This window comes from Dermacentor albipictus, chromosome 9, assembly GCF_038994185.2.
Source record: "Dermacentor albipictus isolate Rhodes 1998 colony chromosome 9, USDA_Dalb.pri_finalv2, whole genome shotgun sequence".
Lineage (NCBI taxonomy): Eukaryota > Metazoa > Arthropoda > Arachnida > Ixodida > Ixodidae > Dermacentor > Dermacentor albipictus.
In genome coordinates this window covers 81517546-82632572 of record NC_091829.1, presented here as the reverse complement: position 1 = coordinate 82632572, position 1115027 = coordinate 81517546, and the positions used below count along the sequence as shown (strand labels likewise).

At 45.7% G+C, this 1115027-nt stretch overlaps 5 protein-coding genes and 5 long non-coding RNA genes across 18 annotated transcripts; 5 read left to right on the top strand and 5 right to left on the bottom strand.

The window, feature by feature from the left end:
- Positions 1-9862: 9862 nt before the first annotated feature.
- On the top strand, positions 9863-12817 carry LOC135914982 (uncharacterized). Its single transcript, XR_010568483.1, has 2 exons — positions 9863-9991; positions 12172-12817. It is a non-coding gene; the product is annotated as an uncharacterized lncRNA (long non-coding RNA).
- Positions 12818-84498: 71681 nt separating this feature from the next.
- On the bottom strand, positions 84499-112874 carry LOC135915000 (polycystin-1-like). 3 transcript variants are annotated; one of them, XM_065447937.1, is made up of 10 exons: positions 112584-112874; positions 109472-109640; positions 105626-105820; positions 99757-100016; positions 96473-96651; positions 94512-94636; positions 92955-93086; positions 92220-92461; positions 89520-90477; positions 84499-87069 (listed from the first exon to the last, which is right to left on the bottom strand). In XM_065447937.1, exons 1-10 carry the CDS (start codon positions 112832-112834, stop codon positions 84886-84888), a joined length of 4695 nt encoding a protein of 1564 aa, XP_065304009.1. In that variant the 5' UTR covers positions 112835-112874; the 3' UTR covers positions 84499-84885. The 3 variants fall into 3 exon arrangements, with proteins under 3 accessions (XP_065304009.1, XP_070380944.1, XP_065304010.1); XM_070524843.1 differs by having other exon boundaries at positions 92235-92461; XM_065447938.1 differs by lacking the exon at positions 92955-93086.
- A 79799-nt stretch (positions 112875-192673) lies between these two features.
- On the bottom strand, positions 192674-198031 carry LOC135914998 (polycystin family receptor for egg jelly-like). Its single transcript, XM_065447934.1, has 2 exons — positions 197844-198031; positions 192674-195364 (listed from the first exon to the last, which is right to left on the bottom strand). Exons 1-2 carry the CDS (start codon positions 198015-198017, stop codon positions 193181-193183), a joined length of 2358 nt encoding a protein of 785 aa, XP_065304006.1. The 5' UTR covers positions 198018-198031; the 3' UTR covers positions 192674-193180.
- Positions 198032-198538: 507 nt separating this feature from the next.
- Positions 198539-226145, bottom strand: LOC135914999 (uncharacterized). Of its 2 annotated transcripts, XM_065447935.1 has the most exons (9): positions 225858-226145; positions 222935-223103; positions 219142-219336; positions 214228-214487; positions 208657-208835; positions 206649-206773; positions 205094-205225; positions 204362-204603; positions 198539-198800 (listed from the first exon to the last, which is right to left on the bottom strand). In XM_065447935.1, exons 1-9 carry the CDS (start codon positions 226106-226108, stop codon positions 198539-198541), a joined length of 1815 nt encoding a protein of 604 aa, XP_065304007.1. In that variant the 5' UTR covers positions 226109-226145. The 2 variants fall into 2 exon arrangements, with proteins under 2 accessions (XP_065304007.1, XP_065304008.1); XM_065447936.1 differs by lacking the exon at positions 205094-205225.
- Positions 226146-228537: 2392 nt separating this feature from the next.
- Positions 228538-231889, top strand: LOC135914981 (uncharacterized). Its single transcript, XR_010568482.1, has 4 exons — positions 228538-228776; positions 228900-228997; positions 230825-230992; positions 231499-231889. It is a non-coding gene; the product is annotated as an uncharacterized lncRNA (long non-coding RNA).
- Positions 231890-244064: 12175 nt separating this feature from the next.
- Positions 244065-809017, top strand: LOC135914986 (uncharacterized). 2 transcript variants are annotated; one of them, XR_010568485.1, is made up of 6 exons: positions 728810-728946; positions 729045-729118; positions 754647-754816; positions 757136-757210; positions 796324-796452; positions 808965-809017. It is a non-coding gene; the product is annotated as an uncharacterized lncRNA (long non-coding RNA). The 2 variants fall into 2 exon arrangements; XR_011508627.1 differs by lacking the exons at positions 728810-728946; positions 729045-729118 and adding an exon at positions 244065-244112.
- LOC135914997 (polycystin-1-like) lies at positions 420458-447643 on the bottom strand. Of its 2 annotated transcripts, XM_065447931.1 has the most exons (10): positions 447358-447643; positions 444456-444624; positions 441427-441621; positions 437510-437769; positions 433612-433790; positions 431618-431742; positions 430071-430202; positions 429218-429459; positions 426516-427473; positions 420459-424051 (listed from the first exon to the last, which is right to left on the bottom strand). In XM_065447931.1, the coding sequence occupies exons 1-10, from the start codon at positions 447606-447608 to the stop codon at positions 421868-421870; spliced, it is 4695 nt and encodes a 1564-aa protein (XP_065304003.1). In that variant the 5' UTR covers positions 447609-447643; the 3' UTR covers positions 420459-421867. The 2 variants fall into 2 exon arrangements, with proteins under 2 accessions (XP_065304004.1, XP_065304003.1); XM_065447932.1 differs by lacking the exon at positions 430071-430202 and having other exon boundaries at positions 420458-424051.
- LOC135914995 (polycystin family receptor for egg jelly-like) lies at positions 574478-673660 on the bottom strand. 4 transcript variants are annotated; one of them, XM_070524841.1, is made up of 11 exons: positions 673359-673660; positions 670453-670621; positions 666619-666813; positions 661508-661767; positions 657742-657920; positions 655733-655857; positions 654213-654344; positions 653479-653720; positions 649673-650630; positions 645229-647313; positions 574478-574501 (listed from the first exon to the last, which is right to left on the bottom strand). In XM_070524841.1, exons 1-11 carry the CDS (start codon positions 673607-673609, stop codon positions 574499-574501), a joined length of 4599 nt encoding a protein of 1532 aa, XP_070380942.1. In that variant the 5' UTR covers positions 673610-673660; the 3' UTR covers positions 574478-574498. The 4 variants fall into 4 exon arrangements, with proteins under 4 accessions (XP_070380942.1, XP_065304000.1, XP_065304001.1 ...); XM_065447928.1 differs by lacking the exon at positions 574478-574501 and having other exon boundaries at positions 644745-647313; XM_065447929.1 differs by lacking the exon at positions 574478-574501 and having other exon boundaries at positions 644745-647313; positions 653494-653720.
- Positions 689807-693586, top strand: LOC135914980 (uncharacterized). The gene is made up of 3 exons (XR_010568481.1): positions 689807-690060; positions 692132-692299; positions 692746-693586. It is a non-coding gene; the product is annotated as an uncharacterized lncRNA (long non-coding RNA).
- LOC135914979 (uncharacterized) lies at positions 714379-717620 on the top strand. Its single transcript, XR_010568480.1, has 3 exons — positions 714379-714608; positions 716625-716792; positions 717239-717620. It is a non-coding gene; the product is annotated as an uncharacterized lncRNA (long non-coding RNA).
- Positions 809018-1115027: the final 306010 nt, after the last annotated feature.

Genomic DNA, 1115027 nt, shown 5'->3' with positions numbered 1-1115027 from the left:
GGCAACCGGCTGTTCATGATCTGAGAATGCCTGCCAAATGCATCCCAGCCCATTCTCATTCTTCTGATTATTTCAGTCTCAAGATCCGAATCCGCGGTCACTACCTGCCCTAAGCAGATGTATTCCCTTACCACTTCCAGTGCCTCGTTACCTATCGTAAACTGCTGTTCTCTTCCGAGACTGTTAAACATACTTTAGTTTTCTGCAGATTAAATTTTAGACCCACCCTTCAGCTTTGCCTGTCCAGGTCAGTGAGCATGCATTGCAATTGGTCCCCTGAGTTACTAAGCAAGGCAACAATATCAGCGAATCGCAAGTTACTAAAGTATTCTTCATTACCTTTTATCCACAATTTTTCCCAATCTAGGTCTCTCAATACCTCCTGCAAACACGCTGTGAATAGCATTGGAGAGATCGTATCTTCCTGCCTGACGCTTTTCTTTATTGGGATTTTGTGGCGTACTTATGGATGACAACGGGGGCTGTGGAGCCGCTATAGATATCTTTCACTATTTATCCATACGGCTCGTCTGCACCCTGATTCCGTAATGCCTCTATGACTCCTGAGGTTTCGACTGAATGAAACGCTTTCTCGTAATCAATGATGATGATGTATGCGGTTATATGGCGCAATGGCCAATGATGAACAACGAGCGCCAATCAGTAGCGTAATGTAGTCGAGGACGTAGTCAATGACAAATGGTAAATGTATGTATTTATATATGTAGCGGGATGGCACAGGGGCGCAAAATCTTTTGCTGTGAAGCGACAAAAATGTATACGTGTTCAAGCAATGGAAACGGCTTGTAAGTTGCACTGTTGGCATGAGAAATATGGTTTGATTTGATAGAAATATTGAAATGTGTAAATGTCAGTAGCAATACTGCCTCGTTAATTCTCTTAAACGCAAGGGCCTGGTGGTCAGTGCTGTAGAAAACGTTGCTACTGCAGCAGAATCCTCAAGTGGGAGAATGTGCTACAGTTATCGAGGGCTAATTACATTTCTCTGCTGATAATTTCGAGCAGGCACTACTCATGTATTTTGCACATTGATATGGAATGTTATTTTTTCCCCTCTTTTATTCATGTGATTTTACTATCGCCTGTGCAAGTGCATTTTGTTCTGATGAGAACTTGTTATTTTGATGTGATATTGACTATCCGAGCGCATTTTTCTGATAGTGTGAATATCGTCCTTTGCAATACAAAAAGGCGAACTTGTTACCCTTTTTTTTCTTTTTGCTCTCTTCCTTTTGCTGTTCCACATGTCTAGCACAAGAGCACATATTATTTCTGTCTTACATGAGTGTTTGCAGAAATACGCCCAGCTGCTTGGTCTGTATAGACTGCAGCATGTACAAATACCATATGACACAACTTCTATTAGAAAAAGTTAAGGCACGTTTGGTTTCGACAAACGGTTCCGCGCAAAGAATCATTGCTGGATGGAGAGGAGTGTGCTATTGGTATGCTGTAGAAAAATAATTCTTGCTTAGCTGAGCTTCCGCTCCCCCGGCACTTCATCAAAATTTCCAGTATGTTCCGCTGCACATTACATCTACTACAAATGGGAGGTTCACAGCTAGTGAAAAGGTAGGAATGGGTGCCGTATGTGTGCCTTATTCTTGATCAAAAATAACGTACAGCGCAAAGGACAAGGACAGCGATAGACGACATACACAGCGCTGACTTCCAACAAGATTTTATTGCGTTGCCACATCGTGTGTATATATACAAGAAGAGGCATGCGCAGAAAATGTACGACAGTCACAGGGGTTGTCCTAACAGCAAGTCATTGAACTAAGAACATGGTCACCTGAAAAAATTAAAATTAAGCATTACGATTACTATCTGTTTAGAAACGCGACTTCACCAGGGGTCAGCGCGATTGAGGGCGCACTAAAGCAATTACTGCCAGGTTTTCTGATGAAATCAGCTTCCACAATTTCCCGGGTGAGCTGTGAGTAGTGTCACGCTAAAACTTGCGTATCTTGAAAGAATGGCACGCAGTCGCAGTCCCGGCAATGGATGCCCAAGTGGCCTTGTAAAGTGCTGCGGACATTGTTACAATGCTCTCTTAGTACGCTGTACTAAGTGGCCTGCGATGCGGCGGAGGCGAGCGCCTACTAGAAGCGTTGCAACGAACCGGTCTCCCCACTCCGTGGCCTCCAAGTTTTTCACGCGGCGGCGCACGCAAATGGCGGACACCGTGCCTATGGAAAACGGGTTTATCTGAGTTTTTGCGTAGCAGAATTGTGTTTTCTCGTATATTCAAATACCAATACGACGTTATCATGCCTGTAGGCTGTGTGTAAGTCATATCGCACAATTTTTCTGCGTATTATAACTTCAGAAGTTCAAATAGTTCAACAACTTGCTTGCGCCACATGGATAGCGTGAATATACGTGGCTCGAAATTTTTTTTGGTGAGACTACGTCTGTGGTTCGAAATTACTTCTCTGGAAACGATGTCCGGCGCTCGATACTGGACGCCAACGACGGCTGTTCTGTGGCATGGCGCCCTCAATGCCATCACGTTAAGATGTCAACAAAAGATTAGATGAGGTACCTCAGCACTCCCGCTCGTCCAAGTGGTATTACTTGGCAGAATTCTAAACATCAGATTAGTTTTCTGTTTTATCTAAAGGCACAAATGAAACCTCCTTGCTTTCCGATTCCTTTTCTTCAGCTACCTTTGCTCAACACGTTGAAATTCTCCGTTCAAGGATGATGTCACGAGCTTGGTATTATCGTAACAGGCTTATATGAAACAAGCATTTCTTTGTACCTGGGTCAACCACGTTATCCACTTACTTTTGCATTCCTTGATTGTGGAAGGTCATCTTCATTGAAATAAAAGCTTAGATTTTTCAGTCGATAACAGTATGTGAATTTGGTCGACGGTTTTCAGCTCTCGATGATAGCTATTTGCACCTTGGAGGACATTCTGGCTGTTTTTTCTTGCCTCGATTCTTCATAAGCTATTTTACAGGTCTCCTCAAGGCGATTTCGTAAGTACACAACATATTCGAAAGTAGTTCTTCTTTCCATGTCAAGCGTGTCTTTGGTCCAGAGTTCTTTCAGCACTGTCATCGGACCTCGAACATGGCGTCCATACAACAACTCAAAGGGAGAGAAGCCTGAGTTCGCGTATGGAGCTTGATGTGTGAAAAGCAGAGTAATCAGAGATCTGTCCCAGTGCTTTGGCTGCTCTTGACACATCCGACGCAGCATTCGCTTCAGGGTTCCATTGGATCTCTCAACGAGGCCATTGGACATAGCATGATATGGGGTTCCAGTAACCTGATCGTTCGAGAGTTGGCACCTTATCTTTACCAATAATTCTTAGGCAAATGTTTGTCCCAGTCACTCAATATCTCACGAAATAAGTTAACCGTCAAAAACGTTTGTAGCACTGCTTCAGCTACCACTTTCGTTTCTATACCTGGCAAAGCTCCAGAATTAGCATGCCGTGTAGCAAAATCTACCATCGTGCGAATATATTTGTTCCCTCTCGCAGAACAAGGCTGCAACAGTCCCACAATGTCCATTAAAACACGTTGAAAGGGGGTCGGAATAATATATATGTTGCCCAGAGGTGCCTGTGGGACGAAGTATTTTGGAATGGTTACCTGCCATATTTCGGAAGACTTGCCAAATCTCTTTATTTTTTTTCTGATGCCTGGCCAGTATAACTTGGCCGTCGCTTTGTCTGTAGTCCCTTCTGATTCCTTGACAACCCTCCAGAAGACCTTGATTTCTTAGCTTGAGCTCTGTAAACATATGGGGTCTCGGTAACACGAGCTGTTTCACTTCTTTCCTGATGAAAATTTGTGTTTCCTTCAAAGCATATCTTTTTTTTCTACCATAAATTAAGTCACTCAGAGGGTGGCCCTGTGTATGTGCCTGTCTTCAAGGCACACCTTTCGCACCAGGTTCTGTCCCTGCGCAGGAAACATGGCATGTGCCGCTATTGAATGAACCTTTCACATAGACTTATAACACATGCGGCACTGTGTATGTGTTGCTGTTCAAGGACAACAATAAAGATTTACTAAAATCTATCAGGCGCTGGCCGAATTGAATCCGCGTAATGTCCATTAAGAAGAAATCGCATGACCATATAGCGGGTTTTTCAGCTAACACATTCGAAAATGTTTATAGGTTACCTGTGACAGAAAGCACCATTCTAGTTCATGAGCTCGTCCATTCGACGAGGCGGACATTACTTTCACAATCAATTGAAATGCGTAGTCGACTATTTTTAAAAAAAATCGCTAAAGTAGTTTTTAACTAATTTACAAATTGTAGCCGTGGACTTTGCAAGGCACTTTTGTACTTCAACGCACAAACAGACGTTTTCTTAAGAAAGTAAGTGAAACGTCAATGCATTTCTCCGTAAATTACGGAAATTATTCTCTCCTAACTGGTGTCATCCTGAAAATTCATTCGAAGCACATGCGCTTTGCGAACGCCATGGCTGGAATTTGTATATTGCAATATGGCCCATAACGTAGGTAGCTAAACACTTAATAAACATTTTTTGTTAATCATTCGATAATGCATTTCCATTTTATGTGCATATAATATCCGCCTCTTCGAGTAGTTGACCTCATGAACTAGAACTGTGCCATCTGGCACAGGCAACTTTAAAGAATTTTCGAAAGTGCTTGCTGAAACACACTCTATTTACACATGCACCACATGCGTACTTTGCGCTGGCGCTTGAAGATCACGCAGCATGTTCCGTGGGAAGCACGAGGGTGGATCCCAGATACATTCACTCTCAATACCTAGATGACATGCATTGGGTTTGGCAATAGGCCGTGTCGCTACAGTCCTTCAGTGATATTTGCATTATCGTCGATACTCATCGTGAAATGAGTTGTGCCCTAATTTTGCTTCACGGTCCAGCAAACATGTGAGCTGACAGTTTGAATAGCAGTTAAGCCGCAACAAAGTTTGATCACACGAAAAAAATTGTTTTTCTGAAAGCACTTCGTGATACCTTGTACTTGTCGGAACTAAGATTCCAACAAGTTTGTTTCATTTCCGTTTTGGAAGTGTGCGCCATACAAGCTTTAATAAATAAATAAATAAATAAATATATATATATATATATATATATATATATATATATATATATATATATATATATATATATATATATATATATATATATATATATATATACATCTTCGCCTAACCTCAACACTGTAACGCCGATTTCACAGCCATCCCCCATGGAGATACCGGAGCCTACTGACGCTAATCCTATGTCGAGTTTCGCGACGTGCGTCGTCCGGCTTGAACTGTGCCTTGATTGCCATCAAAGGGGTTCATTGAAGACCAGCACAGACCGAGTGCCACTTTCGCATAGCTCTTAGCTGATGGCTAAGAGCACTAAGAGGTAGCTCTTTAGTGGACACGGATCGAAAGAGCGACAAACAGAAGAAAAAAATTCAGTGCCCTTCCAATCTGCGATGAAGGATGACCAGCGAAGCTCTGCATGTGGGCCCCTTAATGGTGAACTGCACTTCCGCCATGGGTTTTTCCGGCATTGCACTATCTTCGGAATCGGCCCAGCACTGGGGAGTGCTTAACGCCTGCTTCACCTCCACCGCGTGTCGGCCCAGCATTGCACAATCTCTGGGTTCGGCCCTCGCATGGGGACTTTTTCGCTTACAACAACGACACGAAAATTTCCTTGGACGGTAGAGGTATACAGCTTCGCTGTAAAAAGCACTGACGTCCAAATTAGAAGTTTTATTTTAGCGTCAGCATTCTTTGGGTACTACGCACACTCTCCAGTGACTATCTGCCTTTTGTATCTATCAAAGTCTTTATCTAACCTTTTTTACGCCTACATGAGTCACTGTTTAGTGAGTGGTGCAGTGCGTAGCGCATCAACATGCTGTGCTAAGGTAGCAGGTTTCAAAACGAGCTGCCCGACCAACTTTTATCCCCAGTATGTGGCAATGTTAGCCAACCTACCCCGGCGCTCCTTTAGAAGGCGCTGTGCCGTGGGGACAAAGTACGTGTTTCAATAGACCTTATCTAGCTGGTACCGGGTATGTTAGCACGAATCACCTCAGCGCCTTCCTGGATCACTGGGGAGCTCGTGGTCGAATGCGTAGCCAGTCGGCCTGCTGGGCGGAGGAAACGGAGTTCGAAGCCAACCATTGGGCCAAGTTGGGCCACAGAATGTGTGGCAACGTTTCATACGTGCTGCTCTGCAACGAGCCTGTTTCACACAGACATGGGACCCTGTAGGCGCGGAACTGGCTAGGTACCTATGTTTTAAGGAACTCCTTGCCATCGGCTAAGAGCACTGCGAAAGTGGCACTCGGTCTGTGCTGGTCTTCAATGAACCCCTTTGATGGCAATCAAGGCACAGTTCAAGCCGGACGACGCACGTCGCTAAACTCGACATAGGATTAGCGTCAGTAGGCTCCGGTATCTCCATGGGGGATGGCTGTGAAATCGGCGTTACAGTGTTGAGGTTAGGCGAAGATGATGGTCTTGGTGCATTTGTTGGAGTAGCTGGGACTTATGTCACCACATCACTTGAGCAACGGATTGTGCCCCCGGCTTCTACGAAGGATTGCCTACACGCATTGAAGTCGCAATTTCCAAACTGACAGACACTGTAGCCGAACTTGTAGCATGCCGACCAAAACGGGCGTGCCGCCTGCCTTAGAGAGACACTAAAGGTTAATATTAAGTCAACATGGACTGTTGAAATACCATCCCAGAAACCTGGAAACGCTTCTTTCGTGTGAAGAAGATACTTATTTTAAGAGAAAATTCGTTCTTAAGCGCCCGCGTACCTCTAGCGCAGTTCAAATCACCCGCCCTCCGGCACTCCAATCAAGGAGTGTTGACGTCATGGTCTCATAGTGACGTTGCGCCGTCGGTGAATAAAATGGCTCCCACTGACGGAGCTACGGCTTTTCTGCACAAAACGCAAACGCGCGGCCAGAAACTGTAAAAACAGGGCGGAGAGCAGCGCGAAAGCGGAACTATGGTGGCTAGCGGAAGGAAAAGCGCGCGACGATAAGCTGCTTCTTTATGACGCCAACTTCGACGCTCGTTGCAATGGACGACCCCGATAACGACACATTGGCTCGCGATGCTGGGCTCGAGTTCAGCGATTTAAGCACTGATGAACGTGACCTGCTGCTGAGGGTTCGCGCTGCCGGCGTCGTTGCGTACTACTACGACGGCGGCCTGCTTTGAAAGGCACTCCACGCGACTTCAGTAAGTCGGCGTTGAACTCGTAATCCTCTGGACGAAAGTGCAGCGACCACAGTACGTGATTTTTCGGCTCTTTGCCAGCGCGCTGTGGCAGAGGTACGGCACTTAACCACTTTGAACGGAGAGGTTCACTCGTTGGTACGCAGTCATACGTTGGATTCGCCGCTACAACTACCCTTGGCCAAGCTCAGTGGACCGCTCGCCATCCCACGACATCGCATAGAGGAGGCATTCTCGCCGCTCGTTCCAAATGCAAGCTTCGCGAGCCAGCAGGGCCACCACAGCACGACGCGATAAAGAAACAACTGAAACACCAAAATGCGCGCTGCGCGAAGTCGAGCGCGCAGAGTCGAGCGTTAACGAAACCTTTCGATCACCCATACTACTCAAGGGTAACGGCAAAATGTTATTTTTTCTTAGAATCGAATATAAGTAGACAAGTAGCATTTTCTTCCGTCTTATAATCTAATGAAATGAACTTTTTAATACGAATAGTTGAGTACTAGTGACAAATTACGATGAGGAGTGCTTTCGTCATCGGGCTAGTACCGGTATGTCGCTGGGGGGGTCTCAAATCGTATTATGCATTTACCTCAATTTCTCGGTTACTTAAGCTCTGTTCGAGATTATATTGACGCCTTAGACGTTCTATAGCATTGCTTTATCACTTTAACTTTACTTTATGGTAACCTTTCCTTTAGTGTCCCTTTAAGGTGAATGGAGATCAACTTCATCCCGCCAGGTTAGTCCAATTCGCAGTGATGGCGAAACGTAAAGTACAGGTACCTGCCACACCAAACGCCTTTCCGGAACTAAGGATCCGGCAGTGGAATTGCCATAGCTTCAGAAAGAAGCGCGGCAGCTTTATACAGTATCTTCAAGTACACATTTCCCCAGCAGACGTCATTGTTCTTCAGGAACCTTGCACACTTCCAAGGCTGCCTGGATATGCACATAAACATCACAATCCCTCCTAGAATTACACTATAACGATGTATACTTCTTTTTATTGCAGCGTTTCAGCCCCCCGCCATCGTAGATAGGGTCAGTGTGGCCTTTTGTTTTTCTCCCTTTCCGGAGTTCGAAAGTGCACAGCCAAGGAAACAATATATCACACGTGCACTGCGAAGTGTGGTGGACATTGTTTCACCGTTGATGCACGCTAGCACGATTAAATAAATATACCTTACGCAAAGTGCAGGTGAGGGTCCGATAATGATCTAGGTAACCATGATTCCGACTCGATCCAAAAGTAGTGCCACATTTATTAGAAATCTCAGTTTTGTATAACCATAGCCACGAAGCAATCTCCTCAAAACTACAAATGGTCGTCTTCGCTCTCGCGAATTCGCTAGTCTTCTTCAGCAGTGAATGCGTGGCATGCCTCCCTAGGGATACTTCATTTGACTCCAAAAGCACCAACATCAATCTTGTTTCCGGTTGATCAACGTGCCCTTGTTTGGCAGAGAGAAGTTAGTTAAAGTATTTGGTAGAGTGGCGCTTTTTGACACAGCCATCGCTTGCAGAATCGCGTAACGAGACAATGAACTTTCTCTTTTTCTTTCTCGCCGTCATTCGTCGCGTGAAAATGAAGACAAAGATGAAAAGAATATGGAAGGAAGATATTGAGAACTCTTCACCAACCAATCCTGTCAGGCTGTGCATATCGCACAGAGCGCAGCTATATTCCGTTTCATACATTAGGTGCAACGCTGTGGAAGCTAGAGATGCTTTTTGCAGCGGCTGCGTTCGCACTTAGAAATAGCTCGGTGTTTCTTGACCCAGTTTTTTGACAATTTTCTTTATATAAGCTGTTTTGAGTGAAAAAGAAGAAAGAATTTACTCTTAGAAACAAAAAAAAAACAAACCGTGTACTCATACGGCATGATAAAACGTTGTTTGAATCAATGTGCCTTTCATTGTTTGTTTCGTTAGCAGTCCCAGCAGCCTCACGTGCATGCTCGCATGAGCAAACGCCTGCTGGCACCCAGCGAAGCATGGACGGGAACGCACGCAGTGATAAATTTTTGTGACTGGATTTCTTGCGTAGCTTCCACAGCGTTGCACTTTAAGCTTGGGCTAAAGTTAGCCGGGACATCCTGTCTGTAAATATACATATCCGGTATGCTCATGAAAATCGGACACCCGTCAAATACACGTCGCAAGAGACTGGGCCTGAATTCACGAAGTCTTTCATTTACGACTTCTCATTGCCGTTGTCCGATCACCTTCGCTAATAAGACGTCCAGCACCAGGACTGTCTGGAATTCCCGCTTACGAACAATTATAGCGTAAGGGTTTTTCTGTGATTCCGGGTCCCACTCAAGTCGAACGGGCTGCAATGCGGTGCACCGTGCGCCCCAAGACATGCGCGACTGTCTCGGTGCAAACCCGACAGGATGCGCATGTATGTTAAGCGCGCACATCATCCCACTCTGGCTGCGTCTATTGGGGCCGAGTAGATATGCGGCCTTCTTGGCGTCATCGGGGTGCAAACCCTCCCACAGGATGGCAGGCGGCAGATTATAGCTGCCCCGCTCCCGGAAGCCCGCTGTGCTCTACCAGGAAGCTATGCAGAACAGCGCTCATTGGTGAGATGGCGCTCCGCACGAATGAGCTGGCGCAAACGCTGGGGTATAAAAAAGCGCGCCCGTCTATTGTGGAGCCATCACTTCGTTGCATCTACCGAGGCGCTCTTGTCTCCATTCAACCTCCGGCCAAGATGCTGTCCCTCGTAAGTTACGTTTTCCAGCCTGGCGTTCGAAGGGCTCGCCTTCTTACGCCTGCTCTTTCTTTAGGCTTAAATTTCTTGGAAAGCCTGAGTACACATTCATCGGCAGTTGACAGGTCATTGGCAAAATAATCGCATTCATTTTTCGCGGCGTCCGTTATTTAGTTTATGGGCCCGAAACCTGCGCTTTACTCGAAAATTTGACAAGTGTCACAAGGTTCTCCGATGCAAATCGCCGTCATTCGCAACAAGCGCTAGGAGCATTGCATGCGTAGGACCTGATGTAATAATTTGTTCGGCAAGTAGAAGTTATCACCTACCTGCTAAGTGTTGTCTTTTTCTATACAGTCGTCTTGCGCTGTATTATAATAATTACGTTCTTCATTAGCGCTGAGTGGTTTTATCTGCATACCAAATTAGCATGTTGGTCTAATAGTAGCACATTCATATGTCCTTACAAAAAGTTCAAGGCTACTTCTTTCTCGAAGTCTGCCTCGTACTCTCGGAAGTTTTCCATGATAGAAGGACTGCTTTTTATAGAAAGTACCGTCTTTCTATAGAAAGCCCTAAACCATCCAGTAATTCAATAATCAATTTTTGTAAAGGTGATCACAAGCATTGCAACATCTAGTACAGTACAAAGGAACACCAATAGCTAACAGTATGTACAGCATAACAAAACTTTCTATATTGTCTTGCGTTGATAATAAGAAAACTATCAAAATGCACTCATCACCGTATATGTTAAGCAAAAAAAAACACAGACAGCATTATTGATGGTAAAGCTTAACGTATTAAACGATTTCCTTGTTTAACTTTGCATACCACATTTATTTGAAATGGTAGCTACCCTTTCATTGCGGAACACAACATACAGAGACTGTGGGTTTTAATTCATCAGCATCATCAGCCTGGTTACGCCCACTGCAGGGCAAAGGCCTCTCCCATATTTCTCCAACAACCCCGGTCATGTAATAATTGTGGCCATGTCGTCCCTGCAAACTTCTTAATCTCATCCGCCCACCTAACTTTCTGCCGCCCCCTGCTACGCTTCCCTTCCCTTGGAATCCAGTCCGTAACCCTTAATGACCATCGGTTATCTTCCCTCCTCATTACATGTCCTGCCCACGCCCATTTCTTTTTCTTGATTTCAACTAAGATGTCATTAACTCGCGTTTGTTCTCTCACCCAATCTGCTCTTTTCTTATCCCTTAACGTTACACCTATCATTCTTTTTTCCATTGCTCGTTGCGTCGTCCTCAATTTGAGTAGAATCCTTTTCATAAGCCTCCAGGTTTCTGCCCCTTAGGTGAGTACTGGTAAGACAAAGCTTTAATTCAAGGTCGTATTATTTATTATCTGCGACTAAAAAGTAAAATGGTGTAATTTAACTAGACACTTTCCGGATACTCAAGACGAAGTATAGTGGTACACCAGTTCACGAGCACAAAAAGCGCTGGCGCATGGACAAACAGCGCTTTGTGTGGCTGTCCATCCTTCTCGTTTTAATGTCCTGCTGTTGCGCGACGCATCGCTGCAATCCAATATGTCTTACCAACACGCCCACATCCCTGCCCTCGCCGAGGGCAGGGATGTTTCATCAGGGATGATTCATCTATCAATTATACCATGGTCATTTCCAAATAGCACGTTCTCATTACCTCCAAGATCCTCCAAAACGTTCAACCAGACTTAATCACTCCAAAACAATCTATCTTCCCCCAAGTCACGTTAATGTTCACAAGCATTCCCTTTTTCTGTCAGCCATTTCCCAGTGGAACAAATTAACTAACGATATTGTTTGTTGCAATAACATCGACTCTTTTATTAACTGCATTCAATGTATTGACTTGTCATCGTGATTTTTTTTTCATTGCATCTCTGTACCACTCCTGCACGGGCCGTGAAGGGCCTGCAGTATATTCAAATAAAAAAAAATATGCTATTGTATTGGCAACCAGGTATTAAGAGCGCGCAAAGCTATCGGCACATTGAAGCTTGAGAGTTTGAAGCATGTCTTGTTTCTGTGCCTTTTTATTGCACTTTCTTTTTGCTGACTCCAACACGTCGTGCTGGATTTGAACTATGTTGGCTTTGAACAATAACACAGACTTGCTTGTTGTTGATTGGCCTCTCACTGTGTTTCCGCTTAGTTTCGCAGCCTTTTTAAACGAACCACGCAGGTCCTCGTCCTTCTGGGCGTGAGCGCCAGCTTCGCCGGTCGCTACGGTGCAGGCGCTGGCCTGGGCACCGGCCTGGGTTACGGCGGATACGGTGGCGGCTTAAGTGCGGGCTACAACCAGCAGTCTAGCGCCTGACAGGGCGGCTTAAGTTTGGGCCAGGAGGCTAGAACCTTGTGGCTCGACTTAGGCGCGGGCTACACCCAGCAGGGTAGCGCCTTGCAGGAGGTCTATAATGACGGCGAATCTGGACCCAACGAGGGAAGCGGAGACTATGACTGGGGCAACGCCTACTGGAATGGCCAGGGCCTTATCAACCAGGATGGACACTGATCTGGGTTCCGGCAGGGCAGCACTGGCTTCAACAGGGGTGCGTCCGGTGCTAAGGGATGATTTGGAAGCCAGAGATACCTCAGTCAATACGGCGGCATTGGTGGTTACTAAGCTGCTCTAACGCCATGCTTTCCTATATCGCCCGCCTCCACACGTCAGATGAACTAGTCTCGAGCGGCAAAGACATCGCGCTGCACGACGACGGAAGCTCACGTATACCAGCAAAACCTTAAATCCTACAGGATCGGCGACAGCGGTAGATGTTAACTGTGCAGACGGATTGAAAAAATAAAAGATTTCATTCACAGTTATCAAACTTTAAAAAAAATTATAGGGTTTTACGTGCCAAAACCACTTTCTCATTATGAGGCACGCCGTAGTGGGGGACTCCGGAAATTTGGACCACCTGGGGTTCTTTAACGTGCACCTAAATCTAAGTACACGGGTGTTTTCGTATTTCGCCACCATCGAAATGCGGCCGCCATGGCCGGGATTCGATCTCGCGAACTCGTGCTCAGCAGCCTAACACCATAGCCACTGAGCCACCACGGCGGGTATTATCAAACTTTGTAAGTGATTTCAGTGACTGTGGTTGGCCTCTTCGTCATGGTATATATCTGGATTTCAAGCGTATACTGGGCCGGTATAATGTATGGATTCCTTTCGCTTGAATCAATTGCTTTTTTATCATCCACAAGTAACGACCCACCGATATCGATGATGACGTGGGCCGAGCGCCGCCTGGAACACTGATGAACCTGGAAAAAAGAAAGAAAAGAATTCGAATGGACAACCAGCACTGAAACTTGGCTTGCCAACAGCAGTACCGTAAGACAGTCTACATTGAGCGAACGAGAACTTTCTCGTTAGTATATGCTGTGATTTACAGTTTAGAAGAAACATACTGCTCATACTGAGGCCATATGTGTCCAGCTTCAAATATTACTGGGCGCCGGTGTGCTACAACGTAAAGGAGCGCATGCGCGCCTCGTAAAACATATGAACATGGACAATGCATCGCTGTATGCATCGGCTTAAAGCAAACATCTTTACTAGTGCGCGTCTGTTATCGTTAAATATGATATGTCATTTTTGTAGCAGGCCTACCGCATAGTCTCTCCTGGTAAGTGCTGGTTCCTGATAGAATCGTTACACTATGGCGGTTCTGTCATTGATACAACAAACACACTTCCTAATAATGATAATGATGCCATCACGCAAAGTTATCGCTGTGAGGAAATCAAAATAGGGTCTTTGTGCCACTGAAATGAAGTTCCGTCGCAAAAAAAGTATGCAAGAAAGAAAAGGTGTACGTAGGCGCTTCCAAATACACCTAGAAATGCATTACACTGGGCCGGGTTTTTCTTGCTGTTTAGTACATTGTTGAACGGCGATGGGCTGACTGACTGTCGACCAATCTTGTTAGTGAATTGGACGGGGCCAGCGAATAATGAAGGCTCCATGATGTGGTCTTAAGATAAATTATTAAAATTTAGTGCTCTTGCGTGCCACAATAATAATACTATTATGGGGCACGTCGTAGTGGGGACTTTTTCGCCACCAGGGGTTCTTGAACGTGCGCCAAGATCTAAGCTCACGGACGTTTTTAGATTTCGCTCCCGTCAAAAATGCGATAACCATGGGCGGTACCAAATGCCATAGCCGCTATTCTATCGGGGATGGTTAAGACACTAAACTTATTGATTAGCGGGCTGGAGTATTGGGGGTGCGAACCTACCTGCACAAAAAAGCACGCGAAGCCAGCACAAAAGAGTGAAAATGGCCCACAATGAAGTTGACCGATTCTGAAAGTGTATACCTACTGTCAGCAGTAGACTTAGCAAGAACCTAATCTTTTACCCTTGTCCAGCTATGGTGAACCTACTCCCTTCACTGGTCAGTCAACCAAGAAAACGATGCGGTACGCTTAACTATGTTCTCCAATTTTCCGCGAATATTTTCTACGGGAGCACTAAACAAAACGATCAGACGACTGAGCGCATAGGCCTTGAAAAATAAAACCTCTTTAGCTCGCCATTAATCTTCGCTGCCCCGAGTCCCGTATGATATCGAGGGTGACGAGGAATGACGCTGTGAACTCCGTTGGAGTAGCACATTACATTTTATACAAGTTTTCAGGAACGAATCGAGGGCAACGAATACGCGAATGTTTGTTTCATGAATATTACCGATGAAAAAAAAAATTTCACAGCATTTGTTGCAATCCTTCGTGGGTGTCTAGAGTAGAGTGCGAGGAATGTTAGACCACGTACATTGAACGCCTGGAGGTGTGCATGTGTATCAAGGAGTGGTACATAGTAATATATTCCTGTATTTATTGCACATTTCTTGTTCCAGGAATCGAAATGAGCGAAAACTTCCCAGAAACTTCCAGGTCTGAAAAACGAACTCCTCCGTTTATCTTGGCGTCATGTGCCTAAAGTACACTACACATTTCAAATACATTCTCTCATTGTTGTTGTTTGGCTGGCCTTCTTACAGATAGTACACGACAGAGGTAAAGCGAGAAGTCAAAATAAACCCAAAATGGCATCCTAAACTCACGCGAAACAAACTGCAGTATGCAAATGCCTCAAGTTGCGCCACCTGCTAAACTACATGTTGTTTTCAGGGAAATTTAATTATTTAAACTGTGATATCCTGCGGTCTGTGCTCCATATTTCGTGTTTTCTCATTTTGGTGTTGTCTTCGCCTTCTTACTATTCATGTTTTAGTGGAGATGTTGATATGATTTCTTGTTTGTTTATTTTTCGGCCTTTTCCCGTTGCACTGACTCCCTCCGATGAGAGTTTAACTAGAAATGAAAGTACGCTACTCATGTTCGGCCTTCGCTGATCTGTCATTGCGTACGTTTGACAAGCTGAACAGTTTTCAGACTGTACCAGCGGCGTGCACTTCCTGTTACTCCACGTTGTACCTGAGTTGCTGGCTATGTAAAGTACGCCACATTTAATATTAAGCGAACGATGTCACGATTGTGCCCTAGTTGCCTGCAAAGTAAAGAATAAAGACATAGTCTACTTAAGCTGATCTTACCGCCTATTCACGATACAATGAACAGCCGTAACGTCCGCAAAGAATATACATAAAGCACTGCCACACGTTCAGCTACGACAGCTACAGTATTAGAATACTCCAACTTCATTCTGAGTCCTCTGCACTCTTCTGTGCTCGCTTCGCGTGCTTTTTTGTGCGTGGAGGTTTGCATCCCCAACGCACCGGCCCGCTAATCTAAAAGTTTAGTGTCTCAACCCACCCCTGTAGCCTAGAGGCTATGGCGTTTGTTACCGCCCACAGTGGTCGCATTTTGATGGTAGCGAAATCTAAAAACGTTCGTGTGCTTAGATCTTGGCGCACGTGAAAGAACCCCAAGTGGCCAAAATTATTCCGAAGTCCCCCCTACGACGTGCCTTATAATATTATTGTTGTTGTGGCACGCAAAAACACTAAATTTGAATAATTCATCGTAAGACCGCATTTTAGAGCATTCACTATTGGCTGGCCCCGTCTACAACACTAACAAGATAATTCTAAGAATGTATATATATATATATATATATATATATATATATATATATATATATATATATATATATATATATATATATATATATATATATATATATATATATATATGATTAAAGGAAAAGTTCTGTAGGTCCGGCGCTTAGGTAGTTGCAGAAACGAAGGAACACACTTACGAAAATTGCATCTTTTTGTTTTTCAAAATGCCGATACAGTTACATAGGCAGTTACTTACTAAAGATGCAATTCACCTTTAGTACTAGCCTTTAGGATTCATCTGCCACAGTATTTGAACAGCTTAATGAGTATATGCATGGGCATATCAAGCCTGAGGACAAACTGATTCTTACAGGTGATTTCAACCTTCCCAATCTGCTCTGGAACACCTTTTCGATAACCAGTGCCCAAAGTGTCGAGAATGAAATGTTAAACATTGTGTTCAATTTCGACCTCTTACAAGTTGTAAATGTGGCAACCAGAATTCAAAACGGTTCTGAGTGAATCCTTGATCTGTTCCTTATAAATGGGAATATTAAAGACAAAGTGATCTGCAGCGTCACCTCCGGCATTTCAGATCACAAAGCAGTAGTCTTTATGTTAGAGGGCATCGCATTGGAACAGCGAGCTGATTTCAAGTTGTTTCCAAATTTTTCTAAAGCAGAAGACGAGCCTATTCTTGATGGTCTAAGCTTTAATTATGACTCTTTCATGAACAGCTATTGTTCGGTGAATGACTTGTGATTTTTTTTCAAGGGGGTAATTCACGAATGCATTCAGCATTTCGTGCCAAGGATAGCTATAAAACATAACTTTCGAAATCCATGGATAAGTCGAGTAACGCTGCAGTTGCAGCGAAAATTGAAACGTCTAAAGAAGAGAGCGAGAACGACAAGCAGGTCTGACTTGAAACTAATGGTCGAACAGATATCGTAAGAGGGTGAAGAACAATATTACGCATGATAAGAAAAACTACTTCGATATAACACTGCCATCCATTACCAAAAGGTTCCACGAAAAAGTTTGGAGATTGGTGAGCCGGAAGTCTCGCTCTAACGACGGATGTGTAGTTTATGGTGGTTGCGTGCAGGATGATGCAGGGGTTTCGACGGCATTCAATAAACTTTTCAAAGGCATATTTACTCAAGATGACGGTGGTCTTCCGCCTTTTGAAGTGTCCGTACCTCCTATTCCTGATGTGGTAATAAGTGAACACGGCATCTTAAATCTGCTGTTGAACCTTGAGGTAAAAAAAATCTCCTGGACCAGACAATATCCCAAATGCTTTCTTCAAACGTTATGCTGAGTGGTGTGCGAAATGCTAACATGTTCTGGACACTAGGTGTTTACACGAAGCTGCAGTACCTGACGATTGGCGGGATGCCAAAATCATGCCTTTGCACAAATCTGGGGACAAAACACTCATTCGGAATTACCGTCCAATTTGGATAACCTCAACAGCTATTATTCACAAACATATTATTCACAAACTGCTGGTAGTTCTCCGTTTTACCTCTTGTATGGCCGAGAACTGACGCTACTACTAGACACTGTGCTTCCGTCCACCACAGCTTCAACTAGCGCTTGTGCCCGTGATGCAGTCGTCCGTGCAGACCATGCTCGCCAACTTGCGCGCGTTCGTCTACAAGTGTCTCAACACAAACAGAAGCAACGCTACGACCTCCATCACCATGATTTCCATTTTGTGCCCGGCACCCTCGTGTTGCTTTGGTCACCATCGCGTAAAGTTGGCCTTTCTGAGAAACGGCTTTCGTGTTATAGAGGCCCATATCGCGTGCTCAGCCAGGTGACCGATGTCACCTATGAAATCGTTCTAGCCACGCCCACTACGTCCTCCGCTGTGACAACCAGTGACATTGTCCACGTCGCGAGACTCAAGCGCTAAAAATATCCACGCGCCCTTGATATTTAGCAGGATTGTGACGGCGCTTTTGCCGCCGGCGTGGAGTAGTACAATATTATCGGGCGATACTCAACGGGCGCGAGTACGACGATGAAGTTGGTCTGTGCCTTGAGCGGGCGAGTGTCGGCTGTCTGGCAGCAGTGTAAATGGCCACTTTCATCTGTGTCTCTTACACGTAACAGTACACACCTATATATATATATATATATATATATATATATATATATATATATATATATATATATATATATATATATAGACGAGAAGCAAGGGGGTTAACCGAGGGGCCATGCCCTCGGTTAACCCCCTTCGCTCGTTCATTACATACGAGGGTCTCGACTCCGGCAACATTGATGCCTTCAGGTAGCATATGTGAGTTTGTTGACCAGTTGCCTTCACCCTAAAAGATCACGTTCTCGTGACGCCTGCGGCAAAAAAGACGTTCCACGTCCGCCGCCAAAGTCTGTGAGTGGCTAACACTCCCAGGGTTCTACTAAGACACATAAATACCCAAGGAAGTGGATGGGAAAACGGCGCCGCGGTAGCTCAATTGGTAGAGCATCGCGCGCGAAATGCCAAGGTTGTGGGTTCGGTTCGCACCTGCGGGAAGTTGTTTTTTCATCCACTTTAATTTCCATCAATCTATCGTTTCTTTATTTCATATATTAAGCTCAAGTAATTTCCCCTATGTTGTCCTTGGTGTCAGTCTTTGTTGGCTTCCTATATATATATATATATATATATATATATATGCGTGTGTGTGTTGGTGTGTGTATAAAGTACTGTGCAAGTGTACAGTCCCGCGTAATCGATAGCTACATGGTCTAAAGGTTATGCAGCTTCACGAAATGTGTCTTCATTCAAATTCGACGTTCAAAAAATACAATTCTATACAAGCAGTCAAATCACATATGACGGGCAAGGATGTGCATGTGTTTTTTATATTTATTGTTTTGAGCAGCAAAAGGTGATTATTTTTTATAAATGAGCGATACCTCATTGGAAGAGGCCTGGACACCGACAACAATGGTTTAAAATATATTTATGTTTCGGCTCCCCTACGGGAGCCTTGTTCACAATGAAACAAGTGGTAGGGCTGGCACCCTTTCTATGTGCGGCTCCAAACATGACTAAGGCATTTGACATACACGGACGGCAGATTGCCTTCGTTGAGGTTAAACCTGTGCACCTTGGTTTAGTTGATTAGGGACTGAAGATAAAGACGCGAATAATGATTTCATTATTGGGCGATCACAAAGGATTTTTCTAGTTGATCGTATGTAGCGTGATTACTCAGTGTTCGGGAAGGGCATTTGACGCAGCTTGTCATTTGTGGACGTCATTCTTGTGCTGTTGAATTGTTGTTTTGAAGTTGCTGGTTTCTCCGACGTAGACATACAGACAGTCCACACACGGAATGACTTATGCAACGCCTGGGAACTTGTCGTTTTTCCAAAGGGTCTTTCACATGCACGAGCTCGTGTCTCAGTTTCCGGGAGGCCACGTGCGCAGACTGCATGTCATATGACTGCAGAACGCGTGCGAAGGTCTCGCTTATGCCGGGGACATACGGTACGGTAGCCGAAACGTAAATATATTTTGAACAAATTTTGGTAGATGTCCGGACCCCTTCCTTTGAAGTATGCCTCATCCGGACCAGACGGACTTCCGTCAAACTCTCGACTTCATAAATGAGCGATTCAAGGCTATGAAAAGCTCGTAGCCTCTCTCACATGCTTATTTCTTATGATCACAAGGCCGCCTTTCGTAAGGGTGCCTTTTCACGCTAAACATCACACACTCCTGTGTCATGCATTGCATTTTCCTAGAACTTACACTGTCCCTACCAATATATAATGGCGCATTTTAGCGTTAAAGTTAGGTCAATTTATCAGTATGGGCCTAAGTAAATTTTCGTGAGTTCACAAACATTTTTACTTTCATTCTTTAAGTGTCGAAAAAAGTATTGTACTAGGGGCCCTAATGCTTTCCTTAATACGAAACAAGCTTCTAATAAGACCGGGATAAGTGCTAGGAGATAGCGATAGCATAGATACTTGACGTCCTTTAACTTTGTGGCACTATTTGTAATTGAATGTATCGCTTTTCTACGGAGTGCATTGTTGCGCAACGATGTATACAAGTCTTGACGTAAAACAGATTATTTGTAATGAGGGTCACAGACGTACCGCCAATGGAGCCGGAGTTATCATGAAAACTGCAGTCTTGCTACGTAAAATGACCTCCAATGATGGGCTGCCATCACTACTTAACTTTGTCTTTATCTTTCATATGCTAGTTTGTGCATGCAAATGGCGATTTAAATAAATTTACGTAAAACATTCGCAGCTCATGTCTTTATTCTGAAATTATCTTTTTCTGCCAAAAAAATTGTACGCTTTTCTTTTTGCAAAATGTACTCCTTATCCGCAACGTTACTAGATAGAGCACGAATGTACCATGTCCTAATGGTTTTACCACAAACGCGTTAGAGGAAAAGCTGTCCTGAAAAACGGGGCCACAGAAAGAACTGCCACTTTTCGACGTCTCAGTTTTGTAATGATAAAAATATTTAAAATATTATTCAGGAACAATAATTTACAAGTAGCACTTGTACAGACACGTCTAATAAATTAGGTGCATATGTTGGAAAGATCGGTGGGTCATTTATAAAATTATCACGTAATCTTTACAATCTATTTAAGGACTTATTATTTAACTGAAAATTTTATTCGAAAGGATGGCCAGTGGCCTAGGATATGGGTAAACGCTCAGGTAAAAGGAAGGAAGTCGGCCTCCTTAGTGAAGGAAAGCAAAGTGGTAATTCTTCTGGTGCTGTCTCGATGTTGTGGGACCAAGCCGTCATACGAAACCACCCGTAGAGTTCGCGTGCGCATTTCCCTCAGTCTGGTTGTGGCACGACTGCAACAGGGCAAATGCCGACGTTGATTGCAAGACTGTTGGGGAGTCCTACTTGTGCTCCTCTCCACTTGATCGGCCCCGCAGGGGTGTCTGCGTCAGCGGGCGTTTGGTGTGTTGCGAAGCCACGTACCCGAGCACCCGAGGACTTGACCCTCACGCGTGTAGCCGTGCGCGGCTTAGCCATGTTCGGGGAAAGGAGTATGGGCGGAAGGGTTAAGCCAAGGCGGAGTGTTCGGACCGTGAAGGCCCTTCTGCGGGGGCAACACACCTCTTTGGCCTCTGCTTCACGTAGACGGTACCTCCAGACCGACCCACCCGGTGGAAGAAGCAGACGCCTTTTCCTGTACCCCTCGTTAATTTTCGTCTTTCTCTCTAGCCTTTTCATCTTTCCTGCGTTCTTTTCACTTCTTCTTACTTGCGAATTTCCTTGTGGCAAGGGTTAAGCACGTGTGATATATCCAGTCTTGGGTATATACATTAGGTTATAGCGCTGGTCCAGAGATGACGTCTGCAGGTTTCTTGAAACCTCTAGCGTCCCATGGTTCGGCTTGGCGGTGGGTGGCTACCACCGCCACCGAATATTGAAATCATGTTCTGGCAGAAGCATTCCCCTGACTTTCAGATCGGCTTCTAAAAAGAGGTCGCCCCGATGCATCTTTCACAGTTTACGCTCCGAACCTACCTAGATAACTTTGCACGTTACCACGCCTTGCACAGTCATGGAACAAGAAGTATGCGCAAGCTATCCGCTTTCTTGGTGGCGAAATGCCTCATAGAAAAATGCCGTAAAGAATACAAAGCCTCGAAAATCACCTGCGGAGACCTGCTAATAGAACTGCGAATAAAAAGAACAAGTGCAAAACCTGTCCGAACACACCAGTATTGATAAAATCTGTCACAATTTCTCCCCATCGCTCCCTAAGCACCTGCAGGGGCGTTATCTCAGAGGAAGATTTTCTCGAGTGCAAAGAAACTCCTGGAGTGGTTCCAAGACCAAAATGTGATCGAAGTTCAAACAATTATATATCGAAGAAACGAACAACTTCCCACCAAACACGTGTGTCTTACATTCGGTACTTGCACTGTATCCACCTCTCTCGATGCAGGATATCTAAAGATCAATGTCAGACCATATATGCCGAACCCAAGGCGCTGATTCAAGTGCCAGAGGTTCGGCCATGCCTCACAATCATATAGAGGCAAAGAAACATGCAAAAAATGCACTACCAAAGACCATTCGTCTGAAAAGTGTACCGCTGCCCAACGCTTTGTAAGCTGCAATGGGGATCATCCTGCATATTCGCGTATATGTCCGTGTTGGAAGAAGGAGAAGGAGGTGATTGCTTTCACGGTAAAAGAGAAAATTTCATTTTTGCACCGAAGAAGAGCCTTTCACTCTCACTTCAAATAAGCTGTGCCAATGTGGTGCGGCAAGGGGCAGCACCGCATCGCACTCAGGCGTCTGCAGAGGTCACAGTCAGTAGCAACTACATCCACCCCCTTGGTGGCACCGGCTATTGGTCTTTACCATTATGCAACATTGCCCTGCAGACAGCTGTTCCGCAGGTCCCAAGACTAAGGTGAACACCAACACGCGAGACGCGTGTATCCACGCCTGGCTTTCGATCATACAGCGCCTAAGAGAAGTCGATGGACGTCGATACAAAACCCCGCGCGTCATTGACGCGAATATAACGTTGTTCTTTTAAGCGCTCTAAGAAGGACAAGCTCCGGATAAGTGCGCCAAAAAAGGGATAGGTAACCTGAGTGGTTACCATCCATCAAACGTGTAGTCCTTATCACATGTAACCTTTAAGTTTTATGTTCACACCCATCAGTACAGTTTTAATGTTATACAACCATGGCTTTAATTGCAGATTGGAATTGCAGAGGTCTCATACAGAATATAGGGTACATCTAAGACATCATCAACATTTTTTGCCCGTTGCAGTGTGTATTCAGGAAGCAATTCTTGGTCCAAAAGATACTAATATTCTGAAAGGTTTCACCTTTGACCCCAGGGACCGCGAATACTCCAGCCGCTTCTCAGGAGGAGTCGCTATAGTCGTGCAGGGTGGCACTCTTACCCGAAATGTCCAGTTAAATATATCTCTCTAAGCTGTAGCCGTCACCATTCTGTCCCACAATATCATCACCATTTGTTCACTGTATGTTACCCCCACACCCATTTTACGACTAAACACTTACGAAAAATTACTGGAATATTTACCAGAGTCATTTATTTTAGTAGGATATTTTAATGCTCATTGTACTCTTTGGGGCAGTGTCCAAACTGACCAAAGAGCGCAATTCATTGAACATTTTATTCTGTCCAATGGGATCTGCCTTTTAAACTCAGGTACACCAACCTGCTTTTCCCCGATTTCCCTCATTTTTAATTGTTTAAGTTTAACCTTTTGCTCACCATCTCTTTTTAGTGATGTTGAATGGGAAACCCGCGAATCGTCATATGGTACTGATCACTAACCACAGTCATCAAACTCCTGTCATCATCACTTACCTTAGTACCTAGACCACGCCGGTGGATATTACAGCTCGCTGACTTGCCGGTCTTGTAGAGAATGCGAAACTGGAAGTTGTCTTTTCGCCAGAACTAAGCATTGACGAACTTAACACAAAAAAACACTCAGGTTATAATCTCAGCGGCAGAATAGGCAACATACCAATCATCCGGTATTGTGTGCAAGAATCTAAACTCCTGGTCGACAAACTACTAACAATATTCTAACAATAATAAAATAGCGGTTCATCTGGAATAGCTCCGTGTCCCGTGAGAATTAGCTGCCTTCGCCTACGCATCACTAAAGGCTGCGAAGCTTGGGCTACGAAGCCGAAAACTCAGATTTGTAGTTGCCGTTTCACCATCTTATCAGAGCAGCAGGCTTCCTTTTAACATATATTTTTTTTGGCCGCGCTTCCGAATTCTAGTTGCGTGCGGCGCATGATTGTTTGCTGTGCATCGACGGTGAATGCAAACGCAGCGGCGTGTTGACACTTGGCGCCACCGACGGCTGTCGTCTCCCTAAGCTGTGTGAAATGGGTCATGATTGAAGATTGGGCTAGTTTGTAGGACGTTAAGAATTACGAAGTACAAAGGTAAAAGCAATTACAGTAAGCAGCGAACGCGAGCTTATGAACCCATATGCGATCGGCGAAGCACCTCAAGAAACAAAAGAGCCAGACGTACTTCTCGATCCTTTGTCCGTAACTTTAGTGCAGAGCTCTTCGGCTCCCGTTCCTGCGCTGAGCGTCGGCGCTACTGAGCAAACGAGCACAGGGAAGGATACAAGAGCGAACGCGAAGCACAGCAGGGTGGGAAAGACGGGTATTGCGGAGAGAGGGCGAGGAGATGAGGTCAACGAAGCCATGAGGTAGAAAGCAGAGGAGGATGGTATGGCGAAAGCGGGCGAAAAAAATCATAGTGCCGCGCAAGACGGGCTCGGCAGTGACGGCTGCTACGAAATTGCTCTAAAATAGCGCGCTATCGTCTGTTTCCTGGGGGCATGTGGAGAGCGCGTCCACCAATATCATATAGCGAAACAAAGTGCTGCATGAAGGAATGTCTGTATGGGGCGGCTGCTGTGCATCGCGCCTAAGCTTCACCGAAGTGCTGCCTCTCGCTATCTCCCGTTTAGCGAGTAGTCTTACTAGACTTTGCTCTGTTTGTAATTTCAAGCACGAGACAGATTGTCCGCGCCAGCGAATATACCGCGAAATGAAAACACGCACGTACTTCGCATTAGGGAGTACCGTAATCGTCGGTGAATCTTTTGATCCAGAAGAACGGTACAACCAGGACCGAACTAGAAGGCGGTTCGATGACTCGCGGCAGCTTCGTCGCATTCTGCTACGAGGAAATGACTGCGCGATGAGCGCCGACTGCAACTGCAACCCCGAAGGCGGTGTTGCAGTTTAACAGAGCGTCCCAAAGCGTGAGCTGCCACGAGGTGAGAACAGGGCAAACTCATAGCTCCCACTCTTCACGCAAAGAATAAAATCATTAATTTCAGTGGCCGAACGGAAGCTACCGCGCACACAACTGCACCAGCTCGCGCTATGTGGGACGTCACATACACGTGCCAGTGGTGTCAGAGAAGGGTAATGCAGTTGAACGCCTTTACGACGGAGCGCTTGCGGCCTCCGGAATCGTTCGCTATACCGGTCAGTTCATTGTAAAGGTCGCGCAGCACAAAATTCACACAAGAACAGGGACAGACGTCCTTTTCTTGAGACGTTCGTTATATATGTGCTAGACTGTAGTTGGCGTAGGCATGAGTAGTGCATGCGTACGGTTTGAACATCGCGTTGTTATGCACGTGGCATCAGCGGTTCTAACCGACAATCTATGCAATGGTACGGCATATGACTTCTACTGATATTGGAGCCAAATAATAGACGCGCAATCATACCTGTTATCGCTGATAGCCATGCGTCCACTCTGGTAACCTTTGAAGTCTTAGTTTTCTGACAAATACTTTGTTATGGTGTGATTATAGAGAAAATTGGAACAGACTTCTTGAAGAGCTTCGGTAGCAGCGAAAGCTTCGTTGTATTTCCTGCGCAAAGGCTGTAAAGATAACAAATGCGATGTTCAATGTCATATTTAGCGAAAATGCGCTTTTTCAGAGGCGAAAATAAATCACCCTAGACGCGGACACTCATTTGCAAGAAAAATCGCTTTACGTGAACGTCACCGTGAAGGTGTGATGTCATACTCGCAGTGACCCAAGTTGACAACAAAAAAAGGTTTACTGAAGAGCGGCAGGTGCTCGTTTGTTCCTGGGGTACATACCCATTTGCCTCATGGCTACAGAACCAGTGAAATGTATGTCGTATATTTTTTATACATCATGGGCGAATTCTTTTGTGCCCGTTTCCTATCAGTTGATTATACGCCGTACAATGCAACCGTGCACAGCAAAATAACACGGGCAATGTAAACGCTGGCGCTCCATGTCTGAGCTTGGCGCGTTTACCTCTGTTGGCGAGGTGCCATAACCAGTGAAATGTATGTTGTACATTTGTGATACGTCGTGGGCAAATTCTTTTGTGCCCTTTTCCTATTTAGGTGATTAGACGCGTGACAATGAAACCGTGCACAGCAAAATAACTCGTGCAATGTAAACGCTGGCGCTCCATGTCTGAGCTTGGTGCGTTCAGCTCTGTCGGCGAGGTGCCTTTGTATCGATCTGATATATATTACGTGATCCGATCACCGGCGTCCACCGACTGCGAATGCCAAGCGTTTACCTCTGTTGGCGAGGTACCATAACCTGTGAAATGTATGTTGTACATTTGTGATACGTCGTGGGCAAATTCTTTTGTGCCCTTTTCCTATTTAGGTGATTAGACGCGTGACAATGTAACCGTGCACAGCAAAATAACTCGTGCAATGTAAACGCTGGCGCTCCATGTCTGAGCTTGGTGCGTTCAGCTCTGTCGGCGAGGTGCCTTTGTATCGATCTGATATATATTACGTGATCCGATCACCGGCGTCCACCGACTGCGAATGCCAAGCGTTTACCTCTGTTGGCGAGGTACCATCACCAGTGAAATGTATGTTGTACATTTGTGATACGTCGTGGGAAAATTCTTTTGTGCCCGTTTCCTATTTAGGTGATTAGACGCGTGACAATGTAACCGTGCACAGCAAAATAACACGTGCAATGTAAACGCTGGCGCTCCATGTCTGAGCTTGGTGCGTTGAGCTCTGTCGGCGAGGTGCCTTTGTATCGATCTGATATATATTACGTGATCCGATCACCGGCGTCCACCGACTGCGAACGCCAAGCGTTTACCTCTGTTGGCGAGGTACCATAACCGGTGAAATGTATGTTGCACATTTGTGATACGTCGTGGGCTAATTCTTTTGTGCCCTTTTCCTATTTAGGCGATTAGACGCGGGACAATGTAACCGTGCACAGCAAAATAACACGTGCAATGTAAACACGGGCGCTCCATGTCTGAGCTTGGTGCGTTGAGCTCTGTTGGCGAGGTGCCTTTGTGTCGATCTGTTATATATTACGTGATCGATCACCGTCGCTCCGCAACTGCGAAAGGAGCCAGCCCCTTATGATATTCGTACTCTTGCTACGTTACGCAAACTCCATTCATGGCCTGGAATCTTTAGATAACTTTATCTTTATTTCTCAGAAAGTGCTGTACATGTGCAAACGTTCATCAAATAATATTTACGTAAAACATCCGCAGCGTATATTTTTATATGGAAAGGTATTTTTTTTGCAATTGAACAATGCTAGTGTCGTGTTTTTATTTGGAAAGTATTCTTCGCTATCCACTACGTAGCTTGATCACGCAACAAGGTGCGACATCGTCATGATCTTATCGCTAAAGCCATTATAATACACCTGAGCGAATAAAAACTGTCATCCGCAAAGCGGCCGCCAAGTTGCTTCCTCCCATATTTCTGATGCTCAAATTTTGCGAAAATGTTATGGGAGAGATAGGAGGAGGAAAAACATTTATTAAAAAAAGAAGAAAGGACAAGCAGGTGTCTTTCTGATTGTGCTGGAGTCGCCCTTAGTCCAGCGCTCCTGCGGCTCTTGCTGTCTCCCGGGTCCGCCGCACCAGTTGCTGCTGGTTACGAGGGTCCGAACTAGTCAGCACGGCCTCCCACTGCTCGGGTGTGGGGTTGGGTATTTGCGGGGCCGCCTTCACGTTGGGGCACGCCCATGTGGTGTGATATAGGGAGGCGTAATCATTACAAAGGGGACATTTGTATGTATATAGTGTAGGGTGGATTGCGTGTAGTCTGCTTAAATGTGGGTATGTATTGGTTTGTAGTTGTATCCATGTTACGGCGTCTTCACGTGAAAGGGTCCTGTGTGGAGGTGGGTATTGTCGTCTGTTCAATCTGTGGTGTTGTACTATGGCGTTGTATTGCAAACGTACGGGCTCCATGGATGCGTCCGTATCCCTCTCTTGTGGCGCCCGGGAGGCATGAGCTAGGGCTACAGCGTGCGCACGCCGATTTCCACAGAGGGACTCGTGTCCTGGAGTCTACACTATTTCAACATCCGGGAATTTGGAGGCTTGTTTGAGGGGCCGGTGGGCGATTGAAGATATTCGACCTCTCGCGTAGGTAGGGCAAGCTGCCTGGGAGTCGGCAATAATTGTGATGTACTCGTTGGTCAGACTAGAGGCGATGGCCAAGGCGATGGCTGTCTCCTCCGCTACGAGGGCGCTGGCAGGGCGGACCGTCATCGAGACCACCTCTTGTAGGTTATATTCGACAACGCTGGCCGTCATGGCTGCTTTTTGGGGGTACTGCGCGGCATCTGTGTATAGTGTGGTGGGAACACCGCAATATCTTGTCTGTAGAGTTTTTGCGCGAGCTTGGCGACGATCGGCATGATGTTCCGGGTGCATGCATCTAGGGATAGGGGCTACCTTGATGTGCTCCCGGAAATTGGGGGCCAGATGGATTGCTTGTTCATGGCCTTTGCTGGGTGTGGGGTAGCCTAGGCACGCTAGGGCTGTTCTTCCTGTTGGTGTGAGGGCTAGTCATTGTCGTTGCCTTGTGAGGTGGGCGTCTATAATTTCTCTTATAGTATTATGGACTGCTAGGGCTTCAAGCTTGAGTGTCGCTGTTCCTGGGGGTAGGCCGAGCGCTTGCTTGTAGGCTTTCCGAAGAGGTACGTCTAATTGATCTATCTCTTGGGAGTGAGGGGCAAGTACGGGGCAGCGTCGGCAATGCGGCTGATTGTCAGGGCCTGAACGAGCTGTATTATGCCGTCTTCTTTCAGTCCGTATTGTTTGGTGGTGATACGGCTGACCTTTCGCATGATCTGGAAGGTGGTCTGCTTGAGACATTGGATTGTGTGTGCGCCTCCGCCGTCCTTTTGTATGTGGAGTCCGAGAATGCGGACGCGGTTTACTGTGGGTATTTCTTTGTCGTCGAGGCTGAGTATGATGTTCGGTAGTTCATTCAGTTTTCTTCGGGATTTCTGTCGAACGACTAATAGTTCTGACTTCTGGGGGGGGGGGGGGGCACAGGAGAGCACTTGTTTTTGCATATTGCTGGACGACGTCGGTCGCTTGTTGAAGGGCGTCTTGTTTCTCTCCTTCGGAACCAGCGGTGGTCCAGATAGTGATGTCATCGGCGTATATTGTATGCCTGATTCCTGGTATTGCGTTCAGTTTGTCAGGTATTTTCATCATAGCAATATTGAAAAGGGTGGGTGATAGAACAGCACCTTGTGGGGTTCCTGTGTTGCGGGTAGGTAACGTCGGGGTTCTGAGTGAGCCAATGCCTATTGTGGCCGTGCGGTTGCTTAGAAAGGCGCGTATATAATTGTAAGGATTACGACCACAGTTTGTGAGGCTTAGGTTTGTAAGGATGGTATGGTGAGCCACATTGTCGAAAGCGCCTTTGAGATCGAGTGCTAAAATCGCTCCGGTGTTGTGCGGTGAGATCTGTTCGAGGACTTGTTCCTTCAGAGACAGAAGGATGTCGTGGGTAGAAAGCTGGGGCCGGAATCCGAACATTGTTTTGGGAAAGAGGTCGCTGCATTCTAGGTAAGGTTGAAGCCGGTTCAGAATGACATGTTCCAGAAGCTTGCCTAGGCATGAAGTAAGTGAGATTGGTCTGATATTTTCTAAGCTGGAGAGTTTGCCTGGCTTCGGAATGAGTTGACCTGCGCGTGCTTCCAGTCTGCTCGTAGCGTACCTGCTTCCCAGTGACGATTAAAGAGGTCAGTAATAGATTGAATGGTGCCATCATCCAGATTGCCCAGGAGCTTGTTATTTATTTTGTCCTTGCCTGGGGTGGTGTTTCGTGTGAGTGCATGGAGTCCTTGTTTCACCTCAGTGATAGGGATGGGCTTGTCGAGGTCGTAATTGTCGCTCCCGCTGGAGGTTGGGGGTTGCCCTTGTGCGGGTTCGAAATCGCCTATGTACCGCGCCTGCAACTACTCCAGGATTTTGCCACCAGAACCCGGATGTTTGTGGAGGATACGTTGGATTGTTTCCTGGCTAATTGCCTTGCTTTGTGTGGGGTCAAGAAGATGGCGTAGCAGCGACCAGGTTTGGGCCGTGCTAAGATTACCCTGCAACTTGCTGCATAGTTGTCGCCAGTTGTGACGGGTGAGCTCCCCAGCATAAAATTCCGCGGGTGCCGTGAGTTTCGCTATACGTAGTTTCAATTTACGATTATGTTTGTGGCGCTTCCATCTCCTAACAAGGCCTCGGCGTGCTTCCCAGAGGTGAAGAAGGTGCAGGTGCCGGTATGTCTGTGGTGGGTGTGATCTGTTTTGAATGTCTGACTACGTCTTGTTGGAGCTCTCGTACCCACTGCTCGAGATCCGTAATACCGGTTGAGGAGTCATCCGCTCGCTCTTTGCGAAAAGCTGCCCAATCTGTGATTGTTGTCTTTGTTATCCGGTGGCGTGCATGCGTAGCGTTCAATGTGGTTGCAAGTATGCAGTGGTCACTGCCCAGAGTTTCCTCCGTGTTGTGCCAAGCAGCTTGCTGTATCCCTTTAGTGAGGGTGAGGTCAGGGCATGTATCTCGGGAGGCGCTGTTTCCTAGACGTGTGAGGCATGCGGGGTCTGTGAGGATGGTAAGACGGTGCTGCTGTATCGTGCACTGGAGTGCAGTGCCTTTTGATGTGGCTGTCGTGTGCCTGGTGAGCAGCGTTGAAGTCGCCTACAATCAGCAGGCTATTATTTTTGGCTATGCCAATCGCTTTAGTGATCAAGTAGTCGAACTTGGCCTGCTTCTGCTTGGGTGGGCTGTGTATATTCAGTATGAAAAGGCTCTTTCGGCCTAGTTGGAGCCGCAGGATCTCAATTAGGTTATGATCGACGTCACTGCCGTCTATTGTGCGTTGTGTGGTTGTGAGCGCTTTAGCTGTAAGAGTGGCTACGCGGTTTTCAGGCGTGGTGGTGTGTGTGTTGTAGCCAGTTCGAGTTGGGTGTGTGCCTGTTTCCTGCAGTGCGATTACGCTTGGTGTCGTTTTGCAGTTACTTATGTACTGTCTCAGTGATCCTTGCTTGAGTTTGTAGCTGCGGCAATTCTATTGCCAGATTATGAGTGGCTTTTGGGTCCTGTGGTTGGTTTTGCTATTCGTACTGGCTGACGGATGGATCAGCAGGATGTCCCTGGTCTACTTCCTGTTGTACTAGTGTTCTGACTTTCTTGCGTCGCTGATCTTTTGCGAGCCGTGTTTCTGCAATAGCACTTGCCAGTTGTTGGATGCCTTGTTGCATTGCTAGAAGCTGCCGTTGCAGTACATCAACTTTCTCCTCGACTTGTGCAATTTCTCTCGGTTTTGCTGATTCCGTGAGAATCATGGGCTCAGAATGTTCCGAAGATGATGGCATTAAGGGTGCGGGTATTGGTGTGGAATGCTGAGTGGCAGTACGAGTCGCGTAAAGTTCTGCAATCTGCGTGCGAAGTTTGTTGTTTTCTTCATGAAGGCGTTTGTTTTCTTCTCTGATGGCCTTTAGTTCAGCTAGAATTTGCAGTTGAACAACAGTATTGGGTATGGGTGAAGAATTTTGTGGGGTGGGTGCTGACGTGTGTAGACTTGATGAGAGGGTGTTGTCTTGGTGGACTGTGTGAGAGGGGAAAAGCTGTGCTGACCAGCTCACCGCTTGTGATCCCTGTACAGCAGGTCCGCTGAGGTTCCGGGCCGCTCCGTGTTGGTTCCGCGAGCAGGAGTGAGACCTGGAGCGGGAACGCTTACGTTTCTGGTCTGTACGTGACCGAGACTTCGACCGTGAGTAGTCCCGGTGGCTGGTCCTTTGGGATGCTGAGGATGCCTTCTTCAGTAGATCAGGGCACTCCTTGGAAGCCGTAGGATGAGGCCCCTGGCATATGGCGCACTGGGGGTGACAGGGGTGGTCCTGAGTGGGATTCCGTGTACCACACTGGGGCATACGTTTGCTTCTGGAGTTGGGCATACATGGGTCCCGTGGCCGACTTGGTGACAGATGCGGCAGAAATGCGTGGCTGGTCGGTATGGTATGCATCGTAGTTCATCGCTGTAGTATCACACGTACAGCCTTGCCAGTGAATGTGATCACTGACGCAACGGTTTGTCCGAGCATACGGGCATGTAAGATTTCTCAGCCAGTTGCACAGAGCCCGTGAAGGAGGACTTCTGTGGGAGTTACTGCGGGAATGCCGTGAATGACCCCTTTGACGGAGCTGTCGGGTGCAGCCATGTATGCCGCGACTGCAAATTCTCGACCACCCAGGTGAATTGTAGTGATGTGACGGATGCCCATAGCTAGCTCTTCGCTTGGTGCGCTAGCAATAGCGATGTTTTGTACTGGGTCAATTCTTACAGTAAGGGTCCGTACATGCTCAGTAGTGGGGTGCTAACATGCCAGCTTGATGCCTTCAGCGACCTGTGGCATGGTCCAGATGGCAAGGTTGAGCCCCTCTCGGGGACGGATGATTACCTTGAGGTCGTTTCGAGGCAGCGGTGGGAGTCGGGCTTGTCGGGCAACCGATGAGTGTCGGGGTTGGAGGGGTGAATTGGTGGGAGTCGATGTTTTCTTCCGACCGTACTTAAGAGTGAGCCAGTCTCCGCCGGCAGGTTGATCAGGAAGTAGGATTTGTGCGTGCTCGAGACTCATCTCGGTGCCATCGCTGGTGGCCATTGGTGCGCCGAACTGGGTCAAGGTCTTCGGCTAGGCCATACCCGTCGTTAGGCTTAGCTGGGTGGGCGCCTCTTGCGAAGTTCAGAGTCCGGTAATTCCAGGAGCAAGCGACTCACAGTATAGCCTTGGGTGTCCACGTGTTCCGCTCGACGTAAGGAGTCGATTGAGGCTGGTTGTGGCGGCGCTGACGTCAATCATCCAGGGTTTTGCGATGTAAAGGCGGAACCCTTGTGCGGTGCAACCATGCGCAGCCTCTTCTTCTCCTTCTCCGGCCGACGAGAGATAGCATTTGCACAGGCAGGTATGATTGGAGAAGGTGCCAATACCGAAGCCAAAGGGAGGGTTCCGCGGCACTTTGAGAAGGCAGGTGGAGTTTCGAAATACCACAAAGCTTGCGTACCCTTATTCATAGCATTAAGATACGCTCTAAGCAATGAAGTTTCAGTATAATCAGATAGGGGGGATGTTCCTACTAGGCGGCTGCAGCTGTGCCCTTTTTCGGAGTCTAACAATAACTACTATTAATTGTTGATAATTCATTTAAACATATTTACCCGATTTCCACATAGCTGCACATCACACCACAACGCATCCAGCAGCAGAGCGAGACAACCCTTCGAAAATTCAAATATGTTTAATAAGTTCGCTTGCCGTGGTAAATAGCAAAGACGAAATCATGTTACTCTAGAGGGCTGTATATATAGGTGCCCGTAAAAACTACTAAGCCTTGCTCACGCTTGCAAAACTTACAGAATACTCGAACCAGCCGCCGGCATTGGTGAAAAGAAGCACGCCTGGGATGGCATATGCTGTGCTGAACATCTCAGTCACACTTGGTACCCGTGCGTAACTCGCGGGGGTCCATAACGGAGCGTCAAGTCACCCTTTTTCTCGAAGAAGCGTGCGACCTGTCGCGCAGGGAACCGTCAGGTTCGGTGTCAATGGTGGAAACTTTTACAGCCAGTTCTACCGGGAGAATTGTGAATAGCGAATTAACATCAAATCAGACCAGGACGGTATAATGAATAGGAACAACACATCGTACACTTTCAATAATGTCACCAGAGTTGCGCACGTGGACGCCACTTTTTCTAACGACTGCTGAAATAATCTGGTGTACGAAACCGGAAATCGTTTACAGGATCAGAGGTATCTACAAATCAGAGGTATCTACAAATCAGATGTAGTTGTGGAGTGTGTAAAAGGCGAGAAAGGACTAGCAGTAGGGGCCTCTCTAGGGCGTACATTGGGTTATGTAATAGAGCTAGCTAGAGAAAAGGTTGCGGGAATGCATAGGGGCAAAACCTTGTAGTAGTAGCGGGCGGCCTCAATGACGTGCGAAACAGGAAAGTGGCGGCGCTAGAACAGCGTTTGGCGAAAGGTGTAGGCGACCTGAGCGTGATGTGCCCTCGGCCACCGATTATGGTGGGAAAAGTGCCGGAGTTCCATGTGCATGTTCCATATGTGCATGTGCACTAACGTACGAAGAGCAGTTGGGCAACTAATCAGGACATTTGGAAAGGGAGGTAAGTGAAATGTTTCTGTGTTGTAGCAGTCAACAGCGAAGTGAAAATGTTTGATGGCTTTCAAAGAGACTGGAGGCACTTCACTCACCGCCTTTGACGAGAAGTGGGCAGGCAACTTGCTGGTCGTGCATTTGCTTTCTTCCTTATATTTCCTTTTTTTTGGGGGGGGGGGGGCAAACAGGCTCCCAGGACGCCAGTGTAAGTAGTACAAAGAAAGTGCTCTAAGGGCACTTCAGGCTAGCATCACCGGCAACAACAGAAAAGCGAGAAAGAAAGAAAGAAAGAAAGAAAAGGGCTCGACTTGCTACAGGATACTCAGCCATGTAAGGCGGCTGAACAAAAGTGGTTAGGGATGGAGTAGCAGTTAAATAGAGACTAAATAGGTGTGTATGTGATTACGGAACCACACGTTAGAGACCTGCAAGAACAACCAATGATTAATAACCGTGTCTGTCCACGTTGTAAAAGAACAAATTGGGAAATAAAGGGAGGGGGAGTCCGAATGTTCATACGTCCTGGAGCCAAATAGAAAGACGAAACTCAAAGCGTCAAGATCATCTTTGTTATCAGGCGCAGTCAGCCGATATAGCTTGCCTAGCTATGGCTTATTTATGGACGCCTAAAAATTGCCAAGAATAGAATCAGTAGTTAGTGCAATGCCTAAGCGGTGATACCAAGCGTTGCGGGAATGATAGCGGAGTTATCCTGTGGGTTGACATTCATGCTCACAAAGAGGATCTATACGGCAGTACCAAACACTACGAGAATTTTCATCATCATCATCATCATCATCATCATCATCACCCTGTTTACGCCCACTGCAGGGCAAAGGCCTCTCCCATATTTCTCCAACAACCCCGGTCATGTACTTATTGTGGCCATGCCGTCCCTGCAAATTTCTTAATCCCATCCGCCCATCTAACTTTCTGCCGTCCCCTGCTACGCTTCCCTTCCCTTGGAATCCAGTCCGTAACCCTTAATGACCATCGGTTATCTTCCCTCCTCATTACATGTCCTGCCCATGCCCATTTCTTTTTCTTGATTTCAACTAAGAAGTCATTAACTCGCGTTTGTTCCCTCACCCAATCTGCTCTTTTCTTATCCCTTAACGTTACACCTATCATTCTTCTTTCCATAGCTCGTTGCGTCGTCCTCAATTTGAGTAGAACCCTTTTCGTAAGCCTCCAGGTTTCTGCCCCGTTGGTGAGTACTGGTAAGACACAGCTATTATACACTTTTCTTTGGAGGGATAATGGCAACCTGCTGTTCATGATCTCAGAATGCCTGCCAAACGCACCCAAGGCCATTCTTAATCTTCTGATTATTTCTGTCTCATGATCCGGATCCGCAGTCACTACCTGCCCTAAGTAGATGTATTCCCTTACGACTTCCAGTGCCTCGCTGCCTATTGTAAACTGCTGTTTTAACGCGACCGCGTTAAGGAGCTCGTGTCGCAAAAAAGCCGGTGTCGTCGGCGTCGGTGTCGGCGGCGTTGGCCGTGAGCGATAAATCCCAGCAGGCCCTTCACGAATAAAAAACAACTTGCAAGATGGGCTGGGTGGGAATCGAACCAGGGTCTCCGGAGTGTGAGACGGAGGCGCTACCACTGAGCCACGAGTTCCATGGTTCAAAGCGGTACAAACGCGCCTCTAGTGAATGCGGTCTTGCCTTAGAAACAAGCTCTTCTAAGGCTCAGGCGTGCGTCGCTTGCTCAGGCGCCCATTTCGTTGCCGCGCCGAACGCTGCGTTGCTCGACGCTCACCGCGTCCAATGCGGGGCGCGTAGTCGCTGCGCCGAAGCCCATTGTCTTACATCCCTTGGCGGGTCGACGGGAACGCTGTCGCGGTCCACTCTTGAAGGCGAAGCTTAAGCGTCCTCCAGTTTTTTCTTCCGAGACTGTTAAACATTACTTTAGTTTTCTGCAGATTAATATTTAGACCCACTCTTCTGCTTTGCCTCTCCAGGTCAGTGAGCATGCATTGCGGTTGGTCCCCTGAGTTACTAAGCAAGGCAATATCATCAGCGAATCGCAAGTTACTAAGGTATTCTCCATTAACTTTTATCCCCATTTCTTCCCAATCCAGGTCTCTGAATACCTCCTGTAAACACGCTGTGGATAGCATTGGAGAGATCATATCTCCCTGCCTGCGTATCTCCCTACAAGAATTTTATGGTAAGTTTATGTGAACAACGTAACCTCGGGCACCTACTCGCACCTGCCCGAGAGCATTGGTTTATTTACGTAGAATAAACCTTCTTGCGTGGCCGTGTAACGTTTTCGAGTAATTTCGGCCCGTTTACGACCTCATTCTGCCAAGTCTTCTTTGCTGATGATCTGTTTTAGCGTCATTCTTAAGCTTCCGCTGCATGCCACCGCAAGCTAAGTAAGGGAAAGCGGACCAATTGCAGACGCCGGCACCACCCGCTTCATCCGGTTATCGATTTTCAGTGCACTGGCTCTGCCTCATCGAATCACTCTCCACTTGAGCGTTCTGCTCACCTCTTGTCAGCCGATTAGATATTACAAGGCGCTCAGTGTAGGCAATGTTATTCGTTTTTCAAGCAAGCAAGAATGAGATCCTATGAACGAGGAGAGCGTTTGATTTGTCTGTGCAGACAACCCTGCGGGTGACTGCCCGGTGTTTGCGTCGGTGGTTACGCAAATTTGACGTCAGGAGATTGGAATAAAAACACATTGGAATAGGTTTATGTTATAGGGCCCCTCATTATCATGAATACTGCGCCGAAATGTGATGGAAAGATCCCGCGAGAAGGTGGATAGAGTTTGTGATACGTTGGGAGAAATGATCGTTTATGAGGAAGGATGTAGCAGCATAGAAGGTAGAAAAAAAAGCATAATTTTGAAAATGGTATATGTTGTTGGGAAAGAGAGCAAAGAACAAAGAATTTCCAGTGCAAATGTGAATGCTGAACTAACAAATGCAGTTACTATAGTCGAGGAAAACTTGCCACATGGCCAAGCAATGAGTAGGAATATAGTTGGAATTGAAATCTAATGACGACATAAATGAGGACAGAGACGCAACATGCTTCCTGGAAAGGAAACAGGAAACCGAAAAGTTGGTGGAACAGGGATATACGGGAAGTGATCGACGAACGACAGAAAGGATCACGAGTACATAGGGAGGCAAATAACGCACAGTTGCCGCAGTTTGAAACAGACAGTAAATTAGAAATATACAGGGAGTGGAAGAGATACGATTTTGAACACTGTTTCAAGCAAAAATAAAGGTGAAAGTGAAAGTTGGTTTTGAGAAATGCGCGAGAAATTGAGTGCCGCACCTTGGTTGTGTTGAAATCAAACTAACTTACTAGCGAGAAAGTGGTGTGCAGTACATCACCTAGATGACCATGGCAACAAACTGGAAGGGGATCCCGAGTTACATTTAATTTGAGAAAGAACAGCCGAATGATTTCATGGCCATGGCAAGGATGGTTTGTGAGGAAAGTAAAAGAATGAGCGAGAACCAGACGGGAAGCAGCAGGTGCTGAGAGATTTGTACAGTACCAGCGGCACCCACTAAAATAATGGAAGAGAGAATAGTCTACAGGAATTTGAAATCCCACAAGTAACACCGGAAGAAGTAAAGAAAGCCTTGGGAGCCATGCACAGGGGGAAGGCAGCTGGTGAGGATCAGGTAACAGCAGATTTGTTGAAGGATGGTGGGCAGATTGTTCTAGAAAAACTAGCCACCCTGTATACGCAATACCTCAAGACTTCTAGCATACTGGAATCTTCGAAGAACGCTAACATAATCCTAATCCATAAGAAAGGGGACACCAAAGGCTTGAAAAATTATAGACCGATAAGCTTACTGTCCATTGCCTACAGAGTGTTTACTAAGGTAATTGCAAATAGAATCCGGAACACCTTAGACTTCCGTCAACAAAAGAACCAACAGGGTTCCGTGAAGGGTACTCAACAATAGACCATATTTACACTATCAATCAGGTGATAGAGAAATGTACGGAATATAACCAACCCTTATATATAGCTGTCATTGATTAGGAGAAAGCGTTTGTTTCAGTTGAAACCTCAGCAGTCATGCAGGCATTACGGAATCAGGGTGTAGATGAGCCGTATGTAAAAATACTGAAAGATATCTATAGCGGCTCCACAGCCACCCTAGTCCTCCATAAACAAAGCAACAAAATCCCAATAACGAAAGGCGTCAGCCAGGGAGATACGATCTCGCCAATACTATTCACAGACTGTTTACTGACATATTCACAGATCTGGATTGGGAAGAATTGATGATAGGAGTTAATGCAAAATACCTTAGTACCTTGCGATTCGCTGATCATATTGCCTTGCTTAGTAACTCAGGGGACCAATTGCACTGCACGTTCAATGACCTGGACAGGCAAAGCAGATGGGTGGGTCTAATAATTTATCCGCCGAAAACTAAAGTAATTTTTAGCAGCCTCGGAAGGGAGCAGCAGTTTACGATAGGTAGCGAGGCACTCGAAATGGTAAGGGAATACATCTACTTCGGGAAGGTAGTGACTGCGCATCTGGATCATGAGACTGAAATAATCAGGAGAATAAGAATGGGCTGGAGTGCATTTGGCAGGCATTGTCACACCATGAACAGCAGGTTCATGATGTGAGATCCCTGAAGAGAAAAGTGCATAACAGCTGTGTCTTACCAGTACTCACGTACGGGCCAGTAACTTGGAGGCTTACGGAAAGGGTTCTACTTAAATTGAGGATGACGCAACGAGCTATGGAAAGAAGAATGATAGGTGTAATGTTAAGGGATAAGAGAAAAGCAGATTGGATGAGGTAGCAAACGAGAGTTAATGACATCTTAGCTGAAATCATGAAAAAGAAATTGAAGCTATAGGCAGCGCACAACCGAAAAAAAAACATGTAGTTCATGTGTCAAGACAAAACGCTTATTATTTAGCGCCGCCTTCAAAGATCGCCACTGGTTGCATGGATGACAACAGCGTAGCAACACCTGCCGTGGCCGTGCTGGTAGCGACGTTATGTCACGCACGTTCACTGTCAAAAGGGTTGTGAATTCATGTTGGCATATGCGACGACACGGTGCCGACTCACTGCAGCTCTTCCGTGAGCCCCGAATCGAGTGCTTTGCCGCCCCTTGGAAAAGCATGTAAGTCAAATAAATGCAGTTTGGATTACAACGCCGATGAAAGCGTAACACAATCTTTCAAGAAAGAGTTCAAAACCTCTCCTCTACATTTATCTTACTGAACTACTACCGACGCAAATGCTTGTCTTGGCGCTTTTTTCTACCTGACGCCGTGTTTCCCACGTATGCCTGTTTCATGAAATATATTACTCGAATAATGACCAGAATAATGATACTTCTCCTCCAAGCCATTTGTCATCCTTGCTTCTTCATCGTATGGAAGTTTCGGTATACCTGATTGCAATAGCAACACATACTTGGAAAAACAAAGGAAGAATCGCCATCTAACTTCCTCCGTCACCATCACTGATCGCCACGTGTTCAAGTCAGCACTCTGTGACCATGTGCTTCCTCATTAGCCCTCTTATTATGGGAAGCATACTAGCCGCACAACCACGCTCTTCCTTGCTGCGCCACGAGCGGCTGCGTACCTACCATATGACGTCATAACAGCTGCAAAACGCCTCCTCGGAACGCCAATGGGCGCGCGTCTTCAGGAGAAGCGTGGTGTGTTGTCAGGAACGCCTCCCCGGCGCAAAGATGGGCGCGCGTCTCTCGCAGGGGCCAGTCCGGTTGTCTGGAACGCCTCCCCGCGCTCCCATTCGGAGGCTCAACTCGTGCGCTCGCTTGCGGCCGCGTAGCTGCATAGCTGTGTCTCAGCGCGTGCGCTCGCCTGCATGAGTTGTTTCTTCGTCTAGCCGAACCAAATATAGCCCAGCATCAGCAGTTCACCAGGCTAAACAGTGGTTCAACAACTAAAATAACGGCTAGTATGTTTCGCATCCTGGGCTTAACCTTAGCTAAGCCACAGCCATTTTTTTATTACTGCCACTCTTCTCTGCAATGCCTGTACGGCCCCAAGAATAAGTGAAAAGAAATGAAATGAAAATAGATAGCTTCTTTTATAAAAGGAGTGAGGAAAGCAAGCGACACTTACTTTTCTTGTTCGTGCTGAGTCGAGACAACAGTGCCAGCATTGCAGCGCGGCCGTGCCAGCCAGAGACAGGCGATACCGCAAACGCGTTGGAACGCTCGGTGCGTTGGCTTTGCGAGCCATTTGGGCTTAATGCAAGCCGGGCATGGTCGCATACAGATTATGCGACCATGCCCGGCAGTGCCTTTCCTCTCTAACCCTTTCTTTATTATATTACGAGAACTATATTACGAGAACTCAACCCAGCTCCTCAGGCGCGGCGGTGTCGCCTTCAATACCACGTGACACCGCAGCGTCACCACAGAGGAGAAACGGGGCTCCAACTCGCGGTGTCGCTCGCGGCGTCGCGGTGGTATATAAGCAGCTGCGCTTGCCTCTGCTAGACACTCACGAGGTGAGATGCCTCCTGGAAGCAGAGCTGCCCGTTGGAATGAGAAGCGAAGGTTGCGGCGTGCTACAGAGAGTGATTTTCTAGGTTGCTTTGGCTCAACTCTTGTAAGATGGGCTGGGTGGGAATCGAACCAGAGTCTCCGGAGTGTGAGACGGAGACGCTACCACTGAGCCACGAGTACGATGCTTCAAAGCGGTACAAACGCGCCTCTAGTGACTGTGGTGTTGCCTTAGAAACGAGCTGTTTCTAAGGCTCAGGCGTGCGTCGCTTGCTCAGGCGCACATTTCGTTGCCGCGCCGAACGCTGCGTTACTCGACGCTCACCGCGTCCAATGCGGGGCGCGTAGTCGCTGCGCCGTATAGCCCATTGTCATACACCCCTTGGCTGGTCGACGGGAACGCTGTCGCGTTCCACTCTTGAAGGCGAAGCAGAGTAACGCATGAGTTGTTTCTTCGCCTAGCCGAATCAAATATAGCCAAGCAACAGCAGTTCACCAGGGTAAACAGTGGTTCAACAACTAAAATAAAATCTAGTATGCTTCGCATCCTGGGCTTAACCTTAGCTAAGCCACAGCCATTTTTTTTTTGAGAAGCGCAAGATGTGGACAGCTACAACTCAGTGGTTCGGATCTGCTCCATTGTGTCCGTGGCTCTCCCCCACTTCTCTTGTGAAGTTGTCTGAACACTTTGGTAGCTGCTGCTCTTAGCTGCTGCTCTCCTGTCTGCTTCTATTTCTCTTCCTTCTCGCTTAGGAACACCGCATCGATACACTTGTTTTCTAACACGTTGATACGCCTCGTCATGAAGTGAATGGGAGTTGATTATTGTTTCCTGAAACATACCCATAGCAAATGTTCGAATAAGTAAGCGAACGGTTGAGTGAGTGAAAACTTTATTGTAAATCTCCGGCGATTTGGGCTGGGTGGGGCCATAAGCACCCGAGCCTCGGTGACGGCCCCGAGTCCTTGGACTCGGTCTGCGTACTCGGCTTGCCGGACGTCCCACAGTTGATCAGCCAGGTCCTGGCTTTGCAGGGCCGCCTCCCAAAGCGCGCCTCGGTTCGAGACTGCCGTGTCTACACCATTCGTCGGGGACTCCTGCTGCTCGCTATAGCGGCGCATGCCCACAGCATGTGGTGCAGCGTAGCTCTGCCTCCACACGCTTTACAATCTTCGGACGAATAAGTGTCGGGGTAGCAGAGGTGAAGGTTCGCCTAGTTCGTATATGTGTGCACGTGTCTGCAATTGCCTCCTGGCAACCGCCTGTTTCTTGTTTAGTTAGGCGTGCAGTGGTGAGTATTTACATCTGTTCAATCTGTAGTGTTGCGTGATGTCTCTGAAAGTGGTCCTGTGATCCTCCGCGAACAGTTGAATAAATAAATAAATAAATAGATAAATAAATAAATAAATAAATAAATAAATAAATAAATAAATAAATAAATAAATAAATAAACAAACAGGCGCAATATTTGCCAGGCCCAAAATTACAATATGTAAAATTGCATGAATCATGCAACAGAACAAGCAAACAAACCATGTCGCATCAGACAAAAAAGAATACGAAAAAAATAACCTGACGACACATGTTGCTAGATGAGAGACACACGACAGCAACCAGTCGCAGTTTTTAGACTGCATTTCTTACGGCGTGTAAGAATGCACATTTGTTTTTATATGTTTATTGTTTGAGCAACAAAATGTGATTTTTATTTATAAATGTGCGATTTAGGGCTATGAAGTGTTTCTGGCCTCGCTCCTGTGCTCTTTTCGCATCATGATAAGGGCGCCTTCAAGTAAGGGTGTCTTTTCATTCAAAAAGGCACGTTTCTGTATCATGCCTTGCCTTTTTCTCAACCTTATACTTTCCTTGTCGTTAAAAAGGGCGCCTTTCAGCTTCGAGATAAGGTCCGTTTGTAAATTAGGGCATAACTAAATTTCAGCGGCTGCCCAAACATACCTGCGCTTCCGCAAACTGTCCTTTCACACATTAAGCGTCGGAAAAACTATTGTGCTGTGGGCCCTAATGGTTTTGCTTTATATGAATCCAGCAAGAATTAAGCCCGGGAAAGGTGCTTGGAGGCAAGCAAAGCACAGATAGTTGACGCCGTTTGCATTTGCGGCACCCACCTGTAATGGAACGGTTTGCTTTTTGTAAGCAGTGCATTGTTTCGTAAGTTTATGTACATAAAGAAAGCGGTTATCTTACAGCAATAGGACATCAGGATTGCCAATGGAGCCGGAGTCACAATGAAAACTGCACTCTTGCTACGCCAAGAGACCTCCGATGATACGCTGGCATCCGTACGTAACTTTTTCTTTATTTTTAAAAGTCTGCTAAGAATACGCTAAAGGAGATCAAATCAACAGCTGCAAAATATTTGCGGCTCATTTCTTTATTCGGAAATATCATTTTTTGCCAACCAATGAAAAAGAGCCGCTGTGGCTCACGGCGTGTGCTTGCCTGTTTTCTGTGCTATAACCGGTAGCGGCATACATTTGAGTGTACAGTATCTTTCATTGTAGATCTCCTCGCCTCTATAATCCTTTCTGTTCTCTGTGTAAACTGCCTTCGTCTTTGGTCTTCGTGGTGATTGGTCTGGGTTCCTTAAGCCTTCTTACGTGTGAAGGACGAAGGAGGTTCTTCAGCTCTGACAGATGCAGCTTGTTGCCATGCAATGTAGATAACAGTCGCTGCCCATTCCACGTACTCTTCAGCCTCTATTCGTTAACGATGCATCAAGTCATACGTTTACAGACGCCTGTACAATTTGGTGCCGCCATACTGAGGGAGGCTCGGTATCTCCTTTGAATCACATCACAGCGTCTGCGCGAGTGCGTCTGTGCAGAGTAGCAACAGTGCGGCGTCCTTGCAGATATCGCTATCAAAGAATAACCACCACGAGGAACTTTTCATCTGGTTTCGATTTAACGAACTCGGCGGCTAAACGTTTCAGACTTGCTAGTGTGCCATTCCACGTGCTCTTCGGCCTCGATTCGTTTACGGTGCGTTTCAGGGTGTGTTTGCAAGCGCCAGGACAATTTGGCGCCACCATACTGAGGGAGGCTTGGTAGGGCGCTGATTGCGCGTCTTTTTGGAATCGCATCTCATCGTCAGCGCCTGTGCGCCTGTGCAGATTAGCAACATGACGATGCACTTGCAATTGTCTATTTCAATGCTTGGGCGCAATGAGGAGTGTTTCCTCTGGAGTTGATTACATTAACTCTGTGGCAAAACGTTTCAGACTTCCTAGTGTGATAAGCACCGCAGTAGCTTTCTAGCTAGGGAGTGTCACTTCTCAGTTTCTTCGCTGTGTTCACGCGATGTATGTTTAACCTGACATTCATCAATTCTCCCGTTTCACTTATATATATAATTTTTTTGCGGAAAGAACATTGAAGCATATAACTCACATCGGAACTAGTACTAGTTAGGCTAGTTTTCCCTTCGTGTGTTTCCACTGTTCCAACTTTTCCCGAAATTGACGCCCCGTACATGGAACCAATTGTTATCACTGTTGAAGGCATTAAATTACTCATTAGTGACCTCAAATTATCTACTTCAGCAGGTGTTGACAACATTATTTCCAAGATTTTAAAGAACACCGTCGCTGCCTCATGCAAGATCTTATACCATATTTTTCAACAATTCCTATAATCTGGAAAGTTACCCACAGGTTGGTTAATAGGGAAAATAATTCCAATTCACAAATCAGGAGATGTTCATACCCCTGGCAACTATCGGCCCACCTCTTTAACCTGCATATGTTGTAAAATGCTCGAACACATAATCACTTCACACGTGTACAGCCACCTAGAAGCTCGCAATTTTTTTTTTCTTATCAGCATGGTTTTAGGAAAGGATCTTCCTGTGACACATAATTATTTGAACTAACGACTGACTTGCACTTAAACATAGACCGCAACCTTCAAACGGACTGCATATTTCATGATTTGTCTAAAACTTTTGACCCCGTGTCCAACTTCTCGCCTAATTTCTAAATTACCTGCCCCACGACTTGACACTTTAACATTATCCTGGATTCGTAATTTTCTTTCTTTTCGAGAACAGTTTACTGTTGTTAATAATTTCTCTTCCCCGCCTTGTTTTGTTAGCGTGCCACAAGGCAGCCTTCTCGCCCCCTTACTCTTCTTAATCTACATTAACGACTTGCCCACGCGGATTACTTCCTGCATACGCCTTTTTGCCTACGGCTGCATAATCTACCGTCCTATTGACACGACTGACGATCACTTGGCGCTTCAAGCAGATCTTCACCTTATCGCTAACTGGTGTAACAAATGGCTCATGACACTAAACGTTACAAACTGTGACCTGATTTGCTTCAGTCAAAAATATGTAAATTCTAAATTTTCGTATCATCCTAATACCACCATACTTTCCTGCACATCATACAAGTACCTTGGTGTTCTTCTCAGAGATATTATTTTGTGGGTCGCACAAATCACTTCTACATGCGCCGAAGCTTCACGTTCTCTTGTCCATCTACGACGCAACTTGGGAAATGCCCCGCCAAGCATTCTAGAGCTCGCTTTTCAAACATTAATCTTGCCACAGTTAGAATATGCGTCCTCAATTTGGTCCCCTCATAAAATTTTCCCTAATAGATATGACGGAAATGATACAAAATAGAGCACCCAAGTTGATATCTCGTAAGTACGGCATAAACTCAAGCATTACACAAATTAAACTAGACCTTCTGTTGCCGCCATTAGATATCCTCTGCAATATCGCACTTCTGTGCTTTTTCCACAAATATATTTACACTAATAAACGAACACGGTTACAATTGCAAATACCCCACTCCTTTTCACGCAGATTACATAATGAATTCAGTTTAACGCGCATATACGGTAAAACAAATGAATTTAATGCATCTACACTACCTCGTGCCATTCGTCTCTGGAATGGCCTCCCTGATAACACAGCCTCCATAGCTAATCCCGACAGCTTCCGCTCTCAGTTACTCACGCTTTTCCCATTTAATGCCGTTCACGAGTGCCCAATCTAGTGTATTTGATCGTGAAATGTTACAATGTTGTATACTATTTTCATGAACGGTATTCCTTTTGCTCTGATAACAGTGAGAAGTGTTCGCGTGCCTTCAATATTGTGTAACACGTAATCTTTTTATAACACTGTTCCTCTTGGAAATGAGTCCTTTAAATAATTTTTCTGTTTAATATGCCCCTATTACTTTATGCCCTGCCATAGGGCCTGTAAGGTTCTTTTGAATAAATGTCGCAAGGTTTCACTAAACTGCGAAAAAAGTGTACCCGAACTTCTAATTAGTGGTCACTATCACAGTCGAGTGAAATTTCATAATATAATGCGGTGCAAGTCAGCTACATAGGCGACCGGTGTTTGCTTGGGGTATGGCCTGGTGAGCAATAAGCGGTATGTTAAATTGTAATGTGTATAGACGTTTTCATTTGCTTTCATGTCTACGTATCAATGAATGAGGCAAGCCGACGTTTCAAGTTTATCTTCAAATTGTAAGCTCAAAAATTTAGAACAATTTCAAGAACGTGGGTAGCAGGATTTTATTACCCAAAAAATTTAGGCACCTGGATCAGATTATCCTTTCAAATGGATTTTCTTCTAGATGCTTGTGAAAAAGGACATTTCTTGCACATGAGGTTGGTTGTTTTTTCTAGCACGGCGGTGACAATTCGGTCATTTTTATGTAGGCCAAATACAAGGTGTCGGACCCTTGGTTTATGTGGGAACCTCACCGTGTGTTGGGTTTTCCGAAAACTGGAAGAATCGCTAGCACTGCGTTGAGATTCGCATGAACGTGCTTCCGGGTCTCCTCTATATGCATGTTTCTACATTCGATTTCGCTGATGATGCAACTGTTGCGTTCAGATCCTTACATTACATATTGTACCAAGCTGTATTGGATTTCTCTCGTTTGTGTTGCCTGCCAAAAGCACATGATTATGAGGCACGCCGTACAGGAGAACTCCTAATAAACATTGACCACCTGCTGTTGTTTATCCTGCCCCCAATGCATTGGCTGATCGCCGTGGCTGGATTTTCTCCCATGCCCTCGGCCTCACCGGCACAAGGCCATAGCCACTACGCCACCACGGCGGGTGGCTAACACCACCAAGCTAAATGGACTCACCATCAACCCTGCGGAAACGACTTGGAAGTGAACCAAGGGCAGCACCTTGATTTCAGGTGCTGGCATGGCCGTTGCGTATTGGCGTACGCCCCGAGTCCTCTTTATCGGCTTTATCAATAGTAACGCTCGATTGGCTGAGTCCCCACAGCGCATCCGTCCTTGTGTCTCACCAACATGTTGACCCGTACTGCTGACTATTCCCGAACGTATGGAAGGTTCGTAACTTCCAAACGACCGACTTCGTTGACGACTTAATCAATTCGAGCTGCATAATGAGGCATTTACATCGGTACGTTCATCGCGTCGACGGCAATAAATGGGTCCCGCTCATACGACGTTCTCTGCAACGCGAGATACTCGAAGCCTTTCACGATCATCCAACGGCCGGTCATCTAGGCTACCACAAGACTTAGGACAGAATACTAAGTCCCGACTCCTGACGTGGCCTGGCTTCAGCCGTTGCGAAGTGTGTTGCATCCTGCGTTTATCGTCGAAGCCGTAAGCGACCGACAACACCTCCTTCTGGCTCTTTACAACATCTGCCTCGTCCCGCTTGGCCTTTAGAAATACTCGGAAGAGATTTGCATGGTCCTCTTGACATGACCTCCCATGGTAATCGTTGGATTGTGACGACTGTCGACTATCTAACACGCTACGCGGGGAAAAGTTATCTACAATGGGGGAATGCTGCTGAAGCCGCCGATTTCTTTCTGCGCAACATAATATTACGCAATGGTGCTCCGCACGTTCACCTCAGCAACCGCGGCAAGCTCTTCCTCTCTTCTGTCCTTAGCGAAATTCTGCGCCCTTCAAACACAATTCACAAGGTGACTTCCAGTTACCACCCGCATACGGAGTGTTTTCTTCGTACCCTCTCCGACTTTATTGCGATCTACATCCGCCCCGACCACACGAACTGAGATGCAATCCTGCCGTTCGTGACATTCGCCAATAAAACGGCTACGCAACACCCCACCAGCTTTTCACCCCTTTCCCTCGCCGAACGCAGCTCACGATGTTTCGTTCTCGAGGTACCGCTCCTTTCGACTCCTGTATCACCAGTAGCTCCTTTCTCGCAACAGTTCCGTCTCACGTAGCGTACGGCCGTCACGTCACCCGCGCCTTAACACCCGGCATCTCCAGGACGCTCGCAAGTCTCGTTACGACTTGACTCACAGTGCTGTGACTTTTTCTGCTGGCGACGAAGTTCTTCTTTGCACTCCTGCGCGCGTTCCTCGCTTGTGAGAAAAATTGCTGACGCGTATTATTGCACCTTACGCGGTCATTGCCCAGACATCACCTGTCAATTACCGCATGTCGCCACTTAGAACGCCGTCCGTCCACCGCTGCCACGGAAGATATATCATGCATGTCTCTCGTTTAAATATATATACTCGACGCATTGCATAATACTTCCGCGTGGCCAAGCGATCACTAACCCACCGAGAGAGAATTAGTGTGAGCGCAACACATGCCTGACCCTTAACTTCGTCATCTCTACATATCATCATTTATTGTGCATCTATTTCGACTGTATATATCATCACCAGCTGCGCAGCTAAATCGTCGTGGCAGCAGCGCGGGCTCGGCTCGAATAAAGGAGTTTTTTAGAATATTTCGCTTCCCGAATAAAAGGATTGACAAAAGCAGGCGACACATCGACTTATGTTTCTCTTTCCTGATAAGTGCTCGGCAACCTTGGTCGTGCTGGGCCGCGGCAGCCTAAGACGGAGGACACCGCAGCGGTGGGCATTCAACCATTCGGGTTGAATGCACGCTGTGGCGCTAACGAATTTTTCGACAACGCCTGGAGGTGTCGTTGCTCTCTAACGTTTCTTTTTTTGCCTAGTTTTCCGAGAATTGAGAGATGTGAAGCAATATAACTCACGGGTTCGGACCATCTCCTTTGTGTCCGTGGCTATCGCCCTGCGCCATTTCTGTTTTCAAGTTGTCCCAACACTTGCGTAGGTGCTGGTCGGCGCTCGGCTGGAGTCCGTTTTTACATTTGATCTTTCCCTCTGTCTACTTCAGTTTCGTTGCCTTCTCGATTAGAGACCCTGCATCAGCACGCTTGTTTTCTAGCATGTTGCAGTGTCTCGTCACGAAGACACCCGAATTGACCACTGGTCCTCGGTCAAGTTGATCATTGTGCTCTAAAAGATACACACGACAAATACTCCAATAAGTAAGTGAACGCATAAAAAAAAATAATAATGATGCGCAAATAAACAAATATACAAGTAAAAAAATACACGCAAATTTTGCATCTCCACAAGATACGAAATTCGGGGAATCATGCAAGAGAAAACGTAAACAAATCTCGCCACATCACCGAAAAAAGAAAACAAAAAAAATTGGCTGCACTCTAGTTTAGAGAATTCCAAACATGCTGAGAGAAAGTTTGTTTTAGACTGGTTAAGTCTTGGTTCCACTTGGTTAGCCTTTGACTTAGCTGTAATTATTATGCTTAGGTATACAATCCATCGTTAAGCCAGGTATGACGGCTGTGCCAAGGTCAGTAGTAGCTAGACGTGACTGTGATTAGGCTCGGGTAGACACACATCGTTCGACGGTGCGACGCATGTTGGGCCACAGGGAAGAGTGAGTGCTAGACAAGCAAAGAGGCGGCGCGAACATGCGCAGCGTCGATGCGCAAACGTAGAGGGCGCGAACGCGGTCACTACGTTGATCTCGACGGTGAGACGCCTACTGCATTCCGGGCCCTCTCCAGTGAAGCAGTTCGCCCGACGATACCCGCGAGGTGGTCAACGCCGCTTGGCGACGACGGCTCAAAGCCTCCCGCTTCCACTCAACGCTAGGAGAAGTCTCGGCCTCGCTCTCGCCCATGGCTCTCCTCGAGCTGACTAGAATCCCTGTATATGCTCTCGCAGGGAGCAGAGTTATAGGCCCGCCGTTGTGTCCAGCTGTGCAGTGAAGGTATTCTTTGAGCGCGCAGGAGGAAAATGCCGCGCGGTGTTCCATTTGCTTTCTTCTCCGCTGGTCGTCATCTACATGCGGCAAGTGTTCGCAAGCGGCGAGCAAGATGACACTTTTATGCGAAGCATACTAGCCGCACAACCACGCTCTTCCTTGCTGCGCTGCGCGCGGCCACGTAGCTACCATATGGCGTCATAACAGCTGCAAAAGCGGAGGATGAACTCGTGCGCTCGCTTGCGGCCGCGTAGCTACATAGCCGGGTGTCAGCTCGTGCGCTAGCCTGCATGAGTTGTTTCTTCGTCTAGTCGAACCAAATATAGCCAAGCAACAGCAGTTCACCAGACTAAGCAGTGGTTGAACAACTAAAATAAAGGCTAGTATGCTTCGCATCCTGGGCTTAACCTTAGCTAAGCCACATCCATTCTTTTTAATGCAGGCTTCGGTCGAAGGATTGGCACAGCCGGAGAGGTGCGAACCCCCCGAAATTTTTAGTTTTAATGTACGTAAATACACGCACATATACAAACATACGCACTAACGTACATATACAGCAGGACGCCCCTCGGTCGCTCGAACTAAAATCATGCCTACGCCCGTGGCTCAAACAGCTCAAAAATTCGCGTGCAAACGCACATTACCTTGCAACAAAAAGCGGTGAAATGTTTTTCAGCATGCATATGAAGTTTTCTAGCGGAGGGCGCAAAAAAATGTTATAAAGGGTGTTTAAAGAAAACTGCGGACTCGTGGGATGGACCATTATGTGAGCACATTTTTGGTGTCAATACCAGACGAATAATGATTGTGACCAAGAAAACTATCGTTCCTCCAGCTATGTCAGTGACCGTTAACCGTGACCATAATGCATCATTCACCGTCATTCACAGCTGCTCCTCGTTTTCGATTTATGCGGTGCAGGCACGTTGATTTAAACGCATTTCAAATGTTCACATGCGTCCATTTCATGCAAAGCTTATTTTTACGATTTATACCGCAAACATAACAGCTGTTTCGTAGCAGCAAATCTGCAAGTGGAAAAAAATTCAAGGTGCACGAGCTTCAAGATCAAACTGATTTCGTGCAAGGGAATGGATGAGGAATAGGTGGTGGAAGCAGGGGATGAGTGCTGGTTCTTGGAGCCTTGGGTCAAAATTCAAAGTCACTGGAGTTATTAAGAATAACAACATGTTATCTTTATTGCAATAATCACATAAGATAGCAAACTTGCAAAGTAATATATTACACATCGCATGCTGTAATATGACATCCCATTCTTGTTTATCTCTTCGCACTGCCCAGATTATTTACTGTGACACAGCAATTATGAGACGTAAGAAATGATTTTGTAAAGAAAGATAACCTACTGCGGGCGGTAACTGCTGAAGCTATCATAGCTGTCTCAACAACGAGAGTGCACTATGTTTTCGCATGCTACAATACAATGAACATGAGTGCAATAATCGACCTCACATGAAGTCAGAACACCGACAACAACAAAAAAAACACAGTAGAGAAAAGCCGGGATGCAGCGTGAAAATTGTATCTGCTAGTATTTACTCTGTTTTGAACACACTAATAAAAAGCCGCATAGACAGAACAATCGTACAAGCTACACAGCGAATTGGACGAGTTGGTAAGTTAACATTCTTGCGTATATGCGCAACACAACACAGATGCATCGTACATTTTTGTCCCGCGTCTGTGTCGCGTTGCACATATATTCTAAAGATTGCACAAGTGAAGAACCTCTCATGCCAGGCGCACGCATTTCAGAGTGTACAGGAGTGTCATTCGATATAAATGCTGCTTTAGTGTAAGCAAGGCGAACGCACCTCGCATATCCTGGTCCCTTTCGGAGCTGGCCGGTCTCGTCCGTCCACACGGAACCGCGTAAAAAGCTTTCCGACCATCCGTGCGATTTGTGCAGTTTGGTGCGCTGCACCCCATCATATTGGAATACAACTGTCAAATTGTGTGTTTCGTACCACTTCACCAAAGTTATTAACCTACTATCGTGGAAGTGCGTACCTACAACCTGGAGCCAATAAGTGCAACGCACGCTTGACGGTCCGCTGATTGCAATTTCGATGGCACTCACAGAAACGAGTCGGCGCCGCACCCGTAAAGTTGGCTTCCTAGCGGCGCAGATGAACATTTGATAGCGTGTTTGCATCACGTGATAGCTCTCGGCGAGTAGCGGTGGCAATGGTGCCGGAAGAGTTATGCACAACTCTGCTCCCTGCACGAGCACATACAGGAACGCTAGAGCTGAATGGGCGAGCGCGCCACTCCTCTTAGCTAGGCGCGCGGCGAGTCACGTGATGCGATGTGTTGTTCCGTACCACGTGCCTATCATCGAGGTGACGGAAGGTGTCACACTACGTGCACCACGTGCATATCTTAGAGGTGACGCGAGCTCCCACTTTTCCGCGACGAATCAAGAATTGACGCGAGTGATGTCAGCACCTGCCCCGACTGGTTTCTTCCGACGAGGAATCGCCGAACGGGACTTAAAGGAGAGAGAGAGTCGCCCCGAGCCGCCCAGTCGGTCTGTTACGCTCTTGCAGCTACGTGTACGCTATCGTCCACTACCTGCAGATTTTGTACAACTTTTTCGTTTCCTCTTCGTCTCCGAAAACAGTCCGTCTCTCGTCCTACACCCCGATGTCACAACTGTTGCCAAGGCTTCGGCGCAGCTGCAGTCAAATGAAGGTCACATTGCTGGCGACGGTGAAACTTGACTCGACGCGGTGGGGAAACCTTTCGCTTTAAAGGAAACTGGGCGGCACTTGTTGCCAAATGAGAGATGCACGACAGCCACAACTCGCATTTTGTAAACTGCGTTCTAAACGGCGCGTAACAATGCGTATTCCTTTTTTTTTACATTGAGAGTTTCCTGCAACAAAATGTGTTTCTTCTTAAACATCACCGATTCAAAGCTTTGAAACGTTCGTAGCCTCGCTCCCGTGCTCATTTCTTGTGATAAGGCATCGTTTCCTAAGGGTGCCTTTTCAAGCAAGAAGGCACGTTTCTGTATCACGCCTGGCCTTTTCCTCGACCTTATGCTCTCCTTACCATTACAAAAGTGCGCTTTTAGCTTTAAGGTGAGCTCGGTTCGTTAATGCGCGCCTAAATAAATAAATAGAAAATAAATAAAAATAATAAATAATAAGTCATTAAGTGGTTAAGCCGCTTTTGTGCTTCTTGAGGACGACAGACTTGTGTGGATGCTTGTGACTACTAATGCAATTTCTATTAAACCACACGCGTCAGCGAACTTACCGCTAATTTCCTTCTTTCCTTCTCTCCTCTGTCTTTCTGTCATCTTTGTTTTACCCTTTTTCATGCCTCCGGTGTAGGGTAGCGAACCGCACTTTATTCTTGTTAACCTCCCTGCTTTCTGCTTTTCTATTTCCTCCTCCAAATGAATTTTAGCGGGTGCACAAACATTCCTTTCATCCACGTAGTATCGGAAATAATATTGCGGTGTGGGCATTAAGGCTTTTTCTTCATTCGGAAAACCAACAAATAAAGACGGGTTCGGCGCTATGAGACAGTCATAGCATAGATAGTTGAGGTCCTTCATCTTTGTGGCACCCATCTCTAATGGAATGGTTTGCTTTTGTAAACAGGGCATCTTTCGGTAAATTAATATACATTTCTTCACGTCAAGCAAAGAGCGCGTTAGTTGAAGACGAAAGTACGTTATTGCCCATGGAGCCATAACTATATTAAAAACTGGTCCCTTATCTTTGCGACATCCATTTGTAATGGTATAGTTTGCTTTTGTAACCGGTGCATTTTTTCGTAAATGCGTAGGCCTGTCATCAGGAGAAGCAAACAGGGTATTAGAGGAGAACTCGAAGGCTTCGTTGCCGTCGGCGCTAGAGTTACAATGAGAACAGCTCTCAACAGCCACAGTTACTATGAAAACTTGTGCTTTATCTATTGCAGTGGTTGGCTTTTGTAATCGGCGCATTTTTCCCTAAATGTCTACACCTGCCTTAGTCACGGAGTTGGAAGCTTTCATGGCCAATAGAGCCGGAATTACTATGAAAACTGCATTCTTGCTACGTCAAAAGACCGCCGTAAATGTGCTGGGTTTCCTACATAACATTTGCTTTATTTTTCAAAGGCTGCTGGGCATATGCGAATCGCGACCATATAGTAGTGACGTATCGGTACCGCAGCTCATGTCTTTATATTGAAACTTCCTTTCCTTGCATTGAAAAATTCACTATCACTATTTTTTTACAAAATATAATTCGTTATCTCCTACCTAGCTACATAGAGCGCCAATGTATGAAGTTCTTATGTTTCTACCGCTAAACGTATTAGAGCAAAAGTGTCCCAAAAAACGTCGCCACAGCAAACACTGTTGGTACGACTAAATTTTGTAATGCTAAAAATACTAAAGAGATATTATTCAACAGCAATCGTTTGTAACCATCATTTAAGTGCCCAAAATCGTGTAAACAGCACAGTCTCAATCTCGGAAAGATCGGAGGCTCGTTTATAAAATTCTCACGTAATATTTACAGTTGATTCATTGGTTCACTAATTCTTTGAAACCTTTATTATGAAGGATTGCCAGTGGCCTAGGATATGGGTAAACGATCAGGTAAAAGGACGGACGTCCGCCTCCTTAGCAAAGGACAGCAAAGCGTTGATTCTTCTGGTGGCGCCTCCTTACGGTGCGACCCAGTCGTCCCACGACGCCACACTTAGAGGTAGCGGGATTGAATCGCGGCCACTGCGGCCGCATTTCGATAGGGGCGAAGTGCGTAAGCACTACCTTCCGTAGACTAAGGTGCCCATTAAAGAACCCAGGGTAGTGCGAATTTCCGGATTCCAACACGACGGCGTGCCTGAAGTGGTTTTCGCGAGTAAGACCCCCTTAATTAAAATGATTAAAGGAAACATATCACATCATGCGAAGCCAACGAAGAAACACAACAAGGAAAACATAAGGGAAATTACTTGTAGTTACGAAGTTTTGTTTATTGGCTTCTCACGATAAATGTTTAATAAAGATAGGGCCTCTTGGTTAACCCCTTTCTGCTCGTTCTTACATTACGAGGGTCTTGAATCTGGCAACATTGATGCTTTCAGGCAGCATGTCCGGGCTTGTTGACCAGTTGCCTTCACCCAGAAAGATCAGGTAATCCTAACGCCTATTGCAGAGAGTACGTTCCACGTCCGCCGCCACGGTTTGTGAGTGGTGGCGCTGGCTAACACTCCCGAGGTTATTTCAAGTAGCAACGCGTAAATCGCCAAGAAAGTGGATGGGGAAACCGCAAAGCCGGTAGCTCAATTGGTTAGAGCATCGCATGCGTAAAGCGAAGAGGGGGATCGTTGCCCAGCTGCGGCAAGTTCTTTTTCATGCACATTCATTGCCATTAATTGACCATTTTTTAATTGTCATCTTGGGTACAAGTAATTTCCCTTTGGTTTTCCTTCGTGTCTTTGTTGCTTCTCATGAGATAATATAACTATGTGTGCTACAAATTTCACATTACGGAAAAATAGCAGCATTGTTTTGAGTAATCTGTTGGGATAGATATTTGTTTGTAGCTGAATATTGTGGTTGCAAATAATTACAGCACGCCAGAATCTTCTGTACATTTATGGGTTATTCGAGGTGTCCACGTGATGTCCTCCGTGAAAGAGTCGCCTTGTTTATATTTTTGGGATATATGGGAAAATAAGGGTGTGGGTGATGTGCAGACTAAGTTCAGAATATGTGCTGTAGTAGGGAAACCTGCGATGTTGGCAGACGTTTGCAGATGAAAAAAAAAAGATTGATTTCATAATTGCTTCGGCATTCAACTTATAATTTGCGACAACACCATTCTCGCAATGCCATTTCGTTTTCCTTTGCCGGCTATATTTTGCCACTGTACTCCGCCCCCTACGAGGAACTGAACTTGGAGACAGCGGTTATAGCGTGGTAGATTCCCGGGAGGCGTAACACAATGGCATAAATTAATTAGGAATTTGAAAAGTTATTTAACGATGCTTAGTATTTAAACCGCTACTATGAATCAAAACATGGAATTATAAAAACTGAGTGATTATCGCTTATGGCCTAACGAACTTTCTCTGTATAACATATTAGGTCATGTAAATATAGAAATATCAACATGAACAGGCTGGCACTCTCACACTTCCTACGCACAACAGAGGCTACCTTGATTTAGTTGGATTTATTTCCAACTTTGTTCGCAGTTGTCTGACCCAAGGATTATGTTACATTTTTTGGGGGAGTAGGTGAACAGCTCAGAATTGGAATATACGCTCTTCCGAAAATATTACTGCATCGTTTATTTTTTTCTTTCTTATGTTCACGTGGTTGGGTTGCGTTGCGGTAAGTATTATAGCATAGGAAAACTTATGTGAAATCGCAATATTTACTATTTCTAATCTCTATTTCTATGTATATATAATTTTTGGAGAACGTCTAAGTAACCACCAGGCCAATGTGTCGGCAGCGTGTGGTTCGTGACTAAATTAAAGTTCATTCGTATTTTAAATCATTGTTAAGCGACTGGCGGTCAGGGTATTAACGACTTGTTGGTTTTCGGGCTCGATGAGTAGCATTTAAGTCCACGGTTAAAGATGAATTAACATTGAAGACAGAACTACAAGAAGTGATCTCATATTTCTACACAGGCAAAAAGACGCGCGAACATGCACAGCGACCCTCGCGGCGTTGAAGCAGAAAAGGAATGGGCATGAACGCGGCGATTCTATTCTGCACCTCCAGAGGCCTTCCCCCTCCGACGCAGGCTTCACTCGCAACGAGAATCATAATTTCGCACATTTGAAAATGGGGCATGTATGCTTGTGCGAAAAAAAAAAATCTGCAGAAACGCTAAACACTGATTACGGGTGGGAAAGCAACAGCACTATATTCCATTTTGCGAGATCTCTTTGTCCTCGTGTTTCTTGCCCGCGAAAGCTCTACCCTGCGTTCTAAATGCGTCTCCGTAAGGCCAACCCAAATGCCCCAGGTCTCAGGAGTCTTAACGCGCTTGTTTGCCCACGAGGAGTTCATCACACGAAGGACCGCTTAGGGGCATTCAGTCAGACATAAAGCTTTGTATTTTATAAGGTCATCACATGGCGCCACCTCGTGTCCATTGGCTGTGCCATCACGTGGCTAACGACGAAGCCACTAGGCCACACGTTTAGTCAGCCAGATGACTGCGACGTAAGGAGCGCAATGACGCCCGCACTAGGCACACCTTTAGTTAACGTGAACCGTGGTGCCGCCGTGGGATCAGGAAAGAATGGTCTTCTCCTATTTCGGCGGCATGGTTTTCATTCTCGCCACAACCAAAATTTACTGAATTTTTTTCTAAAGGCATTATTTATTTTGTGTACAGGAACCTCTCTGAGGAAAAACCTGAATCTGGGGTTTTTTGGTGTGCTTCACTTTTTGTACAATCGGCCATTTTTGGTTCGAACTCGACGTAGTCAGTCACGCCACTGACTACGACAGATTTTCGCGTTAATAGGCATATATAATGATTTCGCATGAATAATCCTCTGTGTGCTCTAATATTTGTTGCCTTCTATAGACACAAACTACAAATGAGGTCATGTTCGGTTCTTGGTAGGACCGATAGCGTAGATAGATCACATCACGTTCATATTTGGTTAGCTTTTCGGCAACCTCTCCGTAACTGAATGATTTACATTTCTAACTAGTGCAAGCCAAATAGCACGAGCACGGGAACCTCGCTTCCCTTGTTGGGGACGTATTCTCGGACAGTCACTTTCGGCGATATTGTAGCCTTCGAGTAACGCAGTGCTCTAACATCCAATAGGCGGTCGGCGCGGGATGAGTTCGGACTGGTGGCGCCTTTGTGTGGCGGCGCCACGAGTGTATAGGCATTCTGACGTTCGGGCCGGGCTCAGCAGGCGTTGCCGCCAGCTACGTTGATATTAATGTATTCCGTCGTGTTTTTCTGGTTTGCGTTGCCTTAGTACCGCGTGAAACCAAATCCGATCAGACATGTTGCATTTTTGGGTGCACGAACAGTTCTGAAACCTGAATGTAGCTGCTTAGGCCTTTTACTTCAATCGTCTTTTTTCATCGTGGCCTCACCAGATGAAACGTTGGAAGGACTGGATACGCCCCTTCTGTAGGTAACAGTAGGTGCAGTGATTATCAATTGAAACGCGATACTGGAAGGGCATCCTTGCCGGCGCTTGTTGCACCGACTGTAACTCCTGGATACACAGAGCTGATGTATTGTGGTATACAGTGAAAGGGAGTACCATTCTGACGCATTGTGACTTACTTTGGTGCCACGCAGATCCCGCCGAGCTCATCTGTGGCGCAAAAAAATAATTGTAAAAATGGTGGCATCCGTGCACTCCGAGTTTCTTTTTGAATAGATATGACGCTGCTTTGCTATGATCATGCTGTTCAAGCACTATTAAAAAAGCGGTTAATGTGGAAGAGCTCCGCGTCCCCTGAGGATTAGCTATTTTCGCCGTCGCATCCGTATAAGCTCCGAAGCTTGGGCTACAAAGCCGAACACTCAAATTGTGTCAAGACAGTGGGCCAGTTTGTTGGTATTCATAATAAGGTTCATTACAGCGCAACGAAAGATAAGGACGAAAGTTGTTTCAAATATTCTTTCGTCCTTGTCTTGTGTTGGGCTGTAACGAACCTTACTATGAAATTCAGATTGTAGTCGCCGTTCTGCCGTCGCATCAGTGCATCAGTCTTCCTTTTAGGTAGATTCTTTTTCCAAGTGCTTCCGAACTTTAGTTGCGTGCATCAAATGATTGTTTGCTGTGCATGGGTGGTGAATGCAAATGCAGTGGCGTGTACACACGTGGAGTCCCAGACGGCTGTCATCGCGCCAAGCTGTGTGAAAGGGCTTATGACTGAAGATTGGGCTAGTTGTAAGACATTGAGAATTACAAAGCATAAAGATTAGAATAATTACAGCCAGCAGCGAAAGAGAATTTACCAACTCAAGTGCGGTCGGTGAAGCAGATCAAAAAGCAAAAGAGGGAGACGTACTTCTAACTTCTTTGTTCATAACTTTACGACAGTGCTCTTCGGCGCCCGTTCCTGCGTTGACCATCGGCGTTACCAAGCAAATGAGCACAGGGGAGGATACAAGATCCTACGCAAAGCACAGTAGTGTGTGAAAGATGGTGATTGCAGAGAACGCGGGTGGAGGAGAGTGCAACGGAACCATGAGGCAGAAAGCGGAGGAGGATGGTATAGTGAAAGCGTGAGAAAAAGAAAGCGTGGTGCCGTGGAAGACGGGCTCGGCCGCGACGACTGCTATGACATGGCTCTAAAATTGCGCTTTTTTGTCTCTTTACCGATCGCATGCGGAGACCGCGTGCACCGATACTATATATGGAAACAGTGCGCTGTTTGAGCGGAGGTCCGTATGCGGCGGCTGCTGTGAATCGCGCCTAGGCGCCACCCACCGGCTGCCTCTCGCAATCTCCCGATTAGCGAGGCAGTCCCGGTACACTTCGCTCCGTTTGTAATTTCTCGCACGAGAAAGATTGTCCGCGCCAGATAATATACTGCGAAGTGAAAGCGCGCATTTATCTCGCATTAGGGAGTACCGTAATCGTCGGTGAATTTTCTACCCCAGAAAAATGGTATAACCTGGACCGAACCAGAAGGCGGTTCAATGTCTCGCAGCGGCGTCGCCGCTATCTGCTACGAGGAAATGACTGGGGAATGAGCGCCGGCTGCAACTGCAACGCCAAATGCGGCGTTGCAGTTTAACACAGCGTCCCAAAGCGTTCGCTGCCACGAGATGTGAATGGGACAAACTTACAGCTCTCACTCATCACGCAAAGAAGAATATCATTAATTCTAGTGGGTGAAAGGAAGCTACAGCGCACACAACTAAACCAGCTCGCCCTATGTGGGATGCCACGTACACGTGCCAGTCGTGTCAGAGAACTGTAATGCAGTTGAACGCCTTTAAATCGGAATGCTTGGTCCTCCGGAATTCTTCGTTATACCCGGACACAACATTGTAAAGTTCCCGCCGTGCACAACGCACACAAGAACAGGGACAGAGTTATTCCTTAGTTGCACAAGTCATCCTGTTCCAGAGACTTTCAGTATAGAGGTGCTAGAGTGTAGTCGGTGTAGGTATGAGAGATGCATGCCTATGGTTTGAACATCGCGTTGCTATGCCTGCGGCATGAGCGGTTCGATCCAACCATCTTTTTTAATGTACAAGATAAGAATTCTACTGATATTGGATCGGAATAATAGAAGCACATTTCTACGTGTTATCGCTAATACCCATGCATCCACTCTGGTATTAACCTTTGTAGTCTTCTGACAAATGCTTTGTTATGGTGTGATTATCGAGAAAATCGGAACAGTCTTTTTCAACAGCTTCGGTAGCAGCGAAATGTTCTTTATATCTGCTACGCAAAGCCTGTAAACATCACAAATGCGATGTTGAAACTCATCTTTAGGAAAATCGCGCTTTTTCAGAGCCTAGAAAGATCACCGTAGATGCCGACCTTCATTTGCAAGAAAAATCGCTTTACGTAAATGTCACCGTGTAGGTGTGATGTGATACTTGCAGTGAGCCACGTTGACGTCAACAAAGGTTTCCTGAATAGCGGTAGATAACCTGTTTATGCCTGAGGCACATGACCATTGGCGTCGTGGCTATAGAGCCAGTGATATTTAGGTTTTACATTTTTGATACATCGCGGGCGAATTCTGTTGTGCCCTTTTCCTATTGACATCATTAGGTACGTGACAATGTTATCGTGCACAACCAAATAACACGTGGAATATAAAAGTTGGTGCTTCCTGCCGGAGCTTGCCGCGTTGAGCTCTGCCGGCGGGGTGCCTCTGCATCGCCATTTGCATAAATCTGTTATATATTACGTGATACCAGGAATCTGGCCTGCTTTGTACAAGTGGGGACCTTTCTCGAAAGCGGACACACGAAAGTGCGTTTTCCGTAAAGTCAGACCTTAAAACCCGCTGTGCGAAATCACTGAAAGCACCGTGAGCGCATGAAACTGCTGGCGACCAGTCCTTCACAGCGGAGTTCTTTTAAATCAAGTGCAGACCGGCCAGAAGGCCCACGATATGGCGATAAAATTAAACCTTACTGTCCCGACATGGCAGGCGCCTGCGTCAACCTTAGGGCTGATCTTGAGGACGTGAATAAATTTCATCATACCATACCGTGAGCGCTGTCGTCCCGTCGTCTGCTTCACATACCTGTGCTCTGACTTCTGCAGTTCGCCAACGCGTCGCTGGCGCGTTTCAACGGCCGCCCGGTACCTATATGCACCCTTGAAAGTCATACGGCCGATATCGATCATCCTAGAGTACATTTCCTATTCGGTAAGCTCTAATACGTGCTGTCACATGACACACCTTGTTTTCTAAGATGTGCGCTGCAGAGAAACTGTAGGAATGCCGATGGCGAGATGCAGGAGAGTAGCCCTTGTACTGTCGATGGAGCCAGCCGACCATGATATTCGCACTCGTGCTACGTTACACAAACTCCATACATGGCCTGGGATATTTACACAACTTTGTCTTTATTTCTCGGAAAGTGATGTACGTGAGCAACCATTCATCAAACAATATTTATATAAAATATCTGCGGCGTCTATCTTTATATTGAAAGTGTTCTTTACCTTTGAAAAATGATAGTTTACACTTTTTTTATTTGGAATGTATTCTTCGGTATCCACTACATAGCTTGATCGCTCAAAAAGGTGCGACATCGTCACGATCTTATTGCCAAACTATTATAACAAAGCTGGGCGTATAAAAACCGTCCATCGCAAAGTGGCTGCCAAGGTGCTACCTCCAAAATTTGTGATGCTTAAATTTTGCGAAAATAATATGCGAGAGCTAGCATTTACACGAGCAGGTATGACTACACAAGGTGCCTATACCAAAGCCAAGGGGAGGGATCCGCGGCACATTGAAAAGGCACGTGGAGTTTCTATATACCAGAAATCTCGCGTATCCTGATTTATAGGATTACGATACGCTCTAAGTAATGAAGTTTTAGTATAATCAGATAGGGGGGATGTTCCTACTAGGCGGCGGTAGCTGCGCCTTAATTCCCAGTCTAACAATAACTACTTTTCATTTTTGACACTTTACTTAAACATACTTCCCCGATTTCCACATCGCTGCGCATCACTCCACATGGTATCTAGCAGCAGAGCGAGACAGCCCTTCGAAAATTCAAATACGTTTAATAAGTTCGCTCACCCGCCGTGGTTACTCAGTGGTTATGGTGTTGGGCTGCTGAGCACGAGGTCGCGGGATCGAATCCCGGCCACGGCGGCCGCATTTCGATGGGGGCGAAATGCGAAAACACCCGTGTGCTTAGATTTAGGTGCACGTGAAAGAACCCCAGGTGGTCAAAATTTCCGGAGTCCTCCACTACGGCGTGCCTCATAACCAGAAAGTGGTTTTGGCACGTAAAACCCGACATATTATTATTATTAATAAGTTCGCTTGCTGTGGTAACTATCAAAGAAGAAATAATGGTACAGTGTCGATCACACTTGTCTAGAGTGGCCCGAAGGCTCCTCCGCACTGCGCCTGCGGCGCCTGGCGACAAGAACCGGGTTCGAGATGTGTTGGCCGATAGCGCCACGCGCGTGGACGCTGCGGCATTCGCGGGCGGCCAAGATACATGCCGCAGCATTGTAGCCGTGTCACGTTCGCAGCTCAGCTGGCAGTGCTCGTCCAGTGATAAAAAGCCGGCGCTGGCGACCCGCAAATCACGCAGGCCTGTATCTTGGCCGCCCGCAAATGCCGCAGCGTCCACGCGCATGGCGCTATCGGCCAACACATCTCGAACCCGGTGCTTGTCGCTAGGCGTCGCAGGCGCAGTGCGACGCCTAGCGCCGTGTTTGTCTCCTCCTCATTCTGGTCCCGTCGTTTATGCGCTGTTTGAATTTTTATTGTTACCATGCAACACCAACTCGCCCAATCCGCTGCCCTTATGCAGTGCGGAGCAGCGTTCGGGCCACTCTAGGCGAGTGCGACCGACTCTGCACTCTAGAAGGCTGTATATATAAGTGCCGGCAAAAACTACTAAGCCTTGCTCACGCTTCCAAGACTTACAGAATACCTGAACCAGCCGCCGGCATTGGTAAAAAGAAACACGCCTGGGTTGGCATAAGCTGTGGTGAACATCTCAGCCGGTTTTTGTACCCGTGCGCAACGCACGGGGGACCCTAACGGAGCGTCAAGTCACCCTTTTTCTCGAAGAAGCGTGCGACCTGTCGGGCAGGGAACCGTCAGATTCGGGGTCAGTGGTGGAAACCTTTACAGCCATTGCTACTGGGAAAATTGTGAATAGCGAATTAACATCACATCAGACCATGACGTCATCATGAATAGGAACAACGCGTCGTACATTTTCAATAATGTCACCAGAGTTGCGCACGTGGACGCCGCCTTTTCTAACGACTGCCGAAATAATCTGGTGTACGAAACCGGAAATCCTTTCCAGAAGTGAGCGAGCGGAGTCGACAATGGGTCGCATAGTAACACCTGGCTTGTGTATCTTTCGTAGGCCATAAAGTGCAGGAGCTGATTCGTTGTGGCAGAGCCGTCAGTAATTAAGTGTTTAGGCTGGGGCGGGACCTTACGGAAGGCGTGAGCTGAAAGTTGCAGTTTTCCTGTGGTATCAAGCATCAGCCCAGTATAGGTGGTGGCATCACTAACCAGTTGTCGCGTCGTCTTGGTGCAGTTGCCGTAGTCAAGCAAAACGGTTAGTAAGATCTTGATGAGGGCTAGTTGTTTCAAATTTAGAACCGAGGTTAAACAGCGCGAATAAAACAAGGACCGAAGGAAACAATTACCACAAACAAGTGCTTCCAGTTGCGATGTTGCAACAACAGTTGCGCTTCCTTTATCAGCCGGAAGAATGACGATGTCTGGATTGCTTCCAATCTGGTCGACAGCCTCCGGTTCCTGAAGCGACTGCGTGGAGCTTGAAGAAGCGTTTCGAAGCCTAGAAAGTACAATAATAACACGCGTTCCCGTTGAAAAAACGTTCTAGAAAAGTCATCGGCCTTCATTTGTAGGTAGGTGGTTTGAAAGTTTTGGTGTTTGCACCAGAAAAAAACAAATTCAATATTTAGCGAACATGGCGGTCATGCTTGAAAATTGCGGGGAGTCCCTCAAGGCAGACGAGCGGAAAGATGAGAATGGCGAGCAAATTGAGTCAATAGGCAGACACTGTGATCTGTATGCTAGGCTAAAGAAAATGTAGGATGACCAGGATGAGCTTGTGAAGCGGATCGAAGAGCTGGAAAATGAGCTCACCAAGTAGTGTGATGCATGGAAGACGTTAGAAGAAAGACTCCACGCAGCCTACCCAAAAGTGAACAGGGCCTTAATCACGAACGTAAATGGAATTGATGGTGGTACACGGGTTGTGCCCGCAAAATGCGTGGAATGCGAGGAACACGAGCCATAGGTAACTGGAAGGAGGGTTACCTATTTTGAAGGTACCACAAAAAGACAGCGGAAACGCAAGGGTCGATGCCCGATGTCAAATCCTAATCATGTGGAAACAGTTGTCGCGGGGAAACAAGAACAGGCCTCATCAATAGGAAATATTGAAAGGGTCATTACCACCGGTGGCTCAATTTTGTCGACGTGATCAGAGGTAGTTGTGGAGTGTGTAAAAGGCGATGAAGGACTGCCAGTAGGGACCTTTCTAGGGCGTACATTGGGTTATGTGAGAGAGCTAGCTAGAGGAAACGTTGGGGGAACGCATAGGGACATAATCTTGTAGTAGTAGCGGGTGGCCTCAAGACCTGCGAAACAGGAAAGCGGCGTGGCTAGAACAGCGTTTGGCGAAAGGTGTAGACGACCTGAGCGTGATGTGCCCTCGGTCAGCGATTGTGGTGGGCAAAGTGCCGTAGTTCCGTGTACTTGACACTAACGTACGAAGAGCAGTTGGGCAACTAATCAGGAGATTTGGAAAGGGAGGTAAGTTAAAGGTTTCTGTGTTGTAGTGGTCAACAGGGAAGTGAATATGTATGACGGCTTTCAAAGACACTGAATGCACTTCACTGACCGGCTTTGACGAGAAGTGGGCAGGCAACGGGCGCCCAGGACGCCAGTGCAAGTAGTAAGAAAGAAGGTGGTCTAAGGGCACTTCAGGTTAGCATCACCGGCAACAACAGATTATCGAGAAAAAAAAAAAGAAAAGAGCTCGGCTTGCAACACGATACTCAGCTATGTAAGGCGGCTGAACAAAAGTGGCTTGGTAGGGCGTTGATTGCGCGTCTCTTTTGAATCACATCTCATCGTCTGCGCCTGTGCGCCTGTGCAGATTAGCAACATGACGATGCCCTTGCAGTTGTCTATTTCAATGCTTGGGCGCCATGAGGAGCGGTTCCTCTTGAGTTGATTACATTAGCTCTGTGGCTAAAGGTTTCAGACTTCCTAGTGTGATAAGCAATGCAGTAGTTTTCTAGCTACGGAGTGTCACTTCTGAGTATCTTTGCTGTGTTCACATGATGTACGTTAATTCTTCAGGTGATGTACGTTTAATGTTTTAAAGAGTGTTAAAGAAAACTTCGGACACGTGTGGTCGACCATTAGGTGTGCACGTTTTTGATGTAAAAACCAGACGAATAATGATCGTGGCCAAGACAGCTATCGTTCCTCCAGCTATGTCAGTGACCGTTAACCGTGACCATAATTCATCATTAACCGTCATTCACAGCTGCTCCTCGGTTTCGATAGATGCGGTACAGACACGTTGATTTAAACGCATTTCAAATGTTCACATGCGTCCATTTCATGCAAAGCTTAATTTTACGATTTATACCGCAAACTTAACAGCTGCTTCGTTGCAGAAAATCTGCAAGTGGAAAAAAATTCATGGTGCACGAGCTTCAAGATCAAATGTATTACGTATAAAAGAGCGGATGAGCAATGATTGGTGGCAGCAGGGGATGAGTGCTGGTTACTGGAACCTTGGGTCAGAATTCAAAGTCACTGGAGTTCTTAAGAATAACAACAGGATATTTTTATTGCACCAATCACATCGGATAGCAAACTTGCAAAGTATTATTTCACACATTGCATACTGTAATATAACAACACATTCTTCTTCATTTCTTCGCGCTGCGCAGATTATTTACTATGACACAGCGCTTAGAAAACCTACAAAAATAATTTTGTAAAAAAAATAACCCACTGCGGGCGGTAACTGCTGAAGCCGTCATAGCTGTCTCAACAACGGGAGCGCACGATGATTTCGCATACCACAAAGCAATGAAGACGAGTACATTAATTGACCTCCCATGAAGTCAGAACGCGGGCAAAAAAAAAAAAAAAGCCGCGGTAGAGAAAAGCCGGGATGCAGCGTGAAAATTGTATCTGCTAATATTTACTCTGTTTTGAACACACTGTTATAGAGCCGCATAGACAAAACAATCGCAAAAAACTCCGCAGAGAATTGTGCGAGTTGGCAACTTAACATTCTTGCGTATATGCGCAACACAACACAGGTGTATCGTCCATTGTTTGTCGCGCATCTGTGTGGCGTTGCACACTATATTCTAAAAATTGCGCAAATGAAGAACCTCTCACACCAGGCGTACGCATTTCAGCGTGTACAGGAGTGTTACTCGATATAAATGCTGCTTTAGTGTAAACAAGGCAAACCCACCTATGTAAACAAGGCCAACGCACCTCGCATCTCCTGGTCCCTTTCGGAGCTGGCCGGTCTCGTCCGTCCGCACGGAACCGCGTAAAAAGCTTTCCGACCAGCCGTGCGATTTGTGCAGTTTGGTGCGCTGCACCCCATCATATTGGAATGCAGCTGTCAAATTGTGTGTTTCGTACCACTTCTCCAAAGTTATTAACCTACTATAGTCGAATAGCGTACCTACAACCTGGAGCCAATAAGTGCAACGCACGCTTGATGGTCCGCTGATTGCAATTTCGATGGCACTCACAGAAACGAGTCGGCGCCGCGCCCGTAAAGTTGGCTTCGTAGCGGCGCGGTTGAACATTTCATATCGTTATTGCATCACGTGATAGCTCTCGGCGAACAGCGGTGCGAATGGTGCCGGAAAAGTTATGCACAACTCTGCTCCCTGCACGAGCATATACAGGAACACTAGAGCTGAATAGAGTTACTGTATGTGCTACCGCAGTATATGCTACCTACGGTAGCATATACAGTAACTCTAGAGCTGAATGTGCGAGCGCGCCACTCCTCTTAGCTAGGCGCGCGGGGAGTCACGTGGTGAGCCGGCGAACCGACTGCGGAAAGTGCGTGCGCCAAGCCGGCGCAGGCGGAGCAGCTCGGCGCACCGAGTCACGTGATTCGATCTGTTGTGCCGTACCACGTGCCTATCATCGAGGTGACGGAAGCTGTCACACTATGTGCAACGCGTGCATATCTTAGAGGCGACGCGAGCTCCCACTTTTCCGCGACGAATCAAGAATCGACGCGAGTGATGTCAGCACCTGCCCCGACTGGTTCCTGCCGACGAGGAATCGCCGAATGGGACTTAAAGGGAAGCTGAAACTGTTTTAAATTTCCATGAATTGCTGAGATTGGGAAGAACAGACCTAATAATTTACGGTTCCGCAATTTTTTTTTCGTTTTGTTAACATAAGGGGCGGAAATCGCTTTATAAATCACCCGCCGCCGCCGCCGCTCACATTTGTTTTCCGATTTTCGTAAAATGTTCTTTCCTTCTGTGCTGCGTGAGTGCCTACAGCCAAGGGCGCCCAACATGCCCTCGTTCTGTGCAGCATTCGGCTGCGCGAACAGAGGCGGGCGAGACGATGTGGTGTTTCACAAATTCCCGAAGGAAAAGAAGCTTGCAGCGCAGTGGGTACGTGCGGTGAGGAGAAATAAGTTCGTGCCGACAAAATCAACTGTGCTGTGCTCGGACCATTTCCGCGGCAGTGACTATCATCGGAGCTTGACAACGATGCGGGCAATCGGTATTCCAGTTAAATCGGCGCGACTGAAGCCCGGCGTTGTTCCGTCTATATTCTCCTACAAGAGAAACACCTCGCCACCTCCAAAAGCGGCCATCGCCAAGAGGAGAAAGCGTGAGGTAAGGGTTTTCATGTGCACACGGGCAATTTTTTACCAGATGATCACCTTAGTGTCGAACAAACGGTCTACGACGAAACAAGGTAGAGGCACAGCCGGGAATATGCACCTACGTGCAAAGTGCGTGCCGTTTTCATCCTGTTTTGCCTCTAGGCTTTGTCACGGAACACTGTACTACAGCTGTTCGGCGCTGTTCTGATACGGTGAAATAACTGGCCGGGGGTACGCTTGCGCATTCAGTGATTTTTGTTATTCGTCCTACCTCGCGGTGCCCGCAGATTTAGCTGTTCAGCATTCGTGTTCAAATCGCACGACATGAGGCGTTACGGTAATATTCTCATGCTCGCGTTAGAGTAGTTGAACTCCGCGTGTAAAAACATCGTTCCGTAGATTTCGCACTCACAGCTTGCTACCAGCAGCGAAATGCCGCAAAAGCAAGCGTCGGCACAGCCGCGCCCGTGGCAAGGCGAACGGGCTCAAATAATGAAGTAACGTTGTGAGGTATTGAAGTTATCAGCGTTCGACGTGGTCTAGCCCAATACAGGCATTGCTGCTTGGCAAAAAAAATTTTTGGCCTTGTTCCTAGGGAACTAGCTATGCAACACGCATGGGAAAATTATTATTTGAAAGTAATTATATTAGATTATTCATTACTGTCTTATTACGCTCATTGATTTGAATTACATTACCAATTACCGCCTTAAAAAAGTAATGGTATTACTTTACGATTGCTTCCAAAAGTTTTCATGCATACAAGAAGCAAAAAGCAAAGTATAAAGGGACGCCAACCTTTCTTTAAGGTAACGTACACTTTCATGCCCTCCCCCCATGTTTCTCAACGACACCTCACCACATTACCAACGTTCTGACGCCGTACACAGCTTACTGGTGCATATTTAGCACAATTACTACATTAGTTTAGCCATAAAATTACAGACAAAATATTTCACATTACTATCACTAGACAACTAATCCATCGCATAACTTACTGAAGAAGTATTTCAATTATTGTAAGTAATCCAATTGCTGTCATGTATACTGATATGCTGAAATTCATGACATCCATGCCTTGCACTCTTTCAGATACTAGCAGAGCTCCTTGAGAACCGATCCCCTGATGAACCTGTTCCACTACCATCACCAATCGAAGATTTTGAAGCAGCCAGTGTGACACAGGCATATAATGAAGAGTTTGAAGCTAAGATTTCCAGCGCGCGAGAAGGTGCGCACATCGCTCTTGCTGTTGGCACGCTCAACATCGTCGTTGCCGCCGTTGCCGCCATCGTTTTCCGTATCGGCTATGGGTTCAAACATGTACGGGGAAAATAGAAGCGGTCGGAGACAGCGAGAACGTTCCATCTTACAACTCAGCTATGAAGCCAGAACGGCAGAACCGCGTGCTACCAGAGAGAAAGGAATGGTGCTACGCTCTGAAACGGAGACATGCGGCGGCGCCGACCGGCGACTACCGCCAACGACGTCACAGCAGCCCCGACCAATCACAGGCAACAGCGGCGTTCGCACGATGCCCTGAGGCGCTGGTGCGCGTTTTCTTGAAAAACCAGCCGCTTGCGTTTGTTTCCGCCCTTTTTGAACCAGATATTCGTGTTCAGGGGACTCAAAACTGTAGAATGCCGCTGAGAACTCATTTTTTTTTTCGGAAAGTGTTTCAGCTTCCCTTTAAAGGAGAGAGAGAATCGCCCCCAGCCGCCTAGTCGGCCAGTTGCGTTCTTACAGCTACATGTAAGTTATCATCCACTATCTGCAAATTGTGTATAACGTTTATCGTTTCTTCTTCGTCTCCGAAAAGAGTCCGTCTCTCGTCCTACGCCCCGAAGTCACAACTGTTGCCAAGGCTTCGGCGAACCTGCGGTCAAATGAAGGTCACATTGCTGGCGACGGTGAAACTTGACTCGACGCGGTGAGGAAAGCTTTCGCTTTAAAGGAAACCGGGCGGCACGTGTTGCCAAATGAGAGATGCACGACAGCCACAACTCGCATTTTATAAACTGCATTCTACAGGGCGGGTAACAATGCGTATTGCTTTTTTTTTTACATATAGAGTTTCGAGCAACAAAATGTGATTCTTCTTAAAAATCACCGATTAAAAACTATGAAACGTCCGTAGCCTCGCTCCCATGCTCATTTCTTGTGATAAAGCCTCGTTTCCTAAGGTTGCCTTTTCAAGCCAGAATGCACGTTTCTGTATCACGCCTTGCCTTTTCCTCTACCTTATGCTCTCCTTACGATTAAAAAAGTGTGCTTTTAGCTTAAAGGTGAGCTCGGTTTGTTAATGCGTGCCTAAATAAAAAATTATTTGATAAATAATTAATTAGGTCATAAAGTGGTGAAGGCGCTTTCGTGCTTCTTGAGGACGACGGACTTGTGTGAATGTCTGTGACTACTAATGCAATTTCTATTAGAACACACCCGTCAGCGAACTCACCGCTAATTTCCATCTTCCCTCCTCTCTCTCCCTGTCATCTTTGTTTTCCCATTCCCCCGGTGTAGGGTAGGCAACCGCACGTTATTCTCGTTAACCTCCCTGCTTTCTAGTTTTCTCTTTCCACCTCCAAATAAATTTTGGAGGGTGCACAAACATTCATTTTATCCCTGTAGTGTCGGAAGAAGTATTGTGCTGGGGGCATTAGGGCTTTTCCTTCATACGTAACAACCAACAAATGAGGACGGGTTTGGTGCTAGGAAACAGTCGTAGCATAGACAGTTGAGGTCTTTCATCTTTGTGGCTCCCATCTGTAAGGGAATGGTTTGCTTTTGTGAACAGGGTATTTCGATAAATTATTACACATTTCTTCGCGGGAAGCAAAGAGGGCGTTAGCTGAAGACGAAAGTACGTTATTGCCCATGGAGCCAGGATTATATTGAAAACTGGTCCCTCATCTTTGAGACACCCATTTGTAATTACAAAGTTTGCTTTTGTAAGCGGTGAATTTTCCCATGTCTACATCTGCTTTACGCGAGAACACGACCCGACGATTGCCATTGGAGCCAGAGCTACAACGAAAACTGCACTCTTGCTACGTCAGAAGACCGCCGTTAATGCTCTGGGTTTCCTACAAAACCTTCGTTTATTTTTCAAAGGGTGCTGGGCACATGCGAATGGCAACCAAACAATAACGAGGTACCATTGCCGCAGCTCATGTCCTTATTGTGAAATTTTGTTTTTTTTTTGCATTGAAAATTTCAATGTTGCTTTTTTTTTGTAAAACATATTTTGTTGTCTACTTCGTAGCTACATAGAGCGCCAATATGAGACTTTCTCATGAGTTTACCGCTAAACGTATTAGAGCAAATTTTTCCGAAAAAACACCACAACAAACACACCACCATGTTGGTACGACTCAATTTTGTAATGCTAAAAATAAAAAACACATTATTCAACAGCAATGGTTTATAAGCATAACTTAAGTGGCCAAAAATGTGTAAACAGTGCCGTCTCCAAGAAAGATCGGAGGGTCATTTCTAAAATTCTCACGTAATATTTACAATAGATTCAATGACTCACTAATTCTTTGAAGCCTTTATTATGAAGGACGGCCAGTGGCTAAGAATATGGGCAAACTCAGGTAAAAGGAAGGACGCCCGCCTCCTTAGCGAAGGACAGCAAAGCGTTGATGCTTCTGGTGGCATCTCGTTAAGGTGCGACCCAGTCGTCCCACGACGCCACACTTAAGAGTTAGCGGGATTGAATCCCGGCCACGGCGGCCGCATTTCGGTAGGAGCGAAATGCGTAAACACCAACTCACTTAGACTAAGGTGCCCATTAAAGAACCCAAGGTAGTCCGAATTTCCGAAGTCCAACACGAAGGCGTGCTTCAAGTGCTTTTCGCGCGTAAAACCCCCTTAATGAAATGAATAAATGAACCATATCACATCATGCGAATCCAACGAACAAAGGCAACAAGGAAACATAAGAGAAATTACTTGTGCTTACGCAGTTTTGTTTGTTGGCTTTTCGTGAGATAATATAACTATGTGTGATACAAATTTCACATTACGGAAATATAGCAGCATTGTTTTGAAAAATCTGTTGGGATAGATATTTGTTTGTAGCTACATATTAAGGTTGCAAATAATTACAGCACGCCAGAATGTTCTGTACATTTATGGGTTATTCGAGGTGTCCACGTGATGTCCTCGGTGAATGAGTCGCCTTGTTTATATTTTTGGGATATATGGGGAAATAAGGGTAAGTGTGCTGTGCAGACTATTTTCAAAATACGTGCTGTAGCAGGGAAACCTGCGATGTTGGCACACGTTTGCAGATAAAAAAAAAAGATCGATTTCATTGTTCCTTTGGCATTCAACTTAATATTTGCGACAACACCATTGCCGCAATGCCATTTCATTTTTCTTTGCCGGCTATATTTTGCCACTGTACTCTGCCCCGTACAACGAACTGAACTTGGAGACAACGGTTATAGCGTGGTTGATTCTCGGGAGGCGTGACATAATGTCATAAATTAAGAATTTGAAAAGGTATTTAACGATGCTTAGTATTTAACCCACTACTATGAATCAAAACATGCAACTATTAAAAATGAGTGATTATCGTTTATGGCGTAGCGAACTTTCTCTATATAACATATTAGCTCATGTAAACTTAGAAATACCAACATGAACAGGCTGGCACTCTCACACTTCCCACGCACCATGGAGGCTACCTTGATTTAGTAGGATTTTCTTCCAACTTTTTCGCCGTTGTCTGATACCAGGATTATGTTACGTTTTTTTTTTGTTGGAGTAGGTGAACAGCTTAGAATAGGAATATACGCGCTTCCGAAAATATTACTGGATCGTGTATTTTTTTCCTTTTTTATGTTCACGTGGTCGAGTTGCGTTGCGGTAAGTAATATAGGATCGGAAAACTTATGTAAATTCGCCATATTTACTATTTCTAATCTCTATTTCTATGTATATATAATTTTCGGGAACGTCTAAGTAACCACCAGGCCAATGTGTCGGCAGCGCGGGATTTGTGACTACCTTCAAACATAAAGTTTTTTTCATAATTTTTGAATTTTATTCATATTTTAAATCATTGTTAAGCGACTGGCGGTCAGGGAGTTGTAATAAAGACTTCTTGAATTTCGGCCTCGATGAGTAGCATTGAAGTCCATGGTTAAATATTGATTAACATTGAAGACAGAACTACTAGAAGTGATCTCAAGAGCAAAATCACGGAGTTCCACATAGTGATTTGAAGGTAAGTATTCATTTCCTCGTAGATTGACAGCATCGCTATACCGGACTCATGATGGCTGTGAATCGCTGATGCGAAAATGTTCAAATTACGGGTGCCGCCAATGTTTTAAACAACGTGTTTACCCGTGGGTTGTCTAAGGTAACATGGGCGATTGGAAACGTAAAATCCAAATGCTACCATGTTTTATAATGCTTCCTAAATATTAGTTGAAATTATTCATGGCTTTATATCATGTGTTCCATGTATTGTCAGCCTCGTGTCTGGTTTCAAATGCAAATCGTGGACGTACAGCATGCAAGTGGGATAAAAGGATAGTTTTGGTTGCAAGAATAAATCAATGTTATGAAACTGAACTCAGTGCTTACAATTCTTTTATTTTATTCTGAAGAAATATCATTTCATTAGATGTTTATATTTATTCTCCGCACAGTTCACAACTTTAATGTTTTACATTGGTTATGTTTATGAACTACAACGTTCACAAGATATGAACAAATTCAAAGAGCAGTTCTTGCAAAGGCACACTGTCTATGAAAGAATGGCGAGGAATGTTTCATGCCGACAGATATACGAGAAGAAATACATTTTTAGAATGGAACAATAGTTCCTGAGTGCCAATAGCTAAATACTTGTGCGTTGAAAAATTATTTTTCTATCTAACCTCTGTGCAGATATTCATAAGGTTTGTTACCTTAGAAAATGTTAACATGTGGTTACTCTCAAAAGGGACGTTTCATTTAGGTTGTGACATTTCTTTTGCGGCGACATTTTAGGAAACCGCTAAAATGGAAGAAATTCTGACTTAATTTGTTCCTCTGTGATGCAGCTTCATAAACGAGAATATATTTCCGTATAGTGCGAATGGTAATACGTCTAAACGAGACCAAATTGATGTATTGTATCAAGCAGTAAAATATACCTTTAATTTGTAAGGTTGTGGTATATTTCCCCGCGCTGTTGCACGGCAACCCAAAAAGCTTATGCTGAAAAAGGCACAGCGAGTGTTCAGCATTGTCTTTCTTTTCTATCTCTGATGTTTCAGTAAAACATGTGTTGAACCTATTCCTTGAAATAGGCATTGCTTTCATGATGATGCGTATGGCAAGTGTTTCGGTTCACCATTTGCATATGGTTAATATTTTGGTCTGGTTTTATCAGAATATCATGTCACGCTATTTCATGTCTCAATGTTTCGCTAAACTGAGGCGAAAGAAGTTGCTGAATTTCCACTCACTTATCGGTAACACTGTCGAGTGAAATTACATAACTTAGTTCGGCGCAACTCAGCTACCAGCCATCAACACTGTCGAACCAAGCGGTGATAACCCAGAACGACCTCAAGACAATTGAAGACCGCATCAACGCCAACGTGACCGTCATTATGGAAACCACACTGTCCACAGTAACGCAGGGCATGCAAAACACGGTAACACAGATGATACAGACTGGCTTCCAATCTCTCAAGAAGGAAATAGAGAACCAGATTCAGGCTGTACAGACCAAAATGACACAATCCGGAGAAAGTTTCAGTCAACGCATTCACATGCTAGAAGAAAGAGATAATGCTCGCAAGAAACCTAAGTTTCCTGCGAGAGAAGCCAAGATAATGCACACCCTAAGCGAACAAGATGGCAAGGCAAACTAAAGAGGAAGATGACTACAAGCAACACCCACGGCTCAAAATTTGGCAATGGAACTGTCATTCTACCGAAGTAAGAGAAGCAACCTTGTATAATTCTGCAAGCAGTTTGACCCAGATATTATAGCCTTACAAGAAACCGAAGCAGAAGACTTCAAGGTCAGTGGTTACCTCACTCACGTCGCTGACGGTAAAACGAGGACAGCAATCCTGGCCAAGAAGGCCATCAACGCTCAACGACACGACATCCACACCGCATCGAACAAAGCCTCGTCGAAATCGTACCCGAGAAAAAACAGCAGCAAAGCCTCTTTGTGTTAAACGTGTACAGCCCACCAAAGGATCACCTAAAGGATCTAGACAAGCTTATGAGAGAGGTGAAGAAGCTGTGCAAGGGTAACGGGCTCATAGTCGTTGGAGATTTTAATGCTCCCCATGTGACCTGGGGTTATGCGGCCTCAAAGAAAAAAGGAGAAGACGTGCACAACGTAGCCCAACAACACCTCCTCACCCTACTCAACGACCCGCAGGTACCCACGCGCATAGGCAACAGTGTCTCTAGAAACACCAGCCCCGACCTCACATTCGTACACGTTCTCAAACAGTATGAGTGGAGCTGCATGGATGAGAATCTTGGTAGCGACCATTATATATTGCAAACGATCATTCCGCACCAGAAAGCAACGATGAAGATAGGAAAAGCCAAGATCACGGACTGGCAGGCCTTTCGCAAAGATGAGAGCGCCATTAATGCGACGATAGACGACATAAAAATATGGATCAGAGGAGTCGTGGAAAGAGCCGAGAAGCATACGAGGACAATCCGGCTGTCGCAAATCACCCCCGTGGTCGACCCGCACTTACTCCACCTGTGGGAGGCGCTGGGGGGTCTCGCCAAACGCTGGCAGCTTAACAAGTGCAACCGGAAACTCAAAATTCGAATCTCTAAGCTGATCAAGGAAACGCAAGGGTACTCTGAACAACTTGAAAGAACGAACTGGCGCGAAACATGTAACAACCTTCAAGGTACCTTAAGCAGCAAGCGCACTTGGGCGGTGCTCAAGACTCTCCTATCAAAGAAGGAGAACAAGAACGCCACAAAATAGAAAGTGCAGCGACTCATACACAACCACCTGGAGAAAGAGGAAGACATTATCAAAGAAGTGAAGGAGAAGTTCCTCGGTACGGAGCGAAACATAACTGTAGATTCGCACTCCGACGAGTATCGAGGCAAGCCAAATATAGAACTGGATCGGCCCTTCAGAGAAGCAGAAATCGAGAGGGCCTTGAGCAAGCTCACCCGCAACACAGTGCCGGGGTACGACAGAATCAACCGGAACCTTGACGGACCCTCTGTAGACGCGCTCTTAAAGTACATCAACGAGTGCTGGCAACAAGGTAAAGTACCACCGGAATGGAAACATGCTGAGGTAACCATGATACCTAAACCCAACAAGCCCATCGGCGTGCAGAACCTTCGACCTATATCCCTAACCTCGTGTGCTGGAAAACTCTACGAGCACATGGTGCACAACCGCGTGATCGACTATCTCGAAGACAACGAACACGTCCCAAGCACTATGTTCGGATTTAGAGCTCACCTGTCCGCGCAAAACGTGTTGCTGCAAATCAAGGAAAAAGTCATCGACAAGCTGGACACGCACAGCAAAAGAGCCATCCTCGCACTTGACGTGAAAGGGGCTTTCGACAACGTGTCACACGAAGCCATACTGCAGCACCTCAACGTATATAACTGCGGCGAAAAAGTATATAATTACATCAAAGATTTTCTGAAAGAACGGACAGCCACAGTGGGGATAGGCAACTTACGCTCTGAGAAATTCGTCATAGCGCGGAAGGGAACGCCACAAGGCTCCTTCATTTCGCAGATGCTATTCAATCTGGCGATGAGCTCACTACCCAAGCAACTGAAGCAAATAGAAGGGATTGGTCACGCAATATATGCTGACGACCTCACCATCTGGACTATGGGAGGGTCAACAGGTAAACAGCAAGACGCTCTGCAAGAAGCGGTTGACACTACGGAAAAGTACCTGGAAGCATGTGGACTGACGTGCGCACCTGAAAAATCGGAGCTCTTGGTGCTAAGAAAGCGCACAAGAGGCCGACAACCGCAGCAGATACCAGACCCGGTAGTAAAGGTGGGAGGCATCATGATTCCGCAGGTTGCGACGCTCCGCATCCTCGGACTCCTGATTCAAAAGGACGGGGCCGGAGAGCAGAGTTGGAAAAAATTCAGAGAACAGTGCAACAAGTAGCCCACCCTATTAAAAGAGTGACGAGCAAAAGCCACGGACTCAAGGAAGAAGACTGCACGAAAATGATACAAGCGCTGCTCACGTGCATCGTCACGTACGGGAACCCATACGTTGACATGAAGAACAGTCAACGAGACAAAGTAAACGCCCTCATCAGAAAATCATACAAAATTGCCTTGGGTCTGCCCCCCTCCACGTCCACCACGAAATTACTCAAAATGGGAGTCCACAACACGTGGGAAGAGCTCGTGGAGGCACACAACGTCAAGCAACTGGAGAGCCTAAAGCTGACAAAGACGGGAAGAGCCCTGCTGCAAGATCTGGGCTACCAAGTTGAGGATCAAAGGCACCTACCTCAGCGTATCCCACACGAGATCGGAGACAAGCTACACATAAGTACCATTCCCAGAAACATGCATACCGAGTACGACAAAGAAAGGAGACAGGCGAGAATACAGGCGCTCAAGCGCATACTCGAACGCACCAACAGCAAAGAAGAAAACGTTAGATATACGGATGCAGCTGCGTACAGTACCAACGACCGATTCGCAATCAGCGTGGTCGACGAGAAGGGTGAACAACTTACAGCCACATCCATACGTGCCAAGGACGCGAGCACTGCGGAAGAGGTGGGCATAGCCCTGGCCATCGCAACGTGCAAGAAGGCCATGGTTACCGTGGTGACGGACTCGCAAGAAGCATGCAGAAGGTATATGAATGGAAGGTTTGGAAAGGTAGCACTTCAGGTCTTGAACAACACCAAGATAGAAGCAGCACAAATCCTCTGGACGCCGGGACACGAGTCTCTCACGGGGAACCAGGCGGCGCACGCCGCTGCTCGAGATCATGCACGCCGAGCCATCTCCGACGCGCAGAGAACACGTACCAACGACTGTGACAAGGATGATTAACGCATACCCAAGAAGTATGTGGATATCTTGGCGCACTACAGGAAGCAGAGGTGTTGCTACCCACCCCCGCATAAGACGATGAGTAGGGAGCAAGATGTAACCTGGAAAAGACTACAGGCTGGAACCTACCGACACGGAACACTGCTGCACGCCACGTACGCAGGGATCTACGGGCGAGACTGCAAGTTCTGCCCACCGGACACGCCCAACACCTTGCGCCTTATGGTGCTTGGATGCAGGAATAATCGAGAAGCACCACCATCATCATCGCCACCCGGCGATAACATGTAGAAATAGGCGGATTCAGATGAAGAATTAGAAGACCAGTGGGAGGCTCTGCTGGTGACGCAAGACCCTGACAGCCAGCTGCGGTTGGTGAACAGGGCCCGGGCGGCGGCAGTGAGCCATGGCTACCTGGACTGAGGAGGGCACCCACCTTTGGGCTGAAGCTGCCTGGTCTCACAATAAAGTTTATTTCTCTCTCTGTCTGGGGTATGCGCAGGTGAGGAATGAACGGTATATTAACTTCAAAAGTGTGCAGGGGTTTTCATTTGCTAATGTGTCTACCTAGCAGTGAACGCCGCAAGGTGAAATTTGGAATTTACCTGCAAATCGTCAGTTCAAAAATTTAGAAAGATAGAAAAAAATTCAGTTACTGCGAATTCCTTACCCCACCACCACCCCCAAAAAGTAAGGCTCCTAGGCCAGATTATCCGCTCATATTTAGTTTTTCTAGACGCTTATAAAAGAAAAAAATTCTTGTACATGCGGTTGGTCGCTTGTATTTAGAACGGTGGTGAAAATCCCGTCATCTTTATTTAAGCCAAATACTAGGTGTCAGTCCCTTGATTCACATGGGAGCCTCACCCTGCATTGTTTTTTCCGAAAACAGCCAGAATGGTAAGCGGTGCGTTTGGACTCACGTGAACATGCGTTGGCTCTCCGATTCACGCATGTTTCTATATTTGATTTGGCTGAAGGTTCAACTGTTGTGTTCAACTTCTTACCATACATATTGTGCCAGGTTATGTTGGTTTTGGCTCGTTTGTGTTGCCTGCTAAACGACGATATGATTGTGAGGCAAGCCAGAGTGGAGAACTCGAGATTACCTTTCACGACCTGGGGTTCTTCGCCGTGCATCTATTGCACTGTACACGGCCGTTTCTGAATTTCGTCTCCATCGAAATGCCGTGGCTGGATTTGCTCCAGTGCCCTCGTGCTTAGCAGTGCAGCACCACGTCCACTACGTCACCACAGCGGGTGGCTATTAACACCACCAAGCGATGTAAACTCTCCATCAACCCTGCGGTCACCCCTTGGAGGTGAACCAAGGCTAGCGCCCTGATTTTTCCTGCTTTAGCATGACCGTTGCATTCTTGCTGAGCTGCTGTTGTATGATTTGCCGTATGCGGAATATCCCGGGAATTTCTAGGTGAAATTGTGAAATACGTCAGTGTATAGTAAATAACAATGACAGTATATCAACATTCTTCGCGTTTCTTTAACTATTCATGAACACCAGCGAATCTCTCTAGCTGGTGATGGAGCCAATGAATTACATACACTCATCTTAGTGCCCTTCCTCTTAAGCAATGTTTTTATACCTACTAAGCGAAGCGCCGGTTATTTGTCTCTAACCTGGGGATAGAAAACTACAGTCCACATAGAGGAGCTATCCGTTTGTTGAATTCGTGAATGCAGAACAGCAAACTTCAGGTAATGTGCATTTATGGCCAGAACATCCACGATATGTTGACATTTTTTTTTCGCAGTAGGCACAATATTGTACGCTACTCAAACGGTTGGTGACGTTTTGAAACCTCGCTCCACTCGCTTGAGTAGATGTCGGCTTTCTTAAAGTACTTCTATGGCCGCATAAATTTTATTTAGATAGAAAGTTATGTGCGATGTATCGGGCCATAATTGTAGTACCACGCCCGAGAAGGAGTACAAACAAATGGTTAAAAATGCTTGATAAATTCTTAGGAATCCTGTCTATGAAGGCATGAGGATTCTTTAGCACAGCTGGTAATTCTCTTTTGCTTACTTATTTTGCTAGCCTATGCGCGTCCACCTATAGCCACCAGTCATACACATATTACAATATAACAGGTACAGATTTGGTAAATTGACCAATTATGTATTTATTTTCCAGATAAATTGTATGAAGTTAGCCGAAACCCTGTCACAATGGTTTTCGTTTTGCGACATCAAACACTTTTAATTTAATTTCTTTAGTTTCCGTTTTGTTATGACCTTGACGTGAAGAGAAGGCGTCACCAGTCTCTTCTAAAGCTAAGAATCATCTACTCAACGTAAGAATGTTAACATGACTAATGAGGCATTTATTGTGGAGATATACGGCGTCACGGGAGCGACAGGTTTAGCTGGGCAATGAGGCCTTGAGTAACCATAGTTTTGTAAGCAGCGTGTTCGTGCTATAAAAACAAACCGTTCGGCCCATCGCGCCACCCAGAGTGTCTCTGCAAACGTTTTATTGAAAAAAAAACAGGGAAGGTTATGTAAGAATAATAGAAAGAAATTCTTAGTTAAGAAAAATGAGTCAAAGGTTGCAGATACCGCAGTGAAAATGCCAAGCGAACTCCTTCTATTTACTGTATTTTTGCAATGAGTGAGGCGAAAAAGGGGAGAGAGTAACTTTAAGGTAGTCGAGAACTGTTTAGCGATTGCTGAAGTATTTTTATAGCAGTTTTTCTTAAACAAAATCAATAACAGTTTTTGAACAAGTCAGTGTGATTGGTTACTTTATTTAGGTCACGTGTACAAGTTTCGCTACCATGCACCTTCCGAAACAGTGAGCAGAAGATCATACACACAAATGCATATGTATCATTGCTCGTGATATTTTATTGCGCACAGTTCACTACATGGATAGAGTTCACATAGATAAGGACTTTTAGCGTACAACTGTCCATTTAGGGAGCGCATAGTTTCCACGCATGAGCACGTGTCGGCGTCAATGCTGAAGCCGTTCGTAGTTGAACGAAGCGGTTGTTGAACGCTGCTGTAATCGAAAGGCCCCCGCTTGTTGCTCACATGTGATTAGAGGCAAACTGTGCATCTCGCGAGTGAAATAATGAATCACCCTAACAATACGTTCATTGCACTTATGTACGTAGCCGCATTTATTAATGCAATCACTGGGGAACACGAGTGGCAGCCTTCGAAGACGGCAATGTACCGATGATAATTGTCTGCCCTACCTCCGCTTCTACCTTCTCGGCTATGAGCTCTACAAAATAAAAAATGGTTCATTTCAAATCCGTACGGTCAAAGCTCAACTATATAAAAGGAATCTTTTTAGTGGCACATGCGTTGATTGACCCTCTTGTTTCTTGCGCAACACTTCTATTTCACCACTTTAGATCATCTGCGAGGCAATTAAAGATAGATCAGACAAAAAGAAATAGCAAAAGAAACAGTACAGAATTTATGGGTTTTGTTGTAGTGATGATATGAGAACATAAGTTTAGCCACAATTTGAATTACTGAGGGGCCTGGCAATAAAAAAATTATCAGAAATCAGTGATCATCGTACACTAAAGCACAGAATCGTAGAGTTTGGAGACCGGCCACGTGGGCACGACTTTAACGAAATTCCTGCGAGCCCCGTATAAGAAAGCAGAAATAAGGACGTCACTAATGACGTGTGACACAAGAAGGTGGCATGGTAATTAAACTGCTAAATATTGGAAAACAGTTGCCTGGCATAGACTGAACGCCTGCCTAGCACAGCGGATGTGACGTCGCTCTCTGCTGTCTCTCACCTCTTCAACCGGCGGGCAACTGCTGAATCGCTCGCTCGCTTGCTCGCAACGGCTGTGCGCGTACACTCGTTTCATATTCTGACGTAAGCACCGGAGAGGGCGCGAAAGGTGTGCCATGTGCGCCGCTTGCCCACCAGGTGGCGCGCGCTGCGCTTCCTTCTCGGCGGTCCTCATTTATCGCTTGAACATCACACCAGGGTAAAGGCGTTCGCTTGCTTAACCTAACGAGCACCAATGTCGAGGTGCGACTGCCACTAAGAGACACCTAGGTCTAAGATTAGAGTCACCTGCCATTTTTTTTTATCGTAAAGGCTGATGCTTCACGTCAGATCAGCCATTAGCAGGCATACCCACCAACTCGAAGACGGTGCTAGGCCTTACCTTAACGGATGAATGCGAGCGACATTTGATCAAGCTGTATTTACGGCTCGTTAAGGGTGAAGCTTGTGCGTCGAACAATACATAACGACTTAACAACCATCACATAACCCGCTCAAAGAAAGCGTTTTCGCGACGGCAACATCTCACGCCGGAACCTGCCTTACGATGCTCGACTTCTCGGCGGCGTCGCATGCCACTAATTACCGGCATGCTCAGCGTACTCCGTTATTTACATCAGAAGAAAATGTGGCCAATAAGTATATATGGAGACGACAAGGTTCCAGGGCGAATAAGAAAGTCGTCGTCTCCATCTTTGTTAGCCAAATTATGGCTGTAAATGCGAAGTCGATATCAATTCCCAGCGTTGGACCTTCCTTGGACCGGCCTGGCCTTATATGCTGGTAGTAGCGCGGCACGGCACTGCCGTCAGTTGTTGAAGATGGCTTAACAGTACGTCTGATTGGGCGAGTTTGTGACAATTCATCTTGGGTACTAGGCGCGAACACACACAATACACAAGGAAATAGACGGGAGAGAGCGCTCTGTCCCATCTCCTTCCTTGTGTCTTGTGTGTGTTCGCGCCTAGTACCCAAGATGAGCAGAAGACGGCGGTTGTCTCACACGTACACGGCATGGTGATAGCAGCGAAGTGTGATTAGTTTTCTGCGGAGCAAGGGAAAAACGCCAATCGAAATCCACAAGGAAATGCAGCCCACGTATGGCGATAAGTGTTGCGCTTTCAAAAGTGTGAGGTGGTGGTGTTGTGATTTCACTAATGCCGTGGAGACTTGCATCACAAAGAACGTTCGGGAGGCGGCGGGCGTGGATTACATACAAAACATTTTTCAAATTTGATTCTGCGATGGGACAAGTGTCTGAACCGATGTGGGGGGCATGTGCAAAAGCAGTGCAGGGTACGTAGAATAGTACTCATATTTGCAGTTAGCTTTGTGTACCTTAATATGGCCAATAAAAAATAGGAACAAACACTTTGTGCTTCCCCTCGCATGTGGTTTCACAGAAATGAAGAAATTCATTTGTAAAAAAAATCGGCGCAACTCTCAACCCAACGGCATTTAAGGTATGCACGACGTGCAGGTGCAGAGGAACGTCTCCAGCCGATGTCACGGATTTTTTTTAATTATAGAATTCGGCACGCTAGATATTCAAAGTTAAAAGGTTGCGCACCGGGTAATCAATGAAGATTACTATTCAGGGATGGTGGCATCCATGGGACATATACACTTCTTTTATTTTATTTTACTTCTTTTATTTTTCATTGCTAATGCCTTGAATCAGCTAGCCTAATATATAGCAGATACACAGTTTCTTATGGGACAATGAAAGCAGCACAAATCATGTTTTTCTGTCAAATGCATGAAAGGAGATGCTGGCGCCTCGTATATTCAATTAAAGATAAATGCGTTGTGAAGACAGGATAATTTATTAATAACACATGTCAATTATCTTCTTCATAAAATGGGCACTTTTTTGCGAGTTGCGAAGTTGCAGCTAGCCCTACTTACTCGGTACTCCACACCAAACATTTCTAACAATTAATGTGAGTTTCACGTAACAAAGCTCCAAGAAACTTGCGTCACATAATGCAGGTGAAAGTGGAACACCTTTGTTGTTTCTGACTAGATTTGAGGACAAATGAAACCGAAATGGTGCTAGCACCATAGGCTAATGAGTTTGTGTTCCTGGGCGCTCAACTGGAACCCACCAAGATAAATTCATTGCCCACACGTATTACATAGTTGTGCAATCGCACAGTTTTTTTTACTTAAGCATATCGACACTTAAAGTGCAGGATTTACAACTCCCCAGACGGTGACGGTTTGCTGTCGTCTGTTCGTTCTGTCGAACGTGATTAATATGCGTTCTCTTTCGTCTGCACTATAGCACGTCGCACATTGGCTGACTCCCGCGAAGTGAGGAAACAATGTTGTACCGCTTACGCTTGGGCGTTGCATTCACCAATGCGTACACGTGTATGATTGATGTGGCTGATAGCGTCGAGTGCAATGCCTGCGGTGTCGGGGACACAGTAGAACACCTACTGCGCTACTGCCCATCTTTTAAAAATGGAAGACGACCTCTGCACAGCTATAAATCAGCTAGATAGGAAACCGTTCACCTTGAACAAGTTCTTGGGACCATCGCCTCGCATGTCGCAGCTACCAAAGGCCACAAAAGCGCTGCTGCGAACTTGGAAAGCTACCGGATTGAGTGGCCGCCTGCGATCCCGTATGAGTGACCGTCAGTGATATATAGCAGAAAACTGCTACCACGTCGTCAATATCCGCAGTGGACTTTTGCTTCTTCTCCTAATTGTTTCCTGCCCCCTTTCATTCCCAATACAGGGTAGCCAACCGGGCTCAGTTTCGGTTAACTTCCCTGCTTTTTATTTATCAATTTACTTTGTCCTAGCATGATGTCGCTCGCAATAAATGGTCATTACGTTGAAGACAAAGGTCTCGCAGTCTCCTTCTAGCGCAGCCCCTAGGAACATTTAAATCAATATACTTTATTATTGCCAGCCAAGAGAAAGATATCCATAATTTGGTCACCAAAATAGCTGTCTGTAAGGCGGTGTAGCACATGAGTTGTGCGACTGACCCGAGTCTAAGCGAATATGTTGCGTGTCCACAGATTGAGCTTGGCCACGGCTACGTCGGCCATAGTGCAGCACAATTCAAATATTGAAACGTTCGTAGGGTGTATGTTCAAGCGAAGACAATGCATGCTGCTCCATTGAGTGTTTGCATAGCGCACTGTAAAAGGCGAATCGAGGGAAAGAACGATCCGTGATTCCAGCATAGTCACATGATTCGCAACAGGCAGCTATACTGAAATCTTGTGTCCGAGTCACTCCCAAAAATCGATTGTAGCGACTATTCTATAAAGCGCACCGGTATATTCTCCATCTCTACAGGCGCCTTCAGCACGCAAGCCATGACTGCCGAAAGGCACAGGATCTTGAGCGGGCTCACCACAAATTCGCCCAGGAGCATGTTGATGAAGTTGCAGCGCACCCACGACAGACTTCGACGGTAACCGTACGTCAGGCCGTAGAGTATGACGAGCACCGAGGCTACCAGGGAAGCGGATAAACAGAGGAGCCAGGCGAATACGGAGACCCAGGTTGGGAACAGCGGCAGCTGCACGCTGCTGGTAAGAAGCTCCCTGGGCACCTGTCCCGTTTTGGCTGAACCGGTAGACGTGTCCGTGTCGTGAACCCAGTCTTCCACTACGTCTTCGACGTACACCTTGGGCACTGTAGGCTTTCGTCGAAATGCCAGTGGCCGGGACTTCTCTAAGAGAAAGACGACCAGGAATGCGAATGGCGTGACGAGGATCGTTGACTGCAGGGCAATGACGAGCTCGCGCCGCGTTGGTAACTCGAGTAGTGTGTACAAGAAACGCCAATTGAAGTATTCCTCTTCGTCGGCGTCAAGGCCATAGAACATGAGGCTCACCATCATGCCCGTGGTGACGAGCACCAGGGCTAGAGAGGCACGCTGCTTGCGTGTGAAGTTGCTGGTCGGCAAGCGGCTGAAAATGCTGAAGATGAGGTGCTCCTCGCGAAAGTAGCGGATGATTCTGGCGGTGAAGATTCGCCACGGGTTGCGAAGACTCCCCTCGTCGGCAACGTGGAAGGTAAAGGTCGAAGCTCCTTTGTACGCGTCCGGGGTCAGCACGTCGTCGAGGATGAAAACCACCTGTGAGGCCGTTTGAAGGTCCCTCACGACAACTGTGCTCAAGTGCCAGGAGGTCTCGTAGCCCTTCAGCTCCAGGGTCAAAGAAATGGCCTCAACATCTCCAAGGCTTGACGGATGGCTTAGAAAGTACCAGTCTCGGCCACCGGCCTGAAGCGCCAATGGGTTTCGCGCGCCGTCGCGAAGGACCACTTCACGGGATTCGTCGTCAGACCCGTGGACAACGAGAAGTACTCGGCTGGTGGTCCCAGAGCCCTTGAGGAACCACGTGTACACAGATACGAGATAGCCAAACGCATCGTCCTGCTCGTTCTCTGCGAGGTACTCTATGCCCGCGGCGCCTTCGTCTAGCGCGTCTTGCTTCGCAGCCCACACCATGACCAGCAAATAGACGAGCCACACCGCTGATATAATTACGGCCATCACGACGTTTCTCGACATGGTCAACAGAAGGGAACCCAAATCGGTGAAGTCGATCGGGTGCGGAGCGATGAACAATCCGCCCGCGAAAATGGAGTTGTGCTCGCAAGCGCAGTGAACAAACTGTTCGTCAGAATCCGCGAGAACGCGGCATCCTGAACTCGAGTACGCTTGTTCCGTGTTGTTCCAGAAAAGGCAGCTGTAGAAGTGCGACTTCATCGTGTAAGTCGCGCTGCCGTTCTCGTCACCCCTCCTGCGATACGGGTCAAGTAACCTGGCTTTCGCACTGTTAGTAAGCGGTATAACAGCCACCGTGACCAGGGCAGGCTTCTGGACAAATTCGATTCGGTTCTCGTGTGGCACGTTGCTTGCAAGATGAAACCTGTTCTGCTCGAGGAAGTCCAACCTGGAAGGACGTCGACCAGAGACGACGGCGGTTACGAATCTTGTTTGGGCGTCGAAGGTGAACACGTCGATCTTCAAGAACACGCCTGCTTCGGTCACGTTAATCACGTGCATGGAAACGTTTGAGAACGATGTTTCGTAGGTGCTCACGTGTCCGTCCCAGTCGAGTGGTGTTGGCCTTTTCAAGTAGCTCTCCGTAGGCACACGGACGCTGAAGGGAGTTTCTGCGGGGCCTCGTGCCGCCTCGACGCCTACAACCTGGGTGTTTATCAGCTTTGCCGTCTCGTGACATCGAAATGGATTAGACGGAAACACTATGGCCGTTTGTGCGTCGACGCTGCCTTCGACGCGAACCCTGCTGCCACCGGATGTGCCGAGGAAGCCTCGTCTTTGAGACTCTCGAATCCACACTTCGTAGTCCCTGGCGTTGATTTTCGCGTCGTTCTGCTCGGTGTCCACCACGCGTGACACACCCGCGGCTACTCGGGCAACATTGTGAACCAGTTTCGCCACAGTTCCGCACTCGGAATCGGGCTGAAAAAGAAATAACAAACATCAGCTATAAGTTCCGCAATTGCTGCTTCCCGTTCTTGTGAAAAGTATTTCTATTTAACGGTTACCTTTTACCTCAACAGCATTGCTAATAGAATTTTATGGGCAGCAAGTAGAAAAGTTTGCGTACACGTGACCTACTTATGCGGGTGGGAATTTTCAATGTTTTGTCGGTTTTCTCTTCGCAGGAATTTTCCAATTTCATTTTAAATCCCACACAGAAGCCTAAACCTGCACGCTGTGAGATACACAACGCCGTACAAACCGTTCTTAACCGTTCTTAATGATTAATATCGCTCCTTAGAAAAATTGTCGCTTTGACGTTTGAATAAACAGCAAGTTTCGAGTTTATCATAGCCATTTCAAACGGAGGAGCAGAAGCGACTTGCTTAATCCTTGGGCAATGGGCAAGGAATCAGTTGAAATGAGCATAAATTGACTTTCGCGGCACATTCACAATGCATGGTATCTTGGTACACGATGCTGACACGTCGGATGTATGAACGCTCCCTTTAATGACCATTTCGTCTGTAGGCACGAGAAAAGCGTAGTGATGACAGAACTATGCATGTTTTGTGCGCCTATGATGCTGTTTGCCAAGCACTTGTCAGTGAATCTGTGACCTTGCTTATTGAGGGGCCCATGACGGAGGACGCCCTTTAGGTTGAAAATAAAAAGGCGAGTGAACAGCGGTTGACATCCAAGAAAGAAAAGGTCTTTTTTTTTTGGCCCACTAGTGTGCCATGTGGTTTGGTGGTTAAACTGCTGTATATACTTTCCGGGCACATTTTGAGACTGCACAGCCTCTGGGTTCGGGCCATTTTTTTTAGTTGAGTAAAACCACATTCGCGGTTACGGCATTATGCACGTAGTTTGAATTAACGAGCGCATCTGTGCGTCATTCCGTACTTCCGCCAGTTATGGGACAATACTTTTCTGTACAAAGCTCAACAATATCTTGGTGCGGTTTTTTTTGTTCTAGGCTTCATTTTGACGCCTTTGTTTGTATGTATGTGCGTCTGGTCCTACGTGCACTTATAAGACCTCATAATGTCTGATTTGACGATAGCCAAATAGCCAGGATTGGCGAGGTACCCAAATCCCACGCACGTCAAATTATTCTGATAGCTCCAAAGAAGACTTTGCTTACAAGAAGGGGCAACAACCACTTCAGGGCTGTAAGGCGGATCGTTAAGCGCCCTCATGCTTGATGATGCTTGTTAGGCGCAGCTATCGTACGAATAGTTGGAATGACAGTGAAATGAACCTATCCATGAGCAGTGGATTACGCGGCGGCATACTGAGTCGGCGCTCCGAGCCGAGAAGGAGTACACTCATCACCTACTACGCCATGCGTCGTTAAGAAGCATTTTTTTCTTTTTTGTTTTTTTTTTCATTGTCAACTTCACTGCAAGCAAAGCTTCCATGCCGAAACTGAGGCGCTGTCGCTACTGACAATATCTATACACTTGACGCCTTCCTTCAGTGCAATTGTGCTGGAGAGAGAGATAATTTCGTATAGGTGTGAGGTCACTGTGACATATATAATGCATGACGTTTACTAGCGCGACTTAAAATGGGTTTTCCTTACCTGCCGCGCGCTAGCTAATTGGCTATGGCATTGCGCTACGGTTGCACGAGTTGTCTACCGTCCGTCGGCGGACTATTTACGGCGGTTACAATTCGGAAAGCCAAGAGATGGCGCTGCCGGCTCTGACGCCATACGACGCACCCTGAGGGCAACTTAGTTCACTCAGGAGGTGCCAGTGAAGTTGAATGACTTAACTGCACCGAAATCGTGACTGGTCTGTGTCACCTTTATTGACTGTATAGAATAACATGTTGCACATATGACGCAAATTGTGGCATGCTTCACGTGAAAGAAATATCTTCTGGAAACTGCGACGTTCGATTACCCTGCAGAACGAGTAAGCGAGAGCTAGAGATTGTGATTTCTGCAGGCAGTGTCCCTTTAAAATAAATGAGTTTCTGTGAGGCAAATCCAAAATCAAGAGAGAAACAGGAAGAGACAACCAAACGAAGCTTGTACGTACGCATCGTCGCAGTGGACTGCACTTGTATTTGTGATAATGACCCGACAATGCGTCTTTTTTGCAGACACATTTTCCCATGTTGACTCGAGGTCAGGAAATAAAAAAAATGTATTGGTTCACTGCAGACTTCGTTCTGAGTACTAAATCATAAGGAAACATAGTTTACCGTATGTGAAAGGGAAGCCAGAGCACACTCAATGGTTGCGGGATCACGTGTTCAAAGACGTCAAGCGCCCATGCAACAGGACATTACACGACCCGTATATAGGTGCTTTGTTGAAAGAGTGCGTTAAAGCGATTCCTCAATTACTTTTGACTGCCTTCAAATTGACCGTGGCTATTTAAAGTCTGCCGTCTAAGGCAAACCACACCACTTACATGGAAATCGCCTGGTACTTCTACTGGTAGTTCCTGAGGGGTAGGGGCCTTGAGGTCAAGCAGTGCGGTCAGTCCGTCAATAAGTTCTCCCCCAATGGTGGCAGTTAGGTCCGCGATCCTCCAGTTGCTCTCAATTGAAGTCAGCTTGGAGAAGGCGCTGGCATAGTCATCCATGAGCTCAATCACCGCATCTGTGAAGTTTTCTGTCGTAGCGGAGTTGTTGTCTGGGATGAGCACCTGGAGGACGCTGATCGCATTGTGAAGTTCGTTCTCAGTGGTCACGGGGCTGTTCTTCAGATAGCCGATGTAGTCGTCGAAGACGTCAGCGTCGCGGCTCAAATTTGTGGTCCCAGTTGGTCTGCCGGGGCGGTTGCATCGTTTGTAAAACTCCGAGTTGAACAGCATGGCGGAACTCTTGATGTACGAGAGTATGGCGTCCGGGCTGTTCTGCTGGCTTTGCCTGGCGTAGTCGTCGACGGTCTCCAGCGTGATGTCGCTGCAAGAGCCGATTTCGATGGTCACTGCTAGCAGGTCGTAGACGTACTGCCCGACGTTGTCGTTGACGACCACGACCACAGAGCAGTCGGTGGTGGCCACCGTCGAGTTCCCAGCCGGCAGGACACCCGCAAAGGTGCCGTCGTCGAGGCTAGACTTTATGTGCGTGCAAGAATGCCACGGCTTTGGGCGTCCGCCCTCTAAGTCCTTGAGCCTGTTGGGTGCGTGGCTGCAGAAGTAGAAGCCGTAGCTGAGGGAGGCTCCCTCGGGATCTGCGAAGCCTGTGCAACTGACGTGGAAGGTGGTCTTCACAGCTACGCCTTTCTTCGGATTCACCTGGCAGTGACCTTTCGTTGGTGGGAGGTCACTCTGCTCCCTCAAACCCTGGCCCTCGAAAAGCTCGTGCGTGAGAACGAAATGGACCTCCGCCTGGGGCCTCTGGTTCCAAGCGCTCGCCGTGATGCTGCAGTGACACGTTAAAACTAAATCGAATATTGACTCGTATAGCTTGCAAAGTATCGGATAACTTCTGCAATTATTGTCAATCTTTCGCTCTTGTTTCACATGCTCACCCCGTGTAACTGAGGCCCTTACCTCCCGCATGGCATGCGCATTATATGCATGCGCGCTCAGTTGACAGGGTGCCAGGTCATTGTTGTTGAGTTTGTTTGCTCGGAAAGGACCTGAGCAACTGTTGTACTTGTTTTTGTACTTAGTTTGAGCATTTTCCAATTGACTGTGCATCCGTGTGCATGACCTATTGATGCTGACTCTTCAATCACTTGTTATAGTGCCAGATATTTCTGTGAGGAAGTTAAAGAATTTCAATGATTGCCTGTGGTAGATAGCACAATTGACGTGCTTGAGCTGGTACATTCGAAGAGGTGGACATTACTTGCGCGATAAATCAAAATAAGTAATCAACTAATTAACAACATTGTCCAGTAATATGTTTATCTTATTATATTACGGAACACATTGAAATTTTCAAATTGTAGTCGGTAAGACTGCAAGGCATGTTTACTTGAAAAGAACTCTGTGGATGTCACCATTTTGTGTTTTTTGATGTAGGTTGTCTTGCATATGACAACCTGTAAGACAATTGAAACGCTCACATGTTCTAATACTATCATGTACCGGATCCGTCACCGAGGTTATATGGCTGGAGGTGATTCTAGCCAGTCCCACCATTCCTAAGCTACTTCCTCACGATACATGCACCATCTATTCGTAGCAATCCATATCACTCGCGCTATTATGCTGCAAGCACGTACACATTTACACCTCAAGCAACAGCAGTTGTATTTCCATTATTCAATAAGAGCGATATTTCCCTAAATGTAAAATAACTGCGATCGTGGCAGCGAGCGTGAGAGGGAGAAGCAGCTTGAGTAAAATATTTTTTACAGTACAGTACGATGGTGTTACGGTGCCACAAGGCGCTGGAATCTAAAGTTATTCGATTCAATACAATTTTTTTCTGTTGGAAACACCCTCAAGTTTACAATTATGGTGGAACCGTGATTGTGTGCTGTGCATGGTGTAATAAGTTGTTTTGTGGTGTTGTATGACCATTCTCAGTATAGGTATACAGCCAACAGGGAGGCGTCAATGAATCGAAGGTGACAAAACTGGACGAAACTACTAAGGCCTACTAAAGGCGCTAGCAACGTTAAATGCCTGACGTATAGATAGACGTCTGCTACACTCGCCGACAACTTTGTGTCATCTATTTATTTACCTTAGAACTACCAGTGCAGATGAGCTACCGAAATTGCATATCTGCGACAAGCATTCTGGCAACGTTTGACAACGCTTTAACTTCATCGGAATAGCGCATCTTCCGCGTAATCTGCGTATCTTGAACGTGTGGTGGTTTCGACTTTGCCCAGAAACAAAACAGACAGGCAGAAGGATAAGTCAAATCTAACATTCAGTGATCTTTTCACCTTATTTTGTCGTTGCAAACAAGTTGTTTGTCTTCTCTTCCTCTTCTCCGCCATAAGGTCACCCGGATGAGAACGTGGGACTTTATTTTTGGGGAGCACTCTTACTTGCGCGTTCTTTGCCTCCGCGCGCCCGCGTTCCTTTATTCATTGCCGCGGAAAGTACAGCCCATGATTGAGTTTAGCGCAGCGCTCAAAGGAAGGCGAATTTCAGTACAAATCTCATCAGCAACAATGATTTTTGGTCAAGTGAGCTCACTTGTGGGGTCCGGACCTGGTGATGTACCCGGCTGGCATCAGCAGCACGGCCCCGCGCTGCTCGACGAGGCAGCCTGGTGGCACGCGGTGCACGCCTGCATCCTGAGCCGTGGGTCCGCGTATTTGCCACGTGACCAGAGGGTAGCTGGTGTTCCACAACTTCGTGCGCTGTGGCCGGGCCTCCACCACCAGGTCCTCGCTGCTCAGAACGCCGAACTCAGAGCAAGGGCAGGACAGCGCCATCTATGAAGCACGTCGTAAACAGGTAAATAAATTCCCGTTCGCAGTAATTAAAAAAAAATTGAAGCTGTTTTTGTAAACCTCGTCGGGATTCCGTGACCGTGGGTGTTGCATCGTGGCTGTTCTCTAGCCAAATAGGCATTCGCACCCTAACGCGCTCGCCTTCTATGTGACGCATGAAAACTAGTTTGCATAACTAGGAGCGTGAGCTTATAGTAATGTCATTTCTTGCGAATAATTCAGTGCTTTTGCAGAGTAGCGGTTGAGCCGTCGTGTCCTTTGCCCATGGCGTTGAAATGCAACTAATGGCGACATTTCTGTTTTTTTTTTCACATTTTATTCGAGCTTGATGTTCCAGCAATAGCCCAGTTGTCAGCTCACAACTACTTATAGTGCCGTAAAAAAAACTGGCTGCCACTTAACAGCGTCGCCAGTGCCAGGTGGTATGAGTACTAAGCACCGGCCGCCAGCGCGAAACACTGAGGATGTTTCGCACCATGTCGTCCTGATCTCCGGGAACGCGCACGCGGATTGTGGCGCTGTCATTGTCGCTATCACTGCTCACGCGAAGCAAGAAGTTGAGTATTTGAGTGGAGCCATACTGCAGCTCGTCCGTGATCTCGATAACCTGCGGAGATACAGAAAGCTTGCTTATACTTGTTTATTCCACAAAACATGTGCCTACGAATTCATGGCATGTGCACTGTAACAGTTGTACTCGCTTGGAGTCACAGAGTGAGTGCTCTCAACATTGCCTACTTTCTTGCTAAAGTCACAATAATGGGCAGGTCCAAGCATCGAACAAAGTAAGCAGGTTCAAAAAGCAGAGTTCACTATCTCGAGCAAAAAAGGTGCGTCTATAGTACGTGTTTTAAGTATTCGTTCTTAATGTGAACATTCTTGCCACCTAAAAACACGTTTTCGTATGTTTTTTTAACTACATAGCACATCGTGACTATCATATAATCGCCCACAGTTTCTCTCTCTCTCTCTCAAAAAAAAAGAAAACATGTCATTGCTGTAGCCAGATTGCGAAATCGTTAGCCAATGGTCTAAATGCAGAATAAGTATGAACTGCTATACTAGCAGTGCAAACAACAGTTAACTTCTGTCTTCTTGTATCATTTGATATAGTTAATGATGGTCAAAAGTACAGGTTCGAGAATGACGTGTGCGTGCTGCCATTTAGTTGCTGTTCACATGCTACTGCTCTCAGATTGCAAGAGGATTCCCCCAATCTGTTGCTCTGTACTTCAAGTCTCGAAAGAAGCAAGAATTTACTTTCTTCATATTCTACGTTCCGGCGTTCTCACCAATAGCGTTAAAGCGCGAAATATGTGAGAATGCTGTACGGTGCTGGACTGGACCAATTTAGTCCTTCCCGCTGCTCATGCCGGCCACAAATTTCTTGAGAACGATATCAATTTTTTGCGCCATAGAAATAGAACATGCGATACAAACACCCGGAAAAGATCGCTTTCCTGTCTATGTGCTTAGCAATGGACTGTGCATATTTACTGTAAACTTGTGGCCATCCCCTTTGTTAGACAGTTACAATTACTAGTAACTGCATGGTGCGCGTGCAGCACATTCGACGTGAACATCTTGGGGCCCTATGAGCGTCGTCTCAGTTAAAAGGACGCTAAAGAAATGAATTCGGAACAGATGGATAGTTTGCTAGTTTTGTCTTAGGAGTCGTCATCGTTTCCTATGTAATTCAATATAAAATTGCCGCCGATGGTTCCATTGCTGTGCGTCACTTTGAACCACCCGCGCCAAAACGGATGAGTTGAGGCAACCTCCACGTGACCTATTAGTATACCGCTATATTTGAATCAGTCAGTGCTGACGTCACGTATGAGAGGGAATAGAGTTCACAACAAATGGCGCCACTGCGATGTTTCAATTTTTCAATGTTCGCGCTCTCTTTTCATTACGAAACACGAATTCGTTATTACAGAACTAAATCGGATCTTTAAATCTAGCTCGACTCAATATTATCCTTGAGTATCCCTTTCAAAAACTTGAGCGCCCACTTTCAGAAAGCAGCTACCTCCCGGTCCGGTTGCTTCTTGATGAATGCTTGGTATAGGGATTCGTTCTTGTCGCATTGGTCGCAGCTCCAACTAAATGCCAGTGCTTGACCGGGCTTCTCTAGGTGTCGAGAACCACTGCCGTCTGGAAGGAACAAAGCGGAACCAACGAAATAATGGTTAACAACCAAGCAGCAAATTGCTATGCAGCACAGAAGGGTTGGCAAACAATTAGCACACGCACTGACCACTGTTGTCCAGGCATGAGTCGTCGTACTCTCGTTCCCGCGCGGTTTTTACATACGTATGCTCACTCGCTTGCGTGCGAGTGTGAGAGCACCTCGAGCTGCCCATATGGCGGGTTTCTTTTTTTTTCGCACACCCTCATATCGACTGAACACAAAACAAAATAAATCAAATTCTAAGTTACGCTGCCTTCGCACTCCTTACAAAACTTGAATGAAGGCTTCTTAATAGCCATTTTCTTTTTGTTTCTTTTAATTTACGATATGAAAGCAGTAGAAATAGTTGTACTTACCACATCATATATATTTATCGTACCGCATCATGACGCATGTAGGGCATCTCTCTGTTTGTGTGTGCGCGTGGGTTTGTGCATGCATGCGTGCGTGCGCATGTATGAGTGTGAATCTGGTAATCTCCAATTACCAATGTCTTGAGCTAGCTGATTCCAACTTGTGCCTGCAATTTTCCTAAGCTTGCCTAAATATTCTCACAAATAAATAATATCTGAAAAGTTCCTGTTTGCGGGCGCACAACCGTACGTTATATGCAAGCGCATCACAAAACGGCGAATTCGTTCAATAAAACAAATTCTAAAAGACACCCTCGAATTCTTCCAAGGGTAAATTGCGAAAACAAAGTTATCCTAGCTCTATTAAAAGCACCCCTGGATGATGATGAAATAACTTTTACTGCAACAGGCCAAGTGTAAGAGTAGCTTATCTCCCCTCGTTTAGATTCCGGCAAGGAGCCCTTGGGTCCTACATATAGTGGCATCGTCAGCTTGTCTGGTGACTTGTAGTTGCACCTCGCTGTCTGAGCTTAGCACCGCAGTCTCCTCCTGCTCGGCGTTCGTATATGTGTCGTTTGGCCCCTGCACTATGTTGGCGAAAGCCCGGATTATGTGCCTGTTACACTCTTTACATTTATCTGAATAGAGTTTTGGGTACCTAAGATGATAACCGATAGGATTTGGGAAGCTGTTTGTAGTAGGCTCCATGTTATCGCCTGCTGCTTTGTCAATGAGTAGCGTGGAGGGAGGGGGGTAATGCTGCCTTCCTGAACTGTAGTGTTTGGTGATTCGATTATATTTGGCCATGCGGTCTCTCTCCGCACTTGGGCCCCGCGGTCGGTGCGTGCAGTTTCGTTGACCGGGAGGGAGATGGCGGGCGTCCATATGATATGAACGTCACGCTCCCCACGAAAGTTGGACCCCTTAACGCCTCTTTAGAGATCCCTGCCTTAGCGAAGTTATGAAGCGTTGTGGAGGCGAGCGCCAGCGTAGTAATCCCTGGATTCCAAAAAAAAAAATAAAGCAGGAATTTCTTGGTAGTAAACGGCATGCGGCCATCGTATATGCACAAGAAATCCCTGTCCATGTCCTCCTGATATTTTTGCAGTTTCCTGAAAAATTTGATTTCGCCCCAATATTTACACTGCCAATATTCCAACATTGTGGCTTGGGATTACATAAAGCTACGGCGAACACTTCGTTTACAGTAAGGTTCAATTCGCACACCGAAAACAGCCAATAAGAAGACGTTGATGGATTCAAACCAATTTCTGGCCCCATTCGCTTGCGGCTCGACTTTCAATCGCTTCACTTTTTGGAGTGTACAGCGGTGACGCGTTTATAAGAGGAGCCACAAGCAGACGTGTTCCGCATGGCGCCGCATTGTGTATCGCGTATATTTCATCGCGTGCACTGATTACACACGCCTCGCTTCGAGTCACTCACTGAGGACTAGCGTCTCGACGTCGGACAGGGCAACCAGCGGCGCGCCGTCGATGGAGGCGTGCAGGGCGCTGCTGCTCGCTGTCAGGTAGCCGACGGCCAGAGCCTCGATCAGAACGTCTGTCTTGCCGCGCCACATCTGGCGCAGCACCACCTTGGCCGTCTCGCCCTGGCGCAGGCAGCTGCGGCGAAGAAGAGACCGGTTCATATCGTACTTGTGTGAAAAGTCATAGACTTCGTCAAGTCATGCACCTCGTCATATAAAGCCAGTGTTGGCAAAACTACATGTCGCAGCTGCTTGGCAAGTTTGCTTTTCTTGCGCCTGAAAATTTACCCTCGATGAGAATAGACGACATCGAGGACAAGCGCCGGGAAGTCAATAATTGCACTGCTCCCTTTCAAAATAACGCGCGTGGGTAACCTGAGGTTGTCCATAGAAAGTGGGCTGGTCCAGATGAGAAGATTTCATTCCGCAGCGTAGGTTTCAGACATAGGCAACCGAAGCAGAGCTACATGATCACTACGTTTCTGCGACTGTGGCAGTTTTCGCTACGACTGAACGAAACGCCACGACTGGCCAGGATTGACAGATACATTTGACAGAGCCAAGTTGACAACACAGCTTGCTTTGCAACAAAAAAAAAGAAATTATTCTAAACAATTTTGAGCAACGTTTGCTAATACTGCTAGTATTTGTCTGCATATCAAAGAAATTTGATTCCATGTACAGGTGGCCAGAGCTTAGTCAAGCAAGGACGAATAAACTTTTTAACTCGCCACCTATTTTCGGTGCATCGTGTAGAGGAAAGACGGAAATAAACAGATTGATTGACTGGTTGATCGATTGATTGGTTTGATTCTATACATGATGATCTCTTGCTTAGTGAGCTAAAGCACTACGGTATACATAGCATTGCGATCGTCATAGATAGTTCGCACGAATAAACGATGTTAAGTCCCAAGTTCGGTCAGCCAATGTAGGTGTACTCTAGGGTAATATTCTAGGGCCCGTTCTTTTAGATTTTTTGGTAACGATAGGGTCAACATTGATGGTGGTGCGCGCTATTTATATTCCATACCGATGACACTACCTTATTGTTTTCATCTAGCGGATCTGCCTAATTGATTACAAGAGCTAATGCAGTATCGAATGAAGTGCACACATGGTCACATGATAAGCGTTTTACAAACAATTCGGAAAAGGCTCTAGTGGTGTTGTTTCACACTAAGAACAAGCAAATTACTTTCCTGGAAGCTTTAGTACCGAACTACGCTAAAATTGAACTTGAAAATATGCTAAAATATTTAGGTGCATTTTTTGGTCTAACCATGACCCGGCATAGCCAAATTTTCTTGCTAGTAAGTTTTCACAAACCGCTGGAATCCCTTATATTCTAAACTGCCTTCTTCGTTTTATTAAATACTTAATATTGAATTCACGTTTTTCTGAGCCATTTAAGTTATTGTTCCGTCGTCTGGGGGACGACTTCTGAAACAAATATAAACAAACTGCACATTCTGCAAAAGAAGGCTCTCCGCGCCATTTGCAACACACCATGGGATTTTCCTTCAGACGCTTTATTTCATAGGTCAAGACACCGAAAGTAAAGGCCCATTTAAAGTATCGTTTAGTACTTGCGTACAAAAAATGTGCGGAAAAGAAGTATAAACTACATCACTCGTATGGCTAACATGAAGCAACACAAAGCTCCCTATACTACAGGAAATCAAAAGTATCGGCCCGTACCTTAATTGCGCACTAATTATGGATCCCAAATATTGTGATCCAGGCTACCTCGATTACGAAATGATCCTATTGCTAATAAAATTGATATTGTGTTTGATTCTCCTCCTGACTTTTCTGATTTTGTTTCTCTAGTATGTGAGTTGCATGCTATCATCCAAGACTGGGAAGTGCATTGAGATGTGCTTTTTTTCTTATCTCTCGTCTTTATGCATCTTGCTTCGTTTCTTCATCTGCGATGGTTGTGCATGGTATCGTATAGTTTTTGAATTGTAAGCAATTAGGAAAGCTGCCTTTGCGCTCTGCTGCTGCTTTTGTTTTAAGGCAGTTTGGGGCAAGTGAAGCTGCCGCGAGCAGCACTTGTTCCCCATCTTCCCTCCGTAATACTGTATGTCGTTTTGTGGAGACCAAGTGGCATTGCATTCACAGTGGCGTCATGTGCACTAAGCCGCTAATGTACGTAGGAGATGTCCCCGCGTGCGTATCGTATACGGGTGCTGTCTGAACAGCAGATGCGCAACGTTTGGTGCTGCTGAAAAAAAAACAATGCCCGCACGTGCCACGAAAAATGCCGCCTCAAGGCCCAGAGGCGTGTGCATGCAGCTGTGCGGGAAAAGAAGGCAATACAAGCGCAACAGGACTGAACCGTTCGACCCTGTTCGCGCTCGCTAGGATGCTCTACGTTTGTGTGCTGCGCCAAATCTGACATTATCGCAAGTTTTGGGTGAAGCGTTTCCCTATACCTATCCCCAAGCACCTCAGTCTTCCCCAAACTGCGCTCAACACTCTTCTAAGGCGCGGCTACCTTAGCCGAAAACCCAGCGAAAAAAAAACACGCTCGCGTCAAACCACGCCAGCATTTGCATGGCCGGCCGTCTTAACAAGCACGTGACATGCACGCCCTTCAGCAGCTATCACTACAGCTGTGATCAGCATGATCGAATCGACTGAATCGACGGTTCCTCATTTGTCTCCCCAATGGGCGGCAAGCGGTATTCCGAAAAAAGAACAAACAGATCCGAGACCTACTCGCTCCATGGCGCGAAAATGTTGCTGCTCTCCGGCTTTCGCGGGGCGCTTTCCGACTCCAGCACATGTTCCCCGCTGATGTGGACGTGCAGAACTCGCCGAGTGAAACGCCTCAATTCAAGGCTAACCAGTACGCATATTTTCGTTTTGCACCGTTTGCAGTTCGTGCGATATCGGTGCAATTTCGGCTCGTTCACTTGGATCGCAGTCCGCGTCATGTTAGGGACCATATACTTAGCGACAGGGCATATGACTCTGGCCTAATTGCACGTACGAAGTGTTCAACCTTACAGTTACCCCATTGAGTCCCATTCCAGTGAGCACAGCTTGTTTACTCCAAAAATTAAAGGCGAAAAACCACGCAGGCTACGTACCGCCCAGTGTACAGCGGCTGTCTTCTAAGCGAACTAGCGATGTGGTGGAATTCCGCGCTACTCCCGTGCCGTCTGTTCGAAAACTCCCGTATACAGAAGCCGTTCAAAGAGTTTCGCAGACTGCAGCTAAACGGGCTTACCTCTTGTCTACGGTGACCTTGTAGGTGCAGTCGGGCGGCGAATTCCCCGGCGCGCACGACTCGAGCGGACCCGTGCTGCCGCTGCATTGTACTACCGGCGCTTGACCCTGGTCGCGCCCGTAGAGCACCACGAACTGCACGCCGGTGCGCGCCACCAGTGGTCGGCTGCAGTGCCCGGACACTCCCGAGCGCACCCACACGAGCGCGGGTCGCTGTGCGCTCACCGGGAGCGGACGTCCACACGGGCCCAGGCCGTCCACCTGCCACCGCGCGTGGAAGTGGATCCAATTTCATCAACTATCAAGTAATGTTCGACGTTAGCCTTTCTAAGTTTTCTTACGCGTACGTTGCACAGGCCTTTTCCTCTCTCGTAAACCCACCTGGCATGATACAGCAGCACCACGTTGTTCATAGACGTAGCATTAGTAACACCTTACATCACTGTCCTTTACATCAAAGATTCTTGCAAATACCTCGCTGGTGGGCATTTCTTCACTACCCTGTAGAGTCCTTTGAGAGGAGCAAGTGTTTGATCATTCACTACTTCTCTGAACAAGCACATATTACGGCACGTTTGTATTCGGTGAAAGTTTCAGTGAATGGCGGTGGTCGTGGTTTCTCTTTGTGGAGGTCTTGCATATCTTAAGCTTTATTTCTTGGCTTCTTCCGGCCTTCCAACACACTCATAACACATTTTGCAACGCCGTTGCAATCCCCAACGGGTGACCGGCAGGAAGCCATTCTGACGTGCCATGGTAAGAAAATTGAGGCGTGCTCTCTAAGCCAGCTGGGAATGAGCGATGGCGGTGTTCAGCAGCGGCTTTGACGGCCCATATTCAGCCTTCTATGAATTCTTGTGGGCATCATTAAGAAGTGTGCAATGGAAGTCGGTGGTAACTCCATTAGGCAGGACACCAGCAAACTATCGCAGGAGACGAAAGATCTGATCAAGAAACGCCAATGTATGAAAGCCTCTAACCCTACAGCTAGAATAGAACTGGCAGAACTTTCGAAGTTAATCAACAAGCGTAAGACAGCTGACATAAGGAAGTATAATATGGATAGAATTGAACATGCTCTCAGGAACGGAGGAAGCCTAAAAACAGTGAAGAAGAAACTAGGAATCGGCAAGAATCAGATGTATGCGTTAAGAGACAAAGCCGGCAATATCATTACTAATATGGATGAGATAGTTCAAGTGGCTGAGGAGTTCTATAGAGATTTATACAGTACCAGTGGCACCCACGACGTTAATGGAAGGGAAAATAGTCTAGAGGAATTCGAAATCCCAACGGTAACGCCGGAAGAAGTAAAGAAAGCCTTGGGAGATATGCAAAGGGGGAAGGCAGCTGGGGAGGATCAGGTAACGGCAGATTTGTTGAAGGATGGTGGACAGATTGTTCTAGAGAAACTGGCCACCCTGTATACACAATGCCCTTTAACCTCGACCGTACCGGAGTCTTGGAAGAACGCTAACATAATCCTAATTCATAAGAAAGGAGACGCAAAAGACTTGAAAAATTATAGACCGATCAGCTTACTGTCCGTTGCCTACAAACTATTTACTAAGGTAATCGCAAATAGAATCAGGAACACCTTAGACTTCTGTCAAGCAAAGGACCAGGCAGGATTCCGTAAAGGCTACTCAACAATAGATCATATTCACACTATCAATCAGGTGATAGAGAAATGTGCTGAATATAACCAACCCTTATATATAGCTTTCATTGATTACGAGAACGTGTTTGATTCTGTCGAAACCTCAGCAGTCATGGAGGCATTAGGGAATCAGGGTGTAGACGAGCCGTATGTAAAAATACTGAAAGATATCTATAGCGGCTCCACAGCCACCGTAGTCCTCCATAAAACAAGCAACAAAACCCAATAAAGAAAGGCGTCAGGCAGGGAGATACGATCTCTCCAATGCTATTCACAGCATGCTTACAGGAGATATTCAGAGACCTGGATTGGGAAGAATTGGGGACAAAAGTTAATGGAGAGTACCTTAGTAACTTGCGATTCGCTGATGATATTGCCTTGCTTAGTAACTCAGGGGACCAATTGCAATGCATGCTCACTGACCTGGAGAGGCAAAGCAGAAGAGTGGGTCTAAAAATTAATCTGCAGAAAACTAAAGTAATGTTTAACATTCTCGGAAGAGAACAGCAATTTACAATAGGCAGCGAGGCACTGGAAGTCGTAAGGGAATACACCTACTTGGGGCAGATAGTGACGGCGGATCCGGATCATGAGACGGAAATAATCAGGAGCATAAGAATGGGCTGGGGTGCGTTTGGCAGGCATTCTCAGATCATGAACAGCAGGTTGCCATTATCCCTCAAGAGAAAAGTATATGATAGCTGTGTCTTACCAGTACTCACCTACGGGGCAGAAACGTGGAGGCTTACGAAAAGAGTTCTACTCAAATTGAGCACGACGCAACGAGCTATGGAAAGAAGAATGATAGGTGTAACGTTAAGGGATAAGAAAAGAGCAGATTGGGTCAGGGAACAAACGCGAGTTAATGACATCTTAGTTGAAATCAATAGAAAGAAATGGCCATGGGCAGGACATGTAATGAGGAGGGAAGATAACCGATGGTCATTAAGGGTTACGGACTGGATCCCAAGGGAAGGGAAGCGTAGCAGGGGGCGGCAGAATGTTAGGTGGGCGGATGAGATTAAGAAGTTTGCAGGGACGGCGTGGCCACAATTAGTACATGACCGGGGTTGTTGGAGAAATATGGGAGAGGCCTTTGCCCTGCAGTGGGCGTAACCAGGCTGATGATGATGATGATGAATTCTGGGTTTAGTACATGCAGTGCACCGCTTGGCAACTCGTGGCATGGTGCCGCAAGACAAAGATCTACATTCCTCTGATTTGCCCAACGCTTCATGCGACCGGCTCTAAAAACTATTCTCGGCAACAATTCCTTCGATATCCTTTGATTGTTTTATCGGCTAAGCATTGTGGTGACACTATTGAAATCTTCTTTTTTACTGAGACCTGTATGTCGTCCTACATGCGCGCTCATCAATGGTCAGTTGGAAAGTGGCGTAGTAACGCCTCTTGTCCAGTTATTCTGGGCTCCGCGCAATCAACTTGTACGGTCTCAAGGCTCTTTTAGGGTGTTTTGCGATAACCATTACGCTGCCACAATCTCTGAGCTTCCCCTTGCAGATTTCGCACTGGCAAAACATTTTCGTATATTCTGAAATATCTTGCCTTCATCGTACTCCGATCAAATTTCTGCTTTATCTTCCAGTAGGTCATCCAGAATCCGCCACGATCACCGGATCCCGGATTATCGAGACACAGCTTTAAAACATTCTGCTGCATCGGTCTGGTAGATGGCGCACCTTGACTTCATATACGTAGCGCACGTGAAAAATGAGTACAAAAATTCACCGACGATTAAGATACTCCCTAATGCGAAATTTTAGCGCAACTCTATACGTGTTTTCATTTTGCGATAGATTCACTGGCGTGAAAAATCTGTTTCGTGCGACACCTTTCAAACGGAGCAAAGTGTCGGGCGACTGCCTCGCTAACCGGCAGATCGCGAGAGGCAGCGCGGAGATTGGGCGTGGGCGCGATTCACAGCAGCCGCTGCCGACAGACCTCCGAGGCAAGAAGCGCTATCCTGGCGCCATCTCGTTGTCATCGTCATCCCACTACGTTTTTCTTCTCACCCTTTCGCCTTGACCTCCTCCTCCACTTCCCTTTCTCCTCACGGTTTCACTGCGCCCTCCTCCTCCGCTTTCCTTCTCGCATCTTTCATCCGCCGCTACGCTCTGCGTTCGATTTTTCATCTTTTGCCGTACTCGTTCACTCGATTACGCCGGCGCTCGCCCCAGGAACGGGCGCCTAAGAGCTCCATTCTCAAAAAGACCGAGGTAAATATGCGCGAGTATCAATCGCTCTCTTCGCCCTCGTATTTTTTTTTGTCTGTGTGCGCCACATATCTAAAGCCAAGGTGTACCAACTCGACGAAACTGTCACACTTGTTTCAAAAGAATGTCATCCAAGCCGTGTCACAACAAACGGGTCACATACCTGTGCCTGCCCTAGTTCCTAATTAGCAGTATTGGCAGCGCGTCTGCCTCTGGTATTTCTAACTTGGCCTTTGAGCAACATTGAAAATCACAGCTTGGTTATTGGTGTGAAGACTCGTGTGCTTAGTTCAATGATTTGCTTGAAATACCGAAGGGGCAATAAAACTGCCCATGTCCTTTATTTGTAATGGTTGAGTGGTTGACTTCTGCCTCGGTGAATGTTTACTACTAATAATAGATTGTCACGTTGAGTCTTCTTTTCAGATGGTCACTTTTGTGTTTACCATAATGGGCTGCGCCAGTACAATAATGGAAAGCGTTGGTGTTTAGCTCAAACGGCTTTGTAAAATCCGATATTGCGAGCAAAGATCCTGATGATATAGTTTTAGTGGGTTCTTGGTGTTATCTAGTATCTTGTGTATCAACAAAGTTAGGAACTTGTTTTTTATAAGTGCCGTAATATGTCCAGGGCGACATCAGTGTAAGTTTTAGTTCATGGTCTCAGTCAGTCCTGTGTCTTTTCTACGTCGTGTTTACCGCAGTTTAATTTCTTCTATTTGATTTCCTTAGCAGCTCTGTGTACGTTTAGATCACTCTCCCCCACCCTCAAGATGTCGCAGTAGGAGCATAAGCTGTTGCGTAGTCTATGGTAAAGCAAGTTGAATTGTTAAAAAAATTTCACACTGTCGCCCGAAAGGCGAAGCTTTGTTATCGATAGTGAAATCCTCAGACAACTATACCAAAATAATCTTACTAATTTATCGGTCGTGTAAAGTGCAGTAAGCATTCGTTAACTAATGAAATTACCAAGCATTGTGTCATGCGTGTACAGTCAAACTTCATGAAATCTAAATTGTTGACTGTGCGAGCAGTGGTTGTCACGACGCTGGGATGATGGAGACTGGTTGCAGAGAGAAGTGCTGGCGTCTACTTGCCGCTCACTTCGCGGTGTTTCCGGAACATGCGGCAATGTAGCCTCGAATACTAGACGCGCGTGAGGGCAGTGCGCATAAAGCGAGCCGCCATCTCGGCTCGCCCCCACGCTTTCCTCCTGCCGCAGATAATCTACAGGACGTGGCGGGGGGGGAGGGGGGGGGTCTACGTGCTCCGCCGTGCGGACAGCCATGCCCAGCCACGGCCGGCCTGGAGGAGCAGACGTGCGCTCGCCTCCTTTATTGCGTGCTTTATCACCTGGCCTCCGGCATAAGGCAAACGTCCGTTCACATATGTCGCGAAGGCGAGGCCGAAAAGTGGTTTGCACGATAGCTGGGCGACTACCATCTCGCGGGGCAGAACACCAGTTGACGGAAATTGCACATCCGTTACGTCGCTTGAAGAAACATTTGTATAAGTATAGGGAATGTCAATAGAATAGGAAAATTTCAAGTCACTGGTTGTTCTCTTCCACCCAGGAAGAATTAGAAATATGTATCTGTGCTCGCTTTCCGCAGTTTGCTCATGGCAATGCTTACTGAGATAAGATGGTGTTACGGTATTTAATATCATGATGCCACCAGAATTCCTTTATGCATAGCAATAGAAAGCAATCGTAATATATCTGATGGGAGCATTAAGTTAGCAGTCAGTTCAGTTGTGCTAGCGAGTGAAGTGGCAGGAGTATCTGCTGTTTGTTCTAAGAAGTAGGGGTGAGAAAGACGAAGTAGCGTTCTTGGCAGTTTTCGTGACGTCACGTCACAGACAAGGCGAAGTGGGTCTGCACTCAATTTCTTCCCCACTCGTGGAGGGGTAACGGAAAAAAAAGGAATACAAGCAAATCGGAATACGCTTACGTCACAGCGCCCCTAATTGCTCACTTGAAGCCGAGGCCTGCACCGGTGCGCCTCGTCGACAACGGTGACCTTGGTGACGCTGACTCGTTCGATGTCGCGGCTTGTCCGATTCTGCAGGGCCGCCGTGAGGTAGTAGTCGCCCGAAAACGCGTAAGTGTGGTTCAGTGTCCAGCTGAGGTAGTTCCTTTCCGTGTCATTGATGACCTTCGATAGTCGTACCTGCACCAGCATGCGCTTGAAGGTAGGCGCCTGGATGTGCCTGCGTCTTTTCTATCTCGTGCAGGCTTATTCGACTACAATTACTCATAAGGTAAGCGACCAAGTAGCTGGCTTCTCTATTGAACACAGGTCGGTTAAGGATGTAAGTGTTCGCCGAGTCGAAATATCATTAGTGCAAAGAATGAAGGCTGCTGCAAATTTGAGCACCCCGTAATAGTACGCGCCATCGTTCGATTGAGGTGAATATTTCTCGACAACTAATATTCAGTCTTCATAGATTGCTCCGATCTTATAAGAGCACCCTCCCATTTTTTTCAAGTTTAGCAATTAGAGAAAAATAAATAAATAAACGAGCAAAATATGTGCAGGAGCATGAGCTGATAAGATGTAGGCGAAGGAATGCGCCATGTTATTAGAGAAAAGAAAGTCATTTGAGAACCTTAACGTTGACGCACATTTGGCACAAGAATAAAAGCTCAAGCCTCGCAAGCAGCACTTCTCCTGGCGTCAAGGAGATCAGGCCATACCTGTCAAATTGTGAGACAACAACGGATGCGATGCAGCCAACTTTCGGTGACTCTGGCAGCAGCCAGTGAAAGCCTAAGAAAGCACAAGAAGCCTGTTCCACGGAAGTGTGCTGCCAGTCCTATACGGGAATGATCCCTAGACGTAGGGACGTTAAGTCTTCAGGAAAAACGTTTTTATGTCTATAAATATAATGAAAATTTATGACGAAAAGAAAAACAGGCCATTTAAGCTTGAGCATAGCGACTTCATTAGACAAGTTCATTAAAAATGAGCTTGGCAATAAATTTGAACCAAGCTTTCGCAGTCTATCTGCATAACGAACAAGTCAAAGGCGACCTGCTCTAGGTTGCCTTTGATGGAGACAGCTCCTATCGAACTGTTGGCCAGCCTTTCTGAGGCACCTTGTCCCTGTTTGTAAGCTTTATACCACAGTGTGCTATTCAATCTGTGAGCCCGTTGTCTTGATTAGGGAAATATAAAGTATTCCTCAATCCGATCTATTGAGAAACGGGCTTCAGGCGTTTGCAGCACGGCCCCTGGATGTGTGCTGCGCCTTCTGTGCGTGCCTCCGCGCCCAGGGAAAATGGGTCCCCCACAGGTCGCAGCACGGGAACCAGGATGCACGCTCTGAGAGGCCCAGCAACAATGAGCCCCCCCCCCCCCCCCACGGTCACTCAGTAACAGCGCATAGATTACAGGGATTAAGAAACCTTGCATCAGCATGCATATATATTGTTCAGGGAATAGTGAAAAATGGATTAGGGGGCTGTCAACATCACGCACGTCACTCAGCATACTAACAAGCATAATTTTTGTTTAGGCAGTTGGTGTTTACCTAGTTGGTGGTTTTGATTCGCACATAAGCTAAGATCACGAGACTTTGCTGTGCACGAAAATTGATAAAGTCAGTTATAGAATTCGTACTCGTCCCGTCACAGGTGTGCGTGTCTACTGTTCGCGGCCGTGTATTTCCTATAACATAATCTGAGTTCTCTCGTCAAGAAAAAAAAAACGCACCTCACAAAAGATGTAACAAATCCTCTCATATGCGGTTGCGTCGTTGGAATCTCAGGAGTTCCATCTCCACCCTGGCTTCCCGACACATATCGGTACCGAAGCAATGCAAATGTGCTTGGACGAGAAAGAATCAGATGAGGAGATTCATTGGTGAATGTCTATACACGTTCCCTTTGATGAGCCGCTGCAATCTTGACTTGTATGTAACTACTGTTGAGCTAGAGTTTCGGTAGCTTCACAGGTCGAATTGCGCAGCAATAAGAGGCAGACCCCCTCTATTGATATTTCTGGGTCACAATTATCGGTGGAACATACTAATGTGTAAGAGTACATCAACAATATAAAAATGTCGACCTGTGCCAGGAGAAGTTAACAGTATCTCGTCAAGACAAAACCCTCAGAATATGTGCACAAACCGTCAAGCTTATTATCGAGATCAACGAATCACCGAATGCCAATATTTTCGTCCAGAGCCCCGTTTCGCTGAACGCCGGAACAGTTCTTTCTTTTCGCACAGAACCTGCGTCGTTTTTTCCCCAATCTTTTCGGGTGTGCACGTATTTGGGAATGGAAGGGGGCCCATGTTATAGCTCTTAAAAGAAATTCCGAAGCTTTGCACGACCTGTTCATGTAATGTGTACAAGCGATAAAGGGCTGGTGAAGTGAACAGCAAGGCAAAGGCGAAGCTTCTAGAGCACTGAGTGGTGGCACAAGCGATGGCGAAACGCCGCTTCACCACCGCCACCCTTTCTTCCCACTGCGGTTTCTCCAGCGACTGCCTTCCTCCTTTCCCGCCATCTCTGCTACAGCGGGAGAGAAGGGCTGTGATGAGTGAAAGTGTGCTAACGACCGGACAAGACGCGACGTCACCTCGACCTCCATTCCGATTTGATGACCTGACTCAACCTTGTACCATGAGGTTGAAGTGCTTTCAGTAGTCATCGCCTCGACTTTCAGCAGTTGCGAGTGAACTCATCTCAACCACATCTCAGAGTTCAAGTAGTGTCTCCAAACTGAACCTCGTTTTGTGAGTTCCAAGTCGGTTACCTAATGTCAAATGTGCTAGTCTCAACTGAGAACTTAATCCTCCTTTCTTAATTCCCCAATAAGCCGTGGGCTATCTTGACCAATAGGTATTTATTCAATGACTTTGCGTTTTGAAAGCTTAAACCTTCGTAAACGTGTTCTGATGCCTCGGACACGGCTTAAAATGATGCCTGTGAATGATGACAATAAAATTAACACACGGTTTGGCGGATCTAGGAGGTATGATCGTTAATGGATCAAGGGTGAAAGAGTAATCAAGGTATTTCATAACTACAGAAATGACACAAAGACTCTTGCCGGATTGAGGCCTATGACATGCAACACATGCGCAGAATTCTCAACTAAGAAAGAGTCATGTAACTGCTTGATTTTTTAGCTTTTCGTGCAAAAGCAATGCCAAGAGCCTCTGCCGCGTGTCTATTTCTGGCATCTCTAGCCTTAGGGGGTTGGCTAAATTATGCGTTTTTGCGCTAAATGAGGCTTGAAGGTAATTCTTGCCTTTGCTTCCTTTTCTTTATGTTTGCCAGAATGTTGTCCCATATTAGGTTTCTCGCACACATATGATGCTCGCTTCTTGCTTTTCGGCATGCGCGCATTGACCCGACAATCGAAAACAACGGAATCCGCGTAATTGTGTTTAGAACGAAACTGGTTATGGGATGGAACAGTAAGCTCTACCTTCGTATCAGGGGGGGGGGGAGAGGGGGAGGCTCACATATATATGACGGTCACGCAACGCGTTTGACCGGCATATTTGACGATCGGTTCTTACAGCGAGATAGGAATCCTTCCGAAATGCATCTCGAGTTCACTGCTTCAGTCACCTCACGGTAAACACGGCGACCATTCAATCGGGGCGGAATGCAGCAATAATCTAGCACCGCTCTTTTCTTGCACGTTAAAGAATTCTGTGCGTTTAATGTTAATGCGGATCCCTCCACTATGACGGTTCTCATAAACCATTGTGCAGTTTTGGGGCGTTGAACCCCGCAATTCATGTTTTAGGTATCATACCTTAAATTCAGTTCTAACACCAAAGAGACCGGAGTGCGAGCTTACGTTGAAATCTTTGCCCGGAACCTTTTCATAAGCAGACGGCCCAGGAACAGAGAGGACATCGCCCCAGGTGTAGTACGCATCATAGAACAATATATCGACGTACTGGGGCTGCGCCAACATGATTGCCTCGAACCTGTCGATGCGGGCTCTGATAGACGCGTGCTGGAACCTGCAATGGCGACGGCTTGATATAAACGTACATCACCAGAAAATTGTTCTTTCTTACAACAATCACACATAGCTAACTGGTACGAATTCTGACCGACGGAAAGGAGACAGGGCCATCTGTACACAATAGATACTTATAATTCAGTACCAAAGAAATACAGAACAACATTACAAGACGAACACTGCAGACATGCTACAAAGACTAAATAAATAGAAGTTCCTGTATGTGTTGGAACTTTATTGAAAGGGGGAAATGAAAAGGGGGATGTGGCTGAGGGATTGGGCTCAAGTAAGGCCGTGGGCCTGCTTGGACTTCTGCGCCCAGTCCACCAGTTCAAGCTGTTGGTCGACGTCCCCGGAACTGAGCCAGACTGTCCAGTCAGTCCCGCTGCTGATGGGGGGATGAGAAAACTGGAGCGAGGTGCATTCCCACATTGTGTGTGAGTGTCCCTGTTTGTGAACAGAGCCTACATTGGTTGCTTTCCTTGCCCCCTGTGATTTTGTTAATCTACTTTGCGTGAGAGTATGTGTTTCTCTGGAGTCGCCTGAACGTGACCGCTTGCGTTTTATCGAGTCGCTTCACCAGTGGTGGCAGCGCCCGACGCCTCAAGCGATACCTATGGGCTATTTCATGTTGTGTCCCACCGTGTTCCTCGTGTCTCTCCTCCTCATTCACGCTGTCCGCATCCGCGGACGAGGCGCGGCGCGCGAGATCTCGAGCCAAACTGTGAGCCGACGCGTTGCCGGGCACAGCCGCGTGAGCGGCGGTCCACACGAGGGTTTTCAAGCCGCTGAAAGGGCGCCGCGTGAGGACATAGTACGCCTGTTTGGAAATTATACCGCAGACGCAATTGCCGATGGCCTGCTTGCTATCGCTTACGAGGGTATTCGCTTCCGCATGCATGACCACGGCAATCGCCATTTCCTCCGCTTCGAGCATTCGGCCAGCCGTGACTGTTGTGTGTTCTATCAATCCTCCGTTGGGATCCGCTACCACCGCGGTCATGAGGTTGCCGCGAGGGTGTCTCGCTGCGTCTGTGCAGACCACTCCACCTTGCGAGCCGTATCGTCGCCAAATGGCTTCACTACTGGTCTGCCGATGGCCCTAATGGAACTTCCGCAAATGTTGCGGTTTAGAGGTGGGGCATAAATACCCCCTGAGGTTTCGCGGAATCGTCGTGTACTCTGTAACCTCGGGAATTGCCTCGAGACTGAGCCTCCGGAGGACTGTACTGCCAGCCGTGGACGAGCTCCTAAACAATATACGCAGTCCTACTCGGGTCGATATTATTGACCACTCATACGTCAGTACGGCCTTAGAGTAGCGCAGGGGTCTTCTGCTTAAATTACTGCAGTAGTAAAAGACAAGCAGATGGCCTCTGTAGCTCATGCCGTTGGGAGGTGAGTGCGAACCTGTTTAGACCCTTGACTGGCTTCGTGGACAAGGAGTGGCAGCGAGAACCCCGCAGAATGTCACGATACACCGGCACCAGGAGGGCACCATGGCCGGTGTCCTGTCTGTGGGTCGCATATCCGGGGAAAACTCTTGTAAGCCATTCGTCTCTGTCTCCTGAGCGCAGCTGGAGACTAACCCGCTCTAGAACAAAGCCCGCGTCACGTACTGCCGATCTTCTCCCCTCCCTTTCTCTCTCTATCTTTTTTCTTATTCCTGAACATACATGTCCCATGCCTTTTGCGTCTTTCACTTAATATAGAAGTGCTCTCGGAGCGTAAATTTTCTATCGATGCCCGTTTGGGCCGCGTACTTCGTCTTATTTAATTTAATTATGCGGTTTTACGTGCCAAAACCACTTCCTGATTATGAGGCACGCCGTAGTGGAGGACTCCGGAAATTTTGACCACCTGGGGTTCTTTAACGTGCACCTGAATCTAAGTACACGGGTGTTTTCGCATTTCGCCCCCATCGAAATGCGGTCGCCGTGGCCGGGATTCGATCACGCGACCTCGTGCTCAGCAACTTCGTCTTATTCGGCTTCTTCGGCACTCACGACGCAGTTCGCCCCCTGCATCCAAACTGTCAGCACGACTCGACAATACCGAATTGCGCGATGTGAGGAATTCGATCATGATCGGCGTGAGCGCATTCTGGTGGGGGTAGGACCCGCGAGAGTTCGTGTTTGGTGCAATGTCCGTTGAAAACTCCCCGTTGGTATACAATAATATAATTTGGAGCCCTACTCTACGATGTCTCTAATCTTCGTTTGTGAAGCATTGGGACGCAAATTCCCCTTAATTTCAGGTGCTAAAGGAGCTAAACAACTGCCTGGTTTTAATTTTAATTTTGAGGTGATTCATTAAAAGGGGTCACTTGTTGACCAAAATGTAGCGATAACTACAACAGGCAACCAGTAACCTCTCACAATAATAATTTGCATATAAACTTAGTTTGCGCTTATGTTTAATCACGTGGATAGTTAATTTCGAGAATCTCTATAAAAGTGAGTGATCTATTGTGGTCAAAAAAGGAATGACGCTGCAATATGTATCCTTAGCGACATTCGCTCGATAACTGTTGATCAGTTCAAGCTTTGCCCACGCTGTAAACATCCTTCTCGTTTCAAAGGTAATTTAGACGTAAATCTACAAATAAGCAATCTTGGTTTGTTTGCTGAGCTGACTGGTGTATTCTATGGCAATAATGAAGATATTCTTGAACACAATAGATCAGACCATAAAAACCTCGGTCGAGACTTCGTGGCAACGCCACTTTTGCAGGTTACCTCGGCCGTTTGGACAAAGCTTAGAGGGTTCCATGGCAAACGACGCCGGAAACATATGACCAATAAGAACGTCTTTGCGATGTCCAACTTAGATATCCATTCTGCCGTGCTTTTCGCTCCTGACTAAGTAAAGAGCTCCTTACGTGCCAACATGCAGCCTGCCGCTGTCAGTGCGAGTGAACTACGACGTGAAATCAACTAACCTCTGGGCGGGCACAATTTGGAAGGCGTCGTCGTTGCTGCTCCATCGACTGCCGTCGTAGTCGCAGGTGTGGGCGAACTCGAACTGCGTGCCGTGGCACCCGTGTCGTAGCACCGGGGCAGGCCGGAACCGCGACGCCCTCGCGTGACTGCCGCGAATCGGGTGTGACACGTTGCGCGTCTCCAGCGTCCACACGACCGCGGCCGGCCAGCACACCACGGCGAGCCAAAGAACCGTTGGGCTCCAGCGCATTTCTTTGCTTGCTCGTTCGATTGCTCGCGTGCTTCCTATGCTATGGCGTGTACCCACTGCGGGAAATCGGCAAAGAAGCTGGTGATTACACTCCGGGGGGAGTGGGGGAAGAGGGAGCTTCAGATGATAATGATGATGATGAAAACGTTTATTGAGGGAGTAAGATGGTCATTGAGAACCTACGGGTGTTGCTCCAGGTCCTGCTGGGCTCCACTGGCCTCGGCTGCCCGCTAGTCTTTGTTCAGAAGTGCCATTGGCACCTCTCAGTCCAAGCTGGCGAGCTGTACCTCCCATTGGTCCGTAGTGGGGATAATTGTTTACCTAGGTAAATATCTGTATTTCCGGATATGCTCTAACGCGACCACGAAATGTGGTAGATTATTGGCCAACCTACGCAACCAGGGATGCGAATTTGGGTATAACGTCAGATGGAGCGCGTCACCGGCCGTGGTTGCTTAGTGGCTATGGTGATGTGCTGCTAAGCGCTAGGTTTTGGCGCTGGGCGCCAAAAGAATCAAGAACACCGGCACCGTGGTGGGCCTGTTCGAGGGGTACCGAGTGCCAAATTTTGTCTCCTACGGCGGCACTATCATCAGGTGCACTTTATTTGGCAAGCAAATGGACGTGTGTTACAGCTGCGGCAGGCTCGGGCACCGCTCCGACGTCTGCCCTTCGCCCAACGACGCCATCTGCAGAGGATGCGGAGATGCAAATCCCGACGCCCAGCATAGGTGCGATCCCAAATGCAAACTGTGCGGTGGCGACTACCTTACCGCCGCCAAGGAGTGCAAGCGACGATTTCAGACGCCATATGTCGTCAGGCGCAGACGGGGGGAACGCTCCCGCGCCCTCAATGCCACGGCGGGTATAGTTTTTGTTGGTTCCATAATTGCTCTTAGTATGCGCCAAGTTTTTGCGGCAATCAGTGTGTCATTAACGGAGTCACAGAAGCGTTCCCAATTGGAAGTAGTTGGTTGCATTGCGTACTCTTCCTCTTTGCGGGTGATTTCTGCAATGCGTACGTTTAGCTTCCCGTCCTCTGTCTGTCGCTTCAATCTTTTTGTTAGTCCTCTGTGTACCTCCCAGAGATGCAGTAAGTGAGGGTGTATCTCAGGTATCTCGCATGTTCGGGCTATTTCTTTTGTGACTTTATCATTTTGTGCTCTTAAACTTTCACACCATTTACTTAAATCATCGATTGTGGTGCTTTGTTGGCTCTGTATCCGGCGGCATTTCACCCAGTCGGTAATTTTGGCTATTCCTATGTGTCGTTTGATTTTCCCAGTCCGAATTGTGGTGCTGATGATGTAATGGTCGCTGCCAAAATAATTTAGGGTATTTATTCATTGCGCATCTTCCCGATTCTGCACTATCGTGAGGTCAGGGCTGGTGTCCATGCTCACACTGTTGCTCTGTGTAGTGGACACTGCAGGATCCGTTAAAATTGTCATGTCGAGTTGTTCTGTTTGTTCCAGAATGTTTCTGCCCTTAGCGTCCTGTTTCGGGTATCCCCAACTAGGATCTTTTGCACTGAAATCACCTACTATCACCAGTGGTCTTCCCTTTACCATGCGGGCAGTTTCCTGCAAGAGTCTGTCAAACTTTGTCTTTCTCTGGCATGATGGACTGTAAATGTTTAATGTAAAGGCAAATTTTTTTTGATGGGCCTTTATATATGATTTCTATTATTAAATGGTTAATATCCGTGTCGATAAAAGGATCGTATTTGATTACGGTAATCGATTTCGCCACCAAAGTCACTATTGCTTTCTCTGAATACGGGTGTGTGTACACCTCGTATCCCTGAAGCTTTGGAGGGGATCCGACTTCCTGAATGGCTATGACAGCTGGTGGCTCGCTCTGTGAGCTCACCAGCTGTGTTAAAAGTCCCCCTTTCCGCCGGTACCCACGACAGTTCCACAGCCAGATTTCGCAATTTTCTGTTATAGTTGGTTTATGTTTAGGCATGGTTGCTTTCTTGTGCAATGGCTGCCAGCCCTGGTCTGGCATATGGCTTCTCGTCTCTCTCTCTAATGTTAGCTCCGGTAACTTGCTTACGCACCATTTTCATGATTTCAATTTGCAGAGTCTGGAGTTTTTTGTCGGACTTCCCTTCAAACTCAGTCATTTGTTGCGTTAGTTGTTGTGTTGTTTGGGCTGACACCTGTTGGGTGATCTGTTGCGCTATTGAGTGTAATAGTTGTTCGAAAGTCTCTTGGATTTGTGCCTGGAGTATTTCGACCGACTGTATTCTAGGGCGCTTTTGGGGTGCTTGTACAGCTTGCCCCGAAGCTTCCTCTGATTGTGCCGGTTTAGCCTGTGTGTTCTGTAGCTGCGACTGAATTTGCTTTAGCACCGCATTCTCACGCTGTAAGCCTAAGCGAACTCTCATGAGTTCTAGCTCTCGTTCTAGGCGCGTTATCTGTGCAGTTGTTTGAGGTGTGTGTTGGGAGGCTATTGCTGACCAGCTCACCTTGTTTTTGTCGCCTTCAGTCTGTGGAGATTGTTTCTTGCTCTTCTGTTGGCTGGTGCTTTGCTGCTCCTCTTGTTTTCTGCCCCGAGAGTTGGATCGGCCTCGGGAGGTCGACCTGGTACGCAAGCGGGACCTCTCCGGCGAGTCAGAGTTCTCTCGGTCCGAACTGAGCCACCTCTTCTTGGGAGTCCCTGTGACCTCGTTATGTTGTCTCATACGCTGTCTTCCCCTTTGCGGGACGCGCTTCAGTTTCTTGGTGCACTCTGGTGCCGCTGTAGGATGAGCTCCCCCGCACAGGACACGCTTGGTCTCACACTCATGGTCCGCTGGTGGGTCGCTGAGGCCACATTTCGCACAAGCCTTGATAGTTGGGGTTGGACATACATCCGTCCTATGTCTTTGATTTTGGAATATCTTGCAGTATTTTTGAGTGGGTTGGTAGGGTATACATGGCGTCTCGCCACCGTAGTAATATACGTAGCGTGGCACGATGGGGCCATCGAACATCAGCACTGCCGTCCTCGATTTGCCAAGCATACGGGCGTAGAGTATTCGTAGCCCTTGCGTCCGCACTCTTAGGCTGTTGATGAGTTCGTCTTCTGTAGTTCCAGGTTCCAGTCCGTGTATGACTCCCTTAAGGAGGTTGTCAGGTGTGGAGATGTAGGGCTTTACAGAATATCTGTTGCCTCTCAGCTCCAGCTCCGTGATCCTCAGGATCCGTTCCGCTGTTCGTTCTTCGGGTGCGCAAGGTGGTCCCTTTCCGCCATGCGTCGTCTCATAGCTCTGTCTCCTATAGGTAATATTGCGTCAAGGCATTTCGCCGGTATTTCGCTCGGCATTTCGCCGAGCGTCTCCGGCGCGTTGCTCCACCCCTGCATCGTGGTTGGGGTGGTTGACCCCCCCAGTCGACTCGGCAGTCCGCGCTTCTTTTCTGATTTTCTTGCGCGTTCATAGGGATAATGCAATTTGCCACTGACTTTGCTTGCTGATGTATTCGGCGTTCTCAGCGTCAGTGGCGGACTCCTCGTAATTCACCTCATCAGAAACGGTGCTGACAACTGCTTTATTTTTTGAAAAGGGTTCAATATTCAAGAGAATCACAGCACATGGGCACAACCGAACTGCGCCAGCCTTCTTTATCGCAATATCGCAAAGAGTTACGGCAAGTGAAGAACAGATAGACTACCTAAGCATCAAGAAGTGAGCACATGATCAATAGATGAAAAGCCATATGTTACGTGTTTTCAAATCTTTCGAGAAGTGTGCGCTCAGACGAGTACAAATATATTGAAGTATCGCTTTTGCACAAACCCGCCTTTTTTGTATGTGTAAAGCTTCCAGCAAAACTCTAGCTTTAGCGCTTGCACTTCCATCCAGAACCTTTGCTTCTTTGCACCGCGGCAAGCACTCGCAAACCATCACATGCGAAACTAAATTCGCAAGTTTGTCTTGTTTTGTTAAGTTTTGAGAGTGTTCCCTTAGGCGTTCATTGAGGCAACGCCCCGTCTGCCCGATATAGCACTTTCCGCCCAGCAGGGGAATAAAGTAAACCACTGCTAGGGCACGCATGACGAAGACATCTTCATGCTGCTTTTTGCAACCGCGCTGACCTTCAACTTGTTTCGCGAAGCTGTGCACCCGCATCTGCGGTGAATGTCAGCGCGGTTGCATTTCGCCGTCGCTTTCGCATGGAAGCTTCCATTTATGGAAGCTTCAGCTTCCACAAAGAGGATAAGATCGACGGAGTGAGATTCTGAGGTGACCTCTTTCCGTATACCACCCTTCATATCCCTTTTCATCCCATTCCCGTTCATTTCCTCAATGCAACCCTAACTTGTTCGAACACCTTCGCTGTCTCACATTCTAATGGTTATCCAATTTCCGGCTTTTCGAGTGTGCCATTTTTTCACAACAGATGTTCGTGTCTAGTGGAGATATATCAAAGCGAATATTCACTATCAGCGTCATCTACTGCACTGAAACGGTAGATGTATAGTAACACAATTTGTTTACACATGTAACAGAACCAGAGAAGTACAAAGGTCTGTCCGAGCGGATGCACGTATGATGAACTCTTGACAGTAGCACCCAAGTTGTCGTTCTACAACCAAATTCAGCTAAGTTCTACGATAAAATCATAAAGAGGGCAGAAGAGAATATTCAATCTAAAGCGTACTTATTAATTACTGTTAGGTACTTTTACGTTTCAATTATACCCTACATAAGAAACGTGGCAACAAATGGGGATTATGGGCTTCCTTTGGCTTACATTTATTTCTTGTAGAAACAAGAAAATGCAGAGTGTAGCTCACCAATAAAGACGCACGGGAAACTTCACAAGCTTCTCACGTGCCCGGTCACTGTTTGCAAGGGCGTGCCACCCCATCTTTATCGATGCGTCGTTATCGTTTACCGCAGTGGTGGCCCAGTGGTAAAGTGCCCGCCTCGACTGCGGGAGGTCGCGGGTTCAAATCTTGCTGACGCCGGTGACCCACCGGCTCACCGCAATTGGAACAAGCGTCCCCTGGCCTGGCACTGGGCTTCCTCAGGGGTGAAATGAGGTTGCGGAAGGCGCTTGCGCCCCGAAGGCCCGTTCAAAGACTCACGAGTAACGGCAACCTGTTCTCGGGGTGAAGGAAGCGTCGAGCTCAGTCGCATCTTCTAAACACTTAAGAGCCTAACTGTCATTACGATGGAGTTATTGATATACGTCACTCGTAATACCGGACGTACACACGTCATCACTAGTGATTTGTGAATCTAGATACTTAGGGCTGCTGACAGTGTGTTTGGTGTAACCAAGGCATGTAAAACATGACAAGACTAAAAGCTCGACCTGCAATAAATTCCTGATAACGCTTGTGAACGAGGCTGAAACCAAGGATCGACAAACGAGCCGGGTAGACACGTGGGCGATGTCAATACAACGTTTCTTGAAGCTATATGGATATGATTACATGGCTGATGATTTTGCAAACAAGCAAGCCACTCACGGTTACACTCTGCTACCACTAGTGGAAAGGCCAGTGAGCACAACAGGCTAGTCATGAAAGCGTTCATTCACTGGAAAAAGCAAAGAACAAGGCAGATTCGAGTTTAAAAGCACCATGAACCGACACACCAATGGTACACGGAAGTCATTAGGCCTATTCACTGACAGCTCGCTGCGACATCTCTGCCCGTTTCAACTAAATCATTATCCGTTCGGAAGCAGGGAATCACCGTAATTTCTTTTCTCCGCGCGAAACCTTAACGAATACGCGAAAAAAATTATCTGGTACTTCCCCTTTGAAGTCATCAAAGGCTTGCTTCTCAAGCTCTTCGCAGTGCAAATGTGTATACCGATAAGGGCCACATTTCGGGGAATTTTGTTTCTTTTGCCAAACTTCAGCACAAGCGATGATTGCGCTACAATAAACTCTAGCAAGAATGACTATATAAAAATGAATTCACATTTCCAGCGAAGGACTGCCGTCTGATGGCCGGATGCTTTCATAGCAGATGCCGGATTCGAGCCTCTTTTTCTGTGGATATCACCATAAATTTCAAACATTCTGTCTTTGCCTACTGCATGGAGTGATTAATGCCGTGTAAACCCAGCACCAGAAAGTATTTGGTTCCGACTGAAATGTTCTGGTGGTTTCTACTGTTTTGTTCCTTAAGTTTATTTGTAAACATGGCACACACGCTGCCTAATGCGTTTCTTGAACGACCACCGAACACTTTTATTCACTCAAAGGTGCGACACTGAAGTAAAAAAGTGAGAAAAGACGAAATTGTGTCAAATTTAATGATGGGTTTAGTACCAGCGACCAAGAAGACACACCAAAACAAAGCAGAGAATTGAAAAATAATTACACAGTATCCGTTAACGTTCCGTTCTGTAGATTCGGCTGTCACATTTTTTTCGCTTTTTCTTGTGCTTTTCGCTCCTCAAACACCATCTGTGAAACAAGAGTAATGAACCATCCAGATAATATTCGTTTTGTCTTTTACAAAAGCCTCGACTGCGTTGTTCAGTGGTCTATGTAGCGGCACAAATACAAGCGAAAAAAGAATTGAAGGGTTGCCACACTTACAGCCGCACGACAGGACTGTAGAGAAGAGCTTAATGAAGCTTGTATCGAATCTGGGCCAAAGATGCGGCGCCACCCTATAGTAATTGTTTGTGAAACGACTACATGTTGCTTATAGTCATTAAGGCGAATACCTTACAGCGTATATATACCAGGTTTTAGTGCGAAGACGTTAAACAGTAGTAAAAAACATCACCTGCGGCTCATAGAGCGATTAGAATCCGTGAGCATTTCTACTCGAAGCGGCGAACATTACTTGCCCTAGAAATAGAAATGCCTAATCAGGTAAATAACTAAATATCGCTTATTATATTTACATTTATATTGGGGGTATATTTGCAAATTGCGAATTGCATCCAGTGAGCTTGATAGGCATATGCGCTTGGAGCAAATATCAAGGATGGCGCCGTTGTCCAGATACGCGCAGTCGAACTTAAGGTGAAAAATGCCCTCTTGCTACACTTATTTTTTTTATGCAACTGTAATATAATGCATAGAAACACAAAAGGGATAGGGGCGTTCATAGCTTTCGGCGCCATGGTATGTTATGAAACTGCTGTGATTCTGCACCGTCAGTCCTTGTTAAGTCGGTACAGCTTGAAAAATCACCAGTTGCAATTAGTAAATAGCAATATGTGCTGTAAAGTAATTATTCATAAGTTCCATTAGTGATTTCTTTTTTCTTATCTATTGATTTAGTACATACTGAGTACCCTTCGGTCCAATTAGAGGGACAATGGAATGCATACAAACAATAGGGAACGAACCAAGAGCAAGGAGGTATAACATATATATTTGTCAGTGTTTGTAAACCATCTTTCCAGTCCGATAATGTTCGGAAAAAAAGAACTAAATTTACACGTATCCCCTCGAGCATAATAGGGAGTTGCGAGTCAGGGTGATACTGTCTTGTGTGCCGTGTTAGTGCAGGCCTTGTGTAAATGAGTAATATAATTTCATGCTTCTTGTTGAGAAGGAATGAAAGGAATTTTTGGAGTAGGTATAGAACTTTTTAACATAATTTCAGACGGAGAGTGCAGCCTTGCGAATTTATGAAACATAAACCTAACTGCCTTTATTTTTATTCAAGGTGTGTGATATTTGACTTAGTATAAGGATGCAACTATATACATGCATACTGTACCTTTGGTGTAATAAATGAAAAATGACATAGTAATTTTACACTGAAAGGGACATTTCTCAGATTGTGTCTCAGGAAACTGCGGAAAGGAGAACAAATATAATGTGCATGTTCCACGAGAAAGTGGAAGTCAAAGTATTTGTTAGTCTACAACTACAACGTTAATTAGTCGAATATGCATGTAGTAGTTTCGTGCAGATAATGCCCGCCTGTTTGTGAAATCCTGCTCAAAGATAAGAAGTGCGCCGGTGATATTTAATAATAGGCTGAAGCATTCGCTGCAAACCCGGTATAGTCAGGCGCTAATCCTGTAGCTCATACTGTTTCTTGTGACGTACATAAGGAATAAAGCAGGCAGACGTAAAACAAAGTCATGATAAAATATAGCTATATGCAAGGATAAATAGTGGGCGCTACCTAAACCGACCAATAACTACCTTCAACGCTTAGTATTGCCCGTGGAATTATCATCTTGAAGCACTAAAAGTGTGCCGAGAACTTTTTGCCTGAAAATACTACATCAAGCTGGGAGAAAGTTCTTCAGGAGAAGAAAGGAAATACGACTACCAATAGGGCCACTGAGGTGCGAATCTCTTTGCAATTTGTTGGGAGGAGCCTCACGTGCATGCTCGCGCGAGCGAACGTGATTGGCGGGGAGCGAAGCACGTACGTGAGGCTCCTAGCAATGGCTTGCGCATAAAAAAACCCAGAAAATACCAGAAAAAGTAAGAATGTTCAAAAACTACGCATTAGCAGCCATATAACACAGTCTGTATTTTTTAAGGGTTAATACTTGTCTTATTCAAGACTAAGCCGGTATAAAAAAAAGTTGCGCATAATTGCGGTCGTAAAATACCGAGCTGCGCTGCCTGTGGTACGGATGGCGAAGGAGCAAGTCCAACTGAACGGCATCGAGGCATTTACGAGTGTGAACGAAAGCACAGCATTCACGGCTGTGTACCGAACGGATATAATCGAGGCCGGACGTCACCCACTGTCAGTGGAGCCGCAGTCTTACGGCAATCGCGCTCATGCTACGTTACAGAAGTTCCAATGATGCCCTGGGATTCCTACGTAAATTTCTCCTTTCATCCCAATGGTCACTGAGAACATGCAAAAGGTAATCAAACAATATTTACGTTAAACTTTGGCAGCAAATGCCTTTGTATAGATATCTTCTTTTCCGCCATTGAATATTGAGAGTCTTGTCTTTTTTATTTGCGAAGTATGTTTCGGAATCCACCACGGAGTTTTATCGCACACTGAAATGTGACATCGTAACCATTTTACCGGAAACACATTATAGTAAACCTGGGCGAAAGAGAAGTGACAACCACAAAGGCGCCGTCAAATTGCTACCTCCGGTGTTTTGTCAAGCCAAACAAGACGAAAACAACGTGCGAAAACTAGCATATACATAAGCACGTCTGAATGTGCAATGTGCCTATGTGCGTGTGCTATGTGCCTATGCTATGTGGTATGTGCCTATACTCAAGCCAAAGGGAGGGTTCCATTGCACTGTGAGAAAGCAGGAGGGGTTTCCAAAGACCAGAACGCTTGCAAACTCCTGATCTGCACTATTACATAACGCTCGAGGAAACTAGGTTAATTTTTTATTGCCATAGCGTTAAGGACCCCGTGTCGGAGAAAATCAGGCCTCGGCGTTTGACGCTTGGCGGCCCGTGCCCAGTGTCGACGGCCGTTTCTGGAATAGCCATACCGAATCACTCATACCTAACCACGCAAACCCAACAACGAAGGCCCTCCTTGTATATAGAGCAAACAAGTTTGTAATCTAATTGAATTATCAGGGTAAATGCTCCAGAAAAATCGTAAAGTGCCACTTACACTCAATGTACAGACATGATGGCGTCGAATTCTTTTTTTTTAATATTAGAGAAAACATAAATGTGTTACCCGCAAACTCAAACACTAACCCCTTTTCACCTGATAGCATTTTCCAGCTGCCGTTGGAGGCTTGTCTTGTACTCGCGGACAACTTTCCGTGGCAATGAAGGGAAAGCTATGGGCGCGTGGCTGCTGCACATGCGTTTTCGCACTAAGCAATCCGGCAGTGTTTGACAGTGTTTTAGTTTGCTTGGAGCAGATGGTAAATCGATGGAGCTTCCACGTGCGACGGTTTCACGTTTTCCTAGATGCGGAAGGAAAAAGCCGCAATATAAGTAAACCTTCACGCTCAGTGGTGTGTTCCGTATTATTTAACTGTTTGTAATAAGGTCTCTATGTTTTCTCTTTCTTAGCCTAAACGTACATGCATTACAACGCGGGACTCTACTCGGAAGCCCTCTCACTTGGGCAAGCTTTCCCTCCATAGCTCTACGTTCATAGGAAGAGAAAGTTGCCCGCACGTATACTTGGACCGGCGTGGCCCCTTCGGTGCCTCGCGCACCATCAAAAAATAATAAAAAAACACCCACACTACACTCGCCTTAGCGTATAACACGCCGCCAGCGTTTCCTGGTAAACATTGCGGTTGCATAAGCTGCGGTTAACAGGAAGCGTAAGAAGCATTCAGCGATGTTTTTATGCTATCCCGTGCCACTCTTAAAGGCGAAGCTTGAGTGTCCACCTAATTTTCATAAATGTTAAGGCGGCCGTTTCTACTACGCGGCGGTAACTGCACTTTCGTTCCATGCTGACTAATAACTACTTTTTATTTTAATAATTTATTTAAACATACGCTCTCGATTTTTACATTTCTACACATCACACCGCAGCGCATCTAACGCTAGAGCGAAAGAGACAGCGTTTTTCACAATAAAATATTGAGTATATTTATTCACGCAGTTTATTAATCAGGACGAAATAAGCGAAATTATGCGTTCTGAATTTCGATAACAATGACGTATTTACGAAAGAAGTCATCTGATCACGCTCCGCTGCACCCGACCACCGTAAGATTGACACTTTTGGCACACTGCTTATTAGAGTCATAGACTTCACATCACGCTGATTTCAGATAATTCTGAACACTCAGCTAGTCTCGAACAACGCCAAACTTAAGCTGAGACTTTTCGTGCGCGTGCTCTCTCCTCGGTGCTCCTTCCTCTAAACCTTGGCAGAAACCGCTTCGTATTGCTAGCGCCTGAGGCCCAAACAATGGAACGTTCATTTTCTTCGAGCGCTTCGTAACCTTACGTGACGCCTCCTTAGAGCGTAGGACCGATGGAGGAAGCAAGCGTACTCTGAACGCTCCCTTCACCCGTCCTCGCGTAAGGAGTGGTTGCCGCATGCCTGGGTTCGAGATTATCTCTTAAAAGCTTTACGCGAACACCATTATTCAATTAAAAGTGCTGTATCGTTGCACAATCGCTAAATTGAAGAGCTGATATGGAGAAGCGTGGACGCTTTCTTCTAGTTTTGTTTACTAAGTTTTTAAAAAGTTGCGCATTGCAGTGCAAAACTTGATGTGCTCCGTCAACGGTGGTACGCCGGCGTCGTGCAACGCCTAGCAACGCCTCGCAACGCCTAGCAACGCCTAGCAACGCTTTCATGCCTCACGCGGGTCTGAAACGAAAATGCCTGGCAAGACGTGCAGTGCTCGCGCTTCTCCGCTTGTGGGCGACAGCGCGCATGCGCAAGCGAAGGTCACGTGGTTAAGCAGTGAGATGAAGTGCTCGTTCAGGACCGGGAACGGCGTACGGAAGCATGAAGGCAGCTTTGGAGCTACCTTAGGCTCAGGAAGCACTATGGAAGCCTTCACCGAGGGCCCCTCAGTAAGGAAGCTTTCAGAGTGACATAAGGTAGCCTCACCGCATTGGAGGCTTCCTTCCTGAGTTAAGGAAGATTTCATTGTTTGGCCCTGAAACTGCGCGCTTTAGACGTCACTATTATCTGTCGGTCAAGTTGGTGCATGTCAAAGCCTGTTCGAACCGTGTAGCACGGCCAGACTAGCGTAGACAGATTTGAGCACATCTACTCGAGCTCGCCCTTCAGCCCTGTCACGCACATAGCAGACGTTGTGCACTACAGTTAGCCACTACAGCTGCGTGTAGCTGCATCTGCTCTGTAGCGCCGCTACCCGAGTTGGCGCGGGGTACCGGCACGAACCTTCTCTCTCGATTACAGAGGTCAACCGTGTGCTCTGATCGGTGTGCGTGGGTGACGTAGATATATATGAAAGGCGGGCTGGAAACTTGATCGAGTGGCAACATCTGAATGGAACCGGTTTTATCGTTGCCGAGTTGCACAGCTTCCAGGTGCGACGCCGTGATGTTAGAATCTCTGTTACCTTAGAAGCCCTTTCAAGGCGAGTCCGTAGTGCGGCATCTGTGGCTAAGCCGTTGTGCGTGCTGCCAACGTACTCACACAAGCGAGCATAACGACTAAACTACGTTCGACCCTCGGCAGTTGCGCACTGACCATAGTGATTAGTGATGAAGGAAATGGGTTGCTCGTGCCAATTTTTGCTATAAAACAGGCTCGTGTAGCTATAGGGCACACAAGCACAGGAAAGAAATGAGATACCGTGACCGCAACCATGGGTTTAGGGACAGCTTCGGAATTTTGCCCGTCCCAGGTGTCAAAATCAAAAGTAGCGGCATCTGCGTGAGCATCAAAAATCACGCTTAATCTGCGTGTGACGGTCGCGTTTACACAATGGGGCGCCATGTAAACGATTTCCAAATTCCTCCACTACGGCGTGCTTCATTATCAGAAAGTGGTTTGGCACATTAAACACCATAATTTTTTTCTGCCACAAGAACGCGCGAAAAGGAAGCATTTCACTGAAGGGACTTATGTTCCACTGTGTTCGCACCCGTAAAATTCTTAAGTGTCTCCACCGTAATTTTCTATGAGAAAGCGCAGATCTGTCAAAACGACAAAATTACGTTTGTCACCACGAGGGAAGAGAGTGCCGGAGCAGGAAAATCGTATGAAAGTGGGGAAGGGATTCGCCGCGTTTGCGCACTTCCCGTTCCTTCACCGACGCCGCTACACAGGTCTTTTCGGCTTACTGCGCTAATAACCAAAGATGATCTTGGCACTTTGAGTGTAGTGTTTCTCATTTGGCTCCACCATGTATGAACATTCAGACTCCCCCTCCCTTTCTTTTCCAACTTGTTCCTTTACAACCGGCCTAAACGCGATTATCAATCACTGGTTGCTCTTGCTGGTCTCTAAAGTGCGCTTCCGTAATGACATACGCACCTATTTATTCTCTATTTAGCTTCTCCTCAATGCCTAACCAATTTTGTTCAGCCGCCTTACATGGCTGAGTAACCTGTTGCAAGTCGAGCTATCTTCGTTCTTTTTTTTCGTTTTTCGGTTGTCGCCAGTGACGCTAGCCTGAAGCACCCTTATGGCACATTCTTTATTACTACTTTCACAGGCGTCCTGGGCGCCCGTGTGCCCTTGCACCCACCCCCCTTCCGCATAAAAATAAGCAAGAAAGTAAATGCACAAACACCAAGTCGCCTGCACCTGACGTACCTCTTCACTTCCCTGTTGACTACTACAACCTAGGAACCTTTCACTTACATTACCTTCCAAATCTCTTTATTAGTGGCCCAACTGCTCTTGGTACGTAAGTCTCAAGTACACGGAGCTCCGGCACTTTGCCCACCATTTTCTGCGGCAGAAGGTAAATCACGCTCAGGTCGTCTCCACCTTTCGCTAAACGCTGTTTTAGCCCCACCGATTTCCTCTTTCGCATGTCATTCAGGCCGCCCGCTACTACTACAAGGTTCTGTCCCTATGCATTCCCGCAACATTTCCTCCAGCTAGCTTTATCACATAACCCAATGTACGCCCTAGAAAGGTTACTACTGTAAGTCCTTTCTCGCCTTTTACACACTCCACACCTACCTCTGATCACGTAGACAGAATTTAACCACCGGCGATAATTACCTTTTCAATTTTTCCTATTGTAGTGACCTCTTCTTAATTCCCTTTGTCAAGCGTTTCCCTGTGATGCGTATTTGGCATCGGGCATTGACCCTTGCGCTCCCGCTTTCGTTTTGTGGTACTTTCAGAATAGGTAACCCTCCTTCCAGCCGCCCACAGCGCATGTTCCTCGCATTCCACGCACTTTGTCGGCACAACCGGTGTAGCAGTATCACCTCCATTTTAGTTCGTGATGACGGCCCTGTTCACTTTTTCTGCTGTCTTCCGAGAATCCCACCACGTATTCAGCTAATTTTTCATCTCTTCGATCCACTTCACAAACTCATCCTGGACATCCTCCATTTTTTTTAGCCTAGCATGGACGTCACAGTGTGTGCCTATTGAATGAATTCTCATTGTTCCCCTCGTCTACCTAGAGGGACTTCTCGTAATCTTGACGCATGACAGCCATGCTTGCCATATATTGAATTTGGCCTTTTCTGGTGCAAACACCAAATGTTTCAAACCACCTGCCTACAAGCGAAGCCCAGCGACTCTCCTAGGACGTTTTTTTAACTGGAACGCGTGTTGTTAATGTACTTTCTACGCTTCGAAATGCTTCTTCAAACTCCGCGCAGTTGCTATAGGAACCTGAGGCTATCGACTAGCTTTGAAGCAATCCAGACATCGTCATTCTTCCGGCTGATAAAGGAAGCGCAACTGTTTTGCTTGATCACGGCAACTGCACCAAGACGACCCTCAAACTGGTTAGTGACGCCGCAACCTATACTGGGCTGAAGTTTGGTACCACAGGAAAACTGCAACTTTGAGCTGACGCCTTCCGTTAGGTCCCGCCTCAGCCCGCACAGACGGCTTTGCCATAATGAATCAGCTCCTGCACTTTATGGCCCACCAGAGATACACAAGCCATGTGTTTCTATGCGACCCATTGTCGACTCCGCTCGCTAACATCTGCAAAATACTTCCGGTTTCGTACACCAGTTTATTTGGACAGTGAGAAAAAGCGGCGTCCACGTGCGCAACTCTGGTGACATTATTAAAAATGTACGACGCGTTGTTCCTATCCATTATGGCATCATGGTCTGATTCGATGTTAATTCGCTATTCACAATTTTTGCGGTAGAACTGGCTGTAAAAGTTTCCGCCACTTACACCGAATCTGACGGTTCCCTGCCCGACAGGTCGCAAGCTTCTTCGAGAAAAAGGGTGACTTAACGCTCCGTTAGGGGCCCCCACGCGTTGCGAAGGGGTACAAAATTCGGCTGAGATGTTCACGACAGCTTATGCAATCCCCGGCGTGTTTCTTTTCACAAATACCGGCGGCTGGTTCAGATATTATGTAAGTCTTTCACGCATGAGCAAGGATTAGTCGTTTTTATGGGCACCTATATATACGGCCCTCTAGAGTACCATGATTTCTCCTTTGCTAGTTACCACAGTAAGCGAATTTATTAAACATACGTGAATTTTCGAAGGGCTGTCTCGCTCTGCTGCTAGATGTGCTGTGGTGTGATGCGCAGCGACGTGAAAATCAGTGAAATATGTTTAAATGAAGTGTCCATAATGAAAAGTAGTTATGGTTAGACTCGGAATTAAGGCGCAGCTGCCGCCGCCTAGTAGAATTATCCCGCCTATCTGATTATACTGAAACTTCATTGCTTAGAGCGTATCGTAATCCTATAAATCAACGTACGCAAGCTTTCTGGTATTGGCAACTCCACGTGACTTTTTAATGTGCCGCGGATCCCTCCCCTTGGCTTTGGTATAGGCACCTTGTCCAGTCGTGCCTGCTCGTGTAAATGCTAGCTCTCGTATATGAGATTTCGCAAAATTTGAGCATCGCAATTATTCAGTGTAGCAACTTGGCGGCCCCTTGACAGTTGACGGTTTTTATACGCCCGGGTTTATTGTAATAGTTTAGTGATAAGGTTATGAGGATGTTGTACCTAGTTGCGCGATCAAGCCAGGTAGCGGATAGCGAAGAATACATTCCAAATTAAAAATAAGAGGACAGTAGCATTTTTCAACGGTAAAGAACAATGTCCATATAAAGATATGCGCTGCGGATATTTTACATAAATATACTTTGATGAATGTTTGCACATCTACATCACTTTCAGAGAAATAAAGACACAGGTATGTAAAGATTCCAGGCCATGAATAGTGTTTGTGTAACGTAGCATGAGCGCGAATATCTTTAAGGGCTGGCTCCATCCACAGTGAAAATTTCGACTCTCCTGGCTCTCGCCATCGACATTGATACAGTGTCTCTGTAGCGCACTTTGAAAACAAGCTTGGTCTCATGTGACAGCATGTATTAAAGCTTAATGTATAGGAAATGTACTCTCGGATGATCGCTTTGGGCCGTATGACCTTATTATTAGGTTATTATTAGGTTATTAGGTTTCTGGCCCTCTGTAACAAAATCACGCCGAACAGATGTCCTATTCTGTCGTCTGAGAATAGGACACACATTTGGCACGCATAACTATTTACTCACTGAAAATGATCCTCCAACCTGCGGTAGATGCGGGGAGAGGCTGACCGTCCTCCACGTCCTCCTGGAGTGCCGGGAAGCCGAATATGAAAGAAACATTTTCCCTTAGCATACCGACAGCACATCCCCCTTCATCCTGTTATGTTACTGGGCCCAGAACCTTTATTTGACGCCAACGCAGTCTTAAGTTTTCTGAAAGATGTTGTTCTGCATGTTTTTAGCCCCACATGTTCGTAGCGGGTCCTCTCTTCAGAGGATGCCGCTGCGATAGCTTTTTCGTATCGCACATGACTCTAGGCCCTTGTGTCTCATCTCAAGGGCTCTGGCGAGGCAGCAGTGCTCCAAGTAATTTTAACATCCTATATTTTTCTACTTTGCATCATTCTTCTACGATGGATTTTAATGTTCATAGTATTCACCATATGTCATCGTCATAATTTTATAACACGTTAATTTTACGCACTTTACAGCGAATATTTTTAGGCCACTTTACAGCCAAGTCAAATCTTCATAATACACCGTCAACATTACCACTTGTCATGGCGCTCTTTGGCCAAACCTGGCCCTTGCGCCACAAAAAACCACACATCATCATCATCATTATTCAGCCGTTTCGGAAACTGAATATTATAAAAGAAATTTTAGCCGAGGTGATTTTTTTGGAGTTCATTTTTTACCAGAGCGTACAAAAAAGTATGCCTGAGGATTGGTCGAGGGTTTACTGCGAAGTCTGCCAGCACGTCGCGATAAGTGCAGCATTTCTCAGTTCATCCAGGGAAGGTTATTGTTCGTTTTCTTAGTTTTCAAAGGAACAAATCAATCTATACATGATTTTACAATGCTTTCAAAACACGTCACGAGCGCATCAACGCCCCTGGATCGTCCAAGTGCCAAAAATGCGTAGGAAATCTTAGATAGTTCTTCTATGATACGGACGTCATCAGCTCTGGAAAAGTCTCGAAACGTGGACAGTGTAAAATTTTGGTTACGGTTTGGATGGTTTACCGATAGAAAAACAGCGTTGTGATCCGAGATATCATCACTTATTTCGTATTGTAACCCGTTTTCGTCAAATCAGTGCTGAGAAAAATCAAATCCAGTATTGCGTCACCACGGGTGGGACTGTGAACGAATTGCTTTAAGCCAAGAGATAATGAGAATTCAGCAAATTTCCTGTTTATTGCATTACCAGGATCAAAAAATGAGAGAGACGTCCAGTCGATTCCGGGAGCATTAAAATCACCCAGTAAGATAATATTTGAAGAAGCTAAATTATCTTGTAGTAAAAGTTGGTCCAGGTTGTCAAGAGTCTCCCATTAACTATTAGGGGGATGGTAGAAAATGCGTATGTTTAAAAATTGTTTGCCGTAATAAAGTATACAGCAGAGTGATTCTATGTCTGGTGGAGAGAAGAGGACTTTGAATCTGAAATCCAAGCGAAAAAGCAATGCAACACCACCTCCTCTTTGATTATGACGATCGTTTCGCACGGTGACGTAACCTGGTGGTGTAAACTCCGAGTCATAAATAGCCGCATGTAACCAAATTTCGGTGATACCAATAATGTCAGGTGAATAGGACAAAACCAAGGCAAGAAAACGAGGAAATTTATTAGCTATACTTCTAACGCTGATGTTCATAATGGCAAGATCTCTTTGGGTTGTCGAAGAAGGTGAGCCTGTTGCTGACTGTGATGCGGAACCTGCTGTCTTAGAAAAGTTGCGACGATTAGAGACTTTTACAAGAGAGTTTGGTGGAATCGCTCCAGTTATACCGAATGCTGTCGATGAAAATGTGGTCAAATCTATTCTTGACAGAAGACCCATTGTTGCGATGCTGTCTGTACGCCTCCCAAAGTCTCTTCGTAATACCACGAACTCTGGGAAAAACGTCCTCAGAAAGCCTAAGTCTGGAAATCATAAGCTTAAAACCATGCTTCAGCTAGGTAAGCTTGTCATTAAAATCAAGCATTTTCAATATTACCGGGGTGGATGGTTTTCACGAGCTCTTCCAAAACGATGGAGGCGTTCGATAGGAGGACATTGAACGCCAAGACTCTGTTCAAATAACTCATATATTGTGGAAAGAAAGGAATCATGAGTTTCATCAATAGTTTCTACTAAGCCATGCAAAATAATGTTGTTGCGCCTAGAGCAATTTTCAAGATCATCATTCTTTCCAGTCAACTCAGTGACCGCACGCTTTAGTGCACCTATATAGTTATGTAACTGACCATTTTCAGGCCGTAACGCAGGCGTGGCCAATGCCTTTTGAACAGCAGAAATGTGCGATTCAAGTGCCTCGAAGCGCATACCAACAGAACTTTTTATCTCTGTAATGTCGCGAGAAATGTGCTTATTGTTACACAATATATCTGTCGTAGGTTGTACAAGCACAGGATTATAGGAGTTAGACAATGCTTCCTCAACCACCAGCTCTTGAGCAGGGTTAGAAGCTCTCGGCGAATTAGCAGAGCGGCTTGAATGTCCGAAAGAATCGCAAGCCTTTTTAGCAGATGTAGTTGACCGGGTTCCAGTAGTGGGTCCAGGGTTAAGCTCGATATCACCACTCAACGTCATGTGGTTGAGGGCCGTCAACATAACATAGCATACATCATTAAACATAGTGGCTACGGGCAGCACAGCAACAGCAACAAAACGATTGTCGGACTTTAAACAATGAGCATTTTTGCGGTAACATACCTGCATAAGCAAGAAGCAGCATTTAGGCGGCATTCCGTGGCTGTTGCCGAGCTGCCCACTCTTGACACTAACGTACGAAGAGCAGTTGGGCCACTAATCAGGCGATGTGCAAAGTGAGATAAGCGAAAGGTTTCTAGGTAGTAGAAGTCAACCGAGAAGGGAAAAGGTACGACGGCTTTCAAAGAGATGGAATGCACTTCACTCACCGGCTTTGACGAGATGTGGGCAGGCTACTTGCAGGTCAGGCATTTGCTTTCTTGTTTTATGTTTTTTTTCGGGGGGGGGGCGCACGACCACACGGCACGCCAGTGTAAGTACTAATAAGGAAGGCGCCCTAAGGGAACTTCAGGCTAGCATCACTGGCAACAGAAAAACTAGAAAGAAGGAAAGAAAAGAGCTCGACTTGCAATTGGTTACTAAACCATGTAAGGCCGCTGAACAAAAGGGGTTAGAAATTGAGGAGCAGATAAATAGAGAATAAATAGGTGTGTATTTGATTACGGCAGCGCACATTCGAGACCTGCAAGAGCAACTGATGATTCATAATCGTGTTTGCGCACGTTGTAACACAACACATTGGGAAAGAAAGGGGGAGAGTCCGAGTCTTCATGCATGCTGGAGCCAAATGAGAAAGACGAAAGTCAAACTATCAAGATTATTTTGGCTATCAGGTTCTACTCTACTCTACTCGTTAATTACCTCTACTCGTTTAATTCTTTCAAACTATAATAGAACCGCGAGTATCAGTGCCATGCATTCTAGCCTTGTTTACCGTCCTTCTCATCACGTCGCAAAATCTTCCGTTTCTGCCTTTTTCATAAATTATTTCATCACCCGCGGCTACGCAACAAACTTATTTCTCCACTCCCATATGTATCGCCTAGACTTGATCACATTCATAAGGTCGGCATTCCAATTTGGAGATGCAACCGTTTTTTGCAGTCATTTGTACCATGCACTTCCAATGAGTGGAATCAGATTCCCGCTTCGATGGCCACCATCGCAGATCACCAATTATTCAAGAATGCCATAGCTAGCACTGTGTAACTAGGAACCTTTTTCTTCACATTGTTCAACCCGTACTCACAAACGCCATAGCTAACCCTGTATATCTAGGTGTCATTTCTTAAATGCTTTGGTATGTCCATACATACAATTTCCTGCATTAGTAACTCCTGTGTGTTGAATTTGCCTGTTTTGCTTGTAACCATCCTCTCTATATTGCAGTAATGGCCCTGAGGCTATGCTAAATAAATAAGTAAATAAATAGATCAGTCGTCATGTATTGTTCGATGCAGAAACTTCAGTCTTCACGCGCCGGAAACACAGCTTGGCCAAATGTCTCTCGCAATAATCCGATAAGGTTAGGCTTAGCACTATGTCGGATTTGGTGTGCCTGCTACTGGAAGTCCTGAAGTGAAGCATCAGTCATTGCAATGAAAAAAAAATATGGTAGTTGACCTTAATCTTACACTTGCACGTATCTTAGTGGCACTCGCTTTTTGATGTTGGTGTTCTTTAGGTAAAGCGAGTGAACGTCTTTACCGTGGCACGATATACGGGCGAGAAATGAGGGAGGCCGAGCAGGAAGTGAAACTCGCGCCACCTCCAGGGGCCATGCAAAGCACACCTTTCGCGCCCTCTGTGGTGCTGACGTCAGAAGATACAACCAGCATTACGCGAAGACCTGTTGCGAGCAAGCGAGCGAGCGAGTGAGAAAGTGCGCTCCGGGAGAAAGAAAGCGACAGAAGGGAGTGACGTCACATCCTCTGTGCTATTCAGATGTTGAGTCTATGCCGGGCAACTGTTTTCTATGTAGTAGCCGGTTAAATACCATGCCACCCTTTTTTGTGTGACGTCATCAGGGACGTCGTTACCCCCGCTTTCTTATACCGGAATTCAAGAAATTTTGCTAAAATCGTGTTGACTTGCCGGGTCCCCAAACTAAGATTCTGTGCTTCTGTGTGCGATGATCACTGATTTATGATTAATATTATTTATTGCCAGGCCCTTCAGTAACTCAACTTGTGGCTAAATTTATGCTCTCATATGATCCTTATAACAAAATGCGTATATTTTACCGCAGTGTCTTTTGTAATTATGTGTCTGGTTTATTTTAAATTTTCTCCCGTGCCCTCTCAGCAGGTGAGCTAGAAGCGCTGCGCAAGAAACAAGTGGGCCAATCGATGCTTGTGCCACTAAAATATTTTTTTTATATAGTTCAGCTTTCGCGCTATTGATTCGAAATCAACCGCTCTTTATTTTGTAACGCTCATACACAAAAAGGGAGAAATGGAGGTAAGGCAGACAATAAATATGCGTACATTGCTGTTCTCGAAGGCTGCAACACGTGTTCCCTCCCAGTGCTTGCTTGAATAAATATGGCTGCGCAAATAAGTACAAGCGAACTTATTGTTAAGCTGACTCATTACTTGACTTCCTAGATGGATTGTTTGCCTCTAATTCCAAATGAGCAACAAGCGGGGGCGCTTCTATAACAGCACCGTTCAACAACCGCATCGTTCAGCTACTAATGGCTTCAGTATTGACACCGACACGTGTTCATGCGTGAAAGTTTTTCGCGAAAGGAATGGTCAGACGCTTAGAGTCCTTATCTATCTGTACTCTATACAAGTAGTGAATTTTGGGCATTAAATGTGCACGAAGAATGACACATATGGATTTGTGTGCATGATCTTCTGGTCACTGTTTTCGATGGTGTCGGGTAGCCAGACTTGTACACGTGACCTAAATGATGTAACCGATCACGCTGACTTGTTTAACAATCCGTTATCGGTTATATTTACCAAAAATTCTCGAACAGTAGTTGAGTAATAGTTAAAGATACTGGGTTACCTTAAGGCTACATTCTACCATTTTTCTCCCCCCTCATTCTACAAACACAGTAAATAAAAGTTCGCCTGGCGTTTTTTATTGCGGCCTCTGCAACCCATGACATGTTGTTTTCCTTAAATAAGGATCGGTTTCTATTATTCGTACATAAAGTTCCCTCGGTTTTTTTTTCCAGGAGACACTTTGTCATTTGCCATTACCGAGGCGTAGTTAGAACGTAGGCTAGAGCATTCTGCGACAATCGCCCGCAGCGGTTTCTCTGTGGCTATGGTGTTAGGCTGCTGAGCACAAGGTCGCGGGATCGAATCCTGGCTATGGCAGCCGCATTTCGACGGGGCGAAAGTGAGAAGCCTCTAAATTAATTGTTTCATTGCCTTTCACCTCATACGTTTAAGTCTAGTGTCCTTATACATTCGCTATCGGCCCGGAAACAGAATTCCCTGTATTTGGGCATTATTCTACTGTGCTTGACATGTGCTCTGTGCGTTCTGCGTGACTCTAAAATTTGTCATATTCCTCTTTATTTTCTCTTCATTCCTTTCCTGCTTCTCTGCCATTTCCACGTTTATGTCCCTTCTTTTGTAAGAGTAGGCAGCTGGTGTGCCCCTTTCGGGAGGCTGTCTCTTGCCCGCCCCTCGCTCTCCCTTTTTTTCTAGTGTCTTTATATTTTCAATACAATAATAATAATAATAATAATAATAATAATAATAATAATAATAATAATAATAATAATAATAATAACATAGAGTGCTAAGCAAATATTTTCCCATTCTTCCTTCTTGACAGCTAGAGGTACGAGATGCTGTCTATGAGACGCTGTGCCTCAGGTCGAAGACGCGGACGCTGTAGTTTATGATGATTGTGTCTCACCTTAGTTTCACCTTAGTTTATCGATTCACTAACGTACTTGTATTCCCTTGCCTGACGTATTTCCCGGCACTGTATTACCACTAACCGTTGACAGTTTTCAGTTATTATTACACAACATGAATTTCGGACACATTTTAATCCTAAATTCTCACCTTCTCGCCGACAGATATCAGCCCGACGTTGCATATTATATTGTTTGTTAGCAAGAAACACAATGTCGTCCACATAGAATAAATCTGGAGCCTCCTTCTCCGCTTTTGTTCCTTCTTTATTGCATCAGTGGCTAATACCAATGGTGATTCCTTCTAGCGCCCTTTGCATCCTTACCATATGCACTATGAACAGCAGCGCTGATGGAGGGTCCCCTGTCTATGTCCCTTGGTGATATTAACTTCCTGTTTGCTCCTTATCTCTTATAATTCAGAGAAAACGGCATTTTCTCCCTAAATCTCCCTCAAAAGCTCTATGGAGTCGGGCCGTACACCTACTCCTTCCACATATAACACAGAATGTGGCGGTCTACATTGTGATACGCTCCGGTAACGTTGAAAAAAAAAGCCACATGTAATGGTCTTCTTTGTACTCTCGATATTTCAATACACCCATGGAGAACAATTAAGTTATCATGCCGATGCCAACCGATTTTCAAGCCATACTGTAGTTCTCCCAATGCGCCATTTTGTTTTGCCCATGCTTGCAGATTTTATTTACTCGCCTGCGTTGCCAACCTGTGCACTACCGATGTAGTGGTCAACGGTATTTATGAGTGATTTTGTTTCTACCTTAGCTCTAGAGATACACTTCATTATTTATTCTTCGTAAACAGTCGGGTATTCGCCTACAATATAAGCTTGATTTGCTACCGCTTTCCACAGAGCTTCTTTACTTTTTGGTACCAGCTTATTAATTAGCCTAAAGGGGAAGCTCGTATAAACCTGTGGCTGTTCGTTTACGAATTTTCTCTTCAGCTTTCTTTCCGGTTAAATTTCTCAGCACCGACTGCCTTCCCGTCTGGTTCTCGGTCGTTCTCTTACTTTCCTTACAAACAACCTCGCCATGGCCTTGAAATGATTTGGCTGTTCTTTTTCAAATTAACTCGGCATCCCCTTCCAGTTTGTTGCCGTGCTCGTGGGCAATTTACGTGTCGATAAGTAAGTCATGGCTAGGCTAGACAAGCTATTTTGGCTGACTGCGCCTGATAACCAAATATGATCTTGACACTTTGAGTTTCATCTTTCTCATCTGGCTCTAGCATGTATGAACATTCGGACTCCCCCTCCCCTTCTTTCCCAATTGGTTCTTTTGCAACATGCCCAAACGCGATTATCAATCACTGGTTGCTCTTGCTGGACTCTAACGTGCGCTTCCGTAATGACATACGCACCTGTTTGTTCTCTATTTAGCTTCTCCTCAATAATTAACCACTTTTGTTCAGCCGCCTTACATGGCTGAGTAACCTCTTGCTATGAAAGCGCTGCTGGGATACTTCAAGGACATGGGACTTTCTGACAAATTGTGACAGTACACTGTGTGGCGTAGGACTCTACGGTGACATTGCGTAAGACTAGGAAGGACTTGGCGGGCTAGGTGACAGTGCCCACAGAAAGAGTTCATGTGTACGTGCGCGTGTGTGCTTAGGTTTTTTTATCCTTCTTTATTTCTCACCTATTGCAGACCCTTTCCCCTCCATCAGTACAGGGTAGCGAACCGGAGATAACCTCTGGTTAACCTCCCTGTCTTTCCATTGCCTTTCTCTCTCTCTCTCTGTTGCAAGTCTAGCTTTTTTCCTTCTTTTTTTCTCGATTTTCTGTTGTTGCCAGTGATGCTAGCCTGAAGCGCCCTTATGGCATATTATTTATTACTACTTACACTGGCATCCTGAGCGTTCATGTGCCCTCCCCCCCGCCCAAGTAAAAATCAGGAAGAAAGCAAATGCATGACTAGCAAGTCACCTGCAGACTTCTAATCAAAGCCGGTGAGTGAAATGCATTCCGTCTGTTTGAAACACGACATACCTTTTCACTTCCCTTTTGACTACTACAACCGAGAAACCTCTTACTTACCTCAATTTTCAAATCTCTTTGTTAGTGGCCCAACCGCCCCGTGTCAAGTACACGAAACACTGGCTCATAGCCTACCACAAACAGTGACAGAGGGTAGCTCACGCTCAAGTCGTGTACACCTTTCGCCAAACCCTGTTTTAGCTCCGCCGCTTTCCTGTTTCGCACGTCATTCAGGCCGCGCGCTACTACTACAAAGCTTTGTCCCTGTGCATTCCCGCAACATTTTCTCCCACTCGCTTTATCACATAGCGCAACGTACGCCTTAGAAAGGTTACTACTGTAAGTCCTTTCTCGCCTTTTACACACTCCACAACTACCTCTGATCACGTAGACAGAATTGAGCCACCGGCGATAATTACCTTTTAAATTCTTCCTATTGACGAGGCCTCTTCTTGTGTCCCTTTGTCAAACGTTTCTGCGTGATTCGGATTTGACATCGGGCATTGACCCTTGCGTTCCCGCTTTCCTTTTGTGGTACCTTCAAAATAGGGAACCCTCCTTCCGGTTGTCCTCGGCTCATGTACCTCGCATTCCAGGCATTTTTTCGGCACAATTGGTGCAGCAGGATCACTTGCATTTTCCTTCGTGATGACGGCCCTGTTCACTTTTTCTGCCGTCTTCCGTGCATCGCACCACATATTCAGCTCATTTTTTCAGCTCTTCGATCCGCTTCACAAGCTCATCCTGGACAACCTCCGTTTTCTTTAGCCTAGCATGGACATCACAGTGTCAGCCTATTGAATCAATTTGCTCACCCTTCCCATTGTTCCCCTCGTCTACATTCAGGGACTCCCCGTAATCTTGACGCATGACCGCCATGCTTTCCATGTATTGAATTTGACCTTTTCTGGTGCAAACACCTAAAGTTTCAAACCACTTGCCTACAAGCGAAGCGCGATGACTTCTCTAGAACGTTTTTTTACCTGGCACGCGTGTTATTAATGTACTTTCTGGGCTTCGAAACGCTTCTGCAAACTTCACGCAGTCGCTAGAGCAACCTGAGGCTATCGACCAGCTTTGAAGCAATCCAGACATCGTCATTCTTCCGGCTGATAAAGGAACCGCAGCTGTTTTGCTTGATTAGGGCAACTGCACCAAGACGACGCTGAAACTGGTTAGTGACGCCGCAACCTATACAGGACTGAAAATTGGTACCACACGAAAACTGCAACTTTGAGCTGACGCCGTCCGTTAGGTCCAGCCTCAGCCCGAACAGACGGCTTTGCCACAATGAATCAGCTCCTGGACTTTATGGCCTACCAGAGACACACAAGCCATGTGTTACTATGTGACCAATTGTCGACTCCGCTCGCTAACATCTGCAAAATATTTCCGGTTTCGTACACCAGATTATTTCAACAGTCAGAAAAAGCGACGTCCACGTGCGCAACTCTGGCGACATATTGAAAATGTGTGACGCGTTGTTTCTATCCATTATGACTTCATAGTCTGATTCGATGTTAATTCCCTATTCACAATTTTTGCCGTAGAACAGCCTGTGAAGGTTGCTGCCACTGGCACTGAATCTGACGGTTCCCTGCCCGACAGGTTGCAAGCTTCTTCGAGAAAAAGGGTGACTTAACGCTCCGTTAGGGGCCCCCACGCGTTGCGAAGGGGTACAAAATCCGGCTGAGATGTTCACGACAGCTTATGCAATCCCCGGCGTGTTTCTTTTCACCAATACCAGCGGCTGGTTGAGGTATTATGTAAGTCATTCAAGCATGAGCAAGGCTTAATCGTTTTTATGGGCACCTATATATACGGCCCTCTAGAGTACCATGATTTCTCCTTTGCTAGTTACCACAGTAAGCGAATTTATTAAACATATGTGAATTTTCGAAGGGCTGTCTCGCTCTGCTGCTAGATGTGCTGTGGTGTGATGCGCAGCGATGTGAAAATCCGTGAAATATGTTTAAATGAAGTGTCCATAATGAAAAGTAGTTATGGTTAGACTCGGAATTAAGGCGCAGCTGCCGCCGCCTAGTAGGATTATCCCGCCTATCTGATTATACTGAAACTTCATTGCTTAGAGCGTATCGTAATCCTATAAATCAACGTACGCAAGCTTTCTGGTATTTGGAAACTCCGCGTGGCGTTTCGATGTGCCGCCGATCCCTCCCCTTGGCTTTGGTATAGGCACCTTGTCCAGTCTTACCTGCTCATGTAAATGCTAGCTCTCGTATATGATTTTTCGCAAAATTTGAGCATCACAAATATTGACTGTAGCAACTTGGCGGCCCATTTGCAGTTGACGGTTTTTATACGCCCAGGTTTATTGTAATAGTTTAGTGATAAGGTTATCAGGATGTTGCACCTTGTTGCGCGATCAAGCTAGATAGCGGATAGCGAAGAATACATTCCAAATAAAAAAAAAGAGGACAGTAGCATTTTTCAATGGTAAAGAACAATGGCCATATAAAGATATGCGCTGCGTATATTTTACATAAATATGCTTTGAGGAACGTTTGCACCTCTACATCACTTTCAGAGAAAAAGAGATCCAGTTATGTAAAGATTCCAGGCCATGAATAGAGTTTGTGTAACGTAGCATGAGCGCGAATATCTTTACGGGCTGGCTCCATCCACAGTGACTCCTCCGACTCTCCTGCCTCTCGCCATCCACATTGATACAGTGTCTCTGTAGCGCACTTTGAAAACAAGCTTGGTCTCATCTGACAGCATGTATTAAAGCTTACCTAATATGAAATATACTATCGGATGAACGCTTTGGGCCGTATGACCTTCATGGGGAGCTTATAGGCACCGGGCGGCCGTTGAAACGCACCAGCGACGCGCTGGCGAACGGCAGAAGTCGTAGCACGAGAAAGTGAAGCAGACGACGCGATGACAACGCTGACTGTATGGTATGGTCCCCGCAGGGGCGTCTGCGCAAGCAGGCGTTTGGTGTGTGGCGACACCACGGACCCGAGCACACGAGGGTTGGACCCTCCCGCGTGTAGCCGTGCGCGGCCTAGCCGTGTCTGGGGAAAAGGGGATCCTGGGGGTTGAGCTGATGCTGGGTGATTGGACCTTTATGGCCCCCCGGCGGAGGCAACACACCCCTTTGGCCTCTGCTTCACATAGACGGCACCCCCGGACTGACCCACCCGGGGGAAATCGGTAGTTGCCTTTTCCTGTCTCTCTCTCCCTACAACCTTCGTCTTTTCCTTACTTTCCGCCTTTCCTGTCTCCTTCTCATTTCTTTATTACTTCCGACCTTCCTGGCAGCAAGGGTTAACCTTGTGTGAGTAGCCAACCTCGGTTATATCATATTGGGTTATAGCGGCAACGTACAGCTGGCGTTAGCAGGCCCTGTTTTTCAGACCCTGCAGCGTCCCCTTGTTGGACTCCATGGTGGGTGGCTGGCGTTGCTGCCGAAAACTACACGTCCACACATGGCTACTTCCTTCCCTCCACTACTTGATCGCCCTCAGAAAAGAGGGCGCACCGATGAAGTCTTTCAATTTTTCGGCCGCCAAAAAGAATCGTTCCCGCGTTTCCATGTTATCCATTCCGCAAAACCAGATAGACCAGTAAGAACTATCTCACCCTTCCTTGTTTCTAAGTCATTGACTGAAGTCTTTGGTCCTGGATATAAGGCGTCGAGGATGGCAAGCGGTGATCTCCTCTTGGAGCTCCGCGATCAAAAACAATATGAAAAATTGTCAACATTAGTGTCATTTGGGGAAACCCAAATAATTATAACCCCGCACCGCACCATGAACACCACCCGTGGTGTTGTCTCTGATGATGACTTGATGGAGCTCACTGAGGCTGAACTTTTGGAGGGCTTCAGTGACCAGAATGTTGTAAATGTTAAACGAATTAAGATAAGGCGAGATGGAAAAGAGATCAACACGAAACACCTGATACTCACGTTTGGCTCAAGTGTCCTTCCCGAGTCCATCGAGGCCGGTTATATCAAACTTCGGGTTCGACCATACGTTCCCAACCCTCTCAGATGCTTTAAGTGCCAACGTTTCGGCCACAGTTCACAGAACTGTCGAGGCCGGCTGACTTGTGCCAAGTGCAGTGACAAAGAACATTCCTCTGAAACGTGCCAGAACACTCCACATTGTGTTAATTGTGATGGTGAGCACGCCGCGTACTCGCGGTCGTGCCCTTCTTGGAAAAAAGAAAAGGAAATCGTTACAATCAAGGTAAAGGAAAACATAACTTTCAAGGAGGCACGGAGGCGGGTATCATACCTGCCCAAGAAAACCTTTGCCGATGTGGCGCGTCAGGGGGCAGCGTCACAACGGCCTCCGGCGACTGTCCGACCCACACGCAGTGAGTCGGCAGTTACGCCATCTGCCCCCACGGTGGTTGCAGCTAGCGCTGCTCCGCCAACCGAGGAAAAGGGGCCATCGACCCCGAAGGTGGGCGCAGCTGAGGCTGCCTCAACCTCCCAGGTCCCTTCCAGCGCTGGCAACGGCCGGCGCAGTCAAATCCCCCAGGGAACCCCATCGACCTCCGGGCTGGTGGGCGCAGGGGTCTTGCCCTCCAAGGCGAGACTCTCCCTGGTGACTTCTCGCTCGCAAGAGCAGGTGTCCGGCGCCTCACAAGAGGCAATGGACACTACACCTATCCTCCAGGGGCGCCAAGCGCCTAAGGAGCGGCGAGGTTCACTCGAACGCTCCAGAAAGGGCAAAACTCCCGTTACAGGGCCTCGAAAGGGCTCTATAGTCTAAGGCATAACTTCTATTTCCGTACACACAGCACCAAATTAACTTCATTATGGACACGCTAATTATCCAGTGGAACGTCAGAGGTCTCCTCAGAAACCTTGATGATGTTCAAGAACTTCTCTACGAACTCACTCCAAAAGTGATGTGTGTACAGGAAACCCATCTTAAATCTAAACACACTAACTTTCTTCGTCATTATGTTATTTTTCGTAAAGATCGTGATGATGCCATCGCATCATCTGGTGGTGTAGCCATTATACTCGACAAAGGTATAGCGTGCCAACATCTACAACTACACACGCCCCTAGAGGCAGTGGCCGTTCGAGCCATACTTCTAAACAAACTTATTACCATCTGCTCTCTGTACATACCCCCGCATTATCAGCTCCATAAACATGAGTTCCATACATTAATAGATCAATTACCTCAACCCTATTTGGTTCTAGGAGATTTAAATGCACACAGCAATTTATGGGGTGACTCTCATTGCGATGTGCGAGGTCGACTGATTGAACAGTTTCTTTTCTCTTCTGGTGCATGTCTTTTGAATAGTAAGGCACCTACATATTATAATACTGCACATAAAACCTATTCCTCTATAGACCTCAGTATTGCATCTCCCACCCTTTTACCTGATCTTAAATGGAGTGTTATTAGAAATCCATACGGGAGCGACCATTTCCCGATAGTTCTGTCCACACCGAAGATGAATGAATGTTTCCCACAGTTTCCTCGGTGGAAAACTGATTCAGCTGACTGGGAACAATTCCAAAAAATTACTCTGATATCGTGGGCTGACATCAGTGCTCTAAGCTCGGAAGTTGCGGTTGAATACTTCACTATTTTTCTGATAGATGCCGCAACCAAATGTATCCCAGAAACAAAGGGGTCATCTAACAAGCGTCGTGTTCCGTGGTGGAACGAGGAGTGTCGTAACGCGCGTAAAAAGCAGAACAAAGCATGGGGGTTGCTCCGCGATTCTCCGACGGCAGAAAACCTTGTTAATTTCAAGCATGTGAAATCTCAGGGAAGGAGAACGCGCCGACAAGCAAGAAGAGAGAGTTGGCAGAAATATATATCAGGAATTAACTCTTACACGGATGAGACAAAGGTCTGGAATAGAGTGCACAGAATAAAAGGTCGACAACCCTACTCGCTACCTTTAGTAAATACACAGGGAAATAGCATGGAAGACCAGGCGAACTTTCTAGGCGCACATTTTGAACGCATATCCAGTTCGTCGCACTACTCTGACACATTTCAAACACAAAAAACACGAATAGAACGGCAGCAATTAGTACGAAAAAGTGCAAAATCTGAGGTATACAATAGACCATTTAGCATAGCAGAGCTTCAAGCAGCACTAAACGGCTGCAACAAATCTGCCCCAGGCTCTGACCGTATAATATATGAAATGCTAAAACACCTGCCATCTGAAACACAAAGAACACTTCTTTTCCTTTACAATGGTATATGGTCTTCCGGCCAGATTCCCTCTGTCTGGAAAGAGGCCATTATAATTCCCATTCTGAAACAGGGTAAGGACCCCTCCTTGGCAAACAGTTATAGGCCGATAGCGTTGACAAGCTGCCTGTGCAAACTCTTTGAAAAGATGGTGAATAAACGCTTGCTCCACTATCTGGAAACCAACAAAATATTAGACCCATACCAATGCGGTTTCAGGGAAGGTAGGTCGACGACAGACCAGCTTGTCCGCATGGAAATGTACATCCGTGAAGCCTTTATCCACAAACAGCTTGTCGTATCTGTATTCCTTGATATGGAAAAGGCGTATGACACTACGTGGCGCTTTGGGATCCTTCGGGATCTTTCTGGAATGGGTATACGTGGCAACCTGCTGACCATTATTGAAAGCTACCTGTCTGACAGAACGTTTCGTGTCAGAGTTGGCAATGTGGAGTCACGATCATTCGTACAGGAGACAGGTGTACCGCAGGGTGGAGTGCTGAGCTGTACTCTTTTTATTGTGAAAATGAACTCCTTACACACCGTCATACCTCGCACACTCTTTTACTCGGTCTATGTAGACGATGTACAGATAGCTTTTAGATCGTGCAATCTTAGCATCTGCGAGAGGCAGCTACAGCTCGGCCTAAACAAACTCTCAAAGTGGTCAGAAGAAAATGGTTTTAAATTTAACCCTCAGAAAAGCACATGTGTTCTTTTCTCAAACAAGAGAGGCATATCACCAGGACCCACTATTCACCTTAATGGACAACGACTGTCGGTCAGCCTTGAACACAAATTTTTAGGCATCATCTTAGACACAAAACTTAATTTTATTCCGCACTTGAAATATCTCAAAGCGAAGTGCCTGAAGACAATGAACCTGCTGAAGCTACTTTCTCGAACAAACTGGGGCAGTGACAGGAGGTGTTTGCTTAGCCTATATAGGAGCCTTGTACGATCACGCCTCGACTATGGAGCCGTGGTGTACCAATCCGCATCGGATAGTGCTCTCAGAACTCTCGACCCAGTCCACAATCTAGGCATACGGCTGGCAACAGGCGCATTTAGGACAAGTCCTGTGGAAAGTCTGTATGTGGAGGCGAACGAATGGTCGTTACATCTGCGCAGAACGTATCTAACCTTCTCCTACTTTTTAAAATGTAAATCGAATAACGAACATCCGTGTTATTTAACTATACATGACTTATCTTCTGCAAGACTTTACCATAACCGCCCATCTGTTCGACCTCCTCTATCTGTGCGCTTAGAACAACTGGCTCATGAAACTGCTATTCAACATCGAGAAATAGTCCTAATGACTCCCACTAACATTGCACCACCTTGGGAATGGCAGAATATCCAATGTGATATGTCTTTCGTCGCATTAACAAAACATGCGCCTGAGGTACAGATACGTTCACATTTCCTCGAACTCCAGGCAAAGTACTCTTGCGCGGAGTTTTATACAGACGCTTCAAAGTCTACTTATGGTGTAGCCTATGCAGCTCTCGGACCGTCATTCTCAACGTCCGGTGCACTAAATCCAAACACCAGCATTTTCACAGCAGAGGCATACGCGATTCTCTCTGCTGTGAAACATATAAAACAAACAGGTATAATAAAGGCTGTCATATTCACAGATTCATTAAGCGTTGTTAGTGGGATATCAAATCTACGAAAACACAATAACCCTATCCTTAATCAGGTCTACAACCTTCTATGCTCAGCCTACATGTCGAACCAAACAATTGTTCTTTGTTGGGTGCCTGGCCATAGAGGCCTAGAGGGCAACGTAGCTGCTGACGAAAGGGCTACATCTGTAGCTTTTTGTGATGAAGACCTCAATATACCTGTCCCTTACACAGATCTTAAGCCTTTCTTACAATATAAACTACGGAAATATTGGCAAAGGCAATGGGACACTCAGGTATCCAACAAACTACACCTAATTAAACCAAAGATAGGCAACTGGATCTCTGAGAAAAAAACAAGACACCAGGAAGTACTGCTCTGTAGATTAAGAATTGGGCATACCTATAGCACCCATTCGTATATTCTTACTGGAACTGACCCTCCAACATGCACTAGGTGTGGCAGTAGACTTACAGTCCTTCATGTTCTCGTTCAGTGCCCATTATTAGAAATGGAGAGAAAAAAGTTCTTCCCTTTCTTGTACCATCATAATGTACCTTTACACCCAGTCTTCTTTTTAGGCAATGAACCTCTATTTAATTTTAAACTAGTTCTCAAGTTCTTAGAAGAAACAAATACCATAGACATTATTTGGCCAGGCTATTTGTAGCACAGCCTCTGCCTAGAGGCTGTAGCTGCAATGAAATCACTCACAGAGCACATGCCTCGCAGCCCTTGCACTGAAGGGCTCTGTAGAGGCACTGGTGCTGCTATAAATTAACATGTTTTAGTGTCTTATCGTTCTCAACGTACTTTTACAACCAAAGGACTCACTTTTCATTGACATTATTTTAATAAGTACATATTTTACACCATTTACTGCTTTTACTCGATCACCGACATATTCACCGATACTCATTGCCATCCATCACCAAATGTCATGGCGCTCTTTGGCCATTTCTGGCCCTTGCGCCAAGAAACAAAAAAAAAAATATGGTATGGTATGATGAAATTTATTCACGTCCTGAAGATCAAGCCTAAGGTTGACGCAGGCGGCTGTTATGTCGGGACAGTAAGGTTTAACCTTAGCGCCATATCCTGAGCCCTCTGGACGGCCTGTATTGAAGGACTGGTCGCCAGCAGTCTCTTGCGCTCACAGTGCTTTCAGTGATTTCGCACTGCGGGTTTGAAGGCCTGACGTTACGGAAAACGCATTTTCGTGTGTCCGCTTCTGAGAAAGGTCGCCACTTGTACAGACTAAGAGAAATAGCGATGCAAATGCACCCCGCCGACAGAGCTCAACGCGGCAAGCCAAGGCATGGAGCACATAAATTTATATTCCACGTGTTATCTTGTCCTGCACAATACCATTGTCACGAACCTAATCACGTAAATAGGAAAATGGCACAAAACAATTCGCCCACGAAATATCAGAAATGTATAACATACATTTCACTGGTTATGTAGCCATGAGGCCAATGATCATGTGCCCCATGGACAAACAGGAAATCTGCCGCTCTTCAGGAAACCTTATTTGACATCAACTTGGGTTACTGCAATACTCACATCACACCTACCCGATGACATTCACGTAAAGCGGTTTTTCTTGCAAATGAATGACGGCGTCTAAAATGATCATTTTACGGCTCTGAAAAACGCGTTTTTACTTAATCTGACCTTCAACATCGCATTTGTGATCTTTACAGTATTTGTGTAGCATTATAACGAAGCTTTCGCTGCTACCGAAGCTGTTCATTAAGACTGTTCCAAATTTCTTGATAATCATACCATAACGAAGTATTTGTCAGAAGACTACAAATGTCGCCAGAGGAGATGCATGGGTATGAGAGATAACACGTAGGATTGTGCGTCTATTATTCGGCTCCAATATCAGTAGCATTCATATCTGGTACCTTCGCAAGGATGGTTGGATCGAACCGCTGATGCCGCAGGCATACGAACGCGATGTTCAAACCGTAGGCATGCATTTCTCTTGCCTACGCCAACTGCACTCTAGCATCTCTATAACGAACGTCTCTAGAACAGGATGACTTGTACAACGAAGGAATAACTCAGCCCCTGTTATTGTGTGCGTTGTGCGCTGCGGGAACCTTACAATGTAGTGTCCGGTTTAATGAAGGATTCCGGAGGACTCAAGCACTCCGATTCATAGGCGTTCAACTGCATCACAGTTCTTTGACTCGACTGGCATGTATAGCTGACGTCCCACATAGCGCGAGCTGGCGCAGTTGTGTGCGCTGTAGTTTCCTTTCGGCCACTAGAATTATTGATTTTCTTCCTTGCGTGGTGAGTGGGAGCTATAAGTTTGTCCCATTCTGAACTCGTGGCGGCGGATGGTTAAGGACGCTGTGTTAAATTGCAACGCCGCATTTGGGGTTGCAGTTGCAGACGGCGTTCATTGCCCAGTCATTTCCTCGTAGCATAATGCGACGAAGCCGCTGCGAAATATGAGCTGCCTTCTGGTTCGGTCAAGGTTATACCATTTTACCGGGGCAGAAGATACACCGACGATTACGGTAATCTCTAATGTCAAGTATATGTGTGCTCTCAGTTCGCAGTATATTAGCTGGCGCTGACAATCTGTCTCGTGCGAGAAATTACAAACGGAGCGAAGTGTAGCGGCACTGCCTCGCTAATCGGGAAATTGCGAGAGGCAGCGGGTGGGTGGCGCTTAGTTAGCGCTTTGTGGCGCAAGAGCTTGCAGCGGTTTAGGAATTGTTTTTCGAGCTTGGAAGTTCTTGGAATTACGCTACGTTTCCGAACATGTAGAGGTAGTGAACGTGTGGGGCTGGTCTTGCATTGCTGGCTCATAGGCACTTGTGGAGCTTGAGAAGCTTCCGGTTCACGTAAACATTGAGCTTGTGCTCAAGAAGTATCATCGCTGAAAGGGCTCAGTCCTTCCAGCTCCGAGATAGGGTCATCCTGGTTGGCGAGATGGTCTGTTTCATCAGTGCTGGCAAAATAATATACCATTGCCGCGTATAAAGAATACACCTATTTCATGCCATTACGAGATTATTTTTCACGTACAGCCTGTAAAACTGAGTATTGAACACAGAGAGCGAACAATACCATCACGGTATTCTCACATCGGCACATTTTTTTAACTTCTTTAGGCATTACGTAGCTTAATTATCAAATGTGTCCTGAACCTCTTTTAATTTCACGGAGCGCCGGCTGGTGCCCGAACGTGACCACCTCTTGACATTATAATGACTTACCATTAAAATAGCAAAGCTATGCCAGCTGAGGAGCACCAACTCACATCAATTACTGTATTTACGGTGCGCTTTCACAAAATCAATAGCTGAAAGAATAAGAGCTTGTCTCTTAGTGATATTTAAATCTGCCTTGACTCAGCATCACCATAAAAGCGCTTCACATAATAGACGATACGTAAATTTCTTCAGGTTTAGAAATTCTAATAATTAGTTAACATGACGACATGTTGGCTGTGTCGAATGTAAAACATTATTCCTGTATCTTACGCAGTCACGTTATTACCTAAACAAAGCATGTTTCTACACATTCAGTAACTCTTTTGCAGCCCTATGTAGAGGACAACTGAAACAACATGCGGTTCATGTGTCAAGACAACACGCTTACTATTTTGGCATCGCCTTCAAGGATCGCCACTGGTTGCATGGATGACATCAGTGCAGCAACACCTGCCGTGGCAACGCTCGTAGTGACGTTGTCTCGCGCACGGCCGCTATCAAAATGGTTGTCAATTCATATTCACATATGCGATACCACGGTGCCGACTGACGGCAGCTCTTCTGTGAGGACCGAATCTGCTACTTTGCCGCCCCCCTGGAAAGGAAGAAAGTCAAAGTGATGCATATTGGTTTACAAAGCCGATGAGAGTCTAACACTGTCTTTAAAGAATGAGTTCTACACCGCTCCGCTACAGTTATCCTCTTTGAAATACCACCGAAGCAAAAGCTTGACCTAGTGCTCCTTTGTACTCGGCGCCGTGTGTCCTAGATACGCATGTTTCATTAAACAAATTAACCTAATAATGAACTTAAAAAATACTTTTTTCTCCTCTAAGCCATTTGTGATCCTTCCTTGATCATCGTATAAAATTTTGGGTATACCTGACTGCAAGAGAAACGCATACTTGGAAGCCTTGCTTCTGAAAAGAAGCCAAGAATCGCCTTCCAACCTCCACCATCACCATCACGGATCATCGCGCGTCCAAGTCAGCTCTCTGTGACCATGCCCGGCCTCATTAGCTCCCTCTTTTATATTACTGCCACTTCTCCCTTCATTACCCGTATGACCCTGAGTAAATGAAATGAAATGAAATTAAATATATAGTGCTTCCCGTGTAGGAGTGACAAAAGGTGGCGACCTTCTGACTTTTCTTTTTCCTTCGCAAGAAGCGTTCCGCAACCTTAGTAGTGATGGGTCGAGACAGCAGTGGGAGCATTCCAGTGCAGCCGCGCCAGCCAGAGACGGGCCACACCGCAAGCGTGACGGAACTCTTGGTGCCTTTTTTTGTGAGCCATTTGGGCTGAAGGCACGTGGCCCTCACGGATCATACGACGGCGCCCAGCGGTGCTATCTCGCTTTAACGTTTTTATCTTTTTTTTTTCTGGGAAACCACAGAAGAGAAGGAATACAACTCACCGCTGCAGATCAGCTACCTTGTGTCAGGCCAAAGTAATTTTAGTGGTGCACAAACATACATAGTTTGCAGAAACTTTCACACACCAAGTGTCACAATACGTATTCTGCTGGAGGACCCTAACGATTTTCCTTCATATGCAACAAACAAAAAATAACACCGGTAAAGGTGCTAGGAGACGGCCATATTACACATGGTTCACGTATTTTACCTTTGCCGCATGCATCTGTAATGGAATGCTTTGCTTTTGTACGCAGTGCATTGTTTCGCAAATTTATATGCATGTCTTCACGGGAAACAAAGAGCGTATCCACCGTGGACGACCCACGTTCGCATCTGTAATGAAATGCTTTGCTTTTCTCATGAGTACATCGGTTCCTAAATTTATGTACATGCCTTCACGTGCAACCAAAACAAAATGCAGCGGAATGGAGCCGGAGTCATAATGAAAACTGCACTCTTCCTACGCGAAAACACCTGCGATGGTGCGCTGGCCTCTTTACGTATTTTTTTTTTCAAAGGGTACCTTGCATAGGTGAATGGCGATCGAGTAAAACAAAGGTAACATATCCGCAGATCCTGCCCTTACTCCGAAAGGTTGTTTTTTTTTTGATAGTAAAAATTCCAGTCATATTATTTTTTTGAAAAGTGCAATTCCTCGCCAACTTCGTAGCTAGATAAAGAACGCATGTGTGGCGTCCTTGTGGTTTTAACGCTAAACCCATTAAACGAAAAGCGTTCCTGAAACGCGTGGCCACAGCAAGAACACCGTCATGTTTCTACGGATCAATTTTGAAATGCTAAAGATAATGCAAATATTATTCGATGACAATCATTTACAAGCAGCACTTACGTGTTCAAATCATGTAAATAATGACCTCTATATGTGGGAATGATCGGAGGGTCAGTTATAAAAATTTCAGATGATATTTACAATTGATTCATTGAACCAATAAATTATTAAAGCTTTTATTAAAAATGATGGCCAGTAAACGTTAAGGTAGAGGGAAGGATGCCGGCCTGCTTAACAAAGGAGAGCACAGCATTAATTCTTTTGGCGGTGTCTCCTTGCGTTTCGTCACAGTCGTTGTATACGGCACAATACTTAGAGGTTGGGTGTGTTTGTCGCTGACTCCGGCGGTGGCAGCACAGCACAAGTTCTAATGTTTCATGTCGAAGTTGATTACACGGCTGTGGGGCCATTCCACTTATGTTCCTCCCGACTTTCCCAGAACATCTAGTGGAATGGAAGCTTTCTCTCTTGCATTCTGAAAGATATGAGCTTTTTAGCTGCGCCCACGTGATATTCGTTTAATCTGACGTTCATTGATGCTCCCGTTTGACCGCTATATTTTTTCTTGCGGAAGCAACATTCAAGCATATCATTTACACCGGAACTATAGCACAAGTAAAGCTAGATTTAAATTCGCGTGTATGACTTCTTACGGTGGTTTTAATTTTAATGTCACTTTGAAAGTGCCTGCAGGTTTTGCACCTGGAGTGACAGCATGCTTTTATTAAGGGGAATGGCATTGAATGACTTTTCCGTGCAACAGCATTGTTATGCGTTATTACCGCGCAGTGAAGCACGCACACTGAAGCACAACGATCAGAGTAGCGCTCGTGTTGTTTTTCTGCCATCTAGCCTGTAGCCGTCTCTCTCTGAATAAATTTTGTAAATGCAATTTACTATCCCTTTTGGACACTGTCATCCCCATGGGAACATATGTTTCAAGTTTATGTTACGGCAATAGGTCACCCTTGGTACCACCGGGAGCACTTTTCTAAGACTGTCTTTACTTTATAATATTTGGTGGTATCTGCGTAGGAGCAGAAGGACATTAGAATATTTCTTATAAGGGTTGGTGGACTATCATATTCTGGTGTAGGTTATTTGTTATCTAATTCTGACTGCCTCGCAATCTTCACACGACGCCATGGGCTCTGTGGAGTAGAACTTGTGGATCGTTTCTTTTTCCTAGCGTACCTTGAACGTCATTTAGGTGGCGGATATATTGGTTGTCTTTCTGGTATAATCTTTATATGTTTCCTTGTCCGACAAACATTTCTTGTTTCTAGAGTCACAGGTTATTACTGTTTTGTCTAAACATTGCTAGCTATTTGTAGGATACCGGTAAAATGTCGCCTGTGTTCTGACTGCGCCTATCTAAGGCCGAATCAAAACAATCAGAGCGTCTCAACACGCTACCTTTCCCGCGACTAGATCATAACATCAAGGACTTCTCAGCGGTGTTCAATTGGACATTGATGCTTTCGCCTTCACAACTCATAAATCCTCAGGTGTCCTCAGATATCTTTTTTTAATATTCCTTGACAGAAGTACCCCTTCTTCTCGAATGGATACCGCGCAGTTACTTACATCATCATTAAAGATAAAAATTTTCGATTTCTCAGTGCTATTTGCTAGGCCTGGATGACGCGTTGCATTGAACCCTATATTCGTAAATCTCTGTAAATTTCTTGCAATGTTCGCGAGTAGCATTATGCCGTTCGCCAATACCAGTTCAGGGATTTCCTTTTGCACTGTTGGCGCGTTACCGATGCAAGATAAATCGACACCTAATTCAATGTTTTCCAGCAGTCTTTCTATGCCCTTAACGTTACGCGTCAATAACAATGGAGAGAGAAGTCATTCTTCATCAGCCCTCGGTAAATTTCCATTCCTTCTTTCCTTTTCCAGATTTTCCATACCAGTTAGAATGTTTTTCTTTATATCTCCCTCAACAGCGCCATGAAATGGTCTTCTTCGGCCTGGGGCTTGAGAATATGCCATACAAATTCCCTGTCTACGTTGTCACAAAATTCCTGCATTTGTCGAAGTGCTCTCCATATGGGTGCTAACGGAGCTATTGATATAACTGTACATTGAAATAAATGTTATAATGCACATTTCTTTGTTTCTTTAACTTGGGACATTAACATATTAGGGTTTCTTACGACTACACCCTTCCCCCCTTCCCCCCTACTGCATGCCTGGTACTTCGAAGTAACGATCACCATGGGCATGACACGATTGTCAGTATGACAGCATTCTCGACAGGAAAGTAGGGAGCGCAGCGTTTTCAAGAAAACAGCGAGACAGATGACGATTATTGTTGTGTGGCAAATATACACCCAAAAGGGTGTGCACTTGTCTACACTTTTAAAACAGTCATACCCTTTAGAGTGCATCCTTCACATAACAGTAATCGTTATCTGCCTTGCTGGCGTTTTCTTTCTTGAAAACTCGGCACTCGCTACTTTCCTGTCGATAATGCTCTGTCACACTTATAACGATAGCTGGCTCGCAGCGTTAAAGAAAGGAAACGCGGGCAAGACAAATGGCCATTATTGTTGTGGGACAAGATAAGCCCCAAAGGGCGTAATCTTTTTTAAGAGTGTAAGGGTGTAGTTTTCATCGTCTTTGATTTCAAAGCGACAAAACAAAAATCAAAGAAATCAGAACTGTTGCAGAAGGGCATGTGATTTCGCAGCTGACGGGAGCACCGAGCCAACGGGCTGTTATCTGTTGAAGGCCGACCAACCGTGCACACTGTACTTTCAGTTATGATCGTGGCACGCGCTCCGTAATTCGTACGTCAGTGTTTGCTGATAACGCTTTTTGTGGAATTTCACTGCAAACGACTGTGACCGCACAAATCTTTCATCGGAGAAGCGCAAATGCACCTCGCTTGCGCAGATCAACAGAAACGAAGTGCAAAACTTTGAATAGCTTCGAACAACCTTGAACTTTATTGAATGCGGGCGTAGGTGCTTCACATCACGAGCATTTAAAAATTTAACTGGATAACAAGACAATTCATATAGTCAGCACGCGTGACAGCTGGCAGTAGGCAAAAATGAACTTCAGCTTCGGTTGATAAGGATCAATGCCGTCGCACATGACAGTTTTCTCTCTAAACAGATCCAGCGTTTGTCGCACAAGTGCATCGAAGTATATGGGACGTAGTCTTCGGTAATTCTCCATCCACAAACAAGCACAATGGAAGTTAATGAAAAAGTTCGTACGTAAATTCTGGCGAATGCTCGCAAAAAACTGCTCGAGTCCCGAAGATTGTTTTCGACAATGGCAGACGCACGACCACTATACTGACATCTTGTAGAAAGCATTTGCAGTGGGAAGCATAGAGCAATGAACAAGCCTGTTTTGTAAATGCATGACGATTTGCGAATGTGCTCGCCGTACTCGTATTGCGCCATTCATAACCACGAAGTGCGATGCTGTTGTCCACGGTAAGTGGTGCATATCAGTATGCCGTAGAAATCGAAAAATGAACCGTCAGATTCGGTTAGTAACTGTTCGCCCCAAATGATACAAAAAATTACGGAAATGCAAGCAATTAAACTTTTTAAAGTGCCATAACAAAACAAGTCCTATGGTACGTTGTGCCTCAACAATCAATTGCTCAAGGTGACGATCAATTCAAGTATTCAAATTGCTCTCGCAATGGTCATTTTTATTCGGAACGTTTTTTTACTCATAATTGCAAACAAATTTTAGCTGGTAGTTCAATACTAAGAATCAATGCTATAATCTTCATTAGAAAGGCTGGAACTTTGGCTTTTCTTCCAGAGCTTAGGAAATTGAGATTTTGGAATGAGGGAAAGGGAGCGCAAAGGCGAAGATTATGAGTCAGCTTCCTGCGTGGACCTCACAGTCTGAACAGCAAACCAGACTCGTCAGCGAAGGCCAGAAGCGATTTGTACACGAGACGGTGATCGAGTTGATCCGCTGGTCGGATCCAGGCCTCGTAATTTGGAATCGTCGTCCTCTGTAGGCATTTGTGGCGTGTCTAGCGGGACCTTCCCAGAAGAGGTGTTTGGGTCGTGGGGCGGCCTGGTGTGCGGCAGCCGCAGCAGTTATGGTTGAACTGCATCGTTGTAACCTCATCATCGTTTTGGGTTCTTCTTCTTTCTTTGGGAATATAGGACCTGTGGTCAAGCAAAGCCTGCGAACAAGTGCCTGTGTGGCTATTAGTAATATCGGTGGCAGCACAAAATCTTGAACGGTTACTCGTCCCCAAATAGCAGCCTTGCGCTCTTGAACAAGCTTCCACATTGCTCGGCGATTTTTATGCGTCTGTATTTGCTTGGGGTGGGAAGGGGAGGGGGCTGGGATACAGATTATATGGCTTTCATGCACCGCCAGCTCGTGTGTCCTCCCATATCGTTCGATGACCACGTGTCCTGCTGTCTGTGGTATTTACATAAGGAAATATCGACAATCCTTCTGTGCAAGCATGTACGTGGCACATTGGTTCTTCATTCAATGAACCGAGCTGTTTACACGCTGTCAGTCTTGCACTTAATGCTGCTTGTAAGTCTGTATATATGTAGGTATTATTTGCAGGATTGGGAGATGCATCATTCACGTATTCTATGCCTCGGCAGATAGCCATTAGCTAGGCTTCAATGACGGAGGTGGTTTGGCTAAGGTAGAGCCGTGCGCTAATTGATGTGTCAGTCGTGCAGTCCTAATCGCTGGTGGCTTCTACGCAACTCTTCATGGGACAGTGCACATTGCCTTCTATTTTTCGTGCCGTGGCGTTGCATGTCGATGGTTGTGAGACCGAGGAGTCGCCATGCATGTGCATGATGCTTGCCTATATTCCCCGCGCTTTTTATTCATGCTGCGGTGCGTGTGACTTACGACCGTACAGATGCTTTGGTCCCATTTTCCTCGGTAGTGGTTTAGGATCTGTAATTCGGCCGTCGCGCCACGGTCCTACACTAATCAATCAGGGCTCGCACTGGAGCCAAACGCCTATGTCTGTATAGATCATCCGCGCGAATGTGCTTAGGTATTCATGTAATGGTCCTCAGTGCTTCCTGTGAAGAGTTTCTAGAGCTTCCCTCTTCTATACGTTGTACTAGGCCACTTGCCCAACTCTATACAGGAGTAAAGACTCCACCAAAAGTTCTGCGATTCCGGTTCCTGCTCCTTCATATCTATTTGCGATACGCCGGATCAAACGTAGGATGCAGCGTCATGACTTCCTTAAGTCCTTGAACTATGCATCGCCTGAACCTTAGGGCGGATCATCAGGAGGTGAATAAAGGTAATCATACCATACCATACCGTGAGCGCTGTCACCCCGTCGTCTGCTTCACACACCTGCACTCTGACTTCTGCCGTTCGCGGCGCTGTTCGCTAGCGCGCCGCTGGCGCTTGTCGACGGCCGCCCGGTGTCTGTAACCTCCCACTTAAAATCATACGGCCAAAAGCGATCACCCTCGAGTACATTTCCTATTCGCTAAGCTTTAATACATGCAGTACTATCAGACAGAGCCACTGTAGCAGTGCCAATGGCAAGACGCAGCAGAACAGGCACTGGTACTGTTGATGGAGCCAGCTCTTAAAGATATTCGCATTCGTGCTACTTTACACAATCTCCGATCGTGGCCTGCGATCTTTTTATAACTTCATCTTTATGTCTCAGAAAGTGTTGTATATGTGCAAACATTCATAAAATAATATTTTTGTAAAATATCCGCAGCGTATATCTTTATATGGACAGGTTTTTCTTTCCATTGAAAAATGCTAGTGTCCTCTTTCTTTTTATTTGGAAAGTATTCTTCGCTATCCACTACGTAGCTTGATGTCGCAGCAAGGCACGACATCGTCATGATCTCATTGCTAAACTATTATAATAAACTTGAGCGTATAAAAACCGTCAACTGCAAAGGGACCGCCTAGCTGCTACCTACAATATTTGTGATTCTCAAATTTTGCGAAAATCCTATGCGAGAGCTAGCATTGATACGAGCAGGTACGACTGGACAAGGTGCCTATACCAAAGCCAAGAAGTATGATCCGCGGCCCTCTGAAAAGCATGTGAAGTTTCCAGATACCAGAAAGCTTGCGCACCCTGATTTATAGGATTACGATACGCTCTAAGCAATGAAGTTTCAGTATAATCAGATGAGGGGCACGTTCCTACTAGGCGGCGGCAGCTACGCCTAAATTCCGACTCTAAGAATAACTACTTTTCATTTTTGACACTTCATTCAAACATACTTCCCCGATTTCCACATCGCTGTGCATCACACCACAGCGGATCTAGCAGGAAACCATCAGATTCGGCGTCAGTGGTGGAAACCTTTAGAGCCAGTTCTGCCAGGAAAATTGTGAATAGCGTAATAATATCACATCAGACCATGACGTCATCATGAATAGGAACAGCGCGTCGTACATTTTCAATAATGTCACCAGAGTTGCGCAGGTGGACGCCACTTTTTCTAACGACTGCTGAAATATTCTGATGTACGAAACCGAAAATATTTTACAGAAGTGAGCGAGTGGAGTCAAGAATGGGTCGCATAGTAACACCTGGCTTGTGTATCTTTGGCAGGCCATAAAGTGCGGGAGCTGATTTGTTGTAGCAAAGCCATCGGTAAGAAAGTATTTGGGCTGAGGCGGGACCTAACGGAAGGCGTCAGCTCAAAGCTGCAGTTCTCCTGTGGTATCAAGCGTCAGGCCAGTACAGGTGGTGGAGCCACAAACCAGTTTCAGCGTTGTCTTGGTGCAGTTGCCGTAATCAAGCAAAACAATTGCGCTTCCTTTATTAGCCGGAAGAATGATGATGTCTGGATTGCTTCGAAGCTGGTCGATAGCCTCGGGTTCCTCTAGCGACTGCGTGGAGTTTGAAGAAGCGTTTCGAAGCCTAGAAAGTACAATAATACCATGCGTGCTAGTTGAAAAATGTTCTAGAAAAGTCGTCGGCTTTCGTTTGTACGTAGGTGGTTTGAAACTTCTGGGGCTTGCAGCAGGAAAAGCAAAATTCAGTATATGGCAAGCATGGCGGTCATGCGTCAAGAGTGCGGGGAATCCATCACGGTAGACAAGAGGAAGGATGAGAATGGCGAGTAAATTGAGTCAACAGGAAGACATTGTGATTCCATGCTAGGCTAAAGAAAATGGAGGATATCCAGGATGAGCTTGTAAAGCGGATTGAAGAGCTGAAATATGAGCTCACTATGTAGTGTGATGCACGGAAGGCGGCAGAAGAAAGACTGCACGCAGTCGACGAAAAAGTGAACAAAGCCTTCATCATGAACAAAAATGGAGGTGATGGTGGTACACCGGTTGTGGTGATAAAGTGCGTGGAATGCGAGGAACATGCGCCGTGGGCAACAAAAAGGAGGGTACCCATTTTGATGGTACCACAAAAGGAAAGCGGGGACGCAAGGGTCAATGCCCGATGTCAAATCCGAATCACGCGGAAACGGTTGACAAAGGGGAACAAGAAGAGACCTCGTCAATAGGAAAGATTGAAAAGGTGGTTACCGCCGGTGGCTCAATTCTGTCTACGTGATGAGAGGACTGGCAGTAAGGGCCTTTCTAGGGCATAAATTGGGTTATATGATAAAGCTAACTCGAGAAAATGTTGCGGGAATGCACAGGGACAAAACCTTGTAGTAGTAGCGGGAGGCCTCAATGACGTGTGAAACCGGAAAGCGGTGAGGCTAGAACAGCGTTTGGCGATAGGTGTCGATGACCTGAGCGTGATCTACCCTCTGTCGCTGATTATGGTGGGCAAAGTACTAGAGTTCCGTGTATTTGACACTAACGTCCCAAAAGCAGTTGGGCCACTAATCAACAGATTTGGAAAGTGAGGTAAGTAAAACGTTTGTAGGTTGTAGAAGTCAACAGGGAAGTGAAAAGGCATGACAGCTTTCAAAGAGACGGAATGCACTTCACGCACCGGCTTTGACGAGAAGTGGGTAGGCAACTTGCTGGTCGTGCATTTGCTTTCTTCCTTATTTTTCCTTTTTTTTGGGGGGGGGGGGGGGCACACGGGAGCCCAGGACGCCAGTGCAAGTAGTAATAAAGAAAGTCCTCTAAGGGCACTTTATAAGTTGTAATAAAGGAGGTCCTCTAAGGGCACTACAGGCTAGCATCACCGGCAACAGAAAACCGAGAAAGAAAGAAAGAAAGAAAAGAGCTCGACTTGCAAAAGGATACTCAGCCATGTAAGGCGGCTGAACTAATGTGGTGAAAGATGGAGGAGCAGTTAAACAGGGACTAAATAGGTGTGTATGTGATTATGGAAGCGCACGTTAGAGACCTGCAAGAGCAACCAATGATTGATAATCATGTTTGGCCACCTTGTAAAAGAACATTTTGGGAAAGAAAGGGAGGGGGAGTCCGAATGGTCATACATCTTGGAGCCAAATGAGGAAGACGAAACTCAAAGTGTCAAGACCATCTTTGGTTATCAGGCGCAGTCAGCCGAAATAGTTTGCCTAGCCGTGACTTATTTATGGACGCGTAAAAATTACCAACAATAGAATAAGTAGTTCGTGCAATGCCTAAGCGGTGATATCAAGAGTTGCGGGAGTGACGTCAGATTTTCAAGAATTGTATGCAAAATGAGCACTACACAGGGAGTCCCAAAGTTACAAACTGTTAGGGGCACTCCCATACATGAAAAAATAAAGAAAGAAAGACAATGCAGATCAAGCATTGGTTACGGTGGCATTAAACACTAAATAAGAAACATCGCAAAAAGAGAATCTAAACTGCTTATTAATACAACAAATTGCGAAGAAGACATCTGTAGTGAACAAGCAATGCAAATGTATAATGCAATAAAAACATGAGTAATATAACGTGCAGTATAATAGCTAAGTCAATTATGATTACGATAACAAAAGTCACTGATTAGGATAAAGAGAGTCCTGCATAAAGTATTTCTTAACCTGATTCTTGAATATATGCTCTGTGGGGGATGATTTAATGGTATGTGGAATACAATTCCATGGTTTTATTCCCGCAAATGTGGTATTGAACTTACCATTGTTTGTGCGCACTTTAGGCAAAAGACGACTATCGAGTTCAGAGAACCTAGTAATGTTGGTATTTACAAAAGTTTCAATAACAAAGCCATCTATTTGTGCAATATTACGAAATAACTTATAGATCACGATTGCTAACTTTAATTGAAAGAGCTGATGAAGAGGATAAATGTTTAAACTGAAATAAAGTGGCGTTGCATTCAGTAGGAAATGGCTGAAAGTCATGAGGCGAATCGCATGATTCTGCATGCGTTGAAGTTGGCTGACGTGAGCAAGGTATGTGTTCCCCCAGGCTGATATGCAGTAAGATAAATGGCTGTGAATGTGTGCATGATAAAGGGAATGGATAATGTGTGGCTGAAAATACGAGCGGGTCTTGATCATGGCACGTATTCCAAACGATATCTTACTGACAAGTGACTGCGCATGAAGATTGAATTTCAGATGCCTGTCCAAAACTACGCCAAGAAACTTATTGCTAACAGATATTGGTATTAAGTTGTTTTCAAGACGCACCAATATAGAGTTCGAAGTTAGTGTCGGGAAGGAATGAAAAACCATAAAAACCGTTATTAGCGGATTGATGCACATGTTCTTTTGACACCAGGAAGTTATGTTATGCAGATCAACGTTAACATTTTGCTGTAGCTCGTCGACATTCTTAGCACAAGTAAAAATAGTCATGTCGTCTGCATATAGTATACAGTCCGTAGTGGTTAGAACATTAGGTAGGTCATTGATAAATAGCAGAAGTAGCAGCGGGCCAAGGATCGAGCTGTGAGGAACGCTTCGACATAAGTTCTTAGCAGATGAGAGTTTGCCGTCAATCTGAACAAATTCAGTACGATTAGTTAGGTAGCTAGAAATAAGCTGAAGTGCTGGGCCAGTTCTGTCATTAGACTCAAGTTTATGTATTAGAATTTTGTGATTAATGGTGTCAAAGGCTTTTGTGAAATCTATGAACACACTTCCAATCAGCAAACCCTGGTCGATTGCCTTCTTGACTTTATCGGCGAAGGTTACAAGCGCAAACTCAGTTGAGCAACCCTGCCGAAAACCACACTGTTTAGGTGATAGTAGAATAAATTTTGCTAGGTAGGATGATAAACGTGTATGAACTAGTCGTTCAGTGATTTTACTGAAAAATGAAAGAATACAAATAGGCCTGTAGTTATTCAGAAGTTCACGATGGCCTCTCTTGTAAACAGGTGTTATTTTACCAACTTTCAGAGAACTGGGAAATATGCCTGCTTTAAACAACTCTTTAACAATATCGGCTATGATAGGGGACAGCTCATTAGAAACTAACTTGATACGTGATCGGTGAACAGAGTCTAGGCCAGGTCCAGTAGACCTAAGCGAAGTTATAACAAGAAGAACTTTCTTTGCATTCGTGGGTCGCAAATAGAAAGAATGAAGATGACGAGGCAATGTCGGTAATGGGGGATCTGTTTGAGAATCGCATGTACTGCTAAAATACTCGCTGAAGGCATTCGCGATATCAACTAGGTGGCAGTATGTGCCTGTCTCAGTTTTCATTTTTGTTAAATGCTCATGGCATTTATTATTTGAGAATTCGTTAATGACCTGCCAGTTGCGCCTCGCATTATTGCCATTATTCAAAATCTAGTTCTGAAAGTGATCTCGTTTAGCACATTTAAGTGCTGCTGCAAACATGTTAGAATATTTTTTGGAACGAGAATTAAGTTCACAGTTAAATGGTTTACAAATTACCCTTTTGTGGAACCGATTTTTCTTCCCTATACATCGAAGTAGCGGAGTTATCCTGTTGGTTGACTTTAATGCTCGCATAGAGGATCTAGTCGGCAGTACCGACAACAACGATAATATTATGGTAAGCTTATGATAACAACGTAACTCCAGGCACCTACTCGCTACTGCCAGAGAGCATGGGTTTATTTGCGTATAATAAACCTTCTTGCGTGGCCGTGTAACGTATTCGAGTACTTTGCCACATTTAGGACCTCATTCTGCCAACTTTTCTTTGCTGATGATTCGTTTTAGCGTCATTCTTAAGCTTCCCCTGCATGCCACCGCGATTGTAGACCAGCCACCGCAAGCTAAGTAAGCTAAGTAAGCTAAGCTAAGTAAGTAAGCTAAGTAACCTTCTTGCGTGGCCCTGTAACGTTTTCGAGTACTTTCGGCGCATTTTAGAGCTCATTCTGCCAATTTTTCTTTGCTGATAATCTGTTTTGGCGTGATTCTTAAGCTTTCGTTGCATGCCGCCGCGATTGTCGACCAGCCACCGCGAGCTAAGTGAGGGAAAGCAGACCAATCGCAGACGCCGGCACCACTCCCTTCTACCGGTTATTTATTTTCAGTGCACTGGCTCTGCCTCATCGAATCCCTCTCCACTTGAGCCTTCTCCTCGCCTCTTGTCAGTGGATTAGATATGATAAGCAGCTGAGTGTAGGCAATGTTATTCGTTTTTCAAGCTAACAAAAGTAAGATCCTATGAACGAGGAGAGCATTTGATTGGTCTATTCAGACAACCCTGCGGGTGACTGCCCGGTGCTTGCGTCGGTGGTTACGCAAATTTGACGTCAGGAGATTGGAATAAAAACACATTGGAATAGCTTTACGTTATAGGGCCCCTCATTATCATGAATACGTGGCCGAAATTTGATGGCCACATTACGCGAGAAGGCGGATTTAAGCCCCAATTGGCCATGGATTACTCTCTGATGATATAGTTTGTGATACATTGGGAAAAATGATCTTTTATGAGGAAGGATGTAGCAGCATAGAAGGTAGACAAAAACGCATAACTTTGAAAATGATATATGTTGTTCGGAAAGAGGTTAAAGAACAAAGAATTTCCAGTGCAAGTGTGAATGCTGAACTAACAAATGCAGTTGCTATAGTCGAGGAAAGCTTGCAACATGGCCAAGCAATGAGTAGGAATATAGTTGGAACTGAAGTCTAATGACGACATAAATGAGGACACAGACGCAACATGCTTCCTGGAAAGGAATCAGGAAACCGAAAAGTTGGTGGAACAGGGATATGCGGGAAGTGATCGACGAACGACAGAAAGGATCACGAGTACATAGGGAGGCTAAAAATTGGAGGACACTTAAGCTTCGCCTTCAAGAGTGGGACGCGACAGCGTTCCCGTCGACCCGCCAAGGGGTATAAGACAATGCGCTATGGCACAGCGATCACTTACGATGCGCCCCGCATCGGACTTAGCGCCCACCTATCACGCGGTGAGCGTCGAGCAACGGAGCGTTCGCCGCGGCGACGAAACGTGCGCCTGAGCGAAAGAAACGAACCAAAGAACTCGGTGTCTCGGAGGGGAAACGGTCTACGCCAGCCAAACGTCGTGATCGGGACGCGCAGAGAGATAGATAGTAATCTAAACCGGAAGCACGGCGAAGCGTCGTCAGGGGAGAGGGAGTCCCGCGACGCACCTGGCAGCGGTCCCAATGCGCGCGCGGCGCGCCTCCTGTCGGGGCAGCGCCGTACATTGAGAGGAGGGGGTCTTCTGTGTTTGCCGCAAGATGGCTCTGCGTGTGCGGAAAGCGCAGAAGAAATTCAGCGGAAACGCACTTCGCAACTCGTGTAATTGTGACTTCTGTACGTTACATGTTCATAATTACCGATATACACCGCAGTATAACTTTCCACGGCTCGTTTCGAAGGCAACACCGCATTCACTAGAGGCGCGTTTGCACCGCTTGGAAGCATCGAACTCGTGGCTGAGTGGTAGCGTCTCCGTCTCACACTCCGGAGACCCGGGTTCGATTCCCACCAGGCCAATCTTGGAAGTTGCTTTTTATTTATGAAGCGCCTGCCGTGATTTATCGCTCACGGTCAACGCCGCCGACGCCGACACCGACGCCGACACCGACGCCGACGACACCGGCTTTTCTGCGACACGAGCTCCTTAACGCTATCGCGTTAATAACGCACAGTTGCCGCAGGTTTAAACAGACAGCAAATTAGATATATACCGGGAGTGGAAGAGATACGATTTTGAACACTGTTTCAAGCAAAAATAAAGGTGAAAGTGAAAGTTGCTTTTGTGAAAGTTGCTTATGTGAACAACGTAACCTCGGGCACCTACTCGCACGTGCCGGAGAGCATAGGTTTACTTGCGTATAATAAACCTTCTTGCGTGGCCGTGTAACGTATTCGAGTACTTTGCCACATTTAGGACCTCATTCTGCCAACTTTTCTTTGCTGATGATCCGTTTTAGCGTCATTCTTCAGCTTCCCCTGCATGCCACCGCGATTGTAGACCAGCCACCGCAAGCTAAGTAAGGGAAAGCAGACCAATCGCAGACGCCGACACCACCCGCTTCACCCGGTTAACGATTTTCAGTGCACTGGCTATGCCTCATCGAATCCCTCTCCGCTTGGACGTTCTGCTCACCTCTTGTCAGGCGATTAGATATGATAAGCCACACAGTGTAGGCAATGATATTCGTTTTTCTAGCAAACAAATGTGAGATCCAATGAACGAGGAGAGCGTTTGATTGGTCTGTACAGACAATCCTGTGGGTGACTGCCCGATGCTTGCGTTGGTGGTTACGCAAATTTGACGTCAGGAGATTGGAATAAAAACACATTGCAATAATTTTACGTTATAGGGCTCGTTATTATCATGAATACTTCGCCTAAAGGAGACGGCTAGATCCCGCGAGAAGGTGGATTTAGGCAATTCGCCATCGATTACTCTCTGGTGATAGAGTTTGTGATACGTTGGGAGAAAGGATCTTCTATGAGGAAGGATGTAGCAGCATAGGGGGTAGACAAAAACGCATAATTTTGAAAATGATATATGTTGTTCGGAAAGACAGTAAAGAACAAAGAATTTCCAGTCCAAGTTTGAATGCAGAACTAACAAATGCAGTTGATACAGTCGAGGAAAACTTGCCAGATGGCCAAGCAATGAGTCGGAATATAGTTAGAATTGAAGTCTAACGACGACAGAAATGAGGACAGAGACGCAACATGCTTGCTGGAAAGGAAACAGGAAACCGCAAAGTTGGCGGAATAGGGATATATGGGAAGTGATCGATGAACGACAGAAAGGATCACGAGTACATAGGGAGGCAAATAACGCACAGTAGCGGCAGGTTGAAACAGACAGTAAATTAGATATATACCGGGAGTGGAAGAGATAGAGATACGATTTTGAACACTGTTTCAAGCAAAAATAAAGGTGAAAGTGAAAGTTGGTTTTGAGAAATGCGCGAGAAATTGAATGCCACACCTTGGTTGTGCTGAAATCAAACTAAATTACTAGCGAGAATGTGGTGTGCAGTACATCTCCTAGACGAGCATGGCAACAAACTGGATGGGGATGCCGTCTTAAATTTAATTTGAAAAAGAACAGCCGAATTATTTCAATGCCATGGCGAGGTGGTTTGAGAGGAAAGTAAGAGAATGAGCGAGAACCAGACGGGAAAGCAGCTGGTGCTGAGAGATTTGTACAGTACCAGTGACACCCACTGAAATAATGGAAGAGAGAATACACTAGAGGAATTTGAAATCCCACAAGTAACGCCGGAAGAAGTAAAGAAAGCCTTGTGAGTCATTCATAGGGAGAAGGCAGCTGGTGCGGATGAGGTAACAGCAGGTTAGTTGAAGGATCGTGGGGAGATTGTTCTAGAAAAACTGGCCACCTTGTAGACGCAATGCCTCAAGCATCGAGCGTACTGGAATCTTCTACTGGAACATAATCCTAATCCATAAGAAAGGGGAGGCAAAAGGCTTGAAAAATTATAGACCGATCACCTTACTGTCCATTGCCTACAAAGTGTTTACTAAGGTAATTGCAAATAGAATCCGGAACACCTTAGACTTCCGTCAACAAAAGAACCAGGCAGGGCTCCGTAAAGGGTACTCAACAACAGACCATATTTACACTATCAACGAGGTGATAGAGAAAAGTACGAAATATAACCAACCCTTATATAATGCTGTCATTGATTACGAGAAAGCGTTTGTTTCAGTTGAAACCTCAGCAGTCATGCAGGCATTACGGAATTAAGGTGTAGACGAGCCGTTTGTAAAAATACTGAAAGATATTTATAGCGGCTCCACACCCACCGTAGTCCTCCATAAACAAAGCAACAAAATCACAATAACGAAAGGCGTCAGGCAGGGAGATACGATCTCGCCAATACTATTCACAGCCTGTTTACTGACATATATTGCATTACATACAATAAAATAGATGCGGTAGGAGACCAGGCTAAATTACAAGCAAACTTACAGAAAATAATGAAATGGTGTGATGAATGGCAAATGGTGCTAAATCCGTTAAAAACTGTAGTTATGACAGTCTCTAGAGAGCTACATTTCTTAAACTGCTCTTACTTTATTAATAATCATGAACTGATTAGAGTTCATCAGCATAAGTATCTTGGCATTATTTTCACTAGCGATCTTCGCGGGAACCACCATATAGATTATGTGTGTCAAGGCCAACAAGTTACTCTGGTGTCTGAGGGGCAATTTGCTATTCGCAAATCTAGAAACAAAACTTCTAGCCTATAAAACATTAATCAGACCTATAATTGAATATGCTAAGGTAGTCTGGGACCCTTACACTGCTATAAATATATCAAAAATCGAACGAATACAGCATCTGGCAGTCAGATTTATATTCAATAAATATCGGCGAACGGACTCCCCTTCTCAACTTTGTGTATAGGCAAACCTACCGACTTTACAAGCTAGATATAACTATGAAAGACTTAAATATATTTACCTAATCATTCATCATCATGTTCATATATGACATACAGACTTTTTTGAAATTCTTTCTGGTGAAACCACTAGACATCGTCATTCAATGTTTATTCGTCCCCCTGTTATACATACCGATTGTTTCAAATACAGTTTTTTCCCAAGAGCTACCAAAGAATGGAACTCCCTGTCGGAAGAAGCCGTTTCATCCTCATCCATTAATTTCTTCACAAAACACATTGAAAATATCCTAGTTTGTAAATAATATACTTAACTTTGTGTCCTTGTTATCTTCAGCGGCTTAAGCTGTTACCTCTTGGTGTTATTAATTTTAATTTATTGTCCCTTTTTTGTGTTTCAATGTACGATTTTCCATGTGCAAAATATGTGATTTATAATTGTTCATATTCCTCTCCTGCTATAGCCCTGTGTAAGGGCTGGCAGTATCTGTAAATAAATAAATAAATAAATGAATAAATAAATATTCAGAGACCTGGATTGGGAAGAACTGATGATAGAAGTTATTGCAAAATACCTTCGTACCTTGTGATTCGCTGATCATATTGCCTTGCTTAGTAACTCAGGGGGATCAATTGTAATGCACGCTCAATGACCTGGACAGGCAAAGTAGACGGGTGGGTCTAATTATTAATCCGCAGAAAACTAAAGTCATGTTTAACAGCCTCGGAATAAGCAGCAGTTTACGATAGGTAGCGAGGCACTCGAAGTGGTAAGGGAATACATCAACTGCGGGCAGGTAGTGACCGCGGAGCCGGATCATGAGACTGAAATAATCAGGAGAATAAGAATGGGCTGGAGTCCATTTGGAAGGCATTCTCACATCATGAAGAGCAGGTTGATGATGTGAGATCCCTGAAGAGAAAAGTGCATAGCAGCTGTTTCTTACCAGACGCACGTACGGGGCAGTAACCTGAAGGTTTACGGAAAGCGTTCTACTTAAATTGAGGACGACGCAATGAGCTATGGAAAGAAGAATGATAGGTGTAACGTTACGGGATAAGAAAAGAGCAGATTGGTTGATGTAGCAAACGCGAGTTAATGACATCTTAGTTGAAATCATGAAAAAGAAATTGAAGCTATAGGCAGCATACAACCGAAAAAAAAACATGTAGTTCATGTGTTAAGACAAAACGCATATTATTTAGCGCCGCTGGTTGCATGGATGACAACAGCGTAGCAACACCTGCCGTGGCCGTGCTGGTAGCGACGTTATGTCGCGCACGTTCACTGTCAACCGCGTTGTCAATTCGTATTGACATATGCGACGACACGGTGCCGACCCACTGCAGCTCTTCCGTGAGCCCCGAATCGACTGCTTTGCCCCCCTCGCCCCCTCCCTTCTTTGAAATGCATATAAGTCAAAGAAATGCAGTGTGGATTACAACGCCGACGAAAGCGTAGCACAATCTTTCACGAAAGAGTTCGAAACCTCTCCTCTAAATTTATCTTACTGAACCACTATCGACGCAACTGCTTTTCCTAGCGCTTTTTTCTTCCTGACGCCCTGTTTCTCACGTACGCCTGTTTCATTAATTATATTACTCGAATAATGACCAGAATAATGATACTTCTCCTCCAAGCCATTTGTCATCCTTGCTTCTTCATCGTATGGAAGTTTCGGTATACCTGACTGCAATGGCAACGCATACTTGGAAAAAACAAGCGAAGAATCGCCTTCCAACTTCCTCTGTCACCATCACTGATCGCCACGTGTTCAAGTCAGCACTCTGAGAGCATGTGTTTCCTTATTAGCCCTCTTATTTATTACTGCCACTCTTCTCTGCAATGCGTGTACGGCCCCAACAATAAGTGAAAAGAAATGAAATGAAAATATATCGCTTGCTGTATAAAAGGAGTGAGGAAAGCAAGCGACACTCTGACGTTTCTTGTTCGTGCTGAGTCGTGGCAACAGTGCCAGAATTCCAACGCGGCCGTGCCAGCCAGAGAAGGGCGATACCGCAAACGCGTTGGAACACTCGGTGCGTTGGTTTTGCGAGTCATTTGGGCTCAATGCAAGCGGCACTCACAGATTATGCGACCATGCCGGGCCGTGCCTGTCTTCTCACCTCCTTTTTTTTTTTTGAGACGCGAAAGGTTACAACTCAGTGGTTCGGATATGCTCCATTGTGTCCGTGGCTCTCCCCCACTTCTCTTGTGAAGTTGTCTGCACACTTTCGTAGCTGCTGCTCTTAGCTGCTGCTCTCCTGTCTGCTTGTATTTCTCTTCCTTCTCACTTAGGGACACCGCATCGATACGTTTGTTTTCTAGCACGTTGATATGCCTCGTCATGAAGTGAATGGGAATTCATTGCTGCTCCTCGGTAACGTTCATTATTGTTTCCTGAAACATACCCATAACAAATGTTTGAACAAGTAAGCGAACGGTTGAGTGAGTGAAAACTTTATATCAAATGTCCGGTGATTTGGGCGGGGTGGGGCCATAAGCACCCCAGCCTCGGTGACGGCCACGAGTCCTTGGACTCGGGCGGTGTCCTCGGCATGCCGGACGTCCCACAGTTGATCAGCCAGGTCGTGGCCATGCAGGGCCGCCTCCCAAAGCGCGACTCGGTTCGAGACTGCCATGTCTACACCGTTCGTCGGGGACTCCTGCTGCCCGCTATACCGGTGCATCCCCACAGCATGTGCTGCAGCGTAGCGCTGGCTCCGCACGCTTTACAATCGTCGGATGAATAAGTGTCGGGGTAGCAGAGGTGAAGGGTCGCCGAGTTCGTATATGTGTGTGTCTGCAATTGCCTCCAGGCAACCGCCTGTTTCTTCGTTAGTTAGGCGTGCGGTGGTGGGTATTTACATCTGTTCAATCTGTAGTGTTTCGTGATATCTCTGAAACTGGTCCGGCGATACCCCGCGAACATTTGATTAAATAAATAAATAAATAAATAAATAAATATATATATATATATATATATATATATATATATATATATAATATAAATAAGTAAATGAATAAATATAAAAATAAATATTTCAATAAATAAATAATTAAAGAAATAAGTATATATATATATATATATATATATATATATATATATATATATATATATATATATATATATATATATATATATATATATATATATATATATATATATAAATAGGCGCAATATTTCCCACGCCCAAAATTTAATATGTAAAATTGCATGAATCATGCAATAGAAGAAGCGAACACAAACACGTTGCATCAGCCAAAAAACAAAACGAAAAAAAAGAAACCCGGCGACACATGTTGCCAGATGAGAGATGCACGACAGCTACAACTCGCAGTTTTCAGACTGCATTTCTTACGGCGTGCAAGAATGCACATTCGTTTTTATATGTGTATTGTTTGAGCAACAAAATGTGATTCTTTTTTTTATAAATGAGCGTTCTAGGGCTATGAATAGATTCTAGTCTCGCTCGCATGCTCTTTTCGTATCTTGATAAGGCCGCCTTTAAGTAAGGGTGTCTTTTCATTCAAAAAGGCACGTTTCTGTATCATGCCTTGCCTTTTTCTCAACCCTATACTTTCCTTACCGTTATAAAAGGGCGCCTTTCAGCGTTGAGATAAGGTCCGTTTGTCAATACGGGCATAAGTAAACTTCAGTGGCTGCCCAAACAAACATGTGCTTTCGCAAACTGTCCGTTCACACACTAAGCGTCGGAAAAACTATTGTGCTGTGGGCCCTAAAGGTTTCGCTTTATACGAATCAAGCAAGAATTAAGCCCGGGAAAGGTGCTTGGAGGAAACCAAAGCACAGATAGTTGACGCCCTTTGCATTGGCGGCACCCACCTGTAATCGAATGCTTTGCTTTTTGTAAGCAGTGTATTGTTTCGTAAGTTTATGTACATAAAGTAAGCGGTTATGTAAAGAAAGCCGTGAGAACCACTGCCAATGGAGCCAGAGTCATAATGAAAACTGAACTTTTGCTACGCCAAAAGACCTCTGATGGTACGCTGGGATCCTTACGCAACTTTTTCTTTATATTTAAAAGGCTACTAAGAATATGCTAAAGGACATCAAGCGAACATGTGTAAAATATCCGCGGCTCATTGCTTTATTCCGAAATATTATTTTCTGCCAACCAATCAAAAACTGCCGGTGTGACTCACGGCGTGTGCTTGCCAGCTTTCTGTGCAATTACCGGTAGCGGCATACATTTTACCGGAAACTGTATCGTGCTGTACGGCAGCATCAGTGTACAATTTATTTTATTGTAGATCTCCTCGCCCCTAATATGCTTTATGTTCTCGGTGTAGCCTGCCTTCGCCTTTGATGTTCGTGGGGATTGGTCTGGGTTCCGTAAACCTTTTTACGTGTGAGAACCGAAGGAGGCTGTTCAGTTCTGACGGATTCGGGTTCTTGGCATGCAATGTATATAACAGTCGCTTCCCATTCCACGTACCCTTCAGCCTCGATTTGTTAACGATGCGTCAAGTTATACGTTTACACACGCCTGTAAAATTTGGTGCCGCCATACTGAGGGAGGCTTGGTATCTCCTTTGAATCACGTCTCAGCGTCTGCGCGAGTGCGTCTGTGCAGAGTAGCAACATGGCGGCGCCCTTGCAGTTATCGATGTCAAAGAATAAGCACCACGAGGAGCTTTTCATCTGGTTTCGATTACACTAACTCTGTAGCTAAACGTTTCAGACTTGCTAGTGTGCCATTCCACGTGCTCTTCAGCCTCGATTCGTTTACGGTATGTTAAAGGATGCGTTTGCAAGCGCCCGGACAATTTGGCGCCACCATACTGAAGGAGGCTTGGTAGGGCGTTGATTTCGCGTCTCTTTTGAATCACATCTCATCGTCTGCGCCTGTGCGCATGCGCAGATTAGCAACATGACGATGCCCCTGCAATTGTCTATTTCAATGCTTGGGCGCCATGAGGAGCGTTTCCTCTGGAGTTGATTACAATTACTCTGTGGCTAAACGTTCCAGACTTCATAGTGTGACAACCACCGTAGCAGCTTTCTAGCTAGGGAGTGTTACTTCTGAGTTTCTTCGCTGTGTTCACGTGATGTACGTTTAATCTGACGTTCATTGATTCTACCGTTTCACTGATATATTTTTTTTCTTGCGGATGGAACATTGAAGCATGTAACTCCCAATGGAAATAGTACTAGTTATGGTAGTTTTCACTTCGTGTGTTTCCAATGTTCCAACTTTTCCCGAACTTGACGCCATGTACATGGAACCAATTCTTAGCACTGTTGAAGGCATTAAATTACTCATTAGTAACTTTAACATATCTACTTCAGCTGGCGTTGGTAAAATTAATTCCAAGATTTTAAAGAACACCATCGCTGCGTCAAGCAAGATCGTATGCCATATTTTTCAACAATTCCTAGCATCTTGAAAATACCCGCAGATTGCTTAATAGGAAAATTATTCCAATTCACAAATTAGGAGATGTTCATACGCCTGGCAACTATCGGCCCATATACTTAACCTGCATATGTTGTAGCATGCTCTAACACATAAACACTTCACACGCGTACAGCCACCTAGAAGCTCACAATTTCTTTTTTCTTATCAGCATAGTTTTAGGAAAGGATTTTCCTGTGACACACAATTATTTGAAATAACGACTGACTTGCACTTAAACATAGACTGCAACCTTCACACTAACTGTATATTTCTCGAATTTTCTAAAGCTTTTCACCGTGTTCCCCATTGTCACCTAATTTCAAAACTATCTGCCCCACGACTTGACGCTTTAACATTATCCTGGATTCGTATTTTTATTTCTTTTCGAGAACAGTTTACTGTTGTTAAGAATTTCTCTTCCCCGCCTTCTTTTGTTAGCTCTGGTGTGCCACAATGCAGCGTCCTCGGTCCCCCTATTTTTCTTAATCTCAATTAACGACTTGCCCACCCGGATTACTTCCTGCATACGCCTTTTTGCCTGTGACTGCATAATCTACCGTCCTATTGACACGACTGACGATCACTTGGCAGTTCAAGCAGATCTTCACCTTATCGCTAACTGGTTTAACAAATGGCTCATGACACTAAACTTTACAAAGTGCGAGGTGGTGTGCTTCAGTCGACAATAATGTAAATTCTAAATTTTGGTATCATCTTAATAACACTATGCTTTCTCACACTTCATCATACAAGTACCTTGGTGTCCTTCTCCTAGAGAATATTTCATGGGTCCCAAAAATCACTTCTACATGCTCCAAACATCACGTTCTCTTGGCCATCTATGACGCAACTTGCGAAATGCCCCGCCAAACATTCCAGAACTCGCTTTCCCAACATTCATCTTGCCATAGTTAGAATTTGCGTCTTCAATTTGGTCCCCTCATCAAAATTTCCCTAATAAATATGACGGAAATGATACAAAATACAGCAGCCCAGTTGATATCACGTATTTACCGCCTAAATTTAAGCATTACACAAATTAATCTAGACCTTCTGTTGCCGTCATTAGATATCCTCCGCAACATCGCTCTTCTGTGCTTTTTCCACAAATCTATTTACACTAATAAACGAACCCGGTTACAACTGCAAATACTCCACTCTTTTTCACGCAGATTACATAATCAATTCAGTTTAACGCGCATATACGGTAAAACAAATGAATTTAATCCATGTGCACTACCTCGTGCCATTCGTCTCTGGAATGGCCTCCTTGATAACATAGCCTCCATAGCTATTCCCGACACGTTCCGCTACCAGTTACTAACGCTTTTCCCATTTAATACCGTTCACGAGTGCCCAATCTAGTGTATTTGATCGCGCATTTGTACAATGTTGTATACTATTAAATGAGCAGTATTCCTTTCGCTCTGCTAACAATAACAAGTGTTCGTGTGCCTTCAGATATTGCTTTGTATTCCCTGTGCCTTCAATATTATGTAACACGGTAATCTTTTTATGACACAGTTCCTGTTGGAAATTTGTCCTTTTTACACTTTTTCTGTTTAATATGCCCCCATTACTTTATGCCCTGCCATAGGGCCTGCAAGGTTCTTTTGAATAAATGTCGCAAGGTTTCGCTAAACTGCGACAAAAGTGTTCCCGAACTTCTAATTAGTGGTCACTATAACAGTCGAGTGAAATTTCATGATATTGTACTACGTAACATATCTGGTGGAGGTGGACGTTCCCTGTACCTCGTCACGGAGCTTCGCAGTGGACGGTACGTCGAGCCTTCCTTCATGTCTCCCGGCGACGACAACCCGACTCCGCCGGCTCCGACACCTGCTGCTACTTCGACGACCTACATCACTCTCACCGCTCCCCGTGATCCTGGCGTATTCTCGGTCAAAGATGGGGAAGACGTCGATGACTGGATCAGCCTCTATGAATACGTCAGCCGCAATAACCGGTGGAACCCTACTAACATGCTCGCCAACGTAGTCTTTTACCTCGGTGGCACACCAAGAGTTCGGTATCGCACGCACGAAGATGAGCTCACCAGTTGGACTTCACTTAAGAAAGAGCTGCGAGACTTGTTCGGCAACCCCTACGATCAACAACTTGCCGCGCAGAAGGCGCTTTCCGTCCGTGTGCAGACGTCAACAGAGCCCTTGGTGCCGTACATTTAGGACGTCTTGGCTCTGTGCCGCAAAGTTGACACCCACATGACTGAGTCAAACAAGGTTGCCCACATCCTCAAAGGCATTGCCGATTCCGCCTTCAACTTGCTCGTTTGCAACAACGTAGCGACCATGGATGCTGTTATAAATGAGTGCCGCCGCCTGGAACTCCCTAGAAGCCGACGTATGGACCAGCAGTTTGCCCGTCTGCCCAACACCCGAGCGAACTCTTCCTGTGCCGACACTCCTCGTCCCAACAACACTGCCGATGTTATCAGGATCGTCTGGCGTGAGATCGAGGCTGTCTATCCGGCTGCCTTCGACTCCAGTCCCACCAACACATCTGCAGTCACGGTCTCACTGATCCAGGCAGTTGTCCGCCAAGAGGTCGAAAACATGTCTTCACACCATCTGCTCTGCCCATCGTCCTCATACTCGCCCGGCTTCTTCGATTCCACCCCGTCCCGCATCTTCTTAACCGGCACCTCCACCAGATATGTTACGCAGGAAGACGCAGACGAAAAGCGATGTACATGTATATTTACAAGAAAATACGCTGCGCTTGGCCAAGAGGCAACAGCCCGCGCTAGCTTCTGATCGTCGACGTCGTCTTCACACTGCTCGCCTTTTCGTGATCACACATATTGTTCCGTAGCAATATAATGCGATGCAAGTCAGCTACATAAGCGATGGCATGGGGTATGGCCAGGTGAGCCATCAGCGCTATGTTAAATTGTAATGTGTATAGACGTTTTCATTTGCTTTTATATTCACTTGTCAATGAATGAGGCAAGCTGAAATTTGAAGTTTATCTTCAAATTGTAAGCTCAAAAATTTAGAACGATTTAAAGAACGTGGGTAGCAGGATTTTATTACCCCCAAAATTTAGGCACCTCGATCAGATTATTCTTTCAAATGGACTCTTTTTCTAGACGCTTGTGAAAAAAGACATTTCTTCCACTTGAGGTTGGTTGTTTATTTCTAACACGGTTGTGACGATTCCGTCATTTTCATGCAGGCCAAATACTAACTGACGGACACTTGGTTTATGTAGAAACCTCGCCGTGTGTTGGGTTTTCCGAAAACTGGAAGAATCGCTAGCAGTGCGTTGAGATTCGCCTGAACGTGCTTCCGGGTCTCCTGTATATGCATGTTTCTACCTTTGATTTCGCTGATGATGCAACTGCTGCGTTGAGATTCTTACCATACATATTGTACCAAGCTGTATTGGATTTCCCTCTTTTGTGTTGCCTGGCAAAACCACATGACTATGAGGCACGCCGTAGAGAACTCCTAATAAACATTGACCACCTGGTGTTGTTTATCCCGCCCCCAATGCATTGTGCGAGGCGGCTTCTGAATTTCATCCTCATATAAATGCGGTCGCCGTGGCTGCTTTTTCTCCCACGCCCTCGGCCTCACCGGCGCAAGCCCATAGCCACTATACCATCATGATGGGTGGCTGATAACACCACCAAGCTAAATGGACTGACCATAAACCCTGCGCAACACCTTGGAAGTGAACCAAGCACAGCACCTTGATTTCAGGTGCTGGCTTGACCGTTGCGTATTGGCGTACGCCCAGAGTCCTCTTTATCGGCTTTACCAATGGTAACGCTCGATTGGCTAAGACCCACAGCGTATCCGTCTTTGTGTCTCACCAACTTGTCGACCCGTACTGCTGACTATTCCCGAACGTATGGTAGGTTCGTAACCTCCGAACGCCCGACTTCTTTGACGACTTAATCAATTCAAGCTGCATAATGAGGCATTTCCATCGGTACGTTTATCGCGTTTCTGGGCCCCGCTCATACCACGTTCTCTGCAACATGAGATACTCGAAGCCTTTCACGATCATCCAACGGCCGGTCATCTAGGCTATCACAAGACTTAGGACAGAATACTAAGTCGGGGCTCCTGACGTGGCTTGTCTTCAGCCGTTGCGAAGTGTGTTGCATCCTGCGTTTATCGTGGAAGCCGTAAACGACCGACAACAGCTCCTTCTGGCTCCTTACAACATCTGCCTTGTCCCGCTTGGCCCTTAGAAGTACTCGGAAGAGATTGGCATGGTGCTCTTCCCATGACCTCACATCGTGATCTTTGGATGGTGACGACTGTCGACTATCTAACACGCTACGCGGGGACAAGTTATCTACTACTGGGGAGTGCTGCTGAAGCCGCCAATTTCTTTCTGCGCAACATATTCTTACGCAATGGCGCTTCGCAAGTTCACCTCAGCAGCTGCGGCAAACTCTTGCTCTCTTCTGTCCTTAGCAAAGTTCTGTGCGCTTCAAACACAATTCACAAGACGACTTCCAGTTACCGCCCGCATACCAACGGTTTGACGGAGCGTTATCATCGTACCTTCTTCGTCATGATTGCGATCTACATCCGCCACGACCACACTAACTGAGATGCTATCCTGCCGTTCATGACATTCGCCGATAAAACGGCTACGCAACGCACCACCGACTTTTCACCCTTTTCCCTCGCCTAAGGCAGCTCACGAAGTTTCGTTCTCGATGTACCGCTCCTTCCGACTCCTGTATCCCCCGTAGCTCCTTTCTCGGAACAGTTCGGTCTCGTGATGCGGATGGCCGTCACGTCGCCCGCCTGAACACCCGGCATCTCCCAGGACGCTCGCAAGTCTCGTTACGACTGGACTCACAGTGCTGTGACTTTTTCTCCTGGCGACGACGTTCTTCTTTGCACACCTGCGCGCGTTCCTCGCTTATGCGAAAAATTGCTCACGCGTATTATTGGAGCTTACGCGGTCACTGCGCAGAGATCACCTGTCAATTACCGCATCTCGTCACTTAGAACGCCGTCCGTCCACCGCTGCCGCGGAAGAAAGATAGTACATGTCTCTCGTTTAAATATTTATACTCGACGCATTGCATAACACTCCCGCGTGGCCAGGCGGTCACTCCACCACGGAGAGGGAATTAGTGTGAGCGCAACACATGCCTGACCATTACCTTCATCATCTCTACACATCACCATTTATTGTACATTTTTTCGACTGTATGTATCATCACTAGCTGCGCAGGAAATCGTCGCGGTAGTAGAACCGGCTCGGCTCGAATAAAGCAGTTTCTTAGAATAGATAGCTTCCTGAATAAAAGGAGCGACAAAAGCAGGCGACACGTTGACTTATGTTTCTCTTACCTGATAAGTGATCCGCAACCTTGGTCGTGCTGGGCCGCGGCAGCCTAAGACGGGGGACACAGCAACGGTGGGCATTCAACCATTCGGGATGAATGCACGCTGTGGAGCTAGCGAATTTTTCGACAAAGCGTGGTGGTGTCGTCGCTCTCTAACGTTTCTCTTTTTGCGAACGTTTTCGAGAGTCACGAGATGTGAAGCAATTTAACTCATAGGTTCGGACCATCTTCTTTGTGTCCGCGGCTATCGCCCTGAACCATTTCTGTTTTCAAGTTCTCCCAACACTTGCGTAGCTGCTGGTCGGCGCTCACGTGCAGTCCGTTTTTAAATTTCAATTTTCCTTCAGTCTGTTTCCGTTTCTTTTCCTTCTTTATTAGGGACCCTGCATCAGCACGCTTGTTTTCTAGTATGTTGCAGTGTCTCGTTACGAAGACACCCGAGTCGAGCACTCGTGCTCGGTAAAGTTGATTATTGTTCTCTAAAACATAGATACGAGAAATCCTCCAATAAGCAAGCGAACGCTTAAAAAAATAAAAAAATAATGATGCGCAAATAAACAAATATACAACTAAAGATACACGCAAATTTTGCATCTCCACAAGATAGAAAATTTGGGGAATCATGCTAGATAAAACGCAAACAAACCTCGCCGCATCACCGAAAGAAGAAAACGAAAAAAATTGGCTGCGCTCTAGTTTAGATAATTCTAGACATGCTGAGAGAAAGCTTGTTCTAGCCTGGTTAACTCTTTGTTCCACTTGGTTAACATTTGATTTAGCTGTAATTATTATGCTTAGGTATACGATCCATCGTTAAGCCAGGTATGACGGCTGTGCCAAGGTCAGTGGCTAGATGTGACTATCATTAGGCTTGGGTAGACACGCATCGTTCGACGTTGCGACGCATGTTGGGCCACAGGGAAGAGTGAGTGCTAGACAAGCAACGAGACGACGCGAACATGCGCAGCGTCGATGCGCAAACGTAGAGGGCGCGAACGCTGTCGCTTCGTTGATCTCGACGGTGTGACGCCTGCTGCATTCCGGACCGTCTCCAGTGAAGCAGTTCGCTGGGCAATACGCACAAGTGGTCAGACGCCGCTTCGCGACGACGGCTCAAAGCCTCCCACTTCCACTGAACGCTAGGAGAAGTCTCGGCCTCGCTCTCGCCCACGGATCTCCTCGAGCTGACTAGAATCCCTGTATATGCACCCGCAGGGAGCAGAGGCGCGCATAGGTCCGCCGTTGTGTTCCAGCTGCGCAGTGAAGCTATTCCTCGAGCGCGCAGCAGACAAGTGCCGAGTGGCGTTTCAATTGCTTTCTTCTCTGCTGGTCGTGATCGACATGCGGCAATTGTTCGCAAGTGGCGAGCAAGACGACACTTTTTAATGGAGGCTTCGCTCGAAGGATTGGCGCAACCGGAGGGGGGCGAACCCCCAGAAATCTTTAGTTTTTATGTACATAAATACACGCACGAATAGAGACACACGCGCGAACGTACGTGTATAGTAGTACCTCCCTCGATCGCTCGAAATAAAACCATGCCTACGCCCGTGGCTCCAACAGCTCAAAACTTCGCGTGAAAATGCGCATTACCTTGCAACAAAAAGGGGTGCAATGTTTTTCTTCGTGCATATGAATATTCTTACCTGAGGCCAGAATGCGAAAACTTTTTTTCATTTTCAAAAAAGCATTTCTGATGTCAAAACCAGACATCAGAAAACTATCGTTCCTCCAGCTATGTGAGTGACCGTTAACCGTGACCATAATTCATCATTAACCGTCATTCACAGCTGCTGCTCGTTTTCGGTATATGCGGTACAGGCATGTCGATGTAAACGCGTTTCAAATGTTCACATGCGCCCATTTCATGCGAAGCTTATTTTTACGATTTATACCGCAAACTTAACAGCTGCTTCGTGGCAGCAAATCTACAAGTGGAAAAAAATTCAAGATGCACGAGCTTCAAGATCAAATTTATTTCGTACAAGGGAGTGGATGAGCAATGGCTGGTGGCAGCAGGGGATGAGTGCTGGTTCTTGGAGCCTTGGGTCAGAATTGAAGGCCACTGGAGTTATTCGGAATAACAACAGGTTATTTTTATTGCACTAATCACATAAGATAGCAAACTTGCAAAGCAATATTTCACAAATTGCGTACTGTTAATGACAACACATTGTTCTTTATCTCTTCGAACTGCCCAGATAATTTACTGTGACACAGCGCTTATTAAACGTACAAAAATAATTTCCCATTCCTCACGTCGATTAAGGTTGATCGAACAAGCAACCTACTGCGGGCGGTAACTGCTGAAGCTATCATAGCTGTCTCAACAACGGGAGCGCATGATGTTTTCGCAAACTACAAAACTATGAAACGAGTACATTAATCGACCTCACATAAAAGTAAGAACACCGACAACAAAAAAGAAAACATAGTAGAGAAAAGCCGGGATGTAGCGTGAAAATTTACTGCGTAAATTTTACTGCGTATTTACTGCGTTTTGAACACGCTGTTATAAAGCCGCATAGACAGGACAATCGCACAAGCTACACAGCTAATTGGGCGAGTTGGTAAGTTAACATTCTTGCGTATATGCGCAACACAACAAAGATGTATCGTACATTTGTTCGCGTCTGTGTCGCGCTGCACATATATTCTAAAAATTGCACAAGTGAAGAACCTCTCATGCTAGGCGTAAGCATTTAAGCGTGTACAGGAGTGTTACTCTATATAAATGCTGCTTTTGTCTAAACAAGGCGAACCCACCTATGTAAACAAGCGAACGCACCTCGCATGTCCTGGTCCCTTTCGGAGCTGGCCGGTCTCGTCCATCCGCACGCAACCGCGTAAAAACTTTTTGACCATCTGTGCGATTTGTGCAGTTTGGTGCTCTGCACCCCATCATGTTGGAGTACAACTGTCAAATAATGTGTTTCGTACCACTTCACCAAAGTTATTAACTTGCTATCGTCGAATAGCGTACCTACAACCTGGAGCCAATAAGTGCAACGCACGCATGGCGGTCCGCTGATTGCAATATCAATGGCACAAACAGAAACGAGTCGGCGCCGTGCCCGTAATGTTGGCTTCGTAGCGGCGCAGATAAACATTTGATATCGTTCTTGCATCACGTGATAGCTCTCGGCGAGTGGCGGTGCGAATGGTGCCGGAAAAGTTATGCACAACTCTGCTTTCTGCACGAGCAAATACAGGAACACTAGAGCTGAAAGGGCGAGCGCACCACAATTAGCCAGGCGCGCGGGGGGTCATGTGGTCAGGCGGCGACCCGGCTGCGGAAAGTGCGTGCGCCAAGCCGGCGCAGCGGAGCAGCTCGGTGCGCCGAGTCACGTGATGCGATGTGTTGTGCCGCACCCCGTGCCTATCGTCGAGGTGACGGAAGCTGTCACACTACGTGCACCACGTGCATATCTTAGAGGCGACGCGAGCTCCCACTTCTCCGCGAAGAATGAAGAATCGGCGCGAGTGACGTGATCGATGAGGAATCGCCGAAGGGGACTTAAGGGAGAGAGGGAGTCGTCTTCAGCCGCCCAGTCGGTCTGTTGCGCTCTTGCAGCTACGTGTACGCTATCGTCCACTACCTGCAAATTTTGTATAACGTTTTTTGTTTCCTCTTCGTCTCGCAATACAGTCCGTCTCTCGTCCTACACCCCGATGTCACAACTGTTGCCAAGGCTACGGTGAACCTGCGGTCAAATGAAGGTCACATTGCTTGCGACGGTGAAACTTCACTCGACGCGGTGAGGAAAGCTTTCGCTTTAAAGAAAACCGGGCGGCACGTGTTGCCAAATGAAAGCTGCACGACAGCCACAACTCGCATTTTCTAAACTGCATTGTACACGGCGCGTACAAATGCGTCTTCCTTTCTTTTTTTCATCGAGAGTTTCCTGCAACAAAATGTGATTCTTCTTAAACATCACCGATTCAAAGCTATGAAATGTTCGTAGGCTCGCTCTCGTGCTCATTTCTTGTGATAAGGCCTCGTTTCCTAAGGGTGCCTTTTCAAGCAAGAAGGCACGTTTCTGTATCACGCCTTGCCATTTCCTCGACCTTATGCTCTCCTTACCATTACAAAAGTGGCTTTTAGTTTTAAGGTGAGCTCGGTTTGTTAATGCGCGCCTAAATAAATAAATAGGAAATAAAGAAAAATAATAAATAAGAAGTCTATAAGTGGTTAAGCCGCTTTTGTGCTTCTTGAGGACGACAGACTTGTGTGAATGCTTGTGACTACTAATGCAATTTCTATTAAACCACACGCGTCAGCGAACTTACCGCTAATTTCCTTCTTTCCTTCTCTCCTCTGTCTTTCTGTCATCTTTGTTTTACCCTTTCCCATGCCTCCGGTGTAGGGCAGCGAACCGCACTTTATTCTTGTTAACCTCCCTGCTTTCTGCTTTTCTATTTCCTCCTCCAAATGAATTTTAGCGGGTCTACAAACATTCCATTCATCCACGTAGTATCGGAAAAAATATTGCGGTGTGGGCATTAAGGCTTTTTCTTCATTCGAAAAACCAACAAATAAAGACGGGTTCGGCGGTAGGAGACAGTCATAGCATAGATAGTTGAGGTCCTTCATCTTTATGGCACCCATATCTAATGGAATGGTTTGCTTTTGTAAACAGGGCATCTTTCGGTAAATTAATATACATTTCTTCACGTCGAGCAAAGAGCGCGTTAGTTGAAGACGAAAGTACGTTATTGCCCATGGAGCCATAACTATATTGAAACTGGACCCTTATCTTTGCGACATCCATTTGTAATGGTATAGTTTGCTTTTGTAAGCGGTGCATTTTTTCGTAAATGCGTAGGCCTGTCGCCAGCAGAAGCAAACAGGGTATTAGAGGAGAACTCGAAGGCTTCGTTGCCATCGGCGCTAAAGTTACAATAACAACAGCTCTCAACAGCCACAGTTACTATGAAAACTTGTGCTTTATCTAATGCAGTGGTTGGCTTTTGTAATCGGCGCATTTTTCCCTAAATGTCTACACCTGCCTTAGTCACTGGGCTGCTGGAGTGGATCGCCAGTTGAGCCAGAATTACTATGAAAACTGCACTTTTGCTACGTCAAAAGACCGCCGTAAATGTGCTGGGTTTCCTAAATAACATTTGCTTTATTTTTCAAAGGCTGTGGGGCATATGCGAATCGTGACCATACAATAGCGACGTATCGTTGCAGCAGCTCATGGCTTTATATTGAAACTTGCTTTTCTTGCATTAAAAAATTCACTATCACTTTTTTTTACAAAATATATGTCGTTATCTCCTACCTAGCTACATAGAGCGCCAACGTATGAAGTTCCTATGTTTCTACCGCTAAACGTATTAGAGCAAAAGCTTTCCCAAAAAACGTCGCCACAGCAAACACTGTTGGTACAACTAAATTTTGTAATGCTAAAAATACTAAAGAAACATTATTCAAGAGCAATCGTTTGTAACCATCATTTAAGTGCCCAAAATCGTGTAAAAAGCACAGTCTCAATCTCGGAAATATCGGAGGCTCGTTTATAAAATTCTCACGTAATATTTACAATTCATTCATTGGTTCACTAATTCTTTGAAGCCTTTATTATGAAGGATTGCCAGTGGCCTAGGATATGGGTAAGCGATCAGGTAAAAGGAAGGACGTCCGCCTCCTTAGCGAAGGACAGCAAAGCGTTGATCCTTCTGGTGGCGTCTCCTGGTGCGACCCAGTCGTCCCACGACGCCACACTTAGAGGTAGCGTGATTGAATCGCGGCCACTGTGGCCGCATTTCGATAGGGGCGAAGTGCGTTAACACCAGCTTCCGTAGACTAAGGCGCCCATTAAAGAACCCAAGGTAGTCCGAAATTCCGGAGTCGAACACGACGACGTGCCTGAAGTGGTTTTCGCGCGTAAGACCCCCTTAATTGAAATAAATAAAGGAAACATATCACAACATGCGAAGCCAACGAACAAACACAAGAAGGTAAACATAAGGGAAATTACTTGTAGTTACGAAGTTTTGTTTGTTGGCTTCGCATAATAAATGTTTAATATAAATAGGGCCTCTTGGTTAACCCCCTTTCTGTACGTTCTTACATCACGAGGGTCTCGAATCTGGCAACATTGATGCTTTCAGGCAGCATGTGCGGGCTTATTGAACAGTTCCTTCACCCAGAAAGATCAGGTACTCCTGACGCCTACTGCAGAGAGGACGTTCTACGTCCGCTGCCACGATTTGTGAGTGGTGGCGCCGCCTAACACTCCCGTGGTTAGTTCCAATAGCAATGCGTAAATCACCAAGAAAGTGGATGGGGAAACCGCAAAGCCAGTAGCTCAGTTGGTTAGAACATCGCATGCGTAATGCGAAGAGGGGGGATTGTTGCCCAGCTGCGGCAAGTTCTTTTTCATACACTTTCATTGCCATTAATTTACCAGTTGTTTTAATTCACATGGTGGGTACAAGTTATTTCCCTTTGGTTTTCCTTCGTGTCTTTGTTTGTTGGCTTCTCATGAGATAATATAAATATGTGTGATACAAATTTGACATTACGGAAAAATAGCAGCGTTGTTTTGAGTAATCTGTTGGGATAGATATTTATTTGCGGCTAAATATATGTTTGCAAATAAATACAGCAGCCTAGAATCTTCTGTACAAAAATGGGTTATTCGAGGTGTCCACGTGATGTTCTCGGGTAATGAGTCGCCTTGTTTATATTTTTGGGATATATGGGAAAATAAGGGGAAGAGTGATGTGCAGACTAAGTTCAAAATATGTGCGGTAGTGGGGAAACCTGGTATGTCGGCACACGTTTGCAAATGAAAACAAAAGATTGATTTCATAATTCCTTCGGCATTCAACTTATTATTTGCGACAACACCATTCTCGCTATGCCAGTTCATTTTCCTTTGCCGGCTAATTTTTGCCACTGCACTCTGCCCCCTACGAGGAACTGAACTTGGAGACAGCGGTTATAGCGCGGTTGATTCTCGGGAGGCGTGACATAATGATATAAATAATTATGAATTAGAAAAAGTATTTAATGAAGCTTAGTATTTAAAGCGCTACTATGAATCAAAACATGGAATTATTAAAAATGAATGATTATCGTTTATGGCGTAGGGAACTTTCTCTATATAACATATTAAGTCATGTAATGTTAGAAATATCAGCATGAACAGGCTGGCACTCTCACACTTCCCACTCACAACGGAGGCTACCTTGATTTAGTTGGATTTGCTTCCCACTGTGTTCGCAGTTGTCTGGCCCAAGGATTATGTTACGTTTTTTTTTGTTGGAGTAGGTGAACAGCTTAGAATTTGAATATACTCACTTCCGAAAATATTACTGCATCGTGTATTTTTTTCTTTGTTATGTTCACATGGTCGAGTTGCGTTGCGGTAAGTAATATAGCATTGGAAAACTTATGTAAACTCGCCATATTTACTATTTCTAATCTCTATTTCTAAATGTATATAATTTCGGAGAATGTCTAGGTAACCACCAGGCCAATGTATCGGCAGCGTGGGATTTGTGAATACTTTGAAACATAAACTTTTTTTCATAATTTTTGAACATCATTCGTATTTTAAACATTGTTAATCGACTGGCGCTCACGGAGTTCTATTAAGGACTTCTTGGTTTTCGGGCTCGATGAGTAGCATTGAAGTGCACGGTTAAAGATTAATTAACATTGAAGACAGAACTACTAGAAGTGATCTCAAAAGCAAAATCACGAAGTTCCACATATGCGATTTCAAGGCAAGTATTGATTTCCTTGTAGATTGACAGTATCGCTATACCGGGCTCATAATGGCTGTGAATCGGTGAAGCGAAAATCTTCAAATTAGGGGGCCGCCAATGTTGTAAACAACGTGTTTACCGGTGCGTTGTCTAAGATAACATGGGCGATTGGAAATGAAAAAGCCATATGGTACCATGTTTTATAATGCTTCTTGAATATTAGTTCAAATTATTCATGGCTCTATATCAGGTGTTCCATGGAATGTCAACCTCGTGTCTGGTTCCAAATGGAAATCGTGGAGGTACAGCATGCAAGTGGGAAAAAAGGATAGTTTTGGTTGCAAGAATAAATAAATGTTATGAAACTGAACTCCGTGCCTACAATTCTTTTATTTTAATCTGAAGAAATATTATTTCATTGTATGTTTATATTTATTCTCCGCACAGTTTACAACTTTAATGTTGTACATTGGTTATGTTTATGAACTACAACGTTCACAAGATATGTACAAATTCAAAGAGCAGTTCTTGCAAAGGCGCACTGTCGAGGAAAGAATGGCGAGGAATATTTCATTCCGACAGATATACGAGAAGAAATACATTTTTCGAATGGAACAATAGTTCCTGAGTGCCAATAGCTAAATACTTGTGCATAGAAATTTTTTTTTATCTAACCTCTGTGCAGATATTCATAAGGTTTGTTACCTTAGAAAATGCTAACATGTGGTTACTCTCAAAGGAGACGTTGCATTTAGGTTGTGACATTTCTTTTGCGGCAACATTTTAGAAAACCGCTAAAATGGAAGAAATTCTGACCTAATTTGTTCTTCTGTTATGCAGCTACATAAAGGAGAACATATTTCCGTATAGTGCGAATGGTAATATGTCTAAACGAAACCAAATTGATGTATTGTATACAGCAATGAAATATACCTTTAATTTGTAAATTTGTGGTTTATTTCCACGCGCTGCTGCACGGCAACCCCAAAAGCTTATGCTGAAAGAGGCACAGCGAGAGTTCAGCAATCTTTTTCTTTTCTCTCTCTGATGTTTCAGTAAAATATGTGTCGACCCTATTCCTTGAAATAAGCATTGCTTTAATAATGATGTGTATGGCAAGTGTTTCGGTGCACCATTTGCATATGATTAATATTTTGGTCTGGTTTTATCAGAATATCATGTCACGCTATTCTATGTCACCATGTTTTGCTAAACTGAGACGAAAGAAGTTGCCGAATTTCCACTCACTTATCGCTAACACTGTCGAGTGAAATTACATACCCTGGTTCGGCGCAACTCAGCTACAGAAGAAATTTGTGTTTGTCTGGGGTATGGGCAGGTGAGGAATAAACGGTACATTAACTTGAAAATTGTGCAGGGGTTTTCATTTACTAATGTTTCTGCCTATCAGTGAACGCCGCAAGGTGAAATTTAGAATTTACCTGCAAATTGTCAGCTCACAAATTTAAAGGGATTGAAAAAAAACCGCAGTTACTGCGAATTCCTTACCCCATTGCCACCCCCCAAAATTAAGGCTCCTAGGCCAGATTATCCGTTCATATTGAGTTTTTCTAGACGCTTATAAAAGAAGAAATTTCTTGTACATGCGGTTGGTCGTTTGTATTTACAACGGCGCTGAAAAGCCCGTCATCTTTATGTAAGCCAAATACTAGGCGTCAGACCCTTGATTCACATTGGAGCCTCAACCTGCATTGTTTTTTCAGAAAACAGGCAGAATCCTAAGTGGTGCGTTTGGACTCACGTGAACAAGCGTTGGCTCTCCGATTCACGCATGTTTCTATATTTGATTTGGCTGATGGTGCAACTGTTGTGTTCAACTTCTTACCATACATATTGTGCCAAGTTATGTTGGTTTTAGCTCGTTTGTGTTGCCTGCTAAACGACGACATGATTGTGAGGCAAGCCACACTGGAGAACTCGGGATTACCTTTCACGACCTGGGGTTCTTCGCCGTGCATCTATTGCACTGTACACGGCCGTTTCTGAATTTGCTCCAGTGCCCTCATGCTTAGCAGTGCAGTACCACGTCTACTACGTCACCACAGCGGGTGGCTGTTAACACCACCAAGCGAAGTATACTCTCCATCAACCCTGCGGTCCCGCCTTGGAGGTAAACCAAGGCTTGCGCCCTGATTTTTCGTGCTTTAGCATGGCCGTTGCATTCTTGCTGAGCTGATGTTGTATGATTTGCCGTATGCGGAATATCCAGGGAATTTCTAGGTGAAAGTGTGAAATACGTCATTGTGTAGTGAATAGCAATGACAGCATATCAACATTCGTCGCGTTTCTTTAACTATTCATGAACACCAGCGAATCTCTAGCTGGTGATGGAGCCAATGAATTACATACAGCCATCTTAGTGCCCTTGCTCTTAAGCAATGTTTTAACGCGACAGCGTTATGGAGCTCGGGCCGCAGAAAAGCCGGTGTCGTCGATGTCGACGTCGGCGGCGTTGGCCTTGAGCGATAAATCCCAACAGGCACTTCATGAATAAAAAACAACTTGCAAAATTGGCTGGGTGGGAATAGAACCAGGGTCTCCGGAGTGTGAGACGGAGACGCTACCACTGAGCCACGAAATCGATGCTTCAAAGCGGTACAGAAGCGCCTCTACTGAATGCGGTGTTGCCTTAGAAACGAGCTGTTTTTACGGCTCAGCCCTGCGTCGCAGCGTTCGGCGCACACTTCGTTGGCGCGCCGAACGCTGCGTTGCTCGACGCTCACCGCGTCCGATGCGGGGCGCGTAATCGCTGCGCCATAGCCCATCGTCTTACACCCCTTGGCGGGTCGACGGGAACGCTGTCGCGTTCCACTCTTGAAGTAGAAGCTTAAGCGTCCTCCGATTTTCATACCTACTAAGCGAAGCGCCGGTTATTTCTCTCTAACCTGGAGATAGAAAACTACAGTCGACATAGAGGAGCTATCCGTTTGTCGAATTCGTGAATGCAGAACAGCAAACTTGAGGTAATGTGCATTTGCGGCCAGAACATCCACGATATCCTGACTTTTTTTTTCGCAGTAGGCACAATATTGTACGCTACTTAAACGCTTGGTGACGTTTTGAAACCTCGCTCCACTCGCTAGAGTAGATGTCGGCTTTCTTAAAGTACTGGTATGGCCGCATAAATTTTGTTTAGATAGAAAGTTATGTGCGACGCATCGGGCCATAAATGTAGTAGCATGCCCGAGAAGGAGCACGAGCAAATGGTCAAAAATGCTTGATAAATTCTTAGGAATCCGGTCTAGGAAGGCATGAGGATTCTTTAGCACAGCTGGTACTTCTCTTTTGCTTACTTATTTTGCTAGCCTATGTGTGTCCACCCATAGCCACCAGTCATACACATGTTACAAAATAAAAGGTACAGATTTGATAAATTGACCAATTATGTAAATATTTTCCAGATAAATTGTATCAAATTAGCCGAAACCCAGTCAAATTGGTTTTCTTTTTGCGACACCAAACACATTTAATTTCATTTCTTTAGTTTCCTTTTTGTTATGAGCTTGACTCGAAGAGAAGGCGTCACCACTCCCTTCTAAAGCTAAGAATCATCTACTCAACGTAACCAATGGTGACGAATGTTAACATGACCAATTAGGCATTTATTCTGCCGATATACGGCGTCACGGGAGCGGCAGCTTTAGCTGGGCAACGAGGCCTTGAGTAACCACAGTTTTGTAAGCAGCGTGTTCGTGCTATAAAACACAACAGTTCTGTCCAACGTGCCACCCAGAGTGACGCTGCAAACGCTTTTTCAAAAAAAAAACCAGTTAAGTTTATGTAAGAATAATAGAAGGAAATTTTCAGTTTGGAAAAACAACGTGTCATAGGTTGCAGATACCGCAATGAAAACGCCAAGCGAACTCCTTCTATTTACTGTATTTGTGCAATGAGCGAGGCGAAAAAGGGCAGAGAGCAACCTTAAGGTAGTCGAAAGCTTTTTAGCAATTGCTCAAGTATTTTTATAGCAGTTTTTGTTAAACAAAATCAATAACTATTTTTATACAAGTCAGTCTGATGGGTTACTTTATGTAGGTCACGTGTACAGGTATCGCTACCATACAGCTTCCGAAACAGTGAGCAGAAGACCATACACACAAATGCATATGTATCATTGTTCGAGCCATTTTATTGTGCACCGTTCACTACCTGGATAGAGTACACATAGATGAGGGCTTTTAGCGTACAACTGTCCATTTAGAGAGCGCATAGTTTCCACGCATGAACACGCGTCAGTGTCAACACTGAAGCCATTTGTAGCTGAACGAAACGGTTGTTGAACGCTGCTGTAATCGAAGGGCCCCGGCTTGTTGCTCATTTCTGACTAGAGGCAAACAGTGCATCTCACGAGTGAAATAATGAATCACCTTAGCAATACGTTCATTGCACCCACCTACGCAGCTGGATTTATTAATGCAATCACTGGGGAACAGGAGTGGCAGCCTTCGAAGACGGCAATGTACCGATGAAAATTGACTGCCCTTCCTCCGCTTCTACCGTCTTGGCTATGCGCTCTACACAATAAAGAATGGTTCATTTCAAATCCGTACGGTCAAAGTTCAACTATATAAAATAATCCTTTTAGTGGCACATGCATCGGTTGACCCTCATGTTTCTTGCGCAGCACATTTAGTTCATCTCTTGAGATCACCTGGGAAGCAATTAAAGATAGACCAGACAAAAAGAAATAGCCAAATAGAACAGTACAACATTTATGGATTTTATTTTAGTGATAATGTGAAAGCATAAGTATAGCCACAAGTTGAGTTACTGAAGCGCCTGGCAATAAAAAAAATGTTCAGAAATCAGTGATCCCCATACACCAATGCACAGAATCGTAGAGTTTGGAGACCCACCACGTGATAACGACTTTAACGAAATTCCTAGAAGCCCGGTATAAGAAAGCACAACTAAGGACGTCACTAGTGACATCTCAAAAAAGAAGGTGGCGTGGTATTTAACCGGCTAATTATTGGAAAACAATCACCTGGCATAGACTCAACATCTGGCTAGCAGAGTGGGTGTGCCGTCACTCTCTGCTGTCTCGCTTGTCTTCTCCCGGCGAGCAGTTGCTCGCCGGGAGAAGAGAATTGAGCGATTGCGCTCAATCGCTCGCTCGCTTGCTCGCAACGGCTGTGCTCTTACGCTCGTTGCATCTTCTGACGTCAGCACCGGAGAGGGCGCGAAAGGTCTGCCATGCGCCCCGCTTGCCCTCCAGGTGGCGCATGCTGGGCTTCCTTCGTGGCCTCCCTCCTTTCTCGCCCGAACATCGTGCCAGGGTAAAGACGTTCGCTCGCTTAACCTACTGAGCACCAATGTAGAAGTGCGACTGCCACAAAGAGACATCTTGGTCTAAGATTACAGTCACCTACCATTTTTTTTTATCGTAAAGGCTGATGCTTCACGTCAGATCAGCCATTAGCAGGCACACCCACCAACTCGAAGACGATGCTAGGCCTAACCTTATCGGATGAATGCGAGTGACATTTGAACAAGCTGTATTTGCGGCTCGTTAGCACTGAAGCTTGTGCATCGATCAATACATAACGAGTTACCAACCATCACATAACCCATTCACAGGAAGCGTAACTTTTCGCGACAGCAACATCTCACGCCGTAACCTGCCCTACAATGGTCGACTTCTCGGCGGTGTCGTATGCCACTTATTACCGGCATGCTCGGCGTACTCCGTTAATTACATCAGGAGAAAATGTGGCTAATAATTGTGGAGACAACAAGGTTCCAGGACGAATAAGAAAGTCCTCGTCCCTATCTTTGTTAGCCAAATTATGGCTGTAAATGCGAAGTCAAGATATCAATTCCCAGTGGTGGAACTTCCTTTGACCGGCCCGGCCTTATATGCTGGTAGCACCGCGGCACGGCACTACCGTCAGTTGTTGAATATGGCAAAAGGACGTCTTGCTGGGCGAGTTAGTCACTCTTCATCTTGAGTACTAGGTGCGAACACACACAAGACACAAGGAAATAGACGGGACACAGCGCTATGTCCCATCTTCTTCCTTGTGTCTTGTGCGTGCTCGCGCCTGGTACCCAAGATGAGCAGAAGATGGCGGTTGTGCCTCATACGTGCACGGCATGGTGATAGCAAGGAAGTGTGATTTGTTTTCTGTGTAACAAGGGTAAAACGCCCATCGAAATCCACAAGGAAATGCAGCCCATGTTTGGCGATAAGTGTTACGCTTTCAAAAGTGTGTGGTGGTGGTGTTGTGAGTTCACAAAGGCCGTGGAGACTTGCATCACAAAGAACGTTCGGGGAGGCGGCGGGCGTGGATAACGTACGAAAACACTTTTAAAATTTGATTCTGCGATGGGACAAGTGTCCGAACCGGTGTGGTGGGTATGTGCAAAAGTAGTGCAGGGTACGTAGAATAGTATCGTATTTGTAGTTCGCTTAGCGCACCTTAAATTGGCCAATAAAAAATAGGGGCAATGACTTTGTGGTTCACCTCGCATGTGGTTTCACACAAATGAAGAAATCCATTTGTAAAAAAAACTCTCAACCCAATGGTATTTAAACAATGCACGACGTGCAGGTGCAGAGGAACCTCTCCAGCCGATGTCAGCGACATTTTTTGAATGATAGAATTCGCCACGCTAGATATTCAAAGTTAAAAGGTTGAGCACCGGGTAATCAATGAAGATTACTATTGAGGGTTGGTGGCATCCATGCAACATATACACCTGAATAGCCTGATAGCTTCTTCTATTTTTCATTGTTAATGCCTTGAATCAGCTAGCCTAATATATAGCAGGCACACAATTTGTTAAGGGAAAATGAAAGCAGTACAAGCCTTTTTTTTCTGTCAAATGCATGGAAGGAGATGCTGGCGCCTCGTATAGACAATTAACGGTAAATGCGTTGTAAAGACAGGATAATTTATTAGCAACACATGTCAATTACCTTCTTCATAAAAAGGGCACTTTTTGCGAGTTGCGAAGTGGCAGCTAGCACTACTTAGTCGGTACTCCTCACCAACCATTTCTAACAATTAATGTGAGTTGCACTTAACAGAGCTCCAAGTACCTTGCGTCAAATAATGCAGGTGAAAGTGACACACCTTTGTTGTTTCTGACAAGATTTGAGGACGAATGAAACAGAAATGGTGCCAGCACCATAGGTTAATGAGTTTGCGTTCCTGGGCGCTCAATTGGAAACCTAGAAAGCTAAATTCATTTACCACACGTTTTACATAATTGTGCAAATGCACAGTTTTTTTACGTAAGCATATGGAAAAAAGTGCAGCATTTACAACTCCCCAGACGGTGATGGTTCGCTGTCGTCTGTTCGTGCTCTAGAACGTGATTATTATGCGTCCTTTTTCGTCTGCACTATAGCAAGTCGCACATTGGCTGACTTCTGCGAAGTGAAGGAACAATGTTGTACCGCTTACGCTTGGGCGTTGCATTCACCAATGCGTACACGTGTATGATTGATGTGGCTGATAGCGTCGAGTGCAATGCCTGCGGTGTCGAGGACACAGTAGAACACCTACTGCGCTATTGCCTATCTTTTAGAAATGGAAGACGACCTCTGCACAGCTCTAAATCGGTTAGATAAGAAACCGTTCACCATGAACAAGTTCTTGGGACTATCGCCTCGCATGTCGCAGCTACCAAAAGCCACAAAAGCGCTGCTGCGAACTTGGAAAGCTACGGCATTAAGTGGCCGCCTGAGATTCCATAAGAGTGACGGTCAGTGATAGCAGACAACTGCTACCACGTCGTCGATATCCGCAGTGGACTTTCGCTACTTCTCCTATTCGTTTCCAGCCCCCTTTCCTTCCCAATAGAGGGTAGCCAACCGGGCTGAGTCCTGGTTACACTCCCTGCTTTTTATTTATCAATTTACTTAGTCCTAACATGATGTCACTCTTGCAATAAATGTTCATTTAGTTGAAGACAAATGTCTCGCAGTCTCCTTCTAGCGCAGCCCCTAGGAACATTTAAATCAATATACTTTATTATTGCCAGCCAAGAGAAAGATATCCATAATTTGGTCACCAAAATAGCTGCCTGTAATGCGGTGTACCACATGAGTTGTGCGACTGTCCCGAGTCTAAGCGAATATGTTGCGTGTCCACAGATTGAGCTTAGCCACGGCTACGTCGGCTATAGTGCAGCACAATTCAAATATTGGAACGTTCGTAGGATGTATGTTCAAGCGAAGACAATGCATGCTGCTCCATTGAGTGTTTGCCTAGTGCACTGTAAAAGGCGAATCGAGGGAAAGAACGATCCATGATTCCAGCATAGTCACATGATTCGCAACAGGCAGCTATACTGAAATGTTGTGTCCGAGTCACTCCCAAAAATCGATTGTAGCGACTATTCAATAAAGCGCACCGGTATATTCTCCATCTCTACAGGCGCCTTCAGCACGCAAGCCATGACTGCCGAAAGGCACAGGATCTTGAGCGGGCTCACCACAAATTCACCCAGGAAAATGTTGATGAAGTTGCAGCGCACCCACGACAGACTTCGACGATAACCGTACGTCAGGCCGTAGAGTATGACGAGCACCGAGGCTACCAGGGAAGCGGATAAACAGAGGAGCCAGGCGAATACGGAGACCCAGGTTGGGAACAGCGGCAGCTGCACGCTGCTCGTAAGACGCTCCCTGGGCACCTGTCCCATTTTGGCTGAACCGGTAGACGTGTCCGTGTCGTGAACCCAGTCTTCTACTACGTCTTCGACGTACACCTTGGGCACTGTAGGCTTTCGTCGAAATGCCAGTGGCCGGGACTTCTCTAAGAGAAAGACGACCAGGAATGCGAACGGTGTGACGAGGATCGTTGACTGCAGGGCAATGACGAGCTCGGGCCGCGTTGGTAACTCGAGTAGCGTGTACAAGAAACGCCAGTTGAAGTATTCCTCTTCGTCGGCGTCCAGGCCGTAGAACATGAGGCTGACCATCATGCCCGTGGTGACGAGCAGCAGGGCCAGCGAGGCACGCTGCTTGCGAGTGAAGTTGCTGGTCGGCAAGCGGCTGAAAATGCTGAAGATGAGGTGCTCCTCGCGAAAGTAGCGGATGATTCTGGCGGTGAAGATTCGCCACGGGTTGCGAAGACTCCCCTCATCGGCAACGTGGAAGGTAAAGGTCGAAGCTCCTTTGTACGCGTCCGGGGTCAGCATGTCGTCGACGATGAAAACCACCTGTGAGGCCGTTTGAAGGTCCCTCACGACAACTGTGCTCAGGTACCAGGAGCTCGCGTAGCCCTTCAGCTCCAGGGTCAAAGAAATTGCTTCAACATCTCCAAGGCTTGACGGATGGCTTAGAAAGTACCAGTCTCGGCCATCGGCCTGAAGCGCCAATGGGTTTCGCGCGCCGTCGCGAAGGACCACTTCACGGGATTCGTCGTCAGACCCGTGGACAACGAGAAGCACTCGGCTCGTGGTCCCAGAGCCCTTGAGGAACCACGTGTACACAGATACGAGATAGCCAAACGCATCGTCCTGCTCGTTCTCTGTGAGGTACTCTATGCCCGCGGCGCCTTCGTCTAGCGCGTCTTGCTTCGCGGCCCACACCATGACCAGCAAATAGACGAGCCACACCGCTGATATAATTACGGCCATCACAATGTTTCTTGACATGGTCAACAGAAGGGAACCCAAATTGGTGAAGTCGATCGGGTGCGGAGCGATGAACAATCCGCCCGCGAAAATGGAGTTGTGCTCGCAAGCGCAGTGAACAAACTGTTCGTCAGAATCCGCGAGAACGCGGCATCCTGAACTCGAGTACGCTTGTTCCGTATTGTTCCAGAAAAGGCAGCTGTAGAAGTGCGACTTCATCGTGTAAGTCGCGCTGCCGTTCTCGTCACCCCTCCTGCGATACGGGTCAAGTAACCTGGCTTTCGAACTGTTAGTAAGCGGTATAACAGCCACCGTGACCAGAGCAGGCTTCTGGACAAATTCGATTCGGTTCTCGTGCGGCACGTTGCTTGCAAGATGAAACCTGTTCTGCTCGAGGAAGTCCAACCTAGATGGACGTCGACCAGAGACGACGGCGGTTATAAATCTTGTTTGGGTGTCGAAGGTGAACACGTCGATCTTCAGGAACACGTCTGCTTCGGTCACGTTAATCACGTGCATGGAAACGTTTGAGAACGATGTTTCGTAGGTGCCCGCGTGTCCGTCCCAGTCGAGTGGTGTTGGCCTTTTCAAGTAGCTCTCCGTAGGCACACGGACGCTGAAGGGAGTTTCTGCGGGGCCTCGTGCCGCCTCGACGCCTACAACCTGGGTGTTTATCAGCTTTGCCGTCTCGTGACATCGAAATGGATTAGACGGAAACACTATGGCCGTTTGTGCGTCGACGCTGCCTTCGACGCGAACCCTGCTGCCGCCGGATGTGCCGAGGAAGCCTCGCCTTTGAGACTCTCGAATCCACACTTCGTAGTCCCTGGCGTTGATTTTCGCGTCGTTCTGCTCGGTGTCCACCACGCGTGACACACCCGCGGCTACTCGGGCCACACTGCGTACCAGTTTCGCCACAGTTCCGCACTCGGAATCGGGCTGAAAAAGAAATACCAAACATGAGCTATAAGTTCCGCACAACGCTGTTTCCCGTTCTTGTGAAAAGCATTTCTATTTAACGGTTGCCTTTTACCTCAACAGCATAACTAATAGATTTTTATGGGCAGCAGGTGGAACAGTTTGCGTACACGTGACATACTTAGGCGGGTGTCGAATTTTCAATGTTTTGTCGGTTTTCTCTTTACAGGAATTTTCCAATTTCATTTTAAAACCCACACAGAAGCCTAAACCTGCACGCTGTGAGATACACAACGCCGTACTAACCGTTCTTAACCGTTCTTAATGATTAATATCGCTCCTTAGAAAAATTGTCGCTTTGACGTTTGAATAAACAGCAAGTTTCGAGTTTATCATAGCCATTTCAAACGGAGGAGCAGAAGCGACCTGCTTAATCCTTGGGCAATGGGCAAGGAATCAGTTGAAATGAGCATAAATTGACTTTCGCGGCACATTCACAATGCATGGTATCTTGGTACACGATGCTGACACGTCGGATGTATGAACGCTCCCTTTAATGACCATTTCGTCTGTAGGCACGAGAAAAGCGTAGTGATGACAGAACTATGTGTGTTTTGTGCACCTATGATGCTGTTTGCCAAGCACTTGTCAGTGAATCTGCGACCTCACTTATTGAGGGGCCCATGACGTTGTCGAAGAGGACGGCGCCCTGTAGGTTGAAAATCAAAAGGCGAGTCAACAGCGGATGACATCCAAAAAAGGAAAGGTCTTTTTTTGGCCGACTAGTGTACCAATAGGTTTGGTGGTAAAACTGCACTATATACTTTCCGGGCACATTTTGAGACTGCACAGCCTCTGGGTTCGGGCCATTTTTTTTTAGTTGAGTAAAGCCACATATGCGGTTACGGCATTATGCGCGTAGTTTGAATTAACGAGCGCATCTGTGGGTCATTCCGTACTTCCGCCAGTTACGGAACAATACTTTTCTGTACAAAGCTCAACAATAACTTGGTGCGGTTTTTTTTTGTTCAAAGCTTCAATGTGACGCCTTTGTTTGTATGTACGTGCGTCTGGTCCTACGTGCACTTAGAAGGCCTCAAAATGTCTGATTTGACGAGAGCCAAATAGCCAGGATTGGCGAGGTACCCAAATCCGACGCACGCCAAATTAATCTGATAGCTCCAAAGAAGGCTTTGCCTACAAGAAGGGGCAACAACCACTTCAGGGCTGTAAGGTGGATCGTTAAGCGCCCTCATGCTAAGGTGATCGTTAAGCGCCCTCATAGCTGCGCCCTCAGGCGCAGCTATCGTTCGAATAGTTGGAATGACAGTGAAATGAACCTATCCATGAGCAGTGGATTACGCGGCGGCATACTGGGTCGGCGCTCCGAGCCGAGAAGGAGTACACTCATCACCCACTACGTCATGCATCGTTAAGAAGCATTTTTTTCTTTTTTGTTTTAATTGACAACTTCACTGCATGCAAAGCTTCTGTGCTGAAACTGAGGTGCTGTCACTACTGATAATATCTATACACTTACCGTCTTTCTTCAGTACAGTTGTGCTCGACAGAGAGAATTCCGTGTAGGGGTGAAGTCACTGTGACATATATAATGCATGACGTTTACTAGCGCAACTTAACATGGGTTATCCTTACCTGCAGCGCGCTAGCTTATCTGCTATGGCATTGCGCTATTATTGCGCGAGTTCTCTACCGCCCGGCGGTGAACTGTTTACGGCGGTTACACTTCGGAGAGCCAAGAGATGGCGCTGCCGGCTCTGACGCCATACGATGCACCCTGAGGGCAACTTAGTTCACTCAGGAGGTGCCAGTGAAGTTGAAAGACTTAATTGCAGCGAAATCGTGACTGGCCTCTGCCACCCTTATTGACTGTATAGAATAACATGTTGCACATATGACGCAAACTGTGGCATGCTTCACGTGAAAGAAGTATCTTCTGGAAACTATGCGATGTTCAATTACCATGCAGAACGAATAAGCGAGAGCTAGAGTTCGTGATTTCTGCAGGCAGTGCCCCTTCTAAAATAAATGAGTTTCTGTGAGGCAAATCCACAATCAGGAAAGAAACAGGAAGAAACAACCGAACGAAGCTTGTACGTACGCATCGTCGCAGTGGAATGCGCTTGTATTATTGATAATGACCCGACAATGCGTCTTTCTTGTAGACACATTTTCCCATGTTGGCTCGAGGTCAGGAAATAAAAAAAAATGTATTGGTTCACTGCAGACTTTGTTCTGAATACTAAATCATAAGGAAACATAGTTTACCGTATGTGAAAAGGGAAGCCAGAACACAGAATGGTTGCGGGGTCACGTGTTCAAAGACGGCAAGCGCCCATGCAACAGGACAATACGCGACCCATATATATGTGCTGTGTTGAAAGAGTGCTCTAAAGCGATTCCTCAATTGCTTTTGCCTGCCTTCAAGTTGACTATTGCTATTTAATGTCTGCCGTCTAAGGCAAACCACGCCACTTACATGGAAATCGCCTGGTAGTTCCACTGGTAGTTCCTGAGGGGTAGGGGCCTTGAGGTCAAGCAGTGCGGTCAGTCCATCAATAAGTTCTCCCCCAATGCTGGCAGTTAGGTCCGCGACCCTCCAGTTGCTCTCAATTGAAGTCAGCTTGGAGAAGGCGCTGGCATAGTCATCCATGAGCTCAATCACCGCATCTGTAAAGTTTTTTGTCGTGGCGGAGTTGTTGTCTGGGATGAGCACCTGGAGGATGCTGATCGCATTGTGAAGTTCTTCTCAGTGGTCACGGGGCTGTTCTTCAGATAGCCGATGTAGTCGTCGAAGACGTCAGCGTCGCGGCTCAAATTTGTGGTCCCAACGGTGCTGCCGGGACGGTTGCATCGTTTGTAAAACTCCGAGTTGAACAACATGGCGGAACTCTTGATGTACGAGAGTATTGCGTCGGGGCTGTTCTGCTGGCTTTGCCTGGTGTAGTCGTCGACGGTCTCCAGCGTGATGTCGCTGCAAGAGCCGATTTCGATGGTTACTGCTAGCAGGTCGTAGACGTACTGCCCGACGTTGTCGTTGACGACCACGACCACAGAGCAGTCGGTGGCGGCCACCGTCATGTTCCCAGGCGGCAGGACACCGGCAAAGGTGCCGTCGTCGAGGCTAGACTTTATGTGCGTGCAAGAATGCCACGGCTTTGGGCGTCCACCCTCCTAGTCCTTGAGCCTGTTGGGTGCGTGACTGCAGAAGTAGAAGCCGTAACTGAGGGAGGCTCCTTCGGGATCTGCGAAGCCTGTGCAACCGACTCGGAAGGTGGTTTTCACGGCTACGCCTTTCTTCGGATTCACCTGGCAGTGACCTTTCGTCGGTGGGAGGTCACTCTGCTCCCTCAAACCCTGGCCCTCGAAAAGCTCGTGCGTGAGAACGAAATGGACCTCCGCCTGGGGCCTCTGGTTCCATGCGCTCGCCGTGATGCTGCAGTGACACGTTAAAATTAAATCAAATATTGGCTCGTATAGCTTGCAAGGTATCGGATAAATTCTGCAATTAATCTCAATCTTTCGCTCTTGTTTCACATGCTCACCCCGTGTAACTGAGGCCCTTACCTCCCGCATGGCACGCGCATCCCATGCATGCGCGCTCAGTTGACAGGATGCCAGGTCGTTCTTGTTGAGTTTGTTTGCTCGGAAAGGACCTGAGCAACTGTTGTACTTGTTTTTGTACTTAGTTTGAGCATTTTCCAATTGTCTGTGCATCCGTGTGCATGACCCATTGATACTGACTCTTCAATCACTTGTTACAATGGCAGATGTTTCTGTGAGGAAGTTAAAGAATTTTAATAATCGCCTGTGGCAGATAGCACAATTGACGTGCTTGAGCTGGTACATTCGAAGAGGTGGACATTACTTGCGCGATAAATCAAAATATGTAATCAACTAATTACCAAAACTGTGCAATAATATTTTTTTTCTTATTATATTACGGAACACATTGAAATTTTCGAAATGTAGTCGGTAAGATTGCAAGGCTTGTTTACTTGAAAAGAACTCTGTGGATGTCACCATTTTGTCTTTTTTGATGTAGGTTGTCTTGCATATGACAACCTGTAGGACAATTGAAACGCTCACATGTTTTAATGCTGTCATGTACCGGATCCGTCACCGAGGTTATATGGCTGGAGGTGATTCCAGTCAGTCCCACCATTCCTAAGCTACTTCCTCACGATACATGCACCATCTATTCGTAGCAATCCATATCACTCGCGCTATTATGCTGCAAGCACCGCACACATTTATTTATTTATTATTTTAAAATACTGCCAGCTGCTTTTTAGCAGCCAAAGCAGGAGTGGTACATAGAAAATACAAAGGGATACTGTACAAGCAAAAAATGTCAAAATAAAATTCGAACACAACAAGCTCACACACAGTGCTTCACAGATCATACTTGTACGCTACTGCGCAGAACAATATCTCTGAAACTAATGACATGAGTTGAATAAAAATTCGGTACGAAAGGAATTGCGTGCTTCGCTCACAACTGAGAAATAGCCGTTAAGAAAGAGTCAACAGTACGTTTTTTCGTTACCTCTTGTGGAAGCCTGTTCCATTCTCTTATCGTTCTAGGAAAAAATGAAAATTGATAAGCGATAGTTCTAGCCTGGGGTACAATAAGGGTAAGTTCGTGCTTTCCGCGGGTACTTCTACACGTGTTAAACTGTAAGTATTCGTCAAAATTCATTTTAGTTTGGCCGTTCACTATCGTGTAAAGCATCTTCAGACGGTGTAGCTTACGGCGTTCCTCCAGTGTTGGAAGGCCAGACCTTGAACGGAGATCAGATAGTGATACTTGTCTTCCGTAGGCATTAAAAATAAACCTGAGTGCTTTTTTTTGTACTTTTTCCAGCCTATCTGTATCAGTTTTAGTGTGCAGGTCCCAAACGACATCACCATATTCAAGTAGAGGACGCACCAGTGAAGTATAACCAACTAGTTTCGTCTTGCTTGTACAGTGCTTCAGACGTTGCCGCAGTAACCAAAGTCTTTTTGAGGCTGTCGAAACTATCTTTTTAATGTGCGCACTCCATCTTAAATCGCGAGATATTTCAATGCCCAGATATTTAAATGTATGAACAAGAGTAACGCCAACGTCGTTAATTTTGTATGCATGCGATAGTGGACTCTTCTTTTTTGTTACGGTCATTTGGGAGCACTTAGGGATATTTAGGCTCATTTTCCAGGTCTGGCACCAGTTAGCAATTGACGTTAGAGAATTACTTAAGAGTAATTGATCATCTTTAGTTTGAATGGCATGATAAACAACACAGTCATCCGCGAAAAATCGGCATTGTAGAGCAGTGTCAAGTGAGAGATCATTGAGATAAACAAGAAAAAGTAATGGTCCAAGGACGGACCCTTGAGGTACGCCTGAAAGGACTGGAAGCATTGATGATTTAGAGTCACCTATTTGAACATATTGTTGGCGTTGCGTTAGGTAAGAGTCGAGCCACCTCAGAATACGCTCATTTCTAAAGAGATGCTTTAGTTTTAATATCATTTTGGAATGCGACACGCGGTCAAAGGCTTTTTCGAAGTCTAGAAAGATTATGTCGACCTGGCCACTGTTATCAAGAACTGCAAACAAATCATTAGTAATATGGAGTAACTGTGTCACTGTTGAAAGGCCACGCCTGAATCCGTGTTGACTGTTCATGAAGAAATTGTTGCCTTCTAGGAAGCTGCTTAAATGTTTGAAAAGAAAATGTTCTAGTGCCTTGCTAGCTGTGCACAACAACAACACCGGGCGATAGTTAGTTACTGTGAGCTTATCGCCAGTCTTGTGTATTGGTACAATTTTGCCTATTTTCCAGTCGGAAGGAACTTCTCCTTTCTCCAAACTTTTGCTAAAAATGACATAAAGATACTTGGCACACTCCGCGTATCGAAACAAAAATGCATTGGGGATTTCGTCGGGTCCCGAAGATTTCCTAATGTCTAAGCTAAGCAATGCTGAAAAAATACCTTCTTCTGTGATTATTAGCTCTGGAAGTTCATACATAGTTGCGTGGCTGAAATCTATATTGTTATCGGCACTGCGCAGAAAAACGGATGAAAAATAGTCGTTGTATGCCGTTGCTATACAAGTTGGGTCAATGACGTCCTTATCGTGTATTTTCAATTTGTTAACTGGTTCCTTCTTTTGCGTCAAGTGAAGCCAAAACTTTCTCGGATCGCTGGAAAGGAAGTTGTGCATTTTAACGTTAAAAAAAGTGAATCTCGACGATTTTATTTTCGAACGCAAGTCCGATCGCAGCTCAGCCAAGGTGCCGCTATCTCTCTGGTTTATAGACGATAATCGTTTTACGCGCCGCTTTATATGAATGATTTCGCGCGTTATCCAGGGGCTTCGACGTTTGCTATTATGTTTTTTCGGGATATATTTGTTCATGCAATGACGCACCGAACATTTGAAGTGTTGCCACAAAATATTAACCGTTGTAAAGTTTCTGTGGCACTGTAAAAAGAAATCATAGTCTAGTTCTAAGAAGTCTAATATGCTGATATCATCTGCATTATTAAAATCATAGTAGGGTCTTGGCTTTTTGCGCTCAGCTTTACGCCACAGTTGGCTTTTAAAGAGGACAGAGAAATGGTCCGATATACCGGACACTATATCGACAGTATAACCTAGTTGACTGACATTTTCGGATATGAAGACGAGGTCGAGAATCGAACTCGATACGGCAGTCTGGCGCGTTGGGGTATGCACTACCTGGTGTAGATCGAACGCATATGCGATGTCTAGCAACAGATCCGCGTGATGGCATGTTGAAGTAGCACACATCAAGTCCCAGTCTATATTAGCCATGTTGAAGCCGCCACTCATTATAACGCAACTGTAGCGCTTTTTGTTGTCGTATAGAAAGTCGTGTAGAGCCTCCAGCACAGAAATATCAGCATTGGGTGGCCTATAGACAGCTCCGATAAGTGCGTTTTGGCCAGAAAGTTTGGCAGCTATCCACACCATTTCAATCTGCTTATGGTGTGGGACCAGCGTATACTGAGTGCCTTTCTTTATCAGAAGTGCCACACTTCCCCCTTTTGAATAGCGATCATAACGGATGATTTCATGCGTGACAGGTACAACATCTGCATCATCTATGCTATCGTGAAGGCAAGTCTCTGTTACCACGGTGATGTCAGGATCGTAAGCAATGAGTAAACCTTCTAGATCGTCGCTTTTATTTACAATGCTTCTAGCGTTGAGATTCATTAAGGATAAAGCTCTTCGGTTGTGAGGAACTGTCGGCTGAGGAGGGGGGTTGTTTGGATTGCATTGTTGGGTGCAGTCATCCCAAGAGCGTGGTCATTGCCTAGTAGACTGAACAAGTTCGTTCCGCGCCTCATTCCAAAAGGAAAGGGTCCCATTGATTCTAACCTTGTCGAAAACAAGGATGACGTTATCCCCATTGGACCTGTTTACTTTGGTACTTGCTCAAAGCTTCTTGCGGATAGACTGTACCCTAGGCGAAAAGTCTTCCGAAATACTGAATTCCGAATCTCGCAATTTAGCACAGCTTTTCAAAATCCTAAGTTTGTCTCTCCCATCAACAAGCTTCAGAATAACTGGACGACACTTATTCTTTGTTGGCTTACCGATTCTGTGGATTCGTTCAATGCCCACGTTGGGCAGCTTCAACAGGTCGTCAAGGATATCTTTCGATACTGTCCGCTCAAGAGAGGCAATATCCTCCCCTTTTGCTTCCTTTACTCCAAAAATGATGAGGTTACTGCGTCTGCTTCGGTTCTCGAGGTCGTCAATCTTCAAAAGTAAGCTATCGACTGTCACTTGCAAGGCATCAACTTTACTCGTATATTCGGTGACCGTTGAAGCTATGTTATCCAATTTCATGTCAATGGCGTTCAATTTGTCGGCAGACTCTTTAAGTTTACTGTTCGTTGTTTGCTTGAGGTCTCGTATGTCGTCGAGTATGATTTTAAGAATGTCATCAGTAAAAGGACCCGGATTAGATTCAATGTCCCCACAACATGGTAACAGATTAACAAAACAGTGATACATCATCAATGTAAGATCAAAAATGGACCGTAAGATCATGTAAGATCAAATGGACACGAAATGTAAGATCATGTAAGATCAAATGGACACCTCAAGCAACAGCAGGTGTATTTCCGTTATTCAATAACAGCGATATTTCCCTAAATGTAAAATAACTGCGAGCGTGGCAGCGAGCGTGAGCTGCGACGATACCACTAGGCGCTGGAATCTAAAGTTCTTCGATTCAATACATTTTTTTTCTGTTGGAAACACCATCAAGTTTACAATTAAGGTGAAACCGTGATTGTGTGCTGTGCATGGTGTAATAAGCTGTTTTGTGGCGTTGCATGACCGTTCACAGTATAGATATAAAGCCAACAGGCAGGCGTCAATGAATCGAAGGTGACAAAACTGGACGAAACTGCTAAGGCGTACTAAAGGCGCTAGCAGCGTTAAATGCTTGACGTGTAGATGTGTGCTACACTCACCGATAACTTTGTGTCATCTATTTATTCACCTTACAACTACCAGTGCAGATGAGCTGCCGAAATTGCATATCTGCGACAAGCATTCTGGCAACGTTTGACAACGCTTTAGCTTCATCGAAACAGCGCATATTCCGCGTAATCCGCGCATCTTGAACGTGTGGTGGTTTCGACTTTGCCCAGAAACGAAACAGACAGGCAGAAGGATAAGTCAAATCTAACATTCAGTGATCTTTTCACCTTATTTTATCATTGCAAACAAGTTGTTTGTCTTCTCTTCCTCTTCTCCGCCGTAAGCTCACCCGGATGAGAACGCGGGACTTTACTTTGGGGAGCACTCTTACTTGCGCTTGCTTTGCCTCCGCGCACACGAGTTCCTTTATTCATTGCCGCAGAAAGTACAGCCCATGATTGAGTTTAGCGCAACGCTCAAAGGAAGGCGAATTTCAACACAAATCTCATTAGCAACAATAATTCCTTGTCAAGTGGGCTCACTTGTGCGGTCCGGACCTGGTGATGTACCCGGCTGGCATCAGCAGCACGGCCCCGCGCTGCTCGGCGAGGCAGCCAGGTGGCACGCGGTGCACGCCTGCGTCCTGAGCCGTTGGTCCACGTATTTGCCACGTGACCAGAGGGTAGCTGGTGTTCCACAACTTCGTGCGCTGTGGCCGGGCCTCCACCACCAGGTCCTCGCTGCTCAGAACGCCGAACTCGGAGCACGGGCAGGACAGCGCCATCTATGAAGCACGTCGTAAACAGGTAAATAAATTCCCGTTAGCAGTAATTTAAAAATATTGAAGCTGTTTTTGTAAACCTCGTCGGGATTCCGTGACCATGGATGTTGCATCGTGGCTGTTCTCTAGCCAAATAGGCATTCGCACCCTAACGTGCTCGCCTTCTATGTGACGCATGAAAACTAGTTTGCATAACTAGGAGCGTGAGCTTATAGTAATGTCATTTCTTGTGAATAATTCAGTGCTTTTGCAGAGTAGCGGTTGAGCCGTCGTGTCCTTTGCCCATGGCGTTGAAATGCAACTAATGGCGACATTTTTGTTTTTTTCCGTATTTTATTCGAGCGTGATGTTCCAGCAATAGCCCAGTTGTCAGCTCCCAACTACTTATAGTGCCGTACAAAAACTGGCTGCCACTTAACAGCGTCGCCAGTGCCAGGCGGTATGAGGACTAAGCACCGGGCGCCAGCGTAAAACGCTGAGGATGTGTTCGCACCATGTCGTCCCGATCTCCGGGAACGCGCACGCGGATTGTGGCGCTGTCGTTGTCGCTATCACTGCTCACGCGGAGCGTGAAGTTGAGTATTTGAGTCGAGCCATACTGCAGCTCGTCCGTGATCTCGATAACCTGCGGAGATACAGAAAGCTTGCTTATACTTGTTTATTCCACAAAACATGTGCCTACGAATTTATGGCATGTGCACTGTAACAGTTGTACTCGCTTGGAGTCACAGAGTGAGTGCTCTGAACATTGCCTACTTTCTTGCTAAAATCACAATAATGGGCAGGTCCAAGCATCGAACAAAGAAAGCACGTTCAAAAAACAGAGTTCACAATCTCGAGCAAAAAAGGTGCGTCTATAGTACGTGTTTTAAGCATTCGTTCTTAATGTAAACATTCTTGCCACCTAAAAACACGTTTTCGTATGTTTTTTTATCTACATAGCACATCGTGACTATCATATAATCGCCCACAGTTTCTCTCTGTCTCTCTCAAAAAAAAGAAAACATGTCATTGCTGTAGCCAGATTGCGAAATCGTTAGCCAATGGTCTAAATGCAGAATAAGTATGAACTGCTATACTAGCAGTGCAAACAACAGGTAACTTCTGTGTTCTTGTATCATTTGATATAGTTAAAGATGGTCAAAAGTACAGGTTCGAGAATGACGTGTGCGTGCTGCCATTTAGTTGCTATTCACATGCTACTGCTCTCAGATTGCAAGAGGATTCCCCCAATCTGTTAATCTGTACTTCAAGTCTCGAAAGAAGCAAGAATTTACTTTCTTCATATTCTACGTTCCGGCGTTCTCACCAATAGCGTTAAAGCGCGAAATATGTGAGAATGCTGTACGGAGCTGGACTGGACCAATTTCGTCCTTCCCGCTGCTCATGCCGGCCACAAATTTCTAGAGAACGATATCAATTTTTTTCGCCATAGACATAGAACATGCGATACAAACACCCGGAAAAGATCGCTTTCTTGTCTATGTGCTTAGCAATGGACTGTGCATATTTACTGTAAACTTGTGGCCATCCCCTTTGTTAGACAGTAACAATTACTAGTAACTGCATGGTGCGCGTGCAGCACATTCGACGTGAACATCTTGGAGCCCTATGAGCGTCGTCTCAGTTAAAAGGACGCTAAAGAAATGAATTCGGAACAGTTGGATAGTTTGCTAGTTTCGTCTTAGGAGTCGTCATCGTTTCCTATGTAATTAAATATAAAATTGCCGCCGATGGTTCCATTGCTGTGCGGCACTTTGAACCACCCGCGCCAAAACGGATGAGTTGAGGCAACCTCCACGTGAGCAGCTAGTATACCGCCATATTTGAATAAGTCAATGCTGACGTCACGTATGAGAGGGAATAGAGTTCACAACAAATGGCGCCACTGCGATGTTTCACTTTTTTATTTTCGCGCTCTCTTTTCATTACGAAACACGAATTCGTTATTACAGAACTAAATCCGATGTTTGAATCTAGCTCGACTTAATATTATCCTTATGTGGCTACTTCAACAGCAAGACCGCCCGCTTTAAGACAGCAGCTACCTCCTGGTCCAGTCGCTTCTTGATGAATGCTTGGTATAGGGATTCATTCTTGCCGCATTGGTCGCAGCTCCAACTAAATGCCAGTGCTTGACCGGGCTTCTCTAGGTGTCGAGAACCACTGCCGTCTGGAAGGAACAAAGCGGAACCTGTGAATTCATGGTTTACAACAAAGCAGCAAATTGATATGCAGCACAGAAGTGTTGGCAAACAATTAGTACACGCACTGACCACTGTTGTCCAGGCATGTGTAGTCGTACTCTCGTTCCCGCACGGTTTTTACATACGTATGCTCACTTGCTTGCGTGCGAGTGTGAGAGCACGTCGACCTGCCCATATGGCAGGTTTCTTTTTGTTTCTCACACCCTGATGTCGATGAGACATAAAACAATGTAAATCAAATTCTAATTTACGTTTCCTTCGTACTTGTTAAAAAAACTTTAATGAAGGCTTCTTAATAGCCATGTTGCTTTTGTTTCTTTCAAATCACAAAATGAAAGTAGTAGAAAGGAATTCATGAACTTACCGTATCATATATATTTATCGTGCCGCATCATAACGCATATAGGACATTTCTCTGTGTGTGTGTGTGGGTACGTGCATGCATGCGTGCGTGCGCATGTATGTGTGTGAATCTGGCAATCTCCAATTACCAATGTCTTGAGCTAGCTGATTCCAACTTGCGCCTGCAATTTTCCAAAGCTTGCCTCAATATTCTCAGAAATAAATATTGTCTGAAAAATTCCCATTTGGGGGCACATAACCGTATGTTAAATGCAGGCGCATCAAAAAACTGCGAATTCGTTTAATAGAACAAATTCTAAAAGACACCCTTCGAAGTTTTCCAAGAGTAAATTGCGAAAACAAACTTACTCTAGCTGTATTACAAGCACCCCTGGATGATAATGCAACAACATTTACTTCAACACGGCAAGTGTAAGAGGCGTTTATCTGCTCTCGTTTTGATTCCGGCTAGGAGCCCTTGGGTCCTATATATATTGGCATCTTCAGCTTGTCTGTTTACTTGTAGTTGCACGTCGCTGTCTGGAGCTGAGCACCGCTGTATCGCCCTGCTCCGCGTTCGTATATGTGTCCTTTGGCCCCAGCAGTATGTTGGCGAAAGCCAAGATTATGTGTGTGGTCCGTCCGCTGATTACACTCATTACATTTATCTGAATAGAGTTCTGGGTAATACTGATGATAACCGATCGGATTTGGGAAGCTGTTTGTAGTAGGCGCCATGTTGTCGCCTGCTGTTTAGTCAATGAGGAGCGCGGTGGGAGGGCGGGTAATACTGACTTCCTGAACTGTAGTGTTTGGTGATTCGATTACATTTGGCCAAGCGGTCTCTCTCCGCACTCGGGACCCGCGTTCGGTGTGTGCAGTTTCGTTGCCCGCGAGGGAGATCCCGGGCGTCCATATGATATGAACATCACGCTCCCCGCGAAAGTTAGGATGCTTAACGCCTCTTTCGAGACCCCTGTTTTAGCGAAGTTATGAAGCGTTGTTTTAGAGTCACTGGTAACTACGCTGGCCGTTGTGCAGGCGAGCGCCAGCGTAGTAATCCCTGCATTAAAAAAAAAATGAAGCAGAAATTTCTTGGTAGTAAACGACATGTGGCCATGGTATTTGCACAAGAAATCACTGTCCATGTCATCCTGATATTTTTTGAGTTTCCTGAAAATTTTGAATTCGCCCCAATATTTACAATGCCGATATCGCAACATTGCGGCTTGGGATTACATGAAACTACGGCGAAAACTTTTTTTACCGCAAGGGTCAATTCGCACGCAGGAAGCAGCCAGTGAGAAGCCGTTGCTGCATTCAAACCGATTTCTGGCCCCATTCGCTTGCGGCTCGACTTTCAATCGCTTCACTTTTTGGGGTGTACAACGGTGACGCGTTTATAAGAGGAGCCACAAGCAGACGTGTTCCCCATGGCGCCGCATTGTGTATCGCGTATATTTCATCGCGTGCGCTGACTACACACGCCTCGTTTCGAGTCACTCGCTGAGGACCAGCGTCTCGACGTCGGACAGGGCGACCAGCGGCGCGCCGTCGATGGAGGCGTGCAGGGCGCTGCTGCTCGCTGTCAGGTAGCCGACGGCCAGAGCCTCGATCAGCACGTCTGTCTTGCCGCGCCACATCTGGCGCAGCACCACCTTGGCCGTCTCGCCCTGGCGCAGGCAGCTGCGACGCAGAAGAGAAACGTCTTCAACCAATGAGGCGGTGCTGCGGGGTCGCCGAACACCCGTGTCCATGGTATACGACATCGAGATAACCTTCGTATGATTGTCGTGCTGAACAACGTGTTTCGCGCGCTGAACCGAGCTTCAGACGCTTCGTTGTAAGCGTCCTACAAGGCCGAGGAGGACACGATGAGTATCAGTTATCGGTGTAAATTTCTCAGTGTTTTTTGCATGCCCCGCGTGTCAGCTCCATCTGAAGCGAACGAAAGGGCAGAGCAGTCGAGAGTGGCGTTGTTTGTGAACAGAAAATGTTGGCGCGTTGTGCTGGATTTGCGGTGATTGGGTAATAGTGCAAGGAGAAAAAAAGAGGCGTGAGAAATGAGGCAGCATGCTTCGTGCGATTACAAGAGCTAATGCAGTTTCGAATGAAGTGCACACATGGTCACGTGATAACCGTTGTACAATCAATTCGGAAAAGGCTTTAGTGGTTTTGTTTCACACTAAGAACAAGAAAATTACTTTCCTGGAAGATTTAGTAACGAACCACGCTAAAATTGAGCTTGAAAATATGCTAAAATATTTAGGTGCATTTTTTTATCTAACCATGACCCGGCATAGCCAAATTTTCTTGCTAGTAAGTTTTCACAAACCGCTGGAATCCCTTATTTTCTAAACTGCCTTCTTCGTTTTAATAAATACTTAATATTGAATTCACGTTTTTCTGAGCCATTTAAGTTATTGTTCCTTCGTCTGGGGTAGGACTTCTGAAACAAATATAAACAAATTGCACATTCTGCAAAAGAAGGCTCTTCGCGCCATTTGCAACAAACCATGGGATTTGTCTTCAGACGCTTTATTTCATAGTTGAAGACACCGAAAGTAAAGGCCCATTTAAAGTATCGTTTAGTACTTGTGTACAAAAAATGTGCGGAAGAATGTAAAAACTACATCACTCGTGTGGCTAACTTGAAGCAACACAAAGCTCTCTATAATACAAGAAATCCAGAGTATCGGCAAGTACCAGAACTGCGAACTAAATATGGATCCCAAATATTGGTGCTGCTGAAAAAAAAAAGCAATGCCCGCACGCACCAAGAAAAATGCCGCCTCAAGGCCCAGAGGCGTGTGCATGCAGCTGTGCGGGAAAAGGAGGCAATACAAGCGCAACAGGACTGAAGCGTTCGACCCCGTTCACGCTCTCTAGGATGCTCTACGTTTGTGTGCTGCGCAAAATGTGACATTATCGCAAATTTTGGGTGAAGCGTTTCCCTCTACCTCTCTTCAAGCACCTCAGTCTTCCCCAAACTGCGCTCAACACTCGCGCGGCTACCATAGCTGAAAACCATGCGAAAAAAAAAACGCGCTTCTTGCAAACCACGCAGCATTTGCATGGCCGGCCGTCTTTGACAAGCACCTGACATGCTCGCCCTTCAGCAGTTATCACTACAGCTGGGATCAGCATGATCGAATTGACTGAATCTACGGCTCCTCTTTTGTCTCCCCAATCGGCGGCGAGCGGTATTCCGAAAAAAGAACAAACAGATCCGAGACCCACTCGCTCCATGGCACGAAAATGTTGCTGCTCTCTGGCTTTCGCGGGGCGCTTTCCGACTCCAACACGTGTTCCCCGCTGATGTGGACGTGCTGTACTCGCCGAGTGAAACGCCTCAATTCGAGGCTAACCAGTACGCATACTTTCATTTTGCACCGTTTGCAGTTCGTGCGATATCGGCGCAATTTCGGCTCGTTCACTTGGATCGCAGTCCGCGTCATGTTAGGCACCATATACTTAGCGACAGGGCATATGACTCTCGACTAACTGCACGTACGAAGTGTTCAACCTTACAGTTACCACATCGAGTCCCATTCCAGTGAGCACTGTTTGTTTACTCCAAAAATTATAGGCGAAAAACCCCGCAGGCTACGTAACGCCCAGTGTACAGCGGCTGTCTTCTAAGCGAACTGGCGATATGGTGGAATTCCGCGCTACTCCGGTGCCGTCTGTCCAAAAACTCCCGTGTACAGAAGTCGTTCAAAGAGTTGAACCACCACTGGCACTCTCTAAAACAGCCTGCAGTTTCAATGAACCAAAACAAGGTTATGATGATGTGCACGAACGCATAGGCTACGTTTTTATGACGAAGCTGTATATGCATAGACGATTCGTCCATCCATCTCTCACCTGTACGCCGAAAACTCTTCCGGCGCATCCCCACGCGCATGCGCGAAAACAACAAGAGCGAGCAAGGCGCGCGATTGGCTGCGCCCGTAGTGACATCGTTGATCTCCGTCGCAGCCGAGCGCGCACGCTGCCGGCCCCGAATTGAGTAGACCACGCGCCATACTTACTCCTGAGGAGCAGGCAGCTTTCCATCAGCAAGCTTCAGCTTCAGCATCAGCTTTCCTCGGCACCTTAACAGGGTTACCAAAAAGGACGTGTATCCCCTACCTCGGATTGACGACGCCCTTGACTGCCTCCACGGTGCTCGCTATTTCTCCTCTATTGACCTTCGCTCCGGCTATTGGCAGATTGCCGTGGACGATCTCGACCGCGAGAAGACTGCCTTTGTAACACCCGACGGTCTTTATCAATTCAAGGTGATGCCGTTCGGCCTCTGTAACGCTCCTGCCACTTTTGAACGCATGATGGACACCCTTCTTCACGGTTTCAAATGGTCCACGTGCTTCTGCTACTTGGACGACGTGATCGTATTCTCCCCAACGTTCGCTACGCCCCTCGAGCGCCTCTCAACAGTCCTGGACGTTTTTCGGCGAGCCGGTCTGCAACTCAACGCATCGAAGTGCCAATTCGGCCGCCGCCAGATTACCGTCCTTGGACATCTCGTTGACGCGGACGGAGTGCAACCGTACCCAGGCAAGATCCATGCTGTTACGCACTTCCCTGTTCCGAAGTGTGTCAAGGATGTGCGCAGCTTCATCGGCCTTTGTTCGTACTTCCACCGTTTCGTGAGGAAATTTGCCGCCATAGCACGACCACTAACCGACCTTTTGAAAAAAGACGCTCCTTTCCAGTGGGGCGATAACGAGGCCTCTGCATTCTCTCATCTAATCGACATTCTCACAACGCCTCCCGTTCTGGCCCATTTCGATCCTTCTGCGCCTACCGAAGTCGGTACTGATGCCAGCGGTCCCGGAATTAGAGCAGTACTGGCACAACGCCAGCGTGGCCACGACCGTGTTATCCCTTATGCCAGCAGGCTCCTCTCACCCGCGGAGCGCAACTATTCCATCGCTGAGCGAGAGTGTCTGGCCCTAGTTCGGGCGGTTGCGAAATTCCGCCCATACTTATATGGCCGACCCTTCTCCGTTGTCACAGACCATCACGCGCTTTGCTGGTTATGCTCACTGAAAGATCCTACAGGAAGACTTGGTCACTGGGCCTTACGCCTCCAAAAATATTCGTATACTGTCACCTATAATTCTGGCCGACTACACAAGGACGCTGACTGCCTGTCTCGCTACCCGGTCGACGAGCCTGGCGACGCCGACAGTAGTAGCGCCAACGGCATTTTCTCTGTGTCTGCCTTCGCTAACATCGCCGATGAGCAGTACCGAGACCTATCGCTGCGAGCACTTATCGAGCGACTGCGCTCTACACCTGCCGACGCATCCGTTCGCCGATATTTCCTCCAGGGCGGCATTCTGTATCGAAGGAACTTCCTCCCTGACGGCTCTGATCTTCTTCTTGTCGAGCCAAAACAGCTACGACAGACTGTGCTCTTTGAGATGCATGAAGCACCCACTGCAAGACATCTTGGGGTAACCCGCGCGTACGACCGCGCCCGCCGCCGCTTCTATTGGCCTGGTCTCGTTCGCTCCGTTCGAAGCTATGTTGCTGCCTGTGATCCCTGCCAGCGTCGGAAAACACCTCAGATGCTACCTGCCGGTCATCTCCAGCCGATCACCGTCGCTGTGGAACCGTTCTTTCGTGTTGGATTAGACCTGCTCGGTCCCTTTCCCACGTCATCCTCCGGGAACAAATAAGTAGCCGTCGTGACTGATTACGCCACCCGATTCGCTACCACTCGGGCTCTCCCTACCAGTTGCGCCACTGACGTCGCGGACTTTCTCTTGGGTGACATTATCTTGCTTCATGGCGCCCCGCGACAGCTGCTTACTGACCATGGTCGAAACTTGCTCTCGAAAGTTATCGCTGACATTGTGCGTTCCTGTTCCATTCAACACAAACTGACTACCTCATACCATCCTCAAACCAATGGCCTGACACAACGGTTAAACTGTACTCTTATGCTGTCCAAGTACGTTTCCAAAGACCACCACGACTGGGATATTGCCGGTCCTTACGTAACATTTGCGAACAATTCTTCCCGGCACGACACCGCCGGATTTTCTCCATTTTATCTACTGTACGGTCGCGACCCTACCTTGCCCCTGGACACGGCACTTCCTCCTCCTGCGATCTAAACAAGCGAGTATGCGCGTGACGCCATCGCCCTCGCCGACCATGCACGCCAGCTTGCCCGTGCTCGACTGACGGCCTCACAGACCACTCAGCAGTGTCAGTACAACGCCCGCCATCGTGACGTACAGTTCTCGCCTGTTGCGCTCGTGCTCCTGTGGTCGCCCTCTCGTCACGTCGGACTTTCAGAGAAGCTCCTTTCGCGATACACAGGGCCCTACCGCGTGCTGCGCCAGGTGACGCCTGTGACTTACGAAATTGCTCCTGTGGGTTCAACCTCGTCCTCTCCTCTGGCATCTAGTGATGTCGTGCATGTCAGTAGGCTCAAGGCCTACTACACTGCTTCCAAGTCCGATCTTTAGTCGCTCCGGGACGGCGCTTTTGCAGCCGGGGGTAGTGATACGGCACAATATGTGCGATCACGAAAGGCCAGCAGTGTGAAGACGACGACGACGATTTAGAAGCTAGCGCGGGCTGTTGCCTCTTGGCCAAGCGCAGCGTATTTTCCTTGTAAATATATTTGTACATAGCTTGTCGTCTGCGTCTTCCTACGTAACAATATAATGGGGACGCTCCCATGTAAGCCGCGATGACTTCCACTTCACCGCTTTCGTCATGCTCGGTGCTTCGCAATGAAACTTTTGGTCCAAGTAGCATGACGGCTCAAGGTAGAGTACACAGGCCCGCTATCCAGAAGGCGTTGGCTGATCACCAAGAGAGTGCAGTCGAAATATTTAAGTGCTCCGACACTCCTCTGACTTCCCTAGCGCGAGGCGTGACGCGAATAGAGTGACGCGCGCACTGAGAATACGTCTCATTTTCATCCCAGCTAGCTTGGGAAGACGTTGTCTTTGTCGACTTCAAAATATAGTGGTTGAATCGCCTTGGCGCTGGCAGCGCTGGGTTTGCACGGGAGACGGAGCCTACGCAGAGTGCACGTAATTGGGCTTACCTCTTGTTTACAGTGACCTTGTAGGTGCAGTCGGGCGGCGAATTCCCCTGCGCGCACGACTCGGGTGGACCCGTGCTGCCGCTGCATTGGACTACCGGCGCTTGACCCTGGTCGCGCCCGTAGAGCACCACAAACTGCACGTCGGTGCGCGCCACCAGTGGTCGGCTGCAGTGCCCGGACACTCCCGAGCGCACCCAGACGACCGCGGGTCGCTGTGCGCTCACCGGGAGCGGACGTCCACACGGGCCCAGGCCGTCCACCTGCCACCGCGCGCGGACGTGGACCCAATTTCATCAACTCTCAAGTAATGTTTGACGTTAGCCTTTCTTAGTTTTCGTACGCGTACACTACGCGGGCCTTTTCCTCCCTCGTAAGCTTACCAGGCATGATACAGCAGCACCACGTTGTTCATAGACGTAGCATTAGTAACACCTTACATCACTGTCCTTTACACCACAGATTCTTGCAAATACCTCGCTGGTGGGCATTTCTTCCCTGTAGATTCCTTTGAGAGGAGCAAGTGTTTGATCATTCACTACTTCTCTGAACAAGCACATATTACGGCACGTTTGTATTCGGTAAAGTTTCACTGAATGGCGGTGGTAGTGATTTCTCTTTGTGGAGGTCTTGCATACCTTAAGCTTTGATTTGTTGGCTTCTTTCGGCCTTCCAACACACTCATAACACATTTTGCAACGGCGTTGCAATCCCCAACGGGTGACCGGCGGGAAGCCATTCTAACGTGCCATGGTAAGAAAATTAAGGTGTGCTCTCCAAGCCAGCCGGGCATGAGCGATGGCGGTGTTCAGCAGCGGCTTTGGCGGCCCATATTCAGCCTTCTATGAATTATGGGCTGAGTACATGCAGTGCACCGCTTGACAAGTCGTGGTATGGTGCCGCAAAACGGAGCTCTGCATTCCTCGGATTTGCCCAGCGCTGCAAACGACCGCCTCTAAAAATTATTCTCGGCAACAATTACTTTGACATCCTTTGATTGTTTTGTCGGCTAAGCATTGTGATGACACTGTTGAAACCTTTTTTACTGGGGCCTGTATGTCGCCTTACACGCGCGCTGAACAATGGTCAGTTGGGAAGTTGCGTAGTAACAACCCTTGTCCAATTTTACTGCGCTCCGCGAAATCAATTTGTACGGTCTGAAGGCTTTGCAATAACCATTACGCTGCCACAAGCTCTGAGCTTCCCCTTGCAGATTTCGCATTGGCAAAACATTTTCCTATATTCTGAATTATCTTGCGTTCTTCGTACTCCAATGAAATTTTTGCTTTATCTTCCAGTAGGTCATCCGTAATCCGCCAGAATTACCGGATTCCGGAGAATCGAGATACAGCTTTAAAACATTCTGCTGCATCCGTCTTGTCGATGGTGTATCTTGACTTAACTTGCGTCGCGTACGTGCAAAACAAGGACAGGAATTCACCGACGATGAAAGATACTCCCTAATGCAAAATTTGAGCGCAACTCCACGCGTGTTTTCATTTCGCGATACATTGACTGGCGCGAAAAAATCTGTCTAGTGTGACACCTTGCAAACGGAGCAAAGTGTCATGTGACTGCCTCGCTAATCGGCAGATCGCGAGAGGCAGCGCGGAGACTACGCGTTGGCGCGATTCACAGCAGCCGCTGCCGACAGACCTCCGAGGCCAAGACGCGCTATCCTGGCGACATCTCGTTGACATCGTCGTCCCACTACGTTTTTCTTCTCGCCCTTCCGCCTTAACCTCCTCCTCCACTTCCCTCCCTCCTCACGGTTTCGCTGTGCCCTCCTCCTCCGCTTTCCGCCTCGCGTCTTTCATCCCCCGCTACACTCCGCGTTCGATTTTTCATCTTTTGCCGTGCTCGTTCACTCGGTTACGCCGGCGCTCGCCGCAGGAACGGGCGCCCAAGAGTTGCATTCTAAAAAGAGACAGAGGTAAATATGCGCGTTTCCCAATCGCTTTCTTCGCCCTCGTTTTTTCTGTCTGTGTGCGTCACATATCTAAAGCGAAGATGTACCGATTCGTTGAAACTGTCCCACTTGTTTCAAAAGTATGTCGTCCATGCCGTGTCACGACAAACGGGTCACACACCTGTCCCTGATCTAGTTCCTAATTAGCAGTATTGGCAGCGCGTCTGCCTTTGGTATTTCTAGCTTGGCCTTTGAGCAACATTGAAAATCAAAGCTTGGTTATCTGTGTGAAGACTCATGTGCTTAGTTCAATGATTTGTTTGAAATACCGAAGGGTCAATAAAACTGCCTATGTCCTTTATATGTAATCGTTGAGTGGTTGACTTCTGCCTCGGTGAATGTGTAGTTCTAATAATAGATTGCCACGTTGAGTGTTCTTTTCAGATGCCCACTTTTGTGTGGATCATGTAGTGCTGCGCCAGTACAATAAAGGAAAGCGTAGGTGTTTAGCTCAAACGGCTGTGTAAATTCCGATGTTGCGAGCAAAGTGCCTGATGATATAATTTTAGTGGGTTCTTGGTGTTATCTAGTTTCTTGTTTTATCAATAACGTTAGGAATGTGTTTTTTATAAGTGTCGTAATATGTCCAGGACGACATCAGTATAAGCTTTAGTTGTTAGTCTGAGTTTGTCCAGGGTCTTTTTCTTCTCGTGTTTACCGCAGTTCATTTTTTACTATTTGAGTTCCTTAGCAGCTCTGTGTACGTGTAGCTCACTCTCCCCCACCCTCAAGAAGTCGCAGTAGGAGAGTAAGCTGTTGCGTAGTCTGTGGTAAAGCAAGTTGAAGTGTTAAAAAAATTTCACATTATCGCGCGAAAGGCGGAGCTTTGTTATCGATAGTGAAATCCTTAGACAACTATACCAAACTAATGTTACCAGATTTATGGGTCCTGCAAAGTGCAGTAATCATTCGCTAACTAATGAAATTTCCAAGCATTTTGTCATGCGCGTGCAGCAGGCACGTACCCAGGATGTCTACACGTACTGCTCCCACCGATAAAAGTTAGAAAAACACCTACATAAGCACCGCAGAGAAGTGGCTACGTTACGGGGCTCGAATAATAGCCGTAGAAGCGTCATTCAGAGCACACGGAATTGTCCTCCACTTCCGGCGGCGTTTCCTCGGCTTACTTTTTAAATAAAGAGATATTGATGCATAAATATTTTCATAAACAACGGTTAAATTTTTAATTTTCGCTCTTCCTTCCTGTTTGGCTGTTGCCTTGACTTTCTCCCTAAGTTGATCGCTCATTTCTCAAATCCTCGCGACTCTTGTTTCCAGTAGACAATATTGCACGAAAAGAGCTGTACAATTACGGAAAAACCAGATGAGTTAACGGGTGATATTCATATTGCCTATGAGATTAAGGGTTATTGCAGGGTTTGATGATGGACGCTGTCTCGCATTATTTTATTTTCCACCTTATGGAACCCATATTCCGGGTATATGATTCCGGGGATCTGTCAGCGTCGCGGTGAGCCCTCACCCGAGGAAATAATGAAACAAAAAGAATAGTTAAACGCAATCGGCATTTTCTCTGGCCGCAACTCGTTCCACGTGTATACAGACCAGCTCACACCGAGCTGAATCTCTTTCCTGGTCCTTGGATCAGTCTAGACGAAGGAGGTTGAACTAACGAAGCAACAATGATGCGCGTGACCGTTGAATAGACGGTGACAACTGAATGCATCTCGAGTCAATCGCGCGGGCACCGAATTGATGGGGAAACTGGCGTTCACATCTCATGAGACGCCCATACCTACCGCCATCCGAAAGGAGTGAAAAAGACAGCAAAATATTGACCGCCGAATAGCTGTCAAATGTCAACAATGATTTGGCGGCGCCTTAGGAATGTGTGTGAGAAGTGCTGGCGTGGGCGGGGGGGAGGGCGGGCGGTGTTGTGCGTCCTAAATTCGGGGGAGGGCCGCCGCGTGCCCCTCCTTGGGTAGGTGCCTGGCGTAAAGTCAAACTTCATGAAATCTAAATCTTTGACTGCGCGAGCAGTGGTTGTCACAACCTTGGGATGATGGAGACTGGTTGCAGAGAGAAGTGCTGGCTTCTGCTTGCCGCTTGCTTCGCGGTGTTTCCGGAACATGCGGCAATGCAGCCTCGAATACGAGACGCTCGTCAAGGCAGTGCGCATAAAGCCAGCCGCCACCTCGGCTCACCCCCACGCTTTCCTCCTGCCGCAGATAATCTACAGGACGCGCCTGGGGGGGAGGGGGGGGGCACCTATGTGTTCCGCCGTGCGGACAGCCACGCGCAGCCACGGCCGGCCTGCAGGAGCAGACGTGCACTCGCCTCCTTTATTGCGTGCTTTATCACGTGACCTCCGGCATAAGGTAAAGGTCCGTTCACATATATCGCGAAGGCGAGGCCGAAAAGTAGTTTGCACGATAGCTGGGCGACTATCATCTCGCGGGGCAAAGCACCAGTTGACGGAAATTACACATCCGTTACGTCGCTTGTAGAAACATGTGTATAAGTATGGAGAATGTCAATAGAATAGGAAAATTTCAAGTCACTGGTTGTTCTCTTCCACCCCGGGAAAATTAGAAATATGTATCTGTGCTCGCTTTCCGCGGTTTGCTCGTGGCAATGCTTACTGAGATGAGATGGTGTTACGGTATTTAATATCATGATGCCACCAGAATTCCTTTATGCACAGCAGCTGAAAGCGATCGTAATATCTTTGATGGGAGCCTTAAGATAGCAGCCAGTTCAGTTGTGCTAGCGAGTGAAGTGGCAGGGGTATCTGCTGTTGGTTCTTAGAAGTAGGGGTGTGAAAGACGAAGTAGCGTTCTTGGCAGTTTTCGTGACGTTACGTCACAGACAGGGCGAAGTGGGTCTGACACTCAGTTTCTTGACCAATCGTGGAGCGGTAATGGAAAAAAAGGAATACAAGCAAATCGGAATACCCTTACGTCATAGCGCCCCTAATTGCTCACTTGAAGCCGAGGCCTGCACTGGTGCGCCTCGTCGACAACGGTGACCTTGGTAACGCTGACTCGTTCGATGTCGCGGCTTGTCCGATTCTGCAGGGCCGCCGTGAGGTAGTAGTCGCCCGAAAACGCGTACGTGTGGTTCAGTGTCCGGCTGAGGTAGTTCCTTTCCGTGTCGTTGAAGACCTTCGATAGTCGTACCTGCACCAGCATGCGCTTGAAAGTAGATGCCTGGATGTGCCTGCGTCTTTTCTATCTCGCGGCAGGCTTATTCGACTAGAATTACTCATAAGCTAACCGACAAAGTAGCTGGCTTTTCTATTTGAACACAGGTCGGTTAAGGATGTAAGTCTTCGCCGAGAGGAAATAGCATTAGTGCAAAGAATGAAGGTTGCTGCAAATTTAAGCACCCCGTAATAGTAGGCGCCACCGGTTGATTGAGGTGAATGTTTCTCGACAACTAATAATCAGTCTTCATAGTATGCTCCGATCTTATAAGAGCACCCTCCCATTTTATACCAAACTTATCAATTAGAACAAAATAAATAAATAAACGAGCAATATATGTGCAGGTCCATGAACTGATAAGATGTAGGCGAAGGACTGCGCCATGTTATTAGAGAACACAAAGTCATTTGAGAACCTTAACGTTGACGCACATTTGACACAAGAATAAAAGCTCAAGCCTCGCAAGCAGCACTTCTCCTGGCTTCAAGGACATCAGGCCATACCTGTCACCTTGTGAGACAACAACATATGCTATGTAGCCAATTTTCGGTGACTCTGGTAGCAGCCAGTGACAGCCTAAGAACGCACAAGAAGCCTGTCCCCCGGAAGTGTGCTGCCAGTCCTATACGGGAGTTTTCCCTAGACGTAGGGATGTTAAGTATTCAGGACAAACGTTTTTATGTATATAAATATAGTGAAAATTTATGACGAAAAGGAAAACAGGCCTTTAAGCTTGAGCGTAGCGGCTTCATTAGTTAAGTTCATTAAAAACGAGCTTGCCAATAAATTTGAACCAAGCTTTCGCAGTCTATCTGCATAACGAACAAGTCAAAGGCGACCTCCTCTAGGTTGCCTTTGACGAAGATAGGTCCTATCGAAATGTCAGCCAGCCTTTCTGAGGCATCTTATCCCAGTTTATAACCTTGACACCACAGCGTGCTATTCACTCTGTCAGCCCGTTGGCTTGATTAGGGAAATATAAAGTATTCCTCAATCCGATCCAGTGAGAAACTGGCTTCAGAGGTTTGCAGCAAGGCCCCTGGATGTGTGCTGCACCCTCTGTGCGTGCCTTCGCGAACAGGGAAAATGGGTCCCCCACAGGTCGCCGTACGGGCATGAGGAGGCACGCTCTGAGAGGCCCAGCAACAACGAGCGCCCCCCCCCCCCCTCCCGGCGGTCACTCAGCAACAGCGCATAGATTATAGGGATTAATTACGTTTGCATCAGCATGTATTTACATTGTTCAGGGAATAGTGAAAAATGGATTAGAGAACTATCAACTTCACGCATGTCGCTCACCACACTAACAAGCATAATTTTTGTTTAGGCAGTTGGTATTAAGCTAGTTGGTGGTTTTGATTCACACATAAGCTAAGATCACGAGACTTTGCTGTGCACGAACATTGATAGTAAGTTATAGAATTGGCACTCGCCCCGTCGTAGGTGTGCATGTCTACTGTTCGCGGCCGTGTATTTCCTATAACATACTCTGAGTTCTCTCGACGAAAAAAAAAACGCACCTAACGAAAGAAGTAAAAAATCCTCTCATATACGGTTGCGTCGTTGGAATCTCAGGAATTCCATCATCACCCTGGCTTCCCGACACATAACGGCACCTAAGCAATGCAAATGTGCTTGTACGAGAAAAAATCAGATGAGGAGATTCATTGGTGAATGTCTATACAAGTTCCCTTTGACGAGCCGCTGCAATCTTGACTTGTCTGTAAATACTGTTGAGCTGCTAGACTTTCGGTAGCTTCACAGGTCCAATTACGCAGCAATAAGAGGCAGACCCCCTCTATTGATATTTATGGGTCACAATTATCGGTGGAACACACTAATGTGTAACAGTACACCAACAAAATAAAAATGTCGACCTGTGCCAGGAGAAGTCAACAGTATGTCGTCAAGACAAAACCCAAAGAATATGTGCAGAAACCATCAAGCTTATTGTCGATGTAAACGAACCACCGAATGCCAATATTTGCGTCCAGCGCCGCGTTTCACTGAACGCCGAAACAGTTCTTTCTCTTCGCACAAAACCTGCGTCGTCTTTTACAAATCTTCTTGGGTGTGCACGTATTTGGGGATGGAAGGGGGACCATGTTATAGCTCTTAAAAGAAATTTCAAAGCTTTGCACGACCTGTTTTTGTAGTGTGTACGAGCGATAAAGGTCTGGCGAAGTGTACGGCAAGGCAACGCGAAGCTTCTAGAGCACTGAGTGGTGGCACAAGCGATGGCGAAACGCCGCTTCTCCACCGCCTCCCCACCGCCACCCTTTCTTCCCACTGCGGTTTCTCCAGCGACTGCCTTCCTCCTTTCCCGTCATCTCTGCTACCGCAGGAGAGGAAGGCTGTGATGAGCGAAAGTGCGCAAACGACCGGACAAGACGTGACGTCACCTCGACCTCCATTCCGATTGGGTGACCTGACTCCACCTTGTACCATGAGGGTGAAATGCTTTCAGTTGTCCTCGCCTCAACTTTCAGCCGTTGCTTGTGACCTCATCTCGACCGCATCTCGGACTTGAATTCGCGTCTCAAAAGTCAACCTCGTTTTGTGAGTTCCAAGTCGGGTACCGAATGTCGAATGTACTAGTTTCACCTGACAAGTTAATCCGCCTTTCTTCATTCCCCAATAGGCCGTGGGCTATCTTGACCAATGCGCATTTATTCAATGACTCTGTGTGTGGCAAGCTTAAACCTTCGTAAACATGCTCTGATGCCTCTGACACGGCTTAAAACGATACCTGTGAATGATGCCAATGAAATTAACACATGGCTTCGCGTATCTAGCAGGTATGATCAGTAATGGATCAAAGGTCAAAGAGTAATAAAGGTATTTCATAACTACAGAAGTGGCACACAGACTCTCGCCGGATTGAGGCTCACAACATCCATAACATGCACACAATTCTCAGCTTAGTAAGGGTTGTGCTCCTGCGTGATTTTTGAGCTTTTTGTGCAAGGGCAATGCCAAGAACCTCTGCCATGTGTCTATTTCTGTTATCTTCACCCGTAGGGGATCCTCTGGATTATGCGTTTTTCCGCTAAATAAGGCTTGAAGGTAATTCTTCTTTCCTTCACATTCTTTTCCTTATGGTTGCCAGTATGCTGTCTATATTATTTTACTCGCACACATCTAATGCTCACTTTTTGCTTTTCGGTATGCGCGCATTGACGCGACTATCTAAAAGAGCGGAACCCGCGTAAGGTAGGGACCTTTTTTTTTTCAGGAAGGACGCAACGCGTTTGACAGGAATATTCGACGATCGGTGCTTACAGCGGGATAGGACTCCTTCCGAGATGCATCTCGATTCCACAGCTTCAGCCGCCTCACGGGAAACACGGCAACTATTCAATAGGGGCGGAATGCAGAAACAATCGACCCCCGTTCTTTTTTTGCACGCTAAATAATTCTGTGGATTTAATGTTAATTCGGATCCCTCAACTATGACGGCTCTCATAACCCATCATGATGTTTCGGGGTGTTGAACCCCGCAATTTATACTTTAAATATTCAATAGCTTAGATTGAGTTTTAACACCAAAAAGACAGGAGTAGGAGCTTACGTTGAAGTCCTTTCCCGGAACGTTTTCGTAAGCAGATGGCCCAGGAACAGCGAGGACATCTCCCCAGGTGTAGTACACATCGTAGAACGATATATCGACGTACTGAGGCTGCGCCAACATGATTGCCTCGAACCTGTCGATGCGGGCTCTGATAGGCGCCTGCTGGAACCTGCAGTGGCGCCGGCTTGATATAAACGTACATCACCAGAAAATTGTTCTCTCTTACAACAATCACACATAGCTAACTGGTACGAATTCCGACCGACGGAAAGGAGACAGGGCCATCTGTACACAATAGATACTTATAATTTAGTAACAAAGAAATACAGAACAACATTACAAGACGAACACTGCACACATGTTACAAAGATTAAAAAAATTGAAGCTCCTGTTTGTGTTGAACTTTATTGAAAGGGGGAAATGAAAAGGGGGATGTGGCTGAGGGATCCGGCTCAAGTAAGGCCCTGGGCCTGCTTGGCCTTCTCCGCCCAGTCCACTAGTTCAAGCTGTCGGTCGACGTCCCCGGAACTGAGCCAGGCTGTCCAGTCAGTCCCGCTGCTGATGGGGGGATGAGGAAACGGGAGCGAGGTGCATTCCCACATTATGTGTGTGAGTGTCCCTGTTTGTGAACAGAGCCTACATTGGTTGCTTTCCTTGCCCCCTGTGTTTCTGTTAATGTACTTTGCGTGAGAGTATGTGTTTCTCTGGAGTCTCCCAAACGTGACTGCTTGCGTTTTATCGAGTTGCTTCACCAGTGGTGGCAGCGCCCGACGCCTCAAGCGATACCTATGGGCTATTTCATGTTGTGTCCCGCCGTGTTCCTCGTGTCTCTCCTCCTCAATCACGCTGTCCACATCCGCGGACGACTCTCGGCGCGCGAGATCTCGAGCCAAACTGTGAGCCGACGCGTTGCCGGGCACAGCCGCGTGAGCGGGGGTCCACACGAGGGTTTTCAAGCCGCTGAGAGGGCGCCGCGTGAGGACATGGTACGCCTGTTTGGAAATTCTATCGCAGACGAAATTGCCGATGGCCTGCTTGCTATCGCTTACGAGGGTATTCGCTTCCGCATGCATCCTCATGGCAATCGCCATTTCCTCCGCTTCGAGCATTCGGCCAGCCGTGACTGTTGTGTGTTCTATCAATCCTCCGTTGGGATCCGCTACCACCGTGGTCATGAGGTTGCAGCGAGGGTGTCTCGCTGCGTCTGTGCAGACCACTCCACCTTGCGAGCCGTATCGTCGCCAAATGGCTTCACTACCGGCCTGCCGATGGCCCTAATGGAACTTGCGCCAATGTTGCGGTTTAGAGGCGGGGCATAAATACCCCCTGAGGTTTCGCGGAATCGTCGTGTACTCTGCAACTTCGGGAATTGCCTCGAGACTGATCCTCCGGAGGACTGTACTGCCAGCCGGGGACGAGCTCCTAAACAATATACGCAGTCCTATTCGGGTCGAAATTATTGACCACTCATACGTTAGTATGGCCTTAGGGTAGCCCACGGGTTTTCTACTTATATTACTGCAGTAGTAAAAGACAAGGACATACCCTCCGTAGCACATGCCGTTGGGAGGTGAGTGCGAACGTGTTTAGACCCTTGACTGGCTTTCGTGGACAATGACTGGCAGCGAGAACCCCGCAGAATGTCACGATACACCGGCATCAGGAGGGCACCATGGCCGGTGTCCTGTCTGTGGGTCCCATATCCGGGACAACTCTTGTAAGCCATTCGTCTCTGTCTTCTGAGCGCAGCTGAAGACTAACCCGCTCTAGAACAAATCCCGCGTCACGTACTGCCGATCTTTTGCCCTCCCTTTCTCTCTCTCTCTCTCGACCTCTCTCTCTTTGTCTTTTTTTTTATTCCTGAACATACATTTCCCATGCCTTTTGCGTCTTTCACTTCATATAGAAGTGCTCTCGGAGCGTACGTTTTCTATCGATACCGGTTTGGGCCTCGTACTTCGTCTTATTCGGCTTCTTCCGCACTCACGATTCAGTTCGCCCCCTGCATCCAAACTGTCAGCACCACTCGACAATACCGAATTGCGCGATGTGAGGAATTCGATCATGAGCGGCGTGACCGCATTCTGGTTGGGGTAGGACCCGCGAGAGTTCGTGTTCGGTGCTATGTCCGTTGAAAACTCCACGTTAATTTGTTATATGATAATATAATTTGGAGTCCTACGCTACGATGTCTCTAATCTTCGTTTTTGAAGCATTGGGACGCAAATTCCCCACAATTTCAGGTGCTATAGGAGCTAAACAACTGCCCCATTTTCATTTTAATTTTGAGATGATTCATTAAAAGGGGTGACATTGTTGACGTAAATATAGCGATGACTACAACAGGCAACCAGTAACCTCTAACAATAATTATTTGCATATAAACCTAGTTTGCGCTTATGTTTATTCACGTGGACAGTTAATTTCGAGAAGCTCTATAAACGTGAGTGATCTATTGTGGTTAAAAAAGGAATCACGCTGCAATTTGTATCCTCAGCGAAATTCGCTCTATCACTGTTGATCAGTTCAAGCTTTGCCCATGCTGTAAACATCCTTCTCGTTGCAAAGGTAATTTAGACGTAAATCTACAAATAAGCAATCTTGGTTTGTTTGCTGAGCTGACTGGTGTATTGTATGGCAATAATGAAGATATTCATGAACACAATAGATCAGACCATAAAAACCTAGGTCGAGATTTCGTGGCAACGCCACTTTTGCAGGTTCCCTCGACCGTTTGGACAAAGCTAAGAGGGTTCCATGGCAAACGACGCCGGAAACATGTGGCCTATAAGAACGTCTTTGCGATGTCCAACTTAGATACCCATTATGCCGTGCTTTTCGCTCCTAAGTAAAGAGCTCCTTACGTACCTACATGCAGCCTGCCGCTGCAGTGCAAATGAACTACGACGTGAAATCAACTAACCTCTCGGCGGGCACAATTTGGAAGGCGTCGTCGTTGCTGCTCCATCGACTGCCGTCGTAGTCGCAGGTGTAGGCGAACTCGAACTGCGTCCCGTCGCACCCGTGTCGTAGCACCGGGGCAGGCCGGAACCGCGACGCCCTCGCGTGACTGCCGCGAATCGGGTGTGACACGTTGGTCGTCTCCAGCGTCCACACGACCGCGGCTGGCCAGCACACCACGGCGAGCCAAAGGACCGTTGGGCTCCAGCGCATTTCTTTGCTTGCTCGTTCGATTGCTCGCGTGCTCCCAATGCTATGGCGTGTACCCACTGCGGGAAATCGGCAAAGAAGCTGCTGATTACACTCCGAGGGGAGTGGGGGAAGAGGGAGCTTCAGGTGATGATGATGATGACAAAAACTTTTATTGAGGGAGTAAGGTGGTCATTGAGAACCTACGGGTGTCGCTTCAGGTCCTGCTTTTTCGTCTTTAACGCCTTGCATCAGCTATTCGAAATTGTCTCAATATACAGAAGGCACACAGTTGGCTTTTTGTAAAGGAAAACAGCCTATATGGTGGTAGCATATATATTTTCGAGGAAATGTACTTACGAAAACGCTGGTGCCTTGCATGGTTAAATATGAATAACTGCCTGTTAAATACTGAAGTATTTATTAGCTATACATATCAGATAACTTCATCAAACAATCAGAGACCTTGTCTTGACAGTGAAATCGAAGCGGTAACTAGCCCTACTTTCGCGGTGCCCCGCATGAAACATTCCATTCAATTAATCTGAGTTTCACCTAAAAGTGCTCTAAGAAGGCTGCATCGACTAATGCAAGACAAAGTCAAGCGGAACACCTTTGTTCTTAGTGACAGATTACGAGGACGAATACACAGAAAGTAGAGCTATAGTCTCGCAATTTCTACTAAATGCACCAGCACTGACAATGACCTTTCAAATTTTTGCAATAGAGGGTTGATCCCACAAACGAATAGATAAGAAGCAATTGCTACAGATATTCTATTTCTCCAGATAATTTCAAATTACTGATTGCACGTTTCCGCAAGAAAATATGTTATAATCTCCACGGCGTTGTCTCAGAAAAAATTAGATCTTTCGGCTTGAGACATGTGGAATATAGGCGGACGTAGCTCTGATATAATGGCGCCAAATAACACCAATTTTATATACTTACCTTATTCAATTGCAGTAGCAACAGTGTATTGAATATTTCACCAATTTCATCTACCGTGTTCTTTGGCGAGCGCGAAAGAATAGACCAGATTACTTTCTGTTAGGGAATTATTTGCTAAATATCATAGGTTTGCGCAAGTTTTCCTTTCGTCCACTTAGCGTCGAAAAAAATACTGCCCTGTGCATCCTAACACCTTCTCTTAATAAGAAAAACACTAAAAAGGAGGCAGGGTTCGGTTTTAAGAGACAGCCATAGCACTGCTAGTTGACATCCCGTTCATCAGTGGATAACATTGCGACACCATTCTGTAATTTAAACCTTTACTTCTGACTGTAGTGCCAATCAAGTGCTATAAGCTGCCGTATCTAACCTGCCGTACTCCTAAGTAAATGCGTATACATGTTCTCGCGTTAAACAAAAGTCAACTGTTTAGAAAAAGTTTGATGGCGCTCTTAATCAGGCTACTGCCAACGGAGCCACCATCTATCAAAAATGGCTGTGGCTTAGCTAAGGTTGAGCCCAGGATACGAAGCATACTAGCATTTATTTTAGCTGTTGAACCACTGTTTAGCCTGGTGAACTGCTGTTGCTTGGCTATATTTGGTTCGGCTAGACGAAGAAACAACTCATGCAGGTGAGCGCCGAGCTGAGACACGGCTATGTAGCTACGCGGCCGCAAGCAAGCCCACGAGTTGAGCCTCCGCTTTTGCAGCTGTTATGACGTCATATGGTAGCTACGCGGTCGCGCGCGGCGCAGCAAGGACGAGCGTGGTTGTGCGGCTAGTATGCTTCGCATAAAACTGCACTATTGCTTTGTAAAAAAAACCACTGTTGCGGCTCAGAGATCCTTGTAAAACTAACCTGCCGTACTCCTAAGTAAATGCGTATACATGTTCTCGCGTTAAACAAAGGTCACACTGTTTAGCGACCGTCCAGGGCACCGCCAATGGAGCCACCGCTTAACAAAAACTGCACTCTTGCTTTGTAAAAAAACCACCAATGCGGCTCAGGCATCTTTGTAAAACTTTCTCTTGATTTTCCGAAGAATAACGGGCATATGCAGAAGCCGATCGACTATTACTGAGAAAAATATTGGCAACGCACGTTTTCATTTTTACATGTTGTAATTTCCTATTGGAGAATCCTAGCATTACTTTTTTTGGCTGCAATATATCTGCTTATCCACTATGCAGCTTGATGGGGCAAAAAACCCGCGTTCAGACTACGGGCGCAATGTACGGATTGTACACACGGCTTGTAAGCGTATACACAGAAAGCGCAAGTAGTTTGTTTACACTGCGGTCGTCTTGAGCTGAAAGTAGGCAAAATTTGTAACCAGGACTGGGCGTTAATGTTTGAGTACCCGCTACTTTGTCGACAAGCATAGATACGATTGTTACGACGCCACCAACGCGCGAAGCAGTTTCGGTGAACACCTTCCGGTCAAGGGGCTTCCCGCCTCCCCAGATTCCTCCATTAGAAAACCGGCGAGCTGCCGATGCCATCGGACGCTGCTGCGTGGTGGCCTTGGATTTTGTGCATGTGCACGTGTGTCTCTTGCTACGTGTCCTTTGTGAACTGATGTGCAGTGTGGAAGAGTCTTCACTCTGCAGCGATGAGCTGCTGATCGAAGAAGTGCGACAAAGGCCGCTACTTTACCACCAGCACCTCGAAACGTATTGTGATAACAGGCTCCAGAACGACACCTGGCTTGATGTAGCGAATAAATTGAAACAATGTGGTAAGTGTTCTTTGTTTTCTTTTTTTGGACGTATGCGTCAATATGTGCATCAGTCAAAGGTTGCATTTGTCTAGCGAAGTGCAATGTCCGCTCCGAGCAAACTTTGAAAATGTTTTCTCGCAGCCCCGCCACTACGTCGGTGTACCCTCAAGTAGACTGCCTTTATTGGCGCCTCCGTTGTCTTTCCCCTGTCAAACTTGGAGCCGGGAACCCTGAAAAAGGTTCAGGGCTAACTTCTACAGTGACGAGCAGTTATTACTCGAAATTAAACCGCAGCGTTTGGCGTGCCTGCAAGCAACTTGACAGAATGTTGCACGGATAATTGCATCACTTTACGTTTCCTTTTCAATGCTAAAGCGGAAAATGCGCATTAAGGGCCATCTATTTGCTTATGTATGATACAATGCCATGAGTAGTTGGTTTACACGCAGTCATAGAGAAGTCCAGGCAACTTCTTTTACGATGGTTCAGCTTGGTGGCCCCGCTTCCAATACTGCTGGTGGTGCAGTGTTTGGTGCAATATGTATTGTGTTTTATATGATATTTTGGTGGCTCTAAGTTGTTTATACTGTTGGAAAAATTCACGTTTGGTAGTTGAATTTACTTCTACTTGGGCAGTTCGCTGTCGGCGCTTTTACTTCCGTGGTATACTGGCATAATTTTTCGACTATGTTTTCACTGTTTCAGTGAGAACTGTAGATGTACAGTTGCTACGTGTCTGTTCCCCTGTTAAGAGGGCAGGTGTTCCCCTGCTTGGATCATCATCATTATCATTATCATCATCATTATCATCATCATGATCCTGGTTACGCCTACTGCAGGGCAAAGGCCTCTCTCATACTTCTCCCCTACCCCGGTCAACTACTAGTTGGGGCCATGTTGTCCTTGCAAACTTCTTAATCTGATCCGGCCACCTAACCTTCTGGCACTCTCTCCTACGCTTCCCTTCCCTTGGAATCCAGTCCTTAAGCCCTAATGACCATCGGTTATCCTCCCAGCTCATTACATGGCCTGCCCATGCCCGTTTGTTTTTCTTGATTTCAACTACGATGTCATTAACTCGCGTTTGTTCCCTCGTCCAATCTCCTCTTTTATTATCGCTTAACGTTACACCCATCTTTATTTCTATAGTTCGTTGCGTTGTTCTCAATTTAAGTTGCAACCTTGTTGTAAACCTTCAGTTTTCTGCTCCGTACATGAGCTCGGGTGCTCCTATCTGAACACAAGTAAAAGGATAATTTATTTTTATCATCTATCAATGCACCTAATTTGACTACGTTTGTTGCATTTAAAAGAAAAACTTAAAATCTAGTGATTGTTGCTTTCGAATTTTTGATTTTGGTCAAAAACTTTTTATTGAAAATTCACAAAAATCCAAAAATTTTCAATAAAAGAAACTATCAAGTTCACAACTGCGTAACTGAGCTATGAAAAAAGATATCACAATTATGTTAATTGAGTCTAATAGTTCATCTAAAGCGGACAATATTGGTATGTTATACATGAATCTCAAGAAATTTAGTAATATGTAAATACAGCCTTTACAGAACCCTTGCACAGAACGTAACGAATTCACAGAGAATTTGTTCGCTTTGAATTCTGTAATAGATGTCGTTTGCAGAACCGCGATATCTGTTCTTGATGCAGAGCTATTAATTTGGAAACGCCCTGCTATTTTTTTTCCCCTACTTTCGGATTTTTGAAAATTGCTTTAACAATATTCAGGCGCTAAATCGTAAGTCCTTGACCAACGGTCACTAGAATTTACCTTTATCTTTGAAATGCAACACATTTCATTTAATTCGGTGCAGGGGTTATGTCACAGAAGCGTTTCTGTGTTTTACATGTATTTGAATAGGCCGCGCCGGAGTTGGGCCCGAGTTGAAGCTTCTTCTTAAGTAGTTGCTTGAAGTAGACTAAGCGGCGATGTATATCGTAAAGCTAATTCTGGGAACTAAAAATGATAGGAGCGTAAATGACACAAGTGGAGTATATGTAGATGAACGTGTTCAACCTGCTTTATTATATGTAAACGTTTTCTATACTAGGTGCAATGCAGTTGCCGAACTGCAGCATATTTGGAGTTGCCTTGGGTAGAAGTTTCTTCGGCTGGGAAATGTGTGCCACAAGTCTGACACCGGCGCAGCGGGCGTTGAGAAGTCGTGGGTTCTCATGCCGCACCTCATGTTCCTGGCCGATGCAATGCAACGACGAACGTAAAAGCTTTTTGCTAGCTTGTTTGCTACTGATTGCATCTACAATGTCTGTCGCGCCACGATAGATATGAGGCCAATGAATGCGCAAATGCACACACCGAGTAGGCAGAAAGAACGTCAAAGCATACCAAAAACAACAATGAAGAACGTTTCACCAAAGTGACCAATAAGGTTTTGCATTTCCACGCACGAGCAGTCTAATGAGTCTATGCCAATTTTTCTCAATCTTTTCCCTGTCGACCTAACATTACAAAGCACACAATTGATATTGCGGTACAGTTCTACTGTGACAGAGGACAACCAACATTCAAGAATATAAGAAAACATTTTGTTGCCAATACCGTGTACACTGAGCCGTTATTGTATTTTCAGTACAAACTGGAAGTTTCTAAACAGTCTCATGTGGCACAGCTACAATCAGCAGTTTTCTTGGTAAACTTCATGTCTTCAGCCACATAGAGTGTGGCTAAATTTAAGAATAAAATGTGCTTTCTTTTTCTCCACAGCACCGTCTGCACACTGATGGGAAAAGATGGGAGAGGATTCGAGGTGTCCCATGCTCAGTCACCTCAGTCTGTCACTGACGCAGCGTCATCAATACAAAATATGTGTCGCACATTTTATGTAAACAATACCCAGCAGACGTCACTGTCTTACGACTTACTGCACGAATTCCCCTGTCACAAAGTTTGTCCAAGTGCAGCTGCTTCCTCAGCACCAAGTATTGAGGCAGATAGACTGCCTGTCGGAAAAACATCAAAGTCGGCAACGAGCTTGGAACAAATTTCTTTGTATGTCGCAGGTTCACCACATCGCTCAACTTGCTCTGGAGAAGTTTCTTCGAAATCAAGAAATTGTAAGCAAGCTCACAAAAAGTAAAAAGAATGACCTTGATGAATTGACAATGTCTACACTTAGAACAAATCAGCGGCGGCTGTATGAATTAACGGCCGCTGCGGTGTCTGTAGTAGTAAATAAACACTTCCTAATGAGTTTAAAGGGTCTTCTTGGCAAACACTATGGTCGGAAGGAGGAGGAGGAGGTTAAGCTGCAGATTCATAGCCTCTGAGTTGAGACAGCATTGCCTGCGAATGATGCAGTGTCCTGAAAGAAACTATGTCAATGACACTTCATCGAAACTGGTTATAGCTCTTGGGGTGTTATAGCTCCGTGGAGATGTCAGAACTCAAGGCGCTTTGTGTTCAGAGCAAGTTATGAAGTTATAAAGGAGTTTCGTTTTTTTATTAAGGTATAAAAGAGCAAGTTATCTAAGTTATAACGGAGTTTCGTGTTAACTGCTGGTGATCTGACAATGCAGTGTTTTCTTTCAAGTGCTGGTGATTTCAGAACTCAAGGCGTTTTTGTGTTACGAGCAGGTGATCTCAGTCGTAGGGGTGTTGCGTGTTAACTGCTAGTGATCTGAGAATGCAAAGTGTTTTCTTTTAAGGGCAGGTGACCTCATAATTCAAGCTGCTTTCAGGAGACAAGATGCTTTCTTATTTTATATTTGCTTGGGTTGCCATGTAACTGAACTTACGAATGAAGTTCAGTGTAGGCTTCATTCCCTCTTGTTTTGTAAGCTTGTCGGAATGCTTCAATCCCTGTTTATGTTTGTTATATATACGTTGCAAAATGTACTATAACAACACTCAAACAACAAGAAGCACGCAGTCATCCCAGTGAAAGAATGAATTATAAAAAAAAACAATTGTGTGTGCCGAATGGTTAACACTGCTGACATCAAACTGCTTAAGCAATCCAACCACACTAAACAAGCGTGGAGCAAGATGACACTTTTTAATGAAGGCTACCCTCGAAGGATTGGCGCAGCCGGAGGCGTGCGAACACCTCGAATTTTTTTGTTTGTATGTACGTATATGCCGGCACATATACAAACATACGCACTAACGCACATATAGAGTAGTGTCGTCATCGATTGCTCGAAATAAAATCCTGGCTTCGCACGTGGCTCGAACCACTCGAAAATTCGCGGGCAAACGCCCATTGCCTTGCAACAAAAAGCGGTGCAATGTTTTTCAGCTTGCATATGAAGTTTCTTCGAGCAAGCCGGAAAGCTAGAAATGTTTTAAAGGGTGTTTAGAGAAAATTTCACACACGTGTGGTGGAAAATTAGGTGAGCACTTTTTGGACGCTGAAATCAGACGAATAATCGTGGCCATGAAAACTATCGTTGCTGAAGCTATATGTCAGCGACCGGTAACCATAGCCATCATTCATCACTAACCTTCATTCACATCTGCTTCACGTTTTAGATATACGCGGTGCCGACACGTAGATTTAAACGCATTTCAAATGTACACATATGCCCATTTTATACAAAGCTCATTTTTACGATTTATACCGCAAAGGTAACAGCTGCTTCGTAGCAGCAAATCTGCATGTGTAAAAAAATCCGAGGTGCACGAGCTTCACGATCAAATTTATTTCGTACAGGGGAGTGGATGAGCAATGTGTGGTGGAAGCAGGGGATGAGTGCTGGTTCTCGGAGCCTTGCGGGCAGAATTGAAAGCCAGTAGAAAGGCAACGAGTTATTCAGAATAACAACATGTTATTTTTATTGTACTAATCACATAAGATGGCAAACTTGCAAAGTAATTATTCACACATATCTGGTTGTAATATGACAACGCATTTTTATTTATCTCTTCATACTGCTCAGGTTAATTTACTATGACACAGCGCTTACTAAACGAACAAAAATAATTTCCCATTCCTCACGTCGATTAAGGCTGATCAACCAAGCAACATGCTGCGGGCAATAACTGCTCAACCTATCACAGCTGTCTCATCAACGGGAGCGCACGATGTTTTCGCATACTTCAAAAGAATGAACACGAGTACATTAATCGACCTGACCTGAGAAGTCAGAAGGCCGAGAAAAGAAAAACACAGTAGAGTAATGCCGGGATGCAGCGCGGAAAATTGCATCTCGTAGTATTTTCTTTGTTTTGAACACACTCTTATAGAGCCGCACAGACAGAGCAATCATACAAGCTACACAGCGAATTCGGCAAGTTGGTAAGTTAACATGCTTGCGTATATGCGCAGCGCAACACAGACATGTCGTCCATTTTTTTCCCGCATCTGTGTCGCGCTGCACACATGCGCAAGAAATTGCACAATTGAACAACGTCTCATGTCAGGCGTACGCATTTCAGCGTGTACAGGAATGTAACTCGATATAAATGCTGCTTTAGTGCGAACAAGGCGAACGCACTTAGCGTATCCTGGGCCCTTCCGGATCCGGCCAGTCTCGTCCGTCGGCACGGCATCGCGTGAAATGCATTCCCACCTTTCGTGCGATTTATGCAGTTTGGCGCGCTGCACCCCATCATATTGGAATGCAAGTGTCAAATTATGTGTTTCGTACCATTTCCCCAAAGTTATTAACTTATTATCGTCGAATACCATACCTGCAACCCGGAGCCGATCAGTGCAACGCACGATCGACGGTCCGCTGGTTGGAATTTCGATGGCACTGACAGAAAGAAGTGGAGTCGGCGTCGCATCCGTGAAATTGCCTTCGCAGCGGCGAAGATGAACATTTGACGTCATTTTTGCACTACGTGATAGCGCTCGGCGAATAGCGCTGCGAATGGTGCCGGGAAAGTTATGCATGACTCTGCTTCCTGCGGGAGCATACAGAGGAACACTGGAGCTGATTGGGCGAGCACGCCACTGCTCTTAGCCAGGCGCGCCCCGAGTCACGTGAGGCGTTGTGGTCTCCCCAGCGCTCCTTTCTACCTCACGTCATGTTTCCCACGTATGCCTTTTTCATTAATTGTATTAGCATAATAATTACCTGAAAAATTATACTTTTTCTCCTCCAGCCATTTGAGATCGTTGCCTGTTCATCGTATGAAAGTTTGTGGTATACTTGACTGCAAGAGCAACGCATGCGTGGAAACACTGCTTCTGAAAACAAGCGAAGAATCGCCTTCCAACGTCAACCGTCATTACCACTGATCGCCACGTGTTCATGGCAGCTATCTGTGAGCACATGCTTCCTCATTAGCCCCCCTTTTTTTATTACTGTGCAGTGCTTCTATACGTCTCTGAGAGTAAGTGAAATAAAATTAAAGATATGTCGCTCCCGGGTAAAGGCAGTGGCAAAAGCAGGCGGCACTCTGACTTTTTTTTCTCATCCCGATTAGCGCTCCCCAGCCTTGTTCGCTCTGGGTCGAGACAACAGTGCCAGCTTTCCAGCACGGTCGTACCAGCCAGAGACGGGAGACACCGCAACCGCGTCGGAATGATCCGTACGTTTGTTTCGCGAACCACGTGAGCCATTTAGTCTGAATTCACGCGGTGCTCACGGATTATGCGACGATGCCCGGCGGTTTGCTCTTTAACGGTTTTTTTTTTTAGAATCGAGATATGAGAACGAATACAACTCACTGGTTCGCATAAGCTCCTTTGTGCCTGTGGCTTTATCACACTTCTATTTTCAAGTCCCCAACACTTGCGTAGCTACTGCTCGTAGCTTCTATTCTCGTTCTATCTCCTTCCATTTATTTTTCTTCTCACTTTGGGACACCTCATCGGTATGTTTATGTTCTAGCACGTTGCTGTGTGTCGTCATGAGGTGAATAGGTATTCGCTGCGCTTCCTCCGTAATGTTGACTATTGTTTCCTGAAACGTACCCACTACAAATTGTCGAATAACTAAGTGAACACTTGCGTGAACAAGCACGCGCAATGCTTACAACACACAAAATTAGCAGATGCTAAATTTCAAGAATCACGCAAGAGAAAAAGTGCACAAACCACGTTGCATCAGCCAAAAAAGAAAGTGAAAAAAAAAGCACCGACACCTGTTGCCAGACGAGAGATGCACGACAGCTGCCACTCGAAGTTATCAGACTGCATTGCTTACGGCGCGTAAGAATGCGTATTATTTTTTTATATCCATTGGCTTAAAAAGAAGGTGAAAGGTTTTCCAGAAAAAATGAGTGAACATCTGTACATAATGGTTTTCAACCCTCCGAATTCAAATATCGTATGGAAATTGAGCGCAAGAAAGCGCAAATATATTTTATTTCGACGAAAAGAGCAGCAGCGGACACGCCTAGCTCGCGCGTCTCGTTTCCGCCTGTGATTGGTCGGTGCGCCTCGTGACGTCAATTTTAGTAACCGACCGCTGCCGCTACCCATGAAGCGTGGTGCCAGGTAGTTTGGTGCTGTTTTTCTGAGACGGTAATGGAAAATTTAGAGAGAGTGCGTTTTTCTGAGGAGTTCGGCGTTGCTCCCTACATGTACGAGCCGATTGCGAAGAGCCGGCCTCTCGAAGAAGCAAACGATGCTGGTGCGAGCACTGCTTTCGACGCGAACGAAAGCAAAGTCTTGGGATCTCCTCGTGTTGGAAATACTCTTTGGTGAGTATGTTTTTTGCAAAGCGGTCTAGTGATCTCGCCGATCTTTCGCCGATCTAGTGAGTTCGTTTCCGGTCAAACAACTGTAGTGCTGTGTTCCTGCATGCCTCCTCGTGGAACGTAAGCGGGGATGCGATCGTCGGCATTTGTGCGCTTTCCAAAGCTGTCGGCAATCTACAAAGACGGTGTAAACGCGTGAAAAGCTTCCCGGTTCATGCAATACGTGTAGTGACCTTCATCTGTTGACTCATCTTTGACTCACTCACGTTGACTACCCCTCACGTTGATTACCACTCACGTTTATTAACACTCACGTTGACTACCACGCACGTTGACTACCACTCTACATACACGCAGACGCACCAACAAAGGAATGCAGGGTCGATCGAAGCAGATTACGATGGCACGCACGCAGAAACAAGCGCGGTCAGTCACGGTCGCGGACGCTGCGCAGGAACGAAACACTAGAGTTGACGTCACAACACCGCGGTTTCCGGTCTCCGCTCCGCTCGCTCACTCAACTGGGGGCGGAGCTACAGCGCAATTTCAACCGACGATTACATCGCTCCTAATTGAAAACAAAACCCAAATTTTACCTACATGGTTTATAAGGTTCCCGGATCCGTAAATGAGCGTCTTATTGAATTCGACAGACTCTTCAGCTTACCTTTCAGGAAAAACACGTGATTTTTTTTATTAGTGAGCGATTTAAAGCTATGAAAAGTTACTAGCATCGCTCCCATGCTCATTTCTTACGACGATAAAGCCGATTTTCGTAAAGCTGCCTTTTCATGCAAAAAGGCACGTTTCTGTATCGCGCCTTGCCTTTTTCTGAACCTTATACTTTCCTTACCGTTATGACATGGCCCCTTTTAGCGTTAACATATGTTCGATTTGTCAATACGGGTATAAGCAAATTATATGGGGTGCACAACATGCATATGCTTACGGAAATTTTCCTTTCACACACGATGTGTCTGAAAAAAGCATTGTCCTGCGGGCCCTAACGATTTTTCTTCATACGAAACAAACAAAGAATAAGGCTGGAAAAAGTGCCAGGATACAGTCATAGCACGGATAGTTGGCGACCCTTCACCTTTGCGGCGCCCATCTGTACTGGAATGGTTTCCGTTTGTAAGTAGTGCATGTTTTCATAAATTTATATACATGTCTTCATGTAAAGCAAAGAAGGCATCTACTGTGGACGACCCAGGTTCATATCTGTAATGAAATGCTTTGCTTCTGTGCATTGCAGTGCATTGTTTCGTAAATTCCTATACATTTCTACACGTGAACAAGCATGGTTTGTACAGTGGCACTGGTTTCAGGACTGCGGCCCAGGTTCATATCTGTAATAGAATGCTTTGCTTTTGTGCATTGAAGTCCGCTGTTTAGTAGGTTCATATACATTTCTACACGTGAAACAAGCACGGTTTGTACAGTGACACTGGTTTCAGAACTGCGACCCAGGTTCATATCTGTAATGGAATGCTTTGCTTTTGTGCATTGATATCCGCTGTTTCGTAAGTTCATATACATTTCTACACGTGAAACAAGCACGGTTTGTAAAATGGCACTGGTTTCAGGACTACGGCCCAGGTTCATATCTGTAATGGAATGCTTTGCTTTTGTGCATTGAAGTCCGCTGTTTCGTAAATTTGTATACATGTGTTCACGTGAAACAAGCATGGTTTCTAAAGGCAATGGACTGCGAATGGAGCTAAGGTTCTAATGAAAACTGCACTCATGCTATGTCAAAAGACTTCTGATGGGACGCTGGCATCCTTACGCAACTTTCTCTTTATTCTTCAAAGGGTAACTTGCATATGGTAAGGGCGTTGTAATAAACCAAACGTAAAATATCCGCAGCTAATGTCTTTATTCTGAAATGTTCTTTTTTGCCAATCAATATTGCCGTCATTTTCTTTTTTGCGAAATGTATTTCCTCCTCCGCTACGCTGCTAAATAGAGCACGAATGTATTACGTTGTAATGGCGTTAGCGCTAAGCGCAATCAAAGAAAAGTCTTCCTAAAAAACGTGACCACAGTGAAAACACCGCTATGTTTCACCGACTCAATTTTATAACGCCCAAAATGAAAAAAAAATTATTCAATAACAATGATTTACAGGTAGCAATTACGTGTGAAGGAATCGTAGAAAATTTTGTTATGGTGTCGCAATTATCGGAAGGCCATTTATGAATTAGTGATGTAATATTTACAATTTATTTATTGACTCGTTGATTAATTGAAACTTTTATTAGAAAGGATGGCCAGTGGCCTATCATCTCGGAAAGGATCACATAAAAGGAAGGACGTCCGCCTCCTTAGCCTTGTACAGCACAGCGTGAATTCTTCTGGTGGCGTCTCCTTGCGTTGCGAGCCAGTCGTCGTACGACGCCGCCCTTTGAAGTTGGCTGTGCTTGTCCCTAAGGCTGGCTGCGGCAGGACAGCACAAGACCAGTTGTTTCGTGTCGACGTTGGTTACAAGGCTGTTGGGCCATTCAACTTGTGTTCCCCCCGACCTGTTCTGAACATGCGGTCGAATAGGGGTTGTAGCTCTCGCCTTGAGTAAGAGAACCCGGGCTCCTCTGCCATCACAAGTGCGAATGGGAGGAAGGATTCTAGGAGTTGACGCCCGTAGTAGAGCTTATTCTTGTGGTTCGGTGATGCAATCGGTGGTGTGGCACAGTGATTGATGACGGGGAGTTATCTGTGTGTTCCAGCAGTGATGGGTTCACGTCAATGCTGCGATGGCAATCCCGTCTAATTTTCTCGCTGGAAGCCTCATGGGTCGCCAAGTTCATCGCTTCGCTCAGGCTGATGCCTGGCGTGCAATGTGCGATAAAGCGAAGGCATTTGTTATCCCGCTTGTGGCAGCGAGCTTGTTTTATGCGATGCGCGATGGTAGTCACGAAGGATCTGGTGTTCACTTGCTTTAAGGTCCCTTGACTGTCAGTATAGATGTGAACGATGGCTTTTTGCGCTCATAAAAGATTCGAATTGCTTCTTCAATGGCTTGTAGTTCGAGCATAGTGGCGGTCCAGTGAACAGGGACGCTGTGGCTCACGACGTGTGCTTGACCGTTTTCTGTGCAATAAGTGGTAGCGGCATACATTTGGCGGGAACCTGCGTCGTATTTTAAGACAGCGTCAGTGCGCGATTTGGTTCCTTCAAGATGGCCTCGTGCGGCTGTAATTCTTTCTGTTGGTGGTTGTGTCCTGCTTGCGCCTTTGTAGTTTGTGAAGATTGGTCTGGGTTCCATAACCTTGTTTACATCTGAAGGCCGAAGGAGGTTCAGCTCTGGCAGATGCAGGTTCGGGCCAGGCATTCTAGATAACAGTCGCTGGCTCTTCCACGTGCCCTTCAGCCTCGATTCGTTTACTGTGGGTTAAATATTACGTTTTAAGACGCCTGCAGAAATTGCCGCCACCATACTGAGGGAAACTCCGTAGGGCGTATATTTCGCGTCTCCTTTCAATCACATCTGATCGCCTGCTTGTGTCCGTCTGTGCAGAATAGCAACATGGCAGCGCCCTTCTAGTTGTCCATTTCTAATTGTCCATTTCAGGAGCATTTGCTCGGGAGTTGATATTACCTCTATGGGTAAACGTTTCAGACTTGCTAGTGTGCCATTCTACGTGCTCTTCTTCCTCGATTCGTTTATTGTGCGTTGAAGGATGCGTTTGCAAACGCCTGAACAACTTGGCGCCACAATACTTAGGGAGGCTGGGTAAGGCGTTGATTGCGCGTCTAGTTGGAATCATCTCATCGTCTGCGCGTTGCGCGTGTGCGTCTGTGCAGAGTAGCAACATGGCGGCGCCCTTGTAGTTGTCCATCATCGGCGCGATGCGGAGCTTTTCCATTGGAATTGTTTATATTAACTGAATGGTTTAATGTTTATAACTTACTAGTGCCATTCCACGTTCTCTTCAGCCTCTATTCGTTTACAGTGCGTTAAATTGTTGGTTTGCTGACACCTCGAAAATTCGCTGCCACCATAGTGAGCGAGGCTCCGTAAGACGTTGATTGCCCGTCTTCTTTGAATCACATTCCATCATCTGCGCCTGTTCACTTTTGCAGAGTAGCAACATGACGGCGCCCTTGTGGTTGTCTATGCAAATTCATTGGCGGCATGAGGAGCTTTTGCTCTGGAGTTGATTATATTAACTCTGTGGCTAAACGTTTCACATGTCCTGGTGTGATAACCACCGCAGTAGATTTCTGGCTAGGGAGTTGTGCTACTGAGCTTCTCATCTGTGTCTACGCGATATGCGTTTCTTCTGACGTTCATTGATTGTATCGTTTTACCTGTATATTGTTTCTTACAGAAGCAGCATCCAAGCATATTAATGACATCGAAACTAGTGCAAGTAAAGCTAGATTTCAGTTCGTGTGTATAACTACATTTGCGGTGACTTTAATTTTAATGTCACTTGGAAAGTGCCTGAAGGTTTCGCACCATGGGACACATGTTTTTACTACAAGGGAATGATGTTGAATGACTTTTCCGTGCACTGACATGTCCTTAAAGTTTCTGTTGAGGCAATAGGTCCCCCTTGGTGCAACCGGGAATAATTTTCTCAGACGTTCTTTACATGATAATATTGGTTGGTACCTTCGTAGGGTGTTGTTTGTATGACAGGACATTATAGCATTTTGTTATAAAGGCTGGTGATCTGCCAGATTCTGGTGCAGGCTGTTATCTAATTCCGATTGCCTCACGAATCTTGATGTGACGTCATAAGCTCTATCGAGTAGAACTTGTGAAATCTTAATTTCTGCTAGCGTTGCTTTAACCTCAGTAGGTGGTCGATGTAATGGTTGTATTCGTTTCAGATTGTTATCATTTGTTTTCCTTGTCCGACAACATTTCCTTGCTTCCAGTGTCGCGGGTGATGACTGTTGTAGCATAAATAATGCTTGCTATCCGTAGGATTCCGATAAAATGTCGCCTGTGTTGTGACTGCGCCTCTCTAAGGCTGAATCGAAACAATCACAGTGTTTCAACGAGCTGGCTTTCCCGCGACGAGTTCACATTTTGAAGAACTGCTCAGCGGTGTTCAGTAGGACATTGATGCTTTCGCATTCACAACTCATAAATGCTTAGGTGTCCTCAGATTCTTTGTAATATCCGTTGACTGAGGGAACGACTTCCTCTTGAATTGATCCCACGCAATTACTTACATCACCATTAAAGATGAAAATTCTCGATTTGTCTGTAATAACATTGAGGTCTAGATGAGCCATTGCATTGTAGCCTATATTCATGAATCAGTAAATTTCTTGCATTGTTCGCGAGTAGCATCATGTCGTCCGCAAACATGAGCCCAGAGACCTTCTGTTGTACTTTTGGCTGATTACGGATGCAAGAGAAATCGACACTTATTTCAGTGCTTTCCAGTAGGCTTTCTATGCCCTTACCTTAAAGCGTCAATAACAATGGAAACCGATGTCATCCTTCATTCAGCCTTCGGTAACTGTCTACTAGTTCATTGCATTTCCGGCTATGCCATACAATTTTTACAATGTTTTTCATTATACCTCCCTCAACATATCTGCGAACTTGTTTTCTTTGGCATAGTGCTTTAAGCTATCCCATAGCAATTCGCAGTCAACGTTGTCTTAAGGTTCCGGCATATTTCCAAACACTATCCATAAGGGCCTATAGGAGCTACCGGTATCTTTGTGCATTGGTTTCAATACCATATTATACATTTCTTTGTCTCTTCAACTCGCGACATTAAAATAATAGGTATTTATACGTCTACACCCCACCCCTCACAAAATGCCTTATAGTCGCTGTGTTCTTGTCCAATTTCCCGTAGGGTCTGAATCAAATAACTTGATGAAGAAGGAGGCAACGCAAAATGAAATGGTGTACTTTACTGCAGGATAATGCTGCTTCCGCACAAAATGCGTTCACAGCCGAAGGAATCATGGAAGTCTCCTCTCTTGTTTCCTCCTTTCAAAACGATTGGCCTGACATTCTTCGTTTTTCACATTTCAGTTAATGAGAAGAACGCGTTAAATACAAAATGCATACCGCTAAACATTAATATTTTAATGTTGTTGTGGTAGGATAGCAAGTAGCAAGAACGTTGAATTTGTTGAAATGGCGCGACTGCATTTGGCTTCACAGCGGATATAATCATCTCCAGTGATGAGGACGCAGCGCAATTACAGATTTGACGCCAATAGTTTTGTAAGGGATGTCAAGTTAACAGTAGTACTGCAAGAGCTGCCCCAGAGTTGTCATCATTACAACTGCAGCAACGGTAATATTTAGGTGAATAGAACGAAAAAAACGCCACAAGAAAAGATTTTTCTAAGCAGCGAAGGTGGCAATACTTAACAATAGAAGACCACATCGCTCCACCAGGCCTTCGCATGCATCTAGAAATTTCATCTCATTGCACCAATGGTGGCCGCTATAAGGCACCTGTGGTATGTAGGCTCTTTCCATCCGTGTTTATTGCGCTAGACTGAATTCGCCATTGAATTGACAGGTCGCGAACAGCAGATGAATTCAGCAATACAAGCATTTAGGCCAAACTTGCCCGCTCGTCCTCTTCCTTGCGCGATAGCTACTCTACATCCTGGTCTCGATCATATTACTAAGGCGGTAAAGTTTGGCCAGTGAAGCAAGCCTGTTTGGGGTCAGCGCTAAAACGACCACAAGACGGAGAACACAGGGCACATAACCTCGTCACGAGGCCTCTTCTTTCTTCTGCCATCGTTTCTACCGTAGATTTCAAATGCAAGCATTTCGATGGTCCCCGCGGCACAGCACTAACGAATGAAGAGCTTTCAGATAAGGTAATGTGTGCGCTCTGGAAGCACACGGGCGCAGATACAGTCCCGCGTAACGCGATCGTGCGCCACGCGCGGTGTAGTTACGCTACGACTGTGCAAAGCGGGCGCCGTGTGTTGTGTAGCGCCACCATGGAGCCTGCGTGAGTCGCGACGTTTCGCTTGCTTTGGCATGGCCAGCGCCGGAACGCATTTTCTATCTCGCGCTTCAGTCGCTTGACTAAAGTTCATCGCGCGCTAGCTTTACTGGCCGGCCTAAAGTTCGGGTACAATGAAGAGGTTACGCTGAGTTAGTGCTCTTTCAAAAAAAACGCGCTGGGTAGCCGCGTTCGTGTGCGCGTGCGCTGAGGCAGCAGCACATTGCCACGCCGATGCGAGCCACGCGAAAGGCGCTGAACTGTACAAGGAACCAAATTATCGGTGATCCTGGCGTAGTTGGCGTGATGTATCTGACCACACCGGCCGCTGTCTGGCACGTTGGACACGCCGGTCTGTATCCAGCGCTTGAAGGCCGAGCTGTTCCGGCGGGACAGCTTGCAAGCAGCGCTCAGTGATGAGCACGTAATGGAACGACGTAGTTCTTGCAGCGCCCGACTCACGAAATGTCAAGCGCGCCTCATCGAGTTGTGTCCTGGTGGGGTCTGAAAGATGTTTTCAGGTGGCTGCTGCACACGTGATGGTGCACCAGGCTTTCTACCTTGCGTCTCTTCGCTTTGACGTTGCCATATGCCCAACCACGAAGTGCGACGTTGATTATGATTCCTTTGATGCGGTGTGTTCGGATGCCACGGGGAGAAGGCTTGGCTGGAGCTGTACTGATATTTTTTTTTTATTTCCCAGACGAAGGAAGACGGCCCCTGTTACTAGATGATGGACTTTCACGCCAAAATTGCGACATTGCCAGTCATTCGGTGGTGAGTAGGGCTCGGGCCACGCTGGCTCCTTTTTTTGCGATACATATTTCGTTCCCGTCGAACGCCTTCTGTGCTGCATCCCTTTGCCAAACATACTCACGCGCAACTTGCAGAGTCGTGTCCTCGATGACGAATCCGAAATTCTTTGCAAGAGTGGAGCAGCCCAGTGCGCGGCTGCTCTGCTCGTGCGACAATCTAGGGACCGACGATTAGAATTACTTTTGAAGATACATTTTTTAAAATTGTTGTTCCTTTTCATTGTTAACACATAGAGACACGTTCAGGCCATGTGAAGTAATACGTTTAAAACGGAATACGCTGTGGGAGGTTTGTATTATTTGGTCCGACTTGTGCAACCTTTGCTTATTTGCGATTTTTATTCGGTGCACATGGAACATAACTGCACAATGTCTGGACACGAATAAATTAGAGAATACTTTGTCAACTCGAAATACCCATTTTAATGCCACGTCATTGATGTTTTCAACTGCCTAGCATTTTCAATAGATATCATATCGGCAAAGGTTCCAAAAAAACCGAATGTTTTTTCTTTGACGCATGTTCTGTCGTACTGGGACAGAAGACCTTTTTAACACAAAATTATCTCTTATCGTAGGTGAGTGAGGCCTAGGGTTCACCTCAATTTGAAAAAAGAAAAAGTAAAATTGGTCAAGAAGAAACAGGTCAACCTAGAAGCAGTAAGGGTAAAAGCAGACGAATTCAAGCTGGTACGCAACCTTAGAACAAAGAGACGAAGATAGCAAAGAGGTAATGAATGAAACTGTAACTAGGCTGGCTTCAGAGGCAGCAATTTATGTGCGAGGCAAGGCACGAAGGTAACCAGTAAGCAAGCTCTCCCAAGTAACAAAGGAAATATTAAAGAAACGATAACGAATGACAATGTCCAATTCAAGAGATAAGATAGAATTCGCGGAACTGTGAACACTGATCAACAAGGGGAAAATAAGTGATATTTGAAACCATACCATGAGAAAGAGTGAAGCTGTAAAAAGTGAACGCAACCTAAAATCAGTGAGAAGGAAACTTGGCATAGGACAAACCGAGACGTGTGCGTGGAATATAAGTAGTGTAATATCGTCAGCAATCTCGAATGTATAGGAAAGTCGCGGAAGAATATCATACTGACCTGTACTGTGCCCAGATGAGCCAGGATACCTACATTAGAAACAATAATGAACAGGATACAGAAACTAGGTACTAGGTAATAAGACGACGAGAGGTAACAATTGAATAATTAGGTTTATTAGATTGGCATTCACTTTAAGTTTATGCTGTACACATATTTAAACACAAAACGACGCGATAGCTGTCGTTGACGGCCTGCCTGACCAGCATGGTCTCCTGTGGTGAAAGGGCACCATAGTCCGCTATCTCTTCGCTCACTCCGAAACTACTCAGACCCTTTCCTTAAATTAGTTTTCACTGCATCCAAAGGACCCGCGCACCAGTGGGAGGCGGAGACTTCTACTCCGATCAATCGGGCAAGCCGACAGGATCCAATAGAAGCCAGAGTTTAACGGGCCAAAATTGGTCGCGAACACACTCCACATACATAACAAAATCGACCGTGACTGAAAAAGGTTTGCCGCCCCTACACAGCGGACCTTGAGACAACCGCACGACACGTGCTTGAAGTGACTGCCAGGAACGGCGGCGTTGGCCGGGCGAGACAACATACCCGAAGCGCCGTCGCGGCCATTCCCGCACAAATTTTTCCCAGCATCGACGAGCACACAACAGTCATGGAAAGAAAGAAGGCGACCGTCGTATACTTCCTTCGCGACTCCAGACTGAAAGGCATGAACGAAATAATTTGTACGAAGTGGACCGGAACATCTTAGTCGACAGAGTCTCCGTCTGCCCTTCACTTTTATTTCTTATAAGACCCTCGCTTTGGGGGCAATATAAAGGGGTGGGGTTAACATCGGAAATAATATCATTTCCTTCATGCCGGCAGCTGCGCTGTAATTTCATCTAGAAATCTGTGGGGGCAGGTGAGGACTTTCATTTCAAGGAAAGGTCGTTCCATTGACTTGCTGCTTGGAGGAAAAAAAACATCTGGAAATGGTAGCTGTGCGGGCACATTGTAGTGAGACTGTAAACGGACGACCGGCATGTTGAGACGTTATGATGGATATATATATATATATATATATATATATATATATATATATATATATATATATATATATATATATATATATATATATATATATATGAGAGAGAGAGATCTTTATCTCTCGTTTTTAGGGGTGGTCGGAACCCGTCAATCAAGGGCCCCACTTGCCTCCGCCGCCTGCCTGACTTGGCTAATGAAGGCCTTTGGTCCTGTCAAGTGGGAACGGGTGAGCTGTGCCTCCAACTGCTCCATTGTGTTATTCTTATTTGATTTATAAGGCGCTTAGTGCAATCCCAGATTACACGTTATAGGGTGGGTATGCCACCGCACTGCTTGCAGGGGGCCCTATAGCAAGTGGAAGACATGAAGTTTAACAGTTTATGATGGGGGAATACTCCACTCTGTTTTTTCAACCAATCGGCCGCTTCTTATCCGTTAAGTTGTGGGTGAGGCGGCGAGTATTTTCGGCGGACTCCGCGCTGATGAGGAAGTGTGTCTTTCGCATTTATATTAATGGGTTGTCAAGAGGAATAGTGCAACAGGATAGGGTTAGAAAAGGACACCTTCGGCTCGGTTGGTGCACCTTCGAGCTAACGCGTTAGCCTGTTCGTTCCCACGTACACCCTCGGTTCCCGAGTACCGGAGTAGGCGATGACGGTTGTTGAAAGATTTAGGAATTATCGCGAAGCTAGCCAGGTCAGTCAATAGTGCAAGTCAAGTAGCATTAACAGAAGCATCTGGCGTCCCGTACTTGGGACCTATTTTCAGAAAATCACTCTCGGCGTTATTATGACCTTCGTGGGTGCAGTTCTCAACCATGCAATAGACATTGGGCGCGGGATTAGTTTGGACCGGTGGCGCGTTCATGCGGCGTCGTCACGAGCGCAATAGCATGTCACGGCCGGGACGGGGTGCGCAGGCTCTGACACCAGCTATGTTGATTTTATCTGATCTGTCGTTTCTTTCTGTTTGCTTTGCTATTTGCCGCGGGAAACCGAATCTGATTGAACATGTTGCAATTTTTGGTGCACGAACAGTTTCTGAAGCATGACTATGGCTGCATAGCCGTTCATTTAATCGTCGTTTTTCATTGCAACCTCACCAGATCTCACGGAGGAAAGACTGCTTGCTCGACTTCTGTAGGCAACAGTACGCACAGTTATCAGCAATTGAAACGCGATACTCGAAGGGCATGCTCGCCGGCGCGTTTTGCACAGACTGTAAGTGCTGTGGTCACCGAGCTGACGCATCGTGATATACGGTGAAAGCGAGAACCTTTGTGGCGCATTGTGACTGCGTTTGGTCACAAGAGCGGGATTGAAGTTTAACACCGCGACCCAATGCGTTAGCTGCCACGGAGTGAGAATGGGACAAACTTAGACGCTCGGCGCTCTCCACGCAAGGAAGAACGTCATGAAATCTAGCGGCCGAACGGAAGCTAGAGCGTAGACAAGTGCTCCAGCTCGTGCTATGTGACACGTGACGTAGACGTGCCAGTCATGCCAAAGAAGTGTAATGCAGTCTAACGCCTTTATAACGGAGTGCTTTGGGCCTCCAGCATAATGAGTTATGCCTGTCGCTTCATTGTAAAGGTCGAGCAGTGCACAGCTCACACAAGAGCAGGGACGGAGTTATTCCTTCATTATGCAAATCATTCAATTCTAGGGACAGTTGTTATAGAGGTGCTAGGCTGTAGATGGCGCCGGAAGGAGAGAAGTAAAGAGCAAAGAGCTGCTATGCCTGCGTTATACGCAGTTCGATACAACCATCTATGCGAAGGTACGAGACGTGCACTCTACTGCTATTGAAGCAAAATATTAGACGCACAATCCTACGTGTTATCGCTCATGCCCATGCAACCGCTCTGGTAACCTTTGCAGTCTTGTGACCAATACTTCGTTATGGTATGAATAACGAGAAAATTAGAACTGTCTTCTGGAACCGCTTTGGTAGCAGCGAAAGCTTCTTAGCTCAATATATCTTGCGCAAAGCCCTTAAATATCAGAAACGGGATGTTAAAGGTTCTATTTGGTAAGAACGCGCTTCTTCAGAGCCCAAAGAAAAAAATTACTGTTAATGTCGACCCTCATTTGCAAGGAAAATCGCGTTACGTGAATGCCACTGCGTAGTTGTGATGTTGCGATGCTTTGTGACACAAGTTGACTTACAAAAGTTTTGCCGAATAGCGGCAGATGCCCGTTGGTCCATGGAGGACATACTCAGGAGCCTCATGGCTACATAACCAGGTGAATGTATGTTATACAGTTTTGATACGCCGTCGGCGAATGTTTTGTCCATGTCCCTTATTTACATGATTAAATACGTGACAACGTTATTATGCACAGCAAAATACCACTTGAAATATAAATGCTGGGGCTCCACGTCTTAGCTTACCACGGTGAGCTCTGTTGGCGGGGTGCAATTCCATGGCAATTTGCAGTAACTTTCGACTTTATATTTTACCTGGTGCCCTGAATGCGGCCTGTCTCGTACACGGGACGGCCTTCCTCAGAAGCGCAGACACGAAACTGCGTTTTCCGGTACGTAAGCCCTCAAAACCATCAGTGCGAAATCACTGAAAGCAACGTGAGTGCCTTCGTCCCGTCGTCGGCTTCACATGCCAGTGCCATGACTTCTGCCGTTCGCGGTGCTCCTACCGCGTTTTACGACGAGCTCGCACGGAAAGTTACATGGCCGAAAGCGATGGTCTGAGACTGCAGTTCAGGTTCGGCAAGCTTCCATACATGCTATGACGTCAGAGAAACGTGGTTTTCAACAGTGTGCTTACAAGGAAATTTATTCACCCGTAGGCACGCTTACAACTGTGGTATGAACGAAAAGCACAATATAAGGTACATCACATGTAATACATTACTTCATGTAAACAACACAGATTCAGCGAAATGTCTGTGGCACGCTGCCAATGGAGCCGTCAGCCTAACGAAAAGGCTGATCATGCTACGTTACGCGACCACCATTGTTGGTCTGGGCTTTTTATATAAGTTTCTCTTTATTTCCCAAAGGGTGCTGCACAAAAGCAAATGCTGATTAAATAATTTTTTCATAAAATATCCGCAGCGCATGTCTTTACATTGACCTTTTCTTTTGGGCTAACGCAAAATGCTACTGTTGCCTTTCTTTTTTCAAAGTATATTTCGCTAGCCGCTGCGTGGCTTCATGGCACACTAAGGTGCGACATCGCCATGATATTACTGCTGAGCCTATTACAGTAAATCTGCGCGAATAAAGAAGCTGCAACCGCAAAGGAGCCGCCGAGTTGCTGCCTCCGATTTTTGTCATGCTGAAAGTATGCAAAAACATTATGCTAAAGCTAGAATTTAGGCGAGCACGTACGAGTCGACAAATTTTCTAAACCCACGCCAAGAGGAGGGTTCCGCGGCGCTTTGAGAAGGCAGGAGAGGTTTCTAAACACCAGAAAGCTTGGGAACCCCAGATCTGTACCTTACAATATGTTCCAAGCAAATTGGTAATTTCAGTGTAATAGATAGGGGCGACTGTACTACGACTATACTAGGCAGTGGCGACTGAGCCTTAATTCCGTGCTCAACAGTAGTTACTTTTCATTTTTTATATTTTATTAAAACATACTTGCCGATTTCGAAATCCTGGCAGGTCACACCGCAGAACATCTTGTAGTTGAGCGAAAGAGTCCTTCTAAAATTCAAATATGTTTTATAAGATGGCATCCTGTGGTAACTAGCAAAGAAAACTTGGTACCGATGGGGGCTGTAAATGTATCCGTAGAAACAGCTAAGGTTTGCTCACGCTTGTAAGACTTACCTGGGACCTGAACCAGTCTCCAGCATTGGTAAAAACACACACGCCGCGGGTAGCATACGCTGTTGTAAACATCTCAACCAAGTTTTGGACCTGTGCGCAGCACGCAGGGGTCACTAACGGAGCGTGAATCACTCTTTTCGCGAAGAAGTGCGGGACCATTCGGGAAAGGAACCGTCAGATTCAGGGTAAGTAGTGCAAACCTGAACACCCAGTTTTGCCGGAGGGAGTGGGAATAGAGATTAACATCAAATGAGACCATAACATCATCAATAGGAATAACGTGTGGTACATTTTCTATAAAGCCGCCAGATATGTACACGTGGGCACAGCTTTTTCCAACGAGTGAAATTATCTGGTCTACAAAACGGGGAAGCTTTTACGCAAGTGAGTGAGTGTAGTCTACAAAGGGTCGCATAGGAAGACCTGGCTTCTTTATCTTTTGAAGGCCATGAAGTGCAGGCGCTGATACGTTGCTACACAGTAGTCGGTAATAAAGCATTTGCGTTGGGGCGGGACCAAACGGGAGATGTCAGCTCAAAGGTTTTGGCATTCCCTTCACAATATTTCTGTGGGATCACGCGTCAGGCGAGTATAGGTGATGGCGTCACTAACCAGTGTCAGCATATTCTTGGTGCAATCGTCACTATCAAGCAAATTAAGCAGTTTCGTTTCCTTTGTCAGCCGGTAGAATGACATTGTCCGTATTGCTTCGAAGCTGCTCGATAACCTTAGGTTCCCCCAGCGACAGCGCAGAGTTTGAAGAAGCGATATAAAGCGTAGCAACAACATTAATAATACGCGTGCGAGCTTCGTCACGTCTACCGGCACTGACTTGGCTTACAGCGTCTTTACCAGCACAAATTAACTTCTTCGTATCTCACTTGTACCCTATGCTAAAGCTTAGGGCGTGGCTGATGACCGAGAGTTCTGCTTTGTCAGATTTATATGAAGGAAGATTCTGTACAGCAACTCCTGGTATACTGCGGGACGTCCAATTTCGGGGTGGTCGCAGCCTTCCCGTCTTGGCATGGTGAATAACGTCGTTGTTTTGTGCTGTCACGCGTGCTTGGCAGTGGGCGTGTAGGGTTATTGACAAAAATTGGGCAAAGCGCAGGAACTCTACTCGGTGAGGAGCAAAGGTCTAATTCTACAGCATTTGGATCATGGCCTTCCAATCCGATATTCTTGCCTGTTGTAGTATTCGTTCAGCGCTTGAATTAACGCTGTTGCAGAATGTCGTTGAAAGCGGCCTGTTTAGTCGTAGTGATTGTGGGATCAACTGCTCCTTCTTACACGTCTTATTAAATTTGAGATGAATCTTGTACTCGGCTGTTCAAGGATGCGCACTGTCGTACTGGGTTACTACTTCTTGGCCGTGCGACTATCGCGGATTGATGAAATCCAATATTTGACGACAACCGGCATGGCCACGGATATACCCACTACAGAAGCGCAAAAATATACATCAACCAAGAACGCTTAAAATTTAATGACGTTTGTACTCCTTATACGGGAGCGTTGTTCTCAATAAAACTCGTAACAGAGAGACACCGCATTCAAGCACGTTTCACCACGTGACGGAAGCAGCGAGTATACATCGTTGGAAGTGTCCCGTCAGTCGTGTTCAGCATGTGCGCCGTGATCTTTATGTGTGAGGATTCTTGACTCAGGCACGAGGGAAGCTTCTTTTACTTGGCCAGAAGGCGTGTATTAAATCAGTCAATATTATAGCCAGTACATTCCGCATGCTCAGCAAGGGCACTCGAGACCACGCGCTACCTGTTTCTGAACGTTATACTCGCACTGCCTCATACGTTTCTTGAAGTCACGTGTCTCGCCCATAAACATTTGCTTGCAGTCAGCGGACATTATAACGGAGACTACACCGGGGAAGTTTTCTGTGCAACTCGCATTTTACATTTAGTAAAACGTTTCTAAGTTTGCCTGTTCGCAGATGCACAACTTTCCCAGAGACGCCGGGTCTGGTTGGGTGCATGCCTTCGCGCTCCTTCGATATGTATTTCAGCAGTCAGACTGGCCGCCATCAAACTTTGGATTTTATCTCCCTCTTCTTGAACACTACCTTTTTGATAGAGGCCTTCTCCTCAACCGCTTCGGGGCTGATGGCGACTGCCCTTTGACGATAACGGGCAGATTACCATGGAGAGTTCCTTTTGGCACTTGTCCTAAATGCGCTTCTTGCTGCGGTTATTGAGTGTATTTAATGGTTCAGTATACCGATCATGATCTAGTATGCGAAAGTCAGCGTTTCGAATTTCGATAGCACTTACGTATTTAGGAAATAAATCAATTATTGTCTGCTCACGCTCGGCTGCGCCCGACTACCGTAAGGATGGCACTTGGGGCACACTGGCTATTTGTGTCGTACGCGTAGGATGTTGCTAATTTTAGATTATTTTGAACACACTAGTGACCAGATCTAGCGCCAGCATCTGACAAGGAACAGGTTGTATGCTTCTCGAGTTGCACATCTTCGATGTGCGACGACATCACGCTGAAATCTCGTTATGTTAGGACCCCTTTCATGGCGACTCCAGAGTGCAGCATCTATCGCTAAGCCGTTGTGTGCGCTGCCAACGTCACACGGGCGAGCATAACGACTAACTTACGTTCAACCATTGGGAGTGGCACGCTTGTCGTAATGATTAATGAGGAAGTGAACGGGTTACAGATGTAAATTCTTGCGAGACCACAGACGTGTGCAGCTATCTGAAAAACTGAAGCACAGCAAATAGTTGAGAGACCGTGACAACCACCATATGTTGAGGGATAGCCTTGGAAATTTTTAGGTCACAGGTACCAAAATGAAATGTTGGTGCAACTACGTGAACGTCAAAAACCAAGTTTAAACTGCGTGTCACGGTCACGTTTAGGAGGCGGAAAGTCGTGGGTAGCACACAGCTCCTCCGTAGTCATGCAAGGCATTGAAGAAGGAGCGGTAGCACTGAGCGGAGAATCACTCGTGATCTCATATTGCCGATAACTGTCTCCTGTTTAACTAATTGAAGTGTTTCATGCTCCTAAGTATATGAAATGGTCTGTTTTAACTTCGAGCGCATTTCCCGACATCGATAAAAAACGTTTTTAGGCTTCCTTCAAATTCCCTGCGCACCAGCAATTGCTCACGGCACTTCCTGCTTTTTTTTGCGTAAAAATAATTATGATTTGACTATACAGTTATAAATCAACAATAACATGGCTAATATGCTACGTTTTATGCAGGAAAAGCAGTTGCGCCTTGAGGACGGCGATGTTTTACATGACAGCTAAACAAAAATAAAGAAAGGCTGTCACTACGAATGAGCTTACCTTTCCACAGTCTGCACCGTGACTCACATCTTTATAGCCAAATTATTACCTTATTTGATTGTGGTATGCAAGTGCTTGAGGGCATGTCGGTAAAAACGGTACCACTGTTAATGCAAACAACGTCTATATTGTTAAATAGAAAATGTTTACTGTTGCAGCAGCTTGATTTCGGTGAGTTCGTTCAACTTTAATCTCATTGCCCCAGCCTTTCTTCAGCAAAGTTTATATGGCTCGTGCTTTGTTTAAATTGCCTTGAGCTGCAAGTCACTGCTAGACCTGTTGTGTGTGCTTTATTTTGAAGTCGTCCCATTGGCTCCGCTTTACTGTACCTTCTTGCTTAAGTTCTCTTTCCTAAGTGAAATAGCGCAACCCACATTGGGAGATCGGCCATGAATCGGGTGGTGAGAAAAATCTTATTAATATTTTCTTTTTCTAAGGAGCCATCGTCATCTCTCTTGACCGCCTTTCATATACGGCGCGCTTCGGTGGTTTGTCTCGTGACTCTTGCTCCTTGTTTAGAAGAAGGTGGCAGAAAATAAAAAGAGGGCTTCTTCGGCTCCTGCCATCGGTTCGACCGTTTCTGACGTCCTTCGCTCACTACCTCACACATCGTTTCATTTGAACGAACCTCAGTCCCTCTAAGGCGTTTACTGTGACGTGATTGTGAGGTGTGCATGATGTCCTAACGACGCCACGAACGAGAGACCGACGACCAGCACAGAGTGCCTACCGAAACTGCCGATTCATCTGCCGTGTTTTGCCCACACAATTATGCACCCTGATTTGCTCAGGCGGAAGTCACCTGCGTAAATGCCCTGTAACTCGCAGCGCGAAACGTTGCTCCAGGCTGTCTCGGCATTATGCGCAGAGGTGCTTCAGGAGTTGCAAGACCTTGTGCAGGAACCCCGCCGCACTACCCCCTGTGGCCACTTCAAGACGGCGGTACTGCAATGAAAGTTCATGTCTGTCCTCTGGCGCCTGCAACAGCATCTTAACAAAGAGGAGCTCGGCGAACGCCCGCCGTCAGAACTTCTACGTCATGTGCGGCGGCTTCTCTGTGATTGTGAGATGGATGCAAACAGTCCACTGCTCCGTGAACTGTTCCGTCAGCACCTGCCACAGGATCTGGTGGTTGCCTTGGCTACCCCACTTGAAGGCATGTCCTTCGAGATTCTTGGAGAGCAAGCCGACCGCATCGCTGACTGTTGAGCAAAAGTTGTTGTGGTAATAACGACCTTTCCAATGTCGCACCTCAAAGATCGGGTGTCTCGTCTTCGGCAAACGGTTGACAAACTTGCTGAGACCAATACTATACTACCTTCATGACCCCACTGCCGTCTTTTCATAGTTCATAGTTTTTTCTCGGCCAGGCAATGAACTCGCACTGAATGTTGTTTTTTCGAAAGCGATCGCCAGTGAACATGTGTCAACCTTGGTAAATTTCCATGCGTATTTTCACACGAGAACGACATAGTATAGAGCAGAAAAGTTCGGCGAATCGCCGATGGAGCCGACAGTATAACGAATCGCGCATTCTTGCTAGGCTACATAAACTCAATAGTTGCTCTGGGCTCCTTGCGTAACTTTCTCTTACTTTCTCAAAGGGCATTTCGCTAGCGCAAATATTAAACCAACAATATTTACACAAAATATGCGCAGCGTATGTCTTTAAAACCACATTTCCTTTTTTTTGGTATAGAAAAGTGCTAGTCATTTGTTTTTTTCTTTGCAACGTATACTTCGCTATCCACTACGTAGCCTCATCGTGTACTAAAGTATGCCATCGTGATGATTTTACCGCTAAACGCATTAAAGTAAACCTGGGCGAAAAGAAAGTGCCAACCGCAAACTCACCGCCAAGTTGTTTGTGCGCGTGCGAGTGCATGCAAGCGTGTGTGTGTACTTGCGCGTGGCATTATCGTGATGCGGTATGTAGCGTTGCGCTGCGATGCGCCCTCTCCATGTTTGACATCCTCGCTGATAACAGCGGTAACGAAACCTCTGGGACCAATGTCTATGCCATGTTTTATGCGAAGCGTATTACGAGAGCTCAAGCCAGCTCCTCAGGCGCGGCGGTGTCAACTTCAATACCACGTGACACCGTGACGTCACGACAGAGGAGAAACGGGGCTCCAACTCGCGCCGTCGCTCGCGGTGTCGCGGCGGTATATAAGCAGCTGCGCTTGCCTCTGCTAGATACTCACGAGGTGAGATGCCTCCTGGAGACAGAGCTGCTCGTTGGAATGAGAAGCGAAGGTTGCGGCGTGCTACAGAGACTGTTTCTAGGTGACTTTGCTTCGGCGCCGCGACTACGCGCCCCGCATCGGACGCAGTGAGCGTCGAGCAACGCAGCGATCGGCGCGACAACGAAATGTACGCCTGAGCAAGCGCCGCACGCCTGAGCCGACGACACCGGCTTTTCTGCGACACGAGCTCCTTAACGCTGTCGCGTTAAAATAAAGGCTAGTATGCTTCGCATCCTGGGCTTAACCTTAGCTAAGCCGCAGCCATTTTTGAAATGACTATTCTTCGATGTTTCATGCCTTGTCCATCCGTCGCTTTTTTTGGTTATGTTAGCTTGCTCGATTTATTCTACACATTTATGTTGGCACATGTCAACGTGCGTGGCTAGAGAAATAGAGACGCGCACGCAACTGGTGGAAGCGAAAACCAATTGACCACATACATAATTTGACACGTTTTCTCGTAGAAAGTATTGTCCAGGCAGTTCGATCACTTCTGCTGATCCTATCACTGGCCACCCCTTTTATGTTTCCGGAAATTGGTCACTGAAGTACATGACAGTAGTTGCTTTGCCCAGTGGGCTCGCATTGTAGAAGGTGGATCGGTAAAACGTGAAATTAGATGGCAATTGTTGACAAGTACATTTAAAGGGAATAAAAACGGAACATCAAGGTTAACCACTTTGAAATTTAGAGCATTATGTCTCACTCGAAGCATTGGTGAAGTTTGTTTGCCGTAGTGACTATTTGCGCGGATTTTTCTAGGGGAAGTGCACTGCAGTTTTATTCCATATTCATCAGTAAGCACTCTTAATTATTCAAGTTTGTACCTAAAGTTATAATCACATTTTACAATACCAGCAGATCACCATTCCGTGCACACAAAAGCAGAGCAAAAAAAATCACAGTGATGACAACAAATACGCTATTAAAATTCTTTCCGAAAAATGGAATATTTCCTATAGTTCGAAAGAACATAGTATAGCAAAAATGAGGATTGTAGGTGAGTACTCGTAAAGAAAGAGAAACCTGCTGCAGAGCTTCCTAATCTTTAGCTCTTCGAAATCAACAAAATAACGCAGAAGGCTTCCTAGATTGTCTCCTTTTTCCGTGGTGCACAATATGGACGCACAAATAAATAAATTAATCGCCATTATGATATCATGGCTGCAAAGCTTATGCAGCTGTGTGTGCCTGTACGTAGAAGCCTGGGAGTTAGTCAGTGATACAAAAAAGATATTACGATGGATGGTTTGGCATCGCATAGGCTACAGCAGCTGCACAAATTGTTCACGCCTAAGTCATCAGCCTTTTCTTGTAGGTACGTGCTTTGAAACTTTCGGTTTCGGCATTGGAAAAAGCAAGTTAAACATGTGGCGGGAAAGGGGCTAATCGTGCAACATGCGGAGAGTCCCTCAAGGTAGCGTAAGGAAACGTCGAGAAGGGCGAGGAAATTGAGCCAGTGGGCAGACACTGCGATATCCATGCTAGCCTAAAGAAAATAGAAGGTGTACAGAATGAGCTTGTGAAGCGGATTGAATAGCTGAAACATGAGCTCAATATGTGGTGTGATGCATGGACTGCGCTAGAAGAAAGACTGGAAGCAACCGAGGAAATACTGAACAGTGCCGCCATCACGACTGAAAATGTCAGTCACGATGGAACGCCGGTTCCCGGAGTTTTAGGACCGGAAGTGCCAGCAAGCGCATGGACTACATGGAAGTCGTGCGGTTGGCAATTGGAAGTAGGGTCTACCTTGAAATTATTAAAAAAAGGGAAAGCAGGAAGACAGGGGTCAATGCCCCGTATGAAGTCCGAATTACGCGGAAAAGGTTAACAAAGGGAAGCATGAAGACGCCTCGTCAAATAGGAGATAGTGAAAAGATGAGAATCGTCGGTGGCTTTATTGTCTAAGTGTCAAAGGCAATTGTGGAGCGTTAGGGACGCTTCTAGGTCGGACTTTGAGCTATGCCATGCATCGTGCTGGCGGAAAGCTAGCGGAGAATGCATAGGGAAGAAACATTGTAGCAGTGGCGGGTGGCCCACATGCGGTGCTAAATATGAAAGCGGGCAAGACAAGACGAGCGTTTGGCAAAGGGTGTCGCCGACTTGCGCGAGATGTCCCTTAGATGCAAATTGTGGTACGCACGGTTCCGAAATTACCGGTACGTGACGCTAACGTACAGGGAGTACCTCCGGCAACTTATGAGGAGATTTAGAAATGGAGCCGAACGAAAGGCTTCAAGCTTGTGGAACTCAACAGGAAAGTCAGTAGATATGCTGGTTTTCAAAGAGACGGAATGCACTTCAATCACAGGATTGTACGAGAATTGGGCTGGCGAATCGCTGGTTGTGCAATCGCTTCTTCGGGGCCTCACGGGCGCACAGGACGCCAGTTTGAGTAGTAATGACAAAAAGTACCCTAGAGGAACCTCAAACTAACATCACCGGCAACAACCGGAAACTGAGAAAAAGGAAAGAAAGAAAACAGCTCGCCGTGCTGTAGGTTACATAAACATGCAAGGCGCCAAAACAAACGAGATGGAAGGGATGAAGAACAAGTGAAATAGAGAATAAATAGGTGTGCCTGTGATTTCTGAAACGCAGCATGCAGACTAACAAGAGCCACCAATCATTGATAATTGCGTTTGGGAAAGGTGGAAAGCTTGAAATAGAATCAGATAGAAAAGGAGCTCATAGTAAGAAACTTAAACTGGAAGTAAGGTGAGAAAATTCTTAAACGCACAGTTACAGGTTGAGGCGAGCTTCCCATTAGGCTGAATACTGAGCTTGGACCAAGAAGAAAGGAAGTACTGTTTGCGGACCGTTTGCGGCAAAGCATAATGAATTTTAAGTCTGACGTAAGGGCGAAAATGAACCCACTCACACAGAAAGTTGACCATTACATCGGTGACATACAAGCCAGCAATGCAGACAGTTGAATAATAGCAACAAGCATGAAGAGAAAAAAATTGGCACATTGGTAGAACTAAAGAAAGGCTTCAGAATCGGTACGCGTCTACATGATAGCTTATTTTTTCTCCCTCGGTGTATCGAAATATCTATAGTAGAAAGAACCCCATAACACGTCGCTGTTTTCGACGTGACAACGTAGACCGCAAGGCTTTGTGTTATATTCTGGAAGGAGAAGATATAGGCGATGACTGTGCTCAGCTTTTCCAGGAGTCTAACCGAGAAAGAAGCGTGTTCATTGAATGGAAAGCTATGAGAAACTTAAGGAACCATTATTACGCGAAACATCGTGTATATTGTTGAACCGAAAAACAAATTCTAGTTTCAGCATCTTTATCTGGGGGAGGGGGTTCAACTCGAAGCTTAGAGCGTGAGCCTTTTTAAAGGAAACTTTAAATGGCTGGTGGTTTGCTCAATCAAGTGTCAGATTGTAGTCAGGGTCGCTATAACGTAAAACTATTCCAATATATTTTTATTCCAATTTCCTGACGTCGAATTTCGGTAACCGCCGACGCCAGCATCGGACAGTCACCCGCAGGGTTGTCTGAATAGAGCAATCAAACGCTCTCCTCGTTCATAGGAGGTCACTTTTGTTTGTTTGAAAAAGGCCAACATTGCCTACACTGAGCGGCTTGTCTTGTCTTATTGGCTCACAAGTGGCGGGAGCTCGCTCAAGGGGATAGGGATTTGATGGGGCCGAGCAACTGCACTGAAAATCGGTAACCCGATGAAGAAAGTGGTGCCGCAGTCTGTGATTGGTCCACTTTCCCTTACGGTGACTCGTCGACAATAGCGGCGGCATGCAACGGAAGCTTAAGAATGACGCTAAAACTTATCTTCAGCAACGAAGAATTGGCAGAACGAGATCGTAAAAGTGCTGAAGGTGCTGGAAAACGTTACATGACCAGGCAAAGAGCTTTATTACACACAAATACACCCATGCTCTCCTGCAGGTGCGAGAGCCAGTGCGAGAGCGATCGGCGGCAGCCATCTGTTATTCCGTTCAGAATGGGATAGCCTTCGGCTATTCAGAAAAATGAATTCAGTTTTTTTCGGCATATTAATACATCTTTAACGCATACACGCCACTTTGACGCGGTGAGTTTTCGCGGTTTCGTGACGTCGTGTGACAGTCGGTTGAGGTGGGTGGAGCCCGAGAACTTTTGACCAATAGCCGAGGGCTGATGGCAGAAAGGCGTCGAATCAGGAATAACTTCTTTTTCTTTTGTTTGGTAAAATTGTGCATAATCAGTGTGTACACGACATATCAGATGGGGAGCTATCGCAGTTTTTGTGACGTCGTGTGACAGACAGGTGAAGTGGGTACGGTCCAAAAAAGTTTTTGACGAATCACAGAGGGCTGGCTGATTGCAGAATTGGAATAGGAAAGTTTGGAATAGTTTTACGTTATGGCGCTCCAGTGTTAATTCCGTTGTGTGTGCGTTTTTCAACCTCGTCGCGTCGGGCTGCTCTATTGTACCTTCTAGCTTTAGTTCTTGTTCCTAATTCACATAGCGCAACACATTCTTGGGGATCGGCTTTGAATCGGGTGGTGAGAAAACTGTTAAAGCGATTTTTTTCGCCTAGCAGCCACTGCCATCCTCGTCGGCCGCCTTTCATATATGGCGCGTTCCGGCGCGAATGTCTCGTGCATGGCGCTGCTAGATTAGAATAAGATGGTAGATGAATGAAGAAGCTGTTCTTCAGCTTTCGCAATGACTCCGAACAGGTCTGACGTCTTTCGCTCTGTGACTCGCACGTTGTTGTGGCGGAACTATTGTAGTGTAAGTCTGTTCTTACGTGATCCTCGTGCTCATGGAAATACCTCAAAGCGTGTGGTTCAGCGTCTGACCGCTGTTCCTCGTCTGCTCATGTTCCGAAACGCGACATACAAGCAATGCATCCAGGACCGGCCACACATAACGCCGTTCGCACCTGCACGCGCTTCCCATGGGAGCCGCTTCTCAACGCCGCCATTTCACACACGCCTTGCCGTGATCACCCCGTCTCTCTCTTCATATCGGTCTGGCTATGCCGTGGCCCACCTGCTCACATAGCAAGCCCACGCTTACTACAATATATGGTGGTCTTAAAGCTGCTAGCCTTACTTCGTAGAACATTACGATGTGTTGCTATCACATTCAGCGAGTCTCCCTTGCGGCGACACTGTGACTTTTTTACTTCAAGAGCAATGTTTATTACTAATTAGTGACTATATTTTAAGCAAACAAAAGCTTCTTCAAATCCACGGTTGTGCTGGCAATTGTTTTAGTTCGTCTGAACATTGTTATTTAGCAGCCGTAATCTGTAATTATATGCTGGCTGTGAGCCGTACATGACACTAACAACGGCATCGTAATCATAGGCAAGGTAATCGAACAGGCGTTTCAGAAACTTTGTATTTATGACTAGTCTGTCGCAGGACCCTTGTAATTTTGCACGAGTTTTCAAACGCCGAACTTAAAACTTTTCTCGCAGAAAATCATCGACGTAGAATTGATAAAATCTATACAGAATAACCAGCGCTTCCGCTCTATTCACTATTCGGATAGCCCCTTTTTCTGTCAGTGCATTCAACTGACCATCTGAATAACCCAGGCAGGAGCATGATGTTAGCAGCTGCGCTCCATTAATGCTGAACATTTGGGGCCAAATTCAGAAAGCTTTTCCTTTGTAAGTGATGATTTTCACTGGCTGATCGATAATACATGTCCTAAATGACTATTGGCTGACATGAACGCTTATAGCTAAGCACGTTTTGTGAAAACGGGCCTTGGCTCCCACCCCGGGATGCAGTGCTTCCCATTCTCTGCGCGCAACCCTTGAATTCAGAGGCCCCGGCATAGAGGCTTATATATCCCGAATGCATCGCTATCGATAACCAGAATGCCAGAGTGCTCTCATGAACACTAGGAAACCTTCTCTTGTCACAACCTGATCTCATGCTAAAGTCTCTAGCTGGGATACTTAGGACTGCTGCATTTGGCAGGATGTACTTTCTAAAGTTAGCTTCTTCCTGTGAACGTTGTTAAAGACAGGCGCTTAGTTAGATCACGTCAAGGAGCTATCAAACACAAGTATGGAGTTCCGCAACCAAGAAAAACGTCGATGAAACATTTTAGCAGCTCTATGCATCTTTTGCATGTGCTATCTCGGACGAAAAAAGAAAGCCCTCTGGAGAAGTATCCAGTAATAGATTGCCCACGAGAGGGTGGCTGCCAAGGAACCTCCACATGTTCAACAAGCACCTCACTACTAGCACATAAGCACATTATCCGCGTCGACGGAAGGGCTTCAAACGCAACTTTCACCTCTTTTAACGCATGCATCAATGCGACCTGTCAGAGCCTAGCGAGCGGCTGAAAGCATGCATGAGCAGCCACACTGGTTTTCTCACACGCGCACGTGAAGGAGAAAGGATGATTCGAGCTCTGGTTGTGTTCCGAGCGATCACAACAAAATCAGTGCAGTCCTTCTCCTCTGGCTGCTGTCTGCTTCGATCTTCCGCTCACAGAAGGACTCATGGCTGTCTTTCTCGGGTCCTCCTGAAAGACAGCACACAGAAAACCAAACATCGCAGCAGCGGCGGCACAAAAGGTTGATGCCTCTGGGATAACCTTCACACACAGCGATGGAACGGAGCGCTCGTACACAAAAGTGAACACAGAAGCAATCAGGTTTCTGCTCGTGGTTCGCTTTTGTATTCGTAAGGCATCTGTGCAAAGGGAGCCGCTCTATAAGCAACTGTTGTGAGCAAGGTGTAATACATTGTAAATCTTACTGGCAACCTCTTTTTGTGGTGTTGTGATGATATGGAATTGTTGGCCAGCCTTTCTGAGGCATCTTATCCCGGTTTACAAGCTTTATAGCAAAGTGCGCTATTCCATCTCTCAGCCTTTTCTTGATTTTATTCTTTAGGGTATATTCTCTTTCGCTGTGCTTCCCAACTCTAGGGTCGTCCGGCACACAACGGTTGGCTTTGCATTCACGGCGAATGCAAATGCACCTGCCTGTTAACACTTGCCGCCAGCGACGGCTATCGTCGCGCTATGATGTGTGAAATCGATCATGACTGAACATTGGGGCTAGTTTCTAAGATATTAGGAATTATAAAACGCTACAAAGATAAACATAATTACAACTAATGGCGAATGGCACTTACCAACAAATGTGCGACCGGCGAAGCAGCTCATGGAACAAAACAGGAGGACGAACCTCTCATTTCTTTGTCCCTGACTGTAGTGCGCAGTTCTTTGGTACCCGTTCCTGCGTTCAGCGTCGGCGTCGCCGTAACTGAGGGAACGAGCACAGCGAAGGATAAAAGAGTTAACGCTAAGCGCAGCAAGGCATGAAAGACGGCACTAGCGAAGACAGGGTGAGGCCAAGAATGCAGTGGCAACCATGAGGCTGAAAGCGAAGGAGGAGGGTATGGCGAAAGCGTGAGAAGAAAATCGTAGTGCCGCGCAAGACGGGCTCGGCAGCGACGACCGCTACGACGTGAACACCATATAGCCCACTGTCGTCTGATCATCCTTGGTATGCGGAGACCGCGTCCACCGATACAATACTTGAAAACAAAGCAGTGCATGAGTGGAAGTCTATATCTGCGGCTGCTGTAAATCGCGCCTAAGCGTCACCCACATACTACCTCTTGCAATCTCCTGATTAGCGAGATAGTCGCCCTACGTTTCTCTACGTTTGTAATTTGCCGCACGAGACAGATTGTCGGCATCAGCCAATACACTGCAAACTGCAAACACGCAGACATTTCACATTGAGGAGTACCGTAACCATCGGTGAATTTTTTACTGCACAAGGAAACAATACAACCGGTACCGAACCAGAAGGCGGTGCGCTGTATCGCAGCGGCTTCGTAGCGTTCTGCTACGAGGGAATGGCTGGGTATTGAGCGCCGAGTCCGAAGGGCGGGATTGCAGTTTAACACCGTGACCCGATGCGCTATAGCTGCCACGAGGTGAGAATGGGACAAACTTAGACGCTCGGCGCTCGCCACGCAAGGAAGAACGTCATGAATTCTAGTGGCCGAACGGAAGCTAGAGCGCACACGAGTGCTCCAGATCGTGGTATGTTACACGTGACGTAGACGTGCCAGTCATGTCAAAGAAGTGTAATGCAGTCTAACACCTTTATAACGGAGTGCTTGGGGCCTACAGAATAATTAGTTATACCAGTCGCTTCATTGTAAAGGTCGAGCAGTGCACAGTTCACACAAGCGCAGGGATGCAGTTATTCCTTCATTATACAAATCATTCAATTCTAGAGACAGTTGTTATAGAGGCGCTAGGCTGTAGATGGCCCTGGAAGGAGAGAAGCATGTGTATACGGATTGAGCAAAGAGCTGCTATGCCTGCGTCATACGCAGTTCGATCCAACCATCTATGCGAAGGTACGAGATATGCATTCTACTCCTATTGGAGCAAATTATTAGACGCACAATCCTACGTGTTATCACTCATACCCATGCAACTACTCTGGTAACCTTTACAGTCTTGTGACCAATACTTCGTTATGGTATGAATAATGAGGAAATTAGAACTGTCTTCTTGAACCGCTTCGGTAGCAGCGAAGGCTTCTTAGCTCAATATCTCTTACGCAAAGCCCTTAAATATCAGAAACGGGATGTTAAAGGTCATAATTGGCAAGGGCGCGCTTCTTCAGAGCCGAAAGAAAAAAATTACGGTTAATGTCGAACCTCATTTGCAAGAAAAATCGCGTTACGTGAATGCAACCGCGTAGTTGTGAGGTTGTGATGCTTTGAGACACAAGTTGGCTTAAAAAAGTTTTGCGAATAGAGGCAGATGCCCGTTGGTCCGTGGAGCACATACACAGGAGCCTCATGGCTACATAACCAGGGGAATGTATGCTATGGATTTTTGATACGTCGTCGGCGAATTTTTTGTGCCTTCCCCTATTTACATGATTACGTACGTGAACAGGTTATTATGCGCAGCAAAATACCATGTAAAATATAAATGCTGGGGCTCCACGTCTTAGCTTACCACGGAGAGCTCTGTTGGCGGGGTGCAATTCCATCGCAATTTGCACTAACTTTCGACTTTATATTTTACCTGGTGCCCTGAATGCGGCCTGTCTCGTACACGGGACGGCCTTCCTCAGAAGCGCAGACATGAAACTGCGTTTTCCGGTACGTAAGCCCTCAAAACCATCAGTGCGAAATCACTGAAAGCAACGTGAGTGCCTTCGTCCCGTCGTCGGCTTCACATGCCAGTGCCATGACTTCTGCCGTTCGCGGTGCTCCTACCGCGTTTTACGACGAGCTCGCACGGAAAGTTATATGGCCGAAAGCGATCGTCTGAGACTGCAGTTCAGGTTCGGCAAGCTTGCATACATGCTGTGACGTCACAGAAACGTGGTTTTCAACAGTGTGCTTACAAGGAAATTTATTCACCCGTAGGCACGCTTACAACTTTGGTATGAACGAAAAGCACAATATAAGGTACATCGCATGTAATACATCATACTTCATGTAAACAACACAGATTCAGCGAAATATGCCTGGGGCGCTGCCAATGGTGCCGTTAGCCTAATGAAAACCCTGATCATGCTACGTTACGCGACCACCATTGTTGGCCTGGGCTTTTTATATAAGTTTCTCTTTATTTCCCAAAGGGTGCTGCACAAAACCAAATGCTGATTAAATATTTTTTTCATAAAATATCCGCAGCGTATGTCTTTACATTGACCTTTTCTTTTGGGCTAACGCAAAATGCTACTGTTGCCTTTCTTTTTTCAAAGTATGTTTCGCTAACCGCTGCGTGGCTTCATGGCATACTAAGGTGCGACATCGCCATGATATTACTGCTGAGCCTATTACAGTAAATCTGCGCGAATAAAGAAGCTGCAACCGCAAAGGAGCCGCCGAGTTGCTGCCTCCGATTTTTGTCATGCTGAAAGTATGCAAAAACATTATGCTAAAGCTAGAATTTAGGCGAGCACGTACGAGTCGACAAATTTTCTAAACCCACGCCAAGAGGAGGGTTCCGCGGCGCTTTGAGAAGGCAGGAGAGGTTTCTAAAGACCAGAAAGCTTGGGAACCCCAGATCTCTACCTTACAATATGTTCCAAGCAAATTTGTTAATTTCAGTGTAATAGATAGGGGCGACTGTACTACGACTATACTAGGCAGTGGCGACTGAGCCTTAATTCCATGCTCAACAGTAGTTACTTTTCATTTTTTTATATTTTATTAAAACATACTTGCCGATTTCGAAATCCTGGCAGGTCACACCGCAGCACATCTTGTAGTTGAGCGAAAGAGTCCTTCTAAAATTCAAATATGTTTTATAAGATGGCATCCTGTGGTAACTAGCAAAGAAAACTTGGTACCGATGGGGGCTGTAAATGTATCCGTAAAAACAGCTAAGGTTTGCTCACGCTTGTAAGACTTACCTGGGACCTGAACCAGTCTCCAGCATTGGTAAAAACACACACGCCGCGGATAGCATACGCTGTTGTAAACATCTCAACCAAGTTTTGGACCTGTGCGCAGCACGCAGGGGTCACTAACGGAGCGTGAATCACTCTTTTCGCGAAGAAGTGCGGGACCATTCGGGAAAGGAACCGTCAGATTCAGGGTAAGTAGTGCAAACCTGAACACCCAGTTTTGCCGGAGGGAGTGGGAATAGAGATTAACATCAAATGAGACCATAACATCATCAATAGGAATAACGTGTGGTACATTTTCTATAAAGCCGCCAGATATGTACACGTGGGCACAGCTTTTTCCAACGAGTGAAATTATCTGGTCTACAAAACGGGGAAGCTTTTACGCAAGTGAGTGAGTGTAGTCTACAAAGGGTCGCATAGGAAGACCTGGCTTCTTTATCTTTTGAAGGCCATGAAGTGCAGACGCTGATACGTTGCTACACAGTAGTCGGTAATAGGGAGTTTTAGTGTTGGGGACGCAAGCGGCTTGCGTACGCAAGGACTAGGGGCGACGTTACTGCGCATGCGCAGACCGCTACGTCTATTTGCGTCCTTGGGTTGTTGGAGCGGCCGAAAACATCGCTGCCCCTAAGAGGTCACGTTACCCACGTGACTCTTGCGGTGTAGGAGTACTTACGAGTAGCTAGCGGGTAGATAATCTAATAAATCTTTCGCCAAGGGTCGACAGACGTCGTTTTTATATATATTAGAGAGGTTTAGCATGTCCGGTATGCGGATAAACGCAGTTGGGGTGTTGGGGCGGAGCCATATACGGGAGCGTCCTGCTTGGTGCATCCACCTGGCGGCGCAAAGCTCAAATCGACAAAAGCAGCTAATATTGCTGTAACCAAGTTTATTCTACTTCGCTGCTGGTGTAAATTATCGGCACTGGCTTAATTGTGTTGCTGCCAAAAATTTATACCCGCAGCAAAGTAAAATACACTTGGTTACTGCAATATTAGCTGTTTTTGTCTGTTTGAGCTTTGCGCCACCAGGTGGCAGCACCATGCAGGTCACTCAAGTTCATGGCTCCGCCCCAAGTCCGCAGCCTGCGTTTACCCGATTACCGGACGCTGTAAACCTCTCTATTAACTGCTTCTAATAAAAATTGTTTAATATACTTGACTTCATATGCTTCATTTCATATTTTATAACATGATGACGCAGCAACGATCAGACGTTGGTGGTGCTGCGAGCGCATGCGACCTCATTGCGGTTTGCGTTTGGGGCCGCTAACCTATAACACGTTTCTGGTTGCGTACGCAAACGCAAACGCACCCAAGCGCTTGGGGCCCCAACGCCTTGCGTCCCCAATACTAAAACTCTCTAATAAAGCATTTGCGTTGGCGCGGGACCAAACGGGAGATGTCAGCTCAAAGGTTTTGGCATTCCCTTCACAGTATTTCTGTGGGATCACGCGTCAGGCGAGTATAGGTGATGGCGTCACTAACCAGTGTCAGCATATTCTTGGTGCAATCGTCACTATCAAGCAAATTAAGCAGTTTCGTTTCCTTTATCAGCCGGTAGAATGACATTGTCCGTATTGCTTCGAAGCTGCTCGATAACCTTAGGTTCCCCCAGCGACAGCGCAGAGTTTGAAGAAGCGTTATAAAGTGTAGCAACCACATTAATAATACGCACGCGAGCTTCGTCACGTCTACCGGCGTTGACTTGGCTTACAGTGTCTTTACCAGCACAAATTAACTTCTTCGTATCTCGCTTGTACCCTGTGCTAAAGCTTATGGCGTGGCTGATCACCGAGAGTTATGCTTTGTCAGGTTTAGAGGAAGGAAGATTCTGTACAGCGACTCCTGGTATACTGCGGGACGTCCAATTTCGGGGTGGTCGCAGCCTTCTCGTCTCGGCATGGTGAATAACGTCGTTGTTTGGTGTTGTCACGCTTGCTTGGCAGTTGGCGTGTAGGGGTATTGACGCAAATTGGGCAAAGCACAGGAACTCTACTCGGCGAGGAGCAAAGGTCTAATCTTACAGCATTTGGATCATGGCCTTCCAATCCGATATTCTTGCCTGTTGTAGTATTCGTTCAGCGCTTGAATTAACGCTGTTGCCGAACGTCGTTGGAACCGGCCTGTTTAGTCGTAGTGATTGTTGGATCAACTGCTCCTTCTTACACGTCTTATTCAATTTGAGATGACTCTTGAATTCGGCTGTTCAAGGATGCGCACTGTCGTACTGGGTTACTACTTCTTGGCCGTACGCCTGTCGCAGATTGATGAAATCCAATGTTTGAAGCCAACCGGCATGGCCATGGATATACACACTAAAGAAGCGCAAAAATATACATCAACCAAGAACACCTAAAATTTAGTGACGTTTGTACTCCTCATACGAGAGCGTTGTTCTAAAAAAAAACTCGTAACAGAGAGACACCACATTCAAGCACGTTTCACCACGTGACGGAAGCTGCCCGTCATGATGGAAGTGTGCCGTCATTCGTGTTCAGCATGTGCGCCGCGATCTGTAAGTGTAAGGATTCTTGACTCAAGCACGAGGGAAGCTTCTTTTACTTGGCCAGAAGGTGTGTATTAAATCAGTCAATATTGTAGCCTGTACATTCCGCAGTCTCAGCAAGGGCACTCGAGACCACGCGCTACCTGTTTCTTAACGTTATACCCATACTGCCTCACACGTTTCTTGAAATCATGTATCTCGCCCATAAATTTTTGTCTGCAGTCAGCGGACATTATGATGTAGACTACACCGGGGAAATTTTCTGTGCAACTCGCATTTTACATTTAGTAAAACGTTTCTGAGTTTGCCTGTTCGCAGATACGCAACTTTCCCAGAGACTCCGGGTCTGGTTGGGTGCATGCCTTCGCGCTCCTTCGATATCTATTTCAGCAGTCAGACGGGTTGCCGTGAAACTTTGCATTTTATCTCGCTTTTCTTGAACACTACCTTTTTGATAGAGGCCTTCTCCTCAACCGCTTCGGTGCTGATGGCGACTGCCCTTTGACGAAAATGGGCAGATTCCCATGGAGAGTTCCTTTTGGCACTTGACCTAAATGCGCTTCTTGCTGCGGTTATTGAGTATATTTAATGGCTCAGTATACTAATCATGATCTAGTATGCGAATGTCAGCATTTCGAATTTCGATAGCACTTGCGTATTTAGGAAATAAATCGATTATTGTCTGCTCCCGCTCGGCTGCGCCCGACCACCGTAAGAATGGCACTTTGGGCACACTGGCTGTTTGTGTCTTACACGTCGGATCTTGCTAATTTCAGATAATTTTGAACACACTAGTGACCAGATCGAGCGCCAGCATCTGACTAGGAACAGGTTGTATACTTTTCGAGTTGCTCATAGAAGATGTGCAACTCATCATTTCAAATTTCGTTACGTTAGGACTATTTCATGGCCACTCTAGAGTGCAGCATCTATCGCTAAGCCGTTGCGCGGGCTGCCAACGTGCTCACACGGGCGAGCATAACGACTAACTTGCGTTCAGCCATAAGAAGTTGCGTGCTTCTCGTGATGATCAATGAAAAAGGAAACGGGTTTAACAAGTCAATTCTTGCGAGACGACAGACGTGTGCAGCTATCTGGAAAACTGAAGCACAGCAAAGAGTTGAGAGACCGTGACCACAACCGTATGTTGAGGGATAGCCTCGGAAATTCCCACGTCACAGGTGCCAAAATCAAATGTTGGTGCAACCACGTAAACTTAAAAAACCATGTTTAAACTGCGTGTCACGGTCACGTTCAGGAGGCGGAAATTCGTGGGTAGCACACAGCTCCTCCGTAGTCTTTCAAGGCACTGAAGAAGGAGCGGTAGCACTGAGCGGAGAATCACGAGGAATCTCATATTGCCGATAACCGTCTCCTGTTGAACTAATTGAAGTGTTTCATGTTCCCAAGTATATGAAATAGTCTGTTTTAACCTCAAGTGCAATTCCCAACATCGATAAAAAACGTTCTTTCGCTTCCTTTAAATTCCTCGGACACAGCAAGTGCTCACAGCCCTTCGTGCTTCTTTTGCGTAAGAATAATCACAACTTGACTGTACAGTTATAAATAAATAAGAATATGGCTACTATGCTACGTTTTATGTAGGAGAAGCAGTTGCGCCTTGAGGACGGCGGTGTTTTACATGACAAATAAACAAAAATAAAAAGGCTGTCACTGCGAATGAGCTTACCTTTCCACAGTCTGCACCCTGACTCACATCTTTATAGCCAAATTATTAGCTTATTTGATTGTGGTATGCAAGTGCTTGAGGGCATGTCGGTAAAAACGGTACCATTATTAAGGCACACAATGTCTATATTGTTAAATAGAAAAATTTATTCTTGCAGGAGCTTGGTGTTGGTGAGATTGTTATACTTATGTCATACTTATACTTGTTATATACTATGTTATACGTTACATACACACACACACACACAGCGTTCCTCACTCTCCCGCTCTTGTCTCCTCATCTTGGAAACGAAGCTCACAGACGTCGGCGGTCGACAGCGCTCTTTCCCTCTGAAGTCTCTCCCTTTAAAACCAGCCGCCAGTGACAACACCCGCATGTGATGTCACTGCAGTAACCCTTTAAAACTAACATGCCGAGGATGACGAGGCCACCTTTGACGAAGATAGGTCCTCCCATCGAAACATTGGCCAGCCTTTCTGAGGCACCTTATCCCTGTTTACAAACTTTATACCACAGTGTGCTATTCCATCCGTCAGCCCCTCTCTTGATTTTGGAAAGCTATACTTGATGTATTTCGAAAGGCGAAGCTGCAACTTAACTCGTCCAAAAGTCGTTTTGACCACCGTCAAATTACTCTTCTGGGCCATCTTGTTGACGCTTCCGGAGTACAGCCTCATCCCGACGACACTCTCGCTGTCCTTGACTTTCCGGTTCCGAAGACAGCCGCAGACGTCTGAAGTTTTGTAGGGCTGTGTTCGTACTTTCGTAGTTTTGTTCTAGATTTTTCGACAATTACTAGACCCCTTATTGATCTTTTGAAGAAAGCCGTGAAATTCTCGTGGGGCACTTCAGAAGCCGCTGCCTTCTCTCGTCTTGTCTTCCTTCTAACCTCACCACCCTTTCTCGCCCACTTCGACCTTGATGCCCTTACAGAATTGCATACAGATGCCAGCGGTCAAGGCGTAGGTGCCATCTTGGCCCAGCGTCAGCGTGGCCAGGATTGCGTTATTGCTTATGCTAGCCGCCTCCTAGCACCCTCGGAGTGCAACTATTTCATTACGGAACGAGAATGCCGGGCTGTTGTCTGGGCGGTTGCGAAGTTCCGCCCTTACCTTCGCGGTCGCCCTTTTTCCGTAGTCATTTACCATCCTTCTCTCGCTGGCTCTTACCGCTAAAAGATCCTCCAGGCCGGCTTGATCGATGGGCGTTGAGGCTACAAGAATTTTCATATTCCGTGGTCTACAAATCTGGCCGCCTGCACCAAGACGCTGACAGCTTATCGCGTTACCCTGTTGACAATTCTGACTCCCCCAAAATATTCAGTGCTGCTTGCGTATCCTCTGTATCACAGCTGCTTCATTTCGCCGACGAGCAACATCGTGACGCCTACATCAGCGCACTAATCGACCGTTTTGAACACTCTGCGGCCGATGCCACATTACGCCTCTTCGTCTTCCGCGACGGTACTCTGTACCGTTGTAACTTTAATCCGGATGGCTCTGAGTTCCTACTTGTCATGCCTGAACACCTCCGCTCAACCGTTCTAGAAGCGCTTCACGACGCACCAACGACAGGACACTTCGGCGTATCTCGAACCTATGACCGTGTACGGCGCCGTTTTTTCTGGCCGGGCTTTGCCCGTTCCGTACGACGTTACGTTGCCGCTTGTGAACTTTGCCAACGATTCAAAGAAGAGTTCGCAGCTCCCCGCTGGTTACCTGCCGCCGCTCGACATTCCTGCCGAACACTTCCATCGTGTTGGCTTAGACCTCCTCGGCCCATTTCCTGAATCTACATCAGGAAACAAGTGGGTTACAATCGCGGCTGACTACGCGACTCGCTACGCCGTAACCAGCGCTCTTCCGACCAGTTGTGCAACTGATGTTGCAGACTTCCTTCTACATGATATCATTTTGATGCATAGTGCTTCGCGTCAATTGTTAACAGACCATGGCCGTACGTTCTTGGCCAAAGTCATTGACGAAGCCTGCTCAATAAAGCATAAATTTACCACCTCCTGCTATCCTCAAACGAACGGCCTCAGTGAGCGTTTGAACCGCACCCTTACAGACATGCTATCGAAAAAAATTGGAGGACGCTTAAGCTTCGCCTTCAAGAGTGGGACGCGACAGCGTTCCCGTCGACCCGCCAAGGGGTATAAGACAATGCGCTATGGCACAGCAATCACTTACGATGCGCCCCGCATCGGACTTAGCGCCCACCTATCACGCGGTGAACGTCGAGCAACGCAGCGTTCGGCGCGACAACGAAACGTGCGCCTGAGCGAACGAAACGAACCAAAGAACTCGGTGTCTCGAAGGGGAAACGATCTACGCCAGCCAAACGTCGTGATCGGCACGGGCAGAGAGATAGATAGTAATCTAAACCGGAAGCACGGCGAAGCGTCGTCAGGGGAGAGGGAGTCCCGCGACGCGCCTGGCAGCGGTCCCAATGCGCGCGCGGCGCGCCTCCTGTCGGGGCAGCGCGGTACATTGAGAGGAGGGGGTCTTCTGTGTTGGCCGCAAGATGGCTCTGCGTGTGCGGAAAGCGCAAAAGAAATGCAGCGGAAACGCACTTCGCAACTCGTGTAATTGTGACTTCTGTACGTTACATGTTCATAATTACCGATATACACCGCAGTACAACTTTCCACGGCTGGTTTCGAAGGCAACACCGCATTCACTAGAGGCGCGTTTGCACCGCTTGGAAGCATCGAACTCGTGGCTGAGTGGTAGCGTCTCTGTCTCACACTCCGGAGACCCGGGTTCGATTCCCACCGGGCCAATCTTGGAAGTTGCTTTTTATTTATGAAGCGCCTGCCGTGATTTATCGCTCACGGTCAACGCCGCCGACGCCGACACCCGACGCCGACGACACCGGCTTTTCTGCGACACGAGCTCCTTCACGCTATCGCGTTAATACGTTTCAGACGACCACCAGGACTGGGACCTGGCTCTATCTTACATTACCGTTGCGTACAACCCTTCCCATCTCGAAACTGCTGGCTTTTCTCCGTATTACCTCTTGTATGGCCGAGAACTGACGCTACTATTAGACAATGTGCTTCCGTCCACCACAGCTTCAACTAGGGCTTATGCCCGTTATGCAATCGCCCGTGCAGACCATACTCGCGTACTTGCGCGCGTTTGTCTACAAGTGTCTCAAGACAAACAGAAGCAACGCTACGACCTCCATCACCATGACATCCATTTTGAGCCCGGCACTCTCGTGTTGCTTTGGTCACCATCGCGTAAAGTTGGCCTTTGTGAGAAACGGCTTTCCTTTTATAGAGGCCCATATCGCGTGATCGGCCAAGTGAGCGATGTCACCTATGAAATCGTTCTAGCCGCGCCCACTACGTCCTCTGCTGTGACGTCACCAGACTCAAGCCCTACAAATCTCCATGCGCCCTGGATATATAACAGCACTGTAACGGCACTTTTGCCGCCTGGGTGTAGTAGTACAATATTATCGGGAGATACTCAAGAGATGAGCTGCTGCGAGAACGACGATAAAAGTGGTCTGTGCCTTGGCGCGGGCCAGTGGCGGCTTGGCTGTCTGGCTCCAGTGTAACTAACCTGTATATAGCCTCTTTCATCTGTGTCTGTCTACACGTAACAATACACACACACAAACACACACACACACACACACAAACACGCACGCGCACACGCACACGCACACGCACGCACACACATAAACACACACAAACCAACACGCACACACGCACACGCGCACACGCACACACGCGCACACACGCACACACGCACACACGCACACACACACACACGCACACACACACACACACACACGCACACACACACACACGCACATGCACACACACACACACACACACACACACACGCGCGCGCGCACACACACATGGAAATGTACAGTCACTGTACAAGTGTAAAGTACTGTGGAAGTGTACAGTCACGTGTAATCGATGGCCACATGGTCTAAAGGTTATGTACCTTCATGAAATGTGTCTGCATTGAAATTCGACGTTCAAAAAATATAATTATATAAGCAGTGAAATCACATATCACGCGAAATATTGCGCATTTCCTTTTTTTATATTTATTGTTTTGAGCAGCAAGATAGGAAATTTTTTTAATAATGAGCAATATCTCAAAGGAAGAGGTCTGGACACCGACAAATATGGTTTGAAATATATTTACGTTTCGGCTCCCCTACTTGTTCACAATGAAACAAGCGGTAGGGCTGGCGCCCTTTATATGTGCGGCTCAAAACATGAATAAGGCATTTGGCATACACGGACGGCAGATTGCCTTCGTTGTGATTAAGCCTGTGCGCCTTGCTTTAGTTGACTAGGGACTGAAAAAAAAGACGCGAAGAATGATTTCGTTCCTTGGCAATCACGGGGGATTTTCCTAGTTAATCGTATGTAACATTATTGCGCAGTGTTCGGCCAGGGCATTTGAGTCAGCTTGTCGTTTCTGGACGTCATCCCTGGGCTGTTTAATTCTTGTTTTGAAGTTGCCGGTTTCTCTGACGTAGACATATCAACAGTCAACACACGGAATGACTTATGCAATGCCTGGGAACTTGTCCTTTTCCCAAAGGGTCTTTCACATGCACGAGCTCGTGTCTCAGTTTCCGGGAGGTCACGTGCGCAGACGGCAGGTCATATGACTGCAGAACGCATGCGAAGGTCTCGCTTATGCCGGGGGCATACGGTACGGTAGCCGAAACGTAAATATATTTTGAACAAATTTTGGTAGATGTCCAGACCCCTTCCTTTGAAGTATGCCTCATCCGCACCAGACGGACTTCCGTCAAACTCAAGGCTTCATAAATGAGCGATTCAAGGCTATGAAAAGCTCGTAGCCTCTCTCACATGCTTATTTCTTATGATGACAAGGCCGCCTTTCGTAAGGGTGCCTTTTCACGCTAAACATCACACACTCCTGTGTCACGCATTACATATTCCTCGAACTTACACTGTCCCTACCATTATATAAAGGCGCATTTTAGCGTTAAAGTTAGGTCAATTTATCAGTATGGGACTAAGTAAATTTTCGTGAGTTCACAAACATTTTTCCTTTTATTCTTTAAGTGTCGAAAAAAGTATTGTACTAGGGGCCCTAATGCTTTCCTTAATACGAAACAAGCTTCTAATAAGACCGGGATAAGTGCTAGGAGATAGCGACAGCATAGATACTTGACGTCCTTTAACTTTGTGGCACCTATCTCTAATTGAATGTATCGCATTTCTACGGAGTGCATTGTTGCGCAAAGATGTGTACAAGTCTTGACGTAAAACAGATTATTCGCAATAAGGGTCACGGACCTACCGCCAATGGAGCCGGAGTTATCATGAAAACTGCAGTCTTGCTATGTAAAATGACCTCCAATGATGGGCTGCCATCACTACTTAACTTTGTCTTTATCTTTCACATGCTAGTTTGTGCATGCAAATGGCGATTTAAATAAATTTACGTAAAACATTCGCAGCTCATGTCTTTATTCTGAAATTATCTTTTTCTGCCAAAAAAATTGTACGCTTTTCGTTTTGCAAAACGTACTCCTTATCCGCAACGTTACAAGATAGAGCACGAATGTACCATGTCCTAATGGTTTTACCACAAACGCGTTAGAGGAAAAGCTGTCCTGAAAAACGGGGCCACTGAAAGAACTGCCACTTTTCGACGTCTCAGTTTTGTAATGATAAAAATATTTAAAATATTATTCAGGAACAATAATTTACAAGTAGCACTTGTACAGACATGTCTAATAAATTAAGTGCATATGTTGAAAATATCGGTGGGTAATTTATAAAATTATCACGTAATCTTTACAATCTATTTAAGGACTTATTATTTAACTGAAAATTTTATTCGAAAGGATGGCCAGTGGCCTAGGGTATGGGTAAACGATCAGGTAAAAGGAAGGAAGTCGGCCTCCTTAGTGAAGGAAAGCAAAGTGGTAATTCTTCTGGTGGTGTCTCGATGTTGTGGGACCAAGCCGTCATACGAAACCACCCGTAGAGTTCGCGTGCGCATTTCCCTCAGTCTGGTTGTGGCACGACTGCAACAGGGCAAATGCCGACGTTGATTGCAAGACTGTTGGGGAGTCCTACTTGTGCTCCTCTCCACTTGATCGGCCCCGCAGAGGTGTCTGCGTCAGCGGGCGTTTGTTGTGTTGCGAAGCCACGTACCCGAGCACCCGAGGACTTGACCCTCACGCGTGTAGCCGTGCGCGGCTTAGCCATGTTCGGGGAAAGGGTATGGGCGGAAGGGTTAAGCCAAGGCGGAGTGTTCGGACCGTGAAGGCCCTTCTGCGGAGGCAACACACCTCTTTGGCCTCTGCTTCACGTAGACGGTACCTCCAGACCGACCCACCCGGTGGAAGAAGCAGACGCCTTTTCCTGTACCCCTCGTTAATTTTCGTCTTTCTCTCTAGCCTTTTCATCTTTCCTGCGTACTTTTCACTTCTTCTTAATTCCGAATTTCCTTGTGGCAAGGGTTAAGCACGTGTGATATATCCAGTCTTGGGTATATACATTAGGTTATAGCGCTGGTCCAGAGATGACGTCTGCAGGTTTCTTGAAACCTCTAGCGTCCCATGGTTCGGCTTGGCGGTGGGTGGCTACCACCGCCACCGAATATTGAAATCATGTTCTGGCAGAAGCATTCCCGTGACTTTCAGATCGGCCTCTAAAAAGAGGTCGCCCCGATTCATCTTTCACAGTTTACGCTCCGAACCTACCTAGATAACTTTGCACGTTACCACGCCTTGCGCAGTAATGGAACAAGAAGTATGCGCAAGCTATCCGCTTTCTAGGTGGCGAAATGCCTCATAGAAAAATGCCGTAAAGAATACAAAGCCTCGAAAATCACCTGCGGAGACCTGCTAATAGAACTGCGAATAAAAAGAAGTACAAAACCTGTCCGAACACATCAGTATTGATGATACCTGTCAAAATTTCTCCCCATCGCTCCCTAAGCACCTGCAGGGGCATTATCTCAGAGGAAGATTTTCTCGAGTGAAGAGAAACTCCTGGAGTGATTCCAAGACCAAAATGTAATCGAAGTTCAAACAATTATATATCGAAGAAACGAACAACTTCCCATCAAACACGTGGTCTTACACTCGGTTCTTGCACTGTATCCAACTCTCTCGTTGCAGGATATCTAAAGATCAATGTCAGACCATATATGCCGAACCCAAGGCGCTGATTCAAGTGCCAGAGGTTCAGCCATGCCTCACAATCATATAGAGGCAAGGAAACATGCAAAAAATGCACTACCAAAGACCATTCGTCTGAAAAGTGTACCGCTGCCCAACGCTGTGTAAACTACAATGGGGATCATCCTGCATATTCGCGATTATGTCCGTGTTGGAAGAAGGAGAAGGAGGTGATTGCTTTCACAGTAAAAGAGAAAATTTCATTCTTGAACCGAAGAAGAGCCTTTCACTCTTACTTCAAATAAGCTGTGCCAATGTGGTGCGGCAAGGGGCAGCACCGCATCGCTCTCAGGCGTCTGCAGAGGTCACAGTCAGTAGCAACTACATCCACCCCCTTGGTGGCACCGCCTATTAATTCTCTACCATTATGCAACATTACCCTGCAGACAGCTGTTCCGCAGGTCCCAAGACTAAGGTAACACCAAGACGCTAGAAGCGCGTATCCACGCCTGGCTTTCGATCATACAGCGCCTAGGAGAAGTCGATGGAGGTCGATACAAAACCCCGCACGTCATTGACGCCAATATATCATTGTTCTTTTAAGCGCTCTAAGAAGGACAAGCTCCGGATAAGTGCGCCGAAAAAGGGATAGGTAACCTGAGTGGTTACCATCCAGCAGTACATTTTCAATGTTATACAACCATGGCTTTAATTGCAGATTGGAATTGCAGAGGTCTCATACAGAATACAGGGGACATCTAAGATATCGTCAGCATTTCTTCCAGTTGCAGTGTGTCTTCAGTAAACTATTCTTGGTCCAAAATATACTAATATTTTTAAAGGTTTCGCCGCTGTCCCCAGGGACCGCGAATACTCCAGCCGCTTCTCAGGAGGAGTCGCAATAGTCGTGCAGGGCAGCACTCTTACCCGATATGTCCAGTTAAATATATCTCTCTAAGCTGTAGCCCTCAGCATTCTGTCCCACGAAATCATCACCATTTTTTCGCTGTATGTTCCCCCCACACCCATTTTAGGAATAAACACTTAGAAAAATTACCAGAATATTTACCACAGTCATTTATTTTATTAGGATATTTTAATGCTCATTGTACTCTTTGGGGCAGTGTCGAAACTGACCAACGAGTGCAACTCGTTGAACATTTTATTCTGTCCAATGGAATCTGCCTTTTAAACTCCGGTACACCGATCAACTATTCACCGATTTCCCGCATTTTTAGTTGGTTGGGTTTACCTTCTTGCTCACCATCTCTTTTTAATGATGTTGGATGGGAAGCGCTTGACGCATCATATGGTAGTGATCACTAACCGTAGTCATCAAACTCATGTCATCATCACTTACGTTAGTAACTTGACCACGCCGTTGGATATTACAGCTCGCTGACTTGCCGGTCTTGTAGAGAATGCGAAACTGGAAGTTGTCTTTTCGCCAGAACTAAGCATTGACGAACTTAAAAAAACACTGAGGTTATAATCTCAGCGGCAGAACCTGCAACACCCCAATCATCCGGTATTGTGTGCAAGAATCTAAACTCCTGGTCAACAAACTACTAACAATATTCAAACAATATTAAAATAGCGGTTCATGTGGATCAGCTCCGTGTCCCGTGAGAATCAGCTGTCTTCGCCTACGCATCAGTAAAGGCTGTGAAGCTTGGGCTAAGAAGTCGAAGACTCAGATTTGTAGTTGCCATTTCACCATCTTATCAGAGCAGCAGGGTTCCTTTCAAGGTATGTTTTCTTTGACCGGGCTTCCGAATTCCAGTTGCGTGCGGGGCATGATTCTTTGCTGTGCATCGACGGTGAATGCAAACGCAGCGGCGTGTTGACACTTGGCGCCACCGCCGGCTGCCGTCGCCCTAAGCTGTGTGAAATGGGTCATGACTGAAGATTGGGTTAGTTTCTAGGACGTTAAGAATTAGGAAGTATAAAGGTAAAAGCAATTACTGTGAGCAGCGAACGCGAGCTGATGAATCCATATGCGATCGGCGAAGCAGCTCAAAAAACAAAAGAGGCAGACGTACTTCCCGATCCTTTGTCCGTAACTTTAGTACAGAGCTCTTCGGCTCCCGTTCCTGCGCTGAGCGTCGGCGCTACTGAGCAAACGAGCACAGGGAAGGATACAGGATCGAACGCGAAGCAGAGCAGGGTGGGAAAGACGGCGATTGCGGAGAGAGGGCGAGGAGAAGAGGTCAAAGGAGCCATGAGGTAGAAAGCGGAGGAGGATGGTATGGCGAAAGCTTGCGAAAAGAATCATAGTGCCGCGCAAGACGGGCTCGGCAGTGACGACTGCTACGAGATCGCTATAAAATAGCGTGCTATCGTCTGTTTCCTGGGGGCATGTGGAGAGCGCGTCCACCAATATCATATAGGGAAACAAAGTGCTGCATGAAGGAACGTCTGTATGGGGCGGCTGCTGTGCATCGCGCCTAAGCTTCACCGAAGTGCTGCCTCTCGCAATCTCCCGTTTAGCGAGTAGTCTTACAAGACTTTGCTCTGTTTGTAATTTCAAGCACGAGACAGATTGTCCGCGCCAGCGAATATACCGCGAAATGAAAACACGCACGTACTTCGCATTAGGGAGTACCGTAATCGTCGGTGGATCTTTTGACCCAGAAGAACGGTACAACCAGGACCGAACCAGAAGGTGGTTGGATGACTCGCAGCAGCTTCGTCGCATTCTGCTACGAGGAAATGACTGCGCGATGACCGCCGACTGCAACTTCAACCCCGAAGGCGGTGTTGCAGTTTAACAGAGCGTCCCAAAGCGTGAGCTGCCACGAGGTGATAAGGGGACAAACTCATAGCTCCCACTCTTCACGCAAAGAATAAAATCATTAATTTCAGTGGCCAAACGGAACCTACCGCGCACACAACTGCACCAGCTCGCGCTATGTGGGACGTCACATACACGTGCCAGTGGTGTCAGAGAAGGGTAATGCAGTTGAACGCCTCTACGACGGAGCGCTTGCGGCCTCCGGAATCGTTCGCTATACCGGTCAGTTCATTGTAAAGGTCGCGCAGCACAAAATTCACACAAGAAGAGGGACAGTCGTCCTTTTCTTGAGACGTTCGTTATATATGTACTAGACTGTAGTTGGCGTAGGCATGAGTAATGCATGCGTACGGTTTGAACATCGCGTTGTTGTGCATGTGGCATCAGCGGTTCTAACCGACAATCTATGCAATGGTACGGCATATGAATTCTACTGATATTGGAGCCAAATAATAGACGCACAATCATACCTGTTATCGCTGATAGCCATGCGTCCACTCTGGTAACCTTTGAAGTCTTAGTTTTCTGACAAATACTTTGTTATGGTGTGATTATAGAGAAAATTGGAACAGACTTCTTGAAGAGCTACGGTAGCAGCGAAAGCTTCGTTGTATTTCCTGCGCAAAGGCTGTAAAGATAACAAATGCGATGTTCAATGTCATATTTAGCGAAAATGCGCTTTTTCAGAGGCGAAAATAAATCACCCTAGACGCGGACACTCATTTGCAAGAAAAATCGCTTTACGTGAACGTCACCGTGAAGGTGTGATGTCATACTCGCAGTGACCCAAGTTGACAACAAAAAAAGGTTTACTGAAGAGCGGCAGGTGCTCGTTTGTTCCTGGGGTACATACCCATTTGCCTCATGGCTACAGAACCAGTGAAATGTATGTCGTATATTTTTTATACATCATGGCCGAATTCTTTTGTGCCCGTTTCCTATCAGTTGATTATACGCCGTACAATGTAACAGTGCACAGCAAAATAACACGGGCAATGTAAACGCTGGCGCTCCATGTCTGAGCTTGGCGCGTTTACCTCTGTTGACGAGGTGCCATCACCAGTGAAATGTATGTTGTACATTTGTGATACGTCGTGGGCAAATTCTTTTGTGCCCGTTTCCTATTTAGGTGATCAGACGCGTGACAATGTAACCGTGCACAGCAAAATAACACGTGCAATGTAAACGCTGGCGCTCCATGTCTGAGCTTGGTGCGTTGAGCTCTGTCGGCGAGGTGCCTTTGTATCGATCTGATATATATTACGTGATCCGATCACCGGCGTCCACCGACTGCGAACGCCAGGCGTTTATCTCTGTTGGCGAGGTACCATAACCAGTAAAATGTATGTTGTACATTTGTGATACGTCGTGGGCTAATTCTTTTGTGCCCTTTTCCTATTTAGGCGATTACACGCGTGACAATGTAACCGTGCACAGCAAAATAACACCTGCAATGTAAACGCTGGCGCTCCATGTCTGAGCTTGGTGCGTTGAGCTCTGTTGGCGAGGTGCCTTTGTATCGATCTGTTATATATTACGTGATCCCGCCACCGTCGCCCCGCGCCTGCGAATAGAGCCAGCCCCTTATGATATTCGCACTCTTGCTACGTTACGCAAACTCCATTCATGGCCCGGAATCCTTAGATAACTTTATCTTTATTTCTCAGAAAGTGCTGAACATGTGCAAACGTTCATCAAATAATATTTACGTAAAACATCCGCAGCGTATATTTTTATATGGAAAGGTTTTTTTTTGCAATTGAACAATACTAGTGTCGTGTTTTTATTTGGAAAGTATTCTTCGCTATCCACTACGTAGCTTGATCACGCAACAAGGTGCGACATCGTCATGATCTTATCGCTAAAGCCATTATAAAACACCTGAGCGAATAAAAACTGTCATCCGCAAAGGGGCCGCCAAGTTGCTTCCTCCCATATTTCTGATGCTCAAATTTTGCGAAAATGCTATGGGAGGGATAGGAGGAGGAGAAACATTTATTAAAAAAAGAACAAAGGACAAGCAGGTGTCTTTCTGATTGTGCGGGAGTCGCCCTTAGTCCAGCGCTCCTGCGGCTCTTGCTGTCTCCCGGGCCCGGCGCACCAGTTGCTGCTGGTTACGAGGGTCCGAACTAGTCAGCACGGCCTCCCACTGCTCGGGTGTGGGGTTGGGTATTTGCGGGGCCGCCTTCACGTTGGGGCACGCCCATGTGGTGTGATATAGGGAGGCGTAATCATTACAAAGGGGGCATTTGTATGTATATAGTGTAGGGTGGATTGCGCGTAGTCTGCTTAAATGTGGGTATGCATTGGTTTGTAGTTGTCTCCATGTTACGGCGTCTTCACGTGAAAGGGTCCTGTGTGGAGGTGGGTATTGTCGTCTGTTCAATCTGTGGTGTTGTAGTATGGCGCTGTATTGCAAAGGTACGGGCTCCATGGATGTGTCCGTATCCCTCTCTTGTGGCGCCCGGGAGGCATGAGCTAGGGCTACAGTGTGCGCACGCTGATTTCCACGGAGGGACTCGTGTCCTGGAGTCTACACTATTTCAACATCCGGGTATTCGGAGGCTTGTTTGAGGGGCCGGTGGGCGATTGAAAATATTCGACCTCTGGCGTAGGTAGGGCAAGCTGCCTGGGAGTCGGTAGTAATTGTTATGTACTCGTTGGTCAGACTAGAGGCGATGGCCAAGGCGATGGCTGTCTCCTCCGCTACGAGGGCACTGGCAGGGCGGAACGTCATCGAGACCACCTCTTGTAGGTTATATTCGACAACGCTGGCCGTCATGGCTGCTTTTTGGGGGTACTGCGCGGCATCTGTGTATAGTGTGGTGGGAACACTGCAATATCTTGTCTGTAGAGTTTTTGCGCGAGCTTGGCGACGATCGGCGTGATGTTCCGGGCGCATGCTTCTAGGGATAGGGGCTAGCTTGATGTGCTCCCGGAAACTGGGGGCCAGATGGATTGCTTGTTCATGGCCTTTGCTGTGTGTGGGGTAGGCTATAGGCGCGCTAGGGCTGTTCTTCCTGTTGGTGTGAGGGCTAGTCGTTGTCGTTGGCTTGTGAGGTGGGCGTCTATAATTTCTCCTATAGTATTATGGACTGCTAGGGCTTCAAGCTTGAGTGTCGCTGTTCCCGGGGATAGGCCGAGCGCTTGCTTGTAGGCTTTCCGAAGAAGTACGTCTAATTGATCTATCTACTTGGGAGTGAGGGGCAAGTACGGGGCAGCGTAGGCAATGCGGCTGATTGTCAGGGCCTGAACGAGCTGTATTATGCCGTCTTCTTTCAGTCCGTATTGTTTGGTGATACGGCTGACCTTTCGCATGATCTGGAAGGTGGTCTGCTTGAGACATTGGATTGTGTATGCGCCTCCGCCGTCCTTTTGTATGTGGAGTCCGAGAATGCGGACGCGGTTTACTGTGGGTATTTCTTTGTCGTCGAGGCTGAGTATGATGTTCGGTAGTTCACTCAGTTTTCTTCGGGATTTCTGTCGAACGACTAATAGTTCTGACTTCTGGGGGGGGGGGGGGGGGGACACCGGAGAGCACTTGTTTTTGCATATTGCTGGACGACGTCGGTCGCTTGTTGAAGGGCGTCTTGTTTCTCTCCTTCGGAACCAGCGGTGGTCCAGACTGTGATGTCATCGGCGTATATTGCATGCCTGATTCCTGGTATTGCGTTGAGTTTGTCAGGTATTTTCATCATAGCAATATTGAAAAGGGTGGGTGATTGAACAGCACCTTGTGGGGTTCCTGTGTTGCGGGTAGTTAACGTCGGGGTTCTGAGTGAGCCAATGCCTATTGTGGCCGTGCGGTTGCTTAGAAAGGCGCGTATATAATTGTAAGTATTACGACCAGAGCTCGTGAGGCTTAGGTTTGTAAGGATGGTATGGTGAGCCACATTGTCGAAAGCGCCTTTGAGATCGAGAGCTAAAATCGCTCCGGTTTTGGGCGGTGAAATGTGTTTAAGGACTTGTTACTTCAGCTACAGAAGGATGTCGTGGGTAGAAAGGTGGGGCCGGAATCCGAACATTGTTTCGGGAAAGAGATCGCTCGATTCTAGGTAAGGTTGAAGCCGGTTCAGAATGACATGTTCCAGAAGCTTGCCTAGGCATGAAGTAAGTGAGATTGGTCTTATATTTTCTAAGCTGGAGAGATTGCCTGGCTTCAGAATGAGTTGATCTGCGCTTGCTTCCTGTCTGCTCGTAGCGTACCTGCTTCCCAGTGATGATTAAAGAGGTCAATAAGAGATTGAATGGTGCCATCATCCAGATTGCGCAGGAGCTTGTTATTTATTTTGTCTTTGCCTGGGGTAGTGTTTCGTGTGAGTGAATGGAGTGCTTGTTTCACCTCAGTGATAGTGATGGGCTTGTCGAGGTCGTAATTGTAGCTCCCGCTGGAGGTTGGAGGTTGTCCTTGTGCGGGTTCGAAATCGCCTATGTACCGCGCCCGCAACTCCTCCAGGATTTCGTCACCAGAACCCGGATGTTTGTGGAGGATATGTTGGATTGTTTTCTGGCCAAATTGCCTTGCTTTGTGTGGGGACAAGAAGATGGCGTAGCAGCGACCATGTTTTGGCCGTGCTAAGATTACCCTGCAACTTGCTGCATAGTTGTCGCCAGTTGTGACGGGTGAGCTCCCCAGCATAAAATTCCGCGGGTGCCGTGAGTTTCGCTATAGGTAGTTTCAATTTACGATTATGTTTGTGGCGCTTCCACCTCCTAACAAGGCCTCGACGTGCTTCCCTGAGGTGAAGAAGGTGCGGGTCTACGGCCGGTATGTCTGTGGTGGGTGTGATCTGTTTTGAATGTCTGGCTACGTCCTGTTGGAGCTCTCGTACCCACTGCTCGAGATCCGTGATACCCGTTGAGGAGTCATCCGCTCGCTCTTTGCGAAAAGCTGTCCAATCTGTGAATGTTGTCTTTTTTATCGGGAGGCGTGCATGCGTAACGTTCGATGTGGTTGCAAGTATGCAGTGGTCACTGCCCAGAGTTTCCTCCGTGTTGTGCCAGGCAGCTTGCGGTATCCCTTTAGTGAGGGTGAGGTCAGGGCATGTACCTCGGGAGGCGCTATTTCCTAGACGTGTGAGGTATGCGGGGTCTGTGAGGATGGTAAGACGGTGCTGCTGTATCGTGCACTGGAGTGCAGTGCCTTTAGATGCGGCGGTCGTGTGCCTGTTGAGCAGCGTTGAAGTCGCCTACAATCAGCAGGCTCTTATTTTTGGCTATGCCAATCGCTTTAGTGCTCAAGTAGTCGAACTTGGCCTGCTTCTGCTTGGATGGGCTGTGTATATTCAGTATGAAAAGACTCTTTCGGCCTCGTTGGAGCGGCAAGATCTCAATTAGGTTATGATCGACGTCACTGCCGTCTATTGTGTGTTGAGTGGTTGTGAGCGCTTTAGCTGTAAGTGTGGCTACGCGGTTTTCAGGCGTGGTGGTGTGTGTGTTGTAGCCAGTTCGAGTTGGGTGTGTGCCTGTTTCCTGTAGTGCGATTACGCTTGGTGTCGTTTTGTAGTTACTTATGTACTGTCTCAGTTATCCTTGCTTGCATTTGTAGCTGTGGCAATTCCATTGCCATATTATGAATGGGTTTTCGGTCCTGTGGTTGGTTTTGCTATTCTGACTGGCTGACGGATAGATCAGCAGAATGTCCCTGCTCTACTTCCTGTTGTACTAGTGTTCTGACATTCTTGCGTCGTGGATCTTTTGCGAGCCGTGTTTCTTCAATAACACTTGCCAGTTGCTGGATGCCTTGTTGCATTGCTAGAAGCTGCCGTTGCAATACATCAACTTTCTGCTCGATTTGTGCGATTTCTGTCGCTTTTGCTGATTGCGCAAGAATCATGGGTTCAGAATCTTCCGAAGATGATGGCATTGAGCGTACGGTTATTGGTGTGGAATGCTGATTGGCAGTACCAGTCGCGTAAACTTCTGCAATCTGCGTGCGAAGTTTGTTGTTTTCTTCATGAAGGCGTTTGTTTTCTTCTCTGATGGCCTTTAGGTCAGCTAGAATTTGCAGTTGAACAACAGTATTGGGTATGGATGAAGAATTATGTGGGGTGGGTGCTGACGTGTGTAGACGTGATGAGAGTTTGTTATCTTGGTGGACTGTGTGAGAGGGGAAAAGCCGTGCTGACGAGCTCACCGCTTGTTATCCCTGTACAGTAGGTCCGCTGAGGTTCCGGATCGCTCCTTGTTGGTTCCGCGAGCAGGAGCGAGACCTGGAGCGGGAACGCTTCCGTTGCTGGTCTGTACGTGACCGATACTTCGACCGTGAGAGTCCCGGTGGCTGGTCCTCTCGGATGCTGAGGATGCCTTCTTCAGGCAATCAGGGCACTCCTTGGAAGCCGTAGGATGAGGCCCCTGGCATAAGGCGCACCGGGGGTGACAGGGGTGGTCCTGAGTGGGATTCCGTGTACCACACTGGGGGCATACGTTTGCTTCTGGAGTTGGGCATACATGGGTCCCGTGGCCGACTTGGGGGCAGATGCGGCAGAAATGCGTGGTTGGTCGGTATGGTTTGCATCGTACTTCACCGCTGTAGTATCACACATAGAAGGGTACAGCCTTGCCAGTGAATGTGATCACTGCCGCAGCGGTTTGTCCGAGCATACGGGCATGTAAGATTTCTCGGCCAGGTGCATAGAGCCTGTGAAGGAGGACTTCTGTGGGAGTTCCTGCGGGAATGCCGTGAATGACCCCTTTGACGGAGCTGTCGGGTGCCGCCACGTATGCCGCGACTGCAAATTCTCGATCGCCCAGGTGAATTGTAGTGATGTGATGGATGCCCATAGCTAGCTCTTCGTTTGGTGTGCTAGCAATAGCGATGTTGTGTACTGGGTCAATTATTACAGTAAGGGTCCGTACGTGCTCAGTAGTGGGGTGCTGACATGCCAGCTTGATGCCTTCAGCGACCTGTGGCGTGGTCCAGGTGGCAAGGTTGAGGCCCTCTCGGTGACGGATGATTGCCTTGAGGTCATTTCGAGGCAGCGGTGGGAGTCGGGGTTGTCGGGGAACCGATGGGTGTCGGGGTTGGAGGGGTGGATTGGTGGGAGTCGATGTTTTCTTCCGACAGTACTTAACAGTGAGCCAGTCTCCACCGGCAGGTTCATCAGGAAGTGGGATTTGTGCGTGCTCGAGACTCATCTCGGTGCCATCACTGGTGGCCATTGGTGCGCCGAACTGGGTCAAGGTCCTCGGCTAGACCGTACCCGTCGTTAGGCTTAGCTGGGTGGGCGCCTCTTGCGAAGTTCAGAGTCCAGTAATTCCAGGAGCAAGCGACTCACAGTATAGCCTTTGGTGTCCACGTATTCCGCTCGACGTAAGGAGTCGACTGAGGCTGGTTGTGGTGGCGCTGACGTCAATCATCCAGGGTTTAGCGATGTAAAGGCGGAACACATGTGCGGTGCGACCGTGCGCAGCCTCTTCTTCTTCTTCTCCGGCCGGCGATAGCTAGCATTTGCCCGGGCAGGTATAATTGGAGAAGGTGCCAATACGGAAGCCAAGGGGAGGGTTCCGCGGCACTTTGAGAAGGCGGGTGGAGTTTAGAAATATCAGAAAGCTTGCGTACCCTTATTCATAGCATTACGATACGCACTAAGTTTCAATATAGTCAGATAGGGGGGATGTTCCTACTAGGCGGCTGCAGCTGTGCCCTTTTTCGGAGTCTAACAATAACTACTTTTAATTGTTGATAATTTATTTAAACATACTTACTTGATTTCCACATAGCTGCACATGACACCACAGCGCATCCAGCAGCAGAGCGAGACAACCCTCCGAAAATTCAAATATGTTTAATCAGTTCGCTTGCCGTGGTAAATAGCAAAGACGAAATCAAGGTACTCTAGAGGGCTGTATATATAAGTGCCCGCAAAAACTACTGAGCCTTGCTCACGCTTGCAAAACTTACAGAATACCCGAACCAGCCGCCAGCATTGGTGAAAAGAAACATGCCTGGGATGGCATATGCTGTGCTGAAAATCTCAGTCACATTTGGTACGCGTGCGCAACTCGCAGGGGTCGATCACGGAGCGTCAAGTCACCCTTTTTGTCGAAGAAGCGTGCAACCTGCCGCGCAGGGAACCGTCAGGTTCGGTGTCAATGGTGGAAACCTTTACAGCCAGTTCTACCGGGAAAATTGTGAATAGCGAATTAACATCAAATCAGACCAGGACGTTATCGTGAATAGGAACAACGCATCGTACACTTTCAATAATGTCACCAGAGTTGCGCACGTGGACGCCATTCTTTCTAACGACTGCTAAATAATCTGGTGTACGAAACCGGAAATCGTTTACAGAATCAGAGGTATCTACAAATCAGAGGTATCTACAAATCAGAGGTAGTTGTGGAGTGTGTAAAACGCGAGAAAGGACTAGCAGTAGGGGCCTCTCAAAGGCGTACATTGGGTTATGTGATAGAGCTAGCTAGAGAAAAGGTTGCGGGAATGCATAGGGGCAAAACCATGAAGTAGTAGCAGGCGGCCTCAATGACGTGCGAAACAGGAAAGTGGCGGCGCTAGAACAACGTTTGGCGAAAGGTGTAGGCGACCCTGAGCGTGATGTGCCCTCGGCCACCGATTATGGTGGGGAAAGTGCCGGAGTTCCATGTGCATGTTCCATGTGCATGTGCACTAACGTACGAAGAGCAGTTGGGCAACTAATCAGGACATTTGGAAAGGGAAGTAAGTGAAATGTTTTTGTGTTGTAGTAGTCAACAGCGAAGTGAAAATGTATGACGGCTTTCAAAGAGACTGGATGCACTTCACTCCCCGGCTTTGACGAGAAGTGGGCAGGCAACTTGCTGGTCGTGCATTTGCTTCCTTCCTTATATTTCATTTTCTTTTTTTTTTTGGGGGGGGGGGGGCAAACAGGCGCCCAGGACGCCAGTGTGTGTAGCAACAAAGAAAGTTCTCTAAGGGCAATTCAGGCTAGCATCACCGGCAACAGAAAAGCGAGAAAGAAAGAAAGAAAGAAAGAAAGAAAGAAAGAAAGAAAGAAAGAAGGAAAGAAAGAAAGAAAGAAAGAAAGGAAGGAAGAAAGAAAGAAAGAAAGAAAGAAAGAAAGAAAGAAAGAAAGAAAGAAAGAAAGAAAGAAAGAAAAGAGCTCGACTTGCAACAGGATACTCAGCCATGTAAGGCGGCTGAACAAAAGTGGTTAGGGATTGAGTAGCAGTTAAATAGAGACTAAATAGGTGTGTATGTGATTACGGAACCAAACGTTAGAGACCTGCAAGAACAACCAATGAATAATAACCGTGTTTGGCCACCTTGTAAAAGAACAAATTGGGAAAGAAAGGGAGGAGAGTCCGAATGTTCATACATCCTGGAGCCAAATAGAAAGACTAAACTCAAAGCGTCAAGATCATCTTTGTTATCAGGCGCAGTCAGCCGAAATAGCTTGTCTAGCTATGGCTTATTTATGGACGCCTAAAAATCGCCAAGAATAGAATCAGCAGTTAGTGCAATGCCTAAGCGGTGATATCAAGCGTTGCGGGAACGGTAGCGGAGTTATCCTGTTGGTTGACATTCATGCTCACAAAGAGGATCTAGATGGCAGTACCGACAACAACGAGAATTTTATGGTAGGTTTATGTGAACAACATAACCTCGGGAACCTACTCGCACCTGCCGGAGAGCATGGGTTTATTTACGTATAATAAACCTTCTTGCGTGTCTGTGTAACGTTTTCGAGTACTTTCGGCCCGTTTACGACCTCATTCTGCCAACTTTTCTTTACTGATGATCTGTTTTAGCGCCATTCTTAAGCTTCCGCTGCATGCCACCGCAAGCTAAATAAGGGTAGGCGGACCAATCACAGACGCCGGCACCACCCGCTTCATCCGGTTATTGATTTTCAGTGCACTGGCTCTGCCTCATCAAAACCCTCTCCACTTGCGCGTTCTGCTCACCTCTTGTCAGCCGATTAGATATGATAAGCCGCTCAGTGAAGGCAATGTTTTTCGTTTTTCAAGCAAACAAAAATGAGATCCTATGAACGAGGAGAGCGTTTCATTGGTCTGTACAGACAACCCTGCGGGTGACTGCCCGGTGCTTGCGTCGGTGGTTACACAAACTTGACGTCAGGAGATTGGAACAAAAGCACATTGGAAAGGTTTACGTTCAAGGGCCCCTCATTATCATGAATACTTCGCCGAAATGTGATGACCACATCCCGCGAGAAGGTGGATTTAAGCCCCAATTCGCCATCGATTTCTCTCTGATGATAGAGTTTGTGATACGTTGGGAGAAATGATCTTTTATGAGGAAGGATGTCGCAGCATAGAAGGTAGACAAAAACGCATAACTTGGAAAATGATATATGTTGTTCGGAAAGAGGTTAAAGAACAAAGAATTTCCAGTGCAAGTGTGAATGCTGAACTAACAAATGCAGTTGCTATAGTCGAGGAAAACTTGCCACATGGCCAAGCAATGAGTAGGCATATACTTGGAATTTAAGTTTAATGACGACATAAATGAGAACAGAGACGCAACATGCTTGCTGGAAAGGAAACAGGAAACCGAAAAGTTGGCGGAACAGGGATATACGGGAAGTGATCGACGAACGACAGAAAGGATCACGAGTACATAGAGAGGCACATAACGCACAGTTGCCGAGCGTTGAAACAGACAGTATATGAGAAATATACCGGGAGATGAAGAGATACGATTTTGAACACTGTTTCAAGGAAAAATAAAGGTGAAAGTGAAAGTTGGTTTTGAGAAATGTGCGAGCAATAGAATGCCGCACCTAGGATATGTTGAAATCACACTCACTTACTAGCGAGAAAGTTGGGTGCAGTACATTACCTAGACGAGAATGGCAACAAACTGGAAGGGGATGCCGAGATAGATTTAATTTGAGAAAGAACAGCCGAATGATTTCAAAGCCATGGTGAGGTGGTTTGTGAGGAAAGTAAAAGAATGAGGGAGAACCAGACGGGAAAGCAGCAGGTGCTGAGAGATTTGGACAGTACCGGTGGCACGCACTAAAATAATGGAAGAGAGAATAGTCTAGAGGAATTTGAAATCCCACAAGCAACTCCGGAAGAAGTAAAGAAAGCCTTGCGAGTCGTGCATAGGAGGAAGGCAGCTGGTGAGGATCAGGTAACTGCAAATTAGTTGAAGGATGGTGGGCAGATTGTTCTAGAAAAACTGCCCACTCTGTATACGCAATGCCTCAAGACCTTGAGCGTATTCGAATCTTCGAAGAACGCTAACATAATCCTAATCCATAAGAAAGGGGACGCCAAAGACTTGAAAAATTATAGACCGATCAGCTTACTGTCCGTTGCCTACAAAGTATTTACTAAGGTAATCGCAAATATAATGCGGAACACCTTAGACTTCCGTCAACCAAAGAACCAGGCAGGCTTCCGTAAAGGGTACTCAACAATAGAACATATATACAATATCAATCAGGTGATAGAGAAATGTACGGAGTATAACCAACCCTTATATATAGCTGTCATTGATTACGAGAAAGTGTTAGTTTCAGTTGAAACCTCAGCACTCATGGAGGCATTACGGAATCAGGGCGTAGACGAGCCGTAAGCAAAAATACTGAAAGATATCTATAGCGGCTCCCCAGCCACCATAGTCCTCCATAAACAAAGCAACAAAATCCCAATAACCAAAGGCGTCAGACAGGGAGATGCGATCTCTCCAATACTAATCACAGCCTCTTTACTGACATATTCAGAGACCTGGATTGGGAAGAATTGATGGGAGGAGTTAATGTAAAATACCTTAGTACCTTGCCATTCGCTGATCATACTGCCTTGCTTAGTAACTCAGGGGACCAATTGCAATGCACGCTCAATGACCTGGACAGGCAAATCAGTCGGCTGGGTCTAAAAATTAATCCGCAGAAAACTAAAGTAATGTTTAACAGTCTCGGAAGGGAGCAGCAGTTCACGATAGGTAGCGAGGCACTCGAAGTGGTAAGGGAATACATCTACTTCGGGCAGGTAGTGACCATGGATCCGGATCATGAGACTGAAATAATCAGGAGAATAAGAATGCGCTAGGTTGCATTTGGCAGGCATTCTCAAATCATGAACAACAGGTTCATGATGTGAGATCTCTGAAGAGAAAAGTGCATAACAGCTGTGTCTTGCCAGTACTCACGTACGGGGCAATAACCTGGAGGCTTACGGAAAGGGTTCTACTTAAATTGTGGACGACGCAACGATCTACTGAAAGAAGAATGATAGGTGCAACGTTAAGGAATAAGAAAAGAGCAGATTGGGTGAGGTAGAAAACGCGAGTTAATGACATCTTAGTTGAAATCATGAAAAAGATATTGAAGCTATAGGCAGAGTACAACCGAAAAAAACATGTAGTTCACTTGTCAAGACAAAACGCTTATTTTTTAGCGCCGCCTTCAAAGATCGCCACTGATTGCATGGATGACGAGAGCGTAGCAACACCTGCCGTGGCCGTGCTGGTAGCGACGTTATGTCTCGCACGTTCACTGTCAAAAGGGTTGTCAATTCGTATTGACATTTGCGACGACACGGTGCCGACTCACTGCAGCTCTTCCGTGAGCCACGAATCGGCTGCTTTGCCACCGCTTTGAAAACAGATAAGTCAAAGAAATGCAGTTTGGATTACAACGCCGATGAAAGCGCAACACAATCTTTCAAGAAAGAGTTCAAAACCTCTCGTCTAGATTTATGCCATTGAACTACTATAGACGCAAATGCTTGTCCTAGCGCTTTTTTTCTGCCTGACGCCGTACGTATGCCTGTTTCAATAAATATATTACTCGAATATTGACCAGAATAATGATACTTCTCCTCCAAGCCATTTGTCATCCTTGCTTCTTCATCGTATGGAAGTTTCGGTATACCAGACTGCAATGGCAACGCATACTTGGAAAAACAAGCGAAGAATCGCCTTCCAACTTCCTCCGTCACCATCACTGATCGCCACGTGTTCAAGTCAGCACTCTGTGAGCATTTCCTTCCTCATTAGCCCTCTTATTTATTACTGCCACTCCTCTCTTCAGTGCCTGTACGGCCCCAAGAATAAGTGAAAAGAAATGAAAATATATAGCTTCCCGTTTAAAAGGAGTGAGGATAGCAAGCGACACTCTGACTTTTCTTGTTCGTGCTGAGTCGAGACAACAGTGCCAGCATTCCCGTCCGGCCCTGCCAGCCAGAGACGGGCGATACGGCAAATGCGTTGGAACGCTCGGTGCGTTGGTTTTGCGAGCCATTTGGGCTCAATGCAAGTGGTACTCACAGATTATGCGACCATGCCCGGCAGTGCCTTTTCTCTCTGACATTTTTTTTTATGCGAAGCATATTACGAGGGCTCAACCCAGCTCCTCAGGCGCGGCGGTGACCATGAAATCACGTGACACCGTGACGTCACGACAGAGGAGAAGTGGCTTTGGCTCAACGCTTGCAAGACGGGCTGGGTGGGAATCGAACCAGGGTCTCCGGAGTGTGGGACGGAGACGCTACCACTGAGCCACGAGTACAACGCTTCAAAGCGGTACAAAAGCGCCTCTAGTGAATGCGGTGTTGCCTTAGAAACGCGCTGTTTCTAAGGCGTGCGTCTCTTGCTCAGGCGCACATTTCGTTGCCGCGCCGAACGCTGCTTTGCTCGACGCTCACCGCGTCCAATGCGGGGCGCGTAGTCGCTGCCCTGTAGCCCATTGTCTTACACCCCTTGGCGGGTCGACGGGAACGCTGTCGCGTTCCACTCTTGAAGGCGAAGAAGTAATGCATGAGTTGTTTCTTCGTCTAGCCGAACCAAATATAGCCAAGCAACAGCAGTTCACCAGGCTAAACAGTGGTTCAACAACTAAAATAAACGCTAGTATGCTTCGCATCCTGGGCTTAACCTTACCTAAGCCACAGCCATTTTTTTTTGAGAAGCGAGAGATGCGGACAATTACAACTCAGTGGTTCGGATCTCCTCCATTGTGTCCGTGGCTCTGCCCAACTACTCTTGTGAAGTTGTCTGAACACTTTCGTAGCTGCCGCTCTTAGCTGCTGCTCTCCTGTCTGCTTCTATTTCTCTTTCTTCTCACTTAGGGACACCGCATCGATACGCTTGTTTTCTAGCACGTTGATATGCCTCGTCATGAAGTGAATTGGAATTCACAGGTGCTCCTCGGTAAAGTTGATTATTGTTTCCTGAAACATATCCATAACAAATGTTCGAATAAGTAAGCGAATGGCTGAGTGACTGAAAACGTTTTCGTAAAGGTCCGGCGGTTTTGTCTGGGTGGGGCCATAAGCACCTCAGTGTCGGCGTGATCTTGGAGTCAGGTGGCGTCCTCAGCGTGCTGGACCGCCCGCAGTTGATCAGCCTAGGTCGTGGCTTTGCAGGGCCGCCTCCCAAAGCGCGACTCGGTTCGAGACTGCCATGTCTACACCGTTCGTCGGGGACTCCTGCTGCTCGCTATACCGGTGCATGCCCACAGCATGTGCAGCAGCGTAGCTCTGGCTCCGCACACTTTGCAATCGTCGGACGAATAAGTGTCGGGGTAGCTGATGTGAAGGATCGCCGCGTTCGTATATGTTTGTGTCTGCAATTGCCTCCAGGCAACCGCCCGTTTGTTGTTTAGTTAGGCGCGCGGTGGTGGGTATTTACATCTGTTCAATCTGTCGTGTTGCGTGATGTCCCTGAAAATGTTCCTGCGATCCCCCGCGCACAGTTTAATAAATAAACGAATAAATAAATAAATAAATACATATGCGCAATATTTGCCAGACCTAAAAATTACAATAGGTAAAATTGCATAAATCATGCAACAGAAAAAGCAAACAAACCACGTCGCATCAGCCAAAAATGAAAAATAAAAAAAAGAAACCCGTCGTCACATGTTGCCAGATGACAGATGCACGACAGCTAGCACTCGCAGTTTTCAGACTGCTTTTCTAACGGCGTGTAAAAATGCACATTCGTTTTTATATGTTCATTGTTTGAGCAACAAAATGTGATTCCTTCTTTTTCAATAAATGAGCGATTTAGGGCTATGACAAGTTTCTGCCTCGCTCCCATGCTCTTTTCGCATCATGATAAGGCCGCCTTCAAGTACGGGTGTCTTTTCATTCAAAAAGGCACGTTTCTGTATCATGCCTTGCCTTTTTCTCAACCTTATACTTTCCTTACTATTATAAAAGGGCGTCTTTCAGCGTTGAGATAAGGTCCGTTTGTCAGTAAATTTCAGCGCCTGCCACACATACATGTGCTTCCGCAAACTGTCCTTTCACACACTAAGCGTCGGAAAAACCTTTGTGCTGTGGGCCCTAACGCTTTTGCTTTATACGAAACAAGCAAGAATTAAGCCCGGGAAAGATGCTAGGTGGCGACCAAAGCACAGATAGTTGACGCCCTTTATATTTGCAGCACCCACCTGTAATGTAATGCTTTGCTTTTAGTAAGCAGTGCGCTGTTTCGTAAATTTATGTACATAAAGAAAGCGGTTATCTTCCAATGATCCGAGCGACACACCGCCAGCGGAGCCGGAGGGATAATGAAAACTGCACTCTTGCTACACCAAAAGACCTCCGATGGTACGCAGGCAGCCTTACGTAACTATTTCTTTATTTTCAAAAAGGCTACTAAGAATATGCTAAAGCAGATCAAATAAACAGGTGTAAAATATCCGCGGCTTATTTCTTTATACCCAAATATTATTTTTTGCGAACCAATTAAAAAGAGCCGCTGTGGTTCACGGTGTGTGCTTGCCGGTTTTCTGTGCAAGAACCGGTAGCGGCATACATTTTACCAGAACCTGTATTGTACTGTGAGGCAGCGTCAGGTTACAGATTCTTTTATTCTAGATCTCCTCGCCTCTCTAATGCTTTCTGCTCTGTGTGTAAACAGCCTTCGCATTTGGTGTTCCTGGGGACTGGTCTGGGTTCCGTGAACCTTTTTACGTGTGAGGGCCGAAGGAGGTTGTTCAGCTCTGACAGATGCAGGTTCTTGCCATGCAATGTAGATAAGTCACTGCCCATTCCACGTACTCTTCAGCCTCGATTCGTTAGCGATGCATCAAGTCATGCGTTTACACACGCCTGTACAATTTGGTTCCACCATACTGAGGGCGGCTCGGCATCTCCTTTGAATAACATCTCAGCGTCTGCGCGAGTGCGTCTGGGCAGAGTAGCAACATGGCGGCGCCCCTGCAGATATCGATGTCAAAGAATAAGCACCATGAGGAGCTTTTCATCTGGTTTTGAATACACTAACTTTGTGGCTAAACGTTTTAGAATTGCTAGTGTGCCATTCCACGTGCTCTTCAGCCTCGATTCATTAACGGTGCGTTAAATGATGCGTTTGCAAGCGCCAGGACAATTTGGCGCCACCATACTGGGGGAGGCTTGGTAGGGCGTTGATTGCGCGTCTCTTTTGAATCACATCTCATCGTCTGCGCCTGTGCGTCTGTGCAGATTAGCAACATGACGATGCCCTTGCAATTGTCTATTTCAATGCTTGGGCGCCATGAGGAGCGGTTCCTCTGAAGTTGATTACATTAACTCTGTGGCTACACGTTTTAGACTTCCTAATGTGATAAGCACCGCAGTAGCTTTCTAGCTAGGGAGTGTCACTTCTGAGTTTCTTCGCTGTGTTTACGTGATGTACGTGTAATCTGACGTTCATCGATTCTCCCGTTTCACTGATATATCTTTATTTTCTTGCGGAAGGAACATTGAAGCATATAACTCACATCGGAACTAGTACTAGTTAAGCTAGTTTTCACTTCGTGTGTTTCGAATGTTCCATCTTTTCCCGAACTTGACGCCCCATACATGGAACCAATTGTTATCACTGTTGAAGACATTAAATTACTCATTAGTAACCCCAAAATATCTACTTCAGCTGGTGCTAACAACATTAATTCCAAAATGTTAAAGAACACCATCGCTGCCTCAAGCAAGATCTGATGCCATATTTTTCAACAATTCCTATAATCTGGAATGTTACCCACAGACTAGTTAATAGCAAAAATAATTCCAATTCACAAATCTGGAGATGTTCATACACCTGGCAACTATCGGCCCATATTTTAATCTGCATATGTTGCAAAATGCTCGAACGCATAATCACTTCCCACGTGTTCAGCCACCTAGAAGCTCACAATTACTTTTTTTCTTATGAGCATGGTTTTAGGAAAGGATTTTTCTGTGACACACACTTATTTGAACTAACGACTCACTTGCACTTAAACATAGACTGCAACCTTCAAACTGACTGTATATTTCTTGACTTTTCTAAAGCTTTTTACCGCGTGCCCCACTGTTACATAATTTCTAAATGATCTGCCCTGCGACTTCACCCTTTATTATTATCCTGGATTCGTAATTTTCTTTCTTTTCGAGAACAGTTTTTGTTGTTCAGAATTTCTCTTCCCCGTCTTCTTTTGTTAGCGTGCCACAAGGCAGCCTCCTCGGCCCCTTACTCTTCTTAATCTACATTAACGACTTGCCCACCCGGATTCCTTCCTGCATACGCCTTTTTGCCTATGACTGCATAATCTGCCGTCTTATTGACACAGCTGAGTATCACTTGGCACTTCAAGCAGATCTTCACCTTATCGCTAACTGGTTTAACAAATGGCTCATGACACTAAACGTTACAAAGTGCTAGGTGATGTGCTTCCGTCGAAAATATGTAAATAATAAAGTTTCGTATAATCTTAATAACACTATGCTTTCTCACACTTCATCATACAAATACCTTGGTGTTCTTCTCACAGATGATATTTCATGGGTCCCACAAATCACTTCTACATGCGCCAAAGCATCACGTTCTCTTGGCCATCTACGACGCAACTTGCGAAATGCCTCACCAAACATTTCAGAACTCGGTTTCCAAACATTCATCTTGCCATAGTTAGAATTTGCGTCCTCAATGTGGTCCCCTCATCAAAATTACCCTAATAAATATGACGGAAATGGTACAAAATGGACCAGCACCGTTGTTATCACGTAAGTACGGCAAAAACTCAAGCTTTACACAAGTTAAACTAGACCTTCTGTTGCCGCCATTTGATTACCTCTGCAACATCGCTCTTCTGTGCTTTTTCCACAAATATATTTACCCTAATAAACTAACCCGGTTACATCTGCAAATACCCCACTCTTTTTCACGCAGATTACATAATCAATTAATTTTAACGCGCATATACGGTAAAGCAAATGAATTTAATGCATGTGCACTGCCTCGTGCCAGTCGTCTCTGCAATGGCCTCCCTGATAACACAGCCTCCATAGCTAATCCCGACACGTTCCACTCTCAGTTACTCACGCTTTTCCCGTTTAATACCGTTCACGAGTTCCCAATCTAGTGTATTTGATCGCGCATTTTTACAATGTTGTATACTATTTTCATAAACGGTATTCTTTTTGCTTTGCTAACAGTAAGAGGTGTTCGTGTGCCTTCAGATATTGCTTTGTATTCCCTGTGCCTTCAATATTGTGTAACACGGTAATCTTTTTATAACACTGTTCCTGTTGGAAATTAGTCCTTTCTATACCTTCTTTCTTTAATATGCCCCCATTACTTTATCCCCTGCCACAGGACATATAAGGTTCTTTTGAATAAATGTCGCAAGGTTTCGCTAAACTGCGACAAAAGTGTTCCCGGACTTCTAATTAGTGGTCACTATCACAGTCGAGTGAAATTTCATAATATAATGCGGTGCGAGTCAGCGATCGGTGTTTGTTTGGGGTATGGCCAGGTGAGCAATAAGCGGTATATTAGATTGTAATGTGTATAGAGGTTTTCATTTGCTTTTATATCTACGTATCAATGAATGAGGCAAGCTGAAATTTCAAGTTTATCTTCGTATTGTAAGCTCAAAAATTTAGAATGACTTAAAGAACGTGGGTAGCAGGATTTTATTACCCCGAAAATTTAGGCACCACGATCAGATTATCCTTTCAAATGGACTTTTTTCTAGACGCTTGTGAAAAAAGACATTTCTTGCACATGAGGTTGGTTGTTTATTTCTAACATGGCGGTGACAATTCCGTCATATTTATACAGGCTAAATTTTAGGTGTCGGACCCTTGCTTTACGTGCGAACCTCACCGTGTGTTGGGTTTTGCGAAAACAGGAATAATCGTTCTCAGTGCGTTTAGATTCGCCTGAACGTGCTTCCGGGTGGGTCTCCTGTATATGCATGTTTCTACATTTTTCTACAATTGATTTCGCTGATGATGCAACTGTTTCGTTCAGATTCTTACCATGCGTATTGTACCAAGCTGTATGGATTTCTCTCTTTTTGTTGCCTGCCAAACCACATGATTATGAGACATGCCGTAGTGGAGAACACCTATAAACACTGACAACCTGGTGTTGTTTATCCTGCCCCCATTGGATTGGGCATGGCCGCTTCTGAATTTGGTCCCCATTGAAATGCGGTCGCCGTGGCTGGATTTCCTTCCATGCCCTCGGCCTTACCGGAGAAAGGCCATAGCTACTACGCCACCACGGCGGGTGGCTGTTAACACCACCAAGCTAAATGGACTCACCATCAACCCTGCGGAAACGCCTTGGAAGTGATCCAAGGGCAGCACCTTGATTTCAGGTGCTGGCATGACCACTGCGTAATGGCGTATGTCCCGAGTCCTCTTTGTCGGCTTTACCAATAGTAACGCCCGATTGGCTAAGACCCACAGCGCATCCGTCCGTGTGTCGCACAAACATGTCGACCCGTACTGCTGACTATTCCCGAACGTATGGAAGGTTCGTAACCTCCAAACGCACGACTTCTTTGACGACTTAATCAATTCAAGCTGCATAATGAGGCATTTACATCGGTACGTTTATCGCGTCGACGGCAATAAATGGGTCCCGCTCATACCACGTTCTCTGCAACATGAGTTGCTCGAAGCCTTTCACGATCACCCAACGGCCGGTCATCTAGCCCATCACAAGACTTAGGACAGAATATTAAGTCGCTACTCCTGATGTGGCCTGTCTTCAGCCGTTGCGAACTATGTTGCATCCTGCGTTAATCGTCACAGCCGCCAACGACTGACAACAGCTCCTTCTGATTCTTTAAAACATCTGCTTTGTCCCGCTTCGCCTTTAGAAGCACTCGGAAGAGATTTGCATGGTCCTCTTCCCATGACCTCACAGGGTAATCGTTGGATTGTGACGACTGTCGACTATGAAACACGCTACGCAGGGACAAGTTATCTACTATTGGGGAGCGCTGCTGAAGCCACCGATTTCTTTATGCGCAACATAATATTACGCAATGGCGCTCCGCACGTTCACCTCAGAAACCCTGGCAAAGTCTTCTTCTCTTCTGTCCTAAAGGAAGTTCTGCGCACTACAAACACAATTCACAAGACGACTTCCAGTTACCACCCGCATACCAACGGCTTGACGGAGAGTTGTCATCGTACCCTCTCCAACATTATTGCGATCTACATCCGCCCCGACCACACGAACTGGAATGCAATCCTTCCGTTCGTGACATTCGCCTATAAAACGGCTGCGCAACACACCACCGGCTTTTCACCCTTTTCCCTCGCCTAAGGCAGCTCACCAAGTTTTCTTCTCGAGGTACCGTTCCTTTCGACTCCTGTATGCCCAGTAGCTCCTTTCTCGGAACAGTTCCGTCTCGCTGAGCGGATGGCCGTCACGTGGCCCGCCTTAAGACCCGGCATCTCCCAGGACGCTCGCAAGTCTCGTTACGACTCGACTCACAGTGCTGTGACTTTTTCTCCTGGCGACGAAGTTCTTCTTTGCACTCCTGCGTGCGTTCCTCGCTTATGCGAAAAATTGCCACGCGTATTATTGGACCTTACGCGGTCATTGCGCAGACATCAGCTGTCAATTACCGCATCTCGCCACTTAGAACGCCGGCCGTCCAGCGCTGCCGCAGAAAACAGATATTGCATTTCTCTCGTTTAAATATATACTCGACGCATTGCATAATACTTCCGCGCGGCCAGGTGGTCACTCCTCAACCGAGATGAAATTGATGGGAGCGCAACACATGCCTGACGTTTAACTTCATCATCCCTACATATCATCATTTATTGTACATCTTTTTCGACTGTATGTATCATCATCAGCTGCGCAGCTAAATATTCGTGGCAGCAGCTCGGGCTCGGCTCGAATAAAGCAGTTTCTTAGAATATATCGCTTCGCGAATAAAAGGAGTGAGAAAAGCAGGCGATGCATTGACCTATGTTTCTCTTTCCTGATAAGTGCTCCGCAACCTTGGTCGTGCTGGGCCGCGGCAGCCCAAGACGGGGGACAGCGCAACGGTGTGCATTCAACCATTCGGGTTGAATGCAAGCTGTAGCGCTAACGAATTTTTTTACTACGACTGGCGGTGTCGTTGCTCTTTAACGGTTCTTTTTTTGCCTAGTTTTCCGAGAATAGAGAGATCTGAAGCAATATAACTCACGGGTTCGGACCATCTCCTTTGTGTCCGTGGCTATCGCCCTGCGCCATTTCTGTTTTCAAGTTGCGCCAACATTTGCGTAGCTGCTGGTCGGCGCTCGGGTGGAGTCCGTTTTTACATTTGAACTTCCCCTCTGTCTGCTTCCGTTTCTTTTCCTTCTCGATTAGGGGCCCTGCATCAGCAGCCTTGTTTTCTAGCATGATGCAGTGTCTCGTCACGAAGACACCCGAATTGACCACTCGTCCTCAGTAAAGTTGATAATTGTTTTCTAAAACATACACACGAGAAATCCTCCACCAAGCAAGCGAAAGCTTAAAGAAGTGATGATGCGCAAATAAACAAATATAAAAGTAAAAAAAATACACGCAAGTTTTGCATCTATACAAGATACGAAATTCGTGGAATCATGCAAGAGCAAACGTAAAGAAATCTCGCCGCATCACCGAAAGAAGAAAACGAAAAAATAGGCTGCGCTCTAGTGTAGATAATTCTAGACATGCTGAGAGAAAGCTTCGTTTAGCCTGGTTAACTCTTGGTTCCACTTGGTCGCCCTTAGGTATACAATCCATCGTTAAGCCAGGTATGACTGCTGTGCCAAGGTAAGTGGGTAGACGTGACTGTGATTAGGCTTGGGTAGACACACATCGTTCGACGGTGCGACGCATGTTGGGCCACAGGGAAGAGTGAGTGCTAGACAAGCAAAGAGGCGACGCGAACATGCGCAGCGTCGATACTCAAACGTAGAGGGCGCGAACGCGGTCGCTGCGTTGACCTCGACGGTGAGACGCCTGCTGCATTAAGGGCCTTCTCCAGTGAAGCAGCTCGCTGGGTGACATGCGCGGGTGGTCAGACGCCGCTTGGCGACCATGGCTCAAAGCCTCCCGCTTGCACTCAACGCTAGGAGAAGTCTGGACCTCGCTCTCGCCCATGGCTCTCCTAGAGCTGACTAGAATCCCTGTATATGCTCCCGCAGGGAGCAGAGTGGCGCATAGGTCCGCCGTTGTTTTCCAGGTGTGCAGTGAAGCTATACCTCGAGCGCGCAGCAGAAAAGTGCCGAGTGGTGTTCCATTTGCTTTCATCTCTGCTGGTCGTGATCTACATGCGGCAATTGCTCGTAAGTGGCGAGCAAGATGAGACTTTTTAATGCAGGCTTCGCTCGAAGGATTGGCGCAGCTGGAGGGGTGCGAAGCTCCCGAAATTTTCAGTTTGTATGTATGTATAATCACGCACATATATAAACACACGCACGAGCGTACATATAGAGCAGGATCCCCCCTAGATCGCTCGAAATAATATCCTGGGTACGACCTTGGCTCAAACAGCTCAAAAATTCGCGTGCAAACGCACATCACCTTGCAACAAAAAGCGGTGCAATGTTTTTCAGCGTGCATATGAAGTTTTCTAGCGGAGGCCGGAATGCGAAAAATGCTTTAAAGGGTAATTCGGAACAGTGGTTGCGCTTACTAGACAATCACATGAAAGAAGACAGGACAGGCGCAAACTAACAACTGAGGTTTATTCGAGAAAAAACACTTATATATCACACAATGCCAGCGCAGGCGCTTCAGGGTATCAGCAGCATAATCATAAAAACCAATGGCGTGGCTTACCTAAACATACTATCTAAGAAACGAGCCTCCCTATTGTAGAGCATTACCGATGTGTCACTGATGCATGCTTGTCCCTTCTTTTTTATGAAATATGATTCAAGAAGTTCTCGTGCTTTGTCATTATGGCACTTGCGCAGGATCTTAACTTGGTCGAGCAGAGGCCTGCATTTGTGGTCTAAGCAATGCATCGGTAAATGACGTTGCTCCCGGTTAATAATTGATCTTTCGTGTTCACGGATTCGTACGTTTAAACAACGTCCCGTCTGGCCTATGTCCTGTCTTCTTTCATGTGATTGTCTAGTAAGCGCAACCACTGTTCCGAATTACAATGAACCAACTTGCCCAACAACGCATCCTGCTCAGCTTTAAAGGGTGTTTAAAGAAAACTCCGGAAACGTCTGGTGGACAATTATGCGAGGGCATTTTCGATGTCAAAACCAGACGAATAATTATCGTGGCCAAGAAAACTATCGTTCCTCCAGCTATGTCAGTGACCGTTAACCGTTAGCATAATTCATCATTACCCGTCATTCAGAGGTGCTGCTCGTTTTCGATAAATGCGGTACAGGCACGTTGATGCAAACGCATTTCAAATGTACACATGCGCCCATTTCACGCAAAGCTTATTTTTACGCTTTATACCGCAAACTTAACAGCTGCTTCGTAGCAGCAAATCTACAAGTGGCAAAAAATTCAAGATGCACGAGCTTCAAGATCCAATTTATTTCGTACAAAGGAGTGGATGAGCAATGGCTGGTGGCAGCAGGGGATGAGTGCTGGTTCGTGGAGCCTTGGGTCACAATTCAATGTCACTGGAGTTATTAAGAATAACAACATGTTATTTTTATTGCACTAATCACATAAAATAGCAAACCTGCAAAGTAATATTTCGCACATTGCATACACGAATACGACAACACATTCTTGTTTATCTCTTCGCACTGCCCAGATTATTTACTATGACACAGCGCCTATAAAACGTAAAGCATATTTTGTAAAAAAGGTAAACTATACTGCGGGCGGTAACTGCTGAAGCTATCATAGCTGTCTCAACAACGGGAGCGCACTATGTTTTCGCATGCTACAAAACAATGAACATGAGTACAATAATCGACCTCACATAGAAAGTCAGAACACCGAAAAAAAAAACACAGTAGAGAGAAGCCGAGATGCAGCGTGAAAATTGTATCTGCTAGTATTTACTCTGTTTTGAACACAATGTTATAGATCCGCATAGACAGAACAATCGTACAAGCTACACATCAAATTGAGCGAGTTGGTAAGTTAACATTCTTGCGTATATGCGCAACACAACAAAGGTGTACCGTCCATTGTTTGTCCCGCGTCTGTGTGGCGATGCACACTATGTTTTAAAAATTGCCCTAGTGAAGAACCTCTCATGCCAGGCGTACGCATTTCAGCGTGTACAGAAGTGTTACTCGATATAAATGCCGTTTTAGTGTAAACAAGGCGAACCCACCTTTGTAAACAAGGCGAACGCACCTTGCACATCCTGGTCCCTTTCGGAGCTGGCCGGTCTCATCCGTCTGCACAGAACTGCGTAAAAAGCTTTGCGACCATCCGTGCGATTTCTGCAGTTTTGTGGGCTGCACCCCATCATATTAGAGTACAACTGTCAAATTATGTGTTTCGCACCACTTCACCAAACTTATTAACCTACTATTACCGAATAGCGTACCCACAACCTTGAGCCAATAAGTGCAACGTACGCTTGACGGTCCACTGATTGCAATTTCGATGGCACTCACAGAAACGAGTCGGCGCCGCTCCCGTAAAGTTGGCTTCGTAGTGGTGCAGATGAACATTTGATATCATTTTTGCATCACGTGATAACTCTCGGCGAATAGCGGTGCGAATGGTGCCGGAAAAGTCATGCACAGCTCTGCTCCCTGCACGAGCACATACAGGAACACTAGAGCTGAATGCGCGAGCGCGCCACTCCTCTTAGCTAGGCGCGCGGCGAGTGACGTGGTCAGGCGGCGACCCGGTTGCGGGAAGTGCGTGCGCCAAGCCGGCGCAGGTGGAACAGCTCGGCGCACCGAGTCACGTGATGCGATGTGTTGTGCCGTACCACGTGCCTATCATTGAGGTGACGGAAGCTGTCACACTACGTGCACCACGCGCATATCTTAGAGGCGATGCGAGCTCCCACTTCTTCGCGACGAATGAAGAATCGACGCGAGTGACGTGATCGATGAGGAATCGCCAAACTGGACGTAAGGGTGAGAGTCGCCTCCAGCCGCCCAGTCGGTCTGTTGCGCTCTTGCAGCTAGGTGTACGCTATCGTCCACTACCTGCAAATTTTGTATAAAGTTTTTTGTTTCTTCTTCGTCTCCGAAAAGAGTCCGTCTCTCCTCCTTCACCCCGAAGTAACAACTGTTGCCAATGCTACGGCCCAGCTGCAGTCAAATGAAGGTCACATTGCTGGCGACGGTGAAGCTTGACTCGACGCGGTGAGGAAACCGGGTGACACGTGTTGCCAAATGAGAGATGCACGACAGCCCCAACTCGCATTTTGTAAATAGCATTCTACACGGCGCGTAGTATTGCGTATTCCTTTCTTTTTTACATTGAGAGTTTCCTGCAACAAAATGTGATACTTCCCAAACATCACCGATTCAAAACTATGAAACGTTCGTAGCCTCGCTCCCATGCTCATTTCTTGTGATAAGGCCTCGTTTCCTAAGGGTGCCTTTTCAAGCCAGAAGGCAAATTTCTATACCGCGCCTGGCCTTTTCCTCGACCTTATGCTCTCCTTACCATTACAAAAGTGACTTTTAGCTTTAAGGTGAGCTCGGTTTGTTAATGCGCGCCTAAATAAATAAATAGGAAATAAATAAACACAATAAATAATAAGTCATCAAGTGGTGAAGGCGCTTTGTGCTTCTTGAGGACGACAGACTTGTGTGAATGCTTGTGACTACTAATGCAATTTCTATTAAACCACACGCGTCAGCGAACTTACCACTAATTTCCTTCTTTCCATCTCTCCTCTGTCGTTCTGTCATCTTTGTTTTACCCTTTTCCATGCCTCCGGTGTAGGGTAGCGAACCGCACTTTATTCTTGTTAACCTCCCTGCTTTCTGCTTTTCTATTTCCTCCTCCAAATGAATTTTAGCGGGTCCAGAAACATTCCTTTCAGCCACGTAGTATCGGAAAAAATATTGCGGTGTGGGCATTAAGTCTTTTTCTTCATTGGAAAAACCAACAAATAAAGACGGGTTCGGCGCTAGGAGACAGTCATAGCATAGATAGTTGAAGTCCTTCATCCTTGTGGCACCCATCTCTAATGGAATGGTTTGCTTTTGTAAACAGGGCATCTTTCGGTAAATTAATATACATTTCTTCACGTCAAGCAAAGAGCGCGTTAGTTGAAGACGAAAGTACGTTATTGCCCATGGAGCCATAACTATATTGAAAACTGGTCCCTTATCTTTGCGACATCCATTTGCAATGGTATAGTTTGCTTTTGTAAGCGGTGCATTTTTTCGTAAATGCGTAGGCCTGCCGTAAGGAGAAGCAAACAGGGTATTAGAGGAGAACTCGAAGGCTTCGTTGCCATCGGCGCTAGAGTTACAATGAAAACAGCGCTCAACAGCCACAGTTACTATGAAAACTTGTGCTCTATCTATTGTAGTGGTTGGCTTTTGTAATCGGCGCATTTTTCCCTAAATGTCTACACCTGCCTTAGCCATGCGGCCACACGGAGGAGTGGTCAATGGAGCCAGAGTTACTATGAAAACTGCACTCTTGCTACGTCAAAAGACCGCCGTAAATGTGCTGGGTCTCCTACATAACATTTGCTTCATTATTCAAAGGCTGCTGGGCATATGTGAATCCCGTCCATACAGTAGCGACGTATCGTTGCCGCAGCTCATGTCTTTATATTGAAACTTGCTTTTCTTGGATTGAAAAATTCACTATCACTTTTTTTTTACAAAATATATGTCGTTATCTCCTACATAGTTACATAGAGCGCCAATGTATGAAGTTCTTATGTTTCTACCGCTAAACGTATTAGAGCAAAATCTTTCCCAAAAAACATCGCCACAGCAAACACTGTTGGTACAACTAAATTTTGTAATGCTAAAAATACTAAAGAAGTATTATTCAACAGCAATCGTTTGTAACCATCATTTAAGTACCCAAAATCGTGTAAACAGCACAGTCTCAATCTCGGAAAGATAGGAGGCTCGTTTATAAAATTCTCACGTAATATTTACAGTTCATTCATTGGTTCACTAATTCTTTGAAACCTTTATTATGAAGGATTGCCAGTGGTTTACGATATGGGTAAACGATCAGGTAAAAGGACGGACGTCCGCCTCCTTAGCAAAGGACAGCAAAGCGTTGATTCTTCTGGTGGCGTCTCCTTACGGTGCGACCCAGTCATCCCACGACGCCACACTTAGAGGTAGCGGGATTGAATTACGGCCACAGCGGCCGCATTTCGATAGGGGCGAAGTGCGTAAGCACCAGCTTCCGTAGACTAAGGTGCCCATTAAAGAACCCAGGGTAGTCCCAATTTCCGGATTCCAACACGACGGCGTGCCTGAAGTGGTTTTCGCGAGTAAGACCCCCTTAATTAATATGATTAAAGGAAACATATCACATCATGCGAAGCCAACGAACAAACACAACAAGGAAAACATAAGGGAAATTACTTGTAGTTACGAAGTTTTGTTTATTGGCTTCTCACGATATATGTTTAATAAAGGTAGGGCCTCTTGGTTAACCCCTTTCTGCTCGTTCTTACATTACGAGGGTCTTGAATCTGGCAACATTGATGCTTTCAGGCAGCATGTGCGGGCTTATTGACCAGTTGCCTTCACCCAGAAAGATCAGGTACTCCTGACGCCTATTGCAGAGAGTACGTTCCACGTCCGCCGCCACGGTTTGTGAGTGGTGGCGCTGGCTAACACTCCCGAGGTTATTTCAAGTAGCAACGCGTAAATCACCAAGAAAGTGGATGGGGAAACCGCAAAGCCGGTAGCTCAATTGGTTAGAGCATCACATGCGTAAAGCGAAGAGGGGGATCGTTGCCCAGCTGCGGCAAGTTCTTTTTCATGCACATTCATTGCCATTAATTTATCATTTTTTAATTGTCATCTTGGGTACAAGTAATTTCCCTTTGGTTTTCTTTCGTGTCTTTGTTGCTTCTCATGAGATAATATAGCTATGTGTGCTACAAATTTCACATTACGGAAAAATAGCAGCATTGTTTTGAGTAATCTGTTTGGATGTATATTTGTTTGTAGCTGAATATTGTGCTTGCAAATAATTACAGCACGCCAGAATCTTCTGTACATTTATGGTTTATTCGAGGTGTCCACGTGATGTCCTCCGTGAATGAGTCGCCTTGTTTATATTTTTGGGATATATGGGAAAATAAGGGTGTGGGTGATGTGCAGACTAAGTTCAGAATATGTGCTGTAGTAGGGAAACCTGGGATGTTGGCAGACGTTTGCAGATGAAAAAAAAATATTGATTTCATAATTCCTTCGGCATTCAACTTATAATTTGCGACAACACCTTTCTCGCAATGCCATTTCATTTTCCTTTGCCGGCTATATTTTGCCACTGTACTCTGCCCCCTACGAGGAACTGAACTTGGAGACAGGTTATAGCGTGGTTGATTCCGGGGAGGCGTGACACAATGACATAAATTAATTAGGAATTTGAAAAGTTATTTAACGATGCTTAGTATTTAAACCGCTACTATGAATCAAAACATGGAATTATAAAAACTGAGTGATTATCGCTTATGGCGTAGCGAACTTTCTCTGTATAACATATTAGGTCATGTAAAGTTAGAAATATCAGCATGAACAGGCTGGCACCCTCACACTTCCTACGCACAACAGAGGCTACCTTGATTTAGCTGGATTTACTTCCAAGTTTGTTCGCAGTTGTGTGACCCAAGGATTATGTTACATTTTTGGGGGGAGTAGGTGAACAGCTTAGAATTGGAATATGCTCTCTTCCGAAACCATTACGGCATCGTTTTTTTTTTCTTTGTTATGTTCACATGGTCGAGTTGCGTTCCGGTAAGTAATATAGCCTTGGAAAACTTATGTGAATTCGCCATATTTACGATTTCTAATCTCTATTTCTATGTATATATAATTTTCGCAGACTATCTAAGTAACCACCAGGCCAATGTGTCGGCAGCGTGGGATTTGTGACTACATTCAGAGATAAACTTTTCTGCATAATTTTTGAAGTTCATTCGTATTTCAAATCATTGATAAGCGACTGGCGGTCAGAGAGTTGTATTAACGACTTCTTGGTTTTCTGGCTGGATGAGTAACCTTTAAGTCCACGGTAAAGATAAATTAACATTGAAGACAGAACTACAAGAAGTGATCTCATACTTCTACACAGGCAAAAAGGAGACGCGCGAACATGCACGGCGACCCTCGCGGCGTTGAAGCAGAAAAGGAATGGGCTTGAAGGCGGCGATTATATTCTGCACCTCCAGACGCCTTCCCCCTCCGACGCAGGCTTCACTCGCAACGAGAATCATAATTTCGCACATTTGACACACGGGGCATCTACGCTTGTGCGAAAAAAAAATCAGCAGAAATGCTAAACACTGATTACGGGTGGGAATGCAACAGCACTCTATTCCCTTTGGCGAGATCTCTTAGTCCAGGTGTTTCTTGCCCGCGTGAGCTCTAGCCTGTGTTCTAAATGCGTCTCGGTAAGGTCAACCCGAATGCGCCAGGTCTCAAGGGTGTTAACGCGCTTGTTTGCCCACGAGGAGTTCATCACTGGAAGTACTACTCAGGGGCATGCAGTTTGACATAAAGCTTTGTATTTTATACAGTCATCACATGGCGCCACCTCGTGCCCATTGGCTCCTCCGTCACGTGCCTAACGATGAACCTACTAAGTTAAACGTTTAGTCAGCCAGATGACTGGAACCTCAGGAGCGCAACCTTAGGCACCTTAGGCACACCTTTAATTTACGTGAACCGTGGTGCCACCGTGGGGTCGGGAAAAAATGGTCGTCTGCTATCTCGGAGACGCGGTTTTCATTCTCACTACAACCAAAATTTACTGAATTTCCTTTTCAAAGGCATTATCTACTTTGTGTAGAAGAACCTCCCTGAGGAAAAACCTGAATCTGGGGATTTTCGGTGTGTTTCACTCTTTGTACCATCGGCCATTTTTGGTACGATCTCGACGTAGTCGGTGACGCCACTGACTACGGCGGACTTTCGCGTTAATTGGCCTATATAATGCTTTCGCACGAATAATCCGCTGTGTGCTCTAATATTTTTTTCCTTCTATAGACACTAACTACAAATGAGGTCATGTTCGGTGCTTGGTGGGACGGATAGCATACATCGATCACGTCACGTTCATATTTGGTTAGCTTTTTGACAACCTCTCCGTAACTGAATGATTTACTTTTGTGAATACGGCAAGCTAAACAGCACGAGCAGGATACCTGTCTTCGCTGTTGAGGACTTATTCTCGGAGAACCACTTTCGGCGATATTGTAGCCTTCGAGTAATGCAGTGCTCTACCATGCAATAGGCCGTGGGCTCGGGATGACTTCGGACGGGTGGCGCCTTTATGTGGCGACACCACGATTGTAATGACATTGTGACGTTTGGCCCGGCCTCAGCTGGCGTTGCCGCCAGCTACGTTGGTTATTTATGTCCCGTCGTGTTTTCCTGGTTTGCGTTGCCTAAGTACCACGTGAAACCAAATCCGATCCAACATGTTGCGTTTTTGGGTGCACGAACCGTTCTGAAAACTGAATGTATCTGCTTAGGCCTTTTACTTCAGTCATCCTTTTTCACCGCGGCCCCACCAGATGAAACGGTGGAAGGACTGAATACGCGCCTTGAGTAGGTACCCGTACGTACAGTGATTAACAATTGAAACGCGATACTGAAAGGGCATGCTCGCTGGCCTTTTCTGTACCGATTGTAAGTTCTGGGTACACCGAGCTGATGCATCGTGGTATAAAGTGAAAGCAAGTACCATTGTGACGCATTATGACTTTATTTGGACCGACGCAGATCACACCGAGCTCACTTGTGGCGCAAAAAAAAAACAGAATAAATGACAAAATGGTGGAGTCCGTGCGCTTCGAGTTTGTCTTTCAATAGATATGACGCTGCTTTGCTATGACCTTGCTGTTCTAGATTTATTAAAAGAGCCGTTAATGTGGAAGAACTCCCTGTCCCATGAGAATTACCAGTATTCGCCGGCGCATCTGTAAAGGCTCCGAATCTTGGGCTGCGAAGCCGAACACTTAGATTGTATCAAGACAGTGGGCCAGTTTGTTGGCATTCATAGTAACGTTCATTACAGCGCGACAAAAGCCAAGGACAAAAGTTGTTTCAGACCTTCTTTCGTTCTTGTCTTGCGTTGCGCTGTAACGAAACTTACTATGAAACTCAGATTGTGGTCGCCGTTCCGCTGTCTCATCAGTGCATCAGTCTTCCTTTTAGGTAGATTCTCTTTCGAAGTGCTTCCGAACTGTAGTTGCGTCCGGCAAATGATGGTTTGCTGTGCATCGGTGGCGAATGCAAATGCAGTGGCGTGTGCACACTTGTTGCCACAGACGGCTGTCGTCGCGCCCAGCTGTGTGAAAGGGCTTATGACTGAAGATTGGGCTAGTTGTAAGACATTGAGAATTACAAAGCATAAAGATTAGAATAATGACAGCCAGTAGCGAAAGAGAATTTACCAACTCATGTGCGATCGGTGAAGCAGATCAAAAAAACAAAAGAGGGAGATGTACTTCTAACTTCTGTGTCCGTTACTTTACTGCAGTGCTCTTCGGCGCCCGTTTCTGCGTTGACCATCGGCGTTACCAAGAAAATGAGCACAGGGGAGGATACAAGAGCGTACGCGAAGCACAGTAGGGTGTGAAAGACAGTGATTGTAGAGGAGAACGCGGAAGGAGGAGAGTGACACGTAAACATGAGGCAGAAAGCGGAGGAGGATGGTATGGTGAAAGCGTAAGAAAATGAAAGCGTACTGCCGTGGAAGACGGGCGCGGCAGTGACGACTGCTACGAGATGGCTCTACAATAGCGCGCTGTCGTCTCTTTACTGATCGCATGCGGAGACCGCGTGCACCGATACTATGTATGGAAACAATACGCTGCTTGAGCGGAGGTCCGTATGCGACGGCTGCTGTGAATCACGCTTAGGCGCCACCCACGCGCTGCCTCTCTCAATCTCCCGTTTAGTGAGGCAGTCCCGCTTGACTTCGCTCCGTTTGTAATTTGTCGCACAAGACGGATGGTAAGCGCCAGCGAATATACTGCGAACTGAAAGCACGCATATATTTGGCATTAGGGAGTACCGTAATAGTCGGTGAATTTTCTACCCCAGAAAAATGGCACAACCTCGACCGAACCAGAAGGCGGTTCAATGTCTCGCAGCGGCATCGTCGCAATCTGCTGCGAGGAAATGACTGGGCAATGAGCGCCGGCTGCAACTGCAACCCCAATTGCGTCGTTGAAGTTTAACACAGCGTCCAAAAGCTTTAGCTGCCATGAGATGAGATTGGGACAAACTTGCAGCTCTCACTCGTCACGCAAGGAAGAAAATCATTAACTCTAGTTTCTGAAAGGAAGCTACAGCGCACACAACTGCACCAGCTGGCGCCATGTGGGATGTCACGTACACGTGCCAGTCGTGTCAGAGAACTGTAATAGAGTTGAACGCCTTTTTATCGGAGTGCTTGGGTCCTCCGGAATTCTTCGTTATACCGGGCACTACATTGTAAAGTTCCCGCCGCACACAACGCACACAAGAACAGGGACAGAGTTATTCCTTAGTTATACAAGTCATCCTGTTCTAGAGACTTTCAATATAGAGGTGCTAGAATGTAGTCGGTGTAGGTATGAGAGATGGATGCCTACGGTTTGAACATCGCGTTGCTATGCCTGTGGCATCAGCGGTTGGAACCAACCATCTTCGCTAAGGTACAAGATATGAATTCTACTGATATTCGATCCGAATAATAGAAGCACATTCCTACGTGTTATCGATAATAGCCATGCATCCACTCTGGTAACATTTGTAGTCTTCTGACAAATACTTTGTTATGGTGTGATTATCGAGAAATTCGGAACAGTCTTCTTGAACAGCTTCGGTAGCAGCGAAAGGTTCTTTATATCTGCTACGCAAAGCCTGTAAATATCACAAATGCGATGTTGAAAGTCATCTTTAGGAAAATCGCGCTTTTTCAGAGCCGAAAAAGATCACCGTAGATGCCGACCTTCATTTGCAAGAAAAATCGCTTTACGTAAATGTCACCGGGTAGGTGTGATGTAATACTTGCAGTGACCCTCGTTGACGTCAACAAAGGTTTTCTGAAGAGCGGCAGTTAGCATGTTTGCTCCTGAGGCACATAACCATTGGCCTCATGGCTACATTGCCAGTGATATGGAAGTTAAACGTTTTTTATACATCGTGGGCGAATTCTGTGTTGTGCTTTTCCCATTGACGTGATTAGGCACGTGACGATGTTATCGTGCACAACAAAATACACGTGGAATATAAAAGTTGGTGCTTCCTGCCAGAGCTTGCCGCATTGAGCTCTGCCGGCGGGGTGCATTTGGATCGCTATTTGCATAAATCTGTTATATATTACGTGATACCACGAATCTGGCCTCCTTTGTACAAGTGGGGACCTATCTCAAAAGCGGACACACGAAAGTGAGTTTTCCGTAAAGTCAGGCCTTAAAACCCGCTGTGCAAAATCGCTGAAAGCACCGTGAGCGCAAGAGACTGCTGGCGACCAGTCCTTCACAGCAGAGTTCTTTAAATCAAGTACAGACCGTCCAGAAGGCCCACGATACGGCGATAAAATTAAACCTTACTGTCCCGACATGGCAGGCGCCTGCGTCAACCTTAGGGCTGATCTTGAGGACGTGAGTAAATTTCATCATACCATACCGTGAGCGTTGTCGTCCCGGTCGTCTGCTTCATATACCTGTGCTCCGACTTCTGCAGTTCGCCAACGTGTTGCTGGCGCGTTTCAACGACCTATACGCACCCCTGAAAGACATACGGCCGAAATCAATCATCCGAGAGTATATTTCCTATTAGGTAAGCTTTAATAGGTGCTTTCACATGAGACAAACCTTGTTTTCTAAGAAATGCGCTACTGAGACACTGTAGCAATGCCGATGGTGAGAGGCAGGAAGACAGTTTTTCACATGGTCGACAGAGACACTGTAGCAATGCCGATGGCGAGAGGTGACAAGGAAATTTATTCACCAGTAGGCACGCTTACAACTGTGGTAAAAACGAAAAGTACAATATGAGGTACATCACATGTAATATATCATACTTGATGTAAACAAAGTAGAATAACAAATGCAATAATAAATGGTGTCTGCTTGACACTGGCTTTGCCACACACAACAGCAAGAAAACTCATTACCGCATCCACGCAAAAGCATTATTGTCGGCCTCAAATTGATGTAAGGTACTCGGGGCATATACAGACACAGTCTGAACTCGGGCAACCGAATTGAGCCTTATTCTGGCTGTAGAAAGACTTTGCCTCGGGAGGCGAAAGGAAGCACTTGTGATCACTGTCGATGGAGCCAGCCGATCATGATATTCGCACTCATGCTACGTTACACAAACTCCATTCATGTCCTGGGATGTTTACAAAACTGTATCTTTATTTCTCAATAAGTGATGTACATGTGCAACCGTTCATCCAACAATATTTATGTAAAATATCCGCGGCGTCCATCTTTATATGGAAAGTGTTCTTTACCATTGAAAAGTGATAGTCTCCTCTTTTATTATTTGGAAAGTATTCTTCGCCATCCACTACGTAGCTTGATCGCCCAAAAAGGTGCGACATCGTCATGATCTTATTGCTAAGCTATTATAACAAACCTGGGCGTATAAAAACCGTCAATTGCAAAGGGCTGCCAAGTTGCCACTTCCAATATTTGTGATGCTCAAATTTTGCGAAAATCATATGCGAGAGCTATCCTTTCCACGAGCAGGTATGACTAGACAAGGTGCCTATACAAAGCCAAGGGGGGCGATCCGCGGCACATTGAAAAGGCACGTGGAGTTTCCATATACCAGAAATCTTGCGTATCCTGATTTATAGGATTACGATACGCTCTCAGCAATGAAGTTTCAGTATAATCTGATAGGGGGGATATTCCTACTAGGTGACGGCAGCTGCGCCTTAATTCCGAGTCTAACAATAACTACTTTTCATTTTTGGCACTTTACTTAAACATACTTCTCCGATTTCCACATCGCTGCGCATCACACCACAGGGTATCTAGCAGCAGAGCGAGACAGCCCTTTGAAAATTCAAATATGTTTAATAAGTTAGCTTGCTGTGGTAACTAGCAAAGAAAAAATCATGGTACTCTAAAAGGCTGTATATATAAGTGCCCGTAAAAACTACTAAGCCTTGCTCACGCTTCCAAGACTTACAGAATACCTGAACGAGCCGCCGGCATTGGTAAAACGAAAGATGCCTGGGATGGCACAAGCTGTGGTGAACATCTCAGTCGGATTTTTACACGTGCGAAACGCGCGGGGGTCCATAACGGAGCGTTAAGTCACCCTTTTTCTCGAAGAAGCGTGCGACCTGTCGGGCAGGGAACCGTCAGATTCGGGGTCAGTGGTGAAAACGTTTACAGCCATTGCTACCGAGAAAATTGTGAATACCGAATTAACATCACATCAGACCATGACGTCATCATGAATAGTAACGACGCGTCGTACATTTACAATAATGTCACCAGAGTTGCGCACGTGGACGCCACTTTTTCTAACGACCGCCGAAATAATCTGGTGTACGAAACCGGAAATCTTTTCCAGGGGTGCTATGCAGGATGCGTCGAGTTTGGCGAAACTCGGGATCTTCACGAGCTCTGGCGACACCCCAAGATGAAAGCACGAATGGTACCGAGACACAGTTTATCTTTCGACAAGCCTCCAGTTTCATTGGTTTATCTAGATTCACTCTGGCTGGCTATCATTCCTTGGGCGTTGCCTTCTGGGCGGTCGACAAACTGGGGCTCACGTGATCATACCGTCGGTGCATGGTCGTGCCTTCTTTCACTTGTTTGTCGTTCCACCGAGTGCATTACATGCAGAAGCAAGTTGTAAAACAAATGCATTTAGTACAATATTATTAGTTACTTTACCGTGGTTTAGAAGCATTTTGAAGCTTATGAGATGTGCACTGAATGCGTCTTAGACTAATTTGTAATTTAGTACGCTTCGCATTATACCACGAGGGAGCGCTGTAGTAGCGTCATCACATCCATTCACCGGGCAAGCATGGCGGCTAAGCATCAGAGAGGCCCAGTGTAAACAAACCCGTACAACGAGCTTGCAGTGCGCGACGTAGTGATCAGGCTCGACGAAGGCCACTATTTCTTGGATAGTTCTGTTCCTCCGTGGGCAATCTTCCCGTGCACCCGGTAAGACTGCCAATAGCTTCGGCGATTTTACAGATCGCGACGCGCACCTACTGTTCACGGCGAAGTGCTGAAGAAACAACTTGTCCGGTGCTGCTTCTGCGAGTGCGCTGAGTTCCTCCACTCTGCGTGACTGCGAGCGTCACGAACATTACATAGTGTGGGCAAAAGGTAGACATCCTATATAGCTACGATGCGACGAGGTGGTACCGACGATGGATCTCGCTACCAACACAGTGAAGGAGACTTCGACAAACTGCAGATAAGTATATTTCTACTGTTTCATATTTAGCATAATAAGAGTGCACGGATTAAGTCACTTTCGTAGTAGCGAACTGAATGCCCAGCAGTTTAAAGAAGGCAGTGAGAACCAATAAGTGTTCGTGCTTTTACGTGCAAGTGGGCCCGCGAAAATATGGAATAGATGAAGGTAACCTTCACTAACTTGGTGAGGCAACAGAAATTCATGAGTGACATTAAGCTAGAAAATTTATGGAAGAGTATCTTTATCCAAGTGAAATATCAATAGCAAGTACTGATATAAAGCAGGAAACTTATACAAAAATTTCATGGGTTGAACAGCACATGGAAGGCATTACCGAATCGTGATCGCCACGTTACCGATATCCTTGAAAAAAGTCTAGAATCATTGCATTCCACCGGGTATGCAATATGGGACATAAACCTAGAGGTTAACAAAGAAACTTGAGATATCAAGGAGTGTGTAGAAAGCGAAGTAACAAAAATTGTTGCAGATAGCATTAAAGCAGGAAGACAGTGGCCTAGTAAACCGTGGCAACTGATATGCTAGTTGAGATTAAAAAAGAAAGGAATCGGCAGGCAGGCCATGCACGTATTCGATCACTTGTTGCCAATTCATATCAGGTGATTACATAAGCATTACAGAATGAATGTCAAGGAGAGAGAACTACAGCCAAGGATGGTAGAAAATTGCGTAATGGGACAAGAATATGATGTTTGTAGGCATAGGATGCAATCAGCTCATATAAGACGGGATTGTAGGGTGAGGAGTTTGTTTTGCAGCGAACAAAAATAGGTTTGTGGTGCTGACAGAGACTCGTGAAGGTGCAGGGCCACCTCAGCTGCTGGCACACTAATCAACATGACAATTGGCTCTGAAAAAGAAAACCCCAGTTTTGAAAAATAAAGCAATGTTGTCCCAACGCATTGTTTTACTAAGCATACTACACTAGAGGCTTCCACATTTAAGGGCACTTAGTACTAATAGTGCAATGAGCATTTTTCTTTGTAAATAATGGTTTGTATGTGGCTGATTCATTCCAATACACTTTTTTGCAGCAAAACATTCTGCTGCTGGAGCCACTCAACTGCCTGGTGGCAGTAGGCGAGCGCCAGGCACGTGCTCTTGAGAATGTGGCAAAGGTCCAGAGGGCTGCTCCGCAACAGTAGTATCAGTGACCTCACTGCTGTCCTGTCGAGCCCACAGAAGGCACCTTATAAAGGAGCTTTCAGTTTAATATTATGTTTATTATTCAAGAACATGAATAAAATTATTGCATTAAACATTGTGCTGTGCATATTAGGAGACTTATAACATGCACTTTGTGTCCCTTTAAAATTGGCAAAAACGTAAGACAACCTGCGCCACTCTTGGACCATGTAAATAAAAAAATACACTAATGCAGCATACACATCATCATGCTGTTTGTTCTTTCTATGTGCAAGAATACAGTGCGTGTTCATTAGCCACAAGATGAACGGTGTGTGTAATTCACAATGAAAAAAGGAAACAGCAGGAGCTTAATAATGCTATCACCTATAGACTGTGCATATGACTGCAACACTCCCCGATTCAAATGTGCCATTACATGCATGTTCAATACCACATATTCTTTAACATTGTCTTATAATTGCATGTACCATATTTCACACATCTTAAGCCCTTGCATAGCACACTTCTGATGTATCCATTTCATAGGCCAAATAATTGTACACTTTGTCCTTTTGTGTTGTATGAAAAGCAGCATCCTTTACAGTCGGATAAAACTTCAGAAGACAGGAGAGGCCCCACCCAGATGACCAAAGCGCAGCAGCCAATTGCCTACACGTCTAAAGAAATAGTCCCTCTCCAATGAGCAATATTAGTCTGTCTGGCGGCACGATATCAGTCTCGAGTGCGTGCCCATTGGTGCAGGCTTGTGTTCACCTGCCTTAAAGTGCAGATTCCGCAGCCTCCTAAAGTTGTATCCGACTATAGAAACACATAATGCCTTGCACCAGTTGCATATACTTCTGCAATTTGATAGCACACAATGATCAGGAGCAGAAATCTATAAAGGCATCCAAGCAAAGCTGGCTGACCACACTTCCATTATGAGGGGCTAAAAAAGGTCTCGCGAAATATTCCCATGACGTCCTGGAAAAAGGGGTGGTGTTTGGCACTTCTTTAGAATCAAAAACAGATTACACTGAATGTTGTGTAGCATGTCAAAACAAACTGAGCTTGGTTATTTGCACAGAATGTAATGGGAGGTCGAGCTTCACTTAGGAAACAAACTGCTCTGTCCAGTACAATTTTGAGGCCGGTATGGCACCTATTATGGCACCGGTATGGCACCTATTATGTCAACAGTGTCTATATACAAATTACACTTTTCACAGGCCATTGATTTCACCATTATTTTTGTGTGATGGTTCTTTCAATCAGCACTTGTATTACATGCGCAGTTGGATTTGAAAGCAAAGCTTTGTTTGCAAACCTTCCGACTTCCATAAGTGTGTGGCAAGGCACTGGCATGTTGTCGAATAGCTCACACTTCCTCGGTCTTGCACCAAAGAAGCCCAATGCTCTATTTTAAGTTGGATCGCACAACAATTCAATGGCACACAAAGAAGTGTAATACACACAGCAAAGCATTCTGCTGTGTGTATTTCTCTTTGTGTCCCGTCGAATTGTTTTGCAATTAAACTTCAAGCTTCTATACCAATACACCGTCTTCAACCTCACCAATGCTCTAGTTATTAGGCCACAATGGTGCACATCTTTGAAATTTCCCAACACAAATTAGTTCTCCGAAAAATCACAAATGTTAAATTTTGCAGCACAGCTGTATGTATGAACGTGCCATATTCTTTACCACTAAACTCACAGGAATCAAAGAGGCAAGCATTAACCAGCCTTGCTGCTGCCGTTACCATTATCATCATGACACCAATGGAAACACAGTGCCACGTTTCAGAAAGGGAATGCTGGAGGGAAAGGTGTGACAGCGAGGGCTTACAATAAAAATAAGAGTTACGAGACATGTTCAATGCCAATATATGCTGCATGTCGCTCAGCCTACTTTGGCAATGCGGCAAGTGTTTACTCGTTTGGGCATATCACGTTTTGTGTAATCGTTGCTCTAAACCTGTACAAATGGTCTATTTGCTCTGCAAGTTTTATTTTTATCATGGTAGGTTAAAGACCCACTTTTCATTGGCATCTGCACCACATTTCTCCCGATATGTAATAATGCCTTGGTGGTTCATGACATATTCACGTACAGAGAGTTCTGCAGAGTATCGGATGTGCATTGTTCTAATGCTTAAGAATTAGAGCCCCACTGTGAGACGAAAATATACAATTTATTCATCCAGAATAACGCCGCCCCCCCCCCCCCCCCAAAAAAAAAAAGAGAAGATGCACTGAACCTCTGGCACATGCATCGACAGTGAACAGAGCAAACAATCTGAAGTATTTTCTTCATGCAAGCCAACACACTAAAATTCTCAATGCATTTTCATGTCGCCACAAATGCATAGGCACAACCGGCTTGGCGCAACATCCACATCTCGCGCTGCAACAAATTGTGCAATGCCTCGCTGTTTCATAGTGCGGCCGATAGATTACGCATGACCAAAATTCAGCATTGTGCATACTTAGTAACTTCACCAATGAAGAACCCCAAGTTGTTTATGAGATTAGGATTCATAGGTTACTTCACACAATTAGTGATATCCATTTACCTATTTATACTTAACCCCTTTCCCAAGAAAGTGAGCCATTTGGAAGGCACCCTGACAGATAAGTAGAACAATCGACAAAAAGTGATGAACCAGCGAAAAAGTCTGTTAATCACAGTAACGCTGACATTGAAGGCGCCTTAATTCCTACGTACGTTCCGTCGACACACCCGACTACGTTCGTAATGTTCCCACGAAGTGGGAAGCATTCTTTTATATATGTCCGCTCCACCGCAGTATTCTGGAAAGCTAGCCACCACTTACGCACTGCCGCATCGATAAGCGCGTCATACACATCTCTGACACAGTGGCTAACAGTAGTTTGATGGCGTCCGATGTAACGCTCGGCGCCGACGCTTCCCTGAAAACTCTCAGTCCCGTAGAAACGGAAGGTACAGATGACTTGCTCTACGACGGTGAGCGAATGAAGCCCGCCACGCTGTCTCCGCAGACGAGAGTCTTCGCCTAGCTCGTCACACAGCCAGCACACTGATGTCTTCGACAGGCGAAAATGACGCTGAAACTCCCCGTCGGTCATGGAGGTGAACGGATCCGGACGGTCATACTGACGCTTGCTGCCGCTGGATGCAATGAAACAGGCTGCTGCTGCCGCCGCCATGTTCCCGAGTTGAACTCGGAGGGGGTTTCGCGATGTACGAGTTTAGCACGAGTTCGCCTGCCAATCAAAACCAGAGGTCACGCCCCGCGCGAGGCATGTAACTATTGCGCGCGCACCCACTACAGTTGGGCCACGCCCAACTTATCTTCCGGCAACAGCGACGCGGTGTCGAGCTGAGAGGCATCAACAATCTTGACCGCCGACATAAAACACGCACAACGCACTGTCATCGATGATGTATTGAGCACCACTATCGAAAACAAAGCGTTGACTGTCGCTGGCATACATCCTCTCGGGCTGAGATGGCCGCACAACACGGTTTCACTGCCTGCATTGCGGCGCGTAGCGCACAGTAAATAATTATCGGCACGTCACTGTAGGTGCTTGCAAGGCGTCGAGGCGTCGAGGGGGACGACGATGCTGAGAAGTGTTTATTGCAGCAGTCGTTTCAGATGGCTTCTCTGTCATCGGTGATGAAACGGAGCCACAACGTCGTGAACACGATCAGCGTCCGAGAATCGCTCGCTCTTCTAGGCCCAGTGCAATGGCATTTCTTCCTCACAAGCACTGCGCACTCAACAGTTCCAACACCTCTCTCCGTTCGAAATCTGATTTCATAAATGCACACAAGAGCCCTCACCTGCCAAAATGCGAGTGCTACGGTGTCGTTACGATATCCATCTGCGATCGCTGCTGGCTCCAGCAGAGGTAATCCGCAAGTACCTTCGACTGCACAACACACTCATATACTGCGTAGATGCGCTCAGAGGCGCCTTCACTGGGCAAGCGATGACAAGCGATGAATTCTGTCGCTGGGGAAGCACGCACGTTTCGCAATGTATCGCAGAGGTTTCGCGCACAAAGATAAACTGGTACATTTTCACTGAACTGCGTCACTACGCACTCTAAAATAACATACCGCCATTTTACAGCGACAGCTGTTGTGTCGTTTTTGGTCGGTAAAGCGGGGGCCTTAGAGCCTAGTGAAGCGAATGCGATGAACAGCCGTGCCGCGGCGCTGCGTTTCTATTCTCCCAATAGAGAAAGAGTGGCCATGACCCTCCATGGATCATGACCGACTTTATTGAGAATAGCACTGCAGCGCCCCTAGGCGACTTATCACCGTATGAACGCCCTCGTGCGTGCGACCCGCTTCAATGTACCGCTTCTAAGCTTTCGCCTCCCTGTCGCCACTCACGGCAAGAAGTGCAAAATTTAATAATTTGCTCTATCTCCGTTTGTCATCACAAATTTCTAGCATTGAATACGAAAAACAGATACCTAAAGAAGTAAAAATGTACGTTATTTTATTTGTCGTATTTTAACGTATTCGTTTGACTGAAAGTGTAGGTGCAAGAATGCGCCGCATGTACCCCGTTCGCATTCGATGGAGGATAGATAGATAGCGCCCGAAAGATGAGGCACGCCCTTGACGCGCCCGGGAAAGGCATGGCAAACGGCTCACGGCAAGTGTGCTGACAGACAGCGGGGCAGTCACGGTATCGCTAAGTTGCGATAATCCGTTGATAACAATACGCGGCGCTGGCGCGTTTCGTTGTGCAGCCTTCTGCGCTTGAAACGTGGAAGCAGCGTGCCGCGCAGGGTGCGCTCATGTTGTCATACGCGACTTCTTGTCTACATATTTTTTTGCCTGCACCTTCGGCCCGTTCCGCGCTATCTTCGTTCACTGACTGCCGTCGAGCAAACTCGGGCAAAATTCGGGTGAACGAGAAACTCGACGCATCCTGCATAGCACCCCAGAAGTGAGCGAGCGGAGTCGATAATCGGTCGCATAGTAACACTTGGCTTGTCTGATTCGCTGTGGCAAAGCCGTCAGTAATAATGAGTTTAGGCTGGGGCGGGATCTAACGGAAGGCGTGAGCTCAAAGTTGCAGTTTTCCCGTGGTATCAAGTGCCAGGCCAGTATAGGTGGGGGCGTCACTAACCAGTTGTGGCGTCGTCTTGGTGCAGTTGCCGTAATCAATTAAAACGGTTCGGAATATCTTGATGACGGCTAGTTGTTTCAAATTCAGAACCGAGGTTAAACAGCGCGAATAAAATAAGGACAGAAGGAAACAAATACCACAAACGAGTGCTTCCATTTGCGATCTTGCAACAGCAGTTGCGCTTCCTTTATCAGCCGGAAGAATTACAATGTCTGGATTGCTTCAAATCTGATCGATAGCCTCAGGTTCCCCTAGCGACTGCCCGGAGTTCGAAGAAGCGTTTTGAAGCCCAAAAAGTACATTATTAACATGCGTGGCAGTTGTAAAAACGTTCTAGAAAAGTCATCGGCCGCCGCTTGTAGGTAGGTGGTTCAAAAGTTCTGGCGTTTGCACCAGAAAAAACCAAATTCAATATAAAGCAAGCATGGCGGTCACGCGTGAAGATTTCTGGCAGTCCCTCAAGGTAGACGAGGCGAACGATGAGAATGGCGAGCAAATTGAGTCAATAGGCAGACACTGTGATCTGCGTGCTAGGCTAAAGAAAGTGCAGGATGTCCAGGATGGAGCTTGTGAAGCGGGTCGCAGAACTTAAAACCGAGCTGACTGTGTAGTGTAAGGCACTGAGGACGGCAGAAGAAAGACTCCACGCAGCCGACGAAACAGTGAACAGGGCCGTCATCAGAACAGAAAATGGAAGTGATGGTGCTACACCAGTTGTGCCAACAAAGTGCGTGGAATGCGAGGAACACGAGCCGGGGGTAACTGGAAGGAGGTTTACCTATTTCGAAGGTACCACAAAAGCAAGGCGGGAACGCAAGGGTCAATGCCCGAGGTCAAATTTGAATCACGCGGAAATGGTTCACACGGGGAACAAGAACAGGCCTCGTCAATAGGAAAGATTGAAAATGTCGTTATCGCCGGTGACGATGGCTCAATTCTGTCTACGTGATCAGAGGTAGTTCTGGAGCGTGTAAAAGGCGAGAAAGGACTGCCAGTTCTAGGGTGCACCTTTCTAGGGTGCACATTGGGTTATGTGAAAAAGCTAGCTAGAGGAAATGTTGCGGGAATGCATAGGGCCATATCCTTGTAGTAGTAGCGTGCGGCCTCAATACGTGCGAAATAGGAAAGCGGCGGCGATAGAACAGTGTTTGGCGAAAGGTGTAGACGACCGGAGCGCGATGTGCCCTCGATCACCGATTGTGGTGAGCAATGTGCCAGAGTTCCTTGTACTTGACAATAACCTACGAAGAGCAGTTGGGCAACTAATCAGGACATTTGGAAAGGGAGGTAAGTGAAAGGATTCTGTGTTGTAGTGGTCAACAGGGAAGTGAAAATGTATGACGGCTATCAAAGAGACTGACTGCACTTCACTCACCGGCTTTGACGAGAAGTTGGCAGGCAACGGGCGCCCAGGACGCCAGTGTAATTATTAATAAAGAAGGCGCTCTAAGGGCACTTCAGGCTAGCATCACCGGCAACAAGAGATTATCGAGAAAAGAAAGGAAGAAAAGAGCTCGGCTTGCAACAGGATACTCAGCCATGTAAGGCGGCTGAACAAAAGGAGTTAGGGATGGAGGAGCAGTTAAATAAAGACTACATAGGCGTGTATGTGATTACGCAAGCACACCTTATAAACCTGCAAGAGCAACCAATGATTGATAATCGTGCTTGTCCCCGTAGCAAAAAAAAAACAAATTGGTAAAGAAAGGGAGGGGGAGTGCGAATGTTCATACATCCTGGAGTCAAATGAGAAAGACGAAGCTCAAAGTGTCAAGATCGTCCTTGGTTATCAGGCGCAGCCAGCCGAAATAGCTTGTCTAGCCTTGACTTATTTATGGACGCGCCAAAATTGACAAGAACAAAATCAGTAGTTAGTGGAAGGCCTAAGCGGTGATACCAAACATTGCGGGAATTTGATAGCGGAGTTATCCTGCTGGTTGACATTAATGCTCACATAGAGGATCTAGACGGCAGTACCGACAGCAACGAGAATTTTATGGTAGTTTTATGTGAACAACGTAACCTCGGGCACCTACTCGCACCTGCCAGAGAGCCTGGATTTATTTACGTATAGGAAACCTTGTTGTGTAGCCGTATAACGTTTTCGAGTACTTTCGGCACGTTTACGACCTCATTTTGCCAACTTTGCTGGTGATCCGTTTTAGCGTCATTCTTAAGTTTCCGTTGAATGCCGCCGCGATTGTCGACCAGCAACCGCAAGCTAGGTAAGGGAAAGCAGACCAATCGCAGACGCCGGCACCACCCGCTTCATCCTGTTATCGATTTTCAGTGCACTGGCTCTGCGTCATCGAATCACTCTCCACTTGAGCGTTCTATTCGCCTCTTGTGAGCCGATTAGATATGATAAGCCGCTTAGTGTAGGCAACGCTATTCGTTTTTCAAGCAAACAAAATTGAGATCCTATGAACGCGGAGGCTGTTTGCTTGGTCTGTTAAGACAACCCTGCTGGTAAACTGCCTGGTGCTTGCGTAGGTGGTTACGTAAATTTGACGTCAGGAGATTGGAATAAAAGCATATTGGAATAGTTTTACTTTATAGGGCCCCTCATTATCATGAATACGGGGCTGAAAGGTGATGGCCAGATCACGCGAGAAGGCGGATTTAGGCAATTCGTCATCGATTACTCTGTGATGATAGAGTTTGTGATACGCTGGTAGAAATGATCATTGATGCGGAAGGATGTAGCAGGCAAGGGAGTAGAAGAAAACGCATAATTTGAAAATTGTATATGTTGTTGGAAAAGAGAGCAAAGAACATAGAATTTCCAGTCCAAGTGTGAATGCTGAACTAACAAATGTAGTTGCAATAGCCGAGGAAGACTTGCCACATGACCAAGTAATGCGTGGGAATATAGTTAGCTTTGAAGTCTAATGCCGACAGAAATGAGGTCAGAGACACAACATGCTTGCTGAAAAGGATACAGGAAACCGAAAAGTTGGTGGAACGGGAAGTGATCGACGAACGACAGAAAAGGATCACGAGTACATAGGGAGGCATATAACGTACAGTTGCCACAGGTTGAAACAGACAGTAAATGAGAAATATACCGGGAGAGAAAGAGATATTATTTGAACACTGTGTCAAGCAAAAATAAAGGTGAAAGTGAAAGTTGGTTTTGAGAAATGCGCGAGATATAGAATGCAGCACCTTGGATATTTTGAAATCACCCTAACTTACTAGCGAGAAATTCGGGTGCTGTTCATTACCTTGACGAGCATGGCAACAAACAGGAAGGGGATGCCGAGTTAAATTTAATTTTAGAAAGTACAGCCGAATCATTTCAAGCCCATGGCGAGATGGTTTTTGAGGAAAGTAAGATAATGAGCGAGAACCAGACGGTAAAGCAGCTGGTGCCGAGAAATATAAACTGAAAGAAAGCTGAAGAGAAAATTTCTAAACACAAAGCCGCAGGTTTATACGAGCTTCCCCTTTAGGCTAATTAATAAGCTTGTACCAAAAAGGAAGGACGCTCTGTTGAAAGCGGTAGAAAATCGAGCTTATATTGTAGGCGAGTACCTGACTTTTTGCCACAAAGGAGAATGCAGTTATTCTATAGATGTAAGGTCGACACAAAAATCGCTCATAAATACCGTTGACCACTGCATCGGTAGTGTACACGTCGGCAATGCAGGCGAGTAAATAAAAACTGCAAACATGGGCAAAACAAAATGGCGTATTGGGAGAACAACAGGATGGCCTGAAAATCGGTTGGCGTCGGCATGATAACCTATTGGTTCTCCATCGGTGTATTTAAATATCGAGAATACGAAGAAGTCCATTATATGTGGATTTTTTTCTACATTACCGGAGCGTATCATAATGTAGGCCGTCACATTCATTGTTATAGTCTGGAAGCAGAAGGTGTAGGCCACGACTGTATAGAGCTTTTGTGGGAGGTTTAGCGAGAAAATGCCGTTTGCTCTGAATTATAAAAGATAAGGAGCAAGAAGGAAGTTGATATCACCAAGGGGCATAGACAGGGGTGCCCTCCATCAGCGCTGCTGTTCATGGTGTACATGGTAAGGATGGAAATGACGCTAGAAGGAATTACTATCGGTATTAGCCACTGATGCAGTCTAGAAGGAACAATAGTGGAGCAGCAGGTTCACAGATTAATTCCGTGCGGACGACATGGTGTTGCTTGCTAACAAGCAATATGATATGCAATGTCGGGCTGATATATGTCGGCGAAAAGGTTAGAATTTAGGATTAAAATTTTGCGTCCAAAATCAGGTTCTATGGTACTAAATAAAAACAGTCAACGGACAGTGTTAATGCAGTGCCGGGAAATACGTCGGGCAAGGGAATACAAATACGTTGGTGCATCGATAAACGAAGGTGATAGATCTCTGGAGACGCAATCACCCTAAACGACAGCGTCCGCGTCTTCGACCTGAGGCACAGCGTCTCATCGACAGCATCTCATACGTCTAGGTGCCTAGAAGGAAGAATGCGCGAATATTTCCTTAGAAGTCTATATTATTATTATTATTATTATTATTATTATTATTATTATTATTATTATTTTTATTATTATTGTTGTTGTTGTTGTTGTTGTTGTTGTTGTTGTTGTTGCTGTTGTTGTTAGTATTTGTTTTGAAAATATACAGACACTAGAAAAAAAAAACGGATAGCGAGGGGCGGGCTAGAGACTGCCACCGAAAGGGGCACACCAGCTGCCTACTCTGAGAAAAAAGGGACAGAAACGTGGAAATGGCGGAGAAGAAGGAAAGGAGGGAAGAGAAAATAAAGAGGAATATGACAAATCTCAGAGTTATGCAGAACGCACAGAATACAGGTCAAGCACAGTAGCGCCAGTCCCTGCAAGTGGCGCCAATAAATAATGCCGAAATACAGGGAATTGTTTTTCAGGGCCGATAGTGCATGTATAAGGACACTATAGTGAAACGTACGAGGTGAAAGGACAATGAAACAATAAATTTAGTGGCTTTTCGCTGCCTGAACGCGGGTTTCGCGCAAGCTAATGGACGCAGCGAACTCCGCGGTGACGTTGCACAAACGAGAAGTCCGCGAACGCGGCGAAACACTTCCCCACTTTCAAGCGCTTTCCTCCTCCGGCACTCACTCCCCTCACGGTGACAAACGTAATTTTGTCGATTTGATAGACGGGGCAACTGCGCTTTCTCGTTGAAAAATACGGGGGAGACATTTGAGAATCTTTACGGGTGCGAACGCAGAAGCACATGAGTCGCTTTGGTGAAATGCATTTCTTTTTCGCGCGTTCCTAAACTTAGAAAGCTCTAGCCCAAATTCTAACTACGCACCGACGCGTCGTAACTACGCGTCGGTAATGGCAATAGACAAAGTGTCGCTGCAGACGTTCTCCTGGAAAACAAAAGCGAGGGAAGATTACGTAGGAATAATAGAAACCGATTCTTAGTTAAGGGAATGCATCACGTAACCGCACAAAAACAAGGGACAAAGAAGGAACAAACAAGACAGTCGCTGTTAGGAACACACAAGACAGGCGCTGTTAAATATGCTGCTCTTAGTTAAGGCAAACAGCATGTCAATGGTTGCAGAGGCCGCAATAAAAACGCCAGGCGAACTCTTCTTTACGGTATTTGTGCAATGAGGGGGGAGAAAAAATGGTAGAATGTAGCCCTAAAGCAATCCAGTACATTTAGCTATTACTCAAGTTTTGTTCGAGTAGTTTCTGGTGATTCAGCGTGATTTGTTGCATTATTTAGGTCACGTGCACAAGTCTGGCTGCCCGACACCTTCGAAAACAGTGAGCAGAAGATCATATACACTAATGCATATGTATCATTCTTCGTGCACGTTTAATGCGGAAAGTTCACTACTGGTATAGAGTGCACATAGATAAGGACTCTTGGGGTATGACCATTCATTTCGGGAACGCATAGCTTCCACGCATGAAACGCGTCAGTGTCAATACTGAAGCCGTTCGTAGCTGAACGTTGGCGGTTGTTGAACGCTGCTGTAATAGAAGGGCCCCCACTTGTTGCTCATTTTGTTTTGGCACGTAAAACCCCATATATTATTATTATTATTGTTGCTCATTTGGAATTAGAGGTAAACATTGCATCTAAGAAGTTAAGTAATGAGTCACCTTAACAATACGTGCCCTTCTGCTTATGTGCGCGGCCACATTTATTAAAGCAAGCACTGGGAGGGAACACGTGTTGCAGCCTTCCAGAACAGCAATGTACGGATGTTTACTGTCTGCCGTACTGCCACTTCTACCTCTTTGGCTATGAGCGTTAAAAGAATAATGAGCGGTTGATTTCAAATTCCTACGGCGAAAGCAGAACTATATCAGAAGAATATTTTAGTGGCACAAGAATCGACTGACACTCTCGTTTTTTGCGCAACACTTCTGACTCACCTGCTGAGAGGACATGGGAGAAAATTAAAAATAAATCAGACAAAAAATAGAAAATTTACTGCGGTAAAAATATAGGCGTTTTTTATAGTCATCTTATCAGAGCATAGGTTTAGCCACAAGTTGAGTTACTGAAGGGCCTGGCAATAAATAAAATTAATCAGAAATCAGTGATCACCACAAACTGAAGCACAGAATCGTAGAGTTTGGAGACCCGCCAAGTGAACACCATTTCAGCGAAATTTCTTGAATCCCTGTATAAGAAAGCGCAGGTAATGACGTCACTAATAACGTCACACACAAAATGGTGGCATGGTGCTTAACCAGCTAGTACATGAAAAACAGTTTCCTGGCATAGACTGACTATCTGAATAGCAGAGCGGATGTGACGTCGCACCCTCCTGTCGGTTTTCTTCTTCCGGCACGCACTTGCTCACTCGCTCGCTCGCTTGCTCGCAACAGGTGTGCGCGTGGTGCTGGATGTATCCTCTGACGTCAGCACCAGAAAGGGCGCGAAATGTGTGCCTTATGCGCCGCCTGCTAGGGGATACGCCCCACCAGGTGGCGCGCGTTTCGGTTCCTGCTAGGCCTCCCTCATTTCTCGCCCGTATAACGTGCCATGGTAAAGATGTTCCCTCGTTTAACCTAAAGAGTACCAACATCGAGATGCGAGTGCCACAAAGAGAAATACAAGTGTAAGATTAAGGGCATCTACCATATTTTTTTCATTGTAACAGATGTTGCTTCGCTTCAGGTCTTCCGGTAGCAGGCATACCAAATCAGACATAGTGCTAAGCCTAACCTTATCGGAATAATGGGAGAGATATTTGGCCAAACTGTGTTTCCGGCACGTCAAGACTGAAGCTTGTGCATCGAACAATACATGACGACTTATCTATTTATTTACTTATTTTTTTAGCATACCCTGAGGGACAGTACTATTATATAGAGGGGTGTGGTTACAAGCTAAACGGGTAAATTCAACACACCGGAGTTACTAATGCAGGAAATTATATGTATCTACATACCCAAACACTTAACACATGGCACCTAGATATCCAGTGTTAGCTATGGCGTTTGTAAGTATAGGTTGAACAATGTGAAGAAAAAGGTTGCTACTGATACAGTGCTAGCCATGTCATTCTTGATTAATTGGTGATCTGCGATGGTAGCCATTGAAGCGGGAATCTGATTCCACTCATTGGAAGTGCGTGGTACAAATGACTGCAAAAAAGGGTTGCATCTCCAAAATGCCGACCTGATGGATGTGATCTAGTCTGGGCGATACATACGGAGACGGAGGAACAAGTTTGTTGCGTAGCCGCGGGTGATGAAATAATTTATGAAAAAGGCAGAAACGGAAGATATTGCGACATAATGACAAGGAGGGTAAGTGAGGGCTAGATTACATGGCACTGATACTCGCGGTTCTATTATAGTTTGAAAGAATCAAACGAGTTATTCTGAACTATTTCCATTGAGTGCGTTAGTTTTACTTGACCTGAAACCCTGATTGAAGCACCATACTCTAGTTTAGGTCGTATTGGAGTTCTATAGAGGATTAATTTAAAGAAGAAGGTGCTTTGGCAAAGTTGCGTCATAAGTAACCTAACATTCGGTTAGTGTAACTTATTAAGTGGGTAATGTGGGTATTGCAAGGGAGATCAGTGGTGATGTGAAGGCTAGGGTGGGTAATGTGGGTATTGCAAGGGAGATCAGTGGTGATGTGAAGGCTAGGGTACTTGTAAGTTGTTACCAAATCTTATGAAGCGTTATTAAGGAAGTACACAGGTGGTTCACTGGTAGTTCTAGATATACGTTTGAATATACACTTGTTAACATTTAGTTCCATTATCCATAAATTGCACCATGCAGAAAGGGCGTTAAGATCAGCTTGAAGCCCGGTTACATCCTCATTGCAGGCTATTTCGTTGTAAATTACACAGTCGTCAGATAATAGCTGAACTTGAGGTGAAACACAGGAAGGTAAGTCGTTAATACGTATGAGAAATACGAGGGGTCCAAGCACGGATCCTTGTGGTACACCTGAATAAACAGGACTCAGATTAGAGGTTACTTTGTTAGCTGAAACAAACTGTGAACGGTTATTGAGGAAAATTTCAAGCCAGTACAAAATTTTAGGATCAAGGTTTAGTTGTTGCAGCTTTAGTTAATAAGCTATGGCACACTTTATCGAACGCCTTTACGAAGTCTAAAGAAATTAGGTCTGCAGCAATCACATAGCCCGTTCACAGGGAGCGTATCTTCTCGTGTCAGCAACATCTCACGTCGAAACCTGCCTCACGATTGCCGACTTCTGGGCGCTGTCGTCTGCCACAAATTCGCAACACTCTCGGCGTACACCGCATTTACATCATAATAAAATGTGGCCAGTAATTGAGGAGGCAACAAGGTGCGAGGGCGAATTATAGAGTATGTGCTATTATTTTTTTGCGAAATTATGGCTCTAAATGCGGTGTCAAGATGTCAATTCCCAGAGGTGGACCTTTCTTGGAACAGACAGGCGTTATATTGCGGTGGAACCACGACACAGCGCAGCAGTCATTTCTTGATGATGGGGGTTGTAGATCACGTGTCCACTGCGTATTTAGGTGTGATAGCAGCGAAGTTTGATTCGTTTTCGGTGGATAAAGCGACAAACGCCCATTAAAATCCACAACAAAATGCAGCCCACATATGGCGATTGGTGATACGCTTTGCCAAACGAGCGTTTGGCAGGCATTCTCAGATCATTAACAGGAGGTCGCCATTATCCCTCAAGCGAAAAGTGTATAATAGCTGTGTCCTACCTGTACTGACCTACGGGGCATAGACCTGGAGGCTTACGAAAAGGGTTCTACTCAAATTGAGAACGACGCAACGAGCTAAGGAAAGAAGAATGATAGGTATAACGTTAAGGAATAAGAAAAGAGCAGATTAGGTGAGGGAACAAACGCGAGGTAATGACATCTTAGTTGAAATCAAGAAAAAAGAAATGGACATGGGCAGGACATGTAATGAGGAGGGAGGATAACCGATGGTCATTAAAGGTTACGGACTGGATCCCAAGGGAAGGGAATCGTAGCAGGGGGCGGCAGAAAGTTACGTGAGCGGATGAGATTGAGAAGTTTGCAGGAACGGCATGGCGACAATTAGTACATGAATGGGGTTGTTGGAGAAGTATGGGAGAGGCATTTGCCCTGCAGAGGGCGTAACCAGGCTGATGATGATGATGATGATGATGATGACGACGATGATACGCTTTAAAACGTGTGAGGTGGTGGTGTTTTGATTTCCCAAAGGCCCCGAGACTTGCTTGAAAATGAATGCTCGGGGATGTTGACTGCGTCGATCACGTATAACATTTTTCAAAATTTGACTCTATGGTGGCACAATGAAACATTGTGCACCGAAGGCACGATGGCACATTGAAATAAAAATAGATTGGAATATTTTTACGTTGCAGGAACCAAGGTCCTTTGATTGCCTGCAGTAGGATAATACGCAGCTATTATTAAATGAGTTCATGATGGCATGCTTTAGGCTTGTCGAATAATACCCTTGTTGTGATGTGAGAGTGCACCATTACTACAATAGAACAGTAATTCTGGTGAGCTGAACAAATTTGCCATGATAAAATGACATGCTGGCATACGAGACATAAGCTCACACTTTAATCCCTCAACATCCTTTTGCGTAGTAAATAGTGCAATTAAGTTGTAAATTGAACTAAACGAAGCTGCTATAACTGTAATACTTCAGCCTCGATTTGTTATACCTGATTATAATCAAACTTCATTGCTTAGAGCGTATCGTAATCCTATAAATCAGGGTGCTCAAGCTTTTTGGTATTTGGAAACACCACGTGCCTTTTCGAGGTGCCGCATATATCCCTCCCCTTGGTTTTGGTATAGGCACATTGTCCAGTCGTACCTGCTCGTGTAAATGCTAGCTCTCGCATATGATTTTTCGCAAAATTTGAGCATCACAAATATTGAAGGTAGCAACTTGGCGGCCCCTTTGCAGTTGACGGTTTTTATTCGCCCAGGTTTATTTTAATTTTTTAGTGATACGATCATTAAGATGTCGCACGTTTTTGTGCGATCAAGCTACGTAGTGGATAGCAAAGCATACTTTGCAAATAAAAACAAGAGGACACCAGCATTTTTCATTTGCAAGAAGAAACTGTCCGTATAAAGATATACGCTGTGGATATTTTACATACACGCTTTTTGACGCACGCTTGTACATGTAAAGCAATTTCTGAGAAATAAAGATAATGTTATGAAAAGATCCCAGGCCGTGAACGGAGTTTGTGTAACGTAGCATGAGAGCGAATATCATAAAGAACTGGCTCCATCCGCACCCCCTGAACCGAATGTGACGTCGCTGTAGTGCACTTAGTTCAAACAAGCTTTGTCACGTGTGACAGCATGTATTCAAGCTTACCGAATAGGAAATGTACTCTCGTATAATCGCTTTCCGCAGTAGGACTTTCAGCGGGAGCTTATAGGCACCGGGCGGCCGTGGAAACGCGCCAGCGAGGCGCTGGAGAACGGCAGAAGTCGTAACACGAGCATGACATTGTGAAGCAGATGACGGGACGACAGCGCTCACGGTATGGTATGGTATGATAAAATTTATTCACATCCTCAAGATAAGCCCTAAGGGACACGCAGGCGGCTGTCATGTCGGGACAGTAAGGTTTAACGTTAGCGCCATATCGTGGGCCCTCTGGACGGCTTGTATTGAAGGACTGGTCACCAGCAGTCTCTTGCGCTCAAGGTGCTTTCAGTGATTTCGCACTGCGGGTTTGAAGGCCTGACGTTACGGAAAACGCATTTTCGTGTGTCCGCTTCTGAGGAAGGTCCCCACTTGTACAGACTAAGAGAAATAGCGATGCAAATGCACCCCGCCGACAGAGCTCAACGCGGCAAGCTCAGGCATGGAGCACCTAAATTTATATTCCACGTGTTATCTCGTCCTGCACAATACCATTGTCACGAACCTAATCACGTAAACAAGAAAGTGGCACAAAACAATTCGCCCACGATGTATCAGAAATGTATGACTTACATTTCACTGGTTATGTAGCCATGAGGCCAATGATTATGTGCCCCATGGACAAGCAGGGAATATGCCGCTCGTCAGGAAACCTTATTTGACATCAACTTGGGTTACTGCAATGCTCACATCACACCTAGACGGTGACATTCACGTAAAGCAATTTTTCTCGCAAATGAATGATGGCGTCTACGGTGATTTTTTATTTCGGCTTTCAAAAAGCGCGTTCTTGCTAAAGATGACCTTCAACATCGCATTTGTGGTCTTTACAGTTTTTGTGTAGCAGATATAAAGAAGCTGTCGCTGCTACAGAAGCTGTTCATTAAGACTGTTCCAAATTTCTTGATAATCATACCATAACGAAGTATTTGTCTGAAGACTACATGTGTTATCAGAGTGGATGCAAGGGTATCAGCGATAACACGTAGGATTGTGCGTGTATTATTCGGCTCCAATATCAGTAGGATTCATATCTGGTACCTTCGCAAGGATGGTTGGATCGAACCGCTGATGCCGCAGGCATACGAACGCGATGTTCAAACCGTAGGCATGCATATCTCTTGCCTACGCCAACTGCACTCTAGCACCTCTATAACGAACCTCTCTAGAACAGGATGACTTGCACAACTAAGGAATAACTCAGCCCCTGTTCTTGTGTGCGTTGGGCGCTGCGGGAACCTTACAATGTAGTGTCCGGTATAATGAAGGATTCCGGAGGACTCAATTACTCCGATTCAAAGGCGTTCAACTGAATTACAGTTCTCTGACTCGACTGGCATGTATAGCTGACGTCCCACATAGCGCGAGCTGGTGCAGTTGTGTGCCCTGTAGTTTCCTTTCGGCCACTAGAATTATTGATTTTCTTCCTTGCGTGGTGAGTGGGAGCTATAAGTTTGTCCCATTCTGAACTCATGGCGGCGAATGGTTTAGGAAGCTGTGTTAAATTACAACGCCGCATTTGGGGTTGCAGTTGCAGACGGCGTTCATTGCCCAGTCGTTTCCTCGTAGCATAATGCGACGAAGCCGCTGCGAAACATTGAGCTGCCTTCTGATTCGGTCCAGGTTATACCATTTCTCCGGGGCAGAAGATACACTGACGAATACGGTTATCTCTAATGTGAAGTATATGCGTGCTTTCACTTCGCAGTATATTAGCTGGCGCTGACAATCTGTCTCGTTCGAGAAATTACAAACGGAGCGAAGTGTAGCGGCACTGCCTCGCTAATCGGGAAATTACGAGAGGCAGCGGGTGGGTGGCGCTTAGGCGCGATTCACAGCAGCCGCCGCATACGGACTTCCGCTCAAGCAGCGCATTGTTTCCATATATGGTATCGGTGTAAGCTGTCTCCGCACGCGATCGGTACACAGACGACAGCGCGCTATTTTAGAGCGATCTCGTAGAGGTCGTAGTTGCCGAGCCCGTCTTCATCGGAACTACGCTTTTTTTGCCACGCTTTCGTGATACTATCCTCCCCCGCTTTCTGCCGTATTGTTTCGTTGCACTCTCCTCCTCGCTCTCTGTCTGCTATCATCGTCTTTCATACCCTGCTGCCTTTCGCGTTCGCTCTTTTATCCTTCGCTGGGCTCGTTTGCTCGGTAACGCCGATGCTCAACGCAGGAACGGGCGCCGAAAGGCACGTCACTAAATTTATGGACATAGAAGCAAGGGTTATTCAGGTGGAGCGCATTCATAGTGCCACCTAAGTGCAGCCACCCAACTCCTGCTGCACCTCCTCCTTCTGCCGCACAGCCAGGCCCATTATTGCCACCCGATGAGCGAGAGCAACCACACTCGGAAGATGGGATCAGAGAACGCAGGCATATTATTCGTTTCAATTCTCGCTAATAACACATAAACAGCACTGCTTCTGAATGAAAATAATGTTATTGCAACTGCTTTTTGAGCAGCAGCATATTTTCAAATTCACATAGACTGCGTTCGCTTCAATGTACTTAAGTTTTTGCGCGTTGATGACCTTCCATTCTTTTCTGTAAGCACTCATAATTCGCATAGGCAGCAGGTGCTCCATTCTCCAGTTAGCGCTTTGTGGTGCAAGAGCTTGGAGCGGTTTAGGAATTTCTATTCCGAGCCTGGAAGTTCTTGCCATTCCGCTATGTTTCCGAACATGTAGAGGTAGTGAACGCGTGGGGCTGGTCTCGCATTCCTGGCTCATAGGCACTTGTGGAGCTTGAGAAGCTTCCGGTTCACGTAAACATTGAGCTTGTGCTCAAGAAGTATCATCGCTGAAAGGGCTCAGTCCTTCCAGCTCAGAGATAGGGTCATCCTGGCTGGCGAGATGGTCTGTTACATCAGTGGTGGCAAAATAATATACCATTGCCGCGTATAAAGAATACACCTATTTCATGCCATTACGAGATAATTTTTCCCGTACAGCCTGTAAAACTGTGTATTGAACACAGAGAGCGAACAATACCATCATGGTATTCTCACATGCACAATTTTTTCACTTCTTTTGCCATTACGTACCTTAAGTATCAAATGTGTCCTGAACCTCTTTAAATTTCGCGGAGCATCGGCTGGTGCCCGAACGTGAACACCTCTTGCCGTTATAATGAGCTACCAGTGAATTAGCAAATCTATGCAAGCTGAAGAGCAGCAACTCACATCAAATAATGTATTGACGGTGCGCTTTCACAAAATCAATAGCTGAAAGAACAACCGCTTGTCTCTTAGTGATATTTATATCTGCCTTGGCTCGGCATCACCAAAAAACCCCTTCACATAATAGACGATACGTAACCTTCTTCAGGTTTAGAAATTCTAATAATTAGTTAACATGACGAACATGTTGGCTGTGTCGAATACAAAACATTCTTCGTGTATCATACGCAGTCACGTTATTACCCAAACAAAGCATGTTTCTACACAACCAGCAATTCTTTTGCAGCCCTACGTAGAGGACAACTGAAACAACATGCGGATCACGTGTCAAGACAACACGCTTGCTATTTTGGCATCGCCTTTAAGGATCGCCACTGGCTGTATCCTGCCATTTCTGTATCCCGCCTTGCCTTTTTATCAATCTTATACTTTCGTTACCGATATAAAAGGGCGCATTTCACCGCATAAGAGAAGGACAGTTAGCCAATACAGGCCAAAGTAAATTCTAGCGGTGCACAAACATACCTATGTTTGCGGAAACTTTCCTTTCACACACCAAGTGTTGGAAAAAGTACTGTGCTGGAGGGCCCTAACGGTTTTGCTTCATACGCAACAAACAAAAAATAAGACAGGGAAGGGTGCTTGGAGACGGCCATGTTACAGATGGTTCACGTCTTTTACCTTTGCCGCACGCATCTGTAATAGAATGCTTTGCTTTTGTACGCAGTGCATTGTTTCGCAAATTTATATGCATGTCTTCACGGGAAACAAAGAGCGTATCCACCGTGGACGACCCACGTTCGCATCTGTAATGAAATGCTTGGCTTTTCTCAAGAGTACATCGTTTCCTAAATTTATATCCATGTCTTCAAGTGCAACCAAAACAGAAAGAAGCGGAATGGAGCCGAAGTCATAATGAAAACTGCACTCTTCCTACACGAAAACACCTGCGATGATGCGCTGGCCTCCTTACGTATTTTATTTTTATTTTTCAAAGGGCACAGTGCATAGGTGACCGGCGATCGAGTAAAACAAAGGTAACATATCCGCAAATCCTGCCCTTACTCAGAAAGGTTCTTATTCTTTTTTTGCTAGTCAAAATTTTAGTCATTTTTTTTAATGCAATTCCTCGTCTACTTCGTAGCTAGATGAAGAACGCATGTGTGGCGTCCTTGTGATTTTAACGCTAGACGCATTAAAGGAAAGCTTTCCTGAAACGCGTGGCTACAGCAAGAACGCCGCCATGTTCGTACGACTCAATAGTGTAATGCTAAAAATAATGCAAATAATATTCAATAACAATCATTTACAAGTAGCAGTTAAGCGTTCGAAACGTGTAAAAAATGACCTCCGTATGTGGGAATGATCGCAGGGTCATTTATAAAAATTTCACGTGATATTTACAATTGATTCATTGAACCAATAATCGATTAAAACTTTCAATAGGGATTATGGCCAGCGGCCTCAGATATGAGTAAACGGTAAGGTAAAGGGAAGGATGCCGGCCTGCTTAACCAAGGAGAGAATAACATTAATTCTTTTGGCGGTGTCTCCTTGCGTTTCGTCACAGTCGTTGTATACGGCACAATACTTAGAGGTTGGGTGTGTTTGTCGCTGACTTCGGCGGTGGCAGCACAGCACCAGATCTGATGTTTCAAGTCGAAGTTGATTACAAGGCAGTGGGGCCATTCCACTTATGTTCCTGCCGACTTTCTCGGATCATCCGGTGGAATGGAAGCTTTATGTCTTGCATTGGGAAAGATATGAGCTTTTTAGCAGCGTCCGCGCGATATTCATTTAAGCTGACGTTCATTGATGCTCCCGTTTGACCGCTATATTGCTTCTTACGGAAGCAACATTCAAGCATATCAATTTCACCGGAACTATAGCACAAGTAAATCTAGACTTACGTTCGCATGTATGACTTCTTACGGTGATTTTTATTTTAATGGTACTTTTAAAGAGCGTGCACGTTTTGCACCTGGAGTGACAGCATGCTTTTATTAGGAAGAATGGTCTTGAATGACTTTGCCGTGCAATAGCATTGTTATGCGTTATTGCCGCGCTCTGAAGCACGCAAGCTGGCGAGCATGGAAGAATGCGCCAGAAAGACGGTGAAGACGACGATCAGAGTAGCGCTCGTGTTGTTGTTCTGCCATCCAGCCTGTAGCCGTCTCTCTCTGAATAAATTTTGTAATTGCAATTTCCTATCCCTTTCGGACACTGTCATCCCCATGGCAACATATGTTTCAAGTTTATGTTACGGCAATTGGTCACCCTTGGTACCACCGGGAGCACTTTTCTAAGACGTCCTTTACTTTATAATATTTGGTAGTATCTTCGTAGGGAGTAGGAGGACATTAGAATATGTTGTTATAAGGGTTAGTGGACTATCAGATTCCGCTGTAGGGTATTTCTTATATAATTCTGACTGCCTCGCCGATCTTCACACGACGTCATGGGCTTGGTGGGGTAGAAGTTGTGGATAGTTTCTTTCTCCTAGCGTACCTTGAACGCTAGGAGAATTAACGCTAGGAGAGGAGCGCTAGGAACGCTAGGAGAGTCGCAGGTTATTACTGTTTTGTCCAAACATTGCTAGCTATCAGTAGGATTCCGGTAAAATGTCGCCTGTGTTCTGACTGCGCCTATCTATGACCAAATAAAAACAATCAGAGCGTCTCAACACGCTTGCTTTCCCGCGACTAGATCATAACATGAAGGACTTCTCAGCGGTGTTCAATTGGACATTGATGCATTCGCCTTAACAACTCATAAATCCTAAGGTGTCCTCAGATATTTTTTAGAGCGCAGCTCTTTGGCGTCCGTTCCTGGGTTTCGCGTCGTCGTCGTCGTCGTCGTCGTCGGCGTCGTCGTCGACGGCGTCGGCCTCGTAACCAGCTCGCCTCCGCCGCCGCGCTCCGCCGCCGCGCATGCGCCGCTGCTCCGCCGCCGCGCATGCGCGCTGTCGGCTCTCCGGGCGAGGGAGGATGATGGAAGGGAGGAGGAGAGACTGTGGAGGAGGGCTGGCTACACAAATGGCTCTTTGGCGTCCGTTCCTGGGTTTCGCGTTGTCGTCGGCCTCATAACCAGCTCCGCCCCCCTTTCATCCCCCCAGCGCTAGCAGCGACCGACTGATACCGCTTTTGTGAGTCCGCTACCGCACTCACGAAAGACGTCGTGCACTTCCTGCAACTCGCATTAACCGTCCATCGATCCACACCGATGTTAGTAGTGGGGGACTTTAATGTTGACATAAAGACAAACAGCAATTTCCTAACACTTATGCGGGAGAACATCCCGTTCCTCTCGCTCGTAACGCGTCCCACGGCTGTGACAACCTCGCGAGGCACTTGTATAGATCTCGTCTTTGAGAATCAAGCACTGGTGTACCAAGTCGAACATATATCAGTCTATTTCTCCGACCACAAAGCTTCCTTCATCACTGTCAAGAACTGTTAATGGAGTCTTTGTTAAAGGAATACGTGTGAAAAATAAAAAAAAATTCTGTGATAGCGCATACATGTGTTGCTCGATTTCTTTGCCTCAATCTATCGAAAAGGTGAAACAGCTTATTTGCTGCGCTCAAATTTCGCATTAGGAAGTAACGTAATCGTCGGTAATTTTTTTTTAATATTCCTTGACTGAAGTACGCTTTCTTCTTGAATTAATACCGCGCTGTTACTTACATCATCATTAAAGATGAAAATTCTCGATTTCTCAGTGCTAATTGCAGGGCCTGGATGACGCGTCGCATTGAACCCTATATTCGTAAATCTCTGTAAATTTCTTGCAATTTTCGCGAGTAGCATTATGCCATTCGTCAACATCAGTTCAGGGATTTCCTTTCGTACTGTTGGCCCGTAACCGATGCAAGATAAATCGACACCTAATTCAATGTTTTCCAGCAGTCTTGCTATGCCCTTAACGTTACGTGTCAATAACAATGGAGAGAGAAGTCATTCTTCATCAGCCCTCGGTAAATTTCCATTCCTTCTTTCCTTTTCCCGTTTCGCCATACCAATTGTAGAATGTTTTTCTTTATATCTCCCTCAACAGCGCCACGAAATCGTCTTCTTCGGCCTCGGGCTTGAGAATATGCCATGCAAATTCCCTGTCTACGTTGTCATAAATTCCTGCATATGTCCAAGAGCTCTCCATAAGGGTTCTAACGGAGCTATTGATATATATTTACATTGAATTAAATGTTATAATGCACATTTCTTTGTTTCTCTACCTTAGGACATTAACATATTAGGGTTTGTTACGACTACACCCTTCCCCCCTACAAGATGTCTTATAGTCGCTGTGTTCTTGTTCAGTTTTCCGTAGGGCCTAAACCAAATTACTTGATGAAGGAGGCAACGGAAAACAGTGTGTTGGTCTTTACTGCAGAATAATGCTGCAGCGGCACTAAATGAATTAACAGCCACATGAATCATGGAGAGAGAACAAACATTTATTTCATAAAGCGAGTAGAAAATTTCCTCGATGAGTGGGGCCCTCAGTCCAGGGCTCCATTGCCATGCGCGACTTCGCGAGCCCGCTGGGTCAGCCGTTGCTGTTCCTGCTGGGTTGTGCTGAGCAGCGCAGACTCCCAAGAGGAAAGGGTAGGGTTGGTTATAGGAGGAACACCTGAAGGGTTAGGGCATTCCCATATGGAGTGAGACACCGTGGGTTTGGCCCCACAGTGGGGACAATAGGAAGGGTACAGGGTGGGATGAAAGATATGTAGCATGTGGAGACAAGGAAACGAATTGGTCTGCAGTTGCCGCCACACAGCGGCATCTGCTCTATTAAGCGAAGGATGAGGAGGGGGATAGTGATGGCGACTTTGGCGGTAGTACTCGAGCATCTCAGTGTACTGTAGGGGCTCTGGCGGTGCGTCGTCTGGGTTGGACAGCTCTTCCGATGGTGCCCTGCCTGTCAGACCTCGGGCTACCGCATTAACGCGTTCATTACCATGGAGAGAAGCGTGTCCAGGAGCCCAGACGATACGCACCCTGTGTAACGTGGGATGGGGGACTGAGGAGAGAATTCAATGTGTGTGTGCACTCACGAGTCCTTGCGCGAAGGCCCGGCAGGCAGCCTGCGAGTCTGTCACTATGGTGATGGGGGTGTCTTGTGCGGAGAGGGTCGAGGCATGGACAATGGCCAGGGCTATTGCCCCTTCCTCTGCTGAGCAGCTGCGCGTTGTTAGAACTGTGGCACACACCCTAAGCGCGTCTGTATTGTCAGTTACAGATAAACACATGGCCCGCCTCTCTGGGTAGCTCTCTAGTAGCCGTGTACAAAACCGGTGTAATTGTGGTGCGGTCTCCAAAAATGCGTGCCAGGGCCTGAGTTCGGGCGCGTCTACGGCCGGCGTGTCGCTCGGGATGCATATTGCGGGGAATAGGAGCTACTTGTATGCGAGCGCGTAGGGCAGGAGCGAGGCGATATTGTGGGACGGGTGTGGATGTCTCAGGGACAGGGTAGCCAAGGCGAGAAAGTATAGCGCAGGCCTTATGGCTGCGTCTGAGACGTTGGAGCTCACCATTGCCATGAGCCTCCAAAAGCTCGCCTACGGTGTTGTGAACGCCAAGCTGAAGAAGCCGTTTTGTGGAAGCATGTGGAGGCAGCCCAAGAGCCGCTTTCACTGCCTTCCGCAGAAGGGCGTCCATCTTCTGAGCTTGAGTGAGGGTGAGATTGTGATAGGGGAGGTGGTATGTGAGCCGGCTGATTATCAGAGCCCGTACTATGTGTAGGACGTCTTTCTCGCCAAGGCCTCTTCTAATGGGGGCGAAATGCGAAAACACCCGTGTGCTTAGATTTAGGTGCACGTTAAAGAACCCCAGGTGGTCGAAATTTCCGGAGTCCTCCACTACGGCGTGCCTCAAAATCAGAAAGTGGTTTTGGCACGTAAAAACCCCAAATAATATATATTATTATATATATAAGGCCTCTTCTACGATTACTAATGCGGTTTATCATATGTGTGACTTGTGCAATCTGCTGACTCAAAAGGTGCGTAGTATGCCAGGCTTTGCAATCCGACTGGATGTGGAGGCCCAAGATGCGGAGCCTAGCTACTTGAGGGATGGGGCTGCCGTGTAAGAACAGGGAGATATTAGGGGTTTTGTCGGTTCTGCGGCGCCGCCTGTGCACGAGGAGCAATTCGGATTTTTGGCTGCACAGGAAAAGCCTCCCGTGGCTGCATAGTTCTGCAGGACACGGGCAGCTTCGTGGAGAGCATCCTGGATGGCCCCGTCGGATCCCTGGGTTGCCCAGATCGTAACGTCGTCGGCATAGAGAGCGTGCCGGATGGTGGGTATCTGGTCTAGTAAGGGGGGCAACTTAGCCATAGCCACGTTGAAGAGGGTGGGCGATAAGATCGAGCCCTGTGGCGTTCCTCTACCTGTGAGTGCGATGACGTCCGACCGAAGCTCTCCGATGCCAATAGTGGCTGTGCGGTCTGACAGGAAAACTCTGACATAGTTATAGGTACGTGTTATAGGTACCTTGGAAAACAAGTGCAGGTAAAGAAAGTGTTAAAACAAATATATATATATATATATATATATATATATATATATATATATATATATATATATATATATATATATATATATATATATATATATATATATATATATATATATATATAGCGCGACCTAATAATATTTTAGTGTTAATACGGTAGGATAGGAAGTAGAAGGAATGTTGAATTTGTTGAAATGGCCGGACTGCATTCGGCTTCACAGCGGATGCCATCATCTCCAACTGTGAGGACGCAGCACAATTACAGATTCCGTGCCAGTACGAACGTAAAGGGTGTGAGGTAACATTAGTATTGTAAGGGGCGCCTCAGTTCTCTCATCACTAGAATTGTCGGCAACAGTAAAATTTAGGTGGGTTTCTGTTAGTCCATAGTGAAATCACGGTAGCGTCACAGTAAATCAGGTAGAAAATAAAATGAACATTAAAAACCTTATTTCAAAGCAAGGCAGAAAAGGATACTTCACATCAGCAGAAAAAGCTAATGGAACGAAAAAGCAACACCGGAAAAAATATTTATTGTCAACAGCGCAGTCGACAATAGTTCGCAATAGAAGATCCCATCGCTCAACGGGGACATTGCATGCTTCCAGAAATTTCCTCTAAGTGCACGAATGGTGGCCGCTATTGGGTGCTTGCGGTATGTAGTATTACCTTTCCATCCGTGTATATTGCGCTACCCTCAATACGCCATTGAAGTGGCAGGTCACGAAGAGCAGACGATAAGAAAGAAATCGAATCCAGCGATACGAGCATTTACATTACAGGCCCTTAGTACTCGTTGCCCGGTAGCTAATATACGTCCTCGACTCTATCATTTCATTAAGGTGGTGATCCTTGGCTAGTGTAGGAAGCCAGTCTGAAGTCTAAGATGACTGTAACATGGAGAATACAGGACACAGAACCTCGTCACATGCCCTCTTCTTTCGGCTGCCGTCGTTTCTACTGCAGATTTCAAATGCGAGCATTTCGCTTGTCCCCTCGGCACAGCACACAACCTATGAAACGCTGTGAGATAAGTCAATGTGCGCCAGCTGCAAAATTAAAATGAATTTATGAAGTGTTGCGTGCCGAAACCAGTTTCTGAGTATGAGGCACGCCGTAGTGGAGGACGTGAGAAATTTTGACCACCTGGTGTTATTTAACGTGCGCCTAAATCTAAGCACATGCGTGTTTGCGCATTTCGCCCCCATCAATATGCTGCCGCCGTGGCCGGGATTCGATCCTCCGACCTTGTGCTCAGCAGCCCAACACCATAGTCACTGAGCAACCACGGCGGGTGCGCGTGCTGCAAGCACTCAGGTGCAGATACAGTCCGGCGTAACGTAGATGCAGTTACGCTACGATTGCACAAAGCGCACGCTGTTAAGCGCCAGCACGCAATCAGTGTGACTGGCGGTATTTGGCTTGCTTTGGCTTTGCCAGCACTGGAACGCATGTTCCATCTGGCGCCAGAGCTGCTAGACCACAGTTAATCGCGCGCTAGTTTGGCTGGACGGACTATAGTGCAGCTGCAATGAAGAGATTGCGCTGAGTTAGTGCTTTTGCAAACAAAGAAATATAAAAACTTTCGGTTGCCGCGTTCGTGAGCGCATGCGCTGAGGCAGCTGCTCATCGCCGCGCCGACGCGAGCCACGTGAAACGCGCCGAACTGTACAAGGGACCAAATTTTCGGTGCTCGTGGCGTCGTTGGCGTGACCTATCATCACACCGGCCGCAGCCTTGCACGTTAGAAGTGCAGGCCAGTCTCCAGCGCATGAAGGCACAGCCGTTCACCTGGCGCTGCTTGCATGTAACGCTCAGTGATGAACACGTAATGGAACAGCGTAGTTCTTGCAGTGCCCAAGCCACGGAATATCATGTTGGGCTTCTGACGTCGTGTACTGGCGTGGTGTGAAAAATCTTTTCAGATGGCTGGTGCACACGTAATGGCGCACAGGCTTTCTACCTTCCCTCTCTTCACTTTGGCGTTGTGATATCCCAACTACGAAGTGCGACGTTCATTATGCCTCCTTGGATGTGTTGTGTTCGGTTGTCACAAGGGAAATGCTTCGCTGGACGTGTACTGACATTTTGTTTGTTCCCTGACGAAGGAAGACAGCCCCTGAAATTAGATGATGGAGTTTCTCGCCACAATTTCCACATAGCAAGCCATTGCATGGTGAGTAGGGCTCTGCCCATGCTAACTCCTTTTCTTTACGAGAGATATTTCGCTCCATTTTGAATGCCTTCTGTTTCTCTTGGCCCAACATACCCGCACGCGATTTGCAGGGCCATGTCCTCAATGACACATCCAATCGCTCTGCATAAGTGCAACAGCACAGTGCGCGGCTGCACTGCTCGTGCCACAATCTAGAGACCGACTGTCAGAATTACCGTTAACATAAAATTTTCTTAATTTGTTGTTCCTTTTGTCTGCTAACACATAGATACACTTTCAGGCCAGGTGAAGTAATATGTTTAAAGCGAAAAACGCTATTGAAGCTTTTTTTATTATTTGGTCCGACTTGTGGGACCTTTGCTTATTTGCGATGTTTATTCTGTTGCAGAAAACTTCACAATGTCTGGGATACCGTTAAATTAGAGAATACTTTATCATCTCCAAAGAACAATTTATTGCGATGTCATTGATGTCTCCAACTGCCTAGCACTTTTGATAAAAATCATCCCAGCAAAGGTTCCGATAAACTGAACGCTACTGACTTTCATACACGTGCTTTCGTACTGTGATACAAGTATGTTTTAATACGAATATCTATCTTCTAATGAAATGTGGACGCATTGAAGGCAGTCCATGAGATGACATCATCAAGCCAGGGCTTTGTTATCCTATACCATCTGTAAGCATAGTTCAGTGCATATCGGGAACCAGCGCTGGCCAGGAGGCGCTACGACAGTTTTGATGCATAGCTAATATATGCTGACACCGTCCGCTAGGGAGGCTACGAAGATGGCACGGCATATTTAACGATAAGAGACGCGCGCCTGTATCAACGTTTGCATAGCCCGATGCGCCCAGCCATGTTCTGTCCATGGCCATGCTCGCTGCGTTGTGCGCATGCGCTTCTACGTCCGAGCACGTCGTTTCCCTGTCATGTTAGGAGCCGTGAAAAGTGTGCCCCAAGATGATCGGTGAATTAGCCGAGACGAAATCACTGTATGTGCTACTGGAAACTGTGTCTACCACTCGCTAGGCTGTGTATTACGGGGCTGCTGTTGGCACGCGAAGCTTCAGCGCTGGTTGCCCATAGTACATCGAATACACGCAGGTCACTGCATTGAACTCAGTGGCTTCCGCTGCCGCCATGACCAATGGTATTGCAGCAGACGACGAATTGTTGACATCATCACACGATCTAGTTCTGCGACCGCATTCTCAGGCATCTTCACCGCAATGGCGATTTGTGCAGTATTTTGCTGCTGAACGAGAATACATGCCAGTCTGCCATACATATGGAAAAAAGGGCAAGCTGAAGGATTGTATGCACTATGAGCAAAAATTGTAATGCGAATAGCGGATCATGTGCTCGAAACATAAATGAAAGTACATGGTGCGCCTTCGCCCTGTCATCAAACACGTTCATCCTACTGCGGCACACTATTAAACACAATTGCACCATTAGTGCCGCATCTTGCCACACAACAATAATCGTCGTATGTCTTATCCGCATTACCTTTCTTTAACACTGCATGCCTGCTACTTCGAAGTAACGATCACCATGGGCGTTGTGAGCATGACAGCATTCTCGACAGGAAAGTAGGGAGCGCAGCGTTTTCAAGAAAACAGCGAGACAGATGGCGATTATTGTTGTGTGGCAAATATACACCCCAAAGGCTGCGCATTTGTCTACACTCTTAAAACAGTCATACCCTTTAGAGTGCATCCGTCACATAACAATAATCGTTATCTGCCTTGCTGGCGTTTTCTTTCTTGGAAACTCGGCACTCGCTACTTTCCTGTCGAGAATCCTCTGTCACACTGATAACGATTGCTGGCTCGCAGCTTTAAATAAAGGAAACGCGGGCAAGACAAATGACGATTATCGTAGTGGGACAATATAAGCTCCAAATAGCGTAATTTTTTTAGGAGTGTAAGGGTGTAGTTTTCCTTGTCTTTGATTTCAAAGCGACAAAACAAAAACCGAAGAAATCAGAACTGTTGCAGAAGGGCATGTGTTTTAGCAGCTGACGGGCGCACCGAGCCAACGGGCTGTTATCTGGTGATGGCCCACCAACGGAGCCCACTGTACTTCCAGTTATGATTGCGGCACGCGCTCCGTAATTCGTACTTCAGTTTTTGCTGATAACGCTTTTTGTGGAATTTCACTGCAAACGAATGCGACCGCACAAATCTTTCATGGGAGAAGCGCAAACGCACCTCGCTTGCGCAGATAAACATAAAGGAATTGCAAAACCTTGAATAGCTTTGAACAACCTTGCACTTCATTGCATGCGGGCCTAGCTGCTTGACATCATGAGCGTTTAACAACCTAACTGGATAACAAGACAATTCATATGGTCTGCAAGCGCGACAGCGGGCAGTAGGCTAAAATCAACTTCAGCTTCGGTTGATATGGATCAATGCCGTCGCACATTACAGTTTTCTCTCTAAACAGATCCAGCGTTTGTCGCACAAGTGCATCGAAGTATATGAGACGTAGTCCATGGTAATTCTCCTTCCACAAACAAGCACAGTGGAAGTTAATGAAAAAGCTCGTACGTCAATTCTGGCGAATGCTCGCAAACAACTGCTGGAGCCACGAAGATTGTTTCGACAATGGCAGACGCACGACCACTATACTGACATCATGTAGAAAGCATTTGCACCGGAAAGCATAGAGCAATGAACAAGCCTGTTTTGTAAATGCATCGGGATTTGCGAATGTGCTCGCCATACTCGTATTGCGCCATTCATAACAACTAAGTGCGATGCTATTGTCCCCGGTAGGTGGTGCATATCAGTGTGTCGTAGAAATCGAAAAATTAACCGCAAGATTCGGTTCGTAAATGTTCGCCCCAAACTATACAGAATATTACGGAAAGTCAAGCAACTAAACTTTTCAAGGTGCCATATTGAAACACGTCCTACGGCACTTTGCGCCTCAACAATCAATTACTCAAGGTGACGATCAATTCAAGCATTCAAATTTTTCTCGGAATGGTCATTTTTATTCGGCACGTTTTTTTACTCATAATTGCAAACAAATTTTAGCTAGTAGTTCAATACTATGAATCAATACTATATTCATAAGTAGAAAGGGTGGCACTTGGGCTTTTGTTGCAGAGCTTACGAAATTGATATTTTGGAATGAGGGAAAGGGAGCGCAAAGCCGAAGTTTATGAGTCAGCTCCCTGCGTGTCCTCACAGTCTGAGCAGCAAACCAGACTCGTCAGCGAAGGCCAGAAGCAATTTCTACTTGACAGGGTGATCGAGTTTATCCGCTGGTCGGATCCAGGCCTCGTAATTTGGAATCGTCGTCCTCTGTAGGCATTTGTGGCGTGTCTAGCCAGACCTTCCCAGAAGAGGTGTTTGGGTGGTGGGGAGGCCTGGTGTGCGGCAGCCGGAGCAGTTATGGTTGAACTGCATCGTTGTAACCTCATCATCGTTTTGGCTTCCTCTTCTTCCTTTGAGAATATAGGACTTCCAGTGGTCAATGCCATCAGTGGTCAAGGAATGCTTGTGAAGAACTGCCTGTGCGGCTATTAGTAATATCGGTGGCAGCACACAATCTTGAACGGGTACTCGTCCACAAATAGCGGCCTTGCGTTCTTGAACAAGGGGACACATTGCTCGGCCATGGTCATGCGTGTGTATTTGCTTAGGGCGGGAAGGAGAGGGGGGCTGGGATACGGATTGTATGGCTTTCATGCACCGCCAGCTCGTGTTCCCTCCGATATCGCTCGATGACCACGTGTCCTGCTGTCCATGGTATTTACATAAGGAAATATCGACAATCCTTCCGTGCAAGCTTGTACGTGGCACATTGCTTATTCATTCAATGAACCAAGCTGTTTATACGCTGTCAGTCTTGCACCTAATGCTGCTTTCAAGTCTGTATAAATGTAGGTATTATTTGCAGGATTGGGAGATACATCATTGACGTATTCTATGCCTCGACAGATAGCCATTAGCTAGGCTTCAGTGACGGAGGTGGCTTGGCTAAGGTAGAGGCGTACGCTAATTGATGTGTCAGTTGTGCAGTCCTAATCACTGGTGGCTTCTACGCAACTCTTCATGGGACAGTGCACATTGCCTTCTATTTTTCGTGCCGTGGCGTTGCATGTCGACGGTTGTGAGACCGAGGAGTCGCCATACATGTGCATGTTGCTTGCCTATATTCCCCGCGCTTTTTATTCGTGCTGCGGTGCGTGTGACTTACGACCGTACAGATGCTTTGGTCCCATTTTCCTCGGTAGAGGTTTAGGATCTGTAATTCAGCCGTCGTGCCACGGTCCTACACTGATCAATCAGGGTTTGTACTGGAGCCTCATCTTTATGTCTCAGAAAGGGCTGTACATGTGCAAACATTCATCAAACAATATTTTCGTAAAATATCCGCAGCGTATATCTTCATATGGACAGGTTTTTTTTATCCATTAGAACATGCTAGTGTCATCTTTTTTATTTATTTGGAAAATATTCTTCGCTATCCACTACGTAGCTTGATCTCGCAACAAGGCGCGACATCGTCATGATCTTATTGCTAAACTATTATAATAAACTTTGGCGTATTAAAACCGTCAACTGCAAAGGGACCCCCAAGCAGCTACCTCCAATATTTGTGATTCTCAAATTTTGCGAATATCCTATGCGAGAGCTAGCATTGATCCGAGCAGGTGTGACTGGACAAGGTGCCTATACCAAAGCCAAGATGTGCGATCCGCCGCACTTTGGAAAGGCACGTGGAGTTTCCAGATACCAGAAAGCTTGCGCACCCTGATTTATAGGTTTACGATATGCTCTAGTCAATGAAGTTTCAGTATAATCAGATAGGGGGCACGTTCCTACTAGGCGGCGGCAGCTGCGCCTTAATTCCGACTCTAACAATAACTAGTTTTCATCTTTGACACATCATTTAAACATACTTCCCCGATTTGCACATCGCTGCGCATCACACCACAGCGGATCTAGCAGTACAAAATTCAAATATGTTTAATAAGTTCGCTTTCTGTGGTAAAGACCAAAGACGAAATCATGATACTCTTGAGGGCTGTATACATGGGCGCCCGCGAAAACGACTAAGCCTTGCTCACGCTTGCAAGACTTGCAGAATACCTGAGCCAACCGCGGGCATTGGTGAAAAGAAGCACGCCGGGGATGGCATAAGCTGTCGTGAACACCTCAGCCGGATTTTGTACCCGTTTGCAACGTGCGGGGGTCCCTCAGAGAGCGTTAAGTCACCCTTTTCTGGAAGACGCTTCTATTTGTCGAGCAGGAAACTATCAGATTCGGCGTCAGTGGTGGAAACCTTTACAGCCAGTTCTACCGGGAAAATTGTAAATAGTGTATTAATATAAAATCAGACCATGACGTCATCATGAATAGGAACAGCGCGTCGTACATTTTCAATAATGTCACCAGAGTTGCGCAGGTTGACGTCGCTTTTTCTAACGACTGCTGAAAGAATCTGATGTACGAAACCGAAAATCTTTTACAGAAGTGAGCGTGTGGAGTCAACAATGGGTCGCATAGTAACACCTAGCTTGTGTATCTTTGGTAGGCCATTAAGTGCGGGAGCTGATTTGTTGTCGCAAAGCCATCAGTAAGAAAATATTTGGGCTGAGGCGGGACCTAACGGAAGGCGTCAGCTCAAAGCTGCAGTTCTCCTGTGGTATCAAGCGTCAGGGCCAGTACAGGTGGTGGAGCCACAAACCAGTTTCAGCGTCGTCTTGGTGCAGTTGCCGTAAACAAGCAAAACAATTGCGCTTCCTTTATTAGCCGGAAGAATGACGATGTCTGGATTGCTTCGAATGTGGTCGATAGCCTCGGGTTCCTCTAGCGACTGCGTGGAGTTTGAAGTAGCGTTTCGAAGCCTAGAAAGTACAATAATAACACGCGTGCCAGTTGAAAAAACGTTCTAGAAAAGTCGTCGGCTTTCGCATGTACGTAAATGGTTTGAAACTTTTGGCAATTGCACCAGAAAAAACAAAATTCAGTATATGGCAAGCATGGCGGTCATGCGTCAAGATTACGGGGAGTGCCTCATGGTAGATGAGGGGAACGATGAGAATGCGAGTAACCTGAGTTAACAGGAAGATTGTGATCTCCATGCTAGGCTAAAGAAAAAGGGGGATGTCCAGGATGAGCTTGTTAAGCGGATAGCCCTCTAAGTTATTACTACCACTCCTCTCTGCAATGCCTGTGCGGCCCCGAGAATAAGTGAAATGAAATGAAATGAAAATATATAGCATCCTGTATGAAAGGAGTGAGGAAAGCAAGTGACACTCTGACTTTTCTTGTTCGTGCTGAGTCGAGACAACAGTGCCAGCATTCCAGCGCGGCCGTGCCAGCCAGAGACGGGCGATACCGCAAACGCGTTGAAACGTTCGGTGCGTTGGTTTTACGAGCCATTTGGGCTCAATGCAAGCGGCACTCACAGATTATGCGACCATGCCCGGCAGTGCCTTTCCTCGCTAACCCCCCCCCCCCCTCCCCGTTTTTTTTTTTGTTTTGAGAAGTGAAGGATATGGACAATTGCAACTAAGTGGTCTGGATCAGCTCCATTGTGTCCGTGGCTCTCCCCCAATTCTCTTGTGAAGTTGTCTGAACACTTTCGTAGCTGCTGCCCTTAGTTGCTGCTCTCCTGTGTGCTTCTATTTCTTTTCCTTCTCGCTTAGGGACACCGCATCGATACGCTTGTTTTCTAGCACGTTGATATGCCTCGTCATGAAGTCAATGGAAATTCACCACTGCTCCTCGCTAACGTTGATTATTGTTTCCTGAAACATACCCATAACAAATGTTCGGATAAATAAGCGAACGGTTGAATGAGTGAAAACTTTATCGTAAATGTCCGGCGATTTGTGCGACGTGGGGCCAAAAGCACCCCACCCTTCGTGACGGCCCCGAGTCCTTGGACTCGGGCGGCGTCCTCGGCATGCCGGACTGCCCCCAGTTGATCAGCCAGGTCGTGGCTTTGTAGGGCCGCCTCCCAACGCGCCCCTCGGTTCGAGACTGCCATGTCTACAGCGTTCGTCGGGGACTCCTGCTGCTCGCTATATCAGTGCATGCCCACAGCATGTGCTGCAGCGCAGCTCTGGCTCCGCACGCTGGACATTCGTCGGACCAATAAATGTCGAGGTAGCAGATGTGAAGGATCGCCGAGTTCGCATATGTGTGTGTCTGCAATTGCCTCCAGGCAACCGCCTTTTTCTTGTTTAGTTAGGCGTGCGGTGGTGGGTACTTACATCGGTTCAATCCGTAGTGTTGCGTGATGTCTCTGAAAGTGGTCCAGCGATCCCCCGCGAAAAGTTCAATAAACAAACAAACAAATAAATAAATAAATAAATAGGCGCAATATTTGCCAGGCCCAAAATTACAACATGTAAAATTCCATGAATCATGCAACAGAAAAAACAAACAAACCACGTCACATCAGCCAAAAAAGAAAACGAATAAAAAAACCCCGGCGACACATGTTGCTTGATGAGAGATGCACGACAGCCACCACTCGCAGTTTTCAGACTGCATTTCTTACGGCGTGTAAGAATGCACATTTGTTTTCATATGTTTATTTTTTAGCAACAAAATGCGATTCTTTTTCATTTATAAATGAGCGATTTCTGGCTATGAAAAGTTTCCGGCCTCGCTTCCATGCTCTTTTCGTATCATGATGAGGCCGCCTTCAAGTAAGGGTGTCTTTTCATTCAAAAAGGCACGTTTCAGTGTCATGCCTTGCCTTTTTCTCAACCTTATACTTTCCTTACCGTTATTCCGTAGGGCGAAAACGAAACAACAGAAGAACTATCTACAAAAGTGCTTACCGATTTATTTGACAAACAGCTAAACGTATCTCTGCACACAGTTGAACGAATACATAGGATCGGGAAACGACAGAGCAAACAGCCACGACCTGTTATTCTAAAGCTCTACGATTCCAGAGAAAAGTCAAAAGTTTACAAAAACTTATAAAAACTAAAGGGAACTGGCATATCCATTGCTGATAACTACAGCAAGGAAACAGTTACCAAACGCAAGCTTCTTTGGGATTCTGCGCAGGATGAACGAAAACAAGGAAAGCGCGTGCGTCTTGACTATGATAAAATGTTCATCGATGGTGATATGTACAGTTCGGATGACGAAAAAAACCGTCGAGTCAAGCTCAGGCGTAATAAGAGTACTCTATCAGCTGTAAGCGAGGACTGACCGAAACAGAGAGGGCATCATGAATTTCGTCTAGTTAACTTTATAGCTAGGAGTATCTTGAATAAGACTGCAGGCTTAGAGTACATTTTAGTGAATTATGATCCGGACGTTGTTACGATCACAGAGACATGGTTGCGTTCAGAAATTCAAGATAATGAGATAATACCTCCCGGATACAAGATAGTACGTCGGGATCGACAGTCTCGAGGAGGCGGCGTTGCAATAATAATGAAAGAAGATATTGACTTCAAAACACTAAATGGTATCCCAGAACACGAAAGTCTGTGGTGTGAAATGAATATTGGAACGTCACGAGTCCTTCTGGGTAGAACGCAAAAATAACTGAGTTGTCTGCACAACTGCGTTCTATGATTACTGAAGCCAAAGGTAAATATTACAAAGAAACATTGACAGATTTCATGAGGTCGTCTCCCGATAAATTTTGGCGTCACATGTCGAAAAAGGACAACGAGTCGCATAGCATTGTAATTGATAACACTGTAGTTACTGATCCTGGAGTCATTGCTTCTTCTTACAATGAGTTCTTCCAGTCGGTGTTTTCTGCTCCATCAGAATCCAGTACTGAATCCATACTCTCCCCATCGCTTCGCTCGGAAGAGATGTCAGACGTTGAAGTCTCGTATGATGGAATTCTAGTGCTTCTACTAAACATTGACGTCAAAAAATCGGTAGGCCCCGATGACATACCCAACGCATTTCTGCGCAGGTATGCGGAATGGGTTGCACGTTACTTAAAAATTATGTTTGACGTGTCACTTGCGGAAGGCCGAGTCCCTGATGACTGGCTTACGGCAAAGGTTGTACCGGTGCACAAATCTGGAGATAGACAGATAATTGAAAATTGTCGTCCAATATCGCTGACCTGCGTTTGCTGCAAGCTCTTAGAACATGTTGTAGCCAAGTCAATTCACACGTACATCGAAAATGCGAACTCATTTTTTCCCAACCAACACGGATTCCGACAGCGCCTTTCCAGAACAACACAGCTTCTTGGAACAATCCATGACTTTGCCAGTGCAATAAACAATAGGAAACAGATAGATGCCATCTGTCTTGATCTGTCGAAAGCATTCGACAGAGTCGTACATGCAGAATTAATTGTGAAACTGACTAATATGGGAATAAACGCGAAAATAGTAAAATGGATAACCGCGTACCTCCGGGGCAGAACCCAATACGTAGAAGTGGAACGCACTAAATCAAAGCCGTTGAACGTAACGTCTGGTGTCCCTCAGGGGTCTGTGTTAGGCCCTGTACTATTTTTAGTATATATTAATGACATTTCCTCAGCAACTGACGAAGGTATCACGGTGCGACTTTTCGCCGACGATTGCTTACTATACAAAGAAATGAACAGCACAGAAGATCAGAAATTACTCAGTGATGCTCTTAGGGCTATAGAGAAATGGTGTGACAAATGGAAAATGAAAATAAATGAGAGTAAAACTGTTGTATTGCGCATAACGAATAAAATAAATCATATTTTTGATTTTAATTACACAGTGAATTTTTCGGTGCTTTCCACGGTTGACGTGCTGAAATACTTAGGCATACATATATCCGCGAATTTAAGCTGGTTCAACCATGTTACAAAAATATGCCAAACTGCGGAAAGGAAGCTTTGGTTCTTACGACGAAAATTGCAGTTAGCCTCACAGTCAGTAAAACTAACAGCTTATTTAACGTACGTTCGACCCACATTAGAATACGCCAGCATAATCTGGGACCCTTATCAGTCAGGGCTAATTGAGAGACTGGAAAGAGTTCAACGTCGAGCAGCAAGGTTTATCCTATCGCGTTATTCTCGCACAGACTCAGTCTCCGAAATGCTCGGATTGCTGCACTTGCCTACGCTCGCTGAACGCAGGCGCATAGCTAGTTTTAAGTTCTTTTTTCTTCTCACTAAAAACACATTCAACATTAATAGCGAACAGTATTCGATAGCACGACAAGGTAGAACACTACGGAAAAGCAAATATAATACTTTTCAAATACCTCAGATACACATTACGCCTACGCATTTTACTTCTTCCCAAGAACCATTAAAGAATGGAATGAGTTACCGGTATTAACGCAAGAAAGCATCAGTGCGGAAGAACTCGAGAAAAACTTAAGACAACATTGAAAGAAGAACGCACGTATTCGTGCTTTTTTTGTTTTTTTGTTTCTTTTGGAAAGGATAGTGTATGACCTCGTTTATTAACACTGTATTTATAGTCATATTTATCGGAGTATATGTATTATATTTCGCTTATGTATTCATGCACTGCCTTCATGTACTGTACTGTTTGCCGAAATACTGCTACTAACTTGGGTTTTCTTGTTTTTGTTTTTTTTCTATATGTATAATTGTAATACCATGTATTGTACTGATTGTCCAAGTGCTGCTTTGACCCACCCTGTAACGGCCGACAGACCAACAGTATTCGTAAATAAAAATGGCACCTTTCAGCGTTGAGATAAGGTCCGTTTGTTAGTAAATTTCAGCGGCTGCCCAAACATACATGAACAAACTGTCCTTTCACAAAGTAACCGTCGGATAAACCATTGTGCTGTGGGCCCTAACAGTTTTGCTTTATACGAATCAAGCAAGAATTAAGCCCGGGAAAGGTGCTTGGAGGCAACCAAAGCACAGATAGTTGACGCCCTTTGTATTTGCGGCACCCACCTGTTAGCGAATGCTTTGCTTTTTGTAAGCAGTGTATTGTTTGGTAAATTTATGTACATAAAGTAAGCGGTTATCTAAAAGAAATCCGGTAAGCGCACTGCCAATGAAGCCGGAGTCATAATGAAAACTGAACTCTTGCTACGCCAAAAGACCTCCGATGGTACGCTGGGTTCCTTACGGAACTTTTTCTTTATATTTAAAAGGCTACTAAGAATATGCTAAAGGACATCAAGCGAACAGGTGTAGAATATCTGCGGCTCATTGCTTTATTCCGAAATATTATTTTTTGCCAACCAATCAAAAACAGCCGCTGTGGCTCACGGCGTGTGCTTGCCAGTTTTCTGTGCAATTACCGGTAGCGGCATACATTTTACCGGAAACTGTATCGTGCTGTAAGGCAGCATCAGTGTACAATTTCTTTTATTGTAGATCTCCTCGCCCCTATAATGCTTTATGTTCTCAGTGTAGCCTGCCTTCGCCTTTGATGTTCGTGGGTATCGGTCTGGTTCCGTAAACCTTTTTACGTGTGAGGGCTGAAGGAGGTGTTTCAGCTCTGACAGATGCAGGTTCTTCCATGCAATGTAAATAACAGTCGCTTCCCATTCCACGTACCCTTCAGCCTCGATTTGTTAACGATGCGTCAAGTCATACGTTTACAGACGCATGTACAACTTGGTGCCGCCATACTGAGGGAGCCTCGGTATCTCCTTAGAATCACATCTCAGCGTCTGCGCGAGTGCGTCTGTGCAGAGTAGCAACATGGCGGCGCCCCTGCAGATATCGATATCAAAGAATAAGCACCACGAGGAGCTTTTCATCTGGTTTCGATTATAGTAACTCTGTGGCTAAACGTTTCAGTCTTGCTAGTGTGCCATTTCACGTGCTCTTCAGCCTCGATTCGTTTACGGTGCGTTAAAGGATGCGTTAGCAAGCGCCAGGACAATTTGGCGCAACCATACTGGGGTAGGCTTGGTAGGGCGTTGATTGCACGTCTCTTTTGAATCACATCTCATCGTCTGCGCCTGTGCGTATGTGCAGATTAGTAACATGACGATGCCCTTGCAATTGTCTATTTCAATGCTTGGGCGCCATTAGGAGCGTTTGCTCTGGAGTATATTACAATAACTCTGTGGCTAAACGTGTCAGACTTCCTAGTGGGATAAGCACCGCAGTAGCTTTCTAGCTAGGGAGTGTCACTACTGTGTTTGTTTGCTGTGTTCGCGTAATGTACGTTGAATCTGACGTTGACAATTTTTTTTTCTTGCGGAAGGAAGGTTGAAGCATATAACTCACATCGGAACTAGTACTAGTTAAAATAGTTTTCACTTCGTCTGTTTCCAATGTTCCAGCTTTTCCCGAACTTGACACCACGTACATGGAACCAATTGTTATCACTGTTGAATGCATTAAATGACTCATTAGTAACCTCAAAATATCTACTTCAGCTGGTGTTGACAACATTGATTACAAGATATTAAAGAACACCATCGCTACCTCAAGCAAGATCTTATGCCATATTTTTCAACAATTCATAGCATCTGGAAAGTTACCCACAGATTGGGTAATAGGAAAAATAATTCCAATTCACAGATCTGAGATGTTCATACACCTGGCAACTATCGGCCCATATCTTTAACCTGCATAGGTTGTAAAATGCTCGAACACACAATCACATCACACGTGTACAGCCACCTAGAAGCTCACAATTTCTTTTTTTCTTATGAGCATGGTTGTTGGAAAGGATTTTCCTGTGACATACAATAATTTGAACTAACGACTGACTTGCACTTAAACATAGACTGCAACCTTCAAACTGACTTTATATTTCTTGACTTTTCTAAAGCTTTTTACCGCGTGCCAAACTGTCAAATAATATTTAAATGATCTGCCCTACGACATGACCCTTTAATATTATCCTGGATTCATGGTTTCCTTTCTTTTCGAGAACAGTTTACTGTTAAGAATTTCTCTTCCCCGCCTTCTTTTGTTAGCGTGCCACAAGGCAGCCTCCTCGGCCCCTTACTCTTCTTAATTTACATTAACGACTTACCCGCCGGAATTACTTCCTGCATACGCCTTTTTGCCTATGACTGCATAATCAAACGTCCGATTGACACAAGTGACTATAACTTGGCACTTCAAGCAGATCTTCAGCTTATTGCTAACTGGTTTTACAAATGGCTCATGACACTAAACAATACAGAGTGCGAGAAGATGTGCTTTAGTCGAAAATATGTAAATTCTAAATTTTCGTATCATCTTAATAAAACTATGCTAGATCACACTTCATCATACAAATACCTTGGTGTTCTTCTCACAGATGATATTTCATGGGTCCCACGAATCACTTCTGCATGCGCCAAAGGATCACGTTCTCTTGGCCATCTACGACGCAACTTGCGAAATGCTCCGCCAAACATTCCAGAACTCGCTTTTCAAACATTCATCTTGCCATAGTTAGAATTTGCGTCCTCAATATTATTCCCTCATCAAAATTACCCTAATAAATATGACCGAAATGATACAAAATAGAGCAGCCCAGTTGATATCACGTAAGTACGGCAAAGACTCAAGCATTACACAAATAAAACTAGACCTTCTGTTGCCGCCTTTAGATGTCCTCTGTAACACCGCTCTTCTGTGATTTTTCCACAAATATATTTACACTAATAAACGAACCCGGTTACAACTGCAAATATCCCACTCTTTTTACACACATTACATAATCAATTCAGTTTAACGCGCATATACGGTAAAACAAATGAATTGAATACATGTGCACTACCTCGTGCCATTCGCATCTGGAATGGCCTCCCTGATAACACAGCCTCCATAGCTAATCCTGTCACGGTCCGCTATCAGTTACTCATGCTTTTCCCATTTAATACCGTTCACGAGGGCCCAATCTAGTTTATTTGATCACGTATTTTTACAATGTTGTATACTATTTTCATAAACGGTATTCCTTTTGCTCTGCTAAAAGTAAGAAGTGTTCGTGTGCCTTCAGATATTGCTTTGTTTTCCCGGTGCCTTCAATACTGTGTAACACGGTAATCTTTTTATGACACTGTTCCTGTTGAAAATTTGTCCTTCTTATACCTTTTGTGTTTAATATGCCACCATTTCTTTGTGCCCTTCCATAGGGCCTGTAAGGTTCTTTTGAATAAATGTCGCAAGGTTTCGCTAAACTGTGACAAAAGTGTCCCCGAACTTCTAATTAGTGGTCACTATCACAGGCGATTGAAATTTAATAATATAATGCGATGCAAGTCAGCTACATAGGCGATCGGTGTTTGCTTGGGGTATGGCGAGGTGACCAATAAACGGTATATTAAATTCTAATGTGTATAGAGGTTTTCACTTGCTTTTTATCTACGTGTCAATGAATGAGTCAAGCTGAAATTTCAAGTTTATCATCAAATTGTAAGCTCAAAAAGTTAGAATGATTTAAAGAACGTGGGTAGCAGGATTTTGTTACCCCCAAAATTTAGGCACCTCGATCAGATTATCTTTTCAAATGGACTTTTTTTCTAGACACTTGTGAAAAAAGACATTTCTTGCACATGAGGTTGGTTGTTTATTTCTAACGCGGCAGTGACAATTCCATCATTTTTATATAGGCCAAATACTCGATGTCAGACCCTTGGTTTATGTCGGAACCTCGCCATGTGTTGGGTTTTCCGAAAACTAGAAGAATCGTTAGCAGCGCGTTGAGATTCCCCTGAACGTGCTTCCGGGTCTCCTGTATATGCATGTTTCTACATTTGATTTCGCTGATGATGCAGCTGTTGCGTTGACAATCTTACCGTACATATTGTACCAAGCTGTATTGAATTTCCCTCTTTTGTGTTGCCTGCCAAAACCACATGATTATGAAGCACGCCGTAGCGGCAAACTCCTAATAAACATTGACCACCTGGTGTTGTTTATCCTGCCCCCAATGCATTGTACGCGGCCGCTTCTGAATTTCATCCCCATTAAAATGCGGTCGCCGTGGCTGGATTTGCTCCGGCTCAAGGCCATAGCCACTACGCTAGTACATCGGGTGGCAGTTAACACCACCAAGCTAAATGGACTCACATCAACCCTGCGGAAACGCCTTGGAAGTGAATCAAGGGCAGCACCTTGATTTCAGGTGCTGGCATGACCGTTGCGTATTGGCGTACGCCCCGAGTCCTCTTTATCGGCTTTACGAATAGTAACGCTCGATTGGCTAAGACCCGACAGTGCATCCGTTCTTGTGTCTCACCAGCAGGTCGACCCGTACTGCTGACTATTCCTGAACGTATGGAAGGTTCGTAACCTCCGAACGCCCGACCTCTTTGACAACTTAATCAATTGAAGCTGCATATTGAGGCTTTACATCGGTACGTTTATCGCGCCGACGGCAATAAATGGGTCCCGCTCATACCACGTTCTCTGCAATGTGAGATACACGAAGCCGGCGTTTCAGGATCATCCAATGGCCGGTCATCTAGTCTACCACGAGACTTAGGACAGAATACTAAGTCGCGGCTCTTGACGTGGCCTGTCTTCAGCCGTTGCGAAGTGTGTTGCATTATGCGTTAATCGTCAAAGCCGCAAACCACCGACAACAGCTCCTTCTGGCTCTTTACAACCACTGCCTTGTCCCGCTTCGCCTTTAGAAGTACTCGGAAGAGATTTGCATGGTCCTCTCCCTATTACCTCACGTGGTAATCGTTGGACTGTGACAACTGTCGACTAACACGATAGGCGGGGACAAGTATCCCTTATTGTGGAGTGCTGCTGAAGCCGCCGATTTCTGCGCAACATATTGTTACGCAATGCTGCTCCACACGTTCACCTCAGCAACTGCGGCAAACTCTTCCTCTCTTCTGTCCTTAGCGAAGTTCTGCGCGCTTCAAACACAATTCACAAGACGACTTCAAGTTACCACCCGCATACCAACGGCTTGACGAAGCGTTTTCATCGTACCCTCTCCGACATGATTGCGATCTACATCCGCCCCGACCACACGAACTGAGATGCAATCCTGCCGTTCGTGACATTCGCCTATAAAACAGCTACGCAAGACACCACCGGCTTTTCACCCTTTTCCCTCGCCTAAGGCAGCTCACCATGTTTCGTTCTCGATGTGTCGTTCCTTTCGACTCCTGTATCCCCAGTAGCTCCTTTCTCGGAACAGTTCCGTCTCGCGTAGAGGACGGCCGTCACGTCGCCCGCCTTACCACCCGGCATCTCCCAGGACGCTCGCAAGTATCGTTACGATTCGACTCACAGTGCTGTAACTTTTTCTGCTGGTGACGAAGTTCTTCTTTGCACTCCTGCGCGCGTTCCTCGCTTATGCGGAAAATTTCTCACGCGTATATTATCTCACGCGCGTTTCTTAAGATATATCGCTTCCCGAATAAAAGGATTGACCAAAGCAGGCGACGCATTGACTTATGTTTCTCTTTCCTGATAAGTGCTCCGCAACCTTCGCCGTGCTGGGCCGCGGCCGCCTAAGACGGGGGAAACCGCAGCGGTGGGCATTCAACCATTCGGGTTGAATGCACGCTGTGGCGCAAGCGAATTTTTCGACAACGCCTCCTGACTAGTTTTCCGAGAATCGAGAGATGTGAAGCAATATAACTCACGGGTTCGGACTATCTGCTTTGTATCCGTGGCTATCGTCCTACGCCATTTCTGTTTTCGAGTTGTCCCAACACTTGCATAGCTGCTGGTCGGCGCTCGGGTGGAGTCCATTTTTACATTTGAACTTTCCTTCTGTCTGCTTCCGTTTCTTTTCCTTCTCGATTAGGGACCCTGCATCAGCACGCTTGTTTTCTGGGATGTTGCAGTGTCTCGTAACGAAGACACGCGAATTGACCACTCGTCCTCGGTAAAGTTGATCATTGTTCTCTAAAACATACGCACGACAAATCCTCCAATCAGCAAGCGAACGCTTAAAAAATTAAAAATAAATAATGATGCGCAAATAAACAAATGTACAAGTAAAAAAATACACGCAAATTTTGCACCCCCACAAGATAAAATATTCGGGGAATCATGCAAAAGAAAACGTAAACAAATCTCGCCGCGTCACCGAAAGAAGAAAACGAAAAAAATTTGCCGCGCTCTAGTTTAGACAGTTCTAGACATGCTGAGAGAAAGCTTGTTTTAGCCTGGTTAACTCTTGGTTCCACTTGGTTAACATTTGGTTTAGCTGTAATTATTACGCTTAGGTATACAATCCATCGTTAAGCCAGGTATGACGGCTGTGCCAAGGTCCGTGGCTAGACGTGACTGTCATTAGGCTCGGGTAGACACACATCGTTCGACGGTTCCACGCATGTTGGGCCACAGGGAAGAGTGAGTGCTAGACAAGCAAAGAGACGACGCGAACATGCCCACCGTCGATGGGCAAACGTAGAGGGCGCGAACGCGGTCGCTACGTTGATCTCGACGGTGCGACGCCTACTGCATTCCGGGCTCTCTCCAGTGATGCAGTTCGCCCAACGATACCTGCGAGGTGGTCAGCGCCGCTTGGCGACGACAGCTCAAAGCCTCCCTCTTCCACTGAACGCTAGGAGAAGTCTCGGCCTCGCTCTCGCCCACGGCTCTCCTCGGGCTGACTAGAATCCCTGTATATGCTTCCGTAGTGAGCAGAGTTGCGCATAGGTCCGCCGTTATGTTCTAGCTGTGCACTGAAGCTACTCCTCGAGCGCGCAGGAGGCAAATGCAACGTGGTGTTTCGTTTGCTTTCTTCTCTGCTGGTCATGAGCTACATACGGCAATTCTTCGCAAGTAGTGAGCAAGATGACTCTTTAATGCAGGCTTCGCTCGAAGGCTTTGCGCAGCCGGAGGGGTGCGAGCCTCCCGAAATTTCTGTTTTTAACTACGTAAATACACGCACATATACAAACACACGCACGAACGTACATATAGAGTAGTATACCGCTCGATTGCTCGAAATAAAATCATGCCTACGCCCGGGGCTCAAACAGCTCAAAAATTCACGTGCAAACGCACATTACCTTGCGACAAAAAGTGGTGCAATGTTTTTCAGCCTGCATATGAAGTTTCCTAACGGAGGCCGGATTGCGAAAAATATTTTAAAGGTTGTTTAAAGAAAACTTCAGACATGTGTGGTGGACAATTAGGTGAGCACATTTTTGATGTCAAAACCAGACGAATAATGATCGTGGCCAAGAAAACTATCGTTCCTCCAGCTATGTCAGTGGCAGTTAACCGTGACCATAATTCATCATAAACCGTCATTCACAGCTGCTGCTTGTTTTCGATATATGCGGTACAGGCACTTTGATTTAAACGCATTTCAAATGGTCACATGCGCCCATTTCATGCAAAGCTTATTTTTACGTTTTATGGCGCAAACTTAACACCTGCTTCGTAGCGGCAAATCTGCAAGTGGAAAAAATTTCAAGATCCGCGAGCTTTAAGAGCAAAGTTATTTCGTACAAGGGAGTGGCTGAGCAATGGCTGGTGGCAGCAGGGGATGAGTTCTGGTTATTGGAGCCTTGGGTCAGAATTCAAAGTCACTGGAGTTCTTAAGAATAACAACATGTAATTTTTATTTTACTAATCACATAAGATAAAAAACTTGCAAGGTAATGTTTTACACATTGGATACTGTAATATGACAACACATTCTTTGTTGTCTCTTCGCACTGCCCAGATTATTTACTATGACACAGCGCTTATAAAACGTACAAAATAATTTTGTAAAAAAAATCACCTTCTGTGGCCCGTAACTGCAGCAGCTATCATAGCTGTCTCAATAGCGGGAGTGCACGGCAGTTACGGCACTGCACTTATCTCTTCCATTTCTCTGTAAGAATCACTTCACAAACGATATTTTCGTATACTATAGAACTATGAACACGAGTACATTATTCAACCTCACATGAAAAGTCAGAACGCCGACAACTTAACAAAAAAGCACAGTAGAGAAAAGCCGGGATGCAGCGTGAAAATTGTATCTGCTTGTATTTACTCTGTTTTGAACACACTGTTGTAGAGCCGCACAGACAGAACAATCGTAGAACCTACACAGCCAATTGGGCGAGTTCGTAAGTTAACATTCTTGCGTATATGCGAAACGCAACACAGATGTATCGTCCATATTTGTCCCGTGTCACTGTCGCGATGCACACTGCATTCTAAATATTGCGAAAGTGAAGAACCTCTCATGCCAGGCGTACGCATTTCAGCGTGTACAGGAGTGTCACTCAATATAAATGCTGCTTTAGTATAAAGAAGAGAACAAGGCGAACGCACCTCGCATATCCTGGTCCCTTTCGGAGCTGGCCGGTCTCGTCCATCCGCACGCAACCGCGTAAATGGTTTCCGACCATACCAGCGATTTGTGCAGTTTGTTGCGCTGCACCACATCATATTGGAATACAACTGTCAAATTTTTTGTTTCGTACCACTTCACCAAAGTTATTAGCCTACTATCGTCGAATAGCGTACCTACAACCTGGAGCCAATAAGTCCGACGCACGCTTGACGGTCCGCTGTTTGCAATTTCGATGGCACTCACAGAAACGGGTCGGCGCCGCGCCCGTAAAGTTGGCTTCGCAGCGGTGCAGATGAACATGCATCACGTGAGAGCTCCCGGCGAGTAGCGGTGCCAATGGTGCCGGAAAAGTTATGCACAACTCTGCTCCCTGCACGAGCACATCCAGGAACACTAGAGCTGAAAGGGCAATCGCGCCCTTTCAGCTGCTCCGCCTGCGCCAAGCCGGCGCAGGCGGAGCAGCTCGGCGCGCCGAGTCACGTGATGCAATCTGTTGTGCCGTACCAGGTGTCTATCATCGAGGTGACGGAAGCTGTCACACTACGTGCACCACGTGCATATCTTAGAGGCGACGCGAGCTCCCACTTCTCCGCGACGAACGAAGAATCTACGTGAGTGACGTGATCGATGAGGAATCGCCAAAGGGGACTTAAAGGAGAGAAAGAGTCGCCCCCAGCCGCCCACTCGGTTTGTTGCGCTCTTGCAGCTACGTGTATGCTATCGTCCACTACCTGCAAATTTTGTATACCGTTTTTCCTTTCTTCTTCGACTCCGAAAAGAGTCCGTCTCTCGTCCTTCACCCCGAAGTCACAACTGTTGCCAAGGCTGCGGCGCAGCGGCGGTCAAATGAAGGTCACATTGCTGGCGACGGTGAAACTTGACTCGACGCGGCGAGGAAAGCTTTCGCTTTCAAGGAAACCGGGCGGCACGTGTTGCCAAATGAGAGATGCACGACAGCCACAACTCGCATTTTGTAAACTGTATTCTTCACGGCGCGTAACAATGCGTATTGCTTTTTTTTACATTGAGAGTTTCCTGCAACAAAATGTGATTCTTCTTAAACATCACCGATTCAAAGCTATGAAACGTTCGTAGCCTCGATCCCGTACTAATTTCTTGTGATAAGGCCTCGTTTCCTAAGGGTGCCTTTTCAAGCCAGAAGGCACGTTTCTGTATCACGCCTGGCGTTTTCCTCGACCTTACGCTCTCCTTATTATTACAAAAGTGCGCTTTTAGCTTTAAGGTGAGCATGGTTTGTTAATGCGCGCCTAGATAAATAAATAGGAAATAAAGAAAAATAATTATATAATGAAGTCATTAAGTGGTGAAGGCGCTTTTGTGCTTCTTGAGGATGACATACTTGCGTGAATGCCAGTGACTACTAATGCAATTTCTATTAGACCACACGCGTCAGCGAACTTACCGCTAATTTCCTTCTTTCCTTGTCTCCTCTGTCTTTCTGTCATCTTTGTTTTACCCTTTCCCATGCCTCCGGTGTAGGGTAGCGAACCGCATGTTATTCTTGTTAACCTCCCTGCTTTCTACTTTTCTATTTCCTCCTCCAAATGAATTCTAGCGGGTGCAAAAACATTCCTTTCATGCACGTAGTATCGGAAAAAATATTGTGGAGTGGGCATTAAGGCTTTTTCTTCATTCGAAAAACCAACAAATAAGGACGGGTTTGGCGCTAGGAGACAGTCATAGCATAGATAGTTGAGGTCTTTCATCTTTGTGGCACCCATCTCTAATGGAATGGTTTGCTTTTGTAAACAGGTCATGTTTCCGTAAATTAATATACATTTCTTCACGTCAAGCAAAGAGGGCGTTAGCTGAAGACGAAAGTACGTTATTGCCTGTGGAGACATAATTATATTGAAACATAGTGCCTTATCTTTACGACATCCATTAGTAATGGTACAGTTTGCTTTTGTAAGTGGCGCATTTTTTCGTAAATGCGTACGCCTGTCGTCAGGAGAAGCAAACAGGGGAGAACTCGAAGGCTTCATTGCCAACGGCGCCAGAGTTACAATGAAAACAGCACTCAACAGCCACAGTTAATACAAAAACTTGGGCTTTCTCTATTGCAGTGGTTGGCTTTCGTAAGTGGTTTATTTTTCCCTAAATGTCTGCCTGCCTGCCTGCCTTAGACGCGAAGCCGGGATGCACATTGCCAATAGAGCCAGAGTTACAATGAAAACTGCACTATTGCTACATGAAAAGACCGCCGTAACTGCGCTGGGTTTCACACATACCCATCGCTTTATTTTTCAAAGGCTGCTGGGCATATGCGAATCGCGACCATACAGTAACGAGGTATCATTGCCGAAGCTCATGTCTTTAATTTGACATTTTCTTTTTTGCATGGAAAATTTCACAATCTTTTTTTTTGCAAACTATATTTCGTTATCCACTACCTAGCTACATAGAGCGCCAATGTATGAAGATCTTATGTCTTTACCGCTAAACGTATTAGAGCAAAAGCTTTCCCAAAAACGTCGCCACAGCAAACACTGTTGGAAACGACTAAATTTTGTAATGCTAAAAATACTAAAAAAATATTACTCAACAGCAATTGTTTGTAAGCATCATTTAAGTGCCCCAAAACGTGTAAACAGCACAGTCTCAATCTCGGAAAGATCGGAGGGTCGTTTATAAAATTCTCACGTAATATTTACAATTGATTCATTGGTTCACTAATTCTTTGAAACCTTTATTATGAAGTATTGCCAGTGGCCTAGGATATGGGTAAACGATCATGTAAAAGGAAGGACGTCCGCTTCCTTAGCGAAGGACAGCAAAGCGTCGATTATTTTGGTGGCGTCTCCTGGTGCGACCCAGCCTTTCCACGACGCCACACATAGAGTTAGCGTGATTGAATTCCGGCCACTGCGGCCGCATTTCGATGGGGACGAAGTGCGTAAACACCAGCTTACTTAGACTAAGGTGCGCATTAAAGAACCCAAGGTCGTCCTAATTTCGGAATTTAAACACGACGGCGTGCCTCAAGTGGTTTTCGCGCGTAAGACCCCCTTAATTGAAATGAATAAAGGAAACATATCACATCATGCGAAGCCAACGAACAAACACAACAAGGAAAACATAAGGGAAATTACTTTTAGTTACGAAGTTTTCTTTGTTGGCTTCTCATAATAAATGTTTAATAAAAATAAGGCCTCTTGGTTAGCCCCCTTTCTGTTCGTTCTTACATCACGAGGGTCTCGAATCTGGCAACATTGATGCTTTCAGGCAGCATGTGCGGGCGTATTGACCAGTTGCCTTCACCCAGAAAGATCAGGTACTCCTGACGCCTACGGCAGAGAGGACGTTCCAAGTCCGCCGCCAAGTTTTGTGAGTGGTGGCGCTGGCTAACACTCCCGAGGCTAGTTCCGGTAGCAATGCGTAAATCACCAAGAAAGTGGATGGGGAAACCGCAAAGCAGGTAGCTCAATTGGTTAGAGCATCGCATGCGTAAAGCAAAAGGGGGAATCGTTGCCCAGCTGCGGCAAGTTGTTTTTCATACACTTTCATTGCCGTTCATTTACCAATTTTTTTTTTAAATTCATGTGGTGGGTACAAGTAATTTCCCTTTGGTTTTCCTTCGTAATAAATTGCTATGTGCGATACAAACTTCACATTACGGAAAAATTGCTGCATTGTTTTGAGTAATCTGTTGGGATAGATATTTGTTTGCGGCTAAATATTATGATTGCAAATATTTACAGCACGCCAGAATCTTCTGTACATTTATGGGTTATTCGAGGCGTCCACGTGATGTCCTTCGTGAATGAGTCGCCTTGTTTATATTTTAGGGATATATGGGAAAATAAGGCAAACAGTGATATGCAGACCAAGTTCAAAATATGTGCGGTAGTAGGGAAACCTGGGATGTCGGCACACGTTGCAGATGAAAAAAAAAACAAAATATTGATATCATGATTCCTTCGGCATTCAACTTATTATTTGCGACAACACCATTCTCGCAATGCATTTCATTATCCTTTGCCGGCTATTTTTTGCCATTGTATCTGCCCCCTACGAGGTACTGAACTTGGAGACAGCGGTTATAGCATGGTTGATTCTCGGTAGGCGTGACATAAGGACATAAATTAATTAGGAATTTGAAAATGTATTTAACAATTCTTAGTATGTAAACCACTGCTATGAATGAAAACTCGGAATTGTTAAAAATGAGTGATTATCGTTTATGGCGTAGCGAACTTTCTTTCTATAACATATTAGGTCATGTAAAGTTAGAAATGCCAACATGAACAGGCTGGAACTCTCACACTTCACACAACGGAGGCTACCTTGATTTAGTTGGATTTTGTTTCAACTTTGTTCGCAGTTGTCTCACCCAAGGATTATGTTACGTTTTTTTTTTGTTGTTGTTGTAGGTGAACAGCTGAGAATTGGAATATCCTCTCTTCCGAAACTATTACGGCATCGCTTTTTTTTTCTTTGTTATGTTCACAAGGTCGAGTTGCGTTGCGGTAAGTAATATAGCCTTGGAACACTTATGTGAATTCGCCAAATTTACTATTTCTAATCTCAATTTCTATGTATATATAATTTTCGGAGACCGTCTAAGTAACCACCAGGCCAATGTGTCGGCAGCGTGGGATTTGTGACTACATTCAGACATAAACTTTTCTGAAGAATTTTTGAAGTTCATTCCTATTTTAAATCATTGTTAAGCGACTGGCGGTCAGAGAGTTGTATTAACGACTTCTTGGTTCTCGGGCACGATGAGTAACATTTAGGTCCACGGTTGAAGATGAATTAACATTGAAGACAGAACTACAAGAAGTGATCTCATATTTCTACACAGGCAAAAAGACGCGCGAACATGCACAGCGACCGTCGCGGCGTTGAAGCAGAAAAGGAATGGGCATGAACGTGGCGATTCTATTCTGCACCTCCAGACGCCTTGCCCCTCCGACGCAGGCTTCACTCGCAACGAGAATCATAATTTCGCACATTTGACACACGGGGTATCTACGCTTGTGCGAAAAAAAAAATCAGCAGAAACGCTAAACACTGATTACGGGTGGGAATGCAACAGCACTCTATTCCCTTTGGCGAGATCTCTTGGTCCAGGTGTTTCTTGGCCGCGTGAGCTCTAGCCTGTGTTCTAAATGCGTCTCTGTAAGGCCAACCCAAATGCGCCAGGTCTTAAGGATCTTAACGCACTTGTTTGCCCACGAGGAGTTCATCACACGAATGACCGCTTATGGGCATTCAGTGTGATATAAAGCTTTGTATTTTATACAGTCACCACATGGCGCCACCTCGTGCCCATTGCTGCGCCGTCACGTACCTAATGACGAACCCACTAAGTTACACGTTTAGTCAGCCATATGACTGTGACGTAAGGAGCGCAGTGATGCATGCACTAGGCACATCTTTAGTTAACGTGAACCGTGGTGCCGCCGTGGGGTCGGGGAAGAATGGTCGTCTCCTATCTCGGAGACGCGGTTTTCATTCTCACTACAACCAAAATTTACCGAATTTCCTTTTCAAAGGCGTTATTTACTTTGCGTAGAGGAACCTCCCTGCGGAAGAACCAGAATCTGGGGATTTTCGGTGTGTTTCACTCTTTGTACCATCGGCCATTTTTGGTACGATCTCGACGTAGCCGGTCACGCCACTGACTACGGCGGATTTTCGCGTTGATAGACATACATAATGCTTTCGCGTGAATAATCCGCTGTGTACTCTAATATTTTTTTCCTTCTATAGACACAAACTGCATATGAGGTCATGTTCGGTGGTTGGTAAGACCGATGGCATAGATAGATCACGTCATGTTCATATTTGGTTAGCTTTTCGGCAACCCCTCCGTAACTGAATGATTTACTTTTGTGAATAGGGAGAGGTAAACAGCACGAGCAGGGGAGCCTGTCTTCCCTTGTTGAGTACGTATTCTCGGACAATCACTTTCGGCGATATTGTAGCCTTCGAGTAACGCAGTGCTCTACCATGCAATAGGCAGTGGGCGCGGGATGAGTTCGGACAGGTGGCGCCTTTATGTGGCTGCGCCACGAGTGTAATGACATTGTGACGCTAGGCCTGGGCTCAGCAAGCGCTGCTGCCACTTGAGTTGATTTAATATGGTCCGTCGTTTTCTTTCTGTTTTGCGTTGCCTAGGTACGACGTAAAAAAAAACCGATTAAACATGTTTCGTCTTTAGGTGCACGAACAGTTCTGAAACCTGAATGCAGCTGCTTAGGCTTTTTACTTCAATCGTCGTTTTTCATCGCGGACTCACCTGATGAAACGGTGGAAGGACTGGATACGCGCCTTCTGTAGGTACCAGTACGTGAAACGCGATACTGGAAGGGCATGCCCGCCGGCGCTTTTTGCACCGATTGTAAGTGCTGGGTACACCGGGCTGATGCATCGTGGTATACAGTGAAACGAGTACCGTTGTGACGCTATATGACTCAATTTGGTCCCACGCAGATCACGCCGAGCTCATCTGTGGCGCAAAAAAAAAGAAAAAGCGGCGAGTTTGCGTTTGAATAGATCTGACGCTGCTTTGCTATGATTTTGCTGTTCTAGCATTGTTAAAAGAGCCGTTAATGATGAAGTGCTCCGTTTGCCTCGAGAATTAGCTATCTTCGCCGTTGCATCTGTAAGGGCTCCGAAGCTTGGGCTACGAAGCCGAACACTCAGATTGTATCAAGACGGTTGAGCCAGTTGGTTCGGATTCATAGTACGGTTCGTTACAGCGCTACGCAAGACAAGGACGAAAGGTGTTTTAGGCTTTCTTTCGTTCTTGTCTTCTGTTGCGCTGTAACGAACCTTACTATGAAGCTCTGACTGTAGTCGCCGTTCTGCCGTCTCATCATTGCATCAGTCTTCCTTTTGGGTAGATTCTCTTTCAATGTGCTTGCGAACTGTAGTTGCGTGCATCAAATGATTGTTTGCTGTGCATCGGTGGCGAAAGCAAACGCAGTGGCGTGTTCACACTTGGAGGGCATGCGAGACGGCTGCCGTCGCGCTAAGCTTTGGGAAATGGCTCATGACTGAAGATTGGGCTAGTTTGTGAGGCATTAAGAATTGCGAAACATTATTATTAGAATAATTATGATGAGCAGCGAGCTGGAGCTTACCAACACATGTGCGATGGGCGAAGCAGCTCAAGAAACAAAAGAGAGAGACATACTTCTTCCTTCTTTGTCCATAACTTTAGTGCAGTGCCCTTCGGCGCCCGTTCCTGCGTTGAGCATCGGCGTTATCGCGTGAACTACGACAGCGAAGGATAAAAGAGCGAACACATAGGGCAGCAAGGTGTGAAAGATAGCGAAAAGTGGGCGAGGAGGAGAGTGCAGCGTAACCATGTTGCAGAAAGCGGAGGGGGATGGTATCGCGAAAGCGAGAGAAAAAGAAAGCGCAGTGCCCCGCAAGATGGGTTCGGCAGTGACGACCTCTATGAGGTGGTTCTAAAATAGTGCGCTATCGTCTGTTTACCAATCGCGTGCGGAGACCGTGCACACCTATACCACGTATGGAAACAATGTGCTGCTTGAGCGGAGGTCCGTATGCGGCGGCTGCTCTGAATCGCGCCTAAGCGTCACCCACGCGCTGCCTCTCGCAATCTCCCGATTAGTGAGGCAGTCCCGCTACACTTCGCTCCGTTTGTGATTTCTCGCACGAGACAGATTGTGTGCGCCAGCGAATATACTGAGAAGGGAAAGCAGGCATATAATTGGCATCAGGGAGTACCGTAATCGTCGGTGAATTTTCTGCCCCAGAAAAATGGTATAACCTGGACCGAATCAGAAGGCGGTTCAATGTCTCGCAGTGGCTTCGTCGCAATCTGCTACGAGGAAATGACTGGGCAATGAGCGCCGGCTGCAACTGCAACCCCAATTGCGGCGTTGCAGTTTAACACAGCGTCGAAAAGCTTTAGCTGCCACGCGTTGAGAATCAGACAAACTTACCGCTCTCACTCGTCCCGCAAGGAAGAAAATCATCAATTCTAGTGGCTGAAAGGAAGCTACAGCGCCCACAACTGCACCAGCTGGCGCTATGTGGGATGTCACGTATACGTGCCAGTCGTGTCAGAGAACTTTAATGCAGTTGAACGCCTTAAAACAGGAGTGCTTGGTCCTTCGGAATTCTTCGGTATACCGGACACTACATGGCAATGTTCCCGCCGCAAACAACGCACACAAGAACAGGGACAGAAGTATTCCTTAGTTATACAAGTCATCCTGTTCTAGAGACTTTCAGTATAGAGGTTCTAGAGTGTAGTCGGTGTAGGTATGAGAGATGCATGCCTACGGTTTGGACATCGCGTTGCGTTGCCTGCATTATCAGCAGTTCGATCCAGCCATCTTTCCTAAGGTACAAGATATGAATTCTACTGATATCGGATCCGAATAATAGAAGCACATTCCTACGTGTTATCGCTAATACCCATGCATCCCCTCTGGCAACCTTTGTAGTCTTCTGACAAATACTTTGTTATGGTGTGATTATCGAGAAAATCGGAACAGTTTTCTTGAACAGCTTCGGTAGCAGAGAAAGGTTCTTTATATCTGCAACGCAAAGCCTGTAAATATCACGAATGCGATGTTAAAAGTCATCTTTGGGAAAATCACGCTTTTTCAGAGCCGAAAAAGATCACCGTAGATGCCGACCTTCATTTGCAAGCAAAATCGCTTTACGTAAATGTCACCGCGTAGGTGTGATGTGATACTTGCAGTGACCCACGTTGACGTCAACAAAGGCTTCCTGAGGAGCGGCAGATAACCTGTTTATTACTGAGGCACATAAGCATGGGCCTCGAGGCTATATAGCCAGTGAAATTTAAGTTATACATTTTTGACACATCGTGGGAGAATTCTGTTGTGCCCTTTTCGTATTGACGTGATTAGGTACGTGACAATGTTATCGTGCACAGCAATATAACACGTGGAATATAAAAGTTGGGGCTTCCTGGTGGAGCTTGCCGCGTTCAGCTCGGCCGGCGGGGTGTATTTGCATCACTATTTGCATAAATCTGTTATACATTACGTGATACCAGGAATCTGGCCTGCTTTGTACAAGTGGGGACCTATCTCAAAAGCGGACACACGAAAGTGCGTTTTCCGTAGAGTCAGGCCTTAAAACCCCTTGTACGAAATTACTGAAAGCACCGTGAGGGCAAGAAATGGCTGGCGACCAGTCCTACACAGCGGAGTTCTTTTAAATCAAATACAGGCTGTCCAGAAGGCCCATGATATGGCGATACAATTAAACCTTACTGTCCCGACATGGCAGGCGCCTGCGTCAACCTTAGGGCTGATCTTGAGGACGTGAATAAATTTCATCATACCATACCGTGAGCGCTGTCGGCCCGTCGTCTGCTTCACATACCAGTGCTCCGACTTCTGCAGTTCGCCAACGCGTCGCTGGCGCGTTTCAACGGCCGCCCGGTCTCTATATGCACCCCTGAAAGTCATACGGCAGAAATCGATCATCCGAGAGTATATTTCCTATTCGGTAAGCTTTAATAGATGCTGTCACATAAGACAAATTTTGTTTTCAAAGAGGTGCGCTACAGAGACACTAGCAATGCCGATGGCGAGAAACCGGGAGACAATTTTGCAGACTATTGATGGAGCCAGCCGGAAATAATATTCGCACTCGTGCTACGTTACAGAAACTCCATTCAGGGCCTGGGATGTTTACTCAACTGTATGTTTATTTCTCAAAAAGTGATGTACATGTGCAACCGTTAATCAAACAGTATTTATGTAAAATATCCGCGGCGTCTATTTTTATATGGAAAGTGTTTAGCATTGAAAAATGATAGTCCCTTCTTTTTTTATTTGGAAAGTATTCTTCGCTATCCACCACGTAGCTTGATCGCTCAAAAAGGTGCAACATCGTTATGATCTTATTGATAAACTATTATAATAAACCTGGGCGTATAAAAACCGTCGATTGCAAAGGGGCTGCAAAGGTGCCACCTCCTATATTTGTGATGCTGAAATTTTGCGAAAATCATATGAGAGAGCTAGCATTTACTCGAGCAGGTGCGACAAGACAAGGTGGCTTTATCAAAGCCAAGGGGAAGGATCCGCGGCACATTGAAAAGTCACGTGGAGTTTCCATATACCAGAAAGGTTGCGTATCTTGATTTATAGGATTACGATACGCTTTAAGCAATGGAGTTTCAGTATAATCAGCTAGAGGGCAGCAGCTGCGCCTTAATTCCGAGTCTAACAATAACTACTTTTCATTTTTGACACTTTACCTAAACATACCTCCCCGATTTCCACATCGCTGGACATCACACCACAGCGCATATATCAGCAGAGCGAGACAGCCCTTTGAAAATTCAAATATGTTTAAGAAGCTCGCTTGCTGTGGTAAATAGCAAACAAGAAATCATGCTACTCTAGAGCGCCGTATATATAGGTGCCGGTAAAAACGACTAAACCTTGGTCACGCTTGCAAGACTCACAGGATACGTGAAGCAGCCGCCGGCATTGGTAAAAAGAAACACGCCTGGGATGGCATAAGCTGTGGTGAATATCTCAGCAGGATTTTGTACCCGTGCGCAATGCCCGTGGGCCCCTAACGGAGCGTTAAATGACCCTTTTCTCGAAGAAGCGTGTGGCCTGTCGGGCAGGGAACCGTCAGATTCGGGGTCGGTAGTGGAAACCTTTGCAGCCATTGCTACCGGGAAAATTGCGAATAGTGAATTAACATCAAATCAGACCATGACGTTATTATGAATAGGAACAACACGTAGCACATTTCCAATATGTCGTCAGAGTTGCGCACGTGGACGCAGCTTTTTCTAACGACTGCTGAAATAATCTGGTGCACGAAACCGGAAATCGTTTTCCAGAAGTGAGCGAGCGGAGTCGACAAAGGGTCGCATAGTAACACCTGGCTTGTGTATCTTTCGTAGGCCATGAAGTGCAGGAGCTCACTCGCTGTGGAAAAGCCGTCAGTAATAAAGTGTTTAGGCTGCGGCGGGACTTTACGGAAGGCGTGAGCTGAAAGTTGCAGTTTTCCTGTGGTATCAAGCATCAGCCCAGTATAGGTGGTGGCATCACTAACCAGTTGTGGAGTCATCTTGGTGCAGTGGCCGTAATCAAGCAAAACGGTTAGTAAGATCTTGATGAGGGCTAGTTGTTTCAAATTTAGAACCGAGCTTAAACAGCACGACTAAAACAAGGACAGAAGGAAACAAATACCACAAACAAGTGCTTCCAGTTGCGATGTTGCAACAACAGTTGCGCTTCCTTTATCAGCAGGAAGAGTGACGATGTCTGGATTGCTTCGAATCTGGTCGATAACGTCAGGTTCCCTTAGCGACTGCGTGGAGTTCGAAGAAGCGTTTCGAAGCCCAAAAAGTACATTATTAACACGCGTGCCAGTTGCAAAAACGTTCTAAAAAAGTCATCGGCCTTCGCTTGTAGGTAGGTGGTTTGAAAGTTTTGGTGTTTGCATTAGAAAAAACCAAATTCATTATATAGCGAGCATGGCGGTCATGCTTGAAAATTGCGGAGAGTCCCTCAAGGTAGACGAGGCGAACAATGAGAATGGCGAGCAAATTGAGTCAATTGGCAGACACTGTGATCTGCATACTAGGCTAAAGAAAATGCAGGATGTCCAGGATGAGCTTGTGAAGCAGATTGAAGAACTGAAAAACGAGCTCACTATGTAGTGTGATGCATGGAAGACGGCAGAAGAAAGACTCCACGCAGCCGATGAAAAAGTGAACACAGCCGTCATCACGAACGAAAATGGAAGTGATGGTGGTACACCGGTTGTGTCGACAAAGTGCATGGAATGCGAGGAACGTGATCCGTGGTTAACTGGAAGGAGCGTTACGTATATTGAAGGCACCGAAAAAGGAAAGCGATAACGCAAGGGTCAATGCCCGATGTCAAATCGTAATAACGCGGAAACGGTTCACACAGGGAAACAAGAACAGGCCTCGTCAATGGGAAAGATTGAAAATGTCGTTATCGCCGGTGGCTCAATTCTCTCCACGTAATCAGAGGTGGTTCTGGAGTGTGTAAAAGGCGAGAAAGGACTTCCAATAGGGACCTTTCTAGGGCGTACATTGGGTTATGTGAGAGAGCTAGCTAGAGGAAACGTTGCGGGAACGAGTAGGAACATAACCTTTTAGTAGTAACGGGCGGCCTCAGGACGTGCGAAACAGGGAAGCGGCGGGGCTAGAACAGCGTTTAGGGAAAGGAGTAGACGACCTGAGCGTGATGTGCCCTCGGTCACCGATTGTGGTGGCCAAAGTGCCGGAGTTCCCTGTACTTGACACTAACGTACGAAGAGCAGTTAGGCAACTAATCAGGACATTTGGAAAGGGAGGTAAGTGAAAGGTTTCTGTGTTGTAGTGGTCAACAGGGAAGTTAAAATGCATGATGGCTTTTAAAGACACTGAATGCACTTCACTCACCGGCTTTGACGAGAAGTTGGCAGGCAACGGGCGCCCAGGACGCCAGTTTAGTTAGAAATAAAGAAGGCGCTCTAAGGGCACATCAGGCTAGCATCACCGGCAACAACAGATTATCGAGAAAAAAAAGAAAGAAAAGAGCTCGGCTTGCAACACGATACTCAGCTATGTAAGGCGGCTGAACAAAAGTGGTTAGTGATTGAGGAGCAGTAATGTAGAGGCTAAATAGGCGTGTATGTCATTACGCAAGCACACCTTAGAGACCTGCAAGAGCAACCAATGATTGATAATCGTGTTTAGCCACGTAGCAAAAAAAAAAAAACAAATTGGGAAAGAAAGAGAGGGGAGTCCGAATGTTCACACATCCTGGAGTCAAAGAAGACAGGTTAAACTCAAAGTGTCAAGATCATCCTTGGTTATAGGCGCAGCCAGCCGAAATAGCTTGTCTAGCCGTGACTTATTTATGGACGCCTAAAAATTGCCAAGAATAGAATCAGCAGTTAGTGCAACGCCTAAGCGCTGATATCAAGCGTTGCGGTAATGATAGCGGAGTTATCGTGTTCGTTGATTTTAATGCTCACATAGAGGGTTTAGACGGCAATACCGACAAAAACGAGAATTTTATGGTATATTTTTGTGAACAACGTAACCTCGGGCACGTACTCGCACCTGCCGGAGAGCATTGATTTGCGTATAATAAACCTTCTTGCGTGGCCGTTTAGCGTATTCGAGTGCTTTCGGCACATTTAAGACCTCATTCTGCCAACATTTCTTTGCTGATGTTCCGTTTTAGCGTCATTCTTAACCTTCCGTTGCATACCGCCGCGATTGCCGATCATCCACCGCAAGCTAAGAAGGGAAAGCAGAACAATCGCAGACGCCGGCACAACCCGCTTCATGCGGCTATAGATTTTTATGGCACTGGCTCTGCCTCATCGAATCCCTCTCCACCTGAGTGTTCTCCTCGCCCCTTGTCAGCTGATTAGATATGATAAGCCGCTCAGTGTAAGCAATGTTATTCGTTTCTCAAGCAAACAAATGTGAGATCCTATGAACGAGGAAAGCGTTTGATTGGGCTGCGTCAGTGGTTACGGAAATTTGACGTCAGGTGATTGGAATCAAAAACACATTGGAATCGTTTTACGTTATAGGGCCCCTCATTATCATGAATACTTGGCCGAAATGTGATGGGCAGATCACGCGAGAAGGTGGATTTAGGCAAATCGCCATCGATTACTCTCTGATGATAGAGTTTCTGATACGTTCGGAGAAATGAACAATTATGAGGAAGGATGTAGCAGCATAGGGGGTAGACAAAAATGATACATGTTGTTCGGAAAGAGTGTAAAGAACAAAGATTTTCCAGTCCAAGTGTGAATGCTGAACTAAAAAATGCAGTTGCTATAGTCGAGGAAACTTGCCACATGGCCAAGCAATGAGCAGGAATATAGTTGGAATTGAAGTCTAATGACGACAGAAATGAGGACAGAGACGCAACTTGCTTGCTGGAAAGGAAACAGGAAATCGAAAAGTTTGCGGTAGAGGGATATACGGGAAGTGGTCGACGAACGACAGAAAGTATCACGAGTACATAGAGAGGCAAATAACGAACAGTTGCCGCAGGTTGAAACAGACAGTAAATGAGAAATATACCGGGAGTGAAAGAGATACGATTTTGAACACGGTTTCAAGCAAAAATAAAGGTGAAAGTGAAAGTTGGTTTTGAGAAATGCGCGAGAAATTGAATGCCGCGCACCTTGGTTATGTTGAAATCAAACTAGCTTACTAGCGAGAAAGTGGTGTGCAGTACATCACCTATGCGAGCGTGGCAACAAACTGGAAGGAGACGCCGACTTAAATTTAATTTGAAAAAGAACAGCCGAATTATTTCAAGGCCTCGGCGAGGTGGTTTGAGAGGAAAGTAAGAGAATGAGGGAGAACCAGACGGGAAAGCAGCTGGTGCTGAGAGATTTGTACAGTACCAGTGGCACCCACTAAAATAATGGAAGAGAGAATAGTCTAGACGAATTTGAAAACCCACAAGTAACGCCGAAAGAAGTAAAGATAACCTTGTGAGTCATGCATAGGGGGAAGGCAGCTGGTGAGGATCAGGTAACAGCAGATTAGTTGAAGGATGGTGGGCAGATTGTTCTAGAAGAACTGGCCACCCTGTATACGCAATGCCTCAAGGCTTCGAGCGTACTGGAATCTTCGAAGAACGCTAACATAATCCTAATCCCCCGCAGGGGAGTCTGCGTCAGGAGGCGTTTGGTGCGTTGCGACACCACGGACCCGAGCACATGAGGGTTGGTCCCTCCCGCATGTAGCCGTGCGCGGCCTAGCCGTGTCCGGGGAAAGGGGGATCCTGGAGATTGAGCCGATGCCGGGTGCTCGGACCGTTAAGGCCCCCCGGCGGAGACAACACACCTCTTTGGCCTCTGCTTCACGTAGACGGCACCCCCGGACTGACCCACCCGGGGGAAATCGGTAGTTGCCTTTTCCTGTCTCTCTCTTTCTCCAGCCTTCGTCTTCTTCTCACTTTTCATCTTTCCTGTCTTCTCCTTCCTTCCGCTTACTTCCAAATTTTCCAGGCAGCAAGGGTTAACCTGGTGTGGCTGTCTTACCTTGGGTATACCATATTGGGTTATAGTAACGGCATACTGCTGGCGCTGTGCAGACTTGTTTACATGTTCTGCCACGTCCCCTTGTTTGGCTCCGTGGTGGTGGCAGACGCCGTTGGCGAACAACATACTTTTTCCCATGGGATCCTCGAACCCGTTTTCACCTGATCGTGCCTCGAAAAGAGTACGCACCGACGCAACCTCGCTATTCATTTCCCAAAACAAAGAAACTTTCCCGAAATTTCACGTACTTCACTGTGAACAGTTATCTACTAAAGCTAGAGTAATCTCACCATTTCTTGTCGCCAAGTGCCTAAAAGAGACCATTGGAGCTGGTTACAAAGTAACAAAGATGGCAAGTGGGGATTTGCTCCTCGAACTAACAGACAAGGAACAACACAACAGGCTTGCACACCTCGTAGCCTTTGGCAACATCCCTGTTTCTGTCAGCGCACATCGAACTATGAACACAGTCAAAGGCGTAGTTTCAGATGAAGACCTAATGACACTGAATGAAGAACTCCTGGATGGATGGAAGGACCAAGGCGTAATCCATGTGCAGCGCATCAAAATCAGTTGGAATGACAATGAAATCCCAACAAATCATTTAATACTAACTTTCAGCTCAACTACTCTACCCGAGACTCTTGAAACTGGCTATGTAAAACTAGATGTTCGACCCTGCATTCCTAACCCACTACGTTGCTTCAAATGTCAGAGATTTGGTCACGCATCCCAGAGCTTCCGAGGACAGCTTATGTGCGCAAAGTGCGGCGCAACCGGTCACTCTGGTGACGACTGCAATAATGGGGTACATTGTGCGAACTGCGATGGCAGTCACCCTGCGTACTCCGGAGCTTGTCCAGCCTGGAAGAAAGAGAAAGAAATAATTACAGTAAAATATAAGGAGAACATAACATTCCGTGAAGCAAGACAAAGGGTGCCTGTGTTATTTTCCCTGAAAACATATTTCGCTGAAGTGGTGCAACGGGGGGAGGCACCACAACGGCCTTTGGCGGCAGCCCGGACCATGCCTAGCGCTCCGAGGCTAACGCCACCCGCCCCTACGGTGGGAACAGCTAACGCTGCCCTGCCATCTCTCAAAGTGTCCACACCAGTGGCCTCTTCAAGCTTCGGCAGCAGCCAGAGCACCGCAGAGGCCACAGGGGTTTTGTCGACCTCCGGCCCCGTGGGGACGAAGACTCCGTCGCTTGAGACGAAGTCTACGCGACGCACACATCGCTCTCTGGAGCGGGTGTCCCGTGCCTCGCAAGAGGCTATGGACACCAGTCCAAGCCAAACGGCGCAAGTAGCACCGAAGGAGCGGCGAGCTTCTCTTGACCGCTCCAAAAACACCACCAATTAAAGGGCCTAACAAAGGCCCTGTAAAGTATTGTCATTCTCCTCTCTCTTGAGACACACAGCACAACTTTTTTTCACATGGATGACATCATACAATGGAATATCAGAGGATTAATAAGAAACCTACAAGACATCCAAGAAATTCTCTGTAAGTTTAGACCTAAAGTGCTGTGGGTGCAAGAAACCCACCTATCTTCCAAACACACTAACTTCCTCCGACAATACATGACTTTCCGGAAAGACCGCGAGGATGCTGTCGCATTATCTGGCGGTGTAACTATCATTGCTCATAAAAGTGTAGCGTGTCAGCATTTGAGGCTCCAAAGGGCCCTTGAGGCCGTGGCCATTCGAGCCGTACTTTTAAATAAAGTCATTACCATCTGCTCTTTGTACATACCACCACATTATCAGCTTCACAGGCGCGACTTAGAATCATTAATAGATGAGCTCCCGGAGCCCTATATGATTCTCGGTGATTTTAATGCACACAGTAGTTTGTGGGGCGATTCGCGCTGTGATGCGCGAGGTCGCGTCATCGAACAGGTGCTTTTTTCCTCCGGAACATGTCTCTTGAACACGAAGGAGCCCACATATTTTAACCTAGCCAACAAGTCATACTCTGCCATAGATCTTAGCATTTTATCGCCGACGCTTTTACCGTATTTTAAATGGAATGTGCTTAACAACCCATATGGGAGTGACCACTTCCCAATAATCCTAACTACGCCGAAACAAGATCAACCTTCTCCGCAGGTCCCTCGGTGGAAGATTGACACAGCCGATTGGGAACGGTACAGACCTCTCACACACATGACTCGGTCTGAGATGTCTGGTATAACTATGGATGATGCTGTTGCATATTTTACAGCTTTTATACTGGATGCCGCCTGTAAATGTATTACTCAAGCGAGCGGCATGGGTTCCAAGCAGCGTGTTCCCTGGTGGAACGATGCATGTAGGCAAGCACGGAGGAAGCAGAACAAAGCGTGGGTGCTGCTTCGCGATTCGCCAACAGCAGAAAACTTGGAAAACTTTAAGCATGTCAAATCCCAGGCAAGGAGAACGCGCCGGCAAGCAAGACGAGAGAGCTGGGCAACGTTTATATCAAGCATCAACTCATATACAGATGATAGGAAAGTCTGGAATAAAGTGAAGAAAGTTAATGGGCAGCAAGCGTATTCCTTACCTCTAGTAAATAGCTACGGAGAAAGCCTTGAAGACCCAGCCAACTCTCTCGGTGCACATTTTGAATACATATCGAGCTCTTCACACTACTCCGAAACCTTCCTAAAGTACAAAACACAAATAGAACAGCAAAAATTAGAAAGAAAGTCTGCTAACAGTGCGGCGTACAACGATCCATTCTGTATAGCAGAACTGCAGGCAGCACTAAACTGTTGTAATACGTCCGCCCCAGGTTCAGACCACGTAATATATGAGATGTTAAAACAACTACCACCCGAAACACAGAAAACCCTCCTCTACCTATATAACGTTATATGGTCTTCCGGCGAGATCCCCTCCGTTTGGAAGGAGGCTATTGTAATTACAATTCTGAAACACGGGAAGGATCCTTCCTCTGTATCAAGTTACCGACCTATAGCGCTAACAAGTTGCCTCTGCAAAGTATTCGAAAAAATGATTAACTGTCGCCTACTACATATCCTCGAATCAAATAAATTCCTCGACCCATACCAGTGCGGATTTCGCGAGGGTGGATCCACCAGTGACCATCTCATACGTATAGAGGTTCGTATTCGTGAAGCTTTTGTTGATAAGCAGTTTTTTTATCAGTATTCTTAGATATGGAGAAAGCTTATGATACTGCGTGGCGGTTTGGGATATTGAGAGGCCTCTCACAGTTAGGTAAAAATGGCAATATGTTTAGTGTTATTGAAAGCTATCTGTCTAATCGCACATTCCGTGTTCGAGTGGGCAATGTCTTGTCACGGAAATTTTTACAGGAAACAGGAGTGCCGCAGGGCGGTTTGCTCAGCTGCACGCACTTTATAGTAAAAATGAATTCTCTTCGTCTACACATACCACGTAACATCTTCTATTCAACATATGTTGATGATGTGCAGATTGGATTCCAATCAAGTTCTCTTGCAATCTGTGAGCGACAGGTCCAGCTTGGCCTTAACAAGGTCTCCAAATGGGCTGAGGAGAACGAGTTAAGACTGAACCCACAAAAAAGCACATGTGTCGTTTTCTCGAGAAAAAGAGGCCTGCACGCTCATCCTGAAATTCTGTTGCATGGTGAGCGTCTGCCTGTAAACAAGGAACATAAATTTTAGGCATAATTTTAGACGCGAAATTAACCTTTGTGCCGCACATAAAGTATCTTAATATCAAATGTATGAAAACAATGAATATCTTAAAGGTGATCTCACGCACAACCTGGGGCAGTGATAGAAAATGTCTCATGAACTTGTATAAAAGCCTCATACGCACACGACTAGACTATGGAGCCATAGTCTACCAGTCGGCTACTCCAACTGCTCTAAAGATGCTAGACCCTGTCCACCACTTAGGAATTCGCCTGTCTACAGGTGCCTTCAGAACAAGCCCAGTGGAAAGTCTGTACGTTGAATCGGATGAATGGTCACTTCAACTGCAGAGAACATACTCGTCTTTCATGCATTTTCTTAGAGTAAACGGAAACAGTCAGCACCCTGCGTATTACACTATTAACGATTTGTCCAGTTGTCAGCTTTTTCGCAACCGGCCCACAGTGGCAAAGCCTTTCTCACTGCGTGTCAGAGACACGCAGTGAGAAAGGGAGAGAGTGAGAAGAAACAAGTTTTCCGCTGCTTCAATATCACCTTATGTCCCCTGCTATACGGCCCCTGCCGTGGCAGTGGCAACCAATAGACTGTGATACATCTTTCGTAGCTGTCACAAAGCACGTGCCTGTCGCGCATATACGAATGTACTTCCTCGAATTACAGCACAAATACTCATGTCCTGAATTCTTTACAGACGCATCAAAGTGTAATTCTGGCGTATCTTACGCAGCAGTCGGTCCATCCTTTTCGGATACCGGTGTTCTGCACACGAGCACAAGTATCTTTACAGCAGAGGCCTACGCCATATTGGCTGCCGTTAAACACATTAAATAATTGAATATCCCAAAGGCAGTTATATACACAGACTCTTTGAGCGTGATAAACGCATTGAAAACTGTGAAGAAATATCAAAATCCTATAATTGTATCTCTCTGTTCAGCATTATGCACCGCCTATGCGTCCAGGCAGCATATCGTAGTATGCTGGGTGCCGGGGCACCGCGAGATTGAAGGAAACGTGTTGGCTGACCAGCTAGCCACATCCGTGCACGCGAACGCTGCAGACATTTCCACGACTGTCCCTGTAATGGACCTTAAGCCCTCCATAAGGAAAACGCTCAGGGCTTTCTGGCAGCGGTTATGGGATAAAGAAATAGAAAATAAACTGCATGTTATCAAGCCATATCTTGGCAACTGGCCGCCGGTATCAAAGAACCGCCACACGGAAGTTATACTTTGCAGACTTAGAATAGGACACACATACAGTACACACGCATACCGCTTGTCAGGTGGTGACCCACCCACGTGTGATAAGTGTGGTGAGCCACTTACCGTGCTTCACATCCTGATGCAATGCAGAGAATTAGATGCAAATAGGAAAAAGCATTTTCCACTACCTCACCGGCAACAAATTCCACTTCATTCCCAAATGATTATAGGTATGTAACCTCTCTTTAAACATCAATCACTGTTTCAATTTTTAAAAGCTGTACATAGCTTTCATACTATAGCCCCAGGAAATCCGTAGCACAGCCTCTTAACAGACGCTTCTGCTGCGGTAGCTGCATTGAAAGAAAGCACCTGCCTCCCAGCCTTTGGGGTCAAAGGCTTTAAGGAGGCATATGTGCTATTTCCATATTCATGCATTTTAGCCCCATTATCACTTGTCACTCTTCCTATACCCAGAGACCACTCCACGTATCACTGTCATAATTTTATACCTATATATCGTTTTATGCTTCTACGATAGCGACTAATTTTAGGCCACTTTACAGCCATGTTACACCTCATCATCGTAACTCACCAATCAGTGCCTAACACATCATTATCAGTCATGGCGCTCTTTGGCCACACCTGGCCCTTGCGCCACTAAACAACACACATCCATCCAACATAATCCTAATCCATAAGAAAGGGGACGCCAAAGGCTTGAAAAATTTTAGACCGATCAGCTTACTGTCCATTGCCTACAAAGTGTTTACTAAGGTAATTGCAAATAGAATCCGGAACACCTTAGACTTCCGTCAACAAAAGAACCAGGCAGGGTTCCGTAAAGGGTACTCAACAATAGACCATATTTACAATATCAATCAGGTGATAGAGATATGTACGGAATATAACCAACCCTTATATATTGCTGTCATTATTTACGAGAAAGCGTTTGTTTCAGTTGAAACCTCAGCAGTCATGCAGGCATTACGGAATCAGGGTGTAGACGAGCCGTATGTAAAAATACTGAAAGATGTCTATAGCGGCTCCACAGCCACCGTAGTCCTCCATAAACAAAGCAACAAAATCCCAATAACGAAAGGCGTCAGGCAGGGAGATACGATCTCACCAATACTATTCACAGACTGTTTACTGACATATTCAGAGACCTGGATTGGGAAGAATTGATGATAGGAGTTAATGCAAAATACCTTAGTACCTTGCGATTCGCTGATCATATCGCCTTGCTTAGTAACTCAGGGGACCAATTGCAATGCACGCTCAATGACCTTGACAGGAAAGCAGATGGGTGGGCCTAATAATTAATCCACCAAAAACTAAAGTAATATTTACCAGCCTCGGAAGGGAGCAGCAGTTTACGATAGATAGCGAGGCACTCGAAATGGTAAGGGAATACATCTACTTTAGGCAGGTAGTGACCGCAGATCCGGATCATGAGACTGAAATAATCAGGAGAATAAGAATGGGCTGGAGTGCATTTGGTAGGCATTCTCACATCATGAACAGCAGGTTCATGTTGTGAGATCCCTGAAGAGAAAAGTGCCTAACAGCTGTGTCTTACCAGTACTCACGCACGGGCCAGTAACCTGGAGGCTTACGGAAAGGGTTCTACTTAAATTGAGGATGACGCAACGAGCTATGGAAAGAAGAATTATAGGTGTAATGTTAAGGGATAAGAAAAGAGCTGATTGGATGAGGTAGCAAACGCGAGTTATTGACATCTTAGCTGAAATCAAGAAAAAGAAATTGAAGCTATAGGCAGCGTACAAGCGAAAAAAAAAACATGTAGTTCATGTGTCAAGACAAAACGCTTATTATTTAGCGCCGCCTTCAAAGATCGCTGCATGGATGACAACAGCGTAGCAAGACCTGCCGTGGCCGTGCTGGTAGCGACTTCATGTCGCGCACGTTCGCTGTCAAAAGGGTTGTAAATTCATGTTGACATATGCGACGACATGGCGCCGACTCACTGCAGCTCTTCCGTGAGCCCCGAATCGACTGCTTTGCCCCCCCCCCCCCCCCCCCATTCTTTGAAAGGCATATAAGTCAAAAAAATGCAGTTTAGCGTACAACGCCGATGAAAGCGTAACACAATCTTTCAAGAAAGAGTTCAAATCCTCTCCTCTAGATTTATCTTATTGAACTACTATCGATGCAAATGCTTGTCCTAGCGCTTTTTTCTGCCTGACGCCGTGTTTCCCGCGTATGCCTGTTTCATTATATATATTACTCGAATAAGGACCAGAATAGTGATACTTCTCCTCCAAGCCATTTGTCATCCTTGCTTCTTCATCGTATGGAAGTTTCGGTATAAATGACTGCAATGGCAACGCATACTTGGAAAAACAAGCAAAGAATCGCCTTCCAACTTCCTCCGTCACCATCACTGATCGCCCCGTGTTCAAGTCAGCACTCTGTGACCATGTGCTTCCTCATTAGACCTCTTATTTATTACTGCCACTCTTCTCTGCAATGCCTGTACGGTCCCAAGAAAAGGTGAAAAGAAATGAAATGAAAATAGAGAGCTTCTTTTATAAAAGGAGTGAGGAAAGCAAGCGACACTCTGACGTTTCTTGTTCGTGCTGAGTCGAAACAACAGTGCCAGCACTCCAGCGCGGCCGCGCCAGCCAGAGACGGGCGATACTGCAAACGCGTTGGAACGCTCGGTGCGTTGGTTTTTCGAGCCATATCGGATTAATGCAAGCGGCACTCACAGGTTATGCAACCATGCCCGGCTGTGCCTTTCCTCTCACCTTTGTTTTTTCAGAAGCGAAAGCTTACAACTCAGTGGTTCGGATCAGCTCCATTGTGTCCATGGCTCTCGCCCACTTCTCTCGTGAAGTTGTCAGAACACTTTCGTAGCTGCTGCTCTTAGCTGCTGCTCTCCTGTCTGCTTCTATTTCTCGTCCTTCTCGCTTAGGGACACCGCATCGATACGCTTGTTTTCTAGCACGATGATATGCCTCGTCATGAAGTGAATGGGCATTCATTGCTGCTTCTCGGTAAAGCTGATTATTGGTTCCTGAAACATACCCATAACAAATGTTCAAATAAGTAAGCGAACGCTTGAGTAAGTGAAAACTTAATTGCAAATGTCATTCGATTGCCCACAGCATGTGGGCAATCGCTGCAGCACATGCCCACAGCATGTGCTGCAGCGTAGCTCTGGCTCCGCACGCTTTACAATCGTCGGACGAATAAGTGTCAGGGTAGCAGATGTGAAGGATCGCCGAGTTCGTATATGTCTGTGTCTGCAATTGCCTACAGGCAACCACATATGTCTTGTTTAGTTAGGCGTGCGGTGGTGGGTATTTACATGTGTTCAATCTGTAGTGTTGCGTGATGTCTCTGAAAGTGGTCCTGCGATGCCCCGCAAACAGTTGAATAAATAAATAAATAAATAAATAAATAAATAAATAAATAAATAAATAAATAAATAAATAGGCGCAATATTTGTCAAACCCAAAATTACAACATGTAAATTGCATGAATCATGCAATTTTAGAAAACGAAAAAAAAAACCCGGTGACACGTGTTGCAGATGAGAGATGCACGACAGCTACCTCTCGCAGTTTTCAGACTGCATTTCTTACGGCGTGTAAGAATGCACATTCGTTTTTATATGTTTATTGTTTGAGCAACGAAATGTGATTCTTTTTTATATATGAGCGATTTAGGGCTATGAAAAGTTTCTGGCCTCGCTCCCATGCTCTTCTCGCATCATGATAAGGCCGCCTTCAAGTAAGGGTGTCTTTTCATTCAAAAACGCACGTTTCTGTATTTCTGTTTCTGTATTTCGTTTCTGAAACGTGCGTTTCTGTAAAAACGCACGTTTCTTTTTCTCAACCTTATACTTTCCTTACCGTTAAAAAAGGGCGCCTTTCAGCGTTGAGATGAGGTTCGTTTGTCAATACGGGCATAAGTAAATTTCAGCTGTTGCCCAAACATAAATGTGCTTCCGCAAACTGTCCTTTCATACACTAAGCGTCGGAAACACTATTGTGGTGCGGGCCCTAACGGTTTTTCTTTACACGAAACAAGCAAGAATTAAGCCCGGGAAAGGTGCTCGGAGGCAACCAAAGCACAGAAAGTGGACGCCCTTTACATTTGCGGCACCCACCCGTAAAAGAATGCTTTGCTTTTTGTAAGCAGTGCACTGTTTCGTAAATTTATGTTAAGGTCTTCACGGAAAAGAAGGAGGTTATCTACGGAGTATGGAAGTCAGAGATGGCCAACGGAGCCGAAGTTAAAATGAAAACTGCACTCTTGCTACGCCAAAAGACCTCCGATGGTGCGCTAGTATTCTTACGAAACCTTTTCTGTACTGTTAAAGGTCTACTAACAATATGCTAAAGGAGATCAAACGAACAGGTGTAAAATATGCGCGGCTCATTTCTTTATTCGGAAATATTATTTTTTCTAACCAATCAAAAAGAGCCGCTGTGGCTCATGGCATGTGCTTGCCAGTTTTCTGGGCAATAACCGGTAGCGGCATACATTTTGCCGGATCCTGTATCGTACTATAAGGCGGCGTCAGTGTAGTTTCATTTATTGTAGATCTCCTCGCCTCTATAATGCTTTCTCTTTTCTGTGTAAACTGCCTTCGCCTTTGGTGTTCGTGGCGATTGGTCTGTGCTCCGTAAACCTTTTTACGTGTGAGGGCCGAAGGAGGTTGTTCAGCTCTGACACGTGCAGCTTCTTGCCATGCAGTATAGATAAGAGTCGCTGCCCATTTTCACGTACCCTTCAGCCTCGATTCGTTAACAATGCGTGAAGTCATACGTTTACAGACGCCTGTACCATTTGGTGCCGCCATACTTTGTATCTCCTTTGAATTACATCTCAGCGTCTGCGCGAGTGCGTCTGTGCAGAGTAGCAACATGGCGGCGCCCTTGCAGTTGTTGATGTCAAAGAATAAGCACCACGAGGAGCTTTTCATCTGGTTTCTCTTACACTAACTCTGTGGCTAAACGTTTCAGACTTGCTAGTGTGCCATTCCACGTGCTCTTCAGCCTCGATTCGTTTACGGTGCGTTAAAGGATGCATATGCAAGCGCCAGGACAATTTGGCGCCACCATACTGCGGGAGGCTTGGTAGGGCGTTGATTGCGCGTATCTTTTGAAGCACTTCTCATTGTCTGCGCCTGCGCGCGTGTGCAGATTAGCAACATTACGATGCCCTTGCAATTGTCTATTTAAATGCTTGGACGTCATGAGGAGCGTTTCCTCTGGAGTTGATTACATTAATTCTGTGGCTAAACGTTTCAGACTTCATTGTGTGATAAGCACCGCAGTAGCTTTCTATCTAGGGAGTGTCACTTCTGAGTTTCTTCGCTGTGTTCGCGTGATGTACGTTTATTCTGACGTTCATTGATTCTCCCGTTTCCCTGATATATTTTTTTCTTGCGGATGGAATATTGAAGCATGTAACTCCCAATGGAAATAGTGCTAGTTATGCTAGTTTTCACTTCGTATGTTTCCAATGTTCCAACTTTTCCTAATCTTGACGCCACGTACATGTAACCAATTGTTACCACTGTTGAAGGCATTAAATTACTCATTAGTAACCTCAGAATATCTTCTTCAGCTGGTGTTGGCAAAATTAATTCCAAGATTTTAAACAACACCGTCGCTGCCTCAAGCAAGATCTTATGCTATAGAGAGAGAGAGAGAGAGAATGAAGAGGAAAGGCAGGGAGGTTAACCAGATATGAGTCTCCGGTTTGCTACCCTACACTGGGGATGGGGGATAGGGGTTAGAAAGATGACAGAGAGGAAAACGCAAAAAAAAACGCAAAAAAAAACGAATGCGCACACATGGAGATACACACACAAAGGCGTTCCAGTTAAAGTCGTTCACACAGGCCGGTAGATCGCAAGAAGCGCAAAAGCGCTTGCACGGCCTTCTTCTGTGACGGTAGGTCCTTTCGAGGTTGCAGAATTCTTTTTTCGGATAGTGGTTGGTCGTCCAGTTGGTCAAGTTCCTGGCTAAGGCATGCCCTCTGTGGACTGTACTGCGGGCAGGTGCACAAGATATGGCCAATTGATTCTTCTTGGCCGCAGTGGTCACAGGTTGGGGTGTCGGTCATCCCTATGCGGAAGGCATAGGCTTTAGTGAAAGCAACGCCCAACCAAAGTCGATATAAAAGCGTGGCGTCTCTACGGCGAAGCTGTGATGGCGCTCGAAGACTTAATGTTGGATCAAGTGTGTACAGTCGCGGATTTCTAAAATGTGGCTCATTCCATTGCGACGCGGTGCACTGCCGAGCAAGTAGGCGGAGCTTCCGTGCCGCGTCAGTTCTGGAAAGAGGAATTGGGACGCGGCGCTCCTCAGTATGGGCTGAGCGGGCAGCGTGATCCGCCCGTTCATTGCCAACAATCCCGCAGTGACTTGGAAGCCACTGAAAGGTTATTTCGTGGCCTGCATCACTTATACGGTGTAATGTCTCTGTAATACGGAATATTAGTTGTTCGTGCGGTCCGCGTCGTAAAGGTGACAGTAGAGACTGCAGTGCCGCCTTCGAATCGCAGAATATTGTCCATTTGTGTGGCGGTTCATCAGCAATGTGATTAAGAGCAGTAAAGAGCGCTGCGAGCTCTGCTGCCGTCGATGTTGTCGCGTGGGTCGTCCTAAATTTGATAGTTGTAGCTTTCGCTGGTATGACGATTGCCGCCGTGGAGCTGCTTGGAAGGACAGATCCATCAGTGTAAATATGCATAGAGTCCAGGTAGTTCTCGTACAAATATAGTAGCGTGAGCTGTCTAAGGGCTGGTGATGACAGATCAGCTTTTTTCGAGATACCAGGTATTGCGAGGTTGATTTTTGGCTGAGTGAGGCACCATGGAGGGATTGAAGGTCTCGCAGCCGGAGTGAAACAAGCTGGCAATGATTCTTCATATGCAGTTATCGTTTGGCTGAAAGATGTGTGTGGCCTGTCCACTGGTAGAGAGGCTAAATGGTGACGAGGAGTCCTGGCTAGATGCCTTATATGGGTCCTGAGTACCTCAATTTCAATGTGGGTCTTGACAAGGTGGTCTCTAGCGATTGCTATCGTAGCCACTGTTGAAGCACTCTGAGGCAGGCCTAGACAGATCCGGAGCACTTGACCCTGAAGACTTTGTATTGTGCGTAGATTCGTTTTGCCTGTGTTGTTTATTGCAGGCAAGCTGTATCGCAGAAATCCCAGAAAAAGCACCCTGTACAGTTGTAACATGGCACTAGGCGACATTCCCCAGGTCTTGCCAGCGAAAAATTTGAACAGGTGGCAGATGCCTGTCAACCGTTTTTTCACGTAAGATATGTGTGGGCTCCATGACAAGTCCCTGTCGACTATGACACCTAGAAACTTGTACGATCGGACCCGCCGTATTATTTGGCCATTTATCGTTACACTGTAGTTTGCCATAGGTTTGCGCGTAAATGGCACTAGTGCGCATTTCTCGGAGGAAATTTCCAGGCCTCGATTACGGAGGTAGATAGCAGTTTGTGTCGCGGCTTTCTGAATTCTCGCTCGCAGCTGTAAGCGTGTTACTGCAGATGTCCATATGCAGATGTCATCCGCGTACATTGATAGCCTGACTGTGGTTGGCACGTCCTCAAGGAGAGCAATTAGTGTGAGATTGAATAACACGGGGCTAAGTACACCGCCCTGGGGGACGCCGCGGTAGCTATAATGTAGAGAAGTATGGCCTTCCTCGGTGCTTACAAAGAAGGATCGCATGGATAGATAGCTCCGTATCCATTGAAACATCCGACCACCCACTCCTACCTCTGCGAGAGCAGAGAGGATGGCTTCATGCGTAATGTTGTCATACGCCCCTTTAACGTCGAGGAATAAGGATGCGCAGAGACGCTTACGGCGTTTTTCATGTTGAAGGTAGGTCACCAGGTCGACGACGTTATCGATCGATGATCGACCGCGTCGGAAGCCCGCTATGGCATCTGGGTAGGTGTTGTGGTACTCCAAGTACCACTCCAGGCGTCCTAGGATCATCCTCTCCATTACTTTGCCCACACAGCTCGCCAAAGCGATCGGGCGATATGAGGAGAGCTCCAACGGCGACTTGCCAGGCTTCAGCAGTGGAACAAGGCGACTTGTCTTCCAGGTTGTTGGTAGCGTGCCATTTCTCCAAGATTCATTGTACACCTCAAGAAGAGCCCCTCTCGCTCGCTCCCCCAGGTGACACAAAGCTCGGTAAGAAATTCCGTCGGGTCCTGGCGCTGATGTGCGGCTACACAAAGCTAATGCTGCCTTAAGTTCGTGGATCGAGAATGGTAGATCCAACCGGTGATCACGTGGTGGCGGACAGCTGCTCGAAGGCGGTGGAATGTTGGTAGCTGTGAGTTGGCCGGATAATCTGGCGCAGAAATCCTCTGCCACGTCAATCTCCGATCTCTTTTGGGAGAGGGCAAGTGCCTTGAATGGGAATCGCTGTACGGGAAGTGTCCGCAGTCCGCGCACCGTTCTCCATAGTTGCGATAAAGGCTTGCGTGGATCTAGCGACTCACAGAAGGCAGCCCAGCGTTGCGATTCGAGCTTGTCTAACCGGCGCTGTATCTTCTTTTGCGTGCGCCTGGCGGTCCGTAGATCGTCCATTGTTTTCGTACGTCGGTATCTTCGTTCAGCACGTCGTCGGATTGCTCGAAGTCGTTCTAGTTCCACATCATAATCATTAAGTTTCGAGGAGCATGTTAGAGTACGCATAGTGTCTTGCACCACGCTCTTGATTGCTTCTTCCAAGTCGAAAGATGGATTGGCGTCGCAGTGTTCTTCCATAAGAGACTGAAATTTAGGCCAGTCCACTCTTTGGATCGTATCCCGTATTTTGGAAGCGGTCAATCCTCTGAGCTTGATGTACGTGGGGATATGGTCGCTTCCGTGCGTCTCTATGTCCGCAAACCACCCTGCACGTCTGACTAGGCTTCGTGAGACGAAAGCCAAGTCAAGACAGCTGCTGTACGTGGAGCCACGTAAGAACGTAGGACTTCCATCATTCAGCAGCCAAAGTTCATTACTGGAGGCGAAGGCTACCAGAGCTCTGCCTCTTGCGTTGATGATCGGACTTCCCCAGAGTGTATGATGGGCGTTGAAATCTCCAGTGATGACCCAGGGATTGGAAGTTGAGGAAAGGATGTCTCGTAGTCTTTTGTAATCAAATCGACTTGACGGAGATAGGTAGGCGCCTACAAAAGTGAAGGCCAGATTCTTTTTCCTTACGTTTAGGCATATATATTGATTACTGTCATGAGGTGGTACAGGCTGATGAGTGTAGGTGAGGTCACGGCGAATGAATACCAAAACCTTACTGTTTTCATAAACAGCTGACGACATAAACGATTCATATCCAGAAAGCCTGATTTTGTTCGATAAGTTCGGTTCGCAAATGACGATAATGGGAAACATATTGGCGAACACGAAGCGACGGAAATCCGAAAGGCGCGCTCTGAGTCCGCGGGCATTCCACTGAAAAATAGCGGCTTGTCGGACCTCTTCCCTAAAGGACCGTGGCTGTGGAGCCATGATCTACTCAAGGGTTGCAAGCACCGGACTCAGAGCGTCCAGTACTTGAAGCGCACTTCTGGCAGACGGTGTGTGCATGTTGCTTAGCAGCACGCGAATGGCATTCAATAAAGGCCTAATAAGTGATATCACTTGCTCATCTGTTTTCCGCGATTCCTCGGATACAGCACCTTGCTGTACTGGGGGCGGCTTCTTCTGCGGCTCTTCTGGCGGTCGTGTACGCGGAAGTGGCGGCCATTCCTTTGTGGAGAGAGATCTGGCAGTTTGCTCCCTTCCAACATTGGTGTTCGGAGTGCTGGAAACGTCCGCTGATGATGATGCTTGACGAGGGGACTTGTCCTGAAAACTTGATGTTTTCCGCCGTGAAGACCTTCGTCGGTGACGTCGTCTTCGCCGTACTTTCACAGCGGCCTCTTTGTGGGTAGAGTTGTCTCTCACCATTTGCTTAAGAATGGTGAACTCTTTCTTGATCTGGGGACAGTCTTTGGAAGAGGCGCAGTGATCACCTTGACAGTTTGGACACTTGAACGTGGTTGCACTGCAGTTGTCTTCTGAGTGGGCTTCGGCACATCGAGGGCACACGGCCGAATTTCTGCAAACACCCTTCACATGTCCAATCTTCTGACAATTGAAGCATTGCATTGGTCTTGGAATAAATGGTCGAACCTGATGGCGAAAGTGGCCGACCTTCACGTAGGGTGGAAGGCAGTCGCCTTTGAAGGTTATCTTCACACAACGTGTGTTGCCGAGGCGACCAACATGCACAATCACGTTGTGTTCGCTCGCTGGTTTTATAAGAATTGGGAGGTCTGCATTAGATATTTCATTGTCAATGTCATAGATGACTCCAGTTATTGTGGCACCATTCGTTGGCACGATGGATCGGACCTTGATGTTTCCCAGCTGCGTTACATGTTGTAGTATGGTCAGTGCACTCGGGTTCATCACATCGATTGCCAGGATGTTTCGTCGAGTATTTATCCTAACATCCCTGATTTCATTTGGCACGGTGTTTTCTAGATACACGGAGAGTGCTTGCCTGTTGAGGACGCGCAGGTTGTCGGTAGCGTTCTGTGGCACAAACAGGATGGAGTGAGGCCATCGCTGAGGAGCTGTTTTCACAGTGTTCGAGCTGCACGCCGAAGATGAGTTGATAATTCTTCGTTTGGCCTTGCGGTACTGGACAAGTCGAAAGCTGTCTTCCGAGGACTCGTCACCTGATGCGCAGTACAGCTCTGTGTCCTCGCTATCACTCGACGTATTTCCTCGCTTCCTCGAACCGATGTCCGCGGGTGAACGGGAACCGGGAGGATCCTCGGGGTGTTGTACATCCATCACCGCGATGGAGGGGGCGGTAGACCCCACAGGTGCAGTAAGAAGTCCAGAAAAACACAGAGACGGGCGAGATGTGTTCCGCAAGAGAAGCACTTCGTCTTCTTCCCACCATCTTATGCTATATTTTTCAACAATTCCTAGCATCTGGAAAGTTACTCGCAGATTCCTTAATAGGAAAAATAATTCCAATTCACAAACCAGGAGATGTTCATACACCTGGCAACTATCGGCCCAAATATTTAACCTGCACATGTTGTAGCATGCCCTAACACATAATCACTTCACACGCGTACAGCAACTTAGAAGCTCACAATTACTTTTTTCTTATCAGCATGGTTTTAGGAAAGGCTTTCCTGTGATACACAACTATTTGACCTAACGACTGACTTGCACTTAAACATAGACTGCAACCTTGAAACTAACTGTATATTTTTTTACTTTTCTAAAGCTTTTTAGCGTGTTCCCTACTGTCGCCTAATTTCTAAATTATCTGCCCCACGACTTGACACTTTAACATTATCCTGGATTCGTAATTTTCTTTCTTTTCGAGAACAGTTCACTGTTGCTAAGAGTTTCTCTTCCCCGCCTTCTTTTGTTAGTTCTGGTGTGCCACAAGGCAACGTCCTCGGCCCCCTTATTCTTCTTAATCTACATTAGCGACTTATGCTATGTTCACACTATGGTCGTAACGCGCGTAACAGCTCTTTTGGCGTATCGAACGTAACGGCTGTAAAAAACATTACGGCAGTTAAGACGGCACCTTTGTTCACATGTACTGCTGCTTAAATTACGGCTTTTACGACAGGCCAATCAAATTTGTAGCTGCAGAATCGACGTCACTAGCGGTCCAATATGGCTCCTGCCAACATGCGAGCGCTGGGCGAGATCGAAGAAATTCACGCTCAAAACAAACTTACAGTCATGTATTCAATCGCCCAAAGACGACGAAGGCGACGCAGAAGGGTTTGGGTGCGGCAAGTATTTCTTGACAGGGCCGTGGACGGCGATTTTCACAACCTTTTCGCCAAGCTCCGAGTTGGTGACGCTGCTATGCTTCATAACATCATGCGCATGTCGCCCCAGCAGTTCCGCTTCCTTGAAAACCTAATGAGACCACTCATCGAAGTTTGGAGCACGCATCTGCGGCCATCGATTTCTTCGGCGGAAAAACCAGATGAACTGAAAACAGTCTCGCAAGGCGCACTGCAAAAATTTTCACGAACACAGCCAATCGTGCGCACGGAATGGCGGAATGGCACTTCCCGCGCCCGGAGCGTTCTGCAGACGGGAGGACGGAAGTGTCGTCACCGGTTGTTGAAAGCCGAAAGCTTATCGGTCATTGGCTGTGTCGCAACGGTCGTAACATAACAGTCGTAAATGTTGCCGACCCTTTAACACTCTCACCCACGATTTTTGCGAGAATTGCGCACGTTGGTACCTTTACGTTCGCAGTCTGAACTATACGCATACGCTTGTTGCGCTTCCGCTTACGTATGTTACGAAAAATCGGCGCCTTACGAACGTAGTCTGAACATAGCATTACCCACCCGGATTACTTCCTGCATACGCCTTTTTGCCTATGACTGCATAATATTCCCTCCTATACACGACTGACGATTACTTGGCAGTTCAAGCAGATCTTCACCTTATCGCTAACTGGTTTAACAAATGGCTCATGACACTAAACTTTACAAAGTGCGAGGAGATGTGCTTCAGTCGAAAATATGTCAATTCTGAATTTTTGTATCATCTCTATAACACTTTGCTTTCCCACACTTCATCATACAAGTACCTTGGTGTCCTTCTCACAGATAATATTTCATGGGTCCCAAGAATTACTTCTACATGCGCCAAAGCATCACGTTCTATTGGCCATCTACGACGCAAGTTGCGAAATGCCCCGCCAAACATTCCAAAACTCGCTTTCCAAACATTTATCTTGCCACAGTTAGAATTTGCGTCCTCAATTTGGGCCCCTCATCAAAATTTCCCTAATAAATGTGACGGAAATGATACAAAATATAGAAGCCCAGTTGATATTACGTAAGTACGGCTAAAACTCAAACATTACAAAAATTAAACTAGACCTTCTGATGCCGCCGATAGATATCATCTGCAAAATCGCTCTTCTGTGCTTTTTCCACAAATATATTTACACTAATAAAGGAACACGGTTACAACTGCAAATACCCCACTCCTTTTCACGCAGATTACATAATCAATTCAGTTTAACGCGCATATACAGTAAAACAAATGAATGTAATGCATGTACACTACCTCGTGCCAGTCGTCTCTGGAATGGCCTCCCTGATAACACAGCCTCCATAGCTTATCCCGACACGTTCTGCTCTCAGTTACTTAAGCTTTCCCATTTAATACCGCTCACGAGTGCCCACTGTAGTGTATTTGATCGCGCATTTTTATAATGTTGTATAATATTTTCATAAACAAGATACCTTTTGCTCTGCTAACAGTAAGATGTGTTCGTGTGCCTTCAGATATTCCTTTGTATTCCCTGTGCCTTCAATATCGTGTAGCACGTTAATCTTTTCACAACACTGTTCCTGCTGGAAATTTGTCGTTTTTATGCCTTTTCTGTTTAATATGCCCCCATTACTTTATGCCCTGCCATAGGGCCTGTAAGGTTCTTTTGAAGAAATGTCGCAACGTTTCGCTAAACTGTGACGAAAGTGTCCCCGAACTTCTATTTAGTGGTCGCTATCACAGTCGAGCGAAATTTCATTAATATAATGCGGTGCAAGTCAGCTACACGGGCGACCGGTGTTTACGCGGGGTATGGCGAGGTGAGCAATAAGCGGTATATTAAGTTGTAATGTGTATAGACGTTTTCATTTGCTTTTATATCTACGCATCAATGAATGAGGCAAGCTGAAATTTGAAGTTTATCTTCAAATTGCAAGCTCAAAAATTTAGAACGATCTAAAAATATGGCTAGCAGGAATTTATTACCCCAAAAATTTAGGCACCTCGATCAGATTATCCTTTCAACTGGACTTTTTTTCTAGACGCTTCTGAAAAAAGACATTTCTTGCACATGACATTGGAATTTATTTCTAAGACGGCGGTGATATTTCCGTCATTTTTATACAGGCCAAATACTAGGTGTTGGACCCTTGGTTTATGTGGGAACCTCACCGTGTGTTGGGTTTTCCCAAAACTGGAAGAATCGCTAGCAGTGCGTTGAGATTCGCCTGAAGGTGCTTCCTGGTCTCCTGTATATGCATCTTTCTACACTTGATTTCGTTGATGACGCAACTGTTGCGTTCAGATTCTTACCACACGTATTGTACCGAGCTCTACTAAATTTCCCTCTTTTTTGTTGCCTGCCAAAACCACATGATTATGAGGCAGGCCGTAGCGGAGAACTCCTAATAAACATTGACCACCTGGTGTTGTTTACCCTGCCCCCAATGCATTGTGCGCAGGCGCTTGTGAATTTCGTCCCCATTGAAATGCGGTCGCCGTGGCTGGATTTGCTCCCACGCTCTCTGCCTTGGCGGCGTGAGGCCATAGCCACTGCGCCACCACGGCGAGTGGCTGTTAACACCACCAAGCTAAATGAACTCAGCATCACCACAGCGGAAACGCCTTGGAAGTGAACCAAGGGCAGCACCTTGATTTCAGGTCCTGGCATGACCGTTGCGTATAGGCGTACGCCTCAAGTCCTCTTTATCGGCTTTACCAATAGTAACGCTCGATTGGCAAAGACCCGACAGCGCATCCGTCCTTGTGTATCACCAACATGTCGACCCGTACTGCTCTCTATTCCCGAACGTATGGAAGGTTCGTAAGCTCCAAACGCCCGACTTCTTCGACGACTTAATCAATTCAAGCTGCATAATGAGGCTTTAAATCAGTACGTTTATCGCGTCGACGGCAATAAATGGGTTCCGCTCATACCACGTTCTCTGTAGCATGAGATACTCGAAGCCTTTCACGATCATCCAACGGCCGGTCATCTAGGCTACCACAAGACTTAGGACAGAATACTAAGTCGCTGCTCCTGATGTGGCCTGTCTTCAGCCGTTCCGAAGTATGTTGTATCCTGCATTAATCATCAAAGCCGCAAACGACTGACAACAGCTCCTTCTGGCTCTTTACAACCTTTGCCTTGTCCTGCTTCGCCTTTAAAAGTAGTCGGAAGAGATTTGCGTGGTCTTCTTCCCATGAACTCACATGGTCTTCGTTGGATGGTGACGACTGTCGACGATCTAACACGCTACGCGACACAGGTTATCTACTATTCGGGAGTGCTGCTGAAGCCACCGATTTATTCCTGCGCAACATATTCTTACGCAATGGCGCTCCGCACGTGCACCTCTGCAACTGCGGCAAACTCTTCCTCTCTTCTGTCCTTAGCGAAGTTCGGCACGCTTCAAACACAATTCACAAGATGACTTCCAGTTACCACTCGCATACCAAGGGCTTGACGGAGCGTTTTCATCGTACCCTCTCTGACATGACTGTGATTTACATCCACACCGACCATACGAAGTGAAATGCAATCCTGCCGTTCATGACATTCGCCTATAAACGGCTACGCAATACACCATCGACTTTGCACCCTTTTCCCTAGCCTAAGGCAGCTCACCAAGTTTCGTTCTCGATGTACCGTTCCTTTCGACTTCTGTATCCCCAGTAGCGCCTCTCTCGGAACATTTCCGTTTGCGTAGCTGAAGGCCGTCACGTCGCCCGCCTTAACACCCGGCATCTCCCAGGACGCTCGCAAGTTTCGTTACGACTTGACTCACAGTGCTGTGACTTTTTCTCCCGGCGACGACGTTCTTCTTTGCACTCTTGCGCGCGTTCCTCGCTTATGCGAAAAATTTCTCACGCGTATATTGCACCTTACGCGGTCATTGCGCAGACGTCACCTTTCAATTACCGCATATCGCCACTTGGAATGCCGTCCGTCCACCGCTGCCGCGGAAGAAAGATAGTGCATGTCTCTTGTTTAAATATATATACTCGGAACATGGTATAATACTTGCGCGCGGCCAGGCGGTCACTTCTCCAACCGAGAGGGAATTTGTGTGAGCGCGACACATGCATGACCTTTAACTTCATCCTCTCAACATATCATCATTTAATGTACATCTTTTTCGACTGTATGTATCATCATCAGCTGCGCAGCTAAATCGGCGTGGTAGTAGCATGGGCTCGGCTCGAATAAAGCGGTTCCTTAGAATATATCGCTTCCCAAATAAAAGGAGTGACAAAAGCAGGCGACGCATTGACTTATGTCTTTCTTTCTTGATAAGTGTTCCGCCACATTGGTCGTGCTAGGCTGCGGCAGCCTAGGACGGAGGACACCGCAACGGTTGGCATTCAACCATTCGGGTTGAATGCACGCTGTGGCGCTAACGAATTTTTCGACAATGCCTGGTGGTGTCGTTGCTCTCTAAGGTTTCTTTTTTTTTACTAGTTTTCCGACAATCGAGAGATGTGAAGAAATATAACTCACGGGTTCGGACCATCTCCTTTGTGTCCTTCGCTATCGGCCTGCGCCATTTCTGTTTTCAAGTTATCCCAACACTTGCGTAGCTGCTGGTCGGCGCTCGGGTGGGGTCCGTTTTTACATTTGAACTTTCCCTCTGTCTGCTTCAGTTTATTTTCCTTCTCGATTAGGGACCCTGCATCAGCACGCTTGTTTTCTAGCATGTTGCAGTGTCTCGTCACGAAGACACCCGAATCGAGCACTCGTCCTCGGTAAAGTTGATTATTGTTCTCTAAAGCATACACACGAGAAATCCTTCAATGAGCAAGTGAACGCTTAAGGAATTAAAACAAAATAATGACGCGCAAATAAAGAAGTATACAAGTAAAAAATTATACACGCGAATTTTGCATCTCCAGAAGATACAAAATTCGGAGAATCATGCAACAGAAAACGTTAACAAATCTCGCCGCATCCCCGAAAGAATAAAACGAAAAGAATTAGCTGCGCTGTAGTTTAGATAATTCTGGACATGCTGAGAGAAAGCTTTCTTTAGCCTGGTTAACTCTTGGTTCCACTTGGTTAACCTTTGATTTAGCTGTAATTAATATGCTTAGGTATACAATCCATCGTTAAGCCAGGTATGACGGCTGTGCCAAGGTCAGTGGCTAGATGTGACTATCATTACGCTTGGGTAGACACGCATCGTTCGACGGGGCGACGCATGTTGAGCCACAGGGAAGGGTGAGTGCTAGACAAGCAAAGAGGCGACGCGAACATGCGCAGCGTCGATGCTCAAACGTAGAGGGCGCGAACGCGGTCGCTACATTGATCTCGACGGTGAGACGCCTGCTGCATTCCGGACCCTCTCCAGTGAAGCAGTTTGCCGGGCGATATGCGCGGGGGGTCAGACGCCGCTTGGCGACGACGGCTCAAAGCCTCCCGCTTCCACTCAACGCTAGGAGAAGTCTCGGCCTCGCTCTCGCCCACGGTCTCCTCGAGGTGACTAGAATCCCTGTATATGCTCCCGCAGGGAGCAGAGTTGACATAGGTCCGCCGTTGTGTTCCAGCTGTGCAGTGAAGGTACTCTTAGAGCACGCTGGAGGAAAATGCCGCGCGGTCTTCCATGTGCTTTCTTCTGTGCTGGTTGTGAGGTACATACGGCAATTGTTCGAAAGCGGCGAGCAAGATGACACTTTTATGCGAAGCATACTAGCCGCACAACCACGCTCTTCCTTGCTGCGCCGGGTCCGGCCGCGTAGCTACCATATGACGTCATAACAGCTGCAAAACGCGACAACGTTCCCGTCGACCCGCCAAGGAGTGTAAGGCAATGGGCTACGGCGCAGCGACTACGCGCCCCGCATCGGACGCGGTGAGCGTCGAGCAACGCCGCGTTCGGCGCGGCAACGGAATGTGCGCCTGAGCAAGCGACCCACGCCTGAGCTTTAGAAACAGCTCGTTTGGTAGCAGCTTGAACTTCATCCTGCACAGAAATGTGGCGAGAAAATACGAGATAAGCGATGTTCAAACAAAGAGCCACTACTTTACTGATCACCACAGCGTATTTATTGGCTTGAAAATAAAGGAATAAGCAGAGTAAGGCATGAGTGGTTTCTTCGTCTAGCCGAACCAAATATAGCCAAGCAACAGCAGTTCACCAGGCTAAACAGTGGTTCAACAGCTAAAATTAAGGCTAGTACGCTTCGCATCCTGGGCTTAACTTTAGCTAAGCGACAGCCATTTTTTAAATACAGGCTTCGCTCGAAGGATTGGCGCAGCCGGAGTGGTGCGAACCCCTCGAAATTTTTAGTTTTTGTGTACGTAAATAAACGCACATATACAAACACGTGCACGAACGTACATATAGAGCACGACGCCCCTCGATCGCTTGAAATAAAATGCTCGCTACGCAAGTGGCTCGAACAAATCGAAAATTCGCGTGCAAACGCGCATTACCTTGCAACAAAAAGCGGTGCAATGTTTTCAGCGTGCATAAGAAGTTTCCTAGCGGAGGCCAGAATGCGAAAAATGTTTTAAAGGGTGTTTAAAGAAAACTTCGGACACTTGTGGTGGACAATTATGTGAGCACATTTTTGATGTCAAAACCACACGAATAATTATCGTGGCCAAGAAAACCATCGTTCCTCCAGCTATGTCAGTGACTGTTAACCGTGACCATAATGCATCATTACCCGTCATTCACACCTGCTGCTCGTTTTCGATATATGCGGTACAGGCACGTTGATATAAACGCATTTCAAATGTTCAGATGCTCCCATTTCATGCAAAGCTTATTTTTACGATTTATACCGCACACTTTACAGCTGCTTCGTAGCAGCAAATTTGCAAGTGGAAAAAAATTGAAGGAGCACGAGCTTCAAGATCAAATTTATTTCGTACAAGGGAGTGGATGAGCAATGGCTGGTGGCAGCAGGGGATGAGTGCTGGTTCGTGGAGCCTTGGGTCAGAATTCAAAGTCACTGGAGTTATTAAGAATAACTATTACCAGGATATTCTTATTGCACCAATCACATAAGATAGCAAAATTGCAAAGTATTGTTTCACACATTGCATACTGTAATATGACAACACATTCTTCTTTATCTCTTCGCGCTGCCCGGATTATTTACTATGACACAGTGCTTAGAAAACGTACAAAAATAATTTGGAAAAAAAATAACCTACTGCGGGCGGTAACTGCTGAAGCTATCATAGCTGTCTCAACAACTTAAGCGCACTATGTTTTCGCATGCTACAAAACAATGAACATGAGTACATTAATCGACCTCACATGAAAATTCGGAACGCAGACAACAACAAAAAAAACACAGTAGAGAAAAGCCGAGATGCAGCGTGAAAATTGTATCTGCTAGTATTTACTCTCTTTTCAACACACTGTTATAGAGCCGCATAGACAGAACAATCGTACTAGCTACACATCGAATTGGGCGAGTTGGTAAGTTAACATTCTTGCCTATATGCACAACGCAACAGAGATGTATCATCCATTTTTCGTCCCGTGTCTGTGTCGCGTTGCACATATATTCCAAAAATTGCACAAGTGAAGAACCTTTCATGCCAGGCGTACGCATTTCAGCGTGCACAGGAGTGTTACTCGAAATAAATGCTGCTTTAGTGTAAACAAGGCGAGCCCACCTCGCATATCCTGGTCCTTTTCGGAGCTGGCCGGTCTCGTCCGTCCGCACGAAACCGCGAAAAATGCTTTCCGACCATCCGTGGTATTTGTGCAGTTTGGTGCGTTGCACCCCATCACATTGGAGTGCAACTGTCAAATTGTGTGTTTCGTACCACTTCACCAAATTATTAACCTACTATCCTCGAATAGCGTACCTACAACCTGGAGCCAATAAGTGCAGCGCACCCTTGGCGGTGAATGCCAAATAAAGATTGTACAGGTCTACGCCCCTACATCCAGTCATGATGACCAGGAAGTCGACAGCTTCTATGAAGACGTGGAATCGGCGATGGGCAGAGTGAAAACTAAATAAACTATACTAATGGGCGACTTTAATGCCAAGATACGCAAGAAGCAGGCTCGAGACAAGGCAGTGGGGGAATATGGCATAGACCCCAGGAATGGCAGGGGAGAGTTATTAGTAGAGTTTGCGGAACAGAATAATATGAGGATAATGGATACCTTCTTCCGCAAGCGGGATAGCCGAAAGTGGACGTGGAGGAGCCCGAACGGCGAGTCTAGAAATGAAATAGACTTCATACTCTGCGCTAACCCTGGCATCATACAAGATGTGGACGTGCTCGGCAAAGTGCGTTGCAGTGACCTCAGGATGGTAAGAACTTGAATTAGCCTAGACCTGAGGAGGGAACGGAAGAAACTAGTACATAAGAAGCCGTTTAATGAGTTGGCGGTAAGAGGGAAAATAGAAGAATTCCAGATCAAGCTACAGAACAGGTATTCAGCTTTAACTCAGGAAGAGGACCTTGGAGGAGGAAAGAGAAAAGAAGAAGGCAGGGAGGTTAACCAGAATAACGTCCGGTTGGCTACCCTACACCGGGGGAATGGGAAAGGGGAAAGCAAAGATCACAGGGAGAGAGAGGAGGGAAGGAAAGAAGGAAATTGCGGTGAGTTCGCTGACGCGTGTGGTTTTACAAAAATTGCCTTAATGGTCACAGGTGGTCGCACAAACCCGTCGTCCATAAAAAACACAAAAGTGCCTTCACCGCTTTACGGGCCGACGGGCGATGGGGGCGCTGTTCCAACAGCACCTGCACAGAAAGCGGCCGATTGTCCAGTTTTTGAAAGGCTTTGGCAAGCTCTTCTCTCTCAAGGGTGTATCGTGAACAGTGGCACAGCAGGTGGTCGATGTTTTCTTCGGTGCCACAGAGCTCGCATACTGCGCTGTCAGTCGTTCCAATTAATGTGGAGTATGCCTTTGTGAAGGCAACTCCTAGCCAAAGGCGACAGAGAAGCGTAGCTTCACGTCTTGGAAGTCCGAGTGGAGGTCGGAGTTGCAGGGAGGGGTTTAGTCGATGCAGTCTTGTAAGTCGCAAGTTTGGCGAGTTCCACTCGGTGAGTGTGAGACTGCGTGCCAGGTGTCGAAGCTGCAATGCGGCGTCTGTCCGCGAAAGCGGAATCGGAACGCTGTGCTCTTCTTGATGAGCTGTGCGAGCAGCGCTATCGGCGGAATCATTGCCACTGATTCCACAGTGGCCAGGTACCCACTGAAAAACGACTTCGTGGCCTTTTTGTTGGACGTCATGGTGAAGTTTCACGACTTCGTATGTCAATTGGTCATGACATCCGTGTCGGAGAACTGACTGCGTGCACTGCAATGCCGGTTTTGAATCACAGAACACAGCCCATTTTCTGGGTCTTTCCGAAGCAATGAATTCCAGTGCTCGACGCAGGGCCGTTAGTTCTGCCGCCGTTGAGGTCGTGACATGCGATGTCTTGAACCGCAGTGTCATTCCTCGCGTTGGTATAACAACGGCACCACCAGAACTGCACGACGTAGTCGATCCGTCGGTATAGATGTGCACGTGGTTGCTGTACTTTTCATGCAGAAGAAGTAAGCTCAGCTGTTTTAGAGCAGGGGCCGGTAGATCTGCCTTCTTCTGGAGTCCTGGAATCATTATCTCAACTTGTGGACGGCTCAAACACCACGGAGGACACGCTGGCGTGGCCGCAGGTGCATACCCTGAGGTAAACGACGCACGATGTGCACTAACAATACCGCTAAATGACGAGCAGGGCCTTGCAGCAGTGAGGCTCGCCAAGTGGTGGGAAGGGGTCCTAGCAGAATGCCTGAGATGCATACGCATTGTCTCAACGACAATGTGCGTCGTGATCGGGTAATCCTGCGCTAGGGCAATGGTTTCAGCCGTTGATGCACTGCGTGGTAAGCCAAGACATATCTTAAGGGCTTGGGCTTGAATGCTCTGAAAAAGGACCTTAGCGTTGAAACAATGAACGACAATCTTGTGGGCATCATTAAAGAGTGTGCAATGGAAGTCGGTGGTAACTCCATCAGGCAGGATACCAGCAAACTATCACAGGAGACGAAAGATCTGATCAAGAAACGCTAATCTATGAAAGCCTCTAACCCTATAGCTAGAAAAGAACTGGCAGAACTTTCAAAGTTAATCGACAAGCGTAAGACAGCTGACATAAGGAAGTATAATATGGATAGAATTGAACATACTGTCAGGAACGGAGAAAGCCTAAAAACAGTGAAGAAGGAACTAGGAATCGGCAAGAATCAGATGTATGCGTTAAGAGACAAAGCCGGCAATATAATTACTAATATCGATGAGATAGTTGAAGTGGCTGAGGAGTTCTATAGAGATTAGTACAGTACCAGTGGCACCCACGACGATAATGGAAGAGAAAATAGTCTAGACGAATTCGAAATCCCGAAGGTAACGCCGGAAGAAGTAAAGAAAGCCTTAGGAGATATGCAAAGGGGGAAGGAAGCTGGGGAGGATCAGGTAACGGCAGATTTGTTGAAGGATGGGGGACAGATTGTTCTAGAGAAACTGGCCACCCTGTACACGCAATGCCTCATGACCTCGAGCGTACCGGAATCTTGGAAGAACGCTAACATAATCCTAATCCATAAGAAAGGGGATGCCACAGACTTGAAAAATTATAGACCGATCAGCTTACTGTCCGTTGCCTGGAAACTATTTACTAAGGTAATCGCAAATAGAATCAGGAGCACATTAGACTTCTGTCAAGCAATAGACCAGGCAGGATTCCGTAAAGGCTACTCAACGATAGATCATATTCACACTATCAATCAGGTGATAGAGAAATGTGTGGAATATAACCAACCCTTATATATAGCTTTCATTGATTACGAGAAAGCGTTCGATTTTGTCGAAACCTCAGCAGTCATGTAGGCATTACGGAATCAGGGTGTAGAAGAGCCGTATGTAAAAATACTGAAAGATATCTATAGCGGCTCCACAGCCGCCGTAGTCCTCCATAAAGCAAGCAACAAAATTCCAATAAAGAAAGGCGTCAGGCAGGGAGATACGATATCTCCAATGCTATTCACAGCGTGCTTACAGGAGGTATGTAGAGACCTGGATTGGGAAGAATTGGGGATAAAAGTTACTGGAGAATACCTTAGTAACTTGCGATTCGCGGATGATGTTGCCTTGCTTAGTAACTCAGGGGACAAATTGCAATGCATGCTCACTGACCTGCAGAGGCAAAGCAGAAGAGTGGGTCTAAAAATTAATCTGCAGAAAACTAAAGTAATGTATAACAGTCTCGGTAGAGAACAGCAATATACAATAGGCAGCGAGGCACTGGAAGTCGTAAGGGAATACATCTACTTAGGGCAGGTAGTGACGGCGGATCCGGATCATGAGAAGGAAATAATCAGAAGAATAAGAATGGGCTGGGGAGCATTTGTCAGGCATTCTCAGATCATGAACAGCAGGTTGCCATTATCCCTCAAGAGAAAAGTATATAATAGCTGTGTCTTACGAGTACTCACCTACGGGGCAGAAACCTGGAGGCTTACGAAAAGGGTTCTACTCAAATTCAGGACGACGCAACGAGCTATGGAAAAAAGAATGATAGGTTTAACGTTAAGGGATAAGAAAAGAGCAGATTGGGTGAGGGAAAAGACGCGAGTTAATGACAGCTTAGTTGAAATCAAGAAAAAGAATTGGGCATGGGCAGGACATGTAATGAGGAGGGAAGATAACCGATGGTCATTAAGGGTTACGGACTAAATCCCAAGGGAAGGGAACCGTAGCAGGGGGCGAGAGAAAGTTAGGTGGGCGGATGAGATTAAGAAGTTTGCTGGCACGGCATGGCCTCAATTAGTATATGACCGGGGTTGTTGGAGAAGTATGGGAGAGGCCTTTGCCCTGCAGTGGGCCTTACCAGGCTGACGATGATGATGACGATGACGCTTGGCGGTCCGCTGATTGCAATTTCGATGGCACTCACAGGAACGAGTCGGTGCCGCACCCGTAAAGTTGACTTCGTAGCGCTGCGGATTAACATTTGATATCAATTTTGCATCACGTGATAGCTCTCGGCGAATAGCGGTGCGAATAGTGCCGGAAAAGTTATGCACAACTCTGCTCCCTGCACGAGCATATACAGGAAAACTAGAGTTGTATGCGCGAGCGCGCCACTTCTCTTAGCTAGGCGCGCGGCGAGTCACGTGGTCAGCGGCAACCCGGCTGCGGAAAGTGCGTTCGCCAAGCTGGCGCAGGTGCACGCACGCGCCGGGTCACGTGATGCGATTTGTTGTGCCGCACCACGTGGCTATCATTGAGATGACGGAAGCTGTCACACTACATGCACCACGTGCATATCTTAGAGGCGACGCGAGCTCCCACTTCTCCCCAACGAATCAATAATCGACGCGAGTGACGTCGGCACCTGCCCCGACTGTTTCCTTCCGACGAGGATTCGCCAAAGGGGACACAAAGGAGAGAGAGAGAGTCGCCCCCAGCCGCCCAATCGGTCTGTTGCCCTCTTGGAGCTACGTGTACGCTATCGTCCAATACCTGCAAATTTTGTATAACGTTTTTCGTTTCTTCTTCGTCTCCGAAAAGAGTCCGTCTCTCGTCCTTCACCCCGAAGTCACAACTGTTGCCAAGGCTTCGGCGCAGCTGCAGTCAAATGAAGGTCACATTGCTGGCGACGGTGAAACTTGACTCGACGCGGTGAGGAAAGCTTTCGCTTTAAAGGAAACCGGGCGGCACGTGTTGCCAAACGAGAGATGCACGACAGCCACAACTCGCATTTTCTAAACTGCATACTTCACGGCGCGTAATAATGCGTATTGCTTTTTTTTACATTGAGTGTTTCCTGCAACAAAATGTGATTCTTCTTAGACATCACTGATTCAAAGCTATGAAACGTTCGTAGCCTCGCTCCCGTGTTAATTTCTTGTGATAAGGCCGCTTTTCGTAAGGGTGCCTCTTCAAGCCAGAAGGGACGTTCCTGTAACACGCCTTGCCTTTTCATCGAACTTATGCTCTCCTTACCATTACAAAAGTGCGCTTTTAGCTTTGAGGTGAGCTCCGTTTGTTAATGCGCGCCTATATAAATAAATAGGAAATAAATAAAAATAATTAATTAATAAAGTCATTAAGTGGTGAAGGCGCTTTTGTGCTTCTTGAGGAATACAGACTTGTGTGAATGCTTGTGACTACTAATGCAATTTCTATCAAACAACACGCGTCAGCGAACTTATCGCTAATTTGCTTCTCTCCTCTGTCTTTCTGTCATCTTTGTTTTACCCTTTCCCATGCCTCCGGTGTAGGGTAGCGAACCACATGTTATTCTTGCTAACTTCCCTGCTCTCTGCTTTCCTATTTCCTCCTCGAAATGAATTTTAGCGGGTGCAAAAACATTCCTTTCATCCACGTTGTATCGGAAAAAATATTGTGGTGTGGGCATTAAGGTTTTTTCTTCATTCGAAAAACCAAAAAATAAGGACGGGTTCGGCGCTCGGAGACAGTCATGGCATAGATAGTTGAGGTCCGTCATCTTTGTGGCACACATCCCTAATGGAATGGTTTGCTTTTACAAACAGGGCATCTTTCGGTAAATAATATACTTATCTTCACGTCAGGTAAAGAGGGCGTTAGCTGAAGACGAAAGTACGTTATTGCCCATGGAGCCATAATTATATTGAAAACTGGTCCCTTATCTTTGCGACATCCATTCGTAATGGTATAGTTTGCTTTTGTAAGTGGTGCATTTTTTCGTAAATGCGTACGCCTGTCGTCAGGAGAAGCAAACAGGGTATTAGCGGAGAACTCGAAGGCTTCATTGCCAACGGTGCCAGAGTTGCAATGAAAACAACACTCAACAGCCACAATTACTACGAAAACTTGTGCTTTATCTATTGCAGTGGTTGGCTTTTGTAATCAGTGCATTTTTCCCTAAATGTCTACACCTGCCTTGGACGGCTAAGTTCCACACGCATGGCCAATGGAGCCAGAAATACAATGAAAACTGCACTCTTGCTACGTCAAAAGACGGCCGTAAATGCGCTGGGTTTCCTACATAACATCTGTTTTTTTTTTTCAAAGGCTGCTGGGCATATGCGAATCGCGACCATACTATAACGAGGTATCATTGCCGTAGCTCATGTCTTTATTTTGAAACTTTTCTTTCTTGCATTGAAAAATTCACTATCGCTTTTTTTTTGCAAAATATATTTCGTTATCCACTACCTAGCTACATAGAGCGCCAATGTATGAAGTTCTTGTGTTTCTACCGCTAAACGTATTAGAGCAAAAGCTTTCCCAAAAAACGCCGCCACAGCAAACACTGTTGGAAACGACTAAATTTTCTAATGCTAAAAATACTAAAGAAATATTATTCAACAGCAGTCGTTGTAACCATCTTTTAAGTGCCCAAAAACGTGTAAACAGCACAGTCTCAATCGCGGAAAGATCGGAGGCTCGTTTATAAAATTCTCACGTAATATTTACAATTGATTCATTGGTTCGCTAATTCTTTGAAACCTTTATTATGAAGGATTGCCAGTGGCCTAGGATATGGGTAAACGATCAGGTAAAAGGACGGACGTCCGCCTCCTTAGCAAAGGACAGCAAAGCGTTGATTCTTCTGGTGGCGTCTCCTTACGGTGCGACCCAGTCGTCCCACGACGCCACACTTAGAGGTAGCGGGATTGAATCGCGGCCACTGTGGCCGCATTTCGATAGGGGCGAAGTGCGTTAACACCAGCTTCCGTAGACTAAGGCGCCCATTAAAGAACCCAAGGTAGTCCGAATTTCTGGAGTCGAACACGACGACGTGCCTGAAGTGGTTTTCGCTCGTAAGACCCCCTTAATTGAAATGAATAAAGGAAACATATCACATCATGCGAAGCCAACGAACAAACACAAGAAGGTAAACATAAGGGAAATTACTTGTAGTTACGAAGTTTTGTTTGTTGGCTTCGCATAATAAATGTTTAATAAAAATAGGGCCTCTTGGTTAACCCCCTTTCTGTACGTTCTTACATCACGAGGGTCTCGAATGTGGCAACATTGATGCTTTCAGGCAGCATGTGCGGGCCCATTGAACAGTTCCTTCCCCCAGAAAGATCAGGTACTCCTGACGCCTACTGCAGAGAGCTGCAGAGAGGACGTTCGACGTCCGCTGCCATGGTTTGTGAGTGGTGGCGCTGCCTAACACTCCCGAGGTTAGTTCCAATAGCAATGCGTAAATCACCAAGAAAGTGGATGGGGAAACCGCAAAGCCAGTAGCTCAGTTGGTTAGAACATCGCATGCGTAATGCGAAGAGGGGGGATTGTTGCCCAGCTGCGGCAAGTTCTTTTTCATACACTTCCATTGCCATTAATTTACCAGTTGTTTTAATTCACATGGTGGGTACAAGTTATTTCCCTTTGGTTTTCCTTCGTGTCTTTGTTTGTTGGCTTCTCATGAGATAATATAAATATGTGTGATACAAATTTGACATTACGGAAAAATAGCAGCCTTGTTTTGAGTAATCTGTTGGGATAGATATTTATTTGCGGCTAAATATATGTTTGCAAATAAATACAGCAGCCTAGAATCTTCTGTACAAAAATGGGTTATTCGAGGTGTCCACGTGATGTTCTCGGTTAATGAGTCGCCTTGTTTATATTTTTAGGATATATGGGAAAATAAGGGGAAGAGTGATGTGCAGACTAAGTTCAAAATATGTGCGGTAGTGGGGAAACCTGGTATGTCGGCACACGTTTGCAAATGAAAACAAAAGATTGATTTCATAATTCCTTCGGCATTCAACTTATTATTTGCGACAACACCATTCTCGCTATGCCAGTTCATTTTCCTTTGCCGGCAAATTTTTGCCACTGCACTCTGCCCCCTACGAGGAACTGAACTTGGAGACAGCGGTTATAGCGCGGTTGATTCTCGGGAGGCGTGACATAATGATATAAATAATTATGAATTAGAAAAGGTGTTTAATGAAGCTTAGTATTTAAAGCGCTACTATGAATCAAAACATAGAATTATTAAAAATGAATGATTATCGTTTATGGCGTAGGGAGTTTTCTCTATATAACATATTAAGTCATGTAAAGTTAGAAATATCAGCATGAACAGGCTGGCACTCTCACACTTCCCACTCACAACGGAGGCTACCTTGATTTAGTTGGATTTGCTTCCCACTGTGTTCGCAGTTGTCTGGCCCAAGGATTATGTTACGTTTTTTTTTGTTGGAGTAGGTGAACAGCTTAGAATTTGAATATACTCACTTCCGAAAATATTACTGCATCGTGTATTTTTTCTTTGTTATGTTCACATGGTCGAGTTGCGTTGCGGTAAGTAATATAGCATTGGAAAACTTATGTAAACTCGCCATATTTACTATTTCTAATCTCTATTTCTATATGTATATAATTTTCGGAGAATGTCTAAGTAACCACCAGGCCAATGTATCGGCAGCGTGGGATTTGTGAATACTTTGAAACAAACTTTTTTTCATAATTTTTGAACATCATTCGTATTTTAAACATTGTTAATCGACTGGCGCTCACGGAGTTGTATTAAAGACTTCTTGGTTTTCGGGCTCGATGAGTAGCATTGAAGTGCACGGTTAAAGATTAATTAACATTGAAGACAGAACTACTAGAAGTGATCTCAAAAGCAAAATCACGAAGTTCCACATATGCGATTTCAAGGCAAGTATTGATTCCCTTGTAGATTGACAGTATCGCTATACCGGGCTCATAATGGCTGTGAATCGGTGATGCGAAAATCTTCAAATTAGGGGGCCGCCAATGTTGTAAACAACGTGTTTACCGGTGCGTTGTCTAAGATAACATGGGCGATTGGAAATGAAAAAGCCATATGGTACCATGTTTTATAATGCTTCTTGAATATTAGTTCAAATTATTCATGGCTCTATATCAGGTGTTCCATGGAATGTCAACCTCGTGTCTGGTTCCAAATGGAAATCGTGGAGGTACAGCATGCAAGTGGGAAAAAAGGATAGTTTTGGTTGCAAGAATAAATAAATGTTATGAAACTGAACTCCGTGCCAACAATTCTTTTATTTTAATCTGAAGAAATATTATTTCATTATATGTTTATATTTATTCTCCGCACAGTTCACAACTTCAATATTGTACATTGGTTATGTTTATGAACTACAACGTTCACAAGATATGAACAAATTCAAAGAGCAGTTCTTGCAAAGGCGCACTGTCGAGGAAAGAATGGCGAGGAATATTTCATTTCGACACATATACGAGAAGAAATACATTTTTCGAATGGAACAATAGTTCCTGAGTGCCAATAGCTAAATACTTGTGCATAGAAAATTTTTTTATCTAACCTCTGTGCAGATATTCATAAGGTTTGTTACCTTAGAAAATGCTAACATGTGGTTACTCTCAAAGGAGACGTTGCATTTAGGTTGTGACATTTCTTTTGCGACAACATTTTAGAAAAACGCTAAAATGGAAGAAATTCTGACCTAATTTGTTCTTCTGTTATGCAGCTACATAAACGAGAACATATTTCCGTATAGTGCGAATGGTAATATGTCTAAACGGAAACAAATTGATGTATTGTATACAGCAATGAAATATACCTTTAATTTGTAAATTTGTGGTTTATTTCCACGCGCTGCTGCACGGCAACCCCAAAACCTTATGCTGAAAGAGGCACAGCGAGAGTTCAGCAATCTTTTTCTTTTCTCTCTCTGATGTTTCAGTAAAACATGTGTCGACCCTATTCCTTGAAATAAGCATTGCTTTATTAATGATGTGTATGGCAAGTGTTTCGGTGCACCATTTGCATATGATTAATATTTTGGTCTGGTTTTATCAGAATATCATGTCACGCTATTCTATGTCACCATGTTTTGCTAAACTGAGACGAAAGAAGTTGCCGAATTTCCACTCACTTATCGGTAACACTGTCGAGTGAAATTACATAACTTAGTTCGGCGCAACTCAGCTACAGAAGAAATTTGTGTTTGTCTGGGGTATGGGCAGGTGAGGAATAAACGGTACATTAACTTGAAAAGTGTGCAGGGGTTTTCATTTACTAATGTTTCTGCCTATCAGTGAACGCCGCAAGGTGAAATTTAGAATTTACCTGGAAATTGTCAGCTCACAAATTTAAAGGGATTGAAAAAAAAACGCAGTTACTGCGAATTCCTTACCCCATTGCCATCCCCCAAAATTAAGGCTCCTAGGCCAGATTATCCGTTCATATTGAGTTTTTCTAGACGCTTATAAAAGAAGAAATTTCTTGTACATGCGGTTGGTCGTTTGTATTTACAACGGCGCTGAAAAGCCCGTCATCTTTATGTAAGCCAAATACTAGGCGTCAGACCCTTGATTCACATTGGAGCCTCAACCTGCATTGTTTTTTCAGAAAACAGGCAGAATCCTAAGTGGTGCGTTTGGACTCACGTGAACATGCGTTGGCTCTCCGATTCACGCATGTTTCTATATTTGATTTGGCTGATGGTGCAACTGTTGTGTTCAACTTCTTACCATACATATTGTGCCAAGTTATGTTGGTTTTAGCTCGTTTGTGTTGCCTGCTAAACGACGACATGATTGTGAGGCAAGCCACACTGGAGAACTCGGGATTACCTTTCACGACCTGGGGTTCTTCGCCGTGCATCTATTGCACTGTACACGGCCGTTTCTGAATTTGCTCCAGTGCCCTCATGCTTAGCAGTGCAGTACCACGTCTACTACGTCACCACAGCGGGTGGCTGTTAACACCACCAAGCGAAGTAGACTCTCCATCAACCCTGCGGTCCCGCCTTGGAGGTAAACCAAGGCTTGCGCCCTGATTTTTCGTGCTTTAGCATGGCCGTTGCATTCTTGCGGAGCTGATGTTGTATGATTTGCCGTATGCGGAATATCCAGGGAATTTCTAGGTGAAAGTGTGAAATACGTCATTGTGTAGTGAATAGCAATGACAGCATATCAACATTCGTTGCGTTTCTTTAACTATTCATGAACACCAGCGAATCTCTAGCTGGTGATGGAGCCAATGAATTACATACAGCCATCTTAGTGCCCTTGCTCTTAAGCAATGTTTTAACGCGACAGCGTTATGGAGCTCGGGCCGCAGAAAAGCCGGTGTCGTCGATGTCGACGTCGGCGGCGTTGGCCTTGAGCGATAAATCTCAACAGGCACTTCATGAATAAAAAACAACTTGCAAAATTGGCTGGGTGGGAATAGAACCAGGGTCTCCGGAGTGTGAGACGGAGACGCTACCACTGAGCCACGAAATCGATGCTTCAAAGCGGTACAGAAGCGCCTCTACTGAATGCGGTGTTGCCTTAGAAACGAGCTGTTTTTAAGGCTCAGCCCTGCGTCGCAGCGTTCGGCGCACACTTCGTTGACGCGCCGAACGCTGCGTTGCTCGACGCTCACCGCGTCCGATGCGGGGCGCGTAATCGCTGCGCCATAGCCCATCGTCTTACCCCCCTTGGCGGGTCGACGGGAACGCTGTCGCGTTCCACTCTTGAAGTAGAAGCTTAAGCGTCCTCCGATTTTCATACCTACTAAGCGAAGCGCCGGTTATTTCTCTCTAACCTGGAGATAGAAAAATACAGTCGACATAGAGGAGCTATCCGTTCATCGAATTGGTGAATGCAGAACAGCAAACTTGAGGTAATGTGCATTTACGGCCAGAACATCCACGATATGCTGACTTTTTTCTTCGCAGTAGGCACAATATTGTACGCTACTTAAACGCTTGGTGTCGTTTTGAAACCTCGCTCCACTCGCTAGAGTAGATGTCGGCTTTCTTAACGTACTGGTATGGCCGCATAAATTTTGTTTAGATAGAAGGTATGTGCGACGCATCGGGCCATAAATGTAGTAGCATGCCCGAGAAGGAGCACGAGCAAATGGTCAAAAATGCTTGATAAATTCTTAGGAATCCGGTCTAGGAAGGCATGAGGATTCTTTAGCACAGCTGGTACTTCTCTTTTGCTTACTTATTTTGCTAGTTTATGCGTGTCCACCCATAGCCACCAGTCATACACATGTTACAAAAAAAAAGGTACAGATTTGATAAATTGACCAATTATGTAAATATTTTCCAGATAAATTGTATCAAATTAGCCGAAACCCAGTCACATTGGTTTTCTTTTTGCGACACCAAAGACATTTAATTTCATTTCTTTAGTTTCCTTTTTGTTATGAGCTTGACTCGAAGAGAAGGCGTCACCACTCTCTTCTAAAGCTAAGAATCATCTACTCAACGTAACCAATGGTGACGAATGCTAACATGACCAATTAGGCATTTATTCTGCCGATATACGGCGTCACGGGAGCGGCAGCTTTAGCTGGGCAACGCGGCCTTGAGTAACCACAGTTTTGTAAGCAGCGTGTTCGTGCTATAAAACACAACAGTTCTGTCCATCGTGCCACCCAGAGTGACGCTGCAAACGCTTTAAAAAAAAAACCAGTTAAGTTTATGTAAGAATAATAGAAGGAAATTTTCAGTTTGGAAAAACAACGTGTCATAGGTTGCAGATACCGCAATGAAAACGCCAAGCGAACTCCTTCTATTTACTGTATTTGTGCAATGAGCGAGGCGAAAAAGGGCAGAGACCAACCTTAAGGTAGTCGAAAACTTTTTAGCAATTGCTCAAGTATTTTTATAGCAGTTTTTGTTAAACAAAATCAATAACTATTTTTATACAAGTCAGTCTGATGGGTTACTTTATGTAGGTCACGTGTACAGGTATCGCTACCATACAGCTTCCGAAGCAGTGAGCAGAAGACCATACACACAAATGCATATGTATCATTGTTCGGGCCATTTTATTGTGCACAGTTCACTACCTGGATAGAGTACACATAGATGAGGGCTTTTAGCGTACAACTGTCCATTTAGGGAGCGCATAGTTTCCACGCATGAACACGCGTCAGTGTCAATACTGAAGCCGTTTGTAGCTGCACGAAACGGTTGTTGAACGCTGCTGTAATCGAAGGGCCCCGGCTTGTTGCTCATTTCTGACTAGAGGCAAACAGTGCATCTCACGAGTGAAATAATGAATCACCTTAGCAATACGTTCATTGCACCCACGTACGCAGCTGGATTTATTAATGCAATCACTGGGGAACAGGAGTGGCAGCCTTCGAAGACGGCAATGTACCGATGATAATTGACTGCCCTTCCTCCGCTTCCACCGTCTTGGCTATGCGCTCTACACAATAAAGAATGGTTCATTTCAAATCCGTACGGTCAAAGTTCAACTATATAAAATAATCCTTTTAGTGGCACATGCATCGGTTGACCCTCATGTTTCTTGCGCAGCACATTTAGTTCATCTCTTGAGATCACCTGGGAAGCAATTAAAGATATACCAGACAAAAAGAAATAGCCAAATATAACAGTACAACATTTATGGATTTTATTTTAGTGATAATGTGCAAGCATAAGTATAGCCACAAGTTGAGTTACTGAAGCGCCTGGCAATAAAAAAAAAATGTTCAGAAATCAGTGATCCCCGGACACCAATGCACAGAATCGTAGAGTTTGGAGACCCGCCAGGTGATAACGACTTTAACGAAATTCCTAGAAGCCCGGTATAAGAAAGCACAACTAAGGACGTCACTAATGACATCTCAAAAAAGAAGGTGGCGTGGTATTTAACCGGCTAATTATTGGAAAACAATTACCTGGCATAGACTCAACATCTGGCTAGCAGAGTGGGTGTGCCGTCACTCTCTGCTGTCTCGCTTCTCTTCTCCCGGCGAGCAACTGCTCAATCGCTCGCTCGCTTGCTCGCAACGGCTGTGCTCTTACGCTCGTTGCATCTTCTGACGTCAGCACCGGAGAGGGCGCGAAAGGTCTGCCATGCGCCCCGCTTGCCCTCCAGGTGGCGCATGCTGGGCTTCCTTCGTGGCCTCCCTCCTTTCTCGCCCGAACATCGTGCCAGGGTAAAGACGTTCGCTCGCTTAACCTACTGAGCACCAATGTAGAAGTGCCACTGCCACAAAGAGACATCTTGGTCTAAGATTACAGTCACCTACCATTTTTTTTATCGTAAAGGCTGATGCTTCACGTCAGATGAGCCATTAGCAGGCACACCCACCAACTCGAAGACGATGCTAGGCCTAACCTTATCGGATGAATGCGAGTGACATTTGAACAAGCTGTATTTGCGGCTCGTTAGCACTGAAGCTTGTGCATCGATCAATACATAACGAGTTACCAACCATCACATAAACCATTCACAGGAAGCGTAACTTTTCGCGACAGCAACATCTCACGCCGTAACCTGCCCTACAATGGTCGACTTCTAGGCGGTGTCGTATGCCACTTATTACCGGCATGCTCGGCGTACTCCGTTAATTACATCAGAAGAAAATGTGGCTAATAATTGTGGAGACAACAAGGTTCCAGGGCGAATAAGAAAGTCCTCGTCCCTATTTTTGTTAGCCAAATTATGGCTGTAAATGTGGTCAAGATATCAATTCCCAGTGGTGGAACTTCCTTGGACCGGCCCGGCCTTGTATGCTGGTAGCACCGCGGCACGGCACTACCGTCAGTTGCTGAATATGGCAAAATGACGTCTTGTTGGGCGAGTTGGTCACAATTCATCTTGGGTACTAGGCGCGAACACACACAAGACACAAGGAAAGAAACGGGACAGAGCGCTCTGACTCATCTTCTTCCTTGTGTCTTGTGTGTGTTCGCGCCTAGTTCCCAAGATGAGTAGAAGATGGCGGCTGTGCCTCACACGTGCACGGCATGGCGATAGCAACGAAGTGTGATTCGTTTTCCGCGGAACGAGGGCAAAACGCCCATCGAAATTGACAAGGAAGTACAGCCCACGTTTGGCGATAAGTGTTGCGCTTTCAAAAATGTGGGGTGGTGGTGTTGTGAGTTCACAAAGGCCGTGGAGACTTGCATCACAAAGAACGTTCGGAGAGGCTGCGGGCATGGATTACGTACGAAAACATTTTTCGAATTTTGATTCTGCGATGGGACAAATGTCTGAAGTGGTGTGGGGGGTATGTGCAAAAGCAGTGCAGGGTACGTAGAGTAGTACTTATGTTTGTAGTTAGCTTTGTGTACCTTAATATGGCCAATAAAAAATAGGGACAAACACTTTGTGGTTCCCCTCGCATGCGGTTTCACAGAAATGAAGAAATTCATTTGTAAACAAAATCTGCGCAGCTCTCAACCCAATGGTATTTAAACAATGCACAACGTGCAGGTGCACAGGAACGTCTCCAGCCGATGTCACCGACATTTTTTGAATTATAGAATTCGCCACGCTAGATATTCAAAGTTAAAAGGTGGAGCACCGGGTAATCAGCGAAGATTACTTTTCAGGGTTGGTGGCATCCAAGGAACATATACACCCTAATAGCCTGATAGCTTCTTTTATTTTTCATTGTTAATGCCTTAAATCAGCTAGCCTAATATATAGCAGGCACACGGTTTGTTATGGGAAAATGAAAGCAGTACAAGGCATGTTTTTCTGTCAAATGCATGGAAGGAGATGCTGGCGCCTCGTATAGTCAATTAACGATAAATGCGTTGTGAAGACAGGATAGTTTATTAGCAACACATGTCAATTGTCTTCTTCATAAAATGGGCACTTTTTTGCGAGTCGCGAAGTGGCAGCTAGCCCTACTTACTCGGTACTCCTCACCAACCATTTCTAACAATTAATGTGCGTTGCACTTAACAGAGCTCCAAGAAGTTCGCGTCAAATAATGCAGGTGAAAGTGGAACACCTTTGTTGTTTGAGAAGATTTGAGGACGAATAAAACAGAAGTGGTGCTAGCATCAATGGGTTATGAGTTTGCGTTCCTGGGCGCTCAACTGGAAACCTAGAAAGATAAATTCATTTACCACACGTTTTACATAATTGTGCGATTGCAGTTTTTTTTACGTAAGCATATCGAAAAAAGTGCAGCATTTACAACTCCCCAGATGGGTATGGTTCGCTGTCGTCTGTTCGTTCTGTCGAACGGGGTTAATATACGTTCTCTTTCGTCTGCACTATAGCAAGTCGCACATTGGGTGACTCCTGCGAAGTGAGGAAACAATGTTGTACCGCTTACGCTTGGGCGTTGCATTCACGAATGCGTACACGTGTGTGATAGATGTGGCTGATAGCGTCGAGTGCAATGCCTGCGGTGTCGAGGACACAGTAGAACACCTACTGCGCTATTGCCTATCTTTTAGAAATGGAAGACGACCTCTGCACAGCTCTAAATCGGTTAGATAAGAAACCGTTCACCATGAACAAGTTCTTGGGACTATCGCCTCGCATGTCGCAGCTACCAAAAGCCACAAAAGCGCTGCTGCGAACTTGGAAAGCTACGGCATTAAGTGGCCGCCTGAGATTCCGTATGAGTGATGGTCAGTGATATATAGCAGACAACTGCTACCACGTCTTCGATATCCGCAGTGGACTTTCGCTACTTCTCCTATTCGTTTCCAGCCCTCTTTCCTTCCCAATAGAGGGTAGCCAACCGGGCTGAGTCCTGGTTACACTCCCTGCTTTTTATTTATCAATTTACTTAGTCCTAACATGATGTCACTCTTGCAATAAATGTTCATTTAGTTGAAGACAAATGTCTCGCAGTCTCCTTCTAGCGCAGCCCCTAAGAACATTTAAATCAATATATTTTATTATTGCCAGCCAAGAGAAAGATATCCATAATTTGGTCACCAAAATAGCTGCCTGTAATGCGGTGTACCACATGAGTTGTGCGACTGTCCCGAGTTTAAGCGAATATGTTGCGTGTCCACAGATTGAGCTTAGCCACGGCTACGTCGGCCATAGTGCAGCACAATTCAAATATTGAAACGTTCGTAGGATGTATGTTCAAGCGAAGACAATGCATGCTGCTCCATTGAGTGTTTGCCTAGTGCACTGTAAAAGGCGAATCGAGGGAAAGAACGATCCGTGATTCCAGCATAGTCACATGATTCGCAACAGGCAGCTATACTGAAATCTTGTGTCCGAGTCACTCCCAAAAATCGATTGTAGCGACTATTCGATAAAGCGCACCGGTATATTCTCCATCTCTACAGGCGCCTTCAGCACGCAAGCCATGATTGCCGAAAGGCACAGGATCTTGAGCGGGCTCACCACAAATTCACCCAGGAAAATGTTGATGAAGTTGCAGCGCACCCACGACAGACTTCGACGGTAACCGTACGTCAGGCCGTAGAGTATGACGAGCACCGAGGCTACCAGGGAAGCGGATAAACAGAGGAGCCAGGCGAATACGGAGACCCAGGTTGGGAACAGCGGCAGCTGCACGCTGCTCGTAAGACGCTCCCTGGGCACCTGTCCCATTTTGGCTGAACCGGTAGACGTGTCCGTGTCGTGAACCCAGTCTTCTACTACGTCTTCGACGTACACCTTGGGCACTGTAGGCTTTCGTCGAAATGCCAGAGGCCGGGACTTCTCTAAGAGAAAGACGACCAGGAATGCGAACGGTGTGACGAGGATCGTTGACTGCAGGGCAATGACGAGCTCGCGCCGCGTTGGTAACTCGAGTAGTGTGTACAAGAAACGCCAGTTGAAGTATTCCTCTTCGTCGGCGTCCAGGCCGTAGAACATGAGGCTGACCATCATGCCCGTGGTGACGAGCAGCAGGGCCAGCGAGGCACGCTGCTTGCGAGTGAAGTTGCTGGTCGGCAAGCGGCTGAAAATGCTGAAGATGAGGTGCTCCTCGCGAAAGTAGCGGATGATTCTGGCGGTGAAGATTCGCCACGGGTTGCGAAGACTCCCCTCATCGGCAACGTGGAAGGTAAAGGTCGAAGCTCCTTTGTACGCGTCCGGGGTCAGCACGTCGTCGACGATGAAAACCACCTGTGAGGCCGTTTGAAGGTCCCTCACGACAACTGTGCTCAAGTACCAGGAGCTCGCGTAGCCCTTCAGCTCCAGGGTCAAAGAAATGGCTTCAACATCTCCAAGGCTTGACGGATGGCTTAGAAAGTACCAGTCTCGGCCACCGGCCTGAAGCGCCAATGGGTTTCGCGCGCCGTCGCGAAGGACCACTTCACGGGATTCGTCGTCAGACCCGTGGACAACGAGAAGCACTCGGCTCGTGGTCCCAGAGCCCTTGAGGAACCACGTGTACACAGATACGAGATAGCCAAACGCATCGTCCTGCTCGTTCTCTGTGAGGTACTCTATGCCCGCGGCGCCTTCGTCTAGCGCGTCTTGCTTCGCGGCCCACACCATGACCAGCAAATAGACGAGCCACACCGCTGATATAATTACGGCCATCACAATGTTTCTCGACATGGTCAACAGAAGGGAACCCAAATCGGTGAAGTCGATCGGGTGCGGAGCGATGAACAATCCGCCCGCGAAAATGGAGTTGTGCTCGCAAGCGCAGTGAACAAACTGTTCGTCAGAATCCGCGAGAACGCGGCATCCTGAACTCGAGTACGCTTGTTCCGTGTTGTTCCAGAAAAGGCAGCTGTAGAAGTGCGACTTCATCGTGTAAGTCGCGCTGCCGTTCTCGTCACCCCTCCTGCGATACGGGTCAAGTAACCTGGCTTTCGAACTGTTAGTAAGCGGTATAACAGCCACCGTGACCAGAGCAGGCTTCTGGACAAATTCGATTCGGTTCTCGTGCGGCACGTTGCTTGCAAGATGAAACCTGTTCTGCTCGAGGAAGTCCAACCTAGATGGACGTCGACCAGAGACGACGGCGGTTATAAATCTTGTTTGGGCGTCGAAGGTGAACACGTCGATCTTTAGGAACACGCCTGCTTCGGTCACGTTAATCACGTGCATGGAAACGTTTGAGAACGATGTTTCGTAGGTGCCCGCGTGTCCGTCCCAGTCGAGTGGTGTTGGCCTTTTCAAGTAGCTCTCCGTAGGCACACGGACGCTGGAGGGAGTTTCTGCGGGGCCTCGTGCCGCCTCGACGCCTACAACCTGGGTGTTTATCAGCTTTGCCGTCTCGTGACATCGAAATGGATTAGACGGAAACACTATGGCCGTTTGTGCGTCGACGCTGCCTTCGACGCGAACCCTGCTGCCGCCGGATGTGCCGAGGAAGCCTCGCCTTTGAGACTCTCGAATCCACACTTCGTAGTGCCTGGCGTTGATTTTCGCGTCGTTCTGCTCGGTGTCCACCACGCGTGACACACCCGCGGCTACTCGGGCCACACTGCGTACCAGTTTCGCCACAGTTCCGCACTCGGAATCGGGCTGAAAAAGAAATAACAAACATCAGCTATAAGTTCCACACAACGCTGTTTCCCGTTCTTGTGAAAAGCGTTTCTACTTAACGGTTACCTTTTACCACAACAGCATAACTAATAGATTTTTATGGGCAGCAGGTGGAACAGTTTGCGTACATGTGACATACTTAGGCGGGTGTCGAATTTTCAATGTTTTGTCGGTTTTCTCTTTACAGGAATTTTCCAATTTCATTTTAAATCTTCCACACAAGCCTAAACCTGCATGTTGTGAGATACAAAACGCCGTACTAACGGTTCTTAACCGTTCTTAATGATTGGTATCGCTTCTTAGAAAACTTGTCGCTTTGATGTTTGAATAAACAGCAAGTTTCGAGTTTACCACAGCCATTTCAAATGGAGGAGCAAAAGCGACATGCTTAATCTTTGGGAAATGGGCAAGGAATCAGTTGAAATGAGTATAAATTGACTTTCGCGGCACATTCATAATGCATGGTAACTTCGTACACGATGCTGACACGTCGGATGTATGAACGCGCCCTTTAATAACCATTTCGTCTGTAGGCACGAGAAAAGCGTAGTGATGACAGAACTATGTGTGTTTTGTGCACATATATGATGCTGTTTGCCAAGCACTTGTCAGTGAATCTGCGACCACGCTTATTGAGGGGCCCATGACGTTGTCAAAGAGGACAACGCCCTGTAGGTTAAAAATAAAAACGCGAGTCAACAGCGGTTGACATCGAAGAAAGGAAAGGTCTTTTTTTGGCCGACTAGTGTACCATGTGGTTTGGTGGTTAAACTGCACTATATACTTTCCCGGCACAATTTGAGACTGCACAGCTTCCGGGTTCGGGCCATTTTCTTTAGTTGAGTAAAGCCACATATGCGGTTACGGCATTATGCGCGTAGTTTGAATTAACGAGCGCATCTGTGCGTCATTCCGTACTTCCGCCAGTTACAGAACAATACTTTTCTGCACAAAGCTCAACCATAACTTGGTGCGGTTTTTTTTTTTTGCTTCTAAGCTTCAATTTGACGCCTTTGTTTGTATGTACGTGCGTCTGGTCCTATGTGCACTTAGAAGGCCTCAAAATGTCTGATTGGACGAGAGCCAAATAGCCAGGATTGGCGAGGTACCCAAATCCGACGCACGCCAAATTAATCTGATAGCTCCAAAGAAGGCTTTGCCTACAAGAAGGGGCAACAACCACTTCAGGGCTGAAAGGTGGATCGTTAAGCGCCCTCATGCTTGATGATGCTTGTTAGGCGCAGCTATCGTACGAATAGTTGGAATGACAGTGAAATGAACCTATCCATGAGCAGTGGATTACGCGGCGGCATACTGGGTCGGCGCTCCGAGCCGAGAAGGAGTACACTCATCACCCACTACGTGATGCGTCGTTAAGAAGCATTTTTTTCTTTTTTGTTTTTTAATTGACAACTTCACTGCAAGCAAAGCTTCTGTGCTGAAACTGAGGTGCTATCGCTACTAATAATATCTGTACACTTGCCGTCTTTCTTCAGTACAGTTGTGCTCGACAGAGAGAATTCTGTGTAGGGGTCAAGTCAGTGTGACATATATATTGCATGACGTTTACTAGCGCAACCTAAAATGGGTTATCCTTACCCGCCGCGCGCTCGCTTGTCGGCTATGGCATTGCGCTATTATTGCGCGTGTTCTCTACCGCTCGGCGGCGGACTGTTTACGGCGGTTACATTTCGTAGAGCCAAGAGATGGGGCTGCCGGCTCTGACGCCATACGACGCACCCTGAGGGCAACTTCGTTCACTCAGGAGGTGCCAGTGAATTTGAATGACTTAATTGCAGCGAAATCGTGACGGGCCTGTGCCACCTTTATTGACTGTATAGAATAACATGTTGCACATATGACGCAAACTGTGGCATGCTTCACGTGAAAGAAGTATCTTCTGGAGACTATGCGATGTTCAATTACCCTGCAGAACGAATAAGCGAGAGCTAGAGTTCGTGATTTCTGCAGGCAGTGCCCCTTCTAAAATAAATGAGTTTCTGTGAGGCAAATCCACAATCAGGAAAGAAACAGGAAGAGACAACCGAACGAAGCTTGTACGTACGCATCGTCGCAGTGGACTGCGTTTGTGTTTGTGATAATGACCCGACAATGCGTCTTTTTTGTAGACACATTTTCCCATGTTGGCTCGAGGTCAGGAAATAAAAAAAATGTATTGGTTCACTGCAGACTTTGTTCTGAATACTAAATCATAAGGAAACATAGTTTACTGTATGTGAAAGGGAAGCCAGAAGACACTGAATGGCTGCGGGGTCACGTGTTCAAAGACGGCAAGCGCCCATGCAACAGGACATTACGCGACCCATATATATGTGCTTTGTTGAAAGAGTGCGCTAAAGCGATTCCTCAATTGCTTGTGCCTGCCTTCAAATTGACCATTGCTATTTAATGTCGGCCGTTTAAGGCAAACCACGCCACTTACATGGAAATCGCCTGGTACTTCTACTGGTAGTTCCTGAGGGGTAGGGGCCTTGAGATCAAGCAGTGCGGCCAGTCCATCAATAAGTTCTCTCCCAATGGTGGCAGTCAGGTCCGCGATCCTCCAGTTGCTCTCAATTGAAGTCAGCTTGGAGAAGGCGCTGGCATAGTCAGCCATGAGCTCAATCACCGCATCTGTGAAGTTTTTTGTCGTGGCGGAGTTGTTGTCTGGGATGAGCAGCTGGAGGACGCTGATCGCATTGTGAAGTTCGTTCTCAGTGGTCAAGGGGCTGTTCTTCAGATAGCCGATGTAGTCGTCGAAGACGTCAGCGTCGCGGCTCAAATTTGTGGTCCCAGTGGTGCTGCCGGGACGGTTGCATCGTTTGTAAAACTCCGAGTTGAACAACATGGCGGAACTCTTGATGTAGGAGAGTATGGCGTCGGGGCTGTTCTGCTGGCTTTGCCTGGCATAGTCGTCGACGGTCTCCAGCGTGATGTCGCTGCAAGAGCCGATTTCCATGGTCACTGCTAGCAGGTCGTAGACGTACTGCCCGACGTTGTCGTTGACGACCACGACCACAGAGCAGTCGGTGGTGGCCGCCGTCGAGTTCCCAGCCGGCAGGACACCCGCAAAGGTGCCGTTGTCGAGGCTAGACTTTATGTGCGTGCACGAATGCCACGGCTTTGGGCGTCTGCCCTCCACGTCCTTGAGCCTGTTGGGTGCGTGACTGCAGAAGTAGAAGCCGTAGCTTAGTGAGCCTCCCTCGGGATCTGCGAAGCCTGTGCAACCGACGTGGAAGATGGTCTTGACGGCTACGCCTTTCTTCGGATTCACCTGGCAGTGACCTTTCGTCGGTGGGAGGTTACTCTGCTCTCTCAAACCCTGGCCCTCGAAAAGCTCGTGCGTGAGAACGAAATGTACCTCCGCCTGGGGCCTCTGGTTCCATGCGCTCGCCTTGATGCTGCAGTGACACATTAAAACTAAATCGAATATTGACTCGTATAGCTTGCAAAGTATCGGATAACTTCTGCAATTATTGTCAATCTTTGGCTCTTGTTTCACATGCTCACCCCGTGTAACTGAGGTCCTTACCTCCCGCATGAAATGCGCATCCTATGCATGCGCGCTCAGTTGGCAGGGTGCCAGGTTGTTCTTGTTGAGTTTGTTTGCTCGGAAAGGACCTTAGCAACTGTTGTACTTGTTCTTGTAATTCGTTTGAGCATTTTCCAATTGTCTGTGCATCCGTGTGCAGGACTTATTGATACTGACTCTTTAATCACTTCTTTCAGTGCCAGATGCTTCTGTGAGGTAGTTAAAGAATTTTAATAATCGCCTGTGGTAGATAGCACAATTGACGTGCTTGAGCTGGTACATCCGAAGAAGTGGACATTACTTGCGCGATAAATCAAAATATGTAATCAACTAATTAACAAAACTGTCGAATATTATTTTTATCTTATTATATTGCGGAACACATTGAAATTTTCAAATTGTAGTCGGTAAGACTGCAAGGCATGTTTACTTGAAAAAAACTCTGTGGATGTCACCATTTTGTCTTTTTTGATGTAGGTTGTCTAGCATATGACAACCTGTAAGACAATTGAAACGCTCAGATGTTCTAATACTGTGATGTACCGGATCCGTCACCGAGGTTATATGGCTGGAGGTGATTCCAGCCAGTCCCACCATTCCTAAGCTACTTCCTCACGATACATGCACCATCTATTCGTAGCAATCCATATCACTCGCGCTATTATGCTGCACGCACCGTACACATTTACACCTCAAGCAACATCAGGTGTATTTCCGTTATTCGATAAGAGCGATATTTCCCTAAATGCAAAATAACTGCGAGCGTGGCAGTGGGCGTGAGAGGCAGAAGCAGCTTGAGTAAAATATTTTCTACAGCAGAGTATGATGGTGTTACGCTGCCACTAGGCGCTGGAGTCTAAAGTTCTTCGATTCAATACATTTTTTTTTTCTGTTAGAAACACCATCAAGTTTACAATTAAGCTGGAACCGTGATTGTGTGCTGTGCATGGTGTAATAAGCTGTTTTGTGGCGTTGTATGACCGTTCTCAGTATAGGTATACAGCCAACAGGCAGGCGTCAATGAATCGAAGGTGACAAAACTGGACGAAACTGCTAAGGCGTACTAAAGGCGCTAGCACGGTTTAATGCTTGACGTGTAGATAGACGTGTGCTTCACTCGCCGATAACTTTGTGTCATCTATTTATTCACCTTAGAACTACCAGTGCAGATGAGCTACCGAAATTGCATATCTGCGACAAGCATTCTGGCAACGTTTGACAACGCTTTAGCTTCATCGAAACAGCGCACATTGCGCGTAATCCGCGTATCTTGAACTTGTGGTGGTTTCGACTTTGCCCAGAAACAAAACAGACAGGCAGAAGGATAAGTCAAATCTAACATTCAGTGATCTTTTCTTCTTATTTTGTCATTGCAAAGAAGTTATTTGTCTTCTCTTCCTCTTCTCCGCCGTAAGCTCACGGGATGAGAACGCGGGACTTGATTTTTGGGGAGCACTCTTACTTGCGCTTGCTTTGCCTCCGCGCACACGAGTTCCTTTATTCATTGCCGCAGAAAGTACAGCCCATGATTTAGTTTAGCGCAGCGCTCAAAGGAAGGCGAATTTCAACCCAAATCTCATCAGCAACAATGATTCCTTGTCAAGTGGGCTCACTTGTGTGGTCCGGACCTGGTGATGTACCCGGCTGGCATCAGCAGCACGGCCCCGCGCTGCTCGACGATGCAGCCGGGTGGCACGTGGTGCACGCCTGCGTCCTGAGCCGTGGGTCCGCGTATTTGCCACGTGACCAGAGGGTAGCTGGTGTTCCACAACTTGGTGCGCTGTGGCCGGGCCTCCACCACCAGGTCCTCGCTGCTCAGAACGCCGAACTCGCAGCAAGGGCAGGACAGCGCCATCTATAAAGCACGTCGTAAACAGGCAAATAAATTCCCATTCGCAGTAATAAAAAAATTGAAGCTGTTTTTGTAAACCTCGTCGGGATTCCGTGACCGTGGATGTTGCATCGTGGCTGTTTTTCAGTTCAGTTTAGTTTATTTCTTTAATAAGGAGGAGACATACATGTTTACATAAGTATACAGAAGGAGGTCCCAGAGCATGTGGCTGATTGGGGACCTCCTAAATGATAGCCAAATGATAGTCTCTAGCCAAATAGGCATTCGCACCCTAACGCGCTCGCCTTCTATGTGACGCATGAAAACTAGTTTGCATAACTAGGAGGGTGAGCTTATAGTGCTGTCATTTCTTGCGAATAATTCAGTGCTTCTGCAGAGTAGCTGTTGAGCCGTCTTGTCCTTTGCCCATGGCGTTGAAATGCAAATATAGGTGACATTTCTGTTTTTTTCGTATTTTATTCGAGCATGGTGTTCCAGCAATAGCCCAGTTGTCAGCTCACAGCTACTTATAGTGCCGTAAAAAATTGGCTGCCCCTTAACAGCGTCACCAGTGCCAGGCGGTATGAGGACTAAGCACCGGCCGCCTGCACAAAACACTGAGGATGTGTTCGCACCATGTCGTCCTGATCTCCGGGAACGCGCACGCGGATTGTGGCGCTGTCGTTGTCGCTATCACTGCTCACGCGAAGCACGAAGTTGAGTATTTGAGTCGAGCCATACTGCAGCTCGTCCGTGACCTCGATAACCTGCGGAGATGCAGAAAGCTTGCTTATACTTGTTTATTCCACAAAACATGTGTCAACGAATATATGGCATGTGCACTGTAACAATTGTGCTCGCTTGGAGTCACAGACTGAGTGCTCTCAACGTTGCCTATTTTCTTGCTAAAGTCACAATAATGAGCATGTCCAAGCATCGAACAAAGAAAGCACGTTCACAAAACAGAGTTCACTATTTCGAGCAAAAAAGGTGCGTCTGTTGTACGTGTTTTAAGCATTCGTTCTTAATGTGAACATTCTTGCCACCTAAAAACACGTTTTCGTATGTTTTTAACTACATAGCACACCGTGACTATCATATAATCGCCCACAGTTTCTCTCTCTCAAAAAAAAAAGAAAACATGTCATTGCTGTAGCCAGATCGCGAAATCGTTAGCCAATGGTCTAAATGCAGGATAAGTATGAACTGCTATACTAGCAGTGCAAACAACAGTTAACGTCTGTCTTCTTGTATCATTTGAAATAGTTAATGATGGTAAAAAGTACAGGTTCGAGAATGACGTGTGCGTGCTGCCATTCAGTTGCTGTTCACATGCTACTGCTCTCAGATTGCAAGAGGATTCCCCCAATCTGTTACTCTGTACTTAAAGTCTCGAAAGTAGCAAGAATTTACTTTCTTCATATTCTACGTTCCGGCGTTCTCACCAATAGCGTTAAAGCGCGAAATATGTGAGAATGCTGTACGGTGCGGGACTGGACCAATTTCGTCCTTCCCGCTGCTCATGCCACCCACAAATTTCTAGAGAACGATATCAATTTTTTTCGCCATAGAAATAGAACATGCGATACAAACACACGGAAAAGATCGCTTTCTTGCCTATGTGCTTAGCAATGAACTGTGTATTTACTGTAAACTTGTGGCCATCCCGTTTGTTAGACAGTTACAATTACTAGTAACTGCATGGTGCGCGTGCAGCACATTCGACGTGAACATCTCGGGGCCCTATGAGCGTCGTCTCAGTTAAAAGGACGCTAAACAAATGAATTCAGAACAGATGGATAGTTTGCTAGTTTTGTCTTAGGAGTCGTCATCGTTTCCTATGTAATGCAATATAAAATTGCCGCCGATGGTTCCATTGCTGTGCGTCACTTTGAACCACCCGCGCCAAAACGGATGAGTTGAGGCAACCTCCACGTGACCTGTTAGTACACCGCTATATTTGAATCAGTCAGTGCTGAAGTCACGTATGAGAGGGAATAGAGTTCACAACAAATGGCGCCACTGCGATGTTTCAGTTTTTAATGTTCGCGCTCTCTTTTTATTACGGAACACGAATTCGTTATTACAGAACTAAATCGGATCTTTAAATCTAGCTCGACTTAATATTATCCTTGAGTATCCCTTTCAAAAACTTGAGCGGCCACTTTCAGACAGCAGCTACCTCCTGGTCCGGTTGCTTCTTGATGAATGCTTGGTATAGGGATTCGTTCTTGTCGCATTGGTCGCAGCTCCAACTAAATGCCAGTGCTTGACCGGGCTTCTCTAGGTGTCGAGAACCACTGCCGTCTGGAAGGAACAAAGCGGAACCAACGAAATAATGGTCTACAACAAAGCAGCAAATTGCTATGCAGCACAGAAGGGTTGGCAAACGATTAGCACACGCACTGACCACTGTTGTCCAGGCATGAGTCGTCGTGCTCTCGTTCCCGCGCGGTTTTTACATACGTATGCTCACTTGCTTGCGTGCGAGTGTGAGAGCACGTCGAGCTGCCCATATGGCGGGTTTCGTTTTTTTTCGCACACCCTCATATCGACTAAATACAAAACAAAATAAATCAAATTCTTACACTCCTTACAAAACTTGAATGAAGGCTTCTTAATAGCCATTTTCTTTTTGTTTCTTTTAAATTACGATATGAAAGCAGTAGAAAAAAATAGTTGAACTTACCGCATCATATATATTTATCGTACCGGATCATGACGCATGTAGGGCATCTCTCTGTTTGTGTGTGTGCGTGGGTTTGTGCATGCATGCGTGCGTGCGCATGTATGAGTGTGAATCTGGAAATCTCCAATTACCAATGTTTTGAGCTAGCTGATTCCCACTTGCGCCTGCAATTTTCCTAAGCTTGCCTAAATATTCTCAGAAATAAATAACGTCTGAGAAATTCCCATTTCCGGGCACATAACCGTACGTTAAATGCAAGCGCATCAAAAAACTGCGAATTCGTTTGAGAAAACATATTCTAAAAGACACCCTCCGAAGTTTTCCAAGAGTAAATTGCGAAAACAAAGTTATCCTAGCTGTATGAAGAGCACCCCTGGATGGTGATGAAACAACTTTTAGTTCAACACGGCAAGTGAAAGAGTAGTTTATCTACCCTCCTTTAAATTCCGACCAGGAGCCCTTGGGTCCTATATATAGAGGCATCTTCAGCTTGTCTGATGACTTGTAGGTGCACCTCGCTGTCTGAGTTAGCACCGCTGTATCGCCCTGCTCCGCGTTCGTATATGTGTCGTTTGGCCCGAGCAGTATGTTGGCGAAAGCCAGGATTATGTGTGTGGTCCGTCCGCTGATTACACTCTTTACATTGATCTGAATAGATTTCTGGGTAACAATGATGATAACCGATCGGATTTGGGAAGATGTTTGTAGTTGGCGCCATGTTGTCGCCTGCTGCTTAGTCAATGAGGAGCGTGGTGGGAGGGGCGGTAATACTGCCTTCCTGAACTGTAGTGTTTTGTGATTCGATTATATTTGACCATGCGGTCTCTCTCTGCACTCGGGACCCGCGTTCGGTGTGTGCAGTTTCGTTGCCCGGGAGGGAGATGGCGGGCGTCCATATGATATGAATGTCACGCTCCGCGCGAAATTAAGGATGTTTAACGCCTCTTTCGAGACCCCTGTCTTAGCGAAGTTATGTGGCGTTGTTTTAGAGTTACTGGTAACTACCCTGGCCGTTGTGGAGGCGAGCGCCAGCGTAGTAATCCCTGGATATAAAAAAAAATGAAGCAGAAATTTCTTGGTAGTAAACGACATGTGGCCATGGTATTTGCATAAGAAATCACAGTCCATGTCATCCTGATATTTTTGGAGTTTCCTGAAAATTTTGAATTCGCCCCAATATTTACACTGCCGATATCGCAACATTGAGGCTTGGGATTACATAAAACTACGGCGAACACTTCGTTTGCCGTAACGTTCGATTCGCACGCCGGAAGCAGCCAATAAGAAGCCGTTGCTGCATTCAAACCGATTCCTGGCCCCATTCGCTTGCGGCTGGACTTTCAATCGCTTTACTTTTTGGAGTGTACAGCGGTGACGCGTTTATAAGAGGAGCCACAAGCAGACGTGTTCCCCATGGCGCCGCATTGTGTATCGCGTATATTTCATCGCGTGCACTGATTACACAAGCCTCGTTTCGAGTCACTCACTGAGGACTAGCGTCTCGACGTCGGACAGGGCGACCAGCGGCGCGCCGTCGATGGAGGCATGCAGGGCGCTGCTGCTCGCGGTCAGGTAGCCGACGGCCACAGCCTCGATCAGCACGTCCGTCTTGCCGCGCCACATCTGGCGCAGCACCACCTTGGCCGTTTCGCCCTGGCGCAGGCAGCTGCGACGCAGAAGAGGAACGTCTTCAACCAATGAGGCGGTGCTGCGGGGTCGCCGAACGCGCGTGTCCATGGTATACGACATCGAGACAACCTTTGTACGGTTGTCGTGCTGAAAAACGCTTTTCGCGCATTGAACCGAGCTTCACACGTTTCGTTGTAAGCGTCCTACAAGGCCGAGGAGGACACGATGAGTATCAGTTATCGGTACAAATTTCTCAATGTTTTTGCATGCCACGCATGAGAGCTCCTTCTGAAGCGAACGAAAGGGCAGGGCAGTGGAGAGCGGAGTTGTTTGTGAACAGAAAATGTTGGCGCGTTGTACTGGATTTGCGGTCATTGGGTGATAGTGCGAGGAGAAAAAAGAGACGCGAGAAATAAGGCAGCACGCTTCGTGCGAGTTCTCAGCCACCATTTTTCGCGCATGTGACAGTTTTGCTGTTGCCTAATGGTCAAGACCAGCAATAATATAGGTATCTCATGCAGTGGTGTGGCCTGTAAAATGGAGTACGCCACGCAATCTGATCAAATGAGGACCCTGACATCAACAACATATATGCACCGGTTCATATCGTACTTGTGTGAGAAGTCATGGACATATTGAAAGTTTTGTGCGCAAACAAACAGGGACGAAGAATAGGGGCAACACAAGGACTGTCATGGACTTCGTCAAGTCATGCAACTCGTCATCTAACCCCAGTGTTGGCAAAACTACATGTCGCAGCTGCTTGGCAAATTTGCTTTTCTTGCGCCTGAAAATTTACCCTCGATGAGGACAGACGACATCGAGGACAAACGCCGGGAAGTCAATAATTGCACTGCTCCCGTTGAAAATAACGCGCGTGGGTAACCTGAGGTTGTCCGTAGAAAGTGGGCTCGTCCCGATGAGAATGTTTCATTCCGCAGCGTAGGTTTCAGACATAGGCAACCGAAGCAGAGCTACGCCATCACAACGTTTCTGCGACTGTGGCAGTTTTCACTACGGCTGTACGACACGCCGCGACTATCCAGGGTTGACAGACACATTTGACAGAGCCAAGTTGACAACCCAGCTTGTTTTGCATGAAAAAAAAAGAAATTATTCTAAACAATTTTGAGCAACGCTTGCTAATACTGGTAGTATTTGTCTACATATCAATGAAATTTGATTCCATGTACAGGTGGCCAGAGCTTAGGCAAGCAAGGACGAATAAACTTTTTATCTCACTACCTATTTTCGTTGCATCGTGTACACGAAAGATGGAAATAAACAGATTGATTGACTGGTTGATCGATTGATTGGTTTGATTCTATAAATGATGATCTCTTGCTTAGTGAGCTAAAGCACTACGGTATACACAGCATTGCGATTGTCATAGATAGTTCACACGAATAAATAATGTTAAGTCCCACGTTCGGTCAGCCAATGTAGATGTACTCTAGGGTAATATTCTAGGGCCCGTTCTTTTAGATTTTTCGGTAACGATGTAGTCAACATTGATGGTGGTACGCGCTATTTATATTCCATACCGATGACACTACCTTATTGTTTTCATCTAGCGGATCTGCCTAATTGATTACAAGAGCTAATGCAGTTTCGAATGAAGTGCACACATGGTCACGTGATAACCGTTTTGCAATCAATTTGGAAAAGGCTTCAGTGGTTCTGTTTCACACTAAGAACAAGCAAATTACTTTCCTGGAAGCTTTAGTAACGAACCACGCTAAAATTGAGCTTGAAAATATGCTAAAATATTTAGGTGCATTTTTTGATCTAACCATGACCCGGCATAGCCAAACTTTCTTGCTAGCAAGTTTTCACAAACTGCTGGAAACCCTTATTTTCTAAACTGCCTTCTTCGTTTCAATAAATACTTAATATTGAATTCACGTTTGTCTGAGCCATTTAGGTTATTGTTCCTTCGCCTGGGGTTCGACTTCTGAAACAAATATAAACAAATTGCACATTCTGCAAAAGAAGGCTCTTCACGCCATTTGCAACAAACCATAGGATTTTCCTTCAGACGCTTTATTTCATAGCTGAAGACACCGAAAGTAAAGGCCCATTGAAAGTATCGTTTAGTACTTGCGCACAAAAAATGTGCGGAAAAGAAGTGTAAACTACATCGCTCGTGTGGCTTACTTGAAGCAAGACAAAGCTACCTATAATACAGGAAATCCAGAGTATCGGCCCGTACCTGAATTGCGCACTAATTATGGATCCCAAATATTGTGATCCAGGCTACCTCGATTACGAAATGATCTTATTGCTAATAAAATTGATATTGTGTTTTGTTCTCCTCCTGACTTTTCTGAATTTGTTTCTCTAGTATGTGAGTTGCATGCTATCATCCAAAACTGGGAAGTGCATTGAGATGTGCTTTTTTTCTTATCTCTCCTCTTTATGCATCTTGCTTCGTTTCTTCATCTGCGATGGTTGTGCATGGTATCGTATAGTTATTGAATTGTAAGCAATTAGGAAAGCTGCCTTTGCGCTCTGCTGTTGCTTTTGTTTTAAGGCAGTTTGGGGCAAGTGAAGCTGCCACGAGCAGCACTTGTTCCCCATCTTCCCTCCGTAATACTGTATGTCGTTTTGTGGAGACCAAGTGGCATTGCATTCACAGTGGCGTCATGTGCACTAAGCCGCTAATGTACGTGGGAAATGTCCCCGCGTGCGTATCGTATACGGGTGCTGTCTGAACAGCAGATGCGCAACGTTTGGTGCTGCTGAAAAAAAAAAAACAATGCCCGCACGTGGCAAGGAAAATGCCGCCTCAAGGCCCAGAGGCGTGTGCATGCAGCTGTGAGGGAAAAGGAGGCAATACAAGCGCAACAGGACTGAACCGTTCGACCCTGTTCGCGCTCGCTAGGATGCTATACGTTTGTGTGCTGCGCCAAATGTGACATTATCGCAAATGTTTGGTGAAGCCTTTCCCTATACCTATCCCCAAGCACCTCAGTCTTCCCCAAACTGCGCTCAACACTCTTCTAAGGCGCGGCTACCTTAGCCGAAAACCCAGCGAAAAAAAAAAACACGCTCGCGTCAAACCACGCCAGCATTTGCATGGCCGGCCGTCTTAACAAGCACGTGACATGCTCGCCCTTCAGCAGCTATCACTACAGCTGTGATCAGCATGATCGAATCGACTGAATCGACGGTTCCTCATTTCTCTCCCCAATGGGCGGCGAGTGGTATTCCGAAAAAAGAACAAACAGATCCGAGACCTACTCGCTCCACGGCACGAAAATGTTGCTGCTCTCCCGCTTTCGCGGGGCGCTTTCCGACTCCAGGACGTGCTCCCCGCTGATGTGGACGTGCAGTACTCGCCGAGTGAAACGCCTCAATTTAAGGCTAACCAGTACGCATATTTTCGTTTTCCACCGTTTGCAGTTCGTGCGATATCGGTGCAATTTCGGCTCGTTCACTTGGATCGCAGTCCGCGTCATGTTAGGCACCATATACTTAGCGACAGGGCATATGACTCTGGCCTAATTGCACGTACGAAGTGTTCAACCTTACAGTTACCCCATTGAGTCCCATTCTAGTGAGCACAGTTTGTTTACTCCAAAAATTATAGGCGAAAAACCACGCCTGCTACGTACCGCCCATGTACAGCGGCTGTCTTCTAAGCGAACTAGCGATGTGGTGGAATTCCGCGCTACTCCCGTGCCACCTGTTCGAAAACTCCCGTATACAGAAGCCGTTCAAAGAGTTTCGCAGACTGCAGCTAAACGGGCTTACCTCTTGTCTACGGTGACCTTGTAGGTGCAGTCGGGCGGCGAATTCCCCGGCGCGCACGACTCCAGAGGACCCGTGCTGCCGCTGCATTGTACTACCGGCGCTTGACCTTGGTCGCGCCCGTAGAGCACCACGAACTGCACGCCGGTGCGCGCCACCAGTGGTCGGCTGCAGTGCCCGGACACTCCCGAGCGCACCCACATGAGCGCGGGTCGCTGTGCGCTCACCGGGAGCGGACGGCCACACGGGCCCAGGCCGTCCACCTGCCACCGCGCGTGGAAGTGGATCCAATTTCATCAACTATCAAGTAATGTTGGACGTTAGCCTTTCTTAGTTTTCTTACGCGTACGTTACACAGGCCTTTTCCTCTCTCGTAAACCCACCTGGCATGATACTGCAGCACCACGCTGTTCATAGACGTAGCAATAGTAACACCTTACATCACTGTCCTTTACATCAAAGATTCTTGCAAATACCTCGCTGGTGGGCATTTCTTCACTACCCTGTAGAGGCTTTTAAGAGGAGCAAGTATTTGATCATTCGGTACTTCTCTGAACAAGCACATATTATGACACCTTTGTGTATTCGGTGAAAGTTTCACTAAATGGCGGTGGTAGTGATTTCTCTTTGTGGAGGTCTTGCATACCTTAAGCTTTGATTTCTTGGCATCTTTCGGCCTTCCAACACACTCATAGCACATTTTGCAACGGCGTTGCAATCCCCAACGGCTGACCGGCGGGAAGCCATTCTGACGTGCCATGGTAAGAAAATTAAGGTGTGCTCTCCAAGCCAGCTGGGCATGAGCGATGGCGGTGTTCAGCAGCGGCTTTGACTGCGCATATTCAGCCTTCTATGAATTATGGGCTGAGTACATGCAGTGTACCACTTGACAAGTCGTGGTATGGTGCCGCAAAACGGAGCTCTGCATTCCTCTGATTTGCCCAACGCTGCAAACGACCGCCTCTAAAGACTATTCTCGGCAACAATTCCTTTGACATCCTTTGATTGTGTTATCGGCTAAGCATTGTGATGGCACTGTTGAAATTTTCTTTTTTCCTGGGGCCTTTATGTCACCATACATGCGCGCTCATCAGTGGTCCGTTGGAGAGTGGCGTATTGACTCCCCTTGTCAAATTTTTCTGTGCTCTGCGAAATCAACTTGTACGGTCTTAAGGCTCTTTCATGGTGTCTTGCGATAACCATTACGCTGCCACAAGCTCTGAGCTTCCCCTTGCAGATTTCGCATTGACAAAACATTTTCGTATGTTCTGAACTATCTTGCCTTGATCGTACCTCAATGAAATTTCTGCTTTATCTTCCAGTAGGTCATCTAGAATCCGCCAGAATTACCGGATTCCAGAGAATCGAGATACAGCTTTAAAACATTCTGCTGCATCCGACTTGTCGATGGTAAATGTTGACTTAGCTTGCGCAGCGTACGTGAAAAACGAGGACAGGAATTCGCCAACGAATAAGGTACTCCCTAATGCGAAATTTGAGCGCAACTTCATACGCGTTTTCATTTCGTGACACATATACTGGCGCGAAAAATCTGTGTCGTGCGACACGTTGCAAACGGAGCACAGTGTCGGGCGAGTGCCTCGCTTATCGGCAGATCGCGAGAGGCAGCGCGGAGACTACGCGTGGGCGCGATTCACAGCAGCCGCTGCCGACAGACCTCCGAGGCCAAGACGCACTATCCTGGCGCCATCTCGTTGGCATCGTCGTTCCACTGCGTTTTTCTTCTCACCCTTCCGCCTAAACCTCCTCCTCCACTTCCCTCCCTCCTCACACTTTCACTGCGCCCTCCTCCTCCGCTTTCCTCCTCGCGTCTTTCATCCTCCGCTACGCTCCGCGTTCGATTTTGTCATCTTTTGCCGTGCTCGTTGACTCGATTACGCTGGCGCTCGCCCCATGAACGGGCGTCTAAGAGCTCCATTCTCAAAAAGACCGAGGTAAATATGCGCGAGTATCAATCGCTCTCTTCGCCCTCGTATTTTTTTTTGTCTGTGTGCGCCACATATCTAAAGCCAAGGTGTACCAACTCGACGAAACTGTCACACTTGTTTCAAAAGAATGTCATCCAAGCCGCGTCACAAGAAACGGGTCACATACCTGTGCCTGCCCTAGTTCCTAATTAGCAGTATTGGCAGCGCGTCTGCCTCTGGTATTTCTAACTTGCCCTTTGAGCAACATTGAAAATCATAGCTTGGTTATTGGTGTGAAGACTCGTGTGCTTAGTTCAATGATTTGCTTGAAATACCGAAGGGGCATTAAAACTGCCCATGTCCTTTATTTGTAATCGCTGAGTGGTTGACTTCTGCCTCGGTGAATGTTTACTACTAATAATAGATTGTCACGTTGAGTCTTCTTTTCAGATGGTCACTTTTGTGTTTACCATAATGGGCTGCGCCAATAAAATAATGGAATGCGTTGGTGCTTAGCTCAAACGGCTTTGTAATATCCGATATTGTGAGCAAAGATCCTGATGATATAATTTTAGAGGGTTCTTGGTGTTATCTAGTATCTGGTGTATCAACAAAATTAGGAACTTGTTTTTTATAAGTGCCGTAATATGTCCAGGGCGACATCCGTATAAGTTTTAGTTCATGGTCTCAGTCAGTCCTGTGTCTTTTTTACGTCGTGTTTACCGCAGTTTAATTTCTTCTATTTGATTTCCTTAGCAGCTCTGTGTACGTTTAGATCACTCTCCCCCACCCTCAAAATGTCGCAGTAGGAGCATAAGCAGTTGCGTAGTCTATGGTAAAGCAAGTTGAATTGTTAAAAAAAATTTCACACTCTCGCCCGAAAGGCGAAGCTTTGTTATCGATAATGAAATCCTTAGACAACTATACCAAAATAATCTTACTAATTTATCGGTCGTGTAAAGTGCAGTAAGCATTCGTTAACTAATGAAATTACCAAGCATTATGTCATGCACGTACAGTCAAACTTCATGAAGTATAAATCGTTGGCTGTGCGAGCAGTGGTTGTCACAACGCTGGGATGATGGAGACCGGTTGCAGAGAGAAGTGCTGGCTTCTACTTGCCGCTCGTTTCGCGGTGTTTCCGGACCATGCGACAATGTAGCCTCGAATACTAGACGCGCGTGAAATCAGTGCGCATAAAGCCAGCCGCCATCTCGGCTCGCCCCCACCGTTTTCTCCTGCCGCAGATAACCTACAGGACGCGGTGGGCGGGCCACCTATGTGCTCCCCAGTTCCGACAGCCATGCGCAGCCACGGCCGGCCTGCAGGAGCAGACGTGCACTCGCCTACTTTATTGCGTGCTTTATCACGTGACCTCCCGCATAAGGCAAAGGTCCGTTCACATATGTCGCGAAGGCGTGCCGAAAAGTGGTTTGCACGATAGCGGGGCGACTACCAGCTCGCGGGGCAAAGCACCAGTTGACGGAAATTGCACATCCGTTACGTCGCTTGAAGAAACATTTGTATAAGTATAGACAATGTCAATAGAATAGGAAAATTTCAAGTCATTGGTTGTTCTCTTCCACCCAGGAACAATTACAGATGCGTATCTGTGCTCGCTTTCCGCAGTTTGCTTGTGGCAATGCTTTCTGAGATAAGATGGTATTACGGTATTTAATATCATGATGCCACCAGAATTCCTTTATGCATAGCAATAGAAAGCGATCATAAAATATCTCCTGGGAGCCTTAAGATAGCAGCCAGTTCAGTGGTGCTAGCGAGTGAAGTGGCAGCGTTATCTGCTGTTGGTTCTAAGAAGTAGGGGGGGGAAAGACGAAGTAGCGTTCTTGGCAGTTTTCGTGACGTTACGTCACAGACAGGGCGAAGTGGATCTGACACTCAGTTTGTTGACCAATCGTGGAGCGGTAATGGAAAAAAAGGAATACAAGCAAATCGGAATACGCTTACGTCATAGCGCCCATAATTGCTCACTTGAAGCCGAGGCCTGCACAGGTGCGCCTCGTCGACAACGGTGATCTTGGTAACGCTGACTCGTTCGATGTCGCGGCTTGTCCGATTCTGCAGGGCCGCCGTGAGGTAGTACTCGCCCGAAAACGCGTACGTGTGGTTCAGTGTCCGGCTGAGGTAGTTCCTTTCCGTGTCGTTGATGACCTTCGATAGTCGTACCTGCACCAGCATGCGCTTGAAAGTAGATGCCTGGATGTGCCTGCGTCTTTTCTATATCGCGCAGGCTTATTTAACTAGAATTACTCATAAGTTAACCGACAGAGTAGCTGGCTTCTCTATTTGAATACAGGCCGGTTAAGGATGTAAGTCTTCGCCTAGACGAAATATCATTAGTGCAAAGAATGAAGGTTGCTGCAAAGTTAAGCACCCCGTAATAGTAGGTGCCATCGGTCGATTCAGGTGAATATTTCTCGACAACTAATAATCAGTGTTCATAGTATGCTCCGATCTTATAAGAGCATCCTCCAATTTTTTTAAAAATTGGGGGGTGCTCAGCAACAACGCCCAGCAACAATGAGCACCCCCTCCCCCCGCCCCACGCTCACTCAGCAACAGCGCATAGATTATAGGGAATAATAACCCTTTCATCAGCATGGATTTCCATTGTTCAGGGAATAGTGGAAAATGGATTAGGGGGCTGTCAACTTCACGCATGTCGCTCAGCAAACTAACAAGCATAATGTTTGTTTAGGCTGTTGGTGTTTAGCTAGTTGGTGGTTTTGATTTGCACATAAGTTAAGATCACGAGACTTTGCTGTGCACGAAAATTGATAAAGTCAGTTATAGAACTGGCACTCGTCCTGTCGCAGGTGTGCGTGTCTACTGTTCGCGGCCGTGTATTTCCTATAACATAATCTGAGTTTTCTCGACACACAAAAAAAACGCACCTCACGAAAGAAGTAACAAATCCTCTCATATACGGCTGCGTCGTTGGAATCTCAGAAGTTCCATCACCCTGGCTTCCCGACACATAACGGTACCTAAGGAATGCAAATGTGCTTGGACGAGAAAAAATTGGATGAGGAGATTCATTGGCGAATGTCTATACACGTTCCCTTTGACGAGCCGCTGCAATCTTGACTTGTCTGTAACTACTGCTGAACTAGAGTTTCGGTAGCTTCACAGGTTGAATTAAGCGGCAATAAGAGGCAGGCCCCCTCTATTGATATTTCTGGGTCACAATTATCGGTGGAACATACTAATGTGTAAGAGCACATCAACAATATAAAAATGTCGACCTGTGCCAGGAGAAGTCAACAGTATGTCGTCAAGACAAAACCCTCAGGATATGTCCACAAACCATCAAACTTATTGTCGAAGTCAACTAATCATCGAATGCCAATATTTGCGTCCGGGGCCACCTTTCGCTGAACGCCGGAACAGTTCTTTCTTTTCGCACAGAACCTGCGTCGCTTTTTGCCCAAACTTCCAGGGTGTGCACGTATTTGGGGATAGAAGGGGGCCCATGTTTTAGCTCTTAAAAGAAATTCCGAAGCTATGCACAACCTGTTCACGTAATGTGTACAAGCGATAAAGGCCTGGTGAAGTCAACGGCAACGAAACGGCGAAGCTTCTAGAGCACTGTGTGGTGGCACAAGCGATGGCGAAACGCCGCTTCCCCATCGCCACCCTTTCTTCCCACTGCGGTTCCTCCAGCGACTGTCTTCCTCCTTTCCCGCCTTCTCTGCTACAGCGGGAGAGAAGGGCTGTGATGAGCGAAAGTGCGCAAACGACCGGACATGACGCGACGTCACCTCGACCTCCATTCCGATTTGATGACCTGACTCAACCTTGTACCATGAGGTTGAAGTGCTTTCAGTAGTCATCGCCTCAACTTTCAGCAGTTGCAAGTGAACTCATCTCGACCGCATCTCAGAGTTCAAGTAGTGTCTCCAAACTCAACCTCGTTTTGTGAGTTCCAAGTCGGCTACTTAATGTCGAATGTAGTAGTCTCAACTCAGAACTTAATCCTCCTTTCTGCATTCCCCAATAGGCCGTGGTCTATCTTGACCAATAAGCATTTATTCAATGACATTGTGTTTTGAAAGCTTAAATCTTCGTAAACGTGTTCTGATGCCTCGCACACGGCTTAAAATGATACCTGTGAATGATGACAATGAAATTAACACACGGTTTGGCGGATCTAGGAGGTATGATCGTTAATAAATCAAGGGTCAAAGAGTAATAAAGGTATTTCATAACTACAGAAATGACACAAAGACTCTTGCCGTATTGAGGTCTACGACATCCAACAAATGCGCAGAATTCTCAACTAAGAGAGAGTCATGTAACTGCTTGATTTTTTAGCTTTTCGTGCAAGAGCAATGTCAACAGCCTCTGCCACGTGTACATTTCTGGAATCTCTAGCCTTAGGGGATTGGCTAAATTATGCGTTTTTGCGCTAACTGAGGCTTGAAGGTAACTCTTTCCTTTGGTTCCTTTTCCTTATGTTTGCCAGAATGCTGTCCCATATTAGGTTTCTCGCACACATATCATGCTCGCTTCTTGCTTTTCGGCATGCGCGCATTGCCGCGACAATCGAAAACAGCGGAAACCGCGGTATTGTGCTTAGAACGAAACAAATTATCGGATAGAACAGTAAACTCTACCTTCATATCTGGGGGGGGGGGGGAGGGGGGTTAGGCTCACGTATATATGCCGGTCACGCAACGCGTTTCACCCGCACATTTGACGATCGGTTCCTACAGTGAGATAGGACTCCTTCCGAGATGCATCTAGAGTTCACTGCTTCAGTCGCCTCACGGTAAACACGGTGACCATTCAATCGGGGCGGAATGTAGCAATAATCTAGCACCGCTCTTTTCTTGCACGTTAAAGAATTCTATTCGTTTAATGTTAATGCGGATCCCTCCACTATCACGGTTCTCATAAACCATTGTGCAGTTTTGGGGCGTTGAACCCCGCAATTTATGTTTTAAGCATTATACCTTCAATTCAGTTCTAACACCAAAGAGACCGGAGTGCGAGCTTACGTTGAAGTCTTTGCCCGGAACCTTTTCATAAGCAGACGGCCCAGGAACAGAGAGGACATCGCCCCAGGTGTAGTACGCATCATAGAACGATATATCGACGTACTGGGGCTGCGCCAACATAATTGCCTCGAAGCTGTCGATGCGGGCTCTGATAGGCGCGTGCTGGAACCTGCAGTGGCGCCGGCTTGATATAAACGTACATAACCAGAAAATTGTTCTTTCTTACAACAATCACACATAGCTAACTGGTACAATTCCGACTGGCGGAAAGGAGACAGGGCCATCAGTACACAATAGATGCTTATAATTCAGTAAAAAAGAAATACAGAACAACATTACAAAACGAACACTGCACACATGTTACAAAGACAAAAAAATAGAAGCTCCTCTTTGTGTTGAACTTTATTGAAAGGGCGAAACGAAAAGGGGGAAGTGGCCGAGGGATTGGGCTCAAGGAAGGCCCTGGGCCTGCTTGGCCTTCTCCGCCCAGTCCACCAGTTCAAGCTGTCGGTCGACGTCCCCGGAACTGAGCCAGACTGTCCAGTCAGTCCGGCTGCTGATGGGGGGATGAGAAAACGGGAGCGAGGTGCATTCCTTCATTATATGTGTGAGTGTCCCTGTTTGTGAACAGAGCCTACGTTGGTTGCTTTCCTTGCCCCCTGTGATTCTGTTAACGTGCTTTGCGTGAGAGTATGTGTTCCTCTGGGGTCGCCTAAACGCAACCGCTTGCATTTTATCGAGTTGCTTCACCAGTGGTGGCAGCGCCCGACGCCTCAAGCGATACCTATGGGCTATTTCATGTTGTGTCCCGCTGTGTTCCTCGTGTCTCTCCTCCTCATTCACGCTGTCCGCATCAGCAGACGAGGCTCGGCGCGCGAGATCTCGAGCCAAACTGTGAGCCGACGCGTAGCCGGGCACAGCCGCGTGGGCGGGGGTCCACACGAGGGTTTCCGAGCCGCTGAGAGGGCGCCGCGTGAGGTCATGGTACGCCTGTTTGGAAATTCTACCGCAGACGAAATTGCCGATGGCCTGCTTGCTATCGCTTACGAGGGTATTCGCTTCCGCATGCATGACCATGGCAATCGCCATTTCCTCCGCTTCGAGCATTCGGCCAGCCGTGGCTGTTGTGTGTTCTATCAATCCTCCGTTGGGATCGGCCACCACCGCGGTCATGAGGTTGCAGCGAGGGTGTCTCGCTGCGTCTGTGCAGACCACTCCACCTTGCGAGCCGTATCGTGGCCAAATGGCTTCACTACCGGCCTGCCGATGGCCCTAATGGAACTTGCGCCAATGTTGCGGTTTAGAGGCGGGGCATAATACCCCCTGAGGTTTCGCGGAATCGTCGTGTACTCTGCAACCTTCGGGACTGCCTCGAGACTGAGCCTCTGGAGGACTGTACTGCCAGCTGGGGACAAGCTCCTAAACAATATACGCAGTCCTACTCGGGTCGAAATTACTGACCACTCATACGTCAGTACGGCCTTACGGTAGCACACGGGTATTTCACTTAGATTACTACAGTAGTAAAAGACAAGCAGATAGCCTCCGTAGCACATGCCGTGGGGAGGGGAGTGCGAACGTGTTTAGACCATTGACTGGCTTTTGTGGACAATGACTGGCAGCGAGAACCCCGCAGAATGTCACGATACACCGGCATCAACAGGGCACCATGGCCGGTGTACTGTCTATGGGTCCCATATCCGGGACAACTCTTGTAAGCCATTCGTCTCTGTCTCCTGAGCGCAGCTGGAGAATAACCCGCTCTAGAACAAATCCCACGTCACGTACTGCCGATCTTTTGCCCTCTCTTTCTCTCTCTCTCTCTTTATGTTTTTTCTAATTCCTGAACATACATTTCCTATGCCTTTTGCATCTTTCGCTTCATATAGAAGTGCTCTCGGAGCGTACGTTTTCTATCGATGCCCGTTTGGGCCGCGTACTTCGTCTTATTCGGCTTCTTCCGCACTCACGGCGCAGTTCGCCCCCTGCATCCAATCTGTCAGTACCACTCGACAATACCGAATTGCGCGATGTGAGGAATTCGATCATGAGCGGCGCGACCGCATTCTGGAAGGGGTAGGACCCGCGAGAGTTCATGCTCGGTGCTTTGTCCGTTGAAAACTCCACGTTGTTTTATGATAATATAATCTGGAGCCCTATGCTACGATGTCTCTAATCTTCGTTTGTGAAACATTGGGACGCGAATTCTCCACAATTTCAGGTGCTAAAGGAGCTAAACAACTGCCCCATTTTCATTTTAATTTTGAGGTGATTCATTAAAAGGGGTCACTTTGTTGACCAAAATATAGCGATGACTACAACAGGCAACCAGTAACCTCTCACATTATTAATTTGCATATAAACCTAGTTTGCGCTTATATTTAATCACGTGGACAGCTACTTTCGAGGAGCTCTATAAACATGAGTGATCTAGTGTGGGTAAAAAAGGAATCACGCTGCAATTTGTATCCTCAGCGACATTCGCTTGATCACTGTTGATCAGTTCACGCTTTGCCCACGCTGTAAACATCCTTCTCGTTTCAAAGGTAATTTAGACGTAAATCTACAAATAAGCAATCTTCGTTTGTTTGCTGAGCTGACTGGTGTATTGTATGGCAATAATGAAGGTAGTCATGAACACAATAGATCAGACCATAAAAACCTTGGTCGAGATTTCGTGGCAACGCCACTTTTACAGATTTCCTCGACCGTTTGGACAAAGCTAAGAGGGTTCCATGGCAAACGACGCCGGAAACATATGGCCTATAAGAACGTCTTTGCGATGTCCAACTTAGATATCCATTCTGCCGTGCTTTTCGCTTCTAAGTAAAGAGCTCCTTACGTGCCAACATGCAGCCTGCCGCTGTCACTGCGAGTGAACTACGACCTGAAATCCACTGACCTCTCGGCGGGCACAATTTGGAAGGCGTCGTCGTTGCTGCTCCATCGACTTCCGTCGTAGTCGCAGGTGTCGGCGAACTCGAGCTGCGTCCCGTCGCACCCGTGTCGTAGCACCGGGGCAGGCCGGAACCGCGACGCCCTCGCGTGGCTGCCGCGAATCGGGTGTGACACGTTGCGCGTCTCCAGCGTCCACACGACCGCGGCCGGCCAGCACACCACGGCGAGCCAAAGAAGCGTTGGGCTCCAGCGCATTCCTTTGCTTGCTCGTTCGATTGCTCGCGTGCTTCTTATGCTATGGCGTGTACCCACTGCGGGAAATCGGCAAAGAAGCTCGTGATTACACTCCGGGGGGAGTGGGGGAAGAGGGCGCTTTAGATGATGATAATGATGATGATGAAAACGTTTATTGAGGCAGTAAGATGGTCATTGAGAACCTACGGGTGTCGCTCCAGGTCCTGCTGGGCTCCACTGGCCTCGGCTGCCCGCTAGTCTTTGTTCAGAAGTGCCATTGGCACCTCTCAGTCCAAGCTGGCGAGCTGTACCTCCCATTGGTCCGTAGTGGGGATAATTCTTTACCTAGCTAAATATCTGTATTTCCGGGTATGCTCTAACACGACCACGAAATGTGGTAGATTATTGGCCAACCTACGCAACCAGGGATGCGAATTTGGGTATAACGTCAGATGGAGCGCGTCACCGGCCGTGGTTGCTTAGTGGCTATGGTGATGTGCTGCTAAGCGCTAGGTTTTGGCGCTGGGCGCCAAAAGAATCAAGAACACTGATCCCTCTTGGACTACATTAGATCAGAAAATCTTTTTTCATTCATTTAATCATCCTTATTCACCACCATCCCATACCCCTGTATGCCCTGCGGCATTTACACTCGCATTAAAAAAAAAAGAACACCGGCACCGTGGTGGTCCTCCTCGAGTGGTACCGAGTGCCAAATTTTGTCTCCTATGGCGGCACTATCATCAGGTGCACTTTATTTGGCAAGCAAATGGACGTGTGTTGCAGCTGCGGCAGGCTCGGGCACCGCTGCGACATCTGCCCTTCGCCCAACGACGCCATCTGCAGAGGATGCGGAGATGCAAATCCCGACGCCCAGCATAGGTGCGATCCCAAATGCAAACTGTGCGGTGGCGACCACCTTACCGCCGCCAAGGAGTGCAAGCCACGATTTCAGACGCCACATGTCGTCAGGCGCAGACGGGGGGAACGCTCCCGCGCCCTCAATGCCACAACGGGTATGGTTTTTGTTGGTTCCATAATTGCTCTTAGTATGCGCCAAGTTTTTGCGGCACTCAGTGTGTCATTAACGGAGTCACAGAAGCGTTCCCAATTGGAAGCAGTTGGTTGCATTGCGTACTCTTCCTCTTTGCGGGTGATTTCTGCAATGCGTACGTTTAGCTTCCCGTCCTCTGTCTGTCGCTTCAATCTTTTTGTTAGTCCTCTGTGTACCTCCCAGAGATGCAGTAAGTGAGGGTCTATCTCAGGTATCTCGCATGTTCGGGCTGTTTCTTTTGTGACTTTATCATTTTGTGTTCTTAAACTTTCACAACATTTACTTAAATCATCGATTGTGGTGCTTTGTTGGCTCTGTATCCGGCGGCATTTCACCAAGTCGGTAATTTTGGCTATTCCTATGTGTCGTTTGATTTTCCCAGTCCGAATCATGGTGCTGATGATGTAATGGTCGCTGCCTAAATAATTTAGAGTATTTATTCATTGCGCATCTTCCCAATTCTGCACTATCGTGAGGTCAGGGCTGGTGTACATGCTCACACTGTTGCCCTGTGTAGTGGACACTGCAGGATCCGTTATAATTGTCATGTCGAGTTGTTCTGTTTGTTCCAGAATGTTTCTGCCCTTAGCGTCCTGTTTCGGGTATCCCCAACCTGAATCTTTTGCACTGAAATCACCTACTATCACCAGTGGCCTTCCCTTTACCAGGCGGGCAGTTTCCTGCAAGAGTCTGTCAAACTTTGTCTTTCTCTGGCTTGATGGACTGTAAATGTTAATTGTAAAGGCAAATTTTTTTGACGGGCCTTTATATATGATTTCTATTATTAAATGGTTAATATCCGTGTCGATAAAAGGATCGTATTTGATTACGGTAATCGATTTCGCCACCAAAGTCACTATTGCTTTCTCTGAATACGGGCGTGTGTACACCTCGTATCCCTGAAGCTTTGGAGGGGATCCGACTTCCTAAATGGCTATGACAGCTGGTGGCTCGCTCTTTGAGCTCACCAGCTGTGTTAAAAGTCCCCTTTTCCGCCGGTACCCACGACAGTTCCACAGCCAGATTTCGCAATTTTCTGTTATAGTTGGTTTTTGTTTAGGCATGGTTGCTTTCTTGTGCAATGGCTGCCAGCCCTGGTCTGGCGTATGGCTTCTCCTCTCTCTCTCTAATGTTAGCTCCGGTAATTTGCTTACGCACCATTTTCATGATTTCAATTTGCAGAGTCTGGAGTTTTTTGTCGGACGTCCCTTCAAACTCAGTCATTTGTTGCGTTAGTTGTTGTGTTGCTTGGGCTAACACCTGTTGGGTGATCTGTTGCGCTATTGAGTGTAATAGTTGTTCGAAAGTCTCTTGGATTTGTGTCTGGAGTATTTCGACCGACTGTATTCTAGGGCGCTTTTGGGGTGCTTGTACAGCTTGCCCCGAAGCTTCCTCTTACTGTGCCGTTTTAGCCTGTGTGTTGTGTTGCTGCGACTGAATTTGCTTTAGCACCGCATTCTCACGCTGTAAGCCTAAGCAAACTATCATGAGTTCTAGCTCTCGTTCTAGGCACGTTATCTGTGCAGTTGTTTGAGGTGTGTGTTGGGAGGCTCTTGCTGACCAGCTCACCTTGTTTTTGTCGCCTTTAGTCTGTGGAGATTGTTTCTTGCTCTTCTGTTGGCTGGTGCTTTGCTGCTCCTCTTGTTTTCTGCCCCGAGAGTTGGATCGGCCTCGGGAGGTCGACCTGGTACGTGAGGGGGACCTCTCCGGCGAGTCAGAGTTCTCTCGGTCCGAACTGAGCCACCTCTTGGGAGTCCCTGTGACCTCGTTATGTTGTCTCATACGCTGTCTTCCCCTTTGCGGGACGCGCTCAGTTTTTTGGTGCACTCTGGCGCCGCTGTAGGATGAGCTCCCCCACACAGGACACGCTTGGCCTCACACTCATGGTCCGCTGGTGGGTCGCGGAGGCCACATTTCGCACAAGCCTTGATAGTTGGGGTTGGACATACATCCGTCCTATGTCTTTGATTTTGGAATATCTTGCTGTATTTTCGAGTGGGTTGGTAGGGTATACATGGCGTCTCGCCACCGTAGTAATATACGTAGCGTGGCACGATGGGGCCATCGAACATCAGCACTGTCGTCCTCGATTTGCCAAGCATACGGGCGTAGAGTATTCGTAGCCCTTGCGTCCGCACTCTTAGGCTGTTGAGTTCGTCTTCTGTAGTTCCAGGTTCCAATCCGTGTATGACTCCCTTAAGGAGGTTGTCAGGTGTGGAGACGTAGGTGTTTACAGAATATCTGTTGCCTCTCAGCTCCAGCTCCGTGATCCTCAGGATCCGTTCCGCTGTTCGTTCTTCGGGTGCGCTTGCTATGACGATGTTAGAGCCCGGCCGGATCCGCAGTGAGAAATCGTTTCCTGTGATGTTTGCAGGTCCGCCACACGCCTGGACTACTGCTCTGGGTACCTCATGCATCCGCAATTCCCGAATCGCCAATCCTGGTTTCGGTCAAATAATGATTTTCATGTCATTCTTGGGTAGAGGGGGTGCTTTTCTGCGTAGGTGGTCCCTTTCCGCCATGCGTCGTCACATAGCTCTCTCTCCTATAGGTAATATTGCGTCAAGGCATTTCGCCGGTATTTCGCTCGGCAATTCGCCGAGCGTCTCCGGCGCATTACTCCACCCCTGCATCGTGATTGGGGTGGTTGACCCCCCCCCCCCCCCCCCCCCAGTCGACTCGGCAGTCCGCGCTTCCTTTCTGATTTGCTTGCGCGTTCGTAGGGATAATGCAATTTGCCTCTGACTTAGCTTGCTGATGTATTCGGCGTTCTCAGCGTCAGTGGCGGACTCCTCGTAATTCACCTCATCAGAAACGCTGCTGACAACTGCTTTATTTTTTGAAAAGGGTTCAATATTCAAGAGAATCACAACACATGGGCGCAACCGAACTGCGCCAGCCTTCTTTATCGCAATATCGCAAATAGTTACGGGAAGTGAACAGATAGACCACCTAAGCAGCAAGAAGTGAGCACATGACCAATAGACGAAAAGCCATATGTTACGTGTTTTCAAATCTTTCGAGAAGTGTGCGCTCAGCCGAGTACAAATATATTGAACTATCGCTTTTGCACAAACCCGCCTTTTTTGTATGTGTAAAGCTTCCAGCAAAACTCTAGCTTTAGCGATTGCACTTCCACCCAGAACCTTTGCTTCTTTGAACCGCGGCAAGCACTCGCAAGCCATCACATGCGAAACTAAATTCGCAAGTTTGTCTTGTTTTGTTAAGTTTTGAGAGTGTTCCCTTAGACGTTCATTGAGGCAACGCCCCGTCTGCCCGATATAGCACTTTCCGCCCAGCAGGAGAATAAAGTAAACCACTGCTAGGGCACGCCTGACGAAGACATCTTCATGCTGCTTTTTGCAACCGCGCTGACCTCCAACTTGTTTCGCGAAGCTGTGCATCCGCATCTGCGGTGAATGTCAGCGCGGTTGCATTTCGCCGTCGCTTTCGCATGGAAGCTTCCATTTATGGAAGCTTCAGCTTCCGCAAAGAGGATAAGATCGACGCAGTGAGATTCTGAGGTGACCTCTTTCCGTATACCACCCTTCATATCCCTTTTCATCCCATTCCCGTTTATTTCCTCAATGCAAACCTAACTTGTTTGTACACCTTCGCTATCTCACATTCTAATGGTTATCCAATTTCTGGCGTTTGGGCTGTGCCATTTTTTCACAACAGATGTTCGCGTCTAGTGGAGATATATCAAATCGAATATTCATTATCAGCGTCATCTACTTCGCTGAAACGGTAGATGTATAGTAACACAATTTGTTTACACATGTAACGGAATCAGAGAAATACAATGGTCTGTCCGAGCGGATGCACGTATGATCAACTATCAACTATGTAAAAATGAATTCACATTTACAGCGAAGGATTGCCGTCTAATATCCGGATGCTTTTATAGCAGATGCCGGATTCGAGCCTCTTTTTCTGTGGATATTGCCATACATTTCAAACATTCCGTCTTTGCCTACTGCATGGAGTGATTAATGCCGTGTAAACCCAGCACCAGAATGTATTTGGTTCTGACTGAAATGTTCTGGCGGTTTCTACGCTTTTATTCCTTCAGTTTATTTGTAAAAATGGCGCACACGTTGCCTAATGCGTTTCTAGAATGACCACCGAACACTTTTGTTTCCTCAAAGGTGCGACAATGAAGTAAAAAAGTGAACAAAGGAGAAATTGTGTCAAATTTAATTATGGGTTTAGTACCAGCGACCAAGAAGACACACCAAAACAAAGCAGAGAATTGAAAAAGAATTACACATCATGAGTTAACGTTACGTTCTGTAGATTCGGCTGTCACATTTTTTTCGCTTTTTCTTGTGCTTTTCGCTCCTCAAACACCATCTGTAAAACAAGAGTAATGAACCATGCAGATAATATTCGTTTTGCCTTTTACAAAAGCCTGGAGTGCGTTGTTCAGTGGTCTATGTAGCGGCACAAATACAAGCGAAAAAAGAATTGAAGGGTTGCCACACTTACAGCCGCACGACAGGACTGTAGCGAAGAGCTTAATAAAGTTTGTCTCGAATCTGGACCAAAGATGTGGCCCTACCCTATACTAATTGCTTGTGAAACGACTACATGTTGCTTATAGTCATTAAGGCTAATACCTTACAGCGTATATATACCAGGTTTTCACGCGGAGACGTTAAACAGTATTAAAAAAAATCACCTGTGGCTCATAGAGCGATTAGAATCCGTGAGGTTTTCTACTCGAAGCGGTGAACATTACTCGTCCTAGAAATACAAATGCCTAAGCAGGTAAATAACTAAATATCGCTTATTATACTTATATTTATACTGGTGGTATATTTGCAAATTGTGAATTGCATCCAGTGAGCTTGAAAGGCATATGCGCTTGGAGCAAATATGAAGGGTGGCGCCGTTGTCCAGATACGCGCAGTCGAACTTAAGGTGAAAAATGCGCTTTTGCCACACCTATGTTTTTTTATGCAACTGTTATATAATGCGTAGAAACACAAAAGTGATTGGGGCGTTCATAGCTTTCGTCGCCATGGTATGTTGTGAAACTGCTGTGATTCTGGACAGTCGTTCCTTGTTAAGTTGGTACAGCTTGCAAAATCACCAGTTGCAATTAGTAAATAGAAATATGTGCTGTAAAGTAATTATTCATAAGTTCCATTAGTGCTTTCTTTTTTTCTTACTCATACTGCGTGCCCTTGGGTCCAATTAGTGGGGCAATATAATGCGCACAATGAATAGCGAACAAATCAAGAACAAGGAGGTATAACATATATATTTGTCAGTGTTTGCAAACCATCTTTCCAGTCCAATAATTTTTGGAAAAAAAGAACTAAATTTAAACGTATGACTTCGAGCATAATAGGGAGTTCCGGGTCAGGATGATACTGTCTTGTGTGCCGTGTTAGTGTAGGCCTTGTGTAAATGAGTGATTTTGTTTCAGGATTCTTGCTCAGAAGGAAGGAAAGGAATTCTTTGGAGTAGGTATAGAACTTGTTAACATAATTTCAGAGGGAAAGTCGAATCTTGCGAATTTATGAAATATAAACCTAACTGCCTTTATATTTTCTCAAGATGCGTGATATTTCCCTTAGTGTAAGGATCCAATTATACACATTCACGCTGTACCTTTGGTGTAATAAATGAAAAATAACATAGTAATGTTACACTAAGAGGGGCATTTTTCAGTGTGTGTTTCAAGAAACAGTCTGCGCAAAGCAGAAGAAATATAATTAATCTGCATGTTCCATAAGAAAGTGGAAGTCAAAGTAACAAGTACGTATTTGTAGTTGTTAGTCTACAACTACAACGTTAATTAGTCGAATATACATGTAGTTTTCTCGTGCAGATAATGCCCGCCTGTTTGTGAAATCCTGCTCAAAGCCTAGAAATGTGCTATCTCCGGCAAGTGATCTTTAAAAATAGGCTGAAGCATTCGCTGCAAACCGGTATAGTCAGGCGCTAATCCTGTAGCTCATACTGTCCCTTGTGACGTACATAAGGAATAAGACAGGTAGTCGTAAAACAGAAAATCATGATACAATATAGATATAGGCAAGGATAAACAGTTGGCGGTACCTAAACCAACCAATAACTACCTTCAACGGTTAGTTTGGCCCATGGAATTAGCATGTTGAAGCACTAAATGTGTGCCGGGAAGTTTTGCCTGAAAATGTTACATCAAGCTGGGAGAAAGTTGTTCAGAAAAAGAAAGGAAATATGGCTACCAAGATTGCGTGCAAGAAACACACAGGTGCGACTAATTGGGCCACTGAGGTGCGAATCTCTTTGCAATTTGTTGGGAGGAGCCTCACGTGCATGCTCACGCGAGCGAACGTGATTGGGGCACAGCGAAGCATGTACGTGAGGCTCCTCGCAAGGGCTTGCACATAAAAAAAAACCCCGAAAATAACAGGAAAAGTAAAAATGTTGAAAAACTACGCATTAGCAGCCATTACACAGTGTGTTTGTTTCTAAGAGTTAAAACTTGTTTTATTCCAGACTAAGCCGATATAAAAAAAAATTGCACAAAATTGTGGTGGAAAAATACCGAGCTGCGCTGTGTATGGTACGGATGGCAAAGGAGCAAGTCCAACTGAACGGCATAAAGGTATTTACGAGTGTGAACGAAAGCACAGCATTCACGGCTATGTATGGAACGGATGTCGTAGAGGCCGGACCGCATCCACTGTGAGTGGAGCCGCAGCCTTACGGCAAGCGCGCTCATGCTACGTTAGAGAAGCTCCATCGATGCCCTGGGATCCCTACGTAAATATATTCTTTCATCCCAACGGTCACTGAGAAAATGCAAAAGGTGGTCAAACAATATTTACGTAAAACGTTCGCAGCGTATGCCTTTGTATGGATGCCTTCGTTTTCCCCATTGAATATTGAGAGTCATGTCTTTTTTTAATTTGCACAGTATATTTCGGAATCCATCACGGAGTTTTATCGCACACTAAGAATGGACATCCCAACCATTTCGCCGTTCAACACATTACAGTAAACCTGGGCGAAAGAAAAGCGGCAACCACAAAGGCGCCGTCAAATTCTTACCTCCGATGTTTTGTCAAGCTAAACAACACGAAAACAACATGTGAAAACTAGCATTTACATAAGCACGTCCGAGTGTATAGTGTGCCTATAGCCAAGCCAACGGGAGGGTTCCGTTGCACTTTGAGAAAGCAGGTGGGTTTTCCAAAGACCAGAACGCTTGCAAACTCCTGATCTGCACCATTACATTACGCTCGAGGAAACTGGGTTAATTTTTTATTGTCATAGCGTTAAGGACCCCTTGTGGCAGAAAATCCGGCGTCGGCGTTTGACGCTTGGCGGCCCGCGTCCTGCGTCGACGGCCGTTTCTGGAATAATCATTCCTAATCTCTCATACCCAACCACGCAAACCCAACAACGCAGGCCGTCCATGTAGAGCAAACAAGTTTATAATCTTATTGAATGGTCAAGGTAAAATCTCCCAGAAGATGATAAAGGGCCACTCACATTCAATCTACAGACACGATGGCGTTTGATTCTTTATATTTAATATTAGAGAAAACATAAATGTGTTACGCGCTAACAAAAACACTAACCCCTTTTCACGTGGTATCGTTCTCCAGCTGCCGTTGGAGGCTTGTCTTGTACTCGCGGGTAACTTTCTGTGGCAATAAAGGGAAAGCTATGGGCGCGCGGCTGCTGCACATGCGTTTTTGCGCTAAGCAATCCGGCAGTGTTTGACGGTGTTTTAGTTTGCTCGGAGGAGATGCTAAATCGATTCAGCTTTCTCGTGCGATGGTTTCACGTTTTCCCAGATGCGGAAGGAAGAAGCCGCAATATAAGTAAACCTTCACGCTCAGTGGTGCGTTCCGTATTATTTAACTGTTTGTTATAAGGTCTCTATGTTTTCTCTTTCTTAGCCTAAACGTACATGCATTACAACGCGGGACTCTACTCGGAAGCCCTCTCACTTGGGCAAGCTTTCCCTCCATAGCTCTACGTTCATAGGAAGAGAAAGTTGCCCGCACGTATACTTGGACCGGCGTGGCCCCTTCGGTTGCTCGCACACCATCAAAACTAATAAAGAAACACCCACACTACACTCGCCTCACCGTATAGCACACCGCCAGTGTTTCCTGGTAAACATTGCGGTCACATAAGCTGCGGTTAACAGGAAGCGTAAGAAGCATTCAGCGATGTTTTATGCTACCCCGTACCACTCTTAAAGCTGACGCTTGAGTGTCCACTTAATTTTCATAAATGTTAAGGCGGTCGTTTCTACCACGCGGCGGTAACTGCACCTTCCTTCCAAGCCTACCAATAACTACTTTTTATTTTTATTACTTTATTTAAATATACGTTCCCGATTTCTACATCGCTACACATCACACCGCAGCGCATCTAACACTAGAGCGAAAGAGACAGCCCCTTTCACAATAAAATATTCAGTATATTTATTCACGCAGTTGTCTAATCAGGACGAAGTAAGCGAAAATATGCGTTCCGAATTTCGATAACACTTACGTGTTTACAACAGAAGCCATCTGATCACGCTCGGCTGCACCAGAGCCCCGTAAGGATGGCACTTTGGGCACACTGCTTATTAGAGTCATTGACTTCACGTCTCGCTAATTTCTGACAATTCTGAACACTCAGCTAGTCTCGAACAACGCGAAGCTTAAGCTAAGTCTTCTCGTGTGCTTGCGAGCACGTGCTCTCTCCTGGGTGCTCCTTCCTCTAAGCCTTGGCAGAAACCGCTTCGTATCGCTAGCGCCATAAACTGCGCACTTTAGACGTCACTACTATCTGTCGGTCAAGTTGGTGCATGTCAAAGCCTGCCAAAGACTAGCGTAGCCAGATTTGAGCACATCTACTCGAGCTCGCCGTTCAGCCCTGTCGCGAACATAGCAGACGTTCTGCACTACAGTTAGCTGCTACAGCTGCATGTAGCTGCGTTTGCTCTGTAGCGCCGCTACACGAGTTGTGCGACGCCATCATGTTCGAATCTCCGTTACCTTGGGAACCCTTTCAAGGTGAATCCGTAGTGCGGCATCTATGGCTAAGCCGTTGTGCGTGCTGCCAACGTACTCACGCAGGCGAGCTTAACGACTACACTAAGTTCGACCCTCGGCAGTTGCGCACTGGCCGTAGTGATTAGTGATGGAGAAAATGCGTTGCTCGTGCCAATTTCTGCAATACAACAGGCTCGTGTAGCTATTGGGCACACTGAAGCACAGGAAACAAATGAGATACCTTGACCACAGCCATGGGTTTAGGGACAGCTTCGGAATACCGTCACAGGTGTCAAAATCAAATGTAGCGGCATCTGCGTGAACATCAAAAATCAAGCTTAATCTGCAGGTCACGGTCACGTTCACACGATGGGACGTCGTGGGCAGTATCCACCTCCCCTGTAGCCTTGCAAGGCATTGAAGAAAAAGCGGGGGAACCATGCAGAGGATCACAAGTGATCTCTGATTGCCCGAAACCATCTCCTATTGAACCCATTGCAGTGTGCTTTTTTTTTTGCTCCACAGTGTCTCTGAAATATAGTATTTAACGTCAAGTACATGACCCGACATCAATATAAACGTTTCTAGAACCTATAGGTAGCTGCGGCACCAGCAAGCTCTTGCAGCACTTCCTGCTTCTTTGGGCGCAAAAACGATCGTAGTTTGACTATGCAAGCATAAATCAACAAAGACATGGCTACTATGCTTCATTTTAGGTTGGAGAAACCGATGCGCCTGGAGGCCATGTGTGTTTGCGCTAACAGACAAACTGAAAAAAAAAAAAAGACGTCTCTTACGGTGAATGAATTTACCTTTCCGAAGTCGGTCCCGGGACCAAGAACTTTAACCGCAAGTTAATAGTTTTTTTTTATTGCGGTTTACAGGCGCTAGGTGGCATGCCGGACGAAAAGGAGCCATACGTCAAACACCGTGAATGTTGTTAAATAGAGCATGCTATTGTTGCTGCAACTGCACTTAGGTGAGTCGGTTCATCTTGATGCTCAATGCCTCAGCTTTTTTTTGGCAAAGTGTAAATGTCTGGTGCTTTCTTTAAACAAACATTTGCAGTCACTCAGTGATGGTTCTGGTGCGTGCATTTTTTAGCATGGCCAATCGTACTCTTTTTTTGTACCTACTAGTTTTCGTTCTTGTTCTTTTTCCTAAGTGAAATAGACACTCTGGGGGATCGGTAGTGAATCGGGCGCCAGAAAAGTGTTAAAGATAATGCTTTCGCCTGGCAGCCGCCGTGTACTTCCTCTGCCGGCTTTCATGTACGGTGCGGGCGCATGTGTCTCCTGCCTCGTGCTGCTCGATTAGAAGAAGACGAAGCAGAATGAAAAAAGTTGCTTTTTATTTATGAAGCGCCTGCCGTGATTTATCGCTCACGGTCAACGCTGCCGACGCCGACACCGCCGCCGACGACACCGGCTTTTCTGCGACACGAGCTCCTTAACGCTATCGCGTTAAAAAGGTAGATTTACGGCTCCTGTCATCTGAACGTTTCTGAGGTCTCTCGCTCTTTGACTCGCCCAATGTTTTCGTGTACCTAATTTCAGTCCCTATAACGTGGTCGGCCCGACGTAACTGTAAGGCGATCGCGATTACAAAGCAAGGCTACGAAGAAGAGTCCGACTACCAGTGCAGAGGGCCACGCCACGTTAAGGATTCAACTACCGTTATTTGGCTACAAAATCGCTGGCCACAAATTCGCAAGGCTATCACTGCCTTCTGCTTTTCTCCTCACCCTCTGGCTATACTCTGCTACACCGCTTTCCGCCCATGCTTTTACTGTAGCCTCCTCTTCCGCTTTCATCCTCCCGCTCTCTTCACTATCGCCTTCTTTCATTCACTGCTGCAAAGTGCGCTGCTGCATTCACTGCTGCACCGAAAAAGTCATGGCATTTGGTCATGTTTGTGTTAACACCAAACAATGAATGTCCTCGATTAAGAAAAAGACGGAGCAGGAAATTGCTCGCTGAGAAGACGGACAAACATAAGCTACGACGCAACCTGAGAAATTATGGTGTTGAAATATCCAAGAATATAGAAGAAAAACAAAGAACAAGATATCGCATCGTCGTGACCGCACATCACAAGTCACGGTAGGCGTAGATATCCTTAGCTATATCAAGGTATTTTTAGTAGAGCTCTGATAGCATCCCCGCAATAACGGTTGATTGCGTACTGTTAAATGCTCACATGCAGTGGCCTGCAGCTCATGGCACTGTGCGAAAACGCGCTGGCAGCGTAAGCGAAATCTTAGGCGCCTAAATGGATGCAGATGAGCAGTTGGTCACTGCGGACCCGTGTGCTCGCTGCATTGATGCTTCATAATGTTATGCTCCACTTGGTTATACAGGCAGGCAGCTATAAAATCTTATTTCGCATAGTTCGGTCTCAGCGAGAGCTTACCTTTCACGCAAGACGCTAGTTCGGGGATTCCATGGCGACGATGCTTGTTCTGTGCGCATTCTACAAAGAGGCAGCGACCGCAAACCATTCCGTGCTTTGTCTTCGCCCTATACCGATCTTTTGACAGTAAAATACTTCGCTCGTTTAGAAAATATTTGAGAGGGGCTCCAGAAGGGCTCCCACGGGGTGTTTTCGCTGCCAGCCAAGCCTAGGAGGAGCGACCGGCGTTATCAGTCATACCACGCAAGCGAGGCACTTCCGATAGATGGCGGATCCGTAAGCCCTCGCATTCAATAGCAGACTGCGCAGTTGAGTTCGTTTTTGTCGGACTTCGTGAAATGCTCATTGTAGCAGTTTCGCTGAACGAAACATTCACGAATTGGGAATAAATAACATGTTCCTGCAGAAATAAAAGGCGTAGAAAACCGCGAAAATGTTAGAGTTCTGAAGCACGACATAGAAATTGCGCGATATACTTAAGCAAATGCACTGTAACTAAATCCGAAATGTCCAATTCGTTTTTTACTTGATTTCCAAACTTCGTGTCAGAACGCAATGAAATGTTTATTGTTACGCACCGCAACACATACAAGGCATGCCGAAATGCAAACTCGAATAGATTTCGGACAATAACGCAGTTATTATTTGATGTTCTGGCTATTCTTTTTTTCCTTTTAAAGACGAAGGCTTTCCTGGTGACTTACCCCCCCACTTCCGTGTGGGCTATGTGTGTTTCTAACCCCTTTCGCAGGCCGATCCCCGATATCAGGCAGTATCAATTAGACTTTTACTTCGGGAATCAGATGAAATCAATTTCTTGTAGTAAATTATGTCTTTTCTTGGTTATTTTGTAATTTAACAATTGTTTTGTTTACTAGGTAACATTCACGGTAATTCAGTTGCTTTTCTTCAACCATCAATTACATGCAAAAACTTACATTTTCTGACAAAACACGCTTAATATCCGACGCAGCTTTGAGTAGTGCCTAATTTAGCGGGAATTAGTTCACCAAATGGCGCAAATAAAGAAGGGTTAAGAAAGGTTCGTTAGTGAAAACACGTGCATAGGTTACCCCATTTCCAGAACCAGCATCCCGCAGCTTTCCAGTCCTTTTAACTCTCGGCATCTCAGATACGATGAGATGACCGGAGCATGGTAGCGTTGCAAATTTGCAAAGCCCTCTTGGAAGCCCGACATCACCTTTCCGCACATAATAAATATCTCACTTTCTTTCTCGGAAGCGTTTCCAAGCGGCCTTTATTGATGGTAAGAGCTGCTACTCCTTACGTATTTAGCGCTTAGCGCATTCTGTGAGAACTTAATGTCGAGAGATGTCTTTGCCTTTGAACGTGTGTCTTTATATATGTCTTATGTGCACCAGATGCACATACGCCTATTTTTGGGCTGGCAACGTAGAGGGAAGGGAATTTTATAGGGTTTATTATTATACAGGTTCATAATGAATTATATCACACATTAGGCCCCCTCTTCACGGAACGTGAACATATGCACCCATCCATTACAAGAAGAGGTATCAATGGCTGCTGAGTAACGGGCACTGGGAGCATAGTTTCCAGCATGCCCAGCTTATACTGTTATTTAGGTCATAACATAATGTGGCCAGTAAACATTGAGACAACAATGTATGTGGTTTCAGGAAATTTATGAATTTATTTTGAAAAAAAAAACGGTGCAACTCTAAGCAACGCGGTTTCTAAGATTTGACCGACGTGCATATATGAAGAGGAACGTCTCTAGCGAATTTCACTGACATCTGTTTAACTCGCGAAAGGTAAACGATTAAGTCCAGTATGATGAATGAAGTTCACTATTCAGCAGTGGTGGTATTATAGGACGTAGGAGATATTGCATGCCTAAAATTAGTTTTTTTTTCTTTTTCGTCGTTAACGCCTTGCATCAGCTATTCGAAATGGTCTCAATATACAGAAGGTATACAGTTCCCTTTTATGCGAAGCATATTACGAGAGCTCAACCCAGCTCCTCAGGCGCGGCGGTGTCGCCTACAATACCACGTGACACCGTGACGTCACGACAGAGGAGAAACGGGGCTCCAACTCGCGCCGTCGCTCGCGGCGTCGCGGCGGTATATAAGCAGCTGCGCTTCCCTCTGCTAGACACTCACGAGGTGAGATGCCTCCTGGAGACAGAGCTGCTCGTTGGAATTAGAAGCGAAGGTTGCGGCGTGCTACAGAGACTGTTTCTAGGTGGCTTTGCTACGGCGCAGCGACTACGCGCTCCGCATCGAACGCGGTGAGCGTCGAGCAACGCAGTGTTCGGCGCGACAACGAAATGTGTGCCTGAACAAGCGCCGCACGCCTGAGCCGACGCCGACGACACCGGCTTTTCTGCGACACGAGCTCCTTAACACTGCCGCGTTAAAATAAAGGCTAGTATGCTTCGCATCCTGGGCTCAACCTTAGCTAAGCCACAGCCAGTTTTTTGTAAAGGAAAACAGCCTGTATGGTGGTAGCATATTATATTCCAACAAATGTACTTAAGAAAAGGCTGGTGCATTGTATGGGTAATTATGAATAACTGCCTGTTAAATACTGAAGTATTTATTAGCTATACATATCAGATAACTTCATCAAACAGTCAGAGACCTTGTCTTGACAGTGAAATCGAAGCGGTAACTAGCCCTACTTTCGCGGTGCCCCGCATGAAACATTCCATTCAATTAATCTGAGTTTCACCTAAAAGTGCTCTAAGAAGGCTGCATCGAGTAATGCAAGACAAAGTCAAGCGGAACACCTTTGTTCTTTGTGACAGATTACGAGGACGAATAGACAGAAAGTAGTGCTAGTCTCGCAATTTCTACTAAGCGCACCAGCACCGAGACTGACCTCTCGAACTTTCGCAATAGAGGGTTGAGCCTACCAACGATTAGATAAGAAGAAATTGCTACTTATATTATATATCTCTTGATAATTTCAAATTACTGATTGCACGTTTCCGCAGGAAAATATGTTATAATCTCCACTGCGTTGCCTCACAAAAAATGCGTTCTTTTCGCTTGAAACATGTGGAATATTAGTGGACTTAGCTCTGATATAATTGCGCCAAATAACACCAATTTTATATCCCTACTTTATTCAATTGCAGTAGGAACAGTATGTGGAATACTTTGCAGATTTCAACTATCGTGTTTTTGGCGAGCGCGAATAAATAGACCTGATTACTTTCTGTTAGGGAATTATTTGTTAAATATCATAGGTTTGGGCAAGTTTTCCGTTCGTCCACTAAGTGAAGAAAAAAATATGGCGCTGTGCATTCTAGCGCCTTTTCTTCACAAGAAAAACACCAAAAAGGAGGCAGCCGTAGCACTGCTAGTTGACGTCCCGTTCATTAGTGGGTAACTTTGCGACACCATTCTATAATTTAATCGTTTATTTCTTACTGTAGTGCCAATCAAGTGCTATAAGCTGCCGTATCTAACCTGCCGTAGTACTAAGTAAATGCGTATACATGTTCTCGCGTTAAACAAAGGTCACACTGTCTCGAAAAAGTTCGACGGTGCTTTTTCGAGCGCAACAGCCAATGGAGCCACCGCCTATGAAAAACTGCACTCTGGCTTTGTAAAAAAACCACCGTTGCGGCTCAGACATCTTTGTAAAACTTTCTCTTCATTTCCCAAAGAATAACGGCGTATGCAGAAGCCGATCAACTATTACTGAGAAAAATGTTGGCAACACACGTTTTCATTTTCACATGTTGTAATATGCTATTGGATAATGCTAGCATTACTTTTTTTTCACTGCAATATATCTGCTTATCTACTATGCAGCTTGATAGGGCAAAAAAACCGCGTTCAGACTACGGGCGCAACGTACGGATAGTACACACGGATTGTAAGCGTAAACACACAAAGCGTAAGTACTTCGTTTACACTACGGTCGCCTTGAGCTGAAAGTAGGCAAAATTTGTAACCAGGACTGGGCGTTAATGTTGGAGTACCCGCTACTTTGACAACAAGCACATATACGATTTTTATGACGCCGCCAATACGCGAAGCAGTTTCGGTTAACACCTTCCGGTCACGGGGCTTCCGGCCTCGCCCGATTCCTCTATTAGAAAACTGGCGAGCTGGCGATGCCATCGGACGCTGCTGCGTGGTGGCCTGGGATTTTGTGCATGTGCACGTGTGTCTGTTGGCACGTCTGCTTTGAGAAGTGATGTGCAGTGTGGAAGAGTCTTCGCTCTGCAGCGATGAGCTGCTGATCGAAGAAGTGCGACAAAGGCCGCGACTTTACCACCAGAACCTCGAAACGTACATGACAACAGGCTCCAGAACGATACCTGGCTTGATGTAGTGAATAAATTGAAACAATGTTGTAAGTGTTATTTGTTTTCTTTTTTTGGACGTATGCGTCGATATGTGCATCAGCCAAAGGCTGCGTTCGTCTATCGAAGTGCAATTACCGCTCCGAGCAACTTTTCAAAATGTTTTCGGCGGTCCACGGCTGGTTCTCGCAGCCCTGCCGCTACGTCGGCGTACCCTCAAGTAAAGTGCCGTTGATGGCGCCTCCATTGTCTTTCCGCTGTCAAACTCGAAGCCGGGAAACCCTAAAAAAGGCTCAGAGCTAACTTCTACACTGACGAGCAGTTATTACTCGAAATTAAACCCCAGCGTTTGGCATGCCTGCAAGCAACTTGACAGAATGTTGCATGGCTAATTGCATGATTTTCGTTCCCTTTACAATGCTAATGCAGAAAATGCGCATTAGGGGCCATCTGTTAGCTTATATATGATGTAATGTCATTAGTAGTTCTTTTACACGTAGTCATAGAAAAGTCTAGGCAACTTCTACGATGGTTCAGGTTGGTGGCTTGTCTTCCAATACTGCTAGTTGTGCAATGTTTGGTGCAATATGTATTGTGTTTTACATGATATTTTGGCGGCTCTAAGCTGTTTATACTGTTGAAAACATTGACGTTTGGTAGTTGAATTTACTTCTAGTTGGGCAGTTCGCTGTCGGCGCTTTTACTTCTTTTGGTATACTGGCATAATTTTTCGACTAGGTGTTTCCTGTTTCAGTGAGACCTGTAGATGTACAGTTTCTATGTGTGTGTTCCCGTGTTAAGAGGAAGCTTTAGCTCGGCTCATAATAATGATAATAATAATAATAATAATAATAATCATTAGCCTGGTTACGCTCAGTGCCGGGCAAAGGCCTCTCCCAGACTTCTCCACTACCCTGGTCAACTATTAGTTTGCAAACTGCAAACTAACTTCTTAATCTGTTTCGCCCACCTAACCTTCTGCCACCCCCTGCTACGCTTCCATTCCCTTGGCATCCAGTCCTTAACCCCTAATGACCATCGGTTATCTTCCCAGCTCATTACATGTCCTGCCTATGGCCATTTATTTTTCTTGATTTCAACTAATATGTCATTAACTCGCGTTTGTTCCCTCACCCAATCTGTTTTTTTTATTATCCCTTAACATTACAAACATCATTCTTTGCATAGTTGGTTGCGTCGTCCTCAATTTAAGAAGCAAACTTGTCGTAAACCTCTTGTTTTCTGCCCCGTACGTGAGCTCGGGTGCTCCTATCTCAACACATGTAAAAGGATAACTTGTTTTTCTCATCCACCATTGCACCAAATTTGACTAGGTTTATTGCTTTTAAAAGAAAAACTTAAAATCTAGCGACTGCTGGTGTTTCGAATTTTCAATTTTGCTTGACAAATTTTTATTAAAAAGGCACAAAAATGAAAAATTTTCAGCAAACGAAACTATCAAGTTTACAACTCCGTAACTGAGCAATTAAAAAGGATATCGCAATTATGTGAATTGTGTCTAATAGTGCATGCAAAGCGGACAAAATTGGTATGTTATACATGAATCTCAAGAAATTTTGTAATATGTAAATACAGCGTTTAGAGAACCCTTGTACACAACCTAACAAATTCACGTAGGACATCAATTGACAGAGAATTTGTTCGCTTTGAATGCTCTAATAGATGCCGTTTGGAGAACCACGATATCTGTTCTTGGTAAAGAGCTATTAATTTGCAAACGTCCTGCTATTTTTTTCCCTACTTTCGAATTTTCGAAAATTGCTTTAACAATATTCAGGCCCTAAATCGAAAATCCGTGACCGACGGTCACTAAAAGTTACCTTTATCTTTGAAATGCAACAAATTGCATTAAGATCGGTGGAGGGGTTATCTCACAGAAGCGTTTCTGCGTTTTACATGTATTTGGATAGGCCGCGTCGGAGTTGGGCCCTGGCTGAAACTTCCTCTTAAGTAGTTGCTTGAAGTAGACTCAGCAGCGATGTATATCGTATAGCTAATGCTGGGAACTAAAAATGAAAGGAGCGTAAATGGCACAAGTGGAGTTTATGTAGATGAACGTGTTCAACATGCTTTGTTATAAGTAAATGTTTTCTTTACTATGTGCAATGAAGTGGCGGAACTCCAGTACATTTGGAGTTGCCTTCGGTAGAACTTTCTTTGGCTCGGCAATATCTGAAGCAAATCTGACACCGGCGCAGCAGGCGTCGAGAAGTCGTGGGTTCTCATGCCGCACCTTATGTTCCTGGCCGATGCAATACAACGCCGAAGGTAGAAGCTTAGTGCTAGCTCGTTTGCTAGTGATTCCATCTACAATGTCTTTCGCGCCACAATGGGTATGAGGCCAATGAATGCGCAAACGGACACAAAGAATAAGCAGAAAGAAAGTCAATGCATGCCGAAAACATAAATCAAAAACCTTTCACCAAAGTGACCAATAAGGTTTAGCATTTCCACGCACAAGCCGTCTTATGAGTCTATGCCAATTTTTCTCACTATTTTCACTGCCGACCTAACATTCTAAAGCAGCTACACGGTCACTGGAGTCACTGGAGTTATTAAGAATAACAACAAGTTATTTTTATTGCACTAATCACATAAGATAGCAAACTTGCAAAGTAATATTTCACACATTGCATACTGTAATATGACAACACATTCTCTTTAACTCTTCGCACTGCCCAGATTATTTACCATGACCCAGCGCTTATAAAACGTACAAAAACAATTTTGTAAAAAAAAATAACCTACTGCGGGCGGTAACTGCTGAAGCTATCATAGCTGTCTCAACAACGGGAGTGAACGATGTTTTCGCATACTACAAAACAATGAACATGATCACATTAATAGACCTCACATGAAAAGTCAGAACGACGACAACAAAATAAAAAAAAACACAGTAGAGAAAAGCCGGGATGCAGCGTGAAAATTGTATCTGCTAGTATTTACTCTGTTTTGAACACACTGTTATAGAGCCGCATAGACAGAACAATCGCAAAAACTACGCAGCGCATTAGGCGAGTTGGTAAGTTAACATTCTTGCGTATATGCGCAACACCACACAGATGTATCGTCCAATAATTGTTTGTCGCGCGTTTGTGCGGCGATGCACACTATATTCTAAAAATTGCACTAGTGAAGAACCTCTCATGCCAGGCGCACGCATTTCAGCGTGTTCAGGAGTGTTACTCGATATAAATGCTGCCTTAGGGTACTTCGCAGCGAAAACGCACCGCAACCGCGTCGTAACGATCCGTACGTTTGTTTCAAGAGCCACGTGAGCCATTTAGTCTGAATGCACGCGGTGCTCACGGATTATGCGACGACGCCCGGCGGTTTCCTCTTTAACATTTTTTTTAGAAGCGAGATATGAGAACGATTACAACTCACTGGTTTGCATAAGCTCCTTTGTGCTCGTGGCTTTACCACACTTCTGTTTTCAAGTCCCCAACACTTGCGTAGCTACTACTCGTAGCTGCTATTCTCGTTCTATCTCCTTCCATTTATTTTTCTTCTCATTTAGGGACACCTAATCGGTATGGTTATTTTCTAGCACGTTGCTGTGTCTCGTCATGAGGTGAATCGGTATTCGCCGCTCTTCCTCCGTAATGTTGAGTATTGTTTCCTGAAACATACCCACAACGAATAATCGAATAACTAAGCGAACACTTACGTGAACAAGCACGCGCAATTCTTACAACACACAAAATTATGAGATGCTAAATTCCAAGAATCACGCAAGAGAAAAAGTAGACAAACCACGTTGCATCAGCAAAAAAAGAAAATAAAAAAAAGGAGCGACACGTGTTGCCAGACGAGAGATGCACAACAGCTACCACTCGAAGTTTTCAGACGGCATTGCTTACGGTGCGAAGAATGTACCTTCTTTTTTTATATCTATTCTTTTAAAGAACAAGACGTGATTTGTTTATTAGTGAGCGCTTTAAAGCTGTGAAAAGTTCCTAGCATCGCTCCCATGCTCATTTCTTACGATGATAAGGCCGCTTTTATTAAATCTGCCTTTTCATGGAAAAATACACGTTTCTGTATCACGCCTTGCCCTTTCTGAACCTTATACTTTCCTTACCTTTATAAAACGGCGCCTTTTAGCGTTAACACATGGTCGATTTGTCAATACGGGTATAAGCAAATTATATGGGGTGTACAACATTCATATGCTTACGGAAATTTTCCTTTCACACACGAAGTGTCGGAAAAAAGTATTGTCCTGCGGGCCCTAACGGTTTTTCTTCATATGAAACAAACAAAAAATGGGGCTGGGAAAATTGCCAGGATACAGTCATAGCACGGATAGTTAGCGCCCTTCACCTTTACGGCGCCCATCTGTACTGGAATGGTTTCCGTTTGTAAGTAGTGCATGTTTTCGTAAATTTCTATACATTTCTATACGTGAACAAGCACGGTTTGTACAATAGCACTGGTTTCAGGGCTGCGGCCTAGGTTCATATCTGTAATGGAATGCTTTGCTTTTGTGCATAGTCCGTTGTTTCGTAAATTTGTATACATGTGTTCACGTGAAACAAGCACGGTTTCTAAAGGCACTGGACTGCGAATGGAGCTAAGGTTCCAATGAAAACTGCACTCACGCTATGTCTTTAAAAGACTTCTGATGGGACGCTGGCATCCTTACGTAAGTTTCTCTCTATTCTTCAAAGGGTAATTTGCATATGCTAAGGGTGTTGTAATAAAACAAACGTAAAATATCCGCAGCTAATGTCTTTATTCCGAAATCTTCTTTTTGCGAGTCAAAATTCCAGTCATTTTCTTTTTTGTGAAATGTCTTTCCTCGTCGTCCGCTACGTCGCTAAATAGAGTGCGAATGTATTGCGTCGTAATGGCGTTACCGCTAAGTGCACTAAAGGAAAAGCCTCCCTAAAAAACGTGACCACAGTGAAAACACTGCTATGTTTCACCGACGCAATTTTCTAATGCCCAAAATGAAAAAAATATGTTATTCAATAACAATGATTTACAGGTAGCAATTGTGTGTGAAGAAATCGTAGAAAATTTAGTTATGGTGTCGCAATTATAGGAAGGCCATTTATGAATTTGTGCTGTAATATTTACAATTTATTTATTGACTCCTTGATTGATTGAAACTTTTGTTAGAAACGATGGCCAGTGGCCTAGCATCACGTAAAGGATCAGATAAAAGGAAGGACGTCCGCCTCCTTAGCCTTGTACAGCACAGCGTGAATTCTTCTGGTGGCGTCTCCTTGCGTTGCGAGCCAGTCGTCGTACGACGCCACCCTTTGAGTTTGGGTGTGCTTGTCCCTGAGGCTGGCTGTGGCAGAACAGCACAAGATCAGTTGTTTCGTGTCGACGTTGGTTACAAGGCTGTTGGGCCATTCAACTTGTGTTCCTCCCGACTTGTTAAGAACATGCGGTCGAATAGGGGTTGTAGCTCTCGCCTTGAGTAAGAGATCCTGGGTTCCTCTGCCACGACGAGTGCGAATAGGAGGAAGAATTCTAGAAGTGGACGTCCGTAGTAGAGCTTACTCTCGTGGTTCAGTGATGCAATCGGTGGTATGGCACAGTGATAGATGACGGGGAGGTATGGGTGTGTTCCAGCAGTGATGGGCTCACGTCAATGCTGCGATGGCAATCCCCTCTATTTTGTCGCCGCCAAGTTCCTCGCTTTGCTCAGGCTGATGCCTGGCGTGCAATGTGCGATAAATCATAGGCATTGGTTATCCCGCTTCTGGCAGCAAGCTTGTTTTGTGCGATGGGGTATGGTAGTCACGTAGGATCGGGTGTTCACTTGCTTTAGGGTCTCTTGGCTGTAAGTATATATGTGAACGATGGCTTTTTTGCGCTCACAAAAGATTTGAATTGCTTCTTCAATGGTCACAAACACTGACACCAAGGACAACATAGGGGAAACTACTTGTGCTTAATAAATGAAATAAAGAAACGATGAATGAAGGGAAATTAAAGTCGATGAAAAAAAAATGGCTGTGGCTTAGCTAAGGTTAAGCCCAGGATGCGAAGCATACTAGCCTTTATTTTAGTTGTTGAACCACTGTTTAGCCTGGTGAACTGCTGTTGCTTGGCTATATTTGGTTCGGCTAGACGAAGAAACAACTCTTGCGTTACTCTGCTTCGCCTTCAAGAGTGGAACGCGACAGCGTTCCCGTCGACCCGCCAAGGGGTCGACGGGAACAATGGGCTACGGCGCAGCGACTATGCGCCCCGCATTGGACGCGGTGAGCGTCGAGCAACGCAGCCTTCGGCGCGGCAACGAAATGTGCGCCTGAGCAAGCGACGCACGAGAACAGCTCATTTCTAAGGCAACACCGCATTCACTAGAGGCGCTTTTGTACCGCTTTGAAGCATCGTACTCGTGGGTCAGTGGTAGCGTCTCCGTCTCACACTCCGGAGACCCTAATTCGATTCCCACCCAGCCCATCTTCCAAGAGTTGAGCCAAAGCCACCTAGAAATTTCGTTGTCGCGCCGAACGCTGCGTTGCTCGACGCTCACCGCGTCCGATCAAAGCCACCTAGAAAATGTCTAGCAGAGGCAAGCGCAGCTGCTTATATACCGCCGCGACGGCGCGAGGTGGAGCCCCGTTTCTCCTTTGTCGTGACGTCACGGTGTCACGTGGTATGGCATGAAGTCAAAGGTCATTGAAGGCAACACCGCCGCGCCTGAGGAGCTGGGTTGTGCTCTCGTAATATGCTTCGCATAAAAACATCTTGCCGCAGGTGCGAACCCAAGCCACAACCTTCGAATTTCGCGTGCGATGCTCTACCAATTGAGCTACCGCGGCGCCGTTTTCCCATCCACTTTCTTGGGTATTTATGTGCCCTAGTAGAACCCTGAGAGGGTTAGCCAGCGCCACCACTCACAGAGCTAGGCGGTGGACCTGGAACGTCTTTTTTTGCGGCAGGCGTCACGAGAACGTGATCTTTCTAGGGTTAAGGCACTTGGTCAATAAATCCACATATGCTACCTGAAGGCATAAATGTTGCCGGATTCGAGACCTTCGTTATGTAATGAACACAATTCCACTTTATTCCAGTTATTCCAATTATTCCAGTTCCGGACCCTCATTATGTAATAAACTGGAACTGTGTTTGTTACATAACGAGGGTCTCAAATCCGGCAACAATGATGCCCTGAGGTAGCATATGTGGGTTTATTGACCAGTTGCCTTCACCCTAAAAGATCACGTTCTCATAACGCCTGCGGCAAAAAAAGGACGTTCCACGTCCGCCGCTTAGGTCTGTGAGTGGTGGCGCTGGCTAACACTCCCAGAGTTGAACTAGGACACATAAATAGCCAAAAAAGTGGATGGGCAAACGGCGCCGCGGTAGCTCATTTGGTAAAGCATCGCACGCGAAATGCGAAGGTTGTGGGTTCGGTCCCCACCTGCGGCAAGTTGTTTTTTCATTCACTTTAATTTCCCTTAATTCGTTTCTTTATTTCATTTATTAATCACAAGTAATTTCTCCTATGTTGTCTTTGGTGTCAGTGTTTGTTGGTTTCTTATATGACAAATAAAAATCGGGACCCTCGGTTAACCCTCTTTCTTCTCGTTTACTTCAATGGCTTGTTGTTCAAGCATGGTGGCGGTCCTTTGAACAGAGCCGCTGTGGCTCACAGCGTGTGCTTGTCCATTCTTTGTGCAATAAGCAGTAGCGGCATACATTTGACGGGAACCTTCATCGTATTGTAAGGCAGCGTCATTCTGCAATTTGGTTCCTTGAAGATGTCCTCGTGCGTCTGTAAGTCTCTCTGTTGGCGGTGTGCCCTGCTTGCGCCTTCGTTGTTTGTGAGGATTGATTTGGGTTCCATTACCTTGTTTACGTCCGAAGGCCAAAGGAGGTTGTTCAGCTCTGGCAGATGCAGGTTCGCGCCAGGCAATCTAGATAGCAGTCGCTTGCAATTCCACGTGCTCTTCAGCCTCGATTTGTTTACTGTGCGTTAAATGATACCGTACGTTTGAAGACGCCTGCAGAATTTGCCGCCAATATACTGAGGGAAGCTCGGTAGGTCGTTGATTTCGCGTCTCCTTTGGATCACATCTGATCAACTGATTGTGTGCGTCTGTGTAGAGCAGCAGCATGGCGGCGCCCTTCTAGTTGTCCATTTCAATTCATGGGCGCCATGAGGAGCATTCACTCGGGAATTGATATTACCTCAATGGATAAACGTTTCAGACTTGTTAGTGAGCCATTCTACGTGCTCTTCTTCCTCGATTCGGTAAAGGTTTATTATTTATTTATTTATTTATTTATTTATTTATTTATTTATTTATTTATTTATTTATTTACGATATACTGCAGGACCAAGCTAGGGCCCATGCAGGAGGGGTATCAAAAAGGTTTACACAAGCACTGGTAAAAACACCAAACAGAAATCATCATAAGTCATGAAGAGAGGGAAAAAAATAATATATACATAAAGATGACGCATAAATGAGCACCTTATTGCCGTGAAAACAATCTTGAACATTGCAACTTTAGGCAAAACAGTTCTTTGCAAAAAGATAACAACATCAAGAAAAGCACTTCACGTTATGACGTCAGTGCGTCGAATGAGTCACTGTTTTGAAGCATACACAGCGGCAAAGCGTTCCACTCTGTAATTGTTCCTGCAAGAAATGATAACTTGAATGTGTTAGTACGTGTTCTAAATGGTGTTATTGATTCAGCATGAAGATTTCGAGTCAGTCGTGACATCAGAGGATGGATGAACGGAGCAGCGTCTAATGCGAGATGGTTGTTTTTCAAGTGGAAAAGAAACTTTAATCACAGAATTTTTCGACATAGCTCAAGTTCCTCGATATTATTTATCCAGGTGCATTGAAGGATGCGTTCGCAGACGCCTGAACAATTTGGCGCTACCACACTTAGGGAGGCTCCGTAGGGCGTTGATTGCGCGTCTACTTTGAGTCATCTCATCGTCTGCGCGTTGCCCGTGTGCGTCTGTGCATAGTAGCAACATGGCGGCGCCCTTGTAGTTGTCCATTTATTTGCTGCCACCACAGTGAGCGAGGCTCCGTAGGGCATTGGTTGCGCGTCTCCTTTGAATCACATTCCATCATCTGCGCCTGTTCGCCTTTGCAGGGTAGTAACGTGACGGCGCCCTTGTGGTTGTCGATGCAAATTCATGGGCGGCATGAGGACCTTTTCCTCTGCAGTTGATTATGTTAACTCTGTGGCTAAACGTTTCAGACTTCCTGGTGTGATAACCACCGCAGTAGATTTCTGGCTAGCGAGTTGGGCTACTAAGCTTTTTAGCCGTGTCCACGCGATATTCGTTTATTCTGACGTTCATTGATGTATCGTTTCACCGAAATATTGTCTCTTACGGAAGCAACATTCAAGCATATAATGACATCGGAACTAGTGCAAGTAAAGCTAGATTTCACTTCGTGTGTATAACTATATTTGCGGTGGCTTTAATTTCAATGTCACTTTGAAAAAGCCTGCATGTTTTGCGCCATGCGCCACATGTTTTTATTACGGCGGAATGATGTTGAATGACTTTTCCGTGCACAGACATGTCCTTGAGGTTTCTGTTGGGGTAATAGGTCACCCTTGGTACAACCGGTAACAATTTTCTCAGACGTTCTTTACTTGATAATATTGGTTGGTATCTTTGCAGGATGTTGTTTGTATGGCAGGACATTGCAGCATTTTGTTATAAAAGCTGGTGGTCTGCCAGATTCTGGTACAGGCTGTTATCTAATACCGATTGCCTTACCTAACTTGATATGACGTCATAGGCCCTATCGAGTAGAACTTGTGAAATGTTAATTTCTGCTAGCGTTGCTTTAACCTCATTAGGTGGTGGATATAATGGTTGTCTTCGTTTCAGATTCTTATCATTCGTTTTCTTTGTCCAACAAAATGTCCTTGCTTCCATTGTCGCGGGTGATGACTGCTGTAGCCTAAATATTGCTTGCTATCCGTAGGATTCCGATAAAATGTCGCCTGTGTTCTGACTGCGCCTCTCTAAGGCTGAATCAAAACAATCACAGCGTCTCAACGAGCTGGCTTGCCCGCGAGGAGTGCACAATTTGAATAACTGCTCAACGGTGTTTAATTGGACATTAATGCTTTCGCACTCACAACTCATAAGTGCTTAGGTGTCCTCAGATTTTTTTTATTATTCTTTGACTGAAGGAACGACTTCCTCTTGAATTGATACCACGCAGTTACGTACATCATTATTAAAGATGAAATTTCTCGATTTGTCTGTAATAACATTGAGGTCTAGATGAGCCGTTGCATTCTAGCCTATATTCGTGAATCTGAAAATTTTTGCATTGTTCACGAGTAGCATCATGTCATCCGCAAACATCAGCCCAGAGACGGTCTGTTGTATTTCTGGCTCATTACGGATGCTAGAGAAATCGACACTTATTTCAATGCTTTCCAGTAGGCTTTCTATGCCCTTACCTTAAAGCGTCAATAACAATAGAAACCGATGTCATGCTTTATACAGCCCTCGGTAAATGTCTACTAGGTCATTGCATTTCCGGCTATGCCATACAATTTGTACAATGTTTTTCATTATACCTCCCTCAACATATCTGCGAACTTGTCTTCTTTGGCATCGTGCTTTAGGCTATCATATAGCAATTCGCAGTCAACGTTGTCTTAAGGTTCCGGCATATTTCCAAACACTATCCATAAGGGCCTATAGGAGCTACCGGTATCTTTGTGCATTGGTTTCAATATTATATTATACATTTCTTTGTTTCTTCAACTTGCGACATTAAAATAATAGGTATTTATGCGTCTACACCCCACCCCTCACAAAATGCCTTATTGTCGCTGTGTTCTTGTCCAATTTCCCGTAGGGTCTGAACCAAATAAATTGATGAAGAAGGAGGCAACGCAAAATGAAATGATGTCCTTTACTGCAGGATAATGCTGCTTCCGCACAAAATGCGTTCACAGCCGAAGGAATCATGGAAGTCTCCTCTCTTGTTTCCTCCTTTGAAAACGAGTGGCCTGATATTCTTCGTTTTTCACATTGCATGTAATGAGAAGAAAGCGTTAAATACAAAATGCATACCGCTAAATAACAATATTTTAATGTTATTGTGGTAGGATAGCAAGTAGCAAGAACGTCGAATTTGTTGAAATGGCGTGACTGCATTCGGATTCACAGCGTATATCATTATCTCCAGTGATAAGGACGCAGCGCAACTACAGATTTGACGACAATAGTTTTGTAAGGGATGTCAAGTTAACAGTAGTACTGCCAGAGCTGCCCCAGCATTGTCATCTTTACAGCTGCAGCAACGGTAATATTGACACGTGTACTTATCTTGATCGGGCGACCACGTTTAGCCGCCTAACAAATGTTATCGTGCAGCGCAGGACTCACCTGCATGTAAAAGAAGTTTCTGGAATGTTATCGATGGTTCCCTCCACTGTCTTTCACTGCAACTTGTGTAATCCGATTGCATGTATGCGCGACGCGAATAGTGTAGAACATTGTGGAAGGCACGCGGGTTCCATCGGTTAATCTGGAACATTCCACGACTGATCTATAAAAGCCGACGCGCTTGACCCGCTGATCAGATTTTCAACGATCGCCGACTGTGACAGTACTGCTACTGTGTTCTTTAACGTGACTATCACGTGACAATATTTAGGTGAATAGAACGAAAGAAACACCACCAGAAAATATTTTTCTAAGCAGCGAAGGTGGCAATATTTAACAATAGAAGACCACATCGCTCCACCAGGACTTCGCACGCTTCTAGAAATTTCGTCTCATTGCATGAATGGTGGCCGCTATTACGCACCTGCGGTATGTAGTCTCTCTCCGTCGGTGTTTATTGCGCAAGACTGAATTCGCCATTGAATTGACAGGTCGCGGACAGCAGATGCGTTCAGCAATACAAGCATTTACACCACACTTCCCCGCTCGTCGTCTTCCTTGCGCGATAGCTACTCTACATCCTGGTCTCTATCATATTACTAAGGCGGTAAAGTTTGGCCAGTGAAGCACGCCTGTTTGGGGTCAGCGCTAAAACGACCAATGGACGGAGAACACAGGGCACAGAACCTCGTCACGAGGCCTCTCCTTTCTTCTACCATCGTTTCTACCGTATATTTCAAATGCGAGCATTTCGCTGGTCCCCTCGGCACAACACTACGAATGAAAAGCTTTCAGATAAGGTAATGTGTGTGCGCTGGAAGCACTCGGGCGCAGATACAGTCCCGCGTAACGCGAGCGTGTGCCACGCGCGGTGTAGTTGCGCTACGATTGCGCAAAGCGGACGCTGTTTGTTGTGTAGCGCCGCCATGCAGTCTGGGTGAGTGGCGACATTTCGCTTGCTTTGTCATGACGAGCGCTGGAAGGCATGTTCTATCTCGCGCTTGAGTCGCTTGACCAGAGTTCATCGCGCGCTAGCTTTACTGGCCGGCCTAGAGCTCGGGTACACTGAAGAGGTTTCGCTGAGTTAGTGCTATTGCAAAAAAAAAAGAAAAAGCGCTGGGTAGCCGCGCCCGTGTGCGCACGCGCTGAGGCAGCAGCTCATTGCTGCGCCGATGCGAGCCACGTGAAAGGCGCTGAACCGTACAAGGAACCAAATTTTCGGTGATCCTGGCGTAGTTGGCGTGACGTATCCGACCCCACCGGCCGCTGTCTGGCACGAAGGAAACGGCGGCCTGTATCCAGCGCTTGAAGCACTTGAAGGCCCAGCCGATCCGCCGGCGCTGCTGGCAAACAACGCTCAGTAATGAGCCCGTATTGGAACGACGTAGTTCTTGCAGCGCCCGACCCACGAAATGTCAAGCGTGCCTCCTCACATCGTGTGCTGGCGGGGTCTGAAAGATCTTTTCAGGTGGCGGGTGCACATGTTATGGCGCAACGGCTTTCTACCTTGCGTCTCTTCGCTTTGACGTTGCCATATGCCCAACCACGAAGTACGACGTTGATTATGCCTCCTTTGATGCGGTGTGTTCGGATGCCACGGCAAGAAGGCTTGGCCGGAGCTGTACTGATATTTTTTTTTATTTCGCAGACGAAGGAAGACAGCCCCTGTTACTGAATGATGGATTTTCACGCCAAAATTGCGACGTAGTCAGTCATTCAATGGTGAGTAGGGCGCGGCCCACGCTGGCTCCTTTTTTTACGAGACATATTTCGTTCCCGCCGAATGACTTCTATGCTGTATTTCTTGTCCCAACATACTCGCGCGCAACTTGCCGAGTCGTGTCCTTGATGATGAATCCGAAATGTTTTGCAAGAGTTGAGCAGCCGAGTGCGCGACTGCTCTGCTCGTGTGACAATGGAGGGACTGACCACTAGAATTACTTTTGAAGATACATTTTTTTTAGATTTGTTGTTCCCTTTCTTTTTTAACACATGGATACACTTTCAGCCCATATGAAGTATTATGTTGAAAACCGAATATGCTATGGGAGGTTTTTATTATTTGGTCCGACTTGTGCAACCTAGGCTTATTCGCGATTTTTATTCGGTGCACATGTCAGATAGCTGCACAATGTCTGGACACGAATAAATTAGAGTATACTTTGTCAACTCCAAGTGCCCTTTTTAATGCCATGTGATTGATGTTTTCAACTGCCTAGCATTTTCAAAAAATATAATATCGGTAAAGATTCGAAAATACCGAATGTTTCGGTCTTTGGCGCAGGTTCTGTCGTACTGGGACAGAAGAGCTCTTTAGTACGAAATTATCTCTTATCGTAGGTTAGTGAGGTCTAGGGTTAACCTCAATTTGAACAGAGAAAGAGTGAAATTGGTCAAGAAGAAAGAGGCCAACCTAGAAGCAGTAAGGGTAAAAGCAGACAAATTCAGGCTGGTACTTGCAAACAAATATGCAGCCTTAGAACAGAGAGATGAAGATCACAAAGAGCTAATGAATGAAACCGTAACTAGGCTGGCTTCAGAGGCACCAATTGATGTGGAAGGCAAGGCACGAAGGTAACCAGTAAGCAAGCTTTCCCAAGTAACAAAGCAAATAATAAAGAAACGATAAAGAATGGCAGTGTTCAATTCAAGAGATACGATAAATTTCGCAGAACTGTTAAAACTGATCAACAAGGCAAGAATAAGTGATAGTCGAAACTATACCGTGAGAAAGAGTGAAGAAGCCGTAAAAAGTGAACGCATCCTAAAATCAGTGAGAAGGAAACTTGTCATAGAACAAACCGAGGCGTGTGCATTGAAATATAAGCAGGGTAACATCGTCAGCAATCTCGAATGTATAGGAAAGAAGCGGAAGAATATCATACTGACCTGCACTGTGCCCAGAGGAGCCAGTATACCTACATTAGAAACAGTAATGAACAGGATACAGAAACTAGGTACTGGGTAATGAGACGGCGAGAGGTTACATTTGAATAATTAGGTTTATTAGCTTGGCATTCACTTCAAGTTTATAGTGTACACATAGTTACACACAAAACGACGTGATAGCCGTCGTGGTCTCCTGTGGTGAAGTGGCACCGTAGTCCGCTATCTCTTCGCTGACCCCGAAACTACTCAGTCCCTTTCCTTAAATTAGTTTTCACTGCATTCAAAGGACCCGTGCAACAGCGGGAGGTGGAGACTTCTCCCACTGCGATCAATCAGGCAAGCTGACAGGATCCAATAGAAGTCAGAGCTTAATTGGCCAAAATTGGTCGCGAGCACACTCCGCACACATAACAAAATCGACCATGACTAAAAAAGGTTTGCTACCCCTACACAGCGGACCGTGAGACAACCACGCGGCACACCCGCCGTGGTTGCTCAGTGGCTATGGTGTTGGGCTGCTGAGCACGAGGTCGCGGGATCGAATCCCGGCTACGGCGGCCGCATTTCGATGGGGGCGAAATGCGAAAACACCCGTGTGCTTAGATTTAGGTGCACGTTAAAAAACCCCAGGTGGTCAAAATTTCCGGAGTCCTCCACTACGGCGTGCCTCATAATCAGAAAGTGGTTTTGGCACGTAAAACCCCAAATATTATTATTATTAACCACGCGGCACGTGCATGATGTGGCTGCCAGGTACGGCGGCGTCGGCTGGGCGAGAGCACATGCCCGAGGCGCTGTCACGGTCATTCCCCACAAATTCTTCCCAGCATCGACGAACACGCAACAGACACGGAAAGAAAGAAGGCGCCCGCGGTATACTTTCTTCGCGACGCCAGACGGAAAGGCATGAACGAAATGATTTATACGAAGTGGACCGGAACATCTGAGTCGACAGAGTCTGCGTCTTCCCTTCACTTTTATTTGTTATACGACCATCGCTCTGGGGGCAATATAAAGGGGGTGGGGTTAATAACATCGCAAATAATAACATTTCCTTCATGCCGGCAGCTGCGGTGTAATTTTATCTAGAAATCTGTGGGGGCAGGTGAGGACTTTCATTTCAAAGGGAAGGTCGTTCCATTGACTTGCTGTTTGGAGGAAAAAAACATCTGGAAATGGTAGATGTGCGGGCACATTGTAGTGAGACTGTGAACGGACGAGCGGCACGTTGGGACGGTATGATGGATATATATATATATATATATATATATATATATATATATATATATGAGAGAGAGAGAGATCTTTATCTCTCGTTTTTAGGGGTGGTCGGAACCCGTCAATCAAGGGCTGTCAAGTGGGAACGGGCGTGCTGTGCCTCCAACTGCTCCATTGTGTTATTCTTATTTAATTTATAAGGCGCTTAGTGCAATCCCAGGTTACACGTTATAGGGTGGGTATGCCACCGCACTACTTTCAGGGGGCCCTATAGCGAGTGGAATACATGACGTTTAACAGTTTAAGATGGGGTAATACCCCACTCTGTTTTTTCCACCAATCGGCCGCTTCTTATCCGTTAAGTTGTGGATGAGGCGGCGAGTATTTTCGGCGGACTCCGCGCTGATGAGGAAGTGTGTCTTTCGCATTTATATTAATGGGTTTTCAAGAGGAATGGTGCAAGAGGATAGGGTTAGAAAAGGACACCTTCGGCTCGGTTGGTGCACCTTCGAGCTAACGCGTTAGCCTGTTCGTTCCCACGTACACCCTCGGTTCCCGAGTACCGGAGTAGGCGATGACGGTTGTTGATGTAGGAATTATCGCGAAGCTAGCCAGGTCAGTCAATGGTGCAAGTCAATTAGCATAAACAGAAGCATCTGGCGTCCCGTACTTGGGACCTATTTTCAGGCAATCACTCTCGACGTTATTATGACCTTCGCGGGTGCAGTTCTCAACCATGCAATAGACATTGGGCGCGGCATTAGTTTGGACCGGTGGCGCGTTCATGCGGCGTCGTCACGAACGCAATGGCATGTCACGGCAGGGACGGGGTCCGCAGGCTCTGACACCAGCTATGTTGATTTAATCTGATCAGTCGTTTCTTTCTGTTTGCTTTGCTATTTGCCGAGGGAAAGCGAATCTGATTGAACACGTTGCAAGTTTTGGTGCAGGAACAGTTTCTGAAGCATGACTGTGGCCGCTTAGCCGTTCATTTATTCGTCGTTTTTCATTGCAACCTCACCAGATCTCACGGAGGAAAGACTGCTTGCACGACTTCTGTAGGCAACAGTACGCACAGTGCTCAGCAATTGAAACGCGATACTCGAAGTGCATGCTCGCCGGCGCGTTTTGCACCGACTGTAAGTGCTGTGGTCACCGAGCTGACGCATCGTGATATACGGTGAAAGCGAGAACCTTTGTGGCGCATTGTGACTGCATTTGGTCACAAGAGCGGGATTGCAGTTTAACACCGCGACCCAATGCGTTAGCTGCCACGGAGTGAGAATGGGACAAACTTAGACTCTCGGCGCTCTCCACGCAAGGAAGAACGTCATGAATTCTAGCGGCCGAACGGAAGCTAGAGCGTAGACAAGTGCTCCAGCTCGTGCTATGTGACACGTGACGTAGACGTGCCAGTCATGCCAAAGAAGTGTAATGCAGTCTAACGCCTTTATAACGGAGTGCCTGGGGCCTCCAGAATAATTAGTTATGCCTGTCGCTTCATTGTAAAGGTCGAGCAGTGCACAGCTCACACAAGAGCAGGGACGGAGTTATTCCTTCATTATGCAAATCATTCAATTCTAGAGACAGTTGTTATAGAGGTGCTAGGCTGTAGATGGCGCCGGAAGGAGAGAAGTAAAGAGCAAAGAGCTGCTATGCCTGCGTTATACGCAGTTCGATCCAACCATCTATGCGAAGGTACGAGACGTGCACTCCACTGCTATTGACGCAAAATATTAGACGCACAATCCTACGTGTTATCGCTCATGCCCATGCAACCACTCTGGTAACCTTTGCAGTCTTGTGACCAATACTTCGTTATGGTATGAATAACGAGAAAATTAGAACTGTCTTCTGGAACCACTTTGGTAGCAGCGAAAGCTTCTTAGCTCAATATCTCTTACGCAAAGCCCTTAAATATCAGAAACGGGATGTTAAAGGTTCTATTTGGTAAGAGCGCGCTTCTTCAGGGCCCAAAGAAAAAAATTACTGTTAATGTCGACCCTAATTTGCAAGGAAAATCGCGTTACGTGAATGCCACTGCGTAGTTGTGATGTTGCGATGCTTTGTGACACAAGTTGACTTACAAAAGTTTTGCCGAATAGCGGCAGATGCCCGTTGGTCCATGGAGGACATACTCAGGAGCCTCATGGCTACATAACCAGGGGAATGTATGTTACACATTTTTGATACGTCGTCGGCGAATGTTTTGTCCATTTTCCTTATTTACATGATTAAATACGTGACAACGTTATTATGCACAGCAAAATACCACGTGGAATATAAATGCTGGGGCTCCACGTCTTAGCTTACCACGGTGAGCTCTGTTGGCGGGGTGCAATTCCATCGCAATTTGCACTAACTTTCGACTTTATATTTTACCTGGTGCCCTGAATGCGGCCTGTCTCGTACACGGGACGGCCTTCCTCAGAAGCGCAGACACGAAACTGCGTTTTCCGGTACGTAAGCCCTCAAAACCATCAGTGCGAAATCACTGAAAGCAACGTGAGTGCCTTCGTCCCGTCGTCGTCTTCACATGCCAGTGCCATGACTTCTGCCGTTCGCGGTGCTCTTACCGCGTTTTACGACGAGCTCACACGGAAAGTTACATGGCCGAAAGCGATCGTCTGAGACTGCAGTTCAGGTTCGGCAAGCTTCCATACATGCTGTGACGTCAGAGAAACGTGGTTTTCAACAGTGTGCTTACAAGGAAATTTATTCACCCGTAGGCACGCTTACAACTGTGGTATGAACGAAAAGCACAATATAAGGTACATCACATGTAATACATTACTTCATGTAAACAACACAGATTCAGCAAAATGTCAATGGAGCGCTGCCAATGGAGCCGTCAGCCTAATGAAAAGGCTGATCATGCTACGTTACGCGACCACCATTGTTGGCCTGGGCTTTTTATATAAGTTTCTCTTTATTTCCCAAAGGGTGCTGCACAAAAGCAAATGCTGATTAAATAATTTTTTCATAAAATATCCGCAGCGTATGTCTTTACATTGACCTTTTCTTTTGGGCTAACGCAAAATGCTACTGTTGCCTTTCTTTTTTCAAAGTATATTTCGCTAACCGCTGCGTGGCTTCATGGCACACTAAGGTGCGACATCGCCATGATATTACTGCTGAGCCTATTACAGTAAATCTGCGCGAATAAAGAAGCTGCAACCGCAAAGGAGCCGCCGAGTTGCTGCCTCCGATTTTTGTCATGCTGAAAGTATGCAAAAACATTATGCTAAAGCTAGAATTTAGGCGAGCACGTACGAGTCGACAAATTTTCTAAACCCACGCCAAGAGGAGGGTTCCGCGGCGCTTTGAGAAGGCAGGAGAGGTTTCTAAACACCAGAAAGCTTGGGAACCCCAGATCTGTACCTTACAATATGTTCCAAGCAAATTTGTTAATTTCAGTGTAATAGATAGGGGCGACTGTACTACGACTATACTAGGCAGTGGCGACTGACCCTTAATTCCGTGCTCAACAGAAGTTACTTTTCATTTTTTATATTTTATTAAAACATACTTGCCGATTTCGAAATCCTGGCAGGTCACACCGCAGCACATCTTGTAGTTGAGCGAAAGAGTCCTTCTAAAATTCAAATATGTTTTATAAGATGGCATCCTGTGGTAACTAGCAAAGAAAACTTGGTACCGATGGGGGCTGTAAATGTATCCGTAGAAACAGCTAAGGTTTGCTCACGCTTGTAAGACTTACCTGGGACCTGAACCAGTCTCCAGCATTGGTAAAAACACACACGCCGCGGATAGCATACGCTGTTGTAAACATCTCAACCAAGTTTTGGACCTGTGCGCAGCACGCAGGGGTCACTAACGGAGCGTGAATCACTCTTTTCGCGAAGAAGTGCGGGACCATTCGGGAAAGGAACCGTCAGATTCAGGGTAAGTAGTGCAAACCTGAACACCCAGTTTTGCCGGAGGGAGTGGGAATAGAGATTAACATCAAATGAGACCATAACATCATCAATAGGAATAACGTGTGGTACATTTTCTATAAAGCCGCCAGATATGTACACGTGGGCACAGCTTTTTCCAACGAGTGAAATTATCTGGTCTACAAAACGGGGAAGCTTTTACGCAAGTGAGTGAGTGTAGGAAGACCTGGCTTCTTTATCTTTTGAAGGCCATGAAGTGCAGGCGCTGATACGTTGCTACACAGTAGTCGGTAATAAAGCATTTGCGTTGGGGCGGGACCAAACGGGAGATGTCAGCTCAAAGGTTTTGGCATTCCCTTCACAGTATTTGTGTGGGATCACGCGTCAGGCGAGTATAGGTGATGGCGTCACTAACCAGTGTCAGCATATTCTTGGTGCAATCGTCACTATCAAGCAAATTAAGCAGTTTCGTTTCCTTTATCAGCCGGTAGAATGACATTGTCCGTATTGCTTCGAAGCTGCTCGATAACTTTAGGTTCCCCCAGCGACAGCGCAGAGTTTGAAGAAGCGATATAAAGCGTAGCAACAACATTAATAATACGCGTGCGAGCTTCGTCACGTCTACCGGCACTGACTTGGCTTACAGCGTCTTTACCAGCACAAATTAACTTCTTCGTATCTCACTTGTACCCTATGCTAAAGCTTAGGGCGTGGCTGATGACCGAGAGTTCTGCTTTGTCAGATTTATATGAAGGAAGATTCTGTACAGCAACTCCTGGTATACTGCGGGACGTCCAATTTCGGGGTGGTCGCAGCCTTCCCGTCTTGGCATGGTGAATAACGTCGTTGTTTTGTGCTGTCACGCGTGCTTGGCAGTGGGCGTGTAGGGTTATTGACGAAAATTGGGCAAAGCGCAGGAACTCTACTCGGTGAGGAGCAAAGGTCTAATTCTACAGCATGTGGATCATGGCCTTCCAATCCGATATTCTTGCCTGTTGTAGTATTCGTTCAGCGCTTGAATTAACGCTGTTGCAGAATGTCGTTGAAAGCGGCCTGTTTAGTCGTAGTGATTGTGGGATCAACTGCTCCTTCTTACACGTCTTATTAAATTTGAGATTAATCTTGTACTCGGCTGTTCAAGGATGCGCACTGTCGTACTGGGTTACTACTTCTTGGCCGTGCGACTATCGCGGATTGATGAAATCCAATATTTGACGACAACCGGCATGGCCACGGATATACACACTAAATAAGCGCAAAAATATACATCAACCAAGAACGCTTAAAATTTAATGACGTTTGTACTCCTTATACGGGAGCGTTGTTCTCAATAAAACTCGTAACAGAGAGACACCGCATTCAAGCACGTTTCATTACGTGACGGAAGCAGCGAGTATACGTCGTTGGAAGTGTCCCGTCATTCGTGTTCAGCATGTGCGCGGCGGTCTGTATGTGTAAGGATTCTTGACTCAGGCACGACGGAAGCTCCTTTTGCTTGGCCAGAAGGCGTTTATTAAATCAGTCAATATTGTCGCCTGTAGATTCGGCGTGCTCAGCAAGGGCACTCGAGAGCACGCGCTACCAATTTCTGAACGTTATACCCATACTGCCTCATACGTTTCTTGAAGTCACGTGTCTCGCCCATAAACTTTTGCTTGCAGTCAGTGGACATTATGATGTAGACTACACCGGGGAAGTTTTCTGTGCAACTCGCATTTTACATTTAGTAAAACGTTTCTTAGTTTGCCTGTTCGCAGATCCGCAACTTTCCCAGAGACGCCTGGTCTGGTTGGGTGCATGCCTTCTCGCTCCTTCGATATGTATTTCAGCAGTCAGACTGGCCGCCATGAAACTTTAGATTTTATCTCCCTTTTCTTGTACACTACCTTTTGGATAGAGGCCTTCTCCTCAACCGCTTCGGGGCTGATGGCGACTGCCCTGTGATGATAGCGGGCAGATTACCATGGAGAGTTCCTTTTGGCACTTGTCCTAAATGCGCTTCTTGCTGCGGTTATTGAGTGTATTTAATGGTTCAGTATACCGATCATGATCTAGTATGCGAAAGTCAGCGTTTCGAATTTCGATAGCACTTACGTATTTAGGAAATAAATCAATTATTGTCTGCTCACGCTCGGCTGCGCCCGACTACCGTAAGGATGGCACTTGGGGCACACTGGCTATTTGTGTCGTACGCGTAGGATGTTGCTAATTTTAGATTATTTTGAACACACTAGTGACCAGATCTAGCGCCAGCATCTGACAAGGAACAGGTTGTATGCTTCTCGAGTTGCACATCTTCGATGTGCGACGACATCACGCTGAAATCTCGTTATGTTAGGACCCCTTTCATGGCGACTCCAGAGTGCAGCATCTATCGCTAAGCCGTTGTGTGCGCTGCCAACGTCACACGGGCGAGCATAACGACTAACTTACGTTCAACCATTGGGAGTGGCACGCTTGTCGTAATGATTATAGAGGAAGTGAACGGGTTACAGATGTAAATTCTTGCGAGACCACAGACGTGTGCAGCTATCTGAAAAACTGAAGCACAGCAAATAGTTGAGAAACCGTGACAACCACCATATGTTGAGGGATAGCCTTGGAAATTTTTAAGTCACAGGTACCAAAATGAAATGTTGGTGCAACTACGTGAACGTCAAAAACCAAGTTTAAACTGCGTGTCACGGTCACGTTTAGGAGGCGGAAAGTCGTGGGTAGCACACAGCTCCTCCGTAGTCATGCAAGGCATTGAAGAAGGAGCGGTAGCACTGAGCGGAGAATCACTCGTGATCTCATATTGCCGATAACTGTCTCCTGTTTAACTAATTGAAGTGTTTCATGCTCCTAAGTATATGAAACGGTCTGTTTTAACTTCGAGCGCATTTCCCGACATCGATAAAAAACGTTTTTAGGCTTCCTTCAAATTCCCTGCGCACCAGCAATTGCTCACGGCACTTCCTGCTTTTTTTGCGTAAAAATAATTATGATTTGACTATACAGTTATAAATCAACAATAACATGGCTAATATGCTACGTTTTATGCAGAAAAGCAGTTGCGCCTTGAGGACGGCGATGTTTTACGTGACAGCTAAACAAAAATAAAGAAAGGCTGTCACTACGAATGAGCTTACCTTTCCACAGTCTGCACCGTGACTCACATCTTTATAGCCAAATTATTACCTTATTTGATTGTGGTATGCAAGTGCTTGAGGGCATGTCGGTAAAAACGGTACCACTGTTAAGGCAAACAATGTCTATATTGTTAAATAGAAAATGTTTACTGTTGCAGCAGCTTGATTTCGGTGAGTTCGTTCAACTTTAATCTCATTGCCTCAGCCTTTCTTCAGCAAAGTTTATATGGCTCGTGCTTTGTTTAAATTGCCTTAAGCTGCAAGTCACTGCTAGACCTGTTGTGTGTGCTTTATTTTGAAGTCGTCCCATTGGCTCCGCTTTACTGTACCTTCTTGCTTAAGTTCTCTTTCCTAAGTGAAATAGCGCAACCCACATTGGGAGATCGGCCATGAATCGGGTGGTGAGAAAAATCTTATTAATATGTTCTTTTTCTAAGGAGCCATCGTCATCTCTCTTGACCGCCTTTCATATACGGCGTACTTCGGTGGCTTTTCTCGCGACTCTTGCTCCTTGATTGGAAGAAGCTGGCAGAAAAATAAGAAGAGCGCTTCTTCGGCTCCCGCCATCGGTCCGAACGCTTCTGACGTCCTTCGCTCACTACCTCACACATCGTTTCATTTGAACAAACCTCAGTCCCTCTAAGGCGTTTACTGTGACGTGATTGAGAGGTGTGCATGATGTCGTAGACGACGCCACGAACGAGAGACCGACGACCAGCACAGAGTGCCTACCGAAACTGCCGATTCATCTGCCGTGTTTTGCCCACACAATTATGCACCCTGATTAGCTCAGGCGGAAGTCACCTGCGTAAATGCCCTGTAACTCGCAGCGCGAAACGTTGCTCCAGGCTGTCTCGGCATTATGCGCAGAGGTGCTTCAGGAGTTGCAAGACCTTGTGCAGGAACCCCGCCGCACTACCCCCTGTGGCCACTTCAAGACGGCGGTACTGCAATGAAAGTTCATGTCTGTCCTCTGGCGCCTGCAACAGCATCTTAACAAAGAGGAGCTCGGCGAACGCCCGCCGTCAGAACTTCTACGTCATGTGCGGCGGCTTCTCTGTGATTGTGAGATGGATGCAAACAGTCCACTGCTCCGTGAACTGTTCCGTCAGCACCTGCCACAGGATCTGGTGGTTGCCTTGGCTACCCCACTTGAAGGCATGTCCTTCGAGATTCTTGGAGAGCAAGCCGACCGCATCGCTGACTGTTGAGCAAAAGTTGTGGTAATAACGACCTTTCCAATGTCGCACCTCAAAGATCGGGTGTCTCGTCTTCAGCAAACGGTTGACAAACTTGCTGAGACCAATACTATACTACCTGCATGACCCCACTGCCGTCTTTTCACAGTTCATAGTTTTTTCTCGGCCAGGCAATGAACTCGCACTGAATGTTGTTTTTTCGAAAGCGATCGCCAGTGAACATGTGTCAACCTTGGTAAATTTCCATGCGTATTTTCACACGAGAACGACATAGTATAGAGCAGAAAAGTTCGGCGAATCGCCGATGGAGCCGACAGTATAACGAATCGCGCATTCTTGCTAGGCTACATAAACTCAATAGTTGCTCTGGGCTCCTTGCGTAACTTTCTCTTACTTTCTCAAAGGGCATTCCGCTAGCGCAAATATTAAACCAACAATATTTACACAAAATATGCGCAGCGTATGTCTTTAAAACCACATTTCCTTTTTTTTGGTATAGAAAAGTGCTAGTCATTTGTTTTTTTCTTTGCAACGTATACTTCGCTATCCACTACGTAGCCTCATCGTGTACTAAAGTATGCCATCGTGATGATTTTACCGCTAAACGCATTAAAGTAAACCTGGGTGAAAAGAAAGTGCCAACCGCAAACTCACCGCCAAGTTGTTTGTGCGCGTGCGAGTGCATGCAAGCGTGTGTGTGTACTTGCGCGTGGCATTATCGTGATGCGGTATGTAGCGTTGCGCTGCGATGCGCCCTCTCCATGTTTGACATCCTCGCTGATAACAGCGGTAACGAAACCTCTGGGACCAATGTCTATGCCATGTTTTATGCGAAGCGTATTACGAGAGCTCAAGCCAGCTCCTCAGGCGCGGCGGTGTCAACTTCAATACCACGTGACACAGTGACGTCACGACAGAGGAGAAACGGGGCTCCAACTCGCGCCGTCGCTCGCGGTGTCGCGGCGGTATATAAGCAGCTGCGCTTGCCTCTGCTAGACACTCACGAGGTGAGATGCCTCCTGGATACAGAGCTGCTCGTCGGAATGAGAAGCGAAGGTTGCGGCGTGCTACAGAGACTGTTTCTAGGTGGCTTTGCTACGACGCAGCGACTACGCGCCTCGCATCGGACGCGGTGAGCGTCGAGCAACGCAGCGTTCGGCGCGACAACGAAATGTGCGCCTGAGCAAGCGCCTCACGCCTGAGCCGATGCCGACGACACCGGCTTTTCTGCGACACGAGCTCCTTAACGCTGTCGCGTTAAAATAAAGGCTAGTATGCTTCGCATCCTGGGCTTAACCTTAGCTAAGCCGCAGCCATTTTTGAAATGACTATTGACCAGATACATAATTTGACACGTTTTCTCGTAGAAAGTATTGTCCAGGCAGTTCGATCACTTCTGCTGATCCCATCACTGGCCACCCCTTTTATGTTTCCGGAAATTGGTCACTGAAGTACATGACAGTAGTTGCTTTGCCCAGTGGGCTCGCATTGTAGAAGGTGGATCGGTAAAACGTGAAATTAGATGGCAATTGTTGACAAGTACATTTAAAGGGAATAAAAACGGAACATCAAGGTTAACCACTTTGAAATTTAGAGCATTATGTCTCACTCGAAGCATTGGTGAAGTTTGTTTGCCGTAGTGACTATTTGCGCGGATTTTTCTAGAAGTGCACTGCAGTTTTATTCCATATTCATCAGTAAGCACTCTTAATTATTCAAGTTTGTACCTAAAGTTATAATCACATTTTACAATACCAGCAGATCACCATTCCGTGCACACAAAAGCAGAGCAAAAGAAATCACAGTGATGACAACAAATACGCTATTAAAATTCTTTCCGAAAAATGGAATATTTCCTGTAGTTCTAAAGAACATAGTATAGCAAAAATGAGGATTGTAGGTGAGTACTCGTAAAGAAAGAGAAACCTGCTGCAGAGCTTCCTAATCTTTAGCTCTTCGAAATCAACAAAATAACGCAGAAGGCTTCCTAGATTTTCTCTTTTTTCCGTGGTGCACAATATGGACGCACAAATAAATAAATTAATCGCCATTATGATATCATGGCTGGAAAGCTTATGCAGCTGTGTGTGCCTGTACGTAGAAGCCTGGGAGTTTGTCAGTGATACAAAAAAGATATTACGATGGATGGTTTGGCATCGCATAGGCTACAGCAGCTGCACAAATTGTTCACGCCTAAGTCATCAGCCTTTTCTTGTAGGTACGTGCTTTGAAAGTTTCGGTTTCGGCATTGGAAAAAGCAAGTTAAACATGTGGCGGGAAAGGGGCTAATCGTGCAACATGCGGAGAGTCCCTCAAGGTACCCTAAGGAAACGTCGAGAAGGGCGAGGAAATTGAGCCAGTGGGCAGACACTGCGATATCCATGCTAGCCTAAAGAAAATAGAAGGTGTCCAGAATGAGCTTGTGAAGCGGATACTTGCCGATTTCGAAATCGCGGCAGGTCACACCGCAGCACATCTAGTAGTTGAGCGAAGGAGTCCTTCTAAAATTCAAATATGTTTTATAAGATGGCGTCCTGTGGTAACTAGCAAAGAAAACTTGGTACCAATGGGGGCTGTAAATGTATCCGTAAAAATGGCTAAGGTTCGCTCAAGCTTGTAAAACTTACCTGGGACCTGAACCAGTCTCTAGCATTGGTAAAAACACACACGCCGCGGATAGCATACGCTGTTTTAAACATCTCAACCGAATTTTGGATCCCTGCGCAGCACGCAGGCGTCACTAACAGAGCGTGAATCACCGTTTTCGCGAAGAAGTGGGGGACCATTCGGGAAGCGAACCGTAAGATTCGGGGTAAGTAGTGCAAACCTGAACACCCAGTTCTGCCGGAGGGAGTGTGAATAGCGATTAACACCAACTGATACCATAACATCATCAATAGGAATAACGTGTGGTACATTTTCCATAAAGCCGCCAGATATGCACACGTGGGCACAGTTTTTTCCACGAGTGAAATAATCTGGTCTACAAAACGGGGAAGCTTTTACGCAAGTGAGTGAGTGTAGTCTACAAAGGGTCGCATAGGAAGACCTGGCTTCTTTATCTTTTGTAGACCGTGAAGTGGAGAAGCTGATACGTTGCTACACAGTAGTCATGAATAAAGCGTTTGCGTTGGGGCGGGACCAAACGGGAGATGTCAGCTCAAAGGTTTTGGCATTCCCTTCACAGTATTTCTGTGGGATCACGCGTCAGGCGAGTATAGGTGATGGCGTCACTAACCAGTGTCAGCATATTCTTGGTGCAATCGTCACTATCAAGCAAATTAAGCAGTTGCGTTTCCTTTATCAGCCGGAAGATTGACATTGTCCGTATTGCTTCGAAGCTGCTCGATAACCTTAGGTTCCCCCAGCGACAACGCAGAGTTTGAAGAAGCGATATAAAGCGTAGCAACAACATTAATAATACGCGTGCGAGCTTCATCACGTCTACCGGCACTGACTTGGCTTACAGCGTCTTTACCAGCACAAATTAACTTCTTCGTATCTCGCTTGTACCCTGTGCTTAAGCTCAGGGCACGGCTGATGAGCGAGAGTTCTGCTTTGTCAGGTTTAGAGGGAGGAAGATTCTGTACAGCAACTCCTGGTATACTGCGGGACGTCCAATTTCGGGGCGGTCGCAGCCTTCCCGTTTTGGCATGGTGAATAACGTCGTTGTTTTGTGTTGTCACGCTTGCTTGGCAGTTGGCGTGTAGGGGTATTGACTCAAATTGGGCAAAGCACAGGAACCCTACTCATCGAGGAACAAAGGTCTAATTTTACAGCATTTGGATCATGGCCTTCCAATCCGATATTCTTGCCTGTTGTAGTATTCGTTCAGCACTTGAATTTACGCTGTTGCCGAACTTCGTTGGAACCGGCCTGTTTAGTCGTAGTGATTGTTGGATCAACTGCTCCTTCTTATACGTCTTATTCAATTTGAGATCACTCTTGAATTCGGCTGTTCAAGGATGCGCACTGTCGTACTGGGTTACTACTTCTTGGCCGTACGCCTGTCGCAGATTGATGAAATCCAATGTTTGAAGCCAACCGGCATGGGCATGGATATACACACTAAAGAAGCGCAAAAATATACATCAACCAAGAACACTTAAAATTTAGTGACGTTTGTACTCCTCATACGAGAGCGTTGTTCTAAAAAAAAACTCGTAACAGAGAGACACCACATTCAAGCACGTTTCACCACGTGACGGAAGCTGCCCGTCATGATGGAAGTGTCCCGTCATTCGTGTTCAGCATGTGCGCCGCGGTCTGTATGTGTAAGGATTCTTGACTCAGGCAAGAGGGAAGCTTCTTTTACTTGGCTAGAAGGCGTGTATTAAATCAGTCAATATTGTAGCCTGTACATTCCGCATGCTCAGCAAGGGCACTCGAGACCACGCGCTACCTGTTTCTTAACGTTATACCCATACTGCATCATAGGTTTCTTGAAGTCACGTGTCTGGCCCATAAACTTTTGCTTGCAGTCAGCGGACGTTATGACGTAGACTACACCGGGGAATTTTTCTCTGAACTCGCATTTTACATCTAGTAAAACGTTTCTTAGTTTGCCTCTTCGCAGATACGGAATTTTCCCCGAGACGCCGGGTCTGGTTGGGTGCATGCTTTCGCGCTCCTTCGCTATGTATTTCAGCAGTCAGACGGTTTGCCGACAAACTTTGGATTTTATCTCCCTTTTCTTGAACACTACCTTTTTGATACAGGCCTTCTTCTCAACCGCTTCGGGGGTGATGGCGGTGGCCCTTTGATTAAAACGGGCAGATTCCCATGCAGAGTTCCTTTTGGCACATAGCGTAAATGCGCTTCTTTCTGTGGTTATTGAGTATATTTAATAGCTAAGTATACTAATCATGATCTAGTGTGCGAATGTCAGTGTTTAGAATTTCGATAACACTTACGTATTTCGTAAACAAATCGATTATCGTCTGCTCACGCTCGGCTGCGGCCGACCACCGTAAGGATGGCACTTCGGGCACACTGGCTGTTTGTGTAGTAGATGTCGGATCTTGCTAATTTCAGATAATCTTAAAAACAGTAGTGACCAGAGCGAGCGCCAGCATCTTACTAGGAACAGGTTGTATGCTTCTCGATTTGCACATCTTTGATGTGCGATGACATCATGTTGAAATCTCGTTACGTTAGGACCCCTTTCATGGTGACTCCAGAGTGCAGGATCTATCGCTAAGCCGTTGCGGGCGCTGCCATTGTGCTCACACGGGCGAGCATAACGACTAACTTACGTTCAACCATAGGGAGTTGCGCGCTTGTCGTAATCATTAATGAGGAAGGAAATGGGTTAGACATGCCAATTCCTGCGAGACCACAGACGTGCGCAGCTATCTGGAAAACTGAAGCAGAGCAAAGAGTTGAGAGACCATGACCACAACCATATGTTGAGGCATAGCCTAGGAAATTTCCTCATCACAGGTGCCAAAATCAAATGTTTGTGCAACTACGCGAACTTCAAACGCTAAGTTTAAACTGCGTGTCGCGGTTACGTTCAGGAGGCGGAAAGTCGTGGGTAGCACACAACTCCTCCGTAGTCTTGCAAGGCATTGAAGAAGGAGCTGTAGCACTGAGGGGAGAATCACGAGTGATCTCATATTGCCGATAACCCTCTCCTGTTGAACTATTTGAAGTGTTTCATGCTCCTAAGTATGTGAAATAGTCTGTTTTAACTTCAAGCGTATTTCCCGACATCGATAAAAAACGTTTTTTTGGCTTCCTTAAAATTTCTTGGGCACCAGCAATTGCTTACAGCACTTCCTGCTTTTCTTGCGTAAAAAGTATCATGGTTTGACTATACAGTTATAAATCAACAAGAACATGGCAAGCAGTTGCGCCTTGAAGACGGCGATGTTTTACATGACAGATAAACAAAAATAAAAAAGACTGTCACTGCGAATGAGCTTACCTTTCCACAGTCTGCTCCCTGACTCGCATCTTCAGAGCCAAATTATTACCTTATTTGATTGTGGTATGCAAGTGCTTGAGGGCATGTTGGTTAAAACGGTACCATTATTAAGGCAAACAACGTCTATCATTTTAAATAGAAAAAGTTTACTCTTGCAGCAGCTTAATTTCGGCGAGTTTGTTCAACTTGAAGCTCACTGGCTCAACCTTTTTTCAGCAAAGTTTATATGGCTGGTGCTTTGTTTAAATTACCTTAAGCTGCCAGTCACTACAAGACCTGTTTCGTGTGCTTTCTTTTGAAATCGTCCCATTGGCTCTGCTATAATGTACCTTCTTGCTTAAGTTCTCTTTCCTAAGTGAAATAGCGCAACCCACATTGGGAGATCGGCCATGAATCGGGTGGTAGGAAAACTCTTATTAATAACTTCTTTTTCCAAGGAGCCACCGTCATCGTTCTTGACCGCCTTTCATATACGGCGTACTTCGGTGGTTTTTCTCGCGACTCTTGCTCCTTGATTGGAAGAAGCTGGCAGAAAAATAAGAAGAGCGCTTCTTCGGCTCCCGCCATTGGTCCGAACGCTTCTGACGTCCTTCGCTCACTACCTCACACATCGTTTCATTTGAACAAACCTCAGTCCCTCTAAGGCGTTTACTGTGACGTGATTGTGAGGTGTGCATGATGTCGTAGACGACGCCTTGAACGAGCGACCGACGACCAGCACAGAGTGCCTACCGAAACGGCCGATTCATCTGCCGTGTTTTGCCCACAAAATTATGCACCCTGATTTGCTCAGGCGGAAGTCACCTGCGTAAATGCCCTGTAACTCGCAGCGCGAAACGTTGATCCAGGCTGTCTCGGCATTATGCGCAGAGGTGCTTCAGGAGTTGCAAGACCTTGAGCACGCACCCCGCCGCACTACCCCCTGTGGCCACTTCAAGCCGGCGGTACTGCAATGAAAGTTCATGTCTCTCCTCTGGCGCCTGCAACAGCATCTTAACAAAGAGGAGCTCGGCTAACGTCCGCCGTCAGAACTTCTTAGTCGTGTGCAGCGGCTTCTCTGTGACTGTGGGCTGGATGTAAACAGTCCACTGCTCCGTGAACTGTTCCGTCAGCACCTGCGACAGGATCCGGTGGTTGCCTTGGCTACCCCACTTGAAGGCATGTCCTTCGAGATTCTTGGAGAGCAAGCCGACCGCATCGCTGACTGTTGAGCAAAAGTTGTTGTGGTAATGACGATCTTTCCAATGTCGCACCTCAAAGATCGGGTGTCTCGTCTTCAGCAAACGGTTGACAAACTTGCTGAGACCAATACTATACTACCTTCATGACCCCACTGCCGTCTTTTCATAGTTCATAGTTTTTTCTCGGTCAGGCAATGAACTCGCACTGAATGTTGTTTTTTCGAAAGCGATCGCCAGTGAACATGTGACAACCTTGGTAAATTTCCATGCGTATTTTCACACGAGAACGACATCGTATAGAGCAGAAAAGTCCGGCGAATCGCCGATGGAGCCGACAGCATAACGAATCGCGCATTCTTGCTAGGCTACATAAACTCAATAGTTGCTCTGGGCTCCTTGCGTAACTTTCTCTTACTTTCTCAAAGGGCATTTCGCTAACGCAAATATTAAACCAACAATATTTACACAAAATATGCGCAGCGTATGTCTTTAAAACCACATTTCCTTTTTTTGGTATAGAAAAGTGCTAGTCATTTGTTTTTTTCTTTGCAACGTATACTTCGCTATCCACTACGTAGCCTCATCGTGTAGTAAAGTATGCCATCGTGATGATTTTACCGCTAAACGCATTAAAGTAAACCTGGGCGAAAAGAAAGTGCCAACCGCAAACTCACCGCCAAGTTGTTTGTGCGCGTGCGAGTGCATGCAAGCGTGTGTGTGTACTTGCGCGTGGCATTATCGTGATGCGGTATGTAGCGTTGCGCTGCGATGCGCCCTATCCATGTTTGACATCTTCGCTCACAACAGCGGTAAAGAAACATCTGGGACAAATGTCTATGCCATGCTTTTGAAATGACTATTCTTCGATGTTTCATGCCTTGTTCATTCGTCGCTTTTTATGCGAAGCATATTACGAGAGCTCAACCCAGCTCCTCAGGCGCGGCGGTGTCGCCTTGAAACCACGTGACACCGTGACGTCACGACAGAGGAGAAGTGGCTTTGGCTCAACTCTTGCAAGACGGGCTGGGTGGGAATCGAACCAGGGTCTCCGGAGTGTGGGCCGGAGACGCTACCACTGAGCCACGGGTACGATGCTTCAAAGCGGTACAAAAGCGCCTCTAGTGAATGCGGTGTTGCCTTAGAAACGAGCTGTTTCTAAGGCGTGTGTCGCTTGCTCAGGCGCACATTTTGTTGCCGCGCCGAACGCTGCCTTGCTCGACGCTCACCGCGTCCAATGCGGGGCGCGTAGTCGCTGCCCTGTAGCCCATTGTCCTACACCCCTTGGCGGGTCGACGGGAACGCTGTCGCGTTCCACTCTTGAAGGCGAAGCAGTAATGCATGAGTTGTTTCTTCGTCTAGCCGAACCAAATATAGCCAAGCAACAGCAGTTCACCAGGCTAAACAGTGGCTCAACAACTAAAATAAAGGCTAGTATGCTTCGCATCCTGGGCTTAACCTTGCCTAAGCCACAGCCAAATGTTTTTCTTTAGGTTAGCTTGCTTGATTTATTTTACACATTTATTTTGGCACATGTCAACGTGCGTGGCTAGAGAAATAGAGACGCGCAACTGGTGGCAGCGAGAACCATTTGACCAGATGCATATTTTGACACGTCGTCTCGGAGAAAGTATTGTCCAGGCAGTTCGATCACTTATGTTGATCCCATCACCTGCCAGCCCTTTTCTGTTTCCGCAAATTAGTCACTGAAGTACATGACAGTAGTTGCTTTGCCCAGTGGGCTCGCATTGTAGAAGGTGGATCGGTAAAACGTGGAATTAGAAGGCACTTGTTGACAAGTACATTTAAAGGGAATAAAAACGGAACATCAAGGTTAACCACTTTGAAATTTAGAGCATTAGGTCTCACTCGAAGCATTGGTGAAGTTTGTTTGCCATAGTGACTATTTGCGCGGATTTTTCTAGGTGGAGTGCACTGCGGCTTTATTCCATATTCATCAGTAAGCACTCTTAATTATTCAAGTTTGTACCTAAAGTTATTATCACATCTTACAATGCCAGCAGATCACTATTTCGTGCGCACAAAAGCAGAGCAAAAGAAATCACAGTGATGACAACAAATACGCTATTAAAATTCTTTCCGAAAAATGGAATATTGCCTATAGTTTCAAAGAACATAGCATGGCGAAAATGAGGATTGTATGTGAGTACTCGTAAAGAAAAAGGAACCTGCTGCAGAGCTTCCTAATCTTTAGCTCTTCGGAATCAACAAAGATAACGCAGAAGGCTTCAGAGATTGTCTCCTTTTTCCGTGGTGCACAGTATGGACGTACGAAACAATAAATTAATCCCCATTATCATACCATGGCTGCAAAGCTTATGCAGCTGCGTATGCCTGTGCGTAGAAGCCTGGGACTTTGTCAGTGATACAAATTAAAAAAAAATATTATGATGGATGGTTTGACATCGCGTAGGCTGCAGCAGCGGCACGAATCGTTCTAGCCTAAGTCACCAGCCTTTTCTTGTAGGCACGTGCTTAAAAAGCAAGTTAAACATGTGGCGGGAAAGGGGCTAATCGTGCAACATGCGGAGACTCCCTCAAGGTAGCCCGGGGGAACGTTGAGAAGGGCAAGGAAATTGAGCTAGTGGGCAGACACTGCGATGTCCGTGCTAGCCTAAAGAAAATAGACGATGTCCATGATGAGCTTGTGAAGCGGAGGGAATAGCTGAACTATGAGCTCAATATGTGCTGTGATGCACGGACTGCGGTAGAAGAAAGACTGGAAGCAACCAAATACTGAGCACGGCCGCCATCACGAATGGAAATGTCAGTCACGATGGAACTCCGGTTCCCGGAGTTTTAGGACCGGAAGCGCCAGCAAGCGCGTGCAATACGTGCAAATTGTGCGGTGGGCAATTGGAAGTAGGGTCACCTACCTTGAAAATATCAAAAAGGGAAAGCAGGAAGACAGGGGTCAATGCCTCGTATCAAGTCTGAATTACGCGGAAAAGGTTAACGAAGGAAAGCAAGAAGAGACCTCGTCAATTAGGAGTGAGTGAAGAGATGATAATCGTCGGCGGCTCTGTTTTCTAGGTGTAAAAGGCAATTGTGGAGCGTTAGGGACGTTTATAGGTCGGACATAGAGCTATGCTATTCATCGAGCTGGCGGAAAGCTCGCGAAGAATGCATAGGGACGAAACATTGTAACAGTGTCGGGTGGCCCACATGCCGTGGTAAATATGAAAGTATACAAGCCGAGCGTTTGGCCAAGGGTGTCGCCGACTTGCGCGGGATATCCCTCACATGCACATTGTGGTACGTACGGTTTCGAAATTACCGGTACGTGACGCTAACGTACAGGGAGTACTTGCGGCAACTGATGAGGAGACTTAGAAAGGGAGCCAAACGAAAGGCTTCGAGCTTGTGGAACTCAACAGGAAAGTGAGTAGATATGCTGGTTTTCAAACAGACGGAATGCACTTCAATCACAGGATTGTACGAGAATTGGGCTGGCGAATTGCTGGTCGTGCAATCGCTTCTTTTGGGGCCTCACGGGCGCACAGGACGCCAGTTTGAGTAGTAATGAAAAAAAATTACCGACGATTACGTTACTTCCTAATGCGAAATTTGAGCGCAGCAAATAAGCTGTTTCACCTTTTTGATAGATTGAGGCAAAGAAATCGAGCAACACATGTATGCGCTATCACAGAATTTTTTTTTTTATTTTTCACACGTATTCCTTTAACGAAGACTCCACTAACAGTTCTTTACAGTCATGAAGGAAGCTTTGTGGTCGGAGAAATAGACTGATATATGTTCGACTTGGTACACCAATGCTTGATTCTCAAAGACGAGATCTGTACAAGTGCCTCGCGAGGTTGTCACAGCCTTGGGACGCGTTACGAGCGAGAGGAACGGGATGTTCTCCCGCATAAGTGTTAGGAAATTGCTGTTTGTCTTTATGTCAACATTAAAGTCCCCCACTACTAACATCGGTGTGGATCGATGGACGGTTAATGCGAGTTGCAGGAAGCGCACGACGTCTTTCGTGAGTGCGGTAGCGTACTCACGAAAGCGGTATCAGTCGGTCGCTGCTAGCGCTGGGGGGATGAAAGGGGGGCGGAGCTGGTTACGAGGCCGACGATAACGCCGACGGCGACGCGAAACCCAGGAACGGACGCCAAAGAGCCATTTGTGTAGCCAACCCTCCTCCACAGTCTCTCCTCCTCCCTTCCATCATCCTCCCTCGCCCGGAGAGCCGACAGCGCGCATGCGCGGCGGCGGAGCAGATTCGTCGGCGAGCTGGTTACGAGGCCGACGACAACGCCGACGACGACGCGAAACCCAGGAACGGACGCCAAAGAGCCATTTGTGTAGCCAGCCCTCCTCCACAGTCTCTCCTCCTCTCTTCCATCATCCTCCCTCGCCCGGAGAGCCGACAGCGCGCATGCGCGGCGGCGGAGCAGCAGATTCGTCGGCGAGCTGGTTACGAGGCCGACGCCGACGACGACAACGCCGACGACGACGCGAAACCCAGGAACGGACGCCAAAGAGCTGCGCTCTAAAAAGTACCCTAGAGGAACCTCAAACTAACATCACTGGCAACAACCGGAAACTGAGAAAAAGGAAAGAAAGAAAACAGCTCGCCGTGCTATAGGTTACATAAACATGCAAGGCGCCAAAACAAACGAGATGGATGGGATGAAGAACAAGTGAAATAAAGAATAAGTAGGTGTGCCTGTGATTTCGGAAACGCAGCATGCAGACTAACAAGAGCCACCAATCATTGATAATTGTGTTTGGGAAAGATATAACGGAACAAAATGGGAGAGAAAGGGACGTGAAGTCGGAATTCTCTTACCTGCTAGAGTGAAACAGAAGGAGCAAATTCAAAGTGTGAAGAGCGTCTTTGGTTATCAAGCACCGTCAGCGGAAAAAAGTTGGCGTAGCATGACATATTTATGGACGCGTAAAAAGTACAAAAACCTACCTTGTCTGTGGAATGCCTCAGTTGGAATACTAAGAGTTTCGGTATCGATACCGAAATTATCCTTGTGAGTGACATTATTTCGAGCATACAGGAGCTAGTTGGTTACACTGACAACAACGGGAAGGTAATGCTAGGCCTATGTGAGCAACGTAACCGGATTATCGAGAGTACGGGGCCTAAACGTGACGTCCAAGTCACATGCTACGGCTGAAATAGGCAAGCAGCCACCGTTTACTTTCTCATCGCGGAAGTAATTCATGATGCGTGTAACGAAATTGTCATTGTGGAGGAAGGGTATAGCATCCTTAGGAGTTGCCTTAAACGCATAATCTTGAAAATGGCATGTGTAGTAGGGAAAGACGACAAGGAGCGAAGGATGGCCAGTTGAAATTTGAACAGGGAACTAATAAAATAGTAAGAACAGTGGAGGGAAAACTTGTCAAATGGCCAAGGAATGAGTAAGTAAAGTGACCATTGAAGTGGATGAACGAGACAAATGAGAAGTGAGACGCAACATGCTTATTGGAAAGGACAAAGGAAACCGAAAAGCTGTTGGAACAGGGAGTTGCATGCAGCGGCCGACGAACGACAGAAAGCATCACGAGAGCATAGGAAGGCAAGAAAGGCACAGTTGGCTCAAGACAAAAAAGGCAGAAAATGAGAAATGTGACGGGAGAGAGGAAAGCAGTGGTTTAAACATCGTTTCAAGCCAACATAAAGCTAAAAGTGAAAGTAGGCTGTGATAAATGCGCGAGAAATAGAGTGCCGCACATGGTATAATTGGAATCACATTGACTTACCAGCAAGAAAATCTGGTACAGGAGAACAACCGATCCGATACAAAGATAGCAGTAAACTGAAAGGGAATGCTGCGTTAAATTGCGTTCGAAAAATAACAGCCGAATAATTTCAAGGCCATGGCCAGGTGGTTTCTGAGGAAAGAAATAGCTTGAACTAGAATCAGATGGAAAAGGAGCTCATGCTGAGAAACTTGAACTGGAAGTAAGGTGAGAAAATTCTTAAACGCACAGCCACAGGTTGAGGCGAGCTTCCTATCATGCTGAATACTGATCTTGGACCAAGAAGAAAGGAAGTACTGTTTGCGGACCGTTTGCGGCAAAGCAGAATGAATTTTATTCCTGAACGTAAGGGCGAAAATGAACACACTCACACTGAACTTTGACCATCACATCGGTGACATACAAGCCAGCAATGCAGGCAGTTGAATAATAGCAACAAGCATGCAGAGAAAGAAAAAGCCGGCATATTCGTAGAACTACAGAAAAGCGTCAGAATCGGTACACGTTTGCATGATAGCCTATTTGTTCTCCTTCGGTGTATTGAAATATCAATAGCAGAAAGAAGACCATTACACGTTGCTCTTTTCGACGTGACAATGTAGACCGCAAGGCTTTGTGTTATATCCTGGAAGGAGAAGATATAGGCGACGACTGTGCTCAGCTTTTCCGGGAGACTAACCGAGAAATAAGCATGTCCGTTGAGTGGCAAGCTATGAAGGAACCATTATTACGTGAAACATCATGTATATTGTTGAACAGAAAAAAATTCTAGTTTCAGCATCTTGATCTGTGGGAGCTGGCTCAACGTGAAGCTTACAGCTTGTGCCTTTTTAATGCAAACTTTTTTTTAAGTGCAAGTGCTTTATTTTTTTTTACATAATCATGGTTATACATATATCTGGACCGATAGCCAGGGAAGGCTAGTTTGCGGTCCAGTGAGAAATTACAAAAAACAGGTCAGGCGCAGTTTTGAACAGCACAGCATTCCGGAACATGTCATGAGTTATACAGACAAGAAACATTTTGAAAATACTAGTACATAATGAAATTAAGTTACAGTTTCTGGTTATCAAGAAAAATAATTTGCTACATTGCTTGAAATTACGTGCGGTTTTAACTTCTAGGGGTAAAATATTCCAGATTTTCGCACCATTGAATTCAATTAACCTTTCACCATATACATTGTAACACTTTGGTAAGTTGAGGTTACCTTTTAAAGCATGTCTTGTACTGCTAGTTGGAAATGAAAAGACGTTTTGAGGAATAGGAAAGTTAGTGCATAAAATATTATTAACTGAAATTGAGATCTTGTGATTACATAGTGCATTAACGGATAACACATGTTGTGTCTCGAAAACATCATTAAATGTATCACTGGCATATTTTGAAGGGCCAGTTATTTTCAGGGCCCTTTTCTGTAGTTTTTGTAAAGGTTGTAAGTATGTCATGTAAGTCACACCCCATGATTCTAAGCAATAACTAATATGGCTATGGCAAAACGCATAGTAAAGAGACTTGAGTACATCGTGGGGGAAATACTGCTTCGCTTTAATTAGGGATTAACAACCATATGCGACCTTCTTGCATACACTATGAATATGTGCTTCCCATTGTATATGCTGGTAAAATATGACGCCCAGATATTTAAACGAATCAACTTCTTGAATGGGGCTTTTATTAACGTGATATTTATTTGACTAGTGTCAACATTGTTTCTCCTCGATCGAAAAACTACATATTTTGTCTTATTGCTATTTAAACTCAATTTGTTTTCTAAGAACCATGAAGAAATGTGTGATAACTCGGACGTCACATGTGTTTGCAGTGCAGAGAGTGTGTCTCCTGTGAATAATAAAGCTGTGTCAGCTGCGTACATTAGTACGTTTGAGTTGTGAAGAGCATTAGGGAGGTCAATAATGTACAATGAGAATAACACAGGACCGAGCACTGAACCTTGTGGGACTCCGCTGGTGACTGTGCTGTATGTAGAATAATAATCACCCATTACTGCCATTTGTTTCCGTGAAGATAAATAGCTGGAAAAAATTTTAGGGAGTCCTTTGTGACACCATACAATTCAAGTTTTCGCAGTAGTATAGAGTGAGAAATGGTATCAAGGGCCTTCTTTATATCCAAAAATATTTCGACAATTATTTTATTATGATGAAGTGCAGAATTTAATAATTGCGAAAGTGTCAGGACGGCTGGTGATGTCGATCTGGAGGGAACAAAACCATGCTGCTGCGGACAAATTACATTGTTTTCAGTTAGAAATTGCTTCAAGCTCTTGGAAATAAGTTTTTCAAAAACAGTGTTTATCACACTCGGAACAGAAATTGGCCTATAATTCTCTGGTTGGTTCGAATCTCCGCACTTGTATACGGGAACGACTTTGGTTGTTTTTAATATATTTGGATACGAGCTGGAAGCTAACGCTAGATTGAATACTTTGCATATGGGACTGCAGAGAATGTCGATACTGTCTTTTAAAATCCTAGTGGATATGCCATCATGACCAGTCGCTTTCTTTAGATGCAGTTGATTTATCGCTGATATGAGTTCATCATGAGTTATTTCTTCTAGCTAAAAGTCGTTGTCAGCTATTCTAGGTAGGGCAGGTAGGGGATTACAAGATAAAATCTGGTTAGGCAAATTCGTTCCTACGTTAGGAAAATAATAGTTAAAATCATTAGCTACTTGTGTCGATCAGGTTGGTTGAATGTCGATCTTGTGTCGATCAGGTACTTGTGTACCTGATCGACACTTGTGTGTGATCAATGTACTTGTGTCGAATGTGTCGAATGTACTTGAGTCGATCAGGTATCAGGTTGAACGCTCAGCGTTTTGCTTTTTCCTATGACTTCTTTTACAATTGCCCATATTCTTTTCGCATTACCATTCTCGTTCTTAATAAGGTTAGTATAGTATTGCTTTTTTGATTTTGTAATCATACTAACTAAGATAGTTCTAAAGTATTTAAAGCTCTCCCTGTAATATGAATCTGATTTGTCGCGTTTCCATTTACGGTAAAAAGAGTCTTTCTGCTTTAATGTTTTCAGTATAGTGTTGTTTATCCAACTGGTCGCTCATCATTGTGGCGCACATTTACCCTTGTAGATTGCTTAATGGCATTGCAGATGCATTGAATAACATTTTCACATTGAGTGTGAACATCACACAAATCAAATACTTTCTTAATGTCTATGCATTGGAGCAATCGTCGTACTTCTGCATAATTTATACAGGATGATCTTCTATCGCGTGTATTTCACAAGGAGGACATGTATTTACGAGGTAAAAAGAGAAAGGTGGGGTTGTGATCTGCAATGGTAACATCGTAAACACCAGCTGATATATTAAATTCAAAATTACACAAGATGGGATCAATAAGAGTTTCGGAGTGGCTTGTAATGCGTGTCGGAGAAGAAATGACATTTTTTGGATTGAGTGATTCGAGTAAGAACATGTAATCATAACAATTCTGTTTTAAAAGGTCAATATTAAAATCTCCGCAAACGACTATAGTGCCATCTGTGGAAATAAGGGGTACCAATATTTTCTCCATGCTTGCAACAAAATCATTCATGTTTGAAGGAGGAGGCCGGTACACGACTCCTACTTTGACACCGCATTTCAATTGAACAAGTAGAATTTCAGCATGTGACTGACAGATCGAGCTTTCAGGGTGCGTAACATATTTAATTTCACTTTTAATAAATAGTACCACCCCTCCACCTCGGGTCGTCCCCAGTCATGGTTGCGACACTGTAAGATATCCCGGTAGCTTGACTGTTTCACCTGTTTTTAACCATGTTTCTGCTAGAGCTATAATGCCAAAATTAAATGCATGCTGCGATAAGTATGCCGATAGGCTTTCAAAGTTTTTTCCGATACTGCGTACGTTGCAGTGCAAAAGTGAAAAATTATCTTGCTTACGATGTAAGTCTTCAAGTTCGTCAAGGTTTTAAACCATCAAAACCAATTACCGTAGTTACCCAGGGCTGCTAATTCCACGTGTTTATACAATTTGAGCAAAATCTTCTGTGCTTGTGATATGGACTACACGTGAGTTTTCAGATTTCCTCATTGGAATTTTTCCGTCCGATACCCATGTGAATTTCCAGCCTTTTTCTAGTTTTGCTTTCAGTGCAAGACCCAAAAGAACTTTATTTGCATGACACAAATGTTCATTTATAAAGATCGGGGTGACTTCGCAATCAAAACCCAGGTGACTCATGTTAATTATTTTTACATCTCCGCTCCCGTATCTGCAATCGTTCTCACCGACAACGTTACTGTTCCGCATACAATCCTGAGGATCACAGACAATCGCACGTATCTCCTGTGGTAAATTTCAGGCTCGCTAGGCAAATTCTGCCTACACATATCACCCTAGCTACAATCACTGCTTTGGAAGTAGTTGCGTTGGGACTTTTGCCGTCGACGCTTCCTGTGAGCCTTTCCGGTATGATAAATGTACTGACAACGACATTAGGAAAATGATTGCCCCGAATCTCACTCCTACGGAGGCTGTACAGCTCTGCAGTCTACTGCTTCCCTACAAGGATATATTTGACTTGAACAACCGACCCTCAGGGCAGACGTCCCTTGTCAAACATCGTATTCATACAGGCGATAATCCACCAATCCATCGGCGACCCTACCGAGTCTCAGCTTCGGAGCGTCACGTCATTCAAACGGAAGTAGACAAGATGCTAGCGAAAGACATCATTGAGTCATCATCAAGTCCCTTGGCGTCCCCTGTCGTGCTGGTCAAAAAGAAGGATGGCTCATGAAGATTCTGCGTCGATTACGGCCACCTCAACCGCATCCCGAATAAGGACGTCTACGCACTACCTCGTACTGATGACGCCCTTGATTACCTATACGGGCACAATATTTTTCATCTATAAACCTGCTGTCCGGATATTGGAAAATCGCTGTCGATAATCTCGGTCGTGAAAAGACTGCGTTTATAACACCTGATGGTCTTTACCACTTCAAAGCTATGCCTGTTGGGCTATGCAACCCTCCGGCTACCTTTGAGCGTAGATGGACTCATTGCCCTAAGGCTGCTCGTGGTCGACTTGTCTGTGCTACCTAGATGATGTTATTATGTTTTCGCCCTCATTAAGCGCACAGATTGAGCGCCTTTCAGCTCTACCTGCCATTTTTCGCAAGGCCGGTCTACAGCTCAACTCCAAGAAACGTAACTTCGGCCACCGTGAGATTACTGTTCTTGGGCATGTCGTCAGTGCGACTGGCATCCGAACGGACCCAGAGAAAAATCGTGCCGTGAAAGAGTTCGCTGTTCCGTGGTCCGCAAAAGATGTCCGAAGTTTCGTGCGCCTTCGCTCTTACTTCTGCCGCTTTGTTAAAAATTTTGCCACCATAGCACGCCCTTTCACAGATCTCCTGAAGAAAAGTGTGCCGTTTTCATGGGGACCCTCTCAGGCCACCGCCTTCTTTGGTCTTACCACCATGCTCACCACCCCACAGATTTTAGGGCACTTCGCTACTTCAGTTCCTAGAGAGGCGCGCACCGATGCCAGTGTCCTCGGTATTGGGGCCGTGAACGTGTCACGGCTATGAACGTGTCATCGCGTACGCTAGCCGTTTTTTGTCATCCGTGGAGCGGAACTACTATAATACCGAACGTCAATGCTTGGCCGTTGTATGGGCAGCGGCGAAATTCCGCCCCTATTTATACGGCAGGCCCTTTTCTATTCTAACGGACCACCATGCCCTCTGTTGGTTTCGTCCTTAAAAGATCCCACATGGATGCTTGGACGATGGGCTCTGCGGCTGCAGGAGTATTCCTATACGGTGGTATAAGGTCTGGTCGCCTACGCAAGGACGCCCGCTGGTTGTCCCGCTACCCTGTACACACGCCCGCCAACACCGACATGAACGTTTCCGCAACTGTTCTTTTCGTTTCCAAGCTTTTGGACATGGCCAACCAGCAACGCCACGACGCTACATTGAGGACCCTCATTGACCGAATGGAATCTATTCCCACTGATTCATCATTACGGTGCTTCGTCCTCAACGACTAGATATTGTACCGACGCAGTTTTCGTCCTGACGGTCCTCTCCTCGTCGTTCTTCAACACCTCCGCTTCACCGTGCTTCAGGAACTTCATGACGCCCCAATGGCCGGACACCTTTGGTTTGCTCGCACTTACGACCGCGTGCGCGCCTCTTCTATTGGCCATGCCTCGCTCACGAGGCAGGGCCAGGGCCGCGATGCCATCGCCCACGCTGACCATGTGCACCAGCTTGCCCATACTCGTTTGTTGGCATCGGACGAATCTCAACGGCACGCTTACAATCGCCGCCATCGTGACACATACCAGGCTCTCTCATGCTACTTTGGTCGCCTTGCCGCCGAGCGGGGCTCTCCGAGAAACTTCTTCCGGGCTACAAAGACCCCTACGGTGTTCTACATCCAGTGACCAATGTCGTTTCAGATAATCCCCGTCACCTTCGACATGCCACCTGGTTCCACATCGCCTGAATTCGTACGCGTCTCTTAGATTAAACCTTACTATGCTCGTACCGACGTCCCCGACTGAAGCACAAAAAGCACCGCGAGGGTGCTTTCTCTGCCGGGGTTCGTGTTACGGTGGAAAAAGAGGACAAGGTCGTGGACGGTGAAGAGGACGAGGTGGCAGAAGCCTCTCGGGATTCTCGGCAGCTGTAAATATACGCTTTGTAAATACAACGTGAAAATAGTTTTATACTCGGGACAATATGAACGGACTCGTGTACATCAAAGCCAGTTGCGGCATAGACACAAACAGTTAAATAATTTTTGGAACAGAACAGCGCTGTTTTCACGGAGACAAACCGGAAAGTCCTGCTTACCCCCTTGAAAACCACGCTGTTGTGTTCCAAATGTGTCTTACCAACTTGCCAAACGTCAGTTTTAAATAGCAACGTACAGACATGCTTGTTAACTTTGCCTGTTTCCGTCCTTTGCCCGTCATCTAGTTTAACGATGGCTAATTATCGACTTGTGTATGTTTAAGTTCTGTCTCAGTAAGCTTGGGACTACGATGCCTGCTTCTTATTCGCCTGCAAGAGCACTTTCCTGCGGTGACTCTTGCCACACAGTCGCTCGCGGAATTTCTTCTTTTGTTTCCCTTCTGAAATGAAAACAGAATGTCTCACATTAGTTGAGCAAAAAGAATTCTTCACATCGTATGGCGTAATTTATGTAGACGTTCCTTTTCAGTGACTTCGTTCCAATTCGTAAGCGGCCTGGGTTCAGGCTATGAGGCGTAGTGATTTAAAACTTTCACTAGGGTTCGTCTTTCTTCGCTTCAATTATATACCACGGCTGTGTTCGCGGAAATAATCTGCAATGTGCAGTACGTAAATCTCTTCGTTTTATAGCTCTGGCTTGCTCCTGCCTTTGTTTCTTCTTTTTCAGCGCGTATCCTGTACATTTCAGCAGGTCAAAAGTGAACGTTGTTCAGAGTGTACTGTCACGTAGTAGTGACGTGCCAGTATAAATGAAACTGTATCATCTTTGAAGATATTACACATTGTTCTATGCACCGTTTGTTTACTGATGTCGAACATTGGAAAATACAACTTTTAAAACACGGGAAACGCAGCTTCACGTAAAGCTCCACGAACTAGCACTTGATTTCCTTCATGTGTGCTAGAATTCACACATGGCGGTGCTGGGGATAACAAGATAAATAGTGTGCACAATTTAGGCAGAAACCTGTCTGAACTTGTGGACCTGCTTGGTGGCATGGAAGCAGGTACACGAATAATGGGAGAAAAAACAAAGAACTGTCCGAAATTCCTTACTGACTGCACTTTTCTTTTCTATCACCATTTATGTCAACGATACTGTTTCATTAAGCGATCGAGAAGAAGTAGACTGAAATATCGCTCGGTAAATACATAAAAAATCTGGCATACTTATTGACGATAAATATTTATAAAGATTCAACTGGCGAAGCAGCGCGACAAGTGTGTAGCTTTATTTTAATTTTTTTTCTTACTTTATGTTGTCGATAGATCGTTCTGTTTTCTGAGGCGACATTATGCTGCCGATGCGAAACCATATAGTGAGCAAAACAGCCATAAGGACGCGTTGGCCTCCCCGTGACCTTCTTTCATAGGTATGTCCTTCCGGAATAAAATAAGAAACAGCACTTTAACCAAAAGCTTGAAAAATTTGCCTGAATAACATTCAGAAATCAGTTTGCGTAGCTGGATACTACACACTTTATTCCTCGTTTGCGTTGTGGTGGTACGATTGTTTCATTTTCGGAGGCTGAGATAGTTTGAAAATAATGTGACTGAGGCAACTGTTCTAGACCAATAAACAGACTGAACAAAACGCCTCGTCCTCAGACATTTGGCGTCATCAGACTAAATTAAATTGCAGCAACTTTCATAAATGCAAGGAGCCGCATAACTTTCGTGATTAACTATGCGCTTTGCTAGTCTAATCAGGCATGTCGTTCCATGACTTGCACTCGTTACTCCTTGGGTAACTGAAGCTTCTTTGCCCCGCAGGGGCGTCTGCGCAAGCAGGCGTTTGGTGTGTTGCGACACCACGGACCCGAGCGCACGAGGGTTGGACCCTCCCGCGTGTAGCCGTGCGCGGCTTAGCCGTGTCTGGGGAAAAGGGGATCCTGGGGGTTGAGCAGATGCTGGGTGTTTGGACCTTTAAGGCCCCCCGGCGGAGGCAACACACCCCTTTGGCCTCTGCTTCACATAGACGGCACCCCCGGACTGACCCACCCGGGGGAAATCGGCAGTCGCCTTTTCCTGTCTCTCTCTTCTCAAACCTTCGTCTTTATCTCTCACTTTACATCTTTTCTGTCTTCTTCTATCTTCTATTTACTTCCTTCTTCTTGGCGGCAAGGGTTAACCCTGTGTGGCTATCCAATCTTGGGTACACCATATTTGGTTATAGTGGCGGCGTACGGCTGGCGTCGTGCAGACTTGCATGCAAGCTCTGCAGCGTCCCCTCGTTGGGCTCCGTGGTGGGCGGTCGGCGCTGTTGCCGAATTTTATACATTTTCATGGAAACCTCTTTCCCCAAACTTCCTGATCGCCCTCAGAAACGAGGGCGCACCGAAGATGTCTTTAAGTTTTTTGGCAATCGTACACAGAACTTTCCCCGCTTTCATGTCATCCACTCTGATAAGCCTGAGAAGACAGTAAGAATGATCTCGCCTTTCGTTGTCTCGAAAACTCTGACGGAAGTATTCGGTCCCGGATACAAAGCATCGAAAATGGCTAGCGGTGATCTCCTCCTAGAGCTCCGCGATCAGAAACAATATGAAAAACTGTCCAAACTTGTATCTTTTGGGGGTGTTCCACTCACAGTGACCCCACACCGTACCATGAATACTACCCGTGGCGTTGTATCGGATGCTGATCTGCTAGAATTGTCTGAAGCTGAACTACTTGAGGGTTGGAACGATCAGAACGCGATCAATGTTAAGAGAAAAAAATAAGACGTGACGGAAAAGAAATCAATACCATGCACCTAATACTTACATTTGGCTCAAGCAACCTACCCGACGCTATTGAGACAGGGTATGTGAAAATCCGAGTGAGACCGTACATTCCAAATCCCCTACGATGCTTTAAGTGCCAGCGATTCGGCCACAGCTCACAGAACTGCCGAGGCCGCCAGACATGTGCAAAATGTAGTTCCCGCGACCATGCCTCTGAAACGTGCGAAAACGCTCCACACTGCGTGAACTGTGATGGCGAGCATGCCGCATACTCGCGGTCATGCCCGTCTTGGAAGAAAGAAAAAGAAATAGTCACCATCAAAGTAAAAGAAAACATATCATTCAAAGAGGCACGCAGGCGGGTTGCATACCTTCCTAAGGCTAGTTTCGCCGAAGTGGCGCGTCAGGGGGCAGCGCCACAACGGTCTCCGGCGGCTGTCCGACCCACACCCAGTGAGGCGGCAGTGACGCCATCCACCCCCCCGGCGGCTGCAGCTGACGCTGCTACGCCAGCACAGCAGTCGGGGCCGACGACCTCGAAGGTGGGCGCAGCCGAGGCTGCCCCAACCTCCCCGGCCCCTTCCAGCGCTGGCAACAGCCGGCGCAGCCAAATCCCTAAGGGAGCCCCATCGACCTCCGGGCCGGTGGGCGCAGGGGTCTTGCCCTCCAAGGTGGGACCCTCGCTGGTAACTTCTCGCTCGCAAGAGCACGTGTCCGGCGCCTCACTAGAGGCAATGAACACTACACCTACCCCCAAGGCGCAACAAGCGCCTAAGGAGCGGCGAGGCTCCCTCGAGCGCTTCAGAAAAAGCAAAACCCCGGTTACAGGGCCTCGAAAGAGCTCTGTAATCTAAGGCATAACTTCTATTTCCGTACACACAGCACCAAATTAACTTCATTATGGACACGCTAATTATGTAGTGGAACGTCAGAGGTCTCCTCAGAAACCTTGATGATGTTCAAGAACTTCTCTACGAACCCACTCCAAAAGTGCTGTGTGTACAGGAAACCCATCTTAAATCTAAACACACTAACTTTCTTCGTGATTATGTTATTTTTCGTAAAGATCGTGATGATGCCATCGCATCATCTGGCGGTGTAGCCATTATAATCGACAAAGGTATAGCGTGCCAACATCTACAACTACAAACGCCCCTAGAGGCAGTGGCCGTTCGAGCCATACTTCTAAACAAACTTATTACCGTCTGCTCCCTGTATATACCTCCGCATTATCAGCTCCATAAACATGAATTCCATAAATTAATAGATCAATTACCCGAACCCTATTTGGTTCTAGGAGATTTAAATGCACACAGCAACCTATGGGGCGACTCTCATTGCGATGTGCGAGGTCGACTGATTGAACAGTTTCTCTTTTCATCTGGTGCATGCCTTTTGAATAGTAAGGCACCCACATATTATAATACTGCACATAAAACCTATTCCTCTATAGACCTCAGTATTGCATCTCCCACCCTTTTACCTGATCTTAAATGGAATGCTATTGGAAATTCATACGGTAGCGACCATTTTCCGATAATTCTGTCTACACTAAAGATGAATGAATTTCCCCCACAGTTTCCTCGGTGGAAAACTGATTCAGCCGACTGGGAACAGTTCTCAAAAATTACTCTCATATCATGGACTGACATCTGTGCTCTAAGCCTAGAAGGTGCAGTTCGATACTTCACCTTTTTTCTGATTGATGCCGCAACCAAATGTATCCCAGAAACAAAGGGATCATCTAACAAGCGCCGTGTTCCGTGGTGGAACGAGGAGTGTCGTAACGCACGTAAAAAGTAGAACAAAGCATGGGGGTTGCTCCGCGATTCTCCAACTGCAGAAAACCTTGTTAATTTCAAGCATGTCAAATCTCAGGGAAGGAGAACGCGCCGACAAGCTAGAAGAGAGAGTTGGCAAAAATATATATCAGGAATTAACTCCTACACGGATGAGACAAAAGTCTGGAATAGAGTGCACAGGATCAAAGGCCGACAACCTTACTCGCTACCCTTAGTAAATACACAGGGAGATAGTATGGAAGACCAGGCGAACTTTCTAGGCGCACATTTTGAACGCATATCCAGTTCGTCACACTATTCTGACACATTTCAAAGACATAAAACACAAATAGAACGGCAGCCGGTAGTACGAAAAACTGCAAAATGTGAGGTATATAATAGACCATTTGGCATAGCAGAACTTCAAGCAGCACTAAATGGCTGCAACAAATCTGCCCCAGGCTCTGACCGCATAATATATGAAATGTTAAAACACTTGCCATCTGAAACACTAAAAACTCTTCTTTTTCTTTACAATGGTATATGGTCTTCTGGCCAGATTCCCTCTGCCTGGAAAGAGGCCATTGTAATTCCCATTTTGAAACAGGGTAAGGACCCTTCCTTGGCAAACAGTTATAGACCGATAGCGTTGACAAGCTGCCTATGCAAACTCTTTGAAAAGATGGTGAATAAACGCTTGCTCCACTATCTTGAAACCAACAAAATATTAGACCCATACCAATGCGGTTTCAGGGAAGGCAGGTCGACGACAGACCAGCTTGTCCGCTTGGAAATGTACATCCGTGAAGCCTTTATCCACAAACAGCTTGCCGTTTCTGTGTTCCTTGATATGGAAAAGGCGTATGACACCACGTGGCGCTTTGGGATCCTTCGGGATCTTTTTGGAATGGGTATACGTGGCAACCTGCTGACCATTGTTGAAAGCTACCTGTCTGACAGAACGTTTCGTGTTAGAGTTGGCAATGTGGAGTCACGATCATTCGTACAAGAGACAGGTGTACCGCAGGGTGGAGTGCTGAGCTGTACACTCTTTATTGTGAAAATGAACTCCTTACACACCGTAATACCTCGCACACTCTTTTACTCGGTTTATGTAGACGATGTACAGATAGCTTTTAGGTCGTGTAATCTTAGCATTTGCGAGAGACAGCTACAGCTCGGCCTAAACAAACTCTCAAAGTGGTCAGAAGAAAATGGTTTTAAATTTAACCCTCAAAAAAGCACATGTATCCTCTTCTCAAACAAGAGAGGCATATCACCAGGACCCACTCTTCACCTTAATGGACAACGACTGTCGGTCAGCCTTGAACACAAATTTTTAGGTATTATCTTGGACTCAAAACTTAATTTTACTCCACATTTGAAATATCTCAAAGCGAAGTGCCTGAAGACAATGAACCTGCTGAAGCTACTCTCTCGAACAAACTGGGGCAGTGACAGGAGGTGTTTGCTTAGCCTATATAGGAGCCTTGTACGATCACGCCTCGACTATGGAGCCGTGGTGTACCAATCCGCATCGGATAGTGCTCTCAGAACCCTCGACCCAGTGCACAATCTAGGCATACGGCTGGCAACAGGCGCATTTAGGACAAGCCCTGTGGAAAGTCTGTATGTGGAGGCGAACGAATGCTCGTTACATCTGCGCAGAACGTATCTAAGCTTCTCCTACTTTTTAAAATGTAAATCGAATAACGAACATCCGTGTTATTCAACTGTACATGACTTATCTTCTGCAAGACTTTACCATAACCGCCCATCTGTTCGACCTCCTCTATCTGTGCGCTTAGAACAACTGGCTCATGAAACTGCTATTCAACATCGAGAAACAGTCCTAACGACTCCCACTAACATTGCACCACCTTGGGAATGGCAGAATACCCAGTGTGATATGTCTTTCGTCGCATTAACAAAACATGCGCCTGAGGTACACATACATTCACACTTCCTCGAACTCCAGGCTAAGTACTCCTGCGCGGAGTTTTATACAGACGCTTCAAAGTCAACTTCTGGTGTAGCCTATGCAGCTCTCGGACCGTCATTTTCAACGTCCGGTGCACTAAATCCAAACACCAGCATTTTCACAGCGGAGGCATATGCGATCCTCTGTGCTGTGAAACATATAAAACAAACAGGTATAATAAAGGCTGTCATATTGACAGATTCATTAAGCGTTGTTAATGGCATATCAAGTCTGCGAAAACACAAAAACCCTATCCTTAATGAAGTATACAACCTTCCATGCTCAGCATACATGTCGAACCAAATAATTGTTCTTTGTTGGGTGCCTGGCCATAGAAGCATAGAGGGCAACGTAGCTGCTGACGAAAGGGCTACATCTGTAGCTTTTTGTGACGCAAACTTCAATATACCTGTACCCTACACAGACCTTAAGCCTTTTTTACAATATAAACTACGGAAATATTGGCAAAGGCAATGGGACACTCAAGTATCCAACAAACTGCATTTAATCAAACCAAAGATAGGGAACTGGATTTCTGAGAAAACAACAAGACATCAGGAAGTACTGCTCTGTAGATTAAGAATTGGGCATACCTATAGCACTCACTCGTACATTCTAACTGGAACTAACCCTCCTACATGCACTAGGTGTGGCAGAAGACTTACAGTCCTTCATGTTCTCGTTCAGTGCCCATTATTAGAAAGCGAGAGAAAAAAGTTCTTCCCATTCTTATACCGTCATAATGTACCTTTACACCCCGTCTTCTTTTTAGGCAATGACCCTCTATTTAATTTTAAATTAGTACTGAACTTCTTAGAAGAAACAAATACAATAGACATTATTTGGCCAGGCTATTTGTAGCAGAGCCTCTGCCTAGAGGCTGTAGCTGCAATGAAATCACTCGCAGAGCACATGCCTCGCAGCCCTTGCGCTGAAGAGCTCCGCAGAGGCACTGGTGTTGCTATAAATTAACACGTTTTAGTATCTACTCATTCACAACGTACTTTTACAACCATAGAACTCACTTTTCATTGGCATTATTTTAATAGATACAAATTTTACACCCTTTATAGCGAATATTTTAGGCCAATATACAGCCACTCGTTTCACGCCATATTCAACAATACTCATTTGCATTCATAATCAAATGTCATGGCGCTCTTTGGCCATTTCTGGCCCTTGCGCCAAGAAACAATATCCATCAATCAATCAATCGTTTGTCAATATGGGCATAAGTAAATTTCAGCGGCTGCCCAAACATACATGTGCTTCCACAAAGTGTCCTTTCACACACTAAGCGTCGGAAAAACTATTGTGCTGTGGGCCTTAACGGTTTTGCTTTATACGAAACAAGCAAGAATTAAGTCGGGGAAAGGTGCTAGGAGGCACCCAAAGCACAGATAGTTGACGCCCTTTGCATTTGCGGTACCCACCTGTAATGGAATGCTTTGCTTTTTGTAAGCAGTGCACTGTCTCGTAAATGTATGTACGTAAAGAAACGGTTGCCGAACAAGGATTCGTGAGAGCGTCTGCCAATGGAGCCGGAGTCATAACGAAAACTGCACTCTTCCTACGCCAAAAGACCTCCGATGGTACGCTGGCGTCCTTATGAAACCTTTTCTTTATTTTTAAAAGGCTACTAAGAATATGCTAAAGGAGATCAAATGAACAGGTGCAAGACATCCGCGGCTCATTTCTTTATTCCGAAATATCATTTTTTTCCAACCAATCAAAAAGAGCCGCTGTGGCTCACGGGGTGTGCTTGCCAGTTTTCTGTGCAATAACCGGTAGCGGCATACATTTTACCGGAACCTGTATCGTACTGTAGGGCAGCGTCAGTGTACAGTTTCTTTTATTGTAGATCTCCTCGCCTCTATAATGCTTTCTGCTCTATGTGTAAACAGCCTCCGCCTTTGGTGTTCGTGGGGATTGGTCTGGGTTCCGTAAACCTTTTTACGTGTGAGGGCCGAAGGAGGCTGGTCAGCTCTGACAGATGCAGGTTCTTGCCATGTAATGTAGCCAACAGTCGCTGCCCATTCCGCATACTCTTGAGCCTCGATTCATTAACGATGCGTCAAGTCATAAGTTTACAGACGCCTGTACAATTTTGTACCACCATACTGAGGGAGGCTCGGTATCTCCTTTGAATCGCATCTCAGCGTCTGCGCGAGTGCGTCTGTGCAGAGTAGCAACATGGCGGCGCCCCTGCAGCTATCGATATCAAAGAATAAGCACCACGAGGAGCTTTTAATCTGGTTTCGATTATACTAACTCTATGGCTAAACGTTTCAGGCTTGCTAGTGTGCCATTTCACGTGCTCTTCAGCCTCGATTCGTTTACGGTGCGTTAAAGGATGCGTTAGCAAGCGCCAGGACAATTTGGCGCCACCACACTGGGGTAGGCTTGGTAGGGCGTTGATTGCACGTCTCTTTTGAATCACATCTCATCGTCTGCGCCTGTGCGCATGTGCAGATTAGCAACATGACGATGCCCTTGCAATTGTCGATTTCAATGCTTGGGCGCCATGAGGAGCGTTTGCTCTGGAGTTGATTACAATAACTCTGTGGCTAAACGTTTCAGACTTCCTAATGTGATAAGCACCGCAGTAGCTTTCTAGCTAGGGAGCGTCACTTCTGTGTTTGTTTGCTGTGTTCACGTGATGTACGTTCAATCTGACGTTCATTGATTCTCTCGTTTCACTATTTTGTTTCTTGCGGAAGGAACGTTGAAGCATATAACTCACATCGGAACTAGTACTAGTTAAACTAGTTTTCACTTCGTCTGTTTCCAATGTTCCAACTTTTCCCGAACTTGACGCCACGTACATGGAACCAATTGTTGTCTCGGTTGAATGCATTAAATGACTGATTAGTAACCTCAAAATATCTACTTCAGCTGGTGTTGACAACATTAATTCCAAGATAATAAATAACAGCATCGCTACCTCCAGCAAGATCTTATGCTATATTTTTCAACAATTCCTAGCATCTGGAAAGTTATCCGCAGATTGGGTAATAGGAAAAATAATTCCAATTCACAGATCTAGAGATGTTCATACACCTGGCAACTATGGGCCCATATCTTTAACCTGCATATGTTGCAAAATGCTCGAACACATAATCACATCACACGTGTACAGCCACCTAGAAGATCACAATTTCTTTTTTTCTTATCAGCATGGTTTTTGGAAAGGATTTTCCTGTGACACGCAATTATTTTGAGCTAACGACTGACTTGCACTTAAACATTGACTGCAACACTTAACACCACTTAACCAACACCTAACACAAGACAACAAACGTCTGTTTGCTCAAGCCCTCGAACTTTTTAGTTCGAGGGCTTGAGCAAACAGACGTTTGAGCTTGTGTTAAACAGACTTGAGCTTGAGCTTTTAGCAGCACAACTGGAAATTCCTATGGACGGACAACTACCGCATCAAAGCACGAAAAAAATTGGAGGACGCTTAAGCTTCGCCTTCAAGAGTGCGACGCGACAGCGTTCCCGTCGACCCGCCAAGGGGTATAAGACAATGCGCTACGCCACAGCAATCACTTACGATGCGCGCCGCATCGGACTTAGCGCCCACCTATCACGCGGTGAGCGTCGAGCAACGCAGCGTTCGGCGCGCCAACGAAACGTGCGCCTGAGCGAACGAAACGAACCAAAGAACTCGGTGTCTCGGAGGGGAAACGATCTACGCCAGCCAAACGTCGTGATCAGCACGGGCAGAGAGATAGATAGTAATCTAAACCGGGAGCACGGCGAAGCGTCGTCAGGGGAGAGGGAGTCCCGCGACGCGCCTGGCAGCGGTCCCAATGCGCGCGCGGCGCGCCTCCTGTCGGGGCAGCGCCGTACATTGAGAGGAGGGGGTCTTCTGTGTTTGCCGCAAGATGGCTCTGCGTGTGCGGAAAGCGCAGAAGAAATGCAGCGGAAACGCACTTCGCAACTCGTGTAATTGTGACTTCTGTACGTTACATGTTCGTAATTACCGATATACACCGCAGTATAACTTTCCACGGCTCGTTTCGAAGGCAACACCGCATTCACTAGAGGCGCGTTTGCACCGCTTGGAAGCATCGAACTCGTGGCTGAGACGGAGCGTCTCCGCCTCACACTCCGGAGACCCGGGTTCGATTCCCACCGGGCCAATCTTGGAAGTTGCTTTTTATTTATGAAGCGCCTGCCGTGATTTATCGCTCACGGTCAACGCCGCCGACGCCGACACCCAACGCCGACGACACCGGCTTTTCTGCGACACGAGCTCCTTAACGCTATCGCGTTAAAACAGAAGGAGGCCGCGTGCACGTTATTTCTAGCACACGCGACCTTTCGCTAATCGCCTCGTAGCTGCCCAAGCCTTCCGTTTTTACATCTAATCAAATAAATATTCCAAACAATGTATTTTTCTTCAGAAGAACTAAAACGTTCACTAAATAACAGCAGGCTCACCCATAAATCCCTGATACACTTCAACATACGTAGCCTCTCAAAGAACTATGATAACATGATAGATTTCTTTTCTAATCTAAATAACCCTTTCACTATCATTTGCCTCTCAGAAGTATGGCTGACAAACGCTGATAGCAAGCTATTTGGTATACGCAGATACACAATGGAAGTATGTGTCCGTAAGGATGTTCGGTATGGTGGTTCAGCAATTCTTGTCCAAGATAACCATCCCTATCACCGTCGTCATGATCTATCTTTCTCTTGCCCTAACGTTGAATCTGTATTTGTAGAATTCTATAAAAGTTTTCTTTCAGCTAACAGTAGAAACACAATAATTGGATCAGTATACCGTTCTCCATCATCTTGCTCTGCAAACTTTTGTTCTCAACTAGATGCTATCTTGAACATCATTGCAAACGAAAAAAAAATGTTGTCATCCTCGGTGACATAAACATAGATATTACTAACCCCAATGATAGTCATTGCTCTAATTATACCAACTGCTATGCGGGATATGGCCTAGATTCATTAATAACCGTACCCACAAGGTGTCCTCCGTGCGGATCTCACACTTTAATAGATCATGTATTATCAAACTTACACCTAGAGCATTGTGCTGGCGTAGTCACTGTTCCCATAACAGACCACTATCCCATTTTCGTTCTATTAAAGTCTGTTAACACACCGTACCAACGAAACATAAAAACGGCAAACTTTCACACCACTAAGTTCATTAGTCAAATTGCTGAAATCGACTGGAAGCCGATTCTTTCTATAACAGAGCCAATCCTAGCATTCGAACAATTTAACAACAAAGTTAAAAGCGTGTACTCGGAGTGTACTAACCTAACACAACATACTCACTGGTTCTCGCCCCTAGAAACCCACGGATAACGGGATGCCTCTTAAAAAGTATTAAAAAACGTGATAACCTCCACAAAAAATTAAAACACCAACCTTTTAATGTAACCTTAAAGTCGCGGTACATAACTTATTCTGACACACTTACCAAACTTTTGAAAGAAGCCAAGCGTTCCTACTTCGAGACAATGGTTGTTAAACACACAAATAACACCCGCAAAATCTGGGATACCATTAGGTCATTTCTTCATCTGTCTTCACCAAACCACGCAGTGAACCAACTTAATACAGGAACAAGGGTAGTAACTGAAGCCACTGACATCGCAAATGAATTCAATAGTTTTTCTGTCCTACACATGATCATTCACTAGACAGTATACCACAGCCAGTACTCAGGCAAACCCCTTATTCATTTTACTTGTTCCCTACATCACCCAAAGAAGTATCTGATTCAATTGCTAGTTTACGAACTACAGCTCCCAGCCTTGATAATTTACACCCTTCTAAAATCAAATTAGTATCATCGTAATCGTAAAAAAAAGCATAAATCGTAAAAATCAGCAAAGCTGATTTTTACGATTTATGCCGCAAACTTAACAGCTGCTTCGTCGCAGAAAATCTGCAAGTGGAAAAAAAATCTACATGCACAAGCTTCAAGATCAAATTTATTTCGTACAAGGGAGTGGATGAGCAGTTGCTGGTGGCAGCAGGGGATTAGTGCTGGTTCTTGGAGCCTTGAGTCAGAATTGAAGGTCACTGGAGTTATTAAGAATAACAACAGGTTATTTTTATTGCACTAATCACGTAAGATAGCAAACTTGCAAAGCAATATTTCACACATTGCATACTGTAATATGACAAGACATTGTTCTTTATCTCTTCGAACTGCCCAGATAATTTACTATGACACAGCGCTTATTAAACGTACAAAAATAATTTCCCATTCCGCACGTCGATTAAGGTTGATCGAACAAGCAACCTACTGCGGGTGGTAACTGCTGAAGCTATCATAGCTGTCTCAACAACGGCAGCGCATGATGTTTTCGCAAACTAGAAAACTATGAAACGAGTACAATAATCGACCTCACATAAAAGTAAGAACGCCGCCAACAAAAAAGAAAACATAGTAGAGAAAAGCCGGGATGTAGCGTGAAAATTTACGGCGTAAATTTTACTGCGTATTTACTGCGTTTTGAACACACTGTTATAAAGCCGCATAGACAGAACAATCGCACAAGCTACACAGCGAATTGGGCGAGTTGGTAAGTTAACATTCTTGCGTATATGCGCAACACAACACAGATGTATCGTACATTTTTTGTCCCGCGTCTGTGTCGCGCTGCACATATATATCAAAAATTGCACAAGAACCTCTCATGCTAGGCGTACGCATTTCAGCGTGTACAGGGGTGTTACTCTCTATAAATGCTGCTTTTGTCTAAACAAGGCGAACCCACCTATGTAAACAAGCGAACGGCCCTCGCATGTCCTGGTCCCTATCGGAGCTGGCCGGTCTCGTCCATCCGCACGCAACCGCGCAAAAACTTTCCGACCATCCGTGCGATTTCTGCAGTTTGGTGCGCTGCAGCCCATCATATTTGAGTACAACTGTCAAATTATGTGTTTCGTACCACTTGACAAAGTTATTAACCTACTATCGTCGAATAGCGTGCCTACAACCTGGAGCCAATAAGTGCAACGCACGCTTGACGGTCCGCTGATTCGAATTGCGATGGCCCTGACTGAAATTAATCGGCGCCGCGCCCGTAAAGTTGGCTTCGTAGTGGTGCAGATGAACATTTGATATCATTTTTGCATCACGTGATAGCTCTCGGCGAATAGCAGTGCGAATGGTTCCGGAAAGGTTATGCACAACTCTGCTTTCTGCACGAGCACATACAGGAACACTAGATCTGAATGCGCGAGCGCGCCACTTCTCTTAGCTACGCGCGCGGGGAGTCACGTGGTCAGGCGGCGACCGGGCTGCGGAAAGTGCGTGCGCCAAGCCGGCGCAGGCATAGCAGCTCGGCGCGCCGAGTCACGTGATGCGATGTGTTGTGCCGTACCACGTGCCTATCATCGATGTGACGGAAGCTGTCACACTACGTGCACCACGTGCATATCTTAGAGGTGACGCGAGCTCCCACTTCTCCGCGACGAATGAAGAATCGACGCGAGTGATGTCAGCACCTGCCCCGACTGGTTCCTGCCGAGGAGGAATCGCCAAAGGGGACTTAAGGGAGAACTCGCCCATTGTGAAGAGAGAGAGAGAGTCGCCCCCAGCCGCCCAGTCGGTCTGTTGCGCTCTTGCAGCTACGTGAGCGCTATCGTCCACTACCTGCAAATTTTGTATAATGTTTTTCGTTTCTTCTTCGTCTCCGAAAAGAGTCCGTCTCTCGTCCTTCACCCCGAAGTCACAACTGTTGCCGAGGCTACGGCGAGGCTGCAGTCAAATGAAGGTCACATTGCTGGCGACGGTGAAACTTGACTCGACGCGGTGAGGAAAGCTTTCGCTTTAAAGGAAACCGGGCTACACGTGTTGCCAAATGAGAGATGCACGACAGCCACAACTCGCATTTTCTAAACTGCATTCTTCACGGCGCGTAACAATGCGTATTCCTTTCTTTTTTCGCGCTCGTATTCCTTTCTTTTTTCCTTTCTTTTTTCGATCTTCGCGCCATACCGAGGAGCTCACCATCCTGTTCGCGCCAGTTCTCGCCACTGACAACCTCAGACGCCTTAACAGGCAAGCCGTGTCTTCCCATCTAGAGGCGCTAGTTCCGAATGAAATCAAAGACATCAGAGTGAACACCCGTAAGAACGTCCTAGCGATTGACGTGGAACATACAGCTGCGTTGGATTGTTTGCGCAAGGTCACGGAACTTGACGGGATGAACGTCCGCCCTCATATTCCGCTGGGCAAACAAGTCAGTACTGGCGTAATTTATGATGTTGATGAGACGATTGTGGACTCCGATCTGTCGATCTTAATCAAGCCGGCTACCGAAAACACCATCATCACAAACGCGTTTCGCCTCGGCACGTCACGGTGTGTTAAGATCGTGTTTAAGGGCGAATCCCTCCCATCGCATGTGAAAGTGGGCCACTTTCGACACGCAGTTCGCCCGTTTATACCAAAACCGCTGCAGTGTTGGAAATGCATGAAGTTTGGACATGTGAGTAGTGTGTGCAAGAACACTACCGTCTGTTCTCGCTGCACTGGGCCACACACCACTAACACGTGCGAGGCCAATGTGCTGAAGTGCACAAACTGTAGCGGCCCTCATGATGCATCCTCGAAGGAATGCCCTTTGATACGAAAGGAAATGGCAATATTGAGAAAAATGGTTAGAGACCACTCGTCTCACCGAGAAGCAGCAGCATCTATTAAGCGACGACGATCACGTCGCAGACGTCGATCAAGAACCTCCAAAGCCTCTGCAGAACGCCAGCCACGTACATTGCCACCCGCTCTTCCGCCCCTGCCAAACGCAGTCAGCTCAAAGGACACAGATGCATCGAACAGCATGGCTGCTGACTCTTGGCCTGCACTCCCGCGGCTAGATCCCCCTACTGAGCGACACCAGAGCTCTACAGCAAAGGATACCTCGTCTGTTCCTGATAAATTGTCAGTCCAGGATCAACAAGTCGTTGTCATGATAAGCTCTCTGATGAGTGCTATTCGTGTTCTTCTGGAGAAGCTACAGACACCAACAGCTCGGAGTGCGTTGCAAGTGCTGGATGCCATCAATCCGGTTCTTGAGAGCCTTCAGAAGTCCAGTGCTTGAGGGTTTCTACAGCAGAACCATGGCTCATCGACAACAACAGCGATCGTTCCGGGATGATGTCAGAAGTGCCTCCATATTCCAATGGAATGCGAGAGGCCTGAGGTCACGTATTTCGGAGTTGCGGCAGTTCGTGTTTGACAACCACTTTCCTATACTGGTTATCTGCGAACCGAACTTATCAGCCTCCATAAGACTATCAGGATATGAACCTTTTGTTTCAACCACGTGTGTCCGTAGTAGTAAGGTTGTGGTTTACATCCGCAAAGACCTTACGTATTTTTCCCAGCCCGTAGCCCCACACGACGGTAACCAATACGTCTGTGTTACTGTGAAAAAGAAGAGGCTGTCTTTTACTCTTATTGGCGTCTACCTATCTCCAACCAGTCAGTTTAATAGCAAAAGACTAGAAGACATTATGACTGCTACTCCTGGTCCTTGGATAATAACAGGAGATTTCAACGCTCACCACTATATATGGGGAAGCTCCAGGATAAACTCGAGGGGCCGGTCACTAATATCATTTGCATCAGGCCACAACCTATGTCTTCTAAACGACGGAAGCCCAACATTTCTGCGAGGAACATCGTACAGCAGCTGCCTTGACTTGACTTTTGTGTCACGTTGCCTGACTTCGAGCGTGCAGTGGTTCACCGATATTGAAACCCATGGAAGTGATCACATTCCGACCTATGTGAGAATCGATGGACTAAACGCCGCATCACCGGTTGTATCTCGCCACATCGACTGGTCAGTCTTTCAAGCTCGTGTAGAAGACACATGCAAGAAACGTATCGCACGCAAATTAGAAGATATAATTGCTGACGCAATGCAAGATTGCACGCGTTGCTTCACACATTCATCAAAGCGTACAGAGAATGACATTGAGTTGGAAAGGCTTCGTGCACTTCGTCGCCGAGCTGAAAGGAGGTACAGGCGCACGAAGTCAATTCTTGACCTCAGAGAAGCTCGGCGTATGCAAAAGAAGATAAAGCGGCGAATGGATATGCTAGCGGATCAGAGATGGAAATGCTTTTGCGAGTCACTGGACCCCCGCAAGCCATTATCCCGTGTGTGGCGTACCCTACGGGGCCTTAGCTCAAGCCCCCAGCAACGACACCCTTTCAACGCCCTTGCTCTCTATGAAAACCGCCGTGAGGTAGAAATTGCGGAGGAATTTTGTACGAAAGTCGCCGGCGGCACAGTTTTAGCCTATGACATGCCTTCAGGTGACATCCCCGGTCCACGAGATACAAGTATGGACGCTCCATTCTCTATGGAAGAGTTAGAAGCTGCTATGGCGCTCTGCAGGAGTTCATCTTCACCAGGGCCCGATGGGATAACATATAGTGCTTTGCGCCATCTAGGTCAAGAAGCACGAAGACAACTCCTCAGCCTTTTTAACAGCTCATGGCGAGATGGTGTCGTCCCACAGGAATGGAAACGAAGCCGCCTGGTACCTCTACTAAAAACAGGAAAGTCACCGCTCGAACTGGCATCGTATCGGCCGATAGCACTTGCCAGCTGCGTCGGGAAACTCATGGAACGTATGATCCTCATGCGTCTCGAATGGTACCTTGAATACAACAACATTTACCCTGACTCAATGGCGGGATTTCGATGAGGCCGTTCATCGATTGACAGTGTCATCGATCTGGTATCTTCTGTAGAACAACAAAAATCTCGGAAGCGATTATCAGCCGCACTCTTTCTTGACGTGAAAGGCGCTTACGACAATGTTTCCCATCAAACCATTCTAGACGCACTTCTGACAGTTGAACTAGGAGGGCGAGTATATCGATGGATCAGAAACTACTTGACACAAAGGTCCTTGTTCGTGCGTACGGAAGATGGTCCGACTACCGACCACTACACATGCCGAGGCGTTCCCCAAGGCGGTGTTCTAAGCCCTGTTCTTTTCAACCTCGCGCTTCTTGGGCTGGCTGAATCCCTCCCGGAAACAGTGAGTGTTTCAATATACGCCGACGACATCTGCATCTGGACATCAGCGGTCACTCGTCTGCAGGTTCGCGCAAGGCTACAGCAAGCAGCAACACAGGCATCTGACTATCTTCAGACACAAGGCCTTACCATCTCAACAGAAAAATGTGCGTTAGTCGCTTTTACGCGGAAAGCGATGTCTGGTTATCCAGTATACATCAATGGCCAGCCTATCTGCTACAAGAAAAATCATCGGTTTTTGGGTGTCATTGTTGACCGGGACCTCTCTTGGAGCCCTCAGGTTGCCCACTTGAAGAAGAGGCTCACATCTATTGTTCACATCTTCAAGTTCATCGCCGGCAAAACATGGGGATCGTCAATAGGCTCCATGCTACAGTTATATCGAGCACTTTTTATCGGATTTCTACGCTATAGTTCTCCCGTGCTTACTAAAATATGCAAGTCAAATCTTCGAGAACTTCAGAGCGTGCAAGCACAGGCACTACGTGTTTGCCTAGGCCTTCCGCGGAGCGCCTCAACAGCAGGAACCATTATAATGGCTCAAGACCATCCTATCACGACTTACATCAGCACCGACTCGCTCAGGGCCCATGTTCGTCATATTTCACGGATTCAATCAAGCTTTCTTGCCTGTCTGCCAGAACGACGACCACAGGCATCCTTCTCCAACGAGGTCAGCAAGTATCGTGCCTCCCTACCATCGGGGTTTACACCATCAGCACGTCCAACCTCAGCTTTGTGGTGTTTAAAACAACCTCAAGTGCGGCTTACGGTTCCAGGAATAAGAAAGAAGACCGACCTACCTACCTTGGCCTTGAAGCAAGCAGCTCTGGATTGTTTGCACACTTCCTACTTTGACCGAGTCCACATATATACGGATGGCTCTTCCACCCAGACCAGCTCCACCGGGGCAGTGGTTATACCATCACGATCACTAAGTTTCCGATACAAGATTTCTCACTTAACAACATCGACCGGTTCGGAGCTTGTTGCCCTCCGAGGTGCCGTTGATTATATTAACAACCAACCGGCTAATCGGTGGGCAATATTCTGTGATTCAAAGGCGGCCTTACAATGTCTTCTGTCATCTCTTCGTCGCGGGTCCTGTGAACAACTCGTATCGGAGATACGAGAAATTCACCATCAAATGATTGCGAAAGGGCACGACGTCGTGTTTCAGTGGCTGCTTGGCCATTGCGGTATCTCCGGCAACGACCTCGCTGACGACGCTGCTAAGAAAGCACACGAAGGAGCAACCTTTGTTTCTATACCTTTATCGCGTACTGACGCAGCCCAACACTTAGGCAAGCTAGCGCACCGTATGACATTGGAGAAGTGGCACACACCTGATTTCACTCACCATCGATTGCATTCCCTCGATCCATCTATGCAACTGCGGCTGTTACCAGGGCTTCCGCGTAATGAGGAAACAATGCTGTGCCGCTTACGCTTGGGCGTCGCATTCACGAATGCATATACGTTTTTGATTGGAATGGCTGATAGCGCCGAGTGCAATGCCTGCGGTGTCGAAGAAACTATAGACCATCTCCTGTGCTACTGCCCATCATTTGAAAATGAAAGACAAGATCTCTGCACAGCTCTCAATCAGTTGGACAGAAAACCGTTCACCTTGAACAAGATCTTGGGACCATGGCCTCGTATATCGCAGCTACAGAAGGCCACAAAAGCACTGCTGCGATATTTGAAAGATACAGGATTGAGTCAGCGTCTGTAATCCGGACTGAGTGACTGAACGCTATCCCCGATGGACTTTCTCTTCTTTCTTTAAACTTTCCGTCCCCGTTTCCCTTTCCCCAGTGTAGGGTAGCCAACCGGGCTCAGTCCTGGTTAACCTCCCTACCTTTCATTTATCATTTTCTCTCCCTTTCTTTTTTACATTGAGAGTTTCCTGCTACAAAATGCGATTCTTCTTAAACATCACCGATTCAAAGCTATGAAACGTTCGTAGCCTCGCTCCCGTGCTAATTTCTTGTTATAAGGCCTCGTTTCCTAAGGGTGCATTTTCACGCCAGAAGGCACGTTTCTGCATCACGCCTTGCCATTTCCTCAACCTCATGCTCTCCTTACAAAAGTGCGCTTTTAGCTTTAAGGTGACCTCGGTTTGTTAGTGCGTGCCTAAATAAATAAGTAAGAAATAAATAAAAAATAATTAAATAATAAAGTCATCCAGTGGTGAAGGCTCTTTTGTGCTTCTTGAGAACGACAGATTAGTGTGAATGCCTCTGACTACTACTGCAATTTCGATTAGACCATACGCGTCAGCGAACTTACCGCTAATTTCCGTCTTTCCTTCTCTCCTCTGTCTTTCTGTCATCTTTGTTTTACCCTTTCCCAGTCTTCCGGGGTAGGGTAGTGAACCGCATGTTATTCTTGTTAACCTCCCGGCTTTCTGCTTTTTTATTTCCTCCTCCAAATCAATTTTAGCGGGTGCAAAAACATTCCTTTCATCCACGTAGTATCGGAAAAAGTATTGTGGTGTGGGCATCAAGGCTTTTTCTTCATTCGAAAAACCAACAAATAAAGGCGGGTTCGGCGCTAGGAGAGAGTCATGGCATAGATAGTTGAGGTCCTTCATCTTCGTGGTACTCATCTGTAATGGAATGGTTTGCTTTTGTAAACAGGGCATCTTTCGGTAAATTAATATACATTTCTTCACGTCAAGCAAAGAGGGCGTTAGCTGAAGACGAAACTACGGTATTGCCCATGGAGCCAGAATTATATTGAAAACTGGTCCCTTATCTTCGCGACATCCATTTGTAATGGTATAGTTTGTTTTTGTAAGCGGTGCATTTTTTCGTAAATGCGTAGACCTGCCCTCAGGTCTTCAGGCTTCATTGCCAACGGAGCCAGAGTTACAATGAAAACTGCACTCAACAGCCACAGTTACTATGAAAACTTGTGCTTTATCTATTGCAGTGATTGGCTTTTGTAAGCGGTGTATTTTTCCCTAAATGTCCACACCTGATTTTGCGAATGCGTGTGGTTGGCATTGCCAATGGAACCAGAGTTACAATAAAAACTGCGCTCTTGTTACGCCAAAAGACCGCCGTAAATGCGCTAGGTTTCCTACATAATCTTCACTTATTTTTCGAAGGCTGCTGGGCATATGCGAATGGTGACAAAACAATAACGAGGTATCGTTGCCGCAGCTCATATCTTCATATTGAAATTTTCTTTTTTTTGGCATTGAAAAGTTCACTATCGCTTTCTTTTTTTGCGAAATACATTTCGTTATCCACTACCTAGCTATATAGAGCGCCAATGTATGAAGTTTTGTTTATACCGCTAAACGTATTAGAGCAAAAGCTTTCCCCAAAAATGTCGCCACAGCCAACACTGTTGGTACGACTATATTTTTTAATGCTAAAAATACTAAAGAAATATTATTCAACAGCAATCGTTTGTAAGCATCACTGAAGTGCCCAAAAACGTGTAAACAGCGCAGTCTCAATCTCGGAAAGTTCGGAGGGTCATTTATAACATTCTCATGTAATATTTACAATTGATTCATTCTTTCACTAATTCTTTGAAACCTTTATTATGAAGGATTGCCAGTGGCCTAGGATATGGGTAAACGATCAGGTAAAAGGAAGGACGTCCTCCTCCTTAGCGAAGGACAGCAAAGCGTTGATTATTCTGGCAGCGTCTCCTTATGGTGCGACCCAGTCGTCCCACGGCGCCACACTTGGAGTTAGCGGGATTGAATCCCGGCCACGGCGGCCGCATTTCGATAGGGGCGAAGTGTGTAAACACCAGCTTATGCTATGTTCGGACTACGTTTGTAAGGCGCCGATTTTTCGTAACATACGAAAGCGGAAGCGCAACAAGCGTATGCGTCTAGTTCAGACTGCGAACGTGAAGGTACCAACGTGCGCAATTCTCGCAAAAATCGTGGGTGAGAGTGTTAAAGCGTCGGCAACATTTACGATTGTTATGTTACGACCGTTGCGACACAGCCAATGACCGATAAGCTTTCGGCTTTCAACAACCGGTGACGACACTTCCGTCCTCCCGTCTGCAGACAGCTCCGGGCGCGGGAAGTGCCATTCCACCATTCCGTGCGCACGACTGGCTGCGTTCGTGAAAATTTTTGCAGTGCGCCTTGCGAGACTGTTTTCAGTTCATCTGGTTTATCCGCCGAGGAAATCGATGGCCGCAGATGCGTGCTCAGAACCAAGATGAGTGTTCTCATTAGGTTTTCAAGGAAGCGGAACTGCTGGGGCGACATGCGCATGATGTTATGAAACATCGCAGCGTCACCAGCTCGGAGCTTGGCGAAAAGGTTGTGAAAATCGCCGTCCACGGCCCTGTCGAGAAATACTTGCCGCATCCAAACCCTTCTGCGTCGCCTTCGTCGTCTTTGGGCGATTGAATACATGACTATAAGTTTGTTTTGAGCGTGAATTTCTTCCATCTCGGCCAGTGCTCGCATGTTGGCAGGAGCCATATTGGACCGCTGGTGACGTCAATTCTGCAGCTCCAAATTTGATTGGCGTGTTGTAAAAGCCGTAATTTAAGCAGCAGTAAATGTGAACAAAGGTGCCGGCTTTACTGCCGTAACGTTTTTTACAGCCGTTACGTTCGATACGCCAAAAGAGCTGTTACGCGCGTTACGACCGTAGTGTGAACATAGCATTACTTAGACTAAGGCGCCCATTAAAGAAACCAAGGTAGTCCGAATTTCCGGATTCCAACACGACGGCGTGCCTGAAGTGGTTTTCGCATGTAAAACCCCCTTAATTAAAATGAATAAAGGAAAAATATCAGATAAAGCGAAGCCCACGAACAAACACAACAAGGAAAACATAAGGGAAATTACTTGTAGTTACGAAGTTTTGTTTGTTGGCTTCTCATGATAAATGTTTAAACGATAGGGCCTCTTGTTAACCCCCTTTCTGCTCGTTTTTACATTACGAGGGTCTCGAATCTGGCAACATTGATGCTTTCAGGCAGCATGTGCGGGCTTATTGACCAGTTGCCTTTACCCAGAAAGATTAGGTACTCCTGACGCCCGCCTACTGCAGAGACGACGTTCCACGTCCGCCGCCACCGTTCGTGAGTGGTGGCGCTGGCTAACACTCCCGAGGTTAGTTCCAATGGTAACGCGTAAATTACCAAGAAAGTAGATGGGGTACCCGCGCCTCCGTACCTCACTTGGTTAGAGCATCGCATGCGTATTGCGAAGAGGGGGGATCGTTGCCTAGCTGCGGCAAGTTCTTTTATGCGGAGCATATTACGAGAGCTCAACCCAGCTCCTCAGGCACGGCGGTGTCGCCTTCAATGACCTTTGACCCCATGCCATATCACGTGACACTGTGACGTCACTACAGAGGAGAAACGGCGCTCCAACTCGCACCGCCGCTCGCGGCGTCGCTCAACTCTCGCAAGATGGGCTGGGTGGGAATTGAACCAGGGTCTCCGGAGTGTGAGACGGAGACGCTACCACATAGCCACGAGTACGATGCTTCAAAGCTGTACAAAAGCGCCTCTAGTGAATGCGGTGTTGCCATAGAAACTAGCTGTTTCTAAGGCTCAGGCGTGCGTCGCTTCCTCAGACGCACATTTCGTTGCCGCGCCGAACGCTGCGTTGCTCGACGCTCACCGCGTCCAATGCGGGCCGCGTAGTCGCTGGCGGGTCGACGGGAACGCTGTCGCGTTCCACTCTTGAAGGCGAAGCAGAGTAACGCATGAGTTGTTTCTTCGTCTAGCCGAACCAAATATAGCCAAGCAACAGCGGTTCACCAGGCTAAACAGTGGTTCAACAACTAAAATAAAGGCTAGTATGCTTCGCATCCTGGGCTTAACCTTAGCTAAGCCACAGCCATTTTTATGCGAAGCATATTACAAGAGCTCAACCCAGCTCCTCAGGCGCGGCGGTGTCGCCTTGAAACCACGTGACACCGTGACGTCACGACAGTGGAGAAGTGGCTTTGGCTCAACTGTTGCAAGACGGGCTGGGTGGGAATCGAACCAGGGTCTCCGGAGTGTGGGACGGAGACGCTACCACTGAGCCACGAGTACGATGCTTCAAAGCGGTACAAAAGCGCCTCTAGTGAATGCGATGTTGCCTTAGAAACGAGCTGTTTCTAAGGCGTGCGTCTCTTGCTCAGGCGCACATTTCGTTGCCGCGCCGAACGCTGCTTTGCTCGACGCTCACCGCGTCCAATGCTGGGCGCGTAGTCGCTGCCCTGTAGCAAAGCCACCTAGAAAAAAATGCAAGGCCTCCGCATCACCTCCTCTCCCCTGTCAATACGTCACGAGAGTCGGATGGTAGCGGTGGATGGGGGAGCGCTGCGTTTCTATAACGCGGCGCGCCTTCTGAAAACAAATTTTCTCCGTAGCTGCAACGCCAGAGCGACAACGCGAGGAGCATTTGCTTGGTGGCTTTGGTGGGGCATGCTGCACCGTAAACGCGATTGCTTTTCTTCAATTGTGCGTGGTTCGTCGTACACGGAAGCGCAACGATGCCTGGCTGTTGTTGCGCACCAAACTGCAAGTCCAATTATGACGGAGGACAAAGTGTCCGAGAGCAGTTTCTCGGAAGGACTTCTCGCCAACGAAGTACACAGTGGTAAGTATTTCTTCTCTCTATTGTTATTCTGGGTTTCCAGGCGAATAGGTTTCGTCAGCATAGTGCGCAATGCATTCGTGCACGCGTGCAGAATAGATGCGTCTCTGCACCTGTCGACGCGCTTGTAAATTCAACATTTTCGTCGAGCTTCATGCCTGCAACGGCTTGTTTTTTTTTATTTCAGCTCTGTGAAAAGCATTTCTTGCCATCGGATTACTTGAAGACATCTTACACGGGCGTCAAGACAGTAAAAGTGGTCGAAGTTGCCATGAAAAACATCCGCCTGAAGAAAACTGTAGTTCCGAGCTTGTTTCCCAATCGCCCTGCCTATTTATGGCGTCCGCAAGTGTGCGTTCGAGAAGCGCCGGCTGCCAAAAGAGCGCGCTTGGAAGCCACATATTTGCAAAAAGCAATAATGCTTTCTCAGCAAACCCAAGCAGAAGAGGATGCCAAAAATCTGGTTGGTAGCTTTGCGGACTTGCTGAAGGCCTTGCCAAGCTTTCAGTGTTCGGACTTCTGGACAGTTTTGAACAAGGGCTCCAAGGTTTTCTTTTTGGACTTGTCACTTCAATCTGCTCCTGCAGTCCGTACTTCGGTGATCGTGTCCACAGACCTGCGCGTCGAAGTATTGTTTGGTGAAGCGGGTGTGAGGAAGTGTGGTGATGTTTTAGTTCCTGAAAATCTGTGCGACTTGAGAGATTTGAAAAGTGTGTTACAGATGATCGAACAGACACGTAAGGATATCAGCACTGAGCGTTCTGAAAAGGCCCGTCATCTACTGACATTGGTTTCGACATTGCTAGAGGAAGTAAGTGGAAAACATTTCGCATGCGAGTTGCAAGAATGGCATTTGGAAGTGCTTAAATTCTTGAAGAGTCAAGTTGATCTTGTTTTGTATGATGCTGGCCGATATCCCCCCGATTTATTGGTTTTTGCTAGCCTTTTGTTCACAATTTCACCTCACGCATATACATTCCTGAGAAGTTCGATGAAGCTTACGATGCCGCATCCTGATACGATCAGAAGACTGTGTTCATCGCACGATGTACGCCCTGAAACGGAGCAGCAAGAATGTAGCTTTCTTTCCTATGCAAAGCGTATTGTAAGCACATATAAAGAGCACGAAAAGACTGTAACGTTAATGATTGATGAGATTCGCCTCCAATCATTTTTTTATTACAAGGCTGGGTTGGTTACTCGTGCTGCGGTAAATTCATCGACTGCAGCAAAAACTGCCCACGTATTTATGATACAGAGCCTGCTTTCTTCAAACAAGGATGTTGTATACATCCTTCCTGTGGCACAAATCGATGCTAAGGCGCTGCACGACTGCCTTCGGAAGATTGTTCTTGATCTAGAGGCATCTGGTTTTACAATAATCGCAGTGATCTCGGACAATAACTCCATAAACAGAAAAGCCATGTCCTACTTCGCAAAGCCGGCAAGTGTCAGCATTGTTTACCAGCATGCTTTCCTTTAGGACTGACAGTAGGCCTCTCGTTTTTTACTTACTTTTCACCATTATCTCAGTATTTTATGAAGACCAATAAGGCCTGAAAACGAGGCGGGTGGAAATAAAATAACCACAAGAAATGGTACAACAAAGACGGAAGCTCATTCTATTTGAGAATTGGTTGTGCGTGACCCTTTAATGATAAAATTTTCACAATAAAATTAACCTCGATATTCGTGTGTCTAGCGAGGAGTGTTTTACGCAATGGAAGAGTGAGAATGATAATTGTATATGGAAGATTTAAAATGTTTGTTTCTGAATGGAGTTCTTATCACTTGTGAATAAAGTATATTCTGTGTCTTCAATATGCAGTTTTCCTCTTTCTTTCGTTCCGTCTAAAGTTGAGTGACTAAGCAGCATGCAGTTTGCTTGTCTTAGTCCCGACCAAACATCACAAGCACAATAAGGCAGGTCGTGTTGCGATACACGCAAAAAACAAAAATGTTGCCATTCAAGTAATCTAAGGAAGGTATGAAAAAATGCTGCTTTCTATGGTGGTGTTGACTGCGGTGAACCAGCGGCTCCCCCTTATTTTTTGCGTCAGCTATACGTGTCTTGCTTTGGAAACGAAGCATCTGAATTTATAGGTTGCTGTCACTTTAAGGAGAGCACTAATTTTCTCATGCCGTAGTATCCGCGACGCGAAAAGAGACGCTGCCAGCGCAACGAACCTAGGCGCGGAGACGCCGACAGCGTCGACGGTCCGGCCCATCCGACTGGCGTGACGTCACTTCGGCTTGCGGAGGCCTTACGTTTTTTTCTAGGTGGCTTTGCCTGTAGCCCATTGTCTTACACCCCTTGGCGGGTCGACGGGAATGCTGTCGCGTTCCACTCTTGAAGACGAAGCAGTAATGCATGAGTTGTTTCTTCGTCTAGCTGAACCAAATATATCCAGGCACCTGCAGTTCACCAGGCTAAACAGTGGTTCAACAACTAAAATAAAGGCTAGTATGCTTCGCATCCTAGGCTTAACCTTACCTAAGCCACAGCCATTTTTTTTCATACACTTTCATTGCCGTTCATTTACCATTTTTTAATTGACATCTTGGGTACAAGTAATTTCCCTTTGGTTTTCCTTCATGTCTTTGTTGCCTTCTCATGAGATAATACAACTATGTGGGATACAAATTTCACATTACGGAATAATAGCAGCATTGTTTTGAGTAATCTGTTGGGATAGATATTTGTTTGCGGATAAATATTATGGTTGCAAATAATTACAGCACGCCAGAGTCTTCTGTACATTTATGGGTTCTTCGAGGTGTCCACATGATGTCCTCGGTGAATGAGTCGCCTTGTTTATATTTTTGGAATATATGGGAAAATAAGGGTGTGGGTGATCTGCAGACTAAGTTGAATATGTGTGCGGTAGAAGGGAAACCTTGGATGTTGGCACACGTTTGCAGATTTAAAAAGAAAGATTGATTTCATTGTTCCTTCGACATTCAACTTATCATTTGCGACAGCACCATTCTCGCAATGCCATTTCATTTTCCTTTGCTGGCTATTTTTTGCCACTGTACTCTGCCCCCTACGAGGATCTGAACTTGAAGACAGCGGTTATAGCGTGGTTGATTCCCGGGAGGGAGTGACATAATGACATAAATAATTAAGAATTTCAAAAGTTGTTTAATGATGCTTAGTATTTAAACCACAACTATGAATCAAAACACGGTATCATTAAGAATGAGTGATTATCGTTTATGGCGTAGCGAACTTTCTCTATATAACCTATTAGGTCATGTAAAGTTAGAAATATCAACGTGAACAGGCTGGCACTTTCACACTTCCCTCGCACAACGGAGGCGACCTTGATTTGGTTGGATTTTGTTCCAACTTTGTTCGCAGTTGCCTGACCCAAAGATAATGTGAGGTTTTTTTTTTGTTGAAGTAGGTGAACAGCTTAGAATTGGAATACGCTCGCTTCTGAAAATATTACTGCATCGTGTATCTTTTTTCTTTGTTATGTTCACATGGTCGAGTTGCGTTGCGTTAAGTAATATAGCTTTAGAAAACCTATGTAAATTCGCCATATCTACTATTTCTAATCCCCCGCAGGGGCGTCTGCGTAAGCAGGCGTTTGGTGTGTTGCGACACCACGTACCCGAGCACATGGGGGTTGGACCCTCCCGCGTGTATCCGTGCGCGGCTTAGCCGTGTCCGGCTACAAGGGGATCCTGGGGGTTGAGCCAACGCCGGGGCTTTGGACCTTTATGGCCCCTCGGTGGCGGCAACACACCCCTTTGGCCTCTGCTTCACGTAGACTACACCTCCGGCCTGACCCGACCGGGGTAATCGGCAGTCGCCTTTTCCTGTCCTCCCCTCCATCTTTCACTTTCATATCTTCTTTCTCACAACTCTCCTGTCACCTCCTCTCTTCTCGGTTTTTCCTTTTTTTCTGGGTGGCTAGGGTTAATCTTGTGTGGCGAGCTATCCTGAGTTCAGCCATATTTTATTATAGTTGCGCTGTACAGCTGGCGTGGATAGGACTTTCTTACAAGTTCCTCTCCCGCCCCCTTGTAGGACTCCATGGTGGATGGCTGGCACCGCGGCCGAACTATACAATTTTCCCATGGCACCTCCTCTCTCAAAACCAGATTGCCCTCACAAAAGAGGGCGGACCGATGTCACAGCTGATTTTTTTCAAAAAACCAAAGAAATCTTCCCTAAGTATCACGTGATACAGAGTGAAAAGCCAGAAAACCCAGCTAGAAAAATGTCCCCGTTCACAGTAGCAAGATGTCTGAAAGAAGCCATAGGCGCCAACTATAAAGTAACAAAGCTCGCTAGCGGTGACTTACTGCTAGAAATCCAAAGCAAAGCTCAAGTGTGCAAACTTGCTAATATCGTGTCGTTTGAAGACATCCCCGTCTTAATTTCAACCCACAGATCGCTGAATACAGTGCGTGGGGTGATTTCTGAAATTGACTTTTTGGATCATATATTACAAGAATATTAAGCACTAAAAGAAAAATATGCGAATATGATGCATTTTACATCGATGGTTCCAAACCTGCACACTACGTGGGATGTGCTGTGATCCAGAATAGCTGGGAAGAAATAGTGCGGCTGCCGCAATGTGCATCAATTCTCACTGCAGAGAGTCATGCAATTTCCATGGCTGTGGAAAGGTAAAACATGAAAACATTGAAAACAGCATCATTTATACAGACTCACTAAGCATACTTAAAGCACTTCAGCCTAGGGCTGCAGTTCTGCCAATAATCGGTGACATCCTACACAACATAACAGAAGCCGCGAGGCGGGGACAAAACATCAAATTTTGTTGGGTGCCGAGCCACGTAGGAATCTGTGGAAATGAGAAAGCAGACGAGAGTGCAGCGAAAGCTCGAAATAAGCAGATAAAAAACATAAGAATTCCTTAGAGATTGCATGAAATTAGTGTGCCATAAACTGAAAGAAAAATGGCAGTCCGCATGGAATAGTCAAACGAACAATAAGCTACGCCTTGTAAAACCCATCATCGAAGAGTGGAAGTCATGTTCACACCAAGAACGTTTTATTGAAGTTGTCTTATGTCGACTCCGCATTGGACACACGCACCTCACGCATAATTACTTGCTGACCAAAAAAGACAAGCCTGTTTGTGACAAATGCAGAGACGAACTTACAGTAACCCACATTTTACTCTCCTGCAGGCAACTTGAGACATTTAGAAAAAAATATTTTACGCAATTTTACAGCGAACGCATTCCTTTTCATCCTTCATTGATTTTAAGCGAAGATGCACTGGCTGGTACAATTCATGTATTTAGCTTTTTAAAAGAAACCGGTTTTCTTGAAAAATTGTAAAGCCTGACCTTGTTCTCTTTCACATCCAGTGACACACCTCGTCAACCTTCTCATGTCTGAGAAGAACGCTGATGTGTTTATTTAGTTTGTTGGAATCCTCGGGGTCCTCTATCAGAAAAGGACCTTATGAGGTTACCCAGCTTTTCCCTACAGTATACCTTGCTGTTGGCGCATAATGGCCTTAGTTGCTTATGCGCCATTAAACTCAACATCAACATCAACTAATCGTTCATCCTTATCCATTACTTCTCCAAATCCCTTCCTATCGCTTCATACGTCCGTCGAGGCTCAGTCTAGGGACCACGTCTTTTCGTAATATACTTTTACGTTGTTACGCTGCATGTACCTGGTCCTATTCACATGTTCGCCGACGATTGCGTAGTTTATCGTACTGGGACTAACATCTATGGCCAAGTATCCCTCCAGAATGGCCTTACCAACTTGCCAAATAGGGGCAACCGTTGGTAAATGGCCTTCAGGCATTACAAGCGCAAACTTATTTCAATTACCCGCAGTCTTAGTCCTTATCGCTCATTTTACAGAATCGCAAGCGGCCCAGTGGAATCATTTCTATCCTATGTATGATTAGGTTTAACCATACAGTCTCATACAATAATTAGTGCAGGGAATTCTGGCGTTGGTGCCTGCGGTAGCTGCAATGCGTATGATTGTAACACCATTGCGCATGTTCGCAGCGTCTTCTGCACTTTGAAGAGTGTAGATTGCTGTGAAGTTTATGGCAACGAAGGCATATAAATCCTTAAGTATACAAAGCCACAAGGACGTCTATATCGACAAGCACGAAGATCGCGCAAATCCGCGTACTTCCCATCATTGCTATGATGGGTTAATGACTGCAGCGCTAGAGTTCCCTCTAGTATATTGTGGGAAACTCTATGGGCCTAACCCTGTCCCTCGACCTTAGCTGAAATGCACATGCAACTGACATAATTTCGTCAGCGAACGAGACTCTTGAATTCCTGAAACGCCACCTTTGTAATGCGTGACAACACGTGAAGCTGCTAGCATACAAATCGTTGGTCAGACCACATCTAGAATAGGCAGCCACCATCTGCAACCCCCACCAAACATACGCCGCCAATGCACTACAATCAGTTCAGAATTGGGTGACTAGATTCGTCCATTCTTCACATTCATATAACATCAGCATTTCTCTCTTAAAGGCAGAATATAGATTGACACCTCTTGTTTTTCGTCACCACAACGCCACGCTCTCTCTTTATCACTATTTTTGTACAGCTCGCTAAGCCTTCCACCTTACATCACGCCATCGTCTTCACACATGTCACAGCGCATAAACCTCCAGCCAGCCTCGTCCTCCAACACGAACTTTCACTTTTCAAGCTACATTTATTTCTCGAATTCAAAGATTGGAATGACGTACGCTTCGATGTCGCGGCCATCACATATGACGAAGAATTTCCGGAAACTGCTAAAACTTGCATTTCACCCTAACACCTGCCTTTTTTTGTGTATACATGTTAAACACGTGATACGAAATACCCCGAATTTGATTTTATTATAATTAAATGAAATCAAATGATAAAGAATATTCATAACAGAAAGCGCACGCTTGCGCTGCATCTGGCTTCAACCCTTTTGCGACAATGAGATTACGCGATCTCCATGACTAGGCACGCGAGACGACGGCGCACCTGACCCGACCCGCCATCTCGGCTCGCCTATAAACTACGTCCCCGCCACAGATTACCTCTGATACACAGCGCAGCCAGCGTATGCGCTGAACTGCACGGAGCGGTTTCTACGTTTGCCAAGCCGGTGACTACAACAGTTAGCCCAGAAACTTATCATGAAGAGAAATAAAATGAAATATTATTTATCAAAAAGTATTAGTTTTGTTAAAGCAACTACTTTGGAACTTGTCTATAACTTCAGCCGTGGTTCAAGGACATTGTGCGGCCGCTTCCTCGCTGCTATGGGAACTGCTAAGCAAACTCGCTGCTAATTTACATTGCAAGCCAAAAAAAAACCGCAGCGACAACTTCGACCACTCCAAGGTCACAAAATGAACAGCGCACCACGACAGGGACACGAAACGTAGCTTCGACACTTTGGGCGAGAAGCAAGGGAACTATGGGGAGAAACTCAGAAAGAATGGCGGGAAAGCCACTAACAGTGAAGCATACCGCGATGCCCACTGGGATCCACTGCTCATCTTCGTTTTCGGTAGTATGTGTGGTTCCGTTTGCCTGAAGATGAAGAAAAAACGTGATCCCGTGTAATGAACTTTTCTTATGAGTTCCCTAATGGAATATCATCCAGCTATAAGGAAGGCTGTTATTACTTTTCAACGGCTATTTTTGTTTAAATGATTTAAATTTACTGAGATTCTAACGTATTTGGTGAAAACTGGGGGCATGGCATGTGTAATGTCTATGAGAATTTTAACGTTTCCGAAAGTCTGAGCTTTACAAATGTTTACCGAACGTTTGCTTTTGACCTATCTTTATGCAATGAAGGAGGCGGCTGTGCCTTAATACATGAAGAAATCAGGTTGATTATATTTCGTACAAATAAGAGGAATCTTATAGGTATTGCGGGCTGGACATTTCAAGGTTTCTGAGGTAGTTAGTGTTTGCAGTGTATTACCTCTACAACCCTTCTGCATCATTATAGATGCCTTCTACGGAGAGTTCAGAATTTAGCCCCTCAATACTAACAAAACTACGAGAGTCATCGACATCCAATCTAATAAAAGTCAATGCATCGCAGTCCCTATCGTGTAACAGAAGTTCCCTGCATTTGTAGAGAAGACAGCCTTTAGGGTGATTAGCAAGCGCTTTAAAACGTTTTACTTCCATTAGCTTCCTTGTTTCCCAGCGTCACTAAAACAACTATGTGTTACACAAAGTTCATATTGTTACGTGTGGAAAGGCCCAGACGAGAGATGCTATTTACACGCTAGTTACACTGGAGCCAGGCAGCCAGGCTCACACTCATTCGTGCCAAGGGCACCGACCAACTTCTTCGTTGTTCTCACGGCGGCTCTTGAGCATCGCTCAATCATATCGTAATAATATTATGTAGAAATGGGAGCGTCGTTATGAGTAATGTTGGGGGACGGATTATTGTTTGTGGCTTAATATTATGGTTGCAAGTAATTACAGAAGCCTGCAATCTTCTGTAAATTTTTGGTTTTACGGGACGACCACGTGATGTCTACGGTGAATTAGTCGCTTTGTTTATATTTTCGGTATACAGGCGATAGTAAGAGCGTGGTCTTGTGCCGACTAATTTAAAAGTGCGTGCAGTAGCAGGGATACTTGGGCCAGTTGGTGCATGTTTACACATTACCGAACAAAGAGGCGATTCATTTCATGATTGTTCCGGCTCTCAACTCATCTTCTGCGACAGCACTATTCTCTCAACGCAATTGAATTTTCGTTTGCCGGCGTTTTTCCTGACACAGTAATCTCACCCACTATGAGGAACGGAACAAGGAGCCAGCGGTTACAGAGTGGTTGATTGTCGGGAGGAGTTAGGTCGTAGAAAATGGTGATAGCATAAAGTAATTAGGAACTTGAAAAGTTACTCAATGGTGCTTCGTATATAAACGACAACAATGAACGAAACTGTGCAATGAATAAACTAGATGTGGCTATCATTGATGGCATAGCCAACTTTGTGCATATAACAGATTAGTTGATGTAAAGTTTCAAATACCAACATGAACAGACTGGCGCTCTCACACTCACCCTATCCAACTTACCCGCCATTGATTTACTTGGAATTTAAAGCATTTTGTAACACTTCCTCCGCAATTGTCTGGCCAAAGTAATATGGTACGTTTTATTTTATTCGAGTGGGTTGAACAGTTGAGAATTGGAATATACTCCTCTCAGAAATGTTACTGCAGCTTGCCTTTTTTCTTCTTTGGTGTTTTCATATGAACAAGTTGCTCTATGGCCACTGTTAAAAATTGGAGAACGTAAGTTGAATAAGCAGAGTAAAATGTGTTGACGTTTCGGCTGGTGGACCAGCCTGTGTTTATATGTGTTATTCTTACAAGATGCAAATTTATCCGAATCGTGCAAGAGGAAGTGGAAACAAATCTCGCGTCATCACCGAAAAAGAAAACGAAGCAAAATTGGCTGCAGCTTAGCTCAGCTAACCCTGAATATGTAAAGCGAAAGCTTGGTTTAGCCTGGGGCCCTATACCGTAAAACTATTCCGATATGTTTTTATTCCAATCTCCTTACGTCACATTTGCGTAACCACCGACGCAAGCATCGGGCGGTAACCAGCAGAGTTGTCTGAAGAGACCAATTAAAAGCTCTCCTCATTTAGAGGAAGTCACTTTCGTTTGCTTTAAAAATAATAACATCGATTACACGGAGCGGTCCATCTAATTGGCTGACAAAAGGTGAGAAGCACGCCCAAGCTAGGAGGGATTCCATGGGTCCGAGCAAGTGCACTGAAAATTGATAACAGAATGAAGAGGGTGGGGCTGGCGTCCGCGATTGGTCCGCTTTCCCTTACTTAGCATGCGGTGGCTGGTCGAAAATCGCGGTGGCATGCAATGGAAGCTTAAGAACGCTTCTAAAACGGAACCTCAGCAAAGAAGAGTTCGCAGAGCGAGGTCGTAAACGCGCCGATATTGCTCTAAAACATTGCACAGGGCCAGGCGAAAAGTTTAATAGTACGCCAATAAACCCTTGAGCTCCGACAGGTGTGAGTAGACAGTGCCTGAGTGATCGGCTGCAGCCATATTTTATTCATTTCGAATGGGGCAGCCTGCGTCTATTCAGAAAACAATTGACTTTTGTTCGACATATTAGTACATCTTTAGCGTGTTCTAGTCACTTTCAGGCGGCGAGTTTTTGAGGTTTTGTGACGTCGCGAGACAGTGAGGTGAAGTGGGTGGATCCCTAAAGCTTTTGACCAATAGCCGAAGTCTAATGGCCAAAAGGCGTTGAATCAGAAATAACTACGTTTATTTTGTTCGGTCCAATGATGCATGATCAGTGTGTACACGTCATTTTACATGTGGAGCTATCGCGGTTTTCGTAATGTCACGTGATAGACAGGCAAAGTGGGGGTGGTTCAAAAAGCTTTTGGCCAATAGCGGAGAGCTCATCGCAGAATTGGAATAGAAATGGTTCGAAAAGCTTTATGTTATAACACCCCTGGTTAAGCGTTCGTTTCACTTGGTCAACCTTTCGTTTACCCGCCGTGGTTGCTCAGTGGCTATGGTGTTGGGCTGCAGAGCACAAGGTCGCGGGTTCAAATTCCGGCCATCGCTGCAGCATTTAGATTGGGGGCAAAATGCGAAAACACCCATGTACTTAGACTGAGGTGCACGTTAAAGAACCCCAGGTGGTCGAAATTTCCGCAGTACCCCACTACGGCGAGCCTCATAATCAGAAAATAGTTTCGGCACGTAGAACCCCATAATTTAAAACATTTCGTTTAGCTGTAGTTACTATACTTAGTTATACAATCATTGTTAAGCCATGTATGACGGCTCTGCCTAAGTCGGTGGCTAGACATGACTGTGATTACGCTTGGGTAGACGCGCATCGTTCGGCAGTGTGACGCCTATTGTGCCTCATAAAAAGCCCAGTGATAGACATGCAAAGAGACGCCGCGAACATGCGCAGCGTCTAAGCACAAGCGGACAGGGCGCGAACGCGGTTGCTTCATTGATCACGACGGTGTGAGACCTGTTGCATTCCCGACCCTAATCCAGTGAAGCAGCTTTCCGCGTGGTATCCCGAGTTCCCAGAGAGGGTCATCCTGCTTGGCAATACGGTCGACCTCAGTAGCTGCAAAACAACATACTATTGCCACGTATAAAGCATGCATTTAGGCCATGCCATTAGTAGATAATTTTTCAAGTACAGCCTGTCAAATTGAGTATTTGCGCAGAGTGCGAACAATAAGATCACGTTATGCTCGCATTCCGAGAAACTTTCCACTCTTTTTCCCATTGCATACCTTGATTGTCAAATCTGTCCTGAACCCCATTAGTTTCATGCAGCGCAGGCTGGTGCCCAAGCGTAACCACCTCTTGCCATTATAATTATCTACCACAATATTACCAGATGCTTGCAGGCTGAGGAGCAGCAACTGCAGCAGCAACGATTGATACTGACAGCTCAGCAGATGCACGCTCTATCACTGATGTGTTCAATGAGCTAGCTGCCATAAATCAAAAGCTGCTTGAAGTAAACGTAATAAAGAAAAATGTAGAGTTGTTACTGAATTTGAAGGCTACTGTGGACGGCATCGAGTCCTTGGTGACACTTGTTTCCGAGAAGTATGATACGCTACTGGATAAAATGACAGCTCAGGAAAACAAAATTGGCACGTTAGAGAAAAGAGTTGCCGCCATTGAAGCGTCAGGGGACTGTGAAGAAACAAAAAAACTCAGAAATGACCTTAACCAACTTGAGCAGTATGGACGACGACACAACATGGAAATACACGGCATAAGGTTCACCGAGAATGAGGACTTGCTCAGCAAGGTTAACATCCTTGCTAGTGAACTCCGTCTGCAGCCTGTAACTACAAGGGAACTCGATGCTGTTCATAGACTTCCAGCGAAACAAGGAAAAACACAGCCGATACTACTGAGGTTTCAGTCTCGAACTACTAAAGAAGAATGGCTCAAAAAGAGAGCTGTCTTGAGGGAGAAGAAATCAACTGTGGGTTTGCGTGAGAACCTTACAGCTACGAACAAGAGACTATTTTGGCTAATGAAAGCAAAGGCAACTGAAAAGGATTACATGTTTACATGGATAAAGGAAGGAAAGCTGTTTGTCAGGAAACGTCATGGGGATCGCGCAATCAGAATTCAATCAGAAGATGACTTGTCCAAGATAGAATAGAAGCTGACATTGTCAGTAACACTGATGTAAAATGGCAGAGCTACTTAGCCAAAGAGACAACCAATACTATAGTCAAGCAACGTTCCGAGCGGATGTGGGCAACTATGTTCATAACAGGCAATGCTTCTCAGTTTTTCACATGAACGCTAGAAGCCTCAGGAACAAATTGGATGAAGTTAACATGCTTCTTGACTCTCTGCACTATAGTTTCAATGTCTTGGCTTTTACAGAAACCTGGTTCAGTTCAAATGATTTTATTCCCGAACTTGAAGGTTACAGCTGTGTGTCTATTTCGCGATGTAAACGAAGAGGTGGTGGCGTTGCATTCTATTTTCGCAATGACGTATTGTACAACGAGTTAAAAGAGTACAGTATTGTCACGTGGTAGTGACGGTGAAGAAAGAACACAGTAGCAGTACTGTGAAAAACAAAACTAGCTTTTATTGGGCGAACCTGTGCCCACAAAACAGGATACACTTAAAGCGCAACGATAGCGGCGAACACAGTCGGCGATCGTCGAAAATCTGATCAGCGGGTCAAGCGCGTCGGCTTTTATAGATCAGTCGTCGAATGTTCCAGATTAACTGATGGGACCCGCGTGTCTTCCACAAAGTTCTACACCATTCGTGTCACGCGATGAAATCTGATAACACAAGGTTTGGCGACAACAGACACGCGGATAGAAGCGTCGATAACTTTCCAGAAACGTCGGATACATGCAGGCGCGTCCCTCGCTCTGCGATTACAGTTGTTAAGCGGCGAAACGTGGTTGCCCGATAAAGATAAGTACACGTGTCATTACCCCCCTCTTAAAAAGCATCGACCCGATGCTGCAAACAAACGAAAGTAACAAAGAAAAGCACTCGTAGCAAAGAAAACAACAAACTAAGGAAGTTCATCAGCGTCCGTAAAATGGTTTAAGGCGCACCACGTGGACCACTTCAGATCGTGCGCGGCGCCGCTGTGAGTGCGAAATGCCGTCTGGCACGACCTCATAGTCTAGTGCGCCAATACGTCGGATGACCTTGTAGGGTCCGAAATAGCGTCGCAGCAGCTTCTCACTGAGTCCTCGCCGGCGTATCGGGGTCCATACCCAAACACGGTCGCCGGGCTGGTACTCGACGAAACGTCGTCGGAGGTTGTAGTGTCGGCTGTCGGTCCTCTGCTGGCTCTTGATTCGCAGGCGGGCGAGCTGTCGGGCTTCTTCGGCTCGCTGGAGATAGGTAGCGACGTCAACGTTCTCCTCGTCAGTGACGTGCGGCAGCATGGTGTCGAGCGTCGTCGTCGGGTTCCTGCCGTAGACCAGCTTGAACGGCGTGATCTGTGTTGTTTCCTGCAACGCCGTGTTGTAAGCGAATGTTACGTACGGCAGGACGGCATCCCAGGTCTTGTGTTCGACGTCGACGTACATCGCTAGCATGTCGGCGAGGGTCTTATTCAGCCGCTCCGTAAGACCATTCGTCTGCGGATGGTAGGCCGTTGTCCTCCTGTGCCTTGTTTGACTGTATTTCAGTATGGCTTGGGTGAGCTCCGCTGTGAAGGCCGTTCCTCTGTCGGTGATGAGGACTTCTGGGGCGCCGTGTCGCAGCAGGATATTTTCAACAAAGAATTTCGCCACTTCGGCTGCGCTACCTTTCGGCAGTGCTTTAGTTTCTGCGAAGCGGGTGAGGTAGTCGTCGCCACGACGATCCACTTATTTCCGGTTGTTGACGTCGGAAAGGGTCCCAGCAAGTCCATCCCGATCTGCTGGAATGGTCGGCAAGGAGGCTCGATGGGCTGTAGTAGTCCGGCTGGCCTTGTCGGCGGTGTCTTGCGTCGCTGACAGTCTCGGCATGTTCGGACATAACGGGTGACGTCGGCGGTCAGGCGCGGCCAATAATACTTTTCTTGTATCCTCGATAGTGTCCGGGAAAATCCGAGGTGTCCAGCGGTCGGATCGTCATGTAGGGCGTGCAATACTTCTGGACGAAGTCGTGACGGGACAACAAGAAGGTAGCTGGCGCGGACTGGTGAAAAGTTCTTCTTCACGAGTAGATTGTTTTTAAGCGTGAAAGAAGATAATCCGCGCTTAAATGCCCTGGGGACAACGTCGGTGTGCCCTTCCAAATATTCCACCAGCCCTTTTAGCTCCGGGTCTGCCCTTTGCTGTTCAGCGAAGTCTTCCGCGCTTATCATGCCAAGGAAGGCATCGTCATCTTCGTTATCTTGCGGCGGCGGGTCAATGGGGGCGCGCGATAGGCAATCGGCATCGGAGTGTTTTCGTCCGGACTTGTAGGTTACAGTGACGTCGTATTCTTGTAGTCTGAGGCTCCACCGCGCCAGTCGTCTTGAAGGATCCTTTATACTCGCTAGCCAACACAAAGCGTGATGGTCACTGACGACTTTGAATGGCCTGCCATAAAGATAAGGGCGAAATTTAGCTGTAGCCCAAACGATGGCGAGGCATTCCTTTTCGGTCGTAGAATAGTTGCCTTCCGCTTTTGACAGCGACCGGCTAGCGTAAGATATCACCTGTTCGACTCCGTTTTTCCTCTGGACTAGAACGGCACCGAGGCCTAGGCTACTGGCATCAGTATGGATTTCTGTATCGGCGTACTCGTCGAAGTGCGCAAGTACCGGCGGCGACTGCATGCGTCGTTTGAGTTCTTCAAATGCGTCGGCCTGCGGCGTTTCCCATTTAAACTCAACATCACATTTAGTTAGACGTGTCAACGGCTCGGCGATGCGTGAAAAGTCCTTGACAAAGCGCCTGTAGTAGGCACACATGCCAAGGAATCTACGCACTGCCTTCTTGTCGGTGGGCTGCGGGAACTTTGCGATGGCAGCTGTTTTCTGCGGGTCGGGGCGTACTCCGGATTTACTGATGACGTGGCCTAGGAACAGAAGCTCGTCGTAAGCGAAGCGGCATTTTTCTGGCTTCAGAGTGAGCCCTGATGACTTGATGGCCTCTAGTACTGTGGCAAGCCGCCTAAGGTGATCGTCGAAATTTCCGGCGAAGACGACGACGTCATCCAAGTAAACGAGACAGGTCGGCCACTTCAGTCCTGCTAATACTGTGTCCATGACGCGCTGGAACGTTGCAGGCGCCGAACACAGTCCGAATGGCATAACCTTGAACTCGTAGAGGCCGTCTGGCGTGATGAAAGCGGTCTTTTCGCGATCCCTTTCGTCGACTTCTATTTGCCAGTAGCCAGACTTGAGGTCCATCGATGAGAAGTATTTAGCATTGCAGAGCCGATCCAATGCGTCGTCTATCCGTGGGAGGGGGTATACGTCTTTCTTCGTGATTTTGTTCAATCGACGATAATCGACGCAGAAACGTAGGGTTCCGTCCTTTTTCTTCACTAAAACAACTGGAGACGCCCACGGGCTTTTCGACGGCTGGATGATGTCGTCACGCAGCATTTCGTCGACTTGGTGTCTTATAGCTTCGCGTTCTCGCGTCGAAACTCGGTAAGGGCTCTGGCGGAGTGGTCGAGCGCACTCTTCGGTTATTATGCGATGCTTTGCGACTGGGGTTCGTCGAATCCTCGATGACGTCGAAAAGCAGTCTTTGTATCGTCGAAGCAGACTTCTGAGCTGCTGTTGCTTAATCACTGGGAGACTTGGATTAATGTCGTAGTCTGGTTCGGGAACCATGGTCGTCGGGCTACATGCGGCGGAATCCGAGAGGACAAACGCATTACTGGTTTCCACAATTTCCTCGATGTACGCGATCGTCGTGCCCTTGTTGATGTGCTTGAACTCCGGGCTGAAGTTTGTCAGCAACACTTCAGTTTTCCCTCCATGCAGTCGAGCGATCCCTCTTGCGACGCAAATTTCACGGTCTAGCAGGAGGCGTTGGTCGCCTTCGATGACACCTTCTACGTCAGCGGGTATTTCGGTGCCGACCGAAATAACAATGCTGGAGCGGGGCGGGATGCTCACTTGGTCTTCGAGCACACTCAGGGCGTGGTGATTATGAGGGCTCTCCGGCGGTATCGCTTTATCTTCCGACAGCGTTATTGACTTCGACTTCAGGTCGATGACTGCGCCGTGTTGGTTCAGGAAGTCCATACGGAGAATGACCTCTCGAGAACACTGTTGGAGGATAACGAAGGTGGCTGGGTATGTCCGGTCATGAATGGTTATCCTTGCCGTGCACATTCCAGTCGGCGTAATCAGATGTCCTCCAGCGGTGCGAATTTGAGGGCCTTCCCATGCAGTCTTAACCTTCTTTAACTGGGCGGCGATGTGTCCACTCATGACGGAGTAATCAGCACCGGTGTCCACTAAGGCGGTAACTGCGTGGCCGTCGAGAAGCACGTCGAGGTCGGTGGTTCGTTGTCTGGCGTTGCAGTTAGGTCTTGGCGTCGGATCACGGCTGCGTCGTGTTGAACTGAAACTGGAACGTCGCGTCGTCAAGTCGTCTTTCGTCGGTGTAGTCTTGGCTTGCTGACTTCGTCGGGACGGTTGCGTGTCGTCATTAGGTCGTCGGGATGGTTTCTTCATCGACTTCGTCGGCGGCGGAGGATCTTCGTCAGTTCGACGAACAGCAACCGCACCTCCATCGGTTGCTGCTTTTAGTTTTCCGGATATGGGCTCGCAGAGCGGCCCCGAGCTGGACCAGTGTACGGTCGGCGCTGCGGTGACAGGTAGCGGCCTGGTGACGGTGAACGGGATGGCCGTCGAGGGCTCCACTGAGTAGCGGCGAGGTAATCGGCGATGTCACGTGGGCGCTCGCCAAGCTGTGGACGCGGCGCGTTGACGGCGAAACCTCGCAGTCCCATCTCCCGGTACGGACATCGTCGGTAGACGTGACCCGCTTCTCCGCAGTGGTAGCAGAGCGGGCGGTGGTCAGGAGCACGCCAAATGTCCGTCTTCCTCGCGTAGGTGCGCTGGGCGACGGGTGGTCGGGCTGGCGGCGGCGGCGGCGGACGACGAAACTGCGGCGTAACAGGGCCCTGGCGCGGTCGCGGAGGGGGTCCTTGACGGCGTGCGACGGCGGCGTAGGTCATCGCTTGCGGTCACGCTGCGGCGATTCAGGGGCTACTCCAAGTTGTTGTTGGAGCTCTTCGCGCACGGCGTCGGCAATCGAAGTCACTTGAGGCTGTGATGATGGGAACAGCTTTTGTAGCTCCTCCCGCACGACAGCTCGGATAGTCTCGCGTAGGTCGTCGGCGGCCAGTGACTGGACTCTGGCGTAGTTTGACGAGGTCGTGCGGTGGTCGAATTGCCGGTTTCGCATCTCGAGTGTCTTCTCGATGCTGGTGGCCTCGCGAAGAAACTCGTCGACGGTCTTCGGTGGGCTTCGTACCATTCCGGCAAAAAGTTCCTCCTTCACACCACGCATGAGAAGGCGGACTTTCTTCTCTTCGGGCATATCCGGGTCGGCGTGGCGGAAGAGGCGTTTCATTTCTTCCGTGAAGATAGCAACGTTCTCGTTCGGTAGCTGCTCTCGGGCGTCCAGCATGGCTTCGGCCCTTTCCTTGCGCACGACGCTTGTAAAGGTGCGCAGGAAGCCGCTACGGAAGAGGTCCCATGTCATTAAGGTCGACTCCCGGTTCTCAAACCACGTTCTAGCGGCGTCTTCTAAGGCGAAGTAGACATGCCGCAGCTTATCGTCGGAGTCCCAGTTGTTGAATGTCGCGACTCGCTCGTAGGTCTCCAGCCAGGATTCCGGGTCTTCAGTCGCTGCTCCATGGAAGGTCGGTGGGTCCCGGGGTTGTTGTAAGATAACGGGGGACGCTGGGGCAGCCATTGAGGTTGTCTTGACCACGATCTTCTTTGTCGCCTCAGGTAGAAGTCCGTGCTCTGGGGGCAGTCCTTGCAGTCTGCAGCTAGCACGCTGGTCTTGGGCGGTGTCGGTTTTGTCCTCGGGCTTCGGGCTTGGATCGCGGCTTTGCGGGGGCGTTCGGTACATGAACGCACTAGCACCTCCACCAGATGTCACGTGGTAGTGACGGTGAAGAAAGAACACAGTAGCAGTACTGTGAAAAACAAAACTAGCTTTTATTGGGCGAACCTGTGCCCACAAAACAGGATACACTTAAAGCGCAACGATAGCGGCGAACACAGTCGGCGATCGTCGAAAATCTGATCAGCGGGTCAAGCGCGTCGGCGTTTATAGATCAGTCGTCGAATGTTCCAGATTAACTGATGGGACCCGCGTGTCTTCCACAAAGTTCTACACCATTCGTGTCACGCGATGAAATCTGATAACACAAGGTTCGGCGACAACAGACACGCGGATAGAAGCGTCGATAACTTTCCAGAAACGTCGGATACATGCAGGCGCGTCCCTCGCTCTGCGATTACAGTTGTTAAGCGGCGAAACGTGGTTGCCCGATAAAGATAAGTACACGTGTCAGTATGGTTAACGATGATTGCGAATCACTTGTGGTTGAGTGTGACGGCCTGCTTCTTGCTGTCCTGTACCGTCCACCTGCAGGCAGTGTGAATATTTTTTTGCAAACTGTTGAAAAGATCCTGGAGCACAGCTTGTTGTTGAAAGTGCCCGTGTTACTCACTGGTGACTTTAATATTGACCTCCTTCTTGAAAACTCTCATAAATGTGATCTACTAGATGTTATTCACTCTTATGGCTGTCGGAATTTAATCGAAGCGCCAACAAGAATTAATGTCGAAACAAGTACACTGTTAGACTTGTGTATAACGAACCATTTAAGCGATGAAATGGTCTCGGGCATAATATCTAGCGGCATCAGTGACCATTTACCAATCTTTTGCATTATACCGCGCTCTACTCATCGTAGTGTTTCGCGGAATGTGAAAGAAGCCAGAGCAAGTAGAAAAATAAGTGACAATAACATTATGAAGTTCCAAGAGCTTGTAACTAACACCGATTGGAGTGTAATAGAGAGAGAAAAAAATATTGACCAGGCTTACAGTAAGTTTATAGCACTCTTTAAAGAAATTTATGAGACTTGTTTCCCACTAGAAATGCGCAAAACGCACCGAAAAATTAGAAAGCCTTGGGTCTCCTATGAACTATATAAAGAAATTGAACGCCGTAAAAAGTTATTTGAAACATTCATTAAATCGAAAGATCCACACGTCCTGCAAGCAAACAAGCAGCTTCGAAATAAAACAAACTCTAAAATGAAGAAGGCTAAACGTGAGTACTATCAGAATAAGTTTACTGCGGCTGCAAACAATCCTTCACTGCTTTGGAGAACATTTCGAGAATTATTGGCGGGCAACAAAGCGAACTGTCCTCAGTCAATAGTTATCGACGGGATACCATTATCAGGGGAATGCCTAGCCAACAAATTTAACTCGCATTTCCAGGTTTCTGCTGCGCAGTGTAGCGATGCTCCTGTAGGCCGATGTGAAGCATACAAAGGATGTTCTGATATGCCCACCATATTCCTGTACCCAACAAGCCCAGCCGAGATAGCAGACGTCATATCTACACTAAACAATAACTGCGCATGCGGAGCGGACGAAATAAGTACAAAGCCTATAAAGAGTGTAGCGCAAGTTATATGTCACCCGCTTTCGCATATCTGCAACCTCGTCTTATCGACTGGTGAATTTCCCGCGCTCATGAAAATTGCGAGAGTAGTGGCACTGCATAAGGGGGGTGCGTTAGATAACCTCAATAATTTCAGACCCATTTCAGTTCTTCCTATCTTTTCTAAAATCCCTGAACGCATTTTAAATAAAAGAATAGTTGGGCACTTGACAAAAAACAAAGCAATAGTACCAGCACAATTCGGGTTTCAGAAACAAAAGTCTACTGAGCAAGCGCTTTTGCATGCGAAAGACCACTTAATTAAGAATTTTGAAAAACAGACTTACACTATTGGAGTATTTTTAGATTTCCGAAAGGCTTTTGACTCTATTAATCACGATATTTTGCTCCGAAAGTTACCCTGGTATGGCATAAGAGGTGTAGCATATACTTTAATCAAGAACTATCTCAGCTCCCGTAAGCAGTTTGTTTGCATAAATGATTCTAAGTCCCAACTTCTTGATCTAAATTGCGGTGTTCCTCAGGGCTCAATCCTAGGCCCAACTTTGTTTCTTCTCTATATCAATGATATTGTCAACATCTCAAACACACAGTGCATAACTTTGTATGCAGATGACACCAGCGTTTTCTTCTCTGATCACAACATTCAAGAAGCATTTACCGCAGCCAATAGATGGATGGGGGACCTCAACTGTTGGCTAAATTCAAATAAAATACAACTGAACTGCGAAAAAACAAAGTACGTCATATTTAGACCTAAAGGAAAGCAGCTGACGGGTCACTACGAGTTAAATTTTGGGGGGCGCATTATAGAAAATACGAAGTGCGTAAAATTTTTAGGCGTATGGTTTAACGAAAACCTGTATTGGTCCATTCATGTGGAGACCCTCAGAGCCGACATTCGTAGAGCGACGGGAATGATTAACATGTTAAAGCATCTTATTCCAATGAATTTAAAGAAACAGCTATATTACACACTAATACACTCTCGTCTACACTATTCCCTTCTGGTCTGGGGAACTACTACCAAAACTAACCTTATGTCACTATATAGGCTGCAAAAAAGAGCCGTAAGAGCAGTTTGTAACCTACCTGTTCTTGCACACACTAAACCGTTTTTTGATAAGCTTGGCATACTCGATATAGATCGCCTATTTTTGCACAAGCTATCGCTCGAGGCGTTCCGTCTCCGTCAAGTTGATCACATACAATTTAATCAGACCTTCGCCACCAAGGAAACTCCGTATAATCTCAGACATGACCCAATCTCTATACCGCTTACTCGCACGAACTACGGGAAACAGGCATTACACTTTCAAATATCAACCTTACTAAACAATAATCCCACAATACTGGAACAATTACAAACCTTGACTTCAAGCTTGAGGTTCAAGAAATCTGTTAAAACGTATTTTCTTCACTACTTTATTGTATAACTTCCTTATGTACCACAATATCATTGTTTTGTTTTCCTTGTTAACATGTACTGATTGAGATTCGAATTGTTAATCGCTTTCGATATGTTATCATATTTCGAAAATTGTAACTTGTTGTGCTGTTGTTTGCTTCAGAGTTTCGACATGCTTTGGGTGCTGCAGCCCTTGTCAGGCAAGAATACTGCCTTTTGCTGCAACACCTGAGACAGCTGTATGTCTCAAACAACAAATAAATGAAAAATGAAACTCGCATTCTTTGCAATCCTTACGGTGCGTTTTCAGAGAGTTTGTAGCTGAAAAAAAAAACGCCTCGCTCTGAGTGATATGCAAATCTGGTTTGCATCGGCATCGCCATGAAGGCACCTCACATAACAGACTATACGTAACGTTCTTCAGATTTAGGAATTCACCTGATTAGTTAACATGACGAGTATGCCGCCTATGACGAATCCAGAATAGGATTCGTGTGTCTTCACACACGAATCCTATTCAGGTTATCACAAAAAGAAAGCATTTTGTATACAATCTTTCATTTATTGAAGCTATAAGCAGAGTACAACCGAAAAAAAAAAACGTGTAGTTCAGGTGTGGAGAGAAAACGCTTATTATTTAGCGCCGCCTTCGAAGATCGCCACGGGCTGAATGGATAACGACAGCGTAGCAACACCTGCCGTGGCCGTGCTGGTAGCGACGTTATGTCTCGCACGTTCACTGTCAAAAGGGTTGTCTATTCATAATGACATATGCGACGACGCGGTGCCGACTCACTGCACGTCTTCCGTGAGCCCCGAATCGACTGCGTTGCTACCCCTTTGAAAAGCATATAAGTCAAAGAAATGCAGTTTGGATTACAACGCCGATGAAAGCGTAACACAATCTTTCAAGAAAGAGTTCAAATCCTCTCCTCAAGATTTATCTTATTGAACTACTATCGACGCAAATGCTTGTCCTAGCGCTTTTCTCTCCCTGACGCCGTGTTTCCCACGTATGCCTGTTTCATTAAATATATTACTCGAAGATTGACCTCAATAATGATACTTCTCCCCCAAGCCATTTCTCATCCTTGCTTCTTCACCGTTTGAATGTTACGGTATACCTGACTGCAAAGGCAACGCATACTTGGAAACACAAGCGAACAATCGCCTTCCAACTTCCTCCGTCACCATCACTCATCACCACGTGTTCAAGTCAGCCCTCTGGGACCATGTGCTTCCTCATTAGCCCTCTTATTTATTACTGCCACTCCTCTCTGCAATGCCTGTACGGCCCCAAGAATAAGTGAAAACAAATGAAATGAAACTATATAGCTTCCTGTTTAAAAGGAGTGAGGAAAGCAAGCGACACACTGACTTTTCTTCTTCGTGCTGATTCGACACAACAGTGCCAGCATTCCAGCGCGGCCGTGCCAGCCAGAGATGGGCGGTACCGCAAACGCGTTGGAACGCTCGGTGCGTTGGTTTTGCGAGCCATTTAGGCTCAATGCAAGCGGCACTCACAGATTACGCGACCATGCCCGGCAGTGCCTTTCTTCTGTAACCTTTTTTTTTGTTAGAAGCGAAAGATGTGGACAGTTACAACTCAGTGGTTCGGATCTTCTCCATTGTGTCCATGGCTCTCGCCCACTTCTCTCGTGAAGTTGTCAGAACACTTTCGTAGCTGCTGCTCTCCTGTCTGCTTCTATATCTATTCCTTCTCGCTTAGGGACACCGCATCGATACGTTTGTTTTCTAGCACGTTGATATGCCTCGCCATGAAGTGAATGGGATTTCACCACTGTTCCTCGGTAAAGTCGATTATTGTTTCCTGAAACATAAACATAACCAACGTTCGAATAAGTAAGCGAACGGTTGAGTGAGTGAAAACTTTATCGTAAATGTCCGGCGATTAGGGCGACGTGGGGCCATAAGCACCCCACCCTTGGTGACGGCCCCGATTCCTTGGACTCGGGCTGCGTACTCGGCTTGCCGGACGGCCCACAGTTGATAAGCCAGGTCGTGGCTTTGCAGGGCCGCTTCCCAAAGCGCGCCTCGATTCGACACTGCCATGTCTACACCGTTCGTCGGGGACTCCTGCTGCTCGCTATACCGGTGCATGCCCACAGCATGTGGTGCAGTGTAGCTCTGGCTCCGCACGCTTTGCAATCGTCGGACGAATAAGTGTCGGGGTAGCAGATGTGAAGGGTCACCGAATTCGTATATGTGTGTGCCTGCAATTGCCTCATGGCAACCACCTGTTTCTTGTTTAGTTAGAGGTGCGGTGGTGGGTATTTACATCTCTTCAATCTGTAGTGTTGCGTGATGTTTCTGAAACTGGTCCTGTGATACCCCGCGAACAGTTGAATAAATAAATAAATAAAATGCAAATAAATAAATAATTCAATAATAAAATAAATAACTATATAAAAAATAAATAGGCGCAATATTTGCCACGTCCAAAATTACAAAATGTAAAATTGCATGAATCATGCAACAGAAAAAGCGAACACACCACGTCGCATCAGCCAAAAAAGAAAACGAAAAAGAAAGAAAACCGGCGACACATGTTGCCAGATGAGAGACGCACGACAGCTACCACTCGCAGATTTCAGACTGCATTTCTTACGGCGTGTGAGAATGCACATTTGTTTTTATATCTGTATTGTTTGAGTAACAAAATGTGATTCTTCTTTTTTTTTATAAATGAGCGATCTAGGGCTATGAAATGTTTCTGGCCTCGCTCCCATGCTCTTCTCGCATCATGATAAGGCCGCCTTCAAGTAAGGATGTCTTTTCATTCAAAAAGGCACGTTTCTGTATCATGGCTTGCCTTTTTCTCAACCTTATACTTTCCTTATCGTTATAAAAAGGCGTCTTTCAGCGTTGAGATAAGGTCCGTTTGTCAATACGGGCATAAGTAAACTTCAGTGGCTGCCCAAACATACATGTGCTTCGGGAAACTGTCCTTTTACACACTAAGCGTCGGAAAAACAATTGTGCTGTGGGCCATAACGGTTTTCCTTTATACGAAACAAGCCGGAATTAAACCCGGGAAAGGTGCTAGCAGACAAGCAAAGTACAGATAGTTGACGCCCTTTACATTTGCCGCACCCACCCGCAATGGAATGCTTTGCTTTCTGTAAGCACTGCACTCTTTCGTAAATTTACGTACATAAAGAAAGCGATTAACTACCAACAATCAGTGCGACACACTGCCAAGCAAGAATTAAGCCCGTGAAAGGTGCTAGCAGAAAACCAAAGCACAGATTGTTGACGCCCTTTACATTTGCTGCACCCACCCGTAATGGAATGCTTTGCTTTTTATAAGCAGTGCACTGTTTCACAAATTTACGTACTTAAAGAAAGCGATTAACTACCAACAATCACCGCGGCCCACTACCAATGGAGCCGGAGTCATAATGAAAACTGCACTCTTGCTACGCCAAAAGACCTCCGATGGTGCGCTGGCATACTTACGTAACTTTTTCTTTATGTTTAAACGGCTACTAAGAATATGCTAAAGGAGATCAAATGAACATGTTTAAATTATCCGCGGCTCGTTTCTTTATTCCGAAATATTATTTTTTACCAACCAATCAAAAACAGGCGCTGTGGCTCACGGCGCCTCTTTCTGGTCCCTTATATTTGCGACATCCATTTGTAATGGCATAGTTTGCTTTTGTAACCGGTGCATTTTTTCGTTATTGCGTAGGCCTGTCGTCAGGAGAAGCAAACAGGGTATTAGAGGAGAACTCGAAGGCTTCGTTGCCATCGGCGCTAGAGTTACAATGAAAGCAGCGCTCAACAGCCACAGGTACTATGAAAACTTGTGCTTTATCTATTTCAGTGGTTGGCTTTTGTAATCGGCGCATTTTTCCCTAAATGTCTACACCTGCCTTAGTCTTCGAGTTGGAAGCTTTCATGGCCAATGAAGCCGGAATTACTATGAAAACTACATTCTTGCTACGTCAAAAGACCGCCGTAAATGTGCTGGGTTTCCCACATAACATTTGCTTTATTTTTCAAAGGCTGCTGGGCATATGCGAATCGCGACCATATAGTAGTGACGTATCGTTGCCGCAGCTAATGTCTTTACATTGAAACTTCCTTTCCTTGCATTGAAAAATTCACTATCACTTTTTTTTTACAAAATATAATTCGTTATCTCCTACCTAGCTACATAGAGCGCCAATGTATGAAGTTCGTATGTTTCTACCGCTAAACGTATTAGAGCAAAAGCTTTCCCAAAAAACGTCGCCACAGCAAACACTGTTGGTACGACTAAATTTTGTAATGCTAAAAATACTAAAGAGATATTGTTCAACAGCAATCGTTTGTAACCATCATTTGGGTGCCCAAAATCGTGTAAACAGCACAGTCTCAATCGCGGAAAGATCGGAGGCTCGTTTATAAAATTCTCACGTAATATTTACAGTTGATTCATTGGTTCACTAATTCTTTGAAACCTTTATTATGAAGGATTGCCAGTGGCCTAGGATATGGGTAAACGATCAGGTAAAAGGACGGACGTCCGCCTCCTTAGCAAAGGACAGCAAAGCGTTGATTCTTCTGGTTGCGCCTTCTTACGGTGCGACCCAGTCGTCCCACGACGCCACACTTAGAGGTAGCGGGATTGAATCGCGGCCACTGCGGCCGCATTTCGTTAGGGGCGAAGTGCGTAAGCACCAGCTTCCGTAGATTAAGGTGCCCATTAAAGAACCCAGGGTAGTCCGAATTTCCGGATTCCAACACGACGGCGTGCCTGAAGTGGTTTTCGCGAGTAAGACCCCCTTAATTAAAATGATTAAAGGAAACATATCACATCATGCGAAGCCAACGAACAAACACAACAAGGAAAACATAAGGGAAAATACTTGTAGTTACGAAGTTTTGTTTATTGGCTTCTCACGATAAATGTTTAACAAAGATAGGGCCTCTTGGTTAACCCCTTTCTGCTCGTTCTTACATTACGAGGGTCTTGAATCTGGCAACATTGATGCTTTCAGGCAGCATGTGCGGGCCTGTTGACCAGTTGCCTTCACCCAGAAAGATCAGGTAATCCTGACGCATATTGCAGAGAGTACGTTCCACGTCCGCCGCCACGGTTTGTGAGTGGTGGCGATGGCTAACACACCCGAGGTTATTTCAAGTAGCAAAGCGTAAATCGCCAAGAAAGTGGATGGGGAAACCGCAAAGCCGGTAGCTCAATTGGTTAGAGCATCGCATGCGTAAAGCGAAGAGGGGGATCGTTGCCCAGCTGCGGCAAGTTCTTTTTCATGCACATTCATTGCCATTAATTTACCATTTTTTAATTGTCATCTTGGGTACAAGTAATTTCCCTTTGGTTTTCCTTCGTGTCTTTGTTGCTTCTCATGAGATAATATAACTATGTGTGCTACAAATTTCACATTACGGAAAAATAGCAGCATTGTTTTGAGTAATCTGTTGGGATAGATATTTGTTTGTAGCTGAATATTGTGGTTGCAAATAATTACAGCACGCCAGAATCTTCTGTACATTTATGGGTTATTGGAGGTGTACACGTGATGTCCTCCGTGAATGAGTCGCCTTGTTTATATTTTTGGGATATATGGGAAAATAAGGGTGTGGGTGAACACGGGAACCTGGCTTCCCTTGTTGGGAACGTATTCTCGGACAATCACTTTCGGCGATATTGTAGCCTTCGAGTAACGCAGTGCTCTGCCATCCAATAGGCACTGGGCGCGGGGTGAGTTCGGACAGGTGGCGCCTTTATGTGACGACGCCACGAGTGTATTGGCATTGTGACGTTCGGGTCGGGCTCAGCAGGCTCTGCCCCCAGCTACGTTGATTTAATATGTTCCGTCGTGTTTTTCTGGTTTGCGTTGCCTAAGTACCACATGAAACCAAACCCGATCAAACATGTTGTGTTTTTGGGTGCACGAACCGTTCTGAAACCTGAATGTAGCTGCTTAGGCCTCTTACTTCAATCATCGTTTTTCATCGCGCCCTGACCAGAAGAAACGTTGCAAGCACTGAATGCGCGCCTTCTGTAGGTAACAGCACGTACAGTGATTCTCAATTGAAACGCAATACTCGAAGGGCATGCTCGCCGGCGCTTGTTGCACCGACTTTAACTCCTCGGGACACCGAGCTGATGCATTGTGGTATACAGTGAAAGCGAGTACCGTTGTGACGAATTATGACTTAATTTGGTCCCACGCAGATCATGCCGAGCTCACCTGTGGCGCAAAAAAAATTTTAAAAAAAGAATAAATGACAAAACTGTGGCATCCGTGCGCTCCGAGTTTGTCTTTCAATAGATCTGACGCTGCTTTGCAATGATCTTGCTGTTCTAGCATTAATAAAAGAGCTGGTAATGTGGAAAATCGCCGCCTCCCTGGAGAATGAGCTATTTTCGCTGTCGCATCTGTAAAGGCTCCGAAGCTTGGGCTACGAAGCCGAACACTCAGATTGTATCAAGACGGCTGGGCCAGTTGGTTGGCATTCATAGTAGGGTTCATTACAGCGCAACACAAGACAAGGACAAAAGTTGTTTCAGACCTTCTTTCGTCCTTGTCTTTTGTTGCGCTGAAACGAACCTTACTATGAAACTCAGATTGTGGTCACCGTTCCGCCGTCTCATCAGTGCATCAGTCTTCCTTTTAGGTAGATTCTCTTTCGAAGATTCTCTTTTGAACTGTAGTTGCGTGCATCAAATGATTATTTGCTGTGCATTGGTGGCGAATGGAAATGCAGTGGCGTGTTCACACTTCGAGCCACAGACGGCTGTCGTCGCGCTAAGCTTTGTGAAATGGCTCAGGACTGAAGATTGGGCTAGTTTGTAAGACCTTAAGAATTACGAAGCATTGTGATTAGAATAATTATGGTGAGCAGCGAGCTGGAACTTACCAACACATCTGCGATCGGCTAAGCAGGTCAAGATACAAAAGAGAAAGACGTACTTCTTGATTCTTTGTCCATAACTTTAGTGCAGTGCCCTACGGTGCCAGTTCCTGCGTTGAGCATCGGCGTTAGCGCGCGAACGACCACAGCGAAGGATAAAAGAGCGAACGCGAAGGGCAGCCGGGTGTGAAAGATAGTGATAGCGGACAGTGGGCGAGGAGTAGAGTGCAACGAAACCATGTTGCAGAAAGCGGAGGGGGATGGTATCGCGAAAGCGTGAGAAAAAGTAAGCGCCGTGCCACGCAAGACGGGCTCGGCAGTGGCGACCGCTACGAGATTGTTCTAAAATAGCGCGCTATCGTCTGTTTACCGATCGCGTGCGGAGACAACGTACACCTATACCATATATGGAAACAATACGCTGCTTGAGCGGAGGTCCGTATGCGGCGGCTGCTGTGAATCGCGCTTAAGCACCACCCACCTGCTGCCTCTCACAATCTCCCAATCAGCGACGCAGTCCCGCTACTCTTCGCTCCGTTTGTAATTTCTCGCACGAGACAGATTGTGCGCGCCAGCGAATATACTGCGAAGGGAAAGCACGCATATATTTGGCATTAGGGAGTACCGTAATCGTCGGTGAATTTTCTGCCCCAGTAAAATGGTATAACCTGGACCGAACCAGAAGGCGGGTCAATGTCTCGCAGCGGCATCGTCGCAATCTGCTACGAGGAAATGACTGGGCAATGACCGCCGGCTGCAACTGCAACCCCAAATGCGGCGTTGCAGTTTAACACAGCGTCCTAAACCATTAGCTGCCAGGAGATGAGAATGGGACAATCTTACAGCTCTCACTCGTCACGCAAGGAAGAAAATCTTATTTCTAGTGGCTGAAAGGAAGCAACATCGCACAGAACTGCACCAGCTCGCGCTATGTGGGATGTCACGTATACGTGCCAGTCGTGTCAGAGAACTGTAATGCAGTTAAACGCCTTTGAATCGGAGTGCTTGGGTCCTCCGGAATTCTTGGTTATACCAGACACTACACTGTAACGTTTCCGCCACGCACAACGCACACAAGAACAGGGACAGTGTTATTCCTTAGTTATAGAAGCCGTCCTGTTCTTGAGACTTTCAGTATAGAGGTGCTAGAGTGTAGTCGGCGTATAGGTATGACAGATGCATGCCTACGGTTTGAACATCGCGTTCTTTAGCCTGAGGCATTAGCGGTTCGATTCAACCATCCTTGCTAAGGTGCAAGATATATTTTCTACTGATATTAGGTCGAAATAATACACGCACATTCCTACGTGTTATCGCTAATACCCATGCATCTACTCTGGTAACCTTCGTAGTCTTCTGACGAATACTTTGTTATGGTGTGATTATCGAGAAAATCGAAACAGTCTTCTTGAACAGCTACGGTAGCAGCGAAAGGTTCTTTACATCTGCTACGCAAGGCCTGTAAATATCAGAAATGCGATGTTTAAAGTTATCTTTAGGAAAATCGCGCTTTTCCGGAGCCGAAAAAGATCACCGTAGATGCCGACCTTCATTTGCAAGAAAAATCACTTTACGCAATTATCACCGTGTAGGTGTGATGTGATACTTGCAGTGACCCACGTTACGTCAACAAAGGTTCCCTGAAGAGCGGCAGATTCCCTGTTTGTCCCTGGGGCGCATAACCATTGGCCTCGTGGCCACATAGCCAGTGATATGTAAGTTATACATTTTTGATACATCGTGGGCGAATTATATTGTGCCCTTTCCTTATTGACGTGATTAGGTACGTGGCAATGTTACTGTGCACAACAAAATCATACGTGGAATATAAATTTTGGTGCTCCATGCCGGAGCTTGCCGCGTTAAGCTCTTTCGGTGGGGTGCATTTGCATCGCTATTTGCATAAATCTGCTTATATATACCAGGAATCTGGCCTGCTTTGTACAAGTGGGGACCTTTCTCAAAAGCGGACACATGAACTTGTGCTTTCAGTAACGTCAGGCCTTAAAACCCACAATGCGAAATCACTGAAAGCACCGTGAGCGCAAGAGACCGCTGGCGACCAGTCCTTCACAATGGAGTTCTTTTAAATCACGTACAGGCCGTCCAGAAGGCCCACGATACGGCGATAAAGTTAAACCTTACTGTCCCGACATGGCAGGCGCCTGCGTAAACCCTAGGGTTGATCTGGAGGACGTGAATAAATTTCATCATACCATACCATACCGTGAGCGCTGTTGTCCCGGTCGTCTGCTTCACATACCTGTGCTCCGACTTCTGCAGTTCGCCAATGCGTCGCTGGCGCGTTTCAACGGCCGCCCGGTACCATTAGAGAGTTTTAGCTTGCGCGTTTTTACGGCCAGCGGAGCGGAGCGGACGAGCGCAGACACCACTGCGCATGCGCACGTCGCTGGGCCGGCCAGCGTTTTTACGGAGCGCAGCTTACGCCCGCTGGGAAGCCCTCTCCAGCGGAACGATAGGCAGCGCGCGAGCGTGCGTAAAAGCGAGCGGGCGTGTATGGGTATTCAAGATGGCAGCCGTCAACACAAGCGCCGGCGCTGCTGCGTTGTCGACGGCGACCGCTGCTCAGGCCCGTTTAGAAGTTTAACCAAATAACTAACTAAAAACACATAACCTACCTTTATTAAACAGTTTCAGCGCATTATTAGCAAGTTTAATTGATATTCTTTTCACTCTAACTCGAATTGTGACCAATAGATGGAGCAGCAGAGCAAGTGACTCTACTCCGCTCGAAAAGACGGGCGATCCGCCCGGCTAAAACTATTTTCTTGCGCGCCTCTCCGCTGGTGTATCCGCTCGCCCGCTCCGCCCCGCTGGCCGTAAAAACGCTCAAGCTAACACTCTCTATTAAGTGCCCCTGAAAGTCATACGGCCGAAATCGATCATCCGAGAGTATATTTCCTATTCCGTAAGCTTTAATACGTGCTGTCACGTGAGACAAACCTTGTTTTCAAAGAGGTGCGCTACAGAGACACTGTAGCAATGCCCATGGCGAGAGACCGCGAAGCAATGCAGAACATTGTCGATGGAGCCAGTCGATATGATATTTGCACTCGTGCTACGTTACACAAGCTCCATTCATGGCCTGGGATCTTTCCACAACTGTATCTTTATTTCTCAAAAAGTGATGTACATGTACAACCATTCATCAAACAATATTTATGTAAAATATCCGCGGCGTCTATCTTTATATGGAAAGTGTTCTTTACCATTGAAAAATGATAGTCCCCTCTTTTTTTATTTGGAAAGTATTCTTCGCTATCCACTACGTAGCTTGATCGCTCAAAAAGGTGCGACATCGTCATGATCTTATTGCGAAACTATTATAACAAACCTGGGTGTATAAAAACCGACAATTGCAAAGGGGCTGCCGAGGTGCTACCTCCAATATTTGTGATGCTAAAATTTTGCGGAAATGATATGCGAGAGCTATCATTTACACGAGCAGGTACGACTACACAAGGTGCGTATACCAAAGCCAAAGGGAGGGATCCGCGGCACATTGAAAAGGCACGTGGAGTCTCCATATACCAGAAAGCTTGCGTATCCTGATTAATAGGATTACGATACGCTCTAAGCAATGAAGTTTCAGTATAATCAGATAGGGGGGATGTTCCTACTAGGCGGCGGCTGCTGTGCCTTAATTCCCAGTCTAACAATAACTGCTTTTAATTTTTCACACTTTACTTAAACACACTTCCCCGATTTCCACATCGCTGTATCTAGCAGCACAGCGAGACAGCCCTTCGAAAATTCAAACATGTTTAATAAGATCGCTTGCTGTGGTAACTAGCAAAGAAGAAATCATGGTACTCTAGAAGGCTGTATATATAAAAACTACTAAGCCTTGCTCACGATACCAAGACTTACAGAATACCTGAACCAGCCGCCGGCATTGGTAAAAAGAAACACGCCTGGGATGGCACAAGCTGTGGTGAACTGTGCGGGGTCCCCTAACGGAGCGTTAAGTCACCCTTTTTCTCGAAGAAGCGTGCGACCTGTCGGACAGAGAACCGCCAGACTCGGAGTCAGTGGTGGAAACTTTTACAGCCATTGCTACCGGGAAAATTGTGAATAGCGAATTAACATCAAATAAGGCCATGACGTTATCAAGAATAGGAACAATGCATCGCACGTTTTTAATAATGTCACCAGAGTTGCGCACGTGGACACCACTTTTTCTAACGACTGCCGAAATAATCTGGTGTACGAAACCGGAAATCCTTTGCAGAAGTGAGCGAGCGGAGTCGACAATGGGTCGCATAGTAACACCTGGCTTGTGTATCTTTAGTAGGCGAAAATGTGCGGGAGCTCATTCGTTGTGGCAGAGCCGTCAGTAATAAATTGTTTGGGCGGGGGCAGGACCTAATGGAAGGCGTGAGCTCAAAATTGCAGTTCCTGTGGTATCAAGCGTCAGGCCATTATAGGTGGTGGCGTCACTAACCAGTTGTCGCGTCGTCTTGGTGTAGTTGCCGTAATCAAGAAAATGCTTAGTGAGATTTTGATGAGGGCTAGTTGGTTCATATTTAGAACTGATGTTAAACAGCGCGAAAAAAACAAGGACAGAAAGAAACAAATACCGCAGACGAGCTCTTCCAGTTTCGATTTTGCAACAACAGTTGAGCTTCTTTATCAGCCGGAAGAATGACGATGTCTGGATTGCTTCCAATGTGGTCGACAGCCTCGGGTTCCTGAAGCGACTGCGTGGAGCTTGAAGAAGCGTTCCGAAGCCTAGAAAGTACAATAATAACACGCGTGCAAGTTGAAAAAACGTTCTAGAGGAGTCATCGGTCTTCGCCTGTAGGTTGGTGGTTTGAAAGTTTTGGTATTTGCCCCAGAAAAAAGCAAATTCAATATATAGCAAGCATGGCGGTCATACGTGAAGATTGCGGGGAGTGCCTCAAGGTAGACGAGCGGAAAGATGAGAATGGCGAGCAAATTGAGTCAATAGGCAGACCCTGTGATCTGCATGCTAGGTTAAAGAAAATACAGGATGTCCAGGATGAGCTTGTGAAACGGATCGCAGAACTCAAAAATGAGATCACTCTGTAGTGTAATGCACGGAAGACGGCAAAAGATAGACTCCACGCAGCCGACGAAAAAGTGAACGCGGCCGTCATCAGAACTAATATAATAATAATATTATTTGGGGTTTTACGTGCCAAAACCACTTTCTGATTATGAGGCACGCCGTAGTGGAGGACTCCGGAAATTTTGACCACATGGGGTTCTTTAACGTGCACCTAAATCTAAGCACACGGGTGTTTTCGCATTTCGCCCCCATCGAAATGCAGCCGCCGTGGCCGGCATTCAATCCCGCGACCTCGTGCTCAGCAGCCCAACACCATAGCCACTGAGCAACCATGGCGGGTGTCATCAGAAACTGAAAATGGAAGTGATGGTGCTACACCGGTTGTGCCGACAATGTACGTGAAATGCGAGGAACACGAGCCGTGGGTAACTGGAAGGAGGGTTACCAATTTTGAAGGTACCACAAAAGCAAAGCGGGAACGCAAGGGTGCCCGATGTCAAATCCGAATCACGCGGAAACGGTTCACACGGCGAAACAAGAACAGGCCTCGTCAATAGGAAAGATTGAAAATGTCGTTATCGCCGGTGGCTCAATTCTGTCTACGTGATCAGAGGTAGTTCTGGAGTGTGTAAAAGGCGAGAAAGGACTGGCAGTAGGGACCTTTCTAGGGCGCAAATTGGGTTATGTGAGAGAGCTAGCTAGAGGAAACGTTGCGGGAACGCATAGGGACATAACCCTGTAGTAGTAGCGGGTGGCCTGAAGACCTGCAAAACAGGAAAGCGACGAGGCTAGAACAGCGTTTGGTGAAAGGTGTAGACGACCTGAGCGTGATGTGCCCTCGGCCAGCGATTGTGGTGGCAAAGTGCCGGAGTTCCGCGTACTTGACACTAACTTACGAAGAGCAGTTGGGCAATTAATCAGGACATTTGGAAAGGGAAGTAAGTGAAAGGTTTCTGTGTTGTAGTAGTCAACAGGGAAGTGAAAATGTGTGACGGCTTTCAAAGAGACTGAATGCACTTCACTGACCGGCTTTGACGAGAAGTGGGCAGGCAACGGGCGCCCAGGACGCCAGTGTAACTACTAATATAGAAGGTGTTCTAAGAGCACTTCAGGCCAGCATCACCGGCAACAACATATTATAGAGGTAGAAAAAGAAAGAAAAGAGCTCGGCTTGCAACAGGATACTCAGCCATGTAAGGCGGCTGAACAAAAGTGGTTAGGGATCGAGGAGCAGTTAGAGACTAAATAGGCGGGTATGTGATTACGGAAGCACACCTTAGAGACCTGCAAGAGCAACCAATGATTGATAATCGTGTTTGGCCACGTTGTAAACGAACAAATCGGGAAAGAAAGGGAGGGGGGGTCCGAATGTTCATACATCCAGTAGTCAAATGACAAAGACGAAACTCAAAGTTTCAAAATCATCCTTGGTTATCAGGCGCAGCCCGCGGAAATAGCTTGTCTAGCCGTGTCTTATTTATGGACGCCTAAAAATTGCCAAGAATAGAATCAGCAGTTAGTGCAACGCTTAAGCGGTGATATCAAGCGTTGCGGGAGTGATAGCGGAGTTATCCTATTGGTTGACATTAATGCTCACATAGCGGATCTAGATGGCAGCACCGACAAAACAGAGAATTTCATGGTAGGTTCATGTGAACAACGTAACCTCGGACACCTACTCGAACCTGCCGGAAAGCATTGGTTTATTTGCCTATAATAAACCTTCTTGCGTGGCCATGTAATGTATTCGAGTACTTTCGCCAATTTTAAGACCTCATTCTGCCAACTTTTCTTTGCTGATGATCCGTTTTAGCGTCATTCTTATGCTTCCGTTGCATGCCACCGCGATTGTGGACCAGCCACGGCAAGCTAAGTAAGGGAAAGCAGAACAATCGCAGACGCCGGCACCACCCGCTTCATCCGGTTATCGATTTTCGGTGCAATGGCTCTGCCTCATTGAATCCCTCTCCACTTGGGCGTTCTCCTCACCTCTTTTCAGCCGATTATATATGACAAGCCGCTCAGTGTAGGCAATGTTATTCGTTTTTCAAGCAAACAGATGTGAGATTCTATGAACGAGGAGAGCGTTTGATTGGTCGGTACAGACAAACCTGCGGGTGACTGCCCGGTGCTTGCGTCGGTGGTTACGCTAATTTGACGTCAGGAGATCGGAATAAAAACACATTGGAATAGTTTTACGTTGTAGGGCGCCTTATTATCATGAATACTTCGCCGAGAGGTGATGGCCAGATCCCGCGAGAAGGTGGATTTAGGCAACTTGCCATCGCTTACTCTCTGATGATAGAGATTGTGATACGTTGGGAGAAACGATCTTTCATGACGAAGGATGTGGCAGCATAGGGGGTAGACAAAAGCGCATAATTTTGAAGATGATATATGTTGTTCGAAAAGAGAGCAAAGAACAAAGAATTTCCAGTCCAAGCGGGAATGCTGAACTAACAAATGCAGTTGATATAGTCGAGGAAAACTTGCCACATGGCCAAGCAATGAGTAGGAATATAGTCAGAATTGAAGTCTAATGACGACAGAAATGAGGACAGAGACGCAACATGCTTGCTGGAAAGGAAACAGGAAACCGAAAAGTTGGTGGAACAGGGATATACGGGAAGTGATCGACGAACGACAGAAAGGATCACGAGTACATAGGGAGGCGAATAACGCACAGTTGCCGCAGGTTGAAACAGACAGTAAATTAGAAATATACCGGGAGTGGAAGAGATACGATTTTGAGCACGGTTTCAAGCAAACATAAAGGTGAAAGTGAAAGTTGGTTTTGAGAAATGCGCGAGAAATTGAATGCCGCACCTTGGATATTTTGGAATCACATTAACCTTCTAGTGAGAGAATCGGGTGCAGTACTATATCTAGACGAGCACGGCAGCAAACTGGACTGTAAGAAAGTAAGAGAATGAGCGAGAACCAGACGGGAAAGCAGCCTTGCTGAGAGATTTGTACAGTACCAGTGGCACCCACTAAAATAATGGAAGAGAGAATAGTCTAGAGGAATTTGAAATCCCGCACGTAACGCCGGAAGAAGTAAAGAAAGCCTTGTGAGTCATGCATAGAGGGAAGGCAGCTGGTGAGGATCAGGTAACAGCAGATTAGTTGAAGGATGGTGGGAAGATTGTTCTATTTTTCAACAATTCCTATAATCTAGAAAGTTACCCACAGATTGGTGAATAGGAAAAAACTGGCTGTGACTTAGCTAAGGTTAAGCCCAGGATGCGAAGCATACTAGCCTTTATTTTAATGCGACAGCGTTAAGGAGCTCGTGTCGCAGAAAAGCCGGTGTCGTCGGCGTCGGCTCAGGCGTGCGGCGCTTGCTCAGGCGCACATTTCGTTGTCGCGCCGAACGCTGCGTTGCTCGACGCTCACCGCGTCCGATGCGGGGCGCGTAGTCGCTGCGCCGTAGCAAAGCCACATAGAAACAGTCTTTGTTGCACGCCGCAACCTTCGCTTCTCATTGCAACGGGCAGCTCTGTCTCCAGGACGCATCTCACCTCGTGAGTGTCTAGCAGAGGCAAGCGCAACTGCTTATATACCGCCGCGACGCCGTGAGCGACGGCGCAAGTTGCAGCCCCGTTTCTCCTCTGTCATGACGTCACGGTGCCACGTGGTATTGAAGACGACTCCGCCGCGCGTGAGGAGCTGGGTTGAGCTCTAGTAATATGCTTCGCATAAAATAATTCCAGTTCACAGATCTGGAGATGTTCATACACCTGCGAACTATCGGCCTATATCTTTAGCCTGCATAAGTTGTAAAATGCTCGAACACATAATCCCTTCACACGTGTACAGCCACCTAGAAGCTAGCAATTTCTTTTTTTCTTATCAGCATGGAATTAGGAAAGGATTTTCCTGTGACACACAATTATTTGAACTAACGAGTGACTTGCACTTAAACATAGACTGCAACCTTCAAACTGACTGTATATTTCTTGACTTTCCTAAAGCTTTTGACAACGTGTCCTACTGTCGCATAATTTCTAAATGATCTGCCCTACGACTTGACACTTTAAGATTATCCTGGATTCGTAATTATCTTTCTTTTCGAGAACAGTTTACTGTTGTTAAGAATTTCGCTTCCCCGCCTTCTCTTGCTAGCGTGCAACAAGGCAGTCTCCTTGGCCCCTTACTCTTCTTAATCTGCATTAATGACTTGCCTACCCGAATTACTTCCTGCATACGCCTTTTTGCCTGTGACTGCATAATCTTCCGTCCTATTGACACGACTGACGATCACTTGGCACTTCAAGCAGATCTTCTCCTTATTGCTAACTGGTCTAACAAATGGCTCATGACACTAAACTTTACAATGTGCGAGGTGATGTGCTTCAGTCGAAAATATCTAAATTCTAAATTTTCGTATCATCTTAATAACACTGTTCTTTCTCACACTTCATCATACAAACACCTTGGTGTTCTTCTCGCAGATAATATTTCATGGGTGCCAAAAATAACTTCCATATGCGCCAAAGCATCACGTTCTTTTGGCCATATACGACGCAACTTGCGAAATACCCCACCAGACATTCCAGTACTCGCTTGTCAAACATTCATCTTGCCACAGTTAGAATTTGCGTCCTTAATTTGGTCCCCTCATCAAGATTACCCTAATAAATATGACAGAAATGATGCAAAATAGAGCAGCCCAGTTGATATCATGCAAGTACGGCAAAAACTCAAGCATTACACAAATTAAACTAGACTTTCTGTTGCCGCCAGTTGATGTCCTCTGCAACATCGCTCTTCTGTGTTTTTCCCACAATTATATTTAGTCTAATAAATTAACCCGGTTACAACTGGAAATACCCCACTCTTTTTCACGCAGATTACACAATCAATTCAGTTTAACGCGCATATACGGTAAAACAAATGAATTTTATGCATGTGCACTACCTCGTGCCATTCGTCTCTGGAATGGCCTCCCTGATAACACAGCCTCCATAGCTAATCCCGACATGTTCCGCTCTCAGTTAGTCACGGTTTTCCCATTAAATACCCTTCACGAGTGCCCAATCTAGTGTATTTCATTGCGCATTTTTACAATGTTGTATACTATTTTCATAAACAGTATTCCTTTTGCTCTGCTAACAGTAAGAAGTGTTCGTGTGCCTTCAGATATTGCTTTGTATTCCCTGTGCCTTCAATATTGTGTAACACGCTAATCTTTTTATAACACAGTTCCTGTTGGAAATTTGTCCTTTTTATACCTTTTCTGTTTAATATGCCCCCATTTCTTTATGCCCTGCCATAGGGCCTGTAAGGTTCTTTTGAATAAATGTCGCAAGGTTTCGCTAAACTGCGACAAAAGTGTTCCCGAACTTCTTATTAGTGCTCACTATCACAGTCGAGTGAAATTTCATGATATAATGCGGTGCAAGTCAGCTACATAGGCGATCGGTGTTTGCTTGGGGTAAGGCCAGTTGTGGAATAATCGGTATACTAAATTGTAATGTGTATAGAGGTTTTCATTTGCTTTTATGTCTACGTATCAACGAATGAGCCAAGCTGAAATTTCAAGATTATCTTCAAATTGTAACCTCAAAAATTTAGAACGATTTAAAGAACGTGGGTAGCAGGATTTTATTACCCCCCAAATTAAGACACTTCGATCAGATTATCCTTTCAAATTAACTTTTTTTCTAGACGCGTATGAAAAAAGACATTTCTTGCACATGAGGTTGGTTGTTTATTTCTAACACGGTGGTGAGAACTCCGTCATTTTTATACAGGCCAAATACTAGGTGTCGGACCCTCGGTTTATGTGGAAACCTCGCCGTGTGTGGGGTTTTCCGAAGACTGGAAGAATCGCTAGCAGTGCGTTGAGATTAGCCTGAACGTGCTTCCGGGTCTCCTGTACTCCTGTATGTGCATGTTTCTACCTTTGAGTTCGCTGACTATGCAACTGTTGCGTTCAAATACTTGCCATACCTATACTACCAAACTTTATTGGATTTCCCTCTTTTGTGTTGCCTGCCAAAACCACATGATTATGAGGCACGCCGGAGCGGCGAACTCCTAATAAACATTGACCACCTGGTGTTGTTTATCCTGCCCCAAATGCATTGGGCACGGCCGCTTCTGAATTTCGTACCCATTGAAATGCGGTCGCCGTGGGCGGATTTTCACCCATGCCCTGGGCTTACCGGCGCAAGGCCATAGCCACAAGCTACCAAGCTAAATGGACTCACCATCAACTCTGCGGAAACGCCTTGGAAGTGAACCAAGGGAAGCACCATGATTTCAGGTGCTGGCATGACCGTTGCGTATTGGCGTACGCCTAGAGTCCTCTTCATCGGCTCTACCAATAGTAACGCTCGATTGGCTAAGACCCGACAGCGCATCCGTCCTTGTGTCTCACCAACATGTCGACCCGTACTGCTGACTATTCCGGAACGTATGGAAGGTTCAGAACCTCCGCCCGACCTCTTTGACAACTTAATCAATTCAAGCTGCATGATGAGGCTTTACATCGGTACGTTTATCGCGTCGACGGCTATAAATGGGTCCCGCTCATACCACGTTCTCTGCAACCTGAGGTACTCTAAGCGTTTCACGATCATTCTACTGCTGGTCATCTACGCTACCACTAAGTCACTGCTCCTGATGTGGCTTGTCTTCAGCCGTTGTGAAATATGTTGCATCCTGCGTTAATCGGTAAAGCCGCAAACGACCGACAACAGCTCCTTCTGGCTCTTTACAACATCTGCCTTCTCCCGCTTCGCCTTTAGAAGTAGTCGGAAGAGATTTGCATGGTTCTCTTCCCGTGACCTCACAAGGTAATCGTTGGATTGTCACGACTGTCGACTATCTAACACGCTACGCGCGGACAAGTTATCCACTATTGGGGAGTGCTGCTGAAGCCACCGACTTCTTTCTACGCAACATATTCTTACGCAATGGCGCTTCGCACGTTCACCTCAGCAACTGCGGCAAACTCTTCCTCTCTTCTGTCCTTAGCGAGGTTCTGCGCCCTTCAAACACAATTCACACGACGACTTCCAGTTACCACCCGCATACCAACGGCTTGACGGAGCGTTTTCATCGTACCCTCTCCGACATGATTGCGACCTATATCCGCCCCAACCACACGAACTGAGATGCAATCCTGCCGTTCATGACATTCGCCTATAAAACGGCTACGCACACACCACCGGCTTTTCACCCTTTCCCCTCGCCTAAGGCAGCTCACCATGTTTCGGTCTCGATGTGTCGTTCCTTTCGACTCCTGTATCCCCAGTAGCTCCTTTCTCGGAACAGTTCCGTCTCGCGTAGAGGACGGCCGTCACGTCGCCCGCCTTACCACCCGGCATCTCCCAGGACACTCGCAAGTCTCCTTACGATTCGACTCACAGTGCTGTGACTTTTTCTGCTGGTGACGAAGTTCTTCGTTGCACTCCTGCGCGCGTTCCTCGCTTATGCGGAAAATTTCTCACGCGTATATTATCTCACGCGCGTTTCTTAAGATATATCGCTTCCCGAATAAAAGGATTGACCAAAGCAGGCGACGCATTGACTTATGTTTCTCTTTCCTGATAAGTGCTCCGCAACCTTCGTCGTGCTGGGCCGCGGCCGCCTAAGACGGGGGAAACCGCAGCGGTGGGCATTCAACCATTCGGGTTGAATGCACGCTGTGGCGCAAGCGAATTTTTCGACAACGCCTTCTGACTAGTTTTCCGAGAATCGAGAGATGTGAAGCAATATAACTCACGGGGTCGGACTATCTGCTTTGTATCCGTGGCTATCATCCTACGCCATTTCTGTTTTCGAGTTGTCCCAACACTTGCATAGCTGCTGGTTGGCGTTCGGGTGGAGTCCATTTTTACATTTGAACTTTCCTTCTGTCTGCTTCCGTTTCTTTTCCTTCTCGATTAGGGACCCTGCATCAGCACGCTTGTTTTCTGGGATGTTGCAGTATCTCGTAACGAAGAAACGCGAATTGACCATTCGTCCTCGGTAAAGTTGATCATTGTTCTCTAAAACATACGCACGACAAATCCTCCAATCAGCGAGCGAACGCTTAAAAAATTAAAAATAAATAATGATGCGCAAATAAACAAATGTACAAGTAAAAAAATACACGCAAATTTTGCACCCCCACAAGATAAAATATTCGGGGAATCATGCAAAAGAAAACGTAAGCAAATCTCGCCGCGTCACCGAAAGAAGAAAACGAAAAAAATTTGCCGCGCTCTAGTTTAGACAATTCTAGACATGCTGAGAGAAAGTTTGTTTTAGCCTGGTTAACTCTTGGTTCCACTTGGTTAACATTTGGTTTAGCTGTAATTATTACGCTTAGGTATACAATCCATCGTTAAGCCAGGTATGACGGCTGTGCCAAGGTCCGTGGCTAGACGTGACTGTCATTAGGCTCGGGTAGACACACATCGTTCGACGGTTCCACGCATGTTGGGCCACAGGGAAGAGTGAGTGCTAGACAAGCAAAGAGACGACGCGAACATGCGCAGCGTCGATACTCAAACGTAGAGGGCGCGAACGCGGTCGCTGCGTTGATCTCGACGGTGCGACGCCTGCTGCATTCCGGACACTCTCCAGTGAAGCAGTTCGCTGGGCGATATGCGAGGGTGGTCAGACGCCGCTTGGCGACGACGGCTCAAAGCCTCCCACTTCCACTCAACGCTAGCAGAAGTCTTGGCCTCGCTCTCGCCCATGGCTCTCCTCGAGCTGACTGGAATCCCTGTGTCCCGCAGGGAGCATAGTTGTGCATAGGTCCGCCGTTGTTTTCCAGCTGCGCAGTGAAGCTATTCCTCCAGCGCGCAGGAGACAAGGGCCGAGCGGTGTTCCATTTGCTTTCTTCTCTGCTGGTCATGGGCTACATGCGGCAATTGTTCGCAAGTGGCAAGCAAGACGACACTTTTAATGCAGGCTTCGCTCGAAGGATTGGCGCAGCCGGAGGGGTGCGAACCCCCCGAAAATTTTAGTTTTTACATACGTAAATACCGGCACATATACAAACACACACACGAACGTACATATAGAGTAGTATTCCGCTCGATTGCTCGATATAAAATCATGCCTACGCCCGGGGCTCAAACAGCTCAAAAATTCACGTGCAAACGCACATTACCTTGCGACAAAAAGTGGTGCAATGTTTTTCAGCCTGCATATGAAGTTTCCTAACGGAGGCCGGATTGCGAAAAATATTTTAAAGGTTGTTTAAAGAAAACTTCGGACATGTGTGGTGGACAATTATGTGAGCACATTTTTGATGTCAAAACCAGACGAATAATGATCGTGGCCAAGAAAACTATCGTTCCTCCAGCTATGTCAGTGGCAGTTAACCGTGACCATAATTCATCATAAACCGTCATTCACAGCTGCTGCTTGTTTTCGATATATGCGGTAGAGGCACTTTGATTTAAACGCATTTCAAATGGTCACATGCGCCCATTTCATGCAAAGCTTATTTTTACGTTTTATGGCGCAAACTTAACACCTGCTTCATAGCGGCCAATCTGCAAGTGGAAAAATTTTCAAGATCCGCGAGCTTTAAGAGCAAAATTATTTCGTACAAGGGAGTGGATGAGCAATGGCTGGTGGCAGCAGGGGATGAGTTCTGGTTATTGGAGCCTTGGGTCAGAATTCAAAGTCACTGGAGTTATTAAGAATACCAACATGTAGTTTTTATTTTACTAATCACATAAGATAAAAAACTTGCAAGGTAATATTTTACACATTGGATACTGTAATATGACAACACATTCTTTGTTGTCTCTTCGCACTGCCCAGATTATTTACTATGACACAGCGCTTATAAAACGTACAAAATAATTTTGTAAAAAAAATCACCTACTGTGGCCCGTAACTGCAGCAGCTATCATAGCTGTCCCAATAGCGGGAGTGCACGGCAGTTACGGCACTGCACTTATCTCTTCCATTTCTCTTTAAGAATCACTTCACAAACGATATTTTCGTATACTATAGAACTATGAACACGAGTACATTATTCAACCTCACATGAAAAGTCAGAACGCCGACAACTTAACAAAAAATTACCGACGATTACGTTACTTCCTAATGCGAAATTTGAGCGCAGCAAATAAGCTGTTTCACCTTTTCGATAGATTGAGGCAAAGAAATCGAGCAACACATGTATGCGCTATCACAGAATTTTTTTTTTATTTTTCACACGTATTCCTTTAACAAAGACTCCATTAACAGTTCTTGACAGTCATGAAGGAAGCTTTGTGGTCGGAGAAATAGACTGATATATGTTCGACTTGGTACACCAATGCTTGATTCTCAAAGACGAGATCTATACAAGTGCCTCGCGAGGTTGTCATAGCCGTGGGACGCGTTACGAGCGAGAGGAACGGGATGTTCTCCCGCATAAGTGTTAGGAAATTGCTGTTTGTCTTTATGTCAACATTAAAGTCCCCCACTACTAACATCGGTGTGGATCGATGGACGGTTAACGCGAGTTGCAGGAAGTGCACGACGTCTTTCGTGAGTGCGGTAGCGGACTCACGAAAGCGGTATCAGTCGGTCGCTGCTAGCGCTGGGGGGATGAAAGGGGGGCGGAGCTGGTTATGAGGCCGACGACAACGCGAAACCCAGGAACGGACGCCAAAGAGCCATTTGTGTAGCCAGCCCTCCTCCACAGTCTCTCCTCCTCCCTTCCATCATCCTCCCTCGCCCGGAGAGCCGACAGCGCGCATGCGCGGCGGCGGAGGCGAGCTGGTTACGAGGCCGACGCCGACGACGACGACGCCGACGACGACGCGAAACCCAGGAACGGACGCCAAAGAGCTGCGCTCTAAAAAGCACAGTAGAGAAAAGCCGGGATGCAGCGTGAAAATTGTATCTGCTTGTATTTACTCTGTTTTGAACACACTGTTGTAGAGCCGCACAGACAGAACAATCGTAGAAGCTACACAGCCAATTGGGCGAGTTCGGAAGTTAACATTCTTGCGTATATGCGAAACGCAACACAGATGTATCGTCCATATTTGTCCCGTGTCACTGTCGCGATGCACACTGCATTCTAAATATTGCGAAAGTGAAGAACCTCTCATGCCAGGCGTACGCATTTCAGCGTGTACAGGAGTGTCACTCAATATAAATGCGGCTTTAGTGTAAACAAGAGAACAAGGCGAACGCACCTCGCATATCCTGGTCCCTTTCGGAGCTGGCCGGTCTCGTCCATCCGCACGCAACCGCGTAAAAAGGTTTCCGACCATACCAGCGATTTGTGCAGTTTGTTGCGCTGCACCACATCATATTGGAATACAACTGTCAAATTTTGTGTTTCGTACCACTTCACCAAAGTTATTAGCCTACGATCGTCGAATAGCGTACCTACAACCTGGAGCCAATAAGTCCGACGCACGCTTGACGGTCCGCTGTTTGCAATTTCGATGGCACTCACAGAAACGGGTCGGCGCCGCGCCCGTAAAGTTGGCTTCGCAGCGGTGCAGATGAACATGCATCACGTGAGAGCTCCCGGCGAGTAGCGGTGCCAATGGTGCCGGAAAAGTTATGCACAACTATGCTCCCTGCACGAGCACATCCAGGAACACTAGAGCTGAAAGGGCAATCGCGCCAGTCTCTTAGCTAGGCGCGCGGGGAGTCACGTGGTCAGGCGGCGACCCGGCTGCGGAAAGTGCGTGCGCCAAGCCGGCGCAGGCGGAGCAGCTCGGCGCGCCGAGTCACGTGATGCAATCTGTTGTGCCGTACCAGGTGTCTATCATCGAGGTGACGGAAGCTGTCACACTACGTGCACCACGTGCATATCTTAGAGGCGAAGTGACCTCCCACTTCACCGTGACGAACGAAGAATCTACGTGAGTGACGTGATCGATGAGGAATCGCCAAAGGGGACTTAAAGGAGAGAGAAAGTCGCCCCCAGCCGCCCACTCGGTTTGTTGCGCTCTTGCAGCTACGTGTATGCTATCGTCCACTACCTGCAAATTTTGTATACCGTTTTTCCTTTCTTCTTCGTCTCCGAAAAGAGTCCGTCTCTCGTCCTTCACCCCGAAGTCACAACTGTTGCCAAGGCTACGGCGCAGCGGCGGTCAAATGAAGGTCACATTGCTGGCGACGTTGAAACTTGACTCGACGCGGTGAAGGAAAGCTTTCGCTTTCAAGGAAACCGGGCGGCACGTGTTGCCAAATGAGAGATGCACGACAGCCACAACTCGCATTTTGTAAACTGCATTCTTCACGGCGCGTAACAATGCGTATTGCTTTTTTTTTACATTGAGAGTTTCCTGCAACAAAATGTGATTCTTCTTAAACATCACCGATTCAAAGCTATGAAACGTTCGTAGCCTCGATCCCGTACTAATTTCTTGTGATAAGGCCTCGTTTCCTAAGGGTGCCTTTTCAAGCCAGAAGGCACGTTTCTGTATCACGCCTGGCGTTTTCCTCGACCTTATGCTCTCCTTATTATTACAAAAGTGCGCTTTTAGCTTTAAGGTGAGCATGGTTTGTTAATGCGCGCCTAGATAAATAAATAGGAAATAAATAAAAATAATTATTTATTGAAGTCATTAAGTGGTGAAGGCGCTTTTGTGCTTCTTGAGGACGACATACTTGCGTGAATGCCAGTGACTACTAATGCAATTTCTATTAGACCACACGCGTCAGCGAACTTACCGCTAATTTCCTTCTTTCCTTGTCTCCTCTGTCTTTCTGTCATTTTTGTTTTACCCTTTCCCATGCCTCCGGTGTAGGGTAGCGAACCGCATGTTATTCTTGTTAACCTCCCTGCTTTCTACTTTTCTATTTCCTCCTCCAAATGAATTCTAGCGGGTGCAAAAACATTCCATTCATGCACGTAGTATCGGAAAAAATATTGTGGAGTGGGCATTAAGGCTTTTTCTTCATTCGAAAAACCAACAAATAAGGACGGGTTCGGCGCTAGGAGACAGTCATAGCATAGATAGTTGAGGTCTTTCATCTTCGTGGCACCCATCTCTAATGGAATGGTTTGCTTTTGTAAACAGGTCATGTTTCCGTAAATTAATATACATTTCTTCACGTCAAGCAAAGAGGGCGTTAGCTGAAGAAGAAAGTACGTTATTGCCTATGGAGACATAATTATATTGAAAAATAGTGCCTTATTTTTACGACATCCATTTGTAATGGTACAGTTTGCTTTTGTAAGTGGCGCATTTTTTCGTAAATGCGTACGCCTGTCGTCAGGAGAAGCAAACAGGGTATTAGCGGAAAACTCGAAGGCTTCATTGCCAACGGCGCCAGAGTTACAATGAAAACAGCACTCAACAGCCACAGTTAATACAAAAACTTGGGCTTTATCTATTGCAGTGGTTGGCTTTCGTAAGCGGTTTATTTTTCCCTAAATGTCTGCCTGCCTGCCTGCTTTAGACGCGAAGCCGGGATGCACATTGCCAATAGAGCCAGAGTTACAATGAAAACTGCACTATTGCTACGTGAAAAGACCGCCGTAACTGCGCTGGGTTTCACACATAACCATCGCTTTATTTTTCAAAGGCTGCTGGGCATATGCAAATCGCGACCATACAGTAACGAGGTATCATTGCCGAAGCTCATGTCTTTAATTTGACATTTTCTTTTTTGCATGGAAAATTTCACAATCTTTTTTTTTTGCAAACTATATTTCGTTATCCACTACCTAGCTACATAGAGCGCCAATGTATGAAGTTCTTATGTTTCTACCGCTAAACGTATTAGAGCAAAAGCTTTCCCAAAAACGTCGCCACAGCAAACACTGTTGGAAACGACTAAATTTTGTAATGCTAAAAATACTAAAAAAATATTACTCAACAGCAATTGTTTGTAAGCATCATTTAAGTGCCCAAAAACGTGTAAACAGCACAGTCTCAATCTCGGAAAGATCGGAGGGTCGTTTATAAAATTCTCACGTAATATTTACAATTGATTCATTGGTTCACTAATTCTTTGAAACCTTTATTATGAAGTATTGGCAGTGGCCTAGGATATGGGTAAACGATCATGTAAAAGGAAGGACGTCCGCTTCCTTAGCGAAGGACAGCAAAGCGTCGATTCTTTTGGTGGCGTCTCCTGATGCGACCCAGCCTTTCCACGACGCCACACATAGAGTTAGCGTGATTGAATTCCGGCCACTGCGGCCGCATTTCGATGGGGACGAAGTGCGTAAACACCAGCTTACTTAGACTAAGGTGCGCATTAAAGAACCCAAGGTCGTCCGAATTTCGGAATTTCAACACGACGGCGTGCCTCAAGTGGTTTTCGCGCGTAAGACCCCCTTAATTGAAATGAATAAAGGAAACATATCACATCATGCGAAGCCAACGAACAAACACAACAAGGAAAACATAAGGGAAATTACTTTTAGTTACGAAGTTTTGTTTGTTGGCTTCTCATAATAAATGTTTATAAAAATAAGGCCTCTTGGTTAACCCCCTTTCTGTTCGTTCTTACATCACGAGGGTCTCGAATCTGGCAACATTGATGCTTTCAGGCAGCATGTGCGGGCGTATTGACCAGTTGCCTTCACCCAGAAAGATCAGGTACTCCTGACGCCTACGGCAGAGAGGACGTTCCAAGTCCGCCGCCACGTTTTGTGAGTGGTGGCGCTGGCTAACACTCCCGAGGCTAGTTCCGGTAGCAACGCGTAAATCACCAAGAAAGTGGATGGGGAAACCGCAAAGCAGGTAGCTCAATTGGTTAGAGCATCGCATGCGTAAAGCAAAAGGGGGGATCGTTGCCCAGCTGCGGCAAGTTGTTTATCATACACTTTCATTGCCGTTCATTTACCAATTTTTTTTAAATTCATGTGGTGGGTACAAGTAATTTCCCTTTGGTTTTCCTTCGTAATAAATTGCTATGTGCGATACAAACTTCACATTACGGAAAAATTGCTGCATTGTTTTGAGTAATCTGTTGGGATAGATATTTGTTTGCGGCTAAATATTATGATTGCAAATAAATACAGCACGCCAGAATCTTCTGTACATTTATGGGTTATTCGAGGCGTCCACGTGATGTCCTTCGTGAATGAGTCGCCTTGTTTATATTTTAGTGATATATGGGAAAATAAGGGAAAGAGTGATATGCAGACCAAGTTCAAAATATGTGCGGTAGTAGGGAAACCTGGGATGTCGGCACACGTTGCAGATGAAAAAAAAAACAAAATATTGATTTCATGATTCCTTCGGCATTCAACTTATTATTTGCGACAACACCATTCTCGCAATGCATTTCATTTTCCTTTGCCGGCTATTTTTTGCCATTGTACTCTGCCCCCTACGAGGAACTGAACTTGGAGACAGCGGTTATAGCGTGGTTGATTCTCGGTAGGCGTGACATAAGGACATAAATTAATTAGGAATTTGAAAATGTATTTAACGATGCTTAGTATGTAAACCACTGCTATGAATGAAAACTCGGAATTGTTAAAAATGAGTGATTATCGTTTATGGCGTAGCGAACTTTCTTTCTATAACATATTAGGTCATGTAAAGTTAGAAATGCCAACATGAACAGGCTGGAACTCTCACACTTCACACAACGGATGCTACCTTGATTTAGTTGGATTTTGTTCCAACTTTGTTCGCAGTTGTCTCACCCAAGGATTATGTAACGTTTTTTTTTGTTGTTGTTGTAGGTGAACAGCTGAGAATTGGAATATACTCTCTTCCGAAACTATTACGGCATTTTTTTTTCTTTGTTATGTTCACAAGGTCGAGTTGCGTTGCGGTAAGTAATATAGCCTTGGAAAACTTATGTGAATTCGCCAAATTTACTATTTCTAATCTCAATTTCTATGTATATATAATTTTCGGAGACCGTCTAAGTAACCACCAGGCCAATGTGTCGGCAGCGTGGGATTTGTGACTACATTCAGACATAAACTTTTCTCAAGAATTTTTGAAGTTCATTCCTATTTTAAATCATTGTTAAGCGACTGGCGGTCAGAGAGTTGTATTAACGACTTCTTGGTTTTCGGGCTCGATGAGGAACATTTAAGTCCACGGTTAAAGATGAATTAACATTGAAGACAGAACTACAAGAAGTGATCTCATATTTCTACACAGGCAAAAAGACGCGCGAACATGCACAGCGACCGTCGCGGCGTTGAAGCAGAAAAGGAATGGGCATGAACGGGGCGATGTTATTCTGCACCTCCAGACGCCTTGCCCCTCCGACGCAGGCTTCACTCGCAACGAGAATCATAATTTCGCACATTTGACACATGGGGTATCTACGCTTGTGCGAAAAAAAAAAATCAGCAGAAACGCTAAACACTGATTACGGGTGGGAATGCAACAGCACTCTATTCCCTTTGGCGAGATCTCTTGGTCCAGGGGTTCCTTGGCCGCGTGAGCTCTAGCCTGTGTTCTAAATGCGTCTCTGTAAGGCCAACCCAAATGCGCCAGGTCTTAAGGATCTTAACGCACTTGTTTGCCCACGAGGAGTTCATCACACGAATGACCGCTTAGGGGCATTCAGTTTGACATAAAGCTTTGTATTTTATACAGTCACCACATGGCGCCACCTCGTGCCCATTGGCTGCGCCGTCACGTACCTAATGACGAACCCACTAAGTTACACGTTTAGTCAGCCATATGACTGTGACGTAAGGAGCGCAGTGTTGCATGCACTAGGCACATCTTTAGTTAACGTGAACCGTGGTGCCGCCATGGGGTCGGGAAAAAATGGTCTTCTCCTATCTCGGAGGCGCGGTTTTCATTCTCCCCACTACCAAAATTTACTGAATTTCCTTTTCAAAGGCATTATTTACTTTGCGTAGAGGAACCTCCCTGCGGAAAAACCTGAATCTGGGGATTTTCGGTGTGTTTCACTCTTTGTACCATCGGCCATTTTTGGTACGATCTCGACGTAGTCGGTCACGCCACTGACTACGGCGGATTTTCGCGTTGATAGGCATACATAATGCTTTCGCATGAATAATCCGCTGTGTGCTCTAATATTGTTATCCTTCTATACACGCAAACTACAAATGAGGTCATGTTCGGTTCTTGGTAGGACCGATAGCATGCATAGTCACGTCACATTCATATTTGGTTAGCTTTTCGGCACCCACTCCATAAATGAATAATTTACTTTTGTAACTAGTGCAAGCTGAATAGCACGAGCAGGGGAACCTGTCTTCGCTTGTTGTGGACGTTTTCTCGGACAATCATTTTCGGCGATATTGTAGCCTTCGAGTAACGCAGTGCTCTGCCATCCAATGGGCACTGGGCGCGGGGTGAGTTCGGACCGGGGGCACCTTTATGTGGCGGCGCCACGATTGTAAGGGCATTGTGATGTTCGGGCCGAGCTGAGCAGGCGTTGCCGCCAGCTATGTTGATTTAATATGTTCCGTCGTGTTTTTCTGGTTTGCGTTGCCTAAGTGCTACGCGAAACCAAATCCGATCAAACATGTTGCGTTTTTGGGTGCACGAACTGTTCTGAAACCAGAATGTACCTGCTGAGGCCTTTTACTTCAATCGTCGTTTTTCATCGTGGACTCACCACATGAAATGTTGGAAGGACTGGATGCGCGCCTTCTGTAGGTAACAGTACGTACAGTGATTCTCAATTGAAACGCGATACTAGAAGGGTATGCTCGCCGGCGTTTGTTGCACCGACTGTAACTCCAGGATACACCGAGCTGATGCATTGTGGTATACAGTGAAAGCGAGTACCGTTGTGACGAATTATGACTTAATTTGGTCCCACGCAGATCATGCCGAGCTCACCTGTGGCGCAAAAAAAAAATTAAAAAAAAGAATAAATGACAAAACTGTGGCATCCGTGCGCTCCGAGTTTCCCTTTGAATAGATCTGACGCTGCTTTGCTATGATCTTGCTGTTAAAGCATTAATAAAAAAAGCGCTTAATGTGGAAGAGCTCCGTGTCCCGTGTGGATTAGCATCTTCGCCGTCGCATCTGTATAGGCTCCGAAGCTTGGGCTACGAAGCCGAACACTCAAATTGTGTCAAGACTGTGGGCCAGTTTGTTGGGATTCATAGTAATGTTCATCACAGCGCAACGCAAGATAAGGACGAAAGTTGTTTCAAATATTCTTTCGTCCTTGTCTTGTGTTGCGCTGTAACGAACCTTACTATGAAACTCAGATTGTAGTCGCCGTTTTGCCGTCTCATCATTGCATCAGTCTTCCTTTTAGGTAGATTCTCTTTCGAAGTGCTTGCGAACTGTAGTTGCGTGCATGAAATGATTATTTGCTGTGCAGCGATGGCGAATGCAAACGCAGTGGCGTGTTCCCACTAGGACCCACAGACGGCTGTCGTCGCGCTAAGCTTTGTGAAATGGCTCAGGACTGAAGATTGGGCTAGTTTGTAAGACATTAAGAAATACGAAGCGTTGTGATTAGAATAATTATGGCGAGCAGCGAGCTGGAACTTACCAACACATGTGCGATCGGCTAAGCAGGCCAAGATACAAAAGAGAAAGACGTACTTCTTGCTTATTTTTCCATAACTTTAGTGCAGTGCCCTTTATCACCTGTTCCTGCGATGAGCATCGACGTTAGCGAGCGAACGAGCACAGCGAAGGATAAAACAGCGAACGCGAGAGGCAGCAGGGTGTGAAAGACGGTGATAGTAGAGAAAGGGCGAGGAGGAAAGTGCAACGAAACCATGTGGCAGAAAGTGCAGGGGGATAGTATCGCGAAAGCGTGAGAAAAAACGCGTACTGCAGCGCAAGACGGGCTCGGCAGCGGCGACCGCTACGAGAAGGCGCTATCGTCTGTTTACCGATCGCATGCGGAGACCGCGTAGACCTATACCATATATGGAAACAATGCGCTGCTTGAGTGGAGGTCCGTATGCGGCGGCTGCTGTGAATCGCGCCGAAGCGTCACCCACGCGCTGCCTCTCGCAATGTCCCGATTAGCGAGGCAGTCCCGCTACACTTCGCTCCGTTTGTGATTTGTCGCACGAGACAGATTGCGCGCGCCAGCGAATATACTGCGAAGTGAAAGCGCGCATATATCTGGCATTAGGGAGTACCGCAATCGTCGGTCAATTTTTTGCCCCAGAGAAACAGTACTACATGGACCGAACCAGAAGGCGGTCCAATGTCTCGCAGCGGCTTCGTCGCAATCTGCTACGAGGAACTGACTGGGCAATGTGCGCCGGCTGCAACTGCGACCGCAAATGCGGCGTTGCAGTTTAACACAGCTTCCAAAAGCTTTAGCTGCCACGAGATGAGAATGGGACAAAGTTACAGCTCTCACTCATCACGCAAGGAAGAAAATTAATAATTCTAGTGACTGAAAGGAAGATACACCGCACACAAACTGCACCAGCTGGCGCTATGTGGGATGTCACGTATACGTGCCAGTCGTGTCAGAGAACTGTAATGAAGTTGAACGCCTTTAAATCGGAGTGCTTGGCTCCTCCGGAAGTCTACGTTATACCGGACATTACATTGTAAAGTTCCCGCCGCACACAACGCACAGAAGAACAGGGACAGAGTTATCCTTAGTTATACAAGTCATCCTGTTCTAGAGACTGTCAGTATAGAGGTGCTAGAGTGTAGTCGGTGTAGGTATGAGAGATGCATGCCTACGGTTTGAACATCGCATTGCTATGCCTGCGGGATCAGCGGTTTGATCCAACCATCTTTGCTAAGGTACAAGATATGAATTCTACTGATATTGGATCTGATTAATCGAAGCACATTCCTACGTGTTATCGCTAATACCCATGTGTCCACTGTGGTTACCTTTGTAGTCTTCTGACAAATACTTTGTTCATCATCCTCATCATCATCATCATTCTGGTTACGCCCCCTGCAGGGCAAAGGCCTCTCCCATATTTCTCCAACAACCCCGGTCATGTACTAATTGTGGCCATGCCGTCCCTGCAAACTTCTTAATCTCGTCCGCCCACCTAGCTTTCTGCCGCCCCATGCTACGCTTCCCTTCCCTTGGAATCCAGACCGTAACCCTTAATGACCATCTGGCCTGTGGCCTAAGTTAGGGTAAGAGATCAGGTTAAAGGAAGGTTGCGTGCCCCCTTTTCGTAGGACAGCGTAGCGTTAATTCTTCTGGTGGCACCTTTTTGCAGTGCGACCAAGTCTTCGTACGACTCCCCCCTTAGAGGTCGGGTGTGCTTGTCACTGAGGTTGGCTGTAGCAGGATAGCAAAAGATAAGATGCTTCATGTCCATGTTGATTACAAGGCTATTGGGGTGTTTCACTTGTGTTCTTCCCCATTTTCCCAGAACATCCGGTGCATTTAATGCTTTTGCGAATGGCAGTAGTCACGCTAGGAGTGGACTCGCACAATAGAGCCCTACTCTCGTCGTTCGGTTCAGGTCTGGCGCTATGACCGATGACGGGGAGCTATTAGTATGTTCAAGGAATGGTCGGCTCACATTAATGCTGCGATGGCGGTCCTCCCTAATGTTATCGCTTGCATCCTCATGGGCTGCCCTGTTCCTCGCTCCCTCCTACTGGAGGTGTGTGTCCAATATACTAGAAAGCGGACACGTTTTTTATGCCACCGGTGGCCGCAGGCTTGTTTTATGTGTTGCGCTATGGTAGCGGTGTAGGATTAGAGGTTCAGTTGCTTGAGAATATCTTGACTGTCGCTGTACGTGTGAACCGGGGCTTCTGTGTGCCCATCGCAGAGTTTAATGGCGCGTTCGGTGGCAGTCCTGTGAGCGTAGCCGCTGTGGGTCACGGCGTGTGCTTGGCCGCTTTCTTTGTAGTAAGCGCTAACGACATATACTTTACCGGAACATTCATAGTATTGTGGGGCAGCGTCAGTGTATACTTTTGCTCCTTGTTGTCGGTGTTCCCTGCTTTCGCCTTGATGTTCGTGAGGATGGGTCTCGGTTCGGGAACCTTTATATCATCCCAGAGTGGAAGCAGTTGTTCCAGCTCTGGCAGGTGCAGGTTCGTGCCATGCCATCCAATTAGCTTTCGCGAACCATTCCACGTGTTCCTGAGTTTCAATTTGTTTACGGTTCTGGAAATAGTGATTTTGCAGGTTCCGAACTAGATTACTGTACCATACAGAGTGAGGCTTAGTATCACCTTGATTGCACGTCTCCTCCGAATCGCATCTCATCGTCTGCGCCTGTGCGCCCACGCAGGGAAGAAACATGGTGGTGCCCTTGCAGTTGCCAATTCAAAAGTATGGGCGCCATGAGGAGCGTTTCTTCCGAAGTTGATTATATTAACTCTATGGCTAAACGTTTCACACTACCTAGTCTGATAATCACCGGAGTAGCTCTATGATTAAGGCGTTGCACTGCGGCGCTCAAGTGCACCCGTTCAGTGGCGCCTAAGACAGCCAAATTTCGAAGGGAGCGAGATGCTGGAAAATAAAATGAGGCCCACGGGAACTCATAATTATATTGATTCAGGTTAATTACTCTAAATGGCAAATGTTGCTGAAAAATCTATCATTATCGCGTGCCTAATAATCAAATCACGCTTTCGGTAGGTAAACCTCCTAGTAAAGATTATAGCGTTATCCTCTGACAATATTCCGAGAGTGTCAGTTTCAGTCATTGCAAAAAGTGAGTGAAAACGTGCTCCAACTTGTTATCCGGTGCTTATCAGCCGTTTTAACTCAGTATATTGAAGAATGTCTACGTTACATCGAGCCTACATGTCGGGAAAATAAGGCTCGTCTTAGTTTAAGTGCATGGTGAAAATTCAAATTTTGTAGATGTATTAGATTTGGAAGGAATACTGGGACCTCGTATTCTCCCTATCTTCATTTTTATGCACGGTTTGTACGATTTCCCATATTCGTTAGTGAACTCAACAAAACCAAGTAGATTACATCGCTTGCAAGTAAGGGGCATATGTTGTGGGTATTGCACTCAGGAAGTCAAAGCGTGTCAGTTAACTGTATCCTTTCTAGTAAATTATGTACTTGAGCAGGACTGGAGCGTTCTAAGCGTGTGTGACAAACGGGCTAAACGGAACACAGTGCTCTCTTTTCGCACAACTACTATATAACGACCAAAATTAAATTTACTGAAAAGACGGGTGAAACTATAGCCTTGGTGCATGCGAATTTCAGTGTGCCTGATTAAATTGGAATTTTTGTGAAAGAGCAGGTCGCAGTTTTGGAGACAAGGCAAACCAATTCGTTGTCATATGGAAGTATTTAGCAATTACACAAATATCGTTTACAGCTTTATTGGCCGTATAAGTCGCAGTAACTATTGACTTACTATATTAGCAAGCACAATGTAGCGCCAGCAAAATCAAACGTGAAGATCGGTGGCGGGGGTGGAGAACTGCTAAAGGGTAGGTAACGCCTGTCTGATTGCCGTTTGCACCGATAAATTTATTTTTATAACATCTACCTACCCCAGCACTTACCCGAAATCCTCGGTAATTTTGGCGCATTTTAAGTACTGAAGGAGGTCGTGCTATCGGCGTGACATATGCAGCAGGCGACAGCACCACGGACTCCGATTGCCTTGATATTTCAATACAGGATTTCTTTCTGTGTTTAATTAAGACACTACCACTATAAAGCCTCCGCTACGTAACAATATAACACCGCATATGGCACCCATTCTGTTTTGACTAGATAGTATACTGTCACTAAATGAAAGAAAAAAGCAAATTATGTACACCTTCTGGTATAGATGAATATAACTCAAAGATCGTAATGCATACTAGGCAAATATGAGCGGCATGTTTTAGTCTGTTGTTCTAGCAATCATTCTCTGCAGGTCCCTTTCCGGATTATTGGGTAGTGGGAAAGTTCGTTCCAGTAATAATAGCAGGTAACAAAGACTCCCCCTTAAACTACCGCCCCATTTCATTAGCTAGTGCCCCTTGCACATTCATGGAAAATCTCATATATTCGCATATCATAATTTTTTCACACCTGGTAAACTTTTTTCAGGCTTCTTAACACAATTTGTGAGAAACTTTCATGTGAAACACAGCTAGCTTCACTCCTTGATGGTATGCACGTTAATCGCCATAACAACGTTTAAAGGGACACTAAAGGTTACCAGAAAGTCAAGTTAAAGTGGTAGAGCAATGTTCTAGAACGTCTAAGGCGTCAATATAATCGCGAACAGAGCTTTAGTAACCGAGAAATTGAGGTAAATGCGTGACACGATTTGAGACGACCCAGCGACATTCCGGTACTAAACCGATGACGTAAGGTCTCCCCGTAATTTATGTTACTAATACTCAACTACTCGTATTAAAAATATCATTTCATTGGATTATAAGACGTAAAAAAATGCTACTTGTCTGCGTCTATTTGATTCTAAGAAAAAATAACATTTTGACGTTGCCCTTCAGTAATATGGGCGTTCGAAAGGTTTCGTTTTCGCTCGACTCTGCGCGCTCGACCCTGCGCCGCGCACGCTATGGAGTTTCAGTACTTTCGTTATCGCGTCGTGCTGTGAGGGTTCTGCTGGCTCGCGAAACTTTCATTTGGAACAAGCAGCGAGAATGCCACGTCCATGTGATGTCGTGGGAAGCCCTCGTTGCTTTCCCCCTCCGGAGAGCCGGTGTCGAGGCCGCCGTCGTAGTACGCAACGACGCCGGCAGTGCGAGCCCTCAGCAGCAGGTTGCGCTCGTCGGTGCTCAAATCGCTGAAGTTGAGCCCACCATCCCGAGCCAATCTGTCGGTGTCAGGGTCCATTGCGACGAGCGTCGAAGTTAGCGTCATAGAATGAAGTACCAGCTTATGGGCGTATTGCGGTATAGTAGCGGCGCCTGGTGGCGGTGCGGGAAACGACATCTGGGTCATGCCAGCTTGGCTGTGGCGAAGCACGTTTCTAGGCCAAGTTTTGCGTCGATTCGCACTTTTTTATGCCCTGTTGCGAGTGCGAAAAGGCTCACAGACCAAGCCGACCACGCTGCGAGCTCGCCGCAGCCTATAGTTTAACGAACACGGACTCTCCGTGTGCCGTGGGACGTAATGCGTTCCTCCTTCCGCTAGCCACCATACTCCCGCTTTCGCACTGCTGTCGGCTCTGTCTTGGCTCCGTTTCTGGCCGCGCGTTTGCGTTTTGCGCAGAAAAGCCGTAGCGCCGTCTGCGGACGCCGTTCTACTCACCGATGGCGCAACGTCACTATGAGACCATGATGTCAGTTCTCCTCGATCGGAGGGCGGGCGATTTGAACTGCGCTAGAGGTACGCGGACGCTTCAGAACGCATTTTCTCTTAAAATAAGTCTCTCCTTGGCACGAAACAAGCGTTTCGAGGTTTCTGTGATGGTATTTGAACAGTCCACGTTGACTTAATAGTAACCTTTAGTGTCCCTTTAAACCGATGCCTTCTATTATGACTACTATAAAGCATTCGACACAGTGCCTCATAACCGATTACTAATAAAATTATCCAAATTAAATTTAGATGGTCACGTACTACAATAGATAAAGGAATTCCTTACTAATCGTTGATTCTTATCAATAACATCTCCAAATTCCTTCCTATCGCTTCATACGTCCCTCGAGGTTCAGTATAGGGACCACGTCTTTTTGTAATATACATTTGCGATTAATGAATGAATGTGTGGTTTTCATTCGCACAAAAACCAGGTATGGCCAAAGAGCGCCATGCAAGTTTTAGTGATGGGCTCTATGAAGTTGATGTGACGTGGCTGTAAATGGGCCTAAAATATAGTCACTGTAAAGTGCGTAAAATGTACGAGTAATAAAATTATGGCTATGAAAATTGATGAGTACTATGAGCATTTACATGCATTGCTAATTAATCATAGGATATAAAAAACAAAGCGCAGAAGTTTCTAAAGTTCACTAGAGCACCATGGCCTCTTTAGAGCCCTTGAGACACAAGGGCCTGGAGGCATATGCTACATAAAACAACCGGCATCCTGTGTAGAGAGGATGCGCTACGGAACCTTTGGGCTAATAACATGCAAGACCACCTCTTTTAAAAAACCTAGGACAGCTTTGGTGGTAAAAAGCGGTTCTTTACCAGTAAAAATAGCAGGATGGAGAGGAAGACAATAGCGGTATGCTAGAGGAAAGTGTTCCCTTCTTTCTCTTTCGGCTTCCCAACACTCCTCGAGGACATGGGTGACGGTGAGCCGCTCACCACATCTACCACAGGTTGGAGGTTCTCAGCCAGTCAATAGAAAATTGTGTACCATATGTGTGTCCTGTTCCGAGTCGGCAGAATAGGACGTCAACTCTTCGTGATTCAGTAACGGAGGTCCAGAAACATAACTTTGGTTTAATCATATGGAGCTTATTATTAGTTTCGCTGTCCCATGAGCGTTGCCAGTGTCTTTGCAGTTTAGCTCGCAAAAAAGGCTTGGGATCTGTGGTAGGTGTAGCAGTGGTACGATTCATAGCTTGAGATGTAATTGATTAGTCAGATGATTGGTCAATTGATTGGTGAGATGTAATTGATTTGGTCAGCCAGCACATTACCTTCGATGCATCTATGGCCAGGAACGCAGCATATTATTACATGTCTACAAGCTGAATAAATATTGCACAAATACAAGTAAAGCTGAATAAGAACAGGATTTTTATGTTTTCTTAAGGACATGAGCACTTTACGACACTTAACGAGTCCGTAAATATGATTGCTTTTCCTAGTCATAATTTCTTTATGTGTTTAACCGCAGACAGTACTGCATAGGCTTCTGCGGTAAATATACTGGTATGGGTACATTTGCGATGTTACGCTGCATGTACCTTGTACTATTAACATATTCGCCGACGATTGTGTGGTTTATCGCACTTGGACTACCATCTATGACCAAGTATCACTCAAGAATGACCTTACTAACTTGCCAATTAGGTGCAACCGTTGGTAAATGGCCTTCAGCGATTGCAAGCGCAAATTTATTTCAATTGCCCATTGTCGCAGTCCTTATCGCTTAGCTTACACAATCGCAAGCATCCCAGTGGAATCACTTCTATCCTATATGTGATTAGGCATGACCACAGAATCTCACACAGTAATTAGTGCAGGCAACTCTGGCGTTAGTGTCTACGGTAGCTGCAATGCGTATGGTTGTATCAGCATTGTGCAGGTTCGAAGCGTCTTGTCCACTTTGAAGAGTGTAGATTGCTGTGAAGTTTATGGCACCGAATGCATATAAATCCTTAAGTATACAAAGCCACAAGAACGTCTGAATGGACAAGCACGAAGATCACACATATCCACGTACTTCCCATCATTCCCATGATGGGTTAATGACTGCAGCGCTAGAGTTGCATCTAGTATATTGTGGGGAACTCTATGGACATAACCCTGTTCCGTGGCCTTAGCTGGAATGCCCATGCAACTGACATAATTTCGTCAGCGAACGAGACCCTTGAATTCCTGAAACGTCACCTTTGTAATGCTCGAAAACACGTGAAGCTACTCGCATGCAAATCGTTGGTCGGACCACATCTACAATATGCCACCACCATCTGCAGACCCCACCAAACATACGCCGCCAATGCACTACAATCAGTTCAGAATTGGGTGAATAGATCCGTCCATTCTTCACATTCGTATAACATCAGCACTTCACTCTTAAAAGCAGAATATAGATTGACACCTCTTGCTTTTCGTCACCACAATGCCACGCTCTCTCTTTCTCACAATTTTTTTACAGCTCGCTAAGCCATGCACTTTACATCACGCCATCGTCTTCACACATGTCACAGCGCATCAACCTCCAACCAGCCTCGTCCAACCAGCGTCGACGCGAACTTTCAATTTTCAAGCGTCATTTTTTTCTCGGACTGCCAAAGATCGGACTGCCAAGAGTCCCCCACTACAGCGTGCCTCATAATCAGAAAGTGGTTTTGGCACGCAAAACCCCGTAATTTAAATCCTTTCGTTTAGCTGTAGGTACTATACTTAGTTTTATAATCATTGTCAAGCCAGGTATGACGGCTCTCCCTAAGTCGGTGGCTAGACATGACAGTGATTACGCTTGGGTAGACATGCATCGTTCGACAGTGTGACATCTATTGTGCGCCACAAAAAGCCCAGTGATTGACATGCAAAAAGATGGGGCGATTATGCGCAGCGTCGAAGCACAAGCGGACAGGGCGCGAACGCGGTTGCTTCATTGATCACGACGGTGCGAGGCCTGTTGAATTCCCGACCATGATCCAGTGAAGCAGCTTGCCATGCAGTATGCCCAGTTCCTAGGAAGGGTCATCCTGCTGGAAAATATGGTCGACATCAGTAGCTGGAAAACAACATACTATTGCCACGTATAAAGCATGCATTTAGGCTATGCCATTAGTGGATAATCTTTGAAGTACAGCCTATAAAAATTAGTATTTGCGCAGAGTGCGAACAATAAGATCACGTTATGCTCACATTCCGAGGAAGTTTTCACACTTTTTCGCCTTACATACATTGATTGTCCAAACTGTCCTGAACCCCATAAATTTATTGCAGTGCAGGCTGGTGCCCAAGCGTAACCACCTCTTGTCATTATAATTATCTACCACTATATTACCAGATGCTTGGAGGCTGAGGAGCAGCAACTCGCATCCTTTGCAGTCCTTATGGTGCGATTTGAGAAAGTTGGTAGCTGAATCTGGTTTGCATTGGCACCGCCATGAAGGCATGTTACATAACAGACGATACGTAACGTTCTTCATATTTAGGAATTCACCTGATTAGTTAACATGACGAACATGGTGGCTGTGACGAATCCAGAATATGACTGGTGTGTCTTGGGTAATAACGTTATCACAAAAAGAAAGCATTTTGTCCACAATCCGTCATTCATTGAAGCTATAGGCAGAGTACAACCGAAAAAAACATGTAGTTCATGTGTCAAGACAAAATCCTTATTATTTAGCGCCGCCTTCAAAGATCGCTACTGGTTGCATGGATGACGACAGCGTTGCAACACCTGCCGTGGCCGTGCTGGTAGCGACGTTATATCGCGCACGTTAACTGTCAAAAGGGTTGGCAATTCATATTGACATATGCGACGACACGGTGCCGACTCACTGCAGCTCTTTCGTGAGCCCCGAATCGAGTGCTTTGCCGCCCCTTCGAAAAGCATGTAAGTCAAAGAAATGCAGTTTGGATTAGAACGCCGATGAAAGCGTAACACAATCTTTTAAGGAAGAGATCAAAACCTCTCCTCCAGATTTCTCTTATTGAACTACTATTGACGCAAATGCTTGTCCTAGCGCTTTTTTCTACCTGACGCCGTGTTTCCCACGTATGCCTGTTTCATTAAATATATTACTGGAATAATGACTTGAATAATGATACTTCTCCTCCAATCGATTTGTAATCCTTGCTTCTTCATCGTATGGAAGTTTTGGTATACCTTACTGCAATGGGAAGGCATACTTGGAAAAACAAGGGAAGAATCGCCTTCCAACTACCTCTGTCACCATCACTGATCACCACGTGTTCAAGTCAGCACTCTGTGACCATGTGCTTCCTCATTAGCCCTCTTATTTACTACTGCCACTCCTCTCTGTAATGCCTGTACGGCCCCGAGAGTAAGTGGAATGAGGTGAAAATATATAGCTTCTTTTATAAAAGGAGTCAGGAAAGCAAGCGACACTCTGACTTTTCTTGTTCGTGCTGAGTCGAGACCGCAGTGCCAGCATTCCAGCGCGGCCGTGCCAGCCAGAGACGGGCGATACCGCGAACGCGTTGGAACGCTCGTTGCGTTGGTTTTGCGAGCCATTTGGGCTCAATGAAAGCCGCACTGACAGATTCTGCGACCATGCCGGCAGTGCCTTTCTTGTCTAATCTTCTTTTATGCGAAGTACACTAGCCGCACAACCACGCTCTTCCTTGCTGCGCCGCGCGCAGCCGCGTAGCTACCATATGACGTCATAACAGCTGCAAAAGCGGAGGCTCAACTCGTGCGCTCGCTTGCGGCCGCGTAGCTACATAGCTGGGTCTCCGCTCGTGCGCTCGCCTGCATGAGTAGGTTCTTCGTCTAGCCGAACCAAATATAGCTAAGCAACAGCAGTTAACCAGGCTAAACAGTGCTTCAGCAACTAAAATAAACGCTTGTATGCTTCGCATCCTGGGCTTAACCTTAGCTAAGCCACAGCCATTTTTGTTTTGTTTTTGAGAAGCGAAGGATGTGGAAAGTTAGAACTCAGTGGTTCGAATCTGCTCCATTGTGTCCGTGGCTCGCCCCCACTTCTCTCGTGAAGTTGTCTGAAGACTATCGTAGCTGCTGCCCTTAGCTGCTGCTCTCCTGTCTGCTTCTATTTCTTTTCCTTCTCGCTTAGGGGCACCACATCGATACGCTTGTTTTCTAGCACGTTGATATGCCTCGTCATGAAGTGAATGGGAATTCACCGCTGCTCCTCGGTAAAGTTGGTTATTGTTTCCTGAAACATATCCATAACAAACGTTCGAATAAGTAAGCGAATGGTTGAGTGAGTGAAAACTGTATTGTAAATGTCCGGCAATTTGGGCGGGATGCGGCCATAAGCACCCCAGCCTCGGTTACGGCCCCGAGTCCCTGGACTCGGGTGGCGTCCTCGGCGTGCCGGACGGCCCACAGTTGGTCAGCCAGGTTGTGGCTTTGCAGGGCCGCCTCCCAAAGCGCGACTCGGTTCGAGACTGCCATGTCTACACCGTTCGTCGGGGACTCCTGCTGCTCGCTATACCGGTGCATGCCCACAGCATGTGCTGCAGCGTAGCTCTGGTTCCGCACGCTTTACAATTGTCGGACGAATAAGTGTCGGGGTAGCAGAGGTGAAGGGTCGCCGAGTTCGTATATGTGTGTGTCTGCAACTCCCTCCTGGCAATCGCCTGTTTCTTGTTTAGTCAGGCGTGTGGTGGTGGGTATTTACATCTGTTCAATCTGTAGTGTTGCGTGATGTTCCTTAAAGTGGTCCTGTGATCCCCCGAGAACAGTTCAATAAATAAATAAATAAATAAATAAATAAATAAATAAATAAATAAATAAATAAATAAATAAATAAATAAATAAATAAATAAATAAATCCATAGGCGCAATATTTGCCAGACCCAAAATTATAATATGTAAAATTGCATGAATCATGCAACAGAAAAAGCAAACAAACCACGTCGCATCAGCCAAAAAAGAAAACGAAAAAAAATAAAGCCGGTGACACATGTTGCCAGATGAGACATGCACGACAGCTACCACTCGCAGTTTTCTGACTGCATTTCTTACTACGTGTAAGAATGCACATTCGTTTTTATATGTTTATTGTTTGAGCAAAAAAATGCGATTCTTTTTTTTTTATATACATGAGCGATCTAGGGCTATGAAAAGTTTCTGGCCTCGCTCCCGTGCTCTTTTCGCATCATGATAAGGCGGCCTTCAAGTAAGGGTGTCTTTTCATTCAAAAAGGCACGTTTCTGTACCATGCCTTGCCTCTTTCTCAACCTTATACTTTCCTTACTATTATAAAAGGGCGTCTTTCAGCGTTGATATAAGGTGCGTTTGTCAATAAATTTCAGCGGCTGTCCAAACATACATGTGCTTCCGCAAATTGTCCTTTCACACACTAAGCGTCGGAAAAACTATTGTGCTGTGGGCCCTAACCGTTTTGCTTTATACGAAACAAGCAGGAATTAAGCCGGGGAAAGGGGCTAGGTGGTGACCAAAGCACAGATAGTTGACGCCCTTTACATTTGCGGCAGCCACCTGTAATGGAATGCTTTGCTTTGTGTAAGCAGCGCGCTGTTTCGTAAATTTATGTACATAAAGAAAGCGGTTATCTTCGAACGATCGCAACGAGCTCCCGCCATTGGAGCCGCAGCAATAAGGAAAACTGCACTCTTGCTATACCAAAAGACCTCCGATGGTACGCAGGCAGCCTTACGTAACTATTTCTTTATTTTCAAAAGGCTACTAGGAATATGCTAAAGGAGATCAAACAAACAGGTGTAAAATATCCGCGGCCTATTTCTTTTTACCTAAATATTACTTTTTGCCAACCAATCAAAAAGAGCCGCTGTGGTTCATGGCGTGTGCTTGCCGGTTTTCTGTGCAAGAACCGGTAGCGGCATACATTTTACCAGAACCTGTATTGTACTGTGAGGCAGCGTCAGGTTACAGATTCTTTTATTGTAGATCTTCTCGCCTCTATAATACTTTCTGTTCTCTGTGTAAACTGCCTCCGCGTTTGGTGTTCTTGGGGATTGGTCTGGGTTCCGTAAACCTTTTTACGTGTCAGGGCCGAAGGAGGTTGTTCAGCTCTGAGAGATGCAGGTTCTTGCCATGCAATGTAGATAACAGTCACTGCCCATTCCACGTACTCTTCAGCCTCGATTCGTTAGCGATGCATCAAGTCATGCGTTTACACACGCCTGTAAAATTTGGTGGCACCATACTGAGGGAGGCTCGGTATCTCCTTTGAATAACATCTCAGTGTCTGCGCGAGTGCGTCTGTGCAGAGTAGGAACGTGGCGGCGCCCTTGCAGATATCGATGTCAAAGAATAAGCACCACGAGGAGCTTTTCATCTGGTTTTGAATATACTAACTTTGTGGCTAAACATTTTAGAATTGCTAGTGTGCCATTACACGTTCTCTTCAGCCTCGATTCATTAACGGTGCCTTAAATGATGCGTTTGCAAGCGCCAGGACAATTTGGCGCCACCATACTAGGGGAGGCTTGGTAGGCCGTTGATTGCGCGTCTCTTTTGAATCACATCTCATCGTCTGCGCCTGTGCGCCTGTGCAGATTAGCAACATGACGATGCCCTTGCAATTGTCTATTTCAATGCTTGGGCGCCATGAGGAGCGGTTCCTCTGGAGTTGATTGCATTAACTCGGTGGCTAAACGTTTCAGACTTCCTAGTGTGATAAACACCGCAGTAGCTTTCAAGCTAGGGAGTGTCACTTCTGAGTTTGTTTGCTGTGTTCACGTGATGTACGTTTAATCTGACGATCATCGATTCTCCCGTTTCACTGATATATTTTTTTTTCTTGCGGAAGGCACATTGAAGCATATAACTCACATCGGAACTAGTAATAGTTAAGCTAGTTCTCGCTTCGTGTGTTTCCAATGTTCCAACTTTTCTCGAACTTGATGCCCCGTACATGGAACCAATTGTTATCACTGTCTAAGGCTATAAATAACTCGTTAGTAACCTCAACATATCTATTTCAGCTCGTGTTGACAACAATAATTCCAAGATGTTAAAAAACACCGTCGCTGCCTCAAGCAAGATCTTATGCCATATTTTTCAACAATTCCTAGCATCTGGAAAGTTACCCACAGATTGGTTAATAGGAACAATAATTCCAATTCACATATCTGGAGATGTTCATACACCTGGCAACTATCGGCCCATATCTTAAACTGCATATGTTGCAAAATGCTCGAACACATAATCACTTCACACGTGTACACCCATCTAGAAGCTCACATTTTCTTTTTTTCTTATCAGCATGGTTTTAGGAAAGGATTTTCCTGTGACACACAATTATTTGAACTAACGACTGACTTTCACTCAAACATCAACTGCAACCTTCAGACTGACTGTATATTTCTTGACTCTTCTAAATATTTTGACCGTGTTCCCCACTGTCGCCTAATTTCCAAATTATCTGCCCTACGACTTGACACTTTAACATTATCCTGGATTCGTAATTTTCTTGCCTTTCGAGAACAGTTTACTGTTGTTAAGGATTTCTCTTCCCCGCCATCTTTTGTTAGTGTGCCACAAGGCAGCCTCCTTGGCCCCTCACTCTTCTTAATCTACATTAACGACTTACCCAGCCGGATTACTTCCTGCATACGCCTTTTTGCCTATGACTGCATAATCTACCGTCCTATTGACACGACTGACGATCACTTCGCACTTCAAGCAGATCTTCACCTTATTGCTAACTGGTCTAACAAGTGGCTCATGACACTAAACTTTACAATGTGCGAGGTGATGTGCTTCAGTCGAAAATATGTAAATTCTAAATTTTCGTATCATCTTAATAACACTTTGCTTTCCCCCATGGGTCCCACAAATCCCTTCTACATGCGCCAAAGCATCACGTTTTCTTGGCCATGCAAGACGCAACTTGCAAAATGCCCCGCCAAACATTCCAGAACTCGCCTTCCAAATATTCATCTTGCCATAGTTAGAATTTGCGTCTTCTATTTGGTCCCCTCACCAAAATTACCCTAATCAATATGACGGAAATGATACAAAATAGAGCAGCCCAGTTGATATCTCGTAAGTACGGCATAAACTCAAGCATTACAAAAATTAAACTAGATGTTCTGTTGCCGCCATTAAATATCCTCTGCAACATCGCTGTTATGTGCTTTTTCCACAAATATATTTACACTAATAAACGAACCCGGTTACAACTGCACATACCCACTCTTTTTCACGCAGATTACATAATCAATTCAGTTTAACGCGCATATACGCTAAAACAAATGAATTTATTTCATCTGCACTCCCTCGTGCCATTCGTCTCTGGAATAGCCTCCCTGATAACACAGCCTCCATAGCTAATTCTGACACGTTCCGTTATCAGTTACTCACGCTTTTCCAATTTAATACCGTTCACGAGTGCCCAATATAGTGTATTTGATCACGCATTTATATAATGTTGTATATTAATTTCATAAAAAAGATTCCTTTTGCTCTCCTAACAGTAAGAAGTGTTCGTGTGCCTTCAGATATTGCTTGGTATTCCCTGTGCCTTCAATATTGTGTAACACGGTAATCTTTCTATAACACTGTTCCCGTTGAAAATTTGTCCTTTTTATACATTTTCTGTTTAATATGCCCCCATTACTTTATGCTCTGCCATAGGGCCTGTAAGGTTCTTTTGAATAAATATCGCAAGGTTTCGCTAAACTGTGACAAAGGTGTCCCCCAACTTCTAGTTAGTGGTGACTATCACAGTCGAGTGAAATTTCATAATATAATGCGGTGCACGTCAGCTACATAGGAGATCGGTGTTTGCTTGGGGTATGGCCAGGTGAGCAATAAGCGGTATATTATATTGTAATGAGTATAGAGGTTTTCATTTGCTTTTATGTCTACGTATCAATTAATGAGACAAGCTGAAATTTCAAGTTTATCTTCAAATTGTAAGCTCAAAAATTTAGAACGATTCAAAGAACGTGGGTAGCAGGATTTTATTACCCTAAACATTTAGGCACCTCGATCAGATTATCCTTTCAAATGGACTTTTTTTCTAGACAGCTGTGAAAAAAGACATTTCTTGCACACGATGTTGGTTGTTTATTTCTAAGACGGCGGTGACAATTCCGTAATTTTTATACAGGCCAAATACTAGGTGTCGGACCCTTGGTTTACGTGCGAACCTCACCGTGTGTTGGGTTTTCCGAAAACTGGAAGAAACGCCAGCAGTGCATTGAGATTCACCTGAACGTGCTTCCGGGTCTCCTTTATATGCATGTTTCTACATTTGATTTCGCTGATCATGCAGCTGTTGCGTTCAGATTCTTACCATACGTATTGTACCAAGCTGTATTGGATTTCTCTTTTGTGTTGCATGAGAAAACCACATGATTTACAGGCACGCCGTAGCGGAGAACTCCTAATAAACATTAACCACCCGGTGTTTATCCTGCCCACAATGCATTGGGCACGGCCGCTTCTGAATTTCGTCCCCATTGAAATCCGGTCGCCGTGGCTGGATTTTCTCCCATGCCCTCGGCCTTACCGGCGCAAGGCCATAGCCACTACGTCACCACGGCGGGTGGCTGTTAACACCACCAATCTAAATGGACTCACCATTACCCTGCGGAAACGCCTTGGAAGTGAACCAAGGGCAGCACCTTGATTTCAAGTGCTGGCATGACCGTTGCGTATTGGCGTACGCCCCGAGTCCTCTTTATCGGCTTTACCAATAGTAACGCTCGATTGCCTAAACCCGACAGCGCATGCGTCCTTGTGTCTCACCAACATGTGGACCCGTACTACTGACTATTCCCGAACGCATGGAAGGTTCGTGACCTCCAAACGCCTGACTTCTTTGACGACTTAATCAATTCAAGCTTCATAATGAGGCGTTAACATCGGTACGTTTATCGCGTCGAAGGCAATAAATGGGTCCCGCTTATACCACGTTCTCTGCAACATGAGATACTCGAAGCCTTTCACGATCATCCAACGGCCGGTCATCTAGGCTACCACAAGACTTCGGACAGAATACTAAGTCGCGGATCCTGACGTGGCTTGGCTTCAGCCGTTGCGAAGTATGTTGCATCCTGCGTTTATCATCGAAGCCGTAAGCGACCGACAACAGCTCGTTCTGGCTCTTTACAACATCTGCCTCGTCCCGCTTGGCCTTTAGAAGTACTCGGAAGCGATTTGCATGGTCACCTTCCCATGACCTCCCATGGTAATCGTTGGATGGTGACGACTGCCGACTATCTAACACGCTACGCGGGGACAAGTTATCAACTATTCGGGAATGCTGCTGAAGCCGCCGATTTCTTTCAGCGCAACATATTCTTACGCGATGGCGTTCTGCCCGTTCACCTCTGCAACTGCGGCAAACTCTTCCTCTCTTCTGTCCTTAGCGAAGTTCCGCGCGCTTCAAACACAATTCACAAGATGACTTCCAGTTACCACCCGCATACCAACGGCTTGATGAAGCGTTTTCATCGTACCCTCTCCGACATGATTGCGACCTACATCCGCCCCGACCACACGAACTGATATGCAATCCTGCCGTTCGTGACATTCGCCTATAAAACGGCTACGCAACACACCACCGGCTTTTCAGCCTTTTTCCCGCGCCTAAGGCAGCTCACCAAGTTTAGTTCTCGATGTACCGTTCCTTTCGACTCCTGTATCCCCAGTAGCTCCTTTCTCGGAACAGTTCCGTCTCGCTTAGCGGATGGCAGTCACGTCGCCCGCCTTAACACCCGGCATCTTCCAGGACGCTCTTAAGTCTCGTTACGACTCGACTCACAGTGCTGTGACTTTTTCTGCTGGCGACGACGTTCTTCTTTGCACTCCTGCACGCGTTCCACGCTTATGCGAAAAATTTCTCACGCGTATTATTGGACCTTACGCGGTCATTGCGCAGCCATCACCTGTCAATTACCACATCTCGCCACTTGGAATGCCGTCCGTCCACCGCTGCCGCGGAAGATAGATAGTGCATGTCTCTCGTTTAAATATATATACTCGACACATTGCATAATACTTCCGTGCGGCCAGGCGGTCACTCCTCCACCGAGAGGGAAATAGTGTGAGCGCAACCCATGCCTGACATTTCACTGCGTCATCTCTGCGTATCATCATTTATTGTACATCGCTTTTGACTGTATATATTATCACCAGCTGCGCAGCTAAATCGTCGTGGTAGCAGCACGGGCTCGACTCTAATAAAGCACTTTCTTAGAATGCATCGCTTCCCGAATAAAAGGAGTGACAAAAGCAGGTGACACATTGACTTATGTTTCTCTTTCCTGATAAGCGCTCCGCAACCTTGGTCGTGCTGGGCCGCGGCAGCCTAAGACTGGGGACACCGCAACGGTGGGCATTCAACCATTCGGGTTGAATGCTCGATGTGGCGCTAACGAATTTTTCGACAACGCCTGGTGGTGTCGTCGCTCTCTAACGTTTCTTTTTTTGACTAGTTTTCCGAGAATCGAGAGATGTGAAGCAATTTAACTCACGGGTTCGGACCATCTCCTTTGTGTCCGTGGTTATCGCCCTGCGCCATTTCTGTTTTCAAGTTGTCCCGACACTTGCGTCGCTGCTGGTCGGCGCTCGGGTGGAGTCCGTTGTTCCATTTCAACTTTCCCTCCGTCTGCTTGCGTTTCTTTTCCTTCTCGAATAGGGACCCTGCATCAGCACGCTTGTTTTCTGGGATGTTGCAGTGTCTCGTAACGAAGACACGCGAATTGACCACTCGTCCTCGGTAAAGTTGATAATTGTTTTCTAAAACATACACACGAGAAATCCTCCAATGAGCAAGTGAAAGCTTTAAAAAAAATGATGATGCGCAAATAAACAAATATACAATTAAAAAAGAATACACGCAAATTTTGCATCTCCACAAGATACAAAATTCGGGGAATCATGCAAGAGCAAACGTAAACAAATCTTGCCGCATCACTGAAAGAAGAAAACGAAAAAAATGGCTGTGTTCTAGTTTAGATAATTCTAGATATGCCGTGAGAAAGCTTTCTTTTGCCTGGTTAAGTCTTCGTTCCACTTGGTCAACCCTTGATTTAGCTGTAATTATTATGCTTAGGTATACAATCCACCGTTAAGCCAGGTATGACTGCTGTGCCAAGGTCAGTGGCTACACGTGACTGTCATTAGGCTCCGGTAGACACACATCCTTCGACGGTGCGACGCATGTTGGGCCACAGGGAAGTGTGAGTGCTAGACAAGCAAGGAGACGACGCGAACATGCGCAGGGTAGATGCGCAAACGTAGAGGGCGCGAACGCGGTCGCTGCGTTGATCTCGACGGTGAGACGCCTGCTGCATTCCGGACCCTCTCCAGTGAAGCAGTTCGCTGGGCGATATGCGCGGGTGGTCAGACGCCGCTTGGCGACGACGGCTCAAAGCCCCCCGCTTCCACTGAACGCTACGAGAAGTCTCGGCCTCGCTCTCGCTCGTGGCTCTCCTCGAGCTGACTAGAATCCCTGTATATGCTCCCGCAGGGAGCAGAGGCGCGCATAGGTCCACTGTTGTTTTCCAGTTGCGCAGTGAAGCTACTCCTCGAGCGCGCAGCAGACAAGTGCCGAGTGGTGTTCCGTTTGCTTTCTTCTCGGCTGGTCGTGGGCTACATGCGGCAATTGTTCACAAGTGGCGAGCAAGACGACACTTTTTAATGCAGGCTTCGCTCGAAGGCTTGGCACAGCCGGAGGGGTGTGTACCTCCCGAAACCTTTTGTTTGTATGTACGTATATCAACGCACATTTATAAACATACGCACGAACGTACGTTTAGAGCAGCACCCCCCTCGATCGCTCGAAATGAAATCCTGGCTACGCCCGTGGCTCCAACAGCTCAAACATTGGCGTACAAACGCGTATTAGCTTAAGACAAAAAGAGGTGCAATGTTTTCAGCATGCTTATGAAGTTTCCTCGCGGAGGCCGGAAGGGGACAAATGTTTTAAAGGGTGTTTGAAGAAAACTTCGGACACGTGTGGTGGACAATTATGTGAGCGCATTTTGCATGCCAAAACCAGACGAATAATGATCGTGGCCAAGAAAACTATCGTTCCTGCAGCTATGTCAGTGACAGTTAACCGTGACCGTCATTCATCATTAACCGTCATTCACAGCTGCTGCACGCTTTCGATATATGCGGTACAGACACGTTGATTTAAACGCATTTCAAATGTTCACATGCGCCCATTTTATACACAGCTTATTTTTACGATTTACACCGCAAAATTACCAGCTTCTTCGTAGCAGCAAATCAGCAAGTGAAAAAAAAATCCAAGATGCACATGCTTCAAGATGAAATTTATTTCATACAAGGTAGTGGATGAGCAATGGCTGGGGGCAGCAATGGATGAGTGCTCGTTCTTCGAGCTTTGGGGGCAGAATTCAAAGCCACTGGAGTTATTAAGAATAACAACAGGTTATTTTGTTGCACTAATCACATAACATAGCAAACTTCCAAAGTAATATTTCACACATTGCATACTGTAATATGACAACTTGTTTATCTTTTCGTACTGCTCAGATTATTTAGTATGACACCACGCTTATCAAACGTGCAAAAAGAATTTCCTCTTCCTCACGTCGATTAAAGCTGATCGAACAAGCAACCTACTACGGGCGGTAACTGCTGAAGCTATCACAGCTGTCTCAACAACGGGAGCGCACGATGCTTTCGGATACTACAAAACAATGAACACGTGTACAGTAATCGGCCTCACGTGAAAAGTCAGAACGCCGACAACAAAAAAACCACAGTAGAAAAAAGCGGGGATGGAGCGTGAAAACTGTATCTGCTAGTATTTACTCTGTGTTGAACAGACTTTTTTAGAGCCACATAGAGAGAACAATCATACAAGCTGCACAGCGAATTGGGCGAGTTGGTAAGTTAACATTCTTGCGTATATGCGAAACGCAACACAGACATGTCGTCCATTTTTTGTCGTGCGTCACTGTCGCGCTGCACATATATTCTAAAGAATGCAGAAGTGAACGACCTCTCATGCCAGGCGCAGCGCATTTCAGCATGTACAGGAGTGCTGCTACTCGATATAAATGCTGCTTTAGGGTAAACAAGGCGAACCCACCTCGCATATCCTGGTCCCTTTCGGACCTGGCCGGTCTCGTCCGTCGTCATGGCACCGCGTAAAAAGCTTTCCCACTTTTCATGCGATTTCTGCAATTTGGTGCTCTTCACCCCATCAAATTGGATTACAAGTGTCAAATTATGTGTTTCGCACCAAAGTTTGTAACCTAATATCGTCGAATACCTTATCTGCAACCTGGAGCCGATCAGTGCAACGCACGCTTGACGGTCCGCTGATTGCAATTTCGATGGAACTGACAGGAACGAGTCGGCGCCGTGCCCGTAAAGTTGCCTTCGCAGAGGCACAGATGAACATTTGACGTCATTTTTGAACCATCTGATAGCGCTTGGCGAATAGCGGCGCGAGAGCTGCCGGAAAAGTTATGCATAACTCTGCTCCCTGCGGCAGCTAGAGCCGAATACGCGAGCGCGCACTTCTCTAAGCCAGGCGCGCGGCGAGTCACGTGGTCAGGCGGCGACTCAGCTGCGGAGAGTGCGTGCGCCAAACCGTCGCCGGCGGAGGAGCTCGGCGCGCCGAGTCACGTGATGCGTTGTGGTGTGCCGTACCGCGTGCTTGCCATCGAGGCGACGAAAGCTACGCGCACCATGTGCATATCCTGGAGGCGAGGGGAGCTCCCACTTCTCCGCGACGAATCAAGAATTCGACGAGGGGGACATGAACAAGCACCCAGCCCTCACTGCGACGAATCAAGAATCGACGCGAGTGACGTCAGCACCTACCCCGACTGGTTCCTGCCGATGAGGAGTCGCCAAAGGGGAATGAAGGGAAAACCGGCCCATTGTGACGAGAGAGAGTCACCTCCAGTGGCCCTGTCGGTCAGTTGCGCTCCTACAGCTAAATGTAAGCTATCATCCACTATCTGCAAATTTTGTATAACGTTTTTCGTTTCTTCTTCGTCTCCGAAAAGAGCCCGTCTCGTCCTACACCCCGAAGTCACAACAGTTGCCAACGCTACGGCGCAGTGGCGGTCAAATGAAGGTCACATTGCTGGCGACGTTGAAACTTGGCTCGACGCGGTGAAGGAAAGCTTTCGCTTTAGAGGAAACCGAAACAACCAACAAATGAGGACGGGTTCGGTGCTAGGAGACGGTCATAGCATAGATAGTTGAGTTCTTTGATGTTTATGGCTCCCATCTGTAAGGGGATGGTTTGCTCTTGTAAACAGGACATTTTTTGGTAAATTATTACACATTTCTTCACGGGAAGGGAAGATGGCGTTAGCTGAAGACGAAAGTACGTTATTGCCCATGGAGCCAAATTATATTGAAAACTGGTGCCTTATCTTTGAGGCATCCATTTGTAATGATAAAGTTTGCTTTTGTAAGCGGTGAGTTTTCCCGTAAATGTCTACATCTGACTTACGCAAGTGCACATTGCGGTCACTGCCAATGGAGCCAGAGGTACAATGAAAACTGCACTCTCCCTACGTCAAAAGACCGCGGTTAATGCGCTGGGTTTCCTACAAAACCTTCGTTTATTTTTCAAAGGCTGCTGGGCCTATGCGAATGGCCACCAAACAATAACGAGGTATCTTTGCCGCAGCTCATATCTTTATTTTAAAATTTTCTTTTTTGGCATTGAAAATTTCACTATTGCTTTTTTTTGCAAAATAGATTTCGTTGTCTATTACGTAGCTACATAGAGCGCCAATGCGAGACATTCTCATGTTTTTACCGCTAAATGTATTAGAGCAAAAGGTTTCCGAAAAAACTTCGCCACAAGAAACACACCACCATGTTTGTACGACTCAATTTTGTAATGCTAAAAGTACTAAAAATATATTATTCAACAGCAATCGTTTATAAGCATGCATAACTTAAGCGGCCAAGAACGTGTAAACAGCGCCGTCTCCATCTCGGAAAGATCGCAGGGTCATTTATAAAATTCTCACGTTATATTTACAAGCGATTCATTGATTCACTAATTCTTTGAAGGCTTTATTACGGAGGACGGCCAGTGGCCTAGAATATGGGTAAACGATCAGGTAAAAGGAAGGACGTCCGCCTCCTTAACGAAGGACAGCAAAGCGTTGATCCTTCTGGTGGCGTCTCCTGGTGCGACCCAACGTCCCACGATGCCACACTTAGAGTTAACGGGATTGAATCCCGGCCATGGCGGCCGCATTTCGATAGGGGCGAAGTGCGTAAACACCAACTTACTTAGACTAAGGTGCCCAATAAAGAACCCAAGGTAGTCCGAATTTCTAAAGTCCAACACGAAGGCGTGCCTCAAGTGGTTTTCGCGCGTAAAACCCCCTTAATTAAAATGATTAAATGAACCATATCTCATCATGCGAAGCCAACGAACAAAGACAACAAGGAAACATAAGGGAAATTACTTGTACTTACGCAGTTTTGTTTGTTGGCTTCTCATGATAAATGTTTAATAAAAGATAGGGCCTCTTTGTTAACCCCCTTTCTTCTCGTTCTTACATTACGATGGTCTCGATTCTGGCAACATTGATGCTTTCAGGCAGCATGTGCGGGCTTATTGACCAGTTGCCTTCACCCAGAAAGATCAGGTAATCCTCACGCCTACAGCAGAGAGGATGTTCCACGTCCGCCGCCACGGTTTGTGAGTGGTGGCGCTGGCTAACACTACCGCGGTTAGTGCCAGTAGCAACGGGTAGAGAGAGAGAGAGAGAGAATGGAGAGGAAAGGCAGGGAGGTTAACCAGATATGAGTCTCCGGCTTGCTACCCTACACTGGGGATGGGGGATAGGGGTTAGAAAGATGACAGAGAGGAAAACGCAAAAAAAAGAAAACGAACGCGCACACATAGAGACACACACACAAAAGGCGTTCCAGTTAAAGTCGTTCACACAGGCCGGTAGATCGCAAGAAGCGCAAAAGCGCTTGCACGGCCTTCTTCTGTGACGGTAGGTCCTTTCGATGTTGCAGAATTCTTTTTTGGGATAGCGGTTGGTCGTCCAGTTGGCCAAGTTCCTGGCTGAGGCATGCCCTATGTGGACTGTACTGCGGGCAGGTGCACAAAATATGGCCAATTGATTCTTCATGGCCGCAGTGGTCACAGGTTGGGGTGTCGGTCATCCCTATGCGGAAGGCATAGGCTTTAGTAAAGGCAACGCCAAACCAAAGTCGATTTAAAAGCGTGGAGTCTCTACGGCGAAGCAACGGGTAAATACCCAAGAAAGTAAATGGGGAAACCGCCCCAGCGGTAGCTCAATATGCTATAGCATCGTACGCGTAATGCGAAGAGGGGGGATCGTTGCCCAGCTGCGCCAAGTTCTTTTTCATCCACTTTTATTGCCGTTAATTTACCACGTTTTAATTCGCGTGGTGAGTACAAGTAATTTCCCTTTGGTTTTGCTTCGTGTCTTTGTTGGCTTCTCATCATATAAAATAACTTTATTCGACGCAAATTTCACATTATGGCAAAATAGCAGCATTGTTTTGAGTAATCTGTTGGGATAGATATTTGTTTGCGGCTAAATAATATGGGTGCAAATAATTACAGCAAGCCAGATTCTTCTGTACATTTATGGGTTATTCGAGGTGTCCACATGGTGTCCTCGGTGGATGAGTCGTCTTGTTTATATTTTTGGGATATGTGGGAAAATAAGCGTAAGGGCGATATGCAGACTAAGTTCAATATATGTGCTGTAGTAGGGAAACCTGAGTTGTTGGCACACGTTTGCAGATGAAAAAAAAAGAAGAACGATTTCATGGTTCCTTCGTCATTTAACATAATATTCGCCGCAGTACCATTCTCGCAATGCAATTTCATTTTCCTTTGCCGGCTATTTTTTGCCACTGTACTCTGCCGTCTACGAGGAACTGAACTTGGAGACAGCGGTTATAGCGTGGTTGATTCTCGGGAGGCATGAGGATCTGCAAAAGTGTAATAACATACATTAATTAGGAAGTTGAAGATGGATTTAACGATGCTTAGTATGTAAACCACAGCAATGAATCCAAACGTGGAATTGATAAAGAAGCAGGGATTATCGTTTCTCGCGTAGCGAACTTTCTTTATATAACATACTAGGTCATGTAAAGTTCGAAATACCAACTTGAACAGGCTGGCACTTTCGCACTTCCCACGCCCAACTTAGACTACCTTGATTCAGTTGGAATTCGTTCTTTGTTCGCAGTTGTCTGACCCTAGGATTATGTTACGTTTTTCTTTTTTTTTGATGGAGTAGGTTGAATAGCTTAGAATCGGAATATACTCTATTCCGAAAATATTACTGCATCGTGTATTTTGTTTTGTTTGTTATGTTCCCATGGTCAAGTTGCGTTGGGGTAAGTTATATAGCATTAAAAAACTTATGTAATTTTGCCATATTTACTATTTTTAATCTATATTTCTACTTATATATAATTTCAGGAGAACGTCTAAGCAACCACCAGGCCAATGTGTGGGCAGCGTGGGATTTGTGACTGCATTCAACCATAAACTTTTCTTCATAATTCTTGAAGTTCATTCGTATTTTAAGTCATTGTTAAGCGACCGGCGGTGAGGGAGTTGTATTAAAGACTTCTTGGATTTCGGGCTCGATGAGTAGCATTGAAGTCCACGGTTAAAAATTAACATTGAAGACAGAACTACTATAAGTGATTTCAAGAGCAATATCACGAAGTTCCACATAGCGATTTGAAGGTAAGTATTCATTCCCTCGTAGATTTACAGTATCGCTATACCGGGCTCATAATGGCTGTGAATCCGTGATGCGAAAATCTTCAAATTACGGGTGCCGTCAACGTTGTAAACAACGTGTTTACCCGTGCGTTGTCTAAGGTAACATGGGTGATTGGAAATGTAAAAGCCAAATGGTACCATGTTTTATAACGCTTCTGGAATATCAGTTCAAAGTATTCATGGCTTTATATCAGGTGTTCCATGGAATGTCAGCCTCGTGTCTAGTTTCCAATGCAAATCTTGGAGGTAAAGCATGCAAGTGGAATAGAAGGATAGCTTTAGTTGCTAGAATAAATAAATGTTATGCAACTGAACTCAGTACCTACAATTCTTTTATTTTAATCTGAAGAAATATGATTTCATAATATAGGTTTGTATTTACTCTCCGCACAGTTCACAACTTTAATGTTGTACGTTGGTTATGTTTATGAACGATAGCGTTAAAAGATAGGAACAAATTCAAAGAGCAATTCTTGCAAAGGTACACTGTAGATGAAAGAATGGCGAGGAATGTTTCATCCCGAGAGATATACGAGAGGAAATACATTTTTAGAATGGAACAATAGTTCCTCAGTGCCAATAGCTAAATACTTGCGCATAGAAAAATTATTTTTCTGACTAACTTCTGTGCAGATTTTCATAAGGTTTGTTACCTTAGAAAATGTTAATATGTGGTTACTCTCAAAGGAGACGTTCAATTTAGGTTGTGACCTTTCTTCTGCGGCAACATATTAGAAAACCACTAAAATGTAAGAAACTCTGTCTTAATTTAATCCTATGTTATGCAGCTACAAAAACGAGGACATAATTCCGTATAGTGCGAATGGTAATATGTCAATGCTAATATGACCAAACTGATGTATTGTATCCAGCATTAAAATACACCTTTAATTTGGAAATTTTTGGTATAATTCCCCGCGCTGCTGCCCGGCACCCCAAAAAGCTCATGCTGAAAGAGGCACAGCGAGTGTTCAGCAATCTTTTTCTTTTCTCTCTCTGATGTTTCAGTAAAATATGTGTCGACGCTATTCCTGGAAATAGGCATTGCTTTATTAATGATGCGTATGGCAAGTGTTTCGATGCACCATTTGCATATGGTAAATATTTTAGTCGGGTTTTATCAGAATATCATCACGCTATTTCATGTCACCATGTTTTGCTAAACTGAGACGAAAGAAGTTGCTGAATTTCCTCTCACTTATCAGTAACACTGTCGAGTGAAATTACATAACTAAGTTCGGCGCAACTCAGCTACAGAAGAAATTTGTGTTTTTCTGGGGTATGGGCAGGTGAGAAATAAATGGTATATAAACTTGAAAACTGCGCAGGGGTTTTAATTTACTAAGGTGTCTGCCCTGCAGTGAACGCCACAAGGTGAAATTTGGAATTTAGCTGCGAATTTTTAGCTCACAAATTCAGAAGGATTGCAAAAAAAAACGCAGTTACTGCGAATTCCTTGCCCCACCGCCACCCTCCAAAAATAAGGCTCCTTGACCAGATTATCCGCTCAAATTTAGTTTTTCTTGGCGCTTATAAAAGAAGAAATTTCTCGTACATGCGGTTGGTCGTTTGTTTTTCGGACGGCGGTGGAAGTGCCGTCATCTTTTCTTAAGCCAAATGCTAGGCGTCAGCCCCTTAATTGACATGGGAGCCTCACCCTGCATTGCTTATTCCGAAAACTGACAGAATCTTACGCGGTGCGTTGGAATCACGTGAACATGCTTTGGCTCAGAGATTTACGCATGCTTCTATATTTGACTAGGCTGATGGTGCATCTGTTGTGTTCAACTTCTTACCAAACATATTGTACCAAGTTATGTCTGCTTTGCCTCGTTTATGTTGCCTGCTAGACAACGATATGATTGTCGTATATGATTGTGCGTTCACAAAGGCCGTAGAGACTTGCAGCACAACGAACGTTCGGGGAGGCTGCGGGCGTGGATCACGTACGAAAACATTTCTCAAATTTGATTCTGCGATGGGACAAATATGCAAAAGTAGTGCAGGGTACGTAGAATAGTGCATATATTTGTAGCTAGCTTTGTGCGCCCTAATTTGGCTAATGATAAATAGGGGCAAAGACTTTGTGGTTCCCCTCGCATGTGGTTTCACACAAATGATGAAATTCATTTGTAAAATAAGCCTGCTCAAATCTCAACCTAATGGTATTTAGGGTATGCACGACGTTCAGGTGAAGAGGAACGTCTCCAACCGATGTCACCGACATCCTTAGGATTCTAGAATTCGCCGCACTAGGCATTCAAAGTTAAAAGGTTGATCACCGGGTAATCAATGAAGATTACTATTCAGTGATGGTGGCATCCATGGCATATATGCACCTTAGCTTCTTTGATTTTTCATTGTTAATGCTTTGAATCAGCTAGCCTAATATATAGCAGGCACACAGTTCGTCATGGGAAAATGAAAAAAATGAAATGTATGGAAGGAGATGTTGAGAAGGAGAAAACAAGCACTGCCACGTGCTTGTTTTCTAGCACGTGGCAGTGTCTCGTCTCGCGGTGTGTCAGAATTTACGGCTCCTACGTGGTAAGGCTGATTATTATTCTCTGAAACGTACCCACAACAGACCATTCAATTAGAAAGCGATTACGTGAACAAATATTTAATGAACAAAAAGAGTACGACGTACGTTGCAATACGCGCAGTAAAATTGATTGATGCTTCGGCTGGTGGACCAGCCTGTGTTTATATATGTTATTCTTACAAGATGCAAATTTATCAGAATCGTGCAAGAGGAAGTGGCAACAAATCTCACATCACCACGGAAAAAAGAAAACGAAGCAAAAGTGGCTGCAGCTTAGCTCAGCCAACCCTGGATATGCATTACGAAAGCTTGGTTTAGCCTGGGGCCCTATAACGTAAAACTATTCCGATATGTTTTTCTCCTAATCTCCTTACGTCAAATTTGCGTAGCCACCGACGCAAGCAACGGGCGGTAGCCAGCACGGTTTCTGAAGAGACCAATTAAAATCTCTCCTCATTTATAGGAAGTCACTTTTGTTTGCTTTAAGAACGAATAATATTGCCTACACAGAACGATCCGTCTTGTCTAATTGGCTGATAAAAAGTGAGGAGGACGCTCAAGATAAGAGGAATTCCATTCGGCCGTGCAAGTGCACTGAAACTTCATAACAGAATGAAGAGGGTGGTGCTGGCGTCCGCGACTGGTCCGCTTTCCCTTACTTAGCTAGCGGTGGCTAGTCGAAAATCGCGGTGGCATGCAACGGAAGGTTAAGAATGCTGCTAAAACGCATCCTCAGCGAATAAGGGTTCGCAGAGCGAGGTCGTAAACGTGCCGATATTGCTCTAGAACATTAAACAGGGCCACGCGAAAAGGTTTTTAGTACGCAAATAAACCCATGCTCTCCCGCAGGCGTGAGGAGACAGTGCCTGAGCGATCGGCGGCAGCCATATTTTATTCCTTTCGGAATGGGGCAGCTTGCGTCTATTCAGAAAACAATCCAGTTTTGTTCGACATATTAGTGCATCTTTAGCGCGTCCGAGTCACTTTGAGGCGGCAAGTTTTTGCGGTTTTGTGACGTCGCGTGACAGTTAGGTGAAGTGGGTGGAGCCCTAAAGCTTTTGACCAATAGCCGAAGTCTAATGGCCAAAAGACGTCGAATCAGAAATAACTACGTTTATTTTGTTCGGTCCAATCATGCATGATCAGTGTGTACACGTCATTTGAGATGTGGAGCTATCGCAGTTTTCGTCATGTGACGTGATAGACAGGCGAAGTGGGGGTGTTTCCAAAAGCTTTTCACCAATAGCGGAGGGCTCATCGCAGAATGGGAATAGAAAAGGTTCGAATAGCTTTATGTTATAACACCGCTGGTTAAGCGTTGGTTTCACTTGGTCAACCTTTCGTTTAGCTGTAGTTACTAAGTTTTACAATCATATTCAAGCCAGGTATGACGGCTCTCCCTAAGTCGGTGGCTAGACATGACTGTGATTACGCTTCGGTAGACATGCATCGTTCGACAGCACGAAGCCTATTGTGCCTGATAAAAAGCCCAGTGATAGACATGCAAAGAGACGCCACGAACATGCGCAGCGTCGAAGCACAAGCGGACAGGGCGCGAACGCGGTTGCTTCATTGATCACGACGGTGTGAGGCCTGTTTATTTGCCGACCCTAATCCAGTGAAGCAGCTTGCCGGGCGGTATCCCCAGTTCGCAGATAGGGTCATCCGGCTTGGTAATATTGTCAACACTAGTAGCTGCAAAACAACATACTATTGCCATGCATAAAGCATGCATTTAGGCCATGCCATTAGTAGATAATCTTTGAAGTACAGCCTGTCAAATTGAGTATTTGCGCAGAGTGCGAACAATAAGATCACGTTATGCTCACATTCCGAGAAACTTTCCACTCTTTTTCCCATTACATACCTTGATTGTCAAATCTGTCCGGAACCCAAACAATTTCATGTAGCGCTAGGCTGATGCCCAAGCGCAACCACCTCTTGTCATTAAAATCATCTACCACCATATTACCAGATGCTTGCAGGCTGAGGAGCAGCGACTCGCATCCCTTGCAGTCCATACGGTGCTTTTTCAGAAAAATGGTAGCTGAAAAAAAAAACGCCTTGCCCTGAGTGATATGCAAATCTGGTTTGCATCGGCACCGCCATGAAGGCACCTCACATAACAGACGATACGTAACGTTCTTCAGATTAAGGAATTCTACTGATTAGTTAACATGACGAACATGCTGGCTGTGACGAATCCAGAATATTATTCGTGTGTCCTGGGTAATCACGTTATCACAAAAGAAAACATTTTGTACACAATCCGTCATTTATTGAAACTATAGGCAGAGTACAACCCCAAAAAAATATGTAGTTCATGTGTCAAGACAAAACGCTTATTATTTAGCGCCGCCATCAAAGATCGTCACTGGTTGCATGGATGACGACAGCGTAGCAACACCTGCCGTGGCCGTGCTGGTAGCGACGTTATGTTGCGCACGTTCACTGTCAAACGGGTTGTCAATTCATGTTGACATATGCGACGACACGGTGCTCACTCACTGCAGCTCTCCCGTGAGCCCCGAATCGGCTGCTTTGCCGCCCGTTCAAAAAGCATATAAGTCAAAGAAATGTAGTTTGGATTACAACGCCGAAGAAAGTGTAACACAATGTTTTAGGAAGAGTTAAAAACCTCTCCTCTAGAGTTCTCTGATTGAACTACTATCGACGCAAATGCTTGTCTTAGCGCTTTTTTCTACCTGACGCCGTGTTTCTCACGTATGCCTGTTTCATTAAATATATTACTCGAATAATGACCAGAATAATGATACTTCTCCTTCAAGCCATTTGTCATTCTTGCTTCTTCATCGTATGGAAGTTTCGGTATACCTGACTGCAATGGCAACGCATACTTGGAAAAACAAGCAAAGAATCGCCTTCCAACTTCCTCCGTCACCATCACTGACCTCCACGTGTTCAAATCAGCACTCTGTGACCATGTGCTTCCTCATTAGCCCTCTTATTTATTACTGCCACTCCTCTCTTCAATGCCTGTACGGCCCCAAGATTAAGTGAAAAGAAATGAAATAAAAATAGATAGCTTCTTTTATAAAAGGAGTGAGGAAAGCAAGCGACAATCTGACTCTCCTTGTTTGTGCTGAGTCGAGGCCACAGTGCCAGCATTCCAGCGCGGCTGTGCCAGCCAGAGACGAGCGATACCGCAAACGCGTTGGAACGCTCGGTGCGTTGGTTTTCCGATGCATTTGGGCTCAATGCAAGCGGCACTCACAGGTTATGGGAACATGCCCGGCAATGCCTTTCCTCTCTAACATTTTTTTTTTTTGAGAAGCGAAGGATGTGAACAGTTACGACATTGTGTCCGTGGCTCTCCCCCTCCTTTCTTGTAAATGGTCTGAACACTTTCGTAGCTGCTGCTCTTAGCTGCTGCTCTCCTGTCTGCTTCTATTTCTCTTCCTGCTCGCTTAGGGACACCGCATCGATAGGCTTGTTTTCTAGCACGTTGATATGCCTTGTCATGCAGTGAATGGGAATTCATTGCTGCTCCTCGGTAAAGTTGATTATTGTTTCCTGAAACATACCCATAACAAATGTTCGAATAATAAGGGACCGGCTGAGTGAGTGAAAACTTTATTTTAAATGTTCAGTGATTTAGGCGGGGTGGGGCCATAAGCACCCCAGTGTCGGTGACGGCCCTGAGTCCTTGGACTCGGGCTGCGTACTCGGCTTGCCGGACGGCCCACAGTTGATCAGCCAGGTCGTGGCTTTGCAGGGCCGCCTCCCAAAGCGCGCCTCGGTTCGGGACTGCCATGTCTACACCGTTCGTCGGGGACTCCTGCTGCTCGCTATACCGGTGCATGCCCGCAGCATGTGCTGCAGCGTAGCGCTGGCTCCGCACGCTTTACAATCGTCGGGCGAATAAGTGTCGGGGTAGCAGAGGTGAAGGATCGCCGAGTTCGTATGTGTGTGTGTCTGCAATTGCCTCCAGGCAACCACCTGTTCTTTGTTATTTAGGCATGCGGTGGTGGGTATGTGCATCCTGTGATCCCCCGCGAACAGTTAAATAAATAAAAAATAATAAATAAATAAATAAATAAATAAATAAATAAATAAATAAATAAATAAATAAATAAATAAACAGGCGCAATATTGCATCAATATTGCGCCTGTTTCATGCAATATCGCATGATTGCATAAATCATGCAACAGAAAAAGCAAACAAACCGTGTCGCATCAGACAAAAAAGAAAACGAAAAAAAAAACCCCGGCGACAAATGTTGCTAGATGAGAGATGCACGACAGCTACCACTCGCAGTTTTCAGACTGTATTTCTTACGGCGTGTAAGAATGCACATTTGTTTATATATGTTTATTGTTTGAGCAGCAAAATGTGATTATCTCTATTTATAAATGTGCGATTTAGGGCTATGAAGTGTTTCTGGCCTCGCTCCCGTGCTCTTTTCGTATACTGATAAGGCCGCCTTCAAGTAAGGGTCTCTTTTCATTCAAAAAGACACGTTTCTGTATCATGCCTTGCCTTTTTCTCAACGCTATACTTCCCTTATCGTTATAAAAGCGCACCTTCAGCGTTGAGATAAGGTCTGTTTCTCAATACGCGCATAAGTAAATGTCAGCGGCTGCCCAAACATACATGTGCTTCCACAAACTCTCCTTTCACACACTAAGTGTCGGAAAAATTATTGTGCTGTGGGCACTAACGGTTTTGCTTTATATGAATCCAGCAAGAATTAAGCCCGCGAAAGGTGCTTGGAGGCAACCAAAGCACAGATAGTTCACGCCCTTTGCATTTGCGGCACCCACATGAATGGAACGCTTTGCTTTTTGTAAGCAGTGCATTGTTTCGTAAGTTTATGTACATAAAGAAAGCGGTTATCTAACCACGGTTAGCAACAAGTACTGCCAATGGAGCCGGAGTCGTAATGAAAGCTGCACTCGTGCTACGCCAAAAGACCTCCGATGGTACGCTGGGTTCTTAACGTAACTTTTTCTTTACATTTAAAAGGCTTCTAAGAATATGCTAAAGGAGATCAAATGAACAGGTGTAAAATATCCGCGTCTCATTGCTTTATTCCGAAATATTACTTTTTCTAACCAATCAAAAAGAGCCGCTGTGGCTCAGGGCTTGTGCTTGCCAGTTTTTTGCGCAATGACCGGTAGCGGCATACATTTTACCGGAACCTGTATCGTAGTGTAAGGCGGCGTCAGTGTACAGTTTCTTTTCTTGTAGATCATCTCGCCTCTATAATGCTTTCTGTTCTCGGTGTAGCCTGCCTTCGCGTTTGGTGTTTGTGGGGATTGGTCTGGGTTCCGTAAACCTTTTACGTGTGAGGGCCGCAGGAGGTTGTTCAGCTCTGGCAGATGCAGGTTCTGGCCATGCAATGTAAATAACAGTCGCTGCTCATTCCACGTACCCTTCAGCCTTAATTTGTTAACGATGCGTCGTCGTACGTTTAAAGATGCCTATACAATTTGATGCCACCATACTGAGGGAGGCTCGGTATCTCCTTTGAATCACATAGCGTCTGCGCGAGTGCGTCTGTGCAGAGTAGCAACATGGAGCCGCCCTTGCAGTTGTCGATATGTCAAAGGATAAGCACCACGAGGAGCTTTTCATCCGGTTTCGATTATACTAACTCTGTGGCTAAACGTTTCAGACTTGCTAGTGTGCCATTCCACGTGCTCTTCAGCCGCGATTCGTTTACGGTGCGGTAAAGGATGCGTTTGCAAGCGCCAGGACAATTTGGCGCCACCATACTGGGGGAGGCTTGGTAGGGCGTTGATTGCGCGTCTCTTTTGAATCACATCTCATCGTCTGCGCCTGTGCGCATGTGCAGATTAGCAACATGACGATGCCCCTGCAATTGTCTATTTCAATGCTTGGGCGCCATGAGGAGCGTTTCCTCTGGAGTTGATTACAATTACTCTGTGGCTAAACGTTCCAGACTTCATAGTGTGACAACCACCGTAGCAGCTTTCTAGCTAGGGAGTGTTACTTCTGAGTTTCTTCGCTGTGTTCACGTGATGTACGTTTAATCTGACGTTCATTGATTCTCCCGTTTCACTGATATATTTTTTTTCTTGCGGATGGAACATTGAAGCATGTAACTCCCAATGGAAATAGTACTAGTTATGGTAGTTTTCACTTCGTGTGCTTCCAATGTTCCAACTTTTCCCGAACTTGACGCCATGTACATGGAACCAATTCTTAGCACTGTTGAAGGCATTAAATTACTCATTAGTAACTTTAACATATCTACTTCAGCTGGCGTTGGTAAAATTAATTCCAAGATTTTAAAGAACACCATCGCTGCGTCAAGCAAGATCGTATGCCATATTTTTCAACAATTCCTAGCATCTTGAAAATACCCACAGATTGCTTAATAGGAAAATTTTTCCAATTCACTAATTAGGAGATGTTCATACGCCTGGCAACTATCGGCCCATATACCTAACCTGCATATGTTGTAGCATGCTCTAACACATAAACACTTCACACGCGTACAGCCACCTAGAAGCTCACAATTTCTTTTTTCTTATCAGCATAGTTTTAGGAAAGGATTTTCCTGTGACACACAATTATTTGAAATAACGACTGACTTGCACTTAAACATAGACTGCAACCTTCACACTAACTGTATATTTCTCGAATTTTCTAAAGCTTTTCACCGTGTTCCCCACTGTCACCTAATTTCAAAACTATCTGCCCCACGACTTGACACTTTAACATTATCCTGGATTCGTATTTTTCTTTCTTTTCGAGAACAGTTTACTGTTGTTAAGAATTTCTCTTCCCCGCCTTCTTTTGTTAGCTCTGGTGTGCCACAATGCAGCGTCCTCGGTCCCCCTATTTTTCTTCATCTCAATTAACGACTTGCCCACCCGGATTACTTCCTGCATACGCCTTTTTGCCTGTGACTGCATAATCTACCGTCCTATTGACACGACTGACGATCACTTGGCAGTTCAAGCAGATCTTCACCTTATCGCTAACTGGTTTAACAAATGGCTCATGACACTAAACTTTACAAAGTGCGAGGTGGTGTGCTTCAGTCGACAATAATGTAAATTCTAAATTTTGGTATCATCTTAATAACACTATGCTTTCTCGCACTTCATCATACAAGTACCTTGGTGTCCTTCTCCCAGAGAATATTTCATGGGTCCCAAAAATCACTTCTACATGCTCCAAAGCATCACGTTCTCTTGGCCATCTATGACGCAACTTGCGAAATGCCCCGCCAAACATTCCAGAACTCGCTTTCCCAACATTCATCTTGCCATAGTTAGAACTTGCGTCTTCAATTTGGTCCCCTCATCAAAATTTCCCTAATAAATATGACGGAAATGATACAAAATACAGCAGCCCAGTTGATATCACGTATTTACCGCCTAAATTTAAGCATTACACAAATTAAACTAGACCTTCTGTTGCCGCCATTAGATATCCTCCGCAACATCGCTCTTCTGTGCTTTTTCCACAAATCTATTTACACTAATAAACGAACCCGGTTACAACTGCAAATACTCCACTCTTTTTCACGCAGATTACATAATCAATTCAGTTTAACGCGCATATACGGTAAAACAAATGAATTTAATCCATGTGCACTACCTCGTGCCATTCGTCTCTGGAATGGCCTCCTTGATAACATAGCCTCCATAGCTATTCCCGACACGTTCCGCTACCAGTTACTCACGCTTTTCCCATTTAATACCGTTCACGAGTGCCAAATCTAGTGTATTTGATGGCGCATTTGTACAATGTTGTATACTATTTAAATGAGCAGTATTCCTTTCGCTCTGCTAACAATAACAAGTGTTCGTGTGCCTTCAGATATTGCTTTGTATTCCCTGTGCCTTCAATATTATGTAACACGGTAATCTTCTTATGACACAGTTCCTGTTGGAAATTTGTCCTTTTTACACTTTTTCTGTTTAATATGCCCCCATTACTTTATGCCCTGCCATAGGGCCTGCAAGGTTCTTTTGAATAAATGTCGCAAGGTTTCGCTAAACTGCGACAAAAGTGTTCCCGAACTTCTAATTAGTGGTCACTATAACAGTCGAGTGAAATTTCATAATATTGTACTACGTAACATATCTGGTGGAGGTGGACGTTCCCTGTACCTCGTCACGGAGCTTCGCAGTGGACGGTACGTCGAGCCTTCCTTCATGTCTCCCGGCGACGACAACCCGACTCCGCCGGCTCCGACACCTGCTGCTACTTCGACGACCTACATCACTCTCACCGCTCCCCGTGATCCTGGCGTATTCTCGGTCAAAGATGGGGAAGACGTCGATGACTGGATCCGCCTCTATGAATACGTCAGCCGCAATAACCGGTGGAACCCTACTAATATGCTCGCCAAAGTAGTCTTTTACCTCGGTGGCACAGCAAGAGTTCGGTATCGCACGCACGAAGATGAGCTCACCAGTTGGACTTCACTTAAGAAAGAGCTGCGAGACTTGTTCGGCAACCCCTACGGTCAACAACTTGCCGCGCAGAAGGCGCTTTCCGTCCGTGTGCAGACGTCAACAGAGCCCTAGGTGCCGTACATTTAGGACGTCTTGGCTCTGTGCCGCAAAGTTGACACCCACATGACTGAGGCACACAAGGTTGCCCACATCCTCAAAGGCATTGCCGATTCCGCCTTCAACTTGCTCGTTTGCAACAACGTAGCGACCATGGATGCTGTTATAAATGAGTGCCGCCGCCTGGAACTCCCTAGAAGCCGACGTATGGACCAGCAGTTTGCCCGTCTGCCCAACACCCCAGCGAACTCTTCCTGTGCCGACACTCCTCGTCCCAACAACACTGCCGATGTTACCAGGATCGTCCGGCGTGAGATCGAGGCTGTCTATCCGGCTGCCTTCGACTCCAGTCCCACCAACACATCTGCAGTCACGGTCTCACTGATCCAGGCAGTTGTCCGCCAAGAGGTCGAAAACATGTCTTCACACCATCTGCTCTGCCCATCTTCCTCATACTCGCCCGGCTTCTTCGATTCCGCCCCGTCCCGCATCTTCTTACCCGGCACCTCCACCAGATATGTTACGCAGAAAGACGTAGACGAAAAGCGATGTACATGTATATTTACAAGAAAATACGCTGCGCTTGGCCAAGAGGCAACAGCCTGCGCTAGCTTCTAATCGTCGACGTCGTCTTCACACTGCTCGCCTTTTCGTGATCACACATATTGTTCCGTAGCAATATAATGCGATGCAAGTCAGCTACATAAGCGATGGTATGGGGTATGGCCAGGTGAGCCATCAGCGGTATGTTAAATTGTAATGTGTATAGAGGTTTTCATTTGCTTTTATATTCACTTGTCAATGAATGAGGCAAGCTGAAATTTGAAGTTTATCTTCAAATTGTAAGCTCAAAAATTTAGAACGATTTAAAGAACGTGGGTAGCAGGATTTTATTACCCCAAAAATTTAGGCACCTCGATCAGATTATTCTTTCAAATGGACTCTTTTTCTAGACGCTTGTGAAAAAAGACATTTCTTCCACTTGAGGTTGGTTGTTTATTTCTAACACGGCTGTGACGAATCCGTCATTTTTATGCAGGCCAAATACTAGCTGACGGACACTTGGTTTATGCAGAAACCTCGCCGTGTGTTGGGTTTTCCGAAAACTGGAAGAATCGCTAGCAGTGCGTTGAGATTCGCCTGAACGTGCTTCCGGGTCTCCTGTATATGCATGTTTCTACCTTTGATTTCGCTGATGATGCAACTGCTGCGTTGAGATTCTTACCATACATATTGTACCAAGCTGTATTGGATTTCCCTCTTTTGTGTTGCCTGGCAAAACCACATGATTATGAGGCACGCCGTAGAGGAGAACTCCTAATAATCATTGACCACCTGGTGTTGTTTATCCCGCCCCCAATGCATTGTGCGAGGCGGCTTCTGAATTTCATCCTCATATAAATGCGGTCGCCGTGGCTGCTTTTTCTCTCACGCCCTCGGCCTCACCGGCGCAAGCCCATAGCCACTATACCATCATGATGGGTGGCTGATAACACCACCAAGCTAAATGGACTGACCATAAACCCTGCGCAACACCTTGGAAGTGAACCAAGCACAGCACCTTGATTTCAGGTGCTGGCTTGACCGTTGCGTATTGGCGTACGCCCAGAGTCCTCTTTATCGGCTTTACCAATGGTAACGCTCGATTGGCTAAGACCCACAGCGTATCCGTCTTTGTGTCTCACCAACTTGTCGACCCGTACTGCTGACTATTCCCGAACGTATGGTAGGTTCGTAACCTCCGAACGCCCGACTTCTTTGACGACTTAATCAATTCAAGCTGCATAATGAGGCATTTCCATCGGTACGTTTATCGCGTTTCTGGGCCCCGCTCATACCACGTTCTCTGCAACATGAGATACTCGAAGCCTTTCACGATCATCCAATGGCCGGTCATCTAGGCTATCACAAGACTTAGGACAGAATACTAAGTCGGGGCTCCTGACGTGGCTTGTCTTCAGCCGTTGCGAAGTGTGTTGCATCCTGCGTTTATCGTGGAAGCCGTAAACGACCGACAACAGCTCCTTCTGGCTCCTTACAACATCTGCCTTGTCCCGCTTGGCCCTTAGAAGTACTCGGAAGAGATTGGCATGGTGCTCTTCCCATGACCTCACATCGTGATCTTTGGATGGTGACGACTGTCGACTATCTAACACGCTACGCGGGGACAAGTTATCTACTACTGGAGAGTGCTGCTGAAGCCGCCGATTTCTTTCTGCGCAACATATTCTTACGCAATGGCGCTTCGCAAGTTCACCTCAGCAGCTGCGGCAAACTCTTGCTCTCTTCTGTCCTTAGCAAAGTTCTGTGCGCTTCAAACACAATTCACAAGACGACTTCCAGTTACCGCCCGCATACCAACGGTTTGACGGAGCGTTATCATCGTACCTTCTTTCAAGAGTTCAAGAGTTCTTTCAAGAGTTCTTTATTTGCATATTAATAAGGTTACAAATGGGGATTATACATACATACAGAGGGAGGTCCCATAGTCAACAGACTGTACAGGGGACCTCCCATTACAAGTGAGTAGGATATATAAATACAAAGCAGCTATATAAAAACACAAAAGACACCATATTAAGTTAGTCACTTGCTTACGCTGTAAAACATTAACGACACAAAGCACTTATTAATAAAATGATAACGATCACATTGTTATATTGAGTGCAAAAATTTACGAAGGTTTGACTTGAATGTGTAAAAATGAGAGGATATCTTAATATGACACGGTAATGAGTTCCAAAGTAGTGTGGCTGAAAAATTAGTAGTAAATTTACCATAATTAGTTCTAGGTTTTGGTAGTAAATAGCTGTTGGTAGAAGCGAAACGGGTAGACGTGGAATATGGATACTGGCTGGTAGTAATTATAGGGAATGGGAGCTTTCCGTTAACAGATTTATAAACAAGTAGTCCAAGTGAGTATTTATTTAGTTTCTGTAACGATAAAATGCCGTTAGATCTGAGCAATGGAGATGCTTCCGATGTGTAGCTGCTACGTGTAATGATGCGAATTGCTTGATTTTGTGTATGCTGTAGTGGAGATAAATGTGTGGGATACGTGTTTCCCCATGATGATATGCAATAATTAATATGCGTGTGAATAAAAGCGTAGTAGAGGGAGATGAGTGTCTTCATTTTAAAGAAATTGCGAACTTTAATTAATATTCTAATTCCATATGCTGCCTTCTTTGTTAAAGATAAAACATGCTCGTCAAATTTTAGGTGTTTATCTAATATGACGCCAAGAAACAGTACACTATCAGCAGGATAAATTGCACTGGAAGCAAAGGTTAGCGATGGATACACTGAGATATGTTTTTGTTTAGCTGAGAAGATCACGAAGTTAGATTTGGCAGTATTAATGTGTAGTCTGTTTAGTTGGCACCAGGTTACAATATTTGCCGCGTCGTGATTAAGCTTACACATCAATGAATCAAGGCTTTTGTCTGAGGAGAAGATGGTAGTGTCGTCAGCGTAAAGGATACATTCAGAGGACTTTAGGTACTTTGGGAGGTCATTAATGTATATTAAAAACAAGAGAGGCCCTAATATAGATCCTTGTGGTACACCAATGTTAGTTGTTTTAGGGTGCGAGTAAGTGCTGCAGATTGATACAGTGTATTCTCTATCTTTTAAATAGTTACGTAGTAATTGCAGTGCTGGGCCAGTTATACCAATAGAGTCTAATTTAGCAAAAAGGATGTTATGAACAAGTGAATCGAATGCTTTAGAAAGGTCAATAAATAATGCACCAGCGAAATTTCCAGTGTCAATTTCCTGCCGAATCTTGTCTGTTAGAAATATTAATGCCAAATCAGTTGAGTAACCTTCCCGAAACCCAAATTGATTTGGTGATAGGATGCAAAATTTTGATAAATAGCTTGATAAGCGTGTTACGATTAGTTTTTCGATAATTTTACTGAAGAATGAAAGTATAGCTATAGGGCGGTAATTAGCTGTTAGACGCTTATCTGCCTTCTTGAATACGGGGATTATTTTGGCTTTCTTCAAAGAAGTTGGATATATTCCTGTTTTAAAGATGAGGTTCACTATGTGACAGAATATTTCAGATATTAGGTACGCTATCGTTTTTATGAGAGATGGGCTGAAGTTATCGAGACCAGGACCTGTATTTTTTAGACTGGAAATGACTGTGACTATGTCTTCAGGTGTTGCGGGATGAAGAAAAAAGCTATGGGGCACACGGGGGTAAGTTTCGGTCAATGAATCTTCGCACTCATCATTATCAGCACAAAAGGAATTAACGAAGCAGTTTGCAATGTCCAAGGGATTATCAAGGCGAAGATCCCCCGATTGTATCACAGTTATTTCGGAATTATGATTCGACCGACCTAAAAAAGTGTTTAATACTTTCCATTGCTTTCTGACATCATTACCTGCAGACTTAATTTCATTTTCATAATACGTCGTTTTAGCCTGTTTGAGTAGTTTTCCTAGTAAGTTAGAATACTTATTATATCTTTCGTGAAGTGCTGTGTTAAATGGCTGTTTCTTTGTTTTTCTGTAAAGGTTATCTTTCTTCCTTAAGCAATTTAGCAAACTACTGGATAACCATGGGTTACGAGGAGCTGAAAACGTTTTTTTACAATTAAGGACTACCGTGGAATCTGAAATAGCATTAGAAATTATTTGTGAGAATGTATTATAGGCAGTTTCAGGGTTATCACATGCCATTACTGGGGACCAGTCAGCAGCGGCAATTAATTCAATAAACATTGACGAATTAAACTTCTTTCTTGTGATGCTTGTATCGGTAGTGCCAGCAGTAGAAGTTAAGCGAACGAATGTTGGATAATGATCGGTTATTGCAGCTTCGACAACACCACAGTCAGGGTTAGTAAGAAGATTGGATACTATGTGGTCGATAAGCGTGCCCTGTTTATCTGTGGGGCAACGAGTTGGAAGACTAATTAGGTTTTCATATCCGAACCCATTGAGGCAGCTAATGTAATCATTAAGTAATGTGTTGGATGTATCTAAAAGGTTAATATTAATATCGCCCATGATAATGACATTTTTCTGTTCGAATGTTAAATTATGTAGCAAATTACCTAAGGCTAAGCAAAACGCGCTTCCAGATGATGAAGGTGAACGATAGATGCAGCCAACTATTAGGTTTTTCTTATCTTGTGAAAAGAATGTGTCATCAAATTCGACCCAGACAGATTCACAGTTCGCCACGTTATGTGTCAAGTCAGATCGCCTGTGAAAACGCAACTCTGAGGACACAAAAATAGCAGCACCACCATGATTACTGTTATCACGGTGGCAGTATTCGGCTGAGTACGAGGGAAAGCAATACAAGTTATTGTGGGATGCGGAGAGCCAGGTTTCACTAACGCAAATAACAGAGAAATTATGACGGGTAGATGATAAAAAATTTGTGATACCATCCATGTTTTTTTGCAGACTTCGTGCATTGAAATGGATTAGTGAACGGCAGTGCGATGAAAAATAAGCTTCAAGTTCTTCAGGTAAAAAGTACGTAGCCATTGGACAGAATTTAAGAACTGAACGTTGCAAGGCTTATGCAAAGTTAGGTAATGATAGATAGGTCAGAATCAGAAGCGATGCGAAATACCCGACTATCGGGAGATTTCCGCACTTTGATCTGACAGTTTTCCGTCCAGATGAACTGCCAACCCTTTTCCTTCTTTAAGGCAAGCGTCCTGGAGAACAAGAGCTTATTGTCTGGCGATAGATGCTCATTGATGAATATCGCCTGCGAGTGCTCTCCTGAAAACCCTATACTTCGGGTATTCAGTCGGGCCTTTCGCGCCTTCTTCATGAATTCAGTTTTTTTTGATCGAGAGCAAAACCGCACGATTATATTCTTTTGACCAGACTTTGCTGGTACGCGATGAACTGTGTCGACATCTGTCGCTGAGACTGTGCAGTTGATTTTGTCGGCGATGGCAGTCAGGATTGCGGTACAATCCTCCCCCTGGGTACAGGGCACCCCCTTTATTTCTAAGTTATTTAATCTTGAGTATTGCTCAAGGTCAGCGACTTTCCTATGAAGGGCGTCGTTTTCTGCTTTCAGAACGCGGTTTGCCGCAGATAGCTCAAGCTGTTGAGATCGGGTTGATTCGACTACTTCGTTTAGAAGCTTTAGGCTGTCGTCCATGCGACCAACTTCAGTTCTCATTGCACCGACGTCTAATCCTGTGTCCTGAAGCTTAGTTTGAATGCTAGTAACAAGCCGGTCGACTAATTCATTCAACCGATGTTTGAATATCCGACAAGATTGCGATCTACATCCGCCACGACCACACGAACTGAGATGCAATCCTGCCGTTCATGACATTCGCCGATAAAACGGCTACGCAACGCACCACCGACTTTTCACCCTTTTCCCTCGCCTAAGGCAGCTCACGAAGTTTCGTTCTCGATGTACCGCTCCTTCCGACTCCTGTATCCCCCGTAGCTCCTTTCTCGGAACAGTTCCGTCTCGCGTCGCAGACGGCCGTCACGTTGCCCGCCTTAACACCCGGCATCTCCCAGGACGCTCGCAAGTCTCGTTACGACTGGACTCACAGTGCTGTGACTTTTTCTCCTGGCGACGACGTTCTTCTTTGCACACCTGCGCGCGTTCCTCGCTTATGCGAAAAATTGCTCACGCGTATTATTGGAGCTTACGCGGTCACTGCGCAGAGATCACCTGTCAATTACCGCATCTCGTCACTTAGAACGCCGTCCGTCCACCGCTGCCGCGGAAGAAAGATAGTACATGTCTCTCGTTTAAATATTTATACTCGACGCATTGCATAACACTCCCGCGTGGCCAGGCGGTCACTCCACCACGGAGAGGGAATTAGTGTGAGCGCAACACATGCCTGACCATTACCTTCATCATCTCTACACATCACCATTTATTGTACATTTTTTCGACTGTATGTATCATCACTAGCTGCGCAGCTAAATCGTCGCGGTAGTAGAACCGGCTCGGCTCGAATAAAGCAGTTTCTTAGAATAGATCGCTTCCCGAATAAAAGGAGCGACAAAAGCAGGCGACACGTTGACTTATGTTTCTCTTACCTGATAAGTGCTCCGCAACCTTGGTCTTGCTGGGCCGCGGCAGCCTAAGCCGGGGGACACAGCAACGGTGGGCATTCAACCATTGGGGATGAATGCACGCTGTGGAGCTAGCGAATTTTTCGACAAAGCGTGGTGGTGTCGTCGCTCTCTAACGTTTCTCTTTTTGCGAACGTTTTCGAGAGTCACGAGATGTGAAGCAATTTAACTCATAGGTTCGGACCATCTTGTTTGTGTCTGCGGCTATCGCCCTGCGCCATTTCTGTTTTCAAGTTCTCCGAACACTTGCGTAGCTGCTGGTCGGCGCTCGGGTGCAGTCCGTTTTTAAATTTCAATTTTCCTTCAGTCTGTTTCCGTTTCTTTTCCTTCTCTATTAGGGACCCTGCATCAGCACGCTTGTTTTCTAGCATGTTGCAGTGTCTCGTTACGAAGACACCCGAGTCGAGCACTCGTGCTCGGTAAAGTTGATTATTGTTCTCTAAAACATAGATACGAGAAATCCTCCAATAAGCAAGCGAACGCTTAAAAAAATAAAAAAATAATGATGCGCAAATAAACAAATATACAACTAAAGATACACGCAAATTTTGCATCTCCACAAGATAGAAAATTTGGGGAATCATGCTAGATAAAACGCAAACAAACCTCGCCGCATCACCGAAAGAAGAAAACGAAAAAAATTGGCTGCGCTCTAGTTTAGATAATTCTAGACATGCTGAGAGAAAGCTTGTTCTAGCCTGGTTAACTCTTTGTTCCACTTGGTTAACATTTGATTTAGCTGTAATTATTATGCTTAGGTATACGATCCATCGTTAAGCCAGGTATGACGGCTGTGCCAAGGTCAGTGGCTAGATGTGACTATCATTAGGCTTGGGTAGACACGTATCGTTCGACGTTGCGACGCATGTTGGGCCACAGGAAAGAGTGAGTGCTAGACAAGCAACGAGACGACGCGAACATGCGCAGCGTCGATGCGCAAACGTAGAGGGAGCGAACGCGGTCGCTTCGTTGATCTCGACGGTGTGACGCCTGCTGCATTTCGGACCGTCTCCAGTGAAGCAGTTCGCTGGGCCATACGCACAAGTGGTCAGACGCCGCTTGGCGACGACGGCTCAAAGCCTCCCACTTCCACTGAACGCTAGGAGAAGTCTCGGCCTCGCTCTCGCCCATGGCTCTCCTCGAGCTGACTAGAATCCCTGTATATGCACCCGCAGGGAGCAGAGTGGCGCATAGGTCCGCCATTGTTTTTCAGCTGCGCAGTGAAGCTACTCCTCGAGCGCGCAGCAGACAAGTGCCGAGTGGCGTTTCAATTGCTTTCTTCTCTGCTGGTCGTGATCGACATGCGGCAATTGTTCACAAGTGGCGAGCAAGACGACACTTTTTAATGGAGGCTTCGCTCGAAGGATTGGCGCAACCGGAGGGGGGCGAACCCCCAGAAATCTTTAGTTTTTATGTACATAAATACGCGCACGAATAGAGACACACGCGCGAACGTACGTATAGAGTAGTACCTCCCTCGATCGCTCGAAATAAAACCATGCCTACGCCCGTGGCTCAAACAGCTCAAAACTTCGCGTGAAAATGCGCATTACCTTGCAACAAAAAGTGTTGCAATGTTTTTCTTCGTGCATATGAATATTCTTACCGGAGGCCAGAGTGCGAAAACTTTTTTTCATTTTCAAAAAAGCATTTCTGATGTCAAAACCAGACGAATAATTATCGTGGCCAAGAAAACTATCGTTCCTCCAGCTATGTGAGTGACCGTTAACCGTGACCATAATTCATCATTAACCGTCATTCACAGCTGCTGCTCGTTTTCGGTATATGCGGTACAGGCATGTCGATGTAAACGCGTTTCAAATGTTCACATGCGCCCATTTCATGCGAAGCTTATTTTTACGATTTATACCGCAAACTTAACAGCTGCTTCGTGGCAGCAAATCTACAAGTGGAAAAAAATTCAAGATGCACGAGCTTCAAGATCAAATTTATTTCGTACAAGGGAGTGGATGAGCAATGGCTGGTGGCAGCAGGGGATGACTGCTGGTTCTTGGAGCCTTGGGTCAGAATTGAAGGCCACTGGAGTTATTAAGAATAACAACAGGTTATTTTTATTGCACTAATCACATAAGATAGCAAACTTGCAAAGCGATATTTCACAAATTGCGTACTGTTAATGACAACACATTGTTCTTTATCTCTTCGAACTGCCCAGATAATTTACTGTGACACAGCGCTTATTAAACGTACCAAAATAATTTCCCATTCCTCACGTCGATTAAGGTTGATCGAACAAGCAACCTACTGCGGGCGGTAACTGCTGAAGCTATCATAGCTGTCTCAACAACGGGAGCGCATGATGTTTTCCCAAACTACAAAACTATGAACACGAGTACATTATTCGACCTCACATAAAAGTAAGAACGCCGACAACAAAAAAGAAAACATAGTAGAGAAAAGCCGGGACGTGGCGTGAAAATTTACTGCGTAAATTATACTGCGTATTTACTGCGTTTTGAACACGCTGTTATAAAGCCGCATAGACAGGACAATCGCACAAGCTACACAGCTAATTGGGCGAGTTGGTAAGTTAACATTCTTGCGTATATGCGCAACACAACAAAGATGTATCGTACATTTGTTCGCGTCTGTGTCGCGCTGCACATATATTCTAAAAATTGCACAAGTGAAGAACCTCTCATGCTAGGCGTAAGCATTTAAGCGTGTACAGGAGTGTTACTCTATATAAATGCTGCTTTTGTCTAAACAAGGCGAACCCACCTATGTAAACAAGCGAACGCACCTCGCATGTCCTGGTCCCTTTCGGAGCTGGCCGGTCTCGTCCATCCGCACGCAACCGCGTAAAAACTTTTTGACCATCTGTGCGATTTGTGCAGTTTGGTGCCCTGCACCCCATCATGTTGGAGTACAACTGTCAAATAATGTGTTTCGTACCACTTCACCAAAGTTATTAACTTGCTATAGTCGAATAGCGTACCTACAACCTGGAGCCAATAAGTGCAACGCACGCTTGGCGGTCCGCTGATTGCAATATCGATGGCACAAACAGAAACGAGTCGGCGCCGTGCCCGTAATGTTGGCTTCGTAGCGGCGCAGATAAACATTTGATATCGTTTTTGCATCACGTGATAGCTCTCGGCGAGTGGCGGTGCGAATGGTGCCGGAAAAGTTATGCACAACTCTGCTTTCTGCACGAGCAAATACAGGAACACTAGAGCTGAAAGGGCGAGCGCACCACAATTAGCCAGGCGCGCGGGGGGTCATGTGGTCAGGCGGCGACCCGGCTGCGGAAAGTGCGTGCGCCAAGCCGGCGCAGCGGAGCAGCTCGGTGCGCCGAGTCACGTGATGCGATGTGTTGTGCCGTACCACGTGGCTATGATCGAGGTGACGGAAGCTGTCACACTACGTGCACCATGTGCATATCTTAGAGGCGACGCGAGCTCCCACTTCTCCGCGAAGAATGAAGAATCGGCGCGAGTGACGTGCTCGATGAGGAATCGCCGAAGGGGACTTAAGGGAGGGATACAGTCGCCTCGAGCCACCCAGTCGGTCTGTTGCGCTCTTGCAGCTACGTGTACGCTATCGTCCACTACCTGCAAATTTTGTATAACGTTTTTTGTTTCCTCTTCGTCTCGCAATACAGTCCGTCTCTCGTCCTACACCCCGATGTCACAACTGTTGCCAAGGCTACGGTGAACCTGCGGTCAAATGAAGGTCACATTGCTTGCGACGGTGAAACTTCACTCGACGCGGTGAGGAAAGCTTTCACTTTAAAGAAAACCGGGCGGCACGTGTTGCCAAATGAAAGCTGCACGACAGCCACAACTCGCATTTTCTAAACTGCATTGTACACGGCGCGTACAAATGCGTATTCCTTTCTTTTTTTCATCGAGAGTTTCCTGCAACAAAATGTGATTCTTCTTAAACATCACCGATTCAAAGCTATGAAATGTTCGTAGGCTCGCTCTCGTGCTCATTTCTTGTGATAAGGCCTCGTTTCCTAAGGGTGCCTTTTCAAGCAAGAAGGCACGTTTCTGTATCACGCCTTGCCATTTCCTCGACCTTATGCTCTCCTTACCATTACAAAAGTGGCTTTTAGCTTTAAGGTGAGCTCGGTTTGTTAATGCGCGCCTAAATAAATAAATAGGAAATAAATAAAAATAACAAATAAGAAGTCATTAAGTGGTTAAGCCGCTTTTGTGCTTCTTGAGGACGACAGACTTGTGTGAATGCTTGTGACTACTAATGCAATTTCTATTAAACCACACGCGTCAGCGAACTTACCGCTAATTTCCTTCTTTCCTTCTCTCCTCTGTCTTTCTGTTATCTTTGTTTTACCCTTTCCCATGCCTCCGGTGTAGGGCAGCGAACCGCACTTTATTCTTGTTAACCTCCCTGCTTTCTGCTTTTCTATTTCCTCCTCCAATTGAATTTTAGCGGGTCCACAAACATTCCATTCATCCACGTAGTATCGGAAAAAATATTGCGGTGTGGGCATTAAGGCTTTTTCTTCATTCGAAAAACCAACAAATAAAGACGGGTTCGGCGGTAGGAGACAGTCATAGCATAGATAGTTGAGGTCCTTCATCTTTGTGGCACCCATATCTAATGGAATGGTTTGCTTTTGTAAACAGGGCATCTTGCGATAAATTAATATACATTTCTTCACGTCAAGCAAAGAGCGCGTTAGTTGAAGACGAAAGTACGTTATTGCCCATGGAGCCATAACTATATTGAAAACTGGACCCTTATCTTTGCGACATCCATTTGTAATGGTATAGTTTGCTTTTGTAAGCGGTGCATTTTTTCGTGAATGCGTAGGCCTGTCGCCAGCAGAAGCAAAGAGGGTATTAGAGGAGAACTCGAAGGCTTCGTTGCCATTGGCGCTAGAGTTACAATGAAAACAGCGCTCAACAGCCACAGTTACTATGAAAACTTGTGCTTTATCTAATGCAGTGGTTGGCTTTTGTAATCGGCGCATTTTTCCCTAAATGTCTACGCCTGCCTTAGTCACTGGGCTGGTGGAGTGGATCGCCAGTTGAGCCAGAATTACTATGAAACTGCACTCTTGCTACGTCAAAAGACCGCCGTAAATGTGCTGGGTTTCCTACATAACATTTGCTTTATTTTTCAAAGGCTGTGGGGCATATGCGAATCGTGACCATACAATAGCGACGTATCGTTGCAGCAGCTCATGGCTTTATACTGAAACTTGCTTTTCTTGCATTAAAAAATTCACTATCACTTTTTTTTACAAAATATATGTCGTTATCTCCTACCTAGCTACTTAGAGCGCCAACGTATGAAGTTCCTATGTTTCTACCGCTAAACGTATTAGAGCAAAAGCTTTCCCAAAAAACGTCGCCACAGCAAACACTGTTGGTACAACTAAATTTTGTAATGCTAAAAATACTAGAGAAATATTATTCAAGAGCAATCGTTTGTAACCATCATTTAAGTGCCCAAAATCGTGTAAACAGCACAGTCTCAATCTCGGAAAGATCGGAGGCTCGTTTATAAAATTCTCACGTAATATTTACAATTCATTCATTGGTTCACTAATTCTTTGAAGCCTTTATTATGAAGGATTGCCAGTGGCCTAGGATATGGGTAAGCGATCAGGTAAAAGGAAGGACGTCCGCCTCCTTAGCGAAGGACAGCAAAGCGTTGATCCTTCTGGTGGCGTCTCCTGGTGCGACCCAGTCGTCCCACGACGCCACACTTAGAGGTAGCGGGATTGAATCGCGGCCACTGTGGCCGCATTTCGATAGGGGCGAAGTGCGTTAACACCAGCTTCCGTAGACTAAGGCGCCCATTAAAGAACCCAAGGTAGTCCGAATTTCCGGAGTCGAACACGACGACGTGCCTGAAGTGGTTTTCGCGCGTAAGACCCCCTTAATTGAAATGAATAAAGGAAACATATCACATCATGCGAAGCCAACGAACAAACACAAGAAGGTAAACATAAGGGAAATTACTTGTAGTTATGAAGTTTTGTTTGTTGGCTTCGCATAATAAATGTTTAATAAAAATAGGGCCTCTTGGTTAACCCCCTTTCTGTACGTTCTTACATCACGAGGGTCTCGAATCTGGCAACATTGATGCTTTCAGGCAGCATGTGCGGGCTTATTGAACAGTTCCTTCACCCAGAAAGATCAGGTACTCCTGACGCCTACTGCAGAGAGGACGTTCTATGTCCGCTGCCACGCTTTGTGAGTGGTGGCGCTGCCTAACACTCCCGAGGTTAGTTCCAATAGCAATGCGTAAATCACCAAGAAAGTGGATGGGGAAACCGCAAAGCCAGTAGCTCAGTTGGTTAGAACATCGCATGCGTAATGCGAAGAGGGGGGATTGTTGCCCAGCTGCGGCAAGTTCTTTTTCATACACTTTCATTGCCATTAATTTACCAGTTGTTTTAATTCACATGGTTGGTACAAGTTATTTCCCTTTGGTTTTCCTTCGTGTCTTTGTTTGTTGGCTTCTCATGAGATAATATAAATATGTGTGATACAAATTTGACATTACGGAAAAATAGCAGCGTTGTTTTGAGTAATCTGTTGAGATAGATATTTATTTGCGGCTAAATATATGTTTGCAAATAAATACAGCAGCCTAGAATCTTCTGTACAAAAATGGGTTATTCGAGGTGTCCACGTGATGTTCTCGGTTAAATAGTCGCCTTGTTTATATTTTTAGGATATATGGGAAAATAAGGGGAAGAGTGATGTGCAGACTAAGTTCAAAATATGTGCGGTAGTGGGGAAACCTGGTATGTCGGCACACGTTTGCAAATGAAAACAAAAGATTGATTTCATAATTCCTTCGGCATTCAACTTATTATTTGCGACAACACCATTCTCGCTATGCCAGTTCATTTTCCTTTGCCGGCTAATTTTTGCCACTGCACTCTGCCCCCTACGAGGAACTGAACTTGGAGACAGCGGTTATAGCGCGGTTGATTCTCGGGAGGCGTGACATAATGATATAAATAATTATGAATTAGAAAAGGTATTTATTGAAGCTTAGTATTTAAAGCGCTACTATGAATCAAAACATGGAATTAATAAAAATGAATGAATGATAACATATTAAGTCATGTAAAGTTAGAAATATCAGCATTAACAGGCTGGCACTCTCACACTTCCCACTCACAACGGAGGCTACCTTGATTTAGTTGGATTTGCTTCCCACTGTGTTCGCAGTTGTCTGGCCCAAGGATTATGTTACGTTTTTTTTTTGTTGGAGTAGGTGAACAGCTTAGAATTTGAATATACTCACTTCCGAAAATATTACTGCATCGTGTATTTTTTTCTTTGTTATGTTCACATGGTCGAGTTGCGTTGCGGTAAGTAATATAGCATTGGAAAACTTATGTAAACTCGCCATATTTACTATTTCTAATCTCTATTTCTATATGTATATAATTTTCGGAGAATGTCTAAGTAACCACCAGGCCAATGTATCGGCAGCGTGGGATTTGTGAATACTTTGAAACATAAACTTTTTTTCATAATTTTTGAACATCATTCGTATTTTAAACATTGTTAATCGACTGGCGCTCACGGAGTTGTATTAAAGACTTCTTGGTTTTCGGGCTCGATGAGTAGCATTGAAGTGCACGGTTAAAGATTAATTAACATTGAAGACAGAACTACTAGAAGTGATCTCAAAAGCAAAATCACGAAGTTCCACATATGCGATTTCAAGGCAAGTATTGATTCCCTTGTAGATTGACAGTATCGCTATACCGGGCTCATAATGGCTGTGAATCGGTGATGCGAAAATCTTCAAATTAGGGGGCCGCCAATGTTGTAAACAACGTGTTTACCGGTGCGTTGTCTAAGATAACATGGGCGATTGGAAATGAAAAAGCCATATGGTACCATGTTTTATAATGCTTCTTGAATATTAGTTCAAATTATTCATGGCTCTATATCAGGTGTTCCATGGAATGTCAACCTCGTGTCTGGTTCCAAATGGAAATCGTGGAGGTACAGCATGCAAGTGGGAAAAAAGGATAGTTTTGGTTGCAAGAATAAATAAATGTTATGAAACTGAACTCCGTGCCTACAATTCTTTAATTTTAATCTGAAGAAATATTATTTCATTATATGTTTATATTTATTCTCCGCACAGTTCACAACTTTAATGTTGTACATTGGTTATGTTTATGAACTACAACGTTCACAAGATATGAACAAATTCAAAGAGCAGTTCTTGCAAAGGCGCACTGTCGAGGAAAGAATGGCGAGGAATATTTCATTCCGACAGATATACGAGAAGAAATACATTTTTCGAATGGAACAATAGTTCCTGAGTGCCAATAGCTAAATACTTGTGCATAGAAAATTTTTTTTATCTAACCTCTGTGCAGATATTCATAAGGTTTGTTACCTTAGAAAATGCTAACATGTGGTTACTCTCAAAGGAGACGTTGCATTTAGGTTGTGACATTTCTTTTGCGGCAACATTTTAGAAAACCGCTAAAATGGAAGAAATTCTGACCTAATTTGTTCTTCTGTTATGCAGCTACATAAACGAGAACATATTTCCGTATAGTGCGAATGGTAACATGTCTAAACGGAACCAAATTGATGTATTGTATACAGCAATGAAATATACCTTTAATTTGTAAATTTGTGGTTTATTTCCACGCGCTGCTGCACGGCAACCCCAAAAGCTTATGCTGAAAGAGGCACAGCGAGAGTTCAGCAATCTTTTTCTTTTCTCTCTCTGATGTTTCAGTAAAATATGTGTCGACCCTCTTCCTTGAAATAAGCATTGCTTTAATAATGATGTGTATGGCAAGTGTTTCGGTGCACCATTTGCATATGATTAATATTTTGGTCTGGTTTTATCAGAATATCATGTCACGCTATTCTATGTCACCATGTTTTGCTAAACTGAGACGAAAGAAGTTGCCGAATTTCCACTCACTTATCGGTAACACTGTCGAGTGAAATTACATAACTTAGTTCGGCGCAACTCAGCTACAGAAGAAATTTGTGTTTGTCTGGGATATGGGCAGGTGAGGAATAAACGGTACATTAACTTGAAAAGTGTGCAGGGGTTTTCATTTACTAATGTTTCTGCCTATCAGTGAACGCCGCAAGGTGAAATTGAGAATTTACCTGCAAATTGTCAGCTCACAAATTTAAAGGGATTGAAAAAAAACCGCAGTTACTGCGAATTCCTTACCCCATTGCCACCCCCCAAAATTAAAGCTCCTAGGCCAGATTATCCGTTCATATTGAGTTTTTCTAGACGCTTATAAAAGAAGAAATTTCTTGTACATGCGGTTGGTCGTTTGTATTTACAACGGCGCTGAAAAGCCCGTCATCTTTATGTAAGCCAAATACTAGGCGTCAGACCCTTGATTCACATTGGAGCCTCAACCTGCATTGTTTCTTCAGAAAACAGGCAGAATCCTAAGTGGTGCGTTTGGACTCACGTGAACATGCGTTGGCTCTCCGATTCACGCATGTTTCTATATTTGATTTGGCTGATGGTGCAACTGTTGTGTTCAACTTCTTACCATACATATTGTGCCAAGTTATGTTGGTTTTAGCTCGTTTGTGTTGCCTGCTAAACGACGACATGATTGTGAGGCAAGCCACACCGGAGAACTCGGGATTACCTTTCACGACCTGGGGTTCTTCGCCGTGCATCTATTGCACTGTACACGGCCGTTTCTGAATTTGCTCCAGTGCCCTCATGCTTAGCAGTGCAGTACCACGTCTACTACGTCACCACAGCGGGTGGCTGTTAACACCACCAAGCGAAGTAGACTCTCCATCAACCCTGCGGTCCCGTCTTGGAGGTAAACCAAGGCTTGCGCCCTGATTTTTCGTGCTTTAGCATGGCCGTTGCATTCTTGCTGAGCTGATGTTGTATGATTTGCCGTATGCGGAATATCCAGGGAATTTCTAGGTGAAAGTGTGAAATACGTCATTGTGTAGTGAATAGCAATGACAGCATATCAACATTCGTCGCGTTTCTTTAACTATTCATGAACACCAGCGAATCTCTAGCTGGTGATGGAGCCAATGAATTACATACAGCCATCTTAGTGCCCTTGCTCTTAAGCAATGTTTTAACGCGACAGCGTTATGGAGCTCGGGCCGCAGAAAAGCCGGTGTCGTCGATGTCGACGTCGGCGGCGTTGGCCTTGAGCAATAAATCCCAACAGGCACTTCATGAATAAAAAACAACTTGCAAAATTGGGTGGGTGGGAATAGAACCAGGGTCTCCGGAGTGTGAGACGGAGACGCTACCACTGAGCCACGAAATCGATGCTTCAAAGCGGTACAGAAGCGCCTCTACTGAATGCGGTGTTGCCTTAGAAACGAGCTGTTTTTAAGGCTCAGCCCTGCGTCGCAGCGTTCGGCGCACACTTCGTTGGCGCGCCGAACGCTGCGTTGCTCGACGCTCACCGCGTCCGATGCGGGGCGCGTAATCGCTGCGCCATAGCCCATCGTCTTACACCCCTTGGCGGGTCGACGGGAACGCTGTCGCGTTCCACTCTTGAAGTAGAAGCTTAAGCGTCCTCCGATTTTCATACCTACTAAGCGAAGCGCCGGTTATTTCTCTCTAACCTGGATATAGAAAACTACAGTCGACATAGAGGAGCTATCCGTTTGTCGAATTCGTGAATGCAGAACAGCAAACTTGAGGTAATGTGCATTTACGGCCAGAACATCCACGATATGCTGACTTTTTTTTTCGCAGTATGCACAATATTGTACGCTACTTAAACGCTTGGTGACGTTTTGAAACCTCGCTCCACTCGCCTAGAGTAGATGTCGGCTTTCTTAAAGTACTGGTATGGCCGCATAAATTTTGTTTAGATAGAAAGTTATGTGCGACGCATCGGGCCATAAATGTAGTAGCATGCCCGAGAAGGAGCACGAGCAAATGGTCAAAAATGCTTGATAAATTCTTAGGAATCCGGTCTAGGAAGGCATGAGGATTCTTTAGCACAGCTGGTACTTCTCTTTTGCTTACTTATTTTGCTAGCCTATGCGTGTCCACCCATAGCCACCAGTCATACACATGTTACAAAATAAAAGGTACAGATTTGATAAATTGACCAATTATGTAAATATTTTCCAGATAAATTGTATCAAATTAGCCGAAACCCAGTCCAATTGGTTTTCTTTTTGCGACACCAAACACATTTAATTTCATTTCTTTAGTTTCCTTTTTGTTATGAGCTTGACTCGAAGAGAAGGCGTCACCACTCTCTTCTAAAGCTAAGAATCATCTACTCAACGTAACCAATGGTGACGAATGTTAACATGACCAATTAGGCATTTATTCTGCCGATATACGGCGTCACGGGAGCGGCAGCTTTAGCTGGGCAACGAGGCCTTGAGTAACCACAGTTTTGTAAGCAGCGTGTTCGTGCTATAAAACACAACAGTTCTGTCCATCGTGCCACCCAGAGTGACGCTGCAAACGCTTTTTCAAAAAAAAACCAGTTAAGTTTATGTAAGAATAATAGAAGGAAATTTTCAGTTTGGAAAAACAACGTGTCATAGGTTGCAGATACCGCAATGAAAACGCCAAGCGAACTCCTTCTATTTACTGTATTTGTGCAATGAGCGAGGCGAAAAAGGGCAGAGAGCAACCTTAAGGTAGTCGAAAACTTTTTAGCAATTGCTCAAGTATTTTTATAGCAGTTTTTGTTAAACAAAATCAATAACTATTTTTATACAAGTCAGTCTGATGGGTTACTTTATGTAGGTCACGTGTACAGGTATCGCTACCATACAGCTTCCGAAACAGTGAGCAGAAGACCATACACACAAATGCATATGTATCATTGTTCGGGCCATTTTATTGTGCACAGTTCACTACCTGGATAGAGTACACATAGATGAGGGCTTTTAGCGTACAACTGTCCATTTAGGGAGCGCATAGTTTCCACGCATGAACAAGCGTCGGCGTCAATGTTGAAGCTGTTCGTAGATGAACGAAACGGTTGTTGAACGCTGCTGTAATCGAAGGGTCCCGGCTTGTTGCTCATTTCTGACTAGAGGCAAACAGTGCATCTCACGAGTAAAATAATGAATCACCTTAGCAATACGTTCATTGCACCCACGTACGCAGCTGGATTTATTAATGCAATCACTGGGGAACAGGAGTGGCAGCCTTCGAAGACGGCAATGTACCGATGATAATTGACTGCCCTTCCTCCGCTTCTACCGTCTTGGCTATGCGCTCTACACAATAAAGAATGGTTCATTTCAAATCCGTACGGTCAAAGTTCAACTATATAAAATAATCCTTTTAGTGGCACATGCATTGGTTGACCCTCATGTTTCTTGCGCAGCACATTTAGTTCATCTCTTGAGATCACCTGGGAAGCAATTAAAGATAGACCAGACAAAAAGAAATAGCCAAATAGAACAGTACAACATTTATGGATTTGATTTTAGTGATAATGTGAAAGCATAAGTATAGCCACAAGTTGAGTTACTGAAGCGCCTGGCAATAAAAAAAAAATGTTCAGAAATCAGTGATCCCCGGACACCAATGCACAGAATCGTAGAGTTTGGAGACCCGCCACGTGATAACGACTTTAACGAAATTCCTAGAAGCCCGGTATAAGAAAGCACAACTAAGGACGTCACTAATGACATCTCAAAAAAGAAGGTGGCGTGGTATTTAACCGGCTAATTATTGGAAAACAATTACCTGGCATAGACTCAACATCTGGCTAGCAGAGTGGGTGTGCCGTCACTCTCTGCTGTCTCGCTTCTCTTCTCCCGGCGAGCAACTGCTCAATCGCTCGCTCGCTTGCTCGCAACGGCTGTGCTCTTACGCTCGTTGCATCTTCTCACGTCAGCACCGGAGAGGGCGCGAAAGGTCTGCCATGCGCCCCGCTTGCCCTCCAGGTGGCGCATGCTGGGCTTCCTTCGTGGCCTCCCTCCTTTCTCGCCCGAACATCGTGCCAGGGTAAAGACGTTCGCTCGCTTAACCTACTGAGCACCAATGTAGAAGTGCGACTGCCACAAAGAGACATCTTGGTCTAAGATTACAGTCACCTACCATTTTTTTTATCGTAAAGGCTGATGCTTCACGTCAGATCAGCCATTAGCAGGCACACCCACCAACTCGAAGACGATGCTAGGCCTAACCTTATCGGATGAATGCGAGTGACATTTGAACAAGCTGTATTTGCGGCTCCTTAGCACTGAAGCTTGTGCATCGATCAATACATAACGAGTTACCAACCATCACATAACCCATTCACAGGAAGCGTAACTTTTAGCGACAGCAACATCTCACGCCGTAACCTGCCCTACAATGGTCGACTTCTCGGCGGTGTCGTATGCCACTTATTACCGGCATGCTCGGCGTACTCCGTTATTTACATCAGAAGAAAATGTGGCTAATAATTGTGGAGACAACAAGGTTCCAGGGCGAATAAGAAAGTCCTCGTCCCTATTTTAGTTAGCCAAATTATGGCTGTAAATGCGGTCAAGATATCAATTCCCAGTGGTGGAACTTCCTTGGACCGGCCCGGCCTTGTATGCTGGTAGCACCGCGGCACGGCACTACCGTCAGTTGCTGAATATGGCAAAAGGACGTCTTGTTGGGCGAGTTGGTCACAATTCATCTTGGGTACTAGGCGCGAACACACACAAGACACAAGGAAAGAAACGGGACAGAGTGCTCTGACTCATCTTCTTCCTTGTGTCTTGTGTGTGTTCGCGCCTAGTTCCCAAGATGAGTAGAAGATGGCGGCTGTGCCTCACACGTGCACGGCATGGCGATAGCAACGAAGTGTGATTCGTTTTCTGCGGAACGAGGGCAAAACGCCCATCGAAATCGACAAGGAAGTACAGCCCACGTTTGGCGATAAGTGTTGCGCTTTCAAAAATGTGGGGTGGTGGTGTTGTGAGTTCACAAAGGCCGTGGAGACTTGCATCACAAAGAACGTTCGGAGAGGCTGCGGGCATGGATTACGTACGAAAACATTTTTCGAATTTTGATTCTGCGATGGGACAAATGTCTGAAGCGGTGTGGGGGGTATGTGCAAAAGCAGTGCAGGGTACGTAGAGTAGTACTTATATTTGTAGTTAGCTTTGTGTACCTTAATATGGCCAATAAAAATAGGGACAAACACTTTGTGGTTCCCCTCGCATGTGGTTTCACAGAAATGAAGAAATTCATTTGTAAAAATATCCGCGCAGCTCTCAACCCAATGGTATTTATTTATTTATTTATTTATTTATTTAAAATACTTTCAGGGCCCAAAGGCACTACAGAAAGGAGTGGGAAAGAAATGGCAAGACGTGCAGCAAACAAAAAAACAGAAGTATTACAAGGCGTCTTGTAAAGCGATCTTGAACTGGTGGTCATCGGCAATGCTGGCGATTGTGGAGGGAAGGTGGTTCCATGCGACACTTGTTCTAGGAACAAAAGAGTCATTACACAATTTTGTGCGACAAGAAGGTAGCCCCACCTTGAAGCGATGATCGGTCCTTGAAGAAATGTAATGAGCTGGATGAAACAAAACGTCCTTCATCTCGTTGTTATAATAATATATTTTATGAAAAAGGCTGAGGCGAGATTACTTTCGACGCAACGAAAGGTCAGGCAAGTTTAGGGTTTTCTTCATGGATGTGACACTGGAATGACGTGAATAATTCGACAATATAAAACGTGCGCCGCGATTCTGAATGGCTTCAAGAGTTTGAATGAGTGTAGTCTGAGTAGGATCCCATATGGCGCATGCGTACTCCAATTTAGAACGTACCAAGGTTTTGTAAAGTGTTAACTTCAGGGACGATGGGGCATCAAAAAAGTTTCGACGCAGATAACCAAGCATGCGATTGGCGTTGTTAGTTACATATTCTACATGCGTATTCCACGATAGATTAGAAGAAATGTGAACACCAAGGTATTTATAGCTGTCAACAGATGGTAATAGCATATTATTGAGGCGGTAAGTACGCGGACAATGATTAGTGCTGTGGCGAGAAACCTTCATACTTTTACATTTAGTTGTATTAAGTGTCATGAGCCATTGACTGCACCATTCAAATACCCTATCTAGATCACGTTGCAGATTGAGATAATCGTCATGGTTAGTAATTTTCTGGTAAACCACGCAGTCATCTGCAAACAGTCGGACAGTTGAGGAAGAAAGGCAAGTAGGAAGATCATTAATATAAATTAAGAAGAGCAGAGGGCCCAAAACGGACCCTTGCGGGACACCAGATGTTACGGCACAATTACGTGAAGAGAAGTCGTTAGCCGTCACATACTGACTACGGTTAGAGAGAAATTCCTTAATCCATGCAAGTACATTGGGGTCTATGCTAAGTTGGTTAAGCTTGAAGATAAGTAGATCATGTGAAACGGAGTCAAATGCCCTAGCAAAGTCTAAATATATGCAATCAGTATCAAAGTCAAGATCCGCGTTAATAAACAAGTCTTTAGTAAAACATAACAATTGCGTTTCACACGAAACTGCTTTACGGAATCCATGCTGATAAATGCTGAAGAAGGAATTGGACTCAAGGAATTCAATGAGGTGCGAGTATATTATATGCTCTAGGATTTTTACTGGAATGGTTGTTAATGATATGGGGCGGTAATTATTGGGAGAATGTACATCACCAGATTTATGCACTGGGACCACCTTCCCTATCTTCCAATCAGAGGGTAGTGTAGACATCTGTAATGACTGTTGAAAAAGCTTTGACAATATCAGTGCAGAATAAACTTGAGTACACTTCAGCATTTTTGATGAAATGCAATCTGGACCGGCCGATGAAGACACTTTTAAGTTGACAATGAGCCTTTCGACACCAACTGCATCAATAGCGATATAATCCATTGGAAAGAAGTTCGTTTTTGGTATGTGCGGTAATACTGTGGGAGTGCTCTTAGGAAAATGAGTAGCAAACACATTGTTCAGAACATTGCAGCACTCGCTTTGAATTACTGGAACATCAGATTGGATTAACTGAATGTGTGTCCTTTTAGTACCGTTAATAATGCTCCAAAATTTACGGGGATTAGAACGAAGTAGCAAAGGAAGAGTTTTATCAAAGAATTGCTTCTTGGCTTTTGAGAGCGCAGTACAGAATTCTCTGTTAAATTTTTGATAGCAGGACCAGTGGTCTATTCTGGCTGTGAATTTTGCGCGTCGAAATATCCGCTTCTTTTTGTTGCGCATGCGCTTTAACATGTTATTGAACCATGGTGAGCGAGTACATGATGAAACTTTTCTTTTAGGTACAAAACGATCAATAAGAGACAAGAGTTTGTTTTTATAAAGCAACCAGTTGTCCTCAACCAACCGCTGCTCAAAACCGGCGAAAAACTGATCAGCAAAGACCTGAAATTCCGCATTCATTCCGGTTACGTCTGCTTTGCCGTAGTCTTGGATGACCCTAGTTTTTTTCTTCTTAGAAATCTTTGCCCGTAGAGTGAAGTGAATTATCGAGTGATCGCTAATTCCCTTAACGTATTTAAACAATGCACGACGTGCAGATGCACAGGAACGTCTCCAGCCGATGTCACCGACATTTTTTGAATTATAGAATTCGCCACGCTAGATATTCAAAGTTAAAAGGTTGAGCACCGGGTAATCAGTGAAGATTACTATTCATGGTTGGTGGCATCCAAGGAACATATACACCCTAATAGCCTGATAGCTTCTTTTATTTTTCATTGTTAATGCCTTAAATCAGCTAGCCTAATATATAGCAGGCACACGGTTTGTTATGGGAAAATGAAAGCAGTACAAGCCATGTTTTTCTGTCAAATGCATGGAAGGAGATGCTGGGGCCTCGTATAGTCAATTAACGATAAATGCGTTGTGAAGACAGGATAGTTTATTAGCAACACATGTCAATTGTCTTCTTCATAAAATGGGCACTTTTTTGCGAGTCGCGAAGTGGCAGCTAGCCCTACTTACTCGGTACTCCTCACCAACCATTTCTAACAATTAATGTGCGTTGCACTTAACAGAGCTCCAAGAAGTTCGCGTCAAATAATGCAGGTGAAAGTGGAACACCTTTGTTGTTTGAGAAGATTTGAGGACGAATAAAACAGAAGTGGTGCTAGCATCAATGGGTTATGAGTTTGCGTTCCTGGGCGCTCAACTGGAAACCTAGAAAGATAAATTCATTTACCACACGTTTTACATAATTGTGCGATTGCAGTTTTTTTTACGTAAGCATATCGAAAAAAGTGCAGCATTTACAACTCCCCAGATGGGTATGGTTCGCTGTCGTCTGTTCGTTCTGTCGAACGGGATTAATATGCGTTCTCTTTCGTCTGCACTATAGCAAGTCGCACATTGGGTGACTCCTGCGAAGTGAGGAAACAATGTTGTACCGCTTACGCTTGGGCGTTGCATTCACGAATGCGTACACGTGTATGATTGATGTGGCTGATAGCATCGAGTGCAATGCCTGCGGTGTCGAGGACACAGTAGAACACTTACTGCGCTACTGCCCATCTTTTAAAAATGGAAGACGACCTCTGCACAGCTATATATCAGTTAGATAGGAAACCGTTCACCTTGAACAAGTTCTTGGGACCATCACCTCGCATGTCGCAGCTACCAAACGCCACAGAAGCGCTGCTGCGAACTTGGAAAGCTACCGTATTGAGTGACCGCCTGTGATCCCGTATGAGTGACCGTTAGAGATATATAGCAGAAAACTGCTACCACGTCGTCGATATCCGCAGTGGACTTTCGCTACTTCTAATCGTTTCCTGTCCTCTTTCCTTCCCAATAAAGGGTAGCCAACCGGGCTGAGTCCTGGTTAAACTCCCTGCTTTTTATTTATCAATTTACTTTGTCCTAACATGATGCCACTCTTGCAATAAATAGTCATTTAGTTGAAGACAAAAGTCTCGCAGTCTCCTTCTTGCGCAGCCCTTAGGAACATTTAAATCAACATACTTTATTATTGCCAGCCAAGAGAAAGATATCCATAATTTGGTCACCAATATAGCTGGCTGTAATGCGGTGTATCACACGAGTTGTGCGACTGTCCCCAGTCCAAGAAAATATGTTGTGTGTCCACAGATTGAGCTACCATGGCTACTTCGGCAATAGTGCAACACATTCAAATATTGAAACGTTCGTAGGGTGTATGTTCAAGCGAAGACGATGCATGCTGCTCCATTGAGTGTTTGCCTAGCGCACACCAAAAGGCGAATTGAGGGAAAGAATGATGCGTGATTCCAGCAGGGTCACATGATTTGGAACAAGCGGGTATTCTTAAATCTGGCGTCGGAGTCACTCCTAAAACATGGTTGCAGCGACTACTCGATGAAGCGCACCGGTATATTCTCCATCTCTACAGGCGACTTCAGCACGCAAGCCATGACTGCCGAAAGGCACAGGATCTTGAGTGGGCTCACCAAAAATTCGCCCAGGAGCATGTTGATGAAGTTGCAGCGCACCCACGACAGACTTCGACGGTAACCGTACGTCAGGCCGTAGAGTATGACGAGCACCGAGGCTACCAGAGAAGCGGACAAACAGAGGAGCCAGGCGAATACGGAGACCCAGGTTGGGAACAGCGGCAGCTGCACGCTGCTCGTCAGACGCTCCCTGGGCACCTGTCCTGTTTTGGCTGAACCGGTAGACGTGTCCGTGTCGTGAACCCAGTCTTCTACTACGTCTTCGACGTACACCTTGGGCACTGTAGGCTTTCGTCGAAATACCAGTGGCCGGGACTTCTCTAAGAGAAAGACGACCAGGAATGCGAATGGCGTGACGAGGATCGTTGACTGCAGGGCAATGACGAGCTCGCGCCACGATGGCAACTCGAGTAGTGTGTAGAAGATACGCCAATTGAAGTATTCCTCTTCGTCGGCGTCCAGGCCGTAGAACATGAGGCTCACCATCATGCCCGTGGTGACGAGCAGCAGGGCCAGCGAGGCACGCTGCTTGCGAGTGAAGTTGCTGGTCGGCAAGCGGCTGAAAATGCTGAAGATGAGGTGCTCCTCGCGAAAGTAGCGGATTATTCTGGCGGTGAAGATTCGCCACGGGTTGCGAAGGCTCCCCTCGTCGGCAACGTGGAAGGTAAAGGTCGAAGCTCCTTTGTACGCGTCCGGTGTCAGCACGTCGTCGACGATGAAAACCACCTGTGAGGCCGTTTGAAGGTCCCTCACGACAACTGTGCTCAAGTGCCAGGAGCTCTCGTAGCCCTTCAGCTCCAGGGTCAAAGAAATGCCCTCAACATCTCCAAGGCTTGACGGATGGCTTAGAAAGTACCAGTCTCGGCCACCGGCCTGAAGCGCCAATGGGTTTCGCGCGCCGTCGCGAAGGACCACTTCACGGGATTCGGCGTCAGACCCGTGGACAACGAGAAGCACTCGGCTCGTGGTCCCAGAGCCCTTGAGGAACCACGTGTAGACAGATACGAGATAGCCAAACGCATCGTCCTGCTCGTTCTCTGCGAGGTACTCTATGCCCGCGGCGCCTTCGTCTAGCGCGTCTTGCTTCGCGGCCCACACCATGACCAGCAAATAGACGAGCCACACCGCTGATATAATTACGGTCATCACGACGTTGCTCGACATGGTCAACAGAAGGAAGCCCAAATCGGTGAAGTCGATCGGGTGCGGAGCGATGAACAATCCGCCCGCGAAAATGGAGTTGTGCTCGCAAGCGCAGTGAACAAACTGTTCGTCAGAATCCGCGATTACGCGGCATCCTGAACTCGAGTACGCTTGCTCCGTGTTGTTCCAGAAAAGGCAGCTGTAGAAGCGCGACTTCATCGTGTAAGTCGCGCTGCCGTTCTCGTCGCCCCTCCTGCGATACGGGTCAAGTAACCTGGCTTTCGCACTGTTAGTAAGCGGTATAACAGCCACCGTGACCAGGGCAGGCTTCTGGACAAATTCGATTCGGTTCTCGTGCGGCACGTTGCTTGCGAGGTGAAACCTGTTCTGCTCGAGGAAATCCAACCTGGAAGGAGGTCGACCATAGACGACGGCGGTTATGAATCTTTTTTGGGCGTCGAAGGTGAACACGTCGATCTTCAAGAACACGCCTGCTTCGGTCACGTTAATTACGTGCATGGAAACGTTTGAGAACGATGTTTCGTAGGTGCCCGCGTGTCCGTCCCAGTCGAGTGGTGTTGGCCTTTTCAAGTAGCTCTCCGTAGGCACATGGACGCTGAAGGGAGTTTCTGCGGGGCCTCGTGCCACCTCGACGCCTACAACCTGGGTGTTTATTAGCTTTGCCGTCTCGTGACATCGAAATGGATTAGACGGAAACACTATGGCCGTTTGTGCGTCGACGCTGCCTTCGACGCGAACCCTGCTGCCGCCGGATGTGCCGAGGAAGCCTCGCCTTTGCGACTCTCGAATCCAGACTTCGTAGTCCCTGGCGTTGATTTTTGCGTCGTTCTGCTCGGTGTCCACCACCCGTGACACACCCGCGGCTACTCGGGCCACATTGTGAACCAGTTTCGCCACAGTCGCGCACTCGGAATCGGGCTGAAAAAGAAATAACAAACATCAGCTACAAGTTCCGCACAACGCTGTTTCCCGTTCTTGTGAAAAGCATTTCTATTTAACGGTTACCTTTTACCTCAACAGCATTGCTAATAGAATTTTATGGGCAGCAGGTAGAAAAGTTTGCGTACACGTGACATACTTATGCGGGTGTCGAATTTTCAATGTTTTGTCGGTTTTCTCTTTACAGCAATTTTCCAATTTCATTTTAAATCCCCCACACAAGCCTAAACCTGCACGCTGTGAGATACACAACGCCGTACTAACCGTTCTTAACCGTTCCTAATGATTGGTATCGCTCCTTAGAAAAGTTGTCACTTTGACGTTTGAATAAACAGCAAGTTTCGAGTTTATCATAGCCATTTCAAACGGAGGAGCAGAAGCGACCTGCTTAATCCTTGGGCAATGGGCAAGGAATCAGTTGAAATGAGTATAAATTGACTTTCGCGGCACATTCACAATGCACGGTATCTTGCTACACGATGCTGACACGTCGGATGTATGAACGCGTCCTTTAATGACCATTTCGTCTGTAGGCACGAGAAAAGCGTAGTGATGACAGAACTATGTGTGTTTTGTGCGCCTATGATGCTGTTTTCCAAGCACTGGTCAGTGAATCTGCGACCTTGCTTATTGAGGGGCCCATGACGTTGTCAAAGAGGACGACGCCTTTTAGGTTGAATATAAAAAGGCGAGTGAACAGCGGTTGACATCCAAGAAAGAAAAGGTCTTTTTTTGGCCGACTAGTGTACCATATGGTTTGGTGGTTAAACTGCACTATATACTTTCCGGGCACATTTTGAGACTGCACAGCCTCTGGGTTCGGGCAATTTTTTTAAGTTGAGTAAAACCACATTTGCGGTTACGGCATTATGCTCGTAGTTTGAATTAACGAGCGCATCTGTGCGTCATTCCGTACTTCCACCAGGTACGGAACAATACTGCTCCGTAAAAAACTCGACAATAACTTGGTACGTTTTTTTTTTCGTTCTAAGCTTCAATTTGACGCCTTTGTTTGTGTGTATGTGCGTCTGGTCCTGCGTGCACTTAGAAGGCCTCAAAATGTCTGATTTTATGAAAGCCAAATAGCCAGGATTGGCGAGGTACCCAAATCCGACGCACGCCAAATTAACCTGATAGCTGCAAAGAAGACTTTGCCTACAAGAAGGGGCAACAACCACTTCTGGGCTGTAAGGTGGATCGTTAAGCCCCCTCATGCTTGATGATGCTTGTTAGGCGCAGATATCGTACCAATAGTTGGAATGACAGTGAAATTAACCTATCCATGAGCAGTGGATTACGCGGCGGCATACTGGGTCGGCGCTCCGAGCCGAGAATGAGTACACTCATCACCTACTACGTCATGCGTCGTTGAGAAGCATTTTTTTTCTTTTTTGTTTTTTTCATTGTCAACTTCACTGCAAGCAAAGCTTCCATGCCGAAACTGAGGCGCTGTCGCTACTGATAATATTTATACACTTGCCGCCTTCCTTCAGTGCAGTTGTGCTAGACAAAGAGATAATTTCGTATAGGTGTGAGGTCACTGTGAAATATATAATGCACGACGTATACTAGCGCAACTTAAAATGGTTTATCCTTACCTGCCGCGCGCTAGCTAATTGGCTATGGCATTGTGCTACTGTTGCGCGAGTTATCTACCGCCCAGCAGCGGACTGTTTACGGCGGTTACATTTCGTAGAGCCAAGAGATGGCGCTGCCGGCTCTGATGCCGTACGACGCCCCCTGAGGGCAACTTAGTTCACTCGGGAGGTGCCAGTGAAGTTGAATGACTTAATTGCAGCGAGATCGTGACTGACCTGTGCCACCTTTATTGACTGCATAGAATAACATTTTGCGCATATGACGCAAATTGTGGCATGCTTCACGTGAAAGAAGTATCTTCCGGAAACTATGCGATGTTCAATTACCCTGCAGAACGAGTAAGGGTGAGCTAGAGTTCATGATTTCTGCAGGGAGTGCCCCTTCTAAAATAAATGAGTTTCTGTGAGGCAAATCCAAAATCAATAAAGAAATTTGCCATGTTGGCTCGAGGTCAGGGAATAAAAATAATGTATTGGTTCACTGCAGACTTTGTTCTGAGTACTAAATCATAAGGATACATAGTTTACCGTATGTAAAAGGGAAGCCAGGACACACTCAGTGGTTGCGGGGTCACGTGTTCAGAGACGGCAAGCGCCCATGCAACAGGACATTACGCGACCCATATAGATGTGCTTTGTTGAAAGAATGCGCTAATGCGATTCCTCAATTGAATTTGACTGCCTTCACATTGACCATTGCTATTTAATGTCTGCCGTCTAAGGCAAACCACACCACTTACATGGAAATCGCTTGGTACTTCTACTGGTAGTTCCTGAGGGGTAGGGGCCTTGAGGTCAAGCAGTGCGGCCAGTCCATCAAGAAGTTCTCCCCCAATGGTGGCAGTTAGGTCCGCGATCCTCCAGTTGCTCTCAATTGAAGTCAGCTTGGAGAAGGCGCTGGCATAATCATCCATGAGCTCAATCACCGCATCTGTGAAGTTTTTTGTCGTGGCGGAGTTGTTGTCTGGGATGAGCACCTGGAGGACGCTGATCGCATTGTGCAGTTCGTTCTCAGTGGTCACGGGGCTGGTCTTCAGGTAGCCGATGTAGTCGTCCAAGACGTCAGCGTCGCGGCTCAAATTTGTAGTCCCAGCGATGCTGCCGAGACGGTTGCATCGTTTGTAAAACTCCGAGTTGAACAACATGGCGGAACTCTTGATGTACGAGAGTATGGCGTCGGGGCTGTTCTGCTGGCTTTGCCTGGCGTAGTCGTCGACGGTCTCCAGCGTGATGTCGCTGCAAGAGCCGATTTCGATGGTCACTGCTAGCAGGTCGTAGACGTACTGCCCGACGTTGTCGTTGACGACCACGACCACAGAGCAGTCGGTGGCGGCCACCGTCGTGTTCCCAGGCGGCAGGACACCCGCAAAGGTGCCGTCGTCGAGGCTAGACTTTATGTGCGTGCAAGAATGCCACGGCTTTGGGCGTCCGCCCTCCAAGTCCTTGAGCCTGTTGGGTGCGTGACTGCAGAAGTAGAAGCCGTAGCTTAGTGAGCCTCCCTCGGGATCTGCGAAGCCTGTGCAACCGACGTGGAAGGTGGTCTTCACAGCTGCGCCTTTCTTCGGATTCACCTGGCAGTGACCTTTCGTCGGTGGGAGGTCACTCTGCTCCCTCAAACCCTGGCCCTCGAAAAGCTCGTGCGTGAGAACGAAATGGACCTCCGCCTGGGGCCTCTGGTTCCATGCGCTCGCCTTGATGCTGGAGTGACACGTTAAAACTAAATCGAATATTGACTCGTATAGCTTGCAATGTATCGGATAACTTCTGCAATTAATCTCAATTTTTCGCTCTTGTTTCACATGCTCAGCCCGTGTAACTGAGGCCCTTACCTCCCGCATGGCATGCGCATCCTATGCATGCGCGCTCAGTTGACAGGGTGCCAGGTCGTTCTTGTTGAGTTTGTTTACACAGAAAGCACCTGAGCAACTGTTGTACTTGTTTTTGTGCTTAGCTTGAACATCTTCCAATTGTATGTGCGTCCGGGTGCATGACTTATTGATACTGACTATTCAATCACTTGTTACAGTGCCAGATGTTTCTGTGAGGAAGTTAAAGAATTTTAATAATCGCCTGTGGTAGATAGCACTATTGACGTGCTTGAGATGGTACATTCGAAGAGGTGGACATTACTTGCGCAATAAATCAAAATATGTAATCAACCAATTAACAAAACTGTCCAATAATATTTTTATCTTATTATATTACGGAACACATTGAAATTTTCAAATTGTAGTCCGTAAGACTGCAAGGAATGTTTACTTGAAAAGAACTCTGTGGAAGTCACCATTTTGTCTTTTTTGATGTAGGTTGTCTTGCATATGAGAACCTGTAAGACAATTGAAATGCTCGCTTGTGCTAATACTGTCATTTACCGGATCCGTCACCGAGGTTATATGGCTGGAGGTGATTCCAGCCAGTCCCACCATTCCTAAGCTACTTCCTCACGATACATGCACCATCTATTCGTAGCAATCCACATCGCTCGCGCTATTAGGCTGCAAGCACCGTACACATTTACACCTCAAGCAACAGCAGGTGTATTTCCGTTCCCTAAAAACGAACCGTTTTCAATACGTTAAAATAAACCAGACTTGCTCCAACACATTACCTGTTGCCTCTGGTGTTCCGCAGGGATCCGTACTGGGTCCTCTTTTATTTTTGCTTTATATAAATGACATTGGCAATAATCTATCTGTAAAAATTAAACTTTACGCGGATGACTGTGTACTATATGATGAAATTGACTCACCCCAAGATCAAATCAGGTTAAATAGTGACTTTGGCAAAATAGTTGCATGGTGCCATCAATGGCAAATGACTATTAACTATGAGAAAACCGGCTTTATGAGAATTACACTAAGAAAAAAGCCTCTTCTCTTCCAGTATTTTCCCCAGAACACTTATATCTCGGAAGTATCTCACTATAAATATCTCGGTGTACACATATCCCACAATCTTTCCTGGTCAAAACATACTGACACTGTAATGGCTAATTGTCTTCGCAAATTGTTCACCCTCAGACGGTCGCTTAAATTCTCCACACCAACTGTCCGCCTCATGGCATATATAACAATAGTTCGTCCTACTTTAGAATATGCAATAATCATTTGGGACCCCTACACAAAAACAAATATTGAGAAATTAGAAAGAATTCAAAAGAAAGCTGTCCGATTCATCTACAATTCTTACGGTCGAACATCTATAACAGATCTCCTTAAACGTAGTGGCTTCTCTTCGATTACAGAACAAAATCGTTTCTCCCGATTAAAATTCTTTTTTCAACTAATGAATGGCCACTACCATATTGATACCTCACACATCTTAACACCTTTAACTGGTTATGCTACTCGTCATAAACACTACCTAGCAGTAACCCCATTAACACCACACAACAACTGCTTCAAATACTCTTATTTTACAAGAACAATAGTTGATTGGAATAAACTTCTTGATAAAGTCGTTACAGAAAATTCTTTATCCCGTTTTCAGGCGCACCTGTACTCATGACTCAACCGCACATACTTTATTTGCTCTTTTTTCGATGCATTTTGTCCTTTTGCCATTTTCGAATTCAAGCGTTGGCATGATTGCTTAAACTGTATGTTTTTGTGAATGTACTTGTATGTTCCCACCCTGCTAAGATCTTGTAAAAGATCGCAGTATCTATAAATAAATAAATAAATAAATTAACTGCGAGCGTGGCAGCGAGCGTGAGAGGCAGAAGCAGCTTGAGTAAAATATTTTGTACAGTACAGTATGATGGTGTTACGCTACCACTAGGCGCTGAAATCTAAAGTTCTTCGATTCAATACATTTTGTTTCTGTTGGAAACACCATCAAGTTTACAATTAAGGTGGAACCGTGATTGTGTGCTGTGCATGGTGTAATAAGCTGTTTTGTGGCGTTGTATGACCGTTCTCAGTATAGGTATACAGCTAACAGGCAGGCGTCAATGAATCGAAGGTGACAAAACTGGACGAAACTGCTAAGGCGTACTAAAGGCGCTAGCAACGTTAAATGCTTGACATGTAGATAGACGTGTGCTACACTCGCCGACAACTTTGTGTCATCTATTTATTTACCTTAGAACTACTAGTGCAGATGAGCTACCGAAATTGCATATCTGCGACAAGCATTCTGGCAACGTTTGGCAACGCTTTAGCTTCATCGGAACAGCGCATCTTCCGCGTAATCCGCGTATCTTGAACTTGTGGTGTTTTCGACTTTGCCTAGAAACGAAACAGACAGGCAGAATGATAAGTCAAATCTAACACTCAGTGATGTTTTCACCTTATTTTGTCATTGCAAACAAGTTGTTTGTCTTCTCTTCCTCTTCTCCGCCGTAAGCTCACCCGGATGAGAACGCGGGACTTTATTTTTGGGGAGCACTCTTACTTGCGCTTGCTTTGCCTCCGCGCGCACGAGTTCCTTTATTCATTACCGCAGAAAGTACAGCCCATGATTGAGTTTAGCACAGCGCTCAAAGGAAGGCGAATTTCAATACAAATCTCATCAGCAACAATAATTCCTTGTCAAGTGGGCTCACTTGTGTGGTCCGGACCTGGTGATGTACCCGGCTGGCATCAGCAGCACGGCCCCGCGCTGCTCGGTGAGGCAGCCGGGTGGCACGCGGTGCACGCCTGCGTCCTGAGCCGTGGGTCCGCGTATTTGCCACGTGACCAGAGGGTAGCTGGTGTTCCACAACTTGGTGCGCTGTGGCCGGGCCTCCGCCACCAGGTCCTCGCTGCTCAGAACGCCGAACTCGCAGCAAGGGCAGGACAGCGCCATCTATGAAGCAGGTCGTAAACAGGTAAATAAATTCCCGTTCGCAGTTATATGAAAAAAATTTAAGCTGTTTTTGAAAACCTCATCGGGATTCCGTGACCATGGATGTTGCATCGTGGCTGTTCTCTAGCCAAATAGGCATTCGCACCCTAACGCGCTCGCCTTCTATGTGACGCATGAAAACTAGTTTGCATAACTAGGAGCGTGAGCTTATAGTGCTGTCATTTCTTGCGAATAATTCAGTGCTTTTGCAGGGTAGCGGTTGAGCCGTCGTGTCCTTCGCCCATGGCGTTGAAATGCAAATAATGGCGAAATTTCTGTTTTTTTTTCGCATTTTATTCGAGCTTGATGTTCCAGCAATAACCCAGTTGTCAGCTCACAACTACTTATAGTGCCGTAAAAAAACTGGCTGCCACTTAACAGCGTCGCCAGTGCCAGGCGGTATGAGGACTAAGCACCGGCCGCCAGCGCAAAACCCTGAGGATGTGTTCGCACCATGTCGTCCTGATCTCCGGGAACGCGCACGCGGATTGTGGCGCTGTCGTTGTCGCTATCACTGCTCACGCGAAGCCTGAAGTTGAGTATTTGAGTCGAGCCATACTGCAGCTCGTCCGTGATCTCGATAACCTGCGGAGATACAGAATCCACAAAACATGTGCCTACGAATTTATGGCATGTGCACTGTAACAGTTGTACTGGCTTGGAGTCACAGAGTGAGAGCTCTCAACATTGCCTACTTTCTTGCTAAAGTCACAATTATGGGCAGGTGCAAGCAGCGAACAAAGAACGCACGTTCAAAAAGCAGAGTTCACTATCTCGAGCAAAAAAGGTGCGTCTATAGTACGTGTTTTAAGCATTCGTTCTTAATGTGAACATTCTTGCCACTTGAAAACACGTTTTCGTATGTTTTTTTTAACTACATAGCACATCGTGACTATCATATAATCGCCCACAGTTTCTCTCTCTCTCTCAAAAAAAGAAAACATGTCATTGCTGTAGCCAGATCGCCCAATCGTTAATCAATGGTCTACATGAACTGCTATACTAGCAGTGCAAACAACAGTTAACTTCTGTCTTCTTGTATCATTTGATATAGTTAATGATGGTCAAAAGTACAGGTTCGAGAATGACGTATGCGTGCTGCCATTTAGTTGCTGTTCACATGCTACTGCTCTCAGATTGCAAGAGGATTCCCCCAATCTGTTACCCAGTACTTCAAGTCTCGAAAGAAGCAAGAATTTACTTTGTTCATATCATACTTTCCGGCGTTCTCACCAATAGCGTTAAAGCACGAAATATGTGAGAATGCTGTACGGTGCTGGACTGGACCAATTTCGTCCTTCTCGCTGCTGATTCCGGCCACAAATTTCTAGAGTACGATATCAATTTTTTTCGCCGTAGAAATAGAACATGCGATACAAACACCCGGAAAAGATCGCTTTCTTGTCCATGTGCTTAGCAATGAACTGTGCATATTTACTGTAAACTTGTGGCCATTTCCTTTGTTAGACAGTTACATTTACTAGTAACTGCATGGTGAGCATCCAGCACACTCGAGGTGAGCATCTTTGGGCGCTATGAGCATCGTCTCAGTTAAAGGGACGCTAAAAAAATGAATTCGGACCAGATGGGTAGTCTGCTAGTTTTTTCTTAGGAGCCGTCATCGTTTCCTATATAATTCAATATAAAGTTGCCGCCGATCGTTCCATTGCTGTTCTTCAATTTCAACCACCCGCGCCAAAACTGATGAGTTGGCGCAACCTCCACGTGACCAGCTAGTATACCGCCATATTTGAATCAGTCAGTGATGACGTCACGTATGAGAGAGAATGGGGTCCAGAACAAGTTGCGCCACTCCGATGTTTCGTTTTCTTAAATTTCGCGCGCTCTTTTCATTACGAAACACGAATGCGTTATTACAGAACTCAATCCAATCTTTAAATCTAGCTCGACCTAATATTATCTTTGAGTATCCCTTTCAAAAGCTTGAGCGGCCACTTTTAGACTGCAGCTACCTCCTGGTCCGGTTGCTTCTTGATAAATGCTTGGTATAGGGATTCGTTCTTGTCGCATTTGTCGCAGCTCCAACTAAATGCCAGTGCTTGACCAGGCTTCTCTAGGTGACGAGAACCACTGCCGTCTGGAAGGAACAAAACGCAACCGATGAAATATTGGTTTACAACCAAGCAGCAAATTGCTATGCAGCACAGAAGGGTTGGCAAACAATTAGCACACGCACTGACCACTGTTGTCCAGGCATGAGTCGTCGTACTCTCGTTCCCGCGCGGCTTTTACATCCGTATGCTCAGTTGCTTGCGCGTGAGTGTGAGAGCACGTCGAGCTGCCCATATGGCAGGTTTCTTTTTTTTTCTCACACACTCATGTCGATGAGACATAAAACAAAGTAAATCAAATTTTAATTTACGCTTCCTTCGTACTTGTTACAAAACTCGAATGTAGGCTTCTTAATAGCCATTTTGCTTTTGTTTCTTTTAAATCGCAAAATGAAAGTAGTGGAAAGAAATTCATGAACTTACCGTATCATATATATTTATCATGCCGCATCATGACGCATATAGGGCATCTCTCTGTTTGTGTGTGTGGGTGGGTTTGTGCATGCATGCGTGCGTGCGCATGTATGACTGAATTTGGTAATCTCCAATTACCAATGTTTTGAGCTAGCTGATTCCACCTTGCGCCTGCAATTTTCCTAAGCGTGCCTAAATATTCTCAGAAATAAATAATATCTGAGAAATTCCCATTTGCGGGCACATAACCATACGTTAAATGCAAGTGTATCAAAAAACTGCGAATTCGTTTGAGAAAACATATTCTAAAAGACACCCTTCAATGTTTTCCAAGAGTAAATTGCGAAAACAAAGTTATCCTAGCTGTATTAAGAGCACCCCTGGATGATGATGAAACAACTTTTAGTTCAACACGGCAAGCGAAAGAGTAGTTTATCTCCCCTCCTTTAAATTCCGGCTAGGAGCCCTTGGGTCCGATATATAGAGGCATCTTCAGCTTGTCTGATTACTTGTAGGTGCACCTCGCTGTCTGAGCTTAGCACCGCTGTATCGCCCTGCTCCGCGTTCGTATATGTGTCGTTTGGCCCCAGCAGTATGTTGGCGAAAGCCAAGATTATGTGTTTGGTCCGTCCGCTGATTACACTTTTTACATTTATCTGAATAGAGTTCTGGGTAACACTGATGATAACCGATCGGATTTGGGACGCTGTTTGTAGTAGGCGCCATGTTGTCGCCTGCTGCTTAGTCAATGAGGAGCGTGGTGGGAGGGCAGGTAATACTGACTTCCTGAACTGTAGTGTTTGGTGATTCGATTATTTTTGGCCATGCGGTCTCTCTCCGCACTCGGGACCCGCGTTCGGTGTGTGCAGTTTCACTGCCCGGGAGGGAGATGGCGGGCGTCCATATGATATGAACGTCACGCTCCCCGCGAAAGTTAGCACGCTTAACGCCTCTTTCGAGACCCCTGCCTTAGCGAAGTTATGAAGCGTTGTTTTAGAGTCACTGGTAACTACGCTGGCCGTTGTGGAGGCGAGCGCCAGCGTAGTAATCCCTGGATTCAAAAACAAAATGAAGCAGAAATTTCATGGTAGTAAACGACATGTGGTCATGGTATTTGCACAAGAAATCACTGTCCATGTCATCGTGATATTTTTGGAGTTTCCTGAAAAATTGAAATTCACCCCAATATTTACACTGCCGATATCGCAACATTGCGGCTTGGAATTACATAAAACTACGGCGAATACTTCGTTTACCGTAACGTTCGATTCGCACGCCGGAAGCAGCCAATAAGAAGCTTTTGCTGCGTTCAAACCGATTTCTGGCCCCATTCGCTTGCGGCTCGACTTTCAATCGCTTTACTTTTTGGAGTGTACTGCGGTGACGCGTTTATAAGAGGAGCCACGAGCAGACGTGTTCCGCATGGCGCCGCATTGTGTATCGCGTACATTTCATCGCGTGCACTGATTACACACGCCTCGTTTCGAGTCACTCACTGAGGACTAGCGTCTCGACGTCGGACAGGGCGACCAGCGGCGCGCCGTCGATGGAGGCGTGCAGGGCGCTGCTGCTCGCTGTGAGGTAGCCGACGGCCAGAGCCTCAATCAGCACGTCTGTCTTGCCGCGCCACATCTGGCGCAGCACCACCTTGGCCGTCTCGCCCTGGCGCAGGCAGCTGGGACGCAGAAGAGAAACGTCTTCAACCAATGAGGCGGTGCTGCGGGGTCGCCGAATGCGCGTAGAGTGTCCATGGTATACGACATCGAGACAACCTTCATACGGTTGTCGTGCTGAACAACGTGTTTAGCGCACTGAACCGAGCTTTAGATGTTTCGTTGTAAGCGTCCTACAATGTTAAGGGGGACACGATGAGTATCAGTTATCGGTACAAATTTCTCAGTGTTTTTTGGCACGCGACGCGTGACAGCTCCATCTGAAGCGAACGAAAGGGCAGAGCAGTCGAGAGCGGCGTTGTTTGTGAAAATGTTGGCGCGTTGTACTGGATTTGCCGTCATTGGGTAATAGTGCAAGGAGAAAAAAGGGACGCGAGAAATGAGGCAGCACGCTTTGTGCGAGTTCTGAACCACCACTTTTCACACATGTGACAGTTTTGCTGTTTCCTAATGGTCGAGACCAGCAACAATATAGGTATCTCATGCGGTGGTGCTGCCTGTAAAATGGAATAGGCCTTGCAATCTGAACAAATGAGGACACTTACATCAATAACATATATGCACCGGTTCATATCGTACTTGTGTGAAAAGTCATAGACTTCGTCAAGTCATGCACCTCGTCATCTAACCCCAGTGTTGGCAAAACTACATGTCGTAGCTGCTTGGCAAGTTTGCTTTTCTTGCGCCTGAAAATTTACCCTCGATGAGAACAGACGACATCGAGGACAAGCGCCGGGAAGTCAATAATTGCACTGCTCCCTTTCAAAATAACGCGCGTGGGTAACCTGAGGTTGTCCATAGAAAGTGGGCTGGTCCCGATGAGAAGGTTTCATTCCGCAGCGTAGGTTTCAGACATAGACAACCAAAGCAGAGCTACGTCATCACAACGTTTCTGCGACTGTGGCAGTTTTCACTACCACTCAACGAAACGCCGCGACTGGCCAGGGTTGACAGACACATTTGACAGAGCCAAGTTGACAACACATGAAGGAAAAGAAATTATTCTAAACAATTTTGAGCAACGTTTGCTAATACTGCTAGTATTTGTCTATATATCAAAGAAATTTGATTCCATGTACAGGTGGCCAGAGCTTAGTCAAGCAAGGAAGAATAAACTTTTTATCTCGCCACCCATTTTCGTTGCATCGTGTACACGAAAGACGGAAATAAACAGATTGATTGACTGGTTGATCGATTGATTGGTTTGATTTTATAAATGATGATCTCTTGCTTAGTGAGCTAAAGCACTACGGTATACGCAGCATTGCGATTGTCATAGATCGTTCGCACGAATAAATAATGTAAAGTCCTAAGTTCGGTCAGCCAATGTAGGTGTACTCTAGGGTAATATTCTAGGGCCCGTTCTTTTAGATTTTTTGGTACGTAGGAGATGTCCCCGCGTGCATATCGTATACGGGTGCCATCTGAACAGCAGATGCGCAACGTTTGGTGCTGCTGAAGAAAAAAAAAACAATGCCCGCACGCGCCAAGAAAAATGGCGCATCAAAGCCCAGAGGCGTGTGCATGCAGCTGTGCGGGAAAAGAAGGCAATACAAGCGCAACAGGACTGAACCGTTCGACCCTGTTCGCGCTCGCTAGGATGCTCTACGTTTGTGTGCTGCGCAAAATGTGACATTATCGCAAATTTTGGGTGAAGCGTTTCCCTATACCTATCCCCAAGCACCTCAGTCTTCCCCAAACTGCGCTCAACATTCTTCTAAGACGTGGCTACCTTAGCTGAAAACCCAGCGAAAAAAAAAAACACGCTCGCTGCAAACCACGCCAGCATTTGCATGGCCGGCCGTCTTTGACAAGCACGTGACATGCTCGCCCTTCAGCAGTTATCACTACAGCTGAGATCAGCATGATCGAATCAATCGACTGAATCGACGGCTCCTCATTTGTCTCCCCAATCGGCGGCGAGCGGTATTCCAAAAAAAAAAAAAAAAACAGATCCGAGACCCACTCGCTCCATGGCACGAAAATGTTGCGGCTCTCCTGCTTTCGCGGGGCGCTTTCCGACTTGAGCACGTGTTCCCCGCTCGTGTGCACGTGCAGTACGCGCAGAGTGAAACGCCTCAATTCAAGGCTAACCAATACGCATACTTTGATTTTGCACCGTTTGCAGTTCGTGCGAGATCGGCGCAATTCTGGCTCGTTTACTTGGATCGGAGTCCGCGTCACCTTAAGGACCATATTCTTAGCGACAGGGCATATGACTCTGGACTAATTGCACGTACGAAGTGTTCAACCTTGCAGTTACCCCATCGAGGCCCATTCCAGTGAGCACTGCATGTTTACTCCAAAAATAATGCCGAAAAACCACGCAGGCTACGCACCGCCCAGTGTATAGCGGCTGTCTTCTAAGCGAACTAGCGATGTGGTGCAATTCCGCGCTACTCCGGTGCCGTCTGTCCGAAAACTCCCGTGTACAGAAGTCGTGCAAAGAGTTGAACCACCACCGGGAGTCTCTAAAACAGGCTGCAGATTCAATCAAGCGAAACAAGGATATGGTGATGTGCACGAATGCGTAGGCTACGTTTTTACGACAAAGCTGTATACGCATAGGCGATTCGGCCATCAATCTCTCACTTGTACGCCGAAAACTCTTCCGGCGCATCCTGATGCGCATGCGCAGAAAAAAAGAGCGCGCAAGGCACGCGATTGGCTGCGCCCATAGTGACATCGTTGCTCTCCGTCGCAGCCGAGCGCGCGCGCTGCCGGCTCCGAAATGGGTAGACCACGTTGCATACGTACTCCTGAGGAGCAGGCAGCTTTCCATCAGGAAGACCGCGAGCAAAACCGGGAACTAGCTCGTCTACACCGTGCCGATGCTGCAGCCCGTGCACAAGAACAGGCTCGTGCAGCCAAACGCACACAGCAACTGCGCACCAAGGATCCGGCAACCTACCAAGTCGTCTTTTAAAGAACCGTCGGGATTAACCTAGAGATAAACACCGACGTTGCACATTTGAGCTTCAACCATATGCACGGAGTGCTTGGGCGGCGATCTTTTTCTATACACAATGTCTTTCTTACCGAGTTGACCCCACTTTTTCAAATGGGCTTTACGCTTTTTGTATCCTGTTTCGTGAGCCGATTGTAAACACATGTTATAGTGTTATAAAGGGGGCTGATCCAATGCATTATAGATAGCACGATTTACGTCATGCTACCTTGCCCGACTGCCTTACAATATAATGGAGACGCTCCCAAGTAAGCCGCCATGACTTCCACGTCACCGCTTTCGTCACGCTCGGTGCTTCGCAATGGACATTTCTGTCCAAGTAGCATACCGGCACAAAGTAGAGGGCACAGACCCGCTATCCAGAAGGCCTTGGCTAATCCCCAATAGAGTGCAGTCGAAATATGTAGGCGCTACGGCACTCCTCTGACTTCCCTCGCGCGAGTGGTGACGCGAATAGAGTGACGTGCGCACTGAGAATACGCCTCATTTTCATCCCAGCTAGCTTGGGATGACGTTGTCTTTGTTGACTTCAAACCATAGCGGTTGAATCGCCTTGGCACTGGCAAGGCTGGGCTTGCACGAGAGGCAGAGTCTTCGCCAAGTGCACCTATTCGGGCTTACCTCTTGTTGACGGTGACCTTGTAGGTGCAGTCGGGCGACGAATTCCCCTGGGCGCACGACTCGGGTGGACCCGTGCTGCCGCTGCATTGGACCACCGGCGCTTGACCCGGCCCGCCCTTGTAGAGCACCACGAACTGCACGCCGGTGCGCGCCACCAGTGGTCGGCTGCAATGCCCGGACACTCCCGAGCGCACCCAGACGACCGCGGGTCGCTTTGCGCTCACCGGGAGCGGACGTCCACACGGGCCCAGGCCGTCCACCTGCCACCGCGCGCGGACGTGGACCCAATTTCATCAACTATCAAGTAATGTTTGACGTTCGCCTTTCTTAGTTTTCTTACGCGTACGTTACACGGGCCTTTTCCTCTCTCGTAAACCCACCTGGCATGATACAGCAGCACCACGTTGCTCACAGACGTAGCATTAGTAACACCTTACATCACTGTCCTTTACACCAGTGCGTCTTCAAAATACCTCACTGGTGGGCATTTCTTCACTACCCTGTAGAGTCCTTTAAGAGCAGCAAGTGTTTGATCATTCGCTACTTCTCTGAACAAGCACATATTACGGCACGTTTGTATTCGCTGAAAGTTTCACTGAATGGCGGTGGTCGTGATTTCTCTTTGTGGAGGTCTTGCATGTCTTAAGCTTTGATTTCTTGGCTTCTTTCGGCCTTCCAACACACTAATAACACATTTTGCAACACAGCTGCAGTTCCCTACGGGTGACCGGCGGGAAGCCATTCTGACCTGCCATGGTAAGAAAATTAAGGTGTGCTCTCCAAGCCAGCTGGGCATGAGCGATGGCGATGTTCAGCAGCGGCTTGGACGGCCCATATTCAGCCTTCTATGGATTATGGGTTTTGTACATGCAGTGCACCGCTTGGCAACTCGTGGTATGTTGCCGCAAGACCATTCCTATCTACATTCTCTGATTCATTCTCTGATTCATTCTCTGATTCATTCTCTGATCTACATTCCTCTGATTTGCCCAACGCTTCATGCCACCGCCTCTAAAAATTATTCTCGGCAACAATGCCTTTGATATCCTTTGATTGTTTTATCGGCTAAGCATTGTGATGACATTATTGAAATCTTTTTTACTGTGACCTGTATGTCGTCCTACATGCGCGCCCATCAATGGTCAGTTGGAATGTGGCGCAGTGACACCCCTTGTCAAATTATTCTGTGCTCCGCGAAATCAACTTGTACGGTCTTAAGGCTCTTTTAGGATGTTTTGCGATAACCATTACGCTGCCACAATCTCTGAGCTTCCCCTTGCAGATTTCGCACTGGCAAAACATTTTCGTATATTCTGAAATATCTTGCCTTCATCGTACTCCAATCAAATTTCTGCTTTATCTTCCAGTAGGTCATCCAGAATACGCCACGATCACCGGATTCCGGAGAATCGAGATACAGCTTTAAAACATTCTGCTGTATCCGTCTTGTAGATGGTGCACCTTGACTTCATATACGTAGCACACGTGAAAGACGAGGGCAAAAATTCACCGAGGATTAAGACATTCCCTAATGCCAAATTTGAGCGCAACTCTATACGTGTTTACATTTCGCGATACATTGACTGGCGCGAAAAATGTGAGTTGTGTGACACGTTGCAAACGGAGCAGAGTGTCGGGCCACTGCCTCGCTAATCGGCCGATCGCGAGAGGCAGCGCGGAGATTACGCGTGGGCGCGTTTCACAGCAGCCGCTGCCGACAGACCTCCGAGGCAAGAAGCGTTATCCTGGCGCCATCTCGTTGTCATCGTCGTCCCACTACGTTTTTCTTCTCACCCTTTCGCCTTAACCTCCTCCTCCTCCACTCCCTCCCTCCTCACGGTTTCGGTGCGCCCTCCTCCTCCGTTTTCCTCCTCGCGTCTTTCATCACCCTCTACGCTCCGCGTTCGATTTTGTCATCTTTTGCCGTGCTCGTTCACTCGGTTACGCTGGCGCTCGCCGCAGGAACGGGCGCCCAATAGCTGCATTCTAAAAAAAAGACAGAGGTAAATATGCGCGAGTATCAATCGCTCTCTTCGCCCTCGTATTTTTTCTTGTCTGTCTGCGCAACATATCTAAAGCCAAGATGTACCAACTCGACGAAACTGTCACACTTGTTTCAAATGTATGTCATCCATGCCGTGTCACAACAAACGGGTCACATACTTGTCCCTGCCCTAGTTCCTAATTAGCAGAATTGGCAGCGCGTCTGCCTCTGGTATTTCTAACTTGGCCTTTGAGCAACGTGGAAAATCATAGCTTGCTTATCGGTGTGAAGACTCATGTGCTTAGTTCAATGATTTGCTTGAAATACCGAAGGGGCATTAAAACTGCCCATGTCCTTTATTTATAATCGTTGAGTGGTTGACTTCTGCCTCGGTGAATGTTTACTACTGAAAATAGATTGGCACGTTGAGTCTTCTTTTCCGATTCCCAGTTTTGTGTTTACCATATAGTGCGGCGCCAGTACAATAATGGAAAGCGTTGGTGTTTAGCTCAAACGGCTTTGTAAAATCCGATATTGCGAGCAAAGTGCCTCATGACATAATTTTAGTGGGTTCTTGATGTTATCTAGTATCTTGTTGTATCAACAACGTTAAGAATTTGTTTTTTATAAGTGCCGTAATATGTCCAGGACGACATCAGTATAAGCTTTAGTTGATGGTATGAGTCTATCCTGGGTGATTTTCTTGTCGTGTTTACCGCAGTTTAATTTTTTCTATTTGATTTCCTTAGCAGCTCTGCGTACGCGTAGCTCACTCTCCCCCACCCTCAAGAGGTCACAGTAGGAGCATAAGCTGTTGCGTAGTCTATGGTAAAGCAAGTTGAAGTGTTAAAAAAATTTCACAATCTCGCCCGAAAGGCGAAGCTTTGTTATCGATAGTGAAATCCTTAGACAACTATACCAAAATGATGTTACTAAATTTATCGGTCATGTAAAGTGGAGTAAGCATTCGTTAACTAATGAAATGACCAAGCATTTTGTCATGCGCGTACAGCAGGTACGTACCCAGTATATTTTTTTTCGGAGGGGGTGGGGGAGGGGGCCCACCCAAGGTAACTTTTCTACGCAAATGGATGGGGGGGGGGGGGAGGTACCTTTACTAGTACAAATGCGAACAACGCCCACCATTGACCATAAAAACGCGTGAACCCACAAAAGAGAAATGAAATAAGGTGTAATTTTACAGGTACGCCTGTACGATACACCTCTCCTTTACATGGCAAACAAAGAACCACCTCAAATGGACTCGCGCAGAAAAGAAGCGCAGGAAGAACACTTCCAAAAACAAGTAGAGAAGCGAAAGTATCAAATAAGAATTACTTTAGTAGAATGGAACTTAAAAAAATAGCAGTTGGCAACAAAGTCACACTCCACCAGCCAATCAAAGAAGCGAACAAAGTCGTCGTCATGTAGCCTTTTCAAAATGACGTCGTACTTGATACCAGCAGAGTGTTTGGTGTTCTTGAAGAGTCTTTTCATCGGCGGAAGCAATAAGGTGTGCAACAGACATGAAGAAAATTTATGGAGTGTGAGCATTTCACTCTTTAAAAGTCTGCGGTGCAGTTCATTTCACTGCTGAAACAGTTTTACTAATGAAACTTCGCTGCCTACTGAAGTGAAACTTCACAACAAATAGTTGCAGCGAAACAAGCATGTTATTTCAGTTCAATAAAGGATTAGGCATTCGCCATTCTACTATAACAGGCGAGAGGAAAGGTATAAAATTACGCACTAATAATTTTATTTTTGCAGTTACCGCCTAATTTGGGTAACAGAAAAAGTTTGAAGTACGAATTATTTGCTGCCTCGTGGAGGAACAGTGGCAGGCGGTTATGAGGGCGTGGGCGGGGCTTCATTGCAGACTTTAGTTGTATCCGATATAGTAGCGTTTTCTTAAATTAGCTCTTAAAGAGTTATACAGAAATATATATTTGCGCAACAATCACAGTCCTTTTGGATCCCTCGTTGTCAAATGTCAACATAGCTGTAACATGTCAACATTGATTTGGCGGCGCTTTAGGAATGTGCGTGAGAAGTGGTGGTGTGGGCGAGGTGGGGGGTGTTATGCGTCTTAACTTCGGGGGGGGGGTCCCTGGGGGCCCCCCCTTGGGTACGTGCCTGGCGTACAGTCAAACTTCATGAAATCTAAATCGTTGACTGCGCGAGCAGTGGTTGTCACAACGCTGGGATGACGGAGACCGGTTGCAGAGAGAAGTGCTGGCTGCTGCTTGCCGCCCGCTTCGCGGTATTTCCGGAACATGCGGCAATGCAGCCTCGAATACTAGGCGTGCGTGAAGGCAGTGCGCATAAAGCCAGCCGCCATTTCGGCTCACCCCCACGCTTTCCTCCTGCCGTAGATAATCTACAGGACGCGGTGGGGGGGGGGGGGCACCTATGTGCTCCGCCGTGCGCACAGCCACGCGCAGCCACGGCCGGCCTGCAGGAGCAGACGTGTGCTCGCCTCCTTTATTGCGTGCTTTATCACGTGACCTCCGGCATAAGGCAAAGGTCCGTTCACATATGTCGCGAAGGCGAGGCCGAAAAGTGGTTTGCACGATAGCTGGGCGACTACCATCTCGCGGGGCAAAACACCAGTTGACGGAAATTGCACATCCGTTACGTCGCTTGTGGAAACATTTCTATAGGTATAGAGAATGTCAATAGAATAGGAAAATTTCAAGTCACTTGTTGTTTCCTTCCACCCAGGAAGAATTAGATATACGTATCTGTTCTCGCTTTCCGCAGTTCGCTCGTGGCAATGCTTACTGAGATAAGATGGTATTACGGTATTTAATATCATGATGCCACCAGAATTCCTTTATGCATAGCAACAGAAAGCGATCGTAATATATCTGATGGGAGCCTTAAGATAGCAGCCAGTTCAGTTGTGCTAGCGAGTGAAGTGGCAGGGGTATCCGCTGTCGGTTCTAAGAAGTAGGGGTGAGAAAGACGAGGTAGCGTTCTTGGCAGTTTTCGTGACGTCACGTCACAGACAAGGCGAACTGGCTTTGGCACTCCATTTCTCCACCAATCGTGGAGGGGTAATGGAAAAAAACGGAATACAAGCAAATCGGAATACGCTTACGTCATAGCGCCCCTTATTGCTCACTTGAAGCCGAGGCCTGCACCGGTGCGCCTCGTCGACAACGGTGACCTTGGTGACGCTGACTCGTTCGATGTCTCGGCTTGTCCGATTCTGCAGGGCCGCCGTGAGGTAGTAGTCGCCCGAGAACGCGTACGTGTGGTTCAGTGTCCGGCTGAGGTAGTTCCTTTCCGTGTCGTTGATGACCTTCGATAGTCGTACCTGCACCAGCATGCGCTTGAATGTAGACGCCTCGATGTGCCTGCGTCTTTTCTATCTCGCGCAGGCTTATTCGACTAGAATTACTCATGAGTTAACCGACAAAGTAGCTGGCTTCTCTATTTCAACACAGGTCGGTTAGGGATGTAAGCCTTCGCCGAGACGAAATATCATTAGTGCAAAGAATGAAGGTTGCTGCAAATTTAAGCACCCCGTAATAGTAGGCGCCATCGTTAGATTGAGGTGAATATTTCTCGACAACTAATAATCAGTCTTCATAGTATGCTCCGATCTTATAAGAGGACCCTCTCATTCTTTTCAAATTTATCAATTAGAACAAAATAAATAAATAAACGAGCAATATATGTGCAGGAGCATGAGCTGATAAGATGTAGGCGAAGGAATGCGCCATGTTATTAGAGAGCCTAAAGTTATTTGAGAACCTTAACATTGACGCACATTTGGCACAAGAATAAAAGCTCAAGCCTCGCAAGCAGTCCTCCTCCTGGCTTCAAGGAGATCAGGCCATACCTGTCTCCTTGCGAGGCAACAACGGATGCGATGCAGCCAATTTTCGGTGACTCTGGCGGCAGCCAGTGACAGCCCAAGAACGCAAAAGAAGCCTGTCCCACGGAAGTGTGCTGCCAGTCCTATACGGGAGTTTTCTTGACGTAGGGATGTTGTCTTCAGGAAAAACGTTTATATGTCTATAAATATAGGGAAAATTTACGACGAAAAGAAAAACCGGCCATTTAAGCTTGAGCATAGCGACTTCATTAGATAAGTTCAATAAAAATGAGCTTGGCAATAAATTTGAACCAGGCTTTCGTAGTCTATCTGCATAAAAAACAAGTCAAAGGCGACTTCCTCTAGGTTGCCTTTGACGGAGAGAGGTCCTATCGAAATGTTGGCCAGCCTTTCTGATGCACCTTATCCCTGTTTAAAACCTTTATACCACAGTGTGTTATTCAATCTGTCAGCCCGTTGTCTTGATTAGGGAAATATAAGGTGTTCCTCAATCCGATCTAGGGAGAAACTGGCTTCAGAGGTTTGCAGCACTGCCCCCGGAAGTGTGCTGCGCCTTCTGTGCGTGCCTTTCGCCCAGCGAAAATGGGTACCAACAGGTCGCAGCACGGGCACGAGGATGCACGCTCTGAGAGGCCCAGCAACAATGAGCGACCCCTCCCCCCTCCCCGCTCCCACGGCCACTCAGCAACAGCGCATAGATTATAGGGATTAATAACCCTTGTATCAGCATGCATTTACATTGTTCAGGGAATAGTGAAAAACGGATTAGGGGACTGTCAACTTCGCGCATGTCGCTCAGCAACTTAACAAGCATAGTTTTTGATTAGGCAGTTGGTGTTAAGCTAGTTGATGGTTTTGATTCGCACATAAGCTAAGATCACGAGACTTTGTTGTGCACGAAAATTGATAAAGTCAGCTATAGAATTGGCACTCGTACCCTCGTAGGTGTGCGTGTCTACAGTTCGCGGCCGTGTATTTCCTATAACATAATCTGAGTTCTCTCGAAAAAAGGAAAAAAACACGCACCTCACGAAAGAAGTAACAAATCTTCTCATATACTGTTGCGTCGTTGGAATCTCAGGAGTTCCCTCATCACCCTGGCTTCCCGACACATGACGGTATCTAAGCAATGCAAATGTGCTTGGACGACAAAAAATCGGGTGAGGAGATTCATTGGTGAATGTCTATAATCGTTCCCTTTGACGAGCCGCTGCAATCTTGACTTGTCTGTACCTACTGTTGAGCTAGAGTTTCGGTAGCTTCACAGGTCGAATTACGCAGCAATAAGAGGCAGACCCCCTCTATTGGTATTTCTGGGTCACAATTTTCGGTGGAACATATTAATGTGTAAGAATACACCAGCAATATAAAAATGTCGACCTGTGCCAGGAGAAGTCAACAGTATGTCGTCAAGACCAAACACTCAGAATATGTGCACAAACCATCAAGCTTATTGTCGACGTCAACGAATCACCGAATGCCAATATTTGCGTCCAGGGCCGCGTTTCGCTGAACGCCAGAACAGTCCTTTCTTTTTGCACAGAACCTGCGTCGTTTTTTCCCCAATCTTCTCGGGTGTGCACGTATTTGGGGATGAAAGGGGGCCCTTGTTATAGCTCTTAAAAGAAATTCCGAAGCTACGCACGACCTGTTTATGTAGTGTGTACAAGCGATGAAGGGCTGGTGAAGTGAACGGCAAGGCAACGGCGAAGCTTCTAGACCACTGAGTGGTGGCACAAGCGATGGCGACACGCCGCTTCCCCACTGCCACCCTTTCTTCCCACTGTGGTTTCTCCAGCGACTGCCTTCCTCCTTTCCCGCCATCTCTGCTACCGCAGGAGAGAAGGGTTGTGATGAGCGAAAGCGCGCAAACGACCGGACAAGACGCGACGTCACCTCGACCTCCATTCCGATTTGATGACCTGACTAAACCTTGTACCATGAGGTTGAAGTGCTTTCAGTAGTCATCCCCTCAACTTTCAGCAGTTGCGAGTGAACTCATCTCGACCGCATCTCAGAGTTCAAGTAGTGTCTCCAAACTCAACCTCATTTTGTGAGTTCCAAGTCGGCTACTTAATGTCGAATGAACTAGTCTCAACTCAGAACTTAATCCTCCTTTCTTCATTCCCCAATAGGCCGTGGGCTATCTTGACCAATAAGCATTTATTCAATGACTTTGTGTTTTGAAAGCTTAAACCTTCGTAAACGTGTTCTGATGCCTCGGACACGGGTTAAAATGATACCTGTGAATGATGACAATGAAATTAACACACGGTTTGGCGGATCTAGGAGGTATGATCGTTATTAGATCAAGGGTCAAAGAGTAATAAAGGTATTTCATAACTACAGAAATGACACAAAGACTCTTGCCGGATTGAGGTCTACGACATCCACCACATGCGCAGAATTCTCAACTAAGAGAGAGTCATGTAACTGCTTGATTTTTTAGCTTTTCGTGCAAGACCAATGCCAAGAGCCTCTGCCACGTGTATATTTCTGGCATCTCGAGCCTTAGGGGATTGGCTCAATTATGGGTTTTTGCGCTAACTGAGACTTGAAGGTAACTCTTTGCTTGCTTTTCTTTATGTTTGCCAGAATGCTGTCCCATATTAGGTTTGTCGCACACATATGCTCGCTTCTTGCTTTTCGGCATGCGCGCATTGACGCGACAATTGAAAACAGCGGAAGCCGCGTTATTGTGCTTAGAACCAAACAGATTATGGGATAGAACAGTAACCTCTACCTTCGTATCTGGCGGGGGAGGCTCACGTATATATGCCGGTCACGCAACGCGTTTCACCGGCATATTTGACGATCGGTTCTTACAGCGAGATAGGACTCCTTCCGAGATGCATCTCGAGTTCATTGCTTCAGTCGCCTCACGGTAAACACGGCGACCATTCAATCGGGGCGGACTGCAGCAATAATCTAGCACCGCTCTTTTCTGGCACGTTAAATAATTCTATGCGTTTAATGTTAATGCGGATCACTCCACTATGACGGTTCTCATAAACCATTGTGCAGTTTTGGGGTGTTGAACCCCGCAATTTATGTTTTTAAGTATTATACCTTAAATTGTGTTCTAACACCAAAGAGACCGGAGTACGAGCTTACGTTGAAGTCTTTGCCCGGAACCTTTTCATAAGCAGACGGCCCAGGAACAGAGAGGACATCGCCCCAGGTGTAGTACGCATCATAGAACGATACATCGACGTACTGGGGCTGCGCCAACATGATTGCCTCGATCCTGTCGATGCGGGCTCTGATAGGCGCGTGCTGGAACCTGCAGTGGCGCCGCCTTGATATAAACGTACATCACCAGAAAATTGTTCTTTCTTACAACAATCACACATAGCTAACTGGTGCGAATTCCGACCGACGGAAAGGAGACAGGGCCATCTGTACACAATGGATACTTATAATTCAGTAACAAAGAAATACAGAACAACATTACAAGACGAACACTGCACACATGTTACAAAGACTAAAAAAATAGAAGCTCCTGTTTGTGTTGAACTTTATTGAAAGGGGGAAATGAAAAGGGGGATGTGGCTGAGGGATCGGGCTCAAGTAAGGCCCTGGGCCTGCTTGGCTTTCTCCGCCCCGTCCACCAGTTCAAGCTGTCGGTCGACGTCCCCGCAACCGAGCCAGGCTGTCCAGTCAGTCCCGCTGCTGATGGGGGGATGTGAAAACGGGAGCGAGGTGCATTCCCACATTATGTGTGTGAGTGTCCCTGTTTGTGAACAGAGCCTACATTGGTTGCTTTCCTTGCCCCCTGCGATTCTGGTAATGTACTTTGCGTGAGAGTATGTGTTTCTCTGGAGTCGCCTAAACGCGACCTCTTGCGTTTTATCGAGTTGCTTCATCAGTGGTGGCGGCGCCCGACGCCTCAAGCGATACCTATGGGCTATTTCATGTTGTGTCCCGCCGTGTTCCTCGTGTCTCTCCTCCTCATTCACGCTGTCCGCATCCGCGAACGAGGCTCGGCGCGCGAGATATCGAGCCAAACTGTGAGCCGACGCGTTGCCGGGCACAGCCGCGTGAGCGGGGGTGCACACGAGGGTTTTCAAGCCGCTGAGAGGGCGCCGCGTGAGGACATAGTACGCCTGTTTGGAAATTCTACCGCAGACGAAATTGCCGATGGCCTGCTTGCTATCGCTTACGAAGGTATTCGCTTCCGCATACAAGAACATGGCAATCGCCATTTCCTCCGCTTCCAGCATTCGGCCAGCCGTGACTGTTGTGTGTTCTATCAATCCTCCGTTGGGATCCGCTACCACCATGGTCATGAGGCTGCAGCGAGGGTGTCTCGCTGCGTCTGTGCAGACCACTCCACCTTGCGAGCCGTATCGTCGCCAAATGGCTTCACTACCGGCGTGCCGATGGCCGTAATGGAACTTGCGCCAATGTTGCGGTTTAGAGGCGGGGCTTAAATACCCCCTGAGCTTTCGCGGAATCGTCGTGTACTCTGCAACCTCGGGGATTGCCTCGAGACTGAGCCTCCGGAGGACTGTACTGCCAGCTGGGGACGAGCTCCTAAACAATATACGCAGTCCTACTCGGGTCGAAATTATTGACCACTCATACGTCAGTACGGCCTTAGGGTAGCCCAGGGGTCTTCTACTTTTATTACTGCAGTAGTAAAAGACAAGCAGATAGCCTCCGTAGCACATGCCGTTGGGAGATGAGTGCGAACGTGTTTAGACCCTTGACTGGCTTTCGTGGACAATGACTGGCAGCGAGAACCCCGCAGAATGTCACGATACACCGGCATCAGGAGGGCACCATGGCCGGTGTCCTGTCTGTGAGTCCCATATCCGGGAAAACTCTTGTAAGCCATTCGTCTCTGTCTTCTGAGCGCAGCTGGAGACTAACACGCTCTAGAACAAATCCCACGTCACGTACAGCCGATCTTTTGCCCTCCCTTTTTCTCCCTTTCTCTCTTTATCTTTTTTCTTATTCCTGAACATACATCTCCCACGCCTTTTGCGTCTTTCACTTAATATAGAAGTGCTCTCGGAACGTACGTTTCTGTCGATGCCCGTTTGGGCCGCGTACTTCGTCTTATGCGGCTTCTTCCGCACTCACGACGCAGTTCGCCCCCTGCATCCAAACTGTCAGCACCACTCGACAATACCGAATTGCGCGATGTGAGAAATTCGATCATGAGCCGCGCGACCGCATTCTGGTGGGGGTAGGATCCGCGAGAGTTCGTGTTCGGTGCTATGTCCGTTGAAAACTCCACGTTGTTATATGATAATATATTTTGGAGTCCTACGCTACGATGTCTCTAATCTTCGTTTGTGAAGCATTGGGACGCAAATTCCCCACAATTTCACGTGCTAAAGGAGCTAAACAACTGCCCCATTTTCATTTTAATTTTGAGGTGATTCAATAAAAGGGGTCACTTTGTTGACCAAAATATAGCGATGACTACAACAGGTAACCAGTAACCTCTAACAATAATTATTTGCATATAAACCTAGTTTGCGCTTATGTTTAATCACGTGGACAGTTAATTTCGAGAAGCTCTATAAACGTGAGTGATCTAGTGTGGTTAAAAAAGGAATCACGCTGCAATTTGTATCCTCAGCGAAATTCGCTCTATCACTGTTGATCAGTTCAAGCTTTGCCCATGCTGTAAACATCCTTCTCGTTGCAAAGGTAATTTAGACGTAAATCTACAAATAAGCAATCTTGGTTTGTTTGCTGAGCTGACTGGTGTATTGTATGGCAATAATGAAGATATTCATGAACACAATAGATCAGACCATAAAAACCTCGGTCGAGATTTCGTGGCAACGCCACTTTTGCAGGTTACCTCGACCGTTTGGACAAAGCTAAGAGGGTTCCATGGCAAACGACGCCGGAAACATATGGCCTATAAGAACGTCTTTGCGATGTCCAACTTAGATATCCATTCTGCCGTGCTTTTCGCTTCTAAGTAAAGAGCTCCTTACGTGCCAACATGCAGCCTGCCGCTGTCAGTGCAAATGAACTACGACGTGAAATCAACTAACCTCTCGGCGGGCACAATTTGGAAGGCGTCGTCGTTGCTGCTCCATCGACTGCCGTCGTAGTCGCAGGTGTGGGCGAACTCGAACTGCATCCCGTCGCACCCGTGTCGTAGCACCGGGGCAGGCCGGAACCGCGACGCCCTCGCGTGGCTGCCGCGAATCGGGTGTGACACGTTGCGCGTCTCCAGCGTCCACACGACCGCGGCCGGCCAGCACACCACGGTGAGCCAAAGAATCGTTGGGCTCCAGCGCATTTCTTTGCTTGCTCGTTCGACTGCTCGCGTGCTTCCTATGCTATGGCGTGTACCCACTGCGGGAAATCGGCAAAGAAGCTGGTGATTACACTCCGATGGGAGTGGGGGAAGAGGGAGCTTTAGATGATAATGATGATGATGAAAACATTTATTGAGGGAGTAAGATTGTCATCGAGAACCTACGGGTGTCGCTCCAGGTCCTGCTGGGCTCCACTGGCCTCGGCTGCCCGCTAGTCTTTGTTCAGAAGTGCCATTGGCACCTCTGGGTCCGAGCTGGCGAGCTGTACCTCCCATTGGTCCGTAGTGGGGATAATTGTTTACCTAGGTAAATATCTGTATTTCTGGGTTTGCTCTCACACCCCCACGATACGTGGTAGATTACGGGCCTACCAACTCAACCACGGATACGGAGTCGGGTGTAACGTCAGATGTAGCACGTCACCGGCCGTGGTTGCTTAGTGACTATGGTGTTGCGCTGCTAAGCACGAGGTGGCAGGATCGAATACCGGCCGCGGCGGCAGCATTTCGATGGGGGCGAAATGCAAAAACATACGTGTACTTAGATTTAAGTGCATGTTAAAGAACCACACGTGGTTTAAATTTACAAAGTCCCGCACTACGGTGTGCCTCATAATCAGAAAGTGGTTTTGGCACGTAAAACACAATATTTTTTTTTTATGTAGCGCGTCTAGCTTTAGCAAATGCGGATAAACGTCTACCTGTCCGGGTAATGTTGACATTGCACAAGAAATTAGAGCAGACAAAGCAATGTTAGAGGCATTTTCTTTCCGTCAAGGAAATATTGTGCTTAATGAAAGAATAAATGAAAGTAATAGAGTTTAATAAGGTCGCTTAGGTAATAAGGACGCTTAGTAATTGTAATAATAGGTAATAAGGACGCTTAAGCTTCGCCTTCAAGAGGGGAACGCGATAGCGTTATCGCACCCCGTTCGCGCCATCCACTCATTGCTCTTGCGCATGCTCTTGAGTCACAGAAAGACATAGTTTTCATATATAACACTTCTAAGTCAAGCAGCATCACTTTGGGGCATCCTCGCACCGGTCCCCTCACGATCCCAATGCGCTCAAACAAGACGAAGGGGAGAAGCGCGTGAATGGCGCGCCACCTGTCGGGGCAGCGCTGTACATTGCGAGGAGGCGGTCTTCTTTGTTTGCCGCAAGATGGCTTTGCGAGTGCGCCAAGCGCAGAAGTAATGTAGCGGAGACGTACTTCGCTACTTGTTTAACAGCGACTTCTGTAATTTACATGCTCATAATTAACTTTGTACACCTCAGTATAACTTTGCATGGCACGTTTCTAAGGCAACACCGCAATCACTAGAGGCGCTTTTGTCGCGCTTTATACCATCGAATGTTTTCAATTGGTACGCAGAGAATAGCTGCGAAATTGAATTCAGACTTGTGGAAGTTTAATGATACAGTAGTGGAAGATAAAGAGTACGTGACTAAAGTCAACAATTATATAGCGAACATGCTGCGAAGTAACTGCGGAAGTTTTATGCAAGTACGGGACGAGTTTAAATACGATATTAAAATAGCTGCTATTGACAGATCATGTGCGCTTCGGCGAAAAGAAAAACAACGAGTTAAAGAGCTAGACAGTGCCCTAAAGTATGGGGTGCTACGAGCCAGATTGTTGACAAAAGAAATTAAAGGGACTAAAACTATGCTCGAGGCAATAGACGAAAAAATTTACCGTGGCGCAGTGATAAGGGCGCGTAACGAAAAACTGTGGTCCGGAGAGACGCCCACCAAACGTACGCTCAGTGATGAAAAAAGGCACGCTCTGTCGAAAGCGGTAACTGAAATATTCTATCAAAATTAGATCACGAATCGAAAAGAAATAATCAAGCGGGCATTCGTCGAATATTACACAGATATATTCAGCCTTTATACACCGAATACTGACTACTTCACAACAAAATTCAGAACTGTACAGGTGCAGAGGCTCTGTCAGGCATGTTGCCTTTACCTCTGCCCCTGCACGGAGAGAATCCGTGGTACAAAACATTAAAAAAAATTTTAGAGGATGACCTTGTGCACGCTCTAGAAGCCAGTATTAGGGCTGAGCAAATTGAATCAGCGATTCTGTAGCTTAGTTCAAACAAATTTTCTAGGCTAGACGGTCTCGGTGCATCTCTATATAAAGCCTTTAAAACAGAAATGGCAGTCGCACTTGAAAGGCTGAATAACGAATTCTATGAAATGAAAGCAACTCCTCCATCCTTCAGAGCGTCGCATGTAGTACTAATTCCTAAAACGAATGATCCGATTAAGTTAGAGTCTGTTGAATCACACCATCCCATCAGTCTAACAAACGTAGACTATAAGATATCCGCGAAGGTTTGAGCTCGACGCCTTCAAAGCGTTATTAATTCACTTCAGACCTGCGGCATTAAAGGGAGGGCAATCTTTAGCAATGTTCACACAGCTAGAACTCTCCTTGAATGCTGTGACGGAATGTATGGGTGCGTGGCCATGTTGCAATTAGATCTGCACAATGCGTTGGATAAAGTCGTACAAAAAGTTTTGTTCTGAACCCTAGACCACGTCAGTGTTGGAACCGTTATTACAGAAGGTGTTAAAATGATGTAGCGTGGCTGCATAGAGAAACTGATAATTAATAGACAGTTATGTGATCGTATTCCTCTGCAGTCGTCTGAGAGACAAGCCTGGCATTTATCTCCCCTGCTTTTTGCTCTCTACCTCGAGCCATTTTGTTTGCGGCTGCTGAAGAGCCCATACATCGGGGGTTACACTTTTCATAAAACTAAAGTTCTAATTTTAGCATATACTAATGACGTAGCAGTGTTTTGTACGGACCATGACAGTGGTAAAGCAGTTGTGCAAGATGCTGTAAAATTTTGTACTGCAAGTGGAAGTGCTATTAACTAGAACCAGTGTCTTGGTTTTTGGCATGGGAATCGGCAATACAAGCCTGAAACGTTTTGTAACATGCAATGGACGGTAACACCAGGCACCTACTTAGGTGTGTCGCTCCATCATCATCGTGATAGGAAAGAATGATGGGACAATGAAGTAGTGCGAGTGAAAACCCAGACCGGCAAATGGGGAGGGCATACATTTTCAATGCTTGCAAGAGCCACCATGTGTAATTTGTTTTTAGTCGCTAAAATCTTTTACGTGATGCAAGCGTTATGTCTGACAAAGATGTGTGTGCAAAAGCTGCATAGAGTATTTGCGACGTTTATTTGGGCTTCAACGTGGGAACGTACAAGCTGTAGTAATCTATTCCACAGAGTGTTCAATGGTGGGCTTGGGATGTGACATTTGTTCCTCAAACAAAGAGATTGTAATTAGGTTTCTTTTTTCTGTGATCAAAAGGACGCTTTTCTGAGAACAATGATTCAAGCTCGATTACGCGACTGTGATCGTGCCTGAATATGTACTGTCGTCCATCTATACGGGGCCAATGCAATTAAGTGCTTTTTTGTGTGAAGCGATCGCGTCTCTCAAATACTAAAAGCAAGACTTTCTAGTGAATATCTGACCGATGTTACTAGTAAGAAGTTGTATAAAGATCTTAATGTTTTCTTGCCTGTACCGTTGTACCATACAGTCATTGTTTTAGGTTCCGATCGAGATGTTCTTAAGGGAGTTAAACGAATGCCGGTAAGAGCTTCTGTTAAATCTTCCTTTCTTCAACTACATACAGGCACTCTCGCAGTGAAACCGTGGTTCCAAAGCAAAGGCAATTTTGTACGTTGGTCTGTGAATTGCTTTATATGCAAAAAAAAACGGAGATAATCCAGCACATATGACAGGACTGTCATGATGCAGTGTTTACGTGGGATATTCTAAAACGCAGCTTTAAAAAGGAATTTTCGTTAAGTGCTTTCGGGATACGCTTCCTGCCATGCGCGGAACCATAGGGAGTGCCTGTTGATCTGTTAATGCTTCTGTGCATGCATAGCGTGTGACGAACGCGTAGAAATATTAGACATGAGCGCATTGTTCAGGCCCCAGCACATGACTACTTCATTGAAAATGTGCTATAGATGCCCGAGAGAGAAGAGAGAGAAAAATAAGGTTTATTTGCACCCGCAAAAAGAGCCCCGAGGAGCCCCTGTCTCTTCGTCTTGCTGCTCCCTTTTCAGCTGGCTGATGCTCCTTGGAGCTCAGCGTTGTCCAGGGCCATGCGGATGACTTCTCTTTGATCATCTTCCTTAGAGCTTGTCATTAACGTCTCCCAGGATTGTCTATCCCTATCGGGTTTATGGTATATAGGGCATGTGCATATTATGTGAATCGATTCGCAAGCCTTCGTGGGTAGGAGTCCATATAAAGTTTCCAGATATGTGTCCAGATATAAAGTGTCCAGATATGTGCAGTTTAACTTCAGGTAAAAAATGCCCTCTTGCCATATTTTTTTATGAAACCGTCATATTATGCATAGAAACACAAAAGTGATATGGGCGTCCATGGCCTTCGTCGCCATGGTATATTATGAAAGCGCTGGGATTCTAGACCGTCGTTCCTTGTTAAGTTGTTACAGCTTGCAAAATCACCAGCTGCAATTACTAAATAGCAATATGTCAGTCATGACTGTTTGTATCCTTCTTTTTCTATGTATCCTCCCCCTTATGTAATACCCAAACAGTGCCTTTAAGGGTCCATAAATGATGATGATGATGATGATATGTGCCATAAGTAAGTAATCACAAGTTCCATTAGTAATTTATGTTTTTCTTATCTATTGATTTAGCACATACTGGATACCCTTCGGTCCAAGTAAAGGGGCAATAGAATGCATACAAGAAATAACGAACAAATCAAGAACAAACAGGGTAACATATATATTTGTGTCAGTGGGTTTGTAAGCCGTCATTCCAGTCAGATATTTTTCGGGACAAAACCAAATTTAGGCGTGTCACTTCGAGCATAATAGGGAGCTGTGAGTCATTATGATACTGTCTAGTGTGCCGTGTTAGGGCAGGCCTTATGTAAATGAGTGATTTAATTTCAGGCTTCTTGCTGAGAAGGAGGGAAAGGAATTCTTTGGAGTAGGTATAGAACTTTTAACATAATTTCAGAGGGAGAGTCCAAGCTTGCGAATTTATGAAATATAAGCCTAACTGTCTTTATATCTCTTCAAGATGTGTGATATTTCACTTAGTATAATGGTGCAATTATACACATGCATACTGTACCTTTGGTGTAATAAATGAAAAATAACAGTAATTTTACACTAAGAGGGGCATTTTTCAGTTTGTGTTTCAAGAAACAGTCAGCGGAAAGCAGAACAAATATAATTAATGTACATGTTCCACGAGAATGTGGAAGTCAAAGTAACAAGTAAGTATTTGTAGTTGTTAGTCTACAACTACAACGTTAATTATACGAATATACATGTAGTTTTCTCATGCAGATAATGCCCGCCTGTTTGTGAAATCTTGCTCAAAGCCTAGAAATGTGCTATTTCTGGCAGGTGATCTTTAAATATAGGCTGGAGCATTCGCTGCAAACCCGGTGTTGTCACGTGCTAATCCTGTAGCTCCTACTGTCCCTTGTGACGTACATAAGGAATAAGGCTGGCAGACGTAAACCAGGAAGTCATGATAAAATATAGCGATCTGCAAGGATAAATAGTTGGTGGTACCTAAACTCACCAATAACTACCTTTAGGGCTTAGTGTGGCCTGTGGAATTATCATCTTGAAGCACTAAAAGTGTGCCGACAACTTTTTGCCTGAATATATTACATCAAGCTGGGAGAAAGTTGTTCAGAAAAAGAAAGGAAATGCGACTACCAAGTGTGCGTACAAGAAACACACGGGTGCGACTAACTGGGTCACTGAGGTGTGAATCTCTTTGCAACTTGTTGGGAGGAGCCTCCCGTACGTGCTCGCTCGAGCGAACGTGATTGGCGCGCAGCGAAGTACGTACGTGAGGCTCCTCGCAAGGGCTTGCACATAAAAAACCCGAAAATAACAGGAAAAGTAAAAATAATAAAAATCTACGCATTAGCAGCCATATAACACAGTATGTTTGTTTCTAAGGGTTAAAACTTGCTTCATTCAAGGCTAAGCCGATATAAAACAAAAGTTCTGTGAAATTGCGGTCGAAAAATACCGAGCTGTGCTGTGCGTGGTGCGGATGGCGAAGGAGCAAGTCCAACTGAACGGCATCGAGGTAGTTACGAGTGTGAACGAAAGCACAGCATTCGCGGCTATGTGTGGAACGGATGTCATAGAGGCCGGACCTTGTCTACTGTCAGTGGAGCCGACACCTTACGGCAAGGGCGCTCATGATACGTTACAGAAGCTCCATGGATGCCCTGGGATCCCTACGTAAATTTCTCCTTTCATCCCAACGGTCACTCAGAAAATACAAAAGTTGATCAAACAGTATTTACGTAAGACGTTCGCAGCGTATGCCTTTGTATGGATGTCTTCGTTTTCCCCATTGAATATTGAGAGGCTTGTCTTTTTTATTTGCAAAGTATATTTCGGAATCCACCATGGAGTTTTATCGCGCACTGAGATGTGACATCGTAACCATTTTACCGTTAAACACATTATAGTAAACCTGGGCGCAAGAACAGCTGCACCCACAAAGGCGCCGTCAAATTGCCACCTCCGGTGTTTTGTCAAGCTAAACAAGACGAAAACAATATGCGAAAACTAGCATTTACACAAGCACGTCCGAATGGGCAATGTGCCTCTACCCAAGCCAACCGGAGGGTTCTGTTGCACTGTGAGAAAGCAGGTGGGGCTTCAAAAGACCAGAACGCTTGAAAACTCCTGATCTACACCATTACATTACGCTCGAGAAAACTAGGTTAATTTTTTATTGTCATAGCGTTAAGGGCCCCGCGTCGCAGAAAATCAGGCCTCGGCGTTTGGAGCTCGTCGGCGCGCGCCCAGGGTCGATGGCCGTTTCAGGAATAATCATTCCGAATCTCTCACACCCAACCACGCAAACCCAACAACGCAGGCCTTTCGTGCAGAGCAAACAAGTTTATAACCTAATTGAATTCTCAAGGTAAAATGCTCCAGAAAAATCGTAAAGTACCACTTACACTCATTGTACAGACATGATGGCGTCGGATTCTTCATTTTAATACTAGAGAAAACATAAAACTGTTTCTCGCAAACTCAAACACCAAATCCTTTTCACCTCAGCGCATCTAACTCACACCGCAGCGCATCTAACACTAGAGCGAAAGAGACAGCCCCTTTCACAATAAAATATTCAGTATATTTATTCACGCAGTTGTCTAATCAGGACGAAGTAAGCGAAAATATGCGTTCCGAATTTCGATAACACTTACGTATTTACAAAAGAAGCCATCTGATCACGCTCGGCTGCACCAGAGCCCCGTAAGGATGACACTTTGGGCACACTGCTTATTAGAGTCATAGACTTCACGTCTCGCTAATTTCAGATAATTCTGAACACTCAGCTAGTCTCGAACAACGCGAAGCTTAAGCTAAGTCTTCTCGTGTGCTTGCCAGCGCGTGCTCTCTCCTGGGTGCTCCTTCCTCTAAGCCTTGGCAGAAACCGCTTCGTATTGCTAGCGCCATAAACTGCGCACTTTAGACGTCACTTATCTGTCGGTCAAGTTGGTGCATGTCAAAGCCTGCCGAAGGCTAGCGTAGCCAGATTTGAGCACATCTACTCAAGCTCACCGTTCAGCCCTGTCGCGTGCATAGCAGACGTTGTGCACTACAGTTAGCTGCTACAGCTGCATGTAGCTGCGTCTGCTCTGTAGCGCCGCTACGCGAGTTGGCGCGGGGTGCCGGCACGAACCCTCTCTCTCGATTACAGAGGTCAACCGTGTGCTCTGATCCGTGTCCGTGGGTGACGTGGATATATATGAAAGGCGGGCTGGAACTTGATCAATCGCCAACATCTGAATGCAACCGGTTTTATGGTTGCCGAGTTTCACACCTTCCATGTGCGACGCCATCATGTTCGAATCTCCGTTACCTTAGGAGCCCATTCAAGGCAAGTCCGTAGTGCGGCATCTATGGCTATGCCGTTGTGCGTGCTGCCAACGTACTCACACAGGCGAGCATAACGACTACACTAAGTTCGACCCTCGGCAGTTGCGCACTGGCCGTAGTGATTAGTGATGGAGAAAATGGTTTGCTCGTGCCAATTTCTGCGATAAAACAGGCTCGCGCAGCTATCGGGCACACTGAAGCACAGGAAGAAAATGTGATACCCTGACCACAACCATAGGTTTAGGGACAGCTTCGTAATTTTGCCCGTCACAGGTGTCAAAATCAAAAGTAGCGGCATTTGCGTGAACATCAAAAATCAAGCTTAATCTGCGTGTCACGGTCATGTTCACATGATGGGACGTCGTGGGCAGTATCTCCCTCCCCTGTAGCCTTGCAAGGCATTGAAGAAGGAGCGGGGTCACCATGCAGAGGATCACAAGTGATCTCTGATTGCCCAAAACTATCTTCTATTGAGCCCATTGCGGTGTTTTTTTGTTTTTTTGCTCCTAAGTGTCTCTGAAATATAATATTTACCGTCAAGTACATGTCCTGACATCAATATAAACGTTTGTAGAACCTATAGGTAGCTTCGGCATCAGCAAGCTCTTGCGGCACTTCCTGCTTTTTTGGGCGCAAAAATAATTGTAGTTTGACTATGCAAGCACAAATCAACAAAGATATGGCTACTATGCTTCGTTTTAGGTTGGAGAAACCGATGCGCCTGGAGGCCATGGGTGTTTGCGCTAACAGATAAACTGAAAAAAAAGAAGTAACTCACTGTGAATGAATATACCTTCCAGAAGTCGGTCCCATGACCAAGAACTTTATCCTCAAGTTAATAGTTTTTTTGATTGTGGTATACAGGCGCTAGGTAGCATGCCGGAAGAAAAAGAGCCATACGTCAAACACCGTGAATGTTGTAAAATAGAGCATGCTATAGTTGCTGCAACTGCACTTAGGTGAGCCAGTTCATCTTGATGCTCAATGCTTCAGCCTTTTTTTGGCAAAGTGTAAATGGCTGGTGCTTTCTTCAAACAAACAGTTGCAGTCATTCAGTGACAGTTCAGCTGCGCGCATTGTTTTAGCATGGCCCATTATGCTCCTTTCTGGTACCTACTAGGTTTCGTTCTTGTTCTTTTTCTTAAGTGAAATATACACTCTGGAGGATTGGTCGTGAGAAAACTGTTAATAACAATGCTTTCGCCTGGCAGCCGCGCTGTTCTTCCTCTGCCGGCTTTCATATATGGGGCGGGCGCATGTGTCCCCTGCCTCGTGCTGCTCGATTAGAAGAAGACGAAGCAGAATGAAAAAAGGTAGATTTACGGCTCCTGTCCACGTCCGATTGGTACACGCTGGGCGCGAGGGGCACCCCACAAGGGGCGGTGCTCTCCCCACTATTATTCAATCTGGCAATGAAAGGGCTCTCTGACCGGCTGACGAGAGTGACCAACGTCAATCACGCCCTGTACGCAGACGACATTACGGTGTGGTGCCCGGGAGGGTCCGACGCAGAAGTCGAGCAGGCTCTTCAAGAGGCGCTGGACACAACGGAAGAGTACCTGAAGGAAACGGGACTCCGTCTGTCACCCAACAAATCGGAACTGTTGCTGTACAGGCCCTCAAAACAAGGCATGAGGAATTTGACGCCGATCGATCAAATACCGATCAAATTACATACGAATGCCGGCCAGCCGATTCCCAAAGTGGACACTATACGAATCCTGGGGCTGCTAATTGAGGCGAAAGGTGGTAACACACAAACTGTCATGAAACTAACGTCCAAAACGGAGAACATGCTCCGGCTGATCCTCAGGGTGACGAACCGCAGAGGAGGGCTCAGCGAGAGCAGTCTCATCAGACTTTACCACGCCTTCCTCATGAGTCACGTCAATTACGTAGCCTCGGCGCTAAAATGGACCAAGAGAGACGCGGCCAAAATAGAGACACTGATGCGCAAGAGCGTCAAAAGGGTGCTAGGTCTTCCGATCACTACAAGCACGGAGCAGCTCGATCGGTTAGGTGTCCACAATTCACTATCGGAAATCATCGAAGCGCAGACCAAGGCACAGGTCGTGCGGCTGTCGACCACCAGGGCTGGCAGGCGCATCCTAGAAGAAGCAGGGATAAATGCCGAGGCAGAGTGCAACGCACACAAGAATGCGCTCAGCGCGGCGGTAAGGGGCACTTTCAAGGTAGAACCGCTTCCGAGAAATGTCCACCCGCAATTCAACGAGGGGCGCCGAAAGGCGAGGGCCCGAGCACTGCTGAAATCGACCGCCAACTGCCCGGGCCTGGCGGCATTTGTAGACGCGGCCCAGTATGGGCGCAGCGACCGGTACGCGGCCGTCTCGGTACGCTGGGATGCCAGAATAATTAACGCAGCATCGGTCAAGGGGGTAACGTCCGAAGTGGCCGAACAGGTGGCAATAGCCATGGCAATGAGAGACCCCGAACGTCCTTACGTCTACACAGATTCGCGATCGGCGGCAAGAGCATTCGCCTCGGGCTCGATATCCCGGGAAGCGGCGGCCGTCCTCGGCAGCGAGGGAGCCGCGGGTCAGCACCTCGTCAAATGGTTTCCAGCCCACATGGGGGCCGACGTGCACCCCGAATTTCCCAACGCCAACGAGCTGGCGCACGGACGCGCACGAGGACTCACGCACCGCGGCGATCGTGGCGAGCGAGGTGGCGGGGAGGGAGGGGAGCACCGAGACCCGCTGCTCACCTTCAACGAAATAACAACACACTATCAGCTGTCGAGGAGGACCTTCCCACTCCCCCACGCTAAACTCACTAGACCACAGTCATCGATATTCAGAATGCTTCAGACAGGGTCGTTCCCCTCGAGAGGCAGACTGAGCCGTTATTCACCAGAAGTAGAGCCGCAATGTCCGGATTGTGGCGAATCTTACTGCTCGCTAGCGCACATGCTTTGGCAATGCTCCGCGTTAAGCGGCACCGTGTTCACTAAAGAAGAAGACTGGGTGGACGCCCTGCAAAGCGACGACCACCAGACCCAGCTCCGGGCCGTCCAGAGGGCTCACGAAAGGGCGGAGGCTCACGGGCTTCCCGTCCCAACGTGGGTGCGGCCCGCGACCCCTGCCGCCCACTAAACCAAGAGTGGGTGGGGAGGGGTTCCTCAGGACACATTAAAGTTATTTCCTCCTCCTACGGCTCCTGTCATCTGAACGTTTCTGACGTCTCTCGCTCTTTGACTCGCCCAATGTTTTCGTGTACCTAATTTCAGTCCCTATAACGTGGTCGGCCCGACGTAATTGTAAGGCGATCGCGATTACAAAGCAAGGCTACGAACAAGAGTCCGACTACCAGTGCAGAGGGCCGCGCCACGTTAAGGATTCAACTACCGTTGTTTGGCTACAAAATCACTGGCTACGAATTCGCAAGGCTATCACTGCCTTCTGCTTTTCTCCTCACCCTCTGGCTATACTCTGCTACACCGCTTTCCGCCCATGCTTTTACTGTAGCCTCCTCTTCTGCTTTCATCCTCGCGCTCTCTTCACTCTCGCCTTCTTTCATTCCCTGCTGCACTCAAGTGCACTGTTGCATTCACTGCTGCACCCAAAAAGTCATGGCATTTGGTCATGTTTGTGTTAACACCAAACAATGAATGTCCACGATTAAGAAAAAGGCGCAGCGGGAAATTGCTCGCTCAAGACGGATAAACATAAACTACGTCGCAACCTGAGAAATTAGAGTGTTGAAATATCCAAGAATATCGAAGAAAAGAAAAGAGGTCGAATCGTCATGACCGCACATCACAAGTCACGGTAGGCGTAGACGTCCCTAGTTATATCAAGGTATTTTTAGAAGAGCTATGATAGCATCCCCGCAACAACGGTTGGTTGCGCACTGTTAAATGCTCACATGCAGTGGCCTGCAGCTCATGGCACTGTGCGAAAACGCGCTCGCAGCGTAAGCAAAACCTTAGGCGCCTAAATGGATGCAGACGCGCAGTTGGTCGCTGCGGACCCATGCGTTCGCTGTATTGAGGCTTCATAATGTTATGCTCCAGTTGGTTATACAGGCAGGCAGCTATAAAATCTTACATCGCATAGTACGGTCTCAGCGAGAGCCTACTTTTCACGCAAGAAGCCGGTTCGGGGGATTCCATTGCAACGATGCTTGTTCTGTACGCATTCTACAAAGAGACAGCGACCGCAAACCATTCCGTTCTTTGTCTTTGGCCTATACCGATCTTTTGACAGTAAAATACTTCGCTCGTTTAGAAAATATTTCAGAGGGGCTCCAGAAGGGTTCCCACGTGGTGTTTTCGCTGCCAGCCAAGCCTAGGAGGAGCGCCCGGCGTTATCAGTCATACCACGCAAGCGAGGCACTTCCGATAGATGGCGGATCCGTAAGCCCTCGCACTCAATACCAGACTGCGCAGTTGAGTTCGTTTCTAACGAACTTCGTGAAATGCTCATTGTAGCAGTTTCGCTGAACGAAACAGTCACGAATTGGGAATAAATAACGTGTTCTTGCAGAAATAAAAGGCGTAGAAAACCGTAGACAATGTTACAGTTCCGATGCACGACATAGAATTTGTGTGATATACTTACGTAAATGCACTGTAACTAAATCCGAAATATCCTATTCGTTTTTTACTTGATTCGCAAAGTTCGTGTCAGAGCGCAATGAAATGTTTATTTTTACGCACCGCAACACATACAAGGCATGCCGAAGTGCAAACTCGATTAGATTTTAGATAATAACGCAGTTATTTTTTGACGTTTTGGCTATTCTTCTTTTTTTAAAAGACGAAGGCTTTCCTGGCGACTAACCTCCACATTTCCGTTTGGGCTATGTGTGTTTGTAACCGCTTTCGTAGGCCGATTCCCGATATCGGGCAGTATCAATTATACTTTTACTTCGTGAAACAGATGAAATCAATTACTTGTAGTCAATTACATTTTTTCTTGGCTATTTTGTGATTTAACAATTTTTTTGTTTACTAGGTAACGCTCACGGTAATTCAGCTGCTTTTCTTGAACCATCAATTACATGTACCAAGTTACATTTTCTGACAAAACACGCTTAATATCCGACGCAGCTTTGAGTGCTTAAATTTGGCGGGAGTTAGTTCACCAAATGGTGGAAATAAAGGAGGGTTAGGAAAAGTTCGTTGGTGAAAACAAGTGCATATGTTACCCCATTTCCAGAACGAGCCTCCTGCAGCTTTCGATTCCTTTTATCTCTCTGTATCTCAGATACGATGAGATGACCGGAGTATGGTAGCGTTGCAAATTTGCTAAGCCCTCTTGGAAGCCCGACATCAGCTTTCCACACGCAATAAATATCTGACTGTCTTTCTCGGAAGCGTTTCCAAGTGACCTTCATTGATGGTAAGAGCTTCTACTCCTTACTTATTTACGGCTTAGTGCATTCTGTGAGAACTTGATGTCGAGAGATATGTTTGCCTTTGAACGTGTGTCTTTATATATGTCTTATGCGCACCAGACGCAGATACGCCGATTTTTTCTATTGCAACGTACATGGAACGTTATAGGGTTTAATATTATACAGGTTCATAGTAAACTAGCTCACACATTAAGGCCCCTCTTCAGGGAACGTGAACATATGCACCCGTCCGTGACAAGTAGAAGTATCAATGGCTGCCGAGTAACGGGCACTGGGAGCATAATTGCCAGCATGCCCTGCTTATTCTGTTATTTAGGTCATAACATAATGTGGCCAATAAACAATGAGACAACAATGTATGTGGTTTCAGGCAATTGATGAATTTATTTTGAAAAAAAAAAACGGCGCAACTCTAAGCCACGTGGTTTCTAAGATTTGACCGACGTGCATATGAAGAGGAACGGCCCTAGCGAAGTTCACTGACATTAGTTGAACTCGAGAAAGGTAAACGATTAAGTCCAGTATGATGAATCAAGTTCACTAATCAGCAATGGTTGTATCTATAGGACATAATAGATATTGTATGCATAAAATTAGTTTTTTCTTTTTCGTCTTTAACGCCTTGCATCAGCTATTCGTAATTGTCTCAATATACAGAAGGCACACAGTTTGCTTTTTGTAAAGGAAAACAGCCTATATGGTGGTAGCATATATATTTTCCAGGAAATGTACTTACGAAAACGCTGGTGCCTTGCATGGTTAATTATGAATAACTGCCTGTTAAATACTGAAGTATTTATTAGCTATACATATCAGATAACTTCATCAAACAATCAGAGACCTTGTCTTGACTGTGAAATCGAAGCGGTAACTAGCCCTACTTTCGCGGTGCCCCGCATGAAACATTCCATTCAATTAATCTGAGTTTCACCTAAAAGTGCTCTAAGAAGGCTGCATCGAGTAATGCAAGACAAAGTCAAGCGGAACACCTTTGTTCTTAGTGACAGATTACGAGGACGAATACACAGAAAGTAGTGCTATAGTCTCGCAATTTCTACTAAGCGCACCAGCACTGACGCTGACCTTTCGAATTATTGCAATAGAGGGTTGATCCCACAAACGAATAGATAAGAAGCAATTGCTACAGATATTCTATTTCTCCAGATAATTTCAAATTACTGATTGCACGTTTCCGCAAGAAAATATGTTATAATCTCCGCTGCGTTGTCTCAGAAAAAATTAGATCTTTCGGCTTGAGACATGTGGAATATAGGCGGACGTAGCTCTGATATAATGGCGCCAAATAACACCAATTTTATATACCTACCTTATTCAATTGCAGTAGCAATAGTGTACTGAATATTTCACCAATTTCATCTACCGTGTTCTTTGGCGAGCGCGAAAGAATAGACCAGATTACTTTCTGTAAGGGAATTATTTGCTAAATATTATAGGTTTGCGCAAGTTTTCCTTTCGTCCACTTAGCGTCGAAAAAAATACTGCCCTGTGCATCCTAACACCTTTTCTTAATAAGAAAAACACTAAAAAGGAGGCAGGGTTCGGTTTTAAGACACAGCCATAGCACTGCTAGTTGACATCCCGTTCATCAGTGGATAACTTTGCGACACCATTCTGTAATTTAAACCTTTACTTCTGACTGTAGTGCCAATCAAGTGCTATAAGCTGCAGTATCTAACCTGCCGTACTCCTAAGTAAATGCGTATACATGTTCTCGCGTTAAACAAAAGCCACACTGTTTAGAAAAAGTTTGATGGCGCTCTTAAGCAGGCTACTGCCAATGGAGCCACCACTTATCAAAAATGGCTGTGGCTTAGCTAAGGTTGAGCCCAGGATACGAAGCATACTAGCATTTATTTTAGTTGTTGAACCACTGTTTAGCCTGGTGAACTGCTGTTGCTTGGCTATATTTGGTTCGGCTAGACGAAGAAACAACTCATGCAGGTGAGCGCCGAGCTGAGACCCGGCTATGTAGCTACGCGGCCGCAAGCGAGCCCACGAGTCGAGCCTCCGCTTTTGCAGCTGTTATGACGTCATATGGTAGCTACGCGGTCGCGCGCGGCGCAGCAAGGACGAGCGTGGTTGTGCGGCTAGTATGCTTCGCATAAAACTGCACTCTTGCTTTGTAAAAAAAACCACTGTTGCGGCTCAGGGATCCTTGTAAAACTAACCTGCCGTACTCATAAGTAAATGCGTATACATGTTCTCGCGTTAAACAAGGGCACACTGTTTAGAAAACGTCTAGCAGCGTTCGCCAGGCAAACTGTCAATGGAGCCACCGCTTAACAAAAACTGCACTCATGCTTTGTAAAAAAACCACCATTGCGGTTCAGGCATCTTTGTAAAACTTTCTCTTGATTTTCCGAAGAATAACGGGCATATGCAGAAGCCGATCGACTATTACTGAGAAAAATATTGGCAACACACGTTTTCATTTTTACATGTTGTAATTTCCTATTGGAGAATCCTAGCATTACTTTTTTTGGCTGCAATATATCTGCTTATCCACTATGCAGCTTGATAGGGCAAAAAAGCCGCGTTCAGACTACGGGCGCAATGTACGGATTGTACACAGGGATTGTAAGCGTATACACAGAAAGCGCAAATAGTTTGTTTACACTGCGGTCGTCTTGAGCTGAAAGTAGGCAAAATTTGTAACCAGGACTGGGCGTTAATATTGGAGTACCCGCTACTTTGTCGACAAGCACAGATACGATTGTTACGACGCCACCAATGCGCGAAGCAGTTTCGGTTAACACCTTCCGGTCACGGGGCTTCCGGCCTCCCCAGATTCCTCCATTAGAAAACCGGCGAGCTGGCGATGCCATGGGACGCTGCTGCGTGGTGGCCTTGGATTTTGTGCATGTGCACGTGTGTCTCTTGCTACGTGTCCTTTGTGAACTGATGTGCAGTGTGGAAGAGTCTTCGCTCTGCAGCGATGAGCTGCTGTCCGAAGAAGTGGGACAAAGGCCGCTACTTTACCACCAGCGCCTCAAAACGTATCGTGACAGCAGGCTCCAGAACGACACCCGGCTTGATGTAGTGAATAAATTGAAACAATGTGGTAAGTGTTATTTGTTTTCTTTTTTTGGACGTATGCGTCGATATGTGCATCAGTCAAAGGTTGCGTTTGTCTAGCGAAGTGCAATGTCCGCTCCGAGCAACCTTTGAAAATGTTTTCTCGCAGCCCCGCCACTATGTCGGTGTACCCTCAAGTAGAGTGCCTTTATTGGCGCCTCCGTTGTCTTTCCGCTGTCAAACTCGGAGCCGGGAACCCTGAAAATGGTTCAGGGCTAACTTCTAGAGTGACGAGCAGTTATTACTCGAAATTAAACCGCAGCGTTTGGCGTGCCTGCAAGCAACGTGACAGAATGTTGCACGGATAATTGCATCACTTTACGTTTCCTTTTCAATGCTAAAGCGGAAAATGCGCATTAAGGGCCATCTATTTGCTTATGTATGATACAATGCCATGAGTAGTTGGTTTACACGCAGTCATAGAGAAGTCCAGGCAACTTCTTTTACGATGGTTCAGCTTGGTGGCCCCGCTTCCAATACTGCTGGTGGTGCAGTGTTTGGTGCAATATGTATTGCGTTTTATATGATATTTTGGTGGCTCTAAGTTGTTTATACTGTTGGAAAAATTCACGTTTGGTAGTTGAATTTACTTCTAGTTGGGCAGTTGGCTGTCGGCGCTTTTACTTCCGTGGTATACTGGCATAATTTTTCGACATGTGCTTACTGTTTCCGTGAGAACTGTAGATGTACAGTTGCTACGTGTGTGTTCCCGCGTTAAGAGGAAGCATTAGCTCGGGTCCTCATAAGCATCATCATCATCATCATCATCATCATCATTATCATCACCATCCTGGTTACGCCCACTGCAGGGCAAAGGCCTCTCCTCTACTTCTCCACTACCCCGATCAACTACTAGTTGTGCCCATGTTGTCCTTGCAAATTTCTTGATCTGACCAGCCCAACTAACCTTCTGCCACCCCCTGCTACGCTTCCCTTCCCTTGGAATCCAGCCCTTAACCCCTAATGACCATCGGTTATCTTCCCAGCTTACTACATGTCCTGCCCATGCCACCCCCCCCCCCCATTTCTTTTTGTTGATTTCAACGTAGATGTGATTAACTAGCGTTTGTCCCTAACCCAATCTGCTCTTGTATTGTCGCTTAACGTTACGCCCATCATTCTTCTTTCCATAGTTCGTGGCGTCGTCCTCAATTTCAGTAGCAACCTTGTCGTGAACCTCCGGTTTTCTCCCCCGTACCGGGTGCTCCTATCTGAACATATGTAAAAGAAAAATTTGCTTTTCTCATCCACCAATGCAGCAAATTTGACTAGGTTTGCTGCATTTAAAAGAAAAACTTAAAATCTAGTGACTGTCGGTTTCGAATTTTCGATTTTGGTCGGCAACTTTTTATAAAAAATTCGCAAAAACCAAGAATTTTCAGAAAACGGAACTGTCAAGTTTGCAACTCCGTAGCTGAGCAATGAAAAACGATATCACAATTGTGTGAATTGCGTTTAATAGTGCATCTAAAGCGGACGAAGTTGGTATGTTATACATGAATCTCAAGAAATATAGTAATATGTAAATACAGCCTTTCCAGAACCCTTGTACACAACGTAACGAATTCACGTAAGACATCAATTGACAAGAGAATTTGTTCGCTTTGAATGCTCTAATAGATGTCGTTTGCAGAACCGCGATATCTGTTCTTGATGTAGAGCTGCTATTTGCAAACGGCCTGCTATTTTTATCCCTACTTTCGAATTCTTGAAAATTGCTTTAGCAATATTCAGGCCCTAAGTTGAAAATCCCTGACCAACAGTCACTATAATTTACTTTTATCTTTGAAATGTAACAAATTTCATTGAAATCGGTGCAGGGGTTATGTAACAGAAGCGTTTCTGCGTTTTACATGTATTTGAATAGACCGCGTCGGAGTTGGGCCCAAGCTTAAGCTTCTTCTTAAGTAGTTGTTTGAAGTAGACTTATCGGCGATGTATATCGTAAAGCTAATGCTGGGAACCAAAAATGAAAAGAGCGTAAATGGCACAAGTGGAGTTTATGTAGACGAACCTGTTCAACCTGCTTTATTATATGTAAACGTTTTCTATACTAGGTGCAATGCAGTGGCCGAACTGCAGCATATTTGGAGTTACCTTGGGTAGAAGTTTCTTCGGCTGGGAAATGTCTGCCACAAGTCTGACACCGGCGCAGCGGGCATTGAGAAGTCGTGGGTTCTCATGCCGCGCCTCATGTTCCTGGCCGATGCAATGCAACGACGAAGGTAAAAGCTTTTTGCTAGCTTGTTTGCTACTGATTGCATCTACAACGTCTGTCGCGCCAGGATAGGTATGAGGCCAATGAATGCGCAAACGCACACACCGAGTAGGCAGAAAGAAGGTCAATGCATACCGAAAACATAAATCAAAAACGTTTCACCAAAGTGACCAAGAAGGTTTTGCATTTCCACGAACAAGCCGTCTTATGAGTATATGCCAATTCTTCTCACTCTTTTCCCGGTCGACCTAACATTACAAAGCACACGTTTGATATTGCGGTAGATTTCTACTGTGACAGAGGACAACCAAAATTAAAAAATATAGGAAAACGTTTTGTAGCCAACAACTACAATCAGCTGTTTTCATAGTAAAGTTCATGTCTAGTGCCAAGTAAAGCCACAGAGAATGTGGCTGAATATAAGAATAAAATGTGTTTTCTTTTTCTCCACAGCACCGTCTGCACGCTGATGGGAAAAGATGGGAGAGGATTCGAGCTGTCCAATGCTCAGTTACCTCAGTCTGTCACTGACGCAGCGTCATCAATACAAAATTTGTGTCACACATTTCATGCAAACAATACCCAGCAGACGTCACCGTCTTACGACTTACTGGAAGAACTCCCCTGTCACAAGGTTTGTCCAAGTGCAGCTGCTTCCTCTGCACCAAGTATTGAGGCAGACAGACTGCCTGTCGGAAAAACATCAAAGTCGGCAGCGATCTTGGAACAAATTTCTTTGCATGTCGCCCGTTCACCACAGCGCTCAACTTGCTCTGAAGAAGTTTCTTCGAAATCAAGAAATTGTAAGCAAGCTCACAAAAAGCAAAAAGAATGACCTTGATCACTTGACGATGTCTACACTTGGAACAAATCAGCAGCGGCTGAATGAATTAACGGCCGCTGCGGTGTCTGTAGTAGTCAATAAACACTTCCTAATGAGCTTAAAGGGTCTTCTCGGTAAACACTATGGTCGGAAGGAGGAGGAGGTTAAGCTGCAAATTCATTGCCTCTTAGTTGAGGCAGCGTTCCCTGCGAAAGATGCAGTGTCCTGAAAAAAACTATGTCAGTGACGCTTCATTGCAGCTGGTTGGAGCTCTTGTGGTGTTTTGTGCTTCGTGCAGATATCAGAACTTAAGGCGCTTTGTGTTGAGAGTAAGTTATAAAGTTATAAAGAAGTTTCGTTTTTATAAAGTTATAAAGCAGCAAGTTATCTAAGTTATAAAGGAGTTTCATGTTAACCGCCATGGTGATCTGACAATGCAGTGTTTCCTTTCAAGTGCTGCATATTTCTGAACTCAAGGCGCTTGGTGTTGGGAGCAGGTGATCTCAATCTTAGGGGCGTTGCGTGTTACCTGCTGGTGATCTGAGAATGCAAAGTGTTTTCTTTTAAGGGCAGGTGACCTCATAACTCAAGCTGCTTTCAGGAGACAAGATGCATTCTTATTTTATATTTGCTTGGTTTGCCATGTAACTGAACTTACCAATGAAGTTCAATGTAGGTTTCATTCCCTGTTGTTTTGTAAGCGTGTCGGAATGCTTCAATCCCTGTTTATGTTTAGTATATATAGGCTGTAAAATGTACAATCCCAACACTCAAACAACATGCAGCGCGCAGTCATCCTAGCGAAATAAAGAATTATATAAAAACGCCATTGTGTATGCCGAATGTTTGACACCGCTGACATCAAACTGCTTAAGCAATCCAGCTACGCTAAACAAGCATGGAGCAAGACGACACTTTTTATTGAAAGCTTCCCTCGAAGGATTGGCGCAGCCAGAAGGGTGCGAACACCTCGAATTTTTTGTTTGTATGTACGTATATGCACGCACGTATACAAAAAATTAACACACGCACGATCGTACATATAGAGTAATACCCCCCTCGATTGCTCGGAATAAAATCCTGGCTGCGCACGTGGCTCGAAGAGCTCGAATATTCGCGTGGAAACGCGCATTACCTTGCAACAAAAAGCAGTGCGATGTTTCTCAGCTTGCATATAAAGTTTCCTCGAGCGGGCCGGAAGGCTAGAAATGTTTTAAAGGGTGTTTAAAGAAAACTTCGCACACGTGTGGTGGACAATTAGGTGAGCACTTTTTGGATGCCGAAATCAGTCGAATAACCGTGACCGAGAAAACTATCGTTCCTGCAGCTATGTCAGTGACCCTTAACCATAATCATCATTCATCACCAACCGTCATTCACACCTGCGGCACGTTTTAGATATATGCGGTGCACACACGTAGATTTAAACGCATTACAAATGTTCACATCCGCCCATTTTTAAAAAGCTTACTTTTACGATTTATACCGCAAACTTAACAGCTCCTTCGTAGCAGCGAATCGGCATGTGCAAAAAAATCCAAGGTGCACGAGCTTCAAGATCAAATGTATTTCGTACAAGGGAGGGGATGAGCAATGGGTGGTGGAAGCAGGGGATGAGTCCTGGTTCTCGGAGCTTTGCGGGAAGAATTGAAAGCCAGAAGAAAGGCAACAAGTTACTAAGAATACCAACAGGTGATTTTTATTGTACTAATCACATAAGATGGCAAACTTACAAAGTAATTATTCAGACATTGCTGACTGTAATATGACAAAGCATTTTACTTTATCTCTTCATACTGCACAGGTTAATTTACTATGACACATCGCTTACTAAACGAACAAAAAAATTTTTCCCATTCCTCACGTCGAATAAGGCTGATCGACCAAGAACATGCTCCGGGCAGTAACTGCTCAAGCTATCACAGCTGCCTCATCAACCGGAGCGCACGGTGTTTTCGCATACTACAAAAGAATGAACACGAGTGCATTAATCGACCTCACATGAAAAGTCAGAACGCCGAGAAAAAAGAAACACAGTAGAGAAATGCGGGGATGCTGCGCGAAAATTGTATCTGCTAGCATTTACTCTGTATTGAACACACTCTTACAGAGCCGCATAGAAAGAGCAATCGTACAAGCTACACAGCGAATTCGGCAAGGTGGTATGTTAACGTGCTTGCGTATTTAACGAGCCTTAACGAATACGCGAAAAAAATTATCTGGTACTTCCCCTTTGAAGTCATCAAAGGCTTGCTTCTCAAGCTCTTCGCGGTGCAAATGTGTTTACCGATAAGGGCCACATTTTGGGGAATTTTGTTTCTTTTGCCAAACTTCAGCACAAGTGATGATTGCGCTACAATAAACTCTAGCAAGAATGACTATATAAAAATGAATTCACATTTCCAGCGAAGGACTGCCGTCTAATGGCCGGATGCTTTCATAGCAGATGCCGGATTCGAGCCTCTTTTTCTGTGGATATCACCATAAATTTCCAACATTCTGTCTTTCCCTACTGCATGGAGTGATTAATGCCGTGTAAACCCAGCACCAGAAAGTATTTGGTTCCGACTGAAATGTTCTGGCTGTTTCTACTGTTTTATTCCTTAAGTTTATTTGTAAACATGGCGCACACGCTGCCTAATGCGTTTCTCGAACGACCACCGAACACATTTATTCACTCAAAGGTGCGACACTGAAGTAAAAAAGTGAGAAAAGACGAAATTGTGTGAAATTTAATGATGGGTTTAGTACCAGCGACCAAGAAGACACACCAAAACAAAGCAGAGAATTGAAAAAGAATTACACATTATCAGTTAACGTTCCGTTCTGTAGATTCGGCTGTCACATTTTTTTGCTTTTTCTTGTGCTTTTCGCTCCTCAAACACCATCTGTGAAACAAGAGTAATGAACCATCCAGATAATATTCGTTTTGTCTTTTACAAAAGCCTCGACTGCGTTGTTCAGTGGTCTATGTAGCGGCACAAATACAAGCGAAAAAAGAATTGAAGGGTTGCCACACTTACAGCCGCACGACAGGACTGTAGCGAAGAGCTTAATAAAGTTTGTATCGAATCTGGACCAAAGATGTGGCGCCACCCTATAGTAATTGTTTGTGAAACGACTACATGTTGCTTATAGTCATTAAGGCTAATACCTTACAGCGTATATATACTAGGTTTTAGTGCGAAAACGTTAAACAGTAGTAAAAAACATCACCTGTGGCTCATAGAGCGATTAGAATCCGTGAGCATTTCTACTCGAAGCGGCGAACATTACTTGCCCTAGAAATAGAAATGCCTAATCAGGTAAATAACTAAATATCGCTTAATATATTTACATTTATATTGGGGGTATATTTGCAAATTGCGAATTGCATCCAGTGAGCTTGAAAGGCATATGCGCTTGGAGCAAACATCAAGGATGGCGCCGTTGTCCAGATACGCGCAGTCGAACTTAAGGTGAAAAATGCGCTCTTGCCACACTTATTTTTTTTTATGCAACTGTCATATAATGCATAGAAACACAAAAGGGATTGGGGCGTTCATAGCTTTCGGCGCCATGGTATGTTATGAAACTGCTGCGATTCTGGACCGTCAGCACTTGTTAAGTCGGTACAGCTTGCAAAATCACCAGTTGCAATTAGTGAATAGCAATATGTGCTGTAAAGTAATTATTCATAAGTTCCATTAGTGATTTCTTTATTCTTATGTATTGATTTAGTATATACTGAGTACCCTTCGGTCCAATTAGAGGGACAATAGAATGCATACAAACAATAGGGAACAAACCAAGAGCAAGGAGGTATAACATATATATTTGTCACTGTTTGTAAACCATCTTTCCAGTCCGATAATTTTCAGGAAAAAAAGAACTAAATTTACACGTATCCCCTCGAGCATAATAGGGAGTTGCGAGTCAGGGTGATACTGTCCTGTGTGCCGTTTTGGTCCAGGCCTTGTGTAAATGAGTGATTTAATTTCATGCTTCTTGTTGAGAAGGAAGGAAAAGAATTTTTGGAGTAGGTATAGAACTTTTTAACATAATTTCAGACGGAGAGTGCAGCCTTGCGAATTGAAGAAACATAAACCTAACTGCCTTTATTTTTATTAAAGATGTGTGATATTTGACTTAGTATAAGGATGCAATTATATACATGCATACTGTACCTTTGGTGTAATACATGAAAAATAACATAGTAATTTTACACTGAAAGGGACATTTCTCAGATTGTGTCTCAGAAAACTGCGGAAAGGAGAACAAATATAATGTGCATGTTCCATGAGAAAGTGGAAGTCAAAGTAGTTGTTAGTCTACAACTACAACGTTAATTAGTCGAATATGCATGTAGTAGTTTCGTGCAGATAATGCCCGCCTGTTTGTGAAATCCTGCTCAAAGATAAGAAGTGCGCCGGTGATCTTTAATAATAGGCTGAAGCATTCGCTGCAAACCCGGTATAGTCAGGCGGTAATCCTGTAGCTCATACTGTTTCTTGTGACGTACATAAGGAATAAGGCAGACAGACGTAAAATAAGAAAGTCATGATAAAATATAGCTATATGCAAGGATAAATAGTGGGCGCTACCTAAACCGACCAATAACTACCTTCAACGCTTAGTACGGCCCGTGTAATTATCATCTTGAAGCACTAAAAGTGTGCCGAGAATTTTTTGCCTGAAAATATTACATCAAGCTGGGAGAAAGTTGTTCAGCAAAAAAAAAAGGAAATACGAATACCAAGAGTGCGTACACGAAACACACGGGTGCGACTAATTGGGCCACTGAGGTGCGAATCTCTTTGCAATTTGTTGGGAGGAGCCTCACGTACATGCTCGTGCCAGCAAACGTGATTAGTGCGCAGCGCAGCACATACGTGAAGCTCCTCGCAAGGGCTTGCACCTAAAAAAACCCGAAAATAACAGAAAAAGTAAAAATGTTCAAAAACTACGCATTAGCAGCCATATAACACAGTGTGTTTGTCTCTAAGGGTTAGAACTTGTTTTATTCAAGTCTAAGCCGATGTAATAAAAAAGTTGCGCATAATTGCGGTCGAAAAATACCGAGCTGCGCTGTGTATGGTACGGATAGCAAAGGAGCAAGTCCAACTGAACGGCATCGAGGTATTTACGAGTGCGAACGAAAGCGCAGCACTCACGGCTATATATGGAACGGATGTAATCGAGGCTCGACCGCAAACTGTCAGTGGAGCCGCAGCCTTACGGCAAGCGCGCTCATGCTACGTTACAGAAGCTCCAATGATGCGTTGGGATCCCTACGTAAATTTCTCCTTTCATCCCAACGGTCACTGAGAAAATACAAAAGGTGATCAAACAATATTTACGTAAAACGTTCGCAGCGTAAGCCTTTGTATGGATGTCTTCGTTTTCCCCATTGAATATTGACAGTCTTGTCTTTCTTTATTTGCAAAGTATATTTCGGAATCCACCACGGAGTTTTATCGCACACTGAGATGTGACATCGTAAGCATTTTGCCGTTAAACACAATATAGTAAACCTGGGCGAAAGAAAAGCGGCAACCGCAAAGGCGCCGTCAAATTGCTACCTCCGGTGCTTTGTCAAGCTAAGCAAGACGAAAACAATATGCGAAAACTAGCATTTACACAAGCACGTCCGAACGGGCAATTTGCCTATAGCCAAGCCAACGGGAGGGTTCCGTTGCCCTGTGAGAAAGCAGGTGGGGTTTCCAAAGACCAGAACGCTTGCAAACTCCTGATCTGCACCATTACATTACGCTCGAGGAAACTGGGTTAATTTTTTATTGTCATAGCGTTGAGAGCCCCGCGTCGCAGAAAATCCGGCGTCGGCGTTTGACGCTTGGCGGCCCGCGTCCAGCGTCGACGGCCGTTTCTGGAATAACCATTCTGAATCTCTCATAGCCAACCACGCAAACCCAACACCGCAGGCCCTCCGTGTAGAGCAAACAAGTTTATAATCTAATTGAATTCTCAAGGTAAAATGCCCCAGAAAATCATAAAGGGCCCCTTACACTCAATCTACAGACATGATGGCGTTGGATTTTTTTTTTTAATATTGGAGAAATCATAAATGTGCTACGCGCAAACTCAAACACTAGCCCCTTTTCACTTGGTAGCGTTTTCCAGCTGCCGTTTGAGGTTTGTCTTGTACTCGCGGACAACTTTCTGTGGCAATGAAGGGAAAGCTACGGGCGTGCGGCTGTTGCACATGCGTGTGCAATCCGGCAATCCGGCAGTGTTTGACGGTGTTTTAGTTTGCTCGGAGGGGACGCTTAATTGACTCAGCTTCCTCATGCGATGGTTTCACGATTTTCAAGATGCGGAGGAGAAAAGTCGCAATATAAGTAAACCTTCGCGCTCGGTGGTGTGTTCCTTATTATTTAACTGTCGCTATTAAGGTCTCCATGTTTTCTGTTCCTTAGCCTAAACGTACGTGCATTACAACGTGGGACTCTACTGGGAAGCCCTCCAACTTGCACACGCTTTCCCTCCATATCTCTAGGTTCATAGGAACAGAAAGTTGCCCGCAAGTATACTAGGGCCGGCGCGGCCCCTCCGGTTCCTCGCACACCATCAAAAAATAATAAAAAAAAACACACTACACTCGCCTTAGCGTATAGCACGCCGCCAGCGTTTCCTGGTAAACATTGCGGTCACATAAGCCGCGGTTAACAGGAAGCGTAAGAAGCATTCAGCGATGTTCTTAAGCTATCCCGTGCCCCTCCTAAAGGTGAAGCTTGAGTGTACACTTAATTTTCATAAATGTTAAGGCGGCCGTTTCTACTACGCGGCTGTAACTGCACCTTCATTCCATGCCGACCAATAACTACTTTTTTATTTTTAATACTTTATTTAAACATACTTTCCGGATTTCTACATCACTACACATCACACCTCAGCACATCTAACACTAGAGTGAAAGAGACAGCCTTTTTCACAATAAAATATTCAGTATATTTATTCACGCAGTTTACTAATCAGGACGAGGTAGGCGAAAATATGCGTTCCGAATTTCGATAACACTAACGTATTTATGAAAGAAGCCATCTGATCACGCTCGGCTGCACCCGACCACCGGTAAGAATGATACTTTGGGCACACTGCTTATTAGAGTCATAGACTTAACGTCTCCCTAATTCCAGATAATTCTGAACACTCAGCTAGTCTCGAACAACGCGAAACTTAAGCTAAGGCTTCTCGTGCGCTTGCCAGCGCGTGCTATCTCCTGGGTGCTCCTTCCAATAAGCCTTGGCAGAGACCGCTACGTATTGCTAACACCTGAGGCCCAAACAATGAAACGTTCCTTTCCTTCGAGCGCTTCCTAACCTTACGTGAGGCCTCCGTACAGCGAAGGACCGATCGAGGAAGCAAGCGTACTCTGAAAGCTCCCTTCAACCGTGCTCACGTAAGGAGCGGTTGCCGCATGCCTGGGTTCGATTTTATCTCTTAAAAGCTTAACGCGAACACCATTATTCAATAAAAAATGTTGCATCATCGCACAATCATTAAATTGAAGAGCTAATATAGAGAAGCGTAGACGCTTTCTTCTAGTTTTGTTTACTAAACATAGAAAAAGTTGCGCATTACAGTGCAGAACTTGATGTGCTCCATCAACGCTGGCTCGCCGGCGTCGTGCAACGCCTAGCAACGCTTTCATGCCGCACGCGTGACTGAAACGAACTTGCCTGGGAAGACATACCGTGCTCGCGCTTCTCCGCAGGTGGGCGACAGCGCGCATGCGCAAGCAAAGGTCACGTGGTTAAGCAGTGAGATGAAGCGCTCGTTCAGGGCCAGAAGCTGCGTAAGGACACATGAAGGTAGCTTTGGAGCTACCTTATGCTGAGGGAGCACTAAGGAAGCGTTCACCCAGGGCCCCTCAGTAAGGATGCTTTCAGAGTGACTTGAGGTAGCCTCACCGCAATAAAGGCTTCCTTATTGAGGTAAGGAAGATTCCATTGTTTGGCCCTGAAACTGCGCACTTTAGACGTCACTATTATCTGTCGGTCAAGTTGGTGCATGTCAAAGCCTGTTCGAACCGTGTAGCACGGCCAGACTAGCGTAGCCAGATTTGAACACATCTACTCGAGCTCGCGCTTCAGCCCTGTCGCGCACATAGCAGACGTTGTGCACTACAGTTAGCCACTACAGCTGCATGTAGCTGCGTCTGCTCTGTAGCGCCGCTACCCGAGTTGGCGCGGGGTGTCGGCACGAACCCTCTCTCTCGATTACAGAGGTCAACCGTTTGCTCTGATCGGTGTCCGTGGGTGACCTGGATATATATGAAAGGCGGGCTGGAATCTTGATCGAGTGCCAACATCTGAATGGAACCCGTTTTATGCTTGCCGAGTTGCACACCTTCCAGGTGCGACGCCATCATGTTCGAATCTCCGTTACCTTAGGAGCCCTTTCAAGGCGAGTCAGTAGGGCTGCACCTATGTTTAAGCCGTTGTGCGTGCTGCCAACGTACTCACACGGGCGAGCATAACGACTACACTACGTTCGACCCTCGGCAGTTGCGCACTGGCCGTGTTGATTAGTGATGAAGAAAATGGGTTGCTCGAGCCATTTTTTGCGATAAAAGAGGCTCGTGTAGCTGTCGGGCACACAAGCACAGGAAACAAATGAGATACCGAGACCACAACCATGGGCTTAGGGACTGCTTCGGAATTTTGCTCATCACAGGTGTCAAAATCAAAAGTAGCGGCATCTGCGTGAACATCAAAAATCAAGCTTAATCTGTGTGTCACGGTCACGTTCACACGATGGCACGTCGTGGGCAGTATCCCCTTCCTCTGTAGCCTTGCAAGGCATCGAGCAAAGAGCGGGGGCGCCATGCAGAGGACCACAAATGATCTCTGATTGCCCAAAACTGTCTCCTTTTGAACCCATTGCAGTGTTTTTAACGCGATAGCGTTAAGGAGCTCGTGTCGCAGAAAAGCCGGTGTTGTCGGCGTCGGTGTCGGCGTCCGCGGCGTTGACCGTGAGCGATAAATCATGGCAGGCGCTTCATAAATAAAAAGCAACTTCCAAGATGTGCTGGATGGGAATCGAACCAGAGTCTCCGGAGTGTGAGACGGAGACGCTACCACTCAGCCACGAGTTCGATGCTTCCAAGCGGTACAAACGCGCCTCTAGTGAATGCGGTGTTGCCTTCGAAACGAGCCGTGCAAAGTTATACTGCGGTTTATATCGGTAATTATGACCATGTAACTTACAGAAGTCGCAATTACACGAGTAGCGAAGTGCGTTTCCGCTGCATTTCTTCTGCGCTTTCCGCTCACGCAGAGCCATCTTGCGGCAAACACAGAAGACCCCCTCCTCTCCTTGTACGGCGCTGCCCCGACAGATGGCGCGCCACGCGCGCATTGGAGCTGCGAGGACCGGTGCGAGGCGGTTCGCGGCCCCGACTCCCTCTCCCCTGACAACGCTTCGCCTTGCTCCCTCTGCAGAATCAAGCGTCCTTCCTTTCTTTAGATCGCTATCTGTCTATCTCTCTGCCCGTGCCGATCACGACGTTTGGCTGGCGTGCATCATTTCCCCCTCCGAGATACCGAGTTTTTCGGTTCGTTCCGCTTGCTCAGGCGCACGTTTCGTTGCTGCGCCGAACGCCGCGTTGCTCGACCATATGGCTCGGCGCTCACCGCGTCCGATGCGGGGCGCCTCGTAAGTGATGGCTGCCCTGTAGCCCACTGTCTTACACCCCTTGGCGGGTCGACGGGAACGCTGTCGCGTTCCACTCTTGAAGGCGAAGCTTAAGCGTCCTCCAATTTTTTGCTCGTAAGTTTCTCTGAAATATAATATATAACGTCAAGTACATGTCCCGACATCAATATAAACGTTTGCAGAACCTATAGGTAGCTTCGGCACCAGCAAGCTCTTGCAGCACTTCCTGTTTTTTGGGCGCAAAAATAATCGTAGTTTGACTATGCAAGCATAAATAAACAAAGATGTGGCTACTATGCTTCGTTTTAGGCTGAAGAAACCGATGCGCCTGGGGGCCATGGGTGTTTGCGCTGACAGATAAACTGAAAAAAAAAGCGATGTCTCTCACTGTGAATGAATTTACCTTTCCGACCGTGACCAAGAACTTCATCCCCAAGTTAATAGTTTTTTTTTATTGTGGTATACAGGCGCTAGGTGGCATGCCGGAAGAAAATGAGCCATACGTCAAACACCGTAGAAATTGTTAAATAGCGCATGCTATTGTTGCTGCAACTGCACTTAGGTGAGTCGGTTCATCTTGATGCTCAATGCCTCAGCCATGTTTTGGCAAAGTGTAAATGGCTGGTGCTTTCTTTAAACAAACATTTGCAGTCATTCAGTGATAGTTCTGCTGCGTGCTTTTTTTTAGCATGGCCCATCGTGCTCCTTTTTTGTACCTACAAGTTTTCGTTCTTGTTCTTTTTCCCCAATGAAATAGTCACTCTGGGGGATCGGTCGTGAATCGGGCGTGAGGAAACGGTTATTAATAATGCTTTCGCCTGGCAGCCGCTGTGTTCTTCCTCTGCCGGCTTTCATGTACGGGGCGGGCGCATGTGTCTCCTGCCTCGTGCTGCTCAATTAGAAGAAGACAAAGCAGAATGAAAAAAAGATAGATTTACGCCTCCTGTCATCTGAGCGCTTCCAACGTCTCTCGCTCCTTGACTCGCAGAATGTTTTCGTCTACCTAATCTCACTCCCTATAACGTGGTCGGCCCGACGTAATTGTAAGGCGATCGCGATTACAAAGCGAGGCTACGAACAAGAGTAGGACTACCAGTGCAGAGGGCCACGCCACGTTAAGGATTCAACTACCGCTATTTGGCTACGAAATCACTGGCTACAAAATCGCAAGGCTGTTGCTGCCTTCTGCTTTTCTCTTTCCCCTTTGGCTATACTCTGCAACACCACTTTCCGCCACATACTTTTACTGTAGCCTCCTCTTCCGCTTTCATCCTCGCGCTCTCTTCGCTATCGCCTTCTTTCATTCCCTGCTGCACTCAAGTGCACTGCTGCATTCACTGCTGCACCGAAAAAGTCATGGCATTTGGTCATGTTTGTGTTAACACCAAACAATGAATGTGCTCGATTAAGAAAAAGAAGGAGCAGGAAATTGCTCGCTGATAAGACGGACAAACATAAGCTACAACGCAACCTGAGAAATTATGGTGTTGAAATATCCAAGAATATAGAAGAAAAACAAAGAACAAGAGATCGCATCGTCGTGACCGTACATCACAAGTCACGGTAGGCGTAGATGTCCTTAGCTATATCAAGGTATTTTTAGTAGAGCTCTGATAGCATCCCCGCAATAACGGTTGGTTGCGTACTGTTAAATGCTCACATGCAGTGGCCTGCAGCTCATGGCACTGTGCGAAAACGCGCTGGCAGCGTAAGCGAAATCTTAGGCGCCTAAATGGATGCAGACGCGCAGTTGGTCGCTGCGAACCCGTACGCTCGCTGCATTGAGGCTTCATTATGTTAGGCTCCACTTGGTTATACAGGCAGGCAGCTATAAAATCTTACTTCGCATAGTTCGGCCTCAGCGACAGCCTACCTTTCACGTAAGAAGATGGTTCGGGGGATTCCATAGCGACGATGCTTGTTCTGTACGCATTCTACAAAGAGACAGCGACCGCAAACCATTCCGTGCTTTGTCTTTGGCCTATACCAATCTTTTGACAGTAAAATACTTCGCTCGTTCAGAAAATGCTTTAGAGGGGCTCCAGAAAGGCTACCACGTGGTGTTTTCGCTGCCAGCCAAGCCTAGGAGGAGCGCCCGGCGTTATCAGTCATACCACGCAAGCGAGGCGCTTCCGATAGATGGCGGGTCCGTAAGCCCTCGCACTTAATACCAGACTTCGCAGTTGAGTTCGTTTCTATCGAACTTCATGAAATGCTCCTTGTAGCAGTTTCGCTGAACGAAACAGTCACGAATTGGGAATAAATAACGTGTTCTTGCAGAAATAAAAGGCGTAGAAAACCGTAGAAAATGTTAGAGTTCCGATGCACGACATAGAATTTGTGTGATATACTTACGTAAATGCACTGTAACTAAATCCGAAATATCCTATTCGTTTTTTACTTTTTCGTTTTTTACTATTCGTTTTACCGAAGTGCAAACTCTATTAGATTTTAGATAATAACGCAGTTATTTTTTGACGTTTTGGCTATTCTTCTTTTTTTAAAAGACGAAGGCTTTCCTGGCGACTAACCTCCACATTTCCGTTTGGGCTATGTGTGTTTGTAACCGCTTTCGTAGGCCTATTCCCGATATCGGGCAGTATCAATTATACTTTTACTTCGTGAATCAGATGAAATCAATTACTTGTAGTCAATCACGTTATTTCTTGGCTATTTTGTGATTTAACAATTTTTTTGTTTACTAGGTAACGCTCGCGGTAATTCAGCTGCTTTTCTTGAACCATCAATTACATGTACCAAGTTACATTTTCTGACAAAACACGTTTAATATCCGACGCAGCTTTGAGTGCTTAAATTTGGCGGGAGTTAGTTCACCAAATGGTGCAAATAAAGGACGGTTAGGAAAAATTCATTGGTGAAAACAAGTGCATATGTTACCCCATTTCCAGAACGAGCATCCTGCAGCTTTCGATTCCTTTTATCTCTCTGTATCTCAGATACGATGAGATGACCGGAGTATGGTAGCGTTGCAAATTTGCTAAGCCCTCTTGGAAGCCCGACATCAGCTTTCCACACGCAATAAATATCTCACTGTCTTTCTCGGAAGCGTTTCCAAGTGGCCTTCATTGATGGTAAGAGCTGTTACTCCTTACTTATTTACGGCTTAGTGCATTCTGTGAGAACTTGATGTCGAGAGATGTGTTTGCCTTTGAACGTGTGTCTTTATATATGTCTTATGCACACCAGACGCAGATACGCCGATTTTTCCTATTGCAACGTACATGGAACGTTATAGGGGTTAATATTATACAGGCTCATAGTAAACTAGCTCACACATTAGGGCCCCTCATCAGGGAACGTGAACATATGCACCCGTCCGTGACAAGTAGAAGTATCAATGGCTGCCGAGTAACGGGCACTGGGAGCATAATTGCCAGCATGCCCTGCTTATACTGTTATTTAGGTCATAACATAATGTGGCCAATAAACAATGAGACAACAATGTATGTGGTTTCAGGCAATTGATGAATTTATTTTGAAAAAAAAGACGGCGCAACTCTAAGCCACGTGGTTTCTAAGATTTGACCGACGTGCATATGAAGAGGAACGTCTCTAGCGAATTTCACTGACATTAGTTGAACTCGAGAAAGGTAAACGATTAAGTCCAGTATGAAGAATCAAGTTCACTAATCAGCAATGGTTGTATCTATAGGACATAATAGATGTTGTATGCATAAAATTAGTTTTTTCTTTTTCGTCTTTAACGCCTTGCATCAGCTATTCGAAATTGTCTCAATATACAGAAGGCACACAGTTCGCTTTTTGTAAAGGAAAACAGCCTAAATGGTGGTAGCATATGTATTTTCCAGGAAATGTACTTAAGAAAACGCTGGTGCCTTGCATGGTTAATTATGAATAACTGCCTGTTAAATACTGAAGTATTTATTAGCTATACATATCAGATAACTTCATCAAACAATCAGAGACCTTGTCTTGATAGTGAAATCGAAGCGGTAACTAGCCCTACTTTCGCGGTGCCCCGCATGAAACATTCCATTCAATTAATCTGAGTTTCACCTAAAAGTGCTCTAAGAAGGCTGCATCGAGTAATGCAAGACAAAGTCAAGCGGAACACCTTTGTTCTTAGTGACAGATTACGAGGACGAATACACAAAAACTAGTGCTATAGTCTCGCAATTTCTTCTAAATGCACCAGCACTGGCAATGACCTTTCGAATTTTTGCAATAGAGGGTTGATCCCACAAACGAATAGATAAGAAGCAATTGCTACAGATATTCTATTTCTCCAGATAATTTCAAATTACTGATTGCACGTTTCCGCAAGAAAATATGTTATAATCTCCACTGCGTTGTCTCAGAAAAAATTAGATCTTTCGGCTTGAGACATGTGGAATATAGGCGGACGTAGCTCGGATATAATGGCGCCAAATAACACCAATTTTATATACCTACCTTATTCAATTGCAGTAGCAACAGTGTATTGAATATTTCTCCAATTTCATCTACCGTGTTCTTTGGCGAGCGCGAAAGAATAGACCAGATTACTTTCTGTTAGGGAATTATTTGCTAAATATCATAGGTTTGTGCAAGTTTGCCTTTCGTCCACTTAGCGTCGAAAGAAATACTGCCCTGTGCATCCTAACACCTTTTCTTAATACGAAAACCCTAAAAAGGAGGCAGGGTTCGGTTTTAAGAGACAGCCATAGCACTACTAGTTGACATCCCGTTATTCAGTGGATAACTTTGCGACACCATTCTGTAATTTAAACCTTTACTTCTGACTGTAGTGTCAATCAAGTGCTATAAGCTGCCGTATCTAACCTGCCGTACTCCTATGTAAATGCGTATACATGTTCTCGCGTTAAACAAAAGCCACACTGTTTAGAAAAAGTTTGATGGCGCTCTTAAGCAGGCTACTGCCAATGAAGCCACCACCTATCAAAAATGGCTGTGGCTTAGCTAAGGTTAAGCCCAGGATACGAAGCATACTAGCCTTTATTTTAGTTGTTGAACCACTGTTTAGCCTGGTGAACTGCTGTTGCTTGGCTATATTTGGTTCGGCTAGACGAAGAAACAACTCATGCAGGTGAGCGCCGAGCTGAGACCCGGCTATGTAGCTACGCGGCCGCAAGCGAGCCCACGAGTTGAGCCTCCGCTTTTGCAGCTGTTATGACGTCATATGGTAGCTACGCGGTCGCGCGCGAAGCAGCAAGCACGAGCGTGGTTGTGCGGCTAGTATGCTTCGCATAAAACTGCACTCTTGCTTTGTAAAAAAAAACCACTGTTGCGGCTCAGGGATCCTTGTAAAACTAACCTGCCGTACTCCTAAGTAAATGCGTATACATGTTCTCGCGTTAAACAAAGGTCACACTGTTTAGGAAACGTCTAGCAGCGTTGGGAAGTCTACCGCCAATGGAGCCACCGCTTAACAAAAACTGCACTCTTGCTTTGTAAAAAAACCACCATTGCGGTTCAGGCATCTTTGTAAAACTTTCTCTTGATTTTCCGAAGAATAACGGGCATATGCAGAAGCCGATCGACTATTACTGAGAAAAATATTGGCAACACACGTTTTCATTTTTACATGTTGTAATTTCCTATTGGAGAATCCTAGCATTACTTTTTTTGGCTGCAATATATCTGCTTATCCACTATGCACCCCGCAGGGGCGTCTGCGTCAGCAGGCGTTTGGTGTGTTGCGACACCATGGACCCGAGCACACGAGGGTTGGACCCTCCCACGTGTAGTCGTGCGCGGCTTAGCCGTGTCCGGGGAAAGGGGGATCCTGGAGGTTGAGCCGATGCTGGGTGATCGGACCTTTGAGGCCCCCCGGCGGAGGCAACACACCTCTTTGGCCTCTGCTTCACGTAGACGGCACCCCCGGACTGACCCAACCGGGGGAAATCGGTAGTCGCCTCTTCCTGTCTCTCTCTCCTCAAACCTTCGTCTTTATCTCCCACTTTTTTACCTTTCCTGTCTTCTTCTCTCTTCCATTTACTTCCTTTCTCCACGGCGGCAAGGGTTAACCTTGTGTGGATATCCTACCTTGGGTACACCATATTTTGTTATAGTGACGGCGTACGGCTGGCGTCGTGCAGGCTTGGATACAAGCCCTGCCGCGTCCCCTCGTTGGGCTCCGTGGTGGGCGGTCGGCGCTGTTACCGAACACACACACTTTCCTATGGCAGCTCAAATCTCTGTTGTCCATGACCGGCGTCTCAAAAGATGCCGCACCGAAGTACCATTTCAGTTCTCCTTTCGAAGCAACGCTCCATCTTTCCCCAAATACTACGTAGTCCACAGCGAAAGTAACACGCCTATTAAAAAGCTTTCTCCACTCCTGGTCGCCAAATGCCTGAAAGATAAAATCGGACAGACATACAAAGCCTCCAAAATGTCTAGCGGGGACCTCCTCCTAGAATTGAATAGTAAAGACCAAGCAGATAAGCTGTCTGAACTTACCAGTATTGGCGAGGCGACAGTGACTGTTTCAGCCCACAGAACACTCAATACAAGTAGGGGAGTAATATCTGAAGAAGAATTTATTGGATTAAGCGACGAGGAACTGCTGGAAGGTTTCCAGGAACAAAATGTTACCAAAGTACAGAGAATAGTAATCCGCAGAAACGACCAAGAAATCCCCACCAAACACGTTATACTCTCCTTCGGAACAAGCGTAATGCCTACCTCGCTCGATGCAGGTTATGTTAAAGTCAATGTAAGACCATATATTCCAAACGCCAGACGATGTTTCAAGTGCCAAAGGTTTGGACACGCTTCACATGCATGCCGAGGACAAACAACTTGTGCTAAATGCAGCTCCAACGAACACCAATCTGAGAATTGTACCTCTTCCGCACATTGTGTTAACTGCAAGGGAGATCACCCAGCTTATTCACAGTCCTGCCCTTGCTGGAAAAAAGAAAAAGAAGTCATTGCTCTAACTGTAAAAGAAAAAATTTCGTTCTTTGAAGACCGAAAGCGGCTATCGTATCTTCCGCGAAGGAGTTATGCCGAAGTGACGCAGGCGGGGGCAGCGTCACAGAGGCCGCCAGAGTCCTCCGAGCCCACGCGCAGTGGTGCCGCAGTGACTCCTCCCGCCCCCGTGGTGGAAGCAGTCAGTACTGTTCCACCCTCTTCGACGGCCCAGCAAACACCAGTCCCGCAGGGCCCTAAGATCAAGCGAACCCCAAGGCCCGAGACACGTGTCTCGGCGCCTAACTCTCGATCCTCCAGCGCCTCAGAGACAGCGATGGAGGTCGACGCAAAAACCCCGGTGTCATTGACACCAAAGGACAAGCGCTCTCTTGAGCCCGGTAAGAGGGACAAGATCCCAATAACCACTCAGAATAAGAAAGCGATAACCTAAAGGTTATCGCTCATTTGTATAAGCTTTTTAAATTCCATGTCACCTAACATCTCACCTCTTATTCATTCCATAGTGCTAATTCTTACCTTTCAATTTTAAGATGGCTTTTATTATTCATTGGAATTGTAGAGGTCTCATGCACAATCTAGGTGACATCAAAGACATCATCAACATCTTTTCACCAGTTGCCGTATGTCTTCAGGAAACAAATCTCGGTCCAAAAAATAGTCAAATTCTCAAAGGTTTCACCGTTGTCCGAAAGGACCGCGATTGTTCCACCCGTTTGTCAGGCGGAGTGGCTATAGTTGTGCAGGGCGGCACTCCTACCCTAAACGTCGAATTGAATACATCTTTAGAAGCCGTAGCTGTCACCATCCTGTCTTACAAAACCATCACCATTTGCTCACTCTATATACCACCCCACACCCACTTCACTACTAAACAATTAGAAAATTTAACAGATCAATTACCGGAACCATTTGTTTTAGTAGGGGATCTTAATGCTCATTGCACTCTTTGGGGCAGTACCAAAACTGACCGAAGAGGACAGCTGGTTGAAGATTTTATCTTATCCAATGATATCTGCCTTTTAAATTCAGGTGCCCCAACGTACTTTTCACCAACTGCCCGCAGTTTTAGCTGTTTAGATTTAGCTTTTTGCTCACCATCTCTTTTTAATGATATTAGGTGAGAGGCCCTCGACACGCCATATGGTAGTGATCACTTACCAGCAGTCATTAAACTCGTATCATCACCATCAACCTTAACCACTAGGCCACGCCGATGGAAACTAAAGCTCGCTAATTGGCCGCTCTTTACGGAAAATTCGAAACTAGAAGATGTCTTTTCGCCAAACCTAAGCGTTAACGAACTTAACACAAAATTCACTGAGGTAATAATCTCAGCGGCAGAAAAGGCGATACCCCAGTCATCGGGAAATGTGAGCAAAAGGCTAAACCCCTGGTGGACGAAGGAGTGTACCAACGCTAAAAAAGAACAAAATAAGGCCTGGGGAATCCTATGGAGGTACCCCACCTATTGCAACCTCTTAAACTTCAAACAAGCCAAAGCCAAAGCACGATTCATTAGAAGACAGGCTGAAAACTCTTCACGGCAAAACTACATATCTTCAATCAACAGTACAATAACATCAAAGCGTATGTGGGACCAGGTCAGGAAATTTAGAGGAGAGTACTCATCGTACACAATTCCACTACTTACATGTCCAGGCACACAAACAACAATACAAGAACAGGCAGATATACTTGGCGAACATTTCCGTGATGTATCCAGCTCAGGGAATTATACAGAGGAATTTTTGCAATACAAACAGTCCGCTGAAAAACAGAAGCTTCCCACTACTGGCGCGTCAAATGAACCGTATAATTCCCCCCTGACACAACAAGAAATAAACAGAGTCCTCTCTGCAGGGAAAACAACAGCGCCAGGTCACGACCGCATTCACTACGCCATGCTGGCTCATCTGTCTCAGGCATCTGTAGACGCTCTCCTCAAATTTTTCAACATAATCTGGGAATCAGGTATAATGCCCGAAGAGTGGAAAAAAGCAATAGGAGTCGCATTTCTAAAAGCCGGTAAATTCCCAACATCCGCAACCAGCTACAGACCCATTGCCCTCACAAGCTGTTTGGCAAAATCATATGAAAGCATTATCAATATAAGACTCTCATTTATTTTAGAATCAAGGAACCTCATAGACCCCCATCAGTGTGGATATAAAAAGGGTTGTTCAACCACCGACCATCTTGTCCGTCTTGAACATGAAATTCGACACGCATTTTTACACAAACAACACTGTCTTGCAGTTTTCTTCGATTTAGAAAAAGCCTATGATACCACATGGAGATATGGAATTTTAAGAGACCTGGCTGACCTCGGCATCCGTGGTAAAATGCTAAATTGCCTAGCTGATTTTATGTCTAACAGAACATTTCAGGTACGTCTGGGTTCAGTTCATTCTAATGCATTTACACAGGAAAATGGCTTTCCGCAAGGCTGTGTTCTCAGCAGGACGCTGTTTATAGTAAAGATGAATTCAATTAATAAGATTATACCGTCATCTCTTATGCACTCTGTTTACGTAGACGATCTCCAAGTAGCTTGCCGCGCCTCAAGTTTGCCAACCTGTGAAAGACAGCTTCAAATGACAATAAATAAACTTACACAATGGGCTAACAAAAATGGTTTCCGCTTCTCCACACAGAAAACAGTTACTGTTTTGTTCTCTCAGAAACGAGGACTAAACAGCGATCCAGTCGTAAAATTGAACGACACCATATTGCCGGTGAAACAAGATCATAAGTTTTTAGGAGTAACCTTTGACAGCAAACTTAATTTCCTAACTCACATAAAAGCACTAAAGAATAAAGCAAATAAAGCTCTAAATATCCTTAAAGTTTTGTCCCATAAACACTGGGGTTCCGACCGAATGTGCCTTTTACGAGTTTAGCGGTCTCTTGTGCGTAGCCTTTTAGACTACGGCTCCGTGGTTTACGGTTCAGCCAGACAGTCATACATCAAGCGACTTGATCCAGTACATAACCTTGGACTGCGACTGGCAAGTGGCGCCTACAGAACGTCACCTGTGCAAAGTTTATATGTTGAATGTAATGAACCCTCATTACATCCACGTAGACCATTACTCACTTTTTCCTACGTACTAAGAATTCAGTAATCACCACAACACATATGCTACAATATACTCACACAATGCAACTCACGCCTACACTATACAAATAAACCAAACACGATTAAACCGCTTGTCCTGCGATATGAGGAATATGTTCGGGATTATGACATTCCCCACGAAGTCCTCCAGGTTGCCAAGAAACCACAACGGCTGGCCCCGTGGTACGATTTCACACAGTTGTGCGACTGGACATTGACTCATTTAAAGAAGAAAGACACCCCACACGAAAACATTACAGAAGAATTCCGTGCACTTCAGGACAAATATCAAAATAACATGCAATATTACACTGATGGCTCTAAAACAAAAGATCACGTGGGAGTGGGCGCCGTAACGGAAAATTGGGGAACAAGTATTCGATTGCCACAACACGCCTCTGTCTTCACGGCCGAAGTTTTCGCTATATGGCTTGTTGTAAAAAAGATTATCGCTGAGAAACACAAAAATGCAGTCATATACACAGATTCTTTAAGCACACTAAAGGCTCTAAATCTTAAATCTGAGTGTGAACTCTTGATTGGAGATATTTTAAACATGGTGGTGCTTAACGAATACGGGAGGTCAATTCGTTTCTGCTGGGTCCCAAGCCATGTTGGGATACCAGGTAACGAAGAAGCTGATAGATATGCATTGATGGCAGCGCACAAAGACATCACAAACACAACACTCCCATACAAAGATAGCATCCGTGCAATTAGAAAAGCCTTAACAGTAAAATGGCAACGCGAATGGGACCTTTGTGCCGACAACAAGCTACATCTCACGAAACCCATAGTTGGCGAGTGGAAGTTATGCTATCATCAGGAGCGGTTCATCGAAGTAGTTTTATGCCGACTACGCATTGGGCACACACACCTCACACACAATTACTTATTTACGAAAGAAGACACACCAACATGCGAGAAATGTCAACAGCCACTAACAGTTATGCACATATTACTCACATGTACGCAGACGGAAACACACAGACGAACATTTTTGCACAAATTATATCAACTACACATACCTTTACACCCTGCTCTGATTTTAGGGGATCATCCGCTAGTCCCATTATGTGAGGTCCGTAAATTTCTACAAGACACTGGATTTTTACATAAAATATAGATTACTAACCCAGCCTTTTCCTTCACAAACTGGATTTTAAAACACCTCGTCTTTGGCGCAGCATAGCCTTAGCTGCTTTTGCGCCAATAAACCCCATTTAACTAACTATTATCCACTATGCAGCTTGACAGGGCAAAAAACCCGCGTTCAGACTACGGGCGCAATGTACGGATTGTACACACGGATTGTAAGCGTATACACAGAAAGCGCAAATAGTTTGTTTACACTGCCGTCGTCTTGAGCTGAAAGAAGGCAAAATTTGTAACCAGGACTGGGCGTTAATGTTGGAGTACCCGCTACTTTGTCGACAAGCACAGATACGATTGTTACTATGCCACCAATGCGCGAAGCAGTTTCGGTTAACACCTTCCGGTCACGGGGCTTCCGGCCTCCCCAGATTCCTCCTTTAGAAAACCGGCGAGCTGGCGATGCCATCGGACGCTGCTGCGTGGTGGCCTTGGATTTTGTGCATGTGCACGTGTGTCTCTTGCTACGTGTCCTTTGTGAACTGATGTGCATTGTGGAAGAGTCTCCGCTCTGCAGCGATGAGCTGCTCATCGAAGAAGTGCGACAAAGGCCGCTACTTTACCACCAGCACCTCAAAACGTATCGTGACAACAGGCTCCAGAAGGACACCTGGCTTGATGTAGCGAATAAATTGAAACAATGTGGTAAGTGTTATTTGTTTTCTTTTTTGGACGTATGCGTCGATATGTGCATCAGTCAAAGGTTGCGTTTGTCTAGCGACTTGCAATGTCCGCTCCGAGCAACCTTTGAAAATGTTTTCTCGCAGCCCCGCCACTACGTCGGTGTACCCTCAAGTAGAGTGCCTTTATTGGCGCCTCCGTTGTCGTTCCGCGCTGTCGAACTTGGAGCCGGGAACCGTGAAAAAGGTTCAGGGCTAACTTCTACAGTGACGAGCAGTTATTACTCGAAATAAAACCGCAGCGTTTGGCGTGCCTGCAAGCAACTTGACAGAATGTTGCACGGATAATTGCATCACTTTACGTTTCCTTTTCAATGCTAAAGCGGAAAATGCGCATTAAGGGCCATCTATTTGCTTATGTATGATACAATGCCATGAGTAGTTGGTTTACACGCAGTCATACAGAAGTCCAGGCAACTTCTTTTACGACGGTTCAGCTTGGTGGCCCCGCTTCCAATACTGCTGGTGGTGCAGTGTTTGGTGCAATACGTATTGTGTTTTATATGATATTTTGGTGGTTCTAAGTTGTTTATACTGTTGGAAAAATTCACGTTTGGTAGTTGAATTTACTTCTAGTTGGGCAGTTCGCTGTCGGCGCTTTTACTTCCGTGGTATACTTACAGTTGCTACGTGTGTGTTCCCGCGTTAAGAGGAAGCATTAGCTCGGGTCCTCATAAGCATCATCATCATCATCATCATCATTATCATCACCATCTTGGTTACGCCCACTGCAGGGCAAAGACCTCTCCTCTACTTCTCCACTACCCCGAACAACAACTAGTTGTGGCCATGTTGTCCCTGCAAACTTCTTGATCTGACCAGCCCAACTAACCTTCTGCCACCCCCTGCTACGCTTCCCTTCCCTTCGAATCCAGCCCTTAACCCCTAATGACCATCGGTTATCTTCCCAGCTTATTACATGTCCTGCCCATGCCACCCTCCCCCCCCATTTCTTTTTGTTGATTTCAGCGTAGATGTGATTAACTAGCGTTTGTCCCTAACCCAATCTGCTCTTTTATTGTCGCTTAACGTTACGCCCATCATTCTTCTTTCCATAGTTCGTGGCGTTGTCCTCAATTTCGGTAGCAGCCTTGTCGTGAACCTCCGGTTTTCTCCCCCGTACCGGGTGCTCCTATATGAACATATGTAAAAGGATAATTTGCTTTTCTCATCCACCAATGCACCAAATTTGACTAGGTTTGTTGCATTTAAAAGAAAAACTTAAAATCTAGTGACTGTCGGTTTCGAATTTTCGATTTTGATCGGCAACTTTTTATAAAAAATTCACAAAAATCAAGAATTTTCAGAAAACGAAACTGTCAAGTTTGCAACTCCGTAGCTGAGCAATGAAAAGCGACATCACAATTGTGTGAATTGCGTTTAATAGTGCATTAAAGCGGACGAAGTTGGTATGTTATACATGAATCTCAAGAAATATAGTAATATGTAAATACAGCCTTTCCAGAACCCTTGTACACAACGTAACGAATTCACCTAAGACATCAATTGACAAGAGAATTTGTTCGCTTTGAATGCTCTAATACATGTCGTTTGCAGAACCGCAATATCTGTTCTTGATGTAGAGCTATTATTTGCAAACGGCCTGCTATTTTTTTCCCTACTTTCGGATTCTTGAAAATTGCTTTAGCAATATTCAGGCCCTAAATTGAAAATCCGTGACCAACAGTCACTATAATTTACCTTTATCTTTGAAATGTAACAAATTTCATTGAAATCGGTGCAGGGGTTCTGTCACAGAAGCGTTTCTGCGTTTTACATGTATTTGAATAGGCCGCGTCGGAGTTGGGCCCAAGCTGAAGCTTCTTCTTAAGTAGTTGTTTCAAGTAGACTCATCGGCGATGTATATCGTAAAGCTAATGCTGGGAACGAAAAATGAAAAGAGCGTAAATGGCACAAGTGGAGCTTATGTAGACGAACCTGTTCAACCTGCTTTATTATATGTAAACGTTTTCTATACTAGGTGCAATGCAGTGGCCGAACTGCAGCATATTTGGAGTTGCCTTGGGTAGAAGTTTCTTCGGCTGGGAAATGTCTGCCACATGTCTGACACCGGCGCAGCGGGCATTGAGAAGTCGTGGGTTCTCATGCCACACCTTATGTTCCTGGCCGATGCAATACAACGCCGAAGGTAAAAGCTTTTTGCTAGCTTGTTTGCTACTGATTGCATCTACAACGTCTGTCGCGCCAGGATAGGTATGAGGCCAATGAATGCGCAAACGCACACACCGACTAGGCAGAAAGAACGTCAATGCATACCGAAAACATAAATCAAAAACGTTTCACCAAAGTGACCAAGAAGGTTTTGCATTTCCACGAACAAGCCGTCTTATGAGTATATGCCAATTCTTCTCACTCTTTTCCCGGTCGACCTAACATTACAAAGCACACGTTTGATATTGCGGTAGATTTCTACTGTGACAGAGGACAACCAAAATTAAAAAAAATAGGAAAACGTTTTGTAGCCAACAACTACAATCAGCTGTTTTCATAGTAAAGTTTATGTCTAGTGCCAAGTAAAGCCACAGAGAATGTGGCTGAATATAAGAATAAATTGTGTTTTCTTTTTCTCCACAGCACCGTCTGCACGCTGATGGGAAAAGATGGGAGAGGATTCGAGCTGTCCCATGCTCAGTTACCTCAGTCTGTCACTGACGCAGCGTCATCAATACAAAATTTGTCACACATTTCATGCAAACAATACCCAGCAGACGTCACTGTCTTACGACTTACTGGAAGAACTCCCCTGTCACAAGGTTTGTCCAAGTGCAGCTGCTTCCTCTGCACCAAGTATTGAGGCAGACAGACTGCCTGACGGAAAAAACATCAAAGTCGGCAGCGAGCTTGGAACAAATTTCTTTACATGTCGCCTGTTCACCACAGCGCTCAACTTGCTCTGAAGAAGTTTCTTCGAAATCAAGAAATTGTAAGCAAGCTCACAAAAAGCAAAAAGAATGACCTTGATGACTTGACGATGTCCGCACTTGGAACAAATCAGCAGCGGCTGAATGAATTAACGGCCGCTGCGGTGTCTGTAGTAGTCAATAAACACTTCCTAATGAGCTTAAAGGGTCTTCTCGGTAAACACTATGGTCGGAAAGAGGAGGAGGTTAAGCTGCAAATTCATTGCCTCTTAGTTGAGGCAGCGTTCCCTGCGAAAGATGCAGTGCCCTGAAAAAAAAAAACTATGTCAGTGACGCTTCATTGCGGCTGGTTGGAGCTCTTGTGGTGTTTTGTGCTTCGTGCAGATATCAGAACTTAAGGCGCTTTGTGTTGAGATTAAGTTATAAAGTTATAAAGGAGTTTCGTTTTTTATAATGTTATAAAGCAGCAAGTTATCTAAGTTATAAAGGAGTTTCATGTTAACCGCCATGGTGATCTGACAATGCAGTGTTTTCTTTCAAGTGCTGGAGATTTCTGAACTCAAGGCGCTTGGTGTTGGGAGCAGGTGATCTCAATCGTAGGGGCGTTGCGTGTTACCTGCTGGTGATCTGAGAATGCAAAGTGTTTTCTTTTAAGGGCAGGTGACCTCATAACTCAAGCTGCTTTCAGGAGACAAGATGCATTCTTATTTTATATTTGCTTGGTTTGCCATGTAACTGAACTTACCAATGAAGTTCAATGTAGGTTTGATTCCCTGTTGTTTTGTAAGCGTGTCGGAACGCTTCAATCCCTGTTTATGTTTAGTATATATAGGTTGTAAAATGTACTATCCCAACACTCAAACAACATGCAGCGCGCAGTCATCCTAGCGAAATAAAGAATTATATAAAAACGCCATTGTGTATGCCGAATGTTTGACACCGCTGACATCAAACTGCTTAAGCAATCCAGCTACGCTAAACAAGCATGGAGCAAGACGACACTTTTTATTGAAAGCTTCCCTCGAAGGATTGGCGCAGCCAGAAGGGTGCGAACACCTCGAATTTTTTGTTTGTATGTACGTATATGCACGCACGTATACAAAAAACTAACACAGGCACGAACGTACATGTAGAGTAGTACCCCCCTCGATTGCTCGGAATAACATCCTGGCTGCGCACGTGACTCGAAGAGCTCGAATATTCGCGTGGAAACGCGCATTACCTTGCAACAAAAAGCGGTGCGATGTTTCTCAGCTTGCATATAAAGTTTCCTCGAGCGGGCCGGAAGGCTAGAAATGTTTTAAAGGGTGTTTAAAGAAAACTTCGCACACGTGTGGTGGACAATTAGGTGAGCACTTTTTGGATGCCGAAATCAGACGAATAACCGTGACCGAGAAAACTATCGTTCCTGCAGCTATGTCAGTGACCCTTAACCATAATCATCATTCATCACCAACCGTCATTCACACCTGCGGCACGTTTTAGATATATGCGGTGCACACACGTAGATTTAAACGCATTACAAATGTTCACATCCGCCCATTTTTAAAAAGCTTTCTTTTACGATTTATACCGCAAACTTAACAGCTCCTTCGTAGCAGCGAATCGGCATGTACAAAAAAATCCAAGGTGCACGAGCTTCAAGATCAAATGTATTTCGTACAAGGGAGGGGATGAGCAATGGGTGGTGGAAGCAGGGGATGAGTGCTGGTTCTCGACGCCGTGCGGGCAGAATGGAAAGCCAGTGGAAAGGCAACAAGTTATTAACAATAAAAACAGGTTACTTTTATTGCACTAATCACATAATATGGCAAACTTGCAAAGTAATTATTCACATATTGCTGATTGTAATATGAAAACGCGTTTTGTTTATCTTTCCATACTGCTCAGATTAATTTACTATGACACACCTCGTACTAAACGAACAACAATAATTTCCCATTCCTCACGTCGACTAAGGCTGATTGAACAAGCAACATGCGGCGGGCAGTAACTGCTTAAGCTTTCACAGCTCTCTCATCAATAGGAGTGCACGATGTTTTCGCATACTACAAAAGAATGAACACGAGTGCCTTAATCGACCTCACATGAAAAGTCAGAACGCCGACAAAAAAAAACACAGTTGGGAAATGCCGGGAGGCAGCGGGAAAATTTCATCTACTAGTATTTACTCTGTTTTGAACACACTGTCATAGAGCCGCATAGACAAAGCAATCGTACGAGCTACACAGCGAATTCGGCGATTTGGTAAGTTAACATGCTTGCGTAAATGCGCTGCGCAACACAGACGTGTCGTCCATTTTTTGTCCCCCATCTGTGTTGCGCTGCACACATACAAAAAAATCGCACAATTGAGCAATGTCTCATGTCAGGCGTACGCATTTCAGCGTGTACAGGAATGTTACCCGATGTAAATGCTGCTTTAGTGTAAAAAAGGCGAACGGACCTCGCATATCCTGGTCACTTCCGGAGCTGGCCGGTCTCGTCCGTCCGCACGGCACCGCGTAAAAAGCTTTCCCACCTTTCGCGCGATTTGTGCAGCTTGGTGCGCTGCATCCCATCATATTGGCATACACTTGTCAAATTATGTGTTTCGTACCACTTCTCCAAAGTTATGAACCTAATTTTGTCGAATGCCGCAGCTGCGACCCGGAGCCGATCAGTGCAACGCACGATCGATGGTCCGCTGGTTGGAATTTCGGTGGCACTGAGAGAAACAAGTCGAGTGAGCGCCACGTCCGTAAAGTTGCCTTCGCAGCGGCGCGGATGAACATTTGACGTCATTTTTGCACCACGTGATAGCGCTCGGCGAATAGCGCTGCGAGTGGTGCCGGGAAAGTTATGCACAACTCTGCTTCCTGCGGGAATACATAGAGGCACAATAGAGCTGATTGCGCGAGAGCGCCACTGGTCTTAGCTAGGCGCCCCCCGAGTCAAGTGATGCGTTGTGGTCTCCCTAGGGCTCCTTTCTACCTGACATCGTCTTTCCCACGTATGCTTGTTTCATTAAATGTATTAACATTATAATTACCTGAAAAATCATACTTTTTCTCCCCCAGTCATTCGACATCATTGCTTGTTCATTGTAAGAAAGTTTGGGCATACTTGACTGCAAGAGCAACGCATACTTGGAAACACTGCTTCCGAAAACAAGCCAAGAAACGCCTTCCAACGTCCACCGTCACCGCCACTGATCGCCACGTGTTCATGTCAGCTATCTGTGAGCACATGCTGCCTCATTAGCCTCTCCTTTTTTATTACTGCCAGTCCTCTCGGCAGTGCTTCTACGTCTCTGAGAGTAAGTGAAATAAAATTAAAAATTATATTGCTCCCGTGTAAAGGGAGTAACAAAAGCAGGCGGCACTCTGACTTTTCTTTCTCATCCCGGTAAGCGCTCCACAGCCTTGTTCGTTCTGGGTCGAGACGACAGTGTCAGCTTTCCAGCACGGTCGTGCCAGCCAGAGACGGGCGACACCGCAACCGCGTCGGAACGATCCGTGCGTTTGTTTTGTGAGCCACGTGAGCCATTTAGTCTGAATGCGCGCGGTGCTCACGGATTCTGCGATGAGACCCGGCGGTTTGCTCTATAATAGTTTTTTTAGAAGCGAGATATGAGAACGAATACAACACACTGGTTCGCATAAGCTCCTTTGTGCCCGTGGCTCTATCACATTTCTATTTTCAAGTCGCCAATACTTGCGTAGCTACTGCTCGTAGCTGCAATTCTCGTTCTATCTCCTTCCATTTATTTTCCTTCTCACTTAGGGAAACCTCATCAGTTTGCTTATTTTCTAGCACGTTGCTGGGTCTCGTCATGAGGTGAATCGGTGTTCACCGCTCTTCCTCCGTAATGTTGAGCATTGTTTCCTGAAACCTTTCGACGACAAATCATCGAATAACTAAGTGAACACTTAAGTAAACAAGCACGCGCAATGCTTACAACACACAAAATTATGAGATGTAAAATTCCAAGAATCACGCAAGTGAAAAAGTAGACCAACCACGTTGCAACAGCCAAAAAAGAAAATGAAAAAAAAGCAGTGACACGTGTTGCAAGACGAGAGATGCACGACAGCTACCACTCGAAGTTTTCAGACTGCATTGCTTACGGCGCGGAAGAATGCGTATTCTATTTTTTAATATCTATTGTTTTAAAAAACAACACGTGATTTGATTAATAGGGAGCGACTTAAACCTATGAAAAGTTCCTAGCCTCGCTCCCATGCTCATTTCTTACGACGATAAAGCCGCTTTTCGTAAAGCTGCCTTTTCATGCAAAAAGGCACGTTTCTGTATCACGCCTTGCCTTTTTCTGAACCTTGTACTTTGCTTACCGTTATAAAATGGCGCCTTTTAACGTTACCGTATGGTCGATTTGTTAATACGGGTATAAGCAAATTATATTGGGTGCACAATTACATAGGCTTACGGAAATTTTACTATCACACGATGTGTCGGAAAAAAGTCCTGCGGGCACTAACGGTTTTTCTTCATACGAAACAAACAAAGAATAAGGCTGGGAAAAGTGCCAGGATACAGTCATAGCACGGATAGTTGACGCCCTTCACCTTTGCGGCGCCCATCTGTACTGGAATGGTTTCCTTTTGTATGTAGTGCATGTTTTCGTAAACATATATACATGTCTTCATGCGAAGCAAAGAAGACATCTACTGTGGACGACTCAGGTTCATATCGGTATTGGAATGCTTTGTTTTGTGCATTCCAGTGCGTTGTTTCATAAATTCATATACATATCTACACGTGAAGCAAGCAGGGTTTCTAAAGGCACTGGTTTCAGGACTGCGAATGGAGCTAAGGTTCTAATGAAAACTGCGCTCATGCTATGTCAAAAGACTTCTGATGGGACGCTGGCATCCTTACGTAACTTTCTCTTTATTGTTCAAAGGGTAATTTGCATATGCTAAGGGCGTTGTATTAAAACAAACGTAAAATATCCGCAGCTAATGTCTTTATTCCGAAATGTTCTTTTTTTGCCAATCAAAATTCCACTCATTTTACCCGCCGTGGTTGCTCAGTGGCTATGGTGTTGGGCTGCTGAGCACGAGGTCGCGGGATCGAATCCCGGCCACGGCGGCCGCATTTCGATGGGGGCGAAATGCGAAAACACCCGTGTGCTTAGATTTAGGTGCACGTTAAAGAACCCCAGGTGGTCAAAATTTCCGGAGTCCTCCACTACGGCGTGCCTCATAATCAGAAAGTGGTTTTGGCACGTAAAACCCCAAATATTATTATTATTATTATTCCACTCATTTTCTTTTTTGTGAAATGTATTTCCTCGTCCGCTACGTCGCTAAATAGAGCACGAATGTATCACGTTGTAATGGCGTTACCGCTAAGCGCATTAAAAGAAAAGTCTTCCTAAAAAACGTGACCACAGTGAAAACACCGCTACGTTTCACCGACTCAATTTTCTAACGCCCAAAATGAAAAAAAAATGCTGTTCAATAACAATGATTTACAGGTAGCAATTACGTGTGAAGAAATCATAGAAAATTATTTATGGTGTCGCAATTATCGGAAGGCCATTTATGAATTAGTGATCTAATATTTACAATTTATTTATTGACTCGTTGATTGATTGAAACATTTATTAGGAAGGATGGCCAGTGGCCTAGCATCTCGAAAAGGATCAGATAAAAGCAAGGGCGTCCACCTCCCTAACCTTGTACACCACAGCGTGAATTCTTCTGATGGCGTCTCCTTGCGTGGCGAGCCATTCGTCGTACGACGCCACCCTTTGAGGTGGGGTGTACTTGTACCTGAGGCTGGCTGTGGCAGGACAGCACAAGATCAGTTGTTTTGTGTCGACGTTGGTTACAAGGCTGTTGGGCCATTCAACTTGTGTTCCTCCCGACTTGTTCAGAACATGCGGTCGAATAGGGGTTGTAGCTCTCGCCTTGAGTAAGAGAACCCGGGCTTCTCTGCCATGACCAGTGCGAATGGGAGGGAGGATTCTAGGAGTAGACGCCCATTGTAGAGCTTACTCTCGTGGTTCAGTGATGCAATCGGTGGTATGGTACAGTGATAGATGACGTGGAGGTATGGGTGTGTTCCAGCAGTGATGGGCTCACATCAATGCTGCGATGGCAATCCCATCTGATTTTCTCGCTGGAAGCCTCATGGGCCGCCAAGTTCCTCGCTTTGCTCAGGCTGATGCCTGTGTGCAATGTGCGGTAAAGCATGGACATTTGTTATCCCACTTGTGGCAGCAAGCTTGTTCTAAGCGATGCGCGATGGTAGTCACGTAGGATCGGGTGTTCACTTGCTTTAGGGTCCCTTGACGGTCAGTATAGATGTGAACGATGGCTTTTCTGCGCTCATAAAATGTTTGAATTGCTTCTTCAATGGCTTGAAGTTCAAGCATAGTGGCGGTCCAGTGAACAGGGACGCTGTGGCTTTTGCGTGTGCTTGTCCGTGTTCTGTGCAATAAGCGGTAGCGGCATACATTTGACGGGAACCTGCGTCGTATTGTAAGACAGCGTCAGTGCTCGATTTGGTTCCTTGAAGATGTCCTCGTGCGTCTGTAATTCTTTCTGTTGGTGGTTGTGTCCTGCTTGCGCCTTTGTTGTTTGTGAAGATTGGTCTGGATTTCATAGCCTTGTTTACATCTGAAGGCCGAAGGAGGTTGTTCAGCTCTGGCAGATGCAGGTTCGCGCCAGGCAATCTAGATAACAGTCGCTGGCTATTCCACGTGCCCTTCAGCCTTGATTCGTTTACTGTGGGTTAAATAATACGTTTTAGGACGCCTGCACAATTTGCCGCCACCATACTGAGGGAAACTCGGCAGGGCGTAGATTTCGCGTCTCCTCTGAATCACAACTGATCGTCTGGTTGTGTGCGTCTTTGCAGAGAAGCAACATGGCGGCGCCCTTCTAGTTGTCCATTTCAATGCATGGGCACCATGAGGAGCATTTGTTCGGGAGTTGATGCTACCTCTATGGCTAAACGTTTCAGACTTGCTAATGTGCCATTCCACGTGCTCTTCTGCCTCGATTCGTTTAAGGTGCATTGAAGGATGTGTTTGCGGACGCCTGAACAATTTGGCGCCACCATACTTAGGGAGGCTGCGTAGGGCGTTGATTGCGCGTCTAGTTTGAATCATCGCATCGTCTGCGCGTTGCGCATGTGCGTCTGTGCAGACTAACAACATGGCGGTGCCCTTGTAGTTGTCCATTTGGAATCATGGGCGCGATGAGGAGCTCTTCCCCTGGAATTGATTATATTAACTCAATGGTTTAATGTTTATGTCTCGCTAGTGTCATTCCAAGTGCTCTTCGGACTCGATTCATTTGCGGTGTGGTAAATAATACGTTTTCAGACGCCTGAACAATCTGGAACCACGATACTGAGGGAGGCTCGGTAAGGCGTTGATTTCGCGTCTCCTTTGAATGAGGTTTTCTCATCCGCACGTCTGCGTCTTTGCAGAGTAGCATCATGGGGGCGCCCTTGTAGCTGTCCATTTCAATCGATGGGCGCCATAAGGAGCATTTCCTCAGGAGTTGATTATAATAACTCTATGGCTAAACATTCTTGCTTGTGTTCAATACCACGTCCTCCTCTGCCTTTATTCATTTACGATGCGTTAAATGATTCGTTAGCTGACACCACAAAACTTTACTCCCACCATACTGAGCGAGGCTTTGTAGGGCGTTGATTGCGAGTCTCCTTTGAATCACATTCCATCATCTGCGCCTCTTCGCGTTTGCAGGGTAGCAACATGGCGGCGCCCTTGTAGTTGTCGATGTAAATTCATGGGCGGCATGCGGAGCTTTTCCTCTGGAGTTGATTATATTAACTCTGTGGCTAAAGGTTTCAGAATTCCTAGTGTGATAACCACCGCAGTAGATTTCTGGCTAGGGAGTTGGGTTACTGAGCTTTTTAGCTGTGTCCGCGCTATATGCGTTTATTCTGACGTTCATTGATTGTATCGTTTCACCGATATATTGTTTCTTACGGAAGTAACATTCAAGCATATCAGTGACATCGTAACTAGTGCAAGTAAAGCTTGATCTCACTTCGTTTGTATAACTATATTTGCGGTGCCTTTATTTTATTGTCACTTTGAAAGTGCCTGCAGGTTTTGCACCGTGGGCCACATGTTTTTATTACGGGGGAATAATGTTGAATGACTTTTCCGTGCACTGACATGTCCTTAAAATTTCTGTTGGGGTAATAGGTCACCCTTGGTACAACCGGGAACAATTTTCTCAGGCGTTCTTTACTTGATAATATTCGTGGTATCTTCGTAAGATATCTTCGTAGTTTGTCTGACAGGACATTACAGCATTTTGTGATAAAGGCTGGTGTCCTGCCAGATTCTAGTGCAGGCTGTTATCTACTTCCGATTGCCTCAACAATCTTGTTATGACTTGGGCTGCTGAGCACGAGGTCGCGGGATCGAATCCCCGCCACGGCGGCCGCATTTCGATGGGGGCGAAATGCGAAAACACCCGTGTGCTTAGATTTAGGTGCACGTTAAAGAACCCCAGGTGGTCGAAATTTCCGGAGTCCTCCACTACGGCGTGCCTCATAATCAGAAAGTGGTTTTGGCACGTAAATCCCCAAATATTATTATTATTAATCTTGTTATGACGTCATAAGCTCTATCGAGTAGAACTTGTGGAATGTTAATTTCTGCTAGCGTTGTTTTAACCTCACTAGGTGGTGGATATAATGTTTCTCTTCGCTTCAGATTCTTATCATTTGTTTTCTTTGTCCGTCAAAATTTTCTTCCTTTCAGTGTCACAGGTGATGACTGTTGCAGCCTCAATATTGTTTGCTCTCCGTATGATTCCGATAAAACGTCGCCTGTGTTCTGACTGCGCCCCTCTAGGGCTGAATCAAAACAATCACAGCGTCTCAACGAGCTGGCATCTCCACGAGGAGTTCACAATTTTAAGAACTGCTCAGCGGTGTTTAATTGCACCTTGATTGGTGTTTGATTGGACAAGTGCTTAGGTGTCTTCAGATTTTTTAAAATATTCTTTGACTGAGGGTACGACTTCCTCTTGAATTGATACCACGCAATTACTTACATCATCATTAAAGATCAATATTTTCGATTTGTCTGAGATAACTTTAATGCCTAGATGAGCCGTTGCATTGTAGCCTATATTCGTGAATCTGTAAATTTCTTGCATTGTTCGCGAGTAGCATCATGTCGTCCGCAAACATCAGCCCGGAGACCTTCTGTTGTATTTTTGCTCATTACGAATGCAAGATATCTCGACATCTAACTCAATGCTTTCCTGTAGGCTTTCTATGCCCTTAGCTTAAAGCGTCAATAACATTGGAGACCGATGTCATCCTTCATTCAGCCCTCGGTAAATGTGTACTAGTCCGTTGCATTTCCGGCTATGCCATACCATTTGTACAAGGTTTTTCATTATACCTCCCTCAAGAGATCTGCGAAATTGTCTTCTTTGGCATCGTGCGTTAGGCTATCCCATTGCAATTCGCAGTCTACGTTGTCTTAAGCTTCCTGCATATTTCCAAGTGCTATTCATAAAGGTCTATTGAGAGCTACTGGTATCTTTATGCATTCGTTTCAATATTGTAATGTAATTTCTTTGTTTCTTCAACTTTCGACATTAAAAAAATAGGTATTTATGCGACTTCACCCTATCCCGTACAAGATGCCTTAAGGTCGCTGTGTTCTTGTCCAATTTCCCGTAGGGTCTGAACCAAATTACATAATGAAGAAGGAGGCAACGGAAAATAAAATGGTGGCCGTTACTGCAGGATAATGCTGCATCCGCACAAAATGCGTTCACAGCCGAAGGAAACATGGAAGTCTCCTTTCTTGTTTCCTCCTTTGAAAACGAGTGGCCTGACATTCTTCGTTTTTCACACTGCAGGTAATGAAAAGGAAACGTTAAATACAAAATGCATACCGCTAAATAATACTATCTTAATGTTATTGTGATAGGATAGGAAGTAGCAAGAACGTCGAATTTGTTGAAATGGCGCCACTGCATTTGGCTTCACTGCGCGTATCACCATCTCCAATGATGAGGACACTGCGCAATTACAGATATTATGCCAATAGTTTTGTAAGGGATGTCAAGTAACACTAGTAGTGTAAGAGCCGCCCCAGCGTTGTCATCATTAGAACTGCAGCAATGGTAATATTTAGGTGAATAGAACGAAAGAAACGCCGCAAGAAGTTATTTATTGTAAGCAGCGAAGGTGGCAATATTTAACAATAGAAAAACACATCGCTCCACCAGGACATCGCATGCTTCAAAAATTTCATCTCATTGCACAATTGGTGGCCGCTATTAGGCACCTGCGGCATGTAGTCTCTTTCCGTCCGTGTTTATTGCGCTACACTGAATTCACCATTTAATTGACAGGTCGCAAACAGCAGATGAATTCAGCAATACAAGTATTTACGTCAAACTTGCCCGCTCGTCGTCCTTCTTGCGCGATAGCTACTCTACATCCCGGTCTCTATCATATTACTAAGGCGGTAAAGTTTGGCCAGTGAAGCACGCCTGTATGGGGTCAGCGCTAAAACGACCACAACACGGAGACCACAGGGCACAGAACCTCGTCACGAGGCCTCTTCTTTCTGCTGTCATCCTTTCTACCGTATATTTCGATTGCGAGCATTTCGCTGGTCTCTGCGGCACAGCACTAACGAATGAAGAGCTTTCAGATAAGGTAATGTGTGCGCGCTGCCAGCATACGGGCGCAGATACAGTCCCGCGTAACGCGAGCGTGCGCCACGCAGGTGTAGTTGCGCTACGATTGCGCAAAGCTGACACTGTTTGTTGTGTGGCGCCACCATGCAGTCTGCGTGAGTGGCGACATTTCGCTTGCTTTGTTATGGCCAGCGCCGGAACGCATGTGCTATCTCGCGCTTCAGTCGCTTGACCAGAGTTCATCGCGCGCTAGCTTTACTGGCCGGCCTTAAGTTCGGGTACAATGAAGAGGTTTCGCTGAGTTAGTGCTATTTCAAAAAAAAAAGCGCTGGGTAGCCGCGCCCGTGTGCGCATGCGCTGAGGCAGCAGCTCATTACCGCGCCGATGCGAGCCACGTGGAAGGCGCTGAACTGTACAAGGAACCAAATTTTCGGTGTTCCTGGCGTAGTTGGCGTGACGTATCCGACCACACCGGCCGCTGTCTGGCACGTTGGAAACGCCGGCCTTTCTCCGGCGCTTGAAGGCCCAGCCGTTCCGGCGGCGCTGCTTGCAAGCAACGCTCAGTGATGAGCACGTAATGGAACGACGTAGTTCTTTCAGCGCCCGACCCGCAAAATGTCAAGCGCACCTCATGGAGTCGTGTGCTGGCGGGGTCTGAAAGATCTTTTCAGGTGGCTGGTGCACACGTAATGGCGTACCAGGCGTTCTACCTTGCGTGTCTTCGCTTTGACGTTGCCATATGCCCAACCACGAAGTACGACGTTGATTATGCCTCCTTTGATGCGGTGTGTTCGGATGCCACGCCAAGAAGGCTTGGTTGGAGCTGCACTGATATTTTTTTTTATTTCCCAGACGAAGGAAGACAGCCCCTGTTATTGGATGATGGATTTTCACGCCAAAATCGCGACGTAGCCAGTCATTCGATGGTGAGTAGGGCGCGGCCCACGCTGGCTCCTTTTTTTACGAGACATATTTCGTTCCCGTCGAATGCCTTCTAGGCTGTATTTCTTGTCCCAACATACTCGCGCGCAACTTGCAGAGTCGTGTCCTTGATGATGAATCCGAAATATTTTGCAAGAGTTGAGCAGCCGAGTGCGCGACTGCTCTGCTCGTGCGACAATCGAGGGACTGACCATTAGAATTACTATTGAAGATACATTTTTTTTAGATTTGTTGTTCCCTTTCTTTGTTAACACATGGACACACTTTCAGGCCATATGAAGTAATATGTTGAAAACCGAATATGCTATGGGAGGTTTTTATTATTTGGTCCGACTTGTGCAACCTAGGCTTATTCGCAATTTTTATTCGGTGCACATGGCAGATAGCTGCACATTGTCTGGACACGAATAAATTAGAGTATACTTTGTCAACTCCAAGTGCCCTTTTTAATGCCGTGTCATTGATGTTTTCAACTGCCTAGCATTTTCAAAAAATATAATATCGGCAAAGATTCGAAAATACCGAATGTTTCTGTCTTTGGCGCAGGTTCTGTCGTACTGGGACAGAAGAGCTCTTTAGTACGAAATTAACTCTTATCGTAGGTTAGTGAGGTTTAGGGTTAACCTCAATTTGAACAGAGAAAGAGTGAAATTGGTCAAGAAGAAAGAGGCCAACCTAGAAGCAGTAAGGGTAAAAGCAGACAAATTCAGGCTGGTACTTGCAAACAAATATGCAGCCTTAGAACAGAGAGATGAAGATCACAAAGAGCTAATGAATGAAACCGTAACTAGGCTGGCTTCAGAGGCACCAATTGATGTGGAAGGCAAGGCACGAAGGTAACCAGTAAGCAAGCTTTCCCAAGTAACAAAGGAAATAATAAAGAAACGATAAAGAATGGCAGTGTTCAATTCAAGAGATAAGATAAAATTCGCAGAACTGTTAAAACTGATCAACAAGGCAAAAATAAGTGATATTCGAAACTATACCGTGAGAAAGAGTGAAGAAGCCGTAAAAAGTGAACGCAGCCTAAAATCAGTGAGAAGGAAACTAGAACAAACCGAGACGTGTGCATTGAAATATAAGCAGGGTAACATCGTCAGCAATCTCGCATGTATAGGAAAGAAGCGGAAGAATATCATACTGACCTGTACTGTGATCAGAGGAGCCAGTCTACCTACATTAGAAACAGTAATGAACAGGATACAGAAACTAGGTACTAGGTAATAAGACGGCGAGAGGTTACATTTGAATAATTAGGTTTATTAGCTTGGCATTCACTTTGAGGTAATAGTGTACACATAGTTACACACACAACGACGTGATAGCCGTCGTCAACGGCCTGCATGACCAGCGTGGTCTCCTGTGGTGAAGTGGCACCGTAGTCCGCTATCTCTTCGCTGACCCCGAAACTACTCAGTCCCTTTCCTTAAATTAGTTTTCACTGCATTCAAAGGACCCGTGCAATAGCGGGAGGCGGAGACTTCTCCCACTGCGATCAATCAGGCAAGCCGACAGGATCCAATAGAAGCCAGAGTTTAATTGCCCAAAATTGGTCGCGAGCACACTCCGCACACATAACAAAATCGACCATGACTAAAAAAGGTTTGCTACCCCTACACAGCGGACCGTGAGACAACCACGCGGCACGTGCATGATGTGGCTGCCAGGTACGGCGGCATCGGCCGGGCGAGACAATATACCCGAAGTGCCGTCGCGGCCATTCCCGCACAAATTCTCCCCCGCATCGACGAACACGCAGCGGTCACGGAAAGAAAGAAGGCACCCGCGGTATACTTCCTTCGCGACACTAGACTGAAAGGCATGAATGAAATAATTTATACGAAGTGGACCGGAACATCTTAGTCGACAGAGTCTGCGTCTTCCCTTCACTTTTATTTGTTATAAGACCATTGCTCTGGGGGCAATATAAAGGGGGTGGGGCTATTAACATCGCAAATAATATTTCCTTCATGCCGGCAGCTGCGATGTAATTTTATCTAGAAATCTGTGGGGGCAGGTGAGGACTTTCATTTCAAGGGGAAAGTCGGTCCATTGACTTGCTGTTTGGAGGAAAAAAACATCTGGAAATGGTAGCTGTGCGGGCACATTGTAGTGAGACTGTAAACGGACGAGCGGCACGTTGGGACGTTATGATGGATATATATATATATATATATATATATGTGTGTGTGTGTGTGTGTGTGTGTGTGTGTGTGTGTGTGTGTGTGTGTGTGTGTGTGTGTGTGTGTGTGTGTGTGTGTATGAGAGACAGAGCGAGGTCTTTATCTCTCGTTTTTAGGGATGGTCGGAACCCGTCAATCAAGGGCCCCACTTGCCTCCGCCGCCTGCCTGACTTGGCTAATGAAGGCCTTTTGTCCTGTCAAGTGGGAATGGGCGAGCTCTGCCTCCCACTGCTACATTGTGTTATTCTTATTTGGTTTATAAGGCGCTTAGTGCAATCCCAGATTACACGTTATAGGGTGGGCATGCCACCGCACTACTTGCAGGGGGCCCTATAGCGAGTGGAATACATGACGTTTAACAGTTTAAGATGGGGGAATACCCCAGTCTGTTTTTTCCACCAATCGGCCGCTTCTTACCCGTTAACTTGTGGGTGAGGCGGCGAGTATTTTCGGCGGACTCCGCGCTGATGAGGAAGTGTGTCTTTCGCATTTATATTAATGGGTTTTCAAGAGGAATAGTGCAACAGGATAGGGTTAGAAAAGGACACCTTCGGCTCGGTTGGTGCACCTTCGAGCTAACGCGTTAGCCTGTTCGTTCCCACGTACACTCTCGGTTCCCGAGTACCGGAGTAGGCGATGACGGTTGTTGAAAGATTTAGGAATTATCGCGAAGCTACCCAGGTCAGTCAATAGTGCAAGTCAAGTAGCATAAACAGAAGCATCTGGCGTCCTGTACTTGGGACCTATTTTCAGACAATCACTCTCGGCGTTATTATGACCTTCGCGGATGCAGTTCTCAACCATGCAATAGACATTGGGCGCGTGATTAGTTTTGACCGGTGGCGCGTTCATGCGGCGGCGTCACGACTGCAGTGGCATGTCACGGCCGGGCCGGGGTCCGCAGGCTCTGACACCAGCTATGTTGATTGAATCTGATCCGTCGTTTCTTTCTGTTTGCTTTGCTATTTGCCGCGGGAAACCGAATCTGATTGAACACGTTGCAATTTTTGGTGCACGAACAGTTTCTGAAGCATGACTGTGGCTGCTTAGCCGTTCATTTAATCGTCATTTTTCATTACAACCTCACCAGATCTCACGGAGGAAAGACTGCTTGCACGACTTCTGTAGGCAACAGTACGCACAGTTCTCAGCAATTGAAACGCGATACTCGAAGGGCATGCTCGCCGGCGCATTTTTCACCGACTGTAAGTGCTGTGGTCACCGAGCTGACGCATCGTGATATACGGTGAAAGCGAGAACCTTTGTGGCGCATTGTGACTGCGTATGGTCACAAGAGCGGGATTGCAGTTTAACACCGCGACTCAATGCGTTAGCTGCCACGGAGTGAGATTGGGACAAACTTAGACGCTCGGCGCTCTCCACGCAAGGAAGAACGTCATGAATTCTAGCGGCCGAACGGAAGCTAGAGCGTAGACAAGTGCTCCAGCTCGTGCTATGTGACACGTAACGTAGACGTGCCAGTCATGTTAAAGAAGTGTAATGCAGTCTAACGCCTCTATAACGGAGTGCTTGGGGCCTCCAGAATAATTAGTTATGCCTGTCGCTTCATTGTAAAGGTCGAGCAGTGCACAGCTCACACAAGAGCAGGGACGGAGTTATTCCTTCATTATACAAATAATTCAATTCTAGAGACAGTTGTTATAGAGGTGCTAGGCTGTAGATGGCGCCGAAAGGAGAGAAGTAAAGAGCAAAGAGCTGCTATGCCTGCCTTATACGCAGTTCGATCCAACCATCTATGCGAAGGTACGAGACGTGCACTCCACTGCTATTGAAGCAAAATATTAGACGCACAATCCTACGTGTTATCGCTCATGCCCATGCAACCACTCCGGTAACCTTTGCAGTCTTGTGACCAATACTTCGTTATGGTATGAATAACGAGAAAATTAGAACTGTCTTCTGGAACCGCTTTGGTAGCAGCGAAAGCTTCTTAGCTCACTATATCTTGCGCAAAGCCCTTAAATATCAGAAACGGGATGTTAAAGGTTCTATTTGGTAAGAGCGCGCTTCTTCAGAGCCCAAAGAAAAAAATTACTGTAAATGTCGACCCTCATTTGCAAGGAAAATCGCGTTACGTGAATGCCACTGCGTAGTTGTGATGTTGCGATGCTTTGTGACACAAGTTGACTTACAAAAGTTTTGCCGAATAGCGGCAGATGCCCGTTGGTCCATGGAGGACATACTCAGGAGCCTCATGGCTACATAACCAGGTGAATGTATGTTATACAGTTTTGATACGTCGTCGGCGAATGTTTTGTCCATTTCCCTTATTTACATGATTAAATGCGTGACAACGTTATTATGCACAGCAAAATACCACGTGGAATATAAATGCTGGGGCTCCACGTCTCAGCTTACCACGGTGAGCTCTGTTGGCGGGGTGCAATTCCATCGCAATTTGCACTAATTTTCGACTTTATATTTTACCTGGTGCCCTGAATGCGGCCTGTCTCGTACACGGGACGGCCTTCCTCAGAATCGCAGACATGAAACTGCGTTTTGCGGTACGTAAGCCCTCAAAACCATCAGTGCGAAATCACTGAAAGCAACGTGAGTGCCTTCGTCTCGTCGTCGGCTTCACACGCCAGTGCCATGACTTCTGCCGTTCGCGGCGCTTTTACCGTGCTTTACGACGAGCTCGCACGGAAAGTTAAACGACCGAAAGCGATCGTCTGAGACTGCAGTTCTGGTTCGGCAAGCTTCCATACATGCTGTGACGTCAGAGAAACGTGGTTTTCAACAGTGTGCTTACAAGGAAATTTATTCACCCGTAGGCACGCTTACAACTGTGGTATGAACGAAAAGCACAATATAAGGTACATCACATGTAATACATCATACTTCATGTAAACAACACAGATTCAACAAATGATGCATGAAACACAGAAGGGTTGCCGTCAATGGAGCCGTCAGCCTAATGAAAAGCCTGATCATGCTACGTTACGCGACCACCATTGTTGGCCTGGGCTTGTTATCTAACTTTCTCTTTATTTCTCAAAGGATGCTGCACAAATGCAAATGCTGAATTAATAATTTTTGCATAAAATATCCGCAGCGTATGTCTTTACGTTGGCCTTTGGTTTTGGGCTAACTCAAAATGGTACTGTTGCCTTTCTTTTTTCAAAATATGTTCGGCTAACCGCTGCGTGGCTTCAGGCATACTAAGGTGCGACATCGCCATGATATTACTGCTAAGCCTGTTACAGTAAATCTGCGCGAATAAAGAAGCTGCAACCGCAAAGGTGCCGCCGAGTTGCTGCCTCCGATTTTTGTCATGCTGAAAGTATGCAAAAACATTATGCTAAAGCTAGCATTTAGGCCAGCACGTCCGAGTCGACAAATTGTCTAAACCAACGCCAAGACGAAAACGGAGGGTTCCGCGGCATTTTGAGAAGGCAGGAGAGGTTTCTAAAGACCAGAAAGCTTGGGAACCCCAGATCTGTAACTTACAATATGTTCCAAGCAAATTTGTTAATTTCAGTATAATAGATAGGGGGGATGTTCCTACTAGGCAGTGGCGACTGAGCCCTAATTTCGTGCTCAGCAATAACTACTTTTCATTTTTGATACTTTATTAAAACATACTTGCCGATTCCGAAATCGCGGCAGGTCACACCGCAGCGCATCTAGTAGTTGAGCGAAAGAGTCCTTCTAAAATTCAAATATGTTTTATAAGATGGCGTCCTGTGATAACTAGCAAAGAAACCTTGGTACCGATGGGGGCTGTAAATGTACCCGTAATAACGGCTAAGGTTTGCTCACGCTTGTCAGACTTACGTGGGTCCTGAACCAGTCTCCATCATTGGTAAAAACACACACGCCGTGGATAGCATACGCTGTTGTATAGATCTCAACCAAGTGTCGAACCTGGGCGCAGCACGCAGGGGTCACTAACGGAGCGTGAATCACTCTTTTCGCGAAGAAGTGCGAGACCATTCGGGAAGCGAACCTTCAGATTCGGGGAAAGTAGTGCAAACCTGAACACCCAGTTCTGCCGGAGGGAGTGTGAATAGCGATTAACATCACATGGGACCATAACATCATCAATAGGAATAATGTGTGGTACATTTTCCATGCTTTTTCCAATGAGTGAAATAATCTAGTATACAAAACGGGGAAGTTTTTACGCAAGTGAGTGAGTGTAGTCTACAAAGGGTCGCATAGGAAGACCTGGCTTCTTTATCTTTTGTAGGCCGTGAAGTGCAGACGCTGATACGTTGCTACACAGTAGTCGGTAATAAAGCGTTTGCGTTGGGGCGGGACCAAACGGGAGATGTCAGCTCAAAGGTTTTGGCATTCCCTTCACATTATTTCTGTGGTATCACGCGTCAGGCGAGTGTAGGTGATGGCGTCACTAACCAGTGTCAGCATATTCTTGGTGCAATCGCCACTATCAAGCAAAGCAGTTGCGTTTCCTTTATCAGCCGGAAGAATGACATTGTCCGTATTGCTTCGAAGCTGCTCGATAGCCTTAGGTTCCCCCAGCGACAGCGCAGAGTTTGAAGAAGCGTTATAAAGCGTAGCAACAACATTAATAATACGCGCGCGAGCTTCGTCACGTCTACCGGCGTTGACTTGGCTTACAGCGTCTTAACCAGCACAAATTAACTTCTGCGTATCTCGCTTGTACCCTGTGATAAAGCTTAGGGCGTGGCTGATGACCGAGAGTTCTGCTTTATCAGGTTTAGAGGAAGGAAGGTTCTGTACAGCAACTCCTGGTATACGGCGGGACGTCCAATTTCGGGGTGGTCGCAGCCTTCCCGTCTTGGCATGGTGAATAACGTCGTTGTTTGGTGTTGTCACGCTTGCTTGGCAGTTGGCGTGTAGGGGTACATATGCAAATTGGGCAAAGCACAGGAACTCTACTCGGCGAGGAGCAAAGGTCTACGTTTACAGCATTTGGATCATGGCCTTCCAATCCGATATTCTTGCTTGTAGTAGTATTCGTTCAGCGCTTGAATTAGCGCTGTTGCCGAACGTCGTTGGAACCGGCCTGTTTAGTGGTAGTGATTGTGGGATAAACTGCTCCTTCTTGCACGTCTTATTAAATTTGAGATGACTCTTCGACTCAGCTGTTCAAGGATGCGCACTGTCGTACTGGGTTATTTCTTGGCCGTACGCCTGTCGCGGATTGATGAAATCCAATATTTGACGGCAACCGGCATGGCCGGAGATATACATACAAAAGAAGCGCAAAAATATACATAAACCAAGAACACTTAAAATTTAATGACGTTTCGACTCCCGATAGGGGAGCGTTGTTCTCAATAAAACTCGTAACAGAGATTTACCGCATTAAAGCACGTTTCACTACGTGACGGAAGCAGCGAGTATACATCGTTGGAAGTGTCCCGTCAGTCGTGTTCAGCATGTGCGCCGCGATCTTTATGTGTGAGGATTCTTGACTCAGGCACGGCGGAAGCTTCTTTTACTTGGCTAGAAGGCGTGTAGTAAATCAGTCAATATTGTAGCCAGTAGATTCCGCATGCTCAGCAAGGGCACTCGAGACCACGCGCTACCTGTTTCTGAACGTTATACTCGCACTGCCTCATACGTTTCTTGAGGTCACGTGTCTCGCCCATAAACTTTTGCTTGCAGTCAGCGGACATTATAACGTAGACTACACCGGGGAAGTTTTCTGTGCAACTCGCATTTTACATTTAGTAAAACGTTTCTAAGTTTGCCTGTTCGCAGATGCACAACTTTCCCAGAGACGCCGGGTCTGGTTGGGTGCATGCCTTCGCGCTCCTTCGATATGTATTTCAGCAGTCAGACTGGCCGCCATCAAACTTTGGATTTTATCTCCCTTTTCTTGAACACTACCTTTTTGATAGAGGCCTTCTCCTCAACCGCTTCGGGGCTGATGGCGACTGCCCTTTGACGATAACGGGCAGATTACCATGGAGAGTTCCTTTTGGCACTCTCCATGGTATTTAATGGCTCAGTATACTGATCATGATCTAGTATGCGAAAGTCAGCGTTTCGAATTTCGATAGCACTTACGTATTTCGGAAATAAATCGATTATTGTCTGCTCACGCTCGGCTGCGCCCGACCACCGTAAGGATGGCACTTGGGGCACACTGGCTGTTTGTGTCGTACACGTAGGATGTTGCTAATTTTAGATTATTTTGAACACACTAGTGACCAGATCTAGCGCCAGCATCTGACAAGGAACAGGTTGTATGCTTCTCGAGTTGCACATCTTCGATGTGCGACGACATCACGCTGAAATCTCGTTATGTTAGGACCCCTTTCATGGCGACTCCAGAGTGCAGCATCTATCGCTAAGCCGTTGTGTGCGCTGCCAACGTCATACGGGCGAGCATAACGACTAACTTACGTTCAACCATTGGGAGTGGCACGCTTGTCGTAATGATTAATGAGGAAGTGAACGGGTTAAAGATGTAAATTCTTGCGAGACCACAGACGTGTGCAGCTATCTGAAAAACTGAAGCACAGCAAATAGTTGAGAGACCGTGACAACCACCATATGTTGAGGGATAGCCTCGGAAATTTTTAAGTCACAGGTACCAAAATGAAATGTTGGTGCAACTACGTGAACGTCAAAAACCAAGTTTAAATTGCGTGTCACGGTCACGTTTAGGAGGCGGAAAGTCGTGGGTAGCACACAGCTCCTCCGTAGTCATGCAAGGCATTGAAGAAGGAGCGGTAGCACTGAGCGGAGAATCACTCGTGATCTCATATTGCCGATAACTGTCTCCTGTTTAACTAATTGAAGTGTTTCATGCTCCTAATATATGAAATAGTCTGTTTTAACATCGAGCGCATTTCCCGACATCGATAAAAAACGTTTTTAGGCTTCCTTTAAATTCCCTGCGCACCAGCAATTGCTCATGGCACTTCCTGCTTTTTTTGCGTAAAAATAATTATGATTTGACTATACAGTTATAAATCAACAATAACATGGCTAATATGCTACGTTTTATGCAGGAAAAGCAGTTGCGCCTTGAGGACGGCGATGTTTTACATGACAGCTAAACAAAAATAAAGAAAGGCTGTCACTGCGAATGAGCTTACCTTTCCACAGTCTGCACCGTGACTCACATCTTTATAGCCAAATTATTACCTTATTTGATTGTGGTATGCAAGTGCTTGAGGGCATGTCGGTAAAAACGGTACCACTGTTAAGGCAAACAACGTCTATATTGTTAAATAGAAAATGTTTACTGTTGCAGCAGCTTGATTTCGGTGAGTTCGTTCAACTTTAATCTCATTGCCTCAGCCTTTCTTCAGCAAAGTTTATATGGCTCGTGCTTTGTTTAAATTGCCTTAAGCTGCAAATCACTGCTAGACCTGTTGTGTGTGCTTTATTTTGAAGTCGTCCCATCGGCTCTGCTTTGTTGTACCTTCTTGCTTAAGTTCTCTTTCCTAAGTGAAATAGCGCAATTCACATTGGGAGAGCGGCCATGAATCGGGTGGTGAGAAAACTCTAATTAATAACTTCTTTTTCCAAGGAGCCATCGTCATCTTTCTTGACCGCCTTTCATATACGGCGCGCTTCGGTGGTTTGTCTCGTGAATCTTGCTCCTTGATTAGAAGAAGGTGGCAGAAAAATAAGAAGAGGGCTTCTTCGGCTCCTACCACCGGTCCGAACGTTTCTGATGTCCTTCGCTCACTAACACACACATTGTTTTATTGAAACGAACCTAAGTTCCTATAATTCGGTTACGCTGACGTGATTGTGAGATGTGCATGACGTCGTAGACGACGCCATGAACGAGAGACCGACGACCAGCGCAGAGGGCCTACCGAAACTGCTGATTCATCCGCCGTGTTTTGCCCACAAAATTATGCACCCTGATTCGCTCAGACGGAAGCCTCCTGCGTAAATGCCCTTTACCTCGCCGCGCGAGAGGTTGCTCCAGGTTGTCTCTGCATTATGTACAGAGGTGCTTCAGGATTTGCAAGACCTTGTGCACGCACCCCGCCGCACTACCCCCTATGGCCAATTCAAGACGGCGGTACTGCAATGAAAGTTCATGTCTGTCCTCTGGCGCCTGCAACAGCATCTTAACCAAGAGGAGCTCGGCGAACGCCCGCCGTCAGAACTTCTACGTCGTGTGCGGCGGCTTCTCTGTGACTGTGGGCTGGATGCAAACAGTCCACTGCTCCATGAACTGTTCCGTCAGCACCTGCCACAGGATCTGGTGGTTGCCTTGGCTACCCCACTTGAAGGCATGTCCTTCGAGATTCTTGGAGAGCAAGCCGACCGCATCGCTGACTGTTGAGCAAAAGTTGTTGTGGTAATAACGGCCTTTCCACTGTCGCACCTCAAAGATCGGGTGTCTCGTCTTCAGCAAACGGTTGACAAACTTGCTGAGACCAATACTGTACTACCTTCATGGCCCCACTGCCGTCTTTTCATAGTTCATAGTTTTTTCTCGGCCAGGCAATGAACTCGCACTGAATGTTGTTTTTTCGAAAGCGATCGCCAGTGAACATGTGTCAACCTTGGTAAATTTCCATGCGTATTTTCACACGAGAAAGACATCGTATAGAGCAGAAAAGTTCGGCGCATCGCCGATGGAGCCGACAGTATAACGAATCGCGCATTCTTGCTAGGCTACATAAACTCAATAGTTGCTCTGGGCTCCTTGCGTAACTTTCTCTTACTTTCTCAAAGGGCATTTCGCTAACGCAAATATTAAACCAACAATATTTACACAAAATATGCGCAGCGTATGTCTTTAAAACCACATTTCCTTTTTTTTTGGTATAGAAAAGTGCTAGTCATTTGTTTTTTTCTTTGCAATGTATACTTCGCTATCCACTACGTAGCCTCATCGTGTACTAAAGTATGCCATCGTGACGATTTTACCGCTAAACGCATTAAAGTAAACCTGGGCGAAAAGAAAGCGCCAACCGCAAACTCGCCGCCAAGTTGTTTGTGCGCGTGCGAGTGCATGCAAGCGTGTGTGTGTACTTGCGCGTGGCATTATCGTGATGCGGTATGTAGCGTTGCGCTGCGATGCGCCCTCTCCATGTTTGACATCCTCGCTGATAACAGCGGTAACGAAACCTCTAGGACCAATGTCTATGCCATGTTTTATGCGAAGCGTATTACGAGAGCTCAACCCAGCTCCTCAGGCGCGGCGGTGTCGCCTTCAATACCACGTGACACCGTGACGTCACGACAGAGGAGAAACGGGGCTCCAACTCGCGCCGTCGCTCGCGGTGTCGCGGCGGTATATAAGCAGCTGCGCTTGCCTCTGCTAGACACTCACGAGGTGAGATGCCTCCTGGAGACAGAGCTGCTCGTTGGAATGAGAAGCGAAGGTTGCGGCGTGCTACAGAGACTGTTTCTAGGTGGCTTTGCTTCGGCGCAGCGACTACGCGCCCCGCATCGGACGCGGTGAGCGTCGAGCAACGCAGCGTTCGGCGCGACAACGAAATGTACGCCTGAGCAAGCGCCGCACGCCTGAGCCGACGACACCGGCTTTTCTGCGACACGAGCTCCTTAACGCTGTCGCGTTAAAATAAAGGCTAGTATGCTTCGCATCCTGGGCTTAACCTTAGCTAAGCCACAGCCATTTTTGAAATGACTATTCTCCGATGTTTCATGCCTTGTCCATCCGTCGCTTTTTTTTTGGTTATGTTAGCTTGCTCGATTTATTTTACACATTTATGTTGGCACATGTCAACGTGCGTGGCTAGAGAAATAGAGACGCGCACGCAACTGGTGGAAGCGAAAACCAATTGACCAGATACATAATTTGACACGTTTTCTCGTAGAAAGTATTGTCCAGGCAGTTCGATCACTTCTGCTGATCCCATCACTGGCCACCCCTTTTATGTTTCCGGAAATTGGTCACTGAAGTACATGACAGTAGTTGCTTTGCCCAGTGGGCTCGCATTGTAGAAGGTGGATCGGTAAAACGTGGAATTAGATGGCAATTGTTGACGAGTACATTTAAAGGGAATAAAAACGGAACATCAAGGTTAACCACTTTGAAATTTAGAGCATTATGTCTCACTCGAAGCATTGGTGAAGTTTGTTTGCCGTAGTGACTATTTGCGCGGATTTTTCTAGGAGAAGTGCACTGCAGTTTTATTCCATATTCATCAGTAAGCACTCTTAATTATTCAAGTTTGTACCTAAAGTTATAATCACATTTTACAATACCAGCAGATCACCATTCCGTGCACACAAAAGCAGAGCAAAAGAAATCACAGTGATGACAACAAATACGCTATTAAAATTCTTTCCGAAAAATGGAATATTTCCTATAGTTCTAAAGAACATAGTATAGCAAAAATGAGGATTGTAGGTGAGTACTCGTAAAGAAAGAGAAACCTGCTGCAGAGCTTCCTAATCTTTAGCTCTTCGAAATCAACAAAATAACGCAGAAGGCTTCCTAGATTGTCTCCTTTTTCCGTGGTGTACAATATGGACGCACAAATAAATAAATTAATCGCCATTATGATATCATGGCTGCAAAGCTTATGCAGCTGTGTGTGCCTGTACGTAGAAGCCTGGGAGTTTGTCAGTGATACAAAAAAGATATTACGATGGATGGTTTGGCATCGCATAGGCTACAGCAGCTGCACAAATTGTTCACGCCTAAGTCATCAGCCTTTTCTTGTAGGTACGTGCTTTGAAAGTTTCGGTTTCGGCATTGGAAAAAGCAAGTTAAACATGTGGCGGGAAAGGGGCTAATCGTGCAACATGCGGAGAGTCCCTCAAGGTAGCCTAAGGAAACGTCGAGAAGGGCGAGGAAATTGAGCCAGTGGGCAGACACTGCGATATCCATGCTAGCCTAAAGAAAATAGAAGGTGTCCAGAATGAGCTTGTGAAGCGGATCGAATAGCTGAAACATGAGCTCAATATGTGGTGTGATGCATGGACTGCGCTAGAAGAAAGACTGGAAGCAACCGAGGAAATACTGAACAGTGCCGCCATCACGACTGAAAATGTCAGTCACGATGGAACGCCGGTTCCCGGAGTTTTAGGACCGGAAGTGCCAGCAAGCGCATGGACTACGTAGAAGTCGTGCGGTGGGCAATTGGAAGTAGGGTCTACCTTGAAATTATTAAAAAGGGAAAGCAGGAAGACAGAGGTCAATGCCCCGTATCAAGTGCGAATTACGCGGAAAAGGTTAACAAAGGGAAGCAAGAAGACGCCTCGTCAAGTAGGAGATAGTGAAAAGATGAGAATCGTTGGTGGCTTTATTGTCTAGGTGTCAAAGGCAATTGTGGAGCGTTAGGGACGCTTCTAGGTCGGACTTTGAGCTATGCCATGCATCGTGCTGGCGGAAAGCTAGCGGAGAATGCACAGGGAAGAAACATTGTAGCAGTGGCGGGTGGCCGACATGCGGTGCTAAATATGAAAGCGGGCAAGACAAGGCGAGCGTTTGGCAAAGGGTGTCGCCGACTTGCGCGAGATGTCCCTTAGATGCAAATTTTGGTACGCACGGTTCCGAAATTATCGGTACGTGACGCTGACGTACAGAGAGTACCTGCGGCAACTGATGAGGAGATTTAGAAAGGGAGCCGAACGAAAGGCTTCGAGCTTGTGGAACTCAACAGGGAAGTGAGTAGATATGCTGGTTTTCAAAGAGACGGAATGCACTTCAATCACAGGATTGTACGAGAATTGGGCTGGCGAATTGCTGGTCGTGCAATCGCTTCTTTTGGGGCCTCACGGGCGCACAGGACGCCAGTTTGAGTAGTAATGAAAAAAGTACCCTAGAGGAACCTCAAACTAACATCACCGGCAACAACCGGAAACTGAGAAAATTGAAAGAAAGAAAACAGCTCGCCGTGCTATAGGTTACATAAACATGCAAGGCGCCAAAACAAACGAGATGGAAGGGATGAAGAACAAGTGAAGTAGAGAATAAATAGGTGTGCCTGTGATTTCCGAAACGCAGCATGCAGACTAACAAGAGCCACCAATCATTGATAATTGTGTTTGGGAAAGATGTAACGGAACAAAATGGGAGAGAAGGGGACGTGAAGTCGGAATTCTCTTACCTGCTTGAGTGAAACAGAAGGAGTAAATTCAAAGTCTGAAGAGCGTCTTTGGTTATCAAGCACCGTCAGCGGAAAAAAGTTGGCGTGGCATGACATATTTATGGACGCGTAAAAAGTACAAAAAACTACCTTGTCAGTGGAATGGCTCAGTTGGAACACTAAGAGTTTCGGTATCGATACCGAAATTATCCTTTTGAGTGACATTATTTCGAGCATACAGGAGCTACATGGTTACACAGACAACAACGGGAAGGTAATGCTAGGCCTATGTGAGCAACGTAACCGGATTATCGAGAGTACGGGGCCTAAACGTGACGTCGAAGTCACATGCTACGGCTGAAATAGGCAAGCAGCCACCGATTACTTTCTCATCGCGGAAGTAATTCATGATACGTGTAACGAGATTGTCATTGTGGAGGAAGGGAATAGAATCCTAAGGAGTTGCCTTAAACGCACAATCTTGAAAATGGCATGTGTAGTAGGAAAAGACGACAAGGAGCGAAGGATGGCCAGTTGAAATTTGAACGGGAACTAATAAATATAGTAAGAACAGTGGAGGGAAAACTTGCCAAATGGGCAAGGAATGAGTCAGTAAAGTGACCATTGAAGTGGATGAACGAGACAAATTAGAAGTGAGACGCAACATGCTTATTGGAAAGGAAAAAGGAAACCGAAAAGCTGTTGGAACCGGGAGTTGCGTGCAGCGGCCGACGAATGACAGAAAGCATCACGAGAGTATAGGAAGGCAAGAAAGGCACAGTTTGCGCAAGACAAAAAAGGCAGAAAATGAGAAATGTGGCGGGAGAAAGGAAAGCAGTGGTTTAAACATTGTTTCAAGCAAACATAAAGCTAAAAGTGAAAGTAGGCTGTGGTAAATGCGCGAGAAATAGAATGCCGCACATGGAATAATTGGGAATCACATTCACTTACTAGCAAGAAAGTCTGGTACAGTACAAGAACCGATCCTAGACAAAGATTGCAACAAACTAGAAGGGAATGCAGCGTTAAATTGCGTTGGAAAATAACAGCCGAATAATTTCAAGGCCATGGCGAGATGGTTCCTGAGGAAAGAAATAGCTTGAACTAGAATAAGATGGAAAAGGAGCTCATGCTGAGAAACTTGAACTGGAAGTAAGGTGACGAAATTCTTAAACGCACAGCCACAGGTTGAGGCGAGCTTCCCATCACGCTGAATACTGATCTTGGACCAAGAAGGAAGGAAGTCCTGTTTGCGGACCGTTTGCGGCAAAGCAGAATGAATTTTAATCCTGCACGTAAGGGCGAAAACGAACACACACTGAACTTTGACCATTACATCGGTGACATACAAGCCAGCAATGCAGGCAGTTGAATAATAGCAACAAGCATGAAGATAAAAAAACCCGGCATATTCGTAGAACTACAGAAAAGCTTCAGAATCAGTACACGTCTGCATGATAGCCTATTTGTTCGCCTTCAGTGTATTGAAATATCAATAGCAGAAAAAATTACCGACGATTACGTTACTTCCTAATGCGAAATTTGAGCGCAGCAAATAAGCTGTTTCACCTTTTCGATAGATTGAGGCAAAGAAATCGAGCAACACATGTATGCGCTATCACAGAATTTTTTTTTTCACACGTATTCCTTTAACAAAGACTCCACTAACAGTTCTTGACAGTCATGAAGGAAGCTTTGTGGTCGGAGAAATAGACTGATATATGTTCGACTTGGTACACCAATGCTTGATTCTCAAAGACGAGATCTGTACAAGTGCCTCGCGAGGTTGTCACAGCCGTGGGACGCGTTACGAGCGAGAGGAACGGGATGTTCTCCCGCATAAGTGTTAGGAAATTGCTGTTTGTCTTTATGTCAACATTAAAGTCCCCCACTACTAACATCGGTGTGGATCGATGGACGGTTAATGCGAGTTGCAGGAAGTGCACGACGTCTTTCGTGAGTGCGGTAGCGGACTCACGAAAGCGGTATCAGTCGGTCGCTGCTAGCGCTGGGGGGATGAAAGGGGGGCGGAGCTGGTTACGAGGCCGATGATAACGCCGACGACGACGCGAAACCCAGGAACGGACGCCAAAGAGCCATTTGTGTAGCCAGCCCTCCTCCACAGTCTCTCCTCCTCCCTTCCATCATCCTCCCTCGCCCGGAGAGCCGACAGCGCGCATGCGCGGCGGCGGAGCAGATTCGTCGGCGAGCTGGTTACGAGGCCGACGACGACGCGAAACCCAGGAACGGACGCCAAAGAGCCATTTGTGTAGCCAGCCCTCCTCCACAGTCTCTCCTCCTCCCTTCCATCATCCTCCCTCGCCCGGAGAGCCGACAGCGCGCATGCGCGGCGGCGGAGCAGCAGATTCGTCGGCGAGCTGGTTACGAGGCCGACGACAACGCCGACGACAACGCCGACGACGACAACGCCGACGACGACGACGACGCGAAACCCAGGAACGGGCGCCAAAGAGCTGCGCTCTAAAAAGACAATTACACGTCGCTGTTTTCGACGTGACAATGTAGACCGCAAGGCTTTGTGTTATATCCTGGAAGGAGAAGATATAGGCGACGACTGTGCTCAGCTTTTCCAGGAGACTAACCGAGGAAAAAGCATGTCCGTTGAATGGCAAGCTATGAAGGAACCATTATTACGTGAAACATCATGTATATTGTTGAACAGAAAAAAAATTCTAGTTTCAGCATCTTGATCTGTGGGAGCTGGTTCAACGTGAAGCTTACAGCGTGTGCCTTTTTAAAGCAAACTTTTTTTTTTTAAGTGCAAGTGCTTTATTTTTCTTTACATAATCATGGTTACACATATATCTTGACCGATAGCCAGGGAAGGCTAGTTTGCGGTCCAGTGGAAAATACAAAAGACAGGTCAGGCGCAGTTTTGAACAGCACAGTGTTCCGGAACATGTCATGAGTTATACAGACAAGAAACATTTTGAAAATACTCGTACATAATGAAAGTAAGTTAGAGATTCTGGTTATCAAGAAAAAAGAATTTGCTACATTGCTTGAAATTACGTGCGGTTTAAAGTTCTAGGGGTAAAATATTCCAGATTTTTGCACCAATGAATTCAATTAACCTTTCACCATATACGTTGTAACACTTTGGTAAGTTGAGGTTACCTTTTAAAGCATGTCTTGTACTGCTAGTTGGAAATGAAAAGACGTTTCGAGGAATAGGGAAGTTAGTGCATAAAATATTATTAACTGAAATTGAGGTCTTGTGATTACATAGTGCATTAGCGGATAACACATGTTGTGTTTAGAAAGCATCAATAAATGTATGATTGGCATATTTTGAAGTGCCAATTACTTTCAGGGCCCTTTTCTGTAGTTTTTGTAAAGGTTGTAAGTATGTAATGTAAGTCACACCCCATGATTCTAAGCAATAACTAATATGGCTATGGTAAAACCCATAGTAAAGGGACTTGAGTACATCGTAGGGGAAATACTGCTTCGCTTTAATTAGGGAGCAACAACCATATGCGACCTTCTTGCATACACTATGAATATGTGCTTCCCAATGTATAGGCTAGTCAAATATGACGCTCAGATATTTCAACGAATCAACTTCTTGGATGGGGCTTTTATTAACGTGATATTTATTTGACTGGTGTCAACATTGTTTCTCCTCGATCGAAAAACTACATATTTTGTCTTATTGCTATTTAAAGTCAATTTGTTTTCTAAGAACCATGAAGAAATGTTTGATAACTCGGACGTCACATGTGTTTGCAGTGCAGAAAGTGTGTCTCCTGTGAATAATAAAGCTGTGTCATGTGCGTACATTAGAACGTTTGAGTTCTGAAGAGCGTTAGGGAGGTCATAATTGTAAAATGAGAATAACACAGGACCGAGCACTGAACCTTGTGGGACTCCACTGGTGACTGTGCTGTATGTAGAATAATAATCACCCATTACTACCATTTGTTTCCGTGAGGATAAATAGCTGGAAAAAAATTTTAGGGAGCACTTTGTGACACCATACCATTCAAGTTTTTGCAGTAGTATGGAGTGAGAAACGGTATCAAATGCCTTCTTTATATCCAAAAATATTGCGACAATTATTTTATTATGATGAAGTGCAGAATTTAATAATTGCGAAAGTGTTAGGACTGCTGCTGATGTCGATCTGGAAGGAACAAAACCATGCTGCTGCGCACAAATTACATTGTTTTCAGTTAGAAATTGCTTCAATCTCTTGGAAATAAGTTTTTCAAAAACAGTGTTTATCACACTCAGAACAGAAATTGGCCTATGATTCTCTGGTTGGTTCGAATCTCCACACTTGTATACGGGAACGACTTTGGCTGTTTTTAATATATTTGGATACGAGCTGGAAGCTAACGCTAGATTGAATACTTTGCATATGGGACTGCAGAGAATGTCGATATTGTCTTTTAAAATCCTAGTGGATATACCATCATGACCAGCCCCTTTCTTTAGATGCAGTCGATTTATCGTTGATATGAGTTCATCATGAGTTATTTCTTCTAGCTGAAAGTCGTTGTCAACTATTCTAGGTAGGGAAGGTAGGGGATTACAAGATAAAATCTGGTTAGCCAAATTCGTTCCTACGTTAGCAAAATAATAGTTAAAATCAGTAGCTACTTGTGTCGATCAGGTATCAGGTTGAATGCTCTGCGTTTTGCTTTTTCCTATGACTTCTTTTACAATTTCCCATATCCTTTTCGTATTACCACTCTCGTTCCTAATAAGGTTAGTGCAGTATTGCTTTTTAGATTTTCTAATCATACTAACTGAGATATTTCTAAAGTATTTAAAGCTCTCCCTGTAATATGAATTTGATTTGTTGCGTTTCCATTTACGGTAAAAAGAGTCTTTCTGCTTTAATGTTTTCAGTATAGTGTTGTTTATCCAACTGGTCGCTCGTAATTGTGGCGCACATATACCCTTGTAGATTGCTTAATGGCATTGCAGATGCATTGAATAAAATTTTCACATTGAGTGTGAACATCACACAAATCAAATACTTTCTTAAAGTCTATGCATTCGAGCAATCGTCGTACTTCTGCATAATTTATACAGGAGGATCTTCTATCGCGTGTATTACACAAGGAGGACATGTATTTACGAGGTAAAAAGAGAAACGTGGGGTTGTGATCTGCAATGGTAACATCGTAAACACCAGCTGATACATTAAATTCAAAATTACACAAGATGTGATCAATAAGAGTTTCGGAGTGGTTTGTAATGCGTGTCGGAGAAGAAATGACATTTTTTAGATTGAGTGATTCAAGTAAGAACATGTAATCATAGCAATTCTGTTTTAAAAAGTCAGTATTAAAATCTCCGCAAACGACTATAGTGTCATCTGTGGAAATAAGGGGTACGAATATTTTCTCCATGCTTGCAACAAAATCATTCATGTTTGAAGGAGGAGGCCGGTACACGACTCCTACTTTGACACCGCATTTCAATTGAACAAGTAGAATTTCAGCATGTGACTGACAGATCCAGCCTTCAGGGAGCGTAACATATTTAATTTCACTTTTAATAAATAGTGGCACCCCTCCACCTCAGGTCGTCCCCAGTCATGGTTGCGACACTGTAAGATAACCCGGTAGCTGGACTGTTTCACCTGTTTTTAACCATGTTTCTGTTAGAGCTATAATATCATAATCAAATGTATGCTGCGATAAGTATGCCGATAGGCTTTCAAAGTTTTTTCCGATACTGCGTACGTTGCAGTGCAAAAGTGAAAAATTATCTTGCTTACGATGTAAGTCTTCAAGTTCGTCAAGGTTATAAGCCATCAAAACCAATTAACGTCGTTATCCAGGGCTGCTGATTCCAAGTGTTTATACAATTTGCGCAAAATCTTCGGTGCTTGTGATATGCACTACACGTGAGTTTTCAGATTTCCTCATTAGAATTTTTCCGTCCGATACCCATGTGAATTTCCAGCCTTTTTCTCGTTTTGCTTTCAGTGCAAGACCCAAAAGATTTTTATTTGCATGACACAAATGTTCATTTATAAAGATCGGGGTGACTTCGCAATCAAAACCTAGGTGACTCCTGTTAATTCTTTTTACATCTCCGCTCCCGTATCTGCAGTCGTTCTCACCCACAACGTTACTGTCCCGCATACAATCCTGAGGCTCACAGACAATCGCACGTATCTCCCTGTGGTAAATTTCGGGCTCGCTAGGCAAATTCTGGCTAAAGATATCACCCTGGCTACAATCACTGCTTTAGAAGTAGTTGCGTTGAGACTTTTGCCGTCGACGCTTCCTGTGAGCCGTTCCGGTATGATAAATGTACTGACAATGACATTAGGAAAATGATTGCCCCGAATCTCACTCCTACGGAGACTGAACAGCTCTGCAGTATACTGCTTCCCTACAAGGATATATTCGACTTGAACAACCGACCCTTAGGCCAGACGTCCCTTGTCAAACATCGTATTCATACAGGCAATATTCCACCCATCCATCGGCGACCCTACCGAGTCTCAGCTTCGGAGCGTCACGTCATTCAAACGGAAGTAGACAAGATGCTAGCGAAAGACATCATTGAGCCATCGTCAAGTCCATTGGCGTCCCTTGTCGTGCTGGTCAAAAAGAAGGACGGCTCATGGAGATTCTGCGTCGATTACGGCCACCTCAACCGCATCACGAAGAAGGACGTCTACCCACTACCTCGTATTGATGACGCCCTTGATTACCTATACGGGCACAATATTTTTCATCTATAGACCTGCGGTCCGGATATTGGAAAATCGCTGTCGATGATCTCGGTCGTGAAAAGACCGCGTTTACAACGCCTGATGGTCTTTACCACTTCAAAGCTATGCCTGTTGGACTATGAAACACTCCAACTACCTTTGAGCGTATGATGGACTCATTACCCCAAGGCTGCTCGTGGTCGACTTGTCTGTGCTACCTAGATGATGTTATTATGTTTTCGCCCTCATTAAGCACACACATTGAGCGCCTTTCAGCTGTACTTGCCATTTTTCGCAAGGCCGGTCTACAGCTCAACTCCATGAAACGCAACTTCGGCCACCGTGAGATTACTGTTCTTGGGCATGTCGTCAATGCGACTGGCATCCGACCGGACCCAGAGAAAATTCGCGCCAAGAAAGAGTTTGCTGTTCCATGGTCCGCAAAAGATGTCCGAAGTTTCGTGTGCCTTCGCTCTTACTTCTGCCGCTTTGTTAAAAATTTTGCCACCATAGCACGCCCTTTCACAGATCTCCTGAAGAAAAGTGTGCCGTTTTAATGAGGACTCTCTCAGGCCACCGCCTTTTCTGGTCTTACCACCATGCTCACAACCCCACGGATTTTAGGACACTTCGCTACTTCAGCTCCTAGAGAGGCGCGCACCGATGCCAGTGGCCTCCGTATTGGGGCCGTGAACGTGTCACGGCTATGAACGTGTCATCGCGTACGCTAGCCGTCTTTTGTCATTCGTGGAGCGGAACTACTATAATACCGAACGTGAATGCTTGGCCGTTGTGTGGGCAGCGGCGTCCGCCCCTATTTATACGGCAGGCCGTTTTCTATTGTAACGGACCACCATGCCCTCTGTTGGTTTTCGTCCTTAAAAGATCCCACAGGGATGCTTGGACGATGGGCTCTGCGGCTGCAGGAGTATTCCTATACGTTGGTATATAGGTCTGGTCGCCTACGCAAGGACGCCGACTGGTTGTTCCGCTACCCGGTACACACGCCCGCCAGCACCGACATGAACGTTTCCGCAACTGTTCTTTTCATTTCCAAGCTTTTGGACATGGCCAACCAGCAACGCCATGACGCCACTTTGAGGACCATCATTGATCGAATGGAATCTATTCCTACTGATTCATCATTACGGTGCTTCGTCCTCAACGACTGGATATTGTACCGACGCAGTTTTCGTCCTGACGGTCCTCTCCTCGTCGTTCTTCAACACCTCCGCTCCACCGTGCTACAGGAACTTCATGACGCCCCAACGGCCGGACACCTTTGGTTTGCTCGCACTTACGACCGCGTGCGCGCCTCTTCTACTGGCCCTGCCTCGCTCACGAGGCAGGGCCAGGGCCGCGATGCCATCGCCCACGCTGACGATGCGCACCAGCTTGCCCATACTCGTTTGTTGGCATCGGACGAATCTCAATGGCACGCTTACAATCGCCGCCATCGTGACACATACCAGGCTCTCTCATGCTACTTTGGTCGCCTTGCCGCCGAGCGGGGCTCTCCGAGAAACTTCTTCCGGGCTATAAAGACCCCTACGGTGTTCTACATCAAGTGACCAATGTCGTTTCAGATAATCCCCGTCACCTTCGACATGCCACCTGGTTCCACATCACCTGAATTCGTACGCGTCTCTTAGAATAAACCTTACTATGCCCGTACCGACGTCCCCGACTGAAGCACAAAAAGCACCGTGAGGGTGCTTTCTCTGCCGGGGTTCGTGTTACGGTGGAAAAAGAGGACAAGGTCGTGGACGGTGAAGAGGACGAGGTGGCAGAAGCCTCTCGGGATTCTCGGCAGTTGTAAATATACGCTTTGTAAATACAACGTGTAAATAGTTTTATACTCGGGACAATATGAACCGACTCGTGTACATAAAAGCCAGTTGCGGCAGAGACACAAACAGTTAAATAATTTTTGGAACAGAACAGCGCTGTTTTCACGGAGACAAACCGGAAAGTCCTGCTTACCCCCTTGAAAACAACGCTGTTCTGTTCCAAATGTGTCTTACCAACTTGCCAAACGTCAGTTTTAAATAGCAATGTACAGACATGCTTGTTAACTTTGCCTGTTTCCGTCCTTTGCCCGTCATCTAGTTTAACGATGACTAATTATCAACTCGTGTATGTTTAAGTTCTGTCCCAATAAGCTTGGGACAACGATGCCTGCTTCTATTTGCCTGCAAGAGCACTTTCCTGTGGTGACTCTTGCCGCACACTCGCTCGCATAATTTCTGCTTTTGTTTTTCTTCTGAAATGAAAAAAAGAATGTCTGGCATAAGTTGGTCAAAAAGAATTTTTCTTCACATCGTATGGCGTAATTTTTGTAGACGTACCTTTTCAATGACTTCGTTCCAATTCGTAAATGGCCTGGGCTGAGGCTGTGCCGCGTAGTGATTTAAAACTTTCACTAGGGTTCGTGTTTCTTCATTTCAATTATATACCTCGGCTGTGTTCGCGGAAATCATCTGCAATGTGCAGCACCTAAATCTCTTCGTTTTATAGCTCTGGCTTGCTCCTGCCTTTGTTTCTTCTATTTCAGCGCGTATCCTGTACATTTCAGCAGGTCAAAAGTGAACGTTGTTCAGAGTGTACTGTCACGTATTAGTGACGTGTCAGTATAAATGAAACTCTGTATCAGCTTTGAAGATATTACACATTGTTCTATGCACCGTTTTTTCACTGCTGTCGAACATTGGACAATTTTAAAAAGCGGGAAACGCAACTTCACGTAAAGCTCAACAAACTAGCACTTGATTTGCTTCATGTGTGCTAGAATTTGCACATGGCGGTATTGGGGATAACAAGATAAATAGTTTGCACAATTTAAGCAGAAACCTCCGTGAACTTGTGGATCTGCGTAGTGGCGTGGTAGCGGCTACACGAATATGGGAGAAAAAACTAAGAACTGTCCGAATTTCCTTACTGACTGCACTTTACTTTTATATTACGATTTATGTCAACGATACTGTTTCATTAGGTGATCGAGAAGAAGTAGACTGAAATATCGTTCGGTAAATACATAAAAAATCTGGCATACTTATTCACGATAAATATTTATAAAGATTCAACTGGTGAAGCAGCGCGACAAGTTTGTAGCTTCATTTTCATTTTTTTTCTTACTTTGTGGTGTCAATAGATCATTCTGTTTTCTGAGGCGACATTATGCTGCCGATGCGAAACCATATAGTGAGCAAAACAGCCATAAGGACGCATTGGCCTCCCCGTGACCTTCTTTCATAGTTTGTCCTTCCGGAATAAAATAAGAAACAGCACTTTAACCAAAAGCTTGAAAAAGTTGCCTGAATTACATTCAGAAATCAATTTGCGTATCTGGATACTCCACGCTTTATTCTTCATTTGCGTTGTGGTGGTACGATTGTTTCATTTTTGGAGGCTGAGATAGTTTGAAAATAATGTGACTGAGGCAACTGTTCTAGACCAATAAACAGACTGAACAAAGCGCCTCGTTCTCAGACATTTGGCGTCATCAGACTAAACTAAATTGCAGCAACTTTCGTAAATGCAAGGAGCTGCATAACTTTCGTGATTAACTATGCGTTTTGCTAGTCTAATCAGGCATGTCGTTCCATGACCTGCACTCGTTACTGCTTGGATAACTGAAGCTTCTTTGCCATCGCGAGTGGATGTGGCATTTGCGTTCATGAAAGTTAAGTCTGGGTAAACATCTTGTTTAATGCGTGTTCCACGTCCGCCCTTCGTTTCATTGCGCTATCTTAAATACCCAACCCCTCGAATCGCGCTTAACTAGCTGAACTTTCTTCAATAACTATTCTTTCGTTCGTCAGCATTACGAAACCCACGCTCAGTCCATTGCTATAAGGCTGTTTGTATTTATCATTGCGTCGAAAACAAATAAAAATATACAAGTCGCTTACTTAATGTGCTAACAAAGCGTGTGACAGGAAAATGCCATCAGTGTGGCATGGTGATTACGAGGAATTCTACATACCGTGTTAGAAATAAAGAACATGTCGTACTAAGGAAACGAGATTGAAGTCGATGACCAATTATCGTTAGGAAACTGAGATACTAGTAAGATGGCCCTGCTCTCCCGACAAGACAACCCCTCGACTGTTACTTCTGTATTTAGAGATGGAGTAGGAGGGGGGGGGGGCGATCTTCAGGCGTGAAAGCTGCGTTGGAAAAGCACTGCATATCACCTCGTCTATGCCTATGCATAGACGAGGTGATAACCTCGTCCAGGCCCCAAGAGTCTCATTAGCCGACATGCGTAGTACACTAGCTCAGAGAGCGAAGATTACCAAACGCGCGCAAAATAAAATTCTTGACCAGAAGCAGATCCGAAGGAACCAATAACACAAAGCGAGAAGAAAGCACTCGTGAAAGACAAAAATATTAACTAGACTCAACCCCCCATTCAGAATTGATAGTTCATTACTGCTGCGTTTGGGCGCAACCATTAGGGACTAATCGGCTGAAGAAAAAAAAATCATGGGCACGGAATGAGATATTTACGATGCGAGAAATAAAACAAACTCGCGAAGGACAAAACGGGAAATCGTTGCGGCCTGTTCTGGCAGCATAGTGTTAGTTTATGGTTTTCTACACACTTATCATCTCCGTTGTTTTCTAGTTTCGCTTCCGTCTGCAATCACTGACGCACATTCAAAGTGATGGAGGGCCGCCGTCCTGATCGTACCTTGAATGGCAGTCTGATAGGGCAGTCGAAGCGAAGCAGTTTAGCGGCCAGGATATTCGTCAGCAACCACATCAGCGCGCAAGCTACAGCGCAGGAGTGTACAGGTAGTTTTTATTTTTTAGAACATCCTTATTTGTGTGTCGTGTTTTTTTTTTATTACTTTTCCACCATGCATTTCTTTCGCGATGCTGTTATACATCCCCGTCGACAACACTGTCCTTCTTGCTATCTTTTACTTGAAGCAGAACTGTTTTCTTTTTTCAGGGGTTATTTCAGAATATTATTGCCTGAGTGCATGATACATGCTGTAAGCTTATTTTCGTGTGTTTGGAGGTACGCTTTTCATTGCTGTTCAATCACTCGTAGCGCGGTACATAGTTTGTTCTTAAAGGGAAGCTGAAACACTTTTCGAAAAAAATGAGTTCTCTGTGGCATTCTACAGTTTTGAGTCCCCTGAACACGAATATCTCGTTCAAAAAGGGCGGAAACAAGCGCAAGCGGCTGTTTTTTCATGAAAACGCGCACCAGCGCCTCAGGGTATCGCGCGAACGCCGCTGTTGCCCGTGATTGGTCGGAGCGGCTGTGACGTCAGTGGCGGCAGTCGCCGGTCGGCGCCGCCGTTTGAGAGCGTAGCACGCTGTTCTGTTCTGGCTGCATAGCTGAGTTGTAAGCATTATGGAACGTTCTCGCTGTCTTGGACAGCTTGTATTTTCGCCGTACATGTTCGAACCGACAGCTGATACAGAAAACGATGGCGGCAACGGCGGCAACGACGATGTTGCGTGTGCCAAAAGCGAGAGCGATGTGTACACCTCGCGCGCTGGAAATCTTAGCTGTTACGTATGCTTTTTTTTTTTCATGTAGCTGCACGTTCCAATGACGGGAGAAAAAATGCGCTAGAGTGTCACTGGGAACTTGCTGCTGGAAGAATGCCGAAGCACTAACTTCTCATTAGAATGTAAACACGGGTACAATTCCGCGATGTCAAGCACCTTGCCGCTGCTTGTCTGAAGTCCCGTGGTTTTCTGAGCGTTGATACACGATCGCGAACATAAGTGCCGCGTTTCAAAGCGCGCACATGCAGTGCTGCGAGGTACAGTCATTATATATATATGTGCAATATGTGATTATATGTGCAATATTCAGAATATGGTTCGACGAATTTGCGATTGTGGCTCGATCAAGAATCGGTATGCGCGCTCCATGCTAGTGTTGACATAAATATATTAGGCAGTTTTAGCACCGCCGTGTGGTAAACATGATAACTGCAACCGTACGTCGAATGTCACTAGGCAAGCCTATACTCCAATTTATACCTCAGGTGCAACGCTGTGGAAGCTACGCACGAAGTCCGGTTACCAAAAGTTATTACTGCGCGCGTTTCCGTCTATGGTTCGCAGCGTGCCGGCGGCATTTGCTCGCGCGAGCATGCACGTGAAGCTGCCGCGACGGGCTGCAATTAAAGAATGCCGAAAAGAAAATTGATTTAAAAGAACGTGTTAGCAGCCGTATAAGTACACGGATTGTTTCTATGGGTAAATTCTTTTTTGTTCATTCAGAACTGAGCTTATATATGAGAAGTTTTCTCAAAAATCGGGTCAAGAAACACCGAACTTTTTCTAAGTGCGAACGCAGCCACTGCAAGAAGTATCTCAAGCCTCCACAGCGTTGCACCTGATGTATGAAACGGAGTATAGCAACGCTAGCAACAACGCGTTTCCGCATTTGTCGTAAGGCTATCCGGCTATCGCGGAAATGGTCCGAGCACAGCACAGTTGATTTCGTCGGCACGAACTTATCTCTCCTCACCGCACTGCGCTGCGAGCTTCTTGTGTTTCGGGAACCTGTGAAACACCACATCGTCTCGCCCGCGTGTGTTCACGCAGCCGATTGCTGCACAGAACGAGGGCATGTTGGGCGCCCTTGGCTGTAGGCACTCACGCAGCACAGAAGGAAAGAACAGTTTACGAAAATCGCTAAACAAACGTGAGCGGCGGCGGCGGCGGCAAATCTCTCGTAGCGTCGTTCAGTAAAGCGCAGGACGGAAAGATGCATGCCAGCGCATGCCAGCACGCCGGTCCGGCAGCTCGGTCCCCGCCAGTGACGTCACTCTCGCCGGTTCTCTCCTCTGGTAACCTCCTCACCCGGCGCTCCGGGAAGCGATGGGGGCGTGTCCGCGGGGTGATTTAGAAAGCGATTTCCGCCCCTTATATTAACAAAACGAAGAAAAAATTTCGGAACCGTAAATTATTAGGTCTGTTCTTCCCAATCCCAGCAATTCATGGAAATTGAAAACCACTTCAGCTTCCCTTTAAGTAGAACTTGCTCTTTGGTGAGTTAGTTCATGCTTAAAGCAATAGCTGTAGCGCTAACATAACGCACACGTGCTTGCAGTTGTCATAACTCTATTATCATTGGTTTAGGTATCCATCAACCGCCTGGCCCAAGAACGAGCCTTAGTAAGCGATCGTCATGTCTCTTTCATTGTGACCTTCACGGTAGGTCTGCAAATATTGCTTCATTCTCAATCAAATTTTTTTGCAGTTTAAGTTTTAGCCGTAATTGGAGACCTGTATGGTACTCTAATCACATTCCTCACTTTCCGAAATCCGAGGTTAAGAGCTAGCCAATTGTCATCGCTTTAAGACATCGAATGCGATGAAAATAAAACGCCATCCAGTGCTTAGAATTAGGTGCACGCTAAGTGAGCTCAGATGGTCAAAATAAATACGGGGCCCACCCCTACGGCGTCAGTCTTGATTACCGTAACATATTTCGGAGGGTGAATGATGATCAATCGTCCATGTAAAAAAATCACCGTCTAAAATCCCGACGGCTCCCTTCGTCGAGATTCTTTTTGGTTTTCTAATTTTATATTAGTAATACCTGTATTTAAAAATTTGCGTAAGCAGACGCTGGTGCAATGTCTGAACTTTAATATGTTGGGAAATTTTCAAATAACGACCTCCACAGCTTTGCAATATTGTCCAAGTGCAAGCGAAATTCAAAAATGTTGCGCAAGATTGTAATGTTACATATGTTGAGCGCCCTGCCCGGTACGCTACGTGCAGAGAAAAGTAAGAATAAACATAAACAGAAACCTCGAACTAAAGGAACTCTAGAAACAGCCAACAACAAAAACAAAAAAGAGAGAGAGAAAAAGGAGCGCGTGGCGCTGCCTAGATTTTCATTTACGTCTCGGCAAACGCGCTTTCGTGTCTCAGCGAAAGGTGATGTCTCTAAAGCTAATTACCCTGACTCTTAACGTGGAGCAACCGAACCAGAAAGAATTCAGAGATGCAGCAAAGACAAAGGAGCAGTAGCAGCAGAAACATTCAGCGTCCTTCTTTTTCGGCACGAGCTCTTAAAAGAAAGTCGTTTGGTTATTCCAGTGGCCTTGTCTGAAGAATGTTGTGACTGGTAATGCTTTGCTAATGAACCGTCGCGAAGAAAGAAAAAGAAAAAAGAAAATTGGTGAAGTGCTTGTTGGCAGGTACACTCTCGCAGTGACAGCGCCGCGGTGCATTAAGCCCGAGCTAATTAAGGAAGGTGCTCCTCAGGTGCATATACGACAAGGTGCGAAAGAACAGTGCATTTTAAGGGCTCCAGAAATCAAAGAAAAGTGCGCTGGAAAAGAGAGAACCGAGGCGTCTTCTTTATCGCGGTTGTTAAAGAAAACAAGCGAGTTTCGAGTGTACGCACATTCAAAACCAGCTTTTGCACGATAATCTGGGTTTTCCTGCGAACCGGCTACGAGCTTCACGGCAATCACGAAGTTATGTGCAGCGTATGTTAACTTATGTGCAGCGTATGTTAATTTCACGTATGTTAACAAAAAGAAAAAAAGAAAAATCTCAGTTGATAGCGCATGGTCCCTACCGCTTCACGTCTCCCTTTCATCTTCGTAATTCCCGCTGTAACAATTATGATATATAACCTGGCGCTAGATTAGATAGGATAGGAGTTAGATAGGATCCTCATCACGTGTTTGTGTGTGTAAGTGCGTCGTACTAGTCGCGGTAAATTATACTTTTTTTCACTTATTACTAAGTCTAGGTAACCTACCTGCTTTACCTCTTTTGCCTTCCTTTCTGTCTCTCTTCTCTCACGTTTTCTTTATAACGCGGAAGAAAAAGAAAAGCATGGCCTGAATAGCCTTCGTGCCATCAAACCCCAAGTAACCAATGAACTAACCAAAACATGATTAGGACTTTTCTGTCAAATCTCTCTCCCCCAATTCAACATTTAAAAAATTCGTTAATTTGTGTTATCTAAATATCAACAGTTCTGCCATGAAACAAATTCTCCTGAGTGTACGTTACTGCTAACAGAAAACAATTGGTTGCGCCTTCGTAGATTCTATATTTAATTTTCGAGAGCTTGGCTAACGTTGAGTGAGGCATCCTGTACATTTGATCCCTTTGTACTGGAACTGCATTTTACTGCTTCAAATAGAAATTTTCTCTTTGAAGCGACAATTGCCGCCAACTCGAAATTCCGTTCACGACTTGTGGGGCAACATGAAACCTAAAATAAAACTTAGTTATAGTGTGCTTGTAGGAAGTGCCACAATTACTTCCTTACATTCATTACTCCGCTGTATTCCTTATTGCTGTCTACTGCAATATACGACGAAATGAGATGCACAACATTAAATTCGCCTAGAAAACGATGACCTTGTGGTCCGCGCATCCACTATAAGGGAACGTATGGGATGAAATTTTGATTCAACAGCTAAAGAACCTTTGCCGTGTGCAACACACGACTTCTTAGCACCTGACGCGGCTGCCATTACGATAGCTGCCTCGTGTTCCAATGCGATTGCCCTTCGTTCCCGCACTCCACTTGGCTAGCATGTAGCCTCGTAAAACCGGCTATACAATGACGCAGACGCCAGAAAACGTTTTTGCGCTCTGTGACGCGAATCGTGGCTGATCAGCAAGTAGCACGGAACCCGGTGCGTCCTGACGTACGTCGCTGAATCCAGGCTGATGTGCCGTTCTCTAATGCCTCCGCCGTGTGAATGACAATTAGGCCAATGAATATTCACATCGCCGGCGTTGTCTTCACCCCGTAGAGTTAAAAAGAAACATGAATCTAGGAGAAAAGCTTAGGGGAGAAAAAAAAGCGGCGAGCGCAAGGACGTCGCCATGTTCCTATACCGCTGACTTCTGTAACAATAAATATAATCAACATATCACGCAGGAGCAAGTATTAGTCGGTAGCATGGACTTATGGCCAATGTGTAAGATTGATTCAGCATATTTTCGCGAGATATCCCGTGGCCAATTGCGAGATTTCATTGTAAAACTTATGGTGCGTGAAAGGGTGTGTTTGAAATGAACCGCCGTTACCTGAAAGATTCAGTTTGGAGGCGCCTCAACGAGATGGCGCTACTATACCGCGAGAGGCTGTATACAGCGTTTGAGGGACATTCACGTAGAAAATGCCGTTTGCGTTGAGTGGGAAGGGATGAGGAGCGAGGAAAGAGTCGATATCACCAAGGTACTGAGGCAGGGACGCCCTTTAACTCCGCTGTTTATGCTTAACGTTATAAGAATGAAAAGGGCGCTAGAACTAATCACTATCGCGTTCATTCCCTCATGCAAACAAGCGGGCGCAGTAGTAGAACAGCTTTCAGGTTTGTTTTATGCGGACGGCATTATGTTACTTGCTAATAAAGTCATATGCAATGTCTGGCTAATATGTGTGGACAGGAAGGTGAAAATTTTAGAGTTGAAATTTAGCAATAATAATGAGGTTTCATTATATTAAGTGAAAACATCGAACAGACAGTGCCAGTACAAGGCCAGGAAATTACGCGTGAAAAAAGATATGTATATATCTTGGTCCATTGATAAACGACGGTAATAGATATTAGAAACTGAGTAAAAACAATAATAGTAAAGGGGGAAGATAAATGGGGCCATAATGAAACATAGAGCGTTATGCGGATATAATAGGTACGAGGTGCTGCGGGTTATGTGGAAAGGTATAAAGGTTCCGGGACTTACATTTGGAAGTGCGTTTTTTTTTGTTGTTGAAGTGAGAGGTATAATCTGGACTCGATGGCAACCGAAGGTCAGTGGGACGCCACACATTCGGCGCTAACTGGAGACTACAAATGAAGCTGTGCCGGGTGACTTGCGCTGTACAAGTTTTGAAGTGAAGGAACCTCAGAGTAAACTTGATTTCGAAGACTCAGGAATGTGAAAGAAAGTAAATGTTTTGCGAGAATGTTGAAGTATTTGCTAAGAAAAATATTGACCAACAATGAAAGAAAAGAACTCGGAATCTTACTAGCAAGTATTGGACCGGTATAGTAAGCAACATGGTAACAAAGAGCGTCAAACGCAAAGTCCCAGAAGGTGAGACAATTTCCTGGGTGGCAGTAATGGAAAAGAAACCTGCTATGATAACTCAAAGGGAAATCTTCACTTTTCGAAGCGAGATCAGGACGCCGTAACACCCTTATAGTTGTAAAATGAGGTTCACAAGGAAGATAAATCGTGTGATTGCTACGGTAAACCTAGTAAAACTTATTCTTAATTGCAATACGGAATAATTCATAAATTTCTTCGCCAAACCGCATAGGAGGTAGAAGCCACCAATTTGATAGGAAACAATGACAGTAACAAACAAGAAAAACGATGGAACATGTTTTATTAGAACGTGAAGATATTGTTACGGAAGGATCACAAAAGAGAGAGAGAAGAGAGAGAGCAAAAAGATCGTGAGACGCTGGCTGCTGCGTGTTACTAGTCAGCCATTTTAACCCCATTGAATGACGGTGAGCAGTTGGGATCAACGTCCTTGCCGCCTCCAACGTCACCATCACCCGCTACTTCGCTGTCCCCTTCGGTTGTAGTTGTGCAACCCAAGGATCCCGGAACTTTTTGCGGGACTGATGGTGCCGACGTTGAAGAGTGGGTGGCTATGTGCGAGCGCGAGAGTAAAATCAAGTCATGGCACCCTACGCTTATATTAGCTAATCTATTGTTCTACCTAAGAGGCACGGCAATAGTGTGGTTCAAAAAGCATGAAGAGGAGCTGACTAGCTGGGACCAATGCAAAGAGAATTTAACAATGTTTGGCAAATATGCCGGCCGTGAAATTGTCTCAAAGCAGGAACTTGGGTCTCATGCCCAATCCCCCCCCCCCCTTTCTTATGTTTCGTATGTCCAGGAAGTGCTGGCGCTTTGTCGTAAAGCCAATCACGACATCACAGAAGCCAGCAATTCGAGCAGGCCAAAAGCAGTCCCGTCCTGCACCAACTCACCAGAGTTCCCAATACTGCTGCAACGTCGACCTGTGCAGATGAGCCCGCACAACAGCATGCGTCGCCATCAGAGGACGCGGTGCGAATCGTTCGACGTGAACTGGATGTGCTGGCGCCCGAAGCCTTCTGTTCGCGTAGCCCTGATGCTACCCCTTTTTCAGTTCCCTTCTTGCAAGCCATCGTTCGACAGGAACATGAAAACACTGGCCTACATTCCGTCTGTGATGTCACCAACCCCAGAGCCAACGAACACCCTTCTACTATTTTCGCTCCACCCCGACGCTTCTCTCCTCGTTATCGCAGCCCGACTGTGTGGAGCACAGCGGACGAGCAGCTGATATGTTTCATATTTGAAACAGAACAGCGCGGTTTCCCCGGGGACAAGCAGGGAGAAACGACACGGACGAGCGCTGACTTGTCCCTGTCGAAACCGCGCTTTTCTGTTTCCAATATGTCTTACCAACTCACCGAAACGTCTCTTTTAATGATATGTTTCACCTGTCGCCGCATTGGTCATGTCGCCAGGTACTGTCGCAACTCGTGGCCCTCAGCACCTCGCACGCTGACCAACCTGAGCCCTTTTAATAGAAATGCCTGCGACGTTTCGCCCACCGCCGAGTCTAACAGCACCGACAACTCCGCTAGGAACACGTGGTACAGTTGATCACCACCGCCATGCGGACACCAGTCTCGTTCACCGTAAACACGTCGCCCATCTCCCCGTTCGCCGAAGCCACGTCGCATTTCGTCCCCTGTGGCTTTTGGCCGCACCCTTTCGGAAAACTAAGAAATGCAGCCCTCGAAGGTGGTGCCGCATTGCCCACTGCTGCAGCAAATCCTCTGTCTGTGCCCAGAAAGAGAAGTGTAATTGATGTTAAAATAGACGTCTTACCTGTCCAAGCACTCGTGGACACTACACTGTAAACAAAAGTTAGCCGACATTGGGGTTTTTGCGGCTCATGAGCTTTGAAGACTACCTTGCACCAGAAAATTACTCTGGCATGAGGCAGTAAAATGCGTTACATTACATCGTTTTACTACCATCTCTGAGAAACGTAGTAAAAGGATGTCATGAGCCGGCTTTACGACGTACAAAGTTTTAGATCACGTGACCAAAAACCATCTATTGAGAGTTTAAAACCACGTGATCTGGAACCGACCTGAAGATCACGTGATTGAATACTACCACTTTACTCCCCAAGGTTGCAAGCTCCGCCCAATCCAGTTAAGCCTACGCTCGGCGACAGGCACGGCCGCGGCAGGAATGGCAAAGATCGATGCCGTGGCGGTGCATCCACCAGCGGAAAGTTGGAAACTTGGAACATATGTACTACATACGTCGCGTAAGAGGTGTCTCAAGTGGACGCGGCTCCCTGCCGGCGCGCCGCCCGTTGCACGACCGACGAGCCAATCGGCTGCATTGCGTCAGTGCGAACTCATCGAAAAATAATGTGCCGATTCCGCTCTGCACGGCGAACCGGCGTGGCCATGCTCGCATTCAGCGACAAAAATCGCCTAAAGAATCGTTCCTGGACCGATCCTCTCTACGGCAGGTAAATATCTTGCCGTTCGCGAGGGATACCGCCATCGGCCGGCAGCCTACAAACGGCGAGTTGTCGCGTCTGCTGCTCCGGCCGGAAGCAAGCGTGTCGGTCAAAGTGCATTGCCAAGCACAAGCCCACTTTTTCATGCTTCTACGAGCGAGAAAACGACTGTCTCTTGTCCACTTTGAAGCTGTGAACGGAATCGTCACGACCCACTGTAGCACAAAATAAACAAAACGTTGGTTAGTTGTAGTGACAGTCAATGGAAAGCCTCACGCACTAGAAATAGATGCTATCATGTCGAGCGGTCTCATCAATTCAAGGTGAGGGCACATAATCTCGTAAACACGACAGCTAGCGCTGTAGGAACCGTGTATACGAGCGGTGATCATGAATTTGTGCTCAGTAGGCGTCAAAGAAGCCCGTAGGCCATTCACCATTGCAAGCAGACGGGGCTGCACAGACGGCGCGCTGATGGGCTCGTGTTCGCCAAATAAAGCGGGAGACACACGGTCCGATCCGGCGTCCGACGCGCCTGAACGGCAGCCGGAATCGAGGTGTTTTGCCGTGCCGAAGCGCCGGATCGGACGTCCGGCGTGCGACAAACCGGGCAAATTTTCATCGTCCGATGTGTCCGACAACCGCACTCTCCTGACGTTCCCTCCACGGAGGCGGCGCTGGCAGGCCGGTTTCTCGCCGTCTTTTTTTTTTCCCCTTGCCTGCTGCAGTTTGTTGCCGACACGAAATAGTTACCAGTTCAATAAAGTTATCTCAAACATGTGCTTAATATGCAAAACAGCGCCTAGTACACTAGCACTAAGCTACCGTCGAAATCGGGAGCCGCGACGCGAGGGCCTTTCCGCGGACAAACAGCACACACCGATCTCTATGCACCGACCGTCCGAGCGAGGCTGCTCGCTTCGCTTGCACGTTTGCCCTTCGCAACGACTGCGTCGAGTAAACCAAATGTATTTGATTACGGGCTACCTAAGTGCACAGCGTTAACTGTTTTGGCAAAAATAAGCCCTCTTCATCGAGCTCGGGCTGAATCAAGCGCCGTCGGCCGCAGCGTCCGCCTAGCTATGCCTGCCGGCCGTATCGCTGGCTGTTACCGGAGCCGTCTGTGGACAACGCGCCGTCGTGAAGTGTTCTGTCACTTGCAGGGGCATAATTTTATTGACAGTGTTCACGTAAAGCGAAGCAGTGTTGTGCAGAGTTTTTATATTGCGTTTCTCGACGTGAACCTGAACTCGAGCTCGGGGGGGGGGGGGGGGGGGCTGGATCTGGGCGGAGCTTACGCGCCGCTCGACCGTCCGGATACACGCACGTTGGATCGGACGGCGAATCGTACCGTGTGTCCCCTGCTTAAAGCTCGCTCATGGTTCGGTATATTCTTTATAAATAAGGAAGCCTACCTAGGCACTGTAAACCCAACAATTGGGGCCTAAATGCCTGCCCTCCTCCCAGCTACAGTTTCGTTTGAGCGACAAAGTCTGACTTCGAAGGCCGTGCTTTTGCAAACTGCATGCGACTGAAGTGGTTGCGAATCTTGAAGGCGACATCCGTTTCGTTTTTTTATCATATATACAGTACGTTTTCTTAAACTTCGTACTTCGTATAAAAAAGTGCATATTTATACAAATTTAACACTTTTGGACCCAAGAAATTTGTTAAAGTGTCCCTACCGATTGTTGTTAGGAAAAAACACGTAATTTTCTCATTTACGACACATTTTTCTAAAAACCGCAGAGTGGCGCCACTGCAGTATTTGTTTGGTCGACATACCACGTTGGTTGTCGTGTTTGAGTTATATTTTAGAAGTGCCTAGACAAAATGTGCTCCTTGTCATGTGCAGTAACCATCGCAAACCCTCCGGACTCGTGTAACGCCGTTAGTTCGCCGTGTGTTTCGTGCGATCTACCAGTGTAACCGTCCGAGCTGCCTTTGTTCTGCCGCTCCGGTGAAAAGTCTGGTACTGGAGCTTCGAATCGTAGTGTATGGAATGCTGTTGAAGGTTGTGCTTTTGTGGAGCTGGAGTTCATCGGAAGTTCTACAGTGCTTGCGCCAGAAAGACGTCGGTGCCTCGGTACCTTTGAGACGAAGGAGCGTTGGCCAAGTCTTTTTGAAAGGTAAGCAAGTTTGGCCCTTGCGCGCATTCTTGAACTTATGATTTACGTAATGAACGTTGTGTACTAGCTAGAGCAAAGCGCTTTCTGATCGTAGGTTGGCCGTCTTGCTGTGCACATTTAGCAAGCAATTTCACGAAGGCTTCCTCTGATATTACAGCGTACTTGCATTCTGCTGTAAAATATATGCTACCCGCCTTGATTGCTATGCCTGAATGGGCACACAATTATGAAAACACTGAAAGTTGCTGTTCGTTCGGTAGTTTTCTGGCAAGAAGTTATTCGTTATATATGCATTCCCGCAAGTACAGTACATGTGTAATGTATCCGTCGATGTATCATGGGCTTCGCGCGTTGGCACACGATTCCTATGTTTGACGCTTAAGCGGATAGAAGCTTGTATGAAGATTTTTGTATGTATACAGTTTGGTTTGGAGGACCACGTCGCGAGAACCTGTGTATTGTTTATGTTCTTGAGTGTCTTCGCGTATTTGTCTTCTGTGTTGCAAACCCGACATAGGCCGATATTACAGTAACGAAGTTTATTTTTAATCGAGACATTTCAGACACCGGACTTTAAGAAAGACATAGACCAACCAATTCTTACGAACGGGATGCCAGCTCTTGCAATCGTAGGTTATACGGCAGTGCGTAATAAAGTAAGGACTGCGATTTTGTAGCGATACTTACCCCTCGATTCTATACCACTCTTGTCGGCCACCGCAAACGGCCGACTGTTCCAGTACGTAGCATGGGCCGGGGAGGCGGTCAGACCACTAACGAATAACGAATAGGAATAGCATCGCTACAAAATCGTGATTTAGCTTTCAGAATGTGTTAGGCCGCTCATCTCTCGAACAGGAAGAATGGACGGCGTAGGGCTGCATGATTGTTTTGTATATACTTTTGAAGTGCCGCTAGTTGCACGTGCGTTTTGTGAATGGAGAAGCGTCCACCCCCCAGCGCCTCGGGCGGCAAACGATTCTGTTTGTGAGGGGTCGGACGGCCCGCGTGGTGTCGGTAACGAGCCGAGGCGCGCGCCGCCGCGGGGGGCGCGGTGCAGAGGCGCAAAACGGATTCGGAGCAAATGCTTTTGCGCGGGCTTTGTTGACATTCCGCCGATGGTCATAATAGGGCCACGCGGACAAAGCTCGAGCGGGACGGTTGTATACGCGACGTTGTGGCGCCGGCTCTTGAGTCCCCTGCTAATTGGAGACGCAGCTGCTAGCAATGTTGCCCACGTCTGGCGCGTACGGAGCGGGGGGTTCGCGCCCCTCGCATTTGGACGGCAGCCACGTGCATCTTGTTTTGAGCGCTGGGGAGAGCCCGCTTTGTGTCGTGTTACAGCATGCAGTGCGCGCCGTAGAGAGGGGCGCGGCGTCGTTTTAAGAGCACCCGAGTCCGGATGCCGCCAGCGGTAATTAGTTTTCTACCAGGAAAAACCTTGAGGGGGACTACGGTACGCGGTGTTGGGACACCAGCGCCCGAGCCCCCCCCTTGCTGGCTAGAAACGCCGCTGAGGTGCGAGATGGCCTCAATAAATCATGCATGCCTGGCGTGTTTGACGAGGCCGTCACTGACCACGTGGAAATAGGAGGGGGAGAAGAAGATGTGGGAAGAGGGAAAACAGGGTGGTTTTCCAATAGATTCACTTATGAGAGTAAGCCCATCCCTTTGGGTTGTGGCTTAAGAAACTGTCAACTCTCATTGGCAATTGCTTCCGTGGGATGGGCTAACGACCCTACCGCCCTTTTTCTTTGTCTCTTTCCCCTATAAAAACCGAGACGAGGTGCTTGTTCCTCAGTCTAGGCTGTAATCACTACACCTGATAGAACAGTAAGACTCCGTACGATGCAACGCTAGTCTGGGCCGTAACCACTTAGTGGTAGAACAGTGAGACTCGGTTGATCGTATGTAGTGACAGTTGTCCTAGGCTCTAACTTAAGAGAAAGTAGAAGAGTAAGGCGCTGTTTACTTGTGTGTTTTGTATCAGTGTTCTTTTGCTAACTCTGTATTTGACTGTGTAAATATTTCCGTTACAATATATCTTCAAGTTTTGTTACCTCCAACCTGCCTCCTGCTTCATCAACGCCGATAAACACCTTGAAGAGACTTTGGTCGACTTCAAGGAGAAAAGAACAATCATCAAAAACGTAACTGGCGCAGCCGACAGGATCGGCGAGCTCTACAACATCGAATCCTGGACCAGTGGTGAAGGGATCAAGTCATCCAACGAGCACCTCCTGCACCTTGGAGAAGATTCCACAGCAGCCAAGCCCGGCACCGTGGAGGAGATCCGAAAACGACAGTGCATTCAGCAAAGGGTGAGCAGGATTTCTTGCGTCTTTCTCAAGTTGGCATGGCAGTTGATGTGTAGAGCAAATGGTGAGGACACGCGGGGGCGCAGAGACAATGGAGTCTAATGGAGTTGAGGGTGCGACGGTGGCGGAAATGGATCGGAATCGGGAGTTATCAAATGACGATAGGCTAAATTCCGATAAGTCAAATGAAATGAGAGAACCCAGTCAGAGCCAGGAATTTTCGCAGCAGGCATCTCAGCCTTTGCAAATTCCGAATGATACAAGAACGCTGGAACTTGAAATTCAAAGGCTCAATGCTCAGACTACCTGTATACAACTTCAGATCGAGTACGAAAGGCTGTTGCAGGCAAGGACGAATGCTGAACGTCTCAATGGCACGTCGTCCAGCGCTGAGTCGGACCGGGGCGATCGGAGGCGAATGGGCTTCGACTCCGTCGAGCAATGCGCAAAAGTGCTGAAAGGGTTCCGCCTGCCGTGTGACGCGGATGTACCCTTATGGTTCGAGGAGGTAGAAAGACTTTTTGCTACTTACGGGGTACCGTATGAGAGTCGCGTGCATTTAGTCATGCCAGCTCTAACTGAGCGCGTTCGCTACCTACTGCGTAACCTCAACCAGGAAGAGAGTACAGATTACGAGTCAGTTAAACAGGCAGTGTTGATGGAACTGAAGCTTTCTCCGGCAGAGTATCTGCAAAGGTTTGAGAGAGCAGTGAAGCGGAAGGAGGAAACGTGGTCACAGTTCGCGTCGCGAGTGAAAACGTATTTTTCCTACTACCTTCAGGTAAGAGGAGCCGACACTGTAGAAGTTATGGCAGAACTCATGGTAGCGGATCGTATAAAAGCGGGCCTTAGTATAGAGGGTCTTGAGTACGTGAGGCTACGAGAAGGCGAGGAATGGCTTAAGCCACCTGAGATTGCCAAAGTACTGCAAACATTGGAACAAGCGAAAGGCAAAGGATATGCCTCAAAGCCATCAGCGGCAGAGATGGGGCAAAAGCCGACGCGAGTGGCGAAAAGCGCCCTAAAGTGCCACGTATGTCACAGCTCAGGCCATTTCGCTAAGGATTGCCCGAAGTCTAGTGACAAGGGAAACCAGCCAAAGAAGGCTACCGAGCCAAGGCCGAGGGCACAAAGGGTGGTGATAGCCGACGAGACGGGAAGTGGGATACCTGATGGAGTCCTTACTGCAAAGGTAGAGGCCTTGAAACACAAAGGTGAAGGCATGACTAACCTACAGTTGATCCCGATCTCATGCGGAACCGTATCCACAGATGCGATTCTAGATACGGGGAGTGAAATAACTGTCATACGCGAGAGTCTGCTTCCGCAATGTATTGTGGAGCCTTCAGGCACAATAAGATTGGTGTCTGCATTTGGTAAAACTATCGAGGCAAAGCTAGCAACGTTGCCGGTAAAGTTAAATAGCCCGCAAATGGCGGCGGAGTCCCAGAACATTGACCTACTCTGCGCGTTGACTAATGAGCTCGTCGAGGGCACAGATTGTTTGTTGACCAAGGAAGATTGGGAACATTTGTTGAGGGCCAGCAGCTCTCTGGAATCCACTGTAGCACCGGCCGAGCCTACTCAGAGGATAGAGAGATCAAATGAGAAAGCCGAGGTAGTGGCCTGCAACGTTACTTTGGAGGAGGAAGGTGTTTCTGGGGAAGTTGAGCTAATTGATGAAGAGAGGGATGCGTCAATAAGCCAGAGAGAAGAGTTCCGCAGATTGCAGCTAGCTGACGCTACCTTAAAGAAGGGGTGGGAAGATGCTCGGAGTGGGAAATCCGGCATGTTCGTCTCTGATGGACTCTTATACCACTGGGACTCAATAGTAGGCACCCGAGTGAGACAACTAGTTGTTCCGAAATACAAACGCAGTGAGGTGATGCGTTTAGCTCATGAGTCACTATGCGGAGGGCACCTAGGGCCAAGGAAAACTAAAGTGCGTATTAGGTGTAATTTTTTTTGGCCTGGCATGGAGAAGGAGGTATTAGAGCATTGTCGTTCATGCCATGATTGTCAAATTCGCTCTGACAGGCGTCGCACGGACAGAGTATCTATAACTCCTCCCACTAGGCCAAATCACCCTTTTCAAATTGTCAATGCAGACATCATTGGACCCTTAGACAGACCGTCAGCGAAAGGTCACAGGTACGCGCTTTGCTTGGTGAACATTTGCACAGGGTGGCCAGAGGTTGTCCCACTGCGCTCTTTGACAGCTAAGGCGACTTGCGACGCGTTGATTGAAATTTTCAGTCGCACTGGCGTTCCGGAAATGATCTGTTCCGACCAGGGCACTAATTTCAAATCACAGCTCACACAGTCGATGCTCGAGAAATTAGGTTGCGCACCAAGATTCTCAACCCCAGAACACGAAGAGAAAATAGCTGCAATTAAGAATGTGGCGACACCACGCACTAAAAAGGAGCTACGCAGCCTGCTAGGACTGTGCGGCTACTATCGCGAGTGCGTCCGAGATTGTGCAGAGGTGGCGAGCCCGCTCATGCGGTTAACAAAGAAAGGGGTACCCAATAGCATACCCTGGTCAGAGGAAGCTCAGACGGCGTTTAAGACGCTGAAACAGTCCCTGTGCGAGGCCGTGGCGCTCAGCACTCCGGACCCATCTGAGTCCTACTGGCTTTTCACAGACGCGTCAGCTACGGCGGCGGGCGCTTGTTTGGCGCAAAGGACAGCCGAGGGAAAGGAGGGGCCTATTGCCTTTGCCAGCCACCGCTTCACGCCGACTCAGACGCGATGGTCGACAATTGAGAGGGAAGCGTTTGCTATTATATGGGCCTTAAAGAAGTTTGACTACTGGCTTTTTGGTGCCGAGATAAACGTTGTTTCCGACCACAATCCATTGTCGTACCTTACAACTTCGACTCCACACGGGGCAAAATTGACAAGATGGGCGCTGGCTTTACAGCGATATCACGTGTCAGTGCGACATCGGAAGGGTGTCAGTAATGGTAACGCGGATGCTTTGTCCAGGCTTCACAACAGCTCATGGAAGCCAGCGTAATACTATAGTGCCATGCCAACTGGATGGGCGTGAATGTTCCTGCTCACTTGGCGCTGTATATTGCGGACTTTGTGAGTGCCGATTCAAGACCCAGAGACACTAGAGTGCTCTTACAGTTTGGAACTGCAATCGTGTGCTTAATAGTTTGATGACATGTATTGTGTATTTCTTTTTACTCTCTTCTTGCTTTGTTACTTGAAAGTGTTTGTTCTTGTGATGTAATTAGGCTAGGGTGTGGTTAGAATGTTCATTACTTAATCGCGGCAGTGATTTATCGTATCACTGAGCGAAAATCAGCCCAGTATACTCTTTAGGGGGAACGTGTTAGGCCGCTCATCTCTCGAACAGGAAGAATGGACGGCGTAGGGCTGCATGATTGTTTTGTATATACTTTTGAAGTGCCGCTAGTTGCACGTGCGTTTTGTGAATGGAGAAGCGTCCACCCCCCAGCGCCTCGGGCGGCAAACGATTCTGTTTGTGAGGGGTCGGACGGCCCGCGTGGTGTCGGTAACGAGCCGAGGCGCGCGCCGCCGTGGGGGGCGCGGTGCAGAGGCGCAAAACGGATTCGGAGCAAATGCTTTTGCGCGGGCTTTGTTGACATTCCGCCGATGGTCATAATAGGGCCACGCGGACAAAGCTCGAGCGGGACGGTTGTATACGCGACGTTGTGGCGCCGGCTCTTGAGTCCCCTGCTAATTGGAGACGCAGCTGCTAGCAATGTTGCCCACGTCTGGCGCGTACGGAGCGGGGGGTTCGCGCCCCTCGCATTCGGACGGCAGCCACGTGCATCTTGTTTTGAGCGCTGGGGAGAGCCCGCTTTGTGTCGTGTTACAGCATGCAGTGCGCGCCGTAGAGAGGGGCGCGGCGTCGTTTTAAGAGCACCCGAGTCCGGATGCCGCCAGCGGTAATTAGTTTTCTACCAGGAAAAACCTTGAGGGGGACTACGGTACGCGGTGTTGGGACACCAGCGCCCGAGCCCCCCCCTTGCTGGCTAGAAACGCCGCTGAGGTGCGAGATGGCCTCAATAAATCATGCATGCCTGGCGTGTTTGACGAGGCCGTCACTGACCACGTGGAAATAGGAGGGGGAGAAGAAGATGTGGGAAGAGGGAAAACAGGGTGGTTTTCCAATAGATTCACTTATGAGAGTAAGCCCATCCCTTTGGGTTGTGGCTTAAGAAACTGTCAACTCTCATTGGCAATTGCTTCCGTGGGATGGGCTAACGACCCTACCGCCCTTTTTCTTTGTCTCTTTCCCCTATAAAAACCGAGACGAGGTGCTTGTTCCTCAGTCTAGGCTGTAATCACTACACCTGATAGAACAGTAAGACTCCGTACGATGCAACGCTAGTCTGGGCCGTAACCACTTAGTGGTAGAACAGTGAGACTCGGTTGATCGTATGTAGTGACAGTTGTCCTAGGCTCTAACTTAAGAGAAAGTAGAAGAGTAAGGCGCTGTTTACTTGTGTGTTTTGTATCAGTGTTCTTTTGCTAACTCTGTATTTGACTGTGTAAATATTTCCGTTACAATATATCTTCAAGTTTTGTTACCTCCAACCTGCCTCCTGCTTCATCAACGCCGATAAACACCTTGAAGAGACTTTGGTCGACTTCAAGGAGAAAAGAACAATCATCAAAAACTTAACTGAATGCTTTTCATGTGCTCAATATTTTTGTTTAATCCAATGCGCCACGTTTTACTGCATATATGAGTTTTGTTTTTGATTGTCCTGGTCACGACCTACTGTATTACAGTAGGTCGTGGTCCTGGTAGCCTGTTGTTGCTGATTTCGTTCCTTCCTGAAACTTCACTTGTTACAAAATATCAATGTAACCTCCTTAGATATAAGAAAGAGACATTTGTGCAACCAGGCGCAAATTCATGCAGCTGGCTGTGTGAGGCTCTCTTTGCAATTTCACATGATACTGGTAAATCACAAATTCCCAGGTTCACAGCGCAATAAATTAAACATTTCTTACTTTTGAAGGCTATGCGGATTCTGGAGGCATCCCTACATCGAGCAGGAACCTGTTGCACTGCTGGAAGCTGGACAGCACGACAATAAAGCACGTGATCTCTGTGCTTTCTCAAAGGTGCGTACAAAACTGGCGCTGCCTTTCGAGTTGTAGGATACATTTGTGTTATATGCAATAATTTTACTGTATTGCCATTTTCAGGATTTCTAGTGGCTGATCATGAATTTTATGTTTTGGTGGAGTGCCCTCAGTTTAATGAATTTACCTAAAGTAGCCTCCTCTGAGTTAAATATAATTGGGCGCTTGAGTAATTATGCCTTACATACTCCATATAGACTATATTAATCTAGCCAAAATGCCTTTTTAAGAACCATGAATTCAGGTTTCGTGCCTTGAATAATGTGCTCTAGAGTGTCGAGAAAAATTCGTTGTACCACCTAAAGACATGGTTTACGCAAAAGTGCCTTAAGCAATGCTTTCGCACAAAAGTTGTATCATCAAGAGTTTCAGAGAAGCCTGTGTGGTCGGTATGAAACATGACAAAGACAGACATAGACCAACCAAATACAACATTAAAAGCAATACATTTTGGCTTCCATATGGAAGCCTTGTTCACAATAAGGCTAAAAAAAGTGAAAGTGCATATTTAATTAAGTTTTAGCATAAGATGGGCGTGGGCTCCTTGGTTTCAGATAAACGTGTGTCCTGTTGATTGCATCTCCAGGGAATCTGGGTACAGGCATGGCTTCCAATTTCTTTCCTGGCCGATTATGCTAGACACTATCCAGTCACTATTGTGTTTAGTCATTGCGGCATGCTCTGCCAAAGCATTTGATGCCACTCTTTTCTCATCCACATCGTTCTGATGTTGGCGTAGCCATTGCTTAAAGTTGCCCATTGCTCTAATGTAGATAGTATTCATATACACATGTTATGTTTCAAAGGTCAGAATTCATGTCAGTAAAATTTTTGATACGGTTTGTTACCGGGATGGCTACCTCGTTGGTTTAACATGGCTTGCTCTCTTGTTTGTTTAGCTTCTTGTCGGGTTCATATGGATTTGATTTTGTGCACAATGAGATGTTACACACACACCTTGCAAATACATGAAAAAAAGGTTTACAACAGAGATATATATAGAGATAACATATATGCATGGGCATATATATGTGTCCAATAAAATACTCGAGCCTCATTTATGCCTACAGAAAAAGAAGTTATTTCTCCTCGAGGGCATGACTGCTTGCAATAATGAACCTCCAAGAAAAGGTTTTCTCTAATCCGTATTTTTGATCTCTAAATGCTTATGTGGCATGTACAAACTGCTTGCATCAATTTCTCATTGGGATGAGTGGTCTAAATTTTAATTTTGAGCAATAATTGCAATAAATAACTCATTTCACCTGTCTTCTAATGACTCTAAAATTCTACGCTTCTACCTTGCCAAACCTTTTATGAAATTAGTTTGATGAGGCCCAATATACAGGGCTTTCTAAATTGAAGGTATCAGTACCTATTAAAGACTGTGCTAACTAAGAAAATGCTGCTTGTGTATGTGGGTTATTCATTTCTCAGACGAAAGCTTTACACCCAAGTGCAGTCAGTAAATCGAAAACAATTGCGTCTTGTTCAATAGTTCTCGAGCACTTGTGCGTCACTATAGTCGGATACAAATTTAGAAAAAAAGCGGAGGCCCCGCCCAGGTGAATGAAGCGCGACGTCCGATTGCCTCCGCGACTAAAATAATCCCGCTCAAAAAATCGTGCTTAGGAAACGCACAATTCTCAGTATAAAAATTAATAAAGACTTTGATGACTGGTTTAGTAGAGCTCTCATGTGCTACAGCACATGCCAGATCGCGACAGAAAAATAACCCCGTGCCTTCCACAACGCTGCCCGTCGTCTGCTCTTTAGCTTCATTGCAAGTGGCAAAAGTAGAAAGAGCAACTCTGCATGGCATTTGTGCTTGTTTACATGTACACGGCACATTTACTACTCCTCTTCCGAGCTTCAAATGAATCAGTTACTACTGAACAAGTACTTATATAAAACAATGCATTTATCGCAACCATTACAAACCCAAGATGCTCAGTGTCAGCGAAAGCACCGTGTTAAAGGTGAGGAGGGAGGTCAAAGCTTCGCATATTTCGGGTGGCAAACTATCGACGCCCTCGCGAAAACACCCACAAAATGTGGAGAAAAAAAGAAGCAGCACGAAGTAGGACACGTGTGCGCTGAGGTCGTGTGCACGATTTCTTTCACCACAACGAGATACCGATGATCGAGAAGATCACTAACGAGTTCTCGAAGCGTATATTGTGTTATGTTTGTGCCCTGGGATTAGCCTGCCGGAAGGCCAGTGCTATGGTTTGTCGACTGTGAAAGCAGCATTGATCCCCGCATGGTGCCTGCCTGCTTCGGACACGACTACGTGCACGGCACGAGTTTTCTCGCGGCTGCACGGCGTCCACGATGGAAGCAGCCACTGGATCACGGACTGCTATTCGGCTCCCCCCCCGTCCCGGTAGCAATGCAACCCCCCCCCCTCGTTTGTCTGGCGGCGCCCGCACCACAAATGGCTCCCGCTGTGTTTGGGACAGTTTCCAAAGGAGGGCTGTGTTTCGACCCGGTGCCTTGCAGTTGGTTCCCTTTGTCCTATGCGGGCCATAAAACTTGCCCGGCGCACCATTCTGACCGACCGCCAAATCGTCCTGACGCGGCAGTGCGGTTCAAGGAAGCGCCGGCCACCGAGAGCGGCGTTAGGACCCCGGAGGCTGCCCGGACCCTCTCTCTCACGACCTTGTTTCGTCCTTGGGGACTGTCGGGGAGATCTTTGGACTGAGGGGTGTTATTTAAGCAGCTTGCAGCTGCTCTGTTGGTCTCTGTCCTGATAACGACGACAACATGTAAACATTGTATAAATAATTATTCGCAGAGAAAACTCTCCTCGTCTCTGACTCTGCGTGAAGCGAGGTCCAGACCTCCTGCCAGCCACACATACCTCGGCAAACGCAACAATGGATCTCCCATCACTGAAGCGGTGTACTGTGTGTCAAGCACAGCAGCCAAGCATTCTCCCGTGACCTCTCAAATAAATAAGCGGTTCATTTGATGACATATTCCTTCTAATGGAAGCCCAATTCTGAAAAAGCAACGTCTTGCACAGATCATGCTCAATATAAGCGTTGGCATGGAAACGTGCTGAAATGCCGGAAAATCTGAATGCAAATGCAGTTATTAACTCTGAATAACTATGTGGGGCCCGAAATGCTCATTCGGGCAGCCACTGTCCAGCTTCTACACGAAAAAGCAGTAGTCAACGTGAATGAAATTGGCAGCCACTCTTAGCAGCCTGCACGCCAAAGCACGTTGTGCTTTGCGTGCAGTTGTGCTGCCCCTACTGTTTTTCCCAGCCCATTGAGATGAATAATGCCAATGTCAGAAGGCCCAAAATACTCTATTGGACAGCCACCTATGAGCATGACGGGCCCTGTGATGAAATAACAGTCATCAGAGCACGCTTCAAAGGCACCTTTAGCAGTCTGCACATCAAAGCGCAGTCAAGCCGTCGCCACTGTTGGTGAAATGGCAGCAATCAATGCGAGAATGACAGCCGCTGTTGGCAGCTTGCATGCAAACACCCATTCATGTGGTGGCATTGTTTATTTTGGTTACCTGGCCCAGGCAAGCAATGCGAATAAGAGAACTATTATCAAACATCATTAGCTTAGTTAGGCCCAATATACCCAGGCGGGTAGCTATTAATGGCAGTAGTCAAAGGCACGCTTGAAAGGCACCATTAGCAGTCTGCACGTCAAATCACAGTCATACCGCAGCCATTGTTGTATTTGTTTATCTGACCGGGCAAGTAACACCAATGTAAGCACTATTATTCACCCTGAATAGCTCTGCTAGCATTGTGCTAAAAAAATTCTGAGTGAAGTTGAATGTGTTTTATTGAGGCAATTATTTAATTTACAAGCCATTGGCATGTCGATCAACGGCCAGGTTCAGACAATGTCATTTGTGAAGTAATAAATGGTGAAAGTTGCAAAAGCTCTCAGTGCACTGCTTTGCTGAGCTCCATTCACTGAAGAATGTCTTTGCAACGCCGAAAGTGTCAGACAGAAATCACACCCCACTGCACATTGTTATTCGTGCTGAAAATTTTCGCCATCATATGTGATAGGCAGCGAAACCGTTTGTTTACTAAGACTGAATGCATGAAAAATGCAACAGCATAGCAAGGTGTTTCACAATATGCAGCCTTTCAAGTGCACTTCTGGCTAGCTGCCACATGCACTGACGCATAAACATGAACAGAGGTAAGAGGCAAAGTTACTGTGCAACCCACATCACGCTTTTAAGAAAATGTATCTCTCAACCTTTCTGTTTTGATAGGCGATAAAAATTTGTTTTGAGCAAGTTGGTTACTCACATTGCAGCAACAACACAAGAAACAAGGACAGAAAATGCAGCAAGTAGGCAGATTGAGAAGACGAGGTAGACCAGTGAGAAAGGTTTTAATGAGATGGAAGAGGCCAGTCCTGCAGTGTACAGGAGTTATGCTTTGAATGACATTGGCTAATGAAAATGTGTAAGGACTTTGCTGAAAGAAAACTATCAAAAACAAATGCTAATATAAAATAAAAGGACAAATATGAGTAAGTGCAAACACGCATGGAATCAGGAACGCTGGCAACACAACTTATGCGTGACTGTGCCACAGCACGCATTCTACAGCTTGCGTGCGCGGTGAGCACTGGTGGAAAGAAATCAATCGACAGTGCTATACACAACGCTCGAACACCGCCGTTAGACGCTCGGCTATCTCACTGTTGACAACGATCACTCACGCTAAGTTGACAGCGACAAATCTTTGCATTGGAGGCTTCTTTGTCAAATATTTTCTGTTGAGACGCTCGTAGGTTTGTTTCATGCGCGCACACTTTTCTAATTTCTCCTCAGAATGGTTTTGCTCCATCACTTTACCCCGTCCGACGAAAAATGCAGCGACACGGTACACGAACTCACCCGCCGCTGACAGCAGGCACCAGACTTTGGCAAACTTTTCTTGTCTTAACTTCACTCAGGAGCGAAATAAAAAAGACATGAAAAAAACAGGCAGGATGTGTGTTTGCAGCAGTCACCGAGGCATCCTGTTTTCAGACAAAGCGTTGCGCAGCATCATCGATGCTCGCTGCAATGTTTCTTCGCCGGATCACGGCTTAGAATAAACGCATGCGGCAAAGATGCCGCATTGTAAGCTCGCAGTAATATTTCCGGCATGATAGACAATGACAAACAGTTTGGGAATTCACTGTGACGAGGCATTGACATGCACAGCTGACGCGACTTGGCCCAGTTCGAAGCCCGGGCGGCCATCTTCTCCGACGGCAGGCCACCGGCCGTCCGGCGCATGACGTCAGTCCAGAGTGCGCACCCATTAGTGGATGCTCGTGTGCATCCGCCTCGGAGGAGTAAACGCCCCTGTTTTTCTAAAGTTGTATCTGACTATAATCGAGCACAGCTTGACCCTTGGCCTAATACTAAATCAGGCTTGAAGCTTTCAGTGTGTGCTAATCGCTAGAACAGCACCAGATTTCATTCTGTGCCAAGGGGTGGAACGCATTTGCTTAGAGCTAGGCAGATGAATGTCTTTCTTTCGCATTGAAGTCTAGTCTTAGGTGAAAGTACACAGCTCAGCGCAACGCAAGTATGGTATACGTAATAGTACTTTGTTCTTTAAACCGTATCAACAAGAAGCAGCTACTTCCGTTTTTGCAAACCTTACCTTATTTCCTAACCTTTCCTTGATCAAAAGTGTAGAAAATTAATCTGTGCTTGTTCTGTTGTTTCACAGGTAGACATCGGCGACGGTGTATGTGTTGAAAAGGGCCTGCTGAAGAGGCTGCGCCTGTATGCTAACAACTCGGGCTTTCAGTTCGCGGGGGGCCTCCTTAAGGCTCCTTTTACAAAAGAAGAGGTTGAAGAGAGGCGCTACACATGGATGCGCAGCGATTGTTTGTGACAGCGTCACTGTTGGCAGGCCTGGCCTGCCTTTTCGCTTTGTTCTGGGTCTTCCACGTTATCTACTCGAAAAAGGCCCACAGGATTTTGACATTTATTGAGCACTGCTTTCTGGATTTTTGCTACACAAAGCCGCAGGTGAAAGCATTGGATTTACTCAATTTTTACAAGAACTATTGCTAGGCAAAAAAATTTTCAGCTGCATATCCTCAAGAAAGTTTCTGTAAAAATTATTTTGCCTAACAAAAGCACTCGTGGGTTCTGTGGCTGGCCGGTTGCCCAAGCCATGTAGCACAGTACTTGCTTTAAAAGGACACGAAAGAGAAAATTTATTTGAGCTTTATGAAATCATTCTTCTACAACACCGAAAAACAACTCCCACCATGAGAATTGGCTTGATAAGCCAGATAACTTGCAAAAACGAAAACTGGTGTCGCCACCACCACTTTATAGTTCCTGCACCAGCTCGCTGTGATATGGAATTTGACGGTGTCTGTTCGGGTCTAGCTAATGTTCTATTGGCCAATATTGATGAATTCTGTTGTAAAGGTGTCAAAGAATATACTTAGTTGAAGTATGACTCCACACTGATGTGCGGGCACTGTATAAAACTTGAAAAAAAAAATGAAAGTTAAATCTTCATTTTCTCATGTATTAATCCGCTTATTGCCACAATGTTCATGAATACAGTTCTGAAAGATTGTTTTATCAGTCTAAAATGATTTACTGTTTCTCTTTAGTATCTCTGTAATGGACCTTCAGCAACAAAATGTGTGTTAGTATGCCACAGGTATTCTCAGCGGGGGCAAAAGCACCAGCAGCATGCTGAATGATTCTGTACCAACTGATAACTTGAAGGATGTCCTGTGCCACTAAGGTTAGGCCAACGTGGCTCTGTGTTAATCACCACAAGTGTATTATGCAAAACTTAATGGCCCAGAAATTGGTAATTCAGGGGGGAGTTGAATTAGCTATTTTTATTTCTTTTTTTTTTCTTTATCATGGACTTCTCACATTACACTTTGTCACAACGCATTCACTTTAAAGTAACTGTGGAGAATAAGGTGGTTTGGTATTCAGACATGCCTTCTGTGTGTAAACAGTGTTAGATGAGCAATACAAAGATACCCCATAGATGCTGACTGGCAACCTGAAGGGGTTTGAGGGCAGCTACAAATATACATCCTTGTAGTCGTACCTATAGCACTATGTTCAATTTGTCACACAAGCATATGGCATTCATCACAACTGCATGCCTAGAAACAGACGAGGGCAACACACTCAATTCCCTTTTAGTCTATCTAAGAAGCACTACAATTTTTAGGCAACGAAATTGAAATCTGGCTTGTACCCATAAGTACTGCAATACAGTTGTGCAACATGTTCCTCTTGTGTGCAAAAAGGGCTGCATATGTTTTCTTTGAGCACAAGGGGGAGTGGTATCAGTTAGAGCCCCTCCATCCACGCGCCACTGCCGCTTTCTTAAGTAGCGGCAACCTTTGTTGTGCGCCGCCTTTTCCCCTCACACCAAATCCGGTTCTAGCATTTCCGGTTTAAAAGTTTCCGGTTCCTGGAGTTGTGCTGCGGGAATTTCTGCTTTGACTGCCGATGGTCAGACGCCCACGCGTGCTTAGCAGAGCTGTGGGAGTCACCATGAGAAGAATGCAAAGGCGACAAGCTGTTATATTCCGCTGAAGTAGTAATTCGCGGTCGCTGTTTTCTAAATGCACGAAAAACGGCAGTAGTCTCCAAGCGCCCAGGCACTACATTCCACTGTACGTTGTCTCTCGTGGCACAACCCATCGCAGGTTGACACGAAACAGCGAACACGATCAGATCGCTGATTACAATAGGCGGTGGTACTTGGATGGAATCGCATTCACAGTTTAAACCGCAGCTGGTGCAATTAAAGCCTCTCCATCGACGCGAAAGTAAACAACGTTAACAAAAACATAGCGTTACTTCACTCGGAACAGGAAGCTGCAGCTACGGAAGTTCCGCTTGACACTGGAAGCTAAGGGGGTGAGTGGCAGAGGAGCGTGGAGGAAGAGGGTAGGTTGGCGGTACTTAACCTGGTCGGCGGAAACATGTATGGAGGGCTTTAGTATCAGTTAATGGCTGTTTTCACATATATGTTTTGTCGTGTGTATTAGCAATCACCACTTTCCTTATCTGAGTGAGGTCATTCTTTAGAAAGTTTGAAAGTTTATAGAACATGTTGCTCATGGTTGTTGCAGTTTTCCTAACTATCCATTCATTGCACTGTGCACCCATGTCTTGGGCAACTAGCTGTTTGAAGGTCAGTATGCTATCGATGGGTCTAATGATAATCTCTAGTGCCCTCTCATTTGCTTGTTGCAATACTGAAGAGTTAGATTTTGTATATTTTGTCACTTGTTTATATTCACTGTACTTTAGTTTCACTACATCTTGAATGTGTTGTGATAGTTTTTCTTTTGCAATGAAAGATATGGTGGACAGTTGTCGACACTAATGTGATAGTATGAATGCTTGCTGTATTTATCACGATTGTTTCATTTCGCTGGGGCACTAATGGTCATTAGCAGCAGATGCTAGCTGCCCTTAAGAGCAATGTTTTTACGTTGCATAGTATTGTTCATGATCCATTGAATGCACTGCACGCACATGTTGTGGACAACTGCCTGTATGAAGAAATTGTCTGCATATTCAGTGGGTCTAATGTGAACATCTCTACTACTGACTTAGCTTCACTACATCTTGAATGTGTTGTGATAGTTTTTATTTTGCCGTGACAGATGTGGTGGGCAGTTGCCGGCACTAATGTGATAGTACGAATGCTTGCTGTATTTACCACATGGTTGTTTCATTTCGTCTGAGGCACTAGTGGCCGTTAGCAGCAGATGTCATTTGGCCTTATGTGCAATACAGTGAAAGCTCGTTAATTCGAACTTCAATAATTCGAATTTATGGATAATTCGAACTGTACGATTTGGTCCAGCCAAGCTCCACAGAAGTCTATGTATAAAAAAGTCCGTTAATTCGAACACGAGAAGGTTCCCTCACGGATAATTCGAACTACGCTCGCCTGGCACACGGCCGGAGAAACGCGCCTACTGCCTACACACAAGGCTGTATTGCCTCCAAAACGGAGAGAAGGCGAAATCGGAAAAAAATCTAACCGACGCGGTGTCAACCAGAAGGCAGCGGCGGCCGCCGCCTCTACGTTCTACGTAACATCCGAGACTTCTTGCCCATTGCAAATCTCGGAGGTTTTGCAAATCTTGTACAGCTGCTAATTTTGTGTGGAGATGGCACGGAAAGCGCCAAAACACAGCGAATCAAGTACGTCACAGCTGCGCTTGCAATCAAGAACCAATGAATCAGGGCCTTCGCCACCTTCTCATGTTCAGCGTCTTTGTCTCGGCAGTCTTCATCGGTTGTACACCTCTGTTTTCAGTTTAGGAGGTATCGGCCATCGCGATTCATTGTGATGGTGTTAAGCCTCGGCTAACGTTCGTTTCGGTGGACGTCAGTGGTGTGGCACAGTCGGACGCAGAGCTTCGACTTGAAGATGGTGTGTGCCCGCGGCACACGCCATCACATTCTGACTCGCCAAATTTCTGACATGCCCTACTGCTTCCAAATCGCAGTGTACTGTTGCTCTCCTTCACTTTCGTTAGTTCGAACTTTCCTTAATTCGAACTGAAACGACTTCCCCTTGCGGTTCGAATTAACGAGCTTTTACTGTATTTTTATGTTGCATAGTTTTGTCCATAATCATCCATTGAATGCACTGCAGACCCATGTTCTGGACAACTGCCTGTTTGAAGGAATGATCTGCATATTCAGTGTGTCTAATGTGAACATCTCTAGTACTGCCTGTGTATTTGTGAGTTAGATTTTGTATTGTGTGTCATTTTGTTTTCACAGTGCTTTAGTTTCACTACATCGTGAATGCGTTGATAGTTTTCCTTTTGCAGTGAGAGATATGGTCGGCAGTGGCCGGCACTAATGTAATAGTACAAATGCTTGCTGTATTTAACACATGGTTGTTTCATTTTGTCTGGCGCAGTAATGGCCATTAGCAGCAGATGCCATTTGGCCTTAAGTGCAATATTTTTATGTTGCATAGTTATGTTCATACTAATCCATTGAATGCACTGCACACCCATGTTCTGGACAACTGCCTGTTTGAAAGAATTACCTACATATTCAGTGGGTTTAATGTGAACGTCTCTAGTACTGACTGTATATTTCTCAGTTAGATTTTATATTGTATGTTGCTTGTTTTCACTGTACTTTAGCGGGATTGCACATTGAATGTGTTGTGATGTATTTTATTTTGCTATGAGAGATCTAATGGGCAGTTACCAGCCCCCAGTCTGTGTGTTAGTACAAATATTTATTATGTTTATCACAGCATTTTATAAGGCTATAGTTTTGTGATGATTAACTCATGCCTGACTTCTTTATGAGAAATATGTCAGAACTAATAAACAATCACTCATGCTTGGGATCCATGAAATCATCTTTGTAATCTTTCAATTGTCTTCGAAATATCAGGCCCAAGAAACTCCAGAACGGGCTTGAAAAATTACTCTCGGAAAGAACCGAGAAAACCTGATGAACGAGGTAAAAAAATACTCCGAGATCAGCTCCAACAAACCACAGAATGGGCTTGAAAAATTACTCTCAGGTAGAGCTACGAAACCTTGATAACGAGGTAAGAAAATACCCCGACATCAGTACCAACAAACTCGAGAATAGGCCTAAAAATAACTCCCAGGAATAGCCTAGAAAACTGGATGAATGACGCAAAAAAGTAATCCCACATCACCTCCAAAAAACTCCAGAATGGGCTTTAAAAATTACTATCAGATAAAGCTGAGAAAAGTTAATGAAAGAGGTAAAAAAATACTCCCACATCAGACCCAAGAAACTCGCGAATGGGCTTGAAAAATAACTCTCAGGAATAGCCGCTAGAACTTCGTGATGGCAGTAAAAATATAGTCCCACTATCGTCCCTAAAAACCTTCCCAGAGATTAAAAAATTACTCTCGTTTCTACATACAAAAACCTTGGTCAGCATGGTAGTAAATTTTTACCTCGACTGGTACGTAGTAAAAAAAACCCAGAAACGGGAATGCGATACAGAACGAGCGGTTTACTCCCGTTTCGCGTTATTTTTGTTTAGTGTGTAGAGCCCACGTATCTCTGATGAGTGCTAGCCTATACAGACTTTTAAAGAAGGTCCTCGCTCCAGCAGCTGCCCGAGTTCTTCGTGTGGCTGACGGTGGCGTGTTGGTTGTACTTGGAATGTATATTGCGCGCATAAGTATAGCCGGTCGCCCTACTTCTGTTCTATCGAGAACTGCCTTCACGACATTATCCTGGGATTAGACTTTTTATCCCATCATTCCGCTCTCATTGACTGCGCAACCGGCGTTTTTCAGTTGAAACTGCCTCAAGTCGCCGATGTTCCGAGCACCACTCCACCGCACATGTTTCCGCTTAAAGATGTGCGTCTGTCACCTGAGGCAGTCACTTACGTCGCTTTGACCACACAGCCACTGATTCGCGACAGTGAATATGTCCTTCGCCCCATCATCGTCGTACTTTTGAACCGGAACGTTGCTCTTCCGCATACGCTGGTGACGACTACTAATAACGACGTCGTTCTTCCGTTTCTGAATTTCAGCCTTCAAGTGCTTCCAGCTGGCATGTTGGTGGCCAGTGTTTCTAATACTTCTGAATTGGCATTGAAAGTCTGAATGCCGAGAGCAGTTTCTTATCTACCTTATCTATCTTATCTACAATATCTACCCAGTTGTCAGTTGATGCTTTGCTGGGGTCCTTGAATACCTTTGGTTCAGGGATAGCAGGGGGAAAGTAAGTATGTCCACAATAAAGATTAGTGAAACATGTCTAGAGGCTTACTGGCAAAAACGTAACGAGACATGGAACAACGAAGGCATACATAAACAATGTTTCCAACAGTGGCTCACAGTGTTTGATGTTGGTTATTCCTTGTGCGTTTCTTTTTGCAGACAGGGAGGACATTAGGAAAAATAAGAACAGCAGCTTGGTCACCCAACTCAGCGCCCTGTTTCAAAGGGGACGCTTATAACATCTGTCTTTCCATCGAGGCTCGGGATCGCGTTCATTGCGCGTCTAGTCTGAGTCGCATCTAGTCATTTCTGCTTGAGCGCCAGCCTGGCGTAGCGTGATGGCTGCACCCTTGAGGTTGCTGATTTCTACGCATGGGTGCTATGGGGAGGTTTTCCTGTAGAGTTGGTTATATTCACTCTATGCTTGCCCGGCTCGTGGCCTCCGAGAGTGCATATGCACCGCTGTGATGTCGGATTCATGGTTAGCGTCACCAGCCGGCGCGGTGAGCCGCAGTGAGAGAGAGAAGTGGGGGCACTGGTCTTTCGCAGTGCCACATGGAAGCAGCGCCTCACCATCACCGTCGCACTTCTGTTTCCTAGAACGACAGAAAGCTGAGCTAGTTAGTAAAGATTCGTTATGCAAAAAAAAAGGTGAGGTGTGCAGACAGGACACAAGAGGAGAGAAGTGGACAACACGAACGCAACTTTTCTTCTCTTGTGTCCTGTCTGCACGCCTCACCTTTTTTTGCATAATGAATTCTGGTTCCTAGTTTGGCGTCAGTTTTCCCCACAGTGGCGCACCGTAGCAAGAAATACCTGCCAGCGAGAGACACATCAAAATGTACCGAGCGGCTGGTCGCCCGGCCCTTTCTTCTGTGTGTTTCCTGGGCTTTCTTTCAGGCTTGGCAAGCGTTTTATCTAGCACGTATATGACCTACAGAAAGCTGTATCAAATTTTTTTTTCTGAACGGTCTATCTTTCTCGTAGACACTTTTGTTCTTAATAGAATAGCGAATAAATTTTTATTATTTCTTAACAACTAATTATCTAATTAGGAGAAACTTGCTGCAAGCGATGGCAAACAACAATACCTTGGTTCTGCGCAGCTACGTGGCACGTGCATATTTGAAAATCATGGCGCAAGTTACGTGGCCCACCTATTATTATCTCTGCATGAAGATATATCTTTGAAAGATTTTGCTGTGGCTCTAGTTGGTACATCTTCATTTGGAATTAAAACAGAACATATTAACGCAGCAATAACACGACACCTGTCTTTTACGTCTGGTTTGTTTCTGCATCATCACTATTTGGCTTAGACAAACCAACTAACCCAACCAGGAGATATTCTCGACAATTATAAGTATTCGGCTTCTACCGTTAATGCCAGCTAACGTTGGCCAGCTTGTTAAAAAAATTTGAAATCACGATGCAATACACAATTAAAAGGCTTACGGTGTTCATATGTCAGAGCTCCCGCGATCGAAAACCACAGGTCTTAAAATCGTATCTTGGGTCGCGTTCTCAGTGAGTCAGTCAAGAACTTCAGTGAGGTCCTGAGGAGTTTTAAGCCGTTCGAGATCCCATGCAGGGAGCTCCTTGGGCCGAAATCGCAGGCGACACCCAAGTCGGGGCGGGAACGTGTTGACGCTCCGCCAGTTCTTGGACCCTCTGGACGTTCTTGAGCTGGGGTTTGAGGTCCGGGCCTTTGAGGGCTTCTTCCCAATCGGGCTCACTGGAGAGAGGGCCCTTTGGTAACACGGTACATTGCCATAGCATGTGCGAGAGTGAGCAATAGAGTTCGTGACAGTCTGGGCAATTTGCCGGGATGTCTGAGTTATAGTGACTTAGTAGGCCTCATGACGGATACGAGTCCGTTTGTAGCATTCGAAACGCGGCCGCCTGCGTGCGTTCGAGTTTGGAGTGCGGGAGCGGGTATTTCATTCTGCCTTTTCGATAGTGTGAGGTGATTTCGTGATAAGTGAGTAGCGGGTCATTAGGTCTCGTTCTCAGAAACTTTTTTTTTCTTTGAACAGCCTGCCTAACGGTAATTGACACGCTGTATGTAAGCGCTGCTTCGTTCAACAAAGAAGGCCGGCACTTTAATGGTGCCGCCAAATATATACGAAAACCGAAACGGCGATAATGCAATGCGAACCAAGGCGTGTTGAATATTTATCTCTGTCAGAATTCTTTCCCGACAAGACTCCGTATTTTGCCATAATGTCGCGAGTGGCTGCTGCGACACGTTCTGTGCGAAAGCCGACGGGGCAGGCGAAAAAAAAAAACGCTGAGGCGACGCCAATGGACGAATAGTCGGCGCCGGGTGGGCACGCAATTGGCGCCGGCGGGCGGCGTCTCTTGCAACGCTGCCTCGAAGACAAAGACCGCCATGGTCGTTAATCTCTCCTCGAAGCTGCATTTGTATGGACGGTCTGTTCTTTCATCGCTCCTCTTAACTGCGAGAAAGCATCAAGCTGGAAGGCGGCACTCAGTCCGAGGCGCTGCGAAAAGTGCCAGAGATGATCTGCATGCGCGCACTTCGGTTTCCTTTCGGGCGATATAGTAACGCAATACAAAAAAAATGAACGAAATGAAAAGCTCGTGAGCCTAAAGCACTTCTTTCTCAGCGGATCCCTTTGCGCGGCTGCCTGCAGGGAAACGTGTAGGCGACAACAGAAGCACTCAAGGCAAACGGCAGTCTCGAAACCAGCGGAAATGACGTCATTTGTTTCGAAACCTCCGGGAGCAAGGCGAGTGCCACGACGCGTGCTTGTGGCAGTCGTCTCTTGCATTGTCTTGTTTCGCCGCGTCGCTCTCCTTCGAAGCATGCGTGGCTGTGGTTGGTAGCGCAGTTACGCGGTGGCCGATGCACTTGAAATCTGCAATATTGAGCAGTAAGGAAGCAGGGGCACCATTGATAGTGGCCAACAGCTTGTGTGCTCGCGCTTTCTTTCTTATTTGTGTAGACCAAATGAGATTGTATCGCAAGTACGGAGAAGTGGACTTGCAGAATTGCGCGTATATCTTATACAGTAAAACCCTTCTTTTTATTGGAATTATATTGACACTACAGGCACCATCGTCGGCGGCGTGCGAATCGCCTTGATGTTCCCTATAAATTTCAATTGTGATAACAACGCGGCCGCGCGTCCTTTTGCTTTCGTTTGACCGAAAGCTTGAAAGGACGAGCCGAGAAGCTTAAAAATTATGAGGGTTTATGTGCCAAAACCACTTTCTGATTATGAGGCAAGCCGTAGTGGGGGAGTCCGGAAATTTCGACCACCTAAGGTTCTTTAACGTGCCCCTAAATCTAAGTACACGGGTGTTTTCGCATTTCTACCCCATCGAAATGCGGCCGCCATGGCCGGGATTGGATCCCGCGGCCTCGTGCTAAGCAGCCTAACATCATAGCCACTGAGAAACCACGGCGGGTAGCTGAGAAGGTTGGTGGCTTTATGCGGCGATGTCTTCTCGCGTTTGCAAGGGAGGAACGCGGGGCCGGGGAGCTTGCGCGCCATCTTCTTAAGCGCAAGGGGAGGGGGGGGGTGAGAGCGGGAATATGTGGGCGTGCTAGCTGGTGGGAAAGGGACAAGCTAGTGTGCCCCTTCTCTTCTACAGCTGCTGCGGCAGTCACGCGCATCCTATCTTGGAGAAAATTTGCGCTGGGTTCAAAGGCTAGCCGACCGGGCATAACTGATGGCTTCCATGCGCTGTCTTCTCGCACGCTCAGTTTAGCGTTGAGCGAGAGGCAGTGCGAAGAGGAATCCCCTTGCACTATTGTTGCCCTTCATCACACCAGTGTTCTTTTCTCAGAGAGTGTAAGCGATCTCCGAGTGAGATGTGTTCGCGTCTGCTTGTACGAAAGTGACAACGCGCATGATGATTTAGTTAGTAAGCAAACTTTAACAGCAGTTTCTGCAGCTGATAAAATGACTAAATTCCTACGTATAGCTGTACAATAACTCTTTATTGCAATCAATGCTTCGCCGGTACGGCGAAACTGTGATTTGTTAACGTACAGGAAACCGTTTCACACTAGTGCTATACCATCAAACACTGTACTGCACTTGTGCTCCGGAAGAGTCACCGCAATGCGATACAAGAGCCCCATATTAAAATGTTCCCAGTTGTCTTGCATTGCCCTAAATAAGATTTCTTTGAACAACATTGAGTGGGATCTGTCAGCACACAGATGAGATGTAAACGTAGTCAGGGCTTCCGCGTTTGCTTTTGACTGCAACAAAAGAAAAACACCAGAATATGCAATATGCCCCAGTTTAGAAATATCTTCGCCTGAGATATACCAGGTGTTTCTGCGGAAACTTTCAGTATTTCTTAAAAATCATCTGTTGCAGATACCGCAATAATAATCTTTGAGCTGAATTCTCCTAACAGTCGGACAGTATTTAGGCGAGAAATCGAAATGCATATTTGAATTAAGAAAATTTTACAATGTACTTGTAACTGTGCAGCGCTTATTGCAATTTATAAATTGTAGCCAGGGAGGTCGCAACGTAGATCCAATTGGAAGTAATTATCTGGATTACACAAGTTTCGAGATCTTAATTTCCAAACTTTGCGAATAATTGCATTGGCGGTCCAGTTGCTTTCGTGCTTATATGCATGAAACAGCGCTTTTTCAAGAAAGTAGAGCTGCAGAGCTTTTTCACAGGATGTTTGATAGTCCATATTTAGAATATGTCATCCACGGAATTCTGTTCGAGTTGGTATGCCCTGCAGTCTCGGAGGTAATATTAGTATGTTGCAATATGTGCTGTAATGTGATTAGTTAAAAAACGCAATGCAGCCTATTTATTAATTAATAAGTTACGTATTCCGATTCCTCACGCAGATAATGCCCACGTGTATGGGCAATCCAGTTCAAAGATTGTAATTGCGCTATCTGCCTGAGACGATCTTTAAAAGTTACTGAACTTCGGCGCAGAAACATCCGGCATACAAAGAACTACTGTAGATGATCACCTGCGCTTGTAGAGCGCAATATTTCGAAACGAAAAACAAAAAGAAACCGACTAGACATAAAAAAAGATGTGGAGGTTAGCGGGAATCGCTGTCTAAGCTTCGGGCCAGAGAGAGATAGAAATGGCGTGAAAGTTTGTCTGTTATGTTAAAAAGAAATATTTCACACAAGACACAAATGGCGCCGGCGGGCGCTTCAAGTTGTAGCCAAGCAGACGATGTCGGTTCCGCGCAGTGGCTGCTTTAGATAGTTCTGTACTCCGGAGAGATTAAAACGAGTTCCTGAAGGCATGGTCTGGCGGTACTTCGAAAGTCTTTTCTACAGAACACTGTGATCCATCGCTGACGTAAGCCGAAAAAAAAAAGCAGGAACAGGAAAGTACGCAAACGAAATTCAGCGCCGTTTCCGCGAACAAAGACCCACTTCACAAGGGCTCCGCGGTTCTGTCGAGGACGAGGGTATTTAGTGATAAAACGGCACTTGCTATCGTTGTCACTGGTTCCCCCGAGATGACCTTTAAAAGCAACGGTGAGAAGCTTAATGCGAGACGGCAGCGTCATCCGTATGAGCGCTTGCCCAAACAGAACGCTCCTGTCTTGGAGTCTTCAACTAAAGGGGGCTTGAGTTTCCTTGTTCCGAGTTTTCTTCGCCCGCTGTCATCAATGCAATCTCGGAACAGATGCGCATAGCTTTTTTTTCATTCCTGGTGTCACAGTCTCTCAAACTACCGCAACGCCTTTAAAGAGATTTCGCTCATTATGGAACAGAGTAGCAGACAGACTTAGCGATAGAAAACACACCGTAAACAATTCTACAAGAATCGACACGAACCAAAACAGCGCAGGAAATGCGGAAGTACCACTCGTGCTTCTATAGGTCGCAGCATTTCCGCTCGCCGTTCAATTGATGTTACTGTAGCCCCCACCGTCGTGACGGTCGCATCTTCAGAAGACTCCAGGTATGCATGGAGCATGATTGATTCGGCGCCTCCGACCAAACAGCGTCCTACAGCCATAACCAATTGCCGCACGACAAACAGAGTTTGGAATGTTTACAGCACGTAGGCAGATAATGCATTCTGGACCAGTCTGCTCACTCTCTTGAAAAGCGCTCTGTATAATTAATTAGACTTGCACGCACAGCACGGAACCGGACACGATATGGACGATTGGGCGCTTCTCGAATCACGCGCAGCTAGAACGGCTTACTGAAGGCAGCCTGAGTGCAGCCAGAAGTATGGGTGTTCACGAATGCTGTTTCCGTCAACGCGCTCCACAACACAACAACAGAATCTGTGTTAATTTTGGTAAAAGGCGGGTTACTTCGACAGACAAAAGGCGATGCGTACAAGATGACGACAATCACTTGCCTCTGCTTCGGGTTGCGAGCACCGAATGCATGCTCTGCACGCCAACGGCTTGAATATTAGTTCAGAAAATAAAAGAAATCAAAACGTGAAATCATAAAAAGACAACCTGTACATCCCTCGAAGCGCCATCATTGTGCTTCTCGTTGTCCATACACTAAATGAGCCGCTGACAAGGTGTAGCGACCATTCAGTGAAGCGCGTCCTAGGACAGTCTTCGCATTGAAACTAAATCTCCAAAGATCCGCACTCCTCTGCTTACTTACGGACAGGACAGCGATGCGTAAAATCAATACACGAGGTTTGAAACCCAGTGTTCAATTAACGGAAAGCTATCAATTGGGACCTACAAATTGAAAATATTCGTGCTAAAATGAACCGGTTAAATGGCGTGTTATGTAAACATAGGTTAACCCTTCCCACACAGGTTAAACTCGTCATTTATATTTCATACATAGCACCAGTGATTACTTATTGCCGCACAGTTTGGTGTACAACGACACAACCCAATAAACAGCGCCTTCTAATTGCAGAAAAACGTGCGGTAAGGCTGGTAGCTAATATACCATGGAATGCTCACACCAGAGAATATTTCAGGCAGTACAATATTTTAGGTATAAGTACCTTGTATGTGTTCAAACGTCTTTGCATTCACAAAACAGCTGTAGCAGCGAACAATAACATTATTCTAACAATGTTTCAGCTCGTACGTCATGAACCTACATATGATGTACGTCACTCTATGTCATGGACCCTACCGTTAAGTCGCACCAAATACCGCAAACAATCTTTATCGTACAATCTGCCTAGGTACCTAAATGTTCTCGAAGATAATCGTTTTTCTCTTAGGTTGCTTTCTATACAAACTTTCATAGAATTGATAAATCTTTTCGGGCCTTCGAGCGAATAGCTCACCTGTGTAACTGTATTGTAGCGGACTTGAATGAATTCTATTTATGCGTATTTTTGTTTACATTGGCGTTAGGATTGTGTAATGGGAATTGGCGAAGAAATTGTGTAATTGCGTTAATTGTGTAAAATCATGACAATGTAATAGATTCCGTGTAAAAATTACAATTATGCAATAGATTACGAATATTGTGATCTTGAATTCTCTTTCTGTGTATACTTTCCAACCTGTCACATTGTCTTTGTTTTTTCACCGCACTGCTGCTCTGTAAGGCGTAGGGGGTCCTCAAGCTGCATTCGGCAGCTTTTTCCCTTCCGTCCCCTCTCATTTCTGTACTTTGTTTTGAGAGAAATAAATCTATCTTAAAAAAGAAAGCTTTCAGGCCGAAAGGAAGGCACGTGGGCTGTCATAGCGTAGGTAAGATTCGCGCGCGTGCGTAAACTTGCGTGACTGTGCGAGCGAAACCCACCAGCTCTCGAGCGTCTGATCTGTTCCTGGCGAAAGTACGTGACAGAACTGACAGACCCGATGAACCCGTGGCCATGCACTGTGAAGGACAGGCGCTGGCGCGCTGACGGCGTTCGAAGGGTCCGGCGAGTGCTCTAGGAAGTGCTGCCATCTACCAGCCGGTGCAGAAGTTAAAGAGGAAGGCGCCATCAAAACCCACCTGTAGGGTGCGCGGACATTGTGGTGCTGGCCATCCAGTTCAAATATAAACCTGGCTCCTGGAACGAATCTAGAAAACATTGGGAAAGGAGTTCCCGACAAAAAAAATAAATATAAGAAATAGCAGCGCGAGGAGCACGTTACATTAAGGAATAACGGAAGAAGGCAAAGTAAATAAAATATGGAAGACGGTGGGTCGAAAATAAAGAAAAAGGTGACGAAACATCATTTAAATTGTAAACAATTTTATGAATAGCCTTCGGCACGAAAGGAAGGACGAGAAAGAACGAAAATAAAATGAATGCGATGTGCTTAAAAAGTCGCTACTGTTTCTTCGTTCTCAATTGAATTTGGTGTCAGCAGTAGTCAAGGAAGTTTCCCGACGTACCGGCCAATAAAGAATGTGAAAATGGAGGTACCGTAAAAGCTCGGAAGTCGGACGTACTTTGAGGAGATGGCTATCCAGCTCGAACCCAATCTGGCTGCCTGAACGAATGATGACAAGACGTAGGAATTGACACAAGAAACGTAGGAAAAGGAACGTGTAGAACAAAGACCGATATAGCACAAAGGAGTAAAATAAATCAAATACAAAAGTGGCTGTGCACAACGTAAGAATAGCACAGTAATAAATGAAAATGGAAATGTAAAAACGTACATGGAGAAAAGAATCGCGGGAATAGAACATTCAATGAAAAGAAGGACTTGTATAAGCTGCCGCCATTTCTTCATTTCCAGTTGTATTTTGCTGGTCCCGTGGAACAGAGAGAAATAAAGCCGGCGGGAGATTTCTACCTCGAGCTCTACAGAGGAACCTATATATCAAGGACATGTGCGAACAAAGGGAACGTAGACTAAAGAAGCATCTTAGTAGCGAAAGCGGATATTAACGAGACTGGAGATAAGAATAGATTGTGGTACGTTGGGAACGCGCAAGAAAGCAAAAATTCAAAGAAAAGCTGTGATGCGAGAAAAAATGAATGGCAGAAGGCAAAGAAATAAAGCCCCGAAGAAAGAGATAGAAAGGTGAAAGGGAGAACTGCAATAAGCGAAATACTTCCAGCGTGAAATTGATGGAGGAGAAGACAAAAAAGAAAAAAATAACCTACAAGTGGAGACAATTGAGAAGAGTGGCTTGCAGAGGAAATCAAAGAGGAGGAAAATAAAACGAGAACATCTTTAGGGACCAAATCTGAGAAAGCTTATGAAATACATGTTCATTTTTAAAGGGATTCGAATTCTTTGGGAACTTCATCGAATTAGTGGCATGCTTGCCAATCGACAGGTCCGTCAGTACGTATCTAACCTCAATCACGCCAATTTGAAGCGCTTGGTAGTCCATGGTCTAAAGCGTAATGCGGCATGTTGCTGGGCTAAGGAAACCGATATGAAAACCATAGGTCAGTCCTTAACTAGCCTCAACCAAGCCAATTTGAGAGACTGGGTAGCCCATCGTCTAGTGTGTGGAGTGGCATGCTTGTGTGCTGGGTGAACCAAGATCAAAACCAACAGTCGTACCAACTTTGGCCAGTGGAACTCTGAATTTGGGTACCGAGCCGCTCTTCAAGGAAACTCTGTTACGCCACCTTGGCTGTCTTGGCATATGCGTCTTTGCAAGTGCCGCTCTTCAAAGACAAAAAATATGGTTAAACGCATAAACGTAGCCGGTGCCGGGCGGTATGGAAACGACGTTATATATATATATATATATATACCAAAAAAACGCAGTTCTGGGTCCGGGTAAATATTCCCAGTGAAGTAGACGCGCGTATGAAGCGGTTTATTGACGTTTCGGCCGGGGTCCAGCCTTCATCAGAATACATTGCATGGTGTCAGTACAGTTAATATACATGTGATGAGACAAGTGACGGGCTGCAAAGATAGGCAACTCCATTTTACTACATATTCATTCATACCACACGCGACGGTAAGACACTTATAGATAAGGAAGGATTCGCGGGCTTCTCTATCATAATGCGAACGAAATCCAAATCAAATGAGTTTATCAAATGAGTGGTCAGGAAGATGCACGCGTATATATATATATATATATATATATATATATATATATATATATATATATATATATATATATATATATATATATATATATATATATATATATATATATATATATACACACACACACACACTGTGACCTGCCCAGCACATGGTGGTGGTGCCTCTAGATGGCGCATCGTTTCCAGAAGGAAGCTAGTCCAAATTTGAACGCTAAACCTGTAATAAATGTAGTCGCAAGAGTCCGGGAAGAGCTTTGCAAACGGCCAAGAAAAAAGTGCAAGGGAAAACACAGAGAAGACGGGTGATAGAAATTCAAGACGATGAGCAAAACGAGAACAAAGTGAAAGCCGGAGCCAACATTTCGACAAGTGGACTTGCCTTTACTCGGCACAGTATATATAAATATGGTTCCATTAAAGAAGGAGAGGGGTTAATACGGGTGGGCCAGGCAACGAACGAGGGCGTGTTAGCAGCGACGGCATAGCACTGAAAAGAGATGTGTGCTATTCAATGTTGGTGGAGAAATGTGAGGTAGCTCCGTGTGTCAGTCGGTTGACGTGTCACTGTAGGTTCCTTTCATCGTGGAAGGGGCCTGGATGAGGTGAGGGGCGGGAGATTATCAGCTATGTTGAAGGTAGATGAATCATTTTCTCTCTGAAAGAGAGAATAAAAGTAGCGGCAGAAAATGGTGCTCGTGGAAGAAGTTTATAACATTATAAATAACAGAACAAAGAGAAAGAGAAAGAAAATTAAGCGACCCGATTAGAAATAAATGAAACTAGGTGCTGTTGTCTTTAGTTGCAAATTAAGCATTGCGAATAGATTCTAACGCTACCTTTGAGATCATCTGCCTGTTGGTTGCAATGTATTGAACTTATGGATGAGTTATGATTCTCTGTATTTTGTGTCTCGCGCAGAACGGATTTTTCCCTGTAGGATGTAGAGTTTAAAGTCATCAAATTTATGACCTGGTTGCTTAAAATGCTCGGCGACGGCTTTCGGAAGCTATTTAGCTGTGTCCGCGCGATGACCTTTTAACCTGGCTTTCATTGATTGTCCCGTTTCGCCGATAATTTATTTCTTACAGAAGGAAAAGTTCAAGCACATATATACATCGGAACTAGTACAAGAACAGCTAGTTTTCACCGGTGCTCTTAAGTTTACGGTCCCTCTGAAGGTACCTGCAGGTTTTGAACCTGGAGCGATAACATGCTTCTATTACGAGGGAATGATGTTGGCTTATTTCTGCGTGCACTAACATGTCTTTAATGTTTCTCTTGATTTCCGACGACAGTGGTCCTCATTATCGTAATGCTTTGAGCGTTGCTTACTTTTCTGGAGATACGTTTAGCCCAATACACAGTTACATTCTTAACTCGGGCTTGTGTGATTGTTCGTTTCTTCCACGTTGCCGTCACAGTTTATAGTTAGGTAACGTTTCAATAGTCCGGAATTACATTTGGTTAAACAGCATATTGTTTCAATACATTTGCAGAAACGAGGAGTGGGCCCAAATATCCTTTGTGTTGGCATGAGAGCCTGAGAAGTCGGACTGTGTTGTCTATGATAACCTGCCGAGACCTTCTTAGCGAGGTGCAACAGCACCGAACCGCTCTGATACCTGGTGAGTAGAATTTACTTGTCTTGGTGCTGGCAAAGAAAAAAAAATAACGTTTTTGGCAGTATCCTTCCTTTCTGCCGTTGACGCTTTAGCATAATGCTCCCAGTTTCGTGTTTCGACATGATAGCTATGAGACGTGCCCTAAAGATGTAACATATCTTTCTGCGGTCATTATGCAGAGCGTGGCCTGTCTGATTTTGAATTGCAGCGGTGCATAATTTATTCAACGCCCTTACGGAATAACAAACATCGAATGTTTTGCACACAACGAATCTGAACTTCCTCCTGAAAAGCCATGGCAGCCCCCAGGTCATAAGGCTGCAGCTCCTGGGCCCGGGATCTTCAAATATTCTCGAAGTACGCTGGAGTCGTTGACTTATACGAGAGGCTCGGAATCAGGATAGCATACGTTTGCATACCACAAGTGATGTCTCCACAATGACGCATAATCTCTCACTTACTGCACACTGATACTGAACCAATGTCGGATATATGCGCATGCGTACATAATGCTGCACTTCAAGTACATTCCTCGAGAAAGAGGAATTGACCTCGGTGCTATACGAAGGCACCGGAGGCAGTTTGTTCTACCTAGTAATTCTGTGCAACACTCCTAATAGTTACATTTCAGAATGCATTAGCATTGAGCAGAATATGTTTAAACTTGCTTGTTAGGTCTCATTTGTCAAAGAGTTACTGTCTGACGCGTTCAAGATACAAGAAGCCTAGTAAACCTTTCTGTCCAGTGTTCAAGCTAACACGGCTGTCTCAAACCACTGAAAACTGTCTTTTTGGCCTTTATGACGAAAACTGCTTTATGGCCTTTTGGCCTTTATTTTGTTCTAAATCAGGCCTTCAACATTCATGTTGACGGTACCTACGGAATAAAAACATTGGACAAACGGGAAGAGCAACAGGAACAGGAAGGGAAAAGGTGTTGAAATATGTTTCATATGTGAAGAAGCCGCATCGCCAACGCGCGGCTCGTCTCGGCTCACGCTGTTGATTGCTGGCGTCCGTTTGGACAGTGCTTCGGGCTGCTTCGCCGTTCCCGGTTGCTGTGCCATTACATTAGGAGCCGCCAATAAACCTTTTCTCAATTGGTGGAGGTGCTGGGACTCAAACCCCGTCGCTTGAAACCCTGGAGCTGAGATCACGAACGCTACCACCCGCCATGACCGACAGCTCCTCCCAAACGGCACCGACGCCACAGTCCGTCACCTGCACCGGCGTTCCACGACAACGGGACCCCAAGGTCTTCAGCGGTGCAGACGACGAAGACGTAGAAGACTGGTTTGCGTCGTATGAACGGGTGAGCGCACACAACAAGTGGGATGATCCCGCAAAGTTAACTCAAGTCATCTTTTATCTGGCCGGTGTTGCCCAACTGTGGTTTCACAACCACGAAAGTGACGTGCCCACGTGGTCAGTCTTCAAGACAACCTTTACGGAAGTGTTCGGCCGACCCGCTGTTCCCAAGCTGCGTGCCGAACAGCGCTTGCGCGCCCGAGCACAGCAGACGGCGGAAACGTTCACAAGCTACATAGCAGACGTCGTGGACCTTTGTAAACGAGTCAACGCCGCAATGCCCGAAGCTGAGCGAATTCGCCATATACTGAAAGGCATCGATGACGGCGCATTCCAGATGCTCCTAGCCAGGAATCCGCGCACTGTGTCTGAAGTTGTCAGCCTGTGCCAAAGTTACGATGAGTTAAGGAAGCAACGCGCATCGACTCGGCGTCCTTTGGGAAGCGACGACCTGTTGGCAAGCCTTGACAACATGTCCGACCCATCCTCATTCTTTCAACGGGTCAAGGACTTTGTGCGTGAGGAAGTTGCCCGCCAACTTTCTTTAGTTCCCTTCACTCAGGAGCCCACCTACCGTCTTCCAAACACGCTCCGCACCCTCATTTCCGAAGAGGTCGCCCAAGTTGTCCCTTCCGCACCACATCAGCCGCCTGCAGCCGTGAATCTCAACTCTACGCGGGCAGTGCAGCCTGTCGCCACGCCTCTCACCTATGCGCAGCCAGTCCTGCCTGTGGCCGCGCCTCTTACGTACGCCCAGGCAGTACGCAGGCCTCCACCAGCGTCTTTCACGACCCAGTCCCAACCGCTGCCACCGGAAGCCCATGCTACATCTTGGACCGCACCGCGAGCTAATCCTTGGCGGACACCTGACAATCGACCCATTTGTTATTCTTGCTGCACTCCCGGACACGTCGCCCGATATTGCCGCCGTCGTCCTCAAGCGTTCGGCGACGCCTCGCGGCCCTTCCAGTACGGCAGCCAGCCATTTCGCCAATACGCCGCTCCTTCCCCCCAACCGTATGCTCGTGCTGACATCCCAGCATTTCCTTCGCGTCGCTCGCCATCCCCTCGCCGACGCTCGCTCTCCCCAATGCGTCGGCGACCCGCACCACCTGACCAGGAAAACTGAACGTCGCAGTTCAAGAGGCAAGAACTGCGCCCCATTCGAACTGTCAAAGTCCTCGCGCCTCTCCTGCTAACGTGGTCGAAATTTATGTAGAACGTGTTCCTGCATTCGCTCTTGTGGATACCGGCGCAGCCCTTTCTGTGATAGCCGCCAAACTATGCCGTTCGCTGCGCAAGGTGACCACGCCGCTTTCTGGACTGTCGCTTCGTACGGCAAGCGCGCAGCCCGTCACTCCGCACGCAGCCTGTACTGTACGTGTACTTATTCACGACATTGTTTACATCGTCTAGTGTATTGTTCTTCCCACCTGCTCGCATGACGTCATCCTCGGATGGGACTTCTTATCCAGTCATAAAGCCGTGATCGACTGCGCACGCGCCGAAGTTGAATTTTCCCCTTGTGACGCACCCTTGGACGAAGATTGCGACCGCCCTTCTAAACTTACCGTGCGCGAGGACACAGATATTCCACCTGGCTCCATCGCCCTCATCCCCGTCTTTTGCGATGCCATCGCTGATGCAATGGTCCTCTTCACGCCGTCCGACGTCTTCATGAGCCGTAAATCTCTCCCACTACCCTTCGCGACGCTTGACATGGCTGGCGGCTGCAGCAATATCTACTTTCACAATCCCCTCTGTGCGCCTATTACGTTGCTCGTTGGTGAATGCCTTGGCTTCGTGGAACTCCTCGACTCTTCGTCTTTGGTTGACGTCCCTGGAGACTCTTTTGACGTCGACCCCGGCCAAGCATCTTCGATGTCCGCGCTTGAGGAAACGTCCAGGGTTGCGTTCTCGCATGCCATCGCCGATACCCTCACACCTGCCGAACGCGCCGACCTTCTTGATATCCTGCACAAATTTAGAAGTTCATTCGACGTTTCACAACCTCACCTGGGCCGCACGTCGGAGGTGCAGCACTACATTGACACCGGTTCACATCAGCCGTTACGTCAACGACCATATCGCGTCTCTGCCGAAGAGCGTCGTGTCATTACTACCCAAGTCGAAGATATGCTGCGCCGTGATGTTATTCAACCTTCGCACAGTCCCTGGGCATCTCCTGTCGTTCTCGTTCGCAAGAAGGACGGGTCTATTCGCTTTTGCGTCGACTACCGTCGGTTAAATAAGGTAACGCGCAAAGACGTCTATCCTTTGCCGCTCATCGATGACGCCCTCGACAGTCTTCAGGGCGCAGAATTTTTCTCGTCCCTTGACTTGCGTTCAGGGTACTGGCAGGTCCCCATGGCTGCGGCCGATCGCCAGAAAACCGCGTTCATTACGCCTGACGGTTTATATGAATTTAAGGTGATGCCTTTCGGGCTTTGTAACGCCCCTGCCACCTTTGAACGACTCATGGACAACACGCTGCGTGGCCTCAAGTGGTCTATCTGTCTGTGTTACCTGGACGATGTCGTGGTTTTCTCGCCTGATTTTCCTACTCACCTGCTCCGCCTTAGACAAGTTTTGACCTGTCTAACGAACGCTGGCCTTCAACTCAACCTCAAGAAGTGCCGCTTCGCCGCGCGAGAGCTCACCATTTTAGGCCACATTGTGTCCAAGCACGGCGTTCTACCCGATCCTGCAAAACTTCGAGCAGTCGCTGAGTTTCCGAAGCCTCAGACCATCAAAGAACTTCGAAGCTTCGTGGGCCTATGCTCATATTTCCGGCGCTTTGTTCGAAATTTCGCATCGATCATGGCACCATTGACTCAGCTTCTACGCGGCGACGCCGCCCTCTGCTGCTGGTCCCCTGCATGTGACTCCGCCTTTGCTACGCTGCGTCGTCTTCTCATCTCCCCACCTATTCTTCGCCATTTCGACCCGTCAGCTGCAACTGAAGTACATACAGATGCCAGCGGGGTCGGTCTCGGCGCCGTACTCGCCCAACGAAAGGCGGGCTACCCCGAATATGTAGTCGCCTATGCGAGTCGCACACTGACGAAGCCTGAGGCCAATTACAGCGTGACCGAAAAAGAGTGCTTGTCTTTAGTATGGGCACTTGGCAAGTTCCGACCATATCTGTACGGGCGCCCATTCGACTTGGTCACAGATCACCATGCGCTTTGTTGGCTCGCCAACTTGAAAGATCCCACTGGCCGCCTAGCCCGTTGGGCACTACGCATCCAGGAGTACGATATTCGCGTCGTCTACCGCAGTGGACGCACACACTCCGACGCAGATGCCTTGTCTCGTTCACCTTTACCTCCAGACTCGGCCTGCGCAACAACTTCCGCACATTCCGTGTCATCTCTCGGCATGGACTCCTTTGCAACCGCACAACGTCGTGACCCGTGGGTCGCTTCTCTTTTCGACTATCTTTCTGGATCGTCGACCATCCCTGTATCCCGAACCCTCCGACGCCAAGCAGTTCATTTTGCCATTCGTGACCAGCTGCTGCACCGACGCAATTACTCTCCTGAAGGTCGTCGGTGGCTTCTGGTGGTTCCCCGCAGCTTAAGGTCTCAAATATGTGCCGCTTTCCACAACGATCCGCAGTGTGGCCATGCCGGAGTCTTCAAGACGTACGAGCGAATTCGCCACCGCTACTACTGGCGCGGCATGTACAATTTTGTACACAAGTTTGTTCGGTGCTGTCTTGAGTGTCAACGCCGCAAATCGCCGCCTTTACGCCCATCTCGTGCCTTGCAGCCGCTCCCGTGCCCTGCCACACCCTTCGATCGCGTCGGCATCGACCTATACGGCCCGCTTCCTATGACACCAGACGGCAATCGGTGGATCGTCATCGCTATTGATCATTTGACACGCTACGCCGAAACTGCTGCTTTACCAAGTGCTACAGCGCGGGATGTAGCCTCTTTCGTCCTGCATCGCTTCGTGCTTCGACACGGCGCACCTCGAGAACTCCTCAGCGATCGAGGTCGCGCCTTCCTCTCCGAAGTCGTCGAAAGTTTGCTTTCGGAATGCCATATTATTCATCGGACAAGCACGGCATACCATCCACAGACTAACGGGCTCACAGAGCCATTTAACCGCACACTTGGTGATATGCTCTCTATGTACGTGGCATCTGATCATGGTAACTGGGACCGCATCCTTCCATACATCACGTTCGCGTACAACACCGCGATCCAGGCCACTACGGGATTTTCACCTTTCTTCCTCCTGTATGGCCGCGAGCCTACACATACCATCGACACGCTCCTTCCACACCGTCCGGACGCCTCCGAGTGTCTACCTGTTTCCGACGTCGCCCGACAAGCCGAAGAATGCCGCCAGCTAGCGCGCTCCTTTACGGCAGAGCAACAGCAGCGCCAGAAAGAAAACCGCCTCGACACGCATCCAAGCACGACCTACGCTCCAGGCGTTCTTGTGTGGTTGTCGGTCCCTTTCCAAACGCCGGGGCTTTCCTCGAAACTCGTCCCAAAATTCGAAGGGCCTTACCGAGTCTTGGAGCAAACATCCCCGGTGAATTTTCTCATTGAGCCCCTGTCACCACCGGAAGACTTGCGCCGGCGTGGATGTGACATTGTCCACGTCTCGCGTCTCAAGCCCTACCACGACCCTCTGCCTCCCGATTCTTAAGGCGCCAGGATGGCTCTTTTTGTCCGGGGTGAGATTGTGAAGAAGAAGACGCGCCTCGCGGCACAGCCGCATCGCCAACGCGCTGCTCGTCTCGGCTCGCGCTGTTGATTGCTGGCGTCCGTTTGGACAGTGCTTCGGGCTGCTTCGCCGTTCCCGGTTGCTGTGCCGTTACATTAGGAGCCGCCAATAAACCTTTTCTCACATAGTTAAATGCTTCGAGCGAGCGTGCAGTGTTTGATATTGTGAAGTCATTGATAACATCCAGTGCTTAAGCAGTAAGATGACCGGCAACAGTGTTCTTTGGTATTGCGTGTCCACCGAAACAACCATTATGTAAAGAAAAGTTGGTCGCGGAGGAAGACGCTAGCAGGGAACAAAAAATACGTGTGGAAGTCGCATGGGACATCGTTTTTCTTTCTACACAAGCTGATATCTGGCCTATGCAAAATTGCCAGCATGTCTCTTTACGTTCCTCCCTGTCTGTATGTACAGGAATATCTGAGCACGTACATGCGTACGTTTGCTTACATACTACTACTCACATCTTTAGCATTTTGTAATGTTGTTGGATACATTAAGGATCAGCGTCATTGCATCAGTGTGTGTAGGCGTTCTTATGAAATTTCGAATGCAAATGCCAGCTTTAGTGTCGTCTTGTTCGTCGCGCATAATTACCTGTCATCAGAGCGATGTGTATACGTACCGGAGGGGCCCGACAACCTTATATTTTTACGTCAAAATTTTTATAAATGCAAATAAATACGTTTTCCACAGCAACTCAAAGCAGCCAGTACCAGAACGATTGGTGGACAAACATCTTTCATTACTTTTGGAACGGCGCAGTCACTGGTTATAAAAAAAAACAAAAAGCTAGAAAATTTCAGTTTTGTTAGGCGCAATAACGTCTATTGAATGCGTACGCCTCACTTGGACGTGGTGCGTTTATACGGTTTTGTGACGCCGCGTGACAGAAGAGTGAAGCGGTCGCAGTTCGAAAATGCTTGACCAATACCGGGGAGTTAATGGCGAAAAATGTGTGGAATGAAAAATATTTATATTCCTTTTGTTCGGTATAATCAAGCGTAATCGGTGGGTACGTGTCCTATTAAATGGTGTATTGTCACGGTTTTCGTGACATCACGTTTAAGACATGCGAATAGGGAAAATTTCTTGACCTGTTGTGGAAGGCTGATTGCAGAAATTGAACTAACACAGTTGGAACAGCTTGATATTATAGCGCCCCTGGCCAGCGTTCTTTTCAACATTCGACCGCCTGACCACTAGCAGAGCAATACTGTTTTTCGCGTTAGTTACAACTTAGTTACAATTTGTAGAATGCATTTCGAATGCACGTAATTTTTATAAGGGTGATGAGTTATAAGTTTTCCCGAATGGTTAGAAACTGTGTATAGCAGAAAGCATAATTCTGGTTCTTGAGCTCGATTACAAGACATGAGGGACATACGGATATTACAAGCAGGAGAAATCGAAAAAAAAATGTTTTACTAATAACCAAAAATAACTGAATAATCTCTTCATAAATTAGGGCACGCATTGCAATGTACGAATTGTAGCCGCTGTGTTCGCAAGACTTATCCACTTAAACTGAACAGCCAGCATGACACCAATTTCCAGATATTATTTTCCACAGTGTGAGATGGAATACGCCGACGTTGTAGCTACTTTTGTGCTTCGAGGCATAAGCAACGTTTTGTTAAAAAACTAAGCGTAGCAACTGCGCATTTTATGGTGAGCTTTATGGCGCACATCTGCAGCTGTCAATCCGTAAATTCATTCAAAGCAGACACGCCTTGCAAGGTCACGCGCTGCTGTTCACAAATTGCAATCTGTGCCATTCTGTAAATTCATTCGAAGCGCTTAGGCCTCGCAACCTGACCGGCCACAAATCGCAAATTGCAATATGAGCCACAAGATAATGAATTAGCACATTATTAGTAAATGTTTAATTATGTTAATATGCGTTTTCATTTCTCACGCAAGTAATGCCGGCCTCCTCGAATAGTCCAGCTCAACAGCTATAATTAGGTTATGCGCAACAGGCTATCTTTAAGAATTCAGAGAAACCTAATAATGATAAGCCCGTATAACCAAAATAGGAGGATCGAGGCACGAAACGGAGCAATATAGACTTGAACTAATTACCCTGGTCTACCGCGAACCAGCCATCCAAGTTACCTGGAAATCTCACTTTCCTTTTATATGTGGCAAACTTTTCTGGCTACTAACTGTTCACACAATGCATTGAATCTTTGGCTTCAGATGCGAGAGTCAGTGCCACTTTCGCACTTAACTTTTTCACCCTGTTCCAGAGTTTTATTGTTCTCGGCGGTCATTGCTTTACTGCTGTTGGGTGATTTTGAACGGCAATAGTAGGGAATCCAGATTGCGCTAGGAACGGCATACTGTTAAGCAGCCTCTAGTGTAACGGCGAAAAAAAATACTGGCAGTAACAACAGAAAGAGCGGCGTTATTAGGACTGCGCCTTTGACTCAAGATTATAGTCAGCTGATACGCCGACACACCGACGACAGCCGCACTATCCAATACGAGTTATTCACAGGTTAATGGAAGAAAGCTTCAACAGGTGTCGCCAATAGAGCTGTGAACCCGCTTTTATTCTGGGCCTCATGGCATAAGCAAAGGACAGTACGTGTAGGTCGAACTACACTTCCATGTCAAATTGCCCTCTATGCACATTGTGAAACTTATTGTCTCGAACAATCGAATCGAGAGGAGGTTGCGAAGCTTGAGGCTGGCCTTATATACGGAAGGTAATTCAGCAAGTTTCCGTCCTACTGCCCTTATATGACGTCCACAGCTACTGTTGATATAGCAACAATCGCTGACAGGACCAGGGATTCAATTTGTCCTGTACTGGATGGACTCGTAAATGGCCCGCAACTCCATTGCTGCGAAGGTGCCTGGGTAACCGCTTGTGAAGGTACTTTGCAGCGAACCATGTGTCCATGGAAATCCATGTCCCTGATGGGAGTTCTATAATGCAATACGTTTGGTGGACACAATAAAGTGAAGGAAACTGGAAGCGACATGCTTCGCTGTGCTTCGTCTCTGCTGATTGTATCAGTAGCGAAGCCTTCGGTAGCCACATCGTCTCAGTGCAAAATTTTGTACAAAATAGCTCCAAGCTGTCGAACCGACGAAGTCGCCTTATAAAGCCCCCCCACCAAACGGTGTAGCGCGACAGCTGCTCTATAGAAACGTCTGTTTGGGACCGATCGTTGCCGTGGTCGTTGAGACGTCCTATCAGGAATTCAAACTCATCAAAGACTTCGGCCAATGTTTCGATTGTACATCAGCTGGCCGATCGTTCTAGTGTTGACGAGTCCCGCAGTCGTTCATGTCATTTTGTGTGGATTCCCGTCTCCGAAGTGGCCTTTCCGGCATTCCGTGCCCTTTACCTAGTGTGAGGAGAATTTTCGCTCTGTAGTACAATAACTATAATAATAAAATTGGGTAGCCTCATCAAACAAATCTGCAATTGAACCAAACCAGGTAAGTTGAATCGATGGATGAATTTAGGAAGAATGGAGAATGGCAAAAACAATATTTGAACTAGTTGCATCCCACGTTTCTATAATTCGTCGACGTGGACGGCAGACTTGGAAGAACAACTTTTTCTTACTTGTCCTAATTTAGCTTAAAATACGTAACGAGTGTTATACAAACAGCAATTAAGAGTAGGTGCGTTAAGTTCCAAAATATTTTATACGTAGGATGACATGAACGCTATCATGACAATCTGTACACTCGGCCCTCTAACATGCAGCCCTTAAAGAATCGGTAGCGAATAACTATGAAAAAGTACAGCTGCATTCAATTCGTTCAGGCAACTAATATGGTACATGCATCAGCTATTCGATTCCGACTTTTGACACCGATTAAGAATCTCAGCTTACGCAAATCGCTGCTTTGAACATATGTATTGCTCGCACAGAAACGACAAATACTTGTCGTATGCGTGACGTCCATCATCTCTGCAAATGGCTCCATTTCTTCTCGATGTCCGCCTTCGATTGTTCCGTCGTTTGTGTGGTTGTCCCTTGTCATGCGAGCGCGAAGCATGCGATTCGAGTTGGTGTTCTTTGACAAATTAATTGAAAATTAGAATATGCGCTTAGCATTTCGCAAATGAGTCCCCTCATCTCATATTTGGCGCTGTGCAGGACATAAGCCAGAACAAATACCTTGACAGTACATTTGCGATATGACGTTGACTATGATCAGAATGTATCACGAAGGCACGGTGCCATATTTCTAATTCCATGTGTGTCCGAAATTGACGCTGCGCATCAGAAGAAGAACTGTACTTACGTTCGCCGACAAAAGGCATAAACTTTGCCGCAGCGTGGAAAGTAAGCCAGAACGGAATTCGCGATGAACACGTATGGCCGAGGACCCGAAGCGAGATATAGCTTACATCGAAAATTGCAGTTCAAATTTGTTGAAGATAAAAACTGAAGGGAGTCCAATATTTTTTTCTTGCACAGCACGTAAGTGAGATTCGGCGGGCACGTAAATCTTGAAGGCCGCAGTGGATATATTGATTTCTAAGGTGCAGGTGGCGTGGAGAGATCTTGCGAGTATTCTTCATACATATGGAGAAGAAGCAGTTGAAAAAAAAGAAAACTTACGGATTGTATCCGTGACCTGCAGCAGGCGAGGAAAAGCAGGACACGTCAGCCTTCTTTAGGTGACAGGGCAGGCTGTATCAGCGGCGCTGAGCTTTGATAACAAGCATTTGTCGTGCACAGAACTGTACTTATATGCTTAATACTGTCCGGCAATTGGTGACACGGCACGTGTTCCACATTTTTTCTTGTTATTTTTTTATACTACAATGAAACTGTAATTTGCAACAGTATTGACACATGATTGAAAGTGAGCATAACGCAAATAACGCATTTCCGAAAACATTTCAATGAACTGCCAAAATTTTGAAGCTGCGTAGAGACTGCTCTGAAGCTCTAAAGAGACTAATTTACACAGTAGCACACCGGACATGGGTCTGACTGTACCTTTTTTGATCACTAATAGTCAAAGTAAGGCGGAAGACGGAAACCAAGGCTGACAAAGCCAGGAAACTTTGTTTTCTCTCTCCAACCTCCCTTTGGCTTTTACTCATCACCATCGGTACATGGAAACGACGTGATCAATAATGGTCGAAGAGAAGAAGCATCAGCCTGAAACCACCGTTTCGACCAAGAAACCTCTCGAGAATATTTCGATACGGAAGTTGTCCTGATGAAGAAAAGACACCTTGTATAAAAAACGTTGGCTTCAAGCTATCACTTTACTTCTTCAGGCAGAAGTTGCTATATTCGTCATTGCTTTCTTTCATTTTAGAGGAGTTCAACGCCGCTTAAGGTACGTTTCAAACACGCTGAATATGCAGCTTCAGAAATCAGCACAGATTGTACTGCTTATGCAAGCAAGTTAAACATCGCTTGACGTAGTCGCGAGGCTGAAGTTACCGCTGAATTTCCTTGCTTTCCAAGCTTGATCTAACAAGTCGGAACCCAGGGTGGAACCTTACAGCACTTCAATCGGTGCTGCCGGGCGTGCTTCAGTAGTGTCATTGCAGACAAGCCTGCGGTCAACACCCTTTGCTGAAACACAGAAAACAAATCCTGCGCCTATAAGAAGCGAAGGAATGGAAGACTGTGTCCGAGGTAGAAACAATCGACCAGAAAAACGCCTGAGCGCTGATCGACCCACAGTAATCGTAGGACCTCGAGCGCCTAACGGTGTTCCTGCCCATAGTGTTTTACACCTTGGTAAAACTACGAAAAACCTAACAAAGAACGCCCCGACGGTAGTTGCACGGGAGAAGTTTACGAGGCAGAACAGCCGGTCGCACTGCGGAACCCCTGAAAGAGGGCAGAGTGCTAGAGAAGAAAGGCGTTATGTATGGTCGCCGTTCATCGACAGCTAGGCCACCGCGTCGCAGAAGAGAATCGGTAGCATGGGCGTAACCGAAGGGCTGATTTCGGCTTCCGTATACGTTATCAGGACGGCTTCGTTCACCCTGCTTCCGTTGAGTGAAGGTGTTAGCGAACACGAATAGGACTCCGAGCTTGGCAGTGTCAGTGCTTTTCAGAGCCATGCATTTTCCCGATATCGGATCATTCGTTGCACTCCGGAGCATTTTCGTTCCGTTTCTTGGCAGACTGCAACTGCAAGACATTTTTTTTTCGGCAGACCTGTTCACAAACATTGCTTGGACTTTATTGTTATTTTTCTTTTGCATTCAGAGTTTCTTTTTCTTGCACTGACACTGTTTCTCCGCGTTTATTTAGCGGATGTCGCACAAATAAGACGCAATTGGAACAAGTTTTTATGTTAGCCTGTGGTAGCAAGACATTCTTTTCCATTATTTCACAAACATTTAGGGATATTATCGAAAGCAGATGAGGTTAAACGTAATACAGTGTCAGAGCCAGAGAGTAGACGCGCCTGTTTACCAACCAAATACCTTTCTGAGAGTTTTATCTTTGCAGCTACGAATCAGAGGAGACCCCTGCGCACCTACTGATCAACGTCGACAACACTTGTACGTTGGTACCTATGGCTGAAGGTTTGCGTTTGCAGCGAGAAATTGTGAATGTAAGATCCCAGTTCACTTCTTTTTGTCCGCTCCTGTATGTAATGCCTTAGTATTTTGAAATTACTGAAGCAAAGAAATAATAAAAAAAATATTTACTGGCATAACCATTTATTGTCTTAAGTGCACATTCTCACAGGTGAGCCTAGCGGAGCCAGTGTGTCTGGCATAAACTTAAACATGTCCGGAGTCGCCTCTATTTTGTTGTGCTAATAGGATCTTAGCTCTTTGCGAACAAGATATGCGCAAAGAAAGCGAACCCAGAAGCATAACATGATGACCGTAGTTAGAAGAAGGGAAGCGACATCTTAAAGAAAAGGTATTTCATAACTGGGCCAATGACGTATATAACTACTAACCAAAGCATCCACCGCAAGCCGCTAATAGTTGCTATTAAAAGAATACCACATCACTAAAGATCGGAACAGGCACTAAAGCTGTCATTTAAGGCATATATAGGTTCTTTCACGTAACTTTAATTAAGGATTTTTTAAAAATATGGCTAGCCGCAGCTGAATATGGTTTGCCATCATGTTGCACTCCTTAGAATATTTCTTTTATATTCCGCCTAATAAGTTAACTAAGATCATTTGTGTAGAATGTTTAATATTCGCTTTAGGGCCACGTGCGTGCGTTATCTAAATTATATGTACTACTAATAAATCTAAATTACCTGAATTAGGTGCATGCAACTGTGCTTGCATTTATTCAATGGAACTTGTAAGCTCGTGCAATGTTGGATCTCTCAGGTCACAACGTTATTTTGAAGCAATGTTTATAGTTTAGCTAAGGATTATTTGTAAGGCGATGGTCGCTGTTGAGGGAAAAGGAACGGTGATTAAAATTGTATGAACGCAGAAATAAAACGTGTCCCTAAATATATCCAAATATATCGAACATACATGAGGGTAGCTTCGCTTGAAGACCACCTGTTACGCTTGACGCCGTTCCACTTCATGAAGAGTATTTCGTCAAGAACTTCTGCAACTTGTATGCGACGTCCGATTGTGTTGGTATCTGAACGAGGATATTATCTAATTACCCTCTCAATTATTACCTTGGGCGCGCTCGTCGCAATTATGAAATTCAAGCCGAGCCTTGGTGAAGCCATGTCAGCTTAGCCCAACTGCAAATACTCCAAATACTTACGGGAGATCTGACCTTAAATGTGGGACAAAATACATTGGCGTTGCCGTTAGCGTGTTATCGAAAGCGTCGCACTAGCACGTAGTAACGACCTTAGTTTGCGCAGGCCATCACTAAAAGTATGTTTTAAGTAAAACAAACGGAAACACACGCACACGCATGCAAATGCGCAAACACACACACACACACACACACACACACACACACACACACACACACACACACACACACACACACACACACGCGCGGTAATTGTGAGTGCTGGCTCGCACTGCAGCCGCATATCACTGTATTCACTTTGTACATCTTTACTGAATTCCGTCTGTACCTACAATAACCTGCTCGTCAAGCTATTAATACCGCTGTTAATTTTTGAAACAAATGAACAGAAGGTAAGCATATATGTTTGACGCAGTGTAGTCCTTCTAGTTGTTGTGCATGTGCAATGAGCTACCAGTCACAGTCGTCATTAGCTTCCATTTCCGCTGCTCCCTTGTCTACCTATTCCGACGATAAATATATGGGACACGCTGTTTTTGACTGAACCTGAAGCTATTCCCTCAAAATGGATCGCTATTTGAGAGCACGAAAAGGATGCGACGGTAAATTTTTGCGAGCGCTTGGCGAAGTCTACCTTACAATTTTTTTTTTCTATACGGGTCGCTACATTATGTTTTTTTGCGTTTGTGTTGCTTTATATCATAACTTGCCCGCTTTGGAACCGCAGACATAAGAGTCAGTTTCCCAGTGAATTCTTGCGCGCCTTCTCGACCACAATCAAATCTCTCGTACTCAAAAAGCAGATGTTTCTGACACGGTCTTCACGTGGTCGTCTTCGAGTGCCTACCCTTGTCCCCTCACTTTTTTCCGTTTCAAACTTCGAAGGCTGCATTTGGCAGCAACAAAACATCTAAAGTTCAAAGGGACGTAAAATAACAGCCTACCATTCTTCCTACACTCCGAATCACTTTTTCACTGTCGGGAAAATTCTCATTGCTCTGTTTTCCGTACTCCGAAGCCGGTGTTCTGCGCACGACTTTGTCTGCTCCAGTTCAACAGTGAACCGAGGTGGAATATGCACCAAGTAAAGTTGTATTCTTTTATCTGTAGTCCTCTCACATACAAGAACTGCTGACTCGCCTGGAAATTCTCGAGGCCGTGGAGAAGTGAAGCGCACAAGCCTCGCTTAAGAGGACGCAACTCAATGGCCAAATATGATATGCAACGTCGAGAGAATCCAGGTATCTCGTGCAACCGCACTCGTGCCAACCGAGAGAAGTCAAGTTGTCACGGACCGCTGGTTTCGAGGGGCAATTTTCACAAAGGAAGACACCCCATTTCTCCGCCTCGCTCTCCTTCTTTTCTCTTGGACTTCGCGACACTCGAGGGTTGTCCGCAACTCGTCGGAAGAAGTTTGAGAAGCCGCACCGCATATCGACCAGGTGGATGGATCCCACGGGGTGCGGGGCGTGGAACACATTAGCAATTCTGATTGGGGAAGCAGGCGCATCTATGCGCTTTTTCGCGGGCGCTTTCCTAAGGAGGGCCGAGAGTTGGCGTAAATCTCCCGGCTACAGCAGAGATAAAAAAGGTCCCGCGTTTCCATGATCATCTCATTTGGGTACAACCGGGAGTTTTTATTGTGTCGTGTTTCTTTGTTTCGTTCCTGAAAGAACACAAAGTGAGCGCAAATCAACCTACCTGTACTGCTCCCTATATTTTTGCTAGTTTAAGTTGGTGTCACTTTGAAAATTGCTTTGTGCTGGTGTGAGACAAAGTTGTTGTTACACTCCACTCGCTGTGCTAGGAATATTTTGTTCTTTTTTGTCAATGTATGGTGCTGCGTCGGTTGCGAAACCAATGTCAATTTCACTAAAATTTGCATTTAAATATATAACACTACTTCAGTGGTTCAAAAACCCCACAGACAATGCTTGTTGAGATTTTTTTCTTTCTGTGTGTTGCTTCCCAGCAAGGCGTGACCTGATATGCAATTTTCTAGATACGGGCAAAGCCTTCGACACTGTGAACCGCTAGTTGTAATATGGGAAGCGCCTGGTGACGTTTTCGCAGTCATTTTCTTTCCACACCTGTAGAATGCTCGCTTAGGCCGCCGAAGAACTGTGCTTTTAACCAATGTATTTCCGCGGCTTGAATACTGCTTGAGTCGTCTGCTGCTCCCTTTTCTGTTCAATATGTCATATATATGTCATATATATATATATATATATATATATATATATATATATATATATATATATATATATATATATATATATATATATATATATACATACATAGTAATTGCGCAGTGACTGGTTCAACGGTAAACTTATAACTTTTCTTAAAGTAAAACGAGGATTGATTATTTATAGGCTCTGGAGAACTTCCTGCCGCTGCACATGTATATCTGTGGAATTCAGTGGTGTACCGCGCGAAAGGTGCGCCGCAAGGTACGAGAAAAAGGCAGTAAATACATTAGAGAAAAAAAGCGCAGACCACCAACTTAACTCTGGTGTCTCGTTGCTTCTCACACCCTGTGCTGCACGTTTCGCGCTATACATTGCATAATTAGGTATAAAGCAACAGGCCGACAAGAAAGCACTTCTTTATATCTAACTGTTATACATTGTGATCCTGCATGTGTTCTTTGTTAGTACCACGTATGTGAAATACTCGGTTGCGGAATAAGGCCAGAGGTCTTTAGGTGGCCCCCTCTCCGGCGTGACATGAGCTGGATAACTACGTTGCGGTCAAGCTACGTTACGGTAGCTTGACGCCAGCTATCGGCCTGATTGACTCGGGTGCTTAAAATGTACGTATTCATGTTAGGAGCACCATTATGTACTGAACATTGCAGAATGCCACTCCTTGCGAAGTCGAATAGAGTCGGTATCGGGACACTGCGTCATGTCAATTATTTCTGGTGTCGTCTGCTACTTCATCAGTGTGCACTGTGCAAACGTGCGGGGGAAATCACATGCCCTGTTGGTGACGTGCGTTTTAATTGTGTTGCCACTCAGCGCTTGACGAAATACATTTGATGCCCTAGCTTGTCAAGAAACTTGACGATTACTGCGGTACGTCAATGCCTACTGTCTTTTAGCGGCAGTGCAGTGAAATTCATATTTGCTACAATTTAGCATTGCAGCAACATGTGACATGAGGGAAGTAAGCGATGCATCAGAAGCTCTAAACGGTCCGACATGATGGAACGCGAACCTGTTTACAAAGCAGGACGAATTGAGGAAATTCCATTACTGAGTGTCATATCCCAAATTTACCAGCCATTTCGCGCATTCTGCGCTTACAAAAGGAAGCTTCCGCGCTTTCCGGCAAAAAAAAAAAAATTAAGTGATGTACAAGAGGAGTATATTTTCAATTCATTGATCTTGGAGGCCAGGTAGGTTTCAATACCATAACCATTAGCAAACTTGCAGGGAAGCGCTGTCGTCCACATTTTAATGAGCACTACGAACTACCCACCCAGATGTTGGTGTTGGTTATGCGATGATTGGAACATCTCGGAGATGGGTAGACAAAGTTAAAGGGCAATAATAGCACCCATAATACGTATTAATGTGCTACAGCGGTGAAATACGCTCGACAATTCAATTGATTAGCCTGTAATCGGATGCAAGACAAATTTAAGTAAGACCAGTCGAGGAACAAGACAGGAAAGCCCATCACTGACAACTAAATTTATTCGTAGCAGACACGATTACTCTTATAGGAAAGGTGCCAGCATGAGCAAATACATTGGCGCACGACAATCAAACTATGGAGCTGAAATTGAAAGAAAAGAATGACATGCCTATTGTAACTTGCAATCAAATTATTTTTGTTCACTTTGCTTCGCGTCCTGTTACACCCTAATAAGCATGAACTAGCTATCGCTACATCATTTACTAATGATTAAACCTGATTATTCCTACCGCTAATCATGTCGGGCCCTGCACGATAGTGTGTGCAGCGCACCGAGACTTACCGTTCATCGCTCCTGCCATGGTCAGCAGGCATATTTTATCCGCGAGGTTCCTCCAGCAATGTGAAATAGGACCATCGCGTAGCAAGGACAGGCGACGTTTGCTAACATGTTCATTTCAAACATATGTTGTTCTCTAAGCGTGTAATAAGTAATTTGAAAGTAAGACAACAGAATAAGGAAATTTAGTTTTGCTGGCATGTGAACGAAAAATTGCTGCAGCACTAAACAGATTTAAAAAAATGCAGCGAATATAGGCGCAATAAAATGCTCTACGCACCAAGACCTGCTTAAGGACTGGACATCCTTCTTTTCTGCCATAATGCGTTTATTCTTGCGCTGCTAGGATTGTCTTTCCCGAATGGTTCCCGGTCGTCCGAAAGTGCGTGATGAAAAAAAATGTCTAACTACACTTACAAGCACTCCATTCTAACCTACAATCCATTTTGAATGAATCTCCAGAAATGACGAAAGCTACGCGTCAGTAGTTGTGCCGGAAGTTTGTGTCTATGTCGTGATAAATAGCTTTCACGTTGCAATCATTGGAATGGCACATACGTGCCTTATTTAAATACTGTTTTTAGCTCGATTTGTTTCGTTTGTATTATTCTGTCTGTTGCGCGATATGTCTCTTGAATTGGAAATCTTCCAAACTTTATCTGCTTATATTTTGTTACAGATACTTGCTGTGCATGTAGAGCGCGTATATTAAAACGATAAATGTACGTATAGCTTTTCTAAATATTTGGGGTGCTTCATATTAGAAATATGTTCTCTTAGGAAGTACCTACATTCATTGCAACTGCGACATATATATACATATATATACACACATATATATATATATATATATATATATATATATATATATATATATATATATATATATATATATATATATATATATATAGATATACGTATATATATATATATATAATTTTCTAGGCTGTATAGTTGTACAATGAACGTGACATGCTTTAAATGTAAGGGTCTTCAGGAGCCCACTCAGCCTGCCTAGCGCAGCTTTGAACTTTGAAGACCATCCAGATTTATCTGAAGAAACAAATATTGATTAATTGATTGATTCATAGTCATGCGAACCGGAATACAAAAACAATTTCGCAATAAAAGTAATGAGATTTCTTTACAACACAAAAGTGTAAATAACGCTCTGCAACTGCGAAATAACGTTTGATATGAAATGCCTTTCAGTGAAATTAGAGGCGCTTATGGCATCCGCTAGGGAAAGCGTAGGAGCTGTGACGGAGAAAAAAAAAATATGCGAATCCCAGGCACGGCAGGAATCTATGTAAGCGAAGCTTTCTCCGCTGTTTTCGTTTGCTGACGAATATTCACGGTCGAGAGAGGATTGCGGCGACACAACGGAAAGCTACAAAAGGAGTTTCTCAGGACGCCTTTCCCGTCTGCCGTAATCCTACTACGTATATGTATATACAGTCTGTGAACCACCCCTATACGCGGCGTGCCAGGCAGCTGCAGCAGAGGCCGCCAGCGCCAGAAAAGTGTGAGGAAAAAAAAAATTATTGGCCATTCCAGTCTGTCACCGTGATTTACCTCCGAAGCTGTTTAACACATGGCATGGAGGTGACGCAATTTTAAACAAAAGTACGAGCTCATTTGTTGTCTTCAAGGGTGGTCATCGCGACGAAAGGTACGCACACTCGTTTGTTGTCTTGATCTGTGTTCATTATTTCACTTCCAACTGCTTCACTTTCACATTCTTTGATAATGTCAAATTGATGCACGTGCGCCGCTGGGGGGTCGGTTGGGCTGGATCGGTATGGCATTGCAAGGTCTGCAACACGGAACGCGTAAACCGCTCCCTTTTCGGTACCGACCCGTCCACATTGAAATCACCGACAACAACAGGGGTAGTGCCATTGCAGCTAATTCACGCAAAGTGAGTAACCGTGAACCTTACAGGGCTATAAATCATTCCATTTTTTTGTTTGCTTATGGGGGTATGAGCCATTGGTCACGATGGTATGAGCCATTGATGATGACAGTTTTCGACATGCTGTTCTCTATGTTGTATGTGTAATTGTAAAAAATTTAAGCACTGTTCGTTTCACTTCTGCTTAGTGCTTGTAACCTAGCCTTATGGGGCTATAAGCCATTACATTTATGGCTTGCTTACGGGACCATTATTGCTTTCGGGGCTATGAGCAATTGATGATGATAATTTTTGTTGACAGAATGCAAAAATACATGCAACCCTAGCCATGTAGAGCTTCCCTGTAAAAATTTCGGTCTTAAAGCCTCCAAATATTACTGCATTGTCACCCGAACTTCACGTAAGAGTTCATATAAGTTTGGAAATTCAAGTGGTTAGCAGCTCTCTCTGCATTATAATAAGGTATTTCTGCGCAATAAGTGCTATGCTTATCTCCCGTCATGTGCCATGGTATGCGAAATAGACATGGACGGCAGTGAAATGCCACAATTAAAAGACACCACTGCTGCACCGGCTGAACACGGCTCTGATTCAGTGTAGCTATCGGCCTGTGAACAAGTTGCTGAGGGGTCCATCCGAAATGGTAGTTTTCTTTTATCAAATAGAGGCAGTGGTATCCTTCCTTATTGACACACGTAGTGCTCATGCAATAGCACTCACCGAAACGTAGCTGTCCCGAAATGTCCCCGTTCAACATCTAACATTCTGACTGCCATAAGAGACAGCTAGAATTTTTCTCGCTGTTTCGGATCCCCTGTGTTCGTATGTTCTATCTAGCACGTGTTCTTTGGAAATTATTTGGGTGTGCCTTCGTATCAACCACTATAATATCAATTCATGCTGCTGGTGTCGACTTCCTGTTTCTTCTTCGAAGTTCATTGCCGATTTACATGACGCAATAAATCAGGTAATTGCATGGTTCCCACGTGCACCTTTACTTTTACTGGCTGATTTTAACTTTCCCAACTATTGAGCGGTTTTCTGCAAGCGCCACCGACAAGCCATTCATCTCAAACATCTTCGGAATTTGTAAACCTGTGCCTTGATTTTCAATTTTCACAAATATTACGTCAACCCGCGCGAAGGTCTTCGACAAGCGCAAATATACTCGACCTCATTATAACTACTTCCCCCGATATGGCCCGTTACGTATCCTTCTTACCTGGATTTCGCGATCATTGCTTCGTCTGTTTTAGCCTTCAAGCTGGAGTTCATCACTCTGTAGAAGAACCGAAGCTCATTGAAGAATTTAATTGGGCAGATGTTTCCTCAGTTAACCTTAGTCTTGCTGTGTTCTAGATAAATAGATGCGAAATTTTGAAGAATATTCTATTTAAGCTAATTCGAAAATTTGAAAAGATAATATTACAAGTTTTATTGACAGGTACATCCCGCTGCGGGCTATTTCATGTAAATATTGGTCTCCGTACGATTCTGAGAATACCCCCGTGAGTTCTGCCTAAACCTTTCGTTACATTTCAGATCCCCGGAATTACAAACAAGTCATCTGTTGCACCTATCGCCCTCGCGTAACTTACCCTGTTTCACATTTCTGCCGAATACCGAGGTACTGTACACGTGTATACCGATGGCTCTGTCACACTTTATGCCTCCACTGTAGCCTTCGACATGGCACATATCATCATCTCTCGGCGGTATAAACTACACCACAAATCAACATCAACTGCCGCAGGACTTGTTCCTGAGCAGGAGGCACTTCGATTTCTTTCCAAGGACCCACCTCATGAATGGACCTTATCCTGTGATTACAAGCCCGCTCTTCGAACGATTGGCTGTGTCCTCAGACGGGGCCCGTATTATTCAATGGCTACAGAAATTACAATGATTCTCGACTACGCAATTAGAAATTCCCACAATGTTACCTTTCAGTGGATCCCTTCACACTTTGGCATGATAGAGAACGACCAGGAATACGCTGAAGCGAAAACTCCTTTAAATAATGCGTCTGAAATACGCATTCCGTTCTCAAGAACAGACACAAATGCCCTACTTCGTCGCGTAATACGCAACCGTACGTTGGAACACTGGACCCAACGAGATCGACGACACAAGCGAGTACAGAAATGGGACCAAGAAATGTAATTTTCTATGCGTCACAAGCTCAAAAGAAGCCAAACGAGTATGCTGCACCGGATTCGCCGCATTGGTGTCGCATTCACCAACCGTTATTGACATATGATAGGTAGCAGATATAGTAGCCCAAACTGTGAATACTGTGAACTACCAGAAACACTTGATCATATATTTTGCGTGTGTCGCACATGCGCGGAAGACCGACAGGAACTGGTCTCTTCAATTGCAAAGGTTGATAAGAGGCTGCTATCAGACGAGTTTTTTTTTTTTGGGTCTTTGGCCTAAGGCGGTGGTGGTGGTGGTGGTGGTGGTGATGTTGAAGCAGGTAGGGTTAGCCTGGCATACATAGCCGGCAATTGTTCCGTCTGATCCTCCTTCGAGTTTAGATCAGTGGTGTGTCACCAGGTGTCGATGAGCCCCGTGTCTCGCGGGAAGGCTATCAGAAGTCATTGCGCTCTCTTCCTCGATGCCGCGGGCCCTCCGGGGAAAACAACATCTTCAAAGGTCCTGTGCGTGAGACCGCTTTTTTGTAGGTTGTCGACCATTACTTTTCGTTCTGTGTCAAACTGAGGGCATAGCCAAATGAAATGTTCGATGTCGCCAATGTCACCACAGAAAACACAGAGTGGGGAAGCGCGACGCCCAGTCTTGAATAACCAAACTGGGGTGTACGCGGAGTCGATCCTGATGCGGTATAAAAGCGTCACTTGTTCACGTGTAAATCCATGAGTGACACAGGATTCGTGTGGATTCTTGAACATCTCTCTAAAGTGAAGGCGGATTGCACCCTTAGGGTTTCGAAAAGCTTTTGGAGCTTTCACTTTTGAGACACATGTCAGCACTAGGCGTGCAAGAGCGTCAGCTTCCTCGTTCCCATCAATTCCTACGTGTGATGGAATCCACTGAAACCTTACCTTAAATCCTTTGCTCGTTAGGTCGTCGATCAGTGCCAGAGACTGCCTTGTAAATTTCTCTAGAGGTAGGCTCCGATGTAATCTCTCTAATGCTGACTTGGAATCCGTCAGCACCACGACATCTCGTGCAGAAAAGGCCCGTAGTTTCCGCAAAGCCGCGGTGATTGCGGCACTTTCGACGGCTGTAGAGGAAACTACGCGATCCAGTCGGCCAGACCATGGCACATCAAGGGATGGCATGCAGAATGCCGCTGCACAGCTATCTGTTTGTGCGCACACCGAACCGTCTGTGTACACTTGTAGATGGCTTTGAAACACAGTGCTCAAGTGGTCCAGCACAATGAACTTGGCTTCGGCAGTTGAAATGGTGCGTTTCGTCGGTAGGTGGGGTACATTGAGGCTGCAGGTAACGTCCGGAAAAGACCATGGCGGGTCAAGGCGACTTCGTTTAGGCCATTCCAATCCTAAATATCGGAAGGTGTTCAGCGCCGCATGGAAATGTGAGCGAGTTCTTGCTCTTAGCCGCCGGAGAAGCGCCGTGCCTGCGCGTGATTCGCCCAGCCTTAATAGCTGCGTCAGCAAGGCCTGAGATGCCAAGAGGCGGAGTGGAAGAGACTCTGCCTCATTAGTGACTTTCTTGTTTGAAGCCACCGTTGGAACTCCCATCGCCAAGCGAAGTCCCTTTCTGTGCACTGCCTCCAAGCGCTCGAATGGACTCGATGACGGTGATATCAGAGGGAGCTGATAGAGAATGCGGCTTGTTATCAGTGCAGCGTTCAGTTTAAGCATGGATATAGGATCGTTACCCCAACGTATACCTGCCAATCGACGAAGTGCGTTGATTCTTTGCACTGATGCAGCCACAACACTTTCGACCGCACCACGCCATAGCAGCTTGTTGTCGATGGTGACGCCCAGGAATCGAACATGAGTTGCACGAAGAATTGAATGCCCTCTCATATTCAGCGTCAGACGTGTTGACTTGCGTCTCACTCCCGGGAAAAGCCTGAAGGCAGATTTTTCTGCTGATAAAGATAGGCCAAGCGTCGATAAGTGGCGATCGATAGTGGAGATTGCGGCCTGGGCTATTCGGGCCAAACGTTTGTGCTGGTACCCCGAGATCCAAATGCAGATGTCATCTGCGTAGATGGACATTTTAACTGCCGTCCGACCTACTTTCAGGGCATTTGGAAGGCTGGCCATGGCAACGTTAAAAAGCAAGGGGGATAGGACACTTCCTTGTGGGACGCCGAGGGAAATTCGTCGCTTGTCACTCATTATACTTCCGAGCTTAACTTGGACACATCGATCACTGAGAAATTCATGGACGAATCGAAGAGCATTTCCCGAGACGCCCATGGCTCGGAGTCCGTTGATGACGCCTGTATGAAGCACACAGTCGTATGCCTTGGCAACGTCCATAAAGATGGCGAGTGTGGAAAGGCCGTCTGCGCGATGGTGCTCGATATGGCTCAGTAGATCCAAGACACTGTCCTGGGCACTCAACCATGGACGAAATCCAATCATACATGATGGCCTTGCTGGAGATACAATGTCAACCTCGTACATATTAGTCTTTCCATCAACTTTGATGCGCATGATGTTAGCGATACTGGCCGGTATGAGGTGAGGTTTGCAGGTTCCTTTCCCGACTTGAGCACTGGCACCACCCATGCTGTCTTCCATGCTTCTGGGATCTCTCCTGTGCTCCAGACGTGATTAAATATGTCCAGAAGGGCTTGTTTTCGTTCATATGGCAGATTTGTCAGCATCTGATTGCTGATCGAATCGGGACCCACAGCACAACGTCTTCTTAATTTGCTAAGCGCCAAATCCAACTCACGAAAGGTGAACGGCGTATCCATGGTATGTGATGCTTCAGACAACTGAGGGTTCGATACTCCTGCTGATCTGCCAGATGTGTATACGTCTGCAAAATCTTCTGCAAGGGTTTGCAAATCTTTTCCTTGCTTTAAAGCCAGTGCTTCGAATGGCCTGTGCAGGCGAATCTTTCCGGATAGGCTATTCATTACTCCCCATATCCTTGTCATGGGAGTAAACGCCGATAAACTCTCACAGAAAGCAGCCCATTGAACTCGTCTTAACCTTTTTCTGTGACGACGGATGACAGCGTTTATCCGGTTGAATTCAGTTTTCGCAGATGGATTGCCCGTTTTTCTCATTAGTTTCCGTTCCGCTCTCCTACGCGCTGCGCAGAGGTTCTTTAGTTTCAAATCAGGAGTAGGGAAATGATCTGGCAGTTTCAACATTGAGGTAGCCACTCTTTTGCTCCGCAGCATATCTGCGAACAGCTCACCAGGGGATTCGTCCAACGCTTCTCTGTATGTGTCCCAGCGGGTCACAGCACAGAATTGTCGCCCAGCAGTGTGAAATCCGGTGATGTTCGTGAAGATCAGAAAGTGGTCACTGCCCATCCTGTCTGGGGCCGTTTACAAGGTCTGGAGAATGGATAACAAGCTCGTGTCTGGTGAAACGAAGGTTGATCTTCTCCGGGCATTCAGAATTTGGAGCAAATGTGAGAACCACCGTGATAGTGCGCCTTGACTCCCACTCACATGGCGAGGTTTGGACCCGACGGATGATTCTTCTTGCATGGAACACGCCCTGAGGTCTCAGGTAGGTGAGTAGCTCTTCATCCGAGTACCATTTAGGGACTCCTCTAACAATGCACGTATTTTTCATGTAACTGTGTGGGACACGGGCAGATATGACTACGCCGCCGATATTCTTGGTCTCTAGAAGGACGTTGTATTGTCCTTCTGTCTCTACATCTAAGAGCAATGCACCCTGTGCTGTGAAGTGGCTCTTCACTGGTGCTCCACCGAGAATCCTTTCAAGCTCAGAATACAGGACAATAGGGTTTACTTGCCTTAAATCATCTCTTTCGGATGCTGCAGTGATTAACACTGGAATGCCCTCCGCCCTGTCTTTACGATGGCGCACAAGTCGGAAACCACCCTCGGCCATGTCCAGGTCTGAAGGGTTTGCCACGTTGTCGTCGTCGATGATAGTTGACTCGTCTTCAGATTCACCAGTGTCTTGTCGCTTGCAGTCAGGCTGGCTTGTACAAACCAGCTGGCGTTTCTGACCCGGTGTCAGCCCTTGGGAGGTCATGGTGGGGTGCTCGTCGGTGCCAGCTTGGTTCCTTCTAGCACCTTGTGAGGCGGCAGGTGGGGCAGCACCCGTCGGTCTCCGATACGGAAGGTACCTTTTCGAGTCGACAGACGTCTTGAACCGTTCTGAGCAGTAATATTACCAGAAAATAACGATAAATGTAGGCAGAGCTACTCAGACAGGCTAGCAGCAGGTTCGTCGTCTTCTTCTTGTTATAGGGGCTGCGCTGTTTGGCCTAAGGCAAACAGCGCAGCCCCTATAACAAATGCCGCTATAGCCTTTCTCCAAGCCACTGGGCTGGACGGACGGCTTTAGAGATGTCACAGCTCTATTAACTTGTATGCACGCATCTCTTCCTCATGCAATCATCCTCATTCATCAGCCCTTTTCCTCCCCGTCCCTCTTCCCCAGTTTAGAGTAGCAGGACATAGCAAGTTATAGCTCATGCCGACCTCTTTGCCGTTCTGTAAATAAATCTCTTTCTCTCCCTCTCCTTGAACAGGACACCCTTCGTTCGTTACTTCTAACAAACACCACAAAATTTTGGAATGTCATGGGTGGTCGCAATCTGAACACAATGTCTTTAATAGATTGAAACGGTGTACCCATCTTCAGTGCTCGCTATTGTGTGCTCAATGGTGTATTTTCCCAATAATTTTCAACTGAGGTAGTTGCCGTTCCCAGCACCAATTAAAACAGCCTCCCACTTGTGGATCCTGTTTTTCATTTACTGTGATGTGCAGAAGCTCATTCGTGACCTGTAATTGCCTTCGTCTTGCCGAGTGGATGATATAACTCTGAAGTTTTTGAAAAGCCATGGCATTTATTAGTTTTTATGGGAACAGTTTTCCCAGTCCTTAGAATCTTGTTCTTTACCATGTGATTGGAAGGTGGGCAAGGTGGTACCATTTTTCAAGTCTGGTAATGCACGGTCTCCCTTAATTTATCGACTGATATCCCTCATTAGTGTACCCGGTAAACAGAAAGAACACTTAATTCATTTTCACCTCGCTGCCTTTTTGGATACACATTGATTCTTCTCTACCTATCAAGACGATTTCCGTAAGGAATTCTCCTGTTAAACACAACAGATTTCTTTTTTTACCAAAGACCGTTTTGCGGCATTGGACCAATGGCCATTTATACATTGCACATTTTTGTACTTTTCTAAAGCCTTTGATTTTGTTTCACAAAAGTAAGACTGTTTCAAGCTCAGTAAACTAGGCAGTGAGGGCATCATATCAGCATTGATTTGGTATTTCTTCTCTAACAGAACTCAGTTTGATCCGCTACAATGGTAGTTCTACAAATTCTCCTCTGATTTCTTTTATGCCATGGGCTCTGTGTTGGGGCCTCTTTTATTTCTTAATAAATAAATGACTTGCCTAATATTATTTTATCCTCAGTTAACTTATTTGTAGAAGACTGCTTTTGTAAATGAATGAATGCTAAATAAAGATTTATTTATTTATTTATTTATTTATTAACAAAAATATTTCCACTAGTACTAACGGTATCCTTCTGCAACAAGATCCCAATGAAGTTTCCTCCTGGCGCACTGGATGGAGCACGCAAATTAACGCTAGCATATATAAGGTAATGCGAGTTTCGTGCAACTCTAGTTAAATTAGTGTTAGCAACTATTTTATTAAATACAGTGTTTCAGAAAATGTTTTATACTATAAATATCATGGTGTTAAATTTACCTCTAAGCTTTCTGGACAGACTCATGCCAATTACACTAAGAATAATACCAATCACACGTTTGACTGCCTACGCAGATAATTTTGCAAGGCACCTTCTCCTCTAAAGCTTCTTCTCTATAAAGCTGCTGTTCGTGTTAAGCCCAAGTACGCCAGTTCTGCGTGGGATCCCAGCATTGACACTCTTATTCATACCTTGGCATTTCTCCAAAATCACCGCGCACGTTGGGTTCTTTCTGACTATGCACGCACATCTAGTGTATCGTCTATGAAAACAGCTTTAGGCTTTTCACCTCTTTGTTAACTAAGGAAGGTGTCTTTTTTAGTTCTTTTTTCGTGAAATCTATTACAAACTGCAATAAAAACGTTATCTTCTTTCGTAGCCATCCTATGTATTAGCAGATTTAATCACCAGGACAAAATACATGTTCTTTTCTCCCGTACAAGGTTCTTTTAAGATTCTGTTATTCCACGTACCTCGAATGAATCGAACCACCTGCCCATGTTTGTTGTTCTACTCACCGATGTAATTGCATTTAAACCTGCATTTGAGTGTTACTTTTACTCTTAGCGGCCGTATTATTTTGTCCTTTTTCACTGTGTGTGTTGTTCTTCACTCCCTTGTGGAATACCTTGAAGGTTTTCAAATAAATAAATAAATAAATAAATAAATAAATAAATAAATAAATTCAGTTTGTTACCCTGCACTGCAGAAAGAGTAAGGGGGACAGAAAAATAAGAAGGGAAAGTTAAACATACTGCAAGACTAGAATTACAACAAGCATGGCACCGAGCAGTGGCTGGAAGTGCCAGCCTTCAGCTACGAATTACATTTCTGAGGGCCATTATGGAATAGGATAATGCCGTGAGTGAAGTCGTCCCAATAACTTAGGTAAGCCCTGGTCACCTTTCTTGCCTGAAAATTCCAACAACTTTTGTCTTGATCGAAGCAGCCTCTCCGACTTTTGTTCTAAACGACACCCACAAATAGCCTCCAACTCCCTCTACCCGCAAACCCCCTCTGACTTGTGCAATGTGGCTGCTGGTGCTGCCTCGTAAACTTTTTTTGAAACAGCCGGCGGGGCTCACTGTAACGTTTCTCGCCCCCAGCGCAGAGGTGTAAAACCGTAGGGTAGGACCATCGTTAGGCAGCGGGGGGCATACGGTTACCGTGGATCGATAGGCGCACGGCCAACGCACCTAGTCGAATGCCTCCTTGGGAGGCATTCGTCGATCGTTCTTTTTGCTCCAGAGGGATGCCGATTTTCTCCTTTACTTTTTCTGCTCTTCGAACACCAATGACTGTAGCTTTATCTAAACTGACAGCGGCTATCTACCCTTGAGGCAATAGTAGATACGGCGTTAGGTTCCGGCAGACTTCCTAATAGAAGGCACAACATTTAGAAAGAAATACAGAAAGCAAAGGGCACGGATTTCTTTTTTTTTTGTTCCACATTTTGCCTTTAGGGCATCGTGAACAGCAAAGCTATTTTTCGGTATCAGGCGAAGGAGACTGGGCAAGGCAGTAACGTCTCATGTTACTGTTATCGCATTTCTAAAGAAACGGATACTTTCGGTCAAGGTGTGCCACAGTAGACATACGCATATATCAAACATTAGGGCTGTACCCGTCTTTAAAACCCCCTCTATTGACCTCGTAAAGCTTTCGTGTTTCAGCAACTGGATGGAAAAAACAAAAACTGGTGTGCTATCGTACTTTCACCGTTTTTACCACACTCTCCGATCCCTGGGGGAACCTGTATTTATCTTTCGCCGCGCGGCAAACTGTTTTGCAGTTGAACCGAACGCATGCGAGTATGTATTATAAACTGCAATACAGTAGGTGCACGTGCGGTGGTACGGCGAAACTTTTTTTGCATTAGCCTGTGTGGCTTCAACCGCACAGTCGCCCAAAAAAAGATGTTGCTGAAAGGGCTTCTCATATTTACTTTACACCGGAGTGCCTCGAGGCGCATCGAAATATCAGCTCCGAAACACCTGTGCTGCCTGGCCGTCCTTTTACTCCCTTCTACATTTATAAGAGGAACAAGCTCCATTGTCTCACCGTAGCACTAAGCAAAGCTGTTTCTCTGAGCAAACGACTCACGCTGAAAAGTACCGCGGCAGACGCTCAGACCTCCATAAGTTTCATTTGCTCCAACCTTACATACGACGCCACTCACATATATCCCTCGCCTGATAAGTAGGCCTGGCTGGCATTATCCACACGATTTCCAGTGGGATATTATTCGGTGTTGCCACGAGAGCCGTGTCACAAGAGCGAGGCGCCAGTGCATGATTATTGGTGCAGCAGCTGTCAACGCCGGAATGAAAGGACAGGCCCCGTCGTTATTCTTATGGTAACTACGAACACAGCAGCTGGCACCTTCATATAAAACGCTCAGGAGCAACGACCGTCTATATTACTTCTCTTAATACCGTATCACTGAAGCAGCGCTACCTTCCAGGAAACATCTTCTGGTGGTAACCAAAGTTTCAACCGTAAGTCAGGCGAAGTTATTATGGAAAATAGCGTGGCAGACATACGCGAACTCTTTTGCCCTGTTCCACCGCAAAGGAGGCCTCGACACGGCGCAGAGTGATATTAGTTGCAGTTGTCCACGCCATGCCAACTGACTCTGTTTCCGAATCATACCCCATGTATTCACGAGAATGACGGTTTCTGTGGTGACTGTGCCCATAAGCACCACATAAAGTAACCGAAAACGCATTCCAAACGTTGTTGGCCTCATCCATTCACTCAGTCTTGGCGTGCATAAGTTGTTGCCAGTAAACTCATGCTACATATATAATAAAAATATATACCATGGATTTTCATTTGACCATCTCGGTACCCGTAGCATTGCCTTCACTGCTACTGATATCCCTCCAAGAAGCGTGGAAGCTTATGAATTATGGTAAGATTGAGAAATTGGTGCCACGAAGTGCAGTCAAGGGCCTGAACAATACATTGTGAGGTTACTTTTGTATATCGGACGATCTTAATTTTCTTTAATTATACGTAGGCTCTTACAGTCAGTAAAGCAAGCATGGTTATCGCAAATCACATTTCCATAGGTGTTAGTCTAAATAAGAACAATCCTACTTTTGAGCCTGCAATAAATTGGTGTTATATTGATCTGATACCCTTCTTCTTCGGGCGGCGGCTTACGTCAGCCACTAGAAACGTCGTAAACGGCAACTCACTGTTAACTCGGACGTCTAACATGAAGTGAAACCAATGTAACAGGAACATTTGTGTAATTTAATGGGAACCAGCTCGCGCAGATGTGCACCCAAAACTGCCTGTCCAAGTTTACCTTGTATGTCAACGACAGTCGTTGGTTGACCTGAAAGGGCGTGTTGACCAGAAAGGGCGTGGTTGACCAGAAAGGGCGAAACAGCCGACCACATATCAACAATCAATACCAACAAGTTTGCATCACGGAGAGCCCTCAACTAGATTAGCTTTGCATAAATCTTAAAACTCACCGTGCAGGCTTTTTCACGAGAATTAGCAACAATCACGTGCAGCAATAACCACGGAGTTTACGCATATTTCGTATGCACTATACAGGATAAAAATAGAGAAATGGTGAAAGCAAGCGGTAACTGAACTATCCGTTAAGACGGAAGATTGATCCATCTGACTCTATCAGCAGTACATCCCCCAGCGGCCGGTAGTCATCTCTCCATCCGGGAGCGGCTAGGGCGCGCAGTGCCTAAGCCCTCGTCATCCTCTCGGATATGACCGCCAAAATGAATTGCTCCCCCAACACGGCCGCATCCCAGAGCGACCCGCTCTCGTCAATCTGTATTCTTCTCGCCCTCGTTTCCCATCATCCATTCTTATCCTTACTCTCGATTCGCTCCACAGATGGCGCCACGTTCCCGAGCGCTGGTCCTTATGCGGCAGAAGAGGCTCCACAGATGGAGTGCCCCCTCTGCTCGCCCTGACCGGCGGACGCTGTCTGGTTGCCATGACAACGATATCCCGTGGGGCACATGCCCCTCTCCGTTCCCTCCACCAAGAGCTAAAATACAAGCGCACGCCTAAAGCGCGCCCTTTTTCTGGGTACTATATTCCATGAGGTACGTGAGCAGCATATATATATATATATATATATATATATATATATATATATATATATATGCCTATGAACGCCTTGCCAATGCCCAGATATCGCTTAAACATCACTATATTGAAAGTCAACGGACCATATTCATGCCGCATATATAAAATCAAAGAGCAATGTTTCAAGGTCATGCCTTGAAAGAAAACCAGAGGCCGGGTTTTCTGTCTAGACTGAGGCTCATCCTCCTTCGCTAATCGGAAATATTTTCTTATATATTTTGTGCCTAAAAGCGATCTTCGAACCTCTGGAGCGTTCCAAGCAACAATGAATCAGAAGTTTCTTGATAACTTTATTCCTCTCTCCACTTTCTCCACAGAGTCTTTGTCTGCCTTGGCTCCTTCTCTGCAACAGTAGTTGCGGATGGTCTAACCTTAGCCGGCAGAAAGCTCTGTTACTTTTAAAAATACCTACTATCTCGCTCTCTTCAAATTAACTTGAAAAGCTTTGATGCCGTGGGTTGCATGTGTTTTTTCTTTAGTTCTTTAGGCTCAGGCGCATGACAATAAAGGGTTCTTAGAAAACTAAGGTAACAAGCCTGAGATCATCCTATGTTTAAGAAATACCAACTGTTGCGTTAGTTGGTCTTGCATAAATCTTGCGGGAAACTAGCGCTAAAAAGACGCATAAACATGAAATGGGAAGAGATGTGTTTTTCCCCCTCTTCCTCCGTGTTCGTATTTTTAGCGCTTATTCTCATCAAGAGTATGCGGCAATAATGACCTTTTTGTTTAGGGTTATCCTCGATCTAATGAAGATGACCTGGCTTTTGAACAGCTTGGTAGACGTGTGGGTGTTGGGGTCTTAGCGTGACGGTAGACAAAAAGGAATTCTTGCCTTTCTTATTTTTCACTTGTAGTCCACTTTTCCCTTTGCATAATCAAAATGAAGTTTTCAAGAAGGATCTTCTAATTTATGTTGACTCAGTGTTTGTATTTAGTGTCCCTTCATCAAGCATACGTTCTCATGCAAACCCCTTTCTTGATTGTTTAAATTGCTTCGAGTATTACCAACGCGTGCTGTGGTTTTCGCTTCTGCAGTAATTACGCATGTGTGATAAGGTGTTGTAGTACTCGCGCTGGTATAGTAATAGACACTATACTCGCAAGCCGACAGTGGTAAACGTCCTGCGCCAATAGATCTATACTGAGCCAAGGCACACTTAAATACCATGCCCGCAAAAGAAAGAAAACGTTGGCATAACATAACGTTCAAGTGATGTCCATATATTGCAGCAGAAAATCACGTCTCGCGTAGGGAGGTCATAAACTGCGTCGGGGGAAAATATGCCTTCTGGCATGCGCGGCAATCTCTACAGTGCGCAAAATAAACTAAAGGCACGAAAAAAGAAATTTCAACAAAATAGTTCAGCAACGTCCGAGAACCACGAGGCGAATCAAGCAACCGGGAGGACACCACTTCAATCAAAGCACTATGAGCAGGAAAAAAGTCAAGCCGCAATCAACAAGGCGCGAAAAAATGAGGAGGAGAAGGTTGGCGCTAAGGCGGGGCGGGACGGGGTCGTGGGATCGGGGTGCCTTAATCCCGTTTATGGCGCGTCGCCTCCCATGTGTGCCGTGTTTTCTGGCGTGATCACAGCATCGAATCTGAAGAACGCAAGAAGTGACCTTTTTAAAGATCAGAGGAAAGCAGAGGAATTTCCGTGCATTATGGAACTACTAAATATCATGTATTGTGCTCTGAAACCAAAGCGGAGGTAAGTTACAATGTACTTCGTCACCATCGAAGTATATTTTTCTCAACGTCGTATTCCCACCTGCAAACGACAACTGCGCAGATTCTTTGGGCTGAGAGGAATTGTCTGTGCAACATAGCCTAGAGTTTGAAATGTTTTTCAAGGAAATTATTTAGCCATTATTTTTTGAACCTAATAAATTATCCCCTCATTACACGCAGGTAATGAATACCTGCGTGTGATGACTGCTTTCTCTCCGTAAGAATTAGCGTTAAGAGGCACTTTGCTAATTTTCCTATTGCCATGTTTCTGCAGTCGGTAATCAGCGCCTTAGTGTCTCGCGAGTCAATCATGCTAGTGTCAAAAAAAGTTTTGCCCTCCATCATGTGAACAATGCCTTACATACAAGAACGTGATTTTTTGTGGGCTGGAAGTATGAAAAAATGACCAGCCCTTCCCCTACAGCAAAATGGGGTAAGCGCAGCTTGCCCTGCAGGCACGTGACCTTCGTCACGGTTATGTCCCCCGGAGGTAACGGTGCCGGATTGCTTCGACTTCCCGCTCTCTCATATCGGGATATTCTTCTAGTTGCTGTCGGATTGCCTGAGGTCGGGCTGCTCTAACGGCTGGATGGGCGGGCAGATGGCGAGCCCTTTCACAGGCAACTTCTCGCCGCCGCTCGTCGAAGGCTGCCTGTTTTTCCGGGGACCGCGCAACGCATTGGCGTGCCATCCGTTTTTCGAGAATGAACTTAACGGAAACGAAGCCGGCGCAGCGCGCGCGAAATCCTTACGTGCCATTTCGCTCCCCGGCGGAAGCGAAATTACTCCGATTGGTCGTGCGCGTGCCGTGAGCGCGCGCCTATACAGCTCGCTTATGACTCACGCTCCGGCACCGGCACAGCTGTCAACTCATTAAACCGCCGTTTTTCATCAGCTGCTCTGCTCTGGGAGCAACTCGTTTCTTTTTCGCGTGACCATATTGCTACCGAAACTTGTGAGCCAATACAAGCTTCGCTTGAAAAAGAAAAGCAATTACAACTTTGCCCTACCTGCGAAGTCAAGACATTTTTTACCGGTTAATTATTATGAATGGTTAATCGCAGAATTCTTAACGTATTGTTATAATTTGTAGCGAACGCTAATATGCCTGCGAAGACAGTCTACAAAGTAGCTCTCTGACTAGTCGACCTCCTAAAGAATTTCTATGAAATTTATAAAAAAATAGTTCTAAGGAATAGACCAGCCCCTCCAACTGCGGCGGCTATGTGCAGAGGTCCATAACTCAGTGAATCAACCATTGCACAGTGACCCAGCCATACCAACTTCTTTGAACTGCCATTCTGTAGTACCCTTAACAACAAGGCGCTCCCAGAGTAATTACATTTTTCACAGGCCTCAAAAACATCCTCAGCTATTGCCAGCGTTTCCAGCTTCCAATATGCTTTGCGACCAATCACGTGGTTTGACCGTTGGGCGGATGCAAATCAACGTGTCTCTAGATGTTTTCATCATTATTCCTTGCCACGCTCCTTTTTTATTTTATTATTTATTTAAGTTTTTATGTTTATTATTCAGAGTGGCTCTTGCTTTTGCCTCGTTGGTCACTCTCTGAAGTTCAGAAAGGTTGAGCTCGAGGGACAGGGCTTTGTATGTAAATAAACTATGTCAACTTGGATGTAAGCTCTATTCGCCAATTTTATGTAATCTGACGCGAACGTTTCACCATGATAGCAGCCATAGTGAATATGACCTTAAGAGCCAATATATTTGAAGAATACTTAGCTACAATGGCGAGAAGGGTAAAAATGCAAAATTGAGATGTGTTTGCGCAGATTGGTTGTAATGGTTTTCCGCCGACCGCAGTTTGCACAAAAATTAAATTTTTGTTCTTCACTGAGACATGATTTTGTCACTTAACGTCAAAAAACCATCTGATAGGAATGAGTTCTCAATGCATTTGAAGGAAAGTTGGATGAATGAAACAGTACATCTACGTGTGAGCGCTGAATGTGAGGTGAATGTAGTGTGGTTCTTTTGTGTGATTTTATGGAACTAATGCAGGCAGCGTGCGCTTTGCTATTTCAATTGTCTTAAGCAATACTTCTCCAACTACACTGAAGCATAGTTTAACCATAGTGCACTCAGAAACATTGTCTGAAGCGTATTGCTGTTGAATTTGGTAGAGCAGAGTCGTATTCTGAGGTTTTTCTTCAGGTATAATCAAAACTGTCACTTTTTCTCTTAGTATCACAATGCTGTACTTCCGACTGTCTTCCTTTCCGGTCCGCCGGAGAACTCGTTTATCATTCGCAGCTGGGTGAATGGCAATCATGGTGTTTCATCAGGAGTGACAATAGCATAAAAATATTTATTTGAGATTTAAGCACGTCTTCGTCGCTGTGCTGTTTTTTTCTTACGCATATATCAGCTGATCATTCTCTTGCCTAAATTTCCCCATTTATTTATACGTTTTAGATCTTCGAAAGTAACAGCGATCATCGTATGGGACTTTCATGTAGGAACAGTCTTACTATTAATCCCAATTTTTCCTTGTAACGAAATTTTGTAACCGACGCTCTGACCTGAGATAACTCAAATCAGAGTAGAATTCCATTTGAAATATTTGCAGAGCTGAAGGGAAACTTTTAAGGGCGAGCATAATTTTACATTCTTCTCGAAAAATGCACGCTAAAGAACTTGTCCCGTTCTAAAGCTTCAAAAACATTTCAAACACTGTTCTAGTCATTTCTTTGTAGTTTATTCTGATGCCGAAAAAAGGAACACAATCTTTTCCTGGGACTGCCTGCTTTTGCTTCGGGGAGTGGTCATCGCTCACTGCCAGCGCTAATCAAGAAGAATAGCTTCCGGCGTTATCTCGGCGGCAGCTAGAGTTGTGGTCCTGCGTCTTAGTTCCTAACTGGTAAAGTTCGGGCACGCGAAGTCTCTTTTTCACCGTATATTCTAGGTTGCGGCCATAAGAACTCTAGCTACTTGAAGTGTTGCCGCTCACGGAAAGGTGGATGGAAGGAGAACTATTTCTTCTACTTACTTGTGCTCCCTTTCTTTCTCTTTTTTTTATTTTTACTAAAATGGGCTGCTCCAATCTACGCTTCACATTTCGCTGCTGTCGTTCGTATCTAATCTTCGGTGTTTGCACAGATGGTTCTCATGCTACCCGTACAGGCGAGGGTGTGGAGTTATCTGATCTAAACTTTGGAAGTATTGAACGACTGCATGTCTAGACAACAGAGAATTCCTGGAAATTTGTCTGGTAAGACTGAGAAACTCCTGCCTCCACGCCAGTGTTGTTTTGTGCTTTCTCGTTCCTGTTGCTGCGCTGGTCCATTTTTTTTCTCGGAGCGTTCCTAAACCAACTTGCCCAGCTTAAGGTTTCACGCAGAGGCAGCTTTCCAAGATTTTTTAGAGGTGAGGAATGGGAGGTCTGTGCGAACTTATGCAATGAATTATGCAGTGAATGAATGGCTATGACATTATGCTGCTGAGCCCCAGGACGCGGATTTGATTTCGTGCCACATGGCCGCATTTGGAAGGAGCCAAACTACAAAAGCCTTCGCCCGCTTAGGCTTACGTGCACGTTAAAGAGCTGTACGTCGTCAAAACTAATTGAGAGGTTTTCTTTGCGGCGTCCCTCACAAACTCAAGCACGAAGCACAAGCGGGACAAGGCGCCGAGCTTTGAGCTGTCCCGAACTTCTAAGAGTGTTCGTGCAAGCTTCCCCGCGTCTGAGTGTGATGTCTGTGACGACTCCATAAAAGCTGCATTTGTAAGCATTGTTGAGAATTGAGGCGTTTGGCCACGACTCGCCGTGGATGAATGGATGCAAAACTTTAATGCACATTTTTTTTGTCTATAGGTGCAAATCGGTAATTTAGGTGTTTTCACTTGTGTTGAAATGAAACTTGTCTGACGAGCTTGATGAATGCAGTGCGCACTCAAAACGACACCTTTTCACCCGCAAATGTGGTGAGGTATGAAAGGCGAGGTAAAATTTTAAAGAAATATTACGAGGGATTGTTTTTTAGCAGGTCTAAGGTTCTTGCTTTGCAAAAGCAGTGGTAGCATTTAGACGACCTAAAGGATAGCGAAATGGAAAATAGCAATAGTAGTAAACAAAACACTGTCTGGCTCATGCAACCTTAGGTAGACGTATGACAGCTGTTCAGTGGCCCTCCTTTTGAGTCCTTTCCCAGTTTCCCCAAACCCGCAGGCGGGATCATACAACAGCGAGAACGAGTATAAAACTAGACAAGCTCCCGATGGAGAGTGGCCACTGTCCTGCAAACCTAAGGTTTGGCTGTCGCTAATTTGGTGCAGGCATGACAGTGTGCGCCATGACAATCTAATTACTGGCTGCACATTGTGCGCCACGTTTAATTTTTCAAGCATGTTAACATGCAATGCGTTACTTGTCGCACTGTTACAGAAGTCGGCTCACAATCTGTTATGATTGTAGGTTCAGACTCTCCCTAACTCCGTCACCAGCGTAATGCAATTTCAGACGCAATTTTTTTGTCAAATATTGTCTGACTGTCTGCAACATTTCTAAGCAACCATAGGTTATCTTATTGAACACTTCAGTACTCTTAATTCAGAAGCTATGTGTGACAGCTTATCATAGGAATGATTAACGATTACTCTATACACTCAGCGCCACAGTGTGGCTGCACTGAGGAGGAGGAAGACGACGTGGGTCCGCTTGATATAGCGTCGCCATTTTGGCCTTCCGTTAGCTTCCCTGTAAATGAAGTGTATATAGCATTGGGCTTCAGCTACACGTAACAATATGCTTTTGAGCCAAATATTGATATTTCGAGCATCTTTTCAGAGAAGCGCAACTTGCAATACCATAGTAGAAGCACCCGTGACCAATCTTTTTCCCGATGGCGGCAGTGATAGGACTCCTCTAGCGAAGCTTATCAAAAGTGCAATTGAATGCCATGCTGAAATATGCGAGACACCAGGCGCGCCAGTCGCCTAGTTATTTCTTTCGGTTGGCGGGTGCAGGGAACTCTACTTCACTTGATGGGCATCGCAGTTATAAATCGAACCCCTCTTGAAAACGCAGTTATGAAATAGTTTGATGCACACTTAAAAGCGGCCTAGCTGGGTACAACTTCTGAAAATTTGAACACTGGAGTAAACTTTCGAGGACGCTTAAGCTTCGCTTTCATGAGTAGAACGCGATAGCAACCAAAGATCCATGACTGCTTGTGGCGCTTCCCGGTAACTGCGGCGTATTTAACCGGAATGTTTACCCGGAAACGGTTGCCGCGAAGGCTATGCACTAAGGCGGGCTTTTTGTTAGAAGAATGACCTCTAACGGGGGCTACGATTCGATGGAGGCGAGCCCCATCTGGAAGTGTTCCAAGGAAACGGGCACGCCGCTCCATGGCCTCCGAGATATTCAGGCGCCGATGCGCTCAAATGGGGGACGTGGGGGACAGCCAGTGTGTGGTAGAAACGCTGAAAAAGGGGTTTGAATCTTCGCCTAACATAATTGTTTTTGCCTTTATCTAAATTAGAATCTGACGCTATCAGGCTTGTAGGTTGTGTGTAAGTCGTACTTTACGATCTTTCTACGTATTTTAGCTTGAGCATTTCATTTAGCTTAGTAACTTCCTTGCGCCACATGGAGGGCCTGGGCATGGGTGGTTCGAGAATCATCTCGCCGGAACGACGTCCGATGCTGAACACCGACGCCGACGACGCCGGATTTTCGGTGACACGGAGTCCCTAACGCTATCGCGTTGATAACGCTTTAGGTTCCTGAAAAGTCTGGTTATTTCAATGGGAACTATATACAGGTGATCAGACAACGAATGCGAAATATTCAAATGTCAGCACCAACACGGGCTACATCACGCCATCAAGCTATCCTGCAACGCCGGTAATTGGGTTTTGCGACAGTACATTCCAGCTTTTTTTAATCTCCATTTCTCACTGACTCTGTTTTCTCAAAGCGGCTGTTATTGCCCGCATTGTTGACGTGGACCATATATGATTAAGATAAGGAGAACGGAAAATAAAATAAAAGCCCAAGAAATACAGTTTGGTTTTGTGTAGCATGCGTTTGGAATGTGATGTTCAACCCACGGCTTGACGCCCTAGTAGACAACATTACAAATGGAAATGGACTGTGAGAGATAACATCCATTGAACATTTGATGCGCACGCTGTAATTTACTTGACAATCTTGTTTTATATTTTTCATTCTAGTCGAGAAAACAGCAGTGAAATTATCGGGCCTCCACAATTGATATATCATCGAAAGCAAAACATTGCCATCCACTTTCCGTGCAAGTGCTCTTAGGGTTCGCCTCGAGCGTGCGAAATATCAGAGAAGAGCAAAAGATGAAAACAAAAACGCCCATGAATGATTGCCGACTCTGCAAGAAATCTGATGATCTCTCTTGCGGCTCCAGTCTCTTGCTTCAGTCTTTCATTAACCACCTTTCTATATTCTCTTCCACGCGAACAATATATGCTAGACTTGGCCGGGGATTGTAAAGCTGCGCCTCATATGAATTGCAAATGCACGTTCGGCTTATACCAACTTTGGTACAACGGCGCCTGGCCGATGAGCCGATGTGTTACTGCCTTACTCCTCCGAGTGCTGAGATTAAGAAGAAGCCCGTTAAGATGAGTAAGAAAGGAAGCGTTGCAGCACGCTCCTCTTCACTTGACTCAGTGAATGACGACTTCAGGCTCGGTTACGTCCTGTCTGTGCATCCAACATCTCAATAGCCGCTTCGCTCGCAATGTTTTTATTCACCCCTTCTATTCATCTTCCCGAAGCGTGCGCTACCTTTAGTACGTTATGAGTTAGGAATTATTGTGCATAAAAAAAAAAGCAGCAGGACATGCACAATTGTTTCGTGTTCCATGGAGGGGGCAATAAAACAACCCCGTCAGCAGTAAGTTTTCTAAAAAATGGGTGAAACACCACACATAGTCACATTACATAAGCGAACGCCTTGTGAAGGCGTTCATTAGTCACCGCTGTTTGTGACCGACCATTAGAGCAGGACACGGACTCCCAGCACGAGCAGTGTTTTCCGAGCAAGAGTGCTGTAGAGAATGACCCAATATAAAGCACTGGAGAGGGCAACAAACTATACCGCTCAAATTATCCTCTGCAGCCTAAACTTTTATCAGCAAAGGGAACATTTACTGGTGGACAAGATGTCAACATGCACTAAAAGTGGATCGGATAACCGTTCCAAGTCTTCCGGAAGGTTCTGTTAGCAAAAAGAACCGCTTGGTGTCTTCCAAGAGGCTTTGTTTGGAAGAACACTAGTCAGGTTGCTTGATTTGGCGAAAACAGAAATATCTTTAAGAAAAGATAACTACATAAAATACCGGCAATTCAAAATTGTCTGCTTGCATTCGTGTCGCTAAAAAGTAAACATTTATAACAGCGGTGTGTTAATAAGGGGGGACTAATTCGTGATGAGCCAGTGGAAAGGAATATGCAATGTTTGGGTGCACAATTTGCGAAATTATATATGAGATGAAGCTCTCGAAAGAGCACTTTTAGTGCACACTTCATATTTATTGAAACCTAAAGACAACTGATATAAACAACTTCAAGAACCTCGAATTATAAATATAATTATAATCAAAAACATGCACCCCAAGTAACCTCCTCGATGAAGCCCAGCAAAGGGTAAAATATTCTTCAGAAACGTTTAGCATGGAACCGGCAGTTTATTATACGGATCCCAGCAGAATGTGCTCACAGACTTTCACCATAGCGTCTGTATATCAGAACAACGTAACAGCGGCATCCTTCAAAACCTCCTCGGCATGCATGGGAGAGGCTGCAGCCCTCACCTTGGTCATTCAGGACGGCGAGCGCCATACCAATTCAACTGTCATATTATCCGACTCACAAGCGGCTTGCAGCCTCTTTCTAAATGTAAAGGCACCCCAATCAATAATCATAATTTTAGGCAATCAATTAGAAGGGCACCACACTATCATATTGTGCCCGCCACACGAGGAACTGGCAGGAAATCCGAGGGCCGGCAGACCGTATTTGTCGAGAATTAAACGTCCGAGCAATGGCAGGGCCCAGCGACGACCTCCCACCAAACTCTCGTGACATCCTCGTGCAACAACGGCAGGAGTGGAGACATTTGGACATCCTAACTCCGATTTAAACAGCCAACAGGTGAGGGACTGGCATCGTATTCAGACGAAATTCATACCCCAACCTGCACCACCTACACAGAATACCCCCCAGGAGGTTCACTGACGAGTACCCCTGGTGCACAGACACACCCACACTACAACACATCATATGGGAGTGCCGGAGGAGGCCTCTGCACATAGGTAGCCCCACATTACAGCAACATCCACTAATGAGGAATAGGCAGCGGGAGGCACGGCTTGTGGACGAGGGTCGAGAGAGCCAATTGGCTCTTCTGGACTAAGTCCAGCGAGGCGCTCGTGCCAGTGGGGCCCTGGAATAGGGGCCCCAACCATCGTGCCTTATTTTATTTATTTTCAATAAAGTTGTTACTCAGTTACTCAAATTACAAGCAAAGAAACGAAGAAAAAATGACGTTTCAAACTAATGCATACTCTTTGATTGTTATGCACGTCACTAAATCAGAATACGAATGCAAGGCAATAGACATTCAGGGTACAATATTAGTTTAAATCAAACGTGTTTTTAGTCTCTATATTAATTAAAATATTTAAATTAGTTTAAATTAAAGTTTTGCTTGCGAAACCACGATATGATTATGAGACACAGCGTACATTGGGGGACTCCGTAATAATTGGGCCACTTGTGGTTCTTTAACGTGCAACAAAATTTAAGTACACGAGAGCTTTCGTATTTCGCCCCTCTCCCTTCCCCCACCGAAATTCAGCCACCATGGCCAGCATTCGATGCCATGACCTCGTGCTTAGCAGCCAAAACCAAAGCCACTAAGCAACCGCGGCAGGTTCTCATTTTTACGAGGGCATGTGTAGAGAACTGTGGTTCTGTTCCGTTTCAAATTTATGAATGCAGGCTAGTCTAAATGTGGTCCAAATGATATTTTGGTGGTCTAATGGATGTTGTTAGCTGAACGGCTCTCATAATGAAATATTCCCTCACGTTCAGTGATTTTACATCTTTTTTTCGTAGTACATAATTGTTGTCAGATTATACTCGTGTACGCGATTTTTTCGGGGTACCTAGTCGAAGTCCTCGCTCCACAACCAGGTAAGTCAATTAAAGCTCTAGAACCTTCTAAGACATTTACCTCTTTCGAGCAGGTCTTGCTTAATGTGCCTGATACGCTGGAATTGAAATTGTGTTTGTTCTTGAAGCGCACATGTGATATTTCCTTTTTAATGCATTAGAATCAGTGGTGTCAAAGCGAAAAAAAATCATGCTGATCTCCCGCACTGCGGTAATAAACAGAGTTTTCTTTGCTGTTTGCATTATTTAATGAGACTTTTGACGGTGAATGTTCGCGTTCTGTAGCGTTTGCTGCTAGGCGAGAGTGGTTAGTGGAGTTAAACGTTAACTTTAATGCACTACTTGTGTTTGTGTACGTTTAGACCTCAGGGCTCAGATATGTTCGCTTGAATGATCTTTGTCGGCCATTGTTCATAACTTGCGAAAAGGTTAGTACTCTCGTTTCTTCAGTCGGCGCATCTCATGGTGGCAAATGTGTTAATCTTTATTTACATGTAGGGGCTTTACCTGTACAACCCAGAATCTGACTATCAGACCTAACATAGTCGGTTACACGGGATTAGGTCTGGCCACCTGGGATTCATTACCATGCGCATAAATCGAAGTAGACGAGCATTCTTGCATTTTGTTCCCTTCAAACTACGGCTGACGTGCTCCGGCTTGAACCTTCATGATCGGGAAGTGCTATAGCCACAAAGTTACCATGGCGGTTACAGAAATGCTGATTTGCTTGGCGGTTCCTTGTGTAGCGTCACCTGGACGCTGAGACGCTTTCATGCCACTTAGCGTCTGCACGACCTGCATTAGTCATCCGCTCACCAACCTTGCAAACTGGACAAATTTGCACGCAATTTTTTTTTCAGACACCGTGGAACACTACCACACCATACCTCAAATTTGCATTGATCAAATTTGTCTACAACTGCTGCCGTGTCCAGTAGTAGCGTCCTTATGATTGAGGAGACTCCAAAAGGAGGCGTGCTTTCTCACGTCACCTTGCTCCTCTGCCGTGCACCTGCTGTGTATATACAAGCTCGGAACCACCCCCGAGACTTTGTGACAGACAGACAGCAGCAGCAGCAGCTGCAGCAACAGTGGAAAAGTCAAAAAGTCCGTTTTATTGGGGCAGTGCAAGGCCGGAGTACTGACAAATCATTCTGTTATCCAATGCAGAAAGTTTACACGGTTTAGTGTTAGATTTCAAAGGACAGGAGCCAGTTTTAAAGCAGCACTCACCTTCTTAAAAAACAAATAAAAACACGCATTGAAGTTTCGTTTTAGCCTGAAAGGTTAACGGGGGGGGGGAGGGGTAACACTACAGCTTCTTTCTTTTTTTTTGTTTCCCTGTTATCAAATACAGCTTATATCACAGGATGGCGGGCTTGACATTCTGGTCATATTTCAATGTCGACTAAAATGGAGAAAACCAGACATCGTAATATTGCCACGGGAGAAGGTAAAAATGAAAATATATTTACCAGATTTTCTCTGCCTCCGAAATTGGTAGGTCACGCGTCTTTCCTACTCCTGAGGTGCAGGTGGCTTTCGCTCACCAACGCCGCGATCAGAACCAAGGAACGAGCTAGTCTAAGCCGGGCCGATGTTGCAGCCCGGGCACAAGAACAGGCTAGTACAGTCCAGCGCACGCAGCAACTGCGTACTCAGGATCTGGCACCCTACCACGCCATCGTTTAATGAACCGTCAAGATGAAACCAGTGACAAACACCGGGGCCGCACGTTTTAATCGCTGGTTAATCATCTGTACGGAGTGCTTGGGCGGTGATTCTTTTACTGATCGGTGTCACTACACCTGGCAACGCACAGCCCCATCACGACAGCTGGCATGTTAATCTACTAAGGTCTTGGATCGCATGTACTTCACGTGGGAATTTAGGTGTCGCCCGTATTGGGCCATCCGGCAGTGATCGGGTCATTGTCAGGCCGATCTTTATCGTAGCACATGCCCGAGCTTCAACCAATGTGCAAACAGTCATCTGTTTGTGATTTCATTGTGTGCATTCCCTCATTAATACAGTTTGTGGGCTCCATGGGCGTGCATGGAAGCGGCAACCTTGTTTTCAGCAAGACAACGCTTTTAAACATATGGACTTCCAAGCTGGTGGCACTGTGATTTATATCGTCGTTGAAAAGGCAATAATCTCCTTCGCTAGTCGTAATGAAGGGGTCCCATGCTGGAAATGTCAGTTTTGTTTTCACTTATGCTGATGAACAGATAAAATAACTAAAACAGAGAAATCTTCATCAGCAAAAGGTGACGCTGAACACGGGACAAGACTACTTGCGTGCGCATAGTCTCCCCGTCACGTATTAGCGTTCGTGTCTACAGCGTGAACTCTGTTTTTCGTGCGAAGCGCTGTATAGTCCCGCGGGTGCGGTTTCACGAGAAGGACATAGGGCAGACGGCATGCCTGTGCGGCTAGTCTTTCTGCAGCAGAAAACAAATTGGTGCAAAACTCATTATATAAGGGACCCTGCGTGACAAGCCTACGTGCGTAGTTGATTTACGCCTCCACAGTATGTGGGGCATCAATGACAGGTGAAGGAGGAAGGCGACTTGCGGCTGGATCGCTGGATCTCGATAAACGCTCAGATGATCAAGGCTGTCACGTGTAACTCTACCTGGCGCATCAATAAACGCACTTCATGGGCGTAATAGATTGATGGAGTGTGCTGCGTAGAACAGAACGTACAACGGAGTTGCAACACCTAGAACTTCGCCCAAGCCGCCGTCACGCAGGTTTCCTCCCAATGACCTGCCCCATGGATTAGGAGGGAGGTGGACAAATGCCAGCTCTAGTTGTACCTGCTGTAAAGTCAAAGCTGGTGGGAGCATTGCAGCGCTTCATAAAAAGACGTTCGTTCGCGGGAAAGGCGGGCGAAGATGTCGACGAGTGACTGACGCACTACGCAAGGGTGAGCCGCTACGACTGTTGAGACTCTGTCACTCAGCTCGAATGTGTCATCCTGTTCCTGAGTGAGACAGCGCTGATGTGGTACGAAAATCACAGACTCCCTCACAACGCAGGAGCGCTTCGTTGAGTTGGCGATTTCTACGCCAAACAGAAACGCGAGGAGCGAACATTAGGTCAAATAGCTCAAACTTACTGGAGAGGCGTGCGCTACATACGTAGAAAAGGTCCTCAAGCTGTGCAAAATAGTGAATTCACATATGTTTGAGGAAGACCGAGTCGGAAATCTCCTCAAGGAAATCACAGACGATGCCTACAATTTCCTGATAAGCAGGGAACACATTGATTCAGTCTGAGATGTCGCACATCACTGCCGTACGTTTGAGACGTTGAAGATGCGTCGCACTGCGCCAAAATTTGGACGCCTCACGAATGTGACAATCGTTGCCAGCGCCCATGAGAGCCCGTCCGCCGATATTTCATCCACTAAACGGCATATCGTGCATGAAGAACTGCTGCGACACCGGGTACTTGCGTGCAACGTCATGCAACAACCTCATGCTTATTCATCGCAACACATGACGCCTGCGGCGCCCTGCGCTACGTGGCAACCGGCTGCGTGGGTCACGGACACCAACCCCAGATGAGCTACACGGCCACGTGAGGGTGCATTTGCACCTCAACACCGACTTGAACACCCTCACCCCGGCAGGTTCGCCTGCAGACCAACTATTCTCCCTGTCCAGCAGGCTGAGCCACTTCACTCTGCTACATGACTTCCCAGGTCTGAGCGCTTCGAGGAGCAGTTCATCGATAGCCTTTTGCCTGTGTGGTAAAGCTGCGGCAATTTGGGTCACATGTCCAGGTACTGCAATCGTCGCCAACCACCGAGGTTCGACCGATGTCTAGGCGGTACCGTGCTTCACATGGCGAAACGTATTCACCCTCGCACACACATCCAGGAAGCTTGCCTGACCGGCACCCGAAGCCGCTGCGGAGCGCTTCTCCAGCATCCTATCGCAGCTTGACACCACCACCCGCTGCTCGCGCAAACCGGTCGCCGTCTCCGCAGCGTCGCTCCCCGTCGCCACCTTTGGAAAACTAGCCAGTGCGGCCATTGGAGGTGAGGTCGCTGGACAGTCTTCGACGTCGACAGAAATACCTCCACACATTTGTAAGCTTATTAATAAGGTGTCTGTAATAATTGACCGAGTTTCATCAATGACCTCTGTGGACATGGGTGCAACCGTTTCAGTGAGAATTATTGCATCTAAAAGCCTCCTAGGACGAAAAGCGATGTTTCACTGGCACCGTGCCTACACGTTTTGTGTAGTGAGTGTGGAGTAGTTGCATCCTGTCGCAATGTGGAATGTAGATGTTGTCTCGGGTGATCGACTATTTAACGCGGAGTATGCTGTTGTACCTCATTCGACGCATGGCGTAATCGTGGGCCTTGAGAGTTTAAAATTGTGCAGTGCCACTGTCAACTGCAGAACAGGAGAAATCAGTGTAGGCACGAGCTTTTCTGCTGCCTTTATGGAATGCCCGCCGTATCACGAAAGTGTACTTTGTGTATCTAAGTATACAGTGGAGCCACCGTTATCCAGAACGTACGTTTCAGTCGCCTGTTCCCCTATTCCCAATGTAACTTTGGCGCAACCGTGGAGCCCTTTTATCTGAGCTGAGATGATACCGTATTCAACACTTTCCGTTGCTCAGGGACACACTAGCTTATGGACCGTAGACTGCTCCAGTGAATCTGCAATACTACCAGAGGGTCTAAAACATGCCGCTTACCACAGCGATCAAGTGATGTCGCTCGCCATTCTTAAGCAGGCCCCTGATTCTTCCAATAAACACCTTTTCCGCAATACGTGCGCTGCTGCAAATTTCTCCATTCTAATTATGGTGAAGAAGTCGCTCAGCACTAACCAGTGTCATGAAGGGGCGAATATTCTGCTAAAACATGCCGGATTGTTTTACTTTTCGCAGCAAAAGGGGCCACCATCGTTTCCTCTTTCTCGTATACACCATCGCATAGCTACGGGATCTGTCCAACATTTGCGACAGCTGCCACAGAGTCTAACTATCGGAATACAAGGTGATCAACGACCAAGTCTGCGAAATCCTAAATAACAATGAAATCAAAGTATCCTTCAGGCCGTGGTTAACGCCAGTGATTATGGTTAAAAAGAAGGATTGTACATGTCGACTATGTTTTGACTACCGCCACCTCAACAGCATGACTGAAAAGGACGTATACGCTCTTCCACGTATGCTATCGACTGCCTTTCCTCAGCGTCTTACTTTTCGTCTGTTTACTTGATGTCGAGTTACTGGTAGATTCCTATGCACAAGGCGGGCAAAGAGACGACAGCAGTTGCAACACCAGATGGACTTCTGTATATTATTGTGATGCCGTTCGGGCTCTGTAACGGGCCTGCAACTTTCTAGCGCTTCATGGATAGCGTCCTGCATGGTTTTAAGTGGGAAGTACGCTTATGCTGTCTAGACGATGTAGTTCAGTGAGCACAACGCACATCTCGATCTTGTGCCAGACTGCTTGAGAAAAGCAGGTTCAGTGCTCAACTCGGAGTAACGCCATTTCGAAGAGCGCCAAAGTGGATAACACTTTGGCGCTCTTCACCTAATAACTCCTAGTGGATAAGGACGGCATACGACCTGACCCACCAAAGAGTGCTGCTGTGGAAGCCTTCAAGAAACCTCGCCATGTAAAAGAGCTATGCAGTTTCCTGGGCTTTTGCTCATACTTCCACCGGTTTATTCGTGGATTTGCCAACACCATGTATCCGCTGACGTGCCTCCTCCGGAAGGGCGTTCCCTTTGAATTGACATCTGAATGTGAGGCCAGTTCTTGCAACGTCCTATCCCATTCTCCGACACTTCGTCAATGTGGCTCCCACAGAAGCTCACACAAACGCTAGCGGTAGCGGCATCAGCGCTGTCCTTATTCAACACGTAAACCTCACTGCCTTTCTGTCATTTGGATCTCTCTCTCTTTCTTTATTCTACACGTCGATGCCAAGGAACACGTCTTCGCCTATGCGAGTCGTTCTTTAAGTAAGCTATAGCGCAACTAACCGTCACAAAGCAAGAGCGTCTTCAAGTTATTTTCGCAGCACAGCGCTTCCGGTCGTACCTGTATGGGCGCGCCTTCACCGTAGTAACAGACCATGATTCTCTCTAGTGGCTGGTTAATCTCCGTGATCTGTCTGGCCGGCTTGCTTGCTGGACACTTTATCTACAGGAACATTACTTTATCATTACCTATAAAAGTGGCCGACACCACGCCGGCGCTTACTGCTTCTGGCGCATGCCGCTTCTTGCGACAGACTGCAACTCTGACTACTTCGACCGCTATTACGCTGATGCCTCATGTCTGGACATCCCGTGGTGGCGAGCCTGGATGTCCTGATATAAATACCCCAAGATCTAGCAAAAAAAGACAAATCTTTAGAGCGACTGATCACTACTGCAAGGAAATCAGCACCATCCACTCTTTTATGCGTTCCTGATGCGGTCCTGTGCCAAAATAAATATACTACTATGTGCCCACGATATCTTCTGGTGGTCACGGATAGTCTCAGTGTCTCCGTAAGATCTAATTTTTCCCTGTCCTCACTCTCGTAAGACTGTAAAGAAATATATTCATAGTATCTTTCGTACAACCCGCATTCCATCCAGCGTGCACAAAATATGCTAGAAAATTCCTGAGAAAAATGAGGCACTTTAGGCACTTGATATTACCAACTATAGAGGAGATCTACAAATAGTTCTGTCATCTGTCATCGAATTCACGCAAGCAGTATTTTAGAACAATAAAGTTTAGAGCTGTCAGCCCATATTTCTGAGAGTATCGTCGAAGCGATCGCGCGAAGGTGTTATTTAGAACAAAATAATGCACATTACTAAGCAAATTTTTATGTAACAGAAATGTTACGTAATATTACGAGTTGGCATGCTGGTCACCTAAGAAGAAATACGGCCTAAATCTCTGCTGAGTTTGGTTTAGCAGCTCTGGGATCTTGTATAACCCTTTCTTCTAGCGTGTGCTCTGTATTGTAGTAAGAAAATAGGCCTACACATTAGAAACACTACCGATATTCAAAGCGGCGGTCTCATATTGATGGTTATCTGGTATTTGATGAAGTAAGTTTACATTGATTTTAACCTTCTTGGTAATACCTCGAAAGCAGGGAGAGACAGGGAGAAGAAAAACGCGTCCTCAACGACCTCGATCTTCTCGACAAAACCGCTTCATGTTCCCCAATGAAAATTTCTTTGGCAATTTTGAAGAGTATTTTAGGAACACAGAACCTTTTGTTGTGTCTGGGGCGCCTAGTAATGATAGTTTCCCTAAGATTTCAGAAATATACTATCTTACAATAATCTTTGTAATGATTCTTATGATCTACATACAAAATGCAAAAGGGGCGCTTAATCTGTACTCTGTGGTTTTTAGCGTAAACAATTTCTCCAAAAAACATCCCGTGGTGGCGATTGATATACCTAGGCCAACGTAGAAATGCACTATATTCTGTGTGCGAGTTCTTCAGATGTGAGAAGTGATAAGCAATGACTCCATTGAGATGAACGAATGCGCGGGCTTTCGGAAAACAAGTTTACTTGAAAGTTGCAAGACTTGCAGAAATTGTATAGGCGTGTCAATAAAACATGGATGAAAGTTCTCACGAAGGCATGCTATGATTGATAGAACTTTTATCTAGCTCTGATTGCAACGTAGTGCAGTAAACCAAAATACTCCGATGTGTACAGACAACTACGATGTCAGCGGCAACAACAAAACTGCCAGTTAAAAGATGTTATGGATCGTAGTTGCGCTCATCTTTCTCCTGATAATACTGGCTAGAAACTTTCTTTCTATCAATGCCCCGCAGCCTAACTCGTTTCGGTATTCTTTTATTATCAAACATTCACGAGACAAGGCGCGTTCACTCATTAGATTCTCACGCAAGCATAGACGTTGGGCTCATCTGTAAGAAAATGGCATGCCTAGCAGTGAGGTGCAGGTAATGTAATGCCTGTAGAAAAGTATCGCAGATTGTTGTGCGTGGGGAAATGCACAGCGCATCGTACGAGACACCGCCAGAGGCCTGCCGTGTTACGTGAATGGAGCTGATGAGAGAGTGAACAAACACTAGCACGAGACATTTATTTTTGAGTACTAAGTGCTCCTCAGCGTAATGGATGGGGCCGAAAGAAATAACTGGCGTTAACCCAGGGAACTCTGGACAATGAGCCTGGCGTGCTTAACGTGGTTTTGGTAATGAGAAGCAAACAATAAGCCATGGCAGCTGTCTCGTGATATTTCGTGCAGATGGACGATATTATAGTAGACAAGACCACGAGAAATATGGAAAAGTTTCCGATATCCCATCTTCTAGGCTCGACGCTGCAGTCAGGGAATGCACCGGTATACTGTGAGGGAACCGACGATCGCGTGCGATTGCTGCCCGATAAAAGAAAGCCGCTGTGGCACTCAGTGTAGGGTGCAGCGTAAACAGGCGGTTAATCAGGAATAAATGCGAAAGCGCTAGCTGGTGCACCTGTTTGTACGGTCAGTCGATTCTTTGGAGGCACGCCAATATATGCGTGACCTGACAGCCGGGCACTCGTACATACTGCCGGTCTCTTCTTTTTTTTTATATTCCCAATGGAAAATTTATATAGATTTGCTTTTATAAGAGTTTGGCAGGCTTGTGCAGTACCAAAGCTGCCTATGAACGAACTCGAGGTAGCTAACTAAGGTTTATGGACTCGCGGTGGGTGCTTAGTTTTATTGGCAGTCTATCATCCTAAAATATGGCTGCAACGAAAAGTATGAGAGACGCGCACCTGTGCTTCCACTGTATGAAGCCGTTCGCAGCTTCCTGAGTATGCACGAAAATATTTAACATCAGAAACAGACATTATGGAAAAATCGCGCTTAAAACCGCAAACTTCGGTTAAAACGCTCATATAACGTGGAAGCCTCTCGGAGAATCGGTGCCAATTTTCGCTTTCCTTAGCATAGCGTGTACTTCATGGCTAAGTGACTAAAAGTCAGTGCTTCACAATTTCAATTCCCGGTTCATTTTAACAGAAAATTTCTTGATTCAATTTAGTGTACATTAACCATGCTCTACAATCTATATATATTGTCTTAGGTGACTCCAGTAAAATTCACAAAAAAAGATGCCCAAAACTATTGTATCGTGTGATCATCCAGCAATTTACCAAAATTACTGAATCTGTCCTCCTTTTTAAAACGTATATCAGAAGACAAATAGGAGTCGCGATCACAGAACGACTCATTTGGTGAACGTCGTTGCACTTCCCTACACCACAGTATTAATGATGAGAAACGGTATACATTTATCGATGCAAGCTACTGCCTGTAGTGTCAGCCGTTGAGCAAATCAGATTGCTTAGATGAACATTGTCACTGTTTTAGTCAAACCATGCTAAAGCATTACAACGCACGCAGTGCCGACATAATGTACCGCCCTAATCAAGCAATGCCTTGAAATCAAATTAAAACTGTGGAAAATGGCGATGTTAAAATTTACAAAAGCTACTTTTCTAACACCTTGCTCTCATCTGTTATGGGAGGGACTACGGCAATACAATGCATGTTATTGTGCAAATTTGCAAGAGCAGCTCATCGTAACGAATATGTCCTTCGTACTTCTCCCACCATACTTGTCAAGAGTAATGTCCTTTGCTGCTACACGAAGCATGATTGTACATTCCTTAATAAAGCATAGCGCTGCTAGGCTATGGAATGGCACGAAGATTTTATTGATTTGTCGTAGGATCTACGAAATCTGTAGCATGTTTGGAGAAGTAGAGTTCGTGGAATTATTTAGCGTTTGCTGCCGTCAATCCTGCCTAGGGGAAACGTGACTCTTGCTTGCTAGCTGTTCTCATTAACAAAACCGAAGTGACACAACATGTTACGTAGACAAGCCTATCGCACCATTTGGGCTTGTTAGTATATATTTCATTTTGCCAGCAGATCACCAGAAGGCTAACCCACTGCGGAAGCCAAGCGGCTGAAGCGTTGCGCTACTCAGGTCAGGGGTTGGATCCATGCAGCGGTAGTTCCTTTCAACGATGGTAAAAGCAATAGGAAAACGTACGTGTACCTATATAAAGGATCGAGCTAAACAGCCCTAGAAGGTCAGAATTTCGACACGCGCTCACTAGGCTGTGCCCCACAATCACATCGTAGTTTTTCCACGTAAAACTTAAGAATGTTTTTCCAAAATTATTTCAACCAAAAACCGGCATTGGACGTTTCAGAAGTAAGGCTTTACGTACAGGTACTGCAGCTGCGACAGTAGTGTTCCGTCATGAAACGCAGTTTATCAATGCGCAGCTTTCTCCTAACCATGCTTTTGACTGGAGAGCCAGGACTATTTCCCAGTGGCTCCAAATAGCAAAGGCATAAGTATTAGGCAAGCACACCAGTGCATATATATTTTCCAAGCAGCTATTTTCCCGTTTAGTGTGAGTTTTGAAAAACAGAGCAAAATTGAAAAAAAAGGACTGGTGGCTTTTATTTAGAAAGTGGGAAGGGTCAATTGCGGGAAGCTGTCTTTTGGCGGCGAAGTAATCCATCACTCCGGTTAGGCTACATTGACTCGTTCAGTGAAAACAGCAGCAACTCTGGGCACGTACAAGCAGTGCCATTGCAAATTTCCAACTGAAAACACAAGCAGAGGCCATTTCGTATTTCAAACCTGCGAGTCAAGAAACGTTTCAGTGTACTCAAAGAATTAGGTTTGGGCAATCTAACTGGGAATCACTCAGGCCATGTTACTTATTTCGAGGAGAACGCTTTGGCTAAACAAGGGTGAACTTCAAGCTACGAAATTCGTGGGATCACCCAATGATTGCGCGGAAAAGAACAATTGCGCTTTAGGAATAGAAAAATGAGACGTTTATAACAAACTTCTATACTTGCTAATCGAAATAAATATTACAGGAATATGCAGAAATGCTCTCTGCTCTACACACAGCGCATGCTGCAGGAATTTAAAAACAATACAGACACAAAAAAAGATTGGCAGCCAATGTAGACCCACGACTGAGCTCGAAATATCTGTCAGAATCTGTAATTGCGGAGTTTTAAAGCCTCTAGCTTTCTATGGAAACTTCCCGTGATTCCATCGCCATCGCCTCCTTCACGAACTCGACTCGGAGAGGAAACTACGGACACCACGCAACATGAAAAGGTGCAATGCAAGTTTGCTGCACAGATCGCGATTAGGTGCTGCCTTCAATAAGCACCACTTGCATCTCATGGACCAGGCGGACAGTTTCAATTTTGAGGAATGCAGTATTCCTGAGATGACAGAACACCTGTTGCGCATCTGCCTGCGATTTGACGAGCAGAAAAAAATTGCCGACAGACGTCTTGTTGAAATTTATCGTTGTACCATAGACTGAGAAGGTTCTATTGGGACCTTCACCTGATCCTCGTCATCACCCTGCTAATCTCAAAGATATCGACACATTATTGTATGGGAGTGGACTGGACAATCGACATTGAAGAGTCTTGGAGCATGCAAGATTTTCACTGCCATCTTATCTTCATAATCAACGTATTCTCTATGCTTTCATAGGACACCTATTCCTTTAGCCCCAACGCTGAGTAGCAGCTCAGAACATTGATTCTGGCCGACCTCTCTGCTTTTCTGTCATAATAAATACATATATATATCTCACCATGATTCCTCGCAAGCATTTAACACTAATCAGGCGCCGATAGGGAAGATTGTGCAGTTTAACTCAATGGTACAAATCAGAGGGGTGTGAGACGAACATGCTCACATTCTCTATCGTGACCGCTAGGGTATTGAGATGCTGCACTTCGGGTCACAAACACTGCACGCGGTACTAAAATGGTGCTCGAGGAAGTGTCGCTCAAAGTAAAGGTTCGCTCCCGCCTACTGTTAGGGGAGCACCAGCCGTTACCCACACTGCCAGCATAGTGCCAGGAATAATCACACCTTCAAGCATAATAAATAGAAACCTGTAGAGCAACCGTGGTCGGTACTTTATAAAAATGTCATTATGCGAAATTTTGCCTTGCACCTTTCATTTTGAAATATTGAACATAGACGCATTATAATGGTTTGCCATTATACCACATACATGCACCATCTTTGAAAATCCCATCTGAATGTGAGCGGACAAAATGCACTGGTTTTATATTTCTCTACGGTGAATTTTTTTGTCAACCTCGCAGAATTCCGGTTTTGCCAAAAAACACAGGAACTGTGATTTTTCGTTACGGAATAAGCCCATTATTCTTGGAACTCATTCTAGAATAAGCTACACTTTGGGAGACCTACTATTTGTGCTTTGGATTTATCCGGTCGGAGTACGCTTAGAGTCAAGTAAGAACCGCAAATGAGCGCCCAAAGTTGTAAGTAAAGATTTTATAGATAGTTGCTAAAGGCGGCAGCAAATTTAGTTCGTTGGTAATGATGATTTGAGGCTTCCTCGGTAACGACATCATGGTTCCCATAGTTGTAATTACTAGTTCTTCTTCCGCCCATATTCGAAGCACCGGAGGCTGTTCTGCAATTAGCTAGACGTGGATCAAAAAGTAAAAAAAAGGACGTTTACGCAAGCAAGAAAGCGAAGTTTCACTTTTTATTCTGCGAGCCCTTATTCACGGGATGGGAGACCGCCGTAGCCTGAGGTAAAGGCAGCAAACGAGCTCTGCTTTTTAGCGTTAGCGGTGACAAAACGTCCCCGCCTAAGAATGTTCAAAGCTTTGTGGGCTTTTCAGATTGTCCAATAGTTTTTTTAAAACAATTTTATTGTAGAGGAACGGCCCGTGGCGGATAAGCTCAGCCAAAATAATGCAGATTAACTAAAATTAAACACGCTGCGAAACAGACCAGAGGAAAGTAAACAGCAAATTCGAAGTGAGCAAAAATGTAAGAAAATTATTTCTTGAACGTGAGGCCGAACAAGGTAACATTTAAAGAGAGGTAGCAATTAAGGATGCCTTCGAAATAATTTCGCCCATCTTAGTCTTCACCCGCCTCACTGCCGCACGTGTGTCGATTTTAGACACGTACTTTACCTCAATTTTATCTCCCACCAATCTAATTTTCTTGTGAACTGTCCAAAAAACATAAGTTTTCTTGCTGATCGATTGCCAACCTATGTTTTTTTTATATTTATGCATTTCTTAATGCCTAGTGCATTAAGCACTCCAGTAATTGCCTTGACGCACGTGCTCTTTGTCGATGCGATCCTGTATCTCAGCTGGGAGGTGGAAACCAGAAGAGCAACCGTGGCCGGTACTTTATAAAAACTTCATTATGCAAAATTTTGCCTTTCACCTTTCAAGCCGGTGACTTCGTATGGTTGAGTGCCGATTTCACAACAGCGCATAAGCCAATATCACCACTTTATGTTTTGTTACTTAGATTTTCTTGGAGTGAACTAGTAACAGCAATATGATAAAATAGAAAACTGGGCGAGTTCGTGTTGACGCATAGATCTAATTGGCGCAGAAAAAATTATATTGAGAAAAGCCGGAAGCACAATTGTGCCCTACTAATTGCACCGTTAATGAAAACACACAAACACACACCATCTTGTACACTACCATTGTCTCCTTATGCATAAATGCATCTTAACTTGAAGCCCATCCTTGACTTCAACCAATGCCTCCTTCAATAGATGCCTGCCGCGTCGCTAGCCTTCCCATTGGAGCAGAGGTTCCCGTAGATGAGGGTAATCGCGGAGAGATGACGCTCGCTGCCGACCCTACTTCCTGTTGCGCAGGAAGTGACGGTTACTAGGCTGGCGCACGCTCGACCAATGGCGAGACGAGAGACTGTGGGTCCAGCCTCCAGGATTGCAAGAGACGCCGCTAAAATCTCGGAGGCAGGGCTACGTGATTTAGGTTCGCAGCGGCCACCGCAGCTAGCACTCGCCGCCGACCCGGTTGGAGAGGAGGAAAAAGGAGAGGGGCAGAAACCAGCTTCTCGGCTCACGCGGCAGGCATCTAGTAAAGGAGGCCTTGCTTCAACTTAATGACGCCTATTAAATATCTCCCTCCCGTATTTAAAACGTCTATCACTATACAGTATCATTACCTATACTTGCAATGAGCACAGTTCTGTCAATCTCATTCATGCTTTTGCTCAACCGATACTCTGTCTCGTAGTAAGCTCCACTGCTGACCAGTTAAACCTTTAATGTGCTTTGTGTCTCTCTCTATGCTTTTGGAAGGTTGTCGCTCCTTATAGGCCTTCCTTTGTGAATATCTTGGTAATTCATCATTATTTTGTGAGTCTTTTTTGGGCTTTTCTTGTAGCGCAAATATGCCTCATCCTGCGGGGTATATTTGTTCCAGTATGTTTTTGTCCTCCGGCAGGCACTTCCAGCCTCAACTAGCAAGGTAGGCCTCTTTGCGTTATCATACAGATTTTCCCTGCTTATTTTTTTTCCGTTTTCATAAATATGCATTAGCGCTTTGGCTTCCATCCTCTGTATCGAATTTACCATCTCTGTTTCTCTCACTTTTCTTTTAGTTTACTCCTGCATGTCCACATACACGTCCATTACCCTGTACTTGGCTGCCGACTTTCTCGACTCCTTGTCCGTTCTGGGGCCGAGCTTTTGACGTGCAGATATTTCTTCACTTTAGCTGGTCATTTCGTTTGACCATGCTCCATTGTCTTCGAAACTAATCTTGCTTTGCACTTTTCTGACTTCAAACGAAGCCCAACACGTGTCACCTTACATTGTAACATTGGTGGTTTTACCTTGGTCGCGTAAAACAAGTCTGTCACCGAACTCTCGTCAATCTCCAACCCTTACAAGATTTCTGACCTAAAGCACAAAATTGCATCTGGAAACGTTAGCGCTGGCACCATTACACATTGCAAGTTCCTCGCAACAACGCGTATTTATCGAAATGCGACCGCTGAGGTAGGGATTCGATCCCGCGACCTCAACATGTTTTTTTCTTCTTCTCGAAATCAGCATGCTCGCGCATAACTGAGATTACTAACGCTAAACGTTACCACGCAAGACAAGACGTAACGTGTGCAACAATGAACCAGGTGTTGTATCAGTCCTTCGCATTACCTGACGAAATATAATTCGACAAAAGATTTTTTCGCTTGAACGAACAGCCGTGCTGTTTCACACCCTAGTACAAAAGTGGCGTTATACGCTCGAATTGATTTTTTCTCGCAAGCATCGCCACTAAAGCATTCCTCCATCGTGCACGAGAAGGTTTTAAAGAAATAGTGAAAGCAATTGTATACTTGCCTGTGGAAACCTATCCTCGGCTTTTGTTTCTTTTTTTTTCAGCGAGTGAGCATACGCTTGACTGTTGCTTGCTTGAGTGTGTCTCAGTGGGCCTTTGCCCGTACGTTCGGGGGCTCGGAAAGAGGATGCGGAGAAAGTGCAATTGCACTTAGGAAGAAGAAAGTAGAGGGCGAACCGATGGGCTAAGCAACTTTGGGCGTGTCACATTCGTGGATCCAATCTTCCGGCGAGCAATTCATCTGGTCAGGCTCACTAGAGGCCCAGGGGGACCCAATGAACAAGCCGGTATATCGATCCACCGTGCCAGTGTGGCTCGTGCAGTTTACAGTGGAACGCGCTAGTGCAGCCCATTTTCCTGGGCACCACAAGAAAAAAGAAAGAAAAAGCAGCGAAGATGGAATGTAACCAAACATATGAAAACATGATAATGCATGACTAGTGTTTTTGTGGAAGTCGTTATACGAGTTATAGTTCTTCTCAAGTAGTAAGTGCACTTGCAAGCTTTCCGAGAAGATGTGCCTGCTTAAGGCTAATCTGATGTTCCTCAAATGCAATTCTTCCTAATGTGTTTTGCAGCGAGTATGTGCAAGAAACTAGGAAAGGAAGAAAGGCGCTATGCTATTTTTAATTGAACTTTCTTCTTATTTCACGAGAAGATAAGCAGGTGCGACGCTCGAATGACGTGAGTATACTGCAGCAAATATTTAAAAAAATGAAACATAATCTTGTCATGGACACGCGCTTCCATAAGCAACGGCAAAGTGACGAATCAAAGGCATATCCCTCGAATTGGCGACAACGTTCCCTAAATTTCGTCCAAAGTGAGTAGTACTCCAGGACAGAAAGGCACTGAGTAGCAACCACAACAGGTGAACACGGCAACGAGCTAAGCTGTAAAACAATGCCCTCATAACAATGGCTTAGATATAACCTTTAGAAGTAAATGGGGAACAATTTATTTCTTACTATTTTGAGATGTTATAGAAAACGCGCGGTGTGTTTACCCGCAACCCTAAGAGCACAGACGTTGGTTGCTGCGTCATGCTTAGTAGAATTGGGGAGCACGTTATGCGTGATAGGCGTGCAGTGCTCATTGGTTTCACGGATTCATGAGGAAGTTAAAAAAAAAAAACGTTATAAGCATTTTTTTAAAGGGGTCCTCAGAGAACGAAATGTCATGCACACTTTGATTTAGCAGGAAATGGAGTTCACGAGTTTCGTAGTAGTTCCCTGATTTCCTTATCGTGTTCTTTAACGTATCAGGTAGCCCTATAGAAAATACCAGCCAGTATTTTAAACTATTTTATAAGGTGCAGAATTATGTTGTGATGGTATTAGCAAGTTGTGGCGTGATGCTAGCACATGGAGCAGCACAAGCATACTAAAAATGCAGCCTTACTAAGAGCATAAGCGAGCACTTCACAGCGGAAAATAAGACTTCGAAGTTATTTATGCAAGCAGATCATTGCTCTTTAGATTAAGAGCTATTACGCGGAAACAGAGAAGTCTGATATTTTCTTTTAATTCTAGCGTTAACTTCTTTTTTCTCGTTGTTTTCACTCATGGTTCCCGTTTCTATCATCGAAAGAACTCGAATGCTCATGTTTGCGACTACGTGAAATTATTCCCTCAATACTTGCAGATGTCACTTAAGTGCCTTGTAGTGCCTTGACTTGTAGTGCCTCTTGAGACACAAGTGCTATTTCACACGTTTTATCATATCATCTCTTCGTAACGGAGCTTTTCCGCTCATAGATCACATCATTAGTCTTTGTTATCATTCTAATACTCACGTTTTACGCAATTCACAGCGACTTGTTTTTAGTCCTCTATACAGACACGTTAGATCTACCATTTGTAACTCGTACAAGCATTTCATGCAGAATATATAGACCATTCATTGCCATATGTCGTGGCGCTCGTTGGTTATAGTTGGCCCTTGCACCATTAAAAACCCCACATCATCATCATCTGCGGAAGAACGGCGTCTGTGAGCGCACGGTGAAGCGCCCCAACCAGGTCAAGCCAAATTGTCCCTTAGGCTCCTTAATATTTATTATTTGGGGTTTTACGTGCCAAAACCACTTTCTGATTATGAGGCACGCCGTAGTGGAGGACTCCGGAAATTTTGACCACCTGGGGTTCTTTAACGTGCACCTAAATCTAAGCACACGGGTGTTTTCGCATTTCGCCCCCATCGAAATGCGGCCGCCGTGGCCGGGATTCGATCCCGCGACCTCGTGCTCAGCAGCCCAACACCATAGCCACTTAGGCTCCTTACCAAAGCTTTTGAATGTTCGATATTCGCTACATGTCGCCGCCTTTGTGCCATAACTGATGATACTCGATGAAACCAGAACCCAGCGACTGCAAACCGATTCTTTATCGAGCTACAATATGTATTTAGCCCGTTAGAATCACGCGGAGCTTGGCCAGTTAAAGCGCTATAGAAATCAATAAAATCAGCTTGTGTGCGTTTTATTTTTAGAAAGGTATATATTGTCCCCCTACCTTATTGTAATGCTCAGCCTGATAACATATTGATCAAGGTAAAACCATTCCATGTTTCTAGTTTTGTTTCTTTTCTGAATAGACCATTTGCAGGTGCTCTGCCTCTATAGGCAAACGCAAATTGGTGATACGTTGAATTTGCCCTGCTTATAGTTTATATAAATCGCCACATTGACTACGTATTGATGGGCAGCCCCTCTCATAAATTTTAAATTAATGACTCTCCCAAAGAGGTGGGCATCACAACCATTAAGTGTTGCCGTGTTCAGCGGCAATACTACTGTTAATGCGAGTTATTCTAAGGAATTGTTCATCTAATCCTCTGATTTTTTAGAGTATACTTTCCTGTTTCTGATGACCTAGGTAACTAAGTCGTTCCCCGGAAGAACGAGTTTGAGAGAAGTGTATTTCTATACTCGCTTCATCCCTCATTAGGTATGCAATGAAAAAAAAACTCAGAAGTCGTCAACAAAATGATGACTTCCCAATTCCAGTGTATATTGATGTGTTTAACTAAGTGGTTGTCAGCCGCCGTTATAAAAGTTAGAATTCCTTTTATGTTTATAGACTTCGACGTCATTCTTCAATAGCAAACCTGTACTATTAGAGTGCTAGAGGGAACCTGAAACCCGTGGTAACTCTTGAACGACGCTGAGAGGTCATTTAGCAATATAAAGAAACGTTAAAGGGTCCCTCCCTAGGCCTCGTAGCAAATGTCGCATACACATGCTTTGTTTACATGATCTTGACACAAGTACTTCGGGTGAGAATTCGAGCTGACGCAGCTTGACTCAACCACGTCGATAAACTTCTTTATAAGTGAGTTGGAAAAGTCAAGCCGCGTCTAGCAGGGTTATTGGCTGAACTCGCCTCGAAGAAAGCATTATACCACCTCAATATACCTCGGCACTCGCTTGGTCCGACACGCTAGCGTTTGGAAGAACTTGATGAACGCCATACGACACGACATCCAGCTCGACCGTATTCTAGCGGTGTCTACGGGAGCTGGACAAGTTATGCGTTGCGTAGCAGTTTTCGACTACCGCATGCCCGTGAAGGGCTGTAAAGGGCTAGGACAGTGAATCGTATTATTACGACAGGGGTGCGGGGAAAGTCGAGACACGTGACGCATGTAGCGGGGCTATGTGCGCGCATTAGGGGGGGGGGGGGGGGCACGCGTCTCCTCTTCTACTCCTCCATGCGCAGCGCCGCGGCTGCGCATGGCGCTGCCGAGCACTACCGCATACAGCCTATCTTGGAGGTAATCTGCGGTGGTTTCAAAGGCTAGCTGGCGTGAGATAGCTGATGGCTTCGTGTACGTTGTGTTCCCACGCGCCCGGTTTGCGATGAAGCGAGAGACGTCACGAAGAGGAATTCCATCGCCTCTGCTGCCGCTCTTTATCGCGGCAGCGTTCTGACAGCGAGAGTCCACGGTCATTGAGCGATATTTGCTCGTGTTTGCCTCTGGGCGCACGGCGCCATGCTTGTTTATTTAGATAGCAAGAGAATGTTTCGAGCAGTTTATACATCAAATAACACAACTAACCTTCCTGGGCATAGCTGTCCAATAATATGCTATCACAATCAATACTTCGACTGTGTGGCAATATATATAAATCGCATGAGGTTATAGAGGCTGCGCTTCTACAAGGATATTTCAGTTCAAAATACGTTTCATAGCATTCCTTTGTAAAGTAGTACACTTCTCTCCAATGGTCGACCATTGGTAGGCTTTCCAAGCATACACTGGCGCAGCCGAAGGTGCTATATGACAACGCTGTGACCACATTGGTGTGACAAGAATCATACGACGAATCTCGAATGACGACAACGTAACGACCAGTGTGGCAACGAATGCATGGCCACGACATTATGGCATCGCTGCACGCCAGTTGAATGAACGGAGCATGATTACGGTGGAATGACGAAAAAAGAATGGCATCGATGGAACGAGGAAGGCGGAATAAAGACGTGGGCATGACGACAGTGCAGGCCTACTTCAAAGCGCAGGCCTACTTCAAAGTTATTGATAGGTGTGTTCTGTATGTTTTCTGTGTTGCGGTAATGACTAAATTATTTAAAATTCATTTCAAGAAAGTAAAGGTGTGCCCTGCACTTCTAAGTACTAAGATATTATAAACGAGTGCCACTCTCTTACAGTATAACGCATAGATGTTCGACCAATAGATTACTTTTTATGTCTGGGTCACATAGCAAGCACTCATCTATGATTCTGAAATTTTTTCAACTAAGTTCTGTTATTTATGTTGAGGGACATGATTGTGATGGCAGACCATATGGCATGCCTTTTAGCGAACACCTTCAATTTAAAAAAGATTACCTGTGTCAGATAGAACAATGCTTGTTCATTGGGCTGGTCTTTTCAAAGAGGCGGAAATTACCTAAACAAAACAATAAAGATCGTAATGAACTAATCAACAAAGAAAACTCTAATTAGGTCTTAACATATCTACCTTGTGGCACATATTAAAATTTACAAGTTTTAGCCGGGCAGTTCGCAAGGCGGATCCACTTGGAACCAATTCTCAGTAGGACAGGAGTTTCCAGATATTAATTCCCGAACATTGCGAAGAATGCATTGGCGTTCCAGTTACTTTTCCGTTTCAGTGCATAATACGACGTCTTGTTAAGAAAGTAAGCGCAACGACTGTGCATTTTTAGCGCATGTTTGACGGCACATATATCGCAAATGGCGTCGTCCACACAATTCTCTTTAAGTGGATATGCCTTAAATACTCACCCGCAAGATTTTGTGAATTGTAGTATGTGCCAGAAGGTAAATATTTAGCGCTTAATTAGTGCATTTCCTTAATTATTCGATGTCGCATTTCAATTTCCGCCTCCAAGTCCGCCTCTTCGTATAGACGAGCTCATGTATTAGAAGTGTGCTAACTGCCGGAGGCTATATTAAATAAAAAAATTGAATGTGTTTACTCAAGCACCCTGCGCATATATTTTTATTTACGATACTGCCAGTAGAAATCAAAGCAGGTGGGCATGATATTAGTATTAAAAAAGAAATGAAGACAGCTGATGGTATATGGCACAGTTAAACAGAAAAATAGAAAAGAATACCACTTCAAGCACTGCAAAAATCACCACTGACGTTGTGAGATACCCAACTTCTCGTTATTATGTCAACATAACTCAACAACAAATGTAGCATTACTACAATTTATGCACAACTAGCGAATAAATGATGCATGTAAAATAAGAGAAGTTATGCAGATAACAATGCCGAAGTGATAACAGTTTAGGGCTTGAAATAGAGAAATTTTACTCGCAGTAAACAAGTATTATAGTGAAGATATGCGGGTGTGTTAAGTAGCACCTTCTTTGTTAGATGTGTCTAGTATGTTTATGAATGATGAAAGTGACTGAGGAGGAAACCCTATTCTTGGACTGTACTTGGGGAAAGTGAGAACTTGAATGGGTCATTGTGAGTACTGTACTGCATTAGTGTATATGGGTGTTCTTTTCGCGAAAGACGTGATGTAGACAAAGTAATTCGTTCGGCGTGGTTTATCTTATAATTGCCATGCATTTCAACCATGAATTTAAACGTTAAAAAGCGAATGAATTTTAAACGAGCTTTTGTTTTTAACTTAACAGACCGCGTTTTAAGTCCTGTACCAGCTACGAGGTTTGTAGGGGAGTCAAAGGGCCAGTAGTTCTTAAGGAAGAACCGCACAACTTTACCTTCGTACTTTTTTCCAGTTTTGGTATTTTAGTTAATGCATGTGAAAACCAGATGATGTTAGCGTGTTCTAAGAAGGAACGAGCAAAAGTTGCTCGTATTCAGGTATGCTTCTGTGCAACGCGCACACATCGTCTAAGAAAAAAAAATAGTTTGCGTAAAGTAACTGAGGTAGTATTTTCAATGTGTAAGTTCCATGAGAGGTTAGAAGTGAATGTCAAACCTTAGTATTTGTGGTGATTTACTTTATTCAGGAAAGTTCCATGGAGAGCGTAAAGAAAATTTCGAAGCCTTCTTTGTTCTAAAGGACATACATGCAGACTTAGTAGTGTTCATTGATATTTTTCATTCTTGGCACGGACTAGACTGGATACCAAGTAGACTGCTCTGGTTAATAATAAATGGTCTGCACAACTCCAAATTTCTTTATAAGTAATACAGTCACCCACGAAGAGCATAATGTCACACTCAATGTTAGCAGTAATGTCGTTAATACAGTTAATCCAGATAATACAATGACAAGATCTAGTAGGAGCGTAATCAACAATACCATACCTTGTTCGATGCGATGTTTTTAATCAGTTATGGAACCTGTCCATTCTCGTTGATAGCCTCTACTTTTTCGACTAATTTCACATAGCTTACATAATCATGTGCTTTACTGAAGTCGAGACGGATCACGTCTGCCTGACTTCGGTTGTTCAGGCTCACCGCAAGGTCATGCACCACTTCGCTTAGTTGTGTAACCGTTGAGAGGCCACTTCAAAAGCCGTGTTTTCGATGTATTAATATATGTTCCTGCTCGAGAAATATAGTGATGTGTTTGAACATAGTACGTTCCCACAGTTTACAAGATGTGCAGCTAAGTGAGATTGGCCTGCAGTTTGATGGTTCGTTGGTTTCGACGGATTTATGTTTAGCATCGCCTGCTTCTTTCCAGTGATCGGGTAATTGTGCGGACGCGAGTGGTTTGCGGTATATAATGACAAGGTATTGAATACACCATTCTGCATATGGTTTTAAAACCTCATTCCAGATATTATCCAGGCCAATACATTTTTTGATATCGAGATTAAGCAATAGGTTAACTCCGACATTTTCGCGTATGGTTATCTTTTCAAACCATCTATTTCATTTGCGCACTCATGTTAGAATTGTTACCAACGTTTTCAATTTCATTCAAGCGAACATGCCTCGATAGAGCTCTGAGCGTTTCTTTTCCACTTCACGCATTTTGTTTTTGAGCAGCCAATACTTTTTCTTTTCATAATGCTTCTGGAACATGCACCTATTTAACCTCTAGTTCATAAACGCTGAAAATCATAGAAGTTGTTGTTGCTGTATGGAGCAGGTTCTTAACTTCACAGAAACATCTGGAACAATAAAATATTCTAAAAGATCTTCTCAAACTGTCATTGCAAAATTAACCGGGACAATGGCACGTCAAGCGAGTTTTCGCACGAACGCGCTTGTGCTCTGATTCCAGCGGGATTAGATGCAGCGTGGGAGGCGGAAATCGTTTCTGCATCCACGCGTAGTCGAATTACCTCAACTCCGTCAAAAATAAGTGTCTGCCCGGAAAGGCGGATTCTCCGCTAAACGCCTCTTTGCTGCCTTGGTATGCGTGACTTTACGGAAATAATGACTTCTCTCGATCTGCGAATCCTGAAACGTATGGAGGCGTGCGTCAGCTGCCGCGAATAGCAGCCAATCGAACCGCGACAAGAAGGCAGCATTCCTTGCACTACGGGGCAACGCAGAACGCATCGTGTACATTGTATCGTAGAACGCCTACCGTTTTCGATTTTTTCTTTGCCTCCTCGTAGACCTTACCCCGGAAAACTGTTTCCAAAATAAAAGTTTATTCCTCCTCCTCGTAGACTGCATTTCTGGCTCATTCCCCTGGCCGTCTCCAAGGCTGCATTGCACACTCCCTTAGTTCACCCCTGTCACTGAAGCGCGCTTGCTGTGCAAAATACATGGTCGATGCGCTGCTTTAGGCAAAATGAATGGTTACCGTATTGTCGCAGTTCCATCGACTCCATTGTTAAGAGCAGTGTGTTATTTGCTCGTTCATGGTAGAAATTTGCAGTCGGTACATACGGAGATAACTGATGCGTATTTTTATTTTTGCACAGGTAAGATTATATTGTTTAAAGCTCAGTAGTGTTTTTATAGCTCAGTAGTGTTTTTCACGAATATTCTGTAGTAAACGAAGGAATACTGTTTTGATTGAACTTCTTCAGGTCTTGGATAACTGCACTGGATTCGATGTGTATAACTTGTGTGTGGATACCCTTGCCAGATTCAGAGACCCTGTAATAACTTTGGCAAGGTAGGATGGGTGTGCTTCCTACTTCGAGTCTCACACCTGAAATACGAGCACACTCACACTCACACACACACACACACACATATATATATATATTTATATATATATATATATATATATATATATATATATATATATATATATATATATATATATATATATATATATATGTAAAGTGCCGAATATTTTCTATAGAGAAAAAGCTCATGGGTCATTGAGACCTTTTGTAAAGATCATATGCACAAAACGCGGTCCTCCGGCCTATACATTGAGTGAAAAAACAGCTATGTTGCCTTATTCAATGAGGAATTTATTGCGCTTTCTTATATTGAACTACACATTCCTACGTGCAATGAAGTACTCTCGCGGCGAGATCAACGCAATATTTGTTAAACTGGACTGGAAGCATAAAATGTGTTTTTGACATGCTCAAGACCAGTAAACCAAGATGTAGTCTGGAGCTGCAAAAATGTCAAGAATTCTTGTGCTGGGCAGATTATATGAGAGCAGATTTACTTATGCTTGAGGACCTGACTATATAGGTTTTCAGTCTAGCGCACATGGCTGATGGTGCTTAAAGTGTGCGAAAGTTGAAGCGCTTAGACTGTCTAACCTGGCTGATTGAATCTCACAATTTCACATCACAAAGCGAGACTGTGCCTATGAAGTACGCCGTATTAGAGGGCTGTGGCGCTGGCTGCTTGCGATTTTTTTCACTAGCACATAAATATGAGTAGCCGAGCACTGCTGCATTTCCTCCCCATTGAAATGTGGTCACCATTGTCGGGAATGGAACTCACAACACCACGCGCATCAACCGAACAGAGTGGTTACGGTAAACAGATAACGTTTTCTGAAGGATATTACACGTAATAGGCAGACTGGTCGAATGATCCTCAGCAACTGTCAAGGAAGCACGCTGTCATGGCAGCTCGTCCAAGAACCGGCAGTGGTCCAGGTAGAAAGCGCGCAGTCTCCCCGATGCAATGGAGCGTGGTAAGAACTATCCAGGCAAGCAAAAGAAAAGCACGAGTGATCTTGATGTGATTTCCAGAACTTGTTAACGCGCTTGGCAACAGTGTGGCGGTGAGGAGCTGCTTAGCGCCGCCGAAAGTGCCAATGACGGTTCGTCCTGCGAAGGCGTGTTTCATTAGGTGGCGTTCGCTGCGACCACGGCCTCGAGCGTCAGAGCCCAACTTTTTCTGCTCACCTCTGGTGACGTGCACCTGAGAAAGGCACTTAGAATAAACCTGGGCGTGCTTGTGCCACGAAGGCGATGATAACTTTAGCGGGTACTTCTGTGTCGTGCCCAAAGGCAGTTCCCGTGGACAAGATAGATGGAACGCGGGTGGACCTTAACGAGTCGCCGAGGGCGCAAAGGAAATTTGGGCTATGTCTTTGCCTCGCACGACAACTGTCGAACAAGGAGAACAGAGAATTGATGAAGCAAGGAGTTACACTGTCCCGTGAGAAGTAGGGATGAGGATGCATTTGTGGATACTGTAATAGAAATAAATGAGGCGTTGTCGACATATTTTATTGCACGAGTTTATGAGATGGAGCATAAAAAGAGGTAGCTCGATGTGTAGCTTGTCCCGAATTGTACTGACTCAAGAGATGTCGACTACATTATAGCATATTTATGCAATAGCAATGAACAATCTTACGTCATGGGTTGGCCCCGAGTTCTTTATGCGCCAGCTTTAATGTACTCCTGTTTCTTCGATTTCAAAGACTATGGCTGTGTACTATTCGGAGTGTGAGTCTTGGGCTTAGTGTTTCCGAGGAAAGAGCAGTCGTGCTGCTGCAGTACACCATGGCCTAGAAATCTTCAGAGATATACAAACAAATTATGACACCACGCCTGCTCAGGTACACTAGATTGAGCTGTAGGTTCGAACGTTTAGGTTGCACAAATAAAAATTCTTCTATGGCGCACGCGGTCAACATAGGCGGACACAACTTCAGTTATGAGTGTGATAGTTCAAACGGTTGATCGTCTGTGTTTAGCGGAAAGATATTACCTGCGGAGTGCGGATTCAGTGCCCTTTTTATGGTCGCGTACAGGCACGGCCACTTCTAGAGAGAACAGGGCATCTCGTGGAAGAGCTCCGTGTAACGCCACCACCAGCGTCTGGTGAGTTCTTGCGGCGCAAGCGCAACGAAAGCAATGGGCGGAGCAACCGGGGGCGTCATCTCGTATGGTTCCGCCCCTGAATGCCACGCTTACCTCGATCAGATTATCTGGTCATGCCCCAAAGCCTCACCCACCAACACCCATTGCACTAACACCACACGCATCATAAATACGGCCGAGCAGTGGGAGACTTTGCGGCGCAGCTGTGACCTAGAAGAGCAGCTCTGGGCCATCCGGGTGGCCGAATACGCCGCCAGAAAGCAATGACTGGCCGCCGTCTGAGGAAGGGGTGGACCGGGGGTTAGTCTACCCATCCCCGGCCGCCCTTGAACCCCGTCAAGGACACACTAACGCTTTATATCTCTCCGCTTAGTTGTGCACGTTGCTACCTCGATCGCGCGCACTCGCGGCTCTAAGCTAACAACGGTACATGCCGGCACACCAATTTGGAACGAAGTGTGGTAGATAAGGAGTGCGCTTCATTCCTGCTCCGCTTGTACGCATCAATTAGGCCTAAGCCTCAAGAACTTTACAACGCGCAGGTGGTGCAGCTCGGCGGAGCGCCGCGACGGGCTCGAATGTTACCGCTAGCCGGGTCCAAGGCTGTACATCTGGTAAACCAAGTAAACATTGTACTACGAAATCGTACGGAACCTCTTTTGCATTCTCCACTTTACCAGATTCAGTAAAAAATGTGAGCAGACTTGCCATCAAAAACATGACAACAGTGGTAGCACGTAATTTACTAATGACGTGGAGTTGATATTCCGATTTTCACAGTAAAAACACTCCGTCAACCTTGACAAAATGCTGCTTATATTGATGGTGAATTAACCTTAAACGCTTATGTTGATGTCGATGCTGGTTATAACAACTGATTTGGTCGAAATGTAACTTTGAGACGTAATACCTAATGCATCAATCAAATCATTATGCACCTTGTGAAAGGCTGCTTTCAATTTTTTTCAGTTCAATTTCTATTATCATTACAATTTAGGTTAATTACAGCATAGAAAATGCACGGACAGGGGCCACAAAGCACTACACTGCAACGGGACACAAAATGTGAAATTATTTGGTATGCAGGTTCTTCAACGCTGCTCAGTAAATAATCTTCATGTGGCTTGAAAAATTGGGCCTTAGGAAAAGAATATAGCAGAAACGTTTATGTCTTCATCACTAATTAAATTATAAAAAAAGAAATATTTCATTTTCAATTATACGGAAGCAATTGCTAAACTCCATGGAAACGCGCTTATATGCGGTAATATTAGTTTCTTCATATCACTTTGAGAACGGCCCATTGCCTGAGCCAAATTAAATCCCGCTAGATAAGGCATTGCTAGGTGTCAGCTGAGGTTCTGGTGTTGGGTAGGGGCTCTCTTTTAAGCACTTACATTGTGTTGTCGAAGCGACTTGTTTTTTGTGGTTTTTCTGTAAAACTCTGGGAATATGACAACCCAGCCTTTGGTCTTTTTTAGAGTCGGTATACGGCACTAGCCACATTTGTTACAGAGGCTCATAACCTTTCAGCTATATCCCATAGAATACTAATTGTTCGGTTGCAATCGCAATAACGTGCACAGTTTCGTTGCACTGTGAACAGATATATTTGTGCTCGAGCATACCTCTCTGGACACATTGGCTTTTTTTTTTAGAAAACTGCAGCTATTTCAACTAACAAATAATACGCTTATGGAAGCCCATGATTGCAAAAATCTCATTCATGAAACGAATCAAAGAATAGCCATCATTTCCGAAAACGAAAGAAAGCAGTGCAAATCATTCATTCTAGGATGTGCTAGACTCTCCAACAGGAACCATAGCAGAGTACATGCGTGAAGGTTAAAATTTTGATCGCTAAAGTCCTAAACAGACATGCTTCCCTTCGGACGCGACCCTAAAGCACTAGACTTGAAGGGCTCGCATAAGTTTTTACGTATCTTGGGATTCCTTCTCCAAGTTCGGCAGTTAGCGCGCGGGGTTTAACGACTACGGAAACTTCCCTGAGCCGGTGCTCCCTCTATGAGGTGTCAAAAGTCATAAAACTAGCTCCGATTTCCACATAACTTCCATCATAGTTTACCCCTGCGTGTGCACAGCGACAGTTTTGCAGTGCTTAAGCCATCAAAGTCAGAGCCATGCAGAACGTTAAAACTACCCTTTCAAAGGCTTCACTAACGAACCCACTTGATTGCGCAATCGCCTTTTTAAACTCAAACTACCTTCATTCATAGTTTCGCGTCACGGGTCTTTACGTCAGCGACACGCTCAAACACACACGCGTCCCGGAAGCCGGTGATAAGCCACCCCAATTGCTTCCACCGGCTTCCATATACGCACCAATAAGCCGCAACGTTGCAGAAGACTTTGCGATTGCCTCCTCGCAACACGGCGCCTGAAACGCCGTGTGTCGTTCAAGAGAACCGAGCAGTCGCATTCCCCTGGGCATGGCCATGACGCGCGCACAAGCCTCCACGTACGGCGTTGCCCTAATGGGCTCATTCCCTTCGGTGACAGCGACGGGGCTTGTGGCAGAATCCCCGTGAAGGGGTTTCTTTCCCCAGCCCGACGTGTCCCTCTTTCGATTAATGCGTCACTTTCCTTATACCGCGATCTCCCCTGTCATTCTTCATACGCCTGGGGATTCCTTACTTTTTCCTCGTGACGACGCTTCATTGTAGCAGCTCCCCACACTTTGATTACCTTTTCCTCCGCGTCGCCATGAGACCTTATGATCTGCCGCGATGCCATACTTTGCTTCAGGATTTCTTGCACGGTCAAGCTTGCCGTGGTCGATTTCGGAGGCGCGTTGCTTCCTGTTTCACTGTCCAAATAAGTTTGCGTTTTTTTTTCTTGTCGGGAAAGATTCAGTGGTATTTGAGCCTCTTGTGCTACTCGCTTAGTGAGACCCTTAGTGATAGAAGTAAGGGCCATATTTAAAAAAAAGAAAACTGGCGAGTCGGATATTGGCTGGTGCTCTAAAACTTCCAAAAGCCTGCCGCCATCAAGCTCAGTTGCTCACTGTGGAGCTTGAATAATGAATACTGCCGCTGATTTCACCAGTTGGACCGTTTTTTGAAGAAGTGTTTTGATGTTGGGAACGCTGCAGTGGCTGTCATTAGAAGAGTTATAGGGGCTAGTGATTGCTGGGGAGAAATCGTAATGGTGAGGCATGTGCAATTCTAGCGAGGGCTAAATTTTAACATTCGCCATTACCTAGCATTTTTTCTTTAATTGCATAGAAAGTGTTCGTGTATTTCCAGCTCTACGCGGCAAACACACAGTTACGCGATTTACACTGTTAAAACGCGAGTATTCTTTCTGAAATATTTTTTGCCCTCCCTTTCTCCCCTTCTATTACGGCTGTCCTTAAAAGTTCCCAGTTCGCTTTATAATCGTAAAATTACCTTTTTTTTCTTTTGTCTTTTTTCTTAACTGCGTAAACTCCCCCATGCATTCATTTCGTAATGGCGTTATACTCCGGCGAATACGGTATTAATCTTGTGGACAGGTTGAATTAGTTTTCCGCTACACCCACAACACAGGAAACCTTTTGCGAGGTTAACTGAAGTGGGGATTAGGACGTGTGACCGGGTAGTTTTTCTATCCCGGTCTTCATTTTTCATGCTTTAGATGTTTCAGTTGTTCCTGATTTGTTTAGTACATTTTTTGTATCTTTGGCGCCTATCCACACTTCCTTTCTACTGTGTGCCATTTCATTCCATATAGCATGGCACACAGTAAACAAGAGCTAAAAATTTTCGAAAGGAAGGGTACGCCTACCTCTGGGGTTCACGTAGACGTGCCTGAACCCATCGCACGAGCATTGACCGTGTGATACAGAATGGCCCAAATACTAAGAAAATGTGTGTCGTAGACGTGTCATCTCTCCCAGACGTAAATACTTTGTTGTCGCACCAAAAAGGTCCTATCTGAAGAAAGAAAAATCAGTCACGTTGACGGCAGTAATAGCTTATTTTTATTGTGGGGTCTTACGATCTAGCAACAAAATATGATATGAGACGAGTCGTAGCGAAGGTGGGGGGGGGGGGGGCAGGATTGGCTCAAGAATAATTTTGACCACGCGAGGTTCCTTAACCTGCACTCAATGCGCAGTAGACGGTCGATTTTTGCATTCGACCCAAATCGAATGCCGCCGTCGAGGCCGGGATTTGATCCACCGTCATCGAGCTCAATTGCGCAACACCAAAGCCACTTCGCCATGATCGCGTCTAGTAATTGCTCTTGCTGCAACATACTTGGTATTGTTGCAAACACAGGACCGCATTCTGTGCTACTGTGATCTGTCATAGGCGCAACCAATCTAAATATAGCAGAAACAATAGTGGTTCATATCTTGTGCTCTGATTTTCGGCTTCCTCAAGTTTGACTGCATTATGCTGGTTCAATAATATTTTAGAAACTCTGCCAGAAGGCAACTCTTCGCGAGCTTATCACAACTCTAGGAACAGTGGCCTGAGGGTGGGTAGCTGGATTTTATGTTTCCCCCGATTCCGTGTCACCTACGACAATGTGTTTTGAAGTTACGTGATGTTTGCTAAGCATGGTTTATCCAGTCTTCCTGCAACAGCTCTGTGCAGTGTTAAATTATCGTGCACTTGTATCTGCCGGGACATCTACTTCCAAATTTTCCAGTTTTGTTCCAACGTCACCGTCACCGTATGCGTTCTTAGCTTGCCACAAATAAAAAGTAAGCGTTCCTTTTATTTCTATGATTGTTTGTGTGAGCAAGGGTACCTATGCACGTGCGCAAAGAGGTACAAACGGAGGCAACCACATTTGTCTGAACTTATCCCCGTGTGCAGAAATGTGCCTTTAATTCCAGCCCATGCTGGACTTGATCAAGATGACGTCTGGCACGAACGTGTTAAAGGCACTGATAGCGCTTCCTTCGGCGCGTTCACATCAGACGCTGTTTATATGAAGTTAAGTTCTGCTTCAACTTAAGGCGAATTTATGAATACAGAGGTAAAAAATTGACAGAGGTAACATTTTACAGAAGTAAAAATACAGGGGTTTTAGACAGCTATGTGTGCGTTGTCAAGTTCCCGAACAGGTCTTGAAGCGCTTAATCTACAGTCAGATTTGCAAGCCAAATATCTTGAGTAAACTAAACACTACCATGCATGTTAGCGTGCGAGACAAAGGGATCGAAAAGCATAGACCAAAATCAAAATGCCCCCTGAAAGCTGGGAGAAATTCACGCTTCTCGCAATGTCGTAAGACATTGTGACAAAAATATTACAGTAGCTTGAGCGCCAAGCAAGCCTGCTCATTTGTAGTTTTGCTACCCTTCTGTTGACTGATTTTCGGCATTTTTACAAATGAGCTCAAGAGCATATGCGAGAGAGGCTCCCTTCTTGAGTCCACGTAGTTAAATGTTGCATCAGATGTTTCTTTAAGTGCCAAACTGAGAAGCCATTTTTGTGCATTAGCATTTTCTTCTTCTTAGCTGTTAAAGTTTTATTAAAGCACCTATTTCCAAAACACTTCCCGATTTTGCACGAGGAATGTTATTTGAACTATGGTGCAGTTGGTTTATTGTGTAATATAGCGTACATGTTTCAAGATAAGTTCTGTTCATAGAAGCTTATCACTCATGCCACTTCTTATAATGTGGTCAAAGTTGCGAAGTAGCGGAGGCGACGACAGTTAGCTGCTTAACACATATTATAGTTAGTGAAGAGATTAACTAACGAAAAGACTAACGCTCGCTTCGCTGAAACCAAACGCGTACAGCATGTAGCATTTCTTTGTCATCTTTAGCTAATACTCGCCATTCCACCTTATATTTGCTCTTACTTTGACGTAATCGATGATACTGAAACACTGCTGCATAATGGCTACGTTAACACACAACACAAGATTTGACAACAAGACGTACAAAAATTAGACTGAAGAAATAAATTCGAGCCACATGCACTAGCCTAATAGGAATACGCCATGTTTGCCGAGAAAGACGGTATTGTTCTTAAGAACTGGATGTTACTTTCGTAAGACGTGATACATTCAGTACTCACAGCACGTCCACGTGAGGCTCAGCGAATGCTCCCCCGATGCAAATCCAGTGACGAAGTACTAAGCCAAGTGGTGTCTCTGAACGGTGTCAGGATCCACTGGATTAGAGGGTTCACGTCTGCATGCAGTTTGTCTCTGACGACCCTACGGGCTTAAGATAAGGCTCGCGTCAGTGTCCGACAGTACATGGAGCGTTTTGTTTTTCTGTGGTTTTACTTTTCTTTGGGGCATGTGTCTGTTTGAGAGTGCAAAGATAAAGCATGCAGAGGAAGCTTAATCAATGGAGAGACAGAGCTTAGCCGTGCAGCTGTGATCGTGACGCGGAAATATTGTGCGTTCAAAGTGCCCGTAGATAATGAAAAAGAACAGATATTTTGCTCTGTCAAAGTTCAGTAATGTAGTATGTTAGCCAAACTAAGTTTTATTATTATCTACTAAAATTGAAGTACAACGTGATCGTCAGCAAAATAAAGGCCACAGGAACAAATTTATATATAACACACAAAATCAAGGGTTGGGTCACCTGAATGCACAAAATACTGACAGAATACATAGAGCGATGATTGGCGATTTATATTGGTCCAAATTTGTTGACTGCAAGAGCAATAAATTTCTTCTCGCACTAGACATCACTATCTCTTTAATAACATTCTTTTTCTGCGCTATACGCAAGGCAATCATTGAATGCTACAGTAATACCTGCCGCGGCTACAGGCACTACAACTCTAGGCTTTTTTCCCCCTCAAAACTTACCCTAAATTACTTCGTCTGCGCGCTAGTGCGGAGGTGGCTGGATCCAGTTGGCTGCTTTATATTGCCACAGACACATGAGTTCTGATCAATGTGACGGTGGTGCGCGAAGCATTTTTGAATGCGGAGCATCCTTTTCCTCATTCCTGGCACCTTGCGGTAAGCAGGTAGATTGCTGTCCTGCCTCGCTTTATTAAAAACGAAAATTGTGAGCGACCGATGGTTGAATGAAACCCATGCCTTCGGGCACAGCAGCATGGTGCTCGAACCTGTAGGCCATGTTTTCTTTTTTTTTCTTTATAGGCCATGACCACACGCACGCTTCTCTCCCTCCAAACCCAGCCAGGTTATAGTAATGTTCGATGCGTCCGCCTCGTGCAACTTTGTCGTCTTGTTTCTTCGTCCCTGCTCGTGATTTGAGGCGTCATGTTAGACTGCAACGTCTGCGTGACCGGCCCACTTTTTCAATTACGATGCACGTAGGAGCTTAAGCTACGTGTAAATGCTTCAGCAATGTACCGTCATCATGATCACCCAAGGGCAAACTTGTTTTAACGTTTCGTTACCAGAGTACAAATACCATTGTCTCTTATTCAACGTACACTACGTGACAAAGACATAGGCACGTACGATTGTATAACACGTAGTCTGTGGTCAGACTACAGTCAGAGTTTCTCTCGCCACGGTTCGGCCGCTACCTATGTAAAACCAGCAATCACTGTCGTAAGCTCGCATCGAATGGCCAGAGTAGAAATCATTCCATTGTAACATACGATCTTCTTCGACTTAGGTGCCGTCCAGCTGTTGTCGTCACAGACGTAGGCACACGAGTCCAAGACGCGCGCAACTGCTGTATTTGCACAAACCTGCTCGTCCAACTGGTATCGCTTTGAGAAACCCCGAACAACGCATAATAATCATGTACTAGCAAAATGTTTCGCTGAATATCTATTCCCACAGTGCATGAAACATACGTACGGGGACTAAGCATTTTTCCAACCAAAGTTTTCTTGGCGAGTCCTTTGTTTAGAAAAAGTTTATTTCTACAAGAGATGATGCGAACACTGAGTCATAATCACGGCACAATTCCACCGGGACGATAACATGTAAGAAACCAAACACAGCACGTTTTCAACGTAAGTAATGTCCGATTCCTCACGCACCAATATATAAACACGTATAACCACGGAAAGGCACAGTTACACATTAACTAAATGACACATGTACAAAATGATTTTCAATATATACAGTGTACACAATGGTTATGTACAATGATGATGTGATAGAACACTTTACAGAATTTTGAAGTGATGTGCACGAGATTTGTATATACAAAAATGATCATGTATACGACAGGACACACACATACAGCAATCACGGGCACCTGCATTCTATGTGCATTAAATGAATACTTCTCATGGTCTGGCTATAAGAACCAGGCTGGACGAAAATTCAGCCATACGCGTCCATCACCCACAGACAGGAAATGACATGACCACTGTCGAAGGAACTCTTCTTCTCCAAGGAAGAACAACTCCTCCGACGGAAACGACAGTAGCTCAGAGTAGAGCCTCCCCATAAGTGGAAACAGAGCGTGGTGACGACGTCCCATGGCAACTGCCTCGCACCGGTTACGCCATAGACAGAAGGCCCCCGCAGCAATTAAATGTCGCGCGAAGCGGCCACGTGAGCAGCGACCAGATGTAATAAAGCGGTTAACTCCAAGGCCACGAAATCCAGTATGCACGGCCATCCAAAACACCCCGGCAACGACGCATTGCAACAGTACATGTTTACTGGACTCTTGAAGGGGGCAAGTGGGACACCGCGAAGATGGGACAAAGCCCCACCGCTCAGGCTTGTCCCGAGTTGGAAGCACTTGCCACCTTAGACGCCACATGAAGTCGCGTAGGTGGCCAGGCAAAAATGACACCGTTATCGCATCCCACGACACATTGTTTGAACGTGCGAGGCGCGCTAGGGGAACTAGCGGAAGCAGTAAGGCTGACATAGTATCTACTACACGATGTTGTAGAACGTCTACATCAGGACATACCTGTTGTATGTGGCGATAAAATGCCACGGCCGTACAGTAAAATGTAGGTGCGTTCAACACTCGTGGTCCGTGATTTAAGTGCACGCCCGGTAACATGTAGTGAATTTTCGTGCCCAGGAAATAGCAAGTGAGTTCACGCGCTGGAGACTGATCACGCTGTAACAGACGGAGCAGATATTGCAGAGCAAGCAGCCGGCAGCGGACAGAGTCCTTTTGTAATGTTCGCACCATGCGAGATCTATGCTGAACTGCTGCCGAATGACTCACACGCGGGTCCTCAATGGCATCTTTTCGACTCTCACAGGTGTCCTGGCTGCTGGCCTTCTTTTCTACGGTATGACACAGTGAAGAAACAAATGATACCTAAACGTCGCTATCACTGGCAATGTACGTCATCATTAGCACAATTCCATTAATAGAGCCGCTCTGTCTATACCGACTTTTTTGGTGTTATGGTTTTGTGCAGGCGCTCTTTATATGCAGTCACTGCTGCCTTTTGATCATAACGTGCCGTGAACATCGGCATGCAAGAATCCCATGCCAGCAATTCCTTCTAGATTTAGGCATGAGACATTCGCATATACTTATGCGAGATGTCACAACGCCGAGTACATTCTTAACAGTTAACTAAGAAAAAAAGTTGCTTGCAGTGGTGGACCCACTCTCTAACCTTGCTTTCACTTTTGGCAGAAACGCGGAAACGCATCGTGAGAGGCGTGGAACGAGGATACCTGCATAACGTGCCAGGCATACTCACTAAAGCTTCCGACAGTGAATTATATATGCACGCAACAATTTCACTGAATCTCGTCGTCTGGTCTTCGATTTACGTTCCTGTCCCAATTAAGTCACACTGGTACGTTTTGAATCGCACAGTAACTAGTCAAATGTTCAATATTTATGAGTTACAGAGACAGTGGAAGGCTTACGGTGTCGTGTTATGAAAGAAAATGTTTCTGACGATGAGAACAGCACTTTTTGTATAGCGCCTAGATAGGAGCAAAGCACTGCAACAATAGAATATCACTGACCACATACGCGGCTGGGATATGTTCATTGCCCACGGAAATCGGCCACGGCGTTTTGGCAACACGAATTTAAATGACACAGCCACTAGTGAGTGAGTACGGCAGTTGCATATTCCTGAAACACATTCTTTTCAGAAAATCAATCACTTTATCAACTTGTCTTTCCCTCAAGTAAACAAGAAATGGGTCATAAGTGGCCTTATGACATGGTGCTTGCTTTTTTTCTCCTCAAAATCATAAAAGAGTACAGAAAACACACTCGTCATCCGACGGTAAATTTCGTAACAAAGACTGGCAATCGGAAATTTCTTGAGGCTGTTGGTTCGCCACTGCAATGGTACGTCCGGAACCATCTGCTTAAGCGCAACTGAGTTATCCCGCACAGTTTAGCTTTTCGCCAAGTGTACCTAAATGTCCTTGGTCTTGTTGGAAATTGTTTTGTAACCTTGGTAATGTTGTGCTGTGGGCGGTACTTACTTGAACTACATGTGAGCTGGAAGCGGCTGCGCTATAATTTTTTCTTTACTTTCTCTTTTTACGATCTGCCATGATGATGTGAAAATTGTGTGTTTCCTGACGTTCAATGCGAGAGTTTTAGGAATTCAATCTGTATATTTTTTTTGCTGTACTTCTGATTTACCTTTGCAATGTCCTGCTGTAGAAAGCGAAAAGCATTGTTCTGACATCACCCACGTTGACACCCTCTCCAACATAAACATTTATTAAAATGATCTGAAATTTGTTCATGAACTGTTTCTGGCTGCTTGTGATGAAAGAGCGGCTACTGAGGAAAACAAATGGACGATATGCGAAAAAGCGCCAGAAACGGAACACGCCTTTAGGTTGACCATTTCGTACTCTTTCTGACTATGCAGCGTAAGCAATTTTTTATTCGCTCGTTTGGTTATAAGACTCTCAGGTGGTCATCCTCCCACTTAAAGACTGCTCGTGGTGGTTTTTCTTTTTGGTGTTGGCCTAAGTGCTACCCATGGGTTTCCAGATGAATTTGCGTTAAGATGTTAACGAAAAAGATGTTAAGAGAAAAAGTATGTGTTAAGAAATACAGGAAATGCAACGCTTAAAATGAACAGGTAATTTTGGATGCAGAAACTGTTTCTTTATGCAGGGTGTTCGATAGCACATAATCACCCCAGTCAGAAAATTAATTCGACTAAAAATCACGGTTTTTATGCAAGAACATTACCTTCTTGAAAAAATTTGACGTCGCAAAAGGCCAAAAACTCTTGACAAAATCACTAGACCACCAGAATCTTTCTAATGGCACTGCTGCGACGCAACATCAACAATGTCCACAGACGTGAAAAAGGTTTAAGACGCTTTAAACTGTAGTATTTCCTCCCGTGAGGTATCATCTCAGCAGCAGCGGCGTTGGTGGCGCCGGCCAAGAACCACATCCGAACGTACTACGCAAAGCCTGTTGATTAAATGCCCACAGCAGGACATGAACTGCCACTTAAGCGAGTCTTGCGTCAGGGGAGTAAATTTTATGCCCTGCATGTTCATAAGCTCACCACCTCACCCAATCTTCCCTTGAACCGGCGTTGCCACCGGTCCTAAAAAGTAGTAGTGCATCTTTGCACAAAATAATCGGTGGAAGTTTTCGCTGGCAAAATATAGTATTTTGAACTGATTCCATGGTTATTGTTAGACGTACAGTGCGCTTTCTGCAAAGTGCTTGAAAATATGTGGTGCGTTGTATGATTCCAAATCTGACATGGTGCACAGTGAAATCTGGAATATTATAACTACCATAAAGATGAGCTGTTTCTACCTTCAAACAGGTTTTGGAAGTTTTTCAGAGGACATCTGGTACCTGAAGTCTAAAGTGTTCAGTGTGTTTGTGCCTAAAGCTTCCGATGTCTTAAGCATAAAAATGAAAAAGAAAAACAAGAAAAAACGTATTGCTCATTGTTCAGGGAACGTAAAAGTTGATCACACTTTAGCAGTGATCTATTGCAAAAGTCATTATTATTATTATTATTATTATTATTATTATTATTATTGTTGTTGTTGTTGTTGTTGTTGTTGTTGTTGTTGTTGTTGTTGTTGTTGTTGTTGTTGTTGTTGTTGTTAAATTATTTATTGAAACTGTCGTTAGCTACGTTTCGAATATTCGACGTGAATTGTGATACTTTTATTCATAATCGGGTACCTTCACCTCTTTTCAATAGTGAAACATCTGTTTCGCTTAAAGATTATTAGCTTAATACTCTCTCATTGTGTTCCGAGCCACGGTGACCATTATGACCCCGTCACAAATGAGTAGTGATCATGCCGACTAGAAAGTTTCAGTGACAACGAGAACAACTAGCAACTGGCTGTCTAAGATGTAAAAAAAGCAAATGAAGAAACGAACAGATAAACCCAAGCCCACGTTCGTCTACCCCGTTATGTAGTCTGCGTAACCATCAACCAGCTCATCAGCCAGCTTAATCCACTAGTCATTGCAACTCACAAAAGGTACACTGCCAGAGCGAAGAAAGGAGAGCTCGAACCTTTGTGTGGTGTGACGATTCCATGGCGTCCGTGGGGGTAATTGTATGAAGGCAACTTCCGGCACCCTTCACTGCAGGCGCCTGTTGACCAAAGCGCAGGCACGCTTAACCTTAATGCGGGTCGCTTCGCCTGGCGTTAATGGCACCCGGCAGTCAGCGACGCTTAGACCAAATGCGGCGCGCCCCCTATGGCAGCTGTAGATACAACCAGCGTTGCCCTGCGTCCATTTTCGTTATGATCAGTTGCCCAGGCAAAGATAGCATGAGCTCGCTTTACGTCGTACCTTTTCGGTTAATGAGCGTAATCAACAGCCATGGCGCCCCCATTCTGAAACCAGCGTTCGCTGAGCACCAGATTTCACAAATGGGTCATTCACAAACGCCGCCGTCTGAAGGGACAACTCAGCTGGATGTAAACCCTATGAGACTGTTATACTGTATTACAGTAGCGCTTCGGCACCACAGGTGAGCTAAATACAAAGAACATTGCATTGTTAGCGAGATTATGAACTATATTTTTATTCAACTTTACTGCAAATGTTGATACAGCCACGGTAGTCACTGCGCTTGAAATTCTCTATCAGGGTACAACTAGACAAAAAAGGGACTGTAGGAAACAGATACAACGTCAAAGCTATAAAACAGAACACTACGAGGAACCAACTCACTAAGTACTCGTCTGTTTTTGCAATTGCAGAGACACCGTACACTTTACTGCCAATTATGAGGTAGGTCATGCTGAAGGGACTAGCGCAAGAGATAGCGCTTCTCCTTCTCGCCTATTTGTGTCCCGTGTCCACTCTCTTGCGCTGGTCACTTGAGCATGGAATACCAACTAGTCCGGTCTCACACCCTGTATAAGGAAGGCGCACCCCAGCAGACTCAACTGATCCAGGGAAGCGAAAAATACGACAAACGTTGATACCTGGTGGTGGATCAGCCAGTCGAGGGCAAGCACTCGCATCGTTGTCGTTTTTCTCTGCCCTTGCATAATAACCCTTTCACGGAGAAATGACCAAGAACGAAATGAAACAGTGAACAAGAAAACAATTGAAATTCTGAATTTGAAATTTTAATTTAGGCAAGGTTTACACAAAAAAAATGGCTGTGGCTTAGGTAAGGTTAAGCCCAGGATGCGAAGCATACTAGCCTTTATTTTAGTTGTTGAATCACTGTTTAGCTTGGTGAACTGCTGTTGCTTGGCTATATTTGGTTCGGCTAGACGAAGAAAGAACTCGTGCGTTACTCTGCTTCGCCTTGGACGCGGTGAGCGTCGAGCAACGCAGCGTTCGGCGCGGCAACGAAATGTGCGCCTGAGCAAGCGACGCACGCCTGAGCCTTAGAAACAGCTCCTTTCTAAGGCAACACCGCATTCACTAGAGGCGCTTTTGTACCGCTTTGAAGCATCGTACTCGTGACTCAGTGGTAGCGTCTCCGTGTCACACTCCGGAGACCCTGGTTCGATTCCCACCCAGCCCATCTTGCAAGAGTTGAGCCAAAGCCACTTCTCCTCTGTCGTGACGTCACGGTGTCACGTGGTTTCAAGGCGACACCGCCGCGCCTGAGGAGCTGGGTTGGGCTCTCCTAATATGCTTCGCATAAAAATTAAGAAGTCCACCACCATCCTCATCTCCATCAACACCCCTATCTGGAGGCACCAATGATCTTATGGGGAATTTCCACAGTGGACCATGACTGCCACCACAGCCTTTATTCAAGAAGAACCCATCATCCCATCTGAAAGCGCAAACTTATTTCTCCTGCTCTAAATAAAGGTCTCTTGGTGAAACACATATGACTACATTCGTTCAGTAGGCTTCCCTGCGAAAACTTACATAGAGGTACAAAAGCTGCCGAGGCTACTTAATACAATACAAGAGAACATCATCATCGCTAGAAGCATGACATCCTATCTGCAAAAAGCACTGTGCATAGTACACATAGCTTTATATTTTTCATTACAGGCGCAATGTTTAGTTTCAGCGCCATTTATTTATTTTTTGACAAGCTCATGAGCAGCATTGCAGTTAATACAGTTGATACGGTTGATACATTTTAAAAGGACTTTAGTTGCACCGGTTTGGCTTTGTCCATGTCCTACGTATTGCAATATCTCTCGTTTGCGAGCAAGTGCGATAAGCGTCTCACCCGGTTGTTACTACGTTCAGTGTCATCATGACAAATTTACGGTAGTTATAGTGCTAATGCCTCTCCAAGCGATTCAGATCTACCTTTTACCGGGAGATACAGGTCTATTCCGCAGAAGCACATTTACTAATCTAAATCGTCAACGTAATTCTACACAAGACTTGCACTGTGCTTTCATAATGTGGCTCTTACAAAGCACTGGTGATATTTCCTAGAGAATGTATAAACAATGAAACCTCATTACCATGCTTGACGTGTTTACCATCTTAGCCTTTACTGATGTCTTTTTGACTTGGAGCCCCCTTCTCTCCGGCGCCTGATGATAGATTATTCAGAAAAATATTCAAATTTAAGAATCCATGCCTTATCATTCTAAGGCTTACCCAGCAGAAGCTTTTTTCTAGAGATAGTGTTTACGCTAATAATTCTCATAGCTTCCAGCTAGACTTCCACGTGACGAGTGCGATAGAAATTATAACTGTTAATAATTTTTTCGGCAATATCGAAACATACACGTTCACTCGATAATGTAGACTATAATTTCAATGTTTTTGTGATGACTATTTACTTGTAACCAGTCACGTGTTTGCCGAGACAAACTATAACAGGCTACACGTACCACTTACAACACCAAAATTTTCCAGGAACTACTGAGTGTATAGAGATGGAAACAAACACATTGGATTACCTCTTTCCCCCTATTAGCGTACTGTAGCATACTTCTAAACCACCTGCACATGACAGGCTTGCAGGTTTGCACACTTCTCTAGAAAGTCTGACCTCTGAGCTTTTTCTACTGCGCACCGGCGCTCGTTGAACATAGCTACACGGGACTACGTAAATAAGTTCCGTTTATTATAAACTCCAAGAAATCCCCGACGTCCGCCATTCCCTATACGCGCATGATATAACGATATGGATAACCAAGGGCAACTTGGGAGAGAAGGAGGAAAAGCTCCAACGGGCAGCCAATATAATAAAAAACTATACGCAACAACGAGGACTCCAGTGCTCTGCGGAGAATTCAAAACTCATTCGCCCCACAAAAACAAAAAAACAAAGAACTGACACGAGACTCAAACTCGAGCTCAGGCTGGACGGGAAAATTATTCCAGAGAGGTCAATAGTAAGAGTCTTGGGGATGTGGCTGCAATCTAATGTAAGATGTTTACACACTTTAAACACGATCAGAAAAACAACGCAACAAATTAACCGGATGATAGCCCGTGTGGCTCATAATCGGACAGGAATGGGGGAACAAGACACCCTCAGACTGGTGAAAAGCCTGGTCATCAGCAGACTAATGTACTCCCTACCTTACCATACCATGAACAGGGAGGAAGAAGAAAAGGCTGATACAATAATAAGGATGGCATATAAGACAGCCCTGAGGTTGCCACGCAACACTTCAAATGAGAAGCTTCTAGCCCTCGGCCTCCACAATACATTTCGTGAGCTGGCTGAGGCCCAACTCATAGCGCAGAGGAGTCGATTGGCGCAAACGACAGTCGGCAGAGCTCTTCTTCTAAGAGTCGGCCTTGGAGAATGCATACAAACATACCAAAACGCCAAAGGTCTACCCTGCCAGATTAGAGCTTTGTATGGGGTGTCACCAATACCACAAAACATGGATCCGACATTACACGCAGGAAGGAGAAAAGCTAGAGCAGAATTCATAGACAAAACAACAAAATACTTGGACACTGCACGATTCACGGATGCTTCACCATATCGGGCCAACGCAAAGAACATGGTGGCGGTTGTCGTAAACCGTAAAGGGAAAATCACGGCCTGTGGTTCGGTTTCCGGAGCAACCATTTTAGAAGCCGAAGAGATAGCCATCACCTTAGCTATACGAGAAGGCATAGAGCGCAATGCTCCACTAAAATAGTCACAGATTCTCAGGCCGCATGTAGGAACTATCAGAGGGGACAGATCAGCGCGAGGGCACGCCGGATACTTACCGAAATCAACACAGACCTTGACGGCAGGTATACCCAAACGATAACGTGGGCCCCGGGACACGAAGGTGTTACTGGGAACCTCCATGCAGATGAGGTGGATCGAGGTTTTACTAATTGCCCATCTGCCCATGGCAACATGGTGGAGGACCCGACACCCATCGATCCAAGTTATAAAGTGATCTTGCAACACTACAGGGAAATCAGAAGGCTCTACCCAGCCCCGCATAGGAACCTTTCAGCCATGGACTCAGCGACGTTACGCAGGCTCCAAACAGACACATACATAAACCTGCATAAATTGCACATATACTACCCAACAGCATACAAGGACATATGCCCGTGGTGTGGGAGCACACCAACGCTCTACCACATCACATGGGAGTGCACAGCTCACACAGAAGAACAAGAAGATAATAACACGAGAGTGAGGTGGGAGGCATTGCTATCCAGCTCCGCCCTTGGGGATCAGCTCAGGCTCTTCCGCAGGGCAGAAAGGATGGCGAGGGCCAGCGGTGCCTTGGAATAGTGACCCGACCACACGGCGTTACCTCGTTTTAGGGGCAACGAAGTTCTTTCTACGAATAAAGTTTTGTTCTTCTTCTTCTTCTTCCGTTTATTAGGAGTTCTATTTTCAGAGAGATCGAGCTTATAGGTACACAAGATGCTTCGATTTGCAAGGGGCCCATACTTCATACCCGAGCAGATGATAGGTGCATCAGGTGATAGGTACGAAGCTTCAACTTGCAAAATATTCATTTGCAAGCCGCTGCTTACAAAAGCTAGTAGTAAAAAACATGATTGCAGAAAGGTGAAAAAGAGTGAGTTAATAAATGAAAGAGCCATTTTAGTACAGCAACCTCTCTAAAAGTCAACGATAAGTTTTGTCTTTCTCTCAGACCTGAGCGCACTGTGCAGGCGTTTTCATGCCGCCATGAGAAAACAAAGTCGCAACTCAACGACAGAGCGACAAAAAAAAATGCAGCACGCCAAGGCAAACGTAGAGCCACATTAACCACGGTATCAACAACAGCCAGCAAAAGCCAACTTAGTGATAACGTAGAGAACTAGAGAGGAAACTCGAAAAGGAAAGGTGCGAACAGTGGAACCTGCCGCGATGCCACTAAGATTGGCCTATCGGTTTCCTTCTCGCAATAACTTTACTTCCGCTTACCCGGAGTTGCAAAAAAGAATCTCATTACGTTAGCCAATTTTTAGGTGCATTTACTTTATGCGTAACCAAACAACAATAAAGCTAGTTTGTTTAAGCGGCAATCTAGTTTGGAAAATTATCGTCTATTAAAATTGTACATTAAAAAAAATTTCTGTTTCTCTCATTCTCTTCTCTTTGGAGCGCTTTAAGGCGGCCTTCATAGGCCATAAGGTCTACTGCTCAATAAATGTTCGCTCAGTGTAGTCGACGGTTTTGCTCGTTTAGACAGAACTTTTGGCCATGTAACGCATGTTTCTACTTGTCTGATAGGTGGCTCCCACGCACCTATTTCTGCGATTCCAACGCAAACAGTATTTTATGGTTGAACAATACCCAGCTGTATATTAAGAACATTACAGATTTCGCCGCGTGTTCAAGGAACTTGCTTATTTGCAGGCGTCTGCTAGAATTACTTGTTTAGGTCGAAATTGCGAACGAGTGAAGTGCGTGGGGAGTGGTTCAATGAAATGTTGGCCGATATATTGAAACAGCGCTTCTATGGCTCGGTAGTGATGACTGATTGAGATGTTGATACCAGAGAATCACCCACGGATGATCTTCCGCTTTGACACTGGCCCTGTCAGGAGCGCCTTCCCTTATCCGCAACTACAGTGATGAAGCGCATCGCCTCATAAGAGACCTATACCCGAGCTTAGCAGCACTGAGGAAGCACAATCTTGTGAGTAACGTGTTCTCACGTTACAACATAGCCCTGCTCCCCACCGCGCACATCGAACAAATGTTTCTGCATAGCTGCATATCTATTCGAAAGACGAAATGAGAAATAATTACCGAATGAAATTTTAGTATTTAGAAATGCATCTTAATTTGTAGCTCATGGTTGACTTCCTCTAGATGACGCTTGTCGTGAACGTGCCGAAGGAAGTGCAATGAGCGCCATGAACACTTTTACGCTGCGCATCATTTAAATCAAGTCAGTCATGAGCTCGAAGTTGAGATGCATTTCTGAATGCCGGGGGTAGAAAGTAAGCATGCACAGGAACGTATGGGAAAGCGCCAGGCCAGCTCGTTTTATTTTTACAATGTTAATAAATGTACGGAGAAAGGTAATGTTCAAGTAATCCATTACTGCTTAGTATTTGCTTGATTACTTTCGTATAGCAGCATTTCGTGAGTATAATAAATTAACTTGTTGAAAGAAGCAGTTGGAATCGGTTGCTTTTTCCTGTAACGGGTACTAGTCTGCTTCGAGCGCTTCCGCCTAGTGCACAGTTTGGCGGAGAGCTTAGCGTGAACAAGGTCACGTTGGCTTCGGCTAACTCTCCAGCTCATTCATTTGGCTTCTGTTGACAGATTTCTTCTCCATGCTCTCTAAGGCTGGTGTTTTAACGCCGTTGCCACCACACTGCAGTCCCGAAGCCTTAATGGCACTTAGCGAACGCAATTTACTGTCTTCCACATTGTGAGGCAGGACTCAGCGTGTTAGCGGGCAAAGTATAACACAAACAGAAAGGCTTGGAAAAGGAATTGCTTTACTAAACTTGAATGTTTTTGTTTGGGATACATATTACCTTCAAGGCGCTTGCTACATCTGTATTGAAAGAAGGCGGGAATTGAGTTGAGCGAATGTTTGATGGCATATAATGCACCTCAAACACAAAAAAAGAATTCGCTCCAGATGTTTCTTGGGCTCAAAATACGAGTAACACTTACTCAAGTCGACTTAACGTGATGATGACTTCTCATACACTGGCTGCCCGCAACGCAACGGAGCTTCAGTGTTAATTATGTTTTCGGAAGGAACGCTTAGTCAGTTCGAATATTTAAGGGGTAATAATCATAAGGCTCTAAATGCTTAGCCTCAAGACTACCAAATACGAATCACAAATATGGGTAATCAGTTCATAACTCATGTCGGATGGAAAACGTTGTCATTCTTTACCGAGAAGTAAATGCATAAATAAAATGAGAAAAAGAATATGTGAAAACTGAGGTCATCGAGCTACAGGATGTCAGAATACCCGATATTAGGGGAGACGGTGTGCCTAGTGGCTACCGTTTCCCGGTGCTTCCGAAAAATTATTCTAGCAAGAGAAGAGTGAAAGCGATTCAATCAATGCCAAGAAGGAAAAGTTTGCTGCAGCGAATTGTCTTGGAACGCTCATAGCGTGAAGCTCAAGCGACTCAAGGAGGTATGACTCAGAGCTAAAGCTTCCTCCTCCTAACAAATAAAAAAACAGAAAACGAATAATTCTATAGCTGCATGCCACCGAAAGCAATCCAAGGGAAACATAGAATAAAGTTTACGACCCTACTTAACCCACCTGGACGTTGCACGAAGCGCAATTCTTGCAGAGGGCGGGATACGGAAACTGTCAAGAAATATTTAAGACAGCATTCAAGCTCCTTTAAGGCAGTCATTGATGGGGGATATCGAAAAGAAAGTTCCGCGCAATAAGCCGCTTTCCGCACATTTAATGTGCAGTTCGACATTGCCGCTTCGGGGACCCCTGCATTTATTTTTCTGTCGTGGGTGCGAGGTTCTGTCCAGGCCCTCAGATGTCAAGGCCAATCACCAAGACTATAAGATTGGGGTTCTTTTTGGCTCTAGAGGGATAGAACGAAACTTTACTACGTATGAGTTTTATTGCTGTTGCCTTGGCACTTCTCGACGATCCCCCAGTTGAGCCCTTGAGAGGGTGAGCACAGCTAAGTGAAGCTGGCACGCTCTGGCAGTGCCGGTGTGAGTTCGCCCGTTAGTACGAGGGCCGGCATTGATGAGGAATTCGGCACCGGTAATGTCTGCCGGGAGGGGGCTGCAGGCTTGGACGTTTAGTGCGATGACTTCAGTCGAGAACTCTTCGTGCTGGCAGAGTTTGCGCGCACTTGTGAACGACCGGAAAGACAACGCGACCCTCGCCACAAAAAGAATAAAAAAGAAGAGCTATATGGCTGAAAGCATTAAAGACAACAAGCGCTTGTCTCGTATAATTTGCTTTCAAAAATGTATTATATGCTTTTTTTCTGTTCGATCGCAAGGAGAGATAACACACTAAAATGTCTAGATAGCATGACTAATGAAACATGCCTAAATACTGATGGTCCTAAGTAATTGAATAGTGGCCTGAAAAAAGGAGTAGCGTCTTGCAATGCTGTGCAGTTCACCTTAAAAGTAAGTAGAACGCTTCTGTAGAAAGTGCTGAGAAATATATGCCGGATAAACTTCAATATTGCAGCTGTGCTGAGAGCACCAAGGAAATGTTCTTTGGTGGCACAAAAATTTAGCAATTGTCGCTTTACTAATTTCTTAGCATTCATACGTGAAACTTTGTAGACATATACATAGACAGTCTCCGTTTACAAGCAACTGTGAAAACGAACTATCGAGAATTGTTTATTGAAGGCTTTATCATACGTGATCAGGCGTTTGAGCTGCGCAAACCAGCGCCGCGCTTGTGACTGGGAGAGGTGATTGTGGAATTTCGAAAAATACCCGACAGACCGAGAAATGCCTCATTGTAGGGAAAACGATGCCAAGCTATATATAACAAGGTGGGCTCCGGAAGCCTCGGCTTCGGTTTATACGGGTGCTAATTTTAGAAGCATTCACAATTATCAAATGTAATTATCACATTTCGAAGCCTCTGACAGGTTGAGAGAGTTGCGATCTGGAAGGAAGATATATTATACTATGCGAGTGCTTTTTTTTTGTATGCACCAATGTAACAGGGTCCTGCGTGCGTGGAATATCATTGTATTTATACAGCGGAATGTTCTGGTGAATAAATTTTTTAAAATAAACGCGAAACCGTTACAAGCCAGGAAGACGAAGCTAACCAAAATCGATGTTAACCAAAGAGACCATAATTATATATTACGTGTGTATGAACTATACTGCTCGCAGATCTCTTAGAGACTAGCAGTTTGGTTCCACCTATATTTATTACTGTAGTACTAAATGCCTGGCCGAAGCTCCCACAACACACCCCGACAGCAAGTAGCGTATCCGACACCCACAATCGCGGCGATTACGCATATACAAAGCCATCTATGGATTTAAAAGAGATATTAGGAAGCATCCTTCGAAATTTCCCGGCGTTTTTCAAGTTGAGAACCGCCTCACGAAACTGAGTGCCAGCACGAGAGATATATGTGCAGGTTAGAATACCTGGTGGGTTTCTGGTGGAACCGTAATTCAAACCTTAGCTGGTCCCGCTTGCAAAGTGGATGCTTTACATGACGACCGGTTACGTCCCATCACGCCAATGCTGGCTCGATTCATAAGCGTGCATGACAAACAGGGCAAAATTTTCCGACTTAGTTTCGGCTTAGTTGCATGCTAAACAAGTAGTTCGGTTTGTTGACAGAGTGTGCAGGGATGTTGTAAAATGTAAACGACTTCAATTATAAGTCTAGGTGCCCCAAAACGCAGCGTTGAAGAGCGCCTCCACTCGCAAGAGCAATATGTGTCAGCCGAAGCGTTCAATAAGACCTACCATTATAATGTTAATGTGTTCGGAGAGGCTCTAGGGCAGAAATTATTCAGATCTAATGTAGAATTTGGAACCTATGCGAAGGGAAGGTTTTGCGAAGCGCTCAATTGAAATACATTTACGGTTCCATTCTGGCGTCTATAGCCTAAGCTAACGCGCGCGGCAGTTTTTAATTTCATTACCTTAGGCTGACTTTTACGTTAGTGGGTGTTCTTTCTTTATCACCTGAGGCCACCACATCAAGAACTGCCGGACTATTCTTTACTAAAGTTTCTTCTTCTTCTCTTCTTTATCATCTCTTTCTTTTATTTTAGATGTACCGCCCGCTTCTTGGCCAATCCTATGTTGTGGATATGTGCCATATTATGAAAATCATCATCAACACGTAGTGAACATCTCAAAGGGTTAGTTGGCCTTGGCACGATTGAAGTGTACGTGGAATTCGGGTCTAATAGATCAATAGCTAATATTTGTCAAAAAAAAATGTAGTCAGTACTGTAGTGGGATATCAATCAATATCATGGAATGCTCTGCAGTTTACCATCATTGCTTCAATGCGTAAGCACAGGGTGCCTTTCATAACATGAGGCAAGCAGATAACCTAGGGTCTTCACTGATATATAGACGTTGACTAGGAAAGGAGACAAAAGAAACGCGCTCATAACATTCAGCTGTTCTACCGTCAGGACCAGGTGTGTTGCCTTCAGATAAAGAAACGTTGGTAGCTGCTATTTCTTGTGTCTGAGTATAAGTATACCATTCTGTAGAAACTGTCATGGGTTCACTAGTTCAAGATCGTTAGACTTCAGGCATTTGAGGAAGATTTGTGCAGAGAAGAACTCATATTGCGCGATCTGTTCCACAGAGGAAGGCTCTCCTTGAGGCTGTACTTCAGCGCGAATAAGCGATATTGAAGTTACCTCTGTCCTACTTCTGAACTTTTCTGCCGACAAGTTCTGTCTCTCTCGCTTTCTCTTCACATCTGGACTTTATTAACCGTCTATATTGTATGCTTAATTGTTAAAGCACTCAAGGGCGCTTGAAAACACGTTGGCCTGGGCAGGCGTTGGATTGATGAAAGGTTGTGCTTCAAGTTACCTTGGGAAACTGGGTTCCAAGATTTTTTTGCGGCAGCAACAAGCACGAATCAGGTAACTCGACAAATTAAAAAAGCAGCGGGGAGCGTAGAGAATGGGTATCTTCGTGCAGCAGGGGCCTGGCGTAAATTTGGAAGACATGGCATTTCTGTCACTTTTCCTGAAGCCCATTCGGTACGTGGTAATGCGTTTTAGATTGCTTCATCACGAGTCTATGCTGATTTTGTTTGTTGGGATCTTGTTCGTTTAACATGGACATCTCCTGAAGATTTATACCCATTCGTACTTCTAAGCAAATATTTATTGTGGGGAAAGTAATCGTTCTATGTGTCTTTCACATTACCTACCAGCTCGCTGTATTTTTTGTATAAACCAACAAGCCGTGTTTGGTTGCAAGACATGGTAAAATAGTGATGTTTGATATAGTAAATCACGCACAGGTCTCAGTTTAATTTCTTCTTTGTTTGAAGACAGTGGTTGGAAACGTGGCGGCCAGATCGGCGGGCAAAAACAAGGTGTAAGTATAAAGGTACTTAAAAGGGTGTAGGTATAAGGGTGGGGTTATTGAGGCCTTCCTCTGTGGAAGTTTTCAAACGTATGCTTTCTTTGTCTCTTACCATGCTTCGCGGGTGCCCTGTCCTATAGAGTACATAACTACTAGAGCCACTGAGTATGTGCCAATGTGTATGTGCGCGAATACATATCTCCAACAACAACGTATGCGTGACTGGACATGTGCCACTGGGAATTCAGTCATTTTTGGCCCCCCCGACAGAATCACTGCGAATAGATCCGTCGGAGACACCAGAACGATAACCAAAACATCGGAGACAGCGATGTTCAGTAACTTCTGCGCTACGGTTGCACTTTGCAAATACTAGGCATGATGCGCCATGCACTTTTCAAGGAATCAATCGGCAATGCAATCTGCTTCGCTTAGAAGAATGTTTTCTTCGAAACGTAATTAACAATTATATAACTAATAATGAGCCTCGAGTGCGGCCTGATCCCGGTGAAAAGAACCGGTACCGCACTCCCTCACCAGAGCAGGATAGGCCACCCTGGTGCAGTATTTGGCCACAACCTCCTATATGAATGCAACAATCAAACCACGCCCCTCAATCCCTAGCAGCTGCGAAGCAACTGACCACGGCTGTGGTCAGAAGTGTCACGCAGCAGAGAGTGCTCAGAAAACCTGGGTCTCAACAGGCCGCCATGAGAGTCTGAACCTGACAATGTTTAACGCTAGAAAGCTATCTAGTGAGGCGAGTGTAGCAGTGCTATTGGAGGAATTACAGGGCAGTAAATGGGATATAATCAGTGAAGTTAAGAGGACAAAAGGACAAAGTTAAGAGGAATCAGTGAAGTTAAGAGGACAAAAGAAGCATATACAGTGCTGAGCACCGGGCAGGTCCTCTGCTATCGGGGCTTAGCGAATAGACGAGAACTAGGAGTCGGATTCCTGATTAGTAAGAATATAGCTGGTAACATACAGAAATTCTATAGCCTGATCATGGCAGGTCTTGTTGTGACACATAATAAGAGGTACAAACTGAAGTTCTTACAGGTCTACGCCCCTACATCCAGTCACGACGACCAGGAAGTCAAAAGCTTCTATGAAGACGTGGAATCGGCGATGGGTAAAGTCAAATCTAAGTACACTATTCTGATGGGCGACTTCAATGCCAGGGTAGGGAAAAAGCTGGCTGGAGACAAGTCAGTGGGGGAGCATGGTATATGATCTAGGAATAGCAGGGGAGATTTATTAGTAGAGTTTGAAGAACAGAATAATATGTGGATAATGAATACCTCCTTTTGCAAGTGGGAGAGCCTAATGTGGACGTGGAGGAGCCCGAATGGCGAGACTAGAATTGAAATAGACTTTGTATTCTGTGCTAATCCTGGCATCATACAAGATGTGGACTTGCTCGGCAAGGTGCGCTGCAGTGACAATATGATGTTAAGAACTCGAATTAGCCTAGACTTGAGGAGGGCACGGAAGAAACTGGTACATATGAAGCCGATCAATTAGTTAGCGGTAGGAAAGCAAATAGAGGAATTCCGGATCAAGGTGCAGAACAGGTATTCCGCTTTAACTCAGGAAGAGTATCTTCGTGTTGAAGCAATAAAGACAATCTCATAGGCATCATTAAGAAGTGAGCAACAGATGTCGGTGGTAACTCCATTGATGATGATGATGATGATCATGATGATGATGATGAAAACTTTATTTATTCCGTTAGACAGGATACCAGTAAGCAATCGCAGGAGACCAAAGATCTGATCAATAAACACCAATGTATCAAAGCCTCTAAGCCTACAGCTAGAATAGAACTGGCAGAACTTTTCAAGTTAATCAATAAGCGTCAGACAGCTGACATAGGGAAGTATAACATGGACAAAATTGAACATGGTCTCAGGATCGAAGGAAAACTAAAAGCAGTGAAGACTAAACTAGGAATTGGCAAGAATCAGATGCATGCGTTGAAAGACAAAACCGGCAATATCCTTACTATTAAGGATGAGATAGTTCAAGTGGCTGAGGAGTTCTGTAGAGATTTATACAGTGCCAGTGGCACACACGACATTACTGGAAGAGAAAATAGTCAAGAGGACTATGAAATCCCACAAGTAATGGGGGAAGAAGTAAAGTAAAGAAAGCCTTGGGAACTGTGCAAAGGGGGAAGGCTGCAGGGGAGGATCAGGTAACAACAGATATGTTGAAGCATGGTGGGGAGATTGTTCTAGAAAAACTGGCCACCCTGTATACGCAATGCCTCATTACCTCGAGTGTACCGTAATCTTGGAATAACGCTAACATAATCATAATCCATAAGAAAGGGGACGCCAAAGACTTGAAAAATTATAGACGGATCAGCTTACTTTCCGTTGCTACACATTATTTACTAAGGTAATCGTAAATAGAATCACGAACACCTTAGACTTCCGTCAACCAAAGGACCCGCCAGATTCCGTAAAGGCTACTCAACAACAGACCATTTTCACACTATGAATGAGGTGATAGAGAAAGGTGCGGAATATAAGTAACCCTTATTATAGCTTTTATTATTTACGAGAAAGCGTTTGATTCAGTCGAAACCTCAGCAGTCGTGGATACTTTACGGAATCAGGATGTAGACGAGCCATATGTAAAAATACTGAAAGATATCTATAGCGGCTCCACAGCCACCGCAGTCCTCCATAAAGAAAGCAACAAAATCCCAAGAAATGCGCCAGGCAGGGAGATATGTTCTCTCCAATGCTATTCAATCTGTGTTTACAGGAGTTATTCAGAGACCTGGACTGTGAAAAATTGGGAATAAGATTTAATGGAGAGTACCTTAGTAACTTGCGATTCGCTGATGATATTGCCTTGCTTAGCAACTCAAGGGACCAATTGCAATGTATGCTCACTGACCTGGGCAGGCAAAGCAGGAGGTTGAGTCTAAAAATTAACTGCAGAAAACAAAGTCAATGTTTAACAGTCTCGGAAGAGAAGAGCAGTTTACAGTAGGTAACGAGGTACTCGAAGTGGTAAGGGAATACATGTACTGAGGGCGGGCAGTGATCACGGATCCGGATCATGAGCCTGAAATAATCAGAAGAATAAAAATGGGCTATGGTGCGTTTGGCAGGCATTCTCACATCATGAACAGCAGGTTGTCATTATCCCTCAAGAGAAAAGTGTATAACAGCTGTGTCTTACCAGTACTCACGTACGGGGCAGAAACCTGGAGGCTTGCGAAAAGCGCTCTTTTTAAATTGAGGATGACGTAACGAGCTATGGAAAAAAGAATGATGGGTGTAACGTTAAGGGATAAGCAAAGAGCAGAGTGGGTGAGGGCACAAACGCAAGTTAATGACATCTTAGTTGAAATCAAGAAAAAAAATGGCCATGGGCAGGAGATGTAATGATGAGGGAAGACAAGCGATGGTCAATAAGGGTCACGGACAGGATTCCAAGGAATGGGAAGCGCAGCAGGTAGCGGCGGAAAGTTAGGTGTGCGGATGATATTAAGAAGTTTGCATGGACAACATAGCCACAATTAGTGCATGACCGGGTTAGTTGGAGAAGTATGGGAGAGGCCTTAACCCTGCAGTGGGCGTAACCATGCTTATGATGATGATGATCATGATGACGATGATGATAACTGAAAAGGTACCTTGCGTACACCACATGCAAATCAACAGCACCTTTCTTGCACGTTGTCTTTTTGTTTTATTTCATCGCATTGTGTTTTACCGGCTCCCCATTGGTTGTGATGTAGAATTCTGTGCAGATGCGGCTGTGAAGAGCCGCTAGCAACGTAGCCTACAGGGAAGTTCGCAAGCAGCCGTGTCACCACGAAAGTAGCGCATTGTGCAAGTCGGTACTCATATGGTACTTCAAACATGAATGAACTTTGTGGCCGTATAAGTAGTAATTACAAAAGCAATCAAATATACCATTGGTACTTCCGAAAATCGGAACCAACCCGCTTGTTGAGCTTGGCTGTCTTTTCGTGCATCCGTTGTTCATATTACCGTGCATCTGCCAACGATTTGACTGATTTTTGCATTCTTTGCGAACTAACCGCTATTTCTTGTGACCGGCCTTGTTCTCCGAACCCAAAGATCGTATAGCTTATTAGTAATACACAACGTGGTATCGCTGTTGCCAGTGCGACGCAGGGCCATTGTCGCCATTTTTCCTCGTGACAGCTAGCGTTTTGACAGCTGCGACTCTGACCGAAGACGACGACTCTGGAGCTTGAAATAAACAAACCTTTAGTTCTGTTGCAGCTAGTTTGCGAAACCCTCCTTCTAAGGTTTCTCTAATGAGATGTTCTGGGTACTTCTGAATATAGTTCACCAGGCAGCTTCAGTCGTGCTGAGTCTTCGCGAGGATGAGCAAGCCAGCAGAAGACGCTAGAACCCCATGGTCGCAGACGCTGCGAACAAAGGTGCAGCAGCGTCTGCGTCATCACCGAGACAGTCGGACACACTGCACGAAGCTCCAAGCTGGTCCTTGAGGAAGCGGCGCCAGAAGTACCAGTTGGCTTCCGCGTACGGGTAAGGCACTGTAGCATTATGAACGCCTCTCATGGAAATCACTTCCAAAAATGTGCTAAATACATTCTTCGATTGCTCCTTCACAAAGATTCATTGAGGTGAAAAGTTACGGACTCCCAAGGCGCAATAAGACCGTCGACACCACCACTCCCGTTGACGTGCTCTCTGACTGACGGCGCATGCACGGCTCGCGCAACAATGGCTAGACTACTTTCACAAACGCGCAGTGCGTTTGTCGGCAAATAGGATGACGAAGCAAAATAGACTGGCCCCGACGCTCTCCGAACCAGCTAGAACCAAACTCCCCATCGAAACAGCGCGCAGTCGCCTTGGTTGCGAAGCACAGGCAGCTTTCTGCCTTCCGCTGCAGGCATGACCATTGTGCCCAGGCGCCCCATGAGCGCGCTACCCTTCCTTCTGAACCGATGCGTTTATGTTGCGGCCTGAGCAGTAATAGTCGAACTAGTGCAATTTTTATTATTTCATTGGGCGCTGACTAAAGCGGAGCAGTTTTAATTCGGTTCCATCTCATGAACCATCGAGGTGCGACACCAGTGGTGGGACTCAGTTTTTGTTTAAACCAACTTGGGCGCTCATTACGTCAGCGTTGTGAGACTCCTGGCAGCTGTAAAGGCCATGTGAGGGGCGTGTTTCGGTTTGCCTAAAGAGGAGCTGCCCTGCGCGCCGCGTGGTGCAAACATATGGCACTCGCCTGTACTAAGAACAGCGCCGGAACAGTTCAAACACTGTACTTACCCTTCTATGGCTGACAATGCTTCTCACGTCGGGGAAAACTACCAGTTTTTCTGTAATGATTACAACATGGCGCTAGGTTCCTTCTAGCACCACTTCACTGTCGTTTGGCTAGTCTGGGGCAGCTGTATGATGATGTTTCTCTTTCCTCTTTGGCTTTGTGTTTCGGTCCTATGAACTTATTTACGCGTTCATACTTTCAAAGAACCGATAAATACCAACCGACCAGGAGAGCCGATGATTGTAATTATACCAAGCCTTGAGAGAAACAGCCTGTGCAAAGGGATATGGAAACAACACTGCAAGGCACGAACCAGGCAATGCAAAAGGAGAGCGGTGGAGCAATATATCAGCACTTAACACAACCGGAAAAAGGGAGCTGCCTTGCACAATCGAACGTAACGATCGTGGATGACGAAAAGGAGCTGAAACGGCGTTACCCTGAGGCACCGGCAATGCCCGCAAACAAGGTTACCAACTTGGCGTTCAACGACCGCCAATTGGTGGCCGTATGGCGGCTCGTTGAGGCGACAACCATGGCGAATTCAATTACGCCCATTCGACTCGGCTGCTCTAGTGGACCTAATCGTGCTCGAGAATGGCCCACTGAGTGCTCAGGGGAGTTGCGAGCATTCTTTTCATTGCTTCTAACAGGCGAAAAGCAAGCGTGATTACGATGCATTGCGATGACGCCTACTCTACCTACTTTCTTGCATGTAGCGCGCTCTCTCACTTTGTTTACACCTCCGTATATTGCGGCTACCCCTAAGAAGGAAAATCATATTCAGAGGTTTTATGTGCCAGAAGCGAGATATAGTGAGGGACTCCGTAGTGAAAGACTCTGGAATAACTGACCACTCAGAGTTCCCTAACATGCAAAGTGTTTTTTTCCGTTTTGCCCCCATTAAAATGCGGCCGCTACAGCCGGCATTCGATCCCGTACCCTCAGGCTTAGAAGCGGAACACCAAAGCCACTCGCCACCGAGGCGGGTGCGGGTGTTTTCATCAACATCTGCAAAAGCATACATCCAGGGTACGTATTTGTTAAGTTGAAAATACATATTTCGTCATGCATCATTATCGACATTATGGAGGCTATACGTATCAGTGCAAAGAATCGGAACTGGCACTGAGAGAACAACAGCAATCGTATATCACCAGTCTTAGGGGACATGACAGTACTGCACCTGATTCGAATACGGATGCCACCATAGAGTATATGACAGGTGGTGTTCACGTTTCACTTGGGGAGAACGACACACTCAACTAAATACATATTTTCTGCTAAGTCCGAACGTAGGCCTCTTGGAAGCGCCTTCCAGAAGCTGTACTTCGGATGCTGGGGCAATAGGTGGCTAACAGTACTTGCACACATTAAGCATATATTCATCTCGTGAAGCCTCGTTGGTTTCGTGTGATCAGCTATATGAACACAAACAAGAAGATGTTTGCTTTCAGGCTCTCCATCGCATTTTGTTCCTTTACTCTTTTGAAGTTCAGATTGAAGTGAACACGCCCAATCACTCCTTCTTTGGTCCTCCGCTAGAAGTCCGTCCCACACGTTTACCATGCGTGGGTCATTCTGTTGGCTACGGCACTGTTGTCGTGTAGTCTTCATGCTCGGCGATTTTGTTCCTCTTTTCTACTTATTGTCGTCGTTGCTGCGAGGTTTCCTAGCACCGTCTTCGTCGACATCCCTCCTTTATTTTTTCCCGTTATGTTAAGAAGGAAATATTGGCACATGATTACTACTCGGGCATGTTAAGGTCTTGCACACATGTTGATAGGCACATTCATAATTATGATACCCTTGTACAATGCTGAAATTATCAATCGGGTAAGCATATCCAAATATCCCAAGGAGAAAAAAAAAGCAGGCTAGCAATTTTCTCCCGAAAGGGATACGAGATGAAGATTAAGCAACAAATAAATGAGAGGATTAAAGAACATGCCACGCAGCCACAAGCAGAGTGTCATCGTTACAGGGATAAAGTCTAGCACCATGATTGACACGAATTCTAGTGCAGCTTTCTGCGCCTCATATCAAGTTAACGCACCACCCTTCGAAGAAGAAATGTGACTGAGCGTAGTTCTGCATGATTCAGTTGTTGGGAACTTGCTCAGCAATACACAACGACGTGTCCGGGGAGTTAAACATTCGGACAGCAAGTGCTGAAGCGTTTCACTGGAGTGTCCACAAGTGAGACCACGAAGCGCTTGACGCATGGCCTTGTCAGTCAAGCAGTGGGCGGCATTGTCACGTCGTAGAAGGAGGCATGCATAATATATATATATATATATATATATATATATATATATATATATATATATATATATATATATATATATATATATATATATATATATATATATATATATATATATATATATATAACGCACACATAGACCGTTCTCGCCATAGCGGACATACATGCATGCAAAGACGATTAGAAAATACACTGTTCCCGGCCTATTCCCGTCGCCATTATTCTCGCTGCTGTTGTTGTACCTTTTTTGTGTCTGTCTAATATTTTCACTTCCTGGTAGTTCTTAGACGCTTCCTTCGAGTTGCCATTTGCGATTGCGCAAGACTCGAAAGCACATTCATTGAAAACTGGGAGGGACCGAAATAGCGACAGGGACGCTGAACGTCTCGTTTGTTCTATTTAGTTATGGGATCGTTCAAACATACAGGATCTCAAAAGCACCTTCTGTGTTGACATTATTCTTCGTGTGGACCCGAGGCTATTAATTTTAAGGGTTACATATTTGATAGGCAGCGAAGCAGGGCATAATACCGTTTAATTTTCGCCCCGTGAATTTTCTAACACGGGGCAGGTTCTCTGACATCCGAGAAGAAGGTTAGCTGCGAATGAGCCTCCCGAATTTTTTTTTGTATCCACGTGCCCACATTCACGCCGATTAGTAAAGTGAAGTAAGCAACACAGTGTTCACGTTGTTTTATGAAGGTCCCTTGAATTGTTCATTGTACATTTATACGCTGCCTTGTGCGAAAGGCAGCATGCGTCCAGCCGGCTGTTCATGAATTTCGGCGTGTTTCAGGAACAAAGAGATGTTGAACTATGTAAATAAAACTGCCGGAAAGTGTTACGTCGAGGACAAAATAATATCAACAGCGCACGTTCGATTCAGGGTTGACAGAGAGCACGGTTCGTGAAGCACAAGAAGCCGGAGCAACGCCCAACAAGGCCCGAGAGGTGCATAGGGAAGGCCGCTCGTTGTTCGGGGGCTGAAGACACGGTGAGATCTCCCTTCCGACGCCCCATGTCCATCACCCGAAAGCCAAGTCCAGCTCGAGAAAACATCCATCACAGGCGGGATGGCGAAGCTGGCAAAAACAAATAAGTTATAGCGAAGGCAGGAAGCGATAGCTAAGCCGCCCCTATCAGAGGGGCTTTTGTAAATATTTTTTGGCCCCTCTCGTTATATGTTAGTCCCCAGAAGCAACACGCTACCTACACCACGTCGTCATTCTCTGCGCGGAGAAAGTGATATAACGGGTCTGGGGCGTGGTATCCACGTGGTCGCAGACAACAGAGCTGCTTCCATGATAAGCCTGTCGTCGCAAAATGGGTGGTTTGTCGCCGAATCACCGCGAAGAAAGTTTCTCGCATCTGACGTCCCTTTGCCCAAGTATGGTTCGCGGGCCGCTCTTGCTGCCTCGTCTCCAAGCCTTCATGTGCCTGTGTATAACATGTTCTTTCGCGTATTACATTAAATATTTTCTTCCACTTCATGTTCCACTTTGCAGAGACACGCGTCAAACAAATCTTTATTGGCATTACAAGAGCAGGAATTGTGCCGCTTGCGTTGACTAGAGTAATTGAATGAATCGGGTATAAGACATTGTCGATAGGGTGGCCTGAGTTGCACTTCTTTTGGTACTTTCTTGACTTTTTACAGAAACATAGGAAAACAAGCCATGCAGGCTACGTAGAGTGCATGAAAAATTACTGTTATGAGCCAACATGACATGCGCTCACAGAAGACACGAAGGCAACGAGCATTATGACATTAGCATAAAAATGTAGCGAAAAGGCATCAAAAAAACCTGTTCAGTGACGAGAGACGGTCACACAATGGTAACTTCAACCAAAAACATTTGTGCGAAATAATCAACAAACCTAGCTCACATCGGATTCGAAATTAAAATGATAAAAATGTATAACGATAAAACATTTATGAATTTTTCAGTGCATTGCAGTGTTTTTTCTTGGGCTCTTCACAAGAAGAAATATTTCGTACATCCCTGCTAGTTTAGGTGCACGAGAGTTACGAGCATAGTGAGAAGCCCGAACAGCCATTACCCCATCATGACCGCGGACTCCCACGTCAAACACTGTTTTCCATTCCATCGCAAGCTGTTATGCTCTGAGCTTCAAGTAAGAGAAAAATATCGGTTCTTCTGCTTAACAATTGTAGAAGTTTGAGGTGCCAAAAATAGATGAGAATAAAAGGTGAATTGTCAACCATGGAGAGTTGTTTCTCTTCTTTTTTTTCTTTTTAGAAACATTCTATTCGAGATGTTCTCAAAACTCTTGGTGTAGCGTTTATTACTAAGGAAATGTTTCTTCAAGCGATTATTTCATCTTGAGAGAACGATTAGAGAACGCAGGAAAATATTTGTTAGTGCTATTGAGAATCACTCTCAACATTTAAAACTAATTACCGCGGCATTGACTGCTGCCGTACAGCACCCGAAAAAAGGAAGTAAAATATATGTCATGCTTTCGCCACGCGAAGAAGGACACTGACAGTTTTGGCTCAGAGGCACCACTGGACAAAAGCACGATTTAAAGACAAACACCCTTGTCACTGACATAGCTTTGATGTGATGCTAATACACATTACCCGCTAAAGCCATATGACCCCAAATATGAGGGGCTAAATGCCTCGAAAGAACACAATGGTTATGACGGGCAATGCAGTCGTGGAATAGGGTGTTTTCTGGTTATCTTGGGATTTTGAACTGCCAGCTGCATTGAAATACACCAACATTACTTTCAAACTCATCGAAAATTTGCGGTCGTAATTTGTGACATCATTCGCAAAGGAAGGTACTAGAAATAAATGTCGATTTATTAGACAAAAGAAAACGGTTTGTTAACGTCATTCTCAAACATCATCGACAAATGTAAAAGAAGAGGTTGGTTTGCTTTAGAAAATTACATGAGCAGAATCATTTCTGCTCGAAGCAAAGAAATACAAACCAAAGAAGACAATCGTAACCTACTCGTAAAGGATGCTACGTGGGAACTCCCGCAGGGAGCTTATAGTTGGCAGGATATTGGTCTGTGGGTGTGGCGAAGTCCACGCCTCCGATGAAGTTGTGCCATTTCCTTTAATTAGCTCGTAGACTTACTATCGTGAGACCGTGACAGTGCCATAAGAGGTGGCTGCAGGACGGTCTGGTTTTTCGTTTTGTAACACCCACTATTGACTGCTACCCCTGCTTTCTACACTTAGCCGACCTTCTTATTAAGGTTCACTTTTGTTTCCTGTTTGCACTAGTAAGGAGAAAATGCCGAGAAAATGAAAATTTCAGGAAGAAAAAACGCCGCAGTTTCGCCCGAAAGGCGAAGCATCAATTGATATGGGAAATGAGTGGCCACCTATGCGAAGTAAGGATAGCAGATTTATCAGTCGTTTAAATTTGTAAGCATAGTCATACTAACTTATTTGCCAACCACTGCGCGCACAAGCGCCTGCAAGCTAGCATGAACATACCTCCCTCAATGACCCCGCGAACTCGCTGCCAAAATGTTGCAGCGAGGAAACGCGGCAGCAGCAGCGAGCGAAATGATCTTCGTGCTGCCGTTCGCATCAACGCAAACTGCGCCGCGAAAATCCAGCGCAGCGTGTACTTTGTCCCCGTCGCAGATGACTTTCATGAAAAAGTGGCCTGGCCGGGTGCGCGCGGCCGCCCGAGACGCCCGGAGTAGAACGCGCCCCGCCCTTCCTACCCTCCCCCCAAAGGGTTGCGTGCTACGGAAGGTGGCACGCTTCCTACCCGCCTTCCTTCGTTGAGTGCGCTACATTAGACAGAATCAAGCGTCCTTCCTTTCTTTAGATCACTATCACAGTTTTAATACTGCGCCATGACGATACGTACGCAGCACGCAAGCGTTTTGCGGAACGTGGGAGTACGTGTTGCGTTAGGACTTTTAGTACTGCGATGCCTACGTACGTAAGCGGGCGAGCGTTAGACGCCGGGCGTGTCGGAGCGCATTGGCGGCGTCTGCCAGTACGACGAACCGTCAATCGAACTAGACGCCGTTGATCTAGCTAATGTGATGTAATGTGTTGGGGCGTTCCCACTCTGTCGAACTATATTTAGGCCTTTAAGAGGCTCTACTTTTATTACGGATAAAATACACGAATCATATCGAGAAAAATGAAAACCGTGTACTTGCTTTTTGAGGCTGGCACGGTCATTTGCGACGAACTGCGCTAAAAGCAGGTCAGGCCTTTCGCGCAAACAGCACATACTCAACACTTTCTCAAAAACAAGAGAGAGAGAGAGAGAGAGAGAGAGAGAGAGAAAGCAAGGACAGGAAAGGCAGGAAGCTCAACCAGAAAAGCATCCGGTTTTCTACCCTACACTGGTCATGACCTTTATGTTTCCTGTATGTTTCCTTCTTGTGCCCTGTGTGACCTTTATGTTTCCTTGTCCTTTATGTGAACTTGAGGAAACATACTTTGTGTTTACGGCATGTTTACTCATTCTTTCTTATAACTCAAGGAAACGAACTTTATCGCTCCTGTAGGATGTGGCCTTTGTGTTTACGGCAGGATGTTACCTGTGTGTGCACTCTATGTTACCTGGCTGTGTACTCCCTCGAGCACACATTCAGATAACATATATTGCACCCAGTGGTTATCTTTTTACACATGCTACAGATAGATCGTCTACCTGAAAGATGTATTAACTATTGGCGTATCCAAGTAAAAACAATGGGGGGTCGCCTGCCTCCCCTTCCCTATTTATCTTGGCCACATCCGATGCATTGATGGCCACGCGCCATCCACAGTACATACGTACATCAAAGCCTCATGCAGCGAATTATCTCTCAAGACAAATAAAGATTGCGCGGCGGCTGGAGACGCGGTGGCAGGACGCGCAGTGTTCGATGGCGTGCGCTACATGACGCGAACAAGAGGCGGACGCCTCCGCGGCCAATCTGCCGCTTTGCTATGAGCGTATATTAATATACAACGTGCCATTTAAGTAGCTCTGCGTGGTGTTACATTGGTTTCATGATAGCGTAATTACACATAAATATAATACGTCCGTTACAATTGTCTCTATATTACGCTGCTTAAGATTTCTTTGCAGCCGTCAGCGGAAAATAGCGCTGCCACCTCCAAAGCTGGACTGGAGCTGACGCTAACTTTCAGAACGCCTAGTTCGAAAGAATATAGTAAAGTTGAATATCTATAACATTTCTGATACTTTAAACCGGAAAAAAAAACTTTAACATTGGGAGACACTGCTTCCTCAAAACCGTGGTCTTCTAAGCACTTTTTGACATGTTGCTTTTTCGATGCTATTTCTTTTCTCAGCCCTCGGCCTGTTATGATACCTTTTCTCTACTACTCACACAAATTATACAGAAAAGTTCACTCACTCACCAAAGCAAAACCGGCGGTCGATGCTGAAAGTGCCTTTCTTTTCAAAACTACGAGTGATTGCTGTAGCAAGATAGCAAAGTGGGCGAGTTCGCTAGGATTCATCGTACGTTCAGCAACAACGCCAAAGCAACGAGAAAACAAGGTAGAAACACACCGAAGAAACAGCGTCGTGTTTGTTCCTTTTGTCCGTGTCGCTTTCGCGCTGCTACCAAAAGTACGAGTCATTGCTGTGTTGACGTTAGCCGGGGTAGTACATCAGAGCAAATCCTGTAAATACTTGCTTGGGCGTACAACTGAATAATTTATAATTCTCAGTTAGCTGAGTATGAAAGTTGTGTGTGAAGTATGGGCGTATCTGTTTGATTACCCGAGCATGCAAGCAATACGGCTGTTTCACTTTGGCCGAAGGTCTAGCTGCCGCTGCAAGCCAGCCATCCCCACGTTTTGTCGCCTTTATTCCTTATGCTACGAGGAAATATGGTTCCACCTATTCAAGATAAGGCCTCACATTCTCAAAAAGATGCCAGTGGGGGCCATGAGAAGCGTGCATATGTGTGGTGATCCCGAATTTTCGATCGGTGGGTCTCGCAGCTATCGCCGCTGCCCGTAAACGTTTCGCCTTCCCATGCAGATGAAGCTGCACATGTTGCACGCTGATTGGCTCGTGTCCGCCGGCGAAAGTTCGCGCATAGTTCGTCTAAAATCTCTGTATATGCTTAAAAATAACAAAGCAGCACAACAAGGCACTTTAAACTCAATAAGTTGTCTATAAATACCAGACTTCCTTCCAGCTACGACTTGCTCTCAGTAACAAAATTTAATCTCGAAGGCCGTGCTTTTGCAAACTGCGTGCCCTAGAAGCAAATGTGGATCTCGGAGGCTAAATTCACTTGTTAACCACAGTGCGGCGCTGCCGCAGTGTGACGTTTATGCCCGGTAAGATTAGTGGATGATATATTGAGCAGGGCCACACTGTCTTGGTGTGAGTCATGTGTGAGCGGTGAGAGTGCTCGTTGCAGTTACACGGTAATTAAATCGTATTTTAGAAGTCCATAAACAAAATGTGTTCCGCGTCGTGTGCATTAACCATCAGGAAACTTCTGGACTCGTGTAACGCTGTTAGTTCGCCTTATGTTTCCTGTGATAAGCCAGTGTCTTCCGTGTACTACAGCACCCGTCCGAGCTGCCTTTGTTCTCGCCTGTCCGCGTTCGCTCGTGAAATACCTGGTACTGTTTCTTCGAATTATGGTGCATGGAAGAATTTGTTGAAAGTTGTGCTTTCCTGTGCTGGTGTTCATCGACAATTCGACACTGTTCGCGCTGGATAGAGCGTCGTCGCGTGGTGCTTGCGAGACAAACGAGCGTTCGCTGACCACATGTTGAAGTTAAGCAAGTCTGACGCTTGCGCGCATTCTCGCAGCTTATGGTTCATGTAGTTAGCTTTGTGCACTGACAACACATCTTTCGGAGCGTATGTTCTTCATGTTGCTGTGAACATTTAGGAAACCGTTTCACGATGGGAGTTTTCGTGAAATGTATTATTTCTTACCGCTTACTTGCTTTCTGCAATGATGTGCAACCAGCGCTGATTGTTGGGAGTGGATGGGCAAACATTTACGTCAATGCTGAAAGCTACTGTTTCCCCGGTAGTTTCCCGGCAAGAAATTCTTCCGTGGACATGCATTACCGCAAGTTTTATGTGAAATGTATGTTGATGTGTCTTGGGCATCGCGAGTTGGCACACGACTACGGTGTTTGACACTTGAACAGAGGTTAGCTTGTGCGAAGATTATTTTATTGATAGTGTTCTGTTTGAAGTCCAGCTTCGCGAGAACTTGTCTGCATTGTTCGTGTTCTTCGACGTGCTCGCGTATTTGTCTTTTATATCGTAGGGCAAATATAGACCGACATTACAACAGCGAAATTTCTTTTTAATCGAAGCATGTTAATCAGACGCTCGTTTTCATTAGTATTTTCATCCGAAGAGCAGGATGTCAGCTCCTGCGATTGTTAAAGGCAGTTTCTTGTAGCACTGCCTAATAAGGGCTGCGATTTTCTTGCGATGCTCTCCGCTCGATATTTGCCACTCTTATAACCCACCTTCCACGGGTGGCTGTTCTATTTAATTACGATAGCGGAATGTCGGTCAGATCAATGAGGAGAAGGAGTATCATCGGAAAATGGATCAGTACAAAATCGCGGCCTAGGTTTTAGACCGTTCATAATCGATTGTTCGTTTCATTTACTAGATATTTAAGTTTTGGTGATAATTTCCCAGGTAGTCTGATGTTTGCTGCTCCTTTTATTCCCGCCTTAACTTTACCATATACCAGTGTAACCACTTGAGATATAAATACGAGACATCTGTACAAGCAGGCACACAAAGGTAGCACACGAAGATTTATTTGCCAGTTGCCTACTCCTAAAGATCATGTACTACTTCGAAGCTGCTGCAATAATGTTTAAAAGAATTTGCGAGCAGTTTAATACCTGAGTGGATTGGCAGCCCAGTCTGTGTCAAACAACAATTAGTTAAAAGCTTCTTTGTGGCCCTGATGTTTTTATGAGCTATTTTTGACTGCTCCACTTTCCTATCTGTATGCATACAGGCCAAGCTGTTCTTGCTTATATAAATATTTTTGAATAAGTAAAAAAAATTGGCTTTTGTTTTGTTTTTTAGGTGCCTTGTGAGCTCTCACCCAAGCACCACATTCCAGAGGTCTGCTGTGAGCAGACGTGGCAAATTGACGTAACCTCTAGAAAGTCCAATACACTGTTCGTAGTTTCAGACAAACCTTTGCAAAGTATAGTTAAAACTTTCTTTTAAAAATGCAAGCAATTATCCAACCTGATCTTTCCATCCAAACATTACATTTTATATTAGTAACAAAGTCATAACTAGAACAGCAGCAGCACTGCAGTGAGGAACATACAGTGGTACTCCAAGTGTTAGACTGAAATAATCTATGAAGTCTAAGTAGTTTGTAATTTTTGAACAAATTGGCATCAATTCCTGTGCCATAGCAGAGTTCCAACCCGTATGCTGCCTCATGTAGGGAACAGTAACCTTACAATGAAAACCAATGCGAACCTTTTAAATTCAGAAAAAGTTTATAAATATAAAATGTGAGCACAGAACTCTTCATCTATGCATGTGTACATAAAATACAGGATTTAACCACTGCGGATACATAAAGGATACATAAAGATAGGACACACGAAGGAAACATAAAAGCAGTGGTCAAATTTCAACATGGAGGAAACATGAAGTACGGTAACATAGGGGATACGTAATGGAGGACACATGAAAGAAACATAAAAGCAGTGGCCAAATTTCAACATGGAGGAAACATAAAGTGCGGTAACATAAGGGATACACAAAGGGAGGACATATGCAGGAAACATAAAAGGAGTGGTTGAAGCATTTTTTTGAAGTTTTTATGACGGTACCTAACATTTCGCTGGCACCCTTGCAAAATTCTATCTTGCCGACCACAATGGACACAGGCAAACCCACAGGTGCGCCTGTCTCCCCAAAATTATTTCGCCACTGATAAAATTCGGTCGCTGAGTGTCGTTCAATTCTTCACGTCTCCGAGAAGGAGGCTCCCCATGTCGACGGCCACAGATGGTCCTTTGGTCGCGAGGCCACTGGCGATGTAGGAGCACCTAACGAACCTTATTCCCTGCCGGCAAAGCCTCACCGGCAGGGCTCTAAGAGCTGAAAGAAAAGGCGTTAACGCACGTCTCCCTGTGCTCTGTTAGAGAAGTTTTGCCGCGAACATCCCTAGCACTAGCCTTTTTTTTCTTCTCCCATCCCGTTCCATCCTCCTATTGCCCCGAGGCGAACGTGTCCTTCGCACCTGGATCTCCTCGCCAAGCCAAACGACCGCCAGCCACAAGAGGCGGATGACCATTGATAATGCGCCCCGCAGCTCGGCCTTCATTACGTGGCCGCCATTCCTTTATTGTGCAGCTGATCTTTTCCATTTATTTTTACGCGCATGTATTGGGAGTCGGCATCTTTGTTTCATTTACCGGTGTTATTTGCTTTCATTGGTGACTCATTTACGTCAATATCGAAATCATTGTTGACGTTAGCGCGCTGTTCCTCGTGATGGGGCTTTCATAGATGGTTTCCGACTACTCTGAGAGGGACCGCCGATGCTGAAGGACATCAGCGGTATTCGGAAATATTTTCTCCGTGTATCGTAAGAGATAGAAAGGCAACTATAAGTTGGCTTGACCCTAGTCTTCAAGTTGCCTTGTTATGACGAAGTGCGCCCACCCGACGGCCCAGAAATTTCAAGCGATAATTTATTTTAATTAGGCAGCCACCGTTTTTAGATGGCTGTAGACATGTTAACAATTCTGACAGCTCAAGTGTCAGCGCCTACAGTAGGATCTACAAATGTCACCGAATCGATACCCCTTTCGTGAACCATCTTCTAAGCGGCGTATGGCCATTCCTAAAGAAAATGGCAGTGGCTCGTGGGAAATTACAGCTTAGTACTGCGCCTCGCCATGGCATTGCTAGTGCACCGGATCTAGTCCAGAGTTGCGGAGAGGCAACTATGGAGTTCGAATGATTCCGGAATTATTACACATTTTCAAACTTCCGAAACGAAATGGGAATGGAACTGTGACACCAGTTCAGCAGGTGGAATGGGAGCGCTATGGGAGCCCGACATTCCGGAACGGAGTTAGAATGGAATGGGCATGTTTTATGTTTAGGCAAGATCACAAAAACTGGTAAATTTACAAAGTCGACTAATCTACACTGCGCCAATTTATTGCATTTCTAAACATTATCTCGATGTAAGTTCTTTCAGTACCAACTTATAAGTGACTACCTCTTCCAGGATGATTATGAAGAATGTATTCTCCACATTTTTCGCCTACGAACAGTTCGACGCTTTTTCTTTGTTACTTGATTGATGTGTGTTTTAGGACAGCAGCTTTTAGTCCCGAAGAATGATTCGATTTATCCAAAGGATCCTTAACTTTCGAAGCCACAACAGTTTTACCTATAGAGTCTCCGGTGATTTAGAACCTGAGGTATGTGTTTTGCGCACTGTCCAGTGTCCAGATGGCGCGGTGACGGGTGGTCAGAGAGCTGTGGTGGAAAATAGCCGGCAAAAATGCGCTTCCTTTTACGTTATCAATTAACTAGCAGAATAGCCTCGATAAATGCATGCATGGCGTGAACAACACTGTAAGCCTATTTTGTTGTTTCTTTAGGTCAAATAAAAATGGTTTCAGAAAAAAAATTCCATGATCTCAATCAGTGAGAAAGAGAGCTTCTTTCTTCACCCAAGGCGGATGGTGACCAGGTCATCAGTCCAATGACCTGTGCTGCTTCCCAGGAGTCATTCACCAGCTTGCGCTGGTCCTCTAAGTCCTTGGACTGCAAGCATAGAGTCCTCGATTCTTGATGGTCCCGCTCTGTGCTTCTGTCTTCAGTTTTTCTATCTCCGTCATCATTTTTCTTGAGTGTTGGGTTCTTGAAGGTTGGTGCACCCCATCACAAAGTGGTGAAGGGGGCCTGTTGCACCGTAGTGATGAGTATCATTCGCTCTTCTATAAGCAACTCGCTGTGGCTTTGAGATTCTCACAAGATGACTGTGTATCGATGCTGATCTTTTCATCGGTACTTGTTATTTGATAAAACTGAGCAGAATTCTAATCACTGGTACTGTACTTATGGGTCGAGAATGGGCGAAACGTGTTCCGGACTTGGTAACGTGTTCCGCACTTGGTGCGTAAGGAATGTAGTGGTATTAAAAGCAAAGCGTTCACTTTGTTTGTGATACGTCGATGATGAGATGGCCTGAAGACGACAGAATAACCCCGACGACATTAAATATGACCTCATAAGTGGCGACGTCGGCCTTATTAGTGTAACGGGACACATGAAAGCCAGTTTGGAACTTTTAATTGTGTCGCAGTAAACAATCAAGCCTTAAACAGATTCATCAGCTGATGAAGTATGATTTCCGTTCTTGAAGCAAATTGGTCAGCTAGTGCGGCCACTTGTACATATTGGGACAAATATCGCCTAGAAAGAGTAGATACTCAGACGTTGCGCGTGTCATTGTGAATGGCTACAGGCCGGATTTTTTAGGTTTATGGTTTCTTGCGCAATGATGCCCTCAAATAGAAAGCTTCGTCTGACGTACGCTCAAGTCAGCGACAGCAACATCAGTAAAGAAATAAAATGAACCAGGTGAAACTTCAAATATGGCTGAATCGCCCCTCCCCCCCCCAGAATGTTTCAGATGCAATATAGAAAAAATAACCGAAGTCCCAGTTTCGACCTCAACTTTCAATGTTTTAGAATTTTCTGCTGTCAGACTGAATTTGAATGGTGACAGCCTCTCAGGAAAATGCTTTCTTTGCACAAAAGTTGCTGATTTTAGCCATGCATACGACCAGTACAGCGTATTTAAGACGAAAGCCTTAGATCATGTTTCAAGGCCGCGTTGTGAGGTACAGAAAATGAGAGCGCTCGTGCTAATGCTCGGGCGTTCATCATCGCCTTCTTCCACATCGCTGCCATATTGATGCCGCTAATCATGCCAGAGAAAATGCGCTGTAAATAATAACCAGTTAATTAAGGCACTCGAACGCATGGCCTTCGGTGGTAGTCGAACCCATGAACTTTGGTGTTAATTAGCATGAAGTTGATTAAGGCACAGGCAATTAAGGTAGCTTTCGTATAGGCGCCGCCATCCCCGACCTTTAGTGGGAGAAAACAATACGATGTAGCAACACATTGGAATTAGAATGTCAAGCAATGTAAGGGATTTCCTTTAAGCGCACAGGCTTTCCCCTTCACCCTGTTTAGCATATGCTAAAGTGATTGTCAATTTTTTTTTCGTTGGCCTGTTAAAATATATTTTTTTATTGAAATGAACGTAAACAGAAGCGTTGTCGCCGTTTGAAGGCTAAAGCTTCCCATTTTCACTGGGTTATTATTACAGCAAAAAAAAAACGACTATCCTATAGTCGTCCAAATAAAGACGCCGTTACACGCGAGGCGACACTGTGAATATTTGCCACAAATGAAAGCGTCTCCAAAGAAGCGTTGAAGCGCTTTCATGTGGTTTGGCATGCGGCCAGTTAGAAGGTCATGGGCTTAGCACTTTTTGGATGCCAAAAAATGTGTTGGCGTAACTCAATCAAATGCAGTTGTTCATTGAGGCGCGATCTGCGTGAGCTATGTATAGCGTGCTTTTTGGTATGTTCCACTCCACTCTGCAATGCTTCTTGTCCAGAGGGCAAAATAATAAATAAATACCAAAATAAATAAATGTATAATGTGCATGGGAGACTGGAAGGGTATGTGATATACGTCCTCATCGTCATGACCGCAAGAACATTTGTAAGAGGACTGACGCTTAAATTGAAACTAAAGTAATTTTTTAAGCAGTCCAGAGGTGGATACGGTGTGAGAGGGTATCGATTGGTCGCACAAGCTGAGGATCTAGATGCTACTCAAGATGTGGGTCATCAGCATACAACAATAACTCCTTGGTGCTCTCTGTGAAGAAGTTCGACAAGATTCCCTCTTGAGGTGTCGTAAGATTCACTGCGTGAAAGTCGGAGAAATGGGAATAACGCCGGTTTCCGTATAGTGAAGAGCCACTTTTGCAAACGCCTCCATCATTTCATATCTTTCGATCACAGAGCGACTCGGAACCCTATAGGATACCACATGCTCTTTTAAGAGAGCGTATGTAACGCGGACGTCTCTTTGGTTCACGCTGTTATTCAATTATTCCTTGTAGACGTAAGTCTACTAAGGAATAATTGATGATGACCCACTCTCTTGCCGTTTTGCATCTACTTGCCAAAACATTTCCATGTACCAGCTCAGTGAGTTTAATATTATCAATGGCCAACTTTAAAAGCATTCACATTAGAAAGACTTGTTTAATAATGCTGGCAAAGATGTTAGCTGTGCAATACATGCAAATGATTAGGAGTGGGAAACTTTTTCGTACATCTTCGCTAACCGCCTTTCAAATATAAAGTAGTATGGCATTACTAAATTTCGATATATAATGTGTGTGATTGCCATGCATCTTTAATAATAAAATTACTTGATCGCTATTTTACACATACAGAAGCATTGCTTAGTGTGTTCCTAATAATAACAGGGCTCCTTTTTTTCTTTTTACAAGTTAAGTAATTATGCACGCTAGCGGCAAACGGAGCTACCGGAAACTTAACGAACGAATATAAACGACCGCTTGGCTACTATGAGCGTGCAAAGGGCTTCTGCAGATGCTGTGCCGAAAATGCACTAGTATCCCAAGCAACCAACCAGACACCGTATTAGGTCACAATATATTGAAACTGCAAGCACCAGCCGGAGGCTTAGAAAGACGAATAAAGAAAGAGCAGGCTTGGAAATGCCCGTTTTCCTGGAGGGCATGAGACAAGGCTTAACGCCACAGTCCCACAGGATAAAGCTAAGTACATGCCGGAAGTCTTCTCAGTGAGGACGAGCAGAGACGCCAAGGCAGGAGTGGCGTCACCGAAGAAGCCGTGTCACCCGACGGCTCGGTTCATTAGGCGACGCTTACAGTGTCAACGGCACCGATAACAAACAACAAAAAAAACGATCCTATGCTTTTGCTTTCAGACGGCGTGCGCCCGGGGGGCATCCTACTAGTGAAGCACACTGACGCAAGCACTGGGAGCTCTGACTGGCCTACGATGGTGAGCCGCAGACTTGTATAGTGGTACCAGGATCCCGCGCTTACAAGGGGCATAGTGCGGCATTCACTTGCGCTTATAAATAGTGGCAAGCACAAACACACACAAAAATCAACTAGGCATTACGTTTTCTGTATCCATCGTCTACTCTAAAAGAACAAAGAATGACCACGCATTTCGCAAAGCCTGTGGTACCGAAGTGGTAGCAGTTATGATATTATGCGGAACTTCATTACATATTTAAATTAGAAAGCTGATAGTTTGGCCTAGTTGGTTTTCCATCTCATACAGTGTGGTAAAGCGCGAAGCGCTTGTCTTCCGTTTTTTTATGTGCTTTGTCCCTGCTTTGCGCTGTACAACGCTATCTAAAATTCAATAAAAAGGCTTAGCTTTCCGATATGAGGTAAATATTGCAGGTATTCTCTGTATTATGCAGCCCGCAAAGTTACTGTGAAGAACGACATACTTTTATTCCGACAAACTGATCTCTTATGCGAAGCAATCAATTGACAGCTAAAAGAATTACTTTCTGTGCCTCATATATACAATATGATTTACTGCATATCTTTACTTAGAGCGAAATCTGTTATTTGAGTCCAGGTAATTCAATATTTTCGTTCATTCGACCTCAAGCAGAGGCTCTGGCCTGCGCCAGTGTATTTCCATGTGCCCGAACATCTATTCTTTCGATGTTAAGGTTGGCTTATGCTGGCTAATTCGATAATGGTCAGGTACCACGCAAGTGCCTGACCCCTGTGGCGACGCTAAAAGTGCTCCCTTTAGTGGCAGTGTCTCTCTCGGTGGAGCTTAGGCGAGAGTGAAAGCGCTGAACACACGTCATCATCTCTTGTCGAAAACGCATGTTTAAGGTCAGCCTTAGGTAAATTTTTAAGCAATAAGCGTAGCTCGCAATGCCCGATTACGATATTTACCCGACTCTAAGGCGCTTCCATTTTCTTTTCAGAAAAATTTGGCCGGATATTGCATGCGCCTGGTGCAATCCAATACAAAACGAGCTCCACCTTCGGGGCGTTTGTATGTTTTAGAGCATAGCACGCTCCTAAAGCAGCAAAGCTAATCTTCAGAAACATGAGGCGAAGCTGATATTAGGGAACCGGCCACCGATGTGCAAGAAGCACACTTTCTTTGCTGTAAAATGGGATGCGTGCTAGATACTTACTTTGTGTAGAAGCTTTAGCGCAACTACTACGTTAATTTGCTGCTTCGGACACATAGAAAGCGCGCGCACGTGTGATTCGGGGAGCATGTTAGACTGGGACAGATACTGCTACATGAATGGGTGGTGGGTTCTTGCACTTTTTATGCATCTTTTTTTTGAGCCACCAGGCAGCTCAATGAATTTATGGACATCGTGAATAAATCTCAATGCTGGCTTTATTACAGTATGGACTGCTCATAACAAGAATCGACTTTTACTTAGCCCGTGTCTCAAGACGTCTGACGACACAAGAGGGGGTCACCCTGCTAGAAGTCGCGGATTTAGGTTAAGATAAACATATAAGTATAATCGTAGTAGTCTATTTCATTGGTATTTGGTTGAGTAAAGATGTGTGCACAATGTTCTTTTAGAAGACCAGTGACAATAGCTAATTAGAGAACCAGTGTCGCAAACTTTATATTACACAAATCTGCAATTGGTGACGTACTTGTGCTTTGAGACCTTCACCGCAAACTATGAAGCAAAAGCGTAACTCCACAACAAACAAAAATATATTCAATAAGACAAATCCTAATCCCTCACAAGTAGTTTTTGCTGCTCACTGTTTTATGCTTCAATTTACTTGTTCAAAAGTTAAACTGGAGATTGTTGTATGACGATCCTCCCAGCACTGGCTCCATTATGCCTGTAAAGGGTACTTTGTTTTGCGCAACGTTCTTATGAGACAAAGCCACTTGTGCAAACAAAACCACTTGTGCAAAGTACATAAAAATTGCAAACTCTTGTGTAAAGTATTTAGCGCAAGTATAGAAAAAGAGGCCATTTATGGCTGCCTAAGTGCGCCAACGTTAGCATGCCAGGTACTCGTGTTTTTCAGATAATATTTAAGGGCACGATAAACAAAAAAGAGACAACGAAATACAAAACTAGGATCTGTGTTTCAGTGAATGAGGCGAAAGGCTGTCAAGTTCTTTATGTAAGGCCGAAAAATCAATACCACGAAATGCTTATCATTGTGGTCCTACCTGTACCTGCCGTGACCCATGTGACATGCTACTTAGTCGTATGACATTACGACTTGTCTAATTTTGCGCAATTTTTCTAGATATTTGGCAACGGCAAGTTCTGAGTGATTTACTAATAATCTGTCAATTGTACCCTAAGAAAAAAAAAGAAACTAGAGTTACAGTATGTGCAAGAGCATGGAACAGAGTCACACACTTGATGCCCATTTGCTACTTACACTTCGATTCAGCAATCAGAGTGACAAAAATATAACCGTGAAACTTGGAGAACACATCAGTAAGGAATACATCAACGCTGTTTGTGGGGGCTGTGTCATCGCATCACTAATTTAGCGTTTTCCCTGGCTGCCAACCTCCAGATTATTGCTTAGCCTCTGCTGTTTTTCTTGCTGACTGCAAGAATCAAGATGAAAAAAAAACGCTTTTCTTTATTTTGGACTCGCGTACGATTGTTGGCGTCCTTCGGCAAACGGCCCCTCTGTTCAGCGCGAAATAATGTATCCTGCAGTAGGCGAATTCTCAGCAGATGCGGCAGGATATTGCTATTCGTCTAGAAGAAATGAAACAACTAGCGTAGCTGAGGTGTGCTTAACACAGTAAAAGTATTCTTGAGCGTACAGATAAAGCGGGCCACCCACGCAGGTTGGCCACAATCGCGCACAATACAAGTTTTCCTCCCGCGAACGTAACAATTGGCTTTTTCTTACAATCATGGTTAGTTTTGAACGCAAGATGGCACACCTGCGCACCTTTGATCGTTGCGGGGGTATATACCGTACGAAGCAACATAATTGTTAACACAGCATTGATAACACAGCATACCATGCGAAGTAGCATAATTGGCTGGCGGTCCTTCTTTTAATATTTTTGGGATGGTCACCTAAATGAGCAGTTAAATAAGCAATTTCTCTAGGTGATCATTTCACCCATGAAAACCCTCTTTCTCTTACACAGAATACAAGTAATTTAAACAGTCATAAAAAGAAGGCCCAAAAATGACCCAAATTAACAAATATAACGCGTTCAGAGCTACCTTAGTTATATGTATTACTTTAAATGGCGTATATGTTCGAATTCCTAATGCAACATACCCTACATTCGTGGTAAGTGCCGCTGGAGGACTGTAATCGCCTCGGGCACTCAGTGACCCTACCTCAAGCTACCGAGGAAAGTCAAGAAAGAATGTGCTGCAATATAAAAAAGCGGAATCCGCGTCATGTTATCTTTTATAATTTTAACAGCGTGTAGCACAAATTGGCGCCTTTGGTGTAGATGTGAGGCCCAAGTGCAACTTCTAGGAAGTGTTTTGGGAACATATTATTCGCGCTTTTGAATGCATTCTCTGATAGGCATACTTTTCGCCATTTTTGTCGTCATTGACCTTGACGTAGTACTCATCGTTTCATTGCACGGGCTATACGGATTATGGGTAAATTCTTTCTTGAGAGACATTTCACCTTCTTGACATCTTCACCCGTTTCTCAATAAAAAATGCAGTATACTAAATGAATATTTGTTAGTGGATACATAGATAAAAAGAGAATTAAGGATAATCATACTCATAACATTGGCAATATTTGTCAGCAAGCAACGATAGGTGAGAGAACAAACGGGCTCGAGATCACTAGCTTTCCCATCCTAGTGGGCAAACCTAATCATATGTAGTTTTTTTACATCCACCATTGGCTGTTTAGTGCAATTAGAAGAAGATAGTAAAAATAAAAGAAGGGCTGTCGTTGAACACTGGAAAGCTATAGGCACCAGGAATAATAACAGCAATGCCAAAATACGACAGGCGCCTTCTTAATACCACAAAAAATGAATCACGAACTACGATCGCGGAGTCGCAAGCATTCAAGCACGTTCCCTCAAACGAGGTTAGGGAAGAATGTGTTGTCCTTTAGTTTAAGGCAAGAAGTCACGTTATAGATTATGTTCACTGCCCTCGTATTATAATATAACTCTACAGTTTAGGCTCAATTACCACCTTGCCCACGCCTATTCTTTGTCGAGCTCTGGAAAGTTTAACGCAGGCAAACATTTTCTTCGTACTCATTTCCAGGAGCATGCGCAGTCAAACAACATTCGCTATAAACGCAAGCACGTCGTGTCCAAGCTTCAGTGGAAGAACTTTGGCATGTTTTATTTTGTCAAAAAAAAATAACAAATGCGATATACAAGGTAAGCCAGAACATTGTTAGTGGTGTGAGCGCCAAAGCACGCTTGGCCTGTTTTCTGTTGGCGTGTCGGTACCCGTGGCTTGTAGTTTCAAGCGATTGTGCTACGCGCCATTTGCCTCGGGCGTCAAGTGGTGCTGTCGCGGCTCTGTGCCGCGAGCCCTCCTTAACAAGCTTGTCACTTCTCGAGAGGAAAGTTTTACCCCTCGCACTGCAAACAAGCGCTGTATCTCCGGGAAGCCCCCGGTGGCATCTCCCTCTTGTGGCCATTAGGGGTATTACAAAGCCGCACTACACCGAGCTGCGGTCTACACTCTCTGTTTACTTTTCGTCAAGGACGCGTTTTCAAAACGGTGTAGGTACACGTCGCTGGCTTGACGGCGTGACAAAACACCTCCGGCCCTTAATTCTGGCTGCGCTTGACGCCTCTCACGAACATGAAGTTGGCCGTAAGTGTAAACTTGTAATAGGGAAGCCAGAGAGAACGGCTCGAGCTATGAATGAACGCGAACCGGGGAAGGATGTAGCTTAGTCGGGTAGTTGTTGGCCGGTCTTTCTTTATTTTTTATGCTTTACTGAGCGCATTGATTTCTTCTATTCTTGCTTTACATAAACTATCACATTGTTCCCTCCCTCTTGCTTTCCTTTGGTGCATCACCCTACTTCTCAAAGATGTTACTCAGATGGTAGTTCCTGATCTTATAGGGATCTTGAAAACAATATAGGAAAAAGGGTGCAAGGGCTCTCGCACATCTAACTTCATTGTCTTGCAAGCGAAACTACTAATCGCCGGTATTGTTGTACCTGATTTTAAAAAGGTGGGGTGGCGACAGAAAACAGGATCTAGTATGTTAGCACATGACCTATTGTAGCTTGCGGGGGAATTAAAAAACCGATATAATTCATAATCGTGAATAAATTCCCAATGGGTTAATAAGCGGAAGATGGGAACGTAACTTATCCAGGCAATATCTGTAAGGTTGACGTCACCTGCCAACCGAACACCCATAGGGCCTGAAGCAGCCACTGCTTCAGACAAAGATTCAATCGGTTACACATTGCTACTGTTTGGCTGGTGATAAAAACAACATACAGCAACGTGTTGCATATGGCGCGGCTCAAGTTCATGCCCTACAGCTTCGCACTGAAGGTTGTCAAAGGATGCTGATGAGCTTTTCAATTTACTATCAACGAGAATGAGAACGTCTCTGCAAGGGCACTGTGATCTTTACGATATACTTTTATATGAAATGGAAAAACGTCTGCAGTGTAAATTCAGTTGTCGAGCTACGACGAAATGCCTAAAACGACATCGGCATTTGTATTAGCCACGAGGCCCTAAAACGCATTCTTTAATGGCGCGAGCATCGAGTGAAACTTTTGCTTCATGCTTAGCACTTCCGGTTCACCTCCGGAGATGACCAGGGGGAAAATTAAAAATAAATCAGAAAAAAATGTAAGAAAAATTACGGTACAAAATTCATCGGGTGCATTATAGATATGATATCAGAGCATAAGTTTACTTACAAGTTGAGTTACTGAAGTGTCTGGAATAATAAGAATTAATTAGAAATCACTAAGAGGACCAGACACAAAATTCAAAATAAATCAGAAAGAATAGAAATAAAAATAGTGTAGTAAAAATTGATGGGTTTCATTATGTATGTTATATGTGACTATAAGCTTTCTAGCAACACTATAAGCATAAGGCTTCTAGCAAAAATGACGTCTTATACTATAAAATCTAAAATGCTCACTGAGAGCTCAGTTTTTCTTTTTGTTTTCCTTATTTTTTGTTTGTTGATAAGCATAAGCTGGTGAACTGTAATTTACAATATAAATGGCGAATAGTTCGGCGACCCTGTCATAGCCCCTTTAACCTATCAATAAAAATGTTGCCGGGATTTCGCATTGTCTTTTGCACATACGCATTCAAAACAAACACTGTCTCGAGCAGCAATACATTAGGCAGCTCGAAAATATATTTCCATCTAAAGAAACAAGTTTCCCACGCAATCATTTTGTTTGCACGTGAACATGCGCTTGGTACCCACCCAACAAACATTTTCTAACTCACACCCTTTTGTTATAATTTTAATTGCATTTATCCTAGACCATGCTGCAAGGTTTTGACAACACCATTTCACCGTAGTCTCCATCAATCACTGGATATTTCGGCACAGTGCTTAAGTTTTAACAATTGGCATCGCCCAACAAGCCACAAATGTAAAATAAGCAGAAGCTAAATCACACAAACCTGCTACTAAGCCTATTTTAGTATCCTATGAGTTTCGAGCATATTTCGCCACAGTCTTACAAATCTCCCACACCATGGTAATAAATGAAATCATAAAAGCATTTCTCGCATGTATTTGCCGTGAATACTTCTTGTATGCCTCAAGAGATATACATTATGTTAGGAATACGGCTTTAAAGTCTAAATGGTGTCAGACACACGGTCACTTACCTGAGCGTTTAGATACCTACCCACAATTAGTCAACATTGCGTTTAAATATAAGTTGTTGTTTTTGTTTAAACTGTGAGTTACATGTCTTCTCCGGAACAGTGAAGTGCGAGCGTGTTGCCAATTTTTATGATTATATGCATATTTGTTTTCTCTTTTAATGTATTTTTTTCTTTTAAGTTTTCGGTCAAGGTCAATTTGCAGAGCGCTTGATCGTGTAGCTTTTTGACTGTTCGAAATTTTCGGCGCACTATTTTCGCTTTACGTCCCTCTAGCTACCTATGTGTTAGACTGAATGTTTCAGCTTAAACCGTACATTTTTTGATGTGCTGTGCGTTCTACTTGTTCGCGAGTCGTAGTCCGTTGTCATAGAGAAGTATTTTGGATCGTGTTTCCTGGTAGAGAAAATCCTTGCAGTGTGTTGTATATTGTGGTCTATGAACACTAATATGTTGAACATTAAGAAATATATATTCCGTCTACCTAAATGAACTACCGCCGATGACGGGAAAAGGCCACTTCGTCTACGATGAGTACCACGTGGTTAACCATTTTAAGCGCAATTTATGGTGCCCTGTCAATCGGTTTGTCGATGTCACATAATTTTGTCGAAGGTGCTGCAGACTCCTTTGAAATAAACTCATGATGGTGGATTGAATATTTGTGCATTTCAAGACAAGCGTGCGGAATTACAGACTAAATAACTTTTAATTTATTGTTCGGTCAGTTATGTCACGTTTTCTCTCAAACTGGTTTGAATCACCTCCTGAAAACACATGCAGAGGTTAATTGGCTGCAGATATTACGAGAAACGAATAATTGTTCTTTCACTCCTGAGGACGTCACAAGACACAGCGAACATCCCTTCAATAATGTCGGGTAAATAAATAGCGTAGTCGCTTGTAGCACAAGACTTCTTTTTGTTTGGTTGACATTGCAAAAGTTCATAATTATTGTGCCACTGGCTTTACAGAAACTATAAATTGTTGAACTGAGAAACAGCGAGACCTGAGGTGATACGGAAAACGAACGCGTGCTAATGTGCTTAAAGAGGCATAAAAGAAACAGAAACAAAATGAAACATTCTGCACTTGCAACAAATAAACGCAAGCCAATGAAGTATGCTGAATTGAATAATTATAAATAAAGAAATAAATAAACACGCAAGGACATTCTATTAGTGTTACATAGATGCGAGATCCCTTTCAGGAATGAAAGTTAACAAAGTGTTCCAGTTAGAAGTTTAGTAACACTGAGTAAGCTTATGATTTACTTGACTCGAAGGAGAACGCCGGTGGTTTTTTTTTTTTTCGTACCACAGCTGTGCATAAGTGGGCTGAACAAATCGCTTACGCAAACGTGGTCCCCTTGACCGAAGGCGTTATGACACTTTATCACTTATCGCCCCAATAAGAACTACCTTAAGTGATCTACAGTACTGTCGTCATCCTTCCATTGCTACGCTGCAATCTTTGCGTACAAACTTGCTTCGCTAAGAACACTACTTCTCTGCCCAGTAAAAGACAACCAAACAACCTTGCTGATTTGCTCCAATTCGTGCGGAAACCCGATTTATCTTGCTCAAGCACTTCCAAGCAGCTGTTTCCAGCGTGGAAAACAACATCAGACCTAGCTGTTTTTTTTTCATGAACACAACCATTCCAATGAATGGCCGACAACGCTCTCTGCAATGCCTGTCTGTGCGAGGAGACGCTGGAACACATTCTGTGCGACTGTCCTGAATATAATGTTCAAAGACAGTCCATGGCATCTGTTCTAGCGCACCTGGACAATAGACCATTGTCAGTTGCAACCATTTTCACACATCGCCGACAGAAGACATCGCAGCTGAAGGCGACGAAGGGACTACTTCGGTTTATGAAGGATGCGGGCTTGGACAAGCGGCTGTGACAGTGATATCGCGTACTGCGCAAGAGTGACGGACTGTAACTGACGATGTGTTCGCTGTGTTATGTGCTCTCTCTCTCTCTCTCTCCTCCCATCTTTCATCTCCCCCATCCCGCTCCCATGTGTAGGGTAGCAAACCGGTTAAGCGAAACTGGTTAACCTCCCTGCCTTCCTTCTCCACTTTTTCCTTCCTTCCTTCCTTCATGAACACAACGGCTGTATTGTCACAAAAAGTGAGGTATATATATATATATATATATATATATATATATATATATATATATATATATATATATATATATATATATATATATATATATATATATATATATATATATATATATATATATATTATATATATATATATATTATATATATATCAGCGGCGCTTCGCTTTTTTGACAGGGTCTTTCATGCCGCTGAATGTGCGGGCAGTGGTGTTTCAGTGCTAGTATCCATTTGATGTCCATTTCCATGACGTCCATTCCCACAGCGCCCCCCCCCCCCCTCCTGAAGTAAAGCGTACGCAATCTTTGAACACATTTTCATCGCTTTTTTGAAGGTTTACACGGGCAGTGCGAAAGCCTGCTTCTCACCATTGATTTGCCTTTCAATGGAAACAGAAGAAACGAAGCCGAGGAATGGTGTCTTGTAGCACGTGAGCATCAATGTTCTTCCTTCAATCTATCGTAAACTGTGCCAGGTCTGCCGTGCTTTTCCACTTCAATTTTTTTGCGGCGCACCTCTTGCAAGCTACTTCCGGATCCGTTCATCCCTTCATCGGAACCACCGATGCACATAGAAAACTAATGCGGAACATGATCAACTTAGAAAGTGCCCGGCTTACATCTACGGACCGCGTTCGAAGGAGTTGTTGTGAGTAAAACAAAATGAACCGTGCGGATCCCATGAATTCTATGGGGGGAGCTGGTTTTCATGGCAGGAAGTAACCTGCTTTATAAAGAAGGCAGTTAACGAGAATTGAATGTGTACGTGAAAAGTAAAAAAAGAAAATTTCGAGCAAAAAATGTACGAGTCCTTGGGAACGATAAAATCTAGAAGATAAAATGGTAGGTTGTAAAAAATATAAGAAACTCGGTGTAAGCCAAAGCAAACCCTAGTATAGAAGTTCAGAATATAGATAAGGTGCCTCAGGAAGGCTGGCCTGCGTTTCTATAGGTGGGCCCTGCTATAAATACGTGGGCCAGCCTTTCTGCGGTACCGTATCTCTGTAATTTTTTTATACCACAGTGTGCTACTCCATCTATCGGCCCCCTTCTTGATTTTGGATTCTATGTATATATGAATGTATGTATGCTTGTATGCACGCTTGTTGGAATACACATATATATGAATATGTGCACGCATACATACACATAGCGTTACACATATGTATGCATACATGTATGTATGTATGTATGTATGTATGTATGTATGTATGTATGTATGTATGTATGTATGTATGTATGTATGTATGTATGTATGTATGTATGTATGCATGCATGCATGTATGTATGTATGTATGTATGTATGTATGTATGTATGTATGTATGTATGTATGTATGTATGTATGTATGTATGTATGTATGTATGTATGTATGTATGTATGTATGTATGTATGTATGTAAGCATATTTACGTACGTAAGTACCCCAACACGCCCGTATTCACGTGTCAAGATGCTAGGCGAGTGAACTACAGGTGTAGTAATTTTTTGTTGTCGATACAATTGGGCTATGTTTTCGTCAAAGAACAAGAAGCCTATAAATGTATTCTGTTCACAAATTTGGATTGCATTGTCTCTTCCCAATTTTTAGGTGATGAACTGAGTGGATTTAGCACTCATCTTTTTCTGCACGAATACAGGCGTCGTTGTAAGCGGGTGCATCATAGATATGTATGTTGAATATTTACTTATTTATCATTCTGAAGCGCTCCACATTCAGTAGCATTTGCATAGGAACAACAGCCGTTTCTTTAGCGCACCAAAATATTTACTTTTTTTTAACGTTTTCTGCATTTATTCCTGATAAGTCATCGCTATTTGGGTGTTTTCGTTTGTTAATCGCAATGAATCTGCATTATTCGATCGAACCCAGAAAAACAAACAACGAAAGCAGAGCAGACAATAGGTATTCTAATCCCATACCTGTCGACGACGGAGATAACTCGGTTGCAGATTCATGAGTATCCGCGTGGTTTGGAACTTTCCGTGTTTTGTGGAAAGACGTTCGCATACCTTCGAGTTACCTTCGCCTGCCATGCGCGCACATGTTATAAGTTCGCGTAGTCATCCCCTCCTATCTGAATTGCTAATGCGTTTCGAGTTAGCCCCCTTTCGGGTCTCGGCTGGCCACTAGTGTTGCACTACCTTTCCAGCGACTTATTTGCCCCCAAAGTTTACGGCAGCCCTTCTGTGCAAGAGAGTGAAAGGGGGGGAACCGGAACAGCGCAGTTTGCCAGTCAAAGCTCCGGTCCGCGCGTCCAGTGAGACATGACAGCCAGTGCACTTTTCGACGTGACGTACGGTCGGCACAACCCCGGGTCTCGCCCGTGAACCGGTGTTTTGTCCTGATTTTCTTCCTTCGACGCTTGAAGCTTTCTGGTACCTCTACAGCACACACCTATTTTAGGGCGCTTGCTGGCCTCTGAGAACAGAGGTTGCTTTCGGCTGCCTAGATAACAGAGAAAAAACAAAGCCCATTCGTCGCTTCAAGAGATAACGGGGAAACTCAATTCTTGTAGACCACCCACGCAGGACTTAAATAATGGGGGCAACTTCCAACAGCTCTATGGCAAAATATGGTAAAATTCCAACACTTTGTGGGTAAACTATAGGGCAGGCCATGAGGGCCGCCGGGATTTCGGAATGGTGCTGCCGGCAAGAGCGCTTACTTTGTGGCCAAAAGCTGCTTCGTCATTTGCTGCACCAAAAGATAAACCAAGGTGCTCAATTGATGTGGCCTTTGCTGACTGAAGGGATAGTCGGATGCGTCACTGTACCGTTGCGGTTGTCAGTTGGGTCCGAGCTGAGTTGCAGTTCAAGCGAGAAAGAGAGAGAATTCAGTTACGTTTTTGAGCAAGGACTTCTTAACTGAAGCACGTTTGTGCAGGTAATTCTTAGAAGGAGCGCAGTCAAGATAAAGCGGCCATTTCTTCTCAAATTGGCAGTTCTGGCAGGATCAGGAATTCTGTGATATTTACACAGTTTTTGTCGTAGTCGAACACAGTAGTAAGGAAACAGTGATGTATTTCTGTATCATAAATCTCCGCTATTATGTTCATAATTTGCTTTGGCAACACGTTTACTAAAGCACGTGGCGTACTTGAAGAATCCTGCAAGATACTTCTGCAAATGCCAAATTGTTGAGTTATGCAATGCCATGCGCGAAGTCGGCGCGAATAGTAGAATGAATTATACAGCCTAGTTATTTGATAAATGCACGACTGGCCATTTAGTAACTATTGGGATCTTGTAAAAAATTTGCGTGCTATGTTTCAACAGCTCGTAATGCTGAAGTGAATATTTCCCCCAAAGCAGATACTGGATTTCTGTTTTATTTGAGAGAGCTGGTGCTAGTTTTACCATTGTTCCTAAGCATGCAGCAGCTATACCCAATAGCCTTTGAAAAAGGTTGCAGTAAGTGGAACACCTTAATGTTGTTTTTCTCAATAACCATCATTGATTTTATCTGAGCATGCACTAACATGAACTAGCCTATGAAACAATGAGGCACTACCATGATGCATGCGGCAAGTGACGATGACCGAACAGAGCCAGCTCACCAAGTGTACTTAGCGATATTTAAATTTATGTTCGCTATGGGGGATTGTTTGGAATAAGATTGTTTCCATATCATAAAATAAATAGCGCAGCTGGCCAAAATGTAAGTTTCATTCCGTATGTAATCTTTCTTTTAAAAGCAAGGCTTTTAAGGAACCTCGTCAAGCGAAAGCGCTTGACGAGGTTCCTACGGTAGTATAGCTCAGACTCTCCTCTGCCGAACTTTTCATGCCGGCCGCGATTCATAAAATACCACTACGTCAGACTGGCCCGTTATATTTTGCCTATCGCGAGAGACCGAAAGTTTCTCGAACAAATAAGATACCCCTAGGAAGAGCTTTGTTTCACTGTTATCCCACGCTTCGCTGGAAAAATTGGGTAGCCTCACCTAAATGCCGAACACAAATGTCTTCTCACTGCGTCTTGCGTTCTTTCTACCTGCATGTAAGCGGCTCCTTGAAGTTACTGCTTGATTTTGCCGGTAGGCATGTTTCTGTTAGATCGCATTGTTTGTTTGAAAGAAGCACGGCACCAGCTTTATGTCCTAGATTGCTTGGGAGTCATTCGCAGTCAGGGCCTCCACAATATGAGTTGTCTAGGTCACGTTGCGGAACATGCGAGTCCTTCGTGTTCCTGGTCTGCTATAGCAGAGCCCAGGTTAAACTATCTTGATCTCTCATTATCTGTCTTAATACTTCTCCATTTGTGCCCTTTCCTCTGCTTACGTTTCGAATTTTCTTTTACCTACGTGCTCGATTTGATACACTACGAATTGAAAAACAACTTAGTAGACAAGCAGAATATCTCCTTCAACAGAAACGATTTGCTGCAGCTCGCATATAGAGACATATTTTGGAAGTTGGAGTTTGTGTAGATTGCTGTTTATTAACTGTTCAGCTTATTCTTCAACAGATATACAAAACGCGATATCCGTATAAGTAAAGCGTACGTGTAGATTTGCGGTAAAGGAGCAGAGAGACAGAGAGAGAGAGAAAGGATCTGGCCAACGTGAATGGAGGAAGCAGACTCGTCAGCATGCCGGCTCTTTCGTGCTGGCGTAAGCTGTTATTTTCGCTCCGCAAGAATGCCATTTCCCGCAGGCGGTGCAAAACGAGCATGGGTCACGCCATCCCCAGTAAACTCCGAATACTGTTCGTCCTGACTGAGCGCATGCCAGGCCAACTTTTTCGGCTCTTTACCGCAAAGTAAAAAAGAAGAAGCTCGTGGGAAAGAAACACATGGTAATAAGTTGGTTCAGAAGAAACTACGAAGAACACCAGCATCGTTTCAATTCAGTTGAAATAATTTGCTCATGGACTCAATAAGAACATTTCGCCGTCTTTATTAGATTACTTTCTTCGTAGTTCACATTGCGTTCACGATGACATCAATTGAATGAATGCAGACCACGGCCTCTATTGAAAGAAGTGGCTCCTCTAGCAAAGTTTATTTTGTTCAGTTGGTAGCACAAGAGAGCAAACTGAAAAGAAAGATGAAGGAACCGTTCAATATTATGTGTTATTTTAATACTATGTCTGTGTGCTTTACAGATGCGCAGATAATAAATGCGAGTGTTTTATGTCGCCCCTTAGCGCTTTAGTATGCAAAACAGACGTGCGCTCACGTGTGCATGCTTGTCGGACTGAATTGCATTCTCTGTAAAAAATTCCCCCCACCTCCGCTTTTAACAAGCCGTGCAGCTTTGGAGGACACCCCAGCAACAAGCGAAACCCGGCAGAATAGGCAAAGAAATCCTCACTTTCTAATTCATACCTGCGGGTTATTTCAGGATTATTCCAGAGTGGTTGACGGGTCATGCAATGGGGGAGCGCTTTTTGTAACTGCGGTCGTCCTGCTCGCACCGGTTTCGCTGAGCCCGCCTTGAGCCTGAGCGAGCAGCACAGGAAACACTGGACTTTTAAAAGCTTAAGGGATAACTGCTAATTAAATTTATGCGTGATCATTCTATAATTGGGTACCGACCCCGATCGAACAGCAGCAGTCCTTAAAGCTCACAGATGCGTCTTTATTTTAGCAGTTCCTATTGGCAAGCTGCTTATCTCCGCAGCTATGGCACCGGTAGTAACCTAGCACCAAGTGCTTTTCCGAGGTTTCACACTGTTCGTTTCGATAAGGTTGCTTTTGCCGAAGTGTCTTGTACCCTCATCAGAAAGTGCTTGTCTAAGCTTGAATGCTGTTTTGTTATTTTTGTTTTATATTTATACATTTTCTAAACAAAGTTCTATCTTTCATAGAGGAGAAATAGAGGGCCAGAAGGCGTGCTGCTTTCAATACTTTTTTAATTTGGACGTCCTTTTACTCAACTTACCTACTTGCTTACACTGTAAAATAAGTAACACCCTTAATCGCAAGTAAGGGTGTAAATATGTATTTAACTACCTTCCTTAGACGCAACAAGGATGTATAGTGCGAGATGTGGGTACATTTCTATCATTGTTTCGTTTTACGCCTTTAAAGTGTTTGAGAGTGTCCCCCACCACCTGTCTGCCTAGATGCGCACCCGTTTAAGTTGCCGGTCTATTTACTTTACATTTGCTGCCTCTCCCTGAGGGTGTTTATGCACTAATCCCAGTCATTCATCCTGCATATAACAACACACCTTTTTCACCGCATTGCATTCAGCGACGCCGTAGCTTTGGTACGCTATCAGGAATCGGTCAAACATGTCTCTAAATCCCGCTGCAATCATTGAGGGCTTACCTTCTTCTCTGTTTCTTGGTTGATGCTCGCGAGACAGTATGCTGGCGCTGTCATCATTTGCGCTGGTTTATTGAGTAGTGCTCTCAATCGAGCTTTGGTAGGATCAGCTAGGGTGCAGCCGAGAATGGATTGCGTAGCTTTAATTCAAAGAATAAGTAAGTTGCCCGTTGGAATTATAACGGGGAATGTTAGACGAAAGTTCTGGTTTCAGCGTAGAACACTGCTGCTGAATAGAGCACGTTCTAGAAAAGAAGGTTTCCGTGAAAGCAACTGAACTGCGATTACAACTTCACTCAGAGAGCGGGCGCTGAATTGACATGGCTTGTATTGTTAGTTTAACACATTCGCGTACTCTTCCTTGTCACTGGTATATATATATATATATATATATATATATATATATATATATATATATATATATATATATATATATATATATATATATATATATATATATATATATATATATATATGTGTGTGTGTGTGTGTGCGTGTGTGCGTGAATGTGTGTGTGTGCGTGCGTGCGCGCGCGCGCGTGTGTGTGTGTGTGTGTGTGTGTGTGTGTGTGTGTGTGTGTGTGTGTGTGTGTGTGTGTGTGTGTGTGTGTGTGTGTGTGTGTGTGTGTGTGTGTGTGTGTGTGTGTGTGTGTGTGTGTGTGTGTGTGTGTGTGTGTGTGTGTGTGTGTGTGTGTGGCTTTACGTCCAGCATCTGTGATGTAATTGTCAGGTATGCCTTAGTAAGGTGAACCGGATTATTTGGGCTACCTGGGGTTCTTTGGACAACTTTGGGTGCCTCCATTGAAATCCGGCCGCCACAGCCGGGATTTCCGTGCCTCGACTTGCCCAAATCGTATCTCTCCTAATTCCGTAACAATAGAGATCATTACATATGCGCCTACAAAACTGGTATATTGCAAAAAGGGTGTCATGCAGTTGCGTAGCCGAACAGCGAAATTTTAAATGCACGTTATCAGCGGAGTACAATTATAGAATGCATCGCTAACGTACATTATGCAGCAGTGATAAAAAAACTTTGAAACGTGACAGGAAAGTGAGGCGGAGTGAATTTCACCGCCATGCAACTTTACAAGCCGCTCGGTGTCTTTTTCCTTGATGCTCACTCCTTTTGCATTGAGCAGAGAAAGTAACTGCCGTTTTCTTACCGGCCGTGCTGTTCAGTGCACTGTTAGTTTATTCAGGTGCAGCGATGTGAACACACTCACACTGAACAAGGCTGAGTGCGAGAGTAGGGCAGAACGGGCAGTATCAGAATAAAGGAGCCAATGAATATTTAAAACGTGAACGATGACTGTCTAGTACCACGATGAAGAGTTAGCCTCCTAGAAATAGAAGGTGCCAGTATACCAGGCATCTCTTTTAGTGCCTATACAATACTTATTCAGTAGATATTAAACCCACAGTTGACAACTGAGAACACAGGTGTTAGCGCAATTCTGTGGAGGGCAATATTGTGCATCAATTTTAATCTCTTCACAACAAGGACAGTTGTCTGCTGCTATAATTAAGCCGGATGACTCAGGGGTGAGTTGGTACCATGGTTATCATTATGGAAATTATCATCGGCCTGTTTAAGTGTAGTCTTTCACAAAAGTTTGTTCAAGAGATCTCAAAATAAATCAGAAGCTTTTCCTTATTGCACATCCCTGATGAATGGATGTATTGACAAAGACAAAAGCGCTTCGTAAAAGAAATTTCAGTTTATGTAAGTTTACTGGTGTACTACGATAGAAATTTGGGTTACAAATTTCGCCCTCGAGAAGACACTACTTGACCGCTACCATGAAATTGGTGATTTCTTTAGTCACCTTTCTGTCCTTACACGCTACGTTGAACACAAGTAATGTTTGACCCATTTGGCGAAATAATCGCGCTTCTTAAAAGGTGAAACTGAATAATGGCGTGACGTGACTAGTCGGCCGCCCCGATTTGAACTCTGCGTTTTAAGAGTCCATTCCGACAACAGAGGAGCCGCTGCTTGTTAGTTTTCTAGGTTGTCATGGCTTGCAACGCGCGCAGGTCTTCTGATAAGAACTCTGGCGCTTTTCTATCCGAGCGCAGCGTCATTTTCCATTTGTTCGATCTTATGAAGGGCACCCTGTACGAAATTTCTCAGCCCACTTTCCCTTCTGACTCGAAATGGACGCCCCATGCTCGTCTTCGAAACAGCAGTAGCAGAAGCGGGGTGATGCCGCGACGCTATATGTGGCAGCGGCGCCCCCAATGCCTGCGACCCTGCGGCGTGTCGGAGATACGTAGGGCGAACGGCAGGCATTGCTGCAATGGTGACCACATCGAGAAATATCGTGATAAGATGAATTGCTCTGACCCGTCACGTGATCTACACCGGGTTCCCAGATCCAGTCGCCAGGTGGGCAGGTGGGCGACATTCGGCGCATCGTAGTCTTTGAACCGCCGTACGTTTTGACCAGTTCACATGTTTGTCGTGCTGTAACGTTACCACCGTAGCCAAGCTACCTCTCCTGCACGTAATTGCTACGTGAAAGTCTGGCAGTCGACCGTCTTTGTGGCAGCGTTGTGCGCAAGCGTGTTCAGGCTACATGCAAGAAGTAATGGCAACCAGGCAGTGCCATGTAATCTTACGTCGTGGATGTGTTTAACTGGTGCGGCCGGAACAAGTGTCAAAGTATACCAGTGCATACTTCCTCGTCGTCAACGTTTTGTGGTTTCCAGTGCAACCAGAGGTGAAGGTTGTGGCGTGTGGCGTGTGCCTGCTGCCATGGAAATTGCGTTCGTGGAGCCAAAGTGACGATTCTCTAGCTACGCCAACATAATGAAGCCGCCGAAGGAACTAGACTAGCGCAACTTCCCCGCTCGGCTAACGCAGTTGGCGGGATTCTAAGAGTGAGTAAACTGTATCAACGACACAAACTTTTTTTCAACAAATACGCGTTTATTTACCGTCACGTCAGAACTTCTGTTGGGTAAACAGTTTTCCATGTATTGCCCTTAGTACTGATGCGCTTTATTACACAAAGGAAAAAAAAACAAATAACATCGCACGTTCCAGCCGAAGTTCGTTAAACGCGTTGTGTTTGGCTGTTATCGTAAGCTTTGAGTTTGCAATGATCAAAAAAAAAAAGATGGCCACCGTGTATGCTAGGGACCATAAGATCCGTTTGATGGTAGCCGCGTGAGTTTGTGCGCATTCTCACCCATCCTGTTAGCAAAATGCAGCGGCTAACGTGTGTTTTGAAAAGGCACGGTCTACAAGGCACACATGATACCGCTCTTGGGAAGCAGCATTGCGGAACGCAATCTTATGAATCTCGGTTGCGCAAGTCCGCTCTTGGCAAAGCCAGGTCTCTGCAAGAATGGGGGAGAAAGTTTGGAAGCCTTCCAGTGATCGCGCAAAGAAGCATTCCCAACTCCTTCCGATAGACTCCGCACAAGCAACAATGCAGTTGCGTCACAAACGGGTCTGTTTTGCGACTGTGCGACAAGCGCGACATATACTGATCCCTAGCATTCTTTATGTTAATTTTTTTAGTCCCGGCTGCGGCGCTTAAAGTATAAACCCCATGCAAGCGATCTTGCACGCGACAGCGACAAGTGACGGGATAGAGATGGCTGTCGCTTTCGCTCGTCGCCTACAAGTTGTACCCCATGCGAGCGATGACTTCGAGCGTCATCTCCCCAGTGTTGCCGGTATGAGGGCAGCAAAATGGGCACCGAAACTAGCGTGACGCGTGCTTTATTAACTTAAGTTGATGTGTTTTCCTGTAAAAAGCAACATAAAATGTTTCTTAAAGACCTGCAGTAGGTTCTTATCCTTGCACGTATAAACATTCAATCGTTTGCGCGTTCCGTGCGACAATCGGAAGTACTTGAGTTATGTACATCCGGTTCCGGCTTCGCGCTATTGGCTAGTCGCTCATAGCACTTCCTAGCGACGAGGGACGAATTCTAGATTTGCAGAACCGGGCGATCGCGCGACAAGACCGAGCGATCTGTTCACGCGATGGCCCGATCCCTTCGCTCGAAGCCATCGCTCGTCGCTGTCGCGCACAAAATCGTGCTCGTGGGGTTTAGCCTTAAAGATTTACCGATACAAGGATTTTTGCAGTCAGTCGTGCGGCTGTGCTTCTGCCGCACTTACGGCTGTACGGCCCTGGGGACAGTTAAACAAAATTATGGGAGGAAGAAGAAACGGCGATATTGATGACGTATTGTGCCTTTCCAGTGCAAAGTGATGCACGAGAACAGCTTGTAGTACAGTCAGCCGGAAGAATAAGAGGCTTGAGGCACTTATTTTTTTTTCCTCACAATCATACGAAATAAAAGAATAAATTTATAGAAAGCATAAGAGAAATACAATACATTTAAGGGAAAGTATGAATGATACGGGTAAACGGGGACGAAAGTTTCAGTTTCTAAACACTGGCTTCTTGTCCTGTATTTTAAGTCTTGCCTCTTTTGATGAACGCTGGCAGACTGTAGCGACAGGGTCGGTGGCTCCATGCTTTTATTTGTCGATAAGCGGCGTCTGCATATCTCATTTATCCAGTAGTTTTCAAGGTATCGCGGAACTTACTAAAGATACCCCGAGTTCGAAACACACAATACGCACGAGAAAATGCGTAACCGCCCATTACCCTCCGCTTCCGACTCTACAAAAAGAAATTTGAAGCCCGAGAAACCTGAGACCTAATCCACACTTCCCCAATTATCTCTTCCGCTAATTATTGAAAATATAGCCGCACCACTCGCAGCAGCCGTAATTGTCTCATTGGTTCTGCGGCAGCTTTAATGAGGGGTGTCGGCTTAAGACTGGGTAAAATGTTAAAAAAGAAAAAAGTTCTTTTTAAAACAAGGAGCGCTTTCATTGAGAGAAAAAAAGTACCTGAGTATCGAACTGCGCAGACTTCGCGGAGTGCCTCGAGGGCTCTTTTCACAGACTGCTTGCTGCATCCACCTCCTAATTAATGGTTGCCTCGCTTCATTGCTGCTGGCACTGATTGAGCAACACTGTTCTGCTGTCTCCATCCAGCAGGCTGATGATCGCTTCGATTTACATTATTCAAGTGCGCTGGCTCGGCTTGCATACGCAAAGTAGCTCCTCTTCATCTGCTTGTATTTTCACGGGTCGCTAATTGCGCCTGATTGCTACCACGTTTTTGGTTAAAGAATAGAAAGTGTATAAGACAGAGCGACGTAAGAAATCCCCGGAGAACAAAATTGCTCAACAAACTGAAATAGTGTTGGGTCCGCATAAGCTTAACGGATCAGGACTGTGCCTAGGAGCGTGCGCAAATGCATTAGGGATGTCGGAGGCAGTGTTCTGCATAACTCGCTATATTGTTTGAAGCTTAACGTAAAAAAAATAATCCTCCTAATTAGGCCGCCCAGTGGAACGGATTCAACGACGACAGTGCGTTTCTGCGGGCCGTTTCTGAAGCTCGATCTTGCTCCTCTTGTATTTTCTCAAGAAAACGGCAACATGTGATGCAAGCTTTGCAATAGAAATTTCTTAGTGGCCGCATTTTCTTTCGGTGCGTACGCAAAACAGAGAGAGAGAGATGAGCACTGTACGGTGAACCATGCCGTTGACCCCCACGTTGAACCACGTCGCGCACAGGAAGACATGTTAATACGCGATTATTCTGAAATCAAACCGGAGGAGCATCTTGGTGCTTAGTTTACAATATTTGGACAAATCAACTCTCAGGTCCTTTTTGTGCTTGTGCCTAATTATGTTGCAATGAACGAAAATTATGTCTCTATTGTCAGTAGTTGTATACAGTGCCCAGGCCACCGAAGGTTGCAATGCTCTCGCAGCCTCGAACCCCCTCCATGGACCCTTCGTCCTCTTTTTTTTTCTTTTTTTACCATTGCCAAAATCACTCCACGGGCCTGATGGCTGCACGTGAGCCCGGTCAACGCTCTAGCCCAAACACTCGCGTATTGTTCGGCACCGTGGGGCGGATACCACAGAGTTTTGTTTCTGTGAAGCTTCACTTATCGTGAGAGCAATATACCTCGGGCCACAGTCAGTGTATCTAAACACGCAACGACGCTCTCTTCCGCTGACCTCCTCATGTGCGCGCTGTGAACTAGTTCAGTAAAGCGAAGTCATGCATCAAACAACGACCGCATACGTGTTTAATCTCATATACTGCAGATGGGCTAGCCATAGCTAGATGTGTGGTGATGTGGGCGAGGTGCGGCCAGTCGTCGGCTGTGCATTCTTGTCAGTGCAGTGAAAATGCACAGATCTATCTTCAAGAAAGGCGGTAAAAGTAGTGGGGACTGGCCACGCGGTGTGATTTGCGGAGTTCATTGTGAAGTACAATTCACCAGAATCTGTTGCACCATACGTGTCGCACACGTGATGTAGTTAGAACTATTTGAACACTTCTGACAAAGAAAAATCTCCCTAGTCGTTGTCAGGAACGCGGCTGCATCCCGCTCTTTTTCCATTTCAAAATTCTTTCTAGAGTCAGGGGCAGGGTGGAATGTGAAATTCTCGAAGCTTTTCACGTCAGCATGTAAGGGGTTAAACGCATCAGCACTTCTGCCTCACTGACGCAGAAAGAACCTACATTCCTATCAACGTTATTTTGTGTTATTTTTTACTCTTGAGCTACGCATGCTCGCCTGCTTTTCCTGGGAGACCGGCTTTTTCAGTAACACGTTAGTCTAGTCGTTGTGTTGTGCCATGCCTCTCCACTACTCTTCGTCTTTTTACTGGTTTAATTATTAAGGTTATGTACCGACGGATAGATACCCTTACTCATATGACATTTAAGCAGGCAATGCTGTTAGCTCCCGTTTTCGATGACCTTCAAGTCACCTTGAGCCAGAGCCGTCGTCCGGGCACTGAAACGAGAGCATCCCGGCAAGTTGCGAGAAGAAAAAAAAACGAGGTCATCCAGGCAACCAATGAAAACTTCAAAATATGAGGTCCCTGGCCTCCAACACGTTGTACAGGACCGCATTAAATACGCTAGTTGCTGCCCAAAGAAGTTGCAGAGAATGTTGCCTCCGACATTTTCCCAGTGTTTGTTCACAATATCACAATATAGATTCCAGTTCGCTGAAGATTTATTGGCCATTCTCAATAGGCGGCGTTCGAAAGGCAGACACAGGACACCACATACTTGATTGTCATCTTCTGGCTCTGAGACAGGGTGGCCTGTGCTCTTTTGAACGCGAGCGGTTCGTGAGTTCCACGGCGCGGGCTTTGTGTCGCCTCGAGAGATGGCGCCACGGTGCATGGTGCCCTCTTCAGAAGATTTTATTCTAGGTGGGCAGTGCCCTCTTTATCCCTACCGCCTTTCGCTTCCCGTCGGCCCGCCTTCAGCCAGTTTTCTTCTAGCAGGGCAGCGTCCATATGGACCAGTGCCCAGTGTGGCGCAGTTTGTATGGTGGGGTGTGCCGTTGCGAACATGGCGCTACACCCATTTTGAGATTATGGCCAGTATCATCTCCACCCCATCTGTCTTACCGGTTGGCATTTCATGCTTACATCTACTCTAGATCACGGGAAAAGCCAGAAATTTCTATTACCCTCGAAGGAAGCCCTGTATTCTGGAGGGCCAGCGGCACAAGCAGTTCCCGTGCAGCAGCGGTCCGCGAACTTCACAACACAGATTCATTCCGGTCTTCTATATACCAGTAACTAATTTTGCAGCAACTGCTCCACATAGATTCTCTCTTTCGTTCCACATTTTACAACATCAATGCAGTGCAGTGCTTTAGAGATCCCCCAGCTGCATTTGCAAAAGCTGATTCCTCACTACCAGGGTAGAAGCGCTAATGGTTTCGTGCGCCTTTGCACCGTTTCGCCTGTGGCAACGGTCCTAGGGCATCATTCCTTGGTTGAGTGTGTTGGGTGTGTCTCTTCACGGACTAATGCGCAACATGTTACATTCGTTTTTGTACTGGTATATTCACTGATAAACATTTAATCTACCCTGTATGAGAATTTGTCGTATTTCCTCGCTTAAAGGCGTGTGTGACCCCTGCATATCCTCTTGTAAACTGTAGTGCTTCATAGAGCTAATGTCTTCTAAGGGTGTTCTTTACTTTTATGTTTTGCCTTTGGCTAGTAATCTGCAGCAAGCTATCTCTTGGAACCAACATGAGCCGAAACTTTCTTGAAGCAGTTAGAGTAAAAGCTACACTCAAAAGTGGTATCAGAACAGTTGATTTCATTGTGATCATACGTAATACAATGCATCATGTTGTGCTTACGTTCATTAGCATGCAGAGAACAACTTTAATGTCGCGCAATGTTTGTTTATGCACTACACCATTCACGAGCTAGGCCGACATGTAAACAGCGATTCGGGCGCATCCAGAGTGTAGAACGTTTACGGAGCGATACCATGGGGACTTTGATGATGTTTGATGCACTTCGAAGGTGGCAAATGGGTAACGCATGTGTATTCAGAGTTATGTATGGCATGTATTTAAATACATACATTTCCCCGCAGGGGCGTCTGCGTCAGCAGGCGTTTGGTGTGTTGCGACACCACGGACCCGAGCACATGAGGGTTGGACCCTCCCGCGTGTAGCCGTGTCTGGGGAAAAGGGGATCCTGGGGGTTGAGCCGATGCTGGGTGTTTGGACCTTTAAGGCCCCCCGGCGGAGGCAACACACCCCTTTGGCCTCTGCTTCACATAGACGGCACCCCCGGACTGACCCACCCGGGGGAAATCGGCAGTCGCCTTTTCCTGTCCTCCTCTCCAATCTTCGTCTTTCTCTCTCGTCTTTTTCATCTTTCCTGTCTTCTCATCACTTCTCCTCACTTCCTAGTTTCCCAGCGGCAAGGGTTAACCTTGTGTAGCTAGCCAGCCTTGGTTATGCTGTATTTGGTTATAGCAGCGATGTACGGCTGGCGTTGGCAGGGTTTCTCTAGCAGGAACTCCTGTCACGTCCCCCTGTTGGGCTCCATGGTGGGTGGTCGGCATCGCGGCCGAAAACCCTACTGTACTCATGGAAAACGCTTTTCCTAAACTCCCTGATCGCCCTCACAAACGAGGGCGCACCGAAGATATCTTTCAGTTTTTCGGACGACAAGTCCAGAACTTTCCTAGATATCATGTGATCCACTCAGAAAACCCAGACAAACTAGTGCGTAACATCTCACCGTTCCATGTTCCGAAGTCTTTAACTGAAGTTTTTGGAACAGGATATAAGGTGTCGAGAATGACAAGTGGTGATCTTATCTTGGAGCTCCACGATAAGAAGCAGTACGAGAAACTGCCGAAACTCGTCTCATTTGGCGAAACCCAAATAACAGTAACTCCGCACCGTACCATGAACACCACCCGCGGCGTTGTCTCGGACGATGACATGCTAGAGCTCACTGAAGCTGAACTCTTGGAGGGCTTCAGTGAACAGAATGTAATAAATGTTAAGCGAATTAAGATCAGGCGAGACGGTAAAGAGATCGACACGAAACACCTGATACTCACGTTCGGTTCAAGTGTCCTCCCCGAGTCCATCGAGGCCGGTTATATCAAACTTCGTGTTAGGCCATACGTGCCACATCCTCTCAGATGCTTTAGGTGCCAAAGGTTCGGCCACAGTTCACAGAACTGTCGAGGCCGGCTGACATGGGCCAAGTGTAGTGACGCTGAACATTCCTCCGAAACATGCTAGAAGACTCCACATTGTGTCAACTGTGATGGCGAGCACGCCGCATACTCGCGCGCCTGCCCGTCCTGGAAAAGAGAAAAAGAGATTGTGACAGTCAAAGTCAAAGAAAATATATCTTTCAAGGAGGCACGTAGGCGGGTGCCATACCTGTCTAAGAGCAGCTTTGCCGATGTGGCGCGTAAGGGGGCAGCGTCGCAACGGCCTCCGGCGGCTGTCAGACCCACAGGCAGTGAGTCGGCAGTTACGCCATCTGCCCCCGCGGCGGTTGCAGCTAGCGCTGCTCTGTCAACCGTGGAGAAGGGACCATCCACCCCAAAGGTGGGTGCAGCCGAGGCTGCCCCAACCTCCGAGGCCCCTTCTAGCGCTGGCAACGTCCAGGGCAGCCAAATCCCTCAGGGAACCCCATCGACCTCCGGGCTGGTGGGCGCAGGGGTCTTGCCCTCCAAGGCGGGACTCCCTCTGAAAACCTCTCGCTCGCAAGAGCGCTTGTCCGGCGCCTCACACGAGGCAATGGACACTACACCTGACCCCAAGGCGCACCAAACGCCTAAGGAGCGTCGAGAATCGCTCGAACGCTTCAGAAAGAACAAAACACCTATTACAGGGCCTCGAAAGGGCTCTGTAATATAAGGCATCCACTCCGTCTCCGTAAACACACCACCAATTCACCTTAAACATGGATACACAAATCATCCAATGGAACATCAGAGGTCTACTTAGAAACCTTGATGATTTGCAAGAACTCATCCACAAACATAATCCAAAAGTGCTGTGTTTACAGGAAACTCACTTAAAATCTAAACACACAAACTTTCTCCGTACGTATCTTACGTTTCGCAAAGATCGCGATGATGCCGTCGCATCATCGGGTGGTGTTGCGATTCTTACTCATAGAAGTATTGCATGTGAACCTTTACAGCTACAAACGCCCCTTGAAGCAGTGGCGGTTCGAGTTGTCCTACTAAACAAACTCATCACCATTTGCTCCCTTTACATACCCCGCATTACCAACTGAACAAACATGAATTTCACTCCCTGATCGATCAATTGCCAGAACCTTATGCTGTTCTTGGCGATTTCAATGCGCACAGCTCCCTGTGGGGCGACTCTCGTATAGATGCGCGAGGTCGCCTTGTTGAACAGTTCCTTTTCTCTTCTGGAGCGTGCCTTCTCAATAAAAAGAGCCCACATATTACTCTCTTCCAAACCGATCCTTTTCGTCAATAGATCTCAGTATAGTCTCCCCGTCTGTACTGCCTGAACTTGAATGGGAAGTTACCGACAACCCTTTCGGTAGCGACCACTTCCCTATACTGCTAAGATCATATAAAGAAAACGAATATCCACCATACGCTCCTAGGTGGAAGATTGAGACAGCTGATTGGGAGAAATTTCGATCTCTAACTAGTATCTCATGGGCTGACCTGTCTTCATTAGAAATTGACGCTGCAGTCGAGTTTTTTTTTACAGCATTCATAATAGATGTCGCATATAAATGCATATCAGAAGTAACCCCGCAGGGGCGTCTGCGTCAGCAGGCGTTTGGTGTGTTGCGACACCACGGACCCGAGCACACGAGGGTTGGACCCTCCCGCGTGTAGTCGTGCGCGGCTTAGCCGTGTCCGGCCCCGCAGGGGCGTCTGCGCAAGCAGGCGTTTGGTGCGTTGCGACACCACGGACCCGAGCACACGAGGGTCGGACCCTCCCGCGTGTAGCCGTGCGCGGCTTAGCCGTGTCCGGGGAAAAGAGGATCCTGGTGGTTGAGCCGATGCCGGGTGTTCGGACCTATAAGGCCCCCCGGCGGAGGCAACACACCCCTTTGGCCTCGGCTTCACGCAGACGGCACCCCCGGACTGACCCACCCGGGGGAAATCGGTAGTTGCCTTTTGCTGTCTCTCTCTCCCTCCAGCCTTCGTCTTTCTCTCACTTTCCACCTTTCCTGTCTTCTCCTAGCTTCCGTTTACTTCCAATTTTTCCAGGCAGCAAGGGTTAACCTTGTGTGAATAACCAACCTAGGTTATCTCATATTTGGTTATAGTGATAACGTACAGCTGGCGTTTGCAGGACCTGTTTTTACAGTCCCTGTAACGTCCCCTTGTAGGGCTCCACGGTGGGTGGTTGGCGTTATCGCCGAAAATTACATTATTCTATGGCTAGTTCCTTCCCTCCCCTCCTTGATCGCCCTCACAAAAGAGGGCGCACCGAAGATGTGTTCAAGTTCTTTGGTCGTGAAAGACCCAACTTCCCACGGTATCATGTCATCCACTCTGAAAAATCCGATAAGCAAGTACGAAATATCTCCCCTTTTCTAGTTTCCAAGTCCTTAACTGATGTCCTTGGTCCAGGCTACAAGGTATCAAGGCTGGCAAGTGGCGATCTCCTGCTAGAACTACATGACCAGAAACAATACGAAAAGTTGCCCAGTCTAGTGTCATTTGGGGATGTTCCATTGACAGTAACTCCTCACCGCACTCTGAACACCACCCGCGGTGTTGTGCCTGATGACGATTTGCTCCAGCTGACAGAAGCTGAGCTCTTGCAGGGCTTCAGTGAGCAGAACGTTGTCAATGTCAGAAGAATTAAGATCAGAAGGGATGGTAAAGAAATTCAAACGAAGCACCTAATACTCATATTCGGTTCAAGTATTCTGCCCGAGTCTGTAGAGGCCGGGTACATCAAGCTCAGTGTCAGACCATATGTACCGAACCCCCTAAGGTGTTTCAAATGCCAGCGTTTCGGCCACAGCTCGCAGAGCTGCGAGGCCGCCAAACATGTGCGAAATGTAGTGCCCTTGAACACGCCACTGAAGCATGTAATAACTCTCTCCACTGTGTAAACTGTGACGGGAATCACGCCGCGTACTCGCGGTCGTGCCCCTCATGGAAAAAGGAAAAAGAAATTGTAACTATAAAAGTAAAAGACAATATTTCGTTCAAAGAGGCACGAAGGCGGGTATCATACCTGCCCAAGAAAACCTTTGCCGATGTGGCGCGTCAGGGGGCAGCGTCACAACGGCCTCCGGCGGCTGTCCGACCCTCAAGCAGTGAGTTGGCAGTTACGCCATCTGCCCCCGCGGCGGTTGCAGCTAGCGCTGCTCCGTCAACCGAGGAGAAGGGATCATCGACCCCGAAGGTGGGTGCAGCCGAGGCTGCCTCAACCTCCCAGGTCCCTTCCAGCGCTGGCAACGGCCGGCGCAGCCAAATCCCCCAGGGAACCCCATCGACCTCCGGGCTGGTGGGCGCAGGGGTCTTGCCCTCCAAGGCGACACTCTCCCTGGTGACTTCTCGCTCGCAAGAGCAGCTGTCCGGCGCCTCACAAGAGGCAATGGACACTACACCTATCCTCCAGGGGCGCCAAGCGCCTAAGGAGCGGCGAGGTTCACTCGAACGCTCCAGAAAGGGCAAAACTCCCGTTACAGGGCCTCGAAAGGGCTCTGTAATTTAATCACAGTAATTTCCATAAACACTACTTCTGTTTCTGTACACACAGCACATATTATCACCAAATATGGATACACAAATAATTCAATGGAACGTCAGAGGTCTTCTCAGAAACCTTGATGACGTGCAAGAGCTCATTCAAAAACACAATCCAAAAGTGCTGTGTCTACAGGAAACACACTTAAAACCAAAACACACTAATTTTCTTCGACAGCACATTACTTTCCGCAAAGATCGCGATGATGTTATGGCATCATCTGGCGGTGTTGCCATTGTAATTCAAAAATGCATAGCGTGTCAATGTTTACAGCTACGAACGGCCCTCGAAGCAGTAGCGGTTCGAGTTGTCCTGCTGAACAAACTCATCACTATTTGTTCGATTTACGTACCCCCGCATTACCAAATAAACAAACATGAATTTCAGTCCTTGATAGATCAATTGCCAGAACCTTATCTTGTTCTTGGCGATTTCAATGCACACAGCAGCTTGTGGGGAGACTCTCCTATTGATGCGCGAGGTCGTCTCGTTGAGCAGTTCCTTTTTTCTTCTGGAGCGTGCCTTCTTAATAAGAAAGAACCCACATATTACTCTCTTGCAAACAGAACCTTTTCGTCAATAGATCTTAGTATAGTTTCCGCGTCTATACTGCCCGAACTCGAATGGGAAGTTACAAATAATCCCTACGGAAGCGACCGCTTCCCCATACTATTAAGAACACTTAAAGAAAATGAATATCTACCACAGGCTCCTAGGTGGAAGATTGACACAGCAGACTGGGAGGAATTCCGAAATTTAACTAGTATATCATGGGATGACATGTGTTCTTTAGAAATCGATGCTGCTGTGGAATACTTCACAGCCTTTATAATGGATGCCGCATGTAAATGCATACGTGAAGTAAGTGGCTCGGCATGAAAACGGGATGTCCCGTGGTGGAACGATGAATGTAGAGTCGCACGTAGAAATCAAAACAAGGCGTGGGGGTTGCTACGTGCTTCGCCCACTGCAGAGAATCTTGTTAACTTCAAGAAAGTTAAGTCTCAAGGCAGGAGAACCCGCCGACAGGCCAGAAGAGAGAGTTGGCAAAAGTTTTTATCGAACATCAACTCGTTTACAGATGAGGCGAAAGTCTGGAACCGCGTAAATAGAATTAGAGGCAGACAAACATATTCACTCCCTCTCGTAAACACACAGGGTGATACGCTGCAACATCAGGCAGACTCACTTGGCGAACACTTTGAGAGTGTGTCAAGTTCAAAACATTATTCGAAATCCTTCCTAAAGTATAAACAAATAGAAGAATGTAAGCCACTCAAAGGAAAATGTCTACAAAATGAATCGTACAACTGCCCTTTCAGTATTGCCGAGTTCAGAGCTGCCTTGAGCTCATACAAGAGCTCTGCACCTGGATCAGACAGACTCATGTATGAAATGATCAAAAACCTACCCAGTGATACCCAAGTTACACTACTCACACTTTTCAACACCATTTGGGCTGCAGGATACCTCCCAACTGCATGGAAAGAAGCCATTGTGGTTCCTGTTTTAAAACAAGGCAAAGATCCTTCCTTAGTGGCAAGTTACCGCCCGATCGCCCTCACGAGTTGCCTTTGTAAGGTATTTGAAAAAATGATTAATCGGCGACTCATCCATTTCCTTGAAATTAGCAAAATGCTTGATCCGTATCAGTGCGGCTTCCGAGAAGGGCGGTCCACAACCGATCATCTCGTACGTGTTGAAGGAAATATCCGGGACGCATTTATACATAAACAGTTCTTCCTATCGATATTTCTCGATATGGAAAAGGCGTATGACACGACGTGGCGTTACGGAATCTTAAGAGACCTGTCAGAAATGGGCATCCACGGTAATATGCTTAATATAATAAAAAGCTATTTGTCAAATCGTACCTTCCGGGTAAAAGTCGGCAATGCACTCTCACGGCCTTTTACGCAAGAAACGGGTGTACCCCAAGGAGGCGTTCTCAGCTGCACACTCTTTATCGTGAAGATGAACACGCTTCGTGCTTCATTACCACCCGCCAACTTTTACTCTGTCTACGTCGATGACATTCAAATAGCTTTCAAGTCCTGTAGCCTCGCCGTCTGCGAGAGACAGGTACAGCATGGTTTGAACAAGGTGTCAGGGTGGGCAGAGAAAAATGGATTCAAAATCAATCCTCACAAGAGTTCATGTGTTTTGTTTACAAGGAAGAGAGGCCTGGTTCCAGATCCCTGCTTAGAAGTGTGTGGACAACAGATACCTGTAAACAAAGAACACAAATTTCTAGGTGTCATACTTGACTACAGACTCACTTTCGTCCCCCACATTAAACATCTTAAAGAAAAGTGTCTAAAAACAATGAACATAATCAAACTTCTATCCCACACTACGTGGGGTAGTGACAGGAAGTGTTTATTGAAACTCTATAAAAGCCTCATTCGATCACGATTAGACTATGGTGTGTGATTTATCACTCTGCCGCCCCGAGCGCACTAAAAATGTTAGACCCTGTCCACCATCTAGGAATCCGACTGGCCACAGGCGCTTTCAGAACAAGTCCCATACAAAGTTTATATGCAGAATCAAATGAGTGGTCACTTCATCTTCAGAGAACATACATGAGCCAAACATATTTTCTGAAAGTCCACTCAAATCCTCAACATTCCTGTTTTAATACCATTAATGACATGACATATGCTACACTCTTTCGCAATCGTCCTTCCGTAAGACAGCCTTTCTCGCTGCGTGTGAGGGAGCTTAGTGAAGAAATGCACGTTCCACTCCTCGAGCTTCCCCTAATGCATTCAGCCAAGCTACTGCCTCCGTGGGAGTGGCAGCTCATACAATGTGATATATCTTTCATGCAAGTTACAAAACACGCTCCAGAGATTGAAATCCTAATGCATTTCCGGGAACTCCAGCACAAATACTCCTGCACGGAGTTCTACACAGACGCATCGAAGTCACACGACGGGGTGTCCTATGCAGCCGTCGGTCTATCCTTCTCGGAATCCGACGTACTGCATCCGGAAACTAGTATCTTTACGGCTGAGGCCTACGCACTGCTGTCGGCCGTAAAGCATATAAATAAATCACAACTCCAGAAATCAGTTATATATACGGATTCCCTCAGTGTTGTGAAGGCCTTGATGTCATTTTCTAAGCACAAAAACCCAGTCATCAACGAACTCTATTCCGTCCTATGTAAAACGTATATATGTAACCAGCATGTCATCATATGCTGGGTGCCCGGTCATAGGGCCATTGAAGGCAATGTTCTGGTGGACCAGATGGCCACATCAGTTGCATCGTATTCTGTAAATCCTACCGCAGCAGTCCCTGTCACAGATCTGAGGCCCTACTTGCGCAGAAAACTGCGGAACTACTGGCAACGCTCGTGGGACATGGAAACAAACAATACACTGCATGTAATCAAGCCACAATTAGGTTTCCGGCCTCCCGTAACAAAATCCCGCCGGACTGATGTCCTATTCTGCCGTCTAAGAATAAGACACACTTTCGGCACACATAACTTTTTACTCACGGGAAACGAGCCTCCAACCTGTGGTAGATGCGGGGAGAGGCTGACCGTCCTCCACGTCTTACTGGAGTGTCGGAAAGCCGAATCTGAACGAAAGAAACATTTTCCCGTAGCATACCGCCAGCACATCCCCCTTCATCCAGTAATGTTACTAGGCCCAGAACCTTTATTTGACACCAACGCAGTACTAAGCTTTCTGAAAGATGTTGTCTTGCATGTTTTTAGCCCCACATGTTCGTAGGGGGTCCTCTCTCCAGAGGATGCCGCTGCGATAATTATTCTGAATAGCACATGCCTCTAGGCCCTTATGGTTCAAGGGCTCTGGCGAGGCAGTAGTGCTGTAAGCAATTTAAAGTCTCGCATATTTTAAACATTGCATCATTCTTTTACGATGGATTTTAAAGTTCATAGTATTCGTCATCAGTCATCGCCATAATTTTATAGCACTTTGATTTTACGCACTTTACAGCGACTATTTTAGGCCAATTTACAGCCAAGTCACATCTTCCATAATACATCCTCAACACTACCACCAGTCATGGCGCTCTTTGGCCAAACCTGGCCCTTGCGCCACAAAACAACACACATCATCATCATCATCATATCGGAAGTAAAAGGCTTGGCCTGCAAACGGCGTGTCCCATGGTGGAAGGACGATTGTAGGATCGCTCGTAAAAAACAGAACAGGGCGTGGGGGTTGCTACGCGCTTCTCCCACTGCAGAAAATCTAGTCAACTTTAAAAAAGTAAAATCCGAAGGCAGGCGAACCCGCCGACAGGCCAGACGAGAAAGTTGGCAGAAGTTTCTATCAAGTATTAACTCGTTCAGAGATGAGGCGAAAGCCTGGAACAGGGTCAATAGGATAAGAGGGCGACAAGCACATGCACTCCCTTTGGTAAACACAGAAGGCGATACCCTACAAGATCAGGCGGACTCACTTGGGGAGCACTTCGAGAGCGTGTCAAGTGCCAACCATTACTCGCAATCCTTTCTGAAATATAAACAAATAGAAGAATGTAAGCCACTCATGAGAAAATGTCAACAGAATGAACCATACAATTGTCCTTTTAGCATTTCGAAACAAGCGTTATGCCAACCATTACATTTTCCCCAGATGGTATCTCATCATTAATTCACAACGTTAAACTCACATCGTCAGCCGGCGTGGATAACATTAACTCGAAACTGTTAAAGAATACTAAACACGTCACCGCAGTGTTTCTTTGTGTGCTATTCTCGCAGTCACTTTCAACTGGTGAAGTACCACATGACTGGAAGGTGGGGAAGGTTGTTCCCATCCACAAATCAGGTGACAGGAATTGCCCGCTTAATTATCGCCCCATTTCATTAACGAGTGTGCCCTGTAAGCTCATGGAACACGTCATGTACACAGGAATCATGAAATTTCTCGACTCGAACAAATACTTTCATTCTTCACAGCATGGGTTCCGCAAAGGCTTTTCCTGCGAAACACAACTGGCCATTTTCCTGCATGATATTCACACTAACTTAGATTCTAACCTCCAAACAGACGCGATATTTTTAGATTTTGCAAAAGCGTTTGACAAGGTACCGCACCAACGTCTGCTACTAAACCTTTCTCTTGCGAACCTTCACCCTGACATTTTGCGATGGATTGAAGCATTCCTAACAAACAGATCTCAGTTCGTTACAGTTAACAACAGCGCATCTAACCACCTACCAGTCACTTCCGGTGTACCGCAAGGATCAGTTCTTGGACCCCTACTCTTTTTAATATACATTATTGACCTACCCCTGCACGTGTCTTGCAACGTTCGTTTGTTCGGAGACGACTGCGTCATTTATCGAACAATTACTAGCACATCTAATCAAGACTTACTTCAGGAGGACATTAACTGTTTACAGCAATGGTGCGACCGGTGGTTGATGGAACTTAATCCTAAGAAATGCAACTTGATGGTATTTTCTCGTCGGCGCGACCCATTTCCTTACCAATACACAATTAATAACATTCCCGTGTGTGCTGCACAGTCTTACAAGTACCTAGGTGTTACTATATCTAACGATTTATCCTGGCGAACACACGTCAGTAACATCATTTCATCTGCTAACAAATCGCTGGGTTTTCTCAAGCGTCATCTAAAACGCGCCCCCAAACCTGTTAAACTACTGGCCTACCAGTCAATAGTCCGACCGAAATTGGAATATGCATCCGCCATATGGAATCCGCACCAAACATATCTCATTAACGCGCTCGAAGCCGTTCAAAACCGTGCCACAAGGTTCATCCATTCTAATTATTCATATGACGTGAGCATATCTTGCTTAAAGAAAGAATTGAATTTACTTCCCCTTTGTACGCGCCGGCGCACTGGAACCCTTTCACTTTTCCAGAAGTTTTATCACAGCTCGCTTAATCAACCACCCTATATCCTTCCCGCAGCCCGAACATCTCATCGCACATGCCACACTTTTCAAGTGGGCCGCCCTCGCATGCGCACTGTTACCTTTTCCGCCTCATTCTTTTGCCAGGCCGCTACAGATTGGAACAATCTGCCCCACCAAATCTCCACCATCATTTGCCCTTCTACGTTCGTGGAGAGTGTCACTGCGCACTTTTCACAATAGAAATGACTTGTGTTAATAGACTTATATGCTCGTGCAACTTTAGTTTTTATTACTTAGTACTATGTATTTGCGCTGACGTATGTAACCCTTTAGCACATGCAGTTTTTTGTTGTTGTTTGCGTGTTCACTTATGTATTATGCAAATTATGTACTAATGTATTCCCACCCCTTATGTAATACCCCTATCCAGGGGTCTTTAAGGTAATAAAATGAAATGAAATGAAATGAAATTTCCGAGTTGAGAGCTGCCTTGAGCGCATGCAAGAGCTCTGCCCCGGGATCTGACAAAATCATGTATGAAATGATCAAAAACCTACATAAAGACACCCAACTTACACTACTCACACTTTTCAACACCATCTGGGATGCAGGGTACCTTCCAACCGCGTGGAAGGAAGCCATTGTAGTCCCTGTTTTGAAACAAGGCAAAGACCCTTCCTCAGTGGCAAGTTACCGCCCGATAGCCCTCACAAGTTGCCTTTGTAAGGTGTTCGAAAAAATGATAAATCGGCGACTCATCTTTTTCCTTGAACAGAGCAAAATTCTTGATCCTTATCAGTGCGGCTTCCGAGAAGGACGCTCCACAACTGACCACCTTGTACGTGTAGAAGCAAATATCCGGGACGCATTTGCACACAAACAATTCTTCTTATCCATATTCCTCGATATGGAGAAGGCGTACGATACGACGTGGCGTTACGGAATCTTAAGAGACTTGTCAGAAATGGGCATCCACGGTAATATGTTTAATATAATAAAAAGCTATCTGTCAAATCGTACCTTCCGGGTAAAAGTCGGCAATGCACTCTCACGTCCTTTTACGCAAGAAACGTGTGTACCCCAAGGAGGCGTGCTCAGCTGCACACTATTTATCGTGAAAATGAATACGCTTCGTGCTTCACTACCACCCGCCATCTTTTACTCTGTCTACGTGGACGACATTCAAATAGCTTTCAAATCTTGTAACCTCGCAGTCTGCGAGAGACAGGTACAGCATGGCCTGAACAAAGTGTCAATGTGGGCAGACAAGAATGGGTTTAAGATCAATCCTAACAAAAGCTCTTGTGTTCTTTTTACAAGAAAGAGAGGACTTATCCCAGATCCTTGCATAGAACTGCGTGGACAACAGATACCTGTAAACAAAGAACACAAATTTCTAGGTGTCATACTTGACTACAGACTCACCTTCGTTCCCCACATTAAACATCTCAAAGAAAAGTGTCTAAAAACAATGAACATAATCAAACTTCTATCCCAGACTACGTGGGGTAGTGACAGGAAGTGCTTAATGAATCTCTATAAAAGCCTCATTTGATCACGACTAGACTATGGTGCCGTGCTCTATCATTCTGCAGCCCCGAGCGCGCTAAAGATGCTAGATCCGGTCCACCATCTAGGAATCCGTCTGGCCACTGGCGCATTCAGAACGAGCCCCATACAAAGTTTATATGCAGAATCGAATGAGTGGTCTCTTCATATCCAGAGAACATACATCAGCCATACATATTTTCTGAAAGCCCACTCAAATCCTCAACATCCCTGTTTTAATACCATTCATGACATGACATATGCTACACTCTTTCGCAATCGTCCCTCCTTAAGACAGCCTTTCTCGCTGCGTGTGAGGGAGCTTAGTGAAGAAATGCACATTCCACTCCTCGAGCTTCGCCTAATGCATCCAGCCAAGCTGCTACCTCCTTGGGAGTGGCAGCTCATACAATGTGATATATCTTTCGTGGAAGTCACAAAGCATGCTTCAGAGATTGAAATCAAGATGCATTTCCGGGAACTCCAGCACAAATACTCCTGCACGGAGTTCTACACAGACGCATCAAAGTCACACGACGGGGTGTCCTATGCAGCCGTTGGTCCATCCTTCTCAGAATCCGACGTACTGCACACGGAAACTAGTATCTTCACGGCTGAGGCCTACGCCCTGCTGTCGGCCGTAAAGCATATAAACAAATCACAACTCCCGAAATCAGTGATATATACGGACTCCCTCAGTGTTGTGAAGGCCTTGATGTCTTTCTGTAATCATAAAAATCCAGTAGTTATTGAACTTTACTCCGCACTGTGGAAATCATATATATCTAACCAACATGTGATCATATGCTGGGTGCCTGGACATAGGGGCATCGAGGGAAACGTGTGCATCGAGTGCTGTCGGCCGGTTCTGACATGAATCTTGTACGTTTAGGGCGTGACACGTACAATAATATAGACTGGTAGTTCCCAGACATCCAAAGCATCTAATGTGCAGAGAACAGTGCGTCCCTAGGCGGGAACGTAAACAGTGGAAAACTACTTTTAAAACTGTTTTCCCCTTTTTGGGGGGCCGTAGCTTTGTTCGAAAACAGCAATTCTCATTGATCTTGTGTGCCTTCCCTTTCTTCGGCTTCGTGCCGGGTACTTCTAGGTCACAAACGGCATTCACATTATCAGTGTGACCAATCTTTCATGAGCGAAGCACCAAGTTCACAAAAGAAGCGTACGCAAGACATATTAGGAATATCTTTGGGGGACAAAGACAGGCTTCGAACCGCGTGAGCCTTTTTTTTTACTATAATGTATAATAGCAGCTAGAACAGTTCAACATATGATGCCTGCAAGCCTTAAATCGTGGTCGAGCACGATAGTAGTAAAAAAGAAAGGGAATGTTTATTTTAAGCGACTTCTCATTTCCCTTTCGCAAACTTCTTTTTCTTAAGATTGATCTCTCGGCTCGTTTTCTGTGCGACTCAAAGCCAGCAATAGCGCCCCGTTATTCATCAGCACTCAAAATTCCGAAGCGTTCATGTAAGAATGCTCGTTATACCAGTCGCGATTTAATTGGCTGCCTTTATTATTGACAGCTGAATAGCTGTCATTAATAAAGGTCAAGAGTTCAATTGCTGGCAGCAGCGGGCGCATTATAATAACATACGAATACAAAAAAGAACTCGTTAATTTTTGTTTTTGTGCACTGTAAATAAATGCGCTGGCTCCGACTGGCATTTCTCATAGTCTGTGTGTTCCTTTGGGAACTAAGCTTATAGTGTCACTCAGCGAGCTAATCACTAAGTTATGGACTGACTGAGAAACCGCTACATTAACACGACCTTTCCGCGAACTAAGACATGTGTTCACATGAAACTAATCCTTCCTGATGCTTACGAGGACAACTAATCTTGTGTGAACGTATATTGCAAGCTAATCTGAGTGTGCTCTTCAGTTGGCTTCTCTGTTCACAATTGCATACTTGTTTGCTTCTCTGTTGTTAACACGCTGGCTACTTCTTTTGATTTATCTTATATTTCCAGAAAATGATGTAGTTGACGGTGATAAGACAAATAATCCTGGTGACCAACATTTCTGACATACGGCCTATTCTTCAGCAGTTGCTTGTAGCAGCAGTAGGTATCGTGACAGATATAAATTTAAAATATCGACAGTTAGGAATTTCTTACATCTTGGCGAGGATAGCGTCAAGGCTTTACAAATAACGTTGTGCTGATGAAAGCTTAGTGCTATTAGGATAATTGTGCCAGCACGCTCTAGAGCAACTGATGGTTCCCAACGTGGTATGTGACATGCGTGTTGCATTTCGAGTTTCTATCTAGCCCTATGCCTTATTACTCCAGTTTGAAACGCTGTCCGAAACAACGTAGGATGCATCTGACGCCAAGTTACTTCAAACAGTGATGTGTGATTGCAGCGTTAAGGAAGGTAATTGCTTTTTTAACACCGGCACTAATGCTAAGCATCTCTGACTAAATTGCAAAAGTGTCATGCTCACGTACACTGGCCGGTGCGAAGCAATAAATACTCGTTTGTCTTTTCTATACTCCTCGTGCTTCACTCGTGCGTGAAAGCATAGCCGCATGAATGTATGTAAGAATCTACGTAAGCTCCGCTTGCGAAATAGGAGCGTTACGTTCATCCACATGACGTGGTGGTGCACTACTCAAATATTTGCATGTAATGCTTTCCAATATCAGCTTCAATACCGGCTCATAAAAATTATGAAAATTGAATAATACCCTTGCACATCATAAGGCATGAAGCTTTCATAAGGAAAGTAGGACAAGCTCCGATCACGCTCAATAGGGTGTTTATGTTCACCTAGCCAAGACGATTGCTGCGAATCTCAATTCCGGCAAGCAGTAAGCCGGAAGTGACGGAGAAGAATGGGTTTCTGCGGCCGCAGGAAAAGAAAGACACGGCACCCTTCAGAATAGTTCCAACCCAACCTACAGTAGAAGAGGAATGCATCCAAAAGGAAATCTTTGCCTGAGGCTAATACCTAAAGCACGCAAAACTTTCCAAAGACGCTGCTATTTCCAGAATCACGCTTCTCAACTGCCGTTGTGTAAGCTTGGCGAAGAGTAGGCAAAACTTGATTTTGCGCTGTGTGATTTAGGGGAAAGCTTGCTTTCGAATGGTTGACGGATAGCACTCGTGAAAGCCTTTGACTATAAAAGATCAGCGAAGAAGCGAAGGACGCGGCCAGAGGTGTTCATTTCTCAGGAGACGAGCTTGCAAATCACTTTTTCTCGTGAAAGGTATTTCTCGGGCAGTAATTTGTCTTTGGAGGCCTGGTTTATAGTTTAGATGTAAATAGCAAGATTAAAATACAGACTCGCGGTGATGACTCTGCAATACATTTGAGATAATACACGTGGAAAATAAACGGCGCCGCGTTCCGACTTGTAAGTACAGCTGCTATTGCAGTGCACTTCAAGAACAGCAACGAAGCCGACCCGTCAGGAGGCCCTCGAAAAAGGTAAATTGGCATTGGTCGGTAAGGTGAAAGCGTCTATCCTTCACGCGGTAAATGCAGACCCTGCAAAACCAAGTTTTTACTACGGGCAAATGTTGCAAAGCAAGCTTTTGTAAGCATCACGTTTTGGCATTAAGCCAGGTTTCCAGTTTAAGACCGCGATTTATGGTTGCCGGTAGAGTTCTGTCGAGGAAACAACGTCAAAAATTTCCCTCCTGGAATACCATTGCCTTTCTTTGAATGCGCAAAATAGGTGATGAGGCGAAGTTTACTATCAGAGGAAATCTGCAGAGTGAAGGTCTTTCGCGGAAACGGGAACTCCTGTGCTCGAAAGATCCGAGTGGCTTAAACGAGGAAACTAAGATGGATGTGTGCTTTCCCTGCGAAGGATAGAGTTCGAAACATAGTACAGAGCCATATATTAAAGGGGAGTGGGGGGCAGCATCTGCGAACATTGTATAGTTACATATAAGGAAGTAGATTTTTGACCAATACAGTGTTGGAAAACGTAAAAATCAGGAAGTTGAAAGCGAAGTCGTGGTTGCGAAACCAACGGCAACAAAATCCTTTAAAAAATGAGACCAGACGCAAAAGTGATGCAAAAGTCCTAACTAATGCAGCCAGCATGTGTAAAAAACAACACATACTTAATTTGTTTTGACCTGTAAAAAAAAAAAACGTTTAACAACGAAAAATTATATTAACAAGGTGTTGGCTGTTAAAGGCTGGTTGAGGTGCTAAATTTTAATACTCCTTATTTATTTAGTAATACAAGGACTAGCCATATATTCGGCTAATAAGACCAATATATTAAAGAATATCTGGCTGCCTCACTTGCGTTCTTCGGAGAGGGCCACAATTTTTTATTAACTTGTTGTTAAATATTGCTAATTTACATGTCTTATGGAAACTTAACTTAGTGTGGCTGTGATAGTAGTCATCGACGAATACCACTTTCGTGACGAATGCGTAATTCTCCTCCTACAAGGGCAGTAAAATCCAAGCAGACGAGATGAGCCGGATCATGAGCAAGGACTGTATGATAACTCTTTAAGTGGTCGTCTATTTTATCTTTCACGCTTTTGCTTCCTCAAGCAACTCCTGCCGGTACAGTAATCGAGCTGGCCAAAACGGCGATTACTTCATATTTAACTACCACCTACAGGTGACACGACACTCATGTGCGTTCCTATTTATGCATAAGATCTGATTTATTCCTCTGATATCTAAGATGTGTCCCAAGCATTTCATCTTAGAGCCAACTAAATATCGTGGAATATTTTATTGACCTCTGAGAATCGCTTACTTCCATGAATTAACTTCAAGTACGTTTCTACTCGCGCCCGGATTACTTCCTGCTGCTATTATTTCTGAATGTACCCTTGGAAAAAAGAACGGACTCGGAAACGTTCCCAAGAAACGTGAAACCATATCCAAACTACGCTGAAGATAGCGAGAAAGACGGTCGGTGATTACATAGAGTACGCACGATAGGAAGCAATGAGCGTCTTATATCTGTTATCTGCAGTTATTAAATTATTTAATACCAACCCAGCAATAAATGCGCAAAGGAACGATACAAAAATCTGCAGCACTCAATATGTCTCTAGTCTAATCTCGTCTTCATGGCTCGAGTGATCGCGCGAAGTGCCCGTAATTATATGTGAGACGCGAAGCCCTTTGAAAAACGAGCGAAATAAATTCGAAGTCACTTAATGGCAAAACAAAGGGGAGTAGCTCATAAAAGGTAATCAGAGTAATATTCTGAACGACACTGCTAAGTGATGGTCTGCTGTTCCCAGATAACGGAGAGTTCATTGAGCGACAACGAATAAGCAAAAGAGAAAGATGTTATGAAGTAATTAGGCTCGCTCCTCATTGCAGGCAGCGAGAGGAGCAAAAGCCATTAAAAAAAAGAAAGGCAGATAAGAACGCGACCCCTAATTAACTGCGCTCAAGGAACTGTCTTACGACCGGTCGTTTAAAAGGCGGAGTAGAAAAAGATACAGTGAAACGAATAAAACAGAAATAGTTAAAGTAAGATCATTGACGTTAAAGTGTAGAGGTTATAAAATGAAGAGAAGTTGTAGAAAAGCCAGGCGTGTCTGGAAAGAAGACGAAGTATGAAATGGGGTGGGATATACATAGAACGACGGAAGGAAAGGAGACGAATATGAAATCGGGAGGCAGTGGGGAAAGGGAAAACCGATGGGAACAACCAAACGGAGAAGGCAAGAAAGCCGGCCTTCCAGAAAACTCTACGAGCCAACCTGACCACCACTTGAAATATTTTCACCCATTTGCCAATTGGTTCTCAAACCACGTATACCCTGTCTTTAAGAAGAAAAGGCAATGAATAAAGAGCAAGCGCGATGCAAATTCATTTGTACGTTCAACTGTAATGTACAAATGTTCGGGAAAACGAAAACGAGCGGACGAAAAGAGGACCTGTCGCGAGTGGGTGCCAGGCGCGCCCACATCCTCTGTATTAAGCGTTTCAGTGCTTTACCGGTTAAGCTAACGTGATAGCCTTCATCTGGTGCACTTGTTTCCATAGTGTACAACATTGCCTCTCGGAACTGTCTCGTAATTGTAAAACGAAAAAAAAAATGATCTCCACGGAGCATTTCGTTCTTTTCACTGATCTCGTATCCTCCCAGCTTGACGTTGGCCAAATCTCTAGTGAAGTTTCGAGAATGGCTGGTGCAAACGATGCTTACTCGTGCTCTACCCGCATTGCACGCGTGTGGAACTGTGCGATAAACTTGCGTCTGAAACGAGCAACAGCCGAATGAAGCGCATACGAAACCCCCTATGCATCTATGGGTTGCGTTGCTCTGAAGACATCAAATGCGAATGAGACATACGACAAAGAGAATTCGCGTTCTGGCCACAAGGAGAGAGGGGGAGGCAGGAAGGCACAATGCTGAATGGTACGGATGACGGGAACATCAGCCGAGAAAGCATCACTATGGCTTTCTAATAGAAAGCTAGCTTAAGGGATAAAGGGAGTAACACAGAAAGATATGCACTGAGAAGCGATGTAATGCCAGTCACGTGGGCCACACCAGTTGTGGTATGTAACGGGTTCGAAGAAAAATTTCATGCTAAGCAATGGTGCGGCGCTTATGAACCCGTTGACTCTGCGAATTGACGCCCATAATGCATGAGTACGCGGTAATATTCATGTCTACAGCACATGCATACGCGAAGGCAACAATAAAATAAAAAATAAAATAAAAAGGACACTATACATTACACATTGCGTACAATTATTACATATAAACTGCACATTGTTTCGAGAGCGCCATTTACAGAGGACTATTGTTCTGCTGTGTACGCAGTTGTTCAGCGCAAACTAGATAATGACGGCGTAGTCGTAGACTAAGCCTAAGTACATCATTGACTCCACTTGATGTATAGTATCAAGACAGTAGAATCGCAATATAGTGACGGGAGTGGTTAGGGGGACAACCAATGTCGAGCATTTTCTCACATTAAGTGAAAGGCGAATCTTGTTTGACCAGCTTTCCGTGGCCTAGAGATAGTTCTGTATTCGATATTATAGGGAGTGAATATCACTGTCTGGCGCATAGCAAGCAATATCGTCTGCACATAGATATATTTGCACATCTGGCTGCCAAGGAATGGAACACATCAGAACGTTAAATAATAGTGGAGAAGTGACAGCTCCTTGATGAACACCTTGTGATTATGTATGCTGAAAGAAAAGCATTTTGGGCAGCAGTAGAGTTTCTTCCCATTTAAGAACTCACGTATTCAGTTCACAAGGCAATTTGGAAACTCTAGATTTCCTAATATATTCAATAAAATTACGTATTCTACAATGTCGTAGGCTTCGGAGATGTCTAGTGTCACAATAGCACCCATCTGTCTTTGGCGCCATGCTAACTTTATTCTACTTTCTTAGTTCACATGAGTGCGCCAGACTTAAAATGATGGTCGCAATCCAATTTGGCAGGAATTAAACAAGGCTTAGGTCTCTACGAAATTACGCATACGGGCATATCGTATACTTCAAATAATTTAACCAAATTTCAGATTAGCGTGATTGGTCTAATCTTATCCTTTGTATATTCTTCCCCATGCTTTTAAGGAACTGGAAATTTTTGAGTAACTTTTCATGCAGAGGGAATCCTTGAAATTCTAATTCAGTGATTTATAATCGCTAAAAGGTAATTAGGAGCTTCCTTAAAGAAAATTTTGATCATGGCGGAGGTTACCCCATCTGCGCCGGGAGCTGAATCTGGCAGTCGCTCCACGATTTTAGCCGATTATAAGACGGTAATTTCTATAAATTCATCTGACGCCCTTCGTAAGCTGGAGCAATGTGGCATGCAGCGACACTTAATCGTTTTCTTGGCTGGACATGGCTGCACGCTGTCGTTTCGGCACATGACTTTATTTTCATCACTGATAATATCGATCACTCTTGTCGGAAAAACCGCTCAATGCAGGCGAGCCATCAATTGCAAATATATCTCAGAAGCAGTACTGCATCCGATTTCTGCGAACGACTTCTTGTCTTTCTTTTCTGCGACTAATAATTCGTTGACTGCGTTGAATAACCACATGGTGAAGAGCAGTTACAGAAAAAGTTCTTATCTCATCCATTCGAATTCGTTCCTTCCGCTTTTCTTTTCCTTCTTGCCACTCCTACTCGTTTCTTGATACTTTCTTCTAGTTGATAATGCGCTAGGCATTTTTCGGTACCGTTGCCACCTGCTTAAGTCAAACTTTCCTGTCTGACTTTGCTATTATAAAATTTCCAGCGATGTATCATCACCGCTTGCTAATGGGTTATTAGAATTCGCAAGAAAATAATTTCTGAAGAAGCATGAATGTGGAGAAATGTCTCTCCACACTTGCAATTTTCCCAGCACGCACTGTGATTTAGGAAAGAGTACAGCCGGAAGTCATTTGGCGTTATCGCTTTTGAGCCGCCATGGAGGTTGGGGCTTTTTTCTTTTAATCCTATAAACGTCGGGGAGAATGGGCAATCAGCCATTGACTTCGTACGTATAGAAACTGAAGGACATTCGAGCGCACTGATTCTCTAATAGCTGCGCATAAAACTATCACGCACTAATGAGGTTAGTCATCAAGTGCGAAATCTGACGCATCACGAACCGAAATTTTGTGCTGCTTTTCACGTAAAATTTTTCTTCTTTACATGTCCCTACAATAACGTACAAAAAGAAAACAACTTCCTGGGCTCTCAACTATTGAAAAGCACCCAATGCGGTATCGCCCAAACGACTACTTACATATCATAAGAACAATATGTGATAAAGCAGCCTTTTAAAGCCATGACGCGTTGCAATACGCCCAATAACTGCGGAAATGTGCAGTTATATTAGCATGCTATGGTATGAGGCATGCTGTGCCTGTAACCACACGTAACATTGGGCATGGTGTGCAAGTTAAGTGTCTGTTTATTTCATGCTGTGCACTTTTCCTTTTTTGCTATTACGTTCAAAACTGACCTTGCTGGGCATAATACCTTCTGCTAACATGTGCTTCACTGCAGTAAGGGCCGCAATAAGAAACCTGCCTACTATATATGCGTCACCAGGCTAGTAAAACTGAGAAGCTCGCCAATGAACACAAACATCAATATAAAAAAGACGAGAAAATAATTATACTCATTCAGTAAAAGTGTCACCTTATTCTAGGTAATAAAATGTTTAGCACACAGATTTTTGCTCATAATCACGGAAAGCTTTATTCTGCAAACATTGACTCCGCAAAGATCAAGCACGCACCATTTCATTCTTTCTGCATTTACACGGAACAACGAATTTACACTTGTTCTTATTAATAAGCAATGTCCCCCATAGAGTGGTACTATGGTAACGTGTTTTGCTTACTTATGGTCGAACCCAGATGACCTGCAAGTTCCTTTCTACCATAAAAAGCACATAACGACGTGATGTAGTGGAGCATGGGGTCATCTGAAACGAAAAAAAAAAATAAACCAGATGGCTTTACCCGCTGTGGTGGCTTAGCGGCTTGGCGTTGAGTTGCTAAGCGCGTGGTCACGGGATCAAATCCCTGCCGCGACGTTCGCATTTCGATTGGGGCCAAATGCGAAAACACCCGTGTCCTATGCTTTGGTGGCACGCTAAGGATCCCCGTGTGGTCAGAATCAATCCGCAGTCCCTCACTGTGCCTTATTTATAATCAAATCGTTGTTTTTGCGGAGTAAAACCGCAATTAAACTTCAAACCAGATAGCTTTCATTGCACTCATACCTCCCCAAAATCAATCTCAGATCTCCGCTCGGATTTTATCTGTCATGATGGGGATGAAAATGTGCGAAACGTCGCAGAAATTGTTACAAAAGCGGTAGAGTCAATAGTCGGTATATTCCGTCAGCGAAGAAGGGCAGTGAAAATTATAAATAGTCGTTGATACAACACCTCGAAAATGCAAGACATTTTTGAAGCCTGCAGTAGACAGTTGTCTCTTTAGCCGTATGGTGGCTACTGCTGCTGCTTTTCGCTTGTGCATTCTTGCAGAGATTCCGAGGTAACAACGAATTGCTGTAGCTCACTAGGACTCGATGCGACATTTCTCCTACCTAACACAGCATTAAAAAAAAGTTCTGCCTAATAAATAGGGCTGTGTCTGAGATTCAAATCGAGCTCTCAGTCGTCCGGAAAACGCACCCAATGGCACCATCATCATCATCATCAGCCTGGTTGCGCCCACTGCAGGGCAAAGGCCTCTCCCATGCTTCTCCAACAACCCCGGTCATGCACTAATTGTGGCCATGCCGTGCCTGCAAACTTCTTAATCTCATCCGCCCACCTAACTTTCTGCCGCCCCCTGCTACGCTTCCCTTCCCTTGGGATCCAGTCTGTAACCCTTAATGACTATCGGTTATCTTCCCTCCTGATTACATGTCCTGCCCATGCCCATTTCTTTTTCTTGATTTCAACTAAGATGTCATTAACTCGCGTTTGTTCCCTCGCCCAATCTGCTCTTTTCTTATCCCTTAACGTTACACCTATCATTCTTCTTTCCATAGCTCGTTGTGTCGTCCTCAATTTGAGTAGAACCCTTTTCGTAAGCCTCCAGGTTTCTGCCCCGTAGGTGAGTACTGGTAAGACACAGCTATTATATACTTTTCTCTTGAGGGATAATGGCAACCTGCTGTTCATGATTTGGGAATGCCTGACAAACGCACCCCAGCCCATTCTTATTCTTCTGATTATTTCCGTCTCATGATCCGGATCCGCCGTCACTACCTGCCCCAAGTAGGTGTATTCCCTTACGACTTCCAGTGCATCGCTGCCTATTGTAAATTGCTGTTCTCTGGCACCAACTATGGCACCAAATGGAACAACTATGCGAAATTTTACAGTCAACAAGAAACATTTGTCTGCATACGCTTGCGTAATTAGTAATTTGATGCCACTCTAGCAGGAACACAACAGTTAACCGAAGATAACACAACTATGCGGAATCCAATCCACTCTGGGACCAGTTAAAGCAATGCACATGGCGGCTCTACAGGAACAGAATCCTAAAAGACAAAATAATTGCGAAGCGCTTTGTGACTAGGCAGCACAGTGTGTACTAAGAGTTTTAATGCGCTACTGATGGGTACACACAAAGGAGGTTAAAGAAAAACTGCCTGAATGGAAGTCGCCTATTGCGGCCTATGGGCTCAGGTGAAGGCGCCTGCGGCCCTTCGCCTTGATGGGGTATAAGAACAGCCTGCCAAGAGTTTCGCAGAGCTGTTGGCCGAATTTTCCAGCGATTTTTAATCGCACAAGGGATTTTCAAGTTCTTATGCAATACTGTGTGATATGAGGTGAGCAGTATTGGAGGCCTCCGGATTTCACATATCCGGGTACTGGGGCTTTTGTTCAATTTTATCATCACGAATATGCAGCTGCCGCAAAGTAGAAAAAAATCGCGCAATTATTAGCGTTTAGTCGCCTTCTTTATTGCAGTGTAGAAATTGCTGAAACTTGAACGATGTCGGAGCGAAAAGCATTTAGAAACTGAAAATGTAGCATGGGAGAAGGCAGTACGTGCAAGAAGACAAAAGTATTCATTATTGTCTTCATTATGAGGAGGTGTTGCTGGTGCTTTAGCATCTTCATTGCATGGAGGGTCTCGCAACTTCGGTGGCGGCTGTGTGCTTTGAGCCTGAAATACGAAATTTTTCTTTACTCCAGAGCAAGGCAACGCTAATCTGCAACCTTATTTAAATGCGAAGGATCTTGTACGTCAAACTTTCCTAAAAACGACCGAGCGCGCTTGCACATTTCCGGATCCACACAGCACCAGGCACGGCAAGATACGACGGCTCAAAACACAAGCTGCGGTGACTGACGTGCTTTTGCCTCCCCCAGCCTCCGAAAGATGACGACGCGGCGGCTTCACTTGACAGGCGCTCTCTCCACTCCAGCAGTTTTTCTTTAACTTCCGTGGTACGGCGCTTATGAGGGTGGGCCACTGCCTATCTCGCACTCGGTACCTGGGCATGCCACTGAGCTCATGCCATTGTCATGCTATCGCAGAGTACCAGTTGTCGTGACACCATCTCACATAATCATCGTCAGGTAGTCGCGATAATCCCCTTCTCGCCGTGGAGTTGTCGTCATGCCCTCGCCGACATACGGTTTCCGTCAACGCCGTCTTTTTGCCATCGTCGTCATACAGCCATCATCGTACACTCGTCATCATTCCATTATCGCCGTCCCATAGTTGCCTTGCCTTTTGTTGTTCGATCTACACCATTCCTTTGCTGTTCCATCATATTCATGCTGCGGCACTTTAATGGTAAATATGACGCCGTTGTCAGGCTGTAATCGTCGTACAGTCGTCTTAATGCGTTCAAGGCCATACTGCCATAGTGATAATGTCACGGTCGTACTGTCGTCGTCATTCCTGCTTTGTGATACAAATCTCATCACGCTGTTGTCTTTGCGCTATCGCCATCATGCCAACGTCGACGTACAGTCGTCGTCATAAAATCGTCGTCACAGAGACGTCGTGAAACCGTTATCCTCAAAGGCTCTATTGTCATCGTTCGAATATATCCTTATGCATGCTTCGTCATGCGTTCGTCATCATACCGTCCTCGCAATTTCATAATCGTCATCCCATTTGTCATCACGGTGTCTTCGTCCTACCACCTGCGGCTACGCCAGCATGCGCTTACAAAGCTGACGAGCGCACGCAGATTGGGAGCAAAACTGTCTGGCCAAAAAACGGCAGCCACACAAGCCAGCTGTGCGAAATTTGCAGTAATGTTTATGAATTTGGACGTGTTCTATGAGTTTGCATATGTTGCGTCAAGTTTTATGAAATATGAATTTTCATTCAGAAAAGTTAGGAAGATAAATGTTGGAGCAAGGCAAGACAGCAAAAAAAATCCATATGAAGAGTATATTGTGAGGAAACCGGCACCGTCCGTTTGTCCTAGCGCAAAAAGCAATATGCTGAAGAAGCACTTGCTTCGAACAATTTCATTAAGACAAGTTTCTTATAGACCAAGACGGCAAGAGCACAGTCAATGAAACCGCCATTGTGAACAAAATTGTTTTTTTTTCTTCTAAGTCTTTGCCGTTCCTATGTTTGCGGCTACTTCTGAGCTGCAGCTAAAGGTAGGTTATCGTAAATGAAGTGCGAGTGTACGCACAAAAATTGTTGGCTGAAGGCAAACATATGAAAAATGCGTGCAATATACATTCCCTGCCCCCTTATGATTTCCGCTGGTATATTTACGAGATTTAACGTTAACGTTCGCTGGCATGCCACAGCGAACGCTTCAACATTCGCGTTAAACAATCGTTATTATTCTGTGAGTAATTTTTTGCGAATACCAACTCTTGGCCGAAGACTAGGCAGGGTCTAAGCCCACCCCACGAAATCACAGGGCTCTCAATAAAAGTAGTTTGTATGTATGAACTTTAGTTACTTGTGTCAAACCACAAATTTTCGGACTGCTTGCGGTTTTGTTTCTGTTTTCCGCATATTTTCGTGCATGTTTGCGGAAAGTGTTTGTATTTCAGAACTTAGATTACATCTTGTTAGCCCCTGCAATGTTAGAACAACTTATTCTCGATAATGATGCAGCCACATGTTGTTGCAAGTATTTCTAGTTTAACCGATCTAAACAAAAAATCAGGGCTTCGGATTGTACGAAATTTGACGGCAGTTTATGAAACATTAGGATTGTATTCCTGTCAGTGCTTTCTATAATTAAACTTATTTGTTTGCCGAGCAAAGTACCAAGACAGCCGGCGTGGATTGCATCGGGAAGGTGTGCTCACATACAAAGTAGCAGTTCAAGAGCAACTAATGAGATTAGACAGATCGTTTCATACGCATGCCAAAATAAAGTACTATCGAGCAGAAAACATTCACAGCAGATTACGATATCTTTTGTGCATTCTTTTTTACTTACCGTACATATATCTCCGCGGAAAGAAAGATTGCCGCTCAAAGAAGGCAACTTATCGCTAAGGGCAAACCGTCAGGAAGGAGGGGAGGCTTTTCCCAGTGAGGCTTTCCCGTAGTGAGATGGATTAGTACCTGATGAAGGTCATCAGCTTTCAGCCGGCTGAAACAAATCACGTCATTCCCTTGGCTCAAACCATCGACGCGGGAAGTGGGCGGCAAAAGGGAGGGGGGGGGGCGAGGTGGAGGCTGGAAGGTTATCAGCACAAACATCTGGGGCTGGTCGTTTGTCGGGAACAACGGTACCTTTTTTTTTTCTTTCAACCTTCCTCCCATCTGAGAAAAGCCCGGATGGTGGCGCGCTTAATATTTCAGTTTTGCTTGTAAGTTAATGACGCGTTTGGCATTTTGGAGTGTTTGTGACTCCGGTGCCCTGAAGAACTTGAAAGTACTGCAGCAGCAGTGGTTCTTGAAGCAGAAATGTGATCGTCGGTAGCGTTGGCGGAGACAGGAAAACTAGCGCGCGCTTTTGAACGTAAGATGATGTAGACGGGAGGCTCATAAACCAGACCACACCTACGTATGTAGGTAAGAAAGGTTATAATATGCCAGAACGTTTTTAAAGGAGGGCCCTCCTTGGTAACAGGAATAAATCGTAACCTCGACTAAACAATATGGGGCGTGTTGGCCGCGCAGCTAAATAAGAAAAGAAATAAAAATTGTAGCGCGAGAGATTCTCCTTAAGACATATCAAAGGTATGTTCTCAGCTTTTGATAGTATAATTATCGAGGTGGCTATACTCAAATATATGGCGTGAATGCGTGTTTAATAAAAAAAAAAGAACTTTACGTACCAAAAAGAGCTAGGTTGTAAATACGAGTCCGCATTATAATTTTAGGATATTGCATTGCTGTAAATGTAAACAGCGTCTTCCTTAGTAACTTTACGTTTGCAGTCTCCAGAGCTGGATTGCTCTGGTGAAAAACAAAAACATGGCGAGATGAATTGCTGCGAAATTCCTTCTGATGCAATAATTGATTAAGTGCTGTGTTGTAGTTTATAGAGAGCACGCACGAGTGTTTGTTGTATTTTTGTATTCTGGATGAGCTCTGAACCACCAATCCGCTGTAATAGAAAGTAGGACACTCAATTTGTATTCAAACTTGGATTACCGCAAATTTCTAAAAGAGGACTTCACTCCCTCCTAATTCCTAAATTATTTATTAATCTAATAACCCTCCCCCCCGCCCCTCCCTTGGAAAGCTATCTCGGCGCATAAATAAATACCTTTACGAAATCTAAAAGCCAATAAGTTATTTCATGTCACATCGCCCGATCATGTGTTTTTCTAGTTTATCAATCAATTTTTATTTCAAGATGACAATCAGCCTGGAGACGCGACAGGAGGCAGGCTTTTGCGCTAAATCCAAGAAGCCTGATTGCCTGGCTTACGTGGACCTCAATGGACCTCACCGGCGATATGGGCTTCTCGTAATTACAAAGAGAACATACCTTTCCTGCTACATTTCCGTCTCATTTCGCATTCCTGGAGTTAGAAGGATCGTGTGTAAGCTAAGTGTAATTGGAAGCACGCGATCTGCGGCTGTTGAAGATTACGACCTTAGTGAACAACGACATTGTCCGAGCATGTGTGTATTCAAGAGTTGCGTTGCGTGATTTTTGTTTGGAATGAGTAGGGCGCAATGTAGTACAAAAGAACAGATGAGCGTTGCACAGTACTTAGGGCCGTGTACTCTGCCGATGGTGGAACGACTGCGCTGCCCGACGTACGATTCTATCAAACAGCTTGAAAGAAAAAGAAAATTTTTCCGCATCATTCCGGGCGCTTCGTAAAGGATACACCCCCGCACGTATAGGCCTACATTGACGTAGTAGTTCTGCGGAAACCCGCAGGGTGGAGAGAAGTATTGAATAAAGGGAAAATGAGACATCCACATTAGCCTACATTAGGTGAAACCGGGCTTCAATACATCGACGATTCGGAAAAACGTACAGTGAAACTGGTTGCTCCCTCGGCTCGTGAGACAGGCCTGTCCTATCGGCAGAGCCAGCCATCATTATCCCCCTGCTCATTTGCGATTTGGGTGATTAAGGGAAGAGTTCGCGTCGCCGGGGTATTGTGTAGGCCGCATGTTCTATCGCTACCTGGTCACAGATTCAGCCGTGAATTAGTGGTAATTATGTTCCTGTCAAGTGTCAGGATAAAGAAGCTTCATTTCCTCGTTTCCAGAGTATTGTGCATCTTATGAAAGAAGTCGGGGCTGCATTGACAAATATTCTCGATCCTAAGTACCGCTTGCCATTAGGACGGTTGACTGCATGAACAAGAAGTCCCATATCAAGGCTAGCTGGAATCTGTATTGATAAATAGTCGTAACTTGTTAATGTTATTGTGATCACAAGACCGAGCTTCTATTCATCAATGTCATTAAACATTATACAAAATCGCATAAAAAATGCGGCAACCGTTCCTTATTCACCGCACCCAAAGTAGTCGCGAAGGCACTCATTCAGAAGTGTCAGTTTATTACAGCGAAGCTGCGCGTATGGCTAGCCGATTCGTCCGTCCGCCTGTCTGTCGCCTCTACGGCGAAAACTCCTTCGGCGCAACTCCATGCGCATGCGCAAAAAAAGTCGCGGCTGTCGCTGTAAATGTTATCATCTTCCGTCCAAGTATAATGTGCATTGTCATTTGCGCGTGATGTTATTAGTCACGGCGGTCGCTCTTAATGTTCTCATTTTATGGACATTGTTATGGCACATGACCTTCATAAGCGTACAGAAAATGTGGGATGGTAGCGCTCCTTCGCTCCCACTGGAGGGTCGAAAAGTACAATAAAACACAATAGAGTAGCCACCAATCGTCGATTTCAACGTCGACCTGCCGCGTCACGACGGCAAGGGCACTGAATCCTTCCTGTTGGACCATTTCGAAATTCAGCGCTACAAGGACGTCTATGTGTCCTCTACACATTACCGGCCGTGTGTAGATTCAGCCTTTTAGAAGAACGTGTCCAGCATGGCAGTACAACCAATCGTGGTTTACCGCATCAAGCACGAAGCTATGGTCACTGTGGCAACGAATGAGACAAAATAAGGACGACAAAAACCACGAAGTTGCGTGTATGTGTCCTTACTCAATAAATATAGCAATACCCATATAAATCAATATAGTTGTCAATTTATGCATCTTAATACAGCCGCGCTGGTTATACAATCCTTCAGAGTGGTAGGACACAAACTTTTTTGTATTTACCACATGAGTTTTACAGAGAACAAGGACATTGCACAAAGCATTGCATTATTAATACACGAAATGTGCTGGAACCAATAAATATACAAGGAATATGCAAAGCAACTTGTATTTTTCAATGTCATTGATGACTAATTGGAAGGCGATGAAGTGTTTCGAAGGTGGTGGGTACAAACATTGGCATGTTTTTCTTTTTTTTTTACCAATAATATGGTGGCGATATTCGGGAGGCCATTGTAGAAGTATTTCATCGACTGTTCATGCTTGTTAATAGGCCGTTATCGGGAATGGCAAAGCGTGGCTAGTTTAATGTTTCTTTACACAAGAGCGCCCCCTCTGTTATCACGACAGTGCTTTGATTTTCAAAAATATCGCTCCGTTAGTACAACGCTTCCTTCTTTGACCACCCAGGCAGAAAACGTTCAGTTTTATGGAAACAAGGGCGAAACACACAAAAGCTTTAGGTAACAAGTATAACTACGTGTTAAACTTGGGCGAAAGGAAACGGAGCCTTAACTAAGTATTCTTATTGCGCCATTGCAGGGCTAACGCAAGCGAAAGCAAGAAAGATGTATTGAAGGCATAAAGAACAATCCGACACTGACAGCTCAATTACTTCGCCAAATTAGGCACTGTCTCTTGCACACACACTTGTGCTGTTATAACTCTTCGGGGTTTTCTCTCATTCCGACCACCATTCATCGAAGACTTCTGAGCACCGCATGTGCTTTGTATCTCTTCCTTGTGCACGTTCGAATAACTTAAACTGAGCAGGCTGGCTCGTGCAGAACGTGATTTCGCAAGCGCTGAGCTGGCTTTGTTATTACGCGGTCACCTTATCATTTTCTCTCCCTCATTACTCCTGTCGTTCGTATTTGGGTGCTTCGCTACACCTGAATGGTATCTATTTTGCTTTTGTAATTCTAGCAAGCACCAACGCTTTCAACACGTTTCATAACGGAAGATATCCAGACGCAATATTCGCTTAGTAGTGTGCATTCTGCTGATAACATCCAGCTTTAAAATATGACTCTTCCTTTTATCTGGTGTTCTCAATGTAATTAGATGGCATGCTGGCAAGCCAATCAATTTTTTTTTTACGCGAGCATTGAAGTACGACGCAAATGGAGTTGAGGAACATTGGGCGGGAAGGTTAGTCAAACGGCACCTGGTTTGATAACCTAGGTGCAACAGGGCAGAAAGAAGCTGCAGTCAAAAAGTACGGTAGGGAAGAAGGAAGGCCATAACAAATGAAGTGCACGCAGACACGAAAGCATTCGGCGCGCAATTAACGGCCCGTCGCGCAGCGCCGGCGTCGTTAAATAAAAAAAACTGCTGCAGTTCTGTTCTGGAAATGGGCGAGTCTGGCGGTTTAGTGCGTGGTCCCAGTACTTCTCTTTTCCTGTGCAAGATGTTTAACCTGGTCGAATTCGAAACTGCGCGCAATATTCACTTTTTCATTGTCGACAGAAGGAATGTAGATGAGGATATATTCTGTGATCTCGTCGCAGTAGCGTATGCTGCACGAGGCACTTATCGTAGTCTTTTAGGTTATCAAGAATATCTGCAAACACGTAAGCCATACGAAAATCTTATTGCTCCTGATCATTACTTTACACTGCAACAAAATTTTGTACCCTGAAAAAGCCTAGCATCAGATACGGTATATGTAGAGAAAACTCCGAGCAAGATTGTACGTTCGCTGTGCTAGTGGACAAATCTCCAATGGCTCGAAAAAGTAGACGTTTTTAATATCAAAAACTGAACGTAATACGCCGCCATTGCATCTCGCCTGAAGTGACGCGGGAATCAGATGCCATGGATTCTAGGCATGGCGTTCGAGATTAGGTGCCGTGCGCGACTGCCCCCAGCGCACTGGAACATCTCGGAGGCCACGTACTGAGACGTACGTCATATCCGCTAACCACCGGGTGCACGCGTCGTCTGTTCGGGTGCTAATAAACGCCTGCTAATAACAAACTGAAGAAATTACCAGTCCTGCACCTATTGGGAGATTGCTCGAATACTTTATGCTCCATAGTAATGCTCACTTCTGGCCAAGTTAGCCAAATTGAAATTCCGGAATTGTGAAAGCTTTCTTAAGCTGTAAAGGTACCGAATTGAGAGCAATTAAGGTACAGAGTGGGAGCCGCATATGTAGCATTTAAGAACGTGTTCCTAAAATTGGGATTATTCTTTTGTATGCAAACGTTCCAGGAAATCGCCCTGCTTATTGGAAAATTGACGCATCCTTAATTTACGTTGAAGGGATCAAGCAGTCACTGCAGGTACCTCTTTTTGCTTTGAGCAATTTTAACGGTGCACATTCAGGCAGTTCCTGCAGGTAATTCATGAACTTCGTGCGAAAGAACCAAGACAAAATTTTGCACAAGTAAACGCACACACCGTGATACAGCCATATCGGCGTTTTGTAATATGAAGTATTTTGCGTTGTATGGTCATTCGAGTGCCATCGCTAATTACAAGCGACGGCCCTCTTACTCTGCAGCCTGATCGAGACAAACAGCGACCTGCAGTTTGACTATTACCTCGTCATACAAGTAAGCGATTAAGCCCGATAAAAATAACCTCTCGAAAGAGCAAGCACAGGAGGCTTTCAAAGCTCGTAATCTCCCCATCGTTCTCTCGTTCTCAATGCTTAGCGCAAAGAAAGGACGGCTGTGTGTCATGCTCATATTGTGGCGCTGTTGCTCTGAGGAGGGCCTGCAGCGGTACAAGCTTATACGAGAGGTTTTTTGTTAGCGTTAGTTACTCAGATTACATGGCTTCGAAGTTTGCCTGTTCCAGACAAAATACTTTGCTTCATGGCGGATTAACTTTTGTGCATGGTGCACGAAACAATAGTGACAAAGTGTTATTTGCCGAGCTCTGGCCTGTTATAAACTCTTTACTGAGGTGCACCGTGATGAAGCAAGAGATAAATTCTCGCAGAAAAGAGATCTAAAAAAGTTCGTCGGTACCATAAATTAGCAATGCTTTTTTTTAACCTCAATGGTGATTTCATTAACGTTACCCACCACGGCTGCGCACAACCTGGCATGAGAAGTGCGTTTCGCTCTCTAAAGATGTTTGAATGCTGTTGTGAAAGGCATTGGTCACATATATTTAAGCTAAAACCTTTTCAAAGCTTTAGAAATAAGCGAAATAAGAACGCGCAAGACATTGTTCGACTGTATCGTGATTTGAAGGACTTAGGTAAATTTCTGGTTCCGCTTTTGCATTTCCATTATAATTCGATGGTAGGCATTCATGAACATTAGAAAAGAATATGCTGTGGAAAGTCTACATACGGCACCATAATAACATCTTACTGTCATATATGTATTGTAATTTTTCACTGAATCTCGGCATATTGTGCAGTCACAAATTTAACTTTGTGGAATTTACGCTCTCGGTGTGCCAAGTATTCGGAAGCATCGGATTTGACGGATCTACAAGCAGTATTTACAAGAAGCGTTTGTTCCCTCACCCAATCTGCTCTTTTCTTATCTCTTAAGGTTACACCCGTCATTCTTCTTTCCATAGCTCGTTGCGTCGTCCTCAATTTAAGTAGAACCCGTTTCGTAAGCCACCAGGGGCCCTATAACGTAAAACTATTCCAATATGTTTCTATTCCAATTTCCTGACGTCAAATTTGCGTAACCACCGACGCAAGCACCGGGCGGTCACCCATAGGGTTGTCTGAACAGACCAATCAAACACTCTACTCGTTCATAGGAGGTCCCTTTTGTTTGCGTGAAAAACGAATAACATTGCCTACACTGAGCGGCTTGTTGTATCTAATTGGCTGACAAGAGGCGAGGAGAACGCTCAAGTGGAGAGGGATTCACTAGGGCAGAGCCAGTGCACTGAAAACCGATAACCGGATGAAGAGGGTGGTGCCGGCTTCTGCGATTGGTCGGCTTTCCCTTAGTTAGCTTGTGGTGGCTGGTCGAAAATCGCGGCGGCATGCAACGGAAGCTTAAGAATGACGCTAAAATTGACCCTCAGCAAAGAAGAGTTGGTAGAATGAGGTAGTAAACGTGTCGAAAGTGCTTAAAAACGTTACACGGTCACGCAAGAAGTTTTTTTATACGCAAATACACCCATGCTTTCCGGCAGGTGCGAGTAGCCAGCGTCTCAGCGATCGGCGGCAGCTATCTTTTATTCCTTTCGGAACGGGGCAGCCTGCGGCTATTCCGAAAAAAATTCAGTTTTGTTCGGCATATTAATGCATCTTTATCGCGTACACGTCACTTTGACGCGGTGAGTTCGTGCGGTTTTGTGACGTCGCGTGACAGGCAGGTGAAGTGGGTGCAGCCTGAAAACTTTTTACCAATAGCCGAGGGCTAATGGCGAAAAGGGGTCGAATCAGAAATAACTGTTTTTCTTTTTTCTGTCAAATCATGCATAATCAGTGTGCACACATCATATCAGATGGGGAGGTATTGCGGTTTTTGTAACGTCGCGTGACAGACAGGTGAAATGGGGGATGGTCCAAAAAAGTTTTTGACCAATCACGGAGGGCTGATAGCAGAATTGGAATAGAAAAGTTTGGAATAGTTTTACGTTATAGCGCCCCAGGTTTCTGCCCCGTACGTGAGTACGGGTAAGACACAGCTGTTATACACTTTTCTCTTGAGGGATAATGGCAACCTGCTGTTCATGAGCTGAGAATGCCTGCCAAACGCAGCCTAGCCCATTCTTATTCTTCTGATTATTTCAGTCTCATAAACCGGACCCGCGGTCACTACCTGTCCTAACTAGATGTATTCCCTTACCACTTCCAGTGCCTCGCTACCCATCGTAAACTGCTGTTCTCTTCCGAGACTGTTAAACATTACTTTAGTTTTCTGCAGATAAATTTTTAGACCCACCCTTCTGCTTTGCCTCTCCAGGTCCGTGAGCATCCATTGCAATTGGTCCCTTGAGTTACTAAGCAAGGCATTACATCAGCGAATCGCAAGTTACTGATGTATTCTGCATTAACTCTTATCCCCAATTCTTCCCAATCCAGCTCTCTGAATACCTCCTGTAAAAACGTTACCTCCTGTAAAATAAAATACTCCTGTAAAATACCTCCGGTAAACACTCCTGTAAACGCCTACATAGGCACTATCAATCAATTTTGTGTGCTCACTGCTGTTTGCAGCTTTTTCATCACTAATCAAGGCGCAATCCTGTTTCTTTGGTGACTTGTCGAAATTTTAGGTCAGGCTGGTATAGTAGTAGTATGTATCCAAGTAGTATGTATCTATGAAAAAGTGGAGGCATAAAGATTTTATATCAGATAATCGCCAGCCCATTATTGGTCAACATTACACTGCTTTGTGCGAGCCATTAAATTCAATTTTATAATGTGGAGTGTGTGGCTGAATAAATGTTCCTTACGGCCTTATTTGTTGCCGAACTGAAAGCTAGGTGACCCGGTAGCCATTTATATTCATACTTTGGGCGGCGCGCAAAACACAGACACGAAGGAAAGGGCTAGAAGACGCGAGCGCAAACTCTCAACTGTTTTTTTTTATTGAAGGAACAATATTCAAAGAACCTTACAAGCGTCACCCTTATTTCACCGCCAGATGGCACTTGTAGGTGTTTTTGTTTATAATGTTCCTTCAAGAAAATTACCAGCCGGGTTTTCGCACTCGTGTCATCTAGATCTTTCTTTCATCAATGGGTTTCATTTGCATCCCAAATATGATTACTTTAGCTACAATGCCTTCAGTTTTTGTCTTTGATGCCAGCCTGAAGGCCACAAACACTTGTACATGCAATTTAGAGCGAAGAAAAGTAACAGAGAGACAAACGCTTCTTTGTCTTCTATTTTTATTCGCTATACATTGCTTGTGCGTGTGTTCTCGCCCTTGAGGCTGGCATTAAGATGTTCCAATTGTCCCATCAACAAGTTCTGCTTCTCTTTGACGCTGTTATGCACCCACTATGCTTTTGTGGCGTCAACGTGTGGTGCCAATAATTCTAGTAGTCAAAAGGCATAAGGAAGCAATTGGGGAGACTGAAGGACACTACATATTACGAAGATGGCTTGACAAAGGAGGTGACCTACATTTCATTCGAGGTTTACTTTGGCGCGCATGCCCTGTAGACTTTCTGTCTGGCTTTCCTACACACAGCTAACTGGTTTCACATCTCACTTGTAAGTATTTAGGAAAACAGCGTCTTTTCTGCCAGCCTGATTTCTTTTTCAAACCTCTTTACCGGCAGTCAGGACACATTGCTCGGTCAAACAACCATTCTGCCTTTCCCCTTCAAGTCGGCCTCATGAACAACTGAGTACTGTGAGAGCTTGTTACGTACGCTTGTATGAATCTCTTTGTATGATGAATTTGCACAACGTTTGTATGTTTTTAACCTTTTGTAGGAGTTCCGAAATAGCGGGGAGAAACGATTTTACTATTAACTGGATTTATTTACGCAGTTGTAGTAAATGTCTTTCAGTGGAGGTTGCTCATATAAATATCATCGGGTTGTCGTTGCCGTGACCATGTGGCCACATGACTCAACAGGTAATCACGCATCATGGCGCGAGAACATGCCAGGCGCCTCTTTTTACGCTGATGAAAAGCAGGTCAAGCTTCATGGGAAAAACAGCGCTGAATGAAAGAGAAAAATGACTACCGAGCTGCGAAAAAGTGCGTCTGAAGCTGGGAACACGGAAGATGCGGTGCACTCAAAAAGACATGTAACGAAGGCCAGCCAACCCAGCGCATCGTCAACGGTCTCACGACTCCACCCGCAGCAGCCCGTTCCAGCGCCGACGACGAGATCCAGGTACAAAGGGCGCACCAGTACCAAGGCGATTGGACGTAGCCGCGAAGAGATGAAAAAAAAAAACGTTTCACCAAGGAGGGACTCCTCCAATGGCGTAGAGGGGAGGGGGGCGAGGTGTCCTCCTCTTTCTTCTTTCGGGCATGCTCTAACGCGGTTTTGTCGGCAGGCGGCGCGGTTCGTTAGGCGCCAACCGCCGCTTCCACGGTACTGGATAACAAAGAGCCGAGTTGCGGTAGTCGCCTGAGGCGGCAGGTATCTGAGGGACGCGAGGAGCTCGACGTCCGAGAGGAACTGCACGTAGTTATTGGTGTAAGCTCAGTTATTGGTGTAGTTCTTGGTGTAAGTTGCTCAGAGCGCAGTGCCTGTGGGCAACCATGATTCACAGCGCGGGTTCTGTCATAGACACGGAATATTTAACAGCGAAATGTCTGACCATTCGAGATGGTTACGCAAGCTAATGGGCTGGATCCTGGGCCCGCTGATCTTTTTACAATTTATTAAAGACCTAACTGATGTTCTGACTACTACCGACTATTATAGGCAGACGACTATTTTTACTTGCGCCAATAATGCAGACGAGCTATAGCGAAACGTTGATCTGCATAGCGTAAATTCCTGGTGGCGAAAGAATATCTTCTGCATCAATCCGCCAAAAACGGTTTTTATGGTTGTCCATTCCTTTCCGACGCCAGTTTGGGTGTTTTGACAACAACTTATTACCAATATCTGACAGCACAAAGTTTCTTGGCGTAGTTTTAGACAGGCACCTGAAATTCAATCTTCATGCGCAGTTGCCTGTCATAACCCGCTCATATTTTCAGCCGCACATTATCCCTTCCCTTTATCATGCAAACATTCACAGCCATTTAGCTTACTGCGTATCGGCCTGCGGTAACACATTCTTCGTGCACCTCAGCCAACTTCATCGCCTGCAGAATAAGGCGCTTCTTCTCATGGCTTTCAGCCATGTCCTATCCAATGCCACATTATTGAAGTTTAAACTTTCATCCTCTTCAACAGCTCTTTCTTTTTAGGTAAACAATCTTGATATATAAGTTATTTCGTAATATTTCATGTATAGATGGCTTTTTCATTGAAATTTTTGTGAATACTAATATTACTAGGTTATCTGAACTCGATAATCGTGTTCTAGCTAAAGTACGCACAAACTATGGTAAGTTGACTACCACATTGGCGGGAATCAGACTGTCGAATTCTGTTCCACATACCAGTAAATCATCACCCACAGAGCATATAGTCAAGAACCAAGTTAAGAAATATTTTATGCAGCAACTCTCTTCATCCTAATAGATGACTTTCGTGATTGTAATAATAATTGACTTTACTATATTACTACATGTTATATTACTCCTATTTTTATGGTATTGTAAACTTGCATTGCTCATTTATTACTGAAGGGTTCTTTGCAATTTTCTGTATAAGTAAACAGCTTTACATTGTCTTGTTTTCGCACTGTTTCTTATTAGGTTTTTCAAATTGTCTGTAAAGTCACCGTAACCAACGCTTGATCTATATCTCGTTCTTTATTCATTTTGTTAATGTATGGTAGTCCGCTTCATAGTTTCTAACTTTGGCACTGCCTGTGTAGTACTATTTGAACTTGAACTTGAACTTATTTCTCACCAACCGAAATAACTTAACGACAGGAACAGATTAGGCCGGATTTATTACACGTTCCATTGTAGTATTCTTATATTTCTTATCAAATTCTTGGCGCATTGAAGCGGCGACGTGTATACTCATTTTTTTCTTAATGTTACCAAATTTGAGGGAATGTCGCAAGAAAGCAAACTTTCGATGGAAACACCTAGCATGGTAACATGACATAAATGCACTGAAGGCAGCTCCGGTAGCACCGACTAGTTGGTTTATATTTGTGGCGAGTACATTTTAGCTTGACAAAAAAAAAATGCTGAGAAGGTAGTAATCACAGGATAAGGTGCTTCCTAGCAAATACAAAATTTGAAAATAAAGATTCAAGTACATACACATACAAATATTCGCACATGCGCAAAAAAGCCAGACACCAAAAGAGCAATTACCGATACTCATAGTTGTTCGTCCTGAAGAGGAAAAACTTCAACCCAAGCCTATACACTGGTACTAGCAATTGAGGAACGAAAAAATTTTTATCGCGTAGCATGAAATATTGATGGCTTAGCCAGAAACGACTTATTTCTTCAATATGCAATACCCTACCAAATCTAGTTTGAGCTGTTTTTTTTTATAATTTTAACCATTATTCCTGTTATACTGAACACGGGTAAGCATCCACGCCATCAGCAATGTGGTGCCAGATACTAATAGCCAGGTGATCGTGACGCCAGCTTCCTCCTTAGACGTACGATGATACAGCGCCCAGATCGACCAGTGCAAGCCTTACGAAGGTTGTATAAGACTGCATGTAGAATTCCAAGCACCAGTCAAAATATTCTTGCTGTGTTTTACACTATATTCAAAAGAGTTTATTTGACCAGGGGACCTAATACGTAGAAATTTATTCTTAAGAGAACGCCGCATGTCAAGTTTATGTCTAGTACAACTATTCTTCTATTCATGACCTGTCGTATGCATGCAGGTACTAGTTGTGAACTTGCAGTTTTTGCGGCATTCGCTACCATTCGCACTATTCGTTCGGCGTCTTTGTATTGTTAAATTTCATTAACACAAACTGACGTCGTGACAATTTACAGGCTGTCAGCCTGTTCCACCTTGTCATCCTGCCGTTGGAAACTCGGATTCGTGATGTGTTAGCTTAGTTTTCTTTTTTTTTCATCGCAGTGTCGTGGACCTGTAGTAAACAATATGCTGAACTCACCCCGGTCTCTATAGCAGCATACGTGAATTGGTTGAATTATTTTCCTTAGATTGAAGGTAAACTGATTATGATGGGGCTAGAAGGGCTACAACTGGGGTAATTCGTTGTACATGCTTATAGTTTTCGTGCCACGCTTTTTCGTACACAAAAAACATAACAGCACACAAGCAGTAGGCGCTCCTGCAAGTGTCCTTATTGTTCTATGTGAAAAACCGCCAGGTACCAAAACTGTAATAAATTATGGGGAAAGCCAAAAGAAAACTGTAAGTTCAAAATGTCTTCCTTAAAAACTTTTAAGTTTTATACAACTTTACGGAAGCGATAAGCCACATGAGTGCATAAAATGTGTGATATTGGAACAAGATGACTTTCCGAGTAGGGGTTGCATAACAGCCCATTCAACATTGTAGCATTACTGTTTTGCAATGCGCTGCGGGAGTAAAAGCGAAAAATTAAGTACAAGTTATTTAAAAACGACCAAATTCTGAATGCACGAAATTTCGATGTGTGATTGGGTCGTAATAGGACGTTAAGTGCGAGATAGATGTAAGCCGAAGCATCCATGTACAAACTTGTGTCAGACAGGGTTTCAAATGGCAAAGAAAAAAATCACTCCTTGTAATTTCTTGCCCGATTTGTTACCCTGCTTATTCTTTCTGTGCTAAGAATTAAAAAAATATTTCGTTCCATCACCGAGCTGAGCTTGTTCCGCCTGTCGAGCCCACTGTCGTTGAAGCAGACATTTCGGTATCGTTATTTTTTTTTTGCAATTTCCAAGAAACCTAAAGTGAAACAGGCAACCGTGGAACACCATCAACCGAAACCCTACCCAGACAGAAGACGACTGAACTACTTTCTTGCTTCAAGGTCAATTGACCGTAAATGAACTTTCAATTGTCACACACGCTTTCTTCGCCAAGTTTCCCGCCAGCTTCTGTTGCTGCTGACGCTTACATTTGTTGTGTATAGGCGCAATCACTCCGTCGACTGCTTGAAACTTTTTCGTGGTCAAGTTGCAACAGAGGCACAGTCTGAGTGACACCATTCTGAAAAACGCTTAGCGCTACATCTAAATCAGGCAGCCACACCAAAGCGGACGCTAAGCCGCACACATCCGATAAATCGCAGATGAATCGACAATAGCTGTGTTAACATTAGAACGCCGACTATATATTGCAGGACAAAAGGGCTGCTATGTGGGATCAAGTACTTACTGATGAAGCACTGTATTAGTATACGAAGAAACGTACCAATGCAGCGTCGTGCGAAAATTTCAAAGGCGTCCTTGAAATAAAGTGTCTCTTGCTGATACTTTCAGAAAGCAATAGAAGGAACATCGAGAGCTGAGCAATCCTCTGTTATGTACGGAGTGCTGCGGTCAAGAACTTTGTCATCTGTAATTTCCTGGAATACCGCGAAAATCTCCTGGATATAACATCTATTTTGAACTTAGCAGAAGCTCTCGACTCTGGTAACCATGAGGCCTTCGCATAGCTCACGATAAGTTATTGGTAAGTTTCTAGCCCCTAACTTTACGTTTCAATTGATTTTTGGCGCTAAAAGGGCACGCCACATTCGTTTTCACGCCACCGGTGGCACTAGGCGACATTCCTAGGGCTAGATCTAGCACACACTCAATAATAGCCAAGCTAGCGTACGCGAGAGAAGCCATCGCTAACGCTCAATCGGTAGAGCATCGCACGCGCAATGAAGGGTTTGCGGGCTTGGCGCCTACGGTACGCAGATTGTCTTTTTATCCCCTTTCATCTCCATTGTATGTATTTTTTAAACATTTTAAGGAAAGCATTATTTTTTTATGATTTTTTCGGTTAGATTGCCTCTTGGCTTCACGTGGCTACACTGCGATTACTGGTAGAAGGACTTGAAATCACGTAGCTTTAAAACGAATTTGCGAGGTCTTCCTTTATTTGCGCGTTTATTTATCTTGCCAACGCGGGCCTCATAAGCAGAGCTGTATTCACAACATGCAAGTTTACACTGTCATTTTGTTTCGGAGATGCAAGCTTTAGCATGCACAGTCCCTTTCAACATTATTCGCTGCAACATGCTTCGCGTGGTCTTAGGTAAGACTGCACTGCGGCACCGACTTGCGAAGATTTTATTTATTATTTACCCGTTTTGTAACTCTGTGTAGTTCATTTTTTCGTATGTCGAACGCACCGTGCAGTCTTCGAACCCCTTCGACCGCGGGAACCATGTTGAAGCTCATATTGAACCTGACTGCAGATATGCTTCCAGCCTCACGGCTCTGTAGCCTCAATGTGGACCTTCTAATAATCGAAGAAAGCGCTCTCTAAAAGACTTCATCTCCAAGGTACAGGAGAATTAATTATTGGTAATGAGGGCAAGATAACTTCTCCATTGGGGGCTGCCCAAGAAAGCCCCCTGTCGAGCGAAGAGCAATCACATTAGTGTTATAGTCACAAATTGACGCTGTCGACACACACCGAGAGAGCAAGTGCGTTGGGGCGCTCTTATGCGAAAATCGGAAAGCTGTATTAAGGGTCATCAGTGGGGCCATGATTAGAGGAGCGGAGAAAACACATCAAAAAATAAAGCCGTGCGAGAATCTGTACGCGTAGGTGAGGTTCAGAACTTTACCACGCATTTGTGTGATTCAATTCCGATTGCTAACACAAAAGTTGAACCTCGAGGGCTCTCGTGTCAGCTTCCTTTCCTAATCCTGACGCAAGCCGAACTGTTCGTGAGAGCCCATTGGCCTGTCAATATTTCAATCGCTTCATTCGTCGCTTTCCTTCACCGGCTCAAGTTAGCGGTCGGCATCGCTTTAGTTATACGCCCCAAATTCCTGCAAACTACGAATGTAGGCGCCAGGCTGTTGTCGGGTGCAGTAGCAGCTCTGATGCAGCCTTTACGGCCATTTCGCCGTGACAGCAATGGTAGGGGACTGTCGCTAATTGAAACAGGCATATGCGGGTGGTTATTCCCATGGACCCTGTCGTCCACGATAGCGCGCAAAGCTTCGTCAAAATGCGCTCATCAAGCTGGTGAAAGTTCCAAACCCCCCGGGGGTAAAACCTTTAACGTGGATGCCACGTTCTGTGCTTTCGCTTCGCCATTATGCTTGAGTGTTGCTTGCGTCTCCGACTCTCTCGATAATCTAGGAAACTGGGGTGTTGACGTTTTATGCATGCTCTTCTGCTACTGATTCCAGTATAGGAGCATTGGAAATTAGAACGTACTTGGTTGAACCACCTTGAAGTTATTGGCGGTGTAGTTGGCAGTACTTGAGCTATTGATGGAACTTCAGTGGTTGGCGCCAGTTGGGCGCGCCATGCGGTGGTTAAGTCAAAAAACTAACGCGCCGATAACTCTTTCAGCTGGCGAAATAATGAGTAATCGTATGGTGCTATTTCGCTGCGGTCACCAGTTGAAGCGGTATGTCATTGCAACGCGTGTTTTTTTTCAAAAGTGACTGCTACCGGAATATATACGATCAGCCTATTTCCAAGGGCGAAAAAGTCTTGTGTACTACCCATCGCAGTTCTACTAGCGGAGATACAGGTAATAACAGCGCGCCATTTAAGGTGAGCAGCAGCAACACATTGGCTAGTGATGGTGCTTGTGAGCAATAAGCTACTTTAAGTAGAAAACAATATGAAAGTTAGTGTAAGACCTCGTCGGTGCCAATCTGCTATAGTATTTTTGACCATCACTTGAATAAAATAAGTTTTGTGCACAATATCAGCAGAAAACAAGGTGAACCGATGTTCCTGAGGGTCAGCAGTGCGCCATCATTTTAGGGCACTACAGCCACTGGTAGCCGAATTAAGTGTGGCAGTGTGTGCTGAACGCACCTGAAAACTTGAATTGTAGCTGCACCCGGGAGCCTAGTCGCAAGACGCATCTGATGCATATCAGGGCGGCTGAAGCGTGCCATGACGCAGGCCAAAACATTGCGTAAATTTAAATTGATGGAAACAGACAAGATACGAAAACACTTACATGTAAGCAAACCTATACATCAGATTTCCTCACAGTGATGTGCTGAATGTGTGCAGAAATGTGGCGGTGCGCCACTTTCCATTCCACTTCATTATTAATAAATGTAACTTCAGTAAAGGCGTATACCAAACGTAACCATCGAATCGCTTAACAGACTTTTCATGATGGGGGTGCTTACAGTAGTAAATTTTCATGCATTTGAAGGAAAGAAATGTCGCGCGAGTTTCATGAGGCGATAGGTGGTACTTTCTAACACGGACCTACAGAAGACCTACTTCAACTTACTGCAAGTCATGTCGTGCAGAGGCAGCTCCACGAGACGCAACTATGGACGCTTCCAACAAGTTTCCGTGCCATCTCTGATCTGACTTTCGAAGCAACTGGTTTACTCAGACGGAAGCGGGAACGCCTGATCCGGTGAGTCAGCGCTACCCTCTATTTTACTCTTTTACCTGAACGATATACAACAGGAACTCAATTTTTAGCAGAGATCGGAATATGACATCTGTAATGCGGCACTAGTACTTGGCTTGCGGATTAGCATAGCTAGTTTCACTATTTCTCCCCTTGAATTCGACAATGCATACATGTGCCAGAAAGTACATATTGTTAAAGTTAATTAGAATTCTCAATTACACACCTGCTCATTGCGATTTGTCACGCAAATAACGTCCGCTTTTTTCAGCTAACGCACTTATACAGTTCACTATACACTATTCACTATTGCACTATGGGCGTCACGGAATCGGTTATTATTTAATTTCTTTTTGCGCCGAAATGAAACGCACGGTATATACCGGGTTGTGGCGAGGACAGTGCTCAAGACTACAACATTGCGAAACTCTTATGCCAAAACTCAATAAGGAAAAGAAGGCTACAAGGCTGATGAAACAGAATGTACGTAGGGAAAGAAATATCTTGGGAGAAATGCAAGGCCCGAAATCAACTAGAGCAAGGCGCTGTTATTCAGAAACGCCAAGTGCAGGGCCTGCCACGAAGCGGAGTCGTAGAGCGGAAAATGCGGCAACGCTATCGCTGCACGCTTCGCTGCTCGCTTCGCGCCCTCACGAACGGTGTATCGGGCTTCGAGAGCGCAGAGCAGCGTTGCAGAAAAAACACTCCTCCGGGGATCAGAACGGAACGCCTCCAGTGTACCTTCACTGGATATCCGCCTGTATACTGTGTGCGGCGTGATGGATTTGTTCATTTTTCCGGAGTCTATCAGTGTAAATCTCTCGCAAGAGCCGTCCATCGCGCGCGGTCGGTGGAACGCGTCGCAATCGTAAGCATTTCAGGCGTGTAACGCTGTGCATCCAAGCACGAGCGCCCATCTATAGAGCCCGTTTGTGCAATGCACATTTGTGTGCGGTATTCCTAGACATAAAAGGCGCCTATGATAATATAGCACATTATGCCATTATAAATGCTCTTACTGAAGCCGGAATCGGTGGCCGCACTTTTCAGTGGCTGTGCAGTTATTTGACCGACAGGCATTTCTTCGTGATGACCGAGGATGGCGCCACGACTCAACACCAAACGTGCCGTGGAGTACCACAAGTCGGAGTGTTAAGCCCGACGCCTTTCAACCTAGTGCTCGTTGGCCTAGTCCGATCCTTGCCCAACACAGTTCAGGTATCAATATATGCCGACGATATCTGCATTTGGGCGTCTGCCGTAACACGGCTGCAGGTACGAGCACGGCTGCAAAAGGCAGCTACGATAACATCTCTCTACTTGCGAAAACAGAACTTAGAGCTGTCTTCAGAGAAATGCTGCCTTGTCACATTCACTCGGAAGGAAATGAAGCGTTACAGTGTAAAGGTCAATGGGCAAGCAGTAGTGCATGCACGAAAACACCGCTTTTTAGGGGTAATTATTGACCGAGACCTATCATGGAGCCCGCATGTTTCATACCTGAAGAAGAGATTATTGACAATAATACATCTCCTCAAATTTCTCGGCGGAAAGTCATGGGGCACTTCGGTGCGGTCAATGCTGCAGCTGTATAACGCCTTGTTCCTCGGCTTTGCAAGATACAGCCTCCCTGTGATTGGCAACACCTGCAAAACAAACCTGCGTGTACTCCAGGGACTACAAGCTCAGGCCCTAAGGACGTGTCTCGGTCTTCCGAGGTGTGCGTCTACAGCGGCAACGATCGTCATAGCTCGAGATCACCCAATATCAACGTACTTGGCAACCGACGCTCTCAGGGCGCATATTCGGCACGTGGCCCGATTACCTTCTCACCATCTTGCCGCTCTACCCACAGAAAGGCCACACACAACTTTCAGTCGTTTAATTGATGCCAATCGCCCCTCATTGCCATCGAACTACATGCCTGCAGCAAGACCATGCTTACCTTTATGGTGCCTGAACAGACCTGACATACGCCTCACCATCCCAGGAATCATGAAGAAAGCCAACATGTCCTCGTTTGCCCTTAAGCAGGCCACGTTAGAACATTTACATGAGGTGCACAGTGGCCGCGTACACGTTTACATCGACGGTTCAGTTACATCTGCAAGCGCAGCTGCCGCTGTGCTGATACCAAGACGATCCGTCAAGATACAGCTAAAGACGTCACATGTATCATCAACGGCAGCTGCTGAACTCGTAGCCCTGCGTGCGGCTTTTCGTTTTATTAAGGAGGAACCATCCCAGGCATGGTCAATCTTCTGTGATTCCAAGGCAGCCCTACAGAGTGTACTCTCAGCACTGCGCCTTGGATCACATGAGCAGCTCGCCGCAGAGATCAGAGAAGTCCACCATCGACTAGTTGACGAAGGGCACGATATAACATATCAGTGGTTGCCTAGTCACTGTGGCATACATGGCAATGATCGAGCAGACGCAGCTGCCCGATCTGCCCATGACGACGTCAACTGCGTTGCCATTCCTCTTTCGAGAGCCGACGCAGCGAAAACACTTGCCACACTTGCGCGTGACCTGACATTAGCCCAGTGGAATTCATCCAATTTCACAAGTGCACGCCTCCATACTCTAGACCCTAATTTACAGCTCCATATTCCGTCCGAGCTTCCACGACGTGACCGCACCCTTCTTATCCGTCTATGGCTTGGAGTAGCATTTTCAAATGCCTACTCTTTCCTTATCGGAATGGCCAACAGCCCACTGTGTGACTTCTGCGGGTGCAACGAAACGATCGAGCATCTTCTTTGTCAGTGCTCTCGTTTTAACCCACAAAGAACTGTCCTCTCAGCCACCTTAGACAAACTGGACAAGCGCCCTATGACAGAAGACAAGATCCTTGGAACCTGGCCTACGCGAACATCAACGCGATCCGCTATGAAGGCGCTGCTGCGATACTTGAAAGACACGGGACTTTCTGACAAATTGTGACAGTACACTGTTTGGCGCAGGACTGTACGGTGACACTGCGTAAGACTAGGAATGCCTTTGCGGGTTGCTTGACAGTGCCCACAGGAATAGTTCGTGTGTACGTGCGTGTGTGTGCTTAGGTTTTTTTTTCGTTTTTTTATCCTTCTTTCTTTCTCACCTATTGCATCCCCTTTCCCTTCCCCCAGAACAGGGTAGCCAACCGGAGATAATCTCTGGTTAACCTCCCTGTCTTTCCTTTGCCTTTCTCTCTCTCTCTCTCTGTGTGCGGTAGCGTCGCATTTCGCAACGCAGTTCCGTGGATTTATACGTCTACTTGCGCTCTATGTGCCCGTTCGAATCGTTAGACACTACGCGTTGGGGGGGGGGGGAGGAGAGGGAGCATCGAGCAAATCGCGACGTTCAAGAATGCGCGGGCAATAGTCTTGCGATCGTAATAACTCTAGCACGGTGTATATTTGGAGCGCACAGTAGAATAGTGGTCGTCCTGAAACTACGGCACGCGATTGTGTCCATGCAGGCGGTAGTTCGTGCGACTTGATGGGTGCTTCATCCTGTGTGACGCAATGCGGCAGTCAGTGGTGTGGGCAGCTGATAAAGCGTGTAAATCATAATATGTGAATTGCAGTTCAGGCGGCAACATTATATTACCACCGCAGGCAGTCCTCTTAAGCACACACCGCAGAAGATATCAGAACAAGTCACTCCATGACAAAAATTATAAAAACGGGCTTGAATACGAACTATTAACTCGCAACGCTTGCAGTAGATAACGCTTTCTAAACACCCATGCGAAATTGGGACGCAGGGACTATCCCCCACCACAATTTCTGTGTTTTTCTTTTATTGACGGTCAAGACTAAGATGCCGATGGCAATAGATGGCGCCGAGTATTCTTTTCGCACAAGTAACCTTGAACTGTACCACAACAAATCCAAAAGATTGACATTATATAAAAGAACTCTCTCTCTCTCTCTCTCTCTAAATATATATATATATATATATATATATATATATATATATATATATATATATATATATGATGCAAATCTAGAGATGCAATGCCGATACAGAAAGAACGTCACAACAATAAAAGAAGACCAACAGTGTCTACATATACGAATGCATGTTTGCCCATGCTCCCTGTAGCCCTAGAGACATTGGCATTCAAGCCAGCTTCACTAATATTAGACAACAGCTTCTGTTGTTCCCTAATCATGTGTCTCCCACGCGCACTGTCACCGATTTATTTAAGTTCATACAGTTCCCTTTCATCGTGTGACTGGTCCATGCATAATGACTTGGTTGATATAAATTTTGCACTTCACTGATTTCGAACGCTAATTGCCAATAGTCTCCCACTGCCTTTTATTTGCCCGACTATTTGGCCTATGAGTGCATATTTTTTGGGCCTTTGGTTGGTCGCAATACTGAATGTCATAGCGCTGGACTCACACGGGCAAGGTAGATGATCGGACGTGCGGTATCAACTGATTTCATTTCTTCAGAACACGGTACCTACACCGGGAAAACGAGTAGAAATCATTCGCGCGCGCAAACCAACATTTTCCAGACACGCACTTTGTCTTCCGCGAAGGGCGCTCGACGGGCCGCTGACACAGTTAGCGCCTTATTTTACAATCCAGCTTGCTTCAACAATTTCTCTTGTGACCTTATCCCTACTTCTAAACCTGAGGGAACAATCCTTAAGCAGTGGTTTACAGCCGCAATGGCCACAGTGCACGGACACATGTCCATCTCGGTAACAGTCCAGTTTCGCTTATGGTTCTTTAACCTCTAATAGAAGTACCTACCTGTGTGCAGACAGGTAGACATGGGGCGGGCAGGTTACGTGATAATTAGGATAATTAGGTCATGTGGTTATGCGAGAAAATGTCGAAGCACGCTTGATTGCTGAAGGTGCCGAATGTGTCAGTGCCCCATCGATTACTCTATTCAGAAATGAACGTGCATATCTGGAAAATGTCGGTTTGCGCGTGCGATTATTTCTACTCGTTTTACCCGTATAAGTGCCGTGCCCTTCTGAAACAAAATTAGTTGACAGTTAGTGCACGTACTGCTGTCTTTCTTGTCCATTTGAATGCAGTGCTTTGAACTCAACAATTTTTCCCGTAACCTTATTCGTATTCCCCTTTTGAAAAATGTATCCAAATGTAAATGCGGAAGAACCGCTACTATCTTCAGATGCAACTTTAATTTAGCTCCACCCAACCCTAACCTGATGAATATCAGGGTGGTCGCAAGTGACATAGTGCTTAAAATTTGATTCGTTCACGAATGCGATCAGCCACCTTGCCCAGCGCCAATTTCTGCGCCGTCTTTGTTTCAACTTGCGAGTATCATTGCGTTTTCTTGTTTCAAGACATGGGTATTTATATATTTTGTTCATTCTGGCATTTTGCATAGGATAAGAACTGTTTATTTGACAAAATCACATCAGCACGTCTCAGTTTAGTGATCATCAAAGTGTAACGCTTGAAGTCCGTAGAGAAAAAACAACCGCAGTGTCAGGTGTACTTAGTGTGACAGAGAAGGCATTTTTCCTTCATAGCCACAGCAGTTTCTACTCGTCTGACTATTTCAAATGCATGGGTAGAGTAATGGTGTCGCTATCGACTCACAATAAATTGCCAATGACTTTTCGTATACAGGATGGAGCAAACTTTCAACGATTTAAAGCGGTTAGAATTCGACTGAACTGAAACAGGCAAAAAAGAAAGGCAAGGAACGTGGGATAATATGGAAACAAAAATACGAGCTAAAAGAAAGTTTGCTGCTCACAAAGAATGGGGCGTCGTACAGCGTAAAATGCGGGACATCTATCACCACGCGCTTGACTGGTCGTACCGAGACCTAGCTGGGTACATTCGGCTGTGAGAAACACAGGAGGCGTTGCAGAGAGCGGGAGGGCTCTTTCGAGGATCAAGTGAGGTACGACCCTCCCAGACAGGCGGAGAGGGCTATTCTGCGGCTTCAGCGAGTTTGTCGTTTACTAGGTTTTGTTGGAAAAAAACAAAGGATTTAAATGAGCTGCCTTCTATCTAACCCTACGATCACCGAACGCAATCTAACCTGGCGGACATTCGGGAGATCGCATTCCCTTCCCGTCGCAGCTTATGGGAGATGCCTCCTTCTTGGGCTCTTTAGATCGCTATTTTTTGGCCTTTGAAAACGCACATGTTTCGCTGCATAAGGTGAAGAGCTTTTTTACCAGAACATTCGCGGAGAACTGAATTGGGTTTCACCCCGATGCAAACTTGCACGAGCTTGCAATTTGCAGAGAACTTCCGAAAGCGCGCCGAACGACGGAGGCAAGCACCGCGTGTGTGCCTGTAATCGATTATTCACCTTTTGAATATTTTACAACTTCGCTCGTCTTCCGTATGACAGGTCTTGGGACGGGCTGTTCCTGCTGGCACGCCCTTGTTTGTCGCGTTGATTAGCAAGGGCTAGAGATAGATCATCCACTAAAGGAGGAGGAATAAACTTTTATTATAGGACCAGAACTTTATGATTGCAGGGTCTAAGCCTCCCATGAGTGGCCTTCGAGGGCTTGCCTCACCGCCGCCTCGCGGGCGTGCTGGGTCGCCAAGGTTTGGTCGTCGAGGGCAGAGCTATGCAGAACCTCACGGACATTTTTTTTTTATCGTGGGGTAAACGCGTTATCCACCATATCCATATTTGCAATATGCAAGGCCCTTATGCGGCTTTTATTGCTTCCCTATACGGGTGGTCCTTTCGTGCTGGAAAGAAATAAAAAAAGCGTAAAGAGTGATTCGATATTGCAATAAATGAAGCACAAATTGAGTATGGCCACTTAAACGCTCTCAAGCAGGCTATCGAGAAAAGTACGTTTGATGGACAACCCTGCGTGTTTAAAAAAAATCAGCAGGAATATCCATGTCTTGCGAATGCTAACAATGGAACGCTACTGCTTTCCCGATAAATGTCCACAGGGAGCATGAAGAGAACACATTGAAAAGCTACATAGCCTCGGATGATGTCTATAGTAATGGGAACACAGTTTTGCACTATGATATCCATTGAAGTTTTATAAGGAAAGAGTTGATACCAAGCAATAACCCACGTATTTTTTTCCAAAAGCATTTTAAAGAATCTTTCACACATCTGATTTATTAGTTGCTAGACTTTCGCAGCGAGGTTGCCGCGTGTTATAGTCCCTATTGTCGAAATTGATGATTATCGTGATCACTTGACTGATCTTACGAGAAAAGAGAAAATAGGTGACGTAGCTTTTGTCAGCGCACCAGCCCACAAATTATCCTTAATAAATGGCAACCATGACGACACCGATTTCTTCCGGTGGCTGTGGTACAATTTACGGCTGCGGGCAATTTGCAACTGGGAGGGAGCCAGGTTTACGAACCAATGCCCCACCGCGGAGCTGTGGAGCTGGGCAAATTGTCCGGGTTATTATGTGCCCAGAAGTCTATATGAGTGGCGTCATCGGTGCATGTATTTTGCAGGCCGCTGTACAGGCAATGCTATACCCGGCAAAGGCGACGATTTGCCCGTCGCCGACATGTTTCGGACAAGATGGCTGCGCCGGTTGGGAAAATCTGCTACTGCTGCTGTAAATGAGTTCAAAGTAGCAGTGTCGATGAAGGTTATTGGTGTTTTTCTACGAAAGAATAAAAACTGCGTTATGTGTCTTGACACCTGCTGCTTTTTAAATGTCACACTGTAAGCCGTGCGAGCGGCATGACCACCGTGAGGCTTGACCTGGACGTGCGCACGTGGAGTAAGATGACGGCACGAAATTCACCCATTACACGTATCGCCAGCGGCCGCTCAGCGTATCATGCTCATACCGTTAAGCTTGGTTTCTCTCCTAACAATTACAAATCTCACTTCTCACTGTCGTGAGGGAAGTGCATGGTAGCGGAAATGATAAAAAGGGCGAAAGTACTTCCAAAAAACGTATTACGTTACGTTAGGGAAACGTTTGAGTTGAGCACAACTTAGTTTACGCTAGGTTCTCTGCTTTCATCATTTCCTTCCAGTAACGTTACTGGCGACGCTTAACGCGCAATCGGTAGGAGTTTTCAACTCCTCACAAAGATACGCGTAGGTTAAGTACTTCATAGCGCCTAACTTATGGAGTGCTTATGCTCCGAGATGGCATTTGTTAAACGCCTTAGTGTTGACTCGAGAACGGGCTGCTATTAGCATTATGCATATTTCAGGCAGTCTTAAGTTATTGCAAACATGAAGGCGCAACAAATTTCACACACTAACTTTTCACATCCACATATTCCGCGATCATTTTTCTGCAGATCTTACTCGCTAAGAGATGACGCTGTGTGGAAGAAAGGGGGGCGGGGTGAGAGATTCATTTTAGCATCACTGGCGCGACCATGCATCACGATATTGTCAAGTATTGTTTGTCAAATAAGTGATTTCCCAATGCCAACAACAAAACCACCAACGATGCTACACAGCAGATAACAAAGTCGTAAGGTTTGATTTCAATACAGGTTTTGTGGGAGCCGGGGAAGGAAGCGGGAAGGAAAAGTTGTGAGAGAAGGAAAGCTTTGCCTTATGTGCCATAAACATGCATATCGAAAGCCTCATCTAAGAGTCACGCATATTTGGAAGCGGATTCGCTGCAGGAAATAAGAAAACGCTGACAGAAAAATGTTTACGAAACGTTAACTATCAAGATAAAATAAAAGCAAAGCACGTCAGAGAAGAAAGGGCTTACCTGCTATGGTGGCGTAGTGGCTTTGGTGTTGTGGTGCTAAGGTCGTCGTGGCGGGATCAAATCTGCGGTGCAACTTAAAGAACCTCAGGTAGAGTTAATCTGGAGTCCCTCTACACGGCGTACATCATAATCGTATCGCGGGTTTGGCATGTAACATAGCAGAACTTAGTTTCTAATTTTAAAAGGGCTAGCCTGTTCGAACAGAGTAGATTGTTCGCAGCGAATGCAGGCAAAGAGTGTTGTGATGTGACGTCATACATATTGGAAAATACGGGAAAGCTGTCCCTACGATTTGCTGCGTTCCTCGAGCTCAGGCGCGGTGCGTCACATTAAAAGAACCTTAAGCGATTCCGAAGCAAATAGGGAAAGCTCGTACGGGAATCATGTATGGCCATTTCCTCGTATACAGAACGAACAGAGACTTCGATTATGCCGCAATTCAGTTGGTTCGTTGCGTGAGGGGTATATTGTAAGAATTTCGGAAAGTTTTCCACCTATTAGAGCCAAAACGGGCTCAACATTTTTTTACGTTCTGTATGAGACGTCGCCCATCGATCTAGTGCGCAGTTTCGAAACGCACTTTTCCGAGATGGCGTTTCGCCGTGCTGTTTCCCAAAGGTACACAGGCCCATGTTCACCCAATGTCTTTCTTTATTCCTTTCTGACACGCAGCGTTATCGGTTGTAGAAAGCTGCTCTGCGAGATTACGCGAGCGAAACCCGCTGGCCATCTGTCGAAGCGTTCTTTTCTTAGCGTTCCTCGGTTTTTTTTTTCATTCTCCGCTGTGTTTACAGGCTGTGATCTTTGTGGCTATAACAGAGCAAGGCTCACGGCAACGAGCTAGAGCGCAATAGCTTTCAAAGCGCGCTGCACGCACCATCTAGCTTGTACGTGCATTATCGCAGCCTATCTTCGGTGCAAAGTGGGCTCAGAAGTACTGTATTACCTCTTTACGGTCTCTTTTGCCATTTACCCCACAAACAAAAGAGCAAGAAGTAACGAGCAATACTCTTCGCGTGCTTCGAAAGTGTACCAACAATACGAAATCAACGTCGACGTCACACCGTTAGCCTTGGCAGGGCAGAGAAAGACCTTGGAACGATCGGCAATGCACCAAAAAAGTAAACAGGGGACATTTGTTTGTCTGGGGATGCTTAAGTGCCATGGCACCCTTGCGTAAGCGGAACATTTCGTGGAAGATAGCGCAAAAAAACTTCGAAGCTACAGAGCCTTTGAACATACAGAAAGTGCATTCAATGTGATTGTGCAAAGCGTTTCGACATCTCGTTCAGTTGCAAGCGCCGCAAACCTCGTATTGTTCCGTGCAGCAAACAGTGTAGCAACGCACGAAGACTGCGCATTTAAGTTTCCGTCCGTAGTCGTGCCTTAGGTATCGTCCATTGTTTGAACATAGGGGTTATTCGGTCAGAATCTGTCTGCGGAAAGACGACGGGAGCAAACTGGCATCACACAGCCAATATCCTGCTAGGGGCGATACCCTAATAGCGGTCAGCGTAATGTCTTCCAGAAGCGTTGTTACCGAGCAATATAGTAGGTTATGTCATAGTCTCCTGGGCTTCCTCTTCTTTCAGAGTGTTGACGACTATAAAAGCTGATTCTTGAGAGAAGAAACGGAAAGAGAGACAAAATCAAGTATAGGCGATCAAGTCTAATTTTCAAAAGCATTACATACCACCCTCAAAATCAGTACTGACCATGGTGGGTGCATATATCTATAGTATCCCGTAAGCCACATGCTCACCTTCTCTTTGCGTCCTTCTCAGCATCACTTGTCTTGTTGAAATTAAAACATGATGATGAAAATTACAAGGTGATGACGATAATGTCCAGTGCACGCAACAGTGAAACTAAAACAATGCAAATGTTCAGGGGTGGAAAAAGGCGTGCCCACTCCCTACACTGAAGTGATGGAAGGCCAAGATATTACCAATGGATGGATTGACGATTCGGAGCTATCTTAGTATTGGGAACGTGTTGATGTTCTGGAGGCAGTGGGTGGAGCCACCGTGACAGGTGCAGCTAGTTAGGTATCTGATGGCAAGGTTGCTGCTGGCCCCAAAGTCCATGCACCACATTGTAACAAGCGGCTCTGCAAGTCAATCTTGCGCTGTCTCTGTAGTGGCTAATCACGTATCACCACCTGTGAGCAATCTTGAAAATCAAGATGCTGGTCACAGCATGAAGGGCTCAAAACGGTGTAATCCTATCGGAAATATCGAGCACCGTTTTCCCGCCTAATCTCATAGTAGCTCCCTCCCCCCCGCCACCCTCCCCCCCCCAACGCACACACACGCCCGGGGACTTCTTAAAAGACCGCAGTGCTTCAACAGGAGAAATTTCTCAAAACACACTGCGAGAACGCTGTTCATTACCTCGCAAACACTATCCAAGGCAAAAAGTACATGAACCTACGCGCACTGATGTAAACATCACAAGAATAATATTACTTCTTGGCCTTTAGTGACCACCGTCATCTGGTAAAACGCGGAAAAGGTTCATCATCAGCATTGCGAGGAAGACACGCAGCTCTTCATTCATTGTGTCATGTCAAGCCTGTGGCTTCACTTGTTACAAAAATAAGCCACGCAAGTACAGCTTTCGGGTCTTCAACGACATTGCCAAACTATTCCTTCTATAATCTGTCCCGTCAGAAGTAAAATTTACAGCTGTAGGGCCTGCCTTTGTCGACTATCTTGCCATCTAAAAATAAAGTGAGCTTTGTTGAATTCAGGTAAATAAATATAATCCCACGTGAAGGCATCATGTTCCCGCATAGGAAATGAAACCTAGAAGCTTCGAGACGCATATAAAACGGCGTAGCATTGCAATTTCACAAAGCTGATATAACTGGGCCAGTTGGGGAGGCTACGTGATTGAACAGCGCTAAAAGACGAACTATAGAAAATGCAACAAGATGGTGCACTGTCGTGTTGTTGCTTTTCTTGGTGTTCAATACTGAAGCGTACAGAATGCCAGAAAAGGTCTCGAAGTATGCACGTGCAAGAGAAATGCACCAGTAGAAGAGAGAGATGGACAAGTTTGTATTGTACTATCAGCGTCAAATGAACAGCGGAGCCGGTGGCCCAAGCATAAGTGCATGAATGTATAGTGCGCGCCGTCCAGTCACCGCCATTGACACGCGCGCACATCCTACGTGCTCGCGCGGCGCTTGTTTGGGAGTCCAACAAAAGGCCAAACGCGCTCGGCACAGCCACGCCAATCACCGTCGCGGCTGTCAGGGATACTGCGCTTCGCAAGTTTGCCGATTGAACGAGTGAATGTGGCGCACAAGGGGCAAAACACGTGAGCGAATCTGTGATGACGACGGTGCAAAGCGCCCCACACTCGCCGCTGTTCGCGCCGATAGCACTTATGGTATCGGCGAACTGCGTGACAATACTCTGCCATCAATTGCAAATTTTAGCTTCTCTTTCACTTTTACTTTCTCCCTTTCAAGTGTAAGAACGTGAACAGGAGCCAAGATATCTCACTGTAGGGGAATCCCGCGGTGCGGCTGAACCAAATGTGCGTGCCTGTCAATGGTGGTGACTGGACGGCGCACCCTATGCCTTGATTTATGCTTGGTCACGTGCTCCGCTGTTCACCTTTCATTTAGCGCTGAGAGCACATTGCACAAAACAGCGCGAACGACGTGACATTCAAGCAACAGCGCTGAGAGGAAGTGTCACAAAGCGGAGAGTTCAGATCTGCATGTTGCATTGCAGAAACGTTATTTAAATGTCAATTAATACAGAGTTATTGCGCAGAGACCCAAACTACCATCTCTGCGATGAAAAGTACAGTCTTTCTCCATCGTTTTATCCCAGTCGTCTTAACTACAGTTACGTTTTATTTTGTAAGCGTGTAATGCAGGCCGACGAGCGCCTTTCCTATTGGATGAAAAGTGCACTCACATTCGTGGTATCAGTGCAAAATAGGACTATAAGCTGGGCGCTTCCCAATAAAAATTTGTGGGCCATACCTGTGCTTCAAAAAGTGTTTCTCCCTGCACATATGATCCTCATGCTCGTAGTGCGAAAGGTCGACGACTAGCCAAAACTATTTGCCATAAACGGTATACTGGCTACGAAGCATTCGAGTTGACAGGCAGAACCATACAGGTAACCAATCATGCATTGGAATTTTTTTTGTCGATGTTTGTCTTCATGCTGTATCTACAATACGTACCCAGCGCCACGCCTAATAGAAAATCAATAGTTTCACATCAAGTCTCGGCGATAAAATTCTATTTGAGACGAGTTTATCAGCACGCTTTTCATTTTATATCCTTTCTCTAGCTTTCTCGTCCTTTTTTTTTATGTAAGTGCATTGCCCCAAAAGTATAGAGATGTCGTTGGCGAAGTCGAAGAAAAAGCGTGTTGCCGCGCTTTTATCTGCACATTTCATGGCGTAATCTCATTTCGAGGGACCCTCGTTCATTAGAGTGGCGTTCATGAAGACGCAGGGCCCTTAGCGCTTATACAACGAAAGCGAAGAGTGTTCTTCGTCCCATTTCGCAAGCGGCCGAATCTCGTACGAGAGCCGGAAACATTTCGTTTTAGATGAGCGAGCAGAAAATCTCGTATTTATTTTATTAATGGAGGAGGGTAGCCTGGCCGACACACTTTTTGCTTTAGGGAGCGTGATATAATAGTGTTGTTTATTAGTGAAGTACTTCTGCACAACGCGTATTACCATGCGTCAATAGGACGACGCTCATTCGCAGTTTTTATCGAATCGCGCCAGACTTCAACGTGCATGTTGTTTTTGCTCGCCGTGAGTAAATTATATAGAAGCGTTTTGTTACCGTGAAACTATACAGTCGTGTACCAGCTACAAAACACACTTTTTTTTGAAATGCTGCTGCTAGTGTTTCCAATTTCCTAATTGATTCCAACCTGTGCTTCATTACTGAAAAGCTGCATCTCACACTCCACAGTAGCTGGGTAACCTGGGTTGCTAGACCGCTGGCCTCTACCCACCATCGCCTCCATTACTCCTTGCTACCCGGTCCATCTGTTTACTTCTAGCGTTCAAATCTTACATAACTTCAGCTTTGATCCTCAACTTCACATAACTTCAATGGAAAATATGAAAAAAAGCATTGTTGATCAACCTTGAGTACAGTACTCTAGAAGTGTTTCTTTTTCACTGTATTCCAACTAGTTCGAGGTGTAATTGGTACCATACCAGCATTTCCATAAACAATATGCCCGATGATCTACCTAGTTACCGTTACAATAGGCGTTCTTCTTTTAGTCCTAGGATCACGAGTAACTTATTCATCATATGTGACAATTATAGCGATGACGTGCGCTGAGATATTTGTTTGACAATTTCAGCTGTGAATATCTACATCTGTATGACATTACTCGCAGTGAAAAACTCGATGGATCGCTCTGCCGCGTTCAATTAGCTTTCGTATTTACAACTCATAAGAAGTGTTTAAGTACTCTCGGCTTTTTTCATTCAATGTTAACAAGAATATAGGCTATCCATGTTTCATCTCTAATCCACACCACTCTCTTCCTTTCCCGTAACGTTACCCCTATTATTTTTCGTTCTAACGCTCTTTGCGCGGTCATTACCTTCTCGAGCTTCCTTGTTAACCTGCAAGTTTATGTCTCATGTGTTAGTACCAGAAGAATGCAGTAATTGCACACTTTGCTCTTTAACGACAGTGGTAGGCTCGTCAAGATTTGGTAATGGCTGCTGTATGCTCTCCAGCCCTTTTTATTCTTTATATTCCATCTGATGATCATGGTCCCCTGTAAATAATTGACCTAGGTAAGGTAAGGTTCAAAGACTCTAGAGGCTGACTGGCGATCCTGAATTCTTGTTCCCTTGCCAGGCTATCGAACATTCTTTGTTCCTCCATATTAATCTCGAAACTCACTGTCACACTTCCTCGTTTAAAGTTCTCAATCATTTGTTGTAATTTGTCACCTGTGTTGCTAAACAGAAAAACGTGATCTGGAAAGGAAGGTTGCTTAGACGTTAGCCGTTAATCCTCACTTCTAAACCTTATCAGAATAATAGCTTGCATACTTATTTTAAGCACGCAGTGAATGGCATTCGAGAGATTGTGTGTTCTTTCCTGGACTCTTCCTTGATAGGTAGTATACTACTTTTCTTGTGGAGAAACGACGTAGCTGTGGAATCTTCGAAGATATTTTCCATGATATTCACGTAAGCCTCCTGTACTATATTTACTTATGCAATGCCTCTATGGCTGCTGGTATCTCTACTGAATGAAAGACCTTTTCATATTCTATGAAAGTCGCATAGAGAGCTTGATTGTACTCTGTAGATTTCTCAATTACCTGATTGATGACATGCATACAATTGTAAGATATCCCTTTCTGAAGCAAGCCTGTTCTTTCGGTTGTTTGAAGTTAACTGCTGCCTTGATTTTATTAGAAATTATCTTGATGAATATATCGTAGAATATTTGAGGCGACTCGATGGACCTATAAATCTTGTATTCTTCAAATTGCGTTCAGATGCTTCTGTTCAAAGCAGAAAAAAATGCTTTTATTTCAGCAGCTGTCTGTATAGTAAAAAAAATGTTTTTATTTGAGCAGCTGTTTGTATAGTAGGTGTCTACAAGTTAAAGACTAAAGAACGTTATCTATATTAATCAGAACAACCATTTAGAAAAGACTACGAAGGCGGAAGGAAATGCGATTCTAATAAGTTAGAAAGTTCCCCCGAAATTTCCCCTAATAAATAACGCTAGCACATTTCCTCATTAAACTTCTGCCTCCACAAGTCTGGTATGTCACCCTTCTCTCAGTGCCATTATTCATTAGGTACAGACAACTAAACGCATTTTATCGTGGCGGCAGCTTACATGTTTCAGGTAAATATTATTTGGAATTCCCCTTCGCAATGTCTGCAAGTTACCTGAAAAATCCTGTCCTCCTTACGTTTGCAGCCTTGGCACTCGTGGTCAGCCATTATCATGGGTGCACCACCTATAAAATTTCCCTATAATTTTCAAGTGATTCCCTTTCTAATTATATTACTCTAGTCATTCCCCCTTTGATTCCGTTTTAAGTATATTTGCTTTGCCAATAGCACGCAAGCTAACCTCCATCATGGCGCTAATTTTACTAATTTTGAAAACTCATTTGACTTGAGGCTTTATGAAAGCATTTTTTTTTCACGCATTCTTGGCGCATCGTCGTGGTTTACTATAACCAACGGGATAAAATAAGAGCAGCAAGAATAACTATGTGCAAGTCTGCCGAATATGCTGCAAAAGCTACGCCAACTTTTGCAGACTTTCTACAATTCTGAAAACTATCAAAAAACGCAGATTTTCCGAAACGCACGAGAAACATAACACCGACAAGAACAAAAGAAAACTACAACGCCAAAAATGCCGCCGACATCTCGCATAACAAATGATTACGGGCCGCATGACAAGTTGTCGCTATACCGCGTTTGGCTTTCCTATGGGAAAGTGTCTCGGCCGAAGATGGACGCATTTCTTGGCACAAACGAGCGCGTACGCCACATACCTGGAAATGTTTTACTGTGTTTGCTCTTTAGTGTTTGTCTGGAGCTTCTTTGCCGCTGATGTTTTGTGATAGATAACAAAGAAATGAAAACTCAAGCGTGGGGGCGTCATCTAAACCGCAGGTGTTGATTTTAGGGGTGCCCGCAGTTTTATGGCTTCCTGTCCTTTGCTCGCTGGGTGTGAGATATGCAGCAGCGGGGCAAGAATTTGCCTTAAAAAGAAACTGAAAGGCGGGTAGAACTTCTACTTGTTGGTACAGAGAACGAAGTTGAGTGCAGCGAAGCAGGCAGTTTAGGAACGGACTTTTTTCGTTTCTTTACCTAAAGGAGCAAGACAATGAGGCCTGTTCCTTACGGGCTGTCATCGTTGAAATTCCACTTAAAACTATTTGTCAGTTTGATAAATAAGTTTTGAGGCCGATGGGATACAGCAGATTTGCCTACCGAAAAAATCGAGTCGCTATCTGGTCGGGTTTGTGTTTAGAGCAAGAAAACGCGAGGCATGTTTTTGTGATTTGAAAGCATTAAATTGACGTCATTAGGGTTTGCTGCTGAGATGAATTTGCTTCGTACATCACACAAGATACGCTTACTGTAGTGAATATCAACTGAGAAATTAGTATTTAGTATTAATTTTACTCATGGGGCAAAGCATGAGCGCAAATATTATAATTAATTAGGCCCATTTTTACGCCATGTTTTATTGTGTGGCACGCACTTGCTCTCAGATGCAGCCAAGACGAGGGCCAGATGAACAGAAATAAATGCAGAAGGAAGATATTGTTCACTATTTGGAACAGCTTTTTCGGAAACAGCACAACGAACACACAATGTCTGTGCGTTGTTAAGTATTGCGCCAGCTGTTCCTACTAAACATCCAACCATGTCTCAACAGAGCGACGCAGCTGTTGCCGGAAGAAAAAAAAATAGGGACAGCCAAGCACATTTATTTCATTTCGGATCCCTGTTTAGGGCTATACTCGGTGTTAGGAGGACGCTGAGATTCATTCATTTTCATTCAAAATTTATTTCAGACAACGAAAAGGTTGTCCAGGGTGACGTGGCAAAAGGCATACTTTGCCTGACGAGGCCACGCCACCCGGATGACAGGCGGCACCACAGGCTACAAAAATCAAGAAAGAGCATTACATAATAGAACACACATTCAATATTTTTTACACAATGCATTTTTTACGCAATGCATTGATGTGGCGGGAAACTAAGTAAGGTTGAGATGTTCATGGCTTTGTCACGAGAGGGAACTTTCCTCGGCTTTCCCAGCTACGGTGAATCCAAAATCGGCTGCCACTTTTCACATAGCCCAAACGCTACGTATTGCAGTATGTTTTGTGTCTACCCACGCAAAAAGTTATGCACTACATAGCCGGAGGAGACTGCTCTCCTAAGTGCTTGCACTCTGGTTCTGTCTGGAAGACCGACAGGCACTTCAAACTATACCCAGGACATTAGCTGAAAGCTCACACACTTTGCTTTCGTTCAGTCTTCTAGGGAAGTTATGAGGAGCCACAATTATAATCATGATTCTTGTCAATTAATGTTCATTCTCATCTATCCGCGTTCCACGTAATCAGGACATTTCTATCGCTCCGATACTATAGGCCTCGATGACGAACTCAAAAATGCGCTGGGGGACCCGCTTGCCTTCCATTGGTCGAATATGCAGCGAACAAGTGTTCTACTAAAGGAAATTATTACAGCATTTACCTATTGTTTCTTGGGGCACTATTCTGCTCTGTTTCTTCGCGGCTAAAAATCATAAACCGTGAGCTAAAATAACTAAAAATAACGTAGTCTACATGCAGGTTGCTCACTATTGTTGACGATACTGGTTTTCTACAGTGCAGCTGTATAGGGTGATGGTACCATAGGATTTCATCAATGGCTCATACCCGCTTCAGCAAGCCAAAAAATACAATAGCTCATAGCCCCATCAGGTGGAGGCTACAGGCACTTAGCAAAGCGAAGCGAACAGTCCTTACAGCCTAATTACGCATACAACATACAGACCTGCATGTCGAAAAGTGTCGTTATCGATGGCTCATACCCCTGTAAGCAAGCAAAATATGTAGTGGCACATAGGACCCTATCTTCCATGGCTACTCATACTGCGTAAGTTCGTCGCGATGATATTACCCCTGTGGTCGATGTCGGTGATAACAATGTGGATGTGTCGGGACCGAAAAGGTATTGGTTTAAGTCTTTCGTGTTGCAGACATATAGCTTGCGATGCCACACCGATCCGGATCGCCCAACCGACCACACAGCTGCGTACGTGCATCGACTTGACATCATCAAAGAATATGTTGATTGTTGCAAGTATGCCGACCAGTGAATATCATAACGACCACAAAGACATTGTAACCATCATTACCAGCAGACAATGAGTGATTGAATAAATTCTTCACCAAAAACTTTCTTATCATGATGCTTACAGCTCCGCTTGGCGCTCCCTCGCCCGCGAGCTTACGCAGAATCTGTGGAACACCAATGAGTTCACGAACGAACGCCTCCACAGATTGGATCCATGTCTGCAACTCCGCCTACCACCAGGGTTGCCACGAGCGGAAGCAACACTTCTGTGCCGCCTGTGGCTCGGCGTGGCATTCACGAACTCCTATTCATTCCGCATTGGAATGGCCGACAGCCCTACTTGCGGCACCTGCGACTGCGAGGAGACGATTCAGCACCTCCTTTGTGACTATCCCAGCTACAAAGTGCCAAGAACTGCGCTCGTAACCGCGCTCGAAAAACTGGAAAATCGCCCCTTTACAGAGGAGAAGGCTCTAGGACACTGGTCCAGACGGGCTTCGGCACTCAAGGCCTTAAGGGCTTTGCTGAAGTATTTAAGGACATGCGAATTGTGCGATCGCATTTGAGTGTTGTATCGCGTAGTATCCCGGTACTGCGTGAATTTCTTTAATTTTTTTTCTCCTCTTCTTCTTCTTTCTCCTTTTATTCCCTTTACCCCTTTCCCCAGCACAGGGTAGCCAGCCGGTACTTACACTGGCTAACCACCCTGTCTTTCCTCCTCTTTGTCTCTCTCTCTCTCTTGGTCGTCCACCTTCATAGGGTGGAATGACCTTGACTTTTTTTACCTGATTCTCTACAAGAATAGGCTTAGCCACTTGTAACAAATATCTACGGCGTCTTAGGGTACATACAGTAGGGCCAGCTGCTTCTATAATGTATGGTGTAGAAAGCGGCGTACGAATTTGCGCACAATACCACAAAGAGAGAAGTCCCCCAAAACGTTAAATAAAGACAAGTTCCTAAGCAGCCATAACACCTATCCAATATTTTCTTCCAGCTCATTTCGCGAACTTTCAGAGCTACTTGCCTGCGGACTCGTCATAACCGTTTCGTATCTTACAGCGCATGAGAAAGTATTGTTAGTTTAGTACTAACCTTATTTGTATTATTCTGAACAACGTGCCCTAGATGACGAAATCTTTGTGTGAGCATTATTTAACATCTTGACTAAAGGAACTTCAAGCTCTCTTTTCCGTTGGCTAAATACCTCCGTGACATAATAGCTTGAAGTTACTATCAAAACTTCGCATCATTTTGCATGCGGAACGATCTATGAACCAGGGATGTAAGCTTGGCTGTAACATGTTCAAGCCATACTCTAAGTACTTCATTACTGTGATCGCTTAAAACATGCTCGAAGTTGTAGGAAAAGGAATCAGACTACGAAGACAGTGTAATCTGCGTATTCTTTTTTTCCAGAATTGTGGATCACTGTTTTTGGTGCGCGCAAGTTTTCTCGGAAGCTTAGTTGTGTACGCTTTCTTGCGGGATTGAAGTTTGTAAAATGCCTGAAATCCCGACATTAGTTGAAGTCATGATCTGCGTAACCGCGTAATTGTTGCCGTGTGTGTGTGTGTGCGTGCAAGGGGGGAGATTGCAGTAACGTTTATACTTCCAGTACAACAGTGAGCAACGGTAATGAGAGAATTCATGCAAGCCGAATCTCTAGTGAGAGCTAAAGGCAATCAGCTCAGCTATATTTAGGAAGTGCTTGTAAAAAAAAAAGCCGGAGAAAGAAAATATCTGCGTGCCGAAGCAACAACTAACCGAAATTCTAACAACTTTCTTGCAAAACAACGTTTGCTTTCTTTCACAATAACAATGAAAAATTTTTACAGCAATATGTTTTGTTTCTTGGATCCTACTTTCTAAAAGCTTTTGTATTTAAGAATGTTTGAATGGATCCGGTGAGCATCTTTATGTTGCCTTCTTTTTCCTCTCAACCGGCGAGTGGCTACAATGCTCAGAGTCCTTTGCTGCCATAACGGCTATATCGCTGAAGTGGAGGTAACGTGACACTGAAGTCGTACTCTCTTTGCCATCAGCGAAACCTGAAGGAAGGCCACATCGGCGCTCCCATGCGCTAAAGGTCTTTCTACTGTGTACGTGCTATATCAAAGTGTGAAATTACCTGTTCGTGTTACGGGACATAGAATTTCGTCGTGGGGATCTCTTATACACGTTTCCTCTGAGGCTGCACAGATTGTAAGATATGTACACCAGTCTTTGTAAAGCGTTTGATAAAGTGACCACTTATGAAAGTACTTAGAAGTGTAGTTCATTATCAGGGAAGATAGTAATGCCACGCAACACTATGTAGAGCAGAGGCAAATGACGCATCGCCTACAGCGTGGTTTTCATTAGCTTTCTGTCAGTGCACGGAAATCATGATAAATAGTAAATTATATATTGCACGGTGTACGAACAGCTGCGTAGCCTTCGTGCAGGTGCATTGAAAAAGTAAAGCGCAATACAAAATTTACCGAGAAATTACTCTGGCAATAGAATGCAAATACAAACAAGTTAGGACGCAGAAGACGAGGAGGTGGACATGAAAGACAGTTAGTGATACGGCATGAATATCTACTTATGTACAAAACACGGAAAATTAACTCTGTAATATCTCAATAAAAGCAGAATACTTATTGCACGCTTTATCTGGAGTCGAGTCCAATGATTATAACATGAAGCAACCATTGAATCAGTGAATAAATCAATGAATAAACAAATGAAATATTTAGTATAGTGCCGAGGAACGGCGACGGAGCCTTTGTACTGGTGTACTTGACGAGTTATATACAAGACAAAATATGCAGAGAAGACAAATTTGGTAGACAAAACAACGAGATAGGGCAATGGAAACAAATAGGGATACTGACAGCACGGGAGCGGACGTATAAAAGGGAGCTAATCATAAATCATTATCTACATATTTACAAAACGCAGGGCATTATCTTATATATGTAATTGGAGACATAATAATTGTTTTTTTAATCGAGCCATTGGACTGTTCCTAATGCAACGAGGCCCCGCTGAAGACGCGGAATGCTGCTTGGCACTCTTTTGGGCACAAAAGTTGCACGTGATCAAGAAGCTTAGTGCAGTGTACAATCCCATTGGCCACCTTGTATCAGAATAGAATGTCTGATTTAACACGCCTTGATTTTAGAGATGAGTTGAGGTATGTTTGTGAGGGTTGGACTACGGTCGCAAGAACGGCAAAAGCGGTGCTTGAACATTGATATCGATTCATTCTGGGTGCGCTCAGTGAGCCCCGAATTAAGTTTGCAGGTTCTACCGCGAACTGCAGAGACATACTCTAGCAGTGGAAGGCACACAGTAGAATAGAGTTTGAGAAAGGCAACGTGGGAGTTGAAGTCATGCATTATACGAGAACCAATATCAAGAGCGCGAAGGGCACGTTGTTTCATATGTTTATCAATTGGCGAGAAGCTTAACGTTTTGTAGAAATACACATCAAGGTCTTTCATTTCATCGACCCGGGGCTGTGAAGCCTCCCGAAGGATGTATGAAAATTGTGCATGGTGTGCTTTCCACATATAATTTAATCTTGCAAAACTATGGTATTGTTAGTATCTTATTGCCTCTGCACCAGTCTGAGAGGGGAAAAAATGTCCTTTTGAAGGTCAACGCAATCGGGAAGACTGCTGTCAGTCTTGAATAGATTTAAGTAGTCAGCCTATAGAATGAATGGACGGCTTTTATTTGCTGGCGAAAGTTCATTCAGAAACACTATAAAGAGAAGGGGACCAATAAGGGATAGTTGAACTAATAACAGATGTCTGTCCAGCTAACAGATATCTGTCCATTATTGCCAACAAAGCACGATCTATTGCTTAGGAAATTAGCTATTCTTATCGCTGCCCTGGTATCTACGCCCACTTGCAAGAGCTTTGCATTGAATATCTTATGGCAGAATACATCAAATGCTTTACTTAAGTCGAATAAAGAGCGTCATATTGGCCCTTACTATGTCCCATACTCAAAGCATTGGTAATAAATGGGATCAAATGCGTTGTTGAGGAGCACCCTGATACAAAGCCATGCTCTTCATTTAATAAAATGTTCGTAGCAGCAACGGAAAGGAACGAATGTCATATAGATTCAAACATTATTGACGCAGCACAACGGATAAACATAGGACGGTAGATAGTAAGTGCACTTCTAGCACCTGATTTGTGCAAGGTCAACACCCGTGCTACCTTTCAATTGCTAGGTATATTATTATTAATAATGATAGAGACATTATTACAAGAGGGTCACAAAGGTTTCCCGCATAATATGTTAGGTCTGAGTCACTGCAGAGAAAGACGAAAGGCCAATAACCTTGACTATATGTTCTAAATTTCATGTCAAAAAAAGCGACCTTCAGAAAGGTTTTCATGCGTAAGAACATTTTTACACGGGTCAGTCGCCTTTGGTTGTGATCAATTCGTCAACAATAGTATCATCTACCTGATGTATAGCATGGGAGCTTCCGAAAACTGTGTTCGCTAACAGAATGCACTTAGTTTTTTTCTGGATTAGTGGACATGCTGCTGTGGGTGAGCCTTTCTTTATATATTTTAGCCTTTGGCGCTGGATCAACTTTTCTTACGTAAAAAAAAAACAGAAACAATCAAGCTCTTGCGTATACTATAAGAACATATCTAGGGCCATTTGTCCTCTAGAGAATGTCAGCTCCCTAAAATGCTTTCCTTGCAGTTAATAACTACACCCTACTTCCGACACAGAAATCAATTTAATGCCTATTTTCTCCTAAAAGGTGCACAGCAAAGGAATGAACAAGAATTGCACCGAAGCCTTCCGCCACCCTAGGGTAGACAGCAAGATTGATCGCTTTCTTGGTGGCATATGCTTCGATAAATAATGAATGACCAAACTCTTCGCCCCGGCGATTTTATTCGTTGATTAACGCTTCGAATAGATGGTCAGCTTAACTCACGTCAACTGGATGTGAGAGCCTATTAAATAACTCGGGATCATTTGCGAGGATGGGGCTTTTCGCTAACAAGCTTGAAACTCTTTCAAATACAGCCGCTTTTCTGGTGCCTATATGAGCAATAAAGTTACGCAGACGTGGTACGGATGCAAACAACCAAAACGGATCTTTGTAATTTTTTTTTGTATTCCTGCAAAACTTTTGTGTGAAGCGCCTACCAATGACGACAACAATATTAACGAATTTTCCTCCCCGCTAGTGGAAGCCTTTTTACTACTGTAATGGTCTGTCATTAGTTAGGATGGTCATGTCCCCGTTATCACTTTCAATATATTACTTTGGTTCTAGAGTCATGGTGGTCGGTCACCCATATATTCTTGCGGTCGCGCTGCCAGAAGCAGCTAAAGCAGTTCTGTAGCAAAAACGCAAAAAAGTGAAATCGATATTTTGCCAATTGTGCATATCAAAGTATGCGCTACAGACCTTCCAAAGCACTGTTGCAGGCCGCTCTGTTTCCACCACTTTCGAATAACCAGTTGGCCATATGCTGTTACATAGACACGCTTTTTTTTCCTTTTAATTAACAATCTACATCTGACGTTTGAATGAGCCATAGTACTGTAATTTTCTTTTCACGTATTACTTTTGAGGAGGCAACGCAAGCATAATTTCTCATTTTTAGAGAACAAGTGGAAAATATACCAAAAACTTTTTGCCCGCCTTGGCACTTTCATATCAAGCCGAATGAGCCGAAATGATTTTTTTAAGATTAATGTGTCTTTAGCTTTATGTGATTCCCTTCGATATAGCGTATTTATGTGAATATATGTAATCACATTTTCGAGCCTGAGATGGGCATAATTGTGATATATTTTCAATTTTCCGGAGAGACCGAGCGTCTCCTTCGCTGTGGTGCGTTATTTACGTGTAAGTAAGGAACGTTGGTTTTGTTGTACCTTGCTCTAATTTACTTGTTTTCGTTATTCTTTTGAAATCTCATATCAGTCTATAAATGAGGTGAAGCTCCTGCCTCTGCAAGGAATTTCATAATTTTTCCCCTATTAAAGCACATTGATTGGGGTTTCACTTAAATGTAAGCTGTTGCTGTTTTTTGAACAAATGGAAGTTGATTGGTTTTAGTTTATTTATGCCATTTCCTCTTGCATAAATTAAAATAAGGTGTTAGTGCATTTATGTCGCCACTGCTCGTCTTTATTAAAATCCAAATGAAATCAAAAGCGCCTGAAATCCGCGAGGAAAAAAACTCAAAAAGACTTTTACTGCGTAAAGCAAAATCAACAATTAGCGACGTCAACACCACGTTCTGGGTGCAGAGATGCAAGCGAGATCACCATTTTCACAGCCCGTTGATGTAATTTCGCTAGCAAGGCGGATATACCGGGCATTTAGGTTAAGAGGAAGCTTTAGCTCGGGCCCAACTCCGACGCGGCCTATTCAAATACATGTAAAAACGCAAAAACGTTTTTCTGAAATAACCCCTGGACCAATTTCAATCAAATTTGTTGCAATTGAGAGAGAAAGTTAAATTCTAGTGACTGTTGGAAGCGGAATTTCGATTTAGGGCTTGAATTTTGTTCAAAAGATTTTCAAAAATTCAGAAGTTTGAAAAAAATAGAAGTACAAAGTTTACAATTTAATAGCTCTGCATCAAAAACAGATATCACGGTTCTGTAAACGGCATCCGTTAGATAATTCAAAGCGAACAAATTTGTTATGTCATTTTGCATCTTACGTGAATTTGTTACGTTGTTTACGAGGGTTCTGCAAAAGTTGTAATTATATATTAATAATTTTTTTTGAGATTCATGTGTAAGATGTCAAATTTGTCCGCTTTAGATGTGCTATCAGATACAATTCACAAAATTGCGATGTCGTTTTTTCTTGCTGAGTTACAGAGTCGTAAACATGATAGTCTCGTTTTCTGAAAATTTGCGATTTTTGCCAATTTCTAATAAAAAATTGACAACCTAAATCGAGAATTCGAAACCAACAGTCACTAGATTTTAAGTTTTTCTTTTAAATGTGCCAAACCCCGTCAAATTTGGTACAATGGTCGCCGAGAAAAACGAATTCTCCTTTTACATGTATTTAGATAGGAGCACCCGAGCTAAAGCTTCCTCTTAAGCCTTTGTGTTTCCCGGTGGGCGCAGGTTTCTGTCTGCGTCTATACAGTGTGCACTCCGGAAATAACGTCTGCTATTTTGTACATGTGTATACATATATTTGCGAGCATAAGTTTTTTGTCTTTTACGCTTGTTTTATTTCCGTTTTTCGTTTGGTGAGACATGTGACACGCGATAACCTACAGACAACTTGCCATGGCCTAATAATCCGTAACCATAACTTCATAGTGCCGATAAGAGCTGGCGTCCTTAAACTGCTCGGAGGCAGATATGACAGATCTGGGACTTCGAACAAGATGATTAGAGAACTAGTGCAAACACTAAGTATAACTTTACATTTCTCTTGAAATATCAGGGTTCAAGGATCAAAATCATACCCGGCGCGCAGTCTGTGCTTGTCACAACAAAGCTCACAATGACAAGCACATATGTGCACACCTTGCGTGAACGAGGAAGGTAAGCGCACAGGAGAGGTAAAAATCACGCTGGGGCTTTACCATTTTCGCAACCTGCTGAACAAATGAAAAAGAAAAATGCGCAAGAACTGAAAACGACGTGATTTATAACGAAGTTAATAATAAATAACGATTTCTCTTCGAGCTTGTTTCGAACATGATCTTTAAAAATCAAGGTATCGCCTTTGTAACTTCGTATCTCGTAACAGTGTTGTTGCATCCACACTCCTTATTTTTGGTTGGGCAAAAGAAGTATAAATGTGTAAGTGGCTGAGCCTCTACTACCATTACGTAATCTTACGATTTTTGCCTTACAATATGGTACCACGTGCATTCGACAATCAATGGAGAACGCTTTCGTCTCCTTTAGCTCACTTTGCAATATTATGCGAAATGACTAGTACCGTCAACGCGGGTAATGTGACTGTGGTCGTCGCATATTGAATGCGGCTTGGCGAAAAAAAAAACGCACGTAAACGACTAAATAAAACAAACGAATACGGTGGCCGACGCCGCTTTGAAGCTCCGGTGCAAGCTAATCCTGACGTCATTAATTTTGGCAGTGCCAAGAAATAAATTGACATTAACATGTGCTTCTACTTGAAGCGCCAATATATAAGCAATATAGAGGAAAGTTATATATTGGTTTTATTTCTAGAGAGCTATTTACGCACATCATATTTAGTTGACATGCCTTATTCAATTGGATAAGCTTATCATCATTATTCATTATTCTACCAAATACAGTGTATGACTTTTTTGCAATTTGCCTTTTACATTACCACAACAAACCCCACAGAGTCTCCATACAGGGCATGAACACTAAAAAATGAAGTATTGACCTTTATCTTGAGTCCTGAAGTTTTCCGATCAACTTCCTGGTTGCCCAGAGGGCAAGCCGCCAACCGGAATCACGAAAGTATTGCTTTTTTATATTACATTTCTTATCTGCTTTACACAACAATCGTGAACTGATAACTTTTCTCCGTTTTTCTCTCCGACAGCCTGTTCTCCAATTTTTTTTCTCATTATTTTATCATCAACGTCATTACCTACGGCCACGGTCGATGAAATCGCTTGCTGCCTTTGAACGCTTAGCGTAAACGAGGCAAGACGCTTTCATCGCTTCGATTTTGCTTTGTTTTTACTCCCTCGTCGCCGTGCCTTCCGTAGCCGCAGGCCTACACTTTTTTTTTCAATACTCCAACTCTGGCATGTGTTGTTAAGCCTAGTTCTCTTTCGTACCAATCGATGTCAAACCTCGCAGCGTTGAACTTTCTTTGACTTGGGGGCATTTGGAAAGAGTAAGATATAAAAGCAAGAGTGATTTGTCGTATTGAACGGCAACTCAAAGTACTCTTATTTGCGGTCAATGACAGAAGTCGGGGAAAAGTTTGAAGGTGCACGTTTCTTTTTTCTTGTGTGTATGACCGTTTATTGAAGCTTTTTGACGTGGCGCAGTTTTCCTTGGTTGAGCATCGCAATTTTCACAAATGTATAATTTTCTATTTAACATTATTGAAAGCGAAAATAATTACTGGATGCTAAGAGCACCTTATAGGCCAATCGTAGAGCAAATTCTGGAGTTGTTTTTCGTCACAGAATTCTAGTGATTTCGTCGGTACCTTTTTATTCCTCTGAATATTCTTCTCAAAACTATTTGTAAGATGTTCCAAAGCAACTTTTCATTTACAAGCTCTTTGAGTCACTACGAATTTTCTTCAGGCATGCCGCAAAATTGTAGCTGTGCATAAATTCCGGTGTATGTATGGGTAGACAAACTGAAAACCGGATGAACTGACTGAATAATGAATGGATGGTTATGCTTTCACTAGCAATTTTCACGCAAAAACGTATTGTTTCTCATGGTAGGACATGCACGTGCCATAAATTTCATTCGTCTATTACCGTCGCAATCAGAACCGCGATGAAACGTGCAAGATGAGCCCACTGGCTAACTTTTGCTCAAGAGATCCACCAGATACATATTTCCTTCGTTATATTAGCATGTGCTTGGACAACATACGCAAATTATGGCTTCGATGATATAACGTGTTTCTTATACTCTATTCCCGGTTGTCGCATTTTCAGTCACTGCAGCGACGTACCGCTGATCATCGTCAGCTTTGACATACTCATGACTTTGTGACATATCATATGCCCTGTCTGCTTAGGTCCCTTGATCTTAGGAGTGGCATCCATTCTGGTCTCCACATATCCGCAAGAGCAAAAATACTCACGTTACCATCTCTCTAATGAATATCGCTATAGCAAAAACGAGTTAATCAATGAGAGAGAGAGAACAACTTTCTTGAAAAATGCCTGCAGGATCGGTTAGGCTCCCTCCACTCAGGGAGGACAAGCTTTTACCGTGATGCGGCCACTACGTTAATTACTTATCAATTACTATCAATTACTATCGATTACTATCAATTATCTCCAAAGTGAAAGCGCGCCACTTGCCAGATAAATGAGGTTTTTTTAGTCACGTCCGTGCACTGAGCGTTAGATATCGTGATGGCTTTGCAGAAAGAAAGTTTCTTTGCCTTGTGTCAGTGATTTATTTCTAGATACGCTAATATAATGAGTTGAAATCGCCAAGTTTAAGCAGGTTGTAATGTTCCCGATCATTCTGTCTTCTAGGTCAAGGCTAAACAAGAACAACTTTGTCAATGCTTTCAAGTATGTTATAAATAGACAGCTCGTATTTTTCAAGTTTTCTCATTCAGTGACGTATTTCCTTATGAGGCATCGTAAAATAAAGAACGCTAGATTAATGACGATGACACGAAGAAAATGGTGTGACTACGACGGAGCGACAATACGATGCCGTTGCTGCAGTGACGACGATGGGACGAGGATATTAAAATTATTAGAATGACATGACGAGGAGGGCATGAGGACAGTGGTAAGATTAGACTGTATGATAACGATGCGTATGACGGCAAAGATATGACGTATCTACAATAAAGACCACAATGGCGAAAAGACGAAGGTATGACGACAATTGTGTTGACGACCATGCAGTTGCTACGGCAAAATGACGACGGCGAGAACGGCAACGACGGAATGGCGGCCATTCGGGATTGACGACGCGATGTCGACACGGCATTATCACAATGCAGTGATGACGATGAGAAAGCAGAGACCGCAACAGAGTAAAAATGGCGGAAAGATGACGATGACATGACAACAAAAGAGCGATCACAATGTCAACAAGGCAATAGAACGGTGACGAAGGAATGATGAGGACAGCACGAAAACGATGACATGTTGGTGTTTGTGCTCATTACGGAGCTGACGTGCATCATCCCCGGCCACGGGCACGCATAATTTGCATTGTATTTAGTGTCTTCTTGAACTGGGCTTTGGTACCGGGCAGTCGCGTTGCCATAATTCACACTGTATCCACTGTTTGCTTCGCTTATACCCCATACCCGCCAAGCGGGCTGCTTTACTGAGCCTTAAATCCGGTGTTTGTTGACGCTGTGTCCGGTGGCTTTTCGAGGTTCTCTATCTCCAGAATTGGCCCGAAGTCTTCGAAGAGAAAATTGATGCGTCCTTTTGCATGACCTTCCTGTAGTCTTAGCTCCAACTAGGCAGGGAAATGCGGTGCACTTAAAAATGAGCGTGAATAATGGTGCGCTAAGCATATATCCATTTATTGCGTAATTTGACGTAAGGAATATAAAGTGTGCAATGCATCAGCCTGTGCTGCTTTGACGTTGCTTCGATGGAACAAGCAACGCACTGTAATAAATTTACGTAACCTTGCCGCATTTATCCGCAGTCCAAACTATTGCAGGAATATCAAACTGGTTTTGCGGCAAAACCGGTTTCCGGCAATTTCATTCACTGGATACTCGAATGCGAAAACCGCATAACCTGAATAATTGGTTACGCCACATCGTTAAACAGTCATTATATGCTGATATTCGAATGTTCGAATACCCGGATTTTTTTAATTTCCTGTACTGGTAATCATTTTACACAGAAACTGGTAATGCGACTACCCGCCGTGGTTGCTCAATGGCTATGGTGTTAGGCTGCTGAGCACGAGGTCGCGGGATCGAATCCCAGCCATGGCGGCCGCATTTCGATGGGGGCGAAATGCGAAAACACCCGTGTACTTAGATTTAGGTGCACGTTAAAGAACCACAGGTGGTCAAATTTTCCGGAGTCCTCCACTCATAATCAGAAAGTGCTTTTGGCACGTAAAACCACTTTCATTTTTTAACCATTCTTTTAATGCGACTAAAGACGCACAAAAACGCCACATTCCTGTTTTCATGGTTTTCTGAAAAAAAAAGAAAAAAAATCACTGGCGAATTTTGTCTTAAGCAAATGAGAATATTAGAGGCGATTTGTAGGCAAATGCTGAAGTGTGTACGTAATCAGTAGTTCAGTGAAAATTGTTAAACCCTTGTATTTACCCTGCTTAGAGAGGCTGTATTAAACGCTTACAAAGTTTCACAGATTCTTGGAGAGCACCGAAACGCAAAGGTTGCTTATTTATATGAAGTAAGGTCCACTACATTAGTGACGTGTACCGAAAGTTTTAGGTGGGTAGATTACTTATGTGCCTCGGAAATACATAATCAATTCGTGTCCTCGTCAAATTTTAATTTTAATTTCATTTTAATTTGAACCCGCTGTGTGAGGATAATAGTTGCTGTTTTAACGTATCTTTCTGATCTTATTCTTATTTCATTAGTTCACAACGTGAGGTAGTTTCTATTTTAGTTAAGTAGGAAGCATGTGAGTGGCGAATGATCAATGGTTAATCTGCGTAGGTTAGTTATAGGCTGTATATAAATGTTCTTATTCAAGCCTTCCTGATTATCACATTCCTGATTATCATTCTGCGGTTACCTGCTATATTTCCCGGGATTCTAAAACAACGGTAGACACAGATATCCCGTCAGTTTTAAAGAAAAGGTTAATTCTAAGGGTAATGTGTTGTGATAGATTCGCGTTCTACTCTAAACTAGAAGCGTTGTAAATAATTACTGAACCTACATTTCTACCCTTATTTATACGCATTATACAAAGTTCGTAGGTGGCTTCCCCTGCGGCATCGGCATCTCTGGGCAAATAAACCAAGCACCTTGTTTGTATTCGTTTAAAATTGTGGACAATTTATGAACAACGTGTTGACGAAGTTTGAAGTTTGTGAACTACTTACGGCCTAAGCGGTAAGTACGTATTAGGAATTTTTTAGCGAATTGCGTATGAATTGCTGCGTTTGTATATTTCTTTAACGAGTGCTGGATATCGTTACGTGCAGAGAAGGTTTCAAAATGGGCAGTCGTATACAGGCAGCGTTTTGAAATTCGGCAGTTATTTAAAGGCGACTGCAATTAATATTGCCGGTGCTCGAAAGGAACAGCCTCACTGGAAAATTGGGTTGGGATTCTGCAAAGTCGCACAAGTCTGCTTTCTTCTTTTGAACAGCTGTACTTTATGGCATGACTATCAAGCAAGAAGTTCACGGGTTACTCTCGACGAATGTTCGCACAGTGCGCTGGTTTCCGCAGCTTTCAAAGCGCGCACTGGGTAGAAGCTACGGTGGTAAATACGTCAATGTTTGCCAGGTGCTTCTTCCACAGAGTTGGGCCTTTATTGAAGGAGCGACAAGAGGAAAGAAGGTTGCTTAGGCGAAGGGGGCGCTATGCATGCTTTCCTACGTGTAGCACGGCTTAGTACGTTTTATTGAAACCCATTCGTATTTTGTTCGGCCACGAAACGCTTGCTTTATTCTACCAATATTTTAGATTTTCCTTTTTTTCGCCACTTTCGATCGTCGACTGAGCTCCTTCTTGCGTCGCAAGGTTTTCCAATACACGTTATTTGGGAAAACATCGCATGTCGCGTTTGCATTTGCAGCCGAGTGACAAGGCACATTGAAAGCCCAAAGAAGAGAGCCCGCTACCCGAGAAACTGCCATGTGACTAATCCGCGCAGCTCTTTCTCCCGTTTTCCGGGATTTCCTTCAGGATTGGCAAATATTTTCATGCATCACGTACTGAACAGCGTAAAGCTAACTGCATGGGGAAGTTTTCTGGATGGCCTACGATTCTATTTTCTCGATGAGATGGTTGCTCGCATATAATATTTCTTGATGTTGAATTCTCTGACTTGCTCCAAGCGACGGCAAAGTACATTACCTGGGTTCTCTCCAGCTCGGTGCCACTTGCATATTTTGAAATTTCGGCATGCAGCCTGCACTAGATATTCTGTCACGAGCTTTATCCCTAAAATTTTGATGGAGAATCAAACATACGTTGATAAATATGTTGTAAGGCATTTACGCTATACATTCGGAATGCAACACAAAATACTTTATTTAATATATCCGCTCTTAGCTTTGACAATGGCCTTCAAACGCTCTAGGTATGCTTTAATCATGATTCACAAGGTTTCCCCGGGAGAATGTTTCCTTGTGCTGTCCCCAGTGGTCCTTTCATGTCAGCCTTGCTGGTTTGCTGATGGGCCCGAGCCTCCTCTATAAAAAAAACCAACACAGACAAATAATTTAGGTCTAAGTCAGGGTTGCACACCGGACATTCAGCTTGGATGAGGTAGGGTGGGAGAGCGCGAGACCACACCTGTGGTGTCGATTTGCTCTTCGATTGTAATGAAGCGTGCTCCTTCTGCAAAATCCAAGATTGCTCGCCGAAGTTTGGCAGAGACAAGTACAGCGAATGAAACTTTTTTTGACAGTGTCTATTTTTGCGGCTTTTGGCACAAAAACAAGAACAATGCGGTTCGCGGTGCTTACCGCGGTTGAAACCTCTACAGACGCCAGCTGGGAGTTTCGGAAGAAAAAAAAAATATTGTCTGACTGAATCCAAAAGCAGCAGACATTTTTCTCCTAGGTTCTCTTTATCCGCGCCTACGTCAGTCCAGGTCTTCTCTGTAACTGACAGAAGAGCACACTGAGGTTCCCTCGGAAGAGACTTCTCATTGTTATCACCTATACGTTCAGCTTCAAGGCCAGCCTTTTCGTTCTGCTCCGTAGCACTACATTAGATTTTATTACTCCCATTTTTCTTCAGCTGAGAATTCGCCACAGAAAAAGGACGACCACTGCGAGCTCAGTACATAAGTGTGCCACGCTTTGGGACCCAGTGGACAATCTTGCGATGAATATTTAAAAATCTAGGCGACCTCAGAAGGAAAGTGTTTGTCCTCGCTCAGTGTTCAGATTTTGCGGCGCTGTCACCTAGGGCTCGCCCTTCTCCGAATAAAGAAAGAACACAGAGTACGGCCAAAATACACAAGAAATATTAAAAAAAAATTTTTTTGAAGTAATGATCTTGCGAAATGTTGAAGGGCAGTTAGCGATCGAAGTAAGTGATATTAATAATAGCGCACCCTATAGATACGTATATATATATATATATACACATTACCGCGAATAAAAATGAGCACCGCCTGTAAACTAAAATGAGCAAAGCCAAGGGGAACGATGCAGCTTGACGTCTCTTACTTTGATTGCGGTAACACTCTGTAAACGCCGTGCAGAGCACACATGGGCTTAAAATGTACGATTAAACAGGCCCGAGGACGTCTGCATATTTTGCCGAATAGAGACGTGTTAAATCGTATCATTACTACTGCCACAATTATCAAAGCGATCTGTGTCGTGTCGCTACAGCCATTCACCGATAAAATTAATGGCAACTTTGGCAATAAATGGTATGCTTGAACCAATCGGTTAACCTTTCAACCTTCTTTTTTTATTTTTTATGTGCTGCTCCTATTGTTCTCTTCGAGCTTTTGGGGAAAAATAGCAGTGTTACCCATCATAGTTAACGAACGCCTAAAGACCAACTTCCTTGATGAAAAAAGAAGGCAATAGCATCTTCTCGGTGCGAATGGCCGCATAAAGCATAAAATAAAGAATAAATGAAGGATCCATATCTTTACGTCTAGCTTTCTGATCAACAGCGTATTTTATAGAATATCGATTATTGTGCTTTGTGCGTGATATCGGGATACATGCGATAGAAGAGAATATTTGAATAATATGTTAGCAACATAGGGCATTTGTTTTCGAATATCCGAATAACTCACTACGATTATTTCATGCGGACATTCCTAATATTCGGTTTCCTAAACCCGAAAACCGAATAAACAATTTTTAAGGCTGCATTAACTTTTTTTTTTGCACTTGGTTTGCTACGTGGCGTAACGTCATAATGGAGCTAAACATAAGCTTGCAGGCCCGTTTCGTGGAGATGCTGCAACACTGACTTGTGAAATGCGTTGTCCACTCCGCACATTTCATAGCCTTCAGCTTGATCTGTTCAATTGTAGACTTTTGCGCAAACTTTCTCGAATTGTCTTTGTCCCACGGCACGTCCTTTCACATCCCTTTGGTTTACCCAGATGGCCGCTTTGACGGACTCTTGCAAGCGCTTCTCTGTATCGTAACCCGTGTCTGTTGGGTGGGACACGCAGCGAGAACATAGGGAAGGAACCTTTCACTGCAATTAATGTTACGTAGTGCAAATTTCGTCCAAGTATATGTCTTTATCACAAGCACAGGAAGGTCATTGCATATATTAGTAGTAAGTACTAGTGTTAAAAGTTAATATAGTCAAGCATAAATACCCCGAAAGTGAATGGGAACACAGTGCCATGGCAGCTCTATTGCTAGGAGCATAGCACGCTTAATGCGGAAACGTGGAATAGTTGCCCACCTGCGGCACGTTGCTTTTTCATCCATGTTCATTTTAGATTCCTTCATAATTTCTTTAATTCAATTACTAAGTGCAAGCGATTTCCCCTACGTTGTCGTACGTGTATTTGTTTGTTGGCTTCTTCTGATTAGATTAATAAAAATTGGATCCCCTCGGTTCCCTTTTTCTCGTTTATTACATAACGAGGTTCTTGAATCTGGCAACACTGACGCCTTCAGGTAGCATGTGTGGGTCTATTGACCAGCTATGAACCATACGGTCCATAGCTGGAATGTATTTGATAAGTGGAGATTCTGCAATAAAGGTAATTAAAAGTGACTGAAAGGCAATATAGCACAGGTGTCATCCGAGCCCACGGCTTCGTATTACACGTGCCATGCTCTTACTAACTGAGGTAGCGCTGTGCTGTTTTTTACATTCACGCTGTTCAGGCTGTTCACGCTGTTACATTCACGCTGTTCACGCTGTTCACGCTGTTCACGCTGTTACATTCACGCTGTTCAGGCTACAAAGGGTGTTTGTACGGGTGACGGGACAAGTTTGCGTGGCACTGCTGAAACACCCCACGGTCACCTGCGTCACGCCGCAGCACGTAAATGTGAGCGCAATATGCCGGTGGGATTCGTATCATTGTATCGGATTATGCATTGTAACGCGCGTAACCTGGTTACGTCTGGACAGGTTTTGAGGCATTTACAGCAGCATTAGGAAAGCAGAAATGCTCGGAAATCGTAAGCATAGAGAGAGAGAGAGAGAGAGAGAGAGAGAGAGAGAGAAAGAAAGAAATGCTGCTTTGGATAGTCTTATGCTGCGGGTAGCACGCGTTGTCGTTCGATATATGCAATGACAAGTTTCGTTTTCAGGCATGTATTTTGCAGAAACATCTCTAAAGAAGCTTTGTGAGTTCAATATGAAGGTTAATTTGCTGTTCAAGGGCTAGTTATCATCGAGTTTGTCTGTATAAATATGTTTCTTTAGACAGTGAGCCAGGAAAGGAGCCTAAAGCACCTGGATAAGACGTATTTCCATACTTGGCTTATCGTTTTTGTTTTTTGTTTTTAATTTGGGTATTCGTTACTTATGGAGGCAAGTAAGTTCGCTTGCATGACTGTAGTTTGCTTCGTGAAATCAAGTACCATGTTTGTTTAGGCGACGCAGAAAAAAAACATGTTGCCATCTGGTAGGTGTAGCTGAGAAAGCTGTAAAAACAGGACCGTGTTGGAAAGAACATAAGAACAAGATGTGTGCTCGCACTCGAGAGCAAACAGCATGCTCTACACGCACACACGAGGAGAAAAAGAAAGGATAGAAAGGTAGCGGCGTTGATTGCATTTGCCGTGAGCAGTTTCTGCACAACGTTTCGACAAACAAGGGTGAAGGAGAGTAAATCAGCTGGCTATATAAGACGGCGACAAGGGTGGCGCAAGTATCATTGCATGTTCTGCTTCAAACGAGAACGAAAGTTTGTGTAGCGTGCACCAGATGGTGCCCTTATAAGATCGCACCCCCTTATAGCTTTCTCTTCATGTAGTGGAAGGATGTTTGTCTTCGTTGTAGTGAAAAAAAAATAATTTTTGTCTCCTCAGGCATTCACACTCTCCACTGCTTTCCTACCTTGGGCTAGCCATCGGACAAGAACGTGCAAGACAGAAAATGGTTGATAAGCGGGCTTTTGGTAGGGCGGCACAAAATGGCAAACATAGGACAAGCAATAGAGCTGCCACTGCTGGTGCTCTCTATTATGTAATGCTTGTTGCGCAGCGAGGGATATAGGTGGTAGCACTGTGAAAAAAAAATCAGCTGAGGCCAAGAGAAGACAGTGCATTTGCAAGTGTATAACAGGGATATGAAAGTGCGTTTGTGCAATCATTTCACATGTGGTTGATCTTATTGAAGTCAATGGACTCAACGTGCGTGGAAAGCAAGTGGTCTACGTGATCAACATTTGTTGGTCCGACTACAGAGATCATTTGGTGATATGTTCTTGCATTGCGTCATTGACTAGTTTCGAGGAACTCATTGGATAGGAACATTATTTGATCACATTAGGTCGGAACATTCAGATGGGAACACAGAAAGGATCAATTAACATTTTATAGGAACATTGACGCATTGAGCAAGGCTCTGTCTCTAGAGGCAGCGCCTGATGCTTTGTGCAAGAGGTGAAACGTACTTCAGATGTTTTTAAACAGATATCAGGAAGTTTAATTATTTTTTTTTCCTTTGATGCTAAGCTAAGCGTGGTTTTTGATACCAATGACTGACGAACATGGCGGAACTGTTTTCCAGAATGCGTGTCATACTACTGCCGAACCCGTTATCTTCTTACACAAACGAATAAAACATGAAATTTCTTTATGGTCATGACTAAAACAAAAATTTAGGTCACCTTTAGCTGCGCTTTACAAAACCAACTTGTGCAGCATTTACCTGATTTTGAGGTTATTTCTTTTTTTACTGCCTACAACTTTTATTGCCTTTACGTTACGACAACTGATTGCGATAGAAGGTTGAGGCCTTCTTACAGCCTGGTGCTCTGGGACCGCCTTTTGTATTTCTTTAATTTATATATTCCACTGCATACCTCAATAAAACACGATTCTGATTATAATTCAGAAAGCAAGATAGACATGTAGCAAGCTCCTATTTGGCAAATACTGACACATGAACAACTCTTTCAAATCTGTTTCAAGTTCCTTTCTTATTTTTTTGTTTTTTCACTGCTGAATGTTTGCTACGCCGTTAAGAACAGAGCTAACAAACGCGTTATGCCAGTGTTTTGCAGTGCCATAGCGGCACGGCAATGCCAACCGGTTGTGATTTATGCTCTCTGTTTTCTCTGCCTGAACTTCAATTGAAAAGCCAGCCGCAAGGAAACGCGGTTCTTCCTTCCATTCTTCCGCGCCCTTCTCTGCAATCACGTTCGAATGCACCGCAGGCGTTCCGAATCACGGAGAAAACATGGTGAGACACGTACAACAAACACGCCGCGAAATGACATCAAAATTCCGCTGCACAATGCATAGTGGGGGGGGGGGGGGGAGGTGGGGTGGACACATGCTGTCGCGACAGACATGTGATAAGGAACAGTAGCAGGCAAAATGTAAACCGAGAACGAAAGGGAAGCCTTCAAAAGCCACGAGACGACTCCGTTCAGTCGAACGAGCATATATAGAGAGGGCCAAGCAAAGCGAAATGATAGATTGCACTTTGAACTCTCGTAGGAGCGGAGATGAATGCTCGCAGCAAACAGCGCGGGCGCGCAGCGCGCAGTGGCGTTGTCGTCTTGTCAGACGGTGGAAGAAAGGAAAAATAAAAAGTACTTGAGGTAGAGTGCTGGCAAATGCTGAAGTGAATAGTGATGCGGCGTGCATTGGAGATACCGTACGAGTAAGGCATATAGGAAGAAGAAAAAAAAAAGAAACCTACTGTAAACGGAAGTGGACACGCCCGTGTGGCAGCCGCATCTGACAGTCCTGAAGCAAAAGAACATTGACAAGGATCCCAGCATGCGCGTAAAAACCTTACGGCGGGGCGCGCAGAGAGATGTAAAAGTTCGAAGGATTTTCTTTTGTAGTAGTTTCGACACTTTGTGTTGGGCAGGAAGTTATTCTTGCATTAAGAGGAAACAGCCACAGGCATACCGACGCAGCTCAGTACAGAGGCACGTGGGCATGGGCCTTTAGTGGGGTAAACATCCTAAATCAGGAACTTGCAGTGGTCACGATACACGCGGCAGACACAGTCACTGCGAAAGAGGTAAGAGCAGCCCTAGCAGCAACCACGGCCGATTCCAGAGGGCAAGTAATGAGCCTGACAGACTCGTAGACTGCGTTCCACAGTTACACGATTGTAAGGGTATCTACAGCAGCCTCACGCATCTTCGAACGCACCAACTCCTGATCCGTACTGTACATTGTCAAGAGATCTGGACGCTCGTCCGTTGGAAGCTATGAGGCAGCCGACGCTTCTGCTTGATAACACATTCACCATGCAACCTCGCTAAGAGACAGAGTTAACTATTCTTCCGGACGAACCCGTTATGCGTAGGTACACGGGCGTACTCGGAGACAATAAATGGGGGGGGAAGGGGGGGGGGTAAGAATCCGCATCTGCCACACCACACGAATCTCTCGAAGAGGACACGAGAACTTGTAGACAACTAAATTCCAACACTTTCCCACACGCAAAAAAAAAAACCTGTCATTTACCGCACACGTTACGAATACAACTGCAAATTATCCCAGATGCCAAGCATCCTGCGTCACATCGCATGCGAATGCAACCAAATCACCAGAATCACCCCCCCCCCTCCCCTCACAGCCACCCCATACCGGAGCAGTTACAGAGCCAGTTCACCAGCCTCAGCAATGGTGACCAGCGCCAGTTGGTGACCAGGGTAAAGCAGTCTGCCAGTTGAGATGACTTTCTGGAATCAAGGGGCCACACGCAAGGAAAACGACCAGACTGTTTCTTCTGTTCTTAATAAAATTCAATCATCGTCATCATATTCACTATGATGGCACTGAAGGAAACGATGTATAGATTTGTTAGATTTAATTGATGGATGAGCTGGAGAGGTAGAAATAATGTGCTTCTTGCTTCTGCATTTCATTTCAATATGGGTTACTGCGCAGAATAATAAATATCGCCTGCTATATATTAAAATGCAGCTGACCCTCCGAAACATTGTAAAACAAAAAAAAACTGGCAGTTTCGCCCGACAGGAGAAACACGAAGGTAAGAGCCGTCTGCAGATTGCTTTCAAGATATGGCGCGTGCCACCGCGCAGGGCCGTGCAAAGTTCGTACTTCGTTTGCGGAGTCAAAGCCGCACACTCCTCACGCACCGGGGTAGTTGATGACTGGGCTAGTTGCAGAAGTATGGGAGAGGCCTTTGCCCTGCAGTGGGCGTAACCAGGATGATGATGATGATGATGATGATGATGATGATGATGATGAAGAAGAAGAAGAAGAAGAAGAAGAAGAAGAAGAAGAAGAAGAAGAAGAAGAAGAAGAAGAAGAAGAAGAAGAAGAAGAAGAAGAAGAAGAAGAAGAAGAAGAAGAAGAAGACTCCCCACGCGCGGCCTTCCTGCTGTCGTTCCTCCCGCGCGCGAGATTGAGCCGTGAACTTCAGTTCCCCTATCGTGCGGTCGCGAAGTATGCCGTTGCTGCCGAAGCACAACGGCTCTGCCCCCCCCCCCCCCCCTCCTTCCTACTTCCACGCCCCATGGCCTTTCGCACGACGGAAGACAGCGCGTGTGCTCCCTACCTTAGTCCCTGAAGCGCGCCAGGTTGAGCCGCGATCGTCAGCTCCCCTCACGTGTTTTCACTTGCACATGCTGCATACGGCATATACCGAACTTTACGACGCCACTGACCGGAGAAACGCACCGGGAGTATTAATATTATTGCTATCGCAATAACAAACGGCATCCTGCAGCACTTAGGCACGCAAATGAAAAGAAATATTCCGGCGAATAAACACTGCCATTATTTGAGGCTAGATTGCACAAAAAAAATAATTGCTCCAAACACATGATGCTCTCCCAGCAATATTATTGCGAAGGAAACTATTTGGACACTCCAGGTGCGTTTTTGCGGCCGCCTTAGCCTTCACAATGACGTTCTGTATAAAGCCCAAGCGAGATAAACCGTAACCGCACGCCGTATGCTGTATGTGAGATTGAAAACTCGCAAGGGGAGCCCGCGATCGCAGTTCCATGTGGTGCGCTCGAGGGACGATGGCGGAGAACAAGCGCGGCACCTTCCCTCACGCGAAGGGCCGTGGGAAATGGGACGGAGGGATGGAGGGATACCCGGGGCTCCGGCAGCAATTGGATATTTCGCGACCGAGCGCGAGATGAACTGAAGATCGCAGATCAACCTCGCGCGCGATAGGGAAGGAAGTGGCGAGGCAGCGTGCGAGGCAGGGAAAGAGGGAGGGAGCGAGGGGGCAGCTTCTACTCCGCCATCAATGCATACTTTGCACGGCGGTGCGCTATCTCAAACGTCATGCCTTGAAAGCGATCTGCAGACGGCTCATACATTTCTGCGTGATGTTTTCTCGCCACTGTTTAAGTGGAAGAAACAAACAGCGCGAAGGTCGCTCTATATAAATACGAACTATATAGCATCTATATAGATACGAACCCATGAATACGATAAGACATTAAAACCTTCTGATCTGCTTGAAATAGCCGCTTTAGGTGTAGGTACCAGTTTCATTTGTAGTAGCTCAGTACCGAGATCTGCGATAACTGGGGCAGTCTGCCGTCATCGCATGTCCGTCTATTTAACGTTGAACATACTACGAGCGTTGATATGGCTTATCTAATGTTCACGTACTCGCCATATGAATGTTTTCATTTTGTTACAAATTTCCATTGCAATTCGGTTCAATAATCAGACGTGTAATTGGCCTTTCAGTGTTTACTGTAAAGTTGTTTTCTATGTAATGTGCCATTGGAGACAATATTTTAAGGAAGTCAAATTTTTTAATAAAAGCAATACCCCTTGTTTTTAATCTAGTTCCTTTTCGTTTTGCAAGGTAACCTCGATTCCCTTTCTAGATTCATTGTATACGAACGTTTTGAAACAAGTTAACTCAACGCAAGCCTACCCGCCGCGGTTGCTCAGTGGCTATGGTGTTAGGCTGCTGAGCACGAGGTCGCGGGATCGAATCCCGGCCACGGCGGCCGCATTTCGATGGGGGCGAAATGCGAAAACACCCGTGTACTTAGATTTAGGTGCACGTTAAAGAACCCCAGGTAGTCGAAATTTCCGGAGTCCCCCACTACGGCGTGCCTCATAATCAGAAAGTGGTTTTGGCACGTAAAACCCCATATATTATTATTATCAACGCAAGCCTACTGTTGAGGGTTGTTTCCATGCGCCTAATAAGCTAGAAAAGTAAAAAAGCAAGTAGACGTAATACATGCGTATGTTCTTGGATAAACACATTGTCACGTTTCTTCAATTCGCGGACATCTGCTCAGAAGTCCCGCCTGATGTGCGCGAAAAACAGGCATAACATTACGGCCCGAAGCGAACACGATGCGAATGCATGGGGAAGCTGTAATACGGAGATCATTTCATTAGGGACCTTACCACCCAATCGCGTGACCGGTTCTGCAGTCTTTCCAATGCGGCGGCCTCACGCGATGTCGTCCAGTGCCCATGTTTGCTCAAGCGCCAGCTGTTTGCTCATCTGCCGGAGTAATTATTTTCAGTGTACAGCCCTGTTCTGCAGACCTTTTGTTTAGCTTTGCACTTTTCATCGACATTCTCCCTCTGCGCACGTGATAAGAGCTATCACGTGCAAGTGGATTCACGCATGAGGCTTCCGTGAAGTACGTGTAATGAACCAGTGTATTGTACAAAGGAGTTTTTCAAATAACGCACACTTATAAGGCGATTGTAAAAACTAGAAAACAATTTTCCTATTAGGCGTGAGCTTATATTAGTGGTGCTGCTGTTCGCTCTAAAAACATTCGGAATGTATGCCTGGAACAGCATAGAATGTACTATTGCGCGTTTTGTGTCTTATTAGGAAATACGGACTGTTTATATTTGAAAGAGCTATTGTACCACACATATTTTCTCACTTACAACAGGCTTAGGCAGATTTTCATCGTTAATTAGATTTTTTTGTAATCAAAATGAAGAATGTGTGGTGGTGTTGTTTCGTCGTTTGGCCTGACATCACCTTTGGGTTCGTACCCTAAAGAAAAATGATTGCTCAGCACAAAACGTTGTATGGATTTTTATATGCCCTAGGTCACATTTGGCGGATTGCAGCACTCTTACTTTTTTTGCCTCATGCGCAGATATAATTTCATATTTTTATCTAGCTGAGCGTCACAACTCAATTCGTAGTTTGACGCGGCACGCCAGAACACCATCTCCAACAGAAGTAAAAACCGAGCTGCCAGGTGTGTGTGCGCGAAAAATTATTGCTCAAGCCGTTCAGCAAACATCTGGTGGTTGGCCAAACACAGAGACCACCCTGCATCCCGTGAGGCAATTTCGGCACAATGCATAAACCACACTGGCCGCGTACGCGCGAGGGGTAATACCCGTCCCCAGCAGCCTCCCACTTCTCCTTACTTTCAATGTTCTTTGCCGCCTTGTTTTGCCGATAAAACATGTCACCCCTCCCAGAGAGAAGCAGGGGAGCGTCGGGTCTAACATTAAGAAACAAAGCCAAGATGCAGCGCCATTCTCCTCTAAGACGATGGAGCATAGCAGTTGTATTTTACAGCGAAGCTCTTTATGCGGACCCTGTGCTGTCGTTGTCGAAGCTCGCTAAAGCTATCATCATCAGCAATGGCTCGAGCATCGCCGTATTCTTCCACAGATGGTTCGTTGGCCGCTCGTCATTCCTGCGTCGCATTTCATTTCTCTTGTGTCGTCGTAATGGGCAGGACGCGTTTGCGGAGGCATGAGCCATTGCTGAAGAGGGTGCGAGCCATTCATTGTCCTACACGATGGCCAGACTTCATTTTGAAGCAATTTAATTTTGAAGAATTGCAAGCGGCAATGCCAGGCCGATGCTGCTAACCACGGCACCAAGCAAACTCGAGACATCGAACACAAGCGACAACGGTGGACTGCGGGCATACAGTCACTGGCTTTGTTCTCTCCGTTGCAGCCGAACGTGTGCGTAACGTCATTCCGCACATTCCATCCCAGCTACGATTGTGGAAAAAGCACGAGTAGTGCGTACTCCTGAGGAAGAAGGTGCATAACCCGTGCGTCAGCGACACTTGGCTCGTGTACGTGCTCGTGGCCGTAGGGCCTGCCTCACACCAAAAAGAAAATAAGAAAAACAAAACATTGGGACAAGCGCAAAAAAATGCACTCCTAAGGCATGCTCACCCCGTAAAGCACGCAAAAGCGAAAATGAGGTCAAACAATGGTGAAACAAAAGATTTTAAATGCAGACTGCTTGCGAAATTTGACTCGCATGGTGTAACACTCAGTGCAACCTACACAGCTTCGCTGTTCGGCCACCTTCAAGGACTGGAATGAGCAGGCGGTAATATATTTTTATTTCTCGCTTCGCGGAGGGCAATATTTTTTTTTTCATTGTTATCTATATTCAAGGAGAAGCTGGTGCCTTTGACGGAGCCAGCTACTCCTCGTAATTCACAGGTGTACCGCAGGAATTGCACGCGTTTCAAACAACGAACAGAGAGAACAATGCCGTGACAACAGCGTTTAATTCCACCCATACACATCGAACATGCGTAAACGGAAGCAAATGTGTCTGACAAGTTCAGAAAATTGAAATATTTACGCTTAAGCATAAATGGCGTTCTTCTTCGATGGTGTAGCAAATGTGTTCTGTTGTGTAGCGTAACGCCGACCTAGTGTATGGTGCAACATATAGCCTAAAACCGTAGGAGAAGACGGTGCTGGACAAACATTCTCTCATCCCATCTATGCTTTAACTTGTTTGGTATTCTTTGTTGAACCAATGGTAAGCTTTCCACCATGTAATGCAACAGTGATCCTCATACTCCTCTCCTAGTAGCCACTGTAAAATGACTAGTCCTTCTACTGCATTTGTTCGTGCCAGGAAACCTGGGACTTCTAATACGGCTGAGACTGAGACAAAGACACCCAGCGTATTGACTCAGGCGGCTGCAGGCGCCATCTGTAGCTTCGTGAGGCAAGATCATCTTCCATTAGCGTCGCTCCTGTCTGTCCTTGCCATTCAGCACGACCTCCCGAAGTTCGCAAGGCTGGGATGCCAACGGAGACACGCGAAGCACATGCTATCGGCCCAGCCCTCGGAGCAGTCAGGGATGTTTTCCCGTCCAATCAGATTGTGACTTCGGCGATAACTTCCAGTCTCGCAAGGCCCGGGCGACGAATTCCTTGGGCGACACCCATCCTGTAGGTCCAGCCTTGGAGGCAAGGAATACATTGCATGCGGACATGCTATATATACCACCCTAACGAAGATGACTTGGAGGTTTCCGGGGCCGGTTCCGACGTCTTCTTCTTAAGAGCAATTCTGCAGGCCTAGCCCTCGAAAGCGTTATCTCTACTCCAGCCGATAAACTTCACTTTTGTCACGATGCCGACTGAAAGACGTTTACCTTTGCCTACCAAGTGCCATTTTAGCAGCATGGTCGAAGGCATGACCCGCGGGAAATATATATAGTGACCAAGAATGTTGGCGAAACGTCAAAATTGTTCCATCAAAGAATGGAACAATTTGAAGATTAGGGCGAAGAACGCCAACAAATTACGCGGAATTCCGTGCGCTTGGTTGTTTAAGTGATTGCGAGGAAATGCGATGATCGCCTGTTGGACATGTTAGTGCGTCAGTAGCCTAAAGGACAACTGGTTGCTTCTAGAATCAAAAAGGCAGACCTTCAAAAGCATAGATACTCAAATACACAAACTTGTCGAAATGGACAAAATATGTAATGGCGTTTATACCATTAAGACTTCGAATTTTGTGGCTCTCTCATAAAGGCACGAAGCTACAGGTAATCAGGGATGAACTAGAAAGAAGGACAAAAACAACACTGAAGCCAGCGAGAGAAGTATTGCTAAGGAAATCATATTCAATGTGTTAGATAAGGTGACTACTCCAAGGTGGGCAGTCAGAAATTGCGCGACTTCACTTAGCCGATGCAATCGGAAGAGATATATTAGAAGATATTAGATAGAATGGTAGAAGTACAGCGTGGCATATATTTATATGTCGCACTGAGCTCCCACTGTGGTTGAACGCCTTGGAACTGTTTGCTGTCATCATGTCATCTGAAAGCGTGGTAGTCATCTAAATGTTCCGTTAACTGCGTTTCATGAAACAAGGAATAGAAATTTAAAAAAAAAACGTAGACAATCAGAAGCCTCTGGGAAGATTAAACGGACAAAAAGAAAGGAAGGTAGGTTCCTTCACCCTGAAGCGAAGAAGTGTCAAACAAACTTTAGGTTTATGGCAGCAAGCCCGCGAAAAATTCCCCATAGGGAACACTCAGATTCAGTTGTTTCAGTTCAGCTAAGAGCTGAAGCCATGCTCATGGCATTTGAAAGATTTTCACCAAAGCCAGAAGGAAGCCGAGACCCATGCGAGAAAAAAAACGCGCATGCACATTAGAAAAGTAAGCGTGGATTAAGTGGACAATCGACGAATACTCATAAAGAAAAAGAGACGCCCGTTTGTTGCCAAGCGAACTGCCCGAGCACCACATGCGTGCGAGCCTTCGAGCCCCCGTCCTGCCACAGCTTTGTCTTTGTTCAGATATGCCGGCACTCTCTTTGTTGCCCTGTTCCGGCTGCTTTTCTACAGACACACCCGGTTATCGCCTTCCTGCTAACGCAAGACAAGACTCTTGGTAATATTCTAAGCGCTGTAGCATCAGTGTCTACAAGCCGCATTTTAAGTGGTAAGCAAGCTGGAGAGTGCGAGCTATTCTACCGGAGCTACTCCTTCGAAATGTACCCGAATGTTGTTTTGCTTAGTTATGTGTCGCTAAGAAGGGCTCGAATGCGCGTTTGGTTGTAGATTTCTGATTTCGAGAATGTTGTAGCTTCGCGCTTTTATCAATAGTGGTTTGATAGTCGAATGGGCCGAACTAGCATTTTGTTTGTTTTTTTAGATAGCGAAGAGTACGGGTGGGCAAGTGGTTGCGATATATAGCGCTATGCCCACTTCAGCCCTCTGTCTGTCCTCAGTACTTACTGTTTCTAAAAAAAATTACATTATGGGGTTTTACATGCCAAAACCACTTTATGATTATGAGGCACGCCGTAGTGGAAGACTCCGGAAATTTTGACTACCTGGGGTTCTTTAACGTGCACCTGAATCTAAGTACACGGGTGTTTTCCCATTTCGCCCCCATCGGAATGCGGCCGCCGTGGTCGGGATTCGATCCAGCGACCTCGTGCTCAGCAGCCCAACAGCATAGCCACTGAGCAACCACGGCGGGTCTTACTGTTTCTGTAGAAGGTTATATATATATATATATATATATATATATATATATATATATATATATATCTATATATATATATATATATATATATATATATATATATATATATATATATATATATATATATATATATATATATATATACATACACACACACACACACACACCCGGTGCACGGTGTTTTCGCGGCTGTACAGATTTTTTAACATTCTTTGAGCGTACCTAACGCCGCATTTCGCCGAGGACTAGATGGCCAAATTTTCCTGCTAGTAAAGTGCATGCGATTAGAGCTGGGGCCATCCTTCAGCACAATAGCCTCGGCCGGTATCACACTTTAATGGGTTGTGTAAATAACAATATTACCTCTCTCCTTCCTTCGTGATATTGTACCACCTTCGCTATCTTCATTGTCTACCCACTGCAAGATACATTTGAAGTTTGCCCAGGTGGTAACCAAAATGAGTCTTTTATTCGTTCTGTTATTTAACATTATCGCACTGTGTGAACACGGCGTATTGGGGTTAAATAAATTCGGCAAGTTTTCTGCGTGAGAGGGCTGCATAGGTTGCCTGTCAAATGTGTTGCCCATAATGCATACTTAGTAGTTTGTGCGCTGGTCTGTTTCGTTAACAGAGAACAATCACTCCTTCTTCATCTCAATTCGCGTCGTCATCATGTTACCATCTCTGTCGTCTGCATCCACCGGAATTCCCACAAAAGATTACTAGAGGTAACTACCTCACTACATATATTTGTCTAATGAATAAGCTTGTGACTTCAGACCTTGTTGTCACATTGCTTATTATGCTTCACATTTCTGAATTTCAAAGCACTAACAGCTTCATGGACACAGCGAGTCTCTGAACAGACGCGTAACCGTTACGTATTGTAGCGCTTTTAAAGCAGTAATTTTGTTCAAGCCGACACCTTTGCGAATGCAGAAAGCCATTCGAAGTCAAAGGGGCTTAGTTTACGTAACTCTATGTACTTTTCATTACCACGACGGCGGAACCACCATACTTCAGACCCCCGTACCCGCCTTAACTAAACTCCCGTAGACGCTTTTAATTCCTTTAGGAAATTCCACTTCTCCCCCCATCCTCTCGCAGCGCACATGCAATTTGTTGCCTTACGCAGGGGTCTGGCATTATCGTTTAATTCCATACACCATTACAGACCATGATTGATAGCCACCTACGAAAGAAAACAAAAACCAATTGAGTAGCATTGATTCCTACAGCTTCATGCCACGCTTTCTTTGGCTTAGGGAGGGAGAGAAGGGAGAGATGCACTTCGCACATAAACAACACGTACTCTGATAAATCACGTTACATAAAAAACAACATTTATTGCCTAGAGAAATAAAGAATGTGCGCAACCATGTGAAATATGGCAGCAAGTGTAAGAATGATCAATGTGTTTTGTGCACGGTCAAAATTACACGAGTGGAAGAGTTAGTTTTTAACTGGCTTAACGGTTACTGCAGAAAACAGGCGACGCGTGTCACAAAACTGGAACCCCCCCCTCAAACTGGCTGCTTCTTCGCGACTTGTTAGCCAGACGTTTAGAGACATTGCATGGTTTGAGCCTATTGTAAAAAACGAGGTGGTGCTTCAAGTCTTGGGGACACTCAGAAGGATTTGCGCGTGAGCTAGTTCCAATGGATAATTCATTTTAAACAGCGCCGAAAACACAGGGACAAGGAAGAGCAGCGGACCAGCGTTTACTGCCAGCAACATGTTTATTGAAGCCTGCACCAGTTCCTACAATTCGTAACGGGCTGAGAGAGAGACGGGAAAAGCAAATCATCTTCAATCAATGCTGTCTGGGTCTAGGTCACATACCTAAAAGCTATACAAATGTAAAATAAAAAATATGGGCACAATGGGAACTGATTACCTTCTACAGAACTTGAGTTCCTTTTAGCAAATTGCTATAGAAGGGGCACTTACGCAAGCGGCTCCTGACAAACTAAGAAGGCCTCAAAGATTTACCTGGCACACTGATCACTGTAGCTTCTCAGTATACGTGTGTTGTCCAGGTGAATGAAGTCTAGGTGGGATGTGCACAAAAATGTCAACAATAGCCGGCGAACACCTTAAATGGGCCGTAAGCAACATAACGCCAAACCTGTAGACTGCAATGTGGTTTATGCCATTACCAATTTCTTGCGGCTGCACTTACATAGCGTAAACGGGAGTCTGTCTTAATGAGCGTCTGCGCGAGCATGCGCGCAGTGTCAAGATTCAGAATGGGAGTAATCTAGCTGTTCATTCTACAAAGTGTGGCTGCTCGCCCCACCTAGAAGCCATACGTGTTCTCATCAGTTGGCCAGGAAAATCTCTGAGGTCTTTTCAACTGGTCACTTAGGAGCCACTCGCGTAAGCGCCCCTTCTATAGCTATTTGCGACAAGGAACTTCTGTTCCTTAGACGTTAATCGGTTTGGATTGTGTGCATATTTTCTACATCATATTTGTATAGCTTTACGTTTGTGTCGCATTTGCCGCAGGGAGTTCATTGACGATGATGCCATCCTTTTCTCTCGTTGAGCCCGTTGCGAATCGTATATATTTGTGCACGCTTCAGTAAACATGTTGTGTGCAGTCAGCGCTGGTCTCGTGCTCTTCCTTGTCCATGTGCTCTTCGGTGGCGTTTAAAATGAATGTCGCGGATATGGCTTACCGTGGCAAGAGGATTCAATTCTTGCAACTCTTGAGAACGCAGTCGAGGCCTATAATTTATGTTATTCTTGTTTCTACAGCTGTAAAGAATATGTACTAACATCTTCCTAAATTCTTGTTTCAGTTCGCTTAGAGGTGGCACCACGACCACTGCCGGAAAAAACGAAGTCTAATATTAGGTTGCAACTCACCAATCCCCTAATTTTTCTATGCCAACTTTTATACACCAAATACAATATTTTTGGTGACTGCACAAGTTTTTTTGTCTTTCATGTAGAAATTTTGCGGATGACTGGTCATGCCAAGTGGTTAGTTACGCAAGCATCGTGTGTGGTGGTTGGTGTCATTCATCTTCTTTGGTTGAACGTTATGAACAAATTTTCAAACTGCAGATCATTGCTATGTCGGGAATTTCCCTATACACCCTTGGGAAACATTACAGTGGGGCCAAGAGGGAGACAGACCAACATAGCCCATCATGGTGTCTTTATATTTCGGAGGAAGAAGAAGTTTGGTTCGACACAGTCGCACTGCTGTCTAGCTCCCGAGTGTTTTTGAATTTTTTCGACGTTTTGTCAAATAGATTTGTCGAAAACGTCGGACGACTCGCCAAGGTACCTTCCCTACCGGAGGCCGGGGGGGCCTTCGCCTCCCGTCGCTTCGATAGAAGCCTGCAGAAGAGCCCGATCTGGTAGCGGCGAGAGCTCCGTCATGACTACGCCTGACCTGACACCGGGCCAGAAGCCACCGACTGACCCTGAGAGCAACCGTGGCTGTAAGCGATACAAGGCTACAGAAACAGACGACGAGTCTACGCTTATTGACGATTGTGACATAGCTGACATCACAGATCTGGACGATGAAGGCTTCAGGCTTGTGCGTCACCGCAAGAAGAGGACCGTCGGAATCCCAGTGATTATTACCCCTGCCACAGAAGGAGCCGACCTGAAAAAGGTAAATCCCATTGTTCTGTCTACGGAAATTGAAAAGATTCTTGGCACATCGCCAGTTAGGAGCCGATTTACTGCTCAAGGAGCCCTGCTTCTAGATGTACAGACAGAAGAGCATGTGAATTCCCTCCTCAGCTGCAAGTCAATCTCAGGGACTGCAATATCAGCACGAGTGCCCAATTCGTACCTGCAAAACACGTGCATTATTAGAGGAGTACCGAAGTGGTACACTGACGAGGAACTGCTGCTATACCTAAAACGACAAGGTGTTTACCATGCAAGGAGAGTCACGCGACGCGTCCAAATTTCCGAAACCGATTGGGAGTCCAGGCAAACCAGCTCCGTGGTTCTTACGTTCGCTCCAAATACAGACCGTCCAGAGAAGATCAACTTGGGCTTCACAAGACACGAGACCATTGACTACGTTGAGACACCACCTCGGTGCTTCAAGTGTCAGCGCTATGGACATGTGGCCAAGTACTGCCGTGGTGAGCAGCGGTGTAAGAGATGTGGAGGACCGCATGATTTCAAAACATGCACGTGCAGCGAGAACTTTCTATGTGCAAACTGTAGTGGTTGCCATCCAGCTAGTTACAGCAAGTGTCCTACGCGTGCAGCGGCAATAAAGCGTAAGAAAACGTTTATCTTGGGACCAACGGGAAACGATGAGAAAAATACGACGAAGAAAAAGACAGAAATTCAAAGAGAGTCGGACGAAATCCAATGGAGCTCAAAGAGAGAAACTGATTTTCCAAGCCTGAAGCCTTCTCCAGGGATCCAGGACACAGTGGTGCCATCGCGCAGCGGACCGGCTAAAGCAGTCAAATCAGTGAACAGAGGCCCCGTGGAAGAGAAGACTGCAGAACAACCGGAGCAGCGCAGTTATGCGTCTGCACTGCAGCGACCCCAATCGCGTTGCGACGAAAAAAATCAACAGGAGGACTGTCAGCAGGTGCTACGTGCTCTCTTCAAGGCCTTGCGATCGCACATAGAGAAGATGCCGGCGAGCTCCATGAAGGAAATGCTCGAAGTAGTCCTGGCTCTCGAGTCAGTGATTGTAAGCTCTGCCTCTTCTTAAAGCACCAAGCAATATGGATGCGGTCAGGACACAATGTTCACCATCTCGTCCACAGGTGCCACTTATTATGCAATGGAACTGTGCGGGTCTTGCGTGCCGCTTACCTGAACTGTCGCTTTTCTTACGCAACATGCCTGTGCCAATATGGCCCTGTCCGAGGCTGATCTTCCAAGTTCCAGATCAATTGCTGGTTATGTCACACATGGAAATCAAAGTATTCCGACATTTCCGAACGGAAGCGCCATGCTATATGTGAGACGGGATATACCGCATTGCGTTCTACCAGTTCAAGACCTTTGCAGCAGTGCTTTGGAAGTCACTGCTGTACAAGTGCGGCTGGGAAACCGAAGTCTCAGCGTGGCCTCCGTATATGTGAGCTCTCGTCAGAAGGTCCCGATGGGAGAAATTATAAGAGACCTCTGCAGCCGCTGCCCAGCTCCGAGGATTATATGTGGGGACTTTAACGCGCACCATACTCTCTGGGGCGACAAGACGACTGATGTACGTGGAAAGCAACTTGTTAGAGCTTTAAACACCGAGGGACTCTGCGTGGCAAATGACAAACAGCCAACGTTTTTTCGACCACCGGCCTCTTACAGTGTCATTGACTTGACGTTACATTCAACGGACATCCTCGCATCGTCAACGACTAGCAAGGATAGAATGGGCAGTGATCATTTTCCTGTCTTCGTTAACATTGCTGGATATAGAACCAACGGCCGAAGATCCTGTCCTGTGACACATTGGGATACGTACAGGGATGGCCTAAGCGAATCATATGGAGACCTGTTCGCGGACATGCTACGTAGCAAGAGATTGGCTACCGCTGAGCTGAAGCTACCCGACCACTTCCCCGCTCCGGATCTAAAGCTCAAAAATCTATGCGCTGCCCGTAGAAGAGCGGAACGGAGGCTGATGAGGACGAAGGGTGACCCACCAATGAAGACCATATACAACAGGATTAACGCAGTGATTCGGCGGTATACAAGGAAACTAAGAAGAGATCAATGGGCATCATTTTGTGCAAGCCTATCGGTCTTCACACCAGTTCCAAGGATATGGTGGGTCGTTAATAACCTTGCTGGAAACTTTCAACCACACAAGCCATTTGAAGCCCTAGCAATGAAGTTAGGCAAGACACTCGCTTGTCTTGCGAATGCGTTCGCTGAAATATACTCTTCCGGCAGGTCAGCCGGCACAACCGACCCGCCACCGCCGCTGTCGTCGTCTTTAATGGATGCTCCTTTCACACTCAGAGAGCTGGAACTAGCCATGAGCAGCCTCCGACGTCGCTGTGCGGTGGGACCTGACCTTATCAGTAATCAGATACTGACAAACCTACCGGTTGAGAAGCGGCGTGATTTGCTGGCATTTTTCAACCAAGTCTATGCCAGTGGGGCTATCCCATATTTATGGAAGGTAGCATGGGTGGTACCGGTTCTGAAACCTGGAAAGAATCCTGCAGCTCTGGACTCATACAGACCGGTATCACTGACCTCGTGTGCAGCGAAGCTAATGGAGAAGATGGCGTGCACAAGACTCACTTGGTATGTCGAGCAGGGTCGAAAACTACCATCGTGCATGACTGGGTTTCGGCAGCGTCTAAGCGCTCAAGACAATGTGCTGGACCTGCTAAGCCACATAGAACATTACAGTGCGGACGGCCTGTCGACACTTGCTGTTTTTATGGATGTCTCTAAAGCTTACGACTACGTGTCTCAAAAAGCCATCATCAGCCAGTTACAAGTTATAGGCGTCGCGGGTCGTCTCTTGCACTTCGTACATACGTTCCTCAATGATCGTCGCATCAGAGTTCGTCTTGGCGACACTTTGAGCGATGAAATACGTATATTTCGTGGTGTGCCACAGGGGAGTGTTTTATCTCCCTTATTATTTAACATTGCCATGAGTAGCCTCCCAACAGTACTAAACCATCGAACACCAGCGAAGATATCTATATATGCCGATGATATCTGCATATGGGTCTCCGGCTACCAGCATCGCCGCCTCGCACGAATAGCCCAGGGAGCAGTAAAAGCAATTCAGGGTCACTTGGCAACGATTGGATTAACCCTATCAGCAGAGAAATCATCATTCATACTATTTCCTGGAGTGAAAAGAAAATCTACACGCTTGACGCTGACTTTGGACGGATACCAGATTCGACAAGTCACCAACGTCCGATTCCTGGGCGTTACCTTAGACCACAGGCTACACTGGCGCCGCGGCGTTGACCACGTTGTGGCGTCATCGTCACCCAGGCTACATGTGCTCAAGCGAGTCGCTGGCATACGCTGGGGCAACCACCCGACGTCAATGCTACGGCTACATACAGCGTTGGTTACCAGTCGAGTCCTGTATCAGCTACCTCTGATGTCACCCTCCGACAGCCAATACGAGCGCTTAGAAGCCATCCACAGAAAAGGTATCTGACTTTGCCTTGGAGTCCCTCAGCCGGCGTCAAACAAGAAAGTACTCTACGAAGCTGAGTCACGCCCTCTACGACTTCAGGCTTCCGAGGCTCTGATGATCCAGCTACTACGATTGAGTGAGTCTACGCCCGGGAAAGCCCTCTTACGACGTATAGGTAACAGGCCGCGCTCACATTTTTATGCAGCATTGAACACGCTTCGCGTATTAGGATTGCGCTGCTCGAGTTCGAGGGAAAGGATAGACCCACCCTGGACATTCGAGGACATCACATGCAACTTAAGTGTACCACGATTGCAATCAAAGAGCTGCATTCCATCTGCAGAAGCCAAGTCATTACTCCTGGAACACCTGAACACGACTTACCCGAATCACCTACAAGTATACACAGATGGCTCTGTCAAGGCAGACGAAGACCGCTGTGCAGCTGCATACTACATTCCCTCTCTAAGATATACGTGGTCTGGGCGTCTGGACTGTATAGCCTCGTCGACAGTTGTGGAAGGCGTAGCGATAGCTTCTGCTCTGCGCAAATTAAAGACTTTGCCTCCGCAGAATGTGGTTGTCCTTACGGACTCAAAGGCCGCATTACAACAAGTATACCGTGGTTTGCCATCCCTCAAGTTCCCACGCAAATCCCTAGCCATCGTGAAAGAACTCAACAGCAAAGGCTTCACAGTAAAATTCCAGTGGATTCCCTCCCACATTGGTATCTCAGGAAACGAAAAAGCTGATGCGCTTGCATACGCAGCATTCTATCATCCTCCCAAAATCAAGGCTCCAAAGAGTAACAACGTGCAAAAATCTGAAATTCGAAATCACTTTGCGTCGCTTTGGGTTCCACCGCATATGCCCTGCGTAACCAAGAGATTGCACCGAGAGGAAGCCTCACTTCTATATCGTATAAGGACAGGATCTGCTAACACACCGGCCTGGTTATTTAAAACGGGGCGACTCAATTCTCCGAACTGTACGGCATGCAATGAGACAGGAGACATTGAGCACTTTTTGTGGTCCTGCCAGCAATTCCAAGATGAAAGAGACACTCTCCTGAAGAATTTGCAAAATAAGGACCTTCCGCATGCGCGCCTGCAACACCTTATATTTCCCGAGGGATCAGTGATGGCCCGCAAAGAAACTTCACGTCTCCTGATCGAATTCTTAAGAGACACTGGGTTGATGGACATATGGTGAAACCCATCAGCGGTATTGTGCGAGACGCTCGGGCGGAGCAATTGCCGGCCTTTTTCGCCAGGCTAAACCCGCCTGTTGCTACAATTCACCACCACCACCACCACCACCATCTTTATATTTCCCTTGTCTTAGTATGCTAGTGCTGTAACGCTTTCTAAGTTTTCAATAAATATTGTTATGGATGTTTATAAAAACACTATTGGGTATGCCATTAACCAAATTTGGCCGCTAAGGCTCTCTATCCAGTGTTTGAGCCTGGTGTGCTATGAACCCTGACGCACAAATTTTTCCATCAGTTGCAGAAAGCGAAGGATGACGAGATTTATCATTACCTAACACATGCGGAGACATGACTAGCGGTTCTTAGAATGGACTGGTTAGCTAATTTGAAGTGAAAAAAAGGTAAACATGTTTTAAGTTGTTTAATTGAGAAATGAAAGTCCATTCGATGAAGAGAGTATGACATAAACTAAAGCAGTGCTACTCGCTAATTATATTCGCCTTCAACTAATGGTAGTATGATTACTATTATGCGATAAATACCTACTTTGTACCCTTGAGATTTCCATTGTAGCGAGGGCATGATTATTATTTTACGTCGGGAACTGAAAACCGCAATAAAGTGCAATATTGGCTAGAGTGGGCTTTAATGCTTGTTTTTTATTGTTGGTGCTGCTGCAGACGTTGAATATAACGTTAAAGAATAACTTGTTTCATTGGCCCTTGCTGTATCAGCGTGACCTTGCGCAAGTGCGTAGTGGCTAATGGCTTCAGTAAATAATAATCCCTGATGGTTGCAGCATTACTTTTCTACTGTTTTTGCAATTCTTACGCTGCTTTGTTGCTTTGTCGGACAACAAAACAAAAGCATTACACGGTGCATTTTATGGAGACAGGGACAATTTCAGCTGTAGTTTTAACACAATGGGATAAAACAATTGAGTTCTTACTCTTGGAAGAATCAGTTTAGTAGGTAGGAAAAAACAAAAGTTTATTGAATGGGGATTTTCAGCATTGTGTGCCAAATCTTGCCCCTGCTAATGCATTTGTGACCCATTTCGTTTGAAAGGTTATTTTGTTGCCCCTGCTTGCCGTCTGTTGCCATGCATCGCTTCTGCTGTGATTATTTGCTGGTAGTGGTAGAGATTTAGTAAAACTTGCACAAGAATACTTGCACAGCTTCTATTTTATCAGAGGTAAACATCTGACCGAATGAGAAAATGATGGACCAGCAATGGCGGCTGACATTTATCTTGGCTTTAATATTCACTTAAAGCAGGGTTCTGTTTATTCTGGCTGCTGAAATCACTTACGCCTACGATACTTTGCGTTTGAATAACGACGACAGGTTGCTGTTCCTCGGGGTCGAAGACGCTGACGCACTTTGCGAATATTGCGGGGAGAGAACTTGCTAATGAACTAATCTCCTGATTTGCTTCGAAAGCTGGATCCCCTCCTGTCGAATGAAAGTCAAGGAAAACAGTGGCGACAACAAACCGTGTCGCCTGATTCCGGCGCGATAGAATCGATCCAGGGAGAATATCCAGGGACGTTACCTTGGAGGCAATTTGCAGGTCCTATAGGCAAACGGTGCTCCACAAACGAGTAAATCGCGTCGCACGGAAGCGCCGAGTCAAGGATGGCGAAACATTTGCGGATGCCAGTGCAAAGGAACGGTGACGTGCCATGCGGATTAGACCACTACCCTAAATTGAGTTCACGGCAGCCATTCAATTTGGCATCCCTGTCCCGTCACGTTGTATTTGCGTTCCCTCGTTATTCTCCTATAAAGCGAGAAGAATTCGATAAGGCAGTGTCGTGCAAGCGAAAATTGGTGTTTACGGTATGGCAGTGGTGTGTTACTGAAAGCCCTTATTGTAGGAGCAATGGGCTGATTATCTTAGGAAGCGCGGCCGAAGATATCAGTTAAGTAATCAAATTAATTTCCACTTGCCTGAAATGCTAGTTGACGTCTGCAACCTTGAACAGCCAATGGTCACAGCATGTAATTACATTGCAAAACACGCGCGCATCATGAATTTTTCAGATGCGAAAATGTCGACATAGGTATTTATCAAACAGACTTGGGCACGTTCGTAATCCATACTGAAAGGGATTCACAGCGCGAAACGACAAGAACGACACATGAAAGGTACACGTTTATCCGTGAATGTTTTCTGTTACGTTGGTGTCGTGTCGTGCTGTCAATAGTATTCGGTAGCTATTTATAATTGACATCGCATATTGGGATCACACATATAAATGTATCGGTGTTTCAAGTGCAAGAACTGACAGATTTCTTGGACACCCGGTTTTATGGCGGTGCAGTGTGTGAAAGATATGGCCATACTATTGTAGAAGGAAAGGTCTACTTTTTGCAGTTAGCGGCTGAAGCGGCTTCGTTTAGTGTAATGATCAACCTTACCTGCTACAATCGAAGTTTGCCTGGGGCGTGACTTTTCACAGACTAAATTTTTTCGGAAGAACAAGTAGCACTCAACGAATGCGGACATATATGGGGAAAGCGACATTTAATTGGTAACGAAGCACGATTTCAACAATAATTACCAGAGTCTTGAGAAGCATGCAGAAGTGGTTTGGATGTCATTAATTGGTATTCCCGTATATTTAGCCATCTTATGGATTGTATATTCTTAGCGAAGGTGAGGTCTGTTGCGGAATCGTCACAGACGCTATTGCCTTGCCAGGTGGGCGTTGCTGGGTCCGTGACGAGTGTTAGACCTTTCTGTTAGGAGTCGAACTATAGATTTTTGCCTTTGGTGTAGGCGTGCTTGTACCCCCACGTGGTGTGGTTGGCATCAAAGTCTCCACCTATTATCACCTTCCGGTCACCTGCTATGCTGTGCGTGCGTTTGAATCCAGTTAAGAATCTGTGTCTCTTGAACTATGGACTGCTGTATACGTTGAGAATAAATATACTATTATTTTTCTTCCTTGATGGTATAATTTCACTTAGTATGTTGTCTGTGTCTGTGACTCATGTATCATGTTGTACAACCCTGTGGTCTCTTCTGACTAGTGTGGTAAAGACCTTGGTTTCTCCTACGGCATTTCCAATGGGTTGGTACCCTGAAAGTTTGGCGAGACCATTCGTTTCTTGTAAAATTATTACGTCTGGCTTGTCTTTCGTTTTTAGGTATTGATACAGATTCGACTTTTTCTTTCGGAAACTTCTGTGATTTCATTGCCATTTGGTATACCTACTTTTTCTTTGCCTGGCCATGATTATGCTGAGATTTTAGAGGCCGTCGGGTGTAGTATCGACGTTGAGCAGTAAGGAAGACTTCGGAGTTGCCTGGGCTGTTTCTATTACGTTTTAGGGGCCACAGCGTCCATTCTTTCTTCTAACCTCGTTACTTTTGCGTTTACATTCTCAAGATATTCCTGCACGAGTTGTAGTTGTTGTGCGACCATGCCGACCGTGGCCGCCCTAATTGATTCTACAGAAAAAGGGGTTTATTTACACTACTTACAAGGGTGCCAATAAATTAGTCGTCAACAACAAAGATGGTGGATACAAACATCACTCCGTGCTTCTCTTGTCGGATCTACCCTTCAGCATATTCTTCTTTATCAGCAGGATGACTACCTCATAAAAATATTGTTGGCATGGGCTTTCAGACGTTTCATTTAACGTTAACGTAAGGTGGCATCATAAAGTTTCGAGATTGGCTATCTTGCGAAGGAAGTAAATGAATTATGTGCATTCTACCCCCTTTATTCAAAAATGCTTCTTAGCCTTAAATATATGTATGACCTAATAAAAATCACACCCGCCGTGAACGTGCCCAAGACGCTCCTTGCGTTTCTCTTCGTGCGTTGATGACAGGTGACATCTTGATCAAGTCTAGCATCAGCTTAAAGTTAAAATGCATTTCCGGATACCGGAATAGCACTACCACCTCCAAAATGGTCCCCTTGCACAGCAATACAACACCTCCCGCGTTACTGTCAATTTGCGAAAATGTCCTGGCTGTCCTCTTTGCAGAAGCATATGGTCGATTCATTAAGTCGAAGATCATTTCATTCAGTCGAAATCATGCCAAACTGGCGACTTTTGAGCTATGCGTTTAATTCTGGCGAAGGCTGCTTAATAAGCGGTTACCAAGTCTGTCGAGTAGGGTGGAAACTATGCTGTTTCCGGCGAGACACTCGCCTGTGTGGAGTAATGTGCAAGGGGGCGAACTGTCATCGCGCAGCGCCCAAGTTGACACGGTTTTCTAAAAACGCCCACCCTCCCAGAAGCCCTTGAAGTGGGCAGTGAAACTCGCTGTGTGTTGCCTGACCAGTGGGAAAGTTTTCCAGGTGCACGAATTCCGTGAATGCCGAAAAACACAATGAGCATGCACTTTGGCGAGCTGCAGAGATTTCCTGCGCTTTTTTCGGTACTAGAGAAGCTGGCCTTTACCACTGGGGCGACAATTTCGTTGCAACCAAGTTTTGTCACTAGGTGATGATCATCGATGGGAAACCCGGGTCCTCCATGAAATTAGGCCCATTTTGTAATTTACTCGCAAATGTAAGTTTTCATTTGTAAATGTAGTATGCCTGACGATGAAACAACTAAAAAGATAACTGTTAACGATGCAACCATTGAGACAGGAAGTTGTAATACTTCTTTTACATTTGAAATATGGAATAAAGGCTGCAGGAATGCACCTTGGTATTATCTAAGCGACTACAGTATCTACCGCTGCATTTAAGAAGACGCTTCAGCTTGTAGCACGAAGTTCTTGCGTATTCTCCTACACTCCAGTTAGTTTAATGCACTCTACGTGTCCTTCTGTGGGTGTTGTATTAGTAACAGTAACCGTAAACAGTACTGTTAACAGTAACAGTGCTGTTTGTAACAGTAAACCCGTATTGTGCTTGATTTCATTTTTCATATTAAATGTCAGTAGTCAGCTTGTCATAATATACATGACGAACACGGAACTGCTTCAAAGTACCAGAGTGTGCGAGTCATATCAGTGTTCATCAAGTGTTTAAGCGTTATTCCTGCCACTTGCTTTTGAACGGTACTTGTGGGCAATTTCTAGAAGCGTCCGACTGGTTGTCGATTTCGCCTTGTCGGACTCGATCAGGCAACGTAGGATGGCCCACGTCTGCGCCGTACTCAGGGTACCCTTAAGCGAGGTGCAAAACTGTACCCAAATTTGCTGCGTCAACTCGTTTGCGTAATTTCTGGCTTCGTCTGTTATTTTCTCGATTCGTAGGCATAGTTTCCGGTTTAACCGCTGTCGCTTCCACCGTTTGAGGAGGCCCTTACGGGCTTCCCACAGGTGTAAGAGCCGGCGGTCGACTTCGGGCGTCTCGACCGTGCGCTGGATGGTTTTAGTGGTTTAGATGTGGGCGTCCCGGAGGTGCTGCATCCATTCCGCTATGTCCGTTATACCATTTTCGGGCGGTGGGTACTGCCTGAATGCCTCCCAGTCCGTAAGCCTAATTTCGCCAATTGTTCTCTTGAGTTTCGGCGTGGCTACCGAGATGCTGAGGATATAGTGATCGCTGCCCAATGTTTCGCCCAGGTGCGCCCATGAGTATTCCCTTACGTTTTTGACAAATGACAGGTCCGGAAACGTGTCTCGACTTACACTGTTGCCTACTCGGGTTGGTTGGAGGAGGTTGGTTACAATTCGAGGTCCATTTGGTCAAGCTCCCCGGAAACGACCGGGATCTGATTGACACCCTAAAAACGAGATACCTGGGTAGGGACCCCATACAACCCTGCCTCCTAAAATATGAAGGAGAACCAAGACCAGAACTGGACGCTCCCATCACGGAGGAAGAGGTGTATGCCGCGGCATGAGCCTCACAGCGCAACACTGCTCTCGGAGTTCACAAAATCACCAATGCCATAATTAAAAACCTGAGCCCGATGCACATCCAGGACTTGACCGAATACCTAAACGAGAAACTCTGGAGCAAGGGCCACGTACCGAACGAGTGGAAACACGCGGAAATCGTGACCATTCCCAAACCCGGCAAGAAGCCCGCGATCGACGCCCTGCGTCCCATCTCGCTGACTTCGTGCCTCGGCAAGCTGTACGAGAGGGTCATCGAAACCCGCCTCCAACATTACATAGAGGACAGTGACCTCTTCCCGCACACCATGCTTGGCTTCAGGCCGGGACTTTCTCCTCAAGATGCGTTTCTAATCCTTAGGGAAGAAGTTCTCAAGGGCATCCCGAAGGGAGGAGAAAACCTCCTGCTCGCACTCGACCTAATAGGGGCCTTCGATAACATCTCCCACGAGGCAATTCTCAAGGGACTGAACGACATCAGCTGCGGGGAGCGCATCTTTAATTACGTTAAATCGTTCCTGACGGGCCGGACGGCAATTATCGGAATAGGAAGACTCGATCGGATACGATTGACGTGCCGAACAAAGGAACACCGCAAGGGGCGATAATCTCCCCGATTCTATTCAATGTCGCAATGCTAGCGCTGACCAAAGAGCTGCGGAAGATCCCCGACCTAGGTTACGCCCTGTACGCAGACGACATCACGCTCTGGGCCACCAAGGGCTCCCTGGCGCGAAAAGAGGCAACCCTTCAAGAGGCCGCGACGGCCGTGGAGAGATTTGCGGCAGCGAGCGGGATGCGTTGTGCGCCCGAAAAGTCTGAAGTGATCCGGGTGCATGGAGGAGGAATCTACAAGTCCCCCGGCCCTACCGACCTCTGTCTTGAGGGCCAGAAGATAACGGAAGGCAATAAGGCTAGGATTCTGGGTTTTTGGATCCAGAGCAGCCTGAAAGCCTCCCACACCATCCAAATCCTAAGGTCTGCCACCAACCAGATCTCGCGGATTATAAAACGAGTTACAAGAAGCCGCAAGGGCATGCGAGAAGAGGACACGCTTCGCCTCGTCCAGGCTCTGGTGATCAGCAGAATAACGTATAGCATGCCGTATCACTATCACTGGCTAAACAAATGTGACCAAGAACAAGTCGATGCCATCATCAGAGGCGCGTACAAAACGGCCCTGGGTCTCCCTGTCACCACCTGAAACGAGAAGTTAGCGGCCCTCGGGATCCACAACACCTTCGCTGAGCTGTCGGACGCGATTATGGCTTCGCAAAAGGCCAGACTACAGAACACGTCGGCGGGCAGAGCCGTCCTCCACCGGGCCGGAACAGCAACGGAGCTCCGTGCCCTCGATGGGCAACGATCACTCCCGCCTGAGGTGAGAGGCAAGATCAAGGCGAACCCGATACCGAAGCACATGAGTCATGAACTCCATGACGGACGACGCAAAGCTCGCGTCGAGAGACAGCGCCGACAATTCAAGGGTGACCCGTACGTAACGTACGTGGACCTGGCGGCGTACCCTGTAGGGGGCCTCTTCGCGGTAGCCGCCGTGAACGGGAGAGACAACTCCTTGACCCTCGCGGCCTCCGTAAGGGCAGAGACCCCAGTTGCGGCTGAGACCATAGCCGCGGCGCTGGTTATAAACCAAGAAGACAGGATAGGCAGGGAAGTCCATGTCGTTACCGACTCCCAACAGGCCTGCCGTAACTTTACGAATGGACGAACAACGCTGCTGGCGGCTCAGATTCTAGGCCCGAGGCTGCAAGAATACCATCAAATCACGTGGACGCCGGGTCACGCGGGTCTGGAGGGGAACGAAAGGGCGAACGCCCTAGCTCGAGCGCTAATCAACCGAGCGGGGCAAGACCAATCGTCTCATCAATCCCCACCCTTTACCTTCATGCCCCTGCCATCCAATTACTGTGACCGACTCGAGATCCAACGACTCAACCGCAGGATTTATCCACTGCCTCACAAAAAGTTCAGCACTGAAGATGCCGTAGCTCTCCGACTTATAGAGACCAACACATTTCCAAACCTACACAGATACAATAAAACGTTCCCACATACATATCGCGGCATCTGCCCATGGTGCGGTGACACACACCCTACACTCTTTCACATCTCGTGGGGGTGCGAGGGCAAACCTCAACACTCCTAGCACGTCATTTGAGCGGTGGGAGGTACAGCTGACCGGCGATAGCCTGGCGGGACAAGAAGCTCTCGTCCAGCAAGTACGTCGAGCAGCCATGGCCAGTGGAATCCTGGAATGAGGACACCACCCACTCGACCTCAAGAGCAACCACCTCGATGGCCCGAATAAATGTTTTCTCTCTCTCTTTCTCTTGAACGGTACTTGATTCCTTTCGGATCTCACCAAGAATACTTCTGCAGTTTAAAGCACTGTGTTCACAGTTGTGTACAGTAGATGTATTCTTTAAAATAACGATATTTAAAATCTGTCGCATGCATCTTGAAACTGTTCTGATTGGCATCCTGTTGCAAGTTTTCATAATGGGCTCAAATTGTTTTAGTAAAACGAGTGGGAAGGTGGATGGTGGTGTGTACTTGCTCGATGCGAGTATGCCGTTGTACGCAATGGGTTCACTCATTGCGTGGTTTCTCACAGTGTGTTGCACCAGCCACAATCTTCAAGTGGCTCGATAGGTTCTTTGCAAGCCTGCTAGGCTTGAAATAGTCTGTTTTCAAATGTAATGTTCATGTGGTGTATTTTCACATGGACCTCATATTCTGTACACTTGACAAAACTCCCTAGAGAATTGGAAATTTTAATTCTGTAGCTGTATTCTTTTTATGATTCTTAATATGCCAGAAATGTGAAGAAAGTATATTTTTAATCAACAGAATTCATCGGCACCTGTGAGGGCTAAGATGAATCTATGTAAGCAACACCTTCTATGAACTGATCTGTATATAGCCCAAGACATCACAAGGTGCTTACAGAAAACAAATAATTATCACCACAGAAACCAGACTACTTACAAAGCTGAAGTTTTGAGTGCCCAACCAAAGAGCAGAAGAAACCAGTATGCAGTGCTAACACGGAATACTTTTCGGCCGTTCCTGAGTCAATTGTACACTTGGCATTTCACTTGGTGAACAAACCGTCCAGGTTAGTCCATCTATCGATAGTTAGATGACAGAAGGTAAACTGAAATGATGAAATCAGAGTCCGTCATTTCCGAACAGAAGATGATGTTATATTGGACCGAAAGCGAGCTCGTTTTTCGGGTCTCATAGCGGAGAGGTCGGCCTAATTCAATTGGTACAACGGCATGCCAAGGATCTTCACAATCACGACGCAAAAAAAAAAAATTCACAACGGCGACTGACGCCAACATTTTGTATCCGGCCACCTTAGTACGCAGCGCGAGTGCGCAATCAATGAAAGGGAAGTGAGACTGTCAACCAGAGGTCCAACTGGGCACATCATTCTAGGCACGATCCGTTCTTCTGTCGATAGCGCCGACATATGCAAAGCGCAGGCGACAGCTGGTGCCAAGACGTAGAGACAAGTCGCGGAAATTCCCACGGTGGTCCTGTCGTTAAGTCGTGTAGTGTAGTGCCATTCACCAGACCGGACATCACATGCCTCCTGTCGGAATTAATGAGGAGTGCGACGAGAACATACTGGGCCCAGCCAGACGCTCGTCACGTCCGCTTCAAAAGCCTGGATCCCGATATGAAATTTCCTATTCTGCGTGGAATTCCACGCCCTCATACAAGCCTGATACACAGACTGCGATTAGGCGTCGCCTTCACGCGCAAATATTTGCACATTATTGGACGGACAGACTCCCCGGACTGTTCAGTGTGTGGCGCTGTAGAGACTATAGAACATGTGCTCGTGGTGTGCCCTGAGTATGCGCGAGAAAGACTGACATTGGCAGATACATTGAGACATTTACACAATGGACCACTGTTGGAGGACCTCTTGCTAGGCGCGTGGCCACAGAGTTGGCAGACGACAGTGACAATGCGTGCACTTTCACGTTTCCTAGGTGACACGGGCCTGGACTCACGCCTGTGATACCAGTTGTGTAATGTGTCATTCACCTCGTTCCTCCCATTATCATCCCTCATTGTGACCCCTTTCTTCCCCTCTTCCCCCTCCCTTACGTAGAGTAGCAGGCCAGATGCTCCATTATCCGGCCGACCTCTGTACATTTTCCAATCATTAAAATACTACTTCTACTACTTCTGTCGTTAAGTCAACTTGTTTCCTCAAGAAAACCTTTCCTGACGGTGTCCGTTTTCCACTTTTACATACCTGACGTTGCCAAATCAGGCGTAAAACTCGACCCATGTGACTCAGTTCTGGAGACTTAGTTTTGAGCCTAACTATATTGGGGCAATATTACATTGCCCTTTTTTCATGACCCGCGGCTTCCCTTCTCCAGCAAAGGGAAAAGCTCAGACACGTTCCTGTTTCTAAGACTACTCGGTGGTGTTGCTCTAAGATATGCAACATTTTAATCAGGGAAGTTGCGTAAGCGTCGCTCTTAAGCAGACAAAGATAGTGATCAAACAAAGTACAATTTATGTGTTTTTGCATTCCAAAACAGGACTCAATGTATATTTCCGTGCCCTATTACACCAAAGTGGAGGAGACGCTTGGATATTCTAGGTTTTAACTCTTTCGTTACCAAACCTATTCATATCGATCACCGGTGATTGATGCATTAGATTGCCGATTTCTACCTGATGTAGCGTTTCTTGTCCACTTAAGGCCATACAGTAGTTGGTACAGGCACTGAAATTTCAGGATCAGTTTAAATTTTCGCGCTGCGGAGACATTATGGTTTTTGGCGGACCTCTTTGCGAACTAATGTGGGTATGTTGTCATGAAAAAAAAGCATGGCTATGAGCTTCTGCCACGCTCGAAAAAAAGAAGAAATACATGCTGCTCACAATTACGTTGCACAAGCCTCAAAATTTTGTAATCATATGACCCCCAGCAAGTCAAGAATTACATTATATCCCTGGCGTTGCCGTCCGACCGTGCTGAGCGGTGATAATTAAACGAAAATGACGCCAACCGTTCAACAGTGAGATTCGGTTCGGAGTCCGAGTGGTTTTATTCCGCCACAGGGTGTTTCTGAAGATCCGCCGCATATCCAGCATGTGGACCTGGCATTTTCAACCAGTTTCCAAGAGTTTCGGTTTCGATTCTCTCGTAAAATCCCGGCAAGGGACGCTGCCGGTGCCACTGCGCAGTTATCAAAGCAGCTCCCATGACGCCGTCCCGCGTGGCTGCGTCACCACAAAGGCATCGTGCTCAAAACTATGCCGCGCGCACACTTCCGTTTAGTGACGAGGACTCGAGTTATGAATCCGAAGATGACAGAAAAACAGATTCAAGCTCTGACGGCGACGACGTTTTGACTGAGCATGGGACATCCCCGGCTGTTCGCCGATGAGTTTCCTTCACGGCCTTGAGCGATCTTTTTCCTTGTGTGCGCTTATCAGTCGATCTTCTTGCACGACCTGAGAACTGTATACACTAATTATTTTCATGGTGCATACTTCGCTTGGTTGCGATGTGCTGCCGTCGGCAGTAAAGAAGCTTCCCTTCAGGCCAAGAAGGCCGCCCGTAGCACATCCCGGCCCAGCCGTACGGATGAATGCAAGACAATTTACAAACGCGTGGGATTTCTTTCTACTGTTCTGCTCGGCATAGGTGATAAAGGCAACTTGCAAAAATGCAAGCATATACGCTTGGATGCATAATCTTGACCGATCGCCCAGCTACGCTGAGAGCGATCGTTCCTGGAAGACGTGCATGACTCTAAACGAACTGGGGAAGTACGTTCTTTGGACTACTCATCGGACCATCCTCAGAAGATGCCGAAAAGGCGGAACTGCAAAATGTGTTACCAAGACCACAAAGTTGAACAAAACTTAGGTCCTTTGTGGGAAAGTGCGAAGTGCACCTACGCTTCGCAAAATCCAGTAACTGCTTCACCGCATGGCGTCAACGATAAACTAGTTTTTTTGTTTCTTTTTTGCATCCGAAAAACGGCGGTGTACTCTGCATTTATTTTTTCAGACACTATTTCGTGGTAGTTCATTTTTGAAATGTATATTCTGAATTTACTTTGATATATTGTTTTTGTAGACATGTGTTTTTTTCTACTGTTTTTATCAACCGGCAGCAAAAATGGCGCTTTCTAGAATTTTTGTTCTACCTAATAATTTTCTTTCCTTGCAATATGTTTTTGCAAAGAGCGTTTTATTACGCACAATATGCTATGCTGCATTGTGTGCTGGAATATTATTTGTAGTGGTAAATAATTTTTTTCCAAGACCAATAAGAAACGACCATTTTCTCGCCGTAACGAAAGAGATGCGGAACTAGTGGACACAGCGCTCAGATTTCGCTATAGGGCACGACGTGAATATTTTGCAATCTCCTCCAGCGAATACGTTTCAAGCTCCGCCGGAATACGGCTCGAAATACCACTGCCATCTGGTGTCATCCTGCAGAGAGCCAAGCGCTCGGGCCAAACGGGAATTTCGCAATTTCCACTCCTGGCACACGTCGCGTTTACTCAGTGTAGAATCAGTTTCGCGCGTGCGTTTGCATCGCACAAATACACAGGACGACGCTCTCTGCTGTTCGACGGCTGTGGCTTGAAGAATCCCAGCTCCTGTTTTCCATGAAGCCGAAGGTGGTTGTAATTAAATGGGGGCCAATTTTGGCGGCCAATGTGGATCCGCGTGCGGCTGGTAGGCCGATACGAGACGCCGCAGAAAGAGGGGGGTGGCTTGCGGAATTTCAGCCCCGTTGGCTCCCTGCTACGGCATAAGAATATTTCGCGCAGCGCGTAACCGGTCAAATGTGCGTGAAATGCAAATATACATGCTGTGATGGACGAGCGGAAATTCCATTCACTAGCGGGCATTCCCCAGTAAGCTCCCTTCACTGCTGGAAGAAGCTCCAATATGCGTTCCCGCTTAAAAGCGATACAAAGAAGAAGAAAAATATGTTTCAACTGTATTAGAAAATTGCCATTTGAAAATATAGAAGTCAATCTCAGTCAGGTAAAAAAAAAATGGCTTGGTAAGCCAGGAAAGACACACTAACGAAAGCCGGATGACATAGCCATCTTGAATTTTAAGGTCTAGCTCGCCGCAACGTCGCAAGTTTTTATCACGTCTGCTCGCACATAGGTAATGTTTTACGCCTAAAGATGGACTGCGTGTATCAAATGGTACTCCCGACCACTCATGCGGGTGTGGACCGTAGTGCTCTGTAGCGAGGATGATTGAATGAAACAGCGCACCAGTGCTATTGCTCCGGGATTCCATTAAAACAGAAAGCAAAAAAATAATATCGGCCTGCTGAATTTCAGGATCTTTGATTCATCCATGACTACCTATGTCCAAACCTTACTTTGAAATTAATGACGTAATACTAAAGTGCCTGCACTGAGGCTCGAACAATAAATTTAAAGAAGTTTCAACATGTGTAATAATGTCAATATTTTTTGCATTAATAAGGAACACATTTTTTCTTCTGGGTTGGTTTTGCGGAGTGTTTCTTTTTATAAATGTGTTCTGGATTCAGGTCTTTTTCCACGTGGCAAATGAGGCATAGAAGTGACTTTAGACGAAAAAAAAAAGAACGAGAAATCCTTTCTATCCTGAGTTTCAATGATGAGACATGTTTGTATTTCAAAAAGGGCGTAAATTTTATTTATTACTTAGACTAATTGCAGCTAACGCCACAATGCTTCCGACAAAGAAGGCAAGAACCCAACAAACAATCTTATTGAATATTTTTTTTTCTTTTCACAGTTATCCATGTAGGAAGACGCGACTGGGGTCAACGAGCCGTGCCATGATCCCCCTTTCTTTCTGTTCTTTTTTTTTTTGTCGGACCGATGGTAGCAAGCCCAGTCGAGAAAGAGAAAGCGCGTTCGTATTCTCGTCACAGGAGCCACGCAATGCGCGCAGTGTGATGATAGCTGATGATGATGCACAGTGATGAGAGTGACACGACAATCAACAAAAACTAAAAAAAAGAAAGACTTCAACAAGTGCCTACGCTAACGAAGAAGGTCGGCGCACGTGGAGGTTCAAGTGATTCCATGATAAAATCAATTGGTTTCATTCATTTTTTTATTCGAGACAGCTTAGGGAATTTTGTTTGGAGACAGGGCAAAAGGCTTTCAATTTGGCTGACTTGGCCTTGCCACCACGACAGCAACGGCAGCTTCTCTGCGCGTGTTGGTCGTGAAACGTACAAACTGCGTGTGTATGTTGAACAGCAGGTAAATCTCATCAACCTAACGTAATTCGTACATTTGTAATACAGTCGTAAACACAAAGGTACTCAAGCTGTTATACACTGGTAATGGTAGTAAGCACTGAAAGAAGAAATCACGGAAAAGCCACATACCGAATACAGCACCCAGAATAATATCTATACCATAGACACGTAGCACTCAGTCAATATAAACAGATGTAGAGTATCTTGCGCACAGGATACTCTTGACAACGTGACAACCGAAACATATGCACAAATGCGCTGTTTCTGAGCAGTAAGTTTTATAATTCAATGAGAATTTCCTTAAGTCTTTTTTATGTCTCATTGGTGAAAGAAATTCTGCTGTATTTAGTAATGGGTACTGCTTTAGGAGGTTTTTTTTTGTTTCAGAGGACTAGAATTGAACTCTATAATTAGTTCGCACTCTCTTCTTATATGTGACTTGCGACCATAGGGGCATCCAGGGTAACGTTCTAGTGGACCAGATGGCCACATTAATTTCATTGCATGCAGTTAATCCTACGGCTTCGGTCCCTGTCACAGACCTGAAGCCTTTCTTAAGAAGGAAACTTCGAAATCACTGGCAACGTATATGGGACGCAGGAGTACACAAAAAACTGCGCGTGATAAAGCCACAGTTAGGTTCTTGGCCCTCCGTAACAAAATCACGGTGAACAGATGTCCTATTCTGCCGCCTCAGAATAGGAAACACATTTGGCACGCATAACGTTTGACTCACTGAAAATGATCATCCAGCCTATGGTAGATGCGGGGAGAGGCTGACCGTCCTCCACGTCCTCCTGGAGTGTCGGGCAGCCGAATCTGAGAGAAGGAAACATTTTTCTCTAGCATAACGGCAGCACATCCCCTACATCCCGTAATGCTACTCGGCCCAGAGCTTTTATTTCATACCACCTCAGTCCTAAGTTTTCTGAAAGATGTTTTCTTGCATGTTGTTAGCCCCACATGTTCGTAGCGGGTCCTCTCTTCAGAGGATGCCGCTGTGATAGCTCTTTCGTATAGCACATGCCTCTAGGTCCTTGTGTTTCAAGGGCTCTGGCGAGGCAGCAGTGCTCCAAGTAATTTTACCACCTTATATATTTTCAATTTTGCATCATTCTTCTACGATGGATTTTAATGTTCATAGTATTCATCATTAATCATCGCCATAATTTTATAACACGTAGATTTTACCCACTTTACAGCGACTATTTTAAGGCCGCTTTACAGCCAAGTCACATCTTCACAGAACTCATCATTCCACCGCGAAATCACTAACACTGTCTTCGCGCTCTTTGGCCATATCTGGCCCTTGCGCCACAAAGCCACACACATTCATTCATTCATTCATTCATTCATTCATTCATTCATTCATTCATTCATTCATTCATTCATTCATTCATTCATTCATTCATTCATTCATTCATTCATCTTTTCTTTGTTACTGTGGCGTGCGCTTGATACGGTATTTGTTTTGAAACGAATTAGTATTGCTTGTGCGGTGCTGACGTAGAATTTGCAAAGATAATCTGTACCAAATATTTGATTTATTAGCAAGATTTTATAGCCTTTAACACATGGAATAATATTTTCACACTTTTGAATACCACCAGTGGCTCGCACGGCACGTTTTTGTAGGATCAATAAAGAGTTTCTGTTGATAACCATACTAACAAGGAGTATGTTATGCGTGAACGGATGATTGCGTAATAAATTTGGCGCTTAGTAGGTAGAATAAAATAATGTATTCATTTATTTAAGACACCGACCGATCTGCAGACCTGTTCTTATAGAATCTATCTGTGGTGAGCATGAAAGATAGTCGTTAAAAAACACGTAAACATTTTATTTTGGTGACTGTTTAACAGTGGCGTTGGCGAAAGTGAGAGTTAAGTTCGGTGTGAAACAAAGTGCTTTTGGTTTGACGAGCAAGCACTTTGTTTTACGTGTCTGTAGTTGAAGTTTGCTTGCTAGTAACCATCTGTTTACCTTTAGCAGCGATGTACTGGCTCTGTTAACAGTTTATTTAAATCGACATCAGGAAAAACGACGTTTCCGTCATTTCCGTATAAAACCATGTTAGTACGACGGGAAATATGATCGCGCGATCAATTATGTAAGCGAGGATAAATATTGAACATGCATCTATATTCGGTCTCTTTCAGCCTCTTTTCACGTTCATTATTAACTAATGGCACATCTAATTGGCATGGATTTCATGCGTAGTCACGGCAACCTTGTGTTGTTCACTACCAACACCTCGTTAGCCTCTTTATTTTTTTTATCCTTTCACACTCAGGGATGCATCCCTTAGCTCAATTTTTCTCGCTTCTTCTTAACGCAACTCTAAGGCTTGAGGACTATTTGCCCCTGTTGTTCACAGCCTCTGCAAAACACACGCCCAAGGCACGTGCGACACACACGCACGGCTGTTAGCGGCTGTAAGCTCTCCCCCAGCTTGAGCTTTGAGGAGCCTACATGCAAGCTGTGTTGCATGTAAGGTTCCCTATTGAACTCGGCCTCTTAGTGCCATCTGGTGGAAGAGCTGGCAGTTCAGTTATGTGCCACTTGGCGACAGCGACACTGGCACTCACCCGCCGAGAAGTTTACGGGTAATTATACTCTTTTTTAACGTATGCTCAACTGCTGGCTATTTCTACATGTTCTCAGAATAGACGTGGATCCTTTGATAGCATTTTGAGGTTCGAACGACATCTACAAGTCACGTAACTAACCACTTTTTTCTAAATGTGGTTACAAAATACTCAGACCCCAGATACGCCAGAACCAGTCGGCTATAACAAGCGAAAAAACAAAAACAATACGTAAGCCTTGTCATATTGGAGAAAACAAACACACGCGTGCAAAAACAACAAATAAAAAGCGCGTGAAATCTTTGAGATGTATCCAAGGCAACATACAAGTTAAAGAAAAATGCTCTTTTTAAAACCACAACTTTACTTATTATGGACAAAAGGCGGCTTAATAATTCATTTTTCACTTCTTTTTCTCTGTGCGCTTCTTTCATGATTTCTCTCCTGTTCCGGCCCTTGTCGCGAAACAACATCGTTCTTTGTGCTGTCGAGGAGCACCCACAGCCCCTAGATTAGGCAGGCAAGTGCAAGCCCCTCGCCTTTCTAAAAGCCACAGCTGCTCTTGTCACCGTGTTGAGCCAAAAGGCTTGCTCAGGGGCACGCCATGTCTGAATGATAAGTCGGTGAAATCGGTCAGGGGTGCTTCCTTAGATATATTTCGTTGTGATTAGTACATGCAATGTTTGCATGATATCATGCAGTATAAATTGTCAGAAAAGAAATATTTCTCCCTATTCGACGTGTAATCTCGCGTTTGCGAAGCGAGGACGTGCTCGTTGCCGTAGGGTAAACTATCGTTGTTTGGACAGCAATGACGTTCTCTTTTGAACCGAAATATGCATTCTACTTTTTTTTTTCACTTCACATTCCGAACTTATATATACAGTTAGTAGTGTTTGTATGAGCTCAACCATAAAATGAAGTCTTATTTGCAAACAGTGCTGCAGTGAGCTCTTACTCAAACCGTCTCTCAAAAGTATTTCTCATTCGTCGCCGAAAATACTGAGACTTCGCTAATGACAGCGGCCTTTCTTTTTAAATACAAACATGGAAACGGCGATGGCCAGGTGATATGTTTGCGAATCACACAAATACGTAATTAATTCCGCGGAACAGCGTATCGGCAAAATATACCGTCTGAGTTCGCCATGCAATGACAGTCTTATTTCTTGACGCTATGTAAAAGCTTATTTGTAAACTGTGTCGCAACAGGCTCCTGCACAAACAGTCTCTCACAAGTGCTTATGTCGCTGACGCTCGAGGATGCAGACACTTCAGTAATGGCAGTGGCGTTCTTTTTAAATTTAAATGTAGAAACGATGACGAGCATTATGAATGTTTGCATACCACACAAATATCTAATTAATTTCGCGGAAAAGCGTATCGGCACAATATGCCGCCTGAACTCGCGGTGCGATGACAGTGTCTTATTTCTTGACACTATGAGTAAGCTTATTTGTAAACGGCGTCGCAGCGGGCTCCTGCACAAACAGTCTCTCACAAGTGCTTATCTCACTGACGCCCGAAAAGGTCGAGACTTCGCTAATTACAGTGGCCTTCTGTTTAAATATAAACATGCAAAGGATGACAGCCAGTTTGAATGTTGCATATCACATAAATAAGTAATTAATTTCTCGGAAGGGCTTATTAGAAAAATGGGCCGTCTCAGCTCCACGTGCTATGACAGTCTCTTATTTCTCCACCCCATGTGTAAACACGGGACGGTGACTTGCCCTACTTATCTTGAGGGACCACATGGTAGCTTTTAGAAACGCTGGTGCAGTGAAAGCTCCTCCGAGCAGGCCTCTCGACAGAGCTTATTAATAAGTGTATGAGGGTTGTTTGCCAAACACGAGACGAATGAGACCCTCGCTGTAAGTCCGCATCATCTTTGTAGTTGTCTCGGCCTAAGTTCTACATGGTTGCTGATTACCCCCGGATACAAGAAAATAAAGTAGATGTAGTCAATAAAAACATCAGTGTGACAGTAGGCAGGCCCCTTGTTGCTACTTCCCACAAATAGCACTGTCAAGAGAAGTGTGCAGAAAATATGTCGGGTGCCAATGATTGTAATTGGAATTATTTCTAGAACATAATAAATCAGTTCTCTCGAAGCCTGCAAAGAGGAGGAAGGTTCAGTAAAGGCAAAACTTATCCGAAAAAATTGCAGCATGGACATACAACTTAAAAAAAAATGCTAAGTAAGCTATTGTGGGACCCACTTTGATTTTCGTGCTAAAGTGGCGTGGCAGACAATTCCTCCGTTCAGATCCCAGATCACAATTTTGCTGCCTTACCTCATAAAAAGAAACGTGCGTACAATAGAAAAACTATTTCATGCGACCGTATACTTTACAGACAAATGGCCAGGCTTAGCTTGGTTAAGCCAAGAATGCGTTGCATATTGCGCGAGTTGGGGCCCAGCTTTTCCTCCGGCTGTCGTGACGTCACGTCACGTGCTTGCGCTAAAGGTCAATGGTGGCTGCCCGGCCGCGCCCAAGGGCTGAACTGAGTGATTGCATTATGCAACGCATAAAAATACAAGCAACTTAATAACAAACATAGCAAACTTAAAAGAGAATCGACCCACATATGAGACGCGCAGCAATGAACAATGGCTTATACTCTCAATGGTGGCTGCCCGGCCGCGCCCAAGGGCTGAACTGAGTGATTGCAATATGCAACGCATAAAAGTGTTCACGCGTGGGTTTGCATGTCTATACTGCATGAACCCCCCAGAGTCTGCAGAAAACTTCAAGATTTACTCTACCATATGGTGCGCTGCATGGAAGTTTCTTATTGAACAAAGCAGTAGACGATATTCGTAACTTAAGAGATTTTCGCGGTTGTTAAGTGGCTGCAGCGTTCAGCTGCTGCGCACAAGGTCACGAGCTCGACCCCATGCCGCGAGATCCGCTTATGTAGCGGCCGCGTAAGAACTGTATGGCGGCACGTTGAACAAACGTTAAGTCGGTCAGCATTCATCCAAAGCCTTCCCCTGCGCCATCTTTCACCGCTCCAAGTTGTTAGGGGATGTCTGATGACTCCATTTACTCGCTCACTTATGCAATCAATCAGCCAATCACTGGATTAACCAATCGTATGTTTCGTGAAGGACTCCTCATCTCTCAAGGCAACGTACCATCTAGCATTCTCGTCTTCACTTTTGTTATGCTAATTTGTTATAGTGGTTAAGGAACGAACTATATGCGCACCCTTGGAAACGCGGTTCAGTCGATCGTTGTAGCGCGTGTATTTTCTTTATTCCCGCTAAGCTCCCATACAGTGCGCGTTTTACCTTGGCTCTAGAATATAAAGTCGAACTCTCCTATATACATCTGTTTCCTCTCTCGTCAACCTTTTTGTAAGTGTTAGCTGCAATTACGCTCGACAACAGAGGGAAACGACAACTATTGTTTCGGGAAACGCCAAATGTCTTACACGAATGCTTTAATGGCTACGCCGCAACACTGTTCCTTATTTCGGGCAAGTATACGCATTGTATTGCGGTGAAGGGAAGTGAGAATTTGGGTAATTACTAAGCGTAAGGAACGTGCCATTATTTGGTATACATTGGCTTTTGATCCAGAGCACCAAGGCGGCTGCAAGAGAACCACAGCTTAGAGCCCGAGCACTTCCGTCGTTCGGGGGCTCGCCAAGACCTCCCAATGGCGGGGGCGTACGAGGTCTTGCGTGGGAAAACACTCGGCACAATCCTCGACGCAGCCGCGGCCGCACAAATTCATGGACTGCGCTTTTTGCAGCTTTGATCCCCTCGGTTTCCCTTGGCTGACCAGGAGATCCTGCGCCGCGAGATTTTTCATAATCTCAGGTGCTCTCCGGAAGCCTCTGTCTGCCTGTATTATTTTTCTTTTCAGACGCTTAATAACGGCCCCGCCCCATGTTCATGCTCGAGGCTTCCCTAGCTCGTTGCGCTAAAGCGCGGATACTAAATTGGTTACTAAATCAAACGTGCGCGAACGTGTGTGAACATTTATCGTGTATGCCTTGCGGTTGCTGCTAGACACTTAGGCACGTGCTATTGAAGTGTCCCGCTTTCATTGCGCAGCGTAAGTCGCTAGTGAGCGACTGTCACCTCCTTCGCTTGCTGTGTACGACAATCGAAGAATATTTGTACCCCAGTGGTCGTGCGTCTCGACGTGATGAGGCTCATCGCGTTCTACCTAATTTTCTAAATGTAACTAATCTAAGTTCACGTTCGTAGCCTAATTCTGCTGTCGGGTGGAGGGACCTTAGGCACCATTTCTTCTATTTCGACAAACTTTAGCGGCGTGACCTGCAGAGGCCGGCCGTACTGTGTGTGACCAGTACTATCTGTGTTGCACTTGACTCTTTGAGAGTGGTCATCTGGCTATTTCTTTCCCCCTCTCTCCGCTTCCTCTCTCCCATTTCTATGTTTCTGTCTCCTTTCCGAAGAGTTATCAAGCGCTGCGCCCCTTCCGGTGACAGTTGTCAGCCTGCACCTCGCTTTCCTCTTCCTTTCTTGTGAATACAGGGTGTATCAGCTAACTTTAGCCATGGATGGATGATAGATACAACTTTCTTGTACGTCCGGCAAGGTTTACCGCTACCCGGGCTCAGGTCTTCCACGGGGAACGTCAAGGTCCTCCCTCAACGCCGCCTCACGGGCTTGCTGGACTGCCCACGTCTGGATTCTGAGGTCTGAGCTGCGCAGAGCGGTGGCCCACCTCGAGCACAGGGTCTCCGGAGCAACTGTCATCCTTCCTATAACTACATTGTACTCCCACAGCATGTGCTTGAGTGTTCCTGGTCTTTCCTGGCACAATTTGCACATGTCGTCCTAATTCACATCTGGGAAGAGACGTTTCAGACGGAATGCATTAGTGAAGGTGTTCGTCTGGAGTTGTCTCCAGGAGACGGCCTGCCTCCTGTTCAATTTGGGACTCGTTGGTGGATATATCCTTCTGGCGTTTATATATGCACTGGTTATGTCGCTTTATTTGGTGAGCCCGTCCCGTTCTCGGCGAAGAGTGTTCGCTATTGTGCGATAGGAGTTGCCCTGTTCGGCGCGGTGGGTCAAGTCTCGCGCCGTCCGGTGCGCCGTCTCGTTTAGGTTTGGGACCGCGTCGTCTTCCGTGTTGACGTGCGCAGGGAACCATATGATCGTCGAGCTCGCGGTTTTGGATCTGCCCGCTTTGGCTAGAATACAGGTCTTCCTTGGAAATTGTACCTTTGGCGTAAATGCTTACTGCCGTTTGCGAGTCACTTAGTACGACTTCGCATTCCTGTTCTGTGAGGGCCATCGCGATCGCTACTTCCTCCGCTATTTCGAGTGTGTTGTGTATACACTGCATGTGGTCCTGATTTTGGAGTTTGTGTCTATTCCTACGGCGGTGTATTTTTGGCCGTTCGGATATTCGGCTGCATCGACAAAGCGCGCGTTTCTCTCTGCCGAATGAACGGAGCAGAGCGTCGGCTCTTGCCTTTCCTCTACCTCGGTTGTAATCGGGATGCATGTTTCTTGGAATGTTTGCCTGTAAAGGTGTCTCTGATTTTGTTGGGGATTTGCATTTTCTGGCCGTGCTGGTTGTGGTACGTCATGCAGAGCGTGTTCATAATCTATTTTCTCGTCGTGGTGGTCGACAGGCGTTCCAGCTGCGAGATGCGTTGTGCTTCGGCTATTTCTTCCAGGGTGTTGTATATGCCCAGCTGAGCCAGGACCTCGGTGCTGGTCGATTCCGGGAGACCAAGGGCTATTTTACACGTTTTCCTTATGAGCGTGTTGATCTTGTTCTTTCCCGCGACGTACCAGTTTTGGTAGACGGCTACGTAGGTGATGTGGCTGACAACGAAGGAGTGAATCAGTCGAATGACGTTTTCTTGCTTCATGCCCACGGGTCTATTGGTTATTCTCTTTATCAGTCTCGTGGCGCTGGTGACTTTGCCTTCGATCTTCCTCACGGTTTCGCCGTTAGCTCCGTTGGCCTCAGTGGTCATTCCGAGAATTTTGATCTTGTTTACTTGGGGTATTGCGTTTCCGTCTTAGGTGTACAGGCCGATTTCCTCGTAGTCCCGGCCCCCGTGTAGCTCTTTGGTGGCATGCCTCTGCGCGTGGGCCAGTAAAAGAGTAGTTCGGACTTGCTCGGGGAGCATTTGAGGCCCGTTCCTTGGAGGTACTCTTCGACTTTGTGAATGGCCGTTTTTAGTGCGTTCTCAATTTCGCCGTCACTGCCACGGTCAGCCCAAATGATTATTTTGTCTGCGTATATAGCGTGGTGTATGCCTTTGATTTCCCGTAGTTTGCTGGGGAGACCCAGCATGACTAAGTTGAAAAGGAGAGGAGATATAACTGAGCCCTGGGGGGTAACTGCACTTCCCTGGGTTCATTCTTCGGACTCGAGGTCTCCAACCATCAGGGTGGCTTTGCGATCGTTCAGAAAGTCCCTCACGTAGTTGTAGGCCCTTTCTTCAAGTTCAGATTAGACACTTGTTTCAGGATCGACTGGTGAGTGACATTGTCGAATGCTTTCTCCAGGTCTAGCCTAGGATGGATCTGGTGATTTTTATCTTGTCGTCAAGGATCTGGTTCTTCAGTTGCAACATGACGTCCTGCGTTGACAGGCGGAATGGGAAGCCTATTATGCTGTGGGGGTAGGCTTCCGTCTCTTCTAGATGGCTGTTGATGTGGTTCAGGAAGGCGTGTTCTAAGACCTTACCCACGCACGACGTGAGAGGGATGGGGCGTGGCTTCTCCAAACTCAATGGCTTTCCTGGATTGGGTATGAGGATAGCCTTGGACCTCTTCCACTGCTCCGGGATGCGGCCTTCTCTCCAGCACTTGTTCATATAGCCCGTGAGTTTGGTGACAGATTTGTCGTGCAGGTTTTTGACCGTTTTGTTGTTAACTCTGTCCGGTCCTAGGGCTGAATTCCCGTTGAGTCCTTGGACGGCCGTTCTGATTTCCGCCTCACTAAAGTCTTTAGCCAGAGTATAAAAATATGCAAATGCCACGTATCTGGGGAGAACGAAGGCAATATTTGGCGTCGCTTGAAGATCTTTAAAATATTCTTTTTTCATTCGGACTAATTAGTTAATTATTCCTAATTCATAAATCCATTTCTCAAATATTTAGATAAAAGTGGCAATGAGAAAATTCTAGAGCTACATGAAAAACTCCTGATAAAGGTTTCTGCTGCTCAACACGTGCTACACAAAAGTGTTTTACCGATCGTGAAAGAAGCCCGAAAATGCACGCGGAACTACCACGCGACTGGCCGCTCGAGGTAATGTGCGTGTATTCGTGGGCTTTTCAGACTCGGAAATACACTTTTATGTAGCGTGTACTGAGAAACAGAAAGCTATATCGGGAGTTTTTCATGTCGCTGTACAATTTTCTCATCGATACATTTCTTGTATTTATATTTGAGAAGTTGAGTAATTATTTAGGACTATCTAATTAGGCGACATGAAAAAAACTGCTTAAGCGACGACAAGCAGCATTACATTTGTTACGTCAAGCTACGTGGCATTTGCATATTTTTAAACTCTGGCTAAAGTTAACTGGGGCAGCCTGTATATGTTTTCAAAACAAATAATAATGGAAATGTTCAATATTCTTACCTCAATACGTAACTGTCATGCAACGAAGCTTAAGAAGGTAGATCCATCATTATGGAACGCATACAAGACGCTTGTCCAGGCAGCAGAGGGACGAATGAGAGAAGCGTGGCCGAGGCTACTGGCGATGCTTGGGTGGTCTGTGTTTGAATACGGTGGAGATTATATGCACAGCTGCTTCGCTGCATTCCACATCCTGTTTGTGAAGAAAACTTTTACTTGCGATAACATATTACCCTTGATTTTGCTTTACTTACGTAAGACCACTTGTTTTCACTGCCAAGAGTTTTATGTGTCTCATGTTCCTCCGATACGTTTACTCACGAGACATCTGTCTTCCGATGTCAAGTTATACTAGCACCTAGTCTGATGTTTTTTGTTTATCGTACGCCTAACCACGAAAGAAAAAAAAGAAGACGCAGACAAAGTCGCACCAGATTGTCGGTGGCATTGGTAGCAGGCGCTATCCTCCTTGAGAACGAAAGATGGCGACCAAACATAAGGCCCGCCATAGAGTCTTTTCCAAGAGCCTTGCTACGGCAGGTTTCCCAACCTGCACCTAAAGCGGCAAATCGTGAAAAAAACCATTATATCGGCGTCAATACACTTTGCAAGAAATCTGGGCCTTATATCACAAGCGTGTTTTTTTTTTTATCAGCGCATCTCTAGGAAAATGCTGTTTAGTTTCATTGTATATCTGTAATTCTATGTGTCAGGCTGCTTTATGGCTCCCTCCTCCTCAGACCGCATTGACTGTCAAAGAGCGATGGCAGAATATGAAATTCCTTAGCGTCTGCGCCACACCATCGATCGATGTCGTCGCTTAGTAGCACTGGTATTCGCATGCTAAACAATTTGCGACTCCCTCACTGTGTGCTGTGTACACAGCCAGTCATCGCAACACGTTAGCGTGCGTACACATAGCGTGCGTACGCCAACAAATTACTGCGACGAATGTCGAGTGGGAAAATAAAGAGGGACGTCCGTGAATGCAGCTACGTGCCTTGCTGTTTAGTATGATTGTTTACGTGCAAATTCAACGTGCCGTATGCACAATATATTTCTGTTGCAGCATACGCTATGCTGGCTGGCTTCTGCCACCATAACAATTTGTCTAGTTTACCGTTTCGTTGTTGATTACATAAGAAAAAATTCCAAGTTCCTCTTTAAAACAATCTCCTGTAGGTGTCTGCAGAAGTGTGTTTGCGCACTGATGTAATAAAAAGTATCAAAATTTAATTATCATTCGAAATGCGTTTGCTACAGGTCGCGCAAATTACGACGATGGTTATTTGCTTCGATTCGCACACTTCGTGTGCTTTATGCTATGATGAATTACGTTAAAGACTGAAACACAAAGGAGGGTACTTCAGGTCAAGCAACGTGTTTACCGGTAAAGGTACGAATTGCCGTCGCTATGTTTTCTCCGAAGCGTGCTTTCTACTATTTTTAGAAGCATACTCTTACAATCTGCAAGCCTAGAAAAACAATATTTCTTTGCCAGCACTCGATATGAGGGCGGTCCTTTGAATAACTGATGCCCTAAAGCTGCATCAGGCCACTAAGGACCACCAAATGGCTGATCACGCCTTCACCACAATTCGCCTCTACTATAAAATTAGAAAAAGGAACTACAAGGTTAGCAATGTAAGTGTTCTTTTAGGTTAAGGCAGTGCATAAAGGTTGAAGAAATCCGAATGTAACAAAGAAATAAAGCTTAAGTAATAAGACCAATTCAGTGCAAATATGTATAAGCAGAAGTTGAGAAATCTTCTTTCCTGCTATTTAACACTAAATATAGGTACGTGTCATGTTTCTGCAAGGACATTGAATTATGCGCCCTCATGTCAAAGTGCTTTAGCTTGAGTAAAATACATCGTTCAGAACCATTTTAATCTTAACGTCGTAATGACACAGGCTTTATGGCATATATGTCATATTTACGTGGAATGCAAGGCCAGCACAAAGGCATTTTCCTGCACAGTTGTGAGGCACACCCATTTTTTGGAACTACTTGTTTTGAGACTCAGTCATTGGCTGAAATATGAAAGCCCTTTTCCTTCGCAAGACACCCCACAAATAGTTCATCCTGAAGACCACATCCATCAATGTTCTTGTTGCTGTACCTCACTGGTTATTACTTTTCTGAATTTCGCAGATTTGATTTGTTTTCCCATACATGTTTATAACCAGATAAGAAACATATCAATATTAGTGACGGTGCCATAACTGCTTCTGTTTGCGAGAGATTTGCTTTGTTTGTGTCATGCAGTGCGCACTCTCGCAGAGACCTTTATATTGTGGGATTTGACAAATTGTTTATATACAGCGCAGTGTTTAATGGTAATCATCATCAGGCTATTTTCATCCCCATCGCATGAAGAAGGCAATGACTATGACTACCTCTATCTCATGCATGGTGTTTTTTTTTTTTTCATTTACATATACAGTGCAATACAAGCCCCGTAGACGGTCCGTTGAGTAAGTGGTGTTACAAAAGCAGTTTTTACAGCAGGAACACAATACGTAAACTAATATTAAAATATTAAAATACACAAGTAGTAATTATATGAGACAGATCATGGATTCACATAAAACCAGGAAACGCGTAGTAATTAATAAATTAGAAAAAGTGCCAGGACAACTGGCGTGCACAACAAAAGTAGAATTATGCGGCAATCATATTCAAGTTGTGTCTACAAATTTCCCTAATTCATCGTACCATCTAATTATCTGACGTCTTCTACGGCTCTCTCCTTCTCTGGGTACCCATTCTGTAATTCTAATGGACCACCGGTTATCTGCCCTTCGCATATTATATGGCCTGCCGAGCTCCATTCTTTCCTCCTAAAGTCAACTAGAGTATCGGCTACCACCGCTTGCTCCACACCGCTGTTTTCTATCTTTTAAAGTTACCCCCCCCCCCCCTCAAATTTTCGTTCTGTCCCTCGTTGCACGGTCTTTAAGTTGTTCTAACGTTTGTTTGTTGACCTCTGCGTTTCTGTCGCATATATTAGTGCCAGTAGATAGCAATGGATTGTGCACTTTACTTTCTGTTTCTGGTCAACGAAAGCGGTAACCTCCTGGTAATTATTTTCCCTAATGCCTGCCGTATATTATACATGTGTTTAAAATGTTCGATTTAGATATATGTAAAACATATGACATATACACGTAAGTGTAGTGTTTAATAAAACAAATGAAAAATGGATACGTTTAAGAATATCGTATAAATGTTCCCATTTGATACACAAATAGCGAACCGGCTAGAACACGAGTCTAGCAGTTAATATCCAACTGATTAGTTCTCTTTGACACTAGTTTAATTAACACTGTTACACTTAACACAATTACCACAAACTGTTAACACTGTTTGTGCCACTCTTTCAGCCTTTAATGCTATTGATCAGTGCTAAAAAAATTTAACGTCCTGATATTCACGAATGACCTCTACTCTCCTTATTTGCCTAAGCAAAATGATATCATAGTAACAAATAAATTGCGACAGAACCCTTATCACGATGAATGTCGACGTTAATGCGTTTAGCATTGAATAACTAGAGCGACACAATGTATTTGCATGGGCGAAACGAATTATGTAAAAGGCTTGTACTGTAGTTGGACTGTTCTTTCGAACTTCCCTAAGAACGCTCGGCGTCATCTAACGCCGCCACCACGAAGCCTGTCAGTGGCCTCCGAAATTCATGGCACATTGGTGCATGCGAACGCTGAGAAACGAGCAATGCGGAAACTGGCCTTCTTCCTCACGCTTCTTTCTGGACATGCTGCGCCTTCTAGTGGCATTGTCGAGAAGTGCGCACGTGGCCTGCGAGACGGGAAGGGTGGCGTGCCAGTGCGTGCGAACAATGAGAACCATTTCCTCGCTTGCCACACAATCGCTGGCTCATACTGAGTGAGCAAAGTTGGCCAGAGGTTCATTGAATAGCGGCACAAGCGTAGTCTTTCATGCATCAGCTCGCTAAAGCGAGGGTGAGGAAGGTGTTCATTGAAAAGGGGCACATACCCAGTACATTTGTCGTGCAGCCTACTGATGCATCGGGCAACCCCGATGCACCAGGATGCATCGGTTCCTTGAGGAACTTTGTAAGGTTCCTCAAGGATGCCTCAAGGATTCCTCAAGGTTCCTCAAGAAACTCAAGTTTAAGGGATTCTTGTTCGCCGTTGTAGAGGGGCAAATTGGCCGTGGCACATACCTAGTTATTCACGTTGGCGTCACAGACGTTAATTAAAGAGCGGCACACACCTCTGGATCATACACACTGACATAAGTTGACATCAAGGACGTGCAACGGTAACCAGAGCGAACGGAGCGAACATACCCAGTGCTCCAAGTTGGCGTGAAAGGAGTTTCTTCTAACAGCGTTGGCTAGCCAGTCTCGCGTCTGCAGTGACCGATGCCGGCGTCAAAGAGGTAATTGAAAAAAAAATGCGTGACGGTTACGATACGCCCTAATGCGAAATTTGAGCGCACACACATATATATATATATATATATATATATATATATATATATATATGCTTTTGGTGCCCATTATATTGAGACAAAGCATTCGAAACCAAATCACCGCACGAACGTGCAGTGGGCCCGTGCCATCAGCGCCTTCGCGGAGGGAGGGGCACTGTGGGAACCTTGGCATGATGAGCGGCACCGGAGTCAGCTGTGGAAGACAACGATGAACACGCATGTAGTTGCGCGAGTGCGTTCGCGCAGTTACGCAGAAGTACGCTGACACTGAACCCTGCAACGAGCGCCTAAGAACTGCACTCTAAAGCAGCAAGAACGTAAGGACCGAAAAGCGGCGCGGGCACGTGCCTACGAGCGCCATTATGGCGGGCAAGACGGCGTGCACATGTTCTTATTGGTGGCGAAAAAAAGCTCCAGTAGTTCACCCACAACGACAGATGGATGGGCTCATCTTCAGAGCCCCTGGCCCAACACAGGCGGAGGAAGGGGCCATTGCCCTAGCTGTTTTCAACCATTCTACCAGACATATCATTATGGACTCGCGAGAGGCGTGCCTTATCTACGAGGCCGGAAGGGTCACACCTCTGGCAGAAAGAATATTGTGCCGGAGTATGAAGAAATCAGATCATCGGACAAGACATTGTCTGGACCTCTGGCTGGCGTGGTCTAGGAGGAAATGGGGCTGTATATGCGGTTTTCCAAGCACTCATATCCTAGATACTTACCGCAGACTCCAGTGACAAGGATGAGGGCCAACTCCTCACCAGATTTATTGATTTTCAAGATTGCTTCAAATATAGCAATCGCCGATACCCTATGCCCACTAATGGGCTCGGGAGCGCGAACGAACGCGTGCTCTTGAGACTTTTCCCAAACAGGATGTTATGCCCCGCTATTGTGAAACACTTTGACCCTATGGTCACAGGCATGTGCCAGCACTGTGGCGAGGTAGCACATACGTACCACATGGTATGGGCCTGCCAGCGAACTTCAGCCTTAACCCCCTACGCCAACCCAACATGAGAGGACTGCGAGGTGGTCCTGTTTGACTTCTGAGACCTTCAAGCCAAATCACTTTGGCTGGGAGAGCGAGGACGGTGGCTTCGACCAAGTGGGTCCCGGACTAGGGACAGCATCTAGTATATAGGCCCCTACTACGGTATTTCCACGCCTCTCTTTATTGCGCAAAAAAAGCTCTTTACAACCACCACCTCTAAAATCGCACGTTATGTACACATTGCCTCATAATCCGTAACCCAAGTGTGTCGGATGATTGGTTTCCAAGCCTTTTATCTCAGAAAAGCAGCTCAATGCGCTACCCATTCGACAATGGACTACCCAGATACCCAGGTAGGCGGGAAAACGGTTAGATACATATGTTGTGGTCTCCTCGCACGACGCTCATGGCGCGCACGCTCCGATTCCGCGCGCGCCGGACGACCACCGCGGGTTCGAGCACTCCGAACCGCCTCGCGTGCAGGGCACCGCGCGCACGCGCCTGCTCCGGCCCGCTCCGTGTGCCGACGCGCAGCTGCGCGCGTACGCGCCCCGCCGACCCCACAGCTTAGGGGAAGGCGAGACCGCGCGCGCGCAGCAAGGGAGATCCTAGGCAAAGCTCTCGAGAAGACAGAAAGTACATTTATTACACTGGGAGTCAATACAAACACACGTTTTAACATCACGTCCGAATATGAATCTGATTAGGCAAAACATAGCCGAATGGTCGCCGGTGGCCGCTAGAATGGCGCGCCGCGACAGAGAGAGAGCAGAGAAACGAGGAACACAGAACAAAGAACTCGAGCAGTAAGAATTTGCCTATCCTTCGGTCAGCGCCTGCCATCGTGCGCCCCACATCAGAGAAAAGGGAAATAGAGAGAAACGACAGACGAACAGACGGGGGCACGATCGGCAGACGCTGCCTCAGGACATCGAGACGACGGAAGAGTGCGCGCGCGCCAGCCTAGGCCGGGACCCCGACGAGCCGAAGTAACCATCGGCCGGCGGCGGACAAAGGGGGCCGCCGCTGGCAGAGAGGAACACGTACGCACCCTCCGACGCCCCGATGTGGTCTCCTCGGGTCCCGTCTTGCGCGCGCTTACCCGGAGTGCGCGCAAGCAGGGCCCGAATTCCGCCAAAATGTCGGCCAATCGGGAAAGCCTGTTGACCTTCCCATGGGCGGGATGACAGCAGAGTGACAGTGTTTATGACCCGCTGCCACCCCGTCCAGGCAAGGAGGAGAGGGACACGGAGCCCCCGGCAACACAACGCAACGGCTTTACACAACCACCGCGAGAACCGGAAACCCCCACAATGTGAATATATACATCGATAGATAGATGAATAATTAGATAGTTACATTGGCCCTCGAAAGTGGGTAATGTACCCTAAGAGTGCCAAAACAATAAAAACGACAATTCAACCTTCTCTTACGCCTATGCTACGAGAACCGCTACAATGTAACAGCAAGAGCGCTTAAGGACGCACAGATCAATTATTAAGTAAGCAAAAGTGATGAGGCTGGAAATAAAGTGCAGAAAGAGTGGAACAGTGCTATAGTCAATAATCTGAAGAATTCTACGCAGTGCTGATGGACCAGTCCTGCGAAACGTAACGCGCGCTATTTATTAATGACATTAGTTCCAGTATTGATCCTAACATTCAGGAGACGCTCTCTTTTGAGATAGTGGAAAATGTTTTGATGTGAGACTCTCCCGTGTAATTATTGAGCCCTTTGTTGTTTTCGATTAGTTGTGTACTCTTTAACAAACTGGGAGCGGTTTGTGGATGCTAACGGCCGTTTCTGCTTCTTCACAGCCGTTATTCCTAGCGTTCGCGAAGGCACTGTCCTCGTGCTCCTATTTTTCTTGATCTATGTGAATGGTCTGTGCAATAATACTTCGTCTTGTGTCAGACTTTTTGCTGATGGTAGTATTTCTATCACCATATTCTTAGCGTTCGATAACCCTATCATGTGGATGGACTTGCAAACCGTAGTAATTTGGAGCCGATAATCACTATGGGTCCCTAAATGTAAAAAAAAGAATAGGAAAAAAGAACTTCGCATGTTTATTTTTCGTGCAGGCTCACCTACAAATGGAACAGATATGCCATCTCCCGAGTCTATATATTTGCTTCAGCATCATACACATATTTAGTGTCAGTGAAGCCCATAATCTCAGTTAGTCATATTTAAAACAGGCATCGTGAATGAAGCTGTGTTTTTGATTACATAAAGACTAACTTGTGCCCGGTTTCTTTAACCGTAATGTTACAAAAAATGAAACAACCGTTGTCCTAAATTAAAGTATGCATGTGCTGTCTGTGGCTTTTATCGTATTATCTTGATAAAACTTTTCGAATATGTTCAGAATCATGCAGTGAGTTCCATATTTACAGAATAATCATTTTATTCAGCTGTCTCGTGCCTTAAAGCCAACGCTAACTTTTTTTATTTTTAAGTTCGCAGAACGGTATCACGTCCATGTCTCTTCAAGTTTTTCCACTCACCTCTTTCATGTTCCGTCATTACACCTGCTCATAGATTGTCGGCTCGTGTAAGCCATGCAAAAACCGTCTGTGTGCCATTTTGGCACACAAAGAACGACAATGTCGTCCTCTGTCAAAACGACAATCGACTGCAACTGCCTGCCCATCGCAGGCAGTTGCAGTAATGCCCACCGCAGCTGCGCACCGCTGCAGTGCTGACCCTTCCAAGAAATGCATCGAAGAAATCACCCACGCTTTGTGAAAGCCCACCCCTTTTGTATGTCCCTATGCAGGTGTATTTTAGGTAAAAAAAAGAAGGAATTAAAAGAATTACGTTGGAATTCAAGAACTAAGAAATCGGAACTAGCATGTTTGACATGTACAAACCGCCAAAACGTATTCGTTATTCAACTAACCTCGCTAAGAAAGTTCTTGGTTCTAAATGCAGTACATGCTTCGAAATACCCCAAATGTTCAAATAGGATAGCCTAATTTCGAAGCTGCTGTGACATCTAAATGGTTCATCTAATGTGTATAGAGCAACGTAAAATAAATAAAGCGACAGCATCAACGTCCACTCGCGAGTAGAGGCTGCTTGACGTGCTACTTTCCATTTTTTTGACACCACGTCTGTTTATTTAGCAGGCGAATGTTTACTACAATGTACATATAAAGCCCCCAAACCGTTAAAGTCTGCTAATGCAATAGTCGCTTCCACCGAACTGTTTCGACATTAGAACGGCATGGTATAGCCTTAAAGTTCAAATTTGCATGAAAGAACAAAGCGACAACCCTACCATTATTATTCTGACGGTCACGGTAGGGAGCGATGCAACTAGGAGGCGTGAATTCTGAATTGTAAATTTCATGACGCCCAGCTTCTGTGATGCATATAACGCGAGGATAACATGAAAAATTTAGTGAAATAATAAATGGGGGAATTTGCTAACCATGATACTGGCATAACCATTCAGAAGAACAAGATCGCTATAGATTGATGGGATTGTTAACCTGAAAATAAAGCTATGTTTGGCAGTCTTAGGTTAGAATCGAAACCAGGAGCCATCACTTGACTACTTGATACACTGTCCTAGTTATAACGAACATTATCAAAGAAGATATGGTCAAACATAATCTTAATAACCAAACCATTATTCTGTTCCTCAACGGAAGCGTGTCATAACATTTTGCGGGCTGCATGGACGCTGGAAGAAAAGTGTTCGGAAAGTTTCAAACCCAAGTTTTTCAGCTTGCGAGCGTTTTCAGCAGTGCCTCCTTGTTCAAGTCACGCAACTTTAGAAGGATAGGGGCATTAGTCAATACCAAACGAGCTAGAAAATATTGCTGTGTTACAACGTGATTGGAGTAGCCTGAGCAAACTTTATTGCATATGTCACCAGAAAGAGCGTAAACTTTATTTTCAAATCAATAAGATTTGTGTCGGGCGTCCTTTTAGTGGGTCTGGGCACCCGCCGCGGACGCGGTTCCGAGACTTTGTCGAATATGTCACCAGAAGAATGTCTCGTAAAAGCTCAGGAAAAATACTTTTTTTTTTGTTCCGCATCATTTGTTGAGGAGAAGAAAACACGGAAGATGGAATTAGAGGCATTCTCCTCGCCTTCATTGGAAACTTTTCAACGGAAACAAGGTGCTATTATTATACCATAACTTTGCACATGTGCTGTACGGTCTCTACAAACTTTAAATTTTCCTCGGATATCTTAATGGTACGAACTGCAAGCAAAGGGAGGGCACCGAGTGTCGCGTGATCAAATTAGTGCACCTGAGCGTGCTACAGCCATGTCAGTAATACTTATTACGATATACGGTTAAGATTCAGAGAGCCTTGTGGTCGAAGCACAGAAAATAGGTTGCGTCCCAAAAATAACAAAATGCTGGTAATTGTAATGTCTTGAGTATAATGCGCAAGTTTATTTTCGGAAACGTGCCATGTGCTTCCCAATGAAGCAACTTTCTTTCTATAGAGCTAGGGAGCTGCCAACGTTTCTGACTGCTACGGTCATTAGTCACCGCCTACGCAGCGGGTTTGTGGAACCCCGGCTCGCTACTAACTGAGCACGTAAGAATGCCGGGAACTTTGTTGTGGGACATTTGCTGCCGCTTTCCCTTTCTTCTGCTCTTCTATGTTCCAGTCTGAATGAGATGGGACCATTAATCAGGACACAGCTATTAGCACGAGCCATAAAGAGAGGGTTTCTGCAGCCGTTATCTTCGCGTTCGATCTTCCGGCCACCAGCTAGCTACAATGTGTTGTAGGAAACTCCACTCGTTAATCCACTTCCATCGAGCCGAATGCAACAATACTTGACCTAGATTGGGTGTGTATAGAATGTAGAGGCATTAGAAAGACGCCAACAATGATTTCTTACGACTTTATGTTCAGTGATGTATTGTTGGTGCATGAAGGTTACTTTAATGCGGAAGGATTCTTTGGCGAGCACCCCAGACGCGTCGTGTGAGAAGTACAATACCTCATATCTGCACAAAAATGCTTACTTTCTGAAGCTAAGACATATGATCGTTATAGTAGTGTAAATGCACATTATTGGTAGCTTTATAAGCGATGAGGAAGAACTTAAAAAATAAAAGATAAGAAGAAAATACCCATACGGATACATAGGGCGTTATATAAAATGCGTGGGGAAGCTCATAGTAGGCGTGGGCCCACTGAAATTAGGGGAGGGGTCAACTTAAATGTTTGACGTGGGTAAACTTGAAATGTGGATGTGATGGAACTTGAATCTAGGTGTGGACCATTTTGAAAATCTGAGGGGGCCAACTTGACATATGAGGGTGCCCCAACATAATATATGACGGTGGGCCAACTTGAAACTTGGACATTTAAATATTGGGGTGGGCCAAATGAAACTTGAGGGTACGCTTACGCATACTTAGACGACTCCAGTGAAGTTTATGCATTCCTTTTATCACTAAAACGTGAAGATGGGTAATGCTTATTGTGCAGTAATTTTCTTAGGACAAGCTGTTCTCATGTTGTATAAAACTCAAACTCTTGGGTTCTACCTGCACCATTCTCTAGGGCATTTCGCTTTTGCTGACCTAAGTGTTGGCCACAGGAGTATAGATTTGTATTAATATTCACTTACTAGTATAACATTTAGGAAAATTGGGCTTTATATTTGCAATTTTGGCATGTCGCAGATATTATTATACGTATACTATATTGTGAAAGCTATGTGGGGAGGCATGATCGGTGTGCTGAAAATCACTTGAGGCCTAAATTGTGCGCAGCTGCGATTGGAAGAATAAATCATCTGTGACTTTCTAACTGGCAAAAAAAGCGATGACGCTCGGGTATGCTGAATACACAGAAGTATCATGCGAAAGCAACTACTGGTGGCATATGTTGGAGCTGTAGTAGGTAGAGTGTAGCCATCATGGCGTAGCAATCACAGTATTTATATAGTCTTCACAGCACCTCAGTATAACGAACAACTTTAACTAGGGGTGTCCGAATGTCGAATAATATCCGAAAGCCGCATATTAGACCAAATCAAGAAAAAACCGTATACCACCTCGAATATCAGAAAATTTTTCACAGAATTTATTGTTTACAAGTTTCGGGCAAGAAATACGCTGCTTCACATGCACGGAAACCTCTTAGCATTGCATAACCAAACTATATTAAGCTATCGATAGCATAGGTACTGCCGTCAGCACAACTTGATACGAACGTTCCACAGAGTGGCCTCGACCGCCTTGGACTCACGCCAGCGCCGCAAATTGTGTGGCGTTGTTGCTGAGATGATGTTTCAGTATGTTTGAGGCGGCTGACGACAGCCAGAGTACAGGCCTCCTTTGACTGGTCGACTTGTTTTTTTCTTATGCCTGACCAGCGGGGAGAGTGCGCTTACTTGACAGGTCCGTTTCGCCACGCTTCACTCGCGGCTGTGGTCTGACGCACGTCGAGAAAGCACGTTGCGTGGCGTGCGACAGCTCGCATGCCATTTCGAGTCTGCCTTTTAAAGCTGGCGCTTGAGGGAAATGATAAATAATAAAACCAAAGCAAACGGCAGGTATGTGGCATTTGTAGAGGTTGCACAAAAATAAATGTGCAAATCAGGTGGCTTAGTTGTTCAGCTTCTTCATTTCTTATATTCTCTGATAGCGCCCATCGAAGTGTTCTCGCAGGTTAGCATCTGGCTTCCTGCTTAGTCCGCGCTGCAGTGGAGATCCAGTGTCGGGCGTAAGAGCTGCGCGTTTCCTCAGCAAGAAATATGCGTGGATGCTATCCAAAATAAGCTTTTCACGTCTATAGTTATCAGCGAAAATGCTAAAAGCGGAAATGCTAAATGACACCTTGTCGGATAAGACGAAACTGACTCTTTAGACAAACTTGGTTTTAGTTTTATGGGATTTAATCCCCCAAAGCGACTCAGGCTACGGATGCCATAGTGGAGAGCTCCACATATGTTAGACTACCTGGGGTCTTTAACTTGTACTGACTCCGCACAGTTCTAACGGGCCCCTAGCATTTCACCCCCATCGAAATGCGACCGCCACGGCTGGGATTGCAATCGCCTCTTTCAGGTCAGCCGACGAACACCATAACCACTCATCTACGGTGGCGGTTCCGCTCGCTTAGGTTACTCTGTTTGCAGCTTCAAACGTAGAAGGGAGCGTAGGGCACGCAGTTGTTTTTTATGTGACAAAAGTACTAGCCCAATCCTAGAAACTCCGACGGCGTGTGTGTGTGTGCCTGCCCTCGCGAATGGCACGGAAAATGCCAGCGATGGGCAGCAGAAACGGTGGCGTCATCAAGCGGCTGAGGAGGCACACGACTAGCCAAGCACCGCCACTTGAGACAATCGTATGCGTGTCGTTCCTCTACATATACCCGCCACTGGCGCACGTTCGTACCGAAATTGTGACGCAACCGTTCGCCGTACAGCGTTCTTCCAGGTGATGTCATACGGGCGCTGGTGTGTGTGTGCGCGGTCCGCACTTAAACTAAGAAAAAAAAAGTCTGACTAACTGAAATAAACTCAATTCGCAAACCGTAGCCAAACAAATTTGTCTTCCCTACATGACGTGTTTTTGCATTCCCACATGTTAGCAGTCTCGAGTGCCTCCATCGAATCTTTTTCCTTCAGAAAATACGTCCATTTAAAGTATTACCTTCAGTTTGCTTTTTCGAATACTGGCGAAAAAGAAACGCAGAGGAAACTAGCATTGCAATATTTTCGTGTTGTTGCCTTTACACTTATGTTTAAGTCTCAATAATGCTGCTATGAAAAATATAGAGAACCCGGTATTTAAGTCGCCAAGACGCGGTGGAGGCCTCGAGTTATCTTATGTGCAATTATAAGCTGCTACCTTTTGATACATTGCATCTATGGGCGGAGTCTTTCCATACTTCCGGAGGACTTTCTGTGGCTACGAAGGGAAAGCTACGGGGGCGAAGTTTCGGCATATTTGTTACCGCGCCAGGTAGTCCGCCAGCGTTTGACAGTGGATTTGGTTGCTCGAAACAGGCGGTGAATCGAGGCAGCTTCCACGTGCGACTGTGCCACGTTTTCCCAGACGTGGAAGGGAAAAGCCGCAAAATATTTACCTTTTGCGTGCAGTGGTGTGCTTTGTCTTATTGAAATGTTTTTAATTAGGTGTTTATGTTTTTTCTTCCGCAGCTTACTTAAACTAACGTGGATGAAAACGTGGGACTCTTTTTCAGGAGCGCTCTCACTTGTCCGCGCTTTGCCTCCGTATCTTTCCTTCGTAGCCACAGAATGTTGTACGCGAGTATAGTTACCATAAAAGCCAGTTTGTTGTCTGACAAGGTGTCACTTAGCACTTTTTGCCGATAACTAGATAAAAAAACTTAGACTCGCATACATGCGTCTTTCTTACTCAGGACACGCGCAGCTCATACGACCCTACTTTGCATTTCCAATGTAGCGTGGGCTAAACAGCAGACCAGCCACTAACCTTCGAGAGCACTCCGATGCGTGCTGTCAGAGAATATATGAAAAACCTTAAGAACACCATTGGATATGCACATTTATTTATTCAACATTTAGAAACACCACAAACCTGCGTTTGGTCTGCTTCTCCTATTTGTCATTTCCTTCAAGCGCCAGCTTTGAGGTCAAACTCGATATGGTGTGCCAGCTGTCTCGCGCCATTTCGCCTTGCCGAGATAAGCAAATCGTCAAGTGCTTTTAGGAAAAGTTTTTGTGCGCAGACAAAGAGAGACTTAGCGCTCGCCCTCGTGTTGCTCTTTTTCTGCATTCTTGTTTGTTTGCGCACAAAAAGTTATTTGAAAATGAGCCTGTTCGAACTAGGCTGACTCGCAGTTGTGCTTTTTGGGTCAGTGTGAGGCCGCAGACACGAGCGAAACGTAATTAAATGGACTTTCAAGTGAGCGCACTCTCCCCGCCTGTCAGACAAAAGTGAAAGACAAGTCGACCAGTCAAATCGAGCTGCGCTCCAGCTTTCGTGAGCCGCCGCAAACATACCGAGATGTTCTCTTGGCAACAGCGCCTAACACTTCCCAGCGCTGGCGTCAGTCCTAGCCGGTCAAGGCAACACTGCGGATCGTTCCTGTTAAGCGTGCTGACTACTGACAACCGTACATAGAAATCAGGGTATACAGTACGGTCTGGTCTCATTACAGGAAACACCAAATTAGGATGCCAGCACGTAGTGATTACGTCTCAGTTCTAGTAACTGAAGGTCCGGAATAATATATATATATATATATATATATATATATATATATATATATATATATATATATCAGTACTCATTTATCCTCCTAAAGAAATGAATTATTTAGGTTCTGTTGTAGTGGAAACCTTCTAATTTATCAGTGTTACAGTGGACCTCTGTTAGGCGATAATAATTTATTTATTGTATAGAATGCGCCCGTTTCGCCATTGAGCTTCGGCGTCGTCGGCGTCCCTCGACGCAACCGAGTGAACGAGCAGAACGAAAGATGAAAGAGGGAACGCGTAGCGCGGGAGAGGTTGAAACATGACGAGAACGAAGAGAGCGCGACAACGATAGCGGAGTAGGAGAGTGCAGCGGAACCACGAGGAGGAAAGTTCAGGAGGATAATATCGCAAGAGGGTGAGGAGGAAAGTGGAGTGCCGCTTGAGAGGTGCTTCACAGCGGCGGCCAGGCATGTGGCTAGAGCGTCCACAGATACCATATATGGAAACAAAGCACTGGTGTGGACTTCACACCCACTGCGCATGCGCTACGTCACCTGCGCCACCTCCGCCGCTAGAGAAAGCACTCCACGTGATCCCCGCGTTCCCATGTTTACGCTTTTTTTCTGAAGCGTCAGCAACGCAACCGGTGGAAACGCTTCGTCTCCTGCTGCTGCTACTAAACGAGCTGCCCGAGCAGACGGTCAGTGGCGCCGCCGAGAGGACCCGTCATTCAGAATTAAATTCATTGCCACACTATATCCAGTATTCAAAACACCTAACACCTGCGAGGGAGTATCGCAATCGTCGGCGAACTTGTTTCTTTCCAGTTTTTCTCCAGAATACTGAAGGATGAAACCAACTTCACGGTTGTTGAGTTATTGTAAGGCCAGACTGCACGACGGACGAAAGGACCGTCCATCACGTGACTTAGTCACCACTCCTCACGTAGCCGGTGCCGACAATAACGAACAGGTGTCGTCCGCGCCATTTCATTGTCAGGATCGGCTTGATTCACCACCAGTCAAAGAATCCGAGGTCTGGAGTCACGCAGTCCGCGCGACGCTTGCTTGCAACCCCAGTTCCTCCTCCCTCCATCCTCGTTCATCCGCACTATCTCGCTATCGTTTGTGATGCGCGTTTCTCCGTTACCCTAAAGTAGCGCGGCTGCCGTGAATAGAAGTGCGTCGTTGCGGCTCCAAACCGTAACTATATCGTCCGATTAAGCAGCGCCGGCTTGGCCTAACGGTGTAGGCAGTATGGCCGTTGCGAAGACACGCCCTTTGCAGATGTGGTGACAGGTCGCAAGCCGTCGCGGAATGCTTTGTGCTAATACGTTGGCACGGACGATTCATCAGTGATCGTCCCGGGGATAACGATTGCGGGTTAGATCGATGGCTGTTGAAGCGACGGGAAGTTCGCCGCCGCGAGTATCCATGGCCATCTGTTTGCCTCTCGGCGGCAAATCGACCTCTTTCTGCGCAAATGCTTTCGCTTCCCAAATTACGCGCCGCGTTTGTTGCTTTTGCCGCCCGTCTGGCCGCGTCTCGGTATCATTTCGATCGGCCCTGTCTACCCGAACAAACTTTGCACCGACAGGGGCAGACCCAACTGACGCAACACCCCGCTGTGCGTGCGTGTGTGTGTGTGTGTGTGTGTGTGTGTGTGTGTGTGTGTGTGTGTGTGTGTGTGTGTGTGTGTGTGTGTGTGTGTGTGTGTGTGTGTGTGTGTGTGTGTGTGTGTGTGTGTGTGTGTGTGTGCGCGCGCGCGCGCGCACGCACTGTGCTCGCAGTGAAAAAGTCTGGTCAGCGTAGGCGGCCCGTCCGCCGCACGCTCGGCTCACGTGTATGGAACGCTCGCTAGGGTGGCATCTAGCACTAGGGATTCTGTGACGCACTCGACACGGCAACGGGTCTCTACACCGAATGTATCAAATATTCGAGAAAACTGTTAGTAGACATTCGAATCGTGAATCGAAATATTCGAACGGTTGCTATTCGATCGATTGGGTGATATTCTAGTATTCGCACGCGCCTAGATCAATCTAAGTAGTGGGCTTGATTTGGTTGAGCGCAGCCACTACGTGAGTCATATAGAGTGCAATAGTGTGAGGCGTTGAGTTTTTCTCGCCTTTCTTGCTCAGTTCAACGCACAATGTCCCATCACGCTCAATGAGAGACCCACGGTCCTAACGAATCCTTCAAGAAGGTGACAGTGAACGCATTGTATGCGCACGGCACCTGAAGGTGTCATGAAGACGAGAATAAATATGGCTGAATTTGCAAGCGACAGGTCTACATATCTGCCCAACTTTTTCGCAATTATTTATAGAACATTACATATTGTACAGCCTTCGCTTTATTCGCGCTTGAACAACCGTGAAGTTGACTTATTTTTGTCATTAGAGGATAGATTTTACAGCCAATATGTGAGGAAGTTACTTTTACAACCATTTCTTTTCAAATATTACCTTCTCTCGAATATCCTTTTTTTTCTCAGTACGGTATATATGTGCAAATAAAACATAATAGTGTCATGTTTGCACGCGCATTATTCGCTTTTTCTCGCTGCATTTGATGTACTAGAACATTATATATATATATATATATATATATATATATATATATATATATATATATATATATATATATATATATATATATATATATATATATATATATATATATACAGAACTTGAGTGGTGCTACATGGTAAACAGAACAAGTATTTAATTTCGACAGTTTCGATCGGTGGACCGATCTTCATCAGGGTTTACAAAAAAATGGCAGTTCCGCCCTGCTGCCATTTTTTTGTAAACCCTGATGCAGATCGGTCCACCGATCGAAACTGTCGAAATTAAATACTTGTTCTGTGTACCTTGTCGCACCACTCATGTTCTTTACGTTTGAAAGGTAGCCTGAAGAATCGCTCTTTGCCTACTATATATATATATATATATATATATATATATATATATATATATATGAGAGAGAGAGAGAGAGAATTTCCATGGGAGTCATCCGCATTAGCGATACTTATAATGCTCGTGCAGTTATCGCCGTTATCCCATACAGGGTCAGATATTCTAGGACATTAATTAGCATTAGTCAGGACAAAAGTGGCTCCGGCAATGCCGATGATGAGAGCAGCACCTTAAGTCTAATAAGATTGCACGGACCTTCATTCGACCAGGTCACATCTAAAGTACGGCAGTTTTCATTTACCGCGATGAAGGAAGTACTGAGTCCATGGTGGAACTTGGCAATCACATACGAAGAGGTAGACTATGTTCGAGTGTCCCGTGGTTTAAGCGCATGCCACTATGGGAAAGCGGAAATAAAAGAATATTTTGCTAATGATTCCCCCTGAAGAACATATACAAAAACACAGGAAAAATAAAGCAAGACAAGGAACCTAACTTCGGATAAGCAGATTGAGCGGCGCGCCTTGTTGGCCTGATCTAATGCGAGTGATTAGTCGGAGCTGCCCGCGACGTGGGCTTGTCGCTAGTGGTCTCTACATTCGTCCCCCGCCCTATTTTCATTATTATTGCGTAGCAAGGGTCCCACGGGTAATTACTTGAAAACACTTGCTTCACTAACCACAGTGAGTAGGCGTTTCAATTTCAGCGTTCTCAAAGTTCAAAGTTCATAAAGTGTGGTAAATACTGCGAAACCACCTGTGATAGATACGTGGGCCACAACTGTCACAGTTTTTGCAAGTGACGCAGCCCGCAGTTTTCCACCAGGCCACGATATGTAGGCCAGGATTTTTTTTTCCCGTACCAGCAGTAAGGCCTAGGTTATATTAGACCGGGACGAAAGTACCGGTGTTTATGTAGTGCCGGCTGTTTTTACGAGTCGACATTTGCCGTATGCTTTTTCAAAAATGATTCTCGAGCTACCGAAATTGTTTAGCGCGTATTATAGCGCCCAATGCATTTCAATCTTCATACTGGCAAATTCGCGACAACTATAGCACCTAGAGGAACACTAGAAATATTTGTTGTAATTGTCAATTCCCAACGGTTTGAATAAGCCACCCTATACCTTTAGGTATGATGTACTTGAAAATACAATGATGATTTTTTTTATGACTTGGAGGGAATGGCTTGCCTTTTAAGAGGAAGCTTTAGCTCGGGCCCAATCCCGATGCAGCCTATTCAAATACATGTAAAATGCAATAAAAATATTTTATGAGATAATCTTTTGACCCATTTTAATGAAATTTGTTGCGTTTGAGAGAGAAAGTAAAATTCTAGTGACTGTTGGAAGCGTAATCTTGATTTGGGGCTTGAATTTTGTCAAAAAGATTTTCAAATATTTGACAGTTTGAAAAAAATAGTAACACGAAGTATACAAATTCATAGCTCTGCTTCAAGAACAGATATCGCGATTCTGTACACAGTTTCCATTACACCATTCAAAGCGGGCAAATTCGATTCGTCAGTTTACATGTTGTGTGAATTTATGTTTTTACAAGGGTTCTGAAAAAGCTGTAATTCCATATTATAATTTTTTTCATATTGAGGTGAAGCATCAATTTGGTCCGCTTTAGATGTACTATTAGATGCAACTCACAGAATTGTATTATCATTCTTGTTGTTAAGTTACGGAGTTGTAAACATGATTGATAGTTTCGTTTTCTGAAAATGTTTGATTCTGCCAATTTTTAATAAAGAACTTACGACGTAACTCAAAAATTCGAAACCAACGGTCAATAGATTTTAAGTTTTCTTTCTTTTAACTGCAATAAACTTCGTGAAATTTGGTGCCGAGAAAAACGAATTCTCCTTTTACATGCATTTAGATAGGAGCACCAGAGCTAAAGCTTCCTCTTAAGGTCGATCGTATAAAGCATGCTACTCTCGAAATGTAATGATAAGCAGGATAGAGAGAAAGAGAGAAAGGATGAGGGTTTGGTAGGTATAATAACCACAGAAATGTCTGGTTAGCTTTCCTGCACTGAAAAAGGGTAACGTGAAATACAAAGAAGATAAAGGAGAGAAATGAGCGGTGAGTTCAGTGACCTAATTCGAGATATAGACACAAGTCAGTCACCCTCCAGAAGCATAAAATCTTTTTCAATGCAATGTGGGCCGACAAGCGATGGGAGCTGTGTTGAGTAATGGCTAGACGAACAGCGGCCGACCATCCAGTCGTCGTGAAGCGTGGAAGAGTCCTGCTAGAAAAACATTTTACATGTCTGATAGCTTGCAGAGTAGCTTAATTCGATTATTCGAATGCAAACACTACACATAACCTTTTTAGCTGTATGTAGTGGTACGGGAAGTTCGCGGAAATTGAATTCGCACATTTCGTTCTATATTGAAACAACTGCAGCATCGACAAAGGACAAATAACCAGGAGCACACACAGGCACCGTATGCTTAGTTGCGTTTTAACCAGCTGAGCTCGCGTGCCTAGCCATTCAGTAACTAACTGATATTCACAGTAAAAGGGCACAATGTGTACGATCAACTCGAGAAAGTAAACCGTGATGCAGTCAAACATAAATGCTCCGAAAAAGCTATCCCTAACCACCGGTGATGACCACGTGATCGAACAGTGGCCTGCTCGAAGTCCTCTTAGAATAACTACTATGTTCCTCCGGCTCCCCCCCCCCCCTCCCATTGATTGCACAGATTTTAGCATTTATACAGTTTCAAGGCTTTTATAGGGAGAGAACAATATTTCCAAGGAATCTTACGGAGTAATCATTCGCAGTAATCTTTCCAGTAATGAAACTATTGATGAGCAGCCGCTTTGATTGAAAATAATAGTGCTTCCGAAGGTTCATTCTTGTTTTAGTACTTGCAATAGCATATATTACCCACTCCATTTTTTTAGGACCCCTCGGGATTTCTTTTATCTACTTGAGCGTTTTGCATTCTGCTCCGATTGGAATTGGCCTGTTGGAACTGTGAATTGACCGCGGCAGACACATGCTCAGTGCGTGAATGCCAATGCTAGAATTACCTCGGTGAGCCAAACTATGTGTAACTATAAACGCACATAGTGCTCCCTTGGTAACGTTAGTTATAAACCATTCTGAGTATAAATTCGCGGAATTAGTGTAGCAAGAAGTTGCACCCAAATAAGGATGTTTTCGCAAGGTGCGCTAAGCGCCTGTGCTTTGCAGCCACCTGAAAATGGAATGTGTCGAATAATAAATTAACGCTGGGGCACTTGAGGTGGCATTAATTAAAACGTGAGCAAAGAAAAGCATCAAAAAAGAAATTTTGACTGGAACTAAATAAAGAACGAAACACCAAAAGCGTAAATCCCCCCCCCCCCCACTTTCTGCCGTCGGCGCCTAATAAGGGTTCCACGGTTGGGTAAACACCCAGGCTACCCGTATTTTCCAGGGAAGAAAAAAAAAAGGAAGGCAATATGACAAATGCTAAGGCTTAGTTAGGGAAACCTAATTATAAGTGCAAGAACCTTACTTGCCAATTTGGAGTAGTAGTTAGGAAGCAGCCTGCTGGCAGTTGGGCAAAAGATAAATCGAGCATCAGGTCACTGACCGTTCTCGCTACTGTGGAACTGTTCTTGGCCTGAGACGCCAAGGTTGTGCATTTTTTTTGCGTTTGGAGCAACGGACTGATTGAAGTCGCTGTGCAGTTAACATGCTAGAACCTTGCAAGGTTCTTGCAATGCATATTACTTGCTCTACTTATTACTGTTTCTTAAGACATCTTGCTTTCCAGACATCCAAAAAATAATAAATCAACTGACAACAATGCGGCAGTTTTCCCTTTGACCCCGGTTGCCGCACAGTGATGAGAGACCGAGTAAGTGCAGCCTATGCCTTGAGAATATGATTTCTGGCTCAAGTGCCGGTTGTCCCGCATTCGCGATAAACTGTTTCTCAGCTCTGACACGCGGTGCCATCGAGGAGCAGTAGCGGGACGCTGGCGGCCATTGTTTAGAGTAGCTATCAAAGAGGTGCGCACATGTGTATGGTCAGCTGCTACCTACAGGTATTGTATGCAGCAGCTGGTATAAACAGTTGATGCTTCCAACATTTTACTTGTATTGCTTACATTCCAGATATTACCACGTCTATGTAGTGAGCTTGATAATGCAGCTAAGGTTCGCATCACTGCTTTGGTAGCGGTATCTCGCGTTTTTGACACATTCGGAATTTGCGGCACTCTGTGATTGTACCAACATGTTCTCCAAGGACCTGGAGAAACCCTTATTTTTCGGCAGGAAATTAGCGTAAGATCCTATTACGGTGGGAAGCTGCTTCGCACACACCTTCCGCAAGATGATGTAGGCGGCGAGAGCTGGCTAAGAGAAAGAGAAGTCGTGCGGAGTCGGCGTCTCTAGCCTGTGGCTGAGGCAGAATTTTTATCTCCTTTTTTGGGGGTGGTGAGGGGGTTGAAGTGCACGCACTTGGCCTGGTTAGGGTTGCGGTGCAGACGCACATTATCACGTACGTTTATTTTATGCCTTGTAGTCCATGGCACGTAGAATGTTTTGGAGGGGGGAGGGGGGGGGTAAGTGCATTTGTCTTGTGTTCGCTATATCGCCCCCCCCACTCCTCCGTGGCTGCATCTCCTGTCTGTTGCCGGTTTTAGCGCTTACAGTACAGGACACTTGTCAGTCGTCAACAGCACATGTCAACAGTGCCAATGACAAGGGTGCAAGGACAGGCAGTGGTATTTGTGTCCACAAAGTGCTCTGTGCAGCTTTGGCGAAACGAAAGCGTCGACTGCTTTCGGTATTTCCACCAACCATAGGTCCCCAGAAAAAGTCGTGTCGCCCATTAGCTAAATATATTTTCAACTTTTGTGCAACATAGTGAGTTTTGGTCAAGTCAATAAATGCCTCAGAGTCATTTCTTTTTCTTGCAATATTCTTCGAACATTTCTTGGAACTTCGTGCCAAATATCGTGAGTTCGCGACACACCCAAGCATTTATGGAAAGTTCAGTATCCACACAAAATATTTTTTGCTAAAGATTACGAAGGCTCAATGAAGATAAAATTTTCTGCGAAATTTTATTCTGCCTCGCATTTATTGCAGGCATTAAACGGTTAATTATCTCTGCTGCAACTTTTCACTAGTTTTCAGTTGTCTTCGGGCATCGCCGTGTCACTTGTACCGAATTATAGACACAAGTTCTTTTTATAGCCTCTTCCGGAATGTGCACGTGAAACGAGTGCGCTAATGCCTAAGCTTGCTTTGGCGAGTACAGCAGCCTCGCAACGGAAGATGCGTAATGCCTCGCGTTTGCACAAAAATGCTTCAATTAGAAAGTTAACACAATCGTTATAGTAGTGTAAATGTCGATGATTGGTCAATCTACAAGCAATAAGGAACAATCTAAACCAAAACATTTAAGAATACCCATGGAGATACGTAGAGCTCCTTCGAAAATGCATGGTGAAGCTTTCAGTAGTGGTAGGCCAACTTAAATTTGTTGGTGGGTGAACTTGAAATTTGGGGTCGTGCTAACTTGATCTTCGGAAATGGGCTAACTGAAATTTAGGGTGAGCCAAGATGAAATTTCCAAGTGGGCCAACTTAAATTCGGTGTGGGCCAATTTGAAATCTCGACAGGGCCAAATTAAATTTCGGGTGGACGAAATAAACTTTGGGGATGGGTGAACTTAAATATGGGGATGGGCTAAGCCGAAATCTGGGGTTGGGCAACTTAAAGTTGGCGGTGGCCCAAGTTGAAATTTGAGGTACCTAAATTGAGGGGTGCTCCGACTTGAAATTCGGGGGTAGGCTAACTTGATATTTAGACTTGGTCCAAATTAAATGTCGGCATGGACTAAATTATACTTTGAGGTGAGTCAATCGAAACTTTGATGTTTGCTTTTGCATATTTAGACAACTCCAGGAGAGTTCCTTTTGTGTGTAGATGCAACATCTGTCTGAGGAAAACAAAAATTTCTATAATGACAAGTGCCCGTCAGTGGGCACATACCCATGAGATCGCTGCGTGCGTGGGTTCCTAGAATCAGTACACCTAACCGGTTGTGTCTAAATTAAACGTAACTATTCTCAGTACTATCTATTAAGTTTATGTTCCCCACGTATAATAGAAAACCATGAATATGGCGCCACATCTTTAGGTGCTGTGTATGCGTTTCGGCGACAATCCAGTGGTTTCCAAATGCAACTTGTGAATAACAATGACGCTTTCGGAGACAAGATCGCTACGGGACAGCCTGCGACAGTGTGCCACCGACCAAATATTTGGCGACCTCTGCCTGCCCGCCCTCAAATAGCGCGGGTTTTGTCATAACTTACTTAATGTAGATGTTGTGCTGATTAGTGCTCACAACCGAAAATAGCTCACCAGTAATTCTGCAGCAGGTTTGTGATTGTGACTCAGATGTACTGTTGTGCCCACCGAACGGTGCCATTATTTTTATTCGAAGTCAAGCGTGCACTGTATTCGAGTGGCCTGCTGCTTCTATGTTCAGCTAGGGAGCATTCTAGAAGAATGGAATTAGGTTTTATGTTGATGGCACCTTTCTTTCTGTTGTGCCATGTCTTGAGTGTTCTAATATGTCTTTGTTCTAATATGTCTGAAACTTAATCCGCCTTAATCCACTTTAATCCACCTTTCCCTAATTTTTTACCAGCGTGAATTCACCTTAATCCACCTTGCTCTAATTGGTACCAGCCTTAACGTACTTTAATCCTTCTTTAGCCACCTTCATTTATGTTACATCACATTACTTTCCTTAAGTCCACCTAAAGTCCCCTTACTGTAAATTGTTCTAAATTCAATATTTTATTACTACTGCCAACATATAAGACGCTGATAACGTCGATGATGATGATGATAATCTCTGCTACCACTCGTTGCGGACAACCCTGACTTTTCGGCCTCATGAGACATATAATGCCTTTGCATTATTAACAAGTAAAATACCTCGAGTTGGAGAATGCACTCTGTATTCATACGGTACAGCTAAGCTTCTAGCAGTGTACCTTGAACGAGCGCATGTATGCGTAATAGTTTATGCTTCCACCCACACACCCAGAACACTGCGCATTTTTTCGCCGAACAGACGCATGCACCTGCACTATACAACTGCGCTCTTCATTTTACTGAAAGTTACGTTCGGGAGCACGACACTACTTGCATGTTCCTATGCTAGTACCTAGGCAAGACGCCTACGGTTCTCGAAATACATACCCGCTTTAAAAGATTACTTCCGGGTGTTTGGGATGCCTCGAAAACAACAAAGTTGAGGGGTTCCACGTTCCACGTTCCAAGTTGAGGGGTATACAAGTGGTGCAAACTGGCGCATCTCGGCGCTGACTCGGACATGAAAAAGAAAAGTTCCACGAACGGAGTAAACTTACCGTTGTTTTAGAAGGCGCACCCGAGAGCGGTTCTTTTGCTAAGCGTGTCGGCGTTGATGAAGCAAGTTTCTAGATCCGGAAAGATTAATTTCCTTCCCGAAACACAGTTCGTTTGCAAACGGCGCACATGGGAGTGTGGCCTCGGCGTAAGCGCTTACGTGTGGGCGCGCGTCTCTCGTAAAACTTGCCCGGCTGCATGAAACTTCTGGGACGTTTTCGCATCATGTGACGTGGGGAGCTGGCACCACGAGAAATTTCCGTTCTGGGGGCCACCTTAGTTTGCAAGCTCGCGGTATTCTAAGTAGCGTCAAAACACTTTCAGCTTGGCGTTGTTGGTTACGTATTTGTATTTCGCGAGACTAGAATAATCAAGAAGAATCACGCTGTATCGGGCGCATAAAGTTTTAAGTGATAAGGAAGCGTTAAAGCGTTCGACTAGCTCAGCCAATTCTAATCAACGAGTGGTGAAAGAACAACTCCGTAATTAGCAATCCTTCCATATCATCGATGAACTCAATAAATATAAAAGAGGCAAACTGCACTCGGAAGAACGTGTTAGTCAATAACGTTATCGTGTTGCGGTGATGCGACAATTGCTTCCAAGAGTGTGGTTCTGAAAAATCGAACTTTTATTGAGCGAGCTTCTGCCGGGGAAAGCAACGAAAATTGAATTCACAATAGGAGCAACAAAATTCGTCGGCCATTGAATATGAACTGACAGATGAAGCAAGATGAAGTCTAATTAAATCTCTAACTACCATGCATCCCAGAGTGATGGCTGTTGCTCGTCTATGTCAGTTCAAGGAAGTATAACCTAATTGCAGTGACCCCTGCAATCTTATTAGACAAGACTCGTTGTTATGAAATCGGGGAGTATAAAAAAAGAAGATTAGGACGCAATAGGCGCGTGTTGCGCCGGGTGATAACTTTGTAACCACCATATTTCAATAAAAGACAACTGGCGGCGTATCTGCTTTCTTTTTCGCGATGATTGCCGAGGTTAATGCAAATAGGAATTTTTGTGTGTGTATGTGTGAAGGGTCAGCAACGGTGGGTGATATGTTTGTTTTATATGGTCTGATGCCAAATATGATGGCTTGCCTATTAGATATCCTTGCTGTCCATGAATCAATGCACAGATCATAAATGGCAAACTGGCTGCCAATCGCGATGTCCAATGACGCTGCAACACTGCATATGTTGTTATAGCTACTGCACCCAGATGAAATTATCTAGCACTTACACGCCTTCCTTCCTCCCACCCCCCACACTAGTTTTTACTTTGCTGACTGAACTTCTTTGCAATTGTTATCCATAAAGCAGCCGCCTTCGACGAGGATGTGTCTGTTGCTAACGAGATGCTACTGCTTTCATATATATTGAACGCTACATACTCCTTGTGTAACCAAGGCAAAACAATTATCGGAGATTAACCAAGAATGTACCCATGCCAATGTAATTTACTTAGTGCCAAAGTAGCCTCTTGGGCACATACATTGTGGCCCATGCCGTCGGCTCGGTAAAGCAGCCGCCAGCGCGTACCTACGGCTTAAGCTAGCAGAAAACGTGTGCTAAACGTGTGAAAGAGGTCAGATACATACTGTAGGCTGGGTAAAGTTCCGAAAGAATAGAAATCTCTAATGTTCACCCGCGAAAAGTAAAACAATGTAAACCTGAAGATATGCGGTCCTGAACCTGGGGACGATAACAGAAATACGAAAGCCGATTTCGCGATTGTTTTGGTATACCACCCTTCGGCACCAATATATATATATAAATATATATAAATATATACATATATATATATATATATATATATATATATATATATATATATATATATATATATATATATATCGTAAGCCTTCAGAGAGAAACACAGCGACAAAAATTGGACAACTTGTGTCAGGGACGCAGCCGAACTGGTGTACGTGAAACGTCTTGTGCGAACTGCAGAGGGCGTAGGGTACACAAATGATCTAACCAAATACATAAGTTACCTTTATTCACGCAATTGAAAGCTCACACGCTTAAGTTATGGTACAGATATGCGCAGTCTTACGGTCTAGCTTAGCAATTGGGCTCTGTCCCTATTCGTAGTGAGCCCGTTTGCTTTGCAGATAGTGCTTACGCGCTAGTGTACAAAAAAAAAACATGATCCCCTTATTAGTGGCGCCCGAGACTGCCCTGCGCAGATCAAGCCAGCCACTCTCGCAGATGGCTGGGGCTCCTGCGTATGGCTCAATGTCTTGCGCTAGTTCTTCCGAAGGATTCGCAGACTTTCCGCCGTAATCAAACGGGTTCGCTATCCCTCTACAATGCGGCCCGATCTCTCCATGCCCTTTCGGAAGCCTACGTGTCGAAATCAGGAGCGCCATAGCCAAACATGCGCCAAATTAAAGAAGAAGCATGTTGCAGACTTGTTGGTCTTACAATTCTTTATGAGCAGAAATTTGGGAATTCAAGAATTAACCTGACATGGCAGAGTGCGCTCCCTTAAGCGCGACCACTCCTGGGGCCGTATTCTGTAGCGGTTCCTTTGGGAACCGGTTCCTTTTGGCTGTTGCCATTGGTCGGCGCTTCGATGTCGTCATCCCTGGTGGGCGGGACGACAAGTTTTGATGACGTCACGCAGGTTGCCAGTCATCTGGAAAGGAACCGGTTCCCTGCTAGGAGCGGAACCGCGGAGAAGTGGTTCGTTTGAGAGTCGCGCGCGGGGGCGAGCATGATGTCGAGGGTTGCTAGGGCAACCGCGGCTGCCGGCTAATCTCGCGCCAGCTGACGAGCCGGCACCTAGACGAGACGAGACAGAGAGGGCAATGGCGGCTCCCTTGGTTGTGCTGCTGGCGAGTGCCGAAAGACAACGACGCGACGAGAGGCAACGACGCGACGCGTTCGGCGTGGCCGAAGAAGAGTTTCGAAGGCATTTTAGTGTCTCCAAAGACATAGTGCGACGTCTTTGCGATGAGCTGGAAGGACATCTCGGACCTCAAAGATTGCGTGGTCTCGACACTACGATGAAAGTGCTGTGCGCGCTGCGGTTTTTTGCCACCGGGAGCTTTCAACAGTGCGTCGGGAATGAAGAAGCGATTGCACTGTCGTAGCCTTCGGTCAGCCGGATCATTACAGCCGTCGCCAAGGCCATTACGGTTGTGGGCAAGGAAAAAGGATGGGTTAGATTCCCATCCACGGCGCAACAGAAAGCCGCCGTCAAGGAAGGCTTTCTTAGCCGTGGAAAAATTCCAGGAGTTCTAGGATGTGTGGACGGGAGTCTGATAGCCATCGTTCGCCCTAAGAAGTTCGGCCCCGGCGAAACGGAATCGTACTGGAGCCGTAAAGGGTATTACACCCTCAACTGCATGATCGTGAGTATTGTTCATTGACAAATATTTTCGATATGTGTTTGCGCGAGTGCACGTTGTAAAAAACTTCGTTTCGTTATTTTTCATCAATTGCCGGTAATACTTGCGTTCCTATTAGAGAAAGTAGCGTTTGTGTTGTATGTGTAATGACGACTTTGATCTTTGCATAGAACACGGCCGCACTTTTTCAGTGCTCTCCAATCACAGTTGAATAGCCTTTTCGATGCTACAATGTAAACACATTACGCGCGACTTAAACCGGAATATACGCCGTAGCAGTGAAGGGAGTCTTCGTCTGCGAGCGATCCTAACAGAAGACGAGCCCTTGTGATTCTTATTCGACCTAAAACTAAAGCATTGTGGCCAACAGACTGTAAACGCGAAAAAGAGCATCCCATCAATGAAAATGGTGTGAGGGAGAATGAGAATGTGTGGACACCCATTTGCTCTAGCTGTCAATACGGCACATGCTGTTTCCGCGTTCTTTCTCTTGTAATAGGCACTTTGTCTGAAAAAAAAAACAGGTGGCACTCTTTAGCAGAATCTTGTACAATATGGACGGAAGAAACCAAAGGAATTATTTTGCACATTGTGTTGTTACCGTATGCCATACATGAGCATGTGAACACATGCCAACATTGCATTTGTAGGTTAAGATGACATTGTTATCATGCTGATCATTAGTTCAACTGCCTACTGCGTATGTTGATATCTCCTTTTATGTAATTGTGTTCACTGACTGAACAGTAACTGATTGGCAAGTAGTGTTGTAAGCAAAAGGTTGTGCCAGATATTTGTTGCAGTGGCACTGACACCTTCTCTTTGCTTTCCCTTATGAGGTGTGCGACGCGAAGCTGAATATCCTGGAAATTGACCCACGGTTTCCGGGATCGTGCCACGATTCTTTCGTCTGGAGGCATTCTGCATTTTGCCGCCGCCTCACTCGTGGCCTGTTACTTCATGGAGAAGTCTTGCTTGATAAGTGCACCTAAAGTAGCAGTGCTTCTTCCACATGTAAAACATACACAGTCAAATAGTTTTGCATCCTAGCAAGCTTTAAGAAAGCGTGATTTGCTAGAAATGTGTTGTGAATGCAGCAGTACCTAATGAACCTGCAGCGACTATCGAGAGAAACAAGTCTCTCTTAAAAGGCAGATATTTATACCAGCATGTATACAACAGCTGACATGTTATGCTGTTTATTTATTAATTTCAATACACTGAATGCCATGTGGAGCGCTACAGGCAGGGGTGGAATTCTACAGAACACGTCGAAATGGCAGTTTTCAAGTATAGTGGAAAAGGGTTGGTGACAATGGACTCGGGGACCTGGTCCCTGTCCTTGGAACAAAGGAATAAGCGTGTGCGTGAAACTTTCGGCATCGACGTTAGTGATCGGTGTAGTATATATTGTAGAATGGTGCAAGTTGCGCTATTTTGCTTTGCGTCGCAATGTGTGCGATTTTTTTGTTGCAGCGACATGTGGTGCTGGAGTGATTAGAAAGGATCAAACGGGTAGCTCGATTTTGGGTACCTTCATGAGAAGAGGTACGAAAGGTAGAGCAAGGATCCCAGATACTGGCAGCATATTCGAGAGTAGACCTTAGAAATGTTTTATAAAATAACACTTCTGAAGAGAGAAGAGCTAATAAGTTTTAGTAGAAGATGTACATTTAGGGAGGGGCAAATGGGATGAACGGAGCAGAAAACCACGAGTATGAAATAAATATTACATGTCCAACTTAACCTGAGAATGAGATTTGCAGCCAAGACAACAGGTGAAAGTGGGCTTTCTTTAAAATGAGTTGAACTTTGTTTACAACTTTCCGGGAAGGTCAATGTTTGATAGATATTGCAACAATAAATCCAAGACCCGCTCCTGTTGTAAAAGGGCCCTGGCGTAGACTGTGTTCTTGCATTGTGCCTTAATGTATCCATTTCGTTCACTGACATGCAACACTTTACAGGGGACTCTGGGTACCCGCTAGAGCCATGGATCATGACTCCTGTGCCTGGTCACCCAAATCGCCTCACGGCAGAGGGGCGCTATAATGAGGCACACGCATCAATGCGAAATGCCGTTGAGCGGTGCATAGGAGTCATCAAGAGCCGCTTCCGATGCCTGCAGAGGTATCGGGTGCTCCACTACTCGCCTCGGAAAGCAGCCACTATTGTTGCAGCTTGTGCAGCGCTGCATAACCTCTGCCTTGCAGCAGGCGTGCCTCTGCCAGATGACCCAGATGACGACGGTGCACATGACGACAGCGCACAGGGGCCAGCCCAGGCACAAGTGCCGCTTCAAGTACAGGTGCCGCCGCAGGCGCACCCTGTACAGCCTTCTCGAGCTTTGTTTCAAAGAGGCCGTGGGGTGCGCGAATCCATAGTTGGTGTGTTTCGGCTGCCCAGAAATTTGCGCATTGCCTACCTGCAAAGTGTGCGCCGGCGCATTCGCTGGCAAATGAGGCAGAGACATGTGCTGGTGTAACATGTTTTATTTTTCTTTTCATGAAGTAAATAGGCCATGCACTTCAACATAACACATTTCGTGTGCTCACATGTGGCTAATCGTAGTATGCTGCATACTGCGGTAGTGAAAAGCACATGATTTGTCTATGTTGAGCATGACAGATACACATGCAGTGACAAATAACCATGTGCCATTATGTTACTCCTTTGCTTTGTTCACTGTGCTTTTGAATATTGTCTCGCCAGGGAATTTTCTTTAAATAAAGGTTATTTCCAAGGTGAATGGCAACTAATCTTGCATTGTTGAATATTGCTTTGCGATGCCTATTTTACTGTGCAGTATGCATTGTTCCAAAGCTGAAGGTGTCTGTTCATGTATGACACACAAGCACAGCACAAGTTACACAGCAACTGAAATGTCGTTCAGAGCAATCTGTATAGCACATATTGAAACGTATAGCAACAAGCGAGACATGCCAAGCACTTTTTGGAGCAGGATTTCTTTAAATAGCAGACACTCATGCTTCCTACTGCTTTGTTTAAACTCAAGAGTTGCTTCAACATTGCATTTCTTGCACGCGTGATTTCACATAATGCTCGTAATTGCTGCTTAACAAGGTGCAACTATGATATAACACAATATAAACAAAATCATGACAATGAAACATTTCTTTATTTTATTCATTGGGTACCTGCTTTGCCATTCAGGCATTACAACAGGGAGGGTACAACTCATACAAATGGACACTCAAAATTACATTCATAAAGCATGGAAGAAATCATCATTTGAACAAATACAGACAGTGTCAGGTGGTAGAGTATTTCAATCCCTTATAGTACGAACATAGAAAGAGTAGCGGAAAGCGTCGCTTTTAACCCTCTATTGCATGGCGTCCCATATTTGGCACATATCAGTTACCATTCTTTTTTGCGTGTGCGAGATTCCCAGTTGAGAATGTGATACCATCAGAGTAAATCTCATAGTTATGTGCACTTATTATGGGCAAATGCTGCCATCTCTTGAGCGATACGTAAAACAGAGGTGAAGTAGATTTTGGGATGCGACGTGAAACTCTGAGGGGGCAAACACGAGCAATTGTTTTTTTTTCTCTGAAAATTTCGACCGCAGAAGCAGAAAAATTATTTTGGCATATTTTTTGGTCTCGTCAATTCAAGGCAGTTACTAGTTTTCTCAATTTTGCCTGCAACTACAGCAGAGAAACCGAAATCGGTGTGTGCCATATTTGGCACAGTATGAACTTGAAATACAAAATATGGTAACGTGCTGCCATCTGTTCAATAGCCCGAAGTTGCAGGTCACTCTATCACAAGATGGAATTTTGACAATCGGTACAGTAAGGGCGAATTGTCTACCAAACCAAAGGAAGGACTTCTAGTCAGCACATCGAATTCCAGGTTCAAGTCAAAAAAGCACAGGCACCAGCGGCCGCAATGCCACCCAAAGACAACCGATCTGACCAAGTCGGCCACTGGCCAGAATTTGACGAGAAGAAACAAAGATGTAAGCGGCCACCTTGCACAAAGAAGTCATTGGTAAGATAGAGGAAGTGCAACATTCATCTGTGCCTGAACGCAGCAAACAACTGTTTCATTTCATTGCCCACATCGCACTAAAAAGACCACCGTCCGTGAAGCTTTGTTTTCCGCCCATGGCAGCAAGAGCGCTCAGCCATCTTCATGGTGTGCCATATTTGGCACAAAGCTTTATCTTTATTATTACAGTCGTGTTTGTTTTTTCAATCAATAATGAAAGCTGAAAAAATGACTTTTCATAATTCATGCAATAGAGGGTCAAAAGGAATCTCACATATTTTTAATTTGTGATCTCGCCTTTTAGAAACGTGGGCGGCTGAAAATACAATTACCTGGCTATCCCCGTATTAGAGTGGTATATGTTATGAAGAACTTTTAATCTGAGGTTTTGGCGACGGTGTTCAAGAAGCTGCCAATTTAATGCTTTTTTGCTTTCTGTCATGCTAAGCATCCTGTAATAATTGCCAAGGACAAACCGAACTGCCCTGTTGTGCACGTTTTCTCGTTTATCTACAAGTTCTGTAGTATATGGATCCCAGCAAACACACGCACACTCTAGTGTACTGCGCACATGTGTGAAATACAGTTGCTCCCTAAGTTTCTGTGGCAAGCTACTGAAGTTACGTTTCAAGAAACCTAATGCTCCGGCAGCCTTGTTCCTAACATGAGTAACGTGTCTGTTCCACCTTAGATCAGCAGAAAAAAATAACCTAAGTATTTATATTCTGACACTTGTTCAAGAGTAGCATTATTTATAGTGTTACGATTGCTGTCATATGAGCGCTTCCCGGTAAGGGTGACGTCGACACTCTTTTGCTCATTCAGTGGCATTTTCCATTTTTCACACCATGTGCCAATCAAATCCAAATCATGTTGTAGTGCTTGTTGGTCAGATTCGCTGTTGATGACCTTATATACTATACAGTCATCTGCAAACATTCTAAATATTTATTTATTTATTTACGTGTACCCTACATGCCTTCGAGAAGGCATAGTGTAAGGGGGAAACACGGTAACATATTAGTATGGAATCGGGAAAGAAATAAACATCAGCATAATGAAAGGAGTGCACACAGAACATGGAAAATTAATACATTAGCAAATACAATATGTAGAGCAATAACAATAAATGGTAAACAACAACATAATAGCATAACATTGTAAACGTTTTTACATGTTATACAGTAGTAAGTATTGTAAAAAAATTGGGAGCGCTGAAATTCTTTAACTTGCAGAAAAAAATGCAAGTAAATTACAAAAGACATGACGTGTTTAGATGGTTGAAACGGCATATTGATTGCTTAGCAGAATGCGAAAAGCAGTGTGTTTAGATTGGCATGCAATGGTATCTGGTAGTGCGTTCCATAAACGGACCGCACGGGGCAAAGTTGAAAAATTAAAAGCGTGTGTGTTGCCATAAATTTGGGTGTAGCTGAACTGATTGTTCAGTCGTTGTGACGTCGAGGATGCTTCTTTCAGGTTTGATAAGGTTAGGCCAACTGTGTGAACAAATCTGTGAAATAATAATCGTATAGAAGATGATATATTGTTCGGCAAGTCGTTAATGTAAATTAAAAAGAGAAGAGGCCCAAGTACACTGCCTTGAGCTACACCAGAGGTGACGTCAGAGAGGCCAGAGGAAAAGTTAGCAACAACAGTGAACTGTTCGCGATTAGTAAGAAAATTACGAATCCATGATAGGGTTAGTGAGTTGAGTTTAATTGCTGAGAGCTTTGATATCAGGTGACTATGGGCTACACGATCGAATGCTTTCGAGAAATCCAAAAAGATGCAGTCAATTTGTTTATTACTGTTCATATGAAAGTGTAAGTCTGACGTGAATTCTAGTAGTTACGTTTCGCAAGAAAGCCCTTTTTGGAAACCATGCTGTAAATGATGATGTAATGCCCGAAGTGGTGCCATGAATGAGACTTCTGGGGTACCCCAGAAGTCACAGGTACGTATTCAGAGGAACATCCGTCGAGAGCCACAGACATCTGTCTTGGGCGAAGATACTCGGCAATCCATGCGATAACCTTCTCAACCAATTTGTAAAGTCAAAGTTTAGCGATCAGTAGACTATGCGTAACGACGTCAAAAGCTTTTTTGAAATACAGAAATATACAATCAACAATTTGTTTCTTGTCGACTGCTGAGACTAGCTCATGAGTGAATGCAGGCAATTGTGCCGTACACGGAAAACCCTGCCGAAACCCATGCTGACTAGGATGAAGAAGGTTATTGTCATCAAGATGAGACATGATGCAGGTATACACATGTGCCATAACCTTACATACATAAAATGCTAGTTAAAGATACTGGTCCGTAATTCTCAACTTTGTTCCTCTGTCCACTCTTATGAATTGGCACCACTCGCGCTAGTTTCCAATCACCAGGAACAACGCTGTTATTTAAGAAATTTTGAAATAAGCGACAGAAGTACAAAGATGCTCGAGCAATTTATAAGGAATGATGTAGGGATATCATCCGGACCACACACTTTTGTTCGTTTCAAACTCTGTAATAATCGCTCGATGCTCGTCACACTAAATACAACCTCAGACATTTCGCCGGCTCCGACCGGAAAATCAACTCTATTAACCGCACTAATGTTTGAATGAGTAGACTGAAATACTGATAAAAGGTATTTAACGAAAATGTCGACCTTACTTGACGCAAGCGATAGTAAATAGCTTGACGATTTCCGCTCAAGCTCGGGCCATCTTCTGAGCGGCAACACTAGCGCGCGACCACACATCAGCCATAACGGCGGTGACTGAGCGAATCGCGACAGCACGTCGACTTGGCGTTGACCTATTGAAACCCATGCGCCTGATGTTCACCTCTTCGTCGGGCTCAAAGAACGGCGGGCAGACTCCGATGGCGCTCGCCCGCCCTCGCGGTCCGGGCAGGCTGCCTCCTCCGGTTCCTCTGTGATTAACACGTTTGTTAGAATATGGTGCGCAAAAGCTCCGTCAGCGAGTGAGCTTACCTGGCTGCATCACGGCGGGCGTTATACACGTCTTTCTTCCACACGCCGCGCCATTGGGCTGCAGTTTTCACTGCCGGGCCCTCAGCGTTCAGCAAGGCAGTCACTTGCTGCCAGAGCTCCTCCTTGCGCGCCGCCGTCAGCTGTTGACCCAGCACACACGACGCCTTCGCAAGGTAGGGGTGCTCTTCAACAAATGACACGAGTATATCGCGTTGCCTCGCTGAAACATGAGGACCCAGCCGCCTAACCTTCTGCGAGGACATCGTTTTGGATCCGCGGCGCGCAAACTGGCAAGTCCAAAACGTAAACAAAGTGAGGCAACTTGTTTGCATAAGGTATGGCACACCACCTAGCGACTAAATAAGAAAACAACACAAATAAACTTACAACTCCCAGTAGCGGTCTGCGCCGCAAGCTCACATTTATTACTGAAAATATATTTGCAAGTGTTTTGTACAAACCAATGTTTTTTTATCAAACCAGCAACATCCTTCAATTGCTATATCGTCCCTCAAGTACAAACAAAAATGATGACGTGATCGTCCGGCAGACCGCCGCTCGTTGATTGGTTCCCCTCACGCCGCCCCGTTCCACTCTTTCTCCGAGTTACGTAATCCAGACGTAACAGCCAAAAGGAACCGGTTCCCAAAGGAACCGCTACAGAATACGGCCCCTGCTCTGATTGAGAAACCTCCTCTCGAGCAGTGCCTTGAATCCTAATAAAAATTCTCTAAGCCTTGTTGTTCAGGTCTCGTTTAGGGCAAAAGGAAATGTGTTGAAATGTAAGCAAAATTTGCGCTATGATGTCAAGGACAGAAAAGCTCAGGCACGTCAGAAACCACTGCAGAGCAGCCGCGATGACCCATACATGGAACAGCTGAAGTGAAGACGTATTTCGATTTCAGCCAACGCAGAACATCGTCGCATTAGAATGGGAAGTACGAATGGTGATAGTACTATAGCGAAGTGAATGCATCTCGCCAAGTAAACTTCAACGCGTGGAGGTCCTGGGGGCGCGTTATTGGAAGGCTGTGATGCTGTCAACTTATGCGTCCTCTGCATAAAAAGTTTGTGCAACCGGCATTACGATAACATGCTGCAACCCCAAACAAAGCAGCACAGAAAGGTCTCGGCATGAGCGGACACGTATGCCTAGCGCCTAGCAGCTAACTATACACAAAAACATGCCGGGACAGCGTATAGGCATAGTACCGTTGAACAGGGTGTCATTGTAGAGTCGCAATTGTGACGTGAATGGTCGTGTTTTCAGCACAACGTGTAGTGCAACATAATTTCAGATTGAGTGCAGTAACTTCATTATTTACATGTTTTCGAAAGAGCTTAGGTAAGAATTTTTACTGTAAATTTGCAGTTGTTTGGATAGGTAGCGTATCTGTCTTAAAGCAAACCAGATTGACAACAGGCACAACTGTATGTTGAACAAATCGAGGGGAACCTAAAGAAAGATCCTATATACGAGTTATAGGCGAAAACTTGGTTCAGAGTTTGGCAGTGATACTGCATAACTACGCCACTCGGAACGCCACGCGCAAGACTCAATTCCGCTCTGAGTGCGTTATGTGCTGAACGACTACAATATCTGCGCACAGGACACATGCAGGAAAATGTAATGGCTCCTTCCCTCTGCACGAGGATACCAACGAAAAGCGCATGACGTTTATTCGTGCACTAGAAAGCTCACAGCCCTAACCTATGTTGCAGCTTGTGGGGGCTCTAAAAATTGCACGCTTGTACGCGTTATAACTCCTGGTAAGCACAAGTTCGAGTTTGACGGATACCTACAATAGCTAATTGAGCTCTCTCACATGCGACTACTCTCGCTCGGATCGACAAACGTACTGCCGAGCTACCCCTACGGTGTGGAAGAAAAAAAATATTTCCGATTGCGTCATGCGTAACGTGACTCAAGCATTGCCGGGGAATTACTTTATACCTCTATACAACGACCTAAATATCAGGCCCGTAGGTAGTACGTTTCCAAAGAAGTAAGAGGTTATATTGTAGTATGCAGTCGTTGCATGCCGTTTAAGCAAGCCGCCCGCTATGCTACCTAACCGAAAGAAGTTTCACGTCAGAAGAAACTGGAATGTATGCATACCAAGAGAGGATTCATTAAGCACTCCTCGACAAAGAGATGCGCATCTGTGGAAGAAGCAAGGGTCGTTCAGCTATAACTATAGGTCCTCCATTGTCGCGAAAATATTGTAAGAAAAAACGTGCAATGAAAAAGTTTGAATTAGAACATTGAACTACATTTTTACACAAAATACTCAGGTGATATTTTTTTACGGCTAGCGATCTTTTACGCGCATTATTTTTTAGGTTAAACCCTACACTTGCTCTTAAACCAAGTTGATGAAAGCCGCACTAAAATCAGCTGTTAGACCACAAAATAAGCAGTTCGGCCACCAAGGACGAACTGCGGGCAGTTGAGTATAGAGTGCAAAGACCTGCTATGAACGAAACCAATGGGAACATTTAGTGCGACCAACTATTTAATCGTCTGCGTTCGGTCATCTGCGGGCAGATAATACTGCTCAGTCCTACATTGCTAGCTAGGAATAAAATAGTTCGCCAGAGATAGGACTAGACACTACCTTAACTATTTTGAGGAGCGCAGCATATTTGCGCCTAAATGCACGAATGCCTTATAATACGCGGTTATCAATATTTGCTCAGTGTTCAGCTGACACAATTCCACACGCTTTCGTTCTGAAAGAAAAACTTGAAACATATAAAGGTGTTCACTAAAATTTAGCATCCGCGGAGCTAGAGATAAATGTTCGTAGTGGTAATATAAATAATGTGCTCTCTAATGTTACATTATGGACCACGCGTTCATCTAATGAGTGCCTTCATAGTGCAAGATATGAGGAAAAAACAAAAGTGCAGATTCGATGTGTCCACGTAGTTGTAACTCATAGATGTGTGCTTTTTACCTTTTAGCTTAACTACTCCGTCCTGTGCTTGAAAAGATTTTGTAGTACAGCAGCACACTTCCTGCCGGCGGTCAAACGACGAAACTTTTCCCCAAGCGACTTTTCACTCTTCGTTTGTTGCCAGCCACACCGCGTCTAGCTCTTCCGGTGGCACCGTCAAAAAGTGTAGTGGCTTGAGAAGTGCGTTCTTCAAACTTCCGGTAGAAGCGGAAGTAAATATTTTGAAGCACCTTTCGGCTTGATTTTGCCATTCTTCTCAGGACTTGTTTCCGCTGATACTGATACGGTATCGCGGAGACAGAAAGGCATTGTGTGTTTGTGGGCGGAGGCGGAGGGGGAAAGTTGTGCTTTCCTCAACTTGCTTAATCAGCAAGGTTATATGCTTGTGACTGGGTAACTTCTTTCTCCAAGTGAGTCTTTTTACTTTCGCCTTCTGACTAGTTTTTTTTTTGGAAATTACCGTACGAACTAATTCGCGACACGCCATATGGTGCGTCGACAAAATCAGAGTCCTGGGTACGATTGTAGAGACTAAAGACGTCAATGCCTCTACAGTTCAGAAGCTCATCACCAAGACCAAGAACGCTATCAGGCTCAGCAGAAGAAATGCCAATAGACACAGGGGCCTCAAGCAACATAATCTCATCAAACTCATACACGCGTTCGTCACCTGTCACTTCGCATACGTTGCGGCAATGCTCAATTGGTCACGATCCAAAAGAGACGGACTTAATGCCCAAATCAGAAAGGTCACTAAGCAAGCCCTCGGCATTCCGACCAGCACCAGCAACGAGAAGCTGCTGCACCTGGGAATGCACAACACCTTGGAAGAAATTACCGAAGCCCAGCAGCGCGCCCAGCTTGCTAGGCTTTGGACGACGCCTCCGGAGCGCATGATCCTAGGGAAGGTAGGCTTTTCTCAAGGAAACATAGAAAATAACTTTGCGGACCTCCCACGGGACATCCGCGCCAACATCACGGTCCCACCTGTACCCAGAAATGTACATTCCGTAAACAACAGGGGGAGATCACAAGCGAGAGGACAATTCCTCCTTAACCAAGCCTTGGCGAACCGCGAACGCTCAGCTTTTGTGGACGCGACGGCATACGCGGGAAACAAAGCTTTCGCAGTGGCGGCTGTGGACGGTCGTGGATCCACAAGACATGCAGCCACGGTAACTGTAAAGAAGCCTGAAAAGGTCGAACAGGTTGCGATCGCTGTTGTTCTCATCAACGACAATCTTTCCCATATCTACACCGACTCCATAGCCTCTATCAGAGCTTTCCAAAAGGGCACGGTCTGCGCACAGGCTCTCAGAATTGTCATAAAGAAAGGGATGGGGAACCCCGTCGTATACTGCTTCCCGGTACACTTGGGACCGAAGATCGGCGACGTCACCAACCTTAACGAGGCGCCCCACGAGGCTGCGCGCGCGCTTACAGACCGCGCGGCCTCACCCGACCACTCGAAGGACGCTCCCACCACATACAACGAAATCACTAAACTCTACTACCTACAACGCAGAGAGTATAGCACGTCACACCGCACGCTCACTCGAGCTTAAGCGGTTACACTCAGAATGCTACAAACAGACCCAGACTCCATGCAAAATATACTACACCATTAGATGCCTGACCTCTGCGACAGGTCTTACTATACCAATTGCAATGCATCCCTAAAAACATATCATCTACTCTGGCCGCGCTCGCATGCTCACATAAACTCTGAACCGGACAAGCGCAAGTTTGAAAAAGCAATCCGGAGCGAAGAACTCGCTCCCCAACTCTGGGCCGTCCAGCAAGTCCACCACGACGACAGGAAACTCAACCTCCCGATTCCATCGTGGGAGACGCCCACTCCATGAGAGCCCAAAGCTCTCGTGGCCTGCAGGACCTCGAATAAAGTTGATTTCTTTCCTTCCTTCCCACCCCCTTCTCCCAATTTGCCGCAGTTGCATACGAGACCCAAATCTTAGTATTTAGACTTGCAATGCTTTTACCGAGTTAGCTACTGCTGTGTCGTTTTCCCATCCAGATTCTGAGGTGTTCATGCGTGTACAAGATTTACATATGGCTCTGTAAGCCAGTGCCAACCTCACCGTCATGGCGTCGTAAGTAGGAAAACAGTGGTGCTCAGTGTAACAGAAAGGGTGACAGTGGAAGGGAAGCGCAGTCGAGCAAGAGAAACAGAGAGAGAAATGCGAGATCAACGTTAAGTTACAAAAGGCTCTTTGTCCTAGCCTTTCTCGCCGGTGACATGTCCCTTCGTGCATTCCGGTTGTGAAATTTCATGGATGTCCCCTGAATGCGTTGCAACAGGAGGTGCTGGAGCATTGTGCTGAAGTCTAGGACGACAGCGAGTTAGTTGACGTGATGGAATGAGAAAACGCGGAGGCGTACGACGAAGTCTTCCGACGCAAGACAGGAGCAACAAAAGATCGCCGATGGAGGTACGCGTCCTGCAAGTGGAAATAAATTAGACTCCTGCTGCTGCTGATGATGATGACTATGATAATGACGGTGATTTCCTCCTATGTGGCAAACACAGCTATCGTGTATACTTCAAATGGGGAATAACACAAGAGCCCACAGCCTGAAATCAGAAGCAGATTCCGTGAGTACCGCTGGTTGCAACGATAAGGTAGAAAAAAAGGAGAGGTGGAAAGAATTTACTAAGCAGCGCCTCTTGGGTCGTTCTTAGTGGACGACTCAAGCAAGAGAGCCGTACATTCGCATTCAGTAGAAACGACTTCTGCTTATTTCTTGTGGTTTTTTTCCCAGGGAGCCTCATTTCCAGCACGCGTGTCGTATAGAGAACATGGAGTCGGAGTATAGGAGTTGCGGGCACTATAGACATGCGCTAAGTTACCCGGCGATATCGTTTCCGGCATTACCATACTTTATTCTGCCTTGGATTTATTTTGTACTGGCTTAGTTTTTTTCTTTCATATTGTCGTCTACACCGTGTAATGAAAATAGCGCGCATTATTTTGCCTCTTGAAGCCTCTGCAGAACATTCTTTTATTCAGTTTGCGCAAGAATTGTGGTTGCGCCTACGTTATTGTTTTTACCTTACTGTGCGCGTCAATTTGACGCTTAGTTTTTTAGGCTTACACCTCGATATACAGGTTAACCTTTTGGTTCTTAAACAGTGTAGAAAGCAAACCAGGTTCGCTCGTGGGGGATAGCGTAAACACAGCAACCGATTCAGGAATGTCAAAAACGTTGCGAAATCAAATTGCGGGACATTTAATTCATTTTTTCAAGGTATTATCCACCTTATTGTTCTCCTTGTTCTTCTGGAATAGAAAAGGCACTTGTTTATGTGTTTTCACGTGTTTCTGCGGCAATTGTGTCCAGGTTCGCGAGCGCAGTGCTTTCACTCTACTGTTCAAAAGGATCCTCACTGGCAACTGCACAAGGTCCCATGTGTTCGGTGAAGATTGTTCCTTTGTGCACGCAAACTCCAGAGCTGATGCCACTGTGCTCTTTTCTCCGATCATTGTTTCTGTTATGGCTATCAATTTGAGCAAAACTATTACGTGAAAGAGCAGCAGTAGCCGCAGCCACCTATTGGCACCAATGTATTCTTCGGGAAAAAAAATTATGAAAATAAACGAAAACAAAGCTTGCTACACTGCGCACTCGGCGTTCCCGCCTTGAGTAGGAAACGGATAGCCCGCATTGTACGCCCAGACCATCCAGAGGAATCGTGAAGTCACGTCTCTCGACATCTACGTGCCTGGTCAAAGTCTCACGACAATGTCACCAGCGGTGAGGCGACCCCTTGGGTGTTGTCCTGAAAGCTAGTGTAGTTTGAGCACAGTGCCGCTATAGGACGAATGGCGCAATCTTTTGTCTGGTTCTCATTGAAACCAGAAGAGGCTGGTGGAGCAAACCACAGGGGTCTCGTAAGTACTTTCGACAATGTAGAAGGGCTTGTAGAAGGCGGCAATGGGCACATGGCGATAAATCTGGTCTTTCTGTTCTTATTGAAGAGCCCGTATGGAGCGGTGAATCTGATAAACTCAGGGAAGACGTAGCATATAATTAGATGAATTAGCTCAAACCAGCGCTTGTGTAGGTATGAAGCAGTGTGTGTGAGCTTCATTTTTATGTGCTGCTGCGCGCAAATTATCTTAATTACTGAGCAGGAGAAGCGGTAATGAAGTTAGGCTCAATATCTAAAGAGTATGCAAACACTGGAACACTGCGCTTCATAAATTTGGTCTTATGCGTGATGGTAGGCGAGGCAACGCCACTAACGGTCCTTGTAAATCATTCCTATTGCTAAGACGTCGTATGCAAAAGGTGCACATAATAATTTACCCAGGAGATAAATGAAAACTGTCTCAGCTATTTTTGGTGCTTCTCAGAACACTTTGAGGGTGGTAATTAAACAAGTAACGGCTGCTCGCTTCTAGACAAGTAGCATATATTCTCGAGGCGAACACGCTCAAACATTCTGCCAAAACATCCTCCAGCATACGCAGCGCCAGCATAAAAAAAGCTTGCAGCGGCAATGCGACAGTAACTCTGTTGTAGCTCTCCCGTGCTCTCATCATTAGGGTTAGGTTATTAAGGTTAGGTGATTATGGCTAGGCGAACGGCCTGTGATGCAGCTCCGAGCTCCTAATCAAACAGGATTCAAGCTTTCCTAGCGCTGCATTACGTCGATGTGAATCGCACTGCAAAGCTCGCTGGACACATTTGTACCATTTGTTCTTGTGGCCTTGTGACGTTTCAAGAAATACTCTTTATTTCCTGCGCGTGAATAAATGAGGAGGATTTTACTTCTATATCACTCGTCAGCATTTGAAGTGAACTGCTGTCACTCATTTCATTCGTAATCAACAGGAAGAAGATTTAGAAAGAAAATTTCCCTTCGCAATCGCGAAATTTGTTCAATCTACAGGCCGAACGAACACTAACACACCCGCTCAAAATTGTAGGGCGGAATCTTTCATTTCTCACGTGATGATGAAATGTGCTGTGCATGCTTTATTAAGTGTGCTTGGAAAATGATAGTGCTTACGAGCTAATGGTGTGCTCACGCGAATGAATGACTCTGCTTCAAGTGGCATATATATATTTGTGTCACCTCCAGAGCGCCGACCACGCCACCGTAACACAAGGGCTCGTGGGAGGCACCCACACACGGTGAAGCCCCCCTTATAAACTTGCCGGACAAAGTTTTCATCACCACTACCACCGCATTTATCGGAAAACCTCAACTTGCAAAAGCGCGTGACCTACGCTGCAGAAGCAAACAAGCGAAAAAAAAGAAGCAGAGCACTTGGTATTCTTTATAGCATCAAGTTTGTTGCACTTGTTTCTTTGCACCAACCCTGTTCCTAAAGCACATTTGCAAGATTAGTATGAATGAGCTCAGAACACGTTCACGCCCTCTTTTTTTCTAAAATTTTCCTTATGTGCAGTATTAGCACTTTTGTACGCTTGCCATAAATAAATTTAGTCAGAAATAAATTGGAGGGTCATCATCATCATCAACCTATATTCATGTTCACTGTAGGACGAAGTCTTCTCGCTGCGATCTTCAATTACACCCGTCTTGCGCTAGCTGATTTCCTAATTTCATCACCCCGCCTAGTTTTCTGCCGTCCTCGACTGCGCTTCCTTTCCCTTGGCACCCATACTGTAATTCTAATGGTCCATTGGCTATCTACCCTATGTATTACAGGGCCTGCCCAGCTCCATTTTCTTTTTCTTTTTGTCTAGATGCCCACTGGAATTTCGGCCACCCCCGTTTGCCCTTTTATTCTGATACACACCGCACTCTTCCCGTCTCTTACACTTAGGCCTAAATCTTTTTTTTGGCACGTAATATCCCAGAATTGATTAAAAATTTTAGGCGGAACTTCTGGGGCAATACATGCCAAACACTTTATCTGATTATGAGGCACGCCGTAGTGGAGGACTTCAGATTATTTGTAACACCTTATGTTTTTAACGTGTATCCAATGCATAACCTCCTGAGCACGCCAGAGTACGCCACACAAAGTGTCCTTCTTTGAAAGCACGTTTCTAAATCTTTTTTTTTCCAACACCCCAATAGATGACACTTGGCAGAAACAGCGTGCACTCCAATAACAAGATATCTAGTAGTAGCTCATCGCGGAATATCAGCGCCCGGCAGTTTGTATGTGCTAGGGCGTTTTTTTTTTCATGTTCGGTTTACTATTCACGAAAGTCATACTGAGAGATCCACGAAGTCTTTAGCATACAAATGGTCCTTTTAGTGATCTTTTTCATAATTCTATAGCCGCTCATTCCTAGCGGAAGGTACTCAGTCCTTCCAATAGGCGTCAAGCAGTCGTACCAGGGTTCTTAATGTATGTTTGCAGTCGCGAATCTGCAGTGGCCCATGTGGACGTGAAAGAAGTTTGTTGGAGAACGGTGCGCATGTGCACATTGCAACATGCTCAGCTGGTCCAGTGGTTGGTGTCGAATCCTTTACTCTCGTCAGAGCAGCTCGATGTGCTGCCCATTCGACCACGCAGTGACTACCCAGTGATTCATCTTATGTGGAACAACGGTTGTGTACAAACACGGAGGAACGAAACAATATAAAAGAGGCCTTGACGTGACGTTTATGAAGCCTGAATTGCTGCCATGTTGGTGGCGCCATCTCCGTTTGCGTCTCCAATCAGCTCGGCGGAGCAGATGGGCGCGCGCTTTGAACTTGGATTGCTGCAAGCCGCCGGAAGTGTGTGCCGCGGCCACTCGCCAGAAGACAGCCTACGAAACTTCTGCAACAGTTTGAGTGAAGCAGAAGCGCTCCCGTGTTTCCCGTAGCAAGTTGAAGATGACGACGAATACCCGTGCCGTGATTACGTGTGTCTGTTGCTGGCTCGCTCATGACCACAAAACTCCAACAGACAATGTAGTCAAGGAAAGCCTCGGGGAAATTACCTGTGGTGTAAACTGGGATGTAGAAAGTAATGAAAGCTAACTTGTTCGCCGGTAAGAGCCCAACCCACAACATCCAGATTACGCGAGCGTTGCGCTAACAGTTGTGCTACGGCGACGGCTATCAATTCGTCCACTACCTCGGGTGTTTATGCTTACTTCTCACCGGTGCGCTGGCGTCAATGTCGTGCTGCTGGTCAGTGCCGAACGTATGTTTACTTGAAGTGCTTGTATTGTTTAGTTCTTGGTGCAAATGCTATTTAGGTCAAGCATTACAATGCCACGAGGCGATTTTCTTTGCCATTTTCCCTGACCGGACAGAATGAATGTACTCCCCGGAATAGAAACGCGCAATCTTCTGGCACCAATAATGTGTTCTCTCACGAAGCAGGCTATCGGGAACAAGGACGAGCCGAACAACTGGCCACAGCACCATCAGTGAAATGAGAATGGTGCGATCGATCACTAACGCTCAATATGTGACCGCTCGGGCTGAGAATGCCGAGGTGTGACTGCGCTCTGCAGCGATGCTCAGGGCCCCGATACGCAGTCTTTTCCAAGTGCTATCGTTTCGAGATGAAAGGTAATTGTTATTGCTTCTAATATTGCTATTGTAATACGGAAATCGAAAAATTCAGTAGCTGCGCTTGTAGTGGTGCTCAGAGTACTTCATTGGTGCGCTGGCTGAGAAGAGCATACCAACCGGTTCTCTGGAGCTTTGAAATTGTCGTTCTAAAGGGCTCGTTATTTAAAATTTTATTCGCTTGAGTCCTTTCGGCGAAAAGAAAGCTTTTTGCATACGATCCTTAACGGTTGTTCAATTACATTTATACAAGTTTTCGCTAGCTTGTTGAAAAATGAAGATGATATTTTTTTTCTTACTTGGAAGAATTGTGCTTCCTAAGCCTATGTCAAAATTTACGCAAAAGTCAAAGTGGAAGTGCACATAATAAAAGCAGAGTGCTGTTTCTTCGTCGTGGCCACTGTTTTGTAGTTACCAATATTCGCTCAATGTACGCTCATGTACGCAATGTACGAACATTGGTAACTTACACGTTACCAATATTCACTCATGTTGAGGGGTCCAAAAACTACGCCTTCTCATTTATTATTTTTCGCAGCACGAAGTGAAATTTTAATAAACTGCCGCATCGTTACCAAGCCGCATATTTCATTTCTGCACGTAGTGTCATGAAGCTAATAATGGGTGAGACTGGGAGAGGCCGAAGTTTCTGTCCCAACAAGAGGGATTATCTGCGATGCCTAAAATTGAACATTGTAGATGAACGTATGAAATCAGCCAATGATGTCTTAAAACTGCAAGCAAGTCTTAAAATGCAGTGTTGCTGCACAGTAGGAATTCTTTATTTATAATACTGGTCACTCCATATTGAAAGATAGCTTAAAATATTAACCCAAAAGGAAACTGAAGTGTGAGTGCGCAGTTTCTTTTATATGAAGCATCAAGTTCATGCCTTCAAACCAGTCCAAAAGGGGCATTTCAACGCTTCTGGATCGTATCTAGGGTACAGCAAAGGCAATGAACTCCAACCATCCCCCACAAGTTTCCGCTATCAAAGCTTCATAAGTGATGCAGGTGCTGTGATGCGGTGTCTATTATACAGCGATTAGTGCGCACACCCACTTCCTTCTGTGACACAAAAAATGGAATATAAAGAAAGTGAATGCTGCTTTGGAATGAACCTCCAAAGCAGGGAGTACGATTCCTTAAGGAAAGCTTTTTACTTTAAGGAATACTTTTGCTTTCATGGTTTACTTATTCTTCATCAAGCGAAATGCCAGAATCTGGTCACAGTTTCCACGATGATACGTGCGAGACAATGATTCAATGGAAAAAAACGTAGAAGTAAAAAGAACTGTTACAAAATCCTACCCGAGCTGCTGGTTCCTTTTCTCTAAAATACGGCTTCTCTAAGTCGAGTTCCTGAGAGGCACAGCAAACAAGGCCTCAGAAAACATATTGTCGGTGTATTCATCCTTTGAAGCTCATCGGCTATGTTATCGCCATTAGCTATCTATGGTTTGATACCTATGTAATTGGTCATGGTATGTTTAATACCTTATGCAGAACAATATAAACACAGCATTATCATAGGCCCGTATTCAAAGCCCCAAGATGGTACCAGGGAGGCTCAATGAAGAGCAGCACGTGCCCAATGACACATGAGAGAAATACCAGTGAAATTGGAACATGTATACTGAAAAGTGCGTGAAATATCCTAAGAATCCTTGGCGCATGAAAAATTGAACTTCCTATTACAATCGCAAATAACATTGAAGGACCACAGCAGGGAACGGTAAGCCCTGTTGCTTTTGCTTTCCTGGGCGTAATGCGATCAGCATTTTTTTAGGAGGGGAGGGAGAGGGGGCGCTTTATGCACACTTTGAGCTATCTTTACCCCTAGAGTGACCCAAGTTATCTAATAGCTTGCGCCGCTAGGTGTTTGCTGGCTACTGACTGGCTGTCATGTCGTCTCCCGTGAGTCATCTGTTGTATATTGATCTCTTCCGTAATTCGTATTTCGTTATAGAAATATATGAAGCAAGTTGCTCACTCTACACGGAAAAATTAACGTTTCTGTGACCTTGAATGAATGTCTCCGACAAGGTCTCCTTTTTTGCGCAAACCAATGAAGTGATTTCTAGCTTTTATCTTCCTTAAGCTATTGGCGGTTCGCATTAGCCACTAAACCGAGCACAAGCTGGCATTGAAGTAATGCCTTCCATTGTTAAGTCTGTACCACTTCACTATTTCGTTGAAGGTGGTCATCTTGTCCTTGAACTGTACCGCGACCAACACTCCGAATCGGCCATGCTTGTAGCTGCGCAGTTGGTTATTCCTCGCGCGGCCGAGTTGGCCTTCTCGTTGTGGTTCACGTTCCCGCGTTCGGACACGTCACTGCCCATGTGGGCCGGAAACCACTTGATCACCACAGCGCTTTTGCGTCGGATGTCTTCGGCCTTGCGCAGTATGCGCGAAGCCTCCCTACATACCCTACCCTTGGCGTAGTTCTTCACTGCCGTTCTAGAGTCACACAACACTGTAGTGCATCCGGGGTCGGAGAGGGCCACGGCGATGGCCACCTCTTCCGCCTGGTGCGCCTCTCGAGTCCGAACGCTCACCGCGGTCTTCGTTGCACCCGTCGATGCGCCGACAGCCACCACCGCGTATGCATCGCTGCTCCCTCGACACTCCGCCGCGTCCACGTAGATGGCGCCTTCTTCTCTGGCGTGGAGGTCCACGAGCGCCCTGGCCCTCGCCAGCCTCCGCTCCTTGTTGTGCTCGGGGTTCACGTTCCTCGGGATCGGGCAGACTCTGAGATTTCTGCTGATGCTATCCGGTATAGGTACGTCTTTCTGCTGCTCGCCTTCCCTCGGCTCGAGGCCAAGGTCCCGCAGTATCTTTCTTCCGGTTCTCGTTTCAGAGAGACGCTCGAGTTGCGCCGTTCTCTGTGCTTTGGCTATTTCGTCCAGCGTGTTGTGGACTCCCAGCGCCATGAATGTTTCGGTGCTTGTGCTCCCGAGGAGGCCCAGTGCCGCCTTATACGCTTTGCGTATGGTGGCGTCTATCTTGTTACGTAGATGAAGACGGGAAGAACGCGATTTCTACCAAGGGCAGCTTCAGTGAAACTATTTGTTTCGAATGAGAAGGGATTGTACGTATCAGCCCTATAAATAATTTTCTGCGTTTTGTTCGGTAACATCTGTGACCTAAAGGGGTCCAACAAATCTTCCGTTAAAGCTCGTTCAATGGTACAGATAGCGCCAGCATGATGTGACAATTTCGTAAACTACTTTGCTACTTACGTGATGCCTATGTGTAGCACCAGGATCGTCCGTCAAAAACGTAATGTGTCATTTAAGCTTTGCATTCGTATTAAGCATAGCCTAATTACCATACAGTCACGAGCAACCATGCGACCACGCGGCAACATACCAAGCACATGTAAAATGCTTGCAGCTTCGACAAATAGCAGAAGGCTTTGATCTCGCCGCCTAGATGCGTGATTGCTGCTGCTGATAATGATGATTATTTATTGCCATCCCACTTCAAACGGGGGCGGGGGGGGGGGTACAAATAGTCACTTAGCTTGCTTCAGTTAATCAGGTATGCTGTATATGCTTTGCAGTCTATCATTTTCCCTACATTTCCTTAATTTCTTTTTCATCGGGACTGAGCTGCAAGATAGCTTCAGTGCGACCTCTGGTTTAGGCCAGGAGGCGCAGGTGGACGACACCCACCTCACGCGCATCGTTTTACATTCACAACAGGCGTGCGCAACGCGCCGTGGTTGCCCAGTGGCTACGGTGTTGGGCTGCTGAGCACGAGGTCATGGGATCGAATCCCAGCCACGGCGGAAGCATTTCGATGGGGGTGAAATGCGAAAACACCCGTGTACTTACATTTAGGTGCAAGTTAAAGAACCCCAGGAGGTTGAAATTTCCGGAGTCGCTCACTCAGGCGTGACTCATGATCAGAAAGTGGTTTTGGCACTTAAAACCCCATAATTTAATTTTATTTACCAGGCGTGCACGCACGTTCACGCCCGCACCTGCTATTTGATACGATATCGCTTTGATACGACGATAACTGATTGCGCAGGCTCTTTTCCGTGTGTTCGCGCAAAAGTGAAAGGGGAAGCAGTGAACAAACTCCCTGATTGGCTGCCTGATGTCGCACAGACACTTAATGTAAAGGCGCTTGTAAGGCTCGCGCAAATAAAGATTACACTTTGCACAAACCAGCAGGAGGCCCTGTCTGCATTAGTCGCTACTTAGTTGAAGATGGCGGAGATATAAGCAATCTGTGAGGAAACCGTCGCATAGTAGACAGTGTTCTAGCCTTAGAAGTCACACCATGACCTCCGAAATCGGACAACGTGACGCCCAGTAGTGGATTCCGTGGTGACGCTATCAACAGATGAGAAGGCTTGGCAATCATGGCCTGCCAACTTCCGTTATAAATGTAACGTGGATGTTTTGCCATTATGGGGCGCTAAGCCTTCACGCTATGGGAGAGCAAAGTGTAGCATTCGAGTCGAGTATTATTAATTTTGCTTCTATTTTCAACTTTCAGCGCCTCATAAGTTGGGCTCGAGGTCCGTAATCGCCATAATTAATATTGTTCTTAGTTTTTTTTACATGTGAGGAAACGGTCTAGAGCACATTGTTTTCCTCAAAGAAGTGCTGCAAGTGTCCTTTAACGGATGTCGGTTTTATCCTGTGAAGTTACTTTGATTGCAACATTTGTATTTGATTGCAAGAATTTGTATTTGTACTAAGTCTTTTCAAATTCTTTCAATAGCAGTGCACTAAACCCAAAGCACTGCAACTTCGTTCCTTAGCTACCTTTGTGACTTATCACCACTTAGCTACCGATGTAACAGCTTACATGTTCTATTTCCAGTCAAACAGATTCAATGCATTCTCACGCGCCTCAATCTATTCAAATGCATCGTGCTGCGAATTTCGGAGACCACCAAGAAGCACGAATCGTTCCACGTTTCCGCAATAACCGTTGCATATTGAAGGGCTATTATTGCATGCATATTTCAGTGTAAAGGTCGCTCAACATTATTTACATTCTTCTCGATATTATGCCAAGAAGCATCAAGAATTCTCTACACTGTAAACGTCCTTGTGAACTCCACACAGGCCCGCAAGAGAACATCAACGCGTGTGTAACATCTCATAACACCTTTCCGGCGTCTGATCGACTTCTCCTCACTTCGCATCGTGTCCCTACGCTGTGCATCAGCGCCTATGGGGCAACATGTTCTCATTCCAGTAGAACGTGCAGGTCCCCGCTTACTTATTTCCGCGTTCTAATCAGTGGCCTCCTACCATTCACCGCCCAGCAACAGCGGTGCTCCAGTTTATGCGGCGGCCTCGCCTCGACGTCCTACGCCGCGCAACGTCACTGTTAGAAGAAGAAGGGGGCGTGTTATTCCCTTGGGCGTGGCCGTCACGCGCATCCTGCTGTGCCGACGTTTTCATCATAATAGGCTCATCTCGTAGCGGCAACGGCGCGGTGTCTCGCCTAACGCCCATGTTAGAAAGGGGTTTCCTGCTTTTCACTTCGCCAGTGTTCTCGTACAGGCTGCGCTCCTCGCTCGCTATTTAAGTCTCAAGGGTACGATGGGGTTGTCGTTATGCGTTACCGCTTTTGAAGCAAACTGTCCCCCTCTTAGCCCGACCCACTCAGGGAGCTTGTCCCGCGCCCGTATCCCCTGGAGCGTAGGCGGTTAGACTCATGGTCCGTCGAGTACGAGCAGGTTAGGGCGAAAAAAAGAGCGCCTAGGTGAAATTAGGCTTACATCTGCCCTCGTGCAGCATTGTATCGTACATGAAAAGAGAAATGAAAGCGTTCCGATTTTGAGGAATGGTTTTTTTTTTTTTTCACACAGCTCCACAAAGGTTATCGTTGAGGGTTTTACACTTCCAACGCCACGATCCAGGCGGATAGAAGGGTTTGTCAATAATTTTAAATCTCCGGTCGTTTCTTAGCGCCTACTAAAACAGCAGCAACTAACCTTAAAAACGATTCTCAACATATGTTGCACATTGCATAGGTTGTGTTGTTAGCTCCAGCTCATTTTAGCTCTAAGAAGGTGTGATACACTGACCGTGGCCATACTGGCATAATTTTTTCCTGGCTTTCGTTTATTTCGACTATGTCATACGCATCAATTATATTACCATGTTACCATAAAATGCAGTGTCTTAGTTCGACCGCTAACAAGAAACGTAGTGCAAATTATGTCTGCCATCTTGCACAATAACTTCACCACTGACTGGCCGCTCTTTGGCCGGGCCTGGCGATGCTACCGAATGATCCAACGCATCACTAAAGTTTGTCAAACAAAAATGGCAGTTTGTATGTTTCGATCACACAACACGGTCATTGTTTAGCCACAATACGCCTGTATAATTCACAACGTGGCTCCATCTTATCACCAAGACATTGAGGCCTTCACTGCTCTAAAGCTTGTAGAAAGGACGTTATCATTGCGCTAGGAAATACCCAAAACATGTCTTTTAATCTATTGCGATCTACACATTTGTCCTTCATGAGCGTCAGCTCAACTAAAAGCTTCAAGAGCCCCGGACTCCTTCCTAGAAAGGCTGCAACTGAAAGTATAATTCATGCTTCACCCATTATTACTTTTTGCTATCAGCGAGAGCAAACTAGATGGCTAATATTGATTTCAAGTTTATAGGTGAAAATTCTCCTCATCGTGAAGAAGGAACTATAGAATATTATAGGAGGAAAAATAGATGGAAAGGCAAGGGGGTTAGCCACTTCTCAGACCGGCTGGCTACCCTGTGCTGGGGAAAAGGCGTAAGGGGCAAAAATAATAGAGAAGAGATGTTACAAAAAAGGAAAATAACAGCAAAAATAAAAGAGGAAAAAGAAAGGAGAATACGGCACTGCTTAAAGTCTGCCTCAAGGCGAGTCCTCCGCAAGAAGCGCAATAACACTTTCAAAGCCTTCCGTGCTGAGGACGGTCTTAGCCAGTGTCCCAGAACCTTTTCCTCCGACAAAGGGCGCTTCTCAAGACAACGTAGCACTCCTGAAAGTTCTTTCTGGGGCGCACTGAAGCAGGGACGCTCAAAGAGAAAGTGGGCGATCGTTTCCTCGCAGGTACAGTTATCGCATGTAGGACTGTTGGCCATTCCGATACGAAATGAGTACGCATTCGTGAAGGCCACGCCAAGCCACAAGCAGCACAGAAGCGTCTCCTCCGCTCTAGGTAGTCCTGACGGACGGCGGAGCCGTAGATTCGGATTGAAGTTGTGGAGATCAGCGTTGGTAAACTCTGTAGAGTTCCACATATCAAGTTTATGTTTACGTGTGAGCGAACGAGCTCCTGTAGCTGCGTCTGTTCTCGATAACAGTGTAGCTACACAGTAGGGACTATCATGAGCATATCGGGTGGCCTCATCTGCACGGTCGTTTCCATAGTAACCGCAATGGCCCGGTATCCCCTGATATGATATGTTGTGAATTTTTTTCTCTATTGCGTGGTAGTGAAGAAGTCTGATGTCAGTGACTAATTTCTCTACCACAATGTTCCGGTATCCACTGATATGGTATGTTATGGTTTTGTTTTGTTTGTTGCGTGGTGATGATTAGGTCTGATGTCAGTGTCCAATTGCTCATTCGGTCCATGACAAAATGGCGGCATAATGCACTGGAGAGCAGCCAGTAGTCGGAGAAGATTGACCATGCCTGTGGCAGTTCTTCAATTACGAACTCTAGAGCAGCACAAAGGGCGGCGAGTTCTGCAGTTGCCAATGATGTAAAATGCACTGTCTTGAATTTTATGGCAGCGGACTTCGCGGGAATAACCACTGCTCCTGCTTACCTTGCAAAAGAATCTGAACCATCCATGTAAATGTGGAAGCGTTCGCTGTGTTTATCGTGCAGGAGCAGTAGTGTGGCTTGTTGTAGGGCTAAAATGATGACTGTGTTCTATTCTGGATTCCCGGAATGGTTAGGAGACCTTCGAGGGGATGTAGGCACCACAGCGGCTAATGGTGGTTTTGGTCCAGGCGTGAAGTTCTAGGGAAGCACTGCACGATGCGATGCAATACTCGCTCTGAATGCAGAGTGTGTCCTAGAAGCAGGAAGTTAGGAGAGGTGGTGTGATGGAATGGTGCGATGGGCGTAATGCCCGATGTGCGTTCTTAAGGCATCAACACGGATATAGGATAGTATGTAAGAGCCTCTGTCTTATAATATATTACAGCCTCTGGGACATGGTGGACATCATTATTGTGTATATGTTCGTCTTTACATGCTATTTAGCATGCTTGGGCATTGTCCTGTGATGCATTGTTTTCTTATGTATGCTCTTGCACCTTGTAACCTAGTTTGCAGCAGCATATTTTATAGATGTTCCCCGGTGACCTAAGCAAGTACCAAAACGCATTGACACTTCCGTTGCTGCAATTGAAACAAAAGCGCTCGCATTTCTATCGCTCCAAGAATAATAGCTACAACAGAAAAATGGCGCATCCAGAACCTGAATACACAGCGACGAAGAAACATTGGTAACGACACCATGCACAATTTTTCTTGCTTCTTATATGCACTCAGAAAAATCCAGAGCTCATTCTGTCAGGCCTTATTCAAACTCTCTGTCTTGTCGCGGCTGTCAAAACCTCCCCCACTACGTACACGTGCACTTCGTCGGCTGTCATGGTATCGTTTCTCGCAATTTCATTCCGCCGATGTTAGTGCGCTCAAAGTTCTGTACCCACGTCAGAGGCAGTTTCCAACACTCCATTCCAAGACAGGTTTCTTTCCAGGCTGTGTTGTTGCACTGGATTACCTCCGTCCCCCACCCCTGCAACTTTCTGCAACAAATCAACTGGTGTTCATGTCTTTTCATCCATTTTTTGAAAGTTCGCTACCTTTTTTTGGCTTTCCTAATGAGATCTTTTCCTGGCGTGAGCTCTTTCGTCTTCACAGTTTTCTGTTTTTTTTAGCTTTTCTGTGCTTGCTTTTTTTTATGCAGGTCATAATAGCACGGGAGTTCTTGTGAGCAGTCGTTCCAACGAGTCAACTGACATTTCATCTCCTCAGGCACATTATGGGACTGTTAAATTGGATATTCGCTGGCTTTCTTGATAGAGCTCCCCTTCAACTGCTCCTTCCGTCTCTCTTTCCCAGATTTTGTTACCTAGGGCTTCATTTCTCTTTAGCTAGGTTCTTCAGCTACCGCTCCAATCGACCTCAGCTAACCCTACCTTGAAGCGTGATGGTCGATTGGAAAGCATTTGTTTCTTTTTTAGACGTTGCCATTTTCTGCCGTGCCGCGTCATTTCCGTAACACCTTTTGTAAAGTGAACGGCTCACGAAGATTTTGTTGCTTTTGTCCCGACGCTACGGCTGGAATATCACTATTTCGTGCTGTTTTATCTTTAGTGCGTACGTCTTGATTGAATTGCTTTCTCTCATGTAGCGAAGTGACAGAACAGTAAGGCGAGAGCAAAGGAGTTGCACAAAATCACGCAGTCTATCGCTGTGAGAAATCATTGAGATATGCGGCAGCGCGACTAGTGAATGAGAGTGCACGGGGAGGGGGAAGCTGTGCTGAACAAGAGATATACAGGCTGATTATGTTTAATTTCTATGGGAAATTTAAGATCACCTGTTGCCGCTAGCGTAATAAATTATGGGGTTCTGCGTGCCAAAACTTTGAGCTAGATTATTCCTTGAGCTCCATGAGCTAGATTGTTCAGAGTCGCGGACAAAAACTTGAACATGAAGTCAAAACCTATTCAACTAACTAACAAAACTTCACTAATTCCAAAGTAATGACATCATGGCATTTATTGGAACTTACGAATTATCCGTAGTGAGATCGTCAGGTGCATCGAGTTGTAACTAATTTGTGGAATGACACCAGTTTGGAGATATGCACCATCAAACTCGCCGTAAAAATGCACTGTTGTTCCACTTATATTGTTATCAAAACGCCCCTTTATGCATCGATGCACAAGAGATACTGGAACACCCATGTATTTTGTACCACGCTTTGGGAAATATCCGAAAACTGATGTCATCCTGGAAATTCGTTTCGCGTCAATCAGTCTTGGAAACTCAGCGTGTACAATACATAAATTGCAATATATGCCTAAGGTAATTAACTAAGAAGGCAATTGGTAATTTTCCCCTAATTGGTTGAATATGTGTTTCAATTTCTTGTGCTCCTAATGTCCGCCTCTTCGAATATTCCAGCTCAACGATAAGAAATATGCCGTCTGCTACAGGCAAGGTTCAAAAATTTTGGAAAAGGTAAGTATGGCCAGCCTGAATACACGCTCTAGAATTTCATCGACGCCCGCATAGTTACGCAAAAAGAAATATCATTGTGCAAAAAAATAAAACATTACAATGGTACCAGATGCTGGTCGTTGCATCTATCAGTTCGGTAGAAGTCCATTTTCGGGTGCCTCGCATCCTCTCTCTTTTGGGCATACGTAGTTGACTAAAAAAACAGAGATAGCTGCCCGCGTCATGCTTTGCATCTGCTTTGTTTTGGGGAAGTTTTTGTGTGAACTTCCAAGCACACTTGCGAAAACAGGGGAAATATTTGCGTCAGCCTAAAAAGCTACTTGTCGTCTGAACAAAAGTGCCTGCTAGCTGCGGTCGTTTTGTAGTCTGAGAGCTCCAAGCAAGCTTTTGTAAAATGGCACAAGTTCTGGACACTGACTGCACAGTGACTTCTTCATCCAACTGGCCGAAACAATCGTTGAAACGTTGATGCGTCTATTCGCAACGTACAATACAGTTCACTTCCGTCCGTTCCAGCGACATTTTCCACCAGAAGTGCACGGCGTATTCAGATAACAATTGTGTGCCACATTCAGTGTGTTTCTGCTGTCGTACGAGACTTCGGGAAGGACTGCGACACGGGTAAGAAAGCTGTCCTGCCCACGTAATGATTTTGAAGCGATGCACTATCGCCACAACTGCATGCGCGCCTCTGCCGAAGCCTTCGCCATGTCTTCGCTTCGTGCGGCGAGGCACACCTTCAACGCATGCGCACATCACCGGCCGCGATAACAACGATAGCTATAAGCAGAATGTGTGCCTCAGAATAAGGGGCCATGGCTTGCCACATGGTCGGTGTAGCACGAGACTTGCTACGTTTTGAGACTTATGGAGCTTTCCTTATAAAATCTTGCTACGAAATTGGTGCTTGTAAAATTATGGAGTTTTACGTGCCAAAACCACGATCTTAATATGAGAAACTTTGACCAGCTGTAGTTCGTCAACGTGCACTTAAATCTAAGTACATGGGTGTTTTCGCACTTCGGCCTCGTATAAATGCGACCGCCGTGGCCGGGATTCAGTCCCGCGACCTCGAATTAGCGCTTGTTATTGCGAGAAAGAATAAAGCAGTATATAAACCAACTACGCTTATATTCACCCCTTCGTAATCACACAGATTCACGAGTACCTTTTTTAATACGGAAAGGTGTTAACAACTGCAGAAAAAAAAGATGCCTATTAGAGCTCTAGCAATAATGTGGTGTCCTCGCCTTCTTTTTCGCTACAGCTCTTCAAACCTAATGGATTTTTATACTACTCATGCAAATAACATTTGATGGCATATAATTCAACAATACCTAATTATTGAACGCTGGTGTTTGCGCTAGAGAACAAGCTGTATGCAGATATTAGTGTTTATTTTCACACCACAATCTTAGCATACTACGCTGATAGGCCTCGATATCCCAAATATGATTAAGTCCATTCGAAAGTGTTCACTTTTTGAGAAGTTAAGTAACATATTCAGTTTCGTGCATTCTACAGGCATTAGAGTTTCCCTTGGCATTTAAAAAAAGTGTGCCTCTCCCATAGTAGTTTTGCTTTCTAACATTTTTTTTGCACATGCGTATTTCCTCATACCTAGACGCTCTCTAGGGAAAAAAGGCATATGAATACATCGAGAAAGAAGCGTAATGCCCACATCGTGTGACAGAGGATTCTAACGAAGAAAGAAGAAATAAATCGTCGTTACAGATATTACAGATAGGCAAAGCCATGTTCCCAATATTGATTTCCCGTGTCCCCCTTTTTTCCGTCCTAGCGCAGACAATCGCACATCCCGAAATTCTCGGTCGAGTTTTGGTGGTGCTGTTGTTTGCTTCACTCGGCATGGGTCATAGAGGAACTGTCGGACTTCGATTCACCTCCGTGAGATAGATGACTTATCGTGATTGGAAATCCATCTGAGCGTATCGATCTCCGCGGTAGCAGCGTACTTTGTGTAACGTTTTTTCTCCTGAGTC

Bases quoted from the DNA above. Each gene is read 5' to 3' on its own strand.
- LOC135914995 (XM_065447928.1), bottom strand. From the start codon at position 673,609: ATGCGCTGGAGCCCAACGATTCTTTGGCTCACCGTGGTGTGCTGGCCG. The intron at 661,768-666,618 runs GTGAGCAATAAG...GCGCGGTGGCAG, and splicing joins GGTGCAGGCCTCGGCTTCAA to GTGGACGGCCTGGGCCCGTG. The intron at 647,314-649,672 runs GTAAGTGGTGTG...TTTCTTTTTCAG, and splicing joins AAGTACCAAGCGATTTCCAT to CCCGATTCCGAGTGCGCGAC.
- LOC135915000 (XM_065447937.1), bottom strand. From the start codon at position 112,834: ATGCGCTGGAGCCCAACGGTTCTTTGGCTCGCCGTGGTGTGCTGGCCG. The intron at 96,652-99,756 runs GTAAGCCCGTTT...TCTTCGCCGCAG, and splicing joins AAGGTCACCGTAGACAAGAG to CTGCCTGCGCCAGGGCGAGA. The intron at 90,478-92,219 runs GTGAGCTCACTT...GTGTCACTGCAG, and splicing joins ACCAGGTCCGGACCCCACAA to CATCACGGCGAGCGCTTGGA.
- LOC135914997 (XM_065447931.1), bottom strand. From the start codon at position 447,608: ATGCGCTGGAGCCCAACGCTTCTTTGGCTCGCCGTGGTGTGCTGGCCG. The intron at 431,743-433,611 runs GTGAGTGACTCG...TGTTCCTTCCAG, and splicing joins CGTCGAGACGCTAGTCCTCA to ACGGCAGTGGTTCTCGACAC. The intron at 427,474-429,217 runs GTGAGCCCACTT...GTGTCACTGCAG, and splicing joins ACCAGGTCCGGACCACACAA to CATCAAGGCGAGCGCATGGA.
- LOC135914998 (XM_065447934.1), bottom strand. From the start codon at position 198,017: ATGGATGACTATGCCAGCGCCTTCTCCAAGCTGACTTCAATTGAGAGC. The intron at 195,365-197,843 runs GTAAGTGGCGTG...TTTCTTTTTCAG, and splicing joins AACTACCAGGCGATTTCCAT to CCCGATTCCGAGTGCGGAAC.
- LOC135914999 (XM_065447935.1), bottom strand. From the start codon at position 226,108: ATGCGCTGGAGCCCAACGGTCCTTTGGCTCGCCGTGGTGTGCTGGCCA. The intron at 205,226-206,648 runs GTAGCTGCTGTC...GTATCTCCGCAG, and splicing joins AGAAGCGACTGGACCAGGAG to GTTATCGAGATCACGGACGA. The intron at 204,604-205,093 runs GTGCGAACACAT...CGTGCTTCATAG, and splicing joins CCGGAGATCGGGACGACATG to ATGGCGCTGTCCTGCCCGTG.